The sequence below is a fragment of the Apteryx mantelli genome, chromosome 20 (assembly GCF_036417845.1).
Source record: "Apteryx mantelli isolate bAptMan1 chromosome 20, bAptMan1.hap1, whole genome shotgun sequence".
NCBI lineage: Eukaryota > Metazoa > Chordata > Aves > Apterygiformes > Apterygidae > Apteryx > Apteryx mantelli.
The window spans coordinates 11138178-12253390 of record NC_089997.1 but is presented as its reverse complement, the minus strand read 5'-3'; the positions used below and the strand labels follow the sequence as shown (position 1 = coordinate 12253390).

Sequence of the window (1115213 nt, the reverse complement as noted above, 5' to 3'; positions counted from 1 at the left end):
ATAGGCCAGCAGCAGGCACAGGGCTTGAATGTCGACTCTCAGGTCAGTGCTCCCTGAATAGCTCATAGGCCAGCGGCAGACACAGCGCTTGGATGTTGATTGTGAGGTCACTTCTCCCAGAGCCCCTGATAGGCCAGCAGCAGGCACATAGCTTTGATGCTGATTGTGAGGTCACTGCAGCTTGAATGCCTGATAGGCCAGCAGCAGGCACTTGGCTTGCATGGTGATTGTGAGGTCACTACTGACTGAGTCCCTCATAGGCAAGGAGCAAGCACATGGCTTGGTTGTTGTCTGTGACATCACTTCTTCCTGAGTACCTGATAGGCCAGTAGAAGGCACATGGCTTGGATCTGGATTCTGAGGTCACTGCTGCCTTAGCATGGTGCATTAGGGACACAGAGGGGACACGACTAGACATGGCAGCAGGCAGAGCTCCCCAAGGGCCTGAAAACACAGCAAGGCCAACTCTCCATCCCTGGAAGTTGCTTTTACTCTCCCAAAGGCTTTGAAAATGGACTTTCTGGGAACATCCATTTTCAGCCCTGATCATGTTCAGTTACCACCTCAAGGAAGCAGATGAAGTGGTCCCAAGGGGCTTCACCTGGCTGAATCTTCCCTCTCTCTTGTGCCCAATCTGCTGCCAAAAAGAGGCCTCTGTGGGGATTTTTCTCATGCCTTTCTTTGGGGGGTGACATTACCTCTGTCTCCTCCAAGAGCCTTTGCACCCAGTCTCCAATCAGAACATACTTGGACAGAGAATCGGAGACCTCTAACATGTGACAGCCCCGAAGGTGATATTAAAGCAGGTGAACACATAAAGAACAGAGACCCAGTACGGACCTTGCAGGAAAATCTCACAAGCTCCCTGCTGTTGGACAGGGGTAATTTCTACAGCACACAGACCCTGGAAATCAGACATTACTAATGCTGCAGATCTGTAGGCTGCTGGGACAGGAGTGACCTCAAAGTAGATTCCCAGCCATGTGCTTGCTGCTTGCCTTTCAGGGACTCAGAAAGACCTGACCTCACAGTCACCTGCAGAACAGTGTTTCTGTCACTGGCCTATAAGCTTCTGAGACAGAACTGATCTCAAAAGCTCATACCCCAGCCATGGACCTGCTGTGGCCCTATCAACTGATCAGGTAGAAGTGACTTCACAATCACCTTTCCAGACACATCTCTGCTGCTATCCAATCAGTTCAGCACACACAAGTGACCTCACAATCAACAGCCAAGACTTCTTCCTCCAGATGGCCTATCAGGTACTCAGGCAGAAGTGACCTCATCATTAAGAGCCGAGCCATGTGCCTCCTGCTGGCCTATCAACTACTTATAAAGAATTAACCTGACACCAGTGATTTTCCGGCATTCCTCTTGCAGGCAGTAGTGACCTCACTGCCCACACCACAGCCACGTGGCTATTGCCACCTGAAGCTCCCCCTGCCTTCCCCCAAGGCTGAGCCAGCTCCTCAACGGCCTCCCTGATTCACCTCATGGCTTCACAATGCTCATAGTGCAGCAAAACACCCATTACATACCAGTTATTAACCCAAAAAAGCGTTAGCTTCTGCCTAGGTATTACCTACATCTAGCCTATGACACTTAGGAATTGGAGAACAGCCTGTAAGGAATTCCTGGCAACATTTTCTAACAGGAGCATTGCATGAGAGGAACAATCATGAAACTGAAGACAGCAGGGCCTCCTGTCCCAGGCAGAGGGAGAAGCCTTCCTGCAACTCAGAAGTCTGGTTCCTTCCCCAATGCTCAACAAACCCAGCAAATCCTCCACACATCCAGGACAACAAGCATTCTACTATTTCATGGTTTCACCTTCTGGAGCTCCCTGGAGGAAAGCAGCCCAGGCACCAGCACCGCTGCCCCCGCCCCGGTGGGAGGGCACCTGCTGCCATTTGAACACGCCCGCAGCCCCCACCAAACCCACTCGCACCCGCTCTCCCTCCCGCTCACTTCTCTCCTTTCCTCCCTCTCCTCTTCCCCACTGGCTCCCCAGGGACCTGCCATGGTTCAGGGCACAGCCTCCCTCTCCCCAGTGGCTGCTGCAGAGCAGCGCAGCAGCCTGCTCCGGGCGCAGGCCTGGCTGCAGAGGAAGCTGCCCTGCCGGCTGCTGGTGCGGGGAGCTGCCTTGCTCCTGACGCTGCTGCCTGAGGGGGCTGTTTGCGCCCTGCTCCGAGCGACTGGCCCTGCGGGGCCGCGGGGCGCAGCCGCTGCGTGGTTCTGCCCTGCTCTCAGCGCTGCCCTGCTCTCCTGCTCCTCCGCTCTCCTCTCCCCACTCCTCTCCCCCTTCCCTTTTGCTTCACTCTTTCACACCTTTTCCTCCCTCTCCCCCTCACTCCCTCTTTCTCTCCTCTCTCTCCTCTTCCCCAGGTCAGGCCCCACCCCTTCCTCCCCTCTCTGAGGGCCCTGCATACTGGACTCCGATTGGCTAACAGAGCCGTCAGTCTGAGGGAGCCCCGCCCTCCTCCTCTTGCCAGCCAACAGGAGGGCTGCACTGGGGGCGTTGCCATGGCAATGCCATGGCCACATGACCCTGGTGGTGACCCATCTTTAGTGGTGGCTGCGGTGTGAGAGGCTCCTTCGGTGCTGATGAGCTGCTGTTCCGGGCTGACGCACGTTGAAACACGGTTCGTGCACGGGGCGAGTCAGAACACGGAGGAAGAAGGGGCCGCAGCCCACCTGAAGGAGTCCTGGCGTTTCTGCAGCTCTGCCTGCGGCCTCCTTCCCGACGTGGCCTTTTCGCAGCCCAGGCTGGCGTTGTCTCCTCGAGGATTTGCAGCGTGTCCCAGCTGTGGGGTGGCCTGTGTGACGGGATGTTTTTGGTAACAGCTGTGAACACAATGTTCAGGGGAAATCAGGTGGAACAGATTCAAAAATACGGTTACTTTGCAAGACTTTACAGTTACTTTGCAAGGCTCTGGCCTATCATATGCCAAAGTCAAGCTGCATATAAGTACCATGTGCCTTTTTTTTTTTTTTTAACTTCCCAACAAAGACAGAATTTTGCTCTCACAGGGAAGAACATGTAATGCAGTTTGAAATCAGATGCACGACAAATACGTATAATGGGCTGGAAACTTCACAGATCTCACAGTACCTTCTGGGGTAGACTTCACTTGATTTTTGAGGAGACTTAGTGTGACCTAATGTTGTTTTTGTTATTGCCTTTGAAATGCTTGCAGATGGAAACATGCAGTCTACAGCAGTGATTCCCCATCCTCCGCTGATGATGATGAGCAACATTTTGCGCAGGAATCTACTGAAGAGGAGGAGCAGCTGCCTGACTGTGAAGTGTTCTCCTCCCTGCTCCTGTACAGAGTCTAAAGGGTGGCAATATTTAATCCATTGGCATAATATGTAAGTTGTTGGCACTGGTGGCTCTTAAGTGAGCTCTCTACCACTGGACTTCTACAATTGATTCTTTAAGAGCAATTGGATTTTTCTGGAGAGGTTAGGCGTAAACTCTAACTATTTTAATGTAAAATTCTGCTGTCCCTCTGCTTTACAGTAGGCTATTCAGAAAGAAAACCCCCATAACAGAAAATGTATATGTAGAGGCAAGGATGGGGTTTCTTTGCCTTCCTTTAACCTAGGACATGGGTTCTGTTGAATTTATCTTTAGGTAAACTGAGGCATCAATACATTTGTGTGCTTGAAAAACTTCTGCCAATACTGAGCTTTTATAGTAGCAGTAAATAGTAATTCCTTAAGATTTGTTAAAATGCAGCATATATGTAGATTCAAAGTAGAGGGAATTCCTTGCCATAGTTCAAGGCTTAGTGTCTTGTGTGATAAAAGGAAAGTATACTCAAAAGGTGTCCTGGTTTAAAAAGGTGGTTTGGGGGGTTTTGTCACCTTTGAGTGTCTTATGTACATGTGAGCTTGATGAGATTATAAGCAGGAGAGGTTTATCTGTTGGAATTCAGTTGTAATGTTTTGCTTGAAAGACCAGGTGTTTCCCTTTATGGGCACAATATCTGAAGATTTAACAGTTAGCTGTATATATTCTCTATCAGCAAAACTCATCTCACAGTATGATGAAATAGAACTTTAAAATCTTCTCTTTCAATAAGGTTAACAGTATTGCAAATAAGGAAACAAAAACCTTCAAATGTCTTGCTGCTTTATTCATTGATATTGTCTTCTAAACAACAGTAGGTTAGCTTTGCTAGTTGCTATTTAAGTATTATGTGGAAACGCAGAATACCTTTTTCCTCCTCCCAGCTTTAGACTTTCTCCTCAGCTATTGTTGACCAAATCTGGGAGACAAAATCCAATAACTTGCAATGTTTTAAGAAGGAATGAAAGCCTTTTCTATCAAGTCCTGCCTGTCTATCTGGAGATAGATCAGATCCATGGATGAAGATCAGCTAGAGGACTGAGTTTAGTTAACTGCTAAAGATATGAAGTGGAAATGGGAGGAGGCAGATGGACTGTGGGGAAGCAGCAAAAGTTTGTGGAGAAGCTGCAAGGCTTTAGATAGCAGGACAGCATTAGTCATGATATTTGATGGTATCATTTGAAGGAACTGCAAGACAGGCTTCAGGTAGAGACTCAAAGATGTTAGTGTTTGAGGTAGTGCTACCTCAAACTGAAGGGCTTTGAACTCTGAGGAGGCTTGTGTTAACTATCATATCCTAAATCCATTTTTTCTCATCCTCTTTGGAAAGGAAAGGTGGAACCTTTGCCCCCTGGCTACTGGACATCAGAGTGACATGGCTTCCCCCATCCTGAGGAAATGGAGGACTGTTTCCAGGGCCAGCACTGCCCTCTGACCTGGGAGTTTAGGCCTGAACTACTGGAGCCTTCTGTCAGAAAAGGGACCTGCTTTGATGTCAGAAACTGTTGATGTGCTGAAATTTCAGTATTTAGAAGGAACTTACCACCAGTATCCAAGTTATGCACTTTCAAAGCATTTGATGGTAAATGCATCCAGTTAGGGTTTTTGTTTCCATATTCAGGAAGACATCACCAGCTGGAGAGTAACCTGTTTCATCTTTTAAACACCTTCCTTTAAGGCCAACTCTCAGAAGCCTGGAAAGTGAAGGCTGTACTCCTCCTGAAGTCCGCTGATGGAAATCGAGGTAGTTGTCTTCCTAAAGTTGCTGAAACTCAAGATGGGATTGAGCTTCCTATTTTTTCAAGCTTTGGCCTTTATGAAGAAAGAGCTGACACTGTAGTTAAGGCATTGATTTCTCTGATGAACAGTGTAGCACCTACACTTTGCAGTGGCAGACTGTGGGAAGGTATGCTTTTAGTGACCACATCTTGGTTGCCTTTTACATTGCACGCATTGCATACACTGGACTCAGGATATAAATAGCCATCTCAAAGACACCGGAATGATTCTCCTAGGCAAACTTAGAGATCTGTCTAATAAGCCTGGGGGGGGGGGGGAAGCAGGGGAAGGCCGGATCCAAGAGAATCTCTTGACTCAGAAAACAGTTTAGACAAATGTTTTCAGTCTTGTTTTCTGCCTAAGCAAATTGTAAGATCTTCAGGTAGGGTGCCCTCATAATGGCGGTATCCAGTTGCTTGGGAAAGCGCAACATTTGGGTGCTTCAAGGGCACATAAATGAAAATGAAACTGGAAAAGGAAAATGAAATGAAACTCAAAAATGTACCTATCCATCCATCTGAAGTTGCAAGCAAAAAACCTAGTGCATATGCTGGGCTGTTCTGTAATACTGTGGTAATGTAGCTTCCAGTGAGACTCCAACATCCTCCCACCTTACGTGGACATGTGGAACATAAATGATAGTTGGTGCTGTCCTCTGGGCTTCCCACGTGCTGGTGAAAAGGAAGTTTGTAGGAGAATATTGAGCCATGTAGAACAGGCTGCTGTGTAACCAATAACTATGTATCTATGCAAACTAACACATGTAAACACATGTAAACAGGATGTAAAATGTAAACTGATGAAAACTGTATCAACCAGATAGTACATAGAGACAATGTGTCAGAACACATCTACCAGCTCAAAACAATTACTGAATAATAGGGTATAATTTCTACTCTGATTAAATTACAGACATAGCTACACAGAGAGAAATGGACCTTAACCTCTGTGTGACTTTGGAGCTACTGAGATGTAAGGTCACTGCTAAGGAGCCTCACAGCTCGTTTCATATGGGGGTGTACTTGAGAAAAGAAGCTGAGCCCTTCAGCAAGGTGGATGAGCCTGGCTGCACTGCTGCACCCCCGGGACTGCTGAGTTTTCAGGTCAGGATGGGCTTGTGCCCAAGTCAGTCTGGAGCACAAGGCAGGAAAGGTGAGGGCAGGCACTGTCCTATTTGCCTGGTCATGAATCATAATTTCAAAGGTCATTTTGTCAGAGGTGACCAGCCTTCAAGCTGTCTGAAGAGCTCCCCAGCTCACAGGCTGCTGCCTCATTTCCAGAGGCTCCTTCAGACCAGGTTTCTTGGTCAGGAACATCACAAGCCATTGCCTGTACGTGGTGCCTCAAGCACATTAGCACATGCTGCTGGTACATGTGGGCACTGACTAGATATTATTGGTAGATGACCACAGAGGCAACCATCAGATAAGCCAAATGGAGATCTTCCTCTTATGTGACAGATGAGCCCTCAACCATGTAACATGTCTGTCCATACCGTCACAGCTCCCAAATGCTTCTACTGAAGCTCCAGATGCTGTAATACAGGGATGGCAAACAACAGAATGGATTTCCTGCCTAAAAGTAAAAAGGAACAAAGCAACACTGAGTCTATTTATACTTTTTCTCCTTAAGAAAAAGACATATGTGCAGATGGAAGTGTTCTGAGAGTTGAAATGCTTTTAGTGCCTACAATGCAGCATTACAGGCTGTGGCATTGTCTACACTTGGTAAATGTACTCAACTAAAGGAAATGTTTATATTAACTGACAGGTGTGTTATAATATTTTGTCCTCCATACAACAACAGGAAAAAAAAACAGGTTTGCGCAAAAAATCCTTGGTTGCATTACACCATTATAAAAATAAAAGAAGCTAGAAAAAGTGCAGGACATGCCATCAGGCTGATGAAGCTATTGGGAGCTCTACTGGGAGCTACAGAGTCTTAAGAGGTGATGAAAACCACGGTCTGAATCCCACTGAGGTCAGCAGGAGTTCTGGCCATGGAGAGAGGTTTATGAGCAGCGTTTTCTAGCTCTCTAAGCTGCCAGCAACTTTCTGACTGTTTAATTTGGAATGGAAAATATGGCCATGCACAACATCCTTGCTCTATTTCATTCAATCTAAAAGAAATGTGGATTTTCAGGCAAAAATAACACAAAGGACATTAAAACCAGGCCAATTCCTTAACCGTGAATTCCACCTACCTCACTTGGGTCAATTAAGCCTGTGAGATTAAAGAAGTGAAGAGAGACCTGCATGCATCTTTCTTCAGGGGATGCGGTGCTAAAAACCAGAGCTGACAGGGCCAGGGTATGAACTGCAAGCTTTTCCCGAGCACGTGTTCCTGCAGGCTCCAAGGGAGACCTTTGCCTGTATCCTGGCTCTCCAGATATTTTGAACGCTGGCCTGTGCTATGGTGGCTGGCAAGAAGCATTTCTAGAACAATATTTATCAAGCAAGAATTTTAAAAATAAAGTGACCAAGGAAGACAAAGATGTTAACGTTCTTGTCTTTTCTTTCCCCCTCCCCACCACTTGTTGCTGTTGTTGTTAATACTCTCTGTCCTCCAGCAAGGAATAAGCTGTTCAGTGATCAGGATGACTCCCAAAGCCCATTTCCTTGCTGGCTCGTACCATCCCTCCCCTAAGCAATGCTGCTGATCCCCACCATGTCTGCTGGTCGCCACCATGTTGGCTGGGCAAGTGATCATCTCACATCACACCTGGGCACTGGCCAACCAAATACACACAGGCCAAGGGGTCAGTTAGTTGATATGGGGGAGAAATATAACTTTCTCTCTCAGCACACAGCCATGGGGATCTTGTCACCACCCAGACAGTAATTTCCATGATGACTAGAGTTTGAAAACTTTGACATCTCTACATTTGTCAAGTTTAGCTGAAAGTAGTCATCAGTTATGAAAGAAGGTGGGAAGGGAGGAAGGAACAGAACAACATTTTTAGAAAAAAAATTGATGTGGGCATTGAACTACAAGCTGTATCTAAGAAACTGCAAATTGGATAGTTTAAGTTACAGCATTATCATAAGTATATATATGATTTTTATTTTTGTTATTTCAGCCATTCCAATGGTTTCATCTTTCCTTCTGTGTTGACTATTATCCCAGATTGCAAATAAACTTTGTAGTGATCTCACGTTAGTATTAGGAAATACATTTGTGGACAGCATTTCTTTGTGCCACCACAGCACTGCAGTACCTTTACTGGCTCAAGTCACAGATCCTAGAGCCATAACTGAGTTCAGTAGGTCAGAGGCTTTCCTGACCAGCACAGTAACAGAAATGGAGATAAATGATTGACCCAAGTGGAACAACCCAACCTCACTTTTCCACTGTGGGTTTAAATGACTTCCACATTGAAATATCAAAATATTAACATAAGCTTAGAGGCCTAAAGGTAACAAATGCTGACATTGTTTCAAGTTTTTTCTTATGCTGTTTTAACAAACTCTTTCTCAATTTTGTTCCCGCTACATAATTCATTGCTGTTTTAACAATCCTAGAAAGGGAGAGATGGCTACACAAACTCATATGTTTTTTTTTATCTAAAAGGCTAGACAACACGTTTCTTTGGTCTTGAGTCACTGAAGGAATACTATGGATTAAATCAACATGTCCTCATAGTCCCTAAATAGTCCATATCCCCCACTTGCACTAGTACACCTTCTCAATTAGTGCTAAAATACATTCTCTTGCATTTCCTAATTTAATGGGAACATGCCATATTCTTAAGTCTTCATCCTACCACACAGCAAAAGAGGCTGTACAAGTCTCTGCAAAGCTCTCCTAAATATCATGATTTGCCTCAGTATATTTCTCCAGTGCTGAAAACGCCTGTTCTCCTAAGAATAAAAGTAGATGATGATCAGGAATGCATTCTGTAGTTCCTAGACACCTACACAATATATATAATGTATATATGTATATACATATGTGTGTGTGTGTATATTCATATATGCACACACATATATATATACACACGTGTATATATACATATTTCATGACAAAGCACTTGCGTAGAACAACAGAGTCACCACACAACTGCATGTACTGTGTTTTCATAGCTCATTTGTACAGGCTGATAAATACTTGTTTTTAAAGGCAACAGCAGGCTCTTTCTTTTGGCGTGCAAAATATCCCAAACAAAGCAACCAAATCCCTGCCTGTGTGAACTCGATGATGAGTCTGTTCAGTGGACTCCAGGCACCCTGCTGGATCCACAGCAGTGGGAGCCCGGCACAAGCCCCCTGCCCAGCGCAGCCTGGGGGTGGCTCAGGCCTCCCTGGAGAGCCCCAGCCCAGCAGGGACCAGCCCTGCAAGGCCAGTGCCTTTCTGGCCTGTCGTCTTCAGAGACAGCAGCGTCCTCACAAGCCATTTCACAGCACTGTTGCTGCTGCTCAGCTGCTCAGGCTGAAGTGACCTCACAGCTGCTTTGCTGACGCTGCTCCTGCTGCTGGCCGACCCGGTGCACAGGCAGCAGGGACCTCGCAGTCTGCACTGAAGCCATCAACCTGCTTCTGGCCTGTCAGCAGCAGAGACAGAGGGGACTTTACAAGAAACCACAGCAACCGAGAGCCTGCTGATGGCAGACAGTCTACAGAGAAGGAAGAGACCTCACAATCAGCATCAGAGCCATGTGCCTGCTGCTTCACTTTTGCATGCCGAGGCAAAAGTGGTGTCACAAGCAGCATCCAAGACATAAGTTTGCCATCACACAATTGCTCCTTTCCTCTTCTCCAGGGATGTCCCTGCTCCCCACAGAACCTTTCCCCAGTGGGTGCATCAGTGCTGGCCTGCCCAGCCGTTCCTGGACCCTCCCCTGTGCTCCCTGCAGGGCCCCGAACTGGCAGTGATGCTCTGCAGAGTGAGCGGGCTTTGGTGCCCTGAGGCCAGGGGGTGACTCTGCACTGGCCATGGTGATTAGGGTGGAAGCAGACCCAGCTGGACAGGCATCATTGCGTCTGACAGTCTCCTGCCAAAGTGTTTGTGGCTATGGATGATGCTCTGAGCAATCACAAGGCATTTCAAATGGCTCAGGCTGTGTTCAGGTGTGTCCCTAGATCCAGACCATGTTTTTTCACTGAAGGTGGCATAAACCACTCTCCAGGCTCCCTTCCCTGTGCCCACAGGGTCCCCACCGTGGGCATCTGTCATCAGCCCTGTCATACATGAGACAGTCCCAGGCAGATACCACTTGACCATTCACCACCTCCAGGAGCACTAGGCACTGACAAGTGAGAGCTGAATCCAGCCCTCATTCCCTAACACATCACCCCATGAGCTCATTGCTTTGAGCCCATAGAGAGCTCTGGAAAAGGCCCTTTCCAGATGAAAGTCCTTGAGCACATTCTTGGCTCCAGCCTTGGAAGGAGAAACCAACTTTCAAGCACAGCATTGAGGAAATCCCCTTTTATTACAGAGGAGTCAGCTCTGAAACAGTGATAGACACATTTACAGAAGGTCTCTGGGTCAGAGAGAGTGGATTCATGCTGCAGGAGAAGTGGGATGAATTCAAACACTTCTGCATAAACATTATTATCACAGTGAGAATTCCCAAAGCACAAGAGTTGTCTGAGAAAAAATTAGAAGTCACTTGTGAAGAGGGATGGGCACCTCATTGCTGTTGAAATAGTACCAGCTGAATCAGTTTCTTCAGTGCCTCCTTGAGCTCCTTGTTCCTCATGCTGTAGATGAGGGGGTTCACTGCTGGAGGCACCACCACGTACAGGACAGCCACCACCAGATCCAGAGCTGGGGAGGAGAGGGAGGGGGGCTTCAGGTAGGAAAATGTGCCTGTGCTGATGAACAAGGAGACCACAGCCAGGTGAGGGAGGCACATGGAAAAGGCTTTGTGTCGTCCCTGCTCAGAGGGCATCCTCAGCACAGCAGTGAAGATCTGCACATAAGACAGCACAATGAAAACAAAAAAACCCCAAAGCTAAACAAATACTAACCACAATAACCCCAGCTTCCCTGAGGTAGGAGTCTGAGCAGGAGAGCCTGAGGACCTGGGGATTTCACAGAAGAACTGGCCCAGGGCATTGCCTTGGCAGAGTGGTATTGAAAATGTGTTAGCAGTGTGCAGGGCAGCATAGAGAAAACCAGTGCCCCAGGCAGCTGCTGCCATTTTGACACAAACTCTGGTGTCCATGATGGTCCCATAGTGCAGGGGTCTGCAGATGGCAACAAAGCGGTCATAGGCCATGACCGTGAGAAGAGAATACTCTCTTGAGAACAAGAAGAGAAACAGAAAGACCTGGGTAGCACATCCCCAGTAGGAAATGGCCCTGGTGTCCCACAGAGAATTGGCCATGGATTTGGGGACAGTGGTGGAGATGGTGCCAAGGTCGAGGAGGGAGAGATTGAGGAGGAAGAAGTACATGGGGGTGTGGAGGCGGTGGTCACAGGCTATGGCTGTGATGATGAGGATGTTGGCCAGAAGGGCAGCCAGGTAGATGTTCAGAAACAGCGAGAAGTGCAAGAGCTGCAGCTCCCGTGTGTCTGCAAATGCCAGGAGGAGGAACTTGTTTGGGGAGCTGCTGTTGAACATTTGTTCCCCCTGGGCATGTGGGTCTGTCTGAGGAGGAAAAGACAGTAAAAAGTTAGAGCAGGCTTATCTGAGCCGAACCCATTCCATTTCTCATAGTACCCCCCGCCACACACACACATTTCCTCTGTCCTTCATCTTCTTTCAGAATCCTTGCTTGAGCTCTGTTTGTGCTGGCTGTGTTTGCCACGCTGAGCAGAGATCCCTGCCTGTGGTCTCCAGAAGAGCCCGTTCTGCTCTGCCAGGGGTGTAAATGACGGTGTCAAACAGTCCCAGCTATTCCATGGTATACCTGGGGATTGGTGCCGTGAGCTCGGCAGAGGGAACTTGGTCCAGTGCTCCAGTGGGACTATTCTCTATTTGCCATAATGAGAGCTGAATACAGCACTCATGCCAGCTGTGTCTGAAAGAGAAGCCCCTTGTGAGGGCTTCATCTCCCCCAGCCTTGCCCTCTTGAACAGAGGTGTCTGTAGCTGAACCAGTCACACCGTCGCCCACTCTAGCAAGGGAGAGAAGCAGTCAAGTGAAGGCAGGGGGTGACCTCACACTTTCTAGACGTCTCTGTTCCAATGAGGTAGACTCTGTCCTCATGTCAATTTACCGTCTGCACCCTTCCTCCAGGCACCACAGTGGGAACGGGAAGTGACTAGCGCTGATGTGCACATCCTGCAGCAGATTACATCCACTCCTTATGTGAAAGGGCTGTTCAACATTTTGCTGTGACTTTGTACAGAGTCACAGGATCTGGTCTGTCAATAAGTTTTTCCCCTCACTTTGTTGCATTTGCACCTCCCTCAGCTAAAGGACAATCACACTCACAAGTTCCTCTGAGAAAGAAAGTGGACTGAGCTGAGAGTGGAGGAGTTCAGTTTCACAGTGAAGATTTCCAAATTCTTCTCTCTCAGCCCAGAGATGGAGAGAGTGGAGTGTGCCAGGGTATCTGACCACTCACATGACCAGACTCTCACATATCACAGAAATGCTACAGGGAAGCTGTGCTCTGCTGGAGGGCAGCTTCCAAGTTGGCAGATCACCCCAGAGAAACAGTCAAGGGTCCAAAGGTGGACTCTCCTTAAAGGAGAGTCAGCTGATTACCCAACCTGATGAAATGCATTGCCAGGAGCCTCACGGGTTGGAAAGGGACTGGCGCTTCTCACTGCCATGAAGACCACACCACCCAGGACACACAGGGTCAGTGTCTTAACTGCAGCTGAGCACTCCCATCATTTTGAGAGATCAAAAGGTCTGAGAGAAACCACAGCAAGTCCCTTCATTTCCACCTCAGCCTACACACAGCATCAGCAGCAACTTCTCTGGCCTCATGAGGGTTTGTCCAACCTGCTCCTTAGGACCTGCAAACACAGAGAAGCCTCTGGACAGTGCCCTGCCTGTGGGAGCTTTCTTTAGGGCAGAACTAAGTGCACAGAGCATGGGATGGGGTCTGTAAGCACCAACCAGGAAAAGACGTTGGGACAGAGAAAGAGCTCCCAGCAGGGACAGCTCCAGGCATCAGAGCTGGGCAGTGAATGAGAGGGAACTGCTTCTAGAAACATCGTGGGAGGATGGATTTGGGCAGGTCATGGTCAGGCCCTGCAATGCCCACACCTTCCCCCAGTGTGCTCACTTCTGACCTAAAGAAACCTCTCAACAGCAGGGCACTGTCCAGGGGCATTCCCATTTTTGGAGGTGCTAAGGAGCAGGGCAGATAAACGCTGCTGAGGCCAGCAAAGGGGAAGCTGGTGCTATCTACAGACTAAGGGATGGGTGCAGGGACTTTCAGAAGTTCCTAGCAGACCCATTGAGTGCTCACTGAAACTGTTAAGGAGTTTCAGTCCTTTGTTCAAAGCTGACAGTTCCATTTCCATTTTCCCCCTGCCAGGTGCTAGGAAAGTTAAAGCACCACCTCAGGAAATTAGATCTCTTTCAGGTAATCCCTGCCCTCACCTTCCTCTTGAAAAGTTCCCTCTGAAATGTCCTGTGCATAAGCTAGAGTTGTGAGCAGCCCTGATCCATGCAAAACCCTCTCAACGGGAGAATGAACCTGCTCTGCTGTTGTCGATCATCCCTGCAGCACCGTGGGGAGTTCCCGGGGCAGGCTGAGTGCTGTGCTCTGCTGCGCAGGCAGCAGAGTCGCTGCCCCAGGCACACAGCACCCTGGGGTGCAGGGACACTGCTCTCAATTACAGCCCATGCAGACCTGGGTGCACTCCCTGCCTTCACACCCCTGCAGCATCCCGGCAAGAAGGTAGCAGGATGCCCTGTCCCTGTGATGGTGTGGCTGGGATTCCCTGCTTTAGAAGCACCTCCTCCTCCTCTGCACTCAAGAAGACAGCAGAGACATCCTAAAGAACCTAGCAGTCATGGGATGCGATGGGTTTAGAAGACCCCTCCAGCAGCTCCAGTAGTATTGCTCTACAGCCAGAGACTTACTGTGTCAGGGGCTGTGAAGATTTGTCCCTCCGTGAGCTCTCCTCTCTCCTCCCACTCCACACTGCCTTTCGCTTCTCTCTGTCTTGTCTCATCTCATGTCAGCAAGAGCAGGCAGTGCCTGGAGCCCTGCTGCTCTCTGCAGAGGAGATGCTCTTGCACAGAGCTGTCTCTCGGCAGTGCTGACCGGTTGCCATGAGCTCCCTCTGTCCCAGTAGACTGGCCCCACTCGGGAACAGTGGCCTAGCTGAAGGTGTGACTTCATTTCTCCTTTGTACTCCCTCCTCTTGGGAAATGTTCACTGAGGTGGACTAAAATAATCATCTATGATGTCTCTCTAAAGAGTGAAGAGAGACTGGTCCCAGCATTGCAATTTGTCTCATCAGAAGATGATCATCTATGAGAGATGGAAACGTCCCACTCTGGAAGATCCTATTCCCACCTCTTTACTAGGCAGGACACCTAGAGAGGGACAAGAAGAGAATTCATTTACCTATGGTTCAGGTGTTAATTCAGATGAGTCAATCTGGGCATCTTATGCCAGGTTAGAAATCCCTGGGCTGGAGTGGGATTCAGATCCCTCCCCTGAATTCCACAAACACACAGGAGGTGGGATTGCCCTTGCCAAAGCTGAAGTGAGCACAACAGAGATGTCTGCATGCGAGTGCCTTGTCTAAGCTCCCATTGTAATCAGTGGAGATGGAGGATGGGAGTCAGTTGCTCACACTCAAACCCCTGGTGACATTTGAAGAGACAGAGGTGGTGCAAGGCATGTGCCAGGGTCTGCTTGCTCTGATGCAGCAACTAGGAGACCTGCGTCCTTCTAGAGCATGAGGTTGGGGCCAGGTGGGGAATTTTCTTGGCCATCTGAAATGACCCTGGATGCCTACTACTGCTCCTAGAGGTCCACTCACTAGGGAGCTGAGACTCATGCACATCTCTACATTGCAAACAGTTCATGTAATTCAGTGCAGAGCCTTGATTTAATGCCATAAAAACAGGCCATAGGCAGGACCATGTCAGATGCCTGGGGTGTCCAGCACAACCGCATGTTTCTAGCAAATACAGCATGGGACCTGCAGGAAAACCATGCCCTTTTACAGTGGTTGCTGGGCAAACGGCTCAGGACCTCTCAAATTTCCTACCTGAGCCCAAACAACTGCATCCCACCACTGCCTTTAGGCAAAGGAAGTCTGTGGGTCACAGGCCCTGGTCCTTATGGGGAGACCTTAATGGCCCTAACATTCACTGGAAGGGAAAACAACAGAGTGCAAGGAGACCAATGGTTTCTGTAGGGTGTCAGGAACAACTTCTTAGCACAGCTAAGACTGCTCAATAATGGTGATGCTTTCCTGGATGTGGAAATTGCAAACAAGGAGGAACTGATCAGGGATGGGATAGTCAGTGTCAGCCTTGCCTACAGTGACCACGAAAAAGTGAAGTCCCAGATCCTGAGGGGCACGAGGAAGGACAGCAGCAGAGTACAGACCCTGGACTTCAGAGGAGCAGACTTTGGCCTCTTCAGGGGCCTGGTGGGGAATCCCATGGGAGGCAGCTCCAAAGAGCCCAAGAAAGCCAGCAGGCCTTTAAGGACAGCACCCACCAAGCACAAGAATGGTCCATCCCAATACTCAGTAAAGCTAGCAGACATGTCAGGGGACCAGCTTGGCTAAACAGGGAACTCGCACCTGAACTCCAGGCTTTGGAGGGATCTCATGGCAGCCCTCAAATGGCTACGAGGAGGTCACCAAGAAGATGGAGCCAGGCTCTACACCTGCATGATGGGAGGATGTTTATGCAGGAGATAAGGAAAAGCTTCTCTGCTAAGATGGTCAAGCATCGGAACTGGCTGTCCAAATAGGCTGTGCAATCTCCTCCCTTGGAGATTTCCAAGACCAGACTGGATCAAGCCCAGAGCAACCTGGTCTGACCCCAGAGCTGACCCCGCTGTGAGCAAGGAGATTGGGCTAGAGAGCTCCTGAGGTCCCTTCCACCATGATGGAGTCTGTGACTCTTTTCCCTCTGGGTCTTCACTTGTCAATGTCACGGAAAACACACGGGTTCCCCATAACAGTGGAAGGAGGTCAGCTTTCTTGTCTTCCTCCAGTCAGAATGGTTCAGATGCAGGGCTTCCTGGCAGAAATCTCCAAAACAGCCCTGATCAATCCTTCGCTTCACTTTTCATTTCCACTTTTATTTCTCTTCCCTCTTTTAAGTTTCTCTCTTTTACCATGCTGATCCCCTCCCATACAATCAGCCCACCTCTGCTTACCCTTTCCCCATTGGCACTGTTTTGTGTTGGTTTTGGTCTTGTTTTATTTTTTTTTTTACACAGAGGAACTTTAGTCCAGAAGGACTTTGAGAAACGTGGGTGATTTGGACAACAGGCACCTCATGAAGATTTACAAGAGAAGTGTCCAGTCCTGCACCTAGGGGGGAATAACCGCACCCAGGAGGAGAGGTTGAGGGACCTGGACTGCTTTGTCCTGCTGAAGTGGAGGTGAAGGGCAGTAGAGTAGGAACCTGTGAGTGCTTGAAAGGCGGTTTCAGAGATGATGGAAAGTGGGAAACAGCATGAGAAGGGGAAACAGCCACAAACTGCAGCTTGTGGGGTTCAGATGTGACTTCAGGAAAAGGAAGTGTCACCTGAAGGGTAGAGCTGTGGTGCTACAGGTCACCCAGAGGGAGTCTGTGATCAGCTACTGGCTTTGTGTCTCAAGGAAAAGCAAGTGAGGGCAGAGAGACATCAGTAAAGGTGGGGAGATCCTGGGGTGGGAGTGCACACCCCCACATTCACACTGCTCCAGGAAGAGCCCTGAGCACAGCGTGACGGAAAGGATCACCCTACCCAGGGCCTGCGTGTCAGTGTCTGGCCATTCTGCTTGACAAAACTCATCCAGGTTTACTTGGCATCAGAACCACATGCACGTTCCCTTTGCCTGCCTGCAGTCAGGCCTCCAACTTTGTGCTGTAATCAGCCCCTGGGGAGACTTTGTGAGTAACGACCCTCAGTGGGACCCATTAACACTCCAAGAAACTTTGGCATTTGCTTCTGACTCTAACTTCTTGAGAGGCTTGTTCAATGTCCTCTCAGTATCTGAGGTTCACGGACTCAGCACCAAATACACCAGAGGCACCATTAAAATGCAGAAAGCCCTAACAACCAATCTCACTCCCCCTAATTTTCTTCAGTTCTTCAATTCTTGTGTGGCTAATTGGAGAGGATTCAGGGGTGTATTTACAAGAGCAAGATTTCAATGAGCACCTGAAAAAGAAAGGATTTCTGCTTTTTAAGCTTCCTTTATTTTTCAGCTTACAGAATAAGTGATATCCACATTCTCCAATTCATACTGACCCAGAGGGTCTCTACCATAATGAAGTCTGAACATGCAGGAAAAGCAGTATTTTCAATATGACACCTTTAAGGACAACCTTCCTCCTCACCTCCCCAACCCTGCCATTTCTCTCATCAGCCACTGGGGACTTAGGTCACTCCTGTTAAAACCTAACCTTTTTCCACTCAAGTCTGTAGTTGAATGTTACAGCTCCTACACACCAATTCCTACCTGCTTTCCTTGGACAACTACTTGCAGACACAGGAGGATTTTTCTTAATTGCAAACAAGCAAAAATAGAATATGATACAGTTTAATAAAAAGTCAAATACACTCCTCAACTGTATGTTAAATCCAAGCTACCTCCAGTGAGGGTCACTTTCCACAAGGAATAACCCTCCTTGAACTCTTTTGACCGATAGATAGGAATGGATAGACAGAAACACAACTAAGGACCTGTCTAAAGAGTCAATCAGACTCCTGAAAGACGAGGCAAGCTTCAGACTCCCTGAAGCTCAGAGCAGCAACTGGAGAGTTGAGAGGTATCTGATGGATAAAGAGCAAGGGGAGGAGGAAGACTGGAAAATTACAGAAAGTTTTCCAGATAGTCTGACATAAAGGAAACTTTATAAATGATCACTTTAATGAGGACAGATGAAAATATGTGAAAGATTAGTGAGACTACATCCACAGCATAATAGACAGAACAGTGGTAATGCGAAGCCAGGGGCAGGTCAATATTTCTTCTCCTGAGATTCATACCCTTCCTGAAATTTTCCATTATTTTTTCATGGGAAAATGTTGACTTTTTATTAAAAATATTCCACCACTTCAGCTGAGGAAAAGGTGCTCCTATTTTTCCTTTAAATGTTGAAAATGGTTCTTCACCTTTTCAGGCAGAGTTCAGGTGTCTAACCACAACTGGACTTACTGGGCTTTCAAAAGACCAGTAATATTTCTGTTACAATCAGGCCTGCAACAATAAAAAATATATTTATGTGTCTCACACAGAGTCCAGTGGCCCAAAACCACTCACGGCCCACGGCTGTCCATGCCACTCCTCACTCTGTACAGAGCGAGTGGCACTCACCAGAGGCAGGAGTGACCACAAAACCCACATCCGAGCCCTGTGCCTTTTGGTGGCCTGTCAGGTTCTCAGGCAGACAGGGCCTCACAACCTGTTACCCCAGACAGGAGTCAAGTGCTGCCCTATCAACTACACACATAGAAGTCACCCCACAGCCACTTTCCCACCCATGTGCCTGCTCCTGGTCCATCACCTGCAGAGACAGAAGTGACCTCACTTTCACCTTTATGGTCACAGGGCTCCTACTCTCCTATGAGCTTCTGAGAAACAACTAATCTCATAAAAATGTCCCCAGCCATCAGCTTCCTGGTGGCCTATCAGCTGATCAGACACAACTGACCTCATAATCACCCACCAAGCCAATGGAACTGCTGCTGGTCTTTCACCTGCCCTTATGGAAATCACCTCAGCATGGTCTTGGCTTCCATCCAGTCAGGTATTCATGCAGCAATGACCTCACAATCATTGCCTGAGCCATGGGCCTGCTGCTGGCCTATCAGAGGCTGAGATAGAGGTGACCTCACAGTCACCATCCAAGCCATGTAACTGTTTCTGGCCTATCAGCTATTCAGTTCTGAATGACCTCACAATCAACATCCTAGCCCTGTGCTGCTTGGAGGCCTATCAGGTCCTCAGGCAGAAGTGACCTCACAAACAATTGCCCCAAGCATTAGCCAAGTGCTGGCTTATCAGCTGCTCAGATAGAGGCGACCTTACAATCATCTACCAAACCCACACACCTGCTGATGGCCTTTCCTCTTCTCTGATGGACAAGGCTCGTGTTCCTGCTTGGGAGGTCACTTCTGACTCAGCCTCTGATAGGCTAGCAGCAGCCTCATGGCTGGGGCATGTGCATGTGAGGTCACTCCTGCCTTAGCAGCTCATAGACCAGCAGCAGGCACATGGCTTGGATGGTGATGGTGAGGTCAGTTGTATGTGCTCAGCTGAACGCGGGGGTTGAATTAGCATCCTGGCTGGAGATCCTGGCAAGAATCTCAGAAACTGCAGGCCTCCAACAACCTAGTGACAAAAAGTGCTCAGCTGAGGTGGACACCTGAACTGTCAGGCTAGAAATGACTCCCTTAGGGAAGAGAGGAGCATGTGGGAAGGTGAGGACCATAATACTGAAGGGTCTTGCAGAGTTATTTGCATAAAACCACTGCAACTTTGCAAGCTGATTCTCAGCTATGACCCTTCAAGTATTTCCTGCTGATTTGCAGGAAAGCGCTTGAGCATCAGGCAATGATTCTCAGGGTCCAAAAGCAATGTTGTAATTTGCTTCATTTTCAGCACAAAAAATAAGCTCTGAACCCTTGAAACATCACTCACTGTAGTATACACATCTGGTAGTAGTGGTCATAAGAGGCCAATTATTTTCTGAAGAAATACTCTGTCTTTGGAAGTTTTCCTTATTTACCCATTTTGAAAGGTAATGACTGTGGCACTGCTGCTCAAAAGAGGACCTCTGAGCGCTCCATCATGGCAAGACCTTTTCCTTGTTAACTATGCCAGAGAAAAAAGTCCCACCATGTCAAAGCTGTTCTCTGAGGCCTCCTCCTGGAAGTCAGCCTTGGATGTCTTGTTTCAGGGCCTGGGGCAGTGTGCGGTGTGTGGGTTGCAGCAGAGATCCCAAGGAAGGGAGACCTTTGGCAGGAAGAGATTAGGACCCCCCCCCCCTTAATTCACTGGTTTGGGGGGTTACTCGGATGGTTAATTAAGAGCAAAGAGTTTCTAGGATACTGCCATGTTAGAAGAAAAGAGAGTCTGCACCAATGATGCTTATTGGCAGTACCCCCCCCCCCATAAGACTTTATTAGCAGGAGATAGAGGCAGCTACTCTGCCTCTAGTCTAAGCAAACTTGGGATTCGACAGATCTCAGAAGTGTTATCTTCAAGAAACTCCTCCAAGGAAGCCTTTCTGAAAGATGACCTCTTATAATCCAAATACTCTAAGCTGCATATTTATATATATTTCACAAGAGATCTGGGATATCTTTGGTTAAGCATGGGACAGGAAAGCCCAAATCAAATAAGGGATGGAAATCATGGAGAATATAAAGAAGAAGAAAAAAAGAAAAGACAGAGTGTTCTGTAAACATTAAAATTATTTCACTCTGCTTTGTATTTCCCAGCACCTGTGAATTACCTTTGATATTAGCTTCCATGGGTTTTCTTTCTCAGATAGCCTATATTTCAACTGCAGAAGATGATGCTTCTGAGCCCTTGTTTTTATGCTTTCAATTTTAGTTGTGTAAAGAAGTTACCATTAAACAGAAATGCATGTTTTTTTGCTTCATACACTGTCATTCTAAAAGTGGTACAGACTCACATTGACTCTGGTTCAGTATACCATAATAATCACAGATGTAGCTTTTCCGTTTTTCATTTCTTTTCATCCAAAAGGGTGTATTCGATATTATAAAGTGCATTTATGAATACTTGGGAAAATACTCATCTGTTTCCTTTCTGAAGTATATCTGAAAAATTAGAAGTGGTGAATGAATATTTGGGATGGCAATATCTGGGACCCCGATGAACTCCCCAGTTCAGAGTCAGACACTGATCATGAGGGGGAGGCAGCTGCCCGGCCGGTGGCAGAGCAGCGGATCACCGGACTGAATGCAGCCAGTTTGAAGGGACCACAACTCCTGGCGATTTTAAAGCATCAGAGCAGCAGGATACGCAGGGACGTTACAGGCAGCAGCCCCGCAAAGGGTTGTTAGAGTGGCTGTAAAGGCTGTGGGACGATGGGGCAGATGCAGTTCATTTTACTAGAGAGGAGCTCGGTCAGATGGAGGCTCTGCCCCAGGGTCCCAGGCTGCACAACACTCTCTGCACCCTGCACCAGCAAAACCAAAACGTTTCCCCTCCCTAATGGAGTGGGTGCTGGGCACGGTGCATTTAACCTGGCCGACTGCCACGGTCATCGATGGTGGGCTCACCGCGTGGACTACTGTCGCAGCAGGGTTAAACCAGCTGTGGCATTTAGGAATGTTGTCTGGAATTTATTCCCCCTGAGTTTACGGGACTGGATCAGATCCCCATGAGCAAAACCATCCAGACTAAGATGCTGCAAACTGCCCCTCCCCATTCTGCACAGGACTCCGTCCCACCAAGGAGGCTCAGTAACCATGAGTGGCCTCAGCGGGGACGATGTGCAAGACTCGCCTATGCAATTAAAATTGGCGATGAGCAAAGCAGACCCCATTAGGGTTTTTGCGTTGGTGGTCCTAATCTGAGAGTTTCCTGAATATGTTACATACTTCTGGGGGTTTGACCACAGGTGTGAAACACTGGTGCTGGCTGACATTCAAGATCTTTTCACGATACAAAAAGCATCAACATTTATTTCATGGCATTGGATATAAACAAAGAGAAAATGAGAATCCCTTGTGCAGTTCTGGTCTCCCACCTCAAGAAGGAAAAGTAGGACTAGCAAAAGGGAAGGGAAAGTTGATGAAGGCAGCAAGACGAATTTCATCACCCATGACATTAGTTACTCCTGTCACACTTCAACTGACCAGGTTCTGAAATGGATCCTCCCAACCGTACCATAGCGGGAAAATTCTTCCTGAAGGCCTTTTCAGTCACTCCTCAAATGCAAATCCTCTTCTTCACACTGCCAGGGGTGATTTATCTGCTCACTGCCATGGGCAATATGGTCATGATAGCCATCATTTGGCTCAACCAGTTCCACACCAGCGTATCTCTTCCCCAGCAGCTTCTCCTTCCCAGATATTTGGTTCCCTTTGCCCCTAAAAGGTTTGTCGGCCTCATCTTGGAGATTAAGACCATCCCATGGCTGCTTGCCGGTTCCAGACCTTCCTTTCCATCCTCCTGGGCACAGCTGAGTTCAACCTGCTTGTTGTGATGTCTTTTGATTGCTGTGGGGCCATTTGCAACCCATTGCACTGTACCATCTTTATGAAGCCCTGGCTGTGCTTCACACTCATCTTTATCCATTGGGTGATGGCATCTCTATCCTTGCTCAGCCCCACCATTTTATATACCAAGGTACCCTGTGTCCACAGTAAAGAGACTCTTTCTTCTGTGGCCTCATCCCTTTGATGAGAGCAACCTGCATGGGCACCAGCTACCTTCAAACATGAGCTTTGTTCCCTTCTCCGCTATGTTGCTGAGCTCCTTCACACTGAGCCCTGTGGCTTATGCCTGCACTAGATGCACTATCCTGAGAATACCCTCTGGGAAAGCCATAAGAAGCCTTCTTCACCTGCATATCTCACACTGCCATAGTCACTGCTGCATATGGTATCTCCATTTTTGACTATGTGGGACCTGAATACAGCAAATCCCTTGAACCAACCAAAGCCTGATAAAAGGGTTCAAGAGGGATACTCCCATGGTGAGCAGAGAAGCTGCTTTGCTGTAAGCTCTCAGCAGCTTTGCAGGTTCCTCTAAGAAAGCACATTCAGGAGAAGCATGATTTTAGGTGACAGCCAGCAGACTAAGAACACAGTCTGTGGAGAAGCTCTGTTTCACTGCTTGAAACCCATCATCTCCTCCTCCTGCCCTTGCACTCTTGAAGCATCCTATTTGTGGAGTCATCTGCTCCTTTCCTTTATATGTCTAAAACCTAATGCAAAGGTGGAGGGAAAAACGTCAGTATTTATTGCTCATGTTTTCTTTGGACTTCCTTCTGTTAGACACGTTCTTTGGTTTGAAAAAGAAATTATCTACTAAATTAATTAAGAGGGTGGAGACAGAAATAGTGAGTTTCATCAACTTCATTAGAGGTGTCTGTGAGCAGCTGGTGTCTGTACTCGTTTTCCCTTGGTCCCTATATAGTCAACAAAGAGAGAGCTGGGTCCTCCCAGACTGTAATTGACAGGTGAAAGAAGTGTTACCAGTCTCTTCCAGACACTCTTCTCTCTTTCTGCACTGACAAGATGGGAGGAAGCTAACTTGCTCAAACCAAAGTGCCCAACTTCTAAAATATAACCCTGCTTAGTATTTTGTTGTTGTTGTTGTTCCAGACCCTTCCTATTTCAAATAATCAAAAGGACAGCCTTTAAGTTCTTTAAGATGAGAACATTTCCCCCTTCCCCTAAAGGGAAAGCAAGGCATTTAGGTCAGGACATTTAATAAAAATGTTTCCTCAGTGCTTCTGGAGAAACAGAGAGGAAGAAGATGTGGAAGAAAGCAGGGGATTACAGAAGAGATGCCCAGTACTGGCTTGTTTTGAAAGCAACAGCTTCACAGACGTTCCAAGTCAAAAAAGGCAAGGACTGAAAAGTAGAAGGAATAACTTTCAACATACTTATTTACATGGATGGACTGGCATCTGCAGATACTAGTAAGTATTTTTGCTGGGAGATTAGGTTGCCTTTTGAAACACAGATGTGATGGATGTTTGCAATAGGTCGAAGTGAACAGAGAATTTCCCAGGCATGGCATGAAATAGTTCACAACCTCTTTACAATACTGTGCTCGTGAGAAAGAATCCTTTGTGAGTGGCTGGAAAAGGTAGAAAGAAGACAATAAAATCTCTGAGGCCTCTCAGTGAAATGTGAAGCAGAGAAATCAGGGTGTGATGCATGTCTGAGAGGAATATTTCTGTCTGTGTTACATAGGAAGCAAGCAAGGGAGCAAAGAAGGGAGGATCTACCCTCCCGTCGAGACTGTGAAATTCTCACACTTGTTTCTTCATGCTCCTGTCTCAGCAGGATGTACTGAAATTGGGCATGGGAGCAGGAAATGAAACTGTGGTTGCTGAGTTCACCCTGGAGGGTTTCTCAGGGCTTGACCAAAGACTACAGCTGCTTCTCTCCCTGATCCTTCTACTCATATACCTGACAACAGTGACGGGGAACACAATGATCATTTTCCTCGTGTGTGTGGCTCACCGCCTGCAAACCCCCATGTACTTCTTCATCAGCAATCTGGCATTCCTGGAAATCTGGTTCACATCCTCCACAACCATCACACTGTTGGTGATTCTGAGCTCTGGTAGGAGAACTATCCCATTTAGCAGCTGCTTTGCCCAATGCTATTTCTATTCTGTCCTGGGTTGTACAGAGTTTGCTCTCCTTGTTGTCATGTCCTTTGACCGCTACGTTGCCATCTGCCAACCTTTGCATTATGCTGCCATCATGAAGCAGCAGCTCTGCTCCTACCTGGTTGGTGCTGGGTGGGTCATCCAACTCTTTTTAGGAAAACTGGGTCCAGTTCATCTCTGCAGCCCATCTCCTCACATGGGACCCCAGGGAAGCTATGGCATTTTGGGTGACCAAAGCTCAGCCCAGCAGAGCGCTTGGGCACTCTTGGGCAGCTCAGTCATCTTGCTCTGGGTGGGACCTTGTGCACCACAGTGAAGGATGTGGTGGCCCTGGGTCTTCCCATCCAGGCCCACAGCTCCACCGGCAACACAGGGTTAGGGGATGCAGGCAGACGCCTAGGCTCTGCCTCGGGGTTGAGATAACTGAACAGGGCGTGAGAAACTAGTGGCTATGAGAAATCATTGGACACTGCAGGGAACAGAACGAGACCCTGCCAAGTTCCAGAGAGCACGGTGAGTGATCGCTGCATTTCAGCAGTGGCTAAGGGAGAGTTATATGAGAAAAGGACAAGTGTCACACATAACTGGCATATTGGGGATCCTCCGGGGAGCAGACTCTTGCAGCACCAGCAGTACCAAGGTAAAAATATCAGAAGCACCATATGAGCCAGAGCTTACCTAGCCAACCGTACCAGAAATATTAAACTTGAGTACATAGGCAGTAAAACTGGCACCAATGAAGAAAAAAGTACTCAGAGATGGGCTGTTTATTTCAAAGGGGATAAAGCTGGAGAAAGGGAGGGATCAAGCTGCATCATGGAAGAAGCAGCATGGGAAAATGGAGGCAGAGGGAATAAAAGGGGCCAGTCATGTGTAAGCAAGCTGCTGGCAGGGACACTTGTCTGGCCAGGCTGTGTACCTGCTCTCTGCGGTGTAGCCTATCATTGTATTAAATCCTTTTCCCAGCTCTTTTCTGGGTGAGCGTGCTCGCTGTTCTGCGTGAGTGCATGTGTGGAAGGCTTGCAGACGTCAAGGCAGCCAGCTACCAGAGACACCCGTGCAAGGGTGCCTGTGAGGTCTCCTGCAAGCTCTGAGTCTGATTAGCTGGTGAGCAAGAACAGGACCAGGCCGTTTGTATCATTCATGTTCATGAGTGCTGCTCATGTCTCCATGGTGCCTGTAAAGGTACTGTGCCCCTGCTGGAGGTGATTTTTTGGTGGTCGACCATGTCCGTACAGAGTGTGTGTATGCCTCTTGGAAGTACATGCCCCGCCTCGCTGCTGGCAGGACCAGGGAACAGAGAACTGCAGCAGTCTCCCTTCCAGCAGACCAGGAAGGAGGAATCCGTTTATTCAAAAATCCACTGGATCCAGGGTCCTTTAACAGTGCAGGCCCTGGAGGTGCTGCAGCCACTTGGTCTTGATGTTGAGGTCCCACTTCTCCATCACCTTGTGGTTCCAAAGGGCACGGAGGCTTAGGCTTTGGGGTTGCAGCGTGAAGGACCAGCTTTGGCACACATCGTTCTAGTTCCCCACTATTGATTTAAGCAATACAAATACAGAGATTTTATAAGCGTTTGGGTCAGTGATCCCCTAGAGCGAAAGGGAGGTTTTTGTTTTCTTTTTCTGATCAGACTTTCCATCTGCCAACCTTTATCGTAAAAGTGGCTGGGGTTGCAGGGGTTGCACAGGCAGTGCCATATGATCTACCCTCCATTTCTAAACCTTCCACAGAAAGTAGCACTATTTAATCAATCTAAATAGCAGGGGCAATGGCCACTGTTTTGTTGGTGGTCCATGAACAGGACAGTTGTGCTGAGCAAAACTCCATTGTCTGAGGATCTGCTACACATTACTAAACACATTTTCGTCGTGTCCAAGGGTAAAAAAAGGCTGGGGGATATTTAAGCCAAATAACTATCTCAAATATCCCAAACCTGTTTTCTCCTTTTGCACAACAAACATTACTTTCATGTTAAGGATGGCAGGAAGGTATTTGGGTCGAGAAACATTTTTGAGCTCTGTCAGGCATTGCACAAACATCTCCATAGCTGCATTATTGCCATTTCTGCCTGCTGTGAGACTGGGCACAAGATAACATGGGCACAAGAATAAGGTGCCCTGACTGCAAGCTGATGTGTAGATCTGGCCCAGCACAAGGCCCTGGCTGTTAGTCTTTAAATGGTTTGTCCAGGATTTTGTGAGAGGTGCCCAGTCTGCATGGAAAAGCAGCACAAATGTAAAAGCTGGGAATGCTTTTTGTACCGTGAAAAGATCTTGAATGTCAGCCAGCACCAGTGTTTCACACCTGTGGTCAAACCCCAGAAACAGGGAAGGGCTGTATTTGCTGTGATACATAACATGTGCAGGAAACTGGTGTTATAGGTAAACGTGACAAATTGACAACCACTCGGGCCGGGTTGCATAAATTCCAATTTAATAATTGAGCAAGTCACAAGTAAGCAAAACAGCGCTGGGCGGCCGGGGGGGAGTCTCCTGCTCCACCAACGGCGCGCACAACCCCCCCTCACAGTCTCCTTATATGCGATTCCAGTTCCGGGTATACGGGGTACCTCCTGTAACTTCTGCGGTTGCGCCGGCTGTTGCTAGGGGGTCTTCTTCAGCCCTCTGGTGGTCGTGGGGATGAAGGCTGGAGTCTTCCTCTGCATTGTGTGCCATATTAGCCTATCTAAACTAACATTGCTACTTCGCTAGCTCAGCTCAATTTTCTCAGGCGGAGTACATGCCCCCCACCACAGGCTGTAGGATGTTCCCACAGATGTTCCCAAGGCTGTTTCTCACTGATGTAACAAATTAGTACATACCACAATACAAGATGTTCCCAAGGCTGTTTCTCACTTTGATGCAACAAATTAGCACATATCACACTCTTTATTACAGTGGTGGGTGCACGGGGGATAGCTCCACCCAACGTGCACACCGTGTGTCCCATCATCTAAAGTTTATAATGCTCTATCATATACATACGCATTAAATTTCCAGGAAGGATTATACATATTCATTCTATTTCCTAGAACTAATTACTACATTTACATAATCATTACGCATGCGTTCTGAGTCTCTGGGGGTCTGCTGTGGGGGTCTCTGGTGGTCTCTGGTGGTCTCTGGTGGTGTCAGAAGAGGTGTCACTCATCATCTTGCCATGAACTTTGCTCTACTTTTCCATACATGGTCTCAACTTGGCCTGCTTCCTTGTTTGAGAAAAACTGTTTCAGTCCTAATCTTGGCTCCAACTGGCTTCTGCTGGTTTACCTGTACTTTCTCAGGATGTATCAGTCCCAGCTGCACCGGTGTCCTTGGGTATGTTTGTCTGAGGCTCCTGTTGAGACTCCTTCTTGTCCGTGCTGGTAACAGTTCCCCCATTTCCCCCCCCCCCCCCCCCGGCCCTTTGAGACTCTTTCTTGTCTGGGCCTTTTGGTAACAGTGTGGCTGGAGCCTGCGGCGGCTGCTGCCGGCCAGTGCCAGTGCCAGTGCCGGGGCCGGGGCCGGGGCCGGGGCCGGGGCCGGGGGCGGAGGGCGGGGCAGAGGGGCGCCGGGCTGGCCCTGGGCTGCGGGAGTTGTGCTGCAGGGGAGCGTCAGCAGGGAAACGGTGCTGCCGGGGCGCTGCTGCCACAGGGCCCCGCTCTGCCCCGGGGCCTGGGCGAGTCTGCGCCAGGGGACGCACGTGCACGTCACGGGAGCCCCGGGAGGCCGCGGCCTTTTGTTCAGAAGTGGGCGAACAAGCCACGGGCCATCGCAGCCTTTGGCATTATCTGCCATGAGCGGGTGGCCTTGAAATTTTGTCTCCATCAGCAGCCCAAGAAAGGGGCTGGAGGGGGGATCCCAGAGCGTCCCTCTGCCAGGAGAGCATAGAGAAGCGCTGGAGGCCAGCCCAGAAGAACCACCTGACCATAGAGATGGTAGAGAGGGTGTCCCTTCCAGGTGGCCATAGAGGTGGGACGTGGTGCTTTGCAGACTGTCCCTCACCATGGAGACCATGGAGCCGGCGCTGGCGGAGCCAACCTCAGAAAGTCCCCGAGACTCGTGACCCTCCTGAACTCCCCTTCTCACCGCGCTTTCCTTTCCACCCCTTCTTCATCCCACGCTACTTCCAGTGCTACCTCCAGGAGAGAAACGTGACTTGTCCCAGTTTCCTGCACATGTTATGTATCACAGCAAATACAGCCCTTCCCTGTTTCTGGGGTTTGACCACAGGTGTGAAACACTGGTGCTGGCTGACATTCAAGATCTTTTCACGGTACAAAAAGCATTCCCAGCTTTTACATTTGTGCTGCTTTTCCATGCAGACTGGGCACCTCTCACAAAATCCTGGACAAACCATTTAAAGACTAACAGCCAGGGCCTTGTGCTGGGCCAGATCTACACATCAGCTTGCAGCTAGGGCGCCTTATTCTTGTGCCCATGTTATCTGCAGTCTCGCAGCAGGCAGAAATGGCAATAATGCAGCTATGGAGATGTTTGTGCAATGCCTGACAGAGCTCAAAAATGTTTCTCGACCCAAATACCTTCCTGCCATCCTTAACATGAAAGTAATGTTTGTTGTGCAAAAGGAGAAAACAGGTTTGGGATATTTGAGATAGTTATTTGGCTTAAATATCCCCCAGCCTTTTTTTACCCTTGGACACGACGAAAATGTGTTTAGTAATGTGTAGCAGATCCTCAGACAATGGAGTTTTGCTCAGCACGACTGTCCTGTTCATGGACCACCAACAAAACAGTGGTCATTGCCCCTGCTATTTAGATTGATTAAATAGTGCTACTTTCTGTGGAAGGTTTAGAAATGGAGGGTAGATCATATGGCACTGCCTGTGCAACCCCTGCAACCCCAGCCACTTTTACGATAAAGGTTGGCAGATGGAAAGTCTGATCAGAAAAAGAAAACAAAAACCTCCCTTTCGCTCTAGGGGATCACTGACCCAAACGCTTATAAAATCTCTGTATTTGTATTGCTTAAATCAATAGTGGGGAACTAGAACGATGTGTGCCAAAGCTGGTCCTTCACGCTGCAACCCCAAAGCCTAAGCCTCCGTGCCCTTTGGAACCACAAGGTGATGGAGAAGTGGGACCTCAACATCAAGACCAAGTGGCTGCAGCACCTCCAGGGCCTGCACTGTTAAAGGACCCTGGATCCAGTGGATTTTTGAATAAACGGATTCCTCCTTCCTGGTCTGCTGGAAGGGAGACTGCTGCAGTTCTCTGTTCCCTGGTCCTGCCAGCAGCGAGGCGGGGCATGTACTTCCAAGAGGCATACACACACTCTGTACGGACATGGTCGACCACCAAAAAATCACCTCCAGCAGGGGCACAGTACCTTTACAGGCACCATGGAGACATGAGCAGCACTCATGAACATGAATGATACAAACGGCCTGGTCCTGTTCTTGCTCACCAGCTAATCAGACTCAGAGCTTGCAGGAGACCTCACAGGCACCCTTGCACGGGTGTCTCTGGTAGCTGGCTGCCTTGACGTCTGCAAGCCTTCCACACATGCACTCACGCAGAACAGCGAGCACGCTCACCCAGAAAAGAGCTGGGAAAAGGATTTAATACAATGATAGGCTACACCGCAGAGAGCAGGTACACAGCCTGGCCAGACAAGTGTCCCTGCCAGCAGCTTGCTTACACATGACTGGCCCCTTTTATTCCCTCTGCCTCCATTTTCCCATGCTGCTTCTTCCATGATGCAGCTTGATCCCTCCCTTTCTCCAGCTTTATCCCCTTTGAAATAAACAGCCCATCTCTAAGTACTTTTTTCTTCATTGGTGCCAGTTTTACTGCCTATGTACTCAAGTTTAATATTTCTGGTACGGTTGGCTAGGTAAGCTCTGGCTCATATGGTGCTTCTGATATTTTTACCTTGGTACTGCTGGTGCTGCAAGAGTCTGCTCCCCGGAGGATCCCCAATATGCCAGTTATGTGTGACACTTGTCCTTTTCTCATATAACTCTCCCTTAGCCACTGCTGAAATGCAGCGATCACTCACCGTGCTCTCTGGAACTTGGCAGGGTCTCATTCTGTTCCCTGCAGTGTCCAATGATTTCTCATAGCCACTAGTTTCTCACGCCCTGTTCAGTTATCTCAACCCCGAGGCAGAGCCTAGGCGTCTGCCTGCATCCCCTAACCCTGTGTTGCCGGTGGAGCTGTGGGCCTGGATGGGAAGACCCAGGGCCACCACATCCTTCACTGTGGTGCACAAAGACCCACCCAGAGCAAGATGACTGAGCTGCCCAAGAGTGCCCAGGTGCTCTGCTGGGCTGGGCTTTGGTCACCCAAAATGCCATAGCTTCCCTGGGGTCCCATGTGAGGAGATGAGCTGCAGAGCTGAACTGGACCCAGTTTTCCTAAAAAGAGTTCACCCTTGTAGAATTCCCTTTGGAAATGGGATGCTCACACACAAAGTTTAAAAGAGCTGTTAACAGTAAATCTGCTCCTCAGAAGCCCTAACTAAATGAAATGCTGATTAGAAACAACTGCAAAGGAGCAAAGCAATGGCAATGCTTTCCCTTCCCCTGTGCTTTGTTTTTCCCTGTGTACTGCAAAATAAAAGGAGAAAAGGGATCTCTGTGTGCTGATTATTTCTCTAAAAGATGTTTCCTTTTACCAATTGTACATGCTTCTGCCCCTCACTTTGCCATGTAAAGATATGGATAGAGACAGAAGTGTAAAATAAGGGGGGAATATATAATTTCATTGATGGACAAGAAGAAAAAAGTGTGATAGAAGCATACACAGTTTATTTGAAATAATTCTCAATCATGAAATACTCCTTCGACAAAGAAAAAGAAGGTAGAAAATGCCTAATTATCCAAGAAGAAATACTTTTTTTTTTTTTTCCTTCAGGAGAATGCATCCTGGAGTCACCAGTGGAGATAAAGCAGGGCTTTTAATAGTGGACAAACTGACAGTATGTTACGAAAATATGATTTTTTAAGAAATCTCCCTCCAAAGTGAATAATAAAACTATCATCTGCATGCTATCATTGACAAATCAGTGAGGCTGTCTTCATCACACTAATGAAACTGAGAAGTGTATTGTGGATTTGAATCCAGTGAATTTGAACCCATTGTAATGTCTGAGCTTAATTTTCATGCTTAATATCTTCTGTTATTCAAGGAGAGAAAGTGTTTTGCACTTTCCTCAACAACCCTTGGACGTTGTCCCCAGAGTTTTCAGCTAAATTCCCTGAGATGACTCATGAAAACTTCCTTGTGTCAGCATGCACTGGCAGTCTATGTCCTAGTCCTGTGTGAGTTCAATGTTTTATTAATATTTTTTAGATTTTGTTTATAATAACCCCCTGTAACCAAGACTCGCAATTCACGTTCCTTCTTTTCAACACCACAATCCAATGAGAAAATAAATCTCCTGAGGCACCTGTATTTCAAAGCTATAGATATGTGTGTGTGTGATATAATATATGATGCATAATTAGAATTTCTGTCATGAAAAGCATCATGACTGGGGGAAAAGCCAAACCTTTGCACGGCCAAGGGCTTCCTCCAGGGCCAGCTTCACAGTCTTGTTTCTGAAACTGTAGATGAAGGGGTTTAAGAAGGGGTACAGGACACTGTTCAGCAAAGCTACAACTGTGTTGGTCTCCAAGGAAACCCCTTCTGAGGGCTGTGCATAGAGAACAATGCAGCTTCCATAGACAATGGCTAAGGCAGTGAGATGGGAAGAACATGTAGCAAAAGCTTTCTTCCTCCCAGATGCTGCTGGCATGTGCAGAATACAGTGGAAGATGCGCACGTAGGACACCAGGATTAAACATAAGGAACCCAGCAATGCAAATGATAGGAAAACGGAGTCTATTTTCCAAAGCAGGCTGGTGTCAGAGCAGGAGAGTTTGAATAAGGGGGAGCTGTCACAGAAAAAATGCTGGATCTTGTTGGGGCCACAGAAAGTCAGCTTTGAGAGCAGGACCAGGTGGTAACTCGAGAGTGTGAAGCCTAGGACCCATGCAGCAACAACCAGGTAGGTGCAGAGCTGCTGCTTCACGATGGCAGCATAATGCAAAGGTTGGCAGATGGCAACATAGCGGTCAAAAGACATGACAACAAGGAGAGCGAACTCTGTACAACCCAGGGCAAAATAGAAATAGGATTGGGCAAAGCAGCTGCTAAATGGGATTGTTCTCCTACCAGAGCTCAGAATCACCAACAGTTTGATGGTTGTGGAGGAAGTGAACCAGATTTCCAGGAATGCCAGATTGCTGATGAAAAAGTACATGGGGGTTTGCAGGCAGTGACCAACACACACAAGGAAAATGATCGTTGTGTTCCCCGTCACTGTTGCCAGGTATATGAGTAGAAGGATCAGGGAGAGAAGCAGCTGTAGTCTTTGATCAAGCCCTGAGAAACCCTCCAGGGTGAACTCAGCAACCACAGTTTCATTTCCTGCTCCCATGCCCAATTTCAGTACGTCCTGCTGAGACAGGAGCATGAAGAAACAAGTGTGAGAATTTCACAGTCTCGACGGGAGGGTAGATCCTTCCTTCTTTGCTCCCTCGCTTGCTTCCTAGGTAGCACAGACAGAAATATTCCTCTCAGCCATTCATCACACCCTGATTTCTCTGCTTCACATTTCACTGAGAAGCCTCAGAGATTTTACTGTCTTCTTTCTACCTTTTCCAACCACTCACAAAGGATTCTTTCTCACGAGCACAGTATTGTAAAGAGGTTGTGAACTATTTCATGCCATGCTTGGGAAATTCCCTGTTCACTTCGACCTATTGCAAACATCCATCACATCTGTGTTTCAAAAGCCAACCTAATCTCCTGGCAAAAATACTTACTATTATCTGCAGATGCCAGTCCATCCATGTAGATAAGTATGTTGAAAGTTATTCCTTCTACTTTTCAGTCCTTGCCTTTTTTGACTTGGAACATCTGTGAGGCTGTTGCTTTCAAAACAAGCCAGTACTGAGCATCTCTTCTGTAATCCCCTGCTTTCTTCCACAGCTTCTTCCTCTCTCTTTCTCCAGAAAAGGGGGGGGGGGGGAATAGGGAACAAGTATAGCTTGCCTTCTTTAGTACTCTATTTAGCGAAATTCATGAGGGTTCCATTCAGTCATTGGAAATGTCTGTGTCAGACAGTCTCATCTGACATCATTGTGCACTGAAATAGAGTTCTTGCCAAACCATTGCCAAATTCCATTGTTATTAAATGTCCGGACCTAAATGCCTTGCCTTCCCTTTAGGGGAGGGGAGGGAATTGTCTCATCTTAAAGAACTTAGAGGCTGTCCTTTTGATTATTTGAAATAGAAGGGGTCTGGAACAGAGAAGATACTAAGTAGGGTGATATTTGAGATGCCTAAAAGTCAGGCACTTCAGTTTGAGCAAGTTAGATTCCTCCCATCTTGTCAATGCAGAAGGAGGGAAGAGTGTCTGGAAGAGACTGGTAACACTTCTTTTGCCTGCTGATTACAGTCTGGGAGGACCCAGCCTCTAGAGCTCTCTCTTTGCCTCCGTTGACTATATAGGGACCAAGGGAAAACAAGTGCACACTCCAGCTGCTCACAGGCACCTCCACTGAAGTTGATGAACTCACTATTTCAGTCTCAAATCTCTTCTTGCTAATTCCTTTTTTAAACCAAAAAACACATCTAACAGAAGGAAGCCCAAGGAAAACATAGGCAATAAATACTGACATTTTTCCCTCCACCTTTGCATTTGATTTTAGACATATAAAGGAAAGGAGCAGATGACTCCACAAATAGGATGCTTCGAGAGTGCAAGGGCAGGAGGAGGAGATGATGGGTTTCAAGCAGTGAAACAGAGCTTCTCCACAGACTGTGTTCTTAGTCTGCTGGCTGTCACCTAAAATCATGCTTCTCCTGAATGTGCTTTCTTAGAGGAACCTGCAAAGCTGCTGAGAGCTTACAGCAAAGCAGCTTCTCTGCTCACCATGGGGGTAACCCTCTTGAACCCTTTTCTCAGGCTTTGGTTGGTTCAAAGGATTTGCTGTATTCAGGTCCCACGTAGCCAAAAATGGAGCTACCATATGCAATAGTGACTATGGCAGTGTGAGATATGCAGGTGAAGAAGGCTTCTTATGGCTTTCCCAGAGGGTATTCTCAGGACAGTGCATCTAGCGCAGGCATCAGACACAGGGGTCAGTGTGAAGGAGCTCAGCAACATAGCAGAGAAGGGAACAAAGCTCATGTTTGAAGGTAGCTGGTGCCCATGCAGGTTGCTCTCACCAAAGGGATGAGGCCACAGAAGAAAGAGTCTCTTTACTGGGGACACAGGGTACCTTGGTATATAAGATGGTGGAGCTGAGCAAGAATAGAGATGCCATCACCCAATGGATAAAGATGAGTGTGGAGTCCAACCAGGGCTTTGTACAGATGGTACAGTGTGACAGGTTGCAAATGGCCCCGCAGCAATCGAAAGACATCACAACAAGCAGGTTGAACTCAGCTGTGCCCAGGAAGATGGAAAGGAAGGTCTGGAACCAGCAAGCAGCCATGGGATGGTCTTAATCTCCAAGATGAGGCGGACAAACCTTTTAGGGGCAAAGGGAACCAAATATCTGGGAAGGAGAAGCTGCTGGGGAAGAGATACACTAGCGGTGGAACTGGTTTAGCCAAATGATGGCTATCATGACCATATTGCCCATGGCAGTGAGAAGATAAATCACCCAGGACAGCGTGAAGGGAGGATCCATTTTAGAACGCGGTCTGTTGAAGGTGTGACAAGAGTAAATAATGTCATGCATGGTGAAATTTGTCTTGCTGCTTTCATCAACTTTCCCTTCCCTTTTCCTAGTCCTACTTTTCTTTCTTGAGGTGGCAGACCAGAACTGCACAAGGGATTCTCATTTTCTCTTTGTTTATATCCAATGGCATGAAATAAATGTTAATTCATCCCACCTGTCTTTAGACACAGTAAATAACTCTCCTGCCTCACTTGCAGTAGTCTGGACTGCTAGCTAAGAGCCAGTACTTGTGGCAAAAGCTTTGGAAATCAAGTTCCAGGTATGAAATTCAGGTTTCTCTTACAGTTAGAATTGTGGTGTGGGTGGGTAAGAGGCTATCAGGCCTGTGCCTATGTGCGCACTCAGAGCACTCAAGTCATTAATTCCCTGGGTGGTCCAGGAACTCCCCCATCTACTAATCCACACAGGTGAGCTGATGGGCAGGTTTGAGACAGGGGATGGACTTGAAACTAGGAGATTGACTGAACTCCTACCACCTTCCACATTGGGTGTTGGACTGACTGGTGCAGGCCTTCTCCAAGTGGGTATTTCAGACAGTTCTAGAGATTTCCAGAGGCAGATCCTGCTGTGCCTGGACCAATTCCTGTGCTTAAATGTGGTGAGTACCATCACAGGTGGAGTATCTGGCTGTTTCAGAATCTCTGCAGCGGCTCCTGCTGCAGAACTGATTAAATTGTAATTACTTAAGACCCTTGAAAATTGACAGTAGAAACTGCTCCTGCAAATGAAGAAGCGGCCATGTAGGACAGTCTTTTGTGCATTCTTAGGAGAGTTAGGAGATGCTTTGGTATGTAGTTTGAGGTAATCAGTAGCAATGGCTCATGCATATGCTGGAGAGGTCACACAGTACCACAAGCCAGCTGGATTATAAAAATGCCCCAAAAGAACAGTTTGGGGAGTCTCATCTGATCCAGTGGAAACCACTGTTGGAAGGACTCTGACAAAGGAGACTGCCGCTGCTGCCTGGACAGTAACCAGCCATCCTGCTCAAGAGATTTGATGTCCCTTGTGAGTGTTACCTGTGACACGCCAATAGAGGGGCATCTGTGATTCTTTCCGATTCGGGGGTTATTTGCGCTGAACTCTGAGAGATCGTCATTTGTCAAGTATGAGAATTTATTAGAGATAAGAGGTTATAACAAAAAAAGCTAGATATATAACAGAACTGAATATATATATATATATATATACATATTAGAGCTCTACAGTTAAATCACAGATACATGATACAGCGACTGCTCTTGCCCTTTATTGGCCACCCTTCCAGTACGGTTTTGCCTGGATTCTCATCACGCTGTTGACATCCACAGGCCAGCTGACGGTCGGTCAGAGTCCACACCAACTTCTGTGGCTTACTCTCTTTTATAGCCAGTCAAAACAATGCCAGCCCGCAGTTACACAAAGGCTGTATGGCCTAGTCAATAACAGTGCGCACATCAACAGGTAACCTAGTGCTCAGCCCACAGCACTGCTCAGTTGGCAACAGCAGCCATGAACAGGTCGTTCTGTGGGGAAGGGTTCCACAGCACCTAGATGTTTATGGGGTGAGTCTGCGGTGTCACTTCTCCTCTGTCTGGCCTTGCCAGTCATGGGGTCGGTAGAGGGTGTGCCCCCAGGCTGCAGCAACCCCACAGCGTGGTGGCTCCAGCCGTGATGCACCCGGGGTTCCTTAACTCCTGGGGAGCACCCCAGAGCAAACCTCTCTTCTGTGGGCTGCACCATCCGGAGTCCCACGCTTGCCTGTGTGGCGCCTGTCACTCCACCCCTTGACACTGCCAGACACACACATTTATTTTAGAAGTCAGCAAATTCCCCTTGGTGTGCAGTAGGCGGCTTTTTGGTAAGCACAGTGTACTGGGGAAATGTGCACTGCTATTAATAGACGCCAAAAGCAAAGCATGCCCATTTGTAGTAACATGTAAACAACTGTTAAAATTAACAGTCTTAATCCTAATAGCAACACGATTCGTTTGGCCTATTGACCCAAATTCAGTGAATCCGAGTGTTGTTCCAGTTCAATATGTTAACACAGAAATCTTATTTCCTTTAATTGAAAGCATTTCTTTCCTGCTCCGAAAGATCCGTTTGTTCCCCAAGCTGGAATAGTTCCCTTTAGAGAAGCTTCAACTAGAGTTGGACACCTCTTTTTTATTATTTTTCCATATTTCCCTGTCTTCTCTATAGTAAACAGACAACTTTAACTTCAAATCAACAGTTGTTGCACTTATGCATAGATTTTACCATCTTTTTCTCTTTCTTTCCTTTCCTTTCTTCAAGGGAAGGTGTTAGCACCTTACTTGGGATCATCAGTTTTTACAAACACTAAAATACAGCTGTTAAGTCTGGTTATCGGCCTGGTATGAGTATCCTCTCATTCTTAGGTCTGCCATCTTCCTTTGATGTTACTTCTCTTCTGGCTCCTAGATTCATTCTATTATTTAGATACTTTTAAAAAACACATGACTTAGCCTAACAATTCTACCACTCTTTATGGCTGCTTCTTTTCAAGTTGTTGCTCTTCAGAGGGTCACTCTGTAAAACCCAAACAAAAAGAAAAGCCTCCCAAGGCCATCAGGTTGTTATAGTTTGGTTTTAGCTGTAACTGCTGAAGCTATTTCTTTTAAGGTTACTCGGTTACATCCAGCTATTATTCAAATTTGAACAGGTTTTTTTTTTTTTTCATTGATTTTTCTTTATGCTCAGAAACTTTTACTACAGCTTGGGGCATTTTCCAGTGTAGTTAAAGATGCTGGCTTTTCGCATTAGAGGTCTTTTCTTGTCTCCTAACTCTGCCCCTGGGGCTCTTATCTGCAGAGCCCCATCTCTACCCTGAGTCCTCCAGTGCCTCAGTGCCAGGCAGAGCAGTTACACTGGGCAGGGGGGGCAGAGCGTTTCTCACGTTCTGGTGAGAAACAAGCCGCCCAAGCCCAGTCCTGCTTTCCACCCAAAGCCTCCCCTGCTTCGCTCCCTCTCTTCTTCCACTTCTCTTTCACATCTTTTTTTCTTCCACATGGTGGACTCCAATTGGCTGACAGAGCCATCAGTGAAATCCAGACCCGCCTCCCTCCTCCTGCCAGCCAATAGGTGGGTCGCAAATCAGCAGCTGCCTATGGGAATGAGCTAGGGGAGGAGTCACAATGTTGCAGTGTCCAGATGGTGTGTTGTAAAGGTGAGGTTACAAACTGTCCATTTAATTGGGGAATGTGGGAACAGAAGAGAGAGACAGACAGCTCCTGGGGGTCCCGGGCGATGCTGGGGGCCGTGCTGCTCTTGGGGATCCTGGACCAGGCTGTGTTTCTGTTCAAAAGTCTGGAAGAGCCTTGATGAAAGCCCCTAGACAAGAGGGATTTTCCTGGGTGCTTAGAGAAACCCATGCACGACCCAGGGATGTTGAGGGAAACCCATCCCACCCACACCAAAGCCACTGCTCTCCCTGGAGACCTTCCTGGATTCTTGGGCTGGGAACAGGAGGGGGTCTGTGGGCACGGCCACATCCCAGACTAGCCTCCTTCAGGCCTTCAGCTTCACAACATGTCACAGCTTCAAGTGAGCTCCCTAAAGCAACACTTCCCATGCCCCTGGTGCGTGGAGAAGAGTTTGGGTAGACAAACAGGAGACAGGGGAGAGAAAGGGCAGAGACACCAGAGTGCAGAACTAGGGCTCCCAGCATCACAGAGGGGCTGCCACAGGCTGAATAAGCAACCCAAAGAAGTAAAGGAGTCCTTCCTTTTGCAGTGACTTGGAAAGTCACATCTCTGACAGGATTCAAGGCGAATGGAGTCTCCCTTCTGCAAGATTTGCCCCAGGACTGTGCAGAGACTAGCAAGAGCAGGAAGGCAGGTTGTTGGGATGCTCTCAAACTTCAGCAGCTGCAGAGCTGGGAGCTGGTCATCTCACAAACTTGGGAGTGAGTCAAAATACACATCCTGAGGCATCGCACTGCCTCATAGACTCTGCACTGGAGCCTGGACAGCAGCACTGCAGTGTGTGGGCATGTCCTGAGAAGCCCAGAGTAATAAATTGTGGGAGATCCAGGATGTCAGCACTGTACAGACCCCGGGAGAGCAAGGGTGCCTGTGGGGAGGAGGGCAGGGGGCTGAGGAGCATACCCAGGGGAGAAGTACAGCCCCAAGGTGACACTGAAAACCACAAGGACCAAATGAGGCCCAGGGATGAGAAATGGCTTTCCCCAGGCTCAGCCAGAAGGAAAGATGGGCAAATTTCATGGGAAATGGGAAAACTTCCCCACATTTGCTACCTGGCCTCGCCCATGGCTTTGGAGCCTGGCAGGGACCAGGGTCCTGGATAAGGGCCTCCGGATGATGTGTGTTAAGGCTATGTTTGCTCTTTTCTGGCATAGCATCTCTATCTCAAGCACTGCTGACTGAGAAACCTTGCTGAGGGCTTCTATAAAGCAAAGAGCCTGCCTTGGTGCCTAAAGGAGGAAGGCTACGTCCTGTCCTGTCCTACATCCTGCTTCCACAAAAAGAGTGACCCACAGTAGAAACCAGTTTTGAGGCTCACCAAAGCATCTCTGCCTGTGGCCACGCTTTATGCTGTTTCATCCCACATGACTTTGATCTCAGCTTTGAAAAATGACAAACCCCAAACCTCAGATTCCTGCACACATCTGCCCAGTGCAGTGACCTGTCAGTGCAGGGGCGCAGAAGTGACATCTCCAGTGCCCCATTTGAAATATTTCACAGTCTTTGACAGTGTCTGGAGATGTTTCTGAAGGATTTATCAGAAAATTATGGAAAATAACTGCAGTGAAGGGAGGTGGCTGCTTCCAGGACATGAGGGGAAATCTCTCTGCTCTCTCCCTGGCTGTGCCATCTCCACGGCAGTGACCTACTGAGCCCTCAGATGGCACGAGCTGAGGTCACAATGGGATGTGTCACATCACAGGGAGGTCTCCCCGGTGTCGTGCCGGGGAGGCCTCACTTCCCTGTGAGGCCCAGGCACTCCTGGGCACTGCTCACACCCTCCCCACGGCTGCCCTTCATAGTGGTTCCATGGCAAGGAGAGGGGACAGGAGGCAGTGAGGCCATGTTGGGGTCCCTCACCAACAGGCAGAAGAGCAGGGGCATGTTGGAAAGGAGTTGTGGGTGATGAGAAGGGAAGAGCATCCCTCCTTCCTGGCTGGAGAGATGATCTGAGGGCAAGGGGGCAAGCAAGTTGGAAGGTTGCTGGATGGACACCATCAGCCTGGACCGCAGCTCCTTGTTCCCAACGCTTGTGTGGCTCTCCACTGAAGGTAAGGGCTTCGGGAGCTCCTTCCTGAGGTGTCGCACTGAGACCGTTAACTGCAAAAACTGCTGTGGTGGATCCCAGGCTGTGGGGGTGGCTGAACAGGGCTGGGGGCTGCTGCAAGAGCCCTGCCTGAGGGTCCCCCGTGGCTTGGGGGACAATGTGGCAGCCAGGATTCCTGGGTCCTGCAGCTGGGGTTGCCCTGAGCCCCAAGGCTTCTGTGAGCCAACTCCATCGCCTCTTGGGTGGGGGGGAGGAATCCATGACAGGTTTCCCTTGGAGTGGGTCCCCCTTTGGGATCTGGCTCTGGGAGGAAAGGGGTCCTGCATCCCACAGGCTGCGGTGTCCTGCAGCTCCCAGAGGGCTCTCAGGAGCCTGCTGGAAATGCCTTTGCTGGAAATGGATCCTTCACCTCGTAATAAATCCAAGTCTTCTGCTTGTTTGGGAGAACCTCTGATCCTTCTCCCTGGATCCTCTTGTGCCTCCAACTTGGCACAGCATGTTTTGAGCTGAGATGCCATTACAGATGGCCACAGCCCCTGTCCTCCTGCAAATTGGGCTCAAACTTCTGCACCCAAAGATAGCATGTTTGGGAAAGCAGCTTGGAAACAGGTGGGGGACACCATCCCCACTGCAAAGGTCCTGGCTGATCACAAGGATTTTTCTCTGAGCTGGGGTGGGCAGTGCTGGGGTGAGCCCAACACAGCCATCTCCCCCAGCCCCCTCACGACCCCACACCACCACTCCCTAGCCAAGCCCCGGGGCTGCCTTAGGCAGGGGGCCGGGGCAGGAGGGGCAAGAGGACACTGCCCTGCCCTGCCCTGCCCTGGGGGCAGCAGGACACTGCCTGCAGGCTCCCGCGCCCCAGCCAGCCCCAGGGCCCCCACGCCGGCACCATGGCTGCCACCAGCACACGCCCCAGCGCTGCCACCCAGGGCGCAGGGCAGCCAGCAGCCCCGCGGGGACCCTGCCGCACAGCCCAGCCATGCCGCGGCAGCCAGCAGCCCCGGGGCCCCGCACTGCCCGCCCACACGGCGCTGCGCTGCCCCCAGGCCCCACTGCACCCCACGCTGCTGCCCACAACATGGCGCCCGACCGCAGGGGAACGGGGACGGGGCAGAGCTGGCCGCCAGGGCAGGAGGGCCCAACGTTGCCATGGCATTGCCCCAGTGCAGCCCTTCTATTGGCTGGAAGAAGGAGGAGGGCGGGGACCGATTTCATTGATGGCTCTGTCAGCCAATTGCAGTCCAACATGGGGGGAAAAAAAAGACGCGAAAGAGGAGCAGGAGCAAAGGAGGCGAGAAGGGATCAGGCGAGAGATCGGTGAAGAGTTGCTGAATTGTGGCTTTGCTGGTTTGACCAGCTGAGATGCCCTGGCCTGAGTCCTTCCACATGTCTCCAATTGTCAGGGCATAAAACAGGAGAATGCTGGTTTTCCTTGACGTGTAGAGGATTTGCTGATTTTGTTCAGCATTGGGGAATGAACCAGACTTCTGAGTTGCGGGAAGGCTTCTCCCTCTGCCTGGGACATGAGGCCCTGCTGTCTTCAGTTTCGTAATTTCTCATCCCATGAAATCATCTTTTTCGAAAATATTGCCAGGAATTCCTTGCAGACCTTTTTCCAATTCCTAAGCTTTATGGGCTATGTGTAGGGACTACCTAGGCAAAAGTTAATCCTTTTTTGGGGTAGTAACTGGTACGTGATGGGTGTTTTGCTGCACTATGAACATTGTGAATCCACGATGTGAATCAGGGAGGCCGTTGAGGAGCTGGCTGAGCCTTGGGGGAAGGCAGGGGGAGCTGCAGGTGGCACCAGGCACATGGTCAGGGTGTGGGTAGTGAGGTCACCACTGTCTGTGAAAGCTATGCCAGAAAATCACCATTGTCAAATCAAGTCTTTGTAAGTAGCTGATAGGCCAGCAGGAGACACATGACTCGGTTCTTGATGATGAGGTCACTTCTGCCTGAGTAGCTGATAGGCCATCTGGAGGAAGAAGGCTTGGGTGTTGATTGTGAGGTCACTTCTGACTGATGAACTGATTGGATAGCAGGAGCTAAGTGACTGAGAAGGTGTTTCTGAGGTCATTTCTACCTGAGCGTTTGATAGGGCAGCAGCAGGTCCATGAGTGGTATCTGTGTTTTTGAGGTCATTTCTGCCTGAGGAGCTGATAAGGCAGGATTTGGTTCATGGCTGGGGAACTTATAGTGAGGAAATTTCTGTCTCAGAGGCTTCTAGGCCAGTGACAGAGACGTGGCTGTGAAGGTGAGTGTGAGGTGATGTCTTTCTGAGTCCCTGCTAGGCCAGCAGCAGGCAGTTAGGCATGGACATTGCTTGAGAGGTCTCTTTTGTCAGAGTAGCTGCTAGACCAGCAGTAGCTGATGGCTGGGGAAGTTCTTTGGAGGAAAGTTCTGTCTCTGAAGGGCATAGGCCATCAGCAGGCATGTGGTGGGGGTATGGACTTGTGAGGTCACCTCTATGTGAGCAGCTGAGAGGTGAGGAGAAGACACATGGCTTGGATGGTTGTGGTGAGGTCACTTCTGGGTTTGTTACGTGTGCTCAGAGGAGGGATTGACCCCTGCAGAGCTGTCCAGCAATACCAAAATGCAACTAATTAATCAAGTAGAAGTTGATGTTCCACATGATCTGACACACATTTTATTCCACTCCGTCATCATGAGTTAGTACTGCTACGTTTGAAATGCAGATGATGTTCTGTGGTGAACATAGAGATGGAGTTTGCCTTTCCACTTGTTGCTAAGTAGAAGCTTGCAGCCTCGTCCCAGTCATCTAGGGAGTCCAGCTAGACTTCTGAGGCTGCTAAATGAGTCTAGTGCTGGTGTGAGCAGTGGTGTTAGTAATCTCTTATTGCCAGGGTGTGTGTGATATAGAAATTGCCCCTGCCAGAACAGCAGGGAGCTTGTGAGATTTTCCTGCCAGGTCTGACTGCTGTCTCTGTCTTTGAGGTGTCCACCTGCTTTGATGACACATTTGGAACCGTAATGCATTAGAGGTCTCTGAATTTCTGTCCACATATGCAGTCACTGGAGAATGGGTGCAAAGGCTGTTGGAGGAGACAGAAGGTATGTCACCCCCCAAAAAAAAGGTATGGTCCACATTTTCAAAGAGGTTTCTTGTTCAGAGAAGTTGAGGCACAAGCGAGAGGCAAGAGCTGACCTGGTCAGCTGCTGTGAGAGCACTTCTTGTCTGCTTCCTGGAGGTGGGAAGTGAGCAGGCCCCGGGCTGTGAGTGGCTGTTTAGAGGCAGTGCCTGTTGCAAGGCCTTGGAGGCCTAGAAGGGAATGGAAGGTTTGGAGAGTTGGGCTTTGTGTGTTGTGGGGCGCTTGCGGGTGCCCTGTGTGCTGCCATGTGTGGTGCTGTGGCCTGTGTGTCGCTGATGCAGAGGCACATGTTGGCTGCCAACTCTCTGTGAGGTGCGGGGGTAGTGGTGTGTTCCAGTGCGAGATGCCCTGTGGTGGATCAGGGTGGTGGCCCCAGTATTTTTCTGCTCAGCCTGGGAGTAGGTGGCTGGAGAGAGCAGTGCTCTGCTCCCAGAGCCCAGCCTGCCATCACAGTGTCCTTCTGGGAAACCTGGGTGAGGACTATTGGTGACCATGTTCCCTCCTTGGAGCATCGTGGTGCGAGCCAGGGCTGCTTGCAGTCTGGTGTTTTCTGTCAGCTGAGGTTCAGGCTTGCAGTTTCTGAAGGTCTTGCTGTTTCCGTGAGTCCTTGGGATTTTACTGACTGCCCTGGAGAAAATTATCTTCTCCCTCCTTAAAGGCTTTCTGTTGAATCTGGACCCTTATTGCATCTTCCCATCTCAGACGCTAATCCATTCCGATCCCTCAGAGGGATGGGTAGTTAATCAAAGCAGTCAGAGCCATTTCTGCACTTTATGCCTACACAGACCCTTGCAGACAGGGGAGATGCCCCCTCACAAGAAGTCAGGCCTCTGAAGGCTATGGGTGGCTCTGAGACACCTGTCCTTGGTGAGCTGTGAAGGTGGCATCTTCAAAGCTGCTGGTGCCTTTGGCAAGAGTCTCCAAATAGCAGATTCCTTGAGGCTGCAATGGGGGAGACATCTGGAGGTAGCAGGGCTCCAATGCCCTGCTCAAGGCAGGTGCCAGTAGAGGAGGTATCTTGTGGCCTTTTCCAGTGAAGTTTTGATTCTCTCCAAGGATGGAGATCTGAGAACCTCTCGATCCCTGTGCAGCAGTTCGGCCACCCCCACAGAGAAAAAGGTTTCTTCTTAACATCTCAGAAGCATTTCCCATTGTCCAATTTGTCCCTGTTGCCTCTCATGCTATTAGTGTGCACGTTCAAGAAAATCCAACTCCGTCTTCTCTGTGCCCTCCATAAGGCAGCTGTGCACAGCATGAAGATCCCCCTTGGCCTTCTCTTGTCTAGGCTGAACAAACCCAGCTCTGGCGGCCTCTCCTTATATGCCCCACGGTCCAGGCCCTGACCATCTTGGTGTCCCTGTGCTGGACTCCCTGCTGTGTGTTAGTGCCTTTGCAGAACTGGAGAGCCCAAACGGGAGCTGGTATGCAGACATGGTCTCCCCTGTGCCAAAAGAGGGGTAAAAAGTCTTGGTGGCCCTGCTGGCTGTTTTCTCACCAATACAGCTCAGTATAGAGGGGAGACATTGGCCCCTGACTGTTGCAACTGTGTAAGACCAGCAGAACTGACAGTAACACTCCGATTCTTTCTTTCTTTCTTTCTTTCTTTCTTTCTTTCTTTCTTTCTTTCTTTCTAGGTTGCTCCACTCATGAGGTTCCCAGTGCAGTCCTAGAGCCCCTGAGGATGGAGGCAGGGTGCCAGGGTGTGTCCCTGTGCCTGTCAACATCTTGGCCAACATCGTGATCCCTCTGTGAAAGCATCTGCAAGTGAATGAGATGAGGCTACGTATGGATGCGAAGGCTTCCATAAATGCGCCTGGCTTGCCTGGGTGACTTGGGGTGTGGGTTCACCTCCTGGTACCTCTGCTGAGCTGCAAATTCCGCGTCCCACAGCTGCTGTTACTGCCAACCCACTCAGCAAATGCTGTTGTGCCCCCTCCTTTTCCTTAAAGGTTGTGGTGCCATATAGGATGAGTCCAAGACCCTTATAATAGATGCCAGCATCTCCTGAGTGCCTTTGTGTGGTGGGCAGGCCGCAAGAACATTGTGGCTGTTTTGCTTCTGAGCAGAGGCATGTTCTGCCTCTGTATGTAGTAGGGCAACAGTAGGAGCATGGTTTTGGGGCATATTGTGAGGTTCCTTCTCCTTGAGTACCTTGGAGGCCAGCAGCAGGGACACAGCTGCTCTTTGTGCTTGTGAGGTCACATTTTCCTGAGTATGTTACAGGCGAGCAGCTAGCTGATAGCTTCAAGGCTGATAGTGAGGTCACTTGTGCCTCATTACTGGATACCCAAGCAGCTTGTGAGGTCATTTGTGACCCAGACACTTGTAGGGCAGCTTCAGGCATACGGCTTTGGAATTGACTGTGAGGTAACTATTGCATCAATACTTGATAGACCAGAAGCAGGAATTGGCTGCTGCTTGTGGTTGTGAGGTCACTTGTGGCTCAATGCTTGATGGGACAGTGCTAGTTGCATGGCTGCTGTTTGTGGTTGTGAGGTCACTGGTTCCTCAGTGCCTGATAGGCCAGTGCTAGGTGCCTGGATACTCTTTGTGGTTGTGAGGTCACTTGTGGCTCAGTGCCTGATAGGCCAGTGCTGGTCATGTGGCTGCTCTTTGTGTTTGTGAGGTCACTTGTGGCTCAGTGCCTGATAGGCCAGTGCTGGTCATATGGCTGCTGTTTGTGGTTGTGAGGTCACTTGTGGCTCAGTGCCTGATAGGCCAGTGCTAGGCCCATGGCTGCTGCTTGTGGTTGCGAGGTCACTTGTGGCTCAGTGCCTGATAGGTTGCTGTTAGGCCCATGGATGCTGTTTGTGGTTTGTGAAGGCTGGAAATTCCACCTGAACGCTGGAAACGCATCCTTACAGGAGTAGAAATAATTATCGGTACAGGGAACGTGCACCCTACCAGAGCTGCAAGTGGTCTAGCAAGCAGTGCTGGTTTGAAACAGTGGCTTGCTGCTTTCCCAGAGAAATACAACCTGACAATGGATCACATCTGAAGAATAAAGAAGTGCAAACCTGGTGTGCTTCAAATGGAGTTTGGCAGACTTTCCACCTATTGTATTGATCTCAATGTAGTGGGGTAGTAGAAAGATGGAAAGGACAACGGAAACAACAGCTACACCAGAGTAACTCTTCTCTCGTAGAACACTTCTAAGTGGGGATCCCAATTGTGGGAGGTTGGCTAAATAAGTGACAAACGCCCATGGGAAGTCTCATAGATAAGGCGTTTGCGTCATGAATTCCTGTTGAAACAGAAGTGAAACTCTCTCAAAGTTCTGGAGATGAAATTGTGGTTAAACACCCAACTCAGGGATCAGTCTGGGTGACCCTGCTGTTTTACAGAGCAAAAGGGGTATGGGATGCTGTAGACACTAAAGGAAGCAAGTGAACCATAAGCAAGGCTTGGCTGATGTCCAAGACCTAAGTGTCTTCTCTTGCAGTGAAGTGTGGTGTTACCTTCTCACTGTGGGAACACTGATAACTGCAACAGACACCTGAAACCTGTCTCTCACAGGTTCTGCCTTTTCACATGGCCCATGGGAGAACTTGAGTATTGAAGGTAAGTCGCAACCCATCTTTAAAACTACAGTAACAAGAGGAATACCAGCTGTAATAGCACGAGGTCAAGGACTGATAGGAGGCAATAATGTTACACTAACTATGATTACATTTAACTATATTTACATTTACATTTAACTATATTTTCATTTAACTATAGTTACATTTATGTCCAAATGTAACTATATGTAATAACACACTGGATGGGAAGCTGCACACGGTTTTGCAGTAGAGTGAAATGGGTACTACAGACATGAAAAGCAGCATTTGCCATAGTAATGTGACTTATATTTTTGACCAAATCACCAGGCAGACTTACTGGTTAACTTCTCACTTGACTGAACAAACGATGTGTTATTTCTGCACCATTTAATACATCAGTAACACTTGGAGTAACCTTCCCTCAACTCAACAGCTTTGGCAAACAAAACACCAAGGTTGCTCAACATCTGTCTAAAATGGGAACATGCTTAGAAGAAAGAAAAGGAACAATGATATATGATAATAATGAGCACATTCTGTTAGTAAAAGTGGAAAGCGGCCTTACTGAACATCACAAGTATGATATCTTTAAAGGTTTTTCCCCAAAAGCTACCAGTGTATTGCGACTGATGTTACATCCTGTGCCCGTACTGTTAATGGTCCCTGTATTGATCCCCACCTCTCCTTATGTCAGGGATCCAGCCCCAGGCTGGCTGTGAAAACTAAAACCTGTTTCCCCCGTGCCCCTTCCCCCTCTTGGGGGGCTGGAGCTGCCCCAGCCCAGGGCAGCTGGCCAGCACCGGGGCTGGGACAGGGCATGGAGGGGACAGGAATGTGGAGGGCAGTGAGGCAAGGCAAGCAGGCCTGCTTGGGGCCCCACTGCTGGGCTGGGGAGGGCTGAGGCCTCTGGGGCTGGCCGGGCTCCAGATGCTGCTTCAATGTCAGCTCTGTGCTGGGAACATCGGGGTTTCTGCCCTTTGCAGAGGAGCAGCCTGCGGTGGAGGCCCCTCCATCCAGCACTTGTGAGCTGCATGTGGAGTGCTATGTCCAGTTGTGGCTCCCCCAGGCAAGAAGGATAGTGACAGATGGGAGTGAGAGCAGCAGAGGCCAGAATGACGGTTTGGGCCTGGAGCCAATCAGGCATTAAGAGATGTTGAGAGACCTGGGTGTGTTGAACCTGGAGAAGGGAAGGCTCAGGGGAGACATTATTGCTGTTTACAGTGACCAGCTGGGAGGGTGTAGAGAAATCAGAGGCAGGCTCTGCTAGAAGATGCCCAGTGGAAGGACAAGAGGCAAGAGGCACAAGCGGGAGCAGAGGGAATTCCACTTGACAGAAGGAAAAACATTTTCTCCTTAAGGGATCAAACCAGTCCAGCCTGTCCCCGGCTTTCCCCACCTCCCCCGCCCTCTCCCCAGCGCAGCCTAGCAGAGCAGCCCAGGCTGGGGGTGGAACCACAGCAGCACCCACCACAGGGTGCTGCAGTGCTCTGGGCACTCACAGCACAGCCGCAGCCCCCCTGAAGGGCACAGCAGCTCCTGGGGAGCAGAGAGGGGTGTCACCGTGTCTCCACTGCTCTCTCATCTGGGAGACCTTAACCCGGACTACATGCAGCCACTCTGTGCCAGCCCCTCTCCCCAGGAGGGCACAAGAGTCCTGGTCCCAGGGCTCCTCAAGCAACTCCAGTTGCTCCAGCAGTGGAGCAGCCTGCCCTGAGTTGACACATATAGAAAGAAGCTTTCATTTATTCTTCCCCGCAAGCACACAATTGCTCCTTTACTCTTCTCCAGACATGAGATGAAGTCAAACATTTGAGCACAAACACGATTATCACAGACAGAACGCTCAAAGCACAAGAGCTGAGTAAAGAGAGGTGGGCAGCTTATTGCTGCTGAAATAGTACCAGCTGGATCAGTTTCTTCAGTGCGTCCTTGAGTTCCTTGTTCCTCATGCTGTAGATGAGGGGGTTCACTGCTGGAGGCACCATCGAGTACAGAACAGCCACCACCAGCCCCAGAGCTGGGGAGGAGACAGAGGGGGGCTTCAGGTAGGCAAAAATGCCGGTGCTTACAAGCAAGGTGACCACGGCCAGGTGAGGGAGGCACATGGAAAAGGCTTTGTGCCTGCCCTGCTCAGAGGGGATCCTCAGCACTACTGTGAAGATCTGCACATAGGACAGCACAATGAAAACAAAACACCCGAAAGCTAAACAAATACTAACCACAAGAAGCCCAACTTCCCTGAGGTAGGCATCAGAGCAGGAGAGCTTGAGAATCTGGGGAATTTCACAGAAGAACTGCTCCACAACATTGCCTTGGCAGAGTGGAATTGAAAATGTATTAGCAGTGTGCAGGACACCATAGAGAAAACCAGTGCCCCAGGCAGCTGCTGCCATTTTGGCACAAGCTCTGGTGTCCATGAGTGTGCCATAGTGCAAGGGTCTGCAGATGGCAACAAAGCGGTCATAGGCCATGATGGTGAGAAGACAATACTCTGCTGAAAATAAGAAAAAGAGGAAAAAGACCTGGGCAGCACATCCTGAGTAGGAAATGACCCTTGTGTCCCACAGGGAATTGGCCATGGATTTGGGGACAGTGGTGGAGATGGTGCCAAGGTCGAGGAGGGAGAGATTGAGGAGGAAGCAGTACATGGGGGTGTGGAGGCGGTGGTCGCAGGCTATGGCTGTGATGATGAGGCCATTGGCCAGGAGGGCAGCCAGGTAGATGCCCAGGAAGAGGGAGAAGTGCAAGAGCTGCAGCTGTCGCGTGTTTGCAAATGCCAGGAGGAGGAACTCAGTGAGGGAGCTGCCGTTGGACATTTGGTCCTTTGTGGCACAGGAGGCCTGTCCAAAGACGAAAAGAAAGTAAAAAGTTAGAGCGAGCTTCTCTGAGCAAATCCCTTTCCATTCCTCAGAGTATCCCCCCACATTTCCTCTGTCCTTTACCTTCTTTCAGCTCCCTTTCCGGAGCTCTGGTCTGTGCTGGCTGAGTGGGCCATGCGCAGCAGGGGCCTCTGCCTGTGGCTCCAGAGGAGTTGGTTCTGCTTTGCCACAGGTGCAAATGGAGGTGTCAAACAGGCCCAGGGATTTGGTGGGATACCTGGGAACAGGCACTGTGAGTTGGTGGAGGGGACTTGGTCCAGTGACCCAGTGGGAATATTCTCTATTCACCATAATGAGAGCTGAATACAGCACCCATGTCAGCTATCTCGGAAAGAGAAGACCCTTGTGATGGATTCATCCCCCCCAACCTTGCCCTCTCAAACAGAGATGTCTGTATCTGAGTCAGTCACACCGGCTCCCACTCTAGCAAGGGTGAGAAACAGGCAAGTGAAGGCAGGGGGTGACCTGACTTTTTCTAGACATCTTCATTCCAATGATATAGACCATCTCCTCACATTAATTTACCATCTGTGCTCTCTGTCTAGGAACTGTAGTGGGAATGGCGAGTGGCTGGTTCTGATGTACACATTCTGCAGCACATTATGTCCACCCCTTGTGTGGAAGGGCTGTTCAACATTTTGATACCTATTATCTCCAGAAAATAATCTGCAGCAGAGGAGTCTGATTATGTATGGATTTAGATTTTAGATGTCTCCATTACACTGTGGGACCCTTCTTTGACGGGGTAGAAATCTTTGGCATTTCAGTGGCTCTCAGCATGAGCACTTGTGCATCCCAAGAAGAAAAATGGGCTCACTGTGACTTTATACAGAGTCATGGGATCTGGTCTGTCAATGAGTCTTGCCCCTCACTGCTCTGCACTTGCATCTCTCCCAGCTAAACGGCACTCATACTCACAAGTTCCTCTCAGAAAAGAAAGGACTGAGGTGAGAGCAGAGGACTTCAGTATTAAAGGGATGATTTCCAAATTCTTCTCTCTCATCCCAGATGTGGAGAGAGTGATGAAGAATGTGACAAGGTTTCTGACTCAGAGGATCAGACCAAGGACCCTCAGATATCACAAAATGCTACAGGAAAGTTGTGCTGTTCTGGAGGACAGCTTGCAGCCTGGGAGGACACCCCAGAGAAACAGTCAAAGATCCTAAAGATGGGCTCTCCTTAGGAGGTAGACAGCTCATGAAGAGTCAGTTCTCTCTTTTAAGAGAGAGGCAGATCAAAAAGTCTGTGAGAAACCTCAGCAAGTCCCTTCCTCCCCACTTCAGCCTACAGACAGCATCAGCGTCACCTTTATGGCTTCATCAGGGTTTTTCCGATCTGCTCCTTAGGACCTGCAAGCACAGAGATGCTCCTGGCCAGGACCCTGACCTAGGAGGTTTCTGTAGAGCAGAACTGAGCACACAGAGGGTGGGATGGGGTCTGTGAGCACTAAGTGGGAAAAGACATTGGGACAGAGAAAATGCTCTTGGCAGGAACAGCTCCAGACAGCAGGGATGGGCAGGGAATGATAGAGAATTGCTAATGGATACATCATGGGAGAATAGATACGAGCAAGTCATGGTCAGTCATGCAACACCAAAGCCTTCCCCAGCGTGCTCAGGTCTGCCTTGCAGAAACCTCCCAGCAGCAGGGCACTTTCCAGGGGCATCCCTCTGTGTGCACGTGAGAAGGGGCAGGTCCCTGAGGAGGCCACCGTCAAAGGGGAATTTGGTGCTGTCTGTAGGCTAAGGGGTTGGTGAAGGGTCTTCCAGAAGTTCCTAGCAGAACTCCTGATTGTTAATTAAAACTGTTAATGAGTCTCAGTCCCTTGTCAGGCCCTAAATGTGACAGCTCCATTTCCATTTTCCCCTTGCCAGGTGGAAGGAAACTTAAAGCACTATCTCAGGGAATTGCCTTTTCTTTCACTAAACACCTGCCTTCACCTTCCTTTTGAAAAGTCCCATCAGAAATGTCCTGTGCATGAGCTAGAGCTGTGAGCAGCCTTGACCCACGCAGCACCCTCTCAACAGCAGAATGAACCTGCCCGGATGGGGGCTGATCCTTCCACCCAGAGTTTCTCCCGACAGTGCCATGAGGAGTTCCCCGGGCAGGCTGAGTGCTGACCCTCGCAAGTGGCAGAGTCACTGCCCTGGGCACACAGCACCCTGCGGTGCAGGGCACTGCTCAGAATTAGAGCCCTGGACAGACTTGTGTGCACAACCCAGCTTCACACCCCTGCAGTGTCCCTGGGAGAAGGTAGCAGCATGTCCTGTCCCTCTGATGGTGTGGCAGGGAATCTGTGCTCTAAAGAACCTCCTTCTCCTCTGCACTGGAGAAGCCAGGATTGTGATTCTTAAAAAAAAAAAAGTCATGGGATGGGATGGGTTTAGAAGACCCCCCCTCCAGCATCACTCTCCAGCCAGAGACTTACCGTGTAAAGGGCTGTTAAAGTTTCTTCCACAGTGAGCTGTCTGCTGTCCTCCCACTCCACACTGCCTTTCACTTCTCTCTGTCTTCTCTCATCTTGTCAGCAACAGCAGGCAGTGCCCGGAGCCCTGCTGTTCTTTGCAGAGGAGCTGCTCCTGGACACAGCTGTCTCTCAGCAGTGCTGCCGGGTTGCCATGAGCTCCCTCTGTCCCAGGAGCCCGGGCCTGTCAGGACCAGAGGCCCAGCTGCAAGCATGAATTTCTCTGTCCCTTGCACTCCCTCCTCCTGGGAAATGGTCACTGAAGTAGACAAAATAATCACTGATGGTCCCTCTCTAAACACTGGAGGGAGACTGATTCAGCACTGCAATTTGTCTCATCAGAGGATGGTTATCTGTGAGAAGTGGAAATGTCCCACTCTGGAAGCCCCTATTCCCATCTCTTAACTAGGCAGGACACCTAGAAAAGGGACAAGAAGAGAGCTGATTTACCCATGATTCAGGTATTGATTCAGATGAGTCAGTCTAGGCATCTCATGCTGGTTTAGAAGCCCCTGAGCTTGAGTTAGATTCAGCTCTCTCCTGTGAACGCTACAAATATATGGGAGGTGGGATTCCCCTTGCCCAAGCTGAAGTGAGCACAACATAGATGCCTGCAGGCAAGCTCCTTGTTTAAGATCTCATTATAATCACTGGAGATGGAGGGTGGGAGCCAGTTGCCCACACACAAACACCTGGTGACATCTGCAGAGACAGAGGTGGTCCAAGACATGTGCCAGTATCTGCTTGCTCTGATGGAGCAAGTGTGAGACCGACATCCTTCATCAGGTGAGGGCCAGGTGGGGAATTTCTTTGGCCATCTGAAATGACCCTCGATGCCTACTGCTGCTACTAGAGCACCACTCACTGTCAAGCTGAGGAACAAGCAGATCCCTACAGTGCAGACAGCTAACGCAATTTGGTGCAGACCCTTGATTTAATGACATAAAAATAGGCCGGCAGGGCCATGTCAGATGCCTGGGATTTCTTCCACAACCGCATGTTTCTAGCAGATACAGCATGGGACCTACAGGAAAACCATGTCTTTCTGGAGGGGTTACTGGGCAAGTGCCCCAGGGCCTCTCAGGTTTCCTACCTGTGCCCAAACAGCTGAATCCCACCTCTGCCATTAGGTAAAGTCCATCATGTCTACATCCAAGCGTGCTGCATAAATGGGAGGCACATCACACCAAGGTCTCCACTCACGTCCCTGCACTCTTAAAAGCTTCCAGCTCTCCTCTCCCTGAACCTCTTCTCACTGCCAGATGAATAGGGACTGTGGTAATGATCTCCCCAGGATGGCTGTATCACAGGCTGTCCAGGCCCAGGGACTTCTTCAGTGGTACCTTGTCCTTCCTGGAGATCAGCTGACCTCTGTCACAGGCCCCAAGGTGCTGCAGAGTCAGTTCAGGCAGCAAATCCCTTTCCTGCCATTTCTGCACAGCCCAGCTCTGCTTTCCTCTGGCCTCAGGTACTGCAGGGTTTGCTCCCTTAGTGGGAACCTTGTTTCACCATTGCATTGCCACCTGCTATCTGCGCCAGCATGTCTCTGCTCTGAAGTGGGGCCATTGCACACATGGTGTCCTTGGCTCTTGATAACAGGTTTCACCATGACAAATCTGCACTCCGCGCCACAGCGGAGGTCTTGCAGCACAAATATACATAAGTGCATGCAGCCTGGGGCACAGGCAGGAGCAGATGGAGATGCACAAGCTGTCACAGAATGGTCACGTTGTAGGAACAACTGAGATGTTGTGGGACCGCTCATGTGACTCGAGCGCTGTGATTGTAGGATACAAGCTGTTCAGAAGAAACTGTCAAGGAAGATGAGGAGAGAGGATGCCCTTTGTGTGAAGGGGCAGTTTGGTTATATGGAGCTCTTCCAAGGGATGGATAGGGGCTGGGTGAGAGCTTGTGAGTGAGCATCAGAGTAAGGGTGACATTGTGATGGGAGTTTCAGACAACCTGATCAGGGTGAGGAGGTGGACACAGTCTCCTTAAGCAACCTGATGAAGTCTGTGGATCACAGGGCCTGGTTCTTATGGGAGGGGGGACTTTAATCTCCCTGACATTCACTGGAAGGGAAAACAGCAGGACACTGTGCAAGCAGTCCAGGAGGTTTCTGGAGGGTGTCAGGAATAGCGTCTAAGCACAGCTCTCTGATGGGCCGATAAAGGCAACGCTCACCTGGATCTAGTACTTGCAGACAAGGAAGAACTGACCGAGGATGCAATCATCAGTGGAAACCTTGGCTGCAATGACCATGAAATAGTGGAGTCCCAGATTGTAAGGGCGGTGAGTAAAGACAATAGCAGGGTACAGACTCTGGCCTTCAGAGAAACAGACTTTGATCTTTTCTGGGGAGTGCTGTGGGATCCCATGGGAGGCAGCTAGGAAGGACAATGGAGCTTAGGAAAGCCAGCCAGTCTATGAGGACAGCAGCCACCAAGCACAAGGATGGTTCATACCGCTGCTCAGTAATACTAGTAAACATCTCAGGAGACCACCTTGACTAAGCATGGCACCATTGTCCAGGGAAGTAGGGATGGTGCTGGGGAAGCCAAAGCTCCCCTAGGATACACACATGCAGGGGATGCCAAGGGCCTGAAGAAGAGCTGCTAATGCTTCAATTACAGTGAAAGAATAAACAAAGGAAATGTGCTCTCACTGCTGAATGGGGCAGGGAATCCAGAAACAGCAAATGCAGGTAGGTCTGAGGAACTCAAGTCCTTCTTGACTTCCATCTTCACCAACAAGGTCTCCTGGGCTGCTGTGCCTAGATTCAGGACTCCAGAGGAGAAAAACAACCAGCTGTAGATGAGGGTTGAGTAAGGGATTACTTGCAAGAATTCAATCCCTACAAGTCTATGGGATTGATGGGCTGCATCTTGTCATAGCAAGGCCACTCTCTGTCATCTTTGAAAGGTTTTGGAGATCAGGAGAGGTCCCACTGACCAGAAAAAAGAATATGTTGTGCCCATTTTCAAAAAAGGCCACAAGAACAACCCCAGGAGTTGCAGGCTGTTCAGTCTCACTTTGGTGAGGAGTGTGTCATGGAGCCAATCCTCTCGCATCACATTCCTGGGCCCATGAAGAAGGTGACCAGCGGAAAGTCATGGCATGAGGGTGATTGCACTCTAACATGTCTAAGGTCCTTTGCAGAGCCAGCAAAATCCAGAAGGACTGGAAGAGCCTTAAACATCCTAGGCACATATTTGTACGGTTGACTTTGTCACTAGGGGAGGCTGCGGGAGCTGAGTTTGTTCAGCCTGGAGAAGAAAAGGCTTTGGGGAGACCTAATAACAACCTACCCATAACTACCAGGGGGTCATCAAGAAGATGAAATGAGGCTCTTCACCATTGTGCATGATGCAAGGATGAGGCCCAACTGAGCAGTAGCTGAAACAAGAGACATTCAGGCTGGGGATAAGAAAACACGTTTTACCAGTCAAGATGGTTAAGCACTGGGGCCAGTTGCCCAGAGAGGTTGTGCCATCTCCATCCTCAGAGGTTTTCAAGTCATAAATGAATAAAGCCCTGAGTAACCTGGTCAGACTTGATAGCTGACCCTGCTGTGGGAAGGAGGTTGGGCTAGAGACCTCCTGAGGTCCCTGTCACGTCCCACCTCTGAAAAGGAGGGGCGGGGGGGGGAGAGTAACTCAGATTTGCAAATCTCCTTCAGTGTGGACTAAGGCGAGATAACGCTCGAGGTCCTTACATAAGCATCAGCTTTAATGGAACAAATATCCTGCAAACATTGGCCCTCTCACAGTTATAGCTAAACCAAAGTAGGCTTTGCATTACTTAAGAGAAGAGAAGAAGAGCGAAAGAGAGAAAGAAAAAAAGAGATAGGGAGATCATCAGTCCTGGGTCCAGGATCGGACATGCCAACAGGGGTGTTCAGTGTAAAGCACCCACCCTGTGCTTGTGCATGTCCCCAGTTATTGACCCAGTTCCTGGGCTTCCAGAACCTTCCCTTGCCCCAGTTCCAGGAGTGGTTGAGACACCAGTCAGTCAAGAGATGTGACACCAGGCCCTGCCCCGTGACTTTCTGGGGCTTTCTCCCGTTTCAGGAACCTTTTTTCGGGGCATTATTCGGGCTCACAGCACAGCCATTTGGGTCTCATCCCTTACAGTCCCTTCCAGCCTGAGTGATTCTGCATTCCTTTGATCCCAGGTCTTCTCTTGCTGATCTTAGGGAAAACATTCAGCTTACCCGTGACCATGGAGTAAGCCAGACAGAAGTATTATCCGATCAAGTGCATGTTTCTTGTCCTGCTCCAATCAGAGGAGTTCAGATGAGGGCTGCTTGGCAGGTACCCCCCAAAAGACCTGATTTTTCTTTTGCTTCATATTCTATTCCTTTTTCCATCTTTTCTACCTTCTAAGGTCTTCTCTTTTACCATCCTGATCCCATTGCATACAACCAGCCGCCCCTGTGTGCACTTTCCCCATTGGCCCTGGTTTTGCATGTTTTCTACCCTCATTTGGGTAGAGGGTATCTTTTCTGAGATGCTTGCCATACTAATTTCTACCTTTGCTAGCAACTCCATTGAACTAGTATCTCCTTTTATTGTGTGCAGTGTCCTGCAGTTCCTCATACTGTCATCCTGTCAGAGGCACTGCAAGACAGGATGAACCATCTCCATGCCCACACACACATTAAGAGCTGACACAAGGGAGTTTTGGTCCAGAGGGGCCTTGAAAGACTCGGGGATTTGGCTAACAGAAACCTCATGACATTGTACAAGGAGAAGTGGCAGGTCCTGCATTGGAGGGTAGAATAGCCCGTGCATCAGGACAGGCTGGGACCTGACTGGTAGAGAAGTGACCCTGAGGAGAAGGGCCTGGACCTTACGAGGGATTCCATATGAGCCAGTGGTGCGTGCTCACCACAGATCAGGCCAGCTTCATATGGGGCTGTATTAGGAAATGAGTGGCCACCTGGACAAGGTGAATTAATATCCCCCTCGACTCGGCACTGGTGTGGCCACATCTAGAATAGTGTGTCCCAATGTGGGAATGCCAGTGCTGGAGGAATGGAGAGGAAGTGGAGAGAGTCCAGAGGAGGTCTGCCAAGATGGGGTTAGGGGCCTAAACCACGTGGCCTATATGGAGAAGCTGAGGGACCTGCACTTCTTTAGCCTGGTGGAGACTAAGGGCAGTAGTGTAGTAGCCTGTGACTGCTCGAAAGGTGGTTCCAGAGATGATGGAGCTTTTCTTGGCAGTGGGAAACAGCATGAGAAAGGGAAAGAGGCACAAACTGCAGCTTGACAGTTTCCTACTGGACTTTGGGAAAGGAAATGTCACTTGAAGGGTAGTGTGCTGCTACAGATCCCCCAGAGGGAGTCTGTGATCAGACCCTGGCTTTGCATTTCACGGAAGGGTGGAGAGACATCAGTAAAAGTGGGGAGATGCCAGGGTGAGATCAAGGTGGGGAAGCAGGCTGGGTGTCTGTAGTCTGCAGGGAAACAGGCAGAGGATTAGGACAACACAGGACAGCCTGTGGTGGAGACAACAAAGGGCACTGCCAAGGCTGAAAGCCTCCAAAGGTCTTTGTCCCCCGGCTATGGATGTTGTCTCTACCACCAAGGCCTCTGAGAACGTGCTGTTTCCGTAAAGCATGGTGGCCTCAATGCCTCCTCATCCCCGGGGAGTTCAGGAGGTGCCGTATTGTTGTCCTGCACTTGGCACTGCACACCCCCACTCTCACACTGCCCCCAAGAAGAGCCCTGAGCAAAGTGTGAGGGAAAGGATCACCCTACCCAGGGGCTGGCTGACAGTGGCCTGGCCATTCTGCTTGATAAAACACATCAAGGCTTACTTGGCATCAGAGCCACCTGCACATTGCCTTTGCCTACCTGCAGTCAGGGCCTCCAACTTTCTGCTCTCATCAGCCCCTGGGGAGCCTTCTTTGGTAACAACCCTCAGTGGGATCCATTAACACTCCAAGAAACTTTGGGATTTACTTCTGACTTTAACTTCTTGAGAAGTTTGTTCAGTCTCCTTTCAGCATCTGTGGTTCATGGGCTCAGCACTAAATACACCAGAAGCACCATTAAAATGCCAAAAGCCCTAACATGTCATGTCACTCCCCATAATTTTCATCAGTTCTTGTGTGACTAATTGGAGAGGTTTCAGGAGTGTATTTACAAGAGCAAGATTTCAATGAGCACCTAAAAAAAAAAAAAAAAAAGGTTTTCTGCTTCTTAAGTTTTAATTTCCAGCTTACAGAATAAGTGATATGCACATTCTCCAGTTCATACTGACCCAGAGGGTCTCCTAGTGAAGTCTGTACATATAGGAAAAGGAGTATTTTCAATATAAGACCTGTATGGACAACCTTCCTCCTCACCTCCCCAACCCTGCCATTTCCCTCATCAGCCACTGGGGACTTACCTCACTCCTGTTAAAATCTAAACTTTTTCCACTCTAGTTTGTAGCTGAATGTTACAGCTCCTACGCACCAGTTCCCACCTGCTTTTTCTTAGCAAAACAGTTGCAGACAAAGGAGGATTCTTCTTAATTGTAAGCAAACAAAAATAACATATGATATAAAAAGTCAGATACACTCCTCAACTGTATGTTAAATCCAAGCTGCCCCCAGTGAGGTCCACTTTCCACAAGACATAACCTTCCCTGAAATCTTTTTGACAGATAGATAGGAAATGATAATGGAAACACAACTAAGGAGCTGGCTAAGGACACAGTAAGACTACTGAAAGACGAGGCAAGCTTCAGACTTAAGCTCAGAGCAGCAACTGGAGAGTTGAGAGGTATCTGAATGGATAAAGAGTAAGGGGAGGAGAAAAACCGGAAAGAAATGGGAAGTGCATATGTCCAGATAGTCCGATGCAAAGATGCCTTTAGAAATGGTCAATTTAATCAGGACATGACGGTATGTGAGAGATTACTGAGACCATATCCACAGCACAGCAGACAGAGCAGTGGTAACACAAGTTGACAGGGACAGATCAATATTTCTTCGCCTGAGATTAATATCCTTCCTGAAAATTTCCACTATTTCATCATGGGATGATGAAAGTGTGTTCAAATTTTTTAAAATGTTGAAAACAGTTCTTCACCTTTTCAGGCAGACCTCAGGTGTCTAACCATAAGCATCTAGGGACATTTGGTGTTAAAGAATATTGGACTGAAGCTGCCTAGAGCTGATCACTTAGCATAACTTGCTTAGCATTAGCAGCTAAATTTGCTGAAGCCTTAGGCTGCAAGCTGTGAACTTTCTCCTAGATATCACCTAGTTATGGGAAAGAGGGCCCCAGAGCTGGTTCAAGCTAGAAAGATAAAGAAGTTACAACCGAGAGCAGAAGCTGCAATCTTGAAAATAGGATAAGAAGCAGCCTGCCTAGAGACAATGAAGGAGCCCAATGAAGAAGGGGAAGACCCCAGATCTGAGGGGTGGGGAACTTAGATTGTAAGGGTATAATTGCCCAGGAATTTCTTTGTTCGGGGTTCCTCTTCAGAGGCACCCAGCTCGAGCTGTAATTATTGCATGCGTGTCATTAAAATTTATTTCGTTCCAATTTGACTTCAAACTTCTGCCTCAGCGGGAGCCTAGGATCAGACCCTGTTATGGTGGCTGGTGAGCTTAATCTTCCATAACAGCTCTTGCTGCTGCCCATGGGGAGAGGCACACAACCAGACAACAATGCCTGCAGTCCAGGTCATGACTGATTTCAGATCCCTCCTGCTGGCAATAGCGTATCCTGTCATATTCACTCGGCACAGACAATATCATGCCTAGGACTAGCCCCCACGACACCGCCTCAGGGCCCTGGCTGCACAGACAGTCACAAAGAGAAAAGAATGGATGAAAAAACACACACTTACAGTAATAGTGATTTAGGAGAAGAACCAGACACTTCTGGGATGGTCACCAACCGCAAACAGGGATCTATAATCACATGTTGCACCCAGTAGTAGTTGTGTGAAGTTTAACCGTGTTATGCCTATTATTTACAATCATATTGTACATAAAATTATGGAAAGTGACAGTATGCCTCGAAAGGCTTTGAGAACTCTGCTTAACATGTTAGCAGGGATGCTTAATAAAAACAATGACTTAATAATAACAATGAGGACTGTTAAAAAATATTGGACTGAAGCTGTCTAGAGTTGATCGCGTGGCATAACTTGCTTAGCATTAGTAGCTAAATTTGCTGAAGGCTGAGGCTGCAAGCTGTGAACATTCACCTAGATATGTTGAACTTTTAGCTAGTTAAGTAAAAGAAGGCCCCAGAGCCGGTTCAAGTCAGAGAGATAAGGGCAGGAGGGGGGACTGTAGAGAGAAACAAGCAGCTTAACATTAATGAGCACCAGCAGGGAGATGGACTTTAAGGTAGGACACAGAAGGAAGAAACAAAGGAACCACAAGACTGATTCTGGAGGACAAGATAAGGCAGTAGAAGAGCCAGAGAACTATGCAAGAAAGAAGTAACCCCAAAGACTGTTTCTGAGGGACAAGATAAGGGAGTAAAAGAGCCGTCGACACATATGCAGAAGTGCAATAATAGTAAAGAACACACCTGGAAACTACAGAAAGGACCAGTCGGGAGCTGGAAGACCCCGAACTCTAATATTATGATTGGTTCAGAAGTATGGGGTGGATACTAGACTGGAAGGGTATAATTGCCCAGGGATTTGTTCAAACGGGGTCCCTCTTCAGAGGCACCCAGCTCGAGCCGTAATTACCTCATGTGTGTCATTAAATTTTTTTTTGCTCCAATCTGACTTCAAACTTCTGCCTCAGCAGGAACCTATGGTTGGACCCTGTTATGGTGGCCAGCGAGCCTAATTGTCCATAACAGTAAGGCAGCAGTTGCCATTGTAATGTGACATATGTTTTCGCCCAAATCACAAAGCAGACCTACTAGTTAGCTTCTCATATGACTGAAGAAATGATGTCCTATTTTTGCACTGTTTAACGCATCAGGAACACTTGGAGTAACCTTCCATCAACTAGACGGTTTTCTCAAACAGAACACCAAGCATCTGTCTGAAATTGGAAAATGCTTAGAAGAAAGAGAAGGAATGATGATCTATTATAATAGTTAATGGATTTGTTTAGCAAAAGGGGAAACCAGCCTTGCTGAATGTCGTGGGTATGATATGTCTAAAGGTTGCTCACCAAAAGCTACCACTGTATTGTGATTGATGTTACATCCTGTGCTCATCCTGTTAATGATCCACATATCGATCCCCACCTCTGCCCAAGCTGGAGATCCATTCCCAGCCAGAGAGTGGGATGCTGACCTCCCCTGAGCTCCCTGGACTGCTCCCCCCATGCCCCTTCCCCTTCCTGGGGGGCTGGAGGTGCCCCAGGCCAGGGCAGCTGGCCAGCGCCAGGGCTGGGACAGGGCATGGGGGGACAGGGAGTGTGGGGGGTTTCAGGGCAGGGTGAGCAGCCCTCCTCGGGGCTCCCTGCTTCCCAGAGAGCCTTTCCCTGGGTGAGTGTGTTCTTGCTGGCCTGGCCGGTTGTTCCTTCACCCCTCCCCAGCTCCCCGCAGGGCCCCGGGCTGTCAGTGCTTCTCTGCAGCACGAGCAGGCTGTGGGGCCATGGGGTGACTCTGCACTGGCCATGGCAGAGCCAGCTGGCCCAGCAGCATTGTACCCGACACCCCCCTCCCCAGGGTCTGTGGCTGTGGAAGATGCTCAAAGCAAACACGGTATTTCAAATGCCTCAGGAGGGGTTCAGATGTGTCCTTGCACCCAGCCCATGGTTTGTAGGTGGATGACAAGACCCGCTCTGGAGTGTCCCTTCCCTGGGCCTGCTGAGTCCCTGCTGGCTCTGCTGAGCTTGCAGAGCCCTCACTCAGTGCATTCTTTGGTTTAGCCCTTTGCTTTGGGTGCCTGCACTTGCTTTTGTGAGTCTCCACTCACTGCCCATCCCAGGCACACGCTGACCCTGGGGATGCCCTGTGCTCCACCGGTGACTCCATATTCCCTTCCAGAAGAACCGGCATCTGTCACCAGCCCTGTAATATGTGAGACAGTCCCCGGCAGATACCACTCACCCTCTCCAGGGGTACTCGGCACCCACAAGTGAGGACAGAATCCTGCCCTCATTTCCTAACACATCACCCTATGAGCGCGTCCCCCTTAGCCCATGGAGAACTCATGTGCAGCAAAAAGCCTTTTTGGGTGCAACTCCCTCAGCGCATTCTTGGCTCCTGCTTTGGAAGAAGAGCCCAACCTTCAGGCAGTGTACTGAGGAAATCCCCTTTTATTACAGAGATGCTACTTGGGAGGCCAGCTCTGATGCAGTGGTAGACAGATGAACAGAAGGCCTCTGGGTCAGACAGATGGACTTTGTGCCTCTGGAGATGACTTCAAGCACTTGTGTACAAACATGAGTGTCACAGATAGAACGCCCACAGCACACGAGTTGCCCGAGATAGATTGGATATTGCTTGTGACTAGAGATGGGCAGCTTCTTGCTGCTAAAATACTAGCGACTGAATCAGTTTCTTCAGTGCCTCCTTGAGCTCCTTGTTCCTCATGCTGTAGATGAGGGGGTTCACTGCTGGAGGCACCACCGTGTACAGGACAGCCACCATCAGATCGAGAGCTGGGGAGGAGATGGAGGGGGGCTTCAGGTAGGCAAACCCTGCAGTGCTGATGAACAGGGAGACCACGGTCAGGTGAGGGAGGCACATGGAAAAGGCTTTGTGCCTGCCCTGCTCAGAGGGCATCCTCAGCACAATTGTGAAGATCTGCATGTAGGACAGCACAATGAAAACAAAACACCCCAAAGCCAGACAAGTACCAACCACAAGAGCCCCAAGTTCCCTGAGGTAGGAGTCTGAGCAGGAGAGCCTGAGGATGTGGGGAATTTCACAGAAGAACTGCTCTACAACATTGCCTTGGCAGAGTGGTATTGAAAATGTGTTTGCAGTGTGCAGGACAGCATTGAGAAAACCACTGGCCCAGGCAGCTGCTGCCATTTTGACACAAGCTCTGCTGCCCATGAGAGTCCCAGGGTGCAAGGGTCTGCAGATGGCAACAAAGCGGTCATATGCCATCATAGTGAGAAGGAAATATTCTGCTGAAATTAAGAAGAGAAACAGAAAGACCTGGGCAGCACATCCTGAGTAGGAAACGGCCCTGGTGTTCCAGAGGGAATTGGCCATGGATTTGGGGACAGTGGTGGAGATGGTGCCAAGGTCAAGGAGGGAGAGGTTGAGGAGGAAGAAGTACATGGGTGTGTGGAGGTGGAGGTCACAGGCTACAGCTGTGATGATGAGGCTGTTGGCCAGGAGGGCAGCCAGGTAGATGCCCAGGAAGAGCGAGAAGTGCAAGAGCTGCATCTGCCACGTGTCTGCAAATGCCAGGAGGAGGAACTCATTGAGGGAGCTTCTGTTGAACATTTGCTCCCCCTGGGCATGGGGGTCTATCTGAGGAGGAAAAGACAGTAAAAAGTTAGAGGAGGCTTCTCCGAGCCAAACCCATTTCTCATAGTGCCCCCACATTTCCTCTGTCCTTCACCTTCTTTCAGAGTCCTTGCTTGAGCTCTGTTTGTGCTGGCTGCATGTGCCACGCTGAGCAGGGGTCCCTGCCCGTGGTCTCCAGAAGAGACCGTTCTGCTCTGCCGGGGGTGTAAATGGAGGTGTCAAACAGTCCCAGATATTCCGTGGGATACCTGGGGATTGGTGCCGTGAGCTTGGCAGAGGGAACTTGGTCCAGTGACCCAGTGGGACTATTCTCTATTTGCCATACTGAGAGGTGAATACAGCGCTCATGCCAGCTGTCTTGGAAAGAGAAGCCCCTTGTGAGGGCTTCATCTCCCCCAGCCTTGCCCTCTTGAACAGAGGTGTCTGTAGCTGAACCAGTCACACCGTCGCCCACTCTAGCAAGGGAGAGAAGCAGTCAAGTGAAGGCAGGGGGTGACCTCATACTTTCTAGACATCTCTGTTCCAATGAGATAGACTCTGTCCTCATGTCAATTTACCGTCTGCACCCTTCCTCCAGGCACTGCAGTGGGAATGGGAAGTGACTAGCTCTGATGCACACATCCTGCAGCAGATTACGTCCACTCCTTATGTGAAAGGGCTGTTCAACATTTTGATACCTATTTTCTCCAGAAAATGATCTTCAGTGGAGGAGTCAGTTTACATATTTATTTAGTTTTTAGGTACCTCCATGTTACTGTGGGAGCATTCTCTGACAGGGTAGAAATCTCTGGCATTTCAATTGCTCTCAGCATGAGCACTTGTGCATGCCAAGGGGAAATAAAGATCTCGCTGTGACTTTGTACAGAGTCACAGGATCTGGTCTGTCAATAAGTTTTTCCCCTTGCTGTGCTGCACTTGCACCTCCCTCAGCTAAAGGACAATCACACTCACAAGTTCCTCTAAGAAAGAAAGTGGACTGAGCTGAGAGCGGAGGAGTTCAGTTTCACAGTGAAGATTTCCAAATTCTTCTCTCTCAGCCCAGAGATGGAGAGAGTGAAGAGTGTATCTGACTCACATATCACAGAAATGCTAGAGGGAAGCTGTGCTCTGCTGGAGGGCAGCTTCCATGTTGGCAGGACACACCAGAGAAAAAGTCAAGGGTCCAAAGGTGGATTCTCCTTAAAGGAGAGTTCGCCAACCTGAGTCAGCCATAAGGTCTCCCAGATGAGAGAGCAGTGGAGACAGGGTGATACCCCTCTCTGCCCCTCAGGAGCTGCTGTGCCAGTCACCCAACCTGATGAAATGCATTGCCAGGAGCCTCACGGGTTGGAAAGGGATTGGTGCTTCTCACTGCCATGAAGACCACACCACGCAGGACACACAGGGTCAGTGTCTTAACTGCAGCTGAATACCCCCATCATTTTGACAGATCTAAAGGTCTGAGAGAAAGCACAGCAAGTCCCTTCATCCCCACTTCAGCCTACACACAGCACCAGCATCACCTTCTCTGGCCTCATGAGGGTTTGTCTCACCTGCTCCTTAGGACCTGCAAGCACAGAGATGCCCCTGGACAGTGCCCTGCCTGTGGGAGGCTTCTGTAGGGCAGAACTGAGCACACAGAGCATGGGATGGGGTCTGTAAGCACCAACAAGGAAAAGACATTGGGACAGAGAAACAGCTCCCAGCAGGGACAGCTCCAGGCACCAGAGCTGGGCAGGGAAGGAGAGGGAACTGCTTCTAGAAACATCATGGGAGGATGGATTTGGGCAGGTCATGGTCAGTCCCTGTAATGCCCACTACTTCCCCAGTGTGCTCACTTCTGCCCTGCAGAAACCTCCCAGGGGCAGGGCACTGTCCAGGGGCATTCCCATTTTTGGAGGTGCTAAGGAGCAGGGCAGATAAACCCTGCTGAGGCCAGCAAAGGGGAAGCTGGTGCTGTCTGTACACTAAGGAATGGGTGCAGGGACTTTCAGAAGTACCTAGCAGATGCATTGACTGCTCATTGAAACTGTTAAGGAGTTTCAGTCCTTTATTCAAAGCTGACAGCTCCATTTCCATTTTCCCCTTGCCAGGTGGCAGGACACTTAAAGCACTGTCTCAGGAAACTGGCTTCTCTTTCAGGAGATCCCTGCCTTCACCTTCCTCTTGAAAAGTTCCCTCTGAAATGTCCTGTGCATGAGCTAGAGTTGTGAGCAGCCCTGCAAAACCCTCTCAACAGGAGAATGAACCTGCCCTGCCGGGGTCGATCATTCCCACAGCACTGTGGGGAGTTCCCTGTGCAGGCTGAGTGCTGACACTCGCAGGCAGAAGAGTCATTGCTCCAGGCTCACAGCACCCTGGGGCACAGGAACACTGCTCTGAATTATAGCCCATGCAGAACTGGGTGCACTCCCTGCCTTCACACCCCTGCAGCATCCCAGCAAGAAGGTAGCAGGATGCCCTGTTGCTGTGATGGTGTGGCTGGGAATCCCTGCTTTAGAAGCACCTCCTCCTCCTCTGCACTCAAGAAGACAGCAGAGACATCCTAAAGAACTTAGCAGTCATGGGATGGGATGGGTTTAGAAGACCCCTCCAGCAACTTCAGTAGTATTGCTCTACAGCCAGAGACTTAATGTGTCAGGGGCTGTGAAGATTTGTCCCTCCGTGAGCTCTCCTCTCTCCTCCCACTCCACACTGCCTTTCGCTTCTCTCTATCTTGTCTCATCTCATGTCAGCAAGAGCAGGCAGTGCCTGGAGCCCTGCTGCTCTCTGCAGAGGAGATGCTCTTGCACAGAGCTGTCTCTCGGCAGTGCTGACCGGTTGCCATGAGCTCCCTCTGTCCCAGCAGACTGGCCCCACTCGGGAACAGTGGCCTAGCTGAAGGTGTGACTTCATTTCTCCTTTGCACTCCCTCCTCTTGGGAAATGTTCACTGAGGTGGACTAAAACAATCACTGATGGTCTCTCTCTCTAAACAGTGAAGAAACACTGATTCCAGCATTGCAATTTGTCTCATCAGAAGATGATTATCTATGAAAGATGGAAACGTCCCACTCTGGAAGACCCTATTCCCACCTCTTTACTAGGCAGAACACCTAGAGGGGGACAAGAAGAGAATTCATTTACCTGTGGTTCAGGTGTTAATTCAGATGAGTCAATCTGGACATCTTATGCCAGGTTAGAAACCCCTGGGCTGGAGTGGGATTCAGATCCCTCCCATGAATTCCACAAACACACAGGAGGTGGGATTGCCCTTGCCAAAGCTGAAGGGTGCACAACAGAGATGTCTGCATGCGAGTGCCTTGTCTAAGCTCCCATTGTAATCAGTGGAGATGGAGGATGGGAGTCAGTTGGTCACACACAAACACCTGGTGACATTTGAAGAGACAGAGGTGGTGCAAGGCATTGCTAGGGTCTGCTTGCTCTGATGGAGCAACTAGGAGACCTGCATCCTTCTAGAGCATGAGGTTGGGGCCAGGTGGGGAATTTTCTTGGCCATCTGAAATGACCCTGGATGCCTACTACTGCTCCTAGAGGTCCACTCACTAGGGAGCTGAGACTCATGCACATCTCTACATTGCAAACAGTTCATGTAATTCAGTGCAGAGCCTTGAGTTAATGCCATAAAAACAGGCCATAGGCAGGACCATGTCAGATGCCTGGGATGTCCAGCACAACTGCATGTTTCTAGCAAATACAGCATGGGACCTACAGGAAAACCATGCCCTTTTACAGTGGTTGCTGGACAAACAGCTCAGGACCTCTCAAGTTTCCTACCTGAGCCCAAACAACTGCATCCCACCACTGCCTTTAGGCAAAGGAAGTCTGTGGGTCACAGGCCCTGGTTCTTATGGGGAGACCTTAATGGCCCTAACATTCACTGGAAGGGAAAACAACAGAGTGCAAGGAGACCAGTGGTTTCTGCAGGGTGTCAGGAACAACTTCTTAGCACAGCTAAGACTGCTCAGTAATGGTGATGCTTTCCTGGATGTGGAAATTGCAAATAAAGAGGAACTGATCAGGGATGGGATAGTCAGTGTCAGCCTTGCCTACAGTGACCACAAAAAAGTGAAGTCCCAGATCCTGAGGGGCACGAGGAAGGACAGCAGCAGAGTACAGACCCTGGACTTCAGAGGAGCAGACTTTGGCCTCTTCAGGGGCCTGGTGGGGAATCCCATGGGAGGCAGCTCTGAAGAACCCAGGAAAGCCAGCAAGCCTTTAAGGACAGCACCCACCAAGCACAAGAATGGTCCATCCCAATACTCAGTAAAGCTAGCAGACATGTCAGGGGACCAGCTTGGCTAAACAGGGAACTTGTGCCTAAACTCCAGGCTTTGGAGGGATCTCATGGCAGCCCTCAAATGGCTACAAGGAGGTCACCAAGAAGATGGAGCCAGGCTCTACACCACAGTGCATGATGGGAGGATGTTTATGCAGAAGATAAGGAAAAGCTTTTCTGCTAAGAAGATGGTCAAGCATTAGAACTGGGTGTCCAGAGACGCTGTGCAGTCTCCTCCCTTAGAGGTTTCCAAGACCAGACTGGATCGAGCCCAGAGCAACCTGGTCTGACCCCGGAGCTGACCCTGCTGTGAGCAAGGAGATTGGGCTAGAGAGCTCCTGAGGTGCCTTCCACCATGATGGAGTCTGTGACTCTTTTCCCTCTGGGTCTTTACTTGTCAATGTCACGGAAAACACATGGGTTCCCCGTGACAGTGGAAGGAGGTCAGCTTTCTTGTCTTCCTCCAGTCAGAATGGTTCAGATGCAGGGCTTCCTGGCAGAAATCTCCCAAACAGCCCTGATCAATCCTTCGCTTCACTTTTCATTTCCACTTTTATTTCTTTTCCCTCTTTTAAGTTTCTCTCTTTTACCATGCTGATCCCCTCCCATACAATCAGCCCACCTCTGCTTACCCTTTCCCCCTTGGTACTGTTTTGTGTTGGTTTTGGTTTTGCTTTGTTTTGTTTTGTTTTACACAGAGGAACTTCAGTCCAGAAGGACTTTGAGAAACGTGGGTGATTTGGACAACAGGCACCTCATGAAGATTTACAAGTGTCAAGTCCTGCACCTAGGGGGGAATAACTGCACCCAGCAGGAGAGGTTGAGGGACCTGGGCTTCTTTAGCCTGGTGAAATGAAGGTGAAGGGCAGTAGAGTAGGAGCCTGTGAGTGCTTGAAGGGTGGTTTCAGAGATAATGGAGCTTTTCTTGGTAGTGGGAAACAGCGTGAGAAGGGGAAACAGCCACAAACTGCAGCTTGTGGGGTTCAGATGTGACTTCAGGAAAAGGAAGTGTCACTTGAAGGGTAGAGCTGTGGTGCTACAGGTCACCCAGAGGGAGTCTGTGATCAGCTACTGGCTTTGTGTCTCAAGGAAAAGCAAGTGAGGGCAGAGAGACATCAGTAAATGTAGGGAGATCCTGGGGTGGGAGTGCACACCCCCACATTCACACTGCCCCAGGAAGAGCCCTGAGCACAGCGTGAGGGAAAGGATCACCCTACCCAGGGGCTGGGTGTCAGTGCCTGGCCATTCTGCTTGACAAAACTCATCCAGGTTTACTTGGCATCAGAGTCACCTGCATGTTCCCTTTGCCTACTTGCAATTAGTGCCTCCAACTTTCTGCTCTCATCAGCCCCTGGGGAGCCTTCTTTGGTTACAACCCTCAGTGGGACCCATTAACACTCCAAGAAACTTTGGCATTTGCTTCTGACTTTAACTTCTTGAGAGGCTTGTTCAGTCTCCTCTCAGTATCTGAGGTTCATGGACTCAGCACCAAATACACCAGAGGCACCATTAAAATGCAGAAAGCCCTAACAACCAATCTCACTCCCCCTAATTTTTTTCAGTTCTTCAATTCTTGTGTGGCTAATTGGAGAGGATTCAGGGGGGGATTTACAAGAGCAAGATTTCAATGAACACCTGAAAAAGAAAGGATTTCTGCTTTTTAAGCTGTCTTTATTTTTCAGCTTACAGAATAAGTGACATCCACACTCTCCAATTCATACTGACCCAGAGGGTCTCCACCATAATGAAGTCTGAACATGCAGAAAAAGCAGTATGTTCTATATGAGACCTTTACGGACAACTTTCCTCCTCACCTCCCCAACCCTGCCATTTCTCTCATCAGCCACTGGGGACTTTCATGGCTCTTGTTAAAATCTAACTTTTTTCCACTTGAGTCTGTAGCTGAATGTTACAGCTCCTACACACCAATTCCCACCTGCTTTCCTTGGACAACTACTTGCAGACACAGGAGGATTTTTCTTAATTGCAAACAAGCAAAAATAGAATATGATACAGTTTAATAAAAAGTCAAATACACTCCTCAACTGTATGTTAAGTCCAAGCTATCTCCAGTGAGGGCCACTTTCCACAAGGAATAACCTTCCTTGAACTGTTTCTGACTGATAGATAGGAATGGATAGACAGAAACACAACTAAGGAGTTGTCTAAGGAGACCATCAGACTCCTGAAAGATGAGGCAAGCTTCAGACTCCCTGAAGCTCAGAGCAGCAACTGGAGAGTTGAGAGGTATCTGATGGATAAAGAGCAAGGGGAGGAGGAAGACTGGAAAATTACAGAAAGTTTTCCAGATAGTCTGACATAAAGGAAACTTGATAAATGATCACTTTAATGAGGACAGGTGAAAATACGTGAAAGATTAGTGAGATTACATCCACAGCATAATAGACAGAGCAGTGCTAATGTGAAGCCAGGGGCAGGTCACTATTTCTCCTGAGATTCATACCCTTCCTGAAATTTTCCATTATTTTTCATGCGAAAATGTTGACATTTTATTAAAAATATTCTACCACTTCAGCCGAGGAAAAGATGCTCCCCTTTTTTCTTTAAATGTTGAAAACGGTTCTTCACCTTTTCGGGCAGAGCTCAGGAGTCTTGCCACAAGCATCCAGTGGCACTTGGGGAGGTCCTGGTGTATCAGAGGTACCTGCCTGGGACTGGCAGCTCTCACAGGGGACCTGCGGGAGACCAGAGCCCCTTGGAGCTGCAGATGGAGGCTTGGCAGAGGGGACCAGGACACCTACAATGGCACCAGCTGTCGGTGACTCTGTCATTGCATTCCACCCCAGTTCTGGAAATTACTTTCCTTTTCAAAAAAAAAAAAAAAGACCAGGATATTAAGAAAAAAGACAACAAAGCAAAGAAAGACAATAAGAACACAAATATTTAAAAGCTGGAAAGTGTAACAAAACATTTCTCTGCTTTAGATCATTTTCTTAATTTCTCTCTTCTTTCATTTTTTATTGACATTTTCTAAATATCTCTGGTATTATCAGGCCTGCACCATTAAAAAAGATATTTCTGTGTCTCGCACAGAGTCCAGTGGCCCAAAACCACTCATGGCCCAGGGCTGTCCATGCCACTCCTCACTCTGTACAGAGCGAGTGGCACTCACCAGAGACAGGAGTGACCACAAAACCAGCATCCTAGCCCTGTGCCTGTTGGTGGCCTGTCAGGTTCTCAGGCACACAAGACCTCACAACCTGTTACCCCTGACAGGAGTCAAGTGCTTGTCTATCAGCTTCACCCATAGAAGTCACCTCACAGCCACTTTCCCACCAATGCGCTTGCTCCTGGTCCATCACCTGCAGAGACAGAAGGGACCTCACTTTCACCTTTATGGTCATGGGCCTCTTACTATCCAAGCAACTTCTGAGAAACAACTAATCTCACAAAAATGTCCCAGCCATCAGCTTCCTGGTGGCCTATCAGCTGATCAGACACAACTGACCTCATAATCACCCACCAAGCCAATGGGCCTGCTGCTGGTCTTTCACCTGCCCTAAGGGAAATGACCTCAGCATGGTCTTGGCTTCCATCCAGTCAGGTATTCATGCAGCAATGACCTCACAATCATCACCTGAGCCATGGGCCTGCTGCTGGCCTATCAGAGGCTGAGAGAGAGGTGACCTCACAGTCACCATCCAAGCCATGTAACTGTTTCTGGCCTATCAGCTGCTCAGTTCTGAATGACCTCACAATCAACATCCTAGCCCTGTGCTGCTTGGTGGTCTATCAGGTCCTCAGGCAGAAGTGACCTCACAAACAATTGCCCCAAGCATTAGCCAAGTGCTGGCTTATCAGCTGCTCAGATAGAGGTGACCTTACAATCATCTACAAAGCCCACACACCTGCTGATGGCCTTTCAGCTTCTCTGATGGACAAGGCTTGTGTTCTTGCTTGGGAGGTCACTTCTGACTCAGCCTCTGATAGGCTAGCAGCAGCCTCATGGCTGGGGCATGTGCATGTGAAGTCACTCCTGCCTTAGCAGCTCATAGAGCAGCAGCAGGCACGTGGCTTGGATGATGATGGTGAGGTTAGTTGTATGTGCTCAGCTGAACGCGGGGGTTGAGTTAGCATCCTGGCTGGAGATCCTGGAAAGAATCTCAGAAACTGCAGGCCTCCAACAACGTAGTGACACATTGCAAAACGTGCTCAGATGAGATGGACACCTGAACTGTCAGGCTAGAAATGACTCCCTTAGGGAAGAGAGGAGCATGTGGGAAGGTGAGGACCATAACACAGAAGGGTCTTGCAGAGTTATTTGCATAAAACCACTTCAATTTTGCAAGCTGATTCTCAGCTATGACCCTTCATGTATTTCCTGCTGATTTGCAGGAAAGCCCTTGAGCATCAGGCAATGATTCTCAGGGTCCAAAAGCAATGTTGTGATTTGCTTCATTTTCATCACAAAAAAAAAAAGCTCTGAGCCCTTGAACATCACTCACTGTAGTATGCGCATCTGCGAGAAGTGGTTGCAAGAGGCCAATTATTTTCTGAAGAAATACTTTGTCTTGGGAAGTTTTCCTTATTTACCCATTTCAAAAGGTAATGACTGTGGCACTGCTGCTCGAAAGAGGACCTCTGAGCGCTCCATCATGGCAAGACCTTTTCCTTGTTAACTATGCCAGAGAAGAAGTCCTACCATGTCAAAACTGCTCTCTGCGGCCTCCTCCTGGAAGTCAGCCCTGGATGTCTTGTTTCAGGGCCTGGGGCAGTGTGCAGTGTGCGGGTTGCAGCAGAGATCCCCAAGGAAGGGACACCTTTGGCAGGAAGAGATTAGGACTCCCCCGCCTCTTAATTCACTGGATTGGGGGGTTACTCGGATGGTTAATTAAGAGCAAAGAGTTTCTAGAATACTGCCATGTTAGAAGAAAAGAGAGTCCGCACCAGTTATGTTTATTGGTAGTACCCCCTCAATAAGACTTTATTAGCAGGAGATAGAGGCAGCTACTATGCCTCTAGTCTAAGCAAACTTGGGATTCGACAGATCTCAGAAGTGTTATCTTCAAGAAACTCCTCCAAGGAGGCCTTTCTGAAAGATGACGTCTTATAATCCGAATACTCTAAGCTGCATATTTATATGTATTTCACAAGAGATGTGGGATGTCTTATATCTTTGGTTAAACATGGGACAGGAAAGCCCAAATCATATAAGGGATGGAAATCATGGAGAATATATATAAAAAGAAAAAAAAAAGAAAGAAAGAAAAAAAAAGAAAAGACAAAGCATTCTGTAAACATTAAAATTTATTTCAATTTTCTATGTATTTCCCAGCAACTGCGGAATACCTTTGATACTGACTTCCATGGGTTTTCTTTCTCAGATAGCCTATATTTCAACTGCAGAAGATGATGCTTCTGAGCCCTTGTTTTTATGCTTTCCAATTTTACTTGTACAAAGAAGTTACCATTAAACAGAAATGCATGGGTTTTTTTTGCTTCATACACTGTCATTCTAAAAGTAGTACAGACTTACATTAACTCTCGTTCAGTATACTACAGTAATCACAGATGTAGCTTTTCCATTTTTCATTTCTTTTCATCCAAAAGGGTGTATTTGATATTATAAAGTGCATTTATGAATATTTTGGAAAATACTCATCTGTTTCCTTTCTGAAATATATTTGAAAAATTAGAAGTGGTGAATGAATATTTGGGATGGCAATATCTGGGACCCCGATGAACTCCCCAGTTCGGAGGCAGACACCGAGCCTGAGGGGGAGGCAGCTGCCCGGCCGGTGGCAGAGCAGCAGCTCACCACACCCAATGCAGCCAGTTTGAAGGGACCACAACTCCTGGTGATTTTAAAGCATTGGAGCTGCAGGATACGCAGGGACACTACAGGCAGCAGCCCCGTTAAGGGTTGTTAGAGTGGCTGTAAAGGCTGTGGGACGATGGGGCAGATGCAATTCATTTTACTAGAGAGGAGCTCGGTCGGATGGAGGCTCTGCCCCAGGGTCCCAGGCTGCACAACACTCTCTGCACCCTGCACCAGCAAAACCAAAACGTTTCCCCTCCCTAACAGAGTGGGTGCTAGGTGCGGTTGTTTAACCTGGCCGACTGCCATGGCCATCGATGGTGGGCTCACCGCGTGGACTACTGTCGCAGCAGGGTTAAACCAGCTGTGGCAATTAGGAATGTTGTCTGGAATTTATTCCGCCTGAGTTTACGGGACTGGATCAGATCCCCATTAGCAAAACCATCCAGACTAAGATGCTGCGAACTGCCCCTCCCCATTCTGCACAGGACTCCATCCCACCAAGGAGGCTCAATAACCATGAGTGGCCTCGGCGGGGACGATGTGCAAGACTCTCCTATGCAATTAAAACTGGCGATGAGCAAAGCAGACCCCATTAGGGTTTTTGCGTTGGTGGTCCTAATCTGAGAGTTTCCTGAATATGCTACATACTTCTGGGGGTTTGACCACAGGTGTGAAACACTGGTGCTGGCTGACGTTCAAGGTCTTTTCACGATACAAAAAGCATCAACATTTATTTCATGGCATTGGATATAAACAAAGAGAAAATGAGAATCCCTTGTGCAGTTCTGGTCTCCCACCTCAAGAAGGAAAAGTAGGACTAGGAAAAGGGAAGGGAAAGTTGATGAAGGCAGCAAGACAAATTTCACCACGCATGACATTAGTTACTCCTGTCACACCTTCAACTGACCAGGTTCTGAAATGGATCCTCCCAACTGTACCATAGCGGGAAAATTCTTCCTCAAGACCTTTTCAGTCACTCCTCAAATGCAAATCCTCTTCTTCACACTGCCAGGGGTGATTTATCTGCTCACTGCCATGGGCAATATGGTCATGATAGCCATCATTTGGCTCAACCAGTTCCACCCCTAGCGTATCTCTTCCCCAGCAGCTTCTCCTTCCCAGATATTTGGTTCCCTTTGCCCCTAAAAGGTTTGTCGGCCTCATCTTGGAGATTAAGACCATCCCATGGCTGCTTGCCGGTTCCAGACCTTCCTTTCCATCTTCTTGGGCACAGCTGAGTTCAACCTGCTTGTTGTGATGTCTTTTGATTGCTGTGTGGCCATTTGCAACCCATCACACTGTATCATCTTTATGAAGCCCTGGCTGTGCTCCACACTCATCTTTATCCATTGGGTGATGGCATCTCTATCCTTGCTCAGCCCCACCATCTTATATTCCAAGGTACCCTGTGTCCACAGTAAAGAGACTCTTTCTTCTGTGGCCTCATCCCTTTGATGAGAGCAACCTGCATGGGCACCTTCAAACATGAGCTTTGCTCTCTCCTCTGCTGTGTTGCTGAGCTCCTTCACACTGACCCCTGTGTCTTATGCGTGCACTAGATGCACTGTCCTGAGAATACCCTCCGGGAAAGCCATAAGAAGCCTTCTTCACCTGCATATTTCACACTGCCATAGTCACTGCTGCATATGGTAGCTCCATTTTTGGCTACATGGGGCCTGAATACAGCAAATTCTTTGAACCAACCAAAGCCTGATAAAAGGGTTCAAGAGGGTTACCCCCATGGTGAGCAGAGAAGCTGCTTTGCTGTAAGCTCTCAGCAGCTTTTCAGATTCCTCTAAGAAAGCACATTCAGGAGAAGCATGATTTTAGGTGACAGCCAGCAGACTAAGAACACAGTCTGTGGAGAACCTCTGTTTCACTGCTTGAAACCCATCATCTTCTCCTCCTGCCCTTGCACTCTTGAAGCATCTTATCTGCGGAGTCATCTGCTCCTTTCCTTTATATGTCTAAAACCAAATGCAAAGGTGGAGGGAAAAACGTCAGTATTTATTGCTCATGTTTTCTTTGGACTTCCTTCTGTTAGACACGTTCTTTGGTTTGAAAAAGAAATTATCTACTAAATTAATTAAGAGGGTGGAGACAGAAATAGTGAGTTTCATTGACTTCATTAGAGGTGTCTGTGAGCAGCTGGTGTCTGTACTCGTTTTCCCTTGGTCCCTATATAGTCAACAAAGAGAGAGCTCTAGAGGCTGGGTCCTCCCAGACTGTAATCGACAGGTGAAAGAAGTGTTATCAGTCTCTTCCAGATGCTCTTCTCTCTCTCTCTGCACTGACAAGATGGGAGGAAGCTAACTTGCTCAAACCAAAGTGCCCAACTTCTAAAATATAACCCTGCTTAGTATTTTGTTGTTGTTGTTGTTCCAGACCCTTCCTATTTCAAATAATCAAAAGGACAGCCTTTAAGTTCTTTAAGAGGAGAAGATTTCCCCCTTCCCCTAAAGGGAAAGCAAGGCATTTAGGTCAGGACATTTAATAACAATGTTTCCTCAGTGCTTCTGGAGAAACAGAGAGGAAGAAGATGTGGAAGAAAGCAGGGGATTACAGAAGAGATGCTCAGTACTGGCTTGTTTTGAAAGCAACAGCTTCACAGACGTTCCAAGTCAAAAAAGGCAAGGACTGAAAAGTAGAAGGAATAACTTTCAACATACTTATCTACATGGATGGACTGGCATCTGCAGATACTAGTAAGTACTTTTGCTGGGAGATTAGGTTGCCTTTTGAAACACAGATGTGATGGATGTTTGCAATAGGTCGAAGTGAACAGAGAATTTCCCAGGCATGGCATGAAATAGTTCACAACCTCTTTACAATATTGTGCTCGTGAGAAAGAATCCTTTGTGAGTGGCTGGAAAAGGTAGAAAGAAGACAGTAAAATCTCTGAGGCCTCTCAGTGAAATGTGAAGCAGAGAAATCAGGGTGTGATGCATGTCTGAGAGGAATATTTCTGTCTGTGTTACATAGGAAGCAAGCAAGGGAGCAAAGAAGGAAGGATCTCCCCTCCCGTCGAGACTGTGAAATTCTCACACTTGCTTCTTCGTGCTCGTGTCTCAGCAGGACGTACTGAAATTGGGCATGGGAGCAGGAAATGAAACTGTGGTTGCTGAGTTCATCCTGGAGGGTTTCTCAGGGCTTGATCAAAGACTACAGCTGCTTCTCTCCCTGATCCTTCTACTCATATTCCTGACAACAGTGACAGGGAACACAACGATCATCTTCCTCGTGTGTGTGGATCACCGCCTGCAAACCCCCATGTACTTCTTCATCAGCAATCTGGCATTCCTGGAAATCTGGTTCACATCCTCCACAACCATCAAACTGTTGGTGATTCTGAGCTCTGGTAGGAGAACAATCCCACTTAGCAGCTGCTTTGCCCAATGCTATTTCTATTTTGCCCTGGGTTGTACAGAATTCGCTCTCCTTGTTGTCATGTCCTTTGACCGCTACGTTGCCATCTGCCAACCTTTGCATTATGCTGCCATCATGAAGCAGCAGCTCTGCACCCACCTGGTTGGTGCTGGGTGGGTCCTAGGCTTCACACTCTCGAGTTACCACGTGGTCCTCCTCTCAAAGCTGACTTTCTGTGGCCCCAACAAGATCCAGCATTTTTTCTGTGACAACTCCCCCTTATTCAAACTGTCCTGCTCTGACGCCAGCCTGCTTTGGAAAGCAGACTCCATTTTGATATCATTTGTATTGCTGGGTTCCTTATGTTTAATCCTGGTGTCCTACGTGTGCATCTTCCACTGTATTCTGCACATGCCAGCAGCATCTGGGAGGAAGAAAGCTTTTGCTACATGTTCTTCCCATCTCACTGCCTTAGCCATCGCATATGGAAGCTGCATTGTTCTCTATGCACAGCCCTCAGAAAGGGTTTCCTTGGAGACCAACAGAATTGTAGCTTTGCTGAACACTGTCCTGTACCCCTTCTTAAACCCCTTCATCTACAGTCTCAGAAACAAGACTGTGAAGCTGGCCCTGAAGGAAGCCCTTGGCCATGCAAAGGTTTGGCTTTTCCCCCAGTCATGATGCTTTTCATGACAGCAATTCTAATCATGTATCATGTATTATATCACACACCTTGGTTGCAGGGGGTTATTATAAAGAAAATCCAAAAAATATTGATAAAATGTTGCACACACACACACATACACACACTTTGCTGGGGCTGGGACATCGACTGCCAGTGCATGCTGACACAAGGAAGGTTTCATAAGTTGTCTCAGGAAACTTAGCTGAAAACTCTGGGGACAATGTCCAAGGGCTGTTGAGGAAAGCGCAAAAACGTCTTCTCTTCCTGATAACAGAAGATGCTAAGCACGAAAATTAAGCTCAGACACTACAGTGGGCTCAAATTCATTGGATTCAAATCCATAAAACACTTCTCAGTTTCATTAGTATGATGAAGACAGCCTCATCGATTTGTCAATGATAGCCTGCAGATGATAGTTTTATTATTCACTTTGGAGGGAGATTTCTTAAAAATTCATATTTTCATAACAAACGGTCAGCATGTCCACTGTTTAAAGCCCTGCTTTATCTCCACTGATGACTCTAGGATGCATTATCCTGAGGCAAAATAAAGAACATCATATTTCTCCTTGGAGAATTTGGCATTTTCTACCTTCCTTTTCTTTCCTGAAGGATTATTTCATCATCAAGATTTTTTTCAAATAAACTATGTATGCTTCTATCACACTTTTTTCTTCTTGTCCATCAATGAAATTATATATTCCCCCCTTATTTTACACTTCTGTCTCCATCCATATCTTTACATGGCAAAGGGATGGGCAGAAGCACGTACAATTGATAAAAGGAAGCATCTTTTAGAGAAATAATCAGCACACAGAGATCCCTTTTCTCCTTTTATTTTGCAGTCCACAGGGAAACAAAGCACAGGGGAAGGGAAAGCACTGCCATTGCTTTACTCCTGTGCAGTTGTTTCTAATCAGCATTTCATTTTGTTAGGGCTTCTGAGGAGCAGAATTACTGTTAACAGCTCTTTTAAACTTTGTGTGTGAGCATCCCATTTCCAAAGGGAATTCTACAAGGGTGAACTCTTTTTAGGAAAACTGGGTCCAGTTCATCTCTGCAGCCCGTCTCCTCATGTGGGACCCCAGGGAAGCTACAGCGTTTTGGGTGACCAAAGCTCAGCCCAGCAGAGCACCTGGGCACTCTTGGGCAGCTCAGTCGTCTTGCTCTGGGTGGGTCCTTGTGCACCACAGTGAAGGATGTGGTGGCCCTGGGTCTTCCCATCCAGGCCCACAGCTCCACCGGCAACACAGGGTTAGGGGATGCAGGCAGATGACTAGGCTCTGCCTCGGGGTTGAGATAACTGAACAGGGCGTGAGAAACTAGTGGCTATGAGAAATCATTGGACACTGCAGGGAACAGAACGAGACCCTGCCAAGTTCCAGACAGCACAGTGAGCGATGGCTGCATTTCAGCGGTGGTTAAGGGAGAGTTATATGAGAAAAGGACAAGCGTCACACACAACTGGTGTATTGGGGATCCTCCGGGGAGCAGACTCTTGCAGCACCAGCAGTACCGAGGTAACGATATCAGAAGCACCATATGAGCCAGAGGTTACCTAGCTAACCGGACCAGAAATATTAAACTTGAGTACATAGGCAGTAAAACTGGCACCAATGAAGAAAAATACTTAGAGATGGGCTGTTTATTTCAAAGGGGATAAAGCTGGAGAAAGGGAGGGATCAAGCTGCATCATGGAAGAAGCAGCATGGGAAAATGGAGGCAGAGGGAATAAAAGGGGCCAGTCATGTGTAAGCAAGCTGCTGGCAGGGACACTTGTCTGGCCAGGCTGTGTACCTGCTCTCTGCGGTGTAGCCTATCATTGTATTAAATCCTTTCCCTAGCTCTTTTCTGGGTGAGAGTGCTCGCTGTTCTGCGTGAGTGCATGTGTGGAAGGCTTGCAGACGTCAAGGCAGCCAGCTACCAGAGACACCTGTGCGAGGGTGCCTGTGAGGTCTCCTGCAAGCTCTGAGTCTGATTAGCTGGTGAGCAAGAACAGGACCAGGCCGTTTGTATCGTTCATGTTTATGAGTGCTGCTCATGTCTCCGTGGTGCCTGTAAAGGTACTGTGCCCCTGCTGGAGGTGATTTTTGGGTGGTCAACCATGTCCGTACAGAGTGTGTGTATGCCTCTTGGAAGTACATGCCCAGCCTCACTGCTGTCAGGACCAGGGAACAGAGAACTGCAGCAGTCTCCCTTCCAGCAGACCAGGAAGGAGGAATCCCTTTATTCAAAAATCCACTGGATCCAGCATCCTTTAACAGCGCAGGCCCTGGAGGTGCTGCAGCCACTTGGTCTTGATATCGATGTCCTGCTTCTCTGTCACCTTGTGGTTCCCAAAGAGCACAGAGGCTTAGGCTTTGGGTTTGCAGCACCCCCGTGATCCCCCACAGTGTTGCCTGGTGCCCCATGGCATTGCCTCAGTGCGTGGGGAGGAGGGTGGCTGGGATCTCCCCAGGGAGCTCCCTCAGCCACCCCACGGCGTGGCCTCATGGCCCCGTGAAGGACCCCTCTTCTCCACTGCTTCTTTGTGTCCTGCCTGGGCCCCGGGCCCAGCATGGCGGAGAGACCCCCCGGTGGTGGTGTGGGGTGAGGATGAGAAATGTCCCCCCAGCCGCCCCAAGGAGGCCTGGGTCAAGGAGGAGGACCGACCCCCCAGCCGCCCCAAGGAGGCTTGGGCTGAGGATGGGGACAGATACCCCAGCTTCTCCATGAGGACCTGGGTCGAGGAGGAGGACGGACCCCTGAGCTGCTTCGTGGAGGCCTGTGAGGAGGCTGAGCAGAGAGATGTGGTCCTCATGGCCATCGAGGGTGTGAAGGACAGGAGTGCCTATGACACCTCAGTGGCAACCCGCGTGCTAGAGGATATGATGGGCTACTGCACCACCAAGCCAGAGCACGTAAGCCTCCAGCCCGCTGGTGACGGTCCCCAAACCCAGGGCTCTCAAGCACAATTTGAGCCTGGCAGGGGTTTCCCTGTGGCAGCATGCTGGTGCCAACGCGGGTCCCTTCCAGCTGCAGCTGACCGTGGCACATATCTACGAGAATCTGCCATGGATCAGTGAGGCCGCAACCCAGGACATCCTCAAGGCCTTCCTTCTCCTCCTGACATGCCGCTACCCAAGGGAGGTGGTCGTTGGCCTGCTGAGCTGCTCCCCGACCTGTGACAGGTACACTTGGCCTGCTGCCAGCCTGAGGGCAGCAGCCCCAGGGCTGGAGCTGTGCTCCCTGCAGGCCTCCCAGAGCCACGTGGCAAGGGTCAGTGGGATGCCGGGATGCTGACCTGACCCTTTCTCGCTCGGGTTCCCAGCATTGCTGCGGCCATGTGGGAGGTGATGGTCTCCCAGTCGTCGGCAGCTGAGAAGGTGCTGGAGGAGCTGCTCTGCGTGCTGCAGGAGCGGCCCCTCTGCAAGCCAGGCACCACCGTGCAGGACCTCACCTGCGTCCTGCCCCTGACCGTGAGTGGCCCCACGGGTTCGCTGGGCGAGGAAGGCCTCCCCGTGCACACAGCTGTGGCACCGGCGAGGGCTGCCATTGCCGTCTTTGCAGGCAACCCGGGTGCTGAACGTCGTCCTCCTGCAGCACACCTGCAAGCAGGAGGTGAAGGCACTCTTCCCCCGCCTCTACGTGGCCCTCCTCTTCCAGATGTCCTTTACCCTCGTCCACGCGCAAGAGGACATCCCCGCCTTCAGCCACGAGGGCAAACTCATGCCTCCCAGGCCTGTCAGGTACCCTATCGCCCTGGTGCAGCCCCCGCTGCCCATGCTGGAGCATGGGGTGACCAAGCAGCGCTCTTCTCCCCGAGCAGGACGGCGGTGCAAGCCATGCAGGCGCTGCTGTGCTGCAGCGGCTACAGGGAGCAGGTCACTGCCATGCAGCGGCGGGGGGGCTGGGAGATGATCAGCCGGGCCGAGACCCACCTCATGGGGGTTGCCTTGCTGGCCAGGTAAGCCCCCTGCCCTCCTTGGCCCCACATCCCACCCTGGGGGTCCCACGGGGTCCCGGTGCAGTTTGCCCACCTCACTTGGCCACCGCAGTGCCTCTCCCATCCATTGCCAGGCAGATGCGGGGGAACCCTCTGGGCGAGCGTGCTGAGATCGTCCTGAACCTAATCCTGGCCCTGAGGGGCAAGAACAAATGCCAGGAGATCCCCTCTATGGCCTTCTTCATCGAGGTAGGATGCGGGGTGCTGGCATGAGTGGGAAGGGGTGGCTGGTGGAGGCAGAACTAGGGCTCTGCTGGTGCCTCTGCTAGTCCCCAGGTGTCACCTGTGTTTCAAGCACCCTCTGTGCTGGCCCTCAGCACTCCACATGCTCTGAAGAACGGCCAGAGGGCTCCAGATGGAGGACTAGGGGCTGGGGACGTGAGGATGGTGATGAGGGGACAGGGCTGGGGTGGAGGGGTGGTGGACAAGGGGACAATGAGGAGGGGATTCAGATGGGGCCGGAGATGAGGGTCTGCGGCCCAGGCTGGGGCCATGGGGCCATGGCCAGGGCTGGGGGATGAGGATGAGGACAAGGACTAGGGGCTGGGGCTGGGGCCGAGCGGGAGGTGGCAGTGGGAATGCCATGCCACGTGCCGAGGTCCTGGTCCTAGGTGTGGCCACCGGTCCATGTGCCACCCTGGCCCTGTGCCGTTGCAGCTGCTGCAGTGCCCTGATCTGTGCGCGGCGGCCGAGGAGATGGCGCTGAGCCTGTGCCGGGCGTGGCTGGGCAATGAGCGCCAGGTCATGCGCTGGCTGGCGCTCCGTGGCCTCCTCTTCCTCTGCGAGAGACCCGCCACGGTGAGCGAGCGCTTGCCACCGGTGCCTGTGTCCAGAGCATTTCCCCCATCAGTGGTCTGAGGAAAATGCTGCATGTCTCCCTGCAGGCAGGGAAGAGGCAGCAGTTGATCCTGCATGTGGTGGAGCAGCTGCAGGATGCCGATGGAGAGATGAACGCCAAGGCGCTGGCGGTGCTGCGCAACGTGTTGCGCCACGCTGACCCACGGCAAAGCGGCCACCTCATGGTGCATCTGGCCCATGACCTCCTGTACCTCTTCCCCAACGTGAGGATGGTGGCAGGGAGCTGGTTGGGGGCCCGTTTTGGTTCCCCCCCGCCACCACCACTGCTGAGGTTGCCATCCTTGCCCCAGCAGGAGGTCGGTGTGGTGCGGGAGCTGGCCATGCGGCTCTTCGGGGAGCTGCTGGGCCGGGCAGTAGGCAGGGAGAGGCAGCAGATGAAGCAGCTGGCGCTCCTGGGGCTGCTGCCCCTCTTCCTCCATCTCAGCGACCCACGCCCTGGCACGGCACAGGTACAGGGCACCGTGGCGGACCATACGGCCGACCGGGGGACACTGTGGGCAGCGGCCGGGGGCCATCCCTGGCCTGGCCATGGTGCCATCACCCGTCTCCTCGCTCCTCCCCAGGCTGCCCAGGCAGCCCTCGTGGATGCCGCAAAGCTCCTCGGCTGGAGGCAGCTCTGGAAGCTGGCCGAGACGGCGCAGATCTGGCGCATTGGCGCGTACCTGGTGAGGAGGCCCCAGCAGTGCCAGGCCTGTCCTGGAGGTGCTGGCCCCTGTCCCGATGTGGCCAGCACCTCTTCTGGGAGCCAGCCCCTGCCCCAGTAGTGCCAGCCCCTGTCCTGGAGGTGCCAGCCCATGTCCTGGAGGTGCCAGCCCCTGTCCTGGAGGTGCCAACCCATGTCCTGGAGGTTGCTCCTTGCTTAGCAGTGCCAGCCCCTGTCCTGGAGGTGCCAGCCCATGTCCTGGAGGTGCCAGCCATTGTCCTGGAGGTTGCTCCTCTCTTAGCAGTGCCAGCCCCTGTCCTGGAGGTGCCAACCCATGTCCTGGCAGCGCCAGCCATTGTCCCTTCTGTGCCAGCACCTTTTCCATCAGTGACAACACCTGTCCCAGCTGGACCAGCCCCGTCCCGGTTGTGCCCACGCCTCTCCTGGGAGGGGGGGATGGGCCCAGTGTTGCCAACGCCTGTCCTAGAGAGGGGCCGGGTGTCCCATGGAGGGGAGCAGGCCCAGCGGTGCCAACACCTCTACCGGGGGTCTCTGCAGGTGCAGAAGGCCGGGCCGATGGCCAGCGAATATGTGCACTGCAGCAGCCGGTACCTGGAGGATCCGCGGACCCCGCTGCGCGAGCAGGCCGCATACTTCATTGGTGAGACCCCCCAGGTGCCCGTGACCCTCTCCTCGGCCCGAGATCCTTCTCAGCCTGCACATCCCTCTCCTCAGTGTGTGTGACCCTCTCCCCAGCACTGGGTCCCTCTCCCCAGACCCCACTCCTGAATGCCTGGCTCCCTCTCCCCAGCACATGGGACCCTCTTCCCAGTCCCTAGGTCCTTCTCCATAACGCCTGGCTCCTTCCCCCCAGCCCCCATGTCCCTCTTCCAAGTGCCCACGTCCCTCTCCTCAATGTCTGGGACCCTCTCCCCAGCACCAGGTCCCTCTCCCAAGCCCCTGCATCCCCCTCCCCACCTCCTGGCACCCACTCCTGAATGCCTGGATCCCTCTCCCCAACACCTGGCATCCTCTTCCCAGTCCCTAGGTCCTTCTCCATAACGCCTGGCTCCTTCTCCCCAGACCCCAAGTCCCTCTCCCCAGCCCCTGTGTTCCTCTCCCCAGCTCTAGGTGTCTGTCCCCAGCCCCAAATCCCTCTCCCCTGGCTTGGGTCTCACCTTGTGATGGGCTGTGTGCACCTAGGGCTCGCTGGGCGGCTCCTGGACTGGTGTGGGGAGAAGCTGGAGGAGATGTGCAGCCGTGCGTAGGGCGCGCGGGGTTGGCTGGGCTTGGTGGGAGGAGGCCGGGCCTGGAGACAGAGGGAATTTCTGGGGCATTCGAGAAGGTCCAATGTTTTGGGGCAGGCAGAGAGAGCCCATGCCCTGCGCAAGGCCAGAGGGCTCTTGCAGACCTTCCTGAAGGGAATTTGGGGTACATTTGGGCTATCACTGAGCCCACACAGATCCCCTCGTGCCCTGCTCCCCCTTGGCCCTCTCTTGAGGAAGGGCCTGGGGTCTTCACTCATACAGGGCTCGATCACCACTCTCCTTCCTCCCACCACAGTCCTTCAGCGCTTGGAGAATGACAGCAGCCCCACGGTCCGCTTCGTGGGGACGTACACGCTCTTCGTCCTCCGAGACCCCAGGAGAGCATCCCCGGCAGGCTTCACCATGCGAGCTTTGTGCGCCCGCCTGCGGAGAGCCTGGCAGCGGTGGCGCTCAGGCCCAGGGGCCGGTGCGGCCTGAGCACCTCTGAATTCGGCATTCCCGAATCGCCAGTCTGCCCCCTGCGCCGAGCACATTCAGCAAAGCAGGTAGCTCCGGGCCACATCCCATTGGACTTGCACAAGGGTGAAGACTCCACAACCTGCCTGGGAAATCCTGTTTCTGTGTTTGCCCGTGCCCCTATTAAAAACGGCTTTTTCTTGTGTTCACCTGGAAGGCTGGGGCAGCTGGGACTGGTGGGGGCTGCAGGGTGAGGGCGGGAGGAGGAGCGCAGATGCCGTGGAGAGGGTGGATGCAGCTGGAGAGCAGGAGGTGACAGAGGCATGGGAGTGTGCATGCTTTGCGGGGCCCTGCGGCAAACCCCAAGGCAAAGCAAGCAAGCCGATGTACTCGCAGCCACCTCTGGGGCATCTGAAGGCGCGTAATCTGCCCCGCGGTCCCATCAGGACACATCCGTGTGCCTTTCAGTGCACCCCAGGGCCCTCCGTGTGCCCTTGAGTGCGCCCCAGGGCTCCTGAAGGGTTTACATGGCATCAGAGCCACCTGCACATTTTCTCTGCCTACCCGTAATCAGCGATTACAATTTTCTGCTCTGAAACAGTGTAGCTAAAAGGTGGAGACTTCAATAATATACAAGTACTTCTGCTTTTATAGTTTATTATTATTATTATTATTATTCAGCTTTCAGAATAAGTGATGGCAACATTCTCCAACTGATATCAATCCAGAGTGTCTCCTGATGAAGTCTGGACACGTAGGAAAAGCAGTGTCCCAGAGGTCAGGCACTCTGTGGACAATCTTCCTCCCCATCTCCCCAACCCTGCTGTTTCTCTCATTAGCCACCTGGGCCTTACATCACTCTAGTTAAAAGCTACCCTTATTCCACTGAAGTCTGCAACTGAATGTTACAGCTCATCTGCCCCAATTCCCACCTGCTGTACTTAGACAACTAGCTGCAAACAGACGCAGAAGGATTTTCTTTTAATTGCAAAGAAACAAAAAATAAAGTCTGATATAGTTTCATAAAAAAGAATGACACTCTTTGACTGTATGCTAAGTCCAAGCTGCCTCCAATGAGGTCCACTTTCTGCAAGGGACAGCCATACTAGAAATCTTTTTGAGAGACAGGAAAAGCTAGATGTAAAGAGAATTAAGGCCTTGGCTAAAGGGACAGGCTACTGAAAGATGGAGCAAGCTTTGAACTCCCTGAAGTGCAAACCAGCAGCTGGGTATGTGAGTGAACAAAGAGTAACGGGAGGAATCACAAAGTCACAACGTTACAATGTCCAGACAGTGTGCTGTGAAGGTGATGTTAAAAATTGTCAAATTAGTCAGGGCATATGGAAATGGAAGAGCCATACAGCTCCTGGGGATCCCAGGCTGTGGTGGGGGCCATGTTGCTCTTGGGGATCCCAGAACAGGCTGTGCTTCTGTACAAAAGCATGCAAAAGCCTTGATGGAAGCCCCTAGAGAAGAGGGATTTTCCGAAGTGTTCAGAGCAACCCAGGCAGGACTCACGGCATGTCACAAGAAACCCATCCCATCCACACCAAAGCCACTCCCAGAGACCTTCCTGGATCCTCAGGTTGGGAGCAGGAGGAGGCATGGGGGCACAGCCACATCCCAGACTTGCCTCCATCAGGCCTTCAGCTCCACAACGTGTCATAGCTTCAAGTGAGCTCCCTAAAGCAACACTTCCCATGCCCCTGGTGCATAGAGAAGGCTTTGGGTGGACATACAGGAGACAGGGGAGAGAAAGGGCAGAGACCCCAGGGTGCAGAACTGGGACACACAGTGTCTTAGATGGGGTGGCACAGGCTGAATAAGCAACCCAAAGAATTAAACAAGTCCTTCCTTTTGCAGTGACTTGGAAAGCCACATCTCTGACAGGATTCAAGGGGGATGGAGTCTCCCTTCTGCAAGATTTGCAGAGCTGGGACCTGGTCATCTCACAAACTTCTTAACCAGTCAAAATGCAGGTCCTGAGACATTCCACTGTCTTATACGCTCAACACCGGAGCCTGGACAGCAGCACTGCAGTACGTGGGCATGTCCTGAGATGCCCAGGGTCAAAAATGTGGGAGATCCAGGGTGCCAGGGCCGTACGGCCCCCAAGAGAGCCAGGGTGCCCAGGGAGGATCCAGGGTGCCAGGGACTGTTCCCAGCGGAGAAACACTGCCCTGAGGCGACACTGAAAAGCACAAGGACCAGCTGAAGCCCAGAGATGAGAAATGGCTTTCCCCAGCCTCAGTCAGATGGAAAGCTGGGCAAATTTCATGGGAAATGGGAAAAATTCCCCAGGTTTCCTATCAAGCCTGACCCACGGTATTGGAGGCTGGCGGGAACCAGGGTCCTGGATAAAGCCCTCCGGATGATGTGTGTTAAGGGCATGTTTGCTCTTTTCTGGCATACCATCTCTATCTCAAGCACTGCCAACTTTGAAACCTTGCTGAGGACTTCTAAAAGCAAAGAGCCTGCTTTGGAGCCTAAAGGAGCAAGTCTCCATCCTGACCCATATTGTCCTACAACCAACTTCTACAAAAAGAGTGACCCACAGGAGAAATCTGTTTCGAAGCTCACCAAAGCATTTCTCAGCCTGTGGCCACATTTTGCACTGTTTCATCCCACATGACTTGGATCCTGTAAAAATGCCAACCCCCAAACCAACCCCCAAACCCCAGATTCCTGCACAGGTCTGCCCAGTGCAGAGACCTGTCAGTGCAGGGGTACAGAAGTGACTTCTCCAGTGCCCCATTTGAGATATTTCACTGCCTTTGACACCATCTGGAGACATTCCTGAAGGATTTATCAGAGAATTATGGAAAATAACTGTGGTGAAAGGAGGTGTTGGCTTTCCAGGACATGAGGGGAAATCTCTCTGCTCTCTCCCTGGCTGTGCCATCTCCATGGCAGTGACCTACTGAGTCCCCAGATGACACCAGCTGAGGTCACAGTGGGATGTGCCCCATCACAGGGACGTCTCCCTGGTGTCGTGGCAGGTGGCCTTCACTTCCCTGTGAGGCCCTGCTGCTGCTGGGCACTCCTCACATGCTCCCTGCCGCTGCCCTTTGGAGTCATCTGTGGCAAGGAGGGGGGACGGGAGCCATGTTGTGGTCCCTCACTGACAGGCAGAGGAGCAGCGGTAGATCAGAGAGGAGTTTTGGATGACAGGATGGGAAGACAGTCTTTCCTCTCCCCGGCTGGAGAGGTGAGCTGAGGGTAAGGGGGCAAGCGAGATGGAGGAATGATGGACCCATACCATCTGCTCAGACCAAGGTTCCTTGTTCCCAGCGCTCCTGCAGCTCTCCACCAAGGGTAAGGGCTTTGGGAGATCCTTCCTGAGGTGTTGCACAGAGACTGTTAGCTGCAAAAACTGCTGTGGATCCTGGGCTGTGGCGGTGGCTGGTCAGGGCTGAGGGCTGCAACAAGAGTCCTGCCTCAGGGTCCCCTCTGGCTTGGGGGACAATGTGGCAGCCAGGACTCCTTTTTCCTGCAACTGGGGCTGCCCTGAGCCCCAAGGCTTCTGTCGGGTCAGCTCCATCCGCTTTTGGGTGTGTGTGGGGGGAGGGGGAGGACAGGAGGGGGGAATCCATAGTCAGGTTTTCCTGGGATTGGGTCCCCCATTGTGATCTGGCTCTGAGAGGAAAGGGGTCCTGCATTCAAGAGGCTGAGGTGGCCTGCAGCTCCGTGGGGCTCTCAAGAGCCTGATGGAAATGTCCATATAGGAAATGAAACCTTCACCTTGTAATAACCTCAAGTTCTCCACATGTTTGGGAAAACCTCTGTTCCTTCCCCCTGGATTCTTTTATGCTTCCAACTCGACACAGCATGTTTTGGGCTCACAAATGCCATCTTCAGATGGCCACAGCCCCTGTCCTCCTGCAAATTGGGCTCAAATCTCTGCACCCAAAAGAAAATACATTTGAGAGAGCAGCTTGTAAACAGGTGGAGGTGCAATCCCCATTCAACAGGTCCTGGCTGACCCCAAGGATTTTTCTCTGAGCTGAAGTGGGCAGTGCTGGGGTGAGCCCAACACAACCATCTCCCCCAGACCCCTCACGACCCCACATCACTGCTCCCTAGCCGAGCCCTAGGGCTGCCGTGAGCAGGGGGCCGGGCAGGAGGGGCGAGAGGACACTGCCCTGCCCTGCCCTGCCCTGCAGGCAGCAGGACGCTGCCCGCGGGCTGCCGCACCCCGGCCACCCCCAGGGCCCCCATGGCAGCGCCACGGCTGCCACCAGCACACGCCCCAGCGCTGCCCCCCTGCGCCCCGCACGGCCCCCAGGGCGCAGGGCAGCCAGTAGCCCCACAGGGACCCTGCCGCACAGCCCAGCCACGCCGGGGCAGCGGCCGCACCCCGGGGCCCCGCACTGCCTGCCCACATGGCGCCGCACTGCCCCCAGGCCCTGCTGCACCCTGCGCTGCCGCCCACAACATGGCGCCCGACCGCGGGGGAGGGGGCGGAGCTGGCTGTCAGGGCAGGAGGGCCCAACGTTGCCATGGCATCGCCCTGTGCAGCCCTCCTATTGGGTGTCAGGAGGAGGAGGGCGGGCATTGACTTCACTGATGGCTCTGTCAGCCAATTGCAGTCCAACATGGGGAAAAAAAAGACGTGACAGAAAGAGGTGAAAGAGGAGCAGGAGCAAAGCGGGGGGAAGCGAGTGGGAGAGAGAGCGGGTGCGAGTGGGTTTGGTGGGGGCTGCGGGCGCGTTCAAATGGCGGCGGGTGCCCTCCTGCCGAGGCGGGGCAGCAGTGCTGGCACCAGGGCTGCTTTGCTGCAGGAGCTGCAGCAGGGGCTGGTGGGGCCATGAGCAGGGGCCAGAGGGACCTGGGCCAGAGGGGGGAGCTGCCCTGCAGCCAGACGTGGCGGCCTGCCGTGAGCAGCTGGGCCGGGGCGGCTCGGTGGGGTTTGGGGGCAGGAACTTTTGCCCCTGCCTTGCGTCAGTCAGGGGTAGTGAGGTCACCACTGTCTATGAGAGCCATGCCAGAAAATCACCAGTGTCAAATCAAGTCTTTGTAAGTAGCTGATAGGCCAGCAGGAGGCACATGGCTCAGCTGTTGATGATGAGGTCATTTTTGCCTGAGTACCTGATAGACCAGCTGCAGGAACAAGGCTTGTGCTTTGTGAGGTCACTTCTGAATGCTGAACTGATTGGATAGCGGCAGAGATGTGCCCTGAAAGGTGATTGTGAGGTCATTTCTGCCTGAGCGGTTGATAGGGCAGCAGCAGGTCCATGTCTGGGATGTGTGTTTCTGAGATCATTTCTGCGTGAGGAGCAGCTCATAAGGCAGGATTTGGTTCATGGCTGGGGAATTTATAGTGAGGTAACTTCTGTCTCAGAGGCTTCTAGGCCAGCGACAGAGACGTGGCTGTGAAGGTGAGTGTGAGGTGATGTCTTTCTGAGTGCCTGCTAGGCCAGCAGCAGGCAGTTAGGCATGGGTGTTGCTTGTGAGGTCTCTTTTGTCAGAGTAGCTGGTAGGCCAGCAGTAGTTGGTGGCTGGGGAAGTTATTTGGAGGAAAGTTCTGTCTCTGAATGGCATAGGCCAGCAGCAGGCATGTGGTGGGTTTATGCACTTGTGAGGTCACCTCTATGTGAGCAGCAGAGAGGTGAGGAGAAGACACATGGCTTGGATGGTGGTGGTGAGGTTACTTCTGGGTTTGTTGCGTGTGCTCAGAGGAGGGATTGACCCCTGCCAAGCTCTCCAGCAATACCAAAATGCAACTCATTAATCAAGCAGAAGTCAACGTTCCACATTATCTGACACACATTTTCTTCCACTCCATCATCCTGAGTTAGTACTGCTACATTTCAAATGTGGATGATGTTCTGTGGAAACATGGACATGGAGTTTGCCATTCTACTTGTTGCTAAGTAGAAGCTTGCAGCCTCCTCCCGGTGAGCTAGGGAGTCCACCTAGACTTTTGAGGCTGCTAAATGAATGTAGTGCTGGTGTGAGCAGTGGTGTTAGTAATGTCTTATTGCCAGGGTGTGTGTGCTTTAGAAATTGCCCCTGCAACAGACATGGTCTCCCCTGTGCCAAAAAGAGGGGTTGAATGTCTCGGTGGCCCTGCTGGCTGTGTTCTCACCAATACAGCTCAGCATAGAGGAGAGACATTTGCCCCGACTCTTGTGACTAGGCAAGGCCAGCAGAACTGACCCTAACACTCCATTTCTTTCTTTCTTTCTTTCTAGGTTGCTCCACTCATGAGGTTCCCAGTGCAGTCCTAGAGCCCCTGAGGATGGAGGCAGGATGCCAGGGTGTGTCCCTGTACCTGTCAACATCTTGGCCAACATCGTGAGCCCTCTGTGAAAGCACCTGCAAGTGACTGAGAAGAGGCTACGTATGGATGCGAAGGCTTCCGTAAATGCGCCTGGCTTGCCTGGATGACTTGGGGTGTGGGTTCACCTCCTGGTACCTCTGCTGTGCTGCAAATTCCGCCTCCCACAATTGCTGTTACTGTCAGCCCGCTCGGCAAATGCTACTGTGCCCCCTCCTTTTCCTTGAAGGTTGTGGTGCCATATAGGATGAGTCCAAGACCCTTATCATAGATGCCAGCATGTCCTGAGTTCCTTTGTGTGAGTGCCCCAAAGCCTCTGTGGCTTGACCTGAGGAAGTCTCATAGTTGTTGGGCTGTTGGCTCTGGGAGGGGTGAGGATGTGCTGTGGGCCAAGTTGGCCATGGCACCCAGCCCTCAGTGCTCTGTGAAGCCAGCTGTGGAGCCTGGACTGCTGCTGCAGAGGCTGCGCAGCCAGGACAGCTGTCATTTCAGCAGCCGTCCAGTGTGGGGCTGTGTCATTGCTTGGGCCTCATGTCAAAGCCTCTGCCCCCTTTTCCCCTTCCCCAGGGCTCCTTGTCCAAGTAACTAAAGGAAAGGAAGGGAGTTTACTTTGGGCTCAGGAGGCCTTCAGGACTCTCAACTGTTTCTGCATTGTATCTGTAAATTTTGTATTACTAAAGAAAATCCCCATGCCCCCATCCCTAGCTGGATGTTCATGAGGGGATGGAGGTGGAAAGCAGCAGCGTTCTGTGTCCAAAGAAAGCAGGATCCTTCCCTCTGAAAAGAGCAGCATCACCCAAGGAGGCAGCTCTGTGCCTGATCTTGTGCTGCTCATTTGCAGAAGCCTTGTGAGCCTAGAGTGCCTTGGCCACCTTGTGGTGTTACCGCAAGAGTTTGCCTGTGTCTGGGTTGAGGAGCCAAGGGAAGGCAGCGAGCAGAGCAGTGGCTGGGGAGTGTGCAAGTGGCGAGTGTCCTGCATGCATCTCTTCTTGCTGGTACTTGGTTGCATCTAGCAGAAGAGCCATCTCTGTGGGGCCGAGACAGTGTGTTTGTAGAGTAGGTGGCAGAGCAGAGGTCTGGCATCAGGTTGATGCCTGGTGCAGTGCTGATCTGATCTGAGAGTGTCAGAAACCCTTTGCAGTGGAGCTGCTCCCTCAGCTGATCTCTGTCCCTAGAAATGCACCAGAAATGGAAGTGGCATGCTGCTGTCATTGTGTAGGTGCTGCAGTGCAAAGGCTCCCAGCTGGGACTTGATGGTACTAAAGGAAGAGCAAGACCAATCGTTCCTTTTTGTGATTTGTCACCAGGGTGCCAGAGTGGAGCTGTCCGATGAGCTGGAGAGAGTCTTGCCAGGAGATGAAAGCCATTTGCAGAAGACTGTTCTCTACGGAGTGATCACAGCATAATCAGGGGACGTGCGAGAGGCCCGGGTGAGCTACTCCTCTCCTCTCACTTCAGCCTCAGCACCTGACAGTCCAGCTCGATGCATATTACTGATGTTTGTGTTTGTGAAGTCATTCGGGCTCAGTATCTGCTAGGCCACCAGCAGGTACATTGCTCCTTTTTGTACACGTGCATGAGCACCTGGTAGAGCAGCAGTATGGAGGTTAGTGGTGTTTGTGCTTCTGGGGATGGTGTGCCTCAGTCCACGCTACGCCAGCAGCATGCACGGGGCTTCACTGCAGACTGTGAGGTCACTTTTGTTTCAGTACTGAGAGGGCAGGGGTAGGCCCATGGCTGCTGTTTGTGTTTGTGAGGTCACTTATGGCTCAGTGCCTGATAGGCCAGTGCTAGTTGCATGGCTGCTGTTTGTGGTTGTGAGGTCACTTGTGGCTCAGTGCCTGATAGGCCAGTGCTGGTCATGTGGCTGCTGTTTGTGGCTGTGAGGTCACTTGTGTCTCAGTGCCTGATAGGCCAGTGCTGGTCATGTGCTTGGTGTTTGTGGTTGTGAGGTCACTTGTGTCTCAGTGCCTGATAGGCCATTGCTAGGTGCTTGGCTGCTGTTTGTGGTTGTGAGGTCACTTGTGCCTCAGTGCCTGCTAGGCCAGTGCTGGTCATGTGGCTGCTGTTTGTGGCTGTGAGGTCACTTGTGTCTCAGTGCCTGATAGGCCAGTGCTGGTCATGTGCTTGGTGTTTGTGGTTGTGAGGTCACTTGTGGCTCAGTGCCTGCTAGGCCAGTGGTAGTTGCATGGCTGCTGTTTGTGGTTGTGAGGTCATTGGTGTCTCAGTGCCTGCTAGGCCAGTGCTGGTCATGTGGCTGCTGTTTGTGTTTGTGAGGTCACTTGTGGCTCAGTGCCTGCTAGGCCAGTGCTAGGCCCATGGCTGCTGTTTGTGGTTGTGAGGTCGCTTGTGCCTCAGTGCGTGATAGGCCAGTGCTAGTTGCATGGCTGCTGTTTGTGGTTGTGAGGTCACTTGTGGCTCAGTGCCTGATAGGCCAGTGCTATGCTCATGGCTGCTGTTTTTTGTTTTGAGGTCACTTTATTAGAGAATATTGGACTGGAGTTGTGCAGGTTTAATTGCTAGCATTAGGCTGTAGTAGTGTATTATTGATTAATCCTTCTTTGTTATGCAGACATAAGGAGATGTAAGCTTGTGTTAACACTACCTGTATAAACTTGCTTAGCACGATTAGCGAAATCTCCTGAAGCCTTAGGCTGCACTTAGATCATATGACAAACTTTTAGCTAGTTAAGTAGGGCCCCAGAGGTGGCTGAAGCCAGAAAGATAGAGAAGTTATGACCAACAGCAGAAGCTGCAACCTTGAAAATAAGAAAAGAGGCAACCTGCCTAAGAGACAGTGAAGGGACCCAGTGAAGAAGGGGAAGACCCCAGGTCTAAATGTTCCTGGTCCGAACTATTGCATGAGGGTGGGAATTTAGATTCTAAGGGTTTAATTGCCCAGGGATTTCTTTGTTCAGGGTCCCTCTTCGGAGACACCCAGCTTGAGCTGTAATTACCGCACGTGCATCATTAAGGTTTATTTTGCTCCGATCTGACTTCGATTTTCTGCCTCAGCAGGAACCTAGGGTCGGACCCTGTTATGGTGGTGAGCGAGCTTAATTTTCTATAACAGTTTGGCACCCCAGATGAGACCCTAGGTGACCATCGTCGGGTCCTCCCTTCTCCAACGATCATCTGGCGCCATCGGGTGAGTTCACCCGAGATCTTTGGCAACGGGAGGCACCGAGTGGGTGAGTCTTAAATTCCTGCCCAAATTCTAAATTCTGGTTTGGTAACAAAGTGCACTGTAAGGGGTTTGCAGGTTGATCACTGTAAGGCGTACCAGGTACTAAATTTGAGGAGGGTGGGTTTGAGTCCCACCCCCAGGATCTGAGAGGGTTTGAGTCCCATCTTGATCTGGCTGGAAAAGGAGGAGTGCACAGCCTGATCAGCGTAAGGCGCACCACGAACACCAGCTGACTAGTGTGAGTGTGGGTAGCACCCAGGACTGTGACTAGTGTGAGCGTGTATGACCTGGGAACTGAAGGGGGCACCCGTCAGCTGACGAAGCCACCCACTGCAAAGGGACAGCAGTGCTAGCAGTCAAAACTTGGGTGGCGTGAGTGCAGTTCCCAGAGAGAGAGAGAGAGAGAGAGAGAGAGTGATCACAATGGGAAATAAGTTTGTCATAGAAAAGGGGATGCCCTTAGCCAAAATTTTGCAAAACTGGAGTAAGATTGATGGTACCAAGAACCTGAGAAAAAAACAAGGTTGATCCGACTATGTCAGGAGGATTGGCCATTCCTGACAAAGGACGGTGACCTGGTGGAACAATGGCTGCCGCAGGGAACCTTTGATTATCAGGAGTTAACTTTGCTGCGTCACCATTTGGAGGATAGGTTCCCCAGGCAAATGGATTATTGGTATGTATGGGACAGTTAGGCATTTGCTAGATGAAAAGAAGCGCCTATAAAAGGAGGGAAATTTTTTCTCAGAATGCTGAAAGTAGTGCAGCTGCTAAAACGCTTGTGGGAACCGCTCCACCCTATGCACCATCCTGTGCTTCAACTTCTCTATACTCCCCCTTTCCTTCCACCTCTGCCTTTCAGGCCACTTTGCATGTCGTTCCTGTGCCAGGAGTGCCCCTGCCAGGTCTGGACGGGGTACCTCGGGTAGCTACAACATGAATTTACCAACCCTGGGGGCCCCAAGATTGGATTGCATGGAGTCAACAAACTGCCAGGCTTAGGGAAGATCCAGAGAAAGTGTTACAAATTGTAAGAGGAATAGTGCAGGCATATGATCCTACGTGGGGGGATGTGCAAATGCTCCTTGAAGCCGTGTTCACTCCAGATGAAAAACACTCAATTCTGGATGCAAACTGTCGTTGGGCAGAAAAGGGAGGTGTTGCGGCTGCTTGAACGGCCTGGCCGGCTGTGGACCCCGGGTGGAATTATAGTGCAGAGGCAGATTACAGGCAGTTGTAACTAGCCAGACAAGGCTTAGAAGAAGCTATACGGTTGGCAGGACAAAAGACTGTGAACTGGTCTAAAATAAGGGAGTGTCAGCAACAACCTGAGGAACACCCCTCAGCTTTCCTTTCCAGACTATTTAAAGAAATCAGAATGTTTGGAGGGGGAATAGACCCAGAAGCCGAGGCTAACAGGCCTCTAATAGTTTCCACATTTGTAGATCAAACAGCCTCAGACATTAAAAAGTATTTTTCTAAACATGTTCCTGACTGGCCAGGGAAGTCTGTGGATGAAATAGTTTCCCTTTTGAATTTTGAGCTTAAAGGATGTAAGTCGTCAGATAAAATAACAGTACAGGGAGTAATGGGAAAAGGCAAACAAACATTAACTAAGCCCTTATTGCTCACTATTGGAGGTAAAGGAGTGTGGGGACGTTCCATAATTTCCATGGATTCACCCTTTTGCCTTTTAGGAAGAGATCTCTTACAAGCCTTGGATGCTCAGATCTGCTTACAGCCGGAAGGGATGAAATTAATACTAATGGGCTCATGTGTTCTGGCTGACACACCTGAACCAGAGTCAACTAATCTGCGAATTCCAACAGGTTTAGAATCAGTTCCTGGAAAGTTATGGAGCTCTTCAGGAATGGATGTTGGACTATTGAAATCAGCTAGTGCAGTCTCAATCAAAACAAAGGGGGGATTACCTCCCGTGGTTAAGCAATACCCTATCCCAAAGGAAGCAGAGCAGAGTATCCAAAAGCAAACTGATCACTATTTAAAATTGGATATCCTTAGAGTTTGTGAATCCCCATACAACACCCTGATTCTGCCAGTTAAAAAGAGTAGGCAGGATTCTGGTGGGGATCCAGAGTATCAGTTTGTACAAGACTTAAGAGTTATAAGAGTTATAAACCAACATGTTTAACCATACTCCACATCCAGTAGTTACTGACCCGTCAACTATATTATTACAGATGCCCCATTGGGCAACTTATTTTACTGTGATTGATTTAATGGCAACCTTTTTTAGTATACCGGTAGCAGAGGAGAGCCAAGACCTTTTTGCCTTCACTTGGAAGGGACAACGATTGACCTGGACTAGGCTACTACAGGGATTTACTGGGTCTCCGACTATTTTTTTGCATATACTGAAAAATGATCTTGCAGATATCGAACTTCCAGGATGTTCAGATTTAATACTATATGTGGATGATTTGTTATTAGCAAGTAAAGATTATGAGATGTGTTTGAAAGACACTATTTCTCTATGTAATACTCTTGCAGAGAAGGGGCATCGAGCATCTCCATCCAAGCTCCAGCTGTGTCAACAAGAGGTAAAATATTTGGGGTTTATGTTGAAGGAAGGGCACAGGTTAATTGATCCAGAACGAGTAAAGACAGTTCTTGATATGCTTCGTCCTATAACAAAAAAGCATCTCAGGGGATTTTTAGGAACTGTAGGATTTTGCCAACCGTGGAGTCCCAGGGTGGGAGAACTTACCAAACCTTTGGTCCGAGCAACAAAGAAGGAGGAGATATAGAGTCTTTGGCCTGGAGTCCAGAAAAAAAGAAAGCTATCACATCTGTAAAAGGGGCATTGGTCTCAGCCCCGCCCTAGGACTACCAGATTATAGTAAGCCATGTGAATTATTCGTTCATGAACGACAGGGAGTAGCAAGTGGAGTACTCACTCAAAATATTCATATGGAGTATGTCATGCAACTGGGACGTTATCAAAAGAATGAGAATTTTTTACATCATCAAGAAAGAAAATAGCTAATGGAGAAAAAAATAAGCAATTTGCTATAATCAGTCCAACTGCCCAAAGAAATTGTTATAATACACTGCCCAACCCACACTAAAGGCACTAGAGAAATTAGTAAAGGAAATGCTTTAGCTGATACCACTGCGAAGGCAGCCGCCTGACAACCTTTGAGGGACTGTATGGTCGCAATTCCAATGATGGACCAGAGCGAATGGCCAAATTTAATAGACCCCAAAACCATGTATGGAGAAGATTGCTTAGCAGAAGACTAAAAACAGTGGGAAAAGTGGGAAGCAAAATAAAATGATGATGAAATATGGACAATTGGAGTAAAAACAATTCTACCAACGAAATATGTAATTACTGTAGCTAGCTGGTTCCACGATAAAGCTCATGTGGGAACAGAGGCAGTAGCTAACAAGGTACAAAAGGTATTGTCAGCTCCAGGAATTTATGCTGTTGCGAAAAGGATAAGCAAGAGCTGCCCGACCTGCCAAAAGTTCTCAAGCAGCAAAGCAAGCTCAGAGTTAGGGGGACGACCGTGGGCCTACTTCCCTTTTCAAAGGCTACAAGTAGATTATGCGGATATGCCGGCTGCCAATGGGTACAAACACTTGTTAGGGATAGCAGATCAGTTATCAGTCTGGGTAGAGGCTTTCCCAACAAGGAAGGCCGATGCAGGAGGGGTAGTAAAAGCCTTACTAAAAGAAATCATACCCAGGTATGGGGTTCCAGAAGCCATTGATTCCGACAGGGGTGCCCATTCTACAGCAAACTTAATCAACCAATTATATAAATCACTGGGAATAGAGAAAAACCTACATACCCCTTACCCCCCACAGTCTTCAGGACAGGTAGAAAGAATGAACAGAACACTAAAAGAAAAAATAGCAAAAGTGTGCACACACACTAACCTAAAATGGCCTGAAGCCCTAAATTTAGTCCTATGGGATATCCGAAATGCTCCGCAACAACCCACAGGACTGACACCAGCAGAAATTCTCTTCGGGAGTCATTTAGCCATACCAGGGACTTATATCCTGGCTAAGACCAGCCTGTTGGACAGAGATGAACAGCTAACCCAATATGTTCTAGGTAAGCAAAAAAGGTTTGAAAATCTTAAAAAATATGCTCAATGGTATCAGTGCACACCACCTGAAATACAGGTGCACGATATACAACCTGGAGATGGAGTACTGGTAAAAGTATTCTCATGAAAAACTAAGTTGGAACCAAAGTGGGAAGGACCCTACACTGTATTGTTAAGTTCTTATTTTGCTGTTAAAGTTTTAGGAAAAGAGAATTGGATTCACCACTCACACGTGAAACAAATTGCAGACCAAGAAGCGAGCACAGCAGTTGTCACTACGGAGCAATGAAGACAACCACACATGCTCCCTGGATGTGCCTAATATTGTTTCTAACCACAAGTTCCAGATGGATAAGTATACAATTAATAAGATGAGATAATTATGATACACAAAGTTATACTGCAAACAATACCAAAGGAAACCAAATTTGGTTTAATTATTCGGGGATAGGAGTGAGTGAATTCAATTTAACCTTTTCTTGTATGTCAGCAAATTTACATGAAACAGTATTGACAGAAACTAAAAGCAGATGCTGTAAAAAACAGTGTAAAACTGACCAAAAGTGTTGTATATCTGTATCCTCGAAGAGAGAAATAGAAGCCCAGGTCTCCTGTGTTAGCTCAGATCAATCAAAACCGACCCCCCTGGATCAATCCAGAACGACTCCCTTGAGTAAAATGTCTCCCATAATAGTAAAGGCAGGACCATACGTAGTTAGAAATACAGGCCAACAACGAGTGTTATTTAACCCGTCTTGGTCTCTTAAACGAGTAGAACTGTTGATGCAAATTAACATCTCTACAGTCAAACTGGCCTGTTCACCATTTCTAAGTACCTCCTATGCAGGATGGTCAGCATGGTTGCATAGGCGAACCCTCACCTCTCCCAAACGAACGAGGAGGGATGTGACCGGTATGATAGGGGCAGGATTAGGAGTTTTAAATAATATAGATGCCAAAGTGCTCATGAATAAATTAAGTACAGCAACAAGTGATTTGCACAGATTAGAACATCCATTGTGTTCCTCTTTATTAGCATTAGGAAGTAACCAACGGCTCTTACCTGATATATTACCTCAATGGGAAAGAATTAATGAAAGAGACCACCAGTTAATTGTAAATGCACTTGGTGTAGCCCAATATAATGTTTCTCTAGCTCTTAGTTGTATCCAAGCTCAGCTGTGGATGCAATCTGTGGTAGCAGCAATTATTAGAGAAGGTGAAGAGGGCACCTTACCCACTGAAATTCGAAAGGTAATTTGGGATAATGCAACTAAATTTGAAAAGGAATTGCACTCTTGGCGGCGTCTAGTCAATTTTACTTATGACCCCATCAACAATAAGGCTATAGCTTTTGTCTTAACAATACACAATGCTTCGGTATACACCATATACCCAATCATTGTGCTGGGATTAAATCATAATGGAGCTGTACTGAATCCGATAGAACATAGAGTGTGGGCCCAACAAAACAGAAACAAATGGCAAACTGTTGATGTTAACACATGTGTTGTACGGGAACAACAAGGATTTATTTGTGCGAGTAATACCATCAAAGCCCAAGACTTTTGTCTTGATACTGAACAAAATGTTTGTCATTTTGAAATACATCCCGATGAAACCCCTGAAACTGTACTTGTATATATTGGAAAAGGATGTGTTTGTATGAGAACCCTCTGTGATCTTATATTTGTAGATAACATTACTGTAGACACAAGTAATCACTCAAATATTTGTGTCTGTAATTTTACTAAAACTATGGGATGTGACTTTAATTATTCAGCTCCTATTGTGCCTTATCAATTATTACAATCTAATTATACCTTAAGTCAAGATTTATTGCCTGCCCCCATCGGAATGAACCTTACATTGGTGAAGAAACTACTACAACATGATGACCTGTGTCAACTGCTAAAATGCATCCGAAACAATGGACAAAAACCTCTAATCGCCGTTCATCATGATACAGAAGAGATACAGCACATCTCAGAAAGAGTGAAGAAGGATGGAGAATATGATTGCTGGGAGACTCTTCTGGGATGGTCACCAACTGCAACGGGCATCTATAATCACATGTTGCACCCAGTAGTAGTTGTGTTAAGTTTAACTGTGTTATGCCTATTGCTTAAAATCACATTGTACATAAAATTATGGAAAGTGACAGTATGCCTCAGAAGGCTTCAAGAACTCTGCTTAACATGTTAGCAGGGATGCTTAATAAAAACAAAGGGAGGCCTGTTAGAGAATATTGGACTGAAGCTGTCTAGAGCTGATCGCTTAGTGTAACTTGCTGAGCATTAGTAGCTAAATTCGCTGAAGGCTGAGGCCGCAAGCTGTGAACTTTCTCCAAGATATGTTGAACTTTTAGCTAGTTAAGTAAAAGAAGGCCCCAGAGCCGGTTCAAGTCAGAGAGATAAGGGCGGGGGGGGAGGGGGACTGCAGAGAGAAATAAGCGGTTTAGCATTAATGAGCACCAGCAGGGAGATGGACTTTAACCTAGGACACAGAAGGAGGAAACAAAGGAACCACAAGACTGATTCTGGAGGACAAGATAAGGCAGTAGAAGAGCCAGACAAGTATGCAAGAAAGAAGTAACCCAAAAGACTGGTTCTGAGGGACAAGATAAGGGAGTAAAAGAGCCATCGACACCTATGCAGAAGTGTGATAAGAAGTAAAGAACACACCTGGAAACTACAGGAAGGACCAACTGGGAGCTGGAAGACCCCAAACTCTAATATTATGATTGGTTCAGAAGTATGGGGTGGATACTAGACTGGAAGGGTATAATTACCCAGGGATTTCTTTGTTCGGGGTCCCTCTTCGGAGGCACCCAGCTCGAGCTGTAATTACTGCATGTGTGTCATTAAATTTTATTTTGCTCCGATCTGACTTCGAACTTCTGTCTCAGCGGGAACCTGGGGTCAGACCCTGTTATGGTGGCCGGCAAGCCTAATTGTCCATAAGAATAAGGCAGCAGTTGCCATTGTAATGTGACATATGTTTTTGCCCCAATCATGAAGCAGACCTACTAGTTAACTTCTCATATGACTGAACAAATGATGTCCTATTTTTGCACTGTTTAGTGCATCAGGAACACTTGGAGTAACCTTCCATCAACTAGACAGTTTTCTCAAACAGAACACCAAGCATCTGTCTGAAATTGGAAGATGCTTAGAAGAAAGAGAAGGAATGATGATCTATTATAATAGTTAATGGATTTGGTAAGCGAAAGTGGAAACCAGCCTTGCTGAACACCATGGGTATGATATCTCTAAAGGTTGGTCACCAAAAGCTACCACTGTATTGTGATTGATGTTACATCCTGTGCTCATCCTGTTAATGATCCATGTATTGATCCCCACCTCTGCCCAAGCTGGGGCTCCATTCCCAGCCACAGAGTGGGATGCTGACCTCCCCCCCAGCTCCCTGGACTGCTCCCCCCATGCCCCTTCCCCCTCCTGGGGAGCTGGAGCTGCCCCAGCCCAGGGCAGCTGGCCAGCACCAGGGCTGGGACAGGGCATGGGAGGACAGGGAGTGTGGGGGGGGGGTTTCAGGGCAGGGTGAGCAGCCTTGCTCGGGGCTCCCTGCTTCCCAGAGAGCCTTTCCCCGAGTGAGTGTGTGCCTGTGCTGGCCTGGCCGGTTGTTCCTTAACCCCTCCCCGGTTCCCTGCAGGGCCCCGGGCTGTCAGTGCTTCTCTGCAGCACGAGCAGGCTGTGGGGCCATGGGGTGACTTTGCACTGGCCATGGCAGAGCCAGCTGGCCCAGCAGCATTGCACCTGACACCCCCCTCCCCAGGGTCTGTGGCTGTGGAAGATGCTCAAAGCAAACACGGTATTTCAAATGGCTCAGGAGGGGTTCAGATGTGTCCTTGCACCCAGCCCATGGTTTGTAGGTGGATGACAAGAACCGCTCTGGAGTGTCCCTTCCCTGGGCCTGCTGAGTCCCTGCTGGCTCTGCTGAGCTTGCAGAGCCCTCACTCAGTGCATTCGTTGGTTTAGCCCTTTGCTTTGGGTGACTGCACTTGCTTTTGTGAGTCTCCACTCACTGCCCATCCCAGGCACACGCTGACCCTGGGGATGCCCTGTGCTCCCCTGGTGACTCCATATTCCCTTCCAGAAGAACCGGCATCTGTCACCAGCCCTGTAATATGTGAGACAGTCCCCGGCAGATACCACTCACCCTCTCCAGGGGTACTCGGCACCCACAAATGAGGGCAGAATCCTGCCCTCATTTCCTAACACATCACCCTATGAGCGCGTCCCCCTTAGCCCATGGAGAACTCATGTGCAGCAAAAGGCCTTTTTGGGTGCAACTCCCTCAGCGCATTCTTGGCACCAGCTTTGGAAGAAGAGTCCAACCTTCAGGCCCTGTACTGAGGAAATCCCCTTTTATTACAGAGCTGCTACTTGGGAGGCCAGCTCTGATGCAGTGGTAGACAGATGGACAGAAGGCCTCTGGATCAGACAGATGGACTTTGTGCCTCTGGAGATGAATTCAAGCAGTTGTGTACAAACATGAGTGTCACAGATAGAACACCCAAAGCACCCGAGTTGCCTGAGATAGATTGGATATTGCTTGTGACTAGAGCTGGGCAGCTTCTTGCTGCTAAAATAGTACTAGCTGAATCAGTTTCTTCAGTGCCTCCTTGAGCTCCTTGTTCCTCATGCTGTAGATGAGGGGGTTCACTGCTGGAGGCACCACCATGTACAGGACAGCCACCACCAGATCCAGAGCTGGGGAGGAGAGGGAGGGGGGGCTTCAGGTAGGCAAAGCCTGCAGTGCTGAGAAACAGGGACACTACTGCCAGGTGAGGGAGGCACGTGGAAAAGGCTTTGTGCCTGCCCTGCTCAGAGGGGATCCTCAGCACAGCAGTGAAGATCTGCACATAGGACAGTACAATGAAAACAAAAAACCCAAAAGTTAAACAAGTACCAACCACAATAAGCCCAGCTTCCCTGAGGTAGGAGTCTGAGCAGGAGAGCTTGAGGATGTGGGGAATTTCACAGAAGAACTGCTCCACGACATTGCCTTGGCAGAATGTTACTGAAAATGTGTTTCCAGTGTGCAGGCCCCCAAAGAGAAAACCAGTGCCCCAGGCAGCTGCTGCCATTTTGACACAAGCCCTGCTACCCATGAGGGTTCCATAGTGCAGAGGTCTGCAGATGGCAATGTAGCGGTCATAGGCCATGACAGTGAGAAGAGAATACTCAGCTGAAATGAAAAAGGCAAAAAAAAAGACCTGGGCAGCACATCCCGAGTAGGAAATGGACCTGGTGTCCCACAGGGAATTGGCCATCGATTTGGGGACAGTGACAGAGATGGAGCCAATGTCAAAGAGGGAGAGATTGAGGAGGAAGAAGTACATGGGGGTGTGGAGGCCGTGGTCACAGGCTATGGCTGTGATGATGAGGCTGTTGGCCAGGAGAGCAGCCAGGTAGATGTTCAGAAACAGCGAGAAGTGCAAGAGCTGCATCTCCCATGTGTCTGCAAATGCCAGGAGGAGGAACTCGTTTGGGGAGCTGCTGTTGAACATTTGCTCCCCCTGGGCCTGGGGGTCTGTCTGAGGAGGAAAAGACAGTAAAATGTTAGAGCAGGCTTCTCCAAGCCAAACTCATACCATTTCTCATAGTACCCCCCACATTTCCTCTGTTCTTCACCTTCTTTCAGAATCCTTGCTTGAGCTCTGTTTGTGCTGGCTGTGTGTGCCACACTGAGCAGGGGACACTGCCGTGGTCTCCAGAAGAGCCCGTTCTGCTCTGCCGGGGTGCCAGGGGTGTAAATGGAGGTGTCAAACAGCCCCAGATATTCGGTTGGATACCTGGGGATCAGTGCTGTGAGCTCGGCAGAGGGAACTTGGTGCAATGACCCAGTGGGACTATTCTCTATTTGCCATAATGAGAGCTGAATACAGCACTCATGCCAGCTGTCTCGGAAAGAGAAGACCCTCATGAGGGCTTCATCTCCCCCAGCCTTGCCCTCTTGAACAGAGGTGTCTGTAGCTGAACCAGTCACACCGTCGCCCACTCTAGCAAGGGAGAGAAGCAGTCAAGTGAAGGCAGGGGGTGACCTCACACTTTCTGGACGTCTCTGTTCCAATGAGATAGACTCTGTCCTCATGTCAACTTACCATCCGCATCCTTCCTCCAGGCACTGCAGTGGGAATGGGAAGTGACTAGCTCTGATGTGCACATCCTGCAGCAGATTACGTCCACTCCTTATGTGAAAGGGCTGCTCAACATTTTGATACCTATTTTCTCCAGAAAATGATCTTCAGTGGAGGAGTCAGTTTACATATTTATTTAGTTTTTAGGTGCCTCCATCTTACCGTGGGAGCATTCTCTGACGGGGTAGAAATCTTTGGCATTTCAATTGTTCTCAGCATGAGCACTTGTGCATGCCAAGAGGAAATAAAGAGCTCGCTGTGACTTTGTACAGGTGTCGCAGGATCTGGTGTGTTAGTAAGTTTTTCCCCTCGCTGTGCTGCACTTGCACCTCCCTCAGCTAAAGGACAATCACACTCACAAGTTCCTCTAAGGAAGAAAGTGGACTGAGCTGAGAGCAGAGGAGTTCAGTTTCACAGTGAAGATTTCCAAATTCTTTTCTCTCAGCCCAGAGATGGAGAGAGTGGAGTGTTCCAAGGGTATCTGACCACTCACATGACCAGACTCTCACACATCACAGAAATGCTACAGGGAAGCTGTGTTCTGCTGGAGAGCAGCTTCCAAGTCGGCAGATCACCCCGGAGAAACAGTCAAGGGTCCAAAGGTGGACTCTCCTTAAAGGAGAGTCAGCTGATTACCCAACCTGATGAAATGCATTGCCAGGAGCCTCACGGGTTGGAAAGGGACTGGCCCTTCTCACTGCCATGAAGACCACACCACGCAGGACACACAGGATCGGTGTCTTTACTGCAGGTGAGCACTCCCATCATTTTGAGAAATCCAAAGGGCTGAGAGAAACCATAGCAAGTCCCTTCATCCGCACCTCAGCCTACACACAGCACCAGCATCACCTTCTCTGGCCTCATGAGGGTTTGTCTGACCTGCTCCTTAGGACCTGCAAGCACAGAGATGCCCCTGGACAGTGCCCTGCCTGTGGGAGCTTTCTTTAGGGCAGAACTGAGCACACAGAGAGTGGGAGGAGGTCTGTAAGCACCAACCAGGAAAAAGACTTTGGGACAGAGAAACAGCTCCCAGCAGGGACAGCTCCAGGCATCAGAGCTGGGCAGTGAATGAGAGGGAACTGCTTCTAGAAACATCGTGGGAAGTAGGATTTGGGCAAGTCATGGTCAGGCCCTGCAATGCCCACACCTTCCCCAGTGGGCTAAGTTCTGCCCTGAAGAAACCTCCCAGGGGCAGGGCACTGTCCAGGGGCGTTCCCATTTTTGGAGGTGCTAAGGAGCAGGGCAGATAAACGCTAATGAGGCCAGCAAAGGGGAAGCTGGTGCTGTCTATACACTAAGGGATGGGTGCAGGGACTTTCAGAAGTTTCTAGCAGACCCATTGACTGCTCATTGAAACTGTTAATGAGTTTCAGTCCTTTGTTCAAAGCTGACAGCTCCATTTCCATTTTCCCCTTGCCAGGTGCTAGGAAAGTTAAAGCACCACCTCAGGAAATTGGCTTCTCTTTCAGGAAATCCCTGCCTTCACCTTCCTCTTGAAAAGTCCCCTCTGAAATGTCCTGTGCATGAACTAGAGCTGCAAGCAGCCCTGACCCATACAGAACACTCTCAATGGGAGAATGACCCTGCCCTGATAGGGTCGATCATCCCCACAATGCTGTAGGGGAGTTCCCTGGGCAGGCTGAGTGCTGACCCTGGCAGGCAGCAGAGTCACTGTCCCAGGCACACAGCACCCTGGGGTGCAGGGACACTGCTCTCAATTACAGCCCATGCAGACCTAGGTGCACTCCGTGGCTTCACACCCCTGCAGCATCCCGGCAAGAAGGTAGCAGGATGCCCTGTCCCTGTGATGGTGTGGCTGGGATTCCCTGCTTTAGAAGCACCTCCTCCTCCTCTGCACTCAAGAAGACAGGAGCGATCCTAAAGAACCTAGCAGTCATGGGATGCGATGGGTTTAGAAGACCCCTCCAGGAACACCAGCAGTATTGCTCTACAGCCAGAGACTTACTGTGTCAGGGGCTGTGAAGATTTGTCCCTCCGTGAGCTCTCCTCTCTCCTCCCACTCCACACTGCCTTTCGCTTCTCTCTATCTTGTCTCATCTCATGTCAGCAAGAGCAGGCAGTGCCTGGAGCCCTGCTGCTCTCTGCAGAGGAGATGCTCTTGCACAGAGCTGTCTCTCGGCAGTGCTGACCGGTTGCCATGAGCTCCCTCTGTCCCAGCAGACTGGCCCCACTCGGGAACAGTGGCCTAGCTGAAGGTGTGACTTCATTTCTCCTTTGCACTCCCTCCTCTTGGGAAACGTTCACTGAGGTAGACCAAAATAATCACTGATGGTCTCTCTCTAAAGAGTGAAGAGAGACTGGTCCCAGCATTGCAATTTGTCTCATCAGAAGATGATTATCTATGAGAGATGGAAACGTCCCACTCCGGAAGACCCTATTCCCATTTCTTGACTAGGCAGGACACCTAGAGAGGGACAAGAAGAGAGTTCATTTACCTATGGTTCAGGTGTTAATTCAGATGAGTCAATCTGGACATCTCATGCCAGGTTAGAAACCCCTGGGCTGGAGTGGGATTCAGATCCCTCCCCTGAATTCCACAAACACGCAGGAGGTGGGATTGCCCTTGCCAAAGCTGAAGTGAGCACAACAGAGATGTGGGCATGCGTGCGTCTTGTCTAAGCTCCCATTGTAATCAGTGGAGATGGAGGATGGGAGTCAGTTGCTCACACACAAACCCCTGGTGACATTTGAAGAGACAGAGGTGGTGCAAGGCATGGGCCAGTGACTGTTTGCTCTGATGGAACAACTAGGAGACCTGCATCCTTCTAGAGCATGAGGTGGGGGCCAGGTGGGGAATTTTTCTTGGCCATCTGAAATGACACTCGATGCCTACCACTGCTCCTAGAACTCCACTCACTAGGAAGCTGAGACTCATGCACATCTCTATGTTGTAAACATTTAATGTAATTCAGTGCAGAGCCTTGATTTAATGACATAAAAATAGGCCATGGGCAGGGCCATGTCAGATGCCTGGGGTGTCCAGCACAAGCACACGTCTCTAGCAGATCCAGCATGGGACCTACAGGAAAGCCATGTCCTTTTGGAGTGGTTGCTGGGCAAGTGCCCCAGGGCCTCTCAGGTTTCCTAGCTGTGCCCAAATAACTGAATGCCACCACTGCCTTTAGGCAAAGTCCATCCTGTCTGCATTCAAGCAGCTGCATAAATGGGAGACACATCACATCAAGGACTCCACTTATGTCCCTGCACTCTCAAACCCTTCAAGATCTCCTACTCCTGAACCTCTTCTCATCCCAGATGATATGAACAGGGACTGTGCTAATGAGCTCCACAGGGTGGCTGCATCACAGGCTGTCCAGGCCCAGGGACTTCTTCACTGGCACCTTGTCCTTCCTGGAGATCAGCTGACCTCTGTCACAGGCCCTGTGAGCTACAAAGTCAGTTCAGGCAGCAAAGTCCTCTCCTGCCATTTCTGCACAGCCCAGCTCTGCTTTCCTCTGGCCTCAGGTACCGCAGGGTTTGCTCCCTTAGTGGGAACCTCCTTTCACCATTACATTGCCACCTCCTATCTATGCCGGCATGTCCATGCACTGAAGTGGGCCACTGCACATACGGTGTCCTTGACTCTTGGTAACATGGCTCACCATGAGCAATCTACGCTCTGTGCCGCAGCTGAGGCTCTGCAGCCCAAATATGTGCAAGTGAATGCAGCCTGGGGCACAGACAATAGCAGATGGAGATGCACAAGTTGTCACAGGACTGAAACATGGTTGGAATAACTGAGATGTGGTGGGACAGCTCACATGACTGGAGGGCTATGCTGGTTGGGTACAAGGTCTTCAGGAGAGACTGTGAGGGAAGACGAGGAGGGAGGATGCCCTTTGTGTGAAGGGGCAGCTCAGATGTATGGAGCTCTTCCCTGGGATGGACAAGGAGCTGTGTGAGAGCTTGTTGGTGAGCATGAGAGTAAAGGTGACATTGTGATAGGAGCTACAGACCTTGGGTGAGGAGGTGGATGCAATCTCCTTTAAGCAACCTGAGGAAGTCTGTGGGTCACAGGCCCTGGTTCTTATGGGGAGACCTTAATCTCTCGGACATTCAGTGGAAGGACAAACAGCAGAGTGCAAGGAGTCCAGGAGGTTTTTGGAAGGTGTCAGGGACAACTTCTTGGCACATTTGCCAGATGGGCCGAGACGGGTGATGCTTTCCTGCATGTGGAAATTGCAAATAAAGAGGAACTGAGCAGGGATGGGATAGTCAGTGTCTGCCTTGCCTACAGTGACCATGAAAAAGTGGAGTCGCAGACCCTGACGGGATGTGAGGAAGGACAGCAGCAGAGTACAGACTCTGGCCCTCAGAGGAGCAGACTTTGGCCTCTTCAGGGGCCTGGTGGGGAATCCCACGGGAGGCAGCTCTGAAGAGCCCAGGAAAGCCAGCAGGCCTTTAAGGACAGCATCCACCAAGCACAAGAATGGTCCATCCCAATACTCAGTAAAGCTAGCAGACATGTCAGGGGACCAGCTTGGCTAAACAGGGAACTTGCACCTGAACTCCAGGCTTTGGAGGGATCTCATGGCAGCCTTCGAATGGCTACGAGGAGGTCACCAAGAAGATGGAGCCAGGCTCTACACCACAGTCCATGATGGGAGGATGTTTATGCAGGAGATAAGGAAAAGCTTTTCTGCTAAGAAGATGGTCAAGCATTGGAACTGGCTGTCCAGAGACACTGTGCAGTCTCCTCCCTTGGAGGTTTCCAAGACCAGACTGGATCAAGCCCAGAGCAACCTGGTCTGACCCCGGAGCTGACCCTGCTGTGAGCAAGGAGATTGGGCTAGAGAGCTCCTGAGGTCCCTTCCACCCTGATGGAGTCTGTGACTCTTTTCCCTCTGGGCCTTCACTTGTCAAATTCACGGAAAACACACGGGTTCCCCATAACAGTGGAAGGAGGTCAGCTTTCTTGTCTTCCTCCAGTCAGAATGGTTGAGATGCAGGGCTTCCTGGCAGAAATCTCCAAAACAGCCCTGATCAATCCTTCGCTTCACTTTTCATTTCCACCTTTTATTTCTCTTCCCTCTTTTAAGTTTCTCTCTTTTACCATGCTGATCCCCTCCCATACAATCAGCCCACCTCTGCTTACCCTTTCCCCCTTGGTACTGTTTTGTGTTGGTTTTGGTTTTGGTTTGTTCTGTTTTTACACAGAGGAAGTTCAGTCCAGAAGGACTTTGAGAAACGTGGGTGATTTGGACAACAGGCACCTCATGAAGATTTACAAGAGAAGTGTCAAGTCCTGCACCTAGGGGGGAATAACTGCACCCAGCAGGAGAGGTTGAGGGACCTGGGGTGCTTTGTCCTGCTGAAGTGGAGGTGAAGGGCAGTAGAGTAGGAGCCTGTGAGTGCTTGAAAGGTGGTTTCAGAGATGATGGAAAGTGGGAAACAGCGTGAGAAGGGGAAACAGCCACAAACTGCAGCTCATGGGTTTCAGATGTGACTTCAGGTAAAGGAAGTGTCACTTGAAGGGTAGTGCTGTGGTGCTACAGGTCACCCAGAGGGAGTCTGTGATCAGCTACTGGCTTTGTGTCTCAAGGAAAAGCAAGTGAGGGCAGAGAGACATCAGTAAAGGTAGGGAGATCCTGGGGTGGGAGTGCACACCCCCACATTCACACTGCCCCAGGAAGAGCCCTGAGCACAGCGTGAGGGAAAGGATCACCCTACCCAGGGGCTGGCTGTTAGTGTCTGGCCGTCCTGCTTGACAAAACTCATCCAGGTTTTCGTGGCATCAGAGTCACCTGCACGTTCCCTTTGCCTACTTGCAATGAGCGCCTCCAACTTTCTGCTGTAATCAGCCTCTGGGGAGGCTTTGTGAGTAACGACCCTCAGTGGGACCCATTAACACTCCAAGAAACTTTGGCATTTGCTTCTGACTCTAACTTCTTGAGAGGCTTGTTCAATATCCTCTCAGTATCTGAGGTTCGTGGACTCAGCACCAAATACACCAGAGGCACCATTAAAATGCAGAAAGCCCTAACAACCAATCTCACTCCCCCTAATTTTCTTCAGTTCTTCAATTCTTGTGTGGCTAATTGGAGAGGATTCAGGAGTTTATTTACAAGAGCAAGATTTCAATGAGCACCTGAAAAAGAAAGGATTTCTCCTTTTTAAGCTTCCTTTATTTTTCAGCTTACAGAATAAGTGATATCCACACTCTCCAATTCATACTGACCCAGAGGGTCTCTACCATAATGAAGTCTGAACATGCAGGAAAAGCAGTATTTTTGATATGACACCTTTATGGCCAACTTTCCTCCTCACCTCCCCAACTGTGTCATTTCTCTCATCAGCCACTGGGGACTTACCTCACTCCTGTTAAAACCTAACCTTTTTCCACTCAAGTCTGTAGCTGAATGTTACAGCTCCTATGCACCAATTCCCACCTGCTTTCCTTAGACAACTAGCCGCAGACACAGGAGGATTTTTCTTAATTGCAAACAAGCAAAAATAAAATATGATACAGTTTAATAAAAAGTCAAATACACTCCTCAACTGTATGTTAAATCCAAGCTGCCTCCAATGAGGTCCACTTTCCACAAGGAATAACCCTCCTTGAACTGTTTCTGACTGACAGATAGGAATGGATAGACAGAAACACAACTAAGGAGTTGTCTAAGGAGACCATCAGACTCCTGAAAGACGAGGCAAGCTTCAGACTCCCTGAAGCTCAGAGCAGCAACTGGAGAGTTGAGAGGTATCTGATGGATAAAGAGCAAGCGGAGGAGGAAGACTGGAAAATTACAGAAAGTTTTCCAGATAGTCTGACATAAAGGAAACTTTATAAATGGTCACTTTAATGAGGACAGATGAAAATACATGAAAGATTAGTGAGATTACATCCACAGCATAATAGACAGAGCAGTGCTAATGTGAAGCCAGGAGCAGGTCAATATTTCTTCTCCTGAGATTCATACCCTTCCTGAAATTTTCCATTATTTTTTCATAGGAAAATGTTGACATTTTATTAAAAATATTCTACCACTTCAGCTGAGGAAAAGGTGCTCCCCTTTTTTCTTTAAATGTTGAAAACGGTTCTTCACCTTTTCGGGCAAAGCTCAGGTGTCTCACCACAAGCATCCAGTGGCACTTGGGGAGGTCCTGGTGTACCTGAGGTACCTGCGTGGGACTGGCAGCTCTCACAGGAGACCTGTGAGAGACCAGAGCCCCTTGGGGCTGCAGATGGAGGCTGGGCAGAAGGGACCAGGACACCTACAGTGGCACCAGCTGTTGGTGACTCTGTCATTGCATTCCACCCCAGTTCTGGAAATCACTTTCCTTTTCAAAAAAAAAAAAAAAAAAAAGACCAGGATATTAAGAAAAAAGACAACAAAGCCAAGAAAGACAATAAGAACACAAATATTTAAAAGCTGGAAAGTGTAACAAAACATTTCTCCACTTTAGATCATTTCCTTAATTTCTCTCTTCTTTCATTTTTTATTGACATTTTCTAAATATCTCTGGTATTATCAGGTCTGCACCATTAAAAAATATATTTCTGTGTCTTGCACAGAGTCCAGTGGCCCAAAACCACTCATGGCCCAGGGCTCTCCATGCCACTCCTCACCCTCTGTACAGAGCGAGTGGCACTCACCAGAGACAGGAATGACCACAAAACCCACATCCGAGCCCTGTGCCTGTTGGTGGCCTGTCAGGTACGCAGGCAGACAGGACTTTACAACCCCTTACTGCAGACAGGAGTCAAGTGCTGGCCTATCAGCTTCACCCACGGAAGTCACCTCACAGCCACTTTCCCATGCATGTGCCTGTTCACGGTCCATCAACTGCAGAGACAGAAGGGACCTCACAGGCACCTTCATCGCTATATGCTTCCTACTCTCCTATGAGCTTCTGAGACACAATTAATCTCACAAAAATGTCCCCAACCAGCAGCTTCCTGGTGGCCTATCAGCTGATCAGACACAACTGACCTCATAATCACCCACCAAGCCAATGGAACTGCTGCTGGTCTTTCACCTGCCCTAAGGGAAATGACCTCAGCATGGTCTTGGCTTCCATCCAGTCAGGTATTCATGCAGCAATGACCTCACAATCCTCACCTGAGCCATGGGCCTGCTGCTGGCCTATCATAGGCTGAGATAGAGGTGACGTCACAGTCACCATCCAAGCCTTGTAACTGTTTCTGGCCTATCAGCTACTCAGTTCTGAATGACCTCACAATCAACATCCTAGCCCTGTGCCTCTTGGTGGCCTATCAGGTCCTCAGGCAGAAATGACCTCACAAACGATTGCCCCAAGCATTAGCCAAGTGCTGGCTTATCAGCTGCTCAGATAGGGGTGACCTTACAATCATCTACCAAACCCACACAGCTGCTGATGGCCTTTCAGGTTCTCTGATGGACAAGGCTTGTGTTCTTGCTTGGGAGGTCACTTCTCACTCAGCCTCTGAAAGGTTACCAGCAGCGGCTCATGGCTGGGGCATGTGCATGCAAGGTCACTCCTGCCTTAGCAGCTCATAGACCAGCAGCGGGCACGTGGCTTGGATGGTGATGGTGAGGTTATTTGTATGTGCTCAGCTGAACACGGGGGTTGAGTTAGCATCCTGGCTGGAGATCCTGGCAAGAACTTCAGAAACTGCAGGCCTCCAACAACCTAGTGACACATTGCAAAATGTGCTCAGCTGAGAGGGACACCTGAACTGTCAGGCTAGAAATGACTCCCTTAGAGAAGAGAGGAGAATGCGTAAAGGTGAAGACCATAATACTGAAGGGTCTTGCAGAGTTATTTGCATAAAACCACTTCAACTTTGCAAGCTGATTCTCAGCTATGACCCTTCATATATTTCCTGCCAGCTTACAGGAAAGTGCTTGAGCATCAGGTGATGATTCTTAGGGTCCAAAAGCAATGTTGCGATTTGCTTCATTTTCAGCACAAAAAATAAGCTCTCAGCCCTTGAAACATCACTCACTTTATTATGCACATCTGGTAGCAGTGGTTGCAAGAGGCCAAATATTTTTCTGAAGAAATACTCTGTCTTTGGAAGTTTTCCTTATTTGCCCATTTTGAAAGGTAATGACTGTGGCACTGCTGCTCAAAAGAGGACCTCTGAGTGCTCCGTCATGGCAAGACCTTTTCCTTGTTAACTATGCCAGAGAAAAAAGTCCCACCATGTCAAAGCTGCTCTCTGAGGCCTCCTCCTGGAAGTCAGCCCTGGATGTCCTGTTTCAGGGCACAGGGCAGTGTGCAGTGTGCAGGTTGCAGCAGAGATCCCCAAGGTAGCAAGCCCTTTGGCAGGGAGATATTAGGACCCTCCCTCTCCCTTATTTCATTGGATTGGGGGGTTACTTGGATGGTTAATTAAGAGCAAAGAGTTTCTAGGATACTGCCATGTTAGAAGAAAAGAGAGTTTGCACCAATTATGCTTATTGGTAGTACCCTCCCCCCCCCCATAAGACTTTATTAGCAGGAGATAGAGGCAGCTACTATGCCTCTAGTCTAAGCAAACTTGGGATTCGACAGATCTCAGAAGTGTTATCTTCAAGAAACTCCTCCAAGGAAGCCTTTCTGAAAGATGACATCTTCTAATCCTAATACTCTAAGCTGCATATTTATATGTATTTCACAAGAGATCTGGGATATCTTTGGTTAAACATGGGACAGGAAAGCCCAAATCAAATAAGGGATGGAAATCATGGAGAATATATATATTAAAAAAAAAGAAAGAAAGAAAGAAAAAGAAAAGACAAGCGTTCTGTAAACATTAAAATTATTTCACTCTGCTTCGTATTTCCCAGTACCTGTGAATTACCTTTGATATTAGCTTCCATGTGTTTTCTTTCTCAGATAGCCTATATTTCAACTGCAGAAGATGGTGCTTCTGAGCCCTTGTTTTTATGCTTTCCAATTTTACTTGTATAAAGAAGTTACCATTAAACAGAAATGCATGTTTTTTTGCTTCATACACTGTCATTCTAAAAGTAGTACAGACTTGCATTAACTCTGGTTCAGTATACCATAATAATCACAGATGTAGCTTTTCCATTTTTCATTTCTTTTCATCCAAAAGGGTGTATTTGATATTATAAAGTGCATTTATGAATACTTGGGAAAAGACCCATCTGTTTCCTTTCTGAAGTATATTTGAAAAATTAGAAGTGGTGAATGAATATTTGGGATGGCAATATCTGGGACCCCGATGAACTCCCCAGTTCGGAGTCAGACACTGAGCCTGAGGGCGAAGCAGCTGCCTGGCCGGTGGCAGAGCAGTGGCTCACCAGACCGAATGCAGCCAGTTTGAAGAGACCACAACTCCTGGTGATTTTAAAGCATCAGAGCTGCAGGATACACAGCGGCGCTACAGGCAGCAGCCCCGTGAAGGGCTGTCAGAGTGGCTGTTAAGGCTGTGGGACGATAGGGCAGATGCAGTTCATTTTACTAGAGAGGAGCTCGGTTGGATGGAGGCTCTGCCCCAGGGTCCCAGGCTGCACAACACTCTCTGCACCCTGCACCAGCCAAACCAAAACGTTTCCCCTCCCTAATGGAGTGGGTGCTGGGCACGGTGCATTTAACCTGGCCGACCACCGCGGACATCGATGGTGGGCTTACCGCGTGGACTACTGTCGCAGCACAGATAAACCAGCTGTGGCAATTAGGAATGCTGTCCAGAATTTATTCCCCCGAGTTTACAGGGCCAGATCAGACACCCATGAGCAAAACCACACTAAGATGCTGCGCACTGCCCCTCCCCATCTTCAAGCGATGGTGCTACCTGTGATTGGTGGGGCAGGTACAGTGCGGGGAGTCGCAGCGCTGCTATTTCAGTTAGCCGAGGTGTCCTCTGTTAGCAGGGATGGGAAGTCGGGAAACAGGAGGATAAACGTGGAAAAGAAAGAAAGGGTGAGTTGCGGCAGTGCGTTCCAAGACCTGCTGCCAGCGGGCATACCATGGCGGGGGGTGGATGGTAAACCCACTGCAGAGCTGCTCGAGCAGTGGCTGCAGCTTCACCTGGAGCAGTGCACAAAGCCCCAGGGGGTGGGGAGCGCGGCGAGCAGCCTGGAGAGTGCAGGGGGACCCACGACACCCACTGCCCCACCAGCAGTGTGCACGGAGGGGGAGCTGCCAGCCTGATACTGAAATGGAGGCAGGTCCCCCCTGTCCCCCATCCAAATTAGATGATATGTAATGGGGGTCCATCACCCTTTTGTCCCAATTAAAATTTACTGGCCTAATGGGGGACAACAGCGAGTAATAGAGCTGGTGGACATGGGGGCTGATGTCGTTTTGCACAGGACTCCGTCCCACTGAGGATGCTCAGTAACCGTGAATGGCCTTGGCAGGGCCGATGTGCAAGACTCTCCTATGCAATTAAAATTGGCAATGAGCAAAGCAGCCCCCATCAGGGTTCTTGTGTTGCTGGCCTTAGTCTGAGAGTGTATTTTAGGCATCAACATACTCCGAGGAAGAAATAATCCATACTGAATGTGGTCCCTTCTTTTTTGGGCGGCCCTATACATTACAACAGCTGTTACTATTTTGAGAGGACACCCACTTGGTACTAAGCAAAGGGGAAAGTGTCCCAGTCCTTATTCCCTCTCGGAGACTCTCTCCCAGAGAACCGTGACCTGATGAACATGCCGAGCAGAGCTGCAACATTGCTCGACATTGCTGCTCTCCATCCTAACCCCATACACTGACGGTAGCTGGGAAGCTGACAACACTGCAGTAAGCCCATGGAAACGGAAGTCCACAAGATGATGAGTCTACTCCAACCACTACACAATGTCAGATGCAAAGCACCAGCATGGTACAACCCCTGGCAGTGACTGTCATCATGGCTGTTGGATTTAGGACTATGGGGAAAACGCATTATACTCCTGGTCTTTTGAGCTGATTATTTTTGCGTGCATGTATGTTATATTTTACCATCTATTTACTAGAATTTCATTGCTTGTACAACTCAGCTGTTAGTTAAGCTGATGCCTGAAAAGCATGTCCAAACCTTGTCTGCACACTGGTGGCACCAACACCATGTCTCTGTCAGTCAGGGGTGGAGTGGACTGAGAACACCTGTGGAAGATCTGGCCAGAGTACCTGGTAGCAGCCCAAGCGTGTGAAACTACACACTGACCAAATTCCCATCAGGGCCAGGCAGGCATATTCCCTTTTGTCAACAACATCCAGCTGATTCCTGGACAGTAGCTACTCAAGCTTAGCACAGCTGAGACAAGGAAATAGTTCAACTAGCTGTAAGGGGACCTTAGGATACAACAAGCTGAGTCCCGCCTGGGGGTCTGATCCGGGCGTCCAGCAGCCTCCCATCATCAACCCTTCCACGCAGTTCCTGGGGCTCCCTGTGCAGTTTGGAGTGTAAGTCCTTCATTAAATCTACTCTATTTAACCCCTCATGAACCTGCAGTGTCTCTGTTCACTGGTATCCAATCCTCCCTTTCCCACCTTGTGGTCGCACATAGCCAGTTGCTCCACTCAACTGATATAGCTGTTTGTCTAAAACAAGGGCCACCCTCCAGTGCCCTTTGCGTTGAGATAAATTCCTCTTTCTTTGCAACCCTGGGGTCAATCATGGTAATGCGAGGGGCCTGATATCTGCAGCTCTGTACCCCTTCACTGAAGACACTGAAGCAGTGTTTTCCAGAGACTCTATGGCAGGATTTTTTTCTTCTCATGTGTTTTTTTGTTGTTTTCATGGTCTTGCACCCACAAACCCTAACATGCAAGGAACATGACAAGCCTTGGCCAACCCGCAAAACAGTGCCAAGGCCTTCACAGCCCCTGGGCAGGGTTTTTCCTAACACCATTGTAAAACAAAAGGGCAATGGAATAATCAGCATGGTGTTCCCTGCATCCCAAGATTTCTGTGCCTGGCATGCTGAAGCACAGCCTTCTGAAATGACTGCACATTCAGCTGTTGCAGTGTGAAGTGAGTTCTCAGCACCCCAAAACCCAGACCTACAGCCTCTCAAAGAACGAGTGAACCTCTCCTGAGGAGATTGTGTTGGCCACCAGAATTATTCACTCCAGCTTCTCTGGCATCCTGCAAGAGTACAGCTTTGAAACCTCGGCATATACAGATGCCAAAAGGGTGATCATCAGCAGAGAGTCTGAGTGCCACGGTCAGGAGAGAATATATCAACCACCAGGATGAAGGGTCGTTGGGAGAAACATTGTCTTCAGTCACATATACACCCCTGCAGATGGAGACAACTGCCAAAGGGTTTTACAGGAGACCAAAATAACAAGCACTGAGATGAGCCACAAATGCGCCTCTGCTGAGGTACCACATGGCTTTGCAGAAGACATAGGTGCTGAACTTTCATCTCCGTTTCCCCCACCACCCTCCAACACATCTTCCTCTTCAGAAGTCACCTTCATCCACATGAAGGCGGTGAGTGCTGCCCTGAGAGAGCTCCCTCAAGCGTGTGCACCAGGTCCCTGTGACAAGGAGTGTTTGGGTGCAGACAGCGATGCTGTTACCGAGAATGCCGTGCACTTGGGCTGGGCAAAGCTTTTGGCACAGGCTCAGTCACAGCCAGCAGTGCAGCAATGTATAAAGAGTAGGTGCATGGTTCTTCCTGAGGCCATAAGCAGAGTCGTGGTTTGAAGGAGCTCACCAGAGACTGGCTACACACCTGTGTATGTGCAGAATTATTGCCTCAGCACTGGACAGCATGGCAGAGGAAATGCTGTGAGACCTCACCAAGCCCTCTAGACTCTCAAGCCTTCACAACAAGATAGCAGGAACCTCTTTCCTCCTCACTTAAACACTTGCAGTCAAACTCGTAGCTACATTTTAGTCCCTAATTGACAATCTCCCTTCCCTCAAAATTTTCACGTCTTCTTGGCTATAGCAGCCCAGTCCTTTCTGCATGTCAGAGATCTTCCCCTCATTCACTTTCTGTCATGCCAGCAATTGCTTTCTTCTCCTTGGGCAGCGTGCAGTCTAATCCATGATACACAGGTTATGGAGGAGGGCCTACATAACTTCTGATTTTCAGCAGTGCTTAAAAAATGGAGAAAATAGCCTTTACAACCCTCAAATGCCAGGGCTTAGGGAAGGCTTCTTGGTTTCATGGGTGAAAGGTTTAAGGAGCCTATGAAGCATATATTCAGGCTGAGGACTTCTATGCATATGACACCATCAGTGACTAGTGTGACACTATTCCATTTTTTTTCCAGAAGTTGACTAACAGCAAAGGGGCCATCACAGCCTTTGGCATTATCTGCTGTGAGGGGGTGGCCCGGAAATTTTGTGTTCAGAAGCAGCCAAGAGTTCCTGCCATCCTTAACATGAGAGTAAAGTTTGTTGTGTAAAAGGAGAAAACAGATCTTGAGATATCTGAGATTGTTATTTGGCTTAAATATCCCTCAGCTTTTTTTCACCTTTGGACATGATGAGGATGTGTTTAGTAATGTGTAGCAGATCCTCAGACAATGGAGTTTTGCTCAGCACGACTGTCCTGTTTATGCAGCACCAACAAAACAGTGGCCATTGCCCCTGCTATTTAGCTTGACTAAATAGTGCTACTTTCTGTGGATGGTTTTGAAATGGAGGGTAGAGCATATGGCACTGCCTGTGCAACCCCAGCCACTTTTACGATAAAGGTTGGCAGATGGAAAGTCTGATCAGAAAAAAACAAAACAAAACTGCCTTTGACTCTAGGGGATCACTGATCCAAACACTTATAAAATCTCTGTATTTGTATTGCTTAAATCAATAGTGGGGAACTAGAAAGACGTGTGCCAAAGCTGGTCCTTCACGCTGCAACCCCAAAGCCTAAGCCTCCGTGCCCTTTGGGAACCACAAAGTGACAGAGAAGCAGGACCTCGACATCAAGACCAAGTGGCTGCAGCACCTCCAGGGCCTGCGCTGTTAAAGGACGCTGGATCCAGTGGATTTTTGAATACAGGGATTCCTCCTTCCTGGTCTGCTGGAAGGGAGACTACTGCAGTTCTCTGTTCCCTGGTCCTGCCAGCAGCAAGACGGAGCATGTACTTCCAAGAGGCATACACACACTCTGTACAGACATGGTCGACCACCAAAAAATCAACTCCAGCAGGGGCACAGTACCTTTACAGGCACCACAGAAACATGAGCAGCACTCGTAAACATGAACAATACAAATGACCCGGTCCTGTTCTTGCTCACCAGCTAATCAGACTCAGAGCTTGCAGGAGACCTCACAGGCACCCTCGCACAGGTGTCTCTGGTAGCTGGCTGCCTTGATGTCTGCAAGCCTTCCACCCATGCACTCACGCAGAACAGCGAGCATGCTCACCCAGAAAAGAGCTAGGAAAAGGATTTAATACAATGATAGGCTACACCACAGAGAGCAGGTACACAGCCTGGCCAGACAAGTGTCCCTGCCAGCAGCTTGCTTACACATGACTGGCCCCTTTTATTCCCTCTGCCTCCATTTTCCCATGCTGCTTCTTCCATGATGCAGCTTGATCCCTCCCTTTCTCCAGCTTTATCCCCTTTGAAATAAACAGCCCATCTCTAAGTATTTTTCTTTCATTGGTGCCAGTTTTACTGCCTATGTACTCAAGTTTAATATTTCTGGTACTGTTAGCCAGGTAACCCCTGGCTCATATGGTGCTTCTGATATCATTACCTCGGTACTGCTGGTGCTGCAAGAGTCTACTCCCCGGAGGATCCCCAATATGCCAGTTATGTGTGACGCTTGTCCTTTTCTCATATAACTCTCCCTTAACCACCGCTGAAATCCAGCCATCACTCACTGTGCTGTCTGGAACTTGGCAGGGTCTCATTCTGTTCCCTGCAGTGTCCAATGATTTCTCATAGCCACTATTTTCTCACGCCCTGTTCAGTTATCTCAACCCCGAGGCAGAGCCTAGTCATCTGCCTGCATACCCTAACCCTGTGTTGCCGGTGGAGCTGTGGGCCTGGATGGGAAGACCCAGGACCACCACATCCTTCACTGTGGTGCACAAGGACCCAGCCCAGACCAAGATGACTGAGCTGCCCAAGAGTGCCCAAGTGCTCTGCTGGGCTGAGCTTTGGTCACCCAAAATGCCATAGCTTCTCTGGGGTCCCATGTGAGGAGACGGGCTGCAGAGATGAACTGGACCCAGTTTTCCTAAAAAGAGTTCACCCTTGTAGAATTCCCTTTGGAAATGGGATGCTCACACACAAAGTTTAAAAGAGCTGTTAACAGTAATTCTGCTCCTCAGAAGCCCTAACAAAATGAAATGCTGATTAGAAACAACCGCAAAGGAGTAAAGCAATGGCAATGCTTTCCCTTCCCCTGTGCTTTGTTTTTCCCTGTGGACTGCAAAATAAAAGGAGAAAAGGGATCTCTGTGTGCTGATTATTATTGTGCTGATGTTTCCTTTTATCAATTGTACATGCTTCTGCCCATCCCTTTGCCATGTAAAGATATGGATAGAGACAGAAGTGTAAAATAAGAGGGGAATATATAATTTCATTGATGGACAAGAAGAAAAAAGTGTGATAGAAGCATACATAGTTTATTTGAAAAAAATCTTGATGATGAAATAATCCTTCAGGAAAGAAAAGGAAGGTAGAAAACGCCTAATTCTCCAAGAAGAAATATGATGTTCTTTTTTTTTCCCTCAGGAGAATGAATCCTAGAGTCATCAGTGGAGATAAAGCAGGGCTTTAAACAGTGGACATGCTGACCGTATGTTACAAAACTATGAATTTTTAAAAAATCTCCCTCCAAAGTGAGTAATAAAACTATCGTCTGCAGGCTATCATTGACAAATCAATGAGGCTGTCTTCATCACACTAATGAAACTGAGAAGTGTATTATGGATTTGAATCCAATGAATTTGAGCCCATTGTAGTGTCTGAGCTTAATTTTCATGCTTAGCATCTTCTGTTACTCAGGGAGAGAAGGTGTTTTGAGCTTTCCTCAACAGCCCTTGGACATTGTCCCCAGAGTTTTCAGCTAAGTTTCCTGAGATGACTTATGAAAACTTCCTTGTGTCAGCATGCACTGGCAGTCAATGTCCCAGCCCGAGCAAAGTGTGTGTATGTGTGTGTGTGTGCAACATTTTATCAATATTTTTTGGATTTTCTTTATAATAACCCCCTGCAACCAAGGTGTGTGATATAATACATGATACATGACTAGAATTGCTGTCATGAAAAGCATCATGACCGGGGGAAAAGCCAAACCTTTGCACGGCCAAGGGCTTCCTTCAGGGCCAGCTTCACAGTCTTGTTTCTGAAACTGTAGATGAAGGGGTTTAAGAATGGGTACAGGACAGTGTTCAGCAAAGCTACAATTCTGTTGGTCTCCAAGGAAACCTCTTCTGTGGGCTGTGCATAGAGAACAATGCAGCTTCCATAGACAATGGCTAAGGCAGTGAGATGGGAAGAACATGTAGCAAAAGCTTTCTTCCTCCCAGATGTTGATGGCATGTGCAGAATACAGTGGAAGATGCACATGTAGGACACCAGGATTAAACATAAGGAACCCAGCACTACAAATGATATCAGAATGGAGTCTGCTTTCCAAAGCAGGCTGGCGTCAGAGCAGGACAGTTTGAATAAGGGGGAGTTGTCACAGAAAAAATGCTGGATCTTGTTGGGGCCACAGAAAGTCAGCTTTGAGAGCAGGACCAGGTGGTAACTCGAGAGTGTGAAGCCTATGACCCACCCAGCACCAACCAGACGGGTGCAGAGCTGCTGCTTCATGATGGCAGCATAATGCAAAGGTTGGCAGATGGCAACTTAGCGGTCAAAGGACATGACAACAAGGAGAGCAAACTCTGTAAAACCCAGGGCAAAATAGAAATAGCATTGGGCAAAGCAGCTGCTAAATGGGATAGTTCTCCTACCAGAGCTCAGAATCACCAACAGTTTGATGGTTGTGGAGGATGTGAACCAGATTTCCAGGAATGCCAGATTGCTGATGAAGAAGTACATGGGGGTTTGCAGGCGGTGATCCACACACACGAGGAAAATGATCGTTGTGTTCCCTGTCACTGTTGTCAGGAATATGAGTAGAAGGATCAGGGAGAGAAAAAGCTGCAGTCTTTGATCAAGCCCTGAGAAACCCTCCAGGGTGAACTCAGCAACCACAGTTTCATTTCCTGCTCCCATGCCCAATTTCAGTACATCCTGCTGAGACAGGAGCACGAAGAAGCAAGTGTGAGAATTTCACAGTCTCAGCAAGTCCTCAGAGATTTTACTGTCTTCTTTCTAACTTTTCCAAACACTCACAAAGGATTCTTTCTCACAAGCACAGTATTGTAAAGAGGTTGTGAACTAGTTCATGCCATGCCTGGGAAATTCCCTGTTCACTTTAACTTATTGCAAACATCCATCACATCTGTGTTTCAAAAGCCAAACTAATCTCCCGGCAAAAATACTTAGTATTATCTGCAGATGCCAGTCCATCCATGTAGATAAGCATGTTGAAAGTTATTCCTTCTACTTTTCAGTCCTTGCCTTTTTTGACTTGGAACTTCTGTGAGGCTGTTGCTTTCAAAACAAGCCAGTACTGAGCATCTCTTCTGTAATCCCCTGCTTTCTTCCACATCTTCTTCCTCTCTGTTTCTCCAGAAGCACTGAGGAAACATTGTTATTAAAATTCCTGACCTAAATGCCTTGCTTTCCCTTTAGGGGAAGGGGGAAATCTTCTCATCTTAAAGAACTTAAAGGCTGTCCTGTTGATTATTTGAAATAGGAAGGGTCTGGAACAACAACAACAAAAAAATACTAAGCAGGGTTATATTTTAGAAGTTGGGCGCTTCGATTTGAGCAAGTTAGCTTCCTCCCATCTTGTCAGTGCAGAGAGAGAGAGAGAAGAGTGTCTGGAAGAGACTGGTAACACTTCTTTCACCTGTCAATTACAGTCTGGGAGGACCCAGCCTCTAGAGCTCTCTCTTTGTTGACTATATAGGGACCAAGGGAAAACGAGTACAGACACCAGCTGCTCACAGACACCTCTAATGAAGTCAATGAAACTCACTATTTCTGTCTCAAACCTCTTAATTTATTTAGTAGCTAATTTCTTTTTCAAACCAAAGAACATGTCCAACAGAAGGAAGCCCAAGGAAAACATAGGCAATAAATGCTGACATTATCCCTCCACCTTTGCATTTGGTTTTAGACATATAAAGGAAAGGAGCAGATGACTCCACAAATAGGATGCTTCAAGAGTGCAAGGGCAGGAGGAGGAGATGATGGGTTTTAAGCAGTGAAACAGAGGTTCTCCACAGACTGTGTTCTTAGTCTGCTGGCTGTCACCTAAAATCATGCTTCTCCTGAATGTGCTTTCTTAGAGGAATCTGAAAAGCTGCTGAGAGCTTACAGCAAAGCAGCTTCTCTGCTCACCACAGAGGTAACCCTCTGTTGAACCCTTTTATCAGGCTTTGGTTGGTGCAAAGGATTTGCTGTATTCAGGCCCCACATAGCCAACAATGGAGCTACCATATGCAATAATGACTATGGCGGTGTGAGATATGCAGGTGAAGAAGGCTTCTTAGGGCTTTCCCAGAGGGTATTCTCAGGATAGTGCATCTAGCGCAGGCATAAGACACAGGGGTCAGTGTGAAGGAGCTCAGCAACACAGCAGAGGAGAGAGCAAAGCTCATGTTTGAAGGTAGCTGGTGCCCATGCAGGTTGCTCTCCTCAAAGGGATGAGGCCACAGAAGAAAGAGTCTCTTTACTGGGGACACAGGGTACCTTGGTATGTAAGATGGTGGGGCTGAGCAAGGATAGAGATGCCATCACCCAATGGGTAAAGATGTGCATGGAGCCCAACCAGGGCTTCATACAGATGTTGCAGTGTTGACAGGTTGCAAATGGCCCTGCAGCAATCGAAAGACATCACAACAAGCAGGTTGAACTCAGCTGTGCCCAAGAAGATGGAAAGGAAGGTCTGGAACCGGCAAGCAGCCGTGGGATGGTCTTAATCTCCAAGATGAGGCCGACAAACCTTTTAGGGGCAAAGGGAACCAAATATCTGGGAAGGTGAAGCTGCTGGGGAAGAGATACACTAGGGGTGGAACTGGTTGAGCCAAATGATGGCTATCATCACCATATTCCCCATGGCAGTGAGCAGATAAATCACCCACGGCAGTGTGAAGAAGAGGACTGAAACTCCTTAACAGTTTCAATGAGCACTCAATGGGTCTGCTAGAAACTTCTGAAAGTCCCTGCACCCATTCCTTAGTCTATAGACAGCGCCAGCTTCCCCTTTGCTGGCCTCAGCAGCGTTTCTCTGCCCTGCTCCTTAGCACCTATCATCATGGGGATGCCCCCGGACAGTGCAGATGCCCTGCTGCTGGGAGGTTTCTTTAGGGCAGAAATGAGCCCACTGGGGAAGGTGTGGGCATTGCAGGGACTGACCATGACTTGCCCAAACACATCCTCCCATGATGTTTCTAGAAGCAGTTCCCTCTCATTCACTGTGCAGCTCTGATGCCTGGAGCTGTCCCTGCTGGGAGCTGTTTCTCTGTCCCAACGTCTTTTCCTGGTTGGTGCTTACAGACCCCATCCCACACTCTGTGCACTAGGTTCTGCCCTACAGAAAGCTCCCACAGGCAGGGCACTGTCCAGGGGCATCTCTGTGCTTGCAGGTCCTAAGGAGCAGGTGAGACAAACCCTCATGAGGCCAGAGAAGGTGATACTGGTGCTGTGTGTAGGCTGAAGTGGGGATGAAGGGACTTGCTGTGTTTTCTTTCAGACTTTTTGATCTCTCAAAATGATGGGAGTGCTCAGCTGCAGTTAAGACACCGACCCTGTGTGTCCTGCGTGGTGTGGTCTTGAAGGCAGTGAGAAGCACCAGTCCCTTTCCAACCCGTGAGGCTCCTGGCAATGCATTTCATCAGGTTGGGTAATCAGCTGACTCTCCTTTAAGGAAAGTCCACCTTTGGACCCTTGACTGTTTCTCTGGGGTGATCTGCCGACTTGGAAGCTGCTCTCCAGCAGAACACAGCTTCCCTGTAGTGTTTCTGTGATATGTCAGCGTCTGGTCATGTGAGTGGTCAGATACCCTGGCACACTCCACTCTCTCCATCTCTGGGCTGAGAGAAAAGAATTTGGAAATCTCCACTGTGAAACTGAACTCCTCCACTCTCAGCTCAGTCCACTTTCTTTCTTAGAGGAACTTGTGAGTGTGATTGTCCTTTAGCTGAGGGAGGTGCAAGTGCAGCACAGCGAGGGGAAAAACTTATTGACAGACCAGATCCTGCGACTCTGTACAAAGTCACAGCGAGCTCTTTATTTCCTCTTGGCATGCACAAGTGCTCATGCTGAGAGCAACTGAAATGCCAAAGATTTCTACCCCGTCAGAGAATGCTCCCACAGTAAGATGGAGGCACCTAAAAACTAAATAAATGTATAAACTGACCCCTCCACTGAAGATCATTTTCTGAAGAAAATGGGTTTCAAAATGTTGAACAGCCCTTTCACATAAGGAGTGGACGTAATCTGCTGCAGGATGTGCACATCAGAGCTAGCCACTTCCCATTCCCACTGCAGTGCCTGGAAGAAGGGTGCAGACGGTAAATTGACATGAGGACAGAGTCTATCTCATTGGAACAGAGATGTCCAGAAAGTGTGAGGTCACCCCCTGCCTTCAATTGACCGCTTTTCTCCCTTGCTAGAGTGGGCAATGGTGTGATTGGTTCAGCTACAGACACCTCTGTCCAAGAGGGCAAGGCTGGGGGAGATGAGGCCCTCACAAGGGTCTTCTCTTTCAGACACAGCTGGCATGAGTGCTGTATTCAGCTCTCATTATGGCAAATAGAGAATAGTCCCACTGGGTCACTGGACCAAGTTCCCTCCGCCGAGCTCATGGCACAAATCCCCAGGTATCCCATGGAATAACTGGCACTGTTTGACACCTCCATTTACACCCCCGGCAGAGCAGAACGGGCTCTTCTGGAGACCACGGCAGGGTCCCCTGCTCAGTGTGGCACACACAGCCAGCACAAACAGAGCTCAAGCAAGGATTCTGAAAGAAGGTGAAGGACAGAGGAAATGTGGGGGTACTATGAGAAATGGAATGGGTTTGGCTCAGAGAAGCCTGCTCTAACTTGGCACTGTCTTTTCCTCCTCAGATAGACCCCCCACAGACCAGAGGAAGCAAATGTCCAACAGCAGCTCCACCAATGAGTTCCACCTCCTGGCATTTGCAGACACGCGACAGCTGCAGCTCTTGCACTTCTCACTGTTTCTGGGCATCTACCTGGCTGCCCTCCTGGCCAACGGCCTCATCATCACAGCTGTAGCCTGTGACTTCCACCTCCACACCCCCATGTACTTCTTCCTCCTCAACCTCTCCCTCCTTGACCTTGGCTCCATCTCCACCACTGTTCCCAAATCCATGGCCAATTCCCTGTGGGACACAAGGGCCATTTCCTACTCGGGATGTGCTGTCCAGCTCTTTCTGTTTGTCTTTTTCATTGCAGCTGAATATTTCCTTCTTACCATCATGGCATATGACCGCTTTGTTGCCATCTGCAGACCTCTGCACTATGGGATCATCATGGGCAGCAGAGCTTGTGTCAAAATGGCAGCAGCTGCCTGGGCCAGTGGTTTTCTCTTTGGTGTCCTGCACACTGGGAACACATTCGCACTACCACTCTGCCAAGGCAATGTTGTGGAGCAGTTCTTCTGTGAAGTTCCCCAGATCCTCAGGCTCTCCTGCTCTGACGCCTACCTCAGGGAAGCTGGGGTTATTGTGATTGGTGTTTGTTTATTCTTTGGGTGTTTCATTTTCATTGTGCTGTCCTATGTGCAGATCTTCACTGCTGTGCTGAGAATCCCCTCTGAGCAGGGCCAGCACAAAGCCTTTTCCATGTGCCTCCCTCACCTGGCCGTGGTTGCCTTGTTTGTCAGCACTGCAGGGTTTGCCTACCTGAAGCCCCCCTCCATTTCCTCCCCAGCTCTGGATCTGGTGGTGGCTGTCCTGTACGTGGTGGTGCCTCCAGCAGTGAACCCCCTCATCTACAGCATGAGGAACAAGGAGCTCAAGGAGGCACTGAAGAAACTGATTCATTTGCTAATATTTTAGCAGGAAGAAGCTGCCCGTCTCTAGTCACAAGCAATATCCAGTCTATCTCAGGCAACTCGGGTGCTTTGGGCATTCTATCTGTGACACTCATGTTTGTACACAACTGGTGGAATTTATCTCCAGAGGCACAAAGTCCATCTGTCTGATCCAGAGGCCTTCTGTCCATCTGTCTACCACGGCATCAGAGCTGGCCTCCCAAGCAGTAGCTCTGTAATAAAAGGGGATTTCCTCAGGACAGTGCCTGAAGGTTGGGCTCTTCTTCCAAAGCAGGAGCCAAGAATGCACTGAGGGAGTTGCACCCAAAAAGGCCTTTTGCTGCACATGAGTTCTCCATGGGCTAAGGGGGACGCACTCATAGGGTGATGTGTTAGGAAATGAGGACAGGATTCTGCCCTCACTTGTGGGTGCCGAGTACCCCTGGAGAGGGTGAGTAGTATCTGCCGGGGACTGTCTCGCATATTACAGGACTGGTGACAGATGCTGGTTCTTCTGGAAGGGAATATGGAGTCACCGGTGGAGCACAGGTCATCCCCAGGGTCAGCATGTGCCTGGGATGGGCAGTGAGTGGAGACTCACAAAAGCAAGTGCAGGCACCCAAAGCAAAGGGCTAAACCAAAGAAGGCACTGAGTGAGGGCTCTGCAAGCTCAGCAGAGCCAGCAGGGACTCAGCAGGCCCAGGGAAGGGACACTCCAGAGTGGTTCTTGTCATCCACCTACAAACCACGGGCTGGGTGCAAGGACACGTCTGAACCCATCCTGAGCCATTTGAAATACCGTGTTTGCTTTGAGCATCTTCCACAGCCACAGACCCTGGGGAAGGGGTGTCGGGTGCAATGCTGCTGGGCCAGCTGGCTCTGCCACGGCCAGTGCAGAGTCACCCCATGGCCCCACAGCCTGCTTGTGCTGCAGAGAAGCACTGACAGCCCGGGGCCCTGCGGGGAGCTGGGGAGGGGTGAAGGAACAGCCGGCCAGGCCAGCACAGGCACACACTCACTCGGGGAAAGGCTCTCTGGGAAGCTGGGTGCTCCAAGCAGGGCTGCTCACCCTGCCCTGAAACCCCCCCACACTCCCTGTCCCCCCGTGTCCTGTCCCAGCCCTGGCGCTGGCCAGCTGCCCTGGGCTGGGGCAGCTCCAGCCCCCCCAGGAGGGGGAAGGGGCATGGGGGGAGCAGTCCAGGGAGCTGGGGGGAGGTCAGCATCCCACTGTCTGGCTGGGAATGGATCTCCAGCTTGGGCAGAGGTAGGGATCATTAACAGGAAGAGCACAGGATGTCACATCGATCACAATACACTGGTAGATTTGGTGACCAACCTTTAGAGATATCATACCCATGACGTTCAGCAAGGCTGGTTTCCACTTTTGCTAACCAAATCCATTAACTGTTAAAATAGATCATCATTCCTTCTCTTTCTCTTAAGCATGTTCCGATTTCAGACAGATGCTTGGTGTTCTGTTTGAGAAAACTGTCTAGTTGATGGAAGGTTACTCCAAGTGTTCCTGATGCTTTAAACAGTGCAAAAATAAGACAACATTTGTTCATTGTTGGAGAAGTTAACTAGTAGGTCTGCTTTGTGATTTGGGCAAAAACATATGTCACATTACAATGGCAACTGCTGCCTTACTGTTATGGACAATTAGGCTCGCTGGCCACCATAACAGGGTCCGACCTGAGGTTCCCACTGAGGCAGAAGTTTGAAGTCAGATTGGAGCGAAATAAAATTTAATGACACATGTGCGGTAATTACAGTTCAAGCTGGGTGCCTCCGAAGAGGGACCCCGTTTGAACAAATCCCTGGGTAATTATACCCTTCCAGTCTAATATCCACCCCACAGTTCTGAACCAATCATAATATTAGAGTTCGGGGTCTTCCAGCTCCCGATTGGTCCTTTCCGTAGTTTCCAGGTGTGTTCTTTACCTCTTATCACACTTCTGCATAGGTGTCGATGGCTCTTTTACTCCCTTATCTTGTCCCTCAGAAACAGTCTTTGGGGTTAATTCTTTCTTGCAAGTTGTCTGGCTCTTCTACTTCCTTATCTTGTCCTCCAGAATCAGTCTTGTGGTTCCTTTGTTTCTTCCTTCTGTGTCCTAGGTTAAAGTCCATCTCCCTGCTGGTGCTCATTAATGCTAAACTGCTTATTTCTCTCTACAGTCTCCCCCCGCCCCCCCACCCTTATCTCTCCAACTTGAACCGGCTCTGGGGCCTTCTTTTACTTAACTAGCTAAAAGTTCAACATATCTAGGAGAAAGTTCACAGCTTGCAGCCTCAGGCTTCAGCAAATTTAGCTACTAATGCTTAGCAAGTTATGCTAAGCGATCAACTCTAGACAGCTTCAGTCCAATATTCTTTAACAGTCCTCATTGTTATTATTAAGTCATTGTTTTTATTAAGCATCCCTGCTAATATGTCAAGCAGAGTTCTCAAAGCCTTTCAAGGCGTACTATCACTCTCCATAATTTTATGTACAACACGATTGTAAATAATAGGCATAACATGGTTAAACTTCACACAACTATTACTGGGTGCAACATGTGATTATAGATCCCTGTTGCGGTTGGTGACCATCCCAGAAGTGTCTGGTTCTTCTCCTAAATCACTGTTACTGTAAGTGTGTGTTTTTTCATCCATTCTTTTCTCTTTGTGACTGTCTGTGCAGCCAGGGCCCTGAGGAGGTGTCGTGGGGGCTAGTCCTAGGCATGATATTGTCTGTGCTGAGTGAATATGACAGGATACGCTATTGCCAGCAGGAGGGATCTGAAATCGGTCATGACCTGGACTGCAGGCATTGTTGTCTGGTTGTGTGCCTCTCCCCATGGGCAGCAGCAAGAGCTGTTATGGAAAATTAAGCTGACCAGCCACCATAACAGGGTCTGATCCTAGGTTCCCGCTGAGGCAGAAGTTTGAAGTCAAATTGGAACAAAATAAATTTTAATGACACGCATGCAATAATTACAGCTCGAGCTGGGTGCCTCTGAAGAGGGACCCCGAACAAAGAAATTCCTGGGCAATTATACCCTTACAGTCTAAGTTCCCCACCCCTCAGATCTGGGGTCTTCCCCTTCTTCATTGGGCTCCTTCATTGTCTCTAGGCAGGCTGCTTCTTATCCTATTTTCAAGGTTGCAGCTTCTGCTCTCGGTTGTAACTTCTTTATCTTTCTAGCTTGAACCAGCTCTGGGGCCCTCTTTCTCATAACTAGGTGATATCTAGGAGAAAGTTCACAGCTTGCAGCCTAAGGCTTTAGCAAATTTAGCTGCTATTGCTAAGCAAGATATGCTAAGTGATCAGCTCTAGGCAGCTTCAGTCCAATATTCTTTAACACCAAATGTCCCTAGATGCTTATGGTTAGACACCTGAGGTCTGCCTGAAAAGGTGAAGAACTGTTTTCAACATTTTAAAAAATTTGAACACCCTTTCATCATCCCATGATGAAATAGTGCAAATTTTCAGGAAGGCTATTAATCTCAGGTGAAGAAATATTGATCTGTCCCTGTCAACTTGTGTTACCACTGCTCTGTCTGCTGTGCTGTGGATATGGTCTCAGTAATCTCTCACATACCGTCATGTCCTGATTAAATTGACCATTTCTAAAGGCATCTTTGCATCGGACTATCTGGACATATGCACTTCCCATTTCTTTCCAGTTTTTCTCCTCCCCTTACTCTTTATCCATTCCGATACCTCTCAACTCTCCAGTTGCTGCTCTGAGTTTAAGTCTGAAGCTTGCCTCGTCTTTCAGTAGTCTTACTGTCTCCTTGGCCAGCTCCTTAGTTGTGTTTCCATTTATCATTTCCTATCTATCTGTCAAAAACATTTCAGGGAAGGTTATGTCTTGTGGAAAGTGGACCTCACTGGAAGCAGCTTGGATTTAACATAGAGTTGAGGAGTGTATTTGACTTTTGATTAAACTGTATCATATTCTATTTTTGCTTGTTTGCAGTTAAGAAAAATCCTCCTTTGTCTGCAACTATTTCTCTAAGGAAAGCAGGTGGGAATTGGTGCGTAGGAGATATAACATTCAGCTACAGACTTGAGTGGAAAAAGTTTAAATTTTAACAGGAGTGAGGTAAGTCCCCAGTGGCTGATGAGAGAAATGACACAGTTGGGGAGGTGAGGAGGAAGGTTGTCCATACAGGTTTCATATTGAAAATACTGCTTTTCCTATATGTCCAGACTTCATTAGGAGACCCTCTGGGTCAGTAAGAATTGGAGAATGTGGATATCACTTATTCTGTAAGCTGGAAATTTAAACTTAAGAAGCAGAAAACCTTTCCTTTTTTTTTTTTTTCAGGTGCTCAGTGAAATCTTGTTCTTGTAAATACACTCCTGAAACCTTTCCAGTTAGCCACCGAAGAACTGAAGAAAATTATGGGGAGTGACATGCCTTGTTAGGGCTTTCTGCATTTTAGTGGTACCTCTGGTGTATTTGATGTTGAGCCCATGAACCACAGATGCTGAGAGGAGTTGAACAAACTTCTCAAGAAGTTAAAGTCAGAAGTAAATCCCAAAGTTTCTTGGAGTGTTAATGGGTCCCACTGAGGGTTGTTACCAAAGAAGGCTCCCCAGGGGCTGATGAGAGCAGAAAGTTGGAGGCCCTGACTGCAGGTAGGCAAAGGCAATGTGCAGGTGGCTCTGATGCCAAGTAAACCTTGATGTGTTTTATCAAGCAGAATGGCCAGGCCACTGTCAGCCAGCCCCTGGGTAGGGTGATCCTTTCCCTCACACTTTGCTCAGGGCTCTTCCTGGGGGCAGTGTGAGAGTGGGGGTGTGCAGTGCCAAGTGCAGGACGACAATACGGCACCTCCTGAACTCCCCGGGGATGAGGAGGCATTGAGGCCACCATGCTTTACGGAAACAGCACGTTCTCAGAGGCCTTGGTGGTAGAGACAACAGCCATAGCCGGGGGACAAAGACCTTTGGAGGCTTTCAGCCTTGGCAGTGCCCTTTGTTGTCTCCACCACAGGCTTTCCTGTGTTGTCCTAATCCTCTGCCTGTTTCCCTGCAGACTACAGACACCCAGCCTGCTTCCCCACCTTGATCTCACCCTGGCATCTCCCCACTTTTACTGATGTCTCTCCGCCCTTCCTTGAAATGCAAAGCCAGGGCCTGATCACAGACTCCCTCTGGGTGATCTGTAGCAGCACAATACTACTCTTCCAGTGACATTTCCTTTCTCAAAGTCCAGTAGGAACCTGTCAAGCTGCAGTTTGTGCCTCTTTCCCCTTCTCATGCTGTTTCCCACTGCCAAGAAAAGCTCCATCATCTCTGGAACCACCTTTCGAGCAGTCACAGGCTACTGCACTACCACCCTTAGTCGCCACCAGGCTAAAGAAGTGCAGGTCCCTCAGCTTCTCCATATAGGCCATGTGCTTTAGGCCCCTAACCCCATCTCAACAGACCTCCTCTGCACTCTCGCCAGTTCCTCCCCATTTCTCCAGCACTGGTCATTCCACACTGGGACACACTATTCTAGATGTGGCCACACCAGTGCTGAGTCGAGGGGGATATTAATTCACCTTGTCTGGGTGGCCCTAATGCAGCCCCATGTGAAGCTGGCCTGATCTGTGGTGAGCACGCACCACTGGCTCATATGGCATCCCTCGTAAGGTCCAGGCCCTTCTCCTCAGGGTCACTCCTCTACCAGTCAGGTCCCAGCCTGTCCTGATGCATGGGCTATTCTACCCTCCGATGCAGGACCTGCCACTTCTCCTTTTACAATGTCGTGAGGTTTCTGTTAGCTAAATCCCCAAGTCTTTCAAGGCCCCTCTGGACCAAAACTCCCTTGTGTCAGCTCTTAATGTGTGTGTGGGCATGGAGATGGTTCATCCTGTCTTGCAGTGCCTCTGACAGGATGACAGTATGAGGAACTGCAGGACACTGCACACAATAAAAGGAGATACTAGTTCAATGGAGTTGCTAGCAAAGGTAGAAATTAGTATGGCAAGCATCTCAGAAAAGATACCCTCGACCCAAATGAGGCTAGAAAGCACGCAAGACCAGGGCCAGTGGGGAAAGTGCACACAGGGGCGGCTGGTTGTATGCAATGGGATCAGGATGGTAAAAGAGAAGACCTTAGAAGGTAGAAAAGAGGGAAAAAGGAATAGAACATGAAGCAAAAGAAAAATCAGGTCTATATTTGGGGGTACCTGCCAAGCAGCCCTCATCTGAACTCCTCTGATTGGAGCAGGACAAGAAACATGCACTTGATCGGATAATACTTCTGTCTGGCTTACTCCATGGTCATGGGGAAGCTGAATGTTTTCCCTAAGATCAGCAAGAGAAGACCTGGGATCAAAGGAATGCAGAATCATTCAGGCTGGAAGGGACTGTAAGGGATGAGACTCAAATGGCTGTGCTGTGAGCCCGAATAATGCCCTGGAAAAAGGTTCCTGAAATGGGAGAAAGCCCCAGAAAGTCACGGGGAGGGGCCTGGTGTCACATCTCTTGACTGACTGGTGTCTCAACGACTCCTGGAACCGGGGCAAGGGAAGGTTCTGGAAGCCCAGGAACTGGGTCAATAACTGGGGGCATGCACAAGCACAGGGTGGGTGCTTTACACTGAACACCCCTGTTGGCATGTCCGATCCTGGACCCAGGACTGCTGATCTCCCTATCTCTTTTTTTCTTTCTCTCTTTCGCTCTTCTTCTCTTCTCTAAGTAATGCAAAGCCTACTTTGGTTTAGATATAACTGTGAGAGGGCCAATGTTTGCAGGATATTTGTTCCATTAAAGTTGATGCTTATGTAAGGACCTCGAGCGTTATCTCGCCTTAGTCCACACTGAAGGAGATTTGCAAATCTGAGTTACTCTCCCCCCCGCCCCTCCTTTTCAGAGGTGGGACGTGACAGGGACCTCAGGAGGTCTCTAGCCCAACCTCCTTCCCACAGCAGGGTCAGCTATCAAGTCTGACCAGGTTACTCAGGGCTTTATTCATTTATGACTTGAAAACCTCTGAGGATGGAGATGGCACAACCTCTCTGGGCAACTGGCCCCAGTGCTTAACTGTCTTGATTGGTTAAAATGTGTTTTCTTATCCCCAGCCTGAACGTCTCTTGTTTTAGCTAATGCTCAGTTGGGCCTCATCCTTGCATCATGCACAATGGTGAAGAGCCTGGTTCCACCTTCTTGATGACCCCCTGGTAGTTATGGGTAGGTTGTTATTAGGTCTCCTCAAAACCTTTTCTTCTCCAGGCTGAACAAACTCAGGTCCCGCAGCCTCCCCTAGTGACAAAGTCAACCGTACAAATATGTGCCTAGGATGTTTAAGGCTCTTCCAGTCCTTCTGGATTTTGCTGGCTCTGCAAAGGACCTTAGACATGTTAAGAGTGCAGTCACCCTCATGCCATGACTTTCTGCCAGTCACCTTCTTCATGGGCCCAGGAATGTGATGCGAGAGGATTGGCTCCATGATGCACTTCTCACCAAAGTGAGACTGAACAGCCTGCAGCTCCTGGGGTTGTTCTTGTGGCCTTTTTTGAAAATGGGCACAACATATTCTTTTTTCTGGTCAGTGGGACCTCTCCTCATCTCCAAAACCTTTCAAAGATGACAGAGAGTGGCCTTGCTATGACAAGATGCAGCCCATCCAGTCCCATAGACTTGTAGGGGTTGAATTCTTGCAAGTAATCCCTCACTCAAACTTTGTCTACAGCTGGTTGTTTTTCTCCTCTGGAGTCCTGAATCCAGGCACAGCAGCCCAGGAAACCTTGTTGGTGAAGATGGAAGTCAAGAAGGACTTGAGTTCCTCAGACCTACTTGCATTTGCTATTTCTGGATTCCCTGCCCCATTCAGCAGTGAGCCCACATTTTCTTTGTTTATTCTTTCACTGTAATTGAAGCATTAGCAGCTCTTCTTCAGGCCCTTGGCATCCCCTGCATGTGTGTATCCTAGGGGAGCTTTGGCTTCCCCAGCACCATCCCTACTTCCCTGGACAATGGTGCCCTGTTTAGTCAAGGTGGTCTCCTGAGATGTTTACTAGTATTACTGAGCATTGGTATGAACCATCCTTGTGCTTGGTGGCTGCTGTCCTTATAGACCAGCTGGCTTTCCTAAGCTCCATTGTCCTTCCTAGCTGCCTCCCATGGGATCCCACAGCACTCCCCAGAAAAGATCAAAGTCTGTTTCTCTGAAGGCCAGAGTCTGTACCCTGCTATTGTCTTTACTCACCGCCCTTACAATCTGGGACTCCACTATTTCATGGTCATTGCAGCCAAGGTTTCCACTGATGATTGCATCCTCGGTCAGTTCTTCCTTGTCTGCAAGTACTAGATCCAGGTGAGCGTTGCCTTTATCGGCCCATCAGAGAGCTGTGCTTAGACGCTATTCCTGACACCCTCCAGAAACCTCCTGGACTGCTTGCACAGTGTCCTGCTGTTTTCCCTTCCAGTGAATGTCAGGGAGATTAAAGTCCCCCCTCCCATAAGAACCAGGCCCTGTGATCCACAGACTTCATCAGGTTGCTTAAGGAGACTGTGTCCACCTCCTCACCCTGATCAGGTTGTCTGAAACTCCCATCACAATGTCACCCTTACTCTGATGCTCACTCACAAGCTCTCACCCAGCCCCTATCCATCCCTTGGAAGAGCTCCATATAACCAAACTGCCCCTTCACACAAAGGGCATCCTCTCTCCTCATCTTCCTTGACAGTTTCTTCTGAACAGCTTGTATCCTACAATCACAGCGCTCGAGTCACATGAGCGGTCCCACAACATCTCAGTTGTTCCTACAACGTGACCATTCTGTGACAGCTTGTGCATCTCCATCTGCTCCTGCCTGTGCCCCAGGCTGCATGCACTTATGTATATTTGTGCTGCAAGACCTCCGCTGTGGCGCGGAGTGCAGATTTGTCATGGTGAAACCTGTTATCAAGAGCCAAGGACACCATGTGTGCAATGGCCCCACTTCAGAGCAGAGACATGCTGGCGCAGATAGCAGGTGGCAATGCAATGGTGAAACAAGGTTCCCACTAAGGGAGCAAACCCTGCAGTACCTGAGGCCAGAGGAAAGCAGAGCTGGGCTGTGCAGAAATGGCAGGAAAGGGATTTGCTGCCTGAACTGACTCTGCAGAACCTTGGGGCCTGTGACAGAGGTGAACTGATCTCCAGGAAGGACAAGGTGCCAGTGAAGAAGTCCCTGGGCCTGGACAGCCTGTGATGCAGCCATCCTGTGGAGATCATTAGCACAGTCCCTATTCATCTGGCGGTGAGAAGAGGTTCAGGGAGAGGAGAGCTGGAAGCTTTTAAGAGTGCACGGACGTGAGTGGAGACCTTGGTGTGATGTGCCTCCCATTTATGCAGCATGCTTGGATGTAGATGGGATGGACTTTACCTAATGGCAGAGGTGGGATTCAGCTGTTTGGGCACAGGCAGGAAACCTGAGAGGCCCTGAGGCACTTGTCCAGTAACCACTCCAGAAAGACATGGTTTTCCTGTAGGTGCCATGCTGTATCTGCTAGAAACATGAGGTTGTGGAAGAAATCCCAGGCATCTGACATGGCCCTGCTGGCCTATTTTTATGTCATTAAATCAAGGGTCTGCACTGAATTGCATTAGCTGTCTGCACTGTAGGGATCTGCTTGTTCCTCAGCTTGACCTCGCAACCACAAGCAGCAGCCAATTCCTGCTTCTGGTCTATCAAGTATTGATGCAATAGTTACCTCACAGTCAATTCCAAAGCCATATGCCTGAAGCTGCCCTACAAGCGTCTGGGTCACAAATGACCTCACAAGCTGCTTGGGTATCCAGTAATGAGGCACAAGTGACCTCACTATCAGCCTTGAAGCTATCAGCTAGCTGCTCGCCTGTAACATACTCAGGAAAATGTGACCTCACAAGCACAAAGAGCAGCTGTGTCCCTGCTGCTGGCCTCCAAGGTACTCAGGGAGAAGCGACCTCTCAATATGCCCCAAAACCATGCTCCTACTCTTGCCCTACTATGTCCTGAGGCAGAAGTGAGCTCAGAAGCACAACAGCCACAATGCTCTTGCGGCCTGCCCACTCACACAAAGGCACTCAGGAGATGCTGGCATCTATTATAAGGGTCTTGCACTCATCCTATATGGCACCACAACCTCCTAGGAAAAGGAGGGGGCACAGTAGCATTTGCTGAGCAGGCTGACAGTAACAGCAGCTGTGGGACATGGAATTTGCAGCACAGCAGAGGTACCAGGAGGTGAACCCACACCCCAAGTCACCCAGGCAAGCCAGGCGCATTCATGGAAGCCTTCACATCCATACGTAGCCTCTTCTCAGTCACTTGCAGCTGCTTTCACACAGGGCTCATGATGTTAGCCAAGATGTTGACAGGCACAGGGACACACCCTGGCACCCTGCCTCCATCCTCAGGGGCTCTAGGACTGCACTGGGAATCTCATGAGTGGAGCAACCTAGAAAGAAAGAAAGAAAGAAAGAAAGAAAGAAAGAAAGAAAGAAAGAAAGAAAGAAAGAATCGGAGTGTTACTGTCAGTTCTGCTGGCCTTACAGAGTCACAACAGTCAGGGGCCAATGTCTCCCCTCTGTGCTGAGCTGTATTGGTGAGAGCAAAGCCATCAGGGCCACCAAGACGTTTTACCCCTCTTTTTGACACAGGGGAGACCAGGTCTGTATACCAACTCCCATTTGGGCTCTCCAGTTCTGCAAAGGCACTAACACACAGCAGGGAGTCCAGCACAGGGACACCAAGATGGTCAGGGCCTGGACCGTGGGGCATATAAGGAGAGGCCGCCAGAGCTGGGTTTGTTCAGCCTAGACAAGAGAAGGCCAAGGGGGATCTTCATGCTGTGCACAGCTGCCTTATGGAGGGCACAGAGAAGACGGAGTTGGATTTTCTTGAACGTGCACACTAATAGCATGAGAGGCAACAGGGACAAATTGGACAATGGGAAATGCTTCTGAGATGTTAAGAAGAAACCTTTTTCTCTGTGGGGGTGGCCGCACAGGGATCGAGAGAGGTTCTCAGATCTCCATCCTTGGAGAGAATCAAAACTTCACTGGAAAAGGCCACAAGATACCTCCTCTACTGGCACCTGCCTTGACCAGGGTGTTGGAGCCCTGCTACCTCCAGATGTCTCCCCCATTGCAGCCTCAAGGAATCTGCTATTCTGAGACTCTTGCCAAAGGCACCAGTGGCTTTGAAAATGCCACCTCCAATGCTGACCAAGGACAGGTGTCTCAGAGCCACCCACCACCCTCAGAGGCCTCACTTCTTGTGAGCTGGCATCTCCCCTGTCTGCAAGGGTCTGCATAGGCATAAAGTGCAGAAATGGCTCTGACTGCTCTGATTAACTACCCATCTCTGAGGGATCGGAATGGATTAGCGTCTGAGATGGGAACATGCAATGAGGGTCCAGATTCAACAGAAAGCCTTTAAGGAGGGAGAAGATAATTTTCTCTGGCAGAGTCAGGAAAATCCCAAAGACTCACGGAAACAGCAAGACCTTCCCAAACTGCAAGCCTGAACCTCAGCTGACAGAAAACACCAGACTGCGAGCAGCCCTGGCTCGCACCACGATGCTCCAAGGAGGGAACACAGTCACCAACAATCCTGACTCAGGTTTCCCAGAAGGACACCGTGATGGCAGGCTGGGCTCTGGGAGCAGAGCACTGCTCTCGCCAGACACCTCCTCCCAGGCTGAGCAGAAAAACACTGGGGCCACCACCCTGATCCACCACAGGGCATCTCGCACTGGAACACACCACTACCCCCGCACCTCACAGAGGGTTGGCAGCCAACACATGCCTCTGCATCAGCGACACACAGGCCACAGCACCACACATGGCAGCACACAGAGCACCCGCAAGCGCCCCACAACACACAAAGCCCAACTCTACAGACCTTCCATTCCCTTCTAGGCCTCCAAGGCCTTGCAACAGGCTCTGCCTCTGAACAGCCACTCACAGCCCGGGGCCTGCTCACTTCCCACCTCCAGGAAGCAGAGAAGAAGTGCTCTCACAGCAGCTGATCAGGTCAGCTCTCGCCTCTCGCTTGTGCCTCAACGTCTCTGAACAAGAAATCTCTTTGAAAATGTGGACCATACCTTTTTTTTTGGGGGGTGACATTCCTTCTGTCTCCTCCAACAGCCTTTGCACCCATTCTCCAGTGACTGCAACCCAAAGAATTAAACGAGTCCTTCCTTTTGCAGTGACTTGGAAAGCCACATCTCTGACAGTATTTAAGGGGGGTGGAGTCTCCCTTCTGCAAGATTTGCAGAGCTGGGAGTTGGTCATCTCACAAACTGAGAACAAGTCAAAATGCAGGTCGTTTTGACCTCAAGTCAAAATGCAGGTCCGGAGACATTCCACTGTCTTATAGGCTCCATACTGGAGCCCAGACAGCAGCACTGCAGTACGTGGGCATGTCCTGAGAAGCCCAGGGTCAAAAATGTGGGAGATCCAGGGTGCCAGGGCTGCACAGCCCCCGGGGAGAGCCAGGGTGCCAGGGAGTATACCCAGGGGACAAACACTGCCCTGAGGCGACACTGAACCTTGCTGAGGGCTTTTAAAAGCAAAGAGCCTGCTTTGGAGCCTAAAGGAGCAAATCTCCATCCTGACCCATATTGTCCTACATCCAACTTCTACAAAAAGAGTGACCCACAGAAGAAATCTGTTTCGAAGCTCACCAAAGCATTTCTCAGCCTGTGGCCACATTTTGCACTGTTTCATCCCACATGCCTTGGATCCTGTAAAAATGCCAACCCCCAAACCAGCCCCCAAACCCCAGATTCCTGCACAGGTCTGCCCAGTGCAGAGACCTGTTGGTGCAGGGGAGCAGAAGGGATGTCTCCAGTGCCCCGTCTGAGATATTTCATAGTCTTTGACACCATCTGGAGACATTCCTGAAGGATTTATTAGCAAGTTTTGGAAAATAACTGGGGTGAAAGGAGGTGTTGGCTTTCCAGGACATGAGGGGAAATCTCTCTGCTCTCTCCCTGGCTGTGCCATCTCCATGGCAGTGACCTACTGAGTCCCCAGATGACACCAGCTGAGGTCACAGTGGGATGTGCCCCATCACAGGGAGGTCTCCCCGGTGTTGTGGCAGGTGGCCTTCACTTCCCTGTGAGGCCCTGCTGCTGCTGGGCACTCCTCACATGCTCCCCACCACTGCCCTTTGGAGTCATCTGTGGCAAGGAGGGGGGGGGGGGCGGGAGCCATGTTGGGGCCCCTTGCCAACAGGCAGAGGAGCAGCGTTACATCGGAGAGGAGATTTGGATGACAAGATGGGAAGACAGTCCTTCCTCCTCCCCGGCTGGAGAGGTGAGCGGAGGGCAAGGGGGCAAGCGAGATGGAGGAATGATGGACCCATACCATCTGCTCAGACCACAGTTCCTTGTTCCCAGCACTCCTGCAGCTCTCCACCAAGGGTAAGGGCTTTGGGAGATCCTTCCTGAGGTGTCGCACAGAGACTGTTAGCTGCAAAAACTGCTGTGGATCCTGGGCTGTGGTGGTGGCTGGTCAGGGCTGAGGGCTGCAACAAGAGTCCTGCCTCAGGGTCCTGACTGGCTTGGGGGACAATGTGGCAGCCAGGACTCCTGGGTCCTGGGACTGGGGCTGCCCTGAGCCCCAAGGCTTCTGTCGGGCCAGCTCCATCCCCTTGTGGGGGTGTGGCTGTGTGTGTGGGGAAGAACAGGAGGGGGGAATCCATAGTCAAATTTCCCTGGGATTGGGTGCCCCATTGTGATCTGGCTCTGAGAGGAAAGGGGTCCTGCATCCCAGAGGCTGGGGTGTCCTGCAGATCCAGTGGGGCTCTCAGGAGCCTAATGGAAATGTCCACATAGGAAATGAAACCTTCACCTTGTAATTAGCTCAAGTTCTCAATGTTTCTGGGAACCTCTGTTCCTTCACCCTGGATCCTTTTATGCCTCCAGCTTGGCAGAGCATGTTTTGGGCTCAGAGATGCCATCTTGAGATGGCCACAGCCTCTGTCCTCCTGCAAATTGGGCTCAAAACTCTGCAACCAAAAAAAAGTGTATTGGGGAGACCATCTTGAAATCAGAGCGAGGTGCCATCCTCACATGCCTCAGCCAGTCCTGGCTGACCCCAAGGGTTTCTCTCTGAGCTGTGCTGGGCAGTGCTGGGGTGAGCCCAACACAGCCATCTCCCCCAGACCCCTCATGACCCCACACCACCGCTCCCTATTTGAGCCCCGGGGCTGCTGTGGGCAGGGGGCCAGGGCAGGAGGGGCAAGAGGACACTGCCCTGCTCTGCCCTGCCCTGCCCTGCCCTGGGGGCAGCAGGACGCTGCCCGTGGGCTCCGCCAACCTGGCCAGCCCCAGGGTCCCCACGCCGGTGCCACGGATGCCACCAGCACATGCCCCAGCGCTGCCCCCCCACGCCCCGCATGGCCCCCAGGGCGCAGGGCAGCCAGCAGCCCCGCGGGGACCTGCCGCACAGCCCAGCCATACCGGGGCAGTGGCCGCGCCCTGGAGCCCCGCACTGCCCGCCCACATGGCGCCACGCTGCCCCCAGGCCCCGCCGCGCCCCGCGCTGCCGCCCACAACATGGTGCCCGGCCTCGGCAGAAGGGGCAGAGCTGGCTGCCAGGGCAGGAGGGCCCAACGTTGCCATGGCATTGCCCAGTGCAGCCCTCCTATTGGCTGTCAGGAGGAGGAGGGCGGGGCCCGATTTCACTGATGGCTCTGTCAGCCAATTGCAGTCCAACATGGGGGGGGGGGAAAAGACTCGAAAGAGAAGCGGGAGCAAAGGAGGCGAGAAGGGATCGGGCGAGAGATAGGGAGCGAGTGGGTTTGGTGGGGGCTGCGGGCACGTTCAAATGGCGGCGGGTGCCCTCCCGCTGGGGCGGGGCAGCGGTGCTGGCGCCGGGGCTGCTTTGCTGCAGGAGCTGCAGCAGGGGCTGGTGGGGCCGTGAGCAGGGGCCAGAGCGACGTGGGCCAGAGGGGGGAGCTGCCCTGCAGCCAGACGTGGCGGCCTGCCGCGAGCAGCTGGGCTGGGGCGGCTCGGTGGGGTTTGGGGGCAGGAAGCTTTGCCCCTGTGGTGGGTCTGGGATCCTTGTTAAAGTGTTTCCCTGAGCTGCTGCTGCCACCGCAGCCCCAGGTGCTGCTCGGAGCTGCGTTTGGGAGGTGCTGGGCAAAGTGTGAGCAGGCTGCTGGTGTCCTTGCAAGGTGCCCTTCCCAGTGGTGTCTTTTGTTGTGAAAATGGCATTTCCAAGTGTCTCTGAGAGAGGCTGTCCCTGCATGTCATGTCGTGCCTTAGCCGTTGTTTTTGCTCCCTGCCTCTTGCTTTGCCCTGAGACCTGTGAGCCTGGCAGCAGGGTGGAGGGTGTTTGCAGAAGAGCTCTGTAAGTGTGAGCTGTTTTGCTTGTCAAGGGCCTTGAAAGTTGATGACCGGCCAGTGCTTGCACTTGCTGTTGTTCTTTCCATGCTCCTAGGTCAGGGTGAAGAGTTACTGAATTGTGTCTCTGCTGGTTTCTCCAATTGAAATGCCCTGACCTGAGTCCTTCTGCGTGTCTTCAGATTGTCAGGGCATAAAACAGGAGAATGCTGGTTGCGCTTGATGTGTGGAGGATTTACTAGTTTTTTCAGCATTGGGGAAGGAACCAGACTTCTGAGTTGTGGGAAGGCTTCTCCCTCTGCCTTGGACATGAGGCCCTGCTGTCTTCAGGTTCATAGTTGCTCATCCCAAGCAATCCTCCTGTTAGAAAATGTTGCCAAGAATTACTTGCAGGCCTTTTTCCACTTCCTAATTCTTATGGGCTACATGTAGAGACTACCTAGGCAAAAGCTAATCTTTTTTGGGGGGTAGTAACTGGTACCTGAGGGGTGTTTAGGTGCACTGTGAGCATTGTGAAGCCACAAGGTGAATCAGGGAGGCCGTTCAGGAGCTGGCTGAGCCTTGGGGGAAGGCAGGGGGAGCTGCAGGTGGCACCAGGCACCTGGTCAGGGTGTGGGCAGTGAGGTCACCACTGTCCATGAGAGCTATGCCAGAAAATCACCAGTGTCAAATCAAATCTTTGTAAGTAGCTGACAGGCCAGCAGGAGGCACATGACTCAGCTGTTGATGATGAGGTCACTTCTGCCTGAGTACCTGATAGGCCATCTGGAGGAAGAAGGCTTGGGTGTTGCTTGTGAGGTCACTTGTGAGTGATGAACTGATTGGATAGCAGCAGAGATGAGTCTGGAGAGGTGATTGTGAGGTTACTTCTACCTGAGCGGTTGATAGGGCAGCAGCAGGTCCATGGTTGGGGTATAAGCTTTTGAGATCATTTCTGCCTGAGGAGCAGCTGATAAGGCAGCATTTGGTTCATGGCTGAGGAACTTATAGTGAGGTAATTTCTGTTTCAGAGTCTTCTAGGCCAATGACAGAGACCTGGCTGTGAAGGTGAGTGTGAGGTGATGTCTTTCTGAGTCCCTGCTAGGCCAGCAGTAGTTGATGGCTGGGGAAGTTATTTGGAGGAAAGTTCTGCCTGTGAAGCCCATAGGCCATCAGCAGGCATGTGGTGGGGGTATGGATGTTTGAGGTCACCTCTATGTGAACACCTGACAGGTGAGGAAAAGACAGATGTCTTGGATGTTGGTGGTGAGGTCACTTCTGGGTTTGTTGCGTGTGCTCAGAGGAGGGCTTGACCCCTGCAGAGCTCTCCAGCAATACAGCAATGCAACTCATTAATCAAGCAGAAGTCGATGTTCCCCATCATCTGACACACGTTTTATTCCACTCCGTCGTCATGAGTTAGTAATGCTACATTTCAAATGTGGATGATGTTCTGTGGTGAACATGGAGATGGAGTTTGCCTTTCCACTTGTTGCTAAGTAGAAGCTTGCAGGCTCCTCCCGGTCATCTAGGGAGTCCAGCTAGACTTTATAGGCTGCTAAATGAATCTAGTGCTGGTGTGAGCAGTGGTGTTAGTAATCTCTTATTCCGAGGGTGTGTGCTGTAGAACTTGCCCCTGTCAAAAGAGCAGGGAGCTTGTGAGATTTTCTTGCAAGGTCTGCATGCCGTCTCTGTCTTTGAGGTGTCCAGCTGCTTTTATGACACATTTGGAACTGTAACGCATTAGAGGTCTTTGATTTTTCCATTCACGTATGCAGTCACTGGAGAATGGGTGCAAAGGCTATTGGAGGAGACAGAAGGAATGTCACCCCCCCAAATAAAAGGTGTGGTCCACATTTTCAAAGAGATTTCTTGTTCAGAGAAGTTGAGGCACAAGCGAGAGGCAAGAGCTGGCCTGATCAGCTGCTGTGAGAGCACTTCTTGTCTGCTTCCTGGAGGTGGGAAGTGAGCAGGCCCCAAGCTGTGAGTGGGTTTTTAGAGGCAGTGCCTGTTGCAAGGCCTTGGAAGCCTAGAAGGGAATAGAAGAGCTGGAGAGTTGGATTTTGTGTGTTGTGGGGTGCTTGGGGTGCCCTCTGTGCTGCCATGTGTGGTGCTGTGGCCTGTGTGTGGCTGATGCAAAGGCGCGTGTTGGCTGTGAAGCCTCTGTGAGGTGCGGGGGTAGTGGTGTGTTACAGTGCAGGGTGCCCTGTGGTGGATCCGGGTGGTGGCCCCAGTGTTTTGCTGCTCAGCCTGGGAGGAGGTGTCTGGAGAGAGCAGTGCTCTGCTCGCAGCGCCCAGCTTGCCATCACAGAGTCCTTCTGGGAAACCTGGGTGAGGACTGTTGGGGAGCGTGTTCCCTCCTTGGAGCATCCTGGTGCAAGCCAGGGCTGCTCACAGTGTGGTGGTTTCTGTCAGCTGAGGTTCAGGCTTGCAGTTTGGGAAGGTCTTGATGCTTCCGTGAGTCTTTGGGATTTTCCTGACTCTGCTGGAGAAAGTTCTCTTCTCCCTCCTTAAAGGCTTTCTGTTGAAGCTGGACCCTCATTGCATCTTCCCATCTCAGACGCTAATCCATTCCGATCCCTCAGAGGGATGGGTAGTTAATCAAAGCAAATCGAATTTGTGTCTACACAGACCATTGCAGAGAGGGGAGATGCCAGCTCACAAGAAGTGAGGCCTCTGAGGGCGATGGGTGGCTGTGAGACACCTGTCCTTGGTGAGCAGTGGAGGCGGCATCTCCAAAGCCACTGGTGCCTTTGGCCAGAGTCTCAGAATAGCAGATTCCTTGAGGCTGCAATGAGGGAGGCATCTGGAGTAGGGATCGAACACCCTGGTCAAGGCAGGTGCCAGCAGAGGAGGTATCTTGGGGCCTTTTCCAGTGAAGTTTTGATTCTCTCCAAGGATGGAAATCTGGGAACCTCTCTCGATCCCTGTGCCACAGTTCAGCCACTCCCACAGAGAAAAAACGTTTGTTCTTAACATCTCAGAAGAATTTCCCATTGTCCAGTTTGTCCCCGTTGCCTCTCATGCTCTTAGTGTGCACTTCCAAGAAAATCTGGCTCGGTCTTCTCTGTGCCCTCCATAAGGTAGCTGTGCAGAGCATGAAGATCCCCCCTGGCCTTCTCTTGTCTAGGCTGAACACACCCAGCTCTCGCAGCCTCTCCAGCCCCTGACCATCTTGGTGTCCCTGTGCTGGACTTCCTGCTGTGTGTTAGTACCTTCACAGAATTGGAGAGCCCAACCGGGAGCTGGTATACAGACCTGGTCTCCCCTGTGCCAAAAGGAGGGATAGAACGTCTCGGTGGCCCTGCTGGATGTACTGTCACCAATACAGCTCAGCACAGAGGGGAGACATTGGCCCCTGACTGTTGTGACTCTGTAAGGCCAGCAGAACTGACAGTAACACTCCGATTCTTTCTTTCTTTCTAGGTTGCTCCACTCATGGAGGTTTCCAGTGCAGCCCTAGAGCCCCTGAAGGTGGAGGCAGGATGCCAGGGTGTGTCCCTGTACCTGTCAACATCTTGGCCAACATCATGAGCCCTCTGTGAAAGCAGCTGCAAGTGACTGAGATGAGGCTACGTATGAATGCGAAGGCTTCCATGAATGCGCCCAGCTTGCCTGGGTGACTTGGGGTGTGGGTTCACCTCCTGGTACCTCTGCTGTGCTGCAAATTCTGCGTCCCACAAACACTGTTACTGCCAGCCCACTCAGCAAATGCTACTGTGCCCCCTCCTTTTCCTAGAAAGTTGTGGTGCCATATAGGACAAGTGCAAGACCTTTATACTAAATGCCAGCATCTCCTGAGTGCCTTTGTGTGAGTGGGCAGGCTGCAAGAACATTGCGGCTGTTGTGCTTCTGAGCTCACTTCTGCCTCAGTACATAGTAGTGCAACAGTAGGACCATGGTTTTGGGGCATATTGTGAGGTCCCTTCTCCCTGAGTACCTTGGAGGCCAGCAGCAGGGACACAGCTGCTCTTTGTGCTTGTGAGGTCACATTTTCCTGAGTATGTTACAGGCGAGCAGCTAGCTGATAGCTTCAAGGCTGATAGTGAGGTCATTTGTGCCTCATTACTGGATACCCAAGCAGCTTGTGAGGTCATTTGTGACCCAGACGCTTGTAGGGCAGGTTCAAGCATACGGCTTTGGAATTGACTGTGAGGTAACTATTGCATCACTACTCGATAGACCAGAAGCAGGAACTGCCTGCTGCTTGTGGTTGCGAGGTCACTTGTGGCTCAGTGCCTGATAGGTTGCTGTTAGGCCCATGGATGCTCTTTGTGGTTTGTGAAGGCTGGAAATTCCACCTGAAGGCTGGAAATGCATCCTTACAGGAGTAGAAATAATTATCGGTACAGGGAACGTGCACCCTACCAGAGCTGCAAGTGGTCTAGCAAGCAGTGCTGGTTTGAACCAGTGGCTTGCTGCTTTCCCAGAGAAATACAATCTGACAATGGATCACATCTGAAGAATAAAGAAATGCAAACCTGGTGTGCTTCAAATGGAGTTCGGCAGACTTTCCACCTATCGTATTAATCTCAAAGTAGTGGGGTAGTAGAAGGATGGAAAGGATGACGGAAACAACAGCTACACCAGAGTAACTCTTCTCTCATAGAATACTTCTAAGTGGGGATCCCGGTTGTGGGAGGTTGGCTAAATAAGTGACAAACACCCATGGGAAGTCTCATAGATAAGGCGTTTGTGTCAGTAGCTGCATGAATTCCTGTTGAAACAGAAGTGAAACTCTCTCAAAGTTCTGGAGATGAGATTGTGGTTAAACACCCAACTCAGGGATCAGTCTGGGTGACTCTGCTGTTTTACAAAGCAAAAGGAGTATGGGATGCTGTAGACACTAAAGGAAGCAAGTGAACCATAAGAGAGGCTTGGATGATGTCCGAGACCTAAGTGTCTTCTCTTGCAGTGAAGCGTGGTGTTACCTTCTCACTGTGGGAACACTGATAACTGCAACAGACACCTGAAACCTGTCTCTCACAGGTTCTGCCTTTTCACATGGCCCATGGGAGAACTCAAGTATTGAAGGTAAGTCGCAACCCATCTTTAAAACTACAGTAACAAGAGGAATACCAGCTGTAATAGCACGAGGTCAAGGACTGATAGGAGGCAATAATGTTACACTAACTATGATTACATTTAACTATATTTACATTTACATTTAACTATATTTTCATTTAACTATAGTTACATTTATGTCTAAATGTAACTATATGTAATAACACACTGGACGGGAAGCTGCACACGGTTTTGCAGTAGAGTGAAATGGGTACTACAGACATGAAAAGCAGCATTTGCCATAGTAATGTGACTTATATTTTTGACCAAATCGCCAGGCAGACTTACTGGTTAACTTCTCACTTGACTGAACAGAGGATGTGTTATTTCTGCACCATTTAATACATCAGTAACACTTGCAGTAACCTTTCCTCAACTCAACAACTTTGGCAAACAAAATACCAAGGTTACTCAACATCTGTCTAGAACAGGAACATGCTTAGAAGAAAGAAAAGGAACAATGATATATGATAATAATGAGCACATTCTGTTAGTAAAAGTGGAAAGCGGTCTTACTGAACATCACGAGTATGATATCTTTAAAGGCTTTTCCCCAAAAGCTACCAGTGTATTGCGACCGATGTTACATCCTGTGCTCGTACTGTTAATGATCCCTGTATTGATCCCCACCTGTCCTTATGCCAGGGATCCAGCCCCAGGCTGGCAGTGGGACGCTGGCCTCCCCCCAGCCTGTTTCCCCCGTGCCCCTTCCCCCTCTTGGGGGCTGGAGCTGCCCCAGCCCAGGGCAGCTGGCCAGCGCCAGGGCTGGGACAGGACATGGAGGGCAGTGAGAGAAGGCAAGCAGGCCTTCTTGGGGCCCCGCTGCTGGGCTGGGGAGGGCTGAGGCCTCTGGGGCTGGCCAAGTTCTGGATGCTGCTTCAATGTCAGCTCTGTGCTGGGAACATCGGGGTTTCTGCCCTTTGCAGAGGAGCAGCCTGCGGTGGAGGCCCCTCCATCCAGCACCTGTGAGCTGCATGTGGAGTGCTATGTCCAGTTGTGGCTCCCCCAGGCAAGAAGTATGGTGAGAGATGGGAGTGAGAGCAGCAGAGGCCAGAATGATGGTTTGGGCCTGGAGCCCATCAGGCATTAGGAGACGCTGAGAGACCTGGGTGTGTTGAGCCTGGAGAAGGGAAGGATCCCGGGAGACCTTGCTGCTGTTTATAGTGACCAAATGGGAGGATATCAAGAAATCAGAGGCAGGCTCTGCTAGAAGATGCCCAGTGGAAGGACAAGAGGCAAGAGGCACAAGCGGGAGCAGAGGGATTTCCACTTGGAAGAAGGAAAAACATTTTCTCCTTAAGGGATCAAACCAGTCCAGCCCCTCCCCCGCTCTCCCCACCTCCTCTGCCCTCTCCCCAGCCCTGCCTAGCAGAGCAGCCCAGGCTGGGGGTGGAACCACAGAAGCACCCACCACAGGGTGCTGCAGTGCTCTGGGCACTCACAGCACAGCTGCAGCCCCCCCCGAAGGGCACAGCAGCTCCTGGGGGGCAGAGAGGGGTGTCACCCCGTCTCCACTGCTCTCTCATCTGGGAGACCTTAACCTGGACTACATGCAGCCACTCTGTGCCAGCCCTTCTCCCCAGGAGGGCACAAGAGTCCTGACCGCAGAGCTCCTCAAGCAACTCCAGTTGCTCCAGCAATGCAGCAGCCTGCCCTGAGTTGACACATATAGAAAGAAGCTTTCATTTATTTTTCCCCCCAAGCACACAATTGCTCCTTTACTCTTCTCCAGACATGAGATGAATTCAAACCTTTGAGTACAAACACGATTATCACAGACAGAACGCTCAAAGCACAAGAGCTGAGTAAAGAGAGGTGGGCAGCTTATTGCTGCTGAAATAGTACCAGCTGGATCAGTTTCTTCAGTGCCTCCTTGAGCTCCTTGTTCCTCATGCTGTAGATGAGGGGGTTCACTGCTGGAGGCAACACCGTGTACAGGACAGCCACCCCCAGATCCAGAGCTGGGGAGGAGATAGAGGGGGGTTTCAGGTAGGCAAATAAGCCAGTGCTGACAAACAGGGAGACCACAGCCAGGTGAGGGAGGCACGTGGAAAAGGCTTTGTGCCTGCCCTGCTCAGAGGGGATCCTCAGCACAGCAGTGAAGATCTGCACGTAGGACAGCACAATGAAAACAAAACACCCCAAAGTGAAACAAATACTAACCACAAGAACCCCAACTTCCCTGAGGTAGGAGTCTGAGCAGGAGAGCTTGAGGATCTGGGCGACTTCACAGAAGAACTGCTCCACAACATTGCCTTGGCAGAGTGGTATTGAAAATGTGTTAGCAGTATGCAGGCCAGCATAGAGAAAACCAGTGCCCCAGGCAGCTGCTGCCATTTTGACACAAGCTCTGCTGCCCATGAGGGTCCCGTAGTGCAAGGGTCTGCAGATGGCAACAAAGCGGTCATATGCCATGATGGTAAGAAGGAAATATTCTGCTGAAATTAAGAAGACAAACAGAAAGACCTGGGCAGCACATCCTGAGTAGGAAATGACCCTGGTGTTCCAGAGGGAGTTGGCCATGGATGTGGGGACAGTGGTGGAGATGGAGCCAAGGTCAAGGAGGGAGAGGTTGAGGAGGAAGAAGTACATGGGGGTGTGGAGGCGGTGGTCACAGGCTACAGCTGTGATGATGAGGCTGTTGGCCAGGACAGCAGCCAGGTAGATGCCCAGGAAGAACGAGAAGTGCAAGAGCTGCATCTCCCGCGTGTCTGCGAACGCCAGGAGGAGGAACTCATTGAGGGAGCTGCTGTTGGACATTTGGTCCTTTGGGGCACAGGAGGCCTGTCCAAAGAAGAAAAGAAGGTAAAAAGTTATAGCAGGCTTCTCTGAGCAAATCCCTTTCCACTCCTCATAGTACCCCCAACATTTCCTCTGTGCTTTACCTTCTTTCAGCTCCCTTTCTGGGGCTCTGGTCTGTGCTGGCTGCGTGTGCCATGTGCAGCAGGGGCCTCTGCCTGTGGCTCCAGAGAAGTCAGTTCTGCTTTGCCACAGGTGCAAATGGTGGTATCAAACAGGCCCAGGGATTTGGTGGGATACCTGGGGATGGGTGCCATGAGCTGGGTGGAGGGGACTTGGTCCAGTGACCCAGTGGGAATATTCTCTCTTCACCATAATGAGAGCTGATTACAGCAGTCATGCCAGCTATCTCTGAAAAAGAAGACCCTTGTGAGGGATTCATTCCCTTAACCTTGATATCTTGAACAGAGATGTCTGTATCTGAGTCAGTCACACCAGCTCCCACTCTAGCAAGGGTGAGAAACAGGCAAGTGAAGGCAGGGGGTGACCTGACTTTTTCTAGACATCTTCATTCCAATGAGATAGACCATCTCCTCACATCAATTTACCATCTGTGCTCTCTGTCTAGGAACTGTAGTGGGAATGGCAAGTGACTGGTTCTGATGTACACATCCTGCAGCAAATTATGGCCACCCCTTGTGTGGAAGGGCTGTTCAACATTTTGATACCTATTATCTCCAGAAAATAATCTGCAGCAGAGGAGTCCGATTATATATGGATTTAGATTTTAGATGCCTCCATTACACTGTGGGACCCTTCTTTGACAGGGTAGAAATCTTTGGCATTTCAGTTGCTCTCAGCATGAGCACTTGTGCATCCCAAGAAGAAAAATGGGCTCACTGTGACTTTATACAGAGTCATGGGATCTGGTCTGTCAATGAGTCTTGTCCCTCACTGCCCTGCACTTGTGCCTCTCCCAGCTAAAGGACACTCACAGTCACAAGTTCCTCTCAGAAAAAAAAAAAGACTGAGGTGAGAGCAGAGGACTCCAGTTTTAAAGGGAAGATTTCCAAATTCTTCTCTCTCATCCCAGATGCGGAGAGAGTGATGAAGAGTGTGACAAGGTTTCTGACTCAGAGGATCAGACCAAGTACCCCCAGATATCACAAAATGCTACAGGAAAGTTGTGCTCTTCTGGAGGGCAGCTTGGAGCTTGGCAGGACACCCCAGAGAAACAGTCAAGGGTCCTGAAGATGGGCTCTTCTTAAGAGGGAGACAGCTCATGAAGAGTCAGTTCTCTCTTTTAACAGAGAGGCAGATCAAAAAGTCTGTGAGAAACCTCAGCAAGTCCCTTCCTCCCCACTTCAGCCTACAGACAGCACCAGCATCACCTTCATGGCCTCATCAGGGTTTTTCTGATCTGCTCCTTAGGAGCTGCGAGCACAGAGATGCTCCTGGCCAGGGCCCTGACCCAGGAGGTTTCTGTAGAGCAGAACTGAGCACACAGAGGGTGGGATGGGGTCTGTGAGTACTAACTGGGAAAAGACATTGGGACAGAGAAAAATGCTCTTGTCAGGAACAGCTCCAGGCAGCAGGGATGGGCAGGGAATGATAGAGAATTGCTAATGGATACATCATGGGAGAATAGATACGAGCAAGTCATGGTCAGTCATGCAACACCGAAGCCTTCCCCAGCGTGCTCAGGTCTGCCTTGCAGCAACCTCCCAGCAGCAGGGCACTTTCCAGGGGCATCCCTCTGTGTGCAGGTGAGAAGGGGCAGGTCCCTGAGGAGGCCACCATCAAAGAGGAATTTGGTGCTGTCTGTAGACTAAGGGGTTGGTGAAGGGTCTTGCAGAAGTTCCTAGCAGAACTCCTGATTGTTAATTAAAACTGTTAATGAGTCTCAGTCCCTTGTCAGGCCCTAAATGTGACAGCTCCATCTCCATTTTCCCCTTGCCAGGTGGAAGGAAACTTAAAGCACTATCTCAGGGAATTGCCTTTTCTTTCAGTAAACACCTGCCTTCACCTTCCTTTTGAAAAGTCTGCTCTGAAATGTCCTGTGCATGAGCTAGAGCTGTGAGCAGCCCTGACCCATGCAGCATCCTTTCAACAAGGAGAATGAACCTGCCCGGATGGGGGCTGATCCTTCCACCCAGGGTTTCTCCCCACAGTGCCATGAGGAGTTCCCCAGGCAGGCTGAGTGCTGACCCTCGCAAGTGGCAGAGTCACTGCCCTGGGCACACAGCACCCTGCGGTGCAGGGCACTGCTCAGAATTACAGCCCCGAGCATACTTGTGTGCATGACCCAGCTTCACACCCCTGCAGTGTCCCTGGGAGAAGGTAGCAGCATGTCCTGTCCCTCTGACGGTGTGGCAGGGAATCTGTGCTCTAAAGAACCTCCTTTTCCTCTGCACTGGAGAAGCCAGGAGTGTGATCCTTAAAAAAAAACCAGTCATGGGATGGGATGGGTTTAGAAGATCCCTCCAGCATTGCTCCCCAGCCAGAGACTTACCGTGTAAAGGGCTGTTAAAGTTTCTTCCACAGTGAGCTGTCTGCTGTCCTCCCACTCCAGACTGCCTTTCACTTCTCTCTGTCTTCTCTCATCTTGTCAGCAACAGCAGGCAGTGCCCAGAGCCCTGCTGCTCTTTGCAGAGGAGATGCTCTTGCACAGAGCTGTCTCTCAGCAGTGCTGCCAGGTTGCCATGAGCTCCCTCTGTCCCAGGAGCCTGGGCCTGTCAGGACCGGAGGCCCAGCTGCAAGCATGAATTTCTCTGTCCCTTGCACTCCCTTCTCCTGGGAAATGGTCACTGAAGTAGACAAAATAATCGCTGATGGTCCCTCTCTAAACACTGAAGGGAGACTGATCCAATATTGCAATTTTTATCATCAGAGGATGGTTATCTGTGAGAAGTGGAAATATCCCATTCTGGAAGCCCCTATTCCCATCTCTTAACTAGGCAGGACACCTAGAAAAGAAGAGGCAAGAAGAGAGCTGATTTACCCATGATTCAGGTATTGATTCAGATGAGTCAATCTAGGCATCTCATGCTGGTTTAGAAGCCCCTGAGCTGGAGTGAGGTTCAGCTCTCTCCTGTGAATGCTACAAATATACAGGAGGTGGGATTCCCCTTGCCCAAGCTGAAGTGTGCACAACATAGATGCCTGCAGGCAAGCTCCTTGTTTAAGCTTTCATTATAACCACTGGAGATGGAGGGTGGGAGCCAGTTGCCCACACACAAACCCCTTGGTGACATCTGCAGAGACAGAGGTGGTGCAAGACATGTGCCAGTGTCTGCTTGCTCTGATGGAGCAAGTGTGAGACCCACATCCTTCATCAGGTGGGGGCCAGGTGGGGAATTTCTTTGGCCATCTGAAATGACCCTCGATGCCTACTGCTACTACTAGAGCACCACTCACGATCAAGCTGAGGAACAAGCAGATCCCTACAGTGCAGACAGCTAATGCAATTCAGTGCAGACCCTTGATTTAATGACATAAAAATAGGTTGGCAGGGCCATGTCAGATGCCTGGGATTTCTTCCACAACCGCATGTTTCTAGCAGATACAGCATGGCACCTACAGGAAAACCATGTCTTTCTGGAGGGGTTACTGGGCAAGTGCCCCAGGGCCTCTCAGGTTTCCTGCCTGTGCCCAAACAGCTGAATCCCACCTCTGCCATTAGGTAAAGTCCATCCCATCTACATCCAAGCATGCTGCATAAATGGGAGGCACATCACACCAAGGTCTCCACTCACGTCCCTGCACTCTTAAAAGCTTCCAGCTCTCCTCTCCCTGAACCTCTTCTCACCGCCAGATGAATAGGGACTGTGCTAATGATCTCCACAGGATGGCTGCATCACAGGCTGTCCAGGCCCAGGGCCTTCTTCACTGGCACCTTGTCCTTCCTGGAGATCAGTTCACCTCTGTCACAGGCCCCAAGGTGCTGCAGAGTCAGTTCAGGCAGCAAAGTCCTCTCCTGCCATTTCTGCAGAGCCCAGCTCTGTTTCTCCCTGGCCTCAGATACTGCAGGATTTGCTCTCTCAGTGGGAACCTTGTTTCACCATTGCATTGCCACCTGCTATCTATGCCAGCATGTCTCTGCTCTGAAGCGGGGCCATTGCACACATGGTGTCCTTGGCTCTTGGTAACATGGCTCACCATGACAAATCTGCACTCCGCGCCACAGCTGAGGTCTTGCAGCACAAATATACATAAGTGCATGCAGCCTGGGGCACAGGCAGGAGCAGATGGAGATGCACAAGCTGTCACAGAATGACCATGTTGTAGGAACAACTGAGATGTGGGTCCGCTCATGTGACTCGAGCGCTGTGATTGTAGGATACAAGCTGTTCAGAAGAAACTGTCAAGGAAGATGAGGAGAGAGGATGCCCTTTGTGTGAAGGGGCAGTTTGGTTATATGGAGCTCTTCCAAGGGATGGAAAGGGGCTGGGTGAGAGCTTGTGAGTGAGCATCAGAGTAAGCGTGACATTGTGATGGGAGTTTCAGACAACCTGATCAGGGTGAGGAGGTGGACACAGTCTCCTTAAGCAACCTGATGAAGTCTGTGGGTCACAGGGCCTGGTTCTTATGGGAGGGGGGACTTTAATCTCCCTGACATTCACTGGAAGGGAAAACAGCAAGACACTGTGCAAGCAGTCCAGGAGGTTTCTGGAGGGTGTTGGGGATAGCTTCTAAGCACAGCTCTCTGATGGGCCAATAAGGGCAGTGCTCACCCGGATCTAATACTTGCAGACAAGGAAGACCTGATCAGGGATGTGATCATCGGTGGAAACCTTGGCTGCAATGACTGTGAAATAGTGGAGTCCCAGACCGTGAGGGCGGTGAGGAAAGATAGTAGTAGGGTACAGACTCTGGCCTTCAGAGGAACAGACTTTGATCTCTTCTGGGGACTGCTGGGAGATCCCATGGAACACAGCTACAAAGGGCAATGGAGCTTAGGAAAGCCAGCCAGTCTATAAGGACAGCAGCCACCAAGCACAAGGATGGTTCATACCGCTGCTCAGTAATACTAGTAAACATCTCAGGAGACCACCTTGACTAAACAGGGCACCATTGTCCAGGGAAGTAGGGATGGTGCTGGGGAAGCCAAAGCTCCCCTAGGATACACACATGCAGGGGATGCCAAGGGCCTGAAGAAGAGCTGCTAATGCTTCAATTACAGTGAAAGAATAAACAAAGGAAATGTGGGCTCACTGCTGAATGGGGCAGAGAATCCAGAAACAGCAAATGCAGGTAGGTCTGAGGAACTCAAGCCCTTCTTGACTTCCATCTTCACCAACAAGGTCTCCTGGGCTGCTGTGCCTAGATGCAGGACTCCAGAGGAGAAAAACAACCAGCTGTGGATGAGAGGGTTGAGTGAGGGATTACTTGCAAGAATTCAATCCCTACAAGTCTATGGGATTGATGGGCTGCATCTTGTCATAGCAAGGCCACTCTCTGTCATCTTTGAAAGTTTTTGGAGATCAGGAGAGGTCCCACTGACCAGAAAAAAGAATATGTTGTTCCCATTTTCAAAAAAGGCCACAAGAACAACCCCAGGAGCTGCAGGCTGTTCAGTCTCACTTTGGTGAGGAGTGTGTCATGGATCCAGTCCTCTCACATCACATTCCTGGGCCCATGAAGAAGGTGACCGGGAGCAGTCAGCATGGATTTACTGAAGGTAAACCATTCCTGACCAACCTGATTGCTTTCTGTGATAAAAGACCAGTACTTGTGGAGGAGTGGTGGATTTCATTTACCATGATTTTTGCAAGGTGTTTGACACTGTCTCCCACAGTGTCCTTGTATACAAGTAAGGCATTATAATAGGCTGGGTAGACAACCAGATGGGTGAAAAGCTGGTTGGATGATTGAGCTCAGAGGGTTTTTATGAAAGGGTCATGCTTTACCTGGAACCCAATGACAAGTGGAGTATGCAGAGGTCTATACTGTGACCTGTCCTATCTAACAAGTTCATCAGTGACCTGCAGGACACACTTCTCCTCACAGTGGTAGATGACACCTAATTGGACAGAACAGTCATATGCTTGAGGGCTGCCATTCAGAGGGACCTTAGCAGGCAGGAGAAATGGGCTGTCAGGCCCTGCACCTGGGATAGACCAACACCCTGCAGCAATACAGGCTGGGGAGTCCCTGACTTGGCAGCAGCTCCGCAGAAAAGGACCCGGGAGTCTTTGTGGGCAGCAAGCTGAATGTGAGCCAGCAGTGTGCTGTGGCAGCAATGGAGGCCACAGCTCCCTGGGTTGCATGAACAGGAGCAAAGCCAGGAGATGGAGGGAAGAGATTATCCCCCTCTACTCAGCACCTGTTAGAGCACATCTAGATTCTGCATCCATTTGAGCCTCCTGTAGAAGAATGCTGCTGATCACTCAGAGAGAGTTCGGTGGCAGACCCCCAAGGTGGTCAGGGGCCGGAGCACTTGCCTCGTGAGGAGAGGCTGAGGGAATGGGGCTTGTTCAGCCTGGAGAAAGGAAGACTTTTGAGGGCACTCATAGCAGCTTCCCAACTCAAGGTTAGCACTGATAAAGAATCAGTTTTTTACAGAGATTCATGGCCTGAGAATGAGAGGCAATGGCTATAAGCTGACACAAGTGTAGTTAAAATTGGATATAAGGGAGAAAAATCAATGAGGGGAATGAAGCATTTGAAGAAGGGTCCAGAGAGGTTAGTGACTCTCTGTTCTTGGAAGCTTTCAGGACACTGTTGGACAAAGCCCTGAGGAACTTGGTGTGAATTCAGTGTTGATCCCCACATGATTAGGAGTCGGACTATAGACCTCCAACCTCCTTTCCAACCTGAATGGTCTGGTCATTTGGTCATGTTTGGCAATAGCTACTGTGATTCTTGCAGTCATGAATTCCTTTTCTACATGTGGGTTAGCACCAAACATGTCATTCCCAGAGCCAGCCTCTCCTAGTGGTGTGAGGTTGCCTCTTGGGCCTGAAAGGCTTTAAGTTCAAAGTTTAATTATGAATGACTGCTTGTCCAGAATGGGCCCTCCTTACAGCCTACAACACCTGCACGTTACAACATGATGCCAAATGAGTGGGCCTTGAAAGACTTGGGGATTTGGCTAACAGAAACCTCATGACATTGTACAAGGAGAAGTGGCAGGTCCTGCATCGGAGGGTAGAATAGCCCGTGCCTCAGGACAGGCTGGGACCTGACTGGTAGAGGAGTGACCCTGAGGAGAAGGGCCTGGACCTTACGAGGGGTGACATATGAGCCAGTGGTGCGTGCTCACCACAAATCAGGCCAGCTTCATATGGGGCTGCATTAGGAAGCGAGTGGCCACCCAGACAAGGTGAATTAATATCCCCCTCGACTCAGCACTGGTGTGGCCATATCTGGAGCAGTGCGTCCCAATGTGGGAATGCCAGTGCTGGAGGAATGGAGAGGAACTGGAGAGAGTCCAGAGAAGGTCTGCCAAGATGGGGTTGGGGCCTAAAGCACATGGCCTGTATAGAGAAGCTGAGGGACCTGCACTTCTTTAGCCTGGTGAAGTGGAGACTAAGGGCAGTAGTGTAGTAGCCTGTGACTGCTCGAAAGGTGGTTCCAGAGATGATGGAGCTTTTCTTGGCAGTGGACAAGTGGAAAGACATTGCCTTTGCCTACCTGCAGTCAGGGCCACCAACTTTCTGCTCTCATCAGCCTGCAGGGAGATTTTGTGAGTAATGGCCCTCAGTGGGACCCATTAATGCTCCAAGAAACTCTGGCATTTCCTTCTGACCTTAACTTCTTGAGAGGCTTGTTCAATGTCCTCTCAGCATCTGAGGTTCATGGACTCAGCACCAAATATACCAGAGGCACCACTGAAATGCAGAAAGCCCTAACAAGGCATGTCACTCCCCATAATTTTCTCCAGTTCTTGTGTGACTAATTGGAGAGGTTTCAGGAGTGTATTTAAAAGAACAAGATTTCAGTGAGCACCTAAAAAAAAAAAAGTTTTCCTGCTTCTTAAGTTTTAATTTCCAGCTTACAGAATAAGTGATATCCACATTCTCCAATTCATACTGACCCAGAGGGTCTCCTAGTGAGGTCCAGACATGTAGGAAAAGCAGTATTTTCAATATGAAACCTGTATGGACAACCTTCCTCCTCACCTCCCCAACCCTGCCATTTCTCTCATCAGCCACTGGGGACTTACCTCACTCCTGTTAAAATCTAACCTTTTTCCACTCTAGTTTGTAGCTGAATGTTACAGCTCCTATGCACCAATTCCCACCTGCTTTCCTTAGAGAAATAGTTGCAGACAAAGGAGGATTTTTCTTAACTGCAAGCAAACAAAAATAACATATGATAATAGTTTAATAAAAAGTCAAATACACTCCTCAGCTGTATCTTAAATCCAAGCTGCCCCTAGTGAGGTCCACTTTCCACAAGACATAACCTTCCCTGAAATGTTTTTGACAGATAGATAGGAAATGATAAATGAAAGCACAACTAAGGAGCTGGCTAAGGAGACAGTAAGACTACTGAAAGACGAGGCAAGCTTCAGACTTAAGCTCAGAGCAGCAACTGGAGAGTTGAGAGGTATCTGAATGGATAAAGAGTAAGGGGAGGAGAAAAACCGGAAAGAAATGGAAAGTGCATATGTCCAGATAGTCCGATGCAAAGATGCCTTTAGAAATAGTCAATTTAATCAGGATATGACGATATGTGAGAGATTGCTGAGACCATATCCACAGCATAGCAGACAGAGCAGTGGTAACACAAGTTGACAGGGACAGATCAATATTTCTTCGCCTGAGATTAATATCCTTCCTGAAAATTTGCACTATTTCATCATGGGATGATGAAAGTGTGTTCATCTTTTTTAAAATGTTGAAAACAGTTCTTCACCTTTTCAGGCAGACCTCAGGTGTCTAACCATAAGCATCTAGGGACATTTGGTGTTAAAGAATATTGGACTGAAGCTGCCTAGAGTTGATCACTTAGCATAACTTGCTTAGCATTAGCAGCTAAATTTGCTGAAGCCTTAGGCTGCAAGCTGTGAACTTTCTCCTAGATATCACCTAGTTATGGGAAAGAGGGCCCCAGAGCTGGTTCAAGCTAGAAAGATAAAGAAGTTACAACCGAGAGCAGAAGCTGCAACCTTGAAAATAGGATAAGCAGCAGCCTGCCTAGAGACAATGAAGGAGCCCAATGAAGAAGGGGAAGACCCCAGATCTGAGGGGTGAGGAACTTAGATTGTAAGGGTATAATTGCCCAGGAATTTCTTTGTTCGGGGTCCCTCTTCGGAGGCACCCAGCTTGAGCTGTAATTATTGCATGCGTGTCATTAAAATTTATTTTGTTCCAATTTGACTTCAAACTTCTGCCTCAGCGGGAACCTAGGATCGGACCCTGTTATGGTGGCTGGTGAGCTTAATTTTCCATAACAGCTCTCGCTGCTGCCCATGGGGAGAGGCACACAACCAGACAACAATGCCTGCAGTCCAGGTCATGACTGATTTCAGATCCTTCCTGCTGGCAATAGCGTATCCTGTCATATTCACTCAGCACAGACAATATCATGCCTAGGACTAGCCCCCACGACACCTCCTCAGGCCCCTGGCTGCACAGACAGTCACAAAGAGAAAAGAATGGATGAAAAAACACACACTTACAGTAACAGTGATTTAGGAGAAGAAACAGACACTTCTGGGATGGTCACCAACCGCAACAGGGATCGATAATCACATGTTGCACCCAGTAGTAGTTGTGTTAAGTTTAACCATGTTATGCCTATTATTTACAATCGTATTGTACATAAAATTATGGAGAGTGATAGTACTCCTCGAAAGGCTTCAAGAACTCTGCTTAACATGTTAGCAGGGATGCTTAATAAAAACAAAGGGAGGACTGTTAGAGAATATTGGACTGAAGCTGTCTAGAGTTGATCACTTAGCATAACTTGCTTAGCATTAGTAGCTAAATTTGCTGAAGGCTGAGGCTGCAAGCTGTGAACATTCACCTAGATATGTTGAACTTTTAGCTAGTTAAGTAAAAGAAGGCCCCAGAGCCGGTTCAAGTTGGAGAGATAAGGGCGCTGGGGGGGTGGGGGGACTGTAGAGAGAAATAAGCAGTTTAGCATTAATGAGCACCAGCAGGGAGATGGACTTTAACCTAGGACACAGAAGGAAGAAACAAAGGAACCACAAGACTGATTCTGGAGGACAAGATAAGGAAGTAGAAGAGCCAGACAACTTGCAAGAAAGAAGTAACCCCAAAGACTGTTTCTGAGGGACAAGATAAGGGAGTAAAAGAGCCATGGACACCTATGCAGAAGTGCGATAAGAAGTAAAGAACACACCTGGAAACTCCAGAGAGGACCAACCAGGAGCTGGAAGACCCCGAGCTCTAATATTATGATTGGTTCAGAACTATGGGGTGGATATTAGACTGGAAGGGTATAATTACCCAGGGATTTGTTCAAACAGGGTCCCTCTTCGGAGGCACCCAGCTCGAGCTGTAATTACCGCATGTGTGTCATTAAATTTTATTTCGCTCCAATCTGACTTCAAACTTCTGCCTCAGTGGGAACCTCGGGTCAGACCCTGTTATGATGGCCGGCAAGCCTAATATTGTCCATAACAGTAAGGCAGCAGTTGCCATTGTAATGTGACATATGTTTTTGCCCAAATCACGGAGCAGACCTACTAGTTAACTTCTCCAACAATGAACAAATGTTGTCTTATTTTTGCACTGTTTAAAGCATCAGGAACACTTGGAGTAACCTTCCATTAACTAGACAGGTTTCTCAAACAAAACACCAAGCATCTGTCTGAAATTGGAAAATGCTTAGAAGAAAGAGAAGGAATGATGATCTATTATAAGAGTTAATGGATTTGGTTAGCAAAAGTGGAAACCAGCCTTGCTGAACATCATGGGTATGATATCTCTAAAGGTTGGTCACCAAAAGCTACCACCGTATTGTGATTGATGTTACATCCTGTGCTCATCCTGTTAATGATCCACATATCGATCCCCACCTCTGCCCAAGCTGGAGATCCATTCCCAGCCAGAGAGTGGGACGCTGACCTCCCCTCAACTCCCTGGACTGCTCCCCCCATGCCCCTTCCCCCTCCTGGGGGGCTGGAGCTGCCCCAGCCCAGGGCAGCTGGCCAGCACCAGGGCTGGGACAGGGCACAGGGGGACAGGGAGTGTGGGGGGTTTCAGGGCAGGGTGAGCAGCCCTGCTCAGGGTTCCCTGCTTCCCAGAGAGCCTTTCCCCAGGTGAGTGTGTGCGTGCTGGCCTGGCCGACTGTTCCTTCACCCCTCCCCAGCTCCCCGCAGGGCCCCGGGCTGTCAGTGCTTCTCTGCAGCACAAGCAGGCTGTGGGGCCATGGGGTGACTCTGCGCTGGCCATGGCAGAGCCAGCTGGCCCAGCAGCATTGCACCTGACACCCCCCCTCCCCAGGGTCTGTGGCTGTGGAAGATGCTCAAAGCAAATGTGGTATTTCAAATGGCTCAGGAGGGGTTCAGGTGTGTCCTTGCACCCAGCCCATGGTTTGTAGGTGGATGACAAGAACCGCTCTGGAGTGTCCCTTCCCTGGGCCTGCTGAGTCCCTGCTGGCTCTGCTGAGCTTGCAGAGCCCTCACTCAGTGCATTCTTTGGTTTAGCCCTTTGCTTTGGGTGCCTGCACTTGCTTCTGTGAGTCTCCACTCACTGCCCATCACAGGCACACGCTGACCCTGGGGATGCCCTGTGCTCCCCTGGTGACTCCATATTCCCTTCCAGAAGAACTGGCATCTGTCACCAGCCCTGTAATATGTGAGAGTCCCCGGCAGATACCACCCACCCTCTCCAGGGGTACTCAGCACCCACAAGTGAGGGCAGAATCCTGCCCTCGTTTCCTGACACATCACCCTACGAGCGCGTCCCCCTTAGCCCACGGAGAACTCATGTGCAGCAAAAGGCCTTTTTGGGTGCAACTCCCTCAGCGCATTCTTGGCACCAGCTTTGGCCAACCTTCAGGCCCTGTACTGAGGAAATCCCCTTTTATTACAGAGATGCTACCTGGGAGGCCAGCTCTGATGCCGTGGTAGACAGATGAACAGAAGGCCTCTGGGTCAGACGGATGGACTTGGTGCCTCTGGAGATGAATTCCAGCAGTTGTGTACAAACATGAGTGTCACAGATAGAACGCCCAAAGCACACGAGTTGCCCGAGATAGATTGCATATTGCTTGTGACTAGAGATGGGCAGCTTCTTGCTGCTGAAATAGTACTAGCTGAATCAGTTTCTTCAGTGCCTCCTTGAGCTCCTTATTCCTCATGCTGTAGATGAGGGGATTCACTGCTGGAGGCACCACCGCATACAGGACAGCCACTAACAAATCCAGAGCTGGGGAGGAAATGGAGGAAGGCTTCAGGTAGGCAAAAATGCCAGTGCTTACAAACAAGGAGACCACGGCCAGATGAGGGAGGCACATGGAAAAGGCTTTGTGCCTGCCCTGCTCAGAGGGGATCCTCAGCACAGCAGTGAAGATCTGCACATAGGACAGCACAATGAAAATGAAACATCCAAAAGCTAAACAAATACCAACCACAATAAGCCCAGCTTCCCTGAGGTAGGATTCTGAGCAGGACAGCTTGAGGATGTGGGGAATTTCACAGAAGAACTGCTCCATGACATTGCCTTGGCAGAGTGGTAGTGAAAACGTGTTTCCAGTGTGCAGGGCAGCATAGAGAAAAGCAGTGCCCCAGGCAGCTGCTGCCATTTTGACACAAGCTCTGCTACCCATGAGAGTCCCATAGTGCAGTGGTCTGCAGATGGCAACAAAGCGGTCATAGGCCATGACAGTGAGAAGAGAATACTCTGCTGTCAACAAGAAGAGAAACAGAAAGACCTGGGCAGCACATCCTGAGTAGGAAATGGCCCTGGTGTTCCAGAGGGAATTGGCCATGGATTTGGGGACAGTGGTGGAGATGGAGCCAAGGTCGAGTATGGAGAGGTTAAGGAGGAAGAAGTACATGGGGGTGTGGAGGCGGTGGTCGCAGGCTATGGCTGTGATGATGAGGCCATTGCTCAGTAGTGCAGCCAGGTAGATGCCCAGGAAGAGTGAGAAGTGCAAGAGCTGCAGCTCCCGCGTGTCTGCAAATGCCAGGAGGAGAAACTCATTTGGGGAGCTGCTGTTGAACATTTGCTCCCCCTGGGCATGGGGGTCTGTCTGAGGAGGAAAAGACAGTGCCAAGTTAGAGCAGACTTCTCTGAGCCAAACCCTTCCATTTCTCATAGTACCCCCCACACACACACACACATTTCCTCTGTCCTTCACCTTCTTTCAGAATCCTTGCTTGAGCTCTGTTTGTGCTGGCTGTGTGTGCCACGCTGACCAGGTACCTCTGCCTGTGGTCTCCAGAAGAGCCCATTCTGCTCTGTCGGGGGTGTAAATGGAGGTATCAAAGAGTCCCAGATATTCGGTGGGATACCTGGAGATTGATGCCATGAGCTCGGCAGAGGGAACTTGGTGCAATGACCCAGTGGGACTATTCTCTATTTGCCATAATGAGAGCTGAATACAGCACTCATGCCAGCTGTCTCGGAAAGAGAAGACCCTTGTGAGGGCTTCATCTCCCCCAGCCTCGCCCTCTTGAACAGAGGTGTCTGTAGCTGAACCAGTCACACCGTCGCCCACTCTAGCAAGGGAGAGAAGCAGCCAAGTGAAGGCAGGGAGTGACCTCACACTTTCTAGACATCTCTGTTCCAATGAGATAGACTCTGTCCTCACGTCAACTTACCATCTGCACCCTTCCTCCAGGCACTGCAGTGGGAATGGGAAGTGACTAGCTCTGATGTGCACATCCTGCAGCAGATTACGTTCACTCCTTATGTGAAAGGGCTGCTCAATATTTTGAAACCCATTTTCTCCAGAAAATGATCTTCAGTGGAGGGGTCAGCTTATATATTTATTTAGTTTTTAGGTGCCTCCATCTTACTGTGGGAGCATTCTCTGATGGGGTAGAAATCTTTGGCATTTCAGTTGCTCTCAGCATGAGCACTTGTGCATGCCAAGAGGAAATAAAGAGCTTGCTGTGACTTTGTACGGAGTCGCAGGATCTGGTCTGTCATTAAGTTTTTCCCCTCGCTGTGCTGCACTTGCACCTCCCTCAGCTAAAGGACAATCACACTCACAAGTTCCTCTAAGAAAGAAAGTGGACTGAGCTGAGAGTGTAGGAGTTCAGTTTCACAGTGGAGATTTCCAAATTCTTCTCTCTCAGCCCAGAGATGGAGAGAGTGGAGTGTGCCAGGGTATCTGACCACTCACATGACCAGACTCTCACATATCACATAAATGCTACAGGGAAGCTGTGTTCTGCTGGAGAGCAGCTTCCAAGTTGGCAGGACACCCCAGAGAAACAGTCAAGGGTCCAAAGGTGGACTTTCCTTAAAGGAGAGTCAGCTGATTACCCAACCTGATGAAATGCATTGCCAGGAGCCTCACGGGTTGGAAAGGGACTGGTGCTTCTCACTGCCATGAAGACCACACCATGCAGGACACACAGGGTCGGTGTCTTAACTGCAGCTGAGCACTCCCATCATTTTGAGAGATCAAAAGGTCTGAGAGAAACCACAGCAAGTCCCTTCATCTCCACCTCAGCCTACAGACAGCATCAGCATCACCTTCTCTGGCCTCATGAGGGTTTGTCTGACCTGCTCCTTAGGACCTGCAAGCACAGAGATGCCCCTGGACAGTGCCCTGCCTGTGGGAGCTTTCTGTAGGGCAGAACCAAGTGCACAGAGCATGGGATGGGGTCTGTAAGCACCAACCAGGAAAAGACATTGGGACAGAGAAACAGCTCCAAGCAGGGACAGCTCCAGGCATCAGAGCTGGGCAGGGAATGAGAGGGAACTGCTTCTAGAAACATCATGGGAGGATGGATTTGGGCAACTCATGGTCAGGTCCTGCAATGCCCACACCTTCCCCAGTGTGCTCACTTCTGCCCTGCAGAAACCTCCCAGCAGCAGGGCACTGTCCAGGAGCATTCCCATTTTTGGAGGTGCTAAGGAGCAGGGCAGATAAACGCTAATGAGACCAGCAAAGGGGAAGCTGGTGCTGTCTACAGACTAAGGGATGCGTGCATGGACTTTCAGAAGTACCTAGCAGACCCATTGACTGCTCATTGAAACTGTCAAGGAGTTTCAGTCCTTTGTTCAAAGCTGACAGCTCCATTTCCATTTTCCCCTTGCCAGGTGGTAGGAAAGTTTAAGGACCACCTCAGGAAATTGGATCTCTTTCAGGTAATCCCTGCCTTCACCTTCCTCTTGAAAAGTCCCCTCTGAAATGTCCTGTGCATGAGCTAGAGCTGCAAGCAGCCCTGCCCATGCAGAACCCTCTCAACAGGAGAATGAACTTGCTCTGCTGAGGTCGATCATCCCTGCAGCACCTTGGGGAGTTCCCCAGGCAGGCTGAGTGCTGTGCTCTGCTGTGCAGGCAGCAGAGTCACTGTCCCAGGCACACAGCACCCTGGGGTGCAGGGACACTGCTCTCAATTACAGCCCATGCAGACCTGGGTGCACTCCCTGCCTTCACATCCCTGCAGCATCCAGGCAAGAAGGCAGCAGGATGCGCTGTCCCTGTGATGGTGTGGCTGGGAAACCCTGCTTTAGAAGCACCTCCTCCTCCTCTGCACTCAAGAAGACAGCATCCTAAAGAACCTAGTAGTCATGGGATGGGATGGGTTTAGAAGACCCCTCCAGGAACTCCAGTAGTATTGCTCTACAGCCAGAGACTTACTGTGTCAGGGGCTGTGAAGATTTCTCCCTCCGTGAGCTCTCCTCTCTCCTCCCACTCCACACTGCCTTTTGCTTCTCTCTGTCTTGTCTCATCTCACATCAGCAAGAGCAGGCAGTGCCTGGAGCCCTGCTGCTCTCTGCAGAGGAGATGCTCTTGCACAGAGCTGTCTCTCGGCAGTGCTGACCGGTTGCCATGAGCTCCCTCTGTCCCAGCAGACTGGCCCCACTCGGGAACAGTGGCCTAGCTGAAGGTGTGACTTCATTTCTCCTTTGCACTCCCTCCTCTTGGGAAATGTTCACTGAGGTAGACTAAAATAATCACTGATGGTCTCTCTCTAAACAGTGAAGAGACACTGATTCCAGCATTGTAATTTGTCTCATCAGAGGATGGTTATCTACAAGAGGTGGAAACATCCCACTCTGGAAGACCCAATTCCCATCTCTCAACAAGGCAGGACACAGACAGGGACGAGAAGAGAATTCATTTACCCATGGTTCAGGTGTTAATTCAGATGAGTCAATCTGGACATCTCATGCCAGGTTAGAAATCCCTGGGATGGAGTGGGATTCAGATCCCTCCCCTGAATTCCACAAACACACAGGAGGTGGGATTGCCCTTGCCAAAGCTGAAGGGTGCCCAACAGACATGTCTGCATGTGAGTGCCTTGTCTAAGCTCCCATTGTAATCAGTGGAGATGGAGGATGGGAGTCAGTTGCTCACACACAAACACCTGGTGACATTTGAAGAGACAGAGGTGATGCAAGGCATGTGCCAGTGTCTGCTTGCTCTGATGGAGCAACTAGGAGACCTGCCTCCTTCTAGAGCATGAGGTTGGGGCCAGGTGGGGGATTTTCTTGGCCATCTGAAATGACACTCCATGCCTACCACTGCTCCTAGAGCTCCACTCACTAGGAAGCTGAGACTCATGCACATCTCTATGTTGCAAACATTTAATGTAATTCAGTGCAGACCCTTGATTTAATGACATAAAAATCGGCCATAGGCAGGGCCATGTCAGATGCCTGGGGTGTCCATCACAAGCACAAGTCTCTAGCAGATCCATCATGGGACCTACAGGAAAGCCATGTCCTTTTGGAGTGGTTGCTGGGCAAGTGCCCCAGGGCCTCTCCGGTTTCCTACCTGTGCCCAAATAACTGAATGCCACCATCTCAGCTGAGCACTTTTTGTCACTAGGTTGGTTGAGGCCTGCAGTTTCTGAAATTCTTGCCAGGATCTCCAGCCAGGATGCTAACTCAACCCCCACATTCAGCTGAGCACGTAAAACTAACCTCACCACCATCATCCAAGCCACGTGCCTGCTGCTGGTCTATGAGCTGCTAAGGCAGGAGTGACCTCACATGCACATGCTCCAGCCATGAGGCTGCTGCTAGCCTATCAGAGGCTGAGTCAGAAGTGACCTCCCAAGCAAGAACACAAGCCTTGTCCATCAGAGAAGAGGAAAGGCCATCAGCAGCCATGTGGGCTTGCTAGATGATTGTAAAGTCCCCTCTATCCGAGCAGCTGATAAGCCAGCACTTGGCTAATGCTTGGGGCAATTGTTTGTGAGGTCACTTCTGCCTGAGGACCTGATAGGCCTCCAAGCAGCACAGAGCTAGGATGTTGATTGTGAGGTCAATCAGAACTGAGCAGCTGATAGGCCAGAAACAGTTACATGGCTTGGATGGTGACTGTGAGGTCACCTCTGTCTCAGCCTCTCATAGGCCAGCAGCAGGCCCATGGCTCAGGTGATGATTGTGAGGTCATTGCTGCATGAATACCTGACTGGATGGAAGCCAAGACCATGCTGAGGTCATTTCCCTTAGGGCAGGTGAAAGACCAGCAGCAGTTCCATTGGCTTGGTGGGTGATTATGAGGTCAGTTGTGTCTGATCAGCTGATAGGCCACCAGGAAGCTGATGGCTGGGGACATTTTTATGAGATTAGTTCTTTCTCAGAAGCTCATAGGACAGGAGGAGGCATATAGCCATGAAGTTGCCTGTGAGGTCACTTCTGTCTCTACAGTTGATGGACCGTGAACAGGCACATGGGTGGGAAAGTGGCTGTGAGGTCACTTCTATGGGTGAAGCTGACAGGCCAGCACTTGATTCCTGTCTGGGGTAACAGGTTGTGAGGTCCTGTGTGCCTGAGAACCTGACAGGCCACCAACAGGCACAGGGCTTGGATGTGGGTTTTGTGGTCACTCCTGTCTCTGGTGAGTGCCACTCGCTCTGTACAGAGTGAGGAGTGGCATGGAGAGCCCTGGGCCGTGAGTGGTTTTGGGCCACTGGACTCTGTGCGAGATGGGGAAGTATATTTTTTAATGGTGCAGGCCTGATAATACCAGAGGTATTTAGAAAATGTCAATAAAAAATGAAAGAAGAGAGAAATTAAGAAAATGATCTAAAGGGAAGAAATGTTTTGTTACACTTTCCAGCTTTTAAATTTTTTGTGTTCTTATTGTCTTTCTTTGCTTTGTTGTCTTTTTTTGTTTAATATCACGGTCTTTTTTTTTTTTCTTGAAAAGCAAAGCGATTTCCAGCATTGGGGTGGGATGCAGTCACAGGGTCACCAACAGCTGGTGCCACTGAAGGTACCCTGGTCCCCTCTGCCCAGCCTCCATCTGCAGCTCCAAGGGGCTCTGGTCTCCTGCAGGTCCCCTGTGAGAGCTGCCATGCCCAGGCAGGTACCTCAGGTACACCAGGACCTCTCCAAGTGCCTCTGGATGCTTGTGGTTAGAATAGAGCTCTGCCTGAAAAGGTGAAGAAGAGTTTTCAACATTTAAAAAATATGAACACACTTTCACCAGCTAAAAGGACTGACTACTTTTAAAGTCCACTTTTCCCATGATAAAATCATGGAAATGTTCAGGCAGGGTGTGAATCTCAGGAGAAGAAATACTAATCTTCCCCTGAACTTGTGTTACCACCGTTCTGCCTGTTATGCTGTGGATATAGTCTCAGTGATTTATCACATATTTTCACATATCCTGATTAAACTGATCATTTCTAAAGGCATCTTTGCATCAGACGAACTGGACATATCTTACTCTTTATCCATCCTCATCTTTCAGGAGCCTCATTGTCTCTTTGTCCAACTCCTCAGTTCTGTTTCTATCTATCCTTTCCTAGCTATCTGTCAAAAAACACTTCAAGGAGGGTTATTCCTTGTGGAAAGTGGACCTCACTGGAGATAGCTTGGACTTAACATACGGTTGAGGAGTATATTTGACTTTTTATTAAACTGTATTGTATTCTATTTTTGCTTGTTTGCAATTAAGAAAAATCCTCCTGTGTCTGCAAGTAGTCCTCTAAGGAAAGCAGGTGGGAATTGGTGCATAGGAGCTGTAACATTCAGCTACAGACTCAAGTGGAAAAAGGTTAAGTTTTAACAAGAGTCATGCAAGTCCCCAGTGGCTGACGAGGGAAATGGCAGGGTTGGGGAGGTGAGGAGGAAGGTTGTCCATAAAGGTCTCCTATTGAGAATACTGCTTTTCCTACATGTCTGGACTTCATTAGGAGACCCTCTGGGTCAGTATGAATTGGAGAATGTGGATATCGCTTATTTTGTAAGCTGAAAAAACTTAAGAAGCAGAAATCCTTTCTTTTTCAGGTGCTCCCCATCTTACTCTTTTCAATTCACTCCTGAATCCTCTCCAATTAGCCCTACGAGAATTGAAGAACTGAAGAAAATTAGGGGGAGAGAAATGGCTCCTTAGAGGTTTTTGCATTTTAATGGCCCCTTGAGTGTATTTGGTGCTGAGTCCATGAACCTCAGATACTGAGAGGAGATTGAACAAACTACTCAAGACGTTAAAGTCAGAAGTAAACCCCAAAATTTCTCAGAGTTTTAATGGGTCCCACTGAGGGACATTACTGACAAAGCCTCTCTGGGGGCTGATGAGAGGAGAAAGTTGGAGGCCCTGATTGCAGGTAGGCAAAGACAATGCACAGGTGGCTCTGATGCCAAGAAAGCCTTCATGTGTTTTATCAAGCAGAATGGCCAGGCACTCATAGCCAGCTCCTGAGTAGGGTGATCCTTTCCCTCACGCTTTGCTCAGGGCTCTTCCTGGGGGCAGTGTGAGGGTGGGGGTGTGCAACGCCGAGTACAGGACAATACCGCACCTCTTGGGCTCGTTGGGGACAAGGAGGCAGCAAGACTACAGTCGCATAGGGAAACAGTGTCTTCTCAGAGGCCTTTGTGGCAGAGACACCATCCATAGCCAAGAGGACAAAGACCTCATTTTGTTGGGAGGTTAATTTTCCTTGAAACACAAAGCCAGGGGATGATCACAGACTCCCTCTGGGTGAACTGTAGCACCACAGCTCTACCCTTCAAGTGACACTTCCTTTTCCTGAAGTCACATCTGAAACCCGCGAGCTGCAGCTTGTGGCTGTTTCCCCTTCTCATGCTGTTTCTCACTACCAAGAAAAGCTCCACCAGCTCTGAAACCACCCTTCAAGCACTCACAGGTTACTACTCTACTGCCCTTCACCTCCACTTCAGCAGAATAAAGAAGCCCAGCTCCCTCAACCTCTCCTCATAGATGGGGTTATTCCCCCCCCCCCTCCAGGCACAGGACTTGACACTTGTCTTGCAAAGCTTCATGAGATGTCTGTTGCCCAAATCAGCCAAGTTTCTCAAGGGCCTTCTGGACTGAAGCACCTCTGTGTCCAAAAGAAAACAAAACAAAACAGTGCCAATGGGGAAAGAGTAAGCAGGGGTGGGCTGACTGTATGGGAGGGGATCAGGATGGTAAAAGAGACAAACTTAAAGGAGGGGAAAAAAAAAAAAGGGAAATTAAAAGTGAAGCAAAGGGTTGATCAGGGCTGTGTTGGGGATTCCTGCCAAGAAGCTCTGCATCTGAACCATTCTGAATGTAGGAGGAAAAGAAAGCAGACCTACTTCCACTGTCAAAGGGAACCTGCTTGCTTCCCCGACATCCATAAGTGAAGAGCCAGAGGGGGAAGAATCATGTACTCCTTCAGGATGGAAGAGACCTCAGGAGATTCCTAGCCCAATCTCTTTGCTCACAGCAGGGTCAGCTCTGTGGTCAGACCATGTTGCTCTGGACTTGATCCAGTCTGGTCTTGGAAACCTCCAAGGGAGGAGACCGCACAGCCTCTCTGGGCAACCAGTTCCAGTGCTTGGCCATCCTTTAGTGGAAAAGCTTTCCCTCATCTCCTGCATCAATGTCTCTTCTTTCAGCTTGTGCCCATTGTCTCTTGTCCTCCCATCATGCATCAGGATGAAGAGCCTGCCTCCATCTTCCTGATGACCTCCTCATACCTATTGGAAGGCTGCTGTGAGATCCCTCCAAAGCCATCTCTTCTCCAGGTTAAAAAAGTCCCATGTCCTCAAAGAGCATGTGCCCCAGCACCCTGAGTATCTTGAGGGCCCTCCACCAAACCCACCACCAGTTACCAACCTCTTTCTTCTTCTGGGGACCCAAAACTGGATGCAGTATTTTCTACACAGTCTAATGAATACTGACTAGAGGGGGATCATCATTTCCCTCGACTTCCTGGCTGTGCTCCTGGTCCTACAGCCCTGGATGCTTAAGGCCTTCTTTGCTGCCAGGGAACTTTCCTGGCTCATATTTTGCCTTCTGACCGCCAGGGCCCTCAGGACTTTTGCTGCAGTGCTGCTCCCCAGGCACACAGGCCCCAGCCTGTGACACTACGGAGTGTTGGCCTATCCCACGTGCAAGACCTGGCATTTGTCCCTGTTGAACTTTGCGATGTTTCTGACAGCCCATTCCTCCTGCCTGTCTCCGTCCCTCTGAATGGCAGCCCTCAAGCATATCACTGGACCCTCCCCTCCCATCTGGCGTCATCTACAAGCATGATGAGTGTTGCCTCCTCCATGTCACTAAGCAAGATGATGAACAGGACAGGTTGCTGGAGAGATCAGTGGTGCTCCACTGCTCCCTGACCTCCAGAAAGAGTACTACCCATTCACCACTGCCCTCTGAGCCTCATTATCCAAGCAGCTTTCTACCCATCTGGTTGTCTACCCTCTAGACTTCAACATTCTAACTTGCATACAAGAATGCTGTTGAAGACAGTGTCAAACAACATGCTAAAGTCCAGATAAAAGACATTTACTCTTCTCCATCCACAAATAAAGTTATTTAATCATAGAAGGCAATCATATTTGTGAGGCACAATTTACCCTGGGTAAATCCATGCTGACTGTTCTCTGTCACCTTCTTCTCCTTCATGTGGCCAGAAATGCGATCCAAGAGAATTTGCTCTATGACACACTCCTCACCAAAGTGGGCTGAACTGCCTGCAGCTCCCAAGTTGTCCTGTTGGCCTTTTTTGAAGATGGATGTAACATTTGCCTTTTTCCAGTCATTGGGACCTTGCCCAGCCTCCAAAACCTTTCAAAGATGATAGCGAGTGGCCTTGCTATGACAGTGGCCAGCTCTGTCAGTGTCCTCAGATGCAGCCCATCCAGTGCCATAGCCTTGTATGGGTCAAGTTCTCACAAGTAATCCCTCACCCAACCCTCATCCTTTGCTGGTTGTTTTTCTCCTCAGGAGTCCTGACTCCAGGCACAACAGCCTGGGAGACCTTGTTGGTGAAAACTGAAGCTAACAAGGTGTGGAGTTCCTCAGACCTATCTGCATCTGCTGTTACAAGAGTCCCTGCCCCATTCAGCAGTGAGCCCACCTTCTCCTTTTTCTTCTTACTGAAGCAGTAGCAGCTCATTCTCATGCCCTTGACATCCCCTGCAAGTGTGAATCCCAGGGGAGCTTTGTCTTCCATAACACCGTGTCAACATTGCCAGACAATATTTCTAAATTCCTCCTTTGCAGCCTCTCCTTCCTTCCCACTCCCATACGCTGCCTTATTGCCCTGGAGCTCAGGCATGAGTTCCCTGTTTTACCAGTTTTACTGAGCATTGATATGAACCGTTCTTGTGCTGTACTCTGCTGCTGTACTCTGCTGCTGTCCTTCCACACTCCCTTCAAGATCTGGGACTTCACTATTTCATGGTCACTGTAGGCAAGGTGGACGCTGACCATCCCACTTCTGATCAGTTCCTCCTTGTTTGTAATTTCCAGGTCCAGGAAAGCATCACCCTTAGTGGCCCATCATGCAGCTGTGCTAAGAAGTTGTCGCTGACACCTTCCAGAAACCTCTTGGACTGCTGCTGTTTGCCCTTCCAGTGAATGTCAGGGAGATTAAGGTCTCCCTGAGCCTGTGATGCACAGACTTCCTCAGGTTGCTTAAAGGAGACTGTGTCCATCTCCCCACCCTGATCAGGTGGTCTGTAACTCCAGTCACAGTGTCGCCCTTCCTCTCATGCTCACCCACAAGCTCTCACCCAGCCCCTTTTCCATTCCAGGGAAGAGCTCCATACATCTGAGCTGCCACACAAAGGGCATCCTCCCTCATCATCTTCTCTGATGGTCTCTCCTGAAGAGCTTGTACTGTGCTCTTGCAGCCCTCCAGGCATGTGAGCAGTCCTACCACATCTCAGTTACCCCAACCATGTGGCAGTTCTGTGACAGCTTGTGCATCTCTATCTGCTCCTGTCTGTGCCCCAGGCTGCATGCATTTGTGTGTATTTGTGCTGCAGAGCCTCAGCTGTGGCACAGTGTACAGGTTGGTCTGCGTGCACCATGTAACCAAGAGCCAAGGATACTGTGTGTGCAATGGCCCCACTTCACAGCAGAGACATGTTGTCACAGATAGCAGGTGGCAATGTAATGGTGAAACGAGAGTTGCAAATCCTGCAATGCCTGAGGCCAGAGGAAAACAGAGCTGGGCTGTGCAGAAATGACAGGATGGGTTTTCTGCCCAAGCTGACTTTGTAGCTCCACAGGGCCTGTGACAGAAGTGAACCGATCTCCAAGAAGGACAAGGTGCCACTGAAGAAGTCCCTGGGCCTGGACAGCCTGTGATCCAGCCACCATGAGGACATCATTAGCACAGTCCCTGTTCATATCATTTGGGGGTGAGAAGAGGTTCAGGTGGAGAGCTAGAAGGGTTTGAGAGTGCAGAGACTAGAGGGGAGTCCTTGGTGTGATGTGCCTCCCATTTATGCAGCACATGTGGCTGTAGATGGGCTGGACTTTGCCTAAGGGCAGTGGTGGGATGCAGTCGTTTTGGCACAGGTAGGAAACCTGAGAGGCCCTGGGATATTTGCTCAGCAACCACTCCAAAAGGACATGGTTTTCTTACAGGTTCCATGCTGTATCTGCTAGAGTCATGTGGTTTTTCTGGACCCCCCAAGCATCTGACATGACCCTGCAGGTCTATTTTTATGTCACTGAATCAAGTGTCTGCATTGAACTACATTAGCTGTTTGTACTATACAGATCTGCTTTTGTCGCAGCTTCCTAGTGAGTGGAGCTCTAAGAGCAGTAGTAGGCCTCTAGTGTCATTTAAGACGACCAAGGAAATTCCCCACCTGGATCCCATCTGATGCTCTGGAAGGATGTGGGTCTCCTAGTTGCTCCATCAGAGCAAGCAGACACTGGCATATGCCTTTGACCACCTCTGTCTCTTCAGATGTCACCAGACGTTGTGTGTGAGCAGCTGACTCCCACCCCCCATCTGCATTGGTTACAGTGGGAGCTTAGACAGCGAGTTCTCCTGCAGACGTCTCTGTTGTGCACCCTTCAGCTTTGGCAAGGGCAATCCCATCTCCTGTGAGTCTGTAGAGTTCACAGGAGGGATCTGAATCGCACTCCGCCCCAGGGGTTTCTAACCTGACATAAAATGCCTGGATTAACTCATCTGAATCAACAGCTGAACCATGGGTAAATGCGCTCCCTTCTTGTCCCTGTCGAAACGTCCTGCCTAGTTAAGAGAAGGGAATAGGGGCTTCCGGAGTGGGACAATTCCACCTCTTGTATATAACCATCCTCTGATGAGACAAATTGCAGTGCTGGAATCAGTCTCTCTCCACTGTTTAGAGCAGGGCCATCGGTGAGTATTTTAGTCTAGTTCAGTAAACTTTTCCCAGGAGGAGGGAGCACAAGGGACAGAGAATTTTATGCCTTCAGCTGGGCCTCTGCTCCTGAGTGGGGCCAGGCTCCTGGGACGGAGGGAGCTCATGGCAACCAGGCAGCACTGCCAAGAGACAGCTCTGTCCAGGAGCAGCTCCTCTGCAAAGAGCAGCAGGGCTCCGGGCACTGTCTGCTGTTGTTGACATAAGATGAGAGAAGACAGAGGGAGGCGAAAGGCAGTGTGGAATGGGAGGACGAAGGAGAGCTCATTGTTGGGGAAATCTTCACAGCCCTTTACATGGTAAGTCTCTGGCTGCAGGGCAACGCTACTGAGGTTCCTGGAAAGGTCTTCTCAACCCAACCCATCCCATGACTGTTTTTTTAAGGATCACTCTCCTGGCTCCTCTAGTGCAGAGGAGGAGGAGGAACTTCAGAGCAGGGATTCCCTGCCACACCATCAGGCGGACAGGGCATCCTGCTGTTTTCTCCCAGGGGTGGTTGCAGGGGTGTGAATCCAGGGAGTGCACCCAGGTCTGCCCAGGGCTGTAATTCAGAGCAGTGTCCCTGCGCCACAGGGTGCTGTGTGTCTGGGGCAGTGACTCTGCCTCCTGCGAGGGTCAGCACTCAGCCTGCCCAGGGAACCCCCCACAGCACTGTGGGGTGAAGCTCTGGGTGGGAGGAGTGACCCCCATCATGGCAGGTTCATTCTCCCATTGAGAGGATGCTGCATGGGTCAGGGCTGCTCACAGTTCCAGCTTATACCCAGGACATTTCTGGAGGGGGCTTTCCAAAAGGAAGGTCAAGGCAAGGCACACCTGAAAGGGAAGGAGCTTTCACGAATCTCTGCTTTCAGTTTGATTCTCTTTAGGTGGGGTGAAAGGGTATTTTGTCTGCCAGGTTTAGACAGCAGACTGAGACTGAAACAGTGACACTGAGAGAGGAGAAGTTCCTCTTCATCCCTTCACCCACCCCTCAGTCTGCAGACAGAACCAGCATCACCTTTCCAGGCTCATGAAGGTTTGTCTCACCTGCTCCATAGTACCAGCAAACACGGAGGTGCTATGGGCAGGCCCTGTACCCGGGAAGTTTCTGCAGGGCAGAGCTGAGCACCCAGTGGGTGGGATGGGGTCTGTGAGCACTGACAGCGGAGAGACATGGGGACAGAGAAACAGTTCCCCGCAGGGACAGCTCCAGGCAGCAGAGTCAAAGCACTGGTCAAGGTGTGAGAGGAAACTACAGACTTCAATGTCTCCTCTCCTCTCGCAGCCAGCACAGCCCTCTGCCCTCAAGGCTGTGGGGTCCAGGGCATGAGTCATTTCCTCAGCAGCCAGACATCCAGGAGAGGAGAAACTCCTGAGTTCACCTCTGTCTCTCCCTGTCCTGTCCTCCCTTGGCAGAAATATCGTGGTAATGCTCCGTGTTTCCCACCTGTCCATGCTGCCCTTGTCCTTCCCCTTGGACTCTCTGGGCAGGAGAATTTCTGATGCAGTTCAGGCACCAACCCTGCAGATGCAGATGTGTCCTCAACATTGAGGTGCCCAAGTCCCCCTCTAACCTGTGGGGCTCTGGGTAATGCAATGTGGGGGCTGGGAATGAGCCAACTCTCTCTTCAAGGCACCCCATCGTTAGGACATCTGACTATTTTCTTGGGGTGCCTGACTGGGCTGCAAGCTGCTCTCAAGGAGGTCAAAGCTTTCTCATTGCATCTGTGTGTTATCTAGGTGATCCATGGAAAAGCCACCTAGATACTAAAGCCACAGAAATACTGCCAGGCAGCTGGATGTGGGCAACTGGAATGATCCCGATGTGTTACTGGCTAGACGGGGAGGGCTGAGACCTCCCTCAGATACTCTCAGAAAGAGTGCTGTATGTGTTCATCTGCACTTTGAAACTGGCTTCCTCTGCTCTCAGCAGTGTCATTTCTTTTCAAGGGTAAAGTGTGATCGTCCTCCACCTCAGAGGTGCGAGCACAGGGCAGCTGGGAACAAGACGAACCAACCAGCTCTCCTCACTCTGCGCTAAAGCGAGAGTGAATCCTTTTGCCTCTCAGGAATCACAGCTGGTCACTCTGAGTGCAGTAGCAATGCTGAGGATTTCTACCTCCAAGAATCCTCCTCAGGTGTGACAGGGGCATCTAAAAGAAAACAAAACAAGCCTTAAAATTATTCATGAACCCATATTATTTAGAACTCGGAAGGAAGATGCTGAAAAGCCCTTCTACCTTATGAGCAGACTAAATGTGACTAAAACTGTGAATATAGAAGTTTAGTCACCCCTGTTCCCATGCACCCACTGCTGTAGGTCAGGGCTGACTCCTCTGGAGCCCATGGGCACAGGTCCCTGCTCCTCATGGCAAACTCAGCCAGCACAAACCAGAGCTCCAGCCACAGAGCTCAGTGATGGTCCTGCCAAGATTGGGAAGGTAATGTGTGCGTGTTTGGGGGCGGTTATGAGAAAGTTTTGCTTAGAGAAGTCTGTTCTAACTTGTCAATGTCTTTCCCTCCTTTGACAGTCCCCCGTGACTGCAGTGAGTGAAATGTCCAACAGCAGCTCCCCCACTGAGTTCCTCCTCCTGGCATTCACGGACACACGGGAGCTTCAGTTCTTGCACTTCTCACTCTTCCTGGGCATCTACCTGGCTGCCCTCCTGGGCAATGGCCTCATCATCACAGCTGTAGCCTGTGACCACCGCCTCCACACACCCATGTACTTCCTCCTCCTCAGCCTCTCCCTCCTCAACCTTGGCTCCATCTCCACCACTGTCCCCAAATCCATGGCCAATTCCCTCTGGAACACCAGGGCCATTTCCTACTCAGGATGTGCTGCCCAGGTCTTTCTGCTTGTCTTCTTGTTCACAGCAGAATATTCTCTTCTCACTGTCATGGCATATGACCGCTTTGTTGCCATCTGCAGACCTCTGCACTATGGGACTCTCATGGGTAGCAGAGCTTGTGTCAAAATGGCAGCAGCTGCCTGGGACAGTGGTTTTCTCCATGCTGTCCTGCACACTGGAAACACATTTTCAATACCACTCTGCCAAGGCAATGTTGTGGAGCAGTTCTTCTGTGAAATTCCCCAGATCCTCAGGCTCTCCTGCTCTGACGCCTACCTCAGGGAAGCTGGACTTATTGTGGTTAGTGCCTGTTTAGGCTTTGGGTGTTTCATTTTCATTGTGCTGTCCTACGTGCAGATCTTCACAGTCGTGCTGAGGATCCCCTCTGAGCAGGGCCGGCACAAAGCCCTTTCCACCTGCCTCCCTCACCTGGCTGTCGTCTCCCTCTTTGTCAACACTCTCATGTTTGCCCACCTGAAGCCCCCCTCCATCTCCTCCCCAGCTCTGGATCTGGGGGTGGCAGTTCTGTACGTGGTGGTGCCTCCAACACTGAACCCCCTCATCTACAGCATGAGGAATAAGGAGTTCAAGGATGCGCTGAGGAAAATGCTTCAATGGGCACAATGTACACACCAATAACTGTCTCATGTGCATCTGCTTCCCTTTACCAGGGTATGGGGCATCAAGGACCTGACCACAAGGTGGGAAAGGGAGGGTCAGGTACTGGCATTTAGAGACACTCAAGGTTCATGAGGGGTTAAACAGGATTGATTTAATAAAGGACTGACTTACACTCCAAACTGTGTAGAGACCCCCAGGGACTGCATAGAGGGATCGCTGATGGGCAACCGCTGGGTGCATGGGTCAGGCACCAAGGCAGGACTCTCTTTGTTGTATCCTAAAGGCCCCTTACATTTACTAGAACTATTTCCTTATCTCAACTGTGCTAACCTTGGGTAGGTACTGGCTGCAGAGCAGCTAGACATTGTTGACAGAATGGAATATGCATGTCCAGCCTTGATGGGTTTCCATCAGTGTGCAGAGAGCATACTGCGGGGCTGCTACCACATTCTCTGCCATTCACCTGACTCCTCACCAGATGTTCATGGCCCTGTGACTGCATCCCACCCCAGTTCTGGAAATCACTTTCCTTTTCAAATAAAAAAAAGGAAGAAGAAGAAATCATACAAATCACAAAAGTTTCCCCCAAAAGGCCAGTGTATTAGAACAAATCAAAACCAAGAAGGGTAAAACGAACACAAAGTATTGTAAAAACTGAAAAGCTTAACAACATTTTCTTTGTATTAGATCATGTTCTCAGTTTCTTTTTTTTCTATTTTTATTGACATTTTCTAAATATTTCTGTTATAATGAAGAGTGCACCATTACAAAGTCATTCTGTGTCTCGTGCAAAGTCCAGTGCCCCTGCAAACACTCCATCCCCAGGGCTGTACATGCAACTCCTAACTGCACAGAGCAAGTTGCATCCTGAGGTGCTGAGCTCTCTCAACTGACAGAGGAAAGCAGGGTGACCAGCATTCAATTTGAATGAATGAATGAATTCTTTTTTATTGGCAGCACTATGTGATGCACTACAGCAATTACTCTCCTTATGTGACTATATATAGATAGAGAGATAGATACAGGTCTATATATACAGTTTGTCATCAGAATACATTTCCTACCAACACTCTGAATGGAGAAGTTCTGAGGAATTACTATATCTATATTGCCATATTTCCCATATCTTCTTCTGCCTCTTTGTCCTTTCTTCTTCTTCTGCCTATTCTGTCTTTATAGAGCTCCCCAGGGAAAGATTCATTGAATCACAGCACTTAGGGCTTTTTACATTCGTGCAAAACACAACATGAGGGCCTCTGTCCTAAAAATCACTGCCTTGCAGTCGTCATTTCAAATGTGGTGCTATGCTGAGCACACCTTTCAAGGGGTCCCTGAAAATAACAAGATGTAGGAGGAAAAAGTGAGTTGGAAGGATCTAGAAGGGAGTGCTACAGATACAGGATGATGACAGTAGGTTCATGAAAATACAAAGAAAACCTTTACATGTACAGAGTCATAATCTCTTTCACTATAATGAAGAAGAATCTTGCAATATATGAATAGAAAAGCATTGGATAAAAATGATAAAGACGAAAACTGAGAAGTATTTGCTTTCATAAAAATAATTTTTCTTCTAGAATAGAAATAGAATAGAAATGGAAATTATTCTAGAAGAGAAATAGAATAGAATAGAAATTATTTTTATCAGACAACTGCAATGTGTTCAGTTTCAGTCTGGCTTTTTTGACTTGTTCTGATAACAGAAATGAAACACTGCACTCCCCAAATGGCCCCCAGTGTTTCACTCTGGAGTTAGTTAGTGTGCTGTTTACTATATTTTCTATATTCTCCTCACACAGAAGGACCCAGAAGCAACTGAAGCACACAAAGATTATGATGACGTCATATTAGTTTGCCAGTGGGACACTGTTATTGTCTGAACTCTAATTTTTCAACTCTAGCTTAGAAACTGTCATTGCATCTCTACACGCCTGTCAATAGACTTATCCTGTCTGTAATAGACTTACCTCGGCCAAGAAGCACTGGAACAACCTCCTCTGCTCTTACTGGGAAGTGAAGTGAGTTGTAGTTAACTGGAAGTGTGGTGAACAAGAGTTATTTTGTTCAGTGACTTTCAGCTCTTCATGTTCTATGTATTAATCTACCTCTGCGACTCCGTGCTTCAGATCTATTCCAAAAGCTGCAAAGAAACAAACTATTCATTCACCACTTATAATTTTTAAACTATACTTCAGAAAGGAAACAGAGAGGAGGAACAAGGTCTTTTCCAAAGTATTCATAAATGCACTTTATAATATTGAGTACACCCCTTTTGGTGAAAAGAAATGAAAAATGGAAAAGTCAGGTCTGTGATTACTGTGGTATACTGAACCACAGTTAATGTAAGTCTGTCCTACTTTTAGAATGACAGTGTGTGAAGCAAAAACAAACATACCTTTTTGTTTAATGGCAGCTCCTTTATAGAACTAAGAATTGGAGAACATAGAAACAAAGCACTCAGAAGTACCATCTTGTCCAGTTGAAATATAGCCTATCCAAGAAGGAAAACACATGAAAGGTGTATTTGCTAACATTAAATATAATTAACAGGTGCTGGGAAATGCAAAGAGTAGTGATAGGAATTTCAATATTCCTTATTTGATATGGGCTTTCCTGTCTCATGAGCTGATGTTTAACCAAAGATATAAAATATCCCACATATATTGTAAAATATCTATTGTCACAGAATAGCCAGAATACAATTTAGATTCAGGTCAGAGCAGAAGTTTTATTACTATAGCGGTAGGAGAGAACAGAGAGCAGCAGAGTGCCGGACTCTGCTGATATGAACTCTTCCCAAGCGAAGCAGTTACAGAGTTTATATACCTTTGGGTTATATGACTTGTCCTTCACAGAACTACAGCCATATGGATGAGCAGGATGTGGTAAGTGGCAACAGGGCGTGAATTACTTCAGAAAAGGAAGCTCTAAGGGTACAAATAGTACATTCTTTTACAAAGGATACATTCCTTTGACAGCTGGCTCACGCTGACTTTGGCAAGGCTGTTGCAGACATTTTTTGCTAGATAGGCCTGCAAAGGCCTATGAGGTGTTAACTATTTTACTTCCACACAGCTGTGCCTAAAAGTGCCTGGAGGGGATTTGTGGAATTGTAGAATGGTTGAGGTGGAAGGAGACCTCTGGAGATTGTCTAGTCCAACTGCCCTGCTCAAAGCAGGGTCAACTAGAGTGGTCACTAGAGTGACCATTTCCAGTTGGGTTTTGAATATCTCCAGACATGGAGATTCCACAACTTCTCTGGGCAGCCTGTTCCAGTGTTTGACCACCCATACCGTAAAAAAATTTTTTCTTAAGTTTAAATGGATTTTCTTGTATTTCATTCTGTGCCTATTGCCTCTTGTTCTGTCCCTGGATACCCCTGAGAAGAGAGTCTGGCTCCATCTTCTTTACTGCCACCCATTAGGTATTTATACACTTTGGTAAGAACCCCCTGGAGCCTTCTCTTCTCCAGGCTAAAGAGTCCCAGCTCTCAGCCTCTCCTCGTACGACAGATGCTCCAGGCTCTTAAGGATCTTTGTGGCCCTTACCTGGACTTGCCCCAGCATGTGCATGTTCATCTTATATTGGGGAGCCCAGGACTGGACACAGTACTCCAGATGTGGTATCACCAGTGCTGAGGAGAGGGGAAGGATCACCTCCCCTGACCTGCTGGCAATGCTCTTCCTAATGAAGTCCAAGATGTGGTTGTCTTCTTTGCTGCAAGGGCACATTCCTGGCTCATACTGAACTTGTACTGGGCCCAGTACCAACCCCTGGTGTACATTGCTGGTGACTGGCCTCCAGCTGGACTCCATGAGGCTGATCACAACCTCTGAGCTTGGCAGTTCAGCGAGAGTGACCACTGTCATGGGCCCTCCTTGAATCCTCCTTCTGCAGGCTCAAGGGTGGGAATGTGAAACAGGCCCTGAGAGTGGAGCGCTGCCTGAGGACTGCCAGACTTTTCCTCCTGTGGTGACTCAGTCCCATACAGATGAGCATGCAAGAAGCAAGGAAAACTTTCAGGTAATGTAACATAACTTGCATATAGATAGACAGATACAACATCACTTTTTTTTTAGAGGTTACAGAATTTTTTTGAGGCTTCAGTGTAATTAACCATATCTTTTGCAATTACATGCCTGCCACTATCATGCACTGACTCCTAACCATTTTTGTGAACTTGTTCCCCTCCTCCATTGCAACCCTCCTTCCATTTCCCTTAACCCCAACCAGCTGGGCATGTGTCATCCCCAGCATCCTGAGGATTCCTTTCACCCTTGGGATACAAATTGCTTCCCACCTGCTCCTCTCACTTCTTGGTGGCAACAGTTTTCTGTGGCTCCTGGAAAGTCCCTACACACTGACAAAGACCAACACACATTCTTAAAACAATAGTCTCCATCTTGTGCATGGTTGGGACTTCCCTGGTCAATCTGCTCACCTATAGGTTGAGGAGCGTGAGGTCCAGGAGGCACTGCGGAAGGTCAATCTGACCACCCTTGCTCTCACAGATGTTGCCATCCAGCCTGGCTGCCTTTGGTGCAAAGTGTGTTGGGGACAGTGGGTGGGTTTTACCTGACTCCATCAAGAAAGTTGCAATGTTGGCAACTCCCTCTGCGTGCAGTTATCCTGAACTTAAATGAAAAACCCAGAGGAAGGGGAACAGCACAAAGGCATAATGGGAGAAAATCACATGGCCATGTAGATTCCCAGGCCAGAAATGGTTCAGGTCAACTTCCAACACTTCATACAAAGACAAGCAGATGCAAGGGAAGCGTATGGCTCTTGGGCGAGACAAAGCACCCCCATAAACTTCAGACAGCCTCGGGTGCATGGAATGGTGGGCTAGCTCAGGTGTGCAAAAGGGGCATCTTGGAGAGCAGAGTTCCTCTGGACAACATTGCACAGTGGGAGTGGTGGGGGGATGCGGCACAGCTGAGCAGGCAACACCCCGGATAAGGTGGCCTGGCATGAAGTGCCTGCCCCAAAGCCTCTTCAGGGATCTGCTCTAGACAAATCCCAAGGAATACAGCCCTGGAGGGAAGACGGGTCCAGGAGAGCTGGTTGATTTTCAAGGATCATCTCTCCAAAGCTCAAGAACGATTTATCCCGACAAGCTGAAAATCAAGAAGTGTCAGGAGGCCTGCATGTATGAGTCAGGAGCTCCTGACAAAACTCAGACATAAAAAGGAAGCACACAATAGGTGGAAGCAGGCACAGGTGACCCAGGAGGAACAGAGACACTGTCTGAGCGTGCAGGGACGGGGTTAGGAAAGCCAAAGCCCACCTGGAGTTGAAACTGGTGAGTGACATGAAGGGCAACAAGAAAGGCTTCTAGAGGTCCATCAGCAGCAAAAGGAAGGCTAGGGAAAATGTGGCCCTGCTGCTAACTGGGGCAGGGGCTCTGGTGACAAAGGACAGGGGAGAGGTGGAGGTATTGCCCTCCTGCATTGTTCCTCTTGCAGATATGAGGGTAGGTCAAGCCCTCCTGAGGACCAGGGCCTGTGAATGTGAGGTTTCTTCTGGTTGTCTGAAGAAGGCCTCATCTACCCCTTCCTGATCAGGCAGTCTAGAACAGACACCCACAAAAACATCATCTGTGATCTGCTCATTAATCCTGACCCATCAGCTCTCCACCAGCTCATCGTCCATTGTCCATCCCCAGGCAGAACTCCATGGATTCCCACTGCTCTCTCACATAAAGGACAACTCCCCCTCCTCGCCGTCCCAGTCCGTCCTTCCTAAAAGCCTCTATCCATCCCTCACAGCATTCCAGTTGTGTGAGTTGTTCCACCACATCTCTGTGATCCCAATGAGATCGCAGCCCTGTAACTGCACACAGACTTCTTACTCCTCCTGTTTGTTCCCCCAGTTCCTGGCAGGGTCCAGCAGCAGCTCTAAACTGAAAACCCACCTTCCCTCCCCAAGTGGGCACACAGCACTTTGGTGTTGTCTCTCTCAGCAGCAGTTGAATATCTGTGATACTGTGTTGGGGCTTTTTCACCAATGTGTCAAGTCCCTGCCACTAGGCACCACTGAGAAGATTCTGGCTCCATCTTCTTTAGTCCCTCCAGTCAGATATTCATAAACATTGATAAGATTCCCCCTGAGCCTTTTCTTCACCAGGCTAAACAATCCCAGGTCTCACAGACTCTCCTCATACAGGAGATGCTCCAGTCTCCTAGTCATCTTTGTGGCTCTTTGCTGGACTTGCTCCAATATGTCCATGTCTCTCCTGTACTGGGGAGCCCAGAACTGGATGCACCAGTCCAGATGTGGCCTCACCAGTTCTGAGGGGAAGGATCACCTCCCTCAACCTGCTGGCAATGCTCTTCCTAATGCAGCCCAGGATACTGCTGACTTTTGCTGCAAGGGCACATTGCTGGCTCATGGTCAACTTGGTGTCCACTGGAACCCCCACATCCTTCTCTGCAAAGCTGTTCTCCAGGCAGTCGGCACTAGCCTGTACTGGTGCATGGGGTCATTCTTCCCCAGGTGCAGGACTTTGCATTTCCCTTTGCTGAACTTCATGATGTTCCTCTCTGCCCTTTTCTCCAGCCTGTCAAGATCACTCTGAATGGCAGCACAACCATCTGGTGTATCAGCCACTCCTCCCAGTGTTGTATCATCAGCAAACTTGCTGAGGGTGCACTTCTGAACCCAAGGGCCTGGGACACAGCTCCATAAGCTCCTGACAGGGTTACCCTCCTCAAGGAAATGGTCTTCTGGTTGGGCACCAAAGTCCTCTCGGAAGGCCAGTGTCTCTGTAGCCTCCTTCTCACAAGGAGGACCAGGGAGGTGCCATGACTTTCTCTGGGTCAAGCCCCAGCCCCTGCTGGAGAGACATGTGACCTGGAAGACCTTAGAGCCAGCCTCCAGAAACAGAGCAGCAGGAAGTCAAGCTTCCAGATTCTGGTTGAAAGCCAGTTCATGCTCAAAGCTAACAGGTGTGTTTACAGGAAACATTTGAAGCACAAGTACAGCAGTTGCCTCAATGATGAAAGCTTCACACTTGCTCTACGGACAGTGAAAAAAATGAAGAAAACCCTAGCTGACTAGTTCAGTAACGAACTCCATCTCTTGGTCACTTCTTTGGGTGTCATGTGTCCTCCTCCTGCTCCTCGCTCAGTTCTGCCTAGCCACAGCCTTCTCAACCCTCCCCCACTCTTTCTGTCTCCCCATCAGATTCCCCAGAGCCCCTTGGGCCCCTTGTCCCCCCGGTCTGGCCCCATGGGGGAAGAGGGGCCCCATCACTGCTTGTGCACACTCCTGTGCACCCAGAGCTGTGAGCCGTGGTGGCTGGTGCTTCCCCACCACCCAGCAGCACCAGGCCTGACCCCACATGATGGCTGTGGTGGTGCCCAATGCTCTCACAGCCAGGGTCACATCCAGAGCAGCACTCCAGGTGTGCTTGGAGACTGGCACAGCAGAGACCCCCACCAGGAAAAACTGTTCTCTGTTCAACCTTACAGTTACAGAAGGATGCTGACTGTGGATAAAATGCCACCCTGACTGATGTACATGATCACATTCTCTAGAGATGGATGGATATATTTCATATGGACAATTACTCATATCACACTCTCAGCATTCTTCAGAATTCCTTCACGCAAATCCTTTGCAAGCAAAGCGCTGTGATCAAAATGGATCCCAAGATGTGGTGAGACTGGCCAAATGTCTCCGTGCATCAGCTCTACATGAGGTGATACATCAGCTGGAAATGCAAAAACATGGGTACGTGTTTCCTGAAAGACTGGTGAGGAAACACGGGGCTACGTCAGCCTCTACTCTACACCCCCTGGATGTACTGGAAAACGAAGAAAGGAGTTGAAATGAGAAGTGATCTAGAGCCCAGCTTAGACAAGAACAGGGTCAAATAGTTCCCTGTGAACACTAGAGTTCAGTAACAAGTTTATGCGTAGAGGCTTGTGCTCTGCTGGGGCTGTCCACACCAAGTACAAAGGAGGTGGACTAAGAGCCTGCCTGTACTCAGGGAAAGGGAAAGCCTTGTTCAGTGTCATCACGGATGAGATTCCTCTCACTGAACTTTAGGGGAACAATTCAGATGTCAAAACAGAGGTGCCTAGTCCTGTTTTAGATGCATTAAGATGGTAAGAGAGGTCTGCATTATGGTGGCAGTTATAACACTGAACCCTCAGGTTCAAACTTCCTTTTGGAGTGGTAGAAGATAGTTAGATGGCCCTTAGACACCAATGTCTGACCCCTGAAGAACTCCCAGAGGTCTGCAATGAAGATGCCTAGGTGTCAGTCTGTCACTTAAGCCTCCCTCTGCAATTAAAGGAGAGGAATCTATTCCTCTCATCTACTTTAGAAATCCATTTTGTGAAAAAATAAATCATGCCCTAAACTCCACTGATGAACATAAGGTGACTACTTTAATATTTAAAATCTATCCTTTAGATGTCCAACATTAGAAAGACAAGGCAGGGAGTATGACTAGCTCCACAGAAACTGCTTTCACAGATTACATTTCTTGGTAGCACCTTTTAAGATTTTGCCTTTCTCTCTCTTAGACTGCTTCACAAAATGGATCTACATTTCTGCAGAGGTTAGGTCACCTGGATACCAGCCATCATTTTAATTAATGTCCTATCACCCTCTCAGACTTACTCTGCTGAGGCACACCTCAGGAAAGCACAGAGGACCATGATTCTTCAGGGAATGTCAAAGGACTTTGGATGGTTTAACTAGAAAGGAAAAAAAAAAAACAGAGAGAACTTCTGTCTGGTAGCACAGTGCATCAGAACAAATGCCATTAGCAGGTGGCTCAAGAGGCTCTACAATAGCCTTGAAATGAGATATGCTAGATTGCCTCTAAAGGTTGTGGGAGGAGATGGTAGGAGATAATGGCTTGCAGAAATTCTGCTGGCCTTCTGTTTCCCCTTGATAGTGTCTCCTGCACATAGATTAAGGTAAGTAACTACTTTGCTGGATTTCACCTTATTTTTCACTGATTGTTATTGTCGTTGTTGTTGAGTGCCTAGACTGCCTTCCTGCCTGCCTGCCTGCCTGCCTGTGATTCTCCTCCTTTGCCTGTGAGTTTTTCTCAGGAAATGAGACCTTGCTGATCAGTCTATGTCTATGTGCCTGGGTTTCTACCCCTTCCTTTGCTTTAACTTCTTGGCCAGGTCCAGCTAAGCTGCACAGAGTAGTATTGTTCTCTCATTTAGGCTTATAGAAGTTTTGTGAGCAAAAGCAGCAGGATGGAAAGGAGATGGTCTACACAGGGGTAGACTGTCCTGAGAGGACTGCATAGAGAATTCAATGTCTTCAAGACCTCAGATAATGAATTTAGGACCAACTCTATATCAAAACAAGCTTCATTTTTCCAGTGCTCACAGAAAAAAAAAAAAAAAGTCTTTCAAGTTTCTGTCAGTTTATCTGTTTATTTGTTTTACAGGGTAGGGCTTTTTTTTTTTTTAATCCCCAGCTGATGAATTTCCCTACTTATCTTTTTATCTCCCTGGATTTTCTTTTTTTCCTCTCTCCTTTGTATTACTTTTATTCTTTTTTATTTTTCCTGCTGATGGCCAGAATGTTTTATCAAATCTGTTTCTCAGCAAGAAAGATTGCTGCAACTGAAGAAAAATCTGTTTATACAGATTTCTGCTCTGTATGGAAAAGTTCAAGGTTGTATGGAAAGACAACAGTTTTAATCATAGAATGTTTGTCTTACCTCTTTTTGGCTTTGTCTCTCCTGTTCATCTTTATTTCCCATTGACCTCCTCCTTTGTCACCATCCTCTTCCTGCCTTCTTTCCATTCCTTACCTAATCAAAAGATTAACATCACTTTGAAGAGGTGTTTTATCTTTCTCCAGGATGGATTTTATCTCATCCTAAAATATATGTTTAAGATAGGCTAGAGAAAGAATGATTGAGAAATGCCTATGTTTTCTCCATTTTCTCCATCCATCCCATATAAAGGGACACTTGGGTAAGGAGCTCAAATGCAAAAACTTACATGTTGTTAATAGTGGATTCCTACTGTAACCTAGAAACTAAGTTTGTTGTTACTGTTTAAAATGGTGTTTCCTTGCTCTATGTTGTTTCTCCACACCTCTCCTCTCTGTTTTCCTTACAGACATTTTGTGAGTAACCCCATGTCCCTCTTTTACTGTACTTTTACATTTTTCTACGTCTCCTCTTCCTCTAACCTTCTGAGGAATCATTTCCTCCACTCACCATCTTCTCTTACTCACTGCAGCTCAGTTGCAGATATGTTGAACCATACGACTGTCACAGAGTTCCTTCTCTTGGGCTTCCCCTCCCTCCACCATCAGGAGTACCTAATAGCAATCGCTTTCCTGGCTTCCTACCTGGTGATCTTAGTTGGAAACCTGCTGATCATTGCCCTCGTTCTTTCTGACCGAAACCTCTACAGACCCATGTACTTTTTCCTCTGTAACCTCTCCTCTTCAGAGATCTTCTTCACTACATCCATCATACCAAAAACAGTAGGAAGCTTGTTGAGGGGAAGCAAAGCCATCTCCTACTCAGCTTGTTTAACTCAGTGCTACTTCTTCTCCCTCTTTGGTGACACTGAGTTTGTCCTTCTGGCTGTCATGTCCTATGACCGTTATGTGGCCATATGCTACCCTCTTCAGTACCCCATGCTAATGAACAGTCGGCTTTGCCTTCAGCTCCTGTTGGGGTCATGGACTGCAGGCTTCCTGGCCACCATTGCCCCCACTGTCCTAGTTGCCAGGCTGCCCTTCTGCAATGACAATCGTATTGACCACTTCTTCTGTGACAGCGTGCTTTTGATCAAGTTGTCCTGTGCAGAAACACAGACTGTTGAGCTGGTAAGTTTTGTGACATTTTCCATCATCCTCCTTGGCTCACTGGTCATGACAGCAATGTCCTACCTATACATCATTAACACCATACTAAGGTTGCCCTCAGGTTCGTCGTGGAACAAGGCATTCTCTACATGCTCCTCTCATTTCACCTTTGTCATCATGGTGTATGGTAGCTGCATCTTCCTGTATGTGCAGCCTTCAAGTCACCACATTTCCTACAACAAAATGGTGGCCCTGCTTATCACAATGGTAGGTCCTCTGATGAGCCCCTTTATTTTCAGCCTGAGGAACCAGCAGATGAAAGAGGCTCTCCAGGTGGGGTTGAAGAGAAGCGTGATAATCTCCAGGATACGTTTTTCCTTCTGAGGAGTGATTCTGGAAGTGGAGGGCAGTGCAACAAATGATTATGGTTCATTTGCTGAAATTGCACCTTTCTTTCTTAGCAGTGTGAAGTTTCATGGAAGGGATATCACAGCAGTTTCTCTCCTGTAACATATCATCATAATAAGACCTAATCCTTAGATAGGGAGGCTTTTCAAATGGTCTGAAAACACTTTACAACCCCTAGTGAATACCCTGGTGATGGTGTTTTCTAAGTGTGGAAACAGACAGAAAGCAACAAGCTGAGGGAGTCCTTTCTGGGCACACCAAATTTTCAAGAAGGTTTACTTTCCTCCAGTTCGGATGCAGCTTCTCCTTGTTCCAAAATCTGTTTCCCTGCTTATTTTGGTGGCAGATCTTTGTTGAAGCTCTTTGCTTCCAGAAAGAGACAGAAAACAGGTAAAACACAAAAAAGAGAACAACAATGGCTTTATTTCTCTACCAAGCAACACTTACTTCTCCGCATTAGCCTCCTGGTTAGGACAAGAACATAGCCCAAATAAAGTCTAGATGACCCATCTAACATCAGCTCTCTTTTAAGGTGTAACAAAATCCAGAATATTGGCCACTAATTTATTTCTTGAGTAACAATGCAATTGTCCGCAGATCAAGCTTAATGAAATGTCCAGTCCTTATGACACAATACTGTCAGGGCCAATACTTCAGCTAATAGAACAGCTTCACGTGGTGGAATTAGTTTGTCCACATATAGACATTTGTAACTTAAATGTCCTAAGCTGAGTTCATACCCAACCTCCTTGGATAGTCAGTGGGGAAGAATCAGTAGTCTAGCAAATGATATCACCTCCTCTTACATTAGATGTCTACAGTACTTTAAAGGACCTATACTGAGCATAGAATTGGAAGCTCAACTGTTTAATAGGAAATGTCAGGTGCACTTGACGGGCGAGTGAAGAGTTAACAGGACTGAAGAAGTTTGCCAGCTGATATGCACAAGAACTGATATGCGCAAAGCTGTTGAACAGAGGACTTAACAGGACTAAAGAAGTCTACCAACCGATATGCACAAGGATTGATATGCGCAAGGCTGAGGAATAGAAGAATTAACAAGACTGAAGAAGTCTGACACCTGGAATCTGCATGGACCCCCAGGGAGGGAAGAAACAATACGGAGGTGTTGTGGTCTTGCCTCGCTAGCAGGGTCCTCCCAGGCAGACAAACAAACAGTCCTGTGATTGTGAAACTCGCAGAGGTCAGCAAAAGCATTGCTTGCCCAGAGCCCCAGCTGTATAAAAGGAGACTTGGGAGCTAGGAGAGTTGAGCAGGGACGGGAACGTGACCTGATCATCCTCTCTGGCTGGACCGTGAGTATTCCCCCCCTCCCCTTTTCCTGGGACGCTGGGTTAAGGAAACTCCTCGAGGTTGAGAGCCCTCTCACTAAGAGAATGAACAAGAAAGCTTTCAAGTAGGGATAAGCAGTGCTTCCAATTAACAGCGCAGTAACCGAGGGTTTTGGGTTATCCTTTCTAAATTAGTAACTGATGGTTTTGTGTTATCCTTTCTAAATTAGTAATCGCATTATTTTAATGGATGCTACTAATCCAAGAACTTGCATGAGGAAATAAACATATTTTTTATTACGTTACTGTCTCAGTCATTGCTATCAAACCTTCATAGTGTGACAGCACTGAACCACATGCTGGGCAGTGTGTCATAATTTGTACAGGTGAGGGACTCTAGCTCAGAGAGGTCCATCCTCTGCAGCCCCAAGCATTAGATCTAGACCCTAAGGTCTTTCCAACCACCCCCCAAAAAACCCCAACAACAAAAAACCCTCTTCTCCAATCCTTGTCAAGGTGTTGCCATTTGGCAATTTCCGTGGATTAATTTTCACTCATGATTTGCAAGAAAAATATCTTGCTTTGGAAAGAGAATCGAAATCAGGATTTGTTTATTCATTTTAAATAAAAAGACTGAGATTGATATTTTATCTGAGAGACTTCTTTCATTATTTAAACCAATCCCTCCCAATAGTACAGAAAACCAAGATTTGGTTTAGTCTGAAATGAGTTGAGTCTTAAATTGAATTTAATCTTATATGCCTAACATTGAAATTTTGAAGTTAATTGGATGTCTCCTATCCCATTTAAGTCAGCAAAGAATCCCACCAATGCAGCTACAGTGAACAGACTTTGGAATCACAAGCAGTGCTTTAACTTAGCTATCTTAGATATCTTACTCTGAAAAATCATCCTCAAAGTCACTGTGGCACTAACAGCTCTGATATTTCTGGGCAGATATCTTAGGTTTGACTATCTATGTCAGAGCCACACCTCTGCTTACAGCACAGAAATAACAGAAACTCACTGACTCTCCACTGGTGCCTCTACGCCGATATCTTAGGTGCTTGCTTTACTCTGAATGGAATGGTCTCCAGACTGTTCACCTTATTTACACCAGGAAGAAGTCCAGGTGCAGTTGTAGGGATAGTTCATTCAGGAATTTGCTTCTTCAATTGAAGGAACAGGTCAGTCCAAGAGCTGCAACTTGCAAGGGGTACAAACAAGACTGTGCTGGGTGTTGCTTCCTCTACTCTATGCAGACATCAAACTGTATTTCATGCTGTAAGGCATGCAGCACATGTCCTCACTGCCACACTACAAAACAAAACAAAGCACACATTTTGTCAATGGCGATCAACAGCCCTCACTTGATTTCATATACCTTGAATGGTAGAAACATACACAAAACTACATGACTCTCTCTCTGGGCTGCAGGGGCACTACATGGGACCAGCAGACACCCAGGAGGCCCTGAAGTTAAGCAGTATGAGCAGCATGGCCTAAGGACCAAGGTCTGCTTCCTGTAATGGATGCGCACAGTAAATAACAGACTTTCTTCTGTGGATAAAGGTCCTTTAAATAGCTATCCACCTCCCTGACACCTGAGTTGGGTGAATAATGGGTTTTTTTTATTAGTGGGTAAATTGAAAATCAAATAAGTAAATAAATAAATAAATAAATAAGTTCACTTTGATGACTCTGCTAAATGAACACAGAAATATTCTGGTTCACTGCAAGCCCTTTCTTAGATCTAAAAGGCTTTCTGAAAGTACTGACAACAGAAGTTGCATTCACACCAGGCAGAAAGAGGGTGGCCCTGAAGCTCTTGTGTTGCCTACTCCTGTAAAGGAGTCAGTAACATGCTCCATGAATGTGAAAGGAGAAAGTAAGTGCACAGAGTAAGTTTCTAAGATCTGCATGAGAGAACGTGGGCCAGGAATCATTTGCCTTCTTTCCAAAGGACTATGTCCATGCTGCTATCCAGCAGAGTAGGCCTTCTTTCTGCACAAAACTTTCAAAAATTTTTGCTTCTTTCTACTGGAAAGATGATACTATTCCTTTTTAGTTTCATCCTAAATTATAAATCACCTCAAGACAGATAAATAATGTTCTACAGCTGCCTATTCCTGTTACCCCATATAAAGGGAGGCCAGATGATTAACACAGACTAAGACAGCTCAACTCTACATGTGCAAAGGTCAGACTTCTAATAAACTACCGTTTTCACAGAGGGACTCCATGTGATCTTTTGATAATGCACCCAATAAGCTTGGGAAGAGAGTTTCCCCTGTCTCAGTATGATTCCAGCACCCAGTCTGTTGTGTGATAAGCACAAAAGAACAATCCACTGATAAGTAACTTTTAATAGCATGGATCCCCTCTTCCCTTTCTGCTCCTGGGAAGGCATGGACCTGGCTGCATATTTCAAGCACTACACATTTTTAAGAGCGAGGTGTTTTCTGGAAAAGGAACTAAGGGATGGAAAGGGAATGGTCATGAAGAGACGAGTGTTGAGAGAGGAAGATCCAATCAAATTTTCAAAACTATCTCTTCATGCCATGATAGCTACTTCTTTACTCCTGTAAATTTTTATGCATCTGACACTGATTTGCTTTTGCTGTAGTTGTGAATATAATTCATGTACCTGCTTCCCAGCTATCCTAAGCACAAGATTTGTTCCAAACTTACATTAGAACAGGAAAATATTAAAACTCAGTTTGCTGTTTCTCAGATCAGCTGACAACAATCTGCTCAGTTTTGGAGTCTATCTATCTCCTGAATACATCTACTTCGTGCAGATCACTTAACCAGCTTTCTTGGGCTGAAGACACACATTCAGACAGATGTGTGCATGCATGTTTAAATGCATATTTTCTATCATGATAGGAAAGACAAAAAAGAACTGGTTGGGGATGGGATTACCAATGGTAACCTGAGCATCTTGATTAGAAGAGTGAGGGCTGTGTAAAAGACAGAAAACCCTTTGCTTGGGTTTGTCAGGATGTTGGGTTTTGGTAAGGGATACACAATGATTAGAGTGCTGTAGAAAGTTTTTACTCAGTGAGGTGGAAGGAGATGGCTGAGAAAGCCTTCTGTCTTTCTGTGGTAGAAGGGGTTCCCAAAATAGTGAATAGGAGACTAACACATCCTATCTCTGGCAGAGTCGAAAGCAACAGGAATGCTGCTCAGCAATCACCATCATTCCCAAGGAGAGTCATAATACAGATAACTAGAAACAGCAGGAAGAGGAAAGTCTGAAATTCTGGGACATTAGTGTACTCTAGAAGGCCAAATTTCATAACAGATGTCTCACTGTCCCACGTACAATACATTGGATAGCACTAGATCGCCACTGGAAATGGACATTCATGAAGTTCATTTGAAACACGTTAGTGTAACTTTGTTAGGCTTAAACATGAGAAACAAATGAAACCAGATTACATCATGTGCTCATTAAAACCTTTGTGCTTAACAAAACTCTTAATTTCTCCTAGTAGCCACCCGGGCACTGATTAGACCAGACCATCAGAGGCACCACTTGCAGGAAGACAAAGCAAAGGGACAGAGGTTCTTCCCTCAAGTAGCACCTTTGATGTGGGGTGGCTCTTCCATTTTTGACACGCATGCACTCACAGAGTTTTAATGCTTTGCTTCAATGCAGTCTACACATCCCTGCAGCCCCAGCCCTGCGTAATTCTGCCCACATCATCCTCCATCCTCGAGCAGTGCCTCTTAGTCCTGAATTATAATCTTTGCAACCTCAATTTTCCTGATAGTCCCCAGTCCTAGCCTGCAGGCTTCCTGAAAACTGACCCCATTTGTTGGTATCCAGTGCCTTCACAAGGAACCACATGCTATCTTTCCTAAAACTGCTCCCCATCCCCCAGATCCCACTGTTTGAGTGGTGCCTCTTAATCATAAATCACAAGCCACACTACGTAACTCCTGTCCCCCTTATCCCTAAACTTTCACTCACCACCAAAAGTTTTAGTCTTTAGCTCCTTCTTCTCCCAGCTCTTAAAGTGGGCACTTGGGATGCTCTGTGGTGTGTAAAGTTATCTGCACATGGCTGATAAATAAAACCAGGGTATGCAGGAAACTTGCACCCATCTGCTGCATAGCTAGATAACAGGTTGGATATCCTAGGAAATGTAAAATGGCACTAGACAGCTGCTTAAGCAACTGAAGGCTGGTCTGTGCAATTACTCCCCAGACCTCTGCACTGAGTACATTTCCATGTGAGATTAACTACCCAGCTCATGGGGAGGTACCTCTGCATGAACACCCGCAGTTAGGTGTCTAACTCTGAACTGAATCTCCTCCTGGGCATCTTCCTTAGGATGAACTGCATCCCACTGGAAAATCAACTTACTCTCTTCATTGATGGCAAGAGGACATCAAGCTATGGCTATCTGCACTTAAACATCTCAATTTAGTCAAGGCAGAGCCTATTCCTGGGCTCTGCATTTTTCAAGGACAGAGAACACCTTTTCTGTTCAACACTTCCCTCCTCTCCCTGCCCTCCCCCACCCCCCCCCCAAAAAAAAAAAAAAGATTTGGGAGCTGGTGAAAATGCTTTGCTGGGAGGGTTTCAGATTCTGCCATAGACACAGGGACTTCCTCCCACAGAAACCCCTCCCCAGCTAGCAGGGAAGGGCAGGGATGGGGTGGAGTAAGGAAATGTAGCTTGTGAGCTGTATGGTAGGAGCTGTGAGAAGGGGTCAGATACCCGTGTACTGTTTAATAGACTACAGTCATGAAGCAATCAAGGGGACATTTTACCCTGAAGAACTTCAAAAAATGAACCCCGAAGAGAGCAGAATCTACAAAATTGAGAAGATCACTGCTGTAAAGGAAGAAAGAAACAGCTGCTGGTAAAGTGGCATGGCTGTTCCAGAAATTTAACAGTCGCATGGAAGCCACTCAAGTCTGCATGTCTAGTTTTGGGGGATGGAGTGAGGGAAAAAGAAGGATAGAGGAAAAAGGATAGAGGATACTAGCCCCCTGCAGCAAAGTTTCAACAATTGACTTTCCAGCCATAGTCCAGGTCTATGATGGTATGATTAAGAAAACAAAGCTTAAAATAGACAAAAATCTTCAAAGCTTATGTACAGCCAGGGAGCTAGTGCAGGGGGATTAGCTGCCTGACTTAGAGTTTACATCTCAGCTCAGACCTTAGGTTAGATTAAGCTCAGACCTAAGATTTAGACCCAAACTTGAACTAGATGCTCTGACAATTGAAATTAGGTGGAACATATCCACCTTCATATCTCTGTATTCATATTTCCTTATTTCTGGGGGTATCAGGACCTTAATATCCCACACCCAGATACTTGATACTTCCAGTCTTTTGGAATGCAGCCATTTCAGGCATTTTCTGAATGTCACACAACTGACGCAAGAGAAAACACTGAGTTACCTGCCAAGGCTTACACTGTGTAGCAGGCAGGAGGCCGAGGCAGGACCTATCAGCCGTTTTTGGAGTTGCATTATTGTTCTTCAAGTGTCCCCTAGGAACAGAGAGCAGCATGAATCTTCAATAAGCACATGGAACTGCAATACGATCAAACTCCCCATGATGCACCGAGGAAGAGTACTAAACTGTCGCTTTTGTGTGGGCAATTTGCAGTGTGTTAACCAGACATGGAACTGGAATAAGGTGATGCCCAGAATGAGATGGGAGCTGGGGCATTTCTGAGCAAGAAAGGAACTATTTGGCACAAGCTTTTGCTTTTGCAAATTAAGTTCTTATATATTTCTTTGCTATATCCAAGCACTGTGTGAAGGGAAACCGGATATAATTTGTCCTGGGTGAATGCGTGTTAAGTCCCATTTCTAGAGCTGGAATGGCAGCTGTAATGGGGAATGAGAAACAGAAGTGATAACTGCAAATAGCTAAAAAATGAAGGAGATGCAATCAGTCTCAGGCAATTTTATACACCTTGGAGAAAGTTGCAAAGTCTAAGCTGTTCTTCTGCACTTCCTCTGGGGTCCATGGAGAGAGCCTTCCTTAAGGAAATCTATTGCTTTCTGATTGATTTGTGCAGAGCACCTCTGATAAATCACCCTCTTCATAATTTTTCCCACTGGCCAAGGGGACCATGTCTTCATCTGGAAGAAAGATGATGGTCCACAAAGGGACCAGATACTTCTAGAGTGATTTCAGCTGCCCAGATGAAGTGGGATAAGTTGTGCCTCCTAAATACTGTCTTTTCTTCCTGCAGAATCAGAAGAGAGAGTGCAGAATGCTCAGAATGGCACGGAAGCAGGAAACCTCTGGAAAAGTGCCATTTGTTGAAGAATGCACCCCTTCCCCTGGGAAAAACAGCTGGCAGGAGAGCATTTTTTACTCAACAGCATACAAGGAAGAATGCAAATATTTATAGTTGAAAGTACTCAATCAGCCCTCCCTAAAAAGGATATAATAAACAACGCAAGTTACCTCTGAACTGGCTTGCTTCACTGGTTGGCCCTGTTCATGGGCGTTTTCTGCTGGACTGTAATGCCTGAGAGAAGCAGAGAAAGACAGAAATGAGCTGTTTCAATGTTGTCACATTCAGTTCTGATGAATCCACCTCCTGGTTAAGAAAGGCTTTTGCAAAGCTGAATGTGGCTGCAACTTCCGTTGCACACATGAACAAGGGAAAACAGCATGTCAGCTTGCAGCACCACCCTTTTGGAGCAGCAAGACTGGAAGAGAAGGAAGGGCTGGAGTCCTTTCCCACTTTCTTCCATCAACACATGGCAAGAGCCCTTTTCTTTCTCTGCATCAGTTTCACTAGTTGGAAAATGGGGAAACCACCAGCACCTCCTCTCTAAAGGGCTTGGTGATCTACCGGTGAGGAATACTGAGAGCCAAGTGTTATCCTGCAAGGGAAAACAGGAACATTTCCAGCCATACTTGCATCCAAGCACAGTTAGCTCACTCAAACTAAAGACCAGCACACCAAGTTACAAATGGAAGTCTTAAAGATGCTCACTTGCATTTTAGAGGCTAGTCAGGAGGGTGACTATTCACTTTTGGAAAGGAGTATCATTAAAACCACACAAACTCTGAAGACCAAGCAAATACACAGACATTGAAGGTGTCTGTATATACATCCCTTCTCCTCCAAAAATGAGTATTTTAATTGTCACCAAAGATCCACCTTTTCGGGGGGAGACCTACAATGGACACTCATGGTATCCCACATTCATTGTGCTTTAAAAGCATTCAATCCAGTATGGTAATAGAGACTCTGCACCTGACCAGATCATTTCTCTGAGACCACCCGGGGCCCCAAGTATCACCACCCTCAATACCTGCACTGAAAGATGGGAAGGTGTTAAGAGAAGAACCACGAGTCAACTTTCAAGGACAATTAAATGTATGGGGCTGGGTGATAATGCAGACAACTTCCTAATACTGACTGGCTGAGTACAAAGTCTGAACTCTGACAAACAGGCCCTTCAAATATGTGAAAGTTTCTGAGAAATGAAGCAGGGAATTCCCTAGAGTTTCAAATCCAAGACTCCACACTTGCCCTCATCAGTCATTTTGTAATAACATATGCTGGTCCCAGGTCACAAGCAGAGCTTGTCATTTTGCAACACAAAACAAGCTTTCTCCAAATTCCAGGACCTACTCAGAAATAATTACAAAACTCATAAATTCGCATAGTAATGTGACAGCCATATAGAAAAAGTACTTGTGAGCTATTATTTAAGGAACAAACAAGAAAAAAAAAGCTCATTGGGACAACAGTTAAGTATATACACATGACATTCGAACGAACTGCTGGATACAGAAGAAAACAAAACAAAAAATACCCCCAAACCCACACAGTTACAAAGGGATTATTTAAGAGTCTTGTCTATACTCAACATTAAATTAAGTAAAGGGCACCTAAGGGTGCAAAGGGAAATTATTATCTGGTGTTACTGAAAACAGCCAGACACTGCAAGGATCACTCCTATGAGAACAGAGATAAGACTACACCTAAGAAAGCCACTGGCACACTAAAGGCACTCCCATGCACTTTTAACATACATCTTACCTTTCACAAAAACCTTACAAAGCCACTTGTTTTATTCTACAGCTTCCGACAGAAGCTATATTAGCATAAATGCTCTGGCTGATTTAGACTTCCTCGACCTAAAGATCTTGGACTTTCAGCTGAAATGCTCTCTGTGCTGCCCATGGGGAGAGGAACACAACCGGACAACAACGCCTGGAGTCCAGGGCACTCTGCTGATTTCGGATCCCTCCTGCTGGCAATAGCGTATCCTGTCATATTCACCAAGCACAGGCAATATCATGCCTAGGGCTAGCCCCCACGATACCTCCTTGGGCCCCTGGCTGCACAGACAGTCACAAAGAGAAAAGAATGGATGAAAAAACACACACTTACAGTAACAATGATTTAGGAGAAGCAGAGTTTTCCAAAGTACATGACACCTAAGAACAATAAGGCATATTAATTACTTGAATAATGGGTAACTCCTGATTTTCTCTTCCTTCCCTGACTCTGGCCAGGGTCCTTCACTCTTGGCTCAATGCTGAGGAAAAAACAGCGTTGCGCAGCCACAGGCAAGTCTCTCAGAGACCGAGTGCCCTGCACAGGGCCCTGACTCCCAACATTACCTTTCAGCTCTCAAAGTTCTCCCCTCCAAGCACATCCCGGATCATCTCCACAGAAACACAGGAAGGTCTCTCCAGCAGCAGCTACTGCCACCACTGCAGCATCTCAGCAACCCCACACACCTCGCCCAGGCAACAGCCCGCTCACACACAGCTACTTCTCCCACCACTGCATCCTCGGCCTCTTTCTCACAGGCCTTCCAGTAACACCCCCTTCCAGCACCCAAGGTTTCTGGTGTCACTAGCAACAGCATACTGCCCCGGCCTAGACGTAAAGCTTGCCTCCTTCCTCAAGGAAAGCAACACACTAAAGATCACCGAGCCATCTCAGATCATAAGCAAACATGTAAATCACTACCTCTGCAAGCTCCAGAAAAAGAAGAGTCCACCTAGGACAGGAAAGAAAAGACAGAAAAGCAACTCAGACACTCACTGAAATAACATCCTGCTAAAGCAGGGCTCAGGATCTAGGTCTTTCAGTAAGTCGCAGCTGCACACTTCCTCACCAGGCACAAGGCAATAGTCAGGTGAAAGATTTCATCAGCTGATGCAAAGATGGAGTCTTGCAAGTAGTTCTGCTTCACGAACAGAGACTGAAAGCGGTTTCTAAGGTTTCTTCTAGTTGCTTTCAAAAAGACTAGGCAACACTGTAAGGATTCTGCAATCTGTGTTCAACAAAAAATCACTTCTTCTCCTTTCCTTTGCTCCCAAACCCAGCTGCTACCATCACTACTGGACCATCTCCCTTCTGTGTCAGGTGCACAAAAACTTCCTACAGCAGAACTGAGATTCTTAAGCACACCTTTCACTGAACACACGGAATAGTTGCTGTCAATTTACTACTAACGTCAAGCAGAAAATATTGGGGCGCAGATGGTAAATACAAATCTCTTCCTACTAAAATACATTCTCATTCAGCATGTTTTGGAATTTCAGAAGGTAAAACTCAAGGGGGCAGAAGATTTCTGTGTCCTCCAGCTCAACTTTTAGCACAACATGAGTTTCAGTCGAGTTGTCTTCAGTCACAGCTTGCACACAACAGCTTTCCTGCAGAGAGAAAGAACACTTCAACCTTCTCAATGCGACATTCAGAGAGAACTACAGTTTAAATACCTGGCTACAGTAACAATACCTGCTCTTAAACAGAAGCACAACCTGCTCCAGCTGCAGCAGAGCACTCACCATCCATGAGGCTCTTGTTCTGTCCGTCTTTATCAAGCACTTGGTGGGTTAGAAGTAGTTTGATCACACAGGAAGATCCATTTTCTCTTCATAATTCAGAAATGAATGGGGAAAGCTTGGATTTGCTAAAGCAGCCAGAGCCAGGGAACATGGATGGACAGAAGGCAGAAGCAAAGAAAAAAAAAAATCAATCTATGCTTAGATACCTCTGTCTCCAACAGCAATGCAGACCTCCATGAGAGAGTTACGCTCTGGCTTTACCATTTAGGTCCAACCAAGGGCCTGGGAGAAAGGAATGAGGACACTGGTGTCGAGGAATATTGGAAACGAACTGAAAAAGTGGGCCCTAACCTGTAAATCCTTCGAAAACGCTCTCCATGCAAGGGTGAACTGAAGTCTGTCTCCTTGGTCTAGCGAAGACAGTGCCCATTTGTGGCATCCTTTTACTTTCCTCCTTAGCAACTGCACGAAGAAAGGAAGCTATCAAAAAAGCACCCGAACTCTGCAAAGACTTACGTAAGCTCAGGCCCTGCTTTTTTCACAGCCCTCTTTTCTCCCCATCCCTGGACATGACACCTTCCTAATGTTCATAACTGAAAGCTGAAGAAAACAAGTCCAATTTCCACAGGTTAGTCAAGAAAACTGAATGCTGCACTTCCCCGGCACAGCACAACAGCAGCTCAGGCCTATCGACTTCCCCCACCACTTTCCCCACCCGCACCCAGAGCGTTGCAGCTTTCCACCACGGGAGGACATCCAGGGGCAGCAGGAGCACAGAAAGCAGCTTCTCTGCTCCTCTCCCTCCTCACCTGCTGCCTGCGGTTTCACTAGTGATGGAGCTCGCACAGCTCAGGGCTCCTCTGCACCTGCCGGGTGGCAGCGCGGGCTGGAAACACCCCTCTGTGTCCCCGGGGTGCTCACAGGCAGCACCTGCCCCCACCCACAGTGCAGACCTTTCTCTCCCAGCCCGGCCCGGCCCGGCCCATCCTGTCCTGTCCCCTGGCGCAGACTCGCCCAGGCCTCGGGGCAGAGCGGGGCCCTGTGGCAGCAGCGCCCCGGCAGCAGCATTTCCCCGCTGACGCTCCCCTGCAGCACAACTCCCGCAGCCCAGGGCCAGCCCGGCGCCGCTCCCCCTCGCTCACCGCCCTCGGCCCCGGCCCCGGCCCCGGCCCCGGCCGGCAGCAGCCGCCGCAGGCTCCGTGCACACGAGCACACGCCGGGCCGCAGAGTCGCTCCAGGCTCCCTGCGCAGCAGCCGCTGCCGCAGCTGCTTCTCCGCGGCCTCGACAGCAGCGCCGCGGCGGGGGCCGGCGGGGGCGGGGCCGGCGGGGGCGGGGTGGTGGCCATGGACACACAGGCCCCGCCCCCAGGGGGCCGGAAGTGCTGCCTCCTCCCGCGGAGCATGCGCACTGGTGCAGAGGAGGGCGGCGAGGGGCGGGGCGGGGGCGGGGCCAGGGCTGCCCGGGCCCTGCAGGGAGGGAGGGGGCGAGAGGCGGCTGGTGCCGCGCGGGGCAGAGTCTCCCGGTGCGGGGCCGCCCGGAGCCTCGAGCCGCAGTGCCGGGAGCTGCCGTGCCGGGGCCGAGGGCCAAGGGCCGCGGGCTGGGCAGAGCGAGCGGCTGTGCGCGCAGGGGCAGCCGGAGGTGCCGCGGCCCGGTGTGTGCAAGCAGCTGCTGGGGAAGGCCCGGCCCGGCCTGGGCCGCCTCCAGCCCCGCAGGAGCCCCCAGCTCTTGTGCCCCTTCTCCTGTCAGGCCAGTGACGGCACCAGCTGGGTTTGGGACTGTAACAGTGGAAACGGAAATATTTTTTTGAAAAAAGACCAAAGTACCCTACCAGTGTCCTATTCTTTTTGAAAGGACATAGAAAAAACCCTTAGAAAGTGCTTCTGCTCTCTGTTCCTGAAGTAGAAGTTTCCCAAGACTTCCTCTTTGCCTTAGCTGATCTAATACTTTGCTTCTTGCCTTCTGCTGAGTGGGGAAGTGTGCGGCTGAGAAGTTTTTTCAGACCTGGTTGCTGAGCCCTGCTTTTAGATTAAGTTACTTAAGTGGGTGTATGAGTTGCTTTTCCATCTTTTATTTCCTCACCTCCTTAGACATTTCTACCCTAGATTTGAGTGTGTTCAGAGCAGAGGTCTGTGCAACGCCTCTGAGTGTCTCTTGTTTCTTGGAGATGGTTCTTGCGGCATCTTTGTGAAATCTTCAGAGCTTGCGTTTAACCTGCTGCCAAGTCCCTGCAGCTGCTGCCTGCCTCTGTGAGGGTCAGCCCCACATGTGGCTTCAGGGTCCCTGCGCTCTTCCAGTTCTGCTGGTTTAAGTGTTTGTGGGCTGGTGTGAGGAGGCCAATAGCTGGTGAAGGTGTGAGAGCAGTGCAGGCAGAGCAGTGTGTGATCCTCATGTGTTTAGTGAGCTGGTGCCTGCAGCTCTGCTGGCGCTGCCTCTTCCCCTGTTCAGTCCCCGTCCACGCCAGGCCCTGAGGTGCCAGAGTCACTAGGTCTCAAACATGTCTGCAGGTTAACGGTGCTGAACATCAGTTCCCTGCAAGTTTTCTGGAGAAGCTCACTGGCAAGGGAAGGACCCACTGGTTCAAGCGCGCAGAAGAAGGTTTTGGTTGCTGCCAAGTCATTGCTGGGCGTTTTGGTGCGGTCAGTTGTCCGCGCTTCCTCCCCGGTGGCAGCAGCCACCTGCGCTGTGTCGCCATGGGGCGAGTGCGGTGCAGTGCCCGCTGCCCTCCCTCGCAGCCAGGTTTCCCGCATGGGGGCCATGGCCGGGTGAGCACAGCCGCAGCGCCCAGCCCGGCCGGGACCCCCGGCGGGGTTCTCCCTGCGGCCCAGCCTGCGTGGGGGCAGGGGCAGCCCCCGACCGCCCCGTGCAGCCCCTGCCTGCTGCAGGGCCAGCCCTGGCCAGGGCACTGGGGCAAGGGGGGCCATGCCCCCTCTGTGACACGGGCTGTGGTCACAGGGAACATCCCGTGTCATGGCAACAGCTGCTCTCTCCCGCGTGGCCCTGGCCTCTCCCCACACGTCGCGGCGAGGCCAGGGGAGCCCAGGCACTGGGGCTGCTCTCGGCACCACTCTGCTGCGAGGAGCCACCAACCCTGAGCGGGAGCCGGCGAGGGGAGGCTGGGGCAGAGCGGGGCTGCAGTGACGTGTGGAGGAGGAGGAGGAGAGGAGCTGTTTCCTCATCACCTCCTGCTGCGGGGTGACCCAGGGCGAGGAGGACAAAGATGGAGCTCTGGGACACTGGTCATGGGACACGGCATGGGCAGGTGGTGCCAACGCTCCCCACCCATGGTAAGGCCTTCAGGATCTCCTTCCCGGGAGCTGTTGCAGAGACCATTAACTCTGAACATGGCTGTGGAAACCCTGGGCCAGGGGGAGGGTGGACAGGGCTGGGGGCTGCAGCCAGATCCTCCACTGATGGTCCCCTCTGGCTCAGGTGCCAGTGTGGCCGCCAGGACTCCTGGATCCTCGCCCTGATGCTGCCCCTGCTGTCCCAGGGCACCCTGGGCAGAAGTCCCTGCCCCAAGGGTCACTGCTGGCCTCGCAGTGGGCATTGCCCACCCGAGCTCCTGGCGGGGGAAGGAGCTGGAGCTGCTCCGGTGGCTGTGCAGAGCCTGTGTGTGCAGAGATCCCATAGGGGGAAACTGGCCCTGCAGGGGAGATTCTGGGGGATGCCCTGAGCCCCCAGATTGCCATGGGCACAGCACCGTCCTCTCACTGGGTGAAAATCCTTTGCCAGTGTCCCTAGGGAGGGGGTTCACCCTGTGAGAGCTGCTTCTGGAAGGAAAGGAGACACTTTCTGCTTTTCCTCAGCTCAGCAAGACTTTCTGTCTGGGACCCCGAGCACTGCCTCTAATTCCTTCCTGCAGGCTTTGAGCTCAGGGACACATTGTGGATGTCCCGTGGTAGGATCTGCATGTCCTTATGCCTCTGTTTCAGCTGCAGACCCCTCGTGGGGGCAGATAAAGGTTGTAGCCTCAAGGCAGTGCCCACCTCAGCTGCTGAGCCCCTGTCAGGGATGGGGTGTGTTTGGGGAGGGGGATGCAGTTTGAATATGCTTGCACTTGTCATCTCCTTGGCTAGGCATGTGCTGAACGGCTGTGAGCTGGCCCCCCCAGAGCATGACGTGTCTTATTTTCCAGAGACCGTTGCTGTCTGGGAAGGTGTGTCTGACTACATTGTATGGCAGCTGATGCTGAACCAGGTGGGTCTGTCATCGTGGGCCTGCCCAGGAAAGCCTTCTTCTGGATCTTCTGGATCTGAGGGATGATTTCTCTGCTTTGACTTGTATTTTTGAGAGGGTGAAGGGGAGGGGGATGAAAACATCTGGAAAGTTCTTCAGAAGAACTTCTCCAAGGCTTCTCCAAAGCTTTTCTGAGTGCTTCATCTGTTCCTTTTGCATGGCAGGAGAAGGCAGGGCACTGAGCACCATCCCCATGCGCTGACAAGTCACCAGCCTGTCCACCTACCAGTCTCATAATTCTTCTCTTGCTTTGTGTTTTCAGGGAGTGAGAGTTATTCGGCTTGGGACCTTCGGTGTTGTAACTGAACGAGTTGGTGTTGGGAAGCATGGTTTCCTGACTGTTCGCAGACCCGTGTTCCGTCTTTCGAAGACTATTGCAGAGGTTCACGGCCTCGCCTATGATAAGGCCTATGCTCCTGGTAAGAAGACAGGCTGAAACTTTTGCTTTGCCTTGGGACATCTTTGGGGTGTGCATAACTGCTGTTCAGCGGTGACTGTTAGAAACCTAGAATTGCTTCCCCAGGTCCTGAGAACAGCTTCAATTTTTAATTATCATGTCATCATAATGCACATTACAATTATGCTCCCTCTCTCCCTGACTTGTTTAACAGCTGGCTACATGCCAGATGTATTGGGGCTGCTGCTTCTCATCAAATTGATTTAAAAACATTGGTCCATGTTTATGCCACACTGGAGCTTGTAAAGTTGAATAAGGGCATTCATGCTGGCTCTTCCATTCTCCTTCTACTTTGAAGTAGGTCAAAGGCAGCTGTAGAGAGCCTTGAAATGGAGATGGGGACCATACTATGTATGAAGACCCATCAGAGGCCATCTTTGCTGTGATTGCTGATCATCCCTGTGAGCCCTGCATCTGTAGTGGACATCGGTGATGCCTGTGGGGCAGCAGGAGGTCCGAGTTGTGTTTGCAGTGGGTCTTTCCTTTCAAAGGACTCCACATGTTCTCTGTGATGTCAACATCAGTGTGGCACTTCTTGGAGCTGGGCCTGTGGCACCAAAAGCAGGGGTGTTTGCTGTGCAGTTCTGAGGGTGCTGGGGGTGGCTGGAAGGATCTGAAGGGGTGTAGTGCAATGCTTGTGTTTCCCTTCTGTCTTTCACCATGTGATGTGGCACAGCTAAATGTCTCCCAACCTGGAATGCACGGAGTGTGAGCACAAGTACCTGGCACCCACTCCGCCTTCTTGGGAACTGGCCCCCTTTCTCCTCTCCTTGTCCTGTCATCGTGCTTCATGTTCATACGAGATGGCTAGGGCCCATTCTTTTGATCTCTGTAGGGAAGAAAGCATTGCTGTACACTTGGCACATCCGTTTGCAGAATGCTTTGAACTTCTCCTAGGGAGAGATGACATGAGATTCCTTCAGGAGCTTTACCAGATGTTAAAGAAGACAGCTCTGTAGCAGTGTCTTGCTTGAAGACCTCAAAGCTGCCGACGCTCTGTTTTAGCCTGCTGAACTGCTCCGCTAGTGACTGTGTTCCTCTTTTTCTGCTTCCTAGGTCATAAGCTCTCCGAGCCCCTGAAGTATGCTCACATAGCCTCAGACATCTTTGTTCCTCGGAAAACAGTGGAGGCTTGCATGGAAGAGACCATGCGTCTTTTCTCCCGCTGCCTGGAGAGTGGGAAGAATGTTGCCCTTGTGTTGAAGGACATTGGCATGCTTGTTATTCAAGGAGTAGATGTGAAAATGAGATTTTACAGAGACTTTCTGAGAAGGCTGAATGGGACGGAGCAGCTGGTAGAAGTTCTTCTTGGGGTAAGTTTTCCATTTCTCCAGCACTACTTGTAGTCCTTTTTTAAATCACGAGTGACTGCAGTTCTATTAGCCTGCCATGACCTGTTTAGGCACATGGATGGTCCTGGCCTAGAGTAGTGCCAGCTCCCTAGACAGTTTGTCTTGAGCATTCAGAGGATTTGGCAACAAAGAAGACCCCGGGAATTACTGTGCTGGGTCCACCCAAAGATTCATCCAGCCCAGGAGCCCTTTCCCATGTGCTCAGGGAAAAAAGTCCAAGGAAAGGGCAGGTCTTGTGTGTTTTTTCCCAATAGACCTCCCTCCTTCCAGAAAGCCATGGTTTAGTGCCCTTTAGTGATGACATTTGAACCCATGTGTCCTTTGGCTGTGCCTAGGATGGTAAGGCAGTGAGTTCAGCATTTTGCCCTTAAGCTGTGTAGCAATATTTCTGTGTGTCCCTTTGGAAGCTCAGCCTGATCCCTTCATGGGATGCCCTTGAGCTCTGCTGTGGTGAGGAATCCTAATGGATCCCTCCTCCCCTTGCCTGGACCAGTGGGGATGTCAGACATCGCTGTGAAATCTCTGTTGACCTCAGTCCTCTCTCTTTGCAGCTGGAGGGCCTGAGTGTGTTTCATCTCTCCCAAATGGCAGCTGGTCAGAATATTTATCACCCTCATGCTCTTGCTCTGTAGCGTTTCTAGGTCTGTGTCTGTGTAGGTTTGTTTTTGCAGGGATCATTGCTGACCCCACTCTCTGGGCAGGAAGCAGAGGCCCAGGCAGACGAAGGCCCATATGGGACCAGCCCCCTGTTGCTGCTGTTGCTATGTTGGTCTAGTTGTGCTGACCAGCTCTTCCCAGTGCCCTGGAGTGTCACCAGCATGAAGAGGGTCTTTCTGTCCTAATGTGTGCATCTGCTCGCAGCGAGTGTGTCCCAGAGAGAATCGTTTGAGCCCAATGTCTTTCGTCAGGTCTCTAGTGCAGCTCTGTCCTTCATGCTGGTCTTTCAGGTGCCACTGGAAAGGTGAGATGTGAAAGCAGGCTGAGGTGAGCCCCTCGAGGGTTAAGGCAGAGATGCAAGCAGGCTGTAGGCCAGCCCTGCTTCCCAGCTCTGTCTCTTCCTTCTGTCCTAGTCCGTGATGTCTTTTCAGTCCATTCTCTGGGCCAGGGCCTTTTCTCCAGCCTTTGTTGCAGTGGGTCCCAGAGCAGCTGCCCCTTGAACACACCTCAGAGGTTTGGCCTTCCCAGTTGTTACCTGCTTTGCCTCTCCATTCCTCTATGGTGCAGAGGCAGTTGTCTGAATGTTAGGAGAGACTGTGGGGTTAACCCCACATCAAGCCAGCAGGGAAAACGCAGCTGCCAGGAATCCCAACTAGTGCAATGCCTTCTCGTGTGCTTGCCTCCATCAGCTTCTGCATTAGGAAAGACCTAGTCTCCTGACTGAGTCTCTGGATTCTCAGCCTTGCAAAAAGCCTGACAGTGTTCTTACCCTTTCTCATTTATTTCCCTCCAGCTTCTGTGCTTCATAACTGAGGGGCTGTTTAGAGGAGTGGAGAAATTCAGCATTTCAGTGAGGCAGCTTCTTCTCTGAGCAGTAGAAAAGTTTGCTGCCTTTCTGAGCATTGAGATAATATTCTCAGCATCACCTCACACGTGTCTGTCACCTTGCAGATGCCAGAGATGAGGGATTCAGTCCTCTCAGGCACCAAAACCGCTGCTTCTCAGACCCATTCTGGTCATGTCATCATCTTTCCTGAGTGAGTATGTTTGCTTCTTAGCCCCTGGGTGGCCAAGCGAGCAGCTTCTCGTGGCATGTTTGGTAGCATTGTGTTGCCAGTGCTTGTGAAGGCTGCTCAGAAATTCATCTGAGAGTAACTCTTTGAAATGTGCATCAAAGTGCAGGTCCCTACTAGTTGCTGGCTTGGGACATTTTCATGTCTTCTGTGAGACCTGCATGAATCAAATGTGTCCTGAATGTGTTTTCTGGGTCAAAAGTTTTTTTGTGGGAGGCCTATCTAGGCCAAAGTGAAGGCTGTGCCCAGTGGGGTTTTGGCGAGCTCTGTCCTGGCTCCCATCATGCTCAGTGTTTTGTTCCATTACTTGTCTGGGAGATGGAGGTTCCTTTTTACAGATGGATGGACATGAGCTTGGGAGGGCCTGCAAGTGATTTGGAGGGTGAGACGGGAATTAGAAATGGTGCTGGAAAGCTGTAGGAAAGGAGACTATTGTGTTGTGCCTGGACATGAACATTGAACGGGAGATGGGAGATGGTCCCAACGGCAGCACAGAGGATCTGGGTTCAAATGAGCTTTCTCATAGGAAGGCTAGGAAAGCTCTCAAAGGGCCTGATGAGGAAGCTCATGCCCCTCCAGGTGCTGGAGGTCTTCACGATGTCACTCAGCTTGCTACTGCACTCCTCCAGCATCTGGCGTATTCTTCATATTCTGCTTTGGAAAAAGATGGACTTCCCAGTAGCTCCCAAATGCCCCTGTGTCCCCATTATTCACCCAAGGGGCAAAGGAAGTGTGGTGCCCTCCCTTTAGACTGGTGTCTTTTTCCTGTTTCCAGGTACAAGTTTGAGGGTACAGCTAGAAAACCACCCGTGGCACCTGTGAAGCCGACATGGGAACAAGAGATGGGAAAAGATGGGTGCAGTGTCAAGAAAGGTAATGAAGCAGCTGGTTCCTGGCAGGGGTTTGTGTCTTCTCCCTCTGTCCTCTTTGGCAGGGCATTGGAGCCAAGGTGACAGTGCGATGGCTCAGGTAGCATGAGGCACTAGAGGTGATGCTGCTTACCCAATATGGGAAATCTCAAGTGAGTCCTGTGGGAACAAGACCTCGGGGCAGCCCAACGCTCTCACCTGCAGCTGATACCTCCAAGTTAAACTTTCCCCCATTTGCACGGGACTCAGTGCCCTGGCGTGCACTGCAAACTGCTCTTCCTTTTGAGGCGTTGGTGCAGAAGAGAGGCAAACCTGAGAACTGTCCTTGGGCAATGTGAATCCTAAATTGTGCCCGGAGCTGTATGTAATGGAGGGGCTGAGCTCTTTCATGGAATCAGTGTGTTTTCAACTGATGGGAAGAGTCACCTTGCGTAGATGGTACAAAGTCTGGTAACCTATGCCAAGACTTCCTTTCATTTTCAAAGCAAGGAGTTCTTACCTTTCTTTCCAAATTTCTCATAAACATCCCCAAAACTGCCTTTGGGTTGGCTGTGTCACCAGAGGAACTGCAGGCATATGAGATCAGTAGATAGATCCAAGGATGTGCTCCCCTTGTGTGAAATTGTTGCCCCCAGAGAGACTCTGATCATTCACCAATACATCCCAGCAAGCCTCCTTTTTCATAATGTGACTAGGATAGAACACGAAAGAACAGAAAAAACAGTACCACAAGAAATGATGTTGCACAGTAAAAACTAAAAGAAAGAGAGAAGCCAGTGTCTGGAAGGGCCAAAGACCACCCAGGAAAGAAGACATAAAAGGAATCAGCTGGAGGCCTGACAGTTTTATCACAGGCTTGATCAGATCTGCATATCCTTCCTTTTCAAAAGGTCTCTGCAATTCTATCCTGAGGTGTTTTCTTGTCTCCTGCTTATAGGAAATCTTCCTGCCCAGCGCCTCCTCTTGAGAGAGAGACATCCTCCACCCAAAATTACAGCTCCGACTATGCAGAAAGGAAAGGGGAAGAAATCTGAGGGCAAAGCGCCTCATGGCAGGTGAGACCCTTGGAGGAATGGATGAGGGTGACCCTGGACCCTTGTGCTTGTTTGGGTGAGATGCTTCCTCTGGACACAAGATACATAGCAGCTCTGAATGTCTTTTATCACATGTCACAGTGACTCCTGATCCCTTGATGGCAGGAATGCCTTTACACCCCTGACCACTTTCTCCTTCTTTGACACTGGGTGTCCAGGAACAATCAGTTTTCCATACGAAAACACACGGTAGCTGGGACCATTGAGCAGTGTTTAATACATTAGCCAGGACGTGTGTCTTAGAGGCTGTCTTTGTAAAGGACCCTGCTGCTCTCCTTGCCGCATCAAGACAGAGCCTGTATCTGGGCATGCTGAGCATTCCTGCGGGCACATCATGCAGCCCTGGGCATTTCAGCTGGGGGTGATCTCTGTCTCTGCCCAGCTTGTGAGTACAGGACAGAGACCAAACTCCCCCTGTGCTCACACCACCTCCCCACAATGTGTATTTTCAGCGTGCTGCCAGGCATCCAAGGGAGCTGCTCAAGGAAGGTGGAGCGAGGCAGGAGGAAGGGCAGTGCTGAAGGCATGCCGCCACCTGAGAAACTGGTTACAAGAATCCAGAGGTGGCCAAGGAGAGGTATGTGCTACTGACTGAGGTCCTCCTTGTGCCATATGGACTTGTGGAAAAGCACAGTTCTATGGGCAGTGAGTATGAAAGACCCATTCCTGCATGTTCATTTGGCCACTGACCGACCTTGTCTGAGCCTTGCTTTAAAAGGTGCAGGTCATGCTGTAGTTTTGCAATGCATTTGTCACTGCTGCATTCTCAGGAAACACCTCAGAAGAACACCTCCCCTTTGGCCCTGTTTCTAGAGGGAATGTACCTGCTGGGCCTTTCAGGGATAGAAGATGGACAGTTTCTGTTTAGCTCAGTGATCATTTAGCTCATTGGTCCGAGCAAATATGCAATTTGCGGACCTGCCAGTATTAGCTTAGGAGCATAAGAGCACTGACAGGAAGGCTCAAGACAAGGGGCAGAAGGGAGGATGAGAAATGACCTTTGCGCACTGGAAAATACCAGATGCCAGTAATAATCTTTGCTGTTTCTTTTCTGTGGCCCTCCAGGTAGAATATCACTTCAGAGTAATGGGGGAGGGGATTCTTGTCTTTCCTCTGATCTGAAGCCCTGGGAAGGGTTCCCTTTCCTGTGCCTTTTGCTGAAGCAAGGCAAGTGAAGAGAGAAGAGTACTTTTGGAGAACTCATCTGAAGAAACCCCAGTGCTTCCTCTGGAGCTGTTTTCCAGAAGCATCCGTAAGAGGCAAGGAACCATGAGGAAGGGGGCTTGTGGTCCAAGCGAAGTCCTGGTGTTTATTAAAGGCCCATAGTTGGGCTGCCAGCTGTTGGGGAAGCTCAAGTGAGGCCATGAACACTGATGCTGAGAGTAAAAGCTGAGGTCCTAAGGGGTGTTTGGGGTCATTTGATCTGACCTGCCAAACCTCCCAGTAGGGTTGCATTAAAAGTTCCTGCTCCAGCCATGGCCATTTCTTGCCCTCATTTGTGTTGCTATGGGAGATGTCCGACTGAGATGGAGGGGTGAGTAGGCAGCCTGGCCCTTGCCCTCTGAAGGGCAGTTGGCCTGCGAGGGAGAAAGATTGGATTTGTGGAAAAGGATGGGATTTGTATGGCAAGAGACAAAGCAGAGTGCAGAGTGGGGTCTGTCCTTGGCGTCCTGGCCCAGCAGATGTAGAGGGAGAAGCGCTGAATGCGAGTGGCAGGGAGGGGGCTGTTTAACCAGCTGTGCAGGGAGCAGGGACTTCAGTGTGAGGAAGAGCACAGAGGGACCTGTCTGGGACCCCTACTGAACATCCCTCTGCATCAGCTCCTTCCTGCTGAAAGGGCGCAAGGCACGGCAGAAAGGCAGTGACTCCCCTGACGTCTAGCAGGGAGGCTAAAAGCTGCCTGTAAAACCATGACTTCACAACAGCCCCAGATCAAAGACTGGCAGTCAGTTTTGCTCTCCAAATTGTCTTTTTTTAAAAAAAAAAAAACTTCTCCTGAACATTGCACACAGACTTGCTTTTGTGTTCTCTATCCCCTCAGTACCAGCTCACGGCACAAAAAAACCCCCCTTTCCTTACCCAAATGTACTCACCCATGAGGCTGCCCTGCCCAGCCCAGCTGCAGCACCTTGCAGCCCCCTGTCCCTGCACGGAGGGAGAAGCCCTGCTCCTGCAGCCCCACATGCTGCGTTGGCCGTCTTGGCAGCTCTTGCTGCTGCTGAACCCTGCTCTCCCATCAGGAGCTCAGCTGCGACTGCGACCCAGGACATCCCTCTCTGTCTCCAGACTCAGCCTCTCTTCAGCCAAGGAGTCAGGCTAAGGATCAAGCACAGCCTGGATGGAGAGCGCTGTCCTCTACCCTGATGTTGTGCTTGGGGTAGATGAAGGACTGACCCTGCCACAGGGTGGGGGATCTCTGGCAGAGCTGTCTGCACATCAGGCAGATGTCTGAATCACTCCCACGTCCCCACACAGTCTCTGGAGCGGGCACTCAGCTGGTCTCTTTCCCTGCCCCGTGGCACTGCACCCTCCCTTCTGCCCATTCAGTAATGAGATGTACAGACACAACCACCTGGCACTGACACACACTCTTCCCTCTCCTGTCCTTCCCATCAGGCAAGGGGATGGGACAAGTCAGCTAAGCTCAGGGTCAACAGAACACATGTACATCCTCCATGCTGCCTCTCTGGCCATCCCCCATGGTCTAGAAAGGACGTCCCACAGCAAGATGCATGTCCCAGCCAGCAGAAGATCTGCTGTCCCAGAGCTGGGACATGGTGACTGTGAGCAAAACCCAGGGTGCTGGGCAGCACAATCCCCAGGCACCCCACCAATAGGGCAACATCCCTGGGTGGGTTTGAACCACCAACCTTTCGGTTAAACAGCCAAATGCACTACCTGCTGCGCCACAGAGACCCCCACCTGGTGCTCTTCTGGGGCAGCTCCAGTGTCCAGTTCCCGGTGCTGCAGGAATGGGAATGTCCCTGATCCCAGGCACGTCCCCAGCCCCAGGGAAGGGGACACTGCCATTTGCCCACTGCCAGGTGCTAGTGGGCAGAGCAGTGCAGAGGGAGGCCTAATACCTAGGTGAGGGGCTGTGGGCAGCTCCCTGCCCAGGATTGGCTCTGCCTGCTTTCATGGCCCTTCCAATGCACATCCCGGGGGGCAACTGGAGCTGTGGGCACATCACCCTGGGGAGGGCATTTCCCTCACCCCATTTGCTCCTGCTGCTGGCATTGAAGACAGGGGTGACAAACACAGCAGTGCTGCACGGGGTGGCAGAGGTGACTCAGGGAAGGGGTTTGCTCCTCTCCATTGACCCTCCCTGGGAGGGCCAGAGTGTGGGAGCAGCGCCTGCAGCAAGAGTCTCCTCCTGCCCCCATCAACTGCAGAGATGTTGAAGGGGCAGCACTCTGTGGTGCAGCCCTGCTCCAGGACCAGTCCCAGCTGAGTGGTGATCTCAACTTCCCTCATCCCAGTCTGTGGCCCAGCAGGAGGGTTCAAATGCTGCTTTCTGCTGAGGCTCTCAGGGCACCAGGGGCCAACAGGGCTGTGCTTGTCAGGGGCACATCATGGGACAAGAGTATGTCCCACCCCTCAGCAGGCTCTTAGGGGATGTAGCTCAGTGAAGAGCACCTGCTTTGCATGCAGGAGGTCCTGGGTTCAATCTCCAGCATCTCCAGGGGAGCTTTTGTTCTGAATCTCCATTCCCCCGCAATAAGGGTGAGGGCTGGGAACAGGGTACATTGCTTTTCTTCAAAATTTGCAGGCTTGCCCTCTGACAGGGTGTCATGTGGGAAGTGGAGCTCCCCATGTGGGAAGAGCCCAGGCAGATCATCAGAAAGCCTGCCCAGGTGAAATGACATCATTATGTTGCTACTATTGCAACAACCTGATTGCCTAGCAGTAGGCAAACAGGCAGGAGCTGAGAGGTCAGGAGAGATAACAGCCCTGCAAGACAAGGGTCAGCAGCATTCATAAAGGTGAGAGGACTGGATGCTGACTGGGAGGTTATTTCAGCTGCAGCAGCAGGATTGCCCTGGGCAGGCAGACAGGCACTGTGAGGGCATCAGGCTCATCAGATGCACCTGACCACAGGAGGTGAGAGCTCAGCAGGAGGTGAGAGGGGAGGCAGGTGGAGGTGATCACTGGGACATCATTGGTGAATCACTCCTGTCTCCGCACCTCCTAGCCAGCAGCAGGTGAGCAGGCACTGGGGTCACTGCAGGCAACAGGAGCTGTGGGCAGGCATGTGAGGTCATCAAGGGCATGACAAAGCCCAGAAGGTAGCCATGAGAGCCTGGAGGGAGGAATGAGGGAGGGCAGGTAACTGTGACACCACTGGAATATTGATTGTGAGGTCACTTCTATGACTACAGCCTGATTGGCCAGCGGCAGGCAGGCAGGCACTGTGAGGTCATCAAGGGCAGGAGATAGCCCACAGGAGAGAGGAGAGCCCCTGAAGAGGGGAGAGGCAGAGGCGGGTAAAGGTGATATGCCTGGGACCTTCTTTGCAAGGTCACTTCTATTGCAGCAATCTGATTGGGCAGCAAGCTGGCACTGTGAGGTCAGGAATCAGGTCAGAAAACATTCCCCATGGAGAGGAGATCTCGGGGGAGGGGAGAGGGAGAGGTGGGTCAGGGTGACGTATCTGGGATGTTGACTGTGGAGTCAATTCCTTGCCTCAGCTGGATTGGCCATTAGCCCACAGGTCAGCAGGGAGGTGTTGTGAGGTCAACAAGAACATCAGAAAACTCCCACCAGCAGAAAGGAGAGCTCAGGGGGAGGGGAGAGGGACAGGCAGGTAAGGAGGGACAATGCTGGAATGAGGATGTCACTTCTTTTGCACTGTGGTAAGATCTTTGGAATTAAAGTTACAGCTATGATACAAGGATGATGTTCAGATTTGTCCGATATAGTCCTATATCAACAGAAATGGATCATGCATGCTCTGGAGTGGTCACATAGGACCATGGGCCAGCTGGATTATAAGGATTCACTGGAAAAATCCCATTCAGGGAATCTCACCCAGTTTAGCTAAGATGCTGTTGCAAGGGCACCTGTGATAGAGACTACCATCAACATCTGGACAGCGACCAGCAATCCTCTTCAAGAGGTTTGGTTTCCGCACATGGGCATCACCCTAAGCAAAAGATCCCGAAGAATTAGACTTGAGTTTTAGACCAACACTCTGACCATGAATGTCTGTGAAGCACATGGATCGTTTTGATCCATCACCTTCCGGTTATGGACCCAGGCTCTTGTGCTGTGCCCCTCTGCTCCTCTTGCAGGCTCTGCATGGAGCATCAGAGCAGGCACACAGTTTCCTATAGCCAAGGCAAGAGATTCGGTTGCGGGTCTGGTCTTGAGCCTGGCAAACATCTCCTGGGAATGCCAAAGATGTCTTCCTGGTGATGGAACAGGGCCACGTCTTCATGTTGTCACTCTTTGTCCATCTCTGGCCCATGTCCATGTGTGTCTGTGTGGTGACATTTCTGCAGCTGAGCAGAGGTGTCCCTGTGCCAGACCTCGGGGAGAGCGTGTCCTTCAGGTGGGGGCTGAGCCCGGCCCCAGAGCCCCCAGGGTCACCCCATCCCTGCCCCACTGCTTCAGGGATGTGCTGGTGACACCATCATTGTCACCATCAGCAGCATTGTTTTTTTGTCCTCACATCCACACTGGGGATCGAGTCCCTTCCCACAATTGCTTCCCAGCTCTGCACGCACAGCCCAGCCATCCTGCAAGGACCCCAGCACCAGCACTCTGGCCGGGAGAGGAGCAGAGATGTCTCCAGCCCCGGGCCATGCTGCTGCCCATGGAGGAGCTCCCAGTGGGGCACGGGGAAACGCTGCCATGGGAGAGGGTGCTGGTGACAGCTGCTGGATCCCTCCTCTCCTTGAGGGCAGGATCCTGCTGTTTGCAGCGCTGCCAAATTGTGGCTGTTCCAGCAGGGAGCCCTGCTTTGCCCTGACCCGGCTGGGGGGATGGAGGGGGCTCACACAGCCCCACTGCAGGGCTGTGGCTTGGCTGCTGGGACCTAGAGCTGAAACCCTCCTGCGAAGCAGAGCCAGTGCTGGGCAGCACTGGGGCTGGGGACATTATCCTCTGCCTCCCCGAGAGAGGCACCAGACCCTGGGCAGAGACGTCTGATTTTGTCTCCTGGCCTGATGGTGCCCGTTGCGGGGGAGAGGCGAGCTGTGCTGGGGCGGCTGGGCAGGGAGAGCTGATGGCAGTCGCGTGGCCCCATGCTTTCCTGTGCCTGCCAAGTCTGAAATCAGTAAATGAGTGGAGGATGGATGCATAAGTGGTGGGGTGGGGGGATGAGAAAAGGAAGGAAAGAGAAAAATGCAAGGCAAAAAGTAGGGAACAGGAAAGGAAATGAGCCAGGGTGAAGGTGGAGTGTGTTTTTTGTGCGCTTGGCCTTAGCCCCGCTGCCCATCAGTGTGTGGCACGGGGAATCCATCAGGAAGAGCCAGCGGGGTCCGGAGACTCCCCCCGGCTGGAGGAGGGAGGGCAGTTTGGGTGCCAGATGCTGCACAGCTGTCGAACCCTCCTCCCCACTCAGCTCCTGTGTGAGAAGTTTCTCACCTGTGGGCGCTGGGGCACAGTTGGTTAAAACCCGGCCTAGGACCAGGGATCCTCTCTCAGCTCCCATCGGCACCTGCTTTAGGAGTGGACATGAAATCTTCTCTCCATGGAAATATGCCCTTGTGAGCATCCTCAGGGATGGGCCTGTCCCAAGGCTGGGGGCTGAACCGTGACTTTGGGCTGGAGCCTGCATATTGTGGTGGTCCCTTCTCCAGCCCACTGCCCTCTCCCTCTTCTGCCTCCCACCCTGCTGAAGGAAATGTCCTCTCCTGTCACTGACTGCTCCCGTCCCCTGCGTCTGCACACAGATATTCCCCTGCACAGACCCAAACTGGTGCCCCAGCTGAGGCAGCTCCTTTTTCTGCCCTTGCAGCCCATCAGTGGGAGGGCAGAGGGGTGGGGGTGGATGGGAGCAGGGGGGCGTCCCAGGGGTTCCCTGAGCCCTGGTGCCTCACAGCCCCTGCCAGGAAGGAGCCAGCTCTGGGCTGTGCCAGGAGTGCTCGGGGGTCCGTGAGGGCCACGGGAGCCAGGAGCAGCCCCTGGAAATGGGAGATCCTGTGGAGCCAGAGGAGGGGAAATCCCAGCCCCTGGCACCCCAACAAGCTGCTCTGCACCATGTGCAGGGTCTGTGGGAAGCAGAGCTGCCTCTCAAGCGCTGTGGGGAGGTGATCCCCAGGCAATGAGCCCCTCTGGGGCTGGCTGGGGTGTTCAGGGCTCTGCTGTCACCTCCAGGCTCTCTGCTGTGGGGCCACAGCCCAGGACCAACCCTGTCACTGCCTCTCGGTGGTGGCATCCGTGCCTGGGACCAGGGTGGTCCAGGCAGAGGCCCTGGGAAAAGAGTAAGCAGGGGCACTCCCGGGGTGAGGAGACCGGACCTCCCTGCCCAGAGGGGCATTACGGGACCCTGCAGAGAGACCCAGTTTGGCTGGAAGCTCTGTGTGTGGTTTGCAGCATGGAAATGTCTCTGCCAGCAGGAATATCCTCCAGCTGGACTGTTCACTATTCCCGCACTCCAGGGTCCATGGGCACTTGCAGGCGCACAGCCTGTCTCAGAGCCCGCTGGTCCCGAGATGTGTCCCTTCCCCACTGCTGGTTCTTGGTGCTTCGCCCTCCCTGATCAGCCTCAGGGAGACACCCCGACACCTGGGGAGGGAAGCACCAGCTCTGGATCAAACTCCCAAATGCTTTTAATAAGAACAAATACCAATGCATGGCATAGAAGTAGACAAATAAAAACAGACAAAATGCCCAGCTCTTTCTGCTACCAGTGGGAGAAGGGAGACTGGTCTCTGGCACTCACGGCTCTCCCAGCTGCACAGAACTCTCTTCCATCCCAGGTGCACCCAACCACATGGCAGGGGTGGGCTCTCCTGGCCCTGGGCTCAGGGACCTTTGGGCACCAGGGTCCAGTCTCTCAGCCTTGGTGTCCTCATGGGGATGTGTCAGAGTTGCCTCTTCAGCATCATCGTACCCCGTGTCTGCGGGGAGCAGGGATGGGGCGTCTCTATTGGCTCCTGGGGCCCCATCACTTCCCCAGGAGTGCAGACTCCCCTCTGGAAGCAGCAAGGCCGGTGCATTGCAGTTGGCCCCATGCACGTGCCCCTCCTGGGCTGTAAATCCCCTTCCTCTCCCTCCTCTTTCTGTCCCGAGATGTCCAGCCCCTTATCCCACCCCAGTTTCCCCACCAGGAAAACTCCTGGCGCAGGTTCCCTCCCCATCCTGGGAGGTCGGGCTCTCAGTATGCAGTGACTCTCTGGGCACTGGGGACGGCACCCCAGGAGCTGGCAGCACTGCACTTCCCCCTCACCTCTCTGCGCCTCCACAGGCCTGTTTCCCTCCTCTGCTTCCCTGGGCACTTCCCAGTCTCGCTGCCCAGGAACAACATCCTCCCCGGGGTCAGAGACTTCTCTGGCATCATCACAGCCATCTGCTGGGTCACCTCTGGGCAGGACAGGGACATCTGAAAGGAGAGGGGAGCTGGTGGCAATGAGAAGAGCCCTCCTGCAGAGTGGAGGAAGGAAGGACGTGCAGGAACGAGGGGCTGAGACACCGGTGTTGGCAGGGCCACAGGAGACCCAGCATCCAGCCCACCTCCCCCGGGGTTGTGGGAGCGTGCATATGGCAGCGGGGATCCCTCTCGCCCAGCTGCAGGGTCAGCAGTGCTGGGATCTGCACCGGAGCCGGCTATGGAGACTCCCTGTGTGCTCAAGGAGACGTCAGTGCCTCAGGGTGAGCTTGGGGCCTGCTGGAGGCAGGGACAGGTTGAGCCCGGGAAGTCCCCCTGCGAACCCGCAGGGCTCAGGGCTGCAGGCACCCAGCTCAGACGGGCAAGTGCGACCCTCACATGCTCTGCATGGCTCTGGAGTCACTCCCGAGGGCGATTCCTCCCCACCCTGACAGAGACACTCAGTGACACCGCTGTTGGTCACACAGCTACAGGGAGGAGAGACCAACCCTTCCTCTGCCTCCTCCTCCATTACCTGGTGCTGACCCAGGACCGTCCTCCTCCTCGCTGTCCCCAGGCTCAGGCTGCAGCTCGGTCAGGGACCCCTCCAAAGAGGAGCCTGGCGAGAGGAGCAGCGGGTGTTATTGGGGTGAGCCCTGCTGACCCTGCTCATGGCCAGCACTGCTGGGGACGGGGACCCACACAGCAGGGACTGCATGGGGAGGAGGGCTCGGGGCTCGTCCTGCTCCCATGGGACAAACCCCGTCTCAAAGGGCCTTTCGGAGTTGCCCTGGAACAGCCCCTTCCCTCACCCACCAGGTACAACCCTGGACAGGCAGCCCAGCAGGCAGGGAGGAGCTGTGCCCCGGGCTGGGATGGGCAGAGCTGGTGGGGAGGAAGCTCCTCCCTGGGCTGCTCTCTCCACAGACCCCATGGCCCAGCACTATGGGGACCACTGGCATGGGGGCTGCCAAGGTCCTGTCCTGGGTCAGGGCTGGGGGAAAGGGCCCTGCAGACGTGCTCCCTCCAAAGTGGACCCACACCGACCTGAGCGACCGAACCTCACCTGCTTCTCCCATGTCAAGCTGTAGTCGATCTCCTGGTACACGGCCTCAGAGAAGGGCTCCAGAGACCTCCTGGAGCCTGGTGACAGAGGCAGGGTCGGCACAGGGACATGGAGACAGGAGACCAGACTCCGATGTGGTCACCCAGCCCTTCCCCCCAGACCACACCAGCACTGACCCCACAGCCCAGCCCCACTGCTCTGTCCAGGCACCACTGCCACGTCCCCAGTAACAGCAACGTCCCTGTGGAGATGGTCTGGGACAACGTCACCCTCACCCTGTCCCTTCAGAGACAGCCCCATGCCCCTTTTGGTCCCAAGTCTTGTCCCTGGTCTGACCCTGGAGCAGCTCCCGCAGCTTCTCTCCCAGGGGAGCTCCCTGCTCTCTGCCAGATGGGTCCATAACACGGCCCTGCCTTGCCATGGGTGGAAAGGGCTGGGCAGAGAGAGCAGCCTGGGGACCGGACACCTGCACTGAGAGACCCCCTGCCCTGGGCTCCTCCCGGCACCACTCCTGCCCCACAGCCTCCCCTCCAGTGCTGCCCAGAGCACAGCCAGCTGCTGCTCCCATCTCCGCCAGCCCCTCACTGCCATTTCTCTCCTCACCCACCACCATCTCCTCCTGCATCTGAACTCTCTTCTCCCCTGGTTGCTGGTGTCCCACAGCCAGACAGTGGAGGGGCAGGGAATAGGGTAGGAGGCAGCACCCCCACCCCAGCTCCATCTGTGCCCCTCACAGACACCCCACAGCACCCCCGGGGCTGCCAAGAGGCATCGCCCACCCTGGGACCGATGGGGAAGGACCCACCTCTGCGCTGAGCCCTGGCACTTCGCACTTGCCCCACCAGGAGGGCCAGCAGCAGGCAGAGCAGGGCCCCCAGGATGATGCAGATGACGACAGGCACCGAGATTCTCCCGCTGTCCCTTGCACGGCCCTGGGTGAGATCTGCATTGGCAGAGACATGGACGAGGCAGCCCCCGGCCTGGGGGAGGTGGGGGTCCAGGGACACCCCAGTCCTGACCCCCCAGACACACGGCAGCAGGGGGTGGGGGCGCAGGGTTGGGTCACCCGGCAGTTCCCACCCTGCTGGCTGAATCACAGCCCTCCCCAAAGACACCCGCTCCCACCCCAGGGCCTCCTATCCGGGGCTTCACACCCCAGCACAGAGCCCCTTCCCTCGGGCTGCAGGTCACAACCTGGCCCCAGAGAGATCAACCCCAGGGAGGAGGGGAGGTTACCTGCTCGGGGGGGTGACATTGTTGTCCTTGGTGCAGCTGCAGAGCAGAGAGAGAGATAGAGGTGCGTGTGTGTGTGTGTGTGTGCACGCACATGGACATCCCCTTAAAGTCCCATCTGAACTGTCCTTCTCTGGGTCCCCATGACAGGCCCAGGGTCCTCTGCTCTGGGCCGTGGGGAGGACAGCACCGGCAGACTAGGGGATGCACTTACAGGGGTTGCAGGAGTCCCATAGGCAGAAGCCTGAGGACACCCAGCCCCACAACAGCTGCTCCCCACCTGACACCAGACACCTGACCTCCCCAGGGGCATCCTTGCTCTGAGGAGCTCTGGGGCCTTGTGAGGACCCAGCTAGGGAAACATGTCCTGGAACAAGGGGACGAAGCACTGCTACTCACCGGAGCAATTCACAGCAGCATCTTCCTTGTGCTGGCAGGCACCGCTGTCCCCAGGCTTGGTGCAGCAGTCCCAGAGAGATCGCTCCGTCCCTCTGCACTCCACCCGCTCCAGCCAGATGGGACCTGTCCCCTTCCCAAATGCAGCCTTCCGCAGGGCAGACACTGCAGGGCCACAGCCCAGCTGCCTGCAGGCGACCTCGGCATCCTTCATGTCCCAGGAGTCACTGCACACCGTCCCCCAGGAGCCGCGGTGCCAAACCTCCACTCTGCCTGAGCACCTGTCCTCTCCTCCCACAGCACGAATCTTCTCCATCTCTGGAAAACGCAGAAACCCCCATGTCACTGGGGCAGCTGGGAGAGCCTGGCCAAGTGAGAAGGGCACATGGAGGAGCAGCTACCTGTGCAGTTCGTAGAGTTGGGGCATTTGGTCACCGGGGCTGGAGTGGCTTCTGGTTGTCTCCCTGCAGAAGGAAATGCTGTGGTGAAGGGGCTGCTTCATGGGAGTCATGTGGACAGGAGCAGGACTGACCTGTGCTTGAACCTCCCAGTGCCTCCTTGCTCTTGGACACAGCTGGATCCCTGGTAATTCAGGGTAGAACAGCACAGCACTGAAGGCTTACCCCTGCCTGCTCACCCCCAAAAGCTCCCTGGTTAGCAGAGGAGCAGAAGGATGTTCCCAGAGGGGAGGCTTCTCTGAGCTCTGCTGCCAGCAGTGCCCTGCACGCTGCCTGTTTCCTACATAACCCTCAGCCACCAGGACTGGTTTCACTCTCCCCCTTCCCGTTCCCTCAGCAAAACACAGCCATGAGCGGGATGTTCTGCATGGACTTCCCAAGCTAAAAGGTGGTTGTCTGGGCCCTCTCTATGGGCAACAGAGAGCAACAGGCACCTCCAAGAGGTGTCCAAGGGGAGCTGGAGGAGACCCTGCCGGGAGGTGCCTCTGCCCCTCCTTGGGCTATGCAGGGAACTCAGGACAGCTATTGCTGATGGACACGTGTCACTCTGAGAGATGAAGTCTTGTTTGTGTCACTGACAGCACAGTGGTCTGAAATGGAATGTAAAAGCCACTCCAAGCTCTTTCTCTGCATTGCACCTCGCTGAACAGGGAGCAGGACCTGCTGTGAGCCTTTGTGCCCAGGTGGCTCCAGCCTTACCACTGCAGATGATGCGAGTCTCGTCTTGTTGGTAATCACATGACTGCAGCTTCCAGGGAGCAGAGGGGCATTGCCAAAAGGAGCTGTTCATCTTCCCACACTCAACACGATCCAGCCATGTGGGGCCAGATATCCTGCCATACGGCAGGTCTGCTTCAAGGGACCCTTCATCTCCACAGCCCAGCTCTTTGCACACCAGGGGCATGGTGTCAGGAGTCATTGAGTTGGAGCAAACACTCCCCCACGTCCCATTGTAGAAAACCTGCAGGCGCCCAGAGCAGCCGTCGCTCTTCTCCAGCCTCAGGGCCGTGAACTCTGGAAGGAAAGGCACAAAGTGGGGGGGAACAAGCTGGTCCTGGGGTGAGGAAAGAGAAACCTGAAGCATCCCTGAAAATCCTCCAGGTTATTCTATGGCATCCATGGGCAGGAAGGCTTACTGCAAGGAGCAGGAACTCTTCTGGACACCCCAGAGCTCAGACAGACAGAGGGCACTGCCAGCAAGTCACTGTTTCACCAAGGGAGCAGAGAGAAGTCCCCAACGTGCAGCACTACCCTCCCCTCTAAGCCCTGGGCACATCTGTGCTCTCCCTATAACCCTGACTAGCTCCAGTGAGGACTGTGCACGGATGTTCCCAGGATGGGGGCAGGAAGGGGGCTCAGGGCAGCCAGGGGCAGGCTCGGCCATGCCCTGCTCTCCCTGCATCCCTATCTTCCTGGGCACCAGGCTCCCACCACTGCTCCCCACACAGACCTGAGCAGACGACTCCTGCGTCCTCTTTGTGCATGCAGTCGTGCTGCCCCCAGGCCTCGGCAGGGCAGTCCCAGAGAGCAGCTTCACCCCCGGAGCAGTTCACCTCATCCAGCCAGATCTGCCCGCAGCCTTCCCCGTAATGAGCAGAGCCGGTCACCTCCACAGCCACCCCACAGCCCAGCTGGCGGCAAACAACGGTGGCGTCGGACAGGTCCCAGGAGTTGTCGCAGACGGTCCCCCAGGTGCCCTTGTAGTAGATCTCCACTCTCCCGGCACAGCGCCCTGCCCTGTTCACCAGCCGGACCCGCCGGCTCCCTGCAGCCAGGAGAAACCCCAGCTGTCAGGGGCTCCCGGCCCTGGGGAGTACAGTGTGTTGGGGACTGTCAGTGACTCACCTGAGCAAACCACTCCCACATCCTCCGCAATTCCTTCCGGCACTGCCTCAGGCAGGGAGGTGTTGCAGAGGGTCAGGCGAGTCTCCTTCCCTGCACACTGGACCCTTCTCAGCCCCACGGGGCCCGTCCCTCGCTCAGACTTTGGCGGGTTGTAGGCTTGTTCTGCCTCTCCGCACTGGAGCTGTCGGCACACCACGCTGGCATCGTTCACATCCCACTGGTCATCCAGGACTCTGACCCACGTCCCATGCAGCAGCATCTCCACTCGCCCGTCACAGCGGCTCCCTCCGCCCACCAGCCACAGGGATTCAGAGGATCCTGCTCAGAGACAGGCAAAGTGCCCTGGACCCTCTGTGACACCGGGGAGCCCTGCACCCTGCCATGTGTCTCCCATTTCTGATGCCCTGGGACACCCAGGGACTCACCCATCTGTAGCCGGCTCACAGTGAGGATGGAAGTTTTCCAAGTTTTTTTTTTTTCTTTTTTCCTCCAGTCACTAAACCTTGCTGACTACAAATGTCATTTCTCAGGAAGGGACAGGGATGGGGAAGCATGGGAGGTGAGGGCAAATCCCAGAGCCACCAGATATGTCCTTAATGATGAATGTGGAGCAGCTTCAGCAGGAGGAAGCACTGGCCTGTGCAATGGCCTGGGTGATGGACAGGACGAGCACAAGCCTTGCTCCATCTCCACGCTGGGACTGGACCCTGCTGAGACACCCAGGGGAGAACCCACACGTCTCTACCCCTCTGCATCCCTAGGGATCAGGGATGTGGAGCTTGTGTCCTTGGCAGGAAGCAGAGGGATGAGGGCCTTTCTTACAAAACAGGACGAGTTTGGGGTTCATAGTGACAAGAAGCAAGGGCAAATCCCAGCACCACTCTGCAGCTCGGCCTCAGCGATTGCTCCTGCAGGACGCGCCCACAGCAGCCACTGCAGGCAGTGGGATCAGGGTCTGCAGGGCTCTCTGTGGTCTGGGACGGGGCTGTGTGCTGCAGGAGGGAGTGCAGGGTCCTTCACAGCTGCACTGAGTGGAGCTGTGTCCCACAGCCCCGTCCTGTGCCTGTGCTGCAGGAGGGCAGCAGAGGAGCCCAGGCCAGGCGGTGGTCTCCAGGGCCTGAACCAGCTGCCCTGGGGAGGCAGAGACCTGAGCAGGCAAAGCCCTTTGAACCCCTCCATGGGAAGCCAGGGTTTCTCCAGGGAGAAATTCAGTTTGTCATTGCCATGGGCTCCCCAGCTTTGGGTTGCCGTGTCACACACAAGGGGCAAGTTTAGTTAATCCTCCATTTTCCCTGCACTCACCTGAGCAAAAAACACCAGCATCGTTGTCATGTGAACATGAGGAGGCCCCCAGGGCAGTCACAGGGCACTGTCCCAAATGGGATTCAGTCCCCTCACAGTGGAAGGTGTCTCTCCAGACAGGGCCGGTTCCTCTCCCAAAATGCCCTCCTCCGGGAACAGATTCGGCAAATCCACAGTTGAGGTGATGACAGAGAACATGTGCGTCAGTTATGTCCCAGTGAGAGTCACAGAGGGTTCCCCAGGTCCCCTGCACCTGGATCTCCACCCGCCCCGAACACCTGCTGCCATTCACCAGCCTGAACCCTGGATATATTGCATGGGAGAGAGAGGGTAATTAGAGAGGATCACTTTGTGCTTGTGCTCATCCATCAGTGGAGAGGGAAATGTCACAGAGATCCAATCCCATCTCCTTCGCTTCCGTCACTGCAGGACTACAGATGACTCCACCCCTCCTGCACTCGCACCATGTTCAGCGCAGTCACTTCCCTTGTCCCCTACCCCACAGCGCCCAGCTCACAGGAGGCATTTCACACCTCCTCCCTGAATGCTCACGTGTGCAGGTGACACCAGCGTCGTTCGCGTGGGTGCAGGTCTGGTTGCTGAGGGACATCCTGGGGCAGGAGGAGAGGAGGGATTCATTCCCCACGCACTGCAGCTCTTCATCCCAGATGGCACCAACCCCCTCTCCAAAGTGAGCTGCCCCGGGGATGGACAGGACTGTGCCACACTGCAGCTCCCTGCAGATAACATCAGCAGCTTCGAGACCAAAGTGTGAGTCACAGACTGTTCTCCACTGGTCTCCATCTCTGATCTCCACACATCCTGAGCAAGGGCTGTCTCCTCCAACCAGCTGGACAAATCCTGGAGAAAACACCGATGACAGGCAGTTCCCAGAGGCTTCCAGCAGTTACATACCTGCATCCCACATGATTTCCATGACAGCCACATCCAAAATGACCCATGAACACCCCAGCAGCAGCCGTCCATGGGTGTTGATGACACAAACCCTTCAGGGCCCCTTGCACCTCCTCTCACACCCACACAGCACTCCAGAGCTTGTGTCTATGCTGGACCCACAGCCACAGGCACTGCTCAGGCAAATACTGCTGCCCCAGGAGACCTGCGCTGCCCGGCACAGGCCCCCAGCACCACAGTACCTGGACCAGGGAAACGGGCCCAGGTGCTGCAGAGCTCAGAGCCAGGCTGGGGAATCGCCTCAGAGCAGCCCAAAATGCTCCCTGTTCCCGGGGGTGTCCTGGGGTGCTGGGGTGTCTGTGAGGGGAGACACGTCCCAGGCACAGAAATGGTGCAGCTGTAACCGGGCCGGTGTCTGGGCCAGCTGTCTCCTCCGACACATGCCTGGGGAGAGGTGTCCCCAGGCAGGGCCACAGCGTGCTGCTGGGGCTGTGCACGTCACGGCCAGCGACCGGGCAGAGGAACAGGAGATCCGCGTGCAGCCCTGGGCTGACACCAGCGCATGCTGCAAAAGCAGGTGCAGACGAGGGGCAGCAAGTGCTGGCAAAGCCCTGTGGCACGGGGCAGCATGGGGAGCTGAGGGCCAGAAGGAGCGGCTGGACAGTGGGTCAGTGCTGCCTGGACAGGCCGCGTTCCCTGCGGGACTGTGACAGCCCCAAGGACCCTGCAGGGCCTGTGCGTGCGGTGATGTGGGAGGGAGCAGCCAGGGGCCTCGCAGCCGCCAGGCCCCGAGCTCGCATGGGGCTGGTCCTCATGGGGCGGTCCTGGGCATGGAGTGCAAGGTGCTGCCCGTCACCTTGCTCCTCTGCCCCAGGCCCTGCTCTTCTCCTCTCTGAAAAGCCCCTTCGGTTCAGCCTGAGGGTGGGCTGAGCCCCCGCAACCCTGACGGGGTCTGTGCTCCCGCGGTGGGCTCACCTGGGGCTTTCCCCAGGGACAGCAGCAGCAACAGTTCCAGCTCGGCAGCGAGAGCAGCCACGTCAGGGCCTGCTCCGGTACCCATGCATTTCTCCTTCAGGGCACAGCCCAGTTAGTCCCCGATCCCAGGACCCGCCCCAAAGGCGAGGAATTGGCTGACTCCTTACCTGAACAAACCACTCCAGCATCCAAACCATGAGTGCAGTAATCTTTACTCCAGTCATCATGTTCGCACTCAGACAGGGCAGTCTCGGTGCCTTGACACTCAAGACCACTCAGCCAAATCTGGCCAGATCCTGGTCCAAAACGTCCATCCTGAGGGGCTTCGAGAGCAGATCCACAGCCCAGCTGCTTACAAACTACAGCAGTATCTTTCATGTCCCAGCCAATATCACACACCGTCCCCCACTGGCCCTGGTGTTTCACCTCCACTCTCCCAGCACAGCGCCCGCCTCCAGCCTCACCTCCACAGCACCTTCAAACACAGACATGGGGATGGTTAGGAGAATGCCAAGGCCCCGTGCTGCAGCTGTGCAGGGTCCCCTGCCCAGGGCCGAGTCCCAGGCACGGGGGCTGTAAGCCTTCTCCCCACTGGGCTGTTCCAGGGGCAGTGTCGGGGTCCGGCTTCTCCCTGCGGGCTGCGCTGGGCTGGGCTGGGGGATGCCCAGCTCCAGCCCTTCTGGGCCATTCCCACCCCAGGGCCCTTGGCACCTCCTTGCACCCCGCACCCTGCCCATGCCCACCCAGACACCACGCCAGGCTCTGCACAGGGCACCCGCTCCTCCCCAGCACGACACCTTGTGAACAGCCCCAAACCCCCAGGCCTCCCCAAACTGCTGCATCCCCCATGACCCCAGCCCCCTGTCCACCACCTGCCCTGGGCACCACCCAAGCCCACCCACCTCCCACAGGGCTTTCCATGTCCCCAGGGAGCACCAAGAGGATCCCCAAGATTCTTCCAACGCTCATTCCCTCCTTGCCCATGTGGATGAGCCCAGCCCCTGCCCTCAGCCAGGGCCCCTGGGAAGGACACCTCTCTACCGGGCTGTGGATGCAGATGCCCTGGTCCCCTTCTCTCTGCAGGGCACAAACTGCCCCACCTTGGGCTGGGGTCACCCCAACCACAGGGCACTGAACACCACAGAAACCCTCCTGGGCACCCTGGGGGTTGGCTGTGCCCTGGGGATCACTGAGCTCTGCAGTCACCAGCTGACCCACCACCAGTTCCAGGGGCACAGCACTGGGGGAACAGGGGATCCCCAAAGGGTGCCCAAGGATGAGGTGTCTATAAGCACACCCAGGCACCAACTGCCATAAGCACAGGAGCCCTGGAAGCACCAATACCCTTCTCCCACCCAGAGCAGCACAGGGTCAATGGACTTGAGCCCCTTCGAGCCTTGTCTCACTGCTTTCTGGGATGAAACCCCTTTTCCAGAGGGATCCCCATGATCCCACTGGTGCCCATTGGACCCAGGGCTGTGGAACAAGAAAGCAGGCACTTACCCAAGCAGAGCTGCACCCAGAGGAGCAGCCACAGCACCCGACGGACCAGGAGTCCCTCTGCCTCCATCTGCAGCCTCCTGCCCTGACAGCACTGCCCTGATGCACCCCACTCCCTGACACAGCTCCTGGGGACTCACAGGGGACAACAAAGATGGGAGGCCAATATATATCTGCAGGTGCTGGCTCAGCTGCAGGAGGAGCCAATCGAAGCAGCAGGCACCTTTTTAGACATTATCAGGGCTTATCTCCCTTCTGACACAGCCCAGCCCTCCAATGAACTTCTCCAGTGCTCTTCATGACCATATATGAGGCACGGCTCCACTGCGGATGTCACGGTCACTGCTCTGGGGCATCATCACGGGGCCCATCCCAGTGGGACAGGGCAGATCATGGTGGGGAAATGGGTCTGTTGCCCCTTGTACCCCACTGTGGGGACCGGGAGCTTTGGGCATGTCGTATGCTGTGTTTGCCCGAGTGCCCAAGGTGCGAGTGCCCAGCTGTCCCCGCACCATGGGAACCGTGGAGCTGGGATTGCCCCTGGGACGGGCTGTGTCAGGAAGGGAAGGAAACAGAAACAGCCCCTCACCCTGCTACAGCCCTGCTGTGCCAGGAGCAGCAGCGGTGAAAGGCCTCTTTGCCATGGCCAGAGCCCCATCCCATGAGTGCGGGCTCGTCGATCCCTTCCTGGACAGCCCCGCGGTGGGTGCCCTGGTCAGGAGCAGGGAGCTGGGCCATTTCACTCCTCTGACAGCACACAGGGCAGCCCAGGCGTTCAGACCCCCCCGACTCTCAGCATGTTCACCCCACAGCCCGTTATTCCCTTGCAGGGGCTGATCAGGAGATCAAAGCCTCGCCTGCAGGTGCACAAACCACAGCCCACGTGACCTCGGCAGCCTGCGCCGCGCTCTCCCTGCAGCAGCGCCCAAGCCAGGAAGACGGTGGTTTCTCTCTGGGCTTGCTTCCCCAAGCACTGTCACTGCATGGAGCCGCTGTGCCAGCTCCAGCCCCAAACCTGCTCCCAGGGATGGCGCTGCAGGGGCTGCTCCTGCTGCCTTTGCAGACACGGCTGATGGGCACAGCTCCTAGAGGGGGATTTTTCCTCGCAGGTGACCAAACCACTCCTGGGGCCCTGCACTCAAGGCTGGGCAGGGGGACGGGTGTCCCCTGTGCAGCAGGGTCTCAGTACTCACAGCTCACAGCACTACCACAGCCCAGGGCCATCGGCACTTGGCACCTCGCCATCTCTCTGTAACTCCCGTCCATTGCACACCACCACTTATGCAAAGCAGAACACACATTTCACTGCAGTTTCTCATTAGTGATGCTGCATCTTACACCACCCCACCATGCTGCTATTGCACACCTTCATGCATTTCAGTGCCATTAGACTTTCGCGTATGGTCATGTATTTTACTTTTCCACTTACTCAGTGGTTTTCTACTCAGAAAAGCTTGGGCATTGTATTAGGCTCTTTGAATATCATTGTGCCTTTCTTTTTTCACATTACTGCATTATGTTCCCCTTCCATGGGATGCTGTCCTTATCCTCTCAGGAGCTCTTTGCATTTAACTTATTCACCTTCCCTTCCCTTCCCAACAGGCACACGGCTTGGATACTGATTGTGAGGTCACCGCTGCCGGAGTGCCTGATAGGCCAGCAGCAGGCACATGGGTGGGACACGTGCTTTTGAGGTCATTCCTGCTGCAGTAACTGATAGGCCAGCAGCAGGCACAGGGCTTGAATGTCGACTCTCAGGTCAGTGCTCCCTGAATAGCTCAAAGGCCAGCGGCAGACACAGCGCTTGGATGTTGATTGTGAGGTCACTTCTCCCAGAGCCCCTGATAGGCCAGCAGCAGGCACATAGCTTTGATGCTCATTGTGAGGTCACTGCAGCTTGAATGCCTGATAGGCCAGCAGCAGGCACTTGGCTTGCATGGTGATTGTGAGGTCACTACTGACTGAGTCCCTCATAGGCAAGGAGCAAGCACATGGCTTGGTTGTTGACTGTGACATCACTTCTTCCCGAGTACCTGATTGGCCCGTAGAAGGCACCTGGCTTGGATCTGGATTCTGAGGTCACTGCTGCCTTAGCATGGTGCATCGGGGACACAGAGGGGACACGACTAGACATGGCAGCAGGCAGAGCTCCCCAAGGGCCTGAAAACACAGCAAGGCCAACTCTCCATCCCTGGAAGTTCCTTTTACTCTCCCAAAGGCTTTGAAAATGGACTTTCTGGGAACATCCATTTTCAGCCCTGGTCATGTTCAGTTCCCACCTCAAGGAAGCAGATGAAGTGGTCCCAAGGGGCTTCACCTGGCTGAATCTTCCCTCTCTCTTGTGCCCAATCTGCTGCCAAAAAGAGGCCTCTGTGGACATTTTTCTCATGCCTTTCTTTGGGGGGTGACATTACCTCTGTCTCCTCCAAGAGCCTTTGCACCCAGTCTCCAATCAGAACATACTTGGACAGAGAATCGGAGACCTCTAACATGTGAGAGCCCCGAAGGTGATATTAAAGCAGGTGAACACATAAAGAACAGAGACCCAGTACGGACCTTGCAGGAAAATCTCACAAGCTCCCTGCTGTTGGACAGGGGTAATTTCTACAGCACACAGACCCTGGAAAGCAGACATTACTAATGCTGCAGATCTGTATGCTGCTGGGACAGGAGTGACCTCAAAGTAGATTCCCAGCCATGTGCTTGCTGCTTGCCTTTCAGGGACTCAGAAAGACCTGACCTCACAGTCACCTGCAGAACAGTGTTTCTGTCACTGGCCTATAAGCTTCTGAGACAGAACTGATCTCAAAAGCTCATACCCCAGCCATGGACCTGCTGTGGCCCTATCAACTGATCAGGTAGAAGTGACTTCACAATCACCTTTCCAGACACATCTCTGCTGCTATCCAATCAGTTCAGCACACACAAGTGACCTCACAATCAACAGCCAAGACTTCTTCCTCCAGATGGCCTATCAGGTACTCAGGCAGAAGTGACCTCATCATTAAGAGCCGAGCCATGTGCCTCCTGCTGGCCTATCAACTACTTATAAAGAATTAACCTGACACCAGTGATTTTCCGGCATTCCTCTTGCAGGCAGTAGTGACCTCACTGCCCACACCACAGCCACGTGGCTATTGCCACCTGAAGCTCCCCCTGCCTTCCCCCAAGGCTGAGCCAGCTCCTCAACGGCCTCCCTGATTCACCTCATGGCTTCACAATGCTCATAGTGCAGCAAAACACCCATTACATACCAGTTATTAACCCAAAAAAGCGTTAGCTTCTGCCTAGGTATTACCTACATCTAGCCTATGACACTTAGGAATTGGAGAACAGCCTGTAAGGAATTCCTGGCAACATTTTCTAACAGGAGCATTGCATGAGAGGAACGATCATGAAACTGAAGACAGCAGGGCCTCCTGTCCCAGGCAGAGGGAGAAGCCTTCCTGCAACTCAGAAGTCTGGTTCCTTCCCCAATGCTCAACAAACCCAGCAAATCCTCCACACATCCAGGACAACAAGCATTCTACTATTTCATGGTTTCACCTTCTGGAGCTCCCTGGAGGAAAGCAGCCCAGGCACCAGCACCGCTGCCCCCGCCCCGGTGGGAGGGCACCTGCTGCCATTTGAACACGCCCGCAGCCCCCACCAAACCCACTCGCACCCGCTCTCCCTCCCGCTCACTTCTCTCCTTTCCTCCCTCTCCTCTTCCCCACTGGCTCCCCAGGGACCTGCCATGGTTCAGGGCACAGCCTCCCTCTCCCCAGTGGCTGCTGCAGAGCAGCGCAGCACCCTGCTCCGGGCGCAGGCCTGGCTGCAGAGGAAGCTGCCCTGCCGGCTGCTGGTGCGGGGAGCTGCCTTGCTCCTGACGCTGCTGCCTGAGGGGGCTGTTTGCGCCCTGCTCCGAGCGACTGGCCCTGCGGGGCCGCAGGGCGCAGCCGCTGCGTGGTTCTGCCCTGCTCTCAGCGCTGCCCTGCTCTCCTGCTCCTCCGCTCTCCTCTCCTCTCCCCCTTCCCTTTTGCTTCACTCTTTCACACCTTTTCCTCCCTCTCCCCCTCACTCCCTCTTTCTCTCCTCTCTCTCCTCTCCCCCAGGTCAGGCCCCACCCCTTCCTCCCCTCTCTGAGGGCCCTGCATACTGGACTCTGATTGGCTGACAGAGCCATCAATCTGAGGGAGCCACACCCTCCTCCTCTTGCCAGCCAACAGGAGGGCTGCACTGGGGGCGTTGCCATGGCAATGCCATGGCCACATGACCCTGGTGGTGACCCATCTTTAGTGGTGGCTGCGGTGTGAGAGGCTCCTTCGGTGCTGATGAGCTGCTGTTCCGGGCTGACGCACGTTGAAACACGGTTCGTGCACGGGGCGAGTCAGGACACGGAGGAAGAGGGGGCCGCAGCCCACCTGAAGGAGTCCTGGCGTTTCTGCAGCTCTGCCTGCGGCCTCCTTCCCGACGTGGCCTTTTCGCAGCCCAGGCTGGCGTTGTCTCCTCGAGGATTTGCAGCGTGTCCCAGCTGTGGGGTGGCCTGTGTGACGGGATGTTTTTGGTAACAGCTGTGAACACAAAGTTCAGGGGAAATCAGGTGGAACAGATTCAAAAATACGGTTACTTTGCAAGGCTTTACAGTTACTTTGCAAGGCTCTGGCCTATCATATGCCAAAGTCAAGCTGCATATAAGTACCATGTGCCTTTTTTTTTTTTTTTTAACTTCCCAACAAAGACAGAATTTTGCTCTCACAGGGAAGAACATGTAATGCAGTTTGAAATCAGATGCACGACAAATACATATAATGGGCTGGAAACTTCACAGATCTCACAGTACCTTCTGGGGTAGACTTCACTTGATTTTTGAGGAGACTTAGTGTGACCTAATGTTGTTTTTGTTATTGCCTTTGAAATGCTTGCAGATGGAAACATGCAGTCTACAGTGGAAAATGTACATATCCATCCATCTGAAGTTGCAAGCAACAAAACTGGTGCCTATGCTGGACTGTTCTGTAATAATGTGGTAATGTAGCTTCCCATGAGACTCCAACAGCCTCCCACCTTACGTGGACATGTGGAACATAAATGATAGTTGGTGCTGTCCCCTGGGCTTCCCGCGTGCTGGTGAAAAGGAAGTTTGTATGAGAATATTGAACCATGTAGAATAGGCTGCTGTGTAACCAATAACTATGTATCTATGCAAACTACCACATGTAAACACATGTAAACAGGATGTAAAACGTAAACTGATGAAAACTGTATCAACCAGATAGTACCTAGAGACAAAGTGTCAGAACACACCTACCAGGTCAAAACAATTCCTTAATAATTTCTACTTCGATTAAATTACAGACATAGCTACAGAGACAGAAATGGACCTTAACTGCTGCGTGACTTCAGAGCTACTGAGATGTAAGGTCACTCCTAAGGAGCCTCACAGCTCGGTTCATGTGGGGGTGTGCTTGAGAAAAGAAGCCGAGCCCTTCAGCAAGGTGGATGAGCCCGGGTGCACTGCTGCACCCCCAGGACTGCTGAGTTTTCAGTTCAGGGTGGGCTCGTGCCTAAGTCAGTCTGGAGCACAAGACAGGAAAGGTGAGGGCAGGCACTGTCCTATTCGCCTGGTCATGAATCATAATTTCAAAGGTCATTTTGTAAGAGGTGACCAGCCTTCAAGCTGTCTGAAGAGCTCCCCAGCTCACGGGCTGCTGCCTCATTTCCAGAGGCTCCTTCAGACCAGGTTTCTTGCTCAGGAACATCACAAGCCATTGCCTGTACGTGGTGCCTCAAGCACATTAGCGCATGCTATTGGTATATGTGGGCACTGACTAGACATTATTGGTAGATGACCACAGAGGCAACCATCACATAACCCAAATGGAGATCTTCCTCTTATGTGACAGATGAGCCCTCAACCATGTTAACATGTCTGTCCATACTGTGACAGCTCTCAAATGCTTCTACTGAAGGTCCAGATGCTGTAATACAGGGATGGCAAACAACAGAATAGATTTCCTGCCTAAAAGTAAAAAGGAACAAAGCAGCACTGAGTCTGTTTATGCTTTTTCTCATGAAAAAGACACACGTGCAGATAGAAGTGTTCTGAGACTTGAAATGCTGTTAGTGCCTACAATGTGGCATTGCAGGCTGTGGTATTGTCTATGCTTGGTAAACATATTCAGCTAAAGGAAATGTTTATATTAACTGACAGGTGTGTTATAATATTTCCTTCTCCATACAACAGAAAAAAAAAAGATGTTTGCACAAAAAATTCTTGGTTGCATTACACCATTATAAAAATAAAAGAAGTTAGAAAAAGTGCATGACATGCCATCAGGCTGATGGAGCTACTGGGAGCTGTACTGGGAGCTACAGAGTCTTTTAGAGGTGGTGAAAACCATGGTCTGAATCCCATTGAGGTCAGCTGGAGTTCTTGCCACTGAGATTCATGAGCAGCATCTTCCAGCCCCCTGAGCTGCCAGCAACATCCTGGCTGTTTAATTTGAAGTGGAAAATATGATCATGCACAACATCGTCATTGATGACATTCAATCTAAAAGAAATGTGGATTTTCAGACAGAAATAATAGGAAGCACATGAAAACCAGGCCACCTCCATAACAATGAGTCCCACCTACATCATTTGAGTCGATTAATCCTATGATTAAAGAAGGAAAAAGATATCTTGGTGCATCTTTCTGCAGGCAATGTGGTGCTAAAAAACAGAGCTGACAGGCCCAGGGTATGAACTGCAAACTTTTCCCAAGCACATATTCCTGCAGGCTCCAAGGGAGACCTTTGCCTGTATCCTGGCTCTGCAGGTGTTCAGAGCCCTGGCCTGTACTGTGTTGACTGGCAATAAGCATTTCTAGAACATTACCTAGAAAGGGAGAATTTAAAAACAAAGTTACCAAGGAAGACAGTGATACTAATTTTTTTTTCCTTCCCCCCTCCCTCTACTTTTATTGTTGTTAATACCCTCCATCCTCCAGCAAGGAATAAGCTGTTTGGTGATCAAGATGACTACCAAAGCCCATTTCCTTGCCGGCTCGTACCATCCCTCCCCTAAGCAGTCATGTTGATCCCCACCATGCCTGCTGGTCCCCACCATGTTGGCTGGGCAAGTGATCATCTCACATCACACCTGCGCACCGGCCAACCAAATACACACAGGCCAAGGGGTCAGTTAGCTGATATGGGGGAGAAATATAACCTTCTCTCTCAGCACACAGCCATGGGGATCTCTTCACCACCCAGACACTAATTTCCATGATGACTAGAGTTTGAAAACTTTGACATCTCTACATTTGTCAAGTTTAGCTGAAAGTAGTCATCAGTTATGAAAGAAGGTGGGAAGGGAGGAAGGAACAGGACAACATTTTTAGAAAAAAAATTGATGTGGGCATTGAACCACAAGCTGTATCTAAGGAACCGCAAATTGGATGGTTTAAGTTACAGCATTATCATAAGTATATATATGATATTATTTTTGTTATTTCAGCCATTCCAATGGTTTCATCTTTCCTTGTGTGTTGATTATTATCCCAGATTGCAAATAAACTTTGTAGTGATCTCATGTTAGTATTAGGAAATACATTTGTGGACAGCATTTCTTTTTGCCACCACAGCACTGCACTACCTTTACTGGCTCAAGTCAAAGATCCTAGAGCCATAATTGAGTTTGGTAGGTCAGAAGGTTTCCTGACCAGCATAGTAACAGAAATGGAGATAAATGATTGACCCAACTGGAACAACCCAACCTCACTTTTCCACTGTGGGTTTAAATGACTTCCACATTGAAATATCAAAATATTAACATAAGCTTAGAGGCCTAAAGGTAACAAATGCCGACATTGTTTCAAGCTTTTTCTTATGCTGTTTTAACAAACTCTTTCTCAATTTTGTTCCCACTACATAATTCATTGCTGTTTTAACAATCCTAGAAAGGCAGAGATGGCTACACAAACTCCTATTTTTTTTTTTTTATCTAAAAGGCTAGACAACATGTTTCTTTGGTTTTGAGTCACTGAAGGAATACTATGGATTAAATCAACATGTCCTCATAGTCCCTCACTTGTACTAGTACACCTTCTCAATTAGTGCTGAAATACATTCTCTTGCAGTTCTTGAAGTCTCTGCAAAGCTTTCCTAAATATCGTGATTTGCCTCAGTATATTTCTCCAGTGCTGAAAACGCCTGTTCTCCTAAGAATAAAAGTAGATGATGATCAGGAATGCATTCTGTAGTTCCTAGACACCTACACAATATATAAAATGTATATATGTATATACGTGTGTGTGTGTGGATTTATATATACATATATACACACATGTGTATATATACATATTTCATGACAGAGCACTTGCGTAGAACAACAGAGTCACCACACAACTGCATGAACTGTGTTTTCATAGGTCTTTTGTACAGGCTGATAAATACTTGTTTTTAAAGGCAACAGCAGGCTCTTTCTTTCGGCATGCAAAATATCCCAAACAAAGCAACCAAATCCCTGCTTGTGTGAACTTGGTGATGAGTCTGTTCAGTGGACTCCAGGCATCCTGCTGGATCCACGGCAGTGGGAGCCCGGCACAAACCCCCTGCCCAGCGCAGCCTGGGGCGGCTCAGGCCTCCCTGGAGAGCCCCAGCCCAGCAGGGACCAGCCCTGCAAGGCCAGCGCGTTTCTGGCCTGTCGTCTTCAGAGACAGCAGTGTCCTCACAAGCCATTTCACAGCCCTGTTGCTGCTGCTCAGCTGCTCAGGCTGAAGTGACCTCACATCTGCTTTGCTGACGCTGTTCCTGCTGCTGGCCGATCCGGTGCACAGGCAGCAGTGACCTCACAGCTGCTTTGCTGACGCTGTTCCTGCTGCTGGCCGATCCAGTGCACAGGCAGCAGTGACCTCGCAGCTGCTTTGCTGACGCTGTTCCTGCTGCTGGCCAATCCGGTGCACAGGCAGCAGTGACCTCACATCTGCTTTGCTGACGCTGTTCCTGCTGCTGGCCGATCCGGTGCACAGGCAGCAGCGACCTCACAGTCTGCACTGAAGCCATCAACCTGCTTCTGGCCTGTCAGCAGCAGAGACAGAGGGGACTTTACAAGAAACCACAGCAACCGAGAGCCTGCTGAAGCATGTAATCTACAGAGGAGGAAGTGACCTCACAATCAGCATCTGAGCCATGTGCCTGCTGCTGGCCTATCAGGTACTGAGGCAGCAGTGACCTCACAATCAACATCCTAGCATGAAGCCTGTTTCTGGCCTATCAGCAGCAGAGACTGAAGTGACATCAGAAGAACCTACATGAGCCAAGGGCCCCCTGTTGACCTATCAGCTCCAGGGAATAAGTGACCTCACAATCAGCACTGAAGCCATGTGCCTGCTGCTGGCCTATCAGGTGCTGAGGCAGCAGTGACCTCACAGGCCCATAGCTGAGCATGTGCCTGGCACTGGCCTATCATTTCCTCGGGCAGAAGGGACCCCACAAGCGCAAACCCCAGTCGTCTCCCTGCTGCTGGTCTGTCATGTTCTCACACGCAAGTGTCCCTGTCATTGGCTCCCAGGAACGTGGGAAAGGTTGTTCTCTGGGATTTGCTTGCTTCTGCAGTGGCTTCCCAGCAGCTGGGAGAGGCCTAGGAGGCTGCAGGGCCCTGGCCCCAGGCCTGTGTCAGTGCCTTCACCTCGTGAGTCACAGAACCTGTCCCACCTCCCCTCAGTCCTCCTCTCCAAGAGGGTACCAAGAACCTGAGGTCTCCTTGCCCACCCAGAGGGCATGGTGCTGATGGACTCCCAGAAGCACTGCCAGCTGCTTGTCCCCAAGCGCCTGGCCCAGGAAGAGTTTGCAGGAACAAACTGGTCAGTTATCACAGCCACAGGCATTGCAGTTTCATGAGGATCCCTCCAGGCCTGTTCTTCCAGCACTTCCTCGAATGACATGCTTGGGAAGATCAGGAAGGGCCAGGTCCCCACCTGTGCCTGTCCAGCTGGCAGTGGGGAGAACCTGGCCACTGTTCCCATAGCTCTGCCACTCCATGTGTCCAGGCTGGCTGCAGCCAGAGAGCCCCTTTGTCCCCAGAGCCTGGAACAGAAAAGGAGACAATTGCAGAGAAAGCCATGCAGGCAGCGGGCACTGGCCCCAGGGCCTCTTTTCCTCCCTCACCCCAGGGCAGGTGGTGGTGAGCGGAGGCATTTCCATTCCTGCCCTGAACAGGCTCCCTCCCACCTGCAGCCCATTTTCCTGGACTGGAGAAAAGTGTGGACACACAGACAGTTACACTGCAGAGCTGGTCACCTGGGGACTTGGTTTAGTTCAACAGAAGGAAAATGTGAGTGTAGCGTCAGGACTGGCAGGCACTGGTGCCTTCCCCGCTGGTCCAGGAGCCGAGTCTTCTCCCCAGTGCTAAGGAGCTAAAGAGAAAGTTTTAGGTGCAGGGAGAAAGGCAGAGAAATGCAGCAGGTCTCGTTCAGGCCAGATGTTATGGGATCTGCTTCTGGGGGTGTTTCAGTGGTGGCTGTGATGTGACTCAGGTCACTTGTGAGTCACACATTGGAGTCAACTCATAGTCTTCAGCCACCCAGGACTTTAAGGTCCCAGACTGAAATCTTTGCTTGAGTGCCCAGAAACTCCCCCTTGGCTCAAATCCTGCTGCCCTGCATTCCAGAAGGAGTGTCAGGAAAAAACCCTCCTTCCACCAAGTGCTGCTGGTCATGGAAAAAAAACAGCCTTTCCAGAGAGGGGGTATAACCCACCTGTATTTGGAAATATTTACCGGTGAGACTCCTGGCCTGCATTCCCCCTCTTTTGATTCTTCTCTGCTTTCTTCCTCCACCTTTCCCACAGAAATTTATCTGACACTGTGAGGTGTTTCTTCAGCCCATGTTAGGAGCAATCAGAGGAGAACGTATCCAGCCCTGTGGCTCAGGGACTGGGATCCTTGGCACCTTGGGAGGGTCACTGCTGCTTGGCTTTTCCAGGCCTTTCCCGTGAGCTTTCACGCGCACACTTACTCTTTCAGTGGGCTCCCCAGGCTGTCTGGATTATCGGCATTTTGTTTCCCTGAACTCAGTTCTTTCTCCACAGTTCTGATCTATTACGCAAGGGAAAAATTAGAGTGCGTTGTAGACTGAGGAGATATCTGAAGTATCACTGGAAAGCACAGAAGGCATCAAGTAGTTTATAGTCACCCGCAGGACACTCAGCCTCATCTTTTCTCTTTCAAACCAAACTCAGGCTTCATCCCACAGCCCCTGGAGCCAATGGAAACGGTGTTTTTGACTCCCCCCCACACACACACACACACTGGTGTGCTTGAGCATTTGTTCTAAGGCTTTAATTAAAAAGTTAGACTTGCAAAAACATGTTCTGTCACTAGCAATGATGATCCTGTCCATGCTGTTAGAGACAGAGTAAATAAGAAGTACCCCCGGAGCTCTCACCCCTGAGCAAGTCTGAGTACCTCTGGCTCCAGCCACTTGGCAACAGGCTGAAAAGCCTTTTTTCTGATTGATTGTCTTAAAATGTTTGCAGTACCTGGGCACTCCGTTGATCCTACTGCTCTCTCCAGCATTGGTACTCATGGAAGAGCATGCCAAAGGCCTTCCTAAATTCAAGGTATACACCATGCACTGCACTCCCCTTGTCCCCACAGCCAGTCATCCCATCACACAGGAAGCAATCAGGTTGGTCAGGCACAATTTGCCTTTGATGACTTCACGCTGGCTGTTCCCAATTCCTCCATGTGATTGGAACCAGCTTCCAGGAAGATTTTCTTTCCAGGCACTGAGGTGACGCTGATCAGCCCATCACTCCCCAGATCCTCTTTTCTCTCCTTCTTGAAGATAGATGCAATGTTTGGTGCAGAGGTGGGGAGGGCAGGGGGCCAGGCAACAGCTATGGTGCTGTGCCAGCTCCTGCTGCACCACTGGTCTCTGCAGTGTGGGGAGAGGGGCAGGGGACAAGGCAGCATGGGGGTGGCAGCAGATCAGCAGGGGCACTGGGCAGTAGGGGCTGCAGTGAGGGGTCGTGGCTGGTGGTTCTGCAGCGCAGCCGCTGTCATGTTCACCTCACATGCAAAAGTCCCGCACTGACCCCAGGCAGAAACAGGCCATTTCCCTGGAAGCCGTGCCACCCTCCCAGCAGGACAGGGACATATGAGGAGGGTGCTCTGTCTGTCCCGGTGCTCAGGGCAGCTCCCCAAGGCTGGCGCAGCTTTGCTTGAGGGACCTCTTGGTCCTTGGCCTCTGCTTTGGCATGGCTGGAACAGGAACAACAGCTTGTCAGGCAGGGCTGGAGGAGCTCTCGTGGGATTTTCTCTTTTGCAGTGGAGCGGTGAGGAGCATCGTGGCTCCCATCTGTGTCCCGTCCCTGTGCCCACTCAACCTTCCTGCCCCACATACGGCCCATGGCCTGACCGTGCAGGCACTGCATAGGACAAGGTGCATTCTGGGTTGAGGAAACGTCCCCCCAGGATGGTCCCCATGATGGGGCCCTCAGTGCCCCATCCCTCCACAGTCCTCCTGCTCTGGCAGCTTCCCCCAGCGCCCGGCGCCTGCCCAACCCTGGCCATGTCCCAGGCAGGGGTGAGCACAGTGCCATCCTCCGGGGTCTGCTGGGGGTCTGGGCCAGGAGAGAGGTCAGGCAGGGCTGACTGTTCCCCTCGATACAGGCCCTGAGCCCAGCAGGACAGAGCTGTCCAGGCAGCAAAATGCACCCATAAACCTGGGGTGCACAGCCAGTGCTGGAAACAGCCAATGTGAGAAGCTGGTCCACGATGAATGTCCTGGGACACCTTCCCAGATGGTCCATGCAACCAAGGGCACAGACTGGTCTCCTCTCTTCTGTGCCTGGCATGTCTTGGTTCCCCTCGACGAGACCTGGCTCTGCACCACAAACCCACTGGTGTGTGTCCTCACCCTGCCTCTTCACACAGCTTAGCTAATATTGGCATTTTCCTCTCCTGGGCCCTTTCCAGACCAGAACAGCCCCTCCCCGGCTCTCCCCACCTCCCCTGCCCTCTCCCCAGCCCACCCAGCACAGCAGCCCAGGCTGGGGTGGCCCCACAGCAGTGGCCACCACAGGGTGCTGCAGAACTCTGGGCACTCAAACCACAACCCAAGTCCCACTGTGGGCACAGCAGCTCCGGGGTGCAGGAATGTGTGTCAGCAGCCCCATCAGCCTCCAAGCTGGAACTGGCCCCCGTGGCACAAGGACACAGAGGACAGTGACACTCTGTGTCCCTTGGTCTTGTGTCCAGGAGATTCCCTACCCCCAGACTGCCTGCAGCCCCCCATGCCACTTGTCTCTCCAGGACAGCACAAGAGTCCCTGCCCTGGGGCTCCTCAGGCAGCTCCTGCTGCCCCAGGGACACAGCAGCCTGCCCTTAGTTGACATGCAGAGAAACAGATTTATGTTTCTATTTTCTTCCTGCTTGCAATCACACAATTGCTCCTTTCCTCTTCTCCAGGGACGTCCCTGCTCCTTGGAGAGCCTTTCCACAGGTGAGTGCATCAGTGCTGGCCTGCCAACCATTCCTGGACCCTCCCTTGTGCTTCCCACGGGGCCCTGAACTGGTGGTGCTGCTCTGCAGAGCGAGCAGGCTGTGGGGACCCAGGGCCCTGAGGTGACTCCACACTGGCCATAGTGGTCGGGGTGGGGAGCAGACCCAGCTGGATGCTCATCATTGCACATGACAAGCCCCTAGCAAGGGGGGTTGTGGCTGTGGATGATGCTCTGAGCAATCACAGGGCATTTCAAATGGTTCAGGCTGTGTTCAGGTGTGTCCCTAGATCCAGACCATGGTTTTCCATTGAAGCTGACATGAATCATTCTCCAGGCTCTCTTCCCTGTGCCTGCAGGGTCCACACTGCAGGCACCTGTCACCAGCTCTGTCATACATGAGACAGTCCCAGGCAGATACTGCTTGACCATTCAGCACCTCCAGGAGCACTGGGCACCCTCAAGTGAGAGCTGAATCCAGCCCTCATTCCCTAACACATCACCCCATGAGCTCATCGCCTTGAGCCCATGGAGAGTCCTGGAAAAGCAACAGGCCCTTTCGGGGTCAAAGTCCTTGAACTCATTCTTAGCTCCAGCTTTGGAAGGAGACCCCAACCGTCAAGCACTTCACTGAGGAAATCCCCTTTTATTACAGAAAGGCCAGCTCTGACACAGCGATAGGCAGACTTAGGGAAGGCCTCTGAGTCAGACAGACTGGGTTTGTAATGCTAGAGAAGTAGGATGATTTCAAACCCTTCTGCACAAACATAATTATCACAGAGAGAATGCCCAAAACAAAAGAGTTCTCTGAGATAATTAGAAATCACTGGTGAAGCGAGATGGGCAGCTTATTGCTCCTGAACTAGTATCAGTTGAATCAGTTTCCTCAGTGCATCCTTGAGTTCCTTGTTCCTCATGCTGTAGATGAGGGGGTTCACTGCTGGAGGCACCACCGAGTACAGAATGGCCACCAGCAGATCCAGAGCTGGGGAGGAGACAGAGAGGGGCTTCAGGTGGGCAAACATGCCAGTGCTGGCAAACAGGGAGACGACAGCCAGGTGAGGGAGGCACATGGAAAAGGCTTTGTGTCGTCCCTGCTCAGAGGGGATCCTCAGCACAGCAGTGAAGATCTGCACATAGGACACCACAATGAAAATAAAACACCCAAAGCCTAAACAGACACTAACCACAAGAGCCCCAGCTTCCCTGAGGTAGGAGTCAGAGCAGGAGAGCCTGAGAATCTGGGGAATTTCACAGAAGAACTGGCCCAGGGCATTGCCTTGGCAGAATGTTACTGAAAACGTATTAGCAGTGTGCAGCACCGCATTCAGAAGACTACTGCTCCAGGCAGCTGCTGCCATTTTGACACAAGCTCTGCTGCCCATGAGGGTTCCATAATGCAGGGGTTTGCAGATGGCAACAAAGCGGTCATAGGCCATGACTGTGAGAAGACAATACTCAGCCGAAATGAAAAAGACAAGAAAAAAGACCTGGGCAGCACATCCTGAGTAGGAAATGGCCCTGGTGTCCATCAGGGAATTGGCCATGGATTTGGGGACAGTGGTGGAGATGGTGCCAAGGTCGAGGAGGGAGAGGTTGAGGAGGAAGAAGTACATGGGGGTGTGGAGGTGGTGGTCGCAGGCTACAGCTGTGATGATGAGGCCATTGCTCATTAGTGCAGCCAGGTAGATGCCCAGGAAGAGCGAGAAGTGCAAGAGCTGCAGCTCCCGTGTGTCCGCAAATGCCAGGAGGAGGAACTCGTTGAAGGAGCTGCTGTTGGACATTTTCTCTCAGTTCTGGGCAAGGAGGAAAAGGCATTGACAAGTTAGGACAGGCTTCTCTGAGCAAAATCCATTCCACTCCTCGTTATATCCCCCACATTGCCTCTCTCTTTTACCTTCATTCAGCTCCTTTTCCTGACCTCTGGTTAGTGCTGGCTGACTGGGTCCAGTCTTGTTCAACTTCTTCATCAATGACCTGGATCAAGGGACAGAATGCACCGTCAGCAAGTTTGCTGATGATACAAAACTGGGAGGAGTGGCTGATACACCAGAGGGCTGTGCTGCCATTCAGAGACACCTGGACAGGCTGGAGAGGTGGGCAATCTCATGAAGTGTAATAAAGGCAAGTGCAGAGTCCTGCACCTAGGGAGGAATGACCCCATGTACCAGGACAAGCTGAGGGTTGACCTGCTGGAAAGCAGCTCTGCGGAGAAGGACCTGGGAGTGCTGCTGGACAACAAGTTAACCGTAAGCCAGCAATGTGCCCTTGTGGCCAAGAAGGCCAATGGTATCCTGGGGTGCATCAGGAAGAGTGTTGCCAGCAGGTCAAGGGAGGTGATTCTCCCCCTCTACTCAGCCCTGGTGAGGCCACATCTGGGGTACTGCATGCAGTTCTGGGCTCCGCAATACAAGAGAGCAAGTCCAGCTAAGAGCTGCTAAGATGATTAAGGGACTGGAGCATCTCTCTTATGAGGAAAGGCTGAGAGAGGTGGGACTGTTCAGCCTGGAGAAGAGAAGGCTGAGGGGGGATCTTATCAACGTGTGTAAGTATCTGAAAGGAGGGTGTAGAGAGGATGGGACCAGACTCTTCTCAGTGGTGCCCAGCGACAGGACGAGAGGCAATGGGCACAAACTGAAACACAGGAAATGCCGTCTGAACATGAGGAAAAACTTCTTTACTGTGAGGGTGACTGAGCACTGGAGCAGGTTGCCCAGAGAGGCTGTGGAGTCTCCTTCTCTGGAGATATTCAAAACCCACCTGGATGCAATCCTGTACAATGTGCTCTAGGTGACCCTGCTTGAGCAGGGGGGTTGGACTTAGACAATCTCTGGAGTTCCCTTCCAACCTCAACCTTTCTGTGATTCTGTGAGTGTGCCGTGCAGAGCAGGGGCCACTGCCCACGGGCTTTAGAGGAGTCAGTCCTCCTCTACTGGGGTGTGTAAATGGAGGTGTCAAACTACCCTGTGTATTTGGCGGGGGTACATGGGGATGGGCAATGTGAGCTGAGTGAAGGGAATTTGGTGCAGTGACCCGGTGGGAATATTCTCTTTTTATCATTGTGAGAGACGAATGCAGCACTCATGCCAGATGTGTTTGAAAGAGAAGATCCTTCTGAGGGATTCATGTCCCCCAACCTTGCCCTCTTGAACAGGGGTGTCTGCATCTGAATCAGTCACACCAGCTCCCACTCCAGCAGGTGAGAGAAACAGTGCAGTGAAGGCAGGGACTGACCTACCCTTCCTAGATGTCTCTGACCCACTGAGATGGACCCTGTCCTCAAATCAGTTTACTATCTTCACCATTTCTTCAGGCAATGTAGTGGCAGTGGGAAGTTATTGCCTCAATTGCAGTTGAACCCCCTCCTTAACCTCAGAGAGCAAGAACCAGACCAGCAGAGAGAGGTGAAGAAAAAAGGAGCAATACTGTGACCCTCCTACCAAGGGAAAGTAAGGAGTGACAGACAGATGAGCACTCAGGAGAGCCTTCACCTCACCCAGCTGTGCACACCACAACTAAGAGAGCAACATTGCAGGACAGTCACTCTCAGCCCCTTTGTTGTGCAGTGGGAAGTGGAAAAGTCACAGGAGAGACACACCTCTTCTGGAGCTCAGCTACCAAGGAAGGGGCTCACGGCTGGGTTCCCATGGCCTTGAGGGCAGCGGTTCTGCTGGGTGGGAGAGGAGACACGGGTGTTTGCTTAGAGGAAGATGTCTGCGTTGCAGGGACTGGCCAGGAGTTTTCCAAATTCCTCCTCCCACAGCATTTATGTTTCTACTTTCCTTTCCTTCTCTACTCATATCTCCATTGCCTGGAGCTATTCCCCCTGGGAGATGTTTCTCTGTCCCATGTCTCCTTCCTGACAGCACTCACAGACCTCATCCCACCTTCTGTGCACTCTGTTCTACGCTACAGAAATTACCCAGCAGCAGGGCACTGTCTCAGGGCATCTCCATGTTTGCAGGTGGTAGGGAGCAGGTCAGACAAACACTAATGAGGCCAGAGAAGGTGAGGGTGCTGTTTTATGTAGGCAGAAGAGTGGGGAAAGGGCTTTCTGAGGTTCCTTGCAGACCTCTTGATCTCTCAGTGTAAAGGACTAAGAGTGTCAGTCTCTTGTCCAAACCTGACAGCTCCTTTTCCATACACCCCCACCCCTCCGCAAACACTAGGAAACTGAAAACAGACAGGAAAGCTCCTTATCTTTGAGGTAACCCCTGCCATGAATGTCTTTTTGAAAACGCTCCTTCAGAAAATGTCCTGGGGGTGAACTAGAGCTGAGAGCAGATCTGACCCACACAGCACCCTCTCAACAGGAGAATGAACCTGCCCTGTCAGTGGGTTGCTCCTTCCACACAGAGCTTCTCCCCACAGCACTGTGGGGAGTTCCCCAGGCAGGCTGAGTGCTGACCCTTGCAGGCAGCAGAGTCACTGTCCCAGGCACACAGCACCCTGGGGTGCAGGGACACTGCTCTCAATTACAGCCCATGCAGACCTGGGTGCACTCCCTGGCTTCACACCCCTGCACCATCCCTGAGAAGGTAACCATGATGCCCTGTCGCTCTGACGATGTGGCTGGGAATCTCTGCTCTAAGGCACCACCTGCTCCAAACAGGAGAAGCTGGCAGAGCCACCCTGACAGATCCTATCAGCTGTGGTAGGTGCCAGCCTTAGAAGAACCCTCCAGGAACCACAGCAGCGTTGCCCTGAAGCCAGAGACTTACTGTGTGAAGCGCTGTGAAGACTTCTCCCTGCAGTGAGCTCTCAGCCGTGCTCTGATTTCCGACTGTCTTTAACTTCTGAGTCACTCATCTTATCCTGGTGCCTCCAGGCAGTGCCCTGAGTCTTGCTGCTCCTTTAAGAGGAGCTGCACCTGGACAGAGCTGTCTCTCTTCAGCACCTGCCGGGTTGCCATGGGCTCCTGCAGTCCCAGGAGCCAGGCCCAGCTCGGGAGCAGAGGCCCAGCTAAAGATGTGATTTTCTCTGTCCCTTGCAAACCCTCAAGGTGTTCCTGGGGCTTCAGGGATGACAGTTCCTGAAAGGCCACAGAGTCACCCCTGGGAAATGTCCACTGAAGTAGACTGCAATAATCACCAATGGTCCCTCTCTAAACACTGGAGAGGGACTGATTTCAGCATTGCAGTTGGTTGCAGTTGCATTGCATCAGAGGATGGTTATCTAAGAGAAATGGAAATGGCCCACTCTAGAAAGACCTGTTCCCATCTCATAAGAAGACAGGACGCCTAGGCAGGGACAAGAAGGGAGCTCATTTCCTCATGCTTCAGGGACCAATTTAGAGGAATTAATCAATACACCTAATGCCCATTGAGAAATCCCTGGGATGGACTGGGATTCAGTTCCCTCCTGTGCACTCCACACTCATAGGGGGTGAGATTCCCCTCCCCAAGTGTTGGGGTGCACAAAAGGGATGTCTGCAGGCAATATCCTTCTTTTAGGCAGTAACTTCTTTTCTGCTGAGAGGATAGTCAAGCACTGGAACATGTTGCCCAGGGGAGCTGTGCCATCTCTATCCCCGGAGGTTTTCAAGACTGGATCAAGCTCTCCGTAACCTGGTCTCACCCCAAAGCTGACCTTGCAGTGAGCACAAGGTTTTGCTAGAGGCCTCCTGAGGTCCCATTCAACCCGAAAGAGTCTGTGATTCCTTCCCCTCTGGGTCTGCTCTTGTTGATGTTAGGGAAAGCACTCAGTTCTCCTGACCATGGAAGTAAGTCAGATGCAAGTATGATCAGATCAATTAGCTTTCCTGTCCTTCTCCAGAGATGTGTAAATGCAGGGCTGCTTGGCAGGTTCCCCTGAATAACCCTGATCACTCCTTTGCTTCACCTTTTATTGTGTTTTTCTCTCCTTTACTCCTTTCAAGTTCTATCCTCTTACCATCCTCATACTCTCCAGTACAAACAGCCCACCTCTCTTCACCCTTTCCCCGTAGGCCTTGGTTGTGCTTGCTTTGTACGCTCACTTGGCATTTCTGAGATGGTCGCCGTGGTAATTCCTACCTAGGTCAGCAATTCCATTCAACTAGTACCTCCTTTTAGCCCTTGTAGTGTCCTGCAATTCCTCATGCTGTTGTCTTGTTAGAGGCACCACAAGTCAGGGTGAGCCATCTCCATGCACACATTAACAGCTGACACAATGAGCTTCACTATGGGGGACCTAGAGAAACTTGGAGATTCAGCCAACAGAAACCTCAGGAAGCTTTACAAAGAGAAGTGGCAAGTCCTGCCCATGGGGAAGAATAACCCTGTACATTAGGACAGGTTGGGACCTGACCAGCTCAGGAGTGGCCTGAGGAGAAGGGCCTGGGTGTTACGAGGGATGCTATATGAGCCAGTGGTACATGCTCACTGCAAATAAGGCCAGATGCCTATGGGGCTGCATTAGAAGGAAGGTGGCCACCCAGACAAGGAGAGTTATTATCCCCCTCAACTCAGCCCTAGTGTGTCCCATTTGGGGGTTCCCAGGAGATTTTCATGATAGTGGGGGACAGAATGGGAAGGGGAAACAACTTCAAAATGCAGCTTGGGAAGTTCAGACTGGACATTAGGATGAAGAAATATCACTCAAAGAGTATTGCTGTGGTGCAACAGGTCACCAAAAGGGAGTCTGTGATCAGTCCAAGGCTTTGTATTTCAAAGAATAGCCCGTGAGGATGGAGAGATATCAGTGAAGGGAGGGAGATCGCGGGTGAGAGCAAGGTAGGGAAGCAGGCTGGGTGTCTACAGTCTGCAGGGACACAGGCGCAGGTGTGGGACAGCATAGGACAGCCTGTGGTGGAGATGGCCAAAGGCGCTGCCAAGGCTGAAGGGCTCTGACAGAACTGAGGTCTTTGTCCCCTTGGCTGTTGTCTCTGCCACTGAGGCCTACCAGGAGACACCAGGGCCTCATTGTCCTCTTGCCCTCCCCGGGGACTCTGACAGGTGTCATATCCTTGTCCTGCACTCAGCGTTGCACACCCTCACCTGCACACTGACACCAGGAAGAGCCCTGGGCAATGCATGAGGGAAAGGATCTCTCTTCCAGAGCCTCAGAGGCCATGCTTGGCTTTTTTGTTTGATAAAACACATGAAGGGTTTATGTGGCATCAGAGCCACCTGCACATTTCCTTTGCCTACCTGTAACCAGGGATTACAATTTTCTGCTCTAATCAGCCCCTGGGGAGTTGTTGTTGCCAATGGCCCTCAATGGGACCCATTAACGCTCTACAAAACTTTGGCGTTTGCTTCTGACTTGGACTTTTTGAATGTTTTGCTAAATCTCATCTCAGTAGCTGAGGTTCACGGACTCAGCACCAAATACACCATGGGGCTCATTAAAATGCCAAAAGCCCTGATGAAACACATCTCTCCCTGTAATTTTCTTCAAGTCTTGCATGGCTAATTGGAGAGGTTTCAGGAGTGTAGCCAAAAGGTGGAGACTTCAATAACATACAAGTACTTCTGCTTTTAAAGGGTATTATTACTATTATTATTATTATTATTATTCAGCTACAGAATAAGTGACAGCAACATTCTCCAATTGATATCAATCCAGAGTGTCTCCCTTGAAGTCTGGACATGTAGGAAAAGCAGTGTCCCAGAGGTCAGGCACTCTATGGACAACCTTCCTCCCCATCTCCCCAACCCTGCCATTTCTCTCATCAGCCACCTGGGCCTTACATCACTCTGGTTAAAAGCTACCCTTATTCCAGTGAAGTCTGCAACTGAATGTTACAGCTCATATGCCCCAATTCCCACCTGCTTTCCTTGGACAACTAGCTGCAGATACAGCAGGATTTCTCTTAACTGCAAACAAAGAAAAATAAAATATGATACGGTTTATAAAAAATAAAATGCGCTCCTCAACTGCATGCTGAGTCCCAGCTGCCTCCAGTGAGGTCCACTTTCCACAAGGGACAGCCTTAATAAAAATCTTTTTAATAGATAGGAAATGTTAGCTATAAACAGAATTTAGGACTTGGCTAAAGGGAGAGACTACTGAAAAGCAGAGCAAGTTTTAAACTCCCTGAAGTGCAAATCAGCAGCTAGGTTCAGCTTTGTCAATTTGAATGAACAAAGAGTTAGGGGAGGTGTCACAATGTTGTAATGTTGCAATGTCCAGATAATGTGCTGTAAAGGTGATGTTAGACACTGTCAATTTAATCAGGGCATGTGGAAATGGAAGTGAGAGCCATACAGCTCCTGGGGGTCCTGCGCCATGCTGGGGGGCCATGCTGCTCTTGGGGATCCCGGATCAGGCTGTGTTTCTGTACAAAAGTCTGGAAAAGCCTTGGTGCAAGCCCTAGAGAAGAGGGATTTCCCTGGGTGCTCAGAGCAACCCAGGCAGAAATTTGGGTTGCTGCAAGAAACACATCCCACCCACACCAAATACACTGCTCTCCCTGGAGACCTTCCTGGACCCTCAGGCAGGGAGCAGGAGGGGGTGCGGGGGCACAGCCATATCCCAGACTAGCCTCAGTCAAGCCTTCAGCTCCACAACATGTCACAGCTTCAAGTGAGCTCTCTAAAGCAACACTTGCCATGCCCTTGGTGTGCAGAGAAGAGTGAGCAGACACAGAGGAGACGGGGGAGAGAAAGGGCAGAGACACCAGGGTGCAGAGCAGGGCTCACAGTGCTATAGACGGAATGCCAGACACTGAATAAGCAACCGAAAGAAATGAGTAAACGCATCCTTCCCTTTGCAGTGACTTGGAAAGCCACATCTCTGACAGTATTCAAGGGGATGGAGTCTCCCTTCTGCAAGATTTGCCCCAGGACTGTGCAGAGACTAGGAAGAGCACGAAGGTTGGTTGCAGGGATGCTCTCAGGTGTCCAGGGTGCCAGGGAATGTACCCAGGGAGAAGCACTGCCCCAAGCACAAGGACCAACTGAAGCTCAGAGATGAGAATTGTCTTTCCGCAAACTCAGCCAGAAAGAAAGCTGGGAAAAATTCATGGGAAATGAGAAAACTTGCCCAGACTTGCTCCCTGGCCTCGCCATGGCTTTGGAGCCTGGCAGAGATCAGGGTCCTGGATAAAGCCCTCTGGATGATGTGTCTTAGGGGCATGTTTGCTTTTTTCTGGCAGATCATCTCTATCTTAAGCACTGCAGACTGAGAAACCTTGTTGAGGACTTTTAAAAGCAGAGTGTGGCTTTAGTGTCTGAAAGAGGAAGGCTACATCCTGTCCCATATTGTCCTACATCCTACTTCTACAGAAACAGTGACCCACAGGAGAAACCAGTTTTGAGGCTCACCAAAGCATCTCAGCCCATGACCACGTTTTGTGCTGTTTCATCCCATGTGACTTTGATCTCAGCTTTGAAATATGCCAAACCCCAGACTAATCCCAAAGCCCTGGCTTCCCGCACAGGTCTGCCCAGCGCAGAGACCTGTCAGTGCAGGGGTGCAGAATCGACTTCTCCAGTGCCCCATTTGAGATATTTCACAGTCTTTGACACCATCTGGAGACATTCCTGAAGGATTTATCAGCAAGTTTTGGAAAATAACTGTGGTGAAGGGAGGTGACTGCTTCCAGGATGTGAGGGGAAATCTCTCTGCTCTCTCCCTGGCTGTGCCATCTCCATGGCAGTGACCTACTGAGCCCCCAGATGACACCAGCTGAGGTCACGGTGGGATGTGCCGCATCACAGGGACATCTCCCTGGTGATGCAGCGGTGCCCTCACATCTCTGCAAGGCCCGGTTGCTGCTGGGCACTGCTGATGCGCTCCTCACTGCTGCCCTTTGGAGCCATGCCATGGTAAGGAGGAGGGACGGGAGCCATGCTGGGACCTTCACCAACAGGCAGAGGAGCAGGGGCATGTTGGAGAGGTGTTTTGGGTGATGAGATGGGAAGAGTGTCCTTCCTCCCCTGCTGGAGAGGTGAAACGAGGACAAGGGGGCAAGTGAGATGGAAGACTGCTGGACGGATACTATCAGCCCGCACTGCTGTTCCTTGTTCCCAACGCTCCTGCGGCTCTCCAACAAGGGTAAGGGCTTAAGGAGCTCTTTCCCAAGGTGTGGCACTGAGACTGTTAACTGCAAAAACTGCTGTGGATCCCAGGCTGTGGGGGTGGCTGGTCAGGGCTGGGGGTTGCCGTGAGAGCCCTGCCTGAGGGTCCTGATGGGGCAGGAGTGGCAAGACGACACTGCCTTGCCCTGCCCTGCCCTGCCCTGCCCTGCCCTGCCCTGGGGGCAGCAGGATGCTGCCCGCGGGCTCCTGCGCCCTGGCCAGCCCCAGGGCCCCCATGCCGGCGCCATGGCTGCCATCAGCACATGCCCCAGCGCTGCCCCCCCACGCCCCGCACGGCCCCCAGGGCGCAGGGCAGCCAGCAGCCCCGCGGGGACCCTGCCGCACAGCCCAGCCACGCCTCGGCAGCGGCCGCGCCTCGGGGCCCCGCACTGCCCGCCCACACAGCGCCGCACTGCCCCCAGGCCCCGCCACACCCCGCGCTGCCGCCCACAACATGGCGCCCGACCGCGGGGGGAGAGGGCGGAGCTGGCCGCCAGGGCAGGAGGGCCCAACGTTGCCATGGCATCGCCCCAGTGCAGCCCTCCTATTGGCTGTCAGGAGGAGGAAGGTGGGCATCGATTTCACTGATGGCTCTGCCAGGCAATTGCAGTCCAACATGTGGAAGGAAAAAAACGTGAGAGAAGTGGAAGAGGAGCAGGAGCAAAGCAGGCGAGAAGCGAGGGGGAGGGAGAGCAGGCGCGTTCAAATGGCGGCGGGTGCCCTCCCGCTGGGGCGGGGGCAGTGGTGCTGGCGCTGGGGCTGCTTTGCTGCAGGAGCTGCAGCAGGGGCTGGTGGGGCTGTGAGCAGGGGCCAGAGCGACGTGTCCAGAGGGGGGAACTGCCCTGCAGCCAGACGTGGCGGCCTGCCCTGAGCAGCTGGGCTGGGGCGGCTCGGTGGGGTTTGGGGGCAGGAAGCTTTGCCCCTGTGGTAGGTCTGGGATCCGTGTTAAAGCGTTTCCCTGAGCTGCTGCTGCCAGCGCAGCCCCAGGTGCTGCTCAGAGCTGTGTTTGGGAGGTGCTGGGCAAAGTGTGAGCAGGCTGCTGGTGTCCTTGCGAGGTGCCCTTCCCAATGGTGTCTTTTGTTGTGAAAATGGCATTTCCAAGTGGCTCTGAGAGAGGCTGTCCCTGCATGTCATGCCGTGCCTTAGCCATTGTTTTTGCTCCCTGCCTCTTGCTTTGCCTCGAGACCTGTGAGCCTGGCAGCAGTGTGAAGGGTGTTTGCAGAAGAGCTCTGTAAGTGTGAGCTGTTTTGCTTGTCAGGGGCCTTGAAAGTTGATGACTGGCCAGTGCTTGCACTTGCCGTTGTTCTTTCCGTGCTCCTAGGTCAGGGGAAGAGTTGCTGAATTGCGGCTCTGCTGGTTTCACTGAGATGCCCTGGCTTGAGTCCTTCCACGTGTCTCCAATTGTCAGGGCATGAAACAGGAGAATGCTTGTGGTCCTTGACATGTAGAGAATTTGCTGGTTTTGTTCAGCATTGGGAAAGGAACCAGACTTCTGAGTTGTGGGAAGGCTTCTCCCTCTGCCTGGGACATGAGGCCCTGCTGTCTTCAGGTTCATAATTGCTCATTCCATGAAATCATCTTTTTCGAAAATGTTGCCAAGAATTACTTGCAGGCCTTTTTCCAATTCCTAATTTTTATGGGCTACGTGTAGGGACTACCTAGGCAAAAGCTAATCTATTTTGGGGGTAGTAACTGGTACGTGATGGGTGTTTTGCTGCACTATGATCATTGTGAATCCACGAGGTGAATCAGGGAGGCCGTTGAGGAGCTGGCTGAGCCTTGGGGGAAGGCAGGGGAGCTGCAGGTGGCACCAGCCCCATGGTCAGGGTGTGGGTAGAGAGGTCACCACTGTCTGTGAGAGCTATGCCAGAAAATCACTGGTGTCAAATCAAGTCTTTGTAAGGAGCTGATAGGCCAGCAGGAGGCACATGACTTGGCTTTTGATGATGAGGTCATTTCTACTTGAGTAGCTGATAGGCCATCTGGAGGAAGAAGGCTTGTCTGTTGCTTGTGAGGTCACTTGTGAGTGATGAACTGATTGGATAGCAGGAGCTAAGTGACTGAAAAGGTGATTGTGAGGTCATTTCTACCTGAGCGGTTGATAGGGCAGCAGCAGGTCCGTGGCTGGGATGTGTGTTTTTGAGATCATTTCTGCCTGAGGAGCTGATAAGGCAGGATTGGGCTCATGGCTGGGGAAGTTATAGTGAGGTAATTTCTGTCTCAGAGGCTTCTAGGCCAGTGACAGAGACCTGGCCGTGAAGGTGAGTGTGAGGTGATGTCTTTCTGAGTCCCTGCTAGGCCAGCAGTAGTTGATGACTGGGGAAGTTACTTTGCAGAAACTTCAGTCTCTGAAGCCCATAGGCCAGCAGCAGGCATGTGGGGGTATACACTTGTGAGCAGCTGAGAGGTGAGGAGAAGACAGATGTCTTGGATGTTGGTGGTGAGGTCAGTTCTGGGTTTGTTGTGTGTGCTCAGAGGAGGGATTGACCCCTGCAGAGCTCTCCAGCAATACAGAGATGCAACTAATTAATCAAGCAGAAGTCGATGTTCCACATCATCTGACACACATTTTATTCCACTCCGTCATCATGAGTTAGTACTGCTATGTTTGAAATGCGGATGATATTCTGTGGTGAACATGGAGATGGAGTTTGCCTTTCCACTTGTTGCTAAGTAGAAGCTTGCAGCCTCGTCCCAGTCATCTAGTGAGTCCAGTTAGACATTTTAGGCTGCGAAATTAATGTAGTGCTGGTGTGAGCAGTGGTGTTAGTAATCTCTTACTCCCAGGGTGTGTGTGCTTTAGAAATTGCCCCTGTCAAAAGAGCACGGAGCTTGTGAGGTTTTCCTGCAAGGTCTGCATGCTGTCTCTGTCTTTGAGGTGTCCACCTGCTTTGATGACACATTTGGAGCTGTAACCCGTTAGAGGCCTCTGATTTTCTGTCTGCATATGCAGTCATTGGAGAATGGGTGCAAAGGCTGTTGGAGGAGACAGAAGGAATGTCACCTCCCCCAAAAAATGTATGGTCCACATTTTGAAAGAGATTTCTTGTTCAGAGAAGTTGAGGCACAAGCAAGAGGGAAGAGCTGGCCTGATCAGCTGCTGTGAGAGCACTTCCTCTCTGCTTCCTGGAGGTGGGAAGTGAGCAGGCCCTGAGCTGTGAGTAGCTTTTCAGAGGCAGTGCCTGTTGCAAGGCCTTGGAGGCCTAGAAGGGAATGGAAGGTCTGTAGAGTTGGGCTTTGTGTGTTGTGGGGCACTTGGGGTGCCCTGACTGCTGCCGTGTGTGGTGCTGTGCCCTGTGTGTCGCTGATGCAGAGGCACGTGTTGGCTGTGAAGCCTCTGTGAGGTGCAGGGGTAGCGGCGTGTTACAGTGGGAGATGCTCTGTGGTGGATCTGGGTGGTGGCCCCAGTGTTTTTCTGCTCAGCCTGGGAGTAGGTGTCTGGAGAGAGCAGTGCTCTGCTCGCAGCGCCCAGCCTGCCATCACGGTGTCCTTCTGGGAGACCTGGGTGAGGACTGTTGGTGAGCGTGTTCCCTCCTTGGAGCATCCTGATGCGAGCCAGGGATGTTCGCAGTGTGGTGGTTTCTATCAGCTGAGGTTCAGGCTTGCAGTTTCTGAAGGTCTTGCTGTTTCCATGAGTCTTTGGGAATTTACTGACTCTGCTGGAGAAGCTATCTTCTCCATCCTTAAAGGCTTTCTGTTGAAGCTGGACCCTCATTGCATCTTCCCATCTCAGACGCTAATCCATTCCAATCCCTCAGAGAGATGGGTATTTAATCAAAGCAGTCAGAGCCATTTCTGCACTTTTTGCCTACTCAGACCCTTGCAGAGAGGGGAGATGCCACCTCACAAGAAGTGAGGCCTCTGAAGGCGATGGGTGGCTCTGAGACAACTGTCCTTGGTGAGTGTTGGAGGTGGCATCTTCAAAGCTGCTGGTGCCTTTGGCAAGAGTCTCCGAATAGCAGATTCCTTGAGACTGCAATGGGGGAGGCATCTGGAGGTAGGGCTCCAACACCGTGCTCAAGGGAGGTGCTAGTAGAGGAGGTATCTTGGGGCCTTTTCCAGTGAAGTTGGGATAATCTCCAAGGCTGGAGATCTGAGAACCTCTCTCGATCCCTGTGTGGCAGTTGGGACACCCCCACGGAGAAAAAGGTTTCTTTTTAACATCTCAGAAGAATTTCCCATTGTCCAATTTGTCCCTGTTGCCTCTCATGCTGTTAGAGTGCACGTCCAAGAAAATCCAACTCCGTCTTCTCCGTGCCCTCCATAAGGCAGCTGTGCACAGCATGAAGATCCCCCTTGGCCTTCTCTTGTCTAGGCTGAACAAACCCAGCTCTCCCAGCATCTCCTTCTATGCCCCACACTGCAGCCCCTGACCATCTTGGTGTCCCTGTGCTGGACTCCCTGCTGTGTGTTAGTGCCTTTGCAGAACTGGAGAGCCCAAACGGGAGCTGGTATACAAACATGGTCTCCCCTGTGCCAAAAACAGGGGTAAAACATCTTGGTGGTCCTGCTGGCTGTGCTCTCACCAATACAGCTCAGCACAGAGGGGAGACATTTGCCCCAACTGTTGTGACTATGTAAGGCCAGCAGAACTGACAGTAACACTCCGATTCTTTCTTTCTTTCTAGGTTGCTCCACTCATGAGGTTCCCAGTGCAGTGCTAGAGCCCCTGAGGATGGAGGCAGGGTGCCAGGGTGTGTCCCTGTACCTGTCAACATCTTGGCCAACATCGTGAGCCCTATGTGAAAGCAGCTGCAAGTGACTGAGAAGAGGCTACGTATGGATGTGAAGGCTTCCATAAATGCACCTGGCTTCCGTGGGTGACTTGGGGTGTGGGTTCACCTCCTGGTGCCTTTGCTGTGCTGCAAAGTTCTCCTCCCACAACTGCTGTTACTGCCAGCCCGCTCAGCAAAAGCTACTGTGCCCCCTCCTTTTCCTAGGAGGTTGTGGGGCCGTATAGGATGAGTGCAAGACCCTTATAATAAATGCCAGCATCTCCTGAGTGCCTTTGTGTGAGTGGGCAGGCTGCAAGAACATTGTGGCTATTGTGCTTCTGAGCTCACTTCTGCCTCAGTACGTAGTAGGGCAACAGTAGGAGCATGGTTTTGGGGCATATTGTGAGGTCCCTTCTCCCTGAGTACCTTGGAGGGCAGCAGCAGGGACACAGCTGCTCTTTGTGCTTGTGAGGTCACATTTTCCTGAGTATGTTACAGGCGAGCAGCTAGCAGATAGCTTCAAGGCTGATAGTGAGGTCACTTGTGCCTCATTACTGGACACCCAAGCAGCTTGCGAGGTCATTTGTGACTCAGACGCTTGTAGGGCAGCTTCAGGCATACGGCTTTGGAATTGACTGTGAGGTAACTATTGCATCAATACTCGATAGACCAGAAGCAGGAATTGGCTGCTGCTTGTGGTTGCGAGGTCACTTGTGGCTCAGTGCCTGATAGGCCAGTGCTGGTCATGTGGTTTGTTTTTGTACTTGTGAGGTCATTTCTGCCTCAGGATCTGATAGGGCAATGCTGGGCCCATGGCTGCTGTTTGTGGTTTGTGAAGGCTGGAAATTCCACCTGAAGGCTGGAAACGCATCCTTACAGGAGTAGAAATAATTATCGGTACAGGGAACGTGCACCCTACCAGAGCTGCAAGTGGTCTAGCAAGCAGTGCTGGTTTGAACCAGTGGCTTGCTGCTTTCCCAGAGAAATACAATCTGACAATGGATCACATTTGAAGAATAAAGAAGTGCAAACCTGGTGTGCTTCAAATGGAGTTCAGCAGACTTTCCACCTATCGTATTGATCTCAAAGTAGTGGGATAGTAGAAAGATGGAAAGGACGACGGAAACAACAGCTACACCAGAGTGACTCTTCTCTCGTAGAATACTTCTAAGTGGGGATCCCGGTTGTGGGAGGTTGGCTAAATAAGTGACAAACACCCATGGGAAGTCTCATAGGTAAAGCGTTTGTGTCATGAATTCCTGTTAAAACAGAAGTGAAACTCTCTCAAAGTTCTGGAGATGAGGTTGTGGTTAAACACCCAACTCAGGGATCAGTCAGGGTGACTCTGCTGTTTTACAAAGGAAAAGGGGTATGGGATGCTGTAGACACTAAAGGAAGCAAGTGAACCGTAAGAGAGGCTTGGATGATGTCCGAGACCTAAGTGTCTTCTCTTGCAGTGAAGCGTGGTGTTACCTTCTCACTGTGGGAACACTGATAACTGCAACAGACACCTGAAACCTGTCTCTCACAGGATCTGCCTTTTCACATGGCCCATGGGAGAACTCAAGTATTGAAGGTAAGTCGCAACCCATCTTTAAAACTACAGTAACAAGAGGAATACCAGCACGAGGTCAAGGACTGATAGTAGGCAATAATGTTACACTAACTATAATTACATTTAACTATATTTACATTTACATTTAACTATATTTTTATTTACCTATAGTTACATTTATGTCTAAATGTAACTATATGTAATAACACACTGGATGGGAAGCTGCAGGCGGTTTTGCAGTAGAGTGAAATGGGTACTACAGACATGAAAAGCAGCATTTGCCAAAGTAATGTGACTTATATTTTTGACCAAATCGCCAGGCAGACTTACTGGTGAACTTCTCACTTGACTGAACAAACGATGTGTTATTTTTGCACCATTTAATACATCAGTAACACTTGGAGTAACCTTCCCTCAACTCAACAACTTTGGCAAACAAAACACCAAGGTTACTCAACATCTGTCTAAAACGGGAACATGCTTAGAAGAAAGAAAAGGAACAATGATATATGATAATAATGAGCACATTCTGTTAGTAAAAGTGGAAAGCAGCCTTACTGAGCATCACGAGTACGATATCTTTAAAGGTTTTTCCCCAAAAGCTACCAGTGTATTGTGACCGATGTTACATCCTGTGCTCATACTGTTAATGATCCCTGTATTGATCCCCACCTCTCCTTATACCAGGGATCCAGCCCCAGCCTGGCAGTGAGACGCTGGCCTCCCCCCAGCCCGCTCCCCCCATGCCCCTTCCCCCTCTTGCGGGGCTGGAGCTGCCCCAGCCCAGGGCAGCTGGCCAGCGCCAGGGCTGGGACAGGACATGGAGGGCAGTGAGAGAAGGCAAGCAGGCCTGCTTGGGGCCCCGCTGCTGGGCTGGGGAGGGCTGAGGCCTCTGGGGCTGGCCAGGCTCCAGATGTTGCTTCAATGTCAGCTCCATGCTGGGAACATTGGGGTTTCCTCCTTTTGCAGAGGAGCAGCCTGCGGTGGAGGCCCCTCCATCCAGCACTTGTGAGCTGCACATGGAGTGCTATGTCCAGTTGTGGCTCCCCCAGGCAAGAAGGATGGTGACAGATGGGAGTGAGAGCAGCAGAGGCCAGAGTGATGGTTTTGGTCTGGAGCCCATCAGGCATTAGGAGATGCTGAGAGAGCTGGGTGTGTTGAGCCTGGAGGAGGGAAGGCTCAGGGGAGAGGTTGTTGCTGTTTACAGTGACCAAATGGGAGGATATCAAGTAAGCAGAGGCAGGCTCTGCTAGAAGATGCCCAGTGGAAGGACAAGAGGCAAGAGGCACAAGCGGGAGCAGAGGGAATTCCACTTGACAGAAGGAAAAACATTTTCTCCTTAAGGGATCAAACCAGTCCAGCCCCTCCCCCGCTCTCCCCACCTCCTCTGCCCTCTCCCCAGCCCAGCCTAGCAGAGCAGCCCAGGCTTGGGGTGGAACCACAGCAACACCCACCACAGGGTGCTGCAGTGCTCTGGGCACTCACAGCACAGCCGCAGCCCCCCTGAAGGGCACATCAGCTCCTGGGGGGCAGAGAGGGGTATCACCCTGTCTCCACTGCTCTCTCGTCTGGGAGACCTTAACCTAGACTACATGCAGCCACTCTGTGCCAGCCCTTCTCCCCAGGAGGGCACAAGAGTCCTGGCCGCAGAGCTCCTCAAGCAACTCCAGTTGCTCCAGCAATGCAGCAGCCTGCCCTGAGTTGACACATATAGAAAGAAGCTTTCATTTATTTTTTCCCCCAAGCACACAATTGCTCCTTTACTCTTCTCCAGACATGAGATGAATTCAAACATTTGAGTACAAACACGATTATCACAGACAGAATGCCCAAAGCGCAAGAGCTGAGTAAAGAGAGGTGGGCAGCTTATTGCTGCTGAAATAGTACCAGCTGGATCAGTTTCTTCAGTGCCTCCTTGAGCTCCTTGTTCCTCATGCTGTAGATGAGGGGGTTCACTGCTGGAGGCAACACCGAGTACAGAACAGCCAGCACCAGATCGAGAGCTGGGGAGGAGATAGAGGGGGGTTTCAGGTAGGCAAATAAGCCAGTACTGACAAACAGGGAGACCACAGCCAGGTGAGGGAGGCACGTGGAAAAGGCTTTGTGCCTGCCCTGCTCAGAGGGGATCCTCAGCACAGCTGTGAAGATCTGCACATAGGACAGCACAATGAAAATGAAACACCCAAAGGCTAAACAGGCACTAACCACAATAACCCCAACTGCCCTGAGGTAGGAGTCTGAGCAGGAGAGCCTGAGGATCTGGGGAACTTCACAGAAGAACTGGCCCAGGATATTGCCTTGACAGAGTGGTATCGAAAATGTGTTTCCAGTGTGCAGCACAGCATTGAGAAAACCACTGGCCCAGGCAGCTGCTGCCATTTTGGCACAAGCTCTGCTCCCCATGAGGGTCCCGTAGTGCAGTGGTCTGCAGATGGCAACAAAGCGGTCGTAGGCCATGACAGTGAGAAGATAATACTCTGCTGACAACAGGAAGAGAGACAGAAAGACCTGGGCAGCACATCCTGAGTAGGAAATGGCCCTGGTGTCCCAAAGGGAATTGGCCATGGATTTGGGGACAGTGGTGGAGATGGAGCCAAGGTCGAGGAGGGAGAGATTGAGGAGGAAGAAGTACATGGGGGTGTGGAGGCGGTGGTCACAGGCTACAGCTGTGATGATGAGGCTGTTGGCAAGGACAGCAGCCAGGTAGATGCCCAGGAAGAGTGAGAAGTGCAAGAGCTGCAGCTCCCGCATGTCTGCAAATGCCAGGAGGAGGAACTCATTGAGGGAGCTGCTGTTGAACATTTTCTCTCCCTGGGCATGTGGGTCTGTCTGAGGAGGAAAAGACAGTGCCAAGTTAGAGCAGGCTTATCTGAGCCAAACCCATTCCATTTCTCATAGTACCCCCCACATTTCCTCTGTCCTTCACCTTCTTTCAGAATCCTTGCTTGAGCTCTGTTTGTGCTGGCTGTGTGTGCCACACTGAGCAGGGGACCCTGCCGTGGTCTCCGGAAAAGCCCGTTCTGCTCTGCCGGGGGTGTAAATGGAGGTGTCAAACAGTCCCAGATATTCCATGGGATACCTGGGGATTTGTGCCATGAGCTCGGCGGAGGGAACTTGGTCCAGTGACCCAGTGGGACTATTCTCTATTTGCCATAATGAGAGGTGAATACAGCACTCATGCCAGCTGTGTCTGAAAGAGAAGACCCTTGTGAGGGCTTCATCTCCCCCAGCCTTGCCCCCTTGAACAGAGGTGTCTGTAGCTGAACCAGTCACACCGTCGCCCACTCTAGCAAGGGAGAGAAGCAGTCAAGTGAAGGCAGGGGGTGACCTCACACTTTCTAGACATCTCTGTTCCAATGAGATAGACTCTGTCCTCATGTCAATTTACCGTCCGCACCCTTCCTCCAGGCACTGCAGTGGGAATGGGAAGTGACTAGCTCTGATGTGCACATCCTGAAGCAAATTATGTCCACTCCTTATGTGAAAGGGCTGCTCAACATTCTGAAAGCCATTTTCTCCAGAAAATGATCTTCAGTGGAGGGGTCAGCTTATATATTTATTTAGTTTTTAGGTGCCTCTATCTTACCGTGGGAGGATTCTCTGCTGGGGTAGAAATCTCTGGCATTTCAATTGCTCTCAGCATGAGCACTTGTGCATGCCAAGGGGAAATAAAGATCTCGCTGTGACTTTGTACAGACTCACAGGATCTGGTGTGTTAGTAAGTTTTTCCCCTCACTGTCCTGCACTTGCACCTCCCTCAGGTAAAGGACAATCACACTCACAAGTTCCTCTAAGAAAAAAAGTGGACTGAGCTGAGAGTGGAGGAGTTCAGTTTCACAGTGAAGATTTCCAAATTCTTCTCTCTCAGCCCAGAGATGGAGAGAGTGAAGAGTGTATCTGACTCACACATCACAGAAATGCTAGAGGGAAGCTATGCTCTGCTGGAGTGCAGCTTCCAAGTTGGCAGATCACCCCGGAGAAACAGCCAAGGGTCCAAAGGTGGATTCTCCTTAAAGGAGAGTCAGCCAACCTAAGTCAGCCATAAGGTCTCCCAGATGAGAGAGCAGTGGAGACAGGGTGATACCCCTCTCTGCCCCCCAGGAGCTGCTGTGCCAGTCACCCAACCTGATGAAATGCATTGCCAGGAGCCTCACAGGTTGGAAAGGGATTGGTGCTTCTCACTGCCATGAAGACCACACCATGCAGGACACACAGGGTTGGTGTCTTAACTGCAGCTGAATACCCCCATCATTTTGACAGATCTAAAGGTCTGAGAGAAAGCACAGCAAGTCCCTTCATCTCTACCTCAGCCTACAGGCAGCACCAGCATCACCTTCTCTGGCCTCATGAGGGTTTGTCTGACCTGCTCCTTAGGACCTGCAAACACAGAGATGCCACTGAACAGTGCCCTGCCTGTGGGAGCTTTCTGTAGGGCAGAACCAAGTGCACAGAGCATGGGATGGGGTCTGTAAGCACCAACCAGGAAAAAGACGTTGGGACAGAGAAACAGCTCCCAGCAGGGACAGCTCCAGGCATCAGAGCTGGGCAGTGAATGAGAGGGAACTGCTTCTAGAAACATCATGGGAGGATGGATTTGGGCAGGTCATGGTCAGTCCCTGCAATGCCCACACCTTCCCCAGTGCGCTCACTTCTGCCCTGCAGAAACCTCCCAGCAGCAGGGCACTGTCCAGGAGCATAACCATTTTTGGAGGTGCTAAGGAACAGGGCAGATAAACCCTGCTGAGGCCAGCAAAGGGGAAGCTGGTGCTGTCTATAGACTAAGGGATGGGTGCAGGGACTTTCAGAAGTTTCTAGCAGACCCATTGTCTGCTCATCGAAACTGTTAAGGAGTTTCAGTCCTTTGTTCAAAGCTGACAGCTCCATTTCCATTTTCCCCTTGCCAGGTGGCAGGAAAGTTAAAGCACCAACTCAGGAAATTGGCTTCTCTTTCAGGAAATCCCTGCCTTCACCTTCCTCTTGAAAAGTTCCCTCTGAAATGTCCTGTGCATGAGCTAGAGCTGTGAGCAGCCCTGACCCATACAGAACACTCTCAATGGGAGAATGAACCTGCCCTGATAGGGTCAATCATCCCCACAACGCTGTAGGGGAGTTCCCTGGACAGGCTGAGTGCTGACCCTCGCAGGCAGCAGAGTCACTGTCCCAGGCACACAGCACCCTGGGGTGCAGGGACACTGCTCTCAATTACAGTCCTGGGCAGACCTGGGTGCACTCCGTGGCTTCACACCCCTGCAGCATCCCGGCAAGAAGGTAGCAGGATGCCCTGTCCCTGCGATGGTGTGGCTGGGATTCCCTGCTTTAGAAGCACCTCCTCCTCCTCTGCACTCAAGAAGACGGGAGCGATCCTAAAGAACCTAGCAGTCATGGGATGCGATGGGTTTAGAAGACCCCTCCAGGAACACCAGCAGTATCGCTCTACAGCCAGAGACTTACTGTGTCAGGGGCTGTGAAGATTTGTCCCTCCGTGAGCTCTCCTCTCTCCTCCCACTCCACACTGCCTTTCACTTCTCTTTGTCTTCTCCCATCTCACATCAGCAAGAGCAGGCAGTGCCTGGAGCCCTGCTGCTCTTTGCAGAGGAGATGCTCTTGCACAGAGCTGTCTCTCGGCAGTGCTGACCGGTTGCCATGAGCTCCCTCTGTCCCAGCAGACTGGCCCCACTTGGGAACAGTGGCCTAGCTGAAGGTGTGACTTCATTTCTCCTTTGCACTCCCTCCTCTTGGGAAACGTTCACTGAGGTAGACCAAAATAATCACTGATGGTCTCTCTCTAAAGAGTGAAGAGAGACTGGTCCCAGCATTGCAATTTGTCTCATCAGAAGATGATTATCTATGAGAGATGGAAACGTCCCACTCCGGAAGACCCTATTCCCATTTCTTGACTAGGCAGGATACCTAAAGAGGGAGAAGAAGAGAGTTCATTTACCTATGGTTCAGGTGTTAATTCAGATGAGTCAATCTGGACATCTCATGCCAGGTTAGAAACCCCTGGGCTGGAGTGGGATTCAGATCCCTCCCCTGAATTCCACAAACACACAGGAGGTGGGATTGCCCTTGCCAAAGCTGAAGGGACCACAACAGAGATGTCTGCATGCGAGTGCCTTATCTAAGCTCCCATTAGAATCAGTGGAGATGGAGGATGGGAGTCAGTTGCTCACACACAAACCCTTGGTGACATTTGAAGAGACAGAGGTGGTGCAAGGCATGTGCCAGGGTCTGCTTGCTGTGATGGAGCAACTAGGAGACCCACATCCTTCTAGAGCATGAGGTTGGGGCCAGGTGGGAAATTTTCTTGGCCATCTGAAATGACACCGGATACCTACTACTGCTCCTAGAGCTCCACTCCCTAGGAAGCTGAGACTCATGCACATCTCTACATTGCAAACAGTTCATGTAATTCAGTGCGGCGCCTTGATTTAATGACCTAAAAATCGGCCATAGGCAGGGCCATGTCAGATGCCTGGGGTGTCCGGCACAACCACAGGCCTCTAGCAGATCCATCATGGGACCTACAGGAAAGCCATGTCCTTTTGGAGTGGTTGCTGGGCAAATGCCCCAGGGTCTCTCTGGTTTCCTACCTGTGCCCAAATAACTGAATGCCACCACTGCCTTTAGGCAAAGTCCATCACATCTACATCCAAGCAGCTGCATAAATGGGAGGCACATCACATCAAGGACTCCACTTACGTCCCTGCACTCTCAAACCCTTCAAGCTCTCCTACTCCTGAACCTCTTCTCATCCCAGATGATAAGAACAGGGACTGTGCTAATGATCTTCACAGGATGGCTGCATCACAGGCTGTCCAGGCCCAGGGACTTCTTCACTGGCACCTTGTCCTTCCTGGAGATCAGTTCACCTCTGTCACAGTCCCTGTGGTGCTACAAAGTCAGCTCAGGCAGTAAAATCCTCTCCTGCCATTTCTGCACAGCCCAGCTCTGCTTTCCTCTGGCCTCAGGTACTGCGGGGTTTGCTCCCTTAGTGGGAACCTCCTTTCACCATTACATTGCCACCTGCTATCTATGCCAGCATGTCCCTGCACTGAAGTGGGCCATTGCACATACGGTGTCCTTGACTCTTGGTAACATGGCTCACCATGAGCAATCTACACTCTGTGCCACACCTGAGGCTCTGCGACCCAAATATGTGCATGTGAATGCAGCCTGGGGCACAGACAATAGCAGATGGAGATGCACAAGTTGTCACAGGACTGAAACATGGTTGGAATAACTGAGATGTGGTGGGGTCACTCACGTGACTGGAGGGCTATGCTGGTTGGGTACAAGGTCTTTAGGAGAGACTGTGAGGGAAGACGCGGAGGGGGGATGCCCTTTGTGTGAAGGGGCAGCTCGGAGGTATGGAGCTCTTCCCTGGGATGGACAAGGAGCTGTGTGAGAGCTTGTGGGTGAGCATGAGAGTAAAGGTGACATTGTGATGGGAGCTACAGACCATCTGATGTGGGTGAGGAGGTGGATGCAATCTCCTTTAAGCAACCTGAGGAAGTCTGTGTGTCACAGGCCCTGGTTCTTATCAGGAGATCTTAATCTCCCTGACATTCATTGGAAGGACAAACAGCAGAGTGCAAGGAGTCCAGGAGGTTTTTGGAAGGTGTCAGGGACAACTTCTTGGCACATCTGGCAGATGGGCCAAGAAGGGTGATGCTTTCCTGGATGTGGAGATTGCAAACAAGGAGGAACTGAGGAGGGATGGGAAAGTCAGTGTCAGCCTTGCCTACAGTGACCATGAAAAAGTGGAGTCGCAGACCTGAAGGGATTGAGGAAGGACAGCAGCAGAGTACAGACTCTGGCCCTCAGAGGAGCAGACTTTGGCCTCTTTGGGGGCCTGGTGGGGGAATCCCGTGGGAGGCAGCTCTGAAGGACACAGGAGCTCAGGAGAGCCAGCAGGTCCTTAAGGACAGCATCCACCAAGCACAAGAATAGTCCATCATGATACTCAGGAAAACCAGTAGACGTGTCAGGGGACCAGCTTGGCTAAACAGGGAACTCACATGTGAGCTCCAGGACAATAAGGCAGCGAATGGAAATGGGAAGGAGGGAGAGTCTGCAAAGGAGGAATTTAGAAATATTGTCCAGCGAAGCAGAGATGGTGTCAGGGAAGACAAAGCTCCCCTAGCACTGACACTTGCAGGGGATGTCAAGGGCATGAGGATGAACTGCTACTGCTTCAGTAAGAATAAAAAGGAGAGGTGGTTTCACTGCTGAATGGGGCAGGTAATCTAGTAACAGCAGATGCAGATAGGTCTGAAGAAATCAATGCATGGTTAGCTTCCGTTTTAAAAAACAAGGTCTCCCAGACTGTTGTGCCTGGAGTCAGGACTCCTGAGGAGAAAAACAACCAGCAGTGGATGACGTTAGCGAGAACAAACTATGCAAGCCAGTGGGGTTGGATGGGCTGCATACGAGGATGCTGTGGGAGCTGACTGCTGTCATAGCAAGGCCACTCGCTATCATCTTGGAAAGGTTGTGCAGACTGGGCGAGGTCCCAATAACTTGAGAAAGGCAAAAGTTACATCCATCTTCAAGAAAGGCCAACAGGACATCCTGGGAAGCTGCAGGCAGTTCAGCCTCTCTTTGGTGAGGAGTATGTCATGAAGTGAATCCTCTTGGATCACATTTCTGGGCACATGAAGGAGAAGAAGGTGATAGGGAACAGTCAGCATGGATTTACCCAGGGTAAACTGTGCCTCACCAACATGATTGACTTCTATGATTAAATAACTGTATCTGTGCCTGGAGAAGAGTAAATGACTTTTATCTGGACTTTAGCAAGGTGTTTGACACTGTCTCCCACAATGTTCTTGTACGCAAGTTAGAACCTTACTGTCTAGAGGGATAGACAACCAGATGGGTAGAAAGCTGCTTGGATGATGAGGCTCAGAGGGCAGTGGCGAATGGGTAGTACTCTTCCTGGAGCCAAGAGAGCAGTGGAGCACCACTGATCTCTCCACGAACCTGCCCTGTTTATCATCTTTATTAGTGACACAGAGGAGGCAACACTCGCCATGCTGAAAGGGGGAGACCAGTCATATGCTTGAGGGCTGCCATTCAGAGGGCCATAGACAGGCAGGAGGAATAAGCTTCAGAAACTTCACTAAATTCAGCAAGGACAAAGGCCAGGTCTTGCACCTGGGCTAGACCAACATCCCACGGTGTTACAAGCCGGGGCCTGAGTGCCTGGGGAGCGGCTCTGTGGAAAAGGACCTGAGGGTCCTGGTGGACAGGAGGCAAAATATGAGCCAGAATCATTCCCTGGCAGCAAAGAAGGCCAAAAAGCACTTTGGGCTGTATGACCAGGAGCATAGCCAGGAGGTGGAAGTAAATGACGATGCTCCTCTAGTCAGCATTCATTAGACCATGTACAGAGTACTACATCCAGTTTGGGACCCCAGAAAAAGAAAGAGTTTGGTATCTGGGAGCGGGTTTGGCAGAGGGCCCTCAAGATACTTGGGGAGCTGGAGCACTATGAAGACACAGGGCTTGTTCAACCTGGAGAAGAGATGGCTTTGGATGGACCTCATAGCAGCCTTCCAATAGCTACAAGGAGGACACCAAGAAGATGGAGCCAGGCTCCTCACCATGGTGCATGGTGGGAGGACAAGTGACAATGGGCAGAACTTGAAAGAAGAGAGGTTCTGACCTCACAACCATAAACTGCAGCCACATGTCAACCACTGGCCTATCAGGTCCTGAGCCACAACCAACCTCACAACCACAAACAGCAGCCACATGACCAGCACTGGCCTATCAGGCACTGAGCCACAAGTGACCTCACAACCACAAACTGCAGCCACATGACCAGCACTGGCCTATCAGGCACTGAGTCACAAGTGACATCACAACCATAAAGAGCATCCACATGACACGCACTGGCCTATCAGGCACTGAGTCACAAGTGACATCACAACCACAAACAGCAGCCATGGGCCTAGCACTGGCCTATCAGGCACTGAGCCACAAGTGACCTCAGAACCACAAACAGCAGCCATGGGACTAGCGCTGGCCTATCAGGCTCTGAGGCACAAGTGACCTCACAATTAAAAGCAGCAGCCATGGGCTTAGCACTGGCGTATCAGGCACTGAGCCACAAGTGAGTGCAGCTAACAGAGGCAGCGAACAGACGCAGCAGTTTGCGCAGCAGTTCGTGCAGAAGGGCGCATGAAGGTACCTTCGTTTCTGTTCCCTGTGGTGGACGCTTCCTCAAGTATGGTTGTGACATGCCTCAGAGCACGTTCCGTAGTGTCTGTTGGAGTTGCTGTGTCAGAGGCTTGGACCCAGACCGACCCTCTGACGGTAGATGCAGCTCTACAGGTCTCAGACTGCAGGGGGTGCTTGGGGCCTCTCCGGGAGGCCTGGGCTGGCAGTCAGCTCTCCTGCAGGAGGTGTGCTGCTGTTGACGAGTTGTGTCGTCAGGTAAGGGAGTTACGGGAGGAGGTCAGTAGGCTGCGCAGCATCCGAGAAGCAGAGCAAGAGATAGACAGGGTATTCTCAGAGACTGTGCAGCTTTGGGAGTCCCAAACCCCCACAGCAGTGGAGTTGCCAGAGGGCTCTGTGCTGTGTGAAATGGTACATCATAACATCGTAGAAGAAGGCTGGAAACTGGTCACTGCTCGTGGGAGGAGAAAGGCTCCTACTCCTCCCAAAGACTTGCAGCTGAAGAATAGGTTTAGCGCCCTCCAGGATGAGGAGGAGATGGGCATGGCTGCAAGGGAAGTACCTGGGACAACAGACCCTGTGCCCTGCTGGAACACCCGGAAAAAGCGGTGGGTGATTGTTGTGGGGGACTCCCTGCTGCAGGGGACGGAGGCATCTATCTGCCGACCTGACCTCATGTCTAGAGAGGTTTGTGGCCTGCTGGGGGCTCATGTGAGAGATGTCATGCAAAGACTGCCTAGGCTCGTCCATTCTTCGGACTGTTACCCAGTGCTGCTCTTCCATGTGGGCGCCAATGACACCAAGGGCAAACTGGAGACCATCAAGCAGGATTTCAGAGCTCTGGGGATGGTGGTCAAGGGTCTGGGAGCCCAGGTCATCTTCTCCTCAATCCTGCCAGTGAGGGGGAAGGATGAGAGGAGGAGGAGACGGACTTTCCAGGTTAACGACTGGCTGCACCGCTGGTGTTGGCAGCAGGGTTTTGGTTTCTACGACCACGGGACCCTGTTTGAAGATCGACAACTGATGGCGAGAGACGGGATCCACCTCACGAGGCGGGGCACGCGGGTCTTTGCCAACAGGTTGGCCAACCTGGTAAGGAGGGCTTTAAACTAGGAAAGATGGGGGAAGGGGAGAGTTATAGTGGCAGGGTAGTTGGCAAAAGACTGCTCAAGTCAGGATGCCTCCAGCAGGTGAATGCAGCCAGGGAAGTGCGCATGGGATGTGGCTATGGAGGACCCTCTTTTACCCCTCCTGGGAAACCTGCATGCTCGATCACCTCTCTGAAATGCCTGTACACCAATGCACGCAGCTTGGGGAACAAACAGGAAGAACTAGAGATATGTGTGCGGTCGCAGGGCCATGATCTCATTGCCATTACAGAGACATGGTGGGATAGCTCGCATGACTGGAGTGCTGTCATGGATGGCTACGTGCTTTTTAGGAAAGACAGGCCAGGAAAGCGAGGTGGTGGAGTTGCTCTTTATGTGAGAGAGCAACTGGAATGTATTGAGCTGTGCCTAGGGGTGGATGAAGAGCGAGTCGAGAGCTTATGGGTAAGGATCAAAGGGCAGGCTAACAGAGGTGACACTGTTGTGGGTGTTTACTACAGGCCACCTGATCAGGATGAGGAAGTCGATGAGGCCTTCTACAGACAGCTGAAAGTAGCCTCACGATCCCAGGCCCTGGTTCTCATGGGGGACTTCAACCACCCCGATATCTGCTGGAAAGACAACACAGCTAGGCACAAACAGTCCTGGAGGTTCCTGCAGAGCATTGGTGACAACTTCTTGACACAGGTGGTGGAGGAGCCAACAAGGAGAGGTGTGCTGCTGGACCTCGTACTAACAAACAAAGAAGGACTGGTGGAAGATGTGAAGGTTGGGGGCTGCCTTGGCTGCAGTGACCATGAGATGGTGGAGTTCAGGATCCTGCAAGGAGGCAGCAGGGCCTGGAGTTCAGGAGAGCAAACTTTGGCCTCTTCAGGGACCTACTTGGAGGAATCCCATGGGTGAGGGCCCTAGAAGGAAGGAGTGTTCAAGAGAGCTGGTTAATATTCAAACATCACTTCCTCCAGGCTCAAGAGCGGTGTATCCCTATGAGTAGGAAGTCAAGCAAAGGAGGCAGGAGACCTGCATGGATGAGCAAGGAGCTCCTGGCAAAACTCAGCCAGAAGAAGGAAGTATACAGAAAGTGGAAAGGGGGACAGGCCACTTGGGAGGAATATAGGAATGTTGTCAGAGTATGCAGGGATGCGACGAGGAAGGCTAAGGCCCATTTTGAATTAAATCTGGCTAGAGATGTCAAGGACAGCAAGAAGGGCTTCTTCAAATACATCAGCAGCAAGAGGAAGACTAGGGAAAATGTGGGCCCTTTGCTGAATGGGGTGGGTGCCCTGGTGACAAAGGATGCAGAGAAGGCAGAGTTACTGAATGCCGCCTTTGCTTCAGTGTTTACTGCTCAGGCCAGCCCTCAGGAACCCCCGATCCTGGAGGCAAGAGAGAAAGTCTGGAGGAAGGAAGACTTTCCCTTGGTGGAGGAGGAGTGGGTTAGAGACCATTTAAGCAAACTTGACACCCACAAATCCATGGGCCCTGATGGGATGCACCCACGAGTGCTGAGGGAGCTGGCGGACATTATTGCTAAGCCACTCTCCATCATCTTTGAAAGGTCATGGAGAACAGGAGAGGTGCCCGAGGACTGGAAGAAAGCCAATGTCACTGCAGTCTTCAAAAAGGGCAAGAAGGAGGACCCAGGGAACTACAGGTCAGTCAGCCACACCTCCATCCCTAGAAAGGTGATGGAGCAGCTCATGCTGGAAGCCATCTCCAAGCATGTGGAGGAAAAGAAGGTGATCAGGAGTAGTCAGCATGGCTTCACCAAGGGGAAATCATGCCTAACCAATCTGATAGCCTTCTCTGATGGAATGACTGGCTGGGTAGATGAGGGGAGAGCAGTGGATGTTGTCTACCTAGACTTCAGCAAGGCTTTTGACACTGTCTCCCATAGCATCCTCATAGACAAGCTCAGGAAGTGTGGGTTAGATGAGTGGACAGTGAGGTGGATTGAGAACTGGCTGAATGGCAGAGCTCAGAGAGTTGTGATCAGTGGCGCAGAGTCTAGTTGGAGGCCTGTAGCTAGCGGTGTCCCCCAGGGGTCGGTACTGGGTCCAGTCTTGTTCAACTTCTTCATCAGTGACCTGGATGAAGGGACAGAGTGCACCCTCAGCAAGTTTGCTGATGATACAAAACTGGGAGGAGTGGCTGATACACCAGAGGGCTGTGCTGCCATTCAAAGAGACTTGGACAGGCTGGAGAGGTGGGCGGAGAGGAACCTCATGAAGTTCAACAAAGGGAAGTGCAGGGTCCTGCACCTGGGGAGGAATAACCCCAGTCACCAGTACAGGTTGGGGGTTGACCTGCTGGAAAGCAGCTCTGCGGAGAAGGACCTGGGAGTGCTGGTGGACACCAAGTTAAGCATGAGGCAGCAATGTGTCCTTGTGGCCAAGAAGGCCAATGGTATCCTGGGCTGCATCAGGAAGAGTGTTGCCAGCAGGTGGAGGGAGGTGATTCTCCCCCTCTACTCAGCCCTGGTGAGGCCACATCTGGAGTACTGCGTCCAGTTCTGGGCTCCCCAGTACAAGAGGGATGTGGCACTACTGGAGCAAGTCCAGCGAAGGGCTACAAAGATCATTAGAGGACTGGAACATCTCTCTTATGAGGAAAGACTGAGAGAGCTTGGCCTGTTTAGCCTGGAAAAGAGAAGGCTGAGAGGAGATCTTATCAACGTGTACAAGTATCTGAAGGGAGGGTGTCAAGAGGATGGAGCCAGACTCTTTTCAGTGGTGCCCAGCGACAGGACGCGAGGCAACGGGCACAAACTGAAACACAGACACTTCCATCTGAACATGAGGAAAAACTTTTTCACTGTGAGGGTGACAGAGCACTGGAACAGATTGCCCAGAGAGGTTGTGGAGTCTCCTTCTCTGGAGATATTCAAAACGCGCCTGGATGCAATCCTGTGCAATGTGCTCTAGGTGACCCTGCTTGAGCAGGGGGGTTGGACTAGATGATCTCCAGAGGTCCCTTCCAACCTCAGCGATTCTGTGATTCTGTGATTCTGTGATTGCAGGACAGTCACTCTCAGCCCCTTTGTTGTGCAGTGGGAAATGGAAAAGTCACAGGAGAGACACACCTCCTCTTCTGGAGCTCAGCTACCAAGGAAGGGGCTCACGGCTGGGTTCCCATGGCCTTGAGGGCAGCGGTTCTGCTGGGTGGGAGAGGAGACACAGGTGTTTGCTTAGAGGAAGATGTCTGCGTTGCAGGGACTGACCAGGAGTTTTCCAAATTCCTCCTCCCACAGCATTTATGTTTCTACTTTCCTTTCCTTCTCTAATCGTATCTCCATTGCCTGGAGCTATTCCCCCTGGGAGATGTTTCTCTGTCCCATGGCTCTTTCCTGACAGCACTCACAGACCTCATCCCACCTTCTGTGCACTCTGTTCTACGCTACAGAAATTACCCAGCAGCAGGGCACTGTTTCAGGGCATCTCCGTGTTTGCAGGTGGTAGGAAGCAGGTCAGACAAACACTAATGAGGCCAGAGAAGGTGAGGGTGCTGTTTTATGTAGGCAGAAGAGTGGGGAAAGGGCTTTCTGAGGTTCCTCGCAGACCTCTTGATCTCTCAGTGTAAAGGACTAAGAGTGTCAGTCTCTTGTCCAAACCTGACAGCTCCTTTTCCATACACCCCCACCCCCAAAAAAACAGTAGGAACTGAAAACAGACACTCAGGAAAGCTCCTTATCTTTGAGGTAACCCCTGCCATGACTGTCTTCTTGAAAAGGCTCCTTCAGAAAATGTCCTGGAGGTGAACTAGAGCTGAGAGCAGATCTGACCCACACAGCACCCTCTCAACAGGAGAATGAACCTGCCCTGTCAGTGGGTCGCTCCTTCCACCCAGAGCTTCTCCCCGCAGCACTGTGGGGAGGTCCCCAGGCAGGATGAGTGCTGACCCTCGCAGGTGACAGAGACACTGCCCCAGGCTCACAGCACCCTGGGGTGCAGGGACACTGCTCTGAATTACAGCCCATGCAGACCTGGGTGCACTCCCTGGCTTCACAACCCTGCACCGTCCCTGGGAAAAGGTGGCCATGATGCCCTGTCCCTCTGATGGCGTGGCTGGGAATCCCTGCTCTAAAGCACCACCTGCGCCAAACAGGAGAAGCTGGCAGACCCTATCAGCTGTGGAAGGTGCCAGCTTCAGAAGAACCCTCCAGGAACCACAGCACCGTTGCCCTGCAGCCAGAGACTTACTGTGTGAAGGGCTGTGAAGATTTCTCCCTGCAGTGAGCTCTCAGCTGTTCTCCCATTCCCAACTGTCTTTAACTTCTGAGTCACTCATGTCACCCTGGTGCCTGCAGGCAGTGCCCTGAGTCTTCCTCTTCCTTTAAGAGGAGCTGCTCCTGGACAAAGCTGTCTCCCTGCAGCATCTGCCAGGTTGCCATGGGCTCCCGCAGTCCCAGAAGCCAGGCCCAGCTCAGGAGCAGAGGCCCAGCTGAAGACGTGACCTTCTCTGTCCCCTCTGCACTCTTGAGATGTTCCTGGGACTCCAGGGCTGACAGTTCCTGAAAGGCTGCAGGGTCACCCCCAGGAAATGTCCACTGAAGTAGACTAAAATAATCACTGATGGTCCCTCTCTAAACAGTGGAGAGAGACTGATTCCAGCATTGCAATTCATATCTTTGGAGGATGGTTATCTAAGAGAGGTAGAAATGTCCCCCTCTAGAAAGCCCTGCTCCCATCTCATAAGTAGACAGGACACCTGCACGGGGACAAGAAGGGAGTTCATTTACTTGTGCTTCAGAAACTGATTTAGAGGAGTTAATCAACACATCTAATGCCCATTGAGAAGCTCCTGGGATGGAGTGGGATTCAGTTCCCTCCCATGCACTCTATAAGCTCACAGGGGGTGGGATTCCCCTTGCCCAAATTTTGGTGCGCACAAAATGGGCGTCTGCATGGGAGCTTCTTGTCTCACCTCCCATTGTAACCAAAGGAGAGGGAGGGTGGGAGTCAGTTGTTCACATACAAACACCTTCCAACATTTGAGGTGCCAGAGATGGTCCAAGACATGTGCCACTGTCTGCTTCCTCTGATGGAGTAACTATGAGGCCCACATCCTTCTAGAGCATCAGCTGGGTGAAGAATCTCCTTGGCCATCTGAAATGACACTTGATGCCTACTTCTGCAAGAACTCTGCTCTCTATGAAGCCAAGATCTATGCAAATCCAGACATTGCAAACAGCTCATGTAATTCAGAGCAGACACTTGATTTCATGCAATGACAATAAGCCTGCAGGGCCATGTCAGATGCATGGGGTGTCCAGCCCAACCACCATGTTTCTAGCAGATACAGCACAGGACCTACAGGAAAACCATGTCCTTTCAGAGTGGTTGCTGGACAAACACCCCAGAGCATCTTGGGTTTCCTGCCCATTCCCAAACAACGGATTCCAATCACTGCCTTTAGGCAAAGTCCATCCCGTCTACATCTGAGCGTGCTGCCAAGATGGAAGGCACATCACACCAAGGGTCTCCACACATACCTACACGCTCAAACCCTGCTAGCTCTCCTCTCCCGAAACCTTTTTTGATTCCCAATGCTATGAATGGGGATTGTACTAATGATGCAGCCACAGCATTGCTGGATCACAAGCTGTTCAGGCCCAGAAACTTTCTCAGGGGCACCTTGTCTTTCCTGGAGATCCAGTCACCTTCATCACCAGCCCCAAGGTGCTGCAGAGCCAGCTCAGGCACCAAATACCTCTCCTGCCATGGCTGCGCGGCCCTGCTCTGTTACTCTCTGGCCTTGGGTACTGCAGGGTTTGCTCTCTTGTAGGTGCTTCATATCATCATTACATCGCCATCTGCTCTCTACACCAGCACGTCTCTGCTCTGAAGTGTGCCCTTTGCATACACCGTGTCCTTGGCTCTTGGGAACAGGTTTCACTGTGGCAAGTCTGCACTCAGTCCTGATGCCACAGCTGAGGTTCTGCAGCCCAGCTATACACAAATACACAAAGTCTGGGCCCCAAACAAGAGGAAGTAGAGATGCACAACCTGTCGCAGAACTGCAACACCTTTAAGCAGCCTGAGGAAGGCTGTGGATCACAGACCATGGTTCTTATGGAGGAACTTTAATCTCCCTGGCATTCACTGGGAAGGCACTGCAGCAGGGTGCAAAGAGTCCAAGAGGATTCTGGAGCGTGTGGAGGACAACTTCTTAGCACAGTTAAGCCAGATATATCAATAGGGGTGACACTTTCCTGGACCTGGAACCTGCAAACAAGGAAGAACTGATCAAGGATGTGATAATCAGTGTCAGCCTTGCCTGCAGTGGCCATGAGATAGTGGAGTTCCTGATCCAGAGGGAAGTGAGGAGGAAGAGTAGCAGAGTCCATACTCTGGATGTCAGAGGAGCCTACTGGGGAGACTGGTAGAGGGAGCCCATGGAAGCCAGCTCTAGAAGGCAGAGGAGCTCAGGAAAGCTGGCAGGTCTTTAAGCATGCTCCAAGCTCAAGAATGGCCCATACTGACACTCAGGACAACAAATAGACATCTCAGGAGACAGAGTGGCTAAACAGGGAACTTGCCACTGAGCTCTAATACAAAAAGGCAGCACACAGGAATGGGAAGCAGGGAAAGGCTGCAAAGGAGGAATTTCAAAATGTTGTCCAGGGAGGTAGGGAAGCAATTAGGAAAGCCAAAGCTCTTCTAGGATTGATGCTTGCAAGGGATGTCAAGGGCACAAAGATGAGCTGCTATTGCTTCAGTAACAGTAAAAGCATAAACAAGGAAAACGTGGGCCCATGGCTGAATGGGGCAGGGAATCTGGTGAGAGCAGATGTAGATATGTCTGGGGAACTCAATCCCTTTGCTTCAGTCTCTACCAAGGTGGTCTCCCAGGCCATTGTGCCTAAAGTCAGGATTCCCAAGGAGAAAAACAAGCAGCAGTGCCTGAGGGTTGAGTCAGGAATTATTTGCAAGAACACAAGTCTATGGGATTGGATGGGCTGCGTCGAGGATGCTGAGAGAGCTGGCTGCTATCTAGCAAGGCCAGTCTCTATCATCTTTGAAAGCTGTGGAGACTCGTGGAGGTCCCAGTGACAGAAGAAAGGCCAATGTTGCATCCATCTTCAGAAAAGGTGAAAAGGACAACCTGGGGGACTACAGGCTGTTCAGCCTCACTTTGCTGAGGAGAAGTGTCATGGAGCAAGTCCTCTCCTATCACTTTTCTGGGTAAATGAAGGAGAAGAAGGTGGCAGGGAACAGTCAGCATAGATTTACTGAGGGGAAATCATGCCTCACCAACCTGATGGCCTTCTGTGTTAAAAGAATTGTATTTGTGGACAAACAGAGGACAGTGAATGTCAGGTACCTCAAATTTAGGAAGGCTTTTGACACTTTCTCCCACAGTACACCTGCATACCAATTAGGACTTTATGGTCTGAGTGGGTAGACAACCAAATGACCAAATAACTGTTTGGATGATCTGACTCAGAGAGTAGTTGGGAATGAGTAGTACTCTCCCTGGCAGGTTGAAGAGTAATGGAGCACCACAGGGTGTCTCCTGGGACCTGTCCTGTTGAACACTTTTATGAATGACCTGGAGGGGACAACTTTCATTCTATTTGCTGATGACCCCAAACTGAGTGGGGACTAGTCTTATGCTTGAGGGCTGCCATTGAGAGGGAGCTAGATAGGCAGGAGGAATGGGCTGTCAGAAATATCATGAAATTCAGCTAGGATGAATGCCAGGTTCCTGCACCTGGGACAGACCAATACTCTGCAGAGAGACAGGCTGGGGACTGAGTGGCCATGGAGCAGCTCTGCTAAAAAGTAAATAAGGATTTGGGCAGACGGAGGGCAAAATATGACACAGCAGTGTGGCCGGGCAGCAAAGAAGGCCAACAGCATCCTGGGCTGTATGAATAGGAGCGCAGCCAGGAGGTCAAGTGAAGTGATTATCCCCTTCTACTTGGCACTTGTAAGACAACATGTACAATACTGCAACCAGTTTTTGGCCCCAGTAAAAGGCCTCCCTTCTATGAGGAGGTCATCAAGAAGATGAAGCCAGGCTCTTCTTAATGGCGCATGGTGGGAGGATGATAGACAGCAGCCAGAGGCTGAATCTGGAGAGGAACAGGCTGGAGAGAAGAAAAAACTTCTTTTCTGCTGAGAGGATAGTCAAGCATTGGAACATGTGGCCCAGAGAAGCTGTGCCATCTCCATCCCCGGAGGTTTTCAAGACTGGATCAAGCCCTCAGCAACCTGGTATCACCCCAAAGCTGACCCTGCAGGGAACACAAGGTTGGGCTAGAGGCCTCCTGAGCTCCCATCCAGCCTGAAAGAGTCTGATTCCTTCCACCAAGGGTCTTCTCTCGTCATTGTTAGGGAAAGCACTCAGTTTTCCTGACCATGGAAGTAAGTTAGACACACATATAAGCAGATCAAGTGGCTTTCCTGTCCTGCTCCAGTCAGAGACGTGCAGATGCAGAGCTGCTTCACAGGTACCCCTGAACAGCCCTGATCATCCTTTACTTCACTTTTTATTCTGTTTTTCTCTCCCTTACCCCTTCCAAGTTCTATCCTCTTACCAACCTCATACCTTCCCATACAAACAGCCCACCTCTTTTTACCCTTTCCCGGTAGGACTTGGTTGTGCTTGCTTTGTACCCTCACTTGGCATTTCTGAGATGGTTGCCATAAATTGCTGACCTAAGTAGGAATTACCTAGGTAATTCCATTCAGCCAATCAATTCCATTAAACTAGTACCTCCTTTTAGTACTTGAAGTGACCTCAATTCCTCATGCTGTTGTCTTGTTAGAGGCACCACAAGTCAGGGTGAGTCATCTGCACACACACGCATTAACAGCTGCCACAATGAGTTTCAGTCCAGGGGACCTTGAGATGCTTGGGGATTCAGCCAACAGAAACTTCATGAAGTTTCACAAAGAGAAGTGGCAAGTCCTGCCCGTGGGGAAGAATAACCCTGTGCATCAGGACAGGTTGGGACCTGACCTGCTCGGGAGTGGCCTGAGGAGAAGGGCCTGGGCATTATGAGGGCTGCCATATGAGCCAGTGGTGCATGCTCACTGTGAATAAGGCCAGATGCCTACAGGGCTGCATTATGAGGAGGGTGGCCATGCAGAAAAGGGGAGCTATCATCCCTCTTGACTCAGCACTGGTGTGTGCCATTGTGGGGCTCCCAGGAGCTTTTCTGGGTAGTGGGAAACAGCATGAGAAGGGGAAACAGACTCAAAGTGCAGCTTGGGAAGTTCAGACTGGACATTAGGATGAAGAAATATTGCTTGAAGGGTAGTGCTTTGGTGCAACAGGCCACCCAGAGGGAGTCTGTGATCAGCCCACAGCTTTGTGTTTCAAGAAACAGCCAGTGAGGATGGAGAGACATCAGTGAAGGGAGGGAGATCTCGGGGTGAGAGCAAGGCGCGGAAGCAGGTTGGGTGTCTACAGTCTGCAGGCACACAGGAGCAGGCGTGGGACAGCATAGGATGGCCTGTGGTGGAGATGACCAAGGGCGCTGCCAAGGCTGAAGGGCCCCGACAGAACTGAGGTCTTTGTCCTCTTGGCTATGGCTGTTGTCTCTGCCACCAAGGCCTACCAGGAGACACTGGGGCCTTGCTCCCCCTCACCCTTCAGGGGACCCTCAGAGGTGTTGTGTGTTTGTCCTGCACTCAGCATTGTGAACACTGCCCCCAGGAAGAGCCCTGGGCAATGCATGGGGGAAAGGATCACCCTTCCCAGGGGCTTGGTGGCCGTGCTTGGCCATTTTCCTTGATAAAACACATGAAGGGTTTACATGGCATCAGAGCCACCTGCACATTGCCTTTGCTTACCTGTAACCAGGGATTACAATTTTCTGCTCTAATCAGCCCCTGGGGAGTCTTTGTTGCTAATGGCCCTCTGTGGGACCCAGTAATGCTCTACAAAACTTTGGAGTTTGCTTCTGACTTGGACTTCTTGAATGTTTTGTTCAGTCTCCTCTCAGTAGCTGAGGTTCATGGACTCAGCACCAAATACACCATGGGGCTCATTAAAATGCAAAAAGCCCTGATGAACCAGGTCTCTCCCTGTAATTTCCTTCAAGTCTTGCATAGCTACTTGGAGAGGTTTGGGGAGTGTATATGAATGGTGGAGACTTCAGTAATAAAAAAAAGTATTTCTGCTTTTAAAAGTTTAACATTATTATTATTATTATTATTATTATTATTATTATTATTCAGCTTTTAGAATAAGTGACAGCAACATTCTCCAATTGATGTTGATCCAGAGTGTCTCCTAATGAAGTCTGGACATGTAGGAAAAGCAGTGTCCCAGAGGTCAGACACTTTTTGGTCAGCCTTCCTCCCCATCTCCCCAACCCTGCCATTTCTCTCATCAGCCATCTGGGACTTTAGATCACTCTGGTTAAAAGCTACCCTTATTCCACTGAAGTCTGCAACTGAATGTTACAGCTCATATGCCCCAATTCCCACCTGCTTTCCTTAGACAACTAGCTGCAAAGAGATGCAGAAGGATTTTCCTTTAACTGCAAAGGAACAAAAAATAAAGCCTGATATAGTTTCATAAAAAAGAATTACCTTCTTCGACTGTATGCTAAGTTCAAGCTGCCTCCAATGAGGTCCACTTTCTGCAAGGGACAGCCTTACTAGAAATCTTTTCGAGAGACAGGAAAGGCTAGATATAAAGAGAATTAAGGACTTGGCTAAAGGGACAGACTACTGAAAGACGGAGCAAGCTTTGAACTCCCTGAAGTGCAAACCAGCAGCTGGGAATGTGAGTGAACAAAGAGTGATGGGAGGAGTCACAATGTTGTAATGTTGCAATGTCCAGATAATGTGCTGTAAAGGTGATGTTAGAAATGGTCAATTTAATCAAGGCATGTGGAAACAGAAGAGAGAGTCAGACAGCTCCTGGGGATCCCAGGCCATGCCATGGGCTGTGCTGCTCTTGGGGATCCTGGACTGGGCTGTGCTTCTGTACAAAAGTATGCAAAAGCCTTGATGGAAGCCCCTAGAGAAGAGAGATTTCCCTGGGCACTCAGAGCGACCCATGCAGGACTCACGGCATGTCACAAGAAACCCATCCTACCCACACCAAACCCACTGCTCTCCCTGGAGACCCTCCTGGACCCTCAGGCTGGGAGCAGGACATGGGGGCACAGCCACGTCCCAAAGTTGCCTCAAGTCAAAAAGCAGGTCCTGAGGTATTCTACTGCCTTCCAGGCTCTGCACTGGAGCCTGGACAACAGCACTGCAGTGTTTGGGCATGTCCTGAGATGCCCAGGGTAAAAAATGTGGGAGATTCAAGGTACCAGGGCTGTACAGCCCCCTGTGGAAAACCAGGGTCCTGGGGGTGCCCAGGGTGCCAGGGACTGTACCCAGGTGAGAAGCACTGCCCCAAGGTGACACTGAAAAGCCCAAGGACCAGTTGAAGCCCACAGATGAGAAATGGCTTTCTCGAGGCTCAGTTGGAAGGAGATCTGGGCAAATTTCATGAGAAATAGAAAAACTTACCCAGATTTGCTCCCTGGCCTGACCCATGGCTTTGGAGACAGGCAGGGACCAGGGTCCTGGAGAAAGCCCTCTGCATGATGTGTCTTAAGGGCACGTTTGCTCTTTTCTTGCATATCATCTCTGTCTCAAGCACCGCAGACTGAGAAACCTTGCTGAGGACTTTTAAAAGCAAAGAGCCTGCTTTGGTGCCTAAAGGAGGAAGGCTACGTCCTGTCCCCTATTGTCCTACACCCTACTTCTACAAAAAGAGCAATCCACAGTAGAAATCTATTTTGAGGCTCACCAAAGCATTTCTCAGCCCGCGGCCACACTTTGTGCTGTTTCATCCCATGTGACTTTGATCTCAGCTTTGAAAAATGCCAAACCCCAGACTAATCCCAAAGCCCTGGCTTCCCACACAGGTCTGCCCAGCGCAGAGACCTGTCAGTGCAAGGGTGCAGAAGTAACTTCTCTAGTGCCCCATTTGAGATATTTCACCGCTATTGGCACTGTCTGAAGAAGTTCCTGAAGGATTTATCAGGAATTATTGGAATCTAACTGATGTGAAAGGGAAGTGACTGCTTTCCAGGATGTGAAGAGAAATCTCTCTGCTCTCTCCCTGGCTGTGCCATCTCCATGGCAGTGACCTACTGAGCCCTCAGATGACACAAGCTGAGGTCACAGTGGGATGTGCTGCATCACAGGGAGGTCTTCTCAGTTTTGTGGGTGGGGACCCTCACTTCCCTGCGAGGCTTAGGCGCTGCTGGGCACTGCTCACACCCTCCCCACAGCTGCCCATTGTAGTGGCTCCATGGCAAGGAGAGCGGACAGGAGGCAGCAGGGCCATGTTGGGGTCCCTCACCAACAGGCAGAGGAGCAGGAGCACATTGGAAAGAAGTTTTGGGTGCTGAGACGGGAAGAGTGTCCCTCCTCCTCGGCTGGAGAGGCGAGCCGAGGGCAAGGTGATGGAGGACTGCTGGATGGACACCGTCAGCCTGGACCACAGTTCCTTGTTCCCAGCGCTCCTGCAGCTCTCCACTGAGGGTAAGGGCTTCACGAGCTACTTCCCGAGGTGTCGCACATAGACTGTTAACTGCAAAAACTGCTGCGGATCCCAGGCTGTGGGGGTGGCTGGACAGGGCTGGGGGCTGCTGCAAGAGCCCTGCCTCAGGGTCCCCTCCGGCTCGGGGGACAATGCGGCAGCCAGGACTCCTGGGTCCTGGGGCTGGGGCTGCCCTGAGCCCCAAGGCTTCTATGGGGACAGCTCCATCCCCTCGTGGGTGGGGGGGAGGGGGTGGGAAATCCATAGCCAGGTTTCCCTGGGAATGGGTCCCCCTTTGGAATCTGGCTCTGAGAAGAAAGGGGTCCTGTATCCCAGAGGCTGGGGTGGCCTGCAGCTCCGTGGGGCTCTCAGGAGCCTGCTGGAAATGTCCATATAGGATAATGAAACCTTCACCTTGTAATAACCTCAAGTTCTCCACATGTTTTGGAAAACCTCTGTTCCTTCCCCCTCGATCCTTTTATGCTTCCAACTTGGCACAGCATGTTTTGGGCTCACAGATGCCATCTTCAGATGGCCACAGCCCCTGTCCTCCTGCAAATTGGGCTCAAAACTCTGCACCCAAAAGAAAATAAATTTGAGAGAGCAGCTTGTAAAGAGGTGGAGGTGTAATCCCCATTCAACAGGTCCTGGCTGACCCCAAGGATTTTTCTCTGAGCTGTGCTGGGCAGTGCTGGGGTGAGCCCAACACAGCCATCTCCCCCAGCCCCCTCACGACCCCACACCACTGCTTCCCAGCACCAGCAGGCCCACAGCTGCTCTCCCCATCGCTGCCCCATGCCCCGTGGGGCTCCTCAGCCCTCCGGAGCGACCCCCCGGGGCACAGCCCAGCCCCGCAGAGAGCAGCCCCTGCCTGGCCATGGACCAGCCCTACTGGGCGCAGTGCAAGGGTTGCCGAGCCCCAGGGCTGCTGTGGGCAGGGGGCCAGGGCAGGAGGGGCAAGAGGACACTGCCCTGCCCTGCCCTGTCCTGCCCTGCCCTGGGGGCAGCAGGACGCTGCCTGCGGGCTCCGGCACCCCGGCCACCACCAGGGCCCCCACGCCGGCACCAGGGCTGCCACCAGCACACACCCCAGCGCTGCCCCCTGCGCCCCGCACGGCCCCCAGGGCGCAGGGCAGCCAGCAGCCCCGCGGGGACCCTGCCGCACAGCCCAGCCACGCCGGGGCAGCGGCCGTGCCCCGGGGCCCCGCACTGCCCGCCCACACGGCGCCGCGCTGCCCCCAGGCCCCGCCGCGCCCCGCGCTGCCGCCCACAACATGGCACCCGACCGCAGGGGACGGGGCAGAGCTGGCTGCCAGGGCAGGAGGGCCCAATGTTGCCATGGCATCGCCCCAGTTCAGCCCTCCTATTGGCTGTCAGGAGGAGGAGGGCGGGCATCGATTTCACTGATGGCTCTGTCAGCCAATTGCAGTCCAACATGTGGGGAAAAAAGACGTCAAAGAAAGACGTGCAAGAGGAGCGGGAGCAAAGGAAGCGAGAGGCGATCGGGAGAGAGAGTGGGTGCGAGTGGGTTTGGGGGGGGCTGTGGGTGCGTTCAAATGGCGGCGGGTGCCCTCCCGCCGGGGCGGGGGCAGCGGTGCTGGCGCCGGGGCTGCTTTGCTGCAGGAGCTGCAGCAGGGGCTGGTGGGGCCGTGAGCAGGGGCCAGAGTGACGTGGGCCAGAGCGGGGAGCTGCCCTGCAGCCAGATGTGGCGGCCTGCCCCAAGCAGCTGGGCTGGGGTGGCGCGGTGGGGTTTGGGGGCAGGAACCTTTGTCCCTGTAGTGGGTCTGGGATCCCTGTTAAAGCGTTTCCCTGAGCTGCTGCTGCCAGTGCAGCCCCAGGTGCTGCTTGTAGCTGCGTTTGGGAGGTGCTAGGCAAAGTGTGAGCAGGCTGCTGGTGTCCTTGCAAGGTGCCCTTCCCAGTGGTCTCTGTCCCTGCGTGTCACACTGTGCCCCAGCCATTGTTTTTGCTCCCTGCCTCTTGCTTTGCCCTGAGACCTGTGAGCCTGGCAGCAGTGTGAAGGGTGTTTCGAGAAGAGCTCTGTAAGTGTGAGCTGTTTTGCTTGTCAAGGGCCTTGAAAGTTGATGAACGGCCAGTGCTTGCACTTGCTGTTGTTCTTTCCATGCTCCTAGGTCAGGGTGAAGAGTTGCTGAATTGTGTCTCTGCTGGTTTGACCGAGTGAGATGCCCTGGCCTGAGTCCTTCCACACGTCTCCAATTGTTCAGGGCATAAAACAGGAGAATGCTTGTTGTCCTGGATGTGCAGAGGATTTTCTGGTTTTGTTCAGCATTGGGGAAGGAACCAGACTTCTGAGTTGTGGGAAGGCTTCTCCCTCTGCCTGGGACATGAGGCCCTGCTGTCTTCAGGTTCATAATTGCTCATCCCATGAAATCATCTTCTTCGAAAATGTTGCCAAGAATTCCTTGCAGACTATGTGCATTACTTGCAGGCAGTTTTATGGGCTATGTGTAGAGACTACCTAGGCAAAAGCTAATCCTTTTTTGGGGTAGTAACTGGTACCTGAGGGGTGTTTTGCTGCACTATGAGCATTGTGAATCTACGATGTGAATCAGGGAGGCCGTTGAGGAGCTGGCTGAGCCTTGGGGAAGGAAGGGGAGCTGCAGGTGGCACCAGGCACATGGTCAGGGTGTGGGTAGTGAGGTCACCACTGTCTATGAGAGCTATGCCAGAAAATCACCAGTGTCAAATCAAGTCTTTGTAAGTAGCTGATAGGCCAGCAGGAGGCACATGGCTCGGCTGTTGATGATGAGGTCATTTCTGCCTGACTAGCTGATAGGCCATCTGGAGGAAGAAGGCTTGTCTGTTGCTTGTGAGGTCACTTGTGAGTGCTGAACTGATTGGATAGCAGCAGAGATGTGTCTGGAGAGGTGATTGTGAGGTCACTTCTACCTGAGCAGTTGATAGGGCAGCAGCAGGTCCATGGCTGGGATCTGTGTTTTTGAGATCATTTCTGCCTGAGGAGCTGATAAGGCAGGATTTGGCTCATGGCTGGGGAAGTTATAGTGAGGTAATTTGTGTCTCAGAGGCTTCTAGGCCAGTGACAGAGACGTGGCTGTGAAGGTGAGTGTGAGGTGATGTCTTTCTGAGTCCCTGCTAGGCCAGCAGCAGGCAGTTAGGCATGGGCGTTGCTTGTGAGGTCTCTTTTGTCAGAGTAGCTGCTAGGCCAGCAGTAGTTGATGGCTGGGGAAGTTATTTGGAGGGAACTTCTGTCTCTGAAGGGCATAGGCCAGCAGCAGGCATGTGGTGGGGGTATGGACTTGTGAGGTCACCTCTATGTGAGCAGCTGAGAGGTGAGGAGAAGACAGATGTCTTGGCTGTTGGTGGTGAGGTCAGTTCTGGGTTTGTTGCGTGTGTTCAGAGGAGGGATTGACCCCTGCAGAACTCTCCAGCAATACAGAAATGCAACTACTTAATTAAGCAGAAGTAGATATTCCACATCATCTGACACACGTTTTGTTCCGCTCCATCATCCTGATTTAGTACTGCTACATTTCAGATGTGGATGATGTTCTGTGGTGAACATGGAGATGGAGTTTCACTTTCCACTTGTTGCTGAGTAGAAGCTTGCAGCCTCCTCCCGGTGATCTAGGGAGTCTGGCTAGACTTTTGAGGCTGCTAAATTAATCTAGTACTGGTGTGAGCAGTGGTGTTAGTAATGTCTTATTGCCAGGCTGTGTGTGCTTTAGAAGTTGCCCCTGTCAAAAGAGCAGGGAGCTTGTGAGATTTTCCTGCCAGGTCCGAATGCTGTCTCTGTCTTTGAGGTGTCCACCTGCTTTTATGACACATTTGGAACTGTAACCCCTTTAGAGGTCTCTGATTTTTCCATTCACGTATGCAGTCACTGGAGAATGGGTGCAAAGGCTGTTGGAGGAGAAAGAAGGAATGTCACCCCCCCCCCCCAAATAAAAGGTATGGTCCACATTTTCAAAGAGATTTCTTGTTCAGAGAAGTTAGAGAAGTTGAGGCACAGAAGGGAGGCAAGAGCTTGCCTGATCAACTGCTGTGAGAGCACTTGATCTCTGCTTCCTGGAGGTGGGAAGTGAGCAGGCCCCAGGCTGTGAGTGGATGTTCAGAGGCAGTGCCTGTTGCAAGGCCTTGGAGGACTAGAAGGGAATGGAAGGTCTGGAGAGTTGGGCTTTGTGTGTTGTGAGGCGCTTGGGGTGCCCTGTGTGCTGCCATGTGTGGTGCTGTGGGCTGTGTGTCGCTGATGCAGAGGTGCGTGTTGGCTGCGAAGCCTCTGTGATGTGCAGGGGTGGCGGCGTGTTACAGTGCGAGATGCCCTGTGGTGGAGCCAGATGTTGGCCCCAGTATTTTTCTGCTCAGCCTGGGAGTAGGTGGCTGGAGAGAGCAGTGCTCTGCTCCCAGAGCCCAGCCTGCCATCACAGGGTCCTTCTGGGAGACCTGGGTGAGGATTGTTGGTGACCGTGTTCCCTCCTTGGAGCATCATGGTGTGAGCCAGGGCTGCTCGCAGTCTGGTGGTTTCTGTCAGCTGAGGTTCAGGCTTGCAGTTTTGGAAGGTTTTGCTGTTTCTGTGAGTCTTTGGGATTTTACTGACTCTGCTGGAGAAAATTATCTTCTCCTTCCTTAAAGGCTTCCTGTTGAAGCTGGACCCTCATTGCATCTTCCCATCTCAGACGCTAATCCATTCCGAAACCTCAGAGATGGGTAGTTAATCAGAGCAGTCAGAGCCATTTCTGCACTTTGTGCCTATGCAGACCCTTGCAGAGAGGGGAGATGCCACCTTACAAGAAGTGAGGCCTCTGAGGGTGATGGGTGGCTCTGAGACACCTGTCCTTGGTCTGTGGTGGAGGTGGCATCTGCAAAGCCGCTGGTGCCTTTGGCAAGAGTCTCAGAATAGCAGACTCCTTGAGACTGCAATGGGGGAGACATGTGGTGGTAGGGCTCCAACACCGTGCTCAAGGGAGGTGCTAGTAGAGGAGGTATCTTGGGGCCTTTTCCAGTGAAGTTTTGATTATCTGCAAGGATGGAGATCTGAGAACCTCTCTGGATCCCTGTGCCACAGTTCAGCCACCCTCACGGGGAAAAAGGTTTCTTCTTAACTTCTCAGAAGAATTTCCCATTGTCCAATATGTCCCTGTTTCCTCTCTTGCTCTTAGTGTGTACCTCCAAGAAAATCCGTCTCTGTCTTCTCTGTGCCCTCCATAAGGTAGCTGTGCACAGCATGAAGATCCCCCTTGGCCTTCTCTTGTCTAGGCTGGACAAATCGAGCTCTCGCAGCCTCTCCTTATATGCCCCACACTGCAGCCCCTGACCATCTTGGTTTCCCTGTGCTGGACTCCCTGCTGTGTGTTAGTGCCTTTGCAGAATTGCAGAGCCCAAACAGGAGCCGGAATACAGACGTAATCTCACATTTGCCAAAAAGAGGGGTAGAACATCTCGGTGGTCCTGCTGGCTGTGTTCTCACCAATACAGCTCAGCATAGAGGGGAGACATTGGCCCCTGACTGTTGTGAGTATGTAAGGCCAGCAGAACTGACAGTAACACTCCGATTCTTTCTTTCTTTCTTTCTAGGTTGCTCCACTCATGGAGGTTCCCAGTGCAGTGCTAGAGCCCCTGAGGGTGGAGGCAGGATGCCAGGGTGTGTCCCTGTGCCTGTCAACATCTTGGCCAACATCGTGAGCCCTCTGTGAAAGCAGCTGCAAGTGACTGAGAAGAGGCTACGTATGGATGCAAAAGCTTCCATGAATGCACCTGGCTTGCCTGGGTGACTTGGGGTGTGGGTTCACCTCCTGGTACCTCTGCTGTGCTGCAAATTCTGCATCCTACAAATGCTGTTACTGCCAGCCTGCTCAGCAAATGCTACTGTGCCCCCTCCTTTTCCTCGAAGGTTGTGATGCCATATATGATGAGTGCAAGACCCTTATAATAAATGCCAGCATCTCCTGAGTGCATTTCTGTGAGTGGGCAGGCCGCAAGAACATTGCAGCTGTTGTGCTTCTGAGCTCACTTCTGCCTCAGTACGTAGTAGGGCAACAGTAGGAGCATGGTTTTGGGGCATATTGTGAGGTCCCTTCTCCCTGAGTACCTTGGAGGGCAGCAGCAGGGACACAGCTGCTCTTTGTGCTCATGAGGTCACATTTTCCTGAGTATGTTACAGGCGAGCAGCTAGCAGATAGCTTCAAGGCTGATAGTGAGGTCACTTGTGCCTCATTACTGGATATCCAAGCAAAAGGCATGTTGCTACTGTTTGCGCTTGTGAGGTCATTTGTGACTCAGACACTTGTAGGGCAGCTTCAGGCATATGGCTTTGGAATTGACTGTGAGGTAACTATTGCATCAATACTCGATAGATCAGAAGCAGGAATTGGCTGCTGTTTGTGGTTGTGAGGTTACTTGTGCCTCAGTGCCTGATAGGCCAGTGCTAGGCCCATGGATGCTGTTTGTGGTTTGTGAAGGCTGGAAATTCCACCTGAAGGCTGGAAATGCATCCTTACAGGAGTAGAAATAATTATCGGTACAGGGAGTGTGCACCCTACCAGAGCTGCAAGTGGTCTAGCAAGCAGTGCTGGTTTGAACCAGTGGCTCGCTACTTTCCCAGAGAAATACAATCTGACAGTGGATCACATTTGAAGAATAAAGAAATGCAAACCTGGTGTGCTTCAAATGGAGTTCAGCAGACTTTCCACCTATCGTATTGATCTCAAAGTAGTGGGGTAGTAGAAAGATGGAAAGGACGACGGAAACAACAGCTACACCAGAGTAACTCTTCTCTCGTAGAATACTGGGTGGAAAGTGGGGATCCCAGTTGTGGGAGGTTGGCTAAATAAGTGACAAACACCCATGGGAAGTCTCATAGATAAGGCGTTTGCGTCATGAATTCCTGTTAAAACAGAAGTGAAACTCTCTCAAAGTTCTGGAGATGAGGTTGTGGTTAAACACCCAACTCAGGGATCAGTCAGGGTGACTCTGCTGTTTTACAAAGGAAAAGGGGTATGGGATGCTGTAGACCCTAAAGGAAGCAAGTGAACCATAAGTGAGGCTTGGATGATGTCCGAGACCTAAGTGTCTTCTCTTGCAGTGAAGCGTGGTGTTACCTTCTCACTGTGGGAACACTGATAACTGCAACAGACACCTGAAACCTGTCTCTCACAGGTTCTGCCTTTTCACATGGCCCATGGGAGAACTCAATTTTTGAAGATAAGTCGCAACCCATCTTTAAAACTACAGTAACAAGAGGAATACCAGCTGTAATAGCACGAGGTCAAGGACTGATAGGAGGCAATAATGTTACACTAACTATGATTACATTTAACTATATTTACATTTACATTTAACTATATTTTCATTTAACTATAGTTACATTTATGTCTAAATGTAACTATGTGTAATAACACACTGGATGGGAAGCTGCAGGTGGTTTGCAGTAGAGTGAAATGGGTACTACAGACATGAAAAGCAGCATTTGCCATAGTAATGTGACTTATATTTTTGACCAAATTGCCAGGCAGTCTTACTGGTTAACTTCTCACTTGACTGAACAAACGATGTGTTATTCTTGCACCATTTAATACATCAGTAACACTTGGAGTAACCTTCCCTCAACTCAACAACTTTGGCAAACAAAACACCAAGGTTACTCAACATCTGTCTAAAACGGGAACATGCTTAGAAGAAAGAAAAGGAACAATGATATATGATAATAAAGAGCACATTCTGTTAGTAAAAGTGGAAAGCGGCCTTACTGAACATCACGAGTACGATATCTTTAAAGGTTTTTCCCCCAAAGCTGCCAGTGTATTGCAACCGATGTTACATCCTGTGCTCATACTATTAATGATCCCTGTATTGATCCCCACCTCTCCTTATGCCAGGGATCCAGCCCCAGCCTGGCAGTGGGATACTGGCCTCTCCCCAGCCTGCTCCCCCCATGCCCCTTCCCCCTCTTGCGGGGCTGGAGCTGCCCCAGCCCAGGGCAGCTGGCCAGCACCGGGGCTGGGACAGGGCATGGAGGGGACAGGAGTGTGGAGGGCAGTGAGAGAAGGCAAGCAGGCCTGCTTGGGGCCCCACTGCTGGGCTGGGGAGGGCTGAGGCCTCTGGGGCTGGGCTCCAGATGCTGCTTCAATGTCAGCTCTGTGCTGGGAACATCGGGGTTTCCTCCTTTTGCAGAGGAGCAGCCTGCGGTGGAGGCCCCTCCATCCAGCACTTGTGAGCCGCATGTGGAGTGCTATGTCCAGTTGTGGCTCCCCCAGGCAAGAAGGATGGTGACAGATGGGAGTGAGAGCAGCAGAAGCCAAAATGATGGTTTGGGCCTGGAGCCCATCAGGCATTAGGAGATGCTGAGAGACCTGGGTGTGTTGAGCCTGGAGAAGGGAAGGCTCAGGGGAGAGGTTGTTGCTGTTTATAGTGACCAAACGGGAGGATATCAAGTAATCAGAGCCAAGCTCTGCTAAAAGATGCCCAGTGGAAGGACAAGAGGCAACAGGCACAAGCGGGAGCAGAGGGAATTTCACTTGACAGAAGGAAAAACATTTTCTCCTTAAGGGATCAAACCAGTCCAGCCCCTCCCCCGCTCTCCCCACCTCCCCTGCCCTCTCCCCAGCCCAGCCTAGCAGAGCAGCCCAGGCTGGGGGTGGAACCACAGCAGCACCCACCACAGGGTGCTGCAGTGCTCTGGGCACTCACAGCACAGCCGCAGCCCCCCTGAAGGGCACAGCAGCTCCTGGGGGGCAGAGAGGGGTATCACCCTGTCTCCACTGCTCTCTCGTCTGGGAGACCTTAACCTGGACTACATGCAGCCGCTCTGTGCCAGCCCCTCTCCCCAGGAGGGCACAAGAGTCCTGGCCCCAGGGCTCCTCAAGCAACTCCAGTTGCTCCAGCAGTGGAGCAGCCTGCCCTGAGTTGACACACGTAGAAAGAAGTTTTCATTTATTTTTCCCCCCAAGCACACAGTTGCTCCTTTGCTCTTCTCCAGACATGAGATGAATTCAAACATTTGTGTACAAACACGATTATCACAGACAGAACACCCAAAGCACAAGAGCTGAGTAAAGAGAGGTGGGCAGCTTATTGCTGCTGAAATAGTACCAGCTGAACCAGTTTCTTCAGTGCCTCCTTGAGCTCCTTGTTCCTCATGCTGTAGATGAGGGGGTTCACTGCTGGAGGCAACACCGAGTACAGAGCAGCCAGCACAAGATCCAGAGCTGGGGAGGAGATGGAGGGGGGCTTCAGGTAGGCAAACCCTGCAGTGCTTACAAGCAAGGCGACCACAGCCAGGTGAGGGAGGCACATGGAAAAGGCTTTGTGCCTGCCCTGCTCAGAGGGGATCCTCAGCACAGCTGTGAAGATCTGCACATAGGACAGCACAATGAAAACGAAACACCCCAAAGCTAAACAAACACTAACCACAATAACCCCAGCTTCCCTGAGGTAGGAGCCTGAGCAGGAGAGCCTGAGGATCTGGGGAATTTCACAGAAGAACTGCTCCACGACATTGCCTTGGCAGAGTGGTAGTGAAAATGTGTTTCCAGTGTGCAGGGCAGCATAGAGAAAACCAGTGCCCCAGGCAGCTGCTGCCATTTTGGCACAGGCTCTGGTGTCCATGAGGGTCCCGTAGTGCAGGGGTTTGCAGATGGCAACAAAGCGGTCATAGGCCATGATGGTAAGAAGGAAATATTCTGCTGAAACTAAGAAAAAGAAGAAAAATATCTGGGCAGCACATCCTGAGTAGGAAATGACCCTGGTGTCCCACAGAGAATTGGCCATGGATTTGGGGACAGTGGTGGAGATGGAGCCAAGGTCGAGGAGGGAGAGATTGAGGAGGAAGAAGTACATGGGTGTGTGGAGGCGGTGGTCACAGGCTACAGCTGTGATGATGAGGCCATTGGCAAGGAGGGCAGCCAGGTAGATGCTCAGGAAGAGGGAGAAGTGCAAGAGCTGCAGCTCCCGTGTGTCTGCGAAAGCGAGGAGGAGGAACTCATTGAGGGAGCTGCCATTGGACATTTGCTCCTTTGGGGCACAGGAGGCCTGTCCAAGGAAGAAAAGACAGTGACAAGTTAGAGCAGGCTTCTCAGAGCCAAAGCCATTCCATTTCTCATAGAAACCCCCACATTTCCTCTGTCCTTTACCTTATTTCAGCTCCCTTTCTGGGGCTCTGCTTTGTCCTGGCTGTGTGTGCCATGTGCAGCAGGGGCCTCTGCCTGTGGCTCCAGAGGAGTCTGTTCTGCTTTGCCACAGGTGCAAATGGAGGTGTCAAACAGGCCCAGGGATTTGGTGGGATACCTGGGGATGGGTGCCGTGAGCTGGGTGGAGGGGACTTGGTCCAGTGACCCAGTGGGAATATTCTCTATTTACCATAATGAGAGCTGAATACAGCACTCATGCCAGCTATCTCGGAAAGAGAAGCCCCTTGTGAGGGCTTCATCCCCCCCCCAACCTTGCCCTCTCGAACGGAGATGTCTGTATCTGAGTCAGTCACACCGGCTCCCACTGTAGCAAGGGTGAGAAACAGGCAAGTGAAGGCAGGGGGTGAGCTGACTTTTTCTAGACATCTTCATTCCAATGAGATAGACCATCTCCTCACATCAATTTACCATCTGTGCTCTCTGTCTAGGAACTGTAGTGGGAATGGCAAGTGACTGGTTCCGATGTACACATCCTGCAGCACATTATGTCCACCCCTTGTGTGGAAGGGCTGTTCAACATTTTGATACCTATTATCTCCAGAAAATAATCTGCAGCAGAGGAGTCTGATTATATATGGATTTAGATTTTAGATGCCTCCATTACACTGTGGAACAATTCTTTGACGGGGTAGAAATCTTTGGCATTTCAGTGGCTCTCAGCATGAGCACTTGTGCATCCCAAGAAGAAAAATGGGCTCACTGTGACTTTATACAGAGTCATGGGATCTGGTCTGTCAATGAGTCTTGTCCCTCACTGCCCTGCACTTGCACCTCTCCCAGCTAAAGGACGCTCACACTCACAAGTTCCTCTCAGAAAAAAAAAAAGACTGAGGTGAGAGCAGAGGAGTTCAGTTTTAAAGGGAAGATTTCCAAATTCTTCTCTCTCATCCCAGATGCGGAGAGAGTGATGAAGAGTGTGACAAGGTTTCTGACTCAGAGGATCAGACCAAGGACCCCCAGATATCACAAAATGCTACAGGAAAGTTGTGCTGTTCTGGAGGACAGCTTGCAGCCTGGCAGGACACCCCAGAGAAACAGTCAAGGGTCCTGAAGATGGGCTCTTCTTAAGAGATAGACAGCTCATGAAGAGTCAGTTCTCTCTTTTAACAGAGAGGCAGATCAAAAAGTCTGTGAGAAACCTCAGCAAGTCCCTTCCTCCCCACTTCAGCCTACAGACAGCACCAGCATCACCTTTATGGCCTCATCAGGGTTTTTCCGATCTGCTCCTTAGGACCTGCGAGCACAGAGATGCTCCTGGCCAGGGCCCTGACCCAGGAGGTTTCTGTAGAGCAGAACTGAGCACACAGAGGGTGGGATGGGGTCTGTGAGCACTAACTGGGAAAAGACATTGGGACAGAGAAAAATGCTCTTGTCAGGAACAGCTCCAGACAGCAGGGATGGGCAGGGAATGATAGAGAATTGCTAATGGATACATCATGGGAGAATAGATACGAGCAAGTCATGGTCAGTCATGCAACACCAAAGCCTTCCCCAGTGTGCTCAGGTCTGCCTTGCAGAAACCTCCCAGCAGCAGGGCACTTTCCAGGGGCATCCCTCTGTGTGCAGGTAAGAAGGAGCAGGTCCCTGAGGAGGCCACCATCAAAGGGGAATTTGGTGCTGTCTGTAGGCTAAGGGGTTGGTGGAGGGTCTTCCAGAAGTTCCTAGCAGAACTCCTGATTGTTAATTAAAACTGTTAATGAGTCTCAGTCCCTTGTCAGGCCCTAAATGTGACAGCTCCATTTCCATTTTCCCCTTGCCAGGTGGAAGGAAACTTCAAGCACTATCTCAGGGAATTGCCTTTTCTTTCAGTAAACACCTGCCTTCACCTTCCTTTTGAAAAGTCTGCTCTGAAATGTCCTGTGCATGAGCTAGAGCTGTGAGCAGCCCTGACCCATGCAGCACCCTCTCAACAGCAGAATGAACCTGCCCGGACGGGAGCTGATCCTTCCACCCAGACTTTCTCCCCACAGTGCCATGAGGAGTTCCCCGGGCAGGCTGAGTGCTGACCCTTGCAAGTGGCAGAGTCACTGCCCTGGGCACACAGCACCCTGCGGTGCAGGGCACTGCTCAGAATTAGAGCCCTGGGCAGACTTGTGTGCACAACACAGCTTCACACCCCTGCAGCGTCCCTGGGAGAAGGTAGCAGCATGTCCTGTCCCTCTGACGGTGTGGCAGGGAATCTGTGCTCTAAAGAACCTCCTTCTCCTCTGCACTGGAGAAGCCAGGAGTATGATCCTTAAAAAAAAAAAAAAGTCATGGGATAGGATGGGTTTAGAAGATCCGTCCAGCATCACTCTCCAGCCAGAGACTTACCGTGTAAAGGGCTGTTAAAGTTTCTTCCTCAGTGAGCTGTCTGCTGTCCTCCCACTCCACACTGCCTTTCACTTCTCTCTGTCTTCTCTCATCTTGTCAGCAAGAGCAGGCAGTGCCCAGAGCCCTGCTGCTCTTTGCAGAGGAGATGCTCTTGCACAGAGCTGTCTCTCAGCAGTGCTGCCAGGTTGCCATGAGCTCCCTCTGTCCCAGGAGCCTGGGCCTGTCAGGACCAGAGGCCCAGCTGCAAGCATGAATTTCTCTGTCCCCTGCACTCCCTCCTCCTGGGAAATGTTCACTGAAGTAGACAAAATAATCACTGATGGTCCCTCTCTAAACACTGAAGGGAGACTGATCCAACATTGCAATTTTTATCATCAGAGGATGGTTATCTGTGAGAAGTGGAAATATCCCATTCTGTAAGCCCCTATTCCCATCTCTTATCTAGGCAGGACACCTAGAAAAGAAGAGGCAAGAAGATAGCTGATTTACCCATGATTCAGGTATTGATTCAGATGAGTCAATCTAGGCATCTCATGCTGGTTTAGAAGCCCCTGAGCTGGAGTGAGATTCAGCTCTCTCCTGTGAACGCTACAAATATACGGGAGGTGGGATTCCCCTTGCCCAAGCTGAAGTGAGCACAACATAGATGCCTGCAGGCAAGCTCCTTGTTTAAGCTCTCATTATAATCACTGGAGATGGAGGGTGTGAGCCAGTTGCCCACACACAAAGACCTGGTGACATCTGCAGAGACAGAGGTGGTCCAAGACACGTGCCAGTGTCTGCTTGCTCTGATGGAGCAAGTGTGAGACCCACATCCTTCATCAGGTGAGGGCCAGGTGGGGAATTTCTTTGGCCATCTGAAATGACCCTCGATGCCTACTGCTACTACTAGAGCACCACTCACTGTCAAGCTGAGGAACAAGCAGATCCCTACAGTGCAGACAGCTAATGCAATTCAGTGCAGACCCTTGATTTAATGACATAAAAATAGGCTGGCAGGGCCATGTCAGATGCCTGGGATTTCTTCCACAACCTCATGTTTCTAGCAGATACAGCATGGCACCTACAGGAAAACCATGTCTTTCTGGAGTGGTTACTGGACAAGTGCCCCAGGGCCTCTCAGGTTTCCTACCTGTGCCCAAACAACTGAATCCCACCTCTGCCATTAGGTAAAGTCCATCATGTCTACATCCAAGCATGCTGCATAAATGGGAGGTACATCACACCAAGGTCTCCACTCATGTCCCTGCACCCTTAAAAGCTTCCAGCTCTCCTCTCCCTGAACCTCTTCTCACCGCCAGATGAATAGGGACTGTGCTAATGATCTCCACAGGATGGCTGCATCACAGGCTGTCCAGGTCCAGGGACTTCTTCACAGAATCACAGAATCACAGAATCACTGAGGTTGGAAGGGACCTCTGGAGATCATCTAGTCCAACCCCCCTGCTCAAGCAGGGTCACCTAGAGCACATTGCACAGGATTGCATCCAGGCGCATTTTGAATATCTCCAGAGAAGGAGACTCCACCACCTCTCGGGGCAACCTGTTCCAGTGCTCTGTCACCCTCACAGTGAAAAAGTTTTTCCTCATGTTAAGATGGAAGTGTCTGTGTTTCAGTTTGTGCCCATTGCCTCGCGTCCTGTCACTCGTCACCACTGAAAAGAGTCTGGCCCCATCCTCTCGACACCCTCCCTTCAGATACTTGTACACATTGATAAGATCTCCTCTCAGCCTTCTCTTCTCCAAGCTAAACAGGCCCAGCTCTCTCAGCCTTTCCTCATAAGAGAGATGCTCCAGTCCCCTAATCATCTTTGTGGCCCTTCGCTGGACTTGCTCCAGTAGTGCCACATCCCTCTTGTACTGGGGAGCCCAGAACTGGACGCAGTACTCCAGATGTGGCCTCACCAGGGCTGAGTAGAGGGGGAGAATCACCTCCCTCGACCTGCTGGCAACACTCTTTCTGATGCAGCCCAGGATACCATTGGCCTTCTTGGCCACAAGGGCACATTGCTGCCTCATACTTAACTTGGTGTCCACCAGCACTCCCAGGTCCTTCTCAGCAGAGCTGCTTTCCAGCAGGTCAACCCCCAGCCTGTACTGGTGCATGGGGTTATTCCTCCCCAGGTGCAGGACCCTGCACTTCCCTTTGTTGAATTTCATGAGGTTCCTCTCTGCCCACCTCTCCAGCCTGTCCAAGTCTCTTTGAATGGCAGCACAGCCCTCTGGCGTATCGGCCACTCCTCCCAGTTTTGTATCGTCAGCAAACTTGCTGAGGGTGCACTCTGTGCCTTCATCCAGGTCATTGATGAAGAAGTTGAACAAGACTGGACCCAGGACTGACCCCTGGGGGACACCGCTAGCTACAGGCCTCCAACTAGACTCTGTGCCACTGAGCACAACTCTCTGAGCTCTGCCATTCAGCCAGTTCTCAATCCACCTCACTGTCCACTCATCTAACCCACACTTCCTGAGCTTGTCTATGAGGATGTTCTGGGAGACAGTGTCAAAAGCCTTGCTGAAGTCTAGGTAGACAACATCCACTGCTCTCCCCTCATCTACCCAGCCAGTCATTCCATCATAGAAGGCTATCAGATTGGTTAGGCATGATTTCCCCTTGGTGAAGCCATGCTGACTACTCCTGATCACCTTCTTTTCCTCCACATGCATGGAGATGGCTTCCAGGATGAGCTGCTCCATCACCTTTCCAGGGATGGAGGTGAGGCTGACTGGCCTGTAGTTCCCTGGGTCCTCCTTCTTGCCCTTTTTAAAGACTGGGGTGACATTGGCTTTCTTCCAGTCCTCGGGCACCTCTCCTGTTCTCCATGACCTTTCAAAGATGATGGAGAGTGGCTTAGCAATAATGTCCGCCAGCTCCCTCAGCACTCGTGGGTGCATCCCATCAGGGCCCATGGATTTGTGGGTGTCAAGTTTGCTTAAATGATCTCTAACCCACTCCTCCTCCACCAAGGGAAAGTCTTCCTCTCTCCAGACTTTCTCTCTTGCCTCCAGGGTCTGGGGTTCCTGAGGGCTGGCCTGACCAGTAAAGACTGAAGCAAAGAAGGCATTCAGTAACTCTGCCTTCTCTGCATCCTTCGTCACCAGGGCACCCACCCCATTCAGCAAAGGGCCCACATTTTCCCTAGTCTTCCTCTTGCTGCTGATGTATTTGAAGAAGCCCTTCTTGCTGTCCTTGACATCTCTAGCCAGATTTAATTCCAAACGGGCCTTAGCCTTCCTCGTCGCATCCCTGCATACTCTGACAACATTCCTATATTCATCCCAAGTGGCCTGTCCCCCTTTCCACTTTCTGTATACTTCCTTCTTCTGGTTGAGTTTTGCCAGGAGCTCCTTGCTCATCCATGCAGGTCTCCTACCTCCTTTGCTTGACTTCCTACTCATAGGGATGCACCGCTCTTGAGCCTGGAGGAAGTGATGTTTGAATATTAACCAACTCTCTTGAACACTCCTTCCTTCTAGGGCCCTCACCCATGGGATTCCTCCAAGTAGGTCCCTGAAGAGGCCAAAGTTTGCTCTCCTGAAGTCCAGGGTTGCGATCCTACTTGGTGCCCTGCTGCCTCCTCGCAGGATCCTGAACTCCACCATCTCATGGTCACTGCAGCCAAGGCAGCCCCCAACCTTCACATCTTCCACCAGTCCTTCTTTGTTTGTTAGTACGAGGTCCAGCAGCACACCTCTCCTTGTTGGCTCCTCCACCACCTGTGTCAAGAAGTTGTCACCAATGCTCTGCAGGAATCTCCAGGACTGTTTGTGCCTAGCTGTGTTGTCTTTCCAGCAGATATCGGGGTGGCTGAAGTCCCCCATGAGAACCAGGGCCTGGGATCGTGAGGCTACTTCCAGCTGTCTGTAGAAGGCCTCATCAACTTCCTCATCCTGATCAGGTGGCCTGTAGTAAACACCCACAACAGTGTCACCTCTATTAGCCTGCCCTTTGATCCTTACCCATAAGCTCTCGACTCGCTCTTCATCCACCCCTAGGCACAGCTCAATACATTCCAGTTGCTCTCTCACATAAAGAGCAACTCCACCACCTCGCTTTCCTGGCCTGTCTTTCCTAAAAAGCACGTAGCCATCCATGACAGCACTCCAGTCATGCGAGCTATCCCACCATGTCTCCGTAATGGCAATGAGATCATGGCCCTGCGACCGCACACATATCTCTAGTTCTTCCTGTTTGTTCCCCAAGCTGCGTGCATTGGTGTACAGGCATTTCAGGGAGGTGATTGAGCATGCAGGTTTCCCAGGAGGGCTAAAAGAGGGTCCTCCATAGCCACATCCCATGCGCACTTCCCTGGCTGCATTCACCTGCTGGAGGCATCCTGACTTGAGCAGTCTTTTGCCAACTACCCTGTCACTATAACTCTCCCCTTCCCCCATCTTTCCTAGTTTAAAGCCCTCCTTACCAGGTTGGCCAACCTGTTGGCAAAGACCTGTGTGCCCCGCCTCGTGAGGTGGATCCCATCTCTCGCCATCAGTTGTCGATCTTCAAACAGGGTCCCATGGTCGTAGAAACCAAAACCCTGTTGCCAACACCAGCGGCGCAGCCAGTCGTTAACCTGGAAAGTCCGTCTCCTCCTCCTCTCATCCATCCCCCTCACTGGCAGGATTGAGGAGAAGATGACCTGGGCTCCCAGACCCTTGACCACCATCCCCAGAGCTCTGAAATCCTGCTTGATGGTCTCCAGTGAGACCACTGGCACCTTCACTGGCACCTTGTCCTTCCTGGAGGTCAGCTGACCTCTGTCACAGGCCCCAAGGTGCTACAAAGTCATCTCAGGCGGCAAAATCCTCTCCTGCCATTTCTGCACAGTCCAGCTCTGCTTTCCTCTGGCCTCAGGTACTGCAGAGTTTGCTCCCTTAGTGGGAACCTCCTTTCACCATTACATTGCCACCTGCTATCTATGCCGGCATGTCTCTGCTCTGAAGTGGGGCCATTGCACATATGGTGTCCTTGGCTCTTGATAACAGGTTTCACCATGACAAATCTGTTCTCTGTGCCACAGCGGAGGTCTTGCAGCGCAAATATACATAAGTGCATGCAGCCTGGGGCACAGACTGGAGCAGATGGAGATGCACAAGCTGTCACAGAATGGCCACATTGTAGGAACAACTGAGATGTTGTGGGACCGCTCATGTGACTCGAGCGCTGTGATTGTAGGATACAAGCTGTTCAGAAGAAACTGTCAAGGAAGATGAGGAGAGAGGATGCCCTTTGTATGAAGGGGCAGTTTGGATATATGGAGCTCTTCCAAGGGATGGATAGGGGCTGGGTGAGAGCTTGTGAGTGAGCATCAGAGTAAGGGTGACATTGTGATGGGAGTTTCAGAAAACCTGATCAGGGTGAGGAGGTGGGCACAGTCTCCTTAAGCAACCTGATGAAGTCTGTGGATCACAGGGCCTGGTTCTTATGGGAGGGGGGACTTTAATCTCCCTGACATCACTGGAAGGGAAAACAGCAGGACACTGCAAGCATTCCAGGAGGTTTCTGGAGGGTGTTGGGGATAGCTTCTAAGCACAGCTCTCTGATGGGCCAATAAGGGCAGTGCTCACCCGGATCTAGTACTTGCAGACAAGGAAGACCTGATCAAGGATGTGATCATCAGTGGAAACCTTGGCTGCAACGACTGTGAAATAGTGGAGTCCCAGACCGTGAGGGCGGTGAGGAAAGATAGTAGCAGGTACAGACTCTGGCCTTCAGAGAAACAGACTTTGATCTCTTCCGGGGACTGCTGGGAGATCCCATGGAATGCAGCTATGAAGGGCAATGGAACTTAGGAAAGCCAGCCAGTCTATAAGGACAGCAGCCACCAAGCACAAGGACGGTTCATACCAATGCTCAGTAATACTAGTTAACATCTCAGGAGACCACCTTGACTAAACAGGGCACCATTGTCCAGGGAAGTAGGGATGGTGCTGGGGAAGCCAAAGCTCCCCTAGGATAAACACATGCAGGGGATGCCAAGGGCCTGAAGAAGAGCTGCTAATGCTTCAATAACAGTGAAAGAATAAACAAAGCAAATGTGGTCTCACTGCTGAATGGGGCAGGGAATCTAGAAACAGCAAATGCAAGTAGGTCTGAGGAACTCAAGTCCTTCTTGACTTCCGTCTTCACCAACAAGGTCTCCTGGGCTGTTGCACCTAGATTCAGGACTCCAGAGGAGAAAAACAACCAGCTGTGGATGAGAGGGTTGAGTGAGGGATTACTTGCAAGAGCTCAACCCCTACAAGTCTATGGAACTGGATGGGCTGCATCTTGTCATAGCAAGGCCACTCTCTGTCATCTTTGAAAAGTTTTGGAGATCAGGAGAGGTCCCACTGACCAGAAAAAAGAATATGTTGTGCCCATTTTCAAAAAAGGCCGCAGGAACAACCCTGGGAACTGCAGTCTGTTCAGTCTCACTTTGGTGAGGAGTGTGTCATGGAGCCAGTCCTCTTGCATCACACTCCTGGGCCCATGAGGAAGGTGACTGGGAGCAGTCAGCATGGATTTACTGAAGGTAAATCATTCCTGACCAACCTGATTGCTTTCTGTGATAAAAGAGCTGTACTTGTGGAGGAGTGGAGAGTAGTGGATGTCATATTAACCATGATTTTAGCGAGGTGTTTGACACTGTCTCCCACAATGTCCTTGTATACAAGTAAGGCATTACAATAGGCTGGGTAGACAACCAGATGGGTGAAAAGCTGGTTGGATGATTGAGCTCAGAGGGTTTTTATGAAAGGGTCATGCTTTACCTGGAACCCAGTGACAAGTGGAGTATGCAGAGGTCTATACTGTGACCTGTCCTATCTAACAAGTTCATCAGTGACCTGCAGGACACACTTCTCCTCACAGTGGTAGATGACACCTAATTGGACAGAACAGTCATATGCTTGAGGGTTGCCATTCAGAGGGACCTTAGCAGGCAGGAGAAATGGGCTGTCAGGCCCTGCACCTGGGATAGACCAACATCCTGCAGCAATACAGGCTGGGGAGTCCCTGGCTTGGCAGCAGCTCTGCAGAAAAGGACCCGGGAGTCTTTGTGGGCAGCAAGCTGAATGTGAGCCAGCAGTGTGCCATGGCAGCAATGGAGGCCACAGCTCCCTGGGTTGCATGAACAGGAGCAAAGCCAGGAGATGGAGGGAAGAGATTATCCCCCTCTACTCAGCACCTGTTAGAGCACATCTAGATTCTGCATCCATTTGAGCCTCCTGTAGAAGAATGCTGCAGATCACTTGGAGAGAGTTCAGTGGCAGACCCCCAAGGTGGTCAGGGGCCGGAGCACTTGCCTCTGAGGAGAGGCTGAGGGAATGGGGTTTGTTCTGCCTGGAGAAGGGAAGACTTTTGGGGGCACTCATAGCAGCTTCTCAGCTCAAGGTTAGCACTGAAAAAGAATCAGGTTTTTACAGAGATTCATGGCAGGAGAATGAGAGGCAATGGCTATAAGCTGACACAAGTGTAGTTAAAATTGGATATAAGGGAGAAAAATCAATGAGGGGAATGAAGCATTTGAAGAAGGGTCCAGAGAGGTTAGTGACTCTCTGTTCTTGGAAGCTTTCAGGACGCTGTTGGACAAAGCCCTGAGGAACTTGGTGTGAATTCAGTGTTGATCCCGACATGACTAGGAGTTGGACTAGAGACCTCCAACCTCCTTTCCAACCTGAATGGTCTGGTCATTCGGTCATGTCTGGCAATAGCTACTGTGATTCTTGCAGTCAAGAATTCCTTTTCTACATGTGGGTTAGCACCAAACATGTCATTCCCAGAGCCAGCCTCTCCTAGTGGTGTGAGGTTGCCTCTTGGGCCTGAAAGGCTTTAAGTTCAAAGTTTAATTATGAATGGCTGCTTGTCCAGAATGGGCCCTCCTTACAGCCTACAACACCTGCACGTTACAACATGATGCCAAATGAGTGGGCCTTGAAAGACTTGGGGATTTGGCTAACAGAAACCTCATGACGTTGTACAAGGAGAAGTGGCAGGTCCTGCATCGGAGGGTAGAATAGCCCGTGCCTCAGGACAGGCTGGGACCTGACTGGTAGAGGAGTGACCCTGAGGAGAAGGGCCTGGACCTTACGAGGGATGCCATATGAGCCAGTGGTGCGTGCTCACCACAAATCAGGCCAGCTTCATATGGGGCTGCATTAGGAAGCAAGTGGCCACCCAGACAAGGTGAATTAATATCCCCCTCGACTCAGCACTGGTGTGGCCATATCTGGAATAGTGTGTTCCAGTGTGGGAATGCCAGTGCTGGAGGAATGGAGAGGAAGTGGAGAGAGTCCAGAGGAGGTCTGCCAAGATGGGGTTAGGGGCCTAAAGCACATGGCCTATATGGAGAAGCTAAGGGACCTGCACTTCTTTAGCCTGGTGAAGTGGAGACTAAGGGCAGTAGTGTAGTAGCCTGTGACTGCTCGAAAGGTGGTTCCAGAGATGATGGAGCTTTTCTTGGCAGTGGACAAGTGGAAAGACATTGCCTTTGCCTACCTGCAGTCAGGGCCGCCAACTTTCTGCTCTCATCAGCCTGCAGGGAGATTTTGTGAGTAATGGCCCTCAGTGGGACCCATTAACGCTCCAAGAAACTTTGGGATTTACTTCTGACTTTAACTTCTTGAGAGGCTTGTTCAATGTCCTCTCAGCATCTGAGGTTCATGGACTCAGCACCAAATACACCAGAGGCACCATTGAAATGCAGAAAGCCCTAACAAGGCATGTCACTCCCCATAATTTTCTCCAGTTCCTGTGTGACTAATTGGAGAGGTTTCAGGAGTGTATTTAAAAGAACAAGATTTCAATGAACACCTGAAAAAAAAAAAAAAAAAAAAAAAGGAAAGGTTTTCTGCTTCTTAAGTTTTAATTTCCAGCTTACAGAATAAGTGATATCCACATTCTCCAATTCACACTGACCCAGAAGGTCTCCTAATGAAGTCTGGACATATAGGAAAAGCAGTATTTTCAATATGAAACCTGTATGGACAACCTTCCTCCTCACCTCTCCAACCTTGCCATTTCCCTCATCAGCCACTGGGGACTTACCTCACTCCTGTTAAAATCTAACCTTTTTCCACTCTAGTTTGTAGCTGAATGTTACAGCCCCTGTGCACCAATTCCCACCTGCTTTCCTTAGAGAAATAGTTGCAGACAAAGGAGGATTTTTCTTAACTGCAAGCAAACAAAATAACTTATGATACAGTTTAATAAAAAGTCAAATACACTCCTCAACTGTATGTTAAATCCAAGCTGCCCTCAGTGAGGTCCACTTTCCACAAGACATAACCTTCCCTGAAATGTTTTTGACAGATAGATAGGAAATGATAAATGGAAGCACAACTAAGGAGCTGGCTAAGGAGACAGTAAGACTACTGAAAGACAAGGCAAGCTTCAGACTTAAGCTCAGAGCAGCAACTGGAGAGTTGAGAGGTATCTGAATGGATAAAGAGTAAGGGGAGGAGAAAAACTGGAAAGAAATGGGAAGTGCATATGTCCAGATAGTCCGATGCAAAGATGACTTCAGAAATAGTCAATTTAATCAGGACATGACGATATGTGAGAGATTACTGAGACCATATCCACAGCATAGCAGACAGAGCAGTGGTAACACAAGTTGACAGGGACAGATCAATATTTCTTTGCCTGAAATTAATAGCCTTCCTGAAAATTTCCACTATTTCATCATGGGATGATGAAAGTTTGTTCATATTTTTTAAAATGTTGAAAACAGTTCTTCACCTTTTCAGGCAGACCTCAGGTGTCTAACCATAAGCATCTAGGGACATTTGGTGTTAAAGAATATTGGACTGAAGCTGCCTAGAGCTGATCACTTAGCATAACTTGCTTAGCAATAGCAGCTAAATTTGCTGAAGCCTTAGGCTGCAAGCTGTGAACCTTCTCCTAGCTATCACCTAGTTATGGGAAAGAGGGCCCCAGAGCTGGTTCAAGCTAGAAAGATAAAGAAGTTACAACCGAGAGCAGAAGCTGCAACCTTGAAAATAGGATAAGAAGCAGCCTGCCTAGAGACAATGAAGGAGCCCAATGAAGAAGGGGAAGACCCCAGATCTGAGGGGTGAGGAACTTAGATTGTAAGGGTATAATTGCCCAGGAATTTCTTTGTTCGGGGTCCCTCTTCGGAGGCACTCAGCTTGAGCTGTAATTATTGCATGCGTGTCATTAAAATTTATTTTGTTCCAATGTGACTTCAAACTTCTGCCTCAGCGGGAACCTAGGATCGGACCCTGTTATGGTGGCTGGTGAGCTTAATTTTCCATAACAGCTCTTGCTGCTGCCCATGGGGAGAGGCACACAACCAGACAACAATGCCTGCAGTCCAGGTCATGACTGATTTCGGATCCCTCCTGCTGGCAATAGCGTATCCTGTCATATTCACTTGGCACAGACAATATCATGCCTAGGACTAGCCCCCACAAAACCTCCTCAGGCCCCTGGCTGCACAGACAGTCACAAAGAGAAAAGAATGGATGAAAAAACACACACAGTAACAATGATTTAGGAGAAGCATCAGAGTTTTCCAAAGTACATGACACCTAAGAACAATAAGGCATATTAATTACATGAATAATGGGTAACTCCTGTTTTTGTCTTCCTTCCCTGACTCTGGCCAGGGTCCTTCATGCTTGGCTCAATGCTGAGGAAAGAACAGGCACAACAGGGTTGGGCAGCCACAGGCAAGTCTCTCGGAGACCGAGTGCCCTGCACAGGGCCCTGACTCCCAACATTACCTTTCAGCTCCCAAAGTTCTCCCCTCCAAGCACCTCGCGGATCACCTCCCACAGAAACACGGGAAGGTCTCTCCAGCAGCAGCTACTGCCACCGCTGCAGCATCTCAGCAACCCCGCACACCTTGCCCAGGCAACAACCCGCTCACACACAGCTACTTCTCCCACCACAGCGTCTTCAGCCTCTTTCTCACAGGCCTTCCAGTAACACCCCCTTCCAGCACCAAAGGTTTCTGGTGTCACTAGCAACAGCATACTGCCCCGGCCTAGACGTAAAGCTTGCCTCCTTCCTCAAGGAAAGCAACACACTAAAGATCACCGAGCCATCTCAGATCATAAGCAAACATGTAAATCACTACCTCTGCAAGCTCCAGAAAAAGAAGAGTCCACCTAGGACAGGAAAGAAAAGACAGAAAAGCAACTCAGACACTCACTGAAATAACATCCTGCTAAAGCAGGGCTCAGGATCTAGGTCTTTCAGTAAGTCGCAGCTGCACACTTCCTCACCAGGCACAAGGCAATAGTCAGGTGAAAGATTTCATCAGCTGATGCAAAGATGGAGTCTTGCAAGTAGTTCTGCTTCACGAACAGAGACTGAAAGCGGTTTCTAAGGTTTCTTCTAGTTGCTTTCAAAAAGACTAGGCAACACTGTAAGGATTCTGCAATCTGTGTTCAACAAAAAATCACTTCTTCTCCTTTCCTTTGCTCCCAAACCCAGCTGCTACCATCACTACTGGACCATCTCCCTTCTGTGTCAGGTGCACAAAAACTTCCTACAACACAACTGAGAGCCTTAAGCGACCTTTCACTGAACACATGGAATAGTTGCTGTCAATTTACTACTAACGCCAAGCAGAAAATATTGGGGCGCAGATGGTAAATGCAAATCTATTCCTACTAAAATACATTCTCATTCAGCATGTTTTGGAATTTCAGAAGGTAAAACTCAAGGGGGCAGAAGATTTCTGTGTCCTCCAGCTCAACTTTTAGCACAACATGAGTTTCAGTCGAGTTGTCTTCAGTCACAGCTTGCACACAACAGCTTTCCTGCAGAGAGAAAGAACACTTCAACCTTCTCAATGTGACATTCAGAGAGAACTACAGTTTAAATACCTGGCGACAGTAACAATACCTGCTCTTAAACAGAAGCACATCCTGCTCCAGCTGCAGCAGAGCACTCACCATCCATGAGACTCTTGTTCTGTCTGTCTTTATCAAGCACTTGCGGGGTCAGAAGTAGTTTGATCACACAGGAAGATCCATTTTCTCTTCACAGTTCAGAAATGAATGGGGAAAAACTTGGATTTTTCTAAAGCAGCCGGAGCCAGGGAACATGAATGGACAGGAGGCAGAAGCAAAGAAAAAAAAAATCAATCTATGCTTAGATACCTCCATCTCCAACAGCAATGCACACCTCCATGAGAGAGTTACGCTCTGGCTTTACGATTTAGGTTCAACCAAGGGCCTGGGAGAAAGGAATGAGGACACTGGTGTCGAGGAATATTGGAAACGAACTGAAAAAGTGGGCCCTAACCTGTAAATCCTTTGAAAACGCTCTCCATGCAGGGGTGTGTTCATGTCCGTCTCCTTGGTCTAGCGAGGACAGTGCCCATTTGTGGCATCCTTTTACTTTCCTCCTTAGCAACTGCACGAAGAAAGGAAGCTATCAAAAAAGTACGGGAACTCTGCAAAGACTTGACTAAGCTCAGGCCCTGCTCTTTTCACAGCCCTCGTTTCTCCCCATCCCTGGACAGAACACCTTGCTAATGTTCATAACTGAAAGCTGAAGAAAACAAGTCCAATTTCCACAGGGTAATCAAGAAAACTGAATGCTGCACTTCCCTGGCACAGCACAACAGCAGCTCAGGCCTATCGACTTCCCCCACCACTTTCCCCACCCGCACCCAGAGCGTTGCAGCTTCCCACTGCGGGAGGACATCCAGGGGCAGCAGGAGCACAGAAAGCAGCTTCTCTGCTCCTCTCCCTCCTCACCTGCTGCCTGCGGTTTCACTAGTGATGGAGCTCGCACAGCTCAGGGCTCCTCTGCACCTGCCAGGTGGCAGTGCGGGCTGGAAACACCCCTCTGTGTCCCCAGGGTGCTCGCAGGCAGCACCTGCCCCCACCCACAGTGCAGACCTTTCTCTCCCGCCCCATCCAGGCCGGTCCCATCCTGTCCCCTGGCGCAGACTCGCCCAGGCCCCGGGGCAGAGCAGGGCCCTGTGGCAGCAGCGCCCTGGCCCCAGCGTTTCCCTGCCGACGCTCCCCTGCAGCACAACTCCCGCAGCCCAGGGCCAGCCCAGCGCCGCTCCCCCTCGCTCCCCGCCCTCCGCCCCGGCCCCGGCCCCGGCCCCGGCCCCGGCCCCGGCCGGCAGCAGCCGCCGCAGGCTCCGCACACACGAGCACCTGCCGGGCCGCAGCGTCGCTCCGGGCTCCCTGCACAGCAGCCGCCAACACCCGCCGCTGCCGCAGCTGCTTCTCCGCGGCCTCGAGAGCGGCGCCGCGGGGGGGGCGGGGCCGGCGGCACCAGGGGCGGTGGCCATGGACACACAGGCCCCGCCCCCACAGGGCCGGAAGTGATGCCTTCTCCCTCAGAGCGTGCGCACTGGCTCAGGGGAGGTCGGTGAGGGGCGGGGCGGGGAGGGGGCGAGGCTGCCCGGGCCCTGCGGGGAGGGAGGGGGCGAGAGGCGGCTGGTGCCGCGCGGGGCAGCGTCTCCCGGCGCGGGGCCGCCCGGAGCCTGGAGCCGCAGCACCAAGAGCTGCTGCGCCGTGGCCGCAGGCCGCGGGCCGAGGGCTGGGCAGAGCGAGCGGCTGTGTGCGCGGGGGCAGCCGGAGGCGCCGTGGCCCGGTGTGTGCGAGCAGCTGCTGGGGAAGGCGCAGCCCGGCCTGTACGTGTACAAGTATCTGAAGGGAGGGTGTCGAGAGGATGGGACCAGACTCTTTTCAGTGGTGCCGAGCGACAGGACACGAGGCAACGGGCACAAACTGAAACACAGCTGCTTCCATCTGAACATGAGGAAAAACTTTTTCACTTTGAGGGTGACAGAGCACTGGAACAGGTTGCCCAGAGAGGTGGTGGAGTCTCCTTCTCTGGAGATATTCAAAACGCGCCTGGATGCAATCCTGTGCAATGTGCTCTAGGTGACCCTGCTTGAGCAGGGGGGTTGGACTAGATGATCTCCAGAGGTCCCTTCCAACCTCAGTGATTCTGTGATTCTGGGCCGCCTCTGGCCCCGCGGGAGCCCCCGGCTCTTGCGGCCCTTGTGCTGGCAGCCCTGCGGCTCGGTGCCGGCTGCGGTGGCTGTTTGTCAGTGCCATCCCGGTGGCGAGGGGAGGGCATGAGTGTAGCCTTGCCTGTGGTGGCTCCAGGCTGGAGGTGACAGCAGGCGTGGTGGGGCCAGCAGAGGTGCTGCTGGTGCTGCCCGTGGGCAGAGCAGGGTGAAGGCACTTTCTGAGCTTCCTCGCAGACCTGCTGGTCTCTCCGTGGGCTTCGGAGTCTGGGGCTCTTGCCCAGACTTGGCAGCTCCTTTCCCTTCCCCCCACACCAGCAGCAGGGAGCTGGAAGCAGAGGCTCAGGAAGCTCCTTGCCCTTGGTGTTGTCCCTGGCTGGAGCTTCCTGCTGAGAAGCCCCTGGGGAAGTGTCGTGGGGGCGAGCGGGAGCTGTGAGCAGCCCTGCCCCATGCAGCCCCTCTGCCTGGGGAATGACCCTGCCCTGCCGGGGCCGCTCCTTCCCCCAGAGCTTCCACAGCCCGTGTTCACCCTGTTTGTAGTTACCCCTGGATGTCGGCAGGAGAAGGCTGAGTTGTGCTTTGTGTGTGCTGGGAGACCGATGCTGGCGAGTTGTGCCTGAAGGATCAGCATGAAATGTGCCTCTGGCTAAAAGCAGATCTGGGGGACGCAGGCATTTTTTGTCGCCTTGGGTTTTCCCTCTGAAATACCAGCAGGTGCTGAATGAGAATGTATTCTGATAGGAATGGATTTGCATTTCAACTCTACCCCCTCCAGTTTTTCTACTTAAATTCAGTAGCATATGAACAGCCCATGTTCTCTATCTGATAGGAAGGGTGCAGTTAAGGATATCAGCTTTGTTCTGGGGACATTTTGTGCATCTGATACACCCGACACCTGAGCCGCTGGCCAGCAGAGCACTGGCACAAGAGCACTGTGATGCAGCGCTGCCGCTTCACCACGGGGCGCGAGAGAGTCAGTGCAAGAGGGACGGGGGCTTCAGGCAGTGGCCATGGGGTGGCCTTGGCCCTGGCACAGTGATGCACCCAATATGCTGCCAGCAGCAGCAACCGTGCAGATCTGAGCATGCCCTGATGCAAGAAGAAGAAATATGTGCTGAGCATTCATGTTTTAACACTGCATTTTGGATACCATAATGCATATTGCTGTCATGTACCCTGATACTAGTTTATTCATGACTATCCCTTCCCTCATGCGTGTTGCTTCTATCTGAAAGTGCACAAGTGATGATTTCTCCTGTTTTACTCTCCCTATAGTTCACCCCCATAAAGCTTGGTAGGAAACGTGTTTATGAAAAGTGAGGGCTGGCTGAGCCAAGAAGCGGAGCACAATAAAGACACCTGCCCTGCTCTGTCCTGGTCCTGGAAGTGTTCTGCTCCAGGCTGGGCTGCCCCTTGGAAGGCTTGGTCATCTCAGAAGTGATTATTACAGCAATGTAATCTGTAAATGGATAAGCGTCGGTACCAAATTGCACAAGGATTCAGAATTGTTCATTTGCGCTGTACAGGTTTTGGAAGGACGTGACTTCTCCTGCGTGTCTGGCACGGCTTGCAAGCATTTCCATGCACAACGTTCTTTCGTCTTCCCACTGCTGTTCGTTCTTGTATCTCCTTTTTTTCCCCTCTCCCCACTTCTGCTTTCTCACTCTTCGCATGCTGCTGAAGCAAAGGAAGGAAACTGGGATGTGTGCAGGGGGGAGGCGGGGGAGAGAGAGGGTGCCTGAAAGGAGCAGAAAGCAGGGCTGCCCCCAGGAGACCCCCAGCCTCAGAGACACCCTTGGCGCTTGCAAAGTCCATCGGACAGCCCGCTTCACCCCTCTGTGTCGGCCTGTTGTTTTATTTTTTTCCGAGGGGGCCTGTGGTTGCTTGGGACCGTGCCCGAATTTGCACTGGCTCGAACGGCAGCCTGGGGCAGGAGTTTTGCCGAAATCTCAGACTCGCTGAGTTACTTTCCCTCTTCTCCTCCAGCAGCAGAGTTCAAGCCGAACGCCGCCAGCAGCAGGGTGGCCGAACGCAGCCAGAGTCCTGCTTGTGACCGAGACAACTTCTTCTGCCAAGCAGAAAAGCAGCCTCTTCCCTCTGCTCCCCACCTGCCCTGGACCACGACAACGCGTGCTCTGCATGGAGCGGTTGGCTCCTTTTTGCAAAAAAAGCCCAAGCAGGTGAGAGCCTGGGGCTGTATTTGACCCAAGGGGCAGAAAGCAAAAGCCTCCGCAGGCCATGTCACAAGTGGCCAGGCAGAGAGGGCAGGTTTGAGCTCAGATGGCATCCAGCGGCATTGCCGGGTGCAGCTGGCTTGTGCTGGCTCCAGGGAAAAAGGCGCCGTCATCCAGAAAGTCCTCCCTGCTCTGCCGCCATCCCAGTCTAGAAAAGAAAGAGATGCGCTGCTGGCGACAGCGCCAGGGAGCTGGCCGAGAGCCAGGCTGCGTTGCATGCGATCCACGTGAACCTCCTGCCTGCCCTGCCAGTTTCCCTTTTTGTACTTTCTGGCACCTTTCTGTGTGCTCCAGGGGCTTCCGGTCGCCTTTTGGGGCCTCTCAGAGGCATCCGTCTTTTTTGGGGGGCCTCTCAGAAGCCTCCATCTGATTTTTCGGTGCCCCTCGGGGCCTCCATCTGGGTTTCATTCTGTCCCAGAGGCTGCTGCCTGATTTTTGGTGAGGCCAAGGCCCTTTGAGCGCCTTACGGGGTGCCCCAGGGGCTTCAGAGCGCTTTTTGGGGAGCCCCAGAGCCCCCTAAGTTCCTTCTGTTGCATCCCAGCATGCTCCATCTGCCCTTTGGTGTGTCCCAGGGATGGCTGTGTGTTCACCAGCTCGTCCCCGGACCTCCGCAGGCCTTTTGGTGCATCCCAGCAGCTTGCATGTGCCTTTTGGTGCGTCTCTGGTGCCCTTGTGTGTCTCCTGGTGCGGTCCAGGGATCTCCGTCTCCTTTTTGGTGTGTTGCCTGGGGCCTTGGAGCACCTTTGGGGGCTCCTCAGGAGCCTCCGGGCGCCTTTCAGGTGGCTACAGAGACCTCAGTCTGATTTTTGTTGGGTCCTACAGGCCGCTGTCTTTTTTTGGTGCACCCCAGGTGCCTCCAAGCACCTTTTGGGGCACCCCAGAGGCCTCTAAGCACATCTTGGAGTGTTCCAGTGGCCTCCGTGTGTCTATTGGTTTGCTCCAGAGACCTCCACGTGCTTCCAAGAGGCCTCAATGTGGCTGTGAGTGTGTCCCAGGTACCTCTGTCTCTTTTCTTGCTGAATCCCGGGGGCCACTCTTTGCCTTTTGGGTTGTCCCAGCGGCCTCCACATGTCTTTCAGCATGTCCATGGTATCTCTGTGTGTCTTCTGGGCTGCCCCAGGGGTCTCCAAGTGCCTTTCAGTGCATCCGAGGGACCTCCATCTCTTTTTCAGGAAGTCCAAGAGGCCTCCAAACACCTTTTGGGGTACCTGGGGACCTCTAGGTGACTTTGGGAGCATGCCAGGGGCCTGCAAGCCCCTTTCGGTGCCATCTTGGGGGTATCTGAGCACGTTTGGGTGCACCCCAGCGGCCTCCGAGCACTGTAGGATGCATTTCACACCCAGGCCTGCCCGCGCCGAGGTGTCTTCTGCTGCACCCCTGTTCTCCACCCACCGCAGACACGAGGTGCTTCCAAGTCCTCTCCCAAGCCCATCTCCCAGCGTGGCCCCTTTTTTCAGAGCCGCGCGCCCTTCCCGAGGCTCCCGCATGGGTCACTGGCTCAGAGGTGGCTCTTCATGGGTCACACTTGTGTAATTAGCTAACGAGCAGCCCCCCTCGCCCCCCAGCCAGCCCCTGGGACACATTGCTGCAGCGAGCTGCAGCAGAGACCGGCCAGGGTGATGTCGGGGCCCTTTGTGACCCCCGTCCCCCCCCCCATTGTGACCCCCATGGTCCCCCACAGTGTTGCCTGGCGCCCCACGGCATCGCCTCAGTGCGTGGGGAGGAGGGCGGCTGGGATCTCCCCAGGGAGCTCCCTCAGCCACCCCACGGCGTGGCCTCTCGGCCCTGTGAAGGACCCCCCTTCCCCACTGCTTCTTTGTGTCCCGCCTGGGCCCCGGGCCCAGCATGGCGGAGAGACCCCCCAGTCCCCCAATGGTGGTGTGGGGTGGGGATGAGAAATGTCCCCCCAGCCGCCCCAAGGAGGCCTGGGTCGAGGAGGAGGACCGACCCCCCAGCCGCCCCAAGGAGGCTTGGGCTGAGGATGGGGACAGATGCCCCAGCTTCTCCATGAGGACCTGGGTCGAGGAGGAGGACGGACCCCTGAGCTGCTTCGTGGAGGCCTGTGAGGAGGCTGAGCAGAGAGATGTGGTCCTCATGGCCATCGAGGGCATGAAGGACAGGAGTGCCTACGACACCTCAGCGGCAACCTGCGTGCTAGAGGATATGATGGGCTACTGCACCACCAAGCCAGAGCACATAAGCCTCCAGCCCGCTGGTGACGGTCCCCAAACCCAGGGCTCTCAAGCACAATTTGAGCCTGGCAGGGGTTTGCCTGTGGCAGCATGCTGGTGCCAACGCGGGTCCCTTCCAGCTGCAGCTGACCGTGGCACATATCTACGAGAACCTGCCATGGATCAGTGAGGCCGCAGCCCAGGACATCCTCAAGGCCTTCCTTCTCCTCCTGACATGCCGCTACCCAAAGGAGGTGGTCGTTGGCTTGCTGAGCTGCTCCCTGACCTGTGACAGGTACACTTGGCCTGCTGCCAGCCTGAGGGCAGCAGCCCCAGGGCTGGAGCTGGGCTCCCTGCAGGCCTCCCAGAGCCACCTGGCAAGGGTCAGTGGGATGCCGGGATGCTGACCTGACCCTTTCTGGCTCAGGTTCCCAGCATTGCTGCAGCCATGTGGGAGGTGATGGTCTCCCAGTCGTCGGCAGCTGAGAAGGTGCTGGAGGAGCTGCTCTGCGTGCTGCAGGAGCGGCCCCTCTGCAAGCCGGGCACCACCGTGAGGGACCTCACCTGCGTCCTGCCCCTGACCGTGAGTGGCCCCACGGGCTCGCTGGGCGAGGGAGGCCTCCCCGTGCACGCAGCTGTGGCACCGGCGAGGGCTGCCATTGCCGTCTTTGCAGGCAGCCCGGGTGCTGAACATCGTCCTCCTGCAGCACACCTGCAAGCAGGAGGTGAAGGCACTCTTCCCCCGCCTCTACATGGCCCTCCTCTTCCAGATGTCCTTTACCCTCGTCCATGCGCAAGAGGACATCCCCGCCTTCAGCCATGAGGGCAAACTCATGCCTCCCAGGCCTGTCAGGTACCCTATCGCCCTGGTGCAGCCCCCGCTGCCCATGCCGGAGCATGGGGTGACCAAGCAGCACTCTTCTCCCCGAGCAGGACGGCGGTGCAAGCCATGCAGGCGCTGCTGTGCTGCAGCGGCTACAGGGAGCAGGTCACTGCCATGCAGCGGCGGGGGGGCTGGGAGATGATCAGCCAGGCCGAGACCCACCTCACGGGGGTTGCCTTGCTGGCCAGGTAAGCCCCCTGCCCTCCTTGGCCCTGCATCCCACCCTGGGGGTCCCACGGGGTCCCGGTGCAGTTTGCCCACCTCACTTGGCCACCGCGGTGCCTCTCCCATCCGTTGCCAGGCAGGTGCGGGGGAACCCTCTGGGCGAGCGTGCTGAGATCATCCTGAACCTGATCCTGGCCCTGAGGGGCAAGAACAAATGCCAGGAGATCCCCTCTATGGCCTTCTTCATCGAGGTAGGATGCGGGGTGCTGGCGTGAGTGGGAAGGGGTGGCTGGTGGCGGCAGAACTAGGGCTCTGCTGGTGCCTTTGCTAGTCCCCAGGTGTCACCTGTGTTTCAAGCACCCTCTGTGCTGGCCCTCAGCACTCCACGTGCTCTGAAGAACGACCAGAGGGCTCCAGATGGAGGACTAGGGGCTGGGGATGTGGGGATGGTGATGAGGGGACAGGGCTGGGGTGGAGGGGTGGTGGACAAGGGGACAATGAGGAGGGGATTCAGATGGGGCCGGAGGTGAGGGTCTGCGGCCCAGGCTGGGGCCATGGGGCCATGGCCAGGGCTGGGGGATGAGGATGAGAACAAGGACTAGGGGCTGGGGCTGGGGCCAAGCGGGAGGTAGCAGTGGGAATGCCATGCCACGTGCCGAGGTCCTGGTCCTAGGTGTGGCCACCGGTCCATGTGCCACCCTGGCCCTGTGCCGTTGCAGCTGCTGCAGTGCCCTGATCTGTGCGCGGTGGCTGAGGAGATGGCGCTGAGCCTGTGCCAGGCGCGGCTGGGCAATGAGCGCCAGGTCATGCGCTGGCTGGCGCTCCGTGGCCTCCTCTTCCTCTCCGAGAGACCCGCCACGGTGAGCGAGCGCTTGCCGCCGGTGCCTGTGTCCAGAGCATTTCCACCATCAGTGGTCTGAGGAAAATGCTGCATGTCTCCCTGCAGGCAAGGAAGATGCAGAAGTTGATCCTGCATGTGGTGGAGCAGCTGCAGGACGCTGACGGGGAGATGAATGCCACGGCGCTGGCGGTGCTGCACAATGTGTTGCGCCACGCTGACCCACGGCAAAGCGGCCACCTCATGGTGCATCTGGCCCATGACCTCCTGTACCTCTTCCCCAACGTGAGGATGGTGGCAGGGAGCTGGTTGGGGGCCCGTTTTGGTTCCCCCCCCCCCACCACCACTGCTGAGGTTGCCATCCTTGCCCCAGCAGGAGGTCGGTGTGGTGCGGGAGCTGGCCATGCGGCTCTTTGGGGAGCTGCTGGGCCGGGCAGTAGGCAGGGAGAGGCAGCAGATGAAGCAGCTGGCACGCCTGGGGCTGCTGCCCCTCTTCCTCCATCTCAGAGACCCACGCCCCGGCGCGGCACAGGTACAGGGCACCGTGGCGGACCATACGGCCGACCGGGGGACACTGTGGGCAGCGGCCGGGGGCCATCCCTGGCCTGGCCATGGTGCCATCACCCGTCTCCTCGCTCCTCCCCAGGCTGCGCAGGCAGCCCTCGTGGATGCCGCAAAGCTCCTCAGCTGGAGGCAGCTCCGGAAGCTGGCCGAGACAGCGCAGATCTGGCGCATTGGCGCATACCTGGTGAGGAGGCCCCAACAGTGCCAGGCCTGTCCTGGAGGTGCTGGCCCCTGTCCCAATGTGGCCAGCACCTCTTCTGGGAGCCAGCCCCTGTCCTGGAGGTGCCAACCCATGTCCTGGAGGTGCCAACCCCTGTCCTGGAGGTGCCAACCCATGTCCTGGCAGCGCCAGCCATTGTCCCTTCTGTGCCAGCACCTTTTCCATCAGTGACAACACCTGTCCCAGCTGGACCAGCCCCGTCCCGGTTGTGCCCGCGCCTCTCCTGGGAGGGGGGCTGGGCCCAGTGTTGCCAACGCCTGTCCTAGAGAGGGGCCAGGTGTCCCATGGAGGGGAGCAGGCCCAGCGGTGCCAACACCTCTACCGGGGGTCCCTGCAGGTGCAGAAGGCCGGGCCGATGGCCAGCGAATACGTGCACTGCAGCAGCCGGTACCTGGAGGATCCGCGGACCCCGCTGCGCGAGCAGGCCGCATACTTCATCGGTGAGACCCCCCGGGTGCCCGTGACCCTCTCCTCGGCCCGAGATCCTTCTCAGCCTGCACATCCCTCTCCTCAGTGTGTGTGACCCTCTCCCCAGCACTGGGTCCCTCTCCCCAGACCCCACTCCTGAATGCCTGGCTCCCTCTCCCCAGCACATGGGACCCTCTTCCCAGTCCCTAGGTCCTTCTCCATAACGCCTGGCTCCTTCCCCCCAGCCCCCATGTCCCTCTTCCAAGTGCCCACATCCCTCTCCTCAATGTCTGGGACCCTCTCCCCAGCACCAGGTCCCTCTCACAAGCCCCTGCATCCCCCTCCCCACCTCCTGGCACCCACTCCTGAATGCCTGGATCCCTCTCCCCAACACCTGGCATCCTCTTCCCAGTCCCTAGGTGCTTCTCCATAACGCCTGGCTCCTTCTCCCCAGACCCCAAGTCCCTCTCCTCAGTGCCAGGTCCCTCTCCCCAGCCCCAAATCCCTCTCCCCTGGCTTGGGTCTCGCATTGTGATGGGCTGTGTGCACCTAGGGCTCGCTGGGCGGCTTCTGGACTGGTGTGGGGAGAAGCTGGAGGAGATGTGCAGCCGTGCGTAGGGTGCGCGGGGTTGGCTGGGCTTGGTGGGAGGAGGCCGTGCCTGGAGACAGAGGGAATTTCTGGGGCATTCGAGAAGGTCCAATGTTTTGGGGCAGGCAGAGAGAGCCCATGCCCTGCGCAAGGCCGGAGGGCTCTTGCAGACCTTCCTGAAGGGAATTTGGGGGACATTTGGGCTATCACTGAGCCCACACAGATCCCCTCGTGCCCTGCTCCCCCTTGGCCCTCTCTTGAGGAAGGGCCTGGGGTCTCCACTCATAAAGGGCTCGATCACCACTCTCCTTCCTCCCACCACAGTCCTTCAGCGCTTGGAGAATGACAGCAGCCCCACGGTCCGCTTCATGGGGACGTACACGCTCTTCGTCCTCCGAGACCCCAGGAGAGCATCCCCGGCAGGCTTCACCATGCGAGCTTTGTGCGCCCGCCTGCGGAGAGCCTGGCAGCGGTGGCGCTCAGGCCCAGGGGCCGGCGCAGCCTGAGCACCTCTGAATTCGGCATTCCCAAATCGCCAGTCCGCCCCCTGCGCCGAGCACGTTCAGCAAAGCAGGTGGCTCCGGGCCACATCCCATTGGACTTGCACAAGGGTGAAGACGCCACAACCTGCCTGGGAAATCCTGTTTCTGTGTTTGCCCGTGCCCCTATTAAAAACGGCTTTTTCTTGTGTTCACCTGGAAGGCTGGGGCAGCTGGGACTGGTGGGGGCTGCAGGGTGAGGGCGGGAGGAGGAGTGCGGATGCCATGGAGAGGAGGTGGATGCAGCTGGAGAGCAGGAGGTGACAGAGGCATGGGAGTGTGCATGCTTTGCGGGGCCCTGCAGCAAACCCCAAGGCAAAGCAAGCAGGCCGGTGCACTCGCAGCCACCTCTGGGGCATCTGAAGGTGCGTGATCTGCCCTGCGGTCCCATCAGGACCCATCTGTGTGCCTTTCAATGCACCCCAGGGCCCTCCATGTGCCCTTGAGTGCGCCCCAGGGCTCATGAAGGGTTTACATGGCATCAGAGCCACCTCCACATTTTCTCTTCCTTCCCGTAATCAGCGATTACAATTTTCTGCTCTGAAACAGTGTAGCTAAAAGGTGGAGACTTCAATAATATACAAGTACTTCTGCTTTTATAGTTTATTATTATTATTATTCAGCTTTCAGAAAAAGTGAAGGCAACATTCTCCAACTGATATCAATCCAGAGTGTCTCCTGATGAAGTCTGGACATGTAGGAAAAGCAGTGTCCCAGAGGTCAGGCACTGTATGGACAATCTTCCTCCCCATCTCCCCAACCCTGCCGTTTCTCTCACCAGCCACCTGGGCTTTACATCACTCTGGTTAAAATCTACCCTTATTCCACTGAAGTCTGCAACTGAATGTTACAGCTCATCTGCCCCAATTCCCACCTGCTGTACTTAGACAACTAGCTGCAAACAGACACAGAAGGATTTTATTTTAATTGCAAAGAAACAAAAAATAAAGCCTGATATAGTTTCATGAAAAATAATGACGCTCTTTGACTGTATGCTAAGCCCAAGCTGCCTCCAATGAGGTCCACTTTCTGCAAGGGACAGCCTTACTAGAAATCTTTTTGAGAGACAGGAAAGGCTAGATGTAAAGAGAATTAAGGACTTGGCTAAAGGGACAAACTACTGAAAGATGGAGCAAGCTTTGAACTCCCTGAAGTGCAAACCAGCAGCTGGGAATGTGAGTGAACAAAGAGTAATGGGAGGAATCACAAAGTTGCAATGTTACAGTGTTACAATGTCCAGATAGTGTGCTGTGAAGGTGATGTTAAAAATTGTCAAATTAGTCAGGGCATATGGAAATAGAAGAGCATCACAGACCAAGAAACCTTGCTGAGGGCTTTTAAAAGCAAAGATCCTGCTTTGGTGCCTAAAGGAGCAAATCTCCACCCTGACCCATATTGTCCTACATCCAACTTCTACAAAAAGAGTGACCCACAGGAGAAATCTGTTTCAAAGATCACCAAAGTATTTCTCAGCCTGTGGCCACATTTTGCACTGTTTCATCCCACATGCCTTGGATCCTGTAAAAATGCCAACCCCCAAACCAGCCCCCAAACCCCAGATTCCTGCACAGGTCTGCCCAGTGCAGAGACCTGTTGGTGCGGGGGTACAGAAGTGACTTCTCCAGTGCCCCATTTGAGATATTTCACTGCCTTTGGCACTGTCTGGAGACATTCCTGAAGGATTTATCAGAGAATTATGGAAAATAACTTGGGTGAAGGGAGGTGACTGCTTTCCAGGATGTGAAGAGAAATCTCTCTGCTCACTCCCTGGCTGTGCCATCTCCATGGCAGTGACCTACAGAGTCCCCAGATGACACGAGCTGAGGTCACAGTGGGATGTGCCACATCACAGGGAGGTCTCCCCGGTGTCATGGCGGGTGGCCCTCACTTCCCTGTGAAGCCCTGCTGCTGCTGGGCACTCCTCACATGCTCCCTGCTGCTGCCCTTTGGAGTCATCTGTGGCAAGGAGGGGGGACAGGAGCCATGCTGGGGTCCCTCACCGACAGGCAGAGGAGCAGCAGTACATCGGAGAGGAGTTTTGGATGACAAGATGGGAAGACAGTCCTTCCTCCTCCCCGGCTGGAGAGGTGAGCTGAGGGTAAGGCGGCAAGCGAGATGGAGGAATGCTGGACCCATGTTATCTGCTCGTTCCTTGTTCCCAGCGCTCCTGCAGCTCTCCACCAAGGGTAAGGGCTTTGGGAGATCCTTCCCGAGGTGTCGCACAGAGACTGTTAACTGCAAAAACTGCTGTGGATCCTGGGCTGTGGCGGTGGCTGGTCAGGGCTGAGGGCTGCAACAAGAGTCCTGCCTCAGGGTCCCCTCTGGCTTGGGGGACAATGTGGCAGCCAGGACTCCTTTTTCCTATGACTGGGGCTGCCCTGAGCCCCAAGGCTTCTGTCGGGCCAGCTCCATCCCCTTGTGGGGGTGTGGGGGGGGGGGGAGGGGGAGGACAGGAGGGGGGAATCCATAGTCAGGTTTCCCTGGGATTGGGTTCTCCACTTTGATCTGGCTTTGAGAGGAAAGCAGTCCTGCATCTCAGAGGCTGGGGTGTCCTGCAGCTCCAGCGGGGCTCTCAGGAGCCTGATGGAAATGTCCATATAGGATAATGAAACCTTCACCTTGTAATAGCCTCAAGTTCTCCATGTTTGGGAAAACCTCTGTTCCTTCCCCCTGCATCCTTTTATGCTTTCAGCTTGCCAGAGCATGTTTTGGGCTCAGAGACGCCATCTTCAGATGGCCACAGCCCCTGTCCTCCTGCAAATTGGGCTCATATATCTACACCCAAAAGATAGCATGTTTGGGAAAGCATCTTGGAAACAGGTGGGGGACACCATCCCCACTGCACAAGTCCTGGCTGACCCCAAGGATTTTTCTCTGAGCTGTGGTGGGCAGTGCTGGGGTGAGCCCAACACAGCCATCTCCCCCAGACCCCTCACGACCCCCACACCACCGCTCCCTAGCCGAGCCCGGGGGCTGCCTTGGGCAGGGGGCCAGGGCAGGAGGGGCGAGAGGACACTGCCAGGGCCCCCACGCTGGTGCCAGGGCTGCCACCAGCACACGCCCCAGCGCTGCCCCCCCCACACCCCGCATGGCCCCCAGGGCACAGGGCAGCCAGCAGCCCTGTGGGGACCCTGCTGCACAGCCCAGCCACGCCGGGGCAGCGGCCGCGCCACGGGGCCCCGCACTGCCCGCCCCCAGGCCCCACCGCGATCAGGTGCTGCCGCCCACAACATGGCGCCCGACCGCGGGGGAGGGGGGGGGCGGAGCTGGCCGCCAGGGCAGGAGGGCCCAGTGTTGCCATGGAATCACCCCAGTGCAGACCTCCTATTGGCTGTCAGGAGGAGGAGGGCGGGCACTGATTTCACTGATGGCTCTGTCAGCCAATGGCAGTCCAGTATGTGGAAAAAACGTCAAAGAAAGAGGTGAAAGAGGAGCGGGAGCAAAGGAGGCGAGAAGCGAATGGGTTTGGTGGGGGCTGCGGGTGCGTTGAAATGGCGGTGGGTGCCCTCCCACCGGGGCGGGGCAGCGGGGCTGGCGACGGGGCTGCTTTGCTGCAGGAGCTGCAGCAGGGGCTGGTGGGGCCGTGAGCAGGGGCCAGAGCGACGTGGGCCAGAGGGGGGAGCTGCCCTGCAGCCAGATGTGGCGGCCTGCCGCGAGCAGCTGGGCCGGGGCGGCTCGGTGGGGTTTGGGGGCAGGAACCTTTGGCCCTGTGGCGGCTCTGGGATCCCTGTTAAAGCGTTTCCCTGAGCTGCTGCTGCCAGCGCAGCCCCAGGTGCTGCTCGTAGCTGCGTTTGGGAGGTGCTGGGCAAAGTGTGAGCAGGCTGCTGGTGTCCTCGTGAGGTGCCCTTCCCAATGGTGTCTTTTGTTGTGAAAATGGCATTTCCAAGTGGCTCTGAGAGAGGCTGTCCCTGAATGTCATGTCGTGCCTTTGCCATTGTTTTTGCTCCCTGCCTCTTGCTTTGCCCTGAGACCTGTGACCCTGGCAGCAGGGTGAAGGGTGTTTGCAGAAGAGCTCTGTAAGTGTGAGCTGTTTTGCTTGTCAAGGGCCTTGAAAGCTGATGACTGGCCAATGCTTGCACTTGCCGTTGTTCTTTCCATGCTCCTAGGTCAGGGGAAGAGTTGCTGAATTGTGGCTCTGCTGGTTTCACTGAGATGCCCTGGCCTGAGTCCTTCCGCGTGTCTCCAATTGTTCAGGGCATAAAATAGGAGAATGCTTGTTGTCCTTGACGTGTGGAGGATTTTCTGGTTTTGTTGAGCATTGGGGAAGGAACCAGACTTCTGAGCTGTGGGAAGGCTTCTCCCTCTGCCTGGGGCATGAGGCCCTGCTGTCTTCAGTGTCGTAATTTCTCATCCCATGAAATCATCTTTTTCGAAAATGTTGCCAAGAATTACTTGCAGGCCTTTTTCCAATTCCTAAGTTTTATGGGCTATATGTAGAGACTACCTAGGCAAAAGCTAATCTACTTTTTCGGGTAGTAACTAGTACGTAATGGGTGTTTTGGTGCACTGTGAGCATTGTGAAGCCACGATGTAAATCAGGGAGGCCGCTGAGGAGCTGGCTCAGCCTTGGGGGAAGGCAGGGGGAGCTGCAGGTGGCACCAGGCACATGGTCAGGGTGTGGGTAGAGAGGTCACCACTGTCTGTGAGAGCTATGCCAGAAAATCACCAGTGTCAAATCAAGTCTTTGTAAGTAGCTGACAGGCCAGCAGGAGGCACATGGCTCAGCTGTTGATGATGAGGTCACTTCTGCCTGAGTACCTGATAGGCCATCTGGAGGAAGAAGGCTTGGTTGTTTGTGAGGTCCCTTGTGAGTGCTGAACTGATTGGATAGGAGCAGAGATGTGTCTGGAAAGGTGATTGTGAGGTCATTTCTGACTGATGAACTGATTGGATAGCAGCAGAGATGTGGCCTGAAAGGTGATTGTGAGGTTATTTCTGCCTGAGTGGTTGACAGGGCAACAGCAGGTCTGTGGCTGAGATATGAGTTTTTGAGACAATTTCTGCTTGAGGAGCAGCTGATAAGGCAGGATTTGGCTCATGGCTGAGAAACTTATAGTGAGGTAATTTCTGTCTCAGAGGCTTCTAGGCCAGTGACAGAGACGTGGCTGTGAAGGTGAGTGTGAGGTGATGTCTTTCTGAGTGCCTGCTAGGCCAGCAGCAGGCAGTTAGGCATGGACGTTGCTTGAGAGGTCTCTTTTGTCAGAGTAGCTGCTAGGCCAGCAGTAGCTGATGGCTGGGGAAGTTCTTTGGAGGAAAGTTCTGTCTCTGAAGGCCATAGGCCAGCAGCAGGCATGTGGTGGGGGTATGGACTTGTGAGGTCACCTCTATGTGAGCAGCTGAGAGGTGAGGAGAAGACAGATGTCTTGGGTGGTGGTGGTGAGGTCACTTCTGGGTTTGTTGCGTGTGCTCAGAGGAGGGCTTGACCCCTGCAGAGCTCTCCAGCAATACAGAAATGCAACTAATTAATCAAGCAGAAGTAGATGTTCCACATCATCTGACACACATTTTGTTCCACTCCGTCATCATGAGTTAGTACTGCTACATTTCAAATGTGGATGATGTTCTGTGGTGAACATGGAGATGGAGTTTGCCTTTCCACTTGTTGCTAAGTAGAAGCTTGCAGCCTTGTCCCGGTCATCTAGGGAGTCCAGCTAGACTTTTGAGGCTGCTAAATGAATCTAGTGCTGGTGTGAGCAGTGGTGTTAGTAATGTCTTATTGCCAGGGTGTGTGTGCTTTAGAACTTGCCCCTGTCAAAACAGCAGGGAGCATGTGAGATTTTCTTGCAAGGTCTGAATGATGTCTCCCAAACGAGCACTGGTATACAGACATGGTGTCACCTGTGCGAAAAAGAGGGGTGGAACATCTCGGTGGATCTGCTGGCTGTGCTCTCACCAATACTGCTCAGCACAGAGGAGACATTTGCCCCTGACTGTTGCGACTATGTAAGGCCAGCAGAACTGACAGTAACACTCCGATTCTTTCTTTCTTTCTAGGTTGCTCCACTCATGGAGGTTCTCAGTGCAGTCCTAGAGCCCCTGAGGATGGAGGCAGGATGCCAGGGTGTGTCTGTGTACCTGTCAACATCTTTGCCAACATCGTGAGCCCTCTGTGAAAGCAGCTGCAAGTGAATGAGCTGAGGCTACGTATGGATGTGAAGGCTTCCATAAATGCGCCTGGCTTGCCTTGGTGACTTGGGGTGTGGGTTCACCTCCTGGTACCTCTGCTGTGCTGCCAGTTCCACATCCCACAGCTGCTGTTACTGCCATCCGCTCAGCAAATGCTGTTGTGCCCCCTCTTTTTCCTCGAAGGTTGTGGTGCCATATAGGATGAGTCCAAGACCCTTATAATAGATGCCAGCATGTCTTGAGTGCCTTTGTGTGAGTGCCCCAAAGCCTCTGTGGCTTGACCCGAGGAAGTCTCAGAGTTCTTGGGCTGCTGGCTCTGGGAGGGGTGAAGATGTGCCCAGGGCCAGGTTGTCCGTGGCACCCAGCCCTCAGTGCTCTGTGAAGCCAGCTGTGGAGCCTGGACTGCTGCTGCAGAGGCTGCGCAGCCAGGAGAGCTGTCATTTCAGCAGCCGTCCAGTGTGGAGCTGTCTCATTGCTTGGGCCTCATGTCAAAGCCTCTGCACCCTTTTCCCCTTCCCTGGGGCTCCTTGTGTAAGTAACTAAAGGAAAGGAAGGGAGTTTACTTTGGGCTCAGGAGGCCTTCAGGACTCTCAACTGTTTTTGCGTTGTATCTGTATCTTTTGTATTACTACAGAAAATCCCCATGCCCCCATCCCTAGCTGGATGTTCGTGAGGGGATGGAAGTGGAAAGCAGCAGCCTGCTGTGCCCAAAGCAAGCCAGCTCCTTCCCTCTGAAAAGAGCAGCATTGTCCATGGAGCCATCTCTGTCCCTGCCTGATCTTGTGCTGCTCATTTGCAGAGGCCTTGTGAGCCTAGAGTGCCTTGGCCACCTTGTGGTGTTACCGCAAGAGCTTCCCTGTGTGTCTGGTTTGAGGAGCCAAGGGAAGGCAGCGAGCAGAGCAGTGGCTGTGGAGTGTGCAAGTGGCGAGTGTCCTGCATGCATCTGTTCTTGCTGGCACTTGGTTGTATTGAGGAGAAGAGCCAGGTGTGTGGGGCCGAGACAGTGTGTTTGTAGAGTAGGTGGCAGAGCAGAGGTCTGGCGTCAGGTTGATGGCTGGTGCAGTGCTGAGCTGATCTGACAGTGTGGGAAACCCTTTGCAGTGGAGCTGCTCCCTCAGCTGATCTCTGTCCCTAGAAATGCCCTAGAAATGGAAGTGGCATTCCTGCTGCCATTGTGTAGGTGCTGCAGTGCAAAGGCTCCCAGCTGGGACTTGATGGTATTAAAGGAAGAGCAAGACCAATCGTTCCCTTTTGTGATTTGTCGCCAGGGTGGCAGAGTGGAGCTGTCGCATGAGCTGGAGAGAGTCTTGCCAGGAGATGAAAGCCGTTTGCAGACGACTGTTCTGTATGGAGTGATAACAGCGTAATCGAGGGATGTGCGAGTGTCCCAGGTGAGCTTCTCCTCTGTGAAGGTTTGCACTTTTCAGATCCCTTGTGACTCAGTACCAGATAGGGCAGCAGCAGGCAGGTTGATGCCATTTGCACTTGTGAGGTGAGTTGTGCCTCTGCAGCTGGTAGGCCAACAGCATGGCCATAGCTTTGGTGACGATGGTGAGGTGCCTTGTGTCTCAATGCCTCATAAATGGGGAGCAGGCCCATTGCTGCTGTTTGTGCTTTTGTGGTCAGTTGTGTATCAGTATGTGACTGCCGATCAGCATGCACATTGCTGCTGTTTGTGCTGGATTAGGGCAATTGTGCCTCAGTCGCTAACAGACCAGGAGCAGCGATATGGCTTCATGGCTGATGGTGAGGTCACTTCAGCCTCAGCACCTGACAGTGCAGCTTGCTGCATATTCCTGCTGTTTATGTTTGTGGAGTCATTCGGCCAAAGTATCTGCTAGGCGACTGGCAGCCACATTGGTCCTTTTTGTACTTGTGAGGTGTCTATTGCTTCAGTATCTGATTAGACAGCATCAAGCACATTACTGCTGTTTGTGGTGGTGAGGTCACTTGTGGCTCAGTGCCTGATAGGCCAGTGCTAGTTGCGTGGCTGCAGTTTGTAGTTGTGAGGTCACTTGTGGCTCAGCGCCTGATAGGCCAGTGCTAGGCCCATGGTTGTTTTTTGTGGTTGTGAGGTCACTTGTGGCTCAGTGCCTGATAGGCCAGTGCTGGTCATGTGGCTGCTGTTTGTGTTTCTGAGGTCACTTGTGGCTCAGTGCCTGATAGGCCAGCGTTACGCCCATGGCTGCAGTTTGTGTTTGTGAGGTCACTTGTGGCTCAGTGCCTGATAGGCCATTGCTGGTCATGTGGCTGCTGTTTGTGTTTGTGAGGTCACTTGTGGCTCAGTGCCTGATAGGCCAGTGCTGGTCATGTGGCTGGTATTTGTGTTTGTGAGGTCACTTGTGGCTCAGTGCCTGATAGGCCAGTGCTGGTCGTGTGGCTGCTGTATGTGGTTGTGTGGTCACTTGTGGCTCAGTGCCTGATAGGCCAGTGCTAGTTGCATGGCTGCAGTTTGTGTTTGTGAGGTCACTTGTGCCTCTGTGCCTGATAGGCCAGTGCTGGTCATGTGGCTGCTATTTGTGTTTGTGAGGTCACTTGTGTCTCAGTGCCTGATAGGCCAGTGCTAGTTGCATGGCTGCAGTTTGTGTTTGTGAGGTCACTTGTGTGTCAGTGCCTGCTAGGCCAGTGCTAGGTGCGTGGCTGCTGTTTGTGGTTGTGAGGTCACTTGTGGCTCAGTGCCTGATAGGCCAGTGCTAGTTGCATGGCTGCTGTTTGTGTTTGTGAGGTCACTTGTGGCTCAGTGCCTGATAGGCCAGTGCTAGGCCCCTGGCTGCTGTTTTTGTTTTTGAGGTCACTTGTGGCTCAGTGCCTGATAGGCCAGTGCTGGTCGTGTGGCTGCTGTTTGTGTTTGTGATGTCACTTGTGGCTCAGTGCCTGATAGGCCAGTGCTAGGCCCATGGCTGCAGTTTGTGGTTGTGAGGTCACTTGTGGCTCAGTGCCTGATAGGCCAGTGCTAGTTGCATGGCTGCTGTTTGTGTTTGTGAGGTCACTTGTGGCTCAGTGCCTGATAGGCCAGTGCTAGTTGCATGGCTGCTGTTTGTGTTTGTGAGGTCACTTGTGGCTCAATGCCTGATAGGCTAGTGCTGGTCATGTGGCTGGTATTTGTGTTTGTGAGGTCACTTGTGGCTCAGTGCCTGATAGGCCAGTGCTAGTTGCATGGCTGCTGTTTGTGGTTGTGAGGTCACTTGTGTCTCAGTGCCTGATAGGCCAGTGCTAGGCCCATGGCTGCTGTTTGTGTTTGTGAGGTCACTTGTGCCTCAGTGCCTGATAGGCCAGTGCTAGGATGTGGCAGCTGTTTGTGTTTGTGAGGTCACTTGTGGCTCAGTGCCTGATAGGCCAGTGCTAGGCCCATGGCTGCTGCTTGTGGTTGTTAGGTCAGTTGTGTCTCAGTGCCTGATAGGCCAGTGCTAGGCCCATGGCTGCTGTTTCTGGTTTTGAGGTCACTTGTGTCTCAGTGCCTGATAGGTCAGTGCTAGGCCCATGGCTGCTGTTTGTGTTTGTGAGGTCACTTGTGGCTCAGTGCCTGATAGGTCAGTGCTAGGCCCATGGCTGCTGTTTGTGTTTGTGAGGTCACTTGTGGCTCAGTGCCTGATAGGCCAGTGCTAGGCCCATGGCTGCTGTTTGTGTTTGTGAGGTCACTTGTGGCTCAATGCCTGATAGGCCAGTGCTGGTCATGTGGCTGCTGTTTGTGTTTGTGAGGTCACTTGTGGCTCTGTGCCTGATAGGCCATTGCTGGTCATGTGGCTGCTGTTTGTGTTTGTGAGGTCAGTTGTGTCTCAGTGCCTGATAGGCTAGTGCTGGTCATGTGGCTGCTATTTGTGTTTGTGAGGTCACTTGTGGCTCAGTGCCTGATAGGCCAGTGCTAGTTGCATTGGTGCTGTTTGTGGTTGTGAGGTCACTGGTGGCTCAGTGCCTGATAGGCCAGTGCTAGTTGCATGGCTGCAGTTTGTGGTTGTGATGTCACTTGTGGCTCAGTGCCTGCTAGGCCAGTGCTAGTTGCATGGCTGCTGTTTGTGGTTGTGAGGACACTTGTGGCTCAGTGCCTGATAGGCCAGTGCTAGGCCCATGGCTGCTGTTTGTGTTTGTGAGGTCACTTGTGGCTCAGTGCCTGATAGGCCATTGCTGGTCATGTGGCTGCTGTTTGTGTTTGTGAGGTCACTTGTGGCTCAGTGCCTGATAGGCCAGTGCTGGTCATGTGGCTGCAGTTTGTGTTTGTGAGGTCACTTGTGGCTCAGTGCGTGATAGGCCAGTGCTGGCCCATTGCTGCAGTTTGTGTTTGTGAGGTCACTTGTGTCTCAGTGCCTGATAGGCCAGTGCTACGCCCATGGCTGCTGTTTGTGGTTGTGAGGTCACTTGTGCCTCAGTGCCTGATAGGCCAGTGCTAGGATGTGGCAACTGTTTGTGTTTGTGAGGTCACTTGTGGCTCAGTGCCTGATAGGCCAGTGCTAGGCCCATGGCTGCTGTTTCTGGTTTTGAGGTCAGTTGTGTCTCAGTGCCTGATAGGCCAGTGCTAGTTGCATGGCTGCAGTTTGTGTTTGTGAGGTCACTTGTGCCTCATTTCCTGATAGGCCAGTGCTAGTTGCATGGCTGCTGTTTGTGTTTGTGAGGTCACTTGTGGCTCAGTGCCTGATAGGCCAGTGCTGGTCATGTGGCTGGTATTTCTGTTTGTGAGGTCACTTGTGGCTCAGTGCCTGATAGGCCAGTGCTAGTTGCATGGCTGCTGTTTGTGGTTGTGAGGTCACTTGTGGCTCAGTGCCTGATAGGCCAGTGCTAGTTGCATGGCTGCAGTTTGTGTTTGTGAGGTCACTTGTGTGTCAGTGCCTGATAGGCCAGTGCTAGTTGCATGGCTGCTGTTTGTGTTTGTGAGGTCACTTGTGTCTCAGTGCCTGATAGGCCAGTGCTGGTCATGTGGCTGCTGTTTGTGTTTGTGAGGTCACTTGTGGCTCAGTGCCTGATAGGCCATTGCTGGTCATGTGGCTGCTGTTTGTGTTTGTGATGTCACTTGTGGCTCAGTGCCTGATAGGCCAGTGCTAGGCCCATGGCTGCTGTTTGTGTTTGTGAGGTCACTTGTGGCTCAGTGCCTGATAGGCCATTGCTGGTCATGTGGCTGCTGTTTGTGTTTGTGAGGTCACTTGTGGCTCAGTGCCTGATAGGCCATTGCTGGTCATGTGGCTGCAGTTTGTGTTTGTGAGGTCACTTGTGGCTCAGTGCGTGATAGGCCAGTGCTGGCCCATTGCTGCAGTTTGTGTTTGTGAGGTCACTTGTGTCTCAGTGCCTGATAGGCCAGTGCTACGCCCATGGCTGCTGTTTGTGTTTGTGAGGTCACTTGTGGCTCAGTGCCTGATAGGCCAGTGCTAGGCCCATAGCTGCTGTTTCTGGTTTTGAGGTCAGTTGTGTCTCAGTGCCTGATAGGCCAGTGCTAGTTGCATGGCTGCAGTTTGTGTTTGTGAGGTCACTTGTGGCTCAGTGCCTGATAGGCCAGTGCTAGTTGCATGGCTGATGTTTGTGTTTGTGAGGTCACTTGTGCCTCAGTTCCTGATAGGCCAGTGCTAGTTGCATGGCTGCTGTTTGTGTTTGTGAGGTCACTTGTGGCTCAATGCCTGATAGGCTAGTGCTGGTCATGTGGCTGGTATTTGTGTTTGTGAGGTCACTTGTGGCTCAGTGCCTGATAGGCCAGTGCTAGGATGTGGCTGCTGTTTGTGGTTGTGAGGTCACTTGTGGCTCAGTGCCTGATAGTCCAGTGCTAGTTGCATGGCTGCAGTTTGTGTTTGTGAGGTCACTTGTGGCTCAGTGCCTGATAGGCCATTGCTGGTCATGTGGCTGCTGTTTGTGTTTGTGAGGTCACTTGTGGCTCAGTGCCTGATAGGCCAGTGCTGGTCATGTGGCTGCAGTTTGTGTTTGTGAGGTCACTTGTGGCTCAGTGCGTGATAGGCCAGTGCTGGCCCATTGCTGCAGTTTGTGTTTGTGAGGTCACTTGTGTCTCAGTGCCTGATAGGCCAGTGCTACGCCCATGGCTGCTGTTTGTGGTTGTGAGGTCACTTGTGCCTCAGTGCCTGATAGGCCAGTGCTAGGATGTGGCAGCTGTTTGTGGTTGTGAGATCACTTGTGGCTCAGTGCCTGCTAGGCCAGTGCTAGGATGTGGCAACTGTTTGTGTTTGTGAGGTCACTTGTGGCTCAGTGCCTGATAGGCCAGTGCTAGGCCCATGGCTGCTGTTTCTGGTTTTGAGGTCAGTTGTGTCTCAGTGCCTGATAGGCCAGTGCTAGTTGCATGGCTGCAGTTTGTGTTTGTGAGGTCACTTGTGTGTCAGTGCCTGATAGGCCAGTGCTAGTTGCATGGCTGCAGTTTGTGTTTGTGAGGTCACTTGTGTGTCAGTGCCTGATAGGCCAGTGCTAGTTGCATGGCTGCTGTTTGTGTTTGTGAGGTCACTTGTGGCTCAATGCCTGATAGGCTAGTGCTGGTCATGTGGCTGGTATTTGTGTTTGTGAGGTCACTTGTGGCTCAGTGCCTGATAGGCCAGTGCTAGTTGCATGGCTGCTGTTTGTGGTTGTGAGGTCACTTGTGTGTCAGTGCCTGATAGGCCAGTGCTAGTTGCATGGCTGCTGTTTGTGTTTGTGAGGTCACTTGTGGCTCAATGCCTGATAGGCTAGTGCTGGTCATGTGGCTGGTATTTGTGTTTGTGAGGTCACTTGTGTCTCAGTGCCTGATAGGCCAGTGCTAGTTGCATGGCTGCTGTTTGTGGTTGTGAGGTCACTTGTGTCTCAGTGCCTGATAGGCCAGTGCTACGCCCATGGCTGCTGTTTGTGTTTGTGAGGTCACTTGTGCCTCAGTGCCTGATAGGCCAGTGCTAGGATGTGGCAGCTGTTTGTGTTTGTGAGGTCACTTGTGGCTCAGTGCCTGATAGGCCAGTGCTAGGCCCATGGCTGCTGCTTGTGGTTGTTAGGTCACTTGTGGCTCAGTGCCTGATAGGCCAGTGCTAGGCCCATGGCTGCTGTTTCTGGTTTTGAGGTCACTTGTGTCTCAGTGCCTGATAGGTCAGTGCTAGGCCCATGGCTGCTGTTTGTGGTTGTGAGGTCACTTGTGTGTCAGTGCCTGATAGGCCAGTGCTAGGCCCATGGCTGCTGTTTGTGTTTGTGAGGTCACTTGTGGCTCAATGCCTGATAGGCCAGTGCTGGTCATGTGGCTGCTGTTTGTGTTTGTGAGGTCACTTGTGGCTCAGTGCCTGATAGGCCAGTGCTGGTCATGTGGCTGCTGTTTGTGTTTGTGAGGTCACTTGTGGCTCAGTGCCTGATAGGCTAGTGCTGGTCATGTGGCTGCTATTTGTGTTTGTGAGGTCACTTGTGGCTCAGTGCCTGATAGGCCAGTGCTAGTTGCATTGGTGCTGTTTGTGTTTGTGAGGTCACTTGTGGCTCAGTGCCTGATAGGCCAGTGCTAGTTGCATGGCTGCAGTTTGTGGTTGTGATGTCACTTGTGGCTCAGTGCCTGCTAGGCCAGTGCTAGTTGCATGGCTGCTGTTTGTGTTTGTGAGGTCACTTGTGGCTCAGTGCCTGATAGGCCAGTGCTGGTCATGTGGCTGCTGTTTGTGTTTGTGAGGTCACTTGTGGCTCAGTGCCTGATAGGGCAGTGCTAGTTGCATGGCTGCTGTTTGTGTTTGTGAGGTCACTTGTGGCTCAGTGCCTGATAGGCCATTGCTGGTCATGTGGCTGCTGTTTGTGTTTGTGATGTCATTTGTGGCTCAGTGCCTGATAGGCCAGTGCTAGTTGCATGGCTGCTGCTTGTGGTTGTTAGGTCACTTGTGGCTCAGTGCCTGATAGGCCAGTGCTAGGCCCATGGCTGCTGTTTCTGGTTTTGAGGTCACTTGTGTCTCAGTGCCTGATAGGCCAGTGCTAGGCCCATGGCTGCTGTTTGTGGTTGTGAGGTCACTTGTGTGTCAGTGCCTGATAGGCCAGTGCTAGGCCCATGGCTGCTGTTTGTGTTTGTGAGGTCACTTGTGTCTCAATGCCTGATAGGCCAGTGCTGGTCATGTGGCTGCTGTTTGTGTTTGTGATGTCACTTGTGGCTCAGTGCCTGCTGGGCCAGTGCTAGTTGCATGGCTGCTGTTTGTGTTTGTGAGGTCACTTGTGGCTCAGTGCCTGATAGGCCAGTGCTGGTCATGTGGCTGCTGTTTGTGTTTGTGAGGTCAGTTGTGTCTCAGTGCCTGATAGGCCAGTGCTAGTTGCATGGCTGCTGTTTGTGTTTGTGAGGTCACTTGTGTGTCAGTGCCTGATAGGCCAGTGCTAGTTGCATGGCTGCTGTTTGTGTTTGTGAGGTCACTTGTGGCTCAGTGCCTGATAGGCCAGTGCTGGTCATGTGGCTGCTGTTTGTGTTTGTGAGGTCACTTGTGTCTCAGTGCCTGATAGGCCAGTGCTAGGCCCATGGCTGCTGTTTGTGGTTGTGAGGACACTTGTGGCTCAGTGCCTGATAGGCCAGTGCTGGTAATGTGGCCGCTGTTTGTGGCTGTGATGTCACTTGTGGCTCAGTGCCTGATAGGCCAGTGCTGGTAATGTGGCTGCTGTTTGTGGCTGTGATGTCACTTGTGGCTCAGTGCCTGATAGGCCAGTGCTGGTCATGTGGCTGCAGTTTGTGTTTGTGAGGTCACTTGTGGCTCAGTGCGTGATAGGCCAGTGCTGGCCCATTGCTGCAGTTTGTGTTTGTGAGGTCACTTGTGTCTTAGTGCCTGATAGGCCAGTGCTAGTTGCATGGCTGCTGTTTGTGTTTGTGAGGTCACTTGTGTCTCAGTGCCTGATAGGCCAGTGCTAGGCCCATGGCTGCAGTTTGTGTTTGTGAGGTCACTTGTGTCTTAGTGCCTGATAGGCCAGTGCTAGTTGCATGGCTGCTGTTTGTGGTTGTGAGGTCACTTGTGTCTCAGTGCCTGATAGGCCAGTGCTGGTCATGTGGCTGCTGTTTGTGGTTGTGAGGTCACTTGTGGCTCAGTGCCTGATAGGCCAGTGCTAGGATGTGGCAGCTGTTTGTGGTTGTGAGATCACTTGTGGCCCAGTGCCTGATAGGCCACTGCTAGGATTTGGCAGCTGTTTGTGTTTGTGAGGTCACTTGTGTGTCAGTGCCTGATAGGCCAGTGCTAGTTGCATGGCTGCTGTTTGTGGTTTTGAGGTCAGTTGTGTCTCAGTGCCTGATAGGCCAGTGCTAGTTGCATGGCTGCAGTTTGTGTTTGTGAGGTCACTTGTGGCTCAGTGCCTGATAGGCCAGTGCTAGTTGCATGGCTGCAGTTTGTGTTTGTGAGGTCACTTGTGGCTCAGTGCCTGATAGGCCAGTGCTAGTTGCATGGCTGCTGTTTGTGGCTGTGATGTCACTTGTGTCTCAGTGCCTGATAGGCCAGTGCTAGTTGCATTGCTGCAGTTTGTGTTTGTGAGGTCACTTGTGTCTCAGTGCCTGATAGGCCAGTGCTGGTCATGTGGCTGCTGTTTGTGGCTGTGATGTCACTTGTGTCTCAGTGCCTGATAGGCCAGTGCTAGTTGCATTGCTGCAGTTTGTGTTTGTGAGGTCACTTGTGTCTCAGTGCCTGATAGGCCAGTGCTGGTAATATGGCTGCTGTTTGTGGTTGTGAGGTCACTTGTGTGTCAGTGCCTGATAGGCCAGTGCTAGTTGCATTGCTGCAGTTTGTGTTTGTGAGGTCACTTGTGGCTCAGTGCCTGATAGGCCAGTGCTAGGATGTGGCAGCTGTTTGTGGTTGTGAGATCACTTGTGGCTCAGTGCCTGATAGGCCAGTGCTAGGATGTGGCAGCTGTTTGTGGTTGTGAGGTCACTTGTGGCTCAATGCCTGATAGGCCAGTGCTAGTTGCATGGCTGCAGTTTGTGGTTGTGAGGTCACTTGTGTGTCAGTGCCTGCTAGGCCAGTGCTAGTTGCATGGCTGCTGTTTGTGTTTGTGAGGTCACTTGTGGCTCAGTGCCTGATAGGCCAGTGCTAGTTGCATGGCTGCTGTTTGTGGTTGTGAGGTCACTTGTGGCTCAGTGCCTGATAGGCCAGCGTTACGCCCATGGCTGCAGTTTGTGTTTGTGAGGTCACTTGTGGCTCAGTGCCTGATAGGCCATTGCTGGTCATGTGGCTGCTGTTTGTGTTTGTGAGGTCACTTGTGGCTCAGTGCCTGATAGGCCAGTGCTGGTCATGTGGCTGGTATTTGTGTTTGTGAGGTCACTTGTGGCTCAGTGCCTGATAGGCCAGTGCTGGTCGTGTGGCTGCTGTATGTGGTTGTGTGGTCACTTGTGGCTCAGTGCCTGATAGGCCAGTGCTAGTTGCATGGCTGCAGTTTGTGTTTGTGAGGTCACTTGTGCCTCTGTGCCTGATAGGCCAGTGCTGGTCATGTGGCTGCTATTTGTGTTTGTGAGGTCACTTGTGTCTCAGTGCCTGATAGGCCAGTGCTAGTTGCATGGCTGCAGTTTGTGTTTGTGAGGTCACTTGTGTGTCAGTGCCTGCTAGGCCAGTGCTAGGTGCGTGGCTGCTGTTTGTGGTTGTGAGGTCACTTGTGGCTCAGTGCCTGATAGGCCAGTGCTAGTTGCATGGCTGCTGTTTGTGTTTGTGAGGTCACTTGTGGCTCAGTGCCTGATAGGCCAGTGCTAGGCCCCTGGCTGCTGTTTTTGTTTTTGAGGTCACTTGTGCCTCAGTGCCTGATAGGCCAGTGCTGGTCGTGTGGCTGCTGTTTGTGTTTGTGATGTCACTTGTGGCTCAGTGCCTGATAGGCCAGTGCTAGGCCCATGGCTGCAGTTTGTGGTTGTGAGGTCACTTGTGGCTCAGTGCCTGATAGGCCAGTGCTAGTTGCATGGCTGCTGTTTGTGTTTGTGAGGTCACTTGTGTCTCAGTGCCTGATAGGCCAGTGCTAGTTGCATGGCTGCTGTTTGTGTTTGTGAGGTCACTTGTGTCTCAGTGCCTGATAGGCCAGTGCTAGGCCCATGGCTGCTGTTTGTGTTTGTGAGGTCACTTGTGCCTCAGTGCCTGATAGGCCAGTGCTAGGATGTGGCAGCTGTTTGTGTTTGTGAGGTCACTTGTGGCTCAGTGCCTGATAGGCCAGTGCTAGGCCCATGGCTGCTGCTTGTGGTTGTTAGGTCAGTTGTGTCTCAGTGCCTGATAGGCCAGTGCTAGGCCCATGGCTGCTGTTTCTGGTTTTGAGGTCACTTGTGTCTCAGTGCCTGATAGGTCAGTGCTAGGCCCATGGCTGCTGTTTGTGTTTGTGAGGTCACTTGTGGCTCAGTGCCTGATAGGTCAGTGCTAGGCCCATGGCTGCTGTTTGTGTTTGTGAGGTCACTTGTGGCTCAGTGCCTGATAGGCCAGTGCTAGGCCCATGGCTGCTGTTTGTGTTTGTGAGGTCACTTGTGGCTCAATGCCTGATAGGCCAGTGCTGGTCATGTGGCTGCAGTTTGTGTTTGTGAGGTCACTTGTGGCTCTGTGCCTGATAGGCCATTGCTGGTCATGTGGCTGCTGTTTGTGTTTGTGAGGTCAGTTGTGTCTCAGTGCCTGATAGGCTAGTGCTGGTCATGTGGCTGCTATTTGTGTTTGTGAGGTCACTTGTGGCTCAGTGCCTGATAGGCCAGTGCTAGTTGCATTGGTGCTGTTTGTGGTTGTGAGGTCACTGGTGGCTCAGTGCCTGATAGGCCAGTGCTAGTTGCATGGCTGCAGTTTGTGGTTGTGATGTCACTTGTGGCTCAGTGCCTGCTAGGCCAGTGCTAGTTGCATGGCTGCTGTTTGTGGTTGTGAGGACACTTGTGGCTCAGTGCCTGATAGGCCAGTGCTAGGCCCATGGCTGCTGTTTGTGTTTGTGAGGTCACTTGTGGCTCAGTGCCTGATAGGCCATTGCTGGTCATGTGGCTGCTGTTTGTGTTTGTGAGGTCACTTGTGGCTCAGTGCCTGATAGGCCAGTGCTGGTCATGTGGCTGCTATTTGTGTTTGTGAGGTCACTTGTGGCTCAGTGCGTGATAGGCCAGTGCTGGCCCATTGCTGCAGTTTGTGTTTGTGAGGTCACTTGTGTCTCAGTGCCTGATAGGCCAGTGCTACGCCCATGGCTGCTGTTTGTGGTTGTGAGGTCACTTGTGCCTCAGTGCCTGATAGGCCAGTGCTAGGATGTGGCAACTGTTTGTGGTTGTGAGGTCACTTGTGGCTCAGTGCCTGATAGGCCAGTGCTAGGCCCATGGCTGCTGTTTCTGGTTTTGAGGTCAGTTGTGTCTCAGTGCCTGATAGGCCAGTGCTAGTTGCATGGCTGCAGTTTGTGTTTGTGAGGTCACTTGTGCCTCATTTCCTGATAGGCCAGTGCTAGTTGCATGGCTGCTGTTTGTGTTTGTGAGGTCACTTGTGGCTCAGTGCCTGATAGGCCAGTGCTAGTTGCATGGCTGCTGTTTGTGGCTGTGATGTCACTTGTGTCTCAGTGCCTGATAGGCCAGTGCTAGTTGCATTGCTGCAGTTTGTGTTTGTGAGGTCACTTGTGTCTCAGTGCCTGATAGGCCAGTGCTGGTCATGTGGCTGCTGTTTGTGGCTGTGATGTCACTTGTGTCTCAGTGCCTGATAGGCCAGTGCTAGTTGCATTGCTGCAGTTTGTGTTTGTGAGGTCACTTGTGTCTCAGTGCCTGATAGGCCAGTGCTGGTAATATGGCTGCTGTTTGTGGTTGTGAGGTCACTTGTGTGTCAGTGCCTGATAGGCCAGTGCTAGTTGCATTGCTGCAGTTTGTGTTTGTGAGGTCACTTGTGGCTCAGTGCCTGATAGGCCAGTGCTAGGATGTGGCAGCTGTTTGTGGTTGTGAGATCACTTGTGGCTCAGTGCCTGATAGGCCAGTGCTAGGATGTGGCAGCTGTTTGTGGTTGTGAGGTCACTTGTGGCTCAATGCCTGATAGGCCAGTGCTAGTTGCATGGCTGCAGTTTGTGGTTGTGAGGTCACTTGTGTGTCAGTGCCTGCTAGGCCAGTGCTAGTTGCATGGCTGCTGTTTGTGTTTGTGAGGTCACTTGTGGCTCAGTGCCTGATAGGCCAGTGCTAGTTGCATGGCTGCTGTTTGTGGTTGTGAGGTCACTTGTGGCTCAGTGCCTGATAGGCCAGCGTTACGCCCATGGCTGCAGTTTGTGTTTGTGAGGTCACTTGTGGCTCAGTGCCTGATAGGCCATTGCTGGTCATGTGGCTGCTGTTTGTGTTTGTGAGGTCACTTGTGGCTCAGTGCCTGATAGGCCAGTGCTGGTCATGTGGCTGGTATTTGTGTTTGTGAGGTCACTTGTGGCTCAGTGCCTGATAGGCCAGTGCTGGTCGTGTGGCTGCTGTATGTGGTTGTGTGGTCACTTGTGGCTCAGTGCCTGATAGGCCAGTGCTAGTTGCATGGCTGCAGTTTGTGTTTGTGAGGTCACTTGTGCCTCTGTGCCTGATAGGCCAGTGCTGGTCATGTGGCTGCTATTTGTGTTTGTGAGGTCACTTGTGTCTCAGTGCCTGATAGGCCAGTGCTAGTTGCATGGCTGCAGTTTGTGTTTGTGAGGTCACTTGTGTGTCAGTGCCTGCTAGGCCAGTGCTAGGTGCGTGGCTGCTGTTTGTGGTTGTGAGGTCACTTGTGGCTCAGTGCCTGATAGGCCAGTGCTAGTTGCATGGCTGCTGTTTGTGTTTGTGAGGTCACTTGTGGCTCAGTGCCTGATAGGCCAGTGCTAGGCCCCTGGCTGCTGTTTTTGTTTTTGAGGTCACTTGTGCCTCAGTGCCTGATAGGCCAGTGCTGGTCGTGTGGCTGCTGTTTGTGTTTGTGATGTCACTTGTGGCTCAGTGCCTGATAGGCCAGTGCTAGGCCCATGGCTGCAGTTTGTGGTTGTGAGGTCACTTGTGGCTCAGTGCCTGATAGGCCAGTGCTAGTTGCATGGCTGCTGTTTGTGTTTGTGAGGTCACTTGTGTCTCAGTGCCTGATAGGCCAGTGCTAGTTGCATGGCTGCTGTTTGTGTTTGTGAGGTCACTTGTGTCTCAGTGCCTGATAGGCCAGTGCTAGGCCCATGGCTGCTGTTTGTGTTTGTGAGGTCACTTGTGCCTCAGTGCCTGATAGGCCAGTGCTAGGATGTGGCAGCTGTTTGTGTTTGTGAGGTCACTTGTGGCTCAGTGCCTGATAGGCCAGTGCTAGGCCCATGGCTGCTGCTTGTGGTTGTTAGGTCAGTTGTGTCTCAGTGCCTGATAGGCCAGTGCTAGGCCCATGGCTGCTGTTTCTGGTTTTGAGGTCACTTGTGTCTCAGTGCCTGATAGGTCAGTGCTAGGCCCATGGCTGCTGTTTGTGTTTGTGAGGTCACTTGTGGCTCAGTGCCTGATAGGTCAGTGCTAGGCCCATGGCTGCTGTTTGTGTTTGTGAGGTCACTTGTGGCTCAGTGCCTGATAGGCCAGTGCTAGGCCCATGGCTGCTGTTTGTGTTTGTGAGGTCACTTGTGGCTCAATGCCTGATAGGCCAGTGCTGGTCATGTGGCTGCAGTTTGTGTTTGTGAGGTCACTTGTGGCTCTGTGCCTGATAGGCCATTGCTGGTCATGTGGCTGCTGTTTGTGTTTGTGAGGTCAGTTGTGTCTCAGTGCCTGATAGGCTAGTGCTGGTCATGTGGCTGCTATTTGTGTTTGTGAGGTCACTTGTGGCTCAGTGCCTGATAGGCCAGTGCTAGTTGCATTGGTGCTGTTTGTGGTTGTGAGGTCACTGGTGGCTCAGTGCCTGATAGGCCAGTGCTAGTTGCATGGCTGCAGTTTGTGGTTGTGATGTCACTTGTGGCTCAGTGCCTGCTAGGCCAGTGCTAGTTGCATGGCTGCTGTTTGTGGTTGTGAGGACACTTGTGGCTCAGTGCCTGATAGGCCAGTGCTAGGCCCATGGCTGCTGTTTGTGTTTGTGAGGTCACTTGTGGCTCAGTGCCTGATAGGCCATTGCTGGTCATGTGGCTGCTGTTTGTGTTTGTGAGGTCACTTGTGGCTCAGTGCCTGATAGGCCAGTGCTGGTCATGTGGCTGCTATTTGTGTTTGTGAGGTCACTTGTGGCTCAGTGCGTGATAGGCCAGTGCTGGCCCATTGCTGCAGTTTGTGTTTGTGAGGTCACTTGTGTCTCAGTGCCTGATAGGCCAGTGCTACGCCCATGGCTGCTGTTTGTGGTTGTGAGGTCACTTGTGCCTCAGTGCCTGATAGGCCAGTGCTAGGATGTGGCAACTGTTTGTGGTTGTGAGGTCACTTGTGGCTCAGTGCCTGATAGGCCAGTGCTAGGCCCATGGCTGCTGTTTCTGGTTTTGAGGTCAGTTGTGTCTCAGTGCCTGATAGGCCAGTGCTAGTTGCATGGCTGCAGTTTGTGTTTGTGAGGTCACTTGTGCCTCATTTCCTGATAGGCCAGTGCTAGTTGCATGGCTGCTGTTTGTGTTTGTGAGGTCACTTGTGGCTCAGTGCCTGATAGGCCAGTGCTGGTCATGTGGCTGGTATTTGTGTTTGTGAGGTCACTTGTGGCTCAGTGCCTGATAGGCCAGTGCTAGTTGCATGGCTGCTGTTTGTGGTTGTGAGGTCACTTGTGGCTCAGTGCCTGATAGGCCAGTGCTAGTTGCATGGCTGCAGTTTGTGTTTGTGAGGTCACTTGTGTGTCAGTGCCTGATAGGCCAGTGCTAGTTGCATGGCTGCTGTTTGTGTTTGTGAGGTCACTTGTGTCTCAGTGCCTGATAGGCCAGTGCTGGTCATGTGGCTGCTGTTTGTGTTTGTGAGGTCACTTGTGGCTCAGTGCCTGATAGGCCATTGCTGGTCATGTGGCTGCTGTTTGTGTTTGTGATGTCACTTGTGGCTCAGTGCCTGATAGGCCAGTGCTAGGCCCATGGCTGCTGTTTGTGTTTGTGAGGTCACTTGTGGCTCAGTGCCTGATAGGCCATTGCTGGTCATGTGGCTGCTGTTTGTGTTTGTGAGGTCACTTGTGGCTCAGTGCCTGATAGGCCAGTGCTGGTCATGTTGCTGCAGTTTGTGTTTGTGAGGTCACTTGTGGCTCAGTGCGTGATAGGCCAGTGCTGGCCCATTGCTGCAGTTTGTGTTTGTGAGGTCACTTGTGTCTCAGTGCCTGATAGGCCAGTGCTACGCCCATGGCTGCTGTTTGTGTTTGTGAGGTCACTTGTGGCTCAGTGCCTGATAGGCCAGTGCTAGGCCCATAGCTGCTGTTTCTGGTTTTGAGGTCAGTTGTGTCTCAGTGCCTGATAGGCCAGTGCTAGTTGCATGGCTGCAGTTTGTGTTTGTGAGGTCACTTGTGGCTCAGTGCCTGATAGGCCAGTGCTAGTTGCATGGCTGATGTTTGTGTTTGTGAGGTCACTTGTGCCTCAGTTCCTGATAGGCCAGTGCTAGTTGCATGGCTGCTGTTTGTGTTTGTGAGGTCACTTGTGGCTCAATGCCTGATAGGCTAGTGCTGGTCATGTGGCTGGTATTTGTGTTTGTGAGGTCACTTGTGGCTCAGTGCCTGATAGGCCAGTGCTAGGATGTGGCTGCTGTTTGTGGTTGTGAGGTCACTTGTGGCTCAGTGCCTGATAGTCCAGTGCTAGTTGCATGGCTGCAGTTTGTGTTTGTGAGGTCACTTGTGGCTCAGTGCCTGATAGGCCATTGCTGGTCATGTGGCTGCTGTTTGTGTTTGTGAGGTCACTTGTGGCTCAGTGCCTGATAGGCCAGTGCTGGTCATGTGGCTGCAGTTTGTGTTTGTGAGGTCACTTGTGGCTCAGTGCGTGATAGGCCAGTGCTGGCCCATTGCTGCAGTTTGTGTTTGTGAGGTCACTTGTGTCTCAGTGCCTGATAGGCCAGTGCTACGCCCATGGCTGCTGTTTGTGGTTGTGAGGTCACTTGTGCCTCAGTGCCTGATAGGCCAGTGCTAGGATGTGGCAGCTGTTTGTGGTTGTGAGATCACTTGTGGCTCAGTGCCTGCTAGGCCAGTGCTAGGATGTGGCAACTGTTTGTGTTTGTGAGGTCACTTGTGGCTCAGTGCCTGATAGGCCAGTGCTAGGCCCATGGCTGCTGTTTCTGGTTTTGAGGTCAGTTGTGTCTCAGTGCCTGATAGGCCAGTGCTAGTTGCATGGCTGCAGTTTGTGTTTGTGAGGTCACTTGTGTGTCAGTGCCTGATAGGCCAGTGCTAGTTGCATGGCTGCAGTTTGTGTTTGTGAGGTCACTTGTGTGTCAGTGCCTGATAGGCCAGTGCTAGTTGCATGGCTGCTGTTTGTGTTTGTGAGGTCACTTGTGGCTCAATGCCTGATAGGCTAGTGCTGGTCATGTGGCTGGTATTTGTGTTTGTGAGGTCACTTGTGGCTCAGTGCCTGATAGGCCAGTGCTAGTTGCATGGCTGCTGTTTGTGTTTGTGAGGTCACTTGTGTGTCAGTGCCTGATAGGCCAGTGCTAGTTGCATGGCTGCTGTTTGTGTTTGTGAGGTCACTTGTGGCTCAATGCCTGATAGGCTAGTGCTGGTCATGTGGCTGGTATTTGTGTTTGTGAGGTCACTTGTGTCTCAGTGCCTGATAGGCCAGTGCTAGTTGCATGGCTGCTGTTTGTGGTTGTGAGGTCACTTGTGTCTCAGTGCCTGATAGGCCAGTGCTACGCCCATGGCTGCTGTTTGTGTTTGTGAGGTCACTTGTGCCTCAGTGCCTGATAGGCCAGTGCTAGGATGTGGCAGCTGTTTGTGTTTGTGAGGTCACTTGTGGCTCAGTGCCTGATAGGCCAGTGCTAGGCCCATGGCTGCTGCTTGTGGTTGTTAGGTCACTTGTGTCTCAGTGCCTGATAGGCCAGTGCTAGGCCCATGGCTGCTGTTTCTGGTTTTGAGGTCACTTGTGTCTCAGTGCCTGATAGGTCAGTGCTAGGCCCATGGCTGCTGTTTGTGGTTGTGAGGTCACTTGTGTGTCAGTGCCTGATAGGCCAGTGCTAGGCCCATGGCTGCTGTTTGTGTTTGTGAGGTCACTTGTGGCTCAATGCCTGATAGGCCAGTGCTGGTCATGTGGCTGCTGTTTGTGTTTGTGAGGTCACTTGTGGCTCAGTGCCTGATAGGCCAGTGCTGGTCATGTGGCTGCTGTTTGTGTTTGTGAGGTCACTTGTGGCTCAGTGCCTGATAGGCTAGTGCTGGTCATGTGGCTGCTATTTGTGTTTGTGAGGTCACTTGTGGCTCAGTGCCTGATAGGCCAGTGCTAGTTGCATTGGTGCTGTTTGTGGTTGTGAGGTCACTGGTGGCTCAGTGCCTGATAGGCCAGTGCTAGTTGCATGGCTGCTGTTTGTGGTTGTGATGTCACTTGTGGCTCAGTGCCTGCTAGGCCAGTGCTAGTTGCATGGCTGCTGTTTGTGTTTGTGAGGTCACTTGTGGCTCAGTGCCTGATAGGCCAGTGCTGGTCATGTGGCTGCTGTTTGTGTTTGTGAGGTCACTTGTGGCTCAGTGCCTGATAGGGCAGTGCTAGTTGCATGGCTGCTGTTTGTGTTTGTGAGGTCACTTGTGGCTCAGTGCCTGATAGGCCATTGCTGGTCATGTGGCTGCTGTTTGTGTTTGTGATGTCATTTGTGGCTCAGTGCCTGATAGGCCAGTGCTAGTTGCATGGCTGCTGCTTGTGGTTGTTAGGTCACTTGTGGCTCAGTGCCTGATAGGCCAGTGCTAGGCCCATGGCTGCTGTTTCTGGTTTTGAGGTCACTTGTGTCTCAGTGCCTGATAGGCCAGTGCTAGGCCCATGGCTGCTGTTTGTGGTTGTGAGGTCACTTGTGTGTCAGTGCCTGATAGGCCAGTGCTAGGCCCATGGCTGCTGTTTGTGTTTGTGAGGTCACTTGTGTCTCAATGCCTGATAGGCCAGTGCTGGTCATGTGGCTGCTGTTTGTGTTTGTGATGTCACTTGTGGCTCAGTGCCTGCTGGGCCAGTGCTAGTTGCATGGCTGCTGTTTGTGTTTGTGAGGTCACTTGTGGCTCAGTGCCTGATAGGCCAGTGCTGGTCATGTGGCTGCTGTTTGTGTTTGTGAGGTCAGTTGTGTCTCAGTGCCTGATAGGCCAGTGCTAGTTGCATGGCTGCTGTTTGTGTTTGTGAGGTCACTTGTGTGTCAGTGCCTGATAGGCCAGTGCTAGTTGCATGGCTGCTGTTTGTGTTTGTGAGGTCACTTGTGGCTCAGTGCCTGATAGGCCAGTGCTGGTCATGTGGCTGCTGTTTGTGTTTGTGAGGTCACTTGTGTCTCAGTGCCTGATAGGCCAGTGCTAGGCCCATGGCTGCTGTTTGTGGTTGTGAGGACACTTGTGGCTCAGTGCCTGATAGGCCAGTGCTGGTAATGTGGCCGCTGTTTGTGGCTGTGATGTCACTTGTGGCTCAGTGCCTGATAGGCCAGTGCTGGTAATGTGGCTGCTGTTTGTGGCTGTGATGTCACTTGTGGCTCAGTGCCTGATAGGCCAGTGCTGGTCATGTGGCTGCAGTTTGTGTTTGTGAGGTCACTTGTGGCTCAGTGCGTGATAGGCCAGTGCTGGCCCATTGCTGCAGTTTGTGTTTGTGAGGTCACTTGTGTCTTAGTGCCTGATAGGCCAGTGCTAGTTGCATGGCTGCTGTTTGTGTTTGTGAGGTCACTTGTGTCTCAGTGCCTGATAGGCCAGTGCTACGCCCATGGCTGCAGTTTGTGTTTGTGAGGTCACTTGTGTCTTAGTGCCTGATAGGCCAGTGCTAGTTGCATGGCTGCTGTTTGTGGTTGTGAGGTCACTTGTGTCTCAGTGCCTGATAGGCCAGTGCTGGTCATGTGGCTGCTGTTTGTGGTTGTGAGGTCACTTGTGGCTCAGTGCCTGATAGGCCAGTGCTAGGATGTGGCAGCTGTTTGTGGTTGTGAGATCACTTGTGGCCCAGTGCCTGATAGGCCACTGCTAGGATTTGGCAGCTGTTTGTGTTTGTGAGGTCACTTGTGTGTCAGTGCCTGATAGGCCAGTGCTAGTTGCATGGCTGCTGTTTGTGGTTTTGAGGTCAGTTGTGTCTCAGTGCCTGATAGGCCAGTGCTAGTTGCATGGCTGCAGTTTGTGTTTGTGAGGTCACTTGTGGCTCAGTGCCTGATAGGCCAGTGCTAGTTGCATGGCTGCAGTTTGTGTTTGTGAGGTCACTTGTGGCTCAGTGCCTGATAGGCCAGTGCTAGTTGCATGGCTGCTGTTTGTGGCTGTGATGTCACTTGTGTCTCAGTGCCTGATAGGCCAGTGCTAGTTGCATTGCTGCAGTTTGTGTTTGTGAGGTCACTTGTGTCTCAGTGCCTGATAGGCCAGTGCTGGTCATGTGGCTGCTGTTTGTGGCTGTGATGTCACTTGTGTCTCAGTGCCTGATAGGCCAGTGCTAGTTGCATTGCTGCAGTTTGTGTTTGTGAGGTCACTTGTGTCTCAGTGCCTGATAGGCCAGTGCTGGTAATGTGGCTGCTGTTTGTGGTTGTGAGGTCACTTGTGTGTCAGTGCCTGATAGGCCAGTGCTACGCCCATGGCTGCTGTTTGTGTTTGTGAGGTCACTTGTGGCTCAGTGCCTGATAGGCCAGTGCTAGGATGTGGCAGCTGTTTGTGGTTGTGAGATCACTTGTGGCTCAGTGCCTGATAGGCCAGTGCTAGGATGTGGCAGCTGTTTGTGGTTGTGAGGTCACTTGTGGCTCAATGCCTGATAGGCCAGTGCTAGTTGCATGGCTGCAGTTTGTGGTTGTGAGGTCACTTGTGTGTCAGTGCCTGCTAGGCCAGTGCTAGTTGCATGGCTGCTGTTTGTGTTTGTGAGGTCACTTGTGGCTCAGTGCCTGATAGGCCAGTGCTAGTTGCATGGCTGCTGTTTGTGGTTGTGAGGTCACTTGTGTCTCAGTGCCTGATAGGCCAGTGCTGGTCATGTGGCTGCTGTTTGTGTTTGTGAGGTCACTTGTGTGTCAGTGCCTGATAGGCCAGTGCTAGGCCCATGGCTGCTGTTTGTGGTTGTGAGGTCACTTGTGGCTCAGTGCCTGATAGGCCAGTGCTAGGCCCATGGCTGCTGTTTGTGTTTGTGAGGTCACTTGTGGCTCCGTGCCTGATAGGGCAGTGCTAGTTGCATGGCTGCTGTTTGTGTTTGTGAGGTCACTTGTGTCTCAGTGCCTGATAGGCCAGTTCTGGTCATGTGGCTGCTGTTTGTGTTTGTGAGGTCACTTGTGGCTCAGTGCCTGATAGGCCAGTGCTAGTTGCATGGCTGCTATTTGTGGTTGTGAGGTCACTTGTGGCTCAGTGCCTGATAGGCCAGTGCTAGTTGCATGGCTGCTGTTTGTGGTTGTGAGGTCACTTGTGTGTCAGTGCCTGATAGGCCAGTGCTGGTCATGTGGCTGCAGTTTGTGTTTGTGAGGTCACTTGTGCCTCAGTGCCTCATAGGCCAGTGCTACGCCCATAGCAGATATTTTCAGTTGTGAGGTCACTTGTGGCTCAGTGCCTGATAGGCCAGTGCTAGGCCCATGGCTGCTGTTTGTGTTTGTGAGGTCACTTGTGACTAAGTGCCTGATAGGCCAGTGCTAGTTGCATGGCTGCTGTTTGTGTTTGTGAGGTCACTTGTGGCTCAGTGCCTGATAGGCCAGTGCTAGTTGCATTGGTGCTGTTTGTGGTTGTGAGGTCAGTTGTGGCTCAGTGCCTGATAGGCCAGTGCTGGTCATGTGGCTGCTGTTTGTGGTTGTGAGGTCACTTGTGGCTCAGTGCCTGATAGGCCAGTGCTAGTTGCATGGCTGCTGTTTGTGGTTGTGAGGTCACTTGTGGCTCAGTGCCTGATAGGCTAGTGCTGGTCATGTGGCTGCTGTTTGTGTTTGTGAGGTCATTTGTGGCTCAGTGCCTGATAGGCCAGTGCTAGATGCTTGGCTGCTGTTTGTGTTTGTGAGGTCACTTGTGGCTCAGTGCCTGATAGGCCAGGGCTAGGCCCATGGGTGTTTTTTGTGGTTGTGAGGTCAGTTGTGTGTCAGTGCCTGATAGGCCAGTGCTGGTCATGTGGCTGCTATTTGTGTTTGTGAGGTCACTTGTGTGTCAGTGCCTGATAGGCCAGTGCTAGTTGCATGGCTGCAGTTTGTGGTTGTGAGGTCACTGGTGGCTCTGTGCCTGCTAGGCCAGTGCTAGTTGCATGGCTGCTGTTTGTGGTTGTGAGGTCACTTGTGGCTCAGTGCCTGATAGGCCAGTGCTAGTTGCATTGGTGCTGTTTGTGGTTGTGAGGTCAGTTGTGGCTCAGTGCCTGATAGGCCAGTGCTAGTTGCATGGCTGCAGTTTGTGGTTGTGAGGTCACTTGTGGCTCAGTGCCTGATAGGCCAGTGCTAGTTGCATGGCTGCTGTTTGTGTTTGTGAGGTCACTTGTGGCTCAGTGCCTGATAGGCCAGTGCTGGTCATGTGGCTGCTGTTTGTGTTTGTGATGTCACTTGTGGCTCAGTGCCTGATAGGCCAGTGCTAGTTGCATGGCTGCTGTTTGTGTTTGTGAGGTCACTTGTGGCTCAGTGCCTGATAGGCCATTGCTGGTCATGTGGCTGCTGTTTGTGTTTGTGAGGTCACTTGTGGCTCAGTGCCTGATAGGCCAGTGCTGGTCATGTGGCTGCAGTTTGTGTTTGTGAGGTCACTTGTGGCTCAGTGCGTGATAGGCCAGTGCTGGCCCATTGCTGCAGTTTGTGTTTGTGAGGTCACTTGTGTCTCAGTGCCTGATAGGCCAGTGCTACGCCCATGGCTGCTGTTTGTGGTTGTGAGGTCACTTGTGCCTCAGTGCCTGATAGGCCAGTGCTAGGATGTGGCAGCTGTTTGTGGTTGTGAGATCACTTGTGGCTCAGTGCCTGCTAGGCCAGTGCTAGGATGTGGCAACTGTTTGTGTTTGTGAGGTCACTTGTGGCTCAGTGCCTGATAGGCCAGTGCTAGGCCCATGGCTGCTGTTTCTGGTTTTGAGGTCAGTTGTGTCTCAGTGCCTGATAGGCCAGTGCTAGTTGCATGGCTGCAGTTTGTGTTTGTGAGGTCACTTGTGTGTCAGTGCCTGATAGGCCAGTGCTAGTTGCATGGCTGCAGTTTGTGTTTGTGAGGTCACTTGTGTGTCAGTGCCTGATAGGCCAGTGCTAGTTGCATGGCTGCTGTTTGTGTTTGTGAGGTCACTTGTGGCTCAATGCCTGATAGGCTAGTGCTGGTCATGTGGCTGGTATTTGTGTTTGTGAGGTCACTTGTGTCTCAGTGCCTGATAGGCCAGTGCTAGTTGCATGGCTGCTGTTTGTGGTTGTGAGGTCACTTGTGTGTCAGTGCCTGATAGGCCAGTGCTAGTTGCATGGCTGCTGTTTGTGTTTGTGAGGTCACTTGTGTCTCAATGCCTGATAGGCTAGTGCTGGTCATGTGGCTGGTATTTGTGTTTGTGAGGTCACTTGTGTCTCAGTGCCTGATAGGCCAGTGCTAGTTGCATGGCTGCTGTTTGTGGTTGTGAGGTCACTTGTGTCTCAGTGCCTGATAGGCCAGTGCTACGCCCATGGCTGCTGTTTGTGTTTGTGAGGTCACTTGTGCCTCAGTGCCTGATAGGCCAGTGCTAGGATGTGGCAGCTGTTTGTGTTTGTGAGGTCACTTGTGGCTCAGTGCCTGATAGGCCAGTGCTAGGCCCATGGCTGCTGCTTGTGGTTGTTAGGTCACTTGTGGCTCAGTGCCTGATAGGCCAGTGCTAGGCCCATGGCTGCTGTTTCTGGTTTTGAGGTCACTTGTGTCTCAGTGCCTGATAGGTCAGTGCTAGGCCCATGGCTGCTGTTTGTGGTTGTGAGGTCACTTGTGTGTCAGTGCCTGATAGGCCAGTGCTACGCCCATGGCTGCAGTTTGTGTTTGTGAGGTCACTTGTGTCTTAGTGCCTGATAGGCCAGTGCTAGTTGCATGGCTGCTGTTTGTGGTTGTGAGGTCACTTGTGTCTCAGTGCCTGATAGGCCAGTGCTGGTCATGTGGCTGCTGTTTGTGTTTGTGAGGTCACTTGTGGCTCAGTGCCTGATAGGCCAGTGCTAGGATGTGGCAGCTGTTTGTGGTTGTGAGATCACTTGTGGCCCAGTGCCTGATAGGCCACTGCTAGGATTTGGCAGCTGTTTGTGTTTGTGAGGTCACTTGTGTGTCAGTGCCTGATAGGCCAGTGCTAGTTGCATGGCTGCTGTTTGTGGTTTTGAGGTCAGTTGTGTCTCAGTGCCTGATAGGCCAGTGCTAGTTGCATGGCTGCAGTTTGTGTTTGTGAGGTCACTTGTGGCTCAGTGCCTGATAGGCCAGTGCTAGTTGCATGGCTGCAGTTTGTGTTTGTGAGGTCACTTGTGGCTCAGTGCCTGATAGGCCAGTGCTAGTTGCATGGCTGCTGTTTGTGGCTGTGATGTCACTTGTGTCTCAGTGCCTGATAGGCCAGTGCTAGTTGCATTGCTGCAGTTTGTGTTTGTGAGGTCACTTGTGGCTCAGTGCCTGATAGGCCAGTGCTGGTCATGTGGCTGCTGTTTGTGGCTGTGATGTCACTTGTGTCTCAGTGCCTGATAGGCCAGTGCTAGTTGCATTGCTGCAGTTTGTGTTTGTGAGGTCACTTGTGTCTCAGTGCCTGATAGGCCAGTGCTGGTAATGTGGCTGCTGTTTGTGGTTGTGAGGTCACTTGTGTGTCAGTGCCTGATAGGCCAGTGCTACGCCCATGGCTGCTGTTTGTGTTTGTGAGGTCACTTGTGGCTCAGTGCCTGATAGGCCAGTGCTAGGATGTGGCAGCTGTTTGTGGTTGTGAGATCACTTGTGGCTCAGTGCCTGATAGGCCAGTGCTAGGATGTGGCAGCTGTTTGTGGTTGTGAGGTCACTTGTGGCTCAATGCCTGATAGGCCAGTGCTAGTTGCATGGCTGCAGTTTGTGGTTGTGAGGTCACTTGTGTGTCAGTGCCTGCTAGGCCAGTGCTAGTTGCATGGCTGCTGTTTGTGTTTGTGAGGTCACTTGTGGCTCAGTGCCTGATAGGCCAGTGCTAGTTGCATGGCTGCTGTTTGTGGTTGTGAGGTCACTTGTGTCTCAGTGCCTGATAGGCCAGTGCTGGTCATGTGGCTGCTGTTTGTGTTTGTGAGGTCACTTGTGTGTCAGTGCCTGATAGGCCAGTGCTAGGCCCATGGCTGCTGTTTGTGGTTGTGAGGTCACTTGTGCCTCAGTGCCTGATAGGCCAGTGCTAGGCCCATGGCTGCTGTTTGTGTTTGTGAGGTCACTTGTGGCTCCGTGCCTGATAGGGCAGTGCTAGTTGCATGGCTGCTGTTTGTGTTTGTGAGGTCACTTGTGTCTCAGTGCCTGATAGGCCAGTGCTAGTTGCATGGCTGCTATTTGTGGTTGTGAGGTCACTTGTGGCTCAGTGCCTGATAGGCCAGTGCTAGTTGCATGGCTGCTGTTTGTGGTTGTGAGGTCACTTGTGTGTCAGTGCCTGATAGGCCAGTGCTGGTCATGTGGCTGCAGTTTGTGTTTGTGAGGTCACTTGTGCCTCAGTGCCTCATAGGCCAGTGCTACGCCCATAGCAGATATTTTCAGTTGTGAGGTCACTTGTGGCTCAGTGCCTGATAGGCCAGTGCTAGGCCCATGGCTGCTGTTTGTGTTTGTGAGGTCACTTGTGACTAAGTGCCTGATAGGCCAGTGCTAGTTGCATGGCTGCTGTTTGTGTTTGTGAGGTCACTTGTGGCTCAGTGCCTGATAGGCCAGTGCTAGTTGCATTGGTGCTGTTTGTGGTTGTGAGGTCAGTTGTGGCTCAGTGCCTGATAGGCCAGTGCTGGTCATGTGGCTGCTGTTTGTGGTTGTGAGGTCACTTGTGGCTCAGTGCCTGATAGGCCAGTGCTAGTTGCATGGCTGCTGTTTGTGGTTGTGAGGTCACTTGTGGCTCAGTGCCTGATAGGCTAGTGCTGGTCATGTGGCTGCTGTTTGTGTTTGTGAGGTCATTTGTGGCTCAGTGCCTGATAGGCCAGTGCTAGATGCTTGGCTGCTGTTTGTGTTTGTGAGGTCACTTGTGGCTCAGTGCCTGATAGGCCAGGGCTAGGCCCATGGGTGTTTTTTGTGGTTGTGAGGTCAGTTGTGTGTCAGTGCCTGATAGGCCAGTGCTGGTCATGTGGCTGCTATTTGTGTTTGTGAGGTCACTTGTGTGTCAGTGCCTGATAGGCCAGTGCTAGTTGCATGGCTGCAGTTTGTGGTTGTGAGGTCACTGGTGGCTCTGTGCCTGCTAGGCCAGTGCTAGTTGCATGGCTGCTGTTTGTGGTTGTGAGGTCACTTGTGGCTCAGTGCCTGATAGGCCAGTGCTAGTTGCATTGGTGCTGTTTGTGGTTGTGAGGTCAGTTGTGGCTCAGTGCCTGATAGGCCAGTGCTAGTTGCATGGCTGCAGTTTGTGGTTGTGAGGTCACTTGTGGCTCAGTGCCTGATAGGCCAGTGCTAGTTGCATGGCTGCTGTTTGTGTTTGTGAGGTCACTTGTGGCTCAGTGCCTGATAGGCCAGTGCTGGTCATGTGGCTGCTGTTTGTGTTTGTGATGTCACTTGTGGCTCAGTGCCTGATAGGCCAGTGCTAGTTGCATGGCTGCTGTTTGTGGTTGTGAGGTCACTTGTGGCTCAGTGCCTGATAGGCCATTGCTGGTCATGTGGCTGCTGTTTGTGTTTGTGAGGTCACTTGTGGCTCAGTGCCTGATAGGCCAGTGCTGGTCATGTGGCTGCAGTTTGTGTTTGTGAGGTCACTTGTGGCTCAGTGCGTGATAGGCCAGTGCTGGCCCATTGCTGCAGTTTGTGTTTGTGAGGTCACTTGTGTGTCAGTGCCTGATAGGCCAGTGCTACGCCCATGGCTGCTGTTTGTGGTTGTGAGGTCACTTGTGCCTCAGTGCCTGATAGGCCAGTGCTAGGATGTGGCAGCTGTTTGTGGTTGTGAGATCACTTGTGGCTCAGTGCCTGCTAGGCCAGTGCTAGGATGTGGCAACTGTTTGTGTTTGTGAGGTCACTTGTGGCTCAGTGCCTGATAGGCCAGTGCTAGGCCCATGGCTGCTGTTTCTGGTTTTGAGGTCAGTTGTGTCTCAGTGCCTGATAGGCCAGTGCTAGTTGCATGGCTGCAGTTTGTGTTTGTGAGGTCACTTGTGTGTCAGTGCCTGATAGGCCAGTGCTAGTTGCATGGCTGCAGTTTGTGTTTGTGAGGTCACTTGTGTGTCAGTGCCTGATAGGCCAGTGCTAGTTGCATGGCTGCTGTTTGTGTTTGTGAGGTCACTTGTGGCTCAATGCCTGATAGGCTAGTGCTGGTCATGTGGCTGGTATTTGTGTTTGTGAGGTCACTTGTGGCTCAGTGCCTGATAGGCCAGTGCTAGTTGCATGGCTGCTGTTTGTGGTTGTGAGGTCACTTGTGTGTCAGTGCCTGATAGGCCAGTGCTAGTTGCATGGCTGCTGTTTGTGTTTGTGAGGTCACTTGTGGCTCAATGCCTGATAGGCTAGTGCTGGTCATGTGGCTGGTATTTGTGTTTGTGAGGTCACTTGTGTCTCAGTGCCTGATAGGCCAGTGCTAGTTGCATGGCTGCTGTTTGTGGTTGTGAGGTCACTTGTGTCTCAGTGCCTGATAGGCCAGTGCTACGCCCATGGCTGCTGTTTGTGTTTGTGAGGTCACTTGTGCCTCAGTGCCTGATAGGCCAGTGCTAGGATGTGGCAGCTGTTTGTGTTTGTGAGGTCACTTGTGGCTCAGTGCCTGATAGGCCAGTGCTAGGCCCATGGCTGCTGCTTGTGGTTGTTAGGTCACTTGTGGCTCAGTGCCTGATAGGCCAGTGCTAGGCCCATGGCTGCTGTTTCTGGTTTTGAGGTCACTTGTGTCTCAGTGCCTGATAGGTCAGTGCTAGGCCCATGGCTGCTGTTTGTGGTTGTGAGGTCACTTGTGTGTCAGTGCCTGATAGGCCAGTGCTAGGCCCATGGCTGCTGTTTGTGTTTGTGAGGTCACTTGTGGCTCAATGCCTGATAGGCCAGTGCTGGTCATGTGGCTGCTGTTTGTGTTTGTGAGGTCACTTGTGTGTCAGTGCCTGATAGGCCAGTGCTGGTCATGTGGCTGCAGTTTGTGTTTGTGAGGTCACTTGTGGCTCAGTGCCTGATAGGCTAGTGCTGGTCATGTGGCTGCTATTTGTGTTTGTGAGGTCACTTGTGGCTCAGTGCCTTTTAGGCCAGTGCTAGTTGCATTGGTGCTGTTTGTGGTTGTGAGGTCACTGGTGGCTCAGTGCCTGATAGGCCAGTGCTAGTTGCATGGCTGCAGTTTGTGGTTGTGATGTCACTTGTGGCTCAGTGCCTGCTAGGCCAGTGCTAGTTGCATGGCTGCTGTTTGTGTTTGTGAGGTCACTTGTGGCTCAGTGCCTGATAGGCCAGTGCTGGTCATGTGGCTGCTGTTTGTGTTTGTGAGGTCACTTGTGGCTCAGTGCCTGATAGGGCAGTGCTAGTTGCATGGCTGCTGTTTGTGTTTGTGAGGTCACTTGTGGCTCAGTGCCTGATAGGCCATTGCTGGTCATGTGGCTGCTGTTTGTGTTTGTGATGTCATTTGTGGCTCAGTGCCTGATAGGCCAGTGCTAGTTGCATGGCTGCTGCTTGTGGTTGTTAGGTCACTTGTGGCTCAGTGCCTGATAGGCCAGTGCTAGGCCCATGGCTGCTGTTTGTGGTTGTGAGGTCACTTGTGTGTCAGTGCCTGATAGGCCAGTGCTAGGCCCATGGCTGCTGTTTGTGTTTGTGAGGTCACTTGTGTCTCAATGCCTGATAGGCCATTGCTGGTCATGTGGCTGCTGTTTGTGTTTGTGATGTCACTTGTGGCTCAGTGCCTGATAGGCCAGTGCTAGTTGCATGGCTGCTGTTTGTGTTTGTGAGGTCACTTGTGGCTCAGTGCCTGATAGGCCAGTGCTGGTCATGTGGCTGCTGTTTGTGTTTGTGAGGTCAGTTGTGTCTCAGTGCCTGATAGGCCAGTGCTAGTTGCATGGCTGCTGTTTGTGTTTGTGAGGTCACTTGTGTGTCAGTGCCTGATAGGCCAGTGCTAGTTGCATGGCTGCTGTTTGTGTTTGTGAGGTCACTTGTGGCTCAGTGCCTGATAGGCCAGTGCTGGTCATGTGGCTGCTATTTGTGTTTGTGAGGTCACTTGTGTCTCAGTGCCTGATAGGCCAGTGCTAGTTGCATTGCTGCAGTTTGTGGTTGTGAGGTCACTTGTGTCTCAGTGCCTGATAGGCCAGTGCTGGTCATGTGGCTGCTGTTTGTGGTTGTGAGGTCACTTGTGGCTCAGTGCCTGATAGGCCAGTGCTAGGATGTGGCAGCTGTTTGTGGTTGTGAGATCACTTGTGGCCCAGTGCCTGATAGGCCACTGCTAGGATTTGGCAGCTGTTTGTGTTTGTGAGGTCACTTGTGTGTCAGTGCCTGATAGGCCAGTGCTAGTTGCATGGCTGCTGTTTGTGGTTTTGAGGTCAGTTGTGTCTCAGTGCCTGATAGGCCAGTGCTAGTTGCATGGCTGCAGTTTGTGTTTGTGAGGTCACTTGTGGCTCAGTGCCTGATAGGCCAGTGCTAGTTGCATGGCTGCAGTTTGTGTTTGTGAGGTCACTTGTGGCTCAGTGCCTGATAGGCCAGTGCTAGTTGCATGGCTGCTGTTTGTGGCTGTGATGTCACTTGTGTCTCAGTGCCTGATAGGCCAGTGCTAGTTGCATTGCTGCAGTTTGTGTTTGTGAGGTCACTTGTGTCTCAGTGCCTGATAGGCCAGTGCTGGTCATGTGGCTGCTGTTTGTGGCTGTGATGTCACTTGTGTCTCAGTGCCTGATAGGCCAGTGCTAGTTGCATTGCTGCAGTTTGTGTTTGTGAGGTCACTTGTGTCTCAGTGCCTGATAGGCCAGTGCTGGTAATGTGGCTGCTGTTTGTGGTTGTGAGGTCACTTGTGTGTCAGTGCCTGATAGGCCAGTGCTACGCCCATGGCTGCTGTTTGTGTTTGTGAGGTCACTTGTGGCTCAGTGCCTGATAGGCCAGTGCTAGGATGTGGCAGCTGTTTGTGGTTGTGAGATCACTTGTGGCTCAGTGCCTGATAGGCCAGTGCTAGGATGTGGCAGCTGTTTGTGGTTGTGAGGTCACTTGTGGCTCAATGCCTGATAGGCCAGTGCTAGTTGCATGGCTGCAGTTTGTGGTTGTGAGGTCACTTGTGTGTCAGTGCCTGCTAGGCCAGTGCTAGTTGCATGGCTGCTGTTTGTGTTTGTGAGGTCACTTGTGGCTCAGTGCCTGATAGGCCAGTGCTAGTTGCATGGCTGCTGTTTGTGGTTGTGAGGTCACTTGTGTCTCAGTGCCTGATAGGCCAGTGCTGGTCATGTGGCTGCTGTTTGTGTTTGTGAGGTCACTTGTGTGTCAGTGCCTGATAGGCCAGTGCTAGGCCCATGGCTGCTGTTTGTGGTTGTGAGGTCACTTGTGGCTCAGTGCCTGATAGGCCAGTGCTAGGCCCATGGCTGCTGTTTGTGTTTGTGAGGTCACTTGTGGCTCCGTGCCTGATAGGGCAGTGCTAGTTGCATGGCTGCTGTTTGTGTTTGTGAGGTCACTTGTGTCTCAGTGCCTGATAGGCCAGTTCTGGTCATGTGGCTGCTGTTTGTGTTTGTGAGGTCACTTGTGGCTCAGTGCCTGATAGGCCAGTGCTAGTTGCATGGCTGCTATTTGTGGTTGTGAGGTCACTTGTGGCTCAGTGCCTGATAGGCCAGTGCTAGTTGCATGGCTGCTGTTTGTGGTTGTGAGGTCACTTGTGTGTCAGTGCCTGATAGGCCAGTGCTGGTCATGTGGCTGCAGTTTGTGTTTGTGAGGTCACTTGTGCCTCAGTGCCTCATAGGCCAGTGCTACGCCCATAGCAGATATTTTCAGTTGTGAGGTCACTTGTGGCTCAGTGCCTGATAGGCCAGTGCTAGGCCCATGGCTGCTGTTTGTGTTTGTGAGGTCACTTGTGACTAAGTGCCTGATAGGCCAGTGCTAGTTGCATGGCTGCTGTTTGTGTTTGTGAGGTCACTTGTGGCTCAGTGCCTGATAGGCCAGTGCTAGTTGCATTGGTGCTGTTTGTGGTTGTGAGGTCAGTTGTGGCTCAGTGCCTGATAGGCCAGTGCTGGTCATGTGGCTGCTGTTTGTGGTTGTGAGGTCACTTGTGGCTCAGTGCCTGATAGGCCAGTGCTAGTTGCATGGCTGCTGTTTGTGGTTGTGAGGTCACTTGTGGCTCAGTGCCTGATAGGCTAGTGCTGGTCATGTGGCTGCTGTTTGTGTTTGTGAGGTCATTTGTGGCTCAGTGCCTGATAGGCCAGTGCTAGATGCTTGGCTGCTGTTTGTGTTTGTGAGGTCACTTGTGGCTCAGTGCCTGATAGGCCAGGGCTAGGCCCATGGGTGTTTTTTGTGTTTGTGAGGTCACTTGTGTGTCAGTGCCTGATAGGCCAGTGCTAGTTGCATGGCTGCAGTTTGTGGTTGTGAGGTCACTGGTGGCTCTGTGCCTGCTAGGCCAGTGCTAGTTGCATGGCTGCTGTTTGTGGTTGTGAGGTCACTTGTGGCTCAGTGCCTGATAGGCCAGTGCTAGTTGCATTGGTGCTGTTTGTGGTTGTGAGGTCAGTTGTGGCTCAGTGCCTGATAGGCCAGTGCTAGTTGCATGGCTGCAGTTTGTGGTTGTGAGGTCACTTGTGGCTCAGTGCCTGATAGGCCAGTGCTAGTTGCATGGCTGCTGTTTGTGTTTGTGAGGTCACTTGTGGCTCAGTGCCTGATAGGCCAGTGCTGGTCATGTGGCTGCTGTTTGTGTTTGTGATGTCACTTGTGGCTCAGTGCCTGATAGGCCAGTGCTAGTTGCATGGCTGCTGTTTGTGTTTGTGAGGTCACTTGTGGCTCAGTGCCTGATAGGCCAGTGCTGGTCATGTGGCTGCTGTTTGTGTTTGTGATGTCACTTGTGGCTCAGTGCCTGATAGGCCAGTGCTAGTTGCATGGCTGCTGTTTGTGGTTGTGAGGTCACTTGTGGCTCAGTGCCTGATAGGCCAGTGCTGGTCATGTAGCTGCTGTTTGTGGTTGTGAGGTCACTTGTGTCTCAGTGCCTGATAGGCCAGTGCTAGGCCCATGGCTGCTGTTTGTGGTTGTGAGGACACTTGTGGCTCAGTGCCTGATAGGCCAGTGCTAGGATGTGGCAACTGTTTGTGGTTGTGATGTCACTTGTGGCTCTGTGCCTGATAGGCCAGTGCTAGTTGCATGGCTGCTATTTGTGGTTGTGAGGTCACTTGTGGCTCAGTGCCTGATAGGCCAGTGCTAGTTGCATGGCTGCAGTTTGTGTTTGTGAGGTCACTTGTGGCTCAGTGCCTGATAGGCCAGTGCTGGTCATGTGGCTGCTGTTTGTGTTTGTGAGGTCACTTGTGGCTCAGTGCCTGATAGGCCATTGCTGGTCATGTGGCTGCTGTTTGTGTTTGTGAGGTCACTTGTGTGTCAGTGCCTGATAGGCCAGTGCTGGTCATGTGGCTGCAGTTTGTGTTTGTGAGGTCACTTGTGCCTCAGTGCCTCATAGGCCAGTGCTACGCCCGTAGCAGATATTTTCAGTTGTGAGGTCACTTGTGGCTCAGTGCCTGATAGGCCAGTGCTAGCTGCATGGCTGCTGTTTGTGTTTGTGAGGTCACTTGTGTGTCAGTGCCTGATACGCCAGTGCTAGGCCCATGGCTGCTGTTTGTGTTTGTGAGGTCACTTGTGTCTCAGTGCCTGATAGGCCAGTGCTAGGCCCTTGGCTGCTGTTTGTGGTTGTGAGGTCACTTGTGTCTCAGGTCCTGATAGGCCAGTGCTAGGCCCATGGCTGCTGTTTCTGGTTTTGAGGTCACTTGTGTCTCAGTGCCTGATAGGCCAGTGCTAGTTGCATGGCTGCAGTTTGTGGTTGTGAGGTCACTTGTGTGTCAGTGCCTGATAGGCCAGTGCTGGTCATGTGGCTGCTCTTTGTGTTTGTGAGGTCACTTGTGGCTCAGTGCCTGATAGGCCAGTGCTAGTTGCATGGCTGCTGTTTGTGGTTGTGAGGTCACTTGTGGCTCAGTGCCTGATAGGCCAGTGCTAGGCCCATGGCTGCTGTTTGTGTTTGTGAGGTCACTTGTGACTAAGTGCCTGATAGGCCAGTGCTAGTTGCATGGCTGCTGTTTGTGTTTGTGAGGTCACTTGTGGCTCAGTGCCTGATAGGCCAGTGCTAGGCCCATGGCTGCTGTTTGTGGTTGTGAGGTCACTTGTGGCTCAGTGCCTGCTAGGCCAGTGCTAGGCCCATGGCTGCTGTTTGTGGTTGTGAGGTCACTTGTGGCTCAGTGCCTGCTAGGCCAGTGCTAGGCCCATGGCTGCTGTTTGTGGTTGTGAGGACACTTGTGGCTCAGTGCCTGATAGGCCAGTGCTGGTCATGTGGCTGCTGTTTGTGGTTGTGAGGTCACTTGTGGCTCAGTGCCTGATAGGCCAGTGCTACGCCCATGGCTGCTGTTTGTGGTTGTGAGGTCACTTGTGCCTCAGTGCCTGATAGGCCAGTGCTAGGATGTGGCAGCTGTTTGTGGTTGTGAGATCACTTGTTGCCCAGTGCCTGATAGGCCAGTGCTAGGATGTGGCTGCTGTTTGTGTTTGTGAGGTCACTTGTGGCTCAGTGCCTGATAGGCCAGTGCTAGGCCCATGGCTGCTGTTTCTGGTTTTGAGGTCAGTTGTGTCTCAGTGCCTGATAGGCCAGTGCTAGTTGCATGGCTGCAGTTTGTGTTTGTGAGGTCAGTTGTGTCTCAGTGCCTGATAGGCCAGTGCTAGTTGCATGGCTGCAGTTTGTGTTTGTGAGGTCACTTGTGGCTCAGTGCCTGATAGGCCAGTGCTAGTTGCATGGCTGCTGTTTGTGGTTGTGAGGTCACTTGTGTCTCAGTGCCTGATAGGCCAGTGCTCATCATGTGGCTGCTGTTTGTGTTTGTGAGGTCACTTGTGTGTCAGTGCCTGATAGGCCAGTGCTAGTTGCATGGCTGCTGTTTGTGGTTGTGAGGTCACTTGTGGCTCAGTGCCTGATAGGCCAGTGCTAGGCCCATGGCTGCTGTTTGTGTTTGTGAGGTCACTTGTGGCTCCGTGCCTGATAGGGCAGTGCTAGTTGCATGGCTGCTGTTTGTGTTTGTGAGGTCACTTGTGGCTCAGTGCCTGATAGGCCAGTTCTGGTCATGTGGCTGCTGTTTGTGTTTGTGAGGTCACTTGTGGCTCCGTGCCTGATAGGGCAGTGCTATTTGCATGGCTGCAGTTTGTGGTTGTGATGTCACTTGTGGCTCAGTGCCTGATAGGCCAGTGCTAGTTGCATGGCTGCAGTTTGTGTTTGTGAGGTCACTTGTGGCTCAGTGCCTGATAGGCCAGTGCTGGTCATGTGGCTGCTGTTTGTGTTTGTGAGGTCACTTGTGGCTCAGTGCCTGATAGGCCATTGCTGGTCATGTGGCTGCTGTTTGTGTTTGTGAGGTCACTTGTGTGTCAGTGCCTGATAGGCCAGTGCTGGTCATGTGGCTGCAGTTTGTGTTTGTGAGGTCACTTGTGCCTCAGTGCCTCATAGGCCAGTGCTACGCCCGTAGCAGATATTTTCAGTTGTGAGGTCACTTGTGGCTCAGTGCCTGATAGGCCAGTGCTAGCTGCATGGCTGCTGTTTGTGTTTGTGAGGTCACTTGTGTGTCAGTGCCTGATACGCCAGTGCTAGGCCCATGGCTGCTGTTTGTGTTTGTGAGGTCACTTGTGTCTCAGTGCCTGATAGGCCAGTGCTAGGCCCTTGGCTGCTGTTTGTGGTTGTGAGGTCACTTGTGTCTCAGGTCCTGATAGGCCAGTGCTAGGCCCATGGCTGCTGTTTCTGGTTTTGAGGTCACTTGTGTCTCAGTGCCTGATAGGCCAGTGCTAGTTGCATGGCTGCAGTTTGTGGTTGTGAGGTCACTTGTGTGTCAGTGCCTGATAGGCCAGTGCTGGTCATGTGGCTGCTCTTTGTGTTTGTGAGGTCACTTGTGGCTCAGTGCCTGATAGGCCAGTGCTAGTTGCATGGCTGCTGTTTGTGGTTGTGAGGTCACTTGTGGCTCAGTGCCTGATAGGCCAGTGCTAGGCCCATGGCTGCTGTTTGTGTTTGTGAGGTCACTTGTGACTAAGTGCCTGATAGGCCAGTGCTAGTTGCATGGCTGCTGTTTGTGTTTGTGAGGTCACTTGTGGCTCAGTGCCTGATAGGCCAGTGCTAGGCCCATGGCTGCTGTTTGTGGTTGTGAGGTCACTTGTGGCTCAGTGCCTGCTAGGCCAGTGCTAGGCCCATGGCTGCTGTTTGTGGTTGTGAGGACACTTGTGGCTCAGTGCCTGATAGGCCAGTGCTGGTCATGTGGCTGCTGTTTGTGTTTGTGAGGTCACTTGTGTCTCAGTGCCTGATAGGCCAGTGCTAGGCCCATGGCTGCTGTTTGTGGTTGTGAGGACACTTGTGGCTCAGTGCCTGATAGGCCAGTGCTAGGCCCATGGCTGCAGTTTGTGTTTGTGAGGTCACTTGTGCCTCAGTGCCTGATAGGCCAGTGCTGGTCATGTGGCTGCTGTTTGTGTTTGTGAGGTCACTTGTGTGTCAGTGCCTGATAGGCCAGTGCTATTTGCATGGCTGCTGTTTGTGTTTGTGAGGTCACTTGTGGCTCAGTGCCTGATAGGCCAGTGCTGGTCATGTGGCTGCTGTTTGTGTTTGTGAGGTCACTTGTGTCTCAGTGCCTGATAGGCCAGTGCTAGGCCCTTGGCTGCTGTTTGTGGTTGTGAGGTCACTTGTGTCTCAGGTCCTGATAGGCCAGTGCTAGGCCCATGGCTGCTGTTTCTGGTTTTGAGGTCACTTGTGTCTCAGTGCCTGATAGGCCAGTGCTAGTTGCATGGCTGCAGTTTGTGGTTGTGAGGTCACTTGTGTGTCAGTGCCTGATAGGCCAGTGCTGGTCATGTGGCTGCTCTTTGTGTTTGTGAGGTCACTTGTGGCTCAGTGCCTGATAGGCCAGTGCTAGTTGCATGGCTGCTGTTTGTGGTTGTGAGGTCACTTGTGGCTCAGTGCCTGATAGGCCAGTGCTAGGCCCATGGCTGCTGTTTGTGTTTGTGAGGTCACTTGTGACTAAGTGCCTGATAGGCCAGTGCTAGTTGCATGGCTGCTGTTTGTGTTTGTGAGGTCACTTGTGGCTCAGTGCCTGATAGGCCAGTGCTAGGCCCATGGCTGCTGTTTGTGGTTGTGAGGTCACTTGTGGCTCAGTGCCTGCTAGGCCAGTGCTAGGCCCATGGCTGCTGTTTGTGGTTGTGAGGTCACTTGTGGCTCAGTGCCTGCTAGGCCAGTGCTAGGCCCATGGCTGCTGTTTGTGGTTGTGAGGACACTTGTGGCTCAGTGCCTGATAGGCCAGTGCTGGTCATGTGGCTGCTGTTTGTGGTTGTGAGGTCACTTGTGGCTCAGTGCCTGATAGGCCAGTGCTACGCCCATGGCTGCTGTTTGTGGTTGTGAGGTCACTTGTGCCTCAGTGCCTGATAGGCCAGTGCTAGGATGTGGCAGCTGTTTGTGGTTGTGAGATCACTTGTTGCCCAGTGCCTGATAGGCCAGTGCTAGGATGTGGCTGCTGTTTGTGTTTGTGAGGTCACTTGTGGCTCAGTGCCTGATAGGCCAGTGCTAGGCCCATGGCTGCTGTTTCTGGTTTTGAGGTCAGTTGTGTCTCAGTGCCTGATAGGCCAGTGCTAGTTGCATGGCTGCAGTTTGTGTTTGTGAGGTCAGTTGTGTCTCAGTGCCTGATAGGCCAGTGCTAGTTGCATGGCTGCAGTTTGTGTTTGTGAGGTCACTTGTGGCTCAGTGCCTGATAGGCCAGTGCTAGTTGCATGGCTGCTGTTTGTGGTTGTGAGGTCACTTGTGTCTCAGTGCCTGATAGGCCAGTGCTCATCATGTGGCTGCTGTTTGTGTTTGTGAGGTCACTTGTGTGTCAGTGCCTGATAGGCCAGTGCTAGTTGCATGGCTGCTGTTTGTGGTTGTGAGGTCACTTGTGGCTCAGTGCCTGATAGGCCAGTGCTAGGCCCATGGCTGCTGTTTGTGTTTGTGAGGTCACTTGTGGCTCCGTGCCTGATAGGGCAGTGCTAGTTGCATGGCTGCTGTTTGTGTTTGTGAGGTCACTTGTGGCTCAGTGCCTGATAGGCCAGTTCTGGTCATGTGGCTGCTGTTTGTGTTTGTGAGGTCACTTGTGGCTCCGTGCCTGATAGGGCAGTGCTATTTGCATGGCTGCAGTTTGTGGTTGTGATGTCACTTGTGGCTCAGTGCCTGATAGGCCAGTGCTAGTTGCATGGCTGCAGTTTGTGTTTGTGAGGTCACTTGTGGCTCAGTGCCTGATAGGCCAGTGCTGGTCATGTGGCTGCTGTTTGTGTTTGTGAGGTCACTTGTGGCTCAGTGCCTGATAGGCCATTGCTGGTCATGTGGCTGCTGTTTGTGTTTGTGAGGTCACTTGTGTGTCAGTGCCTGATAGGCCAGTGCTGGTCATGTGGCTGCAGTTTGTGTTTGTGAGGTCACTTGTGCCTCAGTGCCTCATAGGCCAGTGCTACGCCCGTAGCAGATATTTTCAGTTGTGAGGTCACTTGTGGCTCAGTGCCTGATAGGCCAGTGCTAGCTGCATGGCTGCTGTTTGTGTTTGTGAGGTCACTTGTGTGTCAGTGCCTGATACGCCAGTGCTAGGCCCATGGCTGCTGTTTGTGTTTGTGAGGTCACTTGTGTCTCAGTGCCTGATAGGCCAGTGCTAGGCCCTTGGCTGCTGTTTGTGGTTGTGAGGTCACTTGTGTCTCAGGTCCTGATAGGCCAGTGCTAGGCCCATGGCTGCTGTTTCTGGTTTTGAGGTCACTTGTGTCTCAGTGCCTGATAGGCCAGTGCTAGTTGCATGGCTGCAGTTTGTGGTTGTGAGGTCACTTGTGTGTCAGTGCCTGATAGGCCAGTGCTGGTCATGTGGCTGCTCTTTGTGTTTGTGAGGTCACTTGTGGCTCAGTGCCTGATAGGCCAGTGCTAGTTGCATGGCTGCTGTTTGTGGTTGTGAGGTCACTTGTGGCTCAGTGCCTGATAGGCCAGTGCTAGGCCCATGGCTGCTGTTTGTGTTTGTGAGGTCACTTGTGACTAAGTGCCTGATAGGCCAGTGCTAGTTGCATGGCTGCTGTTTGTGTTTGTGAGGTCACTTGTGGCTCAGTGCCTGATAGGCCAGTGCTAGGCCCATGGCTGCTGTTTGTGGTTGTGAGGTCACTTGTGGCTCAGTGCCTGCTAGGCCAGTGCTAGGCCCATGGCTGCTGTTTGTGGTTGTGAGGACACTTGTGGCTCAGTGCCTGATAGGCCAGTGCTGGTCATGTGGCTGCTGTTTGTGTTTGTGAGGTCACTTGTGTCTCAGTGCCTGATAGGCCAGTGCTAGGCCCATGGCTGCTGTTTGTGGTTGTGAGGACACTTGTGGCTCAGTGCCTGATAGGCCAGTGCTAGGCCCATGGCTGCAGTTTGTGTTTGTGAGGTCACTTGTGCCTCAGTGCCTGATAGGCCAGTGCTGGTCATGTGGCTGCTGTTTGTGTTTGTGAGGTCACTTGTGTGTCAGTGCCTGATAGGCCAGTGCTATTTGCATGGCTGCTGTTTGTGTTTGTGAGGTCACTTGTGGCTCAGTGCCTGATAGGCCAGTGCTGGTCATGTGGCTGCTGTTTGTGTTTGTGAGGTCACTTGTGTCTCAGTGCCTGATAGGCCAGTGCTACGCCCATGGCTGCTGTTTGTGGTTGTGAGGTCACTTGTGCCTCAGTGCCTGATAGGCCAGTGCTAGGATGTGGCAGCTGTTTGTGGTTGTGAGGTCACTTGTGCGTCAGTGCCTGATAGGCCAGTGCTAGGATGTGGCAGCTGTTTGTGTTTGTGAGGTCACTTGTGGCTCAGTGCCTGATAGGCCAGTGCTAGGCCCATGGCTGCTGTTTCTGGTTTTGAGGTCAGTTGTGTCTCAGTGCCTGATAGGCCAGTGCTAGTTGCATGGCTGCAGTTTGTGTTTGTGAGGTCACTTGTGGCTCAGTGCCTGATAGGCCAGTGCTAGTTGCATGGCTGCAGTTTGTGTTGTGAGGTCACTTGTGGCTCAGTGCCTCATAGGCCAGTGCTGGTCATGTGGCTGCCATTTGTGGTTGTGAGGTCACTTGTGTGTCAGTGCCTGATAGGCCAGTGCTAGTTGCATGGCTGCTGTTTGTGTTTGTGAGGTCACTTGTGCCTCAGTGCCTGATAGGCCAGTGCTAGGCCCATGGCTGCTGTTTGTGTTTGTGAGGTCACTTGTGGCTCCGTGCCTGATAGGGCAGTGCTAGTTGCATGGCTGCTGTTTGTGTTTGTGAGGTCACTTGTGGCTCAGTGCCTGATAGGCCAGTTCTGGTCATGTGGCTGCTGTTTGTGTTTGTGAGGTCACTTGTGGCTCCGTGCCTGATAGGGCAGTGCTATTTGCATGGCTGCAGTTTGTGGTTGTGATGTCACTTGTGGCTCAGTGCCTGATAGGCCAGTGCTAGTTGCATGGCTGCAGTTTGTGTTTGTGAGGTCACTTGTGGCTCAGTGCCTGATAGGCCAGTGCTGGTCATGTGGCTGCTGTTTGTGTTTGTGAGGTCACTTGTGGCTCAGTGCCTGATAGGCCATTGCTGGTCATGTGGCTGCTGTTTGTGTTTGTGAGGTCACTTGTGTGTCAGTGCCTGATAGGCCAGTGCTGGTCATGTGGCTGCAGTTTGTGTTTGTGAGGTCACTTGTGCCTCAGTGCCTCATAGGCCAGTGCTACGCCCGTAGCAGATATTTTCAGTTGTGAGGTCACTTGTGGCTCAGTGCCTGATAGGCCAGTGCTAGCTGCATGGCTGCTGTTTGTGTTTGTGAGGTCACTTGTGTGTCAGTGCCTGATACGCCAGTGCTAGGCCCATGGCTGCTGTTTGTGTTTGTGAGGTCACTTGTGTCTCAGTGCCTGATAGGCCAGTGCTAGGCCCTTGGCTGCTGTTTGTGGTTGTGAGGTCACTTGTTTCTCAGGTCCTGATAGGCCAGTGCTAGGCCCATAGCTGCTGTTTCTGGTTTTGAGGTCACTTGTGCCTCAGTGCCTGATAGGCCAGTGCTAGTTGCATGGCTGCAGTTTGTGGTTGTGAGATCACTTGTGGCTCAGTGCCTGATAGGCCAGTGCTGGTCATGTGGCTGCTGTTTGTGTTTGTGAGGTCACTTGTGGCTCAGTGCCTGATAGGCCAGTGCTAGTTGCATGGCTGCTGTTTGTGGTTGTGAGGTCACTTGTGGCTCAGTGCCTGATAGGCCAGTGCTAGGCCCATGGCTGCTGTTTGTGTTTGTGAGGTTACTTGTGACTAAGTGCCTGATAGGCCAGTGCTAGTTGCATGGCTGCTGTTTGTGTTTGTGAGGTCACTTGTGGCTCAGTGCCTGATAGGCCAGTGCTAGGCCCATGGCTGCTGTTTGTGGTTGTGAGGTCACTTGTGGCTCAGTGCCTGCTAGGCCAGTGCTAGGCCCATGGCTGCTGTTTGTGTTTGTGAGGTCACTTGTGTGTCAGTGCCTGATAGGCCAGTGCTAGTTGCATGGCTGCTGTTTGTGGTTGTGAGGTCACTTGTGGCTCAGTGCCTGATAGGCCAGTGCTGGTCATGTGGCTGCTATTTGTGTTTGTGACGTCACTTGTGTGTCAGTGCCTGATAGGCCAGTGCTATTTGCATGGCTGCTGTTTGTGTTTGTGAGGTCACTTGTGTGTCAGTGCCTGATAGGCCAGTGCTAGTTGCATGGCTGCTGTTTGTGTTTGTGAGGTCACTTGTGTCTCAGTGCCTGATAGGCCAGTGCTAGTTGCATGGCTGCAGTTTGTGGTTGTGAGGTCACTTGTGTGTCAGTGCCTGATAGGCCAGTGCTGGTCATGTGGCTGCTATTTGTGTTTGTGAGGTCACTTGTGTGTCAGTGCCTGATAGGCCAGTGCTAGTTGCATGGCTGCAGTTTGTGGTTGTGAGGTCACTGGTGGCTCTGTGCCTGCTAGGCCAGTGCTAGTTGCATGGCTGCTGTTTGTGGTTGTGAGGTCACTTGTGGCTCAGTGCCTGATAGGCCAGTGCTAGTTGCATGGCTGCTGTTTGTGGTTGTGAGGTCAGTTGTGGCTCAGTGCCTGAAAGGCCAGTGCTAGGCCCATGGCTGCTGTTTGTGTTTGTGAGGTCACTTGTGCCTCAGTGCCTGATAGGCCAGTGCTGGTCATGTGGCTGCTGTTTGTGTTTGTGAGGTCACTTGTGGCTCAGTGCCTGATAGGCCAGTGCTAGTTGCATGGCTGCTGTTTGTGGTTGTGAGGTCACTGGTGGCTCTGTGCCTGATAGGCCAGTGCTAGTTGCATGGCTGCTGTTTGTGGTTGTGAGGTCCCTTGTGGCTCAGTGCCTGATAGGCCAGTGCTAGTTGCATGGCTGCTGTTTGTGGTTGTGAGGTCACTTGTGGCTGAGTGCCTGATAGGCCAGGGCTGGTGATGTGGGTGCAGTTTGTGGTTGTGAGGTCACTTGTGTGTCAGTGCCTGATAGGCCAGTGCTAGTTGCATTGCTGCAGTTTGTGGTTGTGAGGTCACTTGTGTCTCAGGTCCTGATAGGCCAGTGCTAGGCCCATGGCTGCTGTTTGTGGTTGTGAGGTCACTTGTGGCTCAGTGCCTGAGAGGCCGGTGCTGATCGTGTGGCTGCTGTTTGTGGTTGTGAGGTCACTTGTGGCTCAGTGCCTGATAGGCCAGTGCTAGTTGCATGGCTGCTGTTTGTGTTTGTGAGGTCACTTGTGGCTCAGTGCCTGATAGGCCAGTGCTATTTGCATGGCTGCTGTTTGTGGTTGTGAGGACACTTGTGGCTCAGTGCCTGATAGGCCAGTGCTGGTCATGTGGCTGCTGTTTGTGTTTGTGATGTCACTTGTGTCTCAGTGCCTGATAGGCCAGTGCTACGCCCATGGCTGCTGCTTGTGTTTGTGAGGTCACTTGTGTCTCAGTGCCTGATAGGCCAGTGCTAGGATGTGGCAGCTGTTTGTGGTTGTGAGATCACTTGTGGCTCAGTGCCTGATAGGCCAGTGCTAGGATGTGGCAACTGTTTGTGTTTGTGAGGTCACTTGTGGCTCAGTGCCTGATAGGCCAGTGCTAGGCCCATGGCTGCTGTTTCTGGTTTTGAGGTCAGTTGTGTCTCAGTGCCTGATAGGCCAGTGCTAGTTGCATGGCTGCAGTTTGTGTTTGTGAGGTCACTTGTGGCTCAGTGCCTGATAGGCCAGTGCTAGTTGCATGGCTGCAGTTTGTGTTTGTGAGGTCACTTGTGTGTCAGTGCCTGATAGGCCAGTGCTAGTTGCATGGCTGCAGTTTGTGGTTGTGAGGTCACTTGTGTGTCAGTGCCTGATAGGCCAGTGCTAGTTGCATGGCTGCTGTTTGTGTTTGTGAGGTCACTTGTGGCTCTGTGCCTGATAGGCCAGTGGTAGGCCCATGGCTGCTGTTTGTGGTTGTGAGGTCACTTGTGGCTCAGTGCCTGATAGGCCAGTGCTGGTCATGTGGCTGCTGTTTGTGTTTGTGAGGTCACTTGTGTGTCAGTGCCTGATAGGCCAGTGCTAGTTGCATGGCTGCTGTTTGTGGTTGTGAGGTCACTTGTGTGTCGGTACCTGATAGGCCAGTGCTAGGCCCATGGCTGCTGTTTGTGTTTGTGAGGTCACTTGTGGCTCAGTGCCTGATAGGCCATTGCTGGTCATGTGGCTGCTGTTTGTGTTTGTGAGGTCACTTGTGGCTCAGTGCCTGATAGGCCAGTGCTGGTCATGTGGCTGCTGTTTGTGTTTGTGAGGTCACTTGTGGCTCTGTGCCTGATAGGCCAGTGCTAGTTGCATGGCTGCTGTTTGTGGTTGTGAGGTCCCTTGTGGCTCAGTGCCTGATAGGCCAGTGCTAGTTGCATGGCTGCTGTTTGTGTTTGTGATGTCACTTGTGTCTCAGTGCCTGATAGGCCAGTGCTAGTTGCATTGCTGCAGTTTGTGGTTGTGAGGTCACTTGTGTCTCAGTGCCTGATAGGCCAGTGCTAGGATGTGGCAGCTGTTTGTGTTTGTGAGGTCACTTGTGGCTCAGTGCCTGATAGGCCAGTGCTAGGCGCATAGCAGATATTTTCAGTTGTGAGGTTACTTGTGTCTCAGTGCCTGATAGGCCAGTTCTAGTTGCATGGCTGCTGTTTGTGTTTGTGAGGTCACTTGTGTCTCAGTGCCTGATAGGCCAGTGCTACGCCCATAACAGATATTATAAGTTGTGAGGTCACTTGTAGCTCAGTGCCTGATAGGCCAGTGCTAGTTGCATGGCTGCTGTTTGTGTTTGTGAGGTCACTTGTGTCTCAGTACCTGATAGGCCAGTGCTAGTTGCATGGCTGCTGTTTGTGGTTGTGAGGTCACTGGTGGCTCTGTGCCTGATAGGCCATTGCTAGTTGCATGGCTGCAGTTTGTGGCTGTGATGTCACTTGTGTGTCGGTACCTGATAGGCCAGTGCTAGGCCCATGGCTGCTGTTTGTGTTTGTGAGGTCACTTGTGGCTCAGTGCCTGATAGGCCAGTGCTAGTTGCATGGCTGCAGTTTGTGGTTGTGATGTCACTTGTGGCTCAGTGCCTGCTAGGCCAGTGCTAGTTGCATGGCTGCTGTTTGTGTTTGTGAGGTCACTTGTGGCTCAGTGCCTGATAGGCCAGTGCTGGTCATGTGGCTGCTGTTTGTGTTTGTGAGGTCACTTGTGGCTCAGTGCCTGATAGGCCAGTGCTAGTTGCATGGCTGCAGTTTGTGTTTGTGAGGTCACTTGTGTGTCAGTGCCTGATAGGCCAGTGCTAGTTGCATGGCTGCAGTTTGTGTTTGTGAGGTCACTTGTGCCTCAGTGCCTGATAGGCCAGTGCTAGGATGTGGCAGCTGTTTGTGGTTGTGAGATCACTTGTGGCTCAGTGCCTGATAGGCCAGTGCTAGGATGTGGCAGCTGTTTGTGTTTGTGAGGTCTCTTGTGGCTCAGTGCCTGATAGGCCAGTGCTAGGCCCATGGCTGCTGTTTCTGGTTTTGAGGTCAGTTGTGTCTCAGTGCCTGATAGGCCAGTGCTAGTTGCATGGCTGCAGTTTGTGTTTGTGAGGTCACTTGTGTCTCAGTGCCTGATAGGCCAGTGCTAGTTGCATGGCTGGTTTTTGTGGTTGTGAGGTCACTTGTGTGTCAGTGTCTGATAGGCCAGTGCTGGTCATGTGGCTGCTGCTTGTGGTTGTTAGGTCACTTGTGTCTCAGTGTCTGATAGGCCAGTGCTAAGCCCTTAGCAGATATTATAAGTTGTGAGGTCACTTGTAGCTCAGTGCCTGATAGGCCAGTGCTGGTCATATGGCTGCTGTTTGTGGTTGTGAGGTCACTTGTGCGTCAGTGCCTGATAGGCCAGTGCTACGCCCATAGCAGATATTATAAGTTGTGAGGTCACTTGTAGCTCAGTGCCTGATAGGCCAGTGCTAGTTGCATGGCTGCAGTTTGTGTTTGTGAGGTCACTTGTGGCTCAGTGCCTGATAGGCCAGTGCTAGTTGCATGGCTGCTGCTTGTGGTTGTGATGTCACCTGTGTCTCAGTGCCTGATAGGCCAGTGCTAGGATGTGGCAGCTGTTTTTGTTTGTGATTTCACTTGTAGCTCAGTGCCTGATAGGCCAGTGCTAGGCCCATGGCTGCTGTTTGTGGTTGTGAGGTCACTTGTAGCTCAGTGCCCGATAGGCCAGTGCTAGGCCCATGGCTGCTGTTTGTGTTGTGAGGTCACTTGTGGCTCAGTGCCTGATAGGCCAGTGCTGGTCATGTGGCTGCTGTTTGTGTTTGTGAGGTCACTTGTGGCTCCGTGCCTGATAGGGCAGTGCTATTTGCATGGCTGCAGTTTGTGGTTGTGATGTCACTTGTGGCTCAGTGCCTGATAGGCCAGTGCTAGTTGCATGGCTGCAGTTTGTGTTTGTGAGGTCACTTGTGGCTCAGTGCCTGATAGGCCAGTGCTGGTCATGTGGCTGCTGTTTGTGTTTGTGAGGTCACTTGTGGCTCAGTGCCTGATAGGCCATTGCTGGTCATGTGGCTGCTGTTTGTGTTTGTGAGGTCACTTGTGTGTCAGTGCCTGATAGGCCAGTGCTGGTCATGTGGCTGCAGTTTGTGTTTGTGAGGTCACTTGTGCCTCAGTGCCTCATAGGCCAGTGCTACGCCCGTAGCAGATATTTTCAGTTGTGAGGTCACTTGTGGCTCAGTGCCTGATAGGCCAGTGCTAGCTGCATGGCTGCTGTTTGTGTTTGTGAGGTCACTTGTGTGTCAGTGCCTGATACGCCAGTGCTAGGCCCATGGCTGCTGTTTGTGTTTGTGAGGTCACTTGTGTCTCAGTGCCTGATAGGCCAGTGCTAGGCCCTTGGCTGCTGTTTGTGGTTGTGAGGTCACTTGTTTCTCAGGTCCTGATAGGCCAGTGCTACGCCCATGGCTGCTGTTTCTGGTTTTGAGGTCACTTGTGCCTCAGTGCCTGATAGGCCAGTGCTAGTTGCATGGCTGCAGTTTGTGGTTGTGAGATCACTTGTGGCTCAGTGCCTGATAGGCCAGTGCTGGTCATGTGGCTGCTCTTTGTGTTTGTGAGGTCACTTGTGGCTCAGTGCCTGATAGGCCAGTGCTAGTTGCATGGCTGCTGTTTGTGTTTGTGAGGTCACTTGTGGCTCAGTGCCTGATAGGCCAGTGCTAGGCCCATGGCTGCTGTTTGTGTTTGTGAGGTTACTTGTGACTAAGTGCCTGATAGGCCAGTGCTAGTTGCATGGCTGCTGTTTGTGTTTGTGAGGTCACTTGTGGCTCAGTGCCTGATAGGCCAGTGCTAGGCCCATGGCTGCTGTTTGTGGTTGTGAGGTCACTTGTGGCTCAGTGCCTGCTAGGCCAGTGCTAGGCCCATGGCTGCTGTTTGTGTTTGTGAGGTCACTTGTGTGTCAGTGCCTGATAGGCCAGTGCTAGTTGCATGGCTGCTGTTTGTGGTTGTGAGGTCACTTGTGGCTCAGTGCCTGATAGGCCAGTGCTGGTCATGTGGCTGCTATTTGTGTTTGTGACGTCACTTGTGTGTCAGTGCCTGATAGGCCAGTGCTATTTGCATGGCTGCTGTTTGTGTTTGTGAGGTCACTTGTGTGTCAGTGCCTGATAGGCCAGTGCTAGTTGCATGGCTGCTGTTTGTGTTTGTGAGGTCACTTGTGTCTCAGTGCCTGATAGGCCAGTGCTAGTTGCATGGCTGCAGTTTGTGGTTGTGAGGTCACTTGTGTGTCAGTGCCTGATAGGCCAGTGCTGGTCATGTGGCTGCTATTTGTGTTTGTGAGGTCACTTGTGTGTCAGTGCCTGATAGGCCAGTGCTAGTTGCATGGCTGCAGTTTGTGGTTGTGAGGTCACTGGTGGCTCTGTGCCTGCTAGGCCAGTGCTAGTTGCATGGCTGCTGTTTGTGGTTGTGAGGTCACTTGTGGCTCAGTGCCTGATAGGCCAGTGCTAGTTGCATGGCTGCTGTTTGTGGTTGTGAGGTCAGTTGTGGCTCAGTGCCTGAAAGGCCAGTGCTAGGCCCATGGCTGCTGTTTGTGTTTGTGAGGTCACTTGTGCCTCAGTGCCTGATAGGCCAGTGCTAGTTGCATGGCTGCTGTTTGTGGTTGTGAGGTCACTGGTGGCTCTGTGCCTGATAGGCCAGTGCTAGTTGCATGGCTGCTGTTTGTGGTTGTGAGGTCCCTTGTGGCTCAGTGCCTGATAGGCCAGTGCTAGTTGCATGGCTGCTGTTTGTGGTTGTGAGGTCACTTGTGGCTGAGTGCCTGATAGGCCAGGGCTGGTGATGTGGGTGCAGTTTGTGGTTGTGAGGTCACTTGTGTGTCAGTGCCTGATAGGCCAGTGCTAGTTGCATGGCTGCAGTTTGTGGTTGTGAGGTCACTTGTGTCTCAGGTCCTGATAGGCCAGTGCTAGGCCCATGGCTGCTGTTTGTGGTTGTGAGGTCACTTGTGGCTCAGTGCCTGAGAGGCCGGTGCTGATCGTGTGGCTGCTGTTTGTGGTTGTGAGGTCACTTGTGGCTCAGTGCCTGATAGGCCAGTGCTAGTTGCATGGCTGCTGTTTGTGTTTGTGAGGTCACTTGTGGCTCAGTGCCTGATAGGCCAGTGCTATTTGCATGGCTGCTGTTTGTGGTTGTGAGGACACTTGTGGCTCAGTGCCTGATAGGCCAGTGCTGGTCATGTGGCTGCTGTTTGTGTTTGTGATGTCACTTGTGTCTCAGTGCCTGATAGGCCAGTGCTACGCCCATGGCTGCTGCTTGTGTTTGTGAGGTCACTTGTGTCTCAGTGCCTGATAGGCCAGTGCTAGGATGTGGCAGCTGTTTGTGGTTGTGAGATCACTTGTGGCTCAGTGCCTGATAGGCCAGTGCTAGGATGTGGCAACTGTTTGTGTTTGTGAGGTCACTTGTGGCTCAGTGCCTGATAGGCCAGTGCTAGGCCCATGGCTGCTGTTTCTGGTTTTGAGGTCAGTTGTGTCTCAGTGCCTGATAGGCCAGTGCTAGTTGCATGGCTGCAGTTTGTGTTTGTGAGGTCAGTTGTGTCTCAGTGCCTGATAGGCCAGTGCTAGTTGCATGGCTGCTGTTTGTGTTTGTGAGGTCACTTGTGTGTCAGTGCCTGATAGGCCAGTGCTAGTTGCATGGCTGCTGTTTGTGTTTGTGAGGTCACTTGTGGCTCTGTGCCTGATAGGCCAGTGGTAGGCCCATGGCTGCTGTTTGTGGTTGTGAGGTCACTTGTGTGTCAGTGCCTGATAGGCCAGTGCTGGTCATGTGGCTGCTGTTTGTGTTTGTGAGGTCACTTGTGTGTCAGTGCCTGATAGGCCAGTGCTAGTTGCATGGCTGCTGTTTGTGGTTGTGAGGTCACTTGTGTGTCGGTACCTGATAGGCCAGTGCTAGGCCCATGGCTGCTGTTTGTGTTTGTGAGGTCACTTGTGGCTCAGTGCCTGATAGGCCATTGCTGGTCATGTGGCTGCTGTTTGTGTTTGTGAGGTCACTTGTGGCTCAGTGCCTGATAGGCCAGTGCTGGTCATGTGGCTGCTGTTTGTGTTTGTGATGTCACTTGTGGCTCTGTGCCTGATAGGCCAGTGCTAGTTGCATGGCTGCTGTTTGTGGTTGTGAGGTCCCTTGTGGCTCAGTGCCTGATAGGCCAGTGCTAGTTGCATGGCTGCTGTTTGTGTTTGTGATGTCACTTGTGTCTCAGTGCCTGATAGGCCAGTGCTAGTTGCATTGCTGCAGTTTGTGGTTGTGAGGTCACTTGTGTCTCAGTGCCTGATAGGCCAGTGCTAGGATGTGGCAGCTGTTTGTGTTTGTGAGGTCACTTGTGGCTCTGTGCCTGATAGGCCAGTGCTAGGCGCATAGCAGATATTTTCAGTTGTGAGGTTACTTGTGTCTCAGTGCCTGATAGGCCAGTTCTAGTTGCATGGCTGCTGTTTGTGTTTGTGAGGTCACTTGTGTCTCAGTGCCTGATAGGCCAGTGCTAGTTGCATGGCTGCTGCTTGTGGTTTTTAGGTCACTTGTGTCTCAGTGTCTGATAGGCCAGTGCTACGCCCATAGCAGATATTATAAGTTGTGAGGTCACTTGTAGCTCAGTGCCTGATAGGCCAGTGCTAGTTGCATGGCTGCTGTTTGTGTTTGTGAGGTCACTTGTGTCTCAGTACCTGATAGGCCAGTGCTAGTTGCATGGCTGCTGTTTGTGGTTGTGAGGTCACTGGTGGCTCTGTGCCTGATAGGCCATTGCTAGTTGCATGGCTGCAGTTTGTGGCTGTGATGTCACTTGTGTGTCGGTACCTGATAGGCCAGTGCTAGGCCCATGGCTGCTGTTTGTGTTTGTGAGGTCACTTGTGGCTCAGTGCCTGATAGGCCAGTGCTAGTTGCATGGCTGCAGTTTGTGGTTGTGATGTCACTTGTGGCTCAGTGCCTGCTAGGCCAGTGCTAGTTGCATGGCTGCTGTTTGTGTTTGTGAGGTCACTTGTGGCTCAGTGCCTGATAGGCCAGTGCTGGTCATGTGGCTGCTGTTTGTGTTTGTGAGGTCACTTGTGGCTCAGTGCCTGATAGGCCAGTGCTAGTTGCATGGCTGCTGTTTGTGGTTGTGAGGTCACTTGTGTGTCAGTGCCTGATAGGCCAGTGCTGGTCATGTGGCTGCTGTTTGTGTTTGTGAGGTCACTTGTGCCTCAGTGCCTGATAGGCCAGTGCTAGGATGTGGCAGCTGTTTGTGGTTGTGAGATCACTTGTGGCTCAGTGCCTGATAGGCCAGTGCTAGGATGTGGCAGCTGTTTGTGTTTGTGAGGTCACTTGTGGCTCAGTGCCTGATAGGCCAGTGCTAGGCCCATGGCTGCTGTTTCTGGTTTTGAGGTCAGTTGTGTCTCAGTGCCTGATAGGCCAGTGCTAGTTGCATGGCTGCAGTTTGTGTTTGTGAGGTCACTTGTGTCTCAGTGCCTGATAGGCCAGTGCTAGTTGCATGGCTGCTGTTTGTGTTTGTGAGGTCACTTGTGGCTCAGTGCCTGATAGGCCAGTGCTAGTTGCATGGCTGCTGTTTGTGGTTGTGAGGTCACTTGTGTGTCAGTGTCTGATAGGCCAGTGCTGGTCATGTGGCTGCTGCTTGTGGTTGTTAGGTCACTTGTGTCTCAGTGTCTGATAGGCCAGTGCTAAGCCCATAGCAGATATTATAAGTTGTGAGGTCACTTGTAGCTCAGTGCCTGATAGGCCAGTGCTGGTCATATGGCTGCTGTTTGTGGTTGTGAGGTCACTTGTGCGTCAGTGCCTGATAGGCCAGTGCTACGCCCATAGCAGATATTATAAGTTGTGAGGTCACTTGTAGCTCAGTGCCTGATAGGCCAGTGCTAGTTGCATGGCTGCAGTTTGTGTTTGTGAGGTCACTTGTGGCTCAGTGCCTGATAGGCCAGTGCTAGTTGCATGGCTGCTGCTTGTGGTTGTGATGTCACCTGTGTCTCAGTGCCTGATAGGCCAGTGCTAGGATGTGGCAGCTGTTTTTGTTTGTGATTTCACTTGTAGCTCAGTGCCTGATAGGCCAGTGCTAGGCCCATGGCTGCTGTTTGTGGTTGTGAGGTCACTTGTGGCTCAGTGCCTGATAGGCCAGTGCTGGTCATGTGGCTGCTGTTTGTGGTTGTGAGGTCACTTGTGTCTCAGTGCCTGATAGGCCAGTGCTAGGCCCATGGCTGCTGTTTCTGGTTTTGAGGTCACTTGTGCCTCAGTGCCTGATAGGCCAGTGCTAGTTGCATGGCTGCAGTTTGTGGTTGTGAGATCACTTGTGGCTCAGTGCCTGATAGGCCAGTGCTAGGATGTGGCAGCTGTTTGTGGTTGTGAGGTCACTTGTGCGTCAGTGCCTGATAGGCCAGTGCTAGGATGTGGCAGCTGTTTGTGTTTGTGAGGTCACTTGTGCGTCAGTGCCTGATAGGCCAGTGCTAGGATGTGGCAGCTGTTTGTGTTTGTGAGGTCAGTTGTGTCTCAGTGCCTGATAGGCCAGTGCTAGGCCCATGGCTGCTGTTTCTGGTTTTGAGGTCAGTTGTGTCTCAGTGCCTGATAGGCCAGTGCTAGTTGCATGGCTGCAGTTTGTGTTTGTGAGGTCAGTTGTGTCTCAGTGCCTGATAGGCCAGTGCTAGTTGCATGGCTGCAGTTTGTGTTTGTGAGGTCACTTGTGGCTCAGTGCCTGATAGGCCAGTGCTAGTTGCATGGCTGCAGTTTGTGTTGTGAGGTCACTTGTGGCTCAGTGCCTCATAGGCCAGTGCTGGTCATGTGGCTGCCATTTGTGGTTGTGAGGTCACTTGTGTGTCAGTGCCTGATAGGCCAGTGCTAGTTGCATGGCTGCTGTTTGTGTTTGTGAGGTCACTTGTGCCTCAGTGCCTGATAGGCCAGTGCTAGGCCCATGGCTGCTGTTTGTGTTTGTGAGGTCACTTGTGGCTCCGTGCCTGATAGGGCAGTGCTAGTTGCATGGCTGCTGTTTGTGTTTGTGAGGTCACTTGTGGCTCAGTGCCTGATAGGCCAGTTCTGGTCATGTGGCTGCTGTTTGTGTTTGTGAGGTCACTTGTGGCTCAGTGCCTGATAGGCCATTGCTGGTCATGTGGCTGCTGTTTGTGTTTGTGAGGTCACTTGTGGCTCAGTGCCTGATAGGCCAGTGCTGGTCATGTGGCTGCAGTTTGTGTTTGTGAGGTCACTTGTGCCTCAGTGCCTCATAGGCCAGTGCTACGCCCGTAGCAGATATTTTCAGTTGTGAGGTCACTTGTGGCTCAGTGCCTGATAGGCCAGTGCTAGCTGCAAGGCTGCTGTTTGTGTTTGTGAGGTCACTTGTGTGTCAGTGCCTGATACGCCAGTGCTAGGCCCATGGCTGCTGTTTGTGTTTGTGAGGTCACTTGTGTCTCAGTGCCTGATAGGCCAGTGCTAGGCCCTTGGCTGCTGTTTGTGGTTGTGAGGTCACTTGTTTCTCAGGTCCTGATAGGCCAGTGCTAGGCCCATGGCTGCTGTTTCTGGTTTTGAGGTCACTTGTGCCTCAGTGCCTGATAGGCCAGTGCTAGTTGCATGGCTGCAGTTTGTGGTTGTGAGATCACTTGTGGCTCAGTGCCTGATAGGCCAGTGCTGGTCATGTGGCTGCTCTTTGTGTTTGTGAGGTCACTTGTGGCTCAGTGCCTGATAGGCCAGTGCTAGTTGCATGGCTGCTGTTTGTGTTTGTGAGGTCACTTGTGGCTCAGTGCCTGATAGGCCAGTGCTAGGCCCATGGCTGCTGTTTGTGTTTGTGAGGTTACTTGTGACTAAGTGCCTGATAGGCCAGTGCTAGTTGCATGGCTGCTGTTTGTGTTTGTGAGGTCACTTGTGGCTCAGTGCCTGATAGGCCAGTGCTAGGCCCATGGCTGCTGTTTGTGTTTGTGAGGTCACTTGTGGCTCAGTGCCTGATAGGCCAGTGCTAGGCCCATGGCTGCTGTTTGTGGTTGTGAGGTCACTTGTGGCTCAGTGCCTGCTAGGCCAGTGCTAGGCCCATGGCTGCTGTTTGTGTTTGTGAGGTCACTTGTGTGTCAGTGCCTGATAGGCCAGTGCTAGTTGCATGGCTGCTGTTTGTGGTTGTGAGGTCACTTGTGGCTCAGTGCCTGATAGGCCAGTGCTGGTCATGTGGCTGCTATTTGTGTTTGTGACGTCACTTGTGTGTCAGTGCCTGATAGGCCAGTGCTAGTTGCATGGCTGCAGTTTGTGTTTGTGAAGTCACTTGTGTGTCAGTGCCTGATAGGCCAGTGCTAGTTGCATGGCTGCTGTTTGTGTTTGTGAGGTCACTTGTGTCTCAGTGCCTGATAGGCCAGTGCTAGTTGCATGGCTGCAGTTTGTGGTTGTGAGGTCACTTGTGTGTCAGTGCCTGATAGGCCAGTGCTGGTCATGTGGCTGCTATTTGTGTTTGTGAGGTCACTTGTGTGTCAGTGCCTGATAGGCCAGTGCTAGTTGCATGGCTGCAGTTTGTGGTTGTGAGGTCACTGGTGGCTCTGTGCCTGCTAGGCCAGTGCTAGTTGCATGGCTGCTGTTTGTGTTTGTGAGGTCACTTGTGGCTCAGTGCCTGATAGGCCAGTGCTAGTTGCATGGCTGCTGTTTGTGGTTGTGAGGTCAGTTGTGGCTCAGTGCCTGAAAGGCCAGTGCTAGGCCCATGGCTGCTGTTTGTGTTTGTGAGGTCACTTGTGCCTCAGTGCCTGATAGGCCAGTGCTGGTCATGTGGCTGCTGTTTGTGTTTGTGAGGTTACTTGTGGCTCAGTGCCTGATAGGCCAGTGCTAGTTGCATGGCTGCTGTTTGTGGTTGTGAGGTCACTGGTGGCTCTGTGCCTGATAGGCCAGTGCTAGTTGCATGGCTGCTGTTTGTGGTTGTGAGGTCCCTTGTGGCTCAGTGCCTGATAGGCCAGTGCTAGTTGCATGGCTGCTGTTTGTGGTTGTGAGGTCACTTGTGGCTGAGTGCCTGATAGGCCAGGGCTGGTGATGTGGGTGCAGTTTGTGGTTGTGAGGTCACTTGTGTGTCAGTGCCTGATAGGCCAGTGCTAGTTGCATGGCTGCAGTTTGTGGTTGTGAGGTCACTTGTGTCTCAGGTCCTGATAGGCCAGTGCTAGGCCCATGGCTGCTGTTTGTGGTTGTGAGGTCACTTGTGGCTCAGTGCCTGAGAGGCCGGTGCTGATCGTGTGGCTGCTGTTTGTGGTTGTGAGGTCACTTGTGGCTCAGTGCCTGATAGGCCAGTGCTAGTTGCATGGCTGCAGTTTGTGTTTGTGAGGTCACTTGTGGCTCAGTGCCTGATAGGCCAGTGCTATTTGCATGGCTGCTGTTTGTGGTTGTGAGGACACTTGTGGCTCCGTGCCTGATAGGCCAGTGCTGGTCATGTGGCTGCTGTTTGTGTTTGTGATGTCACTTGTGTCTCAGTGCCTGATAGGCCAGTGCTACGCCCATGGCTGCTGCTTGTGTTTGTGAGGTCACTTGTGTCTCAGTGCCTGATAGGCCAGTGCTAGGATGTGGCAGCTGTTTGTGGTTGTGAGATCACTTGTGGCTCAGTGCCTGATAGGCCAGTGCTAGGATGTGGCAACTGTTTGTGTTTGTGAGGTCACTTGTGGCTCAGTGCCTGATAGGCCAGTGCTAGGCCCATGGCTGCTGTTTCTGGTTTTGAGGTCAGTTGTGTCTCAGTGCCTGATAGGCCAGTGCTAGTTGCATGGCTGCAGTTTGTGTTTGTGAGGTCACTTGTGGCTCAGTGCCTGATAGGCCAGTGCTAGTTGCATGGCTGCAGTTTGTGTTTGTGAGGTCACTTGTGTGTCAGTGCCTGATAGGCCAGTGCTAGTTGCATGGCTGCTGTTTGTGTTTGTGAGGTCACTTGTGGCTCTGTGCCTGATAGGCCAGTGGTAGGCCCATGGCTGCTGTTTGTGGTTGTGAGGTCACTTGTGGCTCAGTGCCTGATAGGCCAGTGCTGGTCATGTGGCTGCTGTTTGTGTTTGTGAGGTCACTTGTGTGTCAGTGCCTGATAGGCCAGTGCTAGTTGCATGGCTGCTGTTTGTGGTTGTGAGGTCACTTGTGTGTCGGTACCTGATAGGCCAGTGCTAGGCCCATGGCTGCTGTTTGTGTTTGTGAGGTCACTTGTGGCTCAGTGCCTGATAGGCCATTGCTGGTCATGTGGCTGCTGTTTGTGTTTGTGAGGTCACTTGTGGCTCAGTGCCTGATAGGCCAGTGCTGGTCATGTGGCTGCTGTTTGTGTTTGTGATGTCACTTGTGGCTCTGTGCCTGATAGGCCAGTGCTAGTTGCATGGCTGCTGTTTGTGGTTGTGAGGTCCCTTGTGGCTCAGTGCCTGATAGGCCAGTGCTAGTTGCATGGCTGCTGTTTGTGTTTGTGATGTCACTTGTGTCTCAGTGCCTGATAGGCCAGTGCTAGTTGCATGGCTGCTGTTTGTGGTTGTGAGGTCACTTGTGTCTCAGTGCCTGATAGGCCAGTGCTAGGATGTGGCAGCTGTTTGTGTTTGTGAGGTCACTTGTGGCTCTGTGCCTGATAGGCCAGTGCTAGGCGCATAGCAGATATTTTCAGTTGTGAGGTTACTTGTGTCTCAGTGCCTGATAGGCCAGTTCTAGTTGCATGGCTGCTGTTTGTGTTTGTGAGGTCACTTGTGTCTCAGTGCCTGATAGGCCAGTGCTAGTTGCATGGCTGCTGCTTGTGGTTGTTAGGTCACTTGTGTCTCAGTGTCTGATAGGCCAGTGCTACGCCCATAGCAGATATTATAAGTTGTGAGGTCACTTGTAGCTCAGTGCCTGATAGGCCAGTGCTAGTTGCATGGCTGCTGTTTGTGTTTGTGAGGTCACTTGTGTCTCAGTACCTGATAGGCCAGTGCTAGTTGCATGGCTGCTGTTTGTGGTTGTGAGGTCACTGGTGGCTCTGTGCCTGATAGGCCATTGCTAGTTGCATGGCTGCAGTTTGTGGCTGTGATGTCACTTGTGTGTCGGTACCTGATAGGCCAGTGCTAGGCCCATGGCTGCTGTTTGTGTTTGTGAGGTCACTTGTGGCTCAGTGCCTGATAGGCCAGTGCTAGTTGCATGGCTGCAGTTTGTGGTTGTGATGTCACTTGTGGCTCAGTGCCTGCTAGGCCAGTGCTAGTTGCATGGCTGCTGTTTGTGTTTGTGAGGTCACTTGTGGCTCAGTGCCTGATAGGCCAGTGCTGGTCATGTGGCTGCTGTTTGTGTTTGTGAGGTCACTTGTGGCTCAGTGCCTGATAGGCCAGTGCTAGTTGCATGGCTGCTGTTTGTGGTTGTGAGGTCACTTGTGTGTCAGTGCCTGATAGGCCAGTGCTGGTCATGTGGCTGCTGTTTGTGTTTGTGAGGTCACTTGTGCCTCAGTGCCTGATAGGCCAGTGCTAGGATGTGGCAGCTGTTTGTGGTTGTGAGATCACTTGTGGCTCAGTGCCTGATAGGCCAGTGCTAGGATGTGGCAGCTGTTTGTGTTTGTGAGGTCACTTGTGGCTCAGTGCCTGATAGGCCAGTGCTAGGCCCATGGCTGCTGTTTCTGGTTTTGAGGTCAGTTGTGTCTCAGTGCCTGATAGGCCAGTGCTAGTTGCATGGCTGCAGTTTGTGTTTGTGAGGTCACTTGTGTCTCAGTGCCTGATAGGCCAGTGCTAGTTGCATGGCTGCTGTTTGTGTTTGTGAGGTCACTTGTGGCTCAGTGCCTGATAGGCCAGTGCTAGTTGCATGGCTGCTGTTTGTGGTTGTGAGGTCACTTGTGTGTCAGTGTCTGATAGGCCAGTGCTGGTCATGTGGCTGCTGCTTGTGGTTGTTAGGTCACTTGTGTCTCAGTGTCTGATAGGCCAGTGCTAAGCCCATAGCAGATATTATAAGTTGTGAGGTCACTTGTAGCTCAGTGCCTGATAGGCCAGTGCTGGTCATATGGCTGCTGTTTGTGGTTGTGAGGTCACTTGTGCGTCAGTGCCTGATAGGCCAGTGCTACGCCCATAGCAGATATTATAAGTTGTGAGGTCACTTGTAGCTCAGTGCCTGATAGGCCAGTGCTAGTTGCATGGCTGCAGTTTGTGTTTGTGAGGTCACTTGTGGCTCAGTGCCTGATAGGCCAGTGCTAGTTGCATGGCTGCTGCTTGTGGTTGTGATGTCACCTGTGTCTCAGTGCCTGATAGGCCAGTGCTAGGATGTGGCAGCTGTTTTTGTTTGTGATTTCACTTGTAGCTCAGTGCCTGATAGGCCAGTGCTAGGCCCATGGCTGCTCTTTGTGTTTGTGAGGTCAATTGTGCCTCCTTGGAGGACAGCTGTGGACAGCCAAGATCTTTTTGCCTTCACTTGGAAGGGACAACAATTAATTTGGACTGGAGTACCACAGGTATTACGGGGTCTCCAACTAGTTTTTCACGTATGCTTTAGAATGATCTTGTGGATATTGAGCTTCCATTACATTCAGTGTTAATTCAATATGTGTATGATTTGTTAATAGCGAGTAAAGATTACGAGACTTGTTTGAAAGACACTGTTTCTCTATGTAATGCTCTTGCAGAGAAAGGGCATCGAGCACCTCCATCCAAGCTCCAGCTGTGTCAACAAGAGTTAAAATATTTGGGGTTTATGTTGAAGGAAGGGCACAGATTAATTGATCCAGAATGGGTAACACCAATTCTTGATATGCCCCGTCCTATAACAAAAAAGCAATTTAGGGAATTTTTAGGAGCTGTAGGATTTTGCCAACCATGGATTCCTGGGTTGGGACAACTTAGCAAACCTTTAGCCCAGGCAACAAATAAGGAGGAGACAGAGCCTTTGGCCTGGAGTCCAGAAAAAGAGAAGGCTTTCATATCTGTAAAAAGGGCATTGGTCTCAGCCCCAGCTCTAGGACTACCAGATCAGAGTAAACCATTTGAATTATTCGTTCATGAACGACAGGGAGTAGCAAGTGGAGTACTCACCAAAAACTAGATCCTCACCGTAGGCCAGTGGCCTATTACTCCACCCAACTGGATGCGGTAACCAAAGGCACACCAGGATGCATCAAAGTGATAGCAGCTACAGTGACCCTTATTGAAAAAACACGACCTGTACTTTTGGGTCACCCAGTGACTGTGTATGTGCCACATGAAGTGGAACTGTTAATGAAACAACACGCTACTCAAGCACTATCCCCACAGAGAGCTCATCACTATGAACTAATAATATTACTCGCAGATAATGTGACCTTAAAGAGATGCAACATCTTAAATCCAGTGATACTATTACCTCCACCTGAAGATGGAGAGCCTCATCATTCCTGTGACCGGGTGGTTGTCAGTTGGAGCAAGCCCCAGGAGGATCTCCAAGATGAACCTTTGGGAAACCCAGACTTAGTTCTGTTTACAGATGGATCAATGGATCATCCTATTATTTGGACAGAAAACGCCATTCAGGCTGTGCTGTCACCAACCTCCTTGAGGTACTTGAGGCTAATCCCTTATGTCCGTCTGTAAGCACTCAAGGGGCAGAATTAATAGCATTAACCCAAACAGCAAAGATAGGTAAGCACCTGTGAGTAAATGTATATACCAACTCAAAATACGCATTTGGAGTATGTCATGCAACTGAGATGTTATGGAAAGAACAAGGATGTTTTACATCATCAGGAAAGAAAATAGCTAATGGAGAAGAAATACGTAATTTGCTAGAATTAGTCCAACTGCCCAGAGAAATTGCTGTAATACACTGCCCAGCCCATACTAAAGGCACTGGAGAAATTAGTAAAGGAAATGCTTTAGCTGATGCTGATGCCGCTGTGAAAGTGGCCACCTGACAACTTTTGAGGGACTGTATGGTTGCAATTCCAATGATGGACCAGAGCAAATGGCCAAATTTAATAGACCCCAAAACCATGTATGAAAAAGACTGCTTGGAGGAAGAGAAAAACCAATGGGAAAAGTGGGAAGCAAACCAAAATGATGATGGAATATGGACAGTTGGAGGAAAACCAATTCTATGAAAGAAATATGTAATTACTGTAGCTAGGTGGTTCCACGATAAAGCTCATGGGGGAACAGAGGCAGTAGCTAAGCAGGTACCAAAAAGTATGGGCAGCTCCAGGAATTTATGCTGCTGCGAAAAGGATAACCAAGAGCTGCCCGACCTGCCAAAAGTTCTCAAGCAGCAAAGCAAGCTCAGAGTTAGGGGGACGACCGTGGGCCTACTTCCCTTTTCAAAGGCTACAAATAGATTACGCGGATATGCCAGCTGCCAGTGGGTAAAAACATTTGTTAGGGATAGCAGATCAGTTATCAGGCTGGGTAGAGACTTTCCCAACAAGAAAGGCCGCTGCAGGAGTAGCAAAAGACTTACTAAAAGAAAACATACCCAGGTATGGGGTTCCAGAAGCCATTGATTCCAACAGGGGCACCCATTCTACAGCAAACATGATCAACCAATTATATAAATCACTGGGAATAGAGAAAAAACCTACATACCCCTTACCACCCACAGTCTTCAGGACAGGTAGAAAGAAAAAAATAGCAAAAGCATGCACACACACTAACCTAAAATGGCCTGAAGCCCTAAATTTAGTCCTATGGGATGTTCAAAATGCTCCGCAAGAACCCATAGGACCAACACCAGCAGAAATTCTCTTTGGGAGACATTTAGCCATACCAGGGACTTATATCCTGGCTAAGACCAGCCTGTTGGACGGAGATGAACAGCTAACCCAATATGTTCTAGGTATCCAAAAAAGGTTTGAAAATCTTAAAAAATATGCTCAATGGTATCAGTGCACACCACCTGAAATACAAGTGCACGATATACAACCTGGAGATGAAGTATTGGTAAAAGTATTCTTAGGAAAAACTAAGTTGGAACCAAAGTGGGAAGGACCCTACACTGTATTGTTAAGTTCTTATTTTGCTGTTAAAGTTTTAGGAAAAGAGAATTGGATTCACCACTCACATGTGAAACAAACTGCAGACCAAGAAGCGAGCACAGCAGGTGTCACTACAGAGCAATGAAGACAACCACACATGCTCCCTGGATGTGCCTAATATTGTTTCTAACCACAAGTTTGGGATGGATAAGTATACAATTAATAAGACGAGATAATTATGATACACAAAGGTATTCTGAAAACAATACCAAAGGAAACCAAATTTGGTTTAATTATTCAGGGCTAGGAGTGAGTGAATTCAGTTTAACCTTTTGTTGCATGTCAGCAAATTTACATGAAACAGTATTGACAGAAACTAAAAGCAAATGCTGTAAAAAAAAAAAAAAAAAAAAAAAAAAAAAAAACAGTGTAAAACTGACCAAAAGTGGTGTATATCTGTATCCACCAAGAGAGAAATAGAAGCCCAGGTCTCCTGTGTTAGCTCGGATCAGTCCAAACCGACCCCCCTGGATCAATCAAGAACTATTCCCTCGAGTAAAATGTCTCCCATAATAGTAAAGACAGGACCATATGTAATTAAAAATACAGGCCAGCAACGAGTGTTATTCAATCCGTCTTGGTCTCTTAAACGAGTAGAGCTATTGATGCAAATTAACATCTCTACAGTCAAACTGGCCTGTTCACCATTTCTAAGTACCTCCTATGCAGGATGGTCAGCACGGTTGCATAGGCGAACCCTCACCTCTCCCAAACGAACGAGGAGGGGTGTGACCAGTATCAGAGGGGCAGGATTAGGAGTTTTAAATAGTATAGATGCCGAAGTGCTCATGAATAAACTAAGTAGAGTGACAAGTGATTTGCACAAATTAGAACATCCATTGCATTCCTCTGTATTAGCATTAGGAACTAAGCAGTGGCTCTTATCTGATATATTACCTCAATGGGAAAGAATTAATGAAAGAGACCACCAGTTAATTGTAAATGCACTTGGTGTAGCCCAATATAATGTTTCTCTAGCTCTTAGTTGTATGCAAGCTCAGCTGCGGATGCAATCTGTGGTAGCAGCAATTATTAGAGAAGGCGAAGAGGGCACCTTACCCACTGAAATTTGAAAGGTAATTTGGGATAATGCAACTAAATTTGAAAAGGAATTGCACTCTTGGTGGTGTCTAGTCAATTTTACTTATGACCCCATCAACAATAAGGCTATAGCTTTTGTCTTAACAATACTCAATGCTTTGGTATACACCATATACCCAAACATTGTTCTGGAATTAAATCACAATGGAGCTATACTGAATCCACTAGAACACAGAATGTGGGCCCAATGCAGCAGAAAAAAATGGCAAACTGTTGATGTTAACGCATGCGTTGTATGGGAACAACAAAGATTTATTTGCGAGAGTAATACCATCAAAGCCCAAGACATTTGTCTTGATACTGAACAAAATGTTTGTCATTTTGAAATACACCCTGAAGAAACCCCTGAAACTGTACTTGTATATATTGGAAAAGGATGTGTTTGTATGAGAATCCTGTGTGATCTTATATTCGTAGATAACATTACTGTAAACACAAGTTATCACTCAAATATTTGTGTTTGTAGTTTTACTAAAATTATGGGATGTGACTTTAATTATTCAGCTCCTATTGTGCCTTATCAATTATTACAGTCTAATTATACCTTAAGTCAAGATTTATTGCCTACCCCCATCGGAATGAATCTTATATTGGTGAAGAAACTACTACAACATGATGACCTGTGTCAACTGCTAAAATGCATCCGAAACAACGGACAAAAAACTCTAATCACCGTTCATCATGATACAGAAGAGATACACCACATCTTGGAAAAAGTGAAGAAGGATGAAGAATATCATTGGTGGGAGACTCTTCTGGGATGGCCACCAACCACAACAGGGATCTATAATCACATGTTGCACCCAGTAGTGGTTGTGTGAAGTTTAACCACGTTATGCCTATTATTTACAATCATATTGCACATAAGCTTGTGGAGAGTGACAGTACGCCTCGAAAGGCTTCGAGAACTCTGCTTAACATATTAGCAGGGATGCTTAAAAAAAACAAAGGGAGGACTGTTAGAGAATATTGGACTGAAGCTGTCTAGAGTTGATCACTTAGCATAACTTGCTTAGCGTTAGTAGCTAAATTTGCTGAAGCCTGAGGCCGCAAGCTATGACCATTCAGCTAGATATGTTGAACTTTTAGCTAGTTAAGTAAAAGAAGGCCCCAAAGCAGGTTCAAGTCGGAGAGATAAGGGCAGGAGGGGGGACTGTAGAGAGAAACAAGCAGTTTAACGTTAATGAGCACCATCAGGGAGATGGACTTTAAGGTAGGACACAGAAGGAAGAAACAAAGGAACCACAAGACTGATTCTGGAGGACAAGATAAGGAAGTAGAAGAGCCAGACAACTTGCAAGAAAGAAGTAACCCCAAAGACTGGTTCTGAGGGACAAGATAAGGGAGTAAAAGAGCCATCGACACCTATGCAGAAGTGTGATAAGAAGTAAAGAACACACCTGGAAACTACGGAAAGGACCAGTCGGGAGCTGTAAGACCCCGAACTCTAATATTATGATTGGTTCAGAAGTATGGGGTGGATACTAGATTGGAAGGGTATAATTACCCAGGGATTTGTTCAAACGGGGTCCCTCTTTGGAGGCACCCAGCTCAAGCTCTAATTACCACACGTGTGTCATTAAAATTTATTTCGCTCTGATCTGACTTCAAACTTCTGTCTCAGCGGGAACCTAGGGTCAGACCCTGTTATGATGGCCGGCGAGCCTAATTGTCCATAACAGTAAGGCAGCAGTTGCCATTGTAATGTGACATATGTTTTTGCCCAAATCACAAAGCAGAGCTACTAGTTAACTTCTCATATGACTGAAGAAATGATGTCTTATTTTTGCACTGTTTAAAGCATCAGGAACACTTGGAGTAACCTTCCATCAACTAGACAGTTTTCTCAAACAGAACACCAAGCATCTGTCTGGAATCTGAAAATGCTTAGAAGAAAGAGAAGGAATGATGATCTATTATAAGAGTTAATGGATTTGTTTAGCAAAAGTGGAAAGCAGCCTTACTGAACACCATGGGTATGATATCTCTAAAGGTTGGTCACCAAAAGCTACCACTGTATTGTGATCGATGTTACATCCTGTGCTCATCCTGTTAATGATCCACGTATTGATCCCCACCTCTGCCCAAGCAGGGGCTCCATTCCCAGCCAGAGAGTGGGATGCTGACCTCCCCCCAGCTCCCTGCACTGCTCCCCCCCATGCCCCTTCCCCCTCCTGGGGTGACTGGAGCTGCCCCAGCCCAGGGCAGCTGGCCAGCACCAGGGCTGGGACAGGGCATGGGGGGACAGGGAGTGTGGGGGGGTTTCAGGGCAGGGTGAGCAGCCCTGCTCAGGGTTCCCTGCTTCCCAGAGAGCCTTTCCCCAGGTGAGTGTGTGCCTCTGCTGGCCTGGATGGTTGTTCCTTCACCCCTCCCCGGTTCCCCGCAGGGCCCCGGGCTGTCAGTGCTTCTCTGCAGCACGAGCAGGCTGTGGGGCCATGGGGTGACTCTGCGCTGGCCATGGCAGAGCCAGCTGGCCCAGCAGCATTGCACCCGACACCCCCCTCCCCAGGGTCTGTGGCTGTGGAAGATGCTCAAAGCAAACACGGTATTTCAAATGGCTCAGGAGGGGTTCAGGTGTGTCCTTGCACCCAGCCCATGGTTTGTAGGTGGATGACAAGAACCGCTCTGGAGTGTCCCTTCCCTGGGCCTGCTGAGTCCCTGCTGGCTCTGCTGAGCTTGCAGAGCCCTCACTCAGTGCATTCTTTGGTTTAGCCCTTTGCTTTGGGTGACCGCACTTGCTTTTGTGAGTCTCCACTCACTGCCCATTCCAGGCACACGCTGACCCTGGGGATGCCCTGTGCTCCCCTGGTGACTCCATATTCCCTTCCAGAAGAACCGGCATCTGTCACCAGCCCTGTAATATGTGAGACAGTCCCCGGCAGATACCACTCACCCTCTCCAGGGGTACTCGGCACCCACAAGTGAGGGCAGAATCCTGCCCTCATTTCCTAACACATCACCCTATGAGCACGTCCCCCTCAGCCCATAGAGAACTCTTGTGCAGCAAAAGGCCTTTTTGGGTGCAACTCCCTCAGTGCATTCTTGGCACCAGCTTTGGCCAACCTTCAGGCAGTGTCCTGAGGAAATCCCCTTTTATTACAGAGATGCTACCTGGGAGGCCAGCTCTGATGCCGTGGTAGACAGATGAACAGAAGGCCTCTGGGTCAGACGGATGGACTTGGTGCCTCTGGAGATGAATTCCAGCAGTTGTGTACAAACATGAGTGTCACAGATAGAACGCCCAAAGCACACGAGTTGCCCGAGATAGATTGCATATTGCTTGTGACTAGAGATGGGCAGCTTCTTGCTGCTGAAATAGTACTAGCTGAATCAGTTTCTTCAATGCCTCCTTGAGCTCCTTATTCCTCATGCTGTAGATGAGGGGATTCACTGCTGGAGGCACCACTGCATACAGGACAGCCACTAACAAATCCAGAGCTGGGGAGGAAATGGAGGAAGGCTTCAGGTAGGCAAAAATGCCAGTGCTTACAAGCAAGCAGACCACGGCCAGATGAGGGAGGCACATGGAAAAGGCTTTGTGCCTGCCCTGCTCAGAGGGGATCCTCAGCACAGCACAATGAAAATGAAACATCCAAAAGCTAAACAAATACCAACCACAATAAGCCCAGCTTCCCTGAGGTAGGATTCTGAGCAGGACAGCTTGAGGATGTGGGGAATTTCACAGAAGAACTGCTCCATGACATTGCCTTGGCAGAGTGGTAGTGAAAACGTGTTTCCAGTGTGCAGGGCAGCATAGAGAAAAGCAGTGCCCCAGGCAGCTGCTGCCATTTTGACACAAGCTCTGCTACCCATGAGAGTCCCATAGTGCAGTGGTCTGCAGATGGCAACAAAGCGGTCATAGGCCATGACAGTGAGAAGAGAATACTCTGCTGTCAACAAGAAGAGAAACAGAAAGACCTGGGCAGCACATCCTGAGTAGGAAATGGCCCTGGTGTTCCAGAGGGAATTGGCCATGGATTTGGGGACAGTGGTGGAGATGGAGCCAAGGTCGAGTATGGAGAGGTTAAGGAGGAAGAAGTACATGGGGGTGTGGAGGCGGTGGTCGCAGGCTATGGCTGTGATGATGAGGCCATTGCTCAGTAGTGCAGCCAGGTAGATGCCCAGGAAGAGTGAGAAGTGCAAGAGCTGCAGCTCCCGCGTGTCTGCAAATGCCAGGAGGAGAAACTCATTTGGGGAGCTGCTGTTGAACATTTGCTCCCCCTGGGCATGGGGGTCTGTCTGAGGAGGAAAAGACAGTGCCAAGTTAGAGCAGACTTCTCTGAGCCAAACCCTTCCATTTCTCATAGTACCCCCCCCACACACACACACATTTCCTCTGTCCTTCACCTTCTTTCAGAATCCTTGCTTGAGCTCTGTTTGTGCTGGCTGTGTGTGCCACGCTGACCAGGTACCTCTGCCTGTGGTCTCCAGAAGAGCCCATTCTGCTCTGTCGGGGGTGTAAATGGAGGTATCAAAGAGTCCCAGATATTCGGTGGGATACCTGGAGATTGATGCCATGAGCTCGGCAGAGGGAACTTGGTGCAATGACCCAGTGGGACTATTCTCTATTTGCCATAATGAGAGCTGAATACAGCACTCATGCCAGCTGTCTCGGAAAGAGAAGACCCTTGTGAGGGCTTCATCTCCCCCAGCCTCGCCCTCTTGAACAGAGGTGTCTGTAGCTGAACCAGTCACACCGTCGCCCACTCTAGCAAGGGAGAGAAGCAGCCAAGTGAAGGCAGGGAGTGACCTCACACTTTCTAGACATCTCTGTTCCAATGAGATAGACTCTGTCCTCACGTCAACTTACCATCTGCACCCTTCCTCCAGGCACTGCAGTGGGAATGGGAAGTGACTAGCTCTGATGTGCACATCCTGCAGCAGATTACGTTCACTCCTTATGTGAAAGGGCTGCTCAATATTTTGAAACCCATTTTCTCCAGAAAATGATCTTCAGTGGAGGGGTCAGCTTATATATTTATTTAGTTTTTAGGTGCCTCCATCTTACTGTGGGAGCATTCTCTGATGGGGTAGAAATCTTTGGCATTTCAGTTGCTCTCAGCATGAGCACTTGTGCATGCCAAGAGGAAATAAAGAGCTTGCTGTGACTTTGTACGGAGTCGCAGGATCTGGTCTGTCATTAAGTTTTTCCCCTCGCTGTGCTGCACTTGCACCTCCCTCAGCTAAAGGACAATCACACTCACAGGTTCCTCTGAGAAAGAAAGTGGACTGAGCTGAGAGTGTAGGAGTTCAGTTTCACAGTGAAGATTTCCAAATTCTTCTCTCTCAGCCCAGAGATGGAGAGAGTGGAGTGTGCCAGGGTATCTGATGACTCACGTGACCAGACTCTCACATATCACATAAATGCTACAGGGAAGCTGTGTTCTGCTGGAGAGCAGCTTCCAAGTTGGCAGGACACCCCAGAGAAACAGTCAAGGGTCCAAAGGTGGACTTTCCTTAAAGGAGAGTCAGCTGATTACCCAACCTGATGAAATGCATTGCCAGGAGCCTCACGGGTTGGAAAGGGACTGGTGCTTCTCACTGCCATGAAGACCACACCATGCAGGACACACAGGGTCGGTGTCTTAACTGCAGCTGAGCACTCCCATCATTTTGAGAGATCAAAAGGTCTGAGAGAAACCACAGCAAGTCCCTTCATCTCCACCTCAGCCTACAGACAGCATCAGCATCACCTTCTCTGGCCTCATGAGGGTTTGTCTGACCTGCTCCTTAGGACCTGCAAGCACAGAGATGCCCCTGGACAGTGCCCTGCCTGTGGGAGCTTTCTGTAGGGCAGAACCAAGTGCACAGAGCATGGGATGGGGTCTGTAAGCACCAACCAGGAAAAGGCATTGGGACAGAGAAACAGCTCCCAGCAGGGACAGCTCCAGGCATCAGAGCTGGGCAGGGAATGAGAGGGAACTGCTTCTAGAAACATCATGGGAGGATGGATTTGGGCAAGTCATGGTCAGGTCCTGCAATGCCCACACCTTCCCCAGTGTGCTCACTTCTGCCCTGCAGAAACCTCCGAGCAGCAGGGCACTGTCCAGGAGCATTCCCATTTTTGGAGGTGCTAAGGAGCAGGGCAGATAAACACTAATGAGACCAGCAAAGGGGAAGTTGGTGCTGTCTACAGACTAAGGGATGCGTGCATGGACTTTCAGAAGTACCTAGCAGACCCATTGACTGCTCATTGAAACTGTCAAGGAGTTTCAGTCCTTTGTTCAAAGCTGACAGCTCCATTTTCATTTTCCCCTTGCCAGGTGGCAGGACAGTTAAAGCACCATCTCAGGAAACTGGCTTCTCTTTCAGGAAATCCCTGCCTTCACCTTCCTCTTGAAAAGTCCCCTCTGAAATGTCCTGTGCATGAGCTAGAGCTGCAAGCAGCCCTGCCCATGCAGAACCCTCTCAACAGGAGAATGAACTTGCTCTGCTGAGGTCGATCATCCCTGCAGCACCTTGGGGAGTTCCCCAGGCAGGCTGAGTGCTGTGCTCTGCTGTGCAGGCAGCAGAGTCACTGCCCCAGGCACACAGCACCCTGGGGTGCAGGGACACTGCTCTCAATTACAGCCCATGCAGACCTGGGTGCACTCCCTGCCTTCACACCCCTGCAGCATCCAGGCAAGAAGGCAGCAGGATGCGCTGTCCCTGTGATGGTGTGGCTGGGAAACCCTGCTTTAGAAGCACCTCCTCCTCCTCTGCACTCAAGAAGACAGCATCCTAAAGAACCTAGTAGTCATGGGATGGGATGGGTTTAGAAGACCCCTCCAGGAACTCCAGTAGTATTGCTCTACAGCCAGAGACTTACTGTGTCAGGGGCTGTGAAGATTTGTTCCTCTGTGAGCTCTCCTCTCTCCTCCCACTCCACACTGCCTTTCGCTTCTCTCTGTCTTGTCTCATCTCACATCAGCAAGAGCAGGCAGTGCCTGGAGCCCTACTGCTCTTTGCAGAGGAGATGCTCTTGCACAGAGCTGTCTCTCGGCAGTGCTGACCGGTTGCCATGAGCTCCCTCTGTCCCAGCAGACTGGCCCCACTCGGGAACAGTGGCCTAGCTGAAGGTGTGACTTCATTTCTCCTTTGCACTCCCTCCTCTTGGGAAATGTTCACTGAGGTAGACTAAAATAATCACTGATGGTCTCTCTCTAAACAGTGAAGAGACACTGATTCCAGCATTGTAATTTGTCTCATCAGAGGATGGTTATCTACAAGAGGTGGAAACATCCCACTCTGGAAGACCCAATTCCCATCTCTCAACAAGGCAGGACACAGACAGGGACGAGAAGAGAATTCATTTACCCATGGTTCAGGTGTTAATTCAGATGAGTCAATCTGGACATCTCATGCCAGGTTAGAAATCCCTGGGATGGAGTGGGATTCAGATCCCTCCCCTGAATTCCACAAACACACAGGAGGTGGGATTGCCCTTGCCAAAGCTGAAGGGTGCCCAACAGACATGTCTGCATGTGAGTGCCTTGTCTAAGCTCCCATTGTAATCAGTGGAGATGGAGGATGGGAGTCAGTTGCTCACACACAAACACCTGGTGACATTTGAAGAGACAGAGGTGATGCAAGGCATGTGCCAGTGTCTGCTTGCTCTGATGGAGCAACTAGGAGACCTGCCTCCTTCTAGAGCATGAGGTTGGGGCCAGGTGGGGGATTTTCTTGGCCATCTGAAATGACACTCCATGCCTACCACTGCTCCTAGAGCTCCACTCACTAGGGAGCTGAGACTCATGCACATCTCTATGTTGCAAACATTTAATGTAATTCAGTGCAGACCCTTGATTTAATGACATAAAAATCGGCCATAGGCAGGGCCATGTCAGATGCCTGGGGTGTCCATCACAAGCACAAGTCTCTAGCAGATCCAGCATGGGACCTACAGGAAAGCCATGTCCTTTTGGAGTGGTTGCTGGGCAAGTGCCCCAGGGCCTCTCCGGTTTCCTACCTGTGCCCAAATAACTGAATGCCACCATCTCAGCTGAGCACTTTTTGTCACTAGGTTGGTTGAGGCCTGCAGTTTCTGAAATTCTTGCCAGGATCTCCAGCCAGGATGCTAACTCAACCCCCACATTCAGCTGAGCACGTAAAACTAACCTCACCACCATCATCCAAGCCACGTGCCTGCTGCTGGTCTATGAGCTGCTAAGGCAGGAGTGACCTCACATGCACATGTCCCAGCCATGAGGCTGCTGCTAGCCTATCAGAGGCTGAGTCAGAAGTGACCTCCCAAGCAAGAACACAAGCCTTGTCCATCAGAGAAGAGGAAAGGCCATCAGCAGCCATGTGGGCTTGCTAGATGATTGTAAGGTCCCCTCTATCCGAGCAGCTGATAAGCCAGCACTTGGCTAATGCTTGGGGCAATTGTTTGTGAGGTCACTTCTGCCTGAGGACCTGATAGGCCTCCAAGCAGCACAGAGCTAGGATGTTGATTGTGAGGTCATTCAGAACTGAGCAGCTGATAGGCCAGAAACAGTTACATGGCTTGGATGGTGACTGTGAGGTCACCTCTGTCTCAGCCTCTCATAGGCCAGCAGCAGGCCCATGGCTCAGGTGATGATTGTGAGGTCATTGCTGCATGAATACCTGACTGGATGGAAGCCAAGACCATGCTGAGGTCATTTCCATAAGGGCAGGTGAAAGACCAGCAGCAGGCCCATTGGCTTGGTGGGTGATTATGAGGTCAGTTGTGTCTGATCAGCTGATAGGCCACCAGGAAGCTGATGGCTGGGGACATTTTTATGAGATTAGTTCTTTCTCAGAAGCTCATAGGACAGGAGGAGGCATATAGCCATGAAGTTGCCTGTGAGGTCACTTCTGTCTCTACAGTTGATGGACCGTGAACAGGCACATGGGTGGGAAAGTGGCTGTGAGGTCACTTCTATGGGTGAAGCTGACAGGCCAGCACTTGATTCCTGTCTGGGGTAACAGGTTGTGAGGTCCTGTGTGCCTGAGAACCTGACAGGCCACCAACAGGCACAGGGCTTGGATGTGGGTTTTGTGGTCACTCCTGTCTCTGGTGAGTGCCACTCGCTCTGTACAGAGTGAGGAGTGGCATGGAGAGCCCTGGGCCGTGAGTGGTTTTGGGCCACTGGACTCTGTGCGAGATGGGGAAGTATATTTTTTAATGGTGCAGGCTTGATAATACCAGAGGTATTTAGAAAATGTCAATAAAAAATGAAAGAAGAGAGAAATTAAGAAAATGATCTAAAGGGAAGAAATGTTTTGTTACACTTTCCAGCTTTTAAATTTTTTGTGTTCTTATTGTCTTTCTTTGCTTTGTTGTCTTTTTTTGTTTAATATCACGGTCTTTTTTTTTTTTCTTGAAAAGGAAAGCGATTTCCAGCATTGGGGTGGGATGCAGTCACAGGGTCACCAACAGCTGGTGCCACTGAAGGTACCCTGGTCCCCTCTGCCCAGCCTCCATCTGCAGCTCCAAGGGGCTCTGGTCTCCCGCAGGTCCCCTGTGAGAGCTGCCATGCCCAGGCAGGTACCTCAGGTACACCAGGACCTCTCCAAGTGCCTCTGGATGCTTGTGGTTAGAATAGAGCTCTGCCTGAAAAGGTGAAGAAGAGTTTTCAACATTTAAAAAATATGAACACACTTTCACCAGCTAAAAGGACTGACTAATTTTAAAGTTCACTTTTCCCATGATAAAATAGTGGAAATGTTCAGGCAGGGTGTGAATCTCAGGAGAAGAAATACTAATCTTCCCCTGAACTTGTGTTACCACCGTTCTGCCTGTTATGCTGTGGATATAGTCTCAGTGATTTATCACATATTTTCACATATCCTGATTAAACTGATCATTTCTAAAGGCATCTTTGCATCAGACGAACTGGACATATCTTACTCTTTATCCATCCTCATCTTTCAGGAGCCTCATTGTCTCTTTGTCCAACTCCTCAGTTCTGTTTCTATCTATCCTTTCCTAGCTATCTGTCAAAAAACACTTCAAGGAGGGTTATTCCTTGTGGAAAGTGGATCTCACTGGAGATAGCTTGGACTTAACATACGGTTGAGGAGTATATTTGACTTTTTATTAAACTGTATCGTATTCTATTTTTGCTTGTTTGCAATTAAGAAAAATCCTCCTGTGTCTGCAAGTAGTCCTCTAAGGAAAGCAGGTGGGAATTGGTGCATAGGAGCTGTAACATTCAGCTACAGACTCAAGTGGAAAAAGGTTAAGTTTTAACAAGAGTCATGCAAGTCCCCAGTGGCTGATGAGGGAAATGGCAGGGTTGGGGAGGTGAGGAGGAAGGTTGTCCATAAAGGTCTCCTATTGAGAATACTGCTTTTCCTACATGTCTGGACTTCATTAGGAGACCCTCTGGGTCAGTATGAATTGGAGAATGTGGATATCGCTTATTTTGTAAGCTGAAAAAACTTAAGAAGCAGAAATCCTTTCTTTTTCAGGTGCTCCCCATCTTACTCTTTTCAATTCACTCCTGAATCCTCTCCAATTAGCCCTACGAGAATTGAAGAACTGAAGAAAATTAGGGGGAGAGAAATGGCTCCTTAGAGGTTTTTGCATTTTAATGGCCCCTTGAGTGTATTTGGTGCTGAGTCCATGAACCTCAGATACTGAGAGGAGATTGAACAAACTACTCAAGACGTTAAAGTCAGAAGTAAACCCCAAAATTTCTCAGAGTTTTAATGGGTCCCACTGAGGGACATTACTGACAAAGCCTCTCTGGGGGCTGATGAGAGCAGAAAGTTGGAGGCCCTGACTGCAGGTAGGCAAAGACAATGCGCAGGTGGCTCTGATGCCAAGAAAGCCTTCATGTGTTTTATCAAGCAGAATGGCCAGGCACTGATAGCCAGCCCCTGAGTAGGGTGATCCTTTCCCTCACGCTTTGCTCAGGGCTCTTCCTGGGGGCAGTGTGAGGGTGGGGGTGTGCAACGCCGAGTACAGGACAATACCGCACCTCTTGGGCTCGTTGGGGACAAGGAGGCAGCAAGACTACAGTCCCATAGGGAAACAGTGTCTTCTCAGAGGCCTTTGTGGCCGAGACACCATCCATAGCCAAGAGGACAAAGACCTCATTTTGTTGGGAGGTTGATTTTCCTTGAAACACAAAGCCAGGGGATGATCACAGACTCCCTCTGGGTGAACTGTAGCACCACAGCTCTACCCTTCAAGTGACATTTCCTTTTCCTGAAGTCACATCTGAAACCCACGAGCTGCAGTTTGTGGCTGTTTCCCCTTCTCATGCTGTTTCTCACTACCAAGAAAAGCTCCACCAGCTCTGAAACCACCCTTCAAGCACTCACAGGTTACTACTCTACTGCCCTTCACCTCCACTTCAGCAGAATAAAGAAGCCCAGCTCCCTCAACCTCTCCTCATAGATGGGGTTATTCCCCCCCCCCCTCCAGGCACAGGACTTGACACTTGTCTTGCAAAGCTTCATGAGATGTCTGTTGCCCAAATCAGCCAAGTTTCTCAAGGGCCTTCTGGACTGAAGCACCTCTGTGTCCAAAAGAAAACAAAACAAAACAGTGCCAATGGGGAAAGAGTAAGCAGGGGGGGGCTGACTGTATGGGAGGGGATCAGGATGGTAAAAGAGACAAACTTAAAGGAGGGGAAAAAAAAAAAAAAAGGGAAATTAAAAGTGAAGCAAAGGGTTGATCAGGGCTGTGTTGGGGATTCCTGCCAAGAAGCTCTGCATCTGAACCATTCTGAATGTAGGAGGAAAAGAAAGCAGACCTACTTCCACTGTCAAAGGGAACCTGCTTGCTTCCCCGACATCCATAAGTGAAGAGCCAGAGGGGGAAGAATCATGTACTCCTTCAGGATGGAAGAGACCTCAGGAGATTCCTAGCCCAATCTCTTTGCTCACAGCAGGGTCAGCTCTGTGGTCAGACCATGTTGCTCTGGACTTGATCCAGTCTGGTCTTGGAAACCTCCAAGGGAGGAGACCGCACAGCCTCTCTGGGCAACCAGTTCCAGTGCTTGGCCATCCTTTAGTGGAAAAGCTTTCCCTCATCTCCTGCATCAATGTCTCTTCTTTCAGCTTGTGCCCATTGTCTCTTGTCCTCCCACCATGCATCAGGATGAAGAGCCTGCCTCCATCTTCCTGATGACCTCCTCATAGCTATTGGAAGGCTGCTGTGAGATCCCTCCAAAGCCATCTCTTCTCCAGGTTAAAAAAGTCCCATGTCCTCAAAGAGCATGTGCCCCAGCACCCTGAGTATCTTGAGGGCCCTCCACCAAACCCACCACCAGTTACCAACCTCTTTCTTCTTCTGGGGACCCAAAACTGGATGCAGTATTTTCTACACAGTCTAATGAATACTGACTAGAGGGGGATCATCATTTCCCTCGACTTCCTGGCTGTGCTCCTGGTCCTACAGCCCTGGATGCTTAAGGCCTTCTTTGCTGCCAGGGAACTTTCCTGGCTCATATTTTGCCTTCTGACCGCCAGGGCCCTCAGGACTTTTGCTGCAGTGCTGCTCCCCAGGCACACAGGCCCCAGCCTGTGACACTACGGAGTGTTGGCCTATCCCACGTGCAAGACCTGGCATTTGTCCCTGTTGAACTTTGCGATGTTTCTGACAGCCCATTCCTCCTGCCTGTCTCCGTCCCTCTGAATGGCAGCCCTCAAGCATATCACTGGACCCTCCCCTCCCATCTGGCGTCATCTACAAGCATGATGAGTGTTGCCTCCTCCATGTCACTAAGCAAGATGATGAACAGGACAGGTTGCTGGAGAGATCAGTGGTGCTCCACTGCTCCCTGACCTCCAGAAAGAGTACTACCCATTCACCACTGCCCTCTGAGCCTCATTATCCAAGCAGCTTTCTACCCATCTGGTTGTCTACCCTCTAGACTTCAACATTCTAACTTGCATACAAGAATGCTGTTGAAGACAGTGTCAAACAACATGCTAAAGTCCAGATAAAAGACATTTACTCTTCTCCATCCACAAATAAAGTTATTTAATCATAGAAGGCAATCATATTTGTGAGGCACAATTTACCCTGGGTAAATCCATGCTGACTGTTCTCTGTCACCTTCTTCTCCTTCATGTGGCCAGAAATGCGATCCAAGAGAATTTGCTCTATGACACACTCCTCACCAAAGTGGGCTGAACTGCCTGCAGCTCCCAAGTTGTCCTGTTGGCCTTTTTTGAAGATGGATGTAACATTTGCCTTTTTCCAGTCATTGGGACCTTGCCCAGCCTCCAAAACCTTTCAAAGATGATAGCGAGTGGCCTTGCTATGACAGTGGCCAGCTCTGTCAGTGTCCTCAGATGCAGCCCATCCAGTGCCATAGCCTTGTATGGGTCAAGTTCTCACAAGTAATCCCTCACCCAACCCTCATCCTTTGCTGGTTGTTTTTCTCCTCAGGAGTCCTGACTCCAGGCACAACAGCCTGGGAGACCTTGTTGGTGAAAACTGAAGCTAACAAGGTGTGGAGTTCCTCAGACCTATCTGCATCTGCTGTTACAAGAGTCCCTGCCCCATTCAGCAGTGAGCCCACCTTCTCCTTTTTCTTCTTACTGAAGCAGTAGCAGCTCATTCTCATGCCCTTGACATCCCCTGCAAGTGTGAATCCCAGGGGAGCTTTGTCTTCCATAACACCGTGTCAACATTGCCAGACAATATTTCTAAATTCCTCCTTTGCAGCCTCTCCTTCCTTCCCACTCCCATACGCTGCCTTATTGCCCTGGAGCTCAGGCATGAGTTCCCTGTTTTACCAGTTTTACTGAGCATTGATATGAACCGTTCTTGTGCTGTACTCTGCTGCTGTACTCTGCTGCTGTCCTTCCACACTCCCTTCAAGATCTGGGACTTCACTATTTCATGGTCACTGTAGGCAAGGTGGACGCTGACCATCCCACTTCTGATCAGTTCCTCCTTGTTTGTAATTTCCAGGTCCAGGAAAGCATCACCCTTAGTGGCCCATCATGCAGCTGTGCTAAGAAGTTGTCGCTGACACCTTCCAGAAACCTCTTGGACTGCTGCTGTTTGCCCTTCCAGTGAATGTCAGGGAGATTAAGGTCTCCCTGAGCCTGTGATGCACAGACTTCCTCAGGTTGCTTAAAGGAGACTGTGTCCATCTCCCCACCCTGATCAGGTGGTCTGTAACTCCAGTCACAGTGTCGCCCTTCCTCTCATGCTCACCCACAAGCTCTCACCCAGCCCCTTTTCCATTCCAGGGAAGAGCTCCATACATCTGAGCTGCCACACAAAGGGCATCCTCCCTCATCATCTTCTCTGATGGTCTCTCCTGAAGAGCTTGTACTGTGCTCTTGCAGCCCTCCAGGCATGTGAGCAGTCCTACCACATCTCAGTTACCCCAACCATGTGGCAGTTCTGTGACAGCTTGTGCATCTCTATCTGCTCCTGTCTGTGCCCCAGGCTGCATGCATTTGTGTGTATTTGTGCTGCAGAGCCTCAGCTGTGGCACAGTGTACAGGTTGGTCTGCGTGCACCATGTAACCAAGAGCCAAGGATACTGTGTGTGCAATGGCCCCACTTCACAGCAGAGACATGTTGTCACAGATAGCAGGTGGCAATGTAATGGTGAAACGAGAGTTGCAAATCCTGCAATGCCTGAGGCCAGAGGAAAACAGAGCTGGGCTGTGCAGAAATGACAGGATGGGTTTTCTGCCCAAGCTGACTTTGTAGCTCCACAGGGCCTGTGACAGAAGTGAACCGATCTCCAAGAAGGACAAGGTGCCACTGAAGAAGTCCCTGGGCCTGGACAGCCTGTGATCCAGCCACCATGAGGACATCATTAGCACAGTCCCTGTTCATATCATTTGGGGGTGAGAAGAGGTTCAGGTGGAGAGCTAGAAGGGTTTGAGAGTGCAGAGACTAGAGGGGAGTCCTTGGTGTGATGTGCCTCCCATTTATGCAGCACATGTGGCTGTAGATGGGCTGGACTTTGCCTAAGGGCAGTGGTGGGATGCAGTCGTTTTGGCACAGGTAGGAAACCTGAGAGGCCCTGGGATATTTGCTCAGCAACCACTCCAAAAGGACATGGTTTTCTTACAGGTTCCATGCTGTATCTGCTAGAGTCATGTGGTTTTTCTGGACCCCCCAAGCATCTGACATGACCCTGCAGGTCTATTTTTATGTCACTGAATCAAGTGTCTGCATTGAACTACATTAGCTGTTTGTACTATACAGATCTGCTTTTGTCGCAGCTTCCTAGTGAGTGGAGCTCTAAGAGCAGTAGTAGGCCTCTAGTGTCATTTAAGACGACCAAGGAAATTCCCCACCTGGATCCCATCTGATGCTCTGGAAGGATGTGGGTCTCCTAGTTGCTCCATCAGAGCAAGCAGACACTGGCATATGCCTTTGACCACCTCTGTCTCTTCAGATGTCACCAGACGTTGTGTGTGAGCAGCTGACTCCCACCCCCCATCTGCATTGGTTACAGTGGGAGCTTAGACAGCGAGTTCTCCTGCAGACGTCTCTGTTGTGCACCCTTCAGCTTTGGCAAGGGCAATCCCATCTCCTGTGAGTCTGTAGAGTTCACAGGAGGGATCTGAATCGCACTCCGCCCCAGGGGTTTCTAACCTGACATAAAATGCCTGGATTAACTCATCTGAATCAACAGCTGAACCATGGGTAAATGCGCTCCCTTCTTGTCCCTGTCGAAACGTCCTGCCTAGTTAAGAGAAGGGAATAGGGGCTTCCGGAGTGGGACAATTCCACCTCTTGTATATAACCATCCTCTGATGAGACAAATTGCAGTGCTGGAATCAGTCTCTCTCCACTGTTTAGAGCAGGGCCATCGGTGAGTATTTTAGTCTAGTTCAGTAAACTTTTCCCAGGAGGAGGGAGCACAAGGGACAGAGAATTTTATGCCTTCAGCTGGGCCTCTGCTCCTGAGTGGGGCCAGGCTCCTGGGACGGAGGGAGCTCATGGCAACCAGGCAGCACTGCCAAGAGACAGCTCTGTCCAGGAGCAGCTCCTCTGCAAAGAGCAGCAGGGCTCCGGGCACTGTCTGCTGTTGTTGACATAAGATGAGAGAAGACAGAGGGAGGCGAAAGGCAGTGTGGAATGGGAGGACGAAGGAGAGCTCATTGTTGGGGAAATCTTCACAGCCCTTTACATGGTAAGTCTCTGACTGCAGGGCAACGCTACTGAAGTTCCTGGAAAGGTCTTCTCAACCCAACCCATCCCATGACTGTTTTTTTAAGGATCACTCTCCTGGCTCCTCTAGTGAGGAGGAGGAGGAGGTACTTCAGAGCAGGGATTCCCTGCCACACCATCAGGCGGACAGGGCATCCTGCTGTTTTCTCCCAGGGGTGGTTGCAGGGGTGTGAATCCAGGGTGTGCACACAGGTCTGCCCAGGGCTGTAATGCAGTGCAGTGTCCCTGCGCCCCAGGATGCTGTGTGCCTGGGGCGGTGACTGCCTCCTGTGAGGGTCAGCACTCAACCTGCCCAGGGAACCCCCCACAGCACTGCAGGGCAAAGCTCTGGGTGGGAGGAGTGACCCCCATCATGGCAGGTTCATTCTCCCATTGAGAGGATGCTGCATGGGTCAGGGCTGCTCACAGCTCCAGCTTGCACCCAGGACATTTCTGGAGGGGGCTTTCCAAAAGGAAGGTCAAGGCAAGGGATACCTGAAAGGGAAGGAGCTGTCACGAATCTCTGCTTTCAGATTGATTCTCTTTGGGTGGGGTGAAATGGTATTTTGTCTGTCAGGTTTAGACAGCGGATTGAGACTGAAACAGTGACACTGAGAGAGGAGAAGTTCCTCTTCATCCCTTCACCCACCCCTCAGTCTGCAGACAGAACCAGCATCACCTTTCCAGGCTCATGAAGGTTTGTCTCACCTGCTCCATAGCACCAGCAAACACGGAGGTGCTATGGGCAGGGCCCTGTACCCGGGAAGTTTCTGCAGGGCAGAGCTGAGCACCCAGTGGGTGGGATGGGGTCTGTGAGCACTGACAGGGGAAAGACGTGGGGACAGAGAAACAGCTCCCCGCAGGGACAGCTCCAGGCAGCAGAGTCAAAGCACTGGTCAAAGTGTGAGAGGAAACTACAGACTTCAATGTCTCCTCTCCTCTCGCAGCCAGCACAGCCCTCTGCCCTCAAGGCTGTGGGGTCCAGGGCATGAGTCATTTCCTCAGCAGCCAGACATCCAGGAGAAGAGAAACTCCTGAGTTCACCTCTGTCTCTCCCTGTCCCGTCCCTCCTTGGCAGAAATATCGTGGTAATGCTCCGTGTTTCCCACCTGTCCATGCTGCCCTTGTCCTTCCCCTTGGACTCTCTGGGCAGGGGAATTTCTGATGCAGTTCAGGCACCAACCCTGCAGGTCCTGCCATGCAGATGTGTCCTCAACGTTGAGGTGCCCAAGTCCCCCTCTAACCTGTGGGGCTCTGGGTAATGCAATGTGGGGGCTGGGAATGAGCCAACTCTCTCTTCAAGGCACCCCATCGTTAGGACATCCGGCTATTTTCTTGGGGTGCCTGACTGGGCTGCAAGCTGCTCTCAAGGAGGTCAAAGCTTTCCCATTGCATCTGTGTGTTATCTAGGTGATCCATGGAAAAGCCACCTAGATACTAAAGCCACACAAATACTGCCAGGCAGCTGGATGTGGGCAACTGGAATGATCCCGATGTGTTACTGGCTAGAAGGGGAGGGCTGAGACCTCCCTCAGATACTCTCAGAAAGAGTGCTGTATGTGTTCATCTGCACTTTGAAATTGGCTTCCTCTGCTCTCAGCAGTGTCATTTCTTTTCAAGGGTAAAGTGAGTGTGATCGTCCTCCACCTCAGAGGTATGAGCACAGGGCAGCTGGGAACAAGATGGACCAACCAGCTCTCCTCACTCTGCGCTAAAGCGAGAGTGAATCCTTTTGCCTCTCAGGAATCACAGCTGGTCACTCTGAGTGCAGTAGCAATGCTGAGGATTTCTACCTCCAAGAATCCTCCTCAGGTGTGACAGGGGCATCTAAAAGAAAACAAAACAAGCCTTAAAATTATTCATGAAGCCATATTATTTAGAACTCGGAAGGAAGATGCTGAAAAGCCCTTCTACCTTATGAGCAGACTAAATCTGACTAAAACTGTGAATATAGAAGTTTAGTCACCCCTGTTCCCATGCACCCACTGCTGTAGGTCAGGGCTGATTCCTCTGGAGCCCATGGGCACAGGTCCCTGCTCCTCATGGCAAACTCAGCCAGCACAAACCAGAGCTCCAGCCACAGAGCTCAGTGATGGTCCTGCCAAGATTGGGAGAGGTAGTGTGTGTGTGTGTTTGGGGGAGGTTATGAAAAAGTTTTGCTTAGAGAAGTCTGTTCTAACTTGTCAATGTCTTTCCCTGCTTTGACAGTCCCCCGTGACTGCAGTGAGTGAAATGTCCAACAGCAGCTCCCCCACTGAGTTCCTCCTCCTGGCATTCACGGACACACGGGAGATGCAACTCTTGCACTTCTTGCTGTTCCTGGGCATCTACCTGGCTGCCCTTGTGGACAACGGCCTCATCATCACAGCCATAGCCTGCAACCACCGCCTCCACACCCCCATGTACTTCCTCCTCCTCAACCTCTCCCTCCTCAACCTTGGCTCCATCTCCACCACTGTCCCCAAATCCATGGCTAATTCCCTCTGGAACACCAGGACCATTTCCTACTCAGGATGCACTGCCCAGGTCTTTCTGCTTGTCTTCTTGTTCACAGCAGAATATTTTCTTCTCACTGTTATGGCCTATGACCGCTTTGTTGCCATCTGCAGACCACTGCACTATGGGACCCTCATGGGTAGCAGAGCTTGTGTCAAAATGGCAGCAGCTGCCTGGACCAGTGGTTTTCTCCATGCTGTCCTGCACACTGGGAACACATTTTCAATACCACTCTGCCAAGGCAATGTTCTGGAGCAGTTTTTCTGTGAAATTGCCCAGATCCTGAAGCTCTCCTGCTCAGACTCCTACCTCAGGGAAGTTGGGGCTCTTGTGGTTAGTTTTTTTTTTAATCTTTGGGTGTTTTACTTTCATTGTGCTGTCCTATGTGCAGATCTTCACAGCCGTGCTGAGGATGCCCTCTGAGCAGGGCAGGCACAAAGCCTTTTCCACGTGCCTCCCTCACCTGGCTGTCGTCTCCCTCTTTGTCAACACTCTCATGTTTGCCCACCTGAAGCCCCCCTCCATCTCCTCCCCAGCTCTGGATCTGGGGGTGGCAGTTCTGTACGTGGTGGTGCCTCCAACACTGAACCCCCTCATCTACAGCATGAGGAACAAGGAGTTCAAGGATGCGCTGAGGAAAATGCTTCAATGGGTACAATGTACACACCAATAACTGTCTCATGTGCATCTACTTCCCTTTACCAGGGTATGTGGCATCAAGGACCTGACCACAAGGTGGGAAAGGGAGGGTCAGATACTGGCATTTAGAGACACTCAAGGTTCATGAGGGGTTAAACAGGATTGATTTAATAAAGGACTTACTTACACTCCAAACTGTGTAGGAGCCCCAGGGACTGCATGGAGGGATCGCTGATAGGCAACTGCTGGACGCATGGGTCAGACACCAAGGCAGGACTCTCTTTGTTGTATCCTAAAGGCCCCTTACATTTACTAGAACTATTTCCTTATCTCAACTGTGCTAACCTTGGGTAGGTACTGGCTGCAGAGCAGCTAGACATTGTTGACAGAACGGAATATGCATGTCCAGCCTTGATGGGTTTCCATCAGTGTGCAGAGAGCGTACTGTGGGGCTGCTATCACATGCTCTGCCATTCACCTGACTCCTCACCAGATCTTCCACATGTGTTCTCGCTACAAAGGATATGTGTTGTTCATTTCTTTCTTTCTTACTTTTCTCCTTCATGGCCATCCTTGTGGAGGGGAATCTGAGCCACCAGGAGAGATCAGGGGATCTCCAGGAACAGCATGTGCCTGGGGGGGTGGGTAGCGAGTGGAGCCTCACAAAGTGAGGGATGGTCCATGTTGGCGTCACCAGAAGATAAAACACTAAATCCAGGTATGCATGGGGAAATGAGGGCTCTGCAATCCCCAGAGAGGCAGTGGGGACCCAGGAGGCCCAGGGAAGGGGCACTGGAGAGTGATTCTTTCACCGTCAGTGAAACACCACAGGCTGGAGCTAGTGCATACCTGAACACCTCTTGCGCCATTGCAAATGCAATGTCACTCTGAGCACTGTCCATGACCCATGCCAACAATGCCACCGGTCATGATCTCTGTCCAGCTGGGTCTGCTTCTTGCCTTGACCAGCATGGCCCGTGCGGAGTCAGGAGTCACCCTGTGGCCCCATGGCCCCACAGCCCGCTCGCACTGCAGAGCAGCACCACCAGCCCGGGGCCCTGTGAGGAACACCGGGAAGGGGTGCAGGAATGGCCGGCCAGGCCAGCACAGACACACTCCCCTGGGGAAAGGCTCTCTGTGGAGCAAGGACATCCCAGGTGAAAAGCAGGACAGCATTCAGATATAGAAAATGAGAATGAGAAACAGGTTTCTCCATGCACCAGCTCAGGGCAGGCTGCCCTGTCCCTGGGGCAGCAGGAGCTGCCGGAGGGGCAGCAGGACCGGGGCTCTTGGGCTGTCCTGGGCAACAGGGTGGGCATGGAGGGGTTGCAGGCAGATAGGGAGGGGGATCTCCTGGACACAAAGCAGGGGAGACAGAGAGTGACCGGCATTGTTACAGGGCCTCCTCCCCTTGCTGGGGAGCTACTACCCTTGTCCTTGGGCCTGGCCTGAGTTATGCTGTGGACATGCCTGTGCCCGGCCTTGCACCTCTCAGGTCCTGACCTGACCCTGTCCCCGTCCTGTTGATCTGATTCCCCGTCTCTACCTCAGAGCTGCCCCCTAACTACAGCCAAGAAAGCCTTGGCAAGGGAAGATGGGATCCAAGCAGAACCCAGAGGAGGTTGTAGGTACAAAAGGTGACCCTATTTCCACAGCAGCAACACTTGCCTGACAGTCAAATTAAAGGTGTAAGGAGTGCTTCAGTTTTGGACACCCTACCCAGGTAACACTGGACACACAGTCTTAGCTGGATGAAAAAGCGAGGGCAGCCACTTGGGTCTGATTTTATAATGCATATATAGGAGAGCAAGTTTTCCTATATCACAGCTCGACTGTTTATGCACCATTTGTGACTGGGTTCCTGCTACAAAGAGTATGTTGTTGGGCCCAGCAAGAGCAGGGCTGCTCCGTACGGAGCCGGGAGCTGAGGGTGACGGCAAGGCAGGCAGGGCAGTGACCCACCAACGAGAGGTGTTGTTCCACAGTGCCCAAACAAGAGGAAGAGAGCAGGTTTGGGGACGGTAACTGGGCTTGGGCACAGTCCAGCGATCTCCAGACAAGACTGTGGGGCTCCAGCCAGCCCTGCTTTGCATGGGAGGATGGACTGGAGACCTCCAGAGGTCCCTTCCCACCAAAACATCTCTGCAGCTCCGTGAATGGAAAGACCCTGGGCACAGAGACAGGCTCTGCCTGGCCCATGGGCCGCACTCCTGGTGGGCGAGGGGCAGAGCCCTTGGCCAGCCCCACGCTCCTTCCTCCTCCTCTGCCTCTGAGCAGGACAGAGCCTGGGTCCGGGATAGGGCCCCGCTCACGGCCCCACCACAGGCTGCTCCCTGCAAAGGGCGAAACCCTGACACTCCTAGCACAGAGCTGATGTCAAAGCAGCATCCAGAGCCTGGCTGGCCCCAGTGGCCTCAGGTCTCCCCAGCACAGCTGCAGGGCCCTGAGTGGGGCTGCTTGCCCTGCCCCACTGCCCCATGCCCCCCATCCCCCCCGTGCCCCATACCAGCCCTGGTGCTGGCCGGCTGCCCTGGGCTGGGGCAGCTCCCACCCCCAAGAGAGAGAAGGGACATGGGGGGAGCAGGCTGGTGGGCCAGGGGGAGGCTGGCGTCCTGCTGCCTGGCTGGGGCTGGATCCCCAGCATGGAGAAAGGTGGGGAGGGCGAGGGGTTGGGGAGCTTCTGGCTGCAGAGCTGGTTCCCGTGGTGCCAGGAAGGGGCTGGGAGCGAGGGGGCAGGAGCTGGGCAGGGGCAGGGGTGGTCAGGGCTGTGTCAGGGGCCGCAGGGAGGGGGTGCAGCTGGTTCTGCTGCTGCATAACGGCTGTCACGGTCGCCTCCCTTGCAAAAGGTCCTGCACTGCCCCTGGGCAGACACAGGCTGTTCCCCATCCCCATGCTGTCCTCCCAGCAGGACAGGATATGCGAGAGGGGTCTCAGCTTGCCCCATGCTCAGGGCCAGCTCCCGGGGCTGGCACAGCTTGGCCTGAGGCACCTCCAGCTCCTCGGCCTCTGCTCCAGCACAGCTGGCACAGGGACGAGAGCTCCTAGGGCAGGTGAGAATGAACCCGGCTGGGAGAGCGTTGAGGGAAGACCCAAAGGTCCCTGGCTCAGCCCTGGGCTTTGGAAAACTCCCTCATGCACCCCGAGAGGCTCCGTCTGCCTCTTCCACCCTGCCCTGTGCTCCCCTCCCATCAGCCAAAGTGGGAGGGAGGGACTCTCTTCCCCATGGGAAGGAGAGGGAGGGCCTTCATCAGCTCCACACTGCCTCTTCCACCCCTGACCTTTGCAGTTGCATGTGCCAGGTTCTGCCCACTTGCCTTCACCACAGTCATGGCTGCACTGGAAGCCCATGAAAATCCTAGTGCTCCTACCCTCGAGCTGGCATCCACCCCAAACCTGGAGTCTTTCTGGCCACAAAGGCATCACCTGTCCAGTGCCCTGGCCGTGCAGCTGAGGGCAGGGGTGTTTACCCCAATTTTCCTGCTCCCGGCACTGCTGCTGCTGTGCCCATGTCAAGCCCTCCTGCCACCAGACTGCCCCGGGGGCCAAGGCAGCTCCAGCTCCCTCGAGGGCTGTTCTGAAGCTTTGGAGAAGTGGGTTGAGGTGGGGCTGGCACCACCAGGGTGGGTTGGGAGAGGGCAGCTCTCCTCTGCCACGCTGTGGCTGTGGCTGGGGCTGTGGCTGGGCACAGCTTTTCCCTGGGGAGCTCCTTGAAGAGCCGCTCTGGGTGATCCTCCACCTCTGCCCTGGCAGCAGCACCAGCCCTCAGGTTGCTTGAGTGGACATGCACAGACAGTGGAAGGGGCATGGGCTGCCCTGGGGGAGCATCAAGACCTTGTCCATGCACACAGGGATGGCGTGAGGAAATTCGGAGCTCAGCTGGAGCTGGAACCAGCAAGGGAAGAGGAGGGCAACGAGAAGGCCTCCTGTCAGGACATCCACAGGAAAAGGAAGGCAGCTAAGGAAAATGTGGGTCTGTTGCTCAGTGGGGCAGGGTTATTATTAAATGACTGTTAAATGATCCCCCAGAGTCTGGGAGGTCTGAGCACTCAGCCCCTGCCCAGCCCAGGCTGGGCCCCACGTGGGGGTCAGCAGACAGCCGTGCTCTGGGATCTGCCGGGGTCTGGTGCAGAACAGAGATCATGCAAAGCTGGTCTTTTCCCTCCGTCATGATACGGAGACCTGCAGGAGGACAGAGCTGGCCATGCACCACCCCATGCCTGGGGTGAGCAGCCAGCACTGGAAAGGGGTGATGTGAGGGGCTGGTCCGGGACGATGGCCCTGGGGCAGCTTCCCCAGTGTGTCCATGCAACACAGGGAACAACGTGGGCTCTTCTCTCCTGCACCCTCCATGTCCCGGTGCCTTTCCCAGGAGACCTGCATCTGCCCTGCAAGCACACTAGCGTGTCCTCCCACACTGCCCATTCACACACAGGAGCTGAATGGCAGCATTTTACACCCTCTGACAGCAGATGTAGCTCTGCAGGTCTCAGACTGCAGGGGGTGCTTGGGGCCTCTCCGGGAGACCTGGGCTGGCAGTCAGCTCTCCTGCAGAAGGTGTGCTGCTGTTGACGAGCTGTGTCATCAGGTAAGGGAGTTACAGGAGGAGGTCAGTAGGCTGTGCAGCATCCAAGAAGTGGAGCAAGAGATAGACAGGGTATTCTCGGAGACTGTGCAGCTTCGGGAGTCCCAACCCCCCACGGCAGTGGAGTTGCCAGAGGGCTCTGTGCCGTGTGAAATGGTACATAACACCGTAGGAGAAGGCTGGAAACTGGTCACTGCTTGTGGGAGGAGAAAGGCTCCTACTCCTCCCGAAGACTTGTAGCTGAAGAACAGGTATAGTGCCCTCCAGGATGAGGAGGAGATGGGCATGGCTGCAAGGGAATTACCTGGGACAACAGATCCTGTGCCTTGCCGGAACGCCCGGAAGAAGCAGCGGGTGATTGTTGTGGGGGACTCCCTGCTGCAGGGGACGGAGGCATCTATCTGCCGACCTGACCTCATGTCTAGAGAGGTTTGTGGCCTGCCAGGGGCTCATGTGAGAGATGTCATGGAAAGACTGCCAAGGCTTGTCCACGCTTCGGACTGTTACCCACTGCTGCTCTTCCATGTGGGCCCTAATGACACCAAGGGCAAACTGCAGACCATCAAGCAGGGTTTCAGAGCTCTGGGGATGGTGGTCAAGGGTCTGGGAGCCCAGGTCATCTTCTCCTCAATCCTGCCAGTGAGGGGGATGGATGAGAGGAGGAGGAGACGGACTTTCCAAGTTAACAACTGGCTGCGCCGCTGGTGTTGGCAACAGGGTTTTGGTTTCTACGACCATGGGACCCTGTTTGAAGATCGGCAACTGATGGCGAGAGATGGGATCCACCTCATGAGGCGGGGCACGCAGGTCTTTGCCAACAGGTTGGCCAACCTGGTAAGGAGGGCTTTAAACTAGGAAAGACGGGGGAAGGGGAGAGTTATAGTGACAGGGTAGTTGGCAAAACACAGCTCAAGTCGGGATGCCTCCAACAGGTGAATGCAGCCAGGGAAGTGAGCATGGGATGTGGCTATGGAGGACCCTCTTTTACCCCTCCTGGGAAACCTGCATGCTTGATCACCTCCCTGAAATGCCTGTACACTAATGCACGAAGCATGGGGAACAAACAGGAAGAACTAGAGATGTGTGTGCGGTTGCAGGGCCATGATCTCATTGCCATTACAGAGACATGGTGGGATAGCTCGCATGACTGGAGTGCTGTCATGGATGGCTACGTGCTTTTTAGGAAAGACAGACCAGGAAGGTGAGGTGGTGGAGTTGCTCTTTATGTGAGAGAGCATCTGGAGGTATTGAGCTGTGCCTAGGGGTGGATGAAGAGTGAGTCGAGAGCTTATGGGTAAGGATCAAAGGGCAGGCTAGCATGGGTGACCCTGTGGTGGGTGTTTACTACAGGCCACCTGATCAGGAAGAGGAAGTCGATGAGGCCTTCTACAGACAGCTGGAAGTAGCCTCACGATCCCAGGCCCTGGTTCTCATGGGGGACTTCAACCACCCCGATATCTGCTGGAAAGACAACACAGCTAGGCACAAACAGTCCTGGAGGTTCCTGCAGAGCATTGGTGACAACTTCTTGACACAGGTGGTGGAGGAGCCAACAAGGAGAGGTGTGCTGCTGGACCTCATACTAACAAACAAAGAAGGACTGGTGGAAGATGTGAAGGTCGGGGGCAGCCTAGGCTGCAGTGACCATGAGATGGTGGAGTTCAGTATCCTGCGAGGAGGCAGCAGGGCACCAAGTAGGATCGCAACCCTGGACTTGAGGAGAGCAAACTTTGGCCTCTTCAGGCACCTACTTGGAGGAATCCCATGGGTTAGGGCCCTAGAAGGAAGGGGTGTTCAAGAGAGCTGGTTAATATTCAAACATCACCTCCTCCAGGCTCAAGAGCGGTGCATCCCTATGAGTAGGAAGTCAAGCAAAGGAGGTAGGAGACCTGCATGGATGAGCAAGGAGCTCCTGGCAAAACTCAACCAGAAGAAGGAAGTATACAGAAAGTGGAAAGGGGGACAGGCCACTTGGGAGGAATATAGGAATGTTGTCAGAGTATGCAGGGATGCGACGAGGAAGGCTAAGGCCTGTTTGGAATTAAATCTGGCTAGAGATGTCAAGGACAACAAGAAGGGCTTCTTCAAATACATCAGCAGCAAGAGGAAGACTAGGGAAAATGTGGGCCCTTTGCTGAATGGGGTGGGTGCCCTGGTGACAAAGGATGCAGAGAAGGCAGAGTTCCTGAATGCCGCCTTTGCTTCAGTGTTTACTGCTCAGGCCAGCCCTCAGGAACCCCAGACCCTGGAGGCAAGAGAGAAAGTCTGGAGAAAGGAAGACTTTCCCTTGGTGGAGGAGGAGTGGGTTAGAGATCATTTAAGCAAACTTGACAGCCACAAATCCATGGGCCCTGATGGGATGCACCCACGAGTGCTGAGGGAGCTGGCGGACATTATTGCTAAGCCACTCTCCATCATCTTTGAAAGGTCATGGAGAACAGGAGAGGTGCCTGAAGACTGGAAGAAAGCCAGTGTCACCCCAGTCTTCAAAAAGGGCAAGAAGGAGGACCCAGGGAACTACAGGCCAGTCAGCCTCACCTCCATCCCTGGAAAGGTGATGGAGCAGCTCATCCTGGAGGCTGTCTCCAAGCATGCGGAGGACAAGAAAGTGATCAGGAGTAGTCAGCATGGCTTCACCAAAAGGGGAAATCATGCCTAACCAATCTGATAGCCTTCTAGGATGGAATGACTGGCTGGGTAGATGAGGGGAGAGCAGTGGATGTTGTCTACCTAGACTTCAGCAAGGCTTTTGACAGTGTCTCCCATAACATCCTCATAGACAAACAAGCTCAGGAAGTGTGGGCTAGATGAGTGGACAGTGAGGTGGATTGAGAACTGGCTGAATGGCAGAGCTCAGAGAGATGTGATCAGCGGCGTAGAGTCTAGTTAGAGGCCTGTAGCTAGCGGTGTCCCCCAGGGGTCAGTACTGGGTCCAGTCTTGTTCAGCTTCTTCATCAATGACCTGGATGAAGGCACAGAGTGCACCCTCAGCAAGTTTGGGAGGAGTGGCTGATACGCCAGAGGGCTGTGCTGCCATTCAGAGAGACCTGGACAGGCTGGAGAGGTGGGCGGAGAGGAACCTCCTGAAGTTCAACAAAGGCAAGTGCAGGGTCCTGCACCTGGGGAGGAATAACCCCCTGCACCAGTACAGGTTGGGGGTTGACCTGCTGGAAAGCAGCTCTGCGGAAAAGGACCTGGGAGTGCTGGTGGACACCAAGTTAAGCATGAGGCAGCAATGTGCCCTTGTGGCCAAGAAGGCCAATGGTATCCTGGGGTGCATCAGGAAGAGTGTTGCCAGCAGGTCGAGGGAGGTGATTCTCCCCCTCTACTCAGCCCTGCTGAGGCCACATCTGGAGTCCTGCGTCCAGTTCCGGGCTCCCCAGTGCAAGAGGGATGTGGCACTACTGGAGCAAGTCCAGTGAAGGGCTACTAAGATGATTAGGGGACTGGAGCATCTCTCTTATGAGGAAAGGCTGAGAGAGCTGGGCCTGTTTAGCTTGGAGAAGAGAAGGCTGAGAGGAGATCTTATCAATGTGTACAAGTATCTGAAGGGAGGGTGTCGAGAGGATGGAGCCAGATTCTTTTCAGTGGTGCCCAGTGACAGGACGCGAGGCAACAGGCACAAACTGAAACACAGACAGTTCCATCTGAACATGAGGAAAAACTTCTTCCCTGTGAGGGTGACAGAGCACTGGAACAGGTTGCCCAGAGAGGTTGTGGAGTCTCCTTCTCTGGAGATATTCAAAACCCGCCTGGATGCGATCCTGTGCAATGTGCTCTAGGTGACCCTGCTTGAGCAGGGGGGTTGGACTAGATGATCTCCAGAGGTCCCTTCCAACCTCAACCACTTTTTGATTCTGTGTTTCTGGGATCTTCAAGAAACTTCTCCAAGGAACCCTTTCTGAAAGATGACCTCCTATAATCCAAATATTCAAAGCTGCATATTTATATCTATTTCACAGTAGACCTGGGATATCTTGTATCTTTGGTTAAACATCAACTCATGAGACAGGGAAACCCAAATCAAATAAGGGATGGAACTCAAGGAGAAGAACAAAACAAAACAAAAAAAGACACAGCATGCTTTAGACATTAAAATTTATTTCACTACTCATTGTGTTTCCCAGCACCTGTCAATTATCTTTGATATTAGCAAATACAGCTTTCCCGTGTTTTCTTTCTTGGATAGCTGATATTTCAACTGGACAAGATGGTACTTCTGGGTGCTTGTTTTTATGCTCTCCAATTCTTAGCTGCATAAAGGAGTTACCATTAAACAGAAATGCATGGTTTTTTACTTCATACACTGTCATTCTAAAAGTAGGGCAGACTTACAGTAACTGTGGTTCAGTATACTGTAGCAGTCACAGACTAAACTTTGCCATTTTTCATGTCTTCATCAAAAAGGGTGTACTCAATAATATTATTAGAAGTGGTGAATGAACAGTTTGCTTCTTAACAGCTTTTGGAATAGATCTGAAGCACAGAGTCATTGCGGTAGATTAATACATGCAACACGAAGAGCTGAAAGTCACTAAATAAAATACCACTAGTACAACACACCTGTAGTTAACTACAACTCCCTTTTCATTTCCTAATAAGAGCCGCGCTTCTTGGCCAGGATAAGTCTATTACTGACCAGGTAAGTCAACTGACAGACATGTAAAGATGTGATGACAGCTTTTACGTTAGAGTTGAAAAAATAAGTTCAGACAGTCACAGTGTCCCACTGGCAAAGTAATATGACTTTGTCATAGTCTTTGTGTCCTTCAGTTGCTTCTGGGTCTTTCTCTATGAGGAAAATAAAGAAAATACAGCAAGCAGCATACTAACTACCTCCAGTGAGAAACACTGGGTGCTTTGGGGAGTGCAGTGTTTCATTCTTGATATCAGAACAAGTCAAAAAAGCCAGACTGAAACTGAACACATTGCAGTTTTCTGATCGAAATAATTTCTATTTTAAGGAAAGCAAATACTTGTTCTCCGTTTTCATCTTTATTAGTTCTATCCAATGATTTTCTATGCATGTTTTCCAACTACTAAATAGGAATAAATGCACAAGGGAAAAGCAAACTGAGTTTTTACCAGCATGTACAATGATTTCCAAAGGCTGGTGGACAAATTTTATGGTAATCTGAGAACTGAAAGAAGAAAATATTCAGGGGTTTTCTTTGGAAAACTTCTATCTATGTCTCTTGTTGCCTGATGGAATCTGTTTCTCCCAGAGACTTTTCTTCTTGCCATAATGTGCAGTTAAAATATATTTAAGGCATGTGCATTGATGTAAAAGGGAGATACTTACTCCTCTGTTCTTCTGAGGTGGCTGGGGATCCCTTCTAGTGGACTGCCACTAGAGTCATGTCATCTTCTGTTGTCCTTAGTTCCGTTTACCACAGACTACATCTCTCTTGGGAATTGGCTTGGAGTAAAATCTTCACCCTGCTGAAGCCAATGTTATTTTCAGTCCTGGCCACAATTTTATCCTGAGGTCTTGTCTCAGAAGGACATGGCAGGTGACATATGGCAAGCTTCTGTTTCATTATAATGAAAGAGAGTATGACTCAGTACATGTAAGGGCTTTCTTGGTACTTTCATGGACCTTCTGACATCGTCCTGTACATCGAGCACTCCCTTCCAGACCCTTCCAACTCACTCTTTCCTCCTATATCCTATTCTTTTCAGGGGCACCTTGAAAGGTGTGGTCCACATAGCATCACATTTGCAATGACAAGTGCACGAGAGTGATTTTCAGGCCAGATTCCATTCTAACTTTATATATATATATATATATATATATATATAAAAGATGAAAGAGAATAAGCACATGCTTCCTGATGATTGCAAAGATTAAATCACTTCAGCAGGCGAAGGCAGTGTACATTTGAAAACCCCACTGTCTATATTGCAAGGTATCAAAAAATGCGGTACTCCTGCTCCACTGAGTCTGAATGTGACATGCTGGAAGCTGATGAGCAGTTTAACCCAGCACATGGGAGCAGCCTGCAAAGGAGTTTTACTGATAGCGCAAGGTATGATGCCAGCAGACTTCAGACTTTGGGGTTTTTTTAATTTTATTCACACTACATTTTGAGAAGAATGTTCCTCATCCCACTGTTTGCACACGAGTAATCCCTTCATTTTAAGTGGAATTGAAAATACTAAAAACCTAAAATGCAACAAAGATTTATGGAAATAGGTGGGACCCACCATCCTCAGGATTTGGAAAGGCACCAGTCCTAGGTAAACAAATATGCTTTATTGCCTGTGGTTTGTTGCATCGTAGCCAATGCTGCAAAATACTTTATAATTGCAACTTGCTGCTTTCATCTGCTTAGAACCTTCTGCCACAGAGCAAGCTCACATCAAGGAACGACCTTTTTACAAGCTTCAGAAATATTTTCTCGCATAGAGCTTAACCTGTATTTTAGTAAATACCCTCTAACTTATACTGTTCTCCAGATAAAAAGTGGTTGCCAAGTCATACCAAGGAAGCAAGGAGTGACTGACAGAATGTTGTCTTGGATGTGTTGAACGGTAAAAATAGATGGCTTCTGCAGCTGACTTGAACTGTAAAATAGTTGCATTATATGGGAAAAAGGCAGGATTGCAGCAGCCCACTCCCCTGGACTGAAGGGCATAGTTGAACACTGCTCAGAGAGAAACCTTAGCTGCATGAAGCACATGCAGTTCAAAACAAGAACTGAAAATGGCAGATAGCAAAGGTATTTGTTCACTGCTGATCCCCACCATGTCTGTATATAAAGGACTGCAAACTGGATGGGTAAAGTTATAACATTACCATAAGTACCTACATGATATTTACGTTGTTCAGCCATTCCAACGGTTTCATCTTTCCTTGTGTGCTGTTTACTAATCCAGACCTAAAGTAAACTTTCTAGTGATCTTGCTCCATCAGTTCCAGAGAAAAAAAGTGACCTCACAATTGGAATCAGAACCGAAGCCATATGCCTGCTGCCGGCCTATCGGGTACCCAGGCAGAAGTGACCTCACAAGCACAAATTTCAGTCTTTTGTCTGCTTCTGTCCCCCCGTGCCCCGTCCCAGTGCTGGCACTGGCTGGCTGCCCTGTTCTGGGGCAGCTCCAGCGCCCTGCAAGGTGGTGAAAGCGCAGGAGGAGCAGGCCGGGGGTCCAGGCCACGGGCAGCGATGGCCCTGCCACCAAGAGCTAGAGGGAGAGGCTGAACCCACTGTCCGGCTGAGGCTGGAGCCTTCCCCCAGGTGAGTTCATCAGTGCTAGCCTGCCCAGCTGTTCCTGGACCCTCCCCTCTACTGGTGAGCACCCAACTGCTGGTGCTGCTCTACAGAGTGAGCGGACTGTGGTGCTCCAGGACCATGGGGTGACTCCGCACTGGCCGTGGTGGCGATGGGGGAAGCAGATCCAGCTGCACAGGCGTCATTGCACCTGACAACCCCTGTCTGTGGCCGTGGATGATGCTCTGAGCAATTACAGGACATTTCAAATGGCTCAGGCTGTGTTCAGATGTGTCGTTAGATCCCACCCATGGTTCTTCATTGAAGGGGGACATGAACCACTCGCCAGGCACCCTTCCCTGTGCCTGCAGGGTCCCCACCACTGCCTCTCATGGGACTGCAGAACTCCCACTAGCCTGTACAATTTTGGGGTTAGCCCTTTGCATTTGGATGACTCCACTTGATTTTGTAAAGCTCCATTCCCTTCCCACCTCTAGGCACATGGTGCCTTTGGAGATCCCCTGCGCTCTCTGTGTGGCTCCATACTCTCTTCAGGAAGGATGGGCATCAGTCTCCATCTCTGTCATATGAGAGATATCGCTTGACCATTCTCCACTTCCAGGAGCACTGGGCACCCACAAGTGAGAGCTGAATCCAGCCCTCATGCCCTAACACATCACCCCATGAGCTCATCGCCTTGAGCCTGTGGAGAGCCCTGGAAAAGCAACAGGCCCTTTCAGGGTGAAAGTCCTTGAGCACATTCTTGGCTCCAACCTTGGAAGGAGAGCCCAATCTTCAAGCACTGCACTGAGGAAATGCCCTTTTATTACAGACATATCAGCTCTGATACAGTGATAGACACATTTACAGAAGGTCTCTCAGTGAGACAGACTGAGTTCACCCCTCTTGAGAAGTGGGATGAATTCAAACACTTCCATATAAACATTCTCTTCTCAGAGAGAATGCTCAAAGCACAAGAGTTGCCTGCGATAAATTAGAAATCACTTGTGAAGAGGAATGGACAGCTTACTGCTGCTGAACTAGTACCGTTTGAATCAGTTTCTTCAGTGCATCCTTAAGCTCCTTGTTCCTCATGCTGTAGATGAGAGGGTTCACTGCTGGAGGCACCATCAAGTACAGAATGGCCACCCCCAGATCCAGAGCTGGGGAGGAGAGGAAGGGGGGCTTCAAGTAGGCAAACAAGCCAGTGCTGACAAACAAGGAGACCACGGTCAGGTGAGGGAGGCACGTGGAAAAGACTTTGTGCCTGCCCTGCTCAGAGGGTGTCCTCAGCACAGCAGTGAAGATCTGCACGTAGGACAGTACAATGAAAACAAAACATCCAAAGACTAAAAAGACACTAAACACAATAACCCCAACTTCCCTGAGGTAGGAGTCTGAGCAGGAGAGCCTGAGGATCTGCGGAATTTCACAGAACTGGCCCATGACATTGCCTTGGCAAAAAGTTACTGAAAATGTGTTAGCAGTGTGCAGCACTGAAGTAAGAAAACCACTGGCCCAGGCAGCTGCTGCCATTTTGGCACAAGCTCTGGTGTCCATGATCGTGCTGTAGTGCAGGGGTTTACAGATGGCAACAAAGCGGTCATAGGCCATGATGGTGAGAATAAAATATTCAGCCGAAATCAAGAAGAAAAACAAAAAGACCTGGGCAGCACATCCGGAGTAGGAAATGGACCTGGTGTCCCACAGAGAATTGGCCATGGATTTGGGGAGAGTGGTGGAGATGGTGCCAAGGTCGAGGAGGGAGAGGTTGAGGAGGAAGAAGTACATGGGGGTGTGGAGGTGGTGGTCACAGGCTACGGCTGTGATGATGAGGCTGTTGCTTGTGAGGGCAGCCAGGTAGATGCCCAGGAAGAGCACAAAGTGCAAGAGCTGCATCTCCCTTGTGTCTGCAAATGCCAGGAGGAGGAACTCATTGAGGGAGCTGCTGTTGGACATTTGCTGTCTGTTTGGGGCACTGTCCAAGGAAGAAAAGGCATTGACAAGTTAGGACAGACTTCTCTGAGCAAAACCCATTGCACTCCTCCAAGTCCCCCCATTATCGCCTCTCTCCTTTCCCTTTGCTCAGCTCCCCTTCCTGACCTCTGGTTTGTACTAAGTGTGTTGTGTAGAGCAGGGGCCTCTGCCCATGGGCTCCAGACGAGTCAGTCCAGCTCTACTGGCTGTGTAAATAGAGATGTCAAACTGCTGTGTGTATGTGGTGGGAATACCTGTGGATGGGCTCTGTGAGCTGAGTGAAGGGGATTTGGTCCAGGGACCCAGTGGGAATACTCTCTATTTACCGTTTTGAGAGGTGAATACAGCACTCATGCCAGCTGTCTCGGAAGGAGAAGACCCTCGTGAGGGATTCATCTCCCCAAGCCTTGCCCTCTTGAACAGAGGTGTCTGTAGCTGAACCAGTCACACCGTCGCCCACTCTAGCAAGGGAGAGAAGCAAAGTGAAGGCAGGAGGTGACCTCACACTTTCTAGACGTCTCTGTTCCAATGAGATAGACTTTGTCCTCATGTCAATTTACCGTCCGCACCCTTCCTCCAGGCACTGCAGTGGGAATGGGAAGTGACTAGCTCTGACGCACACATCCTGCAGCAGATTACGTCCACTCCTTATGTGAAAGGGCTGTTCAACATTTTGAAACCCATTTTATCCGCAAAATGATGTTCAGTGGAGGGGTCAGTTTATATATTTATTTAGTTTTTAGGTGCCTCCATCTTACTGTGGGAGCATTCTCTGACGGTGTAGAAATCTCCGGCATTTCAATTGCTCTCAGCATGAGCACTTGTGCATCCCAAGAAGAAAAAGGGGCTCATGGTGACTGCGTGCGAAGTCAGGGCATCTGGTCTGTTAGAGTCTTGCTCCTCACTGCCCTGTGCTTGTACCTCTCCTAGCTAAAGGACAATCACACTCACAAGTTATCCAGAGAAAGAAACTGGACTGAGGTGAGAGCAGAGGAGTTGAGTTTCAAAGTGAAGATTGCCAAGTTCTCTCTGAGACCGCATACAGAGAGTGCTATGGAGAGCTCTTCAGAGTGTGTGATGAGGTTTCTGACTCACACGATCAGCACAAGGACTCTCAGCTATCACAAATATGCTCTGGGAATGCTGCGGTCTTCTGGAGGGCAGCTTGCAGCCCACAGGACACCCCACAAAGACAGTCAAGAGTGCTAGAAATGGGGTCTCCTTAAGGGAGAGTCAGATCATTCCCCAGCTGGATGAAATGCATTGCCTAGAAGGCTGGAAGGGGACTTGGGCATGTCACTGCCATGAAGACAACTCCATGCAGGACCTATGGGGTAAATGCCTTAACTGCAGCTGAACCCCACTCCTTAACCCCAGAGAGCAGGAGAACAAGAACCAGACCAGCATGGAGAGGTAAAGAAACAGGGAGCAATACTGTGAGCCTCCTACCAAAGGGAAAGCAAGGAGCGAGAGACAGACAGGCAGTAAGGAAAGCCTTCACCTTCCCCAGCTGTGCACACCACCTCCCAGGTGGCAACACTGCAGGACAGTCGCTCTCAGCCCTTTGTTGTGCAGTGGGAAAAAGGCATGCTGCCGGAGAGATGCCCCTCTCCTCTGCTGCAGATCGGGCTGCTGAGGAAGGGGCACATGGCCTGGACCCCATGGCCTTGAGGGTAGAGGCTCCTCTGGGTGGAAGAGGAGACACAGGGGGCTTAGAGGAAAATGTCTGCATTGTAGGGACTAACTGAGAATTTCCCAAAATCCCCTTCCTACGGAATTTCTGTTTTCAGTTTCCTCTCATTCTCTGATTGCTCCACTACCTGGAGTTTTTCCTCCCGGGAGCTGTTTCTCTATCCCATGTCTTTTCCGTCAGTGCTCGGCAAACAGTAGGAAAATGAAAGCATAGATTCAGAAAAGATCCTTATCTTTAAGGTAACCCTTGCCTTGACTGCCCTCTTGAAAAGGCCCCTCAGAATGATCCTGTGCATGAGCTAGAGCTAAGAACAGCCCTGACCCACACAGCACCCTCTTGAAGGGGGAATGAACATGCCCTGCCAGGGGTCACTCCTTCCACCCAGAGCTTCTCCCTGCAGCACCGTGGGGAGTTCCCCAGGAAGGCTGAGTGCTGACCCTCACAGGTGGCAGAATCACTGCCCCAGGCACACAGCACCCTGGGGTGTAGGGACACTGCTCTGAATTACAGCCCATGCAGACCCAGGTGCACTCCCTGGCTTCACAACCCTCCACCATCCCTGGGAAAAGGTGGCCATGATGCCCTGTCCCTCTGATGGCGTGGCTGGGAATCCCTGCTCTAAAGCACCACCTGTGCCAAACAGGAGAAGCTGGAAGAGCCACCCTGAGAGATCCTATCAGCTGTGGTAGGTGCCAGCTTCAGAAGAACCCTCCAGGAACCACAGCAGTGTTGCCCTGCAGCCAGAGACTTACTGTGTGAAGGGCTGTGAAGATTTCTCCCTGCAGTGAGCTCTCAGCTGTCCTCCCATTCCTGACTGTCTTTAACTTCCCAGTGCCTCATCTCATCCTGGAGCCTGCAGGCAGTGCCCTGAGTCTTGCTGCTCCTTTAAGAGGAGCTGCTCCTGGACAGAGCTGTGTCTCTTCAGCACCTGCCAGGTTGCCATGGGCTCCGGCAGTCCCAGGAGCCAGGCCCAGCTCAGGAACACAGGCCCAGCTGAAGACATGACTTTCTCTGTCCCCTCTGCACTCTTGAGATGTTCCTGGGGCTCCAGGGCTGACGGTTCTTGAAAGGCTGCAGGGTCACCCCTGGGAAATGTCCAGTGAAGTAGACTAAAATAATCACTGATGGGAGTCAGTTGTTCACATACAAACACCTTCCAACATTTGAGGTGCCAGAGATGGTCCAAGACATGTGCCACTGTCTGTTTCCTCTGATGGAGTAACTATGAGGCCCACATCCTTCTAGAGCATCAGCTGGGTGAAGAATCTCCTTGGCCATCTGAAATGACACTTGATGCCTACTTCTGCAAGAGCTCTGCTCTCTATGAAGCCAAGTTCTATGCAAATCCAGACATTGCAAACAGCTCATGTAATTCAGAGCAGACACTTGATTTCATGCAATGACAATAAGCCTGCAGGGCCATGTCAGATGCATGGGGTGTCCAGCACAACCACCATGTTTCTAGCAGATACGGCACAGGACCTACAGGAAAACCATGTCCTTTCAGAGTGGTTGCTGGACAAACACCCCAGTGCATATTGGGTTTCCTGCCCATTCCCAAACAATGGATTCCAATCACTGCCTTTAGGCAAAGTCCATCCCGTCTACATCTGAGCATGCTGCCAAGATGGAAGGCACATCACACCAAGGGTCTTCATATATATACCTACACTCTCAAACCCTGCTAGCTCTCCTCTCCCGAAACCTTTTCTCACCTCCTGATGATATGAACAGGGACTGTACTAATGATGCAGTCACAGTGTTGCTGGATCACAAGCTGTTCAGGCCCAGGGACTTTCTCAGTGGCACCTTGCCCTTCCTGGAGATCTAGTCACCTTCATCACCAGCCCCAAGGTGCTGCAGAGTCAGCTCAGGCACCAAACACCTCTCCTGCCACGGCTGCATGGCCCAGCTTTGTTATTCTCTGGCCTTGGGTACTGCAGGATTTGCTCTCTTGTGGGTGCTTCACAGAATCACAGAATCGCTGAGGTTGGAAGGGACCTCTGGAGATCATCTAGTCCAACCCCCCTGCTCAAGCAGGGTCACCTAGAACACATTGCACAGGATCGCATCCAGGCGGGTTTGGAATATCTCCAGAGAAGGAGACTCCACAACCTCTCTGGGCAATCTGTTCCAGTGCTCTGTCACCCTCACAGTGAAAAAGTTTTTCCTCATGTTCAGGTGGAAGCGTCTGTGTTTCAGTTTGTGCCCGTTGCCTCTTGTCCTGTCGCTGGGCACCACTGAAAAGAGTCTGGTCCCATCCTCTCGACACCCTCCCTTCAGATACTTGTACACATTGATAAGATCTCCTCTCAGCCTTCTCTTCTCCAAGCTAAACAGGCCAAGCTCTCTCAGTCTTTCCTCATAAGAGAGATGCTCCAGTCCCCTAATCATCTTTGTGGCCCTTCGCTGGACTTGCTCCAGTAGTGCCACATCCCTCTTGTACTGGGGAGCCCAGAACTGGATGCAGTACTCCAGATGTGGCCTCAGCAGGGCTGAGGAGAGGGGGAGAATCACCTCCCTCGACCTGCTGGCAACACTCTTCCTGATGCACCCCAGCATACCATTGGCCTTCTTGGCCACAAGGGCACATTGCTGCCTCATGCTTAACTTGGTGTCCACCAGCACTCCCAGGTCCTTCTCCGCAGAGCTGCTTTCCAGCAGGTCCACCCCCAACCTGTACTGTTGCATGGGGTCATTCCTCCCCAGGTGCAGGACCCTGCACTTGCCTTTGTTGAACTTCAGGAGGTTCCTCTCCGCCCACCTCTCCAGCCTGTCCAGGTCTCTCTGAATGGCAGCACAGCCCTCTGGCGTATCAGCCACTCCTCCCAAACTTGCTGAGGGTGCACTCTGTGCCTTCATCCAGGTCATTGATGAAGAAGCTGAACAGGATTGGACCTAATTTTGACCCCTGGGGGAAACCACTATCTACAGGCCTCCAACTAGACTCTGCACCACTGATCACAACTCTCTGAGCTCTGCCATTCAGCCAGTTCTCAATCCACCTCACTGTCCACTCATCCAGCCCACACTTCCTGAGCTTCCCTATGAGGATGTTATGGGAGACAGTGTCAAAAGCCTTGCTGAAGTCAAGGTAGACAACATCCACTGCTCCCCCCTCATCTACCCAGGCAGTCATTCCATCCTAGAAGGCTATCAGCTTGGTTAAGAATGATTTCCCCTTGGTGAAGCCATGCTGACTACTCCTGAGCACCTTCTTGTCCTCCACATGCGTGGAGATGGCCTCCAGGATGAGCTGCTCCATCACCTTTCCAGGGATGGAGGTGAGGCTGACTGGCCTGTAGTTCCCTGGGTCCTCCTTCTTGCCCTTTTTGAAGACTGGGGTGACACTGGCTTTCTTCCAGTCTTCAGGCACCTCTCCTGTTCTCCATGACCTTTCAAAGATGATGGAGAGTGGCTTAGCAATAATGTCCGCCAGCTCCCTCAGCACTCGTGGGTGCATCCCATCAGGGCCCATGGATTTGTGGCTGTCAAGTTTGCTTAAATGATCTCTAACCCGATCCTCCTCCACCAAGGGAAAGTCTTCCTTTCTCCAGACTTTCTCTCTTGCCTCCAGGGTCTGGGGTTCCTGAGGGCTGGCCTGACCAGTAAAGACTGAAGCAAAGAAGGCATTCAGGAACTCTGCCTTCTCTGCATCCTTTGTCACCAGGGCACTCACCCCATTCAGCAAAGGGCCCACATTTTCCCTAGTCTTCCTCTTGCTACTGATGTATTTGAAGAAGCCCTTCTTGTTGTCCTTGACATCCCTCGCCAGATTTAATTCCAAACAGGCCTTAGCCTTCCTCGTCACATCCCTGCATACTCTGACAATGTTCCTATATTCCTCCCAAGTGGCCTGTCCCCCTTTCCACTTTCTGTATACTTCCTTCTTCTGGTTGAGTTTTGCCAGGAGCTCCTTGCTCATCCATGCAGGTCTCCTGCCTCCTTTGCTTGACTTCCTACTCATAGGGATGCTCCGATCTTGAGCTTGGAGGAAGTGATGCTTGAATATTAACCAGCTCTCTTGGACCCGCCTTCCTATTAGGGCCCTAACCCATGGAATTCCTCCAAGTAGGTCCCTGAAGAGGCCAAAGTTATCTCTCCTGAAGTCCAGGGTTGCGATCCTAGTTCTTGCCCTGCCTCCTACTCGCAGGATCCGGAACTCCACCATCTCATGGTCACTGCAGCCCAGGCTGCCCCAACCTTCACATCTTCCACCAGTCCTTCTTTGTTTGTTAGTACGAGGTCCAGCAGCACACCTCTCCTTGTTGGCTCCTCCACCACCTGTGTCAAGAAGTTGTCACCAATGCTCTGCAGGAACCTCCAGGACTGTTTGTGCCTAGCTGTGTTGTCTTTCCAGCAGATATCGGGGTGGTTGAAGTCCCCCATGAGAACCAGGGCCTGGGATCGTGAGGCTACTTCCAGCTGTCTGTAGAAGGCCTCATCGACTTCCTCTTCCTGATCAGGTGGCCTGTAGTAAACACCCACCACAGGGTCACCCATGCTAGCCTGCCCTTTAATCCTTACCCATAAGCTCTCGACTCACTCTCCATCCACCCCTAGGCACAGCTCAATACATTCCAGTTGCTCTCTCACATGAAGAGCAACTCCACCACCTCACCTTCCTGGCCTGTCTTTCCTAAAAAGCACGTAGCCATCCATGACAGCACTCCAGTCATGCGAGCTATCCCACCATGTCTCTGTAATGGCAATGAGATCATGGCCCTGCGACCGCACACATAGCTCTAGTTCTTCCTGTTTGTTCCTCATGCTGCATGCATTGGTGTACAGGCATTTCAGAGAGGTGATGGAGCATGCAGGTTTCCCAGGAGGGGTAAAAGAGGGTCCTCCATAGCCACATCCCATGCGCACTTCCCTGGCTGCATTCACCTGCTGGAGGTGTCCTGACTTCAGCTGCGTTTTGCCAACTACCCTGTCACTATAACTCTCCCCTTCCCCCATCTTTCCTAGTTTAAAGCCCTCCTTACCAGGTTGGCCAGCCTGTTGGCAGACACGTGTGCCCCGCTTAGTGAGGCGGATCCCATCTCTCCTCATCAGTTCTTGATCTTCAAACAGGGTCCCATGGTTGTAGAAACGAAAACCCTGTTGCCAACACCAGCGGTGCAGCCAGTTGTTAACTTGGAAAGTCCGTCTCCTCCTCATCTCATCCATCCCCCTCACTGGCAGGATTGAGGAGAAGATGACCTGGGCTCCCAGACCCTTGACCACCATCCCCAGAGCTCTGAAATCCTGCTTGATGGTCTCCAGTTTGCCCTTGGTGTCATTAGTGCCCACATGGAAGAGCAGCAGTGGGTAATAGTCCGAAGCGTGGACAAGACTTGGCAGTCTTTGCATGACATCTCTCACATGAGCCCCTGGCAGGCCACAAACCTCTCTAGACATGAAGTCAGGTCGGTAGATAGGTGCCTCTATCCCTTGCAGCAGGGAGTCCCCCACAACAATCACCTGCCGCTTCTTCCGGGCATTCCAGCAAGGCACAGGGTCTGTTGTCCCAGGTACTTCCCTTGCAGCCATGCCCATCTCCTCCTCATCCTGGAGGGCACTAAACCTGTTCTTCAGCTTCAGGTCTTCAGGAGGAGTAGGAGCCTTTCTCCTCCCAAGAGCAGTGACCAGCTTCCAGCCACCTTCTACAGTTTTATGTACCGTTTCACACGGCACAGAGCCCTCTGGCAACTCCACTGCTGTGGGGGGTTGGGACTCCTGGAGCTGTATGGTCTCCGAGAATACCCTGTCTATCTCCTCATCCTCTTGGATACTACGCAGCCTACTGACTTCCTCCCGTAACTCCCTTACCTGACAACACAACTCGTCAACAGCAGCACACCTCCTGCAGGAGAGCTGACTGCCAGCCCAGGCCTCCTGGAGAGGCCCCAAGCACTCCCTGCAGTCTGAGACCTGCAGAGCTGCATCTGCTGTCAGAGGGTCTAAAATGCTGCCATTCAGCTCCTGTGTGTGAACGGGCAGTGTGGGAGGACACACCAGTGTGCTTGCAGGGCAGATGCAGGTCTCCTGGGAAAGGCACTGGGACATGGAGGGTGCAGGAGAGAAGAGCCCAGGTTGTTCCCTGTGTTGCATGGACACCCTGGGAAAGCTGCCCCAGGGCCATCGTCCCAGACCAGCCCCTCACATCACCCCTTTCCAGTGCTGGCTGCTCACCCCAGGCATGGGGTGGTGCATGGCCAGCTCTGTCCTCCTGCAGGTCTCCGTATCATGACGGAGGGAAAAAGACCAGCTTTTCATGATCTCTCTTCTGCACCAGACCCTGGCAGATCCCAGAGCACGGCTGTCTGCTGACCCCCACGTGGGGCCCAGCCTGGGCTGGGCAGGGGCTGAGTGCTCAGACCTCCCAGACTCTGGGGGATCATTTAACAGTCATTTAATAATAACCCTGCCCCACTGAGCAACAGACCCACATTTTCCTTAGCTGCCTTCCTTTTCCTGTGGATGTCTTGACAGGAGGCCTTCTCGTTGCCCTCCCCTTCCCTCACTGGTTCCAGCTCCATCCGAGCTCTGGCTTTCCTCATGCCATCCCTGTGTGCATGGACAAGGTCTTGATGCTCCCCCAGGGCAGCCCATGCCCCTTCCACCATCTGTGCATGTCCACTCAAGCACCCCGAGGACTGGTGCTGCTGCCAGGGCAGAGGTGGAGGATCACCCAGAGTGGCTCTTCAAGGAGCTCCCCAGGGAAAAGCTGTGCCCAGCCACAGCCTCAGACCCAGCCACAGCGTGGCAGAGGAGAGCTGCCCTCTCCCAACCCACCCTGGTGGTGCCAGCCCCACCTCAACCTGCTTCTCCAAGGCTTCAGCACAGCCCTCGAGGGAGCTGGAGCTGCCTCGGTTGCTGGGACAGTCTGGTGGCTGGAGGGTTTGACATGGACACAGCAGCAGCAGTGCCGGGAGCAGGGAAATTGGGGTAAAGACCCCTGCCCTCAGCTGCACGGCCAGGGCACTGGACAGGTGATGCCTTTGTGGCCAGCCAGGCTCCAGGTTTGGGGTGGATGCCAGCTCGAGGGTAGTAGCACCAGGATTTTCATGGGCTTCCAGTGCAGCCATGACCGTGGTGAAGGCAAATGGGCAGAACCTGGCCCATGCAACTGCAAAGGTCAGGGGTTGAAAAGGCAGTGTGGGTCTGCTGAAGGCCCTCCCTCTTCTTCCCATGGGGAAGGAAGTCCCCAGGTGATGCTGGACTCTGTTTTGGCTGATGGGAGGGGAGCACAGGGCAGGGTGGAGGAGGCAGATGGAGCCTCTCGGGGTGCATGAGGGAGTTTTCCAAAGCCCAGGGCTGAGCCAGGGACCTTTGGGTCTTCCCTCAATGCTCTCCCAGCCGGGTTCATTCTCACCTGCCCTAGGAGCTCTCATCCCTGTGCCAGCTGTGCTGGAGCAGAGGCTGAGGAGCTGGAGGTGCCTCAGGCCAAGCTGTGCCAGCCCCGGGAGCTGGCCCTGAGCATGGGGCAAGCCGAGACCCTTCTCGCATATCCTGTCCTGCTGGGAGGACAGCATGGGGATGGGGAACAGCCTGTGTCTGCCCAGGGGCAGTGCAGGACCTTTTGCAAGGGAGGTGACCGTGACAGCCGTTATGCAGCAGCAGAACCAGATGCACCCCCTCCCTGCGGCCCCTGACACAGTCCTGCCCACCCCTGCCCCTGCCCGGCTCCTGCCCCCTCGCTCCCAGCCCCTTTCCTGGCACCACAGGGACCAGCTCTGCAGCCAGAAGCTCCCCAACCCCTCACCCTCCCCACCTTTCTCCATGCTGGGGATCCAGCCCCAGTCAGGCAGCAGGACGCCAGCCTCCCCCCGGCCCACCAGCCTGCTCCCCCCATGTCCCTTCTCTCTCTTGGGGGTGGGAGCTGCCCCAGCCCAGGGCAGCCGGCCAGCACCAGGGCTGGTATGGGGCATGGGGGGATGGGGGGCATGGGGCAGTGGGGCAGGGCAAGCAGCCCCACTCAGGGCCCTGCAGCTGTGCTGGGGACACCTGAGGCCACTGGGGCCAGCCAGGCTCTGGATGCTGCTTTGACATCAGCTCTGTGCTAGGAGTGTCAGGGTTTCGCCCTTTGCAGGGAGCAGCCTGTGGTGGGGCCATGAGCGGGGCCCTATCCCGGACCCAGGCTCTGTCCTGCTCAGAGGCAGAGGAGGACGAAGGAGCGTGGGGCTGGCCAAGGGCTCTGCCCCTCGCCCACCAGGAGTGCGGCCCATGGGCCAGGCAGAGCCTGTTTCTGTGCCCAGGGTCTTTCCATTCACGGAGCTGCAGAGATGTTTTGGTGGGAAGGGACCTCTGGAGGTCTCCAGTCCATCCTCCCATGCAAAGCAGGGCTGGCTGGAGCCCCACAGTCTTGTCTGGAGATCGCTGGACTGTGCCCGAGCCCGGTTACCGTCCCCAAACCTGCTCTCTTCCTCTTGTTTGGGCACTGTGGAACAACACCTCTCGTTGGTGGGTCACTGCCCTGCCTGCCTTGCCGTCACCCTCAGCTCCCGGCTCCATACGGAGCAGCCCTGCTCTTGCTGGGCCCAACAACATACTCTTTGTAGCAGGAACCCAGTCACAAATGGTGCATAAACAGTCGAGCTGTGATATAGGAAAACTTGCTCTCCTATATATGCATTATAAAATCAGACCCAAGTGGCTGCCCTCGCTTTTTCATCCAGCTAAGACTGTGTGTCCAGTGTTACCTGGGTAGGGTGTCCAAAACTGAAGCACTCCTTACACCTTTAATTTGACTGTCAGGCAAGTGTTGCTGCTGTGGAAATAGGGTCACCTTTTGTACCTACAACCTCCTCTGGGTTCTGCTTGGATCCCAGCTTCCCTTGCCAAGGCTTTCTTGGCTGTAGTTAGGGGGCAACTCTGAGGTAGAGACGGGGAAACAGATCAACAGGATGGGGACAGGGTCAGGTCAGCACCCAAGAGGTGCAGGACCAGGCACAGGCATGTCCACAGCATAGCTCAGGCCAGGCCCAAGGACAAGGGGAGCAGCTCCCCAGCAAGGGGAAGAGGCCCTGTAACAACGCTGGTCACTCTCTGTCTCCCCTGCTTTGTGTCCAGGAGATCCCCCTCCCTATCTGCCTGCAACCCCTCCATGCCCACCCTGTTGCCCAGGACAGCCCGAGAGCCCTGGTCCTGCTGCCCCTCCGGCAGCTCCTGCTGCCCCAGGGACAGGGCAGCCTGCCCTGAGCTGGTGCATGGAGAAACCTGTTTCTCAGTCTCATTTTCTATATCTGAATGCTGTCCTGCTTTTCACCTGGGATGTCCTTGCTCCACAGAGAGCCTTTCCCCAGGGGAGTGTGTCTGTGCTGGCCTGGCCGGCCATTCCTGCACCCCTTCCCGGTGTTCCTCACAGGGCCCCGGGCTGGTGGTGCTGCTCTGCAGTGCGAGCGGGCTGTGGGGCCATGGGGCCACAGGGTGACTCCTGACTCCGCACGGGCCATGCTGGTCAAGGCAAGAAGCAGACCCAGCTGGACAGAGATCATGACCGGTGGCATTGTTGGCATGGGTCATGGACAGTGCTCAGAGTGACATTGCATTTGCAATGGCGCAAGAGGTGTTCAGGTATGCACTAGCTCCAGCCTGTGGTGTTTCACTGACGGTGAAAGAATCACTCTCCAGTGCCCCCTTCCCTGGGCCTCCTGGGTCCCCACTTCCTCTCTGGGGATTGCAGAGCCCTCATTTCCCCATGCATACCTGGATTTAGTGTTTTATCTTCTGGTGACTCCACCATGGACTGTCCCTCACTTTGTGAGGCTCCACTCGCTACCCACCCCCAGGTACATGCTGTTCCTGGAGATCCCCTGATCTCTCCTGGTGGCTCAGATTCCTCTCCAGAAGGATGGCCATGAAGGAGAAAAGTAAGTAAGAAAGAAATGAACAACACATATCCTTTGTAGTGAGAACACATGTGGAGGATCTGGTGAGGAGTCAGGTGAATGGCAGAGCATTGGATAGCAGCCCCGCAGTATGCTCTCTGCACACTGATGGAAACCCATCAAGGCTGGACATGCATATTCCGTTCTGTCAACAATGTCTAGCTGCTCTGCAGCCAGTACCTACCCAAGGTTAGCACAGTTGAGATAAGGAAATAGTTCTAGTAAATATAAGGGGCCTTTAGGATACAACAAAGAGAGTCCTGCCTTGGTGTCTGACCCATGCGTCCAGCAGTTGCCCATCAGCGATCCCTCCATGCAGTCTTTGGGGGTCCCTACACAGTTTGGAGTGTAAGTAAGTCCTTTATTAAATCAATCCTGTTTAACCCCTCATGAACCTTGAGTGTCTCTAAATGCCAGTATCTGACCCTCCCTTTCCCACCTTGTGGTCAGGTCCTTGATGCCACATACCCTGGTAAAGGGAAGTAGATGCACATGAGACAGTTATTGGTGTGTACATTGTGCCCATTGAAGCATTTTCCTCAGCGCATCCTTGAACTCCTTGTTCCTCATGCTGTAGATGAGGAGGTTCAGTGTTGGAGGCACCACCACGTACAGAACTGCCACCCCCAGATCCAGAGCTGGGGAGGAGATGGAGGGGGGCTTCAGGTGGGCAAACATGAGAGTGTTGACAAAGAGGGAGACGACAGCCAGGTGAGGGAGGCACGTGGAAAAGGCTTTGTGCCTGCCCTGCTCAGAGGGGATCCTCAGCACGGCAGTGAAGATTTGCACATAGGACAGCACAATGAAAGTAAAACACCCAAAGATTAAAAAAAAACTAACCACAAGAAGCCCAGCTTCCCTGAGGTAGGAGTCTGAGCAAGAGAACTTGAGGATCTGGGCAATTTCACAGAAAAACTGCTCCAGAACATTGCCTTGGCAGAGTGGTATTGAAAATGTGTTTGCGGTGTGCAGGACAGCATGGAGAAAACCAGTGGCCCAGGCAGCTGCTGCCATTTTGACACAGGCCCTGCTACCCATGAGAGTCCCATAGTGCAGGGGTCTGCAGATGGCAACAAAGCGGTCATAGGCCATGACAGTGAGAAGAGAATATTCTGCTGTGAACAAGAAGACAAGCAGAAAGACCTGGGCAGTGCATCCTGAGTAGGAAATGGTCCTGGTGTTCCAGAGGGAATTGGCCATGGATTTGGGGACAGTGGTGGAGATGGAGCCAAGGTTGAGGAGGGAGAGGTTGAGGAGGAGGAAGTACATGGGTGAGTGGAGGCGGTGGTCGCAGGCTATGGCTGTGCTGATGAGGCCGTTGCCCACAAGGGCAGCCAGGTAGATGCCCAGGAACAGCAAGAAGTGCAAGAGTTGCAGCTGCCGTGTGTCCGTGAATGCCAGGAGGAGGAACTCAGTGGGGGAGCTGCTGTTGGACATTTCACTCACTGCAGTCATGGGGGACTGTCAAAGGAGGGAAAGACATTGACAAGTTAGAACAGACTTCTCTAAGCAAAACTTTTTCATAACCTCCCCCAAACACACACACATTACCTCTCCCAATCTTGGCAGGACCGTCACTGAGCTCTGTGGCTGGAGCTCTGGTTTGTGCTGGCTGAGTTTGCCATGAGGAGCAGGGACCTGTGCCCATGGGCTCCAGAGGAATCAGCCCTGACCTACAGCAGTGGGTGCATGGGAACAGGGGTGACTAAACTTCTATATTCACAGTTTTAGTCAGATTTAGTCTGCTCATAAGGTAGAAGGGCTTTTCAGCATCTTCCTTCCGAGTTCTAAATAATATGGCTTCATGAATAATTTTAAGGCTTGTTTTGTTTTCTTTTAGATGCCCCTGTCACACCTGAGGAGGATTCTTGGAGGTAGAAATCCTCAGCATTGCTACTGCACTCAGAGTGACCAGCTGTGATTCCTGAGAGGCAAAAGGATTCACTCTCGCTTTAGCGCAGAGTGAGGAGAGCTGGTTGGTCCATCTTGTTCCCAGCTGCCCTGTGCTCATACCTCTGAGGTGGAGGACGATCACACTCACTTTACCCTTGAAAAGAAATGACACTGCTGAGAGCAGAGGAAGCCAATTTCAAAGTGCAGATGAACACATACAGCACTCTTTCTGAGAGTATCTGAGGGAGGTCTCAGCCCTCCCCTTCTAGCCAGTAACACATCGGGATCATTCCAGTTGCCCACATCCAGCTGCCTGGCAGTATTTGTGTGGCTTTAGTATCTAGGTGGCTTTTCCATGGATCACCTAGATAACACACAGATGCAATGGGAAAGCTTTGACCTCCTTGAGAGCAGCTTGCAGCCCAGTCAGGCACCCCAAGAAAATAGCCGGATGTCCTAACGATGGGGTGCCTTGAAGAGAGAGTTGGCTCATTCCCAGCCCCCACATTGCATTACCCAGAGCCCCACAGGTTAGAGGGGGACTTGGGCACCTCAATGTTGAGGACACATCTGCATGGCAGGACCTGCAGGGTTGGTGCCTGAACTGCATCAGAAATTCCCCTGCCCAGAGAGTCCAAGGGGAAGGACAAGGGCAGCATGGACAGGTGGGAAACACGGAGCATTACCATGATATTTCTGCCAAGGGAGGACAGGACAGGGAGAGACAGAGGTGAACTCAGGAGTTTCTTCTCTCCTGGATGTCTGGCTGCTGAGGAAATGACTCATGCCCTGGACCCCACAGCCTTGAGGGCAGAGGGCTGTGCTGGCTGCGAGAGGAGAGGAGACATTGAAGTCTGTAGTTTCCTCTCACACTTTGACCAGTGCTTTGACTCTGCTGCCTGGAGCTGTCCCTGCGGGGAGCTGTTTCTCTGTCCCCACGTCTTTCCCCTGTCAGTGCTCACAGACCCCATCCCACCCACTGGGTGCTCAGCTCTGCCCTGCAGAAACTTCCCGGGTACAGGGCCCTGCCCATAGCACCTCCGTGTTTGCTGGTGCTATGGAGCAGGTGAGACAAACCTTCATGAGCCTGGAAAGGTGATGCTGGTTCTGTCTGCAGACTGAGGGGTGGGTGAAGGGATGAAGAGGAACTTCTCCTCTCTCAGTGTCACTGTTTCAGTCTCAATCCGCTGTCTAAACCTGACAGACAAAATACCATTTCACCCCACCCAAAGAGAATCAATCTGAAAGCAGAGATTCGTGACAGCTCCTTCCCTTTCAGGTATCCCTTGCCTTGACCTTCCTTTTGGAAAGCCCCCTCCAGAAATGTCCTGGGTGCAAGCTGGAGCTGTGAGCAGCCCTGACCCATGCAGCATCCTCTCAATGGGAGAATGAACCTGCCATGATGGGGGTCACTCCTCCCACCCAGAGCTTTGCCCTGCAGTGCTGTGGGGGGTTCCCTGGGCAGGTTGAGTGCTGACCCTCACAGGAGGCAGTCACCGCCCCAGGCACACAGCATCCTGGGGCGCAGGGACACTGCACTGCATTACAGCCCTGGGCAGACCTGTGTGCACACCCTGGATTCACACCCCTGCAACCACCCCTGGGAGAAAACAGCAGGATGCCCTGTCCGCCTGATGGTGTGGCAGGGAATCCCTGCTCTGAAGTACCTCCTCCTCCTCCTCACTAGAGGAGCCAGGAGAGTGATCCTTAAAAAAACAGTCATGGGATGGGTTGGGTTGAGAAGACCTTTCCAGGAACTTCAGTAGCGTTGCCCTGCAGTCAGAGACTTACCATGTAAAGGGCTGTGAAGATTTCCCCAACAATGAGCTCTCCTTTGTCCTCCCATTCCACACTGCCTTTCGCCTCCCTCTGTCTTCTCTCATCTTATGTCAGCAACAGCAGACAGTGCCCGGAGCCCTGCTGCTCTTTGCAGAGGAGCTGCTCCTGGACAGAGCTGTCTCTTGGCAGTGCTGCCTGGTTGCCATGAGCTCCCTCCGTCCCAGGAGCCTGGCCCCACTCAGGAGCAGAGGCCCAGCTGAAGGCATAAAATTCTCTGTCCCTTGTGCTCCCTCCTCCTGGGAAAAGTTTACTGAACTAGACTAAAATACTCACCGATGGCCCTGCTCTAAACAGTGGAGAGAGACTGATTCCAGCACTGCAATTTGTCTCATCAGAGGATGGTTATATACAAGAGGTGGAATTGTCCCACTCCGGAAGCCCCTATTCCCTTCTCTTAACTAGGCAGGACGTTTCGACAGGGACAAGAAGGGAGCGCATTTACCCATGGTTCAGCTGTTGATTCAGATGAGTTAATCCAGGCATTTTATGTCAGGTTAGAAACCCCTGGGGCGGAGTGCGATTCAGATCCCTCCTGTGAACTCTACAGACTCACAGGAGATGGGATTGCCCTTGCCAAAGCTGAAGGGTGCACAACAGAGACGTCTGCAGGAGAACTCGCTGTCTAAGCTCCCACTGTAACCAATGCAGATGGGGGGTGGGAGTCAGCTGCTCACACACAACGTCTGGTGACATCTGAAGAGACAGAGGTGGTCAAAGGCATATGCCAGTGTCTGCTTGCTCTGATGGAGCAACTAGGAGACCCACATCCTTCCAGAGCATCAGATGGGATCCAGGTGGGGAATTTCCTTGGTCGTCTTAAATGACACTAGAGGCCTACTACTGCTCTTAGAGCTCCACTCACTAGGAAGCTGCGACAAAAGCAGATCTGTATAGTACAAACAGCTAATGTAGTTCAATGCAGACACTTGATTCAGTGACATAAAAATAGACCTGCAGGGTCATGTCAGATGCCTGGGGGGTCCAGAAAAACCACATGACTCTAGCAGATACAGCATGGAACCTGTAAGAAAACCATGTCCTTTTGGAGTGGTTGCTGAGCAAATATCCCAGGGCCTCTCAGGTTTCCTACCTGTGCCAAAACGACTGCATCCCACCACTGCCCTTAGGCAAAGTCCAGCCCATCTACAGCCACATGTGCTGCATAAATGGGAGGCACATCACACCAAGGACTCCCCTCTAGTCTCTGCACTCTCAAACCCTTCTAGCTCTCCACCTGAACCTCTTCTCACCCCCAAATGATATGAACAGGGACTGTGCTAATGATGTCCTCATGGTGGCTGGATCACAGGCTGTCCAGGCCCAGGGACTTCTTCAGTGGCACCTTGTCCTTCTTGGAGATCGGTTCACTTCTGTCACAGGCCCTGTGGAGCTACAAAGTCAGCTTGGGCAGAAAACCCATCCTGTCATTTCTGCACAGCCCAGCTCTGTTTTCCTCTGGCCTCAGGCATTGCAGGATTTGCAACTCTCGTTTCACCATTACATTGCCACCTGCTATCTGTGACAACATGTCTCTGCTGTGAAGTGGGGCCATTGCACACACAGTATCCTTGGCTCTTGGTTACATGGTGCACGCAGACCAACCTGTACACTGTGCCACAGCTGAGGCTCTGCAGCACAAATACACACAAATGCATGCAGCCTGGGGCACAGACAGGAGCAGATAGAGATGCACAAGCTGTCACAGAACTGCCACATGGTTGGGGTAACTGAGATGTGGTAGGACTGCTCACATGCCTGGAGGGCTGCAAGAGCACAGTACAAGCTCTTCAGGAGAGACCATCAGAGAAGATGATGAGGGAGGATGCCCTTTGTGTGGCAGCTCAGATGTATGGAGCTCTTCCCTGGAATGGAAAAGGGGCTGGGTGAGAGCTTGTGGGTGAGCATGAGAGGAAGGGCGACACTGTGACTGGAGTTACAGACCACCTGATCAGGGTGGGGAGATGGACACAGTCTCCTTTAAGCAACCTGAGGAAGTCTGTGCATCACAGGCTCAGGGAGACCTTAATCTCCCTGACATTCACTGGAAGGGCAAACAGCAGCAGTCCAAGAGGTTTCTGGAAGGTGTCAGCGACAACTTCTTAGCACAGCTGCATGATGGGCCACTAAGGGTGATGCTTTCCTGGACCTGGAAATTACAAACAAGGAGGAACTGATCAGAAGTGGGATGGTCAGCGTCCACCTTGCCTACAGTGACCATGAAATAGTGAAGTCCCAGATCTTGAAGGGAGTGTGGAAGGACAGCAGCAGAGTACAGCAGCAGAGTACAGCACAAGAACGGTTCATATCAATGCTCAGTAAAACTGGTAAAACAGGGAACTCATGCCTGAGCTCCAGGGCAATAAGGCAGCGTATGGGAGTGGGAAGGAAGGAGAGGCTGCAAAGGAGGAATTTAGAAATATTGTCTGGCAATGTTGACACGGTGTTATGGAAGACAAAGCTCCCCTGGGATTCACACTTGCAGGGGATGTCAAGGGCATGAGAATGAGCTGCTACTGCTTCAGTAAGAAGAAAAAGGAGAAGGTGGGCTCACTGCTGAATGGGGCAGGGACTCTTGTAACAGCAGATGCAGATAGGTCTGAGGAACTCCACACCTTGTTAGCTTCAGTTTTCACCAACAAGGTCTCCCAGGCTGTTGTGCCTGGAGTCAGGACTCCTGAGGAGAAAAACAACCAGCAAAGGATGAGGGTTGGGTGAGGGATTACTTGTGAGAACTTGACCCATACAAGGCTATGGCACTGGATGGGCTGCATCTGAGGACACTGACAGAGCTGGCCACTGTCATAGCAAGGCCACTCGCTATCATCTTTGAAAGGTTTTGGAGGCTGGGCAAGGTCCCAATGACTGGAAAAAGGCAAATGTTACATCCATCTTCAAAAAAGGCCAACAGGACAACTTGGGAGCTGCAGGCAGTTCAGCCCACTTTGGTGAGGAGTGTGTCATAGAGCAAATTCTCTTGGATCGCATTTCTGGCCACATGAAGGAGAAGAAGGTGACAGAGAACAGTCAGCATGGATTTACCCAGGGTAAATTGTGCCTCACAAATATGATTGCCTTCTATGATTAAATAACTTTATTTGTGGATGGAGAAGAGTAAATGTCTTTTACCTAGACTTTAGCATGTTGTTTGACACTGTCTTCAACAGCATTCTTGTATGCAAGTTAGAATGTTGAAGTCTAGAGGGTAGACAACCAGATGGGTAGAAAGCTGCTTGGATAATGAGGCTCAGAGGGCAGTGGTGAATGGGTAGTACTCTTTCTGGAGGTCAGGGAGCAGTGGAGCACCACTGATCTCTCCAGCAACCTGTCCTGTTCATCATCTTGCTTAGTGACATGGAGGAGGCAACACTCATCATGCTTGTAGATGACGCCAGATGGGAGGGGAGGGTCCAGTGATATGCTTGAGGGCTGCCATTCAGAGGGACGGAGATAGGCAGGAGGAATGGGCTGTCAGAAACATCGCAAAGTTCAACAGGGACAAATGCCAGGTCTTGCATGTGGGATAGGCCAACACTCCATAGTGTCACAGGCTGGGGCCTGTGTGCCTGGGGAGCAGCACTGCAGCAAAAGTCCTGAGGGCCCTGGCGGTCAGAAGGCAAAATATGAGCCAGGAAAGTTCCCTGGCAGCAAAGAAGGCCTTAAGCATCCAGGGCTGTAGGACCAGGAGCACAGCCAGGAAGTCGAGGGAAATGATGATCCCCCTCTAGTCAGTATTCATTAGACTGTGTAGAAAATACTGCATCCAGTTTTGGGTCCCCAGAAGAAGAAAGAGGTTGGTAACTGGTAGTGGGTTTGGTGGAGGGCCCTCAAGATACTCAGGGTGCTGGGGCACATGCTCTTTGAGGACATGGGACTTTTTTAACCTGGAGAAGAGATGGCTTTGGAGGGATCTCACAGCAGCCTTCCAATAGCTATGAGGAGGTCATCAGGAAGATGGAGGCAGGCTCTTCATCCTGATGCATGGTGGGAGGACAAGAGACAATGGGCACAAGCTGAAAGAAGAGACATTGATGCAGGAGATGAGGGAAAGCTTTTCCACTAAAGGATGGCCAAGCACTGGAACTGGTTGCCCAGAGAGGCTGTGCGGTCTCCTCCCTTGGAGGTTTCCAAGACCAGACTGGATCAAGTCCAGAGCAACATGGTCTGACCACAGAGCTGACCCTGCTGTGAGCAAAGAGATTGGGCTAGGAATCTCCTGAGGTCTCTTCCATCCTGAAGGAGTACATGATTCTTCCCCCTCTGGCTCTTCACTTATGGATGTCGGGGAAGCAAGCAGGTTCCCTTTGACAGTGGAAGTAGGTCTGCTTTCTTTTCCTCCTACATTCAGAATGGTTCAAGATGCAGAGCTTCTTGGCAGGAATCCCCAACACAGCCCTGATCAACCCTTTGCTTCACTTTTAATTTCCCTTTTTTTTTTTTCCCCTCCTTTAAGTTTGTCTCTTTTACCATCCTGATCCCCTCCCATACAGTCAGCCCCCCCCTGCTTACTCTTTCCCCATTGGCACTGTTTTGTTTTGTTTTCTTTTGGACACAGAGGTGCTTCAGTCCAGAAGGCCCTTGAGAAACTTGGCTGATTTGGGCAACAGACATCTCATGAAGCTTTGCAAGACAAGTGTCAAGTCCTGTGCCTGGAGGGGGGGGGGGAATAACCCCATCTATGAGGAGAGGTTGAGGGAGCTGGGCTTCTTTATCCTGCTGAAGTGGAGGTGAAGGGCAGTAGAGTAGTAACCTGTGAGTGCTTGAAGGGTGGTTTCAGAGCTGGTGGAGCTTTTCTTGGTAGTGAGAAACAGCATGAGAAGGGGAAACAGCCACAAACTGCAGCTCGTGGGTTTCAGATGTGACTTCAGGAAAAGGAAATGTCACTTGAAGGGTAGAGCTGTGGTGCTACAGTTCACCCAGAGGGAGTCTGTGATCATCCCCTGGCTTTGTGTTTCAAGGAAAATCAACCTCCCAACAAAATGAGGTCTTTGTCCTCTTGGCTATGGATGGTGTCTCGGCCACAAAGGCCTCTGAGAAGACACTGTTTCCCTATGGGACTGTAGTCTTGCTGCCTCCTTGTCCCCAACGAGCCCAAGAGGTGCGGTATTGTCCTGTACTCGGCGTTGCACACCCCCACCCTCACACTGCCCCCAGGAAGAGCCCTGAGCAAAGCGTGAGGGAAAGGATCACCCTACTCAGGGGCTGGCTATCAGTGCCTGGCCATTCTGCTTGATAAAACACATGAAGGCTTTCTTGGCATCAGAGCCACCTGCGCATTGTCTTTGCCTACCTGCAGTCAGGGCCTCCAACTTTCTGCTCTCATCAGCCCCCAGAGAGGCTTTGTCAGTAATGTCCCTCAGTGGGACCCATTAAAACTCTGAGAAATTTTGGGGTTTACTTCTGACTTTAACGTCTTGAGTAGTTTGTTCAATCTCCTCTCAGTATCTGAGGTTCATGGACTCAGCACCAAATACACTCAAGGGGCCATTAAAATGCAAAAACCTCTAAGGAGCCATTTCTCTCCCCCTAATTTTCTTCAGTTCTTCAATTCTCGTAGGGCTAATTGGAGAGGATTCAGGAGTGAATTGAAAAGAGTAAGATGGGGAGCACCTGAAAAAGAAAGGATTTCTGCTTCTTAAGTTTTTTCAGCTTACAAAATAAGCGATATCCACATTCTCCAATTCATACTGACCCAGAGGGTCTCCTAATGAAGTCCAGACATGTAGGAAAAGCAGTATTCTCAATAGGAGACCTTTATGGACAACCTTCCTCCTCACCTCCCCAACCCTGCCATTTCCCTCATCAGCCACTGGGGACTTACCTCACTCCTGTTAAAACCTAAGCTTTTTCCACTCAAGTCTGTAGCTGAATGTTACAGCTCCTATGCACCAATTCCCACCTGCTTTCCTTAGAGGACTACTTGCAGACACAGGAGGATTTTTCTTAATTGCAAACAAGCAAAAATAGAATACGATACAGTTTAATAAAAAGTCAAATATACTCCTCAACCATATGTTAAGTCCAAGCTATCTCCAGTGAGGTCCACTTTCCACAAGGAATAACCCTCCTTGAAGTGTTTTTTGACAGATAGCTAGGAAAGGATAGATAGAAACAGAACTGAGGAGTTGGACAAAGAGACAATGAGGCTCCTGAAAGATGAGGATGGATAAAGAGTAAGATATGTCCAGTTCGTCTGATGCAAAGATGCCTTTAGAAATGATCAGTTTAATCAGGATATGTGAAAATATGTGATAAATCACTGAGACTATATCCACAGCATAACAGGCAGAACGGTGGTAACACAAGTTCAGGGGAAGATTAGTATTTCTTCTCCTGAGATTCACACCCTGCCTGAACATTTCCACTATTTTATCATGGGAAAAGTGAACTTTAAAAGTAGTCAGTCCTTTTAGCTGGTGAAAGTGTGTTCATATTTTTTAAATGTTGAAAACTCTTCTTCACCTTTTCAGGCAGAGCTCTATTCTAACCACAAGCATCCAGAGGCACTTGGAGAGGTCCTGGTGTACCTGAGGTACCTGCCTGGGCATGGCAGCTCTCACAGGGGACCTGCGGGAGACCAGAGCCCCTTGGAGCTGCAGATGGAGGCTGGGCAGAGGGGACCAGGGTACCTTCAGTGGCACCAGCTGTTGGTGACCCTGTGACTGCATCCCACCCCAATGCTGGAAATCGCTTTCCTTTTCAAGAAAAAAAAAAAAGACCGTGATATTAAACAAAAAAAGACAACAAAGCAAAGAAAGACAATAAGAACACAAAAAATTTAAAAGCTGGAAAGTGTAACAAAACATTTCTTCCCTTTAGATCATTTTCTTAATTTCTCTCTTCTTTCATTTTTTATTGACATTTTCTAAATACCTCTGGTATTATCAAGCCTGCACCATTAAAAAATATACTTCCCCATCTCGCACAGAGTCCAGTGGCCCAAAACCACTCACGGCCCAGGGCTCTCCACGCCACTCCTCACTCTGTACAGAGCGAGTGGCACTCACCAGAGACAGGAGTGACCACAAAACCCACATCCAAGCCCTGTGCCTGTTGGTGGCCTGTCAGGTTCTCAGGCACACAGGACCTCACAACCTGTTACCCCAGACAGGAGTCAAGTGCTGGCCTGTCAGCTTCACCCATAGAAGTGACCTCACAGCCACTTTCCCACCCATGTGCCTGTTCACGGTCCATCACCTGCAGAGACAGAAGTGACCTCACTTTCACCTTTATGGTCATGGGTCTCCTACTCTCCTATGAGCTTCTGAGAAACAACTAATCTCATAAAAATGTCCCCAGCCATCAGCTTCCTGGTGGCCTATCAGCTGATCAGACACAACTGACCTCATAATCACCCACCAAGCCAATGGGCCTGCTGCTGGTCTTTCACCTGCCCTTATGGAAATGACCTCAGCATGGTCTTGGCTTCCATCCAGTCAGGTATTCATGCAGCAATGACCTCACAATCATCACCTGAGCCATGGGCCTGCTGCTGGCCTATGAGAGGCTGAGACAGAGGTGACCTCACAGTCACCATCCAAGCCATGTAACTGTTTCTGGCCTATCAGCTGCTCAGTTCTGAATGACCTCACAATCAACATCCTAGCTCTGTGCTGCTTGGAGGCCTATCAGGTCCTCAGGCAGAAGTGACCTCACAAACAATTGCCCCAAGCATTAGCCAAGTGCTGGCTTATCAGCTGCTCGGATAGAGGGGACCTTACAATCATCTAGCAAGCCCACATGGCTGCTGATGGCCTTTCCTCTTCTCTGATGGACAAGGCTTGTGCTCTTGCTTGGGAGGTCACTTCTGACTCAGCCTCTGATAGGCTAGCAGCAGCCTCATGGCTGGAGCATGTGCATGTGAGGTCACTCCTGCCTTAGCAGCTCATAGACCAGCAGCAGGCACGTGGCTTGGATGATGGTGGTGAGGTTAGTTTTACGTGCTCAGCTGAATGTGGGGGTTGAGTTAGCATCCTGGCTGGAGATCCTGGCAAGAATTTCAGAAACTGCAGGCCTCAACCAACCTAGTGACAAAAAGTGCTCAGCTGAGATGGTGGCATTCAGTTATTTGGGCACAGGTAGGAAACCGGAGAGGCCCTGGGGCACTTGCCCAGCAACCACTCCAAAAGGACATGGCTTTCCTGTAGGTCCCATGCTGGATCTGCTAGAGACTTGTGCTTGTGATGGACACCCCAGGCATCTGACATGGCCCTGCCTATGGCCGATTTTTATGTCATTAAATCAAGGGTCTGCACTGAATTACATTAAATGTTTGCAACATAGAGATGTGCATGAGTCTCAGCTCCCTAGTGAGTGGAGCTCTAGGAGCAGTGGTAGGCATGGAGTGTCATTTCAGATGGCCAAGAAAATCCCCCACCTGGCCCCAACCTCATGCTCTAGAAGGAGGCAGGTCTCCTAGTTGCTCCATCAGAGCAAGCAGACACTGGCACATGCCTTGCATCACCTCTGTCTCTTCAAATGTCACCAGGTGTTTGTGTGTGAGCAACTGACTCCCATCCTCCATCTCCACTGATTACAATGGGAGCTTAGACAAGGCACTCACATGCAGACATGTCTGTTGGGCACCCTTCAGCTTTGGCAAGGGCAATCCCACCTCCTGTGTGTTTGTGGAATTCAGGGGAGGGATCTGAATCCCACTCCATCCCAGGGATTTCTAACCTGGCATGAGATGTCCAGATTGACTCATCTGAATTAACACCTGAACCATGGGTAAATGAATTCTCTTCTCGTCCCTGTCTGTGTCCTGCCTTGTTGAGAGATGGGAATTGGGTCTTCCAGAGTGGGATGTTTCCACCTCTTGTAGATAACCATCCTCTGATGAGACAAATTACAATGCTGGAATCAGTGTCTCTTCACTGTTTAGAGAGAGACCATCAGTGATTATTTTAGTCTACCTCAGTGAACATTTCCCAAGAGGAGGGAGTGCAAAGGAGAAATGAAGTCACACCTTCAGCTAGGCCACTGTTCCCGAGTGGGGCCAGTCTGCTGGGACAGAGGGAGCTCATGGCAACCGGTCAGCACTGCCGAGAGACAGCTCTGTGCAAGAGCATCTCCTCTGCAAAGAGCAGTAGGGCTCCAGGCACTGCCTGCTCTTGCTGATGTGAGATGAGACAAGACAGAGAGAAGCGAAAGGCAGTGTGGAGTGGGAGGAGAGAGGAGAGCTCACAGAGGAACAAATCTTCACAGCCCCTGACACAGTAAGTCTCTGGCTGTAGAGCAATACTACTGGAGTTCCTGGAGGGGTCTTCTAAACCCATCCCATCCCATGACTACTAGGTTCTTTAGGATGCTGTCTTCTTGAGTGCAGAGGAGGAGGAGGTGCTTCTAAAGCAGGGTTTCCCAGCCACACCATCACAGGGACAGCGCATCCTGCTGCCTTCTTGCCTGGATGCTGCAGGGGTGTGAAGGCAGGGAGTGCACCCAGGTCTGCATGGGCTGTAATTGAGAGCAGTGTCCCTGCACCCCAGGGTGCTGTGTGCCTGGGACAGTGACTCTGCTGCCTGCACAGCAGAGCACAGCACTCAGCCTGCCTGGGGAACTCCCCAAGGTGCTGCAGGGATGATCGACCTCAGCAGAGCAAGTTCATTCTCCTGTTGAGAGGGTTCTGCATGGGCAGGGCTGCTTGCAGCTCTAGCTCATGCACAGGACATTTCAGAGGGGACTTTTCAAGAGGAAGGTGAAGGCAGGGATTACCTGAAAGAGATCCAATTTCCTGAGGTGGTCCTTAAACTTTCCTACCACCTGGCAAGGGGAAAATGGAAATGGAGCTGTCAGCTTTGAACAAAGGACTGAAACTCCTTGACAGTTTCAATGAGCAGTCAATGGGTCTGCTAGGTACTTCTGAAAGTCCATGCACGCATCCCTTAGTCTGTAGACAGCACCAACTTCCCCTTTGCTGGTCTCATTAGCGTTTATCTGCCCTGCTCCTTAGCACCTCCAAAAATGGGAATGCTCCTGGACAGTGCCCTGCTGCTCGGAGGTTTCTGCAGGGCAGAAGTGAGCACACTGGGGAAGGTGTGGGCATTGCAGGACCTGACCATGACTTGCCCAAATCCATCCTCCCATGATGTTTCTAGAAGCAGTTCCCTCTCATTCCCTGCCCAGCTCTGATGCCTGGAGCTGTCCCTGCTGGGAGCTGTTTCTCTGTCCCAATGTCTTTTCCTGGTTGGTGCTTACAGACCCCATCCCATGCTCTTTGCACTTGGTTCTGCCCTACAGAAAGCTCCCACAGGCAGGGCACTGTCCAGGGGCGTCTCTGTGTTTGCAGGTCCTAAGGAGCAGGTCAGACAAACCCTCATGAGGCCAGAGAAGGTGATGCTGATGCTGTCTGTAGGCTGAGGTGGAGATGAAGGGACTTGCTGTGGTTTCTCTCAGACCTTTTGATCTCTCAAAATGATGGGAGTGCTCAGCTGCAGTTAAGACACCGACCCTGTGTGTCCTGCATGGTGTGGTCTTCATGGCAGTGAGAAGCACCAGTCCCTTTCCAACCCGTGAGGCTCCTGGCAATGCATTTCATCAGGTTGGGTAATCAGCTGACTCTCCTTTAAGAAAAGTCCACCTTTGGACCCTTGACTGTTTCTCTGGGGTGTCCTGCCAACTTGGAAGCTGCTCTCCAGCAGAACACAGCTTCCCTGTAGCATTTATGTGATATGTGAGAGTCTGGTCATGTGAGTCATCAGATACCCTGGCACACTCCACTCTCTCCATCTCTGGGCTGAGAGAAAAGAATTTGGAAAACTCCACTGTGAAACTGAACTCCTCCACTCTCAGCTCAGTCCTCAGTTTCTTTCTTAGAGGAACTTGTGAGTGTGATTGTCCTTTAGCTGAGGGAGGTGCAAGTGCAGCACAGTGAGGGGAAAAACTTATTGACAGACCAGATCCTGTGACTCTGTACAAAGTCACAGTGAGACCTTTATTTCCCCTTGGCATGCACAAGTGCTCATGCTGAGAGCAACTGAAATGCCAAAGATTTCTACCCTGTCAGAGAATGCTCCCACGGTAAGATGGAGGCACCTAAAAACTAAATAAATGTATCAATTGACTCCTCCACTGAAGATCATTTTCTGTAGAAAATGGGTTTCAAAATGTTGAACAGCCCTTTCACATAAGGAGTGGACGTAATCTGCTGCAGGGTGTGCACATCAGAGCTAGTCACTTCCCATTCCCACTGCAGTGCCTGGAGGAAGGGTGCGGATGGTAAATTGACATGAGGACAGAGTCTATCTCATTGGAACAGAGATGTCTAGAAAGTGTGAGGTCACTCCCTGCCTTCACTTGGCTGCTTCTCTCCCTTGCTAGAGTGGGCGACGGTGTGACTGGTTCAGCTACAGACACCTCTGTTCAAGAGGGCGAGGCTGGGGGAGATGAAGCCCTCACAAGGGTCTTCTCTTTCCGAGACAGCTGGCATGAGTGCTGTATTCACCTCTCATTATGACAAATAGAGAATAGTCCCACTGGTTCATTGCACCAAGTTCCCTCTGCCGAGGTCACGGCACCAATCCCCAGGTGTTCCATGGAATATCTGGCACTGTTTGACACCTCCATTTACACCTCCAGCAGAGCAGAACGGGCTCTTCTGGAGACCAGGGGCAGGGTCCCCTGCTCAGTGTGGCACACACAGCCAGCACAAACAGAGCTCAAGCAAGGATTCTGAAAGAAGGTGAAGGACAGAGGAAATGTGGGGGTACTAACCTGGCACTGTCTTTTCCTCCTCAGACAGAGCCCCACAGCCCAGAGGAAGCAAATGTTCAATGGCAGTTCCCCAAACGAGTTCCTCCTCCTGGCATTTGCAGACACACGGGAGATGCAGCTCTTGCACTTCTTGCTGTTTCTGAGTATCTACCTGGCTGCCCTCCTGGGCAACAGCCTCATCATCACAGCCATAGCCTGTGACCACCACCTCCACACCCCCATGTACTTCTTCCTCCTCAACCTCTCCCTCCTCGACCTTGGCATCATCTCTACCACTGTCCCCAAATCCATGGCCAGTTCCCTGTGGGACACAAGGGCCATTTCCTACTCAGGATGTGCTGCCCAGGTCTTTCTGTTTCTCTTCTTGTTCTCAGCAGAGTATTCTCTTCTCACGGTCATGGCATATTACTGCTCTGTTGCCATCTGCAAACCCCTGCACTACGGCACACTCATGGGCAACAGAGCTTGTGCCAAAATGGCAGCAGCTGCCTGGGGCACTGGTTTTCTCAGTGCTGTCCTGCACACTGCAAACACATTTGCAATACCACTCTGCCAAGGCAATGTCGTGGAGCAGTTTTTCTGTGAAATTGCCCAGATCCTCAAGCTCTCCTGCTCAGACTTCTACCTCAGGGAAGCTGGGCTTATTGTGGTTGGTGCCTGTTTAGTCTTTGGGTGTTTTGTTTTCATTGTGCTGTCCTATGTGCAGATATTCATTGCTGTGCTGAAGATCCCCTCTGAGCAGGGCAGGCACAAAGCCTTTTCCACGTGCCTCCCTCACCTGGCCGTGGTCGCCTTGCTTATAAGCACCTCATTTTTTGCCTGCCTGAAGCCCCCTTCCATCTCCTCCCCACCTCTCGATCTGGTGGTGGCTGTCCTGTACGTGGTGGTGCCTCCAGCAGTGAATCCCCTCATCTACAGCATGAGGAACAAGGAACTCAAGGAGGCACTGAAGAAATTGATTCAGTTGCTAGTATTTTAGCAGCAAGAAGCTGCCCAGCTCTAGTCACAAGCAATAGCCAATCTATCTCAGGCAACTTGTGTGCTTTGGGTGTTCTATCTGCGACACTCATGTTTGTACACAACTGCTTGCATTCATCTCCACAGGCACCAAGTCCATCTGTCTGACCCAGAGGCCTTCTGTTCATCTGTCTACCACTGCATCAGAGCTGGCCTCCCAAGTAGCATCTCTGTAATAAAAGGGGATTTCCTCAGTACAGGGCCTGAAGGTTGGGCTCTTCTTCCAAAGCTGGTGCCAAGAATGTGCTCAGGGAGTTGCACCCAAAAAGGCCTTTTGCTGCACATGAGTTCTCCATGGGCTAAGGGGGACGCGCTCATAGGGTGATGTGTTAGGAAACGAGGGCAGGAGTCTGCCCTCACTTGTGGGTGCCGAGTACCCCTGGAGAGGGTGAGTGGTATCTGCCGGGGACTGTCTCACATATTACAGGGCTGGTGACAGATGCCGGTTCTTCTGGAAGGGAATATGGAGTCACCGGTGGAGCACAGGGCATCCCCAGGGACAGCGTGTGCCTGGGATGGGCAGTGAGTGGAGACTCACAGAAGCAAGTGCAGGCACCCAAAGCAAAGGGCTAAACCAAAGAAGGCACTGAGTGAGGGCTCTGCAAGCTCAGCAGAGCCAGCAGGGACTCAGCAGGCCCAGGGAAGGGACACTCCAGAGCGGTTCTTGTCACCTACCTACAAACCATGGGCTGGGTGCAAGGACACACCTGAACCCCTCCTGAGCCATTTGAAATACCGTGTTTGCTTTGAGCATCTTCCACAGCCACAGACCCTGGGGAGGGGGGTGTCGGGTGCAATGCTGCTGGGCCAGCTGGCTCTGCCATGGCCAGTGCAGAGTCACCCCATGGCCCCACAGCCTGCTCGTGCTGCAGAGTAGCACTGACAGCCCAGGGCCCTGCAGGGAGCCGGGGAGGGGTGAAGGAACAGCCGGCCAGGCCTGCACACACACACTCAGCTGGGGAAAGGCTCTCTGGGAAGCAGGGAACCCTGAGCAGGGCTGCTCACCCTGCCCTGAAACCCCCCACACTCCCTGTCCCCCCGTGCCCTGTCCCAGCCCTGGTGCTGGCCAGCTGCCCTGGCCTGGGGCAGTTCCAGCCCCCCAGGAGGGGGAAGGGGCATGAGGAGAGCAGTCCAGGGAGCTGGGGGGAGGTCAGCGTCCCACTCTCTGGCTGGGAATGGAGCCCCAGCTTGGGCAGAGGTGGGGATCATTAACAGGATGAGCACAGGATGTAACATCGATCACAATACAGTGGTAGCTTTTGTTGACCAACCTTTAGAGATATCATACCCATGATGTTCAGTAAGGTTGGTTTCCACTTTTGCTAAACAAATCCATTAACTTTATAATAGATCATCATTCCTTCTCTTTCTTCTAAGCATTTTCTGATTACAGACAAATGCTTGGTGTTCTGTTTGAGAAAACTGCCTAGCTGATGGAAGGTTACTCCAAGTGTTCCTGATGCATTAAACAGTGCAAAAATAGGACATCATTTCTTCAGTCATATGAGAAGTAGGTCTGCTCCATGATTTGGGCAAAAACATATGGCACATCACAATGGCAACTGCTGCCTTACTGTTATGGAAAATTAGGCTCACCAGCCACCATATCAGGGTCCAACCCTAGGTTCCCACTGAGGCAGAAGTTTGAAGTCAGATTGGAGCGAAATAAATTTTAATGACACACATGCGGTAATTACAGTTTGAGCTGGGGGCCTCCAAAGAGGGACCCCGTTTGAACAAATCCCTGGGTAATTATACCCTTCCAGTCTAGGATCCACCCCATACTTCTGAACCAATCATATTATTAGAGTTTGGGGTCTTTCAGCTCCTGGTTGGTCCTTTCCGGAGTTTCCAGGTGTGTTCTTTACTTCTTATCGCACTTCTGCATAGGTATCAATGGCTCTTTTACTTCCTTATCTTGTCCTCCAGAATCCGTCTTGTGGTTCCTTTGTTTCTTCCTTCTGTGTCCTACCTTAAAGTCCATCTCCCTGATGGTGCTCATTAATGTTAAACTGCTTGTTTCTCTCTACAGTCCCCCCTCCTGCCCTTATCTCTCCGACTTGAACCTGCTTTGGGGCCTTCTTTTACTTAACTAGCTAAAAGTTCAACATATCTAACTGAATGGTCATAGCTTGCGACCTCAGGCTTCAGCAAATTTAGCTACTAACGCTAAGCAAGTTATGCTAAGTGATCAACTCTAGACAGCTTCAGTCCAATATTCTCTAACAGGCCTCCCTTTGTTTTTATTAAGCATCCCTGCTAATATGTTAAGCAGAGTTCTCGAAGCCTTTTGAGGTGTACTGTCACTTTCCATAATTTTATGTACAGTATGGTTGTAAGTAATAGGTGTAACATGGTTAAACTTCACACAACTACTACTGGGTGCAACATGTGATTATAGATGCCCGTTGTGGTTGGTGACCTTCCCAGAAGAGTCTCCCAGCAATCATATTCTCCATCCTTCTTCACTCTTTCCAAGATGTGCTGTATCTCTTCTGTATCATGATGAACAGCAATTAGAGTTTTTCGTCCATTGTTTCGGATGCATTTTAGCAGTTGACACAGGTCATCATGTTGTAGTAGTTTCTTCACCAATGTAAAATTCATTCCGATGGGGGTAGACAATAAATCTTGACTTAAGGTATAAGTAGATTGTAATAATTGATAAGATACAACAGGAGCTGAATAATTAAAGTCACATCCCATAATTCTAGTTAAATTACAAACACAAATATTTGGGTGATTACTTGGGTCTACAGTAATGTTATCTACAAACATAAGATCACAGAGGGTTCTCATACAAACACATCCTTTTCCAAGATATACAAGTACAGTTTCAGGGATTTCATCAGGGTGTATTTCAAAATGACAAACATTTTGTTCAGTATCAAGACAAATGTCTTGGGCTTTGATGGTATTACTCTCACAAATAAATCCTTGTTGTTCCCGTACAACACATGTGTTAACATCAACAGTTCGCCATTTGTTTCTGTTTCACTGGGCCCACACTCTATGTTCTATCGGATTCAGTACAGCTCCATTATGATTTAATACCAGCACAATGATTGGGTAATGGTGTATACCAAAGCATTGAGTATTGTTAAGACAAAAGCTATAGCCTTATTGTTGATGGGGTCATAAGTAAAATTGACTAGATGCCACCAAGAGTGCAATTCCTTTTCAAATTTAGTTGCATTATCCCAAATTACCTTTCGAATTTCAGTGGGTAAGGTGCCCTCTTCACTTTCTCTAATAATTGCCTCTACCACAGATTGCATCCACAGCTGAGCTTGGATACAACTAAGAGCTAGAGAAACATTATATTGGGCTACACCAAGTGCATTTACAATTAATTAGTAGTCTCTTTCATTAATTCTTTCCCATTCAGGTAATACATTAGATAAGGGCCACTGCTTAGTTCCTAATGCTAATAAAGAGGAGTGCAGTGGATGTTCTAATTTGTGCAAATCACTTGTCGCTGTACTTAGTTTATTCATGAGCACTTTGGCATCTATACTATTTAAAACTCCTAGTCCTGCCCCTCTGATACCAGTCACATCCCTCCTCGTTCGTTTGGGAGAGGTGAGGGTTCGCCTCTGCAACCATGCTGACCATCCCACACAGGAGGTACTTAGAAATGGTGAACAGGCCAGTTTGACTGTAGAGATGTTAATTTGCATCAATAGTTCTACCCGTTTAAGAGACCAAGATGGGTTGAATAACACTCGTTGTTGGCCTGTATTTCTAACTACATATGGTCCTGCCTTTACTACTATGGGAGACATTTTACTCAAGGGAGTCGTTCTGAATTGATCCAGGGGGGTCAGTTTTGATTGATCTGAGCTAACACAGGAGACCTGGGCTTCTATTTCTCTCTTGGTGGATACAGATATACAACACTTTTGGTCAGTTTTACACTGTTTTTTACAGCATTTGCTTTTAGTTTCTGTCAATACTGTTTCATGTAAATTTGCTGACATACAACAAAAGGTTAAACTGAATTCACTCACTCCTATCCCCAAATAATTAAACCAAATCTGGTTTCCTTTGGTATTGTTTTCAGGATAACTTTGTGTATCATAATTATCTCATCTTATTAATTGTATACTTATCCATCTGGAACTTGTGGCTAGAAACAATATTAGGCACATCCAGGGAGCATGTGTGGTTGTCTTCATTGCTCCGTAGTGACACCTGCCGTACTCACTTCTTGGTCCGCTATTCGTTTCACGTGTGAGTGGTGAATCCAATTCTCTTTTCCTAAAACTTTAACAGCAGAATAAGAACTTAACAATACAGTGTAGGGTCCTTCCCATTTTGGTTCCAACTTATTTTTTCCTAAGAATACTTTTACCAATACTTCATCTCCAGGTTGTATATCGTGCACTTGTATTTCAGGTGGTGTGCACTGATACCATCGAGCATATTTTTTAAGATTTTTAAACCTTTTTTGGATACCTAGAACATATTGGGTTAGCTGTTCATCTCCATCGAACAGGCTGGTCTTAGCCAGGATATAAGTCCCTGGTATGGCTAAATGTCTCCCAAAGAGAATTTCTGCTGGTGTTAGTCCTGTGGGTTGTTGCGGAGCATTCTGAACATCCCATAGGACTAAATGTAGGGCTTCAGGCCATTTTAGGTTAGTGTGTGTGCATACCCTTGCTAATTTTTTCTTTTAGTGTTCTGTTCATTCTTTCTACCTGTCCTGAAGGCTGTGGGTGGTAAGAGATATGTAGGTTTTTCTCTATTCCCAGTGATTTATATAATTGGTTGATTATGTTTGCTGTAAAATGGGCACCCCTGTCGGAATCAATGGCTTCTGGAACCCCACAGCTGGGTATGATTTCTTTTAGTAAGCCTTTTACTACCCCTCCTGCGTCGGCCTTCCTTGTTGGGAAAGCCTCTACCCAGCCTGATAACTGATCTGCTATCCCTAACAAGTGTTTGTACCCACTGGCAGCTGGCATATCCGCATAATCTACTTGTAGCCTTTGAAAAGGGAAGTAGGCCCACAGCCGTCCCCCTAACTCTGAGCTTGCTTTGCTGCTACAGAACTTTCGGCAAGTCGGGCAGCTCTTGGTTATCCTTTTCACAACAGCATAAATTCCTGGAGCTGCCCATACTTTTTGTACCTTGTTAGCTACTGCCTCTGTTCCCACATGAGCTTTATCGTGGAACCAGCTAGCTAACTGATTCTAGTAAATTACGTATTTCTTCTCCATTAGCTATTTTCTTTCCTGATGATGTAAAAAAATCCTCATTCTTTCCATAACATCCCAGTTGCATGACATACTCCAAAGGTGTATTTTGAGTCGGTATATACATTGACTCACATGTTCTTACCTATCTTTGCTGCTTGGCTTAATGCTATTAATTCTGCCCCTTGAGTGCTTACAGACAGAGATAAGGGACTGGCCTCAAGTACCTCAAAGAGGTTGGTGACAGCATAGCCTGAATGGCATTTTCTGTCCAAATAATAGGATGATCCATCTGTAAACAGAACTAAGTCTGGGTTTCCCAGAGGTTCATCTTGGAGATCCTCCTGGGGCTTGCTCGAGTTGACAACCACCTGTTCACAGGAGTGATGAGTCTCTCCATTTTCAGGTAGAGGCAATAGCGTCACTGGATTTAAGATGTTGCATCTCTTTAAGGTCACATTATCTGCAAGTAATATTATTAGTTCATAGCGGTGAGCTCTCTGTGGGGACAGTGCTTGAGTAACGTATTCTTTCATTAACAGTTCCACTTCATGTGCCACATACACAGTCATTGGGTGACCCAAAAGTACAAGTTGTGTTTTTCCAATAAGGGCTACTGTAGCAGCTATCGCTCTGATGCATCCTGGAGTGCCTTTGATTACTGCATCTAGCTGGGTGGAGTAATAGGCCACTGGTCTACGGTGAGGACCTAGTTTTTTGACTGAGTACTCCACTGCTACTCCCTGTCATTCATGAACGAATAATTCAAATGGTTTACTATAATCTGGTAGTCCTGGAGCCGGGGCTGAGACCAATGCCCTTTTTACAGATATGAAAGCTTTCTCTTTTTCTGGACCCCAGGTCAAAGGCTCTGTCTTCTCCTTATTTGTGCCTGGACTAAAGGTTTGCTAAGTTCTCCCAACCCAGGAATCCATGTCTGGCAAAATCCTACAGCCCCTAAAAATCCCTGAGTTGCTTTTTCGTTACAGGACAAGGCATATCAAGAATTGTCTTCAACCATTCTGGATCAATTAATCTGTGCGTTTCCTTCAAGATAAACCCCAAATATTTTACCTCTTGTTGACACAGCTGGAGCTTGGATGGAGGTGCTCAATGCCCCTTCTCCGCAAGAGCATTACATAGAGAAATAGTGTCTTTCAAACATGTCTCATAATCTTTACTTGCTAATAACAAATCATCCACATATTGTATTAACATTGAATGTCCTGGAAGTTCAATATCTGCAAGATCAGTTTTAAGTATACGTGAAAAAATAGTTGGAGACCCCGTAAATCCCTGTGGTAGCCTAGTCCAGGTCGATTGTCCCTTCCAAGTGAAGGCAAAAAGATCTTGGCTCTCCTCAGCTACCGGTATACTAAAAAAGGCTGCCGTTACATTAATCACAATAAAATAAGTTGCCCAATGGGGTATCTGTGGTAATATAGTTGATGGGTCAGGAACTACTGGATGTGGAGCAATTACATGTTGGTTTATAACTCTTAGGTCTTGTACAAACCGATACTCTGGGTCGCCATCAGAATCCTGCCTATTTTTTCTCACTGGCAGAATCGGGGTGTTGTATGGGGATTCACAGACTCTAAGGATACCCAATTTTAAATAGTGATCAATTTGCTTTTGGATACTCTTCTCTGCTTCCTTTGGGATAGGGTATTGTTTAACCGCGGGAGGTAATCCCCCCTTTGTTTTGATCAAGACTGCACTAGCTGATTTCAATAGTCCAACATCCATTCCTGAAGAGCTCCATGTCTTTCCAGGAACTGATTCTAATCCTGTCGGAATTCGCAGATTAGTTGACTCTGGTTCTGGTGTCTCAGCCAGAACACATGAGCCCATTAGTATTAATTTCATCCCTTCTGGCTGTAAGCAGATCTGAGTATCCAGGGCTTGTAAGAGATCCCTCCCTAAAAGGCAAAAGGGTGAATCCATAGAAATTATGAAACGTCCCCACTCTCCTTTTCCTCCAATAGTGAGCAACAAGGGCTTAGTCAATGGTTGTTCGCCTTTTCCTGCTACTCCCTGTATTGTTATTTTACCTGATGACTTACATCCTTTAGGCTCAAAATTCAGAAGAGAAAGGGTAGCTCCAGTATCCACTGAGAAGGGAATTTCTTGACCTGCCATATTTGCCATTACCTGCCCCCTGAAATCCAAATCTATATCCCATAAATTTACCCCAATTCCCACAGTATTTTCTGGGTCTCCCATCTCCTGTCATTGTGGACTGGCTGGGAATTGCCTGGCGTCATTCCCAGTACTCAACTGAATCATGCTGTCCCCTCTATTCCTAGGCATGCAGGGTTTCACTGGGCATTCCCACTTCCAATGCCCTTGTTCCCTGCAATAATAGTAATAATCATTAACTCCTAAGCGTACAACATGTTCGCTTTGGTTCCGTCCATCTCCTCTGACTCTTGCTCGCCCCCTTCCTCTAGTTTCTTTAAACCCATCTCTTAACACAGCCACTAACACACTCACTTCCTCTTTCTTTCGTCGTCTCTTTTCTTTCACCTTCTCTTCATCTCGACCATTATATACAAATGTGGCTAAACGTACTGTTTCGTCCATAGACTTCCCTGGCCAGTCAGAAACATGTTTAGAAAAATACTTTTTAATGTCAGAGGCCGCTTGATCTACAAATATGGACACTATTAGAGGCCTGTTTGCCTCGACTTCTGGGTCTATTCCCCCTCCAAACATTCTGATTTGTTTAAATAGTCTGGAAAGGAAAGCTGAGGGGTGTTCCTCAGGTTGTTGCTGACACTCCCTTATTTTAGACCAATTCTCAGTCTTTTGTCCTGCCAAACATATAGCTTCTTCTAAGCCTTGTCTGGCTAATTGCAACTGCCTGTAATCTGCCTCTACATTATGATTCCACCCGGGGTCCACAATTGGCCAGGCCGTTCGAGCAACCACAACACCCCCCTCTCCTGCCCAAGGACGGTTTGCATCCAGAATTGAGTGTTTTTCATCTGGAGTGAACACGCCCTCAAGGAGCATTTGCACATCCCCCAGGTAGGATCATACACCCGCAGTATTCCTCTTACAATTTGTAACACTTTCTCTGGATCTTCCCTAAGCCTGGGAGTGTGTTGACTCCATGCAATCCAATCTTGGGGCCCCAGGGTCGGTAAATTCGCATTGTAGCTACCCGAGGTGCCCCGTCCGGACCTGGCAGGGGCACTCCTGGCACAGGAAGGACATGCAAAGGGGCCTGAAAGGCAGAGGGGGAAGGCAAGGGGGGTATAGAGAAGTTGAAGCAGAGGATAGTGCATAGGGTGGAGCAGTTCCCACAAGTGTTTTAGCAGCTGCACTACTTTCAGCATTCTGAGAAAATTTTTCCCCTCCTTTTCTAGGCGCTTCTTTTCATCTAGTAAATGCCCAACTGTCCCATACATACCAATAATCCGTTTGCCTGGGGAACATATCCTCCAAATGGTGACACAGGAAAGTTAACTCCTGATAATCAAAGGTTCCCTGCGGTGGCCATCGTTCCACCAGGTCACCGTCCTTTGTCAGGAATGGCCAATCCTCCTGACATAGTTGGATCAACCTTGTTTTTTCCTAGGTTTTTTGTACCACCAATCTTATTCCAGTTTTGCAAAATTTTGGCTAAGAGAGACCCCTTTTCTATGCCAAACTTATTTCCCATTGTGATCACACTCTCTCTCTCTCTCTTTCTCTCTCTTGGGAACTGCACTCACACCACCCGAGTCTTTGACTGCTACCACTGCTGTCCCTTTGCAGCAGGCGGCTTTGTCAGCCGACGGGTGCCCCCTTCAGTTCCCAGGTCATACGCACTCACACTAGTAACAGGCCCAGGTGCTATCCACACTCACACTAGTCAGCTGGTGTTCGCGGTGCGCACGTTGCCTCTTCTCCTATTTTCAAGGTTGCAGATTCTGCTGTTGCTCATAACTTCTCTAACTTTCTGGCTTCAACCACCTCTGGGGCCCTACTTACTTAACTAGCTAAAAGTTCGTCATATGATCTAAGTGCGGCCTAAGGCCTCAGCAAACTTCGCTACTCATGCTAAGCAAGTTTACAGAGGTAGTGTTAACACAAGCTTACATCTGCTTACGTTGGCATAAGAAAGAAGGATTAATCAATAATACACTACTACAGCCTAATGCTAGCAATAGACACTACACAACTCCACTCCAATATTCTCTAATAAAGTGACCACACACTTGAAAAAAGCAACAATGGGCATACCACAGGCCTATCAGGCACTGAGACACAAGTGACCTCACAGACACAAACACCAGCCATGGGCCTAGCACTGGCCTATCAGGCACTGAGACACAAGTGACCTCACAACCACAAACAGCAGCCATGGGCCTAGCACTGGCCTATCAGGCACTGAGACACAAGTGACCTCACAACCACAAAAGCAGCACTGTGCTTGATGCTGTGTAATCTGATACTGAAGCAAAATACACCTCACAAGTACAAAAAGGAGCAATGTGGCTGCTCGTCACCTAGCAGATAGTGAGTTCGAATGACTCCACAACACAAAGAGCAGGAATGTGCAGCGAGCTGGACTGTCAGGTGCTGAGCCTGAAGTGACCTCACCATCAGCCATGAAGCCATATAGCTGCTCCTGGCCTCTTAGGCACTGAGGCACAATTGCTCTAAACCAGCACAAACAGCAGCAATGTGCATGCTGATCGCCAGTCACATACTGATGCACAACTGACTGCAAAAGCACAAACAGCAGCAAAGGGCCTGCTCCCCTTTTATGAGGCATTGAGACACAAGGGACCTCACCATCATCACCAAAGCTATGGCCATGCTGTTGGCCTGCCAGCTTCAGAGGCACAACTCACCTCACAAGTGCAAATGGCATCGACCTGCCTGCTGCTGCCCTATATGGGACCGACTCAAAAGGGATCTGAAAAGTGCAAACCTTCACAGAGGAGAAGCTCATCTGGGTCACTCTCACATCCCTTGATTACGCTGTTATCACTCCATACAGAACAGTCGTCTGCAAACGGCTTTCATCTCCTGGCAAGACTCTCTCCACATCATCGGACAGCTCCACTCTGGCACCCTGGGGACAAATCACAAAAGGAACAATTGGTCTTGCTTTTCCTTTAGTACCATCAAGTCCAACCTGGGAGCCTTTGCACTGCAGCACCTACACAATGACAGCAGGATGCCACTTCCATTTCTAGTGCATTTCTAGGGACAGAGATCAGCTGAGGGAGCAGCTGCACTGCAAAGGGTTTCCCACACTGTCACATCAGCTCAGCACTGCACCAGCCATCAACCTGATGCCAGACCTCTGCTCTGCCACCTACTCTAAAAACACACTGTCTCGTCCCCACAGACCTGTCTTGGCCCCACAGAGCTGCCTCTTCTCCTCAATACAACCAAGTGCCAGCGAGAAGAGATGCCTGCAGGACACTCGCCACTTGCACATTCCCCAGCCACTGCTCTGCTCGCTGCCTTCCCTTGCCTCCTCAACCCAGACACACAGGGAAGCTCTTGCGGTAACACCACAAGGTGGCCAAGGCACTCTAGGCTCACAAGGCCTCTGCAAATGAGCAGCACAAGATCAGGCACAGAGCTGCCTCCTTGCATGATGCTGCTCTTTTCAGAGGGAAGGATCCTGTTTTCTTTGGGCACAGCAGGCTGCTGCTTTCCACGTCCATCCCCTCAGGAACCTCCACCTAGACATGGGGGCATGGGGATTTTCTGTAGTAATAAAAAAGATACAGATAGAACGCAGAAACAGTTGAGAGTCCTGAAGGCCTCCTGAGCCCAAAGTAACCTCCCTTCCTTTCCTTTAGTTACTTGGACAAGGAGCCCCGGGGAAGGCAAAAAGGGGGCAGAGGCTTTGACATGAGGCCCAAGCAATGAGACAGCCCCACACTGGACGGCTGCTGAAATGACAGCTCTCCTGGCTGTGCAGCCTCTGCAGCAGCAGTCCAGGCTCCACAGCTGGCTTCACAGAGCACTGAGGGCTGGGTGCCACAGACAACCTGGCCCTGGGCACATCTTCACCCCTCACAGAGCCAGCAGTCCAAGAGCTCTGAGACTTCCTCAGGTCAAGCTATGGAGGCTTTGGGGCACTCACACAAAGGCACTCAAGACATGCTGGTATTTAGTATAAGGGTCTTGGACTCATCCTATATGGCACCACAACCTTCGAGGAAAAGGATGGGGCACAACAGCATTTGCTGAGCGGGCTGGCAGTAACAGCAAATGTGGGAGGAGGAATTTGCAGCACAGCAGAGGTACCAGGAGGTGAACCCACACCCCAAGTCACCCACGGAAGCCAGGCGCATTTATGCAAGCCTTCGCATCCACACGTAGCCTCAGCTCAATCACTTGCAGCTGCTTTCACACAGGGCTCACGATGTTGGCAAAGATGTTGACAGGTACAGGGACACACCCTGGCATCCTGCCTCCACCCTCAGGGGCTCTAGGACTGCACTGAGAACCTCCATGAGTGGAGCAACCTAGAAAGAAAGAAAGAATCAGAGTGTTACTGGCAGTTCTGCTGGCCTTACAGAGTCACAACAGTCAGGGGGCAATGTCTCCCCTCTGTGCTGAGCTGTATTGGTGAGAACACAGCCAGAAGATCCACTGAGATGTTCCACCCCTCTTTTTGGCACAGGTGACACCATGTCTGTATACCAGGTCTCATTTGGGAGACATCATTCAGACCTTGCACGAAAATCTCACAAGCTCCCTGCTCTTTTGACAGGGGCAAGTTCTAAAGCACACACACCCTGGGAATAAGAGATTACTAACACCACCGCTCACACCAGCACTAGACTCATTTAGCAGCCTCAAAAGTCTAGCCGGACTCCCTAGATGACCGGGAGGAGGCTGCAAGCTTCTACTCAGCAACAAGCGGAAAGTAAAACTCCATCTCCATGTTCACCACAGAACATCATCCACATTTCAAATGTAGCAGTACTAACTCAGGATGATGGAGTGGAATAAAATGTGTGTCAGATGATGTGGAACATCTACTTCTGCTTGATTAATGAGTTGCATTTCTGTATTGCTGTAGAGCTCTGCAGGGGTCAATCCCTCCGCTGAGCACACGCAGCAAATCCAGAAGTGACCTCACCACCACCATCCAAGACATCTGTCTTCTCCTCACCTCTCAGCAGCTCACAAGTGTATACCCCCCACCACATGCCTGCTGATGGCCTATGCCCTCCAGAGACAGAAGTTTCCCCAAAATAACTTCCCCAGCCATCAACTACTGCTGGCCAAGCAGCTACTCTGACAAGAGAGACCTCACAAGCAACGCCCATGCCTAACTGCCTGCTGCTGGCCCAGCAGGCACTCAGAAAGACATCACCTCACACTCACCTTCACAGCCACGTCTCTGTCACTGGCCTAGAAGCCTCTGAGACAGAAATTACCTCACTATAACTTCCCCAGCCATGAGCCCAATCCTGCCTTATCAGCTCCTCAGGCAGAAATGATCTCAAAAACACAGATCCCAGCCATGGACCTGCTGCTGCCCTATCAAACGCTCAGGTAGAAGTGACCTCACAATCACCTTTCCAGACACATCTCTGCTCCTATCCAATCAATTCAGCAGTCAGAAGTGACCTCACAAGCAACAGACAAGCCTTCTTCTTCCAGATGGCCTATCAGCTACTCAGGCAGAAGTGACCTCATCATCAATAGCCGAGCCATGTGCCTCCTGCTGGCCTATCAGCTACTTACAAAGAATTGATTTGACACTGGTGATTTTCTGGCATAGCTCTCATAGATGGTGGTGACCTCACTACCCACACCCTGACCATGTGGCTGGTGCCACCTGCAGCTCCCCCTGCCTTCCCCCAAGGCTGAGCCAGCTCCTCAACGGCCTCCCTGATTCACCTCGTGGCTCCACAATGCTCATAGTGCAGCAAAACACCCATTACGTACCAGGTACTACCCCCTAAAAAAGATTAGCTTTTGCCTAGGTAGTCTCTACACATAGCCCATAAAACTTAGGAATCGGAAAAAGGCCTGCAAGGAATTCTTGGCAACATTTTCAAAATAGAAGATTTCATGGGATGAGCAATTATGAACCTGAAGACAGCAGGGCCTCATGTCCCAGGCAGAGGGAGAAGCCTTCCCACTACTCAGAAGTCTGGTCCCTTCCCCAATGCTGAACAAAACCAGAAAATCCTCCACACGTCAAGGACAACAAGCATTCTCCTATTTTATGCCCTGAACAATTGGAGACACGCGGAAGGACTCAGGCCAGGGCATCTCAGTGAAACCAGCAGAGCCACAATTCAGCAACTCTTCCCCTGACCTAGGAGCATGGAAAGAACAACGGCAAGTGGGAGCACTAGCCGTTCATCAGCTTTCAAGGCCCTTGACAAGCAAAACAGCTCACACTTACAGAGCTCTTCTGCAAACACCCTTCACACTGCTGCCAGGCTCACAGGTCTCAGGGCAAAGCAAGAGGCTGGGAGCAAAAACAATGGCTAAGGCACGGCATGACATGCAGGGACAGCCTCTCTCAGAGCCACTTGGAAATGCCATTTTCACAACAAAAGACACCATCGGGAAGGGCACCTCGCGAGGACACCAGCAGCCTGCTCACACTTTGCCCAGCACCTCCCAAATGCAGCTCTGAGCAGCACCTGGGGCTGCGCTGGCAGCAGCAGCTCAGGGAAACGCTTTAACACAGATCCCAGAGCCACCACAGGGGCAAAGGTTCCTGCCCCTGTTATAGGTAAACGTGACAAATTGACAACCACTGGGGCCAGGTTGCATAAATTCCAATTTATAAAATAATTGAGCAAGTCACAAGTAAGCAAAACAGCGCTGGGCGGCCGGGGGGGAGTCTCCTGCTCCATCAACGGCGCGCACAACCCCCCCTCACAGTCTCCTTATATGCGATTCCAGTTCCGGGTATAAGGGGCACCTCCTGTAACTTCTGCGGTTGCGCCGGCTGTTGCTAGGGGGTCTTCTTCAGCCCTCTGGTGGTCGTGGGGATGAAGGCTGGAGTCTTCCTCTGCATTGTGTGCCATATTAGGCTATCTAAACTAACGTTGCTGCTTCGCTAGCTCAGCTCGATTTTCTCAGGCGGGGTACATGCCCCCCACCACAGGCTGTAGGATGTTCCCACAGATGTTCCCAAGGCTGTTTCTCGCTGATGTAACAAATTAGCACATATCACACCCCCAAACCCCACCGAGCCGCCCCGGCCCAGCTGCTCGGGGCAGGCCGCCACGTCTGGCTGCAGGGCAGCTCCCCCCTCTGGCCCACGTCGCTCTGGCCCCTGCTCACGGCCCCACCAGCCCCTGCTGCAGCTCCTGCAGCAAAGCAGCCCCGGCGCCAGCCCCGCTGCCCCCGCCCCGGCGGAAGGGCACCTGCCGCCATTTGAACGTGCCCGCAGCCCCCACCAAACCCACTCACACCCGCTCTCTCTCCCACTCCCTTCTCGCCTCCTTTGCTCCTGCTCCTCTTTCACCTCTTTCTTTGATGTCTTTTTTTTCCACATGTTGGACTGCAATTGGCTGACAGAGCCATCAGTGAAATCGATGCCCGCCCTCCTCCTCCTGACACCCAATAGGAGGGCTGCACTGGGTGATGCCATGGCAACATTGGGCCCTCCTGCCCTGGCGGCCAGCTCCGCCCCCTCCCGCGCAGTCGGGCGCCATGTTGTGGGCGGCAGCCCGGGGCGCGGCGGGGCCTGGGGGCAGCGCGGCACCGTGTGGGCGGGCAGTGCGGGGCCCCGTGGCGCGACCGCTGCCCCAGCATGGCTGGGCTCTGCGGCAGGGTCCCCGCGGGGCTGCTGGCTGCCCTGCGCCCTGGGGGCCATGCGGGGCATGGGGGGGCAGCGCTGGGGCATGTGCTGGTGGCAGCCGTGGTGCCAGCGTGGGGGCCCTGGGGGTGGCTGGGGCGCCGAAGCCTGCAGGCAGCGTGCTGCTGCCCCCAGGGCAGGGCAGGGCAGGGCAGTGTCCTCTTGCCCCTCCTGCCCCGGACCTCTGCCCAAGGCAGCCCCGGGGCTCCACTAGGGAGCGGTGGTGTGGGGTTGTGAGGGGGCTGGGGGAGATGGCTGTGTTGGGCTCACCCCAGCACTGCCCACCACAGCTCAGTGCTGTGGTGGCACAAAGAAATGCTGTTCACAAATGTATTTCCTAGTACTAACATGAGATCACTACAAAGTTTATTTGCAATCTGGGGTAATAATCAACACACAAGGAAAGATGAAACCATTGGAATGGCTGAAATAACAAAAATAAAAATCATATATATACTTATGATAATGCTGTAACTTAAACCATCCAATTTGCGGTTCCTTAGATACAGCTTGTGGTTCAATGCCCACGTCAATTTTTTTTCTAAAAATGTTGTCCTGTTCCTTCCTCCCTTCCCACCTTCTTTCATAACTGATGACTACTTTCAGCTAAACTTGACAAATGTAGAGATGTCAAAGTTTTCAAACTCTAGTCATCATGGAAATTAGTGTCTGGGTGGTGAAGAGATCCCCATGGCTGTGTGCTGAGAGAGAAAGTTATATTTCTCCCCCATATCAGCTAACTGACCCCTTGGCCTGTGTGTATTTGGTTGGCCAGTGCGCAGGTGTGATGTGAGATGATCACTTGCCCAGCCAACATGGTGGGGACCAGCAGGCATGGTGGGGAAAACATGACTACTTAGGGGAGGTATGGTACGAGCCGGCAAGGAAACGGGCTTTGGTAGTCATCTTGATCACCAAACAGCTTATTCCTTGCTGGAGGATGAGGGTATTAACAACAATAAAAGTAGGGGGGAGGGGGGAAGGAAAACAAGTTAGTATCACTGTCTTCCTTGGTAACTTTGTTTTTAAATTCTCCCTTTCTAGGTAATGTTCTAGAAATGCTTGTTGCCAGTCAACACAGTACAGGCCAGGGCTCTGAACATCTGCAGAGCCAGGATACAGGCAAAGGTCTCTCTTGGAGCCTGCAGGAATACGTGCTTGGGAAAAGTTTGCAGTTCATACCCTGGGCCTGTCAGCTCTGTTTTTTAGCACCACATTGCCTGCAGAAAGATGCACCAAGATATCTTTTTCCTTCTTTAATCATAGGATTAATTGACTCAAATGATGTAGGTGGGACTCATTGTTATGGAGGTGGCCTGGTTTTGATGTGCTTCCTATTATTTCTGTCTGAAAATCCACATTTCTTTTAGACTGAATGACATCAGTGACGATGTTGTGCATGATCATATTTTCCACTTCAAATTAAACAGCCAGGATGTTGCTGGCAGCTCAGGGGGCTGGAAGATGCTGCTCATGAATCTCAGTGGCAAGAACTCCAGCTGACCTCAATGGGATTCAGACCATGGTTTTCACCACCTCTAAAAGACTCTGTAGCTCCCAGTACAGCTCCCAGTAGCTCCATCAGCCTGATGGCATGTCATGCACTTTTTCTAGCTTCTTTTATTTTTACAATGGTGTAATGCAACCAAGGATTTTTTGTGCAAACATCTTTTTTTTTTCTGTTGTATGGAGAAGGAAATATTATAACACACCTGTCAGTTAATATAAACATTTCCTTTAGTTGAATATGTTTACCAAGCATAGACAATACCACAGCCTGCAATGCCGCATTGTAGGCACTAACAGCATTTCAATTCTCAGAACACTTCTATCTGCACGTGTGTCTTCTTCTTAAGGAGAAAAAGCATAAACAGACTCAGTGCTGCTTTGTTCCTTTTTACTTTTAGGCAGGAAATCTATTCTGTTGATTCACATCCCTGTATTACAGCATCTGGACCTTCAGTAGAAGCATTTTAGAGCTGTGACAGTATGGACAGACATGTTGCATGGTTGAGGGCTCATCTGTCACATAAGAGGAAGATCTCCATTTGGGTTATCTGATGGTTGCCTCTCTGGTCATCTACCAATAATGTCTAGTCAGTGCCCACACATACCAATAGCATGTGCTAATGTGCTTGAGGCACCACGTACAGGCAATGGCTTGTGATGTTCCTGAGCAAGAAACCTGGTCTGAAGGAGCCTCTGGAAATGAGGCAGCAGCCTGTGAGCTGGGGAGCTCTTCAGACAGCTTGAAGGCTGCTCACCTCTTACAAAATGACCTTTGAAATTATGATTCATGACCAGGCGAATAGCACAGTGCCTGCCCTCACCTTTCCTTCCCATGTTGTGCTGCTTATGCTCCAGACTGACTTGGGCACAAGCCCACCCTGACCTGAAAACTCAGCAGTCCTGGGGGTGCAGCAGTGCACCCAGGCTCATCCACCTTGCTGAAGGACTCGGCTTCTTTTCTCAAGCACACCCCATATGAATCGAGCTGTGAGGCTCCTTAGGAGTGACCTTACATCTCAGTAGCTCTGAAGTCACGCAGAAGTTAAGTTCCATTTCTGTCTGTGTCGCTAGGTCTGTAATTTAATCAAAGGAGAAATTATTAAGGAATTGTTTTGTCCTGGTAGGTGTGTTCTGACACATTGTCTCTAGGTACTATCTGGCTGATACACTTTTCATCAGTTTACATTTTACATCCTGTTTACATGTGTTTACATGTGTTAGTTTGCACAGATACATAGTTATTAGTTACACAGCAGCCTGTTCTACATGGCTCAATATTCTCATACAAACTTCCTTTTCACCAGCACGTGGGAAGCCCAGAGGACAGCACCAACTATCATTTATGTTCCACATGTCCACGTAAGGTGGGAGGCTGTTGGAGTCTCACTGGAAGCTACATTACCACATTATTACAGAACAGTCCAGCATATGCACCAGTTTTGTTGCTTGCAACTTCAGATGGATGGATACGTATATTTTTGAGTTTCCTTTCATTTTCCTTTTCCAGTTTCATTTATGTGCCCTTGAAGCACCTGACCACTGCACTTTCCCAAGCAACTGGATACTGTTATCACAAGGGCACCTACCTGAAGATCTTACAAGTTGCTTACAAAAATCTTGACTGGATGCATTTACCATCAAATGCTTTGAAAGTGCATAACTTGGATACTGTTGGTAAATTCCTTCTAAAATTGAATACTGAAATTCCAGCATGTCAACAGTTTCTGGCATCAAAGCAGGTCCCTTTTCTCACAGAAGACGCAAGCATTTCATGGCTAAGTCCCCAGGTCAGGGGTCAGTGCTGGCCCTGGAAGCAGTCCTCCATTTCCTCAGGATCAGCTCTCTGATGTCCAGTAGCCAGGGGGCAAAGGTTCCACCTCATTTTTCCAAAGAGGATGAGAAAAAATGGATTTAGGATATAATAGTTAACATAGGCCTCCTCAAAGAGTTCAAAGCCATTCAGCCCAAGTAGCACTACCTCAAACAATGACATATTTGAACCTCTACCTGAAGCCTTTCTTGCAGTTCCTTCAAGTGATATCACAAAATATCATGCTTAATACTGTCCTGCTATCTAAAGCCTTGCAGCTTCTCCACAAACTATTGCTGCTTCCCCACAGTCCATCTGCCTCCTCCCATTTCCACTTCATATCTTTAGCAGTTCACTAAACTCAGTCCTCTAAACTCAGTCCTCTAGTCGATCCCCATCCATGGATCTGATCTATCTCCAGAGAGACAGGCAGGACTTGACAAGAAAAGGCTTTCATTCCTTCTTAAAAAGGTGTAACTTGTTGGATTTTGTCTCCCAGAATTGGTCTGCAATAAATGAGGAGAAAGTCTAAAGCTGAGAGGAAGAAAAAGGTACCTGTGTTTCCACATAATACTTAAATATCAACTAGAAAAGCTAACCTACTGTTGTTTAGAAGAGAATGTCAATGAAGAAAGCAGCAAGACATTTGAAGGTTTTTGTTTCCTTCTTTGCAGTACTTTTAACCTTATTGAAAGAGAAGATTTTAGAAGAAGGCTTGGCTGTTGCTTGTGAGGTCACTTGTGACTGATGAACTGATTGGATAGCAGCAGAGATGTGCCTGGAAAGGTGATTGTGAGGTCACTTCTACCTGAGCAGTTGATAGGGCAGCATTTGGTTCATGGCTGGGGAAGTTATAGTGAGGTAACTTCTGTCTCAGAGGCTTCTAGGCCAGTGACAGAGACGTGGCTGTGAAGGTGACTGTGAGGTCATGTCTTTCTGAGTTCCTGCTAGGCCAGCAACAAGCACATGGCTAGGAACTGACTTTGAGGTCACTGCTGTCCCAGCAGCCTATAGGCCTGCAGCATTGGTAATCTCTGATTTCCAGGGTCTGTGTGCTATAGAAATTCCCCCTGTCCAGCAGCAGGGAGCTTGTGAGATTTTCCTGCAAGGTCCGTACTGGGTCTCTGTTCTTTATGTGTTCACCTGCTTTAATAACACCTTCGGGACTGTAACATGTTAGTGGTCTCCGATTCTCTGTCCAAGTATGTTCTGATTGGAGACTGGGTGCAAACGCTCTTGGAGAAGACAGAGGTAATGTCAGCCCCAAAGAAAGGCATGAGAAAAATTCCCACAGAGGCCTCTCTTTGGCAGCAGAATAGGCACAAGAGAGAGGGAAGATTCAGCCAGGTGAAGCCCCTTGGGACCACTTCATCTGCTTCCTTGAGGTGGGAAGTGAACATGAGCAGGGCTGAACATGGATGTTCCCAGAAAGTCCATTTTCAAAGCCTTTGGGGGAGTAAAAGGAACTTCCAGGGATGGAGAGTTGGCCTTGCTGTGTTTTCAGGCCCTTGGGGGGCCCTACTTGGTGCCATGTCTAGTCATGTCCCCTCTGTGTCCCTGATGCACCATGCTAAGGCAGCAGTGACCTCAGAATCCAGATGCAAGCCATGTGCCTTCTACTGGCCTATCAGGTACTCGGGAAGAAGTGATGTCACAGTCAACAACCAAGCCATGTGCTTGCTCCTTGCCTATGAGGGACTCAGTCAGTAGTGACCACATGACCAGCACTGGCCTATCAGGCACTGAGACACCACTGACCTCACAACTGAAAACATCAGCCATAGCCCTAGCACTGGCCTATCAGGCACTGAGCCACAATTGACCTCACAAACAAAAACAGCAATCACATGACCAGCACTGGTCTATCAGGCACTGAGGCACCAGTGACCTCACAAACACAAAGAACAGCCATGGGCCTAGCACTGGCCTATCAGGCACTGAGGCACCAGTGACCTCACAACCACAAACACCAGCCATGGGCCTAGCACTGGCCTATCAGGCACTGAGGCACCAGTGACTTCACAACCACAAACAGCAGCCATGGGCCTAGCACTGGCCTATCAGGCACTGAGGCACCAGTGACCTCACAAACACAAACAGCAGCCACATGACCAGCACTGGCCTAGCAGGCACTGAGCCACAAGTGACCTCACAACCACAAACAGCAGCCACATGACCAGCACTGGCCTATCAGGCACTGAGCCACAAGTGACCTCACAACCACAAACAGCAGACACATGACCAGCACTGGCCTATCAGGCACTGAGCCACAAGTGACATCACAACCACAAACAGCAGACACATGACCAGCACTGGCCTATCAGGCACTGAGCCACAAGTGACCTCACAACCACAAACAGCAGCCATGCAACTACCACTGGCGTATAAGGCACTGAGATACAAGTGACCTCACAGTCACAAACAGCAGACACATGATCAGCACTGGCCTATGAGGCACTGAGCCACAAGTGACCTCACAACCACAAACAGCAGCCATGCAACTAGCACTCGCCTATCAGGCACTGCGGCACAAGTGACCTCACAACTGAAAACAGCAGCCATGGACCTCGCACTGGCCTATCAGGCACTGAGCCACAAGTGACCTCACAACCACAAACAGCAGCCAGGCACCTAGCACTGGCCTATCAGGCACTGAGCCACAAGTCACCTCACAACCACAAACAGCAGCCAGGCACCTAGCACTGGCCTATCAGGCACTGAGCCACAAGTGACCTCACAACCACAAACAGCAGCCAGGCACCTAGCACTGGCCTATTAGGCACTGAGCCACAAGTGACCTCACAAACACAAACAGCAGACACATGACCAGCACTGGCTTATAAGGCACTGAGGAACCAGTGACCTCACAACCACAAACAGCAGCCATGCAACTAGCACTGGCCTATCAGGCACTGAGGAACCACTGACCTCACAACCACAAACAGCAGCCATGTGCCTAGCACTGGCCTATCAGGCACTGACACACAAGTGACCTCACAACCACAAACAGCAGCCATGCAACTAGCACTGGCTTATCAGGCACTGAGCATCAAGTGACCTCACAACCACAAACAGCAATCACATGACCAGCACTGGCCTATCAGGCACTGAGCCACAAGTGACCTCACAACCACAAACAGCAGACACATGACCAGCACTGGCCTATCAGGCACTGAGCCACAAGTGACCTCACAACCACAAAAAACAGCCAAAGACCACACTGGCCTATCAGGCACTGAGCCACAAGTGACCTCACAACCACAAACAGCAGCCACATGACCAGCACTGGCCTATCAGGCACTGAGCCACAAGTGACCTCACAACCACAAACAGCAGACACATGACCAGCACTGGCCTATCAGGCACTGAGACACAAGTGACCTCACAATCACAAACAGCAGCCTTGGGACTAGCAGTGGCCTAGCAGGCACTGAGCCACAAGTGACCTCACAAACACAAACAGCAGCCATGCAACTAGCACTGGCCTATCAGGCACTGAGCCACAAGTGACCTCACAACCACAAACAGCAGCCATTGGACCAGCACTGCCCTATCAGACACTGAGTCACAAGGGACCTCACAACCACAAACAGCAGCCTTGGGACTAGCACTGGCCTATCAGGAACTGAGCCACAAGTGACCTCACAACCACAAACAGCAGCCACATGACCAGCACTGGCCTATCAGGCACTGAGGCCCAAGTGACCTTAGAATCGCAAACAGCAATATCGTGTTTCCTTGTTCCCTGTCATTTATAGATGTAGAACTGGCTTAAGAGTGTGTATCAAAGGAAGTTCCTTGCTGCTTGCCTATCCCATTCTGAGGAAGTAGTGACTTCACAGGCTTCATCAAAGCCACGTCCCATCTGCTGGCCTATTATATAGGAAGGCCAGAAGGACCTCACAGGCGAAAACAGCAGCCATGTGCCTACCCCTGCCCTCTCAGTACTGAAACAAAAGTGACCTCACAGTCTGCAGTGAAGCCCCGTGCCTGCTGCTGGCCTAGCATGGACTGAGGCACACCATCCCCAGAAGCACAAACACCACTAACCCCCATACTGCTGCTCTACCAGGTGCTCATGCACCTGTACAAAAAGGAGCAATGTGCCTGCTGGTGGCCTAGCAGATACTGAGGCCGAATGACTTCACAAACACAAACAGCAGCAATATGCATCGAGCTGGACTGTCAGGTGCTGAGGCTGAAGTGAGAGGAGAGGAGAAGCTCACCTGGGCCTCTCGCACATCCCCTGATTATGCTGTGATCACTCCGTACAGAAAAGTCTTCTGCAAATGGCTTTCATCTCCTGGCAAGACTCTCTCCACGGCATGGGACAGCTCCACTCTGGCACCCTGGTGACAAATCACAAAAAGGAACGATTGGTCTTGCTTTTCCTTTAGTACCATCAAGTCCCAGCTGGGAGCCTTTGCACTGCAGCACCTACAAAACGACAGCAGGATGCCACTTCCATTTCTAGTGCATTTCTAGGGACAGAGACAGCTGAGGGAGCAGCTGCACTGCAAAGGGTTTCTGACACTGTCACATCAACTCAGCACTGCACTAGCCATCAACCTGACGTCAGACCTCCGCTCTGCCACCTACTCTACAAACACACTGTCTCGGACCCAGAGACCTGGCTCTTCTGCTCGATACAACCAAGTGCCAGCAAGAAGAGATGCATGCAGGACACTCACCACTTGCACACTCCACAGCCACTGCTCTGCTCACTGCCTTCTCTTGCCTCCTCAACCCAGACACACAGCCAAGCTCCTGCAGTAACCCACAAGGTGGCCAAGGCACTCTAGGCTCACAAGACCTGTGCAAATGAGCAGCACAAGATCAGGCACAGAGATGGCTCCTTGGGCGATGCTGCTCTTTTCAGAGGGAAGGATCCTGCTTCCTTTGGGCACAGCAGGCTGCTGCTTTCCACGTCCATCCCCTCATGAACATCCAGCTAGGGATGGGGGCATGGGGATTTTCTTTAGTAATACAAAAGATACAGATACAACGGAGAAACATTTGAGAGTCCTGAAGGCCTCCTGAGCCCAAAGTAATCTCGCTTCCTTTCCTTTACTTACTTGCACAAGGAGCCCCGGGGAAGGGAAAAAGTGTGCAGAGGCTTTGACATGAGGCCCAAGCAATGAGACAGCCCCACACTGGACGGCTGCTGAAATGACAGCTCTCCTGGCTGCGCAGCCTCTGCAGCAGCAGTCCCGGCTCCACAGCTGCATTCACAGAGCACTGAGGGCTGGGTGCCACGGGCAACCTGGCCCACGGCACATCTTCACCCCTCACAGAGCCAGCAGCACAAGAGCTCTGAGACTTCCTCAGGTCAAGCCACAGAGGCTTTGGGGCACTCACACAAAGGCACTCAGGACATGCTGGCATTTAGTATAAGGGTCTTGGACTCCTCCTATATGGCATCACAAACTTCGAGGAAAAGGAGGGGGCACAACAGCATTTGCCGAGTGGGCTGGCAGTAACAGCATTTGTGGGACATGGAATTTGCAGCACAGCAGAGGTACCAGGAGGTGAACCCACACCCCAAGTCACCCACGGAAGCCAGGCGCATTCATGGAAGCCTTCGCATCCATACATAGCCTCTTCTCATTCACTTGCAGCTGCTTTCACAGAGGGCTCACGATGTTGGCCAAGATGTTGACAGGTACACGGACACACCCTGGCATCCTGCCTCCACCCTCAGGGGCTCTAGGACTGCACTGGGAACCTCATGAGTGGAGCAACCTAGAAAGAAAGAATCGAGTGTTACTGGCAGTTCTGCTGGCCTTACATAGTCACAAAGCAGGGGCAAATGTCTCCCCTCTGTGCTGAGCTGTATTGGTGAGAACACAGCCAGCAGGGCCACCAAGACATTCAACCCCTCTTTTTGGGAAACGTGAGATCATGTCTGTATTCCGGATCCTGTTTGGGCTCTCCAGTTCTGCACAGGCACTAACACACAGCAGGGAGTCCAGCACAGGGACACCAAGATGGTCAGGGGCTGCCGCGGGGGGCATATAAGGAGAGGCTGCGAGAGCTGGGTTTGTTCAGCCTAGACAAGAGAAGGCCACGGGGGATCTTCATGCTGTGCACAGCTACCTTATGGAGGGCACAGAGAAGACAGAGCCAGATTTTCTTGGAGGTGCACACTAACAGCACGAGAGGCAACAGGGACATATTGGACAATGGGAAATTCTTCTTAGACGTTAACAAGAAACCTTTTTCTCCATGAGGAGAAACTCAACTGTGGCACAGGGATCCAGAGAGGTTCTCAGATCTCCAGCCTTGGAGATAACCAAAACTTCACTGGAAAAGGCCACAAGATACCTCCTCTACTGGCACCTGCCTTGAGCAGGGCATTGGAGCCCCACCTCCAGATGTCTCCCCCATTGCAGCCTCAAGGAATCTGCTATTCTGAGACTCTTGACAAAGGGACCAAGGCTTTGGAGATGCCGCCTCCACCACTCACCAAGGACAGGCATCTCAGAGCCACCCATTGCCCTCAGAGGCCTGACTTCTTGTGAGCTGGCATCTCCCCTGTCTGCAAGGGTCTGCGTAGGAACAAATTCAATTTGCTTTGATTAACTACCCCTCTCTCTGAGGGATTGGAATGGATTAGCGTCTGAGATGGGAACATGCAATGATGATCCAGCTTCAACAGGAAGCCTTTAAGGAGGGAGAAGAGAACTTTCTCCAGCAGAGTCAGGAAAATCCCAAAGACTCACGGAAGCATCAAACCCTTCCCAAACTGCAAGCCTGAACGTCAGCTGACAGAAAACACCACACTGCAAGCAGCCTTGGCTCGCACCACGATGCTCCAAGGATGCAACACGGTCACCAACAGTCCTCATCCAGGTCTCCCAGAAGGACACCATGATGGCAGGCTGGGCTCTGGGAGCAGAGCCCTGCTCTCTCCAGCCACCTCCTCCCAGGCTGAGCAGAAAAACACTGGGGCCACCACCTGGCTCCATCACAGGACATCTTGCACTGTAACATGCCGCTACCCCTGCACATCACAGAGGCTTCGCAGCCAACACACACCTCTGCATCAGCGACACACAGAGCACAGCACCACACATGGCAGCACACAGGGCACCCCCAAGCACCACAAAACACAAAGCCCAACTCTCCAGACCTTCCATTCCCTTCTAGGCCTCCAAGGCCTTGCAACAGGCACTGCCTCTGAACAGCCACTCACAGCCCAGGGCCTGCTCACTTCCCACCTCCAGAAAGCAGAGAAGTGCTCTCACAGCGGCTGATCAGGCTGCTCTTGCCTCTCGCTTGTACCTCAACTTCTCTGAACAAGAAACCTCTTTGAAAATGTGGACCATACCTTTTTTTGTGTGGGGGGGGTGACATTCCTTCTGTCTCCTCCAACAGCCTTTGCACCCATTCTCCAATGAATGCATACATGGACAGAAAATCAGAGACCTCTAACGCATTACAGTTCCAAGTGTGTCACAAAAGCAGGTAGACACCTCAAAGACAGAGACAGCATGCAGACCTTGCAGGAAAATCTCACAAGCTCCTTGCTTTTTTGACAGGGGCAACTTCTAAAGCACACACACCCTGGCAAGAAGAGATTATTCACACCACTGCTCACACCAGCACTACATGCACTTAGCAGCCTCAAAAGTCTAGCTGGACTCCCTAGCTGACTGCGAGGACGCTGCAAGCTTCTACTTAGCAACAAGTGGAAAGGCCAACTCCATGTCCATGCTCACCACAGAACATCATCCACATTTGAAATGTAGCAGTACTAATTCATGATGATGGAGTGGAATAAAATGTGTGTCAGATGATGGGGAACATCGACTTCTGCTTGATTAATGAGTTGCATTTCTGTATTGCTGTAGAGCTCTGCAGGGGTCAATCCCTCCTCTGAGCACATGCAACAAACCCAGAAGTGACCTCACCACCAACATCCAAGCCATGGGTCTTCTCCTCACCTCTCACCTGCTCACATAGAGGTGACCTCACAAGTCCATAACCCCACCACATGCCTGCTGCTGGCCTATGCCCTTCAGAGACAGAACTTTCCTCCAAATAACTTCCCCAGCCATCAGCTACTGCTGGCCTAGCAGCTACTCTGACAAAAGAGACCTCACAAGCAACGCCCATGCCTAACTGCCTGCTGCTGGCCTAGCAGGGACTCAGAAAGACATCACCTCACACTCACCTTCACAGCCATGCCTCTGTCACTGGCCTAGGAGCCTCTGAGACAGAAATTACCTCACTATAACTTCCCCAGCCATGAACCAAATCCTGCCTTATCAGCTGCTCCTCAGGCAGAAATGATCTCAAAAACACAGACCCCAGACGTGGACCTGCTGCTGCCCTATCAACTGCTCAGGCAGAAATGACGTCATCATCAATAGCTGAGCCATGTGCCTCCTGCTGACCTGTCAGCTACTTACAAAGAATTGATTTGACACTGCTGATTTTCTGGCACAGCTCTCATAGATGGTGGTGACCTCACTACCCACACCCTGACCACGGGGCTGGTGCCACCTGCAGCTCCCCCTGCCTTCCCCCAAGGCTCAGCCAGCTCCTCAATGGCCTCTGCGATTCACCTCGTGGATTCACAATGCTCACAGTGCAGCAAAACACCCCAGTACCAGTTACTACCCCCAAAATAGATTAGCTTTTGCCTAGGTAGTCTCTACATGTAGCCCATAAGAATTAGGAATTGGAAAAAGGCCTGCAAGTAATTCTTGGCAACATTTTCTAACAGGAGGACTGCTTGGGATGAGCAATTATGAACCTGAAGACAGCAGGGCCTCAGGTCCCAGGCAGAGGGAGAAGCCTTCCTACAACTCAGAAGTCTGGTTCCTTCCCCAATGCTGAAAAAACTAGTAAATCCTCCACACATCCAGGACAACCAGCATTCTCCTATTTTATGCCCTGACAACTGGAGACACGCAGAAGGACTCAGGCCAGGGCATTTCAGTTGGTGAAACCAGCAGAGACACAATTCAGCAACTCTTCCCCTGACCTAGGAGCATGGAAAGAACAACAGCAAGTGCAAGCACTGGCCGTTCACCAACTTTCAAGGCCCCTGACAAGCAAAACAGCTCACACTTACAGAGCTGCTCTGGAAACACCCTTCACCCTGCTGCCAGGCTCACAGGTCTCGGCGCAAAGCAAGAGGCAGGGAGCAAAAACAACGGCTGGGGCACAGTGTGACACACAGGGACAGAGACCACTGGGAAGGGCACCTTACGAGGACACCAGCAGCCTGCTCACACTTTGCCCAGCAGCTCCCAGATGCAGCTCCGAGCAGCACCTGGGGCTGCGCTGGCAGCAGCAGCTCAGGGAAACGCTTTAACAGGGATCCCAGACCCACCACAGGGCCAAAGGTTCCTGCCCCCAAACCCCACCGAGCCGCCCCGGCCCAGCTGCTCGCGGCAGGCCGCCACGTCTGCCTGCAGGGCAGCTCCCCCCTCTGGCCCACGTCGCTCTGGCCCCTGCTCACGGCCCCACCAGCCCCTGCTGCAGCTCCTGCAGCAAAGCAGCCCAGATGCCAGCACCGCTGCCCCCTCCCCGGCGGGAGGGCACCCGCCGCCATTTGAACGCGCCCGCAGCCCCCACCAAACCCACTCGCTCCCGCTCTCTCTCCCGATCCCTTCTCGCCTGCTTTGCTCCCACTTCTCTTTCACCTCTTTCTTTGATGTCTTTTTTTTTCCCCATGTTGGACTGCAATTGGCTGACAGAGCCATCAGTGAAATCAGTGCCCGCCCTCCTCCTCCTGACAGCCAATAGGAGGGCTGCACTGAGCGATGCCATGGCAACATTGGGCCCTCCTGCCCTGGCGGCCAGCTCCGCCCCCTCCCGCGCAGTCGGGCGCCATGTTGTGGGTGGGCAGTGTGGGGCGCGGCAGGGCCTGGGGGCAGCGCGGCGCCGTGTGGGCGGACAGTGTGGGGCCCCGGGGTGCAGCCGCTGCCCCGGCGTGGCTGGGCTGTGCGGCAGGGTCCCCGCGGGGCTGCTGGCTGCCCTGCGCCCTGGGGGCCGTGCGGGGCACGGGGGGGCAGTGCTGGGGCGTGTGCTGGTGGCAGCCGTAGCACCGGCGTGGGGGCCCTGGGTCTGGCCATGGCGCCAGAGCCCGCAGGCAGCGTGCTGCTGCCCCCAGGGCAGGGCAGGGCAGGGCAGGGCAGTGTCCTCTCGTCCCTCCTGCCCCATCAGGACCCTCAGGCAGAGCTCTCGCGGCAGCCCCCAGCCCTGACCAGCCACCCCCACAACCTGGGATCCACAGCAGTTTTTGCAGTTAGCAGTCTCAGTGCGACACCTTGGGAAGGAGCTCCCGAAGCCCTTACCCTTGTTGGAGAGCCTCAGGAGCGTTGGGAACAAGGAACAGCAGTGCGGGCTGATAGTATCCGTCCAGCAGTCCTCCATCTCACTTGCCCCCTTGTCCTCGTTTCACCTCTCCAGCCGGGGAGGAAGGACACTCTTCCCATCTCATCACCCAAAACACCTCTCCAACATGCCCCTGCTCCTCTGCCTGTTGGTGAGGGTCCCAGCATGGCTCCCGTCCCTCCTCCTTACCATGGCATGGCTCCAAAGGGCAGTAGTGAGGAGTGCATCAGCAGTGCCCAGCAACAACTGGGCCTTGCAGAGATGTGAGGGCACCGCTGCGTCACCGGGGAGACCTCCCTGTGATGCGGCACATCCCACTGTGACCTCAGCTCGTGTCATCTGGGGGCTCAGTAGGTCACTGCCATGGAGATGGCACAGCCGGGGAGAGAGCAGAGAGATTTCCCCTCACATCCTGGAAGCAGTCACCTCCCTTCACCACAGTTATTTTCCAAAACTTGCTGATAAATCCTTCAGGAATGTCTCCAGATGGTGTCAAAGACTGTGAAATATCTCAAATGGGTCACTGGAGAAGTCGATTCTGCACCCCTGCACTGACAGGTCTCTGCGCTGGGCAGACCTGTGTGGGAAGCCTGGGCTTTGGGATTAGTCTGGGGTTTGGCATTTTTCAAAGCTGAGATCAGAGTCATGTGGGATGAAACAGCACAAAACGTGGTCATGGGCTGAGATGCTTTGGTGAGCCTCAAAACTGGTTTCTCCTACCGTTTTTGTAGAAGTAGGATGTAGGACAATGTGGGACAGGATGTAGCCTTCCTCTTTTAGGCACTAAAGCAGGCTCTTTGCTTTTAAAAGTCCTCAACAAGGTTTCTCGGTCTGCAGTGCTTAAGATAGAGATGATATGCCAGAAAAAAGCAAACATGCCCTTAAGACACATCATCCAGAGGGCTTTATCTAGGACCTTGGTCGCTGCCAGGCTCCAAAGCCATGGGTCAGGCCAGGGAGCAAATCTGGGGAAGTTTTCTCAGCATTCTCCCATGAATTTTCCCCAGCTTTCCTTCTGGCTGAGTTTGCGGAAAGACAATTCTCATCTCTGAGCTTCAGTTGGTGTCGCGGGATGACCGACTATCTTACAGTCCTGGCCCGTGTGGGTTTCGTGTGGCACGAGGGAGGGGAGGAGGGGGAGAGGAGATTTACTGCATGACTCCACAACTTGTTTTAAAGACCAAAATTTACTACAGAAGCTGCAATGGTACAAAGCAAGGATTCGTGTTAACAGAAACTCAGCTCAACTAGAATAGTTATTTCTAATTACACTAAAAGTTATGCTAACAGTAACTACTTAGTAAACAGAAAAGGATAGCTAATTTATACTAACTGTAAATACCCAAATGAATGAACTCGGCAAACCAATTCTGATCGATCTTACCCACGCGTTGCCTCAGCGGCCAACGTACACTCAATCCCAGGGAAGTAACTGCGGGAGGGCGTCCCCGTCCCGAGGGGTTCCGCAAGTTGGCAGACCCGCTGTCACCCGCAAAGAGCCAAAGACGGCCTCCGGGGCCAACTTATTTATACCCTTCAAGGGAAGGTGGAGGTGGAGTCACTAGACCAGTTGCAGCTCTCTTGACGCAGTCACAGTCCCTAGCTCTTGGCTGCTGCAGGGTTCAACTCTCCTCCATCCTTGTTATGAGGATCGCACCCACAGTCATGGGTTGTGGGGGGTGGCTGAACACCCCCAAGGGCAGGCTAGCTGCCTTGTGCACTCTTCAGCACTGAAGAAAGGAGTTTGAGTGACTGTGAATGACCGCTTGACTCTTGCAGTGGTGGTCCCAAGGAGAGATCCCATAGCTGGGGTAAGAAGGAGTTAATTCCAGTCCGCAATGGGGTCCCAGCCGTGAAAGCAGGTGTTATGTCTCAGGGTCCTGATGAGGAGGAGACAGTCCTGACCACAGCAATTAACACTGCCCCAGCAGTGAGAGGAGGCTTTTGTTTCTCAAGGTCCAGGTGCCAAAGCAGGCCTTATCTCAAAGTCTTGACATCCCCCCTTTTGGAGAGTAAAAAACAGGAATTCAGGCTACTTGTAACTGGCACCAAATGTGTATGGGCGGGGGGGAGGGGGAAGCTGGGAGTATCCCCCCAGAAAGGCTCTGTGTTCTGGTCTTTCTTTCCTACTTTTCTCTTTTACATCATCATTAAAAGAACAATTGTTTTGGTTCATGCCACCTCTCCTCAGGAAACTCTCATCTGAATCTGACGCAGAGTCCGTGTTGAAGCAGGAAGCCAGGCTTCCTCCTTCATCAGCAGAGATGGGGGAACCTCGGAGCCCGCTAGTCTGAGCTCCCTCGGATGCCCCCAGTGCAATGAGGGGAGTTTCCCTTTGCAGTGTTGCTTTCAGCACTGACACTGAGGGAGTTCACGGGAACAGAGTCAGGCTTGGATGAGCACAGGTGGGCTGAGACCATGGGTCCCGTGTCCATTAGGAGAGCAACACTCAAAGCAGAGCAGGAGCGGAGAGGAGGGGAGGGGAGGAGAGTCCGGACACAGCTTGTGGGGATAGAGCCTGTGGTCCTCACGACCATCCCCCCACTGCCACAGCAGGAATTTCTGGGTTGCAGCCTTTGCTTGGGGCCTGCATCTTTCCTGGAGACACATCCAGCAAAGCCAGAAGGACTTTCTCCTTTCAGGGCTATTCTCCCTATTTCCACCTGATCCTGCTGTGCTCTAGTGTGGCTATATGGGCTAAGCGCTCTCCTAACGTGGTGGTGGTAGCGTTGTGCTTCCCTGTGCATCCCTGTGAAGACAGGCAGGAGCAGGCTTTGGGCACCTTATGCCAGACCTGGCCTCCAGAACAACATTTCTATAATAAAAGGGGATCTCCTCTGTGATGTGCCTGAAGTCTGGCCTTTCTTCAGAAGGGGGAGTCAAGAATACTCCCAAGGGACTGCACCACAAAAGGGCTTGTTGTTCTGCTTGTGAACTCCATGGGCTCTACAGGACAAGCTCAGAGTCTCCAAGTGATCTGTTAGGAATCACAGACTGGATTTGGGGCTCATTTTTCAGTGACCAGTGCCAGTGGAGATGGAGAACGGTCTCTGAGTTGCCTACCCAGGGCTATTGCACAGGTGACAGTGCTGCTGACAGATGGCCATTCTTCTGGAGGGGAATCTGAGCCCGCAGGAGAGCTCAGGGGATCTCCAGGGACAGTGTGTGCCTGTGGGTGGGCAGTGAGTGGAGCCTCACAAAGTGAGAGACAGTCCATGGTGGAGTAACCAGAATGTACAGCACTAAATTCAGGTATGCACAGGGAAAGGAGGGCTCTGCAACCCACGGAGAGGCAGTGGGGAGCCAGGAGGCACCGTGAAGGGGGCCTGGAGAGGGATTCCTGCACCCTCCGTGAAACACCACAGGCTGGACTTAGTGCCCACCCAAACACATCTCCTGCCATTGCAAACGCCCTGGGCTCGCTCAGAGCACTGTCCATGAGCACAGGCACGTGCCAGCAGTGTCAGTGGTGGTGATGCCTGTGTGGCTGGGCCCGCTTCCTACCTGACCAGCATGGCCAGTGCCGAGTCAGGAGTCACCCTGTGGCCCCACAGTTCGCTCACACTGCAGAGCAGCAGTGGCAGCGTGGGGCCCTGTGGGGAGCACCAGGGAAGGGTGCAGGCAGGGCTGGACAGGCCAGCGTGGACATTCGCACGTGGGGAAAGGCTCTGTGGGGAGCAGGGATGTCCCAGGAGAAAAGCAGGGCAGCATTCAGGGATGGAAAATGAGAACGAGAAACAGGTTTCTCTGTGGCCCAGCTTGGGGCAGGCTGCTCTGTCCCTGTGGCAGCAGGAGGTGCCAGAGGGGCTGCAGGGCCAGGGCTCTCGTGCTGTGCTGGTCAGCGGGGTGGGCATGGAGGGTCTGCAGGCAGACAGGGAGGGGGATCTGCTGGACACAAGAGCAGAGGAGACAGAGAGTGACAGGTGTCATTGCGGGGCCTCCTCCCCCTTGCCGGGGAGCTGCTGCCCTTGTCCTTGGGCCTGGCCTGAGTTACGCTGTGGACATGCCTGTGCCTGGCCCTGCACCTCTCAGGCCCTCACCCAACCCAGTCCCCGTTCTGCTGACATGATTCCCCATATCTGCCTCGCACATACCTGTGCACTACAGTCAAAAAAGCATTGGCAAAGAAAGCTGGATGCAAGCAGATCCCAGAGAAGGTTGTGGGCACAAAAGGTCCCCATACAGCCCCACAGCAACTCTTGCCTGACAGCCAGATTAAATACGTAAGGAGTGATTTGGGTTTGGACCCGCTATGCAGCAACCACTGCACAGAGTGTTATCTGGATGAAAAAGTGAAGGCAGCCCCTTGGGTCTGGTTTTACGATGGGCAGTTAGGAGAGTAGGGCTTTCTGTATCACAGTTCAAGTGTTTATGCACCATTTGTGACTGGGTTGCTGCTACAAAGAGTATGCTGTCAGGAGCAGCAAGAGCGGAGCTGCTGCATACGGGAAGGGGATCTGGGAGCCGAGGGTGGTGGCAAGGCAGGCAGGGCAGTGACCCACTGGTGAGAGGTGCCGTCCTGCAGTGCCCGGCCAAGAGGAACAGAGCAGGTTTGGGGATGGTAACCAGCATCAGGCACGGTCCAGTGATCACCAGACAAGAATACAGGGATCCAACCAGCCCTGCTCGGCATGGGAGGTTGGACTGGAGATCTCCAGAGGTCCCTTCCCACCAAAACTCCTCTGCAACTCCATGAATGGAAAGACCCCGGGCACAGAGACAGGCTCTGCCTGTCCCCCAGGCTGCTCTGCCGGTGGGCAAGGGGCAGAGCCCTTGGCCATCCCCACACTCCCTCGTGCTCCTCTGCCTCTGAGCAGGACATGGCCTGGGTCCACATAGGGCCCCGCTCATGGCCCCACCGCAGGCTGCTCCCTGCAAAGGGTGAAACCCCGATGTTCCCAGCACAGAGCTGATGCCAAAGCAGCATCCAGAGCCCAGCCGGCCTCAGAGCCATCAGCCCTCCCTGGCCCGGCCGCAGGGCCCTGAGCAAGGCTGCTCACCCTGCCCCACTGCCCCCCGTGCTCCCCTTTCCCCCCATGCCTTTCCCACCGCTGGCCTTTGCAGATGCATGTGCCTGGTCCGTCCACTTACCTTCAGCACAGTCACGGCTGCACTGGAAGCCCATGAAAATCGCAGCGCTCCTGCCCTCGAGGTGGCATCCACCCCACACCTGGAGCCTGGCCAGACAAAAAGACATCACCTGTCCAGTGCCCTGGCTGTGCAGCTGAGGGCAGGGGGTCTTCACCCCAGTTTCCCTGCTCCAATAGACTTTACCTTTGCTGGGTAGGCAATACTGCAGAGACACGAACAGTAAAATTTTCCCCTATTACCAGGCCACTACCTGAAGTGGGATTCTGTTCATCTAAGCTTAGCCATCTAGAAGTTAGCCATCAAGGGCTCAGTGCAGTTGCCTACACGAAGGTTCCCAAAGCTCTCTGAAATGGGTGAGAGGCTGCTGTTCAGATGGGCACTGGTAGTCTGAGGAAACAGGGTGACAGAAATCTCATGAAGTGCAACAAGAGCAATTGCCCAGTCCTGCTTTTGGGGGATTGAAGAACCTCATGCAGCAAGACCGGCTGCAGATGGAGAGGGGCTGGAAAGCAGCTTTGCAGAAAAGGACGTGGGGGGTGCTGTTGGACACCAAGTTAACCAGGGGTCACCAGTGTGGCTTTGCAGCAAAGACCACCAATTGCACCCTGGGCTGTATTAGCAGACATGTAGGGTGGGGGAAGTGGTTCTTCTCCTCTACTCGGCACTTCCAAGAGGGCAGGTGGAGCACTGTGTCCAGTTTGGGGCTCCTGGGACAAGAAAGATGTTGACATACATTGGAGCAAATCCAGAAGAGGCCATGAGGATGGTGGGAGGCTGGAGCACCAGCTGCACGAGGGCAGACTGGAAGAAATGGGCTTGTCCAGCCTGGAGAAGGGAGGGCTGAGGGGTGATCTTGTCCCTGTCTGCAGCTGCCTCGTGGGAGGCTGCAGAGAAGATAGAGTGCCAGATTTTTTTGGAGGTGCACGGGGACAGTAATGGGCAGAAGCTGGAGCAAGGGAAGCTCCAGTTAGATAGTAGGAGTAATTATTTCACCGTGACAGTAGTCAAACACTGGAACAGGGTGCCAGAGTTGGTGTGGGATCTCCTAGGCAAGAGGCTTTTTCCAAATGAAGCAGTCCTTCCTCCAGGCCACTCTGCACCTGTGCGCTAAATCTACTGCATTGGGTTCACAGAGAGAGGTCACTTAAAGAAACACTCAAGGTGAAATGCTGATGAATGATGTTCACCTGCAAAGGTCCTGGATTTCTGTCTAAATAGATAAATGGAAATCATTGCTAATAGAACCATTTGGATGCCTGGCTAGCACCATGGGAACCAACACAGTTCAACATGCCCTAGCGCTTGGAATTTCCAAATACCAGTATTTGAGCAACTGGGAAATTAGTGAAGACTGTTGTGGGAAAGAAGTTTTCTTTGAAGTTGTTCAGATAGTCGCCAGAAGAAGGTGGGGTCAGAAAGACAGTGAATGGACACATTCTGTGGACAATCAGGCTGGCAAACAGTCTGTGCCGCCTTCTGCTTCTTCCCTTCTGTGTCCTTCTTTCCCCCACACTGATGAACTGGTGGTAATTATAACCTCGCCCTACATCAAGCATCTCTATCCATTCCCACAGCTAACAGCAGAGTTTTCTTCCCTGTGACCCCGAAGCATGGCCATAGTACAAATGACCAATAGTGTTAATAACAGTAGTGTTGTCTCCCAAGGAGAGATGGAAGCCACAGGAAAAAAAAAAAAACACATAATTCGCAAAGAACCTGTGGAAGTGCTCAGCTTCTCATCACTGGGGACATTTGTTGAAGGTTGAGGGAGCCAAAACCTGATATTCCGATTGTTCACACTGAATACATCTCAGAAGACTATAAGAATAAGTAGAACTGGTAAAGACAAAGCATACACTGGGCAAAAATCTGTACAACAACATCCATGTTTAAACAGAGAGAATTTCAAATCTGGGGGAGAACAGCAGCGGGCTTTTGGTGTCTGTGCCCTCTCTGTGGTCTTTGGGAAAGAGGCTCTCCTGGGTTGTAGTAGCTGTTTCAGAGTGGGCACAGGACTTGGAAGGCTCTGCCCGATTTCCCGCAATGTCTGGGAACACAGCGAGTGCCTTTTGGCTAGCAGGCTTTGGAGGAGGTAAGGAGCGCCTTGCAGAGGTGTTGACTTGAGTGTTTGGTAGAACAGGTAGTTTTCTCGGGCTGTCATCTGTGATCCTTGGTTTTGTAGAGGATGCTGTTTGCCTGAGAAGTTGCACGGTGGCCAGCTGTGCTGAGTCCTTTGCCTTTTGGGGTAGCACTTGAGGGAATTTTGGAGGTGTTGTTTCTGTGGTTGCTGGCAGAGGAGTGGCATGTTGCCTAATGGGTTTCTTGGGCAATTCTGCTTTGCTGAGAATTGTTTTTTGTGGAGGAGAAATCTTTTTGCCCATCCCTTCTGCTGTCAGTTTTTGAGGTTTCGAAGAACTCTTCAGATTTCCTTGCTTAGACGCTTCAGCCCAGTCAATCTGTGATGTTAATCGTATGCAACTGCCCTTCAGTTTTTTAAAGCCCGACTCCATCTCAGGGAGTACCTTTGTTACCGGAACCGGGGTAAATCCAAGTTTCTCTGAAAGTGATTGTTCATGCTTATCATTGTGTAATATGTTCCTGAGCGCCTTTTCCACAAGAGACTCGATAATCTCCTCTTGACTTTGGAAATGCTTGCCTCCTCCCGACGGATCCTTCCTTGCCACCCTTTTAGCAAGCAGGGTCCTTGGAGGGAGATGAGGTCCCACCTGTCCATATGTGCAGTTGCCAAGAGAGAATCAGCATGAGAAAAAAAAAAAAAAATCAAAAATGATATATTTCATTAATATTGTAAAAAAATTAAAATTTAATGTAAATGTAAATGTAAAAAAAATTATATTGCATTTACATTACATTACATTTTACATTGTAATGTAAAAACTAGCAAATATTTTCTAAACATGAAGACCCCCTCGTGGTGTGTTTTCATTGGTAGTAGTGGTTTCTGATTAACATGGATCAAAAGCAGAGCCGGGCTAGACTCTGCTCCTGCTTGGACCATGCACACTGAAGCCAAGGGAGCAAGATGGGATTGATACCTGTGGAGTGGAAAAGAGCAAATGGCCTCTTATGCTGAAGACATGACAGAGTTTTGGTGGGATATACTGGCTGATGGGATGTGGGAGTCTAGATTAAACAATTAATGCCCACAGTTAAGCAGTCACTATTTTGAGAGTCATCATTTTGTCTTGTCAAAGGGCTCCCTGCCCCAGCTCTCTCCTGACCAGCGTCTTTGGATATTGAGTGGACCTCAGCAGCTTGAGGCATCAGAGGTGTTTGTAACAGAAAGCGACAGCTTTGCTTTTCAAACTTGCTCAGCAATCGTGGATGCTAGAGCTCAGCTCAGCCTCAGCTACGACTTAATTTTCAGTCTGCATGAGAGACACTGGAAGAAATACAGCAGAGTGAAAATTGCCCGCTGAAGGACGGCAGTAGCAAAGGGATTAAAATTCACTCTCAGTGAGCACTGAGGTTATGATCCCTGAGTGCAGGAAGGCTGTTCTTTCCTCACCTTGGGACTGTGCATGTCTGGTGGCTCAAGGGTTCATGTAAAGGCTTATAGAGGTGCTATGGCTATAAGAACCGTGACTCCTGCAGCTGCCTGAGCCCCCAGACAGCCTCACTGAAGTCCTGAGACCTGCCTGCCTCGACTGTCTTGCTGGAGACAATTTGTGTGTCCCATTTCCCTGTAGAGGTTATCTTACAGGTATCTGCCTACCCCAAAAGTGAATTTGCCTTCAAGACACAGAGCACAGGGCATGCACCGCCTACTGCAAAAACAAGAGCTGCAGTGACATCAAGCACCTGTGTCTCTGCTGTGCCAAGAGAGCTCACTGGCTAGCGTGTGACTACTCCAAAAGCAGTATCTTAGGGACAACCCTAAGAATACCTGAATTTGAAGACTACATTGTTCTAGTGAAAGGTAAAGGAAGCAAGATCTGATTCTTAGGCAGACATTGTAAAGTTACAATTCAGGCAGACATCATGCAGAGCTGGATGGGAGAACAAGAGAAACATCTGCAACGTATGCTTGATGCAAGGATGTTGTTTTGGTTGAGCTGGAAAAACAGAAAGTTACCTGGGAACCTGGAGGGTTTTCTTTGGCCATCTCCAATTTCTTGGCTTTAAGTTTCTGCTTCCGCAGTGGAGGTGGCACATTGTTTGGTCTAGGTGGAGGTTTCTGCAGTGGTGGTCTTGGAGCGATTTTAGCCAGCAGAGGTGACAAAGATGTCAGCTTTGGCTGAGGTTCCTCTCCAGGTGTCTTTGGCTTGGTCTCCCTGTGTCCCTGGGATTTGTCAGGGAGGTGGGACCCTTCTTCCATTGCTGCTTTGAATACTTGGACAACAACCTCCTTGGTGATATCTTGGAGGGCTGAGAATAATGCTGTCTTTTCTTTGAAGAAAGGAGGAGTGGCAGAGGGAAACTGGCCCTGATGACCATGAGAAACTTCATGCGGGGTTGCTTTTTTCAGGACAGCTGTGATTTCTTTTTCACAGTCTTTGCTAGCCCCTGGTGGGGGTCTCGTGTTGGTCTTGTGAGGCAGAATATCAGCTGCCTTTTGAGGAACCCTCTGCAAGAGAAAGGAAGAGGGTGAAGATCTTGCCAGAGTAAACAAGAGAATGTGTCAAAGGAAAGTGAAATACGAAATCCGTGATGCACAGAGAGGCAGTAAGGGAAGACTAAACTAAGCAAATCCCATCTCTGGTTTGAAGAGGTGCCAAAGCCCAGTCTGAAGTCCAAGCCTCAGTGACTTTTAATTAGAGGTCTACTGGAATTCATTTTTTTAAGTGGTCAAGTTCAGACCTTGACCTCGAGGTGGAGCTCAGGTCAGACAGCTCAATGTTCTGGTTTGGACACCTCCAGATGCTGCTGAGCACGTGCTCTCCCAACACTTGCAGAGAGCTGGGCAGCGCTGTGAGCACAGCTGAGCTCATGACACAGGTGGCACTTGTGCCTCTCCAGGCATGAGGGCAGGGTCAGGACAGTCAGAACCAGATTGCAGCTTTCATTCAGCCACACAGTTCTTGTAATTTGAGTGTGATTTTTCTCAGGAGATTTGTTTCAAGCGCCACCCTCCAGAAATGAGCAGACTATGGATTCTAATGAGCTTCTGTTTTGGGATAGTTATTATATCTTCATAGCTGTGGGGAAAAAAAAAACCTTAAGAGTGTGATCCAAGGCTACTCTGAATAGCTCAGAAGGTAGCAGAACATACACAATGTCTCTGTCTCAGTCCAGATTTTAAAACTGTTTTAGTCTTTTAATGCCTGGCTTATGGGAGGGTTTTGATACCTACACTACATGAGTCTAATCTAGAGCAAAACAGCATGTACTTGCTCTTCTTCCAGGATCTAGCCCCATGCATTTGTCCTGCTTATAGCACTGGGTTTGTTCTCTGGGGATGTGCTCACAGTGTATGAACCTGAAGCTTCTGCTCAAGTCGTTGTGGGGTGAGGGCTTCTGTGTAGAAGAGCCTTTGCCAGATCCCCCAGGGCCTCGCTGTAGCCCAAAGAGGAGGTAAGGCCCAGTACTATAAGCAGCCTTTGCAAGGCACACACCTTTAACAAAAGTGCCTTCTGCCCATGCTGGGCTTCAGCTTTCAAGTGATGAAAGCCAAGAAGAGAAATTTACCACCTTCTTCCTCTCTCACTCCCTTACACCCCAAATACTTACTGTTGGGTGCGAAGGAGGACATTACACAGAGCTGGTCATGTGTACAAGTGCATGCAAATGCCACAGGGAAGGGATAATGTTGAGATTTTGGTGCGTGTTATCTCTATACAACACTATACGTTTATTTTCCAATCAAATCGGATCATGTTCTTTGTGGCTTTCCAGTCTGGGAAAAGGCCCAGGGCACCGAGATTTAAAAGAGGGAGACCTTTGGGTGGCAAACCCTCACCGCTTCCTCTGTCCTCTTCCTCTCCTTCCTGCATGCAATTTGGGCAGCAGAGGTGTCCAGCATGCTCCACTGTGGGTTCTGCCCAGCTCTGGCCATGCATTACTTTCCCCAGTCCCCTCCCAAGCTGGAGGAGGCAGGGTAGTGGCAGGAGCAGAAATGGATCCTCTCGCTCTGACAGGAACACCTTGGAGACTCCGTCTCTGGGCTGCAGTTGAGCTCTCCGTATGCCACCATGACCTCCTTTATTTTCTGGGTGGTTTCTTCTAGGACTGTCCGGAGGCTGTAAAACACACCCCTGTCGGTGAGGAAGTCGATGAAGCTGGCAAATTCCTCCGCAGCCAGGTGGGAGGGGGAAAGGGGAGCATGCTGCTCCTCTTTGGCCTCCTGCATGGTGTTCCTCTTCTGAACACTCCCAGAGGAAAGGTCTCTGTCCCAGCATGACTCCTGTGGGTCCTGGCATCCCCCATGGGCCGGCAGTCTAAACTGGGCTCTCCAGTCACTGGCCTTGTGGCAGGACATGTCTTGCTGTGAAGGAGCAAAGCAGAGGGTCATCCAGGAGGAGACTGGAAAGGCTGGAAAACCCATCGCTTGGAACCCCTGCAAAGTCAATCACTGACTACAGCCCTCAGGTTGGGATTGGTGCTATGGCTCCGTTGTGAAGCTGCTGCAGGGAGTAACCATGCTCTGGGAAAGGGCTAGATTCTCGATATCACAGTCAGTGCAATGAAGACCCTTCCCATTCCCTTCTTGCCTTCCACTTGCAGATTTCTACCTTGCAGATGTATGGATGCACTGCCCCACATGGGACAGAACAGTTGTTTGGTCCCCTTTTGAAGACATGGGAAATACGATGGGTCCCAGGCCACAGTGTGAGGTGCAGCCAACTCCAAGCTTTATTTGCAAGACTCTCCTTTCCCCTCTCCGATTTTTGTCAATTGACTGAGAGAAGAGATGCAAGGTAGACAGAATCTCATGCTCTCTTGCCTGGTAGGGATTCAAAGTCCTGCATAAACACATGCGTGTGTGGTAGAGGCCGTGCAGAAAGAGGTGCAGAGCGTGCACGGAGCAGGGAGGGGTGAGGAGAGGCACGGTGGTGTGTGCCTGTGCCAGGCTGAGGTATTTGGTGTGTGCCTCTCAGGTGAAGGTAGCAGGTGGGGGAGGCTGCAAGAGATGGTGAGGACCCAAAACAATGGGTTCTGAGGTTGGGGGGATTATCTGCACTTGAGGAGCACCTCAGTGAAGCCACGGCTTATAAGTACCATCCAAGGCCACCTCCTCTGCCAGCTTAGAGATGCTGCTGGGCAAGACGTGAAGCTGCTCAGGTTTCTGTGTGAAATTTACCTTCCACAAAGACTGTAGTGTTTCCCACAGGGAAACCATTGCTGCACCAAGCAACAGCCCCAGGAAATGTGTCCCAGGAGGACTGTGAAGAGATTTTCACCCTCCAAGCATGCTGCAAATATGAAAATGCCCTCCAATCTCAAACAGCTACAGGTATCCCCAGTGTCAAGATTTTCCCTTTCTAACCATCTGTGCTACTTACAGCTATTTGCACAGCGGCTGACATCTCCAGGTAACAGGGACTTTGCCTTCTTCAGATTGCTTTCCGTACCAGAGGCTGCTCAGATGGGGTTCTTCCCAATACACCTTGCAGGCAATGCACTAAAGCAAGCCTGACTTGAAAGGCGGGGGGAAGGCAGACAACTGAGCCCGTCAGAACCTGACCATCTCCTCCGGTGGTCACCAGCAACTGTGACATCAGAGACTGTGACATCATTACTAGGCAACCAGGCGAGCGCATGAGGCGAGGCAGCACAGGCACAAGCACCTTGGAGGCCAATGGGCACCAGCGTGCTTTGCTTTGCTCTAGCAGGGGTGATGACCAAAAGAATTGGTTCAAAGCAGTTTCCTGATAGAACAAGGAAACCTGCTTTTGTGTCTCAGCCAAGGCTGGAGTTGGTCCCTTCTGCTGAATTTCATGACATCTGGCCACTTGCAGTCCTGCTCTTGGATCGCCTGAGGCTGGAAACGGCTCCTCTGGCTTGTCTCTTGAGGAGCAGGAGGGACTGCATTTTGTGTCCGTTCTGCTGGTGGAGGCAGTGGGTGCCTGGGATGTGTCCTGGCTCCCAGAGCTCTGCCCTGGACACACTGGTCAGCATGTTCATTGCAGTTGCTTTACTAAAGGGGAGAGACTGGCCTGACCATGACCTACCCCCCCAACACACACACACTCCTCCCACCTTGCTCTCCAGCTTTGGGCTGAATGATGGAGATGCTTCACTCTGGCCATTTTGGGGGCAGCTGCAAGGGCTGTTTTGGCAGCCAGCCAGGGTATGGAGGCTGTGGTGGGAAATTTCTCCTGGAAAATACAGGGCATGTGGTAGTGTCAGGGAAAGATGGCATCTTTGGGAGGTGAGAGCACCACTGGGGGAAGCTGACAGCAGTGGGGGCTGAGGGCACTCTCTGGGGAAGCTCACAGCAGCTGTGCTGGGGGGAGGTCAGGCACTGTGGGGAAGCTAACACCTGTGATCTTTATTGCTAGCAGATCACCTTTCCTCATCAGCTCCTCAGTGACCTTTGTCAGGACATTGTCGTCAATGCACTCCAGAAACCTCCTGGATTCCTTGTGCCCTGCTGAGTTGTCCCTCCAGCAGATATCAGGGTGGTTAAGGTCCCCCCTTAGGAGGACCAGGGCTTGCAAACATGAGACTTCTTCCAGTTGTCTGAAGAAGGCCTCGTCTGTGTCTTCTTCCTGATCAGGTGTCTGAAGGTGACACCCAGCGCAATGTCACCCACGTTGCTCTGCCTGATAACCCTGACCCATAAGCTCTCCACTGGCTCATTTGAGCTGCTCTCTCACATGAAGGACAACTCCCCCTCCTTGCCTTGCCCACCGGTCCTTCTTAAAGAGCCTGTGTCTATCCATTGCAGCACTCCACTCCTGTGAGTGATCCCACCATGTCTCTGTGATCCCAATGAGCTCAAAGTCCACAGCTGCACACAGACCTCTTATGCCTGGTGTTTGCTCCCCATGCTGCAGGCATTAGTGTATGAGCACTTCAGAGAGGTGCCAGCTGTGCTGATTTCTCAGGAAGGGTATGAGAGCTTCCCCCATGATGCTTTCCTGTAGGCATGTCCTTATTCATGTGGATATGCTCGAGGTGGGCTTCCTTCACCCCACAGCCTTTCCTTGCCAACCTGATCCACCACTTCCTCGCCTGATTATTGGTCATCCTCTCCCTCCTGTCATTCCCAGTGTAAAGGTCTCCTTACCAGGTTTGCCAGGCGGTAGCAAAGGTGCTTTTGCCCTACTTGGTCAGGCTGACCCAATGTCTTCCAAGCAATCCTTGATTCTCAGAGAAGGCCCCATGGTCGTAACAACCACAACCCTGTTGCCAACACCAGCTGTGCAACCAGTTGTTGACCCACAGGATCTGTCCCTACCTCCTCCAGCCCTTCGCCCTTACTAGCAGGATCAAAGAGAAAACTGCCTGGGGCTCCCGGGTCCCCAGATCGTTGCCCACAGAGCAGGTAGTTGTGCTTGATGCTTTGCGGGTCTCCCCAGGCAGTGCCTTGGGTGCTCACATGGATGAGCAGCAGGGGATGATAGTGCAAGGGGCAGACAAGCCTCGGCAGGCTTCACCAATGGGCCTTACCACCGCGACAAAAACGCCCTCATGATCATTATCCCAGCCAAGTTGTCTTTACCTCCTCTCCCTCTTTCATCCCTCCAGGCCCTCATTGCTCCTGGCTGGGCTTTGTTTTTAGTTCCGGTCCTAGCAAAGCCTGGACATCTGCCTGTCTCCTCCCCATGGACCCCAGACCCCCATGGCCTCAGTGACACCCCTGCACTCCTCTGTACCTCCAAGGCCTCAGTGACACCCCTGCACTCCCTGCCACCTTCATGGCCTCAGGGACCCCCAGGAAACCCTGCACACCCAAGGACACCTCGACACCCTCCCATTGCCTCAGAGTCCCCCAGCCCCTGCCCTCTCACTAGCGACAAGGCCCTCAGAGTGCCCCTCTGTGGGGCTGTTTCCCTGGGGCACAAAAGGGGTTCAGGACCCTCCAGTTGAAGTCAGGAAGGGTCCTAAAGGGAGAAAGAGCTGCACCCCTTCTCCTGGCACAGGAGGGCCAACAGGGCTTCCTGAGTGGGTGGTGGTGGTAAGCTTCCCCCAGTAGTGCCCTGACCCCCTTATAGCTCTGAACTTCCCCCAGTGGTGCCCTGCAGCCCCAGAGCTGTGAGCTTCCCCCAGCAGTGCCCTGACCCTCAAATCTGTGAGCTTCCCCAGTGGTGCCATGACCTCCCATAGCTGTGAGCTTCCCCCAGCAGTCCCTTCCCTCCCCCATAGCTGTATGCTTCTCCCAGCAGTGCCCTGCACCCCATAGTTGTGAGCTTCCCCCAACAGGCATCTGGGACAATGGCCCTGGCACAGCTTCCCCAGGGTGTCCATGCAACATAGGCAACACCCCGGGCTCTTCCCTTCTGCACCCTCCACGTCCTGGTGCCTTTCCCAGGAGTCCTGCACTTGCCCTGTCAGCACACAGCTGTGTGCTCCCACACTGCCCATGCATACGCAGGAGCTGCCTGCTGGCCTTTTGCCTCTCCTGGGCCCTTTCCAGCCCAGCCCAGCCTCTCACAGGCTCTCCCCACCTCCCCTGCCCTCTCCCCAGCCCACCCCAGCTCAGCAGAGCAGCCCAGGCTGGAGGTGGCCCTGTAGCAATGCCCACCACAGGATGCTGCAGAGCTCTGGGCACTCACACAACAGCCCCAGCCCCCTGAAGGGCACAGCAGCTCCTGGGTGCAGAGAGGGGTGTCAGCCTCCCCATCAGCCCCAGGGCGGGGGGCCAGCAATGGCACAAGAAAATTGAGGCCAGTCAATCTCTGTCTGCCCTACTCTTATTTCCAGAAGATCCTTAACCTGCACTGTCTGCAGCCGCTCTGCGCCAGCCCCTCTCCCCAGGACAGCACAAGAGTCCTGGCCCTGAGACTCCTCAAACAGTGACAGAGCATCCTGCCCTCAGATGACAAACATAGAAACAGCTTTTCATTTATTCCTCCCCACAAGCACACAATTGCTCCTTTCCTCTTCTCCAGAGACAACTCTGCTCCCCAGAGAGCCTTTCCCCAAGTGGAGGGTGTCCATCCTGGCCTGGGCAGCCATCCTTGCTCCCCTCCCTTGTGCTCCCCGCAGGGACCCAGTTTGGCGGTGCTGCTTTGCAGTGCCAGCGGAGCAGACAGGGTTTGTGCTTCTGGAGAAGTGGGATGAATTCAGATATTTGTGTAAAAACATGACTATCACAGATAGAACTCACAAACTGCAAGAGTTGCCTGAGATAGATTGGAAATCACTTGTGAAGAGAGGTAACTATTGCTGCTGAACTAGTACCAGCTGAATCAGTTTCTTCAGTGCCTCCTTGAGCTCCTTGTTCCTCAAGCTGTAGATGAGGGGGTTCACAGCTGGAGGCAGCACTGCACACAGAACTGCCACCACCAGATCCAGAGCTGGGGAGGAGAGGGAGGAGGGCTTCAGGTAGGCAAATGCTGTAGTGCTGACAAAGAGGGAGACGACAGCCAGGTGAGGGAGGCACATGGAAAAGGCTTTGTGCCTGCCCTGCTCAGAGGGGATCCTCAGCACAGCAGTGAAGACCTGCACATAGGACAGCAAAATAAAAACAAAACACCCAAAGCCTAAACAGGCGCTAATCACAAGAACCCCAATGTCCCTGAGGTAGGAGTCTGAGCAGGAGAGCCAGAGGATCTGGGGGACTTCACAGAAGAACTGCTCCACAGCATTGCCTTGGCAGAATGTAACTGAAAATGTGTTAGCAGTGTGCAGGAGAGCATTAAGAAAACCAGTAGCCCAGGTAGCTGCTGCCATTTTGGCACAAGCACTGCTGCCCATGAGGGTCCCATAGTGCAGGGGTCTGCAGATGGCAATATAGCGGTCATATGCCATGATGGTGAGGAGATAAAACTCTGCTGAGCATAAGAAAAAGGAGAAAAAGACCTGGGCAGCACATCCTGAGTAGGAAATGACCCTGGTGTTGCTCAGGGAATTGGCCATGGATTTGGGGACAGTGGCAGAGATGGTGCCAAGGTCGAGGAGGGAGAGGTTGAGGAGGAAGAAGTACATGGGGGTGTGGAGGTGGTGGTTGCAGGCTATGGCTGCAATGATGAGGCCGTTGCCCAGGACAGCAGCCAGGTAGATGCCCAGGAAGAGCGAGAAGTGCAAGAGCTGCAGCTGTCGTGTGTCTGCAAATGCCAAGAGGAGGAACTCTTTGAGGGCGCTTCTGTTGGACATTTGCTCACCCCGGGCATGAGGGACTGTTCAAGGAGAAAAAGACAGTGACAAGTTAGAGCAGGCTTCTCGGAGCCCAACCCATTCCATTTCTCATAGAAACCCCCCCATTTCCTCTCTCCTCTCTCTTCGTGCAGCTCCCTTTCTGGGGCTCTGGTTTGCACTGGCTGAGTGTGCCATGCGCAGCAGGGGCCTCTGCCCATGGTCTCCAGAGGAGTCAGTTCTGCTCTGCCGGAGGTGTAAATGGAGGTGTCAAACTGACCCTACTATGTGGTGGGATTCCTGGGGATGGGTGCCATGAGCTGGGTGGAGGGGACTTGGTCCAGTGACCCAGTGGGAATAATCTCTCTTCACCAAAATGAGAGCTGAATACAGCCCTCATGCCAGCTGTTCCTGAAAGAGAAGATCCTTGTGAGGCATTCATCTCCCCCAGCCTTACCCTCTTGAGCAGAGGTGCCTGTACCTGAATCACTCACACCAGCTCCCGCTCCAGCAAGGCAGAGAAACACTCAAGTGAAGGCAAGGAGTGACCTGATCCTTTCTAGATGTCTCCATTCCAGGGAGATAGACCCTCTCCTCATGCCAATTTACCGTCTGCACCCTTCCTCCGGGCACTGCACGGGGAATGCGAAGTGACTAGCTCTGATGTACGCATCCTGCAGCAGATTACATCCACCCCTGATGTGGAAGGGTAGTTCAACATTTTGAAACCCATTTTTTCCAGAAAATGATCTTCAGTGGAGGAGTCTGACTACATATTTATTTAGTTTTTCAATACCTCCATCTCACTGTGGGAGCACAGTGTGTGACGGGGTAGAAATTTTTGCCATTGCAGTTGCTCTTAGCATGAGCACTTGTGCATCCCAAGAGGAAAAAAGGGCTCACTGTGACTTTGTACAGGGTCACGGGACCTGGTCTGTCAGTGAGTTTTTCCCCTCACTGCCCTGTGCTTGCACCTCACTCAGCTAAAGGAGAAGCACACTCACAAGATCCTCTAAGAAGGAAAGTGGACTGAGCTGGGAGTGGAGGAGTTCAATTCCACAGTGAAGATTTCCACAGCGAAGAGGAAATGGTCTTCTGGTTGGGCAGCAAAGTCTTGTCAGAAGGCCAGTGTCTCTGTAGTTTCCTTCTCTCAAGGGGGACCAGGGAGATGCCATGACTTTCTCTGGGTCAAGCCCCGGCCCCTGCTGGAGAGACACATGGCCTGGAAGACCTTGGAGCCAACCTCCAGGTACACAGAGCAGCAGGAAGTCAAGCTTCCAGCTTCTGGTTGAAAGACAGTTCATGCTCAAAGCTAACAGGTGCGTTTCCAGGAACCATTTGAAGCACAAGGACAGCAGTTGCCTCAATGATGAAAGCTTCACACTTGCTCTACAGGCAGTGAAAACAATGAAGAAAACCCTAGCTGATCAGTTCAGTACTGAGCTCCACCTCTTGGTCACTTCCTTGGGTGTCACGGGCCCTCCTCCTGCTCCTCACCCACTGCTGTCTAGTAACAGCTCTCCCAACCCTCCTCCACTCTTTCTGTCTCCCCATCATGTTCCCCAGAGCCCTTTGGACCCCTTGTCCCCTCTGGTTTGGCTCCATGGGAGAGGAGGGGTCCCATCACTGCTTGTGTGCACCCCTGTGCACCCAGAGCTGTGAGCTGCGGTGGGTGGTGCTTCCCCCCACCCAGCAGCACCAGCCCTGACCCCAGGTGATGGCTGTGGTGGTGCCAAATGCTCCCACAACTGGGGTCACATCTGGAGCATTGCTCCAGGTGTGGTTAGAGACTGGCCCAGCAGAGACCCCCACCAAGAACAGCTGCTCTCTGTTCACCCTTACAGTTACAGAAGGATGCTGAGTGTGGATAAAATGCCACCCTGACTGGTGTACATGACCACACTCACTAGAGACAGGTGGATGTGTTTCATAAGGACGATTACTCATAGCACACATTCTTCAGAATTCCTTCACGCAAACCCTTTGCAAGCAAAGTGCTGTGGTCAAAATGGATCCAAAGATGCAGGAAGACTGGCCAAATGTCTCTGTGCATCAACCCTACACGAGGTGATACATCAGCTGGAAGCACAACGACATGGGTACCTGCTTCCTGAAAGACTGATGAGGAAATTGAGGGGACACTGGGCTACTCCAGCCACTCCTCTGCACCCCCTGGATGTATCGGAAAATGAGGAAATGGGTTGAAATGAGAAGAGATCTAGAGCCCAGCTTAGACAGAGACAGGGTCCAATAGTCCCCTGTGAACACTGGAGTTCAGTAACAAGCCTATGGGCAGAGGCTTATGCTCTGCTGGGGCTGTCCACACTGAGTACAAAGGAGGTGGACTAAGAGCCTGCCTGTACTCAGGGAAAGGGAAAGCCTTGCTCAGTGTCACCATGGATGAGATTGCTCTCGCTGAACTTTAGGTGAACAATTCAGAGGTCAAAACAGAGGTGCCTAGTCCTAACTTAGATGCATTAAGTGGTAAGAGAGGTCTGCATTATGTTGGCAGTTATAACTCTGAACCCTCAGGTTCATACTTCCTTTTGGAGGGGTAGAAGATAGTCAGGTGGCCCTTAGGAACCAATGTCTCACCCCTGAAGAGCTCCCAGAGGCCAGCAATGAAGATGCCTTGATGTCAGTCTGTCACTCAAGCCTCCCTCTGCCCTTAGAGAGGAGGAATCTGTTCCTCTCCTCTCCTTTAGAAATCCATTTTGCGAAAAGTTGAATCATGTCCTAAACTCCACTGACTAACCTAAGGGAACCTAAGGTGACTACTTGAACATTTAAAATCTGTCTTTTAGATGGCCAACATTAGAAAGATAAGGCAGGGAGTATGACAGTAGCTCCACAGGAACTGCTTTCACAGATTACATTTCTTGATAGCACTTTTAAAGATTTTGTGTTTTTCTCTCTCTTAGACTGCTTCACAAAATGGATCTACATTTCTGCAGGGGTTAGGTCACCTGGGTACCAGCTATCATTTTAATTAATGTCCTGTCACCCTCTCAGACCGACTCTGCTGAGGAGCATCTCAGGAAAGCACAAAGGACCGTGATTCTTCAGGGAATGCCAAAGGGCTTTGGGTGGTTTTACTTGAAAGGGAAAAAAATCAGAGCTTACTTCTGTCTGGCAGCACAGTGCATCAGAACAAACGGCATTAGCAGCTGACTCAAAGAGGCTCTGCAAGAACCTTGAAATGAGACATGCCAGATTGTTCTCTCAAGGTTGTGGGAGGAGAGGGAAGGAGATGATGGTCTGCAGAAATTCTGCTGGCCTTCTGTTTCCCCTTGACAGTGTTTCCTGCACATAGATTAATGTAAGTAACTGCTTTGTTGCATTTCACCTCATTTTTTGTTGATTGCTATTTTTGTTGTTGTTGTTGAGTTCCTAGACTGCCTGCCTGCCTGCCTGCCTGCCTGTGACTGTCCTCCTTTGCCTGTGATATTTCTCAGGCAATGAGACTTTGCTGACCAGTCTGTGTCTATGTGCCTGGGTCTCTGCCCCTTCCTCTGCTTTAGCTTGTTGGCCAGGTCCAGCTAACAAGCACAGAGTAGTATTGTTCTCTCTTTTGGGCTTATTCAAGTTCTGTGAGCAAAAGCAGCAGGATGGAAAGGAGATGGTCTACATAGGGGTAGACTGTCTTGAGAGGACTGCATTGAGAATTCGTTGTCTTCACGACCTCAGGTAATGAATTCAGGACCGACTCCATATCAAACCAAGCTTCATCTTTCCAGTGTTCATACGAAGAAAAAAAAAAAAGTCTTTCGTGGTTCTGTTTGTTTGCTTGTTTATTTGTTTTACAGGGTAGGGCTTTTTTTTTTCTTATCCCCAACTGATGAATTTCCCTACATATCTTTTTGTCTCCTAGGATTTTCTTTTTTTCCTCTCTCCTTTGTATTGCTTGTATTCATTTTTATTTTTCCTTCTGATGGCCAGAAGGTTTTATCAAAACCATTTCTCAGCAAGAAAGATTGCTGCAACTGAAGAAGAATCTGTTTGTAAAGATTTCTGCTCTATAGGGAATAGTTCAAGCTTGGAGAGAAAGACCACAGTTTTAATCATAGAATATTTGTCTTCCCTTTCTTTGGCTTTGTCCCTCCCATTGCCTTTATTTCCCATACACCTCCTCCTATGTCACCATTCTCCTTCTTCCTTCTTTCCACTCCTTACCTAATCCAAAGGTTAATGTCACTTTGAAGAGATGTTTTATCTTTCTCCAGGATGGATTTTATCTCATCCTAAAATATCAGTTTAAGATAGACTAGAGAAAGAATGACTGAGAAATGTCTATTTTTTCTCCTTTGACTATAAAAGGACACTTGAGTAAGGAGCTCAAATGCAAAAACTTACATGTTATTAATAGTGGATTCCTACTCTAACCTAGAAACTAAGTTTGTTGTTACTGTTTAAAATGGTGTCTCCTTACTCTATGTTGTTTCTCCTTGCCTCTCCTCTCTTCTCTGTTTTCCTTACAGACTTCTTGTGAGTAACCCCATGTATCTCTTTTATTATACTTCTACATTTCTCTAGCTGTCTCCACTTCCTCTAACCTTCTGAGGAATTGTTTCCTCCACTCACCAGCTTCTCTTACTCACTGCAGCTCAGTTGTTGCAGATATGTTGAACCATACGACTGTCACAGAGTTCCTTCTCTTGGGCTTCCGCTCCCTCCACCATCAGGAGTACCTAATAGCAATCACTTTCCTGGCTTCCTACCTGGTGATCTTAGTTGGAAACCTGCTGATCATTGCCCTCATTCTTTCTGACCGAGACCTCCACAGACCTATGTACTTTTTCCTCTGCAACCTCTCCTCTTTGGAGATCTTCATTGCTACATCCATCATACCCAAAACAGTAGCAAGCTTGCTGATGGGCAACAAAACCATCTCCTACCCAGCTTGCATAACTCAGTGCTACTTCTTCTCCCTCTTGGGCAGCATCGAGTTTCTCCTTCTGGCTGTCATGTCCTACGACCGTTATGTGGTCATATGCTACCCTCTTCAGTACCCCATGCTAATGAACAGTCAGCTTTGTGTTCAGCTCCTGTTGGGGTCATGGACTGCAGGCTTCCTGGCCACCATTGTCCCCACTGTCCTAGTTGTCAGGCTGCCCTTCTGCAATGCCAATCGTATTGACCACTTCTTCTGTGACGTCGTGCTTTTGATCAAGTTATCCTGTGCAGAAACACAGACTGTGGAGCTGATAAGTTTCATGACCTTTTCCATCATCCTCCTTGGCTCACTGGTTATGACAGCAATGTCCTACCTATACATCATTAACACCATCCTTAGGTTGCCCTCAGCTTCGTCACGGAACAAGGCATTTTCTACATGCTCCTCTCATTTCACCTTTGTCATCTTGGGCTATGGTAGCTGCATCTTCCTGTATATGTGGCCTTCAAATCACCACATTTCCTATAACAAAATGGTGGCCCTGCTCAACACAATGATAACTCCTCTGATGAGCCCCTTCATTTTCAGCCTGAGGAACGAGCAGATGAAGAAAGCTCTCAAGGTGGGCTTGAAGAGAAGTGTGATAATCTCCAGAAAATGTTTTTCCTTCTGAGAAGAGATTTTGTAAGTGGAGGGGAAAGGGAGGGGGGGATGGAACAAATGATTATGATTCATTTGCTGAAATTCCATCTTTCTTTCTTAGCAGTGTGAAGTTTCATGAAATCACACCAGTTTCTCTCCTGAAACATATCATCATGATAAGACCTAATCCTCAGATAGGGATGCCTTTCAAATGGTCTAAAAGCACTTTACAAACTCGGGTGAATACCCTGGTGATGGTGTTTTCTAAGAGTGGAAACTGAGACAGAAAGCAACAAGCTGAGGAGTTCCTCCTTCCTTGGCACACCAAATTCTCAAGACGGTTCACCTTCCTCCAGTTTGGATGCAGCTTCTCCTTGTCACAAAATCTGGTTTGCCTGTTTATTTTGGTGGCAGAACTTTTTTGAACCTCTTTGCCTTTAGAAAGAGACAGAAAATAGGTGGAACAAAAAAAGAAAAAAAAAGAGAGCAACAATGGCTTTATTTCTCTCCTAAGTGGCACTTACTTCTCCCCATTAACCTCCTGGTAAGGACAAGAACATAGACAAAATAAAGCCTATATTACCCACCTAACTTCAGCTCTCTTTTAAGCTGCAACAAAATCCAGAATATTGGTCAGTAATTTAATTGTTGAGTAACAATACAATTATCCACAGATCAAGCTTAATGAAATAAATGCCCAGTCCTTATGACACAATGCTGTCAGAGCCAATACTTCAGCTAATAGAACAGACTCACACAGTGGAATTAGTTTGTCCACATTTGTAACTTAAATGCCCTAAGTTGAGTGCATTGCCCACCCTCCTGTGATAGTCTAGAGGATTATATCATCTCCTCTTATGCTAGCTGTCCATAGTACTTCAGAGGAAGTATACTGAGCATAGGAGGCTCATCTGTTTAATAGGAAATGCCAGTTGCGCTGAAACACATGCTGGGTAATGTGTTATAATTTGTGCAAGTGAGGGACTTTAGATCAGTGAGGTGCATCCTCTGCAGCCCCACGGATTAGATCTAGACCTTAAGTTCTCTCCAACCCCTTCACCAAACAAAAGCAAACAAAAAATTCCTTTTTTCTAATCCTTGTCATGGTATTGCCATTTCGTAATTTTCATGGATTCATTTTCACTCACGATTTGCAAGACAAATATGTTGTTTTGGAATGAGAATCAAAACCAGAAATTGTTTATTCGTTTAAAATAAAAATAAGAGATTGTCATTCTATCTCAGAGACCTTTATTATTTAAATCACTTCCTCCCAAAAGTACAGCAAACCAAGATGGATGAGTTTAGTCTTAAATGCCTAGCATGGAAAGTTTGAAGTTATTTAGTTGGATGACTCCTATCCCCTTTAAGTTGGCAAAGAATCCCACCAAGACATCTTCAGTGAAGAGACTTTGGAATCACAAGCAGTGCTTTAACTTAGCTATCTTAGACATCTTATTGTGAAAAATCCCCCTCAAAGTCACTGTGGCACTAATGTCTCTGATATTTCTGGGTAGATAGCTACAGTTTGACTATCTGTGTGAGAGCCACACCTCTGGTTACAGCATAGAAATAACAGAACCTCACTGTTTGTCCACTGCTACCTCTACACCAATATCTTAGGTGTTTGCTTTGCTCTGATGGCATGGCCTCCAGACTGTTCACCTTATTTACACCAGGGAAAAGTCCAGGTGCAGTTGTGGGATAGTTCATTCAGGAATTTGCTTCTTCCGTTGAAGGAACAGGTCACTCCAAGAGCTGCCCTTTGCAAGGGGTACAAACAAGACCATGCTGGGTGTTGCTTCCTCTGCTCTGTGCAGACGTCAAACTGTATTTTATGCCATAAGGCATGCAGCACATATCCTCACTGCCACACTACAAAACAAAACAAAGCACACATTTTGTCAGCTGTGATCAACAGTCCTCACTTGATTTCATGTACCTTGAATGGAGGAAGCACACACAAAACGACATGCCTGTGTCTCTGGGCTGCAGGGGCACTACGTGGGCCAGTAGACACCCAGGAGACCCAGAAGTTAAGCAGTATGAGCAGCATTTCCTGACAACAGGGTCTGCTTCCTGTAATGGTTGTGCACAGTAAATAACAGACTTTCTTCTGTGGATAAAGGTCCCCTAAATAGCTATCCACCTCCTTGATACCTGAGCTGGATAAATAATAGATTTTTTTTTTTTAATAGGTGAATTGAAAATGAAATAAGTAAATAAAAAAAAAAAGGTGGACTTGGAGGACTTTGCTAAATGAACACAGAAATATTCTTGTCCACTGCAAACCCTTTCTTAGATCTAAAATGTTATGTTCTTTCTGAAAGTACTGACAACAGAAGTTGCATTCACCCCAGCCAGCGAGAGGGTGGCTCTGAAGCTCTTGTGTTGCCTACTCCTGTAAAGGCATCAGTAACATGCTCCATGAATGTGACAGGAGAAAGTAAGTGCCCAAAGTAAGTTTCTAAGATCTGCATGAAAGAACGTAGGCCAGAAATCATTTGCATTCCATTACTTTCTTTCTGGAAGACTCTGCCCATGCTGCCATCCAACAGAGTAGGTCTTCTTTCCACACAAAACTTCCAAACATTTTTGATTCCTTCTAACAGAAATATGATGATATTCCTCTTTAGTTTCATTCTAAATTACAAATCAGCTCAAGTGAGATAAAATTTTCTACAGCTGCCTATTCCTGTTCCCAAGTATAAAGGGAGGCCAAATGATTAACACAAACTAAGACAGCTCAACTCTACAAGTGCAAAGGCCACCCTACCAGACTTCTGCTAAGTCACTGTTTTCACAGAGGGACTCCATATGATCTTTTGATAATGCACCCTACAAGCTTGGGAAGAGAGTTTCCCCTGTGTCAGTATGATTCCCCCCCCACACTCACACACACAGTTTTTTTTGTGATAAGCACAAAAGAACAATCTATATCTATGGATAAGCAGCTTGTAGCCACATAGGGGCCCTCTTCCATTTCTGCTCCCTGGAAGACATGGACCTGGCTGCATATTTCAAGCACTACGCAAGTTCAAGACGGAAGCGTATTCTGGAAAAGGAACTAAGGGGTGGAAAGAGAATGGTCATGAAGGGACAAATGTTGAGAGAGGAAGATAGAATTAAAATTTTCAAAACTACCTCTTCATGCCATGGTAGCAACTTCGTTAATCCCATAAACATTACTACACATCTGGCACACCTGCTTCCCAGCTATCCTAAACACAGGAGTGTTCCAAAGCTATATTAGAACAGGAAAATATTAAAACTCAGTTTGCTCTTTCTCAGATCAGGTGACAACAGTCTGCTCAGTTTTGGAATCTATCTCCTGAATACGTCTACTTCGTGCAGATCACTGAACCATCTCTCTTGGGCTGAAGACACACATTCAGACAGATGCATGCATGCATGGTTAAATGCATCTTTTCTATCATGATATGAAAGATAAAAAAGAACTGGTTGGGGATGGGATTATCAATGGCAACCTGAGCATCTTGATTAGAAGAGTGAGGGCTGTGTAAAAGACAGAAAACTCTTTGCTAGGGGTTGGCAGGGTGTTGGGTTTTGGTAAGAGATACACAATGATTAGGCTGCTGTAGAAATTTTTACTACAGTGAGGTGGAAGGAGGTGGCTGAGAAAGCCCTCTGTCTTTCTCTGGTAGAAGGGGTTCCCAAAACAGTGAATAGGGTACTAACACATCCTATGCCTGGCAGAATTGAAAAGCATGGGAATGCTGCTCAGCTATCACCAACATAACAATGTGGATATTCCCAAGGAGAGTCATAATGCAGATAACTAGAACCAGCGGGAAGAGGAAGGTCTGAAATTCTGGGACACTAGTGTACCCTAGAAGGCTACTTTTGGTAACAGATGTCCCACGTATATTCCATGGGATACCACTAGATGGCCACTGGAAATGGACATTCATAAAGTTCATTTGAAACACGCTAGTGTAACTTTGTTAGGCTTAAACATGAGAAACAAATGAAAACAGAATACATCATGTGCTCATTCAAAACTTTTGTGCTTAACAAAACTCTTAATTTCTCCTACTAGCCACCCTGTGGATTAGAGGCAATGACAAGCTCATTATGGTTCCCACAGTCTTACAAACTCCCAGGGGAAAATTGCCCAGTGTGAAGTGAAATCACAGGACTAAAGTGTCTTGGAGGTTTAATGGGGCTTGCTGAGGGCTGTTAGAGATAGAGCTGCTGCCAGAAGTCCATGTCCCTCCCCAAGCACTGATTAGACCAGACCATCAGAGGCACCACTTGCAGGAAGACAAAGGAAAGGGACAGAGGTTCTTCCCTCAAGTAGCACCTTTGATGTGGGGTGCCTCTTCCATTTTTGACACACGTGCACTCACAGAGTTTTAATGCTTTGCCTCAGTGCAGTCTACACATCCCTGCAGCCCCAGCCCTGCGTAACTCTCCCCACATCATCCTCCGTCCTCAAGCAGTGCCTCTCAGGGCTGAAATATAATCCTTGCAACTTCAATTTTCCTGATATTCCTCAGTCCTAGCCTGCAGGCCCCCTGCAATCTGACCCCATTTATTGGTACCCAATGTCTTCACAAGGAACCTCATGGTATCCAAAAACTGCTCCGCATCCCCCAGATTCCACTGTTTGAGTGGTGCCTCTCAATCAGAAATCACAAGCCACGCTATGTAACACCTGCCTTTTTTATCCCTGAACTTCCACTCACCACCAAAAGTTTTAGTCTTCAGCTCCTTCTTCTCCTGGCTCATAAAGTGGGCACTTGGGATGCTCTGTAGTGTGTAAAGTTATCTGCACAGGGCTGGTAAATGAAACCAGGGCATGCAAGAAACTGGCAGCCACCTGCTGCAACAGCTAGATAACAGGCTGGATATCCTAGGACATGTAAAATGGCACTGGACAGCTGCTTAAGCAATTGAAGGCTGGTCGGTGGAATTACTCCCCAGCCCTATGAACTGAGTTCATTTCCATGTGAGATCAACTACGCACCTCATGTGGAGGTACCTCCACAAGAACATCCACAGTCAGGTGTCTAGCTCTCTGAACTGAATCTCCTCCGAGGCATCTTCCTTAGGATGATTTGCATCCCATTGGAAAATCAACTTATTCTCTTCATTGATGGCCAGGGTACATCAAGCTATGGCTGTCTGCACTTAAAATATCTCAGTTTAGCCAAGGCAGAGCCTCTTCCTGGGGTCTTCATTTCTCAAGGATAGAGAACACTTTTTACATCCAACCCCTCTCCCCACCCCAACCCACCCCAGCCCACTGCCCCCCAAAAAAGCAAAGCAAAAGAAACAAGACTTGAGAGCTGGAGAAAATGCTTTGCTGGGAGGGTTTCAGATTCTGCCATAGACACAGGGACTTCCTCCCACAGAGCCCCCTCCCCAGCTAGCAGGGAAGGGCAGGGATGGGGTGCAGTAAGGAAACGTAGCTTGCGAGCTGTATGGCAGGAGCTGTGAGAAGGGGTCAGATACCAGTGTACTGTTTAATAGACTACAGCCAGGAAGCAACCAAGGGGACATTTTTCCCTGAAGAACTTCAAAAATGAACCCTGAAGAGAACAAAATCTACAAAATTGAGACAATCATTGCTGTAAAGGAAGAAAGAAACAGCGGCTGGCAAAATGGTATGGCTGGTCCATAAATTGAACAGTTGCATAGAAGCCTCCCAAGTGTGCACATGTAGTTTTTGGGGATGGAGTGGGGGAAAAACAGGATAGAGGACAGTATTTTTTTACATCATACTGCCTAGCAATGCCAGCACCAGGGTTTGCCACCAAACCCAGCTCAGACTTTGCCACAGAGCAGGTGAGGACCCTGGAGCACTCAGGCAAGTGAGAGCTGGGGCTGGCAGAAGTACAGTACCTGCACAGCTGGAATAACATCAAAGATAAACTACCTTTGAAACTGCGCTGCTCGGTATGGCATGGCACTATCCATCCTGGTGGATAGCAGGAACAATCTTACTAGCCCCACAGCAAAGCTTCAACAATTGACTTTCCAGCCATAATCCTGGTCTAGATGGTATAATTAAGAAAACAAAGCTTAAAATAGATGAAATCTTCAAAGATTTTGTACAGCCGGGGGCTAGTACAGGGGAATTAGCTGCCTGATTTAGAATTTAGGTGTCAACTCAGATCTTAGCTTAGCTTAAGCTCAGAGCTAAGATTTAGAACTGAGCTTGCACTAGATGCTCTGACAACTGAAATTAGGTGGAAAAAATTCACCTGCATATCTCCGTATTCATATTTCCTTATTCCTGGGGGTAGCAGGACCTTAATATCCCACACCCAGATACTTGATACTCCCAGTCTTTTGCAGTGCAGCCATTTCAGGCCTTCTCTGAATGCCACACAGCTGACACCCGAGATAGCACTGAGTTACTTGCCAAGGCTTACACTGTGGAGCAGGCAGAAGGCAGAGGCAGGACCTTTCTGCCACTTCTGGAGTTGCATTCTTGTTCTTCAAGTGTCCCATATGAACAGAGAGCAATATGGAGTTCCAGCACGAGCATGGAACTTCAATGAAATCAAACTCCCAGTGACACACTGAGGAAGAGTACCAAACTGTCTCTTTTTTGTAGGCAGTTTGCACTATGTTAACCAGATATGGACCTAGAATAAGATGATGTCCAGGATGAGATGGGAGCTGGGGCATTTCTGAGCAAGAAAGGAACAATTTGGCACAAGCTTTTGGTTTTGCAAAAATGAGTTCTTATATATTTCTTTGCTCTATCCAAGCACTGCGTGAAGGCAAACTGGACCTGATTTGTCCTGGGTGAGTGCATGTTAAGCCCCATTTCTAGAGTTAGATTTGCAGCTGTGATGGGGAATGAGAAACAGAAGTGATAACTGCAAATAGCTAAAGAACGGAGGTGGTGCAATCAGTCTGAGACAATTGTATACACCTTGGAGAAAGCTGCAAAGTCTAAGCTGTTCTTCTGTACTTCCTCTGGGGTCCATGGAGAGAGCCTTCCTTAAGGAAATCCATTGCTTTCTCATTCATTTGTGCAGAGTACTTCTGATAAATCACTCTTCATAATGTTTCCTATTGGCCAAGGGGACCGTGTCTTCATCTGGAGGAAAGATGATGGTCCACAAAGGGAGCAGATACTTCTAGAGTGGTTTCAGCTGCCCACATGAAGTAGGATAAGTCATGCCTCCTAAATTCTCCCTTTTGTTCCTGGGGAATCAGAAGAGAGGCTCGATGATAAGGTCAGATGTAGCTATTATATTAAAGACATCTATACTTGGGCAAGAGAGATCCTTCCGCAGACTTTCAGGTGGCAGAATTAGAGAGCAGTGAAGCCACTCCATTCTGACTGGACATAAAGGAAAAAATGACCACGAGGAGAGTCAGGTGCTGGAACACATTGCCCAGACAGGCTATGGAGTGTCCCCTCTTGGAGGTTTTCAAGACGCCACAGGACAAGCCCAGAGCCTCCTGGTCTGACTTCACTACAGACCATGCTCTGAGCAGCTGCGCAGCCTAGATGACCTCCCAGGGTTCCTCTCTCCCTTTCACATTCAGTGGAGAGGCAGAGGAGTCTCCTTGTCATGAGGTCAAAGAGAGCTGAGAGGAATCATGCCCTCCTGCTCCCCTTGACCTAAAGCAGGGGCAGAGGAGAACGCTGTGCACCTCCCATGTAGGAAAGAGGAATCCTGTGTGCGAGTCTATATCAGTAACTTGGCTTACTGTGGCCCCCAGCAAGTCAGGTACCTTTGCCTCTGGGAAAGGTCTGGGTTTCCTCTCTCCTCAGAGGGCAGAGCCTGGCACCTCTGAGGGTGAGTCATGGCATCCCCCATTGCAAGTCTCCAAATGCCTGCTGACTCTGCTTTTCTCCCCACTGATCATTCGTGGAGTGTGCAAGGAGAAGCTGTGGCACCTCTCTCACTCTAGTTCTGCTCCATGAGTTTGAAGAGACCAGTGCTCATTCCCCTGGCTCCTTCCCACTCTTCCTAAGAGCATGCTGAAAGGCCATAGAGGTATGGGCGAGAGCAGCTCAGAGCTTTCATCCCCACAGGGCTTCAGTTACCCAGGGCTCACTTTCTGCAGCACAAAGAGAGAGCTGAGCTGCAGCAAGGACCTTCAGGAGACTCACTTGTGCCATAAACACCAGAGACACTGCAGAGCAGGTGACATTCAGATGCTGCTGAAGACTCACAGCAGGAGATGTGGAAAGACGAGTGCAAGGGCAGAGCAAGGAATGAGCCTTGGCTCAGGGTCTGCAGACAGACTAGGAAAGAGGGGAATGTAGTGGGGAAAAGGCCGAGGGTGCAACCCAGGTCTTGCCTTTCATTCTCAGTTACCATTGGAGGAAAGGTCACCACACCATGCTGAGGATTACAGGCAGGAGCTATATTTGCTGAGGCAAATCTGGGTGTTGTTAATGTGCCAGTGGCCCTTTGCACAGTGACAACCAGGGAGGGAGACATGTGCCTCACTCCAGGCCTTTCCTTTATGTCTTCTTACTCCAGCTCACTCTTTCCTCTAGATGCCCTCTCTGAGTCCTTGACACTGCTGAACAGAGATGCAGGGAGCATGGTTGTGGTGCAGAGCTAGAGCTGTATGGTTGCTGCAGGGCATCAGATGGGCACTCACACACTTCAGCTGAGAGAAAGAAGAGTTTGGGCAGAGTGTATGGGACCATTGTGCCTGTACATGTGCCTTAATTTCCTACTTCTCTGAATCTTTCTCTCTCTCTCTCTCTCTCTCTCTCGCTCTCCATCTTGCTTTTGTTTTAGGGATCAGTCTTAGTCTCCCAGCTCTCTCACAGTTGACTCTCAGCCATCCACCAAGTACGTGATCCACAGACAGCAGTGAATCTGGGACACCCTCCCTATGGAAGCACCTTTGGCAACAAATCATTCCCCTATAGGCAGGGTGAATCACTGACTCATCCATCCCAGGAACTCCCTGGGCTGTCTAGATGGCTCCTTCAGCCGTCTCCAACGCACTGTACAAGCTCTAAAGTTTGCAGCAGGGAATCACCAGGGACATCATTTTATCTGACCCCAGTGTTATGAAAGGGCAGAGGAGGAGTGGGCAAAGAGCTCTGTCTTGCAGCCATGGACTTTCCCTGGGCAGCTACTCAGGCGTGTGTCAGGGGTTTACCATAAGCATGTGCTTGACCCTGCTTCCACACTACCTCAGTCCCCACTCACCCTCGGGGAATGGGAAGCCCTGAGAGCTCAGCTGGAAATGCTGAGGTCCAGGTGCTGTGCTGCTGCTGCTGCTGCTGCTGCAGGTGACAGCTCAAATGCTCTCAGAAATTAAAACCAAGGAGGAAAAGATGTGCAGGAAATGATCTTCCCTTTCCTTTTCCCTTCTTCCCCATACAACGGTTCTCTTCCTCATGTTGCTTGGATGGCTCAGGTACCCCTTCTCTGGCATTCACTTTTTCCCCTCCCTTTTCTCCCAAGTTACACAACTGTTTGTAAGTATCCTCTCTAACAGTCCCTTTTACAATCCCTTCCAAAACTGAGCTAGTAACTCCTGACCACTCTTTGCCAACAGAAAGAGATGGACTGTCCAGTGCAGAATCGTCTCCTCAGAAAGCACGTGTTTCAGGGAGTTGAGACCACTAACTCTGTTCAGTGTCCATCCTTCTTCTGTGAGAAGAAACAACCTTTGGCGTGATGTGTTCACCTAAAGGCTATTTTTGCATGATGGGGCTTTTTCTCTCTGGCACATCTGCCTGTTGCTCGAGAGCAGAAGGATTTGGCCAACAGCTATGCTGGGTATTCCTGGGAATAACTTCAGGCATAGTAGGCTAAATATGAGCAAATGAGCACTCTCTTTTAATCCACACAGTGAAATAGGCACCTCAATGGAGCAGCTCATCTGTCTCATCAGAGGAGGTTCCCCTGGGATGAGCAGTTTTGCCCTCCAGAAGAACCTGTTCCTGTCCTTTCACTAGGAATGAAGCCCCTAAACCAAATGTGAATTCAGTCAGATGAGTGCAAACCTCATGTTGTTTCTGTCAACCTTTTTACCACAAGCACAGAAGTGCATGCGCTTTCTCTGTGGTTCCCTTCCTGCCAAGTGGGTTTGACAAGAAGGACCTGCAGCGCTACAAGGAGAAAAAGGAATGGGCAATTGGACATCTCCAGTGGAGTTCCTCCTGCTGGGACTGGGTAATGTCCCCAAGCTTCAGATGCCTCTCTTCCTCCTCTCTTGCATGATCTAGCTGGTGACCACATTTGGGAACATCCTCATTGTTGTGCTAGTGGTGGCACGCAGGCATCTTCATACCCCAAGGTTCTTCTTCTTGGGGAATTTCTCCAGTGTGGAAATCTTCTACACCTCCACCATTCTGCCCAGGCTGCTGGCCAGTTTCCTGACTGGGGACAGAACCATTTCTGCTCATGGCTACATGACACAGTTCTATTTCTTTGGCTGTTTTGCCGCTGCTGAGTGTGACCTGCTGACCACCACGTCCCTGTGATCGGTACTTGGCCATATGCCAACCCCTGCTCTGTGCAAGCCTCATGAACTGGAAGGTGTGTCTCCAGCTGGCGTCTGGGTCTTGGCTAGCCCAATTACTAATGTCTACAGCAGTGACGTGGTTATTTTCTCAGTTACAGTTCTGTGGCCCCAGTGCCATTGATCACTTCTTCTGTGATTCTACCTCTTTCCTAGAGCTCTCCTGCAGTGACACCACAGTGCCTACACTGGTTACTTTCATAATCTGCTTTCTGGATGTAGTCTTCCCTTTGCTATTCACTCTGGCATCCTGTGTCTGCATCATAACTGCTGTCCTGAGGATCCCCACCAGCATGAGGCAGCAAAAGGCTTTCTCCACCTGCTCCTCTCACCTCACTGTGGTCACTGTTTTCCATGGGACCCTCACCATTGTCTATATGATGCCCAGAACAGCTCTGCTGAGACAGCTCAATAAAATGCTGTCCCGTTTTTCTACACCATCCTCACGACTGTGGTCAATCCACTCATCTACAGCCTGCAGAGCAGGGAGGTCAAGGGGGCTCTTGGAAAGGCACTCAGAAAAACTGTGGCCTACACACAGAGCTCATACTAGTTGTGATCCACCAGGAATGAACTGACCTAGCATGGCAGACTTGGAAATGCATGTTCTGTGTACCAGGTGCAGCTTTCAAAGTGCAGCATATGGAGAAGTTTGTGGAAGGGACATAAATGTCTTAGAGGAATATAGGCCTGGTGTAGAAGAGTGCAAAGAATATCCTTGCCTTTCTTCTTTCTTTAAAATAAACCCCATTATCATGCTGGAAGCTGGAGCTCTTGAAATGTCCTAGCTTTCTTTTTCTGTGAAGAGCATAAAGGAATTTCAGCTGTAATGCGAGCTCCTTCCAGGGTCAAGCATTGATGTATTTTCCTGTCTGTGGGCTCCTGAGATGGTAGCCCTCTCGCTCAGCTGTACATATTCCCAGAGTAGAGGTCTGCATTGTTAGTAAGTGTTCTGTTCAGTGAAGATTGCCAGTGCAACAGAGTTGACTGCACCCAGGCATGCACCTCCTATGGGTGAGGATGGCCTCAGGTATGCCGAACATTGATGTGGTCAGGGGTCACAGAGCTGGGGCCTAGTGAAGAGGTCTGCTAGGGATTGAGGCAAGAGGGGGAAAACGGAAGCAGAAATGGGAAATGTGCAGGCATGTGAAAGGGCTTCCAGTGCTCACGTGTGGCCAACAGCACTGCTGCCTGTGGTTGAGGCCATCAGTGAAAGCCTGGCTGTGAGTCAGCCCATCCTGAGGTTGGTGCCTAACAGAAGCCACATGCAGCACCTCACTCCTTCCACGGTCTGACCAGGGAGCCTGGGCCATCAGAGCAAGCGGAGAAGGCTCCTGGATTGGCCTGTTGCCCTGCTGAGATGAGCCTATCCCTAAAGCCTCCCTCCTGTGGTTGCCTAGAGCATGTCCCTCACGCAGCTTTCAGCACCTGGGCTGGCCTTCTGAGGAGATATAGCTCTTACTGTAGAGACACAAGCATATAAGAAATTTATCAACAGAAGCTGATTGCAATTTGGTCACCAGAGGCAGGGCCTGACTTCATCTTCCTCTGAGCCTTTGTTCTCAGCCAGCCTCCCACCACACTGCATTCCCACCTCATCTCTTTTGCCAGGTCAGTCCTCATGTGTTTTGCACCTGCTCTGGAGTGGGAGAAACCTTACTCTTAAGCGGCCGTTTTCTCTCCCATTGCCCAACTAAGTTGAGGCATGGAATTCCTCTGCATGTCCTAGATACCGCAGGGCATCTCCATATTGACAGTGATAAGTGGGCAACTGAATCAAGCCTTTCCACTGGACATGTCTACATTTGAGAAGATGAATCTCATCCCTCCTTTTCTCTGAGGTTTCTTGCAGAGGGGAATTGTGAAAGTCCGTCTGATAGTCTCAGCCCCTCTAAAAAGTTGTAGGTCCTTCTGCAGAGGAAAGGTACATTTTCTGGGTCTTATTTTCCCAGTACTTTAAGCAGAAACCATACTGCCCCCTTCTTCCCTTTGCATAATTTCCTACACACACACACACACACACACACACACACACACGCACACACTTTAATTACTCATTTGCTTCCCACTGGCTAACACAGATCTTATGAAGGGAGCCTTCATATTTTCTTCTTTTCCTATCCCTAATCCTTTCTCCTTGCTTTACTCCCACAATTCATGCTTACCATGGCCTCTGAAGATCTCCTCAGTCTTTCTTTGCTTTCCCTTGTCTGAATTCATAGATGAAAGCCTGCATTTTTTTTCTTTTTAGTATCTGAACCAATACCATCCTGCTACAGTGGGAGATGAAAAGACAAGGGTGTTGATAATACAGAAAGCTTCTCTAAGAGTCAGGTGCCGTACCCCGAGGGATGAATATGGTATAAGTGTAGAGTGACAGAAATCAATCATGAAATTCTTCATACTCTGAATTTCCTTAATTTCTTGCTTAACTTCAGATATTTGAAATGTTAATCTCTAAGTCTTAACACAGTGATACTGGTTCTGTTACATACTTAAGAGCAGCATTTGCAGAGGATAGTTCAGCCTCCAAGAACTGATGTGTTGGATGCCCCTGGAAGTGGTTTCATCATTCCAAAATTCCTTTTTCTCCCCACAATAACTTGCTATGGGGATTGAAAGTGGGGACTTTGAGCAGCAGTACGAGATGGGCTCTCAAGCAGAAACATAGTGAGTTCTTGACACACTCTAACTCCCAGGCAAGGAGAGTGATGGATCACATGGTGCTCACTCAAGACAGTAATGGGCTTGGCTTGAGTGTCCTTGGGTGGGTGCTATCTTCTGTTCAGACAGAAGGAATGAGTACCAGCAGGTACAGTCCAAATTTCTCCCTGATCAGCGATGAAATATGTGAGCACTGATATTCCTGTATGAAGCAACCATTCCCCATTTCCTGAAGAACTGGACTTCAGTCACCTCCTGCATCCCAGGGTGAGCTGAGCCTGGGAGCAAGATACTCTTTTTAATGATGTACACAGGTTGCTGGGGGATGACAAAGAGAGGGAAATCTGGAAAATACTGTGTTTGAAAGTGGTAGAGAGAGAAAATAACTTGAGATATGACAGAGATCAAGGTGATAGCTAGGGGGAAAAAGTATGAGCCACATAGCTTGCTTTTCTTTGAGGGGGGTGTTGGACTCAATGACCTCCAAAATAAGAAACCTATTTCCTTGAGTATCCTCAAATTTAATCTATGTTTACGAGTGAGTCCCCTGCAATTCACTTCAACGATCTTTTATGATCCAAATCTCAGATTGTCGGAGTGGGGGGAACGGGCCCGGAGTAACGATGAGTCTCAATATGAGTATGGTCGTTCTCCCTTTATTAGAGCTTACACAAAGTATATATATCGACAAGCAATACGCATGTGCTAGCAATAGTTACATGATTGGTTACAGTTTCTGTCCATACGTATAAAGCGGATACATGATTGGTGCAAGGTTGCTGTCCGCGCTCCATCGACATTTATGGAACCTAGTTCCGTCCAGACTTGTTTACCAGTTTTGTGAATACCTTCTTTTGTAGTGCTCAAGGCCGCTGCAAGGCTTGCTCGGCCGCTGCAAGGCTCGCTCGCCTTGGCCTACATTCCTTCCCTTACCCTGAGAACGGGATTGCTCATCCCAATCAGATCATGCCCTCTCTCGCTTAACCATTCCTCCACATCAGATGGTCTCAGATGGAGACTTCCCTGGTCATCAAAATGAGCCGCAGCAGAGAATGGCAGACACTCTTCTAAGATGGGCTCCTAAAACAGGTAGGATGAGTCCCCCTGTGGAGGTGTGAAGATGCTGGTCGCCTGTCATTAACGTGGGAGGGAGCTGAGGTGACTGAGGTGAAGCTGAGGTGACTTTGACACAAGAAGCTCTATGACTTGATAGGTGTAGGTGTTCAGAAGGGCACAGGTTTCCTGTACATGATATGCACATGCCCAGGGCATCTGGAATACCACTGGATGCCTGCACAAGGTACCATCCAATGGAGCTTCCTTTCTTAGCCTGCCTTCACACTCTGAGAGTCATTTCTAGAGGGATACACCTCACCTTAAGCTAATGGGCTAGGTTAGCTCACATGACTTGTAGCCAACAGTAGCTGTTTCTCTTCACTGACTACAGAGGAAGTTCAGGGAGAGACAGCTCTATGGTAGCCATCCCAAGTTAGGTAAGGGAGTGCTCCTAGCTCTGTTTTTCTTGTTCCAGAGAGCTCCTCGAGCCTTTTGTAGAATCTTTCCATCTTGACTTGTTTCACACAAGGTGGAAGCAGAAGTCTAGACAAACTCCTTCTTCTCCTTTCCCCTAGCATCAGGGCAGAAATTCATCTAGTCTCTCCCTTTGCTCAAACAAACAGACACAGTTACTGAGGCATGAAAAAAAAAAAGAAAAAAAGGAAAATTATTCCTGCCTTCTCAACTTACACTCTAGATCATCACCTCTTTCCCCAATAGCATGATCTCCTGTGAGATCCTCAAAAGCTCCAGGCAAGAGCACATGCCAGAAGGTAAGCCATCCAACAGCAGAACATACAAAGCCAAGGAAGTTTTACTGCTGATAAGGATTTGGAGATCCAAAAAGTAGGGAAAAGCTCTGTGGAGGGGAAGTTGTAAAATAATTTAGGAGAATGGCTTGAAAAGAGGTTACAGACAGCAGTTGTTCTGTCTTGGAGAGCAGGTGAAGGAAGAGGACTGAGATCTCTTCCCTCTAGAAGGCACTGACTCAGGCTGGGAACATGGGGCTACTGAATGGCTCTAGGGCCTGCTCAATGGACCTCAAGACTTTCATTCTTTGTGGAGCACCAGTGCATGGCACATAGAAGATTCCATTATAGTCAATGGAGGTCGACTACTTAAATATAGGCACCTATGAAGCATCTAAGAAGATGTAATCACCTGGTTCTGAGCCAGAAGTGTCTGCTGTCTTTTCTTCCATCCCCATGTAGACATCTAAGATATCCTAGAATATTAAAAAATGGCAGTACATGCCCATGCTTCATCATCTAATCATTTCCCTACATTTGTTAAGCAAAATTGGTCTGCAAACTGCATGGACACTGTTGGCCAGATCACTGCTGAATTTAATGGGAGCTCAGACTGCTTGCATTGCAGACGCTTCGACTTGGCTGTCTGGAGCTGAATCCCACTGCTGCAGTGCAACTGTTCATATCAGTGTCACTGTCTGCTGCCCCTTCATAGTCAGGGGAAAAAGAATGGCATCTACAGAAGATGAATTCAGGCAGTTTAGACCGTGTCTTAGCAATGGAGGGCTCTCCATTTAGCGAAGCATACCTCTCTCCACTTGACTCTAGAGTGACCATGGTTTAGATGAGAAGGGTAAAATAAGTATAATGGAATCTGATCCAGATGTTAATTGCTTGGGGTTTTTGAGGAACATTTCAGAAAAAAAAAAACTCATTTTATTTACTGTTTGTATCTAGCAAAACTAATAGCTATCAACAAATCATACAGCCTGACATTACCCATTCATTCTGAAAGAGCAGATTTTATCATGGCTACTGGCATCTCCTGGATTGCCTGATGAACTTTATTTCCACCTGTATTCTTAACATTTTAATGACAGATTTATAACTACTTCCTTTACTCTAGCAAGGCAAAGTGTGTAAGAGGCAGTCTTTTTGTTTATGAGGCCAAGTTTTAGAGAAGCCAATGCTACTTAAACATGGAAAATTGCCTCTTCCTGCACCTCAGACAAGATAGACATGAAAATCATTTCACTTTATCTTCCACTTTTTCATATAACTAATTTAAACAGCTTTAAGCCTGAACTGGTCATCTAGTCTCTCTGCAATCAGTGGAGAGAGACAGAGCTACTGCGGCATGAGTCATGCTGTTCCTAGGGTCAGGATCCCTCTGAGATTCCAACTCCCTGGGGCTTCTGCAGAGCACCTTAGGCTGTATGGCTGTCTATTAGGTGACTGAAATAAGATGAGTGCACCAACCGAAACAAAACCAACATTCTTCAGTGTTAATGCACCATGAAGTACAAAGCATCTGCTCATTATGGGTGTATGGCGACAGAGCTAAGGTTAGACAAGAACAAATAGTAAGATTACTGAAGAGAAGAAGAAAACATCGAGAGAAGCAAGGTGGAATAATACATAGATGTTAGTATCCAGTAAGTGTGAATGAATAACCACCAGTTAATCCAAGTTTGCAGTGACTGAAAATAAAGGTCTTTACAGGCTGATTTTACCAGACCATCTCACAACAAAAACAGCAAAAATCAGTAAAACGAGACCTTTGGGGAATTGTGAGCTCTTGGAAAAAGCTGATCATTTTCAAGGACAGAAATTGCTAGGAACCTTTTTATTTTGTCAGAAGGACGGCACCCACAAAAAAGAAAAAGATCAATGAAGTCATTGACTCTGGTTTTATTTCAACAGACTTTTTGTCCTCAGCAACTCTGTGTTTCATGTGGCACACCTCATTTCAAGCATGCTGTGTTTAAACACTGGAATCTCCCAAGTAATAATACAGTTATGACACTAAAGATACAATATGAGCACTTAATAAATAATGATGCAGCATTCTGAGGAAACCATAGCCTTTATTTTCAATGACAACACAGACATTTGGAGAAATGCAATAATGATATCATCTCTTTGAAACCATACAGGCACCTAGCACTGGCCTATCAGGCACTGAGGCACAAGTGACCTCACAACCACAAACAGCAGCCATGGGCCTAGCACTGGCCTCTCAGGCACTGAGACACAAGTGACCTCACAATCACAAGCAGCAGCCATGCAACTAGCACTGGCCTAGCAGGCACTGAGCCACAAGTGACCTCACAACCACAAACAGCAGCCACATCACCAGCACTGGCCTATCAAGCACTGAGTCACAAGTGACCTCACAAAAACAAACAGCAGCCATGGGCCTAGCACTGGCCTATCAGGCACTGAGGCACAAGTGACCTCACAACCACAAAAGCAGTCATGTGCTTGATGCTGTCTAATCAGATACTGAAGCAAAAGACACCTCACAAGTACAATAAGGACCAAAGTGGCTGCTGGTCGCCCAGCAGACAGTGAGGTCGAATGACTCCACAAACACAAAGAGCAGGAATATGCAGCGAGCTGGACTGTCAGGTGCTGAGGCCGAAGTGACCTCACCATCAGCCATGAAGCCATATAACTGCTCCTCGCCTGTTAGTGTCTCAGGCACAATTGCCCTAAACCAGCACAAACAGCAGCAATGTGCATGCTGATCGCCAGTCACATACTGATGCACAACTGACCACAAAAGCACAAACAGCAGCAATGGGCCTGCTCCTCTTTTATGAGGCATTGAGACACAAGGCACCTCACCATCATCACTAAAGCTATGGCCATGCTGTTGGCCTACCAGCTGCAGAGGCACAACTCACCTCACAAGTGCAAATGGCATCAACCTGCCTGCTGCTGCCCTATCTGGTACTGAGTCACAAGGGATCTGAAAAGTGCAAACCTTCACAGAGGAGAAGCTCATCTGGGTCACTCTCACGTCCCTCGATTACGCTGTGATCACTCCATACAGAACAGTCTTCTGAAAACAGCTTTCATCTCCTGGCAAGACTCTCTCCACGGCATGGGACAGCTCCACTCTGTCACCCTGGCGACAAATCACAAAAGGGAATGATTGGTCTTGCTTTTCCTTTAGTACCATCAAGTCCCAGCTGGGAGCCTTTGCACTGCAGCACCTGCACAAAGACAGCAGGATGCCACTTCCATTTCTAGTGCATTTCTAGGGACAGAGATCAGCTGAGGCAGCAGCTGCACTGCAAAGGGTATCTGACATTGTCACATCAACTCAGCATTGCACCATCCATCAACCTGACGCCAGACCTCTGCTCTGCCACCTTCTCTACAAACACACTGTCTCGGACCCACACACCTGGCTCTTCTGCTCGATACAACCAAGTGCCAGCAAGAAGAGATGCCTGCAGGACACTCGCCACTTGCACACTCCCCAGCCACTGCTCTGCTCGCTGCCTTCCCTTGCTCCTCAACACAGACACACAGGGAAGCTCTTGAGGTAACACCACAAGGTGGCCAAGGCACTCTAGGCTCACAAGGCATGTGCAAACGAGCAGCACAAGATCAGGGACAGAGCTGCCTCCTTGGGCGATGCTGCTCTTTTCAGAGGGAAGGATCCTACTTTCTTTGGGCACAGCAGGATGCTGCTTTCCACGTCCATCCCCTCAGGAACCTCCAGCTAGGGATGGGGATATGGGGATTTTCTTTAGTAATATAAAAGATACAGATAGAACACAGAAACATTTGAGAGTCCTGAAGGCCTCCTGAGCCCAAAGTAACCTCGCTTCCTTTCCTTTAGTTACTCGGACAAGGAGCCCCGGGGAAGGGAAAAAGGGGGCAGAGGCTTTGACATGAGGCCCAAGCAATGAGACAGCCGCATACTGGATGGCTGCTGAAATGACAGCTCTCCTGGCTGTGAAGCCTCTGCAGCAGCAGTCCCGACTCCACAGCTGGCTTCACAGAGCACTGAGGGCTGAGTGCCACGGACAACCTGGCCCACAGCACATCTTCACCCCTCACAGACCAGCAGCCCAAGAGCTCTGAGACTTCCTCAGGTCAAGCTACGGACGCTTTGGGGCACTCACACAAAGGCACTCAAGACATGCTGGCATTTATTATAAGGGTCTTGGACTCATCCTATACGGCACCACCACCTCCTAGGAAAAGGAGGGAGCACAACAGCATTTGCTGAGCGGGCTGGCAGTAACAGCATTTGTGGGACATGGAATTTGCAGCACAGCAGAGGTACCAGGAGGTGAACCCACACCCCAAGTCACCCAGGCAAGCCAGGCGCATTTATGGAAGCCTTTGCATCCATACGTAGCCTCTTCTCAGTCACTTGCAGCTGCTTTCACAGAGGGCTCACGAAGTTGGCAAAGATGTTGACAGGTACAGGGACACACCCTGGCACCCTGCCTCCACCCTCAGGGGCTCTAGGACTGCACTGGGAACCTCATGAGTGGAGCAAACTAGAAAGAAAGAAAGAAAGAAAGAAAGAAAGAATCGGAGTGTTACTGGCAGTTCTGCTGGCCTTACATAGTCACAACAGTCAGGGGCCAATGTCTCCCCTCTATGCTGAGCTGTACTGGTGAGAGCACAGCCAGCAGGGCCACCAAGACGTTTTACCCCTCTTTTTGGCACAGGGGAGACCATGTCTGCATACCAGCTCCCGTTTGGGCTGTCCAGTTCTGCAAAGGCACTAACACACAGCAGGGAGTCCAGCACAGGGACACCAAGATGGTCAGGGGCTGGAGAGGCTGGAAGAGCTGGGTTTGTTCAGCCTAGACAAGAGAAGGCCAAGGGGGATCTTCATGCTGTGTACAGCTACCTTATGGAGGGCACAGAGAAGATGGAGCCAGATTTTCTTGGAGGTGCACACTAAGAGCAAGAGAGGAAACAGGGACACATTGAACAATGGGAAACTCTTCTTAGATGTTAACAAGAAACCTTTTTCTCCATGAGGAGAAACTTAGCTGCGGCACAGGGATCCGGAGAGGTTCTCAGATCTCCATCCTTGGAGATAATCAAAACTTCACTGGAAAAGGCCACAAGATACCTCCTCTATTGCCACCTGCCTTGAGCAGGGCGTTGCATCCCTACATCCACGTCTCCCCCATTGCAGCCTGAAGGAATCTGCTATTCTGAGACTCTGGGCAAAGGGACCAGCCACTCTGGAGATGCTGCCTCCACCTCTGACCAAGGACAGGCATCTCAGAGCCACCCATTGCCATGAGAGGCCTGAGGGGGCATCTCGCCTGTTTGCAAGGGTCTGCATAGGCACAAAGTGGAGAAATGGCTCTGACTGCTTTGATTAACTACTCATCTCCCAGAAACCCAGAAGTGACCTCACCACCAATAGCCAAGCCATGTGTCTTCTCCTCACCTCTAAGCTGCTCACACAGAGACCTCACAAGTCCATACCCCCACCACATGCCTGCTGCTGCCCTATGCGCTTCAGAGACAGAACTTTCCTCCAAATAACTTCCCCAGCCATCAACTACTGCTGGCCTACCAGCTCCTCTGACAAAAGAGACCTCACAAGCAACGCCCATGCCTAACTGCCTGCTGCTGGCCTAGCAGGGACTCAGAAAGACATCACCTCACACTCACCTTCACAGCCACGTCTCTGTCACTGGCCTAGAAGACTCTGAGACAGAAATTACCTCACTATAAGTTCCTTAGCCATGAGCCCAGTCCTGCCTTATCAGCTCCTCAGGCAGAAGAGATCTCAAAAACTCATATCCCAGACGTGGACCTGCTGCTGCCCTATCAACTGCTCAGGTAGAAGTGACCTCACAATCACCTTTCAAGCCACATCTCTGCTCCTATCCAATCAGGTTAGCAGTCAGAAGTGACCTCACAATCTACAGCCAAGTCTTCTTCCTCCAGATGGCCTATCAGGTGCTCAGGCAGAAGTGACCTCATCATCAACAGCTGAGCCATGTGCCTCCTGCTGGCCTGTCAGCCACTTACAAAGAATTGATTTGACACTGGTGATTTTCTGGCATAGCTCTCACAGACAGTGGTGACCTCTCTACCCACACCCTGACCATGGGGCTGTTGCCACCTGCACCTCCCCCTGCCTTCCCCCAGGTCTGAGCCAGCTCCAGAATGGCCTCCCTGATTCACCTCGTGGCTTCACAGTGCTCATAGTGCAGCAAAACACCCATTACGTACCAGTTACTACACCAAAATAAGATTAGCTTTTGCCTAGGTAGTCTCTACACGTAGCAAGACAGCAGGGCCTCACGCCCCAGGCAGAAGGAGAAGCCTTCCCACAACTCAGAAGTCTGGTTCCTTCCCCAATGCTCAACAAAACCAGAAAATCCTCTACACATCCAGGACAACCAGCATTCTCCTATTTTATGCCCTGACAATTGGAGACACACGGAAGGACTCAGGCCAGGGCATCTCACTCGGTCAAACCAGCAGAGACACAATTCAGCAACTCTTCACCCTGACCTAGGAGCATGGAAAGAACAACAGCAAGTGCAAGCACTGGCTGTTCATCAACTTTCAAGGCCCCTGACAAGCAAAACAGCTCACACTTACAGAGCTCTTCTGCAAACACCCTTCACGCTGCTGCCAGGCTCACAGGTCTCAGGGCAAAGCAAGAGGCAGGGAGCAAAAACAACGGCTGGGGCACAGCGTGACACGCAGGGACAGAGACCACTGGGAAGGGCACCTCACGAGGACACCAGCAGCCTGCTCACACTTTGCCCAGCACCTCCCAAACGCAGCTCCGAGCAGCACCTGGGGCTGCGCTGGCAGCAGCAGCTCAGGAAAATGCTTTAACAGGGATCCCAGAGCCACCACAGGGCCAAAGGTTCCTGTCCCCAAACCCCACCGAGCCGCCCCGGCCCAGCTGCTCGCGGCAGGCCGCCACGTCTGGCTGCAGGGCAGCTCCCCCCTCTGGCCCACGTCGCTCTGGCCCCTGCTCACGGCCCCACCAGCCCCTGCTGCAGCTCCTGCAGCAAAGCAGCCCCGGCGCCAGCACCGCTGCCCCCGCCCAGGTGGGAGGGCACCCGCCGCCATTAGAACACGCCCGCACCCCCACCAAACCCACTCGCTCCCGATCTCTCTTCCGATCCCTTCTCGCCTGCTTTGCTCCCGCTCCTCTTTCACCTCTTTCTTTGATGTCTTTTTTTTCCCCCCATGTTGGACTGCAATTGGCTGACAGAGCCATCAGTGAAATCGATGCCCGCCCTCCTCCTCCTGACAGCCAATAGAAGGGCTGCACTGGGGCGATGCCATGGCAACATTGGGCCCTCCTGCCCTGGCGGCCAGCTCCGCCCCCTCCCCCGCGGTCGGGCGCCATGCTGTGGGCGGCAGCGCGGGGCGCGGTGGGGCCTGGGGGCAGCGCAGCACCGTGTGGGCGGGCAGTGCGGGGCCCCGGGGTGTAGCCGCTGCCCCGGCGTGGCTGGGCTGTGCGGCAGGGTCCCCGCGGGGCTGCTGGCTGCCCTGCACCCTGGGGGCCGTGCGGGGCACGGGGGGGCAGTGCTGGGGCGTGTGCTGGTGGCAGCCGTAGCACCGGCGTGGGGGCCCTGGGGTCTGGCCATGGCGCCAGAGCCCGCAGGCAGCGTGCTGCTGCCCCCAGGGCAGGGCAGGGCAGGGCAGTGTCCTCTCGCCCCTCCTGCCCCATCAGGACCCTCAGGCAGAGCTCTCGCGGCAGCCCCCAGCCCTGACCAGCCACCCCCACAACCTGGGATCCACAGCAGTTTTTGCAGTTAACAGTCTCAGTGCGACACCTTGGGAAGGAGCTCCCGAAGCCCTTACCCTTGTTGGTGAGCCTCAGGAACGTTGGGAACAAGGAACAGCAGTGCGGGCTGATAGTATCCGTCCAGCAGTCCTCCATCTCACTTGCCCCCTTGTCCTCGTTTCACCTCTCCAGCCGGGGAGGAAGGACACTCTTCCCATCTCATCACCCAAAACACCTCTCCAACATGCCCCTGCTCCTCTGCCTGTTGGTGAAGGTCCCAGCATGGCTCCCGTCCCTCCTCCTTACCATGGCATGGCTCCAAAGGGCAGCAGTGAGGAGTGCATCAGCAGTGCCCAGCAACAACTGGGCCTTGCAGAGATGTGAGGGCACCACTGCGTCACCAGGGAGACGTCCCTGTGATGCGGCACATCCCACCGTGACCTCAGCTCGTGTCATCTGGGGGCTCAGTAGATCACTGCCATGGAGATGGCACAGCCAGGGAGAGAGCAGAGGGATTTCCCCTCATGTCCTGGAAGCAGTCACCTCCCTTCACCACAGTTATTTTCCAAAACTTGCTGATAAATCCTTCAGGAATGTCTCCAGATGGTGTCAAAGACTGTGAAATATCTCAAATGGGGCACTGGAGAAGTCACTTCTGCACCCCTGCACTGACCGGTCTCTGCGCTGGGCAGACCTGTGTGGGAAGCCTGGGCTTTGGGATTAGTCTGGGGTTTGGCATTTTTCAAAGCTGAGATCAAAGTCACATGGGATGAAACATCACAAAGTGTGGCCACGGGCTGAGGTGCTTTGGTGAGCCTCAAAACTGGTTTCTCCTGTGGGTCACTGTTTCTGTAGAAGTAGGATGTAGGACAATATGGGACAGGATGTAGCCTTCCTCTTTCAGACACTAAAGCCACACTCTGCTTTTAAAAGTCCTCAACAAGGTTTCTCAGTCTGCAGTGCTTAAGATAGAGGTGATCTGCCAGAAAAAAGCAAACATGCCCCTCAGACACATCATCCAGAGGGCTTTATCCAGGACCCTGATCTCTGCCAGGCTCCAAAGCCATGGCGAGGCCAGGGAGCAAGTCTGGGCAAGTTTTCTCATTTCCCATGAATTTTTCCCAGCTTTCCTTCTGGCTGAGTTTGCAGAAAGACAATTCTCATCTCTGAGCTTCAATTGGTTCTTGTGGTTTTCAGTGTCACCTTGGGGCAGTGCTTCTCCCTGGGTACACTCCCTGGCACCCTGGACACCCCTGCGAGTTGTGCAGCCCTGGCACCATGGATCTCCCACAGTTTTGACCCTGGGCTTCTCAGGACATGCCCACACACTGCTGTGCTGCTGTCCAGGCTCCGGTGCAGAGTCTATGAGGCAGCGAAATGCCTCAGGACCTGCATTTTGACTCATTCAGAAGTTGGTGAGATGACCAGCTCCCAGCTCTGCAGCAGCTGAAGCTTGAGAGCGTCCCTGCAACCAACCTTCGTGCTCTTCCTAGTCTCTGCACAGTCCTGGGGCAAATCTTGCAGAAGGGAGACTCCATCCCCTTGAATACTGTCAGAGATGTGGCTTTCCAAGTCACTGCAAAGGGAAGGATGCGTTTACTCATTTCTTTTGGTTGCTTATTCAGTGTCTGGCATTCCGTCTATGGCACTGTGAGCCCTGCTCTGCACCCTGGGGTCTCTGCCCTTTCTCTCCCCTGTCTCCTCTGTGTCTACTCACTCTTCTCTGCACACCAGGGGCATGGCAAGTGTTGCTTTAGAGAGCTCACTTGAAGCTGTGACATGTTGTGGAGCTGAAGGCTTGATTGAGGCTAGTCTGGGATACGGCTGTGCCCCCACACCCCCTCCTGCTCCCTGCCTGAGGGTCCAGCAAGGTCTCCAGGGAGAGCAGTGGCTTTGGGGGTGGGTGGGATGTGTTTCTTGCAGCAACCCAAATTTCTGCCTGGGTTGCTCTGAGCACCCAGGGAAATCCCTCTTCTCTAGGGCTTGCACCAAGGCTTTTCCAGACTTTTGTACAGAAACACAGCCTGATCCGGGATCCCCAAGAGCAGCATGGCCCCCCAGCATGGCGCAGGACCCCCAGGAGCTGTATGGCTCTCACTTCCATTTCCACATGCCCTGATTAAATTGACAGTGTCTAACATCACCTTTACAGCACATTATCTGGACATTGCAACATTACAACATTGTGACACCTCCCCTAACTCTTTGTTCATTCAAATTGACAAAGCTGAACCTAGCTGCTGATTTGCACTTCAGGGAGTTTAAAACTTGCTCTGCTTTTCAGTAGTCTCTCCCTTTAGCCAAGTCCTAAATTCTGTTTATAGCTAACATTTCCTATCTATTAAAAAGATTTTTATTAAGGCTGTCCCTTGTGGAAAGTGGACCTCACTGGAGGCAGCTGGGACTCAGCGTGCAGCTGAGGAGTGCATTTTATTTTTTATAAACTGTATCACATTTTATTTTTCTTTGTTTGCAGTTAAGAGAAATCCTGCTGTATCTGCAGCTAGTTGTCTAAGGAAAGCAGGTGGGAATTGGGGCATATGAGCTGTAACGTTCAGTTGCAGACTTCAGTGGAATAAGGGTAGCTTTTAACCAGAGTGATGTAAGGCCAAGGTGGCTGATGAGAGAAATGGCAGGGTTGGGGAGATGGGGAGGAAGGTTGTCCATAGAGTGCCTGACCTCTGGGACACTGCTTTTCCTACATGTCCAGACTTCATTAGGAGACATTTTGGATTGCTATCAATTGGAGAATGTTCCTGTCACTTATTCTGTAGCTGAATAATAATAATAATAATGATGATAATAATAATAATACCCTTTAAAAGCAGAAATACTTGGATATTATTGAAGTCTCCACCTTTTGGCTACACTCCTGAAACCTCTCCAATTAGCCATGCAAGACTTGAAGAAAATTACAGGGAGAGATGTGTTTCATCAGGGCTTTTTGCATTTTAATGAGCCCCATGGTGTATTTGGTGCTGAGTCCGTGAACCTCAGCTACTGAGATGAGATTTAGCAAAACGTTCAAGAAGTCCAAGTCAGAAGCAAACGCCAAAGTTTTGTAGAGCATTAATGGGTCCCATTGAGGGCCATTGGCAACAACAACTCCCCAGGGGCTGATTAGAGCAGAAAATTGTAATCCCTGGTTACAGGTAGGCAAAGGCAATGTGCAGGTGGCTCTGATGCCATGTAAACCCTTCATGTGTTTTATCAAACAAAAAAGCCAAGCATGGCCACTGAGGCTCTGGAAGGGAGATCCTTTCCCTCATGCATTGCCCAGGGCTCTTCCTGGTGTCAGTGTGTGGGTGAGGGTGTGCAACGCTGAGTGCAGGACAAACACACAACACCTCTCAGGGTCCCCGGGGAGGGCAAGGGGGCAATGAGGCCCTGGTGTCTCCTGGTAGGCCTCAGTGGCAGAGACAACAGCCAAGGGGACAAAGACCTCAGTTCTGTCGGGGCCCTTCAGCCTTGGCAGCGCCCTTGGCCATCTCCACCACAGGCTGTCCTGTGCTGTCCCACACCTGTGCCTGTGTCCCTGCAGATTGTAGACACCCAACCTGCTTCCCCACCTTGCTCTCACCCAGAGATCTCCCTCCCTTCACTGATGTCTCTCCATCCTCACTGGCTATTCCTTGAAACACAAAGGCAAGGGCTGATCACAGACTCCCTCTGGGTGGCCTGTTCCACCACAGCAATACTCTTCAAGTGATAGTTCTTCATCCTAATGTCCAGTCTGAACTTCCCAAGCTATAGTTTGGGTCTGTTTCCTCTTTTCATGAAGGTTCCCAGTACCAAGAAAAGCTCCTGGCAGCCCCCAAATAGGACACACTAGTGCTGAGTTGAGGGGGATAATAACTCCCCTTGTCTGGGTGGCCACCTTCCTCCTAATGCAGCCCCGTAGGCATCTGGCCTTATTCACAGTGGGCATGCACCCCTGGCTCATATGGCATCCCTTGAAACACCCAGGCCCTTCTCCTCAGGCCATTCCTGAGCTGGTCAGGTCCCAACCTGTCCTAATGTACAGGGTTATTCTTCCCCATGGGCAGGACTTGCCACTTCTCTTTGTAAAGCTTCCTGAGGTTTCTTTTGGCTGAATCTCCAAGTTTCTCTAGGTCCCCAGCCTGAAGTTCATTGTATCAGCTGTTAATGTGTGTATGTAGATGGCTCACCTGGACTTGTGGTGCCTCTAACAAGACAACAGCATGAGGCATTGCAGGTCACTTCAAGTACTAAAAGGAGGTACTAGCTGAATGGAATTGCTGACCTAGGTAGGAATTACCACGGCGACCATCTCAGAAATGCCAAGTGAGCATACAAAGCAAGCAGAAACAGGGCCTATGAGGAAAGGGTGAAGAGAGGTGGGCTGTTTGTATGGGGGAGTGTGAGGATGGTAAGAGGGTAGAACTTGGAAGGGGTAAAGGGGAGAAAAGCACAATAAAAGGTGAAGCAAAGGAGTGATCAGGGCTATTCAGGGGAACCTGCCAAGCAGCCCTGCATTTACACATCTCTGGAGAAGGACAGGAAAGCTAATTGATTTGATCATACTTGTGTCTGACTTACTTCCATGGTCAGGAGAACTGAGTGCTCTCCCTAACATCAACAAGAGTAGACCCAGAGGGGAAGGAATCACAGACTCTTTCAGGTTGAATGGGACCTCAGAAGGCCTCTAGCAAAACCTTGTGCTCACTGCAAGGTCAGCTTTGGGGTGAGACCAGGTTACTGAGAGCTTGGTCCAGTCTTGAAAACCTCCAGGGATAGAGATGGCACAGCTCCCCTGGGCAACATGTTCCAATGCTTGACTATCCTCTCAGCAGAAAAGAAGTTATTGCCTAAAAGAAGGATATTGCCTGCAGACATCCCTTTTGTGCACCCCAACACTTGGGGAGGGGGATCTCACCCCCTATGATTGTAGAGTGCACAGGAGGGAACTGAATCCCAGTCCATCCCAGGGATTTCTCAATGGGCATTAGGTGTATTGATTAATTCCTCTAAATTGGTCCCTGAAGCATGAGGAAATGAGCTCCCTTCTTGTCCCTGCCTAGGCATCCTGTCTTCTTATGAGATGGGAACAGGCCTTTCTAGAGTGGGCCGTTTCCATTTCTCTTAGATAACCATCCTCTGATGCAATGCAACTGCAACCAACGGCAATGCTGAAATCAGTCCCTCTCCAGGGTTTAGAGAGGGACCATTGGTGATTATTGCAGTCTACTTCAGTGGACATTTCCCAGGGGTGACTCTGTGGCCTTTCAGGAACTGTCAGCCCTGAAGCCCCAGGAACATCTTGAGAGTTCACAAGAGACAGAGAAAGTCACGTCTTTAGCTGGGCCTCTGCTCCTGAGCTGGGCCTGGCTCCTGGGACTGCCGGAGCCCATGGCAACCTGGCAGGTGCTGAAGAGACACAGCTCTGTCCAGGAGCAGCTCCTCTTAAAGGAGCAGCAAGACTCAGGGCACTGCCTGCAGGCACCAGGATGAGATGAGCGACTCAGAAGTTAAAGACAGTTGGGAATGGGAGGACAGCTGAGAGCTCACTGCAGGGAGGAATCTTCACAGCCCTTCACACAGTAAGTCTCTGGCTGCAGGGCAATGCTGCTGTGGTTCCCGGAGGGTTCTTCTAAGGCTGGCACCTTGCACAGCTGATAGGGTCTGTCAGGGTGGCTCTGCCAGCTTCTCCTGTTTGGAGCAGGTAGTGCCTTAGAGCAGGGATTCCCAGCCACATCGTCAGAGCAACAGGGCATCATGGTTACCTTCTCCCAGGGATGGTGGAGGGGTGCAAAGCCAGGGAGTGCACCCAGGTCTGCATGGGCTGTAATTCAGAGCAGTGTCCCTGTGCCCCAGGGTGCTGTGTGCCTGGGACAGTGACTCTGCCACCTGCGAGGGTCAGCACCCAGCCTGCCCGGGGAACTCCCCACAGTGCTTCAGGGAGAAGCTCTGGGTGGAAGGAGTGACCCCCAGTAGGGCAGGTTCATTCTCCTGTTGAGAGGGTGCTGCGTGGGTCAGGGCTGTTCTTAGCTCTAGCTCACCCCCCAGGATCATTCTGAGGGGCCTTTTCAAGAGGACAGTCATTGCAGTGGTTACCTTAAAGATAAGGATCTTTTCTGAGTCTATGCTTTCGTTTTCCTACTGTTTGCAGAGTGCGGGTGGGGAAAAGACATGGGACAGGGAAGCAGCTCCCAGGAGGGAAAGCTCCAGGCAGTGGAGATACAATCAGAGAGTGAGGGGAAACTGAAAACAGAAATTCTGCAGGAGGGGGGATTTGGAAATCTTCCAACAGTACCTACACTGCAGACATCTTTCTCTAAGCAAGCCCCCCTGCATCTCCGCTCCCACCCAGCAGAGCCTCTGCCCTCAAGGCCATGGGGTCCAGAGCATGAGCCCCCTCCTCAGCAGCCTGAGCTCCAGCAGAGCAGAGGGGCATCTCTCCAGCAGCACGGCTTTTTCCCACTGCACAACAAGGGGCTGAGAGCGACTGTCCTGCAGTGTTGCCACCTGGGAGGTGGTGTGCACAGCTGGGGAAGGTGAAGGCTTTCCTTACTGCCTGTCTGTCTCTCCCTCCTTGCTTTCCCTTTGGTAGGAGGCTCACAGTATTGCTCCTTGTTTCCTTACCTCTCCATGCTGGTCTGGTTCTTGTTCTCCTGCTCTCTGGGGTTAAGCAAGGGGGTTCAGCTGCAGTTAAGGCATTGACCCTGCAGGTCCTGCGTGGAGTTGTCTTCATGGCAGTGACGTGCCCAAGTCCCCTTTCAACCTCCCAGGCAATTCATGGGGAATGATCTGACTGTCTCCCTTAAGGAGACCCCCCCTCTTTAGCATTCTTGACTGTCTTTGTGGGGTGTGCTACCAGGCTGCAAGATGCCCTCCAGAAGACCAGAGCTTTCCCACCGCATATTTGTGATCGCTGAGAGTCCTTGTGCTGGTTGTGTGAGTCAGAAACCTCATCATGCCTTCTGAAGAGCTCTCCATAGCACTCTCTCTATCTCTGGGCTGAGAGAGAAGAATTTGGCAATGTTCACTTTGAAACTGAATTCCTCTGCTCTCACCTCAGTTTGGTTTCTTTCTCAGAGGAACTTGTAAGTGTGATTGTCCTTTAGCTGGGAGAGATGCAAGCACAGGGCAGCAGGGAGCAAGTTTCATGGACAGACCAGATCCTCTGACTCCGTATGCAGTCACCATGAGCCCCTTTTTCTTCCTGGGATGCACAAGTGCTCATGCTGAGAGCAACTGAAATGCCAGAGATTTTTATTCCATCAAAGAATGCTCCCACGGTGTGATGGAGGACGGGATAGATCCCACTGGGGAACAGACATATGGAAATGTTCAGGTCACCCCTTGCCTTCACTTCACTGTTTCTCTCCCTTGCCACGGTGGGAGCTGGTATGACTGATTCAGATACAGGCATCTCTGTTCAAGAGAGCAAGGCTGGGGCAGATGAAGCCCTCACAAGGACCTTCTCTTTCAGACACAGCTGGCATGAGAGCTGTGTTCATCTCTTAGAGTGGTAAACAGGGACTATTCCTACTGGGTCACTGGACCAGGTCACCTTCACTCAGCACACAGTGCTCATCCCTAGGTGTCCCCACCGCATACACAGGGCAGTTTGACACCTCCATTTACAAACCCAGTAGAGCTGGACTGACTCCTCTGGAGCCCATGGGCAGAGGCCCCTGCTCTGCATGGCACACTCAGCACAAACCAGAGTTCAGGAAAGGGAGCTGAATGGAGGCAAAGGAGAGAGGCAGTGTGGGGGGGTACTATGAGGAGGGGAATGGGATTTGCTCAGAGAAGCCTGCTCTAACTTGTCAATGCCTTTTCCTCCTTGGACAGTGCCTAAGCTGAGAGGGAACCAATGTCCAACAGCAGCTCCCTCACTGAGTTCCTGCTCCTGGCTTTCACAGACATGCGGGAGCTGCAGCTCTTGCACTTCTCACTGTTCCTGGGCATCTACCTGGCTGCCCTCCTGGGCAACAGCCTCATCATCACAGCCATAGCCTGTGACCACCGCCTCCGCACCCCCATGTACTTCTTCCTCCTCAACCTCTCCCTCCTCGACCTTGGCTCCATCTCTGTCACTGTCCCCAAATCCATGGCCAATTCCCTCTGGAACACCAGGGTCATTTCCTACTCAGGATGTGCTGCTCAGGTCTTTCTGTTTCTCTTCTTAATTTCAGCAGAATATTTCCTTCTCACTGTCATGGCCTATGACCGCTTTGTTGCCATCTGCAAACCCCTGCACTATGGGACTCTCATGGACACCAGAGCTTGTGTCAAAATGGCAGCAGCTGCCTGGGGCAGTGGTTTTCTCAATGCTGCCCTGCACTCTGCAAACACATTTTCAATACCACTCTGCCAAGGCAATGTCGTGGATCAGTTCTTCTGTGAAATTCCCCACATCCTCAAGCTCTCCTGCTCAGACTCCTACCTCAGGGAACTTGGGGCTCTTGTGGTTAGTACTTGTCTGGCTTTGGGGTGTTTTATTTTCATTGTGCTGTCCTACATGCAGATCTTCACAATTGTGCTGAGAATCCCCTCTGAGCAGGGCCGGCACAAAGCCTTTTCCATGTGCCTCCCTCACCTGGCCGTGGTCTCCCTGTTCATCAGCACAGGCTCGTTTGCCTACCTGAAGCCCCCCTCCATCTCCTCCCCAGCTCTTGATCTGGTGCTGGCTGTCCTGTATGCGGTGTTGCCTCCAGCAGTGAACCCTCTCATCTACAGCATGAGGAATAAGGAGCTCAAGGAGGCACTGAGGAAACTGATTCAGTTGCTGATATTTTAGCAGCAAGAAGCTGCCCAGCTCTAGTCACAAGCAATATCCAATCTATCTCAGGCAACTCGTGTGCTGTGGGTGTTCTATCTGTGACACCCATGTTTGTACACAACTGCTTGAAGTCATCTCTGGAGGCACCAAGTCCATCTGTCTGACCCAGAGGCCTTCTGTTCATCTGTCTACCACTGCATCAGAGCTGGCCTCCCAAACAGCATCTCTGTAATAAAAGGGGATTTCCTCAGTACACTGCCTGAAGGTTGGGCTCTTCTTCCAAAGCAGAGGCCAAGAATGTGCTGAGAGAGTTCCACCCAAAAAGGCCTTTTGCTGCACATGAGTTCTCCGTGGGCTAAGGGGGATGCGCTCATAGGGTGATGTGTTAGGAAATGAAGGCAGGATTCTGCCCTCACTTGTGGGTGTCGAGTACCCCTGGAGAGGGTGAGTGGTATCTGCCAGGGACTGTCTCACATATTACAGGGCTGGTGACAGATGCCGGTTCTTCTGGAAGGGAATATGGAGTCACCAGGGGAGCACAGGGCATCCCCAGGGTCAGCGTGTGCCTGGGATGGGCAGTGAGTGGAGACTCACAGAAGCAAGTGCAGGCACCCAAAGCAAAGGGCTAAACCAAAGAAGGCACTGAGTGAGGGCTCTGCAAGCTCAGCAGAGCCAGCAGGGACTCAGCAGGCCCAGGGAAGGGACACTCCAGAGTGGTTCTTGTCATCTACCTACAAACCACAGGCTGGGTGCAAGGACACATCTGAACCCATCCTGAGGCATTTGAGCATCGTGTTTGCTTTGAGCATCTTCCACAGCCACAGACCCTGGGGAGGGGGGGTGTTGGGTGCAATGCTGCTGGGCCAGCTGGCTCTGCCATGGCCAGTGCAGAGTCACCCCATGGCCCCACAGCCTGCTTGTGCTGCAGAGTAGCACTGACAGCCCGGGGCCCTGCGGGGAGCCGGGGAGGGGTGAAGGAACAGCCAGCCAGGCCAGCACAGGCACATTCACCTGGGGAAAGGCTCTCTGGGAAGCAGGGAACCCTGAGCAGGGCTGCTCACCCTGCCCTGAAACCCCCCCACACTCCCTGTCCCCCTGTGCCCTGTCCCAGCCCTGGTGCTGGCCAGCTGCCCTGGGCTGGGGCAGCTCCAGCCCCCCAGGAGGGGGAAGGGGCATGGGGGGAGCAATCCAGGGAGTTGAGGGGAGGTCAGCATCCCACTCTCTGGCTGGGAATGGAGCCCTAGCTTGGGCAGAGGTGGGGATCGATACATGGATCATTAACAGGATGAGCACAGGATGTAATATCAATCACGATACAGTGGTAGCTTTTGGTGACCAGCCTTTAGAGATTTCATACCCACAACGTTCAACAAGGCTGGTTTCCACTTTTGCTAACCAAATCCATTAACTATTATAATAGATCATCATTCCTTCTCTTTCTTCTAAGCATTTTCCGATTTCAGACAGATGCTTGGTGTTCTGTTTGAGAAAACTGTCTAGTTGATGGAAGGTTACTCCAAGTGCTCCTGATGCATTAAACAGTGCAAAAATAGGCCATCATTTCTTCAGTCATATGAGAAGTTAACTAGTAGGTCTGCTTTGTGATTTGGGCAAAAACATATTTCACATTACAATGGCAACTGCTGCCTTACTGTTATGGACAATATTAGGCTCACCGGCCACCATAACAGGGTCTGACCCTAGGTTCCCACTGAGACAGAAGTTTGAAGTCAGATTGGAGCGAAATAAAATTTTAATGACACATGTGCGGTAATTACAGCTCAAGCTGGGTGCCTCCAAAGAGGGACCCCATTTCAACAAATCCCTGGGTAATTATGCCCTTCCAGTCTAGTATCCACCCCATACTTCTGAACCAATCAGAATATTAGAGTTTGGGGTCTTCCAGCTCCCAGTTGGTCCTTTCTGGAGTTTCCAGGTGTGTTCTTTACTTCTTATCACACTTCTGCATAGGTGTCAATGGCCCTTTTACTCCCTTTCTTGTCCCTCTGGAATCATTCCTGTGGTTCTTTTGTTTCTTTCTTGTGTGTTCATCAATGCTAAACTGCTTATTTCTCTCTACAGCCCCCCCACCCCCTTATTTCTCCAACTTGAACTGGCTCTGGGGCCTTCTTTTACTTAATATCTAGGTGAATGTTCACAGCTTGCAGCCTAAAGCTTCAGCAAATTTAGCTATTAATGCTAAGCAAGTTATGCTAGCAGATTAATTCTAGACAGCTTCAGTCCAATATTCTCTAACAGTCCTCCCTTTGTTTTTATTAAGCATCCCTGCTAATATGCTAAGCAGGGTTCCCCAAGTCTTTTGAGGCGTACTAACATTCTCCATAATTTTAGAATTACAAACACTCAAATCACAAAACACACATATTTGAGTGATTACTTGTATCTACAGTACTGTTATCTACGAATATAAGATCACAGAGGGTTCTCATACAAACACATCCTTTTCCACTATATACAAGTACAGTTTCAGGGGTTTCATCCGGATGTATTTCAAAATGACATTTTGTTCAGTGTCAAGACAAATGTCTTCAGCTTTGATAGTGTTATTCTCACAAATAAATATATATTTTTTAGGATTTTCAAACCCTTTTTGCATACCTAGAACATACTGGGTTAGCCGTTCATCTCTGTCCAACAGGCTGCTCTTAGCCGGGATATAAGTTCCTGGTATAGCCAATTGATGCCCAAATAAGACTTCTGCTGGGCATAATCCTACCGGTTGTCTAGGGGTTGTTCTAATTTCCCACAGCACTAAGTTTAAGGCATTAGGCCATTTGAGACTTGCCTGTGTACATACCCGTGCTAATTTGTTTTTAATAGTTCTGTTCTCTATGAGTTCCTAGCATTTGATATAATCTCCCTAAAACTCCTGCTGAAAAGTGAGAACCCCTATCTGAATCTATAGTTTTCTGGTACTCCACACCTAGGGACAATTTCTTTTAACAAGGCTTTAATCACTGCAGTCGTATCTGCTTTGTGGGTAGGAAAGGCTTCCACCCATCCGCTGAGTTGATCAACTGTCACAAGGAGATTTTAAATCCTTCTGCTGCTGGCATGTCAGCATAGTCAATTTGTAGATGCTGGAATGGAAAATAAGCCCATGGGCGGCATTCCTCTGTTAATCTTTGGATGAGTATTGTTAAATTTTTGGAAAGTTGGGCAGGTTGTTGTTATGCGTTTTGCAACCACATGCACTCCGGGAGCAGCCCAGGTTTGTAGAATACATGAGGCGACAGTCAATGCTCCTCCATGTCCATGATCATGGTACCTCCTAACCTTAGAAAGTAAATACCTTAAGGGAAGGATGGGCTTACCCCTGATAGTCCAGATTCCTTGTTTCATCTTGAATCACTTCCCACTTTTTCCATTTCTCTTTCTCCTTCTGTGGCATATCTTCATACATTTCTGCTGGATTCAATACATCTGGCCATTCTCATACTGGATCTGCAGCGGCTACAAGGAGAGGCTGTCTAGCAACGGCTTTAGCTGCCTTGTCCGCCAAGTCCTTTCTTTTAGCTACATCAGAGGCTTCTTCTGTATGAGCAGGACAGTAAATAACAGCAATTTCTTTGGGGAGTTTCATCACCTTTAATAATTCCTGTACTTCTTGTCCATTAGCGAGTGTTTTCCCTGTAGATGTGAGGAATACCCTTTCTTCCCACAGCATTCCCGTTGCTTGACATACTCCAAATGCCTATTTTGAGTCGGTATATACATTTACTCGCAGGTTCTTACCTATCTTTGCTGCTTGGGTTAATGCTATTGTGATAGGTGCTAGTTTGTTACATCAAATTGGGAAGTGATTTTACGATGAAACTAGGCGCTAATTACGGGCTAAAACCACAACATCCTGCAATGAGGGCATGTACCCCCGCCTGAGATAATTAAGTGGAGCCAGCGAGGTGGCAATGTTAGTTTAGATAGCCTAATATGGCAATGGCGAGGTCACACAGTTGTAAAATATATGCATGACCTGAGGGTCACCACACACAACGCAGAGGAAGACTCCAGCCTTCATCCCCACGACCACCAGAGGGCTGAAGAAGACCCCCTAGCAACAGCCAGCGCAACAGCAGAAGTTACAGGAAGTGCCACATATACCCGGGGCTGGAATCGCATATAAGGAGACTGTGAGGGGGGGATCGCGCGCGCCGTTGGTGGAGCAGGAGACTCCCCGGCCACCCAGCGCTGTTTTGCTTACTTGTGACTTGCTCAATTATTTTATTAAATTGGAGTTTATGCAACCCGGCCCGAGTGGTTGTCAATTTGTCGCGTTTACCTATAACACTATTAATTCTGCCCCTTGAGCGCTTGAGACAGAGAGAAGGGATTAGCCTCAAGTACCTCAAAGAGGTTGGTGACAGCATAGCCCGAATGGCGTTTTCTGTCCAAATAATAGGATGATCCATTGATCCATCTGTAAACAGAACTAAGTCTGGGTTTCCCAAAGGTTCATCTTGGAGATCCTCCTGGGGCTTGCTCGAGTTGACAACCACCTGGTCACAGGAATGATGAGGCTCTCCATCTTCAGGAAGGGGCAATAGCGTCACTGGATTTATGATGCTGCATCTCTTTAAGGTCACATTATCTGCAAGTAATATTATTAGTTCATAGCGATGAGCTCTCTGTGGGGACAGTGCTTGAGTAGCGTATTGTTTCATTAACAGTTCTACTTCATGTGCCACATACACAGTCAATGGGTGACCCAAAACTACAGGTCGTGTTTTTCCAATAAGGGCTGCTATAGCTGCTATTGTTCTGATGCATCCTGGAGTGCCTTTGGTTACCGCATCTAGCTGGGTGGAGTAATAGGCCACTGGCCTACGGTGAGGACCTAGTTTTTGAGTGAGTACTCCACTTGCTACTCCCTGTCGTTCATGAACGAATAATTCACATGGCTTACTATAATCTGATAGTCCTAGAGCCAGGGCTGAGACCAGCGCATTTTTCACAGATATGAAAGCTTTCTCTTTTTCTGGACTCCAGGTCAAAGGCTCTGTCTCCTCCTTCTTTGTTGCCTGGACCAAAGGTTTGGTAAATTCTCCCAACCTGGGAATCCATGGTTGGCAAAATCCTACAGCTCCTAAAAATCCCCTAAATTGCTTTTTTGTTATAGGATGAGGCATATCAAGAATTGTCTTTACTCATTCTGGATCAATTAACCTGTGCCCTTCCTTCAACATAAACCCCAAATATTTTACCTCTCGCTGACACAGCTGGAGCTTGGACGGAGATGCTCGATGCCCCTTCTCTGCAAGAGCATTACACAGAGAAATAGTGTCTTTCAAACATGTCTCATAATCTTTACTTGCTAATAACAAATCATCCACATATTGTATTAACACTGAACGTCCTGGAAGTTTGATATCTGCAAGATCATTTTTAAGTATACGCGAAAAAAGAGTCTAGAAAGGAAAGCTGAGGGGTGTTCCTCAGGCTGTTGCTGACATTCCCTTATTTTAGACCAATTCGCACTCTTTTGTCCTGCCAAACGTATAGCTTCTTCTAAGCCTTGTCTGGCTAATTGCAACTGCCAGTAATCTGCCTCTACACTATAATTCCACCCGGGGTCCACAATTGGCCAGGCCGTTTGAGCAACCACAACACCCCCCTCTCCTGCCCAACGATGGTTTACATCCAGAATTGAGTGTTTTTCATCTGGAGTGAACCCGCCTTCAAGGAGCATTTGCACATCCCCCAGGTAGGATCATACGCCCGCAGTATTCCTCTTACAATTTGTAACACTTTCTCTGGATCTTCCCTAAGCCTGGCAGTTTGTTGACTCCATGCAATCCAATCTTGGGGCCCCCAGGGTCAGTAAATTCGCGTTGTAGCTACCCGAGGTGCCCCGTCTGGATCTGGCAGGGGCACTCCTGGCACAGGAACGACATGCAAAGGGGCCTGAAAGGCAGAGATGGAAGGCAAGGGGGGTATAGAGAAGTTGAAGCAGAGGATGGTGCATAGGGTGGAGCGGTTCCCACAAGTGTTTTAGCAGCTGCACTACTTTCAGCATTCTGAGAAAACTTTTCCCCTCCTTTTCTAGGCGCTTCTTTTCATCTAGCAAATGCCCAACTGTCCCATAAATACCAATAATCCATTTCCCTGGGGAACCTATCCTCCAAATGGTGACGCGGGAAAGTTAACTCCTGATAATCAAAGGTCCCTGCGGTGGCCATCATTCCACCAGGTCACCGTCCTTTGTCAGGAATGGCCAATCCTCCTGACATAGTTGGATCAACCTTTTTTTTTCCTAGGTTTTTTGTACCACCAATCTTATTCCAGTTTTGCAAAATTTTGGCTAAGAGAGAACCCTTTTATATGCCAAACTTATTTCCCATTGTGATCACTCTCTCTCTCTCTCTCTCTCTCTCTCTCTCTTTCTCTCTCTTGGGAACTGCACTTACACCACCCGAGTCTTTGACTGCTAGCACTGCTGTCCCTTCGCAGTGGGAGGCTTTGTCAGCTGACGGGTGCCCCCTTCGGTTCCCAGGTCATACGCGCTCACACTAGTCACAGTCCCAGGTGCTACCCACACTCACACTAGTCAGCTGGTGTTTGTGGTGCGCCTTACACTGATCAGGCTGCGCACTCCCCGCTTCCGGCCGGAGTGAGACAGGACTCGAACCCTCTCAAACTCTGCAGCAAGACGGGACTCGAACCCTCTCAAATCCTTGATGTGGGACTTGAACCCCCTCCAGCCCTGGGAGTGGGACTCGAACCCACTCTCCCTGACCTGGCACGCCTTACGGTGATCAGCCTGCGTACCCCTTACAGTGCACTTTGTTACCAAACCAGAATTTAGAATTTAGGCAGGAATTTAAGACTCACCCTCTCGGTGCCTCCCGTTGCCAAAGATCCCAGGTGAACTCACCCAATGGCGCCAGATGATCGTTTGGAGACGAGAGGCCCCGATGGTGGTCGCCTAGGGTCCCATCTGGGTTGCCAAACTGTTATGGAAAATCAGGCTCGCCGGCCTTCATAACAGGGTCCGACCCTAGGTTCCTGCTGAGGCAGAAGTTCGAAGTCAGATTGGAAAGAAATAAAATTTAATGATACACGTGTGGAAATTACAGCTTGAGCTGGGTGCCTCCAAAGAGGGACCCCGAACAAAGAAATCCCTGGGCAACTATACCCTTACAATCTAAATTCCCCACCCCTTAAGCGATAGTTTGGACCAATACTAATAGTTAGGCCTGGGTTCTTCCCCTTCTTCACTGGGCCCCTTCATTGTCTCTAGGCAGGCTGCTTCTGATCTTCAAGGTTGGCTACTCCTGCTGTCCGTGTAACTTCATTATCCCTCCAGCTTGAACCGGCTCTGGGGCCTCCTTTTACTTATCTAAAGTAAAAGTTCACAGCTTGAGGCCTAAGGCTTCAGCAAATTTAGTTACTAATGCTAAGCAAGTTATGCTAAAAATTAATTTTGACAGCTTCAGTCTGATATTCTTTAACAACCAGCACTGGCCTATCAGGCACTGAGACACAAGTGACCTCACAACCACAAACAGCAGCCATGCAACTAGCACTGGCCTATCAGGCACTGAGGCACAAGTGACCTCACAACCACAAACAGCAGCCATGGGCCTAGCACTGGCCTATCAGGCACTGACGCTGAACTGACCTCACATGCAGCCATGAAGCCATATAGCTGCTCCTTGTCTGTTAGTTTCTCAGGCACAACTGACCTAAAGAATCACAGACAGCAGCAATGTGCATGCTGAGCGCCTGTCACATACTGATGCACAACTGACCACAAAGGCACAAACAGCAGCAACAGGCCTCCTCGCCTTTTACGAGGCATGGAGACACAATGGACCTCACCATCATCACCTAAGCTATGGCCATGCTGTTGGCCTACCAGCTTCAGAGGCACAACTCACCTCACAAGTGCTAATGGCATCAACGTGCCTGCTGCTGACCTATCTGGTACTGAGTCACAAGGGATCTCAAAAGTGCAAAACTTCACAGAGGAGAAGCTCACCTGGGACACTCGCACGTCCCTCGATTGCGCTGTGATCACTCCATATAGAACAGTCTTCTGAAAACGGCTTTCATCTCCTGGCAAGTCTCTCTCCACATCATGGGACAGCTCTACGCTGGCACCCTGGTGACAAATCACAAAGGAACAATTGGTCTTGCTCTTCCTTTAGTACCATCAAGTCCCAGCTGGGAACCTTTGCACTGCAGCACCTACACAACAACAGCAGGATGCCACTTCCATTTCTAGTGCATTTCTAGGGACAGAGATCAGCTGAGGCAGCAGCTGCACTGCAAAGGGTTTCCCACACTGTCACATCAGCTCAGCACTGCACCAGCCATCAACCTGATGCCAGACCTCTGCTCTGCCACCTACTCTACAAACACACTGTCTCTGCCCCACACAGCTGCCTCTTCTCCTCAATACAACCAAGTGCCAGCAAGAAGAGATGTATGCAGGACACTCGCCACTTGCACACTCCCCAGCCACTGCTCTGCTCGCTGCCTTCCCCTGGCTCCACAACACAGACACACAGGGAAGCTCTTGCGGTAACACCACAAGGTGGCCAAGGCACTCTAGGCTCACAAGGCCTCTGCAAATGAGCAGCACAAGATCAGGCAGGGACAGAGATGGCTCCATGGACAATGCTGCTCTTTTCAGAGGGAAGGATCCTGCTTTCTTTGGGCACAGCACGCTGCTGCTTTCCACCTCCATCCCCTCAGGAACCTCCACCTAGGGATGGGGGCATGGGGATTTTCTGTAGTAATACAAAAGATACAGATACAACGCAAAAACAGTTGAGAGTCCTGAAGGCCTCCTGAGCCCAAAGGAACCTCCCTTCCTTTCCTTTAGTTACTTGCACAAGGAGCCCTGGGGAAGGGGAAAAGGGTGCAGAGGCTTTGACATGAGGCCCAAGCAACGAGACAGCCCCACACTGGACGGCTGCTGAAATGACAGCTCTCCTGGCTGCACAGCCTCTGCAGCAGCAGTCCAGGTGCCACAGCTGGCTTCACAGAGCACTGAGGGCTGGGCGACCTGGCCCTGGGCACATCTTACCCCTCGCAGAGCCAGCAGCACAAGAACTCTGAGACTTCCTCAGGTCAAGCCACAGAGGCCTTGGGGCACTCAAACAAAGGAACTCAGGACATGCTGGCATTTATGATAAGGGTCTTGGACTCATCCTATATGGCACCACAACCTTTAAGGAAAAGGAGGGGGCACAACAGCATTTGCTGAGTGGGCTGGCAGTAACAGCAAATGTGGGACGTGGAATTTGCAGCACAGCAGAGGTACCAGGAGGTGAACCCACACCCCAAGTCACCCAGGCAAGCCAGGAGCATTTATGGAAGCCTTCACATCCATATGTAGCCTCAGCTCATTCACTCGCAGCTGCTTTCACAGAGGGCTCACGATGTTGGCAAAGATGTTGACAGGTACAGGGACACACCCTGGCATCCTGCCTCCATCCTCAGGGGCTCTAGGACTGCACTGAGAACCTCCATGAGTGGAGCAACCTAGAAAGAAAGAAAGAATCGGAGTATTACTGTCAGTTCTGCTGGCCTTACAGAGTCACAACAGTCAGGGGCCAATGTCTCCCCTCTGTGCTGAGCTGTATTGGTGAGAGCACAGCCAGAAGATCCACTGAGATATTCCACCCCTCTTTTTGGCACAGGTGACACCATGTCTGTATACCAGTGCTCATTTGGGAGACATCATTCAGACCTTGCAAGAAAATCTCACAAGCTCCCTGCTGTTCTGGCAGGGGGGATTTCTAAAACACACACCCTGGCAATAAGAGATTACTAACACCACTGCTCACACCAGCACTAGATTCATTTAGCAGCCTATAAAGTCTAGCTGGACTCCCTAGATGACTGGGAGGAGCCTGCAACCTTCTACTTAGCAACAAGTGGAAAGGCAAACTCCATCTCCATGTTCACCACAGAGCATCATCCACATTTCAAATGTAGCAGTACTAACTCAGCATGATGGAGTGGAATAAAATGTGTGTCAGATGATGGGGAACATCAACTTCTGCTTGATTAATGAGTTGCATTTCTGTATTGCTGGAGAGCTCTGCAGGGGTCAAGTCCTCCTCTGAGCACACGCAACAAACCCAGAACTGACCTCACCACAACCATCCAAGCCATGTGTCTTCTCCTCACCTCTCACCTGCTCACATAGTGGTGACCTCACAAGTGCCCAAAACATGCCTGCTGCTGGCCTATGCCCTTCAGAGACAGAACTTTCCCCAAAATACCTTCCCCAGCCACCAACTACTGCTGGCCTAGCAGCTACTCTGACAAAAGAGACCTCACAAGCAACGCCCATGCCTAACTGCCTGCTGCTGGCCTAGCAGGCACTCAGAAAGACATCACCTCACACTCACCTTCACAGCCACATCTCTGTCACTGGCCTAGAAGCCTCTGAGACAGAAATTACCTCACTATAACTTCCCCAGCCATGAGACAAATCCTGCCTTATCAGCTCCTCAGGCAGAAATGATCTCAAAAACACACATCCCAGACATGGACCTGCTGCTTCCCTATCAAACGCTCAGGTAGAAATGACCTCCGAAACACCTTTTCAGTCACTTAGCTCCTGCTATCCAACCAATTCAGCAGTCAGAAGTGACCTCACAAGCAACAGCCAAGCCTTCTTCCTCCAGATGGCCTATCAGGTACTCCGGCAGAAGTGACCTCATCATCAACAGCTGAGCCATGTGCCTCCTGCTGGCCTGTCAGCCACTTACAAAGAATTGATTTGACACTGGTGATTTTCTGGCATAGCTCTCACAGACAGTGGTGACCTCTCTACCCACACCCTGACCATGTGCCTGGTGCCACCTGCAGCTCCCCTGCCTTCCCCCAAGGCTGAGCCAGCTCCAAAATGGCCTCCCTGATTCACCTCATGGCTTCACAATGCTCGTAGTGCAGCAAAACACCCCAGTACCAGTTACTACCCCAAAAAGAGATTAGCTTTTGCTCAGGTAGTCTCTACACATAGCAAGACAGCAGGACCTCCTGTCCCAGTCAGAGTCAGAAGCCTTCCCACAACTCAGAAGTCTGGTTCCTTCCCCAATGCTGAACAAAATCAGCAAATCCTCTACACGTCAAGGAAAACCAGCATTCTCCTGTTTTATGCCCTGACAATTGGAGGCACGCGGAAGGACTCAGGCCAGGGCATCTCACTCGGTCAAACCAGCAGAGCCACAATTCAGCAACTCTTCACCCTGACCTAGGAGCATGGAAAGAACAACGGCAAGTGCAAGCACTGGCCGGTCATCAGCTTTCAAGGCCCCTGACAAGCAAAACAGCTCACATTTACAGAGCTCTTCTGGAAACACCCTTCACCCTGCTGCCAGGCTCACAGGTCTCAGGGCAAAGCAAGAGGCAGGGAGCAAAAACAACGGCTGGGGCACAGCGTGACACGCAGGGACAGAGACCACTGGGAAGGGCACCTCGCGAGGACACCAGCAGCCTGCTCACGCTTTGCCCAGCACCTCCCAAACACAGCTACAAGCAGCACCTGGGGCTGCGCTGGCAGCAGCAGCTCAGGGAAACGCTTTAACAGGGATCCCAGACCCACCACAGGGCCAAAGGTTCCTGCCCCCAAACCCCACCGAGCCGCCCCGGCCCAGCTGCTCGCGGCAGGCCGCCACGTCTGGCTGCAGGGCAGCTCCCCCCTCTGGCCCACGTCGCTCTGGCCCCTGCTCACGGCCCCACCAGCCCCTGCTGCAGCTCCTGCAGCAAAGCAGCCCCGGCGCCAGCACCACTGCCCCCGCCCCGGCGGGAGGGCACCCGCCAGCAGTTGAATGCGCCCGCAGCCCCCACCAAACCCTCTCGCACCTGCTCTCTCGCCTGTTCACTTCCCCCCTGCTTTGCTCCCGCTCCTCTTTCACCTCTTTCTTTGACGTCTTTTTTTTTCCACATGTTGGACTGCAATTGGCTGACAGAGCCATCAGTGAAATCAGTGCCCGCCCTCCTCCTCCTGACAGCCAATAGGAGGGCTGCACTGGGGCGATGCCATGGCAACATTGGGCCCTCCTGCCCTGGCGGCCAGCTCCACCCCTTCCCCCACGGTCGGGCACCATGTTGTGGGCGGCAGCGCGGGGCACGGCGGGGCCTGGGGGCAGCGCGGCGCCGTGTGGGTGGGCAGTGCGGGGCCCCGTGGCGTGACCGGTTCCCCGGCATGGCTGGGCTGTGCGGCAGGGGCCCCGCAGGGCTGCTGGCTGCCCTGAGCCCTGGGGGCTGTGTGGGTGCGGGGGGGCAGCGCTGGGGTGTGTGCTGGTGGCAGCCGTGGTGCCGGCGTGGGGGCCCTGGGGCTGTCCGGGGCGCCGAAGCCCGTGGGCAGCGTCCTGCTGCCCCCAGGGCAGGGCAGGGCAGGGCAGTGTCCTCTTGCGCTTCCTGTCCCGGCCCCCTGCCCACGGCAGCCCCAGGGCTCGACTAGGGAGTGGTGGTGTGGGGTCGTGAGGGGTCTGGGGGAGATGAATGTGTTGGGCTCACCCCAGCACTGCCCAGCACAGCTCAGAGAAAAATCCTTGTGATCAGCCAGGACTGGCTGAGGCATGTGAGGATGGCACCTCACTCTGATTTCAAGATGCTCTCCCAAATACGCTTTGTTTGGTTGCAGAGGTTTGACCCCAATTTGCAGGAGGCCAGAGGCTGTGGCCATCTGAAGATGGCATCTCTGAGCCCAAAACATGCTCCGCCAAGCTGGAAGCATAAAAGGATCCAGGGGGAAGGAACAGAGGTTTTCCCAAACACACAGAGGACTTGGGATTATTGCAAGGTGATGGTTTCATTATGGTATATGGACATTTCCAGCAGGGTCTTGAGAGCCCTGCTGGAGCTGCAGGCCACATCAGCCTCTGGGATGCAGGACCCCTTTCCTCTCAGAGCCAGATCCAATAGGGGGACCAACTCCCAGGGAAACCTGGCCATGGATTCCTCCTCCACACCCACGAGGGGATGGAGCTGTCCCCACAGAAGCCTTGGGGCTCAGAGCAGCCCCAGCCCCAGGACCCAGGAGTCCTGGCTGCCGCATCATCCCCCAAGCCAGATGGGACCCTCAGGCAGGGCTCTTGCAGCAGCCCCCAGCCCTGACCAGCCACCACCACAGCCCGGGTTCCACAGCAGTTTTTACAGTTAACAGTCTCTGTGCGACACCTCAGGAAGGAGCTCCCAAAGCCCTTACCCTTGGTGGAGAGCTGCAGGAGCACTGGGAACAAGGAGCTGCGGTCCAGGCTGATGGTGTCCATCCAGCAGTCCTCCATCTTGCTTGCCCCTTTGCCCTCAGATTGCCTCTCCAGCCAGGGAAGAAGGATGCTCTTCCCATCTCATCGCCCTCAAATCCTTTCCAATGTGCCCCTGCTCCTTTGCCTGTTGGTGAGGGGCCCCAGTGCGGCCCCACTGCCTCCTGTCCCCTCACTTTGCCATGGAGCCACGAGGAAGGGCAGCTGTGGGGAGCGCATGAGCAGTGCCCCGCAGCACCTGGGGGCCTCACAGGAAAATGAGGGCCCCCACCCACGACACCAGGAAGACCTCCCTGTGATGCAGCACATCCCACTGTGACCTTAGCTTGTGTCATCTGGGGGCTCAATAGGTCACTGCCATGGAGATAGTACAGCCAGGGAGAGAGCAGAGAGATTTCCCCTCATGTCCTGGAAAGCAGCCACCTCCCTTCACTGCAGTTATTTTCCATAGTTTTCTGATAAATCCTTCAGGAATGTCTCCAGACACTCTCAAAGACTGTGAAATATCTCAAATGGGGCACTGGAGATGTCACTTCTGCGCCCCTGCGCTAACAGGTCACTGCACTGGGCAGATGTGTGCAGGAATCTGGGGTTTGGCATTTTTCAAAGCTGAGATCCAAGTCATGTGGGATGAAACAGCACAAAGCGTGGCCACAGGCTGAGAAATGCTTTGGTGAGCCTCAAAACTAGTTTCTGCTGTGGGTCACTCTTTTTGTGGAAGCAGGATGTAGGACAATGTGGGACAGGATGCAGCCTTCCTCCTGTAGGCACCAAAGCAGGCTCTTTGCTTTTGAAAGTCCTCAACAAGGTTTCTCGGTCTGCAGTGCTTGAGATAAGGATGGTCTGCCAGAAGAGAGCAAACATATCCTTAACACACATCATCCAGAGGGCTTTATCCAGGACCCTGATCTCTGCCAGGCTTCAAGGCCATGGGCGAGGCGAGGGAGCAAGTCTGGGCAAGTTTTCTCATTTCCCATGAAATTTGCCCATCTTTCCTTCTGGCTGAGCCTGGGGAAAGCCATTTCTCATCCTTGGGCCTCATTTGGTCCTTGGGCTTTTCAGTGTCACCTTGGGGCTGTACTTCTCCCCTGAGTATGCTCCTCAGCCCCCTGCCCTCCTCCCCGCAGGCACCCTTGCTCTCCCGGGGTCTGTACGGCCCTGACATCCTGGATCTCCCACATTTTATGACTCTGGGCTTCTCAGGACATGCCCACACACTGCAGTGCTGCTGTCCAGGCTCTGGTGCAGAGTCTATGATGCAGTGCAATGCCTCAGGACCTGCATTTTGACTCACTCAGAAGTGTGTGAGATGACCAGCTCCCAGCTCTGCAGCTGCTGAAGCTTGAGAGTGTCCCTGCAACCAACCTTCGTGCTCTTCCTAGTCTCTGCACAGTCCTGGGGCAAATCTTGCAGAAGGGAGACTCCATTCACCTTGAATCCTGTCAGAAATGTGGCTTTCCAAGTCACTGCAGAAGGAGTTGGTTTGCTTACTCAGCCTGTGAGACCACAGCTATGACGCTGGGAGCCCCAGCTCTGCACCCTGGCATCTCTGCCCTTTCTCCCCATTCTCTCCTGTGTGTCCACCCAAAGCCTTCTCTACGCACCAGGGGCATGGGAAGTGTTGCTTTAGGGAGCTCACTTGAAGCTATGACATGTGGAGCTGAAGGCCTGAAGGAGGCTAGTCTGGGACATGTCTGTGCCCCCATGCCCTCTCCTGCTCCTCAGCCGAGGGTCCAGGAAAGTCTCTGGGGAGAGCAGTGGGTTTGGTGTGGGTGGGATGGGTTTCCCTTGATATGCCCTGAGTCCTGCCTGTGTTGCTCTGAGCGCCCAGGAAAACCCCTCTTCTCTAGGGCTTGCATCAAGGCTTTTCCAGACTTTTGTACAGAAACACAGCCCAATCCAATATCCCCAAGAGCAGCACAGCCCCTGGCATGGCCCGGGGCCTCAGGAGCTGTATGGCTCTCCCATTTCCACATGCCCTGATTAAATTGACAATTTCTAACATCTCCTTTACAGCGCATTATCTGGACATTGTAACATTGCAACATTGTGACTCCTCCCATTACTCTTTGTTCACTCACATTCCCAGCTGCTGGTTTACACTTCAGGAAGTTCAAAGCTTGCTCCATCTTTCAGTAGTTTGTCCTTTTAGCCAAGGCCTAAATTCTCTTTACATCTAGCCTTTCCTGTCTCTCAAAAAGATTTCTAGCAAGGCTGTCCCTTGCAGAAAGTGGACCTCATTGGAGGCAGCTTGGACTTAGCACACAGTCAAAGAATGTCATTCTTTTTAATGAAACTATATCAGGCTTTATTTTTTGTTTCTTTGCAGTTAAAAGAAAATCCTTCTGTGTCTGTTTGCACCTGGTTGTCTAAGGAAAACAGGTGGGAATTGGGGCATATGAGCTGTAACAGTCAGTTGCAGACTTCAGTGGAATAAGGGTAGCTTTTAACCAGAGTGATGTAAGGCCCAGGTGGCTGATGAGAGAAATGGCAGGGTTGGGGAGATGGGGAGGAAGGTTGTCCATACAGTGTCTGACCTCTGGGACACTGCTTTTCCTACATGTCCCGACTTCATTAGGAGACACTCTGGATTGATATCAATTGGAGAATGTTCCTGTCACTTATTCTGAAAGTTGAAATAATAATAATAATAATAATAATAATAATAATACCCTTTAAAAGCAGAAATACTTGTATATTTTGAAGTCTCCATCTTTCAGGTACATTCCCGAAACCTCTCCAATTAGCCATACAAGACTTGAAGAAAATTATTGGGGGAGACCTGGTTCATCAGGGCTTTTTGCATTTTAATGAGCCCCATGGTGTATTTGGTGCTAAGTCCATGAACCCAGCTGCTGAGAGGAGATTGAACAAAGTGTTCAAGAAGTCCAAGTCAGAAGCAAACCCCAAAGTTTTGTAGAGCATGACTGGGTCCCACTAGCAACAAAGACTCACCAGGGGCTAATTAGAGCAGAAAATTGTAATCACTGACTACAGGTAGGCAGAGGAAATACTCAGGTGGGTCTGATGCCACGTAAACCCTTCATGTGTTTTATCAAGGAAAATGGCCAAGCATGGACAGTGAACCCCTGGAAAGGGAGATCCTTTCCCTTGCGTGTTGCCCAGGGCTCTTCCTGGGGGCAGCGTGTGGCTGGGGGTGTACAATGCTGAGTGCAGGACAAACACACGACATCTCCCGGGGTCCCCTGAAGGGGAAGGGGGAGCAAGGCCCTGGTGTTTCCTGGTAGGCCTCAGTGGCAGAGACAACAGCCATAGCCAAGAGGACAAAGACCTCAGTTCTGTTGGAGCCCTTCAGCCTTGGCAGCGCCCTCAGCCATCTCCACCACAGGCTGTCCTGTGCTGTCCCACACCTGCGCCTGTGTCCCTGCAGACTGTAGACACCCAATCTGCCTCCCCACCTTGCTCTCACCCGGGATCTCCTTCCTTTCACTGATGTCTCTCCATCCTCACTGGCTGTTTCTTGAAACACAAAGCCAAGGGCTGATCACAGACTCCCTCTGGGTGGCCTGCTCCACCACAGCACTACCCTTCGAGTGATATTTCTTCATCCTAATGTCCAGTCTGAACTTCCCAAGCTACAGTTTGGGGCTGTTTCCTCTTTTCATGCAGGTTCCCAGTACCAAGAAAAGCTCCTGGCAGCCCCCAAATAGGACACACTAGTGCTGAGTTGAGGGGGATAATAACTCCCCTTGTCTGGGTGGCCACCTTCCTCCTAATGCAGCCCCGTAGGCATCTGGCCTTATTCACAGTGGGCATGCACCCCTGGCTCATATGGCATCCCTTGAAACACCCAGGCCCTTCTCCTCAGGCCATTCCTGAGCCGGTCAGGTCCCAATCTGTGCTGATGCACAGGGTTATTCTTCCCCATGTATACAACTTGCAGCTTCTCCTTGTAAAATTTCATGAGGTTTCTGTTGGCCGAATCCCCAAGTTTCTCTAGGTCCCCTATAGTGAAGCTCATTGTGTCAGCAGTTAATGGGTGCGTGGAGACGGCTCACCCTGACTTGTGGTGCCTCTAAGAAGACAACAGCATGAGGCATTGCAGGTCACTTCAAGGACTAAAAGGAGGTGCTAGTTGAATGGAATTACTGACGTAGGTAGGAATTACTATGGCAACCATCTCAGAAATGCTGAGTGAGGGTACAAAGCAAGCACAACCAAGGCCTATGGGGAAAGGGTAAAGAGAGGTGGTCTGTTTGTATGGGAGAGTATAAGGATAGTAAGAGAGTAGAACTTGGAAGGGGTAAAGGGGAGAAAAAGAGAATAAAAGGTGAAGCAAAGGAGTGATCAGGGCTGTTCAGGGGAACCTGCCATGCAGCTCTGCTTCTGAACATCTCTGACTGAAGCAGGACAGGAAAGCTACTTGATCTCATCACTTGTGTCTAACTTACTTCCATGGTCAGGACAACAGAGTGCTTTTCCTACCATCAAAGAGAGAAGACCCTTGGTGGAAGGAATCTAATAATGTTTGAGGCTGGATGGGACCTCAGGAGGCCTCTAGCCCAACCTTGTGCTCCCTGCAGGGTCAGCTTTGGGGTGAGACCAGGTTGCTGAGGGCTTGATCCAGTCTTGAAAACCTCCAGGGATGGAGATGGCACAGCTCCTCTGGGCAACATCTTCCAATGCTTGACTATCCTCTCAGCAGAAAAGAAGTTGTTTCTTCTCTCCAGCCTGTTCTTCTCCAGATTCAGCCTCTGGCTGCTGTCTATCATCCTCCCACCATGCGCCATTATGAAGGGCCTGGCTTCATCTTCTTGATGACCTCCTCATAGAAGGGAGGCCTTTTACTGGGGCCAAAAACTGGTTGCAGTATTGTACATGTTGTCTTACAAGTGCCAAGTAGAAGGGGATAATCACTTCACTCGACCTCCTGGCTGGGCTCCTATTCATACAGCCTAGGATGCTGTTGGCCTTCTTTGCCACCCGGCCACACTGCTGTGTCATATTTTGCCCTCCATCTGCCCAAATCCTTATTTACTTTTCAGCAGAGCTGCTCCATGGCCACTCAGTCCCCAGCCTGTCTCTCTGCAGAGTGTTGGTCTGTCCCAGGTGCAGGAACCTGGCATTCGTCCTTGCTGAATTTCATGATATTCCTGACAGCCCATTCCTCGTGCCTATCTAGCTCCCTCTCAATGTCAGCCCTCAAGCATAAGACTGGTCCCCACTCAGTTTGGGGTCATCTGCAAATAGGATGAAAGTTGTCTCCTCCAGGTCATTCATAAAAGTGTTCAACAGGACAGGTCCCAGGAGACACCCTGTGGTGCTCCATTACTCTTCAACCTGCCAGGGAGAGTACTACCCATTCCCAACTACCCTCTGAGTCAGATCATCCAAACAGTTATTTGGTCATTTGGTTGTCTACCCATTCAGACCATAAAGTCCTAATTGGTATGCAGGTGTACTGTGGGAGAAAGTGTCAAAAGCTTTCCTAAATTTGAGGTACCTGACATTCACTGTCCTGTTTGTCCACAAATACAAGTCTTTTAACACAGAAGGCCATCAGGTTGGTGAGGCATGATTTCCCCTCAGTAAATCTGTGCTGACTGTTCCCTGCCACCTTTTTCTCCTTCATTTACCCGGAAAAGTGATAGGAGAGGACTTGCTCCATGACACTTCTCCTCAGCAAAGTGAGGCTGAACAGCCTGTAGTTCCCCAGGTTGTCCTTTTCACCTTTTCTGAAGATGGATGCAACATTGGCGTTTCTTCTGTCACTGGGACCTCCACGAGCCTCCACAGCTTTCAAAGATGATAGAGACTGGCCTTGCTAGATAGCAGCCAGCTCTCTCAGCATCCTCGACGCAGCCCATCCAATCCCATAGACTTGTGTTCTTGCAAATAATTCCTGACTCAACCCTCAGGCACTGCTGGTTGCTTTTCTCCTTGGGAATCCTGACTTTAGGCACAATGGCCTGGGAGACCACCTTGGTAGAGACTGAAGCAAAGGGATTGAGTTCCCCAGACATATCTACATCTGCTCTCACCAGATTCCCTGCCCCATTCAGCCATGGGCCCACGTTTTCCTTGTTTATGCTTTTACTGTTACTGAAGCAATAGCAGCTCATCTCTGTGCCCTTGACATCCCTTGCAAGCATCAATCCTAGAAGAGCTTTGGCTTTCCTAATTGCTTCCCTACCTCCCTGGACAACATTTTTAAATTCCTCCTTTGCAGCCTTTCCCTGCTTCCCATTCCTGTGTGCTGCCTTTTTGTATTAGAGCTCAGTGGCAAGTTCCCTGTTTAGCCACTCTGTCTCCTGAGATGTCTGTTTGTTCTCCTGAGTGTCAGTATGGGCCATTCTTGAGCTTGGAGCATGCTTAAAGACCTGCCAGCTTTCCTGAGCTCCTCTGCCTTCTAGAGCTGGCTTCCATGGGCTCCCTCTACCAGTCTCCCCAGTAGGCTCCTCTGACATCCAGAGTATGGACTCTGCTACTCTTCCTCCTCACTTCCCTCTGGATCAGGAACTCCACTACCTCATGGCCACTGCAGGCAAGGCTGACACTGTTTATCACATCCTTGATCAGTTCTTCCTTGTTTGCAGGTTCCAGGTCCAGGAAAGTGTCACCCCTATTGATATATCTGGCTTACTGTGCTAAGAAGTTGTCCTCCATGCTCTCCAGAATCCCCTTGGACTCTTTGCACCCTGCTGCAGTGCCTTCCCAGTGAATGTCAGGGAGATTAAAGTCCACCCATAAGAAGCAGGGTCTGTGATCCACAGACTTCCTCAGGTCGCTTAAAGGTGTTGCAGTTCTGCGACAGCTTGTGCATCTCTACTTGCTCTTGTTTGGGACCCAGACTTTGTGTATTTGTGTATAGCTGGGCTGCAGAACCTCAGCTGTGGCATCAGGACTGAGTGCAGACTTGCTACAGTGAAACCTGTTCCCAAGAGCCAAGGACACTGTGTATGCAAAGGGCACACTTCAGAGCAGAGACGTGCTGGTGTAGAGAGCAGATGGCGATGTAATGATGATATGAAGCACCTACAAGAGAGCAAACCCTGCAGTACCCAAGGCCAGAGAGTAACAGAGCTGGGCCGCGCAGCCATGGCAGGAGAGGTGTTTGGTGCCTGAGCTGACTCTGCAGCACCTTGGGGCTGGTGATGAAGGTGACTGGATCTCCAGGAAAGACAAGGTGCCCCTGAGAAGGTCTCTGGGCCTGAACAGCTTGTGATCCAGCAATGCTGTGGCTGCATCATTAGTACAATCCCCATTCATAGCACTGGGAATCAAAAATGGTTTCGGGAGAGGAGAGCTAGCAGGGTTTGAGCATGTAGGCATGTGTGGAGACCCTTGGTGTGATGTGCCTTCCATCTTGGCAGCACGCTCACATGTAGATGGGATGGACTTTGCCTAAAGGCAGTGATTGTAATCCATTGTTTGGGAATGGGCAGGAAACCAAATATGCTCTGGGGTGTTTGTCCAGCAACCACTCTGAAAGGACATGGTTTTCCTGTAGGTCCTGTGCTGTATCTGCTAGAAACATGGTGGTTGTGCTGGACACCCCATGCATCTGACATGGCCCTGCAGGCTTATTGTCATTGCATGAAATCAAGTGTCTGCTCTGAATTACATGAGCTGTTTGCAATGTCTGGATTTGCATAGATCTTGGCTTCATAGAGAGCAGAGCTCTTGCAGAAGTAGGCATCAAGTGTCATTTCAGATGGCCAAGGAGATTCTTCACCCAGCTGATGCTCTAGAAGGATGTGGGCCTCATAGTTACTCCATCAGAGGAAGCAGACAGTGGCACATGTCTTGGACCATCTCTGGCACCTCAAATGTTGGAAGGTGTTTGTATGTGAACAACTGACTCCCACCCTCCCTCTCCTTTGGTTACAATGGGAGGTGAGACAAGAAGCTCCCATGCAGACGCCCATTTTGTGCGCACCAAAATTTGGGCAAGGGGAATCCCACCCCCTGTGAGCTTATAGAGTGCATGAGAGGGAACTGAATCCCACTCCATCCCAGGAGCTTCTCAATGGGCATTAGATGTGTTGATTAACTCCTCTAAATCAGTTTCTGAAGCACAAGTAAATGAACTCCCTTCTTGTCACTGTGCAGGTGTCCTGTCTACTTATGAGATGGGAGCAGGGCTTTCTAGAGGGGGACATTTCTACCTCTCTTAGATAACCATCCTCTGATGAGACCAGCTGCAATGCTGGGATCAGTCTCTCTCCACTGTTTAGAGAGGGACCATCAGTGATCATTTTAGACTACTTCAATGGACATTTCCCAGGGGTGACCCTGCAGGCTTTCAGGAACTGTCAGCCCTGGAGCCCCAGGAACATCTCAAGAGTGCAGAGGGGACAGAGAAGGTCACGTCTTCAGCTGGGCCTCTGCTCCTGAGCTGGGCCTGGCTCCTGGGACTGCGGGAGCCCATGGCAACCTGGCAGATGCTGCAGGGAGACAGCTTTGTCCAGGAGCAGCTCCTCTTAAAGGAGGAGGAAGACTCAGGGCACTGCCTGCAGGCACCAGGGTGACATGAGTGACTCAGAAGTTAAAGACAGTTGGAAATGGGAGAACATCTGAGAGCTCACTGCAGGGAGAAATCTTCACAGCCCTTCACACAGTAAGTCTCTGGCTGCAGGGCAACGGTGCTGTGGTTCCTGGAGGGTTCTTCTGACGCTGGCACCTTCCACAGCTGATAGGGTCTGCCAGCTTCTCCTGTTTGGCGCAGGTGGTGCTTTAGAGCAGGGATTCCCAGCCACACCATCAGAGGGACAGGGCATCATGGCCACCTTTTCCCAGGGATGGTGCAGGGTTGTGAAGCCAGGGAGTGCACCCAGGTCTGCATGGGCTGTAATTCAGAGCAGTGTCCCTGCACCCCAGGGTGCTGTGAGCCTGGGGCAGTGTCTCTGTCACCTGCGAGGGTCAGCACTCATCCTGCCTGGGGAACTCCCCACAGTGCTGTGGGGAGAAGCTCTGGGTGGAAGGAGCGACCCACTGACAGGGCAGGTTCATTCTCCTGTTGAGAGGGTGCTGTGTGGGTCAGATCTGCTCTCAGCTCTAGTTCACCTCCAGGACATTTTCTGAAGGAGCCTTTTCAAGAAGACAGTCATGGCAGGGGTTACCTCAAAGATAAGGAGCTTTCCTGAGTGTCTGTTTTCAGTTCCTACTGTTTTTTTGGGGGTGGGGGTGTATGGAAAAGGAGCTGTCAGGTTTGGACAAGAGACTGACACTCTTAGTCCTTTACACTGAGAGATCAAGAGGTCTGCGAGGAACCTCAGAAAGCCCTTTCCCCACTCTTCTGCCTACATAAAACAGCACCCTCACCTTCTCTGGCCTCATTAGTGTTTGTCTGACCTGCTTCCTACCACCTGCAAACACGGAGATGCCCTGAAACAGTGCCCTGCTGCTGGGTAGTTTCTGTAGCGTAGAACAGAGTGCACAGAAGGTGGGATGAGGTCTGTGAGTGCTGTCAGAAAAGAGCCATGGGACAGAGAAACATCTCCCAGGGGGAATAGCTCCAGGCAATGGAGATACGATTAGAGAAGGAAAGGAAAGTAGAAACATAAATGCTGTGGGAGGAGGAATTTGGAAAACTCCTGGTCAGTCCCTGCAACGCAGACATCTTCCTCTAAGCAAACACCCGTGTCTCCTCTCCCACCCAGCAGAACCGCTGCCCTCAAGGCCATGGGAACCCAGCCGTGAGCCCCTTCCTTGGTAGCTGAGCTCCAGAAGAGGAGGTGTGTCTCTCCTGTGACTTTTCCATTTCCCACTGCACAACAAAGGGGCTGAGAGTGACTGTCCTGCAATCACAGAATCACAGAATCGCTGAGGTTGGAAGGGACCTCTGGAGATCATCTAGTCCAACCCCCCTGCTCAAGCAGGGTCACCTAGAGCACATTGCACAGGATTGCATCCAGGCGCCTTTTGAATATCTCCAGAGAAGGAGGCTCCACCACCTCTCTCTGGGCAACCTGTTCCAGTGCTCTGTCACCCTCACAGTGAAAAAGTTTTTCCTCATGTTCAGATGGAAGTGTCTGTGTTTCAGTTTGTGCCCATTGCCTCGCGTCCTGTCACTCGGCACCACTGAAAAGAGTCTGGTCCCATCCTCTCGACACCCTCCCTTCAGATACTTGTACATGTTGATAAGATCTCCTCTCAGCCTTCTCTTCTCCAAGCTAAACAGGCCAAGCTCTCTCAGCCTTTCCTCATAAGAGAGATGTTCCAGTCCCCTAATCATCTTTGTGGCCCTTCGCTGGACTTGCTCCAGTAGTGCCACATCCCTCTTGTACTGGGGAGCCCAGAACTGGACGCAGTACTCCAGATGTGGCCTCACCAGGGCTGAGTAGAGGGGGAGAATCACCTCCCTTGACCTGCTGGCAACACTCTTTCTGATGCACCCCAGGAGACCATTGGCCTTCTTGGCCACAAGGGCACATTGCTGCCTCATGCTTAACTTGGTGTCCACCAGCACTCCCAGGTCCTTCTCGGCAGAGCTGCTTTCCAGCAGGTCAACCCCCAACCTGCACTGGTGACTGGGGTTATTCCTCCCCAGGTGCAGGACCCTGCACTTCCCTTTGTTGAACTTCAGGAGGTTCCTCTCTGCCCACCTCTCCAGCCTGTCCAAGTCTCTTTGAATGGCAGCACAGCCCTCTGGCGTATCAGCCACTCCTCCCAGTTTTGTATCATCAGCAAACTTGCTGAGGGTGCACTCTGTGCCTTCATCCAGGTCATTGATGAAGAAGTTGAACAAGACTGGACCCAGTACTGACCCCTGGGGGACACCGCTAGCTACAGGCCTCCAGCTAGACTCTGTGCCACTGATCACAACTCTCTGAGCTCTGCCATTCAGCCAGTTCTCAATCCACCTCACTGTCCACTCATCTAGCCCACACTTCCTGAGCTTGTCTATGAGGATGCTATGGGAGACAGTGTCAAAAGCCTTGCTGAAGTCTAGGTAGACAACATCCACTGCTCTCCCCTCATCTACCCAGCCAGTCATTCCATCATAGAAGGCTATCAGATTGGTTAGGCATGATTTCCCCTTGGTGAAGCCATGCTGACTACTCCTGATCACCTTCTTTTCCTCCACATGCTTGGAGATGGCTTCCAGGATGAGCTGCTCCATCACCTTTCCAGGGATGGAGGTGAGGCTGACTGGCCTGTAGTTCCCTGGGTCCTCCTTCTTGCCCTTTTTGAAGACTGGGGTGACATTGGCTTTCTTCCAGTCCTCGGGCACCTCTCCTGTTCTCCATGACCTTTCAAAGATGATGGAGAGTGGCTTAGCAATAATGTCCGCCAGCTCCCTCAGCACTCGTGGGTGCATCCCATCAGGGCCCATGGATTTGTGGGTGTCAAGTTTGCTTAAATGATCTCTAACCCACTCCTCCTCCACCGAGGGAAAGTCTTCCTCTCTCCAGACTTTCTCTCTTGCCTCCAGGATCTGGGGTTCCTGAGGGCTGGCCTGAGCAGTAAACACTGAAGCAAAGGCGGCATTCAGTAACTCTGCCTTCTCTGCATCCTTCGTCACCAGGGCACCCACCCCATTCAGCAAAGGGCCCACATTTTCCCTAGTCTTCCTCTTACTGCTGATGTATTTGAAGAAGCCCTTCTTGCTGTCGTTGACATCTCTAGCCAGATTTAATTCCAAACGGGCCTTAGCCTTCCTCGTCGCATCCCTGCATACTCTGACAATGTTCCTATATTCCTCCCAAGTGGCCTGTCCCCCTTTCCACATTCTGTAGACCTCCTTCTTCTGGCTGAGTTTTGCCAGGAGCTCCTTGCTCATCCATGCAGGTCTCCTGCCTCCTTTGCTTGACTTCCTACTCATAGGGATGCTCCGATCTTGAGCCTGGAGGAAGTGATGTTTGAATATTAACCAGCTCTCTTGAACACCCCTTCCTTCTAGGGCCCTAACCCATGGGATTCCTCCAAGTAGGTCCCTGAAGAGGCCAAAGTTTGCTCTCCTCAAGTCCAGGGTTGCGATCCTACTTGGTGCCCTGCTGCCTCCTCACAGGATACTGAACTCCACGATCTCATGGTCACTGCAGCCAAGGCAGCCCCTGACCTTCACATCTTCCACCAGTCCTTCTTTGTTTGTTAGTACGAGGTCCAGCAGCACACCTCTCCTTGTTGGCTCCTCCACCACCTGTGTCAAGAAGTTGTCACCAATGCTCTGCAGGAACCTCCAGGACTGTTTGTGCCTAGCTGTGTTGTTTTTCCAGCAGATATCGGGGTGGTTGAAGTCCCCCATGAGAACCAGGGCCTGGGATCGTGAGGCTACTTCCAGCTGTCTGTAGAAGGCCTCATCGACTTCCTCTTCCTGATCAGGTGGCCTGTAGTAAACACCCACCACAGTGTCACCCATGCTAGCCTGCCCTTTGATCCTTACCCATAAGCTCTCGACTCACTCTCCATCCACCCCTAGGCACAGCTCAATACATTCCAGTTGCTCTCTCACATAAAGAGCAACTCCACCACCTCGCTTTCCTGGCCTGTCTTTCCTAAAAAGCCTGTAGCCATCCATGACAGCACTCCAGTCATGCGAGCTATCCCACCATGTCTCTGTAATGGCAGTGAGATCATGGCCCTGCGACCGCACACATATCTCTAGTTCTTCCTGTTTGTTCCCCATGCTGCGTGCATTGGTGTACAGGCATTTCAGGGACGTGATCGAGCATGCAGGTTTCCCAGGAGGGGTAAAAGAGGGTCCTCCATAGCCACATCCCATGCGCACTTCCCTGGCTGCATTCACCTACTGGAGGCATCCTGACTTGAGCAGTCTTTTGCCAACTACCCTGTCACTATAATTCTCCCCTTCCCCCATCTTTCCTAGTTTAAAGCCCTCCTTACCAGGTTGGCCAACCTGTTGGCAAAGACTCGCGTGCCCCGCCTCGTGAGGTGGATCCCATCTCTCGCTATCAGTTGTCGATCTTCAAACAGGGTCCCATGGTCGTAGAAACCAAAACCCTGTTGCCAACACCAGCGGCGCAGCCAGTCGTTAACCTGGAAAGTCCATCTCCTCCTCCTCTCATCCATCCCCCTCACTGGCAGGATTGAGGAGAAGATGACCTGGGCTCCCAGACCCTTGACCACCATCCCCAGAGCTCTGAAATCCTGCTTGATGGTCTCCAGTTTGCCCTTGGTGTCATTGGCGCCCACATGGAAGAGCAGCAGTGGGTAATAGTCCGAAGAATGGATGAGCCTAGGCAGTCTTTGCATGACATCTCTCATACGAGCCCCCGGCAGGCCACAAACCTCTCCAGACACGGGGTCAGGTCGGCAGATTGGTGCCTCCGTCCCCTGCAGCAGGGAGTCCCCCACAACAATCACCTGCCGCTTTTTCCGGGCGTTCCAGCAGGGCACAGGGTCTGTTGTCCCAGGTACTTCCCTGGCAGCCATGCCCATCTCCTCCTCATCCTGGAGGGCACTAAACCTGTTCTTCAGCTTCAGGTCTTCAGGAGGAGTAGGAGCCTTTCTCCTCCCATGAGCAGTGACCAGTTTCCAGCCTTCTTCTATGATGTTATGATGTACCGTTTCACACGGCACAGAGCCCTCTGGCAACTCCACTGCTGTGGGGGGTTGGGACTCCCGAAGCTGCACAGTCTCCGAAAATACCCTGTCTATCACTTGCTCCTCTTCCCGGATGCTGCACAGCCTACTGACCTCCTCCTGTAACTCCCTTACCTGACGACACAGCTCGTCAACAGCAGCACACCTCCTGCAGGAGAGCTGACTGCCAGCCCAGGCCTCCCGGAGAGGCCCCAAGCACTCCCTGCAGCCTGAGACCTGTAAAGCTGCATCTACTGTCAGAGGGTCGGTCTGGGTCGCAGCATCTGACACAGCAACTCCAACAGCCACTGGGGAACGTGCTGTATGGCGTGTCACAACCATACCTGAGGAAACCTACACGACAGGGAACAGAAACAAAGGTTCCTTCGCGCGCCCTTCTGCGCGAACTGCTGCGCAAACTGCTGCGTCTGTTCGCTGCTGCACAAACTGCTGCGTCTGTTCGCTGCCTCTGTTAGCTGCGCTAACAGACTACTTTCAGAATGACAGTGTATGAAGCAAAAAAGCCCCATGCATTTCTGTTTAATGGTAACTTCTTTGTACAAGTAAAATTGGAAAGCATAAAAACAAGGACTCAGAAGCACCATCTTCTGCAGTTGAAATATAGGCTATCTATCTGAGAAAGAAAACCCATGGAAGCTAATATCAAAGGTAATTCACAGGTGCTGGGAAATACAAAGAAAAGTGAAATAATTTTAATGTTTACAGAACACTCTGTCTTTTCTTTTTTTTTTTCTTCTTTATATTCTCCAAAATTTCCATCCCTTATTTGATTTGGGCTTTCCTGTCCCATGTTTAACCAAAGACATAAGATATCCCAGGTCTCTTGTGAAATACGTATAAATACGCAGCTTAGAGTATTAGGATTAGAAGAGGTCATCTTTCAGAAAGGCTTCCTTGGAGGAGTTTCTTGAAGATAACACTTCTGAGTCTGTCGAATCCCAAGTTTTCTTAGACCAGAGGCATAGTAGCTGCCTCTATCTCCTGCTAATAAAGTCTTATTGGGGGGGGGGGGTACTACCAATAAGCATCATTGGTGCAGACTCTCTTTTCTTCTAACATGGCAGTATTCTAGAAACTCTTTGCTCTTAATTAACCATCCACGTAACCCCCCAATCCAGTGAAATAAAGGGGCGGATGGGGGAGGGGAGGGCAGGGTCCTAATGTCTCCCTGCCAAAGGGCTCCCTGCCTTGCGGATCTCTGCTGCAACCTGCAGACCACACACTGCCCCAAGCCCTGAAACAAGGCACCCAGGGGCTAACTTCCAGGAGGAGGCCTCAGAGAGCAGTTTTGACATGGTGGGACTTTTTTCCTGTGGCATAGTTAACAAGTAAATGGTCTTGCCATGACGGAGCGCTCAGAGGTCCTCTTTCGAGCAGCAGTGCCACAGTCATTACCATTCATTACCCGGTCCTACAGCCCACAGTGCTTTTTGGCCTTCTTTGCTGCCAGGGAACGCTGCTGGCTCATATTTTGCCTCCTGTCCACCAGGACCCTCAGGCTCTTTTACACAGAGCTGCTCCCCAAGCACTCATGCCCAAGCCTGCAACACTGCTGGGTGTTGGTCTGTCCCAGGTGCAGGACCGGGCATTTGTTCTTGTTGAATTTTGTGACGTTCCTGACAGCCCATTCCCCCTGCCTGCCTATGTCCCTCTGAATGGCAGCCCTCAAGCATATCACTGGACCTTCCCCTCCCGTCTGGCATCATCTACAAACATGATGAGTGTTGCCTCCTCCGTGTCACTAATAAAGATGATAAACAGGACTGATTCCTGGAGAGATCAGTGGTGCTCCGCTTCTCCCTGGCCTCCAGGAAGAGTACTACCCATTCACCACTGCCCTCTGAGCCCCATCATCCAAGCAGCTTTTTACCCATCTGGTTGTCTATCCCTCTAGACAGTAAGGTTCTAACTTGCATACAAGAATATTGTGGAAGACAGTGTCAAAAACCTTGCTAAAGTCTAGGTAAAAGACCGCTGCGTGTGTGATCGGTGTAATGATTGGCTACCTGTGACATAATCTGCATGAAGACTGGCTTAGCAAAGTGTATCCATGAAACCACTGAAGCAGCTAACTTCTTAGTATAAATATGCTTAGAAGCAAACAATAAATGTCCCAAGATGCACCACTTCTTGAGTCTGTGCCATCATTCCCTACATCTGCTGTTACAAGATTCCCTGCCCCATTCAGCAGTGAGACCACCTTCTCCTTTTTATTCTTACTGAAGTAGTAGCAGCTCATCCTCATGCTCTTGACATCCACCACAAGTGTCAATACTAGGGGTGCTATGGCTTCCCTAACACCACACCTACCTTGCCAGACAATATTTCTAAATTCTTCCTTTGCAGCCTCTCCCTCCTTCCCCTTCCCCTATGCTGCCTTATTGCCCTGGAGCTCAGGCACAAGTTCCCTGTTTAGTCAAGGTATTCCTCTGACATGTCTGCTAGTTTTACTGAGTATTGCTATGAACCATTCCTGTGCTTGGCGGGTGCTGTCCTTAAAGGCCTCCTGCTTTTCCAGAGTTACTGGGCCCTTTAGAGTTCCCTCCCATGGGACCCCCCACCAGTCCCCTGGAGAGGCCCAAGTCTGCTCCCCTGAAATCCACAGTCTGTAATCTGCTACAGTTCTTCCTCACTCCCTTCAGGATCTGGGACTTCATTTTTTCATGGTCACTGTAGGCAAGGCTGACACTGACTATCCCATTCCCGATCAGTTCGTCCTTGTTGCAATTTCCAGATCAAGGAAAGCATCATTCTTATGGGCCCATCGTGCAGCTGTGCTAAGAGGTTGTCCCTGACGCCTTCCAGAAACCTCCAGGACTCCTTAAGCACTCTGCTGTTTGTCCTTCCAGTGAATGTCAGGGAGAAAAAGGTCTCCTGATAAGAACCAGAGCCTGTGATGCACAGACTTCCTTAGGTTGCTTAAGGGAGACTGTGTCCACTTCCTCACCCTGATCAGGTGGTCACAATGTCACCCTTCCTCTCATGCTCACCCACAAGCTCTCACTCAACCCCTGACCATCCCATGGAAGAGCTCCATACATCTGAGCTGGCCCTTCACACAAAGGGCATCCTCCCTCCTAACGTTCCTGAAGATCTTGTACCCTGCTTTTACAGCCCTCCAGTTGTGTGAGTGATCCCATCACATCTCAGTTATTCCAGCAGTGCTGTAGTCCTGTGACAGCTTGTGCATCTCCATCTGCTCCTGTCTGTGCCCCAGGCTGCATGCACTTGTGTACATTTGGGCTGCAGAGCCTCAGCTGAGACACAGAGCACAGACTGGTTGTGGTGAAACATGCTGCCAAGAGCCAAGGACACCATGTGTGCAATGGCTTCACTTCAGAGCAGAGGCAAGCTGGCATAGCTAGCAGGAGGCAATGTAATGGTAAAATGAGGTTCCAACAGAGCTGGGCTGTGCAGAAATGGCAGGAAAGGGCTTTGATGCCTGAGCTGATTTGTAGCACTATGGGGCCCATGACAGAGGTGAAGCGATCTCCAGGAAGGACAAGGTGCCACTGAAGAGTGGAGACCTTGGTGTGATGGGCCTCCCATCTATGCAGGACAGTTGGATGTAGATGTGATGGACTTTGCCTCAAGGTAGTGGTGGCATTCATTTATTTGGGCACAGGCAGGAAACCTGAGGTGCCCTGGGGCACTTGCCCAGCAACCACTCCAAAAGGGCATGGCTTTCCTGTAGGTCCCATGCTGCACCTGCTAGAGACATGTGGTTGTGCTGGACATGCCAAGCATCTGACATGATGCTGCTGGGCTATTTTTTGTCACTGACTCAAGTGTGTGCACTGAATTACATTAGCTGTTTGCAATGTAGAGATCTGCATGATTATTTTAGTCTGCCTCAGTGAACATCTCCCAGGAGGAGGGAGTACAAAGGAGAAATGAAGTCATACTTTCAGCTGGGCCACTGTTCCCGAGTGGGGCCAGGCTCCTGGGATGAAGGGAGCTCATGGCAACAGGTCAGCACTACTGGGAGACAGCTCTGTCCAGGAGCAGCTCCTCTGCAAAGAGCAGCAGGGTTCCAGGCACCACCTGCTCTTGCTGACATAAGATGAGACAAGACAGAGAGAAGTGAAAGGCAGTGTGGAGTGGGAGGAGAGAGGAGAGCTCACGGAGGGACAAATCTTCAGAGCCTCTGACACAGTAAGTCTCTGGCTGTAGAGCAATACTGCTGGAGTTCCTGGAGGGGTCTTCTAAAACCATCTCATCTCATGACTGATAGTTTTTCTAGGATGTCCCACCCGGCTTCTCCAGTGCAGAGGAGGAGGAGGTGCTTCAGAGCAGGGATTCTCAGCCATACTGTCAGAGAGACAGGTCATGCGACTACCTTCTCCCAGGGATGATGCAGGGGTGTGAAGCCTGGGAGTGCACCCAGGACTGCACCGGGACTGTAATTCAGAGCAGTGTCCCTGCACCCCAGGGTGCTGTGTGCCTGGGGCAGTGACTCTGCTGCCTGCAAAGATCAGCACTCATCCTGCCCAGGGAATTCCTCACAGTGCAGTGGGGAGAAGCTCTGGGTAGGAGGATCGACCCCCAGCAGGGCAGGTTCATTCTCCTGTTGAGAGGGTGCTGCGTGGGTGAGGGCTGCTCACAGCTCTAGCTCATGCACAGGGCATATTTGAGGGGTCTTTTCAAGAGCAAGGTGAAAAAACAGCTGTTTGAAAGGGAAGGAGCTTTCCTTCTGGCATCTGCGCTTTCAGTTTCCTTATTTTGGCAGGGAGAAAAAAGGAAAGAGTTTTCTGGTTTGGCAAGGGACTGGGACTCCTCAGCCTTCACTCTCAGAGATCAGTAGGTTTGTGAGAAACCTCAGCAAACCCCTTCATCCCCACCTCAGCCTACAGGCAGCACCAGCATCCCCTTTATTGCCTCATCGGGGTTTATCTTGACTTGCTCCTTAGGACCTGCATGCACAGAGATGCCCCTGCCCAGTGCCCTGAGCCAGGAGGTTTCTGTAGGGCAGAGCTGAGCACACAGAGGATGGGAAGGGGTCTGCGAGCAGTGATTGGGAATAGTTGTTGGTACAGAGAAAGAGCTCCCCGCAGGGACAGCTGCAGGCAGCAGAGATGGGCAGGGAAGGAGATGAACAAACAGAATCATCATGGGAGGATGGATTTGGGCAAGTCATGGGCAGTCCCTCTGATGCAGACACCCTCTTCCTCTGAGCAAGCCCCCCACGTGTCCTCTCCCACCCAGCAGAGCCGCTGCCCTGACAGCCATGGAGTCTGGGGCATGAGCCACCTCCTCTGCAGCCAGACCTCCGGCAGAGGAGAGAGGCATCTCACCTGCCACGGGCCCATTTCATGCTGCCCAACGAAGGGGCTGACAGTGACTGCCCTGCGATGTTGCTGTCTGCAAGGCTGCATGCCCATCTGGGTAAGGTGAAGACTCTCCGGAGTGCCTGCCTGTCCCTGTCTCCTTGCCTCCCTTGGCAGCAGGATCATGGTGTTGCTCCTTATTTCCCCTCCTGTCCATGCTGCTCCTGCTCTTCTCTCGGGCTCCCTGGGGTTGGGGGGTTCAGCTGCAGTTCTGACACTGACCCTGTGAGTTGTGCAACAGAGGGGTCTGCATGGGAGGGAGGTTGCCCCAACCCCCTTCTGACCTGTGGGGCTCCAGGAAATGCAGTCCATGGGGTTGGGAAAAGAGCAGACTCTCCTTAAGGGAGACCATCCTTAGGACATTTGACCCTATGGCATTCTGCCAGGCTGTAAGCTGCCCTCCAGAAGGGCACAGCTGTCTCATAGCATCTCTGTGCTGAGAGACCCATGAAGAAGCTGCAGAGATGCAAAGAGTATGGAAATGGTGGTGGGCAGCTGAATAGGGGCAGCTGAAAAGAGCCCTGCGTGTCCTTGGCTAGAAGGGGAGTGTGGAGACCTCCCTCTGGTGAGCTGAGAAAGGGAGAGAAGTTTGGAGACCTGCAGTTTGAAACTGGACTCCTCTGCTCTCAGCAGCGGCTCGTTTCTTTTTAGGGCAACATATGAGTGTGATCATCCTCCAGCTCAAAGAGGTGGGAACACAGGACAGCTGGGATCAAGGCTAATAGACAGACTAGCTGTCCTCACTCTGCACCAAGTGACAGTGAATTCTTTCATCACAGGACTCACAGCAGAAATGCCATGGATTGCTACCTTTGAGGAACACTCCCTAGGGGTAACAAGGACATCTGAAAGAAAATAAACAACGTTGAAAAATCCCTAAAAGTCTGTTCCTTAACCCTCATTTACTAGAACTGGTGGTGAAGATGCTGAAAAGCCCTTCCACATGACAGCTGGATTTCACCTGGCAGAAACTGTGAATGCAGAGCTACTCCCTCCCATTCGCTCCTTCCCACCACTGTACAGCAGGACTGACTCCTTTGCAGCCCAAGGGCAGAGGCCCCTGCTCCTCACAGCACACTCAGCCAGTGCAAAGTGGAGCACACAGATCCTCTCAGCAAAGAGAGAGGCAATATGGGAGGTCGTATGAAAACTGGAACTTTTTTTTTTTTACTTGAAAAATCTCTCCTGACTTCTTAATTTCTATTCTTTGGACAGTCCCCTACGCCCTAAAGGAGCAAATGTCCAACAGCAGCTTCCTCAACGAGTTCATCCTCCTGGCATTTGCAGACACACAGGAGCTGCAGCTCTTGCACTTCATGCTGTTTCTGGGCATCTACCTGGCTGCCCTTCTGGCCAACAGCCTCATCATCACAGCCATAGCCTGTGACCACCGCCTCCACACCCCCATGTACTTCTTCCTCCTCAACCTCTCCCTCCTCGACCTTGGCACCATCTCCACCATTGTCCCCAAATCCATGGCCAATTCCCTCTGGAACACAAGGGCCATTTCCTACTCAGGATGTGCTGCCCAGGTCTTTCTGTTTGTCTTCTTGCTGTCAGCAGAATATTTTCTTCTCACTGTCATGGCCTATGACCGCTTTGTTGCCATCTGCAAACCCCTGCACTATGGGACCATCATGGGCACCAGAGCTTGTGTCAAAATGGCAGCAGCTGCCTGGGTCAGTGGTTTTCTCGATGGTCTCCTGCACACTGGGAACACATTTTCAATACCACTCTGCCAAGGCAATGTCGTGGAGCAGTTCTTCTGTGAAATTCCCCACATCCTCAAGCTCTCCTGCTCAGACTCCTACCTCAGGGAAGCTGGACTTATTGTGGTTAGTGTCTGTTTAGGCTTTGGGTGTTTCATTTTCATTGTGCTGTCCTACGTGCAGATCTTCACAGCTGTGCTGAGGATCCCCTCTGAGCAGGGCCAGCACAAAGCCTTCTCCATGTGCCTCCCTCACCTGGCCGTGGTCTCCTTGTTTGTCAGCACTCTCATGTTTACCTACCTGAAGCCCCCCTCCATCTCCTCCCCAGCTCTGGATCTGGTGGTGTCTGTTCTGTATGCAGTGGTGCCTCCAGCAGTGAACCCCCTCATCTACAGCATGAGGAACAAGGAGCTCAAGGAGGCACTGAGGAAACTGGTTCAATGGGTACAAGGTCAGCACCAATAACCATCCCATGTGCATCCACTCATCATTCACAGGGCATTTGGCCTCAAGGTTATGTGTTCTTCACTTCTTTCTTTCTTTCCTTTCCTCTGTTGCATTCTTGTAAAAAGACAAAACGGTTTGGTTCATGCCACTTGTCCTCAGGAATCTCTCGTTTGAATCTGACTGAGGGACCGTGTTGAAGCAGGAAGCCAGGCTTCCCCCTTCATCAGCAGAGATGGGGGAACCTCAGAGCCCACTAGTCTGAGCTCCCTCAGATGCCTTCAGGGCAATGAGGAGAGTTTCCCTTTGCAGCGGCTCCTTTGCACTGACACCAAGGGAGCTCATGGGACAGAGTCAGGCTCAGACGAATAAAGATGGGGTGAGACCATGGCTCCCATGTCCGTTAGGAGAGCTCAGCTTCCCTGGCCATTGTCAAGGGGTGATCTCACACCCCTCTCCTGTGAGGGTGGCAGCCAGTTGTCATCTTGGGCTGGTCCCTTCCCTCTCCAGCGCTCAAACGCTACAAGTGGAGGGGAAGTAGAGGGGAGGGGAGTCAGGCAGCAGCTTGTGGGGACAGACCCTGTGTTCCTCAGGACCATCCCCCACTGCCACAGCAGGCATTTCCTCGCTGCAGCCTTTGTGCGGTGGCTGCAGCTTTCCTGAGACACGTCCACCAACAGCAGCAGGACTTTCTCTTTTTAGAGTTGTTCTCTTCATTTCCATGCTGTCCTTCTGCACTCTGTTCTGGGTATATGGCCCAGTAGTTCTCATAACCTGGTAGTGGTAGGGTTGTGTTTCCATGTGTCCTGTAAGTTCAGGCAGGACAAGGCAATGGGCACCCTTATGCCAGACCTGGCCTCCAGAATAACACTGCTGTAATAAAAAGAGATCTCCTCTGTGACCTACCCGAAGTCTGGTCTTTCTTCAGAAGCTGGGGTCAAAAATACACCCAAGGGATTGCACCATAAAAGGGCCTGCTGCTCTGCCTCTGTACTGTGTGGGCTCCAGGGGATGAGCTCAGAGTCCCAGTGTGACATTTCAGGGACCAAGGGCTGGATTCAGGGTTCATTTCTCAGTGACCACTGCCAGTGGAGATGCTGAATGGTCTCTGAATTGCATGCCTGGGGCTGATACACAGGTGACAGTGCTGATGACAGATGCCCATCCTTCTGGAAGGGAACCTGAGCCCCCAGGAGAGCTCAGGGGATCTCCAGGGACATTGTGGGCCTGGGGGTGGGCAGTGAGCGGAGCCTCACCAAACAAGGGACAGTCCATGGTAGATTCACTCAAAGACAAAGCACTAAATCCAGGTATGCATAGGGAAACGAGGGTTCTGCAATGCCTGGAGAGGCAGTAGGCACCCAGGAGGCCCAGGGAAGGGGCATTGGAGAGTATCCTCAGTGCAACACCACAGGCCGGAGCTAGTGCACACCCAAAAACATCTCCTGCTACTGCAAACACCCTGGGGTCACTCTGAGCACCACCCATGAGGGCAGACACATGTCAGCAGTGTCAGCGGTGGTGAGCCCTGTTTGGCTGGGTCTGCTTCCCACCCCAACCAGCATGGCCCGTGCGGAGTCAGGATTCACCCTGCGGCCCCATGGTCCCACAGCCTGCTCGCTCTGCACAGCAGCACTGCCAGCCCGGGGCCCTGCGGGGAGCACCGGAGAAGGGTGCAGGAATGGCCAGCCAGGCCAGCATGGACACACTCACCTGGGGAAAGGCTCTCTGGGGAGCAGGGACGTCCCAGGAGAGAAGCAGCCAGCATTCGGAGATGGAAATGAGAATGAGGTTTCTCTGTGCACCAGCTCAGGACAGGCTGCTCTGTCCCTGGGGCAGCAGGAGCTGCCAGAGGGGCTGCAGGGCCAGGGCTCTCATGCTGTGCTGGGCAGTGGGGTGGGCATGGGGGGGCTGCAGGCAGACAGGGAGGGGAATCTTCTGGACACAAGACAGGGGAGACAGAGTGACTGGCGTCATTGGGGGGCCTCCTCCCCTTGCCGAGGAGCTGCTCTCCTTGTCCTTAAGCCTTGCCTGAGTTATGCTGTGGACATGCCTGTGCCTGGTCCTGCACCTCTCAGGTCCTGACCTGACCCTGTCCTTGTCCTGCTGACCTGCCCCCTCACTACGGTCAAGAAAGCCTTGGCAAGGGAAGCTGGGAACTGAGCAGATCCCAGGGAAGGCTGTAGGTAGAAAAGCTCGCTGTATATCCACATCAGCAGCTCTTGCCCAACAGCTCAATCAAAGGTGCAAGGAGTGCTTTAGGTTTGGACCCCTACCCAGGTAGTGCTGCATGCAGAGTCTGAGCAAGCACAGCCACTTGGGTCTGATTTTATGATGCACAGTTAGGAGAGCAGGTTTTTCTGTTTCACAGCTCAAGTGTTTATGCACCATTTGCCCCGAGCTGGGGCAGCTCCAGCTCCCCACAAGGGGGAAGGGGCCCAGGGGGAGTGGGCCAGGAGGCCTGGAGGGGGAAGCCGGCATCCCACTGCCTGGCTGGAGCTGGATCTCCAGCATGGGGGGGCCAGGGAGCTCCTTCCTTGTAGAGCTGGTCACCGTGGTGCCAGGAGAGGGGCTGGGAGCAAGGAGGGCAGCAGGTCGGGCAGGGGCAGGCAGGGCTGCGGTGGTGGCCACAGGGAGGGGGTGCAGCCAGTGCTACTGCAACGCAGAGGCTGTCGAAAAGGTCCCGCACTGCCCCTGGGCAGGAACAGGCTGTTCCCCCGTCCCTGTGCTGCCCTCCCAGCAGGACAGGACACGCGAGGAGGGGCTCAGCCTGCCCCATGCTCAGGGACAGCTCCCCAGGGCTGGCACAGCTTGGCCTGAGGCACCTCCAGCTCCTCAGCCTCTGCTCTGGCATGGCTGGCATGGGGATGAGAGCTCCTAGGGCAGGGCAGAACAAGCCTGGCTAGGAGAGCATCATGGGGAAGACCCAAAGGTCCCTGGCTCAGCCTTGGGCTTTGGAAGACTCCCTCATGCACCCTGAGAGGCTCCGTCTGCTTCTTCCACCCTGCCCTGTGCTCCCCTCCCATCAGCCAAAGCTGAGTCCAGCATCGCCTGGGGACTCCCTTCCCCATGGGGAGGAGAGGGAGGGTGTGACACGGCAATAGAGGGGCAGCTGGGATTCTTTCAGATTCTGGGGTTAGTCGCACTGGACTCGAGAGATCAGCATTTGTCAAGTATAAGAATTTAATAGACCTGAGAGGTTCTACACATATGACAGATGTTGGACAACACTAAACAATTAACAGCAGACGATCTACAAGTATGACAAAGCTAAAAAGTATAGTAAAGCTAGAAATATAACAGAACTAAACTATATATACACACATATGAGAGCTCTATGGTTAAGCCACGAGAGCACGGTACAATGAGCATTTTAGCCCTTTCCTTGTCCTTATGGGCCACCCCTCCAGTATAGTTTTCCCCAGATTGTTCTCACCACTGTTAAGCTACGCTGGGATGATTCAGGTTCTCCCTGGCAGTCGGCATCAGGGGCGTCCCTGCTGATGGGTGGGTTGTCGGGTCCGCAGGCCAGCTGACGGTGAGTCCAGGTCCACGCAGAGGTATGTGGCTTACTTGCTTTTACCCTTCCCGGGCTTAGTTCATTACCCATCCAAACCATGCCAGACCACGGTTACACAACAGAACTGATGGCCTCAGCCATCAGGATGGTCAACAATATGGCCAACAAATAACTGTACGCATGTTCAACAGATAACCCAGGGCAAAATTCCACAGTACCTAGATGCTTACAGTGCGAGTGTGTGGTGTCACTTCTCCTTGGCTGACTAGGTTTGCTCAGCACTCACGGGGTTATTGGAGGGCTACAGCAACCCCACAGTGTGGTGACTCTGGCTGTGGTACGCCCAAGGTTCCTTAACCCTTGGGGAGCACCCCAGAGCAAACCCCTCTTCTATGGGCTGCACCATCCTGAGTCCCATGCTTGCCTGTGCGGCGCCTATCAAGGGAGAAAACCTGAGAAATCCTTACTGTGGGTCAAAGCAAAGAAGCAGTGGCTGAGCAGTTACAACAAAGGTTCACAAAGCTTGCTGCCCTTTTGTCCCATTGCATCAAAACATTTGGTGGTCTTCTTTCTGATATCTATGACCTGTTATTAAGACACAGTTGTCAAATGAGACCCAGCACAACCTTAGGCTGCAATCAGAATAAAACCACAACGACTTGTCTTGCTTGCTTGCACTCCTCATCCAAGTCTAAGGAAAAGCCAGTTTGACTCTCCACCAGGCCCTCTGCATTCTCAAGTCAATGGGCACTAAGACACAGTCCTGCTGTGAGAGATACACCCCTCTGGTCCATTTTCTTACTGCTCTGTAGCCCTCAGAAATTAGTTTTGGATAGAAGAAAGTATAGAAAGCACAACCACTGGATAGCCTTCCTTCCTTCTTTACACCACAAGATTCATGTAGGAATCTGTGATCGGTATAATAAACAGTGAGCTTTGAGAGGAAAAATACAACACTGGTTTACCAAATGAAAAGCACAGCCACGCTAATCTGCTGGCCACCCTGGAGCAGGCAGCTGCCTGAGAAAACTCCAGTTGTAGCTTCTGTTCCCAGACTTCTGCATGTGGTTACCTCTTCAGAGTTTGCTAGAAACACTAGTCATCCACTCCAATTAATCTGGACTGGAATACGACCAACTCTGGGAAGCAGCACCAGACAAGAAGTGCAGGTGCTTTCAGAAATACTGCACCCTTCAAGGCTGAAAATCAGAGCCCAAACACAGACAATTCTGAGATCTGCAGTGGGGGGGGGGCAAAGAATTTGAAAAGAAAACTCACATACACTGTCAAGGGGTATTTTTCAACACACACTGCATGAGAACACCACTCTGCTGCAGCAAATGTTACCTCCTCCCAGAGCCAGCAAAGCTTCCTTAGTGCCTGGACGTCCTTAGGGGTGGCAGTGAGGTTAAAAGCACTGCTCATGGTCTCCTCCACCTTGCCTTCCTCAAATGCAGCAAGGAGCCCTCTCACAATGGCCTGAAAAAACACAGTTACAGCGGAAAGGGCTCATGAGACATAGGAATGAGCACACGAACCTTTAAGCAGCAGGTAGCTAAACAAGGCTTGTCAAAGCCTGTTAAGTTAGAGCCCGCAAACAGCAGGAGTGTTTCAGAGCACAGGATCACTGGCTCCCTCCGTTTGCTGCTCAGTGAGCAACAGCAGCCTGGTTCCTTGTTTCAGAGTCCTAACTTTGAAGGGCAGGGTTGTTTCAATCTGCTCGCCCTTCAGCGGTAACAGGGAAAAGAGAGGAAGCGGACAGAAAACCCAAGGAGTAGCAAACACAAGAAAGCAGCTCAGGAACGAACGCAAGAACAACAAACGCCTCTTGTGCCGCACCAGGCTGCAGCCCTCACAACGCTGAGGTTTCAGCCAGCCACAGCAGGCATTGCCCACACCAAGGCACCTAGGACAGGAGCCTGGAAGGCCTTGAAGGTGCTGAGCTTCAAAGGGAACTGAGCTGACAACACAAGGGGAAACATGACAACACTGGAGTCAGGCAATCGGAACACCATGGTGTGCGTTTGACTGGCTGCAATATGGCTGCTGGCATCCAAGTGTGCTTAAGGAAGGCAGAGTGTTAAGAGAAAAAGCACAAGTCAACTTTCAAGGACAATTACATGTAGGGGGCTGCCAGTTTATGGGGGACAGTGCAGACAGCTTCCTAACACTGACTGCTGAGCAGGAAGCCCAACTCTGACAAACAGGCCTTGCGAATATCATGTGAAAGTTCATGAGCACAGAAGCAAGGCAGCTGCTAGGGGTTTAATGTCCACACTCCACACTGGACCAAATTAGGCCCCTAATTCCAGCACCTACTCAAAAATAACTACAAAACTCATATGTCTGCATAATCATGTCAGACATGTAAAAGAAGTACTTGTGAACTATTATTTAAATAACAAACAGGATTAAAAAAAAACTCTTTGGGACAATAGTAAATGTATACACATGACATTCTTATAAACTGCAGGATACAGAAGAAAATGGTTTGTCAGCAAACCGATTTAACCTGACCTCTCTGCAGGGCACAGTTCAGGACACCTTCCCAAGTTACATACCTCCAATTTTCTAGAGAAGGTCCGGAAAAGAAGCTGCCTTGATATAAGCAATGGAACGGGGCTTGTCCAGAAAATATGTGATCTGCTTGCTTGGTTTGGAAGCTCTGCCAGCATAAAACAAACAAACAAAAAAAACCCCATACACACACACACACACCAAAGAGTTACAAAGGGCTTATTTCAGAGTCTTGTCTAAACTCTACATTAATTTAAGGAAAGGGCTCCTAAGGGTGCACAAGGAATTTATCTTCCACCGTTACTGCAAACAGCAGGACACTACAAAGGTCATCCCTAGGAGAAGGGAGTTCAGACTACGCCTAAAACAGCCACTGGCACACTGAAGGCTCTCGTTCACTTTTAACATACATTTGCCCTTTCACAAAAACCTTACAAAGCCACTTCAGCCAGTAACTAGCCAGAAGGCTTGGTCCCCACCCCCTTTTTTTTTTCTTTCTTTCCAGAAACAGCTTGTTTTATTCTACAGCTTCTGACAAAAGCTATATTAGCATAAATGCTCCAGCTGACTTAGACTTCCTCGACCAAAAGATCTTAGACTTGCGGCTGAAATGCTCTCGCTGCTGCCCATGGGGAGAGGCACAGAGCCAGAAAACAGTGCCTGGAGTCCAGGGCACTCTGCTGACGTGGGCATCTCTCCTGCTGGCACTAGAAATAGTGTATCCCGTCACATTCACTCCGTACAGATTATATCCTACCTAGGGCTAGCCCCCACGACACCTCCTCGGGCCCCTGGCTGCACAGCTGGTCACCAAGAGAAAAGGATGGGGGAAAAGCCTCACCATTTCAGCAACAATGGGTTAGTAGAAGAAGCAGAGTTTTCCAAGGCACCTGACACCTAAGAACGAGAACGCCCATTAATTACTTGAATAAGGTGTAACTCCTGATTTTCTCTTCCCTGCTTGAGTCTGGCCAGGGTCCTCCACACGTGGCTCAATGCTGAGGAAAGAACAGGCACAACAGGGTTGCGCAGCCACAGGCAAGTCTCTCGCAGACCGAGTGCAGCCCTGCACAGGGCCCTGACTCCCAACATTACCTTTCAGCTCCCAAAGTTCTCCCCTCCAAGCACCTCGCAGATCATCTCCCACAGAAACATGGGAAGAGTCTCTACAGCAGCAGCTACTGCCACTGCTGCAGCATCTCAGCAACCCCACACACCTCGCCCAGGCAACAGCCCGCTCACACACAGCTACTTCTCCCACCGCTGCGTCTTCGGCCTCTTTCTCACAGGCCTTCCAGTAACACCCCCTTCCAGCACCAAAGGTTTCTGGTGTCACTAGCAACAGCATACTGCCCCGGCCTAGACGTAAAGCTTGCTGCCTTCCTCAAGGAAAGCAACACACTAAAGGTTACTGAGCCATCTCAGATCATAAGCAAACATGTAAATCACTACCTCTGCAAGCTCCAGAAAAAAAAAGAGTCCACCTAGGACAGGAAAGAAAAGACGGAAAAGCAACTCAGACACTCACTGAAATAACATCCTGCTAAAGCAGGGCTCAGGATCTAGGTCTTTCAGTAAGTTGCAGCTGCACACTTCCTCACCAGGCACAAGGCAATAGTCAGGTGAAAGATTTTGTCAGCTGATGCAAAGATGGAGTCTTGCAAGTAGTTCTGCTTCACAAACAGAGACTGAAAGTGGTTTCGAAGGTTTCTTCTAGTTGCTTTCAAAAAGACTAGGCAACACTGTAAGGATTCTGCAATCTGTGTTCAACAAAAAAACCACTTCTTGTCAAATCTTTTGCTCCCAAACCCAGCTGCTACCATCACTACTGGACCATCTCCCTTTTGTGTCAGGTGCACAAAAACTTCCTACAACAGAACTGAGATCCTTCACTGCACCTTTCACTGAACACATTCTCCTTCAGCATGGTCTGGAATTTCAGAAGGTTAAACTCAAGCAGGCAAAACATTTCTGTATCCTCCAGTTCAACTTTTAGCAAGACAGAAGTTTCCGCCGAGCTGTCTTCAGTCACAGCTTGCCAGCACCAACCTTCCAGCAGAGAGAAAGAACAAGTCAACATTCCCAATGTGACATTCAGAGAGAACTACAGTTTAGATACCTGGCTACAGTTACAATATCTGCTCCTAAACAGAAGCACATCCTGCTCCAGCTGCAGGAGAGCACTCACCATCCATGAGACTTGTTCTGTCCATCAAGCACTTGAGGGGTCAGAAGTAGTTTGATCACACTGGAAGATCCATTTTCTCTTCATAATTCAGAAATGAATGGGGAAAGCTTGGATTTGCTAAAGCAGCCAGAGCCAGGGAACATGAATGGACAGAAGGCAGAAGCAAAGAAAAAAAAAAAATCAATCTATGCTTAGATACCTCCGTCTCCAACAGCAATGCACACCTCCATGAGAGAGTTACGCTCTGGCTTTACCATTTAGGTTCAACCAAGGGCTTGGGAGAAAGGAATGAGGACACTGGTGTCGAGGAATATTGGAAACGAACTGGAAAAATGGGCCCTAACCTGTAAATCCCTTGAAAACGCTCTCCATGCAAGGCTGCGTTCACGTCCGTCTCCTTGGTCTAGAGAGGACAGTGCCCATTTGTGGCATCCTTTTACTTTCCTCCTTAGCAACTGCAGGAAGCAAGGAAGCTATCAAAAAAGCACTCGAACTCTGCAAAGACTTACCTAAGCTCAGGCCCTGCTCTTTTCACAGCCCTCATTTCTCCCCATCCCTGGACATGACACCTTGCTAATGTTCATAACTGAAAGCTGAAGAAAACAAGTCCAATTTTCACAGGGTAATCAAGAAAACTGAATGCTGCACTTCCCCGGCACAGCACAACAGCAGCTCAGGCCTATCGACTTCCCCCACCACTTTCCCCACCCGCACCCAGAGCGTTGCAGCTTCCCACCGCGGGAGGACACCAGGGGCAGCAGGAGCACAGAAAGCAGCTTCTCTGCTCTTCTCCCTCCTCACCTGCTGCCTGCGGTTTCACTAGTGATGGAGCTCGCACAGCTCAGGGCTCCTCTGCACCTGCCGGGCGGCAGCGCGGGCTGAAAACACCCTTCTGTGTCCCTGGGGTGCTTGCAGACAGCACCTGCCCCCACCCGCAGCACAGAGCTTTCTCTCCCGGCCCGGCCCGGCCCAGCCCATCCTGTCCTGTCCCCTGGTGCAGACTCGCCCAGGCCCCGGGGCAGAGCGGGGCCCTGTGGCAGCAGCGCCTCGGCAGCAGCGTTTCCCCGCCGACGCTCCCCTGCAGCACAACTCCCGCAGCCCAGGGCCAGCCCGGCGCCGCTCCCCCTCACTCCCCACCCTCGGCTCCGGCCCTGGCCCCGGCCGGCAGCAGCAGCCACAGGCTCCGCGCACACGAGCACACGCCGGGCCGCAGTGTCGCTCCGGGCTCCCTGCGCAGCAGCCGCCAACACCCGCCGCTGCCGCAGCTGCTTCTCCGCGGCCTCGAGACCGGCACCGCAGTGGGGCCCGGTGGGGGCGGGGCCGGCGGCACCAGGGGCGGTGGCCATGGACACACAGGCCCCACCCCCACAGGGCCGGAAGTGCCGCCTCCCTCGGAGCATGCGCACTGGCGCAGAGGAGGGCGGGGGCGGGGCCGGGACTGCCCGGGGACTGCCCGGGCCCTGCGGGGAGGGAGGGGGGGCGAGGCGGCTGGTGCCGCGCGGGGCAGCGTCTCCCGGTGCGGGGCCGCCCGGAGCCTCGAGCCGCAGCGCTGGGAGCTGCCGCGCCGGGGCCGAGGGCCGAGGGCCGCGGGCTGGGCAGAGCGAGCGGCTGTGCGCGCGGGGGCAGCCGGAGGCACCGCGGCCCGGTGTGTGCGAGCAGCTGCTGGGGAAGGCCCGGCCCGGCCTGGGCCACCTCCGGCCCTGCGGGAGCCCCCGGCTCTTGTGCCCTTTCTCCTGTCAGGCCAGTGATGGCACCAGGTGGGTTTGGGAGCATAACAGTGGCAAAGGAATGATTTTTTCGAAAAAAGACCGAAGTACCCTTCCAGTGTCTCCTATTCTTTTTGAAGGGACATAGAAAAAACCCTTTAGAAAGTACTTTTGCTCTCTGTTCCCGAAATAGAAGTTTTCGCAAGACTTTCTCTTTGCCTTAGCTGATCTAATACTTTGCCTCTTGCCTTCTGCTGAGTGGGGAAGTGTGCGGCTGAGAAGTTTTTACAGACCTAGTTGGTGAGCCCTGCTTTAGCGTTAAGTTATTTAAGTGGGTGTATGAGTTGCTTTTCCATCTTTCATTTCCTCACCCCCTTAGACATTTCTACCCTAGATTTGAGTGTGTTCAAAGCAGAGGTCTGCGCAACACCTCTGAGTGTCTCTTGTTTCTTGGAGATGGTTCTTGCGGCATCTTTGTGAAATCTTCAGAGCTTGCGTTTAACCTGCTGCCAAGTCCCTGCAGCTGCTGCCTGCCTCTGCGAGGGTCAGCCCCACATGTGGCTTCAGGGTCCCCGCGCTCCTCCAGTTCTGCTGGTTTAAGTGTTTGTGGGCTGGTGTGAGGAGGCCAATAGCTGGTGAAGGTGTGAGAGCAGTGCAGGCAGAGCAGTCTGTGATCCTCATGTGTTTAGTGAGCTGGTGCCTGCAGCTCTGCTGGCGCTGCCTCTTCCCCTGTTCAGTCCCCGTCCACGCCAGGCCCTGAGGTGCCGCAGTCACTAGGTCTCAAACACGTCTGCAGGTTAACAGTGCTGAACAGCAGTTCCCTGCAAGTTTTCTGGAGAAGCTGACTGGCAAGGGAAGGACCCGCTGGTTCAAGCACCCAGAAGAAGGTTTTGGTTGCTGCCAAGCAATTGCTGGGTGTTTTGGTGCGCTCAGTTGTCAGCGCTTCCTCCCCTGGCGGCAGCAGCTGCCTGCGCTGTGTTGCCGTGGGGCGAGCGCGGTGCAGTGCCCGCTGCCCTCCCTCGCAGCCAGGTTTCACGCGCAGGAGCTGTGGCTGGGTGAGCACAGCCACAGCACCCAGCCCGGCCGTGACCCCCGGTGGGGTTCTCCCTGCGGCCCAGCCTGCGTGGGGGCAGGGGCAGTCCCCGACCGCCCCGTGCAGCCCCTGCCTGCTGCAGGGCCAGCCCTGGCCAGGGCACTGGGGCAAGGGGGGCCATGCCCCCTCTGTGACACGGGCTGTGGTCACAGGGGACATCCCGTGTCATGGCAACAGCTGCTCTCTCCCGCGCGGCCCTGGCCTCTCCCCACACGTCGTGGCGAGGCCAGGGGAGCCCAGGCGCTGGGGCTGCTCTCAGCACCACTCTGCTGCGAGGAGCCACCAACCCTGAGCGGGAGCCGGCAAGGGGAGGCTGGGGCAGAGCGGGGCTGCGGTGACGTGTGGAGGAGGAGGAGGAGAGGGGCTGTTTCCTCATCACCTCCTGCTGCGGGGTGACCCAGGGCGAGGAGGACAAAGATGGAGCTCTGGGACACTGGTCATGGGACACGGCATGGGCAGGTGGTGCCAACGCTCCCCACCCATGGTAAGGCCTTCAGGATCTCCTTCCCGGGAGCTGTTGCAGAGACCATTAACTCTGAACATGGCTGTGGAAACCCTGGGCCAGGGGGAGGGTGGACAGGGCTGGGGGCTGCAGCCAGATCTTCCACTGATGGTCCCCTCTGGCTCAGGTGCCAGTGTGGCCGCCAGGACTCCTGGATCCTCGCCCTGATGCTGCCCCTGCTGTCCCAGGGCACCCTGGGCAGAAGTCCCTGCCCCAAGGGTCACTGCTGGCCTCGCAGTGGGCATTGCCCACCCGAGCTCCTGGCGGGGGAAGGAGCTGGAGCTGCTCCGGTGGCTGTGCAGAGCCTGTGTGTGCAGAGATCCCGTAGGGGGAAACTGGCCCTGCAGGGGAGATTCTGGGGGATGCCCTGAGCCCCCAGATTGCCATGGGCACAGCACCGTCCTCTCACTGGGTGAAAATCCCTTGCCAGTGTCCCTAGGGAGGGGGTTCACCCTGTGAGAGCTGCTTCTGGAAGGAAAGGAGACCCTTTCTGCTTTTCCTCAGCTCAGCAAGACTTTCTGTCTGGGACCCCGAGCACTGCCTCTAATTCCTTCCTGCAGGCTTTGAGCTCAGGGACACATTGTGGATGTCCCGTGGTAGGATCTGCATGTCCTAATGCTTCTGTTTCAGCTGCAGACCGCTCCTGGGGGCAGATAAAGGTTGTAGCCTCAAGGCAGTGCCCACCTCAGCTGCTGAGCCCCTGTCAGGGATGGGGTGTGTTTGGGGAGGGGGATGCAGTTCGAATATGCTTGCACTTGTCATCTCCTTGGCTAGGCACGGCCTGAACAGCTGTGAGCTGGCCCCCCCAGAGCATGACGTGTCTTTCCCTTATTTTTCAGAGACTGCTGCTGTCTGGGAAGGTGTGTCTGACTACATTGTACGGCAGCTGATGCTGAACCAGGTGGGTCTGCCATCGTGGGCCTGCCCAGGAAAGCCTTCTTCTGGATCTTCTGGATCTGAGGGATGATTTCTCTGCTTTGACTTGTATTTTTGAGAGGGTGAAGAGGAGGGGGATGAAAACATCTGGAAAGTTCTTCAGAAGAACTTCTCCAAGGCTTCTCCAAAGCTTTTCTGAGTGCTTCGTCTGTCCCTTTTGTACAGCAGGATTGGGCAGGGCACTGAGCACCATCCCCATGCCCTGACAAGTCACCAGCCTGTCCACCTACCAGTCTCATAATTCTTCTCTTCCTTTGTGTTTTCAGGGAGTGAGAGTTATTTGTCTTGGGACCTTTGGTGTTGTAACTGAACGAGTTGGTGTTGGGAAGCATGGTTTCCTGGCTGTTCGCAGACCTGTGTTCTGTCTTTCGAAGACTATTGCAGAGGTTCACGGCCTCGCCTATGATAAGGCCCATGCTCCTGGTAAGAAGACAGGCTGAAACTTTTGCTTTGCCTTAGGACATCTTTGGGGTGTGCATAACTGCTGTTCAGCAGTGACTGTTAGAAACCTAGAATTGCTTCCCCAGGTCCTGAGAACAGCTTCAGTTTTTAATTATCATGTCATCATAATGCACATTACAATTATACTCCCTCTCTCCCTGACTTGTTTAACAGCTGGCTGCATGCCAGATGTATTGGGGCTGCTGCTTCTCATCAAATTGAGTTAAAACCTTTGGTCCATGTTTATGCCACACTGGAGCTTGTAAAGTTGAATAAGGGCATTCATGCTGGCTCTTCCATTCTCCTTCTACTTTGAAGTAGGTCAAAGGCAGCTGTAGAGAGCCTTGAAATGGAGATGGGGACAATAGTGTGTATGAAAACCCATCAGAGGCCATCTTTGCTGTGATTGCTGATCATCCCTGTGAGCCCTGCAGCTGTAATGGACATGGGTGATGCCTGTGGGGCAGCAGGAGCTCCGAGTTGTGTTTGGAGTGGGTCTTTCCTTTCAAAGGACTCGCTATCTTCTCTGTGATGTCAACATCAGTGTGGCGCTTCTTGGAGCTGGGCGTCTGGCACCAAAAGCAGGGATGTTTGCTGTGCAGTTCTGAGGGTGCTGGGGGTAGCTGGAAGGATCTGAAGGGGAGTAGTGCAATGCTTGTGTTTTCCTTTTTTCTTTCACCATGTGATGTGGCACAGCTAAATGTCTCCCAACCTGGAATGCACGGAGTGTGAGCACAAGTACCTGGCACCCACTCCGCCCTCTTGGGAACTGGTCCCCTTTCTCCTCTCCTTGTCCTGCCATCATGCCTCATGTTCATACGAGATGGCCAGGCCCTTTCTTTCAATCTCTGTAGGGAAGAAAGCATTGCAGAGTGCTTTGAACTTCTCCTAGGGAGAGATGACATCAGATTCCTTCAGGAGCTTTACCAGATGTTAAAGAAAACAGCTCTGTAGCACTGTCTTGCTTGAAGACCTCAAAGCTGCCGACGCTCTGTTTTAGCCTGCTGAACTGCTCCGCTAGTGACTGTGTTCCTCTTTTTCTGCTTCCTAGGTCATAAGCTCTCTGAGCCCCTGAAGTATGCTCGCATAGCCTCCGACATCTCTGTTCCTCGGAAAACAGTGGAGGCTTGCATAGAAGAGACCATGTGTCTTTTCTCCTACTGCCTGGAGAGTGGGAAGAATGTTGCCCTTGTGTTGAAGGACATTGGCATGCTTGTTATTCAAGGAGTAGATGTGAAAATGAGATTTTACAGAGACTTTCTGAGAAGGCTGAATGGGACGGAGCAGCTGGTAGAAGTTCTTCTTGGGGTAAGTTTTCCATTTCTCCAGCACTACTTGTAGTCCTTTTCTAACTCACAAGTGACTGCAGTTCTATTAGCCTGCCATGACCTGTTTAAGGACATGGACAGTCCTGGCCTATAGTAATGCCAACTCCCTGGACAGTTTGTCTTGAGCATTCAGAGGATTTGGCAACAAAGACGACCCTGGGAATAGCTATGCTGGGTCCACCCAAATGTTCATCCAGCCTGGGAGCCTGTTTCCATGTGCTGAGGGAAAAAAGTCCAAGGAAAGGGCAGGTCTTGTGTGTTTTTTCCAGGTAGACTTCCCTCCTTCCAGAAAGTCATGGTTTAGTGCCCGTTGGTGATGACATTTGAACCCATGTGTCCTTTGGCTGTGCCTGGGATGGTAAGGCAGTGAGTTCAGCAGTTTGCCCTTAAGCTGTGTAGCAATATTTCTGTGTGTCCCTTTGGAAGCTCAGCCTGATCCCTTCATGGGACGCCCTTGAGCTCTGGTGTGGTGAGGAATAGTAATGGATCCCTCCTCCCCTTGCCTGGACCAGTGGGGATGTCAGACCGCTGTGAACTCTCTGTTGACCTCAATCCTCTCTCTTTGCAGCTGGAGGGCCTGAGTGTGTTTCATCTCTCCCATATGGCAGCTGGTCAGAATATTTGTCACCCTCATGCTCTTGCTCTGTAGTGTTTCTAGGTCTGTGTCTGTGTAGGTTTGTTTTTGCAGGGATCATTGCTGACCCCACTCTCTGGGCAGGAAGCAGAGGCCCAGGCAGACCAAGGCCCATATGGGACCAGCCCCCTGTTGCTGCTGTTGCTATGTTGGTCTAGTTGTGCTGACCAGCTCTTCCCAGTGCCCTGGAGTGTCACCAGCATGAAGAGGGTCTTTCTGTCCTAATGTGTGCATCTGCACGCTGGCAGTCGTGGTTGCAGCATGTCAAAGTGAGAATCATTTGAGCCCGATGCCCTTCCCCAGGTCTCTAGTGCAGCCCTGTCCTTCATGCTGGTCTTTCAGGTGCCGCTGGAAAGGTGAGATGTGAAAGCAGGCTGAGGTGAGCCCCTCGAGGGTTAAGGCAGAGATGCAAGCAGGCTGTAGGCCAGCCCTGCTTCCCAGCTCTGTCTCTTCCTTCTGTCCTAGTCCGTGATGTCTTTTCAGTCCATTCTCTGGGCCAGGGCCTTTTCTCCAGCCTTTGTTGCAGTGGGTCCCAGAGCAGCTGCCCCTTGAACACACCCCAGAAGTTTGGCCCTCCCAGTTGTTACCCGCTTTGCCTCTCCATTCCTCCATGGTGCAGAGGCAGTTGTCTGAATGTTAGGAGAGACTGTGGGGTTAACCCCACATCAAGCCGGCAGGGAAAATGCAGCCGCCAGGAACCCCAGCTAGTGCAATGCCTTCTCGTGTGCTTGCCTCCATCAGCTTCTGCATTAGGAAAGACCTAGTCTCCTGACTGAGTCTCTGGATTCTCAGCCTTGCAAAAAGCCTGACAGTGTTCTTACCCTCTCTCATTAATTTCCCTCCAGTTTCTGTGCTGCATAACTGAGGGACTGTTGAGAGGAGTGGAGAAATTCAGCATTTCAGTGAGGCAGCTTCTTCTCTGAGCAGTGGAAAAGTTTGCTGCCCTTGTGAGCACTGAGATAATTTTCTTGGCATCACCTCAACACATGTCTGTCACTTTGCAGATGCCAGAGATGAGGGATTCAGTCCTCTCAGGCACCAAAACCGCTGCTTCTCAGACCCATTCTGGTCAGGTCATCATCTTTCCTGAGTGAGTATGTTTTCTTCTTAGCACCTGGGTGGCCAAGCGAGCAGCTTCTCACGGCATGTTTGGTAGCATTGTGTTGCCAGTGCTTGTGAGGGCTGCTCAGAAACTCATCTGAGAGTAACTCTTTGAAATGTGCATCAAAGTGCAGGTCCGTACTAGTTGCTGGCTTGGGACATTTTCATGTCTTCTGTGAGACCTGCATGAATCAAATGTGTCCTGAATGTGTTTTCTGGGGTCAAAAGTTTTTTTGTGGGAGGCCTATCTAGGCCAAAGTGAAGGCTGTGCCCAGGGGGGTTTGGCGAGCTTTGTCCTGGCTCCCATCATGCTCAGCGTTTTGTTCCATTACTTGTCTGGGAGATGGAGGTTCCTTTTTACAGATGGATGGACATGAGCTTGGGAGGGCCTGCAAGAGATTTGGAGGGTGAGACGGGAATTAGAAATGGTGCTGGAAAGCTGTAGGAGAGGAGATTATTGTGTTCTGCCTGGACATGAACATTGAACGGGAGATGGGAGATGGTCCCAACGGCAGCACAGAGGATCTGGGTTAAAATGAGCTTTCTCATAGGAAGGCTAGGAAAGCTCTCAAAGGGCCTGATGAGGAAGCTCATGCCCCTCTAGGTTCTCGAGGTCTTCACGATGTCACTCAGCTTGCTACTGCACTCCTCCAGCATCTGGCGTATTCTTCATATTCTGCTTTGGAAAAAGATGGACTTCCCAGTAGCTCCCAAATGCCCCTGTGTCCTCATTATTCACCCAAGGGGCAAAGGAAGTGTGGTGCCCTCCCTTTAGACTGTTTTCTTTTTCCTGTTTCCAGGTACAAGTTTGAGAGTACAGCTAGAAAACCACCCGTGGCACCTGTGAAGCCGACACGGGAAGAAGAGATGGGAAAAGATGGGTCCAGTGTCAAGAAAGGTAATGAAGCAGCTGGTTCCTGGCAGGGGTTTGTGTCTTCTCCTTCTGTCCTCTTTGGCAGGGTATTGGAGCCAAGGTGACAGTGGGATGGCTCAGGTAGCATGAGGCACTAGAGGTGATGCTGCTTACCCAATATGGGAAATCTCAAGTGAGTCCTGAGGGAACAAGACCTCGGGGCAGCCCGACACTCCTACCTGCAGTTGATACCTCCAAGTTAAACTTTCCCCCATTTCCACGGGACTCAGTGCCCTGGTGTGCACTGCAAACTGCTCTTCCTTTTGAGGCATTGGTGCAGAAGGGAGGCAAACTTGAGGACTATCCTTGAGCAATGTGAATCCTAAATTGTGCCTGGAGCTGTATGTAATGGAGGGGCTGAGCTATTTCATGGAATCAGTGTGTTTTCAAGTGGTGGGAAGAGTCACCTTGAGTAGATGGTACAAAGTCTGGTAACCTATGCCAAGACTTCCTTTCATTTTCAAAACATGGAGTTCTAAGCTTTCTTTCTGAATTTCTCATAAACATCCCCAAAACAGTGCCTTTGAGTTGACTGTGTCGCCAGAGGAACTGCAGGCATATGAGATCAGTAGACAGATCCAAGGATCTGCTCCCCTTGTGTGAAATTGTTGCCCCCAGAGAGACTCTGTTCATTCACCAGTACATCCCAGCAAGCCTCCTTTTTCATAATGTGACTAGGATAGAACATGAAAGAACAGAAAAAAACAGTACCACAGGAAATGATGTTGCACAGTAAAAACTAAAAGAAAGAGAGAAGCCATTGTCCGGAAGGGCCAAAGACCACCCAGGAAAGAAGACATAAAAGGAATCAGCTGGAGGCCTGACAGTTTTATCACAGGCTTGATCAGATCTGCATATCCTTCCTTTTCAAAAGGTCTCTGCAATTCTATCCTGCCTGAAGTGTTTTCTTGTCTCCTGCTTACAGGAAATCTTCCTGCCCAGCGCCTCCTCTTGAGAGGGAGGCATCCTCCACCCAAAATAACAGCTACGACTATGCAGAAAGGAAAGGGGAAGAAAGCTGAGGGCAAAGCGCCTCATGGCAGGTGAGACCCTTGGAGGAATGGATGAGGGTGACCCTGGACCCTTGTGCTTGTTTGGGTGAGATGTTTCCTCTGGACACAAGGTTCATAGCAGCTCTGAATGTCTTTTATCACATGTCACAGTGACTCCTGATCCCTTGATGGCAGGAATGCCTTTACACCCCTGACCACTTTCTCCTTCTTTGACACTGGGTGTCCAGGAACAATCACTTTTCCATACCAAAACACACGGTAGCTGGGACCATCGAGCAGTGTTTAATACATTAGCCAGGACGTGTGTCTTAGAGGCTGTCTTTATAAAGGACCCTGCTTCTCTCCTTGCCGCATCAAGACAGAGCCTGTATCTGGTCATGCTGAGCATTCCTGCGGGCACATCATGCAGCCCTGGGCATTTCAGCTGGGGGTGATCTCTGTCTCTGCCCAGCTTGTGAGTACAGGATGGAGACCAAACTCCCCCTGTGCTCACACCACCTCCCCACAATGTGTATTTTCAGCGTGCTGCCAGGCATCCAAGGGAGCTGCTCAAGGAAGGTGGAGCGAGGCAGGAGGAAGGGCAGTGCTGAAGGCATGCCGCCACCTGAGAAACTGGTTACAAGAATGCAGAGGTGGCCAGGAGAGGTACGTGCTACTGACTGAGGTCCTCCTTGTGCCATATGGACTTGTGGAAAAGCGCAGTTCTATGGGCAGTGAGTATGAAAGACCCCTTCCTGCATGTTCATTTGGCCATTGACCGACCTTGTCTGAGCCTTGCTTTAAAAGGTGCAGGTCATGCTCTAGTTTTGCAATGCATTTGTCACTATTGCATTCTCAGGAATCACTGAGAAGAACCCCCCCCCCCCTTTGGCCCTGTTTCTGGAGGGAATGTACCTGCTGGGCCTTTCAGGGATAGGGGATGGACAGTTTCTGTTTAGCTCAGTGATCATTTAGCTCATTGGTCAGATCAAAAATGCGATTTGCAGACCTGCCAGTATTAGCTTAGGGGCATAAGAGCACTGACAGGAAGGCTGAAGACAAGGGGCAGAAGGGAGGATAAGAAATGACCTTTGCGCACTGGAAAATACCAGATGCCAGTAATAATCTTTGCTGTTTCTTTTCTGTGGCCCTCCAGGTGGAATATCACTTCAGAGTAATGGGGGAGGGGATTCTTGTCTTTCCTCTGATCTGAACCCCTGGGAAGATTTCCCTTTCCTGTGCCTTTTGCTGAAGAGACAAGCAAGGCAAGTGAAGAGAGAAGAGTACTTTTGGAGAACTCATCTGAAGAAACCCCAGTGCTTCCTCTGGAGCTGTTTTCCAGAAGCATCTGTAAGAGGCAAGGAACCATGAGGAAGGGGGCTTGTGGTCCTAGCGAAGTCCCAGCGTTATTAAAGTCCCATAGTTGGGCTGTCGGCTGTTGGTGAAGCTCAAGTGAGGCCATGAACACTGATGCTGAGAGTAAAAGCTGAGGTCCTAAGGGGTGTTTAGGGTCATTTGATCTGACCTGCCAAACCTCCCAGTAGGGTTGCATTAAAAGTTCCTGCTCTGCCCATGGCAATTTCTTGCCCTCATTTGCGATGCTACGGGAGATGTCCGACTGACCTAGAGGGGTGAGTAGGCAGCATGGCCCTTGCCCTCTGAAGGGCAGTGGGCCTGAGAGGGAGAAAGATTGGATTTGTGGAAAAGGATGGGATTTGTATAGCAAGAGACAAAGCAGAGTGGGGTCTGTCCTTGGCGTCCCGGCCCAGCAGATGTAGAGGGAGAAGCGCTGAATGCGAGTGGCAGGGAGGGGGCTGTTTAACCATCTGCGCAGGGAGCAGGGTCTTCAGTGTGAGGAAGAGCACAGAGGGACCTGTCTGGGACCCCTACTGAACATCCCTCTGCATCAGCTCCTTCCTGCTGAAAGGGCACAAGACAGGGCAGAAAGGCAGTGACTCCCCTGGGGTCTAGCAGGGAGGCTAAAAGCTGCCTGTAAAACCATGACTTCACAGCAGCCCCAGATCAAAGACTGGCAGTCAGTTTTGCTCTCCAAATTTACTTTCTTTTTTTTTAATTTCTCCTGAACATTGCACACAGACTTGCTTTTGTGTTCTCTATCCCCTCAGTACCAGCTCACGGCACAAAAAAAACCCTTTCCTTACCCAAATGTACTCACCCATCAGGCTGCCCTGCCCAGCCCAGCTGCAGCACTTTACAGCCCCCTGTCCCTGCACAGAGGGAGAAGCCCTGCTCCTGCAGCCCCACATGCTGCATTGGCCATCTTGGCAGCTCTTGCTGCTGCTGAACCCTGCTCTCCCATCAGGAGCTCAGCTGCGACTGCAACCCAGGACATCCCTCTGTGTCTCCAGACTCAGCGTCTCTCCAGCCAACAAGTCAGGCTAAGGATCAAGCACAGCCTGGATGGAGAGTGCTGTCCTCTACCCCAGTGTTGTGCTTGGGGTAGATGAAGGACTGACCCTGCCACTGGGGTCTCTGTCACAGCTGTCTGCACATCAGGCAGATGTGTGAATCACTCCCACGTCCCCACACAGTCTGTGGAGCAGGGACTCAGCTGGTCTCTTTCCCTGCCCCGTGGCACTTCACCCTCCCTTCTCCCCATTCAGCGATGAGATGTACAGGCAGGACCACCTGGCACTACACACACTCTTCCTTCTTCTGTCCTTCCCATCAGGCAAGGGGATGGGACAAGTCAGCTAAGCTCAGGGTCAACAGGACACATGTATATCACATCCTCCGTGCTGCTCTCCAGCCTCTCTGGCCATACCACATGGTCTAGAAAGGATGTCCCACTGCAAGATGCATGTCCCAGCCAGCAGCAGATCTGCTGTCCCAGAGCTGGGACATGGTGACTGTGAGCAAAACCCAGGGTGCTGGGCAGCACAATCCCCCAGGCACCCCACCAATAGGGCAACGTCCCTGGGTGGGCTTGAACCACCAACCTTTCAGTTAACAGCCGAATGCGCTACCTGCTCCGCCACAGAGACCCCCACCTGGTGCTCTCCTGGGGCAGCTCCAGTGTCCAGTTCCCGGTGCTGTGGGAATGGGAATGTTCCTGATCCCAGGCACATCCCCAGCCCCAGGGAAGGGGACACTGCCATTTGCCCACTGCCAGGTGCTGGTGGGCAGAGCGGTGCAGAGGGAGGCCTAATACCTAGGTGAGGGGCTGTGGGCAGCTCCCTGCCCAGGATCGGCTCTGCCTGCTTTCATGGCCCTTCCAATGCACACGCCAGGGGGCAACTGGAGCTGTGGGCACATCACCCTGGGGAGGGCATTTCCCTCACCCCATTTGCTCCTGCTGCTGGTATCGAAGACAGGTGTGACACACACAGCAGTGCTGCACGGGGTGGCAGAGGTGACTCGGGGAAGGGGTTTGCTCCTCTCCATTGACCCTCCCTGGGAGGGCCAGAGCATGGGAGCAGCACCTGCAGCAAGAGTCTCCTCCTGCCCCATCAACTGCAGAGATGTTGAAGGGGCAGCACTCCATAGTGCAGCCCTGGTCGAGGACCAGTCCCAGCTGAGTGGTGATCTCAACTTCCCTCATCCCAGCCTGTGGCCCAGCAGGAGGGTTCAAATGCTGCTTTCTGCTGAGGCTCTCAGGGCACCAGGGGCCAAGAGGGCTGTGCTTGTCAGAGGCACATCATGGGACAAGAGTGTGTCCCACCCCTCAGCAGGCTCTTAGGGGATATAGCTCAGTGAAGAGCACCTGCTTTGCATGCAGGAGGTCCTGGGTTCAATACCCAGCATCTCCAGGGAAGCTCTTGTCCTGAATCTCCATCCCTCCCCCCCAACAAGGGTGAGGGCTGGGAACAGGGTGCATTGCTCCTCTCCAAAATTGGTAGACTTGCCCTCTGACAGGGTGTTCTGGGGGAAGTGGAGCCTCCCATGTGGGAAGAGCCCAGGCAGATCATCAGAAAGCCTGCCCAGGTGAAATGACATCATTATGTCACTACTATTGCAACACCCTGATTGGCCAGCAGTAGTCAACAGGCAGGAGCTGAGAGGTCATCAAGTGCATCTCAGGAGAGATGGCAGCCCTGTGAAACAAGAGTCAGTAGCATACACAAAGGTGAGAGGACTGGATGCTGGCTGGGAGGTTATTTCAGCTGCAGCAGCAGGATTGCCCTGGGCAGGCAGACAGGCACTGTGAGGGCATCAGGCTCATCAGATGCACCTGACCATGGGAGGTGAGAGCTCAGCAGGAGGGGAGAGGGGAGGCAGGTGGGCAGGCCTCTGAGGTCATCAGGGGCATGACAAAGTCCATGAGGTAGAGGTGAGAGCCTGGAGGGAGGAAGGAGGGAGAGGCAGATGATCATGACACTGCTGGCATAGTGATTGTGAGGTCACCTCTATGAGTGCAGCCTGATTGGTCAGCAGCAGGCAGGTGGGTGGGCACTGTGAGGTCATGAAGGGCAGGAGGAAGCCCCCAGGAGAGAGGAGAGCTCCTGAAGGGGGCGGCGGCATGGGCATGGGCATGGGCATGGGCATGGGCATGGGCATGGGCATGGGCATGGGCATGGGCATGGGCATGGGCATGGGCATGGGCATGGGCATGTAGCATGACTGGGAGCTGGTTTGTGAGGTCACTTCTACTGCAGCAATCTGATTGGGCAGCAAGCTGGCAGGCACTGTGAGGTCATGAAGCAGGTCAGAAAACCTTCCCCATGGAGAGGAGAGCTCAGGGGAGGGGAGAGGGAGAGATGAGTTAGAGCGATGTGTTGGATGTTTATTGTGAGGTCAATTCCTTGCATCGGCTGCATTGGCCATTAGCATGCAGGTCAGCTGGGAGGTGTTGTGAGGTCATCAAGAACATCAGAAAATTTCCCTGAGCAGAAAGGAGAGCTCGGGGAGAGGGAAGAGAGAGACAGGCAGGTAAAGGGGGACAAGCTGAGATGAGGATGTCACTTCTTTTGCACTGTAGCAAGATCTTTGGATTTGAAGTTATGCCTGTGATGCAAGGATGACATTCAAATTTATCCAATATAGTCCTATATCAATGGGAGTGGATCATGCATGCTCTGGACTGGTTACATGGGACCACAGGCCAGCTGGATTATCAGGATTCACTGAAACAACCCCCCTGAGGGACTGTCACCCAATCCAGCTGAAGATGCTATTGCAAGGACACTTGTGACAGAGAATAGCATCAATGGCTGGACAGCAACCAAGCAATCTTGTTCAAGAGGTTTGGATTCCCCACATGAGCATTATCTAAGCAAAAGATCCAAAGGAATTAGATTTCTTTTTTTTTTTTAAACAAACACTTTGTCTATGAATGTCTGTGAAGCAAACAAACCATTTTGATCCATCACCTTCTGGTTATGGACCCAGGCACTTGTGTTGTGCCCCTCTGCCCCTGCTGTGGGCTCTGCATGGAGCTTCAGAGCAGGCGTGCCGTTTCCTGCAGCCAAGGTGAGAGATTTGGACCTGGCAAATATCTCCTGGGCATGCCAAAAACATCATCCGAGGGATGAAACAGGCATATCTTCATTTTGTCACTCTTTGTCCATCTCTGGCCCACGTCCATGTGTGTGAGTGTAGTGACGTTTCTGCAGCTGAGCAGAGAGGTCCCTGCTCCAGCCCTCGGAGAGAGCCTGTCCTTCATGTGAGGGCTGAGCCCAGCCCTGCATGTCCCTGTGGGGAAGGGCAGGGCCTGATGCAGCCCCAGGACTGGCTGAGCAGGTGCTAACCCCATGGTGGAGGGGCCATGGGGCTGAGCAGAGCCAGCACCACTTGTCTCCAGCCAGACTGTGGGAAGCCTATGGGAGAAGGGTATTTGCAGAGCAAGACCCCCATGGAGGTGAGTAATCCACATGGGTGCTGCAAACCCAACCCCCTTCCCCATGGGAAACCCCCACTCCCACTGGACTCAGGCTTGAGCCCTGCATCTCCCACAGGGAGAGATGGGCCAGGAGCTGGGGAGGGAGGGAGGGGGCTGTCTCAGGGCAGGGGCTGCCAGCAGGGAGGCTCCAGGTCCTGGGGACAGAGGTGGTGTCTGAGCCCCAGCTCCCCCCCCAGAGCCCCCAGGGTCACCCCTGCCCTGCCCCACTGCCCTGGGGCTGTGCTGGTGACACCATGGGTGTCCCTGGCAGAGAGCAGTGCATGTGGGGCCGGAGCCAGGCTGAGCAGGGCCGTGTTCCCGGGAAGGGGCAGGAGGGCAGGGCAGACCCTGAGCGGGGCTGGCACAGCCCAGCTCTCCTGCAGCCCAGCAGAGGGCTGGACATGGCACCAAGCGCCAGCTGAGCCCTGCGTTCCTCGCGGCTGCGCAAGTTCCAGAGCCCAGGGCTCGTGCAGGGCCCCTGCCCAGCCCCAAGGGGAGAGCTGCTGGTCTGGGAGCAGCGAGGGGAAGGAGCAGGATCCGGCCCTTGCTCACACTGCGCTATGGTCCTGAGGTGTAAATCTCGGTCTTTGCCACAGCTCGGTGTGGGCAGAGTTCCAGGGCAGAAGAGGCTGGTTAGGGGCACCTGGCGCAGGATGAGGTCCCTGCAGAGCGGGTGCTCCAGCACAGAGGTGTCTGCCCCAGAGCAAGAGCCCCTCTGCGCCCCAGTGTCCTCCTGCCCTGGCACATGCAGCGCTGCTGGGGCTGAGCCCTGAGGCCACTGGGACAGATGTCTGAGACCCCTTGCTGAGCAGTGCTGATACTTTTCCCTCACACCTATGCTGGGGGTCCAGGCCCCTCCCGTGATGCCTTCCCAGCTCTGCACACACAGCCCAGCCATCCTGCAAGGTCCCCAGCACCAGCACTCTGTCCTGGAGAGAAGCCAAGACATCCCCAGCCCCAGGACATGCTGCTGCCCATGGAGGGTCAGTACAGGGCCTGGGGCTGGAGGAGTTCCCAGCACAACACAGGGAAACGCTGCCATGGGAGAGGGTGCTGGTGACAGCTGCTGGCTCCCTCCTCTCCTCGAGGGCAGGATTCTGCTGTTTGCAGCACCACTGAGTTGTGGCTGTTCCTGGTGGGGGGGGGGGGGAGGCCTGGCTTTGCCCTGCCCCAGCTGGGGGGATGGAGGGGGCTCACACAGCCCCACTGTTGGGCTGTGGCTTGGGTGCTGGGGCAGAGGAGACCTGCCCCTCCTGGGACCCAGAGCTGAAACCCTCCTGCAAAGCAGAGCCAGCGCTGGGCAGCACTGGGACTGGGGATGTTATCCTCTGCCTCCCCGAGAGAGGCCCCAGACCCTGGGCAGAGACATCCAATTTTGTCTCCCGGTCAGATGGTGCCTGTTGCAGGGGAGAGGCGAGCTGTGCTGGGGCAGCTGGGCAGGGAGAGCTGACAGCAGTCGCGTGGCCCCATGCTTTCCTGTGCCTGCCAAGGCTGAAATCAGTAAATGAGTGGAGGATGGGTGCATAAGTGGTGGGGTGGGGGGATGACAAAAGGAAAGAAAGAGGAAAAATGCAAGGGAAAAAGTAGGGAACATAATTTCAGTGTAGGAAAGGAAAGTTAAAGCAGGAAAAAAATGCTACTCTCAGAAACTGCCAGTTTAGTCACAGAATCCCAATTTTTTTACATATAGGTATAGATCATATAGATTCAGCTACAGATGCATTTGGTGACTCCTCCACATTCCAGGAGATCTCTCCAAGTAGCTCAGGTGTCAGCTCAGTGCAGGAAAGGAAATGAGCCAGGGCAAAGGCAGAGTGTGTTTTTGTGCGCTTGGCCTTAGCCCTGCTGCCCATCAGTGTGTGGCATGGGGAACCCATCAGGAAGAGCCGGCGGGGTGCAGAGACCCCCCTGGCTGGAGGAGGGAGGGCAGTTTGGGTGCCAGATGCTGCACAGCTGTTGAACCCTCCTCCCCACTCAGCTCCTGTGTGAGCAGTTTCTCACCTGTGGGCGCTGGGGCACAGTTGGTTAAAACCTGGCCTAGGACCAGGGATCCTCTCTCAGCTCCCATCGGCAACTGCTTTAGGAGTGGACATGAAATCTTTTCTCCATGGAAATATGCCCTTGTGAGCATCCTCAGGGATGGGCCTGTCCCAAGGCTGGGGGCTGAACCGTGACTTTGGGCTGGAGCCTGCATATTGTGGTGGTCCCTTCTCCAGCCCACTGCCCTCTCCCTCTTCTGCCTCCCATCCTGCTGAAGGAAATGTCCCCTCCTGTCACTGACTGCTCCTGTCCCCTGCATCTGCACGCAGATAGTCCCCTGCACAGACCCAAACTGGTGCCCCAGCTGAGGCAGCCCCTTCTTCTGCCCTTGCAGCCCATCAGTGGGAGGGCAGAGGGGTGGGGGTGGATGGGAGCAGGGGAGCGTCCCAGGGCTTCCCTGAGCCCTGGTGCCTCACAGCCCCTGCCAGGAAGGAGCCAGCTCTGGGCTGTGCCAGGAGTGCTCGGGGGTCTGTGAGGACCATGGGAGCCAGGAGCAGCCCCTGGAAATGGGAGACCCTGTGGAGCCACAGGAGGGGAAATCACAGCCCTGGGCGCCTCAACAAGCTGCTCTGCACTATGTGCAGGCCCAGTGGGAAGCAGAGCTGCCTCCCAACTGCTGTGGGGAGGTGATCCCCAGGCAATGAGCCCCTCTGGGGCTGGCTGGGGTGTTCAGGGCTCTGCTGTCACCTCCAGGCTCTCTGCCGTGGGGCCACAGCCCAGGACCAACCCTGTCACTGCCTCTCGTTGGTGGCATCCGTGCCTGGGACCAGGGTGGCCCAGGCAAAGCCCCTGGCAAAAGAGCAAGCAGGGGCACTCCCGGGGTGAGGCGACTGGACCTCCCTGCCCAGGGGGGCATTACAGGACACTGCAGAGAGATCCAGTTTGGCTGGAAGCTCTGCGTGTGGTTTGCAGGATGGAAATGTCTCTGCCAGCAGGAATATCCTCCAGCTGGACTGTTCACTATTCCCACACTCCAGGGTCCACGGGCATTTGCAGGCGCACAGCCTGTCTCAGAGCCCGCTGGTCCCGAGACGTGCCCCTTCCCCACTGCTGGTTCTTGGTGCTTCGCCCTCCCTGATCAGCCTCGGGGAGACACCCCGACACCTGGGGAGGGAAGCACCAGCTCTGGATCAAATTCCCAAATGGTTTTAATAAGAACAAATACCAATGCATGGCATAGAAGTAGACAAATAAAAACAGACAAAATGCCCAGCTCTTTCTGCTACCAGTGGGAGAAGGGGGCCTTGTCTCTGGCACTCACGGCTCTCCCAGCTGCACAGACCTCTCTTCTGTCTCGGGTGCACCCAACCGCATGGCAGGGGTGGGCTCTCCTGGCCCTGGGCTCAGGGACCTTTGGGCACCAGGGTCCAGTCTCTCAGCCTTGGTGTCCTCATGGGGATGTGTCAGAGTTGCCTCTTCAGCATCATCGTACCCCGTGTCTGCGGGGAGCAGGGATGGGGCATCTCTCTTGGCTCCTGGGGCCCCATCACTTCTCCAGGAACGCAGGCTCCCCTCTGGAAGCAGCAAGGCCGGTGCATTGCAGTTGGCCCCATGCACGTGCCCCTCCTGGGCTGTAAATCCCCTTCCTCTCCCTCCTCTTACTGTCCCGAGATGTCCGGCCCCTTATCCCACCCCAGTTTCCATAGCAGGAAAACTCCTGGCGCAGGTTCCCTCCCTGTCCCGGGAGGTCGGGCTCTCAGTATGCAGTGACTCTCCGGGCACTGGGGACGGCACCCCAGGAGCCGGCAGCAATGCACTTCCCCCTCACCTCTCTGCGCCTCCACAGGCCTGTTTCCCTCCTCTGCTTCCCTGGGCACTTCCCAGTCTCGCTGTCCAGGAACAACATCCTCCCTGGGGTCAGAGACTTCTCTGGCATCGTCATAGCCATCTGCTGGGTCACCTCTGGGCAGGACAGGGACATCTGAAAGGAGAGGGGAGCTGGTGGCAATGAGAAGAGCCCTCCTGCAGAGCGGAGGAAGGAAGGATGTGCAGGAACGAGGGGCTGAGACACTGGTGTTGGCAGGGCCACAGGAGACCCAGCATCCGTCCCACCTCCCCCCGGGGTTGTGGGAGCGTGCATATGGCAGCGGGGATCTCTCTTGCCCAGCCACAGGGTCAGCAGTGCTGGGCTCTGCACCAGAGCTGGCTGTGGAGACGCTGGTGCCTTGAGGCATGGCTCCTTGAGGTAAGCTCAGGGCCTGCTGGAGGCAGGGACAGGTTGAGCCCGGGAAGTCCCCCTGCGACCCCCTTGGGCACAGGGCTGCAGGCACCCAGCTCAGATGGGCATGTGCGACCCTCACATGCTCTGCATGACTCTGGAGTCATTCCTGAGGGTGATTCCTCCCCACCCCAATGGTGACTCTCAGTGACACCACTGTTGGTCACACAGCTACAGGGAGGAGAGACCAACCCTTCCTCTGCTTCCTCCTCCATTACCTGGTGCTGACCCAGGACCGTCCTCCTCCTCGCTGTCCCCAGGCTCAGGCTGCAGCTTGGTCAGGGACCCCTCCAAAGAGGAGCCTGGTGAGAGGAGCAGCGGGTGTTATTGGGGTGAGCCCTGCTGACCCTGCTCATGGCCAGCACTGCTGGGGACAGGGACCCACACAGCAGGGACTGCGCGGGGAGGAGGGCTCAGGGCTCGTCCTGCTCCCATGGGACAAACCCCATCTCAAAGGGCCTTTCGGAGCTGCCCTGGGACAGCCCCTTCCCTCACCCACCAGGTACAACCCTGGACAGGCAGCCCAGCAGGCAGGGAGGAGCTGTGCCCTGGGCTGGGATGGGCAGAGCTGGTGGAGAGGAAGCTCCTCACTGGGCTGCTCTCCCCACAGACCCCGTGGCCCAGCACTGTGGGGACCACTGGTTTGGGGGCTGCCAAGGTCCCATCCTGGGTCAGGGCTGGGGGAAAGGGCCCTGCAGACGTGCTCCCTCCAAAGTGGACCCACACCGACCTGAGCGACCAAACATCGCTTGCTTCTCCCATGTCAAGCTGTAGTCGATCTCCTGGTACACGGCCTCAGAGAAGGGCTCCAGAGACCTCCTGGAGCCTGGCGACAGAGGCAGGGTCGGCACAGGGACGTGGAGACAGGAGACCAGACTCCGATGTGGTTACCCAGCCCTTCCCCCCAGACCAGACCAGCACTGACCCCACAGCCCAGCCCCACTGCTCTGTCCAGGCACCACTGCCACGTCCCCAGTGACAGCAACGTCCCTGTGGAGGTGGTCTGGGACAATGTCATCTTCACCCTGTCCCTTCAGAGACAGCCCCATGCCCCTTTTGGCACCGAGTCTTGTCCCTGGTCTGACCCTGGAGCAGCTCCCGTGGCTCCTCTCCCTGGGGAGCTCCCCGTTCTCTGCCAGATGGATCCATAACACGGCCCTGCCCTGCCCTGCCACGGGTGGGCAGGGCTGGGCAGAGAGAGCAGCCTGGGGACCGGACACCCGCACTGAGAGATCCCCTGCCCTGGGCTCCTCCTGGCATCGCTCCTGCCCCACAGCCTGCCCTCCAGCACTGTCCAGAGCACAGCCAGCAGCATCCTCAGATGTCTCCTGCTGCTCCTGTCTCTCCCGGCCTCTTGCTGCCATTTCTCTCCTCGCCCATCACCATCTCCTCCTGCATCTGGACTCTCTCCTCCCCTGGTTGCTGGTGTCCCACAGCCTGACAGTGGAGGGGCAGGGAATAGGGCAGGAGGCAGCACCCCCACCCCAGCTCCATCTGTGCCCCTCACAGACACCCCAGAGCACTTGCGGGGCTGCCAAGAGGCATCGCCCACCCTGGGACCGATGGGGAAGGACCCACCTCTGCGCTGAGCCCTGGCACTTCGCACTTGCCCCACCAGGAGGGCCAGCAGCAGGCAGAGCAGGGCCCCCAGGATGATGCAGATGATGACAGGCACCGAGATTCTCCCGCTGTCCCTCGCATGGCCCTGGGTGAGATCTGCAAGGGCAGGGACATGGATGAGGCAGCCCCTGGCCTGGGGGAGGTGGGGGTCCAGGGACATCCTAGTCCTGACCCCCCCCACACACATGGCAGCAGGGGGTGGGGGCACAGGGTTGGGTCACAGGGCAGTTCCCACCCTGCTGGGTGAATCACAGCCCTCCCCAAAGCCACCTGCTCCTACCCCAGGGCCTCCTATCCGGGGCTTCGCACCCCAGCACAGAGCCCCTTCCCTTGGGCTGCAGGTCACAACCTGCCCCAGAGAGATCAACCCCAGGGAGGAGGGGAGGTTACCTGCTCGAGGAGGTGACGTTGTCATCCTCGGTGCAGCTGCAGAGCAGAGAGAGAGATAGAGGGGGTGTGCGTGTGTGTGTGCGTGTGTGTGTGTGTATGTGGACATCCCCTTAAAGTCCCATCTGAACTGTCCTTCTCTGGGTCCCCATGACAGGCCCAGGGTCCTCTGCTCCGGGCCGTGGGGAGGACAGCACCATCAGACCAGGGGATGCACTTACAGGGGTTGCAGGAGTCCCACGGGCAGAGGCCTGAGGACACCCAGCCCCACAACAGCTGCTCCCCACCTGACACCAGACACCTGACCTCCCCAGGGACATCCTTCCTCTGAGGAGCTCTGGGGCCTTGTGAGGACACAGCTGGGGAAACATGTCCTGGAACAAGGAGATGAAGCACTGCTACTCACCAGAGCAATTCACAGCAGCATCTTCCTTGTGCTGGCAGGCACCGCTGTCCCCAGGCTGGGTGCAGCAGTCCCAGAGAGATTGCTCCGTCCCTCTGCACTCCACCCGCTCCAGCCAGATGGGACCTGTCCCCTTCCCAAATGCAGCCTCCCCCAGGGCAGACACAGCAGGGCCACAGCCCAGCTGCCTGCAGGCAACCTCGGCATCCTTCATGTCCCAGGAGTCATCGCACACCGTCCCCCAGGAGCCGCGGTGCCAAACCTCCACTCTGCCTGAGCACCTGTCCTCTCCTCCCACGGCACGAATCTTCTCCATCTCTGGAAAACGCAGAACCCCCCATGTCACTGGGGCAGCTGGGAGAGCCTGGCCAAGCGAGAAGGGCACATGGAGGAGCAGCTACTTGTGCAGCTCGTAGAGTTGGGGCATTTGGTCACCGGGGCTGGAGTGGCTTCTGGTCGTCTCCCTGCAGAAGGAAATGCTGTGGTGAAGGGGCTGCTTCATGGGAGTCATGGGGATGGGAGCAGGACTGACCTGTGCTTGAACCTCCCAGTGCCTCCTTGCTCATGGACACAGCTGGATCCCTGGTAATTCAGGGTAGAACAGCGCTGCACTGAAGGCTTACCCCTGGCTGCTCACCCCCAAAGGGTCCCTGGTTAGCAGAGGAGCAGAAGGATGTTCCCAGAGGGGAGGCTTCTCTGAGCTCTGCTGCCAGCAGTGCCCTGCACGCTGCCTGTTTCCTACATAACCCTCAGCCACCAGGACTGGTTTCACTCTCCCCCTTCCCGTTCCCTCAGCAAAACACAGCCATAAGCAGGATGCTCTGCATGGACTTCCCAAGCTAAAAGGTGGTTGTCTGGGCCCTCTCTATGGGCAACAGAGAGCAACAGGCACCTCCAAGAGGTGTCCAAGGGGAGCTGAAGGAGACCCTGCCTGGAGGTGCCTCTGCCCCTCCTTGGGCTATGCAGGGAGCTCAGGACAGCTATTGCTGATGGACACGTGTCACTCTGAGAGATGAAGTCTTGTTTGTGTCACTGACAGCACAGTGGTCTGAAATGGAACGTAAAAGCCACGCCAAGCTCTTTCTCTGCATTGCACCTTGCTGAACAGGGAGCAAGACCTGCTGTGAGCCTTTGTGCCCAGGTGGCTCCAGCCTTACCACTGCAGATGATGCGAGTCTCATCTTGTTGGTAATCACATGACTGCAGCTTCCAGGGAGCAAAGGGGCACTGCCAAAAGGAGCTGTTCATCTTCCCACACTGAACACGATCCAGCCATGTGGGGCCAGATACCCTGCCATACGGCAGGTCTGTTTCAGGGAACCCTTCATCTCCACAGCCCAGCTGTTTGCACACCAGGGACATGGTGTCAGCAGTCATCGAGTTGGAGCAAACACTCCCCCACGTCCCATTGTAGAACACCTGCGGGCACCCAGAGCAGCCGTCGCTCTTCTCCAGCCTCAGGGCTGTGAACTCTGGAAGGAAAGGCACAAAGTGGGGGGAACAAGCTGGTCCTGGGGTGAGGAGAAGGAAACCTGAAGCATCCCTGAAAATCCCCCAGGTTATTCTATGGCATCCACGGGCAGGAAGGCTTACTGCAAGGAGCAGGGACTCTTCTGGACACCCCAGGGCTCAGACAGGCAGAGGGCACTGCCAGCAAGTCACTGTTTCACCAAGGGAGCAGAGAGAAGTCCCCAACGTGCAGCACTACCCTCCCCTCTAAGCCCTGGGCACGTCTGTGCTCTCCCTATAACCCTGACTAGGTCCAGTGAGGACTGTGCACGGATGTCCCCAGGATGGGGGCAGGAAGGGGGCTCAGGGCAGCCAGGGGCAGGCTCGGCCATGCCCTGCTCTCCCTGCATCCCTATCTTCCTGTGCACCAGGCTCCCACCACTGCTCCCCACACAGACCTGAGCAGACGACTCCTGCGTCCTCTTTGTGCCTGCAGTCGTGCTGCCCCCAGGCCTCGGCAGGGCAGTCCCAGAGAGCAGCTTCACCCCCGGAGCAGTTCACCTCGTCCAGCCAGATCTGCCCAGAGCCTTCCCCGTAATGAGCAGAGCCGGGCGCCTCCATGGCCACCCCACAGCCCAGCTGGCGGCAAACAACGGTGGCGTCGGACAGGTCCCAGGAGTTGTCGCAGATGGTCCCCCAGGTGCCCTTGTAGTAGATCTCCACTCTCCCAGCACAGCGCCCTGCCCCGTTCACCAGCCGGACCCGCTGGCTCCCTGCAGCCGGGAGAAACCCCAGCTGTCAGGGGCTCACGGCCCTGGGGAGCACAGTGTGTTGGGGACTGTCAGCGACTCACCTGAGCAAACCACTCCCACATCTTCTGCAATTCCTTCCGGCACTGCCTCAGGAAGGGAGGTGTTGCAGAGGGTCAGGCGAGTCTCCTTCCCTGCACACTGGACCCTTCTCAGCCCCACGGGGCCCGTCCCTCGCTCAGGCTTCGACAGGTTGTAGGCTCGCTCTGCCTCTCCGCACTGGAGCTGCCGGCACACCACGCTGGCATCGTTCACATCCCACTGGTCATCCAGGACTCTGACCCACGTTCCGTGCAGCAGCATCTCCACTCGCCCGTCACAGCGGCTCCCTCCGCCCACCAGCCACAGGGATTCAGAGGATCCTGCTCGGAGACAGGCAAAGTGCCCTGGACCCTCTGTGACACCGAGGAGCCCTGCACCCTGCCATGTGTCTCCCATTTCTGATGCCCTGGGACACCCAGGGGCTCACCCATCTGTAGCCGGCTCACAGTGAGGAACTTGAGGATGGAAGTTTTCCAAGTTTTTTTTTCCTCCAGTCACTAAACCTTGCTGACTACAAATGTCATTTCTCAGGAAGGGACAGGGATGGGGAAGCATGGGGTTGAGGGCAAATCCCAGAGCCACCAGATATGTCCTTAATGATGAATGTGGAGCAGCTTCAGCAGGAGGAAGCACTGGCCTGTGCAATGGCCTGGGTGACAGACAGGATGAGTACAAGCCTTGCTCCATCTCCACGCTGGGACTGGCCCCTGCTGAGACACCCAGGGGAGAACACACACGTCTCTACCCCTCTGCATCCCTATGGATCAGGGATGTGGAGCTTGTGTCCTGGGCAGGAAGCAGAGGGATGAGGGCCTTTCTTACAAAACAGGATGAGTTTGGGGTTCATAGTGACAAGAAGCAAGGGCAAATCCCAGCCCCGCTCTGCAGCTCGGCCTCAGGGATTGCTCCTGCTGGACGCGCCCACAGCAGCCCCTGCAGGCGGTGGGATCAGGGTCTGCAGGGCTCTCTGTGGTCTGGGACGGGGCTGTGTGCTGCAGGAGGGAGCGGAGGGTCCTTCACAGCTGCACTGAGTGGAGCTGTGTCCCACAGCCCCATCCTGTGCCTGTGCTATAGGAGGGGAGCAGAGGAGCCCAGGCCTGGCGGTGGTCTCCAGGGCCTGAACCAGCTGCCCTGGGGAGGCAGAGACCTGAGCAGGCAAAGCCCTTTGAACCCCTCCATGGGAAGCCAGGGTTTCTCCAGGGAGAACATTCAGTTTGTCATTGCCATGGGCTCCCCAGCTTTGGGTTGCCGTGTCACACACAAGGGGCAAGTTTAGTTAATCCTCCATTTTCCCTGAACTCACCTGAGCAAAAAACACCAGCATCGTTGTCATGTGAACATGAGGAGGCCCCCAGGGCAGTCACAGGGCACTGTCCCAAATGGGATTCGGTCCCCTCACAGTGGAAGGTGTCTCTCCAGACAGGGCCTGTTCCTCTCCCAAAATGCCCTCCTCCAGGAACAGACTCGGCAAATCCACAGTTGAGGTGATGACAGAGAACGTGTGCGTCAGAGATGTCCCAGTGAGAGTCACAGAGGGTTCCCCAGGTCCCCTGCACCTGGATCTCCACCCGCCCCGAACACCTGCTGCCATTCACCAGCCTGAACCCTGGATATATTGCAAGGGAGAGAGAGGGTAATTAGAGAGGATCCCTTTGTGCTTGTGCTCATCCATCAGTGGAGAGGGAAATGTCACAGAGATCCAATCCCATCTCCTTCGCTTCCGTCACTGCAGGACTACAGATGACTCCACCCCTCCTGCACTCGCACCATGCTCAGCACAGTCACTTCCCTTCTCCCCTACCCCACAGCGCACAGCTCACAGGAGGCATTTCACACCTCCTCCCTGAATGCTCACGTGTGCAGGTGACACCAGCGTCGTTCGCGTGGGTGCAGGTCTGGTTGCTGAGGGACATCCTGGGGCAGGAGGAGAGGAGGGATTCATTCCCCACACACTGCAGCTCTTCGTCCCAGATGGCACCGACCCCCTCTCCAAAGTGAGCTGCCCCGGGGATGGACAGGACTGTGCCACACTGCAGCTCCCTGCAGATAATGTCAGCAGCTTCGAGACCAAAGTGCGAGTCACAGACTGTTCTCCACTGGTCTCCATCTCTGATCTCCACATGTCCTGAGCAGGGGCTGGCCCCTCCAATGAGCTGGACAAATCCTGGAGAAAACACCGATGACAGGGAGTTCCCAGAGGCTTCCAGCAGTTACATAACTGCGTCCCACATGATTTCCAAGGCAGCCACATCCAGAATGACCCATGAACATCCCAGCAGCAGCCGTCCGTGGGTGTTGATGACACAAACCCTTCAGGGCCCCCTTCACCTCCTCTCACACCCACACCACACTCCAGGGCTTGTGTCTATCCTGGACCCATGGCCACAGGCACTGCTCAGGCAAATGCTGCTGCCCCAGGAGCCCAGCGCTGCCCAGCACAGGCCCCCAGCACCACAGTGCCTGGACCAGGGAAACAGGCCCAGGTGCTGCGGAGCTCAGAGCCAGGCTGGGGAATCGCCTCAGAGCAGCCCAAAATGTTCCCTGTTCCCAGGGGTGTCCTGGGGTGTTGGGGTCTCTGTGAGGGGAGACACGTCCCAGGCACAGAAATGGTGCAGCTGTAACCGGGTCGGTGTCTGGGCCAGCTGTCTCCTCCGACACGTGCCTGGGGAGAGGTGTCCCCAGGCAGGGCCACAGCGCATTGCTGGGGCTGTGCACGTCATGGCCAGCGACCGGGCAGAGGAACAGGAGATCTGCGTGCAGCCCTGGGCTGACACTGGCGCACGCTGCAAAAGCAGATGCAGATGATCATCAGCAAGTGCTGGCAAAGCCCTGTGACACGGGGCAGCGTGGGGAGCCAAGGGCCAGCAGGAGCGGCTGGACAGCGGGTCAGTGCTGCCTGGACAGGCCGCGTTCCCTGCGGGGCTGTGACAGCCCCAAGGACCCTGCAGGGCTGGCCTGTGCGTGCCGTGATGTGGGAGGGAGCAGCCAGGGGCCTCGCAGCCGCCAGGCCCCGAGCTCGCATGGGGCTGGTCCTCGTGGAGCGGCCCTGGGCACGGGGTGCAAGGTGCTGCCCGTCACCTTGCTCCTCTGCCCCAGGCCCTGCTCTTCTCCTCTCTGAAAAGCCCCTTCGGTTCAGCCTGAGGATGGGCTGAGCCCCCGTGACCCTGTGGGGTCTGCGCACCCGCGGTGGGCTCACCCGGGGCTTTCCCCAGGGACAGCAGCAGCAACAGTCCCAGCTCGGCAGCGAGAGCAGCCACGTCAGGGCCTGCTCCGGTACCCACGCATTTCTCCTTCCAGGCACAGCCTGGTTAGTCCCCGATCCCAGGCCCAGTCCCAAAGGTGAGGAACTGGCTGACTCCTTACCTGAACAAACCACTCCAGCGTCCTCAGCCTGATAGCAGTTATGTTTACCCCAACCATGATGACTGCACTCAGACAGAGCAGTCTCGGTGCCGGTGCAGCGAAGCCAGCTAAGCCAAATCTGGCCAGATCCTGGCCCAAAATGTGCATACTCAAGAGCTTGGAGAGCAGATCCACAGCCCAGCTGCTTACAGACTACAGCAGCATCTTCCATGTCCCAGCCATCACCACACACCGTCCCCCACTGGCCCTGGTGTTTCACCTCCACTCTCCCAGCACAGTGTCTGCCTCCAGCCTCCAGCCTCACCTCCGCAGCACCTTCAAACACAGACATGGGGATGGTTAGGAGAATGCCAAGGACCCGCGCTGCAGCTTTGCAGGGTCCCCTGCACAGGGCCGAGTCCCAGGCACCAGGGCTGTGAGCCCTCTACCCGCTGGGCTGTTCCAGGGGCAGTGTCAGGGTCCCTCCTCTCCCTGGGGGCTCTGCTGGGCTGGACTGGGCTGGGGGATGCCCAGCTCTGGCCCTGCTGGGCCATTCCCACCCCAGAGCCCTCGGCACCTCCTCGCACCCCGCACCCTGCCCATGCCCACCCAGACACCACGCCAGGCTCTGCACAGGGCACCCGCTCCTTCCCAGCACGGCACCTCGTGAGCAGCCCCAGACCCCCAGGCCTCCCCACACTGCTGCATCCCCCATGACCCCAGCCCCCTGTCCACCACCTGCCCTGGGCACCACCCAAGCCCACCCACCTCCCACAGGGCTTTCCATGTCCCCAGGGAGCACCGAGATGATCCCCACAATCCCTCCAATGCTCATTGCCTCCTTGCCCATGAGGATGAGCCCAGCCCCTGCCCTCAGCCAGGGCCCCTGGGAAGGACACCTCTCTGCCGGGCTGTGGATGCAGATGCCCTGGTCCCCTTCTCTCTGCAGGGCACAAACTGCCCCACCTTGGGCTGGGGTCACCCCAACCACAGGGCACTGAACACCACAGAAACCCTCCTGGGCACCCTGGGGGTTGGCTGTGTCCTGGGGATCGCTGAGCTCTGCAGTCACCAGCTGACCCACCACCAGCTCCAGGGACACAGAACTGGGGGAACAGGGGGTCCCCAAAGGGTGCCCAAGGATGAGGTGTCTATAAGCACGCCCAGGCACCAACTGCCATAAGCACAGGAGCAGCCTGGAAGCACCAATACCCTTCTCCCACCCAGAGAGGCACAGGGTCGATGGACTTGAGCACCTTCTGACCCTTGTCTCACTGCCTTCTGGGATGAAACCCCTTTTCCAGAGGGATCCCCATGACCCCACTGGTGCCCATTGGACCCAGGGCTGTGGGACAAGGAGGCAGGCACTTACCCCAGCAGAGCTGCACCCAGAGGAGCAGCCACAGCACCCGAGGCACAAGGAGTCCTTCTGCCTCCATCTGCAGCCTCCTGCCCTGACGGCACTGCTCTGATGCACTCCACTCCCTGACACAGCTCCTGAGGACTCGCACAGGACAACAAAGATGGGAGGCCAATATATATCTGCAGGTGCTGGCTCAGCTGCAGGAGGAGCCAATCGAAGCAGCAGGCACCTTTTTAGACATTATCAGGGCTTATCTCCCTTCTGACACAGCCCAGCCCTCCAATGAACTTCTCCAGCGCTCTTCATGACCATATATGAGGCACAGCTCCACTGCGGATGTCACGGTCGCTGCTCTGGGGCATCATCACGGGGCCCATCCCAGTGGGACAGGGCAGATCATGGTGGGGAAATGGGTCTGTTGCCCCTTGTATCCCACTGTGGGGACCGGGAGCTTTGGGCATGTCGTACGCTGTGTTTGCCCGAGTGCCCAAGGTGCGAGTGTCCAGCTGTCCCCACACCATGGGAACCGCGGAGCTGGGATTGCCCCTGGAACAGGCTGTGTCAGGAAGGGAAGGAAACAGAAACAGCCCCTCACCCTGCTACAGCCCTGCTGTGCCAGGAGCAGCAGTGGTGAAAGGCCTCTTTGCCATGGCCAGAGCCCCATCCCGTGAGTGCGGGCTCATCGATCCCTTCCTGGACAGCCCCGCGGTGGGTGCCCTGGTCAGGAGCAGGGAGCTGGGCCGTTTCACTCCTCTGACAGCACACAGGGCAGCCCAGGCATTCAGACCCCCCCGACTCTCAGCATGTTCACCCCACAGCCCGTTATTCCCTCGCAGGGGCTGATTGGGAGATCAAAGCCTCGCCTGCAGGTGCACAAACCACAGCCCACGTGACCTCGGCAGCCTGCGCCGCGCTCTCCCTGCAGCAGCGCCCGAGCCAGGAAGACGGTGGTTTCTCTCTGGGCTTGCTTCCCCAAGCACTGTCACTGCACGTAGCCACTGTGCCAGCTCCAGCCCCAAACCTGCTCCCAGGGACGGGGCTGCAGGGGCTGCTCCTGCTGCCTTTGCAGACACGGCTGCTGGGCACAGCTCCTAGGGGGGGATTTTTCCCTGCAGGTGACCAAACCACCCCCCGGGCCCTGCACTCAAGGCTGGGCAGGGGAACGGGGGTCCCCTGTGCAGCAGGGTCTCAGTGCTCACAGCTCACAGCACTACCACAGCCCAGGGCCATCGGCACTTGGCACCTCGCCGTCTCTCTGTAACTCCCATCCATCGCACACCACCATTTATGCAAAACACCACACACATTTCACTGCAGTTTCTCATTAGTGATGCTGCATCTCACACCACCCCACCATGCTGCTATTGCACACCTTCATGCATTTCAGTGCCATTAGACTTTCACGTATGGTTATGTATTTTACTTTTCCACTTACTCAGTGGTTTTCTATTCAGAAATGCTGGGGCATTGTGTTAGGCTCTTTGAATATCATTGTGCCTTTCTTTTCTCACATTACTGTATTGTGTTCCCCTTCCATGGGATGCTGTCCTTATCCTCTCAGGAGCACTTTGCATTTAACTTATTCACCTTCCCTTCCCTTCCCAACAGGCACACGGCTTGGATACTGATTGTGAGGTCACCGCTGCCGGAGTGCCTGATAGGCCAGCAGCAGGCACATGGGTGGGACATGTGCTTTTGAGGTCATTCCTGCTGCAGTAACTGATAGGCCAGCAGCAGGCACATGGGTGGGACATGTGCTTTTGAGGTCATTCCTGCTGCAGTAACTGATAGGTCAGCAGCAGGCACAGGGCTTGAATGTCGACTGTCAGGTCAGTGCTCCCTGAATAGCTCATAGGCCAGCGGCAGACACAGCGCTTGGATGTTGATTGTGAGGTCCCTTCTCCCCGAGCCCCTGATAGGCCAGCAGCAGGCACATAGCTTTGATGCTGATTGTGAGGTCACTGCAGCTTGAATGCCTGATAGGCCAGCAGCAGGCACTTGGCTTGCATGGTGATGGTGAGGTCACTACTGACTGAGTCCCTCATAGGCAAGGAGCAAGCACATGGCTTGGTTGTTGACTGTGACATCACTTCTTCCCGAGTACCTGATAGGCCAGTAGAAGGCACATGGCTTGGATCTGGATTCTGAGGTCACTGCTGCCTTAGCATGGTGCATCAGGGTCACAGAGGGGACACGACTGGACATGGCAGCAGGCAGTGGCCCCCAAGGGCCTGAAAACACAGCAAGGCCAACTCTCCATCCTTGGAAGTTACTTTTACTCTCCCAAAGGCTTTGAAAATGGACTTACTGGGAACATCCATTTTCAGCCCTGGTCATGTTCAGCTACTTACAAAGAATTAACCTGAGAATGGTGATTTTCTGGCATAGCTCTCAAACAGTGGTGATCTCCCAACCCACACCTTAGCCACGCAGCTCTTCTCACCTGCATCTCCCCCTGCCTTCCCCCAAGGCTGAGCCAGCTCCTGAACGGCCGCCCTGATTCACCTTCTGGCTTCACAATGCTCACAGTGAGCAAAACACACATTACGGACCAGTTACTACGCCAAAAAAGGATTAGCTTCTGCCCAGGTATTACCTACACCTAGTCTATGACACTCAGGAATTGGGGAACAGCCTGTAAGTTAATTCCTGGCAACATCTTCTAACAGGAGCATTGCATGAGAGGAGCGATCATGAAACTGAAGACAGCAGGGCCTCACATCCCAGGCAGAGGGAGAAGCCTTCCCGCAACTTAGAAGTCTGGTTCCTTCCTCAGTGCTGAACATACCCAGGAAATCCTTCACACATCAAGGACAACAAGCATTCTTCTATTTCATGGTTTCACCTTCTGGAGCTCCTGCAGCAAAGCAGCCCCGGCGCCAGCACCGCTGCCCCCGCCCTGGCAGGAGGGCACCCGCCACCATTTGAACATGCCCGCAGCCCCCACCAAACCCACTTGCACCCACTCTCTCTCCCACTCACTTCTCTCCTTTCCTCCTTCTCCTCGTCCCCACCGGCTCCCCGGGGACTTGCCATGGTTCAGGGCACGGCCTCCCTCTCCCCAGGGGTCGCTGCAGAGCAGCGCAGCGCCCTGCTCCGGACGCAGGCCTGGCTGCGGAGGAAGCTGCCCTGCCGGCTGCCGGCACGGGGAGCTGCCTCGCTCCTGACGCCGCTGCCTGAGGGGGCTGTTTGCGCCCTGCCTTGAGCGACCAGCCCTGCGGGGCCGCAGGGTGCCACTGCTGCTGCGCAGCTCTGCCCTGCTCTCGGCACTGCCCTGCTCTCCCGCTCCTCCGCTCTCCTCTCCCCGCTCCTCTCCCCCTTCCCTTTCGCTTTGCTCTTTCACACCTTTTCCTCCCTCTCCCCCTCGCTCCCTCTTTCTCTCCTCTCTCTCCTCTCCCCCAGGTCAGGCCCCACCCCTTCCTCCACTCCCTGAGGGTCCTGCATACTGGACTCTAATTGGCTGAAAGAGCCATCAGTCTGAGGGAACCCCGCCCTCCTCCTCTTGCCAGCCAACAGGAGGGCTGCACTGGGGGCGTTGCCATGGCAATGCCATGGCCACGTGACCCAGAGGTGACCCCTCCCCGGGCAGGACAGCGTCGTCTTAGTGGCAGCTGTGGTGTGAGAGACTCCTTCAGCGCTGATGAGCTGCTGTTCCGGGCTGATGCACGTTGAAACACGGTTCGTGCATGGGGCGAGTCAGAACATGGAGGAAGAGGGGGCCGCAGCCCACCTGAAGGAGTCCTGGCGTTTCTGCAGCTCTGCCTGCGGCCTCCTTCCCGACGTGGCCTTTGCGTAGCCCAGGCTGGCGTTGTCTCCTCGAGGATTTGCAGTGTGTCCCATCCATGGGGTGGCCTGTGGGACGGGTGCAACCATGGAAGAAACGCTGCAGTTTGCACCACAGTTAAGAATAAAGAGTCTCTGTATCTGGGAAAGGCTCTGAGCTGTGAATGACTTACTGCTACCATGCAGAGCAGTCGAAGTACTTGAAGTTAAAATCTACCATAATTTCTTTCTAATATCTGACTCTGATCTTTAGAATTTCTGTTTTTTTCCTACAAAAGTGGATTTCTTACTGTATTCAGCAGGAGGGAAAAATGAATCTAAGTGCAGAGTGTGATTGCAAATTCTCAAGCACTTGTTCTTAAATCTCTATCAAAAGGGAACATTTGAACTATTATTTATTTATTTATTTTAGGTTTCAGGAACCTGGCTAAGTGTCAGTTTGACTCTGGCATTATGTGCATTCTATATTAAGATGCCCTACTGCTTATATTTATTTTTTCAAACCTTTTGTCACACTTGCTTTTCTTTGCTCTTACAAGTGCAGCTCTGTATCGGTCCTGCAGAAGCAGTATTGCAAACCAGCGGATGACGTGAAGGTGATGGAAGATCTTGGGTTATTCAATGATGCAGAAAAATCTAAATATTCATTTATCATGCTCTTTTTGTGTAAGTAATATATTTCACACAGCAAAATAATACTTCTAATTTAGCTGAAGTAACTTCTTCCACAGAGTACCACAGTCTGAGAAAGCTTTTTTTTTTCTTCTCTAATTATAACTTACATATTGATAGGTATGACCATACTAGAGGCATCCGCTGAGCAGGGAGGACATATCTTCTTCCTCAGAAAATGTGAAATAGCAGTCAGAAGCTGTATACATCTTATACGGCATTCTCTGAATTGCCTTTTTGTGATTTTTTTGAATGGACACTCTGTTTACAAACAGTTGTTTGGGGACTTGTTTTTTCACTCTAGAACTTACCAAAAAAAATGGCTGTGGTTGAAATATGCAAGAAGACTGTGTGATGCCTTCCATCGCATAGGCACAACTAAGCTGTTAATCTGTTGTGATTTGCTCCTCAGTTACTAAATCTTGTTGTTCCTCATGCACAAAGGAATGATGTTTGCTTGGGCAGTGTGGTTAGCCTACAGGCTAAAAAGGTGCTGTACAGCTTCCTGTGCTTGTCCCTGTGACTGAGGTTTGGATTGCCGTTTGCCTGTTTTTCCTTGACATCTCATCTCTTCCCAGAGAATCTCCTGGGTCTTGTAGTTTAGTCACCTGTTAGAGGGAAATGTGTCCTAGGATCGTTTTCATAAATGGACTTAAGCTCCCTTGTGAACTGCTCCCTTCATGGAGAGCCACTTCCAGAATTTCCTTTTCATGGATCTGAAGCCTCCTCAAATCCAGGCTGCATTTAGTGATGGCAACTCTATGTGTATTTGTTCCTGTGCCAGCATTGCCCATGAGCATAACTGGTTCTCTGTCCCTAGAGCAACTTCTACCAATCATGTTTCCGCTGTCTTTGTTTTGCTCCATTAAATTAAATTCTCTCTGCTGGGTGCTTCCTGTGGGTACTACTGCCCTGTTCTTTGAGAACTCTGGGATAAAAAGCAAAGATAGATTCATGTACTTCAGGAATCCCTGTGGATGTCGTGCTTTTTGCTTTGCTAATCTCTTTTTTTTTTTTCTAACATGTCCTGGGCCATGAATCAACATGTTAACAGAGAGGCAAAGTAGGCAATGAACTAAATTTAAAAGTACTGGTTTTCTTCTTGTATTAAAATATGCATCCATTTTCTCATCTCTTTTTAGACTGACAGATACAGGCCTAAAATAGAATGGGCCTCTTGTGAAAACAAGTAGACCTTTATGGTTGGATTCCAGTGATCCTTCCTTGTTTTCTGCATCGTAGAACTGCATGCTAATCTTTTGTGTACATGCAGAGCCTTGATAAAGCTACTGTGTAGGCACCAAGTGTGCACGTCAGATTTTCTGCGTGTGTGTGACTGATCCTTCTTGTTTCTTGTAATAAGGAAAACCTTGAGGCGTACTCCCAAGGAGGGAAGAACCAGAAAGAAACTTAAAGAAAGAACTGTTGATGAGATCGCTGACACTCAAGATGGCAGCTCAGGTTAGTTCTGACTTTCAATTTTCTTTACTGTGTTTTGGCCAAAAGTCTCCTCTGAAACACCTGAAAGGAGCTGAACCACTGGCCATTTTTTATCTATTCACATTTCTGTATAGCCTTAGAGCTTACAAGCCATAGTCAGGGACTCCAGGGCCCTGCTAGTTATCTCAGAGCAGAGAAGTCAGCAACAAAACCAGACCTTTTCCCAAGTGCTTATAACCGAGCACAAGAGAAAAGGCAAGAGATGGCTGTTGACAGGTGGGAATACAAGGAAATGCACAGTACTACTCTGAATGATGAGCACTGCTCTCACTGCACCAGTAGCCTGACAGTTTTCATGGGTTTTGAGAGGCCCAGCAAGAATTTTCAGGAGGTAAGGAAGACTGCCAGGTGCATATGAAAACCTTTTGCCAAGCGTGAAGGTGGCAGGTGAGAAGAGAACATGCCTCTGCATTTTTGTATTGAGGGGTTAGTCAGTGAGAGGTGCTGTCAGGGCCAGCTCAGAATTCAGAGCTGTTTTCTGGGCAGCCAGTGGGAAATAATGTAGGAATTAAGGTAATTCATGAAAGGCCTTAGCAACTCTGTTTGCTGTGAGAGAAGAAACTTGAAGGGTTTCAGGAGCATGCGTTTTGTGATGAAGGGAATAAGTTCAGAAGATGATCTTTAGAGCAACTTTCTGAATGGATGTGAGTGGGTCAAGGCTGTATTTCAGGACCGAAGAGGATGTTGCAGTAGTTGAGCTGATCATGCCATGAGGAACAGATGTAATTATTGCAATACCTCGTGAAGGCAGTACCTTGTCCATGTTCCGCAGCCTGTGCAAGACTTGAATGAGGGGAATAAAAACCTATAAAAAGGTTCAAGCCAGAACTTGTATGCATCATAATTATCATCCTGTATGCATCATAATTAATTGAAGCTCTCTCAGGAGCTCCCTTCTTGACCTGTCCTGCTGTTTTTGGTAACAGCTGTGAACATGAAGTTCAGGGGAAATCAGGGGTAACAGCTTCACAGATATGGTTACTTTGCGAAAGGCTTTACAGTTACTTTGCAAGGCTCTGGCATCTTGCATATGCCAAAGTCAAGCTGCATATAAGCACCATGTGCTTTTTTTTTTTTTTTTCTTTTAACCTTCCCAACAAAGACAGAATTTTGCTCTCACAAGGAAGAACATGTAATGCAGTTTGAAATCAGATGCAGGAGGAATACGTATAATGGGCTGGAAACTTCACAGATCTCACAGTACCTTCTGGGGTAGACTTCACTTGATTTTTGATGTGACATAGTGTGACCTAATCTTGTTTTTGTTATTGCCTTTGAAATGCTTGCAGATGGAAACATGCAGTCTACAGCAGTGATTCCCCATCCTCCTCTGACAATGATGAGCAACATTTTGCCCAGGAATCTACTGAAGAGGACGAGCAACTGGATGACTGTGAAGTGTTCTCCTCCCTGCTCTTGTACAGACTCTAAACAGTGGCAATATTTAATCTGCTGGCATAATATGTAATTTGTTGGCACTGGTGGCTCTTAAGTGGGCTCTCCACCATTGGACTTTTGTAATTGACTCTTTAAGAGCAATTGGATTTCTTTGGAGAGGTTAGGCATAAACTAAATATTTTAATGTAAAATTCTACTGCCCCTCTGCTTTACAGTAGGCTATTCAGAAAGAAAACTTCCATAACAGAAAATGTATAAATAGAGGCAGTGATGGGGTTTCTTTGCCTTCCTTTAACCTAGGACATGGGTTCTGTTGAATTTATCTTTAGGTAAACTGAGGCATCAATACATTTGTGTGCTTGAAAAACTTCTGCCAATACTGAGCTTTTATAATAGCAGTAAATAGTAATTCCTTAAGATTTGTTAAAATGCAGCATATATGTAGATTCAAAGTAGAGGGAATTCCTTGCCATAGTTCAAGGCTTAGTGTCTTGTGTGATAAAAGGAAAGTATACTCAAAAGGTGTCCTGGTTTAAAAAGGTGGTTTGGGGGGTTTTGTCGCCTTTGAGTGTTTTATGTACATGTGAACTTGATGAGATTATAAGCAGGAGAGGTTTATCTGTTGGAATTCAGTTGTAATGTTTTGCTTGAAAGACTAAGTGTTTCCCTTTATGGGCACAATATCTGAAGAATTAACAGTTAGCTGTATATATTCTCTATCAGCAAAACTCATCTCACAGTATGATGAAATATAACTGTATATCTTCTCTTTCAATAAGGTTAACAGTATTGCAAATAAGGAAACAAAACCCTTCAAATGTCTTGCTGCTTTCTTCATTGACATTCTCTTCTAAACAACAGCAGGTTAGCTTTTCTAGCTGCTATTTAAGTATTATGTGGAAACGCAGAATACCTTTTTCTTCCTCCCAGCTTTAGACTTTCTCCTCAGCTATTTTTGCCCAAATCTGGGAGACAAAATCCAATAACTTGCAACTTTTTAAGAAGGAATGAAAGGCTTTCCTATCAAGTCCTGCCTGTCTATCTGGAGATAGATCAGATCCATGGATGAGGATCGACTAGAGGACTGAGTTGAGTGAACTGCTAAAGATATGAAGTGGAAATGGGAGGAGGCAGATGGACTGTGAGGAAGCAGCAAAAGTTTGTGGAGAAGCTGCAAGGCTTTAGATAGCAGGACAGCATTAGTCATGATATTTGATGGTATCATTTGAAGGAACTGCAAGACAGGCTTCAGGTAGAGACTCAAAGATGTTAGTGTTTGAGGTAGTGCTACCTCAAACTGAAGGGCTTTGAACTCTGAGGAGTCCTGTGTTAACTATTATATCCTAAATCCATTTTTTCTCATTCTGTTTGGAAAGGAAAGGTGGAACCTTTGCCCCCTGGCTACTGGACATCAGAGTGACATGGCTTCCCCCATCCTGAGGAAATGGAGGACTGTTTCCAGGGCCAGCACTGCCCTCTGACCTGGGAGTTTAGGCCTGAACTACTGGAGCCTTCTGTGAGAAAAGGGACCTGCTTTGATGTCAGAAACTGTTGATGTGCTGAAATTTCAGTATTTAGAAGGAACTTACCACCAGTATCCAAGTTATGCGCTTTCAAAGCATTTGATGGTAAATGCATCCAGTTAGGGTTTGTGTTTCCATATTCAGGAAGACATCACCAGCTGGAGAGTAACCTGTTTCACCTTTTAAACACCTTCCTTTAAGGCCAACTCTCAGAAGTCTGGAAAGTGAAGGCTGTACTCCTCCTGAAGTCCACTGATGGAAATCGAGGTAGTTGTCTTCCTAAAGTCGCTGAAACTCAAGATGGGATTGAGCTTCCTATTTTTTCAAGCTTTGGCCTTTATGAAGAAAGAGCTGACACTGTAGTTAAGGCATTGATTTCTCTGATGAACAGTGTAGCACCTATACTTTGCAGTGGCAGACTGGGAAGGTATGCTTTTAGTGACCACATCTTGGTTGCCTTTTACATTGCACGCATTGCATACACTGGACTCAGGATATAAATAACCATCTCAAAGTCACCGGAATGATTCTCCTGGGCAAACTTAGAGATCTGTCTAATAAGCCTGGGGGGGGGGGGGGGAGCAGGGGAAGGCTGGATCCAAGTGAATCTCTTGACTCAGAAAACAGTTTAGACAAATGTTTTCAGTCTTGTTTTCTGCCTAAGCAAATTGTAAGATCTTCAGGTAGGGTGCCCTCATAATGGCGGTATCCAGTTGCTTGGGAAAGCGCAACATTTGGGTGCTTCAAGGGCACATAAATGAAAATGAAACTGGAAAAGGAAAATGAAATGAAACTCAAAAATGTACCTATCCATCCATCTGAAGTTGCAAGCAAAAAACCTAGTGCATATGCTGGGCTGTTCTGTAATACTGTGGTAATGTAGCTTCCAGTGAGACTCCAACATCCTCCCACCTTACGTGGACATGTGGAACATAAATGATAGTTGGTGCTGTCCTCTGGGCTTCCCGCGTGCTGGTGAAAAAGAAGTTTGTAGGAGAATATTGAGCCATGTAGAACAGGCTGCTATGTAACTAATAACTATGTATCTATGCAAACTAACACATGTAAACACATGTAAACAGGATGTAAAATGTATCAATCAATCAACCAGATAGTACATAGAGACAAAGTGTCAGAACACACCTACCAGGACAAAACAATTACTTAATAATAGGGTATAATTTCTACTTTGATTAAATTACAGACCTAGCGACACAGACAGAAATGGAACTTAACTTCTGCGTGACTTCAGAGCTACTGAGATGTAAGGTCACTCCTAAGGAGCCTCACAGCTCGGTTTCTATGGGGTGTGCTTGAGAAAAGAAGCTGAGCCCATCAGCAAGGTGGATGAGCCTGGCTGCACTGCTGCACCCCCGGGACTGCCGAGTTTTCAGGTCAGGGTGGGCTTGTTCCTATGTTAGTCTGGAGCACAAGGCAGGAAAGGTGAGGGCAGGCACTGTCCTGTTTGCCTGGTCATGAATCATGATTTCAAAGGTCATTTTGTAAGAGGTGACCAGCCTTCAAGCTGTCTGAAGAGCTCCCCAGCTCACAGACTGCTGCTTCATTTCCAGAGGCTCCTTCAGACCAGGTTTCTTGCTCGGGAACATCACAAGCCATTGCCTGTATGCGGTGCCTCAAGCACATTAGCACATGCTATTGGTACATGTGGGCACTGACTAGACATTATTGGTAGATGACCACAGGGACAACCATCAGATAACCCAAATGGAGATCTTCCTCTTATGTGACAGATGAGCCCTCAACCATGTAACATGTCTGTCCATACTGTCACAGCTCCCAAATGCTTCTACTGAAGCTCCAGATGCTGTAATACAGGGGTGTGAAACAACAGAATGGATTTCCTGCCTAAAAGTAAAAAGGAACAAAGCAGCACTGAGTCTATTTATGCTTTTTCTCCTTAAGAAAAAGACACATGTGCAGATAGAAGTGTTCTGAGAGTTGAAATGCTGTTAGTGCCTACAGTGCAGCATTGCAGGCTGTGGCATTGTCTGTGCTGAGTCTGTACTCAACTAAAGGAAATGTTTATATTAATTGACAGGTGTGTTATAATATTTTGTCCTCCATACAACAACAGAAAAAAAACCCAGGTTTGCGCAAAAAATCCTTTGTTGCATTACACCATTATAAAAATAAAAGAAGCTAGAAAAAGTGCAGGACATGCCATCAGGCTGATGGAGCTATTGGGAGCTCTACTGGGAGCTACAGAGTCTTAAGAGGTGATGAGAACCACAATCTGAATCCCACTGAGGTCAGCAGGAGTTCTGGCCATGCAGAGAGGTTTATGAGCAGCATTTTCCAGCTCTCTAAGCTGTCAGCAACCTTCTGACTGTTTAATTTGGAATGGAAAATATGGCCATGCACAACATCCTTGCTCTATTTCATTCAATCTAACAGAAATGTGGGTTTTCAGACAGAAATAATAGGAAGCACATCAAAACCAGGCCACTTCCTTAACCATGAGTTCCACCTACCTCACTTGAGTCAGTTAATCCTGTGAGATTAAAGAAGTGAAGAGAGACCTGTGTGCATCTTTCTTCAGGGGATGTGGTGCTAAAAAACAGAGCTGACAGGTCCAGGGTATGAGCTGCAAGCTTTTCCCGAGCACGTGTTCCTGCAGGCTCCAAGGGAGACCTTTGCCTGTATCCAGGCTCTCCAGATGTTTTGAACCCTGGCCTGTACTATGGTGGCTGGCAAGAAGCATTTCTAGAACAATATTTATCAAGCAAGAATTTTAAAAATAAAGTGACCAAGGAAGACAAAGATGTTAACGTTCTTGTCTTTTCTTTCCCCCTCCCCACCACTTTTTGTTCTTGTTGTTGTTAATACTCTCCATCCTCCAGCAAGGAATAAGCTGTTCAGTGATCAGGACGACTACAAAGGCCATTTTCTTGCTGGCTCGTACCATCCCTCCCCTAAGCAATGCTGCCGATCCCCACCATGTCTGCTGGTCCCCACCATGTTGGCTGGGCAAGTGATGGTTCTCCCATCACACATGGGCACTGGCCAGCCAAATGCACGCAGGGCAAGGGGTCAGTTAGCTGCTATGGGGGAGAATTTCAGCTTTCTCTCTCAGCACACACCTGATGGGTTCTTTTCACCACCCAGGCACTAATTTTTGTGATGCCAGGAGTTCAAAAACTTTGAGATCTCTACATTTGTCAAATTTAGCTGAAATTGGTCAACAGTTATCAAAGAAGGTGGGAAGGGAGAAAGGAGCAGAATAACATTTTTAGGGGAAAAAAAAGGGCATTGAAACACATGAGCTGCATCTAAAGAACTGCAAATTGGATGGGTGAAGTTACAGCATTGCCATAACTGCATGAAAGATACTTATTTTGTTCAGCCATTCCACTGGTTTCATCTTTCCTTGTGTGTTGATTACTAACCCAGACTGCAAATAAACTTTCTAGGTATCCTGTTTTAGTATTAGGAAATGCATTTGTGGGCAGCATTTGTATTTTTTGCCACCACAGCACTGCAGTACCTTTACTGGCTCAAGTCAACAATCCTAGCGACTTAACTGAGTTCAGCAGGTCAGAAGATTTCCTGACTAGAACAGTAATAGAAATAGAGAAGAATGATTGAACCAACTGGGACAACCCAACCTCACTTTTCAGCTGTGGGTTTAAATGACTTCCACATTGAAATATCAAAATATTAACATAAGCTTAGTGGCCTATAGATAACAAATGCTGACATTGTTTCAAGTCTTTTCTTATGCTGTTTTAACAAACCCTTTCTCAATTTTCTTCTGGCTACAAAATTCACTGCTGTTTTAACAATCGTGGAAGCTACAAGGACAAAGATGGCTGCACAAACCCATATAGGTTTTTTCCTAAAAGGATGGACAGCACATTTCTTTGGTCTTCAGTCACTTAAGGAATACCGTGGATTAAATCAGCATGCCCTGATAGTCTGTGGATCTTTTTGGTGGAGAAAGAGGAGGCTGGGTCCTTCAATTTGATCAATAAGAACAACCTACTTTACTAGAACTCTAGTGATGTGTTTTATTTTTTATGCTCATTTCTTGCATGTATTGATATAACCCTCCCTCCCAGATAAACTTTTCTTTACTCCCTCCTCTACCTCACCTCACGCTTACAACCACCAAGACTGTTTACAAATACCCAGCACTCTGAAGAGTTTGAATCGAAAGGATACAGGCTTTTCCCTGCTGTAGTCACGCAATGTTTCCTTTAGTCTCGTGTGCATTTGGTGAGATAATTCATCTGCAGAACCCTGAAGGCGACTCCTCACCACTATACAGTGCATCCTCTTTTAAAATATGATTTATACCATTTGAAAGACAAGAGATGTACAGCTTCTAAATAAGTGCTGAAATACATTATCTTACAGTTCTTGATTTAATGCAAACATGCTATATTCTTAAGTCTTCATCCTACCACACAGCAAAAGAGACTGTACAAGTCTCTGCAAAGCTCTCCTAAATATCGTGATATGCCTCAGTATATTTCTCCAGTGCTGAAAACGCCTGTTCTCTTAAGAATAAAAGTAGATGATGATCAGGAACACATTCTGTAGTTCCTAGACACCTACACAATATATATAATGTATATGTGTATATACATATATGTGTGTGTATATATTTATATATACATATATACACACATATGTCAATATACATATTTCATGACAGAGCACTTGTGTAGAACAACAGAGTCACCACACAACTGCATGAACTGTGTTTTCCTAGCTCTGTGCAGTGTGTGATTCATTTCTACCAGCTGATAAACACATTTTTAAATGAAACGAGCCTCTCTTTCAATGTGCAAAAAAAAACAAACAAACCCCGAAACCAGCCAAATCCCTGCTTGTGTGAACTCGGTGATGAGGCTGTTCAGTGGACTCCAGGCACCCTGCTGGCACAAGCCCCCTGCCCACCGCAGCCTGGGGGTGGCTCAGGCCTCCCTGGAGAGCCCCAGCCCAGCAGGGACCAGCCCCGCAAGTCCAGCGCGTTTCTGGCCTGTCGTCTTCAGAGACAGCAGCGTCCTCACAAGCCACTTCACAGCCCTGTTGCTGCTGCTCAGCTGCTCAGGCTGAAGTGACCTCACAGCTGCTTTGCTGACGCTGTTCCTGCTGCTGGCCGATCCGGTGCACAGGCAGCAGGGACCTCACAGCTGCTTTGCTGACGCTGTTCCTGCTGCTGGCCGATCCGGTGCACAGGCAGCAGGGACCTCACAGTCTGCACTGAAGCCATCAACCTGCTTCTGGCCTGTCAGCAGCAGAGACAGAGGGGACTTTACAAGAAACCTCAGCAACCGAGAGCCTGCTGATGGCAGACAGTCTACAGAGAAGGAAGAGACCTCACAATCAGCATCAGAGCCATGTCACTGCTGCTTCACTTTTGCATACCGAGGCAAAAGTGGGGTCACAAGCAGCATCCAAGACATAAGTTTGTAATCACACAATTGCTCCTTTCCTCTTCTCCAGGGATGTCCCTGCTCCCCACAGAACCTTTCCCCAGTGGGTGCATCGGCGCTGGCCTGCCCAGCCATTCCTGGACCCTCCCCTGTGCTCTCTGCAGGGCCCCAAGCTGGCAGTGCTGCTCTGCAGAGTGAGCAGGCTTTGGTGCCCTGAGGCCAGGGGGTGACTCTGCATTGGCCACGGTGATTAGGGTGGAAGCAGACCCAGCTGGACGGGCATCATTGCATCTGACAGTCTCCTGCCAAAGTGTTTGTGGCTATGGATGATGCTCTGAGCAATCACAAGGCATTTCAAATGGCTCAGGCTGTGTTCAGGTGTGTCCCTAGATCCAGACCATGGTTTTTCACTGAAGGTGGCATAAACCACTCTCCAGGCTCCCTTCCCTGTGCCCACAGGGTCCCCACTGTGGGCATCTCTCACCAGCCCTGTCATACAAGAGACAGTCCCAGGCAGATACCACTTGACCATTCACCACCTCCAGGAGCACCAGGCACTGACAAGTGAGAGCTGAATCCAGCCCTCATTCCCTAACACATCACCCCATGAGCTCATTGCTTTGAGCCCATAGAGAGCTCTGGAAAAGGCCCTTTCCAGGTGAAAGTCCTTGAGCACATTCTTGGCTCCAGCCTTGGAAGGAGAAACCAACTTTCAAGCACAGCATTGAGGAAATCCCCTTTTATTACAGAGGAGTCAGCTCTGAAACAGTGATAGACACATTTACAGAAGGTCTCTGGGTCAGAGAGAGTGGATTCATGCTGCAGTAGAAGTGGGATGAATTCAAACACTTCTGCATAAACATTATTATCACAGCAAGAATGCCCAAAGCACAAGAGTTGTCTGAGAAAAAATTAGAAGTCACTTGTGAAGAGGGATGGGCACCTCATTGCTGTTGAAATAGTACCAGCTGAATCAGTTTCTTCAGTGCCTCCTTGAGCTCCTTGTTCCTCATGCTGTAGATGAGAGGGTTCACTGTTGGAGGCAACACCGCGTACAGAACAGCCACCACCAGATCCAGAGCTGGGGAGGAGATGGAGGGGGGCTTCAAGTAGGCAAACACTATAGTGCTTACAAGCAAGGAGACAACAGCCAGGTGAGGGAGGCACATGGAAAAGGCTTTGTGCCTGCCCTGCTCAGAGGGGATTCTCAGCACGATTGTGAAGATCTGCACATAGGACAGCACAATGAAAACAAAACACCCAAAAGATAAACAAATACCAACCACAAGAACCCCAATTTCCCTGAGATAGGAGTCTGAGCAGGAGAGCTTCAGGATCTGGGGAATTTCACAGAAGAACTGTTCTACAACATTGCCTTGGCAGAGTGGTATTGAAAAGGTATTTGCAGTGTGCAGGCCAGCATAGAGAAAAGCAGTGCCCCAGGCAGCTGCTGCCATTTTGACACAAGCTCTGCCACCCATGAGTGTGCCATAGTGCAAGGGTCTGCAGATAGCAACAAAGCGGTCATATGCCATGATGGTAAGAAGGAAATATTCTGCTGAATTAAGAAGAGAAACAGAAAGAGCTGGGCAGCACATCCCGAGTAGGAAATGGCCCTTGTGTTCCAGAGGGAATTGGCCATGGATTTGGGGACAGTGGTGGAGATGGAGCCAAGGTCAAGGAGGGAGAGGCTGAGGAGGAAGAAGTACATGGGGGTGTGGAGGCAGTGGTCACAGGCTACAGCTGTGATGATGAGGCCGTTGGCCAGGAGGGCAGCCAGGTAGATGCCCAGGAAGAGTGAGAAGTGCAAGAGCTGCAGCTCCCGTGTGTCTGCAAATGCCAGGAGGAGGAACTCGTTTGGGGAGCTGCTGTTGAACATTTGCTTCCTCTGGGCTGTGAGGACTGTCCAAGGAGGAAAAGACATTTATGAGTTAGGACTTACTTTGAACAAACCCCACAGCAGCATTTCTCCTAGCAACTCCCCACATTTCCTTTCTGCTAACTGGGAGGACCTTCCTGCAGCTCCTTTACTTGTACTCTAGTTTGTGCTTTCTGAGTCTGCCATGAGGAGCAGTGTCCTCTGTCCATGGGCTCCAGAGGAGTCAGCGCTGCTTGTTACACAGACACTCAGAATCAAATCTCCCAAACAGGATGGTCAGTCATTGTGCAGTGACAAAATGCCCTTGCAATGGTGTCAGCTAGGTTAGGTGAGACTCCTGAACCACTCTTTTGCTGAGTTGTAATCCAGTTGGCTCCAGACCCACATGACCACCCAGCAGATGCATAATTCATTGCAATGGATACAGCTTAACCTCATAGGATGTGACAATTACTGCAGGAATGCTTTGTATTGACTATTTACAAATGTCTTACCTATGCACAGTCTGATCACTTTTGCAGCAAGGACACTTTGGGACACTCCAGCCAGGATGGTTATGAACACCTTTAAGCATACAAATTGGACTAGACACAGCAGGATTTGTCACTGGGGAATTTCTGGAACCTTCAGAAATTGCCACCTGGAGGGGTGCCATAACTATCAGTCAAATACCTAATTGCCTAGGTCCAGTCAATCACCTAGTTTCAAGTTGGTCCATTGTCTCATGACAACCTATTTTCTCATCTGTGCAGATGACTGGCCAGGAAATTCTCGGACTATGCAAGGAGCTAATGACCTAAGTGCTCTGGGTGTGCACACAGGTGTAGCCCTGATACCCAGCCAAACCATAATCATGACTAAAGAACAAAACGGAGTTTTCATGTTTGAAACTCGTGTGTAATTCATGTACCACACTGGGTACATGGAGATAGCAAACAGCAACATGAGACTTGGCCCATTCCCCAGCCCTACATAATGCATTCCCCAAAGACTCACAGGCTAGAAGGGAGCTTGGACCCCCTGCTCCCATGCAAACACCTCCAGATGGGCACTCAGGAAAGCCTTCATCTTACTCAGCTGTGCACACCACCCTACAGATGAGGTTTTGCTCTCAGCCACTCTGTCAGGCAGTGGTAAAATGGGCACATACAGGAGAGACCCACATCTGCTCTGCTGGAGGTTGGACTGCAGAGGTGTCTCATGCCCTGGATCCTGTGGCCTTGAGGGCAGAGGCTCTGCTAGGTGGGAGACGAGATGCAGGGGTTTGCTCAGAGGAAGGCATCTGCATTGCAGAAACCGTCAGGGAATTGCCCAAATCCACCACCCTCCCATAGCCTTTTTTGTTAGAAGTTTCCTCTCTTTCATGCATCATACCGCTGTTGCCTGGGACTGTGCCAGGGGCAGATATCTTCATGTTTGCAGGTGCTAAGGAGCAGGTAAGACCAACCCTGAGGAGGCTAATAAACATTTTGTTAGTGCTGCGTGTAGGCTGAGGGATGGCTGAAGGGATTTGCTGAGGTTCCTTGCAGACATTTTGATCTCTCAGTGTAACTGTTTAGGGGTCTCAGTTACTTGTCTAAAGTAAACAATTCTGTTTCCATTCCAATGCTGTCAAAGGATGGGTAGTTAGGCACAGACTCAGGAAGGAAAGCTCTGCTCTTTGCAGGTATGACCGGCCTATACCTTCCTCTTGAAAAGTCCCCTTCAGAAAATGTCCTGGGAGTGAGCTAGAGCTGAGAGCAGCCCTGCCCCACGCAGCACCCTCTCAACAGGAGAATGAACCTGCCCTGCCAGGAGTTGCTACTTCCACCTGGAGCTTCTCCCTGCTGCAGGTGGCCTTGCAGGTGGAGTACTGTTCCCTAGGCAGGCTGAGTGCCGACCCTTGCAGGCAGGAAAGTCACAACCCCAGGCACACAGCACCCTGGGGTGCAGGGACACTGCTCTGAATTACAGCCCATGTAGACCTGAGTGCACCCCGGCTTCACAACCCTCCACCATCCCTGGGAGAAGGTAGCCGTGATACCCTGTCCCTCTGATGGTGTGGCTGGGAATCCCTGTTCTAAGCACTACCTGCTCCAAACAGGAGAAGCTGGGAGAGCCATCCTGACAGACCCTATCAGCTGTGGAAGGTGCCAGCCTTAGAAGAACCTGCCGGGAACCACAGCAGCATTGCCCTGCAGCCAGAGACTTACTGTGTGAAGCGCTGTGAAGATTTCTCCCTGCAGTGAGCTCTCAGCCACCCTCCAGTTCTCGCCTGTCTTTAATTTCTGAGTCGCTCATCTCATCCTGGTGCCTGCAGGCAGTGCCCTGAGTCTTCCTCCTCCTTTAAGAGGAGCTGCTCCTGGACAGAGCTGTCTCCCTGCAGCGCATGCCAGTTTGCCATGGGCTCCTGCAGTCCCAGGAGCCAGGCCCAGCTCAGGAACACAGGCCCAGCTGACGACATGACTTTCTCTGTCCCCTGTGCAGCTCTGAGATGTTCCTGGGGCTCCAGGGCTGACAGTTCCTGAAAGGCAGCAGGGTCACCCCTGGAGAATATCCACTGAAGTAGTCTAAAATGATCACTGATGGTCCCTCTCTAAACAGTGGAGAGAGACTGAATCCAGCATTGCAGTTGGTCTCATCAGAGGACGGTTATCTAAGAGAGATGGAAATGTCCCACTCTGGAATGTCCTGCTCCCATCTCTTAAGAAGACAGGACACCTGGACAGGGCCAAGAAGGGAGTTCATTTACTTGTGCTTCAGAAACTGATTTAGAGGAGTTAATCAAAACATTTAATGCCCATTGAGAAGCTCCTGAGATGGAGTGGGATTCAGTTCCCTCCTGTGCGCTCCACAAACTCAGAGGAGGTTTCCTCTTGCCCAAGTTTTGGGGTGCATAGAATGGGTTTCTGCATGTGGGCTTCTTGTCTAAGCTCCCACTGTAATCAGTGGAGATGGAGGGAAGGAATCAGCTGTACACACACACACTCCTTGGGACTTTAGAAGGGACAGAGGAGGTCCAACACATGTGCAAATGTCTGCTTGCTCTGATGAAGCAACTATGACCCACATCCTTCTAGAGCATCAGGTGGGGACCAGGTGGAGAATCTCCTTGGCCATCTGAAATGACACTCGATGCCTACTACCCCTAGAGCTCTACTCACTAAGGAGCTCAGACCTATGCAAATCCAGACACTGCAAATAGCTTATGTAATTCAGTGCAGACACTTGATTTCATGCAATGACAATAGGCCTGCAGGGTCGTGTCAGATGCATGGGGTGTCTGACACAACCACCATGTTTCTAGCAGATACAGCATGGGACCAACAAGAAAATCAGGCCCTTTTGGAGTGGTTGCTTGCAAACACCCCAGGGCATCTCAGATTTCCCACCTGTTCCCAAACAAGGGATTCCCACCACTGCCTTAGGCAAAGTCTATCCCATCTACATCTGAGCATGCTGCCAAGATGGAAGGCACATCACACCAAGGTCTCCACACATATGCCTACACTTTCAAACCCCACTAGCTCTCCTCTCCCGAAACCTTTGCTCACCCACAGCGTGGCAGGATCACAGGCTGTTCAGGCCCAGGGACTTTCTCAGGGGCAGCTTATCCTTCCTGGAGATCCAGTCATCTCTGTCACAGGCCCTAAGGTGCTGCAGAGTCAGCTCAGGAGCCAAACACCTCTCCTGCCATAGCTGCATGGCCCAGCTCTGTTTCTCTCTGGCCTTGGATACTGCAGGGTCTCTGTTGCCCGGGGGAGCTGTGCCATCTCCATCCCTGGAGGTTTTCAAGACTGGATCAAGCCCTCAGCAACGTGGCCTCACCCCAAAGCTCACCCTGCAGGGAACACAAGGTTGGGCTAGATGCCACATGAAGTCCCATCCAGCCTCAAACATTATTGCATTCCTTCCACCAAGGATCTTCTCTGTTTGATGGTAGGGAAAGCACTCAGTTCTCCTGACCATGGAAGTAAGTCACACACATGTATGATCAGATCAAGTAGCTTTCCTGTCCTTCTCCAGTCAGAGATGTGCAGATGCAGGGCTGCTTGGCAGGTGCCCTGAACAGCCCTGATCACTCCTTTGCTTCACCTTTTATTCTCTTTTTCTCTCCCTTACCCCTTCCAAGTTCTACTCTCTTACTATCCTTATACCTTCCCATACAAACAGCCCACCTCTCTTTACCCTTTCCCCATAGGACCTGGTTGTGCTTGCTTTGTACCCTCACCTGGCATTTCTGAGATGGTTGCCATGGTAATTCCTAATTAGGTCAGCAATTCCATTCAACTAGTACCTCCTTTTAGCCCTTGAAGTGACCTGCAATGCCTCATGCTGTTATCTTGTTAGAGGCACCACAAGTCCGGGTGAGCCATCTCCATGCACACATTAACAGCTGACACAATGAACTTCAGGCTGGAGACCTAGAGAAACTTGGAGATTCAGCCAAAAGAAACCTCAGGAAGTTTTACAAGGGGAATAATGACCCCACGCATCAGGACAGGTTGGGACCTGACCAGCTCAGGAGTGGCCTGAGGAGAAGGGCCTGGGTGTTACAAGGGATGCCATATGAGCCAGTGGTACATGCTCACTGCAAATAAGGCCAGATGCCTATGGGGCTGCATTAGGAGGAAGGTGGCCACCCAGACAAGGGGAGTTATTATCCCCCTCAACTCAGCACTAGTGTGTCCTATTTGGGGGCTGCCAGGAGCTTTTCTTGGTACTGGGAACCTGCATGAAAAGAGGAAACAGACCCAAACTGTAGCTTGGGAAGTTCAGACTGGACATTAGGATGAAGAAATATCACTTGAAGGGTAGTGCTGTAGTGCAACAGGCCACCCAGAGGGAGTCTGTGATCAGCCCTTGGCTTTGTGTTTCAAGGAATAGCCAGTGAGGATGGAGAGACATCAGTGAAGGGAGGGAGATCTCGGGGTGAGAGCAAGGTGGGGAAGCAGGTTGGGTGTCTGCAGGCTGCAGGGATACAGGCGCAGGTTTGGGACAGCACAGGACGGCCTGTGGTGGAGATGGCCAAGGGTGCTGGCAAGGCTGAAGGGCCCCGACAGAACTGAGGTCTTTGTCCCTTTGGCTATGGCTGTTTTTTCTGCCGCCAAGGCCTACCAGGAGACACCAGGGCCTTTCTCCCCCTTCCCCTTCAGGCGACCCTGAGAGGTGTCACATCATTGTCCTGCACTCAGCATTGCACACCCCCAGCCACACACTGACCCCAGGAAGAGCCCTGGGCAATGCATGGGGGAAAGAATCTCCCTTTCCAGGGGTTCGCTGTCCATGCTTGCCCGTTTTCCTTGATCAAACACATGAAGGGTTTATGTGGCATCAGAGCCACCTGCACATTGCCTTTGCCTACCTGTAATCAGTGATTACAATTTTCTGCTCTAATCAGCCCCTGGGGAGCCTTTGTTGCTAATGGCCCTCAGTGGGACCCAGTCATGCTCTACAGAACTTTGGGGTTTGCTTCTGACTTTGATTTCTTCGATGTTTTGTTCAGTCTCCTCTCAGTAGCTGAGGTTCATGGACTCAGCACCAAATATACCATGGGGCTCATTAAAATGCAAAAAGCCCTGATGAAACACATCTCTCCCTGTAATTTTCTTCAAGTCTTGCATGGCTAATTGGAGAGGTTTCAGGAGTGTAGCTGAAAGGTGGAGACATCAATAATATACAAGTACTTCTGCTTTTAAAGGTTTATTATTATTATCATTCAGCTTTCAGAATAAGTGACAGGAACATTCTCCAACTGATAGCAATCCAGCGTGTCTCCTAATGAAGAATGGACATGTAGGAAAAGCAGTGTCCCAGAGGTCAGACACTGTATGGACACTCTTCCTCCCCATCTCCCTAACCCTGCTGTTTCTCTCATCAGCCACTTGGGGCTTTACATCACTCTGGTTAAAAGTTAATCTTATTCCACTGAAGTCTGCAGCTGAATGTTACAGCTCATATGCCTCACTTCCTACCTGCTTTCCTTAGACAACCAGCTGCAAACAGACACAGAAGGATTTTCTTTTAACTGCAAAGAAACAAAAAATAAAAGCCTGATATAGTTTCATAAAAAATAATGACACTCTTTGACTGTGTGCTAAGTCCAAGCTGCCTCCAATGAGGTCCACTTTCTGCAAGGGACAGCCTTACTAGAAATCTTTTTGAGAGACAGGAAAGGCTAGATGTAAAGAGAATTAAGGACTTGGCTAAAGGGACAGACTACTGAAAGATGGAGCATGCTTTGAACTCCCTGAAGTGCAAACCAGCAGCTGGGAATGTGAGTGAACAAAGAGTAATGGGAGGAGTCACAAAGTCGCAATGTTGCAATGTCCAGATAGTGTGCTGTAAAGGAGATGTTAAAAATTGTCAAATTAGTCAGGGCATATGGAAATGGAAGAGCCATACAGCTCCTGGGGATCCCAGGCTGTGGCGGGGGCCATGTTGCTCTTGGGGATCCCGGACCAGGCTGTGCTTCTGTACAAATTGTGCAAAAGCCTTGATGGAAGCCCCTAGAGAAGAGGGATTTTCCGAAGTGTTCAGAGCAACCCAGGCAGGACTCACAGCATGTCACAAGAAACCCATCCCATCCACACCAAACCCACTGCTCTCCCCAGAGACCTTCCTGGATCCTCAGGTTGGGAGCAGGAGGGGACATGGGGGCACAGCCACGTCCCAGACTAGCCTCCATCAGGCCTGCAGCTCCACAACATGTCATAGCTTCAAGTGAGCTCCCTAAAGCAACACTTCCCATGCCCCTGGTGCATAGAGAAGACTTTGGGTGGACACACAGGAGACAGGGGAGAGAAAGGGCAGAGACACCAGGCTGCAGAACTGGGCTCCCAGCATCACAGAGGGGCTGCCACAGGCTGAATAAGCAGCCCAAAGAATTAAACAAGTCCTTCCTTTTGCAGTGACTTGGAAAGCCACATCTCTGACAGTATTCAAGGGGGATGGAGTCTCCCTTCTGCAAGATTTGCAGAGCTGGGAGCTGGTCATCTCACAAACTTCTGAAAAAGTCAAAATGCAGGTCCTGAAACATTCCACTGTCTTATAGGCTCCACACCGGAACCCGGACAGCAGCACTGCAGTACGTGGGCATGTCCTGAGAAGCCCAGGGTCAAAAATGTGGGAGATCCAGGGTGCCAGGGCTGCACATTCCCCAGGGAGAGCTAGGGTTCCAGGAGTATCCAGGGTGCCGGGCAGTGTACCCAGGGGAGAAACACTGCCCTGAGGCGACACTGAAAAGCACAAGGACCAATTGAAGCCCAGAGATGAGAAATGGCTTTCCCCAGCCTCAGTCAGATGGAAAGCTGGGCAAATTTCATGGGAAATGGGAAAACTTCCCCAGGTTTGCTATCAAGCCTGACCCACGGTATTGGAGGCTGGCGGGAAGCAGGGTCCTGGAGAAAGCCCTCCGGATGACGTGTGTTAAGGGCATGTTTGCTCTTTTCTGGCAGATCATCCCTATCTCAAGCATCACAGACCAAGAAACCTTGCTGAGGGCTTTTAAAAGCAAAGAGCCTGCTTTGGAGCCTAAAGGAGCAAGTCTCCATCCTGACCCATATTGTCCTACATCCAACTTCTACAAAAAGAGTGACCCACAGTAGAAATCTGTTTTGAAGCTCACCAAAGCATTTCTCAGCCTGTGGCCACATTTGCACTGTTTCATCCCACATGACTTGGATCCTGTAAAAATGCCAACCCCCAAACCCCAGATTCCTGCACAGGTCTGCCCAGTGCAGAGACCTGTTGGTGCAGGGGTACAGAAGTGACTTCTCCAGTGCCCCATTTCAGACATTTCACTGCCTTTGACACCATCTGGAGACATTCCTGAAGGATTTATCAATCATGGAAAATAACTGGGGTGAAGGGAGGTGACTGCTTTCCAGGATGTGAAGAGAAATCTCTCTGCTCACTCCCTGGCTGTGCCATCTCCATGGCAGTGACTTACTGAGCCCCCAGATGACACCAGCTGAGGTCACAGTGGGATGTGCCACATCACAGGGACGTCTACCTGGTGTCGTGGCGGGTGGCCCTCACTTCCCTGTGAGGCCCTGCTGCTGCTGGGCACTCCTCACATGCTCCCCGCCGCTGCCCTTTGGAGTCATCTGTGGCAAGGAGGGGGGGCAGGAGCTGCGTTGGGGCCCCTTGCCGACAGGCAGAGGAGCAGCGGTACATCGGAGAGGAGTTTTGGATGACAAGATGGGAAGACAGTCCTTCCTCCTCCCCAGCTGCAGAGGTGAGCTGAGAGTAAGGCGGCAAGCGAGATGGAGGAATGATGGACCCATACCATCTGCTCAGACCACAGTTCCTTGTTCCCAGCGCTCCTGCAGCTCTCCACCAAGGGTAAGGGCTTTGGGAGATCCTTCCTGAGGTGTCGCACAGAGACTGTTAGCTGCAAAAACTGCTGTGGATCCTGGGCTGTGGCGGTGGCTGGTCAGGGCTGAGGGCTGCAGCAAGAGTCCTGCCTCAGGGTCCCCTCTGGCTTGGGGGACAATGTGGCAGCCAGGACTCCTTTTTCCTATGACTGGGGCTGCCCTGAGCCCCAAGGCTCCTGTTGGGCCAGCTCCATCCCCTTGTGGGGGTGTGGGGGGGGGGGGAGGGGGAGGACAGGAGGGGGGAATCCATAGTCAGGTTTTCCTGGGATTGGGTTCTCCACTTTGATCCGGCTTTGAGAGGAAAGCAGTCCTGCATCTCAGAGGCTGGGGTGTCATGCAGCTCCAGTGGGGCTCTCAGGGGCCTGCTGGAAATGTCCATATAGGATAATGAAACCTTCACCTTGTAATAGCCTCAAGTTCTCCATGTTTGGGAAAACCTCTGTTCCTTCCCCCTGCATCCTTTTATGCTTCCAGCTTGCCAGAGCATGTTTTGGGCTCAGAGATGCCATCTTGAGATGGCCACAGCCCCTGTCCTCCTGCCAATTGGGCTCATATATCTACACCCAAAAGATAGCATGTTTGGGAAAGCATCTTGGAAACAGGTGGGGGACACCATCCCCAGTGCACAAGTCCTGGCTGACCCCAAGGATTTTTCTCTGAGCTGTGGTGGGCAGTGCTGGGGTGAGCCCAACACAGCCATCTCCCCCAGCCCCCTCACGACCCCACACCACCGCTCCCTAGCCGAGCCCGGGGGCTGCCTTGGGCAGGGGGCCAGGGCAGGAGGGGCGAGAGGACACTGCCAGGACCCCCACACTGGTGCCAGGGCTGCCAGCAGCACATGCCCCAGCGCTGCCCCCCCCACACCCCACATGGCTCCCAGGGCGCAGGGCAGCCAGCAGCCCTGTGGGGACCCTGCCGCACAGCCCAGCCACGCCGGGGCAGCGGCCGCGCCACGGGGCCCCGCACTGCCCGTCCACAGGGCGCTGTGCTGCCCCCAGGCCCCACCGCGATCAGGCGCTGCCGCCCACAACATGGCGCCCGACCGCGGGGGAGGGGGGGGCAGAGCTGGCCGCCAGGGCAGGAGGGCCCAGCGTTGCCATGGAATCACCCCAGTGCAGACCTCCTATTGGCTGTCAGGAGGAGGAGGGCGGGCACTGATTTCACTGATGGCTCTGTCAGCCAATGGCAGTCCAACATGTGGAAAAAAAAGACATCAAAGAAAGAGGTGAAAGAGGAGCGGGAGCAAAGCAGGCGAGAAGCGAGTGGGTTTGGTGGGGGCTGCGGGTGCGTTCAAATGGCGGCGGGTGCCCTCCCACCGGGGCGGGGGCAGCGGTGCTGGTGCCGGGGCTGCTTTGCTGCAGGAGCTGCAGCAGGGGCTGGTGGGGCCGTGAGCAGGGGCCAGAGCGACCTGGGCCAGAGGGGGGAGCTGCCCTGCAGCCAGACGTGGCGGCCTGCCGCGAGCAGCTGGGCCGGGGCGGCTCGGTGGGGTTTGGGTGCAGGAACCTTTGCCCCTGTGGTGGCTCTGGGATCCCTGTTAAAGCGTTTCCCTGAGCTGCTGCTGCCAGCGCAGCCCCAGGTGCTGCTCGGAGCTGCGTTTGGGAGGTGCTGGGCAAAGTGTGAGCAGGCTGCTGGTGTCCTCGCGAGGTGCCCTTCCCAGTGTTGTCTTTTGTTGTGAAATTGGCATTTCCAAGTGGCTCTGAGAGAGGCTGTCCCTGCATGTCATGTCGTGCCTTAGCCATTGTTTTTGCTCCCTCCCTCTTGCTTTGCCCTGAGACCTGTGACCCTGGCAGCAGTGTGAAGGGTGTTTGCAGAAGAGCACTGTAAGTGTGAGCTGTTTTGCTTGTCAGGGGCCTTGAAAGCTAATGAATGGCCAGTGCTTGCACTTGCCGTTGTTATTTCCATGCTCCTAGGTCAGGGGAAGAGTTGCTGAATTGTGGCTCTGCTGGTTTCACTGAGATGCCCTGGCCTGAGTCCTTCCGCGTGTCTCCAATTGTTCAGGGCATAAAATAGGAGAATGCTTGTTGTCCTTGACGTGTGGAGGATTTTCTGGTTTTGTTGAGCATTGGGGAAGGAACCAGACTTCTGAGTTGTGGGAAGGCTTCTCCCTCTGCCTGGGACATGAGGCCCTGCTGTCTTCAGTGTCGTAATTTCTCATCCCATGAAATCATCTTTTTCGAAAATGTTGCCAAGAATTCCTTGCAGGCCTTTTTCCAATTCCTAAGTTTTATGGGCTATATGTAGAGACTACCTAGGCAAAAGCTAATCTACTTTTTCGGGTAGTAACTAGTACGTAATGGGTGTTTTGGTGCACTGTGAGCATTGTGAAGCCACGATGTGAATCAGGGAGGCTGTTCAGGAGCTGGCTCAGCCTTGGGGGAAGGCAGGGGGAGCTGCAGGTGGCACCAGGCACATGGTCAGGGTGTGGGTAGAGAGGTCACCACTGTCCATGAGAGCTATGCCAGAAAATCACCAGTGTCAAATCAATTCTTTGTAAGTAGCTGACAGGCCAGCAGGAGGCACATGGCTCAGCTGTTGATGATGAGGTCACTTCTGCCTGAGTAGCTGATAGGCCATCTGGAGGAAGAAGGCTTGTCTGTTGCTTGTGAGGTCACTTGTGAGTGATGAACTGATTGGATAGCAGGAGCTATGTGTCTGGAGAGGTGATTGTGAGGTCACTTATACCTGAGCGTTTGATAGGGCAGCAGCAGGTCTGTGGCTGGGATCTGTGTTTTTGAGATCATTTCTGCCTGAGGAGCAGCTGATAAGGCAGGATTTGGTTCATGGCTGGGGAAGTTATAGTGAGGTAATTTGTGTCTCAGAGGCTTCTAGGCCAGTGACAGAGACGTGGCTGTGAAGGTGAGTGTGAGGTGATGTCTTTCTGAGTCCCTGCTAGGCCAGCAGCAGGCAGTTAGGCATGGGCGTTGCTTGTGAGGTCTCTTTTGTGAGAGTAGCTGCTAGGCCAGCAGTAGTTGATGGCTGGGGAAGTTCTTTGGAGGAAAGTTCTGTCTCTGAAGGGCATAGGCCAGTAGCAGACATATGGTGGGGGTATGAACTTGTGAGGTCACCTCTATGTGAGCAGCTGAGAGGTGAGGAGAAGACAGATGTCTTGGATGCTGGTGGTGAGGTCAGTTCTGGGTTTGTTGCGTGTGCTCAGAGGAGGGCTTGACCCCTGCAGAGCTCTCCAGCAATACAGAAATGCAACTAATTAATCAAGCAGAAGTAGATGTTCCACATCATCTGACACACATTTTTTTCCACTCCATCATCTTGAGTTAGTATTGCTACATTTCAAATGTGGATGATGTTCTGTGGTGAACATGGAGATGGAGTTTGCCTTTCCACTTGTTGCTAAGTAGAAGCTTGCAGCCTTGTCCCGGTCATCTAGGGAGTCCAGCTAGACTTTTGAGGCTGCTAAATGAATCTTGTGCTGGTGTGAGCAGTGGTGTTAGTAATGTCTTATTCTGAGGGTGTGTGTGCTTTAGAACTTGCCCCTGTCAAAACAGCAGGGAGCATGTGAGATTTTCTTGCAAGGTCTGAATGATGTCTCCCAAATGAGCACTGGTATACAGACATGGTCTCACCTGTGCGAAAAAGAGGGGTGGAACATCTCGGTGGATCTGCTGGCTGTGCTCTCACCAATACAGCTCAGCACAGAGAGGAGACGTTGGCCCCTGACTGTTGTGACTATGTAAGGCCAGCAGAACTGACAGTAACACTCCGATTCTTTCTTTCTTTCTAGGTTGCTCCACTCATGAGGTTCTCAGTGCAGTCCTAGAGCCCCTGAGGATGGAGGCAGGATGCCAGGGTGTGTCCCTGTACCTGTCAACATCTTGGCCAACATCGTGAGCCCTCTGTGAAAGCAGCTGCAAGTGAATGAGCTGAGGCTACGTATGGATGTGAAGGCTTCCATAAATGCGCCTGGCTTCCGTGGGTGACTTGGGGTGTGGGTTCACCTCCTGGTACCTCTGCTGTGCTGCAAATTCCACGTCCCACATTTGCTGTTACTGCCAGCCCGCTCAGCAAATGCTGTTGTGCCCCCTCTTTTTCCTCGAAGGTTGTGGTGCCATATAGGATGAGTCCAAGACCCTTATAATAGATGCCAGCATGTCTTGAGTGCCTTTGTGTGAGTGCCCCAAAGCCTCTGTGGCTTGACCTGAGGAAGTCTCAGAGTTCTTGGGCTGCTGGCTCTGCGAGGGGTGAAGATGTGCCCAGGGCCAGGTCGCCCAGCCCTCAGTGCTCTGTGAAGGCAGCTGTGGCACCCGGACTGCTGCTGCAGAGGCTGCGCAGCCAGGACAGCTGTCATTTCAGCAGCCGTCCAGTGTGGGGCTGTCTCGTTGCTTGGGCCTCATGTCAAAGCCTCTGCAGCCTTTTCCCCTTCCCCAGGGCTCCTTGTGCAAGTAACTAAAGGAAAGGAAGGGAGTTTACTTTGGGCTCAGGAGGCCTTCAGGACTCTCAACCGGTTTTGCATTGTATCTGTATCTTTTGTATTACTACAGAAAATCCCCATGCCCCCATCCCTAGCTGGATGTTCGTGAGGGGATGGAAGTGGAAAGCAGCAGCATGCTGTGCCCAAAGCAAGCCAGCTCCTTCCCTCTGAAAAGAGCAGCATTGTCCATGGAGCCATCTCTGTCCCTGCCTGATCTTGTGCTGCTCATTTGCAGAGGCCTTGTGAGCCTAGAGTGCCTTGGCCACCTTGTGGTGTTACCGCAAGAGCTTCCCTTTGTGTCTGTGTTGCGGAGCCAAGGGAAGGCAGCGAGCAGAGCAGTGGCTGTGGAGTGTGCAAGTGGCGAGTGTCCTGCATGCATCTCTTCTTGCTGGCACTTGGTTGTATTGAGAAGAGCCAGGTGTGTGGGTCCGAGACAGTGTGTTTGTAGAGTAGGTGGCAGAGCAGAGGTCTGGCATCAGGTTGATGGGGGTGCAGTGCTGAGCTGATGTGACAGTGTGGGAAACCCTTTGCAGTGGAGCTGCTCCCTCAGCTGATCTCTGTCCCTAGAAATGCACTAGAAATGGAAGTGGCATCCTGCTGCCATTGTGCAGGTGCTGCAGTGCAAAGGCTCCCAGGTTGGACTTGATGGTACTAAAGGAAAAGCAAGACCAATTGTTCCTTTTGTGCTTTGTCGCCAGGGTGCCAGAGTGGAGCTGTCCGATGAGCTGGAGAGAGTCTTGCCAGGAGATGAAAGCTGTTTGCAGAAGACTGTTCTGTATGGAGTGATAACAGCGTAATCGAGGGACGTGCGAGTGTCCCAGGTGAGCTTCTCCTCTGTGAAGGTTTGCACTTTTAAGATCCCTTGTGACTCAGTACCAGATAGGGTAGCAGCAGGCAGGTTGATGCCATTTGCACTTGTGAGGTGAGTTGTGCCTCTGCAGCTGGTAGGCCAACAGCATGGCCATAGCTTTGGTGATGATGGTGAGGTGCCTTGTGACTCAAAGCCTCATAAACCGGGAGCACGCCCATTGCTGCTGTTTGTGCTTTTGTGGTCAGTTGTGTATCAGTATGTGACAGGTGATCAGCATGCACATTGCTGCTGTTTGTGCTGGATTAGGGCAATCGTGCCTCAGTGCCTAAGAGGCCAGGAGCAGCTATATGGCTTCATGGCTGATGGTGAGGTCACTTCAGCCTCAGCACCTGACAGTGCAGCTTGCTGCATATTCCTGCTGTTTATGTTTGTGGAGTCATTCGGCCGAAGTATCTGCTAGGCGACTGGCAGCCACATTGGTCCTTTTTGTACTTGTGAGGTGTCTATTGCTTCAGTATCTGATTAGACAGCATCAAGCACATTACTGCTGTTTGTGGTTGTGAGGTCACTTGTGGCTCAGAGCCTGATAGGCCAGTGCTAGGCCCATGGCTGCTGTTTGTGGTTGTGAGGTCACTTGTGTGTCAGTGCCTGATAGGCCAGTGCTAGTTACATGGCTGCTCTTTGTGGTTGTGAGGTCACTTGTGTGTCAGTGCCTGATAGGCCAGTGCTAGTTGCATGGCTGCTGTTTGTGGTTGTGAGGTCACTTGTGTGTCAGTGCCTGATAGGCCAGTGCTAGTTACATGGCTGCTCTTTGTGGTTGTGAGGTCACTTGTGTGTCAGTGCCTGATAGGCCAGTGCTAGTTGCAGGCTGCTGTTTGTGGTTGTTAGGTCACTTGTGGCTCGATGCCTGATAGGCCAGTGCTGGTCATGTGTCTGCAATTTGTGTTTGTGAGGTCACTTGTGGCTCAGTGCCTGATAGGCCAGTGCTAGTTGCATGGCTGCCGTTTGTGGTTGTGAGGTCACTTGTGGCTCAGTGCCTGATAGGCCAGTGCTAGTTGCATGGCTGCTGTTTGTGGTTGTGAGGTCACTTGTGTGTCAGTGCCTGATAGGCCAGTGCTAGGCCCATGGCTGGTGTTTGTGGTTGTGAGGTCACTTGTGTGTCAGTGCCTGATAGGCCAGTGCTGGTCATGTGGCTGCTGTTTGTGTTTGTGAGGTCACTTGTGGCTCAGTGCCTGCTAGGCCAGTGCTAGGCCCATGGCTGCTGTTTGTGTTTGTGAGGTCACTTGTGTCTCAGTGCCTGATAGGCCAGTGCTAGTTGCATGGCTGCTGTTTGTGGTTGTGAGGTCACTTGTGTCTCAGTGCCTGATAGGCCAGTGCTAGGCCCATGGCTGCAGTTTGTGTTTGTTGAGGTCACTTGTGTCTCAGTGTCTCATAGGCCAGTGCTAGTTGCATGGTGCTGTTTGTGGTTGTGAGGTCACTTGTGTCTCAGTGCCTCATAGGCCAGTGCTAGTTGCATGGCTGGTGTTTGTGTTTGTGAGGTCACTTGTGCCTCAGTGTCTAATAGCCCAGTGCTGGTAATGTGGCTGCTGTTTGTGGTTGTGAGGTCACTTGTGTCTCAGTGCCTGATAGGCCAGTGCTAGGCCCATGGCTGCTGTTTGTGTTTGTGAGGTCACTTGTGTCTCAGTGCCTGATAGGCCAGTGCTAGTTGCATGGCTGGTGTTTGTGTTTGTGATGTCACTTGTGGCTCAGTGCCTGATAGGCCATTGCTGGTAATGTGGCTGCAGTTTGTGGTTGTGAGGTCACTTGTGGCTCAGTGCCTGATAGGCCAGTGCTAGGATGTGGCAACTGTTTGTGTTTGTGAGGTCACTTGTGGCTCAGTGCCTGATAGGCCAGTGCTGGTAATGTGGCTGCTGTTTGTGTTTGTGAGGTCACTTGTGCCTCAGTACCTCATAGGCCAGTGCTAGTTGCATGGCTGCTGTTTTTGTTTGTGAGGTCACTTGTGGCTCAGTGCCTGATAGGCCAGTGCTAGTTGCATGGCTGCTGTTTGTGGTTGTGAGGTCACTTGTGTGTCAGTGCCTGATAGGCCAGTGCTAGGCCCATGGCTGCTGTTTGTGGTTGTGAGGTGAGTTGTGTCTCAGTGCCTGATAGGCCAGTGCTAGGCCCATGGCTGCAGTTTGTGTTTGTTGAGGTCACTTGTGGCTCAGTGCCTGATAGGCCAGTGCTAGTTGCATGGTGCTGTTTGTGGTTGTGAGGTCACTTGTGTCTCAGTGCCTCATAGGCCAGTGCTAGTTGCATGGCTGGTGTTTGTGTTTGTGAGGTCACTTGTGCCTCAGTGTCTAATAGCCCAGTGCTGGTAATGTGGCTGCTGTTTGTGGTTGTGAGGTCACTTGTGTCTCAGTGCCTGATAGGCCAGTGCTAGGCCCATGGCTGCTGTTTGTGTTTGTGAGGTCACTTGTGTCTCAGTGCCTGATAGGCCAGTGCTAGGCCCATGGCTGCTGTTTGTGTTTGTGAGGTCACTTGTGTCTCAGTGCCTGATAGGCCAGTGCTAGTTGCATGGCTGGTGTTTGTGTTTGTGATGTCACCTGTGCCTCAGTGCCTGATAGGCCATTGCTGGTAATGTGGCTGCAGTTTGTGGTTGTGAGGTCACTTGTGGCTCAGTGCCTCATAGGCCAGTGCTAGGATGTGGCAACTGTTTGTGTTTGTGAGGTCACTTGTGGCTCAGTGCCTGATAGGCCAGTGCTGGTAATGTGGCTGCTGTTTGTGTTTGTGAGGTCACTTGTGGCTCAGTGCCTGATAGGCCAGTGCTAGGCCCATGGCTGCTGTTTGTGTTTGTTGAGGTCACTTGTGTCTCAGTGCCTCATAGGCCAGTGCTAGTTGCATGGTGCTGTTTGTGGTTGTGAGGTCACTTGTGCCTCAGTGCCTCATAGGCCAGTGCTAGTTGCATGGCTGCTGTTTTTGTTTGTGAGGTCACTTGTGGCTCAGTGCCTGAGAGGCCAGTGCTAGTTGCATGGCTGCTGTTTGTGGTTGTGAGGTCACTTGTGGCTCAGTGCCTGATAGGCCAGTGCTAGTTGCATGGTGCTGTTTGTGGTTGTGAGGTCACTTGTGTCTCAGTGCCTGATAGGCCAGTGCTAGTTGCATGGCTGCTGTTTGTGGTTGTGAGGTCACTTGTGCCTCAGTGCCTGATAGGCCAGTGCTAGGCCCATGGCTGCTGTTTGTGGTTGTGAGGTGAGTTGTGCCTCAGTGCCTGATAGGCCAGTGCTAGTTGCATGGCTGCAGTTTATGGTTGTGAGGTCAGTTGTGCCTCAGGGCCTGATAGGCCATTGCTAGTTGCATGGCTGCTGTTTGTGGTTGTGAGGTCACTTGTGGCTCAGTGCCTGATAGGCCAGTGCTAGTTGCATGGCTGGTGTTTGTGTTTGTGAGGTCACTTGTGCCTCAGTGTCTAATAGGCCATTGCTGGTAATGTGGCTGCAGTTTGTGTTTGTGAGGTCACTTGTGTCTCAGTGCCTGATAGGCCAGTGCTAGGCCCATGGCTGCTGTTTGTGGTTCTGAGGTGAGTTGTGCCTCAGTGCCTGATAGGCCAGTGCTAGTTGCATGGCTGCTGTTTGTGGTTGTGAGGTCACTTGTGGCTCAGTGCCTGATAGGCCAGTGCTAGTTGCGTGGCTGCAGTTTATGTTTGTGAGGTCACCTGTGGCTCAGTGCCTGATAGGCCAGTGCTAGGATGTGGCAACTGTTTGTTTTTTTGATGTCACTTGTGTCTCAGTGCCTGATAGGCCAGTGCTAATTGCATGGCTGCCATTTGTGGTTGTGAGGTCACTTGTGTGTCAGTGCCTGATAGGCCAGTGCTAGGCCCGTGGCTGGTGTTTGTGTTTGTGAGGTCAATTGTGCCTCCTTCGAGGACAGCTGTGGACAGCCAAGATCTTTTTGCCTTCACTTGGAAGGGACAACAATTAATTTGGGCTAGAGTACCACAGGTATTTACGGGGTCTCCAACTAGTTTTTCACGTATGCTTTAAAATGATCTTGTGGATATTGAGCTTCCAGTACATTCAGTGTTAATTCAATATGTGGATGATTTGTTAATAGCGAGTAAAGATTACGAGACTTTTTTGAAAGACACTATTTCTCTATGTAATGCTCTTGCAGAGAAAGGGCATCGAGCATCTCCATCCAAGCTCCAGCTGTGTCAACAAGAGGTAAAATATTTGGGGTTTATCTTGAAGGAAAGACACAGGTTAATTGATCCAGAATGAGTAAAGACAATTCTCAATATACCCCATCCTGTAACAAAAAAGCAATTTAGGGGATTTTTAGGAGCTGTAGGATTTTGCCAACCATGGATTCCTGGGTTGGGAGAACTTAGCAAACCTCTGGTCCAGGCAACAAAGAAGGAGGAGATAGAGCCTTTGACCTGGGGTCCAGAAAAAGAGAAAGCTTTCATATCTGTGAAAAAGGCGCTGGTCTCAGCCCCAGCTCTGGGACTACCAGATTATAGTAAACCATTTGAATTATTCGTTCATGAACGACAGGGAGTAGCAAGTGGAGTACTCACCAAAAACTAGATCCTCACTGTAGGCCAGTGGCCTATTACTCCACCCAACTGGATGCGGTAACCAAAGACACACCAGGATGCATCAAAGCGATAGCAGCTACAGTTGACCCTTATTGAAAAAACACGACCTGTACTTTTGGGTCACCCAGTGACTGTGTATGTGCCACATGAAGTGGAACTGTTAATGAAACAACACGCTACTCAAGCACTATCCCCACAGAGAGCTCATCGCTATGAACTAATAATATTACTTGCAGATAATGTGACCTTAAAGAGATGAAACATCTTAAATCCAGTGATGCTATTACCTCCACCTGAAGATGGAGAGCCTCATCATTCCTGTGACCAGGTGGTTGTCAGTTGGAGCAAGCCCCAGGAGGATCTCCAAGATGAACCTTTAGGAAACTCAGACTTAATTCTGTTTACAGATGGATCAATGGATCATCCTATTATTTGGACAGAAAACGCCATTCAGGCTGTGCTGTCACCAACCTCTTTGAGGTACTTGAGGCTAATCCCTTATCTCCGTCTGTAAGCACTCAAGGGGCAGAATTAATAGCATTAACCCAAACAGCAAAGATAGGTAAGCACCTGTGAGTAAATGTATATACCAACTCAAAATACACATTTGGAGTATGTCATGCAACTGAGATGTTATGGAAAGAACAAGAATGTTTTACATCATCAGGAAAGAAAATAGCTAATGGAGAAGAAATACGTAATTTGCTAGAATTAGTCCAACTGCCCAAAGAAATTGCTGTAATACACTGCCCAGCCCATACTAAAGGCACTGGAGAAATTAGTAAAGGAAATGCTTTAGCTGATGCTGATGCCGCTGTGAAAGTGGCCACCTGACAACTTTTGAGGGACTGTATGGTTGCAATTCCAATGATGGACCAGAGCAAATGGCCAAATTTAATAGACCCCAAAACCATGTATGAAAAAGACTGCTTGGCAGAAGAGAAAAACCAATGGGAAAAGTGGGAAGCAAACCAAAATGATGATGGAATATGGACAGTTGGAGGAAAACCAATTCTATGAAAGAAATATGTACTTACTGTAGCTAGGTGGTTCCACGATAAAGCTCATGGGGGAACAGAGGCAGTAGCTAAGCAGGTACCAAAAATATTGGCAGCTCCAGGAATTTATGCTGCTGCGAAAAGGATAACCAAGAGCTGCCCGACCTGCCAAAAGTTCTCAAGCAGCAAAGCAAGCTCAGAGTTAGGGGGACGACCGTGGGCCTACTTCCCTTTTCAAAGGCTACAAATAGATTACGCGGATATGCCAGCTGCCAGTGGGTAAAAACATTTGTTAGGGATAGCAGATCAGTTATCAGGCTGGGTAGAGACTTTCCCAACAAGAAAGGCCGCTGCAGGAGTAGCAAAAGACTTACTAAAAGAAAACATACCCAGGTATGGGGTTCCAGAAGCCATTGATTCCAACAGGGGCACCCATTCTACAGCAAACATGATCAACCAATTATATAAATCACTGGGAATAGAGAAAAAACCTACATACCCCTTACCACCCACAGTCTTCAGGACAGGTAGAAAGAAAAAAATAGCAAAAGCATGCACACACACTAACCTAAAATGGCCTGAAGCCCTAAATTTAGTCCTATGGGATGTTCAAAATGCTCCGCAAGAACCCTTAGGACTAACACCAGCAGAAATTCTCTTTGGGAGACATTTAGCCATACCAGGGACTTATATCCCAGCTAAGACCAGCCTGTTGGACGGAGATGAACAGCTAACCCAATATGTTCTAGGTATCCCAAAAAGGTTTGAAAATCTTAAAAAATATGCTCAATGGTATCAGTGCACACCACCTGAAATACAAGTGCACGATATACAACCTGGAGATGAAGTATTGGTAAAAGTATTCTCACGAAAAGCTAAGTTGGAACCAAAATGGGAAGGACCCTACACTGTATTGTTAAGTTCTTATTTTGCTGTTAAAGTTTTAGGAAAAGAGAATTGGATTCACCACTCACACATGAAACAAACTGCAGACCAAGAAGCGAGCACAGCAGGTGTCACTACAGAGCAATGAAGACAACCACACATGCTCCCTGGATGTGCCTAATATTGTTTCTAACCACAAGTTTGGGATGGATAAGTATACAGTTAATAAGACGAGATAATTATGATACACAAAGGTATTCTGAAAACAATACCAAAGAAAACCAAATTTGGTTTAATTATTCGGGGCTAGGAGTGAGTGAATTCAGTTTAACCTTTTGTTGCATGTCAGCAAATTTACATGAAACAGTATTGACAGAAACTAAAAGCAAATGCTGTAAAAAAAAAAAAAAAAAAAAAAAAAAAAAAAAAAAAACAAACAGTGTAAAACTGACCAAAAGTGGTGTATATCTGTATCCACCAAGAGAGAAATAGAAGCCCAGGTCTCCTGTGTTAGCTCAGATCAGTCCAAACCGACCCCCCTGGATCAATCAAGAACTATTCCCTCGAGTAAAATGTCTCCCATAATAGTAAAGACAGGACCATATGTAATTAAAAATACAGGCCAGCAACGAGTGTTATTCAATCCATCTTGGTCTCTTAAACGAGTAGAACTATTGATGCAAATTAATATCTCTACAATCAAACCGGCCTGTTCACCATTTCTAAGTACCTCCTATGCAGGATGGTCAGCACGGTTGCATAGGCGAACCCTCACCTCTCCAAAATGAATGAGGAGGGATGTGACCAGTATCAGAGGGGCAGGATTAGGAGTTTTAAATAGTATAGATGCCGAAGTGCTCATGAATAAACTAAGTACAGTGACAAGTGATTTGCACAAATTAGAACATCCATTGTGTTCCTCTTTATTAGCATTAGGAAGTAACCAACAGCTCTTACCTGATATATTACCTCAATGGGAAAGAATTAATGAAAGAGACCACTGCTTAATTGTAAATGCACTTGGTGTAGCCCAGTATAATGTTTCTCTAGCTCTTAGTTGTATGCAAGCTCAGCTGTGGATGCAATCTGTGGTAGCAGCAATTATTAGAGAAGGTGAAGAGGGCACCTTACCCACTGAAATTCGAAAGGTAATTTGGGATAATGCAACTAAATTTGAAAAGGAATTGCACTCTTGGTGGCGTCTAGTCAATTTTACTTATGACCCCATCAACAATAAGGCTATAGCTTTTGTCTTAACAATACGCAATGCTTCGGTATACACCATATACCCAATCATTGTGCTGGGATTAAATCACAGTGGAGCTATACTGAATCCACTAGAACATAGAATGTGGGCCCAATGCAGCAGAAAAAAATGGCAAACTGTTGATGTTAACGCATGCGTTGTACGGGAACAACAAGGATTTATTTGTGAGAGTAATACCATCAAAGCCCAAGACATTTGTCTTGATACTGAACAAAATGTTTGTCATTTTGAAATACATCCTGAAGAAACCCCTGAAACCTTACTTGTATATATTGGAAAAGGATGTGTTTGTGTGAGAACCCTCTGTGATCTTATATTCGTAGATAACTGTAAACACAAGTAATCACTCAAATATTTGTGTTTGTAGTTTTACTAAAATTATGGGATGTGCCTTTAATTATTCAGCTCCTGTTGTGTCTTATCAATTATTACAATCTAATTATACCTTAAGTCAAGATTTATTGCCTACCCCCATCGGAATGAATCTTACATTGGTAAAGAAACTGCTACAACATGATGACCTGTGTCAACTGCTAAAACGCATCCGAAACAATGGACAAAAACCTCTAATCGCCATTCATCATGATACAGAAGAGATACAGCACATCTCGGAAAGAGTGAAGAAGGATGGAGAATATGATTGCTGGGAGACTCTTCTGGGATGGTCACCAACCACAACAGGCATCTATAATCACATGTTGCACCCGGTAGTAGTTGCGTGAAGTTTAACCATGTTATGCCTATTACCTACACCAAAATGTACATAAAATTATGGAAAGTGAGAGTACGCCTCAAAAGGCTTCAAGAACTCTGCTTAACATGTTAGCAGGGATGCTTAATAAAAACAAAGGGAGGACTGTTAGAGAATATTGGACTGAAGCTGTCTAGAGTTGATCACTTAGCATAACTTGCTTAGCGTTAGTAGCTAAATTTGCTGAAGCCTGAGGCTGCAAGCTATGACCATTCAGCTAGATATGTTGAACTTTTAGCTAGTTAAGTAAAAGAAGGCCCCAGAGTCAGTTCAAGTCGGAGAGATAAGGGCAGGAGGGGGGACTGTAGAGAGAAACAAGCAGTTTAACATTAATGAGCACCAGCAGGGAGATGGACTTTAACCTAGGACACAGAAGGAAGGAACAAAGGAACCACAAGACTGATTCTGGAGGACAAGATAAGGAAGTAGAAGAGCCAGACAACTATGCAAGAAAGAAGTAACCCCAAAGACTGGTTCTGAGAGACAAGCTAAGGGAGTAAAAGAGCCATCGACACCTATGCAGAAGTGCACTAAGAAGTAAAGAACACACCTGGAAACTCCAGAAGGGACCAACCGGGAGCTGGAAGACCCCGAACTCTAATAATATGATTGGTTCAGATCTATGGGGTAGATACTAGACTGGAATGGATATAATTACCCAGGGATTTATTTAAACAGGATCCCTCTTTGGAGGCACCCAGCTTGAACTGTAATTACCGCACATCTGTCATTAAAATTTATTTTGCTCCAATCTGAATTCGAACTTCTGTCTCAGTGGGAACCGAGGGTCGGACCGTGTTATGGTGGCTGGTGAGCCTAATTGTCCATAACAGTAAGGCAGCAGTTGCCATTGTAATGTGACGTATGTTTTTGCCCAAATCACAAAGCAGACCTACCAGTTAACTTCTCATATGACTGAACAAATGATTTTTGCACTGTTTAAAGCATCAGGAACACTTGGAGTAACCTTCCATCAACTAGACAGGTTTCTCAAACAGAACACCAAGCATCTGTCTGAAATTGGAAAATGCTTAGAAGAAGGAGAAGGAATGATGATCTATTATAAGAGTTAATGGATTTGTTTAGCAAAAGTGGAAACCAGCCTTACTGACATCATGGGTATGATATCTCTAAAGGTTGGTCAGCAAACGCCACAGTATCGTGATCAATGTTACATCCTGTGCTCATCCTGTTAATGATCCATGTATCGATCCCCACCTCTGCCCAAGCTGGGACTCCAAGCTGACCTCCCCTCAGCTCCCTGGACTGCTCCCCCCATGCCCCTTCCCCCTCCTGGGGAGCTGGAGTTGCCCCAGCCCAGGGCAGCTGGCCAGCACCAGGGCTGGGACAGGGCATGGGGGGACAGGGAGTGTGAGGAGTTTCAGGGCAGGGTGAACAGCCCCGCTTGGGGCTCCCAGTTTCCCAGAGAGCCTTTCCCCAGGTGAATGAGCCTGTGCTGGCCTGGCCGGTTGTTCCTTCACCCCTCCCTGGCTCCCCGCAGGGCCCCGGGCTGTCAGTGCTACTCTGCAGCACGAGCAGGCTGTGGGGCCATGGGGTGCCTCTGCACTGGCCATGGCAGAGCCAGCTGGCCCAGCAGCATTGCACCTGACACCCCCCTCCCCAGGGTCTGTGGCTGTGGAAGATGCTCAAAGCAAACACGGTATTTCAAATGGCTCAGGAGGGGTTCAGATGTGTCGTGGCACCCAGCCCATGGTTTGTAGGTAGGTGACAAGAACCGCTCTGGAGTGTCCCTTCCCTGGGCCTGCTGAGTCCCTGCTGGCTCTGCTGAGCTTGCAGAGCCCTCACTCAGTGCCTTCTTTGGTTTAGCCCTTTGCTTTGGGTGACTGCACTTGCTTTTGTGAGTCTCCACTCACTGCCCATCCCAGGCACACGCTGACCCTGGGGATGCCCTGTGCTCCCCTGGTAATCCGTATTCCCCTCCAAAAGGACGGGCATCTGTCACCAGCCCCGTAATATGTGAGACAGTCCCCAGCAGATACCACTCACCCTCTCCAGGGGTACTCGGCACACACAAGTGAGGGCAGAATCCTGCCCTCATTTCCTAACACATCACCCTATGAGTGCGTCCCCCTTAGCCCATGGAGAACTCATGTGCAGCAAAAGGCCTTTTTTGGCCTTTTAGCAAAAGTGGAAACCAGCCTTACTGAACATCATGGGTATGATATCTCTAAAGGTTGGTCACCAAAAGCTACCACTGTATTGTGATCGATGTTACATCCTGTGCTCATCCTGTTAATGATCCCCATCTCTGCCCAAGCTAGGGCTCCATTCCCAGCCAGAGAGTGGGATGCTGACCTCCTCCCAGCTCATTCTTGGCTCCTGCTTTGGAAGAAGAGCCCAGCCTTCAGGCAGTGTACTGAGGAAATCCCCTTTTATTACAGAGATGCTACTTGGGAGGCCAGCTCTGATGCAGTGGCAGACAGATGGACAGAAGGCCTCTGGGTCAGACAGGTGGACTTTGTGCCTCCAGAGATGAATGCAAGCAGTTGTGTACAAACATGAGTGTCACAGATAGAACGCCCAAAGCACACGAGTTGCCTGAGAGAGATTGGATATTGCTTGTGACTAGAGACGGGCAGCTTCTTGCTGCTAAAATATCAGCAACTGAATCAGTTTCTTCAGTGCCTCCTTGAGCTCCTTGTTCCTCATGCTGTAGATGAGAGGGTTCAGTGCTGGAGGCACCACTGCATACAGGACAGCCACCACCAGATCGAGAGCTGGGGAGGAGATGGAGGGGGGCTTCAGGTAGGCAAACCCTGCAGTGCTGACAAACAGGGAGACCACGGCCAGGTGAGGGAGGCACATGGAAAAGGCTTTGTGCCTGCCCTGCTCAGAGGGGATCCTCAGCACAGCTGTGAAGATCTGCACATAGGACAGCACAATGAAAACAAAACACCCAAAAGATAAACAAATACCAACCACAATAACCCCAACTTCCCTGAGATAGGATTCTGAGCAGGAGAGCCTGAGGATCTGGGGAATTTCACAGAAGAACTGCTCCACAACATTGCCTTGGCAGAATGTTACTGGAAATGTGTTTCCAGTGTGCAGGCCAGCATAGAGAAAACCACTGGCCCAGGCAGCTGCTGCCATTTTGACACACACTCTGCTGCCCATGAGTGTGCCGTAGTGCAGGGGTTTGCAGATGGCAACAAAGCGGTCATAGGCCATGACAGTGAGAAGGAAATATTCTGCTGACAACGGGAAGAGAGACAGAAAGACCTGGGCAGCACATCCCGAGTAGGAAATGGCCCTTGTGTTCCAGAAGGAATTGGCCATGGATTTGGGGACAGTGGTGGAGATGGTGCCAAGGTCGAGGAGGGAGAGGTTGAGGAGGAAGAAGTACATGGGGGTGTGGAGGCGGTGGTCACAGGCTACAGCTGTGATGATGAGGCCGTTGGCCAGGAGAGCAGCCAGGTAAATGCTCAGAAACAGTGAGAAGCCCAAGAGCTGCAGCTCCTGGATGTCTGCAAATGCCAGGAGGAGGAACTTGTTTGGGAATCTACTGTTGAACATTTGCTCCCCCTGGGCATGGGGGTCTGTCTGAGGAGGAAAAGACAGTAAAAAGTTAGAGCAGGCTTATCTGAGCCAAACCCATTCCATTTCTCATAGTGCCTCCACATTTCCTCTGTCCTTCTCCTTCTTTCAGAATCCTTGCTTGAGCTCTGTTTGTGCTGGCTGTGTGTGCCACGCTGAGCAGGGGCCCCTGCCCGTGGTCTCCAGAAGAGCCCGTTCTTCTCTGCCAGAGGTGTAAATGGAGGTGTCAAACAGTGCCAGATATTCCATGGAATACCTGGGGATTGGTGCCGTGAGCTCGGCAGAGGGAACTTGGTCCAGTGACCCAGTGGGACTATTCTCTATTTGCCATAATGAGAGGTGAATACAGCGCTCATGCCAGCTGTGTCTGAAAGAGAAGACCCTTGTGAGGGCTTCATCTCCCCCAGCCCTCTTGAACAGAGGTGTCTGTAGCTGAACCAGTCACACCGTCGCCCACTCTAGCAAGGGAGAGAAGCAGTCAAGTGAAGGCAGGGGGTGACCTCACACTTTCTGGACATCTCTGTTCCAATGAGATAGACTCTGTCCTCACGTCAACTTACCATCCGCACCCTTCCTCCAGGCACTGCAGTGGGAATGGGAAGTGACTAGCTCTGATGTGCACATCCTGCAGCAGATTACGTCCACTCCTTATGTGAAAGGGCTGCTCAACATTTTGAAACCCATTTTATCCGCAAAATGATCTTCAGTGGAGAGGTCAGTTTATATATTTATTTAGTTTTTAGGTGCCTCCATCTTACCGTGGGAGCATTCTCTGATGGGGTAGAAATCTTTGGCATTTCAATTGTTCTCAGCATGAGCACTTGTGCATGCCAAGAGGAAATAAAGGTCTCGCTGTGACTTTGTACAGAGTCACAGAATCTGGTCTGTCAATAAGTTTTTCCCCTCGCTGTGCTGCACTTGCACCTCCCTCAGCTAAAGGACAATCACACTCACAAGTTCCTCTGAGAAAGAAAGCGGACTGAGCTGAGAGTGGAGGAGTTCAGTTCCACAGTGAAGATTTCCAAATTCTTCTCTCTCAGCCCAGAGATGGACAGAGTGAAGAGTGTATCTGACTCACCTATCACAGAAATGCTACAGGGAAGCTGTGCTCTGCTGGAGGGCAGCTTCCAAGTTGGCAGGACACCCCAGAGAAACAGTCAAGGGTCCAAAGGTGGACTCTCCTTAAAGGAGAGTCAGCTGATTACCCAACCTGATGAAATGCGTTGACAGGAGCCTCACGGGTTGGAAAGGGACTGGAGCTTCTCACTACCATGAAGACCACACCATCCAGGCCACACAGGGTCAGTGTCTTAACTGCAGCTGAGCACTCCCATCATTTTGAGAGATCAAAAGGTCTGAGAGAAACCACAGCAAGCCCCTCCATTTCCACCTCAGCCTACAGACAGCACCAGCAGCAACTTCTCTGGCCTCATGAGGGTTTGTCTGATCTGCTGCTTAGGACCTGCAAGCACAGAGATGCCCCTGGACAGTGCCCTGCCTGTGGGAGCTTTCTTTAGGGCAGAACAGAGCACACAGAGGGTGGGAGGAGATCTATAAGCACCAACCAGGAAAAGACGTTGGGACAGAGAAACAGCTCCCAGCAGGGACAGCTCCAGGCATCAGAGCTGGGCAGTGAATGAGAGGGAACTGCTTCTAGAAACATCACGGGAGGATGGATTTGGGCAAGTCATGGTCAGTCCCTGCAATGCCCACACCTTCCCCAGCGTGCTCACTTCTGCCCTGCAGAAACCTCTCAGCAGCAGGGCACTGTCCAGGAGCATTCCCATTTTTGGAGGTGCTAAGGAGCAGGTCAGATAAACGCTGATGAGACCAGCAAAGGGGAAGCTGGTGCTGTCTATAGACTAAGGGATGGGTGCAGGGACTTTCAGAAGTACCTAGCAGACCCATTGACTGCTCATTGAAACTGTTAAGGGGTTTCAGTCCTTTGTTCAAAGCTGACAGCTCCATTTCCATTTTCCCCTTGCCAGGTGGCAGGACAGTTAAAGCAACATCTCAGGAAATTGGCTTCTCTTTCAGGAAATCCCTGCCTTCACCTTCCTCTTGAAAAGTCCCCTCTGAAATGTCCTGTGCATGAGCTAGAGCTGTGAGCAGCCCTGACCCATGCAAAACCCTCTCATCAGGAGAATGAACCTGCCCTGATGGGGTCAATCATCCCCACAGCGCTGTGGGGAGTTCCCTGGGCAGGCTGAGTGCTGACCCTTGCAGGCAGCAGAGTCAGTGCCCCAGGCACACAGCACCCTGGGGTGCAGGGATACTGCTCTGAAATACAACCCATGCAGACCTGGGTGCACTCCCTGGCTTCACACCCCTGCAGCATCCAGGCAAGAAGGTAGCAGGATGCCCTGTCCCTCTGATGGTGTGGCTGAGAAACCCTGCTTTAGAAGCACCTCCTCCTCCTCTGCACTCAAGAAGACAGCAGAGACATCCTAAAGAACCTAGTAGTCATGGGATGGGATGGGTTTAGAAGACCCCTCCAGCAACTCCAGTAGTATTACTGGTACAGCAAGAGACTTACTGTGTCAGGAGCTGTGAAGATTTATCCCTCCGTGAGCTCTCCTCTCTTTTCCCACTCCACACTGCCTTTCACTTCTCTCTGTCTTCTCCCATCTCACATCAGCAAGAGCAGGCAGTGCCTGGAGCCCTGCTGCTCTTTGCAGAGGAGATGCTCTTGCACAGAGCTGTCTCTCGGCAGTGCTGACCGGTTGCCATGAGCTCCCTCTGTCCCAGTAGACTGGCCCCACTTGGGAACAGTGGCCTAGCTGAAGGTGTGACTTCATTTCTCCTTTGTACTCCCTCCTCTTGGGAAACGTTCCCTGAGGTGGACTAAAATAATCATCTATGATTTCTCTCTAAACAGTGAAGAGATACTGATCCCAACATTGTAATTTGTCTCATCAGAGGATGGTTATCTACAAGAGGTGGAAACGTCCCACTCTGGAAGCCCCTATTCCCATCTCTTAACAAGGCAGGACACCTAGACAGGGACAAGAAGAGAATTCATTTTCCCATGGTTCAGGTGTTAATTCAGATGAGTCAATCTGGACATCTCATGCCAGGTTAGAAACCCCTGGGCTGGAGTGGGATTCTGATCCCTCCCGTGAATTCCACAAACACACAGGAGGTGGGATTGCCCTTGCCAAAGCTGAAGTGAGCATAACAGAGATGTCTGCATGCGAGCGCCTTGTCTAAGCTCCCATTGTAACCAGTGGAGATGGAGGATGGGAGTCAGTTGGTCACACACAAACACCTGGTGACATTTGAAGAGACAGAGGTGGTGCAAGGCATGTGCCAGGGTCTGCTTGCTCTGATGGAGCAACTAGGAGATTTGCGTCCTTCTAGAGCATGAGGTTGGGGCCAGGTGGGGAATTTTTTTGGCCATCTGAAATGACACTGGTTGCCTACCACTGCTCCTAGAGCTCCACTCACTAGGAAGCTGAGACTCATGCACATCTCTACATTGCAAACAGTTCATGTAATTCAGTGCAGACCCTTGATTTAATGACCTAAAAATCGGCCATAGGCAGGGCCATGTCAGATGCCTGGGGTGTCCAGCACAAGCACAGGTCTCTAGCAGATCCAGCATGGGACCTACAGGAAAGCCATGTCCTTTTGGAGTGGTTGCTGGGCAAGTGCCCCAGGGCCTCTCCGGTTTCCTACCTGTGCCCAAATAACTGAATGCCACCACTGCCTTTAGGCAAAGACCATCCTGTCTGCATCCAAGCAGCTGCATAAATGGGAGGCACATCTCATCAAGGACTCCACTTACGTCCCTGCACTCTCAAACCCTTCAAGATCTCCTACTCCTGAACCTCTTCTCATCCCAGATGATATGAACAGGGACTGTGCTAATGATCTCCACAGGATGGCTGCATCACAGGCTGTGCAGGCCCAGGGACTTCTTCACTGGCACCTTGTCCTTCCTGGAGATCAGCTGACCTCTGTCACAGGCCCTGTGGAGCTACAAAGTCAGCTCAGGCAGCAAAATCCTCTCCTGCCATTTCTGCACAGCCCAGCTCTGCTTTCCTCTGGCCTCAGGTACTGCAGGGTTTGCTCCCTTAGTGGGAACCTCCTTTCACCATTACATTGCCACCTGCTATCTATGCCGGCATGTCCCTGCACTGAAGTGGGCCATTGCACATACGGTGTCCTTGACTCTTGGTAACATGGCTCACCATGAGCAATCTACTCTCTGTGCCACACCTGAGGCTCTGCAACCCAAATATGTGCATGTGAATGCAGCCTGGGGCACAGGCAATAGCAGATGGAGATGCACAAGTTGTCACAGGACTGAAACATGGTTGGAATAACTGAGATGTGGTGGGATCACTCACATGACTGGAGGGCTATGCTGGTTGGGTACAAGGTCTTCAGGAGAGACTGTGAGGGAAGACGAGGAGGGGGGATGCCCTTTGTGTGAAGGGGCAGCTCAGATGTATGGAGCTCTTCCCTGGGATGGACAAGGAGCTGTGTGAGAGCTTGTTGATGAGCCGGAGAGTAAGGGTGACATTATGATGGGAGCTACAGACCACCTGATGTGGCTGAGGAGGTGGATGCGATCTCCTTTAAGCAACCTGAAGAAGTCTGTGGGTCACAGGCCCTGGTTCTTATGGGGAGAGCTTAATCTCCTGGACATTCACTGGAAGGACAAACAGCAGAGTGCAAGGAGTCCAGGAGGTTTTTGGAAGGTGTCAGGGACAACTTGTTGGCACATCTGCCAGATAGGCCAAGAAGGGTGATGCTTTCCTGCATGTGGAAATTGCAAATAAAGAGGAACAGAGCAGGGATGGGACAGTCAGTGTCTGCCTTGCCTACAGTGACCAATAGTGTAGTCGCAGATCCTGAAGGGATTGAGGAAGGACAGCAGCAGAGTACAGACTCTGGCCCTCAGAGGAGCAGACTTTGGCCTCTTCGGGGGTCTGGTGGGAGATCCCATGGGAGGCAGCTGTGAAGGGCACAGGAGGTCATGAAAGCCGGCAGGTCTTTAAGGACAGCATCCACCAAGCACAAGAATGGTCCATCATGATACTCAGGAAAACCAGTAGACATGTCAGGGGACCAGCTTGGCTAAATGGGGAACTCGCGCCTGAACTCCAGGGCAATAAAGCAGCAAATGGGAATGGGAAGGAGAGAAAGGCTGCAAAGGAGGAATTTAGAAATATTGCCCAGCGAAGCAGAGATGATGTTAGGGAAGACAAAGCTTCCCTAGCATTGACACTTGCAGTGGATGTCAAGGGCATGAGGATGAGCTGCTACTGCTTCAGTAAGAAGAAAAAGGAGAAGGTGGGCTCACTGCTGAATGGGGCAGGGAATCTAGTAACAGCAGATGCAGAGAGGTCTGAAGAAATCAATGCCTTGTTAGCTTCCGTTTTAAAAAACAAGGTCTCCCAGACTGTTGTGCCTGCAGTCAGGACTCCTGAGGAGAAAAACAACCAGCAGTGGATGATGTTAGCGAGAACAAACTGTGCAAGTCAGTGGGGTTGGATGGGCTGCATACGAGGCTGCTGTGAGAGCTGACTGCTGTCATAGCAAGGCCACTCGCTATCATCTTGGAAAGGTTGTGTAGACTGGGCGAGGTCCCAATAACTTGAGAAAGGCAAAAGTTACATCCATCTTCAAGAAAGGCCAACAGCACTACCTGGGAAGCTGCAGGCAGTTCAGCCTCTCTTTGGTGAGGAGCATGTCATGGAGTGAATCCTCTTGGATCACATTTCTGGGCACATGAAGGAGAAGAAGGTGATAGGGAACAGTCAGCATGGATTTACCCAGGGTAGATTGTGCCTCACCAACATGATTGACTTCTGTGATTAAATAACTGTATCTGCAGCTGGAGAAGAGTAAATGACTTTTATCTGGACTTTAGCAAGGTGTTTGACACTGTCTCCCACAATGTTCTTGTATGCAAGTTAGAACCTTACTGTCTAGAGGGATAGACAACCAGATGGGTAAAAAGCTGCTTGGATGATGGGGCTCAGAGGGCAGTGGTGAATGGGTAGTACTCTTCCTGGAGCCAAGAGAGCAGTGGAGCACCACTGATCTCTCCAGGAACCAGTCCTGTTTATCATCTTTATTAGTGACACAGAGGAGGCAACACTCACCATGCTTCTAGACTGGAAGGGGAAGACCAGTCATATGCTTGAGGGCTGCCATTCAGAGGGACGTAGACAGGCAGGAGGAATAAGCTTCAGAGACCTCACTAAATTCAGCGAGCAGAAACGCCAGGTCTTGCACCTGGGATAGACCAACATCCCACAGTGTTACAAGCTGGGGCCTGAGTGCCTGGAGAACGGCTCTGTGGAAAAGGACCTGAGGGTCCTGGTGTACAGGAGGCAAAATATGAGCCAGAATCATTCCCTGGCAGCAAAGAAGGCCAAAAAGCACTGTGGGCTGTATGACCAGGAGCACAGCCAGGAGGTGCAGGGAAATGATGATCCCCCTGTAGTCATTATTCATTAGACCACGTCTAGAATGCTGCATCCAGTTTGGGTCCCCAGAAGAAGAAAGAGGTTGGTAACTGGAAGTAAGTTTGGCAGAGGGCCCTCAAGATAGCTTTCCCCATGGGTGCTGGTTTGTGTTTTGTGTTTTTCCCTTTTTTTTTTGACACAGAGGAACTGCAGTCCTGAAGGCCCTTAAGAAACTTGGGCGATTTGGACAACAGACACCTCATGAAGATTTACAAGAGAAGTGTCAAGTCCTGTGAGTAGGGAGGAATAACTGTGCCCGTGAGGAGAGGTTGGGGGACCTGGGCTTCTTTAGCCTGCTGAAGTGGAGGTGAAGGACAGGAGAGTAGGAGCCTGTGAGTGCTTGAAGGGTGGTTTCAGAGATAATGTTGCTTTTCTTGGTGGTGGGAAAGAGCATGAGAAGGGAAAACAGCCACAAACAGCAGCTTGTGGGGTTCAGATGTAACATTAGGAAAAGGGAATGTCACTTGAAGGATAGTGCTGTAGTGCTACAGGTCACCCAGAGGGAGTCTGTGATCAGCCCCTGGCTTTGTGTTCCAAGGAAAACCAAGTGAGGACAGAGAGACATGAGTGGGGGTAGGGAGATCCATGGGTGAGAGCAAGGTAGCAAAGCAGGTTGGGTGTCTGCAGTCTGCAGGGAAACACACACAGGTGTGGGACAGCGTAGGACAGCCTGTGGTGGAGACAGCCATGGGCATTGCGAAGGCTGAAAGATGCCAACAAAGCTGAGGTCTTTGTCCTCTTGGCTATGGCTGTTGTCCCTGCCACTGAGGCCCTCAAGAAGATCCTTCCTTAAAGCACTGTGACCTCGCTGCCTTCTTGTCCCCGGGGACTCAGGAGGTGCTGTATCATTGTCCTGCACTTGGCATTGCACACCCCTACCCTCACACTGCCCCCAGGAAGAGCCCTGAGCAAAGCGTGAGGGAAAGGATCACCCTACCCAGGGCTGGGTGTCAGTGCCTGGCCATTCTTCTTGACAAAACTCATCAAGGTTTACTTGGCATCAGAGCCACCTGCACATTGCCTTTGCCTACCTGCAGTCAGGCCTCCAACATTCTGCTCTCATCAGCCCCTGGGGAGCCTTCTTTGGTAACAACCCTCAGTGGGACCCATTACAACTCCAAGAAACTTTGGCATTTGCTTCTGACTTTAGCTTCTTGAGTAGTTTGTTCAATCTCCTCTCAGTATCTGAGGTTCATGGACTCAGCAACAAATACACCAGAGGCACCATTAAAATGCAGAAAGCCCTAACAAGGCATGTTACTCTTCATAATTTTCTTCAGTTCTTCAGTTCTTGTGTGGCTAATTGGAGAGGATTCAGGAGTGTATTTACAAGAGTAAGATTTCAATGAACACCTGAAAAAGAAAGGATTTCTCCCTTTTAAGCTTTCTTTATTTTTCAGCTTACAGAATAAGTGATATCCACATTCTCCAATTCTTACTGACCCAGAGGGTGTACTAATGATGTCCGGAGCTGTAGGAAAAACAGTATTTTCAATATGAGACCTGTATGGCCAACTTTCCTCCTCACTTCCCCAACCCTGCCATTTCCCTCATCAGCCACTGGGGACTTACCTCACTCCTGTTAAAACCTAACCTTTTTCCACTCAAGTCTGTAGCTGAATGTTACATCTCCTACACACCAATTCCCACCTGTTTTCCTTAGACAACTACTTGCAGAGACAGGAGGATTTTTCTTAATTGCAAACAGGCAAAAATAAAACATGATACAGTTTAATAAAAAGTCAAATACACTCCTCAACTGTATGTTAAGTCCAAGCTATCTCCAGTGAGGGCCACTTTCCACAGGGAATAACCTTTCTTGAAGTGTTTTTTGACAGATAGATAGAAACAGAACTAAAGGAGTTGGCTAAAGAGACAATGAGACTCCTGAAAGACGAGGCAAGCTTCAGACTCCCTGAAGCTCAGAGCAGCAGCTGGAGAGTTGAGAGGTATCGGATGGATAAAGAGTAAGATATGTCCAGTTCTGATGCAAAGATGCCTTTAGAAAGGATCAGTTTAATCAAGACATGGGAAAATATGTGAGAAATTACTGAGACTATATCCAGAGCATAATAGACAGAGCAGTAGTAACACTGGTTCAGGGGCAGATCAATATTTCTTCTCCTGAGACTCACACCCTGCCTGAACATCTCCACTATTTTATCACGGGAAAAGTGGACTTTAAAAATAGTCAGTCCTTTTAGCTGGTGAAAGTGTGTTCATATTTTTTAAATGTTGAAAACTCTTCTTCACCTTTTCAGTCAGAGCTCTGTTCTAACCACAAGCATCCAGTGGCACTTGGAGAGGTCCTGGTGTATCGGAGGTACCTGCCTGGGACTGGCAGCTCTCACAGGGGACCTGCGGGAGACTAGAACCCCTTGGAGCTGCAAATGGAGGCTGGGCAGAGGGGACCAGGGAACTTACCAGCCATCGGTGACCCTGTGATTGCATCCCACCCCAGTTCTGGAAATCACTTTCCTTTTCAAAAAAAAAAAAAGACCAGGATATTAAGAAAAAAGACAACAAAGGAAAGAAAGACAATAAGAACACAAATATTTAAAAGCTGGAAAGTGTAACAAAACATTTCTTCCCTTTAGATCATTTTCTTAATTTCTTTCTTGTTTCAGTTTTTATTGACATTTTCTAAATATCTCTGGTATTATCAGGCCTGCACCATTAAAAATTATATTTCTGTGTCTTGCACAGAGTCCAGTGGCCCAAAACCACTCATGGCCCAGGGCTGTCCATGCCACTCCTCACTCTCTGTACAGAGCGAGTGGCACTCCCCAGAGACAGGAGTGACCACAAAACCCACATCCGAGCCCTGTGCCTGTTGGTGGCCTGAGAAACAACTAATCTCATAAAAATGTCCCAGCCATCAGCTTCCTGGTGACCTACCGGCTGATCAGACACAACTGACCTCATAATCACCCACCAAGCCAATGGGCCTGCTGCTGGTCTTTCACCTGCCCTTATGAAATGACCTCAGCATGGTCTTGGCTTCCATTCAGTCAGGTATTCATGCAGCAATGACCTCACAATCATCACCTGAGCCATGGGCCTGCTGCTGACCTATCAGAGGCTGAGACAGAGGTGACCTCACAGTCACCATCCAAGCCATGTAACTGTTTCTGGCCTATCAGCAGCTCAGTTCTGAATGACCTCACAATCAACATCCTAGCCCTGTGCTGCTTGGAGGCCTATCAGGTCCTCAGGCAGAAGTGACCTCACAAACAATTGCCCCAAGCATTAGGCAAGTGCTGGCTTATCAGCTGCTCAGATAGAGGTGACCTTACAATCATCTACCAAGCCCACATGGCTGATGATGGCCTTTCCTCTTCTCTGATGGACAGGCTTGTATTTTTGCTTGGGAGGTCACTTCTGACTCAGCCTCTGATAGGGTAGCAGCAGCCTCATGGTTGGGCCATGTGCATGCAAGGTCACTCCTGCCTTAGCAGCTGATAGACCAGCAGCAGGCACATGGCTTGGATGGTGATGGTGAAGTCAGTTGTATGTGCTCAGCTGAACGCGGGGGTTGAGTTAGTTAGCATCCTGGCTGGAGATCCTGGCAAGAATCTCAGAAACTGCAGGCCTCCAACAACCTAGTGACACACTGCAAAATGTGCTCAGATGAGAGGAACACCTGAACTGTCTGGCTAGAAATGACTACCTTAGAGAAGAGAGGAGCATGTGGAAAGGTGAGGACCATAATACTGAAGGGCCTTGCAGAGTTATTTGCATAAAACCACTGCAACTTTGCAAGCTGATTCTCAGCTATGACCCTTCAAGCATTTCCTGCCGACTTGCAGGAAAGTGCTTGAGCATCAGGCGATGATTCTTAGGGTCCAAAAGGAATGTTGTGATTTGCTTCATTTTCAGCACAAAAAATAAGCTCTGAGCTCTTGAAACATCACTCACTGTAGTATGTGCATCTGGTAGTAGTGGTTATAAGGGGCCAATTATTTTCTGAAGAAATACTCTGTCTTTGGAAGTTTTCCTTATTTGCCCATTTCAAAAGGTAATGACTGTGGCACTGCTGCTCGAAAGAGGACCTCTGAGCACTCCGTCATGGCAAGACCATTTCCTTGTTAACTATGCCAGAGAAAAAAGTCCCACCATGTCAAAGCTGCTCTCTGAGGCCTCCTCCTGGAAGTCAGCCCTGGATGTCTTGTTTCAGGGCCTGGGGCAGTGTGCGGTGTGCGGGTTGCAGCAGAGATCCCCAAGGAAGGGAGACCTTTGGCAGGAAGAGATTAGGAACCCCCCCCCCCCTTAATTCACTGGATTGGGGGGTTACACGGATGGTTAATTAAGAGCAAAGAGTTTCTAGGATACTGCCATGTTAGAAGAAAAGAGAGTCTGCACCAATTATGTTTACTGGTAGTACCCCGCTCCCCATAAGACTTTATTGGCAGGAGATAGAGGCAGCTACTATGCCTCTAGTCTAAGAAAACTTGGGATTCGACAGATCTCAGAAGTGTTATCTTCAAGAAACTCCTCCAAGGAAGCCTTTCTGAAAGATGACCTCTTCTAATCCTAATACTCTAAGCTGCATATTTATATGTATTTCACAAGAGATCTGGGATATCTTTGGTTAAACATGGGACAGGAAAGCCCAAATCAAATAAGGGATGGAAATCATGGAGAATATAAAGAAGAAAAAAAAAAAGAAAAGACAGAGTGTTCTGTAAACATTAAAATTATTTCACTTTTCTTTGTATTTCCCAGCACCTGTGAATTACCTTTGATATTAGCTTCCATGGGTTTTCTTTCTCAGATAGATAGCCTATATTTCAACTGCAGAAGATGGTGCTTCTGAGTCCTTGTTTTTATGTTTTCCAATTTTACTTGTACAAAGAAGTTACCATTAAACAGAAATGCATGGGTTTTTTTTGCTTCATACACTGTCATTCTAAAAGTAGTAGAGACTTACATTAACTCTGGTTCAGTATGCTGTAGTAATCACAGATGTAGCTTTTCCATTTTTCATTTCTTTTCATCCAAAAGGGTGTATTCGATATTATAAAGTGCATTTAGGAATACTTGGGAAAAGACCCGTTGGTTTCCTTTCTGAAGTATATTTGAAAAATTAGAAGTGGTGAATGAATATTTGGGATGGCAATATCTGGGACCCCGATGAACTCCCCAGTTCGGAGTCAGACACTGATCATGAGGGGGAGGCAGCTGCCCGGCCGGTGGCAGAGCAGCCGCTCGCCGCACCGAATGCAGCCAGTTTGAAGGGACCACAACTCCTGGCAATTTTAAAGCATCGGAGCTGCAGGATACGCAGGGATGCTACAGGCAGCAGCCCTGTGACAGGTTGTTAGAGTGGCTGTTGAGGCTGTGGGACGATGGGGCAGATGCAATTCATTTACTAGAGAGGAGCTTGGTCAGATGGAGGTTCTGCCCCAGGGTCCCAGGCTGCACAATAAGGGTGTGTGTGTGGGGGGGGGATGCAGTATCCTAATGTCTCCCTGCCAAAGGCCTTGCTGCCTTGGGGATCTCTGCTACAACCTGCACACCGCACACTGCCCCAGGCCCTGAAACAAGACATCCACGGCTGACTTCCAGGAGGAGACCACAGAGAGCAGCTTTGACATGGTGGGACTTTTTTCTCTGGCATAGTTAACAAGGAAATGGTCTTGCCATGACGAAGCGCTCCTCTTTCAAGCAGCAGTGCCACAGTCATTACCTTTTGAAATGGGCAAATAAAGAGAACTTCCAAAGATAGAGTATTTCTTCAGAAAATAATTGGCCTCTTGCAACCACTACTACCAGATGCGCATACTACAGGGAGTGATGTCTCAAGGGCTGAGAGCTTATTTTTTGTGCTGAAAATGAAGCAAATCACAACATTGCTTTTGGACCCTGAAAATCATCACCTGATGCTCAAGCACTTTCCTGCAAGTTGACAGGAAATACATGAAGGGTCATAGTTGAGAATCAGCTTGCAAAGTTGAAATTTTTTTATGCAAATAACTCTGCAAGACCCTTCAGTATTATGGTCCTCACCTTCCCACATGCTCCTCTCTTCCCTAAGGGAGTCATTTCTAGCCTGACAGTTCAGGTGTCCATCTCAGCTGAGCACATTTTGCAGTGTGTCACTAGGTTGTTGGAGGCCTGCAGTTTCTGAGATTCTTGCCAGGATCTCCAGCCAGGATGCTAACTAACTCAACCCCTGCGTTCAGCTGAGCACATACAACTGACCTCACCATCATCATCCAAGCCATGTGCCTGCTGCTGGTCTATCAGCTGCTAAGGCAGGAGTGACCTTGCATGCACATGGCCCAGCCATGAGGCTGCTGCTACCCTATCAGAGGCTGAGTCAGAAGTGACCTCCCAAGCAAGAACACAAGCCTTGTCCATCAGAGAAGAGGAAAGGCCATCATCAGCCACGTGGGCTTGGTAGATGATTGTAAGGTCACCTCTATCTGAGCAGCTGATAAGCCAGCACTTGGCTAATGCCTAAGGTAATTGTTTGTGAGGTCACTTCTGCCTGAGGACCTGATAGGCCACCAAGAGGCACAGAGCTAGGACGTTGATTGTGAGGTCATTCAGAACTGAGTAGCTGATGGGCCAGAAACAGTTACATGGCTTGGATGGTGACTGTGAGATCACCTCTGCCTCAGCCTCTGGTAGGCTAGCAGCAGGCCCATGGCTCAGGTGATGATTGTGAGGTCATTACTGCATGAATACCTGACTGGATGGAAGCCAAGACCATGCTGAGGTCATTTCATAAGGGCAGGTGAAAGACCAGCAGCAGGCCCATTGGCTTGGTAGGTGATTATGAGGTCAGTTGTGTCTGATCAGCTGATAGGCTACCAGCAAGCTGATGGCTGGGACATTTTTATGAGATTAGTTGTTTCTCAGAAGCTCATAGGAGAGTAGGAGGCCCATGACCATAAAGGTGAAAGTGAGGTCACTTCTGTCTCTGCAGGTGATGGACCAGGAGCAGGCACATGGGTGGGAAAGTGGCTGTGAGGTCACTTCTATGGGTGAAGCTGATAGACCAGCACTTGACTCCTGTCTAGGGTAAGAAGTTGTGAGGTCCAGTGTGCCTGAGTACCTGATAGGCCACCAACAGGCACAGGGCTCGGATGTGGGTTTTGTGGTCACTCCTGTCTCTGGGGAGTGCCACTCGCTCTGTACAGAGAGTGAGGAGTGGCATGGACAGCCCTGGGCCATGAGTGGTTTTGGGCCACTGGACTCTGTGCGAGACACGGAAATATCTTTTTTAATGGTGCAGGCCTGATAGTACCAGAGATATTTAGAAAATGTGAATAAAAAATGAAAGAAGAGAGAAATTAAGAAAATGATCTAAAGGGAAGAAATGTTTTGTTACACTTTCCAGCTTTTAAATATTTTGTGTTCTTATTGTCTTTCTTTGCTTTGTTGTCTTTTTTTAATATATACAGGTCTTTTATTAATTTTATTATTTATATATTTATTTAGAAATGGAAAGTGATTTCCAGAATTGGGGTGGGATGCAATCATAGGGTCATGGACGTCTGGTGCCCCTGTAAGTTCCCTGGTCCCCTCTGCCCAGCCTCCATCTGCAGCTCCAAGGGGCTCTGGTCTCCCACAGGTTCCCTGAGAGAGCTGCCAGTCCCAGGCAGGTACCTCCGATACAGAATCACAGAATCACAGAATCGCTGAGGTTGGAAGGGACCTCTGGAGATCATCTAGTCCAACCCCCCTGCTCAAGCAGGGTCACCTAGAGCACATTGCACAGGATTGCATCCAGGCGCGTTTTGAATATCTCCAGAGATGGAGACTCCACACCAGGACCTCTCCAAGTGCCACTGGATGCTTGTGGTTAGAACAGAGCTCTGCCTGAAAAGGTGAAGAAGAGTTTTCAACATTTAAAAAATATGAACACACTTTCACCAGCTAAAAGGACTGACTATTTTTAAAGTCCACTTTTCCCGTGATAAAATAGTGGAGATGTTCAGGCAGGGTGTGAATCTCAGGAGAAGAAATATTGATCTGCCCCTGAACCAGTGTTACTACTTCTCTGTCTATTATGCTCTGGATATAGTCTCAGTAATTTCTCACATATTTTCACGTCATGATTAAATTGATCATTTCTAAAGGCATCTTTGCATCAGACGAACTGGACGTATCTTACTCTTTATCCATCCGATACCTCTCAACTCTCCAGCTGCTGCTCTGAGCTTCAGGGAGTCTGAAGCTTGCCTCGTCTTTCAGGAGTCTCATTGTCTCTTTAGCCAACTCCTTTAGTTCTGTTTCTATCTATCTGTCAAAAAACACTTCAAGAAAGGTTATTCCCTGTGGAAAGTGGCCCTCACTGGAGATAGCTTGGACTTAACATACAGTTGAGGAGTGTATTTGACTTTTTATTAAACTGTATCATGTTTTATTTTTGCCTGTTTGCAATTAAGAAAAATCCTCCTGTCTCTGCAAGTAGTTGTCTAAGGAAAACAGGTGGGAATTGGTGTGTAGGAGATGTAACATTCAGCTACAGACTTGAGTGGAAAAAGGTTAGGTTTTAACAGGAGTGAGGTAAGTCCCCAGTGGCTGATGAGGGAAATGGCAGGGTTGGGGAAGTGAGGAGGAAAGTTGGCCATACAGGTCTCATATTGAAAATACTGTTTTTCCTACAGCTCCGGACATCATTAGTACACCCTCTGGGTCAGTAAGAATTGGAGAATGTGGATATCACTTATTCTGTAAGCTGAAAAATAAAGAAAGCTTAAAAGGGAGAAATCCTTTCTTTTTCAGGTGTTCATTGAAATCTTACTCTTGTAAATACACTCCTGAATCCTCTCCAATTAGCCACACAAGAACTGAAGAACTGAAGAAAATTATGAAGAGTAACATGCCTTGTTAGGGCTTTCTGCATTTTAATGGTGCCTCTGGTGTATTTGTTGCTGAGTCCATGAACCTCAGATACTGAGAGGAGATTGAACAAACTACTCAAGAAGCTAAAGTCAGAAGCAAATGCCAAAGTTTCTTGGAGTTGTAATGGGTCCCACTGAGGGTTGTCACCAAAGAAGGCTCCCCAGGGGCTGATGAGAGCAGAATGTTGGAGGCCTGACTGCAGGTAGGCAAAGGCAATGTGCAGGTGGCTCTGATGCCAAGTAAACCTTGATGAGTTTTGTCAAGAAGAATGGCCAGGCACTGACACCCAGCCCTGGGTAGGGTGATCCTTTCCCTCACGCTTTGCTCAGGGCTCTTCCTGGGGGCAGTGTGAGGGTAGGGGTGTGCAATGCCAAGTGCAGGACAATGATACAGCACCTCCTGAGTCCCCGGGGACAAGAAGGCAGCGAGGTCACAGTGCTTTAAGGAAGGATCTTCTTGAGGGCCTCAGTGGCAGGGACAACAGCCATAGCCAAGAGGACAAAGACCTCAGCTTTGTTGGCATCTTTCAGCCTTCGCAATGCCCATGGCTGTCTCCACCACAGGCTGTCCTACGCTGTCCCACACCTGTGTGTGTTTCCCTGCAGACTGCAGACACCCAACCTGCTTTGCTACCTTGCTCTCACCCATGGATCTCCCTACCCCCACTCATGTCTCTCTGTCCTCACTTGGTTTTCCTTGGAACACAAAGCCAGGGGCTGATCACAGACTCCCTCTGGGTGACCTGTAGCACTACAGCACTATCCTTCAAGTGACATTCCCTTTTCCTAATGTTACATCTGAACCCCACAAGCTGCTGTTTGTGGCTGTTTTCCCTTCTCATGCTCTTTCCCACCACCAAGAAAAGCAACATTATCTCTGAAACCACCCTTCAAGCACTCACAGGCTCCTACTCTCCTGTCCTTCACCTCCACTTCAGCAGGCTAAAGAAGCCCAGGTCCCCCAACCTCTCCTCACGGGCACAGTTATTCCTCCCTACTCACAGGACTTGACACTTCTCTTGTAAATCTTCATGAGGTGTCTGTTGTCCAAATCGCCCAAGTTTCTTAAGGGCCTTCAGGACTGCAGTTCCTCTGTGTCAAAAAAAAAAGGGAAAAACACAAAACACAAACCAGCACCCATGGGGAAAGCTATCTTGAGGGCCCTCTGCCAAACTTACTTCCAGTTACCAACCTCTTTCTTCTTCTGGGGACCCAAACTGGATGCAGCATTCTAGACGTGGTCTAATGAATAATGACTACAGGGGGATCATCATTTCCCTGCACCTCCTGGCTGTGCTCCTGGTCATACAGCCCACAGTGCTTTTTGGCCTTCTTTGCTGCCAGGGAATGATTCTGGCTCATATTTTGCCTCCTGTACACCAGGACCCTCAGGTCCTTTTCCACAGAGCCGTTCTCCAGGCACTCAGGCCCCAGCTTGTAACACTGTGGGATGTTGGTCTATCCCAGGTGCAAGACCTGGCGTTTCTGCTCGCTGAATTTAGTGAGGTCTCTGAAGCTTATTCCTCCTGCCTGTCTACGTCCCTCTGAATGGCAGCCCTCAAGCATATGACTGGTCTTCCCCTTCCAGTCTAGAAGCATGGTGAGTGTTGCCTCCTCTGTGTCACTAATAAAGATGATAAACAGGACTGGTTCCTGGAGAGATCAGTGGTGCTCCACTGCTCTCTTGGCTCCAGGAAGAGTACTACCCATTCACCACTGCCCTCTGAGCCCCATCATCCAAGCAGCTTTTTACCCATCTGGTTGTCTATCCCTCTAGACAGTAAGGTTCTAACTTGCATACAAGAACATTGTGGGAGACAGTGTCAAACACCTTGCTAAAGTCCAGATAAAAGTCATTTACTCTTCTCCAGCTGCAGATACAGTTATTTAATCACAGAAGTCAATCATGTTGGTGAGGCACAATCTACCCTGGGTAAATCCATGCTGACTGTTCCCTATCACCTTCTTCTCCTTCATGTGCCCAGAAATGTGATCCAAGAGGATTCACTCCATGACATGCTCCTCACCAAAGAGAGGCTGAACTGCCTGCAGCTTCCCAGGTAGTGCTGTTGGCCTTTCTTGAAGATGGATGTAACTTTTGCCTTTCTCAAGTTATTGGGACCTCGCCCAGTCTACACAACCTTTCCAAGATGATAGCGAGTGGCCTTGCTATGACAGCAGTCAGCTCTCACAGCAGCCTCGTATGCAGCCCATCCAACCCCACTGACTTGCACAGTTTGTTCTCGCTAACATCATCCACTGCTGGTTGTTTTTCTCCTCAGGAGTCCTGACTGCAGGCACAACAGTCTGGGAGACCTTGTTTGTGAAAACGGAAGCTAACAAGGCATTGATTTCTTCAGACCTCTCTGCATCTGCTGTTACTAGATTCCCTGCCCCATTCAGCAGTGAGCCCACCTTCTCCTTTTTCTTCTTACTGAAGCAGTAGCAGCTCATCCTCATGCCCTTGACATCCCCTGCAAGTGTCAATGCTAGGGAAGCTTTGTCTTCCCTAACATCATCTCTGCTTCGCTGGGCAATATTTCTAAATTCCTCCTTTGCAGCCTTTCTCTCCTTCCCATTCCCATTTGCTGCTTTATTGCCCTGGAGTTCAGGCGCGAGTTCCCCATTTAGCCAAGCTGGTCCCCTGACATGTCTACTGGTTTTCCTGAGTATCATGATGGACCATTCTTGTGCTTGGTGGATGCTGTCCTTAAAGACCTGCCGGCTTTCATGACCTCCTGTGCCCTTCACAGCTGCCTCCCATGGGATCTCCCACCAGACCCCCGAAGAGGCCAAAGTCTGCTCCTCTGAGGGCCAGAGTCTGTACTCTGCTGCTGTCCTTCCTCAATCCCTTCAGGATCTGCGACTACACTATTGGTCACTGTAGGCAAGGCAGACACTGACTGTCCCATCCCTGCTCTGTTCCTCTTTATTTGCAATTTCCACATGCAGGAAAGCATCACCCTTCTTGGCCTATCTGGCAGATGTGCCAACAAGTTGTCCCTGACACCTTCCAAAAACCTCCTGGACTCCTTGCACTCTGCTGTTTGTCCTTCCAGTGAATGTCCAGGAGATTAAGCTCTCCCCATAAGAACCAGGGCCTGTGACCCACAGACTTCTTCAGGTTGCTTAAAGGAGATCGCATCCACCTCCTCAGCCACATCAGGTGGTCTGTAGCTCCCATCATAATGTCACCCTTACTCTCCGGCTCATCAACAAGCTCTCACACAGCTCCTTGTCCATCCCAGGGAAGAGCTCCATACATCTGAGCTGCCCCTTCACACAAAGGGCATCCCCCCTCCTCGTCTTCCCTCACAGTCTCTCCTGAAGACCTTGTACCCAACCAGCATAGCCCTCCAGTCATGTGAGTGATCCCACCACATCTCAGTTATTCCAACCATGTTTCAGTCCTGTGACAACTTGTGCATCTCCATCTGCTATTGCCTGTGCCCCAGGCTGCATTCACATGCACATATTTGGGTTGCAGAGCCTCAGGTGTGGCACAGAGAGTAGATTGCTCATGGTGAGCCATGTTACCAAGAGTCAAGGACACCGTATGTGCAATGGCCCACTTCAGTGCAGGGACATGCCGGCATAGATAGCAGGTGGCAATGTAATGGTGAAAGGAGGTTCCCACTAAGGGAGCAAACCCTGCAGTACCTGAGGCCAGAGGAAAGCAGAGCTGGGCTGTGCAGAAATGGCAGGAGAGGATTTTGCTGCCTGAGCTGACTTTGTAGCTCCACAGGGCCTGTGACAGAGGTCAGCTGATCTCCAGGAAGGACAAGGTGCCAGTGAAGAAGTCCCTGGGCCTGCACAGCCTGTGATGCAGCCATCCTGTGGAGATCATTAGCACAGTCCCTGTTCATATCATCTGGGATGAGAAGAGGTTCAGGAGTAGGAGATCTTGAAGGGTTTGAGAGTGCAGGGACGTAAGTGGAGTCCTTGATGAGATGTGCCTCCCATTTATGCAGCTGCTTGGATGCAGACAGGATGGTCTTTGCCTAAAGGCAGTGGTGGCATTCAGTTATTTGGGCACAGGTAGGAAACCGGAGAGGCCCTGGGGCACTTGCCCAGCAACCACTCCAAAAGGACATGGCTTTCCTGTAGGTCCCATGCTGGATCTGCTAGAGACCTGTGCTTGTGCTGGACACCCCAGGCATCTGACATGGCCCTGCCTATGGCCGATTTTTAGGTCATTAAATCAAGGGTCTGCACTGAATTACATGAACTGTTTGCAATGTAGAGATGTGCATGAGTCTCAGCTTCCTAGTGAGTGGAGCTCTAGGAGCAGTGGTAGGCAACCAGTGTCATTTCAGATGGCCAAAAAAATTCCCCACCTGGCCCCAACCTCATGCTCTAGAAGGACGCAAATCTCCTAGTTGCTCCATCAGAGCAAGCAGACCCTGGCACATGCCTTGCACCACCTCTGTCTCTTCAAATGTCACCAGGTGTTTGTGTGTGACCAACTGACTCCCATCCTCCATCTCCACTGGTTACAATGGGAGCTTAGACAAGGCGCTCGCATGCAGACATCTCTGTTATGCTCACTTCAGCTTTGGCAAGGGCAATCCCACCTCCTGTGTGTTTGTGGAATTCACGGGAGGGATCAGAATCCCACTCCAGCCCAGGGGTTTCTAACCTGGCATGAGATGTCCAGATTGACTCATCTGAATTAACACCTGAACCATGGGAAAATGAATTCTCTTCTTGTCCCTGTCTAGGTGTCCTGCCTTGTTAAGAGATGGGAATAGGGGCTTCCAGAGTGGGACGTTTCCACCTCTTGTAGATAACCATCCTCTGATGAGACAAATTACAATGTTGGGATCAGTATCTCTTCACTGTTTAGAGAGAAATCATAGATGATTATTTTAGTCCACCTCAGGGAACGTTTCCCAAGAGGAGGGAGTACAAAGGAGAAATGAAGTCACACCTTCAGCTAGGCCACTGTTCCCAAGTGGGGCCAGTCTACTGGGACAGAGGGAGCTCATGGCAACCGGTCAGCACTGCCGAGAGACAGCTCTGTGCAAGAGCATCTCCTCTGCAAAGAGCAGCAGGGCTCCAGGCACTGCCTGCTCTTGCTGATGTGAGATGGGAGAAGACAGAGAGAAGTGAAAGGCAGTGTGGAGTGGGAAAAGAGAGGAGAGCTCACGGAGGGATAAATCTTCACAGCTCCTGACACAGTAAGTCTCTTGCTGTACCAGTAATACTACTGGAGTTGCTGGAGGGGTCTTCTAAACCCATCCCATCCCATGACTACTAGGTTCTTTAGGATGTCTCTGCTGTCTTCTTGAGTGCAGAGGAGGAGGAGGTGCTTCTAAAGCAGGGTTTCTCAGCCACACCATCAGAGGGACAGGGCATCCTGCTACCTTCTTGCCTGGATGCTGCAGGGGTGTGAAGCCAGGGAGTGCACCCAGGTCTGCATGGGTTGTATTTCAGAGCAGTATCCCTGCACCCCAGGGTGCTGTGTGCCTGGGGCACTGACTCTGCTGCCTGCAAGGGTCAGCACTCAGCCTGCCCAGGGAACTCCCCACAGCGCTGTGGGGATGATTGACCCCATCAGGGCAGGTTCATTCTCCTGATGAGAGGGTTTTGCATGGGTCAGGGCTGCTCACAGCTCTAGCTCATGCACAGGACATTTCAGAGGGGACTTTTCAAGAGGAAGGTGAAGGCAGGGATTTCCTGAAAGAGAAGCCAATTTCCTGAGATGTTGCTTTAACTGTCCTGCCACCTGGCAAGGGGAAAATGGAAATGGAGCTGTCAGCTTTGAACAAAGGACTGAAACCCCTTAACAGTTTCAATGAGCAGTCAATGGGTCTGCTAGGTACTTCTGAAAGTCCCTGCACCCATCCCTTAGTCTATAGACAGCACCAGCTTCCCCTTTGCTGGTCTCATCAGCGTTTATCTGACCTGCTCCTTAGCACCTCCAAAAATGGGAATGCTCCTGGACAGTGCCCTGCTGCTGAGAGGTTTCTGCAGGGCAGAAGTGAGCACGCTGGGGAAGGTGTGGGCATTGCAGGGACTGACCATGACTTGCCCAAATCCATCCTCCCGTGATGTTTCTAGAAGCAGTTCCCTCTCATTCACTGCCCAGCTCTGATGCCTGGAGCTGTCCCTGCTGGGAGCTGTTTCTCTGTCCCAACGTCTTTTCCTGGTTGGTGCTTATAGATCTCCTCCCACCCTCTGTGTGCTCTGTTCTGCCCTAAAGAAAGCTCCCACAGGCAGGGCACTGTCCAGGGGCATCTCTGTGCTTGCAGGTCCTAAGCAGCAGATCAGACAAACCCTCATGAGGCCAGAGAAGTTGCTGCTGGTGCTGTCTGTAGGCTGAGGTGGAAATGGAGGGGCTTGCTGTGGTTTCTCTCAGACCTTTTGATCTCTCAAAATGATGGGAGTGCTCAGCTGCAGTTAAGACACTGACCCTGTGTGGCCTGGATGGTGTGGTCTTCATGGTAGTGAGAAGCTCCAGTCCCTTTCCAACCCGTGAGGCTCCTGTCAACGCATTTCATCAGGTTGGGTAATCAGCTGACTCTCCTTTAAGGAGAGTCCACCTTTGGACCCTTGACTGTTTCTCTGGGGTGTCCTGCCAACTTGGAAGCTGCCCTCCAGCAGAGCACAGCTTCCCTGTAGCATTTCTGTGATAGGTGAGTCAGATACACTCTTCACTCTGTCCATCTCTGGGCTGAGAGAGAAGAATTTGGAAATCTTCACTGTGGAACTGAACTCCTCCACTCTCAGCTCAGTCCGCTTTCTTTCTCAGAGGAACTTGTGAGTGTGATTGTCCTTTAGCTGAGGGAGGTGCAAGTGCAGCACAGCGAGGGGAAAAACTTATTGACAGACCAGATTCTGTGACTCTGTACAAAGTCACAGCGAGACCTTTATTTCCTCTTGGCATGCACAAGTGCTCATGCTGAGAACAATTGAAATGCCAAAGATTTCTACCCCATCAGAGAATGCTCCCACGGTAAGATGGAGGCACCTAAAAACTAAATAAATATATAAACTGACCTCTCCACTGAAGATCATTTTGCGGATAAAATGGGTTTCAAAATGTTGAGCAGCCCTTTCACATAAGGAGTGGACGTAATCTGCTGCAGGATGTGCACATCAGAGCTAGTCACTTCCCATTCCCACTGCAGTGCCTGGAGGAAGGGTGCGGATGGTAAGTTGACGTGAGGACAGAGTCTATCTCATTGGAACAGAGATGTCCAGAAAGTGTGAGGTCACCCCCTGCCTTCACTTGACTGCTTCTCTCCCTTGCTAGAGTGGGCGACGGTGTGACTGGTTCAGCTACAGACACCTCTGTTCAAGAGGGCTGGGGGAGATGAAGCCCTCACAAGGGTCTTCTCTTTCAGACACAGCTGGCATGAGCGCTGTATTCACCTCTCATTATGGCAAATAGAGAATAGTCCCACTGGGTCACTGGACCAAGTTCCCTCTGCCGAGCTCACGGCACCAATCCCCAGGTATTCCATGGAATATCTGGCACTGTTTGACACCTCCATTTACACCTCTGGCAGAGCAGAACAGGCTCTTCTGGAGACCACGGGCAGGGGCCCCTGCTCAGCGTGGCACACACAGCCAGCACAAACAGAGCTCAAGCAAGGATTCTGAAAGAAGGAGAAGGACAGAGGAAATGTGGAGGCACTATGAGAAATGGAATGGGTTTGGCTCAGATAAGCCTGCTCTAACTTTTTACTGTCTTTTCCTCCTCAGACAGACCCCCATGCCCAGGGGGAGCAAATGTTCAACAGTAGATTCCCAAACGAGTTCCTCCTCCTGGCATTTGCAGACATCCAGGAGCTGCAGCTCTTGGGCTTCTCACTGTTTCTGAGCATTTACCTGGCTGCTCTCCTGGCCAACGGCCTCATCATCACAGCTGTAGCCTGTGACCACCGCCTCCACACCCCCATGTACTTCTTCCTCCTCAACCTCTCCCTCCTCGACCTTGGCACCATCTCCACCACTGTCCCCAAATCCATGGCCAATTCCCTCTGGAACACCAGGGCCATTTCCTACTCAGGATGTGCTGCCCAGGTCTTTCTGTCTCTCTTCTTAATTTCAGCAGAATATTTCCTTCTCACTGTCATGGCCTATGACCGCTACATTGCCATCTGCAAACCCCTGCACTATGGGACTCTCATGGACACCAGAGCTTGTGTCAAAATGGCAGCAGCTGCCTGGGGCACTGGTTTTCTCAATGCTGTTCTGCATACTAGAAACACATTTTCAATACCACTCTGCCAAGGCAATGTTGTGGAGCAGTTCTTCTGTGAAATTCCCCAGATCCTCAAGCTCACCTGCTCAGACTCCTACCTCAGGGAACTTGGGGCTCTTGTGGTTAGTACTTGTCTGGCTTTGGGGTGTTTTATTTTCATTGTGCTGTCCTACGTGCAGATCTTCACAATTGTGCTGAGAATCCCCTCTGAGCAGGGCCGGCACAAAGCCTTTTCCATGTGCCTCCCTCACCTGGCCGTCGTCTCCCTGTTCATCAGCACTATAGTGTTTGCCTACCTGAAGCCCCCCTCCATCTCCTCCCCAGCTCTCGATCTGGTTGTGGCTGTCCTGTACACGGTGGTGCCTCCAGCAGTGAACCCCCTCATCTACAGCATGAGGAACAAGGAGCTCAAGGAGGCACTGAAGAAACTGATTCAGTTGCTGATATTCTAGCAGCAAGAAGCTGCCCAGCTCTAGTCACAAGCAATATCCAGTCCATCTCAGGCAACTTGTGTGCTGTGGGTGTTCTATCTGTGACACTCATGTTTGTACACAACTGCTTGCATTCATCTCCAGAGGCACAAAGTCCATCTGTCTGACCCATAGGCCTTCTGTTCATCTGTCTACCACTGCATCAGAGCTGGCCTCCCAAGCAGCATCTCTGTAATAAAAGAGGATTTCCTCAGTACACTGCCTGAAGGTTGGGCTCTTCTTCTAAAGCAGGACCTAGGAATGTGCTGAGAGAGTTGCATCCAAAAAGGCCTTTTGCTGCACATGAGTTCTCCGTGGGCTAAGGGGGACGTGCTCATAGGGTGATGTGTTAGGAAATGAGGGCAGGATTCTGCCCTCACTTGTGTGTGTCGAGTACCCCTGGAGAGGGTGAGTGGTATCTGCTGGGGACTGTCTCACATATTACAGATGCTGGTTCTTCTGGAAGGGAATATGGAGTCACCGGGGGAGCACAGGGCATCCCCAGGGTCAGCATGTGCCTGGGATGGGCAGTGAGTGGAGACTCACAGAAGCAAGTGCAGGCACCCAAAGCAAAGGGCTAAACCAAAGAAGGCACTGAGTGAGGGCTCTGCAAGCTCAGCAGAGCCAGCAGGGACTCAGCAGGCCCAGGGAAGGGACACTCCAGAGCGGTTCTTGTCATCCACCTACAAACCATGGGTTGGGTGCAAGGACACACCTGAACCCATCCTGAGCCATTTGAAATACCGTGTTTGCTTTGAGCATCTTCCACAGCCACAGACCCTGGGGAGGGGGGTGTCGGGTGCAATGCTGCTGGGCCAGCTGGCTCTGCCATGGCCAGTGCGGAGGCACCCCATGGCCCCACAGCCTGCTCGTGCTGCAGAGAAGCACTGACAGCCCGGGGAGCTGGAGAGGGGTGAAGGAACAACCGGCTAGGCCTGCACACACACACTCACCTGGGGAAAGGCTCTCTGGGAAGCTGGGAGCCCCGAGCAGGGCTGCTCACCCTGCCCTGAAACCCTCCACACTCCCTGTCCCCCCATGCCCTGTCCCAGCCCTGGTGCTGGCCAGCTGCTCTTGGCTGGGGCAGTCCCAGCCCCCCAGGAGGGGGAAGGGGCATGGGGGGAGCAGTCCAGGGAGCTGGGGGGAGGTCAGCTTGGAGCCCCAGCTTGGGCAGAGGTGGGGATCAATACATGGATCATTAACAGGATGAGCACAGGATGTAACATCAATCACAATACAGTGGTAGCTTTTGGTGACCAGCCTTTAGAGATATCATACCCATGATGTTCAGTAAGGCTAGTTTTCACTTTTGCTAAACAAATCCATTAACTCTTATAATAGATCATCATTCCTTCTCTTTCTTCTAAGCATTTTCCGATTTCAGACAGATGCTTGGTGTTCTGTTTGAGAAACCTGTCTAGTTGATGGAAGGTTACTCCAAGTGTTCCTGATGCTTTAAACAGTACAAACATCATTTGTTCAGTCATATGAGAAGTTAACTAGTAGGTCTGCTTTGTGATTTGGGCAAAAACATATGTCACATTACAATGGCAACTGCTGCCTTACTGTTATGGACAATTAGGCTTGCTGGCCACCATAACAGGGTCCGACCCCAGGCTCCTGCTGAGGCAGAAGTTTGAAGTGAGATCGGAGCAAAATAAATTTTAATGACACACATGCGGTAATTACAGCTCGAGCTGGGTGCCTCCAAAGAGGGACCCCGTTTGAACAAATCCCTCGGTAATTATACCCTTCCAGTCTAGTATCCACCCCATAGTTCTGAACCAATCAGAATATTAGAGTTCGGGGTCTTACAGCTTTGGTCCTTTCTGTAGTTTCAAGGTGTGTTCTTTATGTCTTATCACACTTCTGCATAGGTGTTGATGGCCCTTCTACACCCTTTCTTGTCCTTCTGGAATCAGTCTTGTGGTTCCTTTGTTTCTTTCTTCTGTGCTCATCAATGCTAAACTGCTTATTTCTCTCTACAGCCCCCCACCCCCTTATTTCTCCAACTTGAACTGGCTCTGGGGCCTTCTTTTACTTAATATCTAGGTGAACGTTCACAGCTTGTGGCCTAAAGCTTCAGCAAATTTAGCTATTAATGCTAAGCAAGTTATGCTAGGAGATTAATTCTAGACAGCTTCAGTCCAATATTCTCTAACAGTCCTCCCTTTGTTTTTATTAAGCATCCCTGCTAATATGCTAAGCAGGGTTCCCCAAGTCTTTCGAGGCATACTAACATTCTCCATAATTTTAGTAGAATTACAAACACTCAAATCACAAAACACACATATTTGAGTGATTACTTGTATCTACAGTACTGTTATCTACGAATATAAGATCACAGAGGGTTCTCATACAAACACATCCTTTTCCACTATATACAAGTACAGTTTCAGGGGTTTCATCCGGATGTATTTCAAAATGACATTTTGTTCTGTGTCAAGACAAATGTCTTCAGCTTTGATAGTGTTACTCTCACAAATAAATATATATTTTTTAGGATTTTCAAACCTTTTTTGCATACCTAGAACATACTGGGTTAGCCATTCATCTCTGTCCAACAGGCTGGTCTTAGCCGGGATATAAGTCCCTGGTATAGCCAACTGATGCCCAAATAAGACTTCTGCCGGGCATAATCCTACAGGTTGTCTAAGGGTGGTTCTAATTCCCCACAGCACTAAGTTTAAGGCATTAGGCCATTTGAGACTTGCCTGTGTACATACCCGTGCTAACTTGTTTTTAATAGTTCTGTTCTCTATGAGTTCCTAGCATTTGATATAATCTCCCTAAAACTCCTGCTGAAAAGTGAGAACCCCTATCTGAATCTATAGTTTTCTGGTATTCCATACCTAGGGACAATTTCTTTTAACAAGGCTTTAATCACTGCAGTCGTATCTGCTTTGTGGGTAGGAAAGGCTTCCACCCATCCACTTAGTTGATCAACTGTCACAAGGAGCTGTTTAAATCCTTCTGCTGCTGGCATGTCAGCATAGTCAATTTGTAGACGCTGGAATGGAAAATAAGCCCATGGACGGCCTCCTCTGTTATTCTTTGGATGAGTATTGTTAAATTTTTGGCAAGTTGGGCAGGTTGTTGTTATGCGTTTTGCAACCACATGCACTCTGGGAGCTGCCCAGGTTTGTAGAATACATGAGGTGACAGTCAATGCTCCTCCATGTCCATGATCATGGTACCTCCTAACCTTAGAAAGCAAATACCTTAAGGGAAGGATGGGCTTACCCTGATAGTCCAAATTCCTTTTTTCATCTTGAATCACTTCCCACTTTTTCCATTTCTCTTTCTCCTTCTGTGGCGTATCTTCATATACTTCTGCTGAATTCAATACATCTGGCCATTCTCATACTGCAACTGCAGCAGGTACAAGGAGAGGCTGTCTAGCAATGGCTTTAGCTGCCTTGTCCACCAAGTCCTTTCTTTTAGCTACATCACAGGCTTCTTCTGTATGAGCACGACAGTAAATAACAGCAATTTCTTTGGGGAGTTTCATCACCTTTAATAATTCCTGTACTTCTTGTCCATTAGCGAGTGCTTTCCCTGCAGATGTGAGGAATACCCTTTCTTCCCACAGCATTCCCTTTGCTTGACATACTCCAAATGCCTATTTTGAGTCAGTATATACATTTACTCGCAGGTTCTTACCTATCTTTGCTGCTTGGGTTAATGCTATTAATTCTGCCCCTTGAGCGCTTACAGATGGAGAGAAGGGATTAGCCTCAAGTACCTCAAAGAGGTTGGTGACAGCACAGCCTGAATGGCGTTTTCTGTCCAAATAATAGGATGATCCATTGATCCATCTGTAAACAGAACTAGTCTGGGTTTCCCAAAGGTTTATCTTGGAGATCCTCCTGGGACTTGCTCGAGTTGACAACCACCTGTTCACAGGAATGATGAGGCTCTCCATCTTCAGGTGGAGGCAATAGCATCACTGGATTTAAGATGTTGCATCTCTTTAAGGACACATTATCTGCAAGTAATATTATTAGTTCATAGCGATGAGCTCTCTGTGGGGACAGTGCTTCAGTAGTGTATTGTTTCATTAACAGTTCTACTTCATGTGGCACATACACAGTCAATGGGTGACCCAGAACTACAGGTTGTGTTTTTCTAATAAGGGCTGCTGTAGCAGCTATCGCTCTGATGCACCCTGGAGTGCCTTTGGTTACTGCATCTAGCTGGGTGGAGTAACAGGCCACTGGCCTACGGTGAGGATCTAGTTTTTGGTGAGTACTCCACTTGCTACTCCCTGTCGTTCATGAACGAATAATTCACATGGCTTACTATAATCTGGTAGTCCTAGAGCCAGGGCTGAGACCAGCGCCTTTTTCACAGATATGAAAGCTTTCTCTTTTTCTGGACTCCAGGTCAAAGGCTCTGTCTCCTCCTTCTTTGTTGCTCGGACCAAAGGTTTGCTAAGTTCTCCCAACCCAGGAATCCATGGTTGGCAAAATCCTACAGCTCCTAAAAATCCCCTAAACTGCTTTTTTGTTATAGGATGGGGCATATCAAGAACTGTCTTTACTCGTTCTGGATCAATTAACCTGTGTCCTTCCTTCAAGATAAACCCCAACTATTTTACCTCTTGTTGACACAGCTGGAGCTTGGATGGAGATGCTTGATGCCCCTTCTCTGCAAGAGCATTACATAGAGAAATAGTGTCTTTCAAACATGTCTCATAATCTTTACTTGCTAATAACAAAGCATCCAAATATGGTATTAACACTGAACATCCTGGAAGTTCAATATCCACAAGATCATTTTAAAGGATACGCAAAAAAATAGTTGGAGACCCTGTAAATCCCTGTGGTAGTCTAGTCCAAGTTAATTGTTGTCCCTTCCAAGTGAAGGCAAAAAGATCTTGGCTGTCCTCAGCTGTCCTACAAGGAGGCACAAGTGACCTCACAACCACAAACAGCAGCCATGCAACTAGCACTGGCCTATCAGGCACTGAGCCACAAGTGACCTCACAACCACAAACAGCAGCCACATCACCAGCACTGGCCTATCAGGCACTGAGCCACAAGTGACCTCACAACCACAAACAGCAGCCATGGGCCTAGCACTGGCCTATCAGGCACTGAGACACAAGTTACCTTGGAAACACAAACTGCAGCCACTTGACCAGCACTGGACTATCAGGCACTGACGCTGAATTGACCTCACATGCAGCCATTTAGCCATATATCTGTTCCTCGCCTGTTAGTGTCTCAGGCAAAATTGCCCTAAAACAGCACAAACAGCAGCAATGTGCATGCTGATCGCCAGTCACATACTGATGCACAACTGACCACAAAAGCACAAACAGCAGCAATGGGCGTGCTCCCCTTTTATGAGGCATGGAGACACAAGGGACCTCACCATCATCACCTAAGCTATGGCCATGCTGTTGGCCTACCAGCTTAAGAGGCACAACTCACCTCACAAGTGCAAATGGCATCAACGTGCCTGCTGCTGCCCTATCTGGGACCGACTCAAAAGGTATCTGAAAAGTGCAAACCTTCACAGAGGAGAAGCTCACCTGGGACACTCTCACGTCCCTCAATTACACTGTTATCACTCCATACAGAACAGTCGTCTGCAAACGGCTTTCATCTCCTGGCAAGACTCTCTCCACATCATCGGACAGCTCCACTCTGGCACCCTGGGGAGAAATCACAAAAGGGAACGACTGGTCTTGCTTTCCCTTTAGTACCATCGAGTCCCAGCTGGGAGCCTTTGCACTGCAGCACCTGCACAATGACAGCAGGATGCCACTTCCATTTCTAGTGCATTTCTAGGGACAGAGATCAGCTGAGGGAGCAGCTCCACTGCAAAGGGTTTCCCACACTGTCACATCAGCTCAGCACTGCACCAGCCATCAACCTGACGCCAGACCTCTGCTCTGCCACCTACTCTACAAACACACTGTCTCTGCTCCACAGATCTGGCTCTTCTCCTCAATACAACCAAGTGCCAGCAAGAAGAGATGCATGCAGGACACACTTGCACACTCCCCAGCCACTGCTCTGCTCGCTGCCTTCCCTTGCCTCCTCAACCCAGACACACAGCCAAGCTCTTGCCATAACACCACAAGGTGGCCAAGGCACTCCAGGCTCACAAGGCCTCTGCAAATGAGTAGCACAAGATCAGGCACAGAGCTGCCTCCTTGGGCGATGCTGCTCTTTTCAGAGGGAAGGATCCTGCTTGCTTTGGGCACAGCACGCTGCTGCTTTCCATCCCCATCCCCTCATGAACCTCCAGCTGGGGATGGGGGCATGGGGATTTTCTGTAGTAATACAAAAGTTACAGAAACAACACAGAAACCTTAGAGACTCCTGAAGGCCTCCTGAGCCCAAAGTAACCTCGCTTCCTTTCCTTTACTTACTTGCACAAGGAGCCCCGGGGAAGGGAAAAAGGCTGCAGAGGCTTTGACATGAGGCCCAAGCAATGAGACAGCCCCACACTGGACGGCTGCTGAAATGACAGCTCTTCTGGCTGCGCAGCATCTGCAGCAGCAGTCTAGGCTCCACAGCTGGCTTCACAGAGCACTGAGGGCTGGGTGACAAGGCCAACCTGGCCCTGGGCACATCTTCACCCCTCACAGAGCCAGCAGCACAAGAACTCTGAGACTTCCTCAGGTCAAGCTATGGAGGCTTTGGGGCACTCACACAAAGGCACTCAAGACATGCTGGCATCTAGTATAAGGGTCTTGGATTCCTTCTATATGGCATCACAACCTCGTAGGAAAAGGAGGGGGCACCGTAGCATTTGCTGAGCGGGCTGGCAGTGACAGTAGTTGTGGGACGTGGAATTTGCAGCACAGCAGAGGTACCAGGAGGTGAACCCACACCACAAGTCACCCACTGAATCCAGGTGCATTTATGGAAGCCTTCGCATCCATACGTAGCCTCAGTTCATTCACTTGCAGCTGCTTTCACACAGGGCTCACGATGTTGGCCAAGATGTTGACAGGTACAGGGACACACCCTGGCATCCTGCCTCCACCCTCAGGGGCTCCTGCACTGCACTGGGAACCTCATGAGTGGAGCAACCTAGAAAGAAAGAAAGAATCGGAGTGTTACTGTCAGTTCTGCTGGCCTTACACAGTCGCAACAGGCAGGGGCAAATGTCTCCTCTCTGTGCTGAACTGTACTGGTGAGAGCACAGCCAGCAGGGCCACCGAGATGTTCTACCCCTCTTTTTGGCACAGCTGACACCATGCCTGTATACCAGTGCTTGTTTGGGAGACATCATTCAGACCTTGCAGGAAAATCTCACACTACCTGCTGTTTTGACAGGGGCAATTTCTAAAGCACACACACCCTGGCAATAAGAGATTACTAACACCACTGCTCACATCAGCACTAGATTCATTTAGCAGCCTCAAAAGTCTAGCTGCACTCCCTAGATGACTGGGAGGAAGTTGCAAGCTTCTACTTAGAAACAAGTGGAAAGGCAAACTCCATCTCCATGTTCACCACAGAACATCATCTGCATTTGAAATGTAGCAGTACTAACTCATGATGACAGAGTGGAATAAAATTTGTGTCAGATGATGTGGAATGTTAACTTCTGCTTGATTAATGAGTTGCATTTTGGTATTGCTGTAGAGCTCTGCAGGGGTCAATCCCTCCTCTGAGCACACGCAACAAACCCAGAAGTGACCTCACCACCAACATCCAAGACATCTGTCTTCTCCTCACCTCTCAGCTGCTCACATAGAGGTGACCTCACAAGTCCATACCCCCACCACATGCCTGCTGCTGGTCTATGCCCTTCAGAGACAGAAGTTTCCCCAAAATAACTTCCCCAGCCACCAACTACTGCTGGCCTAGCAGCTACTCCGACAAAAGAGACCTCACAAGCAACGCCCATGCCTAGCTGCCTGCTGCTGGCCCAGCAGGGACTCAGAAAGACATGACCTCACACTCACCTTCACAGCCACGTCTCTGTCACTGGCCTAGAAGCCTCTGAGACAGAAGTTACCTCACTATAACTTCCTCAGCCATGAACCAAATCCTGCCTTATCAGCTGCTCAGGCAGAAATGATCTCAAAAACACAGATCCCAGACATGGACCTGCAGCTGCCCTATCAACCGCTCAGGTAGAAATGACCTCACAATCACCTTTTCAGTCACTTAGCTCCTGCTATCCAATCAGTTCATCAGTCAGAATTGATCTCACAATCAACAGCCAAGCTTTGTTCCTCCTGCTGGCCTATCAGCTACTTACAAAGACTTGACTTGGCAGTGGTGATTTTCTGGCATAGCTCTCATAGACAGTGGTGACCTCACTACCCACACCCTGACCATGGGGCTGGTGCCACCTGCAGCTCCCCCTGCCTTCCCCCAAGGCTCAGCCAGCTCCTGAACAGCCTCCCTGATTCACCTCGTGGCTTCACAATGCTCATAGTGCAGCAAAACACCCATCACATACCAGTTACTACCCCAAAAGAAGATTAGCTTTTGCCTAGGTAGTCCCTACACGTAGCCCATAAAAATTAGGAATTGGAAAAAGGCCTGCAAGTAAGTCTTGGCAACATTTTCGAAAAAGATGATTTCATGGGATGAGCAATTATGAACCTGAAGACAGCAGGGCCTCATGTCCCAGGCAGACGGAGAAGCCTTCCCACAACTCAGAAGTCTGGTTCCTTCCCCAGTGCTGAGCAAAACCAGAAAATCCTCCACACATCCAGGACAACAAGCATTCTCCTATTTCATGGTTTCACCTTCTGGAGCTACCTGGAGGAAAGCAGCCCCGTTGCCAGCACCGCTGCCCCCGCCCCGGCGGGAGGGCACCTGCCGCCATCTGAACGTGCCCGCAGCCCCCACCAAACCCACTCGCACCCGCTCTCTCTCCTGCTCGCTTCTCGCCTCCTTTGCTCCCGCTCCGCTTTCAGGTCTTTCTTTGACATCTTTTTTTTTCCACATACTGGACTGCAATTGGCTGGCAGAGCCATCAGTGAAATCGATGCCCGCCCTCCTCCTCCTGACACCCAATAGGAGGTCTGCACTGAGCGATGCCATGGCAACGCTGGGCCCTCCTGCCCTGGCGGCCAGCTCTGCCCCATCCCTGTTCCCCCACGGTCGGGCACCATGTTGTGGGCGGCAGTGCGGGGTGCGGCGGGGCCTGGGGGCAGCGCAGCGCCGTGTGGGCAGGCAGTGTGGGGCCCCGTGGCGCGGCTGCTGCCCCGGCGGGGCTGGGCTGTGCGGCAGGGGCCCCGTGGGGCTGCTGGCTGCCCTGCGCCCTGGGGGCCGTGCGGGGTGTGGGGGGGCAGTATGTGCTGGTGGCAGCCATGGTGCCGGTTTGGGGGCCCTGGAGCTGGCCGGGGCGTCAGAGCCCGCGGGCAGTGTCCTGCTGCCCCCAGGGCAGGGCAGGGCAGGTCAGGGCAGGGCAGTGTCGTCTTGCCCCTCCTGCCCTGGCCCCCTGCCCACAGCAGCCCCAGGACTCGGCTAGGGAGCGGTGGTGTGGGGTCGCTGAGGGGGTTGGGGTAGATGGCTGTGTTGGGCTCACCCCAGCACTGCCCACCACAGCTCAGAGAGAAACCCTTGGGGTCAGCCAGGAGTGGCTGAGGTATGTGAGGATGGCAATTCCCCCTGATTTCAAGCTGCTCTCCCAAATATGCTTTGTTTGGTTGCAGAGGCTTGACCCCAATTTGCAGGAGGCCAGAGGCTGTGGCCATCTCAAGATGGTATCTCTGAGCCCAAAACACGCTGTGCCAAGTTGGAAGCATAAAAGGATCCATGGGGAAGGAACAGAGGTTTTCCCAAACACACAGAGGACTTGGGATTATTACAAGGTGAAGGTTTCATTATCCTATATGGACATTTCCAGCAGGGTCTTGAGAGCCCTGCTGGAGCTGCAGGCCACAACAGCCTCTGGGATGCAGGACCCCTTTCCTCTCAGAGCCAGATCCAACAGGGGGACCAACTCCCAGGGAAACCTGGCCATGGATTCCTCCTCCACACCCACGAGGGGATGGAGCTGTCCCCATAGAAGCCTTGGGGCTCAGGGCAACCCCAGCTGCAGGACCCAGGAGTCTTGGCAGCCACATTGTCCCCCAAGCCACAGGGGACCCTCAGGCAGGACTCTCGCAGCAGCCCGCAGCCCTGTCCAGCCACCCCCACAGCCCGGGATCCACAGCAGTTTTTGCAGTTAACAGTCTCTGTGCGACACCTCAGGAAGGAGCTCTTGAAGCCCTTACCCTCAGTGGAGAGCTGCAGGAGCACTGGGAACAAGGAGCTGCGGTCCAGGCTGATGGTGTCCATCCAGCAGTCCTCCATCTCACTTGCCCCCTTGCCCTCAGATTGCCTCTCCAGCCAGGGAAGAAGGACGCTCTTCCCATCTCATCACCCCCAAGTCCTTTCCAATGTGCCCCTGCTCCTTTGCCTGTTGGTGAGGGGCCCCAGTGCGGCCCCAGTGCCTTCTGTCCCCTCTCTTTGCCATGGAGCCACCAGGAAGGGCAGCTGTGGGGAGCGCATGAGCAGTGCCCCGCAGCACCTGGAGGCCTCACAGGGAAATGAGGGCCCCCAACCACAACATCAGGAAGACCTCCCTGTGATGCAGCACATCCCACTGTGACCTTAGCTCGTGTCATCTAGGGGCTCAGTAGGTCACTGCCATGGAGATAGTACAGCCAGGGAGAGAGCAGAGAGATTTCCCCTCACGTCCTGGAAGCAGTCACCTCCCTTCACCACAGTTATTTTCCAAAACTTGCTGATAAATCCTTCAGGAACATCTTCAGACAGTGCCAAAGGCAGTGAAATATCTCAAATGGGGCACTGGAGAAGTCAATTCTGCTCCCCTGCACTGACAGGTCTCTGCACTGGGCAGATCTGTGCAGGAATCTGGGGTTTGGGGGTTGCTTTGGGGTTTGGCATTTTTCAAAACTGGGATCCAAATCATGTGGGATGAAACAGCACAAAGTATGGCCACAGGCTGAGATGCTTTGGTGAGCTTCAAAACTGGTTTCTCCTGTGGGTCACTCTTTTTGTGGAAGCAGGATGTAGGACAATGTGGGACAGGATGCAGCCTTCCTCCTGTAGGCACCAAAGCAGGCTCTTTGCTTTTGAAAGTCCTCAGCAAGGTTTCTTGGTCTGCCGTGCTTGAGATAGGGATGATCTGTCAGAAAAGAGCAAACATGCCCTTAACACACATCATCCAGAGGCCCTTATCCAGAACCCTGGTCCCTGCCAGGCTCCAAAGCCATGGCGAGGCCAGGTAGCAAATGTGGGGAAGTTTTTCCCATTTCCCATGAAATTTGCCCATCTTTCCTTCTGTCTGAGCCTGGGGAAAGCTGTTTCTCATCTTGGACCTTGGTGGGTCCTTGGGCTTTTCAGTGTCACCTTGTGCAGTGCTTCTCCCTTGGATACAGTCCCTGGTACCTTGGATTCCCCCTGGCACCCTTGCTCTCCCTGGGGGCTGTACAGCCCTGGCATCCTGGATCTCCAACATTTCTGACTATTGGCTTTTCAGGACATGCCCACAAACTTCAGTGCTGCTGTCCGGGCTCCAGTGCAGAACCTGTAAGGTGGTGCAGTGCCTCAGGGCCCGCATTTTGACTTGTTCAGAAGTTTATAAGAAAGGAAGGACTTGTTTACTTCTCTGGGTTGTGTATTCATCCTCTGGCATCCAGCCCATGGCATTGTGAGCCCTCCTCTGCAGCCTGGTGTCTCTGCCCTTTCTCTCCCCTGTCTCCTCTGTGTCTACTCACTCTTCTCTGCACACCAGGGGCATGGGAAGTGTTGCTTTAGGGAGCTCATTTGAAGCTATGACATGTGGAGCTGAAGGCCTGATGGAGGCAAGTCTGGGACATGTCTGTGCCCCCATGTCCCCTCCTGCTGCCAACCTGAGGATCCAGGAAAGTCTCTGGGAAGAGCAGTGGGTTTGGTGTGGGTGGGGTGGGTTTCCCTTGACATGCCCTGAGTCCTGCCTGGGTTGCTCTGAGCGCCCAGGAAAACCCCTCTTCTCTAGGGGCTTGCATCAAGGCTTTTCCTGACTTTTGTACAGAAACACAGCCCAATCCAATATCCCCAAGAGCAGCACAGCCCCTGGCATGGCCCGGGGCCTCCAGGAGCTGTATGGTCCTCTCTCCCATTTCCACATGCCCTGATTAAATTGACAATTTCTAACATCTCCTTTACAGCACATTATCTGGACATTGCAACATTGCAACATTGTGACTCCTCCCATTACTCTTTGTTCACTCACATACCCAGCTGCTGGTTTGCACTTCAGGGAGTTTAAAGCTTGCTCCATCTTTCAGTAGTTTGTCCTTTTAGCCAAGGCCTAAATTCTCCTTACATCTAGCCTTTCCTGTCTCTCAAAAAGATTTCTGGTAAGGCTGTCCCTTGCAGAAAGTGGACCTCATTGGAGGCAGCTTGGACTTAGCATACAGTCAAAGAGTGTCATTCTTTTTTATGAAACTATATCAGGCTTTATTTTTTGTTTCTTTGCAGTTAAAAGAAAATCCTTCTGTGTGTATTTGCAGCTAGTTGTCTAAGGAAAGCAGGTGGGAATTGGGGCATATGAGCTGTAACATTCAGTTGCAGACTTCACTGGAATAAGGGTAGCTTTTAACCAGAGTGATGTAAGGCCCAGGTGGCTGATGAGAGAAACGGCAGGGTTGGGGAGATGGGGAGGAAGATTGTCCATAGAGTGCCTGACCTCTGGGACACTGCTTTTCCTACATGTCCAGACTTCATTAGGAGACACTCTGGATTGCTATCAGTTGGAGAATGTTCCTGTCACTTATTCTGAAAGTTGAAATAATAATAATAATAATAATAATAATAATACCCTTTAAAAGCAGAAATACTTGTATATTTTGAAGTCTCCATCTTTCAGGTACAGTCCCGAAACCTCTCCAATTAGCCATACAAGACTTGAAGAAAATTATTGGGAGAGACCTGGTTCATCAGGGCTTTTTGCATTTTAATGAGCCCCATGGTGTATTTGGTGCTAAGTCCATGAACCCAGCTGCTGAGAGGACATTGAACAAAGTGTTCAAGAAGTCCAAGTCAGAAGCAAACCCCAAAGTTTTGTAGAGCATGACTGGGTCCCACTAGCAACAAAGACTCACCAGGGGCTAATTAGAGCAGAAAATTGTAATCACTGACTACAGGTAGGCAGAGGAAATACTCAGGTGGGTCTGATGCCACGTAAACCCTTGACGTGTTTTATCAAGGAAAACGGCCAAGCATGGACAGCGAACCCCTGGAAAGGGAGATCCTTTCCTTTGCGTGTTGCCCAGGGCTCTTCCTGGGGGCAGCGTGCAGCTGGAAGTGTACAATGCTGAGTGCAGGACAAACACACGACACCTCCCGGGGTCCCCTGAAGGGGAAGGGGGAGCAAGGCCCTGGTGTTTCCTGGTAGGCCTTGGTGGCAGAGACAACAGCCATAGCCAAGAGGACAAAGACCTCAGTTCTGTTGGAGCCCTTCAGCCTTGCCAGCACCCTCAGCCATCTCCAACACAGGCTGTCTTATGCTTTCCCACAACTGCTCCTGTGTCCCTGCAGCTGGCAGACCCCCACCCTGCTTCCCCACCTTGCTCTCTCCGAGATCTCCCTCCCTTAACTGATGTCTCTCCATCCTCACTGGCTGTTTCTTGAAACACAAAGCCAAGGGCTGATCACAGACTCCCTCTGGGTGGCCAGTTCCACCACAGCACTACCCTTCGAGTGATATTTCTTCATCCTAATGTCCAGTCTGAACTTCCCAAGCTACAGTTTGGGGCTGTTTCCTCTTTTCATGCTGCATCCCACTACAAAGAAAAGCTCCTGGCAGCCCACAATGGGACACACCAGTGCTGAGTGGAGGGAGATTACGGCTCCCCTTGTCTGGGTAGCCATGCTTCTACTAATGCAGCCCCATCAGCATCTGGCCTTATTCACAGTGAGCATGCACCACTGGCCCGTATGGCATCCCTTGTAACACCCAGGCCCTTCTTCTCAGGCCACTCCTGAGCTGGTCAGGTCCCAAACTGTCCTGATGCACAGGGTTATTCTTCCCCATGTATACAACTTGCAGCTTCTCCTTGTAAAACTTCATGAGGTTTCTGTTGGCCGAATCCCCAAGTTTCTCTAGGTCCCCCATAGTGAAGCTCATTGTGTCAGCAGTTAATGTGTGCGTGGAGATGGCTCACCCTGACTTGTGGTGCCTCTAACAAGACAACAGCATGAGGCATTGCAGGTCACTTCAAGGACTAAAAGGGAGTACTAGTTGAATGGAATTACTGACGTAGGTAGGAATTACTATGGCAACCATCTCAGAAATGCCAAGTGAGGGTACAAAGCAAGCACAACCAAAGCCTATGGGGAAGGGGTAAAGAGAGGTGGGCTGTTTGTCTGGAAGGGTACGAGGATAGTAAGAGAGTAGAACTTGGAAGGAGTAAAGGGGAGAAAAAGTGAATAAAAGGTGAAGCAAAGGAGTGATCAGGGCTGTTCAGGGGTACCTGCGAAGCAGCTCTGCTTCTGAACATCTCTGACTGGAGCAGGAGAGGAAAGCTGCTTAATCTGATCACTTGTGTCTAATTTACTTCCATGGTCAGGACAACTGAGTGCTTTTCCTAACATCAATGAGAGAAGACCCTTGGTGGAAGGAATCTAATAATGTTTGAGGCTGGATGGGACTTCATGTGGCCTCTAGCCCAACCTTGTGCTCACTGCAGGGTCAGCCCTGCAGGCCTGTTTTCATTGCATGAAATCAAGTGTCTGCACTGAATTACATAAGCTATTTGCAATGTCTGGATTTGCATAGGTCTGAGCTTCTTAGTGAGTGGAGCTCTAGCGGTAGTAGGCATTGAGTGTCATTTCAGATGGCCAAGGAGATTCTCCACCTGGTCCCCACCTGATGCTCTAGAAGGATGTGGGTCTCATAGTTGTTCCATCAGAGCAAGAAGACAATTGCACATGTGTTGGACCACCTCTGTCCCTTCAAAAGTCCAAAGAAGGGTGAGTGCGTACAGCTGACTCCCTCCCTCCATCTCCACTGATTACAGTAGGAGCTTAGACAAGGAGCTCGCCTGCAGACAGCCATTTTGTGCACCCCAAAAATTGGGCAAGAGGAAACCTCCTGTGAGCTTGTGGAGTGCATGGGAGGGAACTGAATCCCACTCCATCCCAGTAGCTTCTCAGTGGGCATTAGATGTATTGATTAACTCCTCTAAATCAGTTTCTGAAGCACGAGTAAATGAACTCCTTTCTTGTCACTGTGCAGGTGTTCTGTCTTCTTATGAGATGGGAAAAGGGCCTTCTAGAGGGGGACATTTCCATCTCTCTTAGATAACCGTCCTCTGATGAGACCAACTGCAATGCTGGACTCAGTCTCTCTCCACTGTTTAGAGAGGGACCATCAGTGATCATTTTAGACTATTTCAGCATATATTTCCCGGGGGTGACCCTGCAGCCTTTCAGGAACTGTCAGCCCTGGAGCCCTGGAAACATCTCAAGGCTTCACAGGGGACAGAATATGTCATTCTTCAGCTGGGCCTCTGCTCCTGAGCTGGGCCTGGCTCCTGGGACTGCAGGAGCCCATGGCAACCTGGCAGATGCTGCACAGACAGAGCTCTGTCCAGGAGCAGCTCCTCTTAAAGGAGCAGCAAGACTCAGGGCACTGCCTGCAGGCTCCAGGATGAGATGAGGCACTCAGAAGTTAAAGACAGTCAGGAATGGGAGGACAGCTGAGAGCTCACTGCAGGGAGAAATCTTCACAGCCCTTCACACAGTAAGTCTCTGGCTGCAGGGCAACACTGCTGCAGTTCCTGGAGAGTTTTTCTGAAGCTGGCATCTTCTACAGCTGATAGGGTCTGTCAGGATGGCTCTCCCAGCTTCTCCTCTGTGGAGCAGTCATGCTTTAGTGCAGGGATTCCCAGCCACACCATCAGAGGGACAGGGCATCACGGCTACCTTCTCCCAGGGAGGGTGCAGGGGTGTGAAGCCAGGGAGTGCACCCAGGTCTGCACCGGGACTGTAATTCAGAGCAGTGTCCCTACACCCCAGGGTGCTGTGTGCCTGGGGCAGAGACTCTGCCTCCTGCGAGGGTCAGCACTCAGCCTGCCTGGAGACCTTCCCACAGCGCTGCAGGAAGAATCTCTGGGTGGAAGGAGCGACCCCTGGCAGGGCAGGTTCATTTTCCAGTTTAGAGGGTGCTCTGTGGGTTAGGGCTGCCCACAGCTATAGCTCACCCCCAGAACATTTTCTGAAGGAGCCTTTTCAAGAGGACAGCCAAGGCAGTGTTTACCTCAAAGATTAGGCGCTTTCCTGAATGTCTGTTTTCAGTTTCCTGCTTTTTCTGGGGGGGAGGGAGGGTGTGGAAAAGGAGCTGTCAGATTTGGACGAGAGACTGACACTCTTAGTCCTTTATACTGAGAGATCAGGAGGTCTGTGAGGAACCTCAGAAAGCCCTTTCCCCACTCCCCTGACTACAGAAAGCACCACCATCATCATCTTCTCTGGCCTCATCAGCATTTGTCTGACCTTCTCCTTACCACCTGCAAACATGGAGATGCCCCTGGACAGTGCCCTGCTGCTGAGAGACTTCTGTAGGGCAGACTGAGTGCACAGAGGGTGGGATGGGGTCTGTGAGCACCCACAGGGAAAAGACATGGGACAGAGAAACAGCTGCCAGCAGGAAAAGCTCCAGGCAGTGGAGATACGGTCAGCGAATGGGAGGAAAATAGAAGCATAAATGCTGTGGGAGGAGGAATTTGGAACACTGCCAGTCAGTCACTGCAACACAGACATCTTCCTCTAAGCAAAGCCCTATGTCTCCTCTCCCACCCAGCAGAACCTCTGCCCTCAAGGCCATGGGGTCCAGGCCATGAGCCTTCTACCTCCTTGGTAGAAGAGGGGGTGCATCTCTCCTGCGATGTGCCCATTTCCCTCTGCAGGACAAAGGGACTGAGAGTGACTGTGCTGAGATGTTGCTGTCTAGGAGGTGGTGTGCACAGCTGGGTGAGGTGAAGGCTTTCCTGAGTGCTCATCTGTCTGTCACTCCTTACTTCCCCTTGGTAGAAGGGTCATAGTATTGCTCTTCATTTCTTCTCCTCTCCGTGCTGGTCTGGTTCTTGCTCTCTGGAGTTAAGGAGGGGCTTCAGCTGCAGTTAAGGCGGTAACTTCGCACTCCCACTACATTGCCCGAAGCAACAGGGAAGACAGTAAACTGATGTGAGGACAGGGTCCATCTCAGTGGGACAGAGATGTCCAGGAAGGGTCAGGTCAGCCCCTGCCTTCACTGCACTGTTTCTTTCACTTGCTGGAGTGGGAGCTGGTGTGACTGATTCAGATATAGACACCTCTGTTCAAGAGGGCAAGGTTGGGGGGATGAATCCCTCACAAGGATCTTATCTTTCAAACACAGCTGGCATGAGTGCTGCATTCATCTCTCACAATAGTAAACAGAGAATATTCCCACTGGGTCACTGGACCAAATCCCCTTCGCTTGGTTCACAGTGCCCATCCCCAGGTATCCCCACCGAATACACAGGGCAGTTTGACACCTCCATTTACACACCCCAGTAGAGCAGGCCTGACTCCTCTGAAGTCCATGTGCAGAGGCTCCTGCTTTGCACAGCACACCCAGTCAGCATGAACCAGAGGTCAGGAAACGAAGCTGAACAAAGGTAAAAGAGAGAGGAAATGTGGAGGGTACTACGAGAAGTGGAATGGGTTTTGCTCAGAGAAGCCTCTTCTAACTTGTCAATGTCTTTTCCTCCTTGGACAGTGCCCTGAACTAAGAGCAAATGTTCAACAGCAGCTCCCCAAACGTGTTCCTCCTCCTGGCATTTGCAGACATGCGGGAGCTGCAGCTCTTGCACTTTTCACTCTTCCTGGGCATCTACCTGGCTGCCCTCCTGGCCAATGGCCTCATCATCACAGCTGTAGCCTGTAACCACCGCCTCCACATTCCCATGTACTTCTTCCTCTTCAATCTCTCCATCCTCGACCTTGGCTCCATCTCCACCATTGTCCCCAAATCCATGGCCAATTCCCTGTGGGACACCAGGGCCATTTCCTTCTCTGGATGTGCTGCCCAAATATTTTTGTTTGTCTTTTTCATTTCAGCTGAGTATTGTCTTCTCACCATCATGGCCTATGACCGCTTTGTTGCCATCTGCAAACCCCTGCACTATGGGACCCTTCTGGGCAGCAGAGCTTGTGTCAAAATGGCAGCAGCTGCCTGGGGCACTGGTTTTCTCTATGCTGCCCTGCACACTGCTAATACCTTTTCAGTACCACTCTGCCAAGGCAATGCCCTGGGCCAGTTCTTCTGTGAAATTCCCCAGATCCTCAAACTCTCCTGCTCAGACTCCTACCTCAGGGAAGCTGGGGTTCTTGTGGTTAGTGTTTGTCTGGGCTTTGGGTGTTTCATTTTCATTGTGCTGTCCTATGTGCAGATCTTCACAGCCGTGCTGAGGATCCCCTCTGAGCAGGGCCGGCACAAAGCCTTTTCCATGTGCCTCCCTCACCTGGCAGTGGTCTCCTTGCTTGTAAGCACCTCATTTTTTGCCTACGTGAAGCCCCCCTCCATCTCCTCCCCAGCTCTGGATCTGGTGGTGGCCGTTCTGTACGTGGTGGTGCCTCCAACAGTGAACCCTCTCATCTACAGTATGAGGAACAAGGAGCTCAGGGACACACTGAAGAAATTTATCCAATTGGTACTAGTTCAGCAGCAATAAGCTGCCTATCACTCTTCAGAAGTGATTTCTAATTCATCTCAGAAAAGTCTTGTGCTTTGGGCATTCTCGCTGTGATAATGATGTTTGTGCAGAAGTGTTTGAAATCATCCCACTTCTCCAGAGGCACAAACCCAGTCGGTCTGACCCAGAGTCCTTCTGTGAATTTGTCTATCACTGTGTCAGAGCTGGCATCTCTCTAATAAAAGGGGATTTCTTCAGTCTAGTGCTTGAGGGTTGGGCTCTTCTTCCAAAGCTGGAGCCAAGATTGCACTCAAGGACTTTCACCTGGAAAGGGCCTTTTCCAGAGCTCTCTGTGGGCTCAAAGTAATGAGCTCATGGGGTGATGTGTTAGGGAATGAGGGCTGGATTCAGCTCTCACTTGAGGGTGCCCAGTGCTCCTGGAGGTGCTGAATGGCCAAGCGGTATCTGCCTGGGACTGTCTCATGTATGAAGGGCTGGTGACAGATGCCTGCAGTGTGGACCCTGCAGGCATAGGGAAGAGAGCCTAGAGAGTGGTTCATGTCACCTTCAATGGAAAACCACGGGCTGGATCTAGGGACACACCTGAACACAGCCTGAGCCATTTGAAATGCCCTGTGATTGCTCAGAGCATCGTCCACAGCCACAACCCCCTTGCTAGGGGCTTGTCATGTGCAATGATGAGCATCCAGCTGGGTCTGCTCCCCACCCCGACCACTATGGCCAGTGTGGAGTCACCTCAGGGCCCTGGGGCCCCACAGCCTGCTCGCTCTGCAGAGCAGCACCACCAGTTCAGGGCCCTGTGGGAAGCACAGGGGAGGGTCCAGGAATGGCCAGCAGGCCAGCACTGATGCACTCACCATGGGGAAAGGCTCTCTGGGGAGCAGGGATGTCCCTGGAAAAGAGGAAAGGAGCAATTGTGTGATTGCAAGCAGGAAGAAAATAGAAACATAAATCTGTTTCTCTGCATGTCAACTAAGGGCAGGCTGCTGTGTCCCTGGGGCAGCAGGAGCTGCCTGAGGAGCCCCAGCGTGGGGAATCTTGTGCTGTCCTGGAGAGACAAGTGGCACGGGGGGCTGCAGGCAGTCTGGGGGTAGGGAATCTCCTGGACACAAGACCAAGGGACACAGAGTGTCACTGTCCTCTGTGTCCTTGTGCCACTAGAGCCAGTTCCAGCTTGGAGGCTGATGGGGCAGCTGACACACACCCCTGCACCCCGGAGCTGCTGTGCCCACAGTGGGGCTTGGGTTGTGGTGTGAGTGCCCCGAGCTCTGCAGCACCCTGCACTGGGCACTGCTGCGGGGCCACCCCAGCCTGGGCTGCTGTGCTGGGTGGGCTGGGGAGAAGACAGGGGGAGGTGGGGAGAGCCAGGGAGGGGCTGTTCTGTTCTGGAAAGGGCCTAGGAGAGGAAAATGCCAATATTAGCTAATCTGTGTGAAGAGGCAGGGTGAGGACACACAGCAGTGGGTTTGTGGTGCAGAGCCAGGTCTTGCGGAGGGGAACCAAGACATGCCAGGCACAGAAGAGAGGAGACCAGCCTGTGCCCTTGGTTGTGTGGACTGGCCGGGAAGGTGCCCCAGGACATTCATCACGGACCAGCTTCTCACATTGGCCGTTTCCAGCACTGGCTACGCACCCCAGGTTTATGGGTGCATTTTGCTGCCTGGACAGCTCTGTCCTGCTGGGTCAGGGCTTGTATCGAAGGGAACAGCCAGCCCTGCCCGACCTCTCTCCTGGCCCAGACCCCGGCAGACCCTGGAGGATGGCACTGTGCTCACCCCTGCCTGGGACACAGCTGGGGCTGGGCAGGCGCCGGGTGCTGGGGGAGGCTGCCAGAGCAAGAGGGCTGTGGAGGGATGGGGCACCAAAGGCCCCATCATGGGGACCGTGCTGGGGGGACGTTTCCCCAACCCAGAATGCACAAGTGACCTCACAACCACAAACAGCAGCCATGGGCCTAGCACTGGCCTATCAGGCACTGAGCCACAAGTGACCTCACAACCACAAACAGCAGCCATGCAACTGCACTGGCCTATCAGGCACTGAGGCACCAGTGACCTCACAAGCACAAACAGCAGCCACATAACCAGTGTTATAGGTAAACGTGACAAATTGGCAACCACTCGGGCCGGGTTGCATAAATCCCAATTTAATAGAATAATTGAGCAAGTCACAAGTAAGCAAAACAGCGCTGGGCGGCCGGGGGGAGTCTCCTGCTCCACCAACGGCGCGCACAACCCCCCCTCACAGTCTCCTTATATGCGATTCCAGTCCCGGGTATACGGGGCACCTCCTGTAACTTCTGCGGTTGCGCCGGCTGTTGCTAGGGGGTCTTCTTCAGCCCTCTGGTGGTCGTGGGGATGAAGGCTGGAGTCTTCCTCTGCATTGTGTGCCATATTAGGCTATCTAAACTAACATTGCCGCTTCGCTAGCTCAACTCAATTTTCTCAGGCAGAGTACATGCCCCCCACCACAGGCTGTAGGATGTTCCCACAGATGTTCCCAAGGCTGTTTCTCACTTTGATGCAACAAATTAGCACATATCACAAAAGGGAAGGGGGAGAGGAGAGGAGAGGAGAGCGGAGGAGCGGGAGAGCAGGGCAGCGCGGAGAGCAGGGCGCAACCACGCAGCAGCGGTGCCCCGCGGCCCCGCAAGGCGGGTCGCTCAGGGCAGGGCGCAAACAGCACCCTCAGGCAGCACGTCAGGAGCGAGGCAGCTCCCCACGCCAGCAGCTGGAAGGGCAGCTTCCTCCGCAGCCAGGCCTGCGCCCAGAGCAGCACGCTGCGCTGCTCTGCAGCGACCCCCGGGGAGAGGAAGGCCATGCCCTGAACCATGGCAGGTCCCCAGGGAGCCGGTGGGGAAGAGGAGAGGGAGGAAAGGAGAGAAGCGATTGGGCGAGAGAGCGGGTGCGAGTGGGTTTGGTGGGGGCTGCTGGTGCGTTCAAATGCGGCAGGTGCCCTCACACCAGCAGCGGGGCTGCTTTCCTGCAGGAGCTCCAGAAGGTGAAACCATGAAATAGGAGAATGCTCGTTGTCCTGGACGTGATTTGCTGGGTTTGTTCAGCATTGGGGAGGAACCAGACTTCTGAGTTGTGGGAAGGCTTCTCCGTCTGCCTGGGACATGAGGCCCTGCTGTCTTCAGGTTCATAATTGCTCATCCCATGAAATCATTTTTTTCGAAAATGTTGCCAAGAATTACTTGCAGGCCTTTTTCCAATTCCTAAGTTTTATGGGCTACGTGTAGGGACTACCTAGGCAAAACTAATGTTCTTTTGAGGTAGTAACTGGTACGTGATGGGTGTTTTGCTGCACTATGAGCATTGTGAATCCACGAGGTGAATCAGGGAGGCCGCACAGGAGCTGTCTCAGCCTTGGGGGAAGGCAGGGGGAGCTGCAGATGGCACCAGGCACCTGGTCAGGGTGTGGGTAGAGAGGTCACCACTGTCTATGAGAGCTATGCCAGAAAATCACCAGTGTCAAATTAAGTCTTTTTAAGTAGCTGACAGGCCAGCAGGAGGCACATGGCTCAGTTGATGATGATGAGGTCATTTCTACCTGAGTACCTGATAGGCCATCTGGAGGAAGAAGGCTTGTCTGTTGATTGTGAGGTCACTTGTGAGTGCTGAACTGATTGGATAGGAGCAGAGATGTGTCTGGAAAAGTGATTGTGAGGTCACTTCTACCTGAGCGGTTGATAGGGCCGCAGCAGGTCCATGGCTGGGGTATGAGCTTTTGAGATCACTTCTGTCTCAGAGGCTTATAGGCCTGTGACAGAAACTGTTCTGCAGGTGCCTGTGAGGTCATGTCTTTCTGAGTCCCTGATAGGCCAGCAACAAGCACATGGCTGGGAATCTACTTTGAGGTCACTCCTGTCCCAGCAGCATACAGATCTGCAGCATTAGTAATGTCTGATTTCCAGGGTCTGTGTGCTGTAGAAATTACCCCTGTCCAACAGCAGGGAGCTTGTGAGATTTTCCTGCAAGGTCCGTACTGGGTCTCTGTTCTTCGTGTGTACACCTGCTTTAATAACACCTTCGGGGCTGTCACATGTTAGAGGTCTCCGATTCTCTGTCCAAGTATGTGCTGATTGGAGAATGGGTGCAAAGGCTCTTGGAGGAGACAGAGGTAATGTGAGCCCCAAAGAAAGGCATAAGAAAAATCCCCACAGAGGCCTCTCTTTGGCAGCAGATTGGGCACAAGAGAGAGGGAAGATTCAGCCAGGTGAAGCCCCTTGAGACCACTTCATCTGCTTCCTTGAGGTGGGAAGTGAACATGACCAGGGCTGAAAATGGATGTTCCCAGAAAGTCCATTTTCAAAGCCTTTGGGGGAGTAAAAGGAACTTCCAGGGATGGAGAGTTGGCCTTGCTGTGTTTTCAGACCCTTGGGGGGCCCTACTTGGTGCCATGTCTAGTCGTGTCCCCTCTGTGTCCCTGATGCACCATGCTAAGGCAACAGTGACCTCAGAATCCAGATCCAAGCCAGGTGCCTTCTACTGGCCTATCAGGTACTCGGGAAAAAGTGATGTCACAGTCAACACCAAAAGCATGTGCTTGCTCCTTGCCTATGAGGTACTCGGTAAGTAGTGACCACATGACCAGCACTGGCCTATCAGGCACTGAGCCACAAGTGACCTCACATGTGAAAACAGCAGCCATCGGCCTAGCACTGGCCTATCAGGCACTGAGCCACAAGTGACCTCACAAAAAAGAACAGCAATCACATGACCAGCACTGGCCTATCAGGCACTGAGCCACAAGTGACCTCACAACCACAAACACCAGCTATGGGCCTAGCACTGGCCTATCAGGCACTGAGCCACAAGTGACCTCACAACTGAAAACAGTAGCCATGGGCCTAGCACTGGCCTATGAGGCACTGAGGCACAAGTGACCTCACAAACACAAACAGCAGCCATGCAACTAGCACTGGCCTATCAGGCACTGAGCCACAAGTCACCTCACAACCACACACTGCAGCCACATGACCAGCACTGGCCTATCAGGCACTGAGACACAAGTGACCTCACAACCACAAACAGCAGCCATGCAACTAGCACTGGCCTATCAGGCACTGAGACACAAGTGACCTCACAACCACAAAGAGCAGCCATGGGCCTAGCACTGGCTTATCTGGCACTGAGCCACAAGTGACCTCACAACCACAAACAGCAGCCATGCAACTAGCACTGGCCTATCAGGCACTGAGCCACAAGTGACCTCACAACCACAAACACCAGCCATGGGCCTAGCACTGGCCTATCAGGCACCGAGGCAAAACTGACCTCACAACCACAAACAGCAGCCATGGGCCTAGCACTGGCCTATCAGGCACTGAGCCACAAGTGACCTCACAACCACAAATGGCAGCCACATGACCAGCACTGGCCTATCAGGCACTGAGCCACAAGTGACCTCACAACCACAAACACCAGCCATGGGCCTGGCACTGGCTTATTAGGCACTGAGCCACAAGTGACCTCACAACCACAAACACCAGCCATGGGCCTGGCACTGGCTTATCAGGCACTGAGCCACAAGTGACCTCACAAACACAAACAGCAGCCATGCAGCTAGCACTGGCCTATCAGGCACTGAGCCACAAGTGACCTCACAAACACAAACAGCAGCCATGCAGCTAGCACTGGCCTATCAGGCACTGAGCCACAAGTGACCTCACAACCACAAACACCAGCCATAGGCCTAGCACTGGCCTCTCAGGCACTGAGCCACAAGTGACCTCACAACGACAAAAGGCAGCCACATGACCAACACTGGCCTATCAGGCACGAAGCAAGAAGTGACCTCACAACCACAAACAGCAGCCATGGGCCTACAAATGGCCTATCAGACACTGAGCCACAAGTGACCTCACAACCACAAACAGCAGGCATGGGCCTAGTACGGACCTATCAGGCACTGAGCCACAAGTGACCTCACAACCACAAACGGCAGCCATATGACCAGCACTCACCTATCAGGCACTGAGCCACAAGTGACCTCACAACCACAAACAGCAGCCAAGCACCTAGCACTGGCCTATCAGGCACTGAGCCACAACTGACCTCACAACCACAAACAGCAGCCATGGGCCTAGCACTGGCCTATCCAGCACTGAGGCACAAGTGACCTCACAACCACAAATGGCAGCCACATGACCAGCACTGGCCTATGAGGCACTGAGCCACAAGTGACCTCACAACACAAACTGCAGCCATGGGCCTAGCACTGGCCTATGAGGCACTGAACCACAAGTGACCTCACAAACACAAACTGCAGCCATGCAACTAGCACTGGCCTATCAGGCACTGAGACACAAGTGACCTCACAACCACAAACAGCAGCCATGCAACTAGCACTGGCCTATCAGGCACTGAGACACAAGTGACCTCACAAACACAAACTGCACCCATGCAACTAGCACTGGCCTATCAGGCACTGAGCCGCAAGTGACCTCACAACCACAAACAGCAGCCATGCAACTAGCACTGGCCTCTCAGACACTGAGCCACAAGTGACCTCACAACACAAACAGCAGCCATGCACCAATCACTGGCCTATGAGGCACTGAGCCACAAGTGACCTCACAACCACAAACAGTAACCATGGTCCTAGCACTGGCCTATCAGGCACTGAGCCACAAGTGACCTCACAACCACAAATGGCAGCCAAGCACCTAGCACTGGCCTCTCAGGCACTGACACACAAGGGACCTCACAACCACAATCAGCATCCATGGGCCTAGCACTGTCCTATCTGGCACTGAGCCACAAGTGACCTCACAACCACAAATGGCAGCCACATGAGCAGCACTGGCCTATCAGGCACTGAGCCACAAGTGACCTCACAACCACAAACAGCAGCCATGCAACTAGCACTGGACTATCAGGCACTTAGCCACAAGTGACCTCACAACCACAAACACCAGCCATGCAACTACCACTGGCCTATCCGGCACTGAGCCACAAGTGACCTCACAACCAAAAACTGCAGCCATGCAACTAGCACTGGCCTATGAGGCACTGAGCCACAAGTGACCTCACAACCACAAACTGCAGCCATGCAACTAGCACTGGCCTATCAGGCACTGAGCCACAAGTGACCTCACAAACACAAACAGCAGCCATGGGCCTAGCACTGGCCTATCTGGCACTGAGACACAAGTGACCTCACAACCACAAACAGCAGCCACACGATCAGCACTGGCCTCTCAGGCACAGAGCCACAAGTGACCTCACAAGCAGAAACAGCAGCCATGCACCTATCACTGGCCTATGAGGCACTGAGATACAAGTGACCTCACAACCACAAACAGCAGCCACATGACCAGCACTGGCCTCTCAGGCACTGAGCCACAAGTGACCTCACCACCACAAACAGCAGCCATGGGCCTGGCACTGGCTTATTAGGCACTGAGCCACAAGTGACCTCACAACCACAAACAGCAGCCAAGCACCTAGCACTGGCCTCTCAGGCACTGAGGCACAAGTGACCTCACAACACAAACAGCAGCCATGCACCAATCACTGGCCTATGAGGCACTGAGCCACAAGTGACCTCACAACCACAAACAGTAACCATGGTCCTAGCACTGGCCTATCAGGCACTGAGCCACAAGTGACCTCACAACCACAAATGGCAGCCAAGCACCTAGCACTGGCCTCTCAGGCACTGACACACAAGGGACCTCACAACCACAATCAGCATCCATGGGCCTAGCACTGTCCTATCTGGCACTGAGCCACAAGTGACCTCACAACCACAAATGGCAGCCACATGAGCAGCACTGGCCTATCAGGCACTGAGCCACAAGTGACCTCACAACCACAAACAGCAGCCATGCAACTAGCACTGGACTATCAGGCACTTAGCCACAAGTGACCTCACAACCACAAACACCAGCCATGCAACTACCACTGGCCTATCCGGCACTGAGCCACAAGTGACCTCACAACCAAAAACTGCAGCCATGCAACTAGCACTGGCCTATGAGGCACTGAGCCACAAGTGACCTCACAACCACAAACTGCAGCCATGGGCCTAGCACTGCCCTATCAGGCACTAAGGCACCAGTGACCTCACAAACACAAACAGAAGACACATGACCACCACTGGCCTATCAGGCTCTGAGCCGCAAGTGACCTCACAACTACAAACTGCAGCCACATGACCAGCACTGGCCTATCAGGCTCTGAGCCGCAAGTGACCTCACAACTACAAACTGCAGCCACATGACCAGCACTGGCCTATCAGGCACTGAGCCACAAGTGACCTCACAACACAAACAGCAGCCATGGGCCTAGCACTGGCCTATCAGGCACTGAGCCACAAGTGACCTCACAATCACAAACAGCAGCCATGGGCCTAGCACTGGCCTATGAGGCACTGAGGCACAAGTGACCTCACAACCACAAACTGCAACGATGCAGCTAGCACTGGCCTATCAGGCACTGAGGTACAAGTGACCTCACAATCACAAACTGCAACCATGCAGGTAGCACTGGCCTATCAGGCACTGAGCCACAAGTGACCTCACAACCACAAACAGCAGCCAAGCACCTAGCACTGGCCTTTCAGGCACTGAGCCACAAGTGACCTCACAACCAGAAAGAGCAGCAACATGACCAGCACTGGCCTATCAGGCACTGAGCCACAAGTGACCTCACAAACACAAACAGTAACCATGGGCCTAGCACTGGCCTATAAGGCACTGAGCCACAAGTGACCGCACAACCACAAACAGCAGCCACATGACCAGCACTGGCCTATCAGGCACTGAGACACAAGTGACCTCACAACACAAACTGCAGCCATGGGCCTAGCACTGGCCTATAAGGCACTGAGCCACAAGTGACCTCACAACCACAAACAGCAGCCATGCAACTAGCACTGGCCTATAAGGCACTGAGCCACAAGTGACCTCACAACCACAAACACCAGCCGTGCAACTGGCACTGGCCTATCAGGCACTGAGCCACAAGTGACCTCACAACCACAAATGGCAGACACATGACCAGCACTGGCCTATCAGGCACTGAGCCACAAGTGACCTCACAACCACAAACTGCAGCCATGGGCCTAGCACTGGCCTATCAGGCACTGAGCCGCAAGTGACCTCACAACCACAAACAGCAGCCATGGGCCTGGCACTGGCTTATTAGGCACTGAGACACAAGTGACCTCACAACCACAAGCAGCAGACACATGACCAGCACTGGCCTATCAGGCACTGAGCCACAAGTGACCTCACAACCACAAACAGCAGCGATGGGCCTAGCACTGGCCTATCAGGCACTGAGCCACAAGTGACCTCACAACCACAAACTGCAACCATGCAGCTAGCACAGGCCTATGAGGCACTGAGCCACAAGTGACCTCACAACCACAAACAGCAGCCACATGACCAGCACTGGCCTATCAGGTACTGAGGAATCACTGAGCTCACAACCACAAACAGCAGCCATGCAACTAGCACTGGCCTATCAGGAACTGAGACACAAGTGACCTCACAACCACAAACAGCAGCCACATGACCAGCACTGGCCTATCAGGCACTGAGCCGCAAGCGACCTCACAACCACAAACAGCAGCCATGCAACTAGCACTGGCCTATCAGGCACTGAGCCACAACTGACCTCACAACCACAAACAGCAGCCACAGGATCAGCACCGGCCTCTCAGGCACGGAGGCACAAGTGACCTCACAACCACAAACAGCAGCCATGGGCCTGGCACTGGCCTATCTGGCACTGAGCCACAAGTGACCTCACAACCACAAACACCAGCCATGCAACTAGCACTGGCCTATAAGGCACTGAGCCACAAGGGACCTCATAACCACAAACAGTAACCATGGGCCTAGCACTGGCCTATAAGGCACTGAACCACAAGTGACCTCACAACCACACACTGCAGCCACATGACCAGCACTGGCCTATCAGGCACTGAGCCACAAGTGACCTCACAACCACAAACACCAGCCATGGGCCTGGCACTGGCCTATCTGGCACTGAGCCACAAGTGACCTCACAACCACAAACACCAGCCATGCAACTAGCACTGGCCTATAAGGCACTGAGCCACAAGGGACCTCATAACCACAAACAGTAACCATGGGCCTAGCACTGGCCTATAAGGCACTGAACCACAAGTGACCTCACAACCACAAACAGCAGCCATGCCACTAGCACTGGCCTATCTGGCACTGAGACACAAGTGACCTCACAAACACAAACAGCAGCCACATAACCAGCACTGGCCTATCAGGCACTGAGCCACAAGTGACCTCACAACACAAACAGCAGCCATGCACCTATCACTGCCTATCAGGCACTGAGCCACAAGTGACCTCACAAACACAAACACCAGCCATGGGCCTGGCACTGGCCTATCAGGCACTGAGCCACAAGTGACCTCACAACCACAAACAGCAGCCATGCAACTAGCACTGGCCTATAAGGCACTGAGCCACAAGGGACCTCATAACCACAAACAGTAACCATGGGCCTAGCACTGGCCTATGAGGCACTGAGCCACAAGTGACCTCACAACCACAAAGAGCAGCCAAGCAGCTAGCACTGGCCTATCGGGCACTGAGACACAAGTGACCTCACAACCACAAACAGCAGCCAAGCACCTAGCACTGGCCTATCAGGCACTGAGACACAAGTGACCTCACAACCACAAAAACCAGCCATGCAACTGGCACTGGCCTATGAGGCACTGAGCCACAAGTGACCTCACAACCACAAAGAGCAGCCAAGCAGCTAGCACTGGCCTATCGGGCACTGAGACACAAGTGACCTCACAACACAAACAGCAGCCATGCACCTATCACTGTCCTATGAGGCACTGAGCCACAAGTGACCTCACAATCACAAACAGTAACCATGGTCCTAGCACTGGCCTATCAGGCACTGAACCACAAGTGACCTCACAAACACAAACTGCAGCCATGCAACTAGCACTGGCCTATCAGGCACTGAGCCACAAGTGACCTCACAACCACAAACAGCAGCCATGCAACTAGCACTGGCCTATCAGGCACCGAGCCACAAGTGACCTCACAACCACAAATGGCAGACACATGACCAGCACTGGCCTATCAGGCACTGAGACACAAGTGACCTCACAACCACAGACAGCAGCCATGCAACTAGCACTGGCCTATCAGGCACTGAGACACAAGTGACCTCACAACCACAAACAGCAGCCATGCAACTAGCACTGGCCTATCAGGCACCGACGCACAAGTGACCTCACAACCACAAATGGCAGACACATGACCAGCACTGGCCTATCAGGCACTGAGACACAAGTGACCTCACAACCACAAACACCAGCCATGGGCCTGGCACTGGCCTATCTGGCACTGAGCCACAAGTGACCGCACAACCACAAACACGAGCCATGCAACTGGCACTGGCCTATGAGGCACTGAGCCACAAGTGACCTCACAACCACAAGCAACATCCATGCACCTATCACTGGCCTCTCAGGCACTGAACCACAAGTGACCTCACAACCACAAACAGCAGCCACATGACCAGCACTGGCCTCTCAGGCACTGAGCCACAAGTGACCTTAGAACCACAAATGGCAGCCACATGACCAGCACTGGCCTATCAGGCACTTATCCACAAGTGACCTCACAACCACAAACAGCAGCCATGCAACTACCACTGGCCTGTCAGGCACCGAGGCAAAACTGACCTCACAAACACAAACACCAGCCATGGGCCTAGCACGGGCCTATCTGGCACTGAGCCAGAAGTGACCGCACAACCACAAACACGAGCCATGCAACTGGCACTGGCCTATGAGGAACTGAGGTACAAGTGACCTCACAACCACAAACAAAAGCCATGGGCCTAGCACCGGCCAATCAGGCACTGAGTCACAAGTGACCTCACAACACAAACAGCAGCCAGGCACCTATCACTGGCCTCTCAGGCACTGAGCCACAAGTGACCTCACAACCACAAACACTACCAATGGGCCTAGCACTGGCCTCTCTGGCACTGAGCCACAAGTGACCTCACAACCACAAACAGCAGCCATGCGCCTAGCACTGGCATATCAGGCACTGAGCCACAAGTGACCTCACAAACACAAACAGCAGCCATGCAACTAGCACTGGCCTATCAGGCACTGAGCCACAAGTGACCTCACAACCACAAATGGCAGCCACATGACCAGCACTGGCCTATCAGGCACTGAGCCACAAGTGACCTTAGAACCACAAATGGCAGCCACATGACCAGCACTGGCCTCTCAGGCACTGAGCCACAAGTGACCTTAGAACCACAAATGGCAGCCACATGACCAGCACTGGCCTATCAGGCACTGAGACACAAGTGACCTCACAACCACAAATGGCAGACACATGACCAGCACTGGCCTATCAGGCACTGAGACACAAGTGACCTCACAACACAAACAGCAGCCATGCACCTATCACTGCCTATGAGGCACTGAGCCACAAGTGACCTCACAAACACAAACAGTTACCATGGTCCTAGCACTGGCCTATGAGGCACTGAGACACAAGTGACCTCACAACCACAAACAGCAGCCATGCAACTAGCACTGGCCCATCAGGCACTGAGCCACAAGTGACCTCACAACCACAAACAGCAGCCATGCCACTAGCACTGGCCTATCTGGCACTGAGACACAAGTGACCTCACAAACACAAACAGCAGCCACATAACCAGCACTGGCCTATCAGGCACTGAGCCACAAGTGACCTCACAACACAAACAGCAGCCATGCACCTATCACTGCCTATCAGGCACTGAGCCACAAGTGACCTCACAAACACAAACACCAGCCATGGGCCTGGCACTGGCCTATCAGGCACTGAGCCACAAGTGACCTCACAACCACAAACAGCAGCCATGCAACTAGCACTGGCCTATAAGGCACTGAGCCACAAGGGACCTCATAACCACAAACAGTAACCATGGGCCTAGCACTGGCCTATAAGGCACTGAACCACAAGTGACCTCACAACCACACACTGCAGCCACATGACCAGCACTGGCCTATCAGGCACTGAGCCACAAGTGACCTCACAACCACAAACTGCAGCCATGCAACCAGCACTGGCCTATCAGGCACTGAGACACAAGTGACCTCACAACCACAAACTGCAGCCATGCAACTAGCACTGGCCTCTCAGGCACTGAGCCACAAGTGACCTCACAACCACAAACAGCAGCCATGGGCCTAGCACTGGCCTATCAGGCACCGAGGCAAAACTGACCTCACAAACACAAACAGCAGCCATGGGCCTAGCACTGGCCTATCAGGCACTGAGCCACAAGTGACCTCACAAACACAAAGAGCAGACACATGACCAGCACTGGCCTATCAGGCACTGAGCCACAACTGACCTCACAACCACACAATGCAGCCATGGGCCTAGCACTGGACTATCAGGCACTGAGCCACAAGTGACCTCACAACCACAAACAGCAGCCAAGCACCTAGCACTGGCCTATCAGGCACTGAGGTAGAAGTGACCTCACAACCACAAACAGTAACCATGGGCCTACCACTGGCCTATCAGGCACTGAGACACAAGTGACCTCACAACCACAAACAGCAGCCAAGCACCTAGCACTGGCCTATCAGGCACTGAGACACAAGTGACCTCACAACCACAAAAACCAGCCATGCAACTGGCACTGGCCTATGAGGCACTGAGCCACAAGTGACCTCACAACCACAAAGAGCAGCCAAGCAGCTAGCACTGGCCTATCGGGCACTGAGACACAAGTGACCTCACAACACAAACAGCAGCCATGCACCTATCACTGTCCTATGAGGCACTGAGCCACAAGTGACCTCACAATCACAAACAGTAACCATGGTCCTAGCACTGGCCTATCAGGCACTGAACCACAAGTGACCTCACAAACACAAACTGCAGCCATGCAACTAGCACTGGCCTATCAGGCACTGAGCCACAAGTGACCTCACAACCACAAACAGCAGCCATGCAACTAGCACTGGCCTATCAGGCACCGAGCCACAAGTGACCTCACAACCACAAATGGCAGACACATGACCAGCACTGGCCTATCAGGCAGAGACACAAGTGACCTCACAACCACAGACAGCAGCCATGCAACTAGCACTGGCCTATCAGGCACTGAGACACAAGTGACCTCACAACCACAAACAGCAGCCATGCAACTAGCACTGGCCTATCAGGCACCGACGCACAAGTGACCTCACAACCACAAATGGCAGACACATGACCAGCACTGGCCTATCAGGCACTGAGACACAAGTGACCTCACAACCACAAACACCAGCCATGGGCCTGGCACTGGCCTATCTGGCACTGAGCCACAAGTGACCGCACAACCACAAACACGAGCCATGCAACTGGCACTGGCCTATGAGGCACTGAGCCACAAGTGACCTCACAACCACAAGCAACATCCATGCACCTATCACTGGCCTCTCAGGCACTGAACCACAAGTGACCTCACAACCACAAACAGCAGCCACATGACCAGCACTGGCCTCTCAGGCACTGAGCCACAAGTGACCTTAGAACCACAAATGGCAGCCACATGACCAGCACTGGCCTATCAGGCACTTATCCACAAGTGACCTCACAACCACAAACAGCAGCCATGCAACTACCACTGGCCTGTCAGGCACCGAGGCAAAACTGACCTCACAAACACAAACACCAGCCATGGGCCTAGCACGGGCCTATCTGGCACTGAGCCAGAAGTGACCGCACAACCACAAACACGAGCCATGCAACTGGCACTGGCCTATGAGGAACTGAGGTACAAGTGACCTCACAACCACAAACAAAAGCCATGGGCCTAGCACCGGCCAATCAGGCACTGAGTCACAAGTGACCTCACAACACAAACAGCAGCCAGGCACCTATCACTGGCCTCTCAGGCACTGAGCCACAAGTGACCTCACAACCACAAACACTACCAATGGGCCTAGCACTGGCCTCTCTGGCACTGAGCCACAAGTGACCTCACAACCACAAACAGCAGCCATGCGCCTAGCACTGGCATATCAGGCACTGAGCCACAAGTGACCTCACAAACACAAACAGCAGCCATGCAACTAGCACTGGCCTATCAGGCACTGAGCCACAAGTGACCTCACAACCACAAATGGCAGCCACATGACCAGCACTGGCCTATCAGGCACTGAGCCACAAGTGACCTTAGAACCACAAATGGCAGCCACATGACCAGCACTGGCCTCTCAGGCACTGAGCCACAAGTGACCTTAGAACCACAAATGGCAGCCACATGACCAGCACTGGCCTATCAGGCACTGAGACACAAGTGACCTCACAACCACAAATGGCAGACACATGACCAGCACTGGCCTATCAGGCACTGAGACACAAGTGACCTCACAACACAAACAGCAGCCATGCACCTATCACTGCCTATGAGGCACTGAGCCACAAGTGACCTCACAAACACAAACAGTTACCATGGTCCTAGCACTGGCCTATGAGGCACTGAGACACAAGTGACCTCACAACCACAAACAGCAGCCATGCAACTAGCACTGGCCCATCAGGCACTGAGCCACAAGTGACCTCACAACCACAAACAGCAGCCATGCCACTAGCACTGGCCTATCTGGCACTGAGACACAAGTGACCTCACAAACACAAACAGCAGCCACATAACCAGCACTGGCCTATCAGGCACTGAGCCACAAGTGACCTCACAACACAAACAGCAGCCATGCACCTATCACTGCCTATCAGGCACTGAGCCACAAGTGACCTCACAAACACAAACACCAGCCATGGGCCTGGCACTGGCCTATCAGGCACTGAGCCACAAGTGACCTCACAACCACAAACAGCAGCCATGCAACTAGCACTGGCCTATAAGGCACTGAGCCACAAGGGACCTCATAACCACAAACAGTAACCATGGGCCTAGCACTGGCCTATAAGGCACTGAACCACAAGTGACCTCACAACCACACACTGCAGCCACATGACCAGCACTGGCCTATCAGGCACTGAGCCACAACTGACCTCACAACCACAAACTGCAGCCATGCAACTAGCACTGGCCTATCAGGCACTGAGACACAAGTGACCTCACAACCACAAACTGCAGCCATGCAACTAGCACTGGCCTCTCAGGCACTGAGCCACAAGTGACCTCACAACCACAAACAGCAGCCATGGGCCTAGCACTGGCCTATCAGGCACCGAGGCAAAACTGACCTCACAAACACAAACAGCAGCCATGGGCCTAGCACTGGCCTATCAGGCACTGAGCCACAAGTGACCTCACAAACACAAAGAGCAGACACATGACCAGCACTGGCCTATCAGGCACTGAGCCACAACTGACCTCACAACCACACAATGCAGCCATGGGCCTAGCACTGGACTATCAGGCACTGAGCCACAAGTGACCTCACAACCACAAACAGCAGCCAAGCACCTAGCACTGGCCTATCAGGCACTGAGGTAGAAGTGACCTCACAACCACAAACAGTAACCATGGGCCTACCACTGGCCTATCAGGCACTGAGACACAAGTGACCTCACAACCACAAACAGCAGCCAAGCACCTAGCACTGGCCTATCAGGCACTGAGACACAAGTGACCTCACAACCACAAAAACCAGCCATGCAACTGGCACTGGCCTATGAGGCACTGAGCCACAAGTGACCTCACAACCACAAAGAGCAGCCAAGCAGCTAGCACTGGCCTATCGGGCACTGAGACACAAGTGACCTCACAACACAAACAGCAGCCATGCACCTATCACTGTCCTATGAGGCACTGAGCCACAAGTGACCTCACAATCACAAACAGTAACCATGGTCCTAGCACTGGCCTATCAGGCACTGAACCACAAGTGACCTCACAAACACAAACTGCAGCCATGCAACTAGCACTGGCCTATCAGGCACTGAGCCACAAGTGACCTCACAACCACAAACAGCAGCCATGCAACTAGCACTGGCCTATCAGGCACCGAGCCACAAGTGACCTCACAACCACAAATGGCAGACACATGACCAGCACTGGCCTATCAGGCACTGAGACACAAGTGACCTCACAACCACAGACAGCAGCCATGCAACTAGCACTGGCCTATCTGGCACTGAGCCACAAGTGACCGCACAACCACAAACACGAGCCATGCAACTGGCACTGGCCTATGAGGCACTGAGCCACAAGTGACCTCACAACCACAAGCAACATCCATGCACCTATCACTGGCCTCTCAGGCACTGAACCACAAGTGACCTCACAACCACAAACAGCAGCCACATGACCAGCACTGGCCTCTCAGGCACTGAGCCACAAGTGACCTTAGAACCACAAATGGCAGCCACATGACCAGCACTGGCCTATCAGGCACTTATCCACAAGTGACCTCACAACCACAAACAGCAGCCATGCAACTACCACTGGCCTGTCAGGCACCGAGGCAAAACTGACCTCACAAACACAAACACCAGCCATGGGCCTAGCACGGGCCTATCTGGCACTGAGCCAGAAGTGACCGCACAACCACAAACACGAGCCATGCAACTGGCACTGGCCTATGAGGAACTGAGGTACAAGTGACCTCACAACCACAAACAAAAGCCATGGGCCTAGCACCGGCCAATCAGGCACTGAGTCACAAGTGACCTCACAACACAAACAGCAGCCAGGCACCTATCACTGGCCTCTCAGGCACTGAGCCACAAGTGACCTCACAACCACAAACACTACCAATGGGCCTAGCACTGGCCTCTCTGGCACTGAGCCACAAGTGACCTCACAACCACAAACAGCAGCCATGCGCCTAGCACTGGCATATCAGGCACTGAGCCACAAGTGACCTCACAAACACAAACAGCAGCCATGCAACTAGCACTGGCCTATCAGGCACTGAGCCACAAGTGACCTCACAACCACAAATGGCAGCCACATGACCAGCACTGGCCTATCAGGCACTGAGCCACAAGTGACCTTAGAACCACAAATGGCAGCCACATGACCAGCACTGGCCTCTCAGGCACTGAGCCACAAGTGACCTTAGAACCACAAATGGCAGCCACATGACCAGCACTGGCCTATCAGGCACTGAGACACAAGTGACCTCACAACCACAAATGGCAGACACATGACCAGCACTGGCCTATCAGGCACTGAGACACAAGTGACCTCACAACACAAACAGCAGCCATGCACCTATCACTGCCTATGAGGCACTGAGCCACAAGTGACCTCACAAACACAAACAGTAACCATGGTCCTAGCACTGGCCTATGAGGCACTGAGACACAAGTGACCTCACAACCACAAACAGCAGCCATGCAACTAGCACTGGCCCATCAGGCACTGAGCCACAAGTGACCTCACAACCACAAACAGCAGCCATGCCACTAGCACTGGCCTATCTGGCACTGAGACACAAGTGACCTCACAAACACAAACAGCAGCCACATAACCAGCACTGGCCTATCAGGCACTGAGCCACAAGTGACCTCACAACACAAACAGCAGCCATGCACCTATCACTGCCTATCAGGCACTGAGCCACAAGTGACCTCACAAACACAAACACCAGCCATGGGCCTGGCACTGGCCTATCAGGCACTGAGCCACAAGTGACCTCACAACCACAAACAGCAGCCATGCAACTAGCACTGGCCTATGAGGCACTGAGCCACAAGTGACCTCACAACCACAAACAGCAGCCATGCAACTAGCACTGGCCTATGAGGCACTGAGACACAAGTGACCTCACAACCACAAACAGCAGCCATGCAACTAGCACTGGCCTATGAGGCACTGAGCCACAAGTGACCTCACAACCACAAACTGCAGCCATGCAACTAGCACTGGCCTCTCAGGCACTGAGCCACAAGTGACCTCACAAACACAAACAGCAGCCACATGACCAGCACTGGCCTATCAGGCACTGAGCCACAAGTGACCTCACAACCACAAACAGCAGCCATGCAACTAGCACTGGCCTATAAGGCACTGAGCCACAAGGGACCTCATAACCACAAACAGTAACCATGGGCCTAGCACTGGCCTATAAGGCACTGAACCACAAGTGACCTCACAACCACACACTGCAGCCACATGACCAGCACTGGCCTATCAGGCACTGAGCCACAAGTGACCTCACAACCACAAACTGCAGCCATGCAACCAGCACTGGCCTATCAGGCACTGAGACACAAGTGACCTCACAACCACAAACTGCAGCCATGCAACTAGCACTGGCCTCTCAGGCACTGAGCCACAAGTGACCTCACAACCACAAACAGCAGCCATGGGCCTAGCACTGGCCTATCAGGCACCGAGGCAAAACTGACCTCACAAACACAAACAGCAGCCATGGGCCTAGCACTGGCCTATCAGGCACTGAGCCACAAGTGACCTCACAAACACAAAGAGCAGACACATGACCAGCACTGGCCTATCAGGCACTGAGCCACAACTGACCTCACAACCACACAATGCAGCCATGGGCCTAGCACTGGACTATCAGGCACTGAGCCACAAGTGACCTCACAACCACAAACAGCAGCCAAGCACCTAGCACTGGCCTATCAGGCACTGAGGTAGAAGTGACCTCACAACCACAAACAGTAACCATGGGCCTACCACTGGCCTATCAGGCACTGAGACACAAGTGACCTCACAACCACAAACAGCAGCCAAGCACCTAGCACTGGCCTATCAGGCACTGAGACACAAGTGACCTCACAACCACAAAAACCAGCCATGCAACTGGCACTGGCCTATGAGGCACTGAGCCACAAGTGACCTCACAACCACAAAGAGCAGCCAAGCAGCTAGCACTGGCCTATCGGGCACTGAGACACAAGTGACCTCACAACACAAACAGCAGCCATGCACCTATCACTGTCCTATGAGGCACTGAGCCACAAGTGACCTCACAATCACAAACAGTAACCATGGTCCTAGCACTGGCCTATCAGGCACTGAACCACAAGTGACCTCACAAACACAAACTGCAGCCATGCAACTAGCACTGGCCTATCAGGCACTGAGCCACAAGTGACCTCACAACCACAAACAGCAGCCATGCAACTAGCACTGGCCTATCAGGCACCGAGCCACAAGTGACCTCACAACCACAAATGGCAGACACATGACCAGCACTGGCCTATCAGGCACTGAGACACAAGTGACCTCACAACCACAGACAGCAGCCATGCAACTAGCACTGGCCTATCAGGCACTGAGACACAAGTGACCTCACAACCACAAACAGCAGCCATGCAACTAGCACTGGCCTATCAGGCACCGACGCACAAGTGACCTCACAACCACAAATGGCAGACACATGACCAGCACTGGCCTATCAGGCACTGAGACACAAGTGACCTCACAACCACAAACACCAGCCATGGGCCTGGCACTGGCCTATCTGGCACTGAGCCACAAGTGACCGCACAACCACAAACACGAGCCATGCAACTGGCACTGGCCTATGAGGCACTGAGCCACAAGTGACCTCACAACCACAAGCAACATCCATGCACCTATCACTGGCCTCTCAGGCACTGAACCACAAGTGACCTCACAACCACAAACAGCAGCCACATGACCAGCACTGGCCTCTCAGGCACTGAGCCACAAGTGACCTTAGAACCACAAATGGCAGCCACATGACCAGCACTGGCCTATCAGGCACTTATCCACAAGTGACCTCACAACCACAAACAGCAGCCATGCAACTACCACTGGCCTGTCAGGCACCGAGGCAAAACTGACCTCACAAACACAAACACCAGCCATGGGCCTAGCACGGGCCTATCTGGCACTGAGCCAGAAGTGACCGCACAACCACAAACACGAGCCATGCAACTGGCACTGGCCTATGAGGAACTGAGGTACAAGTGACCTCACAACCACAAACAAAAGCCATGGGCCTAGCACCGGCCAATCAGGCACTGAGTCACAAGTGACCTCACAACACAAACAGCAGCCAGGCACCTATCACTGGCCTCTCAGGCACTGAGCCACAAGTGACCTCACAACCACAAACACTACCAATGGGCCTAGCACTGGCCTCTCTGGCACTGAGCCACAAGTGACCTCACAACCACAAACAGCAGCCATGCGCCTAGCACTGGCATATCAGGCACTGAGCCACAAGTGACCTCACAAACACAAACAGCAGCCATGCAACTAGCACTGGCCTATCAGGCACTGAGCCACAAGTGACCTCACAACCACAAATGGCAGCCACATGACCAGCACTGGCCTATCAGGCACTGAGCCACAAGTGACCTTAGAACCACAAATGGCAGCCACATGACCAGCACTGGCCTCTCAGGCACTGAGCCACAAGTGACCTTAGAACCACAAATGGCAGCCACATGACCAGCACTGGCCTATCAGGCACTGAGACACAAGTGACCTCACAACCACAAATGGCAGACACATGACCAGCACTGGCCTATCAGGCACTGAGACACAAGTGACCTCACAACACAAACAGCAGCCATGCACCTATCACTGCCTATGAGGCACTGAGCCACAAGTGACCTCACAAACACAAACAGTAACCATGGTCCTAGCACTGGCCTATGAGGCACTGAGACACAAGTGACCTCACAACCACAAACAGCAGCCATGCAACTAGCACTGGCCCATCAGGCACTGAGCCACAAGTGACCTCACAACCACAAACAGCAGCCATGCCACTAGCACTGGCCTATCTGGCACTGAGACACAAGTGACCTCACAAACACAAACAGCAGCCACATAACCAGCACTGGCCTATCAGGCACTGAGCCACAAGTGACCTCACAACACAAACAGCAGCCATGCACCTATCACTGCCTATCAGGCACTGAGCCACAAGTGACCTCACAAACACAAACACCAGCCATGGGCCTGGCACTGGCCTATCAGGCACTGAGCCACAAGTGACCTCACAACCACAAACAGCAGCCATGCAACTAGCACTGGCCTATAAGGCACTGAGCCACAAGGGACCTCATAACCACAAACAGTAACCATGGGCCTAGCACTGGCCTATAAGGCACTGAACCACAAGTGACCTCACAACCACACACTGCAGCCACATGACCAGCACTGGCCTATCAGGCACTGAGCCACAAGTGACCTCACAACCACAAACTGCAGCCATGCAACCAGCACTGGCCTATCAGGCACTGAGACACAAGTGACCTCACAACCACAAACTGCAGCCATGCAACTAGCACTGGCCTCTCAGGCACTGAGCCACAAGTGACCTCACAACCACAAACAGCAGCCATGGGCCTAGCACTGGCCTATCAGGCACCGAGGCAAAACTGACCTCACAAACACAAACAGCAGCCATGGGCCTAGCACTGGCCTATCAGGCACTGAGCCACAAGTGACCTCACAAACACAAAGAGCAGACACATGACCAGCACTGGCCTATCAGGCACTGAGCCACAACTGACCTCACAACCACACAATGCAGCCATGGGCCTAGCACTGGACTATCAGGCACTGAGCCACAAGTGACCTCACAACCACAAACAGCAGCCAAGCACCTAGCACTGGCCTATCAGGCACTGAGGTAGAAGTGACCTCACAACCACAAACAGTAACCATGGGCCTACCACTGGCCTATCAGGCACTGAGACACAAGTGACCTCACAACCACAAACAGCAGCCAAGCACCTAGCACTGGCCTATCAGGCACTGAGACACAAGTGACCTCACAACCACAAAAACCAGCCATGCAACTGGCACTGGCCTATGAGGCACTGAGCCACAAGTGACCTCACAACCACAAAGAGCAGCCAAGCAGCTAGCACTGGCCTATCGGGCACTGAGACACAAGTGACCTCACAACACAAACAGCAGCCATGCACCTATCACTGTCCTTTGAGGCACTGAGCCACAAGTGACCTCACAATCACAAACAGTAACCATGGTCCTAGCACTGGCCTATCAGGCACTGAACCACAAGTGACCTCACAAACACAAACTGCAGCCATGCAACTAGCACTGGCCTATCAGGCACTGAGCCACAAGTGACCTCACAACCACAAACAGCAGCCATGCAACTAGCACTGGCCTATCAGGCACCGAGCCACAAGTGACCTCACAACCACAAATGGCAGACACATGACCAGCACTGGCCTATCAGGCACTGAGACACAAGTGACCTCACAACCACAGACAGCAGCCATGCAACTAGCACTGGCCTATCAGGCACTGAGACACAAGTGACCTCACAACCACAAACAGCAGCCATGCAACTAGCACTGGCCTATCAGGCACCGACGCACAAGTGACCTCACAACCACAAATGGCAGACACATGACCAGCACTGGCCTATCAGGCACTGAGACACAAGTGACCTCACAACCACAAACACCAGCCATGGGCCTGGCACTGGCCTATCTGGCACTGAGCCACAAGTGACCGCACAACCACAAACACGAGCCATGCAACTGGCACTGGCCTATGAGGCACTGAGCCACAAGTGACCTCACAACCACAAGCAACATCCATGCACCTATCACTGGCCTCTCAGGCACTGAACCACAAGTGACCTCACAACCACAAACAGCAGCCACATGACCAGCACTGGCCTCTCAGGCACTGAGCCACAAGTGACCTTAGAACCACAAATGGCAGCCACATGACCAGCACTGGCCTATCAGGCACTTATCCACAAGTGACCTCACAACCACAAACAGCAGCCATGCAACTACCACTGGCCTGTCAGGCACCGAGGCAAAACTGACCTCACAAACACAAACACCAGCCATGGGCCTAGCACGGGCCTATCTGGCACTGAGCCAGAAGTGACCGCACAACCACAAACACGAGCCATGCAACTGGCACTGGCCTATGAGGAACTGAGGTACAAGTGACCTCACAACCACAAACAAAAGCCATGGGCCTAGCACCGGCCAATCAGGCACTGAGTCACAAGTGACCTCACAACACAAACAGCAGCCAGGCACCTATCACTGGCCTCTCAGGCACTGAGCCATAAGTGACCTCACAACCACAAACACTACCAATGGGCCTAGCACTGGCCTCTCTGGCACTGAGCCACAAGTGACCTCACAACCACAAACAGCAGCCATGCGCCTAGCACTGGCATATCAGGCACTGAGCCACAAGTGACCTCACAAACACAAACAGCAGCCATGCAACTAGCACTGGCCTATCAGGCACTGAGCCACAAGTGACCTCACAACCACAAATGGCAGCCACATGACCAGCACTGGCCTATCAGGCACTGAGCCACAAGTGACCTTAGAACCACAAATGGCAGCCACATGACCAGCACTGGCCTCTCAGGCACTGAGCCACAAGTGACCTTAGAACCACAAATGGCAGCCACATGACCAGCACTGGCCTATCAGGCACTGAGACACAAGTGACCTCACAACACAAACAGCAGCCATGCACCTATCACTGCCTATGAGGCACTGAGCCACAAGTGACCTCACAAACACAAACAGTAACCATGGTCCTAGCACTGGCCTATGAGGCACTGAGACACAAGTGACCTCACAACCACAAACAGCAGCCATGCAACTAGCACTGGCCCATCAGGCACTGAGCCACAAGTGACCTCACAACCACAAACAGCAGCCATGCCACTAGCACTGGCCTATCTGGCACTGAGACACAAGTGACCTCACAAACACAAACAGCAGCCACATGACCAGCACTGGCCTATCAGGCACTGAGCCACAAGTGACCTCACAAACACAAACACCAGCCATGGGCCTGGCACTGGCCTATCAGGCACTGAGCCACAAGTGACCTCACAACCACAAACAGCAGCCATGCAACTAGCACTGGCCTATGAGGCACTGAGCCACAAGTGACCTCACAACCACAAACAGCAGCCATGCAACTAGCACTGGCCTATGAGGCACTGAGACACAAGTGACCTCACAACCACAAACAGCAGCCATGCAACTAGCACTGGCCTATAAGGCACTGAGCCACAAGTGACCTCACAAACACAAACAGCAGCCACATGACCAGCACTGGCCTATCAGGCACTGAGCCACAAGTGACCTCACAACCACAAACAGCAGCCATGCCACTAGCACTGGACTATCAGGCACTGAGCCACAAGTGACCTCACAACCACAAACACCAGCCATGCCACTAGCACTGGCCTATCTGGCACTGAGCCAAAAGTGACCTCACAACCACAAACAGCAGCCAATGACAAGCACTGGCCTATCAGGCACTGAGCCACAAGTGACCTCACAACCACAAACAGCAGCCATGCAACTAGCACTGGCCTATCAGGCACTGAGCCACAAGTGACCTCACAACCACAAACAGCAGCCACACGATCAGCACCGGCCTCTCAGGCACTGAGCCACAAGTGACCTCACAACCACAAACAGCAGACACATGACCAGCACTGGCCTATCAGGCACTGAGACACAAGTGACCTCACAACCACAAACAGCAGCCATGCAACTAGCACTGGCCTATAAGGCACTGAGCCACAAGTGACCTCACAACCACAAACACCAGCCGTGCAACTAGCACTGGCCTATCAGGCACTGAGCCGCAAGTGACCTCACAACCACAAACTGCAGCCATGGGCCTAGCACTGGCCTATCAGGCACTGAGCCACAAGTGACCTCACAAACACAAACACCAGCCGTGCAACTAGCACTGGCCTATCAGGCACTGAGACACAAGTGACCTCACAACCACACACTGCAGCCATGGGCCTAGCACTGGACTATCAGGCACTGAGCCACAAGAGACCTCACAACCACAAACTGCAACCATGCAGGTAGCACTGGCCTATCAGGCACTTAGCCACAAGTGACCTCACAACCACAAACACCAGCCATGCAACTACCACTGGCCTATGAGGCACTGAGACACAAGTGACCTCACAATCACAAACAGCAGCCACATGATCAGCACCGGCCTATCAGGCACTGAGCCACAAGTGACCTCACAACCACACAATGCAGCCATGGGCCTAGCACTGGACTATCAGGCACTGAGACACAAGTGACCTCACAACCACACACTGCAGCCATGGGCCTAGCACTGGACTATCAGGCACTGAGCCACAAGAGACCTCACAACCACAAACTGCAACCATGCAGGTAGCACTGGCCTATCAGGCACTTAGCCACAAGTGACCTCACAACCACAAACACCAGCCATGCAACTACCACTGCCCTATGAGGCACTGAGACACAAGTGACCTCACAATCACAAACAGCAGCCACATGATCAGCACCGGCCTATCAGGCACTGAGCCACAAGTGACCTCACAACCACAAACACCAGCCATGCAACTACCACTGGCCTATCAGGCACTGAGCCACAAGTGACCTCACAACCACAAACAGCAGCCACATGACCAGCACTGGCCTATAAGGCACTGAGCCACAAGTGACCGCACAACCACAAACAGCAGCCACATGACCAGCACTGGCCTATCAGGCACTGAGACACAAGTGACCTCACAACCACAAACAGCAGCCACATGACCAGCACTGGCCTATCTGGCACTGAGCCACAAGTGACCTCACAACCACAAACTGCAGCCATGCAACTAGCACTGGCCTATCAGGCACTGAGACACAAGTGACCTCACAACCACAAACAGCAGCCACATGACCAGCACTGGCCTATCAGGCACTGAGCCACAACTGACCTCACAACCACAAACACCAGCCATGGGCCTAGCACTGGACTATCCGGCACTGAGCCACAAGTGACCTCACAACCACAAACAGCAGCCATGCGACTAGCACTGGCCTATCAGGCACTGAGACACAAGTTACCGCACAACCACAAACAGCAGCCACGCACCTAGCACTGGCCTATGAGGCACTGAGACACAAGTGACCTCACAACCACAAACAGCAGCCACATGACCAGCACTGGCCTCTCAGGCACTGAGCCACAAGTGACCTCACAACCACAAACAGCAGCCATGGGCCTAGCACTGGCCTATCAGGCACTGAGCCGCAAGTGACCTCACAAACACAAACAGCAGCCACGCACCTATCACTGGCCTATCAGGCACTGAGACACAAGTGACATCACAACCACAAACAGCAGCCATGCAACTAGCACTGGCCTCTCAGGCACTGAGCCACAAGTGACCTCACAACCACAAACAGCAGCCACATGACCAGCACTGGCCTATCAGGCACTGAGCCGCAAGTGACCTCACAACCACAAACAGCAGCCATGCAACTAGCACTGGCCTATCAGGCACTGAGCCAGAAGTGACCTCACAACCACAAACAGCAGCCTTGGGATTAGAACTGGCCTATCAGGCACTGAGCCACAAGTGACCTCACCACCACAAAGAGCAGCCACATGACCAGCACTGGCCTATCAGGCACTGAGCCACAAGTGACCTCACAACCACAAAATGCAGCCATGGGCCTAGCACTGGCCTATCAGGCACTGAGCCACAAGTGACCTCACAACCACAAACAGCAGCCTTGGGATTAGAACTGGCCTATCAGGCACTGAGCCACAAGTGACCTCACCACCACAAAGAGCAGCCACATGACCAGCACTGGCCTATCAGGCACTGAGCTAGAAGTGACCTCACAACCACAAACAGCAGCCATGCAACTAGCACTGGCCTATCAGGCACTGAGCCACAAGTGACCTCACAACCACAAACACCAGCCATGGGCCTGGCACTGGCCTATCAGGCACTGAGCCACAAGTGACCTCACAACCACAAACAGCAGCCATGCAACTAGCACTGGCCTCTCAGGCACTGAGCCAAAAGTGACCTCACAACCACAAACAGCAGCTACATGACCAGCACTGGCCTAAGAGGCACTGAGCCACAAATGACCTCACAACCACAAACAGCAGCCACATGACCAGCACTGGCCTCTCAGGCACCGAGCCACAAGTGACCTCACAAACACAAACAGCAGACACATGACCAGCACTGGCCTATCAGGCACTGAGCCGCAAGTGACCTCACAACCACAAACACCAGCCATGCAACTAGCACTGGCCTATCAGGCACTGAGCCACAAGTGACCTCACAACCACAAACAGCAGCCATGCAACTAGCACTGGCCTATCAGGCACCGAGCCACAAGTGACCTCACAACCACAAATGGCAGACACATGACCAGCACTGGCCTATCAGGCACTGAGACACAAGTGACCTCACAACCACAGACAGCAGCCATGCAACTAGCACTGGCCTATCAGGCACTGAGACACAAGTGACCTCACAACCACAAACAGCGGCCACATGACCAGCACTGGCCTCTCAGGCACTGAGGAATCACTGACCTCACAACCACAAACAGCAGCCATGGGCCTAGCACTGGCCTGTCAGGCACTGAGCCACAAGTGACCTCACAAACACAAGCAACATCCAAGCACCTATCACTGGCCTCTCAGGAACTGAGCAACAAGTGACCTAACAACCACAAACAGCAGCCACATGACCAGCACTGGCCTCTCAGGCACTGAGCCACAAGTGACCTCACAACCACAAACAGTAACCAAGGGCCTAGCACTGGCCTATCAGGCACTGAGCCACAAGTTACCTTACAACACAAACAGCAGCTATGGGCCTAGCACTGGCCTATGAGGCACTGAGCCACAAGTGACCTCACAAACACAAACACTAGCCATGCATCTAGCACTGGCCTATCAGGCACTGAGCCACAAGTGACCTCACAACCACAAACAGCAGACACATGACCAGCACTGGCCTATCAGGCACTGAGCCACAAGTGACCTCACAACCACAAACAGCAGCCATGCAACTAGCACTGGCCTATGAGGCACTGAGCCACAAGTGCCCTCACAAACACAAACAGCAGACACATGACCAGCACTGGCCTCTCAAGCACTGAGACACAAGTGACCTCACAACCACAAACACCAGCCATGGTCCTAGCACTGGCCTATGAGGCACTGAACCACAAGTGACCTCACAAACACAAACTGCAGCCATGCAACTAGCACTGGCCTATCAGGCACTGAGCCACAAGTGACCTCAAAACCACAAACAGCAGCCACATGACCAGCACTGGCCTCTCAAGCACTGAGACACAAGTGACCTCACAACCACACACTGCAGCCACATGACCAGCACTGGCCTATCAGGCACTGAGCCACAAGTGACCTCACAAACACAAACAGCAGCCATGCAACTAGCACTGGCCTATCAGGCACTGAGCCACAAGTGACCTCACAACCACAAACAGCAGCCATGCGCCTAACACTGGCCTATCAGGCACTGAGCCACAAGTGACCTCACAACCACAAACTGCAGCCATGCAACTAGCACTGGCCTATGAGGCACTGACACACAAGTGACCTCACAACCACAAACAGCAGCCATGCAACTAGCACTGGCCTATGAGGCACTGAGACACAAGTGACCTCACAACCACAAACAGCAGCCATGCAACTAGCACTGGCCTATGAGGCACTGAGCCACAAGTGACCTCACAACCACAAACTGCAGCCATGCAACTAGCACTGGCCTCTCAGGCACTGAGCCACAAGTGACCTCACAAACACAAACAGCAGCCACATGACCAGCACTGGCCTATCAGGCACTGAGCCACAAGTGACCTCACAACCACAAACAGCAGCCATGCAACTAGCACTGGCCTATAAGGCACTGAGCCACAAGGGACCTCATAACCACAAACAGTAACCATGGGCCTAGCACTGGCCTATAAGGCACTGAACCACAAGTGACCTCACAACCACACACTGCAGCCACATGACCAGCACTGGCCTATCAGGCACTGAGCCACAAGTGACCTCACAACCACAAACTGCAGCCATGCAACCAGCACTGGCCTATCAGGCACTGAGACACAAGTGACCTCACAACCACAAACTGCAGCCATGCAACTAGCACTGGCCTCTCAGGCACTGAGCCACAAGTGACCTCACAACCACAAACAGCAGCCATGGGCCTAGCACTGGCCTATCAGGCACCGAGGCAAAACTGACCTCACAAACACAAACAGCAGCCATGGGCCTAGCACTGGCCTATCAGGCACTGAGCCACAAGTGACCTCACAAACACAAAGAGCAGACACATGACCAGCACTGGCCTATCAGGCACTGAGCCACAACTGACCTCACAACCACACAATGCAGCCATGGGCCTAGCACTGGACTATCAGGCACTGAGCCACAAGTGACCTCACAACCACAAACAGCAGCCAAGCACCTAGCACTGGCCTATCAGGCACTGAGGTAGAAGTGACCTCACAACCACAAACAGTAACCATGGGCCTACCACTGGCCTATCAGGCACTGAGACACAAGTGACCTCACAACCACAAACAGCAGCCAAGCACCTAGCACTGGCCTATCAGGCACTGAGACACAAGTGACCTCACAACCACAAAAACCAGCCATGCAACTGGCACTGGCCTATGAGGCACTGAGCCACAAGTGACCTCACAACCACAAAGAGCAGCCAAGCAGCTAGCACTGGCCTATCGGGCACTGAGACACAAGTGACCTCACAACACAAACAGCAGCCATGCACCTATCACTGTCCTATGAGGCACTGAGCCACAAGTGACCTCACAATCACAAACAGTAACCATGGTCCTAGCACTGGCCTATCAGGCACTGAACCACAAGTGACCTCACAAACACAAACTGCAGCCATGCAACTAGCACTGGCCTATCAGGCACTGAGCCACAAGTGACCTCACAACCACAAACAGCAGCCATGCAACTAGCACTGGCCTATCAGGCACCGAGCCACAAGTGACCTCACAACCACAAATGGCAGACACATGACCAGCACTGGCCTATCAGGCACTGAGACACAAGTGACCTCACAACCACAGACAGCAGCCATGCAACTAGCACTGGCCTATCAGGCACTGAGACACAAGTGACCTCACAACCACAAACAGCAGCCATGCAACTAGCACTGGCCTATCAGGCACCGACGCACAAGTGACCTCACAACCACAAATGGCAGACACATGACCAGCACTGGCCTATCAGGCACTGAGACACAAGTGACCTCACAACCACAAACACCAGCCATGGGCCTGGCACTGGCCTATCTGGCACTGAGCCACAAGTGACCGCACAACCACAAACACGAGCCATGCAACTGGCACTGGCCTATGAGGCACTGAGCCACAAGTGACCTCACAACCACAAGCAACATCCATGCACCTATCACTGGCCTCTCAGGCACTGAACCACAAGTGACCTCACAACCACAAACAGCAGCCACATGACCAGCACTGGCCTCTCAGGCACTGAGCCACAAGTGACCTTAGAACCACAAATGGCAGCCACATGACCAGCACTGGCCTCTCAGGCACTTATCCACAAGTGACCTCACAACCACAAACAGCAGCCATGCAACTACCACTGGCCTGTCAGGCACCGAGGCAAAACTGACCTCACAAACACAAACACCAGCCATGGGCCTAGCACGGGCCTATCTGGCACTGAGCCAGAAGTGACCGCACAACCACAAACACGAGCCATGCAACTGGCACTGGCCTATGAGGAACTGAGGTACAAGTGACCTCACAACCACAAACAAAAGCCATGGGCCTAGCACCGGCCAATCAGGCACTGAGTCACAAGTGACCTCACAACACAAACAGCAGCCAGGCACCTATCACTGGCCTCTCAGGCACTGAGCCACAAGTGACCTCACAACCACAAACACTACCAATGGGCCTAGCACTGGCCTCTCTGGCACTGAGCCACAAGTGACCTCACAACCACAAACAGCAGCCATGCGCCTAGCACTGGCATATCAGGCACTGAGCCACAAGTGACCTCACAAACACAAACAGCAGCCATGCAACTAGCACTGGCCTATCAGGCACTGAGCCACAAGTGACCTCACAACCACAAATGGCAGCCACATGACCAGCACTGGCCTATCAGGCACTGAGCCACAAGTGACCTTAGAACCACAAATGGCAGCCACATGACCAGCACTGGCCTCTCAGGCACTGAGCCACAAGTGACCTTAGAACCACAAATGGCAGCCACATGACCAGCACTGGCCTATCAGGCACTGAGACACAAGTGACCTCACAACACAAACAGCAGCCATGCACCTATCACTGCCTATGAGGCACTGAGCCACAAGTGACCTCACAAACACAAACAGTAACCATGGTCCTAGCACTGGCCTATGAGGCACTGAGACACAAGTGACCTCACAACCACAAACAGCAGCCATGCAACTAGCACTGGCCCATCAGGCACTGAGCCACAAGTGACCTCACAACCACAAACAGCAGCCATGCCACTAGCACTGGCCTATCAGGCACTGAGACACAAGTGACCTCACAAACACAAACAGCAGCCACATGACCAGCACTGGCCTATCAGGCACTGAGCCACAAGTGACCTCACAAACACAAACACCAGCCATGGGCCTGGCACTGGCCTATCAGGCACTGAGCCACAAGTGACCTCACAACCACAAACAGCAGCCATGCAACTAGCACTGGCCTATGAGGCACTGAGCCACAAGTGACCTCACAACCACAAACAGCAGCCATGCAACTAGCACTGGCCTATGAGGCACTGAGACACAAGTGACCTCACAACCACAAACAGCAGCCATGCAACTAGCACTGGCCTATAAGGCACTGAGCCACAAGTGACCTCACAAACACAAACAGCAGCCACATGACCAGCACTGGCCTATCAGGCACTGAGCCACAAGTGACCTCACAACCACAAACAGCAGCCATGCCACTAGCACTGGACTATCAGGCACTGAGCCACAAGTGACCTCACAACCACAAACACCAGCCATGCCACTAGCACTGGCCTATCTGGCACTGAGCCAAAAGTGACCTCACAACCACAAACAGCAGCCAATGACAAGCACTGGCCTATCAGGCACTGAGCCACAAGTGACCTCACAACCACAAACAGCAGCCATGCAACTAGCACTGGCCTATCAGGCACTGAGCCACAAGTGACCTCACAACCACAAACAGCAGCCACACGATCAGCACCGGCCTCTCAGGCACTGAGCCACAAGTGACCTCACAACCACAAACAGCAGACACATGACCAGCACTGGCCTATCAGGCACTGAGACACAAGTGACCTCACAACCACAAACAGCAGCCATGCAACTAGCACTGGCCTATAAGGCACTGAGCCACAAGTGACCTCACAACCACAAACACCAGCCGTGCAACTAGCACTGGCCTATCAGGCACTGAGCCGCAAGTGACCTCACAACCACAAACTGCAGCCATGGGCCTAGCACTGGCCTATCAGGCACTGAGCCACAAGTGACCTCACAAACACAAACACCAGCCGTGCAACTAGCACTGGCCTATCAGGCACTGAGACACAAGTGACCTCACAACCACACACTGCAGCCATGGGCCTAGCACTGGACTATCAGGCACTGAGCCACAAGAGACCTCACAACCACAAACTGCAACCATGCAGGTAGCACTGGCCTATCAGGCACTTAGCCACAAGTGACCTCACAACCACAAACACCAGCCATGCAACTACCACTGGCCTATGAGGCACTGAGACACAAGTGACCTCACAATCACAAACAGCAGCCACATGATCAGCACCGGCCTATCAGGCACTGAGCCACAAGTGACCTCACAACCACACAATGCAGCCATGGGCCTAGCACTGGACTATCAGGCACTGAGACACAAGTGACCTCACAACCACACACTGCAGCCATGGGCCTAGCACTGGACTATCAGGCACTGAGCCACAAGAGACCTCACAACCACAAACTGCAACCATGCAGGTAGCACTGGCCTATCAGGCACTTAGCCACAAGTGACCTCACAACCACAAACACCAGCCATGCAACTACCACTGCCCTATGAGGCACTGAGACACAAGTGACCTCACAATCACAAACAGCAGCCACATGATCAGCACCGGCCTATCAGGCACTGAGCCACAAGTGACCTCACAACCACAAACACCAGCCATGCAACTACCACTGGCCTATCAGGCACTGAGCCACAAGTGACCTCACAACCACAAACAGCAGCCACATGACCAGCACTGGCCTATAAGGCACTGAGCCACAAGTGACCGCACAACCACAAACAGCAGCCACATGACCAGCACTGGCCTATCAGGCACTGAGACACAAGTGACCTCACAACCACAAACAGCAGCCACATGACCAGCACTGGCCTATCTGGCACTGAGCCACAAGTGACCTCACAACCACAAACTGCAGCCATGCAACTAGCACTGGCCTATCAGGCACTGAGACACAAGTGACCTCACAACCACAAACAGCAGCCACATGACCAGCACTGGCCTATCAGGCACTGAGCCACAACTGACCTCACAACCACAAACACCAGCCATGGGCCTAGCACTGGATTATCCGGCACTGAGCCACAAGTGACCTCACAACCACAAACAGCAGCCATGCGACTAGCACTGGCCTATCAGGCACTGAGCCACAAGTTACCGCACAACCACAAACAGCAGCCACGCACCTAGCACTGGCCTATGAGGCACTGAGACACAAGTGACCTCACAACCACAAACAGCAGCCACATGACCAGCACTGGCCTCTCAGGCACTGAGCCACAAGTGACCTCACAACCACAAACAGCAGCCATGGGCCTAGCACTGGCCTATCAGGCACTGAGCCGCAAGTGACCTCACAAACACAAACAGCAGCCACGCACCTATCACTGGCCTATCAGGCACTGAGACACAAGTGACATCACAACCACAAACAGCAGCCATGCAACTAGCACTGGCCTCTCAGGCACTGAGCCACAAGTGACCTCACAACCACAAACAGCAGCCACATGACCAGCACTGGCCTATCAGGCACTGAGCCGCAAGTGACCTCACAACCACAAACAGCAGCCATGCAACTAGCACTGGCCTATCAGGCACTGAGCCAGAAGTGACCTCACAACCACAAACAGCAGCCTTGGGATTAGAACTGGCCTATCAGGCACTGAGCCACAAGTGACCTCACCACCACAAAGAGCAGCCACATGACCAGCACTGGCCTATCAGGCACTGAGCCACAAGTGACCTCACAACCACAAAATGCAGCCATGGGCCTAGCACTGGCCTATCAGGCACTGAGCCACAAGTGACCTCACAACCACAAACAGCAGCCTTGGGATTAGAACTGGCCTCTCAGGCACTGAGCCACAAGTGACCTCACCACCACAAAGAGCAGCCACATGACCAGCACTGGCCTATCAGGCACTGAGCTAGAAGTGACCTCACAACCACAAACAGCAGCCATGCAACTAGCACTGGCCTATCAGGCACTGAGCCACAAGTGACCTCACAACCACAAACACCAGCCATGGGCCTGGCACTGGCCTATCAGGCACTGAGCCACAAGTGACCTCACAACCACAAACAGCAGCCATGCAACTAGCACTGGCCTCTCAGGCACTGAGCCAAAAGTGACCTCACAACCACAAACAGCAGCTACATGACCAGCACTGGCCTAAGAGGCACTGAGCCACAAATGACCTCACAACCACAAACAGCAGCCACATGACCAGCACTGGCCTCTCAGGCACCGAGCCACAAGTGACCTCACAAACACAAACAGCAGACACATGACCAGCACTGGCCTATCAGGCACTGAGCCGCAAGTGACCTCACAACCACAAACACCAGCCATGCAACTAGCACTGGCCTATCAGGCACTGAGCCACAAGTGACCTCACAACCACAAACAGCAGCCATGCAACTAGCACTGGCCTATCAGGCACCGAGCCACAAGTGACCTCACAACCACAAATGGCAGACACATGACCAGCACTGGCCTATCAGGCACTGAGACACAAGTGACCTCACAACCACAGACAGCAGCCATGCAACTAGCACTGGCCTATCAGGCACTGAGACACAAGTGACCTCACAACCACAAACAGCGGCCACATGACCAGCACTGGCCTCTCAGGCACTGAGGAATCACTGACCTCACAACCACAAACAGCAGCCATGGGCCTAGCACTGGCCTGTCAGGCACTGAGCCACAAGTGACCTCACAAACACAAGCAACATCCAAGCACCTATCACTGGCCTCTCAGGAACTGAGCAACAAGTGACCTCACAACCACAAACAGCAGCCACATGACCAGCACTGGCCTCTCAGGCACTGAGCCACAAGTGACCTCACAACCACAAACAGCAGCCATGCAACTAGCACTGGCCTATCAGGCACTGAGCCACAAGTGACCTCACAACCACAAACAGCAGCCATGCAACTAGCACTGGCCTATCAGGCACTGAGCCACAAGTTACCTTACAACACAAACAGCAGCTATGGGCCTAGCACTGGCCTATGAGGCACTGAGCCACAAGTGACCTCACAAACACAAACACTAGCCATGCATCTAGCACTGGCCTATCAGGCACTGAGCCACAAGTGACCTCACAACCACAAACAGCAGACACATGACCAGCACTGGCCTATCAGGCACTGAGACACAAGTGACCTCACAACCACAAACAGCAGCCATGCAACTAGCACTGGCCTATGAGGCACTGAGCCACAAGTGCCCTCACAAACACAAACAGCAGACACATGACCAGCACTGGCCTCTCAAGCACTGAGACACAAGTGACCTCACAACCACAAACACCAGCCATGGTCCTAGCACTGGCCTATGAGGCACTGAGACAGAAGTGACCTCACAACCACAAACAGCAGCCATGCAACTAGCACTGGCTTAATAGGCACTGAGCCACAAGTGACCTCACAACCACAAACAGCAGCCACATGACCAGCACTGGCCTCTCAAGCACTGAGACACAAGTGACCTCACAACCACACACTGCAGCCACATGACCAGCACTGGCCTATCAGGCACTGAGCCACAAGTGACCTCACAACCACAAACAGCAGCCATGCAACTAGCACTGGCCTCTCAGGCACTGAGCCACAAGTGACCTCACAACCACAAACAGCAGCCATGCGCCTAACACTGGCCTATCAGGCACTGAGCCACAAGTGACCTCACAACCACAAACAGCAGCCATGCAACTAGCACTGGCCTATCAAGCACTGAGGCACAAGTGACCTCACAACCACAAACAGCAGCCACATGACCAGCACTGGCCTATCAGGCACTGAGCCACAAGTGACCTCAGAAACACAAACACCAGCCATGGGCCTAGCACTGGCCCATCGGGCACTGAGCCACAAGTGACCTCACAACTGAAAACAGCAGCCATGGGCCTAGCACTGGCCTATCAGGCACTAAGACAAAAGTGACCGCACAAACACAAACAGCAGCCATGCAACTAGCACAGGCCTAAAAGGCAGTGAGGCAAAAGGGACCTCACAAACACAAACACCAGACACACGACCAGCACTGGCCTATCAGGCACTGAGGCACCACTGACCTCACAACCACAAACAGCAGCCACATGACCAGCACTGGCCTCTCAGGCACTGAGCCACAAGTGACCTCAAAACAACAAACAACAGCCAAAGACCAGCACTGGCCTATCAGGCACTGAGCCACTAGTGAAATCACAACCACAAACAGCAGCCATGGGCCTAGCTCTGGCCTATCAGGCACTGAGCCACAAGTGACCTCACAACCACAAACAGCAGCCAGGCACCTAGCACTGGCCTATCAGGCACTGACACACAAGTGACCTCAAAACAACAAACAGCAGCCAAGCACCAAGCACTGGCCTATGAGGCACCGAGCCACAAGTGACTTGACAACCACAAACAAGAGCAATGGGCCTAGCACTGGCCTATCAGGCTCTGAGGCACCAGTGACCTCACAAACACAAACAGCAGACACATGACCAGCACTGGCCTATCAGGCACTGAGGAATCACTGACCTCACAACCACAAACAGCAGCCAAAGACCAGCACTGGCCTATCAGGCACTGAGCCACAAGTGACCTCACAACCACAAACAAGAGCCATGGGCCTAGCACTGGCCTATCAGGCTCTGAGGCACCAGTTACCTCACAACCACAAACAGCAGCCATGCAACTAGCACTGGCCTATCAGGCACTGAGCCACAAGTGACCTCACAACCACAAACAGCAGCCTTGGGCCTAGCACTGGCCTATCAGGCACTGAGCCACAAGTGACCTCACAGTCACAAACAGCAGCCATGGGCCTAGCACTGGCCTATCAGGCACTGAGACACAAGTGACCTCACAACCACAAACAGCAGCCATGCAACTAGCACTGGCCTATCAGGCACTGACACACAAGTGACCTCACAGTCACAAACACCAGACACACGACCAGCACTGGCCTATCAGGCACTGAGGAATCACTGACCTCACAACCACAAACAGCAGCCATGCAACTAGCACTGGCCTATCAGGCACTGAGCCACAACTGACCTCACAAACACAAACAGCAGCCACATGACCAGCACTGGCCTATCAGGCACTGAGCCACAAGTGACCTCACAGTCACAAACAGCAGCCATGGGCCTAGCACTGGCCTATCAGGCACTGACACACAAGTGACCTCACAAACACAAACAGCAGCCATGCAACTAGCACTGGCCTTTCAGGCACTGAGGTACAAGTGACCTCACAACCACAAAAGCAGCCACATGACCAGCACTGGCCTATCAGGCACTGAGGCACAAGTGACTTTAGAATCGCTAACAGCAATATCGTGTTTCCTTGTTCCCTGTCATTTATAGATGTAGAACTGGCTTAACAGTGGGTATCAAAGGAAGTTCCTTGCTGCTTGCCTTTCCCATTCTGAGGAAGCAGTGACTTCACAGGCTTCATCAAATCCACATCCCATCTGCTGGCCTATTATATAGGAAGGCCAGAAGGACCTCACAGGCGAAAACAGCAGCCATGTGCCTACCCCTGCCCTCTCAGTACTGAAACGAAAGTGACCTCACAGTCTGCAGTGAAGCCCCGTGCATGCTGCTGGCGTAGCGTGGACTGAGGCACATCATCCCCAGAAGCACAAACACCACTAACCTCCATACTGCTGCTCTACCAGGTGCTCATGCACCTGTACAAAAAGGAGCAATGTGCCTGCTGGTGGCCTAGCAGATACTGAGGCCGAATGACTTCACAAACACAAACAGCAGCAATATGCATCGAGCTGGACTGTCAGGTGCTGAGGCTGAAGTGAGAGGAGAGGAGAAGCTCACCTGGGCCTCTCGCACATCCCCTGATTATGCTGTGATCACTCCGTACAGAAAAGTCTTCTGCAGATGGCTTTCATCTCCTGGCAAGACTCTCTCCACATCATGGGACAGCTCCACTCTGGCACCCTGGGGACAAATCACAAAAAGGAACGATTGGTCTTGCTTTTCCTTTAGTACCATCAAGTCCAACCTCTGGGAGCCTTTGCACTGCAGCACCTGCACAATGACAGCAGGATGCCACTTCCATTTCTGGTGCATTTCTAGGGACAGAGATCAGCTGAGGGAGCAGCTCCACTGCAAAGGGTTTCTGACACTGTCACATCAACTCAGCACTGCACCAGCCATCAACCTGATGTCAGACCTCTGCTCTGCCACCTACTCTACAAACACACTGTCTCGGACCCACACACCTGGCTCTTCTGCTAGATACAACCAAGTGCCAGCAAGAAGAGATGCATGCAGGACACTCGCCACTTGCACACTCCCCAGGCACTGCTCTGCTCACTGCCTTCTCTTGCCTCCTCAACCCAGACACACAGCAAAGCTCCTGCAGTAACCCCACAAGGTGGCCAAGGTACTCTAGGCTCACAAGACCTGTGCAAATGAGCAGCACAAGATCAGGCACAGAGATGGCCCCTTGCGCGATACTGCTCTTTTCAGAGGGAAGGATCCTGCTTGCTTTGGGCACAGCAGGATGCTGCTTTCCACGTCCATCCCCTCAGGAACCTCCACCTAGACATGGGGGCATAGGGATTTTCTGTAGTAATACAAAAGATACAGATACAACGGAGAAACATTTGAGAGTCCTGAAGGCCTCCTGAGCCCAAAGTAACCTCGCTTCCTTTCCTTTAGTTACTTACACAAGGAGCCCCAGGGAAAGGAAAAAGGGTGCAGAGGCTTTGACATGAGGCCCAAGCAATGACACAGCCCCACACTGGACGGCTGCTGAAATGACAGCTCTCCTGGCTGTGCAGCCTCTGCAGCAGCAGTCCAGGTGCCACAGCTGCCTTCACAGAGCACTGAGGGGTGGGTGCCACGGACAACCTGGCTCTGGGCACATCTTCACCCCTCCAAGAGCCAGGAGCCCAAGAGCTCTGAGACTTCCTCAGGTCAAGCCACAGAGGCTTTGGGGCACTCACACAAAGGCACTCAAGACATGCTGGCATTTAGTATAAGGGTCTTCGACTCATCCTATATGGCATCACAAACTTTGAGGAAAAGGAGGGGACACAGTAGCATTTGCCGAGTGGGCTGGCAGTAACAGCATTTGTGGGACATGGAATTTGCAGCACAGCAGAGGTACCAGGAGGTGAACCCACAACCCAAGTCACCCAGGCAAGCCAGGCGCATTCATGGAAGCCTTCGCATCCATATGTAGCCTCATCTCATTCACTTGCAGCTGCTTTCACAGAGGGCTCACGATGTTGGCCAAGATGTTGACAGGCACAGGGATACACCCTGGCATCCTGCCTCCACCCTCAGGGGCTCCTGCACTGCACTGGGAACCTCATGAGTGGAGCAACCTAGAAAGAAAGAAAGAATCGGAGTGTTACTCTCAGTTCTGCTGGCCTTACATAGTCACAACAGTCAGGGGCAAATGTCTCCCCTCTGTGCTGAGCTGTATTGGTGAGAACACAGCCAGCAGGGCCACCAAGACATTCAACCCCTCTTTTTGGCACAGGTGACACCATGTCCGTATACCAGCTCCCAGTTGGGCTCTCCAGTTCTGCACAGGCACTAACACACAGCAGGGAGTCCAGCACAGGGACACCAAGATGGTCAGGGGCTGGACCGTGGGGCATATAAGGAGAGGCTGTGAGAGCTGGGTTTGTCCAGCCTAGACAAGAGAAGGCCACGGGGGATCTTCATGCTGTGCACAGCTACCTTATGGAGGGCACAGAGAAGACAGAGCCAGATTTTCTTGGAGGTGCACACTAACAGCACGAAAGGCAACAGGGACATATTGGACAATGGGAAATTCTTCTTAGATGTTAACAAGAAACCTTTTTCTCCATGAGGAGAAACTCAACTGTGGCACAGGGATCCAGAGAGGTTCTCAGATCTCCATCCTTGGAGATAACCAAAACTTCACTGGAAAAGGCCCCAAGATACCTCCTCTACTGGCACCTGCCTTGACCAGGGCATTGGAGTCCTACCTCCAGATGTCTCCCCCATTGCAGTCTCAAGGAATCTGCTATTCGGAGACTCTGGACAAAGGGACCAAGGCTTTGGAGATGCTGCCTCCACCACTCACCAAGGACAGGCATCTCAGAGCCACCCATTGCCCTCAGAGGCCTGACTTCTTGTGAGGTGGCACCTCCCCTCTCTGCAAGGGTCTGCATAGGCACAAATTCGATTTGCTTTGATTAACTACCCCTCTCTCTGAAGGATTGGAATGGATTAGCGTCTGAGATGGGAACATGCAATGATGATCCAGCTTCAACAGAAAGCCTTTAAGGAGGGAGAAGATAACTTTCTCCAGCAGAGTCAGAAAAATCCCAAAGACTCACGGAAGCATCAAACTCTTCCCAAACTGCAAGCCTGAACCTCAGCTGACAGAAAACACCAGACTGCAAGCAGCCTTGGCTCGCACCACGATGCTCCAAGGATGCAACACAGTCACCAACAGTCCTCACCCAGGTCTCCCAGAAGGACACCATGATGGCAGGCTGGGCTCTGGGAGTAGAGCACTGCTCTCTCCAGCCACCTCCTCCCAGGCTGAGCAGAAAAACACTGGGGCCAACAAGTGGCTCCATCACAGGACATCTTGCACTGTAACATGCCGCTACCCCTGCACATCACAGAGGCTTCGCAGCCAACACACACCTCTGCATCAGCGACACACAGGGCACAGCACCACACATGGCAGCACACAGGGCACCCCCAAGCACCACAAAACACAAAGCCCAACCCTACAGACCTTCCATTCCCTTATAGTCCTCCAAGGCCTTGCAACAGGCACTGCCTCTGAACAGCCACTCACAGCCTGGGGCCTGCTCACTTCCCACCTCCAGGAAGCAGAGAAGAAGTGCTCTGACAGTGGCTGATCAGGCTGCTCTTGCCTCTCGCTTGTACCTCAACTTCTCTGAACAAGAAATCTCTTTGAAAATGTGGACCATACTTTTTTTTTTTTTTTGGGGGGGGGCATTCCTTCTGTCTCCTCCAACAGCCTTTGTACCCATTCTCCAATGAATGCATACGTGGACAGAAAATCAGAGACCTCTAACACGTTACAGTTCCAAGTGTGTCACAAAAGCAGGTGGACACCTCAAAGATAGAGACAATATTCAGACCTTGCAGGAAAATCTCACAAGCTCCCTGCTCTTTTGACAGAGACAATTTCTAAAGCACACACACCTCGGGAATAAGACATTACTAACACCACTGCTCACACCAGCACTAATTCATTTAGCAGCCTCAAAAGTCTAGCTGGACTCCCTAGCTGACTGGGAAGAGGCTGCAAGCTTCCACTTAGCAACAAGTGGAAAGTCAAACTCCATCTCCATGTTCACCACAGAACATCATCCACATTTGAAATGTAGCAGTACTAACTCAGGATGACGGAGTGGAATAAAATTTGTGTCAGATGATGTGGAATGTTGACTTCTGCTTGATTAATTAGTTGCATTTCTGTATTGCTGTAGAGCTCTGCAGGGGTCAAGCCCTCCGCTGAGCACACGCAGCAAATCCAGAAGTGACCTCACCACCAACATCCAAGACATCTGTCTTCTCCTCACCTCTCAGCTGCTCACATAGAGGTGACCTCACAAGTCCATACCCCCACCACATGCCTGCTGCTGGCCTACGGGCTTCAGAGACAGAACTTTCCTCCAAATAACTTCCCCAGCCATCAGCTACTGCTGGCCTAGCAGCTACTCTGACAAAAGAGACCTCACAAGCAACGCCCATGCCTAACTGCCTGCTGCTGGCCTAGCAGGGACTCAGAAAGACATCACCTCACACTCACCTTCACAGCCAGGTCTCTGTCACTGGCCTAGAAGCCTCTGAGACAGAAATTACCTCACTATAAGTTTCTCAGCCATGAACCAAATCCTGCCTTATCAGCTGCTCCTCAGGCAGAAATGATCTCAAAAACACAGACCCCAGACGTGGACCTGCTGCTGCCCTATCAACTGCTCAGGCAGAAATCATGTCATCATCAATAGCTGAGCCATGTGCCTCCTGCTGACCTGTCAGCTACTTACAAAGAATTGATTTGACACTGCTGATTTTCTGGCACAGCTCTCATAGATGGTGGTGACCTCACTACCCACACCCTGACCATGTGCCTGGTGCCACCTGCAGCTCCCCCTGCCTTCCCCCAAGGCTAAGCCAGCTCCTCAATGGCCTCTGCGATTCGCCTCGTGGATTCACAATGCTCACAGTGCAGCAAAACACCCCAGTACCAGTTACTACCCCAAAAAGAGATTAGCTCTTGCTCAGGTAGTCTCTTCACGTAGCAAGACAGCAGGGCCTCACGTCCCAGGCAGAGTCACAAGCCTTCCCACAGCTCAGAAGTCTGGTTCCTTCCCCAATGCTGAACAAAACCAGAAAATCCTCTACACATCAAGAACAACAAGCATTCTCTTGTTTTATGCCCTGACAATTGGAGACATGCAGAAGGACTCAGGCCAGGGCATCTCAGCTGGTCAAACCAGCAGAGCCACAATTCAGCAACTCTTCACCCTGACCTAGGAGCATGGAAAGAACAGCAGCAAGTGCAAGCACTGGCCGTTCATCAGCTTTCAAGGCCCTTGACAAGCAAAACAGCTCACACTTACAGAGCTCTTCTGCAAACACCCTTCACCCTGCTGCCAGGCTCACAGGTCTCAGGGCAAAGCAAGAGGCAGGGAGCAAAAACAACGGCTGGGGCACAGCGTGACACACAGGGACAGAGACCACTGGGAAGGGCACCTCGCGAGGACACCAGCAGCCTGCTCACACTTTGCCCAGCACCTCCCAAACGCACCTCCGAGCAGCACCTGGGGCTGCGCTGGCAGCAGCACCTCAGGGAAACGCTTTAACAGGGATCCCAGACCCAACACAGGGGCAAAGGTTCCTGCCCCCAAACCCCACCAAGCCGCCCCGGCCCAGCTGCTCGGGGCAGGCCGCCACGTCTGGCTGCAGGGCAGCTCCCTGCTCTGGCCCACGTCGCTCTGGCCCCTGCTCACGGCCCCACCAGCCCCTGCTGCAGCTCCTGCAGCAAAGCGGCCTCGTTGCCAGCCCCGCTGCCCCCGCCCCAGCGGGAGGGAACCTGCCGCCATTTGAACACGCCTGCAGCCCCCACCAAACCCACTCGCAACCGCTCTCTCGCCCACTCACTTCCCCCCTGCTTTGCTCCCACTCCACTTTCACGTCTTTCTTTGATGTCTTTTCCTTCCACATGTTGGACTGCCATTGGCTGACAGAGCCATCAGTGAAATCGGTCCCCGCCCCCTCCTCCTTCCAGCCAATAGGAGGGCTGCACTGGGGCAATGCCATGGCAACATTGGGCCCTGCTGCCCTGGCGGCCAGCTCTGCCCCCTCCCCCGCGGTCGGGCGCCATGTTGTGGGCGGCAGCGCGGGGCCCGGCGGGTCCTGGGGGCAGAGCGACACCATGTGGGCGGACAGTGCGGGGCCCCGGGGCGCGGCCGCTGCCCTGGTGTGGCTGGGCTGTGCGGCAGGGTCCCCGCGGGGCTGCTGCCTGCCCTGCGCCCTGGGGGCCGTGCGGGGCGTGTGGGGGCAGCGCTGGGGCGTCTGCTCGTGGCAGCCGTGGCACCAGCACGGGGGCCCTGGGGCTGGCCATGGCGTGGGAGCCCACGGGCAGCGTCCTGCTGCCCCCAGGGCAGGTCAGGGCAGGGCAGTGTCGTCTTGCCCCTCCTGCCCTGGACCCCTGCCCACGGCAGCCCCAGGGCTCAACTAGGGAGCGGTGGTGTGGGGTCGTGAGGGGTCTGGGGGAGATGGCTGTGTTGGGCTCACCCCAGCACTGCCCAGCACAGCTCAGAGAAAAATCCTTGGGGTCAGCCAGGACCTTTGCAGTGGGGATTGTGCTTCCACCTGTTTCCGAGATGCTTTCCCAAACATGCTATCTTTTGGGTGTGGATATACGATCCCAATTTGCAGGAGGACAGGGGCTGTGGCCATCTCAAGATGGCATCTCTGAGCCCAAAACATGCTCTGCCAAGCTGGAAGCATAAAAGGATGCAGGGGGAAGGAACAGAGGTTCCCACAAACAAGTGGAGAACTTGAGGTTATTACAAGGTGAAGGTTTCATTTCCTATATGGACATTTCCATCAGGCTCCTGAGAGCCCCGCTGGAGCTGCAGGACACCCCAGCCTCTGAGATGCAGGACTCCTTTCCTCTCAGAGCCAGATCAAAGTGGAGAACCCAATCCCAGGAAAACCTGACTATGGATTCCCCCCTCCTGTCCTCCCCCTCCCCCCCCCACACACCCACAAGGGGATGGAGCTGGCCTGACAGAAGCCTTGGGGCTCGGGGCAGCCCCAGTCCCAGGAAAAAGGAGTCCTGGCTGCCACATTGTCCCCCAAGCCAGAGGGACCCTGAGGCAGGACTCTTGTTGCAGCCCTCAGCCCTGACCAGCCACCGCCACAGCCCAGGATCCACAGCAGTTTTTGCAGCTAACAGTCTCTGTGTGACACCTCGGGAAGGATCTCCCAAAGCCCTTACCCTTGGTGGAGAGCTGCAGGAGCGCTGGGAACAAGGAACTGTGGTCTGAGCAGATGGTATGGGTCCAGCATTCCTCCATCTTGCTTTGCCCCCTTACCCTCCGCTCACCTCTCCAGCCGGGGAGGAGGAAGGACTGTCTTCCCATCTTGTCATCCAAAACTCTTCTCCGATGTACCGCTGCTCCTCTGCCTGTCGGCGAGGGGCCCCAACATGGCTCCCGTACCCCCTCCTTGCCACAGATGACTCCAAAGGGCAGCGGCGGGGAGCATGTGAGGAGTGCCCAGCAGCAGCAGGGCCTCACAGGGAAGTGAGGCCGCCCACCACGACACCAGGGAGACGTCCCTGTGATGTGGCACATCGCACTGTGACCTCAGCTGGTGTCATCTGGGGGCTCAGTAGGTCACTGCCATGGAGATGGCACAGCCAGGGAGAGAGCAGAGAGATTTCCCCTCATGTTCTGGAAAGCAGTCACCTCCCTTCACCCCAGTTATTTTCCATAATTCTCTGATAAATCTTTCAGGAATGTCTCCAGATGGTGTCAAAGGCAGTGAAATATCTCAAATGGGGCACTGGAGACATCCCTTCTGCTCCCCTGCACCAACAGGTCTCTGCACTGGGCAGACCTGTGCAGGAATCTGGGGTTTGGGGGTTGGTTTGGGGATTGGCATTTTTACAGGATCCAAGTCATGTGGGATGAAACAGTGCAAAATGTGGCCACAGGCTGAGAAATGCTTTGGTGATCTTCGAAACAGATTTCTCCTGTGGGTCACTCTTTTTGTAGAAGTTGGATGTAGGACAATGTGGGTCAGGATGGAGACTTGCTCCTTTAGGCACCAAAGCAGGATCTTTGCTTTTGAAAGCCCTCAGCAAGGTTTCTTGGTCTGTGATGCTTGAGATAGGGATGATCTGCCAGAAAAGAGCGTACATGCCCTTAACACACATCATCTGGAGGGCTTTCTCCAGGACCCTGCTTCCCGCCAGCCTCCAATACCATGGGTCAGGCTTGATAGCAAACCTGGGGAAGTTTTCCCATTTCCCATGAAATTTGCCCAGGTTTCCGTCTGACTGAGGCTGGGGAAAGCCATTTCTCATCTCTGGGCTTCAATTGGTCCTTGTGCTTTTCAGTGTCGCCTCAGGGCAGTGTTTCTCCCCTGGGTACACTGCCCGGCACCCTGGATACTCCTGGAACCCTAGCTCTCCCTGGGGAATGTGCAGCCCTGGCACCCTGGATCTCCCACATTTTTGACCCTGGGATTCTCAGGACATGCCCACGTACTGCAGTGCTGCTCTCCGGGTTCCGGTGTGGAACGTATAAGACAGTGGAATGTCTCAGGACCTGCATTTTGACTTTTTCAGAAGTTTGTGAGATGACCAGCTCCCAGCTCTGCAAATCTTGCAGAAGGGAGACTCCATCCCCCTTGAATACTGTCAGAGATGTGGCTTTCCAAGTCACTGCAAAAGGAAGGACTTGTTTAATTCTTTGGGTTGCTTATTCAACCTGTGGCCGCCCCTCTGTGATGCTGGGAGCCCAGTTCTGCACCCTGGTGTCTCTGCCCTTTCTCTCCCCTGTCTCCTGTGTGTCCACCCAAAGTCTTCTCTATGCACCAGGGGCATGGGAAGTGTTGCTTTAGGGAGCTCACTTGAAGCTATGACATGTTGTGGAGCTGCAGGCCTGATGGAGGCTAGTCTGGGACGTGGCTGTGCCCCCATGCCCCCTCCTGCTCCCAACCTGAGGATCCAGGAAGGTCTCTGGGAAGTGCAGTGGGTTTGGTGTGGATGGGATGGGTTTCTTGTGACATGCTGTGAGTCCTGCCTGGGTTGCTCTGAACACTTCGGAAAATCCCTCTTCTCTAGGGGCTTCCATCAAGGCTTTTGCATGCTTTTGTACAGAAGCACAGCCCGGTCCAGAATCCCCAAGAGCAATATGGCCCCGCCACAGCCTGGGATCCCCGGGAGCTGTATGGCTCTTCCATTTCCATATGCCCTGACTAATTTGACAATTTTTAACATCACCTTTACAGCACACTATCTGGACATTGCAACATTGCGACTTTGTGACTCCTCCCATTACTCTTGTTCACTCACATACCCAGCTGCTGGTTTGCACTTCAGGGAGTTTAAAGCTTGCTCTGTCTTTCAGTAGTGTGTCCCTTTAGCCAAGTCCTTAATTCTCTTTATATCTAGCCTTTCCTGTCTCTCAAAAAGATTTCTAGTAAGGCTGTCCCTTGCAGAAAGTGGACCTCGTTGGAGGCAGCTTGGACTTAGCATGCAGTCAAAGAGGGTAATTCTTTTTTATGAAACTATATCAGGCTTTATTTTTTGTTCCTTTGCAGATAAAGGAAAATCCTTCTGCATCTCTTTGCAGCTAGTTGTCTAAGGAAAGCAGGTGGGAATTGGGGCATATGAGTTGTAACATTCAGTTGCAGACTTCAGTGGAATAAGATTAGCTTTTAACCAGAGTGATGTAAAGTCCCAGATGGCTGATGAGAGAAACAGCAGGGTTGGGGAGATGGGGAGGAAGATTGTCCATACAGTGTCTGACCTGTGGGACACTGCTTTTTCTACATGTCCAGACTTCATTAGGAGACACTCTGGATCAACATCAATTGGAGAATGTTGCTGTCACTTATTCTAAAAGCTGAATAATAATAATAATAATAATAATAATAATGTTAAACTTTTAAAAGCAGAAATACTTTTTTTATTACTGAAGTCTCCACCATTCATATACACTCCCTAAACCTCTCCAAGTAGCTATGCAAGACTTGAAGAAAATTACAGGGAGAGACCTGGTTCATCAGGGCTTTTTGCATTTTAATGAGCCCCATGGTATATTTGGTGCAGAGTCCATGAATCACAGCTACTGAGAAGAGACTGAACAAAACATCGAAGAAATCAAAGTCAGAAGCAAACCCCAAAGTTTTGTAGAGCATGATTGGGTCCCACTGAGGGCCATTAGCAACAAAGGCTCCCCAGGGGCTGATTAGAGCAGAAAATTGTAGTCAGTGGTTACAGGTAGCAAAGGAAATGCTCAGGTGGCTCTGATGCCACATAAACCCTTCATGTGTTTTATCAAGGAAAATGGCCAAGCACAGACAGCAAACCCCTGGAAAGGGAGATTCTTTCCCCCATGCATTGCCCAGGGCTCTTCCTGGGGTCAGTGTGCAGGTGAGGGTGTGCAATGCTGAATGCAGGAGAAACACACAACACCTCTCAGGGTCCCCTGAAGGGTGAGGCGGAGCAAGGCCCTGGTGTCTCCTGGTAGGCCTCGGTGGCAGAGACAACAACCGTAGCCAAGAGGACAAAGACCTCAGTTCTGTCGGGGCCCTTCAGCCTTGGCAGCACCCTCAGTCATCTCCACCACAGGCTGTCCTATGCTGTCCCACACCTGCACCTGTGTCCCTGCAGACTGTAGACACCCAACCTGCTTCCCCACCTTGCTCTCACCCTGGGATCTCCCTCCCTTCACTGATGTCTCTCCATCCTCACTGGCTATTCCTTGAAAGACAAAGCCAAGGGCTGATCACAGACTCCCTCTGGGTGGCCTGTTGCACCACAGCACTACCCTTCAAGTGATATTTCCTCATCCTAATGTCCAGTCTGAACTTCCCAAGCTACAGTTTGGGGCTGTTTCCTCTTTTCATGCAGGTTCCCAGTACCAAGAAAAGCTCCTGGCAGCCCCCAAATAGGACACACTAGTGCTGAGTTGAGGGGGATAATAACTCCCCTTGTCTGGGTGGCCACCTTCCTCCTAATGCAGCCCCATAGGCATCTGCCCTTATTTGCAGTGAGCATGTACCACTGGCTCATATGGCATCCCTCGTAACACCCAGACCCTTCTCCTCAGGCCACTCCTGAGCTGGTCAGGTCCCAACCTGTCCTGATGTACAGGGTTATTCTTCCCCATGGGCAGGACTTGCCACTTCTCTTTGTAAAACTTCCTGAGGTTTCTGTTGGCCGAATCCCCAAGTTTCTCTAGGTCCCCCATAGTGAAGCTCATTGTATCAGCAGTTAATGTGTGCGTGGAGATGGCTCACCTGGACTTGTGGTGCCTCTAACAAGACAACAGCATGAGGCATTGCAGGTCACTTCAAGGGCTAAAAGGATGTACTAGTTGAATGGAACTGCAGATGTAGGTAGGAATTACCATGGCAACCATCTCAGAAATGCCAAGTGAGGGTACAAAGCAAGCACAACCAGGTCCTATGGGGAAAGGGTAAAGAGAGGTGGTCTGTTTGTATGGGAAGGTATGAGGATAGCAAGAGATTAGAACTTGGAAGGGGTAAAGGGGAGAAAAAGAGAATAAAAGGTGAAGCAAAGGAGTGATCAGGGCTGTTCAGGGGAACCTGAGAAGCAGCCCTGCATCTGCACATCTCTGACTGGAGCAGGACAGGAAAGCTACTTGATCTGATCATACATGTGTGTGACTTACTTCCATGGTCAGCAGAAGTGAGTGCTTTCCCTACCATCAGAGAGAGAAGACCCTTGGTGGAAGGAATGCAATAATGTTGGAGGCTGGATGGGACTTCATGTGGCCTCTAGCACAACCTTGTGCTCCCTGCAGGGTCAGCTTTGGGGTGAGACCAGGTTGCTGAGAGCTTTATCCAGTCTTGAAAACATCCAGGGATGGAGATGACACAGCTCCCCTGGGCAACAGAGACCCTGCAGTATCCAAGGCCGGAGAGAAACAGAGCTGGGCCATGCAGCTATGGCAGGAGAGGTGTTTGGCTCCTGAGCTGACTCTGCAGCACCTTAGGGCCTGAGACAGAGATGACTGGATCTCCAGGAAGGACAAGTTGCCCCTGAGAAAGTCCCTGGGCCTGAACAGCCTGTGATCCTGCCACGCTGTGGGTGAGCAAAGGTTTCGGGAGAGGAGAGCTGGTGGGGTTTGAAAGTGTAGGCATACGTGTGGAGACCTTGGTGTGATGTGCCTTCCATCTTGGCAGCATGCTTGGATGTAGACGTGATAGACTTTGCCTAAAGGCAGTGGTGGGAATCCCTTGTTTGGGAACAGGTGGGAAATCTGAGATGCCCTGGGGTGTTTGCCCAGCAACCACTCCAAGAGGGCCTGATTTTCTTGTTGGCCCCATGCTGTATCTGCTAGAAACATGGTGGTTGTGTCAGAGACCCCATGCATCTGACAGGACCCTGTAGGCCTATTGTCATTGCATGAAATCAAGTGTCTGCACTGAATTACATAAGCTACTTGCAGTGTCTTGATTTGCATAGGTCTGAGCTTCTTAGTGAGTGGAGCTCTAGGGGTAGTAGGCATCGAGTATCATTTACAGTAGGTGCAGTAGGCATCGAGTGTCCTTTCAGATGGCCAAGGAGATTCTCCACCTGGTCCCCACCTGATGCTCTAGAAGGATGTGGGTCATAGTTGCTTCATCAGAGCAGGCAGACATTTGCACATATGTTGGACCTCCTCTGTCCCTTCTAAAGTCCCAAGCAGTGTGTGTGTGTACAGCTGATTCCTTCCCTCCATCTCCACTGATTACAGTGGGAGCTTAGACAAGAAACCCACATGCAGAAACCCATTCTGTGCACCCCAAAACTTGGGCAAGAGGAAGCCTCCTCTGAGTTTGTGGAGCGCACAGGAGGGAACTGAATCCCACTCCATCTCAGGAGGTTCTCAATGGGCATTAAATGTTTTGATTAACTCCTCTAAATCAGTTCCTGAAGCACAAGTAATGAACTCCCTTCTTGGCCCTGTGCAGGTGTCCTGTCTTCTTAAGAGATGGGAGCAGGGCTTTCTAGAGTGGGACATTTCCACCTCTCTTAGATAACCATCCTCTGATGAGACCAACTGCAATGCTGGACTCAGTCTCTCTCCACTGTTTAGAGAGGGACCATCAGTGATCATTTTAGACTACTTCAGTGGATATTTCCTGGGGGTGACCCTGCAGTCTTTCAGGAACTGTCAGCCTTGGGGACCTGGGAACATCTCCAGGCTGCACAGGGGACAGAGAAAGTCATGTCGTCAGCTGGGCCTCTGCTCCTGAGCTGGGCCTGGCTCCTGGGACTGCAGGAGCCCATGGAACCTGGCAGGTGCTGAAGAGAGACAGCTCTGTCCAGGAGCAGCTCCTCTTAAAGGAGCAGCAAGACTCAGGGCACTGCCTGCAGGCACCAGGATGAGATGAACGACTCAGAAGTTAAAGACAGTTGGAAATCAGAGCACGGCTGAGAGCTCACTGCAGGAAGTCTTCACAGCCCTTCACACAGTAAGTCTCTGGCTGCAGGGCAACGCTGCTGCGGTTCCTGGAGGGTTCTGAAGCTGGCACCTTCCACAGCTGATAGGGTCTGTCAGGGTGGCTCTCCCATGTTCTCATGTTTGGAGCAGGTAGTGCTTAGAGCAGGGATTTCCAGCCACACCATCAGAGGGACAGGGCGTCACGGCTACCTTCTCCCAGGGATGGTGGAGGGGTGTGAAGCCAGGGAGTGCAGCCAGGTCTGCATGGGCTGTAATTCAGAGCAGTGTCCCTACACCACAGGGTGCTGTGTGCCTGGGGCAGTGACTCTGTTGCCTGTGAAGTTCAGCACTCAGCCTGCCTGGGGAACTCCCCATGGTGCAGTGGGGAGAATCTCTGGGTGGAAGGAGTGACCCCTGGCAGGGCAGGTTCATTCTCCTGTTGAGAGGGTGCTGCATGGGGCAGGGCTGCTCTCAGCTCTAGCTCACTCCCAGGACATTTTCTGAAGGGGAATTTTCAAGAGGAAGGTATAGGCCGGTCGTACTTGCAAAGAGCAGAGCTTTCCTTCCTGAGTCTGTGCCTAATCTACCCATCCTTTGACAGGATTGGAATGGAAACAGAATTGTTTACTTTAGACAAGTAACTGCGACCCCTAAACAGTTACACTGAGAGATCAAAATGTCTGCAAGGAACCTCAGCAAATCCCTTCAGCCATCCCTCAGCCTACACGCAGCACTAACAAAATGTTTATTAGCCTCCTCAGGGTTGGTCTTACCTGCTCCTTAGCACCTGCAAACATGGAGATATTTGCCCCTGGCACAGTCCCAGGCAACAGTGGTATGATGCATGAAAGAGAGGAAACCTCTAACAAAAAAGGCTATGGGAGGGTGGTGGATTTGGGCAATTCCCTGACGGTTTCTGCAATGCAGATGCCTTCCTCTGAGCAAACCCCTGCATCTCGTCTCCCACCTAGCAGAGCCTCTGCCCTCAAGGCCACAGGATCCAGGGCATGAGACACCTCTGCAGTCCAACCTCCAGCAGAGCAGATGTGGGTCTCTCCTGTATGTGCCCATTTTACCACTGCCTGACAGAGTGGCTGAGAGCAAAACCTCATCTGTAGGGTGGTGTGCACAGCTGAGTAAGATGAAGGCTTTCCTGAGTGCCCATCTGGAGGTGTTTGCATGGGAGCAAGGGGTCCAAGCTCCCTTCTAGCCTGTGAGTCTTTGGGGAATGCATTCTGTAGGGCTGGGGAATGGGCCAAGTCTCATGTTGCTGTTTGCTATCTCCATGTACACAGTGTGGTACATGAGTTACACATGAGTTTCAAACATGAAAACTCAGTTTTGTTCTTTAGTCATGATTATGGTTTGGCTGGGTATCAGGGCTACGCCTGTGTGCACACCCAGAGCACTTAGGTCATTAGCTCCTTGCATAGTCCGAGAATTACCTGGCCAGTCACCTGCACAGGTGAGAAAATAGGTCGTCATGAGACAATGGACCAACTTGAAACTAGGTGATTGACTGGACCTAGGCAATTAGGTATTTGACTGATAGTTATGGCATCCCTCCAGGTGGCAATTTCTGAAGGTTCCAGAAATTCCCAAAGTGACAAATCCTGCTGTGTCTAGTCCAATTTGTATGCTTAAATGTGTTCATAACCATCCTGGCTGGAGTGTCCCAAAGTGTCCTTGCTGCTAAAGTGATCAGACTGTGCATAGGTAAGACATTTGTAAATATTCAATACAAAGCATTCCTGCAGTAATTGTCACATCCTGTGAGGTTAAGCTGTATTGATTGCAATGAATTATGCATCTGCTGGGTGGTCATGTGGGTCTGGAGCCAACGGGATTAGAACTGAGCAAGACAGTGGTTCAGGAGTCTCACCTAATCCAGCTGACACCATTGCAAGGGCATTTTGTCACTGCACAATGACTGACCATCCTGTTTTGGAGATTTGATTCTGAGTGTCTGTGTAACAAGCAGCGCTGACTCCTCTGGAGCCCATGAACAGACGATGCTGCTCCTCATGGCAGACTCAGAAAGCACAAACTAGAGTACAAGTAAAGGAGCTGCAGGAAGGTCCTCCCAGTTAGGAGAAAGGAAATGTGGGGAGTTGCTAGGAGAAATGCTGCTGTGGGGTTTGTTCAAAGTAAGTCCTAACTCATAAATGTCTTTTCCTCCTTGGACAGTCCTCACAGCCCAGAGGAAGCAAATGTCCAACAGCAGCTCCCTCAACGAGTTCCTCCTCCTCGCTTTCGCAGACACGCAACAGCTGCAGCTCTTGCACTTCTCCCTCTTCCTGGGCATCTACCTGGTTGCCCTCCTGGCCAACAGCCTCATCATCACAGCTGTAGCCTGTGACCACCACCTCCACACCCCCATGTACTTCTTCCTCCTCAGCCTCTCCCTCCTCGACCTTGGCACCATCTCCACCACTGTCCCCAAATTCATGACCAATTCTCTGTGGGACACCAGGGCCATTTCCTACTCTGGATGTGCTGCCCAGGTCTTTTTTCTTGGCTTTTTCATTTTGGCTGAGTATTCTCTTCTCACTGTCATGGCCTATGACCGCTTTGTTGCCATCTGCAACCCCCTGCGCTACAGCACACTCATGGACACCAGAGCTTGTGTCAAAATGGCAGCAGCTGCCTGGACCAGTGGTTTTCTCTTTGGTGTCCTGCACACTGGAAACACATTTTCAGTAACATTCTGCCAAGGCAATGCTCTGGGCCAGTTCTTCTGTGAAATTCCCCAGATTCTCAAGCTCTCCTGCTCAGAATCCTACCTCAGAAAAGCTGCAGTTATTGTGCTTAGTATTTGTTTGGCTTTGGGGTGTTTCATTTTCACTGTGCTGTCCTATGTGCAGATCTTCACAGCTGTGCTGAGGATCCCCTCTGAGCAGGGCAGGCACAAAGCCTTTTCCATGTGCCTCCCTCACCTGGCCGCGGTCTCCTTGCTTGTAATCACTGTCATTTTTTGCCTACCTGAAGCCTTCTCTCCTCCCCAGCTCTGGATCTGGTGGTGGCTGTTCTGTACGCGGTGTTGCCTCCAACAGTGAACCCCCTCATCTACAGCATGAGGAACAAGGAGTTCAAGGAGGCACTGAAGAAACTGATTCAGCTAGTACTATTTCAACAGCAATGAGGTGCCCATCCCTCTTCACAAGTGACTTCTAATTTTTTCTCAGACAACTCTTGTGCTTTGGGAATTCTTGCTGTGATAATAATGTTTATGCAGAAGTGTTTGAATTCATCCCACTTCTCCTGCAGCATGAATCCACTCTCTCTGACCCAGAAACCTTCTGTAAATGTGTCTATCACTGTTTCAGAGCTGACTCCTCTGTAATAAAAGGGGATTTCCTCAATGCTGTGCTTGAAAGTTGGTTTCTCCTTCCAAAGTTGGAGCCAAGAATGTGCTCAAGGACTTTCACCTGGAAAGGGCCTTTTCCAGAGCTCTCTATGGGCTCAAAGCAATGAGCTCATGGGGTGATGTGTTAGGGAATGAGGGCTGGATTCAGCTCTCACTTGTCAGTGCCTGGTGCTCCTGGAGGTGCTGAATGGTCAAGTGGTATCTGCCTGGGACTGTCTCTTGTATGACAGGGCTGATGACAGATGCCCACAGTGGGGACCCTGTGGGCACAGGGAAGGGAGCCTGGAGAGTGGTTTATGCCACCTTCAATCAAAATCCATGGTCTGGATCTAGGGACACACCTGAACACAGCCTGAGCCATTTGAAATGCCTTGTGATTGCTCAGAGCATCATCCATAGCCACAAACACTTTGGCAGGAGACTGTCAGATGCAATGATGCCTGTCCACCTGGGTCTGCTTCCACCCTAATCACCGTGGCCAGTGCAGAGTCACCCCTTGGCCCCAGGGCACCAAAGCCCGTTCACTCTGCAGAGCAGCACTGCCAGCTCGGGGCCCTGCAGGGAGCACAGGGGAGGTTCCAGGAACGGCTGGGTAGGCCAGCGCCGATGAACCCACTGGGGAAAGGTTCTCTGGGGAGCAGGGACATCCCTGGAGAAGAGGAAAGGAGCAATTGTGTGATGGCAAACTTATGTCTTGGATGCTGCTTGTGACACCACTTTTGCCTCGGTATGCAAAAGTGAAGCAGCAGGCACATGGCTCTGATGCTGATTGTGAGGTCTCTTCTTTCTCTGTAGACTGTCTGCCATCAGCAGGCTCTCGGTTGCTGAGGTTTCTTGTAAAGTCCCCTCTGTCTCTGCTGCTCACAGACCAGAAGCAAGTTGATGGCTTCAGTGCAGACTGTGAGGTCACTGCTGCCTGTGCACCGGATCGGCCAGCAGCAGGAGCAGCGTCAGCAAAGCAGCTGTGAGGTCACTGCTGCCTGTGCACTGGATCGGCCAGCAGCAGGAGCAGCATCAGCAAAGCAGCTGTGAGGTCACTGCTGCCTGTGCACCAGATCGGCCAGCAGCAGGAACAGCATCAGCAAAGCAGCTGTGAGGTCACTGCTGCCTGAGCAGCTGAGAAGCAGCAACAGGGCTGTGAAATGGCTTGTGAGGATGCGTCTGCCTCTGAAGACGACAGGCCAGAAAGGCGCTGGCCTTGCAGGGCTGGTCCCAGCTGGGCTGGGGCTCTCCAGGGAGGCCTGAGCCGCCCCAGGCTGCGCTGGGCAGGGGGCTTGTGCCGGGCTCCTGCTGCCGTGGATCCAGCAGGGTGCCTGGAGTCCACTGAACAGCCTCATCACCGAGTTCACACAAGCAGGGATTTGGTTGCTTTGTTTGGGATATTTTGCATGCCGAAAGAAAGAGCCTGCTGTTGCCTTTAAAAACAAGTATTTATCAGCCTGTACAAATGGCCTATGAAAACACAATTCATGCAGTTGTGTGGTGACTCTGTTGTTCTACACAAGTGCTCTGTCATGAAATATGTATATATACATATGTGTATATAGATGTATATATAAATATACACACACACACACATATAGGTATATACACATATAAATTATATATATTGTGTAGGAATCTAGGAACTACAGAATGCGTTCCTGATCATCATCTACTTTTATTCTTAGGAGAACAGGTGTTTTCAGCACTGGAGAAATATACTGAGGCAAATCATGATATTTAGGAGAGCTTTGCAGAGACTTGTACAGCCTCTTTTGCTGTGTGGTAGGATGAAGACTTCAGAATATAGTGTGTTCCCATTAAATCAAGAACTGCAAGAGAATGTATTTCAGCACTAATTCAGAAGGTGTACTAGTGTAAGTGGGGGATATGGACTATTTAGGGACTATGAGGACATGTTGATTTAATCCATAGTATTCGTTCAGTGACTCAAGACCAAAGAAACATGTCGTCTAGTATTTTAGATAAAAAAAAAAAAAACTATAAGAGTTTGTGTAGCCATCTCTGCCTTTCTAGGATTGTTAAAACAGCAATGAATTATGTAGTGGGAACAAAATTGAGAAAGAGTTTGTTAAAACAGCATAAGAAAAAACTTGAAACAATGTCGGCATTTGTTACCTCTAAGCCTCTAAGCTTATGTTAATTTTTTGGATATTTCAATGTGGAAGTCATTTAAACCCTCAGCTGAAAAGTGAGGTTGGATTGTCCCGGTTGGGTCAATCATTTATCTTCATTTCTGTTACTGTGCTGGTCAGGAAATCCTCTGACCTACTGAACTCAGTTATGGCTCTAGGATCTTGGACTTGAGCCAGTAAAGGTACTGCAGTGCTGTGGTGGCAAAAAGAAATGCTGTCCACAAATGTATTTCCTAATACTAAAGCAGGATAGCTAGAAAGTTTGCAATCTGGGATAATAATCAACACACAAGGAAAGATGAAACCAGTGGAATGGCTGAACAAAGTAAGTATCTTTCATGCACTTATGGTAATGCTGTAACTTTACCCATCCAATTTGCAATTCTTTAGATGTAGCTCATGTGTTTCAATGCCCATGCTTTTTTCTAAAAATGTTATTCTGCTCCTTGTTCACCTCCCACCTTCTTTGATAACTGTTGACCAATTTCAGCTAAATTTGACAAATGTAGAGATCTCAAAGTTTTTGAACTCCTGGCATCACAAAAATTAGTGCCTGGGTGGTGAAGAGAACCCATTGGGTGTGTGCTGAGAGAGAAAGCTGAAATTTTACCCCATATCAGCTAACTGACCCCTTGCCCTGCGTGCATTTGGCTGGCCAGTGCCCACGTGTGATGGGAGAACCATCACTTGCCCAGCTAACATGGTGGGGACCAGCAGACATGGTGGGGATCGGCAGGATTGCTTAGGGGAGGGATGGTACGAGCCAGCAAGGAAATGGGCTTTGGGAGTTGTCCCGACCACTGAACAGCTTTTTCCTTGCTGGAGGATGGAGAGTATTAACAGCAACAAGTGTTGGGGAAGGGGAAAGAAAAGACAAGAACGTTAACATCTTTGTCTTCCTTGGTCACTTTATTTTTAAAAATCTTGCTTGATAACTATTGTTCTAGAAATGCCTATTGCCAGCCACCATAGTACAGGCCAGGGTTCAAAACATCTGGAGAGCCAGGATAGAGGCTCCCTTGGAGCCTGCAGGAATACGTGCTTGGGAAAAGCTTGCAGCTCATACCCTGGACCTGTCAGCTCTGGTTTTTAGCACCACATCCCCTGAAGAAAGATGCACACAGGTCTCTCTTCATTTCTTTAATCTCATTGGATTAATTGACTCAAGTGAGGTAGGTGGAATTCACGGTTAAGGAAGTGGCCTGGTTTTAATGTCCTTTGTGTTACTTTTGCCTGAAAATCCACGTTTCTTTTAGATTGAATGAAATAGAGCAAGGATGTTGTGCATGGCCATATTTTCCATTCCAAATTAAACAATCAGAAGGTTGCTGGCAGTTCAGGGAGCTGGAAAATACTGCTCATAAACCTCTCTCCATGGCCAGAACTCCTGCTGACCTCAGTGGGATTCAGACCATGGTTTTCATGAACTCGTAAGACTCTGTAGCTCCCAGTAGAGCTCCCAATAGCTCCATCAGCCTGATGGCATGTCATGCACTTTTTCTAACTTTTTTTTATAATGGTGTAATGCAACCAAGGATTTTTTGCACAAACAAATCTTTTTTTTTTTCCTGTCGTTGTACTGAGGAGGAAATATTATAACACACCTGTCAGTTAATATAAACATTTCCTTTAGCTGAGTACATTTACCAAGCACAGACAATGCCACAGCCTGCAATGCTGCACTGTAGGCACTAAAAGCATTTCAACTCTCAGAACACTTCTATCTGCAAATGCGTGTCTTTTTTTTAATGAGAAAAAGCATAAATAGACTCAGTGCTGTTTTGTTGTTTTTTGCTTTTAGGCAGGAAATCCATTCTGTTGTTTGCCATCCCTGTATTACAGCATCTGGACCTTCAGTAGAAGTATTTGGGAGCTGTGACAGTATGGACAGACATGTTACATGGTTGAGGGCTCATCTGTCACATAAGAGGAAGATCTCCATTTGGGTTATCTGATGGTTGCCTCTCTGGTCATCTACCAATAATGTCTAGTCAGTGCCCATATATACCAGCAGCATGTGCTAGAAGCACCATGTACAGGCAACGGCTTGTGATGTTCCTGAGCAAGAAACCTGGTCTGAAGGAACCTCTGGAAATGAGGCAGCAGCCTGTGAGCTGGGGAGCTCTTCAGACAGCTTGAAGGCTGGTCACCTCTTACAAAATGACCTTTGAAATTATGATTCATGACCAGGTGAATAGGACAGTGCCTGCCCTCACCTTTCCTGCCTTGTGCTCCAGACTGACTTGGACACAAGCCCACCCTGACCTGAAAACTGGGCAGTCCCAGGGGTGCAGCAGTGCACCCAGGCTCATCCACCTTGCTGAAGGACTCGGCTTCTTTTCTCAAGCAATCTCCCACATGAATCGAGCTGTGAGGCTCCTTAGGAGTGACCTTACATCTCAGGAGCTCTGAAGTCACACAGAGGTTAAGGTCCATTTCTGTCTGTGTAGCTAGGTCTGTAATTTAATCGAAGTAGAAATTATACCCTATTATTAAGTAATTGTTTTATCTTGGCAGGTGTGTTCTGACACTTTTTCCTCTATGTACTGTCTGGTTGATACAGTTTTCAGTTTACATCCTGTTTGCCTGTGTTTACATGTGTTAGTTTGCATAGATACATAGTTATTAGTTACATAGAAGCCTGTTTTACATGGCTCAATATTCTTATTCAAAATTCCTTTTCACCAGCACACGGGAAGCCCAGAGGACAGCACTAGCTATCATTTATATTCCACGTGTCCGTGTATGGTGGGAGGCTTTTGGAGTCTCACTGGAAGCTACACTTACAACATTATTACAGAACTGCCCATCATAGGCACCAAGTTTTTTGCTTGCAACTTCAGATGGATGGATATGTATATTTTTGAGTTTCATTTCATTTTCCTTTTCCAGTTTCATTTTCATTTATGTGCCCTCGAAGCACCTAAATGCTGTGCTTTCCCAAGTAACTGGATACTGTTATCATGACGGCACCCTAGCTGAATCTCTTAAAATTTGCTTATGCAGAACACACTACTGAAGACATTTATGTTTGCTGAGTCAAGACACTCACTTTGAGCCAGCCTTCCCACGCTTCCTGCACACACAGGCTTATTAGACAGATGTATAACTTTGCCTAGGAGAATAATTCCAGTGACTTCAAATTAGGTTTTTATATCCCGAGTCAACTGTATGCAAGGTTTGACATGGAAAAGGCATACAAGATGTGTTCACTAAAAACATACCTTCCCACAGTCTGACACTGCACAATATAGTTGTTACAGTGTTCACAATAGAAATCAGCTGAGCATTTCAGTGCCTTAACTACAATGTCAGCTCTTTCTTCATAAAGGCCAAAGCTTATAAACTTGGCAGCTAAATTCCATCTTGTGTTTCAGTAACACTGAGAAGACAACTACACCGACTTCCATCAGCAGACTTCAGGAGGAGTACAGCCTTCACTTTCTAGACTTCTGAGAGTTGGCCTTAAAGGAAGGTGTTTAAAAGATGAAACAGGTTACTCTCCAGCTGGTGGTGTCTTCCTGAATATGGAAATACAAAACTTAACTAGATGTGTTTATCACCAAACACTTTCAAAGCGTGTAACATACAGAATGTTGATAAATTCCTCCTAAAGTAACTACTGAAATTCCAGTACATCAACAATTTCTGGCATCAAGGCAGGTCCCTTTTCCGACAGAAGGCTCCAGTAGTTCAGGGCTAAGCCCCCATGTCAGGGGTCGGTGCTGGCCCTGGAAAGAGTCCTCCATTTCCTCAGGATCGGAGAAGTCATGTCACTCTCTGATGGAATAGTCCAGTAGCCAGGGTGCTAAGCTTCCACCTCATTTTTCCAAAGAGGATGAGACAGAAATGCTTTTAGGATAGAATTGTTAATATAGGCCTCCTCAAAGAGTTCAAAGACATTCATACCAAGAAGCACTACCTCAAACAGTGACATCTTTGAGACTCTACCTGAAGCCATGCTTGCAATTCCTTCAAATTATATCATGAAATGGCATGACTAATGCTGTCCCACTATCTAAAGCTTTGCAGCTTCTCCCCAAACTTTTGCTGCTTCCCCGCAGCCCATCTGCCTCCTCCCATTTCCATTTCATATCTTTAACAGTTCACTAAACTCAGTCCACTGGTCAATCCTCATCCATGGATCCAATCTATCTCTAGATCTAGGTAAGACTTGATAGTAAAGCCTTTCATTCCTCTTTAAAAAGTTGTAAGTAATTGGATTTTGTCACCCAGAATTGGTCAGCAATACCTGAGGAGAAACTCAGGAGTCTAAAGCTGAGAGGAAGAAAAAGTTATTCTGCATTTCCAGCTAATACTTATGTACCAACTAGAAAAGCTAGCCTATTGTTGTTTAGAAAAGAATTTCAAAGTGAATAAAGCAGCAAAACATTTGAAGGTTTTATGCTTTATTACTTGCAGTACTTCTAACATTACTGAAAGCAAAGAATATAGTTATATTTCATCCTACTGTGAGCTGAATTTTGCAGACCAACAGCATATTTAGCTCTTTAGATTTAAATCTTTAAATCTATAGATATTATGCCCATGAAAGAAAACAGCTGGTCTTTCAAGCAACAAATTACAATTGACTTCCGAAAGACAAACCTTTGCTGCTTATAAATCAGTCAAGCTGACCTGTACAGAGAACACCCAAAACCAAAAAAAACCCCACCCCAAACCACCTTTTTAAACCAGGACACCTTTTGAGTATACTTTCCTTTTATCACACAAGACACTAAGCCTTTAACTATGGCAAGGAATTCCCTCTACTTTGAATCTACAGATATGCTGCATTTTAAAAATCCTTAAGAAATGACTTTTTACTGCTACTATAAAAGCTCAGTATTGGCAGAAGTTTTTCAAGCACACAAATGTACTGATGCCTCAGTTTACCTAAAGATAAATTCAACAGAACCCATGTCCTAGGTTAAAGGAAGGCAAAGAAATCCTGTCATTGCCTCTATTTATACATTTTCTGTTATGGGGGGGTTTCTTTCTGAATAGCCTACTGTAAAGCAGAGGGGCAGTAGAATTTTACATTAAAATATTTAGAGTTTACGCCTAACCTCTCCAAAGAAATCCAATTGCTCTTAAGGAGTCAATTATAAAAGTCCAATGGCAGAGAGCCCACTTAAGAGCCACCAGTGCCAACAACTTACATATTATGCCAATGGATTAAGTATTGCCACCGTTTAGACTCTGTACAGGAGCAGGGAGGAGAACACTTCACAGTCAGGCAGCTGCTCCTCCTCTTTAGTTGACTCCTGGGCAAAATGATCCTCGTCATCTGATGAAGAGGATGGAGAACCACTGCTGTAGACTGCATGTTTCCATCTGCAAGCATTTCAAAGGCAATAACAAAAACAAGATTAGGTCACACTATGTCACATCAAAAATCAAGTCTACCCCAGAAGGTACTGTGAGATCTGTGAAGTTTCCAGCCCATTATACGTATTCCTCACACATCTGATTTCAAACTGCATTACATGTTCTTCCTTGTGAGAGCAAAATTCCATCTTTGTTGGGAAGTTAAAAAAAAAAAAAAAAAAGTACATGGTACTTATATGCAGCTTGACTTTGGCATATGATAGGCCAGAGCCTTGCAAAGTAACTGTAAAGCCTTGCAAAGTAACTGTATTTGTGAATCTGTTCCCCCTGATCTCCCCTGAACTTCATGTTCACAGCTGTTACCAAAAACAGCAGGACAAGTCAAGAAGGGAGCTCCTGAGAGAGCTTCAATTAATTACAATGCATACAGGATGATAATTATGATGCATACAAGTTTTGGCTTGAACCTTTTTATAGATTTTTATTCCCCTTGTTCAAGTCTTGCACAGGCTGCGGAACATGGGCGAGGTACTGCCTTCACGAGGTATTGCAATAATTACATCTCTTCCTCAAGGCATCATCAGCTCAGCCATTGCAACATCCTCTTCTGTCCTGAAATACAGCCTTGCCCCACTCACATCCATTCAGAAAGTTGCTCTAAAGATCATCTTCTGAACTTATTCCCTTCATCACGAAGAACATTCTCCTGACACCCTTCAAGTTTCTTCTCTCACAGCAAACAGAGTTGCTAAGGTCTTTCACGAATTACCTTAATCCCTACATTTTTTCCCACTGGCTGCCCAGAGAACAGCTCTGAATTCCGAGCCGGCCCTGACAGCATCTCTCACTGACTAACCCCTCAATACAAAAATGCAGAAGCATGTTCTCTTCTCACCTGCCACCTTCATGCTTGGGAGAAGGTTTGCATATGCACCTGGCAGTCAACCTTACCTCCTGAAAATTCTCTCTGCGCTGCTCAAAACCCATGAAAACTGTCAGGCTACTGCTGCAGTAAGAGCAGTGCTCATCGTTCAGAGTAGGACTGTGCATTTCCTTGTATTCCCACCTGTCAACAGCCATCTCTTGCCTTTTCTCTTGTGCTCGGTTATAAGCATTTGGGAAAAGGTCTGGTTTTGTTTGCTGACTTCTCTGCCCTGAGCTTACTAGCAGGGCCCTGGATTCCCTGACTATGGCTTGTGAGCTCTAAGACTATACAGAAATGTGAACAGATAAAAAATGGCCAGTGGTTCAGCTTCTTTCAGTTGTTTCAGAGGGGACTTTTGGCCAGAACACAGTGAAGAAAATTGAAAGCCGGAACTAACCTGAGTTGCCATCTTAAGCGTCAGCGATCTCATCAACAGTTCTTTCTTTAAGTTTCTTTCTTGTTCTTCCCTTCTTGGGAGTACGCCTCAAGGTTTTCCTAATGACAAGAAACAAGAAGGATCAGTCACAAACACGCAGAAAATCTGACATGCGCACACTTGGTGCCTACACAGTAGCTTTATCAAGGCTCTGCATGTACACAAAAGATTAGCATGCAGTTCTACGATGCAGAAAACAAGGAAGGATCACTGGAATCCAACCACAAAGGTCTACTTGTTTTCACAAGAGGCCTATTCTATTTTAGGCCTGTATCTGTCAGTCTAAAAAGAGATGAGAAAATGGATGCATATTTTAATACAAGAAGAAAACCAGTACTTTTCAATTTAGTTCATGGCCTACTTTGCCTCTCTGTTAACATGTTGATTCATGGCCCAGGACATGTTAGGAAAAAAAAAAAAAAAAGATTAGCAAAGCAAAAAGCAGGACATCCACAGGGATTCCTGAAGTACATGAATCTATCTTTGCTTTTTATCCCAGAGTTCTCAAAGAACAGGGCAGTAGTACCCGCAGGAAGCACCCAGCAGAGAGAATTTAATTTAACGGAGCAAAACGAAGACACGGGAAACATGGTTGGTAGAAATAACAGAAGTTGCTTGAGGGACAGAGAACCAGTTACGCTCACAGGTAATGCTGGCACAGGAACAAATACACATAGAGTTGCCATCACTAAATGCAGCCTGGATTTGAGGAGGCTTCAGATCCATGAAAAGGAAATTCTGGAAGTGGCTCTCCATGAAGGGAGCAGTTCACAAGGGAGCTTAAGTCCATTTATGAAAATGATTCTAGGACACATTTCCCTCTAACAGGCGACTAAACTACAAGACCCAGGAGATTCTCTGGGAGGTGATGAGATGTCAAGGAAAAACAGGCAAACGGCAATCCAAACCTCAGTCACAGGGACAAGCACAGGAAGCTGTACAGCACCTTTTTAGCCTGCAGGCTAACCACCCTGCCCAAGCACACATCATTCCTTTGTGCATGAGGAACAAGATTTAGTAACTGAGGACTAAAAGCACAACAGATTAACAGCTTAGTTGTGCCTATGCGATGGAAGGCATCACACAGTCTTTTTGCATATTTCAACCACAGCCATTATTTTTGGTAAGTTCTAGAGTGAAAAAGCAAGTCCTGAAACAGCTGTTTGTAAACAGAGTGTCCATTCAAAAAAATCACAAAAAGGCAATTCAGAGAATGCAGCATAAGATGCATACAACTTCTGACTGCTATTTCACATTTTCTGAGGAAGAAGATATGTCCTCCCTGCTCAGAGGATGCCTCTAGTATGGTCATACCTATCAATATGTAAGTTATAATTAGAGAGGAAAAAAAGCTTTCTCAGACTGTGGTACTCTGTGGAAGAAGTTACTTCAGCTACATTAGAAGTATTATTTTTCTGTGTGAAATATATTACTTACACAAAAAGAGCACGATAAATGAATATTTAGATTTTTCTGCATCACTGAATAACCCAAGATCTTCCATTATCTTCACGTCATGCACTGGTTTGCAATACTGCTTCTGTGGGATCAATACAGAGCTTCACTTGTAAGAATAAAGAAAAGCAAGTGTGAAAAAAAGGTTTGAAAAAATAAATATAAGCAGTAGGGCATCTTAATATAGAATGCACATAATGACAGAGTCAATCGACACTTAACCAGGTTCCTAAAACCTAAAATAAATAAATAATAGTTCAAATGTTCCCCTTTGACAGAGATTTAAGAACAAGTGCTTGAGAATTTGCAATCACACTCTGTACTTAGGTTCATTTTTCCCTCCCACTGAATACAGTGAAAAATCCACTTCTGTAGGAGAAAAACAGAAATTCTAAAGATCATAGTCAGATATTAGAAAGAAATTATGGTAGCTTTTAACAGTACTTCAACTGCTCTGCATGGTAGCAGTAAGTCATTCACAGCTAACACCTTCCCCAGATACAGCGACTCTTTATTCTTAACTGTGGTGCAAACTGCGGGTGTTTCTTCCACGGTTGCACCCGTCACACAGGCCACCCCATGGCTGGGACACGCTGCAAATCCTCGAGGAGGCAACGCCAGCCTGGGCTGCGCAAAGGCCACGTCGGGAAGGAGGCCGCACGCAGAGCTGCAGAAACGCCAGGACTCCTTCAGGTGGGCTGCGGCCCCCTCTTCCTCCGTGTCCTGACTCGCCCCTCACACGAACCGTGTTTCAACGTGCGTCAGCCCGGAACAGCAGCTCATCAGCGCTGAAGGAGCCTCTCACACCACAGCCACCACTAAGATGGCGCCGTCCTGCCCGGGGGAGGGGTCACCACCAGGGTCACGTGGCCATGGCATTGCCATGGCAACGCCGCCAGTGCCGCCCTCCTGTTGGCTGGCAAGAGGAGGAGGGCGGGGCTCCCTCAGACTGACTGCTCTATCAGCCAATCATAGTCCAGTATGCAGGGCCCTCAGAGAGGGGGGGAGTGGCCTGGCCTGACCTGGGGGAGAGGAGAGAGAGGAGAGAAAGAGGGAGCGAGGGGGAGAAGGAGGAAAAGGCGTGAAAGAGTGAAGCAAAAGGGAAGGGGGAGAGGAGAGGAGAGAGGAGGAGCGGGAGAGCAGGGCAGTGCCGAGAGCAGGGCAGAGCTGCGCAGCAGCAGCGGCACCCCGTGGCCCCGCAGGGCCGGTCCCTCAGGGCAGGGCACAAACAGCCCCCTCAGGCAGCGCGTCAGGAGCGAGGCAGCTCCCCGCACCAGCAGCCGGCAGGGCAGCTTCCAATGCAGCCAGGCCTGCGCCCGGAGCAGGGCGCTGCGCTGCTCTGCAGCGACCCCCCTGGAGAGGGAGGCTGTGCCCTGAACCGCGGCGGGTCCCTGGGGAGCTGGTGGGGAAGAGGAGAGGGAGGAAAGGAGAGAAGGGAGTGGGAGAGAGAGCGGGTATGAGTGGGTTTGGTGGGGGCTGCGGCCGAGTTCAAATGGCAGCGGGTGCCCTCCCGCCAGGGCGGGGGCAGCGGTGCTGGCGACAGGGCTGCCTTCCTCAGGGAGCTCCAGAAGGTGAAACCATGAAATAGGAGAATGCTTCTTGTCCTGGATGTGTAGAGGATTTGCTGGGTTTGTTCAGCATTGGGGAAGAAACCAGACTTCTGAGGTGCGGGAAGGCTTCTCCCTCTGCCTGGGATGTGAGGCCCTGCTGTCTTCAGGTTCATGGTTGCTGCTCCCATGCAATGCTCCCATTAGAAAATGTTGCCAGGAATTCCTTACAGGCTGTTCTCCAATTCCTAAGTGTCATAGGCTAGATGTAGGTAATACCTAGGCAGAAGCTAATGCTTTTTGGGGGTAGTAACTGGTATGTAATGGGTGTTTTGCTCACTATGAGCATTGTGAAGCCATGAGGTGAATCAGGGAGGCCGTTGAGGAGCTGGCTCAGCCTTGGGGGAAGGCAGGGGGAGCTGCAGGTGGCACCAGCCCCATGGTCAGGGTGTGGGTAGTGAGGTCAGCACTGTCTATGAGAGCTATGCCAGAAAATCACCATTGTCAAATCAAGTCTTTGTAAGTAGCTGACAGGCCAGCAGGAGGCACATGGCTTGGCTATTGATGATGAGGTCACTTCTGCCTGAGTAGCTGATAGGCCATCTGGAGGAAGAAGACTTGTCTGTTGCTTGTGAGGTCACTTGTGCATGATGAACTGATTGGATAGCAGCAGAGATGTGTCTGGAAAGGTGATTGTGAGGTCACTTCTACCTGAGCGGTTGATAGGGCTGCAGCAGGTCCATGGCTGGGGTATGAGCTTTTGAGATCACTTCTGTCTCAGAGGCTTATAGGCCTGTGACAGAAACACTGTTCTGCAGGTGACTGTGAGGTCATGTCTTTCTGAGTCCCTGCTAGGCCAGCAACAAGCACATGGCTAGGAATTGACTTTGAGGTCACTCCTGTCCCAGCAGCATACAGATCTGCAGCATTAATAAAGTCTGCTTTCCAGGGTCTGTGTGCTGTAGAAATTACCCCTGTCCAACAGCAGGGAGCTTCTTAGATTTTCCTGCAAGGTCCGTACTGGGTCTCTGTGTGTACACCTGCTTTAATATCGCCTTCGCGGCTGTCACATGTTAGTGGTCTCTGATTCTCTGTCCAAGTATGTTCTTATTGGAGACTGGGTGCAAAGGCTCTTGGAGGAGACAGAGGTAATGTCAGCCCCAAAGAAAGGCATAAGAAAAATCCCCACAGAGGCCTCTCTTTGGCAGCAGATTGGGCACAAGAGAGAGGGAAGATTCAGCCAGGTGAAGCCCCTTGGGACCACTTCATCTGCTTCCTTGAGGTGGGAAGTGAACATGAGCAGGGCTGAAAATGGATGTTCCCAGAAAGTCCCTTTTCAAAGCCTTTGGGGGAGTAAAAGGAACTTCCAGGGATGGAGAGTTGGCCTTGCTGTGTTTTCAGGCCCCTTGGGGGGCTCTGCCTGCTGCCATGTCTAGTCGTGTCCCCTCTGTGTCCCTAATGCACCATGCTAAGGCAGCAGTGACCTCAGAATCCAGATCCAAGCCATGTGCCTTCTACTGGCCTATCAGGTACTCGGGAAGAAGTGATGTCCCAGTCAACAACCAAGCCATGTGCTTGCTCCTTGCCTATGAGGGACTCAGTCAGTAGTGACCTCACCATCACCATGCAAGCCAAGTGCCTGCTGCTGGCCTATCAGGCATTCAAGCTGCAGTGACCTCACAATGAGCATCAAAGCTACGTGCCTGCTGCTGGCCTATCAGGGGCTCTGGGAGAAGTGACCTCACAATCAACATCCAAGCGCTGTGTCTGCCGCTGGCCTTTGAGCTATTCAGGGAGCACTGACCTGAGAGTCGACATTCAAGCCCTGTGCCTGCTGCTGGCCTATCAGTTACTGCAGCAGGAATGACCTCAAAAGCACGTGTCCCACCCATGTGCCTACTGCTGGCCTCTCAGGCACTCCGGCAGCAGTGACCTCACAATCAGTATCCAAGCCGTGTGCCTGTTGGGAAGGGAAGGGAAGGTGAATAAGTTAAATGCAAAGTGCTCCTGAGAGGATAAGGACAGCATCCCATGGAAGGGGAACATAATGCAGTAATGTGAGAAAAGAAAGGCACAATGATATTCAAAGAGCCTAACACAATGCCCCAGCATTTCTGAATAGAAAACCACTGAGTACGTGGAAAAGTAAAATACGTGACCATACGTGAAAGTCTAATGGCACTGAAATGCATGAAGGTGTGCAATAGCAGCATGGTGGGGTGGTGTGAGATGCAGTGTCACTAATGAGAAACTGCAGTGAAATGTGTTTGCTGTTTTGCATAAATGGTGGTGTGCGATGGACAGGAGTTACAGAGAGATGGTGAGGTGCCAAGTGCCGATGGCCCTGGGCTGTGGTAGCGCTGTGAGCTGTGAGCACTGAGACCCTGCTGCACAGGGGACACCCATCCCCCTGCCCAGCCTTGAGTGCAGGGCCTGGGAGTGGTTTGGTCACCTGCGAGGAAAAATCCCCCTCTAGGAGCTGTGCCCATCAGCCATGTCTGCAAAGGCAGCAGGAGCAGCCCCTGCAGCGCCATCCCTGGGAGCAGGTTTGGGGCTGGAGCTGGCACAGCGGCTCCATGCAGTGACAGTGCTTGGGGAAGCAAGCCCAGAGAGAAACCACCGTCTTCCTGGCTCGGGCGCTGCTGCAAGGAGAGCGCGGCGCAGGCTGCCGAGGTCACGTGGGCTGTGGTTTGTGCACCTGCAGGCGAGGCTTTGATCTCCTGATCAGCCCCTGCGAGGGAATAACGGGCTGTGGGGTGAACATGCTGAGAGTCGGGGGGGTCTGAACGCCTGGGCTGCCCTGTGTGCTGTCAGAGGAGTGAAACGACCCAGCTCCCTGCTCCTGACCAGGGCACCCACCGCGGGGCTGTCCAGGAAGGGATCGACAAGCCCTCACTCACGGGATGGGGCTCTGGCCATGGCAAAGAGGCCTTTCACCGCTGCTGCTCCCGGCACAGCAGGGCTGTAGCAGGGTGAGGGGCTGTTTCTGTTTCCTTCCCTTCCTGACACAGCCCGTCCCAGGGGCAATCCCAGCTCCACGGTTCCCGTGATGCAGGGACAGCTGGACACTCGCACCTTGGGCACTCGGGCAAACACAGCGTACGACATGCCCAAAGCTCCCAGTCCCCACAGTGGGGTACAAGGGGCAACAGACCCATTTCCCCACCACGATCTGCCCTGTCCCACTGGGATGGGCCCCGTGATGATGCCCCAGAGCAGCGACCGTGACATCCGCAGTGGAGCTGTGCCTCATATATGGTCATGAAGAGCGCTGGAGAAGTTCATTGGAGGGCTGGGCTGTGTCAGAAGGGAGATAAGCCCTGATAATGTCTAAAAAGGTGCCTGCTGCTTCGATTGGCTCCTCCTGCAGCTGAGCCAGCACCTGCAGATATATATTGGCCTCCCATCTTTGTTGTCCTGTGTGAGTCCTCAGGAGCTGTGTCAGGGAGTGGAGTGCATCAGAGCAGTGCCGTCAGGGCAGGAGGCTGCGGATGGAGGCAGAGGGACTCCTTGTGCCTTGGGTGCTGTGGCTGCTCCTCTGGGTGCAGCTCTGCTGGGGTAAGTGCCTGCTTCCTTGTCCCACAGCCCTGGGTCCAATGGGCACCAGTGGGGTCATGGGGATCCCTCTGGAAAAGGGGTTTCATCCCAGAAAGCAGTGAGACAAGGGTCAGAAGGTGCTCAAGTCCATCGACCCTGTGCCTCTCTGGGTGGGAGAAGGGTATTGGTGCTTCCAGGCTGCTCCTGTGCTTATGGCAGTTGGTGCCTGGGCGTGCTTATAGACACCTCATCCTTGGGCACCCTTTGGGGACCCCCTGTTCCCCCAGTGCCGTGTCCCTGGAGCTGGTGGTGGGTCAGCTGGTGACTGCAGAGCTCAGCGATCCCCAGGACACAGCCAACCCCCAGGGTGCCCAGGAGGGTTTCTGTGGTGTTCAGTGCCCTGTGGTTGGGGTGACCCCAGCCCAAGGTGGGGCAGTTTGTGCGCTGCAGAGAGAAGGGGACCAGGGCATCTGCATCCACAGCCCAGCAGAGAGGTGTCCTTCCCAGGGGCCCTGGCTGAGGGCGGGGGCTAGGCTCATCCCCATGGGCAAGGAGGCAATGAGCATTGGAGGGATTGTGGGGATCATCTCGGTGCTCCCTGGGGACCTGGAAAGCCCTGTGGGAGGTGGGTGGGCTTGGGTGGTGCCCAGGGCAGGTGGTGGACAGGGGGCTGGGGTCATGGGGGACACAGCAGTGTGGGGAGGCCTGGGGGTCTGGGGCTGCTCACGAGGTGCCGTGCTGGGAAGGAGCGGGTGCCCTGTGCAGAGCCTGGCGTGGTGTCTGGGTGGGCATGGGCAGGGTGCGGGGTGCGAGGAGGTGCCGAGGGCTCTGGGGTGGGAATGGCCCAGCAGGGCCAGAGCTGGGCATCCCCCAGCCCAGCCCAGCCCAGCAGAGCCTGCAGGGAGAGGAGGGACCCTGACACTGCCCCTGGAACAGCCCAGAGGGGAGAGGGCTCACAGCCCTGGTGCCTGGGACTCGGCCCTGTGCAGGGGACCCTGCAAAGCTGCAGCGCGAGGCCTTGGCATTCTCCTAACCAGCCCCATGTCTGTGTTTGAAGGTGCTGCAGAGGTGAGGCTGGAGGCTGGAGGCAGCCCCTGTGTTGGGAGAGTGGAGGTGAAACACCAGGACCAGTGGGGGACGGTGTGTGGTGCTGGCTGGGACATGAAAGATGCTGCTGTAGTTTGTAAGCAGCTGGACTGTGGATCTGCTCTCGAAGCCCCTTGGTATGACCGTTTTAGTCCAGGATCTGGCCCGATTTGGCTGAGCGATCTTGAGTGCCAAGGCACCGAGACTGCCCTGTCTGAGTGCAAACATACTGATCGGAGTAAACCTTACTGTGATCATACTGTGGATGCTGGAGTGGTTTGTTCAGGTAAGGAGTCAGCCAGTTCCTCACCTTTGGGGCGGGTCCTGGGATCGGGGACTAACCAGGCTGTGCCCTGAAGGAGAAATGCGTGGGTACTGGAGCAGGCCCTGACGTGGCTGCTCTCGCTGCCGAGCTGGGACTGTTGCTGCTGCTGTCCCTGGGGAAAGCCCCGGGTGAGCCCACCCCAGGTGCACAGACCCCGTCAGGGTCTCGGGGGCTCAGCCCACCCTCAGGCTGAACCGAAGGGGCTTTTCAGAGAGGAGAAGAGCAGGGCCTGGGGCAGAGGAGCAAGGTGACGGGCAGCACCTTGCACTCCATGCCCAGGACCGCCCCATGAGGACCAGCCCCACGTGAGCTCAGGGCCTGGCGGCTGCGAGGCCCCTGGCTGCTCCCTCCCACATCACCGCACGCTCAGGCCACCCTGCAGGGTCCTTGGGGCTGTCACAGCCCCGCGGGGAACGCGGCCTGTCCAGGCAGCACTGACCCGCTGTCCAGCCACTCCTGCTGGCCCTCGGCTCCCCATGCTGCCCCGTGCCACAGGGCTTTGCCAGCACTTGCTGACCCTCATCTGCGCCTGCTTTTGCAGCATGCGCCGGTGTCAGCCCAGGGCTGCACGCGGATCTCCTGTTCCTCTGCCCAGTCGCTGGCCGCAACGTGCACAGCCCCAGCAGTGCGCTGTGGCCCTGCCTGGGGACACCTCTCCCCAGGCACGTGTCAGAGGAGACAGCTGGCCCAGACACCGACCCAGTTACAGCTGCACCATTTCTGTGCCTGGGACGTGTCTCCCCTCACAGACACCCCAACACCCCAGGACACCCCCGGGAACAGGGAGCATTTTGGGCTGCTCTGAGGCGATTCCCCAGCCTGGCTCTGAGCTCTGCAGCACCTGGGCCTGTTTTCCTGGTCCAGGCACTGTGGTGCTGGGGGCCTGTGCCGGGCAGCGCTGGGCTCCTGGGTCAGCAGCATTTCCCTGAGCAGTGCCTGTGGCTGTGGGTCCAGGATAGACACAAGCCCTGGGGCACTGTGTGGGTGTGAAAGGAGGTGCAAGGGGCCCTGAAGGGTTTGTGTCATCAACACCCATGGACGGCTGCTGCTGGGGTGTTCATGGGTCATCTTGGATGTGGCTGCCTTGGAAATCATGTGGGATGCAGGTATGTAACTGCTGGAAGCCTCTGGGAACTGCCTGTCATCGGTGTTTTCTTCAGGATTTGTCCAGCTGGTTGGAGGGGCCAGCCCCTGCTCAGGACGTGTGGAGATCAGAGATGGAGACCTGAGGAGAACAGTCTGTGACTCGCACTTTCGTCTTGAAGCTGCTGACGTTATCTGCAGGGAGCTGCAGTGTGGCACAGTCCTGTCCATCCCCGGGGCAGCTCACTTTGGAGAGGGGGTCGGTGCCATCTGGGACGAAGAGCTGCAGTGTGTGGGGAATGAATCCCTCCTCTCCTCCTGCCCCAGGATGTCCCTCAGCAACCAGACCTGCACCCACGCGAACGACGCTGGTGTCACCTGCACACGTGAGCATTCAGGGAGGAGGTGTGAAATGCCTCCCGTGAGCTGTGTGCTGCGGGGTAGGGGAGCAGGGAAGTGACCGTGCTGAGCATGGTGTGAGTGCAGGAGGGGTGGAGTTGTTGTCTGTAATCTTAAAATGATGCGGAAGGAGCAGACAGGGCTGCTATCCCTTTGGCGTCTCCTTCAACACCTGAGGGTGCAAGAGCACAAAGCCATTGTTAAAATTATCTGTTCTCATTTGTTCGCTCACGGGCACCGGTAATGAGCAACAGGAGTCAGATTTCAAAGTTTTTAAAGTTCTATTGCTAGCAATAAGGTGCCTCTTGGCTGGGAGCACAGGAAGGGACCCGAGCAGCTTTTTGTTACAACTTTTAAGCGATAGTAAGTTGTTACATATTCAATACTTTAGTTTACATAACCAACCAGATCTATCCACGATTCTTAGGTCTACCAATCCCCTTCCCATATTACAGTACAAGGTAGTTCCGTGACAGCCTTATATGGTTCATCTTATAATTATTCATTAGCTGATTTGCACCTCTTCTGGTGTTACCTTTGAACCACTTTTGTACTGCTGGCTGGATTAAAGTGGCTTCTTTGCAGATCTTCAACTTTGTACAAAAACCAGGGCTAAGGCAAGGTCAGATAAGATGTTCTGCTTGGAAGGCACCCTGACCTTGCATGTTCTTTCTCTGCAGAACTAGAGTATAGTGGAAATTTTCTTAACACCATCTTCACTTTTCCTTCTCTTTCCCCAGAGTTCACAGGATTCAGGTTGGTGAATGGCAGCACGGTGTGTTCGGGGCGGGTGGAGATCCAGGTGCTGGGGACCTGGGGAACCCTCTGTGACTCTCGCTGGGACATCTCCGACGCCCACGTTCTCTGTCATCACCTCAACTGTGGATTTGCCGAGTCTGTTCCTGGAGGAGGGCATTTTGGGAGAGGAACCGGCCCTGTCTGGAGAGACACCTTCCACTGTGATGGGACCGAATCCCATTTGGTACAGTGCCCTGTGACTGCCCTGGGGGCCTCCTCATGTTCACATGACAACGTTGCTGGTGTTTTTTGCTCAGGTGAGTGCAGGGAAAATGGAGGATTAACTAAACTTGCCCCTTGTGTGTGACATGGCAACCCAAAGCTGGGGAGCCCATGGCAATGACAAACTGAATTTCTCCCTGGAGAAACCCTGCCTTCCCATGGAGGGGTTCAAAGGGCTTTGCCTGCTCAGGTCTCTGCCTCCCCAGGGCAGCTGGTTCAGGCCCTGGAGACCACCACCAGGCCTGGGCTCCTCCGCTCCCCTCCTATAGCACAGGCACAGGATGGGGCTGTGGGACACAGCTCCACTCAGTGCAGCTGTGAAGGACCCTGCACTCCCTCCTGCAGCGCACAGCCCCGTCCCAGACCACAGAGAACCCTGCAGACCCTGATCCCACCGCCTGCAGGGGCTGCTGTGGGTGCGTCCAGCAGGAGCAATCCCTGAGGCCGAGCTGCAGAGTGGGGCTGGGATTTGCCCTTGCTTCTTGTCAGTATGAACCCCAAACTCGTCCTGTTTTGTAAGAAAGGCCCTCGTGCTTCTGCTTCCTGCCCAGGACACAAGCTCCACGTCCCTGATCCATAGGGATGCAGAGGGGTAGAGACATGTGGGTTCTCCCCTGGGTGTCTCAGCAGGGGTCAGTCCCAGCGTGGAGATGGAGCAAGGCTTGTGCTCATCCTGTCCATCACCCAGGCCATTGCACAGGCCAGTGCTTCCTCCTGCTGAAGCTGCTCCACATTCATCATTAAGGACATATCTGGTGGCTCTGGGATTTGCCCTCACCTCCCATGCTTCCCTATCCCTGTCCCTTCCTGAGAAACGACATTTGTAGTCATCAAGGTTTAGTGACTAGAGGAAAAAAAAAACTTGGAAAACTTCCATCCTCAAGTTCCTCACTGTGAGCTGGCTACAGATGGGTGAGTCCCTGGGTGTCCCAGGGCATCAGAAATGGGAGACACATGGCAGGGTGCAGGGCTCCCCAGTGTCACAGAGGGTCCAGGGCATTTTGCCTGTCTCCGAGCAGGATCCTCTGAATCCCTGCGGCTGGTGGGCGGAGGGAGCCGCTGTGACGGGCGAGTGGAGATGCTGCTGCACGGAACGTGGGTCAGAGTCCTGGATGACCAGTGGGATGTGAACGATGCCAGCGTGGTGTGCCGGCAGCTCCAGTGCGGAGAGGCAGAGCGAGCCTACAACCCACCAAAGTCTGAGCGAGGGACGGGCCCCGTGGGGCTGAGAAGGGTCCAGTGTGCAGGGAAAGAGACTCGCCTGACCCTCTGCAACACCTCCCTGCCTGAGGCAGTGCCGGAAGGAATTGCGGAGGATGTGGGAGTGGTTTGCTCAGGTGAGTCGCTGACAGTCCCCAACACACTGTGCTCCCCAGGGCCGGGAGCTGCTGACAGCTGGGGTTTCTCCCGGCTGCAGGGAGCCGGCGGGTCTGGCTGGTGAACAGGGCAGGGCGCTGTGCCGGGAGAGTGGAGATCTACTACGAGGGCACCTGGGGGACCGTCTGCGACAACTCCTGGGACGTGACCGATGCCACCGTTGTTTGCCGCCAGCTGGGCTGTGGGGTGGCCATGGAGGCGCCCGGCTCTGCTCATTACGGGGAAGGCTCCGGGCAGATCTGGCTGGACGAGGTGAACTGCTCCGGGGGTGAAGCTGCTCTCTGGGACTGCCCTGCCGAGGCCTGGGGGCAGCACGACTGCAGGCACAAAGAGGACGCAGGAGTCGTCTGCTCAGGTCTGTGTGGGGAGCAGTGGTGGGAGCCTGATGCTTGGGGAGGTAGGGATGCAGGGAGAGCAGGGCATGGCCGAGCCTGCCCCTGGCTGCCCTGAGCCCCCTTCCTGCCCCCATCCTGGGGACATCTGTGCACAGTCCTCACTGGACCTAGTCAGGGTTGTAGGGAGAGCACAGACGTCCCCAGGGCTTAGAGGGGAGGGTAGTGCTGCACGCTGGGGACTTCTTTCTGCTCCCTTGGTGAAACAGTGACTTGCTGGCAGTGCCCTCTGCCTGTCTGAGCCCTGGGGTGTCCAGAAGAGTTCCTGCTCCTTGCAGTAAGCCTTCCTGCCCATGGATGCCGTAGAATAACCTGGGTGGTTTTCAGGGATGCTTCAGGTTTCTCTCTCCTCACCCCAGGACCAGCTTGTTCCCCCCCACTTTGTGCTTTTCCTTCCAGAGTTCACGGCCCTGAGGCTGGAGAAGAGCGACGGCTGCTCTGGGCGCCTGCAGGTTTTCTACAATGGAACATGGGGGAGTGTTTGCTCCAACTCGATGACTCGTGACACCATGTCCCTGGTGTGCAAAGAGCTGGGCTGTGGAGGTGAAGGGTCCCTTGAAACAGACCTGCCGTATGGCAGGATATCTGGCCCCACATGGCTGGATCATGTTGAGTGTGGGAAGATGAACAGCTCCTTTTGGCAGTGCCCCTCTGCTTCCTGGAATCAGCAGTCATGTTATGACCAACGAGAAGAGACTCGCATCACCTGCAGTGGTAAGACTGGAACCACCTGGGCACAAAGGCTCACAGCAGGTCCTGCTCCCTGTTCAGGAAGGTGCAATGCAGAGAAAGAGCTTGGAGTGGCTTTTATGTTCCATTTCAAACCACTGTGCTGTCAGTGACACAAAGAAGAGTTCATCTCTCAAAGTGACACATGTCCATCAGCAATAGCTGTCCTGAGTTCCCTGCGTAGCCAAAGGAGGGGCAGAGGCACCTCCAGGCAGGGTCTCCTCCAGCTCCCCTTGGACACCTCTTGGAGGTGCCTGTTGCTCTCTGTTGCCCATAGAGAGGGCCCAGTCAACCACCTTTTAGCTTGGGAAGTCCATGCAGAACATCCTGCTCATGGCTGTGTTTTGCTGAGGGAACGGGAAGGGGGAGAGTGAAACCAGTCCTGGTGGCTGAGGGTTATGTAGGAAACAGGCAGCGTGCAGGGCACTGCTGGCAGCAGAGCTCAGAGAAGCCTCCCCTCTGGGAACATCCTTCTGCTCCTCTGCTAACCAGGGAGCCTTTGGGGGTGAGCAGGCAGGGGTAAGCCTTCAGTGCTGTGCTGTTCTACCCTGAATTACCAGGGATCCAGCTGTGTCCATGAGCAAGGAGGCACTGGGAGGTTCAAGCACAGGTCAGTCCTGCTCCTGTCCACACGACTCCCATGAAGCAGCCCCTTCACCACAGCATTTCCTTCTGCAGGGAGACGACCAGAAGCCGCTCCAGCCCCGGTGGCCGAATGCCCCAACTCTACAAGCTGCACAGGTAGCTGCTCCTCCATGTGCCCTTCTCACTTGGCCAGGCTCTCCTAGCTGCCCCAGTGACATGGGGGGTTCTGTGTTTTCCAGAGATGGAGAAGATTCGTGCTGTGGGAGGAGAGGACGGGTGCTCAGGCAGAGTGGAGGTTTGGCACCGCGGCTCCTGGGGGACGGTGTGCGGTGACTCCTGGGACATGAAGGATGCCGAGGTCGCCTGCAGGCAGCTGGGCTGTGGCCCTGCTGTGTCTGCCCTGGGGGAGGCTGCATTTGGGAAGGGGACAGGTCCCATCTGGCTGGAGCGGGTGGAGTGCAGAGGGACGGAGCGATCTCTCTGGGACTGCTGCACCAAGCCTGGGGACAGTGGTGCCTGCCAGCACAAGGAAGATGCTGCTGTGAATTGCTCTGGTGAGTAGCAGTGCTTCGTCCCCTTGTTCCAGGACATGTTTCCCCAGCTGTGTCCTCACAAGGCCCCAGAGCTCCTCAGAGCAAGGATGTCCCTGGGGAGGTCAGGTGTCTGGTGTCAGGTGGGGAGCAGCTGTTGTGGGGCTGGGTGTCCTCAGGCCTCTGCCCGTGGGACTCCTGCAACCCCTGTAAGTGCATCCCCTAGTCTGATGGTGCTGTCCCCCCCACGGCCCAGAGCAGAGGACCCTGGGCCTGTCACGGGGACCCAGAGAAGGACAGTTCAGATGGGACTTTAAGGGGATGTCCGTGTGCGTGCACACACACACACACACACACACACCCCTCTATCTCTCTCTCTGCTCTGCAGCTGCACCAATGACGACAACGTCACCTCCTCAAGCAGGTAACCTCCCCTCCTCCCTGAGGTTGATCTCTCTGGGGCCAGGTTGTGACCTGCAGCCCGAGGGAAGGGGTTCTGTGCTGGGGTGTGAAGCCCCAGAGAGGAGGCCCTGGGGTAGGAGCAGGTGGCTTTGGGGAGGGCTGTGATTCAGCCAGCAGGGTGGGAACTGCCCTGTGACTCAACCCTGTACCTCCACCCCCTGCTGCCGTGTGTGTGGGGGGGGTCAGGACTGGGATGTCCCTGGACCCCCACCTCCCCCAGGCCAGGGGCTGCCTTGTCCATGTCCCTGCCCATGCAGATCCCATCCAGGGCCGTGCAAGGGACAGCGGGAGAATCTCGGTGCCTGTCGTCATCTGCATCATCCTGGGGGCCCTGCTCTGCCTGCTGCTGGCCCTCCTGGTGGGGCAAGTGCGAAGTGCCAGGGCTCAGCGCAGAGGTGGGTCCTTCCCCATCGGTCCCAGGGTGGGCGATGCCTCTTGGCAGCCCCGCGGGTGCTGTGGGGTGTCTGTGAGGGGCACAGATGGAGCTGGGGTGGGGGTGCTACCTCCTGCCCTATTCCCTGCCCCTCCACTGTCTGGCTGTGGGACAGCAGTAACCAGGGGAGGAGAGAGTCCAGATGCAGGAGGAGATGGTGATGGGTGAGGAGAGAAATGGCAGTGAGGGGCTGACGGAGATGGGAGCAGCAGCTGGCTGTGCTCTGGGCAGCGCTGGAGGGGAGGCTGTGGGGCAGGAGCGGTGCCGGGAGGAGCCCAGGGCAGGGGATCTCTCAGTGCGGGTGTCCAGTCCCCAGGCTGCTCTCTCTGCCCAGCCCTGCCCACCCATGGCAGAGCAGGGCCGTGTTATGGACCCATCTGGCAGAGAGCGGGGAGCTCCCCTGGGAGAGGAGCCGCGGGAGCTGCTCCAGGGTCAGACCAGGGACCGGACTCGGTGCCAAAAGGAGCATGGGGCTGTCTCTGAAGGGACAGGGTGAGGGTGACGTTGTCCCAGACCGTCTCCACAGGGACGTTGCTGTCACTGGGGACGTGGCAGTGGTGCCTGGACAGAGCAGTGGGGCTGGGCTGTGGGGTCAGTGCTTGTCTGGCCTGGGGGGAAGGGCTGGGTGACCACATCGGAGTCTGGTCTCCTGTCTCCACGTCCCTGTGCCGACCCTGCCTCTGTCGCCAGGCTCCAGGAGGTCTCTGGAGCCCTTCTCTGAGGCCGTGTACCAGGAGATTGACTACAGCTTGACATGGGAGAAGCAGGCGATGTTCGGTCGCTCAGGTCGGTGTGGGTCCACTTTGGAGGGAGCACGTCTGCAGGGCCCTTTCCCCCAGCCCTGACCCAGGATGGGACCTTGGCAGCCCCCATGCCAGTGGTCCCCACAGCGCTGGGCCACGGGGTCTGTGGAGAGAGCAGCCCAGGGAGGAGCTTCCTCCCCACCAGCTCTGCCCATCCCAGCCCAGGGCACAGCTCCTCCCTGCCTGCCGGGCTGCCTGTCCAGGGTTGTACCTGGTGGGTGAGGGAAGGGGCTGTCCCAGGGCAGCTCCGAAAGGCCCTTTGAGACAGGGTTTGTCCCATGGGAGCAGGATGAGCCCCGAGCCCTCCTCCCCGCGCAGTCCCTGCTGTGTGGGTCCCCGTCCCCAGCAGTGCTGGCCATGAGCAGGGTCAGCAGGGTTCACCCCAATGACACCTGCTGCTCCTCTCACCAGGCTCCTCTTTGGAGGGGTCGCTGACCAAGCTGCAGCCCGAGCCTGGGGACAGCGAGGAGGAGGACGGTCCTGGGTCAGCACCAGGTAATGGAGGGTGAGGCAGAGGAAGGGTTGGTCTCTCCTCCCTGTAGCTGTGTGACCAACAGCGTTGTCACTGAGTGTCACCATCAGGGTGGGGAGGAATCGCCCTTCGGAGTGACTCCAGAGCCATGCAGAGCATGTGAGGGTCACACATGCCCGTCTGAGCTGGGTGCCTGCAGCCCTGAGCCCTGCGGGGTCGCAGGGGGACTTCCCGGGCTCAACCTGTCCCTGCCTCCGGCAGGCCCCAAGCTCACCCTGAGGCACTGACATCTCCCTGAGCACACAGGGAGTCTCCACAGCCAGCTCCGGTGCAGATCCCAGTACTGCTGACCCTGCAGCTGGGTGAGAGGGATCCCCACTGCCATATGCACGCTCCCACAACGCCGGGGGAGGTGGGCTGGATGCTGGGTCTCCTGTGGCCCTGCCAACACCAGCATCTCAGCCCCTCATACCTGCACATCCTTCCTTCCTCTGCTCTGCAGGAGGGCTCTTCTCATTGCCACCAGCTCCCCTCTCCTTTCAGATGTCCCCGTCCTGCCCAGAGGTGACCCAGCAGATGGCTATGATGATGCCAGAGAAGTCTCTGACCCCGGGGAGGATGTTGTTCCTGGGCAGCGAGACTGGGAAGTGCCCAGGGAAGCGGAGGAGGGAAACAGGCCTGTGGAGGCACAGAGAGGTGAGGGGGAAGTGCAGTGCTGCCGGCTCCTGGAGTGCCGTCCCCAGTGCCCGGAGAGTCACTGCTTACTGAGAGCCCGACCTCCCGGGACAGGGAGGGAACCTGCGCCAGGAGTTTTCCTGCTGTGGAAACTGGGGTGGGATAAGGGGCTGGACATCTCGGGACAGTAAGAGGAGGGAGAGGAAGGGGATTTACAGCCCAGGAGGGGCACGTGCATGGGGCCAACTGCAATGCACCGGCCTTGCTGCTTCCAGAGGGGAGCCTGCACTCCTGGGGAAGTGATGGGGCCCCAGGAGACAAGAGAGACGCCCCATCCCTGCTTCCCACAGACACGGGGTACGATGATGCTGAAGAGGTGTCTCTGACACATCCCCATGAGGACACCAAGGCTGAGAGACTGGACCCTGGTGCCCAAAGGTCCCTGAGCCCAGGGCCAGGAGAGCCCACCCCTGCCATGTGGTTGGGTGCACCTGGGATGGAAGAGAGGTCTGTGCAGCTGGGAGAGCCGTGAGTGCCAGAGACCAGTCTCCCTTCTCCCACTGGTAGCAGAAAGAGCTGGGCATTTTGTCTATTTTTATTCATCTACTTCTATGCCATGCATTGGTATTTGTTCTTATTAAAACCATTTGGGAGTCTGATCCAGAGCTGGTGCTTCCCTCCCCAGGTGTCGGGGTGTCTCCCCGAGGCTGATCAGGGAGGGCGAAGCACCAAGAACCAGCAGTGGGGAAGGGACACGTCTTGGGACCAGTGGGCTCTGAGACAGGCTGTGCGCCTGCAAATGCCCATGGACCCTGGAGTGCGGGAATAGTGAACAGTCCAGCTGGAGGATATTCCTGCTGGCAGAGACATTTCCATCCTGCAAACCACACGCAGAGCTTCCAGCCAAACTGGGTCTCTCTGCAGGGTCCCGTAATGCCCTTCTGGGCAGGGAGGTCCAGTCCACTCACCCCGGGAGTGCCCCTGCTTGCTCTTTTCCCAGTGGCTCTGCCTAGACCACCCTGGTCCCAGGCACGGATGCCACCACCGAGAGGCAGTGACAGGGTTGTTCCTGGGCTGTGGCCCCACAGCAGTGAGCCTGGAGGTGACAGCAGAGCCCTGAACACCCCAGCCAGCCCCAGAGGGGCTCATTCCCTGGGGATCACCTCCCCACAGCAGTTGGGAGGCAGCTCTGCTTTCCGCTGCCCCCATGCACAGTGCAGAGCAGCTTGCTGAGGTGCCCGGGCCTGAGATTTCCCCTCCTGTGGCTCCACAGGGTCTCCCATTTCCAGGGGCTGCTCCTGGCTCCCGTGGTCCTCATGGACCCCCCGAGCACTCCTAGCACAGCCCAGAGCTGGCTCCTTCCTGGCAGGGGCTGTGAGGCACCAGGGCTGTGGGCAGTGCTGGGACCCCTCTCCTGCTCCCATCCACCCCCACCCCTCTGCCCTCTCGCTGATGGGCTGCAAGGGCAGAAGGAGCTGCCTCACCTGGGGCGCCAGTTTGGGTCCGTGCAGGGGAATATCTGTGTGCAGGGGAATATCTGTGTGCAGACGCAGGGGACGGGAGCAGTCAGTGACAGGAGAGGACATTTCCTTCAGCAGGGTGGGAGGCAGAAGAGGGAGAGGGCAGTGGGCTGGAGAAGGGACCACAACACGTGGGCTGCAGCCCAAAGTCACAGTTCAGCCCCCGGCCTTGGAACAGGCCCATCCCTGAGGATGCTCACAAGAGCATATTTCCATGGAGAGAAGATTTCACGCCCAGCCCTAAAGCAGGTGCCAATGGGAGCTGAGAGAGGATCCCTGGTCCTAGGCCGGGTTTTAACCAACTGCGCCCCAGCGCCCACAGGTGAGAAACTTCTCACACAGGAGCTGAGTGGGGAGGAGGGTTCAGCAGCTGTGCAGCATCTGGCACCCAAACTGCCCTCCCTCCTCCAGCCGGGGGGGGGGGGAGTCTCCGCACCCTGCTGGCTCTTCCTGATGGATTCCCCGTGCCACACACTGACAGGCAGTGGGGCTAAGGCCAAACGCACAAAAACACACTCCGCCTTTGCCCTGGCTCATTTCCTTTCCTGTTCCCTACTTTTTCTCTTGCATTTTTCTCTTTCCTTCCTTTTCTCATCCCCCCACCCCACCACTTATGCATCCATCCTCCACTCATTTACCGATTTCAGCCTTGGCAGGCACAGGAAAGCATGGGACCACGCCACTGCCGTCAGCTCTCCCTGCCCAGCTGCCCCAGCACAGCTCGCCTCTCCCCCACAACAGGCACCATCAGGCCGGGAGGCAAAATCGGACATCTCTGCCCAGGGTCTGGTGCCTCTCTCGGGGAGGCAGAGGATAACATCCCCAGCCCCAGTGCTGCCCAGCGCTGGCTTGGCTTCACAGGAGGGTTTCAGCTCTGGGGCCCAGGAGGGGCAGCTCTCCTCTGCCCCAGCAGCCAAGCCACAGCCCGGCAGTGGGGCTGTGTGAGCCCCCTCCATCCCCCCAGCCAGGGCAGGGCAAAGCTGGGCTCCCTGCTGGGAACAGCCACAGCTCGGTAGTGCTGCAAACAGCAGGACCCTGCCCTCCAGGAGAGGAGGGATCCAGTGGCTGTCACCAGCACCCTCTCCCATGGCAGCGTTTCCCCATGTCATGCTGGGAACTCCTCCAGCCCCAGGCCCTGTGCTGACCCTCCATGGGCAGCAGCATGTCCCAGGGCTAGGGACATCTCGGCTCCTCTCCTGGCCAGAGCCCTGGTGCTGGGGACTTTGCAGAATGGCTGGGCCATGTGTGCAGAGCTGAGAAGGGATCGCAAGAGGAGCCTGGACCCGCAGTGTAGGCGTGAGGGAAAAGTACTAGCACTGCTCAGCAAGGGATCTCAGACATCTCTGTCCCACTGGCCTCAGGGCTCAGCCCCAGCAGTGCTGCATGTGCCAGGGCAGGGGGACACTGGGGCGCAGAGGGGCTTTTGCTCTGGGGCAGACACCTCTGTGCTGGAGCACCCGCTCTGCAGGGACCTTGTCCTGCACCAGGTTCCCCTAACCAGCCTCTTCTGCCCTGGAGCTCTGCCCACACCAAGCTGTGGCAAAGATGGAGATTTACACCTCAGGACCATAGCGCAGTGCGTGCAAGGGCCGGATCCTGCTCCTTCCCCTTGCTGCTCCCAGACCAGCCATTCTCCCCTCGGGGCTGGGCAGGGGTCCTGCACGAGCCCTGGGCTCTGAGACTTGCACAGCCGCAAGGAGCACAGGGCTCAGCTGGTGCTTGGTGCCACGTCCAGTCCTCGGCTGTGCTGCAGGAGAGCTGGGCTGTGCCGGCCCTGATCAGGGTCTGCCCTGCCCTCCTGCCCCTTCCCGGGAACACGGCCCTGCTCAGCCTGGCTCTGGCCCCACATGCACTGCTCTCTGCCAGGGACACCCATGGTGTCACCAGCACAGCCCCAGGGCGGTGGGGCAGGGCAGGGGTGACCCTGGGGGCTCTGGGGGGGGCTGGGGCTCAGATACCACCTCTGTCCCCAGGACCTGGAGCCTCCCTGCTGGCAGCCCCTGCCCTAAGACAGCCCCCTCCCTCCCCAGCCCCTGGCCCATCTCTCCCTGTGGGAGATGCAGGGCTCAAGCCTGAGTCCAGTGGGAGTGGGGGTTTCCCATGCGGAAGGGGGTTGGGTTTGCAGCGCCCATGTGCATTACTCACCTCCATGGGGGGGGTCTTGCTCTGTGAACACCCTTCTCCCATGGGCTTCCCACAGTCTGGCTGGAGACAAGTGGTGCCGGCTTTGCTCAGCCCCACGGCCCCTCCACCATGGGGTTAGCACTCACTCAGCCAGTCCTGGGGCTGCATCAGGCCGTGCCCTTCCCCATAAGGGCATGCGGGGCTGGGCTCATCCCTCACATGAAGGACACGCTCTCCCCAGCATCTGGTGCAGGGACCTCTCTGCTCAGCTGCAGAAATGTCACCACACAGACACAGGTGGACATGGGCCAGAGATGGACAAAGAGTGAAAACATGAAGACGTGGCCCTATTCCATCGTCAGGATGATGTCTTCAGCATCCCTGGGAGATGTTTACCAGGCTCAAGACCAGACCCGCAACCGAATCTCTTGCCTTGGCTATAGGAAACTGTGCGCCTGCTCTGATGCTCCATGCAGAGCCTGCAAGAGGAGCAGAGGGGCACAGCGCAAGAGCCCGGGTCCATAACCAAAAGGTGATGGATCAAAACAATCCATGTTCTTCACAGACATTCATGGTCAGAGTGTTGGTCTAAAACAGAAGTCTAATTCTTCAGGATCTTTTGCTTAGGGTGATGCCCATGTGCGGAAACCAAACCTCTTAAAGAGGATTGCTGGTCGCTGTCCAGATGTTGATGGTAGTCTCTATCACAGGTGCCCTTGCAACAGCATCTTAGCTAAACTGGGTGAGAATCCCTGAATGGGATTTTTCCAGTGAATCCTTATAATCCGGCTGGCCCATGGTCCTATGTGACCACTCCAGAGCATGCATGATCCATTTCTGTTGATATAGGACTATATCGGACAAATCTGAACATCATCCTTGTATCATAGCTATAACTTTAATTCCAAAGATCTTACCACAGTGCAAAGAAGTGACATCCTCATTCCAGCATTGTCCCTCCTTACCTGCCTGTCCCTCTCCCCTCCCCCTGAGCTCTCCTTTCTGCTGGTGGGAGTTTTCTGATGTTCTTGATGACCTCACTACACCTCCCTGCTGACCTATGGGCTAATGGCCAATCCAGCTGATGCAAGGAATTGACTCCACAGTCAACATCCCAGACACGTCACCCTGACCCACCTCTCCCTCTCCCCTCCCCCAAGATTTCCTCTCCATGGGAAATGTTTTCTGACCTGATTCCTGACCTCACAGTGCCAGCTTGCTGCCCAATCAGATTGCTGCAATAGAAGTGACCTTGCAAAGAAGGTCCCAGCCATGTCACCTTTATCCGCCTCTGCCTCTCCCCTCTTCAGGAGCTCTCCTCTCTCTTGGGGGCTATCTCCTACCCTTGATGACCTCACATGCCTGCCCACAGCTCCTGTTGCCTGCGGTGACCCCAGTGCCTGCTCACCTGCTGCTCGCTAGGAGGTGCGGGGACAGCAGTGATTCACCAGTGACATCCCAGTGACCACCTCCACCTGCCTCCTCTCTCCCCTCCTGCTGAGCTCTCACCTCCCATAGTCAGGTGCATCCGATGAGCCTGATGCCCTCACAGTGCCTGTCTGCCTGCCCAGGGCAATCCTGATGCTGCAGCTAAAATAACCTCCCAGCCAGCATCCAATCCTCTCACCTTTATGCATGCTACTGACTCTTGTCTCACAGGGCTGCCATCTCTCCTGAGATGCACTTGATGACCTCCCAGCTCCTGCCTGTTGCCTACTGCTGGCCAATCAGGTTGTTGCAATAGTAGTGACATAATGATGTCATTTCACCTGGGCAGGCTTTCTGATGATCTGCCTGGGCTCTTCCCACATGCGGAGCTCCACTTCCCACAGGACACCCTGTCAGAAGGCAAGCCTACACTTTCTGGAGAGGAGCAATGCACCCTGTTCCCAGCCTTCACCCTTGTTGGGGGGGAGGGATGGAGATTCAGGACAAAAGCTTCCCCTGGAGATGCTGGGGATTGAACCCAGGACCTCCTGCATGCAAAGCAGGTGCTCTTCACTGAGCTACATCCCCTAAGAGCCTGCTGAGGGGTGGGACATACTCTTCTCCCATGATGTGCCCCTGACAAGCACAGCCCTGTTGGCCCCTGGTGCCCTGAGAGCCTCAGCAGAAAGCAGCATTTGAACCCTCCTGCTGGGCCACAGGCTGGGATGGGGGAAGTTGAGACTGCCTATCAGCTGGGGCTGGTCCTGGAGCAGGGCTGCATCATGGAGTGCTGCCCCTTCAACATCTCTGCAGCTGATGGGGGCAGGAGGAGACTCTTGCTGCAGGCGCTGCTCCCACACTCTGGCCCTCCCAGGGAGGGTCAATGGAGAGGAGCAAACCCCTTCCCCGAGTCACCTCTGCCACCCCGTGCAGCAATGCTGTGTGTGTCACACCTGTCTTCGATGCCAGCAGCAGGAGCAAATGGGGTGAGGGAAATGCCCTCCCCAGGGTGATGTGCCCACAGCTCCAGTTGCCCCCTGGCGTGTGCATTGGAAGGGCCATGAAAGCAGGCAGAGCCGATCCTGGGCAGGGAGCTGCCCACAGCCCCTCACCTAGGTATTAGGCCTCCCTCTGCACCGCTCTGCCCACCAGCACCTGGCAGTGGGCAAATGGCAGTGTCCCCTTCCCTGGGGCTGGGGATGTGCCTGGGATCAGGAACATTCCCATTCCCACAGCACCGGGAACTGGACACTGGAGCTGCCCCAGGAGAGCACCAGGTGGGGGTCTCTGTGGCGCAGCAGGTAGCGCATTCGGCTGTTAACTGAAAGGTTGGTGGTTCAAGCCCACCCAGGGACGTTGCCCTATTGGTGGGGTGCCTGGGGGATTGTGCTGCCCAGCACCCTGGGTTTTGCTCACAGTCACCATGTCCCAGCTCTGGGACAGCAGATCTGCTGCTGGCTGGGACATGCATCTTGCAGTGGGACATCCTTTCTAGACCATGTGGTATGGCCAGAGAGGCTGGAGAGCAGCACGGAGGATGTGATATACATGTGTCCTGTTGACCCTGAGCTTAGCTGACTTGTCCCATCCCCTTGCCTGATGGGAAGGACAGAAGAAGGAAGAGTGTGTGTAGTGCCAGGTGGTCCTGCCTGTACATCTCATCGCTGAATGGGGAGAAGGGAGGGTGAAGTGCCACGGGGCAGGGAAAGAGACCAGCTGAGTCCCTGCTCCACAGACTGTGTGGGGACGTGGGAGTGATTCACACATCTGCCTGATGTGCAGACAGCTGTGACAGAGACCCCAGTGGCAGGGTCAGTCCTTCATCTACCCCAAGCACAACACTGGGGTAGAGGACAGCACTCTTCATCCAGGCTGTGCTTGATCCTTAGCCTGACTTGTTGGCTGGAGAGACGCTGAGTCTGGAGACAGAGAGGGATGTCCTGGGTTGCAGTCGCAGCTGAGCTCCTGATGGGAGAGCAGGGTTCAGCAGCAGCAAGAGCTGCCAAGACGGCCAACGCAGCATGTGGGGCTGCAGGAGCAGGGCTTCTCCCTCTCTGCGGGGACGGGGCTGCAAGGTGCTGCAGCTGGGCTGGGAAGGGCAGCCTGATGGGTGAGTACATTTGGGTAAGGAAAGGGGGGTTTTTTGTGCCGTGAGCTGGTACTGAGGGGATAGAGAACACAAAAGCAAGTCTGTGTGCAATGTTCAGGAGAAATTAAAAAAAAAGAAAAAAAAAAGAAAGTAAATTTGGAGAGCAAAACTGACTGCCAGTCTTTGATCTGGGGCTGTTGTGAGGTCATGGTTTTACAGGCAGCTTTTAGCCTCCCTGCTAGACCCCAGGGGAGCCACTGCCTTTCTGCCCTATCTTGCGCCCTTTCAGCAGGAAGGAGCTGATGCAGAGGGATGTTCAGTAGGGGTCCCAGACAGGTCCCTCTGTGCTCTTCCTCACACTGAAGTCCCTGCTCCCTGCGCAGCTGCTTAAACAGCCCCCTCCCTGCCACTCGCATTCAGCGCTTCTCCCTCTACATCTGCTGGGCCGGGACGCCAAGGACAGACCCCACTCTGCACTCTGCTTTGTCTCTTGCATTACAAATCCCATCCTTTTCCACAAATCCAATCTTTCTCCCTCTCAGGCCCACTGCCCTTCAGAGGGCAAGGGCCAGGCTGCCTACGCACCCCTCCATCTCAGTCGGACATCTCCCGTAGCATCGCAAATGAGGGCAAGAAATTGTCATGGGCAGAGCAGGAACTTTTAATGCAACCCTACTGGGAGGTTTGGCAGGTCAGATCAAATGACCCTAAACACCCCTTAGGACCTCAGCTTTTACTCTCAGCATCAGTGTTCATGGCCTCACTTGAGCTTCACCAACAGCCGACAGCCCAACTATGGGACTTTAATAACGCTGGGACTTCACTTGGACCACAAGCCCCCTTCCTCATGGTTCCTTGCCTCTTACAGATGCTTCTGGAAAACAGCTCCAGAGGAAGCACTGGGGTTTCTTCAGATGAGTTCTCCAAAAGTGCTCTTCTCTCTTCACTTGCCTTGCTTGTCTCTTCAGCAAAAGGCACAGGAAAGGGAAACCTTCCCAGGGGTTCAGATCAGAGGAAAGACAAGAATCCCCTCCCCCATTACTCTGAAGTGATATTCCACCTGGAGGGCCACAGAAAAGAAACAGCAAAGATTATTACTGGCATCTGGTATTTTCCAGTGCGCAAAGGTCATTTCTCATCCTCCTTTCCGCCCCTTGTCTTCAGCCTTCCTGTCAGTGCTCTTATGCCCCTAAGCTAATACTGGCAGGTCTGCAAATCGCATATTTGCTCGGACCAATGAGCTAAATGATCACTGAGCTAAACAGAAACTGTCCATCCCCTATCCCTGAAAGGCCCAGCAGGTACATTCCCTCCAGAAACAGGGCCAAAGGGGGGGGGGGGGTTCTTCTCAGGAGATTCCTGAGAATGCAATAGTGACAAATGCATTGCAAAACTAGAGCATGACCTGCACCTTTTAAAGCAAGGCTCAGACAAGGTCGGTCAATGGCCAAATGAACATGCAGGAAGGGGTCTTTCATACTCACTGCCCATAGAACTGCGCTTTTCCACAAGTCCATATGGCACAAGGAGGACCTCAGTCAGTAGCACGTACCTCTCCTGGCCACCTCTGCATTCTTGTAACCAGTTTCTCAGGTGGCGGCATGCCTTCAGCACTGCCCTTCCTCCTGCCTCGCTCCACCTTCCTTGAGCAGCTCCCTTGGATGCCTGGCAGCACGCTGAAAATACACATTGTGGGGAGGTGGTGTGAGCACAGGGGGAGTTTGGTCTCCGTCCTGTACTCACAAGCTGGGCAGAGACAGAGATCACCCCCAGCTGAAATGCCCAGGGCTGCATGATGTGCCCGCAGGAATGCTCAGCATGCCCAGATACAGGCTCTGTCTTGATGCGGCAAGGAGAGCAGCAGGGTCCTTTACAAAGACAGCCTCTAAGAGACACAGTTACCCCGTCCTCGCAAATATATTAAACACTGCTTGATGGTCTCAGCTGCTGTGTGTTTAGGTATGGAAAACTGATTGTTCCTGGAGACCCAGTGTCAAAGAAGGAGAAAGTGGTGTAAAGGCATTCTTGCCATCGAGGGATCAGGAGTCACCGCGACATGTGATAAAAGATATTCAGAGCTGCTATGAACCTGGTGTCCAGAGGAAGCATCTCACCCAAACAAGCACAAGGGTCCAGGGTCACCCTCATCCATTCCTCCAAGTGTCTCACCTGCCATGAGGTGCTTTGCCCTCAGCTTTCTTCCCCTTTCCTTTCTGCATAGTCGGAGCTGTTATTTTGGCTGGAGGATGCCTCCCTCTCAAGAGGAGACGCTGGGCAGGAAGATTTCCTGTAAGCAGGAGACAAGAAAACACTTCAGGCAGGATAGAATTGCAGAGACCTTTTGAAAAGGAAGGATATGCAGATCTGATCAAGCCTGTGATAAAACTGTGAGGCCTCCAGCTGATTCCTTTTATGCCTTGTTTCCTGGGTGGTCTTTGGCCCTTCCGGACACTGGCTTCTCTCTTTCTTTTAGTTTTTACTGTGCAACATCATTTCCTGTGGTACTGTTTTTTCTGTTCTTTCATGTTCTATCCTAGTCACATTATGAAAAAGGAGGCTTGCTGGGATGTACTGGTGAACGAAGAGAGTCTCTCTGGGGGCAACAATTTCACACAAGGGGAGCACATCCTTCGATCTGTCTACTGATCTCATATGCCTGCAGTTCCTCTGGTGACACAGTCAACCCAAAGGCACTGTTTTGGGGATGTTTATGAGAAATTCAGAAAGAAAGCTTAGAACTCCATGTTTTGAAAATGAAAGGAAGTCTTGGCATAGGTTACCAGACTTTGTACCATCTACTCAAGGTGACTCTTCCCACCACTTGAAAACACACTGATTCCATGAAATAGCTCAGCCCCTCCATTACATACAGCTCCAGGCACAATTTAGGATTCACATTGCCCAAGGACAGTTCTCAAGTTTGCAACTCTTCTACACCAACGCCTCAAAAGGAAGAGCAGTTTGCAGTGCACACCAGGGCACTGAGTCCTGTGGAAATGGGGGAAAGTTTAACTTGGAGGTATCAACTGCAGGTAGGAGTGTTGGGCTGCCCCGAGGTCTTGTTCCCGCAGGACTCACTGGAGATTTCCCATATTGGGTAAGCAGCATCACCTCTAGTGCCTCATGCTACCTGAGACATCCCACTGTCACCTTGGCTCCAATGCCCTGCCAAAGAGGACAGAAGGAGAAGACACAAACCCCTGCCAGGAACCAAATGCTTCATTACCTTTCTTGACACTGGACCCATCTTTTCCCATCTCTTGTTCCCATGTCGGCTTCACAGGTGCCACGGGTGGTTTTCTAGCTGTACCCTCAAACTTGTACCTGGAAATAGGAAAAAGACACCAGTCTAAAGGGAGGGCACCACACTTCCTTTGCCCCTTGGGTGAATAATGAGGACACAGGGGCATTTGGGAGCTACTGGGAAATCCATCTTTTTCCAAAGCAGAATATGAAGAATACGCCAGATGCTGGAGGAGTGCAGTAGCAAGCTGAGTGACATCGTGAAGACCTCCAGCACCTGGAGGGGCATGAGCTTCCTCATCAGGCCCTTTGAGAGCTTTCCTAGCCTTCCTATGAGAAAGCTCATTTTAACCCAGATCCTCTGTGCTGCCGTTGGGACCATCTCCCATCTCCCGTTCAATGTTCATGTCCAGGCAGAACACAATAGTCTCCTTTCCTACAGCTTTCCAGCACCATTTCTAATTCCCGTCTCACCCTCCAAATCACTTGCAGGCCCTCCCAAGCTCATGTCCATCCATCTGTAAAAAGGAACCTCCATCTCCCAGACAAGTAATGGAACAAAACACTGAGCATGATGGGAGCCAGGACAAAGCTCTCCAAAACCCCACTGGGCACATGCTTCACTTTGGCCTAGATAGGCCTCCCACAAAAAAACTTTTGACCCAGAAAACACATTCAGGACACATTTGATTCATGCAGGTCTCACAGAAGACATGAAAATGTCCCAAGCCAGCAACTAGTAGGGACCTGCACTTTGATGCACATTTCAAAGAGTTACTCTCAGATGAATTTCTGAGCAGCCTTCACAAGCACTGGCAACACAATGCTACCAAACATGCCGTGAGAAGCTGCTCGCTTGGCCACCCAGGGGCTAAGAAGCAAACATACTCACTCAGGAAAGATGATGACCTGACCAGAATGGGTCTGAGAAGCAGCGGTTTTGGTGCCTGAGAGGACTGAATCCCTCATCTCTGGCATCTGCAAGGTGACAGACATGTGTGAGGTGACGCTGAGAATATTATCTCAATGCTCAGAAAGGCAGCAAACTTTTCCACTGCTCAGAGAAGAAGCTGCCTCACTGAAATGCTGAATTTCTCCACTCCTCTCAACAGCCCCTCAGTTATGCAGCACAGAAGCTGGAGGGAAATAAATGAGAGAGGGTAAGAACACTGTCAGGCTTTTTGCAAGGCTGAGAATCCAGAGACTCAGTCAGGAGACTAGGTCTTTCCTAATGCAGAAGCTGATGGAGGCAAGCACACGAGAAGGCATTGCACGAGCTGGGGTTCCTGGCAGCTGCGTTTTCCCTGCCGGCTTGATGTGGGGTTAACCCCACAGTCTCTCCTAACATTCAGACATCTGCCGCTGTACCATGGAGGAATGGAGAGGCAAAGCGGGTAACAACTGGGAGGGCCAAACTTCTGGGGTGTGTTCAAGGGGCAGCTGAGGGTCCTGCTCTGGGACCCACTGCAACAAAGGCTGGAGAAAAGGCCCTGCCCCAGAGAATGGACTGAAAAGACACCACGCACTAGGACAGAAGGAAGAGACAGAGCTGGGAAGCCTACAGGCCTACAGCCTGCTTGCATCTCTGCCTTAACCCTCGAGGGGCTCACCTCAGCCTGCTTTCACATCTCACCTTTCCAGCGGCACCTGAAAGACCAGCATGAAGGACAGGGCTGCACTAGAGACCTGGGCAAGGACATTGGGCTCAAATGATTCTCACTTTGACATGCTGCAACCACAACTGCCAGCGTGCAGATGAATACATAAGGACAGAAAGACCCTCTTCATGCTGGTGACACTCCAGGGCACTGGGAAGAGCTGGTCAGCACAACTAGACCAACATAGCAACAGCAGCAACAGGGGGCTGGTCCAATGTGGGCCTTCGTCTGCCTGGGCCTCTGCTTCCTGCCCAGAGACTGGGGTCAGCAATGATCCCTGCAAAAACAAACCTACACAGACACAGACCTAGAAACGCTACAGAGCAAGAGCATGAGGGTGATAAATATTCTGACCAGCTGCCATATGGGAGAGATGAAACACACTCAGGCCCTCCAGCTTCAAAGAGAGAGGACTGAGGTCAACAGAGATTTCACAGCGATGTCTGACATCCCCACTGATCCAGGCAAGGGGAGGAGGGATCCATTACTATTCCTCACCACACCAGAGCTCAAGGGCGTCCCATGAAGGGATCAGGCCAAGCTTCCAAAGGGACGCACAGAAATATTGTTACACAGCTTAAGGGCAAAATGCTGAACTCACTGCCTTACCATCCCAGGCACAGCCAAAGGACACATGGGTTCAAATGTCATCACAAAAGGGCACTAAACCATGGCTTTCTGGAAGGAGGGAAGTCTACCTGGAAAAAACACACAAGACCTGCCCTTTCCTTGGACTTTTTTCCCTCAGCACATGGAAACAGGCTCCCGGGCTGGATGAATCTTTGGGTGGACCCAGCACAGCTATTCCCAGGGTCGTCTTTGTTGCCAAATCCTCTGAATGTTCAAGACAAACTGTCCAGGGAGTTGGCATTACTCTAGGCCAGGACTGTCCATGTCCTTAAACAGGTCATGGCAGGCTAATAGAACTGCAGTCACTTGTGAGTTAGAAAAGGACTACAAGTAGTGCTGGAGAAACGGAAAACTTACCCCAAGAAGAACTTCTACCAGCTGCTCTGTCCCATTCAGCCTTCTCAGAAAGTCTCTGTAAAATCTCATTTTCAAATCTACTCCTTGAATAACAAGCATGCCAATGTCCTTCAACACAAGGGCAACATTCTTCCCACTCTCCAGGCAGTGGGAGAAAAGACGCATGGTCTCTTCTATGCAAGCCTCCACTGTTTTCCGAGGAACAGAGATGTCCGAGGCTATGCGAGCATACTTCAGGGGCTCAGAGAGCTTATGACCTAGGAAGCAGAAAAAGAGGAACAAAGTCACTAGCAAAGCAGGCTAAAACAGAGCATCGGCGGCTTTGAGGTCTTCAAGCAAGACACTGCTACAGAGCTGTCTTCTTTAACATCTGGTAAAGCTCCTGAAGGAATCTCATGTCATCTCTCCCTAGGAGAAGTTCAAAGCACTCTACAACCAGATGTGCCAAGTGTACAGCAATGCTTTATTCCCTACAGAGATCGAAAGAAAGGGCCTGGCCATCTCGTATGAACATGGGGCACGATGGCAGGACAAGGAGAGGAGAAAGGGGGCCAGTTCCCAAGAGGGCGGAGTGGGTGCCAGGTACTTGTGCTCACACTCCGTGCATTCCAGGTTGGGAGACATTTAGCTGTGCCACATCACATGGTGAAAGAAGGAAAGAAAAAGCATTGCACTACACCCCTTCAGATCCTTCCAGCCACCCCCAGCACCCTCAGAACTGCACAGCAAACATCCCTGGTTTTGGTGCCAGCGGCCCAGCTCCAAGAAGCACCAGACTGATGTTGACATCACAGAAAACATGTGGAATCCTTTGAAAGGAAAGACCCACTCCAAACACAACTCGGAGCTCCTGCTACCCCACAGGCATCACCGATGTCCACTACAGATGCAGGGCTCACAGGGATGATCAGCAATCACAGCAAAGATGGCCTCTGATGGGTTTTCATACACACTGTTGTCCCCATCTCCATCTCAAGGCTCTCTACAGCTGCCTTTGACCTACTTCAAAGTAGAAGGAGAATAGAAGAGCCAGCATGAATGCCCTTATTCAACTTTACAAGCTCCAGTGTGGCATAAACATGGACCAATGTTTTTAAATCAATCTGATGAGAAGTAGCAGCCCCAATACATCTGGCATGTAGCCAGCTGTTAAACAAGTCAGGGAGAGAGGGAATATAATTGTAATGTGCATTACGATGACATGATAATTAAAAATTGAAGCTGTTCTCAGGACCTGGGGAAGCAATTCTAGGTTTCTAACAGTCACTGCTGAACAGCAGTTATGCACACCCCAAAGATGTCCTAAGGCAAAGCAAAAGTTTCAGCCTGTCTTCTTACCAGGAGCATAGGTCTTATCATAGGTGACGCCGTGAACCTCTGCAATAGTCTTCGAAAGACAGAACACGGGTCTGCGAACAGCCAGGAAACCATGCTTCCCAACACCAACTCGTTCAGTTACAACACCAAAGGTCCCAAGCTGAATAACTCTCACTCCCTGAAAACACAAAGCAAGAGAAGAATTATGAGACTGGTAGGTGGACAGGCAGGTGACTTGTCAGCGCATGGGGATGGTGCTCAGTGCCCTGCCCAATCCTGCTGTACAAATGGGACAGACGAAGCACTCAGAAAAGCTTTGGAGAAGCCTTGGAGAAGTTCTTCTGAAGAACTTTCCAGATGTTTTCATCCCCCTCCTCTTCACCCTCTCAAAAATACAAGTCAAAGCAGAGAAATCATCCCTCAGATACAGAAGATCCAGAAGAAGGCTTTCCTGGGCAGGCCCACGATGACAGACACACCTGGTTCAGCATCAGCTGCCGTACAATGTAGTCGGACACACCTTCCCAGACAGCAAGGGTCTCTGGAAAATAAGGGAAAGATACGTCATGCTCTGGGGGGGCCAGCTCACAGCTGTTCAGCACATGCCTAGCCAAGGAGATGACAAGTGCAAGCATATTCAAACTGCATCCCTCTCCCCAAACATACCCCATCCCTGACAGGGGCTCAGCAGCTGAGGTGGGCACTGCCTTGAGGCTACAACCTTTATCTGCCCCCAGGAGGGGTCTGCAGCTGAAACAGAGGCATTAGGACATGCAGATCCTACCACGGGACATCCACAATGTGTCCCTGAGCTCAAAGTCTGCGGGAAGGAATTACAGGCAGTGCTCAGGGTCCCAGACAGAAAGTCTTGCTGAGCTGAGGAAAAGTCTAAGGATTCCTTTCCAGCCCATGTGATTCTATCTGCTTCTTCAGAGCCCAGCAGGAGCTGCAGGAGCCCTCAGCCTTTTTCAGACATCAGGGCCAGCACCCAGGAGTTCTGCTGGCCACAATGGCACCTGAGCCAGAGGGGACCATCAGTGGGGGATCTGACTGCAGCCCCCAGCCCTGTCCAGCCTCCCCCTGGCCCAGGGTTTCCAAAGCCATGTTCAGAGTTAATGGTCTCTGTGACAGCTCCTGGGAAGGAGATGCTGAAGGCCTTACCATGGGTGGGGAGCATTGGCACCTGCCCACACTGCGTCCCGTGGCCAATGTCCCAGAGCTCCATCTTTGCCCTCCTCGCCCTGGGTCACCCCGCAGCAGGAGGTGACAATGAAACAGCTCCTCTCCTCCTCCTCCACACATCACCGCAGCCCCGCGCTGCCCCGGCCTCCCCTCGCAGGCTCCCACTCAGGGTCAGCAGCTCCTTGCAGCAGAGCGGTGCCGAGAGCAGCCCCAGCGCCTGGGCTCCCCCGGCCTCGCCACGACGTGTGCGGAGAGGCCGGGGCCACGTGGGAGAGGGCAGCTGTCGCCGTAACACGGGATGTCCCCTGTGACCACAGCCTGTGTCACAGAGGAGGCACGGCCCCCTTCGCCCCCAGGGCCCTGGCCAGGGCTTGCCCTGCAGCGGGCAGGGGCTGCACGGAGTGGTCGGGGGCTGCCCCTGCCCCCATGCAGGCTGGGCCGCAGGGAGAACCCCGCTGGGGGTCCCGGCCAGGCTGGGTGCTGTGGCTGTGCTCACCTGGCCACGGCCCCCGTGCAGGAAACCTGGCTGCAAGGGAGGGCAGCGGGCACTGCGCCATGCTCGCCCCATGGCGACACAGCGCAGGCGGCTGCTGCTGCCAGGGGAGGAAGCACTGACAACTGACCACACCAAAATGCCCAGCAATGACTTGGCAGCGACCAAAACCTTCTTCTGGGCGCTTGAACCAGCGGGTCCTTCCCTTGCCAGTGAGCTTCTCCAGAAAACTTGCAGGGAACCGATGTTCAGCACCATTAACCTGCAGACGTGTTTGAGATCCAGTGACTGCGGCACCTCAGGGCCTGGCGTGGACGGGGACTGAACAGGGGAAGAGGCAGCGCCAGCAGAGCTGCAGGCACCAGCTCACTAAACACACGGGGATCACAGACTGCTCTGCCTGCACTGCTCTCACACCTGCACCAGCTATTGGCCTCCTCACACCAGCCCACAAACACTTAAACCAGAAGAACTGGAGGAGCGTGGGGACCCTGAAGCCACATGTGGGGCTGACCCTCGCAGAGGCAGGCAGCAGCTGCAGGCACTTGGCAGCAGGTTAAACGCAAGCTCTGAAGATTTCACAAAGATGCCGCAAGAACCATCTCCAAGAAACAAGAGACACTCAGAGGTGTTGCGCAGACCTCTGCTTTGAATACACTCAAATCTAGGATAGAAATGTCTAAGGGGGTGAGGAAATAAAAGATGGAAAAGCAACTCATACACCCACTTAAATAACTTAATGCTAAAGCAGGGCTCACCAACTAGGTCTGTAAAAACTTCTCAGCCGCACACTTCCCCACTCAGCAGAAGGCAAGAGGCAAAGTATTAGATCAGCTAAGGCAAAGAGGAAGTCTTGGGAAAACTTCTACTTCAGGAACAGAGAGCAGAAGCACTTTCTAAGGGTTTTTTCTATGTCCTTTCAAAAAGAATAGGAGACACTGGAAGGGTACTTTGGTCTTTTATCCAAAAAATCATTCCTTTGCCACTGTTATGCTCCCAAACTCAGCTGGTGCCGTCACTGGCCTGACAGGAGAAGGGGCACAAGAGCCGGGGGCTCCCGCGGGGCCGGAGGCGGCCCAGGCCAGGCCGCGCCTTCCCCAGCAGCTGCTCGCACACACCGGGCCACGGTGCCTCCGGCTGCCCCCGCGCGCACAGCCGCTCGCTCTGCCCAGCCTGCGGCCCTTGGCCCTGGTGCGGCAGCTCCCGGCGCTGCGTCTCGAGGCTCCGGGCGGCCCCGCGCTGGGAGACGCTGCCCCGCGCGGCACCAGCCGCCTCTCGCCCCCTCCCTCCCTCCCTCCCCGCAGGGCCTGGGCAGCCCCAGCCCCGCCCCCGCCCCTCGCCGCCCTCCTCTGAGCCAGTGCGCAGGCTCCGCGGGAGGAGGCACTTCCGGCCCCCTGGGGGGCGGGGCCTGTGTGTCCATGGCCACCGCCCCTGGTGCCGCCGGCCCCGCCCCCACCGGGCCCCGCCGCGGTGCCGCTCTCGAGGCTGCGGAGAAGCAGCTGCAGCAGCGGCGGGTGTTGGCGGCTGCTGCGCAGGGAGCCCGGAGCGACGCTGCGGCCCAGCGTGTGCTCGTGTGCGCGGAGCCTGCGGCGGCTGCTGCCGGCCTGGGCCAGGGCCGGGGCGGAGGGCAGGGAGCAAGGGGGAGCGGCGCCGGGCTGGCCCTGGGCTGCGGGAGTTGTGCTGCAGGGGAGCGTCGGCGGGGAAACGCTGCTGCCGGGGTGCTGCTGCCACTGGGCCCCGCTCTGCCCCGGGGCCTGGGCGAGTCTGCACCAGGGGACGCACCGCACATGACGGGAGCCCTGGAAGGCCGCGGCCTTTTGTTCAGAAGTGGGCGAACAAGCCAGGGGCCATCGCAGCCTTTGGCATTATCTGCCATGAGCAGGTGGCCCTGACATTTTGTCTCCATCAGGAGCCCAAGAAAGGGGCTGGAGGGGGGATCCCAGAGTGTCCCTCTGCCGGGAGAGCATAGAGAAGCGCTGGAGGCTGGCCCAGAGGAGCCACCTGACCATAGAGATGGTAGGGAGGGTGTCCCCTCCAGGTGACCATAGAGATGGGAAGTGGTGCTTTGCAGACTGTCCCTCACCAGGGAGACCATGGAACTGGCGCTGGTGGAGCCAACCCCAGAAAGTCCCCGAGACTCGTGACCCTCCTGAACTCCCCTTCTCACCACGCTTTCCTTTCCACCCCTCCTTCATCCCATGCTACTTCCAGTGCTACCTCCAGGGGAGAAACGTGACTTGTCCCAGTTTCCTGCACATGTTACATATCACAGCAAATACAGCCCTTCCCTATTTCTGGGGTTCGACCACAGGCATGAAACACTGGTGCTGGCTGACGTTCAAGATCTTTTCACGGTACAAAAAGCATTCCCAGCTTTTACATTTGTGATGCTTTTCCATGCAGACTGGGCACCTCTCTCACAAAAGCCTGGACAAACCATTTAAAGACTAACAGCCAGGGCCTTGTGCTGGCCCAGATCTACACATCAGCTTGCAGCTAGGGCGCCTTCTTCTTGTGCCCATGTTATCTGCAGTCTCCCAGCAGGCAGAAATGGCAATAATGCAGCTATGGAGATGTTTGAGCAATGCCTGACAAAGCTCAGAAAAGTTTCTTGACCCAAATACCTTCCTGCCATCCTTAACATGAGAATAATGTCTGTTGTGCAAAAGGAGAAAACAGATTTGGGATATTTGAGATAGTTATATGGCTTAAATATCCCCCAGCCTTTTTTTACCCTTGGACACGATGAAGATGTGTTTAGTAATGTGTAGCAGATCCTCAGACAATGGAGTTTTGCTCAGCACAACTGTCCTGTTTATGGACCACCAACAAAACAGTGGCCATTGCCCCTGCTATTTAGATTGATTAAACAGTGCTGCTTTCTGTGGATGGTTTAGAAATGGAGGGTAGATCATATGGCACTGCTTGTCCAACTCCAGCTACTTTTATGATAAAGGTTGGCAGATGGAAAGTCTGATCAGAAAACAAAACAAAAAAAACCTGCCTTTGACTCTAGGGCATCACTGACCCAAACACTTATAAAATCTCTGTATTTGTATTGCTTAAATCAATAGTGGGGAACTAGAACGATGTGTGCCAAAGCTGGTCCTTCACGCTGCATCCCCAAAGCCTAAGCCTCTGTGCCCTTGGGAACCACAAGGTGATGGAGAAGCGGGACCTCAACATCAAGACCAAGTGGCTGCAGCACCTCCAGGGCCTGCGCTGTTAAAGGACGCTGGATCCAGTGGATTTCTGAATAAAGGGATTCCTCCTTCCTGGTCCGCTGGAAGGGAGACTGCTGCGGTTCTCTGTTCCCTGGTCCTGCCAGCAGCAAGGCTGGGCATGTACTTCCAAGAGGCATACACACACTCTGTACGGACATGGTCGACCACCAAAAAATCAACTCCGGCAGGGGCCCAGTACCTTTACAGGCACCACAGAGACACAAGCAGCACTCATAAACATGAACGATACAAACGGCCTGGTCCTGTTCTTGCTCACCAGCTAATCAGACTCAGAGCTTGCAGGAGACCTCACACACACCCTCGCATGGTGTCTCTGGTAGCTGGCTGCCTTGACCTCTGCAAGCCTTCCACACATGTACTCACGCAGAACAGCGAGCATGCTCACCCAGAAAAGAGCTAGGAAAAGGATTTAATACAATGATAGGCTACACCGCAGAGAGCAGGTGCACAGCCTGGCCAGACAAGTGTCCCTGCCAGCAGCTTGCTTGCACATGACTGGCCCCTTTTATTCCCTCTGCCTCCATTTTCCCATGCTGCTTCTTCCATGATGCAGCCTGATCCCTCCCTTTCTCCAGCTTTATCCCCTTTGAAATAAACAGCCCATCTCTAAGTATTTTTCTTTCATTGGTGCCAGTTTTACTGCCTATGTACTCAAGTTTAATATTTCTGGTCCTGTTAGCTAGGTAACCCCTGGCTCATATGGTGCTTCTGATATCATTACCTCGGTACTGCTGGTGCTGCAAGAGTCTACTCCCCGGAGGATCCCCAATACGCCAGTTATGTGTGAAGCTTGTCCTTTTCTCATATAACTCTCCCTTAACCACCGCTGAAATCCAGCCATCCCTCACCGTGCTGTCTGGAACTTGGCAGGGTCTCATTCTGTTCCCTGCAGTGTCCAATGATTTCTCATAGCCACTAGTTTCTCACACCGTGTTCAGTTATCTCAACCCCGAGGCAGAGCCTAGGTGTCTTCCTGCATGCCCTAACCCTGTGTTGCTGGTGGAGCTGTGGGCCTGGATGGGAAGACCCAGGGCCACCACATCCTTCACTGTGGTGCACAAGGACCCACCCAGAGCAAGATGACTGAGCTGCCCAAGAGTGCCCGGGTGCTCTGCTGGGCTGAGCTTTGGTCACCCAATATGCCATATCTTCCCTGGGGTCCCATGTGAGGAGACGGGCTGCAGAGATGAACTGGACCCAGTTTTCCTAAAAAGAGTTCACCCTTGTAGAATTCCCTTTGGAAATGGGATGCTCACACACAAAGTTTAAAAGAGCTGTTAACAGTAATTCTGCCCCTCAGAAGCCCCAACAAAATGAAATGCTGATTAGAAACAACTGCAAAGGAGTAAAGCAATGGCAGTGCTTTCCCTTCCCCTGTGCTTTGTTTTTCCCTGTGGACTGCAAAATAAAAGGAGAAAAGGGATCTCTGTGTGCTGATTATTTCTCCAAAAGATGTTTCCTTTTATCACTTGTACATGCTTCTGCCTATCCCTTTGCCATGTAAAGATATGGATGGAGACAGAAGTGTAAAATAAGGGGGGAATATATAATTTCATTGATGGTCAAGAAGAAAAAAGTGTGATAGAAGCATACATAGCTTATTGGAAAAAAATCTTGATGATGAAATAATCCTTCAGGAAAGAAAAGGAAAGTAGAAAATGCCTAATTCTCCAAGAAGAAATACATTCTTTTTTTTTTTTTTTTTCCTTCAGGAGAATGCATCCTGGAGTCACCAGTGGAGATAAAGCAGAGCTTTTAATAGTGGACAAACTGACAGTATGTTACGAAAATATGCATTTTAAAGAAATCTCCCTCCAAAGTGAATAAAAAAAGCTATAGTCTGCATGCTATCACTGGCAAATCAATGAGGCTGTCTTCATCACACTAATGAAACTGAGAAGTGTATTATGGATTTGAATCCAATGAATCTGAACCCATTGTAATATCTGAGCTTAATTTTCGTGCTTAGCGTCTTCTCTTATTCAGGGAGAGAAGGTGTTTTGAGCTTTCCTCAACACCCCTTGGACATTGTCCCCAGAGTTTTCAGCTAAATTTCCTGAGATGACTCATGAAAACGTCCTTGTGTCACCATGCACTGGCAGTCTATGTCCTAGTCCTGTGTGAGTTCAATATTTTACTAATATTTTTTAGATTTTGTTTACAATAGCCCTCTGTAACCAAGACTCACAATTCACGTTCCTTCCTTTCAAAACTACAATCCAACAAGAAAATAAATCTCCTGAAGCACCTGTATTTAATAGCTATATATATACGTGTGTGTGATACAATACATGATACATGATTAGAATTGCTGTCATGGAAAGCATCATGACTGGGGGAAAAGCCAAACCTTTGCACGGCCAAGGGCTTCCTTCAGGGCCAGCTTCACAGTCTTGTTTCTGAGACTGTAGATGAAGGGGTTTAAGAAGGGGTACAGGACAGTGTTCAGCAAAGCTACAATTGTGTTAGTCTCCAAGGAAACCTCTTCTGAGGGCCGTGCATAGAGAACAATGCAGGTTCCATATGCAATGGCTAAGTTGGTGAGATGGGAAGAACATGTAGCAAAAGCTTTCTTCCTCCCAGATGCTGCTGGCATGTGCAGAATACAGTGGAAGATGCCCATGTAGGACACCAGGATTAAACATAAGGAACCCAGCACTACAAATGATAGGAAAACAAAGTCTATTTTCCAAAGCAGGCTGGTGTCAGAGCAGGAGAGTTTGAATAAGGGGGAGTTGTCACAAAAAAAATGCTGGATCTTGTTGGGGCCACAGAAGGTCAGCTTTGAGAGGAGGACCAGGTGGTAACTCGAGAGTGTGAAGCCTAGGACCCACCCAGCACTAACCAGGTGGGAGCAGAGCTGCTGCTTCATGATGGCAGCATAATGCAAAGGTTGGCAGATGGCAACATAGCGATCAAAAGACATGACAACAAGGAGAGAGAGCTCTGTACAACCCAGGACAGAATAGAAATAGCATTGGGCAAAGCAGCTGCTAAATGGGATAGTTCTCCTACCAGAGCTCAGAATCACCAACAGTTTGATGGTTGTGGAGGATGTGAACCAGATTTCCAGGAATGCCAGATTGCTGATGAAGAAGTACATGGGGGTTTGCAGGCGGTGATCCACGCACACAAGGAAAATGATCATTGTGTTCCCCGTCACTGTTGTCAGGTATATGAGTAGAAGGATCAGGGAGAGAAGCAGCTGTAGCCTTTGATCAAGCCCTGAGAAACCCTCCAGGGTGAACTCGGCAACCACAGTTTCATTTCCTGCTCCCATGCCCAATTTCAGTACGTCCTGCTGAGACAGGAGCACGAAGAAGCAAGTGTGAGAATTTCACAGTCTCGATGGGAGGGTAGATCCTTCCTTCTTTGCTCCCTTGCTTGCTTCCTATGTAACACAGACAGAAATATTCCTCTCAGCCATGCATCACACCCTGATTTCTCTGCTTCACATTTCACTGAGAGGCCTCAGAGATTTTACTGTCTTCTTTCTACCTTTTCCAGCCACTCACAAAGGATTCTTTCTCACGAGCACAGTATTGTAAAGAGGTTGTGAACTAGTTCATGCCATGCCTGGGAAATTCCCTGTTCACTTCGACCTATTGCAAACATCCATCACATCTGTGTTTCAAAAGCCAACCTAACCTCCCGGCAAAAATACTTACTATTATCTGCAGATGCCAGTCCATCCATGTAGATAAGTATGTTGAAAGTTATTCCTTCTGCTTTTCAGTACTTGCCTTTTTTGACTTGGAACGTCTGTGAGGCTGTTGCTTTCAAAACAAGCCAGTACTGGGCATCTCTTCTGTAATCCCCTGCTTTCTTCCACAGTTTCTTCCTCTCTGTTTCTCCAGAAAAGGGGGAGACATAGGGAACAAGTATAGCTTGCCTTCTTTAATACTCTAAATAGCGAAATTCATGAGGGTTCCATTCAGTCATTGGAAATGTCTGTGTCAGACAGTCTCATCTGACATCATTGTGCACTGAAATAGAGTTCTTGCCAAACCATTGCCAAATTCCATTGTTATTAAATGTCCTGACCTAAATGCCTTGCTTTCCCTTTAGGGGAGGGGAGGGAATTGTCTCATCTTAAAGAACTTAGAGGCTGTCCTTTTGATTATTTGAAATAGAAAGGGTCTGGAACAGAGACGATTCTAAGTAGGATTATATTTGAGATGCCTAAAAGTCAGGCACTTCAGTTTGAGCAAGTTAGCTTCCTCCCATCTTGTCAATGCAGAAAGAGGGAAGAGTGTCTGGAAGAGACTGGTAACACTTCTTTCGCCTGCCGATTACAGTCTGGGAGGACCCAGGCTCTAGAGCTCTCTCTTTGCCTCCGTTGACTGTATAGGGACCAAGGGAAAACAATTGCAGACTCCAGCTGCTCACAGGCACCTCCAGTGAAGTTGATGAACTCACTATTTCAGTCTCAAATCTCTTCTTGCTAATTTCCTTTTTTAAACCAAAAAACACATCTAACAGAAGGAAGCCCAAGGAAAACATAGGCAATAAATACTGACATTTTTCCCTCCGCCTTTGCATTTGGTTTTAGACGTATAAAGGAAAGGAGCAGATGACTCCACAAATAGGATGCTTCAAAAATACAAGGGCGGGTGGCAGAAGGCAATGATGAGTTTCAAGGAGTGAAACAGAGGTTCTCCACATACTCTGTTGTCCCCCAGACCCTGTTTCAGAGTGTAATGGGTGGTTCTTATACAGGGAGTAAAATGGGAAGCTCAGTAGTGGGCAACACTTCATGTTTGCACTTGCCTTTTAACTTGGGGCTCAGGTTAGTCCAAGATCCCAGATGCCCTGTCTTGCTCTCTGCCTCTAGTCTGGCATAAGGGAATCTCTGGACTGGGTTCATCTGGAAGATTTGCTGAAATTGAACCACTGGCTGTAATCATGTGATCAAAAGCTCAAGCCCAGTCACCTACAGCAATATCACTGTAGCCTCAGTGAATCAGAGGTGACAGTCCCAGCTTCCCATTTGCTGGGTAAGTTCCAACACTCAAAATGTTGTGTCTTCTTAGTCTGCTGGATGCCACCTAAAATCGTGCTTCTCCTGAATGTGCTTTCTTAGAGGAACCTGCAAAGCTGCTGAGAGCTTACAGCAAAGCAGCTTCTCTGCTCACCATGGGGGGTAACCCTCTGTTGAAGCCTTTTATCAGGCTTTGGTTGGTGCACAGGATTTGCTGTATTCAGGCCCCTCATAGCCAAAAATGGAGCTACCATATGCAATAGTGTCTATGGCGGTGTGAGATATGCAGGTGAAGAAGGCTTCTTACGGCTTTCCCAGAGAGTATTCTCAGGACAGTGCATCTAGCACAGGCATAAGCCACAGGGGTCAGTGTGAAGGAGCTCAGCAAAATAGTGGAGAAGGGAACAAAGCTCATGTTTGAAGGTAGCTGGTGCCCATGCGGGCTGCTCTCATCAAAAGGATGAGGCCACAGAAGAAAGAGTCTCTTTACCAGGGACACAGGGTACCTTGGAATATAAGATGGTGGGGCTGAGCAAGAATAGAGATGCCATCACCCAATGGATAAAGATGTGCATGGAGCACAACCAGGGCTTCATACAGATGGAACAGTGGGACAGGTTGCAAATGGCCCTGCAGCGATCGAAAGACATCACAACAAGCAGGTTGAACTCAGCTGCGCCCAGGAAGATGGAAAGGAAGGTCTGGAACTGGCAAGCAGCCATGGGATGGTCTTAATCTCCAAGATGAGGCCGACAAACCTTTCAGGGGCAAAGGGAAACAAATATCTGGGAAGGAGAAGCTGCTGGGGAAGAGATACACTAGGTGTGGAACTGGTTGAGCCAAATGATGGCTATCATGACCATATTCCCCATGGCAGTGAGCAGATAAATCACCCCTGGCAGTGTGAAGAAGAGGATTTACATTTGAGGAGTGACTGAAAAGGCCTTCAGGAAGAATTTTCCCGCTATGGTACGGTTGGGAGGATCCATTTCAGAATGCAGTCAGTTGAAGGTGTGACAGGAGTAACTAATGTCATGCGTGGTGAAATTTGTCTTGCTGCCTTCATCAACTTTCCCTTCCCTTTTCCTAGTCCTACTTTTCTTTCTTGAGGTGGGAGACCAGAACTGCACAAGGGATTCTCATTTTCTCTTTGTTTATATCCAATGCCATGAAATAAATGTTGATGCTTTTTGTATCGTGAAAAGATCTTGAATGTCAGCCAGCATCAGTGTTTCACACCTGTGGTCAAACCCCCAGAAGTATGTAACATATTCAGGAAACTCTCAGATTAGGACCACCAACGCAAAAACCCTAATGGGGTCTGCTTTGCTCATCGTCAGTTTTAATTGCATAGGCGAGTCTTGCACATCGTCCCCACTGAGGCCACTCATGGTTACTGAGCCTCCTTGGTGGGACAGAGTCCTGTGCAGAATGGGAAGGGGCAGTTCGCAGCATCTTAGTCTGGATGGTTTTGCTCATGGGGATCTGATCCAGTCGCGTAAACTCAGGGGAATAAATTCCGGACAACATTCCTAATTGCCACAGCTGGTTTATCCCTGCTGCAACAGTAGTCCACGCAGTGAGCCCACCATTGATGGCCACGGTGGTCGGCCAGGTTAAACAACCGCACCTAGCACCCACTCCATTAGGGAGGGGAAACGTGTTGGTTTTGCTGGTGCAGGGTGCAGAGAGTGTTGTGCAGCCTGGGACCCTGGGGCAGAGCCTCCATCCGACCGAGCTCCTCTCTAGTAAATGAACTGCATCTGCCCCATCGTCCCACAGCCTTAACAGCCACTCTAACAACCTTCGCGGGGCTGCTGCCTGTAGCGTCCCTGCGTATCCTGCAGCTCCGATGCTTTAAAATCGCCAGGAGTTGTGGTCCCTTCAAACTGGCTGCATTCGGTGCGGTGAGCCGCTGCTCTGCCACCGGCCGGGCAGCTGCCTCCCCCTCATGATCAGTGTCCGACTCCGAACTGGGGAGTTCATCGGGGTCCCAGATATTGCCATCCCACATATTCATTCACCACTTGTAATTTTTCAAATATACTTCAGAAAGGAAACAGATGAGTATTTTCCAAAATATTCATAAATGCACTTTATAATATCGAATACACCCTTTTGGATGAAAAGAAATGAAAAATGGAAAAGCTACATCTGTGATTATTATGGTATATTGAACCAGAGTTACTGTGAGTCTGTACTACTTTTAGAATGACAGTGTATGAAGCAAAAAAAACCCCATGCATTTCTGTTTAATGGTAACTTCTTTGTACAAGTAAAATTGGAAAGCATAAAAACAAGGACTCAGAAGCACCATCTTCTGCAGTTGAAATATGGGCTATCTATCTGAGAAAGAAAACCCATGGAAGCCAATATCAAAGGTAATTCACAGGTGCTGGGGAATACAAAGAAAAGTGAAATAATTTTAATGTTTACAGAACACTCTGTCTTTTTTTTTTCTTCTTTATATTCTCCATGATTTCCATCCCTTATTTGATTTGGGCTTTCCTGTCCCATGTTTAACCAAAGATATCCCAGATCTCTTGTGCAATACATAGAAATATGCAGCTTAGAGTATTAGGATTAGAAGAGGTCATCTTTCAGAAAGGCTTCCTTGGAGGAGTTTCTTGAAGATAACACTTCTGAGATCTGTCGAATCCCAAGTTTGCTTAGACTAGAGGCATAGTAGCTGCCTCTATCTCCTGCTAATAAAGTCTTATGGGGGGGGGGTTACTACCAATAGACATAGTTGGTGCAGACTCTCTTTTCTTCTAACATGGCAGTATCCTAGAAACTCTTTGCTCTTAATTAACCATCCAAGTAACCTCTCAATGCAGTGAAATAAGGGCAGGCAGGGGGTCCTAATTTCTCCCTGCCAAAGGTCTCCCTTCCTTGGGGATCTCTGCTGCAACCTGCAGACCACGCATTGCCCCAGGCCCTGAAACAAGACATCCAAGGCTGACTTCCAGGAGGAGGCCTCAGAGAGCAGTTTTGACATGGTGGGACTTTTTTCTCTGGCATAGTTAACAAGGAAAAGGTCTTGCCATGATGGAGCGCTCAGAGGTCCTCTTTCGAGCGATAGTGCCACAGTCATTACCTTTCAAAATGGGCAAATAAGGAAAACTTCCAAAGACAGAATATTTCCTCAGAAAATAATTGGCCTCTTGCAACCACTTCTTGCAGATGCGCATACTACAGTGAGTGATGTTTCAAGGGCTCAGAGCTTACTTTTTGTGCTGAAAATGAAGCAAATCACAACATTGCTTTTGGACCCTGAGAATCATTGCCTGATGCTCAAACGCTTTCCTGCAAATCAGCAGGAAATACATGAAGGGTCATAGCTGAGAATCAGCTTGCAAAGTTGAAGTGGTTTTATGCAAATAACTCTGCAAGACCCTTCTGTGTTATGGTCCTCACCTTCCCACATGCTCCTCTCTTCCCAGAGGGAGTCATTTCTAGCCTGACAGTTCAGGTGTCCACCTCAGCTGAGCACATTTTGCAGTGTGTCACTAGGTTGGTTGAGGCCTGCAGTTTCTGAAGTTCTTGCCAGGATCTCCAGCCAGGATGCTAACTAACCCAACCCCCTCATTCAGCTGAGCACATACAACTGACCTCACCATCATCATCCAAGCCACGTGCCTGCTGCTGGTCTATGAACTGCTAAGGCAGGAGTGACCTTGCATGCACATGCCCCAGCCATGAGGCTGCTGCTAGCCTATCAGAGGCTGAGTCAGAAGTGACCTCCCAAGCAAGAACATGAGCCTTGTCCATCAGAGAAGAGGAAAGGCCATCAGCAGTCATGTGGGCTTGGTAGATGATTGTAAGGTCACCTCTACCTGAGCAGCTGATAAGCCAGCACTTGGCTAATGCTTGGGGCAATTGTTTGTGAGGTCACTTCTGCCTGAGGACCTGATAGGCCTCCAAGCGGCACAGGGCTAGGATGTTGATTGTGAGGTCATTCAGAACTGAGTAGCTGGTAGGCCAGAAACAGTTACATGGCTTGGATGGTGACTGTGAGGTCACCTCTGTCTCAGCCTCTGATAGGCCAGCAGCAGGCCCATGGCTCAGGTGATGATTGTGAGGTCATTGCTGCATGAATACCTGACTGGATGGAAGCCAAGACCATGCTGAGGTCATTTCCATAAGGGCAGGTGAAAGACCAGCAGCAGTTCCATTGGCTTGGTGGGTGATTATGAGGTCAGTTGTGTCTGATCAGCTGATAGGCCACCAGGAAGCTGATGGCTGGGGACATTTTTATGAGATTAGCTCTTTCTCAGAAGTTGCTTAGATAGTAGGAGGCCCATGACCATAAAGGTGAAAGTGAGGTCCCTTCTGTCTCTGCAGGTGATGGACCAGGAGCAGGCACATGGGTGGGAAAGTGGCTGTGGGGTGACTTCTATGGGTGAAGCTGACAGGCCAGCACTTGACTCTTGTCTGTGGTAAGAGGTTGTGAGGTCCTGTGTGCCTGAGAACCTGATAGGCCACCAACAGGCACAGGGCTCGGATGTGGGTTTTGTGGTCACTCCTGTCTCTGGTGAGTGCCACTAGCTCTGTACAGAGTGAGGAGTGGCATGGACAGCCCTGGGCCATGAGTGGTTTTGGGCCACTGGACACTGTGCAAGACACAGAAATATCTTTTTTAAGGGTGCAGGCCTGATAATACCAGAGATATTTAGAAAATGTCAATAAAAAATGAAAGAAGAGAGAAATTAAGAAAATGATCTAAAGGGAAGAAATGTTTTGTTACACTTTCCAGCTTTTAATTTTTCTGTGTGTGTTCTTTTTGTCTTTCTTGGCTTTGTTGTCTTTTTTTTTAATACCCTGTTTTTTTGTTTTTATTCAGGTTTTTTTTTTGAAAAGGAAAGCGATTTCCAGAATTGGGGTGGGATGCAGTCACAGGGTCACGACAGCTGGTGCCATTGTAGGTTCCCTGGTCCCCTCTGCCCAGCCTCCATCTGCAGCTCCAAGGGGCTCTGGTCTCCCACAGGTCCCCTGTGAGAGCTGCCAGGCCCAGGCAGGTACCTCCGATACACCAGGACCTCTCCAAGTGCCACTGGATGCTTGTGGTTAGAACAGAGCTCTGCCTGAAAAGGTGAAGAAGAGTTTTCAACATTTAAAAAATATGAACACACTTTCACCAGCTAAAAGGACTGTCTAATTTTAAAGTCCACTTTTCCCATGATAAAATCATGGAAATGTTCAGGCAGGGTGTGAATCTCAGGAGAAGAAATACTAATCTGCCCCTGAACTTGTGTTACCACCGTTCTGCCTATTATGCCGTGGATATAGTCTCAGTGATTTCTCACATATTTTCACGTCTTGATTAAATTGATCATTTCTAAAGGCATCTTTGCATCAGACGAACTGGACATATCTTACTCTTTATCCATCAGACACCTCTCAACTCTCCAGTTGCTGCTCTGAGCTTCAGGGAGTCTGAAGCTTGCCTCGTCTTTCAGGAGTCTCATTGTCTCTTTATCCAACTCCTCAGTTCTGTTTCTATCTATCCTTTCCTAGCTATCTGTCAAAAAACACTTCAAGGAGGGTTATTCCTTGTGGAAAGTGGACCTCACTGGAGGTAGCTTGCAGTTAACATGCAGTTGAGGAGTGTATTTGACTTTTTACTGAACTGTATCATATTTTATTTTTGTTTGTTTGCAATTAAGAAAAATCCTGCTGTGTCTGCAGCTAGTTGTCCAAGGAAAGCAGGAGGGAATTGGTGCATAGGAGCTGTAACATTCAGCTACAGACTCAAGTGGAAAAAAGTTAGGTTTTAACAGGAGTGAGGTAAGTCCCCAGTGGCTGATGAGAGAAATGGCAGGGTTGGGGAGGTGAGGAAGAAAGTTGGCCATAAAGGTCTCATATTGAAAATATTGCTTTGCTGCATGTTCAGACTTCATTATGGTAGAGACCCTCTGGGTCGGTATGAATTGGAGAATGTGGATATCGCTTATTCTGTAAGCTGAAAAATAAAGAGAGCTTAAAAAGCAGAAATCCCTTCTTTTTCAGGTGCTCATTGAAATCACAGAATCACAGAATCACAGAATCACTGAGGTTGGAAGGGACCTCTGGAGATCATCTAGTCCAACCCCCCTGCTCAAGCAGGGTCACCTACAGCACATTGCACAGGATTGCATCCAGGCGCATTTTGAATATCTCCAGAGAAGGAGACTCCACCACCTCTCGGGGCAACCTGTTCCAGTGCTCTGTCACCCTCACAGTGAAAAAGTTTTTCCTCATGTTCAGATGGAAGTGTCTGTGTTTCAGTTTGTGCCCATTGCCTCGTGTCCTGTCGCTCGTCACCACTGAAAAGAGTCTGGCCCCATCCTCTCGACACCCTCCCTTCAGATACTTGAACACATTGATAAGATCTCCTCTCAGCCTTCTCTTCTCCAAGCTAAACAGGCCCAGCTCTCTCAGCCTTTCCTCATAAGAGAGATGCTCCAGTCCCCTAATCATCTTTGTGGCCCTTCGCTGGACTTGCTCCAGTAGTGCCACATCCCTCTTGTACTGGGGAGCCCAGAACTGGACGCAGTACTCTAGATGTGGCCTCACCAGGGCTGAGTAGAGGGGGAGAATCACCTCCCTCGACCTGCTGGCAACACTCTTTCTGATGCAGCCCAGGATACCATTGGCCTTCTTGGCCACAAGGGCACATTGCTGCCTCATGCTTAACTTGGTGTCCACCAGCACTCCCAGGTCCTTCTCAGCAGAGCTGCTTTCCAGCAGGTCAACCCCCAACCTGTACTGGTGCATGGGGTTATTCCTCCCCAGGTGCAGGACCCTGCACTTCCCTTTGTTGAATTTCATGAGGTTCCTCTCTGCCCACCTCTCCAGCCTGTCCAAGTCTCTTTGAATGGCAGCACAGCCCTCTGGCGTATCGGCCACTCCTCCCAGTTTGGTATCGTCAGCAAACTTGCTGAGGGTGCACTCTGTGCCTTCATCCAGGTCATTGATGAAGAAGTTGAACAAGACTGGACCCAGGACTGACCCCTGGGGGACACCGCTAGCTACAGGCCTCCAACTAGACTCTGTGCCACTGAGCACAACTCTCTGAGCTCTGCCATTCAGCCAGTTCTCAATCCACCTCACTGTCCACTCATCTAACCCGCACTTCCTGAGCTTGTCTATGAGGATGCTATGGGAGACAGTGTCAAAAGCCTTGCTGAAGTCTAGGTAGACAACATCCACTGCTCTCCCCTCATCTACCCAGCCAGTCATTCCATCATAGAAGGCTATCAGATTGGTTAGGCATGATTTCCCCTTGGTGAAGCCATGCTGACTACTCCTGATCACCTTCTTTTCCTCCACATGCGTGGAGATGGCCTCCCGGATGAGCTGCTCCATCACCTTTCCAGGGATGGAGGTGAGGCTGACTGGCCTGTAGTTCCCTGGGTCCTCCTTCTTGCCCTTTTTAAAGACTGGGGTGACATTGGCTTTCTTCCAGTCCTCGGGCACCTCTCCTGTTCTCCATGACCTTTCAAAGATGATGGAGAGTGGCTTAGCAATAATGTCCGCCAGCTCCCTCAGCACTCGTGGGTGCATCCCATCAGGGCCCATGGATTTGTGGGTGTCAAGTTTGCTTAAATGATCTCTAACCCACTCCTCCTCCACCAAGGGAAAGTCTTCCTCTCTCCAGACTTTCTCTCTTGCCTCCAGGGTCTGGGGTTCCTGAGGGCTGGCCTGAGCAGTAAAGACTGAAGCAAAGGCAGCATTCAGTAACTCTGCCTTCTCTGCATCCTTCGTCACCAGGGCACCCACCCCATTCAGCAAAGGGCCCACATTTTCCCTAGTCTTCCTCTTGCTGCTGATGTATTTGAAGAAGCCCTTCTTGTTGTCCTTGACATCTCTAGCCAGATTTAATTCCAAACGGGCCTTAGCCTTCCTCGTCGCATCCCTGCATACTCTGACAACATTCCTATATTCATCCCAAGTGGCCTGTCCCCCTTTCCACTTTCTGTAGACTTCCTTCTTCTGGTTGAGTTTTGCCAGGAGCTCCTTGCTCATCCATGCAGGTCTCCTACCTCCTTTGCTTGACTTCCTACTCATAGGGATGCACCGCTCTTGAGCCTGGAGGAAGTGATGTTTGAATATTAACCAACTCTCTTGAACACTCCTTCCTTCCAGGGCCCTCACCCATGGGATTCCTCCAAGTAGGTCCCTGAAGAGGACAAAGTTTGCTCTCCTGAAGTCCAGGGTTGCGATCCTACTTGGTGCCCTGCTGCCTCCTCGCAGGATCCTGAACTCCACCATCTCATGGTCACTGCAGCCAAGGCAGCCCCCAACCTTCACATCTTCCACCAGTCCTTCTTTGTTTGTTAGTACGAGGTCCAGCAGCACACCTCTCCTTGTTGGCTCCTCCACCACCTGTGTCAAGAAGTTGTCACCAATGCTCTGCAGGAATCTCCAGGAAATCTTGCTCTTGTAAATACACTCCTGAATCCTCTCCAATTAGCCACACAAGAATTGAAGAACTGAAGAAAATTATGAAGAGTGACATGCCTTGTTAGGGCTTTTTGCCTTTTAATGGCCTCTCGAATGTATTTGTTGCTGAGTTCATGAACCTCAGGTACTGAGATGAGATTGAACAAGCCTCTCAAGAAGTTAAGATCAGAAGTAAATCCCAAAGTTTCTTGGAGTGTTAATGGGTCCCACTGAGGGTTGTTACCAAAGAAGGCTCCCCAGGGGCTGATGAGAGCAGAAAGTTGGAGGCCTGACTGCAGGTAGGCAAAGGCAATGTGCAGGTGGCTCTGAGGCCAAGTAAACCTGGATGAGTTTTGTCAAGAAGAATGGCCAGGCACTGACACCCAGTCCTGAGTAGGGTGATCCTTTCCCTCACGCTTTGCTGAGGGCTCTTCCTGGGGGCAGTGTGTGGGTGGGGGTGTGCAATGCTGAGTGCAGGTCAACGATACAGCACCTCCTGAGTCCCCGGGGACAAGAAGGCAGCGAGGTCACAGTGCTTTAAGGAAGGATCTTCTTGAGGGCCTCAGTGGCAGGGACAACAGCCATAGCCAAGAGGACAAAGAACTCATTTTTGTTGGCATCTTTCAGCCTTGGCAATGCCCATGACTGTCTCCACCACAGGCTGTCCTACGCTGTCCCACACCTGTGTCTGTTTCCCTGCAGACTGCAGACACCCAACATGCTTTGCCACCTTGCTCTCACCCATGGATCTCCCCACCCCCACTCATGTCTCTCTGTCCTCACTTGGTTTTCCTCGAAACACAAAGCCAGGGGATGATCACAGACTCCCTCTGGGTGACCTGTGGCACCACAGCACTATCCTTCAAGTGACATTCCCTTTTCCTAACGTTACATCTGAACCCCACAAGCTGCTGTTTGTGGCTGTTTCCCCTTCTCATGCTGCTTCCCACTACCAAGAAAAGCTCCATTGTCTCTGAAACCACCCTTCAAGCACTCACAGGCTCCTACTCTCCTGTCCTTCACCTCCACTTCACCAGGCTAAAGAAGCCCAGGTCCCTCAACCTCTCCTCATGGGTGCAGTTATTCCTCCCTACTCACAGGACTTGACACTTCTCTTGTAAATCTTCATGAGGTGTCTGTTGTCCAAATCACCCAAGTTTCTCAAGGGCCTTCAGTTCCTCTGTGTCAAAAAAAAAAGGAAAAAACACAAAACACAAACCAGCACCTATGGGGAAAGCTATCTTGAGGGCCCTCTGCCAAACTCACTTCCAGTTGCCAACCTCTTTCTTCTTCTGGGGACCCAAACTGGATGCAGCATTCTAGACGTGGTCTAATGAATACTGACTAGAAGGGGATCATCATTTCCCTCCACCTCCTGGCTGTGCTCCTGGTCATACAGCCCACAGTGCTTTTTGGCCTTCTTTGCTGCCAGGGAATGATTCTGGCTCATATTTTGCCTCCTGTCCACCAGGACCCTCAGGTCCTTTTCCACAGAGCTGCTCCCCAGGCACTCAGGCCCCAGCTTGTAACACCGTGGGATGTTGGTCTATCCCAGGTGCAAGACCTGGCCTTTGTCCTTGCTGAATTTAGTGGTTTCTGAAGCTTATTCCTCCTGCCTGTCTATGGCCCTCTGAATGGCAGCCCTCAAGCATATGACTGGTGTCCCCCTTTCAGCATGGCGAGTGTTGCTCCTCTGTGTCACTAATATAGATGATAAACAGCACTGGTTCCTGGAGGGATCAGTGGTGCTCCACTGCTCTCTTGGCTCCAGGAAGAGTACTACCCATTCACCACTGCCCTCTGAGCCTCATCATCCAAGCAGCTTTCTACCCATCTGGTTGTCTCTCCCTCTAGACAGTAAGGTTCTAACCTGCATACAAGAACATTGTGGGACACAGTGTCAAACACCTTGCTAAAGTCCAGATAAAAGTCATTTACTCTTCTCCAGCCGCAGATACAGTTATTTAATCATAGAAGTCAATCATGCTGGTGAGGCACAATCTACCCTGGGTAAATCCGTGCTGACTGTTCCCTATCACCTTCTTCTCCTTCATGTGCCCAGAAATGTGATCCAAGAGGATTCACTCCATGACATGCTCCTCACCAAAGAGAGGCTGAACTGCCTGCAGCTTCCCAGGTTGTCCTTTTGGCCTTTTTTGAAGATGGATGTAACTTTTGCCTTTCTCAAGTTATTGGGACCTCGCCCAGTCTACACAACCTCTCAAAGATGATAGCGAGTGGCCTTGCTTTGACAGCAATCAGCTCTCACAGCACCCTCGTATGCAGCCCATCCAACCCCACTGACTTGCATAGTTTGTTCTCGCTAACGTCATCCACTGCTGGTTGTTTTTCTCCTCAGGAGTCCTGACTCCAGGCACAACAGTCTGGGAGACCTTGTTTTTTAAAACAGAAGCTGACAAGGCATTGATTTCTTCAGACCTCTCTGCATCTGCTGTTACTAGATTCCCTGCCCCATTCAGCAGTGAGCCCACCTTCTCCTTTTTCTTCTTACTGAAGCAGTAGCAGCTCTTCCTCATGCCCTTTTCATCCCCTGCAAGTGTCAATCCTAGGGAAGCTTTGTCTTCCCTGACACCATCTCTGCTTCGCTGGACAATATTTCTAAATTCCTCCTTTGCAGCCTCTCCCTCCTGCCGCTTCCCGTACGCTGCCTTATGGTCATGGAGCTCAGGTGTGAGTTCCCTGTTTAGCCAAGCTGGTCCCCTGACACGTCTACTAGCTTTACTGAGTATTGGGATGGACCATTCTTGTGCTTGGTGAATGCTGTCCTTAAAGACCTGCTGGCTTTCATGACCTCCTGTGCCCTTCAGAGCTGCCTCCCATGGGATTCCCCACCAGGCCCCTGAAGAGGCCAAAGTCTGCTCCTCTGAAGTCCAGGGTCTGTACTCTGCTGCTGTCCTTCCTTAATCCCTTCAGGATCTGGGACTACACTATTGGTCACTGCAGGCAAGGCAGACACTGACTTTCCCATCCCTGCTCAGTTCCTCTTCATTTGCAATTTCCTCATGCAGGAAAGCATCACCCTTCTTGGCCCATCTGGCAGATGTGCCAAGAAGTTGTCCCTGACACCTTCCAAAAACCTCCTGGACTCCTTGCACTCTGCTGTTTGTCCTTCCAGTGAATGTCAGGGAGATTAAGCTCTCCCCATAAGAACCAGGGCCTGTGACCCACAGACTTCTTCAGGTTGCTTGAAGGAGATTGCATCCACCTCCTCACTCACATCAGGTGGTCTGTAGCTCCCATCATAATGTCACCCTTACTTTCCGGCTCACCAACAAGCTCTCACACAGCCCCTTTTCCATCCCAGGGAAGAGCTCCATACATCTGAGCTGCCCCTTCACACAAAGGGCATCCCCCCTCCTCGTCTTCCCTCACAGTCTCTCCTGAATACCTTGTACCCAACCAGCATAGCCCTCCAGTCATGTGAGCGATCCCACCACATCTCAGTTATTCCAACCATGTTTCAGTCCTGTGACAACTTGCGCATCTCCATCTGCTCCTGTCTGTGCCCCAGGCTGCATTCACTTGCACATATTTGGGTCGCAGAGCCTCAGCTGTGGCACAGAGTGTAGATTGCTCATGGTGAGCCATGTTACCAAGAGTTAAGGACACCGTATGTGCAATGGCCCACTTCAGTGCAGGGACATGCTGGCATAGATAGCAGGTGGCAATGTAATGGTGAAAGGAGGTTCCCACTGAGACAGCAAACCCTGCAGTATCTGAGGCCAGGGAGAAACAGAGCTGGGCTGTGCAGAAATGGCAGGAGAGGTGTTTGCTGCCTGAACTGACTCTGCAGCACCTTGGGGCCTGTGACAGAGGTGAACTGATCTCCAGGAAGGACAAGGTGCCACTGAAGAAGTCCCTGGGCCTGGACAGCCTGTGATGCAGCCACCCTGTGGACATCATTACCACAGTCCCTGTTCATATCATCTGGAGGTGAGAAGAGGTTCAGGGAAAGGAGAGCTGGAAGCTTTTAAGAGTGCAGGGACGTGAGTGGAGACCTTGGTGTGATGTGCCTCCCATTTATGCAACACGCTTGGATGTAGACATGATGGACTTTGCCTAAAGACAGAGGTAGGATTAAGATGTTTGGGCACAGGCAGGAAACCCGAGAGGCCCTGGGGCACTTGCCCAGTAACCACTCCAGAAAGACATGGTTTTCCTATAGGTCCCATGCTGTATCTGCTAGAAACATGCGGTTGTGGAAGAAATCCCAGGCATCTGACATGGCCCTGCCAGCCTATTTTTATGTCATTAAATCAAGGGTCTGCACTGAATTGCATTAGCTGTCTGCACTGTAGGGATCTGCTTGATCCTCAGCTTGACGGTGAGTGGTGCTCTAGTAGTAGCAGTAGGCATCGAGGGTCATTTCAGATGGCCAAAGAAATTCCCCACCTGGCCCTCACCTGATGAAGGATGTGGGTCTCACACTTGCTCCATCAGAGCAAGCAGACACTGGCACATGTCTTGGACCACCTCTGTCTCTGCAGATGTCACCAGGTGTTTGTGTGTGGGCAACTGGCTCCCACCCTCCATCTCCAGTGATTATAATGAGAACTTAAACAAGGAGCTTGCCTGCAGGCATCTATGTTGTGCACACTTCAGCTTGGGCAAGGGGAATCCCACCTCCCGTATATTTCTGGCGTTCACAGGAGAGAGCTGAACCTCACTCCAGCTCAGGGGCTTCTAAATCAGCATGAGATGCCTAGATTGACTCATCTGAATCATGGGTAAATCAGCTCTCTTCTTGCCTCTTCTTTTCTAGGTGTCCTGCCTAGTTAAGAGATGGGAATAGGGGCTTCCAGAATGGGACATTTCCACTTTTCACAGATAACCATCCTCTGATGAAAAAAATTGCAATGCTGGATCAGTCTCCCTTCAGTGTTTAGAGAGGGACCATCAGTGATTATTTTGTCTACTTCAGTGAACATTTCCCAGGAGGAGGGAGTGCAGGGGACAGAGAAATTCATGCTTGCAGCTGGGCCTCTGGTCCTGACAGGCCCAGGCTCCTGGGACAGAGGGAGCTCATGGCAACCTGGCAGCACTGCTGAGAGACAGCTGTGTCCAGGAGCAGCTCCTCTGCAAAGAGCAGCAGGGCTCCGGGCACTGCCTGCTGTTGCTGACAAGATGAGAGAAGACAGAGAGAAGTGAAAGGCAGTCTGGAGCAGGAGGACAGAGGAGAGTTCACTGTGGAAGAAACTTTAAGAGCCCTTTACACGGTAAGTCTCTGGCTGGAGAGCGGTGCTGGAGGGATCTTCTAAACCCATTCCATCCCATGACTTTTTTTTTTTTTTTAAGGATCACACTCCTGGCTTCTCCAGTGCAGAGGAGAAGGAGGTTCTTTAGAGTACAGATTCCCTGCCACACCGTCAGAGGGACAGGACATGCTGCTACCTTCTCCCAGGGACGCTGCAGGGGTGTGAAGCTGGGTCGTGCACACAAGTCTGTCCAGGGCTCTAATTCTGAGCAGTGCCCTGCACCGCAGGGTGCTGTGTGCCCAGGGAAGTGACTCTGCCACTTGCGAGGGTCAGCACTCAGCCTGCCCGGGGAACTCCTCATGGTACTGTGGGGAGAAAGTCTGGGTGGAAGGATCAGCCCCCATCCGGGCAGGTTCATTCTCCTTGTTGAAAGGATGCTGCGTGGGTCAGGGCTGCTCACAGCTCTAGCTCATGCACAGGACATTTCAGAGGGGACTTTTCAAAAGGAAGGTGAAGGCAGGTGTTTAGTGAAAGAAAAGGCAATTCCCTGAAATAGTGCTTTAAGTTTCCTTCCACCTGGCAAGGGGAAAATGGAAATGGAGCTGTCACATTTAGGGCCTGACAAGGGACTGAGACTCATTAACAGTTTTAATTAACAATCAGGAGTTCTGCTAGGAACTTCTGGAAGACCCTTCACCAACCCCTTAGTCTACAGACAGCACCAAATTCCCCTTTGATGGTGGCCTCCTCAGGGACCTGCCCCTTCTCACCTGCACACAGAGGGATGCCCCTGGAAAGTGCCCTGCTGCTGGGAGGTTGCTGCAAGGCAGACCTGAGCACACTGGGGAAGGCTTCGGTGTTGCATGACTGACCATGACTTGCTCGTATCTATCCTTCCATGATGTATCCATTAGCAATTCTCTATCATTCCCTGCCCATCCCTGCTGCCTAGAGTTGTTCCTGCCAAGAGCATTTTTCTCTGTCCCAACGTCTTTTCCCACTTAGTGCTCACAGATCCCATCTCACCCTCTGTGTGCTCAGTTCTGCTCTACAGAAACCTCCTAGGTCAGGGTCCTGGCCAGGAGCATCTCTGTGCTTGCAGGTCCTAAGGAGCAGATCGGAAAAACCCTGATGAAGCCATAAAGGTGATGCTGGTGCTGTCTGTAGGCTGAAGTGGGGAGGAAGGGACTTGCTGAGGTTTCTCACAGACTTTTTGATCTGCCTCTCTCTTAAAAGAGAGAACTGACTCTTCATGAGCTGTCTACCTCTTAAGGAGAGCCCATCTTTAGGACCCTTGACGGTTTCTCTGGGGTGTCCTGCCAAGCTGCAAGCTGTCCTCCAGAACAGCACAACTTTCCTGTAGCATTTCTGTGAGAGTCCTTGGTCTGATCCTCTGAGTCAGAAACCTTGTCACACTCTTCATCACTCTCTCCGCATCTGGGCTGAGAGAGAAGAATTTGGAAATCTTCCCTTTAAAACTGGAGTCCTCTGCTCTCAGCTCAGTCCTTTTTTTTCTGAGAGGAACTTGTGAGTGTGAGTGTCCTTTAGCTGAGAGGTACAAGTGCAGAGCAGTTAGGGGCAAGTTAGGGGCTGTGACTCTGAACAAAGTCACAGTGAGCCCTTTTTTCTTCTTGGGATGCACAAGTGCTCATGCTGAAAGCAATTGAAATGCCAAAGATTTCTACCCTGTCAAAGAAGGGTCCCACAGTGTAATGGAGCCATCTAAAATCTACATCAATATATAATCGGACTCCTCTGCTGCAGATTATTTTCTGGAGATAATAGGTATCAAAATGTTGAACAGCCCTTCCACACAAGGGGTGGCCATAATTTGCTGCAGGATGTGTACATCAGAACCAGTCACTTGCCATTCCCACTACAGTTCCTAGAGAGAGAGCACAGATGGTAAATTGATGTGAGGAGATGGTCTATCTCATTGGAATGAAGATGTCTAGAAAAAGTCAGGTCACCCCCTGCCTTCACTTGCCTGTTTCTCACCCTTGCTAGAGTGGGAGTTGGTGTGACTGACTCAGATACAGACATCTCTGTTCGAGAGGGCAAGGTTGGGGGGGATGAATCCCTCACAAGGGGCTTCTCTTTCCGAGATAGCTGGCATGAGTGCTGTAATCCGCTCTCATTATGGTGAATAGAGAATATTCCCACTGGGGCACTGGACCAAGTCCCCTCCACCCAGCTCACAGTACCTGTTCCCAGGTATCCCACCAAATCCCTGGGCCTGTTTGACACCTCCATTTGCACCTGTGGCAAAGCAGAACCGACTTCTCTGGAGCTATGGGCAGAGGCCCCTGCTGCACATGGCCCACTCAGCCAGCACAGACCAGAGCTCCGGAAAGGGAGCTGAAAGAAGGTAAAGGACAGAGGAAGTGTGGGGGGTACTATGAGGAGTGGAAAGGGATTTGCTCAGAGAAGCCTGCTCTAACTTTTTACTTTCTTTTCTTCTTTGGACAGGCCTCCTGGCCCCAAAGGAGAAAATGTCCAACGGCAGCTCCCTCAATGAGTTCCTGCTCCTGGCATTTGCAGACACATGGGAGCTGCAGCTCTTGCACTTCTCACTCTTCCTGGGCATCTACCTGGCTGCTGTCCTTGCCAACAGCCTCATCATCACAGCTGTAGCCTGTGACCACCGCCTCCACACACCCATGTACTTCTTCCTCCTCAACCTCTCCCTCCTCGACCTTGGCTCCATCTCCACCACTGTCCCCAAATCCATGGCCAATTCTCTGTGGGACACCAGGGCCATTTCCTACTTGGGATGTGCTGCCCAAGTCTTTTTCTTCTTTTTCTTATTTTCAGCAGAGTATTGTCTTCTCACTGTCATGGCCTATGACTGTTTTGTTGCCATCTGCAAACCCCTGCACTACGGGACTCTCATGGGCAGCAGAGCTTGTGTCAAAATGGCAGCAGCTGCCTGGGGCACTACTTTTCTCTATACTGGCCTGCACACTGCTAATACCTTTTCAATACCACTCTGCCAAGGCAATGTTGTGGGCCAGTTCTTCTGTGAAATTCCCCAGATCCTCAAGCTCTCCTGCTCAGACTCCTACCTCAGGGAAGTTGGGGTTCTTGTGGTTAGTGTTTGTTTAGCTTTTGGGTGTTTTGTTTTCATTGTGCTGTCCTATGTGCAGATCTTCACAGCTGTGCTGAGGATCCCCTCTGAGCAGGGCAGGCACAAAGCCTTTTCCATGTGCCTCCCTCACCTGACTGTTGTTTCCCTGTTCATCAGCACTGCAATGTTTGCCTACCTGAAGCCCCCCTCCATCTCCTCCCCAGCTCTGGATCTGGTGCTGGCTGTTCTGTACTCGGTGGTGCCTCCAGCGGTGAACCCCCTCATCTACAGCATGAGGAACAAGGAGCTCAAGGAGGCACTGAAGAAACTGATTCAGTTGCTAATATTTTAGCAGCAATAAGCTGCCCACCTCTCTTTACTCAGCTCTTGTGCTTTGGGTGTTCTGTCTGTGATAATCATGTTTGTACTCAAATGTTTGAATTCATCTCATGTCTGGAGAAGAGTAAAGGAGCAATTGTGTGCTTGGGGGGAAAAATAAATGAAAGCTTCTTTCTATATGTGTCAACTCAGGGCAGGCTGCTGCATTGCTGGAGCAACTGGAGTTGCTTGAGGAGCCCTGGGACCAGGACTCTTGTGCCCTCCTGGGGAGAGGGGCTGGTACAGAGTGGCTGCATGTAGTCCAGGTTAAGGTCTCCCAGATGAGAGAGCAGTGGAGACAGGGTGACATCCCTCTCTGCCCCCCAGGAGCTGCTGTGCCCTTCAGGGGGGCTGCGGCTGTGCTGTGAGTGCCCAAAGCACTGCAGCACCCTGTGGCAGGTGCTGCTGTGGTTCCACCCCCAGCCTGGGCTGCTCTGCTAGGCTGGGCTGGGGAGAGGGCAGAGGAGGTGGGGAGAGCCGGGGAGGGGCTGAACTGGTTTGATCCCTTAAGGAGAAAATGTTTTTCCTTCTTTCAAGTGGAATTCCCTCTGCTGCCGCTTGTGCCTGTTGCCTCTTGTCCTTCCACTGGGCATTTTCTAGCAGAGCTTGGCTCTGATTTCTTGATATCCTCCCATTTGGTCACTGTAAACAGCAACAACCTCTCCCCTGAGCCTTCCCTTCTCCAGGCTCAACACACCCAGGTCTCTCAGCATCTCCTAATGCCTGATGGGCTCCAGGCCCAAACCATCATTCTGGCCTCTGCTGCTCTCACTCCCATCTCTCACCATCCTTCTTGCCTGGGGGAGCCACAACTGGACATAGCACTCCACATGCAGCTCACAAGTGCTGGATGGAGGGGCCTCCACCACAGGCTGCTCCTCTGCAAAGGGCAGAAACCCTGATGTTCCTAGCACGGAGCTGACATTGACGCAGCATCTGGAGCCCGGCCAGCCCCAGAGGCCTCAGCCCTCCCCAGCCCAGCAGTGGGGCCCCAAGCAGGCCTGCTTGCCTTCTCTCACTGCCCTCCACACTCCCTGTCCCCCCGTGCCCTGTCCCAGCCCTGGTGCTGGCCAGCTGCCCTGGGCTGGGGCACCTCCAGCCCCCCAAGAGGGGGAAGGGGCACGGGGGGAACAGGCTGGGGGGAGGCCAGCGTCCCACTGCCAGGCTGGGGCTGGATCCCTGGCATAAGGAGAGGTGGGGATCAATACAGGGATCATTAACAGTACGGGCACAGGATGTAACATCGGTCACAAAACACTGGTAGTTTTGGGGGAAAAACCTTTAAAGATATCATACTCGTGATGTTCAGTAAGGCCGCTTTCCACTTTTACTAACAGAATGTGCTCATTATTATCATATATCATTGTTCCTTTTCTTTCTTCTAAGCATGTTCCCGTTTTAGACAGATGTTGAGTAACCTTGGTGTTTTGTTTGCCAAAGTTGTTGAGTTGAGGGAAGGTTACTCCAAGTGTTACTGATGTATTAAATGGTGCAAAAATAACACATCATTTGTTTAGTCAAGTGAGAAGTTAACCAGTAAGTCTGCCTGGCGATTTGGTCAAAAATATAAGTCACATTACTATGGCAAATGCTGCTTTTCATGTCTGTAGTACCCATTTCACTCTACTGCAAACCGCCTGCAGCTTCCCATCCAGTGTGTTATTACACATAGTTACATTTGGACATAAATGTAACTATAGTTAAATGAAAATATAGTTAAATGTAAATGTAAATATAGTTAAATGTAATCATAGTTAGTGTAACATTATTGCCTCCTCTCAGTCCTTGACCTCGTGCTATTACAGCTGGTATTCCTCTTGTTACTGTAGTTTTAAAGATGGGTTGCGACTTACCTTCAATACTTGAGTTCTCCCATGGGCCATGTGAAAAGGCAGAACCTGTGAGAGACAGGTTTCAGGTGTCTGTTGCAGTTATCAGTGTTCCCACAGTGAGAAGGTAACACCACGCTTCACTGCAAGAGAAGACACTTAGGTCTCGGACATCATCCAAGCCTCACTTATGGTTCACTTGCTTCCTTTAGTGTCTACAGCATCCCATACTGCTTTTCCTTTGTAAAACAGCAGAGTCACCCTGACTGATCCCTGAGTTGGGTGTTTAACCACAACCTCATCTCCAGAACTTTGAGAGAGTTTCACTTCTGTTTTAACAGGAATTCATGATGCAAACGCCTTATCTATGAGACTTCCCATGGGTGTTTGTCACTCATTTAGCCAACCTCCCACAACCGGGATCCCCACTTAGAAGTATTCTACGAAAGAAGAGTCACTCTGGTGTAGCTGTTGTTTCCGTTGTCCTTTCCATCTTTCTACTACCCCACTACTTTGAGATCAATACGATAGGTGGAAAGTCTGCCGAACTCCATTTGAAGCACACCAGGTTTGCACTTCTTTATTCCTCAAATGTGATCCGTTGTCAGATTGTATTTCTCTGGGAAAGCAGCAAGCCACCGGTTCAAACCAGCACTGCTTGCTAGACTACTTACAGCTCTGGTAGGGTGCACGTTCCCTGTACCGATAATTATTTCTACTCCTGTAAGGATGCATTTCCAGCCTTCAGGTGGAATTTCCAGCCTTCACAAACCACAAACAGCAGCCATGGGCCTAGCACTGGCCTATCAGGCACTGAGCCACAAGTGACCTCACAACCACAAACAGCAGCCATGCAACTAGCACTGGCCTATCAGGCACTGAGCCACAAGGGACCTCACAACCACAAACTGCAGCCACATGACCAGCACTGGCCTATTAGGCACTGAGCCACAAGTGACCTCACAACCACAAACAGCAGCCATGCAACTAGCACTGGCCTATCAGGCACTGAGACACAAGTGACCTCACAAACACAAACAGCAGTCAAATGATCAGCACTGGCCCATCAGGCACTGAGCCACAGGTGACCTCACAACCACAAAGAGCAGCCACATAACCAGCACTGGCCCATCAGGCACTGAGCCACAAGAGACCTCACAGCCACAAACAGTAGCCACATCACCAGCACTGGCCTATCAGGCACTGAGGCACAAGTGACCTCACAACCACAAACAGCAGCCATGGGCCTAGCACTGGCCTATCACGCACTGAGCCACAAGTGACCTCACAAACACAAACACCAGCCACATGACCAGCACTGGCCTATCAGGCACTGAGCCACAAGTGACCTTACAAAACCAAACTGCAGCCATGGGCATAGCACTGGCCTATCAGGCACTGACACACAAGTGACCTAACAACCACAAACTGCAGCCACATGACCAGCAATGGCCTATCAGGCACTGAGCCACAAGTGACCTCACAAAAACAAACTGCAGCCATGGGCCTAGCACTGGCCTATCAGGCACTGAGGCACCAGTGACCTCACAACCACAAACAGCAGCCACATCACCAGCACTGGCCTATCAGGCACTGAGCCACAAGTGACATCACAACCACAAACAGCAGCCACATCACCAGCACTGGCCTATCAGGCACTGAGACACAAGTGACCTCACAACCACAAACAGCAGCCATGGGCCTAGCACTGGCCTATCAGGCACTGAGCCACAAGGGACCTCACAACCACAAACTACAGGCACATGACCAGCACTGGCCTATCAGGCACTGAGCCACAAGTCACCTCACAACCACAAACAGCAGCCATGGGCCTAGCACTGGCCTATCAGGCACTGAGGCACAGGTGACCTCACAACCACAAACAGCAGCCAGGCAACTAGCACTGGCCTATCAGGCACTGAGCCACAAGTGACCTCACAACCACAAACAGCAGTCAAGCACCTAGCACTGGCCTATCAGGCACTGAGACACAAGTGACCTCACAACCACAAACAGCAGTCAAGCACCTAGCACTGGCCTATCAGGCACTGAGCCACAAGTGACCTCACAACCACAAACAGCAGCCACATGACCAACACTGGCCTATCAGGCACTGAGGCACAAGTGACCTCACAGCCACAAACAGCAGCCATGGGCCTAGCACTGACCTATCAGGCACTGAGACACAAGTGACCTCACAAACACAAACAGCAGTCACATGACCAGCACTGGCCTATCAGGCACTGAGCCACAAGTGACATCACAAACACAAACAGCAGCCACATGACCAGCACTGGCCTATCAGGCACTGAGGCACAAGTGACCTCACAGCCACAAACAGCAGCCATGGGCCTAGCACTGGCCTATCAGGCACTGAGCCACAAGTGACCTCACAACCACAAACAGCAGTCAAGCACCTAGCACTGGCCTATCAGGCACTGAGGCACAAGTGACCTCACAACCACAAACAGCAGCCATGCAGCTACCACTGGCCTATCAGGCACTGAGCCACAAGTCACCTCACAACCACAAACAGCACCCATGGGCCTAGCACTGGCCTATCAGGCACTGAGACACAAGTTACCTCACAGCCACAAACAGCAGCCATGGGCCTAGCACTGGCCTATCAGGCACTGAGACACAAGTGACCTCACAACCACAAACTGCAGTCACATGACCAGCACTGGCCTATCAGGCACTGAGACACAAGTGACCTCACAAACACAAACAGCAGCCATGGGCCTAGCACTGGCCTATCAGGGCCTCACACAGAAATGACCTCATAGATTAGGTGTAGGCAATACCTAGGCAGAAGGTAATCTTTTTTGGGGGTAGTAGCAGATACATAATGGTACGTAATGTTTTGCTGCACAATGAGCATTGTGAGGGTATGATGGGGGTCAGGGAGGCTGTTCAGTAGCTGGCTCAGCCTTGGGAGAAGGCAGGGGGAGCTGCAGGTGGCAATAGCTGTGTGGCCATGATGTGGGTAGTGAGGTCAGTAGTGTCTAAGAGAGCTATGCCAGAAAATCACCAGTGTCAAATTAATTCTTTATAAGTAGCTGACAGGCCTGGAGGAGGCACGTGGCTCGGCTGTTGATTCTGAGGTCACTTCTGCTGGAGTACCTGATAGGCCAGCTGCAGGAACAAGGCTTGGCTCTTCCTTGTGAGGTCACTTCTGACTGCTCAACTGCCATGGGGAATATGGTCATGATAGCCATCATTTGGCTCAACCAGTTCCACCCCTAGCGTATCTCTTCCCCAGCAGCTTCTCCTTCTTAGATATTTGGTTCCCTTTGCCCCTAAAAGGTTTGTTGGCTTCATCTTGGAGATTAAGACCATCCCATGGCTGCTTGCTGGTTCCAGATCTTCCTTTCCATCTTCCTGGGCACAGCTGAGTTCAACCTGCTTGTTGTGATGTCTTTCGATTGCTGCGGGGCCATTTGCAACCCATCGCACTGTACCATCTTTATGAAGCTCTGGTTGTGCTCCACACTCATCTTTACCCATTGGGTGATGGCATCTCTATCCTTGCTCAGCCCCGCATCTTATATACCAAGGTACCCTGTGTCCCCGGTAAAGAGACTCTTTCTTCTGTGGCCTCATCCCTTTGATGAGCGCAGCCTGCATGGGCACCAGCTACCTTCAAACATGAGCTTTGTTCCCTTCTCCGCTATGTTGCTGAGCTCCTTCACACTGACCCCTGTGTCTGATGCCTGTGCTAGATGCACTGTCCTGAGAATACCCTCTGGGAAAGCCATAAGAAGCCTTCTTCACCTGCATATCTCACACTGCCATAGTCACTATTGCATATGGTAGCTCCATTTTTGGCTATGTGGGGCCTGAATACAGCAAATCCTGTGCACCAACCAAAGCCTGAGAAAAGGGTTCACCAGAGGGTTACCCCCATGGTGAGCAGAGAAGCTGCTTTGCTGTAAGCTCTCAGCAGCTTTGCAGATTCCTCTAAGAAAGGACATTCAGGAGAAGCATGATTTTAGGTGACATCCAGCAGACTAAGAACACAGTCTGTGGAGAACCTCTGTTTCACTGCTTGAAACCCATCATCTCCTCCTCCTGCCCTTGCACTCTTGAAGCATCCTATTTGTGGAGTCATCTGCTTCTTTCCTTTATATGTCTAAATCCAAATGCAAAGGTGGAGGGAAAAATGTCAGTATTTATTGCCTAGGTTTTTCTTGGGCTTCCTTCTGTTGGGCATGTTCTTTGGTTTGAAAAAGAAATTAGCTACTACATTAATTAAGAGGGTGGAGACAGAAATAGTGAGTTTCATCAACTTCATTAGAGGTGTCTGTGAGTAGCTGGTGCCTGTACTCGTTTTCCCTTGGTCCCTATATAGTCAACAAAGAGAGAGCTGGGTCCTCCCAGACTGTAATTGACAGGTGAAAGAAGTGTTACCAGTCTCTTCCAGACACTCTTCTCTCTCTCTCTCTGCACTGACAAGATGGGAGGAAGCTAACTTGCTCAAATCGAAGTGCCCAACTTCTAAAATATAACCCTGCTTAGTATTTTTTTGTTGTTGTTCCAGACCCTTCCTATTTCAAATAATCAAAAGGACAGCCTTTAAGTTCTTTAAGAGGAGAAGATTTCCCCCTTCCCCTAAAGGGAAAGCAAGGCATTTAGGTCAGGAATTTTAATAACAATGTTTCCTCAATGCTTCTGGAGAAACAGAGAGGAAGAAGATGTGGAAGAAAGCAGGGGATTACAGAAGACATGCTCAGTACTGGCTTGTTTTGAAAGCAACACCCTCACAGAAGTTCCAAGTCAAAAAAGGCAAGTACTGAAAAGTAGAAGGAATAACTTTCAACATGCTTATCTACATGGATGGACTGGCATCTGCAGATAATAGTAAGTATTTTTGCCGGGAGATTAGGTTGGCTTTTGAAACACAGATGTGATGGATGTTTGCAATAGGTCGAAGTGAACAGGGAATTTCCCAGGCATGGCATGAACTAGTTCACAACCTCTTTACAATACTGTGCTCGTGAGAAAGAATCCTTTGTGAGTGGCTGGAAAAGGTAGAAAGAAGACAGTAAAATCTCTGAGGCCTCTCAGTGAAATGTGAAGCAGAGAAATCAGGGTGTGATGAATGGCTGAGAGGAATATTTCTGTCTGTGTTACATAGGAAGCAAGCAAGGGAGCAAAGAAGGAAGGATCTACCCTCCCATCGAGACTGTGAAATTCTCACACTTGCTTCTTCATGCTCCTGTCTCAGCAGGATGTACTGAAATTGGGCATGGGAGCAGGAAATGAAACTGTGGTTGCTGAGTTCACCCTGGAGGGTTTCTCAGGGCTTGATCAAAGACTACAGCCATTTCTCTCCCTGATCCTTCTACTCATATACCTGACAACAGTGACAAGGAACACAACGATTATTTTCCTTGTGTGTGTGGATCACCGCCTGCAAACCCCCATGTACTTTTTCATCAGCAATCTGGCATTCCTGGAAATCTGGTTCACATCCTCCACAACCATCAAACTGTTGGTGATTCTGAGCTCTGGAAGGAGAACAATCCCATTTAGCAGCTGCTTTGCCCAGTCCTATTTCTATTTTGCCCTGGGTTGTACAGAGTTTGCTCTCCTTGTTGTCATGTCCTTTGACCGCTACATTGCCATCTGCCAGCCTTTGCATTATGCTGCCATCATGAAGCAGCAGCTCTGCACCCACGTGGTTGTTGCTACTTGGGTCATAAGCTTCACACTCTCAAGTTACCGCCTGGTCCTGCTCTCAAAGCTGACCTTCTGTGGTCCCAACAAGATCCAGCATTTTTTTTGTGACAACTCCCCCTTATTCAAACTGTCCTGCTCTGACACCAGCCTGCTTTGGAAAGCAGACTCCATTCTGATATCATTTGCATTGCTGGGTTCCTTATGTTTAATCCTGGTGTCCTACGTGCGCATCTTCCACTGTATTCTGCACATGCCATCAGCATCTGGGAGGAAGAAAGCTTTTGCTACATGTTCTTCCCATCTCACTGCCTTAGCCATTATCTATGGAAGCTGCATTGTTCTCTATGCACAGCCCTCAGAAAGGGTTTCCTTGGAGACTAACACAGTTGTAGCTTTGCTGAACACTGTCCTGTACCCCTTCTTAAACCCCTTCATCTACAGTTTCAGAAACAAGACTGTGAAGCTGGCCCTGAAGGAAGCCCTTGGCCGTGCAAAGATTTGGCTTTTCCCCCAGTCATGATGCTTTTCATGACAGCAATTCTAATTATGTATCATGTATTGTATCACACACACATATATATATAGCTATTAAATACAGGTGCCTCAGGAGATTTATTTTCTTGTTGGATTGTAGTGTTGAAAGGAAGGAACGTGAATTGCGAGTCTTGGTTACAGAGGGCTATTGTAAACAAAATCTAAAAAATATTAGTAAAATATTGAACTCACACAGGACTGGGACATAGACTGCCAGTGCATGGTGACACAAGGAAGTTTTCATAAGTCATCTCAGGAAATTTAGCTGAAAACTCTGGGGACAATGTCCAAGGGGTGTTGAGGAAAGCTCAAAACACCTTCTCTCCCTGAATAAGAGAAGACGCTAAGCACGAAAATTAAGCTCAGATATTACAATGGGTTCAGATTCATTGGATTCAAATCCATAATACACTTCTCAGTTTCATTAGTGTGATGAAGACAGCCTCACTGATTTGCCAGTGATAGCATGCAGACTATAGCTTTTTTTATTCACTTTGGAGGGAGATTTCTTTAAAATGCATATTTTCGTAACATACTGTCAGTTTGTCCACTATTAAAAGCCCTGCTTTATCTCCACTGGTGACTCCAGGATGCATTCTCCTGAAGGAAAAAAAAAAAAAAAAGAATGTATTTCTTCTTGGATAATTAGGCATTTTCTACCTTCCTTTTCTTTCCTGAAGGATTATTTCATCATCAAGATTTTTTTCAAATAAACTATGTATGCTTCTATCACACTTTTTTCTTCTTGACCATCAATGAAATTAAATATTCCCCCCTTATTTTACACTTCTGTCTCCATCCATATCTTTACATGGCAAAGGGATAGGCAGAAGCATGTACAAGTGATAAAAGGAAACATCTTTTAGAGAAATAATCAGCACACCGAGATCCCTTTTCTCCTTCTATTTTGCATTCCACAGGGAAAAACAAAGCACAGGGGAAGGGAAAGCACTGCCATTGCTTTACTCCTTTGCAGTTGTTTCTAATCAGCATTTCATTTTGTTAGGGCTTCTGAGGAGCAGATTTACTGTTAACATCTCTTTTAAACTTTGTGTGTGAGTGTCCCATTTCCAAAGGGAATTCTGCAATGTGGAACTCTTTTTAGGAAAACTGGGTCCAGTTCATCTCTGCAGCCCGTCTCCTCACATGGGACCCCAGGGAAGATATGGCATATTGGGTGACCAAAGCTCAGCCCAGCAGAGCACCCGGGCACTCTTGGGCAGCTCAGTCATCTTGCTCTGGGTGGGTCCTTGTGCATCACAGTGAAGGATGTGGTGGCCCTGGGTCTTCCCATCCAGGCCCACAGCTCCACCAGCAACACAGGGTTAGGGGATGCAGGCAGATGACTAGGCTCTGCCTCGGGGTTGAGATAACTGAACAGGGCGTGAGAAACTAGTGGCTATGAGAAATCATTGGACACTGCAGGGAACAGAATGAGACCCTGCCAAGTTCCAGACAGCACGGTGAGGGATGGCTGGATTTCAGCGGTGGTTAAGGGAGAGTTATATGAGAAAAGGACAAGCTTCACACATAACTGGCGTATTGGGGATCCTCCGGGGAGTAGACTCTTGCAGCACCAGCAGTACCGAGGTAACGATATCAGAAGCACCATATGAACCAGAGGTTACCTAGCTAACAGTACCAGAAATATTAAACTTGAGTACATAGGCAGTAAAACTGGCACCAATGAAGAAAAAAGTACTTAGAGATGGGCTGTTTATTTCAAAGGGGATAAAGCTGGAGAAAGGGAGGGATCAAGCTGCATCATGGAAGAAGCAGCATGGGAAAATGGAGGCAGAGGGAATAAAAGGGGCCAGTCATGTGTAAGCAAGCTGCTGGCAGGGACACTTGTCTGGCCAGGCTGTGTACCTGCTCTCTGCAGTGTAGCCTATCATTGTATTAAATCCTTTTCCTAGCTCTTTTCTGGGTGAGCGTGCTCGCTGTTCTGCGTGAGTGCATGTGTGGAAGGCTTGCAGAGGTCAAGGCAGCCAGCTACCAGAGACACCATGCGAGGGTGCGTGTGAGGTCTCCTGCAAGCTCTGAGTCTGATTAGCTGGTGAGCAAGAACAGGACCAGGCCATTTGTATCGTTCATGTTTATGAGTGCTGCTCATGTCTCCGTGGTGCCTCTAAAGGTACTGTGCCCCTGCCGGAGGTGATTCTTTGGTGGTCAACCATGTCTGTACAGAGCGTGTGTTTGCCTCTTGGAAGTACATGCCCAGCCTCGCTGCTGGCAGGACCAGGGAACAGGGAACCGCAGCAGTCTCCCTTCCAGCGGACCAGGAAGGAGGAATCCCTTTATTCAAAAATCCACTGGATCCAGCGTCCTTTAACAGCACAGGCCCTGGAGGTGCTGCAGCCACTTGGTCTTGATGTCGAGGTCCCGCTTCTCCATCACCTTGTGGTTTCCAAAGGGCACGGAGGCTTAGGCTTTGGGGTTGCAGCGTGAAGGACCAGCTTTGGCACACATCTTTCTAGTTCCCCACTATTGATTTAAGCAATACAAATACCGAGATCTTATAAGTGTTTGGGTCAGTGATCCCCTAGAGTCAAAGGGGGTTTTGTTTTGTTTGTTTTGTTTTCTGATCAGACTTTCTGTCTGCCAACCTTTACCATAAAAGTGGCTGGAGTTGGACAGGCAGTGCCATATGATCTACCCTCCATTTCAAAACCACAGAAAGTAGCACTTTTTTTAGTCAATCTAAATAGCAGGGGCAATGACCACTGTTTTGTTGGTGGTCCATAAACAGGACAGTTGTGCTGAGCAAAACTCCATTGTCTGAGGATCTGCTACACATTACTAAACACATCTTCATCATGTCCAAGGGTAAAAAAAGGCTGGGGGATATTTAAGCCAAATAACTATCTCAAATATCTCAAGATCTGTTTCCTCCTTTTGCACAACAAACATTACTCTCACGTTAAGGATGGCAGGAAGGTATTTGGGTCGAGAAACATTTTTGAGCTCTGTCAGGCATTGCACAAACATCTCCATAGCTGCATTATTGCCATTTCTGCCTGCTGCGAGACTGCAGATAACATGGGCACAAGAAGAAGGTGCCCTGGCTGCAAGCTGACGTGCAGATCTGGGCTAGCACAAGGCCCTGGCTGTTAGTCTTTAAATGGTTTGTCCAGGATTTTGTGAGAGAGGTGCCCAGTCTGCATGGAAAAGCAGCACAAATGTAAAAGCTGGGAATGCTTTTTGTATTGGGAAAAGATCTTGAACGTCAGCCAGCACCAGTGTTTCACACCTGTGGTCGAACCCCAGAAACAGGGAAGGGCTGTATTTGCTGTGATGTGTAACACATGCAGGAAACTGGGACAAGTCACGTTTCTCCCCTGGAGGTAGCACTGGAAGTAGCGTGGGATGAAGGAGGGGTGGAAAGGAAAGCGTGGTGAGAAGGGGAGTTCAGGAGGGTCACGAGTCTCGGGGACTTTCTGGGGTTGGCTCCGCCCATGCCGGCTCCATGGTCTCCATGGCGAGGGACAGTCTGCAAAGCACTACTCATCTCTATGGTCACCTGGAGGGGACAGCCCATCTCTATGGTCAGGTGGCTCCTCTGGGCCGGCCTCCAGCACTTCTCTATGCTCTCCCGGCAGAGGGACACTCTGGGATCCCCCCTCCAGCCCCTTTCTTGGGCTCCTGATAGAGACAAAAATTCAAGGCCACCCGCTCATGGCAGATAATGCCAAAGGCTGCGATGGCCCCTGGGTCGTTCGCCCACTTCTGAACAAAAGGCCGCGGCCTCCCGGGGCTCCCGTCATGTGCACGTGCGTCCCCTGGCGCAGGCTCGCCCAGGCCCCGGGGCAGAGCGGGGCCCTGTGGCAGCAGCGCCCCGGCAGCAGCGTTTCCCCGCCGACGCTCCCCTGCAGCACAACTCCCGCAGCCCAGGGCCAGCCCTCCGCCCCGGCCCCGGCCCTGGCCCCGGCCCAGCCCTGGCCCCAGCCCCGGCCCCGGCCCCAGCCCCGGCCCCGGCCGGCAGTAGCCGCCGCAGGCTCTGGCCACACGAGCACACGCCGGGCCGCAGCGTTGCTCCGGGCTCCCTGCGCAGCAGCCGCCAACAACCGCCGCTGCCGCAGCTGCTTCTCCGCGGCCTCGAGAGCGGCACCGCGGCGGGGCCCGGCGGGGGTGGGGCCGGTGGCACCAGGGGCGGTGGCCATGGACACACAGGCCCCGCCCGCAAAGGGCCGGAAGTGCCGCCTCCCTCGGAGCATGTGCACTGGCGCGGAGGAGGGTGGGGGCGGGGCGGGGGCTGCCCGGGCCCTGCGGGGAGGGAGGGGCCGAGAGGCGGCTGGTGCCGCGTGGGGCAGCGTCTCCCGGTGCGGGGCCGCCCGGAGCCTCGAGCCGCAGCGCCGGGAGCTGCCGCGCCGGGGCCAACGGCCGAGGGCCGCGGGCCAAGGGCTGGGCAGAGCGAGCGGCTGTGCGTGCGGGGGCAACCGGAGGTGCCGCGGCCCGGTGTGTGCGAGCAGCTGCTGGGGAAGGCCTGGCCTGGCCTGGGCCGCCTCCGGCCCCGCGGGAGCCCCTGGCTCTTGCACCCTTGTGCTGGCAGCCCCGCGGCTCGGTGCCGGCTGCAGTGGCCGTTTGTCAGCGCTGTCCTGGTGGCGAGGGGAGGGTGTGGGTGGAGCCGGGCTTGTGGCAGCTCCAGGCTGGAGGTGACAGCAGGCGTGGTGGGGCCAGCAGAGGTGCTGCTGGTGCTGCCCGTGGGCAGAGCGGGGTGAAGGCGCTTTCTGAGCTTCCTCGCAGACCTGCTGGTCTCTCCGTGGGCTTCGGAGTCTGGGGCTCTTGCCCAGGCTTGGCAGCTCCTTTCCCTTCCCCCCACGCCAGCAGCAGGGAGCTGGAAGCAGAGGCTCAGGAAGCTCCTTGCCTTCGGTGTCGTCCCTGGCTGGAGCTTCCTGCTGAGAAGCCCCTGGGGAAGTGTCGTGGGGGCGAGCGGGAGCTGTGAGCAGCCCTGCCCCATGCAGCCCCTCTGCCTGGGGAATGACCCTGCGCTGCCAGGGCCGCTCCTTCCCCCAGAGCTTCCGCAGCCCATGTTCACCCTGTTCGTAGTTACTCCTGGATGTCGGCAGGAGAAGATTGGGTTGTGCTTTGTGTGTGCTGGGAGACCGATGCTGGTGAGTTGTGACTGAAGGATCAGCATGAAATGTGTCTCTGGCTAAAAGCTGGACTGGGGGACGCAGGCATTTTTTGTCGCCTTGGGTTTTCCCTTCTGAAATACCAGCAGGTGCTGAATGAGAATGTATTTTGATAGGAATGGATTTGCATTTAAAGTCTACCCCCTCCAATTTTTCTACTCAAATTCAGTAACATATTGACAGCCAATGTCCTCTGTTGTGATAGGAAAGGTGCAATTAAGGATATCAGGTTTGTTCTGGGGCCGTTTTGTACATCTGATACGCCCGACACCTGAGCCGCTGGCCAGCAGAGCACTGGCACAAGAGCACCGTGATGCAGCACTGCCACTTCACCATGGAGCACGAGAGAGTCAGTGCAAGAGGGACAGGGTCTTCAGGCAGTGGCCATGGGGTGGCCTTGGCCCTGGCACAGTGATGCACCCACCATGCTGCCAGCAGCAGCAACCATGCAGATCTGAGCATGCACTTATGCAAGAAGAAATATGTGCTGAGCATTTATGTTTTAACACTGCATTTTGGATACCGTAATGCATATTGCTGTCATGTACCCTGATACTAGTTTATTCATGACTATCCCTTCCCTCATGCGTGTTGCTTCTATCTGAAAGTGCACAAGTGGTGATTTCTCCTGTTTTACTCTCCCTATAGTTCACACCCGTAAAGCTTGGTAGGAAACGTGTTTATGAAAAGTGAGGGCTGGCTGAGCTAAGAAGCGGAGCACAATAAAGACACCTGCCCTGCTCTGTCCTGGTCCTGGAAGTGTTCTGCTCCAGGCTGGGCTGCCCCTTGGAAGGCTTGGTCATCTCAGAAGTGATTATTACAGCAATGTAATCTGTAAATGGATAAGCGTAGGTACCAAATTCCACAAGGATTCAGAATTGTTCCTTTGCGCTGTACAGGTTTTGGAAGGACGTGACTTCTCCTGTGTGTCTGGCACGGCTTGCAAGCATTTCCATGCACAACGTTCTTTCGTCTTCCCACTGCTGTTTGTTCTTGTATCTCTTTTTTTTTCCCCTCTCCCCACTTCTGCTTTCTCACTCTTCACATGCTGCTGAAGCAAAGGAAGGAAACTGGGATGTATGCAGGGGGGAGGCGGGGGAGAGAGAGGGTGCTTGAAAGGAGCAGAAAGCAGGGCTGCCCCCAGGAGACCCCCAGCCTCAGAGACACCCTCGGCGCTTGCAAAGTCCATTGGACAGCCCGCTTCACCCCTCTGTGTCGGCCTGTTGTTTTATTTTTTTCCGAGGGGGCCTGTGGTTGCTTGGGACCGTGCCCGAATTTGCACTGGCTCGAACGGCAGCCTGGGGCCGGAGTTTTGCCGAAATCTCAGACTCGCTGAGTAATAACTCTTCTCCTCCAGCAGCAGAGTTCAAGCCTAACACCGCCAAGCAGCAGGGTGGCCGAATGCAGCCAGAGTCCTGCTTGTGACCGAGACAACTTCTTCTGCCAAGCAGAAAAGCAGCCTCTTCCCTCTGCTCCCCACCTGCCCCGGACCACGACAACGTGTGTCCTGCATGGAGGGGTTGGCTCCTTTTTGCAAAAAAAGCCCAAGCAGGCAAGAGCCTGGGGCTGTATTTGACCCAAGGGGCAGAAAGCAAAAGCCTCCCTGGGCCATGTTGCAAGTGCACAGGCAGAGAGGGCAGGTTCGAGCTCAGCTGGCGCCCGGCGGCATTGCCGGGTGCAGCCGGCTTGTGCTGGCTCCGGGGGAAAAAGGCGCCATCGTCCGGAAAGTCCTCCCTGCCCTGCCGCCATCCCAGTCTAGAAAAGAAAGAGATGTGCCGCTGGCGACAGTGCCAGGGAGCTGGCCGAGAGCCGGGCTGCGTTGCAGGCGATCCACGTGAACCTCCTGCCTTCCCTGCCGGTTTCCTTTTTAGTACCTTCCGGTGCCTTTCCGTGTGCTCCAGGGGCTTCCGGTTGCCTTTCGGGGCCTCTCGGAGGCATCCATCTTTTTTGGGGGGCCTCTCAGAAGCCTCCGTCTGATTTTTCGGTGCCCCTCGGGGCCTCCATCTGGGTTTCATTCTGTGCCACAGGCTGCTGCCTGATTTTTGGTGAGGCCGAGGCCCTTTGAGCACCTTTCAGGGTGCCCCAGGGGCTTCAGAGCCGTTTGGGGGGAGCCCCAGAGCCCCCCAAGTTCCTTCTGTTGCATCCCAGCATGCTCCATCTGCCCTTTGGTGTGTCCCAGGGATGGCTGTGTGCTCACCAGCTCGTTCCCCTGGACCTCTGTGGGCCTTTTGGTGCATCCCAGCAGCTTGCATGTGCCTTTTGGTGCGTCTCTGGTGCCCTTGTGTGTCTCCTGGTGTGGTCCAGGGATCTCTGTCTCCTTTTTGGTGTGTTGCCTGGGGCCTTGGAGCACCTTCGGGGGCTCCTCAGGAGCCTCCGGGCGCCTTTCAGGTGGCTACAGAGACCTCAGTCTGATTTTTGTTGGGTCCTACAGGCTGCTGTCTTTTTTTGGTGCACCCCAGGTGCCTCCAAGCACCTTTTGGGGCACCCCAGAGGCCTCTAAGCACATCTTGGAGTGCTCCAGTGGCCTCCGTGTGTCTATTGGTTTGCTCCAGAGACCTCCACGTGCCTCCAAGAGGCCTCAGTGTGGCTGTGAGTGTGTCCCAGGTACCTCTGTCTCTTTTCTTGCTGAATCCCGGGGGCCACTCTTTGCCTTTTGGGTTGTCCCAGCGGCCTCCATGTGTCTTTCAGCATGTCCATGGTATCTCTGTGTGTCTTCTGGGCTGCCCCGGGGGTCTCCAAGTGCCTTTCAGTGCATCCGAGGGACCTCCGTCTCTTTTTCAGGAAGTCCAAGAGGCCTCCAAACACCTTTTGGGGCACCTGGGGGCCTCTAGGTGACTTTGGGAGCATGCCAGGGGCCTGCAAGCCCCTTTCGGTGCCATCTTGGGGGTATCCGAGCACGTTTGGGTGCACGCCAGCGGCCTCCGAGCGCTGTAGGGCGCATCACACCCAGGCCTGTCCACGCCGAGGTGTCTTCTGCTGCACCCCTGTTCTCCACCCACCGCAGACACGAGGTGCTTCCAAGCCCTCTCCCAAGCCCATCTCCCAGCGTGGCCCCTTTTTTCGGAGCCGCGCGCCCTTCCTGAGGCTCCCGCATAGGTCACTGGCTCAGAGGTGGCTCTTCATGGGTCGCACTTGTGTAATTAGCTAACGAGCAGCCCCCCTTGCCCCCCCAGCCAGCCCCTGGGACACATCGCTGCAGTGAGCTGCAGCAGAGACCAGCCAGGGTGATGTCGGGGCCCTTTGTGACCTCCGTCCCCCCCCCCATTGTGACCCCCATGGTCCGCCACAGTGTTGCCTGGTGCCCCACGGCATCGCCTCAGTGTGTGGGGAGGAGGGCGGCTGGGATCTCCCCAGGGAGCTCCCTCAGCCACCCCACGGCGTGGCCTCATGGCCCCGTGAAGGACCCCCCTTCCCCACTGCTTCTTTGTGTCCCGCCTGGGCCCTGGCCCCAGCATGGAGGAGAGACCCCCCAGTCCCCCAATGGTGGTGTGGGGTGAGGATGAGAAATGTCCCCCCAGCCACCCCAAGGAGGCCTGGGTCAAGGAGGAGGAGCGACCCCCCAGCCACCCCAAGGAGGCTTGGTTTGAGGATGGGGACAGATGCTCCAGCTTCTCCATGAGGACCTGGGTCGAGGAGGAGGAGCAACCCCCCAGCCACCCCATGGAGACTTGGGCTGAGGATGGGGACAGATGCCCCAGCTTCTCCATGAGGACCTGGGTCGAGGAGGAGGACGGACCCCTGAGCTGCTTCGTGGAGGCCTGTGAGGAGGCTGAGCAGAGAGATGTGGTCCTCATGGCCATCGAGGGCATGAAGGACAGGAGTGCCTACAACACCTCAGCAGCAACCCGCGTGCTAGAGGATATGATGGGCTACTGCACCACCAAGCCAGAGCACGTAAGCCTCCAGCCCGCTGGTGACGGTCCCCAAACCCAGGGCTCTCAAGCACAATTTGAGCCTGGCAGGGGTTTCCCTGTGGCAGCATGCTGGTGCCAACGCGGGTCCCTTCCAGCTGCAGCTGACCGTGGCACATATCTACGAGAACCTGCCATGGATCAGTGAGGCCGCAGCCCAGGACATCCTCAAGCCCTTCCTTCTCCTCCTGACATGCCGCTACCCAAGGGAGGTGGTCGTTGGCCTGCTGAGCTGCTCCCCGACCTGTGACAGGTACACTTGGCCTGCTGCCAGCCTGAGGGCAGCAGCCCCAGGGCTGGAGCTGGGCTCCCTGCAGGCCTCCCAGAGCCACCTGGCAAGGGTCTGTGGGATGCCGGGATGCTGACCTGACCCTTTCTCGCTCGGGTTCCCAGCATTGCTGCGGCCATGTGGGAGGTGATGGTCTCCCAGTCGTCGGCAGCTGAGAAGGTGCTGGAGGAGCTGCTCTGTGTGCTGCAGGAGCGGCCCCTCTGCAAGCCGGGCACCACCGTGCGGGACCTCACCTGCGTCCTGCCCCTGACCGTGAGTGGCCCCACAGGCTCGCTGGGCGAGGGAGGCCTCCCCGTGCACGCAGCTGTGGCACTGGCGAGGGCTGCCATTGCCGTCTTTGCAGGCGACCCGGGTGCTGAACATCGTCCTCCTGCAGCACACCTGCAAGCAGGAGGTGAAGGCACTCTTCCCCCGCCTCTACGTGGCCCTCCTCTTCCAGATGTCCTTTACCCTCGTCCATGCGCAAGAGGACATCCCCACCTTCAGCCACGAGGGCAAACTCATGCCTCCCAGGCCTGTCAGGTACCCTATCGCCCTGGTGCAGCCCCTGCACCATGCTGGAGCATGGGGTGACCAAGCAGCGCTCTTCTCCCCGAGCAGGACGGCGGTGCAAGCCATGCAGGCGCTGCTGTGCTGCAGCGGCTACAGGGAGCAGGTCACTGCCATGCAGCGGCGGGGGGGCTGGGAGATGGTCAGCCGGGCCGAGACCCACCTCACGGGGGTTGCCTTGCTGGCCAGGTAAGCCCCCTGCCCTCCTTGGCCCCACATCCCACCCTGGGGGTCCCATGGGGTCCCGGTGCAGTTTGCCCACCTCACTTGGCCACCGCGGTGCCTCTCCCATCCATTGCCAGGCAGGTGCAGGGGAACCCTCTGGGCGAGCGTGCTGAGATCGTCCTGAACCTGATCCTGGCCCTGAGGGGCAAGAACAAATGCCAGGAGATCCCCTCTATGGCTTTCTTCATCGAGGTAGGATGCGGGGTGCTGGCATGAGTGGGAAGGGGTGGCTGGTGGCGGCAGAACTAGGGCTCTGCTGGTGCCTCTGCTAGTCCCCAGGTGTCACCTGTGTTTCAAGCACCCTCTGTGCTGGCCCTCAGCACTCCACGTGCTCTGAAGAACGGCCAGAGGGCTCCAGATGGAGGACTAGGGGCTGGGGACGTGGGGATGGTGATGAGGGGACAGGGCTGGGGTGGAGGGGTGGTGGACAGGGGGACAATGAGGAGGGGATTCAGATGGGGCTGGAGGTGAGGGTCTGCGGCCCAGGCTGGGGCCATGGGGCCATGGCCAGGGCTGGGGGATGAGGATGAGGACAAGGACTAGGGTCTGGGTCTGGGGCCGAGCGGGAGGTGGCAGTGGGAATGCCATGCCACGTGCCGAGGTCCTGGTCCTAGGTGTGGCCACCGGTCCATGTGCCACCCTGGCCCTGTGCCGTTGCAGCTGCTGCAGTGCCCTGATCTGTGCGCGGCAGCCGAGGAGATGGCGCTGAGCCTGTGCCGGGCGCGGCTGGGCAATGAGTGCCAGGTCATGCGCTGGCTGGCGCTCCGTGGCCTCCTCTTCCTCTCCGAGAGACCCGCCACGGTGAGCGAGCGCTTGCCACCGGTGCCTGTGTCCAGAGCATTTCCACCATCAGTGGTCTGAGGAAAATGCTGCATGTCTCCCTGCAGGCAAGGAAGATGCAGAAGTTGATCCTGCCCGTGGTGGAGCAGCTGCAGGACGCTGACGGGGAGATGAATGCCACGGCGCTGGCGGTGCTGCACAATGTGTTGCGCCACGCTGACCCACGGCAAAGCGGCCACCTCATGGTGCATCTGGCCCATGACCTCCTGTACCTCTTCCCCAACGTGAGGATGGTGGCAGGGAGCCGGTAGGGGGCCCGTTTTGGTTCCCCCCCGCCACCACCACTGCTGAGGTTGCCATCCTTGCCCCAGCAGGAGGTCGGTGTGGTGCGGGAGCTGGCCATGTGGCTCTTCAGGGAGCTGCTGGGCCAGGCAGTAGGCAGGGAGAGGCAGCAGATGAAGCAGCTGGCGCACCTGGGGCTGCTGCCCCTCTTCCTCCATCTCAGTGACCCACGCCCCGGCGCGGCACAGGTACAGGGCACCGTGGCGGACCATACGGCCGACCGGGGGACACTGTGGGCAGCGGCCGGGGGCCATCCCTGGCCTGGCCATGGTGCCATCACCTGTCTCCTCGCTCCTCCCCAGGCTGCCCAGGCAGCCCTCGTGGATGCCGCAAAGCTCCTCGGCTGGAGGCAGCTCCGGAAGCTGGCCGAGACAGCGCAGATCTGGCGCATTGGCGTGTACCTGGTGAGGAGGCCCCAGCAGTGCCAGGCCTGTCCTGGAGGTGCTGGCCCCTGTCCCGATGTGGCCAGCACCTCTTCTGGGAGCCAGCCCCTGTCCTGGAGGTGCCAACCCATGTCCTGGAGGTTGTTCCTCTCTTAGCAGTGCCAGCCCCTGTCCTGGAGGTGCCAACCCATGTCCTGGAGGTGCCAGCCATTGTCCCTTCTGTGCCAGCACCTTTTCCATCAGTGACAACACCTGTCCCAGCTGGACCAGCCCCATCCCGGTTGTGCCCGCGCCTCTCCTGGGAGGGGGGATGGCCCCAGTGTTGCCAACGCCTGTCCTAGAGAGGGGCCGGGTGTCCCATGGAAGAGAGCAGGCCCAGCGGTGCCAACACCTCTACCGGGGGTCTCTGCAGGTGCAGAAGGCCGGGCCGATGGCCAGCGAATACGTGCACTGCAGCAGCCGGTACCTGGAGGATCCACGGACCCCGCTGCGCGAGCAGGCCGCATACTTCGTCGGTGAGACCCCCCAGGTGCCCGTGACCCTCTCCTCGGCCCGAGATCCTTCTCAGCCTGCACAGCCCTCTCCTCAGTGTGTGTGACCCTCTCCCCAGCACTGGGTCCCTCTCCCCAGACCCCACTCCTGAATGCCTGGCTCCCTCTCCCCGGCACATGGGACCCTCTTCCCAGTCCCTAGGTCCTTCTCCATAACGCCTGGCTCCTTCCCCCCAGCCCCCATGTCCCTCTTCCAAGTGCCCACATCCCTCTCCTCAATGTCTGGGACCCTCTCCCCAGCACCAGGTCCCTCTCCCAAGCCCCTGCATCCCCCTCCCCACCTCCTGGCACCCACTCCTGAATGCCTGGATCCCTCTCCCCAACACCTGGCATCCTCTTCCCAGTCCCTAGGTGCTTCTCCATAACGCCTGGCTCCTTCTCCCCAGACCCCAAGTCCCTCTCCTCAGTGCCAGGTCCCTCTCCCCAGCCCCAAATCCCTCTCCCCTGGCTTGGGTCTCGCATTGTGATGGGCTGTGTGCACCTAGGGCTCGCTGGGCGGCTTCTGGACTGGTGTGGGGAGAAGCTGGAGGAGATGTGCAGCCGTGCGTAGGGTGCGCGGGGTTGGCTGGGCTTGGTGGGAGGAGGCCGTGCCTGGAGACAGAGGGAATTTCTGGGGCATTCGAGAAGGTCCAATGTTTTGGGGCAGGCAGAGAGAGCCCATGCCCTGCGCAAGGCCGGAGGGCTCTTGCAGACCTTCCTGAAGGGAATTTGGGGGACATTTGGGCTATCACTGAGCCCACACAGATCCCCTCGTGCCCTGCTCCCCCTTGGCCCTCTCTTGAGGAAGGGCCTGGGGTCTCCACTCATACAGGGCTCGATCACCACTCTCCTTCCTCCCACCACAGTCCTTCAGCGCTTGGAGAATGACAGCAGCCCCACGGTCCGCTTCATGGGGACGTACACGCTCTTCGTCCTCCGAGACCCCAGGAGAGCATCCCCGGCAGGCTTCACCATGCGAGCTTTGTGCGCCCGCCTGCGGAGAGCCTGGCAGCGGTGGCGCTCAGGCCCAGGGGCCGGCGCAGCCTGAGCACCTCTGAATTCGGCATTCCCAAATCGCCAGTCCGCCCCCTGCGCCGAGCACGTTCAGCAAAGCAGGTGGCTCCGGGCCACATCCCATTGGACTTGCACAAGGGTGAAGACGCCACAACCTGCCTGGGAAATCCTGTTTCTGTGTTTGCCCGTGCCCCTATTAAAAACGGCTTTTTCTTGTGTTCACCTGGAAGGCTGGGGCAGCTGGGACTGGTGGGGGCTGCAGGGTGAGGGCGGGAGGAGGAGTGCGGATGCCATGGAGAGGAGGTGGATGCAGCTGGAGAGCAGGAGGTGACAGAGGCATGGGAGTGTGCATGCTTTGCGGGGCCCTGCAGCAAACCCCAAGGCAAAGCAAGCAGGCCGGTGCACTCGCAGCCACCTCTGGGGCATCTGAAGGTGCGTGATCTGCCCTGCGGTCCCATCAGGACCCATCTGTGTGCCTTTCAATGCACCCCAGGGCCCTCCATGTGCCCTTGAGTGCGCCCCAGGGCTCATGAAGGGTTTACATGGCATCAGAGCCACCTCCACATTTTCTCTTCCTTCCCGTAATCAGCGATTACAATTTTCTGCTCTGAAACAGTGTAGCTAAAAGGTGGAGACTTCAATAATATACAAGTACTTCTGCTTTTATAGTTTATTATTATTATTATTCAGCTTTCAGAAAAAGTGAAGGCAACATTCTCCAACTGATATCAATCCAGAGTGTCTCCTGATGAAGTCTGGACATGTAGGAAAAGCAGTGTCCCAGAGGTCAGGCACTGTATGGACAATCTTCCTCCCCATCTCCCCAACCCTGCCGTTTCTCTCACCAGCCACCTGGGCTTTACATCACTCTGGTTAAAATCTACCCTTATTCCACTGAAGTCTGCAACTGAATGTTACAGCTCATCTGCCCCAATTCCCACCTGCTGTACTTAGACAACTAGCTGCAAACAGATGCAGAAGGATTTTCTTTTAATTGCAAAGAAACAAAAAATAAAGCCTGATATAGTTTCATGAAAAATAATGACGCTCTTTGACTGTATGCTAAGCCCAAGCTGCCTCCAATGAGGTCCACTTTCTGCAAGGGACAGCCTTACTAGAAATCTTTTTGAGAGACAGGAAAGGCTAGATGTAAAGAGAATTAAGGACTTGGCTAAAGGGACAAACTACTGAAAGATGGAGCAAGCTTTGAACTCCCTGAAGTGCAAACCAGCAGCTGGGAATGTGAGTGAACAAAGAGTAATGGGAGGAATCACAAAGTTGCAATGTTACAGTGTTACAATGTCCAGATAGTGTGCTGTGAAGGTGATGTTAAAAATTGTCAAATTAGTCAGGGCATATGGAAATAGAAGAGCATCACAGACCAAGAAACCTTGCTGAGGGCTTTTAAAAGCAAAGATCCTGCTTTGGTGCCTAAAGGAGCAAATCTCCACCCTGACCCATATTGTCCTACATCCAACTTCTACAAAAAGAGTGACCCACAGGAGAAATCTGTTTCAAAGATCACCAAAGTATTTCTCAGCCTGTGGCCACATTTTGCACTGTTTCATCCCACATGCCTTGGATCCTGTAAAAATGCCAACCCCCAAACCAGCCCCCAAACCCCAGATTCCTGCACAGGTCTGCCCAGTGCAGAGACCTGTTGGTGCGGGGGTACAGAAGTGACTTCTCCAGTGCCCCATCTGAGATATTTCACTGCCTTTGGCACTGTCTGGAGACATTCCTGAAGGATTTATCAGAGAATTATGGAAAATAACTTGGGTGAAGGGAGGTGACTGCTTTCCAGGATGTGAAGAGAAATCTCTCTGCTCACTCCCTGGCTGTGCCATCTCCATGGCAGTGACCTACAGAGTCCCCAGATGACACGAGCTGAGGTCACAGTGGGATGTGCCACATCACAGGGAGGTCTCCCCGGTGTCATGGCGGGTGGCCCTCACTTCCCTGTGAAGCCCTGCTGCTGCTGGGCACTCCTCACATGCTCCCCGCCGCTGCCCTTTGGAGTCATCTGTGGCAAGGAGGGGGGACAGGAGCCATGCTGGGGTCCCTCACCGACAGGCAGAGGAGCAGCAGTACATCGGAGAGGAGTTTTGGATGACAAGATGGGAAGACAGTCTTTCCTCCTCCCCGGCTGGAGAGGTGAGCTGAGGGTAAGGCGGCAAGCGAGATGGAGGAATGCTGGACCCATGTTATCTGCTCGTTCCTTGTTCCCAGCGCTCCTGCAGCTCTCCACCAAGGGTAAGGGCTTTGGGAGATCCTTCCCGAGGTGTCGCACAGAGACTGTTAACTGCAAAAACTGCTGTGGATCCTGGGCTGTGGCGGTGGCTGGTCAGGGCTGAGGGCTGCAACAAGAGTCCTGCCTCAGGGTCCCCTCTGGCTTGGGGGACAATGTGGCAGCCAGGACTCCTTTTTCCTATGACTGGGGCTGCCCTGAGCCCCAAGGCTTCTGTCGGGCCAGCTCCATCCCCTTGTGGGGGTGTGGGGGGGGGAGGGGGAGGACAGGAGGGGGGAATCCATAGTCAGGTTTCCCTGGGATTGGGTTCTCCACTTTGATCTGGCTCTGAGAGGAAAGAAGTCCTGCATCTCAGAGGCTGGGGTGTCCTGCAGCTCCAGCGGGGCTCTCAGGAGCCTGCTGGAAATGTCCATATAGGATAATGAAACCTTCACCTTGTAATAGCCTCAAGTTCTCCATGTTTGGGAAAACCTCTGTTCCTTCCCCCTGCATCCTTTTATGCTTCCAGCTTGCCAGAGCATGTTTTGGGCTCAGAGATGCCATCTTGAGATGGCCACAGCCCCTGTCCTCCTGCAAATTGGGCTCATATATCTACACCCAAAAGATAGCATGTTTGGGAAAGCATCTTGGAAACAGGTGGGGGACACCATCCCCAGTGCACAAGTCCTGGCTGACCCCAAGGATTTTTCTCTGAGCTGTGCTGGGCAGTGCTGGGGTGAGCCCAACACAGCCATCTCCCCCAGCCCCCTCACGACCCCACACCACCGCTCCCTAGCCGAGCCCGGGGGCTGCCTTGGGCAGGGGGCCAGGGCAGGAGGGGCGAGAGGACACTGCCAGGGCCCCCACGCTGGTGCCAGGGCTGCCACCAGCACACACCCCAGCGCTGCCCCCCCCCCCACCCCGCATGGCCCCCAGGGCGCAGGGCAGCCAGCAGCCCTGTGGGGACCCTGCCGCACAGCGCAGCCACGCCGGGGCAGCGGCCGCGCCACGGGGCCCCGCACTGCCCGCCCACACGGCGCCGTGCTGCCCCCAGGCCCCACCGCGACCAGGTGCTGCCGCCCACAACATGGCGCCCGACCGCGGGGGAGGGGGGGGCGGAGCTGGCCACCAGGGCAGGAGGGCCCAATGTTGCCATGGAATCACCCCAGTGCAGCCCTCCTATTGGCTGTCAGGAGGAGGAGGGCGGGCACTGATTTCACTGATGGCTCTGTCAGCCAATGGCAGTCCAACATGTGGAAAAAACGTCAAAGAAAGAGGTGAAAGAGGAGCGGGAGCAAAGGAGGCGAGAAGCGAGTGGGTTTGGTGGGGGCTGCGGGTGCGTTGAAATGGCGACGGGTGCCCTCCTGCTGGGGCGGGGCAGCGGTGCTGGTGCCGGGGCTGCTTTGCTGCAGGAGCTGCAGCAGGGGCTGGTGGGGCCGTGAGCAGGGGCCAGAGCGACGTGGGCCAGAGGGGGGAGCTGCCCTGCAGCCAGATGTGGCGGCCTGCCGCGAGCAGCTGGGCCGGGGCGGCTCGGTGGGGTTTGGGGGCAGGAAGCTTTGGCCCTGTGGTGGGTCTGGGATCCCTGTTAAAGGTTTCCCTGAGCTGCTGCTGCCAGCGCAGCCCCAGGTGCTGCTCGAAGCTGCGTTTGGGAGGTGCTGGGCAAAGTGTGAGCAGGCTGCTGGTGTCCTTGCAAGGTGCCCTTCCCAGTGGTCTCTGTCCCTGTGTGTCACGCTGTGCCCCAGCCGTTGTTTTTGCTCCCTGCCTCTTGCTTTGCCCTGAGACCTGTGAGCCTGGCAGCAGTGTGAGGGTGTTTCCAGAGCAGCTCTGTAAGTGTGAGCTGTTTTGCTTGTCAGGGGCCTTGAAAGCTGATGAATGGCCAGTGCTTGCGCTTGCTGTTGTTCTTTCCATGCTCCTAGGTCAGGGTGAAGAGTTGCTGAATTGTGTCTCTGCTGGTTTGACCAAGTGAGATGCCCTGGCCTGAGTCCTTCTGCATGTCTCCAGTTGTCAGGGCATAAAACAGGAGAATGCTTGTTGTCCTGGATGTGTAGAGGATTTTCTGGTTTTGTTCAGCATTGGGAAGGAACCAGACTTCTGAGTTGTGGGAAGGCTTCTGACTCTGACTGGGACAGGAGGTCCTGCTGTCTTGCTATGTGTAGAGACTACCTGAGCAAAAGCTAATCTCTTTTTGGGGTAGAAACTGGTACTGGGGTGTTTTGCTGCACTACGAGCATTGTGAAGCCACAAGGTGAATCAGGGAGGCCTTTGAGGAGCTGGCTCAGCCTTGGGGGAAGGCAGGGGGAGCTGCAGGTGGCACCAGCCCCATGGTCAGGGTGTGGGTAGAGAGGTCACCACTGTCTATGAGAGCTATGCCAGAAAATCACCAGTGTCAAATCAAGTCTTTGTAAGTAGCTGACGGGCCAGCAGGAGGCACATGACTCGGCTATTGATGATGAGGTCACTTCTGCTTTAGTAGCTGATAGGCCATCTGGAGGAAGAAGGCTTGGGTGTTGATTGTGAGGTCCCTTGTGAGTGCTGAACTGATTGGATAGGAGCAGAGATGTGTCTGGAAAGGTGATTGTGAGGTCACTTCTACCTGAGCGGTTGATAGGGCAGCAGCAGGTCCATGGCTGGGATCTCTGTTTTTGAGATCACTTCTGCCTGAGCAGCTGATAAGGCAGGATTTGGTTCGTGGCTGGGGCAGTTATAGTGAGGTAATTTCTGTCTCAGAGGCTTCTAGGCCAGTGACAGAGACGTGGCTGTGAAGGTGAGTGTGAGGTGATGTCTTTCTGAGTCCCTGCTAGGCCAGCAGCAGGCAGTTAGGCATGGGCGTTGCTTGTGAGGTCTCTTTTGTCAGAGTAGCTGCTAGGCCAGCAGTAGTTGATGGCTGGGGAAGTTATTTGGAGGAAAGTTCTGTCTCTGAAGGGCATAGGCCATCAGCAGGCATGTGGTGGGTTTATGGACTTGTGAGGTCACCTCTATGTGAGCAGGTGAGAGGTGAGGAGAAGACAGATGTCTTGGATGTTGGTGGTGAGGTCACTTCTGGGTTTGTTGCGTGTGCTCAGAGGAGTGATTGAACCCTGCCAAGCTCTACAGCAATACCAAAATGCAACTAATTAATCAAGCAGAAGCAGATGTTCCACATCATCTGACACACATTTTATTCCACTCCATCATCCTGATTTAGTACTGCTACATTTCAAATGCGGATGATGTTCTGTGGTGAACGTGGAGGTGGAGTTTGCCTTTCCACGTGTTGCTAAGTAGAAGCCTGCAGCCTCCTCCCAGTCATCTAGGGAGTCCAGCTAGACTTTTGAGGCTGCTATAATGAATGTAGTGCCGGTGTGAGCAGTGGTGTTAAGTAATCTCTTATTGTCAGGGTGTGTGTGCTTTAGAAATCCCCCCTGCCGGAACAGCAGGGAGCTTGTGAGATTTTCCTGCAAGGTCTGAATGCTGTCTCTGTCTTTGAGGTGTCCACCTGGTTTGATGACACATTTGGAACTTTAACATGTTAGACGTCTCTGATTTTCTGTCCACGTATGCAGTCACTGGAGAATGGGATCAAAGGCTTTTAGAGGAGACAGAAGGAATGTTACCCCCCAAAAAGGTATGGTCCACATTTTCAAAGAGATTTCTTGTTCAGAGAAGTTGATGCACAAGCGAGAGGCAAAAGCTGGCCTGATCAGCTGCTGTGAGAGCACTTCTTGTCTGCTTCCTGGAGGTGGGAAGTGAGCAGGCCCCGGGCTGTGAGTGGCTGTTCAGAGGCGGTGCCTGTTGCAAGGCCTTTGGAGGCCTAGAAGGGAATGGAAGGTCTGTAGGGTTGGGCTTTGTGTGTTTTGGGGCACTTGGGGGTGCCCTGTGTGCTGCCATGTGTGGTGCTGTGCCCTGTGCGTCACTGATGCAGAGGCGCATGTTGGCTGCGAAGCCTCTGTGAGGTGCAGGGGTAGCAGTGTTTTCCAGTGTGAGATGCCCTGTGGTGGATCTGGGTGGTGGCCCCAGTGTTTTGCCGCTCAACCTGGGAGGAGGTGTCTGGAGAGAGCAGTGCTCTGCTCCCAGAGCCCAGCCTGCCATCACGGTGTCCTTCTGGGAGACCTGGGTGAGGATTGTTAGTGACCGTGTTCCCCCCAGGATGCTCGCAGTGTGGTGTTTTCTGTCAGCTGAGGTTCAGGCTTGCAGTTTCGGAAGGGTTTGATGCTTCCCTGAGTCTTTGGGACTTTACTGTCACCCCTTCAGAAAGTTATTTTCTCCCTCCTTAAAGGCTTTCTGTTGAAGGTGGACCCTCATTTTATCTTCCCATCTCAGACGCTAATCCATTCTGATCCCTCAGAGAGATGGGTAGTTAATCAAAGCAGTCAGAGCCATTTCCCCACTTTCTGCCTATCCAGACCCTTGCAGAGAGGGGAGATGCCAGCTCACAAGAAGTCAAGCTTCTGAGGGCAATGGATGGCTCTGAGACACCTGTCCTTGGTCAGCAGTGGAGGCGGCATCTCCAAAGCCTTGGTGCCTTTGGCAAGAGTCTCAGAATAGCAGATTCCTTGAGGCTGCAGTGGGGGAGCCATCTGGAGGTAGGGCTCCAACGCCCTGCTCCACGCGGGTCCTAGTAGAGGAGTTATCTTGGGGCCTTTTCCAGTGAAGTTTGGATTCTCTCCAAGGATGGAGATCTGAGAACCTCTCTGGATCCCTCTGCCACAGTTCGGCCACCCCCACGGAGAAAAAGGTTTATTCTTAACATCTAAGAAGCATTTCCCGTTGTCCAATATGTCCCTGTTTCCTCTCTTGCTCTTAGTGTGCACCTCCAGGAAAATCTGGCTCCATCTTCTCTGTGCCCTCCATAAGGTAGCTGTGCACAGCATGAAGATCCCCCTTGGCCTTCTCTTGTCTAGGCTGGAGAAACCCAGCTCTCGCAGCCTCTCCTTGTATGCCCCACGCTGCAGCCCCTGACCATCTTGGTGTCCCTGTGCTGGACTCCCTGCAGTGTGTTAGTGCCTTTGCAGACCTGGAGAGCCAGAATACAGACATGATGTCACCTGTGTCAAAAAGAGGGGTAGAACGTCTCGGTGGCCCTGCTGGCCGTGCTCTCACCAATAGAGCTCAGCACAGAGGGGAGACATTGGCCACTGCCTGTTGCGACTATGTAAGACCAGCAGAACTGACAGTAACACTCCGATTCTTTCTTTCTTTCTTTCTAGGTTGCTCCACTCATGAGCTTCCCAGTGCAGTGCTAGAGCCCCTGAGGATGGAGGCAGGATGCCAGGGTGTGTCCCTGTACCTGTCAACATCTTTGCCAACATCGTGAGCCCTGTGTGAAAGCAGCTGCAAGTGAATGAACTGAGGCTACGTATGGATGCGAAGGCTTCCATAAATGCGCCTGGCTTGCCTGGGTGACTTGGGGTGTGGGTTCACCTCCTGGTACCTCTGCTGTGCTGCAAATTCCTCCTCCCACAAGTGCTGTTACTGCCAGCCCGCTCAGCAAATCCTACTGTGCCCCCTCCTTTTCGTAGGAGGTTGTGATGCCATATAGGATGAGTCCAAGACCCTTATAATAAATGCCAGCATGTCTTGAGGGCCTTTGTGTGAGTGCCCCAAAGCATCCGTAGCTTGACCTGAGGAAGTCTCAGAATTCTTGGGCTCCTGGCTCTGCGAGGGGTGAAGATGTGCGCAGGGCCAGGTTGCCCATGACACCCAGCCCTCAGTGCTCTGTGAATGCAGCTGTGGAGCCCAGACTGCTGCTGCAGAGGCTTCACAGCCAGGACAGCTGTCATTTCAGCAGCCGTCCAGTGTGGGGCTGCCTCACTGCTTGGGCCTCATTTCAAAGCCTCTGCCCCCTTTTTCCCTTCCCCGGGGCTCCTTGTGCAAGTAACTAAAGGAAAGGAAGGGAGGTTACTTTGGGCTCAGGAGGCCTTCCAGACTCTCAAGTGTTTCTGTGTTGTATCTGTAACTTTTGTATTACTACAGAAAATCCCCATGCCCCCATCCCTAGCTGGATGTTCGTGAGGGGATGGGGGTGGAAAGCAGCAGCCTGCTGTGCCCAAAGCAAGCAGGCTCCTTCCCCCTGAAAAGAGCAGCATCGCGCAAGGAGGCAGCTCTGTGCCTGATCTTGTGCTGCTCATTTGCAGAGGCCTTGTGAGCCTGGAGTGCCTTGGCCACCTTGTGGTCTTACCGCAAGAGCTTGGCTGTGTGTCTGGGTTGAGGAGGCAAGGGAAGGCAGCGAGCAGAGCAGTGGCTGTGGAGTGTGCAAGTGGCGAGTGTCCTGCATGCATCTGTTCTTGCTGGCACTTGGTTGTATCTAGCAGAAGAGCCAGGTCTGTGGGGCAGAGGCAGTGTGTTTGTAGAGTAGGTGTCAGAGCAGAGGTCTGGCGTCAGGTTGATGGCTGGTGCAGTGCCGAGTTGATCTGAGAGTGTCAGAAAGCCTTTGCAGTGGAGCTGCTGCCTCAGCTGATCTCTGTCCCTAGAAATGCACTAGAAATGGAAGTGGCATCCTGCTGTCATTGTGCAGGTGCTGCAGTGCAAAGGCTCCCAGCTGGGACTTGATGGTACTAAAGGAAAAGCGAGACCAATCGTTCCTTTTGTGATTTGTGCGCAGGATGCCAGAGCGGAGCTGTCCCATGACGTGGAGAGAGTCTTGCCAGGACATGAAAGCCTTTTGCAGAAGACTCTTCTGTACGGAATGATCACAGCGTAATCAAGGGACATGCGAGTGGCCCAGGTGAGCTCCACCTCTGTGAAGGTTTGCACTTTTCAGCTCCCTTGTGCCTCGGTCCCAGATAGGGCAGCAGCAGGCACGTTGATGCCATTTGTGCTTGTGAGGTGAGTTGTGCCTCTGCAGCTGGTAGGCCAACAGCATGGCCATAGCTTTGGTGATGATGGTGAGGTGCCTTGTGTCTCAAAGCCTCATAAACCGGGAGCACGCCCGTTGCTGCTGTATTTGCTTTTGTGGTCAGTTGTGTATCAGTATGTGACTGCCGATCAGCATGCACATTGCTGCTGTTTGTGCTGGATTAGGGCAATTGTGCCTCAGTGCCGAACAGACGAGGAGCAGCTATATGGCTTCATGGCTGATGGTGAGGTCACTTCAGCCTCAGCACCTGACAGTGCAGCTCGCTGCATATTCCTGCTGTTTATGTTTGTGGAGTCATTCGGCCACAGTATCTGCTAGGTGACTGGCAGCCACATTGCTCCTTTTTGTACTTGTGAGGTGTCTATTGCTTCAGTATCTGATTAGACAGCATCAAGCACATGGCTGCTGTTTGTGGCTGTGAGGTCACTTGTGTCTCAGTGCCTGATAGGCCAGTGCTGGTCATGTGGCTGCTGTTTGTGGTTGTGAGGTCACTTGTGTCTCAGTGCCTGATAGGCCAGTGCTAGGCCCATAGCAGATATTTTCAGTTGTGAGGTCACTTGTGCCTCAGTGCCTGATAGGCCAGTGCTAGGCCCAAGGCTGTTGTTTGTGTTTGTGAGGTCACTTGTGTGTCAGTGCCTGATAGGCCAGTGCTAGTTGCATGGCTGCTGTTTGTGTTTGTGAGGTCACTTGTGTCTCAGTGCCTCATAGGCCAGTGCTAGTTGCATGGCTGCTGTTTGTGTTTGTGAGGTCACTTGTGGCTCAGTGCCTGATAGGCCAGTGCTAGGTCCATAGCAGATCTTTTCAGTTGTGAGGTCACTTGTGTGTCAGTGCCTGACAGGCCAGTGCTAGTTGCATGGCTGCTGTTTGTGGGTGTGAGGTCACTTGTGTCTCAGTGCCTGATAGGCCAGTGCTAGTTGCATGGGTGCAGTTTGTGTTTGTGAGGTCACTTGTGTCTCAGTGCCTGATAGGCCAGTGCTAGTTGCATGGCTGCTGTTTGTGGTTGTGAGGTCACTTGTGTGTCACTGCCTGATAGGCCAGTGCTGGTCATGTGGCTGCTGTTTGTGGTTTTGAGGTCACTTGTGGCTCAGTGCCTGATAGGCCAGTGCTGGTCATGTGGCTGCTGTTTGTGGTTGTGAGGTCACTTGTGTCTCAGTGCCTGATAGGCCAGTGCTGGTCATGTGGCTGCTGTTTGTGGTTGTGAGGTCACTTGTGTCTCAGTGCCTGATAGGCCAGTGCTAGGCCCATGGCTGCTGTTTGTGGTTGTGAGGTCACTTGTGTGTCAGTGCCTGATAGGCCAGTGCTAGGCCCATGGCTGCTATTTGTGTTTGTGAGGTCACTTGTGGCTCAGTGCCTGATAGGCCAGTGCTAGTTCCATGGCTGCTGTTTGTGTTTGTGAGGTCACTTGTGTCTCAGTGCCTGATAGGCCAGTGCTGGTCATGTGGCTGCTGTTTGTGTTTGTGAGGTCACTTGTGGCTCAGTGCCTGATAGGCCAGTGCTAGTTGCATGGCTGCTGTTTGTGGTTGTGAGGTCACTTGTGGCTCAGTGCCTGATAGGCCAGTGCTAGGCCCAAGGCTGCTGTTTGTGGTTGTGAGGTCACTTGTGTGTCAGTGCCTGATAGGCCAGTGCTAGTTGCATGGCTGCAGTTTGTGTTTGTGAGGTCACTTGTGGCTCAGTGCCTGATAGGCCAGTGCTAGTTGCATGGCTGCAGTTTGTGGTTGTGAGGTCACTTGTGTCTCAGTGCCTGATAGGCCAGTGCTAGTTGCATGGCTGCTGTTTCTGGTTGTGAGGTCACTTGTGTCTCAGTGCCTGATAGGCCAGTGCTGGTCATGTGGCTGCTGTTTGTGTTTGTGAGGTCACTTGTGTCTCAGTGCCTGATAGGCCAGTGCTAGTTGCATGGCTGCTGTTTGTGGTTGTGAGGTCACTTGTGGCTCAGTGCCTGATAGGCCAGTGCTAGGCCCATAGCAGATCTTTTCAGTTCTGAGGTCACTTGTGGCTCAGTGCCTGATCGGCCAGTGCTAGTTGCATGGCTGCAGTTTGTGGTTTTGATGTCACTTGCACCTCAGTGCCTGATAGGCCAGTGCTGGTCATGTGGCTGCTGTTTGTGTTTGTGAGGTCACCTGTGTCAGTGCCTGACAGGCCAGTGCTAGTTGCATGGCTGCAGTTTGTGTTTGTGAGGTCACTTGTGTCTGAGTGCCTGATAGGCCAGTGCTAGTTGCATGGCTGCTGTTTGTGGTTGTGAGGTCACTTGTGTGTCAGTGCCTGATAGGCCAGTGCTGTTTGCATGGCTGCAGTTTGTGTTTGTGAGGTCACTTGTGGCTCAGTGCCTGATAGGCCAGTGCTAGTTGCATGGCTGCAGTTTGTGTTTGTGAGGTCACTTGTGGCTCAGTGCCTGATAGGCCAGTGCTAGTTGCATGGCTGCAGTTTGTGGTTGTGAGGTCACTTGTGTGTCAGTGCCTGATAGGCCAGTGCTAGTTGCATGGCTGCTGTTTGTGTTTGTGAGGTCACTTGTGTGTCAGTGCCTGATAGGCCAGTGCTAGTTGCATGGCTGCAGTTTGTGGTTGTGAGGTCACTTGTGGGTCAGTGCCTGATAGGCCAGTGCTAGGTCCATTGCAGATATTTTCAGTTGTGAGGTCACTTGTGGCTCAGTGCCTGATAGGCCAGTGCTAGTTGCATGGCTGCTGTTTGTGTTTGTGAGGTCACTTGTGGCTCAGTGCCTGATAGGCCAGTGCTGGTCATGTGGCTGCAGTTTGTGGTTGTGAGGTCACTTTTGTGTCAGTGCCTGATAGGCCAGTGCTAGTTGCATGGCTGCAGTGAGTGGTTGTGAGGTCACTTCTGTCTCAGTGCCTGATAGGCCAGTGCTACGCCCATGGCTGCTGTTTGTGTTTGTGAGGTCACTTGTGTGTCAGTGCCTGATATGCCAGTGCTAGTTGCATGGCTGCAGTTTGTGGTTGTGAGGTCACTTGTGCCTCAGTGCCTGATAGGCCAGTGCTAGTTGCATGGCTGCAGTTTGTGGTTGTGAGGTCACTTGTGGCTCAGTGCCTGATAGACCAGTGCTAGGCCCATGGCTGCTGTTTGTGTTTGTGAGGTCACTTGTGGCTCAGTGCCTGATAGGCCAGTGGTAGTTTCATGGCTGCAGTTTGTGGTTGTTAGGTCACTTGTGGCTCAGTGTCTGATAGGCCAGTGCTAGTTGCATGGCTGCTGTTTGTGTTTGTGAGGTCACTTGTGTCTCAGTGCCTGATAGGCCAGTGCTAGGCCCATAGCAGATCTTTTCAGTTGTGAGGTCACTTGTGTCTCAGTGCCTGATAGGCCAGTGCTAGGCCGATGGCTGCTGTTTGTGGTTTTGATGTCACTTGCACCTCAGTGCCTGATAGGCCAGTGCTGGTCATGTGGCTGCTGTTTGTGGTTGTGAGGTCACTTGTGGCTCTGTGCCTGATAGGCCAGTGCTAGTTGCATGGCTGCAGTTTGTGTATGTGAGGTCACTTGTGTCTCAGTGCCTGATAGGCCAGTGCTGGTCATGTGGCTGCTGTTTGTGGTTGTGAGGTCACTTGTGTCTCAGTGCCTGATAGGCCAGTGCTAGTTGCATGGCTGCTGTTTGTGGATGTGAGGTCACTTGTGGCTCAGTGCCTGATAGGCCAGTGCTGGTCATGTGGCTGCTGTTTGTGTTTGTGAGGTCACTTGTGGCTCAGTGCCTGATAGGCCAGTGCTAGGCCCATACCAGATATTTTCAGTTGTGAGGTCACTTGTGGCTCAGTGCCTGATAGGCCAGTGCTAGTTGCATGGCTGCTGTTTGTGGTTGTGAGGTCACTTGTGTCTCAGTGCCTGATAGGCCAGTGCTAGTTGCATGGCTGCTGTTTGTGTTTGTGAGGTCACTTGTGGCTCAGTGCCTGATAGGCCAGTGCTGGTCATGTGGCTGCTGTTTGTGATTGTGAGGTCACTTGTGTGTCAGTGCCTGATAGGCCAGTGCTGGTCATGTGGCTGCAGTTAGTGGTTGTGAGGTCACTTGTGTCTCAGTGCCTGATAGGCCAGTGCTGGTCATGTGGCTGCTGTTTTTGGGTGTGAGGTCACTTGTGGCTCAGTGCCTGATAGGCCAGTGCTAGTTGCATGGCTGCTGTTTGTGGTTGTGAGGTCACTTGTGTCTCAGTGCCTGATAGGCCAGTGCTAGGCCCATGGCTGCTGTTTGTGACTGTGAGGTCACTTGTGGCTCAGTGCCTGATAGGCCAGTGCTGGTCATGTGGCTGCTGTTTGTGGTTGTGAGGTCACTTGTGGCTCAGTGCCTGATAGGCCAGTGCTAGTTGCATGGCTGCTGTTTGTGGTTGTGAGGTCACTTGTGGCTCAGTGCCTGATAGGCCAGTGCTAGGCCCAAGGCTGCTGGTTGTGGTTGTGAGGTCACTTTTCATTCAGTGCCTGATAGGCCAGTGCTAGTTGCATGGCTGCTGTTTGTGTTTGTGAGGTCACTTGTGGCTCAGTGCCTGATAGGCCAGTGCTAGTTGCATGGCTGCAGTTTGTGGTTGTGAGGTCACTTGTGTCTCAGTGCCTGATAGGCCAGTGCTAGTTGCATGGCTGCTGTTTGTGTTTGTGAGGTCACTTGTGGCTCAGTGCCTGATAGGCCAGTGCTGGTCATGTGGCTGCTGTTTGTGTTTGTGAGGTCACTTGTGGCTCAGTGCCTGATAGGCCAGTGCTAGTTGCATGGCTGCAGTTTGTGGTTGTGAGGTCACTTGTGTGTCAGTGCCTGATAGGCCAGTGCTAGTTGCATGGCTGCTGTTTGTGGTTGTGAGGTCACTTGTGGCTCAGTGCCTGATAGGCCAGTGCTAGGCCCATAGCAGATCTTTTCAGTTGTGAGGTCACTTGTGGCTCAGTGCCTGATCGGCCAGTGCTAGTTGCATGGCTGCATTTTGTGGTTTTGATGTCACTTGTGGCTCAGTGCCTGATAGGCCAGTGCTGGTAATGTGGCTGCTGTTTGTGGTTGTGAGGTCACTTGTGTCTCAGTGCCTGATAGGCCAGTGCTGGTCATGTGGCTTCTCTTTGTGGTTGTGAGGTCACTTGTGCCTCAGTGCCTGATAGGCCAGTGCTGGTCATGTGGCTGCTGTTTGTGTTTGTGAGGTCACTTGTGGCTCAGTGCCTGATAGGCCAGTGCTAGTTGCATGGCTGCTGTTTGTGGTTGTGAGGTCACTTGTGGCTCAGTGCCTGATAGGCCAGTGCTAGGCCCAAGGCTGCTGGTTGTGGTTGTGAGGTCACTTTTCATTCAGTGCCTGATAGGCCAGTGCTAGTTGCATGGCTGCAGTTTGTGTTTGTGAGGTCACTTGTGGCTCAGTGCCTGATAGGCCAGTGCTAGTTGCATGGCTGCAGTTTGTGGTTGTGAGGTCACTTGTGTCTCAGTGCCTGATAGGCCAGTGCTAGTTGCATGGCTGCTGTTTGTGTTTGTGAGGTCACTTGTGGCTCAGTGCCTGATAGGCCAGTGCTGGTCATGTGGCTGCTGTTTGTGTTTGTGAGGTCACTTGTGGCTCAGTGCCTGATAGGCCAGTGCTAGTTGCATGGCTGCAGTTTGTGGTTGTGAGGTCACTTGTGTGTCAGTGCCTGATAGGCCAGTGCTAGTTGCATGGCTGCTGTTTGTGGTTGTGAGGTCACTTGTGGCTCAGTGCCTGATAGGCCAGTGCTAGGCCCATAGCAGATCTTTTCAGTTGTGAGGTCACTTGTGGCTCAGTGCCTGATCGGCCAGTGCTAGTTGCATGGCTGCAGTTTGTGGTTTTGATGTCACTTGTGGCTCAGTGCCTGATAGGCCAGTGCTGGTAATGTGGCTGCTGTTTGTGGTTGTGAGGTCACTTGTGTCTCAGTGCCTGATAGGCCAGTGCTAGGTGCATGGCTGCAGTTTGTGTTTGTGAGGTCACTTGTGGCTCAGTGCCTGATAGGCCAGTGCTAGGTCCATTGCAGATATTTTCAGTTGTGAGGTCACTTGTGGCTCAGTGCCTGATAGGCCAGTGCTGGTCATCTGGCTGCTGTTTGTGGTTGTGAGGTCAGTTGTGTCTCAGTGCCTGATAGGCCAGTGCTGGTCATGTGTCTGCTGTTTGTGTTTGTGAGGTCACTTGTGGGTCAGTGCCTGATAGGCCAGTGCTGGTCATGTGTCTGCTGTTTGTGGTTGTGAGGTCACTTGTGTGTCAGTGCCTGATAGGCCAGTGCTAGTTGCATGGCTGCAGTTTGTGGTTGTGAGGTCACTTGTGTCTGAGTGCCTGATAGGCTAGTGCTGGTCATGTGGCTGCTGTTTGTGTTTGTGAGGTCACTTGTGTCTCAGTGCCTCATAGGCCAGTGCTAGGCCCATGGCTGCTGTTTGTGGGTGTGAGGTCACTTGTGTGTCAGTGCCTGATAGGCCAGTGCTAGTTGCATGGCTGCTGTTTGTGTTTGTGAGGTCACTTGTGTGTCAGTGCCTGATAGGCCAGTGCTGGTCATGTGGCTGCTGTTTGTGGTTTTGAGGTCACTTGGGTCTCAGTGCCTGATAGGCCAGTGCTAGGCCCATAGCAGATCTTTTCAGTTGTGAGGTCACTTGTGTCTCAGTGCCTGATAGGCCAGTGCTAGGCCCATGGCTGCTGTTTGTGGTTTTGATGTCACTTGCACCTCAGTGCCTGATAGGCCAGTGCTGGTCATGTGGCTGCTGTTTGTGGTTGTGAGGTCACTTGTGGCTCTGTGCCTGATAGGCCAGTGCTAGTTGCATGGCTGCAGTTTGTGTATGTGAGGTCACTTGTGTCTCAGTGCCTGATAGGCCAGTGCTGGTCATGTGGCTGCTGTTTGTGGTTGTGAGGTCACTTGTGTCTCAGTGCCTGATAGGCCAGTGCTAGTTGCATGGCTGCTGTTTGTGGATGTGAGGTCACTTGTGGCTCAGTGCCTGATAGGCCAGTGCTGGTCATGTGGCTGCTGTTTGTGTTTGTGAGGTCACTTGTGGCTCAGTGCCTGATAGGCCAGTGCTAGGCCCATACCAGATATTTTCAGTTGTGAGGTCACTTGTGGCTCAGTGCCTGATAGGCCAGTGCTAGTTGCATGGCTGCTGTTTGTGGTTGTGAGGTCACTTGTGGCTCAGTGCCTGATAGGCCAGTGCTAGGCCCATGGCTGCTGTTTGTGGTTGTGAGGTCACTTGTGTGTCAGTGCCTGATAGGCCAGTGCTGGTCATGTGGCTGCTGTTTGTGTTTGTGAGGTCACTTGTGTGTCAGTGCCTGATAGGCCAGTGCTAGTTGCATGGCTGCAGTTTGTGGTTTTGATGTCATTTGTGTCTCAGTGCCTGATAGGCCAGTGCTGGTCATGTGGCTGCTGTTTGTGTTTGTGAGGTCACTTGTGCCTCAGTGCCTGATAGGCCAGTGCTAGGCCCATAGCAGATCTTTTCAGTTGTCAGGTCACTTGTGGCTCAGTGCCTGATAGGCCAGTGCTAGTTGCATGGCTGCTGTTTGTGGTTGTGAGGTCACTTGTGTCTGAGTGCCTGATAGGCCAGTGCTAGTTGCATGGCTGCTGTTTGTGTTTGTGAGGTCACTTGTGCCTCAGTGCCTGATAGGCCACTGCTAGTTGCATGGCTGCTGTTTGTGGTTGTGAGGTCACTTGTGCCTCAGTGCCTGATAGGCCAGTGCTAGTTGCATGGCTGTAGTTTGTGGTTGTGAGGTCACTTATGGCTCAGTGCCTGATAGGCCAGTGCTGGTCATGTGGCTGCTGTTTGTGGTTGTGAGGTCACTTGTGTGTCAGTGCCTGATAGGCCAGTGCTAGGCCCATGGCTGCTGTTTGTGGTTGTGAGGTCACTTGTGTCTCAGTGCCTGATAGGCCAGTGCTGGTCATGTGGCTTCTGTTTGTGTTTGTGAGGTCACTTGTGTCTCAGTGCCTGATAGGCCAATGCTAGGCCCATGGCTGCTGTTTGTGATTGTGATGTTGCTTGTGGCTCAGTGCCTGATAGGCCAGTGCTAGGATGTGGCTGCTGTTTGTGGTTGTGAGGTCACTTGTGGCTCAGTGCCTGATAGGCCAGTGCTACGCCCAAGGCTGCTGTTTGTGGTTGTGAGGTCACTTGTGCCTCAGTGCCTGATAGGCCAGTGCTGGTCACATGGCTGCTGTTTGTGGTTGTCATGTCACTTGTGTCTCAGTGCCTGATAGGCCAGTGCTAGTTGCATGGGTGCAGTTTGTGTTTGTGAGGTCACTTGTGTCTCAGTGCCTGATAGGCCAGCGCTGGTAATGTGGCTGCTGTTTGTGTTTGTGAGGTCTCTTGAGGCTCAGTGCCTGATAGGCCAGTGCTAGGCCCATCGCTGCTGTTTGTGGTTTTGATGTCACTTGTGGCTCAGTGCCTGATAGGCCAGTGCTAGTTGCATGGCTGCTGTTTGTGTTTGTGAGGTCACTTGTGTCTGAGTGCCTGATAGGCCAGTGCTAGTTGCATGGCTGCTGTTTGTGGTTGTGAGGTCACTTGTGCCTCAGTGCCTAATAGGCCAGTGCTAGGCCCATCGCTGCTGTTTGTGGTTGTGATGTCACTTGTGGCTCAGTGCCTGATAGGCCAGTGCAAGTTGCATGGCTGCTGTTTGTGGTTGTGAGGTCACTTGTGTGTCAGTGCCTGATAGGCCAGTGCTAGTTGCATGGCTGCTGTTTTTGGGTGTGAGGTCACTTGTGGGTCATTGCCTGATAGGCCAGTGCTAGTTGCATGGCTGCTGTTTGTGGTTGTGAGGTCACTTGTGTCTCAGTGCCTGATAGGCCAGTGCTAGTTGCATGGCTGCTGTTTTTGGGTGTGAGGTCACTTGTGTCTCAGTGCCTGATAGGCCAGTGCTGGTCATGTGGCTACTCTTTGTGGTTGTGAGGTCACTTGTGTCTCAGTGCCTGATAGGCCAGTGCTAGTTGCATGGCTGCTGTTTTTGGGTGTGAGGTCACTTGTGGGTCAGTGCCTGATAGGCCAGTGCTAGTTGCATGGCTGCTGTTTGTGGTTGTGAGGTCACTTGTGTGTCAGTGCCTGATAGGCCAGTGCTAGTTGCATGGCTGCAGTTTGTGGTTGTGAGGTCACTTGTGGCTCAGTGCCTGATAGGCCAGTGCTGGTCATTTGGCTGCTGTTTGTGTTTGTGAGGTCACTTGTGCCTCAGTGCCTGATAGGCCAGTGCTAGGCCCATAGGAGATCTTTTCAGTTGTCAGGTCACTTGTGGCTCAGTGCCTTATAGGCCAGTGCTAGTTGCATGGCTGCTGTTTGTGTTTGTGAGGTCACTTGTGTCTGAGTGCCTGATAGGCCAGTGCTAGTTGCATGGCTGCTGTTTGTGGTTGTGAGGTCACTTGTGGCTCAGTGCCTGATAGGCCAGTGCTAGTTGCATGGCTGCTGTTTGTGGTTGTGAGGTCACTTATGGCTCAGTGCCTGATAGGCCAGTGCTAGTTGCATGGCTGCTGTTTGTGTTTGTGAGGTCACTTGTGTGTCAGTGCCTGATAGGCCAGTGCTAGTTGCATGGCTGCAGTTTGTGGCTGTGAGGTCACTTGTGTGTCAGTGCCTGATAGGCCAGTGCTGGTCATGTGGCTTCTGTTTGTGTTTGTGCGGTCACTTGTGGCTCAGTGCCTGACAGGCCAGTGCTAGTTGCATGGCTGCAGTTTGTGGTTGTGAGGTCACTTGTGTCTCAGTGCCTGATAGGCCAGTGCTGGTCATGTGGCTGCTGTTTGTGTTTGTGAGGTCTCTTGAGGCTCAGTGCCTGATAGGCCAGTGCTAGGCCCATTGCTGCTGTTTGTGGTTTTGATGTCACTTGTGGCTCAGTGCCTGATAGGCCAGTGCTAGTTGCATGGCTGCTGTTTGTGTTTGTGAGGTCACTTGTGGCTCAGTGCCTGATAGGCCAGTGCTAGTTGCATGGCTGCTGTTTTTGGGTGTGAGGTCACTTTTGGCTCAGTGCCTGATAGGCCAGTGCTAGTTGCATGGCTGCAGTTTGTGGTTGTGAGGTCACTTGTGGCTCAGTGCCTGATAGGCCAGTTCTAGGCCCATGGCTGCTGTTTGTGGTTGTCAGGTCACTTGTGTCTCAGTGCCTGATAGGCCAGTGCTGGTCATGTGGCTTCTGTTTGTGGTTGTGAGGTCACTTGTGGCTCAGTGCCTGATAGGCCAGTGCTGGTCATGTGGCTGCAGTTTGTGGTTGTGAGGTCACTTGTGGCTCAGTGCCTGATAGGCCAGTGCTGGTCATGTGGCTGCTGTTTGTGGTTGTGATGTCACTTGTGTGTCAGTGCCTGATAGGCCAGTACTAGGCCCATAGCAGATCTTTTCAGTTGTGAGGTCACTTATGGCTCAGTGCCTGATAGGCCAGTGCTAGTTGCATGGCTGCTGTTTGTGTTTGTGAGGTCACTTGTGTCTGAGTGCCTGATAGGCCAGTGCTAGTTGCATGGCTGCAGTTTGTGGTTGTGAGGTCCGTTGTGGCTCAGTGCCTGATAGGCCAGTGCTAGTTGCATGGCTGCTGTTTGTGTTTGTGAGGTCACTTGTGTGTCAGTGCCTGATAGGCCAGTGCTAGTTGCATGGCTGCAGTTTGTGGTTTTGATGTCATTTGTGTCTCAGTGCCTGATAGGCCAGTGCTGGTCATTTGGCTTCTGTTTGTGGTTGTGAGGTCACTTGTGTCTCAGTGCCTGATAGGCCAGTGCTGGTCATGTGGCTGCTGTTTGTGTTTGTGAGGTCCCTTGTGCCTCAGTGCCTGATAGGCCAGTGCTAGGCCCATAGCAGATCTTTTCAGTTGTGAGGTCACTTGTGGCTCAGTGCCTGATAGGCCAGTGCTAGTTGCATGGCTGCTGTTTGTGTTTGTGAGGTCACTTGTGTCTGAGTGCCTGATAGGCCAGTGCTAGTTGCATGGCTGCTGTTTGTGTTTGTGAGGTCACTTGTGGCTCAGTGCCTGATAGGCCAGTGCTAGTTGCATGGCTGCAGTTTGTGGTTGTGAGGCCACTTGTGTCTCAGTGCCTGATAGGCCAGTGCTAGGCCCATAGCAGATATTTTCAGTTGTGAGGTCACTTGTGTCTGAGTGCCTGATAGGCCAGTGCTAGTTGCATGGCTGCTGTTTGTGGTTGTGAGGTCAGTTGTGGCTCAGTGCCTGATAGGCCAGTGCTGGTCATGTGGCTGCTGTTTGTGGTTGTGAGGTCACTTGTACCTCAGTGCCTGATAGGCCAGTGTTGGTCATATGGCTGCTGTTTGTGTTTGTGAGGTGACTTGTGTCTCAGTGCCTGATAGGCCAGTGCTAGGCCCATGGCTGCTGTTTGTGTTTGTGAGGTCACTTGTGGCTCTATGCCTGATAGGCCAGTGCTAGTTCCATGGCTGCTGTTTGTGTTTGTGAGGTCACTTGTGGCTCAGTGCCTGATAGGCCAGTGCTAGTTGCATGGCTGCAGTTTGTGGTTGTGAGGTCACTTGTGCCTCAGTGCCTGATAGGCCAGTGCTAGTTGCATGGCTGCTGTTTGTGGTTGTGAGGTCACTTGTGGCTCAGTGCCTGATAGGCCAGTGCTAGGATGTGGCAGCTGTTTGTATTTGTGATGTCACTTGTGCCTCAGTGCCTGATAGGCCAGTGCTGGTCATGTGGCTGCTGTTTGTGTTTGTGAGGTCACGTGTGGCTCAGTGCCTGATAGGCCAGTGCTACGCCCATGGCTGCAGTTTGTGTTTGTGAGGTCACTTGTGTCTCAGTGCCTGATAGGCCAGTGCTAGTTCCATGGCTGCTGTTTGTGGTTGTGAGGTCACTTGTGGCTCAGTGCCTGATAGGCCAGTGCTGGTCATGTGGCTGCTGTTTGTGTTTGTGAGGTCACTTGTGTGTCAGTGCCTGATAGGCCAGTGCTAGTTGCATGGCTGCAGTTTGTGGTTGTGAGGTCACTTGTGGCTCAGTGCCTGATAGGCCAGTGCTAGGCCCATGGCTGCTGTTTGTGTTTGTGATGTCACTTTTGTGTCAGTGCCTGATATGCCAGTGGTAGGCCCAAGGCTGCTGTTTGTGGTTGTTAGGTCACTTGTGTCTCAGTGCCTGATAGGCCAGTGCTAGGCCCATGGCTGCATTGTGTGGTTGTGAGGACACTTGTGGCTCAGTGCCTGATAGGCCAGTGCTAGGCCCATGGCTGCTGTTTGTGTTTGTGATGTCACTTTTGTGTCAGTGCCTGATATGCCAGTGGTAGGCCCAAGGCTGCTGTTTGTGGTTGTTAGGTCACTTGTGTCTCAGTGCCTGATAGGCCAGTGCTAGTTGCATGGCTGCAGTTTGTGGTTGTGAGGTCCGTTGTGGCTCAGTGCCTGATAGGCCAGTGCTAGTTGCATGGCTGCTGTTTGTGGTTGTGAGGTCACTTGTGCCTCAGTGCCTGATAGGCCAGTACTAGGATGTGGCAGCTGTTTGTGGTTGTGATGTCACTTGTGCCTCAGTGCCTGATAGGCCAGTGCTGGTAATGTGGCTGCTGTTTGTGTTTGTGAGGTCACTTGTGGCTCAGTGCCTGATAGGCCAGTGCTAGGCCCATGGCTGCTGTTTGTGGGTGTGAGGTCACTTGTGCCTCAGTGCCTGATAGGCCAGTGCTGGTCATGTGGCTGCTGTTTGTGTTTGTGAGGTCACTTGTGTCTCAGTGCCTGATAGGCCAGTGCTAGGCCCATGGCTGCAGTTTGTGGTTGTGAGGACACTTGTGTCTCAGTGCCTCATAGGCCAGTGCTAGTTGCATGGCTGCAGTTTGTGTTTGTGAGGTCACTTGTGGCTCTGTGCCTGATAGACCAGTGCTACGCCCATGGTTGCTGTTTGTGTTTGTGAGGTCATTTGTGTGTCAGTGCCTGATATGCCAGTGCTAGGCCCATGGCTGCTGTTTGTGTTTGTGAGGTCACTTCTGTCTGAGTGCCTGATAGGCCAGTGCTGGTCATGTGGCTGCAGTTTGTGGTTGTGAGGTCACTTGTGGCTCAGTGCCTGATAGGCCAGTGCTAGGATGTGGCAGCTGTTTGTATTTGTGATGTCACTTGTGCCTCAGTGCCTGATAGGCCAGTGCTGGTAATGTGGCTGCTGTTTGTGTTTGTGAGGTCACTTGTGGCTCAGTGCCTGATAGGCCAGTGCTGGTCATGTGGCTGCTGTTTGTGTTTGTGAGGTCACTTGTGTCTCAGTGCCTGATAGGCCAGTGCTAGGATGTGGCAGCTGTTTGTATTTGTGATGTCACTTGTGCCTCAGTGCCTGATAGGCCAGTGCTGGTCATGTGGCTGCTGTTTGTGGTTGTGAGGTCACTTGTGTCTCAGTGCCTGATAGGCCAGTGCTACGCCCATTGCTGCATTTTGTGTTTGTGAGGTCACTTGTGTGTCAGTGCCTGATAGGCCAGTGCTAGTTGCATGGCTGCAGTTTGTGGTTGTGAGGTCACTTGTGGCTCAGTGCCTGATAGGCCAGTGCTACGCCCATGGCTGCTGTTTGTGTTGGTGAGGTCACTTGTGTGTCAGTGCCTGATATGCCAGTGCTAGGCCCAAGGCTGCTGTTTGTGGCTGTGAGGTCACTTGTGTCTCCGTGCCTGATAGGACAGTGCTAGGCCCAAGGCTGCTGTTTGTGGTTGTGAGGTCACTTGTGTGTCAGTGCCTAATAGGCCAGTGCTAGTTGCATGGCTGCTGTTTGTGTTTGTGAGGTCACTTTTGTGTCAGTGCCTGATAGGCCAGTACTAGGATGTGGCAGCTCTTTGTGGCTGTGAGGTCACTTGTGTCTCAGTGCCTGATAGGCCAGTGCTAGGCCCATAGCAGATACTTTCAGTTGTGAGGTCACTTGTGCCTCAGTGCCTGATAGGCCAGTGCTAGTTGCATGGCTGCTGTTTGTGTTTGTGAGGTCACTTGTGCCTCAGTGCCTGATAGGCCAGTGCTGGTCATGTGGCTGCTGTTTGTGGTTGTGAGGTCACTTCTGTCTCAGTGCCTGATAGGCCAGTGCTACGCCCATGGCTGCTGTTTGTGTTTGTGAGGTCACTTGTGTGTCAGTGCCTGATATGCCAGTGCTAGTTGCATGGCTGCAGTTTGTGGTTGTGAGGTCACTTGTGCCTCAGTGCCTGATAGGCCAGTGCTAGTTGCATGGCTGCAGTTTGTGGTTGTGAGGTCACTTGTGGCTCAGTGCCTGATAGACCAGTGCTAGGCCCATGGCTGCTGTTTGTGGTTGTGAGGTCACTTGTGGCTCAGTGCCTGATAGGCCAGTGGTAGTTTCATGGCTGCAGTTTGTGGTTGTGAGGTCACTTGTGCCTCAGTGGCTGATAGGCCAGTGCTAGTTGCATGGCTGCTGTTTGTGTTTGTGAGGTCACTTGTGTCTCAGTGCCTGATAGGCCAGTGCTAGGCCCATAGCAGATCTTTTCAGTTGTGAGGTCATTTGTGTCTCAGTGCCTGATAGGCCAGTGCTAGGCCCATGGCTGCTGTTTGTAGTTGTGAGGACACTTGTGTGTCAGTGCCTGATAGGCCAGTGCTAGGCCCATGGCTGCTGTTTGTGGTTGTGATGTCACTTTTGTGTCAGTGCCTGATATGCCAGTGGTAGGCCCAAGGCTGCTGTTTGTGGTTGTTAGGTCACTTGTGTCTCAGTGACTGATAGGCCAGTGCTAGTTGCATGGCTGCTGTTTGTGTTTGTGAGGTCAGTTGTGGCTCAGTGCCTGATAGGCCAGTGCTAGTTGCATGGCTGCAGTTTGTGGTTGTGAGGTCACTTGTGGCTCAGTGCCTGATAGGCCAGTGCTAGTTGCGTGGCTGCTGTTTGTGGTTGTGATGTCACTTGTGTCTCAGTGCCTGATAGGCCAGTACTAGGATGTAGCAGCTGTTTGTGGTTGTGAGGTCACTTGTGCCTCAGTGCCTGATAGGCCAGTGCTGGTAATGTGGCTTCTGTTTGTGTTTGTGAGGTCACTTGTGTCTCAGTGCCTGATAGGCCAGTGCTAGTTGCATGGCTGCAGTTTGTGGTTGTGAGGTCTCTTGTGGCTCAGTGCCTGATAGGCCAGTGCTAGTTGCATGGCTGCTGTTTGTGGTTGTGAGGTCACTTGTGCCTCAGTGCCTGATAGGCCAGTGCTGGTAATGTGGCTGCTGTTTGTGTTTCTCAGGTCACTTGTGGCTCAGTGCCTGATAGGCCAGTGCTAGGCCCATGGCTGCAGTTTGTGGTTGTGAGGACACTTGTGGCTCAGTGCCTGATAGGCCAGTGCTAGGCCCATGGCTGCTGTTTGTGGGTGTGAGGTCACTTGTGGCTCAGTGCCTGATAGGCCAGTGCTAGGCCCATGGCTGCTGTTTGTGGGTGTGAGGTCACTTGTGTCTCAGTGCCTGATAGGCCAGTGCTAGTTGCATGGCTGCTGTTTGTGGTTTTGATGTCACTTGTACCTCAGTGCCTGATAGGCCAGTGCTGGTCATGTGGCTGCTGTTTGTGGTTGTGAGGTCACTTGTGTCTCAGTGCCTCATAGGCCAGTGCTAGTTGCATGGCTGCAGTTTGTGTTTGTGAGGTCACTTGTGGCTCTGTGCCTGATAGACCAGTGCTACGCCCATGGTTGCTGTTTGTGTTTGTGAGGTCACTTGTGTGTCAGTGCCTGATAGGCCATTGCTAGTTGCATGGCTGCAGTTTGTGTTTGTGCGGTCACTTGTGTCTGAGTGCCTGATAGGCCAGTGCTAGTTGCATGGCTGCTGTTTGTGTTTGTGAGGTCACTTGTGGCTCAGTGCCTGATAGGCCAGTGCTAGGCCCATGGCTGCTGTTTGTGTTTGTGAGGTCACTTGTGTCTCAGTGCCTGATATGCCAGTGCTAGTTGCATGGCTGCTGTTTGTGGTTGTGAGGTCACTTGTGTGTCAGTGCCTGATAGGCCAGTGCTAGTTGCATGGCTGCTGTTTGTGTTTGTGAGGTCACTTGTGCCTCAGTGCCTGATAGGCCAGTACCAGGATGTAGCAGCTGTTTGTGTTTGTGAGGTCACTTGTGCCTCAGTGCCTGATAGGCCAGTGCTGGTAATGTGGCTTCTGTTTGTGTTTGTGAGGTCACTTGTGGCTCAGTGCCTGATAGGCCAGTGCTAGGCCCATAGCAGATATTTTCAGTTGTGAGGTCACTTGTGGCTCAGTGCCTGATAGGCCAGTGCTGGTCATGTGGCTGCTGTTTGTGGTTGTGAGGTCACTTGTGGCTCAGTGCCTGATAGGCCAGTGCTGGTCATGTGGCTGCAGTTTGTGGTTGTGAGGTCACTTGTGTCTCAGTGCCTGATAGGCCAGTGCTAGTTGCATGGCTGCTGTTTGTGGTTGTGAGGTCACTTGTGTCTCAGTGCCTCATAGGCCAGTGCTAGTTGCATGGCTGCAGTTTGTGTTTGTGAGGTCACTTGTGGCTCTGTGCCTGATAGACCAGTGCTACGCCCATGGTTGCTGTTTGTGTTTGTGAGGTCACTTGTGTGTCAGTGCCTGATAGGCCATTGCTAGTTGCATGGCTGCAGTTTGTGTTTGTGCGGTCACTTGTGTCTGAGTGCCTGATAGGCCAGTGCTAGTTGCATGGCTGCTGTTTGTGTTTGTGAGGTCACTTGTGGCTCAGTGCCTGATAGGCCAGTGCTAGGCCCATGGCTGCTGTTTGTGTTTGTGAGGTCACTTGTGTCTCAGTGCCTGATATGCCAGTGCTAGTTGCATGGCTGCTGTTTGTGGTTGTGAGGTCACTTGTGTGTCAGTGCCTGATAGGCCAGTGCTAGTTGCATGGCTGCTGTTTGTGTTTGTGAGGTCACTTGTGCCTCAGTGCCTGATAGGCCAGTACCAGGATGTAGCAGCTGTTTGTGTTTGTGAGGTCACTTGTGCCTCAGTGCCTGATAGGCCAGTGCTGGTAATGTGGCTTCTGTTTGTGTTTGTGAGGTCACTTGTGGCTCAGTGCCTGATAGGCCAGTGCTAGGCCCATAGCAGATATTTTCAGTTGTGAGGTCACTTGTGGCTCAGTGCCTGATAGGCCAGTGCTGGTCATGTGGCTGCTGTTTGTGGTTGTGAGGTCACTTGTGGCTCAGTGCCTGATAGGCCAGTGCTGGTCATGTGGCTGCAGTTTGTGGTTGTGAGGTCACTTGTGTCTCAGTGCCTGATAGGCCAGTGCTAGTTGCATGGCTGCTGTTTGTGGTTGTGAGGTCACTTGTGTGTCAGTGCCTGATAGGCCAGTGCTAGTTGCATGGCTGCTGTTTGTGGTTGTGAGGTCACTTGTGGCTCAGTGCCTGATAGGCCAGTGCTGGTCATGTGGCTGCTGTTTGTGGTTGTGAGGTCACTTGTGGCTCAGTGCCTGATAGGCCAGTGCTGGTCATGTGGCTGCTGTTTGTGGTTGTGAGGTCACTTGTGGCTCAGTGCCTGATAGGCCAGTGCTGGTCATGTGGCTGCTGTTTGTGGTTGTGAGGTCACTTGTGTCTCAGTGCCTCATAGGCCAGTGCTAGGCCCATGGCTGCTGTTTGTATATGTGAGGTCACTTGTGTGTCAGTGCCTGATAGGCCAGTGCTAGTTGCATGGCTGCAGTTTGTGGTTGTGAGGTCACTTGTGGCTCAGTGCCTGATAGGCCAGTGCTGGTCATGTGGCTGCTGTTTGTGGTTGTGAGGTCACTTGTGGCTCAGTGCCTGATAGGCCAGTGCTAGTTGCATGGCTGCTGTTTGTATTTGTGATGTCACTTGTGCCTCAGTGCCTGATAGGCCAGTGCTGGTAATGTGGCTGCTGTTTGTGTTTATGAGGTCACTTGTGGCTCAGTGCCTCATAGGCCAGTGCTAGGCCCATGGCTGCTGTTTGTGTTTGTGAGGTCACTTGTACCTCAGTGCCTGATAGGCCAGTGCTAGGTGCCTGGGTGCTGTTTGTGGTTGTGATGTCACTTGTGGCTCTGTGCCTGCTAGGCCAGTGCTAGGCCCATGGCTGCTATTTGTGTTTGTGAGGTCACTTGTGCCTCAGTGCCTGATAGGCCAGTGCTGGTCATGTGGCTGCTGTTTGTGGTTGTGAGGTCACTTGTGGCTCAGTGCCTGATAGGCCAGTGCTACGCCCATGGCTGCATTTTGTGTTTGTGAGGTCACTTGTGTCTCAGTGCCTGATAGGCCAGTGCTAGTTGCATGGCTGCAGTTTGTGGTTGTGAGGTCACTTGTGGCTCAGTGCCTGATAGGCCAGTGCTAGTTGCATGGCTGCTGTTTGTGTTGGTGAGGTCACTTGTGTGTCAGTGCCTGATATGCCAGTGCTAGGCCCAAGGCTGCTGTTTGTGGTTGTGAGGTCACTTGTGTCTCAGTGCCTGATAGGACAGTGCTAGGCCCAAGGCTGCTGTTTGTGGTTGTGATGTCACTTGTGAGTCAGTGCCTAATAGGCCAGTGCTAGTTGCATGGCTGCTGTTTGCGGTTGTGAGGTCACTTGTGCCTCAGAGCCTGATAGGCCAGTACTAGGATGTGGCAGCTGTTTGTGGCTGTGAGGTCACTTGTGCCTCAGTGCCTGATAGGCCAGTGCTTGGCCCATAGCAGATACTTTCAGTTGTGAGGTCACTTGTGGCTCAGTGCCTGATAGGCCAGTGCTAGTTGCATGGCTGCAGTTCGTGTTTGTGAGGTCACTTGTGTCTCAGTGCCTGATAGGCCAGTGCTAGGCCCATAGCAGATATTTTCAGTTGTGAGGTCACTTGTGGCTCAGGACCTGATAGGCCAGTGCTAGGATGTGGCAGCTGTTTGTATTTGTGATGTCACTTGTGCCTCAGTGCCTGATAGGCCAGTCCTGGTCATGTGGCTGCTGTTTGTGGTTGTGAGGTCACTTGTGCCTCAGTGCCTGATAGGCCAGTGCTAGTTGCATGGCTGCTGTTTGTGGTTGTGAGGTCACTTTTGTCTCAGTGCCTGATAGGCCAGTGCTAGGCCCATGGCTGCTGTTTGTGTTTGTGAGGTCACTTGTGGCTCAGTGCCTGATAGGCCAGTGCTGGTCATGTGGCTGCAGTTTGTGGTTGTGAGGTCACTTGTGCCTCAGTGCCTGATAGGCCAGTGCTAGTTGCATGGCTGCAGTTTGTGGTTGTGAGGTCACTTGTGGCTCAGTGCCTGATAGGCCAGTGCTAGTTGCATGGCTGCAGTTTGTGGTTGTGAGGTCACTTGTGCCTCAGTGCCTGATAGGCCAGTGCTAGTTGCATGGCTGCTGTTTGTGGTTGTGAGGTCACTTGTGGCTCAGTGCCTGATAGGCCAGTGCTAGGCCCATGGCTGCAGTGAGTGGTTGTGAGGACACTTGTTTGTCAGTGCCTGATATGCCAGTGGTAGGCCCAAGGCTGCTGTTTGTGGTTGTGAGGTCACTTGTGTCTCAGTGCCTGATAGGCCAGTGCTGGTAATGTGGCTTCTGTTTGTGTTTGTGAGGTCACTTGTGTCTCAGTGCCTGATAGGCCAGTGCTAGGCCCATGGCTGCTGTTTGTGTTTGTGAGGTCACTTGTGTGTCAGTGCCTGATAGGCCATTGCTAGGCCCATGGCTGCTGTTTGTGGTTTTGATGTCATTTGTGTCTCAGTGCCTGATAGGCCAGTGCTGGTCATGTGGCTTCTGTTTGTGGCTGTGATGTCACTTGTGTGTCAGTGCCTGATAGGCCAGTGCTGGTCATGTGGCTGCTGTTTGTGGTTGTGAGGTCACTTGTGGCTCAGTGCCTGATAGGCCAGTGCTAGTTGCATGGCTGCTGTTTGTGGTTGTGAGGTCACTTGTGTCTGAGTGCCTGATAGGCCAGTGCTATTTGCATGGCTGCAGTTTGTGGTTGTGATGTCACTTGTACCTCAGTGCCTGATAGGCCAGTGTTGGTCATATGGCTGCTGTTTGTGTTTGTGAGGTCACTTTTCATTCAGTGCCTGATAGGCCAGTGCTAGTTGCATGGCTGCTGTTTGTGGTTGTGAGGTCACTTGTGTCTGAGTGCCTGATAGGCCAGTGCTGGTCTTATGGCTGCTGTTTGTGGTTGTGAGGTCACTTGTGTCTCAGTGCCTGATAGGCCAGTGCTAGGCCCATGGCTGCTGTTTGTGGGTGTGAGGTCACTTGTGGCTCAGTGCCTGATAGGCCAGTGCTAGGCCCATGGCTGCTCTTTGTGGCTGTGAGGTCACTTGTGTCTCAGTGCCTGATAGGCCAGTGCTAGTTGCATGGCTGCTGTTTGTGTTTGTGAGGTCACTTGTGGATCTGTGCCTGATAGGCTAGTGCTGGTCATGTGGCTGCTGTTTGTGTTTGTGAGGTCACTTGTGCCTCAGTGCCTGATAGGCCAGTGCTAGTTGCATGGCTGCAGTTTGTGGTTGTGAGGTCACTTGTGGCTCAGTGCCTGATAGGCCAGTGCTAGTTGCATGGCTGCTGTTTGTGTTTGTGATGTCACTTGTGTGTCAGTGCCTGATAGGCCAGTGCTGGTCATATGGCTGCTGTTTGTGTTTGTGAGGTCACTTGTGTCTCAGTGCCTCATAGGCCAGTGCTAGGCCCATGGCTGCTGTTTGTGGTTGTGAGGTCACTTTTGTCTCAGTGCCTGATAGGCCAGTGCTAGTTGCATGGCTGCTGTTTGTGTTTGTGAGGTCACTTGTGGCTCAGTGCCTGATAGGCCAGTGCTGGTCATGTGGCTGCTGTTTGTGGTTGTGAGGTCACTTGTGCCTCAGTGCCTGATAGGCCAGTGCTAGTTGCATGGCTGCAGTTTGTGGTTGTGAGGTCACTTGTGGCTCAGTGCCTGATAGGCCAGTGCTAGTTGCATGGCTGCTGTTTGTGGTTGTGAGGTCACTTGTGTCTCAGTGCCTGATAGGCCAGTGCTAGGCCCATGGCTGCTGTTTGTGGGTGTGAGGTCACTTGTGGCTCTGTGCCTGATAGGCCAGTGCTAGGCCCATGGCTGCTGTTTGTGGTTGTGAGGTCACTTGTGTCTCAGTGCCTGATAGGCCAGTGCTAGGCCCATGGCTGCAGTTTGTGGCTGTGATGTCACTTGTGTGTCAGTGCCTGATAGGCCAGTGCTGGTCATGTGGCTGCTGTTTGTGGTTGTGAGGTCACTTGTGTCTCAGTGCCTGATAGGCCAGTGCTAGTTGCATGGCTGCAGTTTGTGTTTGTGAGGTCACTTGTGGCTCTGTGCCTGATAGACCAGTGCTAGTTGCATGGCTGCTGTTTGTGTTTGTGAGGTCACTTGTGTGTCAGTGCCTGATAGGCCAGTGCTAGGATGTGGCAGCTGTTTGTATTTGTGATGTCACTTGTGCCTCAGTGCCTGATAGGCCAGTGCTGGTCATGTGGCTGCTGTTTGTGGTTGTGAGGTCACTTGTGGCTCAGTGCCTGATAGGCCAGTGCTATGCCCATTGCTGCATTTTGTGTTTGTGAGGTCACTTGTGTGTCAGTGCCTGATAGGCCAGTGCTAGTTGCATGGCTGCAGTTTGTGGTTGTGAGGTCACTTGTGGCTCAGTGCCTGATAGACCAGTGCTACGCCCATGGCTGCTGTTTGTGTTGGTGAGGTCACTTGTGTGTCAGTGCCTGATATGCCAGTGCTAGGCGCAAGGCTGCTGTTTGTGTCTGTGAGGTCACTTGTGTCTCAGTGCCTGATAGGACAGTGCTAGGCCCAAGGCTGCTGTTTGTGGTTGTGATGTCACTTGTGTGTCAGTGCCTAATAGGCCAGTGCTAGTTGCATGGCTGCTGTTTGTGGTTGTGAGGTCACTTGTGCCTCAGTGCCTGATAGGCCAGTACTAGGATGTGGCAGCTCTTTGTGGCTGTGAGGTCACTTGTGGCTCAGTGCCTGATATGCCAGTGCTAGGCCCATAGCAGATACTTTCAGTTGTGAGGTCACTTGTGCCTCAGTGCCTGATAGGCCAGTGCTAGTTGCATGGCTGCAGTTTGTGTTTGTGAGGTCACTTTTGTCTCAGTGCCTGATAGGCCAGTGCTAGTTGCATGGCTGCTGTTTGTGTTTGTGAGGTCACTTGTGGCTCAGTGCCTGATAGGCCAGTGCTGGTCATGTGGCTGCAGTTTGTGGTTGTGAGGTCACTTTTGTGTCAGTGCCTGATAGGCCAGTGCTAGTTGCATGGCTGCAGTGAGTGGTTGTGAGGTCACTTCTGTCTCAGTGCCTGATAGGCCAGTGCTACGCCCATGGCTGCTGTTTGTGTTTGTGAGGTCACTTGTGTGTCAGTGCCTGATATGCCAGTGCTAGTTGCATGGCTGCAGTTTGTGGTTGTGAGGTCACTTGTGCCTCAGTGCCTGATAGGCCAGTGCTAGTTGCATGGCTGCAGTTTGTGGTTGTGAGGTCACTTGTGGCTCAGTGCCTGATAGACCAGTGCTAGGCCCATGGCTGCTGTTTGTGTTTGTGAGGTCACTTGTGGCTCAGTGCCTGATAGGCCAGTGGTAGTTTCATGGCTGCAGTTTGTGGTTGTTAGGTCACTTGTGGCTCAGTGTCTGATAGGCCAGTGCTAGTTGCATGGCTGCTGTTTGTGTTTGTGAGGTCACTTGTGTCTCAGTGCCTGATAGGCCAGTGCTAGGCCCATAGCAGATCTTTTCAGTTGTGAGGTCACTTGTGTCTCAGTGCCTGATAGGCCAGTGCTAGGCCCATGGCTGCTGTTTGTGGTTGTGAGGACACTTTTGTGTCAGTGCCTGATAGGCCAGTGCTAGGCCCATGGCTGCTGTTTGTGTTTGTGAGGTCACTTGTGTCTCAGTGACTGATAGGCCAGTGCTAGTTGCATGGCTGCTGTTTGTGTTTGTGAGGTCAGTTGTGGCTCAGTGCCTGATAGGCCAGTGCTAGTTGCATGGCTGCAGTTTGTGGTTGTGAGGTCACTTGTGGCTCAGTGCCTGATAGGCCAGTGCTAGTTGCATGGCTGCAGTTTGTGGTTGTGAGGTCACTTGTGTCTCAGTGCCTGATAGGCCAGTACTAGGATGTAGCAGCTGTTTGTGGTTGTGAGGTCACTTGTGCCTCAGTGCCTGATAGGCCAGTGCTGGTAATGTGGCTTCTGTTTGTGTTTGTGAGGTCACTTGTGTCTCAGTGCCTGATAGGCCAGTGCTAGTTGCATGGCTGCTGTTTGTGTTTGTGAGGTCACTTGTGGCTCAGTGCCTGATAGGCCAGTGCTAGTTGCATGGCTGCAGTTTGTGGTTGTGAGGACACTTGTGGCTCAGTGCCTGATAGGCCAGTGCTAGGCCCATGGCTGCTGTTTGTGGGTGTGAGGTCACTTGTGGCTCTGTGCCTGATAGGCCAGTGCTAGGCCCATGGCTGCTGTTTGTGTTTGTGAGGTCACTTGTGTCTCAGTGCCTGATAGGCCAGTGCTAGGCCCATGGCTGCAGTTTGTGGTTGTGAGGTCACTTGTACCTCAGTGCCTGATAGGCCAGTGCTGGTCATGTGGCTGCTGTTTGTGGTTGTGAGGTCACTTGTGTCTCAGTGCCTCATAGGCCAGTGCTAGTTGCATGGCTGCAGTTTGTGTTTGTGAGGTCACTTGTGGCTCTGTGCCTGATAGACCAGTGCTAGTTGCATGGCTGCTGTTTGTGTTTGTGAGGTCACTTGTGTGTCAGTGCCTGATAGGCCAGTGCTAGGATGTGGCAGCTGTTTGTATTTGTGATGTCACTTGTGCCTCAGTGCCTGATAGGCCAGTGCTGGTCATGTGGCTGCTGTTTGTGGTTGTGAGGTCACTTGTGGCTCAGTGCCTGATAGGCCAGTGCTAGTTGCATGGCTGCAGTTTGTGGTTGTGAGGTCACTTGTGGCTCAGTGCCTGATAGACCAGTGCTACGCCCATGGCTGCTGTTTGTGTTGGTGAGGTCACTTGTGTGTCAGTGCCTGATATGCCAGTGCTAGGCGCAAGGCTGCTGTTTGTGGCTGTGAGGTCACTTGTGTCTCAGTGCCTGATAGGACAGTGCTAGGCCCAAGGCTGCTGTTTGTGGTTGTGATGTCACTTGTGGCTCAGTGCCTAATAGGCCAGTGCTAGTTGCATGGCTGCTGTTTGTGGTTGTGAGGTCACTTGTGCCTCAGTGCCTGATAGGCCAGTACTAGGATGTGGCAGCTGTTTGTGGCTGTGAGGTCACTTGTGCCTCAGTGCCTGATATGCCAGTGCTAGGCCCATAGCAGATACTTTCAGTTGTGAGGTCACTTGTGCCTCAGTGCCTGATAGGCCAGTGCTAGTTGCATGGCTGCAGTTTGTGTTTGTGAGGTCACTTTTGTCTCAGTGCCTGATAGGCCAGTGCTAGTTGCATGGCTGCTGTTTGTGTTTGTGAGGTCACTTGTGGCTCAGTGCCTGATAGGCCAGTGCTGGTCATGTGGCTGCAGTTTGTGGTTGTGAGGTCACTTTTGTGTCAGTGCCTGATAGGCCAGTGCTAGTTGCATGGCTGCTGTTTGTGGTTGTGAGGTCACTTGTGTGTCAGTGCCTGATAGGCCAGTGCTAGTTGCATGGCTGCTGTTTGTGGTTGTGAGGTCACTTCTGTCTCAGTGCCTGATAGGCCAGTGCTACGCCCATGGCTGCTGTTTGTGGTTTGTGAGGTCACTTGTGTGTCAGTGCCTGATATGCCAGTGCTAGTTGCATGGCTGCAGTTTGTGGTTGTGAGGTCACTTGTGGCTCAGTGCCTGATAGACCAGTGCTAGGCCCATGGCTGCTGTTTGTGTTTGTGAGGTCACTTGTGGCTCAGTGCCTGATAGGCCAGTGGTAGTTTCATGGCTGCAGTTTGTGGTTGTTAGGTCACTTGTGTCTCAGTGTCTGATAGGCCAGTGCTAGTTGCATGGCTGCTGTTTGTGTTTGTGAGGTCACTTGTGCCTCAGTGCCTGATATGCCAGTGCTAGGCCCATAGCAGATACTTTCAGTTGTGAGGTCACTTGTGCCTCAGTGCCTGATAGGCCAGTGCTAGTTGCATGGCTGCAGTTAGTGTTTGTGAGGTCACTTTTGTCTCAGTGCCTGATAGGCCAGTGCTAGTTGCATGGCTGCTGTTTGTGTTTGTGAGGTCACTTGTGGCTCAGTGCCTGATAGGCCAGTGCTGGTCATGTGGCTGCAGTTTGTGGTTGTGAGGTCACTTTTGTGTCAGTGCCTGATAGGCCAGTGCTAGTTGCATGGCTGCTGTTTGTGGTTGTGAGGTCACTTGTGTGTCAGTGCCTGATAGGCCAGTGCTAGTTGCATGGCTGCTGTTTGTGGTTGTGAGGTCACTTCTGTCTCAGTGCCTGATAGGCCAGTGCTACGCCAATGGCTGCTGTTTGTGGTTTGTGAGGTCACTTGTGTGTCAGTGCCTGATATGCCAGTGCTAGTTGCATGGCTGCAGTTTGTGGTTGTGAGGTCACTTGTGGCTCAGTGCCTGATAGACCAGTGCTAGGCCCATGGCTGCTGTTTGTGTTTGTGAGGTCACTTGTGGCTCAGTGCCTGATAGGCCAGTGGTAGTTTCATGGCTGCAGTTTGTGGTTGTTAGGTCACTTGTGGCTCAGTGTCTGATAGGCCAGTGCTAGTTGCATGGCTGCTGTTTGTGTTTGTGAGGTCACTTGTGTCTCAGGGCCTGATAGGCCAGTGCTAGGCCCATAGCAGATCTTTTCAGTTGTGAGGTCACTTGTGTCTCAGTTCCTGATAGGCCAGTGGTAGTTTCATGGCTGCTGTTTGTGGTTGTGAGGACACTTGTGTGTCAGTGCCTGATATGCCAGTGGTAGGCCCAAGGCTGCTGTTTGTGTTTGTGAGGTCACTTGTGTCTCAGTGCCTGATAGGCCAGTGCTAGGCCCATGGCTGCTGTTTGTGTTTGTGAGGTCACTTGTGGCTCAGTGCCTGATAGGCCAGTGCTAGTTGCATGGCTGCAGTTTGTGGTTGTGAGGTCACTTGTGGCTCAGTGCCTGATAGGCCAGTGCTAGTTGCATGGCTGCTGTTTGTGTTTGTGAGGTCACTTGTGTCTCAGTGCCTGATAGGCCAGTACTAGGATGTAGCAGCTGTTTGTGGTTGTGAGGTCACTTGTGCCTCAGTGCCTGATAGGCCAGTGCTGGTAATGTGGCTTCTGTTTGTGTTTGTGAGGTCACTTGTGTCTCAGTGCCTGATAGGCCAGTGCTAGTTGCATGGCTGCAGTTTGTGTTTGTGAGGTCACTTGTGGCTCTGTGCCTGATAGGCCAGTGCTAGTTGCATGGCTGCAGTTTGTGGTTGTGAGGTCCGTTGTGGCTCAGTGCCTGATAGGCCAGTGCTAGTTGCATGGCTGCTGTTTGTGGTTGTGAGGTCACTTGTGCCTCAGTGCCTGATAGGCCAGTACTAGGATGTGGCAGCTGTTTGTGGTTGTGAGGTCACTTGTGCCTCAGTGCCTGATAGGCCAGTGCTGGTAATGTGGCTGCTGTTTGTGTTTGTGAGGTCACTTGTGGCTCAGTGCCTGATAGGCCAGTGCTAGGCCCATGGCTGCAGTTTGTGTTTGTGAGGACACTTGTGTCTCAGTGCCTGATAGGCCAGTGCTAGGCCCATGGCTGCTGTTTGTGTTTGTGAGGTCACTTGTGTCTCAGTGCCTGATAGGCCAGTGCTAGTTGCATGGCTGCAGTTTGTGTTTGTGAGGTCACTTGTACCTCAGTGCCTGATAGGCCAGTGCTGGTCATGTGGCTGCTGTTTGTGGTTGTGAGGTCACTTGTGTCTCAGTGCCTCATAGGCCAGTGCTAGTTGCATGGCTGCTGTTTGTGTTTGTGAGGTCACTTGTGTGTCAGTGCCTGATATGCCAGTGCTAGGCCCATGGCTGCTGTTTGTGTTTGTGAGGTCACTTGTGTCTCAGTGCCTGATAGGCCATTGCTAGTTGCATGGCTGCAGTTTGTGGGTGTGAGGTCACTTGTGCCTCAGTGCCTGATAGGCCAGTGCTAGTTGCATGGCTGCTGTTTGTGGTTGTGAGGTCACTTGTGGCTCAGTGCCTGATAGGGCAGTGCTAGGCCCATGGCTGCAGTTTGTGTTTGTGAGGTCACTTGTGTCTGAGTGCCTGATAGGCCAGTGCTAGTTGCATGGCTGCAGTTTGTGGTTGTGAGGTCACTTGTGGCTCAGTGCCTGATAGGCCAGTGCTAGTTGCATGGATGCTGTTTGTGTTTGTGAGGTCACTTGTGCCTCAGTGCCTGATAGGCCAGTACCAGGATGTAGCAGCTGTTTGTGTTTGTGAGGTCACTTGTGCCTCAGTGCCTGATAGGCCAGTGCTGGTAATGTGGCTTCTGTTTGTGTTTGTGAGGTCACTTGTGCCTCAGTGCCTGATAGGCCAGTGCTAGGCCCATAGCAGATATTTTCAGTTGTGAGGTCACTTGTGGCTCAGGACCTGATAGGCCAGTGCTAGGATGTGGCAGCTGTTTGTATTTGTGATGTCACTTGTGCCTCAGTGCCTGATAGGCCAGTCCTGGTCATGTGGCTGCTGTTTGTGGTTGTGAGGTCACTTGTACCTCAGTGCCTGATAGGCCAGTGCTGGTCATGTGGCTGCTGTTTGTGGTTGTGAGGTCACTTGTGTCTCAGTGCCTCATAGGCCAGTGCTAGTTGCATGGCTGCAGTTTGTGGTTGTGAGGTCACTTGTGTGTCAGTGCCTGATAGGCCAATGCTAGGCCCATGGCTGCTGTTTGTGATTGTGATGTTGCTTGTGGCTCAGTGCCTGATAGGCCAGTGCTAGGATGTGGCAGCTGTTTGTATTTGTGATGTCACTTGTGGCTCAGTGCCTGATAGGCCAGTGCTGGTCATGTGGCTGCTGTTTGTGGTTGTGAGGTCACTTGTGGCTCAGTGCCTGATAGGCCAGTGCTGGTCATGTGGCTGCTGTTTGTGGTTGTGAGGTCACTTGTGGCTCAGTGCCTGATAGGCCAGTGCTAGTTGCATGGCTGCTGTTTGTGTTTGTGAGGTCACTTGTGTCTCAGTGCCTGATAGGCCAGTGCTAGGCCCATGGTTGCTGTTTGTGTTTGTGAGGTCACTTGTGGCTCTGTGCCTGATAGGCCAGTGCTAGGCCCAAGGCTGCTGTTTGTGGTTGTGAGGTCACTTGTGTCTCAGTGCCTGATAGGACAGTGCTAGGCCCAAGGCTGCTGTTTGTGGTTGTGAGGTCACTTGTGTCTCAGTGCCTGATAGGACAGTGCTAGGCCCAAGGCTGCTGTTTGTGGTTGTGAGGTCACTTGTGCCTCAGTGCCTGATAGGCCAGTACTAGGATGTGGCAGCTGTTTGTGGCTGTGAGGTCACTTGTGCCTCAGTGCCTGATAGGCCAGTGCTAGGCCCATAGCAGATACTTTCAGTTGTGAGGTCACTTGTGCCTCAGTGCCTGATAGGCCAGTGCTAGTTGCATGGCTGCAGTTTGTGTTTGTGAGGTCACTTGTGGCTCAGTGCCTGATAGGCCAGTGCTAGTTGCATGGATGCTGTTTGTGTTTGTGAGGTCACTTGTGCCTCAGTGCCTGATAGGCCAGTACCAGGATGTAGCAGCTGTTTGTGTTTGTGAGGTCACTTGTGCCTCAGTGCCTGATAGGCCAGTGCTGGTAATGTGGCTTCTGTTTGTGTTTGTGAGGTCACTTGTGCCTCAGTGCCTGATAGGCCAGTGCTAGGCCCATAGCAGATATTTTCAGTTGTGAGGTCACTTGTGGCTCAGGACCTGATAGGCCAGTGCTAGGATGTGGCAGCTGTTTGTATTTGTGATGTCACTTGTGCCTCAGTGCCTGATAGGCCAGTCCTGGTCATGTGGCTGCTGTTTGTGGTTGTGAGGTCACTTGTGCCTCAGTGCCTGATAGGCCAGTGCTAGTTGCATGGCTGCAGTTTGTGTTTGTGATGTCACTTGTGTCTCAGTGCCTCATAGGCCAGTGCTAGGCCCATGGCTGCTGTTTGTGTTTGTGAGGTCACTTGTGGCTCAGTGCCTGATAGGCCAGTGCTAGTTGCATGGCTGCTGTTTGTGTTTGTGAGGTCACTTGTGGCTCAGTGCCTGATAGGCCAGTGCTGGTCATGTGGCTGCTGTTTGTGGTTGTGAGGTCACTTGTGCCTCAGTGCCTGATAGGCCAGTGCTAGTTGCATGGCTGCTGTTTGTGTTTGTGAGGTCACTTGTGTCTCAGTGCCTGATAGGCCAGTGCTAGTTGCATGGCTGCAGTGAGTGGTTGTGAGGACACTTGTGGCTCAGTGCCTGATAGGCCAGTGCTAGGCCCATGGCTGCTGTTTGTGGTTGTGATGTCACTTTTGTGTCAGTGCCTGATATGCCAGTGGTAGGCCCAAGGCTGCTGTTTGTGGTTGTGAGGTCACTTTTGTGTCAGTGCCTGATAGGCCAGTGCTAGTTGCATGGCTGCTGTTTGTGTTTGTGAGGTCACTTGTGGCTCAGTGCCTGATAGGCCAGTGCTAGTTGCATGGCTGCAGTTTGTGGTTGTGAGGTCACTTGTGGCTCAGTGCCTGATAGGCCAGTGCTAGTTGCATGGCTGCTGTTTGTGTTTGTGAGGTCACTTGTGCCTCAGTGCCTGATAGGCCAGTACTAGGATGTAGCAGCTGTTTGTGGTTGTGAGGTCACTTGTGCCTCAGTGCCTGATAGGCCAGTGCTGGTAATGTGGCTTGTGTTTGTGTTTGTGAGGTCACTTGTGTCTCAGTGCCTGATAGGCCAGTGCTAGGCCCATAGCAGATATTTTCAGTTGTGAAGTCACTTGTGGCTCAGTGCCTGATAGGCCAGTGCTAGGATGTGGCAGCTGTTTGTATTTGTGATGTCACTTGTGCCTCAGTGCCTGATAGGCCAGTGCTGGTCATGTGGCTTCTGTTTGTGGTTGTGAGGTCACTTGTGTCTCAGTGTCTGATAGGCCAGTGCTGGTAATGTGGCTGCTGTTTGTGTTTGTGAGGTCACTTGTGTGTCAGTGCCTGATAGGCCAGTTCTAGGCCCATGGCTGCAGTTTGTGGTTGTGAGGTCACTTGTGGCTCTGTGCCTGATAGGCCAGTGCTAGGCCCATGGCTGCTGTTTGTGTTTGTGAGGTCACTTGTGTGTCAGTGCCTGATAGGCCAGTGCTAGTTGCATGGCTGCAGTTTGTGGTTTTGATGTCACTTGTACCTCAGAGCCTGATAGGCCAGTGCTAGGATGTGGCAGCTGTTTGTATTTGTGATGTCACTTGTGTCTCAGTGCCTGATAGGCCAGTGCTGGTCATGTGGCTGCTGTTTGTGTTTGTGAGGTCACTTGTACCTCAGTGCCTGATAGGCCAGTGCTAGTTGCATGGCTGCTGTTTGTGGTTGTGAGGTCACTTGTGTGTCAGTGCCTGATAGGCCAGTGCTAGTTGCATGGCTGCAGTTTGTGGTTGTGAGGTCACTTGTGCCTCAGTGCCTGATAGGCCAGTGCTAGTTGCATGGCTGCAGTTTGTGGTTGTGAGGTCACTTGTGGCTCAGTGCCTGATAGGCCAGTGCTAGTTTCATGGCTGCAGTTTGTGGTTGTGAGGTCACTTGTGCCTCAGTGCCTGATAGGCCAGTGCTAGTTGCATGGCTGCTGTTTGTGGTTGTGAGGTCACTTCTGTCTCAGTGCCTGATAGGCCAGTGCTACGCCCATGGCTGCTGTTTGTGTTTGTGAGGTCACTTGTGTGTCAGTGCCTGATATGCCAGTGCTAGGCCCAAGGCTGCTGGTTGTGGTTGTGAGGTCACTTGTGTCTCAGTGCCTGATAGGACAGTGCTAGGCCCATGGCTGCTGTTTGTGGTTGTGATGTCACTTGTGTGTCAGTGCCTAATAGGCCAGTGCTAGTTGCATGGCTGCTGTTTGTGGTTGTGAGGTCACTTGTGGCTCAGTGCCTGATAGGCCAGTAGTAGGATGTGGCAGCTGTTTGTGTTTGTGAGGTCACTTGTGGCTCAGTGCCTGATAGGCCAGTGCTAGTTGCATGGCTGCTGTTTGTGTTTGTGAGGTCACTTGTGTCTGAGTGCCTGATAGGCCAGTGCTAGTTGCATGGCTGCTGTTTGTGTTTGTGAGGTCACTTGTGGCTCAGTGCCTGATAGGCCAGTGCTGGTCATGTGGCTGCTGTTTGTGGTTGTGATGTCACTTGTGCCTCAGTGCCTGATAGGCCAGTGCTAGTTGCATGGCTGCAGTTTGTGGTTGTGAGGTCACTTGTGCCTCAGTGCCTGATAGGCCAGTGCTGGTAATGTGGCTGCTGTTTGTGTTTGTGAGGTCACTTGTGTGTCAGTGCCTGATAGGCCAGTTCTAGGCCCATGGCTGCTGTTTGTGGTTGTGAGGTCACTTGTGGCTCAGTGCCTGATAGGCCAGTGCTAGGATGTGGCAGCTGTTTGTATTTGTGATGTCACTTGTGCCTCAGTGCCTGATAGGCCAGTGCTGGTAATGTGGCTGCAGTTTGTGTTTGTGAGGTCACTTGTGTCTCAGTGCCTGATAGGCCAGTGCTGGTCATGTGGCTGCTGTTTGTGTTTGTGAGGTCACTTGTGGCTCAGTGCCTGATAGGCCAGTGCTAGGCCCATAGCAGATATTTTCAGTTGTGAGGTCACTTGTGTCTCAGTGCCTGGTAGGCCATTGCTAGGATGTGGCAGCTGTTTGTATTTGTGATGTCACTTGTGCCTCAGTGCCTGATAGGCCAGTGCTGGTAATGTGGCTGCTGTTTGTGTTTGTGAGGTCACTTGTACCTCAGTGCCTGATAGGCCAGTGCTGGTCATGTGGCTGCTGTTTGTGGTTGTGAGGTCACTTGTGTCTCAGTGCCTGATAGTCCAGTGCTAGTTGCATGGCTGCAGTTTGTGTTTGTGAGGTCACTTGTGGCTCTGTGCCTGATATGCCAGTGCTAGGCCCATGGCTGCTGTTTGTGTTTGTGAGGTCACTTGTGTCTCAGTGCCTGATAGGCCAGTGCTGGTCATGTGGCTGCTGTTTGTGTTTGTGAGGTCACTTGTGCCTCAGTGCCTGATAGGCCAGTGCTGGTCATGTGGCTGCTGTTTGTGGTTGTGAGGTCACTTGTGGCTCAGTGCCTGATAGGCCAGTGCTGGTCATGTGGCTGCTGTTTGTGGTTGTGAGGTCACTTGTGTCTCAGTGCCTGATAGGCCAGTGCTGGTCATGTGGCTGCTGTTTGTGTTTGTGAGGTCACTTGTGCCTCAGTGCCTGATAGGCCAGTGCTGGTCATGTGGCTGCTGTTTGTGGTTGTGAGGTCACTTGTGCCTCAGTGCCTGATAGGCCAGTGCTGGTCATGTGGCTGCTGTTTGTGGTTGTGAGGTCACTTGTGGCTCAGTGCCTGATAGGCCAGTGCTGGTCATGTGGCTGCTGTTTGTGGTTGTGAGGTCACTTGTGGCTCAGTGCCTGATAGGCCAGTGCTGGTCATGTGGCTGCTGTTTGTGGTTGTGAGGTCACTTGTGGCTCAGTGCCTGATAGGCCAGTGCTAGTTGCATGGCTGCTGTTTGTGTTTGTGAGGTCACTTGTGTGTCAGTGCCTGATAGGCCAGTGCTAGTTGCATGGCTGCAGTTTGTGGTTTTGATGTCACTTGTACCTCAGTGCCTGATTGGCCAGTGCTGGTCATGTGGCTGCTGTTTGTGGTTGTGAGGTCACTTGTGGCTCAGTGCCTCATAGGCCAGTGCTAGTTGCATGGCTGCTGTTTGTGGTTGTGAGGTCACTTGTGTCTCAGTGCCTGATAGGCCAGTGCTAGTGTTATGGAAAATCAGGCTTGACGGCCTCCATAACAGGGTCCAACCCTAGGTTCCTGCTGAGGCAGAAGTTCGAAGTCAGATTGAAGAAAAATAAAATTTAATGACATACGTGTGGTAATTACAGCTCGAGCTGGGTGCCTCCAAAGAGGGACCCCGAACAAAGAAATCCCTGGGCAATTATACCCTTACAATCTAAATTCCCCACCCCTTAAGCGATAGTTTGGACCAATAGTAATAGTTAGGTCTCGGTTCTTCCCCTTCTTCACTGGGCCCCTTCATTGTCTCTAGGCAGGCCGCTGCTTATCTTCAAGGTTGGCTACTCCTGCTGTCCATGTAACTTCTTTATCCCTCCAGCTTGAACCGGCTCTGGGGCCCCCTTTTACTTATCTAAGTAAAAGTTCACAGCAAGTTCACAGCCTGAGGCCTAAGGCTTCAGCAAATTTAGCTACTAATGCTAAGCAAGTTATGCTAAGCAATTAATTCTAGACAGCTTCAGTTCAATATTCTCTAACAGTCCTCCCTTTCTTTTTATTAAGCATACCTGCTAATATGTTAAGCAGAGTTCTCGAAGCCTTTCGAGGCGTACTATCGCTCTCCATAATCTTATATACAATATGGTTGTAAGCAATAGGCATAACATGGTCAAACTTAACCTAACTATTACTGGGTGCAACATGTGATTATAGATCCCTGTTGCAGTTGGTGACCATCCCAGAAGAGTCTCCCACCAATGATATTCTCCATTCTTCTTCACTCTTTCCAAGATATGGAGTATCTCTTCTGCATCATGATGAACAGTGATTAGAGTTTTTTGTCCATTATTTCGGATGCGTTTTAACAGTTGACACAGGTCATCATGTTGTAGTAGTTTCTGTACCAATGTAAGGTTCATTCCGATGGGGGTAGGTAATAAATCTTGACTTAAGGTATAATTAGATTGTATTAATTGATGAGACACAACAGGAGCTGAATAATTAAAGTCACAGCCCATAACTTTAGAAAAATTACAAACACAAATATTTGAATGATTACTTGTGTCTACAGTAATGTTATCTATGAATATAAGATTACAGAGAGTTCTCATACAGACACACCCTTTTCCAATATATACAAGTACAGTTTCAGGGGTTTCATCAGGGTGTATTTCAAAATGACAAACATTTTGTTCCGTATCAAGACAAATGTCTTGAGCTTTGATGGTATTACTCTCACAAATAAATCCTTGTTGTTCCCGTACAACACATGCGTTAACATCAACAGTTTGCCATTTGTTTCTGTTTCGTTGGGCCCATACTCTATGTTCTATCGGATAGAGTATAGTCCCATTGTGGCTTAATCCCAGCGCAATGATCGGGTATATGGTGTATACTGAAGCATTGCGTATTGTTAAGACAAAAGCTGTGGCCTTATTATCGATGGGGTTATAAGTGAAATTGACTAAGTACCACCAGGACTGGAATTCTTTTTCAAATTTAGTTGCATTATCCCAAATTACCTTTCGGATTTCAGTGGGTAAGGTGCCCTCTTCACCTTCCCTTATGATTGCTGCTACCATAGATTGCATCCACAGTTGCGCTTGGATACAACTGAGAGCTAGAGAAACATTAATTTGGACTGCACCAAGTGCATCCACAATCAATTGGTGGTCCCTTTCGTTAATTCCTTCCCACTGAGGCAATACATCAGACAACAGCCATTGGTTAGTTCCCAGTGCTAATAGGGAGGACCGTAATGGGTGTTCTAATTTGTTTAAGTCACTTGTTGTTGTGCTCAATTTATTTACGAGTACCTCGACATCTATACTATTTAAGACTCCCAATCCTGTTCCTTTGATACCGGTTACATCTCTCCTTGTTCGTCTTGAAGAGGCGAGGGTTCGTCCACGTAGCCATGCTAACCATCCTGTATAGGACGTTCTTAGGAATGGTGAACAAGCTGGTTTGATTGTAGAGATATTAATTTGCATTAACAGTTCTATTCGTTTAAGAGACCATGATGGATTAAATAACACTTGTTGTTGGCCTGTATTTTTAATCACATATGGTCCAATTCTGGAAATCAGTGGGGATAGAATTTTCTTATCCTTTATAATAGTAGAGGTATTTATGCTGGGGGAAACAGTTACAGTCGGGGCGGATGTTGTATTGAGCTCCATGATGCCTATTTTGAATTTAAATGATAATCCCACACTATGGTGAGCCCAGAGACAAACTACAAAAACAGGTTGTACTAGAGTAAAATTGTACCAACAGTCCAATCTTTCAGTAGCACAATTTTTCTTTCCTCTCTTGTTTGATTTGACTTCAGTCACAGAGATTTGATTTACCTTTTTATGGGTGGACCCATTGACCACCCGGCATCCTATCTTTATTTCCTGTCCTGTCTTTCCCAGGAGTTGAGGAAGTCGGTTAATACTATCCCAGCTCCATTCATTTTCTAAGCATACTTCAGCTCCACGCATGACTACAGTTACGAGGTTCAAGTCTTTATTAGATCTTAGTCCCATACTTCCGGTATGCTTAACATGAGCCTGGGACCATGGCCATTCTAAGGTTCTTTGACCACAGATTAAGAGGAACAGTACTGTCAGTGTTTGGAATAGTAATATGAGCACAATACTTCTGTCTGCCATCCTGTGAGGTGCGTGCTGTCACAGTTACTCAGATCAATAGTACCAAGAGTAATGCAGCGTTCCACTTCATTTGCTTCTTCTTCTTCTTGTTAGTGAAAGAGGTTTCTCAGGAATTATTCGTTTGGTCATTCACCACTCGTTTAACATGAGAATGGTGTATCCAATTTTCCTTTCCTAAAACTTTAACAGCAAAATAAGAGCTCAATAAAACAGTATAAGGCCCGTCCCATTTAGGTTCTAACTTGGATTTTCGTAAAAATACTTTAACTAAAACTTCATCCCCAGGCTGTATATCGTGCACTTGTATTTCAGGTGGTGTAGATTGATACCATTGAGCATACTTTTTAAGATTTTCAAACCTTTTTTGCATACCTATGACATACTGGGTTAGCCGTTCATCTCCATCCAACAGGCTGGTCTTAGCTGGGATATAAGTCCCTGGTACAGCTAAATGTCTTCCGAAGAGAATTTCTGCTGGTGTTAGCCCTATGGGTTGTCGTGGAGCATTTCGAACATCCCATAGGGCTAAGTTTAGAGCTTCGGGCCATTTTAGGTTAGTATGTGTACATACTTTTGCTATTTTTTCTTTTAGTGTTCTGTTCATTCTTTCTACCTGTCCTGAAGATTGTGGGTGGTAAGGGGTATGTAGGTTTTTCCCTATTCCTAGTGATTTATATAATTGATCGATTATGTTTGCTGTAAAATGGGCGCCCCTGTCGGAATCAATGGCTTCTGGAACCCCATACCTGGGTATGATTTCTTTTAGTAAGGCTTTTACTACCCCTCCTGAGTCAGCCTTCCTTGTTGGGAAAGCCTCTACCCAGCCCGATAACTGATCTACTATCACTAACAAATGTTTGTACCCATTGGCGGCTGGCATATCCGCATAATCTACTTGTAGCCTTTGAAAAGGGAAGTAGGCCCATGGTCGTCCCCCTAACTCTGAGCTTGCTTTGCTGCTTGAGAACTTTTGGCAGGTCGGGCAGCTGTTGGTTATTCTTTTTGCAGCAGCGTAAATTCCTGGAGCTGCCCATACCTTTTGTACCTGGTTGGCTACCGCCTCTGCTCCTCCATGAGCTTTATCATGGAACCACCTAGCTACAGTAATTACATATTTCTTTGGTAGAATTGGCTTTCCTCCAATTGTCCATATTCCATCATCATCTTGTTTTGCTTCCCACTTTTCCCATTGTCTTTTCTCTTCTGCTAAGCAATCTTCCTCATACATGGTTTTGGGGTCTATTAAATTTGGCCATTCGCTCTGGTCCGTCATTGGAACTGCAACCATACATTCTCTCAAAGGTTGTCGGGCTGCCGCCTTCGCGGCGGCATCAGCTAAAGCATTTCCTTTACTAATTTCTGTAATGTTTTTAGTATGGGCTGGGCAATGTATTACAGCAATTTCTTTGGGCAGTTGAACTGATTCTAGCAAATTACGTATTTCTTCTCCATTAGCTATTTTCTTTCCTGATGATGTAAAAAATCTTCGTTCTTTCCATAACATCCCAGTGGCATGACACACTCCGAATGCGTATTTTGAGTCGGTATATACATTTACTCGCAGGTTCGTACCCATTTTTGCTGCTTGGGTTAATGCTATTAGTTCTGCCCCTTGAGCACTTATAGACGGAGGTAAGGGATTAGCCTCAAGTACCTCAAAGAGGTTGGTAACAGCATAGCCTGAATGACGTCTTCTGTCCAAATAGTAGGATGATCCATCTGTAAACAGAACTAGGTCTGGGTTTCCCAAAGGTTCGTCTTTGAGATCCTCCCGGGGCTTGCTCGAGTTGACAACCACCTGTTCACAGGAATGATGAGGCTCTCCATCTTCAGGTAGGGGCAATAGCGTCGCTGGATTTAAGATGTTGCATCTCTTTAAGGTCACATTATCTGCATGTAGTATTATTAGTTCATAGCGGTGAGCTCTCTGTGGGGACAGTGCTTGAGTAGCGTATTGTTTCATTAACAATTCCACTTCATGTGGCACATACACAGTCATTTGGTGACCCAAAACTACAGGTCGTGTTTTTTCAATAAGGGCTGCTGTAGCTGCTATTGCTCTGATGCATCCTGGAGTGCCCTTGATTACCGCGTCTAGTTGGGTGGAGTAATAGGCCACTGGTCTACGGTGAGGACCTAGTTTTTGAGTGAGTACTCCACTTGCTACTCCCTGTCGTTCATGAACGAATAATTCAAATGGTTTACTATAATCTGGTAGTCCTAGAGCTGGGGCTGAGACCAATGCCCTTTTTACAGATATGAAAGCTTTCTCTTTTTCTAGACTCCAGGTCAAAGGCTCTGTCTCCTCCTTATTTGTCGCCTGAACTAAAGGTTTGGTAAGTTCTCCCAACCCGGGGATCCATGGTCGGCAAAATCCCACAGCTCCTAAAAATCCCCTAAGTTGTTTTTTTGTTATAGGGCGGGGTATATCAAGAATTATCTTTACCCGTTCTGGATCAATCAATCTGTGTCCCTCCTTCAAGATAAACCCCAAATATTTTACCTCTTGTTGACACAGCTGGAGCTTGGACGGAGATGCTCGATGTCCTTTCTCAGCAAGAGCGTTACATAGAGAAATAGTGTCTTTCAAACATGTCTCGTAATCTTTACTTGCTAATAACAAATCATCCACATACTGTATTAACACTGAATGTCCTGGAAGTTCGATATCTGCCAGATCATTTTTAAGTATACGTGAAAAAATAGTCGGAGACCCAGTAAATCCCTGTGGTAGTCTAGTCCAGGTCAATTGTTGTCCCCTCCAAGTGAAGGCAAAAAGATCTTGACTGTCCTCAGCTACCGGTATACTAAAAAAGGCTGCTGTTAAATCAATCACGGTAAAATAAGTTGCCCAATGGGATATTTCTGATAATATAGTTGACGGGCCAGGAACTACTGGATGTGGAGCAATTACATGTTGGTTTATAACTCTTAGGTCTTGCACAAACCGATACTCCGGATCGCCATCAGAATCCTGCCTATTTTTTCTCACTGGCAGAATTGGAGTGTTGTATGGGGATTCACAAACTCTAAGGATACCCAGTTTTAGATAGTGATCAATTTGCTTTTGGATACTCTACTCTGCTTCCTTTGGGATAGGGTATTGTTTAACCGCGGGAGGTAATCCTCCCCTTGTTTTGATTGAGACTGGACTAGCTGATTTCAATAGTCCAACATCCATTCCTGAAGAGCTCCATAACTTTCCAGGAACTGATTCTAAACCTGTCGGAATTTGCAGATTAGTTGACTCCGGTTCTGGTGTCTCAGCCAGAACACATGAGCCCATTAGTATTAATTTCATCCCTTCCGGCTGTAAGCAGATCTGAGTATCCAGGGCTTGTAAGAGATCCCTCCCTAAAAGGCAAAAGGGTGAATCCATGTAAATTATGAAACGTCCCCACACTCCTTTTCCTCCAATAGTGAGCAACAAGGGCTTAGTCAATGTTCGTTCGCCTTTTCCCATTACTCCCTGTATTGTTATTTTACCTGATGACTTACATCCTTTAGGCTCAAAATTCAGGAGAGAAAGGGTAGCTCCAGTATCCACTAAGAAGGGAATTTCTTGACCTGCTATATTTGCCATTACCTGCCCCCTGAAATCCAAATCTATATCCCATAAATTTACCCCAATTCCCACGGTGTTTTCTGGGTCTCCCATCTCCTGTCATTGTGGACTGGCTGGGAATTGCCTGGTGTCATTCCCAGTACTCGGCTGTCCCATGCCATCCCTTCTATTCCTAGGCATGTGGGGTCTCACTGGGCATTCCTGCTGCCAGTGCCCTTGTTCACCACAATAATGGCAATAATCATTAACTCTTAAGCGTACAATACGTTCGCTTTGGTTCCGCCTGTCTCCTCTGACCCTTGCTCGTCCCCTTCCTCTAGTTTCTTTAAACTCGTCTCTTAACACAGCTGCTAACACACTCACTTCCTCCTTCTTCTGTCGTCTCTTTTCTTTCACCTTCTCTTCTTCTCGACCGTTATATACAAATGTGGCTAAGCGTACTATTTCATCCATAGACTTCCCTGGCCAGTCAGGAACATGTTTAGAAAAATACTTTTTAATGTCCATGGCTGTTTGATCTACAAATGTAGAAACTATTAGGGGCCTATTAGCCTCGGCTTCTGGGTCTATCCCCCCTCCAAACATTCTGATTTGTTTAAATAGTCTGGAAAGGAAAGCTGAGGGGTGTTCCTCAGGTTGTTGCTGACACTCCCTTATTTTAGACCAATTCGCAGTCTTTTGTCCTGCTAACCGTATAGCTTCTTCTAAGCCTTGTCTGGCTAATTGCAACTGCCTGTAGTCTGCCTCTACATTATAATTCCACCCGGGGTCCACAATTGGCCAGGCTGTTCGGGCAGCCACAACACCCCCCTCTCCTGCCCAACGACGGTTTGCATCCAGAATTGAGTGTTTTTCATCTGGAGTGAACACGGCTTCAAGGAGCATTTGTACATCCCCCCATGTAGGATCATACGCCCGCACTATTCCTCTTACAATTTGTAACACTTTCTCTGGATCTTCCCTAAGCCTGGGAGTTTGTTGACCCCATACAACCAAATCTTGGGGCCCCCAGGGTCGGTAAATTCGCGTTGTAGCTACCCGAGGTGCCCCGTCCGGACCTGGCGGGGGCACTCCTGGCACAGGAACAACATGCAGAGGGGCTTGAAAGGCAGAGGGGGAAGGCAAGGGGGGTATAGAGAAGTTGAAGCAGAGGATAGCACATAGGGTGGAGCAGTTTCCACAAGCGTTTTAGCAGCTGCGCTACTTTCAATACTCTGAGAAAAATTTCTTCTTTCTTTCCTAGGTGCCTCCTTTTGTCTAGTAAATGCCCAACTGTCCCATACATACCAATAATCCATTTGTCTGGGGAACCTATCCTCTAAATTGTGACGCAGGAAAGTAAACTCCTGATGATCAAAGGTTCCCTGTGGCGGCCATTGTTCCACCAGGTCACCATCCTTTGTCAGGAACGGCCAATCCTCCTGACATAGTTGAATCAACCTTTTTTTTTTTTTAGGTTCTTGGTACCACCAATCTTACGCCAGTTTTGCAAAATTTTGGCTAAGGGCGTCCCCTTTTCTATGCCAAACCTATTTCCCATTGTGATCACTCTCTCTCTCTCTCTCTCTCTCTCTCTCTCTCTCTCTCTGGGAACTGCACTCACACCACCCAAGTTTTGACTGCTAGCACTGCTGTCCCTTCACAGTGGTGGCTTTGTAAGCTGACAGGTGCCCCCTTCTGTTCCCAGGTCATACGTGCTCACACTCGTCACAGTCCTGGGTGCTACCCACACTCACACTAGTCAGCTGGTGTTCGCGGTGCGCAGGTTGCCTCTTCTCCTATTTTCAAGGTTGCAGCTCATAACTTCTCTAACTTTCTGGCTTCAACCACCTCTGGGGCCCTACTTACTTAACTAGCTAAAAGTTTGTCATATGATCTAAGTGCAGCCTAAGGCCTCAGCAAATTTCGCTGCTCATGCTAAGCAGGTTTACAGAGGTAGTGTTAACACAAGCTTACATCTGCTTACATTGGCATCAAAAAGAAGGATTAATCAATAAGACACTACTACAGGCTAATGCTAGCAATTAACCCTCCACAAATCCACTCCAATATTCTCTAATAAAGTGACCACACTGTTGAAAACAATAAAAATGGGCCTAGCACTGGCCTACAAGGCACTGAGCCACAAGTGACCTCACAACCACAAACAGCAGCCATGCAACTAGCACTGGCCTATCAGGCACTGAGACACAAGTGACCGCACAGCCACAAAGAGCAGCCATGGGCCTAGCACTGGCCTATCAGGCACTGAGCCACAAGTGACCTCGCAACCCTAAATTGCAGCCACAGGACAAGCACTGGCCTATCAGACACTGAGCAGAAGTCACCTCAGAAGCACAAAAGGAGGAATATGGCTTCTGTTGGCCTATCAGGTCCTGAGTCCGAATGACTCCACAAACACAAACAGCGGCAATATGCCTCGAGCTGCATTATCAGGTGCTGAAGCTGAAGTGTCCTCAGTGGCAGCCATGAAGCCATATATCTGCTCCTTGCCTGTTAGTGTCTTAGGCACGATTGCCCTAAACCAGCACAAACAGCAGCAATGTGCATGCTGATCACCAGTCACATACTGATGCACAACTGACCACAAAAGCACAAACAGCAGCAATGGGCGTGCTCCCAATTTATGAGCCACTGAGACACAAGGGACCTCACCATCATCACCAAAGCTACACGCATGCTGTTGGCCTACCAGCTGCAGAGGCACAACTCATCCCACAAGGACAAATGGCATCGATGTGCCTGCTGCTGCCCTATATGGTACTGAGTCACAAGGGATCTGAAAAGTGTAAACCTTCACAGAGGAGAAGCTCACCTGGGCCACTCTCATGTCCCTTGATTATGCTGTTATCACTCTGTACAGAACAGTCTTCTGCAAATGGCTTTCATCTCCTGGCAAGACTCTCTCCAGCTCATCGGACAGCTCCACTCTGGCACCCTGGGGACAAATCAGAAAAGGGAACGATTGGTCTTGCTTTTCCTTTATTATCTTCAAGTCCGAGCTGTGAGTAACACCACAAGATCAGGCACAGAGCTACCTCCTTGGGTGATACTGCTCTTTTCAGAGGGAAGGATCCTGCTTTCTTTGGGCACAGCACGCTGCTGCTTTCCACCTCCATCCCCTCAAGAACCTCCAGCTGGGGATGGGGGCATGGGGATTTTCTGTAGTAATACAAAAGATACAGATACAATGCAGAAACATTTGAGAGTCCTGAAGGCCTCCTGAGCCCAAAGTAACCTCCCTTCCTTTCCTTTAGTTACTTGCACAAGGAGCCCCGGGGAAGGGAAAAAGGGTGCAGAGGCTTTGACATGAGGCCCAAGCAATGAGACAGCCCCACACTGGACAGCTGCTGAAATGACAGCTGTCCTGGCTGTGCAGCCTCTGCAGCAGCAGTCCGGGCTCCACAGCTGGTTTCACAGAGCACTGAGGGCTGGGTGCCACGGACAAACTGGCCCTGCGCACATCTTCACCCCTCACAGAGCCAGGAGCCCAAGAGCTCTGAGACCTCCTCAGGTCAAGCTACAGACACTTTGGGGCACTCACACAAAGGCACTCAGGACATGCGGGCATTTAGTATAAGGGTCTTGGACTCATCCTATACGGCACCACAACCTTTGAGGAAAAGGAGGGGACACAGTAGCATTTGCTGAGCGAGCTGGCAGTAACAGCAGCTGTGGGACGCGGAATTTGCAGCACAGCAGAGGTACCGGGAGGTGAACCCACACCCCAAGTCACCCAGGCAAGCCAGGAGCATTTATGGAAGACTTCGCATCCATACGTAGCCTCATCTCAGTCACTTGCAGCTGCTTTCACAGAGCAATCACGATGTTGGCAAAGATGTTGACAGGTACAGGGACACACCCTGGCATCCTGCCTCCACCCTCAGGGGCTCTAGGGCTGCACTGGGAACCTCATGAGTGGAGCAACCTAGAAAGAAAGAAAGAAAGAATCGGAGTGTTACTGTCAGTTCTGCTGGTCTTACAGAGTCACAAAAGTCAGGGGCAAATGTCTCCCCTCTATGCTGAGCTGTATTGGTGAGAGCACAGCCAGCAGGACCACCGAGATGGTCTACCCCACTTTTTGGCACAGGTGACACCATGTCTGTATACCGGCTCCCATTTGGGCTCTCCAGTTCTGCCCAGGCACTAACACACAGCAGGGAGTCCAGCACAGGGACACCAAGATGGTCAGGGGCTGCAGTGTGGGGCATATAAGGAGAGGCTGTGAGAGCTGGGTTTGTTCAGCCTAGACAAGAGAAGGCCAGGTGGGATCTTCATGCTGCGCACAGCTACCTTATGGAGGGCACAGAGAAGACAGAGCCAGATTTTCTTGGAGGTGCACACTAAGAGCAAGAGAGGAAACAGGGAAATATTGGACAATGGGAAATTCTTCTGAGATGTTAAGAAGAAACCTTTTTCTCCGTGGGGGTGGCCGAGCTGTGGCACGGGGATCCAGAGAGGTTCTCAGATCTCCATCCTTGGAGATAATCAAAACTTCACTGGAAAAGGCCCCAAGATACCTCCTCTACTAGGACCTCCTTTGAGCACAGCGCTGGAGCCCTAACACCAGATGGCTCCCCCATTGCAGCCTCAAAGAATCTGCTATTCTGAGACTCTTGACAAAGGGACCAAGGCTCTGGAGATGCCACCTCCACCACAGACCAAGGACAGGTGTCTCAGAGCCACCCATCGCCCTCGGAGGCCTCACTTCTTGTGAGGTGGCATCTCCCCTCTCTGCAAGGGTCCGCGTAGGAACAAAGTCAAGAAATGGCAATGACTGCTCTGATTAACTACCCATCTCTGAGGGATTGGAATGGATTAGCGTCTGAGATGGGAAGATGCAATGAGGGTCCAGCTTCAACAGGAAGCCTTTAAGGAAGGAGAAGATAACTTTCTCCAGCAGAGTCAGTAAAAGCCCAAAGAGTCATGGAAGCATCAAGACCTTCCGAAACTGCAAGCCTGAACCTCAGCTGACAGAAACCACCATGCTGCGAGCATCCCTGGCTCGCACCACGATGCTCCACGGAGGGAACACAGTCACCAACAATCCTCATCCAGGTCTCCCAGAAGGACACCGCGATGGCAGGCTGGGTTCTGGGAGCAGAGCCCTGCTCTCTCCAGCCGCCTCCTCCCAAGCTGAGCAGAAAAACATTGGGGCCACCACCCTGATCCACCACAGGGCATCTCGCACTGGAACACGCTGCTACCCCTGCACATCTCAGAGGGTTGGCAGTCAACACGCGCCTCTGCATCAGCGACACACAGGGCACAGCACCACACATGGCAGCACACAGGGCACCCCAAGTGCCCCTAAACACACAAAGCCCAACTCTCCAGCCCTTCCATTCCCTTCTAGTCCTCCAAGGCCTTGCAACAGCCACTGCCTCTGAACATCCGCTCACAGCCTGGGGCCTGCTCACTTCCCACCTCCAGGAAGCAGAGAAGAAGTGCTCTCACAGCTGCTGATCAGGCCAGCTCTTGCCTCTCACTTGCGCCTCAACTTCTCTGAACAAGAAATCTCTTTGAAAATGTGGCCCATACCTTTTTTTGTGTGTGTGGGGGGGTGACATTCCTTCTGTCTCCTCCAACAGCCTTTGCACCCATTCTACAATGACTGCATATGCAGACAGAAAATCAGAGACGTCTAATGTGTTACAGTTCCAAATGTGTCATCAAAGCAGGTGGACACCTCAGAGATAGAGACAGCAGTCAGACCTTGCAGGAAAATCTCACAAGCTCCCTGCTCTTTTGACAGGGGCAAGTTCTAAAGCACACACACAGCCTGGCAATAAGAGATTACTAACACCACTGCTCACACCAGCACTAGACTCATTTAGCAGCCTCAGAAGTCTAGCTGGACTCCCTAGATGACCAGGATGAGGCTGCAAGCTTCTACTTAGCAACAAGTGGAAAGGCAAACTCCATCTCCGTGTTCACCACAGAACATCATCCGCATTTGAAATGTAGCAGTACTAACTCATGATGATGGAGTGGAACAAAATGTGTGTCAGATGATGTGGAACATCGACTTCTGCTTGATTAATGAGTTTCATTTTGGTATTGCTGTAGAGCTTGGCAGGGGTCAAGCCCTCCTCTGAGCACATGCAACAAACCCAGAAGTGACCTCACCACCACCACCCAAGACATCTGTCTTCTCCTCACCTCTCAGCTGCTCACATAGAGGTGACCTCACAAGTCCATACCCCCACCACATGCCTGCTGCTGGCCTACGGGCTTCAGAGACAGAACTTTCCTCCAAATAACTTCCCCAGCCATCAGCTACTGCTGGCCTAGCAGCTACTCTGACAAAAGAGACCTCACAAGCAACGCCCATGCCTAACTGCCTGCTGCTGGCCTAGCAGGGACTCAGAAAGACATCACCTCGCACTCACCTTCACAGCCACGTCTCTGTCACTGGCCTAGAAGCCTCTGAGACAGAAATTTCCTCACTATAAGTTCCCCAGCCATGAACCAAATCCTGCCTTATCAGCTCCTCAGGCAGAAATGGTCTCAAAAACACAGATACCACTCATGGACCTGCTGCTGCCCTATCAAACGCTCAGGTAGAAATGACCTCAGAAACAGCTTTTCAGTCACTTAGCTCCTGCTATCCAATCAGTTCATCAGTCAGAAGTGACCTCACAATCAAAACCCAAGCCTTCTTCCTCCAGATGGCCTATCAGGTACTCTGGCAGAAATGACCTCATCATCAAGAACCGAGTCATGTGCCTCCTGCTGGCCTATCAGCTACTTACAAAGACTTGATTTGACAATGGTGATTTTCTGGCATAGCTTTCACAGACAGTGGTGACCTCACTACCCACACCCTGACCATGTGCCTGGTGCCACCTGCAGCTCCCCCTGCCTTCCCCCAAGGCTGAGGCAGCTCCTCAACGGCCTCCCTGATTCACATCGTGGATTCACAATGCTCATAGTGCAGCAAAACACCCATCACGTACCAGTTACTACCTCAAAAAAGGATTAGCTTTTGCCTAGGTAGTCCCTACACATAGCCCATAAAGCTTAGGAATTGGAAAAAGGCCTACAAGGAATTCCTGGCAATATTTTCGAAAAAGATGATTTCATGGGATGAGAAATTATGAAACTGAAGACAGCAGGGCCTCATGTCCCAGGCAGAGGGAGAAGCCTTCCTGCAACTCAGAAGTCTGGTTCCTTCCCCAGTGCTGAACAAAATCAGCAAATCCTCTACACGTCAAGGAAAACCACCATTCTCCTATTTTATGCCCTGACAATTGGAGACATGTGGAAGGACTCAGGCCAGGGCATCTCAGCTGGTCAAACCAGCAAAGCCACAATTCAGCAACTCTTCACGGATCTCTCGCCTGATCCCTTCTCGCCTCCTTTGCTCCCGCTCCTCTTTCGCGTCTTTTTTTTCCCCCCATGTTGGACTGCAATTGGCTGACAGAGCCATCAATGAAATTGGTCCCCGCCCTCCTCCTTCTTCCAGCCAATAGAAGGGCTGCACTGGGGCAATGCCATGGCAACGTTGGGCCCTCCTGCCCTGGCGGCCAGCTCTGCCCCATCCCCGTTCCCCCACGGTCGGGCGCCATGTTGTGGGCAGCAGCGTGGGGTGCAGTGGGGCCTGGGGGCAGCGCAGCGCCGTATGGGCGGGCAGTGCGGGGCCCCGGGGCTGCTGGCTGCCGTGGCGTGGCTGGGCTGTGCGGCAGGGTCCCCGCGGGGCTGCTGGCTGCCCTGCGCCCTGGGTGGCAGCGCTGGGGCCTGTGCTGGTGGCAGCCGTGGTGCCGGCGTGGGGGCCCTGGGGCTGGCTGGGGCGCGAGAGCCCGCAGGCAGTGTCCTGCTGCCCCCAGGGCAGGGCAGGGCAGGGCAGTGTCCTCTTGCCCCGGCCCCCTGCCTAAGGCAGCCCCAGGGCTTGGCTAGGGAGTGGTGGTGTGGGGTCGTGAGAGGACTGGGGGAGATGGCTGTGTTGGGCTCACCCCAGCACTGCCCACCCCAGCTCAGAGAAAAATCCTTGTGATCAGCCAGGACCTTTGCAGTGGGGATGGTGTCCCCCACCTGTTTCCAAGCTGCTTTCCCAAACATGCTATCTTTGGGTGCAGAAGTTTGAGCCCAATTTGCAGGAGGACAGGGGCTGTGGCCATCTGTAATGGCATCTCAGCTCAAAACATGCTGTGCCAAGTTGGAGGCACAAGAGGATCCAGGGAGAAGGATCAGAGGTTCTCCCAAACAAGCAGACGACCTGGCTTTATTACGAGGTGAAGGATCCATTTCCAGCAAAGGCATTTCCAGCAGGCTCCTGAGAGCCCTCCGGGAGCTGCAGGACACTGCAGCCTGTGGGATGCAGGACCCCTTTCCTCCCAGAGCCAGATCCCAAAGGGGGACCCACTCCCAGGGAAACCTGGCCATAGATTCCTCCCCCCCACCCAAGAGGCGATAGAGTTGACCCACAGAAACCTTGGGGCTCAGGGCAACCCCAGCTGCAGGACCCAGGACTCTTGGCTGCCACATTGTCCCCCAAGCCACAGGGGACCCTCAGGCAGGGCTCTCGCAGCAGCCCCAAGCCCTGTTCAGCCACCCCCACAGCCTGGGATCCACCACAGCAGTTTTTGCAGTTAACGGTCTCAGTGCGACACCTCAGGAAGGAGCTCCTGAAGCCCTTACTTTCAGTGGAGAGCCACACAAGCGTTGGGAACAAGGAACTGTGGTCCAGGCTGATGGTGTCCATCCAGCAACCTTCCATCTTGCTTGCCCCCTTGCCCTCAGATCACCTCTCCAGCCAGGAAGGAGGGATGCTCTTCCCTTCTCATCACCCACAACTCCTTTCCAACATGCCCCTGCTCCTCTGCCTGTTGGTGAGGGACCCCAACGTGGTCCCACTGCCTCCTGTCCCCTCTGCTTGCCGTGGAGCCACTAGGAAGGGCAGCCGTGGGGAAGGTGTGAGCAGTGCCCAGGAGTGCCTGGGCCTCACAGGGAAGTGAGGCCTTCCCTCCACGACACCGGGGAGACCTCCCTGTGATGTGACACATCCCACTGTGACCTCAGCTCATGTCATCTGGGGGCTCAGTAGGTCACTGCCATGGAGATGGCCCAGCCAGGGAGAGAGCAGAGAGATTTCCCGTCACATCCTGCAGGCAGTCACCTCCCTTCACCACAGTTATTTTCCAAAACTTGCTGATAAATCCTTCAGGAATGTCTCTAGATGGTGTCAAAGACTGTGAAATATCTCAAACGGGGCACTGGAGAAGTCACTCTGCACCCTTGCACTGACAGGTCTCTGCACTGGGCAGACCTGTGTGGGAAGCCAGGGCTTTGGGATTAGTCTGGGGTTTGGCATTTTTCAAAGCTGAGATCAAAGTCACATGGGATGAAACATCACAAAGTGTGGCCACGGGCTGAGATGCTTTGGTGAGCCTCAAAACTGGTTTCTCCTGTGGGTCACTGTTTTTGTAGAAGTAGGATGTAGGACAATATGGGACAGGATGTAGCCTTCCTCTTTCAGACACTAAAGCCACACTCTGCTTTTAAAAGTCCTCAACAAGGTTTCTCAGTCTGCAGTGCTTAAGATAGAGATGATCTGCCAGAAAAAAGCAAACATGCCCCTAAGACACATCATCCAGAGGGCTTTATCCAGGACCCTGATCTCTGCCAGGCTCCAAAGCCATGGCGAGGCCAGGGAGCAAGTCTGGGCAAGTTTTCTCATTTCCCATGAATTTTTCCCAGCTTTCCTTCTGGCTGAGTTTGCGGAAAGACAATTCTCATCTCTGGGCTTCAATTGGTCCTTGTGCTTTTCAGTGTCACCTTGGGGCAGTGCTTCTCCCTGGGTACACTCCCTGGCACCCTGGACACCCCTGGCAGTTGTGCAGCCCTGGTACCCTGGATCTCCCACAGTTTTGACCCTGGGCTTCTCAGGACATGCCCACACACTGCTGTGCTGCTGTCCAGGCTCCGGTGCAGAGTCTATGAGGCAGCGAAATGCCTCAGGACCTGCATTTTGACTCATTCAGAAGTTGGTGAGATGACCAGCTCCCAGCTCTGCAGCTGCTGAAGCTTGAGAGCATCCCTGCAACCAGCCTTCGTGCTCTTCCTAGTCTCTGCACAGTCCTGGGGCAAATCTTGCAGAAGGGAGACTCCATCCCCTTGAATACTGTCAGAGATGTGGCTTTCCAAGTCACTGCAAAGGGAAGGATGCGTTTACTCATTTCTTTTGGTTGCTTATTCAGTGTCTGGCATTCCATCTATGGCACTGTGAGCCCTGCTCTGCACCCTGGTGTCTCTGCCCTTTCTCTCCCCTGTCTCCTCTGTGTCTGCTCACTCTTCTCTGCACGCCAGGGGCATGGGAAGTGTTGCTTTAGAGAGCTCACTTGAAGCTGTGACATGTTGTGGAGCTGAAGGCTTGATTGAGGCTAGTCTGGGATACAGCTGTGCCCCCATGCCCCCTCCTGCTCCCTGCCTGAGGGTCCAGGAAGGTCTCCAGGGAGAGCAGTGGCTTTGGGGGTGGGTGGGATAGGTTTCTTGCGGCAACCCAAATTTCTGCCTGGGTTGCTCTGAGCACCCAGGGAAATCCCTCTTCTCTAGGGCTTGCACCAAGGCTTTTCCAGACTTTTGTACAGAAACACAGCCTGGTCCGGGATCCCCAAGAGCAGCCAGCATGCCCCCCAGCATGGCGCAGGACCCCCAGGAGCTGTATGGCTCTCACTTCCATTTCCACATGCCCTGATTAAATTGACAGTGTCTAACATCACCTTTACAGCACATTATCCGGACATTGCAACATTACAACATTGTGACACCTCCCCTAACTCTTTGTTCATTCAAATTGACAAAGCTGAACCTAGCTGCTGATTTGCACTTCAGGGAGTTTAAAACTTGCTCTGCTTTTCAGTAGTCTCTCCCTTTAGCCAAGTCCTAAATTCTGTTTATAGCTAACATTTCCTATCTATTAAAAAGATTTTTATGAAGGCTGTCCCTTGTGGAAAGTGGACCTCACTGGAGGCAGCTGGGACTCAGCATGCAGTTGAGGAGTGCATTTTACTTTTTATAAACCGTATCATATTTTATTTTTCTTTGTTTGCAGTTAAGAGAAATCCTGCTGTATCTGCAGCTAGTTGTCTAAGGAAAGCAGGTGGGAATTGGGGCAGATGAGCTGTAACATTCAGTTGCAGACTTCACTGGAATAAGGGTAGCTTTTAACCAGAGTGATGTAAGGCCCAGGTGGCTGATGAGAGAAATGGCAGGGTTGGGGAGATGGGGAGGAAGGTTGTCCATACAGTGCCTGACTTCTGGGACACTGCTTTTCCTACATGTCCAGACTTCAAGGGAGACACTCTGGATTGATATCAGTTGGAGAATGTTCCTGTCACTTATTCTGTAGCTGAATAATAATAATAATAATAATAATAATAATAATAATACCCTTTAAAAGCAGAAATACTTGGATATTATTGAAGTCTCCACCTTTTGGCTACACTCCTGAAACCTCTCCAATTAGCCATGCAAGACTTGAAGAAAATTACAGGGAGAGACCTGGTTCATCAGGGCTTTTTGCATTTTAATGAGCCCCATGGTGTATTTGGTGCTGAGTCCGTGAACCTCAGCTACTGAGATGAGATTTAGCAAAACATTCAAGAAGTCCAAGTCAGAAGCAAACCCCAAAGTTTTGTAGGGCATTAATGGGTCCCATTGAGGGCCATTGGCAACAACAACTCCCCAGGGGCTGATTAGAGCAGAAAATTGTAATCCCTGGTTACAGGTAGGCAAAGGAAATGAGCAGGTGGCCCTGATGCCACATAAACCCTTCATGTGTTTTATCAAGCAAAAAAGCCAAGCACGGCCTCTGAGGCTCTGGAAGGGAGATCTTTTCCCTCATGCATTGCCCAGGGCTCTTCCTGGTGTCAGTATGTGGGTGGGGGTGTGCAATGCCATGTGCAGGACAATGATGTGACACCTCTCAGGGTCCCTGGATGGGCAAGGGGGCAATGAGGCCCTGGTGTCTCCTGGTAGGCCTCGGTGGCAGAGACAACAGCCATGGCCAAGAGGACAAAGACCTCAGTTCTGTCAGAGCCCTTCAGCCTTGGCAGCACCCTTGGCCATCTCCACCACAGGCCGTCCTATGCTGTCCCACACCTGCGCCTGTATCCCTGCAGACTGTAGACACCCAGCCTGCTTCCCCACCTTGCTCTCACCCGGGATCTCCCTCCCTTCACTGATGTCTCTCCATCCTCACTGGCTATTCTTTGAAATACAAAGCCATGGGCTGATCACAGACTCCCTTTCGGTGACCTGTTGCACCACAGCAATACTCTTTGAGTGATATTTCTTCATCCTAATGTCCAGTCTAAACTTCCCAAGCTGCATTTTGAAGTTGTTTCCCCTTCCCATTCTGTCCCCCACTCTCAAGAAAAGCTCCTGGGAGCCCCTAAATGGGACATGCTAGTGTAGAGTCGGGGTGGATAATAACTCCCCTTGTCTGGGTGGCCACGCTCTTCCTAATGCAGTCCTGTAGGCACCTGGCCTTATTCGCATTGAGCATGCGCCACTGGCTTTTATGACAATCCTCGTAACACCCAGGCCCTTCTCCTCAGGCCAGTCCTCAGCTTGTCAGGTCCCAACCTTTCCTGATGCTTGAGGTTATTCTTCCCCATGAGCAGGACTTGCCCTGTCTCCTTGTAAAACTCCATGAGGTTTCTGTTGGCTGAGTCCCCAAGTATCTCAAGATCCCCTGGACTGAAGCTCCCTTGTGTCAGCTGTTAATGTGTGTATGTAGATGACTCACCCTGACTTGTGATGCCTCTAAGAAGACAACAGCACGAGGCATTGCAGGTCACTTCAAGGGCTAAAAGGAGGTACTAGTTGAATGGAATTGCTGACCTAGGTAGGAGTTACCACGGCAACCATCTCAGAAATGCTAAGTGAGCGTACAAAGCAAGCACAGCCAAGGCCTACGGGGAAAGGGTGAAGAGAGGTGGGCTGTTTGTACGGGAGAGTATGAGGATGGTAAGAGGGTAGAACTTGGAAGGAGTAAAGGAGAGAAAAACACAATAAAAGGTGAAGCAAAGGAGTGATCAGGGTTATTCAGGGGAACCTGCCAAGCAGCTCTGCATTTACACATCTCTGGAGAAGGACAGGAAAGCTAATTGATTTGATCACACTTGTGTCTGACTTACTTCCATGGTCAGGAGAACTGAGTGCTTTCCCTAACATCAACAAGAGTAGACCCAGAGGGGAAGGAATCACAGACTCTTTCAGGTTGAATGGGACCTCAGGAGCCTCTAGCCCAAACTTTGTGCTCACTGCAAGGTCAGCTTTGGAGTCAGAGCAGGTTACTGAGAGCTTGATCCAGTCTTGAAAACCTCCAGGGATAGAGAAGGCACAGCTCCCCTGGGCAACATGTTCCAATGCTTGACTATCCTCTCAGCAGAAAAGAAGTTATTGCCTAAAAGAAGGATATTGCCTGCAGACATCCCTTTTGTGCACCCCAACACTTGGGGAGGGGGATCTCACCTCCTATGAGTGTGGAGTGCACAGGAGGGAACTGAATCCCAGTCCATCCCAGGGACTTCTCAATGGGCATTAGGTGTATTGATTAATTCCTCTAAATTGGTCCCTGAAGCATGAGGAAATGAGCTCCCTTCTTGTCCCTGCCTAGGCGTCCTGTCTTCTTATGAGATGGGAACAGGCCTTTCTAGAGTGGGCCGTTTCCATTTCTCTTAGATAACCATCCTCTGATGCAATGCAACTGCAACCAACAGCAATGCTGAAATCAGTCCCTCTCCAGGGTTTAGAGAGGGACCATTGGTGATTATTGCAGTCTACTTCAGTGGACATTTCCCAGGGGTGACTCTGTGGCCTTTCAGGAACTGTCAGCCCTGAAGCCCCAGGAACATCTTGAGAGTTCACAAGAGACAGAGAAAGTCACGTCTTTAGCTGGGCCTCTGCTCCTGAGCTGGGCCTGGCTCCTGGGACTGCAGGAGCCCATGGCAACCTGGCAGGTGCTGAAGAGACACAGCTCTGTCCAGGAGCAGCTCCTCTTAAAGGAGCAGCAAGACTCAGGGCACTGCCTGCAGGCACCAGGATGAGATGAGCGACTCAGAAGTTAAAGACAGTTGGGAATGGGAGGACAGCTGAGAGCTCACTGCAGGGAGGAATCTTCACAGCCCTTCACACAGTAAGTCTCTGGCTGCAGGGCAACACTGCTGTGGTTCCCGGAGGGTTCTTCTAAGGCTGGCACCTTCCACAGCTGATAGGGTCTGTCAGGGTGGCTCTGCCAGCTTCTCCTGTTTGGAGCAGGTAGTGCCTTAGAGCAGGGATTCCAAGCCACATCGTCAGAGCAACAGGGCATCATGGTTACCTTCTCCCAGGGATGGTGGAGGGGTGCAAAGCCAGGGAGTGCACCCAGGTCTGCATGGGCTGTAATTCAGAGCAGTGTCCCTGTGCCCCAGGGTTCTGTGTGCCTGGGACAGTGACTCTGCCACCTGCGAGGGTCAGCACCCAGCCTGCCCGGGGAACTCCCCACAGTGCTTCAGGGAGAAGCTCTGGGTGGAAGGAGTGACCCCCAGTAGGGCAGGTTCATTCTGCTGTTGAGAGGGTGCTGCGTGGGTCAGGGCTGTTCTTAGCTCTAGCTCACCTCCAGGTTCATTCTGAGGGGCCTTTTCAAGAGGACAGTCATTGCAGTGGTTACCTTAAAGATAAGGATCTTTTCTGAGTCTATGCTTTCGTTTTCCTACTGTTTGCAGAGTGCGGGTGGGGAAAAGACATGGGACAGGGAAGCAGCTCCCAGGAGGGAAAGCTCCAGGCAGTGGAGATACAATCAGAGAGTGAGGGGAAACTGAAAACAGAAATTCTGCAGGAGGGGGGATTTGGAAATCTTCCAACAGTACCTACACTGCAGACATCTTTCTCTAAGCAAGCTCCCCTGTGTCTCCTCTTCCACCCAGAGGAGCCTCTACCCTCAAGGCCGTGGGGTCCAGGCCATGTACCCCTTCCTCAGCAGCCCGACCTCCAGCAGAGGAGAGGGACATCTCTCCTGCAGCATGGCTTTTTCCCACTGCACAACAAGGGTCTGAGAGCGACTGTCCTGCAGTGTTGCCACCTGGGAGGTGGTGTGCACAGCTGGGGAAGGTGAAGGCTTTCCTTACTGCCTGTCTGTCTCTCCCTCCTTGCTTTCCCTTTGGTAGGAGGCTCACAGTATTGCTCCCTGTTTCTTTACGTCTCCATGCTGGTCTGGTTCTTGTTCTCCTGTTCTCTGGGGTTAAGCAGGGCGGTTCAGCTGCAGTTAAGGCATTGACCCTGCGGGTCCTGCGTGGAGTTGTCTTCATGGCAGTGACGTGCCCAAGTCCCCTTTCAACCTCCCAGGCAACTCATGGGGAATGAGCTGACTGTCTCCCTTAAGGAGACCCCCCCCCTCTTTAGCATTCTTGACTGTGTTTGTGGGGGGTGCTACCAGGCTGCAAGATGCCCTCCAGAAGACCAGAGCATTCCCAGAGCATATTTGTGATCGCTGAGAATCCTTGTGCTGGTTGTGTGAGTCAGAAACCTCATCACGCCTTCTGAAGAGCTCTCCATAGCACTTTCTCCATCTCTGGGCTGAGAGAGAAGAATTTGGCAATCTTCACTTTGAAACTGAACTCCTCTGCTCTCACCTCAGTTCGGTTTCTTTCTCAGAGTAATTTGCGAGTGTGATTGTCCTTTAGCTGGAAGAGATGCAAGCACAGGGCAGCAGGGAGCAAGTTTCATGGACAGACCAGATCCTCTGACTCTGACTCCGTATGCAGTCACCCTGAGCCCCTTTTTCTTCTTGGGATGCACAAGTGCTCATGCTGAGAGCAACTGAAATGCCAGAGATTTTTATTCCATCAAAGAATGCTCTCACGATGTGATGGAGGACAGGGTAGATCTCACTGGGGAAGAGAAACACATGGAAACGGTCAGGTCACCCCTTGCCTTCACTTCACTGTTTCTCTCCCTTGCCAGGGTGGGAGCTGGTATGACTGATTCAGATACAGGCATCTCTGTTCAAGAGAGCAAGGCTGGGGCAGATGAAGCCCTCACAAGCATCTTCTCTTTCAGACACAGCTGGCATGAGAGCTGCATTCGTCTCTTAGAGTGGTAAACAGAGACTATTCCTAGTGGGTCACTGGACCAGGTCACCTTCACTCAGCACACAGTGCTCATCCCTAGGTATCCCCATTGCATATACAGGGCAGTTTGACACCTCCATTTACACACCCAGTAGAGCTGGACTGACTCCTCTGGAGCCCATGGGCAGGGGCCTTGCTCCACATGGCACACTCAGCACAAACCGGAGTTCAGGAAAGGGAGCTGAATGGAGGCAAAGAAGAGAGGCAGTGTGGGGGGTACTATGAGGAGGGGAAAGGGATTTGCTCAGAGAAGCCTGTCCTAACTTGTCAATGCCTTTTCCTCCTTGGACAGTGCCTCAAGCTGAGAGGGAACCAATGTCCAACAGCAGCTCCTTCAATGAGTTCCTGCTCCTGGCATTCACAGACACGCGGGAGCTGCAGCTCTTGCACTTCTCCCTCTTCCTGGGCATCTACCTGGCTGCCCTCCTGGCCAACAGCCTCATCATCACAGCTGTAGCCTGTGACCACCACCTCCACACCCCCATGTACTTCTTCCTCCTCAACCTCTCCCTCCTCAACCTTGGCTCCATCTCCACCACTGTCCCCAAATCCATGGCCAATTCCCTCTGGAACACCAGGGCCATTTCCTACTCAGGATGTGCTGCCCAGGTCTTTCTGTTTCTCTTCTTCTTCTCAGCAGAGTATTTTCTTCTCACTGTCATGGCCTATGACCGCTCTGTTGCCATCTGCAAACCCCTGCACTACAGCACACTCATGGACACCAGAGCTTGTGTCAAAATGGCAGCAGCTGCCTGGGCCAGTGGTTTTCTCAATGCTGCCCTGCACACTGTAAACACATTTTCAATACCACTCTGCCAAGGCAATGCCCTGGGCCAGTTCTTCTGTGAAATTCCCCAGATCCTCAAGCTCTCCTGCTCAGACTCCTACCTCAGGGAAGCTGGGGTTGTTTTGGTTAGTGCCTGTTTAGCCTTTGGGTGTTTCATTTTCATTGTGCTGTCCTATGTGCAGATCTTCACAGCTGTGCTGAGGATCCCCTCTGAGCAGGGACGGCACAAAGCCTTTTCCACGTGCCTCCCTCACCTGACTGTGGTCTCCCTGTTTGTCAGCACTGCAGGGTTTGCCTACCTGAAGCCCCCCTCCCTCTCCTCTCCAGCTCTGGATCTGGTGATGGCCGTTCTGTATTCAGTGCTGCCTCCAACAGTGAACCCTCTCATCTACAGCATGAGGAACAAAGAGCTCAAGGATGCACTGAAGGAACTGATTAATTTGGTAAAAGATCAGCATCAATAAGCTGCCCATCCCTCTTCACAAGCAATTTTTAATTTATCGCAAATAACTCCTGTACTTTGGACATTCTCGCTGTGATAGTGATGTTTGTGCAGAAGTGTTTGATTTCATCCCACTTCTCCAGAAGTGTTAACCTTGTCTTTCTGACCCAGAGGCCTTCTGTAAATGTTTCCATCACTGTGTCAGAGCTGGCATCACTGTAATAAAAAGGGATTTCCTCACTGTAGTACTTGACGGTTGGGCTCTTGTTTGAAAGCTGGAGCCAAGATTGCACTCAAGGACTTTCACCCTGAAAGGGCCTGTTGCTTTTCCAGGGCTCTCCATGGGCTCAAGACAATGAGCTCATGGGGTGATGTGTTAGGGAATGAGGGCTGGATTCAGCTCTCACTTGAGGGTGCCCAGTGCTCCTGATAGTGGTGAATGGTCAAGCAGTATCTGCCTGGGACTGTCTCCCATATGACAGGGCTGGTGACAAATGCCTGCAGTGTGGACCCTGCAGGCACAGGGAAGGGAGCCTAGAGAGTGACTGATGTCATTTCAGTGGAGAACCATGGTCTGGATCTGGCAGCACACCTGAACACAGCCCGAGCCATTTGAAATGCCCTGTGATTGCTCAGAGCATCATCCACAGCCACACACCCCTTGCTAGGGGCTTGTCACGTGCAATGATGTGCATCCAGCTGGGTCTGCTCCCCACCCCGACCACTATGGCCAGTGTGGAGTCTCCTCAGGGCCCCGGGGCCCCACGGCCTGCTCACTCTGCAGAGCAGCACCACCAGTTCAGGGCCCCGTGGGAAGCACAGGGGAGGGTCCAGGAACAGCCGGCAGGCCAGCACTGATGCACTCACCTGGGGAAAGGGTCTCCAGGGAGCAGGGATGTCCCTGGAGAAGAGGAAAGGAGCAATTGTGTGCTTCCAAGGAGGAAAGAAATAGAAACATAAATCTGTTTCTCTGCATGTCAACTAAGGGCAGGCTGCTGTGTCCCTGGGGCAGCAGCAGCTGCCTGAGGAGCCCCAGGGCAGCGACTCTTGTGCTGTCCTGGAGAGACAAGTGGCACGGGGGGCTGCAGGCAGTCTGGGAGTAGGGAATCTCCTGGACACAAGACCAAGGATCACAGAATGTCACTGTTCTCTGTGTCCTTGTGCCACAGGGGGCCAGTTCCAGCTTGGAGGTTGATGGGGCAGCTGATACACATTCCTGCACCCCGGAGCTGCTGTGCCCACAGTGGGGCTTGGGTTGTGCTGTGACTACCCCGAGCTCTGCAACACCCTGTGGTGGCCACTGCTGTGGGGCCACCCCAGCCAGGGCTGCTGTGCTGGGTGGGCTGGGGAGAGGGCAGGGGAGGTGGGGAGAGCCAGGGAGGCGCTGTTCTGTTCTGGAAAGGGCCCAGGAGAGGAAAATGCCAATATTAGCTAAGCTGTGTGAAGAGGCAGGGTGAGGACACACAGCAGTGGGTTTGTGGTGCAGAGCCAGGTCTCGTGGAGGGGAACCAAGACATGCCGGGCACAGAAGAGAGGAGACCAGTCTCTGCCCTTGGTTGTGTGGACTGGCTGGGAAGGTGCCCCAGGACATTCATCACGGACCAGCTTCTCACATTGGCCGTTTCCAGCACTGGCTACGCACCCCAGGTTTATGGCAAGTTTTGCTGCAAGGCCAGCTCTGTCCTGCCAGACTCAGGGCCTGTATCGAGGGGAACAGCCAGCCCTGCCCGACCTCTCTCCTGACCCAGATCCTGGCGGACCCCAGAGGATGGCACTGTGCTCACCCCTGCCTGGGACACGGCCGGGCTGGGCAGGCGCTGGGTGCTGGGGAGGCTGCCAAAGCAGGAGGGCTGTGGAGAGATGGGGCACCGAGGGCTCCATCATGGGGACCATGCTGGGGGAAAGCAGGCTCTTTGCTTTTAAAAGCCCTCAGCACGTCCCCAAGCAGGAGCCAGCGAGGGGAGGCCGGGGCAGCGCAGGGCTGCAGTGACGTGTGGAGGAGGAGGAGGAGGAGAGGAGCTGTTTCATTGTCACCTCCTGCTGCAGGGTGACCCAGGGCGAGGAGGACAAAGATGGAGCTCTGGGACGCTGGCCACGGGACGCGGCGTGGGCAGGTGGTGCCAATGCTCGCCACCCATGGTAAGGCCTTCAGTATCTCCTTCCCGGGAGCTGTCGCAGAGACCATTAACTCTGAACATGGCTGTGGAAACCCTGGGCTGGGGGGAGGCTGGACAGGGCTGGGGGCTGCAGCCAGATCCCCCACTGATGGTCCCCTCTCGCTCAGGTGCCAGTGTGGCCACCAGGACTCCTAGGTGCTGGCCCTGATGCTGCCCCTGCTGTCCCAGGGCACCCTGGGCAGAAGCCCCTGTCCCAAGGGTCACTGCTGGCCTCGCAGTGGGGATCACCCACCTGAGCTCCTGGTGTGGAAGGGAGCTGGAGCTGCTCCAGTGGCCATGCAGAGCCTGTGTGTGCAGGGATCCCATATGGGGAAACTGGCCCCACAGGGGAGACCCTGGGGGATGCCCTGAGCCCCCAGACTGCTGTAGGCACAGCATCGTCCTCTTGCTGGGTGAAAATCCGTGGCCAGTGTCCCTAGGGAGGAGGGTCACCCTGTGAGAGCTGCTTCTGGAAGGAAAGGAGACCTGTCTGAAGAAGGCTGAAGGCTCCTGCAGCTCCTGCTGGGCTCTGAAGAGGCTGCTGGAAATGCATGTGCTGGAAAGGAATCCTTAGAGTTTTCCTCAGCTCAGCAGGGTTTTCTGTCTGGGACCCCGAGCACTGCCTGTAATTCCTTCCAACAGGCTTTGAGCTCAGGGACACATTGTGGACATCCCGTGGTAGGATCTGCATGTCCTAATGTCTCTGTTTCAGCTGCAGACCCCTCCTGGGGGCAGATAAAGGTTGTAGCCTCAAGGCAGTGCCCACCTCAGCTGCTGAGCCCCTGTCAGGGATGGGGTATGTTTGGGGAGAGGGAAGCAGTTCGAATATGCTTGCACTTGTCATCTCCTTGGCTAGGCATGTGCTGAACAGCTGTGAGCTGGCCCCCCCCAGAGCATGACGTGTCTTTCCCTTATTTTCCAGAGACCCTTGCTGTCTGGGAAGGTGTGTCTGACTACATTGTACGGCAGCTGATGCTGAACCAGGTGGGTCTGCCATCGTGGGCCTGCCCAGGAAAGCCTTCTTCGGGATCTTCTGGATCTGAGGGATGATTTCTCTGCTTTGACTTGTATTTTTGAGAGGGTGAAGAGGAGGGGGATGAAAACATCTGGAAAGTTCTTCAGAAGAACTTCTCCAAGGCTTCGCCAAAGCTTTTCTGAGTGCTTCATCTGTTCCTTTTGCATGGCAGGAGAAGGCAGGGCACTGAGCACCATCCCCATGCACTGACAAGTCACCAGCCTGTCCACCTACCAGTCTCATAATTCTTCTCTTCCTTTGTGTTTTCAGGGAGTGAGAGTTATTCAGCTTGGGACCTTTGGTGTTGTAACTGAACGAGTTGGTGTTGGGAAGCATGGTTTCCTGACTGTTCGCAGACCCATGTTCTGTCTTTCGAAGACTATTGCAGAGGTTCACGGCCTCACCTATGATAAGGCCTATGCTCCTGGTAAGAAGACGGGTTGAAACTTTTGCTTTGCCTTAGGACATCTTTGGGGTGTGCATAACTGCTGTTCAGCGGTGACTGTTAGAAACCTAGAATTGCTTCCCCAGGTCCTGAGAACAGCTTCAATTTTTAATTATCATGTCATCATAATGCACATTACAATTATACTCCCTCTCTCCCTGACTTGTTTAACAGCTGGCTACGTGCCAGATGTATTGGGGCTGCTACTTCTCATCAGATTGATTTAAAAACATTGGTCCATGTTTCTGCCACACTGGAGCTTGTAAAGTTGAATAAGGGCATTCATGCTGGCTCTTCCTTTCTCCTTCTGCTTTGAAGTAGGTCAAAGGCAGCTGTAGAGAGCTTTGAAATGGAAATGGGGACAATAGTATGTATGAAAACCCATCAGAGGCCATCTTTGCTGTGATTGCTGGTCATCCCTGTGAGCCCTGCATCTGTAGTGGATATTGGTGATGCCTGTGGGGCAGCAGGAGCTCCGAGCTGTGTTTGGGGTGTGTCTTTCCTTTGAAAGGACTCACTGTCTTCTCTGTGATGTCAACATCAGTCTGGCACTTCTTGGAGCTGGTCCTGTGGCACCAAAAGCAGGGATGTTTGCTGTGCAGTTCTGAGGGTGCTGGGGGTGGCTGGAAGGATCTGAAGGGGTGTAGTGCAATGCTTGTGTTTCCCTTCTGTCTTTCACCATGTGATGTGGCACAGCTAAATGTCTCCCAACCTGGAATGCACGGAGTGTGAGCACAAGTACCTGGCACCCACTCCGCCCTCTTGGGAACTGGCCCCCTTTCTCCTCTCCTTGTCCTGCCATCGTGCCCCATGTTCATAGGAGATGGCCAGGCCCTTTCTTTCGATCTCTGTAGGGAAGAAAGCATTGTTGTACACTTGGCACATCCGTTTGCAGAGTGCTTTGAACTTCTCCTAGGGAGAGATGACATCAGATTCCTTCAGGAGCTTTACCAGATGTTAAAGAAGACGGCTCTGTAGCAGTGTCTTGCTTGAAGACCTCAAAGCTGCCAATGCTCTGTTTTAGCCTGCTCCGCTAGTGGCTTTGTTCCTCTTTTTCTGCTTCCTAGGTCATAAGCTCTCCGAGCCCCTGAAGTATGCTCGCATAGCCTCAGACATCTCTGTTCCTCAGAAAACAGTGGAGGCTTGCATAGAAGAGACCATGCATCTTTTCTCCCGCTGCCTGGAGAGTGGGAAGAATGTTGCCCTTGTGTTGAAGGACTTTGGCATGCTTGTTATTCAAGGAGTAGATGTGAAAATGAGATTTTACAGAGACTTTCTGAGAAGGCTGAATGGGACGGAGCAGCTGGTAGAAGTTCTTCTTGGGGTAAGTTTTCCATTTCTCCAGCACTACTTGCAGTCCTTTTTTAAATCACGAGTGACTGCAGTTCTATTAGCCTGCCATGACCTGTTTAGGCACATGGATGGTCCTGGCCTAGAGTAATGCCAGCTCCCTAGACTGTTTGTCTTGAGCATTCAGAGGATTTGGCAACAAAGACCACCCTGGGAATAGCTGTGCTGGGTCCACCCAAAGATTCGTCCAGCCCGGGAGCCTGTTTCCATGTGCTGAGGGAAAAAAGTCCAAGGAAAGGGCAGGTCTTGTGTGTTTTTTCCAGGTAGACTTCCCTCCTTCCAGAAAGCCATGGTTTAGTGCCCTTTAGTGATGACATTTGAACCCATGTGTCCTTTGGCTGTGCCTGGGATGGTAAGGCAGTGAGTTCAGCATTTTGCCCTTAAGCTGTGTAACAATATTTCTGTGTGTCCCTTTGGAAGCTTGGCCTGATCCCTTCATGGGACGCCCTTGAGCTCTGGTGTGGTGAGGAATAGTAATGGATCCCTCCTCCCCTTGCCTGGACCAGTGGGGATGTCAGACATCACTGTGAAATCTCTGTTGACCTCAGTCCTCTCTCTTTGCAGCTGGAGGGCCTGAGTGTGTTTCATCTCTCCCATATGGCAGCTGGTCAGAATATTTATCACCCTCATGCTCTTGCTCTGTAGCGTTTCTAGGTCTGTGTCTGTGTAGGTTTGTTTTTGCAGGGATCATTGCTGACCCCAGTCTCTGGGCAGGAAGCAGAGGCCCAGGCAGACGAAGGCCCACATTGGACCAGCCCCCTGTTGCTGCTGTTGCTATGTTGGTCTAGTTGTGCTGACCAGCTCTTCCCAGTGCCCTGGAGTGTCACCAGCATGAAGAGGGTCTTTCTGTCCTTATGTATTCATCTGCACGCTGGCAGTTGTGGTTGCAGCATGTCAAAGTGAGAATCATTTGAGCCCAATGTCCTTGCCCAGGTCTCTAGTGCAGCCCTGTCCTTCATGCTGGTCTTTCAGGTGCCGCTGGAAAGGTGAGATGTGAAAGCAGGCTGAGGTGAGCCCCTCGAGGGTTAAGGCAGAGATGCAAGCAGGCTGTAGGCCTGTAGGCTTCCCAGCTCTGTCTCTTCCTTCTGTCCTAGTGCGTGGTGTCTTTTCAGTCCATTCTCTGGGGCAGGGCCTTTTCTCCAGCCTTTGTTGCAGTGGGTCCCAGAGCAGCTGCCCCTTGAACACACCCCAGAGGTTTGGCCCTCCCAGTTGTTACCCGCTTTGCCTCTCCATTCCTCTATGGTGCAGAGGCAGTTGTCTGAATGTTAGGAGAGACTGTGGGGTTAACCCCACATCAAGCCAGCAGGGAAAATGCAGCTGCCAGGAATCCCAACTAGTGAAATGCCTTCTTGTGTGCTTGCCTCCATCAGCTTCTGCATTAGGAAAGACCTAGTCTCCTGACTGAGTCTCTGGATTCTCAGCCTTGCAAAAAGCCTGACAGTGTTCTTACCCTCTCTCATTTATTTCCCTCCAGCTTCTGTGCTTCATAACTGAGGGGCTGTTGAGAGGAGTGGAGAAATTCATTTCAGTGAGGCAGCTTCTTCTCTGAGCAGTGGAAAAGTTTGCTGCCCTTGTGAGCACTGAGATAATTTTCTTGGCATCACCTCACACATGTCTGTCACTTTGCAGATGCCAGAGATGAGGGATTCAGTCCTCTCAGGCACCAAAACTGCTGCTTCTCAGACCCATTCTGGTCAGGTCATCATCTTTCCTGAGTGAGTATGTTTGCTTCTTAGCACCTGGGTGGCCAAGCGAGCAGCTTCTCACGGCATGTTTGGTAGCATTGTGTTGCCAGTGCTTGTGAGGGCTGCTCAGAAACTCATCTGAGAGTAACTCTTTGAAATGTGCATCAAAGTGCAGGTCCGTACTAGTTGCTGGCTTGGGACATTTTCATGTCTTCTGTGAGACCTGCATGAATCAAATGTGTCCTGAATGTGTTTTCTGGGGTCAAAAGTTTTTTTGTGGGAGGCCTATCTAGGCCAAAGTGAAGCGTGTGCCCATTGGGGTTTTGGCGAGCTTTGTCCTGGCTCCCATCATGCTCAGTGTTTTGTTCCATTACTTGTCTGGGAGATGGAGGTTCCTTTTTACAGATGGATGGACATGAGCTTGGGAGGGCCTGCAAGTGATTTGGAGGGTGAGATGGGAATTAGAAATGGTGCTGGAAAGCTGTAGGAGAGGAGATTATTGTGTTCTGCCTGGACATGAACATTGAACGGGAGATGGGAGATGGTCCCAATGGCAGCACAGAGGATCTGGGTTAAAATGAGCTTTCTCATAGGAAGGCTAGGAAAGCTCTCAAAGGGCCTGATGAGGAAGCTCATGCCCCTCCAGGTGCTGGAGGTCTTCACGATGTCACTCAGCTTGCTAATGCACTCCTCCAGCATCTGGCGTATTCTGCTTATTCTGCTTTGGAAAAAGATGGACTTCCCAGTAGCTCCCAAATGCCCCTGTGTCCTCATTATTCACCCAAGGGGCAAAGGAAGTGTGGTGCCCTCCCTTTAGACTGGTGTCTTTTTCCTGTTTCCAGGTACAAGTTTGAGAGTACAGCTAGAAAACCACCCGTGGCACCTGTGAAGCCGACCCGGGAACAAGAGATGGGAAAAGATGAGTGCAGTGGCAAGAAAGGTAATGAAGCAGCTGGTTCCTGGCAGGGGTTTGTGTCTTCTCCCTCTGTCCTCTTTGGCAGGGCATTGGAGCCAAGGTGACAGTGGGATGTCTCATGTAGCATGAGGCACTAGAGGTGATGCTGCTTACCCAATATGGGAAATCTCAAGTGACTCCTGAGGGAACAAGACCTCGGGGCAGCCCAACACTCCCACCTGCAGCTGATACCTCCAAGTTAAACTTTCCCCCATTTGCATGGGACTCAGTGCCCTGGTGTGCACTGCAAACTGCTCTTATTTTGAGGCGTTGGTGCAGAAGGGAGGCAAACTTGAGAACTGTCCTTGGGCAATGTGAATCCTAAATTGTGCCTGGAGCTGTATGTAATGGAGGGGCTGAGCTATTTCATGGAATCAGTGTATTTTCAAGTGGTGGGAAGAGTCACCTTGAGTAGATAGTACAAAGTCTGGTAACCTATGCCAAGACTTCCTTTCATTTTCAAAGCAAGGAGTTCTTACCTTTCTTTCTGAATTTCTCATAAACATCCCCAAAACAGTGCCTTTGGGTTGACTGTGTCACCAGAGGAACTGCAGGCATATGAGATCAGTAGACAGATCCAAGGATGTGCTCCCCTTGTGTGAAATTGTTGCCCCCAGAGAGACTCTGTTCATTCACCAGTACATCCCAGCAAGCCTCCTTTTTCGTAATGTGACTAGGATAGAACATGAAAGAACAGAAAAAACAGTACCACAAGAAATGATGTTGCACAGTAAAATCTAAAAGACAGAGAGAAGCCAGTGTCCGGAAGGGCCAAAGACCACCCAGGAAACAAGGCATAAAAGGAATCAGCTGGAAGCCTCACAGTTTTATCACAGGCTTGATCAGATCTGCATATCCTTCCTTTTCAAAAGGTCTCTGCAATTCTGTCCTGAGGTGTTTTCTTGTCTCCTGCTTACAGGAAATCTTCCTGCCAAGCAGCTCCTCTTGAGAGAGAGATATCCTCCAGCCAAAATAACAGCTCCGACTATGCAGAAAGGAAAGGGGAAGAAAGCTGAGGGCAAAGCGCCTCATGGCAGGTGAGACACTTGGAGGAATGGATGAGGGTGACCCTGGACCCTTGTGCTTGTTTGGGTGAGATGTTTCCTCTGGACACCAGGTTCATAGTAGCTCTGAATATCTTTTATCACATGTCGCAGTGACTCCTGATCCCTCAATGGCAGGAATGCCTTTACACCCCTGACCACTTTCTCCTTCTTTGACTCTGGGTCTCCAGGAACAATCAGTTTTCCATACCTAAACACACGGTAGCTGAGGCCATCGAGCAGTGTTTAATACATTTGCGAGGATGGGGTAACTGTGTCTCTTAGAGCCTGTCTTTATAAAGGACCCTGCTGCTCTCCTTGCCACATCAAGACAGAGCCTGTATCTGGGCATGCTGAGCATTCCTGCGGGCACATCATGCAGCCCTGGGCGTTTCAGCTGGGGGTGATCTCTGTCTCTGCCCAGCTTGTGAGTACAGGACGGAGACCAAACTCCCCCTGTGCTCACACCACCTCCCCACAATGTGTATTTTCAGCGTGCTCCCAGGCATCCAAGGGAGCTCCTCAAGGAAGGTGGAGCGAGGCAGGAGGAAGGGCAGTGCTGAAGGCATGCCACCACCTGAGAAGCTGGTTACAAGAATCCAGAGGTGGCCAGGAGAAGTACGTGCTACTGAGTGAGGTCCTCCTTGAGCCATATGGACTTGTGGAAAAGCACAGTTCTATCGGCAGTGAGTATGAAAGACCCCTTCCTGCGTGTTCATTTGGCCGTTGACCGACCTTATCTGAGCCTTGCTTTAAAAGGTGCAGGTCATGCTGTAGTTTTGCAATGCATTTGTCACTGCTGCATTCTCAGGAAACACCTCAGAAGAACACCTCCCCTTTAACCCTGTTTCTAGAGGGAATGTACCTGCTGGGCCTTTCAGGGATAGGGGATGGACAGTTTCTGTTTAGCTCAGTGATCATTTAGCTCATTGGTCCAAGCAAATATGTGTTTTGCAGACCTGCCAGTATTAGCTTAGGGGCATAAGAGCGCTGACAGGAAGGCTGAAGACAAGGGGCAGAAGGGAGGATGAGAAATGACCTTTGTGCACTGGAAAATACCAGATGCCAGTAATAATCTTTGCTGTTTCTTTTCTGTGGTCCTCCAGGTGGAATATCACTTCAGAGTAATGGGGGAGGGGATTCTTGTCTTTCCTCTGATCTGAAGCCCTGGGAAGGTTTCCCTTTCCTGTGCCTTTTGCTGAAGCAAGGCAAGTGAAGAGAGAAGAGCACTTTTGGAGAACTCATCTGAAGAAACCCCAGTATTTCCTCTGGAGCTGTTTTCCAGAAGCATCCGTAAGAGGCAAGGAACCATGAGGAAGGGGGCTTGTGGTCCAAGCGAAGTCCCAGCGTTATTAAAGTCCCATAGTTGGGCTGCTGGCTGTTGGGGAAGCTCAAGCAAGGCCATGAACACTGATGCTGAGAGTAAAAGCTGAGGTCCTAAGGGGTGTTTGGGGTCATTTGATCTGACCTGCCAAACCTCCCAGTAGGGTTGCATTAAAAGTTCCTGCTCTGCCCATGGAAATTTCTTCCCCTCATTTGCGATGCTATGGGAGATGTCTGACTGAGATGGAGGGGTGAGTAGGCAGCCTGGCCCTTGCCCTCTGAAGGGCAGTGGGCCTGCGAGGGAGAAAGACTGGATTTGTAGAAAGGATGGGATTTGTATGGCAAGAGACAAAGCAGAGTGCACAGCGGGGTCTGTCCTTGGCGTCCTGGCCCAGCAGATGTAGAGGGAGAAGCGCTGAATGCGAGTGGCAGGGAGGGGGCTGCTTAACCATCTGCGCAGGGAGCAGGGACTTCAGTGTGAGGAAGAGCACAGAGGGACCTGTCTGGGACCCCTACTGAACATCCCTCTGCATCAGCTCCTTCCTGCTGAAAGGGCGCAAGGCAGGGCAGAAAGGCAGTGACTCCCCTGGGGTCTAGCAGGGAGGCTAAAAGCTGCCTGTAAAACCATGACTTCACAGCAGCCCCAGATCAAAGACTGGCAGGCAGTTTTGCTCTCCATATTTACTTTCCTTTTTTTTTTTAATATCTCCTGAACATTGCACACAGACTTGCTTTTGTGTTCTCTATCCCCTCAGTATCAGCTCACAGCACAAAAAACCCCCCTTTCCTTACCCAAATGTACTCACCCATCAGGCTGCCCTGCCCAGCCCAGCTGCAGCACCTTGCAGCCCCCTGTCCCTGCACAGAGGGAGAAGCCCTGCTCCTGCAGCCCCACATGCTGCGTTGGCCATCTTGGCAGCTCTTGCTGCTGCTGAACCCTGCTGTCTCATCAGGAGCTCAGCTGCGACTGCGACCCAGGACATCCCTCTCTGTCTCCAGACTCAGCCTCTCTCCAGCCAACAAGTCAGGCCAAGGATCAAGCACAGCCTGGATGGAGAGCACTGTCCTCTACCCCAATGTTGTGCTTGGGGTAGATGAAGGACTGACCCTGCCACAGGGTGGGGGATCTGTGGCAGAGCTGTCTGCACATCAGGCAGATGTGTGAATCACTCCCACATCCCCACACAGTCTCTGGAGCAGGGACTCAGCTCGTCTCTTTCCCTGCCCCATGGCACTGCACCCTCCCTTCTCCCCACTCAGTAATGAGATGTACAGGCACAACCACCTGGCACTGACACATACTCTTCCCTCTTCTGTCCTTCCCATCAGGCAAGGGGATGGGACAAGTCAGCTCAGCTCAGGGTCAACAGGACACATGTACATCCTCCGTGCTGCTCTCTAGCCTCTCTGGCCATCCCACATGGTCTAGAAAGGATGTCCCACATCATGATGCATGTCCCAGCCAGCAGCAGATCTGCTGTCCCAGAGCTGGGACATGGCCATGACTATGAGCAAAACCCAGGGTGCTGGGCAGCACAATCCCCCAGGTACCCCACCAATAGGGCAACGTCCCTGGGTGGGCTCGAACCACCAACCTTTCGGTTAACAGCCGAATGCGCTGCCTGCTGCGCCACAGAGACCCCCACCTGGTGCTCTCCTGGGGCAGCTCCAGTGTCCAGTTCCTGGTGCTGCAGGAATGGGAATGTTCCTGATCCCAGGCAAATCCCCAGCCCCAGGGAAAGGGCCACTTCCCCAGCCCCAGGGAAGGGGACACTGCCATTTGCCCACTGCTAGGTGCTGGTGGGCAGAGCAGTGCAGAGGGAGGCCTAATACCTAGGTGAGGGGCTGTGGGCAGCTCCCCGCCCAGGATCAGCCCTGCCTGCTTTCATGGCCCTTCCAATGCACACCCTGGGGGTAACTGGAGCTGTGGGCACATCACCCTGGGGAGGGCATTTCCCTCACCCCATTTGCTCCTGCTGCTGGCATCGAAGACAGGTGTGACACACACAGGAGTGCTGCACGGGGTGGCAGAGGTGACTCAGGGAAGGGGTTTGCTCCTCTCCATTGACCCTCCCTGGGAGGGCCAGAGCATGGGAGCAGCACTTGCAGCAAGAGTCTCCTCCTGCCCCCATCAGCTGCAGAGATGTTGAAGGGGCAGCGCTCCATGATGCAGCCCTGCTCCAGGACCAGTCCCAGCTGAGAGGTGATCTCAACTTCCCCCATCCCAGCCTGTGGCCCAGCAGGAGGGTTCAAATGCTGCTTTCTGCTGAGGCTCTCAGGGCACCAGGGGCCAACAGGGCTGTGCTTGTCAGGGGCACATCATGGGAGAAGAGTATGTCCCACCCCTCAGCAGGCTCTTAGGGGATGTAGCTCAGTGAAGAGCACCTGCTTTGCATGCAGGAGGTCCTGGGTTCAATCCCCAGCATCTCCAGGGGAAGCTTTTGTCCTGAATCTCCATCCTTCCCCCCCAACAAGGGTGAGGGCTGGGAACAGGGTGCATTGCTCCTCTCCAGAAAGTGTAGGCTTGCCCTCTGACAGGGTGTCATGTGGGAAGTGGAGCTCCCCGTGTGGGAAGAGCCCAGGCAGATCATCAGAAAGCCTGCCCAGGTGAAATGACATCATTATGTCACTACTATTGCAACAACCTGATTGGCCAGCAGTAGACAAACAGGCAGGAGCTGAGAGGTCATCAAATGCATCTCAGGAGAGATGGCAGCCCTGTGGGACAAGAGTCAGCAGCATGCATGAAGGTGAGAGGACTGGATGCTGGCTGGGAGGTTATTTCAGCTGCAGCAGCAGGATTGCCCTGGGCAGGCAGACAGGCACTGTGAGGGCATCAGACTCATCAGATGCACCTGACCACTGGAGGTGAGAGCTCAGCAGGAGGGGAGAGGGGAGGCAGGTGGAGGTGCCAGCTGGGACATCACTGGTGAATCACTGCTGTCCCAGCAGCTCCTGGCCAGCAGCAGGTGAGCAGGCACTGGGGTCACTGCAGGTGACAGGAGCTGATTCAGCAGCTGGGGAGGTGGGAGTGGGAGCAGGAGAGGGAGCAGGAGAGGGAGAGTCAGGCAGAAGCACAATGGCTGGTGTGTTGGTTGTGAGGTCACTTCCATTACACTTCCCCGATTGGCCAGCAGTGGGCAGGTGGCATTATGAGGTCATGAACAGCATCACAGAGGCTGCCCATCAGCAAGGAGAGCTTGGGAGGAGGCAGGAGGGAGGGACAGGTGAAGGTGACATTGGTGGCTTTGATTGTGAGGTGTCTCCTTTCACAGCAGCTGATTGGCCAGCAGCAGGTGGGCAGGCTTGTGAGGTCATCAGGGGCATGACAAAGCCCATGAGATAGAGGTGAGAGCCTGGAGGAAGGAGGGAGAGGCAGATGATCATGACACTGCTGGCATAGTGATTGTGAGGTCACCTCTATGAGTGCAGCCTGATTGGTCAGCAGCAGGCAGGTGGGCAGGCAGGCAGGCAGGCAGGTGGGTGGGTAGGTAGGTGGGCGGGCACTGTGAGGTCATGAAGGGCAGGAGGAAGCCCCCAGGAGAGAGGAGAGCTCCTGAAGGGGGCAGGGAGATGTAGATGTAGATGTAGATGTAGATGTAGATGTAGATGTAGATGTAGATGTAGATGTAGATGTAGATGTAGATGTAGATGTAGATGTAGATGTAGATGTAGATGTAGCATGACTGGGAGCTGGTTTGTGAGGTCACTTCTACTGCAGCAATCTGATTGGGCAGCAAGCTGGCAGGCACTGTGAGGTCATGAAGCAGGTCAGAAAACCTTCCCCATGGAGAGGAGAGCTCAGGGGAGGGGATGACATTCAAATTTATCTGATGACATTCAAATTTATCCGATATAGTCCTATATCAATGGGAGTGGATCGTGCATGCTCTGGAGTGGTTACATGGGACCACAGGCCAGCTGGATTATCAGGATTCATTGAAACAACCCCCCTGAGGGACTGTCACCTGACCCAGGTGAAGATGCTATTGCAAGGACACTTGTGACAGGGAATACCATCAACAGCTGGACAGCAACAAAAGAATCTTGTTCAAGAGGTTTGGATTCCCTAAATGAGCATTATCTAAGCAAAATATCCAAAGGAATTAGATTTTTTTTTTTTTTTAACAAACACTTTGTCTATGAATGCTTGTGAAGCAAACAAATCATTTTGATCCATCACCTTCTGGTTATGGACCCAGACACTTGTGCTGTGCCCCTCTGCCCCTGCTGTGGGCTCTGCATGGAGCTTCAGAGCAGGTGTGCCATTTCCTGCAGCCAAGGTGAGAGATTTGGACCTGGCAAATATCTGCTGGGCATGCCAAAAACATCATCCGAGGGATGGAACAGGCATGTCTTTATTTTGTCACTCTTTGTCCATCTCTGGCCCATGTCCATGTGTGTGAGTGTAGTGACGTTTCTGCAGCTGAGCAGAGAGGTCCCTGCACCAGATGCTGGGGAGAGCGTGTCCTTCATGTGAGGGCTGAGCCCAGCCCCACATGTCCCTGTGGGGAAGGGCAGGGCCTGATGCAGCCCCAGGACTGGCTGAGCGGGTGCTAACTCCATGGTGGAGGGGCCACGGGGCTGAGCAGAGCTGGCACCACTTGTCTCCAGCCAGACTGTGGGAAGCCTATGGGAGAAAGGTATTCGCAGAGCAAGACCCCCATGGAGGTGAGTAATGCACATGGGTGCTGCAAACCCAACCCCCTTCCCCATGGGACTCAGGCTTCAGCCCTGCATCTCCCACAGGGAGAGATGGGCCAGGGGCTGGGGAGGGAGGGGGCTGTCTCAGGGCAGGGGCTGCCAGCAGGGAGGCTCCAGGTCCTGAGGACAGAGGTGGTGTCTGAGCCCCAGCTCCCCCCAGAGCCCCCAGGGTCACCCCTGCCCTGCCCCACCTCCCTGGGGCTGTGCTGGTGACACCATGGGTGTCCCTGGCAGAGAGCAGTGCATGTGGGGCCAGAGCCAGGCTGAGCAGGGCCGTGTTCCCGGGAAGGGGCAGGAGGGCAGGGCAGACCCTGAGCAGGGCTGGCACAGCCCAGCCCTCCTGCAGCACAGCCGAAGGCTGGACATGGCACCAAGCGCCAGCTGAGCCCTGCGCTCCTCGCAGCTACGCAAGTCCCAGAGCCCAGGGCTCATGCAGGCCCCTGTCCAGCCCCAAGGGCAAAGCGGCTGGTCTGGGAGCAGCGAGGGGAAGGAGCAGGATCCGGCCCTTGCTCGCACTGCGCTATGGCCCTGAGGTGTAAATCTCGGTCTTTGCCACAGCTCGGTGTGGGCAGAGCTCCAGGGCAGAAGAGGCTGGTTAGGGGCACCTGGCGCAGGATAAGGTCCCTGCAGAGCGGGTGTTCCAGCATGGAGGTGTCTGCCCCAGAGCAAGAGCCCCTCTGTGCCCCAGTGTCCCCCTGCCCTGGCACATGCAGTGCTGCTGGGGCTGAGCCCTGAGGTCAGTGGGACAGAGATGTCTGAGACCCCTCGCTGAGCAGTGCTGGTACTTTTCCCTCCCACCTACACTGTGGGTCCAGGCTCCTCTCGCGATCCCTTCTCAGCTCTGCACACACGGCCCTGCCATTCTGCAAGGTCCCCAGCACCAGCACTCTGTCCTGGAGAGAAGCCAAGATGTCCCCAGCCCTGGGACATGCTGCTGCCCATGGAGGGTCAGTACAGGGCCTGGGGCTGGAGGAGCTCCCAGCACGACATGGGGAAACACTACCATGGAGAGGGTGCTGGTGACAGCTGCTGGCTCCCTCCTCTCCTGGAGGGCAGGGTCCTGCTGTTTGCAGCACTACCGAGCTGTGGCTGTTCCCAGCAGGGAGCCTGGCTTTGCCCTGGCCCGGCTGCGGGGATGGAGGGGGCTCACACAGCCCCACTGCTGGGCTGCGGCTTGGCTCCTGGGACCCAGAGCTGAAAGCCTCCTGCGAAGCAGAGCCAGCGCTGGGCAGCACTGGGGCTGGGGATGTTATCCTCTGCCTCCCTGAGAGAGGCAGCAGACCCTGGGCAGAGACATCTGATTTTGTCTCCCGGCCTGATGGTGCCCGTTGCGGGGGAGAGGCGAGCTGTGCTGGGGCAGCTGGGCAGGGAGAGCTGATGGCAGTCGCATGGCCCCATGCTTTCCTGTGCCTGCCAAGGCTGAAATCAGTAAATGAGTGGAGGATGGATGCATAAGTGGTGGGGTGGGGGGATGATAAAAGGAAGGAAAGAGGAAAAATGCAAGGGAAAAAGTAGGGAACATAATTTCAGTGTAGGAAAGGAAAGTTAAAGCAGGAAAAAAATGCTACTATCAGAAACTGCCAGTTTAGTCACAGAATCCCAATGTTTTTTACATATAGATATAGATCATATAGATACAGATACAGATGCATTTGGTGACTCCTCCCCATTCCAGGAGATCTCTCCCAGTAGCTCAGGTGTCAGCTCAATGCAGGAAAAGAAATGAGCCAGGGTGAAGGCGGAGTGTGTTTTTGTGTGCTTGGCCTTAGCCCCACTGCCCATCAGTGTGTGGCATGGGGAACCCATCAGGAAGAGCCAGTGGGGTGTGGAGACACCCCCCTGGCTGGAGGAGGGAGGGCAGTTTGGGTGCCAGATGCTGCACAGCTCTTGAACCCTCCTCCCCACTCAGCTCCTGTGTGAGAAGTTTCTCACCTGTGGGCGCTGGGGCACAGTTGGTTAAAACCCGGCCTAGGACCAGGGATCCTCTCTCAGCTCCCATCAGCAATTGCTTTAGGAGTGGACATGAAATCTTCTCTCCATGGAAATATGCCCTTGTGAGCATCCTCGGGGATGGGCCTGTTCCAAGGCCAGGCGCTGAACCGTGACTTTGGGCTGGAGCCCGCATATTGTGGTGGTCCCTTCTCCAGCCCACTGCCCTCTCTCTCTTCTGCCTCCCACCCTGCTGAAGGAAATGTCCTCTCCTGTCACTGACTGCTCCCGTCCCCTGCGTCTGCACACAGATATTCCCCTGCACAGACCCAAACTGGTGCCCCAGCTGAGGCGGCTCCTTCTTCTACCCTTGCAGCCCATCAGTGGGAGGGCAGAGGGCTGGGGGTGGATGGGAGCAGGGGGGCATCCCAGGGCTTCCCCGAGCCCTGGTGCCTCACAGCCCCTGCCAGGAAGGAGCCAGCTCTGGGCTGTGCCAGGAGTGCTCGGGGGTCCATGAGGGCCACGGGAGCCAGGAGCAGCCCCTGGAAATGGGAGACCCTGTGGAGCCACAGGAGGGGAAATCCCAGCCTCTGGCACCCCAACAAGCTGCTCTGCACCATGTGCAGGGTCAGTGGGAAGCACAGCTGCCTCCCAACTGCTGTGGGGAGATGATCCCCAGGCAATGAGCCCCTCTAGGGCTGGCTGGGGTGTTCAGGGCTCTGCTGTCACCTCCAGGCTCACTGCTGTGGGGCCACAGCCCAGGACCAACCCTGTCACTGCCTCTCGGTGGTGGCATCCTTGCCTGGGACCAGGGTGGTCCAGGCAGAGCCCCTGGGAAAAGAGCAAGCAGCGGCACTCCCAGGGTGAGGAGACTGGACCTCCCTGCCCAGGGGGGCATTACAGGACCCTGCAGAGAGACCCAGTTTGGCTGGAAGCTCTGCGTGTGGTTTGCAGGATGGAAATGTCTCTGCCAGCAGGAATATCCTCCAGCTGGACTGTTCACTATTCCCGCACTCCAGGGTCCATGGGCATTTGCAGGCGCACAGCCTGTCTCAGAGCCTGCTGGTCCTGAGACGTGTCCCTTCCCCACTGCTGGTTCTTGGTGCTTCACCCTCCCTGATCAGCCTCGGGGAGACACCCTGACACCTGGGGAGGGAAGCACCAGCTCTGGATCAAACTCCCAAATGGTTTTAATAAGAACAAATACCAATGCATGGCATAGAAGTAGACAAATAAAAATAGACAAAATGCCCAGCTCTTTCTGCTACCAGTGGGAGAAGGGAGACTGGTCTCTGGCACTCATGGCTCTCCCAGCTGCACAGACCTCTCTTCCATCCCAGGTGCACCCAACTGCATGGCAGGGGTGGGCTCTCCTGGCCCCGGGCTCAGGGACCTTTGGGCACCAGGGTCCAGTCTCTCAGCCTTGGTGTCCTCTTGGGGATGTGTCAGAGTTGCCTCTTCAGCATCATCGTACCCTGTGTCTGTGGGGAGCAGGGATGGGGCATCTCTCTTGGCTCCTGGGGCCCCATCACTTCCCCAGGAGTGCAGACTCCCCTCTGGAAGCAGCAAGGCCGGTGCATTGCAGTTGGCCCCATGCACGTGCCCCTCCTGGGCTGTAAATCCCCTTCCTCTCCCTCCTCTTACTGTCCCGAGATGTCCAGCCCCTTATCCCACCCCAGTTTCCCCACCAGGAAAACTCCTGGCGCAGGTTCCCTCCCTGTCCCAGGAGGTCGGGCTCTCAGTATGCAGTGACTCTCTGGGCACTGGGGACGGCACCCCAGGAGCCGGCAGCACTGCACTTCCCCCTCACCTCTCTGAGCCTCCCCAGGCCTGTTTCCCTCCTCTGCTTCCCTGGGCCCTTCCCAGTCTCGCTGCCCAGGAACAACATCCTCCCCGGGGTCAGAGACTTCTCTGGCATCATCATAGCCATCTGCTGGGTCACCTCTGGGCAGGACAGGGACATCTGAAAGGAGAGGGGAGCTGGTGGCAATGAGAAGAGCCCTCCTGCAGAATGGAGGAAGGAAGGATGTGCAGGAACAAGGGGCTGAGATGCTGGTGTTGGCAGGGCCACAGGAGACCCAGCATCCGTCCCACTTCCCCCAGGGTTGTGGGAGCATGCATATGGCAGCGGGGATCCCTCTCGCCCAGCCACGGGGTTGGCAGTGCTGGGCTCTGCACTGGAGCTGGCTGTGGAGACACTGGTGCCTTGAGGCATGGCTCCTTGAGGTAAGCTCAGGGCCTGCTGGAGGCAGGGACAGGTTGAGCCCGGGAAGTCCCCCTGCGACCCCCTTGGGCACAGGGCTGCAGGCACCCAGCTCAGACAGGCATGTGTGACCCTCACATGCTCTGCATGGCTCTGGAGTCACTCCCGAGGGCGATTCCTCCCCACCCTGATGGTGATACTCAGTGACACCGCTGTTGGCCACACAGCTACAGGGAGGAGAGACCAACCCTTCCTCTGCCTCACCCTCCATTACCTGGTGCTGACCCAGGACCATCCTCCTCCTCGCTGTCCCCAGGCTCGGGCTGCAGCTTGGTCAGGGACCCCTCCAAAGAGGAGCCTGGCGAGAGGAGCAGCGGGTGTTATTGGGGTGAGCCCTGCTGACCCTGCTCATGGCCAGCACTGCTGGGGACGGGGACCCACACAGCAGGGACTGCATGGGGAGGAGGGCTCGGGGCTCGTCCTGCTCCCATGGGACAAACCCCATCTCAAAGGGCCTTTCGGAGCTGCCCTGGAACAGCCCCTTCCCTCACCCACCAGGTACAACCCTGGACAGGCAGCCTGGCAGGCAGGGAGGAGCTGTGCCCCAGGCTGGGATGGGCAGAGCTGGTGAGGAGGAAGCTCCTCCCTGGGCTGCTCTCCCCACAGACCCCGTGGCCCAGCACTGTGGGGACCACTGGCCTGGGGGCTGCCAAGGTCCCATCCTGGGTCAGGGCTGGGGGAAAGGGCCCTGAAGATGTGCTCCCTCCAAAGTGGACCCACACCGACCTGAGCGACCGAACATCGCCTGCTTCTCCCATGTCAAGCTGTAGTCAATCTCCTGGTACACGGCCTCAGAGAAGGGCTCCAGAGACCTCCTGGAGCCTGGCGACAGAGGCAGGGTCGGCACAGGGACATGGAGACAGGAGACCAGACTCTGATGTGCTCACCCAGCCCTTCCCCCCAGACCAGACCAGCACTGACCCCACTGCCCAGCCCCACTGCTCTGTCCAGGCACCACTGCCACGTCCCCAGTGACAGCAACATCCCTGTGGAGATGGTCTGGGACAACGTCACCCTCACCCTGTCCCTTCAGAAACAGCCCCATGCCCCTTTTGGTCCCGAGTCTGGTCCCTGGTCTGATCCTGGAGCAGCTCCCACAGCTCCTCTCTCTGGGGAGCTCCCTGCTCTCTGCCAGATGGGTCCATAACACAGCCCTGCCCTGCAAGGGGTGGAAAGGGCTGGGCAGAGAGAGCAGCCTGGGGACCAGACACCCGCACTGAGAGACCCCCTGCCCTGGGCTCCTCCCGGCACCGCTCCTGCCCCACAGCCTCCCCTCCAGCGCTGCCCACAGCACAGCCAGCAGCATCCTCAGATGTCTCCTGCTGCTCCCGTCTCCCCCAGCCTCTTGCTGCCATTTCTCTCCTCACCCATCACCATCTCCTCCTGCATCTGGACTCTCTTCTCCCCTGGTTGTTGGCGTCCCACAGCCCAACAGTGGAGGGGCAGGGAATAGGGCAGGAGGCAGCACCCCCACCCCAGCTCCATCTGTGCCCCTCACAGACACCCCACAGCACCCGCGGGGCTGCCAAGAGGCATCGCCCACCCTGGGACCGATGGGGAAGGACTCACCTCTGCGCTGAGCCCTGGCACTTCGCACTTGCCCCACCAGGAGGGCCAGCAGCAGGCAGAGCAGGGCCCCCAGGATGATGCAGATGACAACAGGCACCGAGATTCTCCCGCTGTCCCTTGCACGGCCCTGGATGGGATCTGCATGGGCAGGGACATGGACGAGGCAGCCCCTGGCCTGGGGGATGTGGGGGTCCAGGGACATCCCAGTCCTGACCCCCCCACACACACACGGCAGCAGGGGGTGGGGGCACCGGGTTGGGTCACAGGGCAGTTCCCACCCTGCTGGGTGAATCAAAGCCCTCCCCAAAGCCACCTGCTCCTACCCCAGGGCCTCCTATCCGGGGCTTCGCACCCCAGCACAGAGCCCCTTCCCTCGGGCTGCAGGTCACAACCTGCCCCAGAGAGATCAACCCCAGGGAAGAGGGGAGGTTACCTGCTTGAGGAGGTGACGTTGTCGTCATCGGTGCAGCTGCAGAGCAGAGAGAGAGATAGAGGGGTGTGCGTGTGTGTGTGTGTGCACACGGACATCCCCTTAAAGTCCCATCTGAACTGTCCTTCTCTGGGTCCCCATAACAGGCCCAGGGTCCTCTGCTCTGGGCCATAGGGAGGACAGCACCGTCAGACCAGGGGATGTGCTTACAGGGGTTGCAGGAGTCCCACGGGCAGAGGCCTGAGGACACCCAGCCCCACAACAGCTGCTCCCCACCTGACACCAGACACCTGACCTCCCCAGGGACGTCCTTGCTCTGAGGAGCTCTGGGGCCTTGTGAGGACCCAGCTGGGGAAACATGTCCTGGAACAAGGGGACGAAGCACTGCCACTCACCGGAGCAATTCACAGCAGCATCTTCCTTGTGCTGGCAGGCACCGCTGTCCCCAGGCTGGGTGCAGCAGTCCCAGAGAGATCGCTCCGTCCCTCTGCACTCCACCCGCTCCAGCCAGATGGGACCTGTCCCCTTCCCAAATGCAGCCTTCCGCAGGGCAGACACAGCAGGGCCACAGCCCAGCTGCCTGCAGGCGACCTCGGCATCCTTCATGTCCCAGGAGTCATCGCACACCGTCCCCCAGGAGCCGCGGTGCCAAACCTCCACTCTGCCTGAGCACCCGTCCTCTCCTCCCACAGCACGAATCTTTTCCATCTCTGGAAAATGCAGAACCCCCCATGTCACTGGGGCAGCTGGGAGAGCCTGGCCAAGTGAGAAGGGCACATGGAGGAGCAGCTACCTGTGCAGTTCGTAGAGTTGGGACATTTGGCCACCGGGGCTGGAGTGGCTTCTGGTTGTCTCCCTGCAGAAGGAAATGCTGCAGTGAAGGGGCTGCTTCATGGGAGTCATGCGGACAGGAGCAGGACTGACCTGTGCTTGAACCTCCCAGTGCCTCCTTGCTCATGGACACAGCTGGATCCCTGGCAATTCAGGGGAGAACAGCACAGCACTGAAGGCTTACCCCTGCCTGCTCACCCCCAAAGGCTCCCTGGTTAGCAGAGGAGCAGAAGGATGTTCCCAGAGGGGAGGCTTCTCTGAGCTCTGCTGCCAGCAGTGCCCTGCACGCTGCCTGTTTCCTACATAACCCTCAGCCACCAGGACTGGTTTCACTCTCCCCCTTCCCGTTCCCTCAGCAAAACACAGCCATGAGCACGATGCTCTGCATGGACTTCCCAAGCTAAAAGGTGGTTGTCTGGGCCCTCTCTATGGGCAACAGAGCAACAGGCACCTCCAAGAGGTGTGCAAGGGGAGCTGGAGGAGACCCTGCCGGGAGGTGCCTCTGCCCCTCCTTGGGCTATGCAGGGAACTCAGGACAGCTATTGCTGATGGACATGTGTCACTCTGAGAGATGAAGTCTTGTTTGTGTCACTGACAGCACAGTGGTCTGAAATGGAACATAAAAGCCACTGCAAGCTCTTTCTCTGCATTGCACCTTGCTGAACAGGGAGCAAGACCTGCTGTGAGCCTTTGTGTCCAGGTGGCTCCAGCCTTACCACTGCAGATGATGCGAGTCTCTTCTCGTTGGTCATCACATGACTGCAGCTTCCAGGGAGCAGAGGGGCACTGCCAAAAGGAGCTGTTCATCTTCCCACACTCAACATGATCCAGCCATGTGGGGCCAGATACCCTGCCATACGGCAGGTCTGCTTCAAGGGACCCTTCATCTCCACAGCCCAGCTCTTTGCACACCAGGGACATGGTGTCACGAGTCATCGAGTTGGAGCAAACACTCCCCCACGTCCCATTGTAGAACACCTGCAGGCGCCCAGAGCAGCCGTCGCTCTTCTCCAGCCTCAGGGCCGTGAACTCTGGAAGGAAAGGCACAAAGTGGGGGGGAACAAGCTGGTCCTGGGGTGAGGAGAGAGAAACCTGAAGCATCCATGAAAATCCCCCAGGTTACTCTATGGCATCCATGGGCAGGAAGGCTTACTGCAAGGAGCAGGAACTCTTCTGGACACCCCAGGGCTCAGACAGGCAGAGGGCACTGCCAGCAAGTCACTGTTTCACCAAGGGAGCAGAGAGAAGTCCCCAATGTGCAGCACTACCCTCCCCTCTAAGCCCTGGGCACGTCTGGGCTCTCCCTATAACCCTGACAGTCCAGTGAGGACTGTGCACGGATGTTCCCGGGATGGGGGCAGGAAGGGGGCTCAGGGCAGCCAGGGGCAGGCTCGGCCATGCCCCACTCTCCCTGCATCCCTATCTTCCTGGGCACCAGGCTCCCATCACTGCTCCCCACACAGACCTGAGCAGATGACTCCTGCATCCTCTTTGTGCATGCAGTCGTGCTGCCCCCAGGCCTCGGCAGGGCAGTCCCAGAGAGCAGCTTCACCCCCGGAGCAGTTCACCTCGTCCAGCCAGATCTGCCCGGAGCCTTCCCCGTAATGAGCAGAGCCGGGCGCCTCCATGGCCACCCCACAGCCCAGCTGGCGGCAAACAACGGTGGCGTCGGACAGGTCCCAGGAGTCATCGCAGACGGTCCCCCAGGTGCCCTCATAGTAGATCTCCACTCTCCCGGCACAGCGCCCTGTCCCGTTCACCAGCCGGACCCGCCGGCTCCCTGCAGCCGGGAGAAACCCCAGCTGTCAGGGGCTCGCGGCCCTGGGGAGCACAGTGTGTTGGGGACTGTCAGCGACTCACCTGAGCAAACCACTCCCACATCCTCCGCAATTCCTTCTGGCACTGCCTCAGGCAGGGAGGTGTTGCAGAGGGTAAGGCGAGTCTCCTTCCCTGCACACTGGACCCTTCTCAGCCCCACGGGACCCGTCCCTCGCTCAGACTTTGGCGGGTTGTAGGCTCGCTCTGCCTCTCCGCACTGGAGCTGCCGGCACACCACGCTGGCATCATTCACATCCCACTGGTCATCCAGGACTCTGACCCACGTCCCGTGCAGCAGCATCTCCACTCGCCCGTCACAGCGGCTCCCTCCGCCCACCAGCCACAGGGATTCAGAGGATCCTGCTCGGAAACAGGCAAAGTGCCCTGGACCCTCTGTGACACCGGGGAGCCCTGCACCCTGCCACGTGTCTCCCATTTCTGATGCCCTGGGACACCCAGGGACTCACCCATCTGTAGCTGGCTCACAGTGAGGAACTTGAGGATGGAAGTTTTCCAAGTTTTTTTTTTCCTCCAGTCACTAAACCTTGCTGACTACAAATGTTGTTTCTCAGGAAGGGACAGGGATAGGGAAGCATGGGAGGTGAGGGCAAATCCCAGAGCCACCAGACATGTCCTTAATGATGAATCTGGAGCAGCTTCAGCAGGAGAAAGCACTGGCCTGTGCAATGGCCTGGGTGACAGACAGGATGAGCACAAGCCTTGCTCCATCTCCATGCTGGGACTGACCCCTGCTGAGACACCCAGGGGAGAACCCACATGTCTCTACCCCTCTGCATCCCTAGGGATCAGGGATGTGGAGCTTGTGTCCTTGGCAGGAAGTAGAGGGATGAGGGCCTTTCTTAAAAAACAGGATGAGTTTGGGGTTCATACTGACAAGAAGCAAGGGCAAATCCCAGCCCCGCTCTGCAGCTCGGCCTCAGGGATTGCTCCTGCTGGACGCACCCACAGCAGCCCCTGCAGGCGGTGGGATCAGGGTCTGCAGGGCTCTCTGTGGTCTGGGACGGGGCTGTGTGCCGCAGGAGGGAGCGGAGGGTCCTTCACAGCTGCAGTGAGTGGAGCTGTGTCCCACAGTCCCGTCCTGTGCCTGTGCTGCAGGAGGGCAGCAGAGGAGCCCAGGCCTGGCGACAGTCTGCAGGTCTTGAACCAGCTGCCCTGGGGAGGCAGAGACCTGAGCAGGCAAAGCCCTTTGAATCCCTCCATGGGAAGCCAGGGTTTCTCCAGGAAGAACATTCAGCTTGTCATTGCCATGGGCTCCCCAGCTTTGGGTTGCCATGTCACACACAAGGGGCAAGTTTAGTTAATCCTCCATTTTCCCTGCACTCACCTGAGCAAAAAACACCAGCATCGTTGTCATGTGAGCATGAGGAGGCCCCCAGGGCAGTCACAGGGCACTGTACCAAATGGGATTCGGTCCCATCACAGTGGAAGGTGTCTCTCCAGACAGGGCCGGTTCCTCTCCCAAAATGCCCTCCTCCAGGAACAGACTCGGCAAATCCACAGTTGAGGTGATGACAGAGAACGTGGGCGTCGGAGATGTCCCAGTGAGAGTCACAGAGGGTTCCCCAGGTCCCCTGCACCTGGATCTCCACCCGCCCCGAACACACAGTGCTGCCATTCACCAGCCTGAATCCTGTGAACTCTGGGGAAAGAGGAGGAAAAGTGAAGATGGTGTTAAGAAAATTTTCACTATACTCTAGGTTTGCAGAGAAAGAACATGCAAGGTCAGGGTGCCTTCCAAGCAGAACATCTTATCTGACCTTGCCTTAGCCCCGGTTTTTGTACAAAGTTGAAGATCTGCAAAGAAGCCACTAAAATCCAGCCAGCAGTACAACAGTTGTTCAAAGGTAACACCAGAATAGGTGCAAATCAGCTAATGAATAATTATAAGATGAACCATATAAGGCTGGCACAGAACTACCTCGTACTGTAACATGGGAAGGGAATTGGTAGACCTAAGAATCGTGGATAGATCTGGTTGGTTATGTAAACTGAAGTATTGAATATGTAACAACTTACTATCGCTTAAAAGTTGTAACAAAAAGCTGCTGGGTCCCTTCTTGTGCTCCCAGCCAAGAGGTACCTTATTGCTAGCAATAAAACTTTAAAAATTTTGAAATCTGACTCCTGCTGCTCATTACCGGTAACGTGAATGAACAAATGAGAACAGATAATTTTAACAGTGGCTTTGTACTCTTGCACCCTCAGGTGTTGAAGGAGATCCCAAAGGGATAGCAGTCCTTTCTGCTCCTTCCATGTCATTTTAAGATTACAGACAACAACTCCACCCCTCCTGCACTCACACCATGCTCAGCACCATCACTTCCCTGCTCCCCTACCCTGCAGCGCACAGCTCACAGGAGGCATTTCACACCTCCTCCCTGAATGCTCACGTGTGCAGGTGACACCAGCGTCGTTCGCGTGGGTGCAGGTCTGGTTGCTGAGGGACATCCTGGGGCAGGAGGAGAGGACGGATTCATTCCCCACACACTGCAGCTCTTTGTCCCAGATGGCACCGACCCCCTCTCCAAAGTGAGCTGCCCCGGGGATGGACAGGACTGTGCCACACTGCAGCTCCCTGCAGATAACGTCAGCAGCTTCGAGACCAAAGTGTGAGTCACAGACTGTTCTCCACTGGTCTCCATCTCTGATCTCCACACGTCCTGAGCAGGGGTTGGCCCCTCCAACCAGCTGGACAAATCCTGGAGAAAACACCAATGACAGGCAGTTCCCAGAGGCTTCCAGCAGTTACGTACCTGCATCCCACATGATTCCCAAGGCAGCCACATCCAAAATGACCCATGAACATCCCAGCAGCAGCTGTCCGTGGGTGTTGATGACACAAACCCTTCAGGGCCCCCTGCACCTCCTTTCACACCCACACCACACTCCAGGGCACTGCTCAGGGAAATGCTGCTGCCCCAGGAGCCCAGCGCTGCCCGGCACAGGCCCCCAGCACCACAGTGCCTGGACCAGAAAAACAGGCCCAGGTGCTGCAGAGCTCAGAGCCAGGCTGGGGAATCGCCTCAGAGCAGCCCAAAATGCTCCCTGTTCCCGGGGGTGTCCTGGGGCATTGGGGTGTCTGTGAGGGGAGACACGTCCCAGGCACAGAAATGGTGCAGCTGTAACCGGGTCAGTGTCTGGGCCAGCTGTCTCCTCCGACACGTGCCTGGGGAGAGGTGTCCCCAGGCAGGGCCACAGCGCACGGCTGGGGCTGTGCACGTTGCGGCCAGCGACCGGGCAGAGGAACAGGAGATCCACGTGCAGCCCTGGGCTGACACCGGCGCACGCTGCAAAAGCAGGTGCAGATGAGGGTCAGCAAGTGCTGGCAAAGCCCTGTGGCACGGGGCAGCGTGGGGAGCCGAGGGCCGGCAGGAGCAGCTGGACAGCGGGTCAGTGCTGCCTGGACAGGCCGCGTTCCCCGCAGGGCTGTGACAGCCCCAAGGACCCTGCAGGGCCTGTGTGTGCGGTGATGTGGGAGGGAGCAGCCAGGGGCCTCGCAGCCGCCAGGCCCCGAGCTCGCGTGGGGCTGGTCCTCATGGGGCGGCCCTGGGCACGGGGTGCAAGGTGCTGCCCGTCACCTTGCTCCTCTGCCCCAGGCCCTGCTCTTCTCCTCTCTGAAAAGCCCCTTCGGTTCAACCTGAGGGTGGGCTGAGCCCCGCGACCCTGACGGGGTCTGTGCACCCGCGGTGGGCTCACCCGGGGCTTTCCCCAGGGACAGCAGCAGCAACAGTCCCAGCTTGGCAGCGAGAGTAGCCACGTCAGGGCCTGCTCCGGTACCCACGCATTTCTCCTTCAGGGCACAGCCTGGTTAGTCCCCGATCCCAGGACCCACCCCAAAGGTGAGGAACTGGCTGACTCCTTACCTGAACAAACCACTCCAGCATCCATAGCATGAGTGCAGTAACGTTTACTCCAATCAGCATGTACGCACTCAGACAGGGCAGTCTCAGTGCCCTGACACTGAAGATACCTCAGCCAAATCTGGCCAGATCCTGGACCAAAATGTGCATACTCAAGAGCTTGGAGAGCAGATCCACAGTCCAGCTGCTTGCAAACTACAGCAGCATCTTTCATGTCCCAGCCAAAACCACATACTGTCCCCCACTGGCCCTGGTGTTTCACCTCCACTCTCCCAGCACAGGGGCTGCCTCCAGCCTCCAGCAGCACCTTCAAACACAGACACGGGGCTGGTCAGGAGAATGCCAAGGCCCCACGCTGCGGCTGTACAGGGTCCCTTGCCCAGAGCCGAGCACCAGGCACCGGGGGTGAGAGCCCTCTCCCCACTGGGCTCTCGTGGGCAGTGTCAGGGCCCTCCCCTCCCTGTGGGCTGCGCTGGGCTGGGATGGGAGACACCCAGCTCCAGCCCTTCTGGGCCATTCCCACCCCAGGGACCTTGGCACCTCCTCGCACCCCGCGCTCTGCCCATGCCCACCCAGACACCATACCAGGCTCTGCACAGGGCACCCGTTCCTCCCCAGCATGAAACCTCATGAGCAGCCACAGACACCCAGGCCTCCCCACACTGCTGCATCCCCCACAACCCCAGCCCCTTGCCCACCACCTGCCCTGGGCACCACCCAAGCCCACCCACCTCCCCCAGGGCTTTCCAGGTCCCCAGGGAGCACCAAGAGGATCCCCACAATCCCTCCAATGCTCATTGCCTCCTTGCCCATGGGGATGAGCCCAGCCCCTGCTCTTAGCCAGGGCCCCTGGGAAGGACACCTCTCTGTCGGGCTGTGGATGCAGATGCCCTTGTCCCCTTCTCTCTGCAGGGCACAAACTGCCCCTCCTCGGGCCAGGCACACCCTGACCCCAGGGCAGCGAACAGCACAGAAACCCTCCTGGGCACCCTGAGGGTTGGCTGTGTCCTGGGGATTGCTGAGCTCTGCAGACACCAGCTGACCCACCACCAGCTCTGGGGCACAGCACTGGGGGGAACAGGGGTCCTGAAAGAGTGCCCAAGGACAAGGTGTCTATAAGCACACCCAGGCACCAAATGCTGTAAGCACAGGAGCCCTGGAAGCACCAATACACTTCTCCCACCCAGAGAGGCACAGGGTCGATGGACTTGAGAACCTTCTGACCCTTGTCTCATTGCTTTCTGGGATGAAACCCCTTTTCCAGAGGGATCCCCATGATCCCACTGGTGCCCATTAGATCCAGGGCTGTGGAATAAGGAAGCAGCACTTACCCCAGCAGAGCTGCACCCAGAGGAGCAGCCACAGCACCCGAGGGACAAGGAGTCCCTCTGCCTCCATCCGCAGCCTCCTGCCCTGATGGCACTGCCCTGATGCACCCCACTCCCTGACACAGCTCCTGGGGACTCGCACAGGACAACAAAGATGGGAGGCCAATATATATCTGCAGGTGCTGGCTCAGCTGCAGGAGGAGCCAATCGAAGCAGCAGGCACCTTTTTAGACATTATCAGGGCTTATCTCCCTTCTGACACAGCCCAGCCCTCCAATGAACTTCTCCAGCGCTCTTCATGACCATATATGAGGCACGACTCCACTGCGGATGTCACAGTCACTGCTCTGGGGCATCGTCATGGGGCCCATCCCAGTGGGACAGGGCAGATCATGGTGGGGAAATGGGTCTGTTGCCCCTTGTACCCCACTGTGGGGACTGGGAGCTTTGGGCATGTCGTACGCTGTGTTTGCCCGAGTGCCCAAGGTGCGAGCGTCCAGCTGTCCCCGCACCATGGGAACCGCGGAGCTGGGATTGCCCCTGGGATGGGCTGTGTCAGGAAGGGAAGGAAACGGAAACAGCCCCTCACCCTGCTACAGCCCTGCTGTGCCAGGAGCAGCAGCAGTGAAAGGCCTCTTTGCCATGGCCAGAGCCCCATCCTGTGAGTGCGGGCTTGTCGATCCCTTCCTGGACAGCCCCGCGGTGGGTGCCCTGGTCAGGAGCAGGGAGCTGGGCCATTTCACTCTTCTGACAGCACACAGGGCAGCCCAGGCGTTCAGACCCCCCCGACTCTCAGCATGTTCACCCCACAGCCCGTTATTCCCTCGCAGGGGCTGATCAGGAGATCAAAGCCTCGCCTGCAGGTGCACAAACCACAGCCCACGTGACCTCGGCAGCCTGCGCCGCGCTCTCCCTGCAGCAGCGCCCGAGCCAGGAAGACGGTGGTTTCTCTCTGGGCTTGCTTCCCCAAGCACTGTCACTGCATGTAGCCGCTGTGCCAGCTCCAGCCCCAAACCTGCTCCCAGGGATGGCGCTGCAGGGGCTGCTCCTGCTGCCTTTGCAGACACGGCTGATGGGCACAGCTCCTAGAGGGGGATTTTTCCTCGCAGGTGACCAAACCACTCCCAGGCCCCTGCACTCAAGGCTGGGCAGGGGGACGGGTGTCCCCTGTGCAGCAGGGTCTCAGTGCTCACAGCTCACAGCGCTACCACACGCCAGGGCCATCAGCACTTGGCACCTCGCCATCTCTCTGTAACTCCCGTCCATCGCACACCACCATTTATGCAAAACACCACACACATTTCACTGCAGTTTCTCATTAGTGATGATGCATCTCACCCCACCCCACCATGCTGCTATTGCACACCTTCATGCATTTCAGTGCCATTAGACTTTCACGTATGGTCATGTATTTTACTTTTCCACTTACTGAGTGGTTTTCTATTCAGAAATGCTGGGGCATTGTATTAGGCTCTTTGAATATCATTGTGCCTTTCTTTTCTCACATTACTGCATTATGTTCCCCTTCCATGGGATGCTGTCCTTATCCTCTCAGGAGCACTTTGCATTTAACTTATTCACCTTCCCTTCCCTTCCCAACAGGCACACGGCTTGGATACTGATTGTGAGGTCACTGCTGCCGGAGTGCCTGATAGGCCAGCAGCAGGCACAGGGCTTGAATGTCGACTGTCAGGTCAGTGCTCCCTGAATAGCTCATAGGCCAGCGGCAGATACAGCGCTTGGATGTTGATTGTGAGGTCACTTCTCCCAGAGCCCCTGATAGGCCAGCAGCAGGCACATAGCTTTGATGCTGATTGTGAGGTCACTGCAGCTTGAATGCCTGATAGGCCAGCAGCAGGCACTTGGCTTGCGTGTCGATTGTGAGGTCACTACTGACTGAGTCCCTCATAGGCAAGGAGCAAGCACATGCTTTGGTTGTTGACTGTGACATCACTTCTTCCCGAGTACCTGATTGGCCCGTAAAAGGCACATGGCTTGGATCTGGATTCTGAGGTCACTGCTGCCTTAGCATGGTGCATCGGGGACACAGAGGGGACATGACTAGACATGGCAGCAGGCAGAGCCCCCCAAGGGCCTGAAAACACAGCAAGGCCAACTCTCCATCCTTGGAAGTTGCTTTTACTCTCCCAAAGGCTTTGAAAATGGACTTTCTGGGAACATCCATTTTCAGCCCTGCTCATGTTCACTTCCCACCTCAAGGAAGCAGATGAAGTGGTCCCAAGGGGCTTCACCTGGCTGAATCTTCCCTCTCTCTTGTGCCCAATCTGCTGCTAAAGAGAGGCCTCTGTGGGGATTTTTCTCATGCCTTTCTTTGGGGCTGACATTACCTCTGTCTCCTCCAAGAGCCTTTGCACCCAGTCTCCAATCAGAACATACTTGGACAGAGAATCGGAGACCACTAACATGTTACAGTCCCGAAGGTGTTATTAAAGCAGGTGAACACATAAAGAACAGAGACCCAGTACGGACCTTGCAGGAAAATCTCACAAGCTCCCTGCTGCTGGACAGGGGGAATTTCTATAGCACACAGACCCTGGAAATCAGAGATTACCAATGCTGCAGGCCTATAGGCTGCTGGGACAGCAGTGACCTCAAAGTCAGTTCCTAGCCATGTGCTTGTTGCTGGCCTAGCAGGGACTCAGAAAGACATGACCTCACACTCACCTTCACAGCCACGTCTCTGTCACTGGCCTAGAAGCCTCTGAGACAGAAGTTACCTCACTATAACTTCCCCAGCCATGAACCAAATGCTGCCCTATCAACTGCTCAGGTAGAAATGACCTCACAATCACCTTTCCAGACACATCTCTGCTGCTATCCAATCAGTTCAGCACTCACAAGTGACCTCACAAGCAACAGCCAAGCCTTCTTCTAAAATCTTCTCTTTCAATAAGGTTAAAAGTACTGCAAAGAAGGAAACAAAAACCTTCAAATATTTTGCTGCTTTCTTCATTGACATTCTCTTCTAAACAACAGCAGGTTAGCTTTGCTAGTTGATATTTAAGTATTATGTGGAAACGCAGGATACCTTTTTCTTCCTCCCAGCTTTAGACTTTCTCCTCAGTTATTGCAGACCAATTCTGGGAGACAAAATCCAGTAAGTTACACCTTTTTAAGAAGGAATGAAAGCCTTTTCTATCAAGTCCTGCCTGTCTATCTGGAGATAGATCCGTTCCATGGATGAGGATCGACTAGAGGACTGAGTTTAGTGAACTGCTAAAGATATGAAGTGGAAATGGGAGGAGGCAGATGGACTGTGAGGAAGCAGCAAAAGGTTGTGGAGAAGCTGCAAGGCTTTAAATAGCAGGACAGCATTAGTCCTGATATTTTGTGATATCATTTGAAGGAAGTGGAAGAAAGGCTTCAGGTAGAGCCTCAAAGGTGTCAATGTTTGAGGTAGTGCTTCTTGGGCTGAATGGCTTTGAACTCTTTGAGGAGGCCTGTGTTAACTATTATATCCTAAATCCATTTTTTCTCATCCTCTTTGGAAAAATGCGGTGGAACCTTTGCCCCCTGGCTACTGGACATCAGAGAGCTGATCCTGAGGAAATGGAGGACTGTTTCCAGGGCCAGCACTGACCCCTGACCTGGGGGCTTAGCCCTGCACTGCTTGAGTCTTCTGTGAGAAGATGGACCCACTTTGATGCCAGAAACTGTTGACATGCTGGAATTTCAGTATTCAATTTTAGAAGGAATTTACCAACAGTATCCAAGTTATGCACTTTCAAAGCATTTGATGGTAAATGCATCCAGTCAAGATTTTTGTAAGCAACTTGTAAGATCTTCAGGTAGGTGCCCTTGTGGTAACAGTATCCAGTTGCTTGGGAAAGTGCAGTGGTCAGGTGCTTCAAGGGCACATAAATGAAACTGGAAAATGAAAATGAAAGGAAACTCAAAAATATACGTATCCATCCATCTGAAGTTGCAAGCAACAAAACTGGTGCATATGCTGGACTGTTCTGCAATAAGGTGGTAATGTAGCTTTCAGTGAGACTCCAACATCCTCCCATTATACATGGACATGTGGAACATAAATGATAGGTGGCGTTGTCCTCTGGGCTTCCCACGTGCTGGTGAAAAGGAAGTTTTTATGAGAATATTGAGCCATGTAGAACAGGCTGCTATGTAACCAATAACTATGTATCTATGCAAACTAACACAAGTAAACACATGTAAACAGGATGTAAAATATAACCTGATGAAAACTGTATCAACCAGATAGTACCTAGAGACAAAGTGTCAGAACACACCTACCAGGACAAAACAATTCCTTAACAATTTCTACTTCGATTAAATTACAGACCTAGCGACACAGACAGAAATAGACCTTAACCTCTGCGTGACTTCAGAGCTACTGAGATGTAAGGTCACTCCTAAGGAGCCTCACAGCTCAATTCATGTGAGAGATTGCTTGAGAAAAGAAGCCGAGTCCTTCAGCAAGGAGGATGAGGCTGGGTGCACTGCTGCACCCCCGGGACTGCTGAGTTTGCAGCTCAGGATGGGCTTGTGCCCAAGTCAGTCTGGAGCACAAGGCAGGAAAGGTGAGGGCAGGCACTGTCCTGTTCGCCTGGTCATGAATCATAATTTCAAAGGTCATTTTGTAAGACCAGCCTTCAAGCTGTCTGAAGAGCTCCCCAGCTCACAGGCTGCTGCGTCCTTTCCAGAGGCTCCTTCAGACCAGGTTTCTTGCTCAGGAACATCACAAGCCATTGCCTGTACGTGGTGCCTCAAGCACATTAGCACATGCTGCTGGTACATGTGGGCACTGACTAGACATTATTGGTAGATGACCACAGGGACAACCATCACATAACCCAAATGGAGATCTTCCTCTTATGTGACAGATGAGCCCTCAACCATGTAACATGTCTGTCCATACTGTCACAGCTCCCAAATGCTTCTACTGAAGCTCCAGATGCTGTAATACAGGGATGGGAAACAACAGAATGGATTTCCTGCCTAAAAGTAAAAAGGAACAAAGCAGCACTGAGTCTATTTATGCTTTTTCTCTTTAAGAAAAAGACACACATCTGCAGATAGAAGTGTTCTGAGAGTTGAAGTGCTTTTAGTGCCTACAATGCAGCATTGCAGGCTGTGGCATTGTCTATGCTTGGTAAATATACTCAACTAAAGGAAGTGTTTATATTAACTGACAAGTGTGTTATAATATTTCCTCCTCAGTACAACGACAGGAAAAAAAAAAAAGATTTGTCTGTGCAAAAAATCCTTGGTTGCATTACACCATTATAAAAATAAAAGAAGGTAGAAAAAGTGCATGACATGCCATCAGGCTGATGGAGCTACTGGGAGCTCTACTGGGAGCTACAGAGTCTTAAGAGGTGGTGAAAACCATGGTCTGAATCCCATTGAGGTCAGCTGGAGTTCTTGCCACTGAGATTCATGAGCAGCATCTTCCAGCCCCCTGAGCTGCCAGCAACATCCTGGCTGTTTAATTTGAAGCGGAAAATATGATCATGCACAACATCATCATTGATGACATTCGATCTAAAAGAAATGTGGATTTTCAGACAGAAATAATAGGAAGCACATCAAAACCAGGCCACCTCCATAACAATGAGTCCCACCTACATCATTTGAGTCGATTAATCCTATGATTAAAGAAGGAAAAAGATATCTTGGTGCATCTTTCTGCAGGCAATGTGGTGCTAAAAAACAGAGCTGACAGGCCCAGGGTATGAACTGCAAACTTTTCCCAAGCACGTATTCCTGCAGGCTCCAAGGGAGACCTTTGCCTGTATCCTGGCTCTGCAGCTGTTCAGAGCCCTGGCCTGTACTGTGTTGACTGGCAACAAGCATTTCTAGAACATTACCTAGAAAGGGAGAATTTAAAAACAAAGTTACCAAGGAAGACAGTGATACTAACTTTTTTTCCTTCCCCCCTCCCTCTACTTTTATTGTTGTTAATACCCTCCATCCTCCAGCAAGGAATAAGCTGTTTGGTGATCAGGATGACTACCAAAGCCCATTTCCTTGCCGGCTCGTACCATACCTCCCCTAAGCAGTCATGTTGATCCCCACCATGCCTGCTGGTCCCCACCATGTTGGCTGGGCAAGTGATCATCTCACATCACACCTGGGCACTGGCCAACCAAATACACACAGGCCAAGGGGTCAGTTAGCTGATATGGGGGAGAAATATAACTTTCTCTCTCAGCACACAGCCATGGGGATCTCGTCACCACCCAGACACTAATTTCCATGATGACTAGAGTTTGAAAACTTTGACATCTCTACATTTGTCAAGTTTAGCTGAAAGTAGTCATCAGTTATGAAAGAAGGTGGGAAGGGAGGAAGGAACAGAACAACATTTTTAGAAAAAAAATTGACGTGGGCATTGAACCACAAGCTGTATCTAAGGAACTGCAAATTGGATAGTTTAAGTTACAGCATTATCATAAATATATATATGATTTTTATTTTTGTTATTTCAGCCATTCCAATGGTTTCATCTTTCCTTGTGTGTTGATTATTACCCCAGATTGCAAATAAACTTTGTAGTGATCTCACGTTAGTATTAGGAAATACATTTGTGGACAGCATTTCTTTGTGCCACCACAGCACTGCACTACCTTTACCAGCTCAAGTCAAAGATCCTAGAGACATAACTGAGTTCAGTAGGTCAGAGGATTTCCTGACCAGCACAGTAACAGAAATGGAGATAAATGATTGACCCAACCGGGACAATCCAACCTCACTTTTCAGCTGTGAGTTTAAATGACTTCCACATTGAAATATCAAAAAAATTAACATAAGCTTAGAGGCTTAAAGGTAACAAATGCCGACATTGTTTCAAGTTTTTTCTTATGCTGTTTTAACAAACTCTCTCTCGATTTTGTTCCCACTACATAATTCATTGCTGTTTTAACAATCCTAGAAAGGCAGAGATGGCTACACAAACTCATACAGTTTTTTTATCTAAAAGGATAGACAACATGTTTCTTTGGTCTTGAGTCACTGAAGGAATACTATGGATTAAATCAACATGTCCTCATAGTCCCTAAATCGTCCATATCCCTCACTTGTACTAGTACACCTTCTCAATTAGTGCTGAAATACATTCTCTTGCATTTCTTGAAGTCTCTGCAAAGCTTTCTTAAATATCATGATTTGCCTCAGTATATTTCTTCAGTGGTGAAAATGCCTGTTCTCCTAAGAATAAAAGTAGATGATGATCAGGAATGCATTCTGTAGTTCCTAGACACCTACACTATATATAATGTATTTATGTATATACATATGTGTGTGTGTGTGTGTATTTATATATACATCTATATGCACATATGTATATATACATATTTCATGACAGAGCACTTGTGTAGAACAACAGAGTCACCACACAACTGCATGAACTGTGTTTTCATAGCTCATTTGTACAGGCTGATAAATACTTGTTTTTAAAGGCAACAGCAGGCTCTTTCTTTCGGCATGCAAAATATCCCAAACAAAGCAACCAAATCCTGCTTGTGTGAACTCGGTAATGAGTCTGTTCAGTGGACTCCAGGCGCCCTGCTGGATCCATGGCAGCGGGAGCCCGGCACAAGCCCCCTGCCCAGCGCAGCCTGGGGCAGCTTAGGCCTCCCTGGAGAGCCCCAGCCCAGCAGGGACCAGCCCAGCAAGGCCAGTGCGTTTCTGGCCTGTCGTCTTCAGAGACAGCAGCGTCCTCAGAAGACATTTCACAGCCCTGTTGCTGCTGCTCAGCTGCTCAGGCTGAAGTGACCTCACAGCTGCTTTGCTGACGCTGTTCCTGCTGCTGGCCGATCCGGTGCACAGGCAGCAGGGACCTCACAGCTGCTTTGCTGACGCTGTTCCTGCTGCTGGCTGATCCGGTGCACAGGCAGCAGGGACCTCACAGTCTGCACTGAAGCCATCAACCTGCTTCTGTCCTGTCAGCAGCAGAGACAGAGGGGACTTTACAAGAAACCACAGCAACCGAGAGCCTGCTGATGGCAGACAGTCCACAGAGAAGGAAGTGACCTCACAATCAACATCCAAGCCATGTGCCTGCTGCTGGCCTATCAGGTACTGAGGCAGCAGTGACCTCACAATCAACATCCTAGCATGAAGCCTGTTTCTGGCCTATCAGCAGCAGAGACTGAAGTGACATCAGAAGAACCTACATGAGCCAAGGGCCCCCTGTTGACCTATCAGCTCCAGGGAATAAGTGACCTCACAATCAGCACTGAAGCCATGTGCCTGCTGCTGGCCTATCAGGTGCTGAGGCAGCAGTGACCTCACAGGCCCATAGCTGAGCATGCGCCTAGCACTGGCCTATCATTTCCTCAGGCAGAAGGGACCCCACAAGCACAAACCCCAGTCATCTCCCTGCTGCTGGTCTGTCATGTTCTCACACGCAAGTGTCCCTGTCATTGGCTCCCAGGAACGTGGGAAAGGTTGTTCTCTGGGATTTGCTTGCTTCTGCAGTGGCTTCCCAGCAGCTGGAAGAGGCCTAGGAGGCTGCAGGGCCCTGGCTCCAGGCCTGTGCCAGCACCTTCACCTCGTGAGTCACGGAACCTGTCCCACCTCCCCTCAGTCCTCTCGGCAGCCAGCTCCTCTCCAATAGGGTACCAAGAACCTGAGGTCTCCTTGCCCACCCAGAGGGCATGGTGCTGATGGACTCCCAGAAGCACTGCCAGCTGCTTGTCCCCAAACGCCTGGCCCAGGAAGCGTTTGCAGGAGTGGGCTGGTCGGTTATCACAGCCACAGGCATTGCAGTTCCATGAGGATCCCTCCAGGCCTGTTCTTCCAGCACTTCCTCAAATGACATGCTTGGGAAGAGCAGGAAGGGCCAGGTCCCATCTGTGCCTGTCCAGCTGGCAGGGGAGAGAATCTGGCCTCTGCTCCTGTAGCTCTGCCACTCCATGTGTCCAGGCTGGCTGCAGCCAGCGAGCCCCTTCATCCCCAGAGCCTGGAACAGAAAAGGAGACAATTGCTGAGAAAGCCACACAGCCAGCGGGCACTGGTCCCAGGGCCTCTTTTCCTCCCTGACCCCAGGCCAGGTGGTGGTGAGCGGAGGCATTTCTATGCCTGCCTTGAGCTGGCTCCCTCCCACCTGCAGCCCATTTTCCTGGACTGGAGAAAAGTGTGGACACACGGACAGTTACACTGCAGAGCTGGTCACCTGGGGACTTGGTTTAGTTCAACAGAATGAAAATGTGAGTGTAGCGTCAGGACTGGCAGGCACTGGTGCCTTCCCCGCCGGTCCAGGAGCTGAGACTTCTCCCCAGTGCTAAGGAGCTAAAGAGAAAGTTTTAGGTGCAGGGAGAAAGGCAGAGAAATACAGCAGGTCTTGTTCAGGCCAGATGTCAGAGGATTTGCTTCTGGAGGTGTTTCAATGGTCACTGTGATGTGACTCGGGTCCCTTGTGACCAAGCCAGTTACACAGTCCCGTGCGCAGCTTATCAGCCTGGGGCTGAAACCTGCAGGGCTGAAACCTTGGTCTGGGCAGGTATCGACCCCCAGGGAAAGGCATCTTGGTTTTGATCCTCTGAGAGAGCAAAGAGACTCTGGTTTAAAACAGGAGAGCCAAACATTGGAGGCATTTTGTAGTCTTCAGCCACCCAGGATTTTAAGGTCCCAGACTGAAATCTTTGCTTGAGTGCCCAGCAACTCCCCCTTGGCTGGAAGGAGTCTCTCCGATGTTGCTGCTCTCCATCCCGAGAGGGGCGCCAGGAAAAGACCGACCTTCCCCCAGGTGCTGCTTGTCATGGAAGAAACAGCTTTGCCAGAGAGGGGGTAAACTCCACCTGTATTTGGAGCTGTTTACTCGTGGGACTCCTGGCCTTTGTTCCCCATCTTTCGATTCATTTCTACTTTCTTCCTCCACCTCTCCCACAGAAATTTATTTGACTCTGTGAGGTGTGTCATGAGCCCGTGTCATGAGCCCATGTCATGAGCAATCAGAGGAGGCCATATCCAGCCCCATGGCAACTGGCTTTTCCAGGCCTTTGCTGTGAGCTCTCTCACACACACTCTTTCAGTGGACTTCCCAGGCTGCCCAGATTATTTGCATGTTGTTTCCCTGGATTCTGTTCTTTCTCCATATGTCTGGTCTGTTATGCAAAGGAAAAATTAGAGTGTGTTGTAGACTGAGGAGCAACCAGAAGAAATATCCCTGAAAAGCACAGAAGGCATCAAGTAGTTTATAGTCACCTGCAGGACATTCAGTCCTAATCTCTTCTCTTTCAAACCAAACTCAGGCTTCATCCCACAGCCACTGGAGCCAATGGAAACAGTGTTTTTGACTTTTTTTCCCCCCCTCTCATTGGTGTGCTTGAGCATTTGTTCTAATGCTTTAATTGAAAAGTTAGACTTGCAAAAACATGTTCTGTCACTAAAAAAGCATAATCCTAGCCATGCTATTAGAAGTAGAATAAATCAGAAGTTGCCTGGATCTCCCACCCTTGAGCAAGTCTGGGTACATCTGGCTCTAGTCCCTTGGCAGCAGGCTGAAATGCCACATTTCGGGCTGTTTTCAAATGTTTGCAGTACCTGGGCACTCCGTTGCTCATACCTCTCTCTCCAAGATTGGTAGTCTGCCAATTCTACCCTTTCTTTGTCTTCTCTTTCTTCAAGGCTGCCAGGATATTTCATCTGTGCCACTGCACTCGCCCTGCTGCCTGCACTCTTGCTAATACAACCCAAAATAAGGGTGGTTGTCTTTGCTACAAGAGCACCCTGAGGACTTCTTGTCAACTTGATGTCCACCAGGACCCCGCAGGCCCTTTCCTGCAAAGCTGCTTTCCAACCAGCCAGCCCCACCTTGTCCTGCTGCATGGAGTTATTTCATCCCAGGGACAGGACTTGATTGACCTTCCTGTGTTCCTCTCAGCCCGTATCACAGCCTGTCACTGTCCCTCTGCTTAGCAGCCCTGCCCTCCAGCATATCAGCCACTCACCCCAATTTGGCATCGTCCATGAACTGGCTGAGAGTGCACTCCATCCCATCATCTAAATCATTCATAAAGACAAACAGCATTGGCTCCAGTATCGACCTCTGAAGAACAGCATTGGTAACCATTAGTCAGGTGGAGTTTGGACCACTGTTCTCCACCCTTTGAGCCAGGTGGCTCCAGCTCATTTCCCCCACCTCCATTCCCTACTCCTCCATTCCACATCTCCCCAGTACGGCTACAAAGGAGTTATGGAAGAGCATGCCAAAGGCTTTCTGAAATTCAAGGTATACAGCATGCACTGCTCTCCTCTTGTCCACACAGCCAGTCACCCCATCACAGAAAGCAATCGTGTTGATCAGGCACCATTTGCCCCTGAGGATTTCATGCTGGCTGTTCCCAATCCCTTCATGTGGCTGGAACTAGCTTCCAGGAAGATTTGTTTCCTAGGGACGGAAGTGATGCTGATCAGCCGGTCATTCCCCAGATCCTCTTTCTTCTCCTTCTTGAAGATAGATGTAATGCTTGGGAGGGAGGTGGAGAGTGTCAGGGGCCAGGAAGTGGCTGTGGGGCTCTGCCAGTTTTTGCTGCACCACTGGTCCCTGCAGTGTGGGGAGAGGGGACGGGAGATGGGGCAGAACAGGGGTGGCAGCAGGTCAGCAGGGGCAGGGGGCAGTGGGGGCTGCAGTGAGGGGTTGTGGCCAGCATTTCTGCAGCGTAGTAGCTTTCACATTCACCTCACATGCAAAAGACTCACGCTGACCCCAGGCAGAAACAGGCTATATCCCTGGTGCCTGTGCCACCCTCCCAGCAGGACATGGACGTAGGAGGAGGGGGCCTCATGGTACTCAGGGCAGCTCCCCAAGGCTGTCACAGCTTTGCCTGAGGGACCTCTTGGTCCTTGGCCTCTGCTCTGCCATGCCTGGAACAGGGACAAGAGCTCGTTGGGCAGGGCTGGGAGAGCTCCCTGGGATTTTCTCTTTTGCAGAGGAGCAGTAAGGAGCATCATGGCTCCCATGTGTGTCCCGTCCCTATGCCCACTCAGCCTTCCTGCCCCACATACAGCCCCATGGCCTGGCTGTGCAGGCACCGCATAGGACAGGGTGCATTCTGGGTTAGGGAAACATCCCCCCAGTGCGGTCCCCATGATGGGGCCCTCTGTGCCCCATCCCTCCACAGCCCTCCTGCTTTGTCAGCCTCCCCCAGCACCCAGCCCCTGCCCAGCCCTGGCTGCATCCCACTCAGGGGTTAGCACACAGACATCCCCAGGGTGTGCCAGGGTCTTGGCCAGGAGAGAGGACAAGCAAGGCTGGCCATTCCCCTCAATACAGCACTGAGCCCAGCAGGACAGAGCTGGCCATGCAACAAGATGCACCCTGAAACCTGGGGTGCACCACCAGGGCTAGAAACAGATGATGTGAGAGGCTGGTGTGTGAGAGGCTGGTGTGTGACAAATGCCCGGGGGAGCCTTCCTGGTTGGCCCATGCAACCAAAGGCACAGACTGGCCTCCTCTCTTCTGTGCCCGGCATGTCTTGGTTCCCCTCCACGAGACCTGGCTCTGCACCACAAACCCACCAGTGCATGTCCTCACCCTGCCTCTTCACATAGATTAGCTAACACTGCTGTTTTCCTCTCCGGGGCCCTTTTCAGCCCTTTTCAGCCCAGCCCAGCCCAGCCCAGCCCAGCCCCTCCTTGACTCTCCCCATCTCCCCTGCCCTCTCCCCAACCCACCCAGCACAGCAGCCCCGGCTGAGGTGGCCCCGCAGCAGTGCCCAACACAGGGTGCTGCAGAGCTCTGGGCACTCACACCATAACCCAAGCCCCACTGTGGGCACAGCAGCTCCGGGGTGCAGGGGTGTGTGTAAGCTGCCCCATCAGCCTCCAGGCTGGAACTGGCCCCCATGGCACAAGAACCCAGAGGACAGTGACACTCCGTGTCCCTTGGTCTTGTGTCCAGGAGATTCCCTACCCCCAGACTGCCTGCAGCCCCCCGTGCCAGCCCCTTTCTCCAGGACAGCATATGAGTCCCTGCCCTGGGGCTCCCCGGGCAGCTCTTCTTGCCCCAAGGATGCAGCAGCCTGCCCTTAGTTGATGTACATAGAAACAGATTTCTTTTTCTCATTTCTTCCTCTTTCCAAGCACACGATTGCTCCTTTCCTCTTCTCCAGGGATGTCCCTGCTCCCCGGAGAGCCTTTCCCCAAGTGAGTGCATCAGTGCTGGCCTACTCAGCCATTTCTAGACCCTCTCCTGTGCTCCCTGCAGGGTCTCGAGCTGGTGGTGCTGCTCTGCAGTGCAAGTGGGCTGTGGTGCCCTGGGACCATGGGGTGATGCTGCACTGGCCATGGTGGGCAGGGCAGGAAGCAGACCCAGATGGACAGGCATCACTGCACCTGAAAACCCTCTGCCAAGGGGTCTGTGGCCAAAAGTGATGCTCTGAGCAATCACAGGGCATTTCAAATGGCTCAGGCTGTGTTCAGGTGTTTCCCTAGACCCAACCTGTGGTTCTTCATTGAAGACGTACATGAACCACTCTGCAGGCACCCTTCCCTGTGCCTGCAGGGTCTGCACTGTGGGTATCTGTCACCAGCCCTGTCATATGGGAGACAGTCCCAGGCAGATACCACATGACCATTCACCACTCTCAGGAGCACTGGGCACCCACAAGTGAGAGCTGAATCCAGCCCTCATTCCCTAACACATCACCCCATGAGCTCATTGCCTTGAGCCCATGGAGAGCCCTGGAAAAGCAACAGGCCCTTTTTGGGTGAAAGTCCTTGAGCGCATTCTTGGCTCCAGCTTTGGAAGAAGAAACCAACCGTCAAGCACTACACTGAGGAAATCCCCTTTTATTACAGAAAGGCCAGCTCTGACACAGTGATAAACAAATTCACAGAAAGCCTCTGGGTCAGACCGACTGGGTTTGTGCCTCTGGAGAAGTGGGATGAAATCAAACACTTCTGCACAAACATCATTATCACAGCGGGAATGCCCAAAGCACAGGAGTTGTCTGAGATGAATTAGAAATCACTTGTGAAGAGGGATGGGCACCTCATTGCTGCTGAACTAGTACCAATTGGATCAATTTCTTCAGTGCATCCCTGAGCTCCTTGTTCCTCATGCTGTAGATGAGAGGGTTCACTGCTGGAGGCACCACCGCATACAGAACAGCCACCACCAGATCGAGAGCTGGGGAGGAGATGGAGGGGGGCTTCAGGTAGGCAAACATTGCAGTGCTGACAAACAAAGAGATGACAGGCAGGTGAGGGAGGCACGTGGAAAAGGCTTTGTGCCTGCCCTGCTCAGAGGGGATCCTCAGCACAGCTGTGAAGATCTGCACATAGGACAACACAATGAAAATGAAACACCCAAAAGCTAAACAAATACTAACCGCAAGAACCCCAACTTCCCTGAGGTAGGAGTCTGAGCAGGAGAGATTCAGGATGTGGGGAACTTCACAGAAGAACTGCTCCACAACATTGCCTTGGCAGAGTGGTAGTGAAAATGTATTTCCAGTGTGCAGGAGAACATAGAGAAAACCACTGGCCCAGGCAGCTGCTGCCATTTTGACACACACTCTGCTGCCCATGAGTGTGCCGTAGTGCAGGGGTTTGCAGATGGCAACAAAGCGGTCATAGGCCATGACAGTGAGAAGAAAATACTCTGCTGAGAAGAAGAAGAGAAACAGAAAGACCTGGGCAGCACATCCTGAGTAGGAAATGGCCCTGGTGTTCCAGAGGGAATTGGCCATGGATTTGGGGACAGTGACAGAGATGGAGCCAAGGTCGAGGAGGGAGAGGTTGAGGAGGAAGAAGTACATGGGTGTGTGGAGGCGGTGGTCACAGGCTACAGCTGTGATAATGAGGCTGTTGCCCAGGAGGGCAGCCAGGTAGATGCCCAGGAACAGTGAGAAGTGCAAGAGCTGCAGCTCCCGCATGTCTGCGAATGCCAGGAGCAGGAACTCAGTGAGGGAGCTGCTGTTGGACATTGGTTCCCTCTCAGCTTGAGGCACTGTCCAAGGAGGAAAAGGCATTGACAAGTTAGAGCAGGCTTCTCTGAGCAAATCCCATTCCCCTCCTCATAGTACCCTCCACACTGCCTCTCTCCTTTCCCTCCATTCAGCTCCCTTTCCTGAACTCTGGTTTGTGCTGAGTGTGCCATGCAGAGCAGGGGCCTCTGCCCATGGGCTCCAGAGGAGTCAGTCCAGCTCTACTGGGTGTGTAAATGGAGGTGTCAAACTGCCCTGTGTATGCGGTGGGGACACCTAGGGATGAGCACTGTGTGCTGAGTGAAGGTGACCTGGTCCAGTGACCCACTAGGAATAGTCCCTGTTTACCACTCTAAAAGACGACTACAGCTCTCATGCCAGCTGTGTCTGAAAGAGAAGGTCCTTGTGAGGGCTTCATCTGCCCCAGCCTTGCCCTCTTGAACAGAGATGCCTGTATCTGAATCAGTCACACCAGCTCCCACCCTGGCAAGGGAGAGAAACAGTGAAGTGAAGGCAAGGGGTGACCCAAACATTTCCATATGTCTGTTCCCCAGTGGGATCTACCCCAACTTCCATCACACCGTGGGAGCATTCTTTGATGGAATAAAAATCTCTGGCATTTCAGTGGCTCTCAGCATGAGCACTTGTGCATCCCAAGAAGAAAAAGGGGCTCATGGTGACTGCATACAGAGTTAGAGTCAGAGGATCTGGTCTGTCCATGAAACTTGCTCCCTGCTGCCCTGTGCTTGCATCTCTCCCAGCTAAAGGACAATCACACTCACAAGTTGTTCTGAGAAAGAAACCAAACTGAGGTGAGAGCAGAGGAGTTCAGTTTCAAAGTGAAGATTGCCAAATTCTTCTCTCTCAGCCCAGAGATGGAGAGAGTGCTATGGAGAGCTCTTCAGAAGGCATGATGAGGTTTCTGACTCACACAACCAGCACAAGGACTCTCAGCGATCACAAATATGCTGCGGGAAAGCTCTGGTCTTCTGGAGGGCATCTTGCAGCCTGGTAGCACCCCCCACAAAGACAGTCAAGAATGCTAAAGAGGGGGTCTCTTTAAGGGAGACAGTCAGCTCATTCCCCATGAATTGCCTGGAAGGTTGAAAGGGGACTTGGGCACGTCACTGCCATGAAGACAACTCCACGCAGGACCCGCAGGGTCAATGCCTTAACTGCAGCTGAACCCCCTTGCTTAACCCCAGAGAGCAGGAGAACAAGAACCAGACCAGCATGGAGACGTAAAGAAACAAGGAGCAATACTGTGAGCCTCCTATCAAAGGGAAAGCAAGGAGCGAGACAGACAGGCAGTAAGGAAAGCCTTCACCTTCCCCAGCTGTGCACACCACCTCCCAGGTGGCAACACTGCAGGACAGTCGCTCTCAGCCCCTTGTTGTGCAGTGGGAAAAAGGCATGCTGCTGGAGAGATGCCCCTCTGCTCTGCTGCAGCCCAGGCTGCTGAGGAGGGGGCTCATGCTCTGGACCCCATGGCCCTGAGGGCAGAGGCTCTGCTGGGTGGGAGTGGAGATGCAGGGGGGCTTGCTTAGAGAAAGATGTCTGCAGTGTAGGTACTGTTGGAAGATTTCCAAATCCCCCCTCCTGCAGAATTTCTGTTTTCAGTTTCCCCTTACTCTCTGATTGTATCTCCACTGCCTGGAGCTTTCCCTCCTGGGAGCTGCTTCCCTGTCCCATGTCTTTTCCCCACCCGCACTCTGCAAACAGTAGGAAAATGAAAGCATAGACTCAGAAAAGATCCTTATCTGTAAGGTAACCACTGCAATGACTGTCCTCTTGAAAAGGCCCCTCAGAATGATCCTGTGCATGAGCTAGAGCTAAGAACAGCCCTGACCCACGCAGCACCCTCTCAACAGGAGAATGAACCTGCCCTGCCAGGGGTTGCTCCTCCCACCCAAAGATTCTCCCAACAGCACCATGGGGAGTTCCTTGGGTAGGTTGAGCACTAACCCTTGCAGGCAGCAGAGTCACTGCCCCAGGCACACGGCACCTTGGGGTGCAGGGACACTGCTCTGAATTACAGCCCATGCAGACCTGGGTGCACTCCCTGGCTTCACAACCCTCCACCATCCCTGGGAGAAGGTAACCATGATGCCCTGTCCCTCTGATGGTGTAGCAGGGAATCCCTCCTCTAAAGAACAATCTCCTCCACACAGGAGAAGCTGGCAGAGCCACCCTGACAGACCCTATCAGCTTTGGAAGGTGCCAGCTTCAGAAGAACCCTCCGGGAACCACAGCAGTGTTGCCCTACAGCCGGAGACTTACTGTGTTAGGGGCTGTGAAGATTTCTTCCTGCAGTGAGCTTTCAACTGTCCTCCCGTTTCCAACAATCTTTTACTTCTGAGTCATTCATCTCATCCTGGTGCCTGCAGGCAGTGCCCTGAGTCTTGCTGCTCCTTTAAGAGGAGCAGCACCTGGACAAAGCTGTCTCTCTTCAGCACCTGCCAGGTTGCCATGGGCTCCCACAGTCCCAGGAGCCAGGCCCAGCTCAGGAGCAGAGGCCCAGCTAAAGACATGATTTTCTCTGTCCCTTGCAAACCCTCAAGGTGTTCCTGGGGCTCCAGGGCTGACAGTTCCTGAAAGGCCACAGAGTCACCCCTGGGAAATGTCCACTGAAGTAGACTGCAATAATCACCAATGGTCCCTCTCTAAACACTGGAGAGGGACTGATTTCAGCATTGCAGTTGGTTGCAGTTGCATTGCATCAGAGGATGGTTATCTAAGAGAAATGGAAACGGCCCACTCTAGAAAGGCCTGTTCCCATCTCATAAGAAGACAGGACGCCTAGGCAGGGACAAGAAGGGAGCTCATTTCCTCATGCTTCAGGGACCAATTTAGAGGAGTTAATCAATACACCTAATGCCCACTGAGAAATCCCTGGGATGGACTGGGATTCAGTTCCCTCCTGTGCACTCCACACTCATAGGGAGTGAGATCCCCTCCCCAAGTGTTGGGGTGCACAAAGGGGATGTCTGCAGGCAATATCCTTCTTTTAGGCAATAACTTCTTTTCTGCTGAGAGGATAGTCAAGCATTGGAACACGTTGCCCAGGGGAGCTGTGCCATCTCCATCCCTGGAGGTTTTCAAGACTGGATCAAGCTCTCAGTAACCTGCTCTGACTCCAAAGCTGACCTTGCAGTGAGCACAAGGTTGGGCTAGAGGCCTCCTGAGGTCCCATTCAACCTGAAAGAGTCTGTGATTCCTTCCCCTCTGGGTCTACTCTTGTTGATGTTAGGGAAAGCGCTCAGTTCTCCTGACCATGGAAGTAAGTCAGACACAAGTATGATCAAATCAATTAGCTTTCCTGTCCTTCTCCAGAGATGTGCAAATGCAGGGCTGCTTGGCAGGTTCCCCTGAATAACCCTGATCACTCCTTTGCTTCACCTTTTATTGTGTTTTTCTCTCCTTTACTCCTTCCAAGTTCTATCCTCTTACCATCCTCATACTCTCCCGTACAAACAGACCACCTCTCTTCACCCTTTCCCCGTAGGCCTTGGTTGTGCTTGCTTTGTACGCTCACTTGGCATTTCTGAGATGGTCGCCGTGGTAATTCCTACCTAGGTCAGTAATTCCATTCAACTAGTACCTCCTTTTAGCCCTTGAAGTGACCTGCAATGCCTCATGCTGTGGTCTTGTTAGAGGCACCACAAGTCAGGGTGAACCATCTACATACACACATTAACAGCTGACACAATGAACTTCAGGCTGGGGACCTAGAGAGGCTTGGAGATTCAGCCAAAAGAAACCTCAGGAAGCTTTACAAAGAGAAGTGGCAAGTCCTGCACATGGGGAAGAATAACCCTGTACATCAGGACAGGTTGGGACCTGACCAGTTCAGGAGCGGCCTGAGGAGAAGGGCCTGGGTGTTACGAGGGATGCCATATGAGCCAGTGGTGCATGCTCACTGCAAATAAGGCCAGATGCCTATGGGGCTGCATTAGGAGGAAGGTGGCCACCCAGACAAGGGGAGTTATTATCCCCCTCAACTCAGCCCTAGTGTGTCCCATTTGGGGGTTCCCAGGAGCTTTTCATGATAGTGGGGGACAGAATGGGAAGGGAAAACAACTTCAAAATGCAGCTTGGGAAGTTCAGACTGGACATTAGGATGAAGAACTATCACTCAAAGAGTATTGCTGTGGTGCAACAGGTAGCCGAAAGGGAGTCTGTGATCAGTCCAAGGCTTTGTATTTCAAAGAATAGCCCGTGAGGATGGAGAGTCATCAGTGAAGGGAGGGAGATCCCGGGTGAGAGCAAGGTGGGGAAGCAGGCTGGGTGTCTACAGTCTGCAGGGACACAGGCGCAGGTGTGGGACAGCATAGGACAGCCTGTGGTGGAGATGGCCAAGGGTGCTGCCAAGGCTGAAGGGCCCCGGCAGAACTGAGGTCTTTGTCCCCTTGGCTGTTGTCTCTGCCACTGAGGCCTACCAGGAGACACCAGGGCCTCAATGCCCCCTTGCCCTCCCCGGGGACCCTGAGAGGTGTCATATCATTGTCCTGCACTCAGCGTTGCACACCCTCACCTGCACACTGACCCCAGGAAGAGCCCTGGGCAATGCATGAGGGAAAGGATCTCCCTTCCAGAGCCTCAGTGGCCATGCTTGGCTTTTTTCTTTGATAAAACACATGAAGGGTTTACATGGCATCAGAGCCACCTGCACATTTCCTTAGCCTACCTGTAACCAGGGATTACAATTTTCTGCTCTGATCAGCCCCTGGGGAGTTGTTGTTGCCAATGGCCCTCAATGGGACCCATTAATGCTCTACAAAACTTTGGGGTTTGCTTCTGACTTGGACTTCTTGAACGTTTTGCTAAATCTCATCTCAGTAGCTGAGGTTCACGGACTCAGCACCAAATACACCATGGGGCTCATTAAAATGCAAAAAGCCCTGATGAAACACATCTTTCCCTGTAATTTTTTTCAAGTCTTGCATGGCTAATTGGAGAGGTTTCAGGAGTGTAGCCAAAAGGTGGAGACTTCAATAATATCCAAGTATTTCTGCTTTTAAAGGGTATTATTATTATTATCATCATTATTATTATTATTATTCAGCTACAGAATAAGTGACAGGAACATTCTCCAATTGATAGCAATCCAAAATGTCTCCTAATGAAGTCTGGACATGTAGGAAAAGCAGTGTCCCAGAGGTCAGGCACTCTATGGACAACCTTCCTCCCCATCTCCCCAACCCTGCCATTTCTCTCATCAGCCACCTGGGACTTCACATCACTCTGGTTAAAAGCTACCCTTATTCCACTGAGGTCTGCAACTGAATGTTACAGCTCATATGCCCCAATTCCCACCTGCTGTACTTAGACAACTAGCTGCAAACAGACACAGAAGGATGTTAATTTAATTGCAAAGAAACAAAAAATAAAGCCTGATATAGTTTCATAAAAAATAATGACACTCTTTGACTGTATGCTAAGTCCAAGCTGCCTCCAATGAGGTCCACTTTCTGCAAGGGACAGCCTTACTAGAAATCTTTTTGAGAGACAGGAAAGGCTAGATGTAAAGAGAATTAAGGACTTGGCTAAAGGGACAGGCTACTGAAAGACGGAGCAAGCTTTGAACTCCCTGAAGTGCAAACCAGAAGCTGGGAATGTGAGTGAACAAAGAGTAAAGGGAGGAATCACAAAGTCACAATGTTACAGTGTTACAATGTCCAGATAGTGTGCTGTGAAGGTGATGTTAAAAATTGTCAAATTAGTCAGGGCATATGGAAATGGAAGAGCCATACAGCTCCTGGGGATCCCAGGCTGTGGCGGGGGCCATGCTGCTCTTGGGGATCCCGGACCAGGCTGTGCTTCTGTACAAAAGCCCCTAGAGAAGATGGATTTTCCGAAGTGTTCAGAGCAACCCAGGCGGGACTCACGGCATGTCACAAGAAACCCATCCCACCCACACCAAACCCACTGCTCTCCCCAGAGACTTTCCTGGATCCTCAGGTTGGGAGCAGGAGGGGACATGGGGGCACAGCCACATCCCAGACTTGCCTCCATCAGGCCTGCAGCTCCACAGTGTGTCATAGCTTCAAGTGAGCTCCCTAAAGCAACACTTCCCATGCCCCTGGTGCGTAGAGAAGGCTTTGGGTGGACATACAGGAGACAGGGGAGAGAAAGGGCAGAGACCCCAGGGTGCAGAACTGGGACTCACAGTGTCTTAGATGGGGTGCCACAGGCTGAATAACAAACCAAAGAAGTAAACAAGTCCTTCCTTTTGCAGTGACTTGGAAAGCCACTTCTCTGACAGTATTCAAGGGGGATGGAGTCTCTCTTCTGCAAGATTTGCAGAGCTGGGAGCTGGTCATCTCACAAACTTCTTAACCAGTCAAAATGCAGGTCCTGAGACATTCCACTGTCTTATATGCTCCACACTGGAACCCAGACAGCAGCACTGCAGTGTTTGGGCATGTCCTGAGAAGCCCAGGGTCAAAAATGTGGGAGATCCAGGGTGCCAGGGCTGCACAGTCCCTGGGGAGAGCCGGGGTCCCAGGAGTATCCAGGGTGCCAGGCAGTGTACCCAGGGGAGAAACACTGCCCTGAGGCGACACTGAAAAGCACAAGGACCAATTGAAGTCCACAGATGAGAAATGGCTTTCCCCAGCCTCAGTCAGATGGAAAGCTGGGCAAATTTCATGGGAAATGGGAAAAATTCCCCAGGTTTGCTGTCAAGCCTGATGCACAGTATTGGAGGCTGGCGGGAACCAGGGTCCTGGAGAAAGCCCTCTTGATGATGTGTGTTAAGGGCATGTACGCTCTTTTCTGGCAGATCATCCCTATCTCAAGCATCACAGACCAAGAAACCTTGCTGAGGGCTTTTAAAAGCAAAGAGCCTGCTTTGGAGCCTAAAGGAGCAAGTCTCCATCCTGACCCATATTGTCCTACATCCAACTTCTACAAAAAGAGTGACCCACAGGAGAAATCTGTTTCGAAGATCACCAAAGCATTTCTCAGCCTGTGGCCACATTTTGCACTGTTTCATCCCACATGACTTGGATCCTGTAAAAATGCCAACCCCCAAACCAACCCCCAAACCCCAGATTCCTGCACAGGTCTGCCCAGTGCAGAGACCTGTTGGTGCAGGGGTACAGAAGTGACTTCTCCAGTGCCCCATTTGAGATATTTCACTGCCTTTGACACCATCTGGAGACATTCCTGAAGGATTTATCAGAGAATTATGGAAAATAACTGGGGTGAAGGGAGGTGACTGCTTTCCAGGATGTGAAGAGAAATCTCTCTGCTCACTCCCTGGCTGTGCCATCTCCATGGCAGTGACCTACTGAGTCCCCAGATGACACCAGCTGAGGTCACAGTGGGATGCGCCACATCACAGGGACGTCTACCTGGTGTCGTGGCGGGTGGCCCTCACTTCCCTGTGAGGCCCGGGTGCTGCTGGGCACTCCTCACATGCTCCCCGCCGCTGCCCTTTGGAGTCATCTGTGGCAAGGAGGGGGGACAGGAGCCATGCTGGGGTCCCTCACCGACAGGCAGAGGAGCAGCAGTACATCGGAGAGGAGTTTTGGATGACAAGATGGGAAGACAGTCTTTCCTCCTCCCCGGCTGGAGAGGTGAGCTGAGGGTAAGGCGGCAAGCGAGATGGAGGAATGCTGGACCCATGTTATCTGCTCGTTCCTTGTTCCCAGCGCTCCTGCAGCTCTCCACCAAGGGTAAGGGCTTTGGGAGATCCTTCCCGAGGTGTCGCACAGAGACTGTTAACTGCAAAAACTGCTGTGGATCCTGGGCTGTGGCGGTGGCTGGTCAGGGCTGAGGGCTGCAACAAGAGTCCTGCCTCAGGGTCCCCTCTGGCTTGGGGGACAATGTGGCAGCCAGGACTCCTTTTTCCTATGACTGGGGCTGCCCTGAGCCCCAAGGCTTCTGTCGGGCCAGCTCCATCCCCTTGTGGGGGTGTGGGGGGGGGAGGGGGAGGACAGGAGGGGGGAATCCATAGTCAGGTTTCCCTGGGATTGGGTTCTCCACTTTGATCTGGCTCTGAGAGGAAAGAAGTCCTGCATCTCAGAGGCTGGGGTGTCCTGCAGCTCCAGCGGGGCTCTCAGGAGCCTGCTGGAAATGTCCATATAGGATAATGAAACCTTCACCTTGTAATAGCCTCAAGTTCTCCATGTTTGGGAAAACCTCTGTTCCTTCCCCCTGCATCCTTTTATGCTTCCAGCTTGCCAGAGCATGTTTTGGGCTCAGAGATGCCATCTTGAGATGGCCACAGCCCCTGTCCTCCTGCAAATTGGGCTCATATATCTACACCCAAAAGATAGCATGTTTGGGAAAGCATCTTGGAAACAGGCGGGGGACACCATCCCCAGTGCACAAGTCCTGGCTGACCCCTAGGATTTTTCTCTGAGCTGTGCTGGGCACTGCTGGGGTGAGCCCAACACAGCCATCTCCCCCAGCCCCCTCACGACCCCACACCACCGCTCCCTAGCCGAGCCCGGGGGCTGCCTTGGGCAGGGGGCCAGGGCAGGAGGGGCGAGAGGACACTGCCAGGGCCCCCACGCTGGTGCCAGGGCTGCCACCAGCACACGCCCCAGCGCTGCCCCCCCCCCACCCCGCATGGCCCCCAGGGCGCAGGGCCGCCAGCAGCCCTGTGGGGACCCTGCCGCACAGCCCGGGGGGGGGGGGCGGAGCTGGCCGCCAGGGCAGGAGGGCCCAGTGTTGCCATGGAATCACCCCAGTGCAGACCTCCTATTGGCTGTCAGGAGGAGGAGGGCGGGCACTGATTTCACTGATGGCTCTGTCAGCCAATGGCAGTCCAACATGTGGAAAAAACGTCAAAGAAAGAGGTGAAAGAGGAGCGGGAGCAAAGGAGGCGAGAAGCGAGTGGGTTTGGTGGGGGCTGCGGGTGCGTTCAAATGGCGGCGGGTGCCCTCCTGCTGGGGCGGGGGCAGCAGTGCTGGTGCCGGGGCTGCTTTGCTGCAGGAGCTGCAGCAGGGGCTGGTGGGGCCGTGAGCAGGGGCCAGAGCGACGTGGGCCAGAGGGGGGAGCTGCCCTGCAGCCAGACGTGGCGGCCTGCCGCGAGCAGCTGGGCCGGGGCGGCTCGGTGGGGTTTGGGGGCAGGAACCTTTGTCCCTGTGGTGGCTCCGGGATCCCTGTTAAAGCGTTTCCCTGAGCTGCTGCTGCCAGCGCAGCCCCAGGTGCTGCTTTGAGGTGCATTTGGGAGGTGCTGGGCAAAGTGTGAGCAGGCTGCTGGTGTCCTCGCGAGGTGCCCTTCCCAGTGGTCTCTGTCCCTGCGTGTCACGCTGTGCCCCAGCTGTTGTTTTTGCTCCCTGCCTCTTGCTTTACCCTGAGACCTGTGAGCCTGGCAGCAGTGTGAAGGGTGTTTCCAGAAGAGCTCTGTAAGTGTGAGCTGTTTTGCTTGTCAGGGGCCTTGAAAGCTGATGAACGGCCAGTGCTTGCACTTGCTGTTGTTCTTTCCATGCTCCTAGGTCAGGGTGAAGAGTTGCTGAATTGTGTCCCTGCTGGTTTGACCAAGTGAGATGCCCTGGCCTGAGTCCTTCTGCATGTCTCCAGTTGTCAGGGCCTAAAACAGGAGAATGCTTGTTGTCCTGGATGTGTAGAGGATTTTCTGGTTTTGTTCAGCATTGGGAAGGAACCAGACTTCTGAGTTGTGGGAAGGCTTCTGACTCTGACTGGGACAGGAGGTCCTGCTGTCTTGCTATGTGTAGAGACTACCTGAGCAAAAGCTAATCTCTTTTTGGGGTAGAAACTGGTAGTGGGGTGTTTTGCTGCACTACGAGCATTGTGAAGCCACGAGGTGAATCAGGGAGGCCGTTGAGGAGCTGGCTCAGCCTTGGGGGAAGGCAGGGGGAGCTGCAGGTGGCACCAGCCCCATGGTCAGGGTGTGGGTAGAGAGGTCACCACTGTCTATGAGAGCTATGCCAGAAAATCACCAGTGTCAAATCAAGTCTTTGTAAGTAGCTGACGGGCCAGCAGGAGGCACATGACTCGGCTATTGATGATGAGGTCACTTCTGCTTTAGTAGCTGATAGGCCATCTGGAGGAAGAAGGCTTGGCTGTAGATTGTGAGGTCACTTGTGAGTGCTGAACGGATTGGATAGGAGCAGAGATGTGTCTGGAAAGGTGATTGTGAGGTCACTTCTACCTGAGCGGTTGATAGGGCAGCAGCAGGTCCATGGCTGGGATCTGTGTTTTTGAGATCACTTCTGCCTGAGGAGCTGATAAGGCAGGATTTGGTTCATGGCTGGGGCAGTTACAGTGAGGTAATTTGTGTCTCAGAGGCTTCTAGGCCAGTGACAGAGACGTGGCTGTGAAGGTGAGTGTGAGGTGATGTCTTTCTGAGTGCCTGGTAGGCCAGCAGCAGGCAGTTAGGCATGGGCATTGCTTGTGAGGTCTCTCTTGTCAGAGTAGTGGGTAGGCCAGCAGTAGTTGATGGCTGGGGAAGTTATTTTGGGGAAACTTCTGTCTCTGAAGGGCATAGGCCATCAGCAGGCATGTGGTGGGGGTATGGACTTGTGAGGTCACCTCTATGTGAGCAGGTGAGAGGTGAGGAGAAGACAGATGTCTTGGATGTTGGTGGTGAGGTCACTTCTGGGTTTGTTGCGTGTGCTCAGAGGAGTGATTGAACCCTGCCAAGCTCTACAGCAATACCAAAATGCAACTAATTAATCAAGCAGAAGTAGATGTTCCACATCATCTGACACACATTTTATTCCACTCCATCATCCTGATTTAGTACTGCTACATTTCAAATGTGGATGATGTTCTGTGGTGAACATGGAGGTGGAGTTTGCCTTTCCACGTGTTGCTAATTAGAAGCCTGCTGCCTCCTCCCAGTCATCTAGAGAGTCCAGCTAGACTTTTGAGGCTGCTAAATGAATCTAGTGCTGGTGTGAGCAGTGGTGTTAAGTAATCTCTTATTGTCAGGGTGTGTGTGCTTTAGAAATCCCCCCTGCCGGAACAGCAGGGAGCTTGTGAGATTTTCCTGCAAGTCTGAATGCTGTCTCTGTCTTTGAGGTGTCCACCTGGTTTGATGACACATTTGGAACTTTAACATGTTAGACGTCTCTGATTTTCTGTCCACGTATGCAGTCACTGGAGAATGGGATCAAAGGCTTTTAGAGGAGAGAGAAGGAATGTTACCCCCCAAAAAGGTATGGTCCACATTTTCAAAGAGATTTCTTGTTCAGAGAAGTTGATGCACAAGCGAGAGGCAAAAGCTGGCCTGATCAGCTGCTGTGAGAGCACTTCTTCTCTGCTTCCTGGAGGTGGGAAGTGAGCAGGCCCCGGGCTGTGAGTGGCTGTTCACAGGCGGTGCCTGTTGCAAGGCCTTTGGAGGCCTAGAAGGGAATGGAAGGTCTGGAGAGTTGGGCTTTGTGTGTTTTGGGGCACTTGGGGGTGCCCTGTGTGCTGCCATGTGTGGTGCTGTGCCCTGTGCGTCACTGATGCAGAGGCACATGTTGGCTGCGAAGCCTCTGTGAGGTGCGGGGGTAGCAGTGTTTTCCAGTGCGAGATGCCCTGTGGTGGATCTGGGTGGTGGCCCCAGTGTTTTGCCGCTCAACCTGGGAGGAAGTGTCTGGAGAGAGCAGTGCTCTGCTCCCAGAGCCCAGCCTGCCATCACGGTGTCCTTCTGGGAGACCTGGGTGAGGATTGTTAGTGACCGTGTTCCCCCCAGGATGCTCGCAGTGTGGTGTTTTCTGTCAGCTGAGGTTCAGGCTTGCAGTTTCGGAAGGGTTTGATGCTTCCCTGAGTCTTTGGGACTTTACTGTCACCCCTTCAGAAAGTTATTTTCTCCCTCCTTAAAGGCTTTCTGTTGAAGGTGGACCCTCATTTTATCTTCCCATCTCAGACGCTAATCCATTCTGATCCCTCAGAGAGATGGGCAGTTAATCAAAGCAGTCGGAGCCATTTCCCCACTTTCTGCCTATCCAGACCCTTGCAGACAGGGGATACGCCAGCTCACAAGAAGTCAAGCTTCTGAGGGCAATGGATGGCTCTGAGACACCTGTCCTTGGTCAGCAGTGGAGGCGGCATCTCCAAAGCCTTGGTGCCTTTGTCAAGAGTCTCAGAATAGCAGATTCCTTGAGGCTGCAGTGGGGGAGCCATCTGGAGGTAGGGCTCCAACGCCCTGCTCCACGCGGGTCCTAGTAGAGGAGTTATCTTGGGGCCTTTTCCAGTGAAGTTTGGATTCTCTCCAAGGATGGAGATCTGAGAACCTCTCTGGATCCCTCTGCCACAGTTCGGCCACCCCCACGGAGAAAAAGGTTTCTTCTTAACATCTAAGAAGCATTTCCCGTTGTCCAATATGTCCCTGTTTCCTGTCTTGCTCTTAGTGTGCACCTCCAGGAAAATCTGGCTCCATCTTCTCTGTGCCCTCCATAAGGTAGCTGTGCACAGCATGAAGATCCCCCTTGGCCTTCTCTTGTCTAGGCTGGAGAAACCCAGCTCTCGCAGCCTCTCCTTGCATGCCCCACGCTGCAGCCCCTGACCATCTTGGTGTCCCTGTGCTGGACTCCCTGCAGTGTGTTAGTGCCTTTGCAGACCTGGAGAGCCGGAATACAGACATGATGTCACCTGTGTCAAAAAGAGGGGTAGAACGTCTCGGTGGCCCTGCTGGCCGTGCTCTCACCAATAGAGCTCAGCACAGAGGGGAGACATTGGCCACTGCCTGTTGCGACTATGTAAGACCAGCAGAACTGACAGTAACACTCTGATTCTTTCTTTCTTTCTTTCTAGGTTGCTCCACTCATGAGCTTCCCAGTGCAGTGCTAGAGCCCCTGAGGATGGAGGCAGGATGCCAGGCTGTGTCCCTGTACCTGTCAACATCTTTGTCCGCATCGTGATCCCTCTGTGAAAGCAGCTGCAAGTGAATGAACTGAGGCTACGTATGGATGCGAAGGCTTCCATAAATGCGCCTGGCTTGCCTGGGTGACTTGGGGTGTGGGTTCACCTCCTGGTACCTCTGCTGTGCTGCAAATTCCTCCTCCCACAAGTGCTGTTACTGCCAGCCCGCTCGGCAAATCCTGCTGTGCCCCCTCCTTTTCCTAGGAGGTTGTGGTGCCATATAGGATGAGTCCAAGACCCTTATAATAAATGCCAGCATGTCTTGAGTGCCTTTGTGTGAGTGCCCCAAAGCATCCGTAGCTTGACCTGAGGAAGTCTCAGAATTCTTGTGCTGCTGGCTCTGCGAGGGGTGAAGATGTGCCCAGGGCCAGGTTGCCCATGACACCCAGCCCTCAGTGCTCTGTGAATGCAGCTGTGGAGCCGGGACTGGTGCTGCAGAGGCTTCACAGCCAGGACAGCTGTCATTTCAGCAGCCGTCCAGTGTGGGGCTGCCTCATTGCTTGGGCCTCATGTCAAAGCCTCTGCCCCCTTTTTCCCTTCCCCGGGGCTCCTTGTCCTAGTAACTAAAGGAAAGGAAGGGAGGTTACTTTGGGCTCAGGAGGCCTTCCGGACTCTCAAGTGTTTCTGTGTTGTATCTGTAACTTTTGTATTACCAAAGAAAATCCTCATGCCCCCATCCCTAGCTGGAGACTCCTGAGGGGATGGGGGTGGAAAGCAGCAGCCTGCTGTGCCCAAAGAAAGCAGGCTCCTTCCCTCTGAAAAGAGCAGCATCGCGCAAGGAGCCAGCTCTGTGCCTGATCTTGTGCTGCTCATTTGCAGAGGCCTTGTGAGCCTAGAGTGCCTTGGCCACCTTGTGGTGTTATGGCAAGAGCTTCCCAGAGCGTCTGTGTTGAGGAGCCAAGGGAAGGCAGTGAGCAGAGCAATGGCTGCGGAGTGTGCAAGTGGTGAGTGTCCTGCATGCATCTCTTCTTGCTGGCACTTGGTTGTATCTAGCAGAAGAGCCAGGTCTGTGGGGCAGAGACAGTGTGTTTGTAGAGTAGGTGGCAGAGCAGAGGTCTGGCGTCAGGTTGATGGCTGGTGCAGTGCCAAGTTGATCTGAGAGTGTCAGAAAACCTTTGCAGTGGAGCTGCTGCCTCAGCTGATCTCTGTCCCTAGAAATGCACTAGAAATGGAAGTGGCATCCTGCTGTCATTGTGCAGGTGCTGCAGTGCAAAGGCTCCCAGCTCGGACTTGATGGTACTAAAGGAAAAGCGAGACCAATCGTTCCTTTTGTGATTTGTGCGCAGGATGCCAGAGCGGAGCTGTCCCATGACGTGGAGAGAGTCTTGCCAGGACATGAAAGCCTTTTGCAGAAGACTCTTCTGTACGGAATGATCACAGCGTAATCAAGGGACATGCGAGTGGCCCAGGTGAGCTCCACCTCTGTGAAGGTTTGCACTTTTCAGCTCCCTTGTGACTTGGTCCCAGATAGGGCAGCAGCAGGCAGGTCGATGCCATTTGTGCTTGTGAGGTGAGTTGTGCGTCTGAAGCTGGTAGGCCAACAGCATGCATGTAGCTTTGGTGATGATGGTGAGGTCTCTTGTGTCTCCATGCCTCATAAATGAGGAGCAGGCCCATTGCTGCTGTTTGTGCTTTTGTGGTCAGTTGTGCATCAGTATGTGACTGGCGATCAGCATGCACATTGCTGTTGTTTGTGCTTGTTTAGGTGAATTGTGCCTCAGTCGCAAAGAGGCCAGGAGCAGCTATATGGCTTCATCACTGCCTGTGGGGTCTCTTCAGCCTGAGCACCTGACAGTCCAGCTCGATGGATATTGCTGCTGTTTGTGTTTGTGGAGTCATTTGGCCTCAGTATCGGCTAGGCCAAAAGCAGCCACGTTGCTACTTTTAAGTATCTGTGAGGCCACTTCTATTGAGTGACTGATAGGCCAGTGTTAGGTCCAAAGCTGCTGTTTGTGGTTGTGAGGTCACTTGTGTCTCAGTGCCTGATAGGCCAGTGCTGGTGATGTGGGTGCAGTTTGTGGTTGTGATGTCACTTGTGTCTCAGTGCCTGATAGGGCAGTGCTGGTGATGTGGGTGCAGTTTGTGTTTGTGATGTCACTTGTGGCTCAGTGCCTGATAGGCCAGTGCTGGTGATGTGGCTGCAGTTTGTGGTAGTGATGTCACTTGTGGCTCAATGCCTGATAGGCCAGTGCTGGTCCTGTGGGTGCAGTTTGTGTTTGTGATGTCACTTGTGGCTCAGTGCCTGATAGGCCAGTGCTGGTCCTGTGGGTGTAGTTTGTGGTTGTGATGTCACTTGTGTCTGAGTGCCTGATAGGCCAGTGCTGGTGATGTGGCTGCAGTTTGTGTTTGTGATGTCACTTGTGGCTCAGTGCCTGATAGGGCAGTGCTGGTGATGTGGCTGCAGTTTGTGTTTGTGATGTCACTTGTGGCTCAATGCCTGATAGGCCAGTGCTGGTGATGTGGGTGCAGTTTGTGTTTGTGATGTCACTTGTGGCTCAGTGCCTAATAGGCCCGTGATGGTCACACGGCTGCAGTTTGTGTTTGTGATGTCACTTGTGGCTCATTGCCTCATAGGCCTGTTCTAGTCACGTGGCTGCAGTTTGTGTTTGTGAGGTCACTTGTGGCTGAGTGCCTGATAGGCCAGTGCTAGGATGTGGCAGCTGTTTGTGTTTGTGATGTCACTTGTGTGTCAGTGCCTGATAGGCCAGTGCTGGTGATGTGGCTGCAGTTTGTGGTTGTGAGGTCACTTGTAGCTCAGTGCCTAATAGGCCCGTGATGGTCACACGGCTGCAGTTTGTTTGTGATGTCACTTGTGGCTCAGTGCCTCATAGGCCTGTTCTAGTCACGTGGCTGCAGTTTGTGTTTGTGTGGTCACTTGTGGCTCAGTGCCTGATAGGCCAGTGCTGGACACATGGGTGCAGTTTGTGCTTGTGAGGTCACTTGTGTCTGAGTGCCTGATAGGCCAGTGCTGGTGATGTGGGTGCAGTTTGTGGTTGTGATGTCACTTGTGTCTCAGTGCCTGATAGGGCAGTGCTGGTCCTGTGGCTGCAGTTTGTGGTTGTGATGTCACTTGTGGCTCAGTGCCTGATAGGGCAGTGCTGGTGATGTGGGTGCAGTTTGTGTTTGTGATGTCGCTTGTGGCTGAGTGCCTGATAGGCCAGTGCTGGTGATGTGGGTGCAGTTTGTGGTTGTGATGTCACTTGTGTCTGAGTGCCTGATAGGCCAGTGCTGGTGATGTGCCTGTAGTTTGTGTTTGTGATGTCACTTGTGTCTGAGTGCCTGATAGGCCAGTGCTGGTGATGTGGGTGCAGTTTGTGTTTGTGATGTCACTTGTGGCTGAGTGCCTGATAGGCCAGTGCTGGTCCTGTGGGTGTAGTTTGTGATTGTGATGTCACTTGTGGCTCAGTACCTGATAGGCCCGTGCTGGTCCTGTGGGTGTAGTTTGTGGTTGTGATGTCACTTGCGTCTGAGTGCCTGATAGGCCAGTGCTGGGCATGTGGCTGCAGTTTGTGGTTGTGATGTCACTTGTGTCTGAGTGCCTGATAGGGCAGTGCTGGGCATGTGGGTGCAGTTTGTGGTTGTGAGGTCACTTGTGGCTCAGTGGCGGATAGGCCAGTGCTGGTCACGTAGCTGCAGTTTGTGTTTGTGATGTCACTTGTGTCTGAGTGCCTGATAGGGCAGTGCTGGGCATGTGGGTGCAGTTTGTGGTTGTGATGTCACTTGTGGCTGAGTGCCTGATAGGGCAGTGCTGGTGATGTGGCTGCAGTTTGTGTTTGTGATGTCACTTGTGGCTGAGTGCCTGATAGGGCAGTGCTGGTGATGTGGCTGCAGTTTGTGTTTGTGATGTAACTTGTGTCTGAGTGCCTGATAGGCCCGTGCTGGTCCTGTGGGTGTAGTTTGTGTTTGTGATGTGACTTGTGGCTCAGTGCCTGATAGGGCAGTGCTGGTGATGTGGCTGCAGTTTGTGGTTGTGATGTCACTTGTGGCTGAGTGCCTGATAGGCCTGTGCTGCTCACATGGCTGCAGTTTGTGTTTGTGATGTCACTTGTGTCTGAGTGCCTGATAGGCCAGTGCTGGTCCTGTGGGTACAGTTTGTGGTTGTGATGTCACTTGTGGCTCAGTGCCTCATAGGCCAGTTCTAGTCACGTGGGTGCAGTTTGTGTTTGTGATGTCACTTGTGGCTCAGTGCCTCATAGGCCAGTTCTAGTCACGTGGGTGGAGTTTGTGTTTGTGATGTCACTTGTGGCTGAGTGCCTGATAGGGCAGTGCTGGTCCTGTGGCTGCAGTTTGTGGTTGTGATGTCACTTGTGGCTCAGTGGCGGATAGGCCCGTGCTGGTGATGTAAGTGCATTTTGTGTTTGTGATGTCACTTGTGGCTGAGTGCCTGATAGGCCAGTGCTGGTCCTGTGGGTGCAGTTTGTGTTTGTGATGTCGCTTGTGGCTGAGTGCCTGATAGGCCCGTGCTGGTCTTGTGGGTGCAGTTTGTGTTTGTGATGTCACTTGTGTCTGAGTGCCTGATAGGCCAGTGCTGGTGATATGGCTGCAGTTTGTGGTTGTGATGTCACTTGTGTCTGAATGCCTGATAGACCAGTGCTGGTGATGTGGGTGCAGTTTGTGGTTGTGATGTCACTTGTGGCTGAGTGCTTGATAGGCCCGTGCTGGTCCTGTCGGTACAGTTTGTGGTTGTGATGTCACTTGTGTCTCAGTGCCTGAAAGGCCAGTGCTGGTCCTGTGGCTGCAGTTTGTGTTTGTGATGTCACTTGTGTCTGAGTGCCTGATAGGCCAGTGCTGTTGATGTGGGTGCAGTTTGTGGTTGTGATGTGACTTGTGGCTGAGTGCCTGATAGGCCAGTGCTGGTGATGTGGGTGCAGTTTGTGTTTGTGATGTCACTTGTGGCACAGTGCCTCATAGGCCAGTTCTAGTCACGTGGCTGCAGTTTGTGGTTGTGATGTCACTTGTGGCTCAGTGCCTGATAGGCCAGTTCTAGTCACGTGGCTGCAGTTTGTGTTTGTGCGATCACTTGTGGCTCAGTGGCGGACAGGCCAGTGCTGGTCCTGTGGCTGCAGTTTGTGTTTGTGATGTCACTTGTGTCTGAGTGCCTGATCGGCCAGTGCTGGTCCTGTGGGTGCAGTTTGTGTTTGTGATGTCACTTGTGGGTAAGAGCCTGATAGGCTATTTCTAGTCACGTGGGTGCGGTCTGTGGTTGTGATGTCACTTGTGGCTGAGTGCCTGATAGGCCAGTGCTGGTGATGTGGCTGCAGTTTGTGTTTGTGATGTCACTTGTGGCTCAGTGGCTGATAGGCCAGTGCTGTTGATGTGGCTGCAGTTTGTGGTTGTGATGTGACTTGTGTCTGAGTGCCTGATAGGCCAGTGCTGGGCATGTGGCTGCAGTTTGTGTTTGTGAGGTCATTTGTGGCTCAGTGCTTGATAGGCCAGTGCTGGTCCTGTGGGTGCAGTTTGTGTTTGTGATGTCGCTTGTGGCTGAGTGCCTGATAGGCCCGTGCTGGTCCTGTGGGTGCAGTTTGTGGTTGTGATGTCGCTTGTGGCTGAGTGCTTGATAGGCCTGTGCTGCTCACATGGCTGCAGTATGTGTTTGTGATGTCACTTGTGGCTCAGTGCCTCATAGGCCAGTTCTAGTCACGTGGCTGCAGTTTGTGTTTGTGAGGTCACTTGTGTCTGAGTGCCTGATAGGCCAGTGCTGGTCCTGTGGCTGCAGTTTGTGTTTGTGATGTCACTTGTGGCTCAGTGCCTCATAGGCCAGTTCTAGTCACGTGGCTGCAGTTTGTGTTTGTGATGTCACTTGTGGCTCAGTGTCGGATAGGCCAGTGCTGGTCACGTGGCTGCAGTTTGTGTTTTTGATGTCACTTGTGTCTGAGTGCCTGATAGGCCAGTGCTGGTGATGTGGGTGCAGTTTGTGGTTGTGATGTCACTTGTGTCTGAGTGCCTGATAGGCCAGTGCTGGTCCTGTGGGTGGAGTTTGTGTTTGTGATGTCACTTGTATCTGAGTGCCTGATAGGCCAGTGCTGGTGATGTGGCTGCAGTTTGTGTTTGTGATGTGACTTGTGGCTCAGTGCCTGATAGGCCAGTGCTGGTCACGTGGCTGCAGTTTGTGTTTGTGATGTCACTTGTGGCTCAGTGGCTGATAGGCCCGTGCTGGTGATGTGGCTGCAGTTTGTGTTTGTGATGTCACTTGTGGCTCAGTGCCTGATAGGCCAGTGCTAGGATGTGGCAGCTGTTTGTTTTTGTGATGTCACTTGTGGCTGAGTGCCTGATAGGCCAGTTCTAGTCACGTGGGTGCAGTTTGTGTTTGTGATGTCACTTGTGGCTGAGTGCCTGATAGGCCAGTGCTGGTGATGTGGCTGCAGTTTGTGTTTGTGATGTCACTTGTGGCTCAGTGGCGGATAGGCCAGTGCTGGTCCTGTGGGTGCAGTTTGTGTTTGTGATGTCACTTGTGGCTCAGTGTCTCATAGGCCAGTGCTGGTGATGTGGGTGCAGTTTGTGGTTGTGATGTCACTTGTGGCTCAGTGTCTCATAGGCCAGTGCTGTTGATGTGCCTGTAGTTTGTGTTTGTGATGTCACTTGTGTCTGAGTGCCTGATAGGCCAGTGCTGGTGATGTGGGTGCAGTTTGTGTTTGTGATGTCACTTGTGGCTGAGTGCCTGATAGGCCAGTGCTGGTGATGTGGGTGCAGTTTGTGTTTGTGATGTCACTTGTGCCTCAGTGCCTAATAGGCCCGTGATGGTCACACGGCTGCAGTTTGTGTTTGTGATGTCACTTGTGGCTCATTGCCTCATAGGCCTGTTCTAGTCACGTGGCTGCAGTTTGTGTTTGTGAGGTCACTTGTGGCTGAGTGCCTGATAGGCCAGTGCTAGGATGTGGCAGCTGTTTGTGTTTGTGATGTCACTTGTGTGTCAGTGCCTGATAGGCCAGTGCTAGGCCCATGGCTGCTGTTTGTGGTTGTGAGGTCACTTGTGGCTCAGTGCCTGATAGGCCAGTGTTGGTGATGTGACTGCAGTTTGTGTTTGTGATGTCACTTGTGGCTCAGTGCCTCCTAGGCCAGTTTTATTCACGTGGGTGCAGTTTGTGTTTGTGATGTCACTTGTGGCTCAGTGCCTGATAGGCCAGTGCTGGTGATGTGGGTGCAGTTTGTGGTTGTGAGGTCACTTGTAGCTCAGTGCCTAATAGGCCCGTGATGGTCACACGGCTGCAGTTTGTTTGTGATGTCACTTGTGGCTCAGTGCCTCATAGGCCTGTTCTAGTCACGTGGCTGCAGTTTGTGTTTGTGTGGTCACTTGTGGCTCAGTGCCTGATAGGCCAGTGCTGGACACATGGGTGCAGTTTGTGCTTGTGAGGTCACTTGTGTCTGAGTGCCTGATAGGGCAGTGCTGGTGATGTGGGTGCAGTTTGTGGTTGTGATGTCACTTGTGTCTCAGTGCCTGATAGGGCAGTGCTGGTCCTGTGGCTGCAGTTTGTGTTTGTGATGTCACTTGTGTCTGAGTGCCTGATAGGCCAGTGCTGGTGATGTGGCTGCAGTTTGTGTTTGTGATGTCACTTGTGGCTCAGTGCCTGATAGGCCAGTGCTGGTGATGTGCCTGTAGTTTGTGTTTGTGATGTCACTTGTGTCTGAGTGCCTGATAGGCCAGTGCTGGTGATGTGGGTGCAGTTTGTGTTTGTGATGTCACTTGTGGCTGAGTGCCTGATAGGCCAGTGCTGGTCCTGTGGGTGTAGTTTGTGTTTGTGATGTCACTTGTGGCTCAGTACCTGATAGGCCCGTGCTGGTCCTGTGGGTGTAGTTTGTGGTTGTGATGTCACTTGTGGCTCAGTGCCTGATAGGCCAGTGCTGGTCCTGTGGGTGCAGTTTGTGGTTGTGATGTCGCTTGTGTCTCAGTGCCTGATAGGCCAGTGCTGGTCCTGTGGGTACAGTTTGTGGTTGTGATGTCACTTGTATCTGAGTGCATGATAGGCCAATGCTGGTGATGTGGCTGCAGTTTGTGTTTGTGATGTCACTTGTGGCTCAGTGCCTGATAGGCCAGTGCTGGTCCTGTGGGTACAGTTTGTGGTTGTGATGTCACTTGTGGCTCAGTGCCTGATAGGCCAGTTCTAGTCACGTGGCTGCAGTTTGTGGTTGTGAGGTCACTTGTGGCTCAGTGGCGGATAGGCCCGTGCTGGTGATGTGGCTGCAGTTTGTGTTTGTGATGTCACTTGTGGCTCAGTGGCGGATAGGCCAGTGCTGGTCACGTAGCTGCAGTTTGTGTTTGTGATGTCACTTGTGTCTGAGTGCCTGATAGGGCAGTGCTGGGCATGTGGGTGCAGTTTGTGGTTGTGATGTCACTTGTGGCTCAGTGGCTGATAGGCCCGTGCTGGTGATGTGGCTGCAGTTTGTGTTTGTGATGTCACTTGTGGCTCAGTGCCTGATAGGCCAGTGCTGGTGATGTGGCTGCAGTTTGTGTTTGTGATGTCACTTGTGGCTCAATGCCTGATAGGCCAGTGCTGGTGATGTGGCTGCAGTTTGTGTTTGTGAGGTCACTTTTGTCTCAGTGCCTGATAGGCCAGTGCTAGTTGCATGGCTGCTGTTTGTGGTTGTGAGGTCACTTGTGGCTCAGTGCCTGATAGGCCAGTGCTAGGATGTGGCAGCTGTTTGTTTTTGTGATGTCACTTGTGGCTGAGTGCCTGATAGGCCAGTTCTAGTCACGTGGGTGCAGTTTGTGTTTGTGATGTCACTTGTGGCTGAGCGCCTGATAGGCCAGTGCTTGTCCTGTGGCTGCAGTTTGTGTTTGTGTGGTCACTTGTGGCTCAGTGTCTCATAGGCCAGTGCTGGTGATGTGGGTGCAGTTTGTGGTTGTGATGTCACTTGTGGCTCAGTGCCTGATAGGCCAGTGCTGTTGATGTGCCTGTAGTTTGTGTTTGTGATGTCACTTGTGTCTGAGTGCCTGATAGGCCAGTGCTGGTGATGTGGGTGCAGTTTGTGTTTGTGATGTCACTTGTGGCTCAGTGCCTGATAGGCCAGTGCTGGTGATGTGGGTGCAGTTTGTGTTTGTGATGTCACTTGTGCCTCAGTGCCTAATAGGCCCGTGATGGTCACACGGCTGCAGTTTGTGTTTGTGATGTCACTTGTGGCTCATTGCCTCATAGGCCTGTTCTAGTCACGTGGCTGCAGTTTGTGTTTGTGAGGTCACTTGTGGCTGAGTGCCTGATAGGCCAGTGCTAGGATGTGGCAGCTGTTTGTGTTTGTGATGTCACTTGTGTGTCAGTGCCTGATAGGCCAGTGCTAGGCCCATGGCTGCTGTTTGTGGTTGTGAGGTCACTTGTGGCTCAGTGCCTGATAGGCCAGTGTTGGTGATGTGACTGTAGTTTGTGTTTGTGATGTCACTTGTGGCTCAGTGCCTCCTAGGCCAGTTTTATTCACGTGGGTGCAGTTTGTGTTTGTGATGTCACTTGTGGCTCAGTGCCTGATAGGCCAGTGCTGGTGATGTGGGTGCAGTTTGTGGTTGTGAGGTCACTTGTAGCTCAGTGCCTAATATGCCCGTGATGGTCACACGGCTGCAGTTTGTTTGTGATGTCACTTGTGGCTCAGTGCCTGATAGGCCTGTTCTAGTCACGTGGCTGCAGTTTGTGTTTGTGTGGTCACTTGTGGCTCAGTGCCTGATAGGCCAGTGCTGGACACATGGGTGCAGTTTGTGCTTGTGAGGTCACTTGTGGCTCAGTGCCTGATAGGGCAGTGCTGGTGATGTGGGTGCAGTTTGTGGTTGTGATGTCACTTGTGTCTCAGTGCCTGATAGGGCAGTGCTGGTCCTGTGGCTGCAGTTTGTGTTTGTGATGTCACTTGTGGCTGAGTGCCTGATAGGCCAGTGCTGGTGATGTGGCTGCAGTTTGTGGTTGTGATGTCACTTGTGGCTCAGTGCCTGATAGGCCAGTGCTGGTCCTGTGGGTGCAGTTTGTGGTTGTGAGGTCACTTGTGGCTCAGTGCCTGATAGGCCAGTGGTGGTCCTGTGGCTGCAGTTTGTGTTTGTGATGTCGCTTGTGTCTCAGTGCCTGATAGGCCAGTGCTGGTCCTGTGGGTACAGTTTGTGGTTGTGATGTCACTTGTATCTGAGTGCATGATAGGCCAATGCTGGTGATGTGGCTGCAGTTTGTGTTTGTGATGTCGCTTGTGTCTCAGTGCCTGATAGGCCAGTGCTGGTCCTGTGGGTACAGTTTGTGGTTGTGATGTCACTTGTGGCTCAGTGCCTGATAGGCCAGTTCTAGTCACGTGGCTGCAGTTTGTGGTTGTGAGGTCACTTGTGGCTCAGTGGCGGATAGGCCCGTGCTGGTGATGTGGCTGCAGTTTGTGTTTGTGATGTCACTTGTGGCTCAGTGGCGGATAGGCCAGTGCTGGTCACGTAGCTGCAGTTTGTGTTTGTGATGTCACTTGTGTCTGAGTGCCTGATAGGGCAGTGCTGGGCATGTGGGTGCAGTTTGTGGTTGTGATGTCACTTGTGGCTGAGTGCCTGATAGGGCAGTGCTGGTGATGTGGCTGCAGTTTGTGTTTCTGATGTCACTTGTGGCTGAGTGCCTGATAGGGCAGTGCTGGTGATGTGGCTGCGGTTTGTGTTTGTGATGTCACTTGTGTCTGAGTGCCTGATAGGCCAGTGCTGGTGATGTGGGTGCAGTTTGTGTTTGTGATGTCACTTGTGTCTGAGTGCCTGATAGGCCAGTGCTGGTGATGTGGCTGCAGTTTGTGGTTGTGATGTCACTTGTGTCTGAGTGCCTGATAGGCCTGTGCTGCTCACATGGCTGCAGTTTGTGGTTGTGATGTCACTTGTGTCTGAGTGCCTGATAGGCCAGTGCTGGTCCTGTGGGTACAGTTTGTGGTTGTGATGTCACTTGTGGCTCAGTGCCTCATAGGCCAGTTCTAGTCACGTGGGTGCAGTTTGTGTTTGTGATGTCACTTGTGGCTCAGTGCCTCATAGGCCAGTTCTAGTCACGTGGGTGCAGTTTGTGTTTGTGATGTCACTTGTGGCTGAGTGCCTGATAGGGCAGTGCTGGTCCTGTGGGTGCAGTTTGTGGTTGTGATGTCACTTGTGGCTCAGTGCCTGATAGGCCAGTGTGGGTCCTGTGGCTGCAGTTTGTGTTTGTGATGTCACTTGTGGCTCAGTGCCTGATAGGCCAGTGCTGGTGATGTGGGTGCAGTTTGTGGTTGTGATGTCACTTGTGGCTGAGTGCCTGATAGGCCAGTGCTGGTGATGTGGGTGCAGTTTGTGGTTGTGAGGTCACTTGTGGCTCAGTGGCTGATAGGCCAGTGCTGGTGATGTGGCTGCAGTTTGTGGTTGTGATGTCACTTGTGGCTCAGTGCCTGATAGGCCAGTGCTGGGCATGTGGCTGCAGTTTGTGTTTGTGAGGTCATTTGTGGCTCAGTGCCTGATAGGCCAGTGCTGGACACATGGGTGCAGTTTGTGCTTGTGAGGTCACTTGTGGCTGAGTGCCTGATAGGGCAGTGCTGGTGATGTGGGTGCAGTTTGTGGTTGTGATGTCACTTGTGTCTCAGTGCCTGATAGGCCAGTGCTGGTGATGTGGGTGCAGTTTGTGTTTGTGATGTCACTTGTGGCTGAGTGCCTGATAGGGCAGTGCTGGTGATGTGGGTGCAGTTTGTGTTTGTGATGTCGCTTGTGGCTGAGTGCCTGATAGGCCCGTGCTGGTCTTGTGGGTGCAGTTTGTGTTTGTGATGTCACTTGTGTCTGAGTGCCTGATAGGCCAGTGCTGGTGATATGGCTGCAGTTTGTGGTTGTGATGTCACTTGTGTCTGAATGCCTGATAGGCCAGTGCTGGTGATGTGGGTGCAGTTTGTGGTTGTGATGTCACTTGTGGCTGAGTGCTTGATAGGCCCGTGCTGGTCCTGTCGGTACAGTTTGTGGTTGTGATGTCACTTGTGTCTCAGTGCCTGAAAGGCCAGTGCTGGTCCTGTGGCTGCAGTTTGTGTTTGTGATGTCACTTGTGGCTGAGTGCCTGATAGGCCAGTGCTGTTGATGTGGGTGCAGTTTGTGGTTGTGATGTGACTTGTGGCTGAGTGCCTGATAGGCCAGTGCTGGTGATGTGGGTGCAGTTTGTGTTTGTGATGTCACTTGTGGCTCAGTGCCTCATAGGCCAGTTCTAGTCACGTGGCTGCAGTTTGTGGTTGTGATGTCACTTGTGGCTCAGTGTCGGATAGGGCAGTGCTGGTCACGTGGCTGCAGTTTGTGTTTGTGATGTCACTTGTGTCTGAGTGCCTGATAGGCCAGTGCTGGTGATGTGGCTGCAGTTTGTGTTTGTGATGTCACTTGTGTCTGAGTGCCTGATAGGCCAGTGCTGGTGATGTGGGTGCGGTTTGTGGTTGTGAGGTCACTTGATGCTCAGTGCCTGATAGGCCCGTGCTGGTGATGTGGCTGCAGTTTGTGGTTGTGATGTCACTTGTGGCTCAGTGCTTGATAGGCCAGTGGTGGTGATATGGCTGCAGTTTGTGTTTGTGATGTCGCTTGTGTCTGAGTGCCTGATAGGCCAGTGCTGTTGATGTGGGTGCAGTTTGTGGTTGTGATGTGACTTGTGTCTCAGTGCCTGATAGGCCAGTGCTGGTGATGTGGGTGCAGTTTGTGTTTGTGATGTCACTTGTGGCTCAGTGCCTGATAGGCCAGTGCTGGTCCTGTGGGTACAGTTTGTGGTTGTGATGTCACTTGTGGCTCAGTGCCTGATAGGGCAGTTCTAGTCACGTGGCTGCAGTTTGTGGTTGTGAGGTCACTTGTGGCTGAGTGCCTGATAGGCCTGTGCTGCTCACATGGCTGCAGTTTGTGTTTGTGATGTCACTTGTGGCTCAGTGCCTCATAGGCCAGTTCTAGTCACGTGGCTGCAGTTTGTGGTTGTGATGTCACTTGTGGCTCAGTGTCGGATAGGCCAGTGCTGGTCACGTGCCTGCAGTTTGTGGTTGTGATGTCACTTGTGTCTGAGTGCCTGATAGGCCAGTGCTGGTGATGTGGGTGCAGTTTGTGTTTGTGATGTCACTTGTGTCTGAGTGCCTGATAGGCCAGTGCTGGTGATGTGGGTGCGGTTTGTGGTTGTGAGGTCACTTGATGCTCAGTGCCTGATAGGGCAGTGCTGGTGATGTGGCTGCAGTTTGTGGTTGTGATGTCACTTGTGGCTCAGTGCCTCATAGGCCAGTTCTAGTCACGTGGCTGCAGTTTGTGTTTGTGATGTCACTTGTGTCTGAGTGCCTGATAGGCCAGTGCTGGTCCTGTGGGTGGAGTTTGTTTTTGTGATGTCACTTGTGGCTCAGTGCCTGATAGGCCAGTTCTAGTCACGTGGCTGCAGTTTGTGGTTGTGATGTCACTTGTGGCTCAGTGTCGGATAGGGCAGTGCTGGTCACGTGGCTGCAGTTTGTGTTTTTGATGTCACTTGTGTCTGAGTGCCTGATAGGCCCGTGCTGGTGATGTGGCTGCATTTTGTGGTTGTGAGGTCACTTGTGCCTGAGTGCCTGATAGGCCAGTGCTGGTCCTGTGGGTACAGTGTGTGGTTGTGATGTCACTTGTGGCTCAGTGCCTGATAGGCCAGTGCTGGTGCTGTGGCTGCAGTTTGTGTTTGTGATGTGACTTGTGGCTCAGTGCCTGATAGGCCAGTTCTAGTCACGTGGCTGCAGTTTGTGTTTGTGATGTCACTTGTGGCTCAGTGCCTGATAGGCCAGTGCTGGTCACGTGGCTGCAGTTTGTGTTTGTGATGTCACTTGTGTCTGAGTGCCTGATAGGCCAGTGCTGGTCCTGTGGGTGCAGTTTGTGGTTGTGATGTCACTTGTGGCTCAGTGGCGGATAGGCCAGTGCTGGTCCTGTCGGTACAGTTTGTGTTTGTGATGTCACTTGTGGCTCAGTGGCGGATAGGCCCGTGCTGGTCCTGTGGGTGCAGTTTGTGTTTGTGAGGTCACTTGTGTCTGAGTGCCTCATAGGCCAGTTCTAGTCACGTGGCTGCAGTTTGTGGTTCTGATGTCTCTTGTGGCTCAGTGGTGGATAGGCCAGTGCTGGTCACGTAGCTGCAGTTTGTGTTTGTGATGTCACTTGTGTGTCAGTGCCTGATAGGCCAGTGCTGGTCCTGTGGCTGCATTTTGTGGTTGTGATGTCACTTGTGTCTGAGTGCCTGATAGGCCAGTGCTGGTGTTGTGGGTGCAGTTTGTGGTTGTGATGTCACTTGTGGCTGAGTGCCTGATAGGCCAGTGCTGGTGATGTGGGTGCAGTTTGTGTTTGTGATGTCACTTGTGGCTGAGTGCCTGATAGGCCAGTGCTGGTCCTGTGGCTGCAGTTTGTGTTTGTGATGTCTCTTGTGTCTGTGTGCCTGATAGGCCAGTGGTGGTCCTGTGGCTGCAGTTTGTGGTTGTGACGTCACTTGTGCCTCAGTGCCTGATAGGCCATTTCTAGTCACGTGTCTGCAGTTTGTGTTTGTGATGTCACTTGTGGCTCAGTGCCTGATAGGCCAGTGCTGGTCCTGTGGGTACAGTTTATGGTTGTGATGTCACTTGTGGCTCAGTGCCTGATAGGCCAGTGCTGGTGATGTGGGTGCAGTTTGTGTTTGTGATGTCACTTGTGTCTGAGTGCCTGATAGGCCAGTGCTGGTCCTGTGGGTGGAGTTTGTTTTTGTGATGTCACTTGTGGCTCAGTGCCTGATAGGCCAGTTCTAGTCACGTGGCTGCAGTTTGTGGTTGTGATGTCACTTGTGGCTCAGTGTCGGATAGGGCAGTGCTGGTCACGTGGCTGCAGTTTGTGTTTTTGATGTCACTTGTGTCTGAGTGCCTGATAGGCCCGTGCTGGTGATGTGGCTGCATTTTGTGGTTGTGAGGTCACTTGTGCCTGAGTGCCTGATAGGCCAGTGCTGGTCCTGTGGGTACAGTGTGTGGTTGTGATGTCACTTGTGGCTCAGTGCCTGATAGGCCAGTGCTGGTGCTGTGGCTGCAGTTTGTGTTTGTGATGTGACTTGTGGCTCAGTGCCTGATAGGCCAGTTCTAGTCACGTGGCTGCAGTTTGTGTTTGTGATGTCACTTGTGGCTCAGTGCCTGATAGGCCAGTGCTGGTCACGTGGCTGCAGTTTGTGTTTGTGATGTCACTTGTGTCTGAGTGCCTGATAGGCCAGTGCTGGTCCTGTGGGTGCAGTTTGTGGTTGTGATGTCACTTGTGGCTCAGTGGCGGATAGGCCAGTGCTGGTCCTGTCGGTACAGTTTGTGTTTGTGATGTCACTTGTGGCTCAGTGGCGGATAGGCCCGTGCTGGTCCTGTGGGTGCAGTTTGTGTTTGTGAGGTCACTTGTGTCTGAGTGCCTCATAGGCCAGTTCTAGTCACGTGGCTGCAGTTTGTGGTTCTGATGTCTCTTGTGGCTCAGTGGTGGATAGGCCAGTGCTGGTCACGTAGCTGCAGTTTGTGTTTGTGATGTCACTTGTGTGTCAGTGCCTGATAGGCCAGTGCTGGTCCTGTGGCTGCATTTTGTGGTTGTGATGTCACTTGTGTCTGAGTGCCTGATAGGCCAGTGCTGGTGTTGTGGGTGCAGTTTGTGGTTGTGATGTCACTTGTGGCTGAGTGCCTGATAGGCCAGTGCTGGTGATGTGGGTGCAGTTTGTGTTTGTGATGTCACTTGTGGCTGAGTGCCTGATAGGCCAGTGCTGGTCCTGTGGCTGCAGTTTGTGGTTGTGACGTCACTTGTGCCTCAGTGCCTGATAGGCCATTTCTAGTCACGTGTCTGCAGTTTGTGTTTGTGATGTCACTTGTGGCTCAGTGCCTGATAGGCCAGTGCTGGTCCTGTGGGTACAGTTTATGGTTGTGATGTCACTTGTGGCTCAGTGCCTGATAGGCCAGTGCTGGTGATGTGGGTGCAGTTTGTGTTTGTGAGGTCACTTTTGTCTCAGTGCCTGATAGGCCAGTTCTGGTCCTGTGGGTGTATTTTGTGTTTGTGATGTCACTTGTGGCTGAGTGCCTGATAGGCCAGTGCTGGTGATGTGGCTGCAGTTTGTGTTTGTAAGGTGACTTGTGTCTCAGTGGCTGATAGGCCAGTGCTCGTCCTGTGGATACAGTTTGTGTTTGTGATGTCACTTGTGGCTGAGTGCCTGATAGGCCAGTTCTAGTCACGTGGCTGCAGTTTGTGTTTGTGATGTCACTTGTGGCTTAGTGCCTGATAGGCCAGTGCTGGTCCTGTGGCTGCAGTTTGTGTTTGTGATGTCACTTGTGGCTGAGTGCCTGATAGGCCAGTGCTGGTCCTGTGGCTGCAGTTTGTGGTTGTGAGGTCACTTGTGCCTCACTGGCGGATAGGCCAGTGCTGGTCATGTAGCTGCAGTTTGTGTTTGTGATGTCACTTGTGTGTGAGTGCCTGATAGGGCCGTGCTGGTCCTGTGGCTGCAGTTTGTGTTTGTGATGTCACTTGTGGCTCAGTGGCGGAGAGGCCCGTGCTGGTCCTGTGGCTGCAGTTTGTGTTTGTGATGTCACTTGTGGCTCAGTGCCTGATAGGCCAGTGCTGGTGATGTGGGTGGAGTTTGTGTTTGTGATGTCACTTGTGTCTGAGTGCCTGATAGGCCAGTGCTGGTGATGTGGCTGCAGTTTGTGTTTGTGATGTCACTTGTGGCTGAGTGCCTGATAGGCCAGTGCTGGTCCTGTGGCTGCAGTTTGTGTTTGTGATGTCACTTGTGTCTGAGTGCCTGATAGGCCAGTGCTGGTGATGTGGGTGCAGTTTGTGTTTGTGATGTCACTTGTGGCTCAGTGCCTGATAGGCCAGTGCTGGTGATGTGGGTGCAGTTTGTGGTTGTGATGTCACTTGTGGCTGAGTGCCTGATAGGCCAGTGCTGGTGATGTGGCTGCAGTTTGTGTTTGTGATGTCACTTGTGGCTGAGTCCCTGTTAGGCCAGTGCTGGTGATGTAAGTGCAGTTTGTGTTTGTGATGTCACTTGTGGCTCAGTGCCTGATAGGCCAGTGCTGGGCATGTGGCTGCAGTTTGTGTTTGTGAGGTCATTTGTGGCTCAGTGCCTGATAGGCCAGTGCTGGACACATGGGTGCAGTTTGTGCTTGTGAGGTCACTTGTGGCTGAGTGCCTGATAGGGCAGTGCTGGTGATGTGGGTGCAGTTTGTGTTTGTGATGTCACTTGTGTCTCAGTGCCTGATAGGGCAGTGCTGGTCCTGTGGGTGCAGTTTGTGTTTGTGATGTCACTTGTGGCTCAGTGCCTGATAGGCCAGTGCTGGTGATGTGGGTGCAGTTTGTGTTTGTGATGTCACTTGTGTCTGAGTGCCTGATAGGCCAGTGCTGGTGATATGGCTGCAGTTTGTGGTTGTGATGTCACTTGTGTCTGAATGCCTGATAGGCCAGTGCTGGTGATGTGGGTGCAGTTTGTGGTTGTGATGTCACTTGTGGCTGAGTGCTTGATAGGCCCGTGCTGGTCCTGTCGGTACAGTTTGTGTTTGTGATGTCACTTGTGTCTCAGTGCCTGAAAGGCCAGTGCTGGTCCTGTGGCTGCAGTTTGTGTTTGTGATGTCACTTGTGGCTGAGTGCCTGATAGGCCAGTGCTGTTGATGTGGGTGCAGTTTGTGGTTGTGATGTGACTTGTGTCTGAGTGCCTGATAGGCCAGTGCTGGTGATGTGGGTGCAGTTTGTGTTTGTGATGTCACTTGTGGCTAAGTGCCTGATAGGCCAGTTCTGGTCACGTGGCTGCAGTTTGTGTTTGTGATGTCACTTGTGGCTCAGTGTCGGATAGGGCAGTGCTGGTCACGTGCCTGCAGTTTGTGGTTGTGATGTCACTTGTGTCTGAGTGCCTGATAGGCCAGTGCTGGTGATGTGGGTGCTGTTTGTGGTTGTGAGGTCACTTGATGCTCAGTGCCTGATAGGCCCGTGCTGGTGATGTGGCTGCAGTTTGTGTTTGTGATGTCACTTGTGGCTCAGTGACTGACAGGTCAGTGCTGGTGATGTGCCTGCAGTTTGTGTTTGTGAGGTCACTTGTGGCTGAGTGCCTGATAGGCCAGTGCTAGGATGTGGCAGCTGTTTGTGTTTGTGAGGTCACTTGTGTGTCAGTGCCTGATAGGCCAGTGCTAGGCCCATGGCTGCACTTTGTGTTTGTGATGTCACTTGTGGCTCAGTGCCTCCTAGGCCAGTTTTATTCACGTGGGTGCAGTTTGTGTTTGTGATGTCACTTGTGGCTCAGTGCCTGATAGGCCAGTGCTGGTGATGTGGCTGCAGTTTGTGTTTGTGAGGTCACTTTTGTCTCAGTGCCTAATAGGCCCGTGATGGTCACACGGCTGCAGTTTGTTTGTGATGTCACTTGTGGCTCAGTGCCTCATAGGCCTGTTCTAGTCACGTGGCTGCAGTTTGTGTTTGTGCGATCACTTGTGGCTCAGTGGCGGACAGGCCAGTGCTGGTCCTGTGGCTGCAGTTTGTGTTTGTGATGTCACTTGTGTCTGAGTGCCTGATCGGCCAGTGCTGGTCCTGTGGGTGCAGTTTGTGTTTGTGATGTCACTTGTGGGTAAGAGCCTGATAGGCCATTTCTAGTCACGTGGGTGCGGTCTGTGGTTGTGATGTCACTTGTGGCTGAGTGCCTGATAGGCCAGTGCTGGTCCTGTGGGTGCAGTTTGTGGTTGTGATGTCACTTGTGGCTCAGTGTCGGATAGGCCAGTGCTGGTCACGTGGCTGCAGTTTGTGTTTTTGATGTCACTTGTGTCTGAGTGCCTGATAGGCCAGTGCTGGTCCTGTGGGTACAGTTTGTGGTTGTGATGTCACTTGTGGCTCAGTGCCTCATAGGCCAGTGCTGGTGATGTGGCTGCAGTTTGTGTTTGTGATGTCACTTGTGGCTCAGTGCCTGATAGGCCAGTGCTGGTCCTGTGGGTGGAGTTTGTGTTTGTGATGTCACTTGTATCTGAGTGCCTGATAGGCCAATGCTGGTGATGTGGCTGCAGTTTGTGTTTGTGATGTGACTTGTGGCTCAGTGCCTGATAGGCCAGTGCTGGTGATGTGGGTGCAGTTTGTGTTTGTGATGTCACTTGTGGCTCAGTGGCGGATAGGCCAGTGCTGGTCACGTAGCTGCAGTTTGTGTTTGTGATGTCACTTGTGTCTGAGTGCCTGATAGGCCAGTGCTGGGCATGTGGGTGCAGTTTGTGGTTGTGATGTCACTTGTGGCTGAGTGCCTGATAGGGCAGTGCTGGTGATGTGGCTGCAGTTTGTGTTTGTGATGTCACTTGTGGCTGAGTGCCTGATAGGGCAGTGCTGGTGATGTGGCTGCAGTTTGTGTTTGTGATGTCACTTGTGTCTCAGTGGCTGATAGGCCAGTGCTGGTGATGTGGCTGCAGTTTGTGTTTGTGATGTCACTTGTGGCTCAGTGCCTGATAGGCCAGTGCTGGGCATGTGGCTGCAGTTTGTGTTTGTGAGGTCATTTGTGGCTCAGTGCCTGATAGGCCAGTGCTGGACACATGGGTGCAGTTTGTGCTTGTGAGGTCACTTGTGGCTGAGTGCCTGATAGGGCAGTGCTGGTGATGTGGGTGCAGTTTGTGTTTGTGATGTCACTTGTGGCTGAGTGCCTGATAGGGCAGTGCTGGTGATGTGGGTGCAGTTTGTGTTTGTGATGTCGCTTGTGGCTGAGTGCCTGATAGGCCCGTGCTGGTCTTGTGGGTGCAGTTTGTGTTTGTGATGTCACTTGTGTCTGAGTGCCTGATAGGCCAGTGCTGGTGATATGGCTGCAGTTTGTGGTTGTGATGTCACTTGTGTCTGAATGCCTGATAGGCCAGTGCTGGTGATGTGGGTGCAGTTTGTGGTTGTGATGTCACTTGTGGCTCAGTGCCTGATAGGCCAGTGCTGGTCACGTGGCTGCAGTTTGTGTTTGTGATGTCACTTGTGTCTGAGTGCCTGATAGGCCAGTGCTGGTCCTGTGGGTGCAGTTTGTGGTTGTGATGTCACTTGTGGCTCAGTGGCGGATAGGCCAGTGCTGGTCCTGTCGGTACAGTTTGTGTTTGTGATGTCACTTGTGGCTCAGTGGCGGATAGGCCCGTGCTGGTCCTGTGGGTGCAGTTTGTGTTTGTGATGTCACTTGTGGCTCAGTGCCTGATGGGCCAGTGCTGGTCCTGTGGGTGGAGTTTGTGTTTGTGATGTCACTTGTATCTGAGTGCCTGATAGGCCAATGCTGGTGATGTGGCTGCAGTTTGTGTTTGTGATGTGACTTGTGGCTCAGTGCCTGATAGGCCAGTGCTGGTGATGTGGGTGCAGTTTGTGGTTGTGATGTCACTTGTGGCTCAGTGCCTGATAGGCCAGTGCTGTTGATGTGGGTGCAGTTTGTGGTTGTGATGTGACTTGTGGCTGAGTGCCTGATAGGCCAGTGCTGGTGATGTGGGTGCAGTTTGTGTTTGTGAGGTCACTTGTGTCTGAGTGCCTCATAGGCCAGTTCTAGTCACGTGGCTGCAGTTTGTGGTTCTGATGTCTCTTGTGGCTCAGTGGTGGATAGGCCAGTGCTGGTCACGTAGCTGCAGTTTGTGTTTGTGATGTCACTTGTGTGTCAGTGCCTGATAGGCCAGTGCTGGTCCTGTGGCTGCATTTTGTGGTTGTGATGTCACTTGTGTCTGAGTGCCTGATAGGCCAGTGCTGGTGTTGTGGGTGCAGTTTGTGTTTGTGATGTCACTTGTGGCTGAGTGCCTGATAGGCCAGTGCTGGTGATGTGGCTGCAGTTTGTGTTTGTGATGTCACTTGTGGCTGAGTGCCTGATAGGCCAGTGCTGGTCCTGTGGGTGCAGTTTGTGTTTGTGATGTCACTTGTGTCTGTGTGCCTGATAGGCCAGTGCTGGTGATGTGGCTGCAGTTTGTGTTTGTGATGTCACTTGTGGCTCAGTGGCTGATAGGCCAGTGCTGGTGATGTGGGTGCAGTTTGTGTTTGTGAGGTCACTTTTGTCTCAGTGCCTGATAGGCCAGTGGTGGTCCTGTGGCTGCAGTTTGTGGTTGTGACGTCACTTGTGCCTCAGTGCCTGATAGGCCATTTCTAGTCACGTGTCTGCAGTTTGTTTGTGATGTCACTTGTGGCTCAGTGCCTGATAGGCCAGTGCTGGTCCTGTGGGTACAGTTTATGGTTGTGATGTCACTTGTGGCTCAGTGCCTGATAGGCCAGTGCTGGTGATGTGGGTGCAGTTTGTGTTTGTGATGTCACTTGTGTCTGAGTGCCTGATAGGCCAGTGCTGGTGATGTGGGTGCAGTTTGTGGTTGTGATGTGACTTGTGGCTGAGTGCCTGATAGGCCAGTGCTGGTGATGTGGGTGTAGTTTGTGTTTGTGATGTCACTTGTGTCTGAGTGCCTGATAGGCCAGTTCTAGTCACGTGGCTGCAGTTTGTGTTTGTGATGTCACTTGTGGCTTAGTGCCTGATAGGCCAGTGCTGGTCCTGTGGCTGCAGTTTGTGTTTGTGATGTCACTTGTGGCTCAGTGCCTGATAGGCCAGTGCTGGTCCTGTGGCTGCAGTTTGTGGTTGTGAGGTCACTTGTGCCTCACTGGCGGATAGGCCAGTGCTGGTCATGTAGCTGCAGTTTGTGTTTGTGATGTCACTTGTGTGTGAGTGCCTGATAGGGCCGTGCTGGTCCTGTGGCTGCAGTTTGTGTTTGTGATGTCACTTGTGGCTCAGTGGCGGAGAGGCCCGTGCTGGTCCTGTGGCTGCAGTTTGTGTTTGTGAGATCACTTGTGGCTCAGTGCCTGATAGGCCAGTGCTGGTGATGTGGGTGGAGTTTGTGTTTGTGATGTCACTTGTGGCTCAGTCCCTGATAGGCCAGTTCTAGTCACGTGGGTGCAGTTTGTGTTTGTGATGTCACTTGTGGCTCACTGCCTGATAGGCCAGTGCTGGTCCTGTGGCTGCAGTTTGTGTTTGTGATGTCACTTGTGTCTGAGTGCCTGATAGGCCAGTGCTGGTGATGTGGGTGGAGTTTGTGTTTGTGATGTCACTTGTGTCTGAGTGCCTGATAGGCCAGTGCTGGTGATGTGGCTGCAGTTTGTGTTTGTGATGTCACTTGTGGCTGAGTGCCTGATAGGCCAGTGCTGGTGATGTGGCTGCAGTTTGTGTTTGTGATGTCACTTGTGTCTGAGTGCCTGATAGGCCAGTGCTGGTGATGTGGGTGCAGTTTGTGTTTGTGATGTCACTTGTGGCTCAGTGCCTGATAGGCCAGTGCTGGTGATGTGGGTGCAGTTTGTGGTTGTGATGTCACTTGTGGCTGAGTGCCTGATAGGCCAGTGCTGGTGATGTGGCTGCAGTTTGTGTTTGTGATGTCACTTGTGGCTGAGTCCCTGTTAGGCCAGTGCTGGTGATGTAAGTGCAGTTTGTGTTTGTGATGTCACTTGTGGCTCAGTGCCTGATAGGCCAGTGCTGGGCATGTGGCTGCAGTTTGTGTTTGTGAGGTCATTTGTGGCTCAGTGCCTGATAGGCCAGTGCTGGACACATGGGTGCAGTTTGTGCTTGTGAGGTCACTTGTGGCTGAGTGCCTGATAGGGCAGTGCTGGTGATGTGGGTGCAGTTTGTGTTTGTGATGTCACTTGTGTCTCAGTGCCTGATAGGGCAGTGCTGGTCCTGTGGGTGCAGTTTGTGGTTGTGATGTCACTTGTGGCTCAGTGCCTGATAGGCCAGTGCTGGTGATGTGGGTGCAGTTTGTGTTTGTGATGTCGCTTGTGGCTGAGTGCCTGATAGGCCCGTGCTGGTCTTGTGGGTGCAGTTTGTGTTTGTGATGTCACTTGTGTCTGAGTGCCTGATAGGCCAGTGCTGGTGATATGGCTGCAGGTTGTGGTTGTGATGTCACTTGTGTCTGAATGCCTGATAGGCCAGTGCTGGTGATGTGGGTGCAGTTTGTGGTTGTGATGTCACTTGTGGCTGAGTGCTTGATAGGCCCGTGCTGGTCCTGTCGGTACAGTTTGTGGTTGTGATGTCACTTGTGTCTCAGTGCCTGAAAGGCCAGTGCTGGTCCTGTGGCTGCAGTTTGTGTTTGTGATGTCACTTGTGGCTGAGTGCCTGATAGGCCAGTGCTGTTGATGTGGGTGCAGTTTGTGGTTGTGATGTGACTTGTGGCTGAGTGCCTGATAGGCCAGTGCTGGTGATGTGGGTGCAGTTTGTGTTTGTGATGTCACTTGTGGCTCAGTGCCTCATAGGCCAGTTCTAGTCACGTGGCTGCAGTTTGTGGTTGTGATGTCACTTGTGGCTCAGTGTCGGATAGGGCAGTGCTGGTCACGTGGCTGCAGTTTGTGTTTGTGATGTCACTTGTGTCTGAGTGCCTGATAGGCCAGTGCTGGTGATGTGGGTGCAGTTTGTGTTTGTGATGTCACTTGTGTCTGAGTGCCTGATAGGCCAGTGCTGGTGATGTGGGTGCGGTTTGTGGTTGTGAGGTCACTTGATGCTCAGTGCCTGATAGGCCCGTGCTGGTGATGTGGCTGCAGTTTGTGGTTGTGATGTCACTTGTGGCTCAGTGCCTCATAGGCCAGTTCTAGTCACGTGGCTGCAGTTTGTGTTTGTGATGTCACTTGTGGCTCAGTGTCGGATAGGCCAGTGCTGGTCACGTGGCTGCAGTTTGTGTTTTTGATGTCACTTGTGTCTGAGTGCCTGATAGGCCAGTGCTGGTGATGTGGGTGCTGTTTGTGGTTGTGATGTCACTTGTGGCTGAGTGCCTGATAGGGCAGTGCTGGTGATGTGGCTGCAGTTTGTGTTTGTGATGTCACTTGTGGCTCAGTGCCTGATGGGCCAGTGCTGGTCCTGTGGGTGGAGTTTGTGTTTGTGATGTCACTTGTATCTGAGTGCCTGATAGGCCAATGCTGGTGATGTGGCTGCAGTTTGTGTTTGTGATGTGACTTGTGGCTCAGTGCCTGATAGGCCAGTGCTGGTGATGTGGGTGCAGTTTGTGGTTGTGATGTCACTTGTGGCTCAGTGGCGGATAGGCCCGTGCTGGTGATGTAAGTGCAGTTTGTGTTTGTGATGTCACTTGTGGCTCAGTGGCGGATAGGCCAGTGCTGGTCACGTAGCTGCAGTTTGTGTTTGTGATGTCACTTGTGTCTGAGTGCCTGATAGGGCAGTGCTGGGCATGTGGGTGCAGTTTGTGGTTGTGATGTCACTTGTGGCTGAGTGCCTGATAGGCCAGTGCTGGTGATGTGGCTGCAGTTTGTGGTTGTGATGTCACTTGTGTCTGAGTGCCTGATAGGCCTGTGCTGCTCACATGGCTGCAGTTTGTGTTTGTGATGTCACTTGTGTCTGAGTGCCTGATAGGCCAGTGCTGGTCCTGTGGGTACAGTTTGTGGTTGTGATGTCACTTGTGGCTCAGTGCCTCATAGGCCAGTTCTAGTCACGTGGGTGCAGTTTGTGTTTGTGATGTCACTTGTGGCTGAGTGCCTGATAGGCCAGTGCTGGTGATGTGCCTCTAGTTTGTGTTTGTGATGTCACTTGTGTCTGAGTGCCTGATAGGCCAGTGCTGGTGATATGGCTGCAGTTTGTGTTTGTGATGTCACTTGTGGCTCAGTGCTTGATAGGCCCGTGCTGGTCCTGTCGGTACAGTTTGTGGTTGTGATGTCACTTGTGGCTCAGTGCCTCATAGGCCTGTTCTAGTCACGTGGCTGCAGTTTGTGTTTGTGCGATCACTTGTGGCTCAGTGGCGGACAGGCCAGTGCTGGTCCTGTGGCTGCAGTTTGTGTTTGTGATGTCACTTGTGTCTGAGTGCCTGATCGGCCAGTGCTGGTCCTGTGGGTGCAGTTTGTGTTTGTGATGTCACTTGTGGGTAAGAGCCTGATAGGCCATTTCTAGTCACGTGGGTGCGGTCTGTGGTTGTGATGTCACTTGTGGCTGAGTGCCTGATAGGCCAGTGCTGGTGATGTGGCTGCAGTTTGTGTTTGTGATGTCACTTGTGGCTCAGTGGCTGATAGGCCAGTGCTGTTGATGTGGCTGCAGTTTGTGGTTGTGATGTGACTTGTGGCTCAGTGCCTGATAGGCCAGTGCTGGGCATGTGGCTGCAGTTTGTGTTTGTGAGGTCATTTGTGGCTCAGTGCTTGATAGGCCAGTGCTGGTCCTGTGGGTGCAGTTTGTGTTTGTGATGTCGCTTGTGGCTGAGTGCCTGATAGGCCCGTGCTGGTCCTGTGGGTGCAGTTTGTGTTTTTGATGTCGCTTGTGGCTGAGTGCTTGATAGGCCTGTGCTGCTCACATGGCTGCAGTATGTCTTTGTGATGTCACTTGTGGCTCAGTGCCTCATAGGCCAGTTCTAGTCACGTGGCTGCAGTTTGTGGTTGTGATGTCACTTGTGGCTCAGTGTCGGATAGGCCAGTGCTGGTGCTGTGGGTGGAGTTTGTGGTTGTGATGTCACTTGTGTCTGAATGCCTGATAGGCCAGTGCTGGTCCTGTGGGTACAGTTTGTGGTTGTGATGTCACTTGTGGCTCAGTGCCTCATAGGCCAGTTCTAGTCACGTGGGTGTAGTTTGTGTTTGTGATGTCACTTGTGGCTGAGTGCCTGATAGGGCAGTGCTGGTGATGTGGCTGCAGTTTGTGTTTGTGATGTGACTTGTGGCTCAGTGCCTGATAGGCCAGTGCTGGTGATGTGGGTGCAGTTTGTGTTTGTGATGTCACTTGTGGCTCAGTGCCTGATAGGCCAATGCTGGTGATGTGGCTGCAGTTTGTGTTTGTGATGTGACTTGTGGCTCAGTGCCTGATAGGCCAGTGCTGGTGATGTGGGTGCAGTTTGTGGTTGTGATGTCACTTGTGGCTCAGTGGCGGATAGGCCCGTGCTGGTCACGTAGCTGCAGTTTGTGTTTGTGATGTCACTTGTGGCTCAGTGCCTCATAGGCCTGTTCTAGTCACGTGGCTGCAGTTTGTGTTTGTGCGATCACTTGTGGCTCAGTGGCGGACAGGCCAGTGCTGGTCCTGTGGGTGCAGTTTGTGGTTGTGATGTCACTTGTGGCTGAGTGCCTGATAGGCCCGTGCTGGTCCTGTGGGTGTAGTTTGTGTTTGTGATGTGACTTGTGGCTCAGTGCCTGATAGGGCAGTGCTGGTGATGTGGCTGCAGTTTGTGGTTGTGATGTCACTTGTGGCTGAGTGCCTGATAGGCCTGTGCTGCTCACATGGCTGCAGTTTGTGTTTGTGATGTCACTTGTGTCTGAGTGCCTGATAGGCCAGTGCTGGTCCTGTGGGTACAGTTTGTGGTTGTGATGTCACTTGTGGCTCAGTGCCTCATAGGCCAGTTCTAGTCACGTGGGTGCAGTTTGTGTTTGTGATGTCACTTGTGGCTGAGTGCCTGATAGGCCAGTGCTGGTGATGTGGCTGCAGTTTGTGTTTGTGATGTCACTTGTGTCTGAGTGCCTGATAGGCCAGTGCTGGTGATGTGGGTGCAGTTTGTGTTTGTGATGTCACTTGTGGCTCAGTGCCTGATAGGCCAGTGCTGGTCCTGTGGGTGTAGTTTGTGGTTGTGATGTCACTTGCGTCTGAGTGCCGCATAGGCCAGTGCTGGTGATGTGGCTGCAGTTTGTGTTTGTGATGTCACTTGTGGCTCAGTGCTTGATAGGCCAGTGCTTTTGATGTGGGTGCAGTTTGTGGTTGTGATGTGACTTGTGTCTCAGTGCCTGATAGGCCCGTGCTGGTGATGTGGGTGCAGTTTGTGGTTGTGAGGTCACTTGTGTCTGAGTGCCTGATAGGCCAGTGCTGGTCCTGTGGCTGCAGTTTGTGGTTGTGATGTCACTTGTGGCTCAGTGCCTGATAGGCCAGTTCTAGTCACGTGGCTGCAGTTTGTGTTTGTGATGTCACTTGTGGCTGAGTGCCTGTTAGGCCAGTGCTGGTCCTGTGGGTACAGTTTGTGGTTGTGATGTCACTTGTGGCTCAGTGCCTGATAGGCCAGTTCTAGTCACGTGGCTGCAGTTTGTGGTTGTGAGGTCACTTGTGGCTGAGTGCCTGATAGGCCTGTGCTGCTCACATGGCTGCTGTTTGTGTTTGTGATGTCACTTGTGGCTGAGTGCCTGATAGGCCAGTGCTGGTGATGTGCCTGTAGTTTGTGTTTGTGATGTCACTTGTGTCTGAGTGCCTGATAGGCCAGTGCTGGTGATGTGCCTGTAGTTTGTGTTTGTGATGTCACTTGTGTCTGAGTGCCTGATAGGCCAGTGCTGGTGATGTGGGTGCAGTTTGTGTTTGTGATGTCACTTGTGGCTGAGTGCCTGATAGGCCAGTGCTGGTGATGTGGGTGCAGTTTGTGTTTGTGATGTCACTTGTGTCTGAGTGCCTGATAGGCCAGTTCTAGTCACGTGGCTGCAGTTTGTGTTTGTGATGTCACTTGTGGCTTAGTGCCTGATAGGCCAGTGCTGGTCCTGTGGCTGCAGTTTGTGTTTGTGATGTCACTTGTGGCTGAGTGCCTGATAGGCCAGTGCTGGTCCTGTGGGTGCAGTTTGTGGTTGTGAGGTCACTTGTGCCTCACTGGCGGATAGGCCAGTGCTGGTCATGTAGCTGCAGTTTGTGTTTGTGATGTCACTTGTGTGTGAGTGCCTGATAGGGCCGTGCTGGTCCTGTGGCTGCAGTTTGTGTTTGTGATGTCACTTGTGGCTCAGTGGCGGAGAGGCCCGTGCTGGTCCTGTGGCTGCAGTTTGTGTTTGTGAGATCACTTGTGGCTCAGTGCCTGATAGGCCAGTGCTGGTGATGTGGGTGCAGTTTGTGTTTGTGATGTCACTTGTGGCTCAGTCCCTGATAGGCCAGTTCTAGTCACGTGGGTGCAGTTTGTGTTTGTGATGTCACTTGTGGCTCACTGCCTGATAGGCCAGTGCTGGTCCTGTGGCTGCAGTTTGTGTTTGTGATGTCACTTGTGGCTGAGTGCCTGATAGGCCAGTGCTGGTGATGTGGGTGGAGTTTGTGTTTGTGATGTCACTTGTGTCTGAGTGCCTGATAGGCCAGTGCTGGTGATGTGGCTGCAGTTTGTGTTTGTGATGTCACTTGTGGCTGAGTGCCTGATAGGCCAGTGCTGGTGATGTGGGTGCAGTTTGTGTTTGTGATGTCACTTGTGTCTGAGTGCCTGATAGGCCAGTGCTGGTGATGTGGGTGCAGTTTGTGTTTGTGATGTCACTTGTGGCTCAGTGCCTGATAGGCCAGTGCTGGTGATGTGGGTGCAGTTTGTGGTTGTGATGTCACTTGTGGCTGAGTGCCTGATAGGCCAGTGCTGGTCCTGTGGCTGCAGTTTGTGTTTGTGATGTCACTTGTGGCTGAGTCCCTGTTAGGCCAGTGCTGGTGATGTAAGTGCAGTTTGTGTTTGTGATGTCACTTGTGGCTCAGTGGCTGAAAGGCCAGTGGTGGTCCTGTGGGTGGAGTTTGTGTTTGTGATGTCACTTGTGTGTCAGTGCCTGATAGGCTAGTGCTAGTTGCATGGCTGCTGTTTGTGGTTGTGATGTCACTTGTGTGTCAGTGCCTGAGAGGCCAATGCGGGTCATGTTGCTGCAGTTTGTGCTTTTGAAGTCACTTGTGGTTGTGAATTTGTGGTTGTGAAGTCACATATAATCTGTGCAAAGTGAATGTGACGGGATGCTCTGTTTCTAGTGCCAGCAGGAGAGATGCCCACGTCAGCAGAGTGCCCTGGACTCCAGGCATTGTTTTCTGGCTCTGTGCCTCTCCCCATGGGCAGCAACGAGAACATTTCAGCCGCAAGTCTAAGATCTTTTGGTTGAGGAAGTCTAAATCAGCAGGAGCATTTATGCTAATATATCTTCTGTCGGAAGCTGTAGGATACAGCAAGCTCTCTCTGGAAAGAAAGGAAAAAAAAGGGGGTTCGGGGAAACAACCCTCCTGGCTAGTTACTGGCTGAAGTGGCTTTGTAAGGTTATTATGAAAGGTAAATGCATGTTGAAAGTGAATGAGAGCCTTCAGTGTGCCAGTGGCTCTTTTAGGTGTAGTCTGAACTCCCTTCTCCTAGGGGTGACCTTTGTAGTGTCCTGCCGTTTGCAGTAATGGTGGAAGATAAATTCCTTGTGCACCCTTAGGAACTCTTTACTTAAATTAAGGTAGAGTTTAGACAAGACTCTTAAATAATCCCTTTGTAACTCTTTGGTGTGTGTGTGTATGGTTTTTTTGTTTGTTTTCTTGTTTGTTTGTTTTATGCTGGCAGAGCTTCCAAACCAAGTAAGCAAATCACATCTTTTCTGGACAAGGCCCGTTCCACTGTTTTTATCAAGGTAGTTTCTTTTCTGGACCTTCTCTAGAAAATTGGAGGTATGTAACTTGTGAAGGTGTCCTGAACTGTGCCCTGCAGAGAGGTCAGGTTAAATTGGTTTGCTGACAAACAATTTTCTTCTGTAGCCTGCAGTTTGTAAGAATGTCATGTGTGTACATTTACTATTGCCCCAAAGAGGGTTTTTTTTTATACTGTTTGTTATTTAAAGAATAGTTCACAAGTACTTCTTTTTACATGTCTGATGTTATTATGCAGATATATGGGTTTTGTAATTATTTTTGAGTAGGTGCTGGAATTAGGGGCCTAATTTGGTCCAGTGTGGAGCCTCGACATTAAACCCCTAGCAGCTGCCTTGCTTCCGTGCTCATGAACTTTCACATGATATTTGAAAGGCCTGTTTGTCCGAGTTCGGGCTTCCTGCTCAGCAGTGAGTGTTAGGAAGCTGTCTGCACTGTCCCCCATAAACTGGCAGCCCTGTACATCTAATTGTCCTTGAAAGTTGACTCGTGCTTTTTCTCTTAACACTTTGCCTTCCTTAAGCACGCTTGGATGCCAGCAGCCATATTGCAGCCAGTCAAATGCACACCACGGTGTTCCGATTGCCTGATTCGTGTTGTCCTCTGTTTCCCCTTGTGTTGTCAGCTCAGCTCCCTTTGAAGCTCAGCACCTTCAAGACCTTCCAGGCTCCTGTCCTAGGTGCCTTGGTGTGGGCAATGCCTGCTGTGGTTGGCTCCTTCCTCGGAGATATTCAAGCCATCTGGACACAGTCCTGGGCAACATGTGCTAAGTGCCCCTTCCTGAGCAGGAGGGTGGGACTAGATGATCTCCAGAGGTCCCTTCCAACCTCAACCATTCTGTGATTCTGTGAACTCTAGGATAAAAAGCAAAGATAAATTCATATACTTCAGGAATCTCTGTGGATGTCTTTTTAAAAAAAAAAAAAAAAAACTTGTCCTGGGCCATGAATCAACATGTTAACAGAGAGACAAAGTAGGCCATGAACTAAATTTAAAAGTACAGGTTTTCTTCTTGTCTTAAAATATGCATCCATTTTCTCATCTCTCTTAGACTGACAGATATAGGCCTAAAACAGAATGTGCCTCTTGTGAAAATAGGTAAAACTAGATGGTTGGATTCCAGCAATGCTTCCTTGCTTTCTGCATCGTAGAACTGCATGCTCATCTTTTGTGTCCATGCAGAGCCTTGATAAAGTTACTGTGTAGGCACCAAGTGTGCATGCGTCAGATTTTCTGCGTGTTTGTGACTGACCCTTCTTGTTTCTTGTCATTAGGAAAACTTGGATACGTACTCCCCAGGAGAACTGATGAGGAAATCGCTGACACTCGAGATGGCAGTGCAGGTTAGTTCTGGCTTTCAATTTTCTTTACTGTGTTCTGGCCAAAAGCCTCCTCTGAAACAGCTGAAATGAGTTGAACTACTGGATGTTTTTTTATCTATTCACATTTCTGTATAGCCTTAGTGCTTAGAAGCCATAGTCAGGGACTCCAGGGCCCTGCCGGTAAGCTCTGGACAGAGAGTCAGCAAACAAAACCAGTCCTTTTCCGAAATGCTTATAACCAAGCACAAGAGAAAAGGCAAGAGATGGCTGTCAAGAGGTGGGAATACAAGGAAATGCATAGTCCTACTCTGAATGATGAGCACTGCTCTCACTGCAGCAGTAGCCTGACAGTTTTCATGAGTTTTGAGCAGCCCAGCAAGAATTTTCAGGAGGTAAGGAAGACTGCCAGGTGCATATGAAAACCTTCTCCCAAGCGTGAAGGTGGCAGGTGAGAAGAGAACATGCTTCTGCATTTTTGTATTGAGGGGTTAGTCAGTGAGAGGTGCTGTCAGGGCTGGCTCAGAATTCAGAGCTGTTTTCTGGGCACTCAGTGGGAAATAATGTAGGAAGGAGGGTAATTCATGAAAGGCCTTAGCAACTCTGTTTGCTGTGAGAGAAGACACTTGAAGGGTTTCAGGAGAATGCGCTTTGTGATGAAGGGAATAAGTTCAGAAGATGATCTTTAGAGCAACTTTCTGAATGCATGTGAGTGGGGCAAGGCTGTACTTCAGGACAGAAGAGGATGTTGCAGTAGTTGAGCTGATCATGCCTTGAGGAAGAGGGGTAATTATGCAATACCTCGTGAAGGCAGTACCTCGCCCATGTTCTGCAGCCTGTGCAAGACTTGAACAAGGGGAATAAAAACCTATGAAAACATTCAAGCCAAAACTTGTATGCATCATAATTATCCTCCTGTATGCATCGTAATTAATTGAAGCTCTCTCAGGAGCTCCCTTCTTGACTTGTCCTGCTGTTTTGGTAACAGCTGTGAATATGAAGTTCAGGGGAAATCAGGGGCAATAGATTTACAAATATGGTTACTTTGCAAGGCTTTACAGTTACTTTGCAAGGCTCTGGCCTATCATATGCCAAAGTCAAGCTGCATATAAGTACCATGTGCCTTTTTTTTTTTTTTTTAACTTCCCAACAAAGATGGAATTTTGCTCTCCCCAGGAAGAACATGTAATGCAGTTTGAAATCAGATGCACGACAAATACATATAATGGGCTGGAAATGTCATAGATCTCACACTACCTTCTGAGGTAGATTGCACTTGATTTTTGACTTAGTGTGACCTAATCTTGTTTTTGTTATTGCCTTTGAAATGCTTGCAGATGGAAACACGCAGTCTACAGCAGCAATTCCCCATCCTCCGCTGATGATGATGAGCAACATTTTGCCCAGGAATCTACTGCAGAGGAGGAGCAAGTGCCCGACTGTGAAGCATTCTCCTCCCTGCTCTTGTAGAGAGTCTATACAGTGGCAATACTTAATGCGTTGGCATAATATGTAAGTTGTTGGCACTGGTGGCTCTTAACTGGGCTCTCCACCATTGGACTTTTAGAATTGACTCTTTAAGAGCAATTGGATTTCTTTGGAGAGGTTAGGCGTAAACTCTAAATATTTTAATGTAAAATTCTACTGCCCCTGCGCTTTACAGTAGGCTATTCAGAAAGAAAACCCCCCTAACAGAAAATGTATAAATAGAGGCAAGGATGGGGTTTCTTTGCCTTCCTTTAACCTAGGACATGGGTTCTGTTGAATTTATCTTTAGGTAAACTGAGGCAGCAATACATTTGTGTGCTTGAAAAACTTCTGCCAACACTGAGCTTTTATAGTAGTAGTAAAAAGCCAGTTCTTAAGAATTTTTAAAATGCAGACTATATGTAGATTCAAGGTAGAGGGAATTCCTTGCCATAGTTAAAGGCTTAGTGACTTGTGTGATCAAAGGAAAGTATACTCCAAAAGTGTCCTGGTTTAAAAAGGTGCTTTGGGGTTTTGTCGTCTTTGAGTGTTTCATGTACATGTGACCTTGATGAGTGTATAAGCAGGAGAGGGTTATCTGTTAGAAGTCAATTGTAATCTTTTGCTTGAAAGACCAGGTGTTTCCCTTTGTGGGCACAATATCTGAAGATTTAAGAGTTAGCTGTATATATTCTCTATCATCAGCAAAACTCAATTCACAGCATGATGAAATAGAACTTTAAATTCTTCTCTTTCAGTAAGGTTAAAAGTACTGCAATTAAGGAAACCAAAACCTTCAAATATTTTGCTGCTTTCTTCATTGACATTCTCTTCTAAACAAAAGTAGGTTAGCTTTGCTAGTTGGTATTTAAGTATTACCTGGAAATGCAGAATACCTTTTTCTTCCTCCCACCTTTACCTTTTCTCCTCAGCTATTGCCGACCAATTCTGGGAGACAAAATCCAATTTCTTGTAACTTTTTAAGAAGGAAGGAAAGCCTTTCCTATCAAGTCCAGTTTGTCTATCTGGAGATAGATCAGATCCATGGACTAGTAGACTGAGTTTAGTGAACTGTTAAAGATATGAAGTGGAAATGGGAGGAGGCAGATGGACTGTGGGGAAGCAGCAAAAGTTTGTGGAGAAGCTGCAAGGCTTTAGATAGCAGGACAGCATGAGTCGTGATATTTGATGATGTCATTTGAAGGAAGTGCAAGAAAGGCTTCAGGTAGAGCCTCAAAGATGTCAATGATGTCTGAGGTACTGCTACTTGGGCTGAAGGGCTTTGAAATCTTTGAGGAGGCCTATGTTAATTGTTATATCCTAAATCCATTTTCTTCTCATCCTCTTTAGAAAGATAAGGTGGAACCTTTGCACCTTGGCTACTGGACATCAGAGAGCGACATGGCTTCCCCCAGCCTGAGGAAATGGAGGACTGTTTCCAGGGCCAGCACTGACCCCTGACCTGGGGGCTTAGCCCTGAACTACTGGAGCCTTCTGTGAGAAAAGGGACCTGCTTTGCTGCCAGAAACTCTTGACGTGCTGGAATTTCAGTATTCAATTTTAGAAGGAATTTACCAACAGTATCCAAGTTAAGCACTTGCAAAGCCTTTGATGGTAAACACATCCAGTTAGGGTTTGTGTTTCCATGTTCAGGAAGACATCACCAGCTGGAGAGTAACCTGTTTCATCTTTTAAACGCCTTCCTTTAAGTCCTGCTCTCAGAAGCCTGGAAAGTGAAGGCTGTACTCCTCCTGAAGTCTGCTGATGGAAATGGAGGTAGTTGTTGTCTTCCTAAAGTCGCTGAAACACAAGATGGGATTGAGCTTCGTAATTTTTCAAGCTTTGGCCTTTGTGAAGCAAGAGCTGACACTGTAGTTAAGGCGTTGAAGTGCTCAACTGATTTCTCTGCTGAACAATGTAACAACTCTACTTTGCAGTGTCAGACTGTGGGAAGGTATGCTTTTAGTGAACCCATCTTGATTGCCTTTTACATTGCACTCATTGCATACACTGGGCGCAGGATATAAACAGCCATCTCAAAGTCACCGCAATGATTCCCCTAGGCAAACTTACAGATCTGTCAAGCCTGTGTGTGTGAGAACGTGGGGAAGGCTGGGTCCGAGTGAATCTTGACTCCGAAAACACTTCAGAAAAAAGTTTTCTGTATTGTTTTCCGGCTAAGCAAATGTTAATAGGTTCAGGTAGGGTGCCCTCGTGATAACAGTATCCAGTTGCTTGGGAAAGCACAGCATTCAGGTGCTTCATCTTCACTTAAGTGCCCTTGAAACTGGAAAAGGAAACTCAAAACAATACCTATCCATCCATCTGAATTTGCAAGCAACAAAACTTGTGCATATGCTGGACTGTTCTGTAGTAATGTTGTAAATGGAGCTTCCCAGGAGACTCCAAAAGCCTCCCACCTTACGTGGACATGTGGAACATAAATGAGAGTTGGTGTTGTCCTCTGGCCTGCCTGTGTGCTGTGAAAAGGAAGTTTGTATGAGAATATTGAGCCATGTAGAATAGGCTGCTATGTAACTAATAACTATGTATCTATGCAAACAAACACATGTAAACAAAAACATGTAAACAGGATGTAAAATGTAAACTGATGAAAACTGTATCAACCAGATGGATAGTACATCGAGACAAAGTGTCAGAACACACCTACCAAGACAAACCGATGACTTAGGGTGTAATTTCTGCTCCGCTTACATTACAGCCGTAGCTACACAGACAGAAATAGACCTTAACCTCTGCCTGACTTCAGAGCTACTGAGATGTAAGTCACTCCTAAGGAGCCTCACAGCTTGGTTTGTGTGGGGCGTGCTTGAGAAAAGAAGCCGAGCCCTTCAGCAAGGTGGATGAGCCTGGCTGCACTGCTGCACCCCCGGGACTGCTGAGTTTGCAGCTCAGGATGGGCTTGTGCCCAAGTCAGTCTGGAGCACAAGGCAGGAAAGGTGAGGGCAGGCACTGTCCTGTTCGCCTGGTCATGAATCATAATTTCAAAGGTCATTTTGTCAGAGGTGAGCAGCCTTCAAGCTGTCTGAAGAGCTCCCCAGCTCACAGGCTGCTGCCTCATTTCCAGAGGCTCCTTCGGACCAGGTTTCTTGCTCGGGAACATCACAAGCCATTGCCTGTACGTGGTGCCTCAAGCACATTAGCACATGCTGTTGGTACATGTGGGCACTGACTAGACATTATTGGTAGATGACCAGAGAGGCAACCTTCAGATAACCCAAATGGAGATCTTCCTCTTGTGTGACAGATGAGCCCTCAACCATGTAACATGTCTGCTCATACTGTCACAGCTCTCAAATGTTTCTAGTAAAGGTCCAGCTGCTGTAATACAGTGAATCTTCTGTAAATTCTCTCCCTGCCACCCTGGAGCATGGTTTCTGAAATACTCATGGATAGCTGGTGCCGCTTGCTGGACCAATACGCTCACTGCCAGCCTTTCATTAACATTTTCCACAGACATCCCTCCATAGCATAAGAGCATAATTTGCCGCAAGCAAACTAGTCCAAAAATCGAGTGTTCCTCAGACTTTTGCTAACACTAGTACCTTTTCTGAGATAACCCCCATTTGCCCGGCAGTTCTTAGAGCTAAAACCAGATTTTGGCATGCCATTTCACATGCTGCCCAATCATTTGTATTATTATAATCCTAATTCAGATCTGCTCGTGGTCAAGGCTGTTGGTTATCATCTCAGTCTGCCAATTCCCTGTCCTTCTTTCAATATCCATTCTCTATCCCCTGGCTGAAATATCTGTTGAAACAATACTTGAACATCCCCCTAACAAATGGGATGTCCCTCTACTCTTGTACAAAACAGTGGGGCTGCCTTTTCCGGGTCCTCCCACACCCGGGCCATTTGCTGTGCCCATTGAAGTAGATCTCCAGGAGCCCACGGCCAATAAACGTAGGCATGCAAGACCAGTGCCAGTGCTCACCACATGGGAACCTCGCTGTGTTCTATCTGGGGTGCCAAACAAATAAGATAATCTGTTCCGTTTTGTTTGCTCTCGGGTACTGGTGATGACAAAAAGGAGTTTTATTTCTAAGTTTTTAAGTATTATTGCTGGCAATAAGTTCCTTCTTATGCTCTCAGCCATGTACTGAGAATCTGCATCAAAACCATGTGCTTCCTGCTGCCCTATAAGGTACAGGGGCATAATGACCTCACAACGACAAAGAGGAGCTATGTGCCTAACGTGGCAGTATGTGGTGCTGAGGTGGAAGTAACCTGACAAGTAAAAACAGCACCCACAGGACCACCACTTGCCTATCAGGCACTGAGCCACAAGTGACCTCACAACCACAAACAGCAGCCATGTGCCTAGCACTGGCCTATCAGGCACTGAGCCACAAGTGACCTCACAACCACAAACTGCACCCACAGGACCAGCACTGGCCTATCAGGCACTGAGCCTGACGGGTGAGTGAAGAGTTAACAGGACTGAAGTTTGGCAATTGATATGCACAAGAACTGATGGGCGCAAAGCTGTTGAACAGAGGAGTTAACAGGACTAAAGTCATCTACCAACCGATATGCGCAAGGATTGAAATGCGCAAGGGTGCGGGATGGAAGAATTAACAAGACTGAAGAAGTCTGCCACCTGGAATCTGCATGAACCCCCAGGGAGGGAAGAAACAATACGGAGGTATTGTGGTCTCGCCTTGGTAGCAGGGTCCTTCCAAACAGACAAACAAACAGTCCTGTGACTGTGAAACTCACAAAAATCAGCAAAAGCAGTGTCTGCCCAGAGCCCCAGCCGTATAAAAAGAGACTTGGAAGCTAAGAGAATTTGAGCAGGGACGGGAACGTGACCTGATCGTCTTCTCCGGCTGGACTGTGAGTATTCCCCCCCCCCTTCTCCTGGGACGCTGGGTTAAGGTAACTCCTCGAGGTTAAGGGTCCTCTCACTAAGAGAGTGAACAGGAAAGCTTTCAAGTAGGGATAAGCAGTGCTTCCAATTAATAGCGCAGTAATCAACAGTTTTGGGTTATCCTTTCTAAATTAGTAATCGCATTATTTTAATGGATGTTACTAATCCAAGAATTTGCGTGAGGAAATAAACATAATTTTTTATTATGTTACTGTCTCAGTTGTTACTATCGAACTTTCATAGTGTGACAGTCTTATCAATTATTACAATCTAATTATACCTTAAGTCAAGATTTATTGCCTACCCGCATCGGAATGAATCTTACATTGGTGAAGAAACTACTACAACATGATGACCTGTGTCAACTGTTAAAACGCATCCAAAACAATGGACAAAAAACTCTAATCACTGTTCATCATGATGCAGAAGAGATACACCACATCTTGGAAAGAGTGAAGAAGGATGGAGAATATCATTGGTGAGAGACTCTTCTGGGATGGTCACCAACCACAACAGGGTTCTATAATCACGTGTTGCACCCAGTAGTAGTTGTGTTAAGTTTAACCGTGCTATGCCTATTGCTTACAATCATATTGCACATAAGATTATGGAGAGTGATAGTACGCCTCGAAAGGCTTGGAGAACTCTGCTTAACATATCAGCAGGGATGCTTAATAAAAACAAAGGGAAGACTGTTAGAGAATATTGGACTGAAGCTGTCTAGAGTTGATTGCTTAGCATAACTTGCTTAGCATTAGTAGCTAAATTTGCTGAAGCCTTAGGCTGCAAGCTGTGAACTCTCTCCTAGATATTACCTAGTTATGTGAAAGAGGGCCCCAGCGCTGGTTCAAGCTGGAAAGATAAAGAAGTTACAACCAAGAGCAGAAGCTGCAACCTTGAAAATAGGATAAGAAGCAGCCTGCTAGAGACAATGAAGGAGCGCAATGAAGAAGGGGAAGACCCCAGATCTAAATATTACTATTGGTCCAAACTATTGCATAAGGGGTGGGGAACTTAGATTGTAAGGGTATAATAGCCCAGGAATTTCTTTGTTTAGGGTCCCTCTCTGGAGGCACCCAGCTCGAGCTGTAATTATTGCACGCGTGTAATTAAAATTTATTTTGTTCTGATCTGACTTCAGACTTCTGCGGGAACCTAGGGTCGGACTCTGTTACGGTGGCTGGTGAGCTTAATTTTCAATAACAGGTATACTGATCCAAAGTTAATGTAGGTCTGTACTACTTTTAAAATGACAGTGTAAAAAAGCAAAAAACCATGCATTTTTGTTTGATGGTAACTTCTTTATACAACTAAAATTGGAAAGCATAAAACCAAGGACTCAGAAGCACCATCTTCTGCAGTTGAAATATAGGCTATCTGAGAAAGAAAACCCATGGAAGCTAATATCAAAGGTAATTCACAGGTGCTGGGAAATACAAAGAAAAGTAAAATAAATTTAAATGTTTACAGAATACTTTGTCTTTTTTTTTTTTTTAATATATATATTCTCCATGATTTCCCTCTCTTATTTGATTTGGGCTTTCCTGTCCCATGTTTAACCAAAGACATAAGATAGCCCAGATCTCTTGTGAAATACATATAAATATGCAGCTTAGAATATTTGGATTATAAGAGGTCATCTTTCAGAAAGGGTTCACTGGAGGAGTTTCTTGAAGATAACACTTCTGAGACCTTTAAATCTCAAGTTTTCTTAGAGTAAAGGCATAGTAGTTGCCTCTATCTCCTGTTAATAAAGTCTTATTGGGGGGGGTACTACCAATAAATGTAATTGGTGCAGACACTCTTTTCTTCTAATATGGCAGTATCTTAGAAACTCTTTGCTCTTAATTAACCATCCAAGTAACCCCCCCCAATCCACTGAAATAAGGGGGAAGGAGGGAGGGCGGGGTCCTGAGCTCTCCCTGCCAAAGGGCTCACTGCCTTGCAGATCTCTGCTGCAACCTGCACGCCATGCACTGCCCCAGGCCCTGAAACAAGACATCCAGGGCTGACTTCCAGGAGGAGGCGGCAGAGAGCAGTTTTGACATGGTGGGACTTTTTTCTCTGGCATAGTGAACAAGGAAATGGTCTTGCCATGACGGAGCACTCAGAGGTACTCTTTTGAGCAGCAGTGCTACAGTCATTACCTTTCAAAATGGGCAAATAAGGAAAACTTCCAAAGACAAAGTATTTCTTCAGAAAAGAACTGGCCTCTTACAACAAGTTTTCCCAGATGCACATACAACAGTGAGTGATGTTTCAAGGGCTCAGAGCTTATTTTTTGTGCTGAAAGCTAAGAAAATCACAGCATTGCTTTTGGACCCTGAAAATTGTTGCCCGATGCTCAAGCACATTTCTGCAAGTCGGCAGGAAATACTTGAAAGGTCATAGTTAAGAATCAGCTTGCAAAGTTGAGGTGGCTTTATGCAAATAACTCTGCAACCCCCCCTAAGTGTTATGTTCCTCACCTTTCCACATGCTCCTCTCTTCCCCAAGGGAGTCATTTCTAGCCTGACAGTTCAGGTGTCCATCTCAGCTGAGCACATTTTGCAAGGTGTCACTAGGTTGCTGGAGGCCTGCAGGTTCTGCAATTCTTGCCAGGATCTCCTGCCAGGATGCCAATTAAACCCCTGCTTTCAGCTGATCACATACAACTAACCTTACCATCATCATCCAAGCCATGTGCCTGCTGCTGGTCTATCAACTGCTAAGGCAGGAGTGACTTCACATGCCCATGCCCCAGCCATAAGCCTGCTGCTAGCCTATCAGAGGCTCAGTCAGAAGTGACCTCCCAAACAAGAACACAAACCTTATCCATCAGAGAAGCTGAAAGGCCATCAGCAGCCATGTGGGCTTGGTAGATGATTGTAAGGTCACCTCTATCTGAGCAGCTGATGTGCCAGCACTTGACTAATGCCTGGGGCAATTGTTTGTGAGGTCACTTCTGCCTGAGGACCTGATAGGCCACCAAGCAGCACAGGGCTAGGATGTTGATTGTGAGGTCATTCAGAACTGAGTAACTGATGGGTCAGAAACAGTTATGTGGCTTGGATGGTGACTGTGAGGTCACCTCTGTCTTAGCCTCTGATAGGTCAGCAGCAGGCCCATGGCTCAGGTGACAATTGTGAGGTCATTGCTGCATGAATACCTGACTGGATGTAAGCCAAGACCATGCTGAGGTCATTTCCATAAGGGCAGGTGAAAGACCAGCAGCAGGCCCATTGGCTTGGTGGGTGATTATGAGGTCAGTTGTGTCTGATCAGCTGATAGGCCACCAGGAAGCTGATGGCTGGGGACATTTTTATGAGATTAGTTGTTTCTCAGGAGCTCATAGGAGAGTAGGAGACCCATGACCATAAAGGTGAAAGTGAGGTCCCTTCTGTCTCTGCAGGTGATGGACCAGGAGCAGGCACATAGGTGGGAAAGTGGCTGTGAGGTCACTTCTATGGGTGAAGCTGATAGGTCAGCACTTGACTCCTGTCTGCAGTAAGGGGTTGTAAAGTCCTATCTGCCTGAGAACCTGGCAGGCCACCAACAGGCACAGGGCTCGGATGTGGGTTTTGTGGTCACTCCTGTCTCTGGTGAGTGCCACTCGCTCTGTACAGAAGGTGAGGAGTGGCATGGACAGCCCTGGGCCATGAGTGGTTTTGGGCCACTGGACTCTGTGTGAGACACGGAAATATCTTTTTTAGTGGTGCAGGCCTGATAATATCGGAGATATTTAGAAAATGTCAATAAAAAATGAAAGAAGAGAGAAATTAAGAAAATGATCTAAAGCGGAGAAATGTTTTGTTACACTTTCCAGCTTTTAAATATTTGTGTTCTTATTGTCTTTCTTTGCTTTGTTGTCTTTTTTCTTAATATCCTGGTCTTTTTTTTTTTTTTTGGAAAGGAAAGTAATTTCCAGAACTGGGGTGGAATGCAATGACAGAGTCACCGACAGCTGGTGCCATTGTAGGTGTCCTGGTCCCCTCTGCCCAGCCTCCATCTGCAGCTCCGAGGGGTTCTGGTCTCCCGCAGGTCCCCTGTGAGAGCTGCCAGGCCCAGGCAGGTACCTCAGATACACCAGGACCTCCCCAAGTGCCACTGGATGCTTGTGGTTAGAACAGAGCTCTGACTGAAAAGGTGAAGAAGAGTTTTCAACATTTAAAAAATATGAACATACTTTCACCAGCTAAAATGAATGACTACTTTTAAAGTCCACTTTTCCCATGATAAAATCATGGAAATGTTCAGGCAGGGTGTGAATCTCAGAAGAAATATTGATCTGCCCCTGAACCAGTGTTACTACTGCTCTGTCTATTATGCTGTGGATGTAATCTCAGTACTCTCTCACATATTTTCACATGTCCTGATTAAATTGATCATTTCTAAAGGCATCTTTGCATCAGAAGAACTGGACATATCTTACTCTTTATCCATCAGATGCCTCTCAACTCTCCAGTTGCTGCTCTGAGCTTCAGGGAGTCTGAAGCTTGCCTCGTCTTTCAGGAGTCTCATTGTCTCTTTAGCCAACTCCTTTAGTTCTGTTTCTATCTATCTGTCCAAAAACACTTCAGCGATGGTTATTCCTTGTGGAAAGTGGCCCTCACTGGAGATAGCTTGGACTTAACATACAGTTGAGGAGTGTATTTGACTTTTTATTAAACTGTATCATATTTTATTTTTGCTTGTTTGCAATTAAAAAAAATCCTCCTGTGTCTGCAAGTAGTTGTCCAAGGAAAGCAGGTGGGAATTGGTGTGTAGGAGCTGTAACATTCAGCTACAGACTTGAGTGGAAAAAGGTTAAGTTTTAACAGGAATGATGTAAGTCCCCAGTGGCTGATGAGAGAAATGGCAGGGTTGGGGAGGTGAGGAGGAAAGTTGGCCATAAAGGTGTCATATCGAAAATACTGCTTTTCCTGCATGTTCAGACTTCATTATGGTAGAGACCCTCTGGGTCAGTATGAATTGGAGAGTGTGGATATCACTTATTCTGTAAGCTGAAAAATAAAGCAAGCTTAAAAAGCAGAAATTCTTTCTTTTTCAGGTGTTCATTGAAATCTTGCTCTTGTAAATACCCTCCTGAATCCTCTCCAATTAACCACACAAGAACTGAAGAACTGAAGAAAATTATGGGGAGTGACATGCCTTGTTAGGGCTTTCTGCATTTTAATGGTACCTCTGGTATATTTGATGTTGAGCCCATGAACCACAGATGCTGAGAGGAGATTGAACAAACTTCTCAAGAAGTTAAAGTCAGAAGTAAATGCCAAAGTTTCTTGGAGTGTTAATGGGTCCCACTGAGGGCTGTTACCAAAGAAGGCTCCCCAGGGGCTGATGAGAGCAGAAAGTTGGAGGCCTGACTGCAGGTAGGCAAAGGCAATGTGCAGGTGGCTCTGATGCCAAGTAAGCCTTGATGTGTTTTATCAAGCAGAATGGCCAGGCCACTGTCAGCCCACCCCTGGGTAGGGTGATCCTTTCCCTCACACTTTGCTCAGGGCTCTTCCTGGGGGCAGTGTGAGAGTGGGGGTGTGCAGTGCCAAGTGCAGGACAACAATACGGCACCTCCTGGACTCCCCGGGGATGAGGAGGCATTGAGGCCACCATGCTTTACGGAAACAGTATCTTCTCCTAGGCCTTGGTGGTAGAGACAACATCCATAGCCGGGGGAAAAGGACCTTTGGAGGCTTTCAGCCTTGGCAGTGCCCTTTGTTGTCTCCACCACAGTCTGTCCTGCGTTGTCCTAATCCTCTGCCTGTTTCCCTGCAGACTATAGACACCCAGCCTGCTTCCCCACCTTGATCTCACCCTGGCATCTCCCCACTTTTACTGATGTCTCTCCACCCTTCCTTGAAATGAAAAGCCAGGGCCTGATCACAGACTCCCTCTGGGTGATCTGTAGCACCATGGCACTACCCTTCAAGTGACATTTTCTTTTCCCGAAGTCCAGTCGGAACCTGTCAAGCTGCAGTTTGTGCCTCTTTCCCCTTCTCATGCTGTTTCCCACTGCCAAGAAAAGCTCCATCATCTCTGGAACCACCTTTCGAGCAGTCACAGGCTACTACACTACCACCCTTAGTCTCCACTTCACCAGGCTAAAGAAGTGCAGGTCCCTCAGCTTCTCCATATAGGCCATGTGCTTTAGGCCCCTAACCCCATCTTGGCAGACCTCCTCTGCACTCTCTCCAGTTCCTCCCCATTTCTCCGCATTGGCCATCCCACACTGGGACACACTATTCCAGATGTGGCCACACCAGTGCTGAGTCGAGGGGGATATTAATTCACCTCGTCTGGGTGGCCACTCACTTCCTAATGCAGCCCCATATGAAGCTGGCCTGATTTGTGGTGAGCACGCACCACTGGCTCATATGGCATCCCTCATAAGGTCCAGGCCCTTCTCCTCAGGGTCACTCCTCTACCAGTCAGGTCCCAGCCTGTCCTGATGCACAGGCTATTCTACCCTCAGATGCAGGACCTGCCACTTCTCCTTGTACAATGTCATGAGGTTTCTGTTAGCCAAATCCCCAAGTCTTTCAAGGCCCCTCTGGACCAAAACTCCCTTGTGTCAGCTCTTAATGTGTGTGTGGACATGGAGATGGTTCATCCTGTCTTGCAGTGCCTCTGACAGGATGACAGTATGAGGAACTGCAGGACACTGCACACAGTAAAAGGAGATACTAGTTCAATGGAGTTGCTAGCAAAGGTAGAAATTAGCATGGCAAGCATCTCAGAAAAGATACCCTCTACCCAAATGAGGGTAGAAAACATGCAAAACCAGGGCCAATGGAGAAAGCACACACAGGGCTGGCTGGTTGTATGGGATGGGATCAGGATGGTAAAAGAGAAGACCTTAGAAGGTAGAAAAGAGGGAAAAAGGAATAAAAGGTGAAGCAAAAGAAAAATCAGGTCTATATTTGGGGGTACCTGCCAAGCAGCCCTCATCTGAACTCCTCTGACTGGAGCAGGACAAGAAACATGCACTTGATCGGATAATACTTCTGTCTGGCTTACTCCATGGTCATGGGTAAGCTGAATGTTTTCCCTAAGATCAGCAAGAGAAGACCTGGGATCAAAGGAATGCAGAATCATTCAGGCTGGAAGGGACTGTAAGGGATGAGACCCAAATGGCTGTGCTGTGAGCCCGAATAATGCCCTGAAAAAAAGGTTCCTGAAACGGAAGAAAGCCCCAGAAAGTCACGGGGAGGGGCCTGGTGTCACATCTCTTGACTGACTGGTGTCTCAGCCACTCCTGGAACCAGGGCAAGGGAAGGTTCTGGAAGCCCAGGAACTGGGTCAATAACTGGGGGCATGCACAAGCACAGGGTGGGCGCTTTACACTGAACACCCCTGTTGGCATGTCCGATCCTGGACCCAGGACTGCTGATCTCCCTATCTCTTTTTTTCTTTCTCTCTTTCGCTCTTCTTCTCTTCTCTAAGTAATGCAAAGCCTACTTTGGTTTAGCTATAGCTGTGACAGGGCCAATGTTTGCAGGATATTTGTTCCATTAAAGTTGATGCTTATGTAAGGACCTCGAGCGTTATCTCGCCTTAGTCCACACTGAAGGAGATTTGCAAATCTGAGTTACTCTCCCCCCCGCCCCTCCTTTTCAGAGGTGGGACGTGACAGGGACCTCAGGAGGTCTCTAGCCCAACCTCCTTCCCACAGCAGAGTCAGCTATCAAGTCTGACCAGGTTACTCAGGGCTTTATTCATTTACGTCTTGAAAACCTCTGAGGATGGAGATGGCACAACCTCTCTGGGCAACTGGCCCCAGTGCTTGACTGTCTTGATTGGTAAAACGTGTTTTCTTAACCCCAGCCTGAATGTCTCTTGTTTTAGCTACCGCTCAGTAGGGCCTCATCCTTGCATCATGCACAATGGTGAAGAGCCTGGTTCCATCTTCTTGATGACCCCCTGGTAGTTATGAGTAGGTTGTTATTAGGTCTCCCCAAAGCCTTTTCTTCTCCAGGCTGAACAAACTCAGCTCCCTCAGCCTCCCCTAGTGACAAAGTCAGCCGTACAAATATGTGCCTAGGATGTTTAAGGCTCTTCCAGTCCTTCTGGATTTTTCTGGCTCTGCAAAGGACCTTAGACATGTTAGAGTGCAATCACCCTCATGCCATGACTTTCCGCTGGTCACCTTCTTCATGGGCCCAGGAATGTGATGCGAGAGGATTGGCTCCATGACACACTCCTCACCAAAGTGAGACTGAACAGCTTGCAGCTCCTGGGGTTGTTCTTGTGGCCTTTTTTGAAAATGGGCACAACATATTCTTTTTTCTGGTCAGTGGGACCTCTCCTGATCTCCAAAACCTTTCAAAGATGACAGAGAGTGGCCTTGCTATGACAAGATGCAGCCCATCCAGTCCCATAGACTTGTAGGGGTTGAATTCTTGCAAGTAATCCCTCACTCAACCCTCTCATCCACAGCTGGTTGTTTTTCTCCTCTGGAGTCCTGAATCTAGGCACAGCAGCCCAGGAGACCTTGTTGGTGAAGATGGAAGTCAAGAAGGGCTTGAGTTCCTCAGACCTACCTGCATTTGCTGTTTCTAGATTCCCTGCCCCATTCAGCAGTGAGACCACATTTTCTTTGTCTATTCTTTCACTGTTATTGAAGCATTAGCAGCTCTTCTTCAGGCCCTTGGCATCCCCTGCATGTGTGTATCCTAGGGGAGCTTTGGCTTCCCCAGCACCATCCCTACTTCCCTGGACAATGGTGCCCTGTTTAGTCAAGGTGGTCTCCTGAGATGTTTACTAGTATTACTGAGCATTGGTATGAACCGTCCTTGTGCTTGGTGGCTGCTGTCCTTATAGATTGGCTGGCTTTCCTAAGTTCCATTGCCTTTCATAGCTGCATTCCATGGGATCTCCCAGCAGTCCCCGGAAGAGATCAAAGTCTGTTTCTCTGAAGGCCAGAGTCTGTACCTGCTACTATCTTTCCTCACCGCCCTCACGGTCTGGGACTCCACTATTTCACAGTCGTTGCAGCCAAGGTTTCCACCGATGATCACATCCCTGATCAGGTCTTCCTTGTCTGCAAGTACTAGATCCGGGTGAGCACTGCCCTTATTGGCTCATCAGAGAGCTGTGCTTAGAAGCTATCCCCAACACCCTCCAGAAACCTCCTGGACTGCTTGCAGTGTCCTGCTGTTTTCCCTTCCAGTGAATGTCAGGGAGATTAAAGTCCCTCCTCCCATAAGAACCAGGCCCTACGATCCACAGACTTCATCAGGTTGCTTAAGAAGACCGTGTCCACCTCCTCACCCTGATCAGGTTGTCTGAAACTCCCATCACAATGTCACTCTGATGCTCACTCACAAGCTCTCACCCAGCCCCTTTCCATCCCTTGGAAGAGCTCCATATAACCAAACTGCCCCTTCACACAAAGGGCATCCTCTCTCCTCATCTTCTTTGACAGTTTCTTCTGAACAGCTTGTATCCTACAATCACAGCGCTTGAGTCACATGAGCGGTCCCACAACATCTCAGTTGTTCCTACAATGTGACCATTCTGTGACAGCTTGTGCATCTCCATCTGCTCCAGTCTGTGCCCCAGGCTGCATGCACTTATGTATATTTGTGCTGCAAGACCTCAGCTGTGGCACAGAGAACAGATTTGTCATGGTGAAACCTGTTATCAAGAGCCAAGGACGCCATGTGTGCAATGGCCCCACTTCAGAGCAAAGACAGGCTGGCGCAGATAGCAGGTGGCAATGTGATGGTGAAACAAGGTTCCCACTGAGAAAGCAAACCCCGCAGCATCTGACGCCAGGGAGAAACAGAGCTGGGCTGTGCAGAAATGGCAGGAAAGGGATTTGCTGCCTGAACTGACTCTGCAGCACCTTGGGGCCTGTGACAGAGGTGAACCGATCTCCAGGAAGGACAAGGTGCCAGTGAAGAAGGCCCTGGGCCTGGACAGCCTGTGATGCAGCCATCCTGTGGAGATCATTAGCACAGTCCCTATTCATCTGGCAGTGAGAAGAGGTTCAGGGAGAGGAGAGCTGGAAGCTTTTAAGGGTGCAGGGACATGAGTGGAGACCTTGGTGTGATGTACCTCCCATTTATGCAGCTGCTTGGATGTAGATGGGATGGACTTTACCTAATGGCAGAGGTGGGATTCAGCTGTTTGGGCACAGGTAGGAAACCTGAGAGGCCCTGGGGCACTTGCCCAGTAACCACTCCAGAAAGACATGGTTTTCCTGTAGGTCCCATGCTGTATCTGCTAGAAACATGCGGTTGTGGAAGAAACCCCAGGCATCTGACATGGCCCTGCCTATGGCTGATTTTTATGTCATTAAATCAAGGGTCTGCACTGAATTGCGTTAGCTGTCTGCACTGTAGGGATCTGCTTGATCCTCAGCTTGACAGTGAGTGGTGCTCTAGTAGTAGCAGTAGGCATCGAGGGTCATTTCAGATGGCCAAAGAAATTCCCCACCTGGCCCTCACCTGATGAAGGATGTGGGTCTCACACCTGCTCCATCAGAGCAAGCAGACACTGGCACATGTCTTGGACTACCTCTGTCTCTGCAGATGTCACCAGGTGTTTGTGTGTGGGCAACTGGCTCCCACCCTCCATCTCCAGTGGTTATAATGAGAGCTTAAACAAGGAGCTTGCCTGCAGGCATCTCTGTCATGCACACTTCAGCTTGGGCAAGGGGAATCCCACCTCCCATATATTTCTGGCGTTCACAGGAGAGAGCTGAACCTCACTCCAGCTCAGGGGCTTCTAAACCAGCATGAGATGCCTGGATTGACTCATCTGAATCAATACCTGAATCATGGGTAAATCAGCTCTCTTCTTGCCTCTTCTTTTCTAGGTGTCCTGCCTAGTTAAGAGATGGGAATAGGGGCTTCCAGAATGGGACATTTCCACTTTTCACAGATAACCATCCTCTGATGAAAAAAATTGCAATGCTGGATCAGTCTCCCTTCAGTGTTTAGAGAGGGACCATCAGTGATTATTTTGTCTACTTCAGTGACCGTTTCCCAGGAGGAAGGAGTGCAAGGGACAGAGAAATTCATGCTTGCAGCTGGGCCTCTGGTCCTGACAGGCCCAGGCTCCTGGGACGGAGGGAGCTCATGGCAACCTGGCAGCACTGCTGAGAGACAGCTGTGTCCAGGAGCAGCTCCTCTGCAAAGAGCAGCAGGGCTCTGGGCACTGCCTGCTGTTGCTGACAAGATGAGAGAAGACAGAGAGACGTGAAAGGCAGTGTGGAGTGGGAGGACAGCAGACAGCTCACTGTGGAAGAAACTTTAACAGCCCTTTACATGGTAAGTCTCTGGCTGGGGAGTGATGCTGGAGGGATCTTCTAAACCCATCCCATCCCATGACTGTTTTTTTTTTAAGGATCACACTCCTGGCTTCTCCAGTGCAGAGGAAAAGGAGGTTCTTTAGAGCACAGATTCCCTGCCACACCGTCAGAGGGACAGGACATGCTGCTACCTTCTCCCAGGGACACTGCAGGGGTGTGAAGCTGGGTCATGCACACAAGTCTGCTCAGGGCTGTAATTCTGAGCAGTGCCCTGCACCGCAGGGTGCTGTGTGCCCAGGGCAGTGACTCTGCCACTTGCGAGGGTCAGCACTCAGCCTGCCTGGGGAACTCCTCATGGCACTGTGGGGAGAAACTCTAGGTGGAAGGATCAGCCCCCGTCCAGGCAGGTTCATTCTGCTGTTGAGAGGGTGCTGCATGGGTCAGGGCTGCTCACAGCTCTAGCTCATGCACAGGACATTTCTGATGGGACTTTTCAAAAGGAAGGTGAAGGCAGGTGTTTACTGAAAGAAAAGGCAATTCCCTGAGATAGTGCTTGAAGTTTCCTTCCACCTGGCAAGGGGAAAATGGAAATGGAGCTGTCACATTTAGGGCCTGACAAGGGACTGAGACTCATTAACAGTTTTAATTTACAATCAGGAGTTCTGCTAGGAACTTCTGGAAGACCCTTCACCAACCCCTTAGTCTACAGACAGCACCAAATTCCCCTTTGATGGTGGCCTCCTCAGGGACCTGCCCCTTCTCATGTGCACACAGAGGGATGCCCCTGGAAAGTGCCCTGCTGCTGGGAGGTTTCTGCAAGGCAGACCTGAGCACACTGGGGAAGGCTTCGGTGTTGCATGACTGACCATGACTTGCTCATATCTATCCTTCCATGATGTATCCATTAGCAATTCTCTATCATTCCCTGCCCATCCCTGCTGCCTGGAGTTGTTCCTGACAAGAGCATTTTCTCTGTCCCAATGTCTTTTCCCAGTTAGTGCTCACAGACCCCATCTCACCCTCTGTGTGCTCAGTTCTGCTCTACAGAAACCTCTTAGGCCAGGGCCCTGGCCAGGAGCATCTCTGTGCTTGCAGGTCCTAAGGAGCAGATCGGAAAAACCCTGATGAGGCCATAAAGGTGATGCTGGTGCTGTCTGTAGGCTGAAGTGGGGAGGAAGGGACTTGCTGAGGTTTCTCACAGACTTTTTGATCTGCCTCTCTCTTAAAAGAGAGAACTGACTCTTCATGAGCTGTCTACCTCCTAAGGAGAGCCCATCTTTAGAACCCTTGACAGTTTCTCTGGGGTGTCCTGCCAAGCTGCAAGCTGTCCTCCAGAACAGCACAACTTTCCTGTAGCATTTCTGTGAGAGTCCTTGGTCTGATCCTCTGAGTCAGAAACCTTGTCACACTCTTCATCACTCTCTCCGCATCTGGGATGAGAGAGAAGAATTTGGAAATCTTCCCTTTAAAACTGAAGTCCTCTGCTCTCACCTCAGTCTTTTTTTTTTTTCTGAGAGGAACTTGTGAGTGTGAGTGTCCTTTAGCTGGGAGAGGTGCAAGTGCAGGGCACTGAGGGACAAGACTCATTGACAGACCAGATCCCATGACTCCGTATAAAGTCACAGTGAGCCCATTTTTCTTCTTGGGATGCACAAGTGCTCATGCTGAGAGCAACTGAAATGCCAAAGATTTCTACCCCGTCAAAGAAGGGTCCCACAGTGTAATGGAGGCATCTAAAATCTAAATCCATATATAATCAGACTCCTCTGCTGCAGATTATTTTCTGGAGATAATAGGTATCAAAATGTTGAACAGCCCTTCCACGCAAGGGGTGGCCATAATTTGCAGCAGGATGTGTACATCAGAACCAGTCACTTGCCATTCCCACTACAGTTCCTAGAGAGAGAGCACAGATGGTAAATTGATGTGAGGAGATGGTCTATCTCATTGGAATGAAGATGTCTAGAAAAAGTCAGCTCACCCCCTGCCTTCACTTGCCTGTTTCTCACCCTTGCTAGAGTGGGAGCTGGTGTGACTGACTCAGATACAGACATCTCTGTTTGAGAGGGCAAGGTTGGGGGGGATGAATCCCTCACAAGGGTCTTCTCTTTCCGAGATAGCTGACATGGGTGCTGTATTCAGCTCTCATTATGGTGAATAGAGAATATTCCCACTGGGGCACTGGACCAAGTCCCCTCCACCAACTCACAGTGCCTGTTCCCAGGTATCCCACCAAATCCCTGGGCCTGTTTGACACCTCCATTTGCACCTGTGGCAAAGCAGAACCAACTCCTCTGGAGCCACAGGCAGAGGCCCCTGCTGCGCATGGCCCACTCAGCCAGCACAGACCAGAGCTCCGGAAAGGGAGCTGAAAGAAGGTAAAGGACAGAGGAAATGTGGGGGGGTACTATGAGGAATGGAAAGGGATTTGCTCAGAGAAGCTCGCTCTAACTTTTTACTTTCTTTTCGTCTTTGGACAGGTCTCCTGTGCCACAAAGGACCAAATGTCCAACGGCAGCTCCCTCACTGAGTTCCTCCTCCTGGCATTTGCAAACACGCGACAGCTGCAGCTCTTGCACTTCTCACTCTTCCTGGGCATCTACCTGGCTGCCCTCCTGGCCAACAGCCTCATCATCATAGCTGTAGCCTGCGACCACCGCCTCCACACCCCCATGTACTGCTTCCTCCTCAACCTCTCCCTCCTCGACCTTGGCACCATCTCCACCACTGTCCCCAAATCCATGGCCAATTCCCTGTGGGACACAAGGGCCATTTCCTACTCAGGATGTGCTGCCCAGGTCTTTTTCCTCTTTTTCTTATTTTCAGCAGAGTATTGTCTTCTCACCATCATGGCCTATGACCGCTTTGTTGCCATCTGCAGACCCTTGCACTATGGGACCATCATGGACACCAGAGCTTGTGTCAAAATGGCAGCAGCTGCCTGGGCCACTGGTTTTCTCTATGGTGCCCTGCACACTGCTAATACATTTTCAATTCCACTCTGCCAAGGCAATGTCGTGGAACAGTTCTTCTGTGAAATTCCCCAGATCCTCAAGCTCTCCTGCTCAGACTCCTACCTCAGGGAAGTTGGGCTTCTTGTGGTTAGTATTTGTTTAGCTTTCGGGTGTTTCATTTTCATTGTGCTGTCCTATGTGCAGATCTTCACAGTCGTGCTGAGGATGCCCTCTGAGCAGGGCAGGCACAAAGCCTTTTCCATGTGCCTCCCTCACCTGGCCGTGGTCGCCTTGCTTTTAAGCACCTCATTTTTTGCCTACCTGAAGCCCCCCTCCATCTCCTCCCCAGCTCTCGATCTGGTGGTGGCTGTCCTGTATGCAGTGGTGCCTCCAGCAGTGAACCCCCTCATCTACAGCATGAGGAACAAGGAGCTCAAGGAGGCACTGAAGAAACTGATCCAGCTGGTACTATTTCAGCAGCAATAAGCTGCCCACCTCTCTTTACTCAGCTCTTGTGCTTTGGGCATTCTGTCTGTGATAATCGTGTTTGTACTCAAAGGTTTGAATTCATCTCATGTCTGGAGAAGAGTAAAGGAGCAATTGTGTGCTTGGGGGGAAAAATAAATGAAAGCTTCTTTCTATATGTGTCAACTCAGGGCAGGCTGCTCCACTGCTGGAGCAACTGGAGTTGCTTGAGGAGCTCTGCGGCCAGGACTCTTGTGCCCTCCTGGGGAGAGGGGCTGGCACAGAGCGGCTGCATGTAGTCTGGGTTAAGGTCTCCCAGACGAGAGAGCAGTGGAGACAGGGTGACACCCCTCTCTGCCCCCCAGGAGCTGCTGTGCCCTTCGGGGGGGCTGCGGCTGTGCTGTGAGTGCCCAGAGCACTGCAGCACCCTGTGGTGGGTGCTTCTGTGGTTCCACCCCCAGCCTGGGCTGCTCTGCTAGGCTGGGCTGGGGAGAGGGCAGAGGAGGTGGGGAGAGCCAGGGACGGGCTGAACTGGTTTGATCCCTTAAGGAGAAAATGTTTTTCCTTCTTTCAAGTGGAATTCCCTCTGCTCCCGCTTCTGCCTGTTGCCTCTTGTCCTTCCACTGGGCATCTTTTAGCAGAGCTTGGCTCTGATTTCTTGATATCCTCCCATTTGGTCACTATAAACAGCAACAACCTCTCCCCTGAGCCTTCCCTTCTCCAGGCTCAACACACCCAGGTCTCTCAGCATCTCCTAATGCCTGATGGGCTCCAGGCCCAAACCATCATTCTGGCCTCTGCTGCTCTCACTCCCATCTCTCACCATCCTTCTTGCCTGGGGGAGCCACAACTGGACATAGCACTCCACATGCAGCTCACAAGTGCTGGATGGAGGGGCCTCCACCGCAGGCTGCTCCTCTGTAAAAGGAGGAAACCCCGATGTTCCCAGCACGGAGCTGACATTGACGCAGCATCCAGAACTCGGCCAGCCCCAGAGGCCTCAGAACTCCCCAGTCCAGCAGTGGGGCCCCAAGCAGGCCTGCTTGCCTTCTCTCACTGCCCTCCACACTCCTGTCCCCTCCATGCCCTGTCCCAGCCCCGGTGCTGGCCAGCTGCCCTGGGCTGGGGCACCTCCAGCCCCCAAGAGGGGGAAGGGGCACGGGGGGAACAGGCTGGGGGGAGGCCAGCATCCCACTGCGAGCCTGGGGCTGGATCCCTGGCATAAGGACAGGTGGGGATCAATACAGGGATCATTAACAGTACGAGCATAGGACGTAACATCAGTTGCAATACACTGGTAGTTTGGGGGGAAAAACCTTTAAAGATATCATACTCGTGATGTTCAGTAAGGCTGCTTTCCACTTTTACTAACAGAATGTGCTCATTATTATCATATATCATTGTTCCTTTTCTTTCTTCTAAGCATGTTCCCGTTTTAGACAGATGTTGAGTAACCTTGGTGTTTTGTTTGTGAAAGTTGTTGAGTTGAGGGAAGGTTACTCCAAGTGTTACTGATGTATTAAATGGTGCAAAAATAACACATCATTTGTTCAGTCAAGTGAGACGTTAACCAGTAAGTCTGCCTGGCGATTTGGTCAAAAATATAAGTCACATTACTTTGGCAAATGCTGCTTTTCATGTCTGTAGTACCCATTTCACTCCACTGTAAAACCGTGTGCAGCTTCCCATCCAGTGTGTTATTACCTATGGTCACCTTTAGACATAAATGTAACTATAGTTAAATGAAAATATAGTTAAATGTAAATGTAAATATAGTTAAATGTAATCATAGTTAGTGTAACATTATTGCCTCCTCTCAGTCCTTGACCTCGTGCTATTACAGCTGGTATTCCTCTTGTTACTGTAGTTTTAAAGATGGGTTGTGACTTACCTTCAATACTCAAGTTCTCCCATGGGCCATGTGAAAAGGCAGAACCTGTGAGAGACAGGTTTCAGGTGTCTGTTGCAGTTATCAGTGTTCCCACAGCGAGAAGGTAACACCACGCTTCACTGCAAGAGAAGACACTTAGGTCTCGGACATCATCCAAGCCTCTCTTATGGTTCACTTGCTTCCTTTAGTGTCTACAGCATCCCATACCCCTTTTGCTTTGTAAAACAGCAGAGTCACCCAGACTGATCCCTGAGTTGGGTGTTTAACCACAACCTCATCTCCAGAACTTTGAGAGAGTTTCACTTCTGTTTCAACAGGAATTCATGCAGCTGCTGACACAAACGCCTTATCTATGAGACTTCCCATGGGTGTTTGTCACTTATTTAGCCAACCTCCCACAACCGGGATCCCCACTTAGAAGTATTCTATGAGAGAAGAGTCACTCTGGTGTAGCTGTTTTTTCCATCATCCATTCTATCTTTCTACTACCCCACTACTTTGAGATCAATATGATAGGTGGAAAGTCTGCTGAACTCCATTTGAAGCACACCAGGTTTGCATTTCTTTATTCTTCAGATGTGATCCATTGTCAGATTGTATTTCTCTGGGAAAGTAGCAAGCCACTGGTTCAAACCAGCACTGCTTGCTAGACCACTTGCAGCTCTGGTAGGGTGCACGTTCCCTGTACCGATAATTATTTCTATGCCTGTAAGGATGCATTTCCAGCCTTCAGGTGGAATTTCCAGCCTTCACAAACCACAAACAGCATCCATGGGCCTAACAGCGACCTATCAGGCACTGAGGCACCGGTGACCTCACAACCACAAACAGCAGCCATGGGACCAGCACTGGCCTATCAGGCACTGAGCCACAAGTGACCTCACAACCACAAACAGCAGCCACATGACCAGCACTGGCCTATCAGGCACTGAGCCACAAGTGACCTCACAACCACAAGCAGCAGCCAATTCCTGCTTCTGATCTATCGAGTATTGATGCAATAGTTACCTCACAGTCAATTCCAAAGCCGTATGCCTGAAGCTGCCCTACAAGCATCTGAGTCACAAATGACCTCACAAGCGCAAACAGTAGCAACATGCCTTTTGCTTGGATATCCAGTAATGAGGCACAAGTGACCTCACTATCAGCCTTGAAGCTATCAGCTAGCTGCTCGCCTGTAACATACTCAGGAAAATGTGACCTCATGAGCACAAAGAGCAGCTGTGTCCCTGCTGCTGCCCTCCAAGGTACTAAGGCAGAAGGGACCTCACAATATGCCCCAAAACCATGCTCCTACTGTTGCCCTACTACGTACTGAGGCAGAAGTGAGCTCAGAAGCACAACAGCTGCAATGTTCTTGCGGCCTGCCCACTCACAGAAATGCACTCAGGAGATGCTGGCATTTATTATAAGGGTCTTGCACTCATCCTATATGGCATCACAACCTTCGAGGAAAAGGAGGGGGCACAGTAGCATTTGCTGAGCGGGCTGGCAGTAACAGCAGTTGTGGGATGCAGAATTTGCAGCACAGCAGAGGTACCAGGAGGTGAACCCACACCCCAAGTCACCCACAGAAGCCAGGTGCATTCATGGAAGCTTTTGCATCCATACGTAGCCTCTTCTCAGTCACTTGCAGCTGCTTTCACAGAGGGATCACGATGCTGGCAAAGATGTTGACAGGCACAGGGACACACCCTGGCATCCTGCCTCCACCCTCAGGGGCTCTAGCACTGCACTGGGAACCTCATGAGTGGAGCAACCTAGAAAGAAAGAAAGAATCGGAGTGTTACTGTCAGTTCTGCTGGCCTTACATAGTCACAACAGTCAGGGGCCAATGTCTCCCCTCTGTGCTGAGCTGTATTGGTGAGAACACAGCCAGCAGGACCACTGAGTTGTTCTACCCCTCTTTTTGGCAAATGTGAGATTATGTCTGTATTCCGGCTCCTGTTTGGGGTCTGCAATTCTGCAAAGGCACTAACACACAGCAGGGAGTCCAGCACAGGAACACCAAGATGGTCAGGGGCTGCAGTGTGGGGCATATAAGGAGAGGCTGGGAAAGCTCAATTTGTCCAGCCTAGACAAGAGAAGGCCAACAGGGATCTTCATGCTGTGCACAGCTGCCTTATGGAGGGCACAGAGAAGACAGAGATGGATTTTCTTGGATGTGCACACTAAGAGCAAGAGAGGAAACAGGGACATATTGGACAATGGGAAATTCTTCTGAGAAGTTAAGAAGAAACCTTTTTCCCCATGAGGGTGGCTGAACTGTGGCACAGGGATCCAGAGAGGTTCTCAGATCTCCATCCTTGCAGATAATCAAAACTTCACTGGAAAAGGCCCCAAGATACCTCCTCTACTGGCACCTCCCTTGAGCATGGTGTTGGAGCCCTACCACCACATGTCTCCCCCATTGCAGTCTCAAGGAATCTGCTATTCTGAGACTCTTGCCAAAGGCACCAGCGGCTTTGGAGATGCCACCTCCACCACAGACCAAGGACAGGTGTCTCAGAGCCACCCATCGCCCTCAGAGGCCTGACTTCTTGTGAGGGGGCACCTCCCCTCTCTGCAAGGGTCTGCATAGGCACAAAGTGCAGAAATGGCTCTGACTGCTCTGATTAACTACCCATCTCTGAGGTTTCGGAATGGATTAGCGTCTGAGATGGGAAGATGCAATGAGGGTCCAGCTTCAACAGGAAGCCTTTAAGGAAGGAGAAGATAATTTTCTCCAGCAGAGTCAGGAAAATCCCAAAGACTCACAGAAACAGCAAGACCTTCCAAAACTGCAAGCCTGAACCTCAGCTGACAGAAACCACCACACTGCGAGCAGCCCTGGCTCACACCACGATGCTCCAAGGAGGGAACACGGTCACCAACAATCCTCACCCAGGTCTCCCAGAAGGACTCTGTGATGGCAGGCTGGGCTCTGGGAGCAGAGCACTGCTCTCTCCAGACACCTCCTTCCAGGTTGAGCAGAAAAACACTGGGGCCAACATCTGGCTCCACCACAGGGCATCTCGCACTGTAACACGCCGCCACCCCTGCACATCACAGAGGCTTCACAGCCAACACGCACCTCTGCATCAGCGACACACAGCCCACAGCACCACACATGGCAGCAGAGAGGGCACCCCAAGCGCCTCACAACACACAAAGCCCAACTCTCCAGACCTTCCATTCCCTTCTAGGCCTCCAAGGCCTTGCAACAGGCACTGCCTCTGAACAGCCACTCACAGCCTGGGGCCTGCTCACTTCCCACCTCCAGGAAGCAGAGATCAAGTGCTCTCACAGCAGTTGATCAGGCCAGCTCTTGCCTCCCTTCTGTGCCTCAACTTCTCTAACTTCTCTGAACAAGATATCTCTTTGAAAATGTGGACCATACCTTTTATTTGGGGGGGGGGTGACATTCCTTCTGTCTCCTCCAACAGCCTTTGCACCCATTCTACAATGACTGCATATGCGGACAGAAAATCAGAGACCTCTAAAGGGGTTACAGTTCCAAATGTGTCATAAAAGCAGGTGGACACCTCAAAGACAGAGACAGCATTCGGACCTTGCAGGAAAATCTCACAAGCTCCCTGATGTTTTGACAGGGGCAATTTCTAAAGCACAAACACCCTGGCAATAAGAGATTACTAACACCACTGCTCACACCAGCACTAGATTCATTTAGCAGCCTCAAAAGTCTAGCTGGACTCCCTAGATGACCGGGAGGAGGCTGCAAGCTTCTACTCAGCAACAAGCGGAAAGTCAAACTCCATCTCCATGTTCACCACAGAACATCATCCACATTTGAAATGTAGCAGTACTAAATCAGGATGATGGAGTGGAACAAAACGTGTGTCAGATGATGTGGAACATCTACTTCTGCTTAATTAAGTAGTTGCATTTCTGTATTGCTGGAGAGCTCTGCAGGGGTCAATCCCTCCTCTGAGCACATGCAACAAACCCAGAAGTGACCTCACCACCAACATCCAAGCCATGTGTCTTCTCCTCACCTCTCAGCTGCTCACATAGAGGTGACCTCACAAGTCCATACCCCCACCACATGCCTGCTGCTGGCCTATGCCCTTCAGAGACAGAAGTTCCCTCCAAATAACTTCTCCAGCCATCAACTACTGCTGGCCTAGCAGCTACTCTGACAAAAGAGACCTCACAAGCAACGCCCATGCCTAACTGCCTGCTGCTGGCCTAGCAGGGACTCAGAAAGACATCACCTCACACTCACCTTCACAGCCACGTCTCTGTCACTGGCCTAGAAGACTCTGAGACAGAAATTACCTCACTATAACTTCCCCAGCCATGAACCAAATCCTGGCTTATCAGCTGCTCAGGCAGAAATGATCTCAAAAACACACATCCCAGACATGGACCTGCTGCTGCCCTACCAACCGCTCAGGTAGAAGTGACCTCACAATCACCTCTCCAGACACATCTCTGCTGCTATCCAACCAGTTCAGCACTCACAAGTGACCTCACAAGCAACAGACAAGCCTTCTTCCTCCAGATGGCCTATCAGCTACTCAGGCAGAAGTGATCTCATCATCAACAGCCGAGCCATGTGCCTCCTGCTGGCCTATCAGCTACTTACAAAGACTTGATTTGACACTGGTGGTTTTCTGGCATAGCTCTCACAGACAGTGGTGACCTCACTACCCACACCCTGACCATGGGGCTCTTGCCACCTGCAGCTCCCCCTGCCTTCCCCCAAGGCTGAGCCAGCTCCTCAACGGCCTCCCTGATTCACCTCGTGGCTTCACAATGCCCGTAGTGCAGCAAAACACCCCAGCACCAGTTACTACCCCAAAAAGAGATTAGCTTTTGCTCAGGTAGTCTCTACACGTAGCAAGACAGCAGGGCCTCACATCCCAGGCAGAGGGAGAAGCCTTCCTGCAACTCAGAAGTCTGGTTCCTTCCCCAATGCTGAACAAAATCAGCAAATCCTCTACACATCCAGGACAACAAGCATTCTCCTGTTTTATGCCCTGACAATTGGAGACATGCTGAAGGACTCAGGCCAGGGCATCTCAGCTGGTGACACCAGCAGAGACACAATTCAGCAACTCTTCACCCTGACCTAGAAGCATGGAAAGAACAACGGCAAGTGCAAGCACTGGCCGGTCATCAGCTTTCAAGGCCCCTGACAAGCAAAACAGCTCACACTTACAGAGCTGCTCTGGAAACACCCTTCACACTGCTGCCAGGCTCACAGGTCTCAGGGCAAAGCAAGAGGCAGGGAGCAAAAACACCGGCTAAGGCACGGCATGACATGCGGGGACAGCCTCTCTCAGAGCCACTCCAAAATGCAATTTTCACAACAAAAGACACCACTGGGAAGGGCACCTCGCGAGGACACCAGCAGCCTGCTCACACTTTGCCCAGCACCTCCCAAACGCAGCTCCGAGCAGCACCTGGGGCTGCGCTGGCAGCAGCAGCTCAGGGAAACGCTTTAACAGGGATCCCAGACCCACCACAGGGCCAAAGCTTCCTGCCCCCAAACCCCACCAAGCCGCCCCGGCCCAGCTGCTCGCGGCAGGCCGCCACGTCTGGCTGCAGGGCAGCTCCCCGCTCTGGCCCACGTCGCTCTGGCCCCTGCTCACGGCCCCACCAGCCCCTGCTGCAGGTCCTGCAGCAAAGCAGCCCCGGCGCCAGCAACGCTGCCCCGGCTGGCGGGAGGGCACCCACCGCCATTTCAACGCGCCCGCAGCCCCCACCAAACCCACTCGCACCCGCTCTCTCGCCCGATCGCTTCCCCCCTGCTTTGCTCTTGCTCCACTTTCACGTCTTTCTTTGATGTCTTTTCTTTCCACATGTTGGACTGCCATTGGCTGACAGAGCCATCAGTGAAATCGGTGCCCGCCCTCCTCCTCCTAACAGCCAATAGGAGGGCTGCACTGGGGCGATGCCATGGCAACACAGGGCCCTCCTGCCCTGGCGGCCAGGTCTGCCCCCTCCCCCGCGGTCGGGCGCCATGTTGTGGGCGGCAGCGCGGGGCGCAGCGGGGCCTGGGGGCAGCGCAGCACCGTGTGGGCGGGCAGTGCAGGGCCCCGTGGCGCAGCCGCTGTCCCGGCGTGGCTGGGCTGTGTGGCAGGGTCCCTGCGGGGCTGCTGGCTGCCCTGGGGGCTGTGTGGGGTGCCGGGGGGCAGCACTGGGGCGTGTGCTGATGGCAGCCGTGGCACCGGCATGGGGGCCCTGGGTCTGGCCATGGCGCCAGAGCCCGTGGGCAGCGTCCTGCTGCCCCCAGGGCAGGGCAGGGCAGGGCAGGGCAGTGTCCTCTCGCCCCTCCTGCCCCAGCCCCCTGCCCACGGCAGCCCCGGGGCTTGGCAGCCCTTGCGCTGCGCCCAGTAGGGCTGGGCCGTGGCCAGGCAGGGGCTGCTCTCTGCAAGGCTGGGCTGTGCCCCGGGGGGTCGCTCAGGAGGGCTGAGGAGACCCACGGGAGCACAGGGCAGCCATGGGGAGAGCAGCTGTGGGCCTGCTGGTGCTGGGGAGCGGTGGTGTGGGGTCGTGAGGAGGCTGGGGGAGATGGCTGTGTTGGGCTCACCCCAGCAGTGCCCACCACAGCTCAGAGAAAAATCCTTGTGATCAGCCAGGACCTTTGCAGTGGGGATTGTGCCTCCACCTGTTTCCAAGCTGCTTTCCCAAACATGCTATCTTTGGGTGCAGAAGTTTGAGCCCAATTTGCAGGAGGACAGGGGCTGTGGCCATCTGAAGATGGCATCTGTGAGCCCAAAACATGCTGTGCCAAGTTGGAAGCAAAAAAGGATCCGGGGGGAAGGAACATAGGTTTTCCAAAACTTGTGGAGAACTTGAGGTTATTACAAGGTGAAGGTTTCATTATCCTATATGGACATTTCCAGCAGGCTCCTGAGAGCCCCATGGAGCTGCAGACCACCTCAGCCTCTGGGATGTAGGACCCCTTTCCTCTCAGACCAAACCCCAAAGGGGGAACCCCTCCCAGGGAAACCTGGCTACCCCCTCCCCATTGCCCACAAGTGGATGGAGCTGGCTCAACAGGAGCCTTGGGGCTCAGGGCAGCCCCAGCCCCAGGACCCAGGAGTCCTGGCTGCCACATTGTCCCCCAAGCCACAGGGGACCCTGAAGCAGGACTCTCACAGCAGCCCTCAGCCCTGTCCAGCCACCGCCACAGCCCGGCATCCACAGCAGTTTTTGCAGTTAACAGTCTGTGGGAAGGAGCTCCCAAAGCCCTTACCCTCAGTGGAGAGCTGCACAAGCACTGGGACCAAGGAACTGCAGTCCCGGCTGATGATGTCCATCCAGTAGTCCTCCATCTCGCTTGCCCCCTTGCCCTCAGATCACCTCTCCAGCCGAAGAGGAAGGACGCTCTTCCTGTCTCATCACCCAAAACTCCTTTCCAACATGCCCCTGCTCCTCTGCCTGTTGGTGAGGGGCCCCAATGTGGCCTCCTGTCCCCTCTCCTTGCCATGAAGCCACTATGAAGGGCAGCCGTGGGGAGGGTGTGAGCAGTGCCCAGGAGTGCCTGGGCCTCACAGGGAAGTGAGACCTCCCCACCAGGACACTGGGGAGACCTCCCTGTGATGCAGCACATCCCACTGTGACCTCAGCTCATGTCATCTGGGGTCTCAGTAGGTCACTGTCATGGAGATGGCCCAGTGCTTTAGGAATGTCCTCAGACAGTGCCAAAGGCTGTGAAATGTCTCAAATGGGGCACTGGAGATGTCACTTCTGCGCCCCTACACTGACAGGTCACTGCACTGGGCAGATGTGTGCAGGAATCTGGAGTTTGGGGGTTGGCATTTTTACAAGATCCAAGACATGTGGGATGAAACAGCACAAAGTGTGGCCACAGGCTGAGAAATGCTTTGGTGAGCCTCAAAACTGGTTTCTACTGTGGGTTGCTCTTTTTGTATAACTAGGCATTTGTATAACTATTCTCTGATAAATCCTTCAGGAATGTCTCCAGATGGTGTCAAAGGCAGTGAAATATCTCAAATGGGGCACTGGAGAAGTCACTTCTGTACCCCTGCACCGACAGGTCTCTGCACTGGGCAGACCTGTGCAGGAATCTGGGGTTTGGGGGTTGGTTTGGGGGTTGGCATTTTTACAGGATCCAAGTCATGTGGGATGAAACAGTGCAAAATGTGGCCACAGGCTGAGAAATGCTTTGGTGATCTTCGAAACAGATTTCTACTGTGGGTCACTCTTTTTCTAGAAGTTGTATGTAGGACAATATGGGTCAGGATGGAGACTTGCTCCTTTAGGCTCCAAAGCAGGCTCTTTGCTTTTAAAAGCCCTCAGCAAGGTTTCTTGGTCTGTGATGCTTGAGATAGGGATGATCTGCCAGAAGAGAGCAAACATGCCCTTAGCACACGTCACCCAGAGGGCTTTCTCCAGGACCCTGGTTCCCGCCAGCCTCCAATACCGTGGGTCAGGCTTGATAGCAAACCTGAGGAATTTTTCCCATTTCCCATGAAATTTGCCCAGCTTTCCATCTGACTGAGGCTGGGGAAAGCCATTTCTCATCTCTGGGCTTCAATTGGTCCTTGTGCTTTTCAGTGTCGCCTCAGGGCAGTGCTTCTCCCCTGGGAACAGTCCCTGACACCCTGGATACTCCTGGGACCCCGGCTCTCCCCAGGGACTGTGCCGCCCTGGCACCCTGGATCTCCCACAGTTTTGACCCTGGGCTTCTCAGAACATGCCGAAACACTGCAGTGCTGCTGTCTGGGTTCCGATGTGGAACGTATAAGACAGTGGAATGTCTCAGGACCTGCATTTTGACTGGTTAAGAAGTTTGTGAGATGACCAGCTCCCAGCTCTGCAAATCTTGCAGAAGAGAGACTCCATCCCCCTTGAATACTGTCAGAGATGTGGCTTTCCAAGTCCCTGCAAAAGGAAGGACTTGTTTAATTCTTTGGGTTGCTTATTCAGCCTGTGGCAGCCCCTCTGTGATGCTGGGAGCCCAGTTCTGCACCCTGGTGTCTCTGCCCTTTCTCTCCCCTGTCTCCTGTGTGTCCACCCAAAGCCTTCTCTATGCACCAGGGACATGGGAAGTGTTGCTTTAGGGAGCTCACTTGAAGCTATGACACACTGTGGAGCTGAAGGCCTGATGGAGGCAAGTCTGGGACGTGGCTGTGCCCCCATGTCCCCTCCTGCTCCCAACCTGAGGATCCAGGAAGGTCTCTGGGGAGAGCAGTGGGTTTGGTGTGGGTGGGATGGGTTTCTTGTGACATGCCGTGAGTCCTGCCTGGGTTGCTCTGAACACTTCGGAAAATCCCTCTTCTCTAGGGGCTTCCATCAAGGATTTGCATACTTTTGTACAGAAGCACAACCTGGTCCGGGATCCCCAAGAGCAACATGGCCCCCGCCACAGCCTGGAATCCCCGGGAGCTGTATGGCTCTTCCATTTCCATATGCCCTGACTAATTTGACAATTTTTAACATCACCTTTACAGCACACTGTCTGGACATTGCAACATTGCAACTTTGTGACTCCTCCCATTACTCTTTGTTCACTCACATTCCCAGCTGCTGGTTTGCACTTCAGGGAGTTTAAAGCTTGCTCCATCTTTCAGTAGCCTGTCCCTTTAGCCAAGTCCTTAATTCTCTTTACATCTAGCCTTTCCTGTCTCTCAAAAAGATTTCTAGTATGGCTGTCCCTTGCAGAAAGTGGACCTCATTGGAGGCAGCTTGGACTTAGCATACAGTCAGAGTGTCATTCTTTTTTATGAAACTATATCAGACTTTATTTTTTGTTTCTTTGCAATTAAAAGAAAATCCTTCTGCGTCTGTTTGCAGCTGGTTGTCTAAGAAAAGCAGGTGGGAAGTGAGGCATATGAGCTGTAACATTCAGTTGCAGACTTCACTAGAATAAGGGTAGCTTTTAACCAGAGTGATGTAAGGCCCAGGTGGCTGATGAGAGAAATGGCAGGGTTGGGGAGATCGGGAGGAAGGTTGTCCATAGAGTGCCTGACCTCTGGGACACTGCTTTTCCTACATGTCCAGACTTCATTAGGAGACACTCTGGATTGCTATCAGTTGGAGAATGTTGCCATCACTTATTCTGAAAGTTGAAATAATAATAATAATAATAATACCCTTTAAAAGCAGAAATACTTGTATATTTTGAAGTCTCCATCTTTCAGGTACAGTCCCGAAACTTCTCCAATTAGCCATACAAGACTTGAAGGAAATTATTGGGAAAGACCTGGTTCATCAGGGCTTTTTGCATTTTAATGAGCCCCATGGTGTATTTGGTGCTAAGTCTATGAACCCAGCTGCTGAGAGGACATTGAACAAAGTGTTCAAGAAGTCCAAGTCAGAAGCAAACCCCAAAGTTTTGTAGAGCATGACTGGGTCCCACTAGCAACAAAGCCTCCAGGGGGGGCTGATTAGAGCAGAAAATTGTAATCACTGACTACAGGTAGGCAGAGGAAATACTCAGGTGGATCTGATGCCACGTAAACCCTTGAAGTGTTTGATCAAGGAAAATGGCCAAGCACGGACAGCGAACCCCTGGAAAGGGAGATTCTTTCCCCCATGCATTGCCCAGGGCTCTTCCTGGGGTCAGTGTGCGGGTGAGGGTGTGCAATGCTGAGTGCAGGACAAACATACAACACCTCTGAAGGTCTCCTGAAGGGTGAGGGGGAGCAAGGCCCCGGTGCGGTGTTTCCTGATAGGCCTTGGTGGCAGAGAGAACAGCCATAGCCAAGAGGACAAAGACCTCAGTTCTGTTGGAGCCCTTCAGCCTTGGCAGCACCCTCAGCCATCTCCAACACAGGCTGTCTTATGCTTTCCCACACCTGCTCCTGTGTCCCTGCAGCCTGCAGACACCCAACCTGCTTCCCCACCTTGCTCTCACCCTGGGATCTCCCTCCCCTTCCTGGTGTCTCTCCATCCTCACTGGCTGTTTCTTGAAACACAAAGCCAAGGGCTGATCACAGACTCCCTCTGGGTGGCCTGCTCCACCACAGCACTACCCTTCAAGTGATATTTCTTCATCCTAATGTCCAGTCTGAACTTCCCAAGCTACAGTTTGGGGCTCTTTCCTCTTTTCATGCAGGTTCCCAGTACCAAGAAAAGCTCCTGGCAGCCCCCAAATAGGACACACTAGTGCTGAGTGGAGGGAGATTACAGCTCCCCTTGTCTGGGTAGCCATGCTTCTACTAATGCAGCCCCATAGGCATCTGGCCTTATTCACAGTGAGCATGCACCACTGGCCCGTATGGCAGCCCTTGTAACACCCAGGCCCTTCTCCTCAGGCCACTCCTGAGCCGGTCAGGTCCCAACCTGTCCTGATGCACAGGGTTATTCTTCCCCATGTATACAACTTGCAGCTTCTCCTTGTAAAAGTTCATGAGGTTTCCATTGGCCGAATCCCCAAGTTTCTCTAGGTCCCCCATAGTGAAGCTCATTGTGTCAGCAGTTAATGGGTGCGTGGAGACAGCTCACCCTGACTTGTGGTGCCTCTAAGAAGACAACAGCATGAGGCATTGCAGGTCACTTCAAGGACTAAAAGGAGATACTAGTTGAATGGAATTACTGACGTAGGTAGGAATTACTATGGCAACCATCTCAGAAACGCCAAGTGAGGGTACAAAGCAAGCACAACCAAAGCCTGTGGGGAAGGGGTAAAGAGAGGTGGGCTGTTTGTATGGAAGGGTATGAGGATAGTAAGAGAGTAGAACTTGGAAGGGGTAAGGGAGACAAAAACACAATAAAAGGTGAAGCAAAGGAGTGATCAGGGCTGTTCAAAGGTACCTGCCAAGCAGCCCTGCATCTGCACATCTCTGACTGGAGCAGGACAGGAAAGCTGCTTTATCTGATCATACGTTTGTCTGACTTACTTCCATGGTCAGGAGAACTGAGTGCTTTCCCTACCATCAAAGAGAGAAGACCCTTGGTGGAAGGAATGCAATAATGTTTGAGGCTGGATGGGACTTCATGTGGCCTCTAGCCCAACCTTGTGCTCCCTGCAGGGTCAGCCCTGCAGGCCTGTTTTCATTGCATGAAATCAAGTGTCTGCACTGAATTACATAAGCTATTTGCAATGTCTGGATTTGCATAGGTCTGAGCTCCTTAGTGAGTGGAGCTCTAGGGGTAGTAGGCATTGAGGGTCATTTCAGATGGCCAAGGAGATTCTCCACCTGGTCCCCAGCTGATGCTCTAGAAGGATGTGGGTCTCATAGTTGTTCCATCAGAGCAAGAAGACAATTGCACGTGTTGGACCAACTCTGTCCCTTCAAAAGTCCAAGGGGGTGTGAGTGTGTAGAGCTGACTCCCTCCTTCCATCTCCCCTGATTACAGTAGGAGCTTAGACAAGGAGCTCGCCTGCAGACAGCCATTTTGTGCACCCCAAAAATTGGGCAAGAGGAAACCTCCTGTGAGCTTGTGGAGTGCATGGGAGGGAACTGAATCCCACTCCATCTCAGGAGCTTCTCAGTGGGCATTAGATGTATTAATTAACTCCTCTAAATCAGTTTCTGAAGCACAAGTAAATGAACTCCTTTCTTGGCCCTGTGCAGGTGTTCTGTCTTCTTAAGAGATGGGAGCAGGGCCTTCTAGAGGGGGACATTTCCATCTCTCTTAGATAACCATCCTCTGATGAGACCAACTGCAATGGTGGACTCGGTCTCTCTCCACTGTTTAGAGAGGGACCATTGGTGATCATGTTAGACTACTTCAGCATATATTTCCCAGGGGTGACCCTGCTGCCTTTCAGGAACTGTCAGCCCTGGAGCCCTGGAAACATCTCAAGGCTTCACAGTGGACAGAATATGTCATGTCTTCAGCTGGGCCTGTGTTCCTGAGCTGGGCCTGGCTCCTGGGACTGCAGGAGCCCATGGCAACCTGGCAGATGCTGCACAGACACAGCTCTGTCCAGGAGCAGCTCCTCTTAAAGGAGCAGCAAGACTCAGGGCACTGCCTGCAGGCACCAGGATGAGATGAGGCACTCAGAAGTTAAAGACAGTCAGGAATGGGAGGACAGCTGAGAGCTCACTGCAGGGAGAAATCTTCACAGCCCTTCACACAGTAAGTCTCTGGCTGCAGGGCAACACTGCTGTGGTTCCTGGAAGGTTCTTCTGAAGCTGGCACCTTCCACAGCTGATAAGGTCTGTCACGATGGCTCTCCCAGGTTCTCCTGTTTGGAGCAGGTAGTGCTTAGAGCAGGGATTCCCAGCCACGCCATCAGAGGGACAGGGCATCATGGCTACCTTCTCCCAGGGATGGTGGCGGGGTGTGAAGCCAGGGAGTGCACCCAGGTCTGCACGGACTGTAGTTCAGAGCAGTGTCCCTGCACCCCAGGGTGCTGTGTGCCTGGGGCAGTGACTCTGCTGCCTGCGAGGGTCAGCACTCAGCCTGTCTGGAGACCTCCCCATGGCACGGTGGGGAGAAGCTTTGGGTGGAAGGAGTGACCCCTGGCAGGGCAGGTTCATTCTGCTGTTGAGAGGGTGCCGTGTGGGTCAGGGCTGCCCACAGCTCTAGCTCACCCCCAGGATCATTCTGAGGGGCCTTTTCAAGAGGACAGTCATTGCAGTGGTTACCTTAAAGATAAGGATCTTTTCTGAGTCTATGCTTCCATTTTCCTACTGTTTGCAGAGTGCGGGTGGGGAAAAGACATGGGACAGGGAAGCAGCTCCCAGGAGGGAAAGCTCCAGGCAGTGGAGATACAATCAGAGAGTGAGGGGAAACTGAAAGCAGGAATTCTGTAGGAGGGGGGATTTGGAAATCTTCCAACAGTACCTACACTGCAGACATCTTTCTCTAAGCAAGCCCCCTGCGTCTCTGCTCCCACCCAGCAGAGCCTCTGCCCTCAAGGCCATGGGGTCCAGAGCATGAGCCCCCCTCCTCAGCAGCCCGATCTCCAGCAGAGCAGAGGGGCATCTCTCCTGCAGCATGCCTTTTTCCCACTGCACAACAAGGGTCTGAGAGCGACTGTCCTGCAGTGTTGCCACCTGGGAGGTGGTGTGCACAGCTGGGGAAGGTGAAGGCTTTCCTTACTGCCTGTCTGTCTCTCCCTCCTTGCTTTCCCTTTGGTAGGAGGCTCACAGTATTGCTCCTTGTTTCTTTACGTCTCCATGCTGGTCTGGTTCTTGTTCTCCTGCTCTCTGGGGTTAAGCAGGGCGGTTCAGCTGCAGTTAAGGCATTGACCCTGCAGGTCCTGCGTGGAGTTGTCTTCATGGCAGTGACGTGCCCAAGTCCCCTTTCAACCTCCCAGGCAATTAATGGGGAATGATCTGACTGTCTCCCTTAAGGAGACCCCCTCTTTAGCATTCTTGACTGTCTTTGTGGGGTGTGCTACCAGGCTGCAAGATGCCCTCCAGAAGACCAGAGCTTTCCCACCGCATATTTGTGATCGCTGAGAGTCCTTGTGCTGGTTGTGTGAGTCAGAAACCTCATCACGCCTTCTGAAGAGCTCTCCATAGCACTCTCTCCATCTCTGGGCTGAGAGAGAAGAATTTGGCAATGTTCACTTTGAAACTGAACTCCTCTGCTCTCACCTCAGTTTGGTTTCTTTCTCAGAACAACTTGTGAGTGTGATTGTCCTTTAGCTGGGAGAGATGCAAGCACAGGGCAGCAGGGGACAAGTTTCATGGACAGACCAGATCCTCTGACTCTGTATGCAGTCACCATGAGCCCCTTTTTCTTCTTGGGATGCTCAAGTGCTCATGCTGAGAGCAACAGAAATGCCAGAGATTTTTATTCCATCAAAGAATGCTCCCACGATGTGATGGAGGACAGGGTAGATCCCACTGGGGAACAGACATATGGAAATGGTCAGGTCACCCCTTGCCTTCACTTCACTGTTTCTCTCCCTTGCCAGGGTGGGAGCTGGTGTGACTGATTCAGATACAGGCATTTCTGTTCAAGAGAGCAAGGCTGGGGCAGATGAAGCCCTCACAAGCATCTTCTCCTTTAGACACAGCTGGCATGAGAGCTGTGTTCATCTCTTAGAGTGGTAAACAGGGACTATTCCTAGTGGGTCACTGGACCAGGTCACCTTCACTCAGCACACAGTGCTCATCCCTAGGTGTCCCCACCGCATACACAGGGCAGTTTGACACCTCCATTTACACACCCAGTAGAGCTGGACTGACTCCTCTGGAGCCCATGGGCAGAGGCCCCTGCTCCGCATGGCACACTCAGTGCAAACCAGAGTTCAGGAAAGGGAGCTGAATGGAGGCAAAGGAGAGAGGCAGTGTGGGGGGTACTATGAGGAGGGGAATGGGATTTGTTCAGAGAAGCCTGCTCTAACTTGTCAATGCCTTTTCCTCCTGGACAGTGCCTCAAGCTGAGAGGGAACCAATGTCCAACAGCAGCTCCCTCAATGAGTTCCTCCTCCTGGCATTTGTGGACATGCGACAGCTTCAGCTCTTGCACTTCATGCTGTTCCTGGACATCTACCTGGCTGCCCTCCTGGGTAATGGCCTCATCATCACAGCCGTAGCCTGTGACCACCACCTCCACACCCCCATGTACTTCTTCCTCCTCAACCTCTCCATCCTCGACCTTGGCTCCATCTCCACCACTGTCCCCAAATCCATGGCCAATTCCCTGTGGGACACAAGGGCCATTTCCTACTCAGGATGTGCTGCCCAGGTCTTTTTTCTTGGCTTTTTCATTTCAGCTGAGTATTATCTTCTCACAGTCATGGCCTATGACCGCTACATTGCCATCTGCAAACCTCTGCACTATGGCACACTCATGGGCAGCAGAGCTTGTGTCAAAATGGCAGCAGCTGCCTGGGCCGGTGGTTTTCTCAATGCTGTGCTGCACACTGGAAACACATTTTCAGTAACTTTCTGCCGAGGAAATGCCCTGGGTCAGTTCTTTTGTGAAATTCCCCAGATCCTCAAGCTGTCCTGCTCAGACTCCTACCTCAGGGAAGTTGGGGCTCTTGCAGTTGGTACTTGTTTGGCTTTGGGGTGTTTTGTTTTCATTGTGCTGTCCTACATGCAGATCTTCACAGCTGTGCTGAGGATCCCCTCTGAGCAGGGCAGGCACAAAGCCTTTTCCATGTGCCTCCCTCACCTGGCTGTGGTCTCCCTGTTCATCAGCACTGTCCTGTTTGCCTACCTGAAGCCCCCCTCCATCTCCTCCCCAGTTCTCAATCTGGTGGTGGCCATTCTGTATTCAGTAGTGCCTCCAACAGTGAACCCTCTCATCTACAGCATGAGGAACAAGGAGCTCAAGGAGGCACTGTAGGAACTGATTCATTAAAGTTCAGCATCAATAAGCTGCCCATCCCTCTTCACAAGCAATTTTTAATTTCTCTCAGATAACTCCTGTGCTTTGGACATTCTCTCTGTCATGATAATGCTGGTGCAGAAGTGTTTGAATTCATCCCACTTCTCCAGAAGTTTTAACCCTGTCTTTCTGACCCAGACGCCTTCTGTAAATGTTTCCATTGCTGTGTCAGAGCTGGCATCACTGTAATAAAAAGGGATTTCCTCACTGTAGTACTTGACGGTTGGGCTCTTGTTTCAAAGCTGGAGCCAAGATTGCACTCAAGGACTTTCACCCTGAAAGGGCCTGTTGCTTTTCCGGGGCTCTCCATGCGTTCAAGGCAATGAGCTCATGGGGTGATGTGTTAGGGCATGAGGGCTGGATTCAGCTCTCACTTGTGGGTGCCCAGTGCTCCTGATAGTGGTGAATGGTCAAGCGGTATCTGCCTGGGACTGTCTCCCATATGACAGGGCTGGTGACAGATGCCTGCAGTGTGGACCCTGCAGGCACAGGGAAGGGAGCCTGGAGAGTGGTTCATGTCACTTCAATGGAAAACCATGGTCTGGATCTGGCAGCACACCTGAACACAGCCTGAGCCATTTGAAATGCCCTGTGATTGCTCAGAGCATCGTCCACAGCCACAACCCCCTTGCTAGGGGCTTGTCATGTGCAATGATGCGCATCCAGCTGGGTCTGCTCCCCACCCCGACCACTATGGCCAGTGTGGAGTCTCCTCAGGGCCCCAGGGCCCCACAGCCTGCTCGCTCTGCAGAGCAGCACCACCAGTTCAGGGCCCCCTGGGAAGCACAGGGGAGGGTCCAGGAACAGCCGGCAGTCCAGCACTGATGCACTCACCATGGGGAAAGGCTCTCTGGGGAGCAGGGATGTCCCTGGAGAAGAGGAAAGGAGCAATTGTGGGCTACCAAGGAGGAAAAAAATAGAAACATAAATCTGTTTCTCTGCATGTCAACTAAGAGCAGGCTGCTGTGTCCCTGGGGCAGCAGGAGCTGCCAGAGGAGCCCCAGGGCAGGGACCCTTGTGCTGTCCTGGAGAGACAAGTGGCACGGGGGGCTGCAGGCAGTCTGGGGGTTGGGAATCTCCTGAGCACAAGACCAAGGGACATAGAGTGTCACTGTGCACTGTGTCCTTGTGCCACAGGGGCCAGTTCCATCTTGGAGGTTGATGGGGCAGCTGATACACATCCCCGCACCCCGGAGCTGCTGTGCCCACAGTGGGGCTTGGGTTGTGCTGTGAGTGCCCAGAGCTCTGCAGCACCCTGCGGTGGCCACTGCTGCGGAGCCACCCCAGCCTGGGCTGCTGTGCTGGGTGGGTTGGGGAGAGGACAGGGGGGCGGGGAGAGCCAGGGAGGGACTGTTCTGGTCTGGAAAGGGCCCGAGAGAGGAAAATGCCAATATTAGCTAAGCTGTGTGAAGAGGCAGGGTGAGGACACACAGCAGTGGGTTTGTGGTGCAGAGCCAGGTCTCGTGGAGGGGAACCAAGACATGCCGGGCACAGAAGAGAGGAGCCCAGTCTGTGCCTTTGGTTGTGTGGACCGGCTGGGAAGGTGCCCCAGGACATTCATCACAGACCAGCTTCTCACATTGGCTGTTTCCAGCACTGGCTGCGCACCCCAGGTTTATGGGTGCATTTGGCTGCCTGGACAGCTCTGTCCTGCTGGGCTCAGGGCCTGTATCAAAGGGAACAGTCAGCCCTGCCCAACCTCTCTCCCAGCCCAGACCCCAGCAGACCCCGGAGGATGGCACTGTGCTCACCCCTGCCTGGGACACGGCCGGGCTGGACGGGCGCCGGGCGCTGGGGGAGGCTGCCAAAGCAGGAGGGCTGTGGAGGGATGGCGCACTGAGGGCCCCATCATGGGGACCATGCTGGGGGGGACGTTTCCCCAACCCAGAATGCACCTTGTCCTATGCGGTGCCTGCACAGTTGGGCTGTGGGCTGTATGTGGGGCAGGAAGGTTGAGTGGGCACAGGGATGGGACACAGATGGGAGCCATGATGCTCCTCACTGCTCCACTGCAAAAGAGAAAATCCCACGAGAGCTCTCCCAGCCCTGCCTGACGAGCTCTTGTTCCTGTTCCAGCCATTCCAAAGTAGAGGCCAAGGACGAAGAGGTCCCTCAAGCAAAGCTGTGCCAGCCTTGGGGAGCTGCCCTGAGCACCAGGACAGACAGAGCACCCTCCTCGTATGTCCCTGTCCTGCTGAGAGGGTGGCACGGGCTCCAGGGAAATGGTCTGTTTCTGCCTGGGGTCAGCACGGGACTTTTGCATGTGAGGTGAATACAACAGCTGCTGTGCTGCAGAAATGCTGGCCATGACCCCTCACTGCAGCCCCTACTGCCCCCTGTCCCTGCCCCTACCCCTGATGACCTGCTGCCACCCCTGTGCTGCCTTGTCCCCTGCCCCTCTCCACACACTGCAAGGACCAGCGGTGCAGCAGGAGCTGGCACAGCACCGTAGCTGTTGCCTGGCCCCCTGCCCTCCCCACCTCCCCACCAAACATTGCATCTATCTTCAAGAAGGAGAGAAAAGAGGATCTGGGGAGTGATGGGCTGATCAGCGCCACCTCAGTGCCTGGAAAGAAAATCTTCCTGGAAGTTGGTTCCAGCCACATGAAGGGATTGGGAACAGCCAGCGTGAAATCCTCAAGGGCAAATGGTGCCTGATCAACACGATTGCTTTCTGTGATGGGATGACTAGCTGTGGGGGCAAGGGGAGTGCACTGCATGCTGTATACTTAGAATTTAGGAAGGCCTTTGACATGGCCTTCCATAACATCTTTGTAGCCAAACTGGCGAGATGTGGGATGGAGGAGTAAGCAATGGAGGGTGTGGGAAATTAGCTGGAGGCCACCTGGCTGAAAGAATGGAGAACAGTGGTGCAAAGGTTACCAGTGATGTTCTTCAGGGGTCAATACACAGCCAATGCTGTTTGTCTTTATGAATGATTTAGATGATGGGATGGAGTGCACTCTCAGCCAATTCATGGATGATACCAAATTGGGGTGAGTGGCTGACATGCTGCAGGGCAGGGCTGCTAAGCAGAGGGGCAGTGACAGGCTGGTGATACAGGCTGACAGGGAGTTCAAGCAAGTCCTGTCCCTGGGATGAGATAACCCCATGCAGCAGGACAAGCTGGGGCTGACTGGCTGGAAATCAGCTTTGTGGAAAAGGGCCTGGGGGTCTTGGCGGACATCAAGTTGACAAGAAATCAACAGGGTGCTCTTGTAGCAAAGACACCCACCCTTATCCTGGGTTGCTTTAGCAAGAGTGCAGGCAGCGGGGCGAGTGCAGTGGGGCAGACAAAATATTTTGACAGCATTGACCAAAGAGAAGGAAAATAAGGAAAGGGCAGAACTGTCAGACTACCAATCTTGGAGAGAGCGGTAGGATCAACAGAGTGCCCAGGTACTGCAAACATTCTAAGACAATCAGAAAAAAGGCATTTCAGCCTGTTGCCAAGTGGCTGGAGCCAGATGTACTCAGACTTGCTGAGGGGTGAGAGCTCCAGGGGCACTTCTTATTTACTCTGTCTCTAACAGCATGGCCAGGATTATCATTGTTAGTGACAGAACATGTTTTTGCAAGTCTAGCTTTTTAATTAAAGCCTTAGAACAAATGCTCAAGCACACCAATGAGGGGGAAAAAAGTCAAAAGCACTGTTTCCATTGGCTCCAGTGGCTGTGGGTGGAAGCCTGAGTTTGGTTTGAAAGAGAAAAGATGAGGCTGAATGTCCTGCAGGTGACTATAAACTACTTGATGCCTTCTGTGCTTTTCAGTGATACATCTGCTGGTCACTCCTCGGTCTACAATGCACTCTAATTTTTCCCTTGCATAACAGATCAGAACTGTGGAGAAGGAACTGAGTTCAGGGAAACAACATGCTGATAATCCGGACAGCCTGGGGAGCCCACTGAAAGAGTAAGTGTGCATGTGAAAGCTCACGGGAAAGGCCTGGAAAAGCCAAGCAGCAGTGACCCTCCCAAGTGCCAAGGATCCCAGTCCCTGAGCCACAGGGCTGGATACATTCTCCTCTGATTGCTCCTAACATGGGCTGAAGAAACACCTCACAGTGTCAAATAAATTTCTGTGGGAAAGGTGGAGGAAGAAAGCAGAAAAGAATCAAAAGAGGGGGAATGCAGGCCAGGAGTCTCACCGGTAAATATTTCCAAATACAGGTGGGTTATACCCCCTCTCTGGAAAGGCTGTTTTTTTTCCATGACCAGCAGCACTTGGTGGAAGGAGGGTTTTTTCCTGACGCTCCTTCTGGAATGGAGGGCAGCAGGATTTGAGCCAAGGGGGAGTTGCTGGGCACTCAAGCAAAGCTTTCGGTCTGGGACCTTAAAGTCCTGGGTGGCTGAAAACTACGAGATGACTCCAATGTGTGATGCACAAGTGACCCAAGTCACATCACAGCCACCATTGAAATGCCCCCAGAAGCAGAGCCCATAACATCTGGCCTGAACGAGACCTGCTGTATTTCTCTGCCTTTCTCCCTGCACCTAAAACTTTCTCTTTAGCTCCTTAGCACTGGGGAGACGTCTCAGCTCCTGGACTGGTGGGGAAGGCACCAGTGCCTGCCAGTCCTGACGCTACACTCACATTTTCATTCTGTTGAACTAAACCAAGTCCCCAGGTGACCAGCTCTGCAGTGTAACTGTCCGTGTGTCCACACTTTTCTCCAGTCCAGGAAAATGGGCTGCAGGTGGGAGGGAGCCAGCACAGGGCAGGCATAGAAATGCCTCTGCTCACCACCACCTGGCCTGGGGTCAGGGAGGAAAAGAGGCCCTGGGGCCAGTGCCCACTGCCTGCGTGGCTTTCTCTGCAATTGTCTCCTTTTCTGTTCCAGGCTGTGGGGACGAAAGGGCTCGCTGGCTGCAGCCAGCCTGGACACATGGAGTGGCAGAGCTATGGGAACAGTGGCCACGTCCGCCCTGCAGACAGCTGGACAGGCACAGATGGGACCTGACCCTTCCTGGTCTTCCCAAGCATGTCATTTGAGGAAGTGCTGGAAGAACAGGCCTGGAGGGATCCTCATGGAACTGCAATGCCTGTGGCTGTGATAACTGACCAGCCCCCTCCTGAAAACGCTTCCCAGGCCAGGTGCTTGGGGACAAGCAGCTGGCAGTGCTTATGGGAGTCCATCAGCACCATGCCCTCTGGGTGGGCAAGGAGACCTCAGGTTCTTGGTACCCTCTTGGAGAGGAGCTGGCTGCCGAGAGGACTGAGGGGAGGTGGGACAGGTTCCGTGACTCACGAGGTGAAGGTGCTGACACATGCCTGGGGCCAGGGCCCTGCAGCCTCCTAGGCCTCTCCCAGCTGCTGGGAAGCCACTGCAGAAGCAAGCAAATCCCAGAGAACAACTTTTCCCACGTTCCTAGGAGCCAATGACAGGGACGCTTGCGTGTGACAACATGTCAGACCAGCAGCAGGGAGATGACTGGGGTTTGTGCTTGTGGGGTCCCTTCTGCCTGAGGAAATGATAGGCCAGTGCTAGGCACATGCTCAGCTATGGGCCTGTAAGGTCACTGCTGCCCCAGCACCTGATAGGCCAGCAGCAGGCACATGGCTTCAGTACTGATTGTGAGGTCACTTATTCCCTGGAGCTGATAGGTCAACAGGGGGCCCTTGGCTCATGTAGGTTCTTCTGATGTCACTTCAGTCTCTGCTGCTGATAGGCCAGAAACAGGCTTCATGCTAGGATGTTGATTGTGAGGTCACTGCTGCCTCAGTACCTGATAGGCCAGCAGCAGGCACATGGCTCTGATGCTGATTGTGAGGTCACTTCCTTCTCTGTGGACCGTCTGCCATCAGCAGGCTCTCGGTTGCTGTGGTTTCTTGTAAAGTCCCCTCTGTCTCTGCTGCTGACAGGCCAGAAGCAGGTTGATGGCTTCAGTGCAGACTGTGAGGTCATTGCTGCCTGTGCACCGGATCGGCCAGCAGCAGGAACAGCATCAGCAAAGCAGCTGTGAGGTCACTTCAGCCCGAGCAGCTGAGCAGCAGCAACAGGGCTGTGAAATGGCTTGTGAGGACGCTGCTGTCTCTGAAGACGACAGGCCAGAAATGCGCTGGCCTTGCAGGGCTGGTCCCTGCTGGGCTGGGGCTCTCCAGGGAGGTCTGAGCCGCCCCCAGGCTGCGCTGGGCAGGGGGCTTGTGCCGGGCTCCCACTGCCATGGATCCAGCAGGGTGCCTGGAGTCCACTGAACAGCCTCATCACCGAGTCCACACAAGCAGGGATTTGGTTGCTTTGTTTGGGATATTTTGCATGCCGAAAGAAAGAGCCTGCTGTTGCCTTTAAAAACAAGTATTTATCAGCCTGTACAAATGAGCTATGATAATACAGTTCATGCAGTTGTGTGGTGACTCTGTTGTTCTACGCAAGTGCTCTGTCATGAAATATGTATATATACACATGTACATATATATGTATATATAAATATACACACACACATATAGGTATATACATATATACATTATATATATTGTGTAGGGGTCTAGGAACTACAGAATGTGTTCCTGATCATCATCTACTTTTATTCTTAGGAGAACAGGTGTTTTCAGCACTGGAGAAATATACTGAGGCAAATCACGATATTTAGGAGAGCTTTGCAGAGACTTGTACAGTCTCTTTTGCTGTGTGGTAGGATGAAGACTTCAGAATATAGGGTGTTCCCATTAAATCAAGAACTGCAAGAGAATGTATTTCAGCACTAATTGAGAAGGTGTACTAGTGCAAGTGAGGGATCAGGACTATTTAGGGACTACGAGGACATGTTGATTTAATCCATAGTATTCCTTCCACGACTCAAGACCAAAGAAACGTGTTGTCTAGCCTTTTAGATAAAAAAAAAAATCTATAAGAGTTTGTGTAGCCATCTCTGCCTTTCTAGGATTGTTAAAACAGCAATGAATTATGTAGCGGGAAAAAAATTGAGAAAGAGTTTGTTAAAACAGCATAACAAAAAGCTTGAAACAATGTCAGCATTTGTTACCTTTAAGCCTCTAAGCTTATGTTAATTTTTTGGATATTTCAATGTGGAAGTCATTTAAATCCTCAGCTGAAAAGTGAGGTTGGGTTGTTCCAATTGGGTCAATCATTTATCTCCATTTCTGTTACTGTGCTGGTCAGGAAATCCTCTGACCTACTGAACTCAGTTATGGCTCTAGGATCTTTGACTTGAGCCAGTAAAGGAACTGCAGTGCTGTGCTGGCAAAAAGAAATGCTGTCCACAAATGTATTTCCTAATACTAAAGCAGGATAGCTAGAAAGTTTGCAGTCTCGGTTAGTAATCAACACACAAGGAAAGATGAAACCAGTGGAATGGCTGAACAAAATAAGTATCTTTCATGCACTTATGCTAATGCTGTAACTTCACCCATCCAATTTCCAATTCTTTAGATACAGCTCATGTGTTTCAATGCCCCCTTTTTTTTCTAAAAATGTTATTCTGCTCCTTTCTCCCTTCCCACCTTCTTTGATAACTGTTGACCAATTTCAGCTGAACATGACAAATGTCTGTGTTTTTGAAGTCCTGGCATCAAGAAAATTAGTGCCTGGGTGGTGAAGAGAATCCACTGGGTGTGTGCTGAGAGAGAAAGCTGTAATTCTCCCCCATAGCAGCTAACTGACCCCTTGCCCTGCGTGCATTTGGCTGGCCAGTGCCCATGTGTGATGGGAGAACCATCACTTGCCCAGCCAACATGGTGGGGACCAGCAGACATGGTGGGGATTGGCAGCATTGCTTAGGGGAGGGATGGAACGAGCCAGCAAGGAAATGGGCTTTGGGAGTCATCCTGATCACTGAACAGCTTATTCCTTGCTGGAGGATGGAGAGTATTAACAACAACAACAAAAAGTGGTGGGGAGGGGGAAAGAAAAGACAAGAACATTAACATCTTTGTCTTCCTTGGTCACTTTATTTTTAAAATTCTTGCTTGATAAATATTGTTCTAGAAATGCTTCTTGCCAGCCACCATAGTACAGGCCAGGGTTCAAAACATCTGGAGAGCCAGGATACAGGCAAAGGTCTCCCTTGGAGCCTGCAGGAACACGTGCTCGGGAAAAGCTTGCAGTTCATACCCTGGACCTGTCAGCTCTGGTTTTTAGCACCACATTCCCTGAAGAAAGATGCACACAGGTCTCTCTTCATTTCTTTAATCTCATTGGATTAATTGACTCAAGTGAGGTAGGTGGAATTCACGGTTAAGGAAGTGGCCTGGTTTTAATGTCCTTTGTGTTACTTTTGCCTGAAAATCCACGTTTCTTTTAGATTGAATGAAATAGAGCAAGGATGTTGTGCATGGCCATATTTTCCATTCCAAATTAAACAATCAGAAGGTTGCTGGCAGTTCAGGGAGCTGGAAAATACTGCTCATAAACCTCTCTCCATGGCCAGAACTCCTGCTGACCTCAGTGGGATTCAGACCATGGTTTTCATGAACTCGTAAGACTCTGTAGCTCCCAGTAGAGCTCCCAATAGCTCCATCAGCCTGATGGCATGTCATGCACTTTTTCTAACTTTTTTTTATAATGGTGTAATGCAACCAAGGATTTTTTGCACAAACAAATCTTTTTTTTTTTCCTGTCGTTGTACTGAGGAGGAAATATTATAACACACCTGTCAGTTAATATAAACATTTCCTTTAGCTGAGTACATTTACCAAGCACAGACAATGCCACAGCCTGCAATGCTGCACTGTAGGCACTAAAAGCATTTCAACTCTCAGAACACTTCTATCTGCAAATGCGTGTCTTTTTTTTAATGAGAAAAAGCATAAATAGACTCAGTGCTGTTTTGTTGTTTTTTGCTTTTAGGCAGGAAATCCATTCTGTTGTTTGCCATCCCTGTATTACAGCATCTGGACCTTCAGTAGAAGTATTTGGGAGCTGTGACAGTATGGACAGACATGTTACATGGTTGAGGGCTCATCTGTCACATAAGAGGAAGATCTCCATTTGGGTTATCTGATGGTTGCCTCTCTGGTCATCTACCAATAATGTCTAGTCAGTGCCCATATATACCAGCAGCATGTGCTAGAAGCACCATGTACAGGCAACGGCTTGTGATGTTCCTGAGCAAGAAACCTGGTCTGAAGGAACCTCTGGAAATGAGGCAGCAGCCTGTGAGCTGGGGAGCTCTTCAGACAGCTTGAAGGCTGGTCACCTCTTACAAAATGACCTTTGAAATTATGATTCATGACCAGGTGAATAGGACAGTGCCTGCCCTCACCTTTCCTGCCTTGTGCTCCAGACTGACTTGGACACAAGCCCACCCTGACCTGAAAACTGGGCAGTCCCAGGGGTGCAGCAGTGCACCCAGGCTCATCCACCTTGCTGAAGGACTCGGCTTCTTTTCTCAAGCAATCTCCCACATGAATCGAGCTGTGAGGCTCCTTAGGAGTGACCTTACATCTCAGGAGCTCTGAAGTCACACAGAGGTTAAGGTCCATTTCTGTCTGTGTAGCTAGGTCTGTAATTTAATCGAAGTAGAAATTATACCCTATTATTAAGTAATTGTTTTATCTTGGCAGGTGTGTTCTGACACTTTTTCCTCTATGTACTGTCTGGTTGATACAGTTTTCAGTTTACATCCTGTTTGCCTGTGTTTACATGTGTTAGTTTGCATAGATACATAGTTATTAGTTACATAGAAGCCTGTTTTACATGGCTCAATATTCTTATTCAAAATTCCTTTTCACCAGCACACGGGAAGCCCAGAGGACAGCACTAGCTATCATTTATATTCCACGTGTCCGTGTATGGTGGGAGGCTTTTGGAGTCTCACTGGAAGCTACACTTACAACATTATTACAGAACTGCCCATCATAGGCACCAAGTTTTTTGCTTGCAACTTCAGATGGATGGATATGTATATTTTTGAGTTTCATTTCATTTTCCTTTTCCAGTTTCATTTTCATTTATGTGCCCTCGAAGCACCTAAATGCTGTGCTTTCCCAAGTAACTGGATACTGTTATCATGACGGCACCCTAGCTGAATCTCTTAAAATTTGCTTATGCAGAACACACTACTGAAGACATTTATGTTTGCTGAGTCAAGACACTCACTTTGAGCCAGCCTTCCCACGCTTCCTGCACACACAGGCTTATTAGACAGATGTATAACTTTGCCTAGGAGAATAATTCCAGTGACTTCAAATTAGGTTTTTATATCCCGAGTCAACTGTATGCAAGGTTTGACATGGAAAAGGCATACAAGATGTGTTCACTAAAAACATACCTTCCCACAGTCTGACATTGCACAATATAGTTGTTACAGTGTTCATAATAGAAATCAGCTGAGCATTTCAGTGCCTTAACTACAATGTCAGCTCTTTCTTCATAAAGGCCAAAGCTTATAAATTTGGCAGCTAAATTCCATCTTGTGTTTCAGTAACACTGAGAAGACAACTACACCGACTTCCATCAGCAGACTTCAGGAGGAGTACAGCCTTCACTTTCTAGACTTCTGAGAGTTGGTCTTAAAGGAAGGTGTTTAAAAGATGAAACAGGTTACTCTCCAGCTGGTGGTGTCTTCCTGAATATGGAAATACAAAACTTAACTAGATGTGTTTATCACCAAACACTTTCAAAGTGCATAACATACAGAATGTTGATAAATTCCTCCTAAAGTAACTACTGAAATTCCAGCACATCAACAATTTCTGGCATCAAGGCAGGTCCCTTTTCCGTCAGAAGGCTCCAGTAGTTCAGGGCTAAGCCCCCAGGTCAGGGGTCAGTGCTGGCCCTGGAAACAGTCCTCCATTTCCTCAGGATAGGAGAAGTCATGTCACTCTCTGATGGAATAGTCCAGTAGCCAGGGTGCTAAGCTTCCACCTCATTTTTCCAAAGAGGATGAGACAGAAATGCTTTTAGGATAGAATCGTTAATATAGGCCTCCTCAAAGAGTTCAAAGCCCTTCAGCCCAAATAAGAGTACCTCAAACACTGACATCTTTGAGCCTCTACCTGAAGCCATTCTTGCAATTCCTTCAAATTATATCATGAAATGGCATGACTAATGCTGTCCCACTATCTAAAGTTTTACAGCTTCTCCCCAAACTTTTGTTGCTTCCCCGCAGCCCATCTGCCTCCTCCCATTTCCATTTCATATCTTTAACAGTTCACTAAACTCAGTCCACTAGTCAGTCCTCATCCATGGATCCAATCTATCTCTAGATCTAGGTAAGACTTGATAGGAAAGGCTTTCATCCCTCCTTAAAAAGTTGTAAGTAATTGGATTTTGCCACCCAGAATTGGTCAGCAATACCTGAGGAGAAACTCAGGAGTCTAAAGCTGAGAGGAAGAAAAAGTTATTCTGCATTTCCAGCTAATACTTATATACCAGCTAGAAAAGCTAGCCTATTGTTGTTTAGAAAAGAATTTCAAAGTGAATAAAGCAGCAAAACCTTTGAAGGTTTTATGCTTTATTACTTGCAGTACTTCTAACATTACTGAAAGCAAAGAATATAGTTATATTTCATCCTACTGTGAGCTGAATTTTGCAGACCAAAAGCATATTTAGCTCTTTAGATTTAAATCTTCAAAACTATAGATATTATGCCCATGAAAGAAAACAGCTGGTCTTTCAAGCAACAAATTGCAATTGACTTCCAAAAGACAAACCTTTCCTGCTTATAAATCAGTCAAGCTGACCTGTACAGAGAACACCCAAAACCAAAAAAAAACCACCCCAAACCACCTTTTTAAACCAGGACACCTTTTGAGTATACTTTCCTTTTATCACACCAGACACTAAGCCTTTAACTATGGCAAGGAATTCCCTCTACTTTGAATCTACATATATGCTGCATTTTAAAGATTCTTAAGAAACTACTTTTTACTGCTACTATAAAAATTCAATATTGGCAAAAGTTTCTCATGCACACAAATATATTGCTGCCTCAGTTTACCTAAAGAGAAATTCAACAGAACCCATGTGCAAGGTTAAAGAAAGGCAAAGAAACCCTGTTATTGCCTCTATTTATATATCTTCTGTTATGGGGGTTTTCTTTCTGAATAGCCTACTGTAAAGCGCAGGGGCAGTAGAATTTTACATTAAATATTTAGAGTTTACGCCTAACCTCTCCAAAGAAATCCAATTGCTCTTAAAGAATCAATTGTAGAAGTCCAATGGTAGAGAGCTCACTTAAGAGCCACCAGTGCCAACAACTTACATATTATGCCAATGGATTAAGTATTGCCACCGTTTAGACTCTGTACAGGAGCAGGGAGGAGAACAGTCAACAGTTAGGCAGCTGTTCCTCCTCTTCAGTAGATTCCTGGGCAAACTGTTCCTCATCATCACCAGCGGAGGATGGGGAATCACTGCTGTAGACTGCATGTTTCCATCTGCAAGCATTTCAAAGGCAACAACAAAAACAAGATTAGGTCACACTAAGTCGCATCAAAAATCAAGTGAAGTCTACCCCAGAAGGTACTGCGGGATCTATGACGTTTCCAGCCCATTATATGTATTCCTCCTGCATCTGATTTTAAACTGCATTACATGTTCTTCCCTGTGAGAGCAAAATTCTGTCTTTGTTGGGAAGGTTAAAAAAAAAAAAAAGTACATGGTACTTATATGCAGCTTGACTTTGGCATATGATAGGCCAGAGCCTTGCAAAGTAACCGTATTTGTGAATCTATTCCACCTGATTTCCCCTGAACTTCATGTTCACAGCTATTACCAGAACAGCAGGACAGGTCGAGAAGGGCGTTCCTGAGAGAGCTTCAATTAATTACAATGCATACAGGATGATAATTATGATGCATACAAGTTTGGGCTTGAGCCTTTTTATAGGTTTTGATTCCCCTCATTCAGGTCTTGCACAGGCTGCAGAACATGGGCAAGGTACTGCCTTCATGAGGTATTGCAATAATTACATCTCTTCTGCAAGGCATGATCAGCTCAACTACTGCAACATCCTCTTCTGTCCTGAGATACAGCCTCGCCCCACTCACATCCATTCAGAAAGTTGCTCTAAAGATCATCTTCTGAACTTATTCCCTTCATCACAAAGCGCATTCTCCTTAAACCCTTCAAGTTTCTTCTCTCACAGCAAACAGAGTTGCTAAGGCCTTTCATGAATTACCCTCATTCCTACATTATTTCCCACTGGCTGCCCAGAAAACAGCTCTGAAGTCTGAGCTGGCCCCAACAGCACCTCTCACTGACTAACCCCTCAATACAAAAGTGCAGAAGCATGTTCTCTTCTCACCTGCCACCTTCACACTTGGGAGAAGGTTTTCATATGCACCTGGCAGTCTTCCTTACCTCCTGAAAATTCTGGCTGGGCTGCTCAAAACCCATGAAAACTGTCAGGCTACTGCTGCAGTGAGAGCAGTGCTCATCATTCAGAGTAGCACTGTGCATTTCCTTGTATTCCCACCTCTCGACAGCCATCTCTTGCCTTTTCTCTTGTACTCGGTTATAAGCATTTGGGAAAAGGACTGGGTTTTTTTGCTGACTCTTTGTCTGGAGCTTATTTAGCAGGGCCCTGGAGTCCCTGACTATGGCTTGTAAGCGCTAAAGTATACAGAAATGTGAATAGAAAAAAATGGCCAGTAGTCCAGCTCCTTTCAGTTGTTTCAGAGTAGGCTTCTGGCCAGAACGCAGTAAAGAAAATTGAAAGCCAGAACTAACCTGAGTTGCCATCTTGAGTGTCAGCGATCTCATCAACAGTTCTTTCTTTAAGTTTCTTTCTGGTTCTTCCCTCCTTGGGAGTACGCCTCAAGGTTTTCCTAATGACAAGAAACAAGAAGGATCAGTCACAAACACACAGAAAATCTGACATGTGCACACTTGGTGCCCGTACAATAACTTTATCAAGGCTCTGCATGTACACAAAAGATTAGCATGCAGTTCTACGATGCAGAAAGCAAGGAAGGATCACCGGAATCCAACCATAAAGGTCTACTTGTTTTCACAAGAGGCCCATTCTATTTTAGGCCTGTATCTGTCAGCCTAAAAAGAGATGAGAAAATGGATGCATATTTTAATACAAGAAAAAAAACAGTACTTTTAAATTTAGTTCATGGCCTACTTTGCCTCTCTGTTAACATGTTGATTCATGGACCAGGACATGTTAAAAAAAAAAAAAAGAGATTAGCAGAGCAAAAAGCAGGACATCCACAGGGATTCCTCAAGCACATGAATCTATCTTTGCTTTTTATCCCAGAGTTCTCAAAGAACAGGGCAGTAGTACCCACAGGAAGCACCCAGCAGACAGAATTTAATTTAATGGAGCAAAACAAAGACAGCGGAAACATGGTTGGTAGAAGTTGCTCTAGGGACAGAGAACCAGTTACGCTCACAGGTAATGCTGGCACAGGAACAAATACACAAAGAGTTGCCATCACTAAATGCAGCCTGGATTTGAGGAGGCTTCACATCTGTGAAAAGGAAATTCTGGAAGTGGCTCTCCATGAAGGGAGCAGTTCACAAGGGAGCTTAAGTCCATTTATGAAAATGATCCCAGGACACATTTCCCTCTAACAGGCGACTAAACTACAAGACCCAGGAGATTCTCTGGGAGGTGATGAGATGTCAAGGAAAAACAGGCAAATGGTAATCCAAACCTCAGTCACTGGGACAAGCACAGGAAGCTGTACAGCACCTTTTTAGCCTGTAGGCTAACCACCCTGCCCAAGCAAACATCATTCCTTTGTGCATGAGGAACAACAAGATTTAGTAACTGAGGACTAAAAGCACAACAGATTAACAGCTTAGTTGTGCCTATGCGATGGAAGGTATCACACAGTCTTCTTGCATATTTCAACCACAGCCATTATTTTTGGTAAGTTTTAAGAGTGAAAAAGCAAGTCCTGAAACAGCTGTTTGTAAACAGTGTCCATTCAAAAAATCACAAAAAGGCAATTCAGAGAATGCCGCATAAGATGCACACAACTTGTGACTGCTATTTCACATTTTCTGAGGAAGAAGATATGTCCTCCCTGCTCAGAGGATGCCTCTAGTATGGTCATACCTATCAATATGTGAGTTATAATTAGAGAGGAAAAATAAAAGTTTTCTCAGACTGTGGTACTCTGTGGAAGAAGTTACTTCAGCTACATTAGAAGTATTATTTTGCTGTGTGAAATATATTACTTACACAAAAACAGTACGATAAATGAATATTTAGATTTTTCTGCGTCGCTGAATAACCCAAGATCTTCCATCACCTTCACATCATGCGCTGGTTTGCAATACTGCTTCTGCAGGACCGATACAGAGCTGCACTTGTAAGAGCAAAGAAAAGCAAGTGTGAAAAAAGGTTTGAAAAAATAAATATAAGCAGTAGGGCATCTTAATATAGAATGCACATAATGACAGAGTCAAACTGACACTTAGCCAGGTTCCTGAAACCTAAAATAAATAAATAAATAATAGTTCAAATGTTCCCTTTTGACAGAGATTTAAGAACAAGTGCTGGAGAATTTACAATCACACTCTGCACTTAGGTTCATTTGTCCCTCCTGCTGAATACAGTGAGAAATCCACTTTTGTAGGAGAAAAACAGAAATTCTAAAGATCAGAGTCAGATATCAGAAAGAAATTATGGTAGCTTTTAACAGTACTTCAACTGCTCTGCATGGTAGCAGTAAGTCATTCACAGCTAACAGCTTCCCCAGATACAGCGACTCTTTATTCTTAACTGTGGTGCAAACTGCGGGCATTTCTTCCACGGTTGCACCCGTCACACAGGCCACCCCACGGCTGGGACATGCTGCAAATCCTCGAGGAGACAACGCCAGCCTGGGCTGCACAAAGGCCACGTCGGGAAGGAGGCCGCAGGCAGAGCTGCAGAAACGCCAGGACTCCTTCAGGTGGGCTGCAGCCCCCTCTTCCTCCGTGTCCTGACTCGCCCCTTGCACAAACCCTGTTTCAACATGCGTCAGCCCGGAACAGCAGCTCATCAGCGCTGAAGGAGCCTCTCACACCGCAGCCACCACTAAGATGGCGCAGTCCCGCCCGGGGGAGGGGTCGCCGCCGGGTCAGGTGGCCATGGCATTGCCATGGCAACGCCCCCAGTGCTGCCCTCCTGTTGGCTGGCAAGAGGAGGGCGGGGCTCCCTTGAACTAACAGTTCTGTCAGCCAATCAGAGTCCAGTATGCAGGATCCTCAGGGAGGGGAGGAAGGGGTGAGGCCTGACCTGGGGGAGAGGAGAGAGAGGAGAGAAAGAGGGAGCGAGGGGGAGAGGGAGGAAAAGGCGTGAAAGAGCAAAGCAAAAGGGAAGGGGGAGAGGAGAGCGGAGGAGCGGGAGAGCAGGGCAGTGCCGAGAGCAGGGCAGAGCTGCGCAGCAGCAGCGGCACCCTGCAGCCCCACAGGGCTGGTCACTCAGGGCAGGGTGCAAACAGCCCCCTCAGGCAGCGGCATCAGGAGCGAGGCAGCTCCCCGCGCTGGCAGCCGGCAGGGCATCTTCCTCCGCAGCCAGGCCTGCGCCCAGAGCAGGGCGCTGCGCTGCTCTGCAGCGACCCCGGGGAGAGGGAGGCCATGCCCTGAACTGCGGCGGGTCCCTGGTGAGCCGGTGGGGAAGAGGAGAGGGAGGAAAGGAGAGAAGTGAGCGGGAGGGAGAGCGGGTGCGAGTGGGTTTGGTGGGGCCTGTGGGTGCATTCAAATGGCAGTGGGTGCCCTCCCGCCGGGGCAGGGGCAGCGGTGCTGGAGCTGGGGCTGCTTTCCTCAGGGAGCTCCAGAAGGTGAAACCATGAAATAGGAGAATGCTTGTTGTCCTGGATGTGTAGAGGATTTGCTGGTTTTGTTCAGCATTGGGGAAGGAACCAGACTTCTGCGTTGCGGGATGGCTTCTCCCTCTGCCTGGGACAGGAGGCCATGCTGTCTTCAGTTTCATGGTCGCTGCTCCCATGCAATCCTCCCGTTAGAAAATGTTGCTAAGAATTACTTACAGACTGTTCTCCAATTCCTAAGTGTCATAGGCTAGATGTAGGTAATACCTAGGCAGAAGCTCATGCTTTTTTGGGGTAGTAACTGGTATGTAATGGGTGTTTTGCTCACTATGAGCATTGTGAAGCCACGAGGTGAATCAGGGAGGCCGTTCAGGAGCTGGCTCAGCCTTGGGGGAAGGCAGGGGGAGCTGCAGGTGGCAATAGCCACGTGGCTGGGGTGTGGGCAGTGAGGTCACTACTGCCTGCAAGAGGAATGCCGGAACATCACTGGTGTCAGGTTAATTCTTTGTAAGTATTTGATAGGCCAGCAGGAGGCACATGGCTCGGCTATTGATGATGAGGTCACTTCTGCCTGAGTACCTGATAGGCCATCTGGAGGAAGAAGGCTTGTCTGTTGCTTGTGAGGTCACTTGTGAGTGCTGAACTGATTGGATAGCAGCAGAGATGTGTCTGGAAAGGTGATTGTGAGGTCACTTCTACCTGAGCGGTTGATAGGGCAGCAGCAGGTCCATGGCTGGGGTATGAGCTTTTGAGATCACTTCTGTCTCAGAGGCTTATAGGCCTGTGACAGAAACACTGTTCTGCAGGTGACTGTGAGGTCATGTCTTTCTGAGTCCCTGATAGGCCAGCAGCAAGCACATGGCTGGGAATCTACTTTGAGGTCACTCCTGTCCCAGCAGCATACAGATCTGCAGCATTGGTAATCTCTGCTTTCCAGGGTCTGTGTGCTGTAGAAATTACCCCTGTCCAACAGCAGGGAGCTTGTGAGATTTTCCTGCAAGGTCCGTACTGGGTCTCTGTTCTTCGTGTGTACACCTGCTTTAATATCACCTTCGGGGCTGTCACATGTTAGAGGTCTCCGATTCTCTGTCCAAGTATGTTCTCATTGGAGACTGGGTGCAAAGGCTCTTGGAGGAGACAGAGGTAATGTCAGCCCCAAAGAAAGGCACAGGAAAAATCCCCACAGAGGCCTCTTTTTGGCAGCAGAATAGGCACAAGAGAGAAGAAAGATTTGGCCAAGTGAAGTCCCTTGGGACCATTCATCTGCTTCCTTGAGGTGGGAACTGAACATGAGCAGGGCTGAAAATGGATGTTCCCAGAAAGTCCCTTTTCAAAGCCTTTTCGGGGAGTAAAAGCAACTTCCAGGGATGGAGAGTTGGCCTTGCTGTGTTTTCAGGCCCTTGGGGGGCCCTGCTTGCTGCCATGTCTAGTCGTGTCCCCTCTGTGTCCCTGACGCACCGTGCTAAGGCAGCAGTGACCTCAGAATCCAGATCCAAGCCATGTGCCTTCTACCAGCCAATCAGGTACTCGGGAAGAAGTGATGTCACAGTCAACAACCAAGCCATGTGCTTGCTCCTTGCCTATGAGGGACTCAGTCAGTAGTGACCTCACAATCGACATGCAAGCCAAGTGCCTGCTGCTGGCCTATCAGGCATTCAAGCTGCAGTGACCTCACAATCAGCATCAAAGCTATGTGCCTGCTGCTGGCCTATCAGGGGCTCTGGGAGAAGTGACCTCACAATCAACATCCAAGCGCTGTATCTGCTGCTGGCCTATGAGCTATTCAGGGAGCACTGACCTGACAGTCAACATTCAAGCCCTGTGCCTGCTGCTGGCCTATCAGTTACTGCAGCAGGAATGACCTCAAAAGCACATGTCCCACCCATGTGCCTGCTGCTGGCCTATCAGGCACTCCAGCAGCAGTGACCTCACAATCAGTATCCAAGCCGTGTGCCTGTTGGGAAGGGAAGGGAAGGTGAATAAGTTAAATGCAAAGTGCTCCTGAGAGGATAAGGACAGCATCCCATGGAAGGGGAACGTAATGCAGTAATGTGAAAAAAGAAAGGCACAATGATATTCAAAGAGCCTAATACAATGCCCCAGCATTTCTGAATAGAAAACCACTGAGTAAGTGGAAAAGTAAAATCCGTGACCATACATGAAAGTCTAATGGCACTGAAATGTGTGAAGGTGTGCAATAGCAGCATGGTGGGGTGGGGTGAGATGCAGCATCACTAATGAGAAACTGCAGTGAAATGTGTGTGCTGTTTTGCATAAGTGGTGGTGTGCGATGGACGGGAGTTACAGAGAGATGGCGAGGTGCCAAGTGCCGATGGCCCTGGGCTGTGGTAGTGCTGTGAGCTGTGAGCACTGAGACCCTGCTGCACAGGGGACACCCGTCCCCCTGCCCAGCCTTGAGTGCAGGGGCCTGGGAGTGGTTTGGTCACCTGCGAGGAAAAATCCCCCTCTAGGAGCTGTGCCCAGCAGCCGTGTCTGCAAAGGCAGCAGGAGCAGCCGCTGCAGCCCCCTCCCTGGGAGCAGGTTTGGGTCTGGAGCTGGCACAGCGGCTCCATGCAGTGACAGTGCTTGGGGAAGCAAGCCCAGAGAGAAACCACCGTCTTCCTGGCTCAGGCGCTGCTGCAGGGAGAGCGCGGCGCAGGCTGCCGAGGTCACGTGGGCTGTGGTTTGTGCACCTGCAGGCGAGGCTTTGATCTCCCGATCAGCCCCTGCGAGGGAATAACGGGCTGTGGGGTGAACATGCTGAGAGTCGGGGGGGTCTGAATGCCTGGGCTGCCCTGTGTGCTGTCAAGAGGAGTGAAATGGCCCAGCTCCCTGCTCCTGACCAGGGCACCCACCGCGGGGCTGTCCAGGAAGGGATCGACAAGCCCGCACTCACAGGATGGGGCTCTGGCCATGGCAAAGAGGCCTTTCACCGCTGCTGCTCCCAGCACAGCAGGGCTGTAGCAGGGTGAGGGGCTGTTTCTGTTTCCTTCCCTTCCTGACACAGCCCGTCCCAGGGGCAATCCCAGCTCCACGGTTCCCATGGTGCGGGGACAGCTGGACACTCGCACCTTGGGCACTCGGGCAAACACAGCGTACGACATGCCCAAAGCTCCCAGTCCCCCGCAGTGGGGTACAAGGGGCAACAGACCCATTTCCCCACCATGATCTGCCCTGTCCCACTGGGATGGGCCCCATGATGATGCCCCAGAGCAGCAACCGTGACATCCGCAGTGGAGCCGTGCCTCATATATGGTCATGAAGAGCGCTGGAGAAGTTCATTGGAGGGCTGGGCTGTGTCAGAAGGGAGATAAGCCCTGATAATGTCTAAAAAGGTGCCTGCTGCTTCGATTGGCTCCTCCTGCAGCTGAGCCAGCACCTGCAGATATATATTGGCCTCCCATCTTTGTTGTCCTGTGCGAGTCCCCAGGGGCTGTGGCAAGGAGTGGGGTGCATCAGGGCAGTGCCGTCAGGGCAGGAGGCTGCAGATGGAGGCAGAGGGACTCCTTGTCCCTCAGGTGCTGTGGCTGATTCTCTGGGTGCAGCTCTGCTGGGGTAAGTGCCTGCTTTCTGGTTCCACAGCCCTGGGGCCAATGGGTACCAGGGGAGTCATGGGGATCCCTCTGGAAAAGGGGTTTCATCCCAGAAAGCAGTGAGACAAGGGTCAGAAGGTTCTCAAGTCCATTGACCCTGTGCTGCTCTGGGTGGGAAAAGGGTATTGGTGCTTCCAGGGCTCGTGTGCTTATGGCAGTTGGTGCCTGGCTGTGGTGTCAGCGTGTGCCTGGCCCAAGGAGGGGCAGTTTGTTCCCTGCAGAGAGAAGGGAAGAGGCCATCTCATCCACAGCCTGGCAGAGAGGTGTCCTTCCCAGGGGTTCTGGCCAAGAGCAGGCCCTGGGCTCATCGCCATGGGCAAGGAGGGAATGAGCGTTGGAAGGATTGTGGGGTCATCTTGGTGCTCCCTGGGGACCTGGAAACCCTGCGGGAGGTGGGTGGGTTTGAGTGGTGCCCAGGGCGGGTGGTGGGCAGGGGGCTGGGGTTGTGGGGGACGCAGGAGTGTGGGGAGGCCTGGGGGTTTGGAGCTGCTCCTGAGGTGCCTTGCTGGGGAGGAGCGGGTGCCCTCTGCAGAGCCTGGTGTGGTGTCTGGGTGGGCATGGGCAGGATGCGGGGTGCAAGGAGGTGCTGAGGGCTCAGGGGTGGGAATGGCTCAGAAGGGCTGGAGCTGGGCGTCTCCCAGCCCAGCCCAATGCAGCACGCAGAGAGAGAAGGGACCCCGACACTGCCCCTGGGACAGCCCAGTGGGGAGAGGGCTCTCACCCCCGGTGCCTGGGACTTGGCCCTGGGCAGAGGACCCTGCAAAGCCGCAGCGCGGGGCCTCGGCACTCTCCTAACCAGCCCCATGTCTGTGTTTGAAGGTGCTGCAGAGGTGAGGCTGGAGGCTGGAGGCAGTCCCTGTGCTGGGAGAGTGGAGGTGAAACACCAGGGCCAGTGGGGGACGGTGTGTGATGATCGCTGGGACATGAAAGACGCTGCTGTAGTCTGTAAGCAGCTGGACTGTGGATCTGCTCTCCAAGCTCTTTCAGATGCACCTTTTGGGCCAGGATCTGGCCAGATTTGGCTGAGCGATCTTGAGTGTCAAGGCACCGAGACTGCCCTGTCTGAGTGCAGTCATCGGGGTTGGGGTAAACATTACTGCATTCATGCTGAGGATGCTGGAGTGATTTGTTCAGGTAAGGAGTCAGCCAATTCCTCACCTTTGGGGTGGGTCCTGGGATCGGGAACTAACCGGGCTGTGCCCTGAAGGAGAAATGCGTGGGTACCGGAGCAGGCCCTGACGTGGCTACTCTCGCTGCCGAGCTGGGACTGTTGCTGCTGCTGTCCCTGGGGAAAGCCCCGGGTGAGCCCACCGCGGGTGCACAGACCCTGTCAGGGTCGCGGGGGCTCAGCCCACCCTCAGGCTGAACCGAAGGGGCTTTTCAGAGAGGAGAAGAGCAGGGCCTGGGGCAGAGGAGCAAGGTGACGGGCAGCACCTTGCACCCCGTGCCCAGGGCCGCCCCATGAGGGGGGCAGCTGCGAGGTCCCTGGCTGCTCCCTCCCACATCACCACACGCACAGGCCGCCCTGCAGGGTCCTTGGGGCTGTCACAGCCCTGCGAGGAACGCGGCCTGTCCAGGCAGCACTGACCTGCTGTCCAGCCGCTCCTGCCGGCCCTCGGCTCCCCACGCTGCCCCGTGCCACAGGGCTTTGCCAGCACTTGCTGACCCTCATCTGCTCCTGCTTTTGCAGCATGCACCGGAGTCAGCCCAGGGCTGCACGTGGATCTCCTGTTCCTCTGCCCGGTCACTGGCCGCAACGTGCACAGCCCCAGCCGTGCGCTGTGGCCCTGCCTGGGGACACCTCTCCCCAGGCACGTGTCGGAGGAGACAGCTGGCCCAGACACTGACCCGGTTACAGCTGCACCATTTCTGTGCCTGGGACGTGTCTCCCCTCACAGACACCCCAGCACCCTAGGACACCCCCGGGAACAGGGAGCATTTTGGGCTGCTCTGAGGCAATTCCCCAGCCTGGCTCTGAGCTCTGCAGCACCTGGGCCTGTTTCCCTGGTCCAGGCACTGTGGTGCTGGGGGCCTGTGCCAGGCAGCGCTGGGCTCCTGGGGCAGCAGCATTTGCCTGAGCAGTGCCTGTGGCTGTGGGTCCAGGATATACATAAGCTCTGGAGTGCTGTGTGGGTGTGAGAGAAGATGCAGCTGGCCCTGAAGGCTTTGTGTCATCAACACCCACAGACGGCTGCTGCTGGGGTGTTCACGGGGCATTTTGGATGTGGCTGCCTTGGAAATCATGTGGGACGCAGTTATGTAACTGCTGGAAGCCTCTGGGAACTGCCTGTCATTGGTGTTTTCTCCAGGATTTGTCCAGCTGGTTGGAGGGGCCAGCCCCTGCTCAGGACGTGTGGAGATCAGAGATGGAGACCTGAGGAGAACAGTCTGTGACTCACACTTTGGTGTCAAAGCCGCTGACGTTATCTGCAGGGAGCTGCAGTGTGGCACAGTCCTGTCTATCCCTGGGGCAGCTCACTTTGGAGAGGGGGTCGGTGCCATCTGGGACGAAGAGCTGCAGTGTGTGGGGAATGAATCCCTCCTCTCCTCCTGCCCCAGGATGTCCCTCAGCAACCAGACCTGCACCCACGTGAACGACGCTGGTGTCACCTGCACACGTGAGCATTCAGGGAGGAGGTGTGAAATGCCTCCTGTGAGCTGTGCGCTGCGGGGTAGGGGAGCAGGGAAGTGACTGCGTTGAGCATGGTGTGAGTGCAGGAGGGGTGGAGTTGTTGTCTGTAATCTTAAAATGATGTGGAAGGAGCAGAAAGGGCTGCTATCCCTTTGGCATCTCCTTCAACACCTGAGGGTGCAAGAGCACAAAGCCATTGTTAAAATTAGCTCTTTTGTTCATTCACGGGCACCGGTAATGAGCAGCAGGAGTCAGATTTCAAAGTTTTTAGTTTTATTGCTAGCAATAAGGTGCCTCTTGGCTGGGAGCACAGGAAGGGACCCGAGCAGCTTTTTGTTACAACTTTTAAGCGATAGTAAGTTGTTTCATATTCAATACTTTAGTTTACATAACCAACCAGATCTATCCATGATTCTTAGGTGTACCAATCCCCTTGCCATGCTACAGTATGAGGTAGTTCCGTGCCAGCCTTATATGGTCTATCCTATAATTATTCATTAGCTGATTTGCACCTCTTCTGGTGTTACCGTTGAACAACTTTTGCACTGCTGGCTGGATTAAAGTGGCTTCTTTGCAGATCTTCAACTTTGTACAAAAACCAGGGCTGAGGCAAGGTCAGATAAGATGTTCTGCTTGGAAGGCACCCTGACCTTGCATGTTCTTTCTCTGCAGAACTAGAGTATAGTGGAAATTTTCTTAACGCCATCTTCACTTTTCCTCCTCTTTCCCCAGAGTACACAGGATTCAGGCTGGTGAATGGCAGCAGGTGTTCGGGGCGGGTGGAGATCCAGGTGCTGGGGACCTGGGGAACCCTCTGTGACTCTCACTGGGACATCTCCGATGCCCACGTTCTCTGTCATCAACTCAACTGTGGATTTGCTGAATCTGTTCCCGGAGGAGGGCATTTTGGGAGAGGAACCGGCCCTGTCTGGAGAGACACCTTCCACTGTGATGGGACCGAATCCCATTTGGTACAGTGCCCTGTGACTGCCCTGGGCGCCTCCTCATGTTCACATGACAATGATGCTGGCGTTTTTTGCTCAGGTGAGTGCAGGGAAAATGGAGGATTAACTAAACTTGCCCCTTGTGTGTGACACGGCAACCCAAAACTGGGAGCCCATGGCAATGACAAACTGAATTTCTCCCTGGAGAAACCCTGGCTTCCCATGGAGGGGTTCAAAGGGCTTTGCCTGCTCAGGTCTCTGCCTCCCCAGGGCAGCTGGTTCAAGCCCTGGAGACCACCGCCAGGCCTGGGCTCCTCTGCTGCCCTCCTGCAGCACAGGCACAAGACGGGACTGTGGGACACAGCTCCACTCAGTGCAGCTGTGAAGGACCCTCCTCTCCCTCCTGCCGCACACAGCCCCATCCCAGACCACAGAGAGCCCTGCAGACCCTGATCCCACTGCCTGCAGGGGCTGCTGTGGGCGCGTCCAGCAGGAGCAATCCCTGAGGCCGAGCTGCAGAGTGGGGCTGGGATTTGCCCTTGCTTCTTGTCAGTATGAACCCCAAACTCGTCCTGTTTTGTAAGAAAGGCCCTCATCCCTCTGCTTCCTGCCCAGGACACAAGCTCCACATCCCTGATCCATAGGGATGCGGAGGGGAAGAGACGTGTGGGTTCTCCCCTGGGTGTCTCAGCAGGGGCCAGTCCCAGCGTGGAGATGGAGCAAGGCTTGTGCTCATCCTGTCTGTCACCCAGGCCATTGCACAGGCCACTGCTTCCTCCTGCTGAAGCTGCTCCACATTCATCATTAAGGACATGTCTGGTGGCTCTGGGATTTGCCTTCACCTCCCATGCTTCCCTATCCCTGTCCCTTCCTGAGAAATGACATTTGTAGTCAGCAAGGTTTAGTGACTGGAGGGAAAAAAAAACTTGGAAAACGTCCATCCTCAAATTCCTCACTGTGAGCCGGCTACAGATGGGTGAGTCCCTGGGTGTCCCAGGGCATCAGAAATGGGAGACACATGGCAGGGTGCAGGGGTCCCTGGTGTCACAGAGGGTGCAGGGCATTTTGCCTGTCTCCAAGCAGGATCCTCTGAATCCCTGCGGCTGGTGGACGGAGGGAGCCGCTGTGACGGGCGAGTGGAGATGCTGCTGCATGGGACGTGGGTCAGAGTCCTGGATGACCAGTGGGATGTGAACGATGCCAGCGTGGTGTGCCGACAGCTCCAGTGCGGAGAGGCAGAGCGAGCCTACAACCTGTCGAAGCCTGAGCGAGGGACGGGCCCCGTGGGGCTGAGAAGGGTCCAGTGTGCAGGGAGGGAGACTCGCCTGACCCTCTGCAACACCTCCCTGCCTGAGGCAGTGCCGGAAGGAATTGCGGAGGATGTGGGAGTGGTTTGCTCAGGTGAGTCGCTGACAGTCCCCAACACACTGTGCTCCCCAGGGCCGCGAGCCCCTGACAGCTGGGATTTCTCCCGGCTGCAGGGAGCCGGCGGGTCCGGCTGGTGAACGGGACAGGGCGCTGTGCCGGGAGAGTGGAAATCTACTACGAGGGCACCTGGGGGACCGTCTGCGACGACTCCTGGGACCTGTCCGACGCCACCGTTGTTTGCCGCCAGCTGGGCTGTGGGGTGGCTGTGGAGGTGACCGGCTCTGCTCGTTACGGGGAAGGCTCCGGGCAGATCTCGCTGGACGATGTGAACTGCTCCGGGGGTGAAGCTGCTCTCTGGGACTGCCCTGCCGAGGCCTGGGGGCAGCACGACTGCAGGCACAAAGAGGACGCAGGAGTCGTCTGCTCAGGTCTGTGTGGGGAGCAGTGGTGGGAGCCTGGTGCCCAGGAAGATAGGGATGCAGGGAGAGCAGGGCATGGCCGAGCCTGTCCCTGGCTGCCCTGAGCCCCCATCCTGGGAACATCCGTGCACAGTCCTCACTGGACTGTTCAGGGTTATAGGGAGAGCACAGACATCCCCAGGGCTTAGAGGGGAGGGTAGTGCTGCATGTTGGGGACTTCTCTCTGCTCCCTTGGTGAAACAGTGACTTGCTGGCAGTGCCCTCTGCCTGTCTGAGCCCTGGGGTGCCCAGAAGAGTTCCTGCTCCTTGCAGTAAGCCTTCCTGCCCATGGATGCCATAGAGTAACCTGGGGGGTTTTCAGGGATGCTTCAGGTTTCTCTTTCCTCATCCCAGGACTAGCTTGTTCCCCCCCACTTTGTGCCTTTCCTTCCAGAGTTCACGGCCCTGAGGCTGGAGAAGAGCGACGGCTGCTCTGGGCGCCTGCAGGTTTTCTACAATGGGACGTGGGGGAGTGTTTGCTCCAACTCGATGACTGCTGACACCATGTCCCTGGTGTGCAAACAGCTGGGCTGTGGAGATGAAGGGTTCCCTGAAACAGACCTGCCGTATGGCAGGGTATCTGGCCCCACATGGCTGGACCGTGTTCAGTGTGGGAAGATGAACAGCTCCTTTTGGCAGTGCCCCTCTGCTCCCTGGAAGCAGCAGTCATGTGATTACCAACAAGATGAGACTCGCATCACCTGCAGTGGTAAGGCTGGAGCCACCTGGGCACAAAGGCTCACAGCAGGTCCTGCTCCCTGTTCAGCAAGGTGCAATGCAGAGAAAGCGCTTGGAGTGGCTTTTATGTTCCATTTCAGACCACTGTGCTGTCAGTGACACAAACAAGACTTCATCTCTCAGAGTGACACGTGTCCATCAGCAATAGCTGTCCTGAGTTCCCTGCGTAGCCCAAGGAGGGGCAGAGGCACCTCCAGGCAGGGTCTCCTCCAGCTCCCCTTGGACACCTCTTGGAGGTTCCTGTTGCTCTCTGTTGCCCATAGAGAGGGCCCAGACAACCACCTTTTAGCTTGGGAAGTCCATGCAGAACATCTTGCTCATGGCTGTGTTTTGCTGAGGGAATGGGAAGGGGGAGAGTGAAACCAGTCCTGGTGGCTGAGGGTTATGTAGGAAACAGGCAGCGTGCAGGGCGCTGCTGGCAGCAGAGCTCAGAGAAGCCTGCCCTCTGGGAACATCCTTCTGCTCCTCTGCTAACCAGGGAGCCTTTGGGGGTGAGCAGGCAGGGGTAAGCCTTCAGTGCTGTGCTGTTCTACCCTGAATTACCAGGGATCCAGCTGTGTCCATGAGCAAGGAGGCACTGGGAGGTTCAAGCACAGGTCAGTCCTGCTCCTGTCCACATGATTCCCATGAAGCAGCCATTTCACCGCAGCATTTCCTTCTGCAGGGAGACGACCAGAAGCCACTCCAGCCCCGGTGGCCGAATGCCCCAACTCTACAAGCTGCACAGGTAGCTGCTCCTCCATGTGCCCTTCTCACTTGGCCAGGCTCTCCCAGGTGCCCCAGTGACATGGGGGGTTCTGCGTTTTCCAGAGATGGAGAAGATTCGTGCTGTGGGAGGAGAGGACGGGTGCTCAGGCAGAGTGGAGGTTTGGCACCGCGGCTCCTGGGGGACGGTGTGTGATGACTCCTGGGACATGAAGGATGCCGAGGTCGCCTGCAGGCAGCTGGGCTGTGGCCCTGCAGTGTCTGCCCTGGGGGAGGCTGCATTTGGGAAGGGGACAGGTCCCATCTGGCTGGAGCGGGTGGAGTGCAGAGGGACGGAGCGATCTCTCTGGGACTGCTGCACCCAGCCTGGGGACAGCGGTGCCTGCCAGCACAAGGAAGATGCTGCTGTGAATTGCTCCGGTGAGTAGCAGTGCTTCATCCCCTTGTTCCAGGACATGTTTCCCCAGCTGGGTCCTCACAAGGCCCCAGAGCTCCTCAGAGCAAGGATGCCCCTGGAGAGGTCAGGTGTTTGGTGTCAGGTGGGGAGCAGCTGTTGTGGGGCTGGGTGTCCTCAGGCCTCTGCCCGTGGGACTCCTGCAACCCCTGTAAGTGCATCCCCTGGTCTGCCAGTGCTGTCCTCCCCACGGCCCAGAGCAGAGGACCCTGGGCCTGTCACGGGGACCCAGAGAAGGACAGCTCAGATGAGACTTTAAGGGGATGTCCACATACACACACACTCGCACACCCCTCTATCTCTCTCTCTGCTCTGCAGCTGCACCGAGGACGACAACGTCACCTCCTCGAGCAGGTAACCTCCCCTCCTCCCTGGGGTTGATCTCTCTGGGGCCAGGTTGTGACCTGCAGCCCAAGGGAAGGGGCTCTGTGCTGGGGTGTGAAGCCCTGGAGAGGAAGCCCTGGGGTGGGAGCGGGTGTGTTTGGGGAGGGTTGTGATTCAGCCAGCAGGGTGGGAACTGCCCTGTGACCCAACCCTGTGCCCCCACCCCCTGCTGCCATGTGTGTGTGGGGGGTCAGGACTGGGGTGTCCCTGGACCCCCACCTCCCCCAGGCCGGGGGCTGCCTCGTCCATGTCCCTGCCCATGCAGATCTCACCCAGGGCCGTGCGAGGGACAGCGGGAGAATCTCAGTGCCTGTCGTCATCTGCATCATCCTGGGGGCCCTGCTCTGCCTGCTGCTGGCCCTCCTGGTGGGGCAAGTGCGAAGTGCCAGGGCTCAGCGCAGAGGTGGGTCCTTCCCCATCGGTCCCAGGGTGGGCGATGCCTCTTGGCAGCCCCGCGAGTGCTGTGGGGTTTCTGTGAGGGGCACAGATGGAGCTGGGGTGGGGGTGCTGCCTCCTGCCCTATTCCCTGCCCCTCCACTGTTAGGCTGTGGGACACCAGCAACCAGGGGAGAAGAGAGTTCAGATGCAGGAGGAGATGGTGGTGGGTGAGGAGAGAAATGGCAGCAAGGGGCTGGGGGAGATGGGAGCAGCAGGAGACATCTGAGGATGCTGCTGGCTGTGCTCTGGGCAGCGCTGGAGGGGAGGCTGTGGGGCAGGAGCGATGCCAGGAGGAGCCCAGGGCAGGGGGTCTCTCAGTGCGGGTGTCCGGTCCCCAGGCTGCTCTCTCTGTCCAGCCCTGCCCACCCATGGCAGGGCAGGGCTGTGTTATGGACCCATCTGGCAGAGAGCAGGGAGCCCCCGGGGAGAGGAGCCACGGGAGCTGCTCCAGGGTCAGATCAGGGACCTGACTCAGGACCAAAAGGGGCATGGCGCTGTCTCTGAAGGGACAGGGTGAGGGTGACGTTGTCCCAGACCATCTCCACAGGGATGTTGCTGTCACTGGGGACGTGGCAGTGGTGCTTGGACAGAGCAGTGGGGCTGGGCTGTGGGGTCAGTGCTGGTCTGGCCTGGGAGGAAGGGCTGGGTGACCACATCGGAGTCTGGTCTCCTGTCTCCACGTCCCTGTGCCAACCCTGCCTCTGTCGCCAGGCTCCAGGAGGTCTCTGGAGCCCTTCTCTGAGGCCGTGTACCAGGAGATCGACTACAGCTTGACATGGGAGAAGCAGGCGATGTTCGGTCGCTCAGGTCGGTGTGGGTCTACTTTGGAGGGAGCACGTCTGCAGGGCCCTTTCCCCCAGCCCTGACCCAGGACAGGACCTTGGCAGCCCCCAGGCCAGTGGTCCCCATAGCGCTGGTCCACAGGGTCTGTGGGGAGAGCAGCCCAGTGAGGAGCTTCCTCCCCACCAGCTCTGCCCATCCCAGCCCGGGGCACAGCTCCTCCCTGCCTGCCGGGATGCCTGTCCAGGGTTGTACCTGGTGGGTGAGGGAAGGGGCTGTCCCAGGGCAGCTCCAAAAGGCCCTTTGAGATGGGGTTTGTCCCATGGGAGCAGGATGAGCCCCGAGCCCTCCTCCCCGCGCAGTCCCTGCTGTGTGGGTCCCCATCCCCAGCAGTGCTGGCCATGAGCAGGGTCAGCAGGGTTCACCCCAATAACACCTGCTGCTCCTCTCGCCAGGCTCCTCTTTGGAGGGGTCCCTGACCAAGCTGCAGCCCAAGCCTGGGGACAGCGAGGAGGAGGACGATCCTGGGTCAGCATCAGGTAATGGAGGGTGAGGCAGAGGAAGGGTTGGTCTCTCCTCCCTGTAGCTGTGTGACCAACAGCGTTGTCACTGAGTGTCACCATCAGGGTGGGGAGGAATCACCCTCGGGAGCGACTCCAGAGCCATGCAGAGCATGTGAGGGTCACACATGCCCGTCTGAGCTGGGTGCCTGCAGCCCTGTGCCCTGCGGGGTCGCAGGGGGACTTCCCAGGCTCAACCTGTCCCTGCCTCCAGCAGGCCCTGAGCTTACCTCAAGGAGCCATGCCTCAAGGCACCAGCGTCTCCACAGCCAGCTCCAGTGCAGAGCCCAGCACTGCCGACCCTGTGGCTGGACGAGAGGGATCCCCACTGCCATATGCACGCTCCCACAACCCTGGGGGAGGTGGGACAGATGCTGAGTCTCCTGTGGCCCTGCCAACACCAGTGTCTCAGCCCTTCATTCCTGCCCGTCCTTCCTTCCTCCACTCTGCAGGAGGGCTCTTCTCATTGCCACCAGCTCCCCTCTCCTTTCAGATGTCCCTGTCCTGCCCAGAGGTGACCCAGCAGATGGCTATGATGATGCCAGGGAAATCCCTGACCCCGGGGAGGATGTTGTTCCTGGGCAGCGAGACTGGGAAGTGCCCAGGGAAGCAGAGGAGGGAAACAGGCCTGTGGAGGCGCAGAGAGGTGAGGGGGAAGTGCAGTGCTGCCGGCTCCTGGGGTGCCGTCCCCAGTGCCCGGAGAGTCACTGCATACTGAGAGCCCGACCTCCCGGGACAGGGAGGGAACCTGCGCCAGGAGTTTTCCTGGTGGGGAAACTGGGGTGGGATAAGGGGCTGGACATCTCGGGACAGAAAGAGGAGCGAGAGGAAGGGGATTTACAGCCCAGGAGGGGCACGTGCATGGGGCCAACTGCAATGCACCGGCCTTGCTGCTTCCAGAGGGGAGCCTGCACTCCTGGAGAAGTGATGGGGCCCCAGGAGCCAAGAGAGATGCCCCATCCCTGCTCCCCACAGACACGGGGTACGATGATGCTGAAGAGGCAACTCTGACACATCCCCATGAGGACACCAAGGCTGTGAGACTGGACCCTGGTGCCCAAAGGTCCCTGAGCCCAGGGCCAGGAGAGCCCACCCCTGCCATGCGGTTGGGTGCACCCGAGACAGAAGAGAGGTCTGTGCAGCTGGGAGAGCCATGAGTGCCAGAGACCAGTCTCCCTTCTCCCACTGGTAGCAGAAAGAGCTGGGCATTTTGTCTATTTTTATTCATCTACTTCTATGCCATGCATTGGTATTTGTTCTTATTAAAAGCATTTGGGAGTTTGATCCAGAGCTGGTGCTTCCCTCCCCAGGTGTTGGGGTGTCTCCCCGAGGCTGATCAGGGAGGGCGAAGCACCAAGAACCAGCAGTGGGGAAGGGACACATCTCGGGACCAGCGGGCTCTGAGACAGGCTGTGCACCTGCAAGTGCCCATGGACCCTGGAGTGCGGGAATAGTGAACAGTCCAGCTGGAGGATATTCCTGCTGGCAGAGACATTTCCATCCTGCAAACCACACGCAGAGCTTCCAGCCAAACTGGGTCTCTCTGCAGGGTCCCGTAATGCCCCTCTGGGCAGGGAGGTCCAGTCCCCTCACCCCAGGAGTGCCCCTGCTTGCTCTTTTCCCAGAGGCTCTGCCTGGACCACCCTGGTCCCAGGCACGGAGGCCACCACCAAGAGGCAGTGACAGGGTTAGTCCTGGGCTGTGGCCCCACAGCAGAGAGCCTGGAGGTGACAGCAGAGCCCTGAACACCCCAGCCAGCCCCAGAGGGGCTCATCACCTGGGGATCACCTCCCCACAGCAGTTGGGAGGCAGCTCTGCTTCCCACTGACCCTGCACATGGCGCAGAGCAGCTTGTTGGGGTGCCAGGGGCTGGGATTTCCCCTCCTGTGGCTCCACAGGGTCTCCCATTTCCAGGGGCTGCTCCTGGCTCCCGTGGCCCTCACGGACCCCCGAGCACTCCTGGCACAGCCCAGAGCTGGCTCCTTCCTGGCAGGGGCTGTGAGGCACCAGGGCTCAGGGAAGCCCTGGGACGCCTCCCTGCTCCCATCCACCCCCACCCCTCTGCCCTCCCACTGATGGGCTGCAAGCGCAGAAGAAGGAGCCGCCTCAGCTGGGGCACCAGTTTGGCTCTGTGCAGGGGAATATCTGTGTGCAGACGCAGGGGACGGGAGCAGTCAGTGACAGGAGAGGACATTTCCTTCAGCAGGGTGGGAGGCAGAAGAGGGAGAGGGCAGTGGGCTGGAGAAGGGACCACCACAATATGTGGGCTCCAGCCCAAAGTCACAGTTCAGCCCCTGGCCTTGGGACAGGCCCATCCCTGAGGATGCTCACAAGGGCATATTTCCATGGAGAGAAGATTTCATGTCCACTCCTAAAGCAGTTGCTGATGCGAGCTGAGGGAGGATCCCTGGTCCTAGGCCAGGTTTTAACCAACTGTGCCCCAGCGCCCACAGGTGAGAAACTTCTCTACGCAGGAGCTGAGTGGGGTGGAGTGTTCAGCAGCTGTGCAGCATCTGGCACCCAAACTGCCCTCTCTCCTCCAGCCGGGGGGGGCGGGGTCAGTCCCTGAACCCCGCTGGCTCTTCCTGATGGGTTCCCCATGCCACACACTGACAGGCAGTGGGGCTAAGGCCAAGCGCACAAAAACACATTCTGCCTTTGCTCTGGCTCATTTCCTTTCCTGCACTGAGCTGACACCTGAGCTACTCAGAGAGATCTCCTGGAATGGGGAAAAGTCACCAAATACATCTGTATCTGTACCTGTATCTGAATCTATATGATCTGTATCTATATGTAAAAAACATTGGGATTCTGTGACTAAACTGGCAGTTTCTGATAGTAGCATTTTTGCCTGCTTTAATTTTCCTTTCCTACACTGAAATTATTTATGTTCCCTACTTTTTCCCTTGCATTTTTCTCTTTCCTTCCTTTTGTCATCCCCTCACCCCACCACTTATGCATCCATCCTCCACTCATTTACTGATTTCAGCCTTGGCAGGCACAGGAAAGCATGGGGCCGTGCGACTGCCGTCAGCTCTCCCTGCCCAGCTGCCCCAGCACAGCTTGCCTCTCCCCTGCAACGGGCACCATCAGGCCGGGAGACAAAATCAGATGTCTCTGCCCAGGGTCTGGTGCCTCTCTCAGGGAGGCAGAGGATAACGTCCCCAGCCCCAGTGCTGCCCAGCACTGGCTCTGCTTCGCAGGAGGGTTTCAGCTCTGGGTCCCAGCAGCCAAGCCACAGCCTGGCAGTGGGGCTGTGTGAGCCCCCTCCATCCCGCTGCTGGGAACAGCCACAACTCGGCAGCACTGCAAACAGCAGGATCCTGCCCTCCAGGAGAGGAGGGAGCCAGCAGCCATCACCAGCACCCTCTCCCATGGCAGCGTTTCCCCATGCCCCACTGGGAGCTCCTCCATGGGCAGCAGCATGGCCCAGGGCTAGGGACATCTCTGCTCCTCTCCAGGACAGAGCCCTGGTGCTGGGGACCTTGCAGGATGGCTGGGCTGTGAGTGCAGAGCTGGGAAGGGATCACGGGAGGGGCCTGGACCCTCAGTGTAGGCGTGAGGGAAAAGTACCAGCACTGCTCAGCGAGGGGTCTCAGACATCTCTGTCCCAGTGGCCTCAGGGCTCAGCCTCAGCAGCGCTGCATGTGCCAGGGCCGGGAGACACTGGGGCGCAGAGGGGCTCTTGCTCTGGGGCAGACACCTCCATGCTGGAGCACCCGCTCTGCAGGGACCTTGTCCTGCGCCAGGTTCCCCTAACCAGCCTCTTCTGCCCTGGAGCTCTGCCCACAATGAGCTGTGATAAAGACCGAGATTTACACCTCAGGACCATAGCGCAGTGCAAGCAAGGGCCGGATCCTGCTCCTTCCCCTCGCTGCTCCCAGACCAGCCGCTTTGCCCTCGGGGCTGGGCAGGGGCCCTGCACGAGCCCTGGGCTCTGGGACTTGCGCAGCCACAAGGAGCGCAGGGCTCAGCTGGCGCTTGGTGCCATGTCCAGCCCTCAGCTGTGCTGCAGGAGAGCTGGGCTGTGCCAGCCCCAATCAGGGTCTGCCCTGCCCTCCTGCCCCTTCCCGGGAACATGGCCCTGCTCAGCCTGGCTCTGGCCCCACATGCACTGCTCTCTGCCAGGGACACCCATGGTGTCACCAGCACAGCCCCAGGGTGGTAGGGCAGGGCAGGGGTGACGCTGGGGGCTCTGGGGGGAGCTGGGGCTCAGACACCACCTCTGTCCCCAGGACCTGGAGCCTCCCTGCTGGCAGCCCCTGCCCTGAGACAGCCCCCTCCCTCCCTCCCCAGCCCCTGGCCCCTCTCTCCCTGTGGGAGATGCAGGGCTGAAGCCTGAGCCTGGTAGGAGTGGAGGTTTCCTGTGCAGCAGTGTGCATGGCCATGCAGTGCCCATGTGCGTTACCCACCTCCACAGGGGTCTCACTCTGTGAACACCCTTCTCCCATAGGCTTCCCACAGTGTGGCTGGGGACAAGAGGTTCCTCCACCATGGGGTTAGCACCTGCTCAGCCAGTCCTGGGGCTGCATCAGGCCCTGCCCTTCCCCACAGGGACATGTGGGGCTGGGCTCATCCCTCACATGAAGGACACACTCTCCCCAACATCTGGTGCAGGGACCTCTCTGCTCAGCTGCAGAAATGTCACTACATTCACACACATGGACATGGGCCAGAGATGGACAAAGAATGACAAAATGAAGACATGCCTGTTCCATCCCTCGGATGATGTTTTGGGCATGCCCAGCAGATATTTGCCAGGTCCAAATCTCTCACCTTGGCTGCAGGACACGGCACACCTGCTCTGAAGCTCTATGCAGAGCCCACAGAAGGGGCAGAGGGGCACAGCACAAGTGCCTGGGTCCATAACCAGAAGGTGATGGATCAAAATGGTTTGTTTGCTTCACAAACATTCATAGACAAAGTGTTTGTTTAAAAAAAAAAAAAAACTAATTCCTTTGGATCTTTTGCTTAGATAATGCTCATTTGGGGAATCCAAACCTCTTGAACAAGATTGCTTGGTTGCTGTCCAGCCGTTGATGGTGTTCTCTGTCACAAGTGTCCTTGCAATAGCATCTTCAGCTGGATCAGGTGACAGTCCCTCAGGGGGGTTGTTTCAGTGAATCCTGATAATCCAGATGGCCTGTGGTCCCATGTAACCGCTCCAGAGCACGCACGATCCACTCCCATTGATACAGGACTATATCGGATAAATTTGAATGTCATCCTTGTATCACAGGCATAACTTTAATTCCAAAGATCTTGCCAGACTGCAAAAGAAGTGACATCCTCATCCCAGTGTTGTCCCCCTTTACCTGCCTTCCCTCTCCCTGAGCTCTCCTTTCAGCTCTGGGGAGTTTTCTGATGTCCTTGATGACCTCACTACGCCTCCCTGCTGACCTACATGCTAATGGCCAATCCAGCTGATGCAAGGAATTGACTTCACAATAAACATCCAACACATCGCTCTAACTCATCTCTCCCTCTCCCCTCCCCTGAGCTCTCCTCTCCATGGGGAAGGTTTTCTGATCTGCTTCATGACCTCACACTGCCTGCCAGCTTGCTGCCCAATCAGATTGCTGCAGTAGAAGTGACCTCACAAACCAGCTCCTAGTCATGCTCCATTTACCTGCCCCTGCCCCCTTCAGGAGCTCTCCTCGGGGCTTCCTCCTGCCCTTCATGACCTCACAGTGCCTGCCTGCCTGCCTGCCTGCTGCTGACCAATCAGGCTGCACTCATAGAGGTGACCTCACAATCACTATGCCAGCAGTGTCATGATCATCTGCCTCTCCCTCCTTCCTCCCTCCAGGCTCTCACCTCTACCTCATGGACTTTATCATGTCCCTGATGACCTCACAGGCCTGCCCACCTGCTGCTGGCCAATCAGCTGCTGTGAAAGGAGACACCTCACAATCAAAGCCACCAATGTCACCTTCACCTGTCCCTCCCTCCCTCCTGCCTCCTCCCAAGCTCTCCTTGCTGATGGGCAGCCTCTGTGATGCTGTTGATGACCTCATAATGCCGCCTGCCCACTGCTGGCCAATCAGGGAAGTGTAATGGAAGTGACCTCACAACCAACACACCAGCCATTGTGCTCTTGCCTGCCTCTCCCTCTCCTGCTCCCACTCCCACCTCCCCAGCTGCTGAATCAGCTCCTGTCACCTGCAGTGACCCCAGTGCCTGCTCACCTGCTGCTGGCCAGGAGCTGCTGGGACAGCAGTGATTCACCAGTGATGTCCCAGCTGGCACCTCCACCTGCCTCCCCTCTCCCCTCCTGCTGAGCTCTCATCTCCCGTGGTCAGGTGCATCCGATGGGCCTGATGCCCTCACAGTGCCTGTCTGCCTGCCCAGGGCAATCCTGCTGCTGCAGCTGAAATAACCTCCCAGCCAGCATCCAGTCCTCTCACCTTCGTGCATGCTACTGACTCTTGTCCCACAGGGCTGCCATCTCTCCTGAGATGCACTTGATGACCTCTCAGCTCCTGCCTGTTTGTCTACTGCTGGCCAATCAGGTTGTTGCAATAGTAGTGACATAATGATGTCATTTCACCTGGGCAGGCTTTCTGATGACCTGCCTGGGCTCTTCCCACATGGGGAGCTCCACTTCCCACAGGACACCCTGTCAGAGGACAAGCCTGCAAATTTTGGAGAGGAGCAATGTACCCTGTACCCAGCCCTCACCCCCTCACCCTTGTTGTGGGGGAATGGAGATTCAGGACAAAAGCTCCCCTGGAGATGCTGGGGATTGAACCCAGGACCTCCTGCATGCAAAGCAGGTGCTCTTCACTGAGCTACATCCCCTAAGAGCCTGCTGAGGGGTGGGACATACTCTTGTCCCATGATGTGCCTCTGCCAAGCTGATGTGCCCCTGACAAGCACAGCCCTGTTGGCCCCTGGTGCCCTGAGAGCCTCAGCAGAAAGCAGCATTTGAACCCTCCTGCTGGCCACAGGCTGGGATGGGGGAAGTTGAGATTGCCTCTCAGCTGGGGCTGGTCCTGGACCAGGGCTGCACCATAGATTGCTGCCCCTTCAACATCTCTGCAGCTGATGGGGGCAGGAGGAGACTCTTGCTGCAGGCGCTGCTCCCACACTCTGGCCCTCCCAGGGAGGGTCAATGGAGAGGAGCAAACCCCTTCCCTGAGTCACCTCTGCCACCCCGTGCAGCACTCCTGTGTGTGTCGCACCTGTCTTCGATGCCAGCAGCAGGAGCAAATGGGGTGAGGGAAATGCCCTCCCCAGGGTGATGTGCCCACAGCTCCAGTTGCCCCCCGGGATGTGCATTGGAAGGGCCATGAAAGCAGGCAGAGCCGATCCTGGGCAGGGAGCTGCCCACAGCCCCTCACCTAGGTATTAGGCCTCCCGCTGCACTGTTCTGCCCACCAGCACCTGGCAGTGGGCAAATGGCAGTGTCCCCTTCCCTGGGGCTGGAGACATGGCCCCTTCCCTGGGGCTGAGGACGTGGCTGGGATCAGGAACATTCCCATTCCTGCAGCACCGGGAACTGGACACTGGAGCTGCCCCAGGAGAGCACCAGGTGGGCGGTCTCTGTGGCGCAGCAGGTAGCGCATTTGGCTGTTAACTGAAAGGTTGGTGGTTTGAGCCCACCCAGGGATGTTGCCCTATTGGTGGGGTGCCTGGGGGATTGTGTTGCCCAGCACCCTGGGTTTTGCTCACAGTCACCATGTCCCAGCTCTGGGACAGCAGATCTGCTACTGGCTGGGACATGCATCTTGCTGTGGGACGTCCTTTCTAGACCATGGAGGATGGCCAGAGAGGCTGGAGAGCAGCAGGGAGGATGTACATGTGTCCTGTTGACCCTGAGCTGAGCTGACTTGTCCCATCCCCTTGCCTGATGGGAAGGACAGAAGAGGGAAGAGTGTGTGTCAGTGCCAGGTGGTTGTGTCTGTACATCTCATTACTGAATGGGGAGAAGGGAGGGTGCAGTGCCATGGGGCAGGGAAAGAGTCCAGCTGAGTGCCTGCTCCACAGACTGTGTGGGGACGTGGGAGTGATTCAGACATCTGCCTGATGTACAGACAGCTCTGCCAGAGATCCCCCACCCTGTGGCAGGGTCAGTCCTTCATCTACCCCAAGCACAACATCAGGGTAGAGGACAGCGCTCTCCATCCAGGCTGTGCTTGATCCTTAGCCTGACTCGTTGGCTGGAGAGAGGCTGAGTCTGGAGACAGAGAGGGATGTCCTGGGTCGCAGTCGCAGCTGAGCTCCTGATGGGAGAGCAGGGTTCAGCAGCAGCAAGAGCTGCCAAGACGGCCAATGCAGCATGTGGGGCTGCAGGAGCAGGGCTTCTCCCTCTGTGTGCGGACAGGGGGCTGCAAGGTGCTGCAGCTGGGCTGGGCAGGGCAGCCTCATGGGTGAGTACATTTGGGTAAGGAAAGGGGTTTTTTTTGTGCCGTGAGCTGGTCCTGAGGGGATAGAGAACACAAAAGCAAGTCTGTGTGCAATGTTCAGGAGATATTTAAAAAAAAAAAAAAGTAAATTTGGAGAGCAAAACTGACTGCCAGTCTTTGATCTGGGGCTGTTGTGAAGTCATGGTTTTACAGGCAGCTTTTAGCCTCCCTGCTAGACCCCAGGGGAGTCACTGCCTTTCTGCCCTGCCTTGAGCCCTTTCAGCAGGAAGGAGCTGATGCAGAGGGATGTTCAGTAGGGGTCCCAGACAGGTCCCTCCGTGCTCTTCCTCACACTGAAGTCCCTGCTCCCTGCGCAGATGGTTAAACAGCCCCCTCCCTGCCACTCGCATTCAGTGCTTCTCCCTCTACATCTGCTGGGCCAGGACGCCAAGGACAGACCCCACTCTGCACTCTGCTTTGTCTCTTGGCACACAAATCCCATCCTTTTCCACAAATACAATCTTTCTCCCTCGCAGGTCCACTGCCCTTCGGAGGGCAAGGGCCAGGCTGCCTACTCACCCCTCCATCTCAGTCGGACATCTCCCATAGCAACAAAAATGAGGGCAAGAAATGGCCATGGCTGGAGCAGGAACTTTTAATGCAACCCTACTGGGAGGTTTGGCAGGTCAGATCAAATGACCCCAAACACCCCTTAGGACCTCAGCGTTTACTCTCAGCATCAGTGTTCATGGCCTCACTTGAGCTTCCCCAACAGCCGGCAGCCCAACTATGGGACTTTAATAATGCTGGGACTTCGCTTGGACCACAAGCCCCCTTCCTCATGGTTCCTTGCCTCTTACGGATGCTTCTGGAAAACAGCTCCAGAGGAAGCACTGGGGTTTCTTCAGATGAGTTCTCCAAAAGTGCTCTTCTCTCTTCACTTGCCTTGCTTCAATGGGCAAAGGGCAGTGTTCCCTTCCTTGGGGCTGGGAATGTGGCAGGGATCAGGGACATTCCCATTCCTGCAGCACCAGGGACTGGATACTGGAGCTGCCCCAGCTGCTCCAGTTTGTGCTTGATCCTGGCCTGACCTGTTGGCTGGAGAGAGTTGCTCTTCAGCAAAAGGCACAGGAAAGGGAAACCTTCCCAGGGCTTCAGATCAGAGGAAAGACAAGAATCCCCTCCCCCATTACTCTGAAGTGATATTCCACCTGGAGGGCCACAGAAAAGAAACAGCAAAGATTATCACTGGCATCTGGTATTTTCCAGTGCACAAAGGTCATTTCTCATCCTCCTTTCTGCCCCTTGTCTTGAGCCTTCCTGTCAGTGCTCTTATGCCCCTAAGCTAATACTGGCAGGTCTGCAAATCACATATTTGCTCGGACCAATGAGCTAAATGATCACTGGGCTAAACAGAAACTGTCCATCCCCTACCCCTGAAAGGCCCAGCAGGTACATTCCCTCCAGAAACAGGGTCAAAGGCGGGAGGGGGTGTTCTTCTGAGGTGTTTCCTGAGAATGCAGCAGTGACAAATGCATGGCAAAACTACAGCATGACCTGCACCTTTTAAAGCAAGGCCTGACAAGGTCGGTCAATGGCCAAATGAACACGCAGGAAGGGGTCTTTCATACTCACTGCCCATAGAACTGTGCTTTTCCACAAGTCCATATGGCACAAGGAGGACCTCACTCAGTAGCACGTACCTCTCCTGGCCACCTCTGGATTCTTGTAACCAGTTTCTCAGGTGGTGGCATGCCTTCAGCAGTGCCCTTCCTCCTGCCTCGCTCCACCTTCCTTGAGGAGCTCCCTTGGATGCCTGGCAGCACGCTGAAAATACACATTGTGGGGAGGTGGTGTGAGCACAGGGGGAGTTTGGTCTCCGTCCTGTACTCACAAGCTCGGCAGACACAGAGATCACCCCCAGCTGAAATGCCCAGGGCTGCATGATGTGCCTGCAGGAATGCTCAGCATGCCCAGATACAGGCTCTGTCTTGATGCGGAAAGGAGAGGAGTAGGGTCCTTTACAAAGACAGCCTCTAAGACACACGTCCTGGCTAATGTATTAAACACTGCTCGATGGTCCCAGCTACCGTGTGTTTTGGTATGGAAAACTGATTGTTCCTGGACACCCAGTGTCAAAGAAGGAGAAAGTGGTCAGGGGTGTAAAGGCATTCCTGCCATCAAGGGATCAGGAGTCACTGTGACATGTGATAAAAGACATTCAGAGCTGCTATGAATCTTGTGTCCAGAGGAAACATCTCACCCAAACAAGCACAAGGGTCCAGGGTCACCCTCATCTATTCCTCCAAGGGTCTCACCTGCCATGAGGCGCTTTGCCCTCAGCTTTCTTCCCCTTTCCTTTCTGCATAGTCGGAGCTGTAATTTTGGGTGGAGGATGTCTCTCTCTCAAGAGGAGGCGCTGGGCAGGAAGATTTCCTGTAAGTCAGAGACAAGAAAACACCTCAGGATGGAATTGCAGAGACCTTTTGAAAAGGAAGGATATGCAGATCTGATCAAGCCTGTGATAAAATTGTGAGGCTTCCAGCTGATTCCTTTTATGTCTTCTTTCCTGGGTGGTCTTTGGCCCTTCCAGACACTGGCTTCTCTCTTTCTTTTAGTTTTTACTGTGCAACATCATTTCCTGTGGTACTGTTTTTTCTGTTCTTTCATGTTCTATCCTAGTCACATTACGAAAAAGGAGGCTTGCTGGGATGTATTGGTGAATGATCAGAGTCTCTCTGGGGGCAACAATTTCACACAAGGGGAGCACATCCTTGGATCTGTCTACTGATCTCATATGCCTGCAGTTCCTCTGGTGACACAGTCAACCCAAAGGCACTGTTTTGGGGATGTTTATGAGAAATTCGGAAAGAAAGGTAAGAACTCCTTGCTTTGAAAATGAAAGGAAGTCTTGGCATAGGTTACCAGACTTTGTACCATCTACTCAAGGTGACTCTTCCCATCAGTTGAAAACACACTGATTCCATGAAATAGCTCAGCCACTCCATTACCTACAGCTCTGGGCACAATTTAGGATTCACATTGCCCAAGGACAGTTCTCAAGTTTGCCTCCCTTCTGCACCAATGCCTCAAATGGAAGAGCTGTTCGCAGTGCACGGCAGGGCACTGAGTCCTGTGGAAATGGGGGAAAGTTTAACTCAGAGGTATCAACTGCAGGTGGGAGTGTTGGGCTGCCCCGAGGTCTTGCTACTCTCAAGTGATTTTCTGAGCAGCCTTCACAAGCACTGGCAACACAATGCCAACCAAACATGCCGCGAGAAGTTGCTCGCTTGGCCACCCAGGGGCTAAGAAGCAAACATACTCACTCAGGAAAGATGATGACATGACCAGAATGGGTCTGAGAAGCAGCGGTTTTAGTGCCTGAGAGGACTGAATCCCTCATCTCTGGCATCTGCAAAGTGACAGACATGTGTGAGGTGATGCCAAGAAAATTATCTCAGTGCTCACAAGGGCAGCAAACTTTTCCACTGCTCAGAGAAGAAGCTGCCTCACTGAAATGCTGAATTTCTCCACTCCTCTCAACAGTCCCTCAGTTATGCAGCACAGAAGCTGGAGGGAAATAAATGAGAAAGGGTAAGAACACTGTCAGGCTTTTTGCAAGGCTGAGAATCCAGAGACTCAGTCAGGAGACTAGGTCTTTCCTAATGCAGAAGCTGATGGAGGCAAGCACAGGAGAAGGCATTGCACTAGCTGGGATTCCTGGCTGCTGCGTTTTCCCTGCCGGCTTGATGTGGGGTTAACCCCACAGCCTCTCCTAACATTCAGACAACTGCCTCTGCACCATGGAGGAATGGAGAGGCAAAGCAGGTAACAACTGGGAAGGCCAAACTTCTGGGGTGTGTTCAAGGGCAGCTGCTCTGGGACCCACTGCAACAAAGGCTGGAGAAAAGGCCCTGGCCCAGAGAATGGACTGAAAAGACATCACGGACTAGGACAGAAGGAAGAGACAGAGCTGGGAAGCAGGGCTGGCCTACAGCCTGCTTGCATCTCTGCCTTAACCCTCGAGGGGCTCACCTCAGCCTGCTTTCACATCTCACCTTTCCAGCGGCACCTGAAAGACCAGCATGAAGGACAGGGCTGCACTAGAGACCTGGGCAAGGACATTGGGCTCAAATGATTCTCTCTGCGACATGCTGCAACCACAACTGCCAGCGTGCAGATGAACACATAAGGACAGAAAGACCCCCTTCATGCTGGTGACACTCCAGGGCACTGGGAAGAGCTGGTCAGCACAACTAGACCAACATAGCAACAGCAGCAACAGGGCGCTGGTCCCATATGGGCCTTGGTCTGCCTGGGCCTCTGCTTCCTGCCCAGAGAGTGGGCTCAGCAATGATCCCTGCAAAAACAAACCTACACAGACACAGACCTAGAAACGCTACAGAGCAAGAGCATGAGAGTGATAAATATTCTGACCAGCTGCCATATGAGAGAGATGAAACACACTCAGGCCCTCCAGCTGCAAAGAGAGAGGATTGAGGTCAACAGAGATTTCACAGCAATGTCTGACATCCCCACTGGTCCAGGCAAGGGGAGGAGGGATCCATATACTATTCCTCACCACACCAGAGCTCAAGGGCATCCCATGAAGGGATCAGGCTGAGCTTCCAAAGGGACACACAGAAATATTGCTACACAGCTTAAGGGCAAAATGCTGAACTCACTGCCTTACCATCCCAGGCACAGCCAAAGGACACATGGGTTCAAATGTCATCACTAAAGGGCACTAAACCATGACTTTCTGGAAGGAGGGAAGTCTACCTGGAAAAAACACACAAGACCTGCCCTTTCCTTGGACTTTTTTCCCTCAGCACATGGAAACAGGCTCCTGGGCTGGATGAATCTTTGGGTGGACCCAGCACAGCTATTCCCAGGGTCGTCTTTGTTGCCAAATCCTCTGAATGTTCAAGACAAACTGTCCAGGGAGTTGGCATTACTCTAGGCCAGGACTGTCCATGTGCCTAAACAGGTCATGGCAGGCTAATAGAACTGCAGTCACTTGTGATTTCAAAAGGATGACAGGAAGCACTGGAGAAATGGAAAACTTACCCCAAGAAGAACTTCTACCAGCTGCTCTGCCCCATTCAGCCTTCTCAGAAAGTCTCTGTAAAATCTCATTTTCACATCTACTCCTTGAATAACAAGCATGCCAATGTCCTTCAACACAAGGGCAACATTCTTCCTGCTCTCGAGGCAGCGGGAGAAAAGATGCGTGGTCTCTTCTATGCAAGCCTCCACTCTTTTCCGAGGAACAGAGATGTCCGAGGCTATGTGAGCGTACTTCAGGGGCTCGGAGAGCTTATGACCTAGGAAGCAGAAAAAGAGGAACAAAGTCACTAGCGGAGCAGGCTAAAACAGAGCTTTGGCAGCTTTGAGGTCTTCAAGCAAGACACTGCTACAGAGCTGTCTTCTTTAACATCTGGTAAAGCTCCTGAAGGAATCCCATGTCATCTCTCCCTAGGAGAAGTTCAAAGCACTCTGCAACCACATGTGCCAAGTGTACAGCAATGCTTTCTTCCCTACAGAGATCGAAAGAAAGGGCCTGGCCATCTCCTATGAACATGGGGCATGATGGCAGGACAAGGAGAGGAGAAAGGGGACCAGTTCCCAAAAGGGCAGAGTGGGTGCCACGTACTTGTGCTCACACTCCGTGCATTCCAGGTTGGGAGACATTTAGCTGTGCCACATCACATGGTGAAAGAAAGAAGGAAAACATAAGCATTGCACTACACCCCTGCAGATCCTTCCAGCCACCCCCAGCACCCTCAGAACTGCACAGCAAACATCCCTGCTTTTGGTGCCACAGGCCCAGCTCCAAGAAGTGCCACACTGATGTTGACATCACAGAGAAGATAGTGAGTCCTTTGAAAGGAAAGACACACCCCAAACACAGCTCGGACCTCCTGCTGCCCCACAGGCATCACCAATATCCACTACAGATGCAGGGCTCACAGGGATGATCAGCAATCACAGCAAAGATGGCCTCTGATGGGTTTTCATACATACTATTGTCCCTATTTCCATTTCAAAGCTCTCTACAGCTGCCTTTGACCTACTTCAAAGTAGAAGGAGAAAGGAAGAGCCAGCATGAATGCCCTTATTCAACTTTACAAGCTCCAGTGTGGCATAAACATGGACCAATGTTTTTAAATCAATCTGATGAGAAGTAGCAGCCCCAATACATCTGGCATGTAGCCAGCTGTTAAACAAGTCAGGGAGAGAGGGAGTATAATTGTAATGTGCATTATGATGACATGATAATTAAAAACTGAAGCTGTTCTCAGGACCTGGGGAAGCAATTCTAGGTTTCTAACAGCAGTTATGCACACCCCAAAGATGTCCTAAGGCAAAGCAAAAGTTTCAGCCTGTCTTCTTACCAGGAGCATAGGCCTTATCATAGGTGAGGCAGTGAACCTCTGCAATAGTCTTCGAAAGACAGAACACGGGTCTGCGAACAGCCAGGAAACCATGCTTCCCAACACCAACTCGTTCAGTTACAACACCAAAGGTCCCAAGCTGAATAACTCTCACTCCCTGAAAACACAAAGCAAGAGAAGAATTATGAGACTGGTAGGTGGACAGGCAGGTGACTTGTCAGCGCATGGGGATGGTGCTCAGTGCCCTGCCCAATCCTGCTGTACAAAGGGGACAGATGAAGCACTCAGAAAAGCTTTGGAGAAGCCTTGGAGAAGTTCTTCTGAAGAACTTTCCAGATGTTTTCATCCCCCTCCTCTTCACCCTCTCAAAAATACAAGTCAAAGCAGAGAAATCATCCCTCAGATCCAGAAGAAGGCTTTCCTGGGCAGGCCCACGATGGCAGACCCACCTGGTTCAGCATCAGCTGCCGTACAATGTAGTCAGACACACCTTCCCAGACAGCAGCAGTCTCTGAAAAATAAGGGAAAGACACGTCATGCTCTGGGGGGGCCAGCTCACAGCCGTTCAGCACATGCCTAGCCAAGGAGATGACAAGTGCAAGCATATCCGAACTGCATCCCCCTCCCCGAACACACCCCATCCCTGACAGGGGCTCAGCAGCTGAGGTGGGCACTGCCTTGAGGCTACAACCTTTATCTGCCCCCAGGAGGGGTCTGCAGCTGAAACAGAGACATTAGGACATGCAGATCCTACCACGGGACATCCACAATGTGTCCCTGAGCTCAAAGTCTGCGGGAAGGAATTACAGGCAGTGCTCGGGGTCCCAGACAGAAAGTCTTGCTGAGCTGAGGAAAAGCAGAAAGGGTCTCCTTTCCTTCCAGAAGCAGCTCTCACAGGGTGAACCCCCTCCCTAGGGACACTGGCAAGGGATTTTCACCCAGTGAGAGGACGGTGCTGTGCCCATGGCAATCTGGGGGCTCAGGGCATCCCCCAGAATCTCCCCTGCAGGGCCAGTTTCCCCCTACGGGATCTCTGCACACACAGGCTCTGCACAGCCACTGGAGCAGCTCCAGCTCCTTCCCCCGCCAGCAGCTCGGGTGGGCAATGCCCACTGCGAGGCCAGCAGTGACCCTTGGGGCAGGGACTTCTGCCCAGGGTGCCCTGGGACAGCAGGGGCAGCATCAGGGCGAGGATCCAGGAGTCCTGGCGGCCACACTGGCACCTGAGCCAGAGGGGACCATCAGTGGAGGATCTGGCTGCAGCCCCCAGCCCTGTCCACCCTCCCCCTGGCCCAGGGTTTCCACAGCCATGTTCAGAGTTAATGGTCTCTGCAACAGCTCCCGGGAAGGACATCCTGAAGGCCTTACCATGGGTGGGGAGCATTGGCACCACCTGCCCACGCTGAGTCCCGTGGCCAGTGTCCCAGAGCTCCATCTTTGTCCTCCTCGCCCTGGGTCACTCCGCAGCAGGAGGTGATGAGGAAACAGCCCCTCTCCTCCTCCTCCTCCACACGTCACCACAGCCCTGCTCTGCCCCAGCCTCCCCTCACCGGCTCCTGCTCAGGGTTGGTGGCTCCTCGCAGCAAAGCGGTGCCAAGAGCAGCCCCAGCGCCTGGGCTCCCCCGGCCTTGCCAGGATGTGTGGGGAGAGGCCAGGGCCACGTGGGAGAGGGCAGCTGTCACCGTGATACAGGATGTCCCCTGAGACCACAGTCCATATCACAGAGGGGGCATGGCCCCCCTCGCCCCGGCCAGGGTTGGCCCTGCAGCAGGCAGGGGCTGCACAGGGCGGTCAGGGGCTGCCCCTGCCCCCACGCAGGCCGGGCTACAGGGAGAACCCCGCTGGGGGTCCCAGCCGGGCTGGGCACTGCGGCTGCGCTCACCCGGCCATGACCCCCATGTGGGAAACCTGGCTGCGAGGGAGGGCAGCGGGCGCTGCGCCGCGCTCGCCCCACGGCGACACAGCGCAGGCGGCTGCTGCTGCCGGGGAGGAAGCGCTGACAACTGAGCGCACCAAAATGCCCAGCAATGACTTGGCAGTGACCAAAACCTTCTGGGCGGTTGAACCAGCACATCCTTCCCTTGCCAGTGAGCTTCTCCGGAAAACTTGCAGGGAACTGCTGTTCAGCACTGTTAACCTGCAGACATGTTTGAGATCCAGTGACTGCGGCACCTCAGGGCCTGGCATGGACGGGGACTGAACAGGGGAAGAGGCAGCACCAGCAGAGCTGCAGGCACCAGCTCACTAAACACACGGGGATCACAGACTGCTCTGCCTGCGCTGCTCTCAGACCTGCACCAGCTATTGGCCTCCTCACACCAGCCCACAAACACTTAAACCAGCAGAACTGGAGGAGCGCGGGGACCCTGAAGCCAGATGTGGGGCTGACCCTCGCAGAGGCAGGCAGCAGCTGCAGGCACTTGGCAGCAGGTTAAACGCAAGCTCTGAAGATTTCACAAAGATGCCGCAAGAACCATCTCCAAGAAACAAGAGACACTCAGAGGTGTTGCGCAGACCTCTGCTTTGAACACACTCAGATCTAGGGTAGAAATGTCTAAGGGGGTGAGGAAATAAAAGATGGAAAAGCAACTCATACACCCACTTAAATAACTTATTGCTAAAGCAGGGTTCAGCAACCAGGTCTGTAAAAACTTCTCAGCCGCACACTTCCCCACTCAGCAGAAGGCGAGAGGCAAAGTATTAGATCAGCTAAGGCAAAGAGGAAGTCTTGGGAAAACTTCTACTTCAGGAACAGAGAGCAAAAGCACTTTCTAAGGGTTTTTTCTATGTCCTTTCAAAAAGAATAGGAGACACTGGAAGGGTACTTTGGTCTTTTTTCAAAAAAATCATTCCGTTTCCACTGTTATGCTCCCAAACCTAGCTGGTGCCATCACTGGTCTGACAGGAGAAGGGGCGCAAGAGCCGGGGGCTCCCGCGGGGCCGGAGGCGGCCCAGGCCGGGCCGCGCCTTCCCCAGCAGCTGCTCGCACACACCGGGCCGCGGCACCTCCAGCTGCCCCTGCGCGCACAGCTGCTCACTCTGCCCAGCCCGCGGCCCTTGGCCCTCGGCCCCGGCACGGCAGCTCCCGGTGCTGCGGCTCGAGGCTCTGGGCGGCCCCGCGCTGGGAGACGCTGCCCCGCGCCACCAGCCGCCTCTCGCCCCCTCCCTCCCCACAGGGCCCGGGCAGCCCCGGCCCCGCCCCCACCCCGCCCCTCGCCGCCCTCCTCTGCGCCAGTGCGCATGCTCCGCGGGAGGAGGCACTTCCGGCTCTCTGGGGGCGGGGCCTGTGTGTCCATGGCCACCGCCCCTGGTGCCACCGGCCCCGCCCCCGCCGGGCCCCGCCGCGGCGCCGCTCTCGAGGCCACAGAGAAGCAGCTGCAGCAGCGGCGGGTGTTGGCGGCTGCTGCGCAGGGAGCCTGGAGCGACACTGCGGCCCGGCATGTGCTCGTGTGCGCGGAGCCTGCAGCGGCTGCTGCCGGCTGGGGCCAGGGCCGGGGCCGGGGCAGAGGGCGGGGAGCAAGGGGGAGCAGCGCCGGGCTGGCCCTGGGCTGCGGGAGTTGTGCTGCAGGGGAGCGTTGGTGGGGAAACGCTGCTGCCGGGGCGCTGCTGCCACAGGGCCCCGCTCTGCCCCAGGGCCTGGGCAAGTCTGCGCCAGGGGACGCATGCGCATGACGGGAGCCCTGGGAGGCCGCAGCCTTTTTGTCAGAAGTGGGCGAACAACCCAGGGGCCATCGCAGCCTTTGGCGTTATCTGCCATGAGCGGGTGGCCCTGACATTTTGTCTCCATCAGCAGCCCAAGAAAGGGGCTGGAGGGGGGATCCCAGAGTGTCCCTCTGCCGGGAGAGCATAGAGAAGCGCTGGAGGCCGGCCCAGAGGAGCCACCTGACCATAGAGATGGGATGACCCCCTCTGGGCAACCATAGAGATGTGGCATGATATGTCATAGATTGTCCCTCTGCTAGGAAGACCATGGAGCCGGCACGGGCCGAGCCAACCCCAGAAAGTCCCCGAGACTCGTGACCCTCCTGAACTCCCCTTCTCACTGCGCTTTCCTTTCCACCCCTTCTTCATCCCACGCTACTTCCAGTGCTACCTCCAGGGGAGAAACGTGACTTGTCTCAGTTTCCTGCACGTTACATATCACAGCAAATACAGCCCTTCCCTATTTCTGGGGTTCGACCACAGGTGTGAAACACTGGTGCTGGCTGACGTTCAAGATCTTTTCACGGTACAAAAAACATTCCCAGCTTTTACATTTGTGCTGCTTTTCCATGCAGACTGGGCACCTCTCTCACAAAATCCTGGACAAACCATTTAAAGACTAACAGCTGGGGCCTTGTGCTGGCCCAGATCTACACATCAGCTTGCAGCTAGGGCACCTTCCTCTTGTGCCCATGTTATCTGCAGTCTCACAGCAGGCAGAAATGTCAATAATGCAGCTATGGAGATGTTTGTGCAATGCCTGACAGAGCTCAAAAATGTTTCTCCACCCAAATACCTTCCTGCCATCCTTAACATGAGAATAATGTTTGTTGTGCAAAAGGAGAAAACAGAATTGGGATATTTTGAGATAGTTATTTGGCTTAAATATCCTCCAGCCTTTTTTTACCCTTGGACATGCTGAAGATGTGTTTAGTAATGTGTAGCAGATCCTCAGACAATGGAGTTTTGCTCAGCACGACTGTCCTGTTCATGGACCACCAACAAAACAGTGGTCATTGCCCCTGCTATTTAGATTGATTAAACAGTGCTACTTTCTGTGGATGGTTTAGAAATGGAGGGTAGATCATATGGCACTGCCTGTACAACCCCAGCCACTTTTACGATAAAGGTTGGCAGATGGAAAGTCTGATCAGAAAAAGAAAAAAAAAAAACCCTTCCTTTGGCTCTAGGGGATCACTGACCCGAACACTTATAAGATCTCTGTATTTGTATTGCTTAAATCAATAGTGGGGAACTAGAAAGACGTGTGCCAAAGCTGGTCCTTCACGCTGCAACCCCAAAGCCTAAGCCTCCGTGCCCTTTGGAAACCACAAGGTGATGGAGAAGCGGGACCTCGACATCAAGACCAAGTGGCTGCAGCACCTCCAGGGCCTGTGCTGTTAAAGGACGCTGGATCCAGTGGATTTTTGAATAAAGGGATTCCTCCTTCCTGGTCCGCTGGAAGGGAGACTACTGCAGTTCTCTGTTCCCTGGTCCTGCCAGCAGCGAGGCTGGGCATGTACTTCCAAGAGGCATACACACACTCTGTACGGACATGGTCGACCACCAAAAAATCACCTCCGGCAGGGGCACAGTACCTTTACAGGCACCACGGAGACATGAGCAGCACTCATAAACATGAACGATACAAACGGCCTGGTCCTGTTCTTGCTCACCAGCTAATCAGACTCAGAGCTTGCAGGAGACCTCACAGGCACCCTCGCATGGTGTCTCTGGTAGCTGGCTGCCTTGACGTCTGCAAGCCTTCCACACATGCACTCACGCAGAACAGCGAGCACGCTCACCCAGAAAAGAGCTGGGAAAAGGATTTAATACAATGATAGGCTACACCGCAGAGAGCAGGTACACAGCCTGGCTAGACAAGTGTCCCTGCCAGCAGCTTGCTTACACATGACTGGCCCCTTTTATTCCCTCTGCCTCCATTTTCCCATGCTGCTTCTTCCATGATGCAGCTTGATCCCTCCCTTTCTCCAGCTTTATCCCCTTTGAAATAAAGAGCCCATCTCTAAGTATTTTTTTTCTTCATTGGTGCCAGTTTTACTGCCTATGTACTCAAGTTTAATATTTCTGGTCCTGTTAGCTAGGTAACCCCTGGTTCATATGGTGCTTCTGATATCGTTACCTCGGTACTGCTGGTGCTTCAAGAGTCTGCTCCCCGGAGGATCCCCAGTGTGCCAGTTATGTGTGACGCTTGTCCTTTTCTCATATAACTCTCCCTTAACCACCGCTGAAATGCAGCCATCGCTCACCGTGCTGTCTGGAACTTGACAGGGTCTCATTCTGTTCCCTGCAGTGTCCAATGATTTCTCATAGCCACTAGTTTCTCACACCCTGCTCAGTTATCTCAACCCCGAGGCAGAGCCTAGGCGTCTGCCTGCATACCCTAACCCTGTGTTGCCGGTGGAGCTGCGGGCCTGGATGGGAAGACCCAGGGCCACCACATCCTTCACTGTGGTGCACAAGGACCCAGCCAGAGCAAGATGACTGAGCTGCCCAGGAGTGGCCAGGTGCTCTGCTGGGCTGAGCTTTGGTCACCCAAAATGCCATAGCTTCCCTGGGGTCCCACATGAGGAGACGGGCTGCAGAGATGAACTGGACCCAGTTTTCCTAAAAAGAGTTCACCCTTGTAGAATTCCCTTTGGAAATGGGACGCTCACACACAAAGTTTAAAAGAGCTGTTAACAGTAAATCTGCTCCTCAGAGGCCCTGACAAAATGAAATGCTGATTAGAAACAACTGCAAAGGAGTAAAGCAATGGCAGTGCTTTCCCTTCCCCTGTGCTTTGTTTTTCCCTGTGGACTGCAAAATAAAAGGAGAAAAGGGATCTCTGTGTGCTGATTATTTCTCTAACAGATGTTTCCTTTTATGAATTGTACATGCTTCTGCCCATCCCTTTGCCATGTAAAGATATGGATAGAGACAGAAGTGGAAAATAAGGGGGGAATATATAATTTTGTTGATGGACAAGAAGAAAAAAGTGTGATAGAAGCATACATAGTTTATTTGAAATAGTTCTCAATCATGAAATACTCCTTCAACAAAGAAAAAGAAGGTAGAAAATGCCTAATTATCCAAGAAGAAATACATTCTTTTTTTTTTTTCCTTCAGGAGAATGCATCCTGGAGTCACCAGTGGAGATAAAGCAGGGCTTTTAATAGTGGACAAACTGACAGCATGTTACGAAAATATGCATTTTTAAGAAATCTCCCTCCAAAGTGAATAATAAAACTATCATCTGCATGCTATCATTGACAAATCAATGAGGCTGTCTTCATCACACTAATGAAACTGAGAAGTGTTTTATGGATTTGAACCCAATGAATCTGAACCCATTGTAATGTATGAGCTTAATTTTCATGGTGAGCACCTTCTGTTATTCAGGGAGAGAAGGTGTTTTGAGCTTTTCTCAACAGCCCTTGGACATTGTCCTCAGAGTTCTCAGCTAAATTTCCTGAGATGACTTATGAAAACTTCCTTGTGTCAGCATGCACTGGCAGTCTATGTCCTAGTCCTGTGTGAGTTCAATATTTTACTAATATTTTTTAGATTTTGTTTATAATAGCCCTCTGTAACCAAGACTCGCAATTCATGTTCCTTCTTTTCAACACTACAATCCAATGAGAAAATAAATCTCCTGAGGCACCTGTATTTAATAGCTTCATATATGTGTGTGTGATACAATACATGATACATGATTAGAATTGCTGTCATGAAAAGCATTGTGACTGGGGGAAAAGCCAAACCTTTGCACGGCCAAGGGCTTCCTTCAGGGCCAGCTTCACAGTCTTGTTTCTGAAACTGTAGATGAAGGGGTTTAAGAATGGGTACAGGACAGTGTTCAGCAAAGCTACAATTGTGTTGGTCTCCAAGGAAACCCTTTCTGAGGGCTGTGCATAGAGAACAATGCAGCTTCCATATGCGATGGCTAAGGCAGTGAGATGGGAAGAACATGTAGCAAAAGCTTTCTTCCTCCCAGATGCTGATGGCATGTGCAGAATGCAGTGGAAGATGCACACGTAGGACACCAGGATTAAACATAAGGAACCCAGCACTACAAATGATAGGAAAACAAAGTCTGCTTTCCAAAGCAGGTTGGTGTCAGAGCAGGACAGTTTGAATAAGGGGGAGTTGTCACAAAAAAAATGCTGGATCTTGTTGGGGCCACAGAAGGTCAGCTTTGAGAGCAGGACCAGGTGGTGACTTGAGAGTGTGAAGCCTATGACCCACCCAGCACCAACCAGGTAGGAGCAGAGCTGCTGCTTCATGATGGCAGCATAATGCAAAGGTTGGCAGATGGCAACATAGCGATCAAAAGACATGACAACAAGGAGAGCAAACTCTGTACAACCCAGGGCAACATAGAAATAGGACTGGGCAAAGCAGCTGCTAAATGGGATAGTTCTCCTACCAGAGCTCAGAATCACCAACAGTTTGATGGTTGTGGAGAATGTGAACCAGATTTCCAGGAATGCCAGATTGCTGATGAAAAAGTACATGGGGGTTTGCAGGCGGTGATCCACACACACAAGGAAAATGATCATTGTGTTCCCCGTCACTGTTGTCAGGTATATGAGTAGAAGGATCAGGGAGAGAAGCAGCTGTAGCCTTTGATCAAGCCCTGAGAAACCCTCCAGGGTGAACTCAGCAACCACAGTTTCATTTCCTGCTCCCATGCCCAATTTCAGTACATCCTGCTGAGACAGGAGCATGAAGAAGCAAGTGTGAGAATTTCACAGTCTCGACGGGAGGGTAGATCCTTCCTTCTTTGCTCCCTTGCTTGCTTCCTGTGTAAAACAGACAGAAATATTCCTCTCAGCCATTCATCACACCCTGATTTCTCTGCTTCACATTTCACTGAGAGGCCTCAGAGATTTTACTGTCTTCTTTCTACCTTTTCCAGACACTCACAAAGGATTCTTTCTCACGAGCACAGTACTGTAAAGAGGTTGTGAACTCGTTCATGCCATGCCTGGGAAATTCCCTGTTCACTTTGACCTATTGCAAACATCCATCACATCTGTGTTTCAAAAGCCAACCTAATCTCCCAGCAAAAGTACTTACTAGTACCTGCAGATGCCAGTCCATCCATGTAGACAAGTATGTTGAAAGTTATTCCTTCTACTTTTCAGTCCTTGCCTTTTTTGACTTGGAACTTCTGTGAGGGTGTTGCTTTCAAAACAAGCCAGTACTGAGCATCTCTTCTGTAATCCCCTGCTTTCTTCCACAGCTTCTTCCTCTCTGTTTCTCCAGAAGCATTGAGGAAACATTGTTATTAAATGTCCTGTCCTAAATGCCTCGCTTTCCCTTTAGGGGAAGGGGAAAATCTTCTCATCTTAAAGAACTTAAAGGCTGTCCTTTCGATTATTTGAAATAGGAGGGGTCTGGAACAACAACAACAACAAAAATACTAAAAAGGGTTATATTTTAGAAGTTGGGCACTTTGGTTTGAGCAAGTTAGCTTCCTCCCATCTTGTCAGTGCAGAGAGAGAAGAGTGTCTGGAAGAGACTGGTAACACTTCTTTCACCTGCCGATTACAGTCTGGGAGGACCCAGCCTCTAGAGCTCTCTCTTTGTTGACTATATAGGGACCAAGGGAAAACGAGTACAGGCACCAGCTGCTCACAGACACCTCTAATGAAGTCAATGAAACTCACTATTTCTGTCTCAAACCTCTTAATTTATTTAGTAGATAATTTCTTTTTCAAACCAAAGAACATGCCCAACAGAATGAAGTCCAAAGAAAACATAAGCAATAAATACTGACGTTTTCCCCTCCACCTTTGCATTTGGTTTTAGACATATAAAGGAAAGGAGCAGATGACTCCGCAGATAAGATGCTTCAAGAGTGCAAGGGCAGGAGGAGAAGATGATGGGTTTTAAGCAGTGAAACAGAGGTTCTCCACAGACTGTGTTCTTAGTCTGCTGGATGTCAGCTAAAATCATGCTTCTCCTGAATGTGCTTTCTTAGAGGAACCTGCAAAGCTGCTGAGAGCTTACAGCAAAGCAGCTTCTCTGCTCACCACAGAGGTAACCCTCTAGAGCCCTTTTATCAGGCTTTGGTTGGTTCAAAGGATTTGCTGTATTCAGGCCCCATGTAGCCAAAAATGGAGCTACCATATGCAGCAGTGACTATGGCAGTGTGAGATATGCAGGTGAAGAAGGCTTCTTAGGGCTTTCCCAGAGGGTATTCTCAGGACAGTGCATCTAGAGCAGGCATAAGACACAGGGGTCAGTGTGAAGGAGCTCAGCAACACAGCAGAGGAGAGAGCAAAGCTCATGTTTGAAGGTAGCTGGTGCCCATGCGGGCTGCTCTCCTCAAAGGGATGAGGCCACAGAAGAAAGAGTCTCTTTACTGGGGACACAGGGTACCTTGGTATATAAGATGGTGGGGCTGAGCAAGAATAGAGATGCCATCACCCAATGGATAAAGATGAGTGTGGAGCACAGCCAGGGCTTCATACAGATGATACAGTGTGATGGGTTGCAAATGGCTCTGCAGCAATTGAAAGACATCACAACAAGCAGGTTGAACTCAGCTGTGCCCAGGAAGATGGAAAGGAAGGTCTGGAACCAGCAAGCAGCCATGGGATGGTCTTAATCTCCAAGATGAGGCCGACAAACCTTTTAGAGGCAAAGGGAACCAAATATCTGGGAAGGAGAGGCTACTGGGGAAGAGATATGCTGGTGTGGAACTGGTTGAGCCAAATGATGGCTATCATGACCATATTGCCCATGGCAGTGAGCAGATAAATCACCCACGACAGCGTGAAGAAGAGGATTTGCATTTGAGGAGTGACTGAAAAGGCCTTGAGGAAGAATTTGCTCGCTATGGTACAGTTGGGAGGATCCATTTCAGAATCCGGTCAGTTGAAGGTGTGACAGGAGTAACTAATGTCATGCATGGTGAAATTCATCTTGCTGCCTTCATCAACTTTCCCTTCCCTTTTCCTAGTCCTACTTTTCTTTCTTGAGGTGGGAGACCAGAACTGCACAAGGGATTCTCATTTTCTCTTTGTTTATATCCAATGCCATGAAATAAATGTTGATGCTTTTTGTATCGTGAAAAGATCTTGAATGTCAGCCAGCACCAGTGTTTCACACCTGTGGTCAAACCCCCAGAAGTATGTAACATATTCAGGAAACTCTCAGATTAGAACCACCAACGCAAAAACCCTAATGGGGGTCTGCTTTGCTCATCGCCAGTTTTAATTGCATAGGAGAGTCTTGCACATCGTCCCCGCCGAGGCCACTCATGGTTACTGAGCCTCCTTGGTGGGACGGAGTCCTGTGCAGAATGGGGAGGGGCAGTTCGCAGCATCTTAGTCTGGATGGTTTTGCTCATGGGGATCTGATCCAGTCCCGTAAACTCAGGGGGAATAAATTCCAGACAACATTCCTAATTGCCACAGCTGGTTTAACCCTGCTGCGACAGTAGTCCACACGGTGAGCCCTCCATCAATGGCCGTGGCAGTCAGCCAGGTTAAACAACCGCACCTAGCACCCACTCCATTAGGGAGGGGAAACGTTTTGGTTTTGCTGGTGCAGGGTGCAGAGAGTGTTGTGCAGCCTGGGACCCTGGGGCAGAGCCTCCATCCGACTGAGCTCCTCTCTAGTAAAATGAACTGCATCTGCCCCATCGTCCCACAGCCTTTACAGCCATTCTGACAATCCTTCGCGGGGTTGCTGCCTGTAGCGTCCCTGTGTATCCTGTGTCCCTGCAGCTCTGATGCTTTAAAATCACCAGGAGTTGTGGTTCCTTCAAACTGGCTGCATTCGGTGCGGTGATCCGCTGCTCTGCCACCGGCCGGGCAGCTGCCTCCCCCTCAGGCTCGGTGTCTGACTCCGAACTGGGGAGTTCATCGGGGTCCCAGATATTGCCATCCCACATATTCATTCACCACTTCTAATTTTTCAAATATACTTCAGAAAGGAAACAGATGAGTATTTTCCAAAATATTCATAAATGTACTTTATAATATTGAATACACCCTTTTTGATGAAAAGAAATGAAAAATGGAAAAGCAACATCTGTGATTATTATGGTATACTGAATGAGAGTTAATGTAAGTCTGTACTACTTTTAGAATGACAGTATATGAAGCAAAAAAAGCCCCATGCATTTCTGTTTAATGGTAACTTCTTTACACAACTAAAATTGGAAAGCATAAAAACAAGGGCTCAGAAGCACCATCTTCTGCAGTTGAAATACAGGCTATCTGAGAAAGAAAACCCATGGAAGCTAATATCAAAGGTAATTCACAGGTACTGGGAAATACAAAGAAAAGTGGAATAAATTTTAATGTTTACAGAATGCTTTGTCTTTTCTCTTTCTTTCTTTCTTCTTTTTTTTTTTTTAATATATATATTCTCCATGATTTCCATCCCTTATTTGATTTGGGCTTTCCTGTCCCATGCTTAACCAAAGATATCCCAGATCTCTTGTGAAATACATATAAATATGCAGCTTAGAGTATTTGGATTAGAAGAGGTCATCTTTCAGATAGGCTTCTTTGGAGGAGTTTCTTGAAGATAACACTTCTGAGATCTGCCGAATCCCAAGTTTGCTTAGACTAGAGGCATAGTAGCTGCCTCTATCTCCTGCTAATAAAGTCTTATGGGGGGGGGGTACTACCAGTAAACATAATTGGTGCGGACTCTCTTTTCTTCTAACATGGCAGTATCCTAGAAACTCTTTGCTCTTAATTAACCATCCAAGTAACCTCCCAATCCAGTGAAATAAGGGCAGATGGGGGGGGGGGGGTCCTAATGTCTCCCTGCCAAAGGGCTCACTGCCTTGGGGATCTCTGCTGCAACCTGCACACTGCACACTGCCCTGCACCCTGAAACAAGACATCCAAGGCTGACTTCCAGGAGGAGGCCTCAGAGAGCAGCTTTGACATGGTGGGACTTTTTTCTCTGGCATAGTTAACAAGGAAATGGTCTTGCCATGACGGAGCGCTCAGAGGTCCTCTTTCGAGCAGCAGTGCCACAGGCATTACCTTTCAAAAATGGACAAATAAGGAAAACTTCCCAAGACAAAGTATTTCTTCAGAAAAGAACTGGCCTCTTATGATCACTTCTCCCAGATGCGCATACTACAGTGAGTGATGTTTCAAGGGCTCAGAGCTTATTTTTTTGTGCTGAAAATGAAGCAAATCACAACATTGCTTTTGGACCCTAAGAATCATTGCCTGCTGCTCAAGCGCTTTCCTGCAAGTCGGCAGGAAATACATGAAGGGTCATAGCTGAGAATCAGCTTGCAAAGTTGTAGTGGTTTTATGCAAATAACTCTGCAAGACCCTTCCGTGTTATGGTCCTCACCTTCCCACATGCTCCTCTCTTCCCTAAGGGAGTCATTTCTAGCCTGACAGTTCAGGTGTCTCTCTCAGCTGAGCACTTTTTGTCACTAGCTTGTTGGAGGCCTGCAGTTTCTGAAGTTCTTGTCAGGATCTCCAGCCAGGATGCTAACTCAACCCCCGCGTTCAGCTGAGCACATACAACTGACCTCACCATCATCATCCAAGCCATGTGCCTGCTGCTGGTCTATGAGCTGCTAAGGCAGGAGTGACCTCACATGCCCATGGCCCAGCCATGAGGCTGCTGCTAGCCTATCAGAGGCTGAGTCAGAAGTGACCTCCCAAGCAAGAACATGAGCCTTGTCCATCAGAGAAGAGGAAAGGCCATCAGCAGCCATGTGGGCTTGGTAGATGATTGTAAGGTCCCCTCTATCTGAGCAGCTGATAAGCCAGCACTTGGCTAATGCTTGGGGCAATTGTTTGTGAGGTCACTTCTGCCTGAGGACCTGATAGGCCTCCAAGCAGCACAGGGCTAGGATGCTGATTGTGAGGTCATTCACAACTGAGTAGCTGATAGGCCAGAAACAGTTACATGGCTTGGATGGTGACTGTGAGGTCACCTCTCTCTCAGCCTCTGATAGGCCAGCAGCAGGCCCATGGCTCAGGTGATGATTGTGAGGTCATTGCTGCCTGAATATCTGACTGGATGGAAGCCAAGACCATGCTGAGGTCATTTCCCTAAGGGCAGGTGAAAGACCAGCAACGGTTCCATTGGCTTGGTAGGCAATTATGAGGTCAGTTGTGTCTGATCAGCTGATAGGCCACCAGGAGGCTGTTGGCTGGGGATATTTTTATGAGATTAATCATTTCTCAGAAGCTCATAGGAGAGTAGGAGGCCCATGACCATAAAGGTGAAAGTGAGGTCCCTTCTGTCTCTGTAGGTGATGGACCAGGAGCAGGCACATGGGTGGGAAAGTGGCTGTGAGGTCACTTCTATGGGTGAAGCTGACAGGCCAGCACTTGACTCCTGTCTGGGGTAAGGGGTTGTGAGGTCCTGTGTGCCTGAGAACCTGATAGGCCACCAACAGGCAAAGGGCTCGGATGTGGGTTTTGTGGTCACTCCTGTCTCTGGTGAGTGCCACTCGCTCTGTACAGAGGGAGGAGTGGCATGGACAGCCCTGGGCCGTGAGTGGTTTTGGGCCACTGGGCTCTGTGCGAGACACGGAAATATCTTTTTTAATGGTGCAGGCCTGATAATACCAGAGATATTTAGAAAATGTGAATAAAAAATGAAAGAAGGGAGAAATTAAGAAAATGATGTAAAGCGAAGAAATGTTTTGTTACACTTTCCAGCTTTTAATTTTTCTGTGTGTGTTCTTTTTGTCTTTCTTTGCTTTGTTGTCTTTTTTTAATATATACTGGTCTTTCTTTTTTTTTTTGAAAAGGAAAGTGATTTCCAGTATTGGGGTGGGATGCAGTCACAGGGTCACCAACAGCTGGTGCCATTGTAGGTGCCCTGGTCCCCTCTGCCCAGCCTCCAACAGCTGGTGCCATTGTAGGTGCCCTGGTCCCCTCTGCCCAGCCTCCATCTGCAGCTCCAAGGGGCTCTGGTCTCCCGCAGGTCCCCTGTGAGAGCCGCCAGGCCCAGGCAGGTACCTCAGATACACCAGGACCTCTCCAAGTGCCACCGGATGCTTGTGGTGAGACACCTGAGCTCTGCCTGAGAAGGTGAAGAACCGTTTTCAACATTTAATGGAAAAATAGGAGCACCTTTCCCTCAGCTAAAATGGAAGAATATTTTTAATAAAATGTCAACATTTTCCCATGAAAAAAAATAATGGAAAATTTCAGGAAGGGTATGAATCTCAGGAGAAATAGTGACCTGCCCCTGACTTCGCATTACCACTGCTCTGTCTATTATGCTGTGGATGTAATCTCACTAATCTTTCACATATTTTCACCTGTCCTCATTAAAGTGATCATTTATAAAGTTTCCTTTATATCAGACTATCTGGACTATCTGGAAAACTTTCTGTAATTTTCCAGTTTTCCTTCTCCCCTTGCTCTTTATCCATCCGATACCTCTCAACTCTCCAGTTGCTGCTTTGAGCTTCAGGGAGTCTGAGCTTGCCTCGTCTTTCAGGAGTCGTGTTGTCTCTTTTAGACCACTCCTTAGTTGTGTTTGTCTATCCATTCCTATCTATCAGTCAAAAACAGTTCAAAGAAGGTTATTCCTTGTGGAAAGTGGCCCTCACTGGAGGCAGCTTGGATTTAACATACAGTTGAGGAGTGTATTTGACTTTTTATTAAACTGTATCATATTCTATTTTTGCTTGTTTGCAATTCAGAAAAATCCTCCTGTGTCTGCAAGTAGTTGTCCAAGGAAAGCAGGTGGGAATTGGTGCGTAGGAGCTGTAACATTCAGCTACAGACTCAAGTGGAAAAAAGTTAGATTTTAACAAGGGTCATGTAAGTCCCCAGTGGCTGATGAGAGAAATGGCAGGGTTGGGGAGGCGTGGAGGAAGGTTGTCTGTAAAGGTGTCATATCGAAAATACTGCTTTTCCTGCATGTTCAGACTTCATTATGGTAGAGACCCTCTGGGTCAGTATGAATTGGAGAGTGTGGATATCACTTATTCTGTAAGCTGAAAAATAAAGCAAGCTTAAAAAGCAGAAATCCTTTCTTTTTCAGGTGTTCATTGAAATCTTGCTCTTGTAAATACACCCCTGAATCCTCTCCAATTAGCCACACAAGAATTGAAGAACTGAAGAAAATTAGGGGGAGTGAGATTGGTTGTTAGGGCTTTCGGCATTTTAATGTTGCCTCTGGTGTATTTGGTGCTGAGTCCATGAACCGCAGATACTGAGAGGATATTGAACAAGCCTCTCAAGAAGTTAAAGTCAGAAGCAAATGCCAAAGTTTCTTGGAGTGTTAATGGGTCCCACTGAGGGTCGTTACTCACAAAGCCTCCCCAGAGGCTGATTACAGCACAAAGTTGGAGGCACTGATTGCAAGCAGGCAAAGGGATCGTGCAGGTGGCTCTGATGCCACGTAAACCTGGATGAGTTTTGTCAAGCAGAATGGCCAGACACTGACAGCCAGGCCCTGGGTAGGGTGATCCTTTCCGTCACGCTGTGCTCAGGGCTCTTCCTGGGGCAGTGTGAATGCGGGGGTGTGCACTCCCACCCCAGGATCTCCCTACCTTTCCTGATGTCTCTCTGCCCTCACTTGCTTTTCCTTGAGACACAAAGCCAGTAGCTGATCACAGACTCCCTCTGGGTGACCTGTAGCACCACAGCTCTACCCTTTAAGTGACACTTCCTTTTCCTGAAGTCGCATCTGAAACCCACAAGCTGCAGTTTGTGGCTGTTTCCCCTTCTCAGGCTGTTTCCCACTTTCCATCATCTCTGAAACCACCTTTCAAGCACTCACAGGCTCTTACTCTACTGCCCTTCACCTCCACTTCAGCAGGACAAAGCAGTCCAGGTCCCTCAACCTCTCCTCCTAGGCGCGATTATTCCCCCCTAGGTGCAGGACTTGACACTTGTCTTGTAAATCTTCATGAGGTGCCTGTTGTCCAAATCACCCACTTTTCTCAAGGTCCTTCTGGACTGAAGTTCCTCTGTGTAAAAAAAAAAAAAGAGAAAAAACAACAGAAAACAGTACCAATGGGGAACGCTTAAGCAGAGTTGGGCTGATTGTATGGGAGGGGATCGGCATGGTAAAAGAGAGAAACTTAAAAGAGGGAAGAAAAATAAAAGGTGGAAATGAAAAGTGAAGTGAAGGATTGATCAGGACTGTTTTGGAGATTTCTGCCAAGAAGCCCTGCATATCAACCATTCTGACTGGAAGAAGACAAGAAAGTTGACCTCCTTCCACTGTCATGGGGAACCCGTGTGTTTTCCGTGACATTGACAAGTGAAGACCCAGAGGGAAAAGAGTCACAGACTCCATCAGGGTGGAAGGGACCTCAGGAGCTCTCTAGCCCAATCTCCTTGCTCACAGCAGGGTCAGCTCTGGGGTCAGTCCAGGTTGCTCTGGGCTTGATCCAGTCTGGTCTTGGAAACCTCCAAGGGAGGAGACTGCACAGCGTCTCTGGACAGCCAGTTCCAATGCTTGACCATCTTCTTAGCAGAAAAGCTTTTCCTTATCTCCTGCATAAACATCCTCCCCTCATGGACTGTGGTGTAGAACCTGGCTCCATCTTCTTGGTGACCTCCTTGTAGCCATTCAAAGGCTGCCAGGAGATCCCTCCAAAGCCATCTCTTCACTGGATTGAACAAGCCCTGTATCTCCACAGAGCAAGTGTTCCAGCTCCCCGATTATTCATGTGCTCAGAAATGTGACACAAGAGGATTCACTTCATGACACACTCCTCACCAAAGAGAGCCTGAACTGCCTGCAGCTTCCCAGGTAGTCCTGTTGGCCTTTCTTGAAGATGGATGTAACATTTGCCTTTCTCAAGTTATTGAGACCTCGCCCCATCTCCACAACCTTTCCAAGATGATAGCGAGTGGCCTTACTATGACAGCAGTTAGCTCTCACAGCAGCCTCATATGCAGCCCATCCAACCCCACTGACTTGCATAGTTTGAGTTCTCACAAGTAATGCCTCACTAACCCTCATCCACTGTTGGTTGCTTTTCTCCTCAGGAGTCCTGATTCCAGGCACAACAGCCTGGGAGACCTTGCTGGTGAAAACTGAAGCTAACCACGCATTGATTTCTTCAGACCTATCTGCATCTGCTGTTACTACATTCCCTGCCCCATTCAGCAGTGAGCCCACCTTCTCCTTTTTCTTCTTCCTGAAGCAGTAGCAGCTCATCCTCATGCCCTTGACATCCACCACAAGTGTCAATACTAGGGGTGCTATGGCTTCCCTAACACCGTGCCTACCTTGCCAGACAGTATTTCTAAATTCTTCCTTTGCAGCCTCTCCCTCCTTCCCCTTCCCCTATGCTGCCTTATTGCCCTGGAACTCAGGCACAAGTTCCCTGTTTAGTCAAGGTATTCCTCTGACATGTCTACTAGTTTTACTGAGTATTGCTATGAACCATTCCTGTGCTTGGCGGGTGCTGTCCTTGAAGGCCTCCTGCTTTTCGGGAGTTCCTGGGCCCTTTAGAACTGTCTTCCATGGGACCCCCCACCAGTCCCCTGGAGAGGCCCAAGTCTGCTCCCCTGAAATCCACAGTCTGTAATCTGCTACAGTTCTTCCTCACTCCCTTCAGGATCTGGGACTCCACTTTTTCATGGTCGCTGTAGGCAAGGCTGACACTGACTATCCCATCCCCGATCAGTTCCTCTTTGTTGCAATTTCCACATCCAGGAAAGCATCACCATTATTGAGCAGTCTTAGCTGTGCTAAGAAGTTGTTCCTGACACCCTGCAGAAACCACTGGTCTCCTTGCACTCTGTTGTTTTCCCTTCCAGTGAATGTCAGGGAGAAAAAGGTCTCCTGATAAGAACCAGAGCCTGTGATGCACAGACTTCCTCAGGTTGCTTAAGGGAGACTGTGTGCACTTCCTCACCCTGATCAGGTGGTCACAATGTCACCCTTCCTCTCATGCTCACTCCACAAGCTCTCACTCAACCCCTGACTATCCCAGGGAAGAGCTCCATACATCTGAGCTGGCCCTTCACACAAAGGGCGTCCTCCCTCCTAGTCTTCCTTAAACAGTCTCTCCTGAAGTTCTTGTGCCCTGCTTTTACAGCCCTCCAGTTGTGTGAGTGATCCCACCACATCTCAGTCATTCCAGCAGTGCTGTAGTCCTGTGACAGCTTGTGCATCTCCATCTGCTCTTGTCTGTGCCCCAGGCTGCATGCACTTGTGTACATTTGGGCTGCAGAGCCTCACTGAGACACAGAACACAGACTGGTTGTGGTGAAACATGCTGCCAAGAGCCAAGGACACCATGTGTGCAATGGCTTCACTTCAGAGCAGAAGGATGCTGGCATAGCTAGCAGGTGGCAATGTAATGGTAAAATGAGGTTCCAACAGAGCTGGGCTGTGCAGAAATGGCAGGAAAGGGCTTTGATGCCTGAGCTGATTTGTAGCACTATGGGTCCCATGACAGAGGTGAAGCGATCTCCAGGAAGGACAAGGTGCCACTGAAGAGTGGAGACCTTGGTGTGATGGGCCTCCCATCTGTGCAGGACAGTTGGATGTAGACGTGATGGACTTTGCCTCAAGGTAGTGGTGGCATTCATTTATTTGGGCACAGGTAGGAAACTGGAGAGGCCCTGGGGCACTTGCCCAGCAACCACTCCAAAAGGACATGGCTTTCCTGTAGGTCCCATGCTGTACCTGCTAGAGACATGTGGTTGTGCTGGACATGCCAAGCATCTGACATGATGCTGCTGGACTATTCTTTGTCACTGAATCAAGTGTCTGCACTGAATTACATTAGCTGTTTGCAATGTAGAGATCTGCATGATTACTTTAGTCTGCCTCAGTGAACATCTCCCAGGAGGAGGGAGTACAAAGGAGAAATAAAGTCATATTTTCAGCTGGGCCACTGTTCCCGAGTGGGACCAGGCTCCTGGGACAGAGGGAGCTCAGGGCAACCAGTCAGCACTGCTGAGAGACAGCTCTGTCCAGGAGCAGCTCCTCTGCAGAGAGCAACAGGGCTCCAGGCACTGCCTGCTCTTGCTGATGTGAGATGAGACAAGACAGAGAGACGTGAAAGGCAGTGTGGAGTGGGAGGACAGAGGAGAGCTCATTGTGGGAGAAATCTTCACAGCCCCTGAGACGGTGAGTCTTTGGCTGCAGAGCAATACTACTGGAGCTCTTGGAGGGGCCTTCTAAACCCATCTCATCTCATGACTGAGTTTTTTTAGGATGTCCCACCCGGCTTCTCCAGTGCAGAGGAGGAGTAGGTGCTTCAGAGCAGGGATTCTCAGCCACACTGTCAGAGGGACAGGTCATGCTACTACCTTCTCCCAGGGATGATGCAGGGGTGTGAAGCCAGAGAGTGCACCCAGGACTGCACCGGGACTGTAATTGAGAGCAGTGTCCCTGCACCCCAGGGTGCTGTGTGCCTGAGGCAGTGACTCTGCTGCCTGTGAGGGTCAGCATTCAGCCTGCCCGGGGAATTCCTCACAGTGCAGTGGGGAGAAGCTCTGGGTGGGAGGATCGACCCCCAGCAGGGCAGGTTCATTCTCCTGTTGAGAGGGTGCTGCATGGGTGAGAGCTGCTCACAGCTCTACCTCATGCACAGGGTATATTTGAGGGGTCTTTTCAAGAGCAAGGTGAAAAAACAGCTATTTGAAAGGGAAGGAGCTTTCCTTCTGGCGTCTGCGCTTTCAGTTTCCTTATTTTGGCAGGGAGAAAAAAGGAAAGAGTTTTCTGGTTTGGCAAGGGACTGGGACTCCTCAACCTTCACTCTCAGAGATCAGTAGGTTTGTGAGAAACCTCAGCAAACCCCTTCATCCCCACCTCAGCCTACAGGCAGCACCAGCATCCCCTTTATGGCCTCATCGGGGGTTATCTGACTTGCTCCTTAGGACCTGCATGCACAGGGATGCCCCTGCCCAGTGCCCTGAGCCAGGAGGTTTCTATAGGGCAGAGCTGAGCACACAGAGGATGGGAAGGGGTCTGCGAGCAGTGATTGGGAATAGTTGTTGGGACAGAGAAAGAGCTCCCCGCAGGGACAGCTGCAGGCAGCAGAGATGGGCAGGGAAGGAGGTGAACAAACAGAATCATCATGGGAGGATGGATTTGGGCAAGTCATGGGCAGTCCCTCTGATGCAGACACCCTCTTCCTCTGAGCAAGCCCCCCACGTGTCCTCTCCCACCCAGCAGAGCCTCTGCCCTGACAGCCATGGAGTCCGGGGCATTAGCCACCTCCTCTGCAGCCAGACCTCCGGCAGAGGAGAGGGGCATCTCACCTGCCACGGGCCCATTTCATGCTGCCCAACAAAGGGGCTGACAGTGACTGCCCTGCGACGTTGCTGTCTGCAAGGCTGCATGCCCATCTGGGTAAGGTGAAGACTCTCCGGAGTGCCTGCCTGTCCCTGTCTCCTTGCCTCCCTTGGCAGCAGGATCATGGTGTTGCTCCTTATTTCCCCTCCTGTCCATGCTGCTCCTGCTCTTCTCTCGGGCTCCCTGGGGTTGGGGGGTTCAGCTGCAGTTCTGACACTGACCCTGTGAGTTGTGCAACAGAGGGGTCTGCATGGGAGGGAGGTTGCCCCAACCCACTTCTGACCTGTGGGGCTCCAGGAAATGCAGTCCATGGGGTTGGGAAAAGAGCAGATTCTCCTTAAGGGACACCATCTTTAGGACATTTGACCAGTTCCCTGTGGCGTCCTGCCAGGCTGCAAGCTGCCCTCCAGAAGGGCACAGCTGTCTCATAGCATCTCCGTGCTATCTGAGAGACCCATGAAGAAGCTGCAGAGATGCAAAGAGTATGGCAATGGTGGTGGGCAGCTGAATAGGGGCAGCTGAAAAGAGCCCTGCGTGTCCTTGGCTAGAAGGGAAGTGTGGAGACCTCCCTCTGGTGAGCTGAGAAAGGCAGAGAAGTTTGGAGACCTGCAGACTCCTCTGCTCTCAGCAGCGGCTCATTTCTTTTTAGGGCAACATATGAGTGTGATCATCCTCCAGCTCAAAGAGGTGGGAACACAGGACAGCTGGGATCAAGGCTAATAGACAGACTAGCTGTCCTCACTCTGCACCAAGTGACAGTGAATTCTTTCATCACAGGACTCACAGCAGAAATGCCACGGATTGCTACCTTTGAGGAACACTCCCCAGGGGTGACAAGGACATCTGAAAGAAAATAAACAACACTGAAAAATCCCTAAAACTCTGTTCCTTTACCCTCATTTACTAGAACTGGTGGTGAAGATGCTGAAAAGCCCTTCCACATGACAGCTGGATTTCACCTGGCAGAAACTGTGAATGCAGAGCTACTCCCTCCCATTCGCTCCTTCCCACCACTGTACACCAGGACTGACTCCTCTGCAGCCCAAGGGCAGAGGCCCCTGCTCCTCACAGCACACTCAGCCAGTGCAAAGTGGAGCACACAGATCCTCTCAGCAAAGAGAGAGGCAATATGGGAGGTCGTATGAAAACTGGAACTTTTTTTTTTTTACTTGAAAAATCTCTCCTGACTTCTTAATTTCTATTCTTTGGACAGTCCCCTACGCCCTAAAGGAGCAAATGTCCAACAGCAGCTTCCTCAACGAGTTCATCCTCCTGGCATTTGCAGACACACAGGAGCTGCAGCTCTTGCACTTCATGCTGTTTCTGGGCATCTACCTGGCTGCCCTTCTGGCCAACAGCCTCATCATCACAGCCATAGCCTGTGACCACCGCCTCCACACCCCCATGTACTTCTTCCTCCTCAACCTCTCCCTCCTCGACCTTGGCACCATCTCCACCATTGTCCCCAAATCCATGGCCAATTCCCTCTGGAACACAAGGGCCATTTCCTACTCAGGATGTGCTGCCCAGGTCTTTCTGTTTGTCTTCTTGCTGTCAGCAGAATATTTTCTTCTCACTGTCATGGCCTATGACCGCTTTGTTGCCATCTGCAGACCCCTGCACTATGGGACCATCATGGGCAGCAGAGCTTGTGTCAAAATGGCAGCAGCTGCCTGGGGCACTGCTTTTCTCTATGCTGGCCTGCACACTGGGAACACATTTTCAATACCACTCTGCCAAGGCAATGTCGTGGAGCAGTTCTTCTGTGAAATTCCCCACATCCTCAAGCTCTCCTGCTCAGGCTCCTACCTCAGGGAAGCTGGACTTATTGTGGTTAGTGTCTGTTTAGGCTTTGGGTGTTTCATTTTCATTGTGCTGTCCTACGTGCAGATCTTCACAGCTGTGCTGAGGATCCCCTCTGAGCAGGGCAGGCACAAAGCCTTCTCCATGTGCCTCCCTCACCTGGCCGTGGTCTCCTTGTTTGTCAGCACTCTCATGTTTACCTACCTGAAGCCCCCCTCCATCTCCTCCCCAGCTCTGGATCTGGTGGTGTCTGTTCTGTATGCAGTGGTGCCTCCAGCAGTGAACCCCCTCATCTACAGCATGAGGAACAAGGAGCTCAAGGAGGCACTGAGGAAACTGGTTCAATGGGTACAAGGTCAGCACCAATAACCATCCCATGTGCATCCACTCATCATTCACAGGGCATTTGGCCTCAAGGTTATGTGTTCTTCACTTCTTTCTTTCTTTCCTTTCCTCTGTTGCATTCTTGTAAAAAGACAAAACGGTTTGGTTCATGCCACTTGTCCTCAGGAATCTCTCGTTTGAATCTGACTGAGGGACCGTGTTGAAGCAGGAAGCCAGGCTTCCCCCTTCATCAGCAGAGATGGGGGAACCTCAGAGCCCACTAGTCTGAGCTCCCTCAGATGCCTTCAGGGCAATGAGGAGAGTTTCCCTTTGCAGCGGCTCCTTTGCACTGACACCAAGGGAGCTCAGGGGACAGAGTCAGGCTCAGATGAGTAAAGATGGGGTGAGACCATGGCTCCCATGTCCGTTAGGAGAGCTCAGCTTCCCTGGCCATTGTCAAGGTGTGATCTCACACCCCTCTCCTGTGAGGGTGGCAGCCAGTTGTCATCTTGGGCTGGTCCCTTCCCTCTCCAGCACTCCAAAACTACAAGTGGAGGGGAAGTAGAGGGGAGGGGAGTCAGGCAGCAGCTTGTGGGGACAGACCCTGTGTTCCTCAGGACCATCCCCCACTGCCACAGCAGGCATTTCCTCACTGCAGCCTTTGGGTGGTGGCTGCAGCTTTCCTGAGACATGTCCACCAACAGCAGCAGGACTTTCTCTTTTCAGAGTTGTTCTCTTCATTCCCACGCTGTCCTTCTGCACTCTGTTCTGAGTATATGGTCCAGTAGTTCTCATAACCTGGTAGCGGTAGGGTTGTGTTTCCATGTGCATGTGTCCTGTAAGTTCAGGCAGGACAAGGCAATGGGCACCCTTATGCCAGACCTGGCCTCCAGAATAACATTGCTATAATAAAAAGAGATCTCCTCTGTGATGTGCCTGAAGTCTGGCCTTTCTTCAGAATTTGGGGTCAAAAATATACCCAAGGGATTGCACCATAAAAGGGCCTGCTGCTCTGCCTCTGTACTCTGTGGGCTCCAGGGGATGAGCTCAGAGTCCCAGTGTGACATTTCAGGAACCAAGGGCTGGATTCAGGGTTCATTTCTCGGTGACCACTGCCGGTGGAGATGCTGAATGGTCTCTGAATTGCATGCCTGGGGCTGACGCACAGGTGACAGTGCTGATGACAGATGCCCATCCTTCTGGAAGGGAACCTGAGCCCCCAGGAGAGCTCAGGGGATCTCAAGGGATATTGTGGGCCTGGGGGTGGGCAGTGAGCGGAGTTTCACCAAACAAGGGACAGTCCATGGTAGAGTCACCCAAAGACAAAGCACTAAATCCAGGTATGCATAGGGAAAGGAGGGCTCTGCAATGCCTGGAGAGGCAGTAGGCACCCAGTAGGCCCAGGGAAGGGGCACTGGAGAGTGATTCATGTATCCCCAGTGCAACACCACAGGCCAGAGCTAGTGCACACCCGAAAACATCTCCTGCTACTGCAAACACCCTGGGGTCACTCTGAGCACTACCCATGAGGGCAGACATGTGCCAGCAGTGTCAGCCGTGGTGAGCCCTGTTTGGCTGGGTCTGCTTCCCACCCCAACCAGCATGGCCCATGCGGAGTCGGGAGTCACCCTGCAGCCCCATGGTCCCACAGCCTGCTCGCTCTGCACAGCAGCACCGCCAGCCCGGGGCCCTGCGGGGAGCACAGGGAGGGGTGCAGGAATGGCCAGCCAGGCCAGCATGGACACACTCACCTGGGGAAAGGCTCTCTGGGGAGCAGGGACGTCCCAGGAGAGAAGCAGCCAGCATTCGGAGATGGAAATGAGAATGAGGTTTCTCTGTGCACCAGCTCAGGACAGGCTGCTCTGTCCCTGGGGCAGCAGGAGCTGCCAGAGGGGCTGCAGGGCCAGGGCTCTCATGCTGTGCTGGGCAGTGGGGTGGGCATGGGGGGGCTGCAGGCAGACAGGGAGGGGAATCTTCTGGACACAAGACAGGGGAGACAGAGTGACTGGCGTCATTGGGGGGCCTCCTCCCCTTGCCGAGGAGCTGCTCTCCTTGTCCTTAAGCCTTGCCTGAGTTATGCTGTGGACATGCCTGTGCCTGGTCCTGCACCTCTCAGGTCCTGACCTGACCCTGTCCTTGTCCTGCTGACCTGCCCCCTCACTACGGTCAAGAAAGCCTTGGCAAGGGAAGCTGGGAACTGAGCAGATCCCAGGGAAGGCTGTAGGTAGAAAAGCTCGCTGTATATCCACATCAGCAGCTCTTGCCCAACAGCTCAATCAAAGGTGCAAGGAGTGCTTTAGGTTTGGACCCCTACCCAGGTAGTGCTGCATGCAGAGTCTGAGCAAGCACAGCCACTTGGGTCTGATTTTATGATGCACAGTTAGGAGAGCAGGTTTTTCTGTTTCACAGCTCAAGTGTTTATGCACCATTTGCCCCGAGCTGGGGCAGCTCCAGCTCCCCACAAGGGGGAAGGGGCCCAGGGGGAGTGGGCCAGGAGGCCTGGAGGGGGAAGCCGGCATCCCACTGCCTGGCTGGAGCTGGATCTCCAGCATGGGGGGGCCAGGGAGCTCCTTCCTTGTAGAGCTGGTCACCGTGGTGCCAGGAGAGGGGCTGGGAGCAAGGAGGGCAGCAGGTCGGGCAGGGGCAGGCAGGGCTGCGGTGGTGGCCACAGGGAGGGGGTGCAGCCAGTGCTACTGCAACGCAGAGGCTGTCGAAAAGGTCCCGCACTGCCCCTGGGCAGGAACAGGCTGTTCCCCCGTCCCTGTGCTGCCCTCCCAGCAGGACAGGACACGCGAGGAGGGGCTCAGCCTGCCCCATGCTCAGGGACAGCTCCCCAGGGCTGGCACAGCTTGGCCTGAGGCACCTCCAGCTCCTCAGCCTCTGCTCTGGCATGGCTGGCATGGGGATGAGAGCTCCTAGGGCAGGGCAGAACAAGCCTGGCTAGGAGAGCATCATGGGGAAGACCCAAAGGTCCCTGGCTCAGCCTTGGGCTTTGGAAGACTCCCTCATGCACCCTGAGAGGCTCCGTCTGCTTCTTCCACCCTGCCCTGTGCTCCCCTCCCATCAGCCAAAGCTGAGTCCAGCATCGCCTGGGGACTCCCTTCCCCATGGGGAGGAGAGGGAGGGTGTGACACGGCAATAGAGGGGCAGCTGGGATTCTTTCAGATTCTGGGGTTAGTCGCACTGGACTCGAGAGATCAGCATTTGTCAAGTATAAGAATTTAATAGACCTGAGAGGTTCTACACATATGACAGATGTTGGACAACACTAAACAATTAACAGCAGACGATCTACAAGTATGACAAAGCTAAAAAGTATAGTAAAGCTAGAAATATAACAGAACTAAACTATATATACACACATATGAGAGCTCTATGGTTAAGCCACGAGAGCACGGTACAATGAGCATTTTAGCCCTTTCCTTGTCCTTATGGGCCACCCCTCCAGTATAGTTTTCCCCAGATTGTTCTCACCACTGTTAAGCTACGCTGGGATGATTCAGGTTCTCCCTGGCAGTCGGCATCAGGGGCGTCCCTGCTGATGGGTGGGTTGTCGGGTCCGCAGGCCAGCTGACGGTGAGTCCAGGTCCACGCAGAGGTATGTGGCTTACTTGCTTTTACCCTTCCCGGGCTTAGTTCATTACCCATCCAAACCATGCCAGACCACGGTTACACAACAGAACTGATGGCCTCAGCCATCAGGATGGTCAACAATATGGCCAACAAATAACTGTACGCATGTTCAACAGATAACCCAGGGCAAAATTCCACAGTACCTAGATGCTTACAGTGCGAGTGTGTGGTGTCACTTCTCCTTGGCTGACTAGGTTTGCTCAGCACTCATGGGGTTATTGGAGGGCTACAGCAACCCCACAGTGTGGTGACTCTGGCTGTGGTACGCCCAAGGTTCCTTAACCCTTGGGGAGCACCCCAGAGCAAACCCCTCTTCTATGGGCTGCACCATCCTGAGTCCCATGCTTGCCTGTGCGGCGCCTATCAAGGGAGAAAACCTGAGAAATCCTTACTGTGGGTCAAAGCAAAGAAGCAGTGGCTGAGCAGTTACAACAAAGGTTCACAAAGCTTGCTGCCCTTTTGTCCCATTGCATCAAAACATTTGGTGGTCTTCTTTCTGATATCTATGACCTGTTATTAAGACACAGTTGTCAAATGAGACCCAGCACAACCTTAGGCTGCAATCAGAATAAAACCACAACGACTTGTCTTGCTTGCTTGCACTCCTCATCCAAGTCTAAGGAAAAGCCAGTTTGACTCTCCACCAGGCCCTCTGCATTCTCAAGTCAATGGGCACTAAGACACAGTCCTGCTGTGAGAGATACACCCCTCTGGTCCATTTTCTTACTGCTCTGTAGCCCTCAGAAATTAGTTTTGGATAGAAGAAAGTATAGAAAGCACAACCACTGGATAGCCTTCCTTCCTTCTTTACACCACAAGATTCATGTAGGAATCTGTGATCGGTATAATAAACAGTGAGCTTTGAGAGGAAAAATACAACACTGGTTTACCAAATGAAAAGCACAGCCATGCTAATCTGCTGGCCACCCTGGAGCAGGCAGCTGCCTGAGAAAACTCCAGTTGTAGCTTCTGTTCCCAGACTTCTGCATGTGGTTACCTCTTCAGAGTTTGCTAGAAACACTAGTCATCCACTCCAATTAATCTGGACTTGAATATGACCAACTCTGGGAAGCAGCACCAGACAAGAAGTGCAGGTGCTTTCAGAAATACTGCACCCTTCAAGGCTGAAAATCAGAGCCCAAACACAGACAATTCTGAGATCTGCAGTGGGGGGGGGGCAAAGAATTTGAAAAGAAAACTCACATACACTGTCAAGGGGTATTTTTCAACACACACTGCATGAGAACACCACTCTGCTGCAGCAAATGTTACCTCCTCCCAGAGCCAGCAAAGCTTCCTTAGTGCCTGGACGTCCTTAGGGGTGGCAGTGAGGTTAAAAGCACTGCTCATGGTCTCCTCCACCTTGCCTTCCTCAAATGCAGCAAGGAGCCCTCTCACAATGGCCTGAAAAAACACAGTTACAGCAGAAAGGGCTCATGAGACATAGGAATGAGCACACGAACCTTTGAGCAGCAGGTAGCTAAACAAGGCTTGTCAAAGCCTGTTAAGTTAGAGCCCGGAAACAGCAGGAGTGTTTCAGAGCACAGGATCACTGGCTCCCTCCGTTTGCTGCTCAGTGAGCAACAGCAGCCTGGTTCCTTGTTTCAGAGTCCTAACTTTGAAGGGCAGGGTTGTTTCAATCTGCTCGCCCTTCAGCGGTAACAGGGGAAAGAGAGGAAGCGGACAGAAAACCCAAGGAGTAGCAAACACAAGAAAGCAGCTCAGGAACGAACGCAAGAACAACAAACGCCTCTTGTGCCGCACCAGGCTGCAGCCCTCACAACGCTGAGGTTTCAGCCAGCCACAGCAGGCATTGCCCACACCAAGGCACCTAGGACAGGAGCCTGGAAGGTCTTGAAGGTGCTGAGCTTCAAAGGGAACTGAGCTGACAACACAAGGGGAAACATGACAACACTGGAGTCAGGCAATCGGAACACCATGGTGTGCGTTTGACTGGCTGCAATATGGCTGCTGGCATCCAAGTGTGCTTAAGGAAGGCAGAGTGTTAAGAGAAAAAGCACGAGTCAACTTTCAAGGACAATTATATGTAGGGGGCTGCCAGTTTATGGGGGACAGTGCAGACAGCTTCCTAACACTGACTGCTGAGCAGGAAGCCCAACTCTGACAAACAGGCCTTGCGAATATCATGTGAAAGTTCATGAGCACAGAAGCAAGGCAGCTGCTAGGGGTTTAATGTCCACACTCCACACCGGACCAAATTAGGCCCCTAATTCCAGCACCTACTCAAAAATAACTACAAAACTCATATGTCTGCATAATCATGTCAGACATGTAAAAGAAGTACTTGTGAACTATTATTTAAATAACAAACAGGATTAAAAAAAAACTCTTTGGGACAATAGTAAATGTGTACACATGACATTCTTATAAACTGCAGGATACAGAAGAAAATGGTTTGTCAGCAAACCGATTTAACCTGACCTCTCTGCAGGGCACAGTTCAGGACACCTTCCCAAGTTACATACCTCCAATTTTCTAGAGAAGGTCCGGAAAAGAAGCTGCCTTGATATAAGCAATGGAACGGGGCTTGTCCAGAAAAGATGGGATCTGCTTACTTGGTTTGGAAGCTCTGCCATCATAAAACAAACAAACAAACAAACAAAAAAAAGAAAAAAAATCATACACACCCACCAACCAGTTATAAAGGGATTATTTAAGAGTCTTGTCTAAACTCTACCTTAATTTAAGTAAAGGGCTCCTAAGGCTGCACAAGGAATTTATCGTCACAGAATCACAGAATCACAGAATGGTTGAGGTTGGAAGGGACCTCTGGAGATCATCTAGTCCAACCCCCCTGCTCAAGCAGGGTCACCTAGAGCATATTGCACAGGATTGCATCCAGGCGCGTTTTGAATATCTCCAGAGAAGGAGACTCCACCACCTCTCTGGGCAACCTGTTCCAGTGCTCTGTCACCCTCACAGTGAAAAAGTATTTCCTCATGTTCAGATGGAACTGTCTGTATTTCATTTTGTGCCCGTTGCCTCGCGTCCTGTCACTGGGCATCACTGAAAAGAGTCTGGTCCCATCCCCTTTACACCCTCCCTTCAGATACTTGTACACGTTGATAAGATCTCCTCTCAGCCTTCTCTTCTCCAGGCTAAACAGGCCCAGCTCTCTCAGTCTTTCCTCATAAGAGAGATGTTCCAGTCCCCTAATCATCTTTGTAGCCCTTCACTGGACTTGCTCCAGTAGTGCCACATCCCTCTTGTACTGGGGAGCCCAGAACTGGACACAGTACTCCAGATGTGGCCTCAGCAGGGCTGAGTAGAGGGGGAGAATCACCTCCCTCCACCTGCTGGCAACACTCTTCCTGATGCACCCCAGGATACCATTGGCCTTCTTGGCCACAAGGGCACATTGCTGCCTCGTGCTTAACTTGGTGTCCACCAGCCCTCCCAGGTCCTTCTCGGCAGTGCTGCTTTCCAGCAGGTCAACCCCCAACCTGTACTGCTGCACCGGGTTATTCCTCCCTAGGTGCATTGCACATTGCACACAGACTTTACTTTTGTGTTCTCTATCCCCTCTGTACTAGCTCACAGCACAAATGTCTGGATGTCTTGATCCTCCCCTCTTTCCTTACCCAAATGTACTCATCCATCAGGCTGCCCTGTCCAGCCCAGCTGCAGCACTTTGCAGCCCCCTGTCCCTGCAGCCCCACATGCTGCATTGGCCATCTTGGCAGCTCTTGCTGCTGCTGAACCCTGCTCTCCCATCAGGAGCTCAGCTGCGACTGCAACCCAGGACATCCCTCTCTGTCTCCAGACTCAGCCTCTCTCCAGCCAAGGAGTCAGGCTAAGGATCAAGCACAGCCTGGATGGAGAGCGCTGTCCTCTACCCTGATGTTGTGCTTGGGGTAGATGAAGGACTGACCCTGCCACAGGGTGGGGGATCTCTGGCACAGCTGTCTGCACATCAGGCAGATGTCTGAATCACTCCCACGTCCCCACACAGTCTCTGGAGCGGGCACTCACAGAATCACAGAATCGCTGAGGTTGGAAGGGACCTCTGGAGATCATCTAGTCCAACCCCCCTGCTCAAGCAGGGTCACCTAGAGCACATTGCACAGGATTGCATCCAGGCGCGTTTTGAATATCTCCAGAGAGATGGGCTCTTTCCCTGCCCCATGGCACTGCACCCTCCCTTCTCCCCATTCACTAATGAGATGTACAGACACAACCACCTGGCACTGACACACACTCTTCCCTCTTCTGTCCTTCCCATCAGGCAAGGGGATGGGACAAGTCAGCTCAGCTCAGGGTCAACAGGACACATGTACATCCTCCGTGCTGCTCTCTGGCCTCTCTGGCCATCCCACATGGTCTAGAAAGGATGTCCCACAGCAAGATGCATGTCCCAGCCAGCAGCAGATCTGCTGTCCCAGAGCTGGGACATGGTGACTGTGAGCAAAACCCAGGGTGCTGGGCAGCACAATCCCCCAGGCACCCCACCAATAGGGCAACGTCCCTGGGTGGGCTCGAACCACCAACCTTTCAGTTAACAGCCGAATGCACTACCTGCTGCGCCACAGAGACCCCCACCTGGTGCTCTCCTGGGGCAGCTCCAGTGTCCAGTTCCCGGTGCTGTGGGAATGGGAATGTCCCTGATCCCAGGCACGTCCCCAGCCCCAGGGAAGGGGACACTGCCATTTGCCCACTGCCAGGTGCTGGTGGGCAGAGCAGTGCAGAGGGAGGCCTAATACCTAGGTGAGGGGCTGTGGGCAGCTCCCTGCCCAGGATCGGCTCTGCCTGCTTTCATGGCCCTTCCAATGCACACCCTGGGGGTCAACTGGAGCTGTGGGCACATCACCCTGGGGAGGGCATTTCCCTCACCCCATTTGCTCCTGCTGCTGGCACCAAAGACAGGTGTGACACACACACAGGAGTGCTGCACGGGGTGGCAGAGGTGACTCAGGGAAGGGGTTTGCTCCTCTCCATCGACCCTCCCTGGGAGGGCCAGAGTGTGGGAGCAGCGCCTGCAGCAAGAGTCTCCTCCTGCCCCTATCAACTGCAGAGATGTTGAAGGGGCAGCACTCCATGATGCAGCCCTGCTCCAGGACCAGTCGCAGCTGAGCGGCAATCTCAGCTTCCCTCATCCCAGCCTGTGGCCCAGCAGGAGGGTTCAAATGCTGCTTTCTGCTGAGGCTCTCAGGGCACCAGGGGCCAACAGGGCTGTGCTTGTCAGGGGAACATCAGCTTGTCAGAGGCATATCATGGGAGAAGAGTATGTCCCACCCCTCAGCAGGCTCTTAGGGGATGTAGCTCAGTGAAGAGCACCTGCTTTGCATGCAGGAGGTCCTGGGTTCAATCCCCAGCATCTCCAGGGGAAGCTTTTGTCCTGAATCTCCATCCCTCTCCCCCAACAAGGGTGAGAGCTGGGAACAGGGTACATTGCTTCTCTCCAGAATTTGCAAGGCTTGTCCTCTGACAGGGTGTCATGTGGGAAGTGGAGCTCCCCATGTGGGAAGAGCCCAGGCAGATCATCAGAAAGCCTGTCCAGGTGAAATGACATCCTTATGTCACTACTATTGAAACACCCTGATTGGCCAGCAGTAGGCAAACAGGCGGGAGCTGGGAGGTCATCAAGTGCATCTCAGGAGAGATGGCAGCCCTGTGAGACAAGGGTCAGCAGCATGCATGAAGGTGAGAGGACTGGATGCTGGCTGGGAGGTTATTTCAGCTGCAGCAGCAGGATTGCCCTGAGCAGGCAGACAGGCACTGTGAGGGCATCAGGCTCATCAGATGCACCTGACCATGGGAGGTGAGAGCTCAGCAGGAGGGGAGAGGGGAGGCAGGTGGAAGTGACAGCTGGAACATCACTGGTGAATCACTCCTGTCCCAGCAGCTCCTGGCCAGCAGCAGGTGAGCAGGCACTGGGGTCACTGCAGGTGACAGGAGCTGATTCAGCAGCTGAGGAGGTGGGAGTGGGAGCAGGAGAGGGAGCAGGAGAGGGAGAGGCAGGCAAGAGCACAATGGCTGGTGTGTTGGTTGTGAGGTCACTTCCATTACACTTCCCCGATTGGCCAGCAGTGGGCAGGTGGCATTATGAGGTCATGAACAGCATCACAGAGGCTGCCCATCAGCAAGGAGAGCTTGGGAGGAGGCAGGAGGGAGGGACAGGTGAAGGTGACATTGGTGGCTTTGATTGTGAGGTGTCTCCTTTCACAGCAGCTGATTGGCCAGCAGCAGGTGGGCAGGCCTGTGAGGTCATCAGGGGCATGACAAAGCCCATGAGGTAGAGGTGAGAGCCTGGAGGGAGGAAGGAGGGAGAGGCAGATGATCATGACACTGCTGGCATAGTGATTGTGAGGTCACCTCTATGAGTGCAGCCTGATTGGTCAGCAGCAGGCAGGCAGGCAGGCACTGTGAGGTCATGAAGGGCAGGAGGAAGCCCCCAGGAGAGAGGAGAGCTCCTGAAGGGGGCAGGGGCAGGGGCAGGGAAATGGAAATGGAAATGGAAATGGAAATGTAGCATGACTGGAAGCTGGTTTGTGAGGTCACTTCTACTGCAGCAATCTGATTGGGCAGCAAGCTGGCAGGCACTGTGAGGTCATGAAGCAGGTCAGAAAACCTTCCCCATGGAGAGGAGAGCTCAGGGGAGGGGAGAGGGAGAGATGAGTTAGAGCGATGTGTTGGATGTTTATTGTGAGGTCAATTCCTTGCATCAGCTGCATTGGCCGTTAGCATGTAGGTGAGCAGGGAGGCTTGTGAGGTCATCAAGAACATCAGAAAACTCCCCCGAGCCAAAAGGAGAGCTCAGGGAGAGGGGAGAGAAAGACAGGCAGGTAAAGGGGGCCAACACTGGGATGAGGATGCCACTTCTTTTGCAGTGTGGTGAGATCTTTGGATTTGAAGTTATGCCTGTGATACAAGGATGACATTCAAATTTATCCGATATAGTCCTATATCAATGGGAGTGGATCGTGCATGCTCTGGAGTGGTTACATGGAACCACAGGCCAGCTGGATTATCAGGATTCACTGAAACACCCCCCCTGAGGGACTGTCACCCGATCCAGCTGAAGATGCTATTGCAAGGACACTTGTGACAGAGAATAACATCAGCAGCTGGTCAGCAACCAAACAATCTTGTTCAAGACGTTTGGATTCCCCAAATGAGCATTATCTAAGCAAAAGAGCCAAATCAATTTTTTAACAAACACTTTGTCTATGAATGTTTGTGAAGCAAACGAATCATTTTGATCCATCACCTTCTGGTTATGGACCCAGGCTCTTGTGCTGTGCCCCTCTGCCCCTGCTGTGGGCTCTGCATGGAGCTTCAGAGCAGGCGTGCCATTTCCTGCAGCCAAGGTGAGAGATTTGGACCTGGCAAACAACATGTGGGCATGCCAAAAACATCATCCAAGGGATGGAACAGGCCCGTCTTCATTTTGTCACTCTTTGTCCATCTCTGGCCCACGTCCATGTGTGTGAGTGTAGTGACATTTCTGCAGCTGAGCAGAGAGATCCCTGCACCAGATGTTGGGGAGAGCGTGTCCTTCATGTGAGGGCTGAGCCCAGTCCTGCATGTCCCTGTTGGGCAGGGCAGGGCCTGACGCAGCCCCAGGACTGGCTGAGCAGGTGCTAACCCCATGGTGGAGGGGCCATGGGGCTGAGCAGAGCTGGTACCACTTGTCTCCAGCCAGACTGTGGGAAGCCCATGGGAGAAGGGTATTCGCAGAGCAAGACCCCCATGGAGGTGAGTAATGCGCATGGGCGCTGCAAACCCAACCCCCGTCCCCATGGGAAACCCCCACTCCCACTGGGCTCAGGCTTGAGCCCTGCATCTCCCACAGGGAGAGAGGGGCCAGGGGCTGGGGAGGGAGGGAGGGGGCTGTCTCAGGGCAGGGGCTGCCAGCAGGGAGGCTCCAGGTCCTGGGGACAGAGGTGGTGTCTGAGCCCCAGCTCCCCCCAGAGACCCCAGGGTCACCCCTGCCCTGCCCCACCTCCCTGAGGCTGTGCTGGTGACACCATGGGTGTCCCTGGCAGAGAGCAGTGCATGTGGGGCCAGAGCCAGGCTGAGCAGGGCCGTGTTCCCGAGAAGGGGCAGGAGGGCAGGGCAGACCCTGAGTGGGGCCAGCACAGCCCAGCTCTCCTGCAGCCCAGACGAGGGCTGGACATGGCACCAAGCGCCAGCTGAGCCCTGTGCTCCTTGCGGCTGCGCAAGTCCCAGAGCCCAGGGCTCATGCAGGGACCCTGCCCAGCCCCAAGGGGAGAGCGGCTGGTCTGGGAGCAGCAAGCAGAAGGAGCAGGATCCGGCCCTTGCTCGCACTGCGCTATGGTCCTGAGGTGTAAATCTCAGTCTTTGTCACAGCTCGGTGTGGGCAGAGCTCCAGGGCAGAAGAGGCTGGTTAGGGGCACCTGGTGCAGGACAAGGTCCCTGCAGAGCGGGTGCTCCAGCATGGAGGTGTCTGCCCCAGAGCAAGAGCCCCTCTGTGCCCCAGTGTCCCCCTACCCTGGCACATGCAGTGCTGCTGGGGCTGAGCCCTGAGGTCAGTGGGACAGAGATGTCTGAGACCCCTCGCTGAGCAGTGCTGGTACTTTTCCCTCACACCTACACTGTGGGTCCAGGCTCCTCTCGCGATCCCTTCTCAGCTCTGCACGCACGGCCCTGCCATTCTGCAAGGTCCCCAGCACCAGCACTCTGTCGTGGAGAGAAGCCAAGATGTCCCCAGCCCTGGGACATGCTGCTGCCCATGGAGGGTCAGTACAGGGCCTGGGGCTGGAGGAGCTCCCAGCACGACACGGGGAAACGCTACCATGGAGAGGGTGCTGGTGACAGCTGCTGGCTCCCTCCTCTCCTCGAGGGCAGGGTCCTGCTGTTTGCAGCACTACCGAGCTGTGGCTGTTCCCAGCAGGGAGCCTGGCTTTGCCCTGCCCCGGCTGGGGGGATGGAGGGGGCTCACACAGCCCCACTGCCAGGCTGTGGCTTGGCTGCTGGGGCAGAGGAGAGCTGCCCTTCCTGGGACCCAGAGCTGAAACCCTCCTGCGAAGCAGAGCCAGCGCTGGGCAGCACTGGGGACATTATCCTCTGCCTCCCCGAGAGAGGCACCAGACCCTGGGCAGAGACGTCTGATTTTGTCTCCTGGCCTGATGGTGCCTGTTGCGGGGTAGAGGCGAGCTGTGCTGGGGCAGCTGGGCAGGGAGAGCTGACAGCAGTCGCGTGGCCCCATGCTTTCCTGTGCCTGTCAAGGCTGAACTCAGTAAATGAGTGGAGGATGGATGCATAAGTGGTGGGGTGGGGGGATGAGAAAAGGAAGGAAAGAGAAAAATGCAAGGGAAAAAGTAAGGAACATAAAATTTCAGTGTAGGAAAGGAAAATTAAAGCAGGCAAAAATGCTACTCTCAGAAACTGCCAGTTTAGTCACAGAATCCCAATTTTTTTACATATAGGTATAGATCATATAGATTCAGACACAGATGCATTTGGTGACTCCTCCCCATTCCAGGAGATCTCTCCAAGTAGCTCAGGTGTCAGCTCAGTGGGGGAAAGGAAATGAGCCAGGGTGAAGGCGGAGTGTGTTTTTGTGCGCTCGGCCTTAGCCCCACTGCCTGTCAGTGTGTGGCATGGGGAATCCATCAGGAAGAGCCAGCAGGGTGCGGAGACCCCCCCCCCCCAGCTGGAGGAGGGAGGGCAGTTTGGGTGCCAGATGCTGCACAGCTGCTGAACCCTCCTCCCCACTCAGCTCCTGTGTGAGAAGTTTCTCACCTGTGGGCGCTGGGGCACAGTTGGTTAAAACCTGGCCTAGGACCAGGGATCCTCTCTCAGCTGCCATTGGCACCTGCTTTAGGAGTGGCCACGAAATCTTCTCTCCATGGAAATATGCCCTTGTGAGCATCCTCAGGGATGGGCCTGTCCCGAGGCCAGGGGCTGAACCGTGACTTTGGGCTGGAGCCTGCGTGTTGTGGTGGTCCCTTCTCCAGCCCACTGCCCTCTCCCTCTTCTGCCTCCCACCCTGCTGAAGGAAATGTCCTCTCCTGTCACTGACTGCTCCCGTCCCCTGCGTCTGCACGCAGATATTCCCCTGCACAGAGCCAAACTGGTGCCCCAGCTGAGGCAGCTCCTTCTTCTGCCCTTGCAGCCCATCAGTGGAAGGGCAAAGGGGTGGGGGTGGATGGGAGCAGGAGAGGGGTCCCAGCACTGCCCACAGCCCTGGTGCCTCACAGCCCCTGCCAGGAAGGAGCCAGCTCTGGGCTGTGCCAGGAGTGCTCGGGGGTCCGTGAGGGCCACAGGAGCCAGGAGCAGCCCCTGGAAATGGGAGATCCTGTGGAGCCAGAGGAGGGGAAATCCCAGCCCCTGGCACCCCAACAAGCTGCTCTGCGCCATGTGCAGGGTCAGTGGGAAGCAGAGTTGCCTCCCAACTGCTGTGGGGAGGTGATCCCCAGGCAATGAGCCCCTCTGGGGCTGGCTGGGGTGTTCAGGGCTCTGCTGTCACCTCCAGGCTCACTGCTGTGGGGCCACAGCCCAGGACCAACTCTGTCACTGCCTCTCGGTGGTGGCATCCTTGCCTGGGACCAGGGTGGTCCAGGCAGAGCCCCTGGGAAAAGAGCAAGCAGGGGCACTCCCGGGGTGAGGAGACTGGACCTCCCTGCCCAGAGGGGCATTATGGGACTCTGCAGAGAGACCCAGTTTGGCTGGAAGCTCTGTGTGTGGTTTGCAGGATGGAAATGTCTCTGCCAGCAGGAATATCCTCCAGCTGGACTGTTCACTATTCCCGCACTCCAGGGTCCACGGGCACTTGCAGGCACACAGCCTGTGTCACAGCCTGCTGGTCCCGAGATGTGTCCCTTCCCCACTGCTGGTTCTTGGTGCTTTGCCCTCCCTGACACCTGGGGAGGGAAGCACCAGCTCTGGATCAAACTCCCAAATGCTTTTAATCAGAACAAATACCAATGCATGGCATAGAAGTAGATGAATAAAAATAGACAAAATGCCCAGCTCTTTCTGCTACCAGTGGGAGAAGGTAGACTGGTCTCTGGCACTCATGGCTCTCCCAGCTGCACAGACCTCTCTTCCATCCCAGGTGCACCCAACCACATGGCAGGGGTGGGCTCTCCTGGCCCTGGGCTCAGGGACCTTTGGGCACCAGGGTCCAGTCTCTCAGCCTTGGTGTCCTCATGGGGATGTGTCAGAGTTGCCTCTTCAGCATCATCGTACCCCGTGTCTGTGGGGAGCAGGGATGGGGCATCTCTCTTGGCTCCTGGGGCCCCATCACTTCTCCAGGAGTGCAGGCTCCCCTCTGGAAGCAGCAAGGCCGGTGCATTGCAGTTGGCCCCATGCACGTGCCCCTCCTGGGCTGTAAATCCCCTTCCTCTCGCTCCTCTTTCTGTCCCGAGATGTCCAGCCCCTTATCCCACCCCAGTTTCCCCACCAGGAAAACTCCTGGTGCAGGTTCCCTCCCCATCCTGGGAGGTCGGGCTCTCAGTATACAATGACTCTCCAGGCACTGGGGACGGCACCCCAGGAGCCGGCAGCACTGCACTTCCCCCTCACCTCTCTGTGCCTCCACAGGCCTGTTTCCCTCCTCTGCTTCCCTGGGCACTTCCCAGTCTCGCTGCCCAGGAACAACATCCTCCCCGGGGTCAGGGATTTCCCTGGCATCATCATAGCCATCTGCTGGGTCACCTCTGGGCAGGACAGGGACATCTGAAAGGAGAGGGGAGCTGGTGGCAATGAGAAGAGCCCTCCTGCAGAGTGGAGGAAGGAAGGACGGGCAGGAATGAAGGGCTGAGACACTGGTGTTGGCAGGGCCACAGGAGACTAAGCATCCGTCCCACCTCCCCCAGGGTTGTGGGAGCGTGCATATGGCAGCGGAGATCCCTCTTGCCCAGCCACAGGGTCGGCAGTGCTGGGCTCTGCACTGGAGCTGGCTGTGGAGACGCTGGTGCCTTGAGGCATGGCTCCTTGAGGTAAGCTCAGGGCCTGCTGGAGGCAGGGACAGGTTGAGCCTGGGAAGTCCCCCTGCGACCCCGCAGGGCACAGGGCTGCAGGCACCCAGCTCAGACGGGCATGTGTGACCCTCACATGCTCTGCATGGCTCTGGAGTTGCTCCCGAGGGTGATTCCTCCCCACCCTGATGGTGACACTCAGTGACAACGCTGTTGGTCACACAGCTACAGGGAGGAGAGACCAACCCTTCCTCTGCCTCACCCTCCATTACCTGATGCTGACCCAGGATCGTCCTCCTCCTCGCTGTCCCCAGGCTTGGGCTGCAGCTCGGTCAGGGACCCCTCCAAAGAGGAGCCTGGCGAGAGGAGCAGCGGGTGTTATTGGGGTGAGCCCTGCTGACCCTGCTCATGGCCAGCACTGCTGGGGATGGGGACCCACACAGCAGGGACTGTGCGGGGAGGAGGGCTCGGGGCTCGTCCTGCTCCCATGGGACAAACCCCATCTCAAAGGGCCTTTCGGAGCTGCCCTGGGACAGCCCCTTCCCTCACCCACCAGGTACAACCCTGGACAGGCAGCCCGGCAGGCAGGGAGGAGCTGTGCCCCAGGCTGGGATGGGCAGAGCTGGTGGGGAGGAAGCTCCTCACTGGGCTGCTCTCCCCACAGACCCCGTGGCCCAGCGCTATGGGGACCACTGGCCTGGGGGCTGCCAAGGCCCTGTCCTGGGTCAGGGCTGGGGGAAAGACATGCTCCCTCCAAAGTGGATCCACACCGACCTGAGCGACCGAACATCGCCTGCTTCTCCCATGTCAAGCTGTAGTCGATCTCCTGGTACACGGCCTCAGAGAAGGGCTCCAGAGACCTCCTGGAGCCTGGTGACAGAGGCAGGGTCGGCACAGGGACATGGAGACAAAAGACCAGACTCCGATGTGGTCACCCAGCCCTTCCTCCCAGGCCAGACCAGCACTGACCCCACAGCCCAGCCCCACTGCTCTGTCCAAGCACCACTGCCACGTCCCCAGTGACAGCAACATCCCTGTGGAGATGGTCTGGGACAACGTCACCCTCACCCTGTCCCTTCAGAGACAGCGCCATGCCCCTTTTGGTCCTGAGTCTGGTCCCTGATCTGACCCTGGAGCAGCTCCCGTGGCTCCTCTCCCCGGGGGCTCCCTGCTCTCTGCCAGATGGGTCCATAACACAGCCCTGCCCTGCCATGGGTGGGCAGGGCTGGACAGAGAGAGCAGCCTGGGGACCGGACACCCGCACTGAGAGACCCCCTGCCCTGGGCTCCTCCTGGCATCGCTCCTGCCCCACAGCCTCCCCTCCAGCGCTGCCCAGAGCACAGCCAGCAGCATCCTCAGATGTCTCCTGCTGCTCCCATCTCCCCCAGCCCCTTGCTGCCATTTCTCTCCTCACCCACCACCATCTCCTCCTGCATCTGAACTCTCTTCTCCCCTGGTTGCTGGTGTCCCACAGCCTAACAGTGGAGGGGCAGGGAATAGGGCAGGAGGCAGCACCCCCACCCCAGCTCCATCTGTGCCCCTCACAGAAACCCCACAGCACTCGCGGGGCTGCCAAGAGGCATCGCCCACCCTGGGACCGATGAGGAAGGACCCACCTCTGCGCTGAGCCCTGGCACTTCGCACTTGCCCCACCAGGAGGGCCAGCAGCAGGCAGAGCAGGGCCCCCAGGATGATGCAGATGACGACAGGCACTGAGATTCTCCTGCTGTCCCTCGCACGGCCCTGGGTGAGATCTGCATGGGCAGGGACATGGACGAGGCAGCCCCCGGCCTAGGGGAGGTGGGGGTCCAGGGACACCCCAGTCCTGACCCCCCACACACACATGGCAGCAGGGGGTGGGGGCACCGGGTTGGGTCACAGGGCAGTTCCCACCCTGCTGGCTGAATCACAACCCTCCCCAAACACACCCGCTCCCACCCCAGGGCTTCCTCTCCAGGGCTTCACACCCCAGCACAGAGCCCCTTCCCTTGGGCTGCAGGTCACAACCTGGCCCCAGAGAGATCAACCCCAGGGAGGAGGGGAGGTTACCTGCTCGAGGAGGTGACGTTGTCGTCCTCGGTGCAGCTGCAGAGCAGAGAGAGAGATAGAGGGGTGTGCGAGTGTGTGTGTATGTGGACATCCCCTTAAAGTCTCATCTGAGCTGTCCTTCTCTGGGTCCCCGTGACAGGCCCAGGGTCCTCTGCTCTGGGCCGTGGGGAGGACAGCACTGGCAGACCAGGGGATGCACTTACAGGGGTTGCAGGAGTCCCACGGGCAGAGGCCTGAGGACACCCAGCCCCACAACAGCTGCTCCCCACCTGACACCAAACACCTGACCTCTCCAGGGGCATCCTTGCTCTGAGGAGCTCTGGGGCCTTGTGACGACACAGCTGGGGAAACATGTCCTGGAACAAGGGGACGAAGCACTGCTACTCACCGGAGCAATTCACAGCAGCATCTTCCTTGTGCTGGCAGGCACCGCTGTCCCCAGGCTGGGTGCAGCAGTCCCAGAGAGATCGCTCCGTCCCTCTGCACTCCACCCGCTCCAGCCAGATGGGACCTGTCCCCTTCCCAAATGCAGCCTCCCCCAGGGCAGACACAGCAGGGCCACAGCCCAGCTGCCTGCAGGCGACCTCGGCATCCTTCATGTCCCAGGAGTCATCGCACACCGTCCCCCAGGAGCCACGGTGCCAAACCTCCACTCTGCCTGAGCACCCGTCCTCTCCTCCCACAGCACGAATCTTCTCCATCTCTGGAAAACGCAGAACCCCCCATGTCACTGGGGCAGCTGGGAGAGCCTGGCCAAGTGAGAAGGGCACATGGAGGAGCAGCTACCTGTGCAGCTCGTAGAGTTGGGGCATTTGGCCACCGGGGCTGGAGTGGCTTCTGGTCGTCTCCCTGCAGAAGGAAATGCTGCGGTGAAATGGCTGCTTCATGGGAATCATGTGGACAGGAGCAGGACTGACCTGTGCTTGAACCTCCCAGTGCCTCCTTGCTCATGGACACAGCTGGATCCCTGGTAATTCAGGGTAGAACAGCACAGCACTGAAGGCTTACCCCTGTCTGCTCACCCCCAAAGGCTCCCTGGTTAGCAGAGGAGCAGAAGGATGTTCCCAGAGGGGAGGCTTCTCTGAGCTCTGCTGCCAGCAGTGCCCAGCACGCTGCCTGTTTCCTACATAACCCTCAGCCACCAGGACTGGTTTCACTCTCCCCCTTCCCGTTCCCTCAGCAAAACACAGCCATGAGCACGATGCTCTGCATGGACTTCCCAAGCTAAAAGGTGGTTGTCTGGGCCCTCTCTATGGGCAACAGAGAGCAACAGGCACCTCCAAGAGGTGTCCAAGGGGAGCTGGAGGAGACCCTGCCTGGAGGTGCCTCTGCCCCTCCTTGGGCTATGCAGGGAGCTCAGGACAGCTATTGCTGATGGACACGTGTCACTCTGAGAGATGAAGTCTTGTTTGTGTCACTGACAGCACAGTGGTCTGAAATGGAACATAAAAGCCACTCCAAGCTCTTTCTCTGCATTGCACCTTCCTGAACAGGGAGCAGGACCTGCTGTGAGCCTTTGTGCCCAGGTGGCTCCAGCCTTACCACTGCAGGTGATGCGAGTCTCATCTTGTTGGTAATCACATGACTGCAGCTTCCAGGGAGCAGAGGGGCACTGCCAAAAGGAGCTGTTCATCTTCCCACACTCAACACGGTCCAGCCATGTGGGGCCAGATACCCTGCCATACGGCAGGTCTGTTTCAGGGAACCCTTCATCTCCACAGCCCAGCTCTTTGCACACCAGGGACATGGTGTCAGGAGTCATTGAGTTGGAGCAAACACTCCCCCACGTCCCATTGTAGAAAACCTGCAGGCGCCCAGAGCAGCCGTCGCTGTTCTCCAGCCTCAGGGCCGTGAACTCTGGAAGGAAAGGCACAAAGTGGGGGGGAACAAGCTGGTCCTGGGATGAGGAAAGAGAAACCTGAAGCATCCCTGAAAACCCTCCAGGTTATTCTATGGCATCCATGGGCAGGAAGGCTTACTGCAAGGAGCAGGAACTCTTCTGGGCACCCCAGGGCTCAGACAGGCAGAGGGCACTGCCAGCAAGTCACTGTTTCACCAAGGGAGCAGAGAGAAGTCCCCAACGTGCAGCACTACCCTCCCCTCTAAGCCCTGGGGACGTCTGTGCTCTCCCTATAACCCTGAACAGTCCAGTGAGGACTGTGCACGGATGTTCCCAGGATGGGGGCTCAGGGCAGCCAGGGGCAGGCTCGGCCATGCCCTGCTCTCCCTGCATCCCTATCTTCCTGGGCACCAGGCTCCCACCACTGCTCCCCACACAGACCTGAGCAGACGACTCCCGCGTCCTCTTTGTGCCTGCAGTCGTGCTGCCCCCAGGCCTCGGCAGGGCAGTCCCAGAGAGCAGCTTCACCCCCGGAGCAGTTCACCTCGTCCAGCCAGATCTGCCCGGAGCCTTCCCCGTAACGAGCAGAGCCGGTCACCTCCACAGCCACCCCACAGCCCAACTGGCGGCAAAGAACGGTGGCGTCGGACAGGTCCCAGGAGTCGTCGCAGACAGTCCCCCAGGTGCCCTTGTAGTAGATCTCCACTCTCCCGGCACAGCGCCCTGCCCCGTTCACCAGCCGGACCCGCCCGCTCCCTGCAGCCGGGAGAAATCCCAGCTGTCAGGGGCTCGCGGCCCTGGGGAGCACAGTGTGTTGGGGACTGTCAGCGACTCACCTGAGCAAACCACTCCCACATCCTCCGCAATTCCTTCCGGCACTGCCTCAGGCAGGGAGGTGTTGCAGAGGGTCAGGCGAGTCTCCCTCCCTGCACACTGGACCCTTCTCAGCCCCACGGGGCCCGTCCCTCACTCAGGCTTCGACAGGTTGTAGGCTTGTTCTGCCTCTCCGCACTGGAGCTGCTGGCACACCACGCTGGCATCGTTCACATCCCACTGGTCATCCAGGACTCTGACCCACGTCCCGTGCAGCAGCATCTCCACTCGCCCGTCACAGCGGCTCCCTCCGCCCACCAGCCGCAGGGATTCAGAGGATCCTGCTTGGAGACAGGCAAAATGCCCTGCACCCTCTGTGACACCAGGGACCCCTGCACCCTGCCATGTGTCTCCCATTTCTGATGCCCTGTGACACTCAGGGGCTCACCCATCTGTAGCCGGCTCACAGTGAGGAATTTGAGGATGGAAGTTTTCCAAGTTTTTTTTTCCCTCCAGTCACTAAACCTTGCTGACTACAAATGTCATTTCTCAGGAAGGGACAGGGATAGGGAAGCATGGGAGGTGAAGGCAAATCCCAGAGCCACCAGATATGTTCTTGATGATGAATGTGGAGCAGCTTCAGCAGGAGGAAGCAGTGGCCTGTGCAATGGCCTGGGTGACAGACAGGATGAGCACAAGCCTTGCTCCATCTCCACGCTGGGACTGGCCCCTGCTGAGACACCCAGGGGAGAACCCACACGTCTCTACCCCTCTGCATCCCTAGGGATCAGGGATGTGGAGCTTGTGTCCTGGGCAGGAAGCAGAAGCACGAGGGCCTTTCTTACAAAACAGGATGAGTTTGGGGTTCATACTGACAAGAAGCAAGGGCAAATCCCAGCCCCGCTCTGCAGCTTGGCCTCAGGGATTGCTCCTGCTGGACGCGCCCACAGCAGCCCCTGCAGACGGTGAGATCAGGGTCTGCAGGGCTCTCTGTGGTCTGGGACGGGGCTGTGTGCTGCAGGAGGGAGAGGAGGGTCCCTCACAGCTGCACTGAGTGGAGCTGTGTCCCACAGCCCCGTCCTGTGCCTGTGCTGCAGAAGGGCAGCAGAGGAGCCCAGGCCTGGCAGTGGTCTGCAGGGCTTGAACCAGCTGCCCTGGGGAGGCAGAGACCTGAGCAGGCAAAGCCCTTTGAACCCCTCCATGGGAAGCCAGGGTTTCTCCAGGGAGAAATTCAGTTTGTCATTGCCATGGGCTCCCCAGCTTTGGGTTGCCGTGTCACACACAAGGAGCAAGTTTAGTTAATCCTCCATTTTCCCTGAACTCACCTGAGCAAAAAACACCAGCATCGTTGTCATGTGAACATGAGGAGGCCCCCAGGGCAGTCACAGGGCACTGTACCAAATGGCATTCAGTCCCCTCGCAGTGGAAGGTGTCTCTCCAGACAGGGCCGGTTCCTCTCCCAAAATGCCCTCCTCTGGGAGCAGACTCGGCAAATCCACAGTTGAGTTGATGACAGAGAACATGGGCGTCGGAGATGTCCCAGTGAGAGTCACAGAGGGTTCCCCAGGTCCCCAGCACCTGGATCTCCACCCGCCCCGAACACCTGCTGCCATTCACCAGCCTGAATCCTGTGTACTCTGGGGAAAGAGGAGGAAAAGTGAAGATGACGTTAAGAAAATTTCCACTATACTCTACTTTTGCAGAGAAAGAACATGCAAGGTCAGGGTGCCTTCCAAGCAGAACATCTTATCTGACCTTGCCTTAGCCCTGGTTTTTGTACAAAGTTGAAGATCTGCAAAGAAGCCACTTTAATCCAGCCAGCAGGACAAAAGTTGTTCAAAGATAACACCAGAAGAGGTGCAAATCAGCTAATGAATAATTATAAGATGAACCATATAAGGCTGGCACGGAACTACCTCGTACTGTAGCATGGCAAGGGGATTGGTAGACCTAAGAATCGTGGATAGATCTGGCTGGTTATGTAAACTAAAGTATTGAATATGTAACAACTTACTATCGCTTAAAAGTTGTAACAAAAAGCTGCTCGGGTCCCTTCTTGGGCTCCCAGCCAAGAAGCACCTTATTGCTAGCAATAAAACTTTAAAAACTTTGAAATCTGACTCCTGCTGCTCATTACTGGTGCCCGTGAATGAACAAATGAGAACAGATAATTTTAACAATGGCTTTGTGCTCTTGCACCCTCAGGTGTTGAAGGAGATGCCAAAGGGATAGCAGCCCTTTCTGCTCCTTCCATGTCATTTTAAGATTACAGACAACAACTCCACCCCTCCTGCATTCACACCATGCTCAGCACGGTCACTTCCCTGTCCCCCTACCCTGCAGCACACAGCTCACAGGAGGCATTTCACACCTCCTCCCTGAATGCTCACGTGTGCAGGTGACACCAGCGTCGTTCGCGTGGGTGCAGGTCTGGTTGCTGAGGGACATCCTGGGGCAGGAGGAGAGGAGGGATTCATTCCCCACACACTGCAGCTCTTTGTCCCAGATGGCACCGACCCCCTCTCCAAAGTGAGCTGCCCCGGGGATGGACAGGACTGTGCCACACTGCAGCTCCCTGCAGATAACATCAGCGGCTTTGACACCAAAGTGCGAGTCACAGACTGTTCTCCACTGGTCTCCATCTCTGATCTCCACACGTCCTGAGCAGGGGCCTTCCCCTCCAACCAGCTGGACAAATCCTGGAGAAAACACCAATGACAGGCAGTTCCCAGAGGCTTCCAGCAGTTACATACCTGCATCCCACATGATTTCCAAGGCAGCCACATCCAGAATGACCTGTGAACATCCCAGCAGCAGCAGTCTGTGGATGTTGATGACACAAAGCCTTCAGGGCCCCTTGCACCTCCTTTCACACCCACACCGCACTCCAGGGCTTGTGTCTATCCTGGACCCACAGCCACAGGCACTGCTCAGGCAAATGCTGCTGCCCCAGGAGCGCAGCGCTGCCCGGCACAGGCCCCCAGCACCACAGTACCTGGACCAGGGAAACAGGCCCAGGTGCTGCAGAGCTCAGAGCCAGGCTGGGGAATCACCTCAGAGCAGCCCAAAATGCTCCCTGTTCCTGGGGGTGTCCTGGGGTGCTGGGGTGTCTGTGAGGGGAGACACGTCCCAGGCACAGAAATGGTGCAGCTGTAACTGGGTCGGTGTCTGGGCCAGCTGTCTCCTCCGACACGTGCCTGGGGAGAGGTGTCCCCAGGCAGGGCCACAGCGCACTGCTGGGGCTGTGCACATCACGGCCAGTGACCGGGCAGAGGAACAGGAGATCCGCGTGCAGCCCTGGGCTGACACCGGTGCATGCTGCAAAAGCAGGTGCAGATGAGGGTCAGCAAGTGCTGGCAAAGCCCTGTGGCACGGGGCAGCGTGGGGAGCCGAGGGCCGGCAGGAGCGGCTGGACAGTGAGTCAGTGCTGCCTGGACAGGCCGCGTTCCCCGTGGGGCTGTGGCAGCCCCAAGGACCCTGCAGGGCCTGTGCGTGTGGTGATGCAGGAGGGACCAGCCAGGGGCCTCACAGCCGCCAGGCCCCGAGCTCGTGTGGGGCTGGTCCTCATGGGGCGGCCCTGGGCACGGGGTGCAAGGTGCTGCCCGTCACCTTGCTCCTCTGCCCCAGGCCCTGCTCTTCTCCTCTCTGAAAAGCCCCTTCGGTTCAGCCTGAGGGTGGGCTGAGCCCCCGCGACCCTGACGGGGTCTGTGCACCCACGGTGGGCTCACCCGGGGCTTTCCCCAGGGACAGCAGCAGCAACAGTGCCAGCTCGGCAGCGAGAGCAGCCACGTCAGGGCCTGCTCCGGTACCCACGCATTTCTCCTTCCGGGCACAGCCCGGTTAGTCCCCTGATCCCAGGACCCGCCCCAAAGGTGAGGAACTGGCTGACTCCTTACCTGAACAAACCACTCCAGCGTCCTCAGCATGATAGCAGTTATGTTTACCCCAACCATGATGACTGCACTCAGACAGAGCAGTCTCGGTGCCAGTGCAGCGAAGCCAGCTAAGCCAAATCTGGCCAGATCCTGGCCCAAAATGTGCATACTCAAGAGCTTGGAGAGCAGATCCACAGCCCAGCTGCTTACAAACTACAGCAGCATCTTCCATGTCCCAGCCATCACCACACACCGTCCCCCACTGGCCCTGGTTTTTCACCTCCACTCTCCCAGCACAGCGTCTGCCTCCAGCCTCCAGCCTCACCTCCGCAGCACCTTCAAACACAGACACAGGGCTGGTTAGGAGAGTGCCAAGGCCTCGCGCTGCAGCTTTGCAGGGTCCCCTGCACAGGGCCGAGTCCCAGGCACCAGGGCTGTGAGCCCTCTCCCCTCTGGGCTGTTCCAGGGGCAGTGTCAGGGTCCCTCCTCTCCCTGCAGGCTCTGCTGGGCTGGGCTGGGCTGGGGGATGCCCAGCTCTGGCCCTGCTGGGCCATTCCCACCCCAGAGCCCTCGGCACCTCCTCGCACCCCGCACCCTGCCCATGCCCACCCAGACACCACGCCAGGCTCTGCACAGGGCACCCGCTCCTTCCCAGCACGGCACCTCGTGAGCAGCCCCAGACCCCCAGGCCTCCCCACACTGCTGTGTCCCCCATGACCCCAGCCCCCTGTCCACCACCTGCCCTGGGCACCACCCAAGCCCACCCACCTCCCCCAGGGCTTTCCAGGTCCCCAGGGAGCACCAAGAGGATCCCCACAATCCCTCCAATGCTCATTGCCTCCTTGCCCATGGGGATGAGCCCAGCCCCTGCTCTTAGCCAGGGCCCCTGGGAAGGACACCTCTCTGTCGGGCTGTGGATGCAGATGCCCTTGTCCCCTTCTCTCTGCAGGGCACAAACTGCCCCTCCTCGGGCCAGGCACACCCTGACCCCAGGGCAGCGAACAGCACAGAAACCCTCCTGGGCACCCTGAGGGTTGGCTGTGTCCTGGGGATTGCTGAGCTCTGCAGACACCAGCTGACCCACCACCAGCTCTGGGGCACAGCACTGGGGGGAACAGGGGTCCTGAAAGAGTGCCCAAGGACAAGGTGTCTATAAGCACACCCAGGCACCAAATGCTGTAAGCACAGGAGCCCTGGAAGCACCAATACACTTCTCCCACCCAGAGAGGCACAGGGTCGATGGACTTGAGAACCTTCTGACCCTTGTCTCATTGCTTTCTGGGATGAAACCCCTTTTCCAGAGGGATCCCCATGATCCCACTGGTGCCCATTAGATCCAGGGCTGTGGAATAAGGAAGCAGCACTTACCCCAGCAGAGCTGCACCCAGAGGAGCAGCCACAGCACCCGAGGGACAAGGAGTCCCTCTGCCTCCATCCGCAGCCTCCTGCCCTGATGGCACTGCCCTGATGCACCCCACTCCCTGACACAGCTCCTGGGGACTCGCACAGGACAACAAAGATGGGAGGCCAATATATATCTGCAGGTGCTGGCTCAGCTGCAGGAGGAGCCAATCGAAGCAGCAGGCACCTTTTTAGACATTATCAGGGCTTATCTCCCTTCTGACACAGCCCAGCCCTCCAATGAACTTCTCCAGCGCTCTTCATGACCATATATGAGGCACAGCTCCACTGCGGATGTCACGGTCGCTGCTCTGGGGCATCATCACGGGGCCCATCCCAGTGGGACAGGGCAGATCGTGGTGGGGAAATGGGTCTGTTGCCCCTTGTACCCCACTGTGGGGACTGGGAGCTTTGGGCATGTCGTACGCTGTGTTTGCCCGAGTGCCCAAGGTGCGAGTGTCCAGCTGTCCCTGCATCACGGGAACCGTGGAGCTGGGATTGCCCCTGGGACGGGCTGTGTCAGGAAGGGAAGGAAACAGAAACAGCCCCTCACCCTGCTACAGCCCTGCTGTGCCGGGAGCAGCAGCGGTGAAAGGCCTCTTTGCCATGGCCAGAGCCCCATCCCGTGAGTGAGGGCTTGTCGATCCCTTCCTGGACAGCCCCGCGGTGGGTGCCCTGGTCAGGAGCAGGGAGCTGGGTCGTTTCACTCCTCTGACAGCACACAGGGCAGCCCAGGCGTTCAGACCCCCCCGACTCTCAGCATGTTCACCCCACAGCCCGTTATTCCCTCGCAGGGGCTGATCAGGAGATCAAAGCCTCGCCTGCAGGTGCACAAACCACAGCCCACGTGACCTCGGCAGCCTGCGCCGCGCTCTCCTTGCAGCAGCGCCCGAGCCAGGAAGACGGTGGTTTCTCTCTGGGCTTGCTTCCCCAAGCACTGTCACTGCATGGAGCCGCTGTGCCAGCTCCAGCCCCAAACCTGCTCCCAGGGATGGCGCTGCAGGGGCTGCTCCTGCTGCCTTTGCAGACATGGCTGATGGGCACAGCTCCTAGAGGGGGATTTTTCCTCGCAGGTGACCAAACCACTCCCAGGCCCTGCACTCAAGGCTGGGCAGGGGGATGGGTGTCCCCTGTGCAGCAGGGTCTCAGTGCTCACAGCTCACAGCGCTACCACAGCCCAGGGCCATCGGCACTTGGCACCTCACCATCTCTCTGTAACTCCTGTCCATCGCACACCACCATTTATGCAAAACAGCAAACACATTTCACTGCAGTTTCTCATTAGTGACACTGCATCTCACACCACCCCACCATGCTGCTATTGCACACCTTCATGCATTTCAGTGCCATTAGACTTTCACGTATGGTCACGTATTTTACTTTTCCACGTACTCAGTGGTTTTCTATTCAGAAATGCTGGGGCATTGTGTTAGGCTCTTTGAATATCATTGTGCCTTTCTTTTCTCACATTACTGCATTATGTTCCCCTTCCATGGGATGCTGTCCTTATCCTCTCAGGAGCACTTTGCATTTAACTTATTCACCTTCCCTTCCCTTCCCAACAGGCACACGGCTTGGATACTGATTGTGAGGTCACTGCTGCCGGAGTGCCTGAGAGGCCAGCAGTAGGCACATGGGTGGGACACGTGCTTTTGAGGTCATTCCTGCTGCAGTAACTGATAGGCCAGCAGCAGGCACAGGGCTTGAATGTCGACTCTCAGGTCAGTGCTCCCTGAATAGCTCAAAGGCCAGCGGCAGACACAGCGCTTGGATGTTGATTGTGAGGTCACTTCTCCCAGAGCCCCTGATAGGCCAGCAGCAGGCACGTAGCTTTGATGCTCATTGTGAGGTCACTGCAGCTTGAATGCCTGATAGGCCAGCAGCAGGCACTTGGCTTGCATGGTGATGGTGAGGTCACTACTGACTGAGTCCCTCATAGGCAAGGAGCAAGCACATGGCTTGGTTGTTGACTGTGACATCACTTCTTCCCGAGTACCTGATAGGCCAGTAGAAGGCACATGGCTTGGATCTGGATTCTGAGGTCACTGCTGCCTTAGCGTGGTGCATCAGGGACACAGAGGGGACACGACTAGACATGGCAGCAGGCAGAGCTCCCCAAGGGCCTGAAAACACAGCAAGGCCAACTCTCCATCCCTGGAAGTTGCTTTTACTCTCCCAAAGGCTTTGAAAAGTGACTTTCTGGGAACATCCATTTTCAGCCCTGCTCATGTTCACTTCCCACCTCAAGGAAGCAGATGAAGTGGTCCCAACGGGCTTCACCTGGCTGAATCTTCCCTCTCTCTTGTGCCCAGTCTGCTGCCAAAGAGAGGCCTCTGTGGGAATTTTTCTCATGCCTGCCTTTGGGGCTCACATTACCTCTGTCTCCTCCAAGAGCCTTTGCACCCAGCCTCCAATCAGCACATACTTGGACAGAGAATTGGAGATCTCTAACATGTGACAGCCCCAAAGGCGATATTAAAGCAGGTGAACACATGAAGAACAGGGACCCAGTACAGACCTTGCAGGAAAATCTCACAAGCTCCCTGCTGTTGGACAGGGGTAATTTCTACAGCACACAGACCCTGGAAATCAGACATTACTAATGCTGCAGATCTGTATGCTGCTGGGAAAGGAGTGACCTCAAAGTAGAGTCCCAGCCATGTGCTTGCTGCTGGCCTATCAGGGACTCAGAAAGACATGACCTCACAGTCACCTGCAGAACAGTGTTTCTGTCACAGGCCTATAAGCCTCTGAGACAGAAGTGATCTCAAAAGCTCATACCCAGGCCATGGACCTGCTGCTGCCCTATCAACTGCTCAGGTAGAAGTGACCTCACAATCACCTTTCCAGACACATCTCTGCTGCTATCCAATCAGTTCATCATGCACAAGTGACTTCACAAGCAACAGCCAAGCCTTCTTCCTCCAGATGGCCTATCAGGTACTCAGGCAGAAGTGACCTCATCATCAATAGCCAAGCCATGTGCCTCCTGCTGGCCTATCAACTACTTACAAAGAATTAACCTGACACCAGTGATTTTCCGGCATTCCTCTCACAGGCAGTAGTGACCTCTCTACCCACACCCTGGCCACGTGGCTATTGCCACCTGCAGCTCCCCCTGCCTTCCCCCAAGGCTGAGCCAGCTCCTCAGTGGCCTCCCTGATTCACCTCGTGGCTTCACAATGCTCATAGTGAGCAAAACACCCATTACATACCAGTTACTACCCCCCAAAAAGCATGAGCTTCTGCCTAGGTATTTACCTACATCTAGCCTATGGCACTTAGGAATTGGAGAACAGCCTGTAAGGAATTCCTGGCAACATTTTCTAATGGGAGCATTGCATGGGAGCAGCAACCATGAAACTGAAGACAGCAGGGCCTCACATCCCAGGCAGAGGGAGAAGCCTTCCCACAACTCAGAAGTCTGGTTCCTTCCCCAATGCTGAACAAACCCAGCAAATCCTCCACA

At 51.8% G+C, this 1115213-nt stretch overlaps 13 protein-coding genes and 1 non-coding gene across 14 annotated transcripts; 5 read left to right on the top strand and 9 right to left on the bottom strand.

Annotated features, from left to right (window-relative positions):
- Positions 1–32147: 32147 nt before the first annotated feature.
- LOC136993799 (olfactory receptor 6C3-like) lies at positions 32148–32636 on the bottom strand (the record flags this gene model as incomplete). The annotated part of the gene is made up of 1 exon (XM_067308746.1): positions 32148–32636. A coding segment is annotated over exon 1 (489 nt), but the record flags the coding sequence as incomplete, so codon positions are not given.
- An 89592-nt stretch (positions 32637–122228) lies between these two features.
- LOC136993843 (olfactory receptor 226-like) lies at positions 122229–122681 on the bottom strand (the record flags this gene model as incomplete). Its single annotated transcript, XM_067308793.1, has 1 exon — positions 122229–122681. A coding segment is annotated over one exon (453 nt), but the record flags the coding sequence as incomplete, so codon positions are not given.
- A 103638-nt stretch (positions 122682–226319) lies between these two features.
- Positions 226320–231589, bottom strand: LOC136993798 (antigen WC1.1-like). Its single transcript, XM_067308745.1, has 5 exons — positions 231519–231589; positions 229330–229461; positions 228153–228460; positions 226704–226956; positions 226320–226398 (listed from the first exon to the last, which is right to left on the bottom strand). The coding sequence occupies exons 1-5, from the start codon at positions 231587–231589 to the stop codon at positions 226320–226322; spliced, it is 843 nt and encodes a 280-aa protein (XP_067164846.1).
- Positions 231590–384891: 153302 nt separating this feature from the next.
- Positions 384892–871998, bottom strand: LOC136993818 (uncharacterized). The gene is made up of 2 exons (XM_067308764.1): positions 869643–871998; positions 384892–384915 (listed from the first exon to the last, which is right to left on the bottom strand). The coding sequence occupies exon 1, from the start codon at positions 871731–871733 to the stop codon at positions 869646–869648; it is 2088 nt and encodes a 695-aa protein (XP_067164865.1). The 5' UTR covers positions 871734–871998; the 3' UTR covers positions 384892–384915; positions 869643–869645.
- On the top strand, positions 495772–577122 carry LOC136993797 (olfactory receptor 6M1-like). The gene is made up of 4 exons (XM_067308744.1): positions 495772–496488; positions 574971–575127; positions 576197–576378; positions 577042–577122. The coding sequence occupies exons 1-4, from the start codon at positions 495772–495774 to the stop codon at positions 577120–577122; spliced, it is 1137 nt and encodes a 378-aa protein (XP_067164845.1).
- On the bottom strand, positions 584327–595193 carry LOC136993796 (scavenger receptor cysteine-rich type 1 protein M130-like; the record flags this gene model as incomplete). Its single annotated transcript, XM_067308743.1, has 4 exons — positions 584327–584412; positions 593778–594092; positions 594528–594842; positions 594923–595193. Coding segments are annotated over 4 exons (987 nt in total), but the record flags the coding sequence as incomplete, so codon positions are not given.
- LOC136993795 (scavenger receptor cysteine-rich type 1 protein M130-like) lies at positions 755380–764819 on the top strand. Its single transcript, XM_067308742.1, has 6 exons — positions 755380–755461; positions 758470–758784; positions 759997–760086; positions 760167–760481; positions 760918–761232; positions 764794–764819. The coding sequence occupies exons 1-6, from the start codon at positions 755380–755382 to the stop codon at positions 764817–764819; spliced, it is 1143 nt and encodes a 380-aa protein (XP_067164843.1).
- On the bottom strand, positions 786931–787419 carry LOC136993794 (olfactory receptor 6C3-like; the record flags this gene model as incomplete). Its single annotated transcript, XM_067308741.1, has 1 exon — positions 786931–787419. A coding segment is annotated over exon 1 (489 nt), but the record flags the coding sequence as incomplete, so codon positions are not given.
- On the top strand, positions 813601–814590 carry LOC136993820 (olfactory receptor 6F1-like). Its single transcript, XM_067308766.1, has one exon. The coding sequence runs from the start codon at positions 813601–813603 to the stop codon at positions 814588–814590; it is 990 nt and encodes a 329-aa protein (XP_067164867.1).
- Positions 823190–826813, top strand: LOC136993793 (maestro heat-like repeat-containing protein family member 7). The gene is made up of 10 exons (XM_067308740.1): positions 823190–823630; positions 823716–823865; positions 824078–824188; positions 824280–824674; positions 824788–824902; positions 825371–825511; positions 825598–825774; positions 825865–826020; positions 826135–826236; positions 826628–826813. The coding sequence occupies exons 1-10, from the start codon at positions 823190–823192 to the stop codon at positions 826811–826813; spliced, it is 1974 nt and encodes a 657-aa protein (XP_067164841.1).
- Positions 871999–904181: 32183 nt separating the features above from the next.
- TRNAN-GUU (transfer RNA asparagine (anticodon GUU)) lies at positions 904182–904254 on the bottom strand. The gene has a single exon. It is a non-coding gene; the product is annotated as a tRNA-Asn (tRNA).
- Positions 904255–913911: 9657 nt separating this feature from the next.
- On the bottom strand, positions 913912–1110421 carry LOC136993792 (scavenger receptor cysteine-rich domain-containing protein SCART1-like; the record flags this gene model as incomplete). Its single annotated transcript, XM_067308739.1, has 9 exons — positions 1110365–1110421; positions 1107794–1108091; positions 995815–995823; positions 917504–917809; positions 916201–916518; positions 915806–916120; positions 915057–915371; positions 914303–914365; positions 913912–914219 (listed from the first exon to the last, which is right to left on the bottom strand). Coding segments are annotated over exons 1-9 (1989 nt in total), but the record flags the coding sequence as incomplete, so codon positions are not given.
- Positions 1042335–1052917, top strand: LOC136993744 (scavenger receptor cysteine-rich type 1 protein M130-like; the record flags this gene model as incomplete). The annotated part of the gene is made up of 11 exons (XM_067308686.1): positions 1042335–1042629; positions 1043613–1043834; positions 1044011–1044325; positions 1044750–1045064; positions 1045758–1045820; positions 1045904–1046214; positions 1046571–1046606; positions 1047181–1047241; positions 1048310–1048393; positions 1048908–1049060; positions 1052868–1052917. Coding segments are annotated over 11 exons (1905 nt in total), but the record flags the coding sequence as incomplete, so codon positions are not given.
- LOC136993743 (olfactory receptor 6C3-like) lies at positions 1060162–1071202 on the bottom strand. Its single transcript, XM_067308685.1, has 5 exons — positions 1070714–1071202; positions 1063161–1063317; positions 1061908–1062089; positions 1060821–1060873; positions 1060162–1060174 (listed from the first exon to the last, which is right to left on the bottom strand). The coding sequence occupies exons 1-5, from the start codon at positions 1071200–1071202 to the stop codon at positions 1060162–1060164; spliced, it is 894 nt and encodes a 297-aa protein (XP_067164786.1).
- Positions 1110422–1115213: the final 4792 nt, after the last annotated feature.

Excerpts from the sequence above, each read along its gene's own strand:
- LOC136993798 (XM_067308745.1), bottom strand. The coding sequence starts at position 231,589 with ATGCACCATGCTAAGGCAGCAGTGACCTCAGAATCCAGATCCAAGCCA. Across the intron at positions 229,462-231,518 it reads GCCTTCTACGGGCCAATCAG|CCCTGGGTCCAATGGGCACC; the intron begins GTACTCGGGAAG and ends CTTGTTCCACAG. Across the intron at positions 228,461-229,329 it reads CTGCTCTGGGTGGGAGAAGG|GTGCTGTGGAGGTGAGGCTG; the intron begins GTATTGGTGCTT and ends CTGTGTTTGAAG.
- LOC136993797 (XM_067308744.1), top strand. The coding sequence starts at position 495,772 with ATGTACTTTTTCCTCTGCAACCTCTCCTCTTTGGAGATCTTCATTGCT. Across the intron at positions 496,489-574,970 it reads TGAGGAACGAGCAGATGAAG|GGAGTGAGAGTTATTTGTCT; the intron begins AAAGCTCTCAAG and ends TTGTGTTTTCAG. Across the intron at positions 576,379-577,041 it reads TTGTTATTCAAGGAGTAGAT|CTGGAGGGCCTGAGTGTGTT; the intron begins GTGAAAATGAGA and ends CTCTCTTTGCAG.
- LOC136993795 (XM_067308742.1), top strand. The coding sequence starts at position 755,380 with ATGGGCAAGGAGGCAATGAGCATTGGAGGGATTGTGGGGATCATCTCG. Across the intron at positions 755,462-758,469 it reads CCTGGAAAGCCCTGTGGGAG|AGTTCACAGGATTCAGGTTG; the intron begins GTGGGTGGGCTT and ends CTCTTTCCCCAG. Across the intron at positions 758,785-759,996 it reads TGCTGGTGTTTTTTGCTCAG|GGAAAGAGACTCGCCTGACC; the intron begins GTGAGTGCAGGG and ends TCCAGTGTGCAG.
- LOC136993820 (XM_067308766.1), top strand. The coding sequence starts at position 813,601 with ATGCTCCTGTCTCAGCAGGATGTACTGAAATTGGGCATGGGAGCAGGA.
- LOC136993793 (XM_067308740.1), top strand. The coding sequence starts at position 823,190 with ATGGAGGAGAGACCCCCCAGTCCCCCAATGGTGGTGTGGGGTGAGGAT. Across the intron at positions 824,675-824,787 it reads GGGGTTGCCTTGCTGGCCAG|GCAGGTGCAGGGGAACCCTC; the intron begins GTAAGCCCCCTG and ends ATCCATTGCCAG. Across the intron at positions 824,903-825,370 it reads CTATGGCTTTCTTCATCGAG|CTGCTGCAGTGCCCTGATCT; the intron begins GTAGGATGCGGG and ends GTGCCGTTGCAG.
- LOC136993818 (XM_067308764.1), bottom strand. The coding sequence starts at position 871,733 with ATGGCAGACAGAAGTATTGTGCTCATATTACTATTCCAAACACTGACA.
- LOC136993743 (XM_067308685.1), bottom strand. The coding sequence starts at position 1,071,202 with ATGTCTTTTGATCGCTATGTTGCCATCTGCCAACCTTTGCATTATGCT. Across the intron at positions 1,062,090-1,063,160 it reads TGATAAGGCCTATGCTCCTG|GTCATAAGCTCTCCGAGCCC; the intron begins GTAAGAAGACAG and ends TCTGCTTCCTAG. Across the intron at positions 1,060,874-1,061,907 it reads TTGTTATTCAAGGAGTAGAT|GTCTCTAGTGCAGCCCTGTC; the intron begins GTGAAAATGAGA and ends GTCCTTGCCCAG.